This window comes from Lithobates pipiens, unplaced genomic scaffold (genome assembly GCF_037356315.1).
Source record: "Lithobates pipiens isolate NorthernLeopardFrog02 unplaced genomic scaffold, aLitPip1_a1.2 Scaffold_1, whole genome shotgun sequence".
Classification (NCBI taxonomy): domain Eukaryota; kingdom Metazoa; phylum Chordata; class Amphibia; order Anura; family Ranidae; genus Lithobates; species Lithobates pipiens.
In genome coordinates, this window is record NW_027507685.1 from 40679935 (window position 1) to 41833367 (window position 1153433).

At 42.4% G+C, this 1153433-nt stretch overlaps 1 protein-coding gene across 7 annotated transcripts; it reads left to right on the forward strand.

Moving 5' to 3' along the window:
• Positions 1-16193: 16193 nt before the first annotated feature.
• FGF13 (fibroblast growth factor 13) lies at positions 16194-579293 on the forward strand. Of its 7 annotated transcripts, XM_077490403.1 has the most exons (8): positions 94280-94432; positions 94571-94677; positions 94831-95019; positions 342840-343007; positions 453295-453405; positions 460644-460747; positions 556911-557109; positions 577703-579293. In XM_077490403.1, exons 3-8 carry the CDS (start codon positions 94971-94973, stop codon positions 577837-577839), a joined length of 768 nt encoding a protein of 255 aa, XP_077346529.1. In that variant the 5' UTR covers positions 94280-94432; positions 94571-94677; positions 94831-94970; the 3' UTR covers positions 577840-579293. The 7 variants fall into 7 exon arrangements, with proteins under 7 accessions (XP_077346530.1, XP_077346534.1, XP_077346528.1 ...); XM_077490404.1 differs by lacking the exons at positions 94280-94432; positions 94571-94677 and adding an exon at positions 16194-16382; XM_077490408.1 differs by lacking the exons at positions 94571-94677; positions 342840-343007 and adding an exon at positions 176705-176750 and having other exon boundaries at positions 94278-94432.
• Positions 579294-1153433: the final 574140 nt, after the last annotated feature.

Genomic DNA, 1153433 nt, shown 5'->3' on the forward strand with positions numbered 1-1153433 from the left:
TTATTATATTTAGGATTTAATATCTTAAAGATAAGATGTGGGTTAAATGAGAGTTCTTTGACCAAGAGTGAAAGCTTTAACGCAATAACAACATTTATTGGTAAGTAGTTGAAAGTCTATCTATACACCAACCATCTATCTATAGTCTACACCAAGGAAGAAAATATTAGGTTATGTAGCGCCCACCGCCTTTAGGTGGGTGCTAGTTAGGTAAGAGTTAGGTCAATTTGCCAGGGCCTTACATTTCTTTAGGCCTGGTTGTTTGGTTTGGATGGGAGGAGTGACAGAGTAGAAAGAGGAGGATGTGGTCACCTGCATTTTTCCCTGAAAGACCTCCCTTACCTTCTGTTGAAATGTTCTGGAAGGAAGGCAGGCTGGGGACTGGGGTGCAGGCAGTTTGTATGGAGAGCCCTAGACCAATCGTTAAATTGTATTGGCAGTAGCAGGCCTCGCATATAAACTGGGGGTCACATGTTCCTGGGAGGAGTTGGCTCCAGAGCAGCAGCAATAATGTTACCCACAAGGAGCAGGCTTGAAGGCCTAAGGATGCAGAGACCACAGCGCTGGATAGCAGGAACTAGACCGGAAGGCCTGAGGGTTTAGAGACCTCAGTGCTGGATGGTTCAACAACACTATACCACCATGTAACTCCGGGAGAAGTGGATCAGGTATCTCAGCCTGGGATGCATCCAACCATGCGGAGTGGGAAGTAGCTTCTCCTCCTCTACCCCCCGCAGCTTCCAGCTGCTTTATTGAAATCTATACAGGGGGGATCGGTGCTTGTAACTCTCCCCACCGCTGCACCGATCACCCCCTGACAGTCCCTGTATACTCCTCCGGTCCCCCTCTGTGTCCTCTTCCAGGCTCCTCTGGTCCTCTGCTCCGGTATCCCACTCCGGTGCCCCCTCCGTGTCCCCCCTCCGTGTCCTCCGCTCTGGTCCCCCCTCCTTGTCCTCCACTTCGGGCCCTGCTCCTGTCCCCCCTGTGTCGATCTTTCAGGATGGAGAGCGGAGGATGAACAGAGTCAGTGAACACTGACTCTGTCCATTCATAACTGAGCATCGTAAACTGTGTTTACGATACTTCAGTTTATGACTGGAGAGGAGCTTCTGTCTCCTGTCTATTTATCTCCAGTGCAGCTGAGGCTGCTGAGAAAGGGACAGGATAATCTCTGTCCTCAGTCCCTTTCTGTGTCTGAAAAGGGAGATGCCAGGGGTCTGTTAAGACCCCTGATATCTCACCAAAGCCCACCCCCCCCCCCCCCCCACAGGGCTGATAAAAAATAAATAAAAATAAAGAATTGTAATAAATAAATATGTAAAAGGTTAAATTGTAACAATAATTAAAAAATAAAATAAAAAACACACTGACACTGTCCACTCCCCCCTCCCACCCCCCCCCCCCCCCCCCAAAAAGCATTGTAAAAAAATTAAATTGTAAAAAAATAAAAATAAAAAACTGCTGACTCAGTCCACGCGTCATCAGTGCTGCATATTAGTGCCACTGTCACGTGACATTACAAAAAAGTATCGGTAATCGGTATCGGCAAGTACTTGAAAAAAAGTATCAATACTTGTACTCGGTCTTAAAAAAGTGGTATCAGTGCAACCCTATTAAAAACTTGAAGATCTTTAATTTATTAGGTATAGAAACATATAGGCCCAAACACAAAAAACAGAGAAAAAAAGGGAGGATATGGGACTTTACAGGTGCTGAGACTTTCAGGAAGGAACAAACAATGCATATAAAATCACATTTGTTTATTGTGCATGTCATATTAAAACATCATCTTAAAGCGCTATTAATCCCAAAAGCACACATTTATTATACTGCAGCTTACCAATTCTTATATGTGATGGCTGCAATCATTTTCTTACCTGGGCTTTCTTTCCCTTATTGTCAGCTGCTGATCTGGCCAGTAAGTCTGTTGTTTTTCAAAAGAACAAGCTTTTCTGCAGATCTAGCTGTTACAGGGTTGAGACAAGGCATTTACCAGTGGCAGGGGTGCTTACAATGATCAGCTTTTATTTATTTATGTGAAACCCTTATAGCAAAAAGAAAAGAAAAAAAAACAGTTGGCTCTAACTGCCTAAAAATATATTAGCTGGAGTTTTTAGTACACCTACTAGCTTTTCCCATCCTCTTCTCCCAACTCCTTACCCCAATCTGTCTATCTCCTAATCTATCTATATTTAGACGATCCCTGAGAACCCTTCTCTTTAACCGGTTCCTGACCAGCGCACGCCGATGTACGTCGGCAGAATGGCACGGGTAGGCATATTGGTGTACAGGTACATCCAATCTTCAATGCCGGTTGGGACCCCCGTGAGTCCGGTCGCGGGTCCCGCGGACTCGATCGCCGCGGGCATACCTGCGATCGTCTCACGGGACGGCTGAATGGAGGAAATGCCATGTAAACAGCATTTCTCCATTCTGCCTAGCAACTAGTGACGCTGATCTCTGCTCCATGTGATTGGAGCAGAGATCAGTGTTCACTAAATGAAAGCCCAGCCCCCCCACAGTTAGTAACACACCCCTAGGAACACTTAACCCCTACACTGCCACCCACCGGTTAACCCCTTCACTGCCAGTGTCATTTACACAGGAACCACTGCATTTATATAGCAGTGCATACTGTATAAATGACAATGGTCCCAAAAATGTGTCAAAAATGTCCGATGTGTCCCCCACAATGTCACAGTCACAATTAAAAATCGCTGATCGCCGCCATTACTAGTAAAAAAAAAATAATACAAAATTATTACTAAAAATGCTATAAAACTATCCCTATTTTGTAAATGCTAGAACTTTTGCGCAAACCAATCAATAATCGCTTATTGTGATTTTTTTTACCAAAAATATGTAGAAGAATACGTATCGGCCTAAACTGAGGGAAACATTTTTTTTTTAGATATTTTTGGGGGATATTTATTATAACAAAAAGTAAAAAAATAATGTGTTTTTTTCAAAATTGTCGCTCTATTTTTGTTTATAGCGCAAAAAATAAAAAGGGCAGGGGTGATCAAATACCACCAAAGGAAAGCTCTATTTGTGGGAAAAAAAGGACGTCAATTTTGTTTAGGAGCCACGTCGCACGACCGCGCAATTGTCAGTTAAAGCGACGCAGTGCCGAATCGCAAAAAGTGGTCTGGTCTTTGACCAGCAAAATGGTCCGGTCTGTAAGTGGTTAAAGAAGCCTATCTTGCCTTTAACTAATACTTTCTTCATCAGCTCATCCCCCACAGTTATTACCTTTTGTTATTCTTGTACTCACCTCTTAGATTGTAAGCTCTAATGACCAAGGCCCTCTGATTTATCTTGTACCAAATTGTATTGTAACTGTAATGTCTGCCTTCATTTTGTAAAGCGCTGAGCAAACTCTTGGTGCTATATAAATCCTATATAATAATAATCTAACACGCACCTTCCCCCACAGTGACAGTGCTGCTGTCCAAAGGTGCCCCCTGAGCTCCTTGATCTAGAGTGGAGGCACTCTAATACAGGTGGTGTGTTACCATCCAGATCACCAGGTGAAAACAGAGGGAAAAGGCCTAGAAAAATAAAACAATCACATCTAATGATTTTGAAGCTATATCATATTACATTTTTGGATTTGGGTTTAGAACCACTATAACCACTTGCCACCAAATTCTATACATGTACCTGATTGACTGCAAATGGTTATACCTGGATTAGGCCTGCAGCTAAAGTAATCAAGCAGTAATCCAGCAGCTAATTAGCCACTAGGATTCTCTTTTAAGTTGAAGCAATCCTAGTGGCTAATTAACTGCTGGATTATTTTACAGGTGGCTGAAAGGGGTCGATCCAGCAATTGTACTGGCTTACAATAGAGGTGATCAGAGACACTGCAAACCGTGCAACGATCAATCTATCTAAAAGATTCACACACACACACAAATGGGACCTTCATACAGTACAGCTGTACCTCTAGTAAAGTTGTGTACCTCATCCAATGCAAGATCTTATGTTGGTGAAAGAGGACTTGAGGTTGCAAGCAAGAATGAATTTGCACAGACATACCATCAAGGAACATAAAGAAGGTTTATGTTCCTGCGGTTTCTGCACACCGGAGGGACATCACTTCTGAGAAGCGGACCACACTATAGAAGACCTCAATGTTTTAGTTCTTAAAGGGAATTTCAAAACTATCCAGGAAAGGGAAACTTTTGAACTAAGAACGATACTTCTTTTTGACACAAAAAAAGCCTAAATTTAGATATGGGTTATCTCACCCATTACCCTACAGTTTTACGACCCACTCTGTGATTGTCACCCCCCAAGTCTATAACTCTCCCTCTGTCTTTTTGACACAAAAAAAGCCTAAATTTAGATATGGGTTATCTCACCCATTATCCTACAGTTGTACGACCCACTCTGTGATTGTCACCCCCCAAATCTATAACTCTCCCTCTGTCTTATCTCACTAACTATGCTAGTTTTATTACCATTGCCATGTACATTTGTTTGTGTATTTTGTATATTTATATTTTGTATATATTATTTATATATTTTAAATTTTGCTAAAACGTTAGTGAACCAGTACTGCTTGGACCTTGAAGAAGGGGACACACCCCGCAAGCTTGTTCTGAAAAATTGTATGTTAGTGCAAATAAAAAAAGTATCATGGACAATACTCAATTATCTCTGTGAACTACAGTTTGAATGCTCAATGTGATCCAATAGAATTCAACATCAGAAGGGCCTCTGTTCTAATCTCTTTAGGGTGTGGGCCCTGAAGAAGCAAATTGTTTTAATTGTACAATGAGCAATTCATAAGCACTAGATATACAGTATGTCTTCTCAGTGGCACATTTAAAGTAAAAATATTATCTTCTACAACACAAGTGCTTATGCGATTGGAGAAAGGGTACTGCAAAACTATTTTGAAAGTGTGAGATGGTAATGCCATTAGACGCCACTGTAGTTCTGGTTGTGGGCTTTTGGGCGGGGGGGGACAGACCAGGGGGGCCCAATATATACAGAACTGTGTAAAAGTCTTAGCCCTTGTACACACGGTCGGACATTCCGACAACAAAATCCGACGGATTTTGTCTGAAACTTGTGTTGCATGCACACGGTCAGACAAAGTTGTCGGAAAATCCGATCGTACGTAACGTGATGACGTTATTTAGTTACAACGGGACTACGTTCAGGCTAGTAGCCAATAGCTTTGGTCTAGGAATTTGATCTGAGCATGCGTGGTACTTTGCCCGATCGGAATTCTCTACACACAATCGGACAAAAGTCAGATCGGATCATGTTGTCGGAAAGTTTTATAGCCCAGCTCTAAAACGTTGTCTGACGGATATTCTGATGGAAACAGTCCGATGGAGCCCACACACAGTCGGATTATCCGACAACACGGTCCGATTGGACATTTTCCGTCGGAATGTCCGACTGTGTGTACAAGGGCTATGGCAGGTTTGAAAAAAATGCTGTAAATTAAAAATTAAAATTAAAAGTAAATGAAACTGAAGGGAAATCCAAATCAAATCAATATTTGGTGTGAACACCCTTCAAAACAGCATCAATTCGTCAATTATTATAGGTACACTTGCTCACAGTTTTTGAAGCAACTCAGCAGGTGGGTTGTTCCAAGCATCTAAAAGAACCACAGATCTTTTGTGGATGTAGGCTGCCCCATAGATTTCTGTTTCTTCGTGTAAACCCAGACAGACCAAATTATGTTGAGATCAGGGCTCTGTGGGAGCCAAACCATCAATTCCTGGGCTCCTTTTTCTTATTTACACTGAAGATATTTCCTAAAGATATTGACTGCATGCTTGGGCTTGTTGTCCTGCTGCAGAGTAAACTTGGGGCCAGTCATACTCCACTCTGATGGTATGTCATGATGGATAAGTATCTGCCTGTGTTTCTCAGCATTGAAGACACCATTGATTCTGACCATCAACAATTCTCCAATTTAGTTTGCAAAAATTCAGCCCCAAACTTGCAAAGAACATCCACAATGCTTCACTGCTGCCTGCAGACACTTGCCAAACTGCATTCTACTACAGTCAAATATTTCAAATTTTGACTCATCAGTTCAGAGTCCCTGACACCATTTTTCTGCACCCCAGTTCCTATGTTTTTGTGCATAATGGAGTCACTTAGCCTTGTTTCCATGTCCTATACACATACGAAATGTCTATATGTCTTGGAGAACTTAGTATCATATGCTTTTTGTTAACAGTGCTTTATGTTAACAGTTTCTCAAACGGTATATTAAATATACAGGGGGGGGGGGGGGGGGGCACAAACAAGACATGTTGTTGTCATTGGGTTGTACTATGCACTTTATTGCAGTGTTTTTTTAATATATTGATTTTTATTATGTTATGCACAAAAAACTAATGTGATTTTATATGCATTTTCTGTTCTTTCCTGAAAGTTTCAGCACCTATAAAGTTACATATCTTCTATTTTTTCCTCCTTTTTTCCTTTATTTTTGGGGCTATATTCATGATAGGGATGTAGCACTACTTGTACTCACCTATGCTGCTTTCAATATAAGAGGTATAGAAACATAGAAGAATGATAGCAGAGAAAAAGACTAAGGCCGGCCACAGACGATGAAAATTTCTTTCCAGGTTGCAGGAAACAAATGTGCACAATTCCTCCTTCAACACAGAGACCGCTGACGGGGGAATCCCTCCTACCGAGCATTTGTCTTCTCTTGGCGGGGGGGGGGGGGGGAGGGTGGGCAAGGGAAGCCATCCCTGCCGAGACAAGACACTGATTATTACTAGCAGCTTTAGCAACCGCTAGCTATAATCGCAAATGAATTTGACAGGCTGGTTGTACCCAAGTTCATTGATCTATCAACTTGGTGCATTCAGTCTGCCAACACATGATTCTAATCTCCACCAGTTCCTGCTGAACTGGTCAAGTTTCGAACCGTCTATGACCCGTCTAAAGTGGTCCATCCATATTTCTGTTTGTCCCCAGCAAATTTAAATCCATTTACTGTTGACTGACTCACTACCTCTGCTCAAAATCTATTGCAAGCATTAAATACTCTCTCCGTAAAATTATACTTTCCAAAATTGGTTTTGAACTTTCCTTCTGCTATTTTGAGGTTGTGTTCCAGTATTCTTGATCTTAGCTTTATATTGAAAATACTGATATTCTCATTTGTATTCACACCCTTAATATCTTATGTCTCCTCTTTCCTCAATACTGTAAATATTAATTTCCTGAAGTCTGTCCTAATATGTTTTATCTCTTAGAACTTTTGTTGATTGTCTCAGGCTTGTTCTATCTCATCAATATCTTTTTGTAAGTAAGGTCTCCAGAATTGGACACAGTATTCTAAATTAATTCTAACTAAAGATTTATATAGAGCAGGGATCCTCAAACTACGGCCCTCCAGCTGTTGCGAAACTACACATCCCATGAGGCATTGTAAAACTGTGACATTCACAGACATGACTAGGCATGATGGGAATTATAGTTTCTGAACAACTGGAGGGCCATAGTTTGAAGACCCATGATATAGAGCAATCAGGATCTCCTTCTTACTGCCGGAGACTCCTAATGTCATACCTAAAACTCTATATACAGGAGCCAGAACCTCCTTCTTCTTGCTGGTGACCCCTCTAGCGATGCATTCTAGAATATTATTCACTTTTCCTACTGCCTGGTCAAATTTCTCATTTTGCAGTCAGCTTAAATAGCTATCCCCATATCTTTTTCCTCTGTAGTTCTGGCCAACACTGAAACCCCAATATTGTACCCTATCATAGGATTCCTTTTTTCCCTAGGTGCATTATGTTACAATTAGAAACATTGAAGTGCAGTTTTCACTACTGTGACCAAATCAAATTCCTTGGTTCCTGGTATATCCTGCAGGGCTACAGTTAAAGAATAACTCTACTTTTTCAAGTTACATGACACCCAGTAACACATTTTCTGAGAGCCGGTGAACTCTTAGCCCTTGTACACACGGTCAGAGATTCCGACAACCAAATCCGTCGGATTTTTCCATTGGATTTTGTCAGACGGATTTTGGCCGAAACTGTTGCATACACACGGTCGGACAAAGTTGTCGGAAAATCCGACGTGATGACGTTATTTCGTTACGACGGGACTACGTTCACGCTAGTAGCCAATAGCTTTGGTGTAGGAATTTGATCTGAGCATGCGTGGCACTTTGTCCGATCGGAATTCTCTGCACATGATCGGAGTATGTCCGATCGGAGCATTTTGTCGGAAAATTTTACCAACAAGTTGGAAAACTTGGTCCGTCGGATACTCCAATGGAAACAGTCCGATGTAGACCGCACACAGTCGGAATATCCGACAAAACGGTCCGATCGGAAACATTCCGTCGGAATCTCTGACCGTGTGTACAAGGGCTTAGGACAGTGCAGTAGAAAATAGCGTGAGACTGGGTTCATACCATTGCAAATTGGATGCGCGGAATTTGCAATAGCAGGAGATTTTGACCGACACTCTATGGAGCTGGTTCACATATCTCTGCAGCAGTTCCAGTGCATTTTGCACAGAAATGCTGTGCATCTTTTGGTCCATTTCAGGTCTGAATTCAGCCCAAAAAATGAAATGAAATTGGTTCTGAAACGGTGACCCAGGACGCACCGGGCCCCTGCTTTGAGACGGATGCGACGATGGTGTGAACCCAGCCTTAGTGTCATTAGTGTCATATTGTAAGTGCTGTTCATTTTCATAATTGAGGACTGCCTCCTTCCGTCACTTAATATGATGAGAAAATTACACTGGAATGTTATGGGATCAGTTAGAAGCTGGAAAAATAGGAATGTACACAAAAACATAAAAAAACGAACACAATGGTGGGAGGTTTTGATTTACTGGAAATGGTCCTTTATGAATAAGGATTCAAGTGTCTCTGCAGTGACACAGAGATTGATTTACAGACTAACAAATGGAATTCAGGTACTTGCAGACACCACGTTATTATATGGATAACCATCTATGAAATTGAATATATTCGGTTTTGGATACAGATATATCTTATCTACCATATACACGAGGAAAGCAATCTGAGTGTTTGAATCTATGCACCTTTGGCAGCATTGCCACACATTTTCCCTTTGAATATAGCTGCCGTTTATGCCATTCACAGATATCTCAGATTTTTTGGGGGTTTTTTAATGGATCAGTGGGGCAGGTGGATTTATTTGCAGATAATCATGTTTCTTATGAATGTCAATACAATTGTATGACTTTGATATTTTGTGGATCACAGATTGGTGATTTAGTCTTATTATAAGGATTAATCAAAATGTTACTATTATGAATCTGTGGCAGCAGTGGCAGTGGGGACTATATTATATTATTATATGTTCACATTCCTTTTTGAAGGAGGATGTGGTTTGTTCATTTTATAATTATATTTACAATATAACTTACAGCTTGCAGATTGCACACCATAGATGTATTGCCCTGTGTAGCTTCTCATCATCTTCTGGCACCTGTGGGAAGCAATTCACAGCCAACAGCAGCCCACAGTGAGGACTAGCAATTTAAGTAAGAGTTCTGTATGTGGTCTGAAAAGGGCCATCTTCTGTGACCTGCAATATTATACTTCTGTACTTTGTTTAAGGTGGCCCTGTCACTATGCTTAAAGTGGAAGTAAAGGCAAAACCTAACTAACTCGAAACCTGCTCTCAGCCACTTTTTAAGCGTAATCTATCTAGCCCTGTAAGAAAAAAATCAATATACTTACCTGTTCTGAAGTCACTCCAGACCATTCTCCTCTGTGTGCAGGAGAAAGCAATGACTGAGAAGTGATGTCAACCATAGACTTACTATGGGGGTTCCGTTGTCGGGTACCTCTCTGAAGGACATTAAGTACTCTACAAACTATTATTAACTTGTCTCTTCCCATAGTTATCTAGTTTATAAAACCGTACTAGGCACACTGATATAAAGTTAATTATGAAAACACACACTGCTGCTAGTAAAACACTATCTTATTTATTTCCCAAGAAATTAGGAAAGCTAACATAAATTATTAAAAAGACATTACAATATAACAAAGCTTACAATCAGAACATATAATACAAGAATATAAAAGGTACTTATCACACGGTCCTCCGTGAGGCTTTGCTGCATCGGCTAGGCTCAGATCAGGAGAGAGCCTTGACCATGAGGTTTAGGCCGGAGCCATCACCCAGAGTAGGCCTCACTCTCCTACACACTGAAGCTGCCGCTGACAGCTCAGCCTGTGTCCAGCGTGCAGAATAAAACATTTTTTGCATAGGGCTAGAAAAAAAATAGGTTTAGAATGTGGCTGAGAGTAGGTTTAGAGTTAGTTAGGTTAGTTAGGTTTTGCTTTTACTTCCACTTTAAACATATGTACCCAAAGCACCCTGTAAAAGTTGTTAAGTACTTCCTGTTGAGCAGGCGGGGAGTCAATTATTTGTTCCCTTCCACAGCTGTGGGCACCACTTACACTTCCAAGAAGGGTGGGACTGTGAAAGTTTGCCACACATAGTGTGCCATGGTGCCACATTGATTGGTGGGCATGGTGAAAGGTGGATGTTCCTAAAGGACATGATTTATTGTGATACATCATCTAGCATCAGCTTCCATTGCAACTCTTGGCATACATGACATCTCAGAGCTACTACAAAAGTCAGTGCTGGAAGACTTCTAGGTAGCAATATAATGCCCAGCCCGTACCACTTACCGAGGGTCAGTCTCCAAACAATGTCTAAATAGTGAGGTATTTCCACTTTGAGCCACAAGCCCAAAATTTATTTTGGGCCTGCTCCCTCGCCATCCTTGGAACTCTCCTTCTAGCATGTCAGAAAGCATGTCTTCCACTGGGCTTTGTGCAGTGTGGTTTTTCCTACCTACTGCTGCATTGCTACTGTGCAGTGTGGTAGAGTTTTGTGGCATTGCTCAAGTGTTGTAGGGCATTTTATATCAAGTAGGAAGTCTCATTATACTGTTATTGTATTCCTTCATGGAAGTAAGCTTTGAAAAGGCCTTTCAGCATATTTAGCAATCATTTATGTGGCTTCTGCAAGCATCACCTATGATAGTAATGGAAGATAAACATTCTTTGAGCATCCTGTATAGTCTTAGCCCTTGTACACACGGTCGGACATTCCAATGGACAATGTCCAATCGGACCGTGTTGTCGGATAATCCGACAGTGTGTGGGCTCCATCGGACTGTTTCCGTCGTAGTATCCGACGGACCAAGTTTTCCAGCTGGGCTATAAAATTTTCCGACAACATGATCCGATCGTACTTTGTCCGATTATGTGTAGAGAATTCTGATCAGACAAAGTGCCACGCATGCTCAGATCAAATTCCTAGACCAAAGCTATTGGCTACTAGCCTGAGCGTAGTCCCGTCTTAACGAAATGACATCATCGCGTTAAGTACGATCGGATTTTCTGACAACTTTGTCCGACTGTGTGTATGCAACAGTTTCGGACAAAATCCGGCGGATTTGGTTGTCGGACTGTCCGACCGTGTGTACAAGGGCTAAAAGTAAAACCTGTTAAAAGACAAATATGGGGGCTTCCATTGTTACCTACTGCCACTGTTAAATACTTATCAGAAATACTAGACAGTGTGCCCTGTTGCTGACCCCATTGCTTTAATACTTTCTGAGTCACTGGCTTAGAACAGGTATGCAGATCAGAAAATTATGTAAGAAGATCAGAAATAAAGCTTAAATCTAGTCATATAAGCAAAAATGGCAAACTGCCCAGGGTTAATTGATCCTGGTGGCCCGCCAGACCAAGGGCCATTTCTAGCTGTGGGTACAATAGGAACGCCATTTATTTGATATTATGATGGTCCAGTTTTTAAGTAAGTGTAACATCTAACCTCAGTCAAGATTTCCGAAGACCCCCAGGCACATGTACCTTTCAGACTGAAGAGTAATAGAATCCCCTCATCTTTTAAACAAGCTGTAAACCAGAAGAATGACATTAGAAAACTTCCGTTTCAGGAACATTTGGTTTATTTTTGAATCCTTAGCAAGGTCAAATTGATGTTTGTTTCAACTGCAGTGACAAGAAAGAATAGGATGGAAAAATTTTCTTAAGCAAATGGATTTCTAACAGTGAATGTGATTTTTGTTCTGGACATGACATTCATTCCAAAATCTATTGTTAAAAGTAAATGAAATTTTGCAGTACTTTTGAACATCATTCATCAAGTCATCAAAAGTACTGATAAGGATTTTGATATCATTTTTTTTTGGAAATCCTAGCGATTGGCCAGCTTGAGAGATGTTGAAAACTTTGAAAGTAAGTGTGAGTGCTTCAAGAAAATATGTATACTGAGCTGCTGGATGGGGCAATTGTTACGTACACTTAACAAACAAAAATTATAAACATTTTACCTGCCCGATGCCTGCTACTGTACAGTGAAAGAGTGAGATACCTGCTGGGTTTGTAGTTACTCAAAATGGTTCAAAAGACTAGACATTTTTTTTACCTTAATGCATTCCCTGCATTAAGATAAAAAAATGTCCCAGTAGTTGTGTTGCCCCCTCACCTTCCTTTATACTTACCTATCCTAGTTCTAGCTTGATCCAGCACGGTGCCTGTCTTCAGCGGTGCTGATCTCTCTCTCTCCTCATAGTCTCAGAATCATCAGCAGAGTCATTGTCTCCTACTGCTGTCATTCACATTCTGTGAGGAGGGAGTGGGGCAGAGCCGCGCTGTGTGTGTCATTGTATGCACACAGTCTGGCTCGTGAGTGAGCCCATGGGTGTGCAACCATAGGAAGTGGCTTCCTATGGTGGCATACAGAGAAGAGAAAAAACCAGAGTGCTGGTGATGGACCCCAGAAAAGGAGGTTTGGGGCTGCTCTGTGCAATACCAGTGCACACAGCAGGTAAGTATACCACGTTTATTAATTTAATTAAAAGGATAACCTTTACAACTATTTTAAAGTTGGTACTATTATCTAACTAATTAAAACAGAGCCAGTGCTAGGGATTATAAATTCTTAACTACTTCTTGCACCGCAATGTACTGGTACAATGTTTCAGTGGTTATACCGGAATGGTAGCTGCAGCTGCAGGCACCATCCCAGTATTGTTTTTTAGAGCAGGGGAGCATCTTTTTGTAAAAGCAATCCTAGTGTAGAGGTTTTCTTGGTTCTCCCATCCCACAGGAGAACTCAGGGCTGCAGCTGACAGTTCTGTCAGCTGACCATATAGAGCTGATCTGGGACCAGAACAGCCCCGATTATCTCTGTGGTCTAAGAAACTGGAACCAACGAGTATTTCATCACTTTTTCACTAGCTATAAACTAACTATTACTGGTTTGCAAAAAGCATCAGATCATACCAATTTTGGTATAATTCAAAGCTTTTAAAGGGCAGAGGAGAGATCTGGGGTCTAATAGATCCCAGATGTCGCAATAAAAGGGACCTAATGTAAGTATTGGGCAGCACACCACAGATCTTCAATCATGTCCAAATGGATTTTATTGAAGAAAGATCACATCACAAACAGTGTAGTGAAATGTTTTGGGACCTCGCAGGACCCCTTTGTCAGGCATGTAAATAAGGCCTGTCTTTGCCTTCTGCTATCACAAGGGATGTTTACATTACTTGTGATAAGAATAAAAGCGAATAAAAAAATAAAGTACAGTGTGAAAATAAAAAAACCTAACCAGACCCATGTTGGTACTTAACCACTTGCCGACTGCTGTCAGCACATATACGTCGGCAGAATGGCAGGGCTGGGCAAAGTAACATACCCATATTTTACTTTGAATTTCCCACCATGCCTTTGCGCGTGCCTGCCGCGTGCTCCGTGACTGTGCCCTCGGGACCCGCGGACTTGATCGCCACAGGGATACCTGCGATCATGTCATGGAGCTGAAGAACGGGGAGATGCTGATGTAAACAGCATCTACCCATTCTGCCTAGTGACAGGACACTGATCGTCTGCTCCCTGTCATCGGGAGCAGCGATCAGTGCCATGTCACTGCTAGCTCATCCCCCAGATAGTTAGAAACACTCCCCCAGGACACACTTAACCCCTCCCCACCCCCTAGTGGTTAACCCCTTCACTGCCAGTGACATTCTTACAGTAATCAATGCAATTTTATAGCATTGATTGCTCTATTAATGCCAACCGTCCCAAAAATGTGTCAAAATTGTCTGATGTGTCCGCCATAATGTCGCAGTCACGATAAAAGTCGCTGATCACCGCCATTACTAGTAAAAAAAAATTATTAATAAAAATGCCATAAAACTATCCCCTATTTTGTAGATGCTATAACTTTGGTGCAAACCAATCAATAAACGCTTATTACGATTTTTTATACCAAAAATATGTAGAAGAATACGTATTGGCCTAAAATGAGGAAACAAAATGTTTTTTTATATATTTTTGGGGGATATTTATTATAGCAAAAAGTAAAAATGTAATGCGTTTTTTTTAAATTGTCGCTCTTTTTTTGTTTATAGCGCAAAAAATAAAAACCGCAGAGGTAACCAAACACCACCAAAAGAAATCTCTATTTGTGGGAAAAAAAAGGATGTCAATTTTGTTTGGGAGCCACGTCGCATGACCGCGTAATTGTCAGTTAAAGTGAATCGCAAAAAGTTCTCTGGTCGGGAAGGGCGTAAATCCTTCCAGGGCTGAAGTGGTTAAACAGCGATCGCACTACACATGTGAGGTATCATCACGAAGGTCAGATCAAGAGCAATAATTTTAGCACCAGGCCTTCTGTGCAAATCTAAAGTGGTAACCTGTAAAGGCTTTTAAATTATATGTATATACGTAGTTTGTCGCAAATCCATGGGTGTACGCAATTTTAAAACGTGACATGTTTGGTATCTATTTACTTAGCATAACACATTTTTATATTTTACCAAACAATTGGGTATTATATAGTGTTTTTATACATTAAAATTGTATTAAAAATTGTATAAAAGTGTATTTTTTCCCCAAAAAAATCACTTGAAAAACTGCTGCGCAAATACCATGTGACATAAAAAATTGTTGTTACATGACTTCATTCACATAGTATAAGAAAAAAAAAATTCAAAACTGAACTCTACAATTTTGGATGCTCTGTTCTGGAGCTCTGTTCCCCAGCAACTCCAAGGGGAGTTCTCATTATTTGTGAGAGGCTGGACAGCTGTGTTTGTCTGTACTATACAGGCAGATCTTCATTTTCAATTCATTCAATTATAACAAGATTTTAACATTATCTGACCTAACAAAGAGTTAAAGGTGTAAAGGCTGGGCTTCTTACATTGTATGCTAAAAGAGGACAGACTTGGGACAGGCTCATTGTAACATTGTTCAAAAAACCTTGCAGTCAGCCATGACACTGACACCTGGGAAACATTTAAAAGGTAAGAAATATTAAAAATGAAATGTAGGCAAGCTGTGTGAATTGTTTCACATATATATTGCGGACTGCAAAAGTAGAAACACGCTTTAATACTTTTGACTGCACATTTACGCCTTTAAACCCGTGAAACGGTTCTATTTTAATAACCATATGTGTGCCAACACAGGCCGCATAACAAGCTGTTCCCGACAGACACATTTATTAAAATATGTGGCCAAGCCGTAAACTTTGTGAAGCAGGGATCTGTGTTCACAGAGAAAGAACTGAACTTCCCAGTGCAACAGCATTTATTTATAAGGCAGTGCCCACGTGTCTAACAAGTAAACAACCTCATCCAACACATGTCAGTGCATTGACCCTTACGTCACCATCAGAATAGAATTACATTGCCACAGTACAGGACCAACCTCCCTTAACCCATTGCAAACATTATGGCTCCTCTCCACAACTTCTCACTGTCTGTGGAACCCAAGCCAAAAAACTCATCATCTACTTTGAATAGTTAGGTTCCTCTTAACCTTACATGTGCTACATTCTCTGAAATCATCTGTACAATAAAGATAGTAAGAAGAGGGAGATGTACTTCAAAAAATGTTTAAACCCCACTAATTAAAAGGAGAAAAAAGGTTCAAGCTTTTCTTTCTGTTTCTTTAACTTGATAAAGTCTTGGACTTGTAAGATGATCCCCACCCAGCTGTCTTCTGCACTTAGTTAGAGCAACTTGGAAAGAAAAAGCCCAGTCCGAGGAATTCGGTTTCCCTAAAAATAGAACCAATATACAGCCTGTGACTTGCCACTTTTCAGATTACTCTGGTGTGAACTGCGTTCAGCGGATGACCCCTGTAATTGCTTTTGACAGCCATCCCATTTTTGATCAACTTACTTTTGTGGATAAAATTAATAACAAGTGGTTTTTATAAAAAAAAAAAAAAAAGACACAAAGGACGACCTTTCCTTGCCATTTTAGAGTACAATTAAGTTGTATTGGCTGCACAGCAAAGTCTCATTGGAAATATTGACTTTCAGGCAAAGGTAGGTAGAAATTCATAACTCTCCCATCCCATGTTCTGCTGTTGTCACACAAGATTTTCATGTTCTTTCTTTACATGTCTGTGTAATGTAAAAAGAATATTGATCAATAAAATATGATTAAACATTAGGAATATCTGTCACTTGTTTTAAATTAGTACAACTAATATAGCTACAGAACAGAGACAGTAACAGGATGTATTGTTACTAAATATAAATTGAGCTAAGCAGACTGCAATTCAATTTTTAATTAAAATAATTAGGGAGTGTTGGACAATCTGTATAGAGGGAACAGAATAGTGCCGTCGGTAACACATATTATGAATATAAGAATATATGAGTTTGTATTGTCCTTTGACTGGTAAAAAAGTTAGCAAATTGACAACTTAAAAATAATAAGCTATGCTACCTTCTGCCCTGAAAATGATAGTTTTCTGGATATCACACTGATCTTGTGGCTTCTGTATTTTCTCATTACGCATACCTGAAACACTTGTGCCGCGTACACACGACCGTTTTTTCCATCAGAATAAACCCTGATGGTTTTTCTGTCAGAGTTTCCGATGGAGTTCCGCTGAAACGGACTTGCCTACACATGATCCTGCCAACGTCCGATTGTTTAAAACGCAGTGACGTAAAACAAATACGACAGGACTAGAAAAAGGAAGTTCAATAGCCAGTAGCCAATAGCTGCCCTTGCGTCGTTTTTGGTCCGTCGGAACAGCATACAGACGAACGGTTTTCCCGATAGAAATTGATTCCGTCGGAAAGATTTAAAACATGTTCTATTTCTAGGTCCGTCAGAATTTTCATTAAAAAAAAAGCCCACACATGATCAGAATATCCGATGAAATGATTCCGTCTGACTTTTTCTGCCGGAAAGTCCGACCGTGTGTACACGGCATTACACAAACCAAGAGTTCTGGCTTTGCTTGCTGCCTGCTTCTTCTTGGTCAGTGACTGTTGAACCCGGAAACAGCCAGGCCATAGGCATTTTAAAAGAGAGTACAGCAATGGCAGCCTTTTTCATAATCCAGAATAGTTCCATATAGTAACCAGTGAAATGCTTATATAGAAAATAAGGGTAGAAGTACACAGGCACTTTTCATTTTGCTGCTGAGATTAACCAGTTTATAGAAAAAAAGAGAAAGGAATCCAAAGAGGAACAACCGGTATTATCAAAATTAAATATATCTTTATTAAACAATTCCACATAGATAAACCAGTTAACAAATACATTTTTTGCTGGCAGTCACCTTATTTGCAACAAACATAAATCAGTATAAAAAGTGAAAGGTCAAAAATCTGGTTAAATCTAATAACAAAAGGTAAAAGTCATGTGAATAGCTACTGTCTAATACAAGCAGTAACATTTTTTCATTTGTTTGTTAATCTCAAATGTGCTTTGTTTAAAAGAAAGATACTTTGTATGAATTAAAAAAAAAGCTAAATTGTATTAATTTCACTTGCCTTATTTGAGAAAAAAAAAAGCAGCCACCCTTCTGTGTTTATATGGCTTAGAAGATTGCAGCCACACAAACACAAATAAGTAAGGGATTTCAAAAGTATACCTAAAAGCTACAACTTTGTTTTTTGTTTTTTTAGATTTGGATAGAGGGTGGGGGGTTAGAACCACTGCTAGCTCTTTATTGTTGGCTGTGTTCCCATTAGGGAGATTCACTGTTTCCTGATCACCGGTATCACTAAGAATGTAAACAATGGAAAATCCAAAATTTTGAGTTGCCATCAGAAAAGATCTTCAATTGGGAACTCTTGTTCCTGTGACGAAATTCTAAAGCCTCGTACACGCGATCTGATTGTTGGTCAACAAAGCGTCGGACTTACGTCCGAAGGGCGTGTGCCAGGAACTTGTCTTGCATACAAATGGTACACAATTGTCGGCCAACAGAGACAAACATAGTGGCGTACTACAAGGAATTTCAGCTCTTGAGCGCCACCCTTTGGGCACCTTCTGCAAATGTTGTGTTTGGTGAGCATTGATTCTGCTGAGCATGCGTGTTTGTACTTTCAACTTTTGTGTACAGATGATAGAGAAATATGACAACAGACCATTGTCCGCCGAAAATGTACTAGCCTGCCATCCAACATTTGGTGGCAGAAAGTTGGACAACAATTGAGTATAGTGTACTAATGGTCAGATTTTAGGTCAACAGTCTGTCATCACACAATTCCCTGCTGAAAACCCGAGCATGTGTACGAGGCTTAAAGCCCCATACACACTATCAGATTTTCTGCTGAGTTTTTCCCTTCAGATTTACCAAAACCATGTAGAGCAAGGGCCTGCCTGATTGAATACAAATTCAAACTCATAAGGTTTGACCTCATATTATATGGTTTTGGTAAATCTGAAGGAAAAAATCAGCAGAGCATCTGATAGTGTGTATGGGGCTTTAGGAGCAATTTCCTTCACTTCAGAAAGATATCCTCACCCTTCCTGCTGACTCTACAGGACAGGAAGTAAAGGGAAATCTCCCTAATGAGATACAAATTACAAAAAAATAAAAGCTGAACCTTCCAATATTTTATCCAAACTAAAAAAAGGTTTGGGCATTGGGTACACTTTAACCTCCCTGGCGGTATTCCCGAGTCTGGCTCGGGGTGGAGATTTTATACCAAAAGCGGTAAGCCCGAGCCAGACTCGGGACCGCATCATTGAATGCAGGGAGAGGTTACTTACCTTGTCCCCTGGATCCAGCAATGTCCCCCCGCTGTATGAGCGAGCTGTGCTCCGCTCGATCTATCATGGAGCCAATCTCCGTTCCCTGTGAGCATTGCGTCGCACAGGGACGGAGAGCGGCGCTAAATTCAAAAAGTGAAACACACAGTATACATACAGTATAATGTAATCTTACAGATTACATTACTGTATGTAATTATTTCACATCCCCTTTGTCCCTAGTGCTCTGCCCAGTGTCCTGCATACAGTTTTATATTATAAAAACTGTTCTTTATGCCTGGAAACTGCAGATTGTCCATAGCAACCAAAACAGTCCCTTTACATCAAAAATGGTTTTAGACCAGCTAGAAAACAGCCATAATAAATTAGAATCACTCGCAGAATTGAGCGATATCGATTTGTGGGGAGATCCGTCATCAAATACTGAAAAGTAATGACAGTGACAATTCTGCAACTGAGCAAATTTCAGTGTTTTTGATTTGATTACATTATTGAATCATTTTTATTATTAGTATATTATTATTTGGTATAATTATTTATAGTTATTTATTATATTATAATTTATGATTTAATTTTTCTAATTTTATCATACCCGGGATGTCTGCTAGACTCTGGTTTGGACAGATTTAAGTGAGTTATTCCTAAGAATTACAGGACTACAATATAAAACGCCACATTTCCATGCAAAATAATGGTACCGCTTTCAGCACCTAAAATCTGAAATAATCATACCACCAGGGAGGTTAAGTAACCACATTTTCTATATGAAAAATACTTTTCAATTCATTATTAAAACTTTTTTTTTTTTAATCTGAGCTCGTTTATATTTCTAATTTTTTTACCCGAACATCGAACATTTATAAAAGTTTTTCAAATTCTTGCTATACTTGTTGATTTAAAGTAAATGCTTACAGCTTACGCCATCAAAGTACAACGTAAAAACCAAAGTCGTTTGCAGGTACACAACTCTTGGCCATACACAGTTTGTTCCCATACTTTACTGCGCCGTCACCATTTTATGTCTCTGCCACCCAGAGCACTGAAGAGTCTCCTGTAGTTTAGCTGTACTGCTCTGCAGAGCTCATTTGCAGGCAGTCGTCTGCCTTTCTCCAAGGTAACATTAGAGTTCGTGAACATTGCCCTGACAAAATGATTACTGTAAATAGATCTGCATGGGTTGCAGGTACTTTCAGCTGGCCATGTGCTGGTTTTATGTGTCACAAAGATTAAAAACACGTTTACTAGTTTGTTTCTAAGAAGAAAGTTACTTTGCAGCTATGAAATGCCCTTATTAAAACAGACAGTAGGGGGAAACGTTTAATTTACTCAATGCTTGTAATAAGGAATAAATCAAATCAAGAATATTAAGCAATTAATGTATATGTTTATAACTACAGTACTGCATAAAACACTTGTTTTCAGTCCAAGGAATACATATGCTTCAATTGCAAAGAGCAATGTAGTGGAGGTTTTAATGTATAATTCAGAAGTATTATACTCTAATCTGTATATTAAAAGGGCTTGCTGTAGTCTGGGTAATTGCATGCTGTTTGCTTGTTACCATGGAAGTACATGGAGACTCAGCAAGCAACTAAAATTCTGCATCTGATAACATCACTAGAGGGGACAAACTTGTACAAGCCAACCATTTTATTTTAAAACTGGTATGTCTAATATTGGAGAAACTTCATGGTATAGAAAGTGGGCTTAAACCAGCCCTAAACCCTCCTGTCCTTCACTGCCAAGGAAGCTGCCATCTTAGCCTCTGTTTGATTTGCAGTTGCCATGGTGATCAGTTATGACACCAGCCATTTGATCATTTCACAGTTTGGATGAAAGCACAAGCATGCCTTAAAGAGTAATGCCGCATACACACGACCGGACTTTTTGAAGGACTTGGTCCCGGCTGACTGGAATCCGTTGGACAATTTGATCGTGTGTGGGCACCAGCGGACTTTTTCTTCCCAAAAGTCCGGACCTAGAAATAAAACTTGCTTCATATCTTTCCGATGGACTCGAGTCTGGTCAAAAAATCCGGTTGTCTGTGTGCTAGTCCGACGGACTAAAACCGACGATAGGGCAGCTATTGGCTACTGGCTATGAACTTCCTTATTCTACGTCATCACGTTCGAATCCGTCTGACTTTTCGGAGTGATCATGTGTGGCCAAGTCCATTCATTTGAAAGTCTGGCGGACCTCAGCTGCAAAGTGTGTCGGATTGTCCACGGGACCAAGTCCGTCAAAAAGTCAGATCGTGTGTACACGGCATAAGTTCACCTTTTTTATTTTTTTCTAAATTTCAGCTTGCAAAAATATCAAACTTTCCATTCACTCTACAGTCATTTACTTTTCTTGTCCTAATCCATGTTTCCAGACGTTTCTATTAGTAATGTCTTTCTTCCTTACAGACTATAGGTCATGACGCAGAAAGGAATTGACCAGCTGACCTCATTAGCATACACCCTGCATTATCCACCCACCCATTCCCAGGTGCACATTTTTTTAAATTAAATGCAATCAATCAGTAAACGACCTTCTCACTAAATACACAATCAGATTGCATAGTGTATGGCCATCTTTATACAAGTACATAGGAGGGAGTGGACAGAAAATCTCAGCTGACAAGCCCCGTTCAAAACTCTGGAGCTTCATTGTTCTTGTGTTACTGCACCAATTTCACTTTCAGGCACCCATTCACATCTAGTATAGTGGGAGCGCACATTTTTTGTCTCGTTTTTCCTGTGACACGCATAGGGCAGCCCCTTGATTTCAATTGGCTGCACTACATGTGGCTAATGGGGCATTTTGATGTTTTGTGGGTTGCGTGTTTTTTACTGTGCGTTTTGCAGCATTTGCCCCTTGTTTTTTCACATGGCAAAATGGTGTATTTGCTTCTGTGTTTGGTGTGCCGTTAACAATTAATGCCACTGAAAACACAACTAGTCATTTTAGGTGCATAAACATGGCCATACACTATACAATCTGATTGTGTATTTAGTGAGAAGGGTGTTTACTGATTGTGTATTTAGTGAGAAGGGTGATTACTGATTGATTGCATTTCATTTATAAAAACGTGCACCTGGGAATGAGTGGGAGGGTGGATGATGCAGAGTGTGTGCTAATGAGGTCAGCTGGTCAACTCCTTCCAGTGTCATTACCTATAGTCTGTAAGGAAGAAAGACATTACTAATGGAAATGTCTGGAAATGTGGATTAGGACAAGAAAAGTAAGTTATTGTAGATTTAATGGAAAGCTTTGATATTTTTGCAAAAAAAGTACAGGCATGCTATAATGGTGCATGGGGGAGATGGAATTCAGAAACAAAAGTGTACAAAAGATTAACTTGACCTTTAAATGTGATTTTTTATTTTTTTTTGAAAATGGTTAAATCAATGGGTTTGGTTCCACCTTAACTGAAAAAGACAGGAAATACATCTACACTCCAAAAACATTCTAATGTTGGCTATACTCAGAATGACGGTATATATTAAAGTGTTTTTTTTCCAGTTGGAGTAGTGTGAGGGTTTTAATTCCTGCCAGGGTGTCCCATTGGTGAGATTTTCCTTCACTTCCTGTCTCATAGCCAAAACATTAAGTGAAAGAAAATCCCTACAAAGTGAAAGAATCTCTGGGTGCTATCAGGGTCACCGGAACTAGTATCCCCACTGGAAAATGTCTACTTTATTACTGTTACAGTGTCAACACAAAATCTAGGATTGTCTTTTACTTTTGATGATAATGGCAAAAAGGCCAAGCAAGGGTGAATCTCACTAATGGGGATATAGACAGCAATAAAAACTGACAGGTGTTCTAATCCCACTTCACTATATCAAAAAAAAAAAAAAAAAAGGAGATGGAAAATTTGCCTCTAGCTAGACTTTCAAGCGTAAATATATATAGCAATTTAACTGTTTCCCAAAATAGTTACATTCACGGAATGCCATGAATGCTGTTACTGTTACCAGTGTGCTTGTGTTAGCTCCCAACGAGCTGTCAAGCCATCAAAAGTCTGGTGTCCTTGCTGATCACATGTGCAGTACCTTGGAAACTGCATATCAGATGCTAACATGGCAGCTTTCTTGGCTGTAAAGAATAGGGGAGTTTAGTTTTGCTTTAACAGCTTAAGCACCGGACCAATTTGCAGCCAAAGGACCAGGCCACTTTTTGCGATTCGGCACTGCGTCGCTTTAACTGACAATTGCGTGGTCATGCGATGCGGCTCCCAAAAAAAATTGGTGTCCTTTTTTCCCCACAAATAGAGCTTTCTTTTGGTGGTATTTTATCACATCTGCTGTTTTTATTTTTTGCGCTATAAACAAAAATAGAGCGTCAATCTTGAAAAAAATGCAATTTTTGTTTACTTTTTGCTATAATAAATATCCCCCAAAAATATATAAAAAATACTTTTTTTTCCTCAGTTTAGGCCGATACATTTTCTTCTACATATTTTTGGTAAAAAAAATCGCAATTAGCGATTATTGATTGGTTTTCGCAAAAGTTATAGCGTTTACAAAATAGGGGATAGTTTTATAGCATTTTTATTAATATTTTTTTTTTTACTAGTAATGGCAGCGATCAGTGATTTTTATTGTGACTGCTACATTATGGCGGACACATCGGACATTTTTGACACATTTTTGGGACCATTGTCATTTATACAGCAATCAGTGCTATTTAAATGCACTGATTCCTGTGTAAATGACACTGGCAGTGAAGGAGTTAACCACTAGGGGGCGGGGAGGGGTAAAGTGTGTGTGTGTGTGTTTTTTTTAACTGTAGGGGGGCGTGGCTTGGTGTCTGACGTCACTGATCGTCTTTCCCTAAAACAGGGAACAGGCGATCAGTGACAGGCAAAGTAGGAAGCACGGGGAGAGGTTTGTTTACACATACCTCTCCTTGTTCTTCAGCTCTGTGACCCAATCGCGGGACACCAGCTGCAATCGGGTCCACTGGTCCCGCAGTCACGGAGCTCAGGACCGAGTCGGGAGCACGCCCATGGCTGGGCACTTTAAGAGCAACGTACAAGTACGTGCTTGTGCCATTCTGCCAACGTATATGTGGTTAATATAACAAATATTTCAGAGTACAGTTGCACTACATGGAAGTTTTTATCAACACATTGTCTTTTCATTCAAAAGGAGAAATAGGTGCATGTAAAAAATACCTTCAAATTCAACTTGATATTTTGTCTGGCTCTATCCAATAGCCCTTTTTAATCAAAAGTTTGCTTGATGCATTGGAGTTATGCTCACAGTTATGTACACACGATCGGACATTCCATCAACAACACCGTGGATTTTTTTCTGAAGGATGTTGGCTCAAACTTGTCTTGCATACAAACAGACCCACAAATGTTGTCGAAAATTCCGAATGTCAAGAACGCGGTGGCGTACAACACGTACGATGAGCTGAGAAAATTTAAGTTCAATAGCCAGTGCAGCTCTTCTGCTTGATTCCGAGCATGCGTGGACTTTTGTGCGTCGGAATTGTGTACACACGCTCGGAATTTCCGACAACAAGTCTTGTTGTCGGAAAATTTGAGAACCGGCTCTCAAACAGTTGTTGTCGGAAAATCTGACAGCAAATGTCCGATGGAGCATACACACGCTCGGAATTTCTGACAACAAGCTCACATCGAACATTTGTTGTCGAAAAATCCTATCGCGTGTACAGCCCATAAAAGTTGCGCTTTAAATGAACTGGGCTTGTTTTAGTAATGTCAATATTCTGTAGTATTGATAGCTGATATCTTAATGTTAAATCTAAATAGCAATGAACTGATCGAAATAGCACACACATCGAACGGAGCACATAAGAGGGATGGGCATCAGCTGGTACATCAGGTGTTATTTAACTGTATCAAATGATACAATGGTGGTGGTTTGTATGTTCCAGTTGGCCTAGAAACATCAAGTTTAGTATCTGAGTTTTTAACAGTATAGCATTTTTCATATGTAGTCACAGTGATTGATGGCACTAGGACTGGGTACATTTCTATTGTGTGTATCCCATTCACTCTGTCACAAATCAAGGAGTGTCGTTTTGCCTTTGGCTCTTCCTGTTTGTTCTTAAAGAAAGCAATTATAGTGATCATCTTTTTGCAGCCATTTGGATTTGAAAATAACCATATTTATTGGTCCATATTTACTAAAGTGTGATGGGAGGGGTAGAGAGTGTGGAAGTCAGGGAAACCTGGACATGGTTTACCAAAATATAAATTGAGGTCAACTGCATCTGCATTTGCTTCCAACATCCAATCGCGTGACAAGAAACAAAATGTTTTATCAAAGAGTGTCTGGAGTGTATTTGCACTTTTGCAGCCAAATTGGGATAACGCCTCCTGTAATTTATATCTGTTACATGTCCCAATTCACATAGCAGAACTTAACCACTTGCAGACCGGACCATTTTGCTGGTCAAAGACCAGACCACTTTTTGCGATTCGGCACTGCGTCGCTTTAACTGACAATTGCGCGGTCGTGCGACGTGGCTCCCAAACAAAATTGACGTCCTTTTTTCCCACAAATAGAGCTTTCTTTTGGTGGTATTTGATCACCTCTGCGATTTTTATTTTTTGCGCTATAAACAAAAATAGAGCGACAATTTTGAAAAAAAATGCATTATTTTTTACTTTTTGTTATAATAAATATCCCCCAAAAATATATAAAAAAACATTTTTTTTCCTCAGTTTAGGCCGATACGTATTCTTCTACATATTTTTGGTAAAAAAATCACAATAAGCGATTATTGATTGGTTTGCGCAAAAGTTATAGCGTTTACAAAATAGGGATAGTTTTATAGCATTTTTATTAATAATTTTTTATTATTTTTTTTTTTTTACTAGTAATGGCGGCGATCTGCGATTTTTATTGTGACTGCGACATTGTGGGGGACACATCTGACATTTTTGACACATTTTTGGGACCATTGTCATTTATACAGTAATCACTGCTATATAAATGCAGTGATTCCTGTGTAAATGACACTGGCAGTGAAAGGGTTAACCAGTGGGTGGCAGTGTAGGGGTTAAGTGTTCCTAGGGGTGTGTTACTAACTGTGGGGGGGTTGGGCTTTCATTTAGTGTACACTGATCTCTGCTCCAATCACATGGAGCAGAGATCAGCGTCACTAGTTGCTAGGCAGAATGGAGAAATGTTGTTTATACAGCATTTCCTCCATTTGGCCGCTCCGTGAGACGATCGCGGGGATGCCCGCGGCGATCGAGTCCGCGGGTCCCGCGACCGGACTCACGGGGGTCCCGACCAGCGTTGGAGCGCGCCGCCGGCGGCGCGCTCCCGATGGCAGGGTGGCATCGAATATTGGACGTACCTGTACGCCAATATGTCTGCCCGTGCCATTCTGTCGACGTACATCGTCGTGCGCTGGTCGGGAAGTGGTTAAAAATTGTAAAAAAATGTAAAAATATACCCTTTTTATATGCTCTATTCTGGACCCTCCGGAAAGGAGAAATCCTAAGTAGTTTTCTTTGGGGGCTCGGCAGTTGTGTTTGCCACAATTAACCCTCGCTGTACTGTGCAGGCATATCTTAATTATCAACTGTAATTAGATTAGAACATTGTCTGTCCTAACAAAAGGTTTAAGATGTGGAGGCTGGGCTTCTGGCATTAAATGTTAACCACTTACTAACCACCCTATAGCAATTTTACTGCTACAGGGCAGCAGCTGTGCTCAGGATTTCAGGACCACACACACATATATATATATATATATATATATATATATATATATATATATATATATATATATATATATATATATATATATATATATATATATATATATATATTTGTAGATGCTATAAAGTTTGCATAAACCAATTAATACGTGCTTATTGGGATTTTTTTTTACCAAAAATTTGTAGCAGAATACATATTGGCCTAAATTTATGTTTTATAATAGAAAGTAAAAAATAATGCTTTTTGTTTTCAAAATTTTCACTGTGGTGGCTCAAATACCACCAAAAGAAAACTCTACTTGTGTGGAAAAAATTGCATACTTTTTTTTGTGATCAGCGTTGCATGAACACACAAATGTCAGTTAAAGTAACGTGGTGCTGTATCGCAAAAAGTCGCCTGGTCATGAAGGAGAGTAAATTTTCCGGAGGTCAAGTGGCTAATGAAGGAAGACTTAAGCCTGGTACACACCCAGCAGGCTGAACAAAAAACAACAACTGAGGAGCCCCGGAAAAGCCCCAGTACTAACTATCTAATGTTAGTACAGCAATCTCTCCACTGAGCTACTGTGTTCTGACAGGGGGACTGGGGGATTGCCCGGGGACTGCCCCCCTCCCCCCTCCAGGACACACCACCAATCGGATGCTATTTTTTCAGCATGCCTGTTTGACAGAAGCTGGCCAGGACAAGCTAGTGTACACATGGGCTGAATGTTGTCTGGTTTCTGGTAAATGGCCCGATGCCGGCCCGTGTGTATCAGGCTTTAGGACAAACCATGATTCCTTTAACCTCTTGTCATCCGTGCTGTAGCCGAATGACGGCCACAGCATGGACCTGAATTTCCGGGAGGCCGTGATATGACGTCCTCCCCTTTGCACACGCCCCACATGCACCCTGCAGTGTGCGCGCTGTGATCACTGAGACTCGGGTGATCACAGATCCGAGCAAGGGGCCGGTCCTGGCCCCTTACCGCATGATCAGCTGTCAGCCAATGACTGCTGATCACATGATCTAAACAAAAGCTTGGTAATTGTTTTTTTTTCTCCTCATGCTGACAGCAAGAGCAGAAAAAAAAAGCCGATCACCGGCTTATCGGCAAGGGACATCAGTCCCGAAGAGGAAGAGGCAATTCTGACTCATCTGTGCCACTAGTACCCCCTGCCAGTGCCACCTGCCATTGTCACCTGCCAGTGTTCACAGTGCCCACCAGTGCCACCTATCAATGCCCATGAGTGCCACCTATCATTGCCCATCAGTGGTGCCAATCAGTGACACCTAGCATTGCTTGCCTATCAGTGTAACCAACCAGTGCCGATAAATGCCAATTATTGCCACCCATCAGTGCCCATCACTTCCACCCATCAGTGTCCATCACTGCCACCTATCGGTGCCCATCAGTGCTGCCTCATTAGTGTACATCAATGAAGGAGAAAAATTACCTGTTTGCAAAATTTTATAACAAAATATAAAAAAAATAAAAAATTAAAAAATTCGGTCTTTTTAAAAAAAATTTACAAAACATAAAAACCACAGAGGTGATCAGATACCACCAAAAGAAAGCTCTATTTGTGGGGAAAAAATGATAGAAATTTCATTTGAATACAGTGTAGTATGACTGCGCAATTGTCATTCAAAGTGCATCCGCACTGAAAGCTGAAAATTGGTCTGGACAGGAGAGGGGTTTAAGGGCCCAGTAAGCAAGTGGTTAAAGCGGTAGTAAACCCGCACATTTTTTTTTTTTTTTTTTAAACCTGCAAAGCAAAAGGCATAATGAGCTAGTATGCACCGCATACTAGCTCATTATGAAATACTTACCTTAGAACGAGGCCCCGACATCTGGCCCGATCCACGCCAAGGGAGCTGACATGCTCCCTCTGCGTTTCTTCCGGGTATCGCGGCTCCGGCGCTGTGAGTGGCCGGAGCCGCAATATCGTCACTCCCGCGCATGCGCGTGGGAGATTTCAGTCCGGCCGCTCGGCTGCTGCCGGATTTTGACGGCGAGAAACCCCTTGTGCGCATGCGCCGCTGCAGTCAGCGGCGCATACCGAGGGGAATATCTCCTAAACCGTACAGGTTTAGGAGATATTTTTTTTACCTACAGGTAAGCCTTATTATAGGCTTTCCTGTAGGTAAAAGTTAAAAATGTGGGTATACAACCACTTTAAAGTAACATCTAATAGATATGAAATGTTTTTAAAAAATGAGGTGTGCTGTGTGAATAACACATAACAAACATATAGTGGGGTTTTCCTCAAATCTGACAGCAAAAACAGAAATACTCTTTAACTGAACACAGATTCCCCAAGGGGTCAGGTCCTGTCTAAGGCCTCTTTCAGACCGGACGGATCCATGATGATCCGCCTGGTGGACATCCGCTTGCTCAGTGGGGATCGCTGTGCAGGGACGGACCTGTCACATCGCCGCTCTCCCCTATGGGAGATCGGATGACGACGAACCGCAGAGTCCATCGTCATCTGATCTGATCCGCAGACGGATGGAAAAGTAGCTTTTTCCTCCGTCACACTTTTTCGGAGCGGAGCGGGGCGGATGTCAGCGGACATGTCACCGCTGACATCCGACGCTCCATAGAGGTCTATGGAGCATCCGTTCAGGTCCACCTAAAAAACTGACAGGCAGACCTGAATGGATCATTCGTCTCAAAGAGGCCTTACTAAAATGTAAAGAGAGGTGAAGTGAAATTTATGAGCAGAACCTGATAACTGTTTAACCACTTGCTGACCAGCCGCCGTCATTATACTACGGAATGTCGGCATGATCCCGCGAACCGTCAAAGTTATACGTCGGTCCCTTTAAAGTGGTTTGGTACCTAAAAATGAAAGTACATGTTATTAAAATCAACAGATAGCATACTTACCTAAACGAACCCTGAAAAAAAAAAATATTATTTACTTACCTTTTATTTCTGATGTTTCAGCTGACTTCCGGGTTGTCCTCCCGTGGGAGTAGGCGTGGCTATCGTCCTCGCAATGGTCCCTGGGAAATTTGTAAGCTATTTCCCAAGAATCCATGGGGGACAATGAAATTGCGAAATCTCGCGAGATTTCGTTAGGATGCCGGTCACGGGACGAGGACGTGTACGAATTTGCCATTTTTAAAGTGGGCAGGCAGCTGTATCTGCCATTACACTGCTCTCACTGAGCATGTGCAAGATGGAGCGGAGCATGCTGGGAGCCAGACGTCATCATATACCAGGAAGTAAATGCCTGTGGGCTTCAGACGCCCACAGTTAAAATGGAAAACGCCAGAGCAGGTTTTTATAAGTCATCCTGAGGAAAAGATTTGTCGCGCCGGGGGTCAAATAAACGCCGGACGTGGATGCCAATCGAAGGTAGCACTCGCCCACCTGTGACACAGGTAAGAAAAAAAAAAAAAAAAGAGCGGAATCCCACTTTAAGTGGGATAGCAGGTGAGTGTGCATGCCTGCTGCACTGCGGGGGTGCCGATGCTTGTGACCACCGGCTCCGAGCGATGGCGGGTACGAGAGGCAGAACATGTGTAAACATACACATCCCAGTTTTGTGAGGAGAGAGAGATTGTGAGTTCCTACAAGCTGGGAACCATGATCCCTCATCTCCTATAGTCAGTCCCATCCCCCACAGTTAGAACACAAACATAGGGACTTCACTAGTATTAACCCCTTCCCTGCCAGTGACATTCATACAGTAATCATTGCATTTTTATAGCACTGATCGCTGTATATTTGTCAATTGACCTAAAAACTCTTAAGTGTCTGATGTGTTCTCCATAATGTCGCAGTCTCGATAGAAAATGCAGATCGCCGCCATTACTAGTTAAAAATAAAAATAATAATAATAAAAATGCCATACATCTATCCCCTATTTTGTAGACATTTTATTTATTTAAAAAATTATGTAGAAGAATACATATCGGCCTAGACTGAGGAAAAAAAATAGCTTTTTAAAAAAAAAAAATGGGGCTATGTATTACAGCAAAAGTACAAAATATTGTGTTTTTTTCTAAATTGTCACTCTTTTTTTGTTTATGGCGCAAAAAAAAAAAAATGCAGAGATGATCAAATACCACCAAAAGAAAGCTCTATTTGTGGGAAAAAAAGGACATAAATTTTGTTTGGGTACAGCGTCGCACGACCATGCAATTGTCAGTTAAAGCTACGCAGTGCCATATCGCAAAAAATGGCCTGGTCATTGAGCAGCCAATTCTTCTGGGGCTGAAGTGGTTAAACTAAAGGCCCATACACACGATCAGACTTTTTGACAACAAACATGCAAATTAGCTGTTTTGGAGCAACATCTGACCGTGTGTACGCTCCATCGGACAAACTTTTTTGGTTTTCATCGGACTTTTGTTGGCTGTGCAAACGGACAAACTTTCTGGCAACAAATGTCCGATGGAGCAAAGTCTGATTGTGTGTACAGAAAACCATAGGACTTTTTTACAAAATAAAAACAGGCATGCTCAGAACCAATGCAAAAGATCAGAAAACAATACAGAAGTTGACCAAAGGTGGCGGTAAAGAGCAGAAAAACCACATGGTTTGGTGAAAGTTGGCTGAAAAAGTCCGGCTGTGTGTATGCAATACAAGTTCAGGGCCGACGCCCTTTGTACAAAAATCCAAGGGAAACTTTGTACAAAGTCCTATCATGTGTATGAGGCTCTACAATCCTGCTGAGGAGTAAGCACCAGAAATTCTGATAGAGCTCACACACGATCGGATTTTCCGACAACATAATACGATCTGACTTTTTCCGTCGGAATTCCCGACCGTCTGTACGGGGCATAAGTTTCAGGTCAAACATGAGTTCAAGGCGATCCCAACTCATTTTCAGCTCGGACATTTGACACTATAGCAACCAATTACCAATAATACATTTCCTGGCCTTTGGACTGTAGTCAGGTGGCTTAGAAGTAACAATAATGGTGATTTTCTTGTTTGCTTTCCCACTCACTATTAAAGTATGGGTTCCCAGAAATCTTTTGTCAGTGAGTGTTGGAGTAGATAGGGAGAGTGCCTAGGGGCAGAAAAAACACCTGGCAGTCAATGCCCCCCCCCCCCGCCACCCCCGTTTTACTTACCTGAGCCCCTTCATCTCTTCGGTGCGGATGCGCTGTTCCTCTCTCCACTGTGTCCCGGCTCTTGATTGGATAGATTGATAGCAGTGCAGCCATTGGCTACTTCTGCTGTCAATCAAATCCAATGATGTGGGTGTTAGGGGTGGGGCCGAGTCTGGCATTTGTGTCTGTGGACGCAAATGCTGGACTGGGGAGCGCATCGGCAAGGTAACCCCCTCGGGAGAGCGCTTCTCCTATGGGGTTATCTGATGTGGGAAGGAGCCACGAGAGCTACTGGGGGACCCCAGAAGAGGATGTTTTGGGCTACTCTGTGCAAAAGGAGTTGCACAGTGAAGGTAAGTATGACACGTTTGTTATTTTAAAAAAAAAGAAAATGATCCTTTACAATCACTTTAAGATGCACCAAAGGGCCAAAGAGATAAAACAAGTATTTTATTTAAAAAATGTCTCTCGTTTATAATAATACACAGGGCTTATGGAGTTTATATCATTCAGTTAGTATTTTTATCTTCCCTAACAAAAAAACAAAAACAAAATGTGTATATATAGATATATAGAGAGAGAAAGAGTGTATATACTGTATCCTGTGTATGCACGTGTGTGTGTATATATATATATAGATGTATATGTATATATATATATATGTATATGTATATATGTATATATGTGTGTGTGTGTGTGTGTGTGTATGCTATTGTTGTTTGTGTATAGGACAAGAAATCCACAATTTTACAGGTGTCACCAGAATAAGAGGTGACAGTTTTCCAATCCAGGAGACACCTCTTCCTGGGACAACTGTTAAAGACAGGATTTCCCCACATTTTGTTGACTTACATTTCTGATTTGTCTCTGTAGCAGGAAGTGAAGGGAAATCTCCCCAACTGGACATACACAGCGAAATATAAATAGACATGGGTTTTTAACAAATTCCAGAGGTTATCCTAAAACTAAAAAATCTTTTGTCTCTACATAAACTTTACTGTAAATAGGCATTTTTTTTGCAAGTCCAGAAGCCTTAAATTGGCATGGCTTTTGCAAACCACTGTAACATAATTTAAAGTGATTGTTAACCCATAATGTTTTTCGAACATGTTTTATACTTACCTGCTCTGTGCAATGGATTTGCACAAAGTGGCCCAATCCTCCTTTTCTTGGGTCCGCCGCTGGTGCTTCTGGATTTTATCCCCACGAGTGCCCAATATAGCCGGCCACCTGCTATGGGGGCACTTGTGCAGGCTGCGCTCTGTGTGTCCATTGACACACAAAGCAGAAATTTGCCCCACCTCTCCTCACTGGCTGTGATTGACAGCAGTGGGAGCCTATGAGGTGGGAGAGAGTGGAGAGAGATGCTGTTCTCATGGATTGAGATCAGGCTCAGGTAAGTATAAGGGGGGGGGGGGGGCTGCACAAGGTTTTTTTACCTTAATGCAGAGATAGCATTAGCGTAAACGTCTTTCAGCCTTCAGAACCACTTTAATTACAAGAAAGGATATAGCAGGATATCGTAGATGTAATACATCCAAGTTGTACACTGCTGATGGAAACAGATTTATAGTCTTTAGCACAGTTATTTGTGGTGCTCATGTTAAAAAAAAAATACCCCAACATATGAGCTCACTTTCAATTTTTGTTGTGCTTCAGGTCCTTTTATAATCCCATATCCTGTAAGCATATAACTATTGGTGTTTTATGATTATTGGTAATATACTGTAAATGTATCCAGCACATAATACACACCGGACTGAGACATGGAGTCTGAAGCAACAGACTGTGTGTCCATTCCTGAAGTGGCTTCTTATGACCTTACACAAGTCATTTTATCTCTTACTGACTGAGAACCAAAATTAGCTTGTAGGCAACAGGGCAGATGTACTGATTATGTGTAAAGAAATAAGCGTCCAGGAAGGAGTACAATGTAATGAATATGTGATATTCAGCCGTTCTCTTATTTGCAAACATCCGTCCTTTGGAGGCTTTTTTTCCCTTTAAACCTGTAAACAGAAGAAATGGTTATCTGGTAATGATCAATTTGCCAAAATAGAGGCTTTTCTTGGTCTGCGCTGCATTTTGCCTCATCTTCATGGCCAACTTCATTTTACAGAGGATTTTATCTTGTATTTGATATACATTCTGTCCTTTCCCAGCTTTACATCGAACCTGTACCCTTCCCCATGCAGGGCAAAACAACAGGTTGCCTAACTCCTAACTCCATCTTTTCTTTCACTTTAAAATGTTTGTTTAAGTCAAGCTGGTCCAAACAAACTATTTTCTGCATTAACTGTTGTAGCTACTGTCAGTGCTGTGTAAACTGTATGTAGCAGTTTAGTATGTAGCAGGGGTACTGGGATTTTCCATCCTGTTTCTGTAAAAAAAATGAAGTCGCCCTGAGCGTTGCTCAGCCTTTCACAGGATGCTTTGCATTTTATCAATGGATACAAGGCTTCCAGAGAGGCAGACAGATGATGTCATGATTTCCACCTGAGCCATTCAGAGGAAGCCTTGTATTCCTTTTTAAAATACAAAGCTTTCTGTGAATGGCTGAGCAGTACTCAGCCCAATTTGATTGTGTTCTGGGCAAAATCCTTGTCCTGCTGCCAAAACACAGCACTGTATACTGCATGCAGCTGATACTTCATATAGTTTATATAGCACTAATAGAGGCTGCAACTATGGTAATAGTTCCTTTTAGCCAGCAAAACTAAAATGAAATATAAAGGATAAGAAGAGAAAAGAGTTACCCTGAAACAGGAACCTAGGCAGGGGCCATGGCACCAGCTTAACCGGTTTCTGCCATGGCATGGCATAATGACGCCGGAGGGAATCTTTTATCACTCTGGGTGGACGTCAAATGAGAGCCTCCTGGATCACGTCGTGCAGCCGGACACAGCCGTTGACTGATCACTGTACTGGCCCACTGCCAGTATCATGTGACCTCTGTAACCAATCACAGCAGGTCACATGACAGTTGTATACAATGAATGGCTTATTTTCAAGTCATCCATTATATAAAATTGTGTTGCTAGCTGTGATTGGTCAGTGTGATCACATGGTACAGTCTGGACCAATCACAGCCCATCTGTACCATGTCATTAGCTCTGATCGCAGCTAATCACAACAAAAGAAACTGCATGAATTGATTTCATTCAGTAAAATGCACTGCTATATGCAAATGCAATGTGTAAATAAAAGAAAAAATTGTAATAACAAAAATGTTGAAAAAAAAATATATCATTTTTTTCATACTGTTACCAGTCAGTGTCCCTGATCACTCACCACCACACCCGTCATATAATGATGCTATACTGCACTGGTGACAGTGTGTGTGTATATATATATATATATATATATATATATATATATATATATATATGAATTTCTTAAATTTCCAAAAACTTGTGGCAAAAAATGACAACTTCAAAAATCCTGCCGTGCCTCTTACTAAATACCTTGGACTGTCTACTTTTCAAAAAGGTGTAATTTTGGGGTGTATTTGTACTGTCCTAGCATTTTTTGACACCAAGAAATGAGATTGCCCGTCAGTACATCAGGATTGATAATTTTTTAGATTATTACCATAGTTTGTGAACTATATAACTTTCCTACAGACTGAATAATATACACTGATTTTGGTTATTCTCACAGAAGAAATGTAGCAGAATACATTTTGGCTTAAATTCATGAAGACCGATTATTTGCAAAATGTTATAACAGAAACAGAAAAACATGTTTAGCAAAAACAAAAAACCCAGTAGTGATTAAATGCCACCAAAATAAATCTCTACGTGTGTGAACAAAATGATAAAAAATTAATTTGTGTAGAGTGTTGAATGAGCGCGCAATTGTCATTCAAATTGTGACAGCGCTGGAATCAGAAAATTGGCCTGGACAGGAAGGGGGTGAAAGTGCCTGGTATTGAAGTGGTTAACCTGGAACATAGGAAAGTGTTAAAAGATGAAGAAGCCTCATAGTAAGTGATTAAATCATTTGTTGAAGTTTTGAAAATTAGGGTTTAATAGCACTTAAAGGTAACTGTCATGTCTGGTTCGGTGGTCTTTTAAGTTAGTCTGATACTTTGGGGTTGGTTTATTAAAGCTAGAAAGTTCAGAGAACCTCCAGTTAGTTACTCTTGTTGGACCAGATACTGTATTATCAGTTATCTCGTTAATGTTTGTAGGCTCCAAACCACACAGTTTTTTGCCTTTGCTGGCAGACTACTCCTGCATCAACAAATCTTGTACTTTTATATGAAAATCGAATATATATATATATATATATATATATATATATATATATACCGGTATATATATTTATTTAATATATATAATATATATTATATATATATATATATATATATATATATATATATATATATATATATATATATATAAAAGGAAAAAAAATAGAGAGTTCAGAAACTGGTGCAGCTGTGCATGGTAACCAATCAACATCAGCTTGTTCAAATGCATGTTGACAAAAAAACTTGGACGCTAATTGGTTTCTACGCAGAGCTGCACCAGATTTTGCACTCTCCAGTTTTAGTAAATAGGCCCCTTTGACTCACACAGATTTAGCTGTTCTATAGAAATGAAAGGAACATAATGTAGTTCTGTGTATTGCTGGGCAAGATCTTGTGTTCCGGTGTTTTTAATCCTCTGGAGTACACTCATTGCTATGTTTGTTGGGTTGCTTACGACATTTAGGCATCCTTATATCTTTCATCTTTCCATTAACTCATACACATTGAAGTTCTTTATTCCAGAATTCATCTGAAAATAACAGCTGATGTATATTCACGGATGAAGTGTTCTAAAATATAAATGGAAGAGTAGGTACAGGATAAAAGGAATGAAATGGACAGCTATGAGAAGTTTGAACACAGGAAGCCACAATCAAACATCATTTGTCTTATGCTGCAAACCTCTCTGAAAGTGCATTTCCAGTATGCTTGACATTTCAGTCAAGCTTTGTCAAGCATTATAGTAATCATGATGACAAAATAACATTATATAATTCGACATCAACATGTAAAAAATGGAAATGAAAGGGATTCATTTGTAGATTTTTAGCAATTGTTTTAAAGCTGTTTTTATATATATATATATATATATATATATATATATATATATATATATATATATATATTTTTTTTTTTTCTAAAAAGTAGTTCATAAAATAACATTCACATGTTACTTGATGTATAATGGTTTTATATTTCATATACATATTTTACATTGTGTATTTTCCAAGAGGATAGACCATCTATGAAATATTTTAGAGGAAATGAATATTGAAATGGGTTTGCCTAATAGATTTCTGCTAAGAAAGGTAGATTAGTAAAGTATTATTAAAGCGGAGTTCCACCCAAAAGTGGAACTTCCACTTTAAGCACTCCTCGCCCCCCTTAAAGCCACATTTGGAATGTCATTTTTTTTTTGGGGGGGGGGTGGTTACCTGGTTTTGACAGGTACCTCATGTCCCACTTCCTGCTTCCGTTGTCTCGCCACCTAGGTGACTCCTCCTCTCCCCCTAAGCCATAAGCTGTCACAGCTGGGTGCAGGGCTGTCTTTAATATTGATTGGACCCTGGGCAAAAAAATGTCTTGCCCCCCCCCCCCCATGCAATTTCGCTCTTCACCTACAACTTGGTTGCCAGAGGTTACAGCATATCATTACTGCTTACTAACTGGTTGCTAGAGGTTACAGCACACATTAAGACTCACTGATTAGTTGCTAGAGGTTACAGCATATGAGTTCTGCTTGTTGATTGGTTTCTAGAGAATACTGTACAGTAATACTGCTCACTGATTGGTTGCTATAGGTTACAGCACATCTTCTCCTCACTGCAGGGGGGCATGATATACATATGGATTTTTACATATCAATGTCGCCAGCCGCGGCTATTTACATATGAATGCAGCTTCTATTTACATATGAATGCTGCTGTAATTTACATATGCATGACCATTATTTACATGTAAACACAGGGTCTGCAGGTGAGTCATCTGTACACAATTGGGCAGAGCTGGACAGCATTAGTAGCAGCACTTCACATTGAGATATTGGGACACAGCACAGGACTAAAACTTCAAGAGACAAGGGAATTTAAACTGGGATAGTTGGCAAGTATGAGGCAGCTGCTTTGGGCCCCACAACAATGACAGGGCCCAGGGCAGCTGCCCCTTTTGCCCTGCTTTAAAGATGGCCCTGGCTGGGTGCCCACACTTGCAATGACGGCACCGCGGAGAGGAGCGAGGATCACTGAACCATGGGAAAGGTTAATATCTGTTTATTAAAAGCCAGCAGCTAAACTTTTTGTAGCTGCTGACTTTTAATAAAATTACAAACGAGTGGAATTCCACTTTAATACTAAACAATAAAGTGGATCCGTTAATTTTTTTTTTTTTTTATGTTTATAGAAAAATAATTGATCAGAACATTTTTTATTGTCATTATTGAGTCAACAACTTTTGTTTGGAATCCCTGAAATTTCATCTAAGCCTGTCATTTGAGTGGAACGCCATACGAAATAAAAAGGCTTCATGATTTTTCTCAAATGTGAATGGAACCCAGACACATTAAATACTTGCAGACCCCCCATGCACATATACAATGACAAGGCTGTTCTGCGCTGGGTCACATACAAGTATGTGATTCAGCACTTCCGGGTTGGGGGTGCATGCACACACGCACGCTGTCCCTTCTGTGCTATTATTCAGTTCAGCACAAGCTGATCAGCTGGTTCTGCCCAATGATTTACAGCTGGGACCTGCTGATCAGTTTAGCAAATCACAGTACACAGCGCTGTGTTTACTAACAACATAGGGCTCTGTACACGGAGCAGAGATGTGGCTGTCTTTTTCTACCTGCAAAGCAGGGGAAAAAATCTGTCACATCTACTAGTAAAAGCAGCACACATTGCACACATTACACTTGTTAGGCACAGTTAACTCTTTCATTGCCCCTAGATGTTAACCCCTTTTCAGCCAGTACAGTGGCAGTGTATAGTATTACAACTGATCACTGTATTATTTCACTAATGATCACAGTCCCACTATATGTTGCTGATGAAAAATTCCAGTATACAGTATAAACTATCATTTGTAGATGCTATAACCTTCACACAAACCAATCCAATCAGTATACACTTATTGTGATTTTTGTTTTTTCCAAAGACATGCAGCAGAATACATTTTGGCCTAAATTCATGAAATTAGATTTTTTTTCTATTTTTTACCAGATATGTTTTATAGCAGAAAGTAATATATATATATATATATATATATATATATATATATATAATTCTTATTTTTTTTTTTTAATGTTTGGTCTTTTTCATTTATAGAACAAAAAATGAAAAACCCAGTGATTAAATGCCACCATAAGAAAGCTCTATTTGTGTGGGAAAAAAATGATAAAAATTCAATTTGTGTACAGTGTTGCATGACCAGGCAATTACCAGTTAAAATAGCGCAGTGCCAAATACCAAAAAAATGCTCTGGTCAAGAAGGAGGTAAAACCTTCTGCAGCTCAAGTGGCCAAACAGGCACCATTACAATATACACAATGTTTCCCAAACAAAAAACACATTCACAGTTAGAATTTTGTTTGTATGAAAAAACTGCAATTTTCTCATTACTTCATTTGAAAAATAAACAGCAATTTGACCCAACTAAGCATTAGAAAATGGAATGAATGTTCTGAGAAAAATGTTTTTAAACAAGATTCTATTTGTGTAACGCCAGCTTAAAGAATAATGGATTAGGTCTGCCTTTATCATCCTTTTTGGGGTCAGTTTTCCTGCCCTTTAGTGCTGGAAGATTTTCACGTATCTTTCAGCATTGTGCAATGCAGTCTGCATAGATGTTATTCCTGGTTGGTCAGGAAGTTACAACACCGGATCTGCAGGGAAATAAACAACAGCTAATCTCCAAAGCTTTGGGCACCTAAAACATATCACCTAGGCTGGCATAGGGGTGCTACAAGGTACAGACCAATCTTCAATAAGCTATAAGGATTCTTATTCTTGCCATAACATCCTTAGTAAAAAAATAATAATAATTTAAATAACAGTCAAATGGCTGAAAATGACGACCGTTGCGGCAAGTAACACATGCCCATAGCAGCCCGTCTGTATCTATACTTTTCAAACCCAGGTGGAGGCTGATTGGTTGCTATGGACAGAATTTTTTTGTTAAATCAGAACACTATGCATAAATCATCTGCTAATGTGACCTCCTTCTGCATGACATTCTTTGCAATCTAAGAACGCAATGCATTTTTATGTCTATTTTTGAGAACAAAAGTGGGCTTACATGATTTATAACACTCTTTTAATTTACATTAGTACGCTATAAGAGCAAAAAAATATATAAAAATCACAGTTGGAAATATTGTATTGTTTATAAGAATTTAAAACAACAATAAAACAGCAATAAAAATAGAGATATACATTGGCATGACTGGTAACGCATCTGATGATATATAGAAGCAAGCAACATAGCTCTAAAAATAAACTACAGTAGACAGCTTCTTTCAATGTCCTATTATCTGGTTTGTAAAGATATAATTCATTAAAATAATTAACAATTACACATGTCACCAAGACCTGCAATAAAAGACGCATTCCGCAGCTTATGTTACGCCTCCCCATACGTCAATAGAAGCATTAAATACATTGTCTTTGTTTATGTTTGGTATTCAAAGCTCTCATCAAGCTAAAGTGAGAAATATTTTCAGCTTCATACGTCTCATTCCAGACATGTATGTAAGTACTTCGAAAAAGAAGTGGCATTTCGCCAGCCATGTTAAATATGGGTTGCTATGTAATGGCTTTTTATCATTTCTGTTTTAATATATTTAGTTAAAAAATTATATTAACAAGCATTGTGGGGACCATTGTTTATTGAAATATGTTTATTTATTGTTGCAATGGGTATGTATAGGGTTTCAATAGCTATATAGACAAGGCTTTAAATATAGCAGCCCATGTGACTGCTATGGGGACCAGTAGGGTTGGGGACCTGTACATAGAGAAAATAGCTCATCAACCCTTTCTGAATGATGTATAATGTGTTTTTATGAATGTTGAGGTCCAGAAATAAATGCCTGGGACAGTGGTAATAATGTGAGATTTTAAAGTGGAAGTCCATGCAAAAACTAAAATCCCTGCATCTATAGCCACCACGGATCTAACACTAACCTCTCTATCCCTGTAAAAAAAAGTATATATACCTTTTTGGAAGCTGATCTGACCCGCTCCAACCTGATCTCCAGCGGCGGAAGCTCTGCAGAGGACACAGCCAACAACGGCTGTGAAATGAATGGGAAGTCACATCACCCGTAGACCTACTATGGGCAGGGGCGGACTGACCATTGGGCTACTCGGGCACTGCCCGAGGGCCCCATGCCACTAGGGGGCCCCATCAGGGTTGCCAGCCTCAGTAAAACAAGGGACAGTGTGTAAATCCTAAGATTATAGCTGCCCCACCTCTCCAGTACCTTCTCAGCCAATAGAAACATGTCTGTGTGTACTGTGTGTGTGATTGTATACTGTGTGTGTGTTTGTGTATACTATGTGGGCCCCATAATCTCTGATTGCCTGGGGGCCCCATAATCTCCTATTGCCCGGGGGCTCCATGAGTTGTCAGTCCGCCCCTGACTATGGGGCTACCGTTGTTGCCTGTCTCCTCTGAAGCCGCTGCTGACAGCTCAGCATGGGATGCGGTCAGATCGGCTTCCAAAAAGGTATGTATAATCATTTTTGTCTTTACAGGGATAGAGAGGTTAGTGTTAGATCTGTGGTTGCTATAGATCCATGGATTTTAGTTTTTGCACGTACTTCCACTTTAAATACCGTATATACTCGAGTATAAGCCGAGATTTTCAGCCTCTTTTTTGAGGCTGAAAGTGCCCCCCTCGGCTTATACTCGAGTCATCGCTGTCTGCCCGCTCGATCAGCGTGTCGAGCAGACAGACAGCGGCCATTCTAGAATTCAAAAGCCGCGCCTCCGGCTCCGCCTTCGCCTGTGATAGGCGGAACACTGAATTTCCCAGCAGCCTGTGTACTACGGACGAGGATGAGACGATGCCCGTGATAGGCGGAACACAGGCTGCTGGGAAATTCAGTGTTCCGCCTATCACGGACATCCGATAGGCGGAACAGCAGTCAGTGGGAAATTGAGTGTTCCGCCTATCACCGACGGAGGCGCGGCTTTTGAATCCTAGAATGGCCGCCGACGAAGAGCTGAAGGACGGAGGCTCGGCTCGTGACGGGACGGGCCAGGCCGGGACGGGCCGGGACGGGCCGGGCCGGGACGGGACGCAGGCTGGACGGGACGCAGGCTGGACGGGACGCAGGCTGGACGGACACAGGCAGGCTGGACACAGGTAGGCTGCACGGACACACACACACACACACACACACACACACACACACACACACACACACACACACACATGCATGGACACACACACACACACACACACACACACACACACACACACACATGCATGGACACACACACACACACACACGGATGCATGGACACACACACAGGGATGGATGGACCCACAGGGATGGACGGACACACAGGGATGGACAGGCATGTCTCACCCTCGGCTTATACACGAGTCAATAATTTTTTCCAGTTTTTTGGGGGTAAATTGGGGGCCTCGGCTTATATTCGGGTCGGCCTATACTCGAGTATATACGGTATACTGAAATTGACTGGTGTAAATCCCCAACCAGAAATGATGCTCTGCTGATTCTGTTATTTTCAAATAAACAGAGCTTGTTACAAATGTTCATATAAATTTAATCTGAATAGTAATGAGAATAGCATGATTTCAATACATCTATGCTTTAAAAAAAAAACGAAAAAAATTAGATGTTGGAAACACAAAAACTTCATTTCAAAAGCCAATGTCCCAGGGTTAATGGCTTCTTTCTAACAAAAAACATAGGAAAAAATAATGGTAGTTAACCACTTATGGGCCACCCTTGTTTTGAGATTTTGGTGTTTACATGTTTAAAACAGTTTTTTTTTGCTAAAAAATTACTTAGAACCCCCAAACATTATATATATATTTTTTTAACACCCTAGAGAATAAAATTGCGGCCATTGCAGTACTTTTTTCACACCGTATTTCGTATTTGCACAGCGGCCTTACAAGCTCACTTTTTTTTTAAAGAATTCACTTTTTTGAATAAAAAAATAAGACAACAGTAAAATTAATCAATTTTTTTTATATTGTGAAAGATTATGTTACGCTGAGTAAATTGATATCCAACATATCACGCTTCAAAATTTTGCCGGCTCGTAGAATGGCAAACAAACTTTACCTTTAAAAATCTCCATAGGCGACATTTAAAACATTCTACAAGTTGAATGTTTTAAGTTACAAAGGAGATCTAGGGCTAGAATTATTGCTCTCGCTCTACCGACCGCAGCGATACCTCACATGTGTAGTTTGAACACAGTTTTCATATGCAGGCGCTACTCACGTATGTGTTCGCTTCTTTTATTATTATTCATTTTACCTTTTTGTTTTCAATTTTTACACGGTTTAAAAAAAAAATTCACTTTTATTCCTATTGCAAGGAATGTAAACATCCCTTGTAATAGAAAAAAGCATGACAGGACCTCTTAAATATGAGATCTGTGGTCAAAAAGTCCTTAGATCTCATATTTAGACTAAAATGCAATACAAAAAATAAAATAAAAATTATTTAAATAAATTGTCCCTTTAAGAGCTGTGGGCGGAAGTGACGTTTTGACGTAGTTTCCGCCCAGCAATTGTATGGAGATGGGTGGGGGCCATCTTGCCTTCACTCGTCTCCTTACCTCACAGGAGACAGGACACAATCGCCTCTGCCGATGCCGACGGCTCCGGTAAGCGGCGGAGGGCACTGGATCACAGCGGGGGCCCCTCTCCTGCTACCGATAAAACTGATCTCGCGGCGAAACTGCCACAGAGACCACTTTTACCTTGTAGTGGACCGCCCGCTGAAGACGAGGATACCAGGGTTATGACAGCTAGCTGCTGCCATAACAACAATATCCTCCTTCAAACAGCCGCCCTAAAACTGCGGCGGGCGGTCCGTAAAGGGTTAAAGAAACAGTGGGGTTGATTTGCTAAAACCTGGAGAGTGCAAAATATGGTGCAGCTGTGCATGGTAGCCAATCAGCTTCTAACTTCAGCTTGTTCAATGAAGTTTTGACAATAAGCCCTGGCTCACATTGCAGCAATTTGGTATGCAATTTGACATGTCATATCGCATGCCAAATTGGCTGATGTTGACGACAATGGCACCGTCTGAATCAGTGTGACGCCGCACCGATTCCCAAAAGTAGTTTCTGTACTACTTTTGGCAACTTCGGGGTGCGATTTCAATAGACATCTGTGCAGAAATGAAATAGTCCAAATCTAATGTATGTTTTGAGGAAAACATCACTTACAGTATGTAGTCACCACGTGAGCCATCACCATTGTAAGAAATGCACTCTAATGTCTCGTACATACAGTCGGATTGTTGGCCAACAAAACTGTGGAATTTTGACCGAAGGGCGTTGGCTCAAACTTGTCTTGCATACACACAGTCACACAAATGTTGGCCAGCAATTACGAACGTAGTGACGTAGTAGACATACTAGTAGACATACTACGTGGTTTTTCCGATCTTTAGTGCCACCCTTTGGGCTCCTTCTGCTAATTTAGTGTTAGTAGAAGTTTGGTGAGTGTTGATTCATGCTTTTCAGTTCGTTTCTGAACAACTGTTCGTCAACCAGACATGTTGTGCAATCGGAGGATATAACGTGTTATTTATTATTGACCTTGGAATTATTGATTTGATGTTATTTTTTTGGTTGAATAATGATTTGATTTGGTATATTTTCTATATTTTTGTAGAATGCACTTTTTGGTTAAGTTCTATTGGCAGATAGCATGTCTAATTTTATTTGTTTTCTTTTTTTAATGCACAATAAATTTTTTTGGAGAATAATACTTTTAATTTAAATGACAATTTGGGAGTATATGTGTATATATATATATATATATATATATATATATATATATAAAATGTGTGTGTATATACATATATAATATAGGGTAACTCCTTATTTTAATAACATTAACCACGCCGTCTGTCCATGTGTTGATCAGTGATAATTTATCACTGCTTAATAAACTGATATCTGGTGTTTCTGTGAATTTCTGTTACTGTAATCTCGTAAAGTCTCACAAGGTTCCAGTATCAGGGGCCGTTCTTTACTGTTCGAAGCATTTGTAGAGCACAAGAGATCTACTCCGCTTCATAAACTGGCACACAGAGGAGAAAGATCTTCTCTGAGAATGCCGGAGAATGAAGCAGTGAATAGATTTCACTGCTTCATAAACGGACACCTTAATGTTAAATCTCATTTGTTCTAATTTTAATGAGTGGCCACGTGCCTTATTAAGTTCAGTACTTGAACCTTTCTTCATAATTAACTAATACCCTCCAGTCTTTTTATTAGCTTTGTTGTACTTCTTTGTACTCACTCCATTTCCAGTACATCCTTCCTGAGGACTGGTGCCCAGAAGTGGACAACATACACCAGGTGAGGCTGGACCAGAGTCTTGTAGAGTGGGAGAATTATCGCTTTATCTCTGTAGTTGATCCCTTTTTAATGCATGCCAATATTCTGTTTGCTTTGTTAGCAGCAGCTTGGCATTGCATTCCATTGCTGAGCCTGTCATCTACTAGGACCCCCAGATCCTTTTCCATCCTAGATTCCCACAGAGGCTCTCCCCCCAGTGAGTAGATTGCATTCATATTTTTGCCACTCAAATGCATTTATTTACATTTTTCCACATTAAACCACTTTTGCCATGTAGTTGCCCACCCCATTCGTTTGTTCAGATCTTCTTGCAAGGTTTCCACATCCTGCGGAGAAGTTATTGCCCTGCTTAGCTTAGTATCATCCGCAAATACAGAGATTGAACTTTTTACCCCATCCTCCAGGTTGTTTATGAACAAATTATACAGGATTGGTCCCAGCACAGAACCCCGGGGAACCCCACTTCCCACCCTGACCATTCCAAGCACTCCCCATTTATCACCACCCTCCGACCTCGCCCTTTTAGCCAGTTCTCAATCCATGTACTCACCCTATGGTCCATGCCAACGGACCTTACTTTGTTCAGTAAATTTATGGGGAACTGTGTCAAATACTTTTGCAAAATCCAGATACATCACATCTATGGGCCTTCCTTTATCTAGATGGCATCTCACCTCATCATAGAAGGTTAATATATTGGTTTGGCAAGAATGATTCTTCATGAATCCATGCTGATTACTGCCAATGATACCATTTTCTTTACTAAAATCTTGTATATAGTCCCTTATCATCCCCTCCAGGAGCTTGCATATTAATCACATGATAAAAAAAGGTTAAGCGCACAAAAAGTTGTCCAGCAAAGATTCCAACGCTAAAAAATTACAGCAGTGTTGCGTGCGTAGGTTCCGCTAAACGTGCATTTCATCTCATCAGAAATCAACAATATAAAAACAAACATGATGTAGAAAAGCATGCTGATTATTTACATCAACATACAAACATCAAAGCGTGGTACAATGCTACAAGCGGCAGCAGAGGTGGAGGGACCTTGACTCCTGGGATTGATGACACTCATCCCAGGAGGAAATGCACGGCTAAACATGACGTGCCTTGCTGCAGCGAGGTACTGCAGAAGCAGAGGAATTTGTACTGCTGAGAAAAAACAACTAACGCAACGTACACACGACCGGACTTTTCAACAGCAAAGGTCCGACAGAGCGAATCCGTCAGACAATTCGATCGTGTGTGGGCTCCATCGGACCTTTGCTGTCCAAAAATCTGACGGACTTTAGAAATAGAACATTTTTTTCCACCGTAACTACGCCGGACCCAGTTCCTAACGAGAAATCTACTCGTGTGTATGCTAGTCCGACGTATGAAAAACGACGCTAGGGCAGCTATTGGCTATGAACTTCCTTATTCTAGTCCGGTCGTACGACATCACGTTTGAATCCGTCGGACTTTGGTGTGATTGTGAGTTCGTTCATTCGGGAAAAGTCAGTCGGAACTCCGCCGAAAGTCTGTCGGGAAGACCGTTGGACCTAGTCCATCGAAAAGTCCGGTCATGTGTATGCGGCATTAGAAATAAGAGTACAGGAAGTGATGACGAATGCAGGGGGTGGGGGGCTGTTAAAAAGCCTGGAACCCTGCTTTAATGTGTGGTGTTGCCTATAGATGTCATTATTTACAATTGTTATATGTATAGTACTTCCTATACGCTATACAAGATAGTTACAGTTCCTGTTATGATATACTCAGAAGGCTGCATATGTTTTATGTATGCCTGAATTTACTAATAAGGCAGTCTATAACTACTTGACACAACAAGATTGGCAACGAGTATGCCTCTCTTCAGCAGCATGCACATTTTTTTCACATCCTGGTGAGCATTCAATGCTTTTTACTGCTTGGTTTCCTGTGTTTGAGGATTAAATCAGGGGGACTTACCTCTTACCTACCACAAGAAAGCATGCTTTCCTTATTCACTGTCTGGGTAGAGGACAATGTATTTTCTACGCTCTCCTGGCAGCAGGTGACACTTATGATACAGCTCTGGCTACATTCAATAATTTATTTGTGCCTAAAGTAAACTTGGTTGGAAAATCATATAAAAGCTGGCAACGTGGACAGAATCCACAATATGATTTATAGCCGCTTTGAAAGAGTTGCTAGTTATCTACGAGTTTGGGGCTGAAAATTACAGGTGAAATTATAAGAGACAAAATGCAACTGCTGTGGTTCAGGAAAAACCATCAGTAAGGGGTCTACTGGCACATCTTCAAGCCCAATAAAAAAAAGTATTGAAAGCCTCGTACACACGCTTAGATTTTTGGACGACTGAACGCCCGTTTTTTGTGTCATGCTAGTCTCATGTCGATAGTGAAGAGTTTACTCACAATACCAACATTTTTGTACAACAGAATACAATGTCAGAAGCAGTGTAATTTGTTCAGGGGCAGATCCAGAGTCTAGTCTTGGGGGGGGGGACACTGCCAGAAAATATGTTTTTTTGTGGGCAATTTATTTTTTGGGGAAATAACTGGTGTTGGCGCTTCAATCATCCCGGCACCATGGTTGTTATAGTGTCAGGATTATTGAAGCACATTATTTCTATTATTACATTGTTATATAAAATGAAATAGTTCAACTCACCATAATGCAGAATCAGTGGGAGTGTGTCACTTGCCACCGTCGCCTGCCACCAGATGCGGATTGTCACCCACCACATGTTGCGGACTGTCACTTGCCACCGTCGGCTGCCACCAGATGCGGATTGTCACTTCTCACATCACCTGTCACAAGTTGCGAACTATCACTTGCCACAAGTTGCAGACTGTCACTTGCCATGTCACCTGCCACAAGTTGCGGATTGTCACTTGCCACGTCACCTGCCACAGGTTGCGGATTGTCACTTGCCATGTCACCTGTCACAATTTGCGGACTGTCACATGCCATGTCACCTGCCACAAGTTGAGGATTGTCACTTGCCACGTCACCTGCCACAGGTTGCAGATTTTCACTTGCCATGTCACCTGCCACAGGTTGCGGATTGTCACTTGTCACATCACCTGTCAAAAGTTGCGAACTATCACTTGCCACAAGTTGCAGACTGTCACTTGCCACTTCACCTGCCACAGGTTGCGGATTGTCACTTGCCATGTCACCTGTCACAATTTGCGGACTGTCACATGCCATGTCACCTGCCACAAGTTGAGGATTGTCACTTGGCCCGTCACCTGTCACAGGTTGCGGATTTTCACTTGCCACGTCACCTATAACAATTTGCGGACTGTCACTTGCCATGTCACCTGCCACACGTTGCGGATTGTCACTTGCCACCATCGCCTGCCACAAGTTGCGGATTGTCACTTGCCACATCACCTGCCACAACTTGTGGACTTTCACTTGCCAAGTCACCTGCCACATGTTGCAGATTGTCACTTGCCACCGTCGCCTGCCACAAAATGCAGATTGTCACTTGCCACATCACCTGCCACAGGTTGCAGATTGTCACTTGCCACAAGTTGCGGAGTGTCACATGACACGTCACCTCCCACACACTGTGCATGTGCCCGCTGCACAGCGGTGGCGCCAATGCTCAAGGCCAATGGCTGCGACAAAGCAATTGCAAGCACAAGGGACAAAACACGGAAGTGTGTGTGTAAACACACAAATCCCTGTTCTGTTCTGAGAGGAGTGACAGATTGTGTGTTCTTATTAGCTAGGAACCACGATATGTCACTTCCTCTAGTCAGTCTCCTCCCCCTTCAGTTAGAATCACCTCCCAGGGGACACAGTTAACTCCTTGATTGTCCCCTAGTGTTAACCCCTTCATTGTCAGTGACATTTTTACAGTAATCAGTGCATTTTTATAGCACTGATCGCTGTATAAATGCCAATGGTCCCAAAAATGTGTCAAAATTGTCCGATGTGTCCGCCCTAATGTTGCATTCATGATACAAAATCGCAGATCGCCGTCATTACTAGTAAAAAATAATAATAATAATGCTATAAATCTATCCCCTATTTTGTATATGCTATAACTTTTGTGCAAACCAATCAATATACGTGTATTGTGATTTTTTTGTTATCAAAAATATGTAGAAGAATACATATCGGCCTAAACTGAGAAAAAATTGTCTTTTTAAAAAAAAAAATGGGAATATTTATTATAAAAGTACAAAATATTGTGTTTTATTCAAAATTGTCACTCTTTTTTTCTTTACGGCGCAAAAAAATAAAAACTGTGAGGGGTGATCAAATGCCACCAAAAGAAAGCTCTATTTGTGGGAAAAAAAGGACGCCAATTTTGTTTGTGTGCAGTGACGCACAACTGCACAATTGTCAGTTAAATCGACACAGTCCCGAATTGCAAAAATTGCCCGGTCCTTCAGCAGCCAAATCTTCCGAGGCTGAAGTGGTTAATAAACACACACTCACCTGTCCCACGGTCAAGCGATGTGGCTGCATGATGCCTCGCTCCTCTCCCCTGCCTCTACCCGGCTCTGGTATTGTAAGTGTGGGGGCCTGAAAATAACAGCTTGTGGCTTCACAGTCGGACGCACACTGCGCATGCACAAGTTGCGCTGCACTCTCTCAGTGGCCAGGAAATCTTCTGGGACCTGTGATGTGTCCCAGAAGATTGAAGAGAGGAAGGGGTCACCTAGGGGGCCAAGCGACCAGACCAGGAAGTGGGAGCTGGGTACCTATCAAAACTAGGTACTCGCACCCCCCAAGAACATGATATGCCAATTGTGGCATGTCAGGCGGTGAGAGGTACTTAAAGCGGAAGTTCCACTTTTAAGAAATTCGTTTTTTTTAAAGACTTATGTTTTCAATCCTCAGTAACTTACCCAGTGTACAGTGTTATCTTGAAGACATACAGTACAATGTAATTTTATACTGCCCAACTGTGGATTGTCACAACAAGTATTTTAAAATTGTTTCAAATTGTATTGAAGCTGTTGGACTGAAACTAAATCTTTCTAAATACCACTTTAGCCAAATTCAGCTGTCATTTCTGGCCATATTATATCACAAGAGGGACTATTGCCTGATCATGAGCTTGTGAAATAAAGAAATATGAAAATTTCAGACCATACCTACATTCTTATGTTTTACTTCATGGTATTCCAAATGTATTCCCAATTATACCAAAATTGTGTAGACATCGAAAGGCATACTATGTGGGTATGCAAGCATGGTATGGTTGGAGACTGCCCACCTCAGCTTTGAAACAGGTAAACATTTTATCCTGAGCAGTCCAGCACTAGGATTATTTGATCCATCTCTGCCTACCATTGGAACTACAGATGCTTAAGACTATGGCCTTGGTGGTGTCAGTGTTAAGCCGACCAAGTAAAACAAAACTGTTGCTTTTGCATTGAGAAGCAAAACAGAAGTATTGTAATGTAGAATAAGTAGCTGTAGCATGTATTTGAGCAACTGAAAATGGAGAACAAAGTGTGAAAATAACTGTTCTCCATTGCAGATTGACTACATTGCTTGCCAGTGGGTGCGAGCAGCACCCGAGTGAAGTGACACCTGTCGGCTCAGTAATTCGGGACCGGCGCAACAATCCCCTTCTCTCTGTGGTTGCGTCGCGCCGTTCTGATCAGTCTCGGCAGTGGCTGTCACTCACAGCCGAGCAAAGTGAAGCCGCCTCGCCCTCCTCCTTTATGTCTACACAGTGCTGTGTATTGAGGAGGAGGGGGAGGCGGCTTCACTGTGAGTGACAGCCGCTGCCAAGACTGATCAGAACGGCGCGAAGGGGATTGTTGGGTCCCGGATCCGAAAGGTGTCCCTCCACTCGGATGCTGCTCGCACCTCCTCCCTGCAATGCCACCCACTGCCAGTGCCTCTGGCTTTCTCTGTGTGGGCTGCGAACCTGTGGCGCTGTCTCCTCTTCAGTTGTGGAGGGGGAGGGCGCTGGCCTGACACCCCCCCAGTGTGTGGAACCCGGGGCGGCCCACCCCCCCAGCCCCCCACTTAGTACGCCACTGCTTGCCACAAGGAGACTTGGGTGAGCAGTAATTCTAACAGCAAGACTACTCATTTTTTTCATTTTTTTTATTATACTTTTGTTGTATGACTACTACATTTTTACTAAACAATATAATTCAAATTGGGTTTGAAAATGTTTACTGTTGATTGTTTGTCAAGTTTAAGTTGTTGCATTTACTGATATAGACATAGTTAAGGCATCAAACAAACTTGTCATGCATGCCCATTACGATTATCAAACAAACTTGTCATGCATGCCCATTACGATTATCAAACAAGCTTGTCATGCATTCCCAGTACGATTATGGGGCATGCTACAAAGCAAATGGCCAAACTTAGAAAAAAACTTGAGTCCTATTCTATGACCTTATTGCAGGATTAGACATGAAATGCCGATGCGGATGGCTACATTGTCCAAGGATCTCATCACTTATCATTACCAGGGACCCTACTCAACATGCACAAAAGATTCACAAAAAATTGTAACAACAAAGCAAAAATTACACAAATGATACTGGTGTCCAGGCATGGATACCCAAGTTCTTACTGCCATTCAAACTTGCATTACTTGTTGGAATCGTGACAAACCTGCTGACATGCGCACACCACCACTCCAACCAGTGCCATTTCCTGATTCTGCTCTGGTGGGCTTGCTATTGATTTTGTAGGTCCTTTCACAGAAACATCTGTTGACTGGCAATTTGCTATAACATAAATAGATTATTAAAGTAAGTGACCAGTAATTGCATGTGTCCCAAATGTACCATCTGTCACTGTAATTACATTTCTCTCTACAGTCTTTGTAACCTAAAGGAACTAGTGTTCAACAATTGACCACAATTTGTTACTTCTGTGTTTGAACTCTTTTTGAGAAATATTTTTTTAACCACCAAGCAATTCAAGAGATTCAAAAGAGGCATTAGGCCTGGAAACAAGGAAGAAATGTAAAAAAGTTTAAAACAAGTAAACATTACTTTCCTATCTATTTCCTAATGGTAGCAGCAAAAGAATAAAAATTGTTGATTGAGAGAGCGAAGTGCAGCTTTAAATCATCTGTTAAGACTGTTAAAAATCAACAAGAAAAAAAAGGCATATACTGATCGGAAACATTGTGTGAGAGAAGTACACTTTTAGCCTGGATCATTAATTACAGTCAAGAATCTTGGCTTATTGAAGCAGGGACAATCCAAATGCATCAATCCTCTAAGGCTGGGTTCACACTAGAGCATGAAACGGCTCACAGCAGGGGGCAGGGCCGTCTTTAAAGCAGGGCAAAAGGGGCAGCTGCCCTGAGCCCTGTCATTGTTGTGGGGCCCAAAGCAACTGCCTCATACTTGCCATCTATCCCAGTTTAAATTCCCTTGTCCCTTGAAGTTTTAGCCCTGTGCTGTGTCCCGATATCTCAGTGTAAAGTGATGCTACTAATGCTGCTCAGCTCTGCCCTATTGTTGTGTACAGATGACTCACCTGCAGAGCCTGTGCTTACATGTAAATAACTGGCATTCATATGTAAATAGCGGTGACAGTACTAAGTAAATAGCTGCATCCGGCAGCATTCATATGTAAATAAGTGTGGCATTCATATGTGTATCATGCTTCCCTGCAATGAGGAGATAATGTGCTTTAACCTCTAGCAACCAATCACTGAGCAGTATTACTGTACAGTAATCTCTAGCAACCAATTAACAAGCAGACATCATTTGCTGTAACCTCTAGCAACCAATCACTGAGCAGTATCACTGTACAGTAATCTCTAGCAACCAATTAACAAGCAGAAATCATTTGCCGTAACCTCTAGCAACCAATCAGTGAGCAGTATTACTGTACAGTAATCTCTAGCAACCAATTAACAAGCAGAAATCATTTGCCATAACCTCTAGCAACCAATCAGTGAGCTATAATGTGTGCTTTAACCTCTAGCAACCAGTCATTATGCAGTAATGATATTCTGTAACCACTGGCAACCAATCACAATTGCTGCCTGATCTGATACAGTAAACTGATTTTAAGTCCATCTGCTATTTATTGTATGTCTCAGAGCATGTGGAGAGTGAAATTGCATGGGGGGCCCCAAGAAAATTTTTGCCAAGGGTCTAATCAATATAAAGACGGCCCTGACAGGGGGTCAGGTGCGTCTCCATTCAGCGCTTCAGGTCTGATTTCAGCCTGAATTTTTGGCTGAATTCAGACCTGAAATGGACCAAAAGATGCACACTACTCTGCAATTCACATCGGATCTGTTTCGGAGATGTGTAAATCAGCTCTATAGAGAGCTGGTCACAATTTCTTGCTATGCGAATTGGATGCAGGGAAACCCACATCCAATTCGCAATAGTGTGAACCCAGCCTTAGAGTGACAAGCCACTGAGGACATTACATCTATGAACAGTCTGATGGGCAAATATGGAATGCCAGTCACCCTGTATCTGTTAGGCAGGACTTTTTGGAAGTTTAATTTAATGAAGCACATTTTCTTGTTCCCACCTACTCGATAACAACCAAATTTGAGACTGGGAACCCAGTCCAGACATATTCAAAGAAGCAGAAGGTCTCCTGTGTGGGCCATGGATTATGTGATTAAATTATACTGCATAGTACTCTTTTGTGATATAATTCTTTACATTGTTGTCTATATTGAGGAAAAAGACTTTGTACTATGGGGGGGGGGGGGGTATATGTGGTTTTCATACCTCTGGTCTATAGATGTCACTATTTACAGGTGATACATGTAAAATAATTTCTATACTCTGTACAAGTTAGTTCCACTTCCTCTTATGCTATACGCAGAAGACTGCACATGTTTAACCACTTGATCTCAAGAAGGTTTTACCCCCTTCATTACCAGGGCATTTTTGCTATTTTGCACTGTGCTACTTTAACTGGCAATTGCTTGGTCATGCCCACAGGAAATTGATATACATTTTTTTCAAACAATAGAGAGCTTTCTTTTGGTAGTATTTAAAGCGGGAGTCCGCCGGGACTCTGCGTTTTTTTTTTTTTTTTTTTAAGTCAGCAGCTACAAATACTGCAGCTGCTGACTTTTAAAATAGTGACACTTACCTGTCCAGCGCACCCGCGATGTCGGCACCCGAAGCCGATCTCTAGATCGACACTCGAGTGCTGCCGCCGCCATCTTGGGTATGGGAATCAGGAAATGGAGCCTTTCCGCTTCATTTCCCGGTTCCCTACTGCGCATGTGTGAGCCGCGCTGCGCAATGAGGACGGTCCCCGCTGCCTCTGGGATCTGTGTGTTTCCCAGCAGGCAGTGGGGCACTTGCGGAAGGGGGCGGGCACTTGCGGAAAGGGGCGTAATGTACGCCCCTTTCCGCAGAGAGCTAGCCCGGAAGTGGGTGCAGTTACCTGGATTATCCAGGTAACTGCACCCCCCTCCCCCCTGAAAGGTGCCAATTGTGGCGCCGGAGGGGGGGAGGACTCAGATGAGCGGAAGGTCCATTTTAGGGTGGACCTCCGCTTTAATCATCACTGGGGTTTTTGTTTTTTTGCTAGATAAACAAAAAACTCCTAAAATTCTGGAACAAAACAATTTTTTCTTAATCAATGTTATAAAATCTTTCTTGTAGTCTGCTACATTTCTTAGCTAAAAATAATCTAAATCCGTGTATATTCTTTAATCTGTGTGAAAGTTTTAGTGGTTAATTTACTAAAGCCTGAGAGTGCAAAATCTTTTGCAGCTCTGCATAGAAACCAATCATCTTCCAGCTTTTTTTTTTTTTTTTTTTTGGTCAAAGCATAATTGAACAAGCTGACATTAGAAGCTGATTGGCTACTACGCAACAGCTGCACCAGATTTTGTACTCTCCAGTTTTAGTAAATCACCCCCAGTTTACAAACTATGGTATAGATATTTGAAAATTGATCAATACTTACTGCCTATCCCATTTCTTGAGGCCCTAAAATGTCAGGACAGTACAAATACCCCCTAAATGATCCATTTTTGGTAAGTAGACAGTCCATAGTATTTAGTAAGAGGCATGGCGGGTTTTGTGAAGTTGTAATTTTTTTGTCACAATTTTTTGGAAAATAAGGAAATTAAATAAAACAATGTTTTTTCTCCCAATTTTTAATTTTTTTTTACAAACTGTCACCAGTGCAGTACAGTGTGATCATATGACTGATGTGGCAGTGATTAGGGATACTGACAGGTCACCAATGTAAATGCGTGAGCTTCACAATGTACAGGTATGTCACGGTGCCTGGGGGACCACTGTAAATGTACTGTTGGTGGTCGTCAAGTGGTTAATGGATGCCTGAACTTGTTACTAAAAAATGCTATAACTACCCTTCCTCTCAAAGTAAAGGACACAAGGCAAATTGCTTTTCCCCTGTGAAATGTGACATTTTATATTCCTATTTAACCTCCCTGGCAGTATGATTAGTTCTGGTTTTAGGTGCTGAAAGCGGTACAATTATTTTGCATGGAAATTTGGCGTTTTATATTGTAGGCCTGCAATTCTTAGGAATAACTCTCTTAAATCTGTTCAAACCAGAGCCTAGCAGACATCCCAGGTATGATAAAATTTATAATATAATAAATAATAATAAAAATTATTCAATAATGTAATCAAATCCAAAAACACTGAAATTTGCTCATTTGCAGAATTGTCGCTGTCATTTAATTTAGTGTTTGATGACGAATTTCCCCACAAATCGCTATCGCTCAATTTTGCAAGTGATTATAATTTATTATCGCTGTTTTCTAGTTGGTCTAAAATCACTTTTGACATAAAGGGACACTTTTTGGTTGCTATGGACAATCTCCAAATTCTAGGCAGAAAAAACAGTATTTATAATATAAAAGTGCATGCAGGGCACTGCACAGACCACTAGGGACAAAGGGGATGTGTAATTTTTTTATACAGTACTGTAATCTGTAAGATTACAGTACTGTGTGTGTTTTGTGTGTTTTTACTTTTTTCAATTTGGCGCCGATCTCCGCTCCCGTGCGCCGTAACGTCACAGGGAACAGAGCTCGGCGGCACTCAGGCACTGTGTGAATCGAGCGGAGGACAGCTCGCACACACAGCGTGGAGGACATCGCTGGATCCAGGGGACAAGGTAAGTAACTCTCCCTGTATCCAGCGATGCGATCCCGAGTCTGGCTCAGGGTTACCGCTTATGGTACTGAAATCCCAACCCGAGCCAGACTCGGGATCACCGCCAGGGAGGTTAATGAGCCTTACCTTTTACATTTTGGCTCTGTGTCCAGCATTCTTCATATATCAAGCACTAATCCTTTGGTCTATAAATGGGAAACAACCCCTGTAGTGGTGTCTCTGCAATGGAATGGCAACAATTTTGCCACTTTCAGTGACACCAAGTCTAAATGTACCCTGAAGGTGGAACCTTCAAGTAACATTATGTTTACCACTTTTCCACTAGACATGTGCGATTAGTTTCGTACAAATCAAAAATTCGTAGGAATTTCTGTAAATTCGTACATTCAGGAGGATCTGAAATACGAATTGCTGTGCTTCCAAATTTTGTACGAAATACGAAATTTCGTTTATGAATTTCGGATCCAAATTCCATTACAACGGAAACGTGACTGGTGTTTTCTTGACCAATCGGAGATTTTCTTCTGCTGCTGAGTGAGGGTTGGGAAAATTACCTTTTTTAATATGGGAGTGGGAGACTGGAACTGGTGGTGGATGGGAGATTCAGAATCAGACAAAATAAGAATTTTCGTTAATTACGATTATTCGTTATGATGAAGTTAAAAATCCAGGAAGTCAGCACAGCACAGGGATGGTGGGAGCCCCTCGTAATGATAAATTCATCATAACGAACGTTCGTAATTGTTACGAAAAGTTAACGAACCTAACGAAAATTCGCATTTCAAACGAATCCAAATTGAATTTCGGACACGAATAACGGTTAATACGAAACGGAATGGAAGGAAACAAAATACATTTATTGACGGCGCACATGTCTATTTTCCACAGCTTGGCAACATATTACCTCTCTGCGTAATGCCTTTGTGTTTTTTTCATCATAACGAACGTTCATAATTGTTATGAAAAGTTAACGAACCTAATGAAAATTCGTATTTCGTACGAATCCAAATTGAATTTCGCACACAAATTAAGAAATACGAATTAACGGTTAATACAAAATGGAACGAAACAAAGCAAATTCATTGATGGCGCACATGTCTATTTTCCACAGCTAAAAAGGCAGTTTGGCAACATAATACCTCTCTGCGTAATGCCTTTGTGTTTGTTTGTTTTTTTTCGCTAATCTACTTTCAGTGCCATGTGACTACTTCATCACGTTACCAACTTGGGTTTCTTTAGCAGTTCTTTATGCAGCTTTTTATATAGGAAGCAGGGACAATCATTTGACTAGATCTTGGAAGACAATCTATGGTTCCTTCACTAATATATTTTTTATAAAGTGAAGGCTTTTAATACATGTAAAGATTTTTCTACAGAACTAGGTCTTAATTCTAGATCATTGACTTCCACTTCATATAATCATTTTGATATGTTTTCAGAAAAAAGAATAGTCTATCGTGTTCACAAAGGTGTTAAATCATTCGTATGTTATGTGCTTGGTAGGAGTTATTAACAATGAGCGGTACTTGGCTGTGATTTATTCATATTACATTGCATCATTATCCCAGGAGATTTTAATTGTTCCCTTTATGTGCATGCTTATTCCATAGGGGGAATGGCAGAGTGCTTTTGCCAGTAGTAACCAGGGATTACTATTACTCTCTCTCTCTCATTTGTGTAACTTTAGATATTTATAATCGGATTGCTATGGGTTATTGCACATCATCACTGCTTCTTGTACTGAGTTATTGAAAAAAAAAAATCTCACAGATATTTACGTGCTTGGAATAATGAAACAAAAAGCCCTACAGCTCAATCAGATAAAGCGAAAGAGTTAACCAAATATGCTGATGCCATAGCAGAATTTATACTCTGTCTCACTGTATTATGAATGGGTATTAAAGCATATGCATACTCCCCCTGCTCCAACACAGTAAAGTGTTACCTCTTGCTGGTGAGATGAATGATTGTAGTCTGAGCCATGATGCAATGATATTAACCTGTAGGTAACTCAGCTTTAAATACAAATATAAAGCTAAATGCAGATCTATTGACAGGATCAGCACGGGAATTAAAATGTTACTTTGATGCCTAAAGCCTAATGTTAAATAATACAATAAAAAAAAAAAACCCACAGAATTGCTTTGGCCACTCCGCTGCATTGCTTTAGCTGTAGCAATGCTGGCAGACTGAGCCGCGGCAGCAGTGTAAGGGTTCATAAAAAATCACACCAAATCTTTTCGCACTGGTCATGAATGTTTTAATAGTGCAGTCTGACGTCCTATAGATTCAGTGTCAACAGATTACTGTTGCTCTATATGGAGAGGAGCATCTGGCTAGCAAGAAGCAGATGAATCCAGCTGTTTATTTCAGGATTTCTCATATTATTTATAGCATACTGTATTTTTTTTTTTAAATGACTGTATTCTGCAGTGGATAAACAACTCCAATTGACAAGCAAGCATTGCAAATATAATACCGGACAGTGCTAGATAAAATGCTTATCGGTTTTGGTAGCATAGTACAGAAAATACAAGTCAGAGCAGGTCCTCTCATACACCCTGAACCTTCTGAGATGGGAAACAGTGACACCGTTTAGTGAAAACATTTTCCAGGAACAAGAGACACCTGTCACTCTAACTGTCACTCTAACTGTCATACTGACTTCATAACTGATTGGTGAAACTAGCAGACTTCCAGAAGGCGATGCTGCAATGGATAGTTTTTCATGCATTTACAGAAAAACCAGCAAGAGTCAGCTTCAAAAACAGAGATACCCAGGGCCGTCTTTAAGGCAGGGCAAAAGGGGCAGTTGCCCTGGGCCCTGTCATTGTTGTGGGACCCAAAGCAGCTGCCTCGTACTTGCCAACTATCCCAGTTTAAATTCCCTGATCCTTAAAGTGTTTGTCCTGTGCTGTGTCCCGATATCTCAGTGTGAAGTGCTGGTACTAATGCTGCCCTTCTCTTCCCTATTGTTGTGTACAGATGACTCACCGCAGACTCTGTGTTTACATGAAAATAACTGGCATTCATATGTAAATAGTGGCGGCATTCATAAGTAAACAGCTGCAGCCGGTGGCATTGATATGTAAATAAAGGCAGCTTTCATATGTATATCATGCCCCCCTGCAGTGAGGAGATGATGTGCTATAACCTCTAGCAACCAATCAGTGAGCAGTAATCCTGTACAGTAATCTCTATCAACCAATTAACAAGCAGAAATCATTTGCTGTAACCTCTAGCAACTAATCAGTGAGCCGTAATGATATACTGTAACAGCTGGCAACCAATCGCAATTGCTGCCTGATCTGATACAGTAAACTGATTTTAAGTCTAGCTGCTATTTATTGTATGTCTCAGAGCAGGTGAAGGGTGGAATTGCATGGGGGGGGGGGGGGGGGTGGGCAAGATTTTTTTTGCCCAGGGTCCAATCAATATTAAAGACGGCCCTGGAGATACCTAAAATATATAAATCCTTCAACACACAGAGCAACTTGTTTCACCCACTCTTTGCAACTTAAAGCAGTATTAAACTCAAATGTTTAAAGTGGTTGTAAACCTATTCAAACCACTTTAACCTACAGGTAAGCCTAGATTAAGACTTACCTGTAGGTCCAAGAAAGATCTCCCAAACCTAAAAGGTTTAGGAGATATTTGCAGATATTTGCATGTGCCATAGACATCGGGCGCAGGTGCACTGAGCGTGCCATTTCTAACGGCGATCATGCCGTTGGTGGCGGCACCAGCGCACATGCGCGGGAGTGTTGTCATCGCAGCTCCGGCTAGTCACAGTGCCAGAGCCACGATACCTGGAAGTCACTCCAGCAGGATAGATGGCGGCGTCAGAGGAGGTGAATGAAGGCTGATGCGGGGGCTTCGATCTCAGGTAAGTACAGGCATAGCCCACTTTTAAGTACACAATGGGGTTTATTTACTAAAGCTGGAAAGTGCAAAATCAGGCTCACTTCTACATAGAAACCAATGAGCTTCTAATCCCAGCTTGTTCAATTAAGCTTTGGTAACCCCATTGTGTACTTAAAAGTGGGATATGCCTGTAATTCATAATGAGCTAGTATGCTATGCATACTAGCTCATTATGCCTTTGCCTTGCAGGGTATATTTTTTTTTTTAAGAGGTTTTACTTCCTCTTTAATGTATTACAGCTTACCAGTTCTTAGACGTGCGTTAGTTTTATGTTTTTAGCCTTTCTTTCCTTTATTGTTACTTTTTAAATCCTTTATTTTTTCTTTTTTTTTTTTAACCAGTAAGATTGTTATTTTTCAACTTCCTTTAACAGGCCAAAGTGTCCAGCAAAAGTGGCATTTAGAAGGTTGAGATAAACCATTAAAGCATAACTAAACCTATATATAAAGGGATTGTAAATGTTTTTTTTTTGTTTTTTTTTATATAACAAATAGGTTATACTTACCTGCTCACTCTGTGCAATTGTTTTGCAGCCCTTGATCCTCTTCTTCTGGAGTCCCTTGCCGATGCTCCTGGCTCCCCCCCCCCCCCCCAGCCGAGTGCCCCCATAGCAAGCCACCTGCTATGGAGGCACTCGTGCATGCTCACTCAAAACCAGCTCTGTTTGCCATAAGCACTGTATGGCTCACCCCCCCCCCCCCCCCCCCGCTCCCTCTTCGCTGGGTGTGATTGACAGCAACAGGAGCCAATGGGTGGATTTCAGTGGGGATGGAATGGGTTTCAATGAGTCCTGTTGCTGTGTCTGAGCCAATGAGGAGGGAGAGAATCCAGAGAACCTCTGTTCTTGTGCACATCGCTGGACTGAGATCAGGCTCAGGCAGGTATTTAGGGGGACTGGAAAGAAGCTGTATACTGAAGGTGTTCTACCTCAGGCTTTAGAACCACCTTAAAAAAATATAAGCAGATAGCTCTTGTCAAGCAAGCAGTATATATAGTTACATAGTTGGTGAGGTTGAAAAAAGACACAAGTCAATCCAGTCCAACCTATGTGTGTGATTATATGTTGATAATACATTGTATACCCCTGTATGTTGTGGTCGTTAAGGTACCCATCTAATAGTTTTTGGAAATTATCGATGCCCCCTCCCCCCCCCACAGCTGATACCACTGCCTGTGGAAGAGAATTCCACATCTTTACCGCTTTTACAATAAAGAACCCGCTACACAGTTGTTTAAGGTTAAACAGCTTCTCTTCTAATTTTAGTGAATGGCCACGTGTTTTTAAAAAAAATCCCCTTTCATTCCCTTGTTTTCCTATGTTAGGGTCACCAGTACAGTATTTATGAATTAAAATCATCTCCTCACCAGAGAGAATAAGTCCAGACCCTTAATTAGCTTTGTTGCCCTTCTCTGGACTCTCTCCAGTTCCAGCACATCCTTCCTGCAAAAAGACACATTAACCTGTCTGCTAGGTTAGAACCTTTATCAGGTTTTATTGCCATCTACAGAAACTCCCTGTATCTGTAATAATGTTCCCCAGGCCAAGAGAGGGAATATCTCTCTATGGGCTCGTGATCTGCTGTGATACAGTTTTCAGAGAGTGGTTGACAGGCAACTGTGAGGCGATATGTCACCTCTTCACAGCATGATTTAACCCTAAAAAAGTATAACTACTACACCGCAACTGAGTGCATTGCATGAGGTTTCAGGACAGTTGCAGTGTGGCCCCATTCATTTTAATTGGTTATGTTCTGTGGTGGTATTGCCTACCGACTATGACAGCCCTGGTGTGCATACAGCCCTGAGCAGATGCATGTCTTTGTTTAGGTGGGCAAGTGTGGGGCAGTAAAACCACAGCTTAAAGCGGTTCTTCACCCTAAAGGGGAAGTTCCGCTAGTATTATCCCTCCCCCCCTCCGGTGCCACAATCGGCACCTTTCAGGGGGGAGGGGGGTGCAGTTACCTGAATAATCCAGGTAACTGCACCCACTTCCGGCCAGACCGCCGCAGACCCCCGCATCGCTCCGCCCCCCCCCGTTGTGTTCTGGGAAACACACAGTTCCCAGAGACACAGCGGGGGACCATAAGAGAAGCGCAGCGCGACTCGCGCATGCGCAGTAGGGAACCGGGCAGTGAAGCCCTCATGCTTCACTTCCCGATTCCCTGACAGAGGATGGCGGTGGTGGCTGCAGCGAGACGAGCGATCGCTCGTCATCTGCCGCCGACATCGCTGGAACCTGGGACAGGTAAGTGTGATATTATTAAAAGTCAGCAGCTGCAATATTAGTAGCTGCTGGCTTTTAATATTTTTTTTTTAGGTGCAGCTCCTCTTTAACTGTCTGCTTTTAGAGCAACCTGGCCACACATCTTATGATAATAGCCATAATAGGCCATAGCCATAATAGGGACCCACCCTATACAAAGCTAATGTAAGGGTTTTACTTACTGCTGACACATCAAACACCTCTTCTAATAAGTTCTGGGGTGTTACTTAGGCAGCAATTCTGTAGTGACTCTACTCTTCATACAATGCGAAGCAACTTCAGGTACATCTACATACTTATTATTTTCTAAAGCACCGCAGAACCCCCAAACACCCTGGATGATCTACTGCGGAAATACTGACTTCCTCCAGGCCCTTTTACCTGACCGCTCTGCATCCCTTGTCTCAGTATTGCTTTGGTAATATAATGGGAGACGCTATTTGAAAATGGTGAGAAATGGGTGGTGACAGGCCAGATTAAATCAGTATTTTTTTTATAATAGAATGACCATGTATAGAGAAACATGGTTTTGTTCTATGAACGTCTCTTCAATATATTCTTCTCCCCAATTGTGTTCTCCCTGTGTCCTCCCTCACCGGCGTTGGCATCTTCACTATGGGCACCCGGGTGTGACAGCTTGCGACTTCTAAGAACAATGGGGTGACCCCTAAAGTCGCACATCTAGATGCCCTGGAGTGGTGAATAGAGTGGCAACCTCAGCCTGGGCTCCAACCAGGCCACACCCCCAACATGTTTCACTCCCCCCCCCCGCAGCTTAGTCGTGAGGACAGCTTGTGGCTTCACAGCCGGGTGGCCACTGTGCATGCGCGAGCAGCGCTGTTCTCTGTGACTGGTCCTGAAGTCTTCTGGGACCTATCATGTGCTCCATTTCACAAACTTGCCCTGGGGAGAAGTCCTTACAGCAGAACATCCCCTTTTGGGTGGAGCTCCCCTTTAAGCTTTGAAAATGAAAGATAGAAGCTGATTGTTTGTAATGCACAGCTGCTCCAGATTTTTACCGCTCCAGTTTTAATTCCCCTCAGAGTGTTCTGTAAAGCTCTGAAAGGTATGACTGCAACAACATATAGCGATCTTTTCAGTTTCTTTCCCCCAATTCTTTTTTTTTTTTTTTTATGGAGGCAATGCAATAGGTTCACTTAAAGCGGAGTTCCACCCTACAGTGGAACTTCCACTCATCGGAAACCCTCCTCCCCTCCGGTGTCACAGTTGGCACCTTTTGGGGGGAAGGGGGTGCAGATACCTGTCTGAGACAGGTATTGGCACCCACTTCTGGGCATAGACTCCCACAGGAATCTATGCTTCTTCCTGTCCCGCCATGCTGTCTGCTGGGACACACCCGGGTCCCAGAGACAGCACGGATCATTCCCATTGCGCTGCACGACTCGCACATGCGCAGTAGGGAACCGGGAAGTGAAGCCGCAACGCTTCACTTTCTGATTCCCTCACCGAGAATGGCGGCGGCAGCAGCCGAGAGCCGAGCGATCGATCGGCCTCGGCTGCGGACATCGCTGGACCCTGAGACAGGTGAATTTCCATTTATTAAAAGTCAGCAGCTGCAGTATTTATAGTTGCTGGCTTTTAATATTTTTTTTTTCCAGTGGACCCCCTTTTTAATGTCTGGTCTCCTCCTGATTATACTCATCTTGTCTTTGCTCCCCTCAATCCTTTTGTTTGCTACAGGAATGGGAGTAAAATACCTGGTACTTTTGGGTTTCAGGATCAAATGGCACACTCCCATTCTCTCATGTGACAGCGCTGGTTATTGGCCCGAGGGGTGCAAAGAAGGGGGGAGAATCATCAGGGCTATGTAAGCTTTAACTGGAGCTTACACAAGGCTTTTTATTTTAGCTCCTGGGTGGCAAACAGAGTGGTGGGGGAGGTGATGTTTTAGATGAAACCTGACTTAATAGTGAATTTTACTCTTTATCCAACATAGGAAATCACAGAATTCCCAGTCTCCATTACAAACTGTAAAATCCTAAACCAGCAGAGTGTTTTGTCACAGAGCACCGCATATATTTTCTTTCTGATGCTCACATCCATAAAAGCGTTCTAGGGTAGGAGGACTTGCAATAGGTCAGGATAGTTGGAAAAATACAGAGAATATATATGTATATGTATGTAGGTGAAAGTTTACATAACATGGCAGAATTTATGATTTCTTGGCTATTTTTCAGAGAATAGGAATGAAAACAAATAAACTTTTCTTCCACTCGTGGTTAGGCCCCTTTCACAATGTGGCGGGACGGCGTCAGCAGTAAAATGGCAATATTTTTAACACCACTTTACCGTCGTTGTAGCGGCGATATTCGGCCACTAGCGGGGTGGTTTTAACTCCCACTAGCGTCTGAAAAAGGGTTAAAACCGTTGGCAAAGCGCTGCTGCAGCAGCGTTTTGTCTGCGCTTTGTCGACGGTATAGCCACGCTGTCCCAACACCGCTCCAAAGATGCTGCTTGCAGGAGTTTTTTTAACGTCCTGCAAGCGCACCGCTCCAGTATGAAAGCCCTCAGGCTTTCACACTGGAGACACAGCGGCAGCTGTTTCAGGGAGCTTCACATGCGCTATTTTTAGTGCTATAGCGCCTGCGAAGCACCCCACTGTGAAAGGGGTCTAAAGCCTTGTACACACGGTCGGAGAATCCGTCGGAATGTGTCCTATCGGACCGCGTCGTCGGATAATCCGACTGTGTGTGGTATGCATCGGACTGATTCCGTCCGAATCTCCGTCGGACCCAATTTTTCAACATGTTGGAAATATTTCCCGACCAACTGGCCCGGTCGGACCTAATCCGAACATGTGTAGAGCATTTTGATCGGACCAAGTGCCACGCATGCTCAGATCAAATTCCTACATCAAAGCTATTGGCTACTAGCCTGAATGTAGTCCCATCGTAACGAAATTACGTCATCACGTTCTGAAATATCGGATTTTTCACCAACTTTGTCCGACCGTGTGTATGCAACAGTTTCGGACAAGATCCGACGGACAGGGGCTTAGTGTTTGGCTGAAGCCATTTATTATCAATCAACTATGTTTACTATTTTTAAAGTGGTTGTATACTCGATTTTTAAACTTTTACCTACAGGAAAGCCTATAATAAGGCTTACCTGTAGGTAAAAAAAATATCTCCTAAACCTGTACGGTTTAGGAGATATCCCCCTCGGTATGCGCCGCTGACTGCAGCGGCGCATGCGCACAAGGGGATTCTCGGCCTGAAAATCCGGCAGTGGCCGGCGGCCGGAATGAAATCTCCTGCGCGCATGCGCGGGAGTGACGATATTGCGGCTCCGGCCACTCACAGCGCCGGAGCCGCGATACCCGGAAGAAACGCAGAGGGAGCATGTCAGCTCCCTCGGCGTGGATCGGGCCAGATGTTGGGGCCTTGTTCTATGGTAAGTATTTCATAATGAGCTAGTATGCAGTGCATACTAGCTCATTATGCCTTTTGCTTTGCAGGTTTAAAAAAAAAAAAAAAATGTGCGGGTTTACTACCGCTTTAAATCATAATGATGATAACAGAAACTACCCAAATGATGCTGATCAAAAGTTTACATTGGCAGGGGTTGCACAGGCAGGGATTGCATTGGCAATAGGGGTCAAGTCCTGGGAAAAAAAAGTGTGGGAACTCCCACACAAGATCCACTCCCCCACCAAAAAAAAAAAAAATTATACGCTCATATGCATATATATTTCACAGAAAATACAGTGCAACATTTATTGTAAAGTGGCAGTTTACAAAAACAAAATAAGTTAACTTGTCAAACTAACAGAATAATCACCACAATGGGTGAGGATCTTTTCCTCGTTCGATTCCTCCCACTGACACCAATGATGGGGGACTATTCCTTCCACCAGAGAGCAGGTGTTCCCATCAGAGAGCAGGTATCCCCACCCATCAGAGCCCCCCCCCCATCAGAGTGTCCCCAGAGTTCCCCATCAGAGTTGTGATTGAGCCATCACAAAGTAGAAAACCATGTACCTGGATAAGTCCTTGACAAAGGAGCATGCTGCAGGGGGGCAAAAGCCGGGCGGAGGAACTTGCTGATGAGGGCGTGGAGCACAGGTGATGTCATTGGTTGTTAGGGCAATGGCAGTTCTAGCAGCCAATGACAGTATTGCAGCGGGGATCTAGTGCTGCAGATTGGCAGGCACGGTCCTGTATAGTATAGCCATGGCTGCTGGAGGAGGAGGACCAAGGGAGGGGAGGACGCGGTCCTTCACTATGCGGTGATGCTGGGCATCAGTGCTTAGTGAAGGATCGGCTCGAGCGGCTCTAGTCCTGCAAAGGGAACAGCGTTCCTGCTGTGAAAAAAGTGCAGGGACGCCGTTCCCACGCATTCCCACAGGACTTGAGCCCTGATTGGCAACTATCATTTTGGATAAAGTATTCATATTGGATTAAGTATTACACTACGGCTCAGCACTATCTAAAAAACTCTTCTCTATCCCTTCTCAGGTAATCTATGTTTTGCCTTCAAATTCCACCTTTAACTGCAACTGCTTCATTGTTTTAAACATGCTTAAATGGTAATCTATGCTGCCTTTTAAATTCTTTACCTCTGTCCATATCACTGTGATTTTGTTTCCTTTTGTCAGATAAAATTGAGTACTGGTTGTGATACTTTTTTTATTTGCACTAACATAAAAATTTTCAGGACAAGCTTTTGGGGTATGTCCCCTTCTTCAAGGTCCAAGCAGTATTGATTCACAAATTTTTAAGCAGAATGTAAAAAAAACAAAAATAGAGAGAGAGAAGAAAATAAAGAGAGAAAAACAAACACATACAAATCAATGGTACTAAAGATAGCAGCAGAGTTAGTGAGATAAGACAGAGGGAGAGCTCTAGAATGGAAGGGGGGATGCTAATCACAGAGGGGGTCGTAAAACTTTAGTATAATGGGTAAGGAAACCAATATCTAAATTCAGGCCATTATTTTTTGTGTCAAAAAGAATTATCACTCTTAGTTCAAACGTTTTCCTTTCCTGGATAGTTCTAAAATTCCCTTTAAGTACTAAAACATTGAGGTCTTCTATAGTTTGGTCCAGTTGTGAGAAGTGATGTCCCACAGGTGTGCATAAACTATCTTCTTTATGTTCCTTGATGGTATGTCTGTGTAAATTCATCCTCACTTGCAACTTCTATCCTGTTTCAACAACATAAGGACCTTTGTTGCACCTTTTGCATTGGATGAGGTACACCTCATGTGTGTGTGACACTTTTGGATAGATTGATCTGGTTGCATATTTTGCAGCTTTTTTTTATTGCAGGGTTTGCTTCCATTATTTGTGACTTCATAATCAGAGTGAAGTTTCCTGCTGATTAGTTTGTGTCTGAGGTTGGGTGGTTGTCTGAAAGCCAATAATAGGGGTTGTTGGAATATTCCTTTCAGAGTTTCATTCTCTGTTATAATGGGTTGTATATCTTTCATTATCTTTTTGATCCCTTCAAGTGCTGGGTTGTATGTAGTGACTAGAGGTACTCAGTTATTTGTTTTTTTTCTCTGTGTATTGGAGGAGATTTTCTCTTTGGGTTTTCAAGGCTGTGTTTATGCTGTTGATGGCTTTGTCTTTGTAACCTTTCTTATGGAAGGAGCCTGCCAGTGTTATGAGATGTTTATCAAATTTAGTGGTATCTGATGGCCTGGCTGTGTATGATGGCCAGTTTAGTGTGTTGGGGGTGAAAACTGGAACTGTGCAGATAGCTGCATCAGTCAGTCGGTTGTCTGTATATCGATGTGTGAAGCTGTGTCTAGAAAGTTGACATGGGTGTTTGAATAATCCATTTTTAGTTTGATAGATGGGTGAAAAGTGTTGATCAATGAGAAGAATTGGTTTAGATTTTCTTCACCTTCAGTCCATATCATGAAGATATCATCAATATAGCAATAATATCTGTATGTGTTTTGTTGTATGTTGTTCAGGAATTTGTCCATCCAGGTCAGCCATAAATAAGTTTGCATATTGGGGTGCCATTTTGCTTCCTTTTCCTTTTGTCCATACCTAAATTATGAGCTGGTTTTATCTTTATAGCCATGATCCCCTGCTCTCTTGCTGTATCTTGTAGTCTGTCTTTGGTGTGAGAAGTTCACTCTGTCAGCCATGTGTTCCTCCTACGCAATCTTGGCTGATTACTTGGCAAAAATACCCCCACGGAAACTCAGTATAAATATAGGCCTTCTCTGGGGGGATGCCCAGGCAGGGATTGCATTGGCAACTATCATTTTGGATAAAGTATTCATATTGGATTAAGCATTACACTTTGGCTCAGCACTTCAGCAAATGCACAAAGCGAAAATCTACAACAGAGTACTGCAACACACTAAACAGACTACAGGTGTTCCGATTCCCCATAGAACTCTCATCTAGTCTGCTTCTCAGTCTCATCACTCTGTATCATGCACTCTCTAGTTTTCCTTCTTACAGTTGCATCCTCTCTCCTTAAACTTTCTCTCCTTCACCCCTCTTCTCCACCCCACAGCTTATATATATATCACCCTCACTTCTGTCTTCACCGTATTACTGCACTCATCAGCTCCTGCTAATTTTGAACCCATATACCAATAAAACCTCCAAGACACTGAGAAGTTTCCCTCACATAAGTCACTCTCCCATATCACCTCTCTCACCCTTCTGCTTCTCCTAATGTCTGGAGATATTTCTCCAAATCCTGGACCTCCATCATTTACCTTTGGCCAACATACCCAGCGTCCATTATCCTCTGCCAGAAGCCGCAATCTACACAATCTAATTTCTATTAATCTTCTGCCTAGAACCAGCCTTTCCTTTTCCTGTGCCTTTTGGAATGCCCGCTCGGTTTGCAACAAACTTACCACCGTCCATGACCTATTTATCACAAACTCCTTCAACCTACTTGCAATTATGGAGACATGGCTTCAAGAATCTGACTTTCCTTCTCCTGCTGCAAAATTCCATGGTGCCTTCCTGTGGACTCACTCTCCCAGGCCTAGTTTATGGAAAGAAGGTGGTATTGGAATCCTCCTATCCCCTCAAAACACTTTTCAGGTTCTTCATCCACCACCCTCTCTGTCCCTCTCCTCATTTGAAGCTCACGGTATTCATCTATTTTCTCCAGTTTCGTTGAGAATTGCTGTGATCTATTGGCCTCCACGATCGGTATCAAGCTTCCTTGACGACTTTTCTGCCTGGCCCCCTTCTTTTCTCTCTTCTGAAATCCCAACAATCATTCTTGGTGATTTCAACATCCCTGTTAATCTTAACACTCCCGCTACTTCTACATTTCTGAACCTAACCTCCTCTTTTGACCTGAAACAATGGGCAAACGCTTCTACTCACTCTGTTGGCAACTGCCTTGACCTCATATTCTCATGCCTATGCACTCCTCGCAACCTCTCCAACATTCCTTTTCCTCTGTCTGATCACCACCTTATTAGCTTCACTTTCACCTTGTCTTCCTCCTCTTTGCCTTCCAACTACCAAACAATTACCGTAATAACCTTTACCATCTTTTTCTGCTACAGATTGTCTCTTTGACAAAATCTCATCCTTGTCCTGCTCCAACCTGGCCACTTATATCTACAACAGTTCACTGTCATCCACCCTCGATACCTTGGCCCCCTTTACTATGCACAGAATCAGGCCCCGACCGCTACAACCCTGGCAGACAGACATTACCAAAAGCCTCAAGAAACAGAGCCGTGCACTTGAGCATCTGAGGTGTAAGATAAAGTCAAAGCAAGATTTCAGCCAAAATAAATATGTCCTCCAAAAATAACATTACTGCCTGACTTACTTTATCGCTCTCATTAACACCATCTCACGCAGTCCCGGTCAACTTTTTTCTACCTTTAATGCTCTACTTCGTCCACCATTACCTCCACCCACTAACTTACTCAATGCCCAGGAGATTGCTATTCACTTCAAAAATAAGATTGAGACAATTCGTCTCAAGATCTCCTCCACTCTACAGATATCTCCCTCACTTTACATTCTTTGTCCTCCTGTACAATCACAACTCTTGTTTAACCCAACTACTACAGAGGAAGTCAATAAACTTTTTTCTAATGTCCACCTAACCTCCTGGCCATTCCTTCTCAAATACTACGGTCACCCTCTGACTCTATCCTACACTCTTTAACTCATATCTTCAACCTCTCCCTCTCTACTGGCATCTTCCCCAAACCTCTGAAACATGCACTAGTCACTCCCATACCAAAAAAAGGCCTCACTGGACCCCACCAATCTTAACAACCTAAGACCCATCTTCTCACTCCCTTTTGCCTCCAAACTCCTTGGACAATTAGTCTACAACCGACTGAGCGACCATCTCATTGAGAATAACCTTCTTGATCCTCTTCAGTCTGGATTTCGTCCACAGCACTCCACAGAAACTGCTCTCCTAAAACTCACAAACTACTTACTAACAGCTAAAACCAATGGTCATTATTCTGCACTCTTATTCTTGGACCTCTCCGCTGCCTTTGATACAGTTGATCACTGCTCTCCTCCTCAAAAAACTCAATTTGCTTGGTATCCATGGCTGTGCTCTTCGTTGGTTTGAATCTTACCTATCTCACCACACCTTCAGTGTCACTTACAGCTCTACTTCCTCCTCTCCAACACCTCTTACCGTTGGAGTCCCTCAAGGTCCTGTCCTTTGACCTATACTATTCTCGATCTACACATCCCCCCGGGTCAGCTGATAGCCTCCCATGGCTTCCACTACCATTTATATGCCGATGACACCAAAATATATCTCTCTACCCCTCAGCTCACCCTATCAGTCTCCTCACACATCACTGATTTAATAACAGACATATCGGCCTGGATGTCACACCACTTCCTCAGAATCTATCTAAAACCAAGCTCATAATATTTCCTCCCCCATGTGCCCCTTCCCCTGACTTCTTTGTCAAGATCAATAGCACAACTATCAGTCCTTCTCCACATGCCAGGGTACTAGGGGTAACCCTAGAATTTGAACTGTCATTTCAGGGCCACATCCAATCCCTCTCCCAATCATGCAACCTTAGCCTCCGCAACATCTCTAGAATATGCCCTTTTTTAACCAATGACACCACCAAGCTTCTAATTCACTCCCTGGTCATCTCTTGCCTCAACTACTGCAACTCACTCCTCATTAGACTACCTTTACATACACTATCCCCCCTTCAGTCCATAATGAATGCTGCTGCAAGACTCATCCACCTTACCAACTGTTCAGTGTCCTCCAACCCTCTCTTCCACTCACCCAACAAATACAATTCAAAGTACTAACAATATTTTACCATGCCGTCCACAACTCTGCCCCCAGCTACATCACTAACCTAGTCTCAAGATACCAACCAAGCCACTGTCTTCACTCCTCCCAAGACCTCCTGCTCTCTAGCTCCCTTGTCAACTCTTCCCATGCTCTCCTACATGATTTCTCCAGAGCTTCCTCCATCCTTTGGAACTCCTTACCCCAATCTCTCATACTGTCCCCTAATCTATCCATCTTTAGACGATCCCTGAAAACCCTTCTCTTTAAAGAAGCTTATCCTGCTTGTAACTAATACACTGTTTTACTCTCTCCATCAGTTCATCCCCACAGCTATTACCTTTTGTATCAATTGACCCCCCTCCTAGATTGTAAACTCTAGCGAGCAGGGCCCTCTGATTCCTCTTGTACCAAATTGTAATGTAACTGTAATGTCTGCCTTCATTTTGTTAAGCGCTGCGCAAACTGTTGGCGCTATACAGGCATACCCCACTTTTAAGTACACAATGGGGTTTATTTACTAAAGCTTGAAAGTGCAAAATCAGGCTCACTTTTGCATAGAATGCAATGAGCTTCCAGGTTTTATTACCAAAGCTTAATTGAACAAGCTGGGGTTAGAAGCCCATTGGTTTCTATGCAGAAGTGAGCCTTTTTTTTTCCGCTTTCCAGCTTTAGTAAATAAACCCCAGAAAGAAATAATAATACATATCCCAGTTCTTAATACTGTGTATTGTCCCCTTTAACATCAATGACAGCTTGAAGTCTTTTGTGGTATTTGTGGATGAGGCTCTTTATCTTCTCAGATGGTAAAGTTGCCCATTCCTCTTGGCAAAAAGCCTCCAGTTCCTGTAAATTCTTGGGCTGTCTTGCATGAACTGCACGTTTGAGATCTCCCCAGAGTGGCTCAATGACATTGAGGTCAGTAGACTGAGATTGCCACTCCAGAAACTTCACTGGATCATTGTCATGTTGGAATGGCCAAGTAGGTCCCATGCACAGCTTCCTGGCTGATGAATGCAAATGTTCCTCCAGTATTGTTTTTATAACATACTGCATTCATCTTGCCATCAAATTTCCTATACCTTTGTAGCTTACACATCCCAAAACATCAGCGATCCACCTCCGTGTTTCACAGTAGGAATGGTGTACCTTTCATCATAGGCCTTGTTGACTCTTCAAATGTAGCGTTTATGGTTGTGGCCAAAAAGTTTTCATCACTTTTCATCCCATCACTTCAAATGACTTTGTGCCAGAAGGTTTGAGGCTTGTCTCTGGCATTTGCGTAGTATTGACTTTCTTCTGGCGACTCGACCAGTGCCTTCTTATTGTGCATCTAAAGCTGGAAAGTGCAAAATCAGCCTCACTTCTGCATAGAAACCAATGAGTTTCCAGGTTGTATTACCAAAGCTCAATGGAACAAGCTGGGGTTAGAAGCTCATTGGTTTCTATGCAGAAGTAAGCCTGATTTTGCACTCCAGCTTTAGTAAATAATCCCCATTGTGTACTTAAAAGTGGAGTATGCCTGCATATATATATATATATATCTGTGTGTGTGTATATATTTATATATTTTTTAAATGCTATTTTGGGGAATACATTGTGCTGCACTGTTTTTGTCCCTAACAAACATACAGAGTGCAAAATCGCATAGAAACCAATCGGGTTTAAGATTTTTTTTGTCAAAGCTTAATTAAACAAGCTGAAGTTAGAAGCTGATTGACTACCATGTACGAATGGCACCCCAAAACACTAACCTAATGGCATCTGATGGATGCACATGCATTGCTGTGTACCACAACACACGTTAATGCACTGCACATGTATTTCTGTTTTCTTTTGCCCAGTTTTGGTGCATTACCAGCCTATGCATTTGAATTGGCTGCCTTAGCGCAACACACTTTTTTGTTTTATATTCATATCATATGCGTTAATGTGCGTGAATTAATTCAATGCACCAGAATGGCGTGAATCGGTGTAACCGGGTCCTTAGTGAATGCTTTGGTGACTTCAAATTTCATTAAATCAATAATCCTGCTTTTTTCCTTTTTATATGATTGGGGATTCAAAGTAAACACACCTTTTAGCTCATTCACTAAGTTACGTGAAAATTGCCTTTGCAATGTGAACACGCTCCAGTAAATCAATCCCATCGCCTGAACACACACAGATAGCAGACCTTTCAGACTAAAAAGTACAGCAATAACTCAAGATGTCAAGAAATTATGTTTTCATCACTCTGTCATCCTCCGACTATCAGTATACAAATAGAGCTATCGCTACCTTATGTATTTTATTTGTCTTTTTTGGCTTAAAGTATGCCGCCAGACAGTGGCATGACAAACATGGGATGTGTAAGATGTATAGTAGATGCTTGGTACAAACTTTTTTGGTGTAGATACCTGTACTAAAGCAATCCCCTTAGGTCAGAACACACATTTAAGAAATGATCAGCTTTGCTGACAACAAATCCAACAAAATGCCAGCTGCTTGGCAGTGCTGCACATTGCCACTGGCTTTTCTGAAAAATTTTATGTCAGCAGAAAGAGCTAAATAGGCTGCCATTGCTAATCAGTTTCTGTGAATCCTATTTGCCTGGATGTCCATGACTACAATATTTTCTGAATAACTACATTGAATAAGCATTAAGCAATTGAAAGCACAAACGTGAAAACAGGAGACGTGACCTATTATATAGGTCTCCTATTCTCCCTCAAGAATTGGCCATAATGCCCTTCCAATGCTTATATTGATTTTTTCTGGGAACACTCATTTCTAAACCATGTGAATATGCAGCACAAGTATTTGTGTCCTTAAAGTGGTATTAAAGGCTTAGTTTGTTTTTAACCACTTCAAAACAGGGCACTTAAACACCTTCCTGCCCAGACCAATTTTGAGCTTTCAGCGCTGTCGCACTTTGAGTGACAATTGCACGATCATGCTACACTGTACCCAAATTACATTTTTATCATTTTTTTTACCACAAATAGAGCTTTCTTTTGGTGGTATTTGATCACCTCTACGGTTTTTATTTTTTGCTAAACAAATAAAAAAATACAGATTTTTTTTTTTTTTTATATTTTTTTTGTTTCAGTTTCAAAACTTTGTAAATAAGTAAGTTTTCTCCTTCACTGATGGGCACTGATGGGGTTACTCTGATGTGCAATGATAAGGCGGCACTGATGGGCACCGATGAGGTGGCACCAATGAAGTGGCACTGATGAGGTGGCATTGATGGACACTGATATGTGGCACTGATAGGCGGCACTGATGGGCACTGATAGGCGGCACTGATGGGTGGCACTGATGGGAGACATGGATGGGCACTGATAGGTGGCACAAATTGGCACTGATAGCTGGCACGGATTGGCATGGATGGGCGGCATGGATGGGCATGGATAGGCGGTACAGGTGGGCATGGATAGGCGGCACAGATGGGCATGGATAGGCGGCACAGATGGGCATGGATAGGCAGCACAGGTGGGCACGGATGGGCACTGATAGGTGGCACGGATGGGAACTGATAGGCAGCACAGATGGAAACTGATAGGCGGCATTGTATTATATTATACTGTATTAATGGAGGCCAATCAGTGCCAAACAATAATGCATGCCAATCAGTGATGCCCATTGTGGGCACTGATTGGCATCCATTATGGGCACTGATTGGCATCCATTGTGGCACTGACTGGAATCCCTGGTGGTCTAGGGTGGCATACCTTGTCCTGGGCATCCCTGGTGGTCTGGTGGCATCCCTGGCGGTCCAGTGTGGGCATCCTCGGGGGGGGGGCTGCGCTGATAATCGATCAGCACAGACCCCTCCGTCAGAGGAGCAGCCGATCGGCTCTCCTCTACTCGTGTCTGACAGACGCGAATGAGGAAAAGCCGATCACCGGCTCTTCCTATTTACACTGTGATCAGCCGTGATTGGACACGGCTGATCACGTGGTAAAGAGTCTCTGTCGGAGCCTCTTTGCTGAGATCGTAGTTGCAGGGTGTCAGACTGACACCCCGCAACAACGAACGCCGCGATGCGCGCCCCCGGGGGCGCGCAGTGGCTCAAAATCCTGATCACGTCATATGACAAACGTGTTATACTTACCTGCTCTGTATAATGGTTTTGCACAGAGCAGCACCAATTCTCTTCTTCTCAGTGTCAGAAACCATGAAATCAGATCAAGACAGAAGTACAGTTAAATCACATTTGTTTAACCACTTGACCACTGGGCACTTAAACACCCTAATAACCAGACCAATTTTCAGCTTTCGGTGCTCTCACACTTTGAATGACAATTACTCAGTCATGCAACACTGTACCCATATGACATTTTTGTCCTTTTTTTCACACAAATAGAGCTTTCTTTTGGTGGTATTTAATCACCGCTGGGTTTTTTATTTTTTGTGCTATAAAATAAAAAAGACCGAGAATTCTGTAAAAAAAAAAGTTTTTTTTCTTTGTTTCTGTTATAAAAATTTAGCAGATTAGTAATTTTTCTTCATAAATTTTGGCCAACATTTATACCACTACATATCTTTGGTAAAATAAGTACAAATTGGTGGATATTATTTGGTGTTTGTGAAAGTTATAGAGCTATGGTGCCAATATCTGAAAATTGAACACACCCGAAGGACTGACGGCCTATCATTTATTGAGACCCTAACATGCCAGAAAAGTACAAATACCCCCCAAATGACCCCTTTTTGGAAAGAAGACATTCCAATGTATTTAGTAACAGGCATGGTGAGGTTTTTGAAGTTGTAATTTTTTCCTACAATTCTTTGCAAAATCAAGATTTTTTTTCCTTTTTTTTTTCACAAAATTGTCATATTATCAGGTTATTTCTCACACACAGCATATGCAGACCACAAATTACACCCCAAAACACATTCTGCTATTACTCCCGAGTACGGCGATACCACATGTGTGAGACTTTTACACAGCGTGGCCACATACAGAGGCCCAACATGCAGGAAGAACCATCAGGCGTTTTGGAGCACCCAGGCCAATTCTGACATTTCTCTCCTACATGTAAAAATCATCATTTATTTGCTGGAAAATTACATAGAACCCCAAAACATTATATATGTTTTTTAGCAAAGACCCTAGAGAATACAATGGTGGTCGTTGCAACTTTTTATCACGCACAGTATTTGCGCAACAATTTTTGGAACGCGTTTAAAAAAAAAAAACAGTAAAGTTAGCCCAATGTTTTTGCATAATGTGAAAGATGAAGTTACGCTGAGTAAATAGATACCTAACATGTCACCCTTCAAAATTGTACATGCTTGTGGAATGGCGCCAAACGTCGCTACTTAAAAATCCCGATAGGCGACGCTTTAATTTTTTTTACTGATTACATGTTTTGAGTTACAGAGGAGGTCTAGGGCCAAAATGATTGCTCTCACTCTAACGTTCGCAGCGATACATCACATGTGTGGTTTGAACACCGTTTTCATATGTGGGTAGGACTTACATAAGCTTTCGCTTCTGCATGCGAGCACATGGGGATAGGGGCGCTTTTTTTTATTTTTTTTTATTGTTTATTTTACTTCATTTATTTTAGTTTGACATTTTTTTCCCCAAAAATAAATTTTTTGATCACTTTTATTCCTATTACAAGGAATGTAAACATCCCTTGTAATAGGAATAGGCATGACAGGTCCTCTTTACAGTGAGATATAGGGTCAATAAGACCCCACATCTCACCTCTAGGCTGGGAAGCCTGAAATAAAAAATAAAAAATAAAATGGCAGGGTTTTGCAGAGTATTGGCAGGGTATTGCAGAGTATTGACAGGGTATGGCAGAGTATTGGCAGGGTATTTCAGAGTATTGGCAGGGTATTTCAGAGTATTGGCAGGGTATTGCAGAGTATTGGCAGGGTATTGGCAGGGTATGGCAGAGTATTGCAGAGTATTGGCAGGGTATGGCAGAGTATTGGCAGGGTATTGGGTATTGCAGAGTATTGGCAGGGTATTGCAGAGTATTGGCGGGTATTGCAGAGTATTGGCAGGGTATTGCAGAGTATTGGCAGGGTATTGGGTATTGCAGAGTATTGGCAGGGTATGGCAGGGTATTGCAGAGTATTGGCAGGGTATTGGTATTGCAGAGTATTGGCAGGGTATTGCAGAGTATTGGCAGGGAATTGAGGGGTTAAATTTCGGTGCACAGCGATGTGGGCACTGCAGATGCAGCCCACAGTGCTGCTGACACCGATCTCTTCCCCCTCCACTGTACCAATCTGTACAGAGAGGGGAGGGAGGAACCGGCGTCATAACATGACGCCGGTTTGTTTACAAGTGATTGCTCCATCATTTGACGGAGTGATCACGTGGTAAACGGCCGCGATGAGCGTCGCCGGGTCCACATGGATGCTCTCGAGTGCGCGCCCCAGGGGGGCGCGCGAAAGTGGAATTCTGGGAGGCCATTAATTAACGGCCTCTCAGAATTAAACAGCCGCCCTGTAGCCATTAATCGGCTATGGGCCGGTTGTTAAGTGGTTAATAATAAATTTAAATAGAACAAATGTAGTCAAAACATAGCCAGAGTTCAGGAGCTGGAACGGATAGTCAGACAAGCCAAACACCAGGGAGCCGGAGATGAGCGTAGTACAACAGCAAGCAGGATCTGGAACCAGAAGGGATGTCAGCCAAGCAAGTCTTTTAACAGGAATGCAGAAGAGCATCTCTGTGATGTTGACTAAGGCAAAGGCAGAGATCCTCTGGACTGGACGGCTCAAGTAGGCAGGGCTGACGAGCAGGATATCATCAACAGCTGAGTAACTGTGGAGAGATAGGAGCTGGCAATTAGCCAACAGTTGAGTGGCCAGCTCAGAGAAGGAAGGGCTGAGCCCAGCCCTGACACTCAGGTCCCCTCGTTGCCATTCCTGGCCCCTCCCCCTTGACCAGTCTCCCCATAGCAAGCTGCTTGCTATGGGGGCACTGGTGCGTGCAAGAAGGTAAAAAAAACCTTCAGCCCTTATAACAACTTTAATGCCTCGTGCTAAGAAAAAGGGAGGCTGCTCAGTGACAATCATTACATGCCCACTCAGAACCAGAGAAGCCTACAGTATGGACTATATAAAATTCCTGATTAATGTTAACAGTATAGACTATTGGAATTTAACATGGTTGCATAGTTTTCTGGATAACCTTAATTTTCACATGCAAATACACAATACGGTATCTCTCAGCATAGAGAAACTAGACTGCGTAAAATGTTAGTGCTATATAAACCCTGTATGGTATAATAATAGTAATAATAATAATTATAATAGAAAATACATTAATGGCCCAGAACAAAGTAACTATACTTTATATTAAAGAGGAACTGAACTCACAACATAAATATCTAATTTGTTATAAATAACATTAAAAAAATGTTTATTGTACCTAAGATGTACCTAGATTAATGTATCATTTGTCTAGCCTTCCTTCCTATAATAGCAGTGCACTCCCTTGTATGTGAGCATGCCCATGCACTTCTGTACCTAGTAGTATATCTGAAATATGAATTTAAAGCTGGCTATATACATCTCAAATTGTTTTAGTTTTGTGTCAATCAGTGAATTCAAGCCATAAATTGCCCTTCTGACACCCCCCAGCTTGACAAACTTCAATTAAAGCGGGAGTCCGCCGTTTTTTTTTTCTTTTTTTAAAGCCAGCAGCTACAAATACTGCAGCTGCTGACTTTTAAAATAATGACACTTACCCGCCCAGCGCGCCAGCGATGTCGGCACCCGAAGCCGATCTCTCGATCATCTCTCGGGTGCTGCCGCCGCCATCTTGGGTATGGGAATCAGGAAGTGGAGCCTTGCGGCTTCATTTCCCGGTTCCCTACTGCGCATGCGCGAGTCACGCTGCGTAATAAGGATGGTCCCCGCTGTCTCTGGGATCCGCGTGTTTTCCAGCAGACAGCGGGGGACCTTCGGAAAGGGGCGTAGATTCTGCGGAAAGGGGCGTAGATTCTGCAGATATCTATGCCGGAAGTGGGTGCAGATACCTGTACTGTACAGGTATCTGCACCCCCCTCCCCCCTGAAAGGTGCCAATTGTGGCGCTGGAGGGGGGGAGGGTTCCAATGAGCGGAAGCTCCACTTTAGGGTGGACCTCCGCTTTAAGAGATGAAAGGAGCCAGGCAGAAAAGGTTGACCGAACAGTGACTGCATCCAATCGACTGTGGTCACTGTTGGAATGTTCGGACAGCTGCAGGTGTCGGCTGTCTGAATACAAAAGCCAGCAATGGAAGATTCATCCAATCACACTATATAGCATGGATAAGGGAATCTATGAAATCTCTATATGTATAGCCAGCTTGCTGCCCCATAATGCTAGTTTTAGGAGATTTGGAGCAAGATTTAGGGCCTGTGTCAGTGGACTTTTGTTCACTTCAGACGGGTTTTGTATTTTCATACAAGTCCAATGGTATGCAAAACTTACAGGGTCAAATGTATCTATCAGTAAAATCTGACTGATCTCAGAAGCATCTCAAACTGATGTCATGCTGCCCACGACACAAGTCCCGAGCCCAGCAGACACAGGTTATAAGGGATGTGACTTCTGTGCTGCTCCTTGCTGGAGGCTCTGACAGGGGAAGTAAAGTCCTGCCTCTACTAACATAGCCACCTCCACACAGGGACAGCGCAGAGCAATGTATAGTAAGTCAGTAAAGGGGAAGGGTCAGCTGTAGAGAGCCCAGAGATAATATTAGGAACTATCCCTTTGTCCTCTGCCCATCCTTTTTTGGCCACAGCTTTCAGAATTCAATTCCTTTTAAGAGTAATTGTAATTTTTATTTACAATTCGCGCAGGCTCGTTCCCGAGCCTCCCTCTCTGCATCTATTGGCACAAAACGGCTGGACTCGGCCCTGCCCCCATTCCCTCATCACTGTCTTTGATTGACAGCAGCAGGAGCCAATGGTTCCCACTGCCTCAGCAAAGCCTGTGTGACCAGGAAGTGAGGGGTGAGAAGAGCTGCAGATGTACACAGTGCTGGATGGAATGAGGGCTCAGGTAAATATAAGGGGGGTGAGGGGGTACTAATACCTAAAAAAAATGTACGGTAATGCAAAGAATGCATTAAGGTAAAAACAAGTTTTGGCTTTATAACCACTTTACCTCGCACACAAGGCCTCATTCAGCTGCCTCTACAAACTCACTTCACCTTGCAAAATTTTCTTGTGATTTGTCTCATTTATAGCAACAAAAGTATGTTTTTATTATAGGAAACATTGAGAAATTATTTACAGACCGAGCATGTTTTTATATTGTGTATTTTTTATTTGATGCTTGGAAAAAAAAATACATTAATGAGAAAAATATTGACAAAGAAGCAGGAAGAAAAGTCCATCGCTTAGGAAACATCAGGCCTCATGCATAGGGTTGCCACCTTTTCTTCAAGCCAAACCCGAACATTTTCACGGCGCACGGCAATTTTTTTGTAGTACACGCTATAGGATTGTAAAATACCTTGGGTTACCCAAAAAGAGTAGTAATGAAGTGTGCTACACAGAACAGTTGCTATAGCCAAATTGCATTAACAGTGGAGGGACTTAAATGGGCATGATTAAATAAAACAAAAGCATTTAGTGTACCCATAAAATATGATTCGATTAATAAAAGAAATGTCAGTGACAATAGCCTACCTTAAAATTGGACACTGTCAGCCAGCAGGGCAGTGGACAGTGTCAGTAGGGCAGTAAATGGTGTCAGTAGAGCAGTAAATGGTGTCAGTAGGACAGTGTACAGTGTCAGTAGGACAGTGTACAGTGTCAGTAGGGCAGTGGACAGTGTCAGTAGGGCAGTACATGGTGTCATTAGGGCAGTAAATGTGTCATTAGGGCAGTAAATGGTGTCAGTAGATCAGTGGACAGTGTCAGTAGAGCAGTAAATGGTGTGAGTAGGGTAGTAAATTGTGTCAGTAGATCAGTGGACAGTGTCAGTAGAGCAGTAAATGGTGTCAGTATGGCAGTAAATGGTGTCAGTAGGGCAGTAAATGGTGTCAGTAGAGCAGTGGACAGTGTCAGTAGGGCAGTGTACAGTGTCAGTAGAGCAGTAAATTGTGTCAGTAGGGCAGTAAATGGTGTCAGTAGGGCAGTGGACAGTGTCAGTAGAGCAGTAAATGGTGTCAGTAGAGCAGTGGACAGTGTCAGTAGGGCAGTGTACAGTGTCAGTAGAGCAGTAAATTGTGTCAGTAGGGCAGTAAATGGTGTCAGTAGGGCAGTGGACAGTGTCAGTAGAGCAGTAAATGGTATCAGTAGGGCAGTGGACAGTGTCAGTAGGGCAGTACATGGTGTCAGTAGGGCAGTACATGGTGTCAGTAGGGCAGTAAATGGTGTCAGTAGGGCAGTAAATGGTGTCAGTAGAGCAGTAAATGGTGTCAGTAGAGCAGTGGACAGTGTCAGTAGAGCAGTAAATGGTGTCAGTAGGGCAGTGGACAGTGTCAGTAAAGCAGTAAATGGTGTCAGTAGGGCAGTGGACAGTGTCAGTAGGGCAGTGGACAGTGTCAGTAGGGCAGTAAATTGTGTCAGTAGGGTAGTAAATTGTGTCAGTAGAGCAGTTGACAGTGTCAGTAGAGCAGTAAATGGTGTCAGTAGGGCAGTGCGGTGCGGTGTGACAAGAGGGGGTGCGGTGTGACAGGAGGTGGTGCTGCGGTGTGACAGGAGGTGGTGCTGCGGTGTGACAGGAGGTGGTGCAGAGTGTGACAGGAGGTGGTGCAGAGTGTGACAGGAGGTGGTGCAGAGTGTGACAGGAGGGGGTGCGATGTGACAGGATGGGGTGCAGAGTGTGACAGGAGGGGGTGCAGAGTGTGACAGGAGGGGGTGCAGAGTGTGACAGGAGGGGGTGCAGAGTGTGACAGGAGGGGGTGCAGAGTGTGACAGGAGGTGGTGCAGAGTGTGACAGGAGGTGGTGCAGAGTGTGACAGGAGGGGGTGCAGATTGTGACAGGAGGGGGTGCAGAGTGTGACAGGAGGGGGTGCAGAGTGTGACAGGATGGGGTGCAGAGTGTGACAGGAGGGGGTGCAGAGTGTGACAGGAGGGGGTGCGGTGTGACAGGAGGGGGTGCGGTGTGACAGGAGGGGGTGCGGTGTGACAGGAGGGGCCCGTGCAAATACAGAGGAGGGGTGCAATTACAGAGAAATGAGGGACAATTACAGATGAAAGGGGTGCAAATACAGAGGAGAGGGGAAATTACAGAGGAGGGGGGGCAGTTACAGAGGGGGTGGCAAACACAGAAGGGTCAAAACATAAGGGAGAGAGAGGCGACAGGCAGCTGCTGGTGCAGAAGTTTTTAATAAAATAAATGCTTAAAAGCAATCCACTCACTCTGCATGTCAGAGCTGTATATGTCAGTCTGTGAAGTTGGCTGTTCCATCCTCCCCTCCGCTCCACGCTGCTCTTATCACTGAATCGGGAAACTCATGTGAACTCATGTGAACTGTCAGCCTCTGATGATGGAGGCGTGGTTAAGCCTCTGGAATGCTCCGATTGGTCACAGCATCCCAGGCTGGCAGCTCACTGCAGTCTCCCCGCAGCTCTGTATCCTCGGCTTCCTCCAGCGATTCAGTGATAAGAGCAGATCGGAGGGGGGGATGGGACGTCCAACTTCACAGACTGACATATACAGCTCTGACATGGAGAGTGAGTGGATTGTTTGCTTTTAAGCATTTATTTTATTAAAACCTTCCGCACCAGCAGCTGTCTGTCGCCTCTCTCTCCCATATGTTTTGATTGCTCTGTAATTGCTCCCCCCGCCCGCCGCTCCGATGCCCCTGCTGTCCAGGTCCCCCTGTGTGCTGGGGCTCGTGGAAGGAGGCCCCATGGTACCCCTGTCAGCTGTCCGGGTGTGAGGCAGAGGGAAACCTGGGCACAGCCTCCTAAACCTGTACTGTCCGGGTCAAAACCGGACAGGTGACAACCCTACTCATGCACACAGGACATAAATAACGCTGCTTTTACAGGCGTTTAATTTTTTCCTCCTGCCTCTAAACACCCCTCTGTTAGCCTATGGGGGTTATTTACTAAAGGCTAATCCACTTTGCACTGTAAGTGCACTCGGAAGTAAAGTCACTGTAGATCCGAGGGGGACATGCAAGGAAAATAAAAAACAGCATTTTAGCTTGCACATGATTGGATGATAAAATCAGCAGAGCTCCCCCTCATTTCAGATCTACCCCTTAGATTTACAGCGACTGCACTTCCAAGTGCACTTTCAGCACAAAGTGGATTTACCTTTTGTAAATAACCCCCTATGTGTCTTGCCTGTTTGGAGGCAGGAGTGTTTAGAGACAGAAAAAGAAAAGCACCACCAGAGTGTTCAAGAGAGGCGTGTTTGGGTGGAAAAAAATGCCAATTGCGCATAAATGCATGAATTCGCATTTACATATTTGCACATTCTAGTGGCCAGAATAAATATTCTGGTTAATAGAATGACTTAACGCCAAACCTGCAAATTTGCATTAACGTGCATGCAAAACGCGGCTTTAGGTCTGTTTTTTTCCGCTGCATTTTCCTGTATGCACGCGGGCCTAATATTTTACATAATAAGGCTTGATTCACACTAATGCTTTTTTTGATGCTTTTTGCATTTTTCAGAAATGCAGGGAATTTTTTTAACATGGGTTCCTATGGAACACGCTCACATCAATGCATTTTTGTGCCCCTGCGTTTTTGGAAAAGGTCGGGGACTTTTTTTTACCCCCACAAAATGCTGCATTTTTCATGTAATACACTTCAATGGACCCGCATCCAAAACGCAAGTACTGCGTTTTTACCGTGATTTTACCACAATTTTTCTGCGATTTGCATTTGCGATTTGTGTCTTTTTTTTTTTTTTTACATTCACTGTTTATAGCTGGTCGCTAAGGAGCCGGTCAGGAAGCTGGCTGCTGTGTCCTTAACAATGAGTCATCAACTTTAAGCGGGCTTCCCCGCTGACAGCTGAATGTAACAAAAAAAATTCCGGCTTCACAAAAAAACGGTGTGGTGCCCCCCCCCCAGTCTATACCAGGACACCCCCATGCCAAAATCCATTCCAGACCCTTATCCGAGCATGCAGCCCGGCAGGTCATGAAAGGGAGGGGATGAGTGACTGCCCCCCCCCGAACCATACCAGACTGCATTCCCTCAACATGGGGTGGTGGGTACTTTGGGGCAGGGGGGCTCTGCACCCCCATCCCAAAGCACTTTGCTCCCATGTTGATGGGGACAACCCTGGTCGGTGGTTGTCGGGGTCTGGGGGTGGGGGGCTTATCGAAATCTGGAAGCCCCCTTTAATAAGGGAGCCCCTAGACCCCCCCCCCCATGTGAATGGATATTGGGTATCATCGTACCTATGATATGAATGGTAAAAATGTTGAAATAATGATATGTGTAGAGGGCTAGCGCTTCACTTATTTTTACCATTCATATTTTGTTATATGTGGGAACACTTATTGGTGTACATCAGAAAGCCACTGTTTACATGTTTAATTGAATTTGATAGAAGTAGCACATAGTAGCGCGGGGGACCAGACATGAGATGCCTCCTCCTAGCAACACTAACACATCACAAAAATGCATTAAAGACACATCAAAAACGTGCATGAAAAAACACAGACGTGCTGGCTGAGGTTAGGCTTTAACCACTTGCTGCCCGCCCTATTACAAATTGACGGTGGCAAAGTGGTTTCATAATCCTGATCGGCCGTCATTTGACGTCCTCAGGATTATGAGCCGCTGCGCGCCCCCGGGGGCGCGCATCGCGGCGATCGTTGTTGCGGGGTGTCAGTCTGACACCCTGCAACTATGATCTCGGTAAAGAGTCTCCGACGGAGACTCTTTACCACGTGATCAGCCGTGTCCAATCACGGCTGATCACAGTGTAAATATGAAGAGCCGGTGATCGGCTTTTCCTCACTCGCATCTGTCAGACGCGAGTAGAGGAGAGCAGATCGGCTGCTCCTCTGACAGGGGGGGCCTGTGCTGATCGATTATCAGCACAGCCCCCCCGAGGATGCCCACACTGGACCACCAGGGACGCCACCAGACCACCAGGGATGCCCAGGATAAGGTATGCCACCCTAGACCACCAGGGATTCCAGTCAGTGCCACAATGGATGCCAATCAGTGCCCATAATGGATGCCAATCAGTGCCCACAATGGGCATCACTGATTGGCATGCATTATTGTTTGGCACTGATTGGCATCCATTAGTACAGTATATTATAATACAATGCCGCCTATCAGTTCCCATCCATGCCGCCTATCAGTGCCCATCCATGCCACCTATCAGTGCCCATCCATGCCCACCTGTGCCGCCTACCCCTGCCCACCTGTGCCGCCTACCCATGCCCACCTGTGCCGACTACCCATGCCCACCTGTGCCGCCTATCCATGCCCATCCATGCCGCCCATCCATGCCCATCCATGCCAGCTATCAGTGCCAATTTGTGCCACCTATCAGTGCCCATCCGTGTCGCCCATCAGTGCCACCCATCAGTGCCGCCTATCAGTGCCCATCAGTGCCGCCTATCAGTGCCACATATCAGTGTCCATCAATGCCACCTCATCAGTGCCACTTCATTGGTGCCACCTCATCGGTGCCCATCAGTGCCGCCTTATCATTGCCCATCAGTGTATCCCCATCAGTGCCCATCAGTGAAGGAGAAAATTTACTTATTTACAAAGTTTTGAAACTGAAACAAAAAAAAACATTATTTTTTCCAAATTTTCGGTATTTTTTTATTTGTTTAGCAAAAAATAAAAACCGCAGAGGTGATCAAATGCCACCAAAAGAAAACTCTATTTGTGGGAAAAAAATGATAAAAATTTCATTTGGGTACAGTATAGCATGACCGCGCAATTGTCATTCAAAGTGCGACAGCGCTGAAAGCTTAAAATTGGTCTGGGCAGGAAGGTGTTTAAGTGCCCGGTATTGAAGTGGTTAAAGAGGAAGTAAACCCTGATGAGTTTACTTCCTCTTTCATTCCCTGCAAAGGCAAAGCATAATGGACTAATATGCATCGCATAGTAGCACATTATGTGTCACTTACCTGACACAGGAGCCAGCGAAGTCACCGCTGCCCCCTGTAGTTCGGCGCATCCATCTTCTCGGGGGGGTCTCGCAGCTCCGCCGCTGTCATTCGGTGAAGCCGTGATGACGTCACTCCCGCGCATGCGCACGGAAGCCGAGACGCGCGGCATTGCGCGGCATCTTCGTCATCGAGGATGCCACGCTCAGTGCGCCTGCGCGCCACTGTCTACGGCGCATGCGCCATAGACAGCGGTGCCCGTCTTCAGGCAAATATCTCCTAAACCGTATAGGTTTGGGAGATATTTCTTGGACCTACAGGTAAGCCTTAATCTAGGCTTACCTGTAGGTCAAAGTGGTTTGTAAGGGTTTACAACCACTTTAATTTGTGCATTGCTGGTATTACTACAGACGTTACTGGTAAAGATGGCCACACGTGTTACAGTTTCATTGCATAGTCTCTTTAGAGTTACCATCCACTATGTAATGCCAGAGCATACGTAATCAGATTTCAATTTGAAATTCAAATAGATTGTTGAGATAGGCTCACACTTTGCATAGTAGTTAGTAAATCTACAAAAGATTGTACAGAGATTGTCAAATAAGATGATAAGGTGCGTTGTCACATTTAGATGCATGAAATACTATTCTCAATTCTCTCTGAACCACAGCATCCATAGCGTCTGATTCTGACAGCTGGATCCATATATTTCTGCATCTTTGTATTTATTCAGTACATTGGTATATTGTGTGTGTATACAGTGTATATATATATATATATATATATATATATATTATTTTTATTTATTTTTAATTTTTTTAAGTAAATTACGGTAAATTTGTATTATGTAATCACAGAAGCAGCAGCTGAATCCTTTACCATCCACACAAAGTACATCAAATTTGCAAAAATTATACTTTTGCATAAAAATAGCTGTAAGCCTTAACTGAATGACATTTAATTTGCCGAAGCACTGAATATTATAAATGACTGCCATTGTTTAGATGAAATACTAGTTTTTACATTTGTGTCATCTTTTGTTGCATTTCATTACTACTGATCTCCTGCACCCTGTTTGCAGTCACTTCCTCCACTCCAACGTCTGCCTGCCATTACTTAGGGTAGGTTTCCTGATAATTTTGAAGCATTTTTAATAGGATGACAACTCAACAGCCCACCTGGGAAACAAGTACAATGCGTTGTCACCCTATAACACGAAGTTCCTGAATAAGGACATTCATGGCAGGATCACCAGGTGTTACTTTACTAAAAGCTGCAGATTTGATATATATGAAACATTACTTGTAAAATTCAATGAACACATTAAAGCTGGAGTTTTGTATGAATTTCCTTGCCGTTACATTGGTGAAGCTTGGACCAATGTAATTATGTGCAACAGAGCGATCCCTGATGGAAGCTATAATGCACTGTAGTAGTCATTATTAACATAATGATAGTATGATCCAGATGCAGTGCTGAATGGCTGCCCTTCCTGCGCTCTAACCACAGGAGGTCAATCCCTTGGCACTGCCACCATTCAGGGAATAGCTTGTATTTTTTTCAGTAAATACAAGGTATTTTCTGATTGGATGAGGTGGAGTGTGTGAAGCCACCGTCATGCTTCTCTTGTCCAATCAGAGAATATCTGGTAATCTCTGAAAAAATACAATGTTTTTTATGAGTGGCAGCAGTACTGAGTGAGCGATCACCTGTGGTTACTACACTGAAGGGCAGCTGCGAAGTACTGAATCTGGAAGACTGCTGTCACTGTACTAGCCGTTACCACTACAGTGATTTGCAGATTCCACAGGGATCAATTAGACCCCTGTCACACTGGGGCGCTTTGCAGGTGCTACAGCGTTAAAAATAGCGCATGCAAAGCACCCTAAAAGAGCTGTTCCTGTGTTACCGTACGCTGGCAGGACACTAAAAAATGTCCTGCTAGCAGCATCTTTGGAGCGGTGAAGGAGCAGTGTATACACCGCTCCTCCACTGCTCCTGCCCATTGAAATCAATAGGGCAGTGTGGCTATACTGCCGGCAAAGCGCTGCTGCTGCAGTGCTTTGCGTGTGGTTTTAACCCTTTTTTGGCCACTAGCGGGGGTTAAAAATAGCGGTGCTTTACCGCTGACACTGCCCCCACCCTAGTGTGAAAGGGGCTTTAGGAATGAGATATGCATATGTACATTGGTCCAAGCTGGAATGCAAAAAAAATATCATACTTAAACATATGTTCTTGAGATCTTCTGATAGGGTTTACATACACTTTAAAAGAGAAGTATGGGAATATCTACTTTTTTTTTTTTTTAGAATAATACTTACCTAGGTGGATTGCAGAATCACTCCGATGCTGCATCTGTCCAGAGGGGGCGCGAGCGGCCAGCTCAAGTGACTCGATGAGATGCTGAGCCAGGTGCCAGTCCAGGCATGTGGGCAGATCCCATTTATATGGCACATTCTTGCCCAAACCTGAACTGGCTCTGTGACATCAGCCAACAGCGGGCTTATAAACGACTTACACTCCTATGATCCACAGAAGTACAGCAAATGAGCTCTGGCTGTACTTCTCCTTTAAATACCTCAAATTAATATTAAAGTGCATCTAAACACAAGAACATAAAAGCTTTATCATGGTTAAGAAATGGTGTTGCGCTCCGACTACATAAATCTAATTAAATTAACATGTACTCAAATGACAACCAAAACAGTAATAAACTAAAGTGTGGAACTGTATGTTTAAATAAACTCAGAAAATGTGCATAAATATTAAAGTGCAATACACCAGGTCACATTGTGCGCTTGACAAAAAACTTGATATGAGAAATCCTCTATAGATAACAGTGAGATAATATTAAGTATATATCCGAATATATAGATGATATGACAAAAAAAAAAAAAAAAAAAAAAAAAAAAACCTGAGTGTCGTTATAAAAGTGCAAAACAGATCAAAGAATACACAAAATACTAATAATCCATGTGTAGTGTGTCACGTGTCTGAACAAAATACTAATAGTCCATAAGCAGTGAAATGTGTGTTTGAGCAAAAATTCCAAAAACAAAAATAAAGTGAACTATAGTTATATAGAGAGCATATCCATTTAATGATAAAATGCGTCCATTTGGTGATCAACAAAGCAGTATCCTGCGTGCTCCAAAGGCAGGGGGTGGATTCCACCAGTGCTCCTATCCGTATAATATCCTCACACTAGGTGCAGTAATTACCTTACCTTACTGCTGTAAGGTAAACAGCATTTCCAAAGTGACGCTTGTTGTCCAATGTAGGTTCAGTAGGTGATGTAATCCTGGACTCTCATTCACCGTGGGCACGTTGTAACATGCAGAGAAAGCAAGGGGAACACTCCAATAGTGAAGTACGTATTCACAATTTATTGGGTATAAAACGAAGGTAAGGTACTCACATTTAAAACAATAATAAAAGCACAACTTAAACGAACGCGTGTCACGTTCGCGCTTCCGGACGTCACTTCCGGTGTCCTTACTGGCCAATTGTGTTCCTACGCGTATCGTCAAATGACTTCATCAGGGAATAACAACTGGGGTAAGGGCGAACGTATAAATAGTGTCAGTAATTAGCAGCCATTTTTGTGAAGTCCATTGTGGCCCCATCTACGGCCATTTTCTCGTGGGCTAATATATATAGAGTAATGGTCAACGGACGTGACAGTGACAGGAAATGTGCAAGCCTCACTTGCGATCATTTTGTGGGGGTATTTTTTATTGTAGATTATCATTAACTGTTATAGCCCGCTGGGAAATACCCAGGAAACATTATTCTTATTGGCGCAGCCCCGAAGGTAATAACAGAGCAACCCTTCTCATTAGCGTACCTGCGCAATAACGTTCGTACGCTAATGAGAAGGGTTGCTCTGTTATTACCTTCGGGGCTGCGCCAATAAGAATAATGTTTCCTGGGTATTTCCCAGCGGGCTATAACAGTTAATGATAATCTACAATAAAAAATACCCCCACAAAATGATCGCAAGTGAGGCTTGCACATTTCCTGTCACTGTCACGTCCGTTGACCATTACTCTATATATATTAGCCCACGAGAAAATGGCCGTAGATGGGGCCACAATGGACTTCACAAAAATGGCTGCTAATTACTGACACTATTTATACGTTCGCCCTTACCCCAGTTGTTATTCCCTGATGAAGTCATTTGACGATACGCGTAGGAACACAATTGGCCAGTAAGGACACCGGAAGTGACGTCCGGAAGCGCGAACGTGACACGCGTTCGTTTAAGTTGTGCTTTTATTATTGTTTTAAATGTGAGTACCTTACCTTCGTTTTATACCCAATAAATTGTGAATACGTACTTCACTATTGGAGTGTTCCCCTTGCTTTCTCTGCATGTTACAACGTGCCCACGGTGAATGAGAGTCCAGGATTACATCACCTACTGAACCTACATTGGACAACAAGCGTCACTTTGGAAATGCTGTTTACCTTACAGCAGTAAGGTAAGGTAATTACTGCACCTAGTGTGAGGATATTATACGGATAGGAGCACTGGTGGAATCCACCCCCTGCCTTTGGAGCACGCAGGATACTGCTTTGTTGATCACCAAATGGACGCATTTTATCATTAAATGGATATGCTCTCTATATAACTATAGTTCACTTTATTTTTGTTTTTGGAATTTTTGCTCAAACACACATTTCACTGCTTATGGACTATTAGTATTTTGTTCAGACACGTGACACACTACACATGGATTATTAGTATTTTGTGTATTCTTTGATCTGTTTTGCACTTTTATAACGACACTCAGGTTTTTTTTTTTTTTTTTTTTTTTTGTCATATCATCTATATATTCGGATATATACTTAATATTATCTCACTGTTATCTATAGAGGATTTCTCATATCAAGTTTTTTGTCAAGCGCACAATGTGACCTGGTGTATTGCACTTTAATATTTATGCACATTTTCTGAGTTTATTTAAACATACAGTTCCACACTTTAGTTTATTACTGTTTTGGTTGTCATTTGAGTACATGTTAATTTAATTAGATTTATGTAGTCGGAGCGCAACACCATTTCTTAACCATTATTACTTAATCTGGGGAGGGTGTATACCCCTGCCGGTGTTTTGCTGCAACCCCACTAGTTTTAGGACACATTGGTAGGCGCGAGAATACTTTTACTCTCATAAAAGCTTTATCGCCCTAGGACAATGCCTCCCCCTCTTCTTTTAGGGGAAGGTGTTCTGTAGTCTCCAGAGAACAGTCGGCAGAGGCATATTGAATAGATTAGGGTTTTAACTTCAGCTTGTTCAGTTAAAGTAAATGCAAAGTCTTGTTTTTTCTCCTATAAAAATAACAAACATGTTATACTTACCTCCTCTGTGTAGTGGATTTGCACAAAGCAGCCTGGATCCTCCTCTTCTCGGGTCCCTCTTTGCCGCTCCTGACCCCTATCGAAGGGGGCCCCTACAGTCAGCAGCTTGCTGTGGGGGCACCTGAGCCGAGTCACAGCTCCCTGTGTCCATTCAGACACAGAGCCCCAACCCAGCACTGCCCCCTCTCTCCTCTGATGGCTAGCTGACTTTGATTGACAGCCAATGGTGCCACTGCTGTGTCTCAGCCAATCAGGAGGGAGAATCTTAAACAGCTGAGACACTCCTGAACATTGCTGGACAGAGATGGGGCTCAGGTAAGTATTAGGGGGATTGAGAAGGGGCTGCTGTACACAGAAGACTTTTTATCTTAATGCATAAAAAAACCTTCTGACTTTACAACCACTTTAAGCTTTGACAATAAAACCTTGAAGCAGATTGGTTTCTAGGCAGAGCTGCACCAGCTTTTGCATTCTCAAGTTTTAATAAATCACCCCCAATGTGTCTGGCATGTACATTTGACTTTACCATATAGAGAAAAATTACATTGTGGAGCAATAAATGTTATGGTACTGTTTTTTCCATGATGTAGATTTCACATCATGATACTGTCTATTACAGATTAACAGATATATAAAAATACAGATATATAAATATAAATATACTATATAAATATACAGATATATATATATATATATATATATATATATATATATATATATATATATATAAATATAAATAAATATACAGATATATAAATATAAATATATATATATATATATATATATATATATATATATATATATATATATATATATATATATATATATATACTAAATATACAGATATTCCAAAATTTAAATATAAATAAATATACAAATATATAAATAAATATACATATATATAAAGTTTTAGTAATTCCCTAGTTATCAGCTCACAACATTTCTGGCAGGATCAACAAGTATCTATTTTATACTTCTGCAGCAGATATAAGACAACTCTTTCAATGGTATATTTACCAGATGGAAAGGAAGCAAAAAGAGTGGATTGTTAGGGTTTCCATATATCATTTTCCCGACAATAGACTGTGCAGAGACATGTAGAGATTATTTGTCTCCTTGGTACATTCTATACTAAACAAGGCTCCGCTGATCCCATAGACACTGAATGTGGGGTTGCTGATCCCATAGACACTGAATGTGGGGTTGCTGATCCCATAGACACTGAATGTGGGGTTGCTGATCCCATAGACACTGAATGTGGGGTTGCTGATCCCATAGACATTTGAATGTGGGGTTGCTGATCCCATAGACATTGAATGTGGGGTTGCTGATCCCATAGACACTGAATGTGGGGTTGCTGATCCCCTGGACACTGAATGTGGGGTTGCTGATCCCATAGACATTTGAATGTGTGGTTGCTGAGCCCATAGACATTGCATGTGGGGTTGCTGATCCCATAGACATTGAATGTGGGGTTGCTGATCCCATAGACATTTGAATGTGTGGTTGCTGAGCCCATAGACATTGCATGTGGGGTTGCTGATTCCATAGACACTGGATGCGGGGTTACTGATCCCATAGACACTGGATGCGGGGTTACTGATCCCATAGACACTGAATGTGGGGTTGCTGATCCCATAGACACTGAATGTGGGGTTGCTGATCCCATAGACACTGAATGTGGGGTTGGTGATCCCCTAGACACTGAATGTGGGGTTGCTGATCCCCTAGACACTGAATGTGGGGTTGCTGATCCCCTAGACACTGAATGCGGGGTTGCTGAGCCCATAGACACTGAATGATCCCAGGGGTCGGACGTGAAGTTGTCACCTTGTTAGTGGTCAGGGCAGGGTGGAGTTCTCCCTGGGGTCCGGCAGTAGGCGGGGCCCCACTCTGCCTGTATTAGTAGAAGGAGGAGGCGGTCGGATATAAGGAGGTTATTTGCAGCTCATTTCCAGCCCAGCCTGTCTGATGTGACGTCGGCGAGCTCCCGATCTCTTACTACAACAGGCAGCTTTGTGTGCCGATGTCTGAGCCGGAACATCTCTGCTAGTTGTCTTCACTTGTCACCAGCAGAGGAGCAGAGGGGGCAAGGTAAGGCACACAGCACCCACCTTACATGATGATCACCAACCTGCCCACAGCTTGTCTAGGCAGTGCACAGGGGAATTAACCCTTCACTGGCCATGGCCATCTCATCTCACCATGACATGCCTTGTCTCTTCCCTGCAGGATGCCAGTCTCAGAAGCATTGTACCCATCCATAGCCATGTGTCTTCCTCCCTCCTCTCTCCATCTTTATGTGCCATTGGTGTCTAGGCTTGCTGTGGCTTTAAGAGGTGATGGCATGTATTTAAGGGGGGGGGGGGGGGGGGTAGAAGAAATGAAAGGTAGAACACGTCTCTTTGTCTGTGCTCTCCTATTCTGGGGACACCAGTGAGGAAGAAGTGACACCATCATATATTCTTCTTTTTTTTTCTTTATTCCTCTAGTCATCGGGGGAGCCAATCCGACACCTGCATAAAGACATTTTTGGGGGGGATCAAGGAGGATTGTCTGACCTGTTCATCTGAATCCAATCCAAGAGGAAATTTGATCACATTTGGGAATTTTTACAAGCAAACTGGGATCTATGAGTGGCAAGGTGATAAAACCGAAGGAAGAAAAAGATGCTTCTAAGGGTAAGCAGCTGATAATCAACTTCAATGAGAGAGAGAGAGAGAGAGAGAGAGAGAGAGAGTCATCTTTGTGTGAGCAGGTGCTGGTGACCTTTTACCCTGGAGCCTTTTATGGTGCTGTCATCCTACTTGTGTCATACTGGATCTACAATGACACCCCAAACAAACCCTCAAACCCCCTTCACTTTGCCATACATATACTGCATGCCTACAGGAGCAACAGTGTCAGCCCCATGCAGGGGAAAGGGTCAGTCTCCAATGTTGCAATGTCCCCTGTTGCCTTTAGAAGTTCTGCTGCCAGCACTTGGGCAGCCATGACAGCCCTGTGACAACCTTTTCATTGCCAGATCGCTACTTTGTTACAGGCTGCAGACCCCTTCTGAATAAATGGTACCCAAGGGGCATATGATGTCACCATCCCACCCACCCCCCATCAGAGCAGAGGTGACACCAAGCCATTGGCTGTTCTTCTTTAGGATAGATGATGCAAATGGAGAAAAGGGTTAGAAGAAGTGGATGTTTGTTAAGATGTAGCTTCCCTCCTCTATTGCCTTGCAATCGACTGGCTTTGCTGCTGGATGTAAACTGGGTGACAATTGCCATGGAGACAAGGAGGGCAGGAGGAGGGGGTGGGGGAGGAGAGGTGTATCACACTGCAACTGCATTACTTTCATTTGCATCCTCAACACCAGCAGCAGGAGCAGCAATAATGCAGAGGTAGTCAGCCTAGACCAATAGAAGTTCACCTGAAAAGTGGACAGACAAACAGACACACGGCAGGCAGTGAACTCATTCAATGGTAGACCCTGAGAGTCCACTCCAAATTCAGTAGTTTGCAAACTTTTCCCCCAGGGGTGGGCAACAATTGCATCGGCTGAGTTATTTATATAGATTTGTAAGATAACATGAACATACTGTTATATATACTTTTATTTTTTTATTACGATTATTATTATGAAGATGATTATTATTAGTTATTTGTATATACTTAAATATCATGCAAGCTGAAAACCTAAATGTCTGTCTAGATCATCTATCTATCTATCTATCTATCTATCTATCTATCTATCTATCTATCTATCTATCTATCTATCTATCATACATGCAAAGCACTATCATTTTTGTTTATCTACCTAAATGATGTCACCCTGTCTATATCTAACATATATATATATATATATATATATATATATATATATATATATATATATTTGTCTATATATATGTCTATATATATGTCTATATATATATATATATATATATTTATATATATGTCTACATATATATATATATATATATATATATATATATATATATTAAATATATCTATCTATCTACCTATCTATCTATCTATCTATCTATCTATCTATCTATACACATCTATATATAGATCTATCTAAATTATGTCATCCTGTCTATATATATATATATATCTACCTACCTATCTATCTATAGATAGATATCTATTTATATATACACATCTATATATAGATCTATAGATGACATATAAATTATGTCATCCTGTCTATATATATATATATTTATATTTATCTATATATATCTTTATATATATATATATATATATATATATATATATATACACACACACACACACACACATCTATATATAGATCTATTTAAATTATGTCATCCTGTCTATCTATCTATCTATACATCTATATATATATTATCTATATATACACATCTATATATAGGTATAGCTGTCTATCTATCTATCACACAAAGTACCACCTGCTTGTTTGCCTGTCTACCTATCTATTATTTTGTCATCCTGTCTTTGTGAATAATCTATCCACTTTGTTGCTTTGGGAGTATTATAATATAAGAAATGACTACAACTGAATCAGCAAACATAAATGTAAAATGTTTTCAGCAAATAATATGCACTAAATCTTTGCAGCACCTTATAGCACATTGCAAAAATGACCATCCTTTATTGTATATTATAATGGGTTGCAGTACAGTGTTTTTTAGTAATACAGCTGTAAGCTGATGAGCTTTCCTACATTTTATCTTATCTAATGATACTGAAATGTACTCCGGTTTTGTGAAAAAAAAAAAACTGTAGAAAGACTTTTATTTTTATTGTATTTATGCTAAAGGAGGATTATTGGAAGTATTGTGTTAATTACTAAGCCGTATGGCCAAGAGAGAGTCTAAAGGTGTTAATACCTGCTCAGATTTACTTTTTTGTATACTTGGCAATACCGGAAACCAGTCTTTGTAAACTGCACCACTGTTTTCACTTTAAGCCAAACAATATGCCTTCAAGACAATCATTTATCTCCTAAACAAATTTGAATAATCTTTAGTAGATTTGACACCAGAAGGTATGAATCATTTATGTAAAATTGAGAGAGGAGTAGAAACAATCTTGTGTACAGCAGCTAATTTAGGCATCAATGTGGTACGCCTCTAGAACCAAATCCATAAAATGTTATAACATTTCATTCTGCAGCATCTCACAAAAAATGTTACACAATGAGCATCTTATTTTAACTTCAGTTTTCACAATGGCTTGAAGCTTTGCTTTTCTTTTAAGGCAGACCTGGTATTTTTACATTGTATCTTTTTTTGTTTGTTTATTTATGTGTGTTGCACCAAAACCACAAGAAAGAAATTCATTGTAATACAGTATATCAAGTTCGATTTTATAAGTGCTGCGCTCAGCTGTGTTAAAACAGGCTCAATTCATGACGAAGCTAAAACAGGAGGAAAAAGAATACTTGTTTGAAAAAAAAGTGACAGTTATTTTCAGTCCATTCCATTGGAGGAATTGAAAAGCACAATCACCTGGTTGAATTGATGGTCCTAATCCTTGTGCTAAGCTTTGTGATCTGGGCCGCGAAATAAAGGTTAAAAAAGCAGGGTTGTGTATTTGTAAAAACCACATTTGTATGTGGAGCAATCTGCCCATAGACAGACAGATATCTCACAGAGAATGACAAGCGATATGACTTCTGCCTTACCTTAAATCAGCTGGGACTGGGTAATATTTTCTGCACAGCTGGGCTGATGGATACATGTGGCGCACTGTTGTCTTTTTCTATATAGAAAAATATTGATTAGACCCATTCACACATTCATGTGTCATCAAAGGCAACTGATAGAGGCTGATCACAGCTGTGCACTGTGCTGCAGTGTGTTCTTAAAAATAGATCAGGTCTATTTTTGTCCACTTTCATGCATTCTAAGGCCATTAGAAGATATGGGGCATGTATGATGGATTTTGTATGTGTTTTCAGGTGTTTTCAGGCCCTGGTAGCCAATCGAAATCATTTTTTATTATACAACATGAAAAACACATGATGTATGAAAATGCATTAAAACACATTAAAAACGTGTGACAGTGCTCATGTGAACCTAGCCTAAAGATTAAATTGCCCAATGATAGCACTGTACTGATTTTGTTTCGGATTTAATTTGCCAAGTAAACCAGATTCAGGCACAGCTATATAGTGTACTGTAAGGTTGTGCTTGTCTGGGTGGGTTGTGTAGGTTGTTCCAAACACTACTGAGTTGTTGGTAAATTCTATTGATGCGACATCTACAATTTTTTTTAAAAATCTAACCATAAAAAGCAGATTTTAAAGTGTACCTCCTGTATAACCAAAAACATTTTTTTTAAGTTTACTTGGATTTAGAATTGCTGTCAGAGGCTCTGTTAAAGAGATTCTTTCACCTTTTGACCCCAGGACAGGACATTAAAGGAAATCTCTCTAAAAAGCAAAATAGACAGAATGATTTTTTTTTTTTAATTGTAAGATCACTTTTTCCTGAAAAGGTGAACTAACTCCAAATATCTTGGTCACCCCTCTGGACCCTGCTGAACATAATGGTTGTGATGCCCCATGCTGCTGGTGTATTGGCCTGTACACTATACACAGCTCCAGACACGTCACATTGGAAATTTTGCATTGATCAACGCATGTAGCCAATCAGCTACAGCACTGATCAGTGTATTCTGATGGTGAGGGGAGTACTACTGTCATTGTATTCTCAATACAATGACACCGTGGGGAGGAATCTCTCATCCACATTGAATTTGTGGGTGGGGAAATTGGTTCAGCTTCTTTCTTTCAACATGTATGGGCCGTTTAAGGCTAGCTGCAGGGTTGGAGAGGATGGACCCCCTTTTTAACCACTTAAGGACCTTTTTGAGATTTGTTGTTTACAAGTTAAAAACAAGGTTTTTTTGCTAAAAAATTACTTAAAACCCTCAAACATTATGCATTTTTTTAACACCCTAGAGAATAAAATGGCGGTCGTTGCAATACTTTCTGTCACACTGTATTTGCACAGCGGCTTTACAAGCATACTTTTTTTGGAAAAAATACTTTTTTTTTTAAATTGAAAAATAAGACAACACTAAAGTTAGCCCATTTTTTTATTTTTTATTGTGAAAGATAATGTTACGCCGAGTAAATTGATACCCAACATGTCACGCTTCAAAATTGCGCCCGCTCGTGGAATGGCGACAAACTTTTACCCTTAAAAATCTCCACAAGCGTCATTTAAAATTCTACAGGTTGCATGTTTTGCGTTACAGAGGAGGTCTAGGGTTAGAATTATTGCTCTCACTCTACCGATCGCGGCGATACCTCACATGTGGTTTTGATATGTGGGCGCTATTCACGTATACGTTCGCTTCTGCATGCAAGCTCATTGGGACAGGGCGTGTTTAAAATGTTTTTTTCTTATTTATTTTACCATTTATTTATTTATTTATTTTTCTAATCCCTTTTATTCCTATTACAAGGAATGTAATAGAAAAAAAGCATGACAGGACCTCTTAAATATGAGATCTGGGGTCAAAAAGACCTCAGATCTCATATTTACACTAAAATGCAAAAAAAATAAAGAATAAAATAAAAAATTTGTCATTTAAAAAAATCATTTAAAAAAATGTCTCTTTAAGAGCTGTGAGCAAAAGTGGCATTTTACGTCGCTTCCACCCTGCATTGTTATGGAGATGTGTGGGGGCCATCTTCCCCTCACTCGTCTCCATACCTAACAGGAGACAGGACGCGATCACCTCCGCCGCTGCCGATGGCGCCGGTAAGCGGCGGAGGGCACCGGATTGTGGCAGGAGGGGGAGGAATCCCCTCTCCCGCCACCGATGAAAATTATCTCATGGCAAATGTGCTGCAGAGACCTCTTTTATCTTGTAGCGGACTGCCCACTGAAGAAGAGGATACTGGGGTTATGGCAGCTAGCTGCTGCCATAACAATGATATCCTCCTTCTAACAGCCAACGTAAAACTGAGGCGGGCAGTCCGTAAGTGGTTAAAGGCTATCCGAACATGCAGCTCACAAGAAGTTGTCTGCTTTGATAGATGCATACTAGCACATTATGCAATTGCCTTACATGTGTTTTTTTGTTTTTTTAAACTGCAGAGGCTTACTACCACTTTACGTCTGTCATAATATGTAGTGCCTTTTTGTACATTATGGCTTAACCCTGCAAGGAAGCCATTTTTTAAACTTTTTTAAAGTGACTTTACTACTGCTTTAAATAAACCCTTTAGGGCAGGGATATGCAATTAGCGGACCTCCAGCTGTTGCAGAACTACAAGTCCCATCATGCCTCTGCCTCTCGGTGTCATGCTTGTGGCTGTCAGAGTCTTGCTATGCCTCATGGGACTTGTAGTTCTGCAACAGCTGGAGGTCCGCTAATTGCATATCCCTGCTTTAGGGGTAAGAAAGGGGTTGGCTGGCTGAAATGCTTTTTGTGACGTAGGGGTCAGTTGGTGAAACCACAGAGAGTGTTGGATGCTAAAGACTGTTCATCCATTGTAACTCTGCAACAGAGCAAAGATCAGTGGCGTGGGTAGAGGGACGGGTAAGTATTAACCCTTTAACAGATTCACTTTAAAGGTTAAGTTCACTTTTTGTAAAAGAAAATAATAAATGCACATCTTTTTGCAGGTAAAAAAATGTGCATTTATTATTTTGTTTTTACATTGCATCCTGTAAAGCACTGCAGATCGCACGTGCAATTCCAGGAGCCTGCAGACTCTCAGTACCTTTGATATGGGCATGTAGTTATGGGCAGGAAGGATCCATGAACGATGACAGCGCTCACCAGGGCCCTCGCAGTTCACTGAGAACTACAAGCTGTCAGCCGCAATAATTGGGTTTACATATACTTAAATACACCTTTGCTTTCAAAATAGCACCGTGTGTTGTTCCATGACTGCTCTAAATTGCAATGATTGTTACCATAGTTACCATAGATAGTGAATATTTCCCATAGATATTAGTAGTATAATAATATTATCAATAATGATGTTTGAGATGAATTCATACTGTATTAGATGAAACTAATTGCCACTCACATATACTATGACTATGTTTCTTATTTTATATACAAGGTCTAAGTGACTCACCACTAATTAGAGCTGACTCACTAAATGAGCAGCTAGGTATCTGTATATCTGCTTGACTTCTCTCATTTTTAAGGAGCAGCAAACCATAAGTACAGGTAGGTATATACAGTTGTGCTCATAAGTTTACACACCCTGGCAGAATTTATGATTTCTTGGCCATTTTTCAGAGAATATGAATGATAACACAAAAACATTTCTTTCACTCGCTTGGTTAGTGTTTCGCTGAAGCCATTTATTATCAATCAACTGTGTTTACTATTTTTAAATCATAATCACAACAGAAACTACCCAAATGACCCTGATCAAAAGTTTACATACCCCAGTTCTTAATATCGTGTATTGCCCCCTTTAACATTAATGACAGTTTGAAGTCTTTTGTGGCATTTGTGGATGAGGCTCTTTGTCTTCTCAGATGGTAAAGCTGCCCATTCCTCTTGACAAAAAGCCTCCAGTTCCTGTAACTTCTTGGGCTGTCTTGCATGAACTGCACATTTTAGATCTCCTCAGATTGGCTCAATGATATTGAGGTCAGGAGACTGAGATGGCCACTCCAGAACCTTTGCTTTATTCTGCTGTAGTCAATGACAGGTCTACTTGACCTTGTGTTTTGGATTACTGTCATGTAGGAATGTCCAAGTACATTCCGTGTGCAGCTTCCTGGATGATAAATGCAAATGTTCCTCCAGTATTTTTTGATAACATACTGCATTCATCTTGTCAAAAATTTTGACCAGATTTTCCTGTGCCTTTGTAGCTCACACATCCCCAAAACATCAGCGATCCACCTCCGTACCTTTCATCATAGGCCTTGTTGACTCCTCTCCAAATGTAGTGTTTATGGTTGTGGCCAAAAAGCTTGATTTTGGTCTCATCACTCGAAATGACTTTGTGCCAGAAGGTTTGAGGCTTGTCTCTGTGCTGTTTGGTGCATTGTAAGTGGGATACTTTGTGGCATTTGCATAGTAATGGCTTTCTTCTGGTGATTTGACCATGCAGCCTATCTTTCTACACCACATGTTTTCAGAAAGTCCTGTATTTTACCTGAAGTTATTTGTGGGGTTTTCTTTGCATCCCAAACAATTTTCCTGGCAGTTGTGGCTGAAATTTTAGTTGGTCTACCTGACCGTGGTTTGGTTTCAACAGAACCCCTCATTTTCCACTTCTTGATTAGAGTTTGAACACTGTGGATTGGCATTCTCAATTCCTTGGATATCTTTTTATATCCCTTTCCTGTTTTATACAGTTCAACTACGCAGATCCTTTGACAATTATTTTGCTTTCCCCGTGACTCGGAATTCAGAAATGTCAGTGCAGCACTGGATGAAAGATGCAAGGGTCTGTCAGGAGTCCAGAAACTCATTGACCTTTTATACACGCACGCTAATTACAAGCAAACATATCACAGGTGAGGATGGTTACCTTTAATAGCCATTCAAACCCCTTTGTGTCAACGTGTGTGCATGTTATCAGGCCAAAATCACCAGGGTATGTAAACATTTGGTCAGGGTTATTTGAGTAGTTTCTGTTGCCATTATGATTTAAAAAGAGTAAACACAGTTTGATAATAAATGGCTTCAGCCAAACACTAACCATGAGTGAAAGAAATGTATTTGTGTTATCAATCAAAATGGTCAGAAATCATAAATTCTGCCAGGGTATGTAAACTTCAGAGCACAACTGTTTAAAATAATTTCCAATAACACTATGAATTATTATAAATATTACTTTAGGAGCTGTTCAAAATGAACACTAGTAGAATGACTTTCTGTCATTAAAGGTTTTATCCACATTTACTGTCACTTTAAGTAATTCTTTAACCACTTCCCACCCGGCCAATGCACATATACGGCCGGGTGGGAGCCGTCTACTCCTGATAGGACCGGGACACGGCGCATCTCAGATCGGCAGGAGGGCTCTGTGATTGGCCCTCCTGATCACATGACGGCCGTGTCCAATCACGGCCGTCATGTGATGTAAACAAACAGCCGGTTGCTAGGCAATCGGCTCCTCCTCTCCTCACACAGAAGTCATCGCTGAGGAGAGGAGAGCAGATTGCTGCAGCCGGCTGATGATCAGTGAGTATGAGCTGTTTTTTACAGCTTTTTACTCACTGATCTTCAGTCTAGTGTAAACACACAACACACCACACAGTGTAAACACAGTCCCCACATATGTCCCCATAACACACATGTCCCCAAAACATACATGTCCCCAAAAAATAAAAACACATGTCCCTAATAATAAAAACATGTCCCCCACATATGTCCCACTAAAATCACTTGTCCCAATGATTATGTGCACACATATGTACGTGATCACCTGCACACATATGTACATGATCATTTGCGTACATATGTCCCTGATCACACAAACCAATTATTATACACTTAACGGAATTTTTTTTACCAAAAACATGTAGCAGAATACATTTTGGCTTAAATTTATGACAAAATTTGATTTTATTGGATTTCTTTTAAAATAGAAAAAAGAAAATATTGTTTTTTTTTCCAAATTTCCGCTTTTTTGCGCTTATATCGCAAAAAATAAAAAACGGAGTCGTGAATAAATACCACCAAAATAAAGCTCTATTTGTGCGAACAAAATGATAAAAATTTCATTTGGGTACAGTGTAGCATGACCGCGCAATTGTCACTGAAAGCGCGAGAGCGATGAAAGCTGAAAATTGGGCTGGGAAGGAAGGGGGCGAAAGTGCCCTGTATTGTAGTGGTTAAAGAAGAAGTACAGCCAAAGCCTTTTTGACTGTATTTTTCTTTTGGATCACAGGAGTTCAGTGATCCATTTGGTCAGCATCCACCCAAAAGCCTGGACCCGCACCTAGCTCAGCCTTTGAGAGAGCCTGAGCCAGACCCTCCTTCCCCTTCCCACAGCCCAATGCTCTAGTGAGTGCTGGAGGGGCAGAACAGAGAGCTCTGTGCTCAGAGGGGAGAGAACTGAGAGATCACTGTGTTTGAGTGCTCAGTTCTCACTGTAGAGCCAGTGGAGGAATCAATGCTGCATCCACCTCGGGTAGTATAATCTTTTTTTTTTGCAAAGCCCATATTTCAATTTTAAGGCCAAACTGGTCTAAACCAACTGTTTCCATTACAAAGTGATTCAGCCGCAGTGTGCACTGCAATGTACTGTAGTAATATCAACTACATACAGTATGTCAGTGCTATGTTCAGCAGCAGTATGAGCTTTCCTCTGATTGGCTGAGAGGTAGGCAGATGCTGTTACACTCTCAACCTTAGCCAATCAGTGGAAGCATAATTATGTGTGTGCACATCCAGTCAGCGCTGTTCTGGGTTCTGCTGGAGTGACTTGTGGTTTGTATGTAAAACACGGGAAGTTGCTGGCTCTCATACCTTTGCTGTTCAGAAAATGTTTTTCACATTTTTTTTTGGATTGGATGGGGTGGGAGGAGGGGCATATGATGTCACCTCCTCATCCAATTAGGGAAAGTCTGAAACTAAGGTGGCCACATTCTCAAAACAAAATCTGGGGTCACTCTACTGAATATGACCACTTTTATTAGAGATGGGACAGGAGCAGGGGGTGAGGCTATTACAGCATGTGAATCGTGCCACGCCAAATGTTGGCTTTGGCCAAATTGTTGTAAGTTGGACAAGCTTAAAGGGCTAGTTCACACTATGAATTGCACAGGAATGCACAATGCATTCCTGTGCAATTCACATGCGATCCGGGTGCGGTGCATGCACTACTTTAAAGAATGAAAATAAACACAACTTTATCGCATGGTGCCAATTTATTATTCTATCTGGTGCAGGCAAATGCGCTGCGTTTGCGACCTGCATTTGTGGTTTTGTAACGTTATCACTGACATCTGAATGAATGCATTCTGGTGTGCACTGGTCCTAATAAACCATGAGCCTACTTTACTCCGAGTCAGGATTGCAAGCCTAGGTGTACACTGTAGGTCACTATCACAAGGAAGGACAAGGTGGCAAATGATTCACATCCTTACGTCCTACAATGAAGTCTGCACAAGCCAAGAGGGGAGGGACTGGGCAGACCAATTATTATTGTCATGTGACACCATTACTAACCCTGTACACAGCCAGGAGCAGACACACACCTCCTTTCCCTCATTGTGCGCTAGACAAAAAATACAGAAATGTTGTTCCAATGGGCCAGGAACACCATTATTAAAGTTTGAAAGAAATTGGGACCACATTCTTTTAACTGGGGGCAAAATCTGGGGGTTTTTTCCCAGGTCAGTCTCCTAAAATCAGGCATCTGGTCACCCTGCCTTATATTAATTGAATAAAGATATTTACTGAATGGCAGAGGTACAGGAGCAAGCAACTCCCTAATTCCTTGCGTTCAATGTACAAATGAAAAGTCGCCCCAGCAGCATATGAAAGAGAACAGTGCAGACTGTGTGTAGTACAGAATATACTACAGTGAATTTCAGTATCCCCAGTGGCCCTCTAGATGAGACACATAAATAATTACATGTTACCAAGCTGGCCCTTTGTAAGTTTAAAAAATAGCCAAATACCGTATATACTCGAGTATAAGCCGAGATTTTCAGCCTCTTTTTTGAGGCTGAAAGTGCCCCCCTCGGCTTATACTCGAGTCATCGCCGTCTGACTGCTCGATCAGCGTATCGAGCAGACAGACGGCGGACATACTACAATTCGAAAGCCGCGCCTCCTCCTCCGCCTGTGATAGGCGGAACACTGAATTTCCCAACAGCCTGTGTTCCGCCTATCACGGACATCGTCTCATCCTCGTTCGTAGTACGAGGATGAGACGATGTCCGTGATAGGCGGAACACAGGCTGCTGGGAAATTCAGTGTTCCGCCTATCACAGGCGAAGGCGGAGGCGCGGCTTTTGAATTTTAGAATGGCCGCCGAGGCGCCGACGAAGAGCGGCGATCCTGGCAAGGCACGGGACGGAGGCAAGGCAAGGCACGGCACGGGACGGGACGGAGGCAAGGCACGACACGGGACGGAGGCAAGGAGGCAAGGCACGGCACGGGACGGAGGCAAGGAGGCAAGGCACGGGGCGGAGGCTCGGGACACAGGCTCGGGACACAGGTAGGCTGGACACACACACACACACACACACACACACACACACACACACACACGGACACACACACACAGGGATGGATGGATGGAGACACACACACACAGGGATGGATGGATGGATGGAGACACACACACACAGGGATGGATGGATGGATGGAGACACACACACACAGGGATGGATGGATGGATGGAGACACACACACACAGGGATGGATGGATGGATGGAGACACACACACACAGGGATGGATGGATGGATGGACACACACACACACAGGGATGGATGGATGGATGGACACACACACACACAGGGATGGATGGATGGATGGACACACACACACACAGGGATGGACGGACACACAGGGATGGACGGACACACAGGGACGGACACACACACAGGGATGGACAGGCATGTCTCACCCTCGGCTTATACACGAGTCAATAAGTTTGCCAGTTTTTTGGGGGGTAAATTGGGGGCCTCGGCTTATATTCGGGTCGGCCTATACTCGAGTATATACGGTAAGTGTATGCCAAGGTAGAAAAACAAAAAAACTATGCTGTACATCTGTAATATATACTGTGTGTATATATATATATATATATATATATATATATATATATATATATATATAGCAATGAAGCAAATTAACTGATGTAAAAGTCCATTAGTGCTCAAAAAAATTAGTGACAGCACTCAAAAAAACTATACACAAAAATAAAACTCATGCAGTATTTTTCTTAATGTGCATTTATGCTAATTTTTGATTGAAAATGAGTAGTTTAAATACCACATGGATCAGATGAATATATCATACACACTTTATTTTTATTGATCAATTTACAAAGATTATCGCCCTGGTTTTCGAGCCCTAAAATACCATAAACTTCAGGCTGGTGATAACTGTAGGCTTCAATGAGCAGGGTACAAAATGGAATCATTCAAGCTGGAGATTAAATAATATTTCACGATGACAAAGTCTAATTCATGAAATAAAAGGCTGGCAAAAGTTAAGAAACTATTTAATAGAAAACAATATTGTAAACCTATGTAATAATAAGATTGTGAATTGAATGTCTGATGAAAATGAAATTATTAAAAAAATGAATGCATAATAATAATAATAATAATAATAATATTAATCATCATACTGCCCAGAGAATTAACACAGACACTTGAATATTTGGCTCCTTTTCCCATATGCACTAGTAATACAGGCCCCGTGTATCATACACAGAAACCTGCACCTGTTACCTCACATGGTGATCCCACAACCATTAATTACCACTTCCCTTTTTGCTGAGTGCTTGAAAGGCATTATGGGTGTCAAATTTTACTAATCCAAGTAATCCTTATGCCTCAAGAGTATTCATAAGAAAATATTTTCTGTAGCTAGCACCAGAAATATACTGGAAAATAGAGAAATCACAACATATATAATGGCATGGATGTGCTTTAGATCATTACAATAGAATAATTACAGTAAGAACCAACTTAGTGGAACTCATTGAACATTGTATTTATTTCATATTTGTTTTGTTACTAAATAATAATTGCAATGTGCACTACCTTGCGACTGGGAGATGTGCTTTGGTTGGGCCCCAAGGTGGATTCTCAAAACAGAGGAGGAAGCCCCTGCTGCAAATGGCCTGGGATCAAGGAGCAGCTGGAAAAGGCACGCACCTCCCGATGTGTAGAGAATCCAGAATCATAGAAACGCCAGACCTAAAATACTTGCCTTGGCCACTTATTTTTGTGAGGAGGAATGTTGTTAATTTCTGTGTGGCCATAAGCCCTGGTTCACATTGGTTTGATTAGACATGTCAAATCGGTGGCAATTGCCGGCAATGGCACCATTCTAATTGGTGCGACGCTGCATTTGTGTCACCTCACCGATTTCAAAAAGTAGTTTTTGTACTACTTTTTGTGATTTCGGGCTGCAATTTACATTGACATCTGTGCAGAAACCTGCACAGATGTCTCTGAAATTGCGGCCAAAATTGGGATTGACATGCAGGAGTGAAATTGTTCAGCTGAACTTGCACAGCTTCATTCAGTGTGAACCTGGGCTTAGGGAGATTTTGCTTCACTTTCTGTCCAAGAGCCACCGCAGGCATGGAAAAAATTCACCCCAGATTGAGGGGAAATTCCATCATTGACAGTCGTCACTGGAACAGGTGTCCTCCTAATGCATCCTTCCCTATTGCTTTAATGTTAACGCTAACATTTTAGATTGCCCCTTCCTTTATGTCCTGATGACAGTGGTCCGCAGGAATAAAATTAAAAGCTCATCTCCCAAAAAGGGTCACACACTGCAAATAAAAACTTGACAAAGCTTCTAAACCTTCCCAACATAGCCCAACAATGGGAACAAAAAAGCTTTTGTTCTGATGTAAGATGCTTCCTACCCTGTCCTTTTGGTTGCCACATGCTCTATATAAAAGTAAATAGCAGTAAGCAAAAACAGAGTTGGATCACATAAAAGCAGAATACAATATAACAGTAATAAATATTATATGCCAAGTAGCAATGAGATAGATTTACCAAAACTGGAGAGTGAAAAATCTGGTGCAGCTGTGCATGATACCCAGTCAGCTTCTAACATCAGCTTGTTCAATTAAGCTTTGACCATATGCGTGGGCACAGGGTGTGTCAGGTGTGCCTGGGCACATTCTAATCACCCTATGCTGCACAGATTCCCCCTGCACGCATATATTTATACACATACACACACATGCATGTGTGTTTGATCTATGGGGTGCACACCCTAATGCAATAGGCTGTGCACACTTATGGCTTTGACAAAAGAAGCCTGTAAGCCAACCGATTTCTTTGCAAACCTGCACCAGATGTTGCAACAATGTATTTGGCATGTAAATTTGAGTTTACCATACTATGGTATTGTTTTTTCCATGGTGTAGATGCACATCATGATACTGTCTATTAATTACGTATACGTCTATTAAAGTGGTTGGAAACCCTCCCCCATAACTTTGTCCCATGTAAATCAGCATAAAAAACCCGAATGAACACTGTTTGTAGATATCTCCTTACTTGCTTAGTATTGTTGTAATCCTTGTTGTTCTGTAGAATGAAGTCACTGAGCATGCCCAGATCTCCCCTGATTTATGGCACACTCTCTATGTGCTTATCTACCTGTTATCAGGACTTCCTATGGCACAACACTGAACTCTGCTAATCACTCAGAGCTTCCGCCTACACACCATGTGACCATGTGACCTCACATACAGTCTAAGCTTGGCCATTACTGCAGTCTTATCAGCTGAAGCTGATAAGTCTGACAAAGGCAAACATTAGACATCGGCACAAGTAAATTCTATGAAATAAACAAGTAAGCTATGAACAGTGAAGCAGGGTTGCCTTAGAAACGTTGGCTTGAGAAGGAGGCTTGGTTAACAGTACAGGAAGTGCTCAATGTAAGGGTGGAAATACACTCCACTGTGGATTCAGAAAACAATACTTAATATAGTGCTGCCTAACCTCTGGAAACAAGTTTTTTAAAGTAAAGTTTTTCTTTAAATAGTAAGTAATATGTAATTTGGGCTGGATTACAGTGGCTATAGTCTGATAATTACTTATTATAATGGACTAAATGAAAAGAAGCATCAGAGTGGGAGAGTTTACTTCCTCTTTAAGTAAACATGCTTTTTATGTTCTTTTTAAAGTATACCCTAAGAGTGATGTGAGATTACCTTCCAAGTTGCCTCATGGTCCTATAGCTTCTTTATACTATGAAAGGATCAATAAAAAGCACAGGGGTGAAAAGGTTTTATCCTTCTGCTATCTATAGTGGCAGGAGTGGCTAATAGAGTTGACGGGAAAGACTTGGTTGAAGGAGTCAAGGAACATTTTTTGTGCTGTCTTGGAGCATAAAGATAAATCAAATGTACGCTTGTTGTTATACCGGTACCTATCTTTTTTAGGGAACATCAGCCATAAAGCTCCCTGCCAAGTTCCCTAATTGCCTGTGTATTAAAGTGGCCCTATAGCCAAAATCTTTGTTAGTTTTGAAAGAGGGGTGAACCTCTGTCAGTTTTTTTTAGCTCTTTGTCCTTGTTTAGGAAATTTTCTCTGCTTTGCAATCACAGTGTCAACTGTCCTCATGACAGTATATAAGGGAAAAACTTTGCTATGGGCACACATATTAGTAAAAACGTGGGAAGAGTTTGAACCCTTTTCCTACTTTACCGAAGAGCATTTTCATTGCTGTTTTTTTCTTGAAAATTTTGCTTAGGACCGTTTGACCACTGTGCTTGAAGGGGATAGCTTGCAGAGTTAGCCATTAAATGCTGGCAGAGGTTATACGTTGTTTGTCACTTTAGAAATAAAAAAAAAAACGGTTGGCTTGAATGCCATGCTATATCCCACAGCTAGAAAATGTATATTTAATTGGATGCAACTATTCAAAGATAATTAAAATTCAGTAGTGCATGCTGAGAAATGTCTGCGGTGCTCAGTCTCTTTCCTTAGTCTGCAGTGATGCAAATTTCACTTCAAGCTCAAATGCAGGTCAGAAGGAGGCAACCGCAGGTCAAATGTACCTATCTATTCTGAATAACCTCAGAAGCATTTCAAGCTGATGTGAAACGAATGCCCAAACCTGTCATCATATGCCTCAAAAGTGTGCCCGCTGGTCAGTCTGCCTTTGCTTCCCTAGAACTGTGGCCTTTGGAAACATTCTTGAAGTCCAGCTCTTAGCCCACGTACACACGGTCGGAGCTTTTGCCAACCAAATCCGTCGGATTTTGCCCGTCGGATTTAGTCCGACGGATTGTGTCCGAAACTGTTGCATACACACGGTCGGGCCAAGTTGGCGAAAAATCCGATCTTTCAGAACGTGATGACGTAATTTCATTACGATGGGACTACATTCAGGCTAGTAGCCAATAGCTTTGATGTAGGAATTTGATCTGAGCGTGCGTGGCACTTGGTCCGATGAAAATGCTCTACACATGATCGGATTAGGTCCGTCCGGCCCAGTTGGTCGGGAAATCTTTCCAACATGTTGGAAAATTGGGTCGGACGGAGATTCGGACGGAATCAGTCCGATGCATACCACACACAGTCGGATTATCTGACGACACGGTCCGATAAGACTCATTCCGACAGATTCTCCGACCGTGTGTACAAGGGCTTACACAAATGTGCCTAGATGCATAAGAGATAATAATTCCCCATTCCATCTGCTTATTATGTATAAGGGAATATTTTTAAGTCTGCCAGACAACACATGCTGCCCCCCCCCCCCTCCTGGTTATGGACAAGAATGCACATTTACTCAATGCATGCAAAGTGTGTGATAACTTTTCTCAACATGTCACTGCAAAGCTAGCGCACACCATATCTGTAGATAGCATTAGTCATAGGGGAGCAAAAGAGGACTCGACCTAGAAGTGCTTAAGCAGAACGGAGCCCTGCAGGTGTGTGGGATTGTAAAGCCACATTAACCCCAGCTCACAGGAACTATCAGTTCTAAATAATGAGAAAGAGATGTTGAATGTGCTCAAAGTTGAAACAGCGAACATTTCTTCCCATTTTGGTTTGTGTAGCTTGCGCTGGTATGTAGAGTAATTACTTTAATAGCAATATAATTAAGAAAACGTGATACAAACTTTTCACTGTGTTCTTACATCTTAAATTCCTTTGATTATAAGAACATAATACATTTCACAAAATCTTTAATGGGTCCTGAGGGTATACATTACAGTCCTTTGATGTGTCAGCCATAGTTATTGCAGGTACGAATAGTGAAATATGTAAACTAACTTTTGCAGCTAGAAGATATCAAGATTACCAATTTGAGATGTTGCTGAACCATTTCTGTCACTCTCCATAGTTATTTCATATTTTAGAAAGCCAAAATCGAAATATTTTTTAATGTATTTTGAAAGACAAAAAAAGACCACCAATAACTACCAGTTCTATCTATGTAAAATTGTGAATCCCAAATTGACTTAGCAAATACACTTCTGGTAAAATACATTTGTGTTTAGCAGAGGTCAGTGGTTAGCGAGTCTCACTACTGCACACTGAAACTTGCTAGCCACATCCAGCACACCCAACAGGGCAAACCACTGTACACCTATATACCGTCAGCTTTTGTAAGTCTATTAAGACTGCTCAAAACACCTTGCTGTTGGTACTTTGGGTGGGTTACACATCTTCATATTAATGCAGATGTCACGTACCAGACTAGGATAAGTACCCCCTCTCTCTACCTTTCATGAGCTTATGGAAAGGCCCAATAGCCAATAGTTCTGGTTCTTGGCAGGGTGCCCCTAACGTGGCATTGGTTCTGTGGGATAAACGCCACAAGAGAGCAAATTCCACTGGAGATGTCTGACAGTGAGCATGAATCAAAGCTGAAGTATGGCTTTCTTAAGCAGATGCAGAGTCAGGGATAGGCTGGAGGTCAAAGTGGGTTGCAAGCAGGTATAATTGGTAAACACAAACAATCACAGGCATAATGAGAAAATTAGTCAGCAGGGTAGCAAGAATCTGGGTTGAGGATAAAAGGTACTGGACACAGGATTTAGGAACATGATGCTGAAAGCAGAAACTGGATGCCAAATACAGAGTAACTACAGGGCTGAGAAATCTAGGAAACTTTTTTTTCAGGCATCTTGCTTAATCTGAGCACATATTTACAGTATGTAATTATCCACGGGTGCACCTGGAGAGTTCCAGAGAGTAGTCTTAACTACAACACTTAGATGGTGTGGGTGCAAACCTGTTGAAAGACTTAAGGGCAGTAACAATTCAGAAACCAGGTAGGGCACATCTGAAGAACACTCAAGGTCAAAGTCTGCAAGATGGTAGAGCATGGGAAGTTCTAAGCGAGGCTGCATAGTTTAAGTCAGAGTCAACAGAAGCCATGACAGCTAATCCTTGTGCCTAATGTAAGCCTTTACTGAGCAGACATTGCGTGGTCACCGAGTTTCTTATCTGCTTGTTTTTTCCAGGGCAGTGACTCAGAAAGTACTGAAGCTTGACAGCAAGGTAAATGGCATTATCTGTAGGAGGACAGCCAGGGCAGCTTCTATATTTATTCAGAGGTTCTAGTCACCTAGGTACAACCTGTAGGGCAATCCTGCGCACATAGCAATTTTTCCGCAACCGCAATTCTTTTACTTTTATTAGTGGTCTGTAATGTTTTTGCGCATAATTTACTGTATATAATTATACATGGTTATTTTTACTTTCTATTCTAACTTGCCTTGCTCAATGACCAATGTCACTTGCCTCTGGCTGTGGTTGGTACTGTCATCCTCTTTAGTTCAGAACTCACTCAGCAATTAGCCCTTTGCCATAATGGCTTCTTGTACGGATGAAGATTGTAACATTAACTAGGAAATTTGTCAGTAAAATAAAAAGAAATAACCTTGCAAAGTATTGAATAGCTAAGGGTGAACTGCAATATAAGACAAAGGAATTCATAAATGAATAGTTAAATAGTTAAATAGCAGTGCCTCCATTCCAGTATTTTTTTAATATGGGTCCACAAACCCACCTTTTCAGCAGTCCAACGCCAAAGTCCTTTGACACTGCAATGGATTATACACACCAGGACTAAAAGTGAAGCCATCAGCTCACGTTCTTGTCTATTTTTTTTTTTTATAAAGGAAACATATTGAGCTATATTGCTTTATATACAGGGCTTATGCAAATTACTAGTGAGCAATGCTGCAGCATTCAATAGCATTGATGTTCATCTAAAAAGCTGTATTAGGGGGAAATTGGAATTTTGCAAGTGCCAAATGCATGTTTTCATACAGTGCTTATGTAAGTGGCGGTGCGAAGAACACCTGCTGTGTTGCATACTTAGATAATATATCTTTGTCAGATCACCGCAAGCGCTACCAGGTCTTTAATTATATAGAGAATATAAATTACGTTAAGTGAAGTTGGTACAACAAATATGGGAATTGGAGATAGCCCATAATGGATTGAAACTGCCGGATGTTGGTGAAAGCAATGTAGGAACTCTGGTGGCTCTTAATCCAAAGGGATAACGAAGGGATGAGAGTAGAACACCGTGGCATCACCTCCTGAGGACATCAGTATGGACGAAATGGGGCAGGATGTGGTTTGGCATCACTTTGGGTATTGGACTTCCAATTTGTGGTTTTGTTGGAACGGACGCTGAATCCTTGAAGATTGGAGTGGTGGCGTTCTCTATGCATGCTTAAGCTTTCATACTTTGTGACGAAACAAAATGTGAGTGTACCTACTTGTGATTTGCTTTTTAAATAACCTTTTTTTAATAAATGTAAACCCCTTTATGTGATGAGTCCTTTATTGTTGTTTTATCCCACATAAATCTCATTGTTAATGGTGAGCTGAAGGTGGATGGCATAATATACATCTAAAGTGCTTACTGACCCTTTAATATTAAAATGTCCTGCAATTTTGGGAAGTTATTTGGTTTATGGGAGAATGAGCACTTTATTTCCTCGACTTTTCAGATTGGTGAAGACCAGTGGACACTGAATCTTATGCGTATGGAGAGCTGTTTTTCTCGAAGAAAAAAAATGCACATTTTTTTCCTGGCACTTTGAATAATAAGCTTTGCACATTAGTTTGGCACTTGGGATAACATTGAAATAAAAAAAAGATGCAGAGACTTTTTTTATTGTTTGCATGGGACACTTTATTTGATAATAATTTGCACATATTTTCTGTCTGCACGTTGTCATTTATTTGATGCTTATTTTTTTCATTTATATTTACCCATACTGTTGCTCTGTGTTTTACAATAACCACAAACTACTGTACAAAACAGAGGTGCATTCGGATGGCCCAGTAGGTTTATAAAGCTGTAAGAAGCTCCCTGGAGTGGACTTTTTGGATGCAGGACTTCATCATTATATGAAGACAGTGCTCAAGCCTGCTCTCTGTCTGTCATTTGTTTCTTTTGCTGGGTTGTCATTATTGGAGCGAAACAGATATCATTTGGGGTCTTTTGGTCCGGTAAGAGGCTGTGTGGTACTTGGTGAAGGGATTCACTGGTGGCATTTAAAACAAGATATTTCAAGGATGCGATTAATGGCACTTTTTCACATATGATGTTAGTGAGTGACTGATCTATTTTTATTTGTCACATGTGGTGATCTCAAAGTTTATTGAGGTTTTGTACAGTAGTGTGCACTTTAAATTCATGGTTTTGTGTTTCTGAGTGTGACTGTTATATATTTTTATGAATGTTTGACACTAGGAGCAGTTTTTCTTTTTAAATATTTTTGCATTTGAATTATTTGTTCAAGGGGAATTTATTTATTGTGGAGTATATAGAAGTATATAGATATGCTATTACATGAAGTGCTGCCATGAACACGTTTGATTATATGTCATATGTATTTTTATACATATTCTGGGTAGCAGCTGAAAATAATTAAAAAAATATTGCATTGTGTTGTGTAGGTGTCATTGACCTTATAAGCTGCCAGGTCTTTATAAGCCTGAAATGCTTGGGTTAAATTAAATGGGCTTACTTCCTGGGTTGATGGTTCAGGAGTCAAGCCCCACCCTTTCCCTTAACCTAAGCCTTATTATTGGCCTGTGAGGCTTAGAAAATTGTACCAAATAGAACAATTCAAGGGGCAGGGCTAGGCTCTGACCCATAAACCAAGGCAAGGCAAGGTACGTGCATTTCGGAACGCCCAGGCATTCCAGGAACTTGGAGTGCTTATGATTGTTAAGAACGCGTGTCCTTATACTGGAATACAGCTTCCAGTAGGAGTGCCTGATCTGCAAGCTGAAGGAGAAGAGAAACAAGTTTTTTGGTGGGTTTTTGGAAAGGTGAGGTTTATGGTGGATGTAATCTGTGTGCTTAGGCACACCAGTGGTCTAAAGAGCAGATCAGGGGTCATGAATGGGCAGACTAGATGGTATAACCAGAGATATGTTACTTCCTTTATTAAGTAGTCATATAGAAAAGCAGAGAAGAATGTACAATACATGTTTAGTTTTTTTTTTGCCTGGATTTGCATGTAAATTGTTACTGTATTTTAAAATTAAGACTCTATCCAAATCTCCCTCATTATAGACATTGGATTAACTATTTTTCTTGCTCCCTCGTCCTGCCTACGGCCCAACAATATTTACACTGCATAGTGTTCTGCCAGCTACATGTCAACTTGGCCATAGAAAGTAATGGCCATCTGCATCATGCACTGTGGCAGTGAAAAGAACAGTTAGTCTGCATCAGATGTCTGTATCAATGTTTCAAAATTTGATCAGGAAGGTAGTGGTGCAAGAGGTGAAGTTGACAAGACTGTATATAGGACAGTAGCAAGCGTACAAGTGATCGAGGGTACAACACCAGACCTCAAGAAATACAAAATGTAATGACGTTTTCATTATTTTTGTTTACCTCTTCTGTCCTTTTTCTTGACTGTAGAAGTAATGATAGGTGCAGGGGATACTGAGAGGGATAGGAAGGCATTTTGTAGCTCAGGGAACATGAGACCATCCTTCCTTTCTCTTGTTTGGTAGGCTGTACAGATAATAAATAGGTATGCAACAAGAGTTTTTACTAAAATAATCACATGACCAAGGGATGGCGCTTCTATATAAAGCTATTGTCCTTAGATATTCCTATGGCAGTTTTTTAGGGTACACGTTACCAGTGTTGGTCATCTTATTTTAAAAAAGTAATTAAGTTACAAATTACTTCTCCCAAAAAGTAATTGCGTTAGTAACTCAGTTACTACATTGGAAAAGTGATTAGTTACTCAGCAAAGTAACTGTGACTTTTTTTAAAATATTCTATAGACGGGACTAACGAAGGAAGTAAATGTCGCCACCTCCATCGGCGAGATTGACACCTCTCGAGTCCCGTCGCCTGGTATGGATTTAAAGGGGAACCCCTACACTAAAAAAAGGTGCGGGGTCCCCCGAAAGTCCATAGCAGACCCTTATCTGAGCACGCAGCCCGGCCGGTCAGGATAGGGGGCGGGGACGAGCCAGCGCCCCCCCTGAACCATACCAGGTCACCCCACCCCAAAGCACCTTGTCCCCATGTTGATGAGGACAAGGGCCTCTTCCCAACAACCCGTACCCATTCACCTGGGTAAAAAAGTGTTAATAAAAAAAACACAACACAGCTTTTTAAAGTACTTCTTCTGACTTCGGGGGACTTCTCGCTGTTGCTTGTTGCTGTCACCGCCGCTGCCGCCTTCTTCTTCTTCTTTTCTTCTTCTTCTGATGTTGTCTCGACGTACATCCTACCCCATACCCATTCACATAGGGGGGAATCTGGGGGCCCCCTTATTAAAGGGGCTCCCGGATTCTGATAAGCCCCCCGCTCGCAGACCCCGACAACCAACAGCCAAGGTTGTCGGGAAGAGGCCCTTGTCCTCATCAACATGGGGACAAGGTACTTTGGGGGGGGCCGTGAGGTGTCAATCTCGCCAATGGAGGCAGCGACATTCACTTCCTTCACTAGTCCCGTCTACCTGGAGCCACGTTCAAGATGAATGAACTTTAATCCGTGTGTGGGCAAGTCCATTCATTTCAAAAGGTCCAGACAGGATGTAATTGCGGTAATGCCGCCCAAGTAATGGGAAACGGCATTACCATGAGGGGAAGAGTAATCAGTTAGATTACTCGTTACCCTCTAAAATAACTGCGTTAAGTAACTCTGTTTATTTTAACGGAGTTACTTACATCATTTACCCTTAAAGTCATTCTTCAGATGCAGGTACAACCACCCACCTCTGTTGCCTGAAGCCCTCCTTCCGCAGGTATTTTTTAATAATAAAAAAAACAACTTATAGATACCTTCCAGCAATCTTTTAGCCAAACTGTTGATGTCATGGAGATGTCCTCTTTCTTCCTGGTGGTTATGGGGGCAGGTATTCCTACAGGATTGAGACAGACTCATGTAATGGTATGGGAGCACCGCTCAGTACTGGAGTAATTTAAGGAGGGCAGCATGACAAGACTGTCTCTTTACCCGAAGATGACAAGTGGAGCGGGACTGCTCAGTCACACAAACATCAATTGCACTATTCATTTGAAAATTCTCACAAAGTGTATGGAAATAATTCTAGGTGAAACCCATTTGCCCTATTTTTATCAGTATTAATAGTAACAGGTAGTTCTATATACTAAGATATGACTTATGAATGACAAATATAGCTTCCATTAATTGTGAACCCTCTTACTACAGAAAGAAAATAGTTTTTTTCATACTATTCCTCTTAGGAGTAAATGGTGTTTTCCTTGCTATATTCAATTATAATGCATGGGTGGTAGTAATTTTAAATGTCACTTTTCTCATGTATAAACATGTCCTATTTCACCTGTCACCATAACCCACTCAGCATGAAAGTAATGATATTATTCATGTGTTATATCTCATCTTTAGCTTACTGTTCTTTTTACAATATCAATGAGGTCATAAAACAAAAAATAGTACAAAAAATTTACAGTGTATATAAAAAAAATATAAAAAATAGTAGTAGTAGAGTGAGCACAGGGCTGATTTTAATTAATTCTTTTACTGAAAGTGACAAATGAGGGACCTTTACATTGTAATGTATGTTGAATTAGATTTATTCAGAATGAACAGTCTGTCATCGTGATGTCAGCAGGCTGTGAACAGAGGAGGAACTACATACAATGAAGGAAAAGCTTCCAAACTGAGAACATTTTGAAACAAGATTTTCAACAAAAATTTTAGAAAATGTAAACACATATTGCATTAAACCCATTATTAAACAAACTCAATTGGCAAGTTAGTATTTTTGTGCATTCCTTTCATTTGGTCACTGTTAACACAGAATTTTGCCCCTCGTCTGTATCCCACAACGAACTGCAAAAACACATAGCTACCTATTTAGTTATGGGATGCCTTTTAAGAACCTTCTTAGATTTAGCTTTGGTCCTCAGTGGCTCTATTGCTCGGTGTTACATCCTCAAAACTGTTGGTTTGTTCATAATTGTCAATTTATGGCAATAGCCAGTTCATGGCACACCCTTGTGACAGTGCTGGGACCTAGGGATTGACAGCTTAGTCCTTAAAGAAGAATTATAGTCAAAACTTTTTTTTCATTTTGGATAGAGAAAGGGAGGGTTATAATACCTGTCAGACTTTTTTTCCCCATCTGTGTTCCATTGGGGAGATTTACTGTTACTTCCTGTCCCATAGCCCAAAACAGGAAGTGAGAGGAAATACCTGCAAATTAAGGGAACCCCCCCCCCCCAGGTCACTCGAAACAGTGTTCCTACTCGACTTCCCCTTTATTACTTTTCCTGGGAACAACCCAAGATTTGAGATTTGAAAATTTAATAGGTGTTCTAATCTCACGCTAGCCAAAAACAAAAAAAAATAGGATATTGAACCATACATGCGTTTTGAATGGCACCCAAATGCACCTCAACAACAAACCTGCACTTCAACTCAACACACAATCAAGGGAATTCATAAAGAGTGTCTAAGACACTCTTTAAAATTTGATTTGATGCTCCATGCCTAAAAACTTTCTGGAGCTTCTTTAGAGCATTTATTACACAAAAGGCAGTCCATTCAAGCACGAAAAATGTGCAAAAAAATAAAAATACACAAATAGAAACATGAGTTCCTACTACACAAAGGTGTGAATGCGGCCTTATGCCCTGTACACACGGTCAGACTTTCCAACGGAAAATGTGCGATCGGATCTTGTTGTCAGAAAATCTGATTGTGTGTGGGCTCCATCTGACTTTTTCCGTCAGAATTTCCAACACACAAATTTTGAGAGTAGGATCTAACATTATCCGACAACAAAATCTGATCATTTAAATTCCGATCGTGTATAGACAATTCCAACGGACAATGTGCCATGCATGCTCAGAATAAATTACGAGACAAAAGCTTTTGGCTACTGCCCTCTTTATACTCCCGTTGTACATGTTCTACGTCACCGCGTTCTGAACGATCAGATTTTGTGTGACCGTGTGTATGCAAAACAAGTTTGGGCCAAAATCTGTCAGAAAAAATCAGATGGATTTTGTCGTCGGGATATCCGACCTTGTGTACAGGGCATTAGAGTTTCAACCCCAATCACCTATGTCCATGGTGAAAATCCACTGTCTACAATCTGACCCCCCCTCTATCTTCCCCATCCCCAAACAGTGCTCATTATAATTTCCCTTTCAGCATAATGCATCCTCTTTCAGCCATATAGTATTTGGCCACTTCTGCTACCATTCATGTGGTTAGCCTAGAGAAGTTCTGAGTATTCGAGGATTCCCATTAGAATTAAATCACATTTATTACACAGATTTTACAAGGCTATCACTGCTTTTGTACAATGTAATTAGCTACTTTAACATTCCTTTGGTGAGCCAATATACTGAAAGTATTTAATTAAATTGAACCTTTTGGCACTTACTGGAGTGTTTTCCTGGTGTCGGGATACTTGTATGAAATGTTTGAGAACACAGAATCATCTTATTAGGAGAAATATTGAACAACTGGATGTAATACTACAACCCACCAAATGTTTTTTTTTTTTTTTTTATGCTGGCTTTCTGACGTTACATTTTACAAAAATTTGTACACAAATTGTTCCATGGTTAAGCACTCTACAGAAAAGATGTATTTTCTGTTAAAAAGATTTTCATGTTTATTCAAAGGATGAAAAAAATCTTCTTTCTTGATGTAAAAGATGGTGTATAGAAGCCAGGAGTCTCTTTAAAGCAGATTTCTAGACAAACAGCTAAGTTCACATGCAATACCTATAAGGCAGCTGTTTTAATTGTCAAAGGGGTTATAGTTCAGTCTATCCAGTTCTGAGATTTACACAGCTCTGCCACATCACACAGCCCTTTCTGCCAGGGAAGAGACCAGATTTTCTCTGCTGGAGTTCAGTAATAATTAGAGGATAGTGATTTCTTCCATCAATTGGCACCTTCGCACTGTAAGAATACTTCTTACATTGTAGCACACTGAATTAGCTTCTCCTTCCTTTTTCTTCCTATTGCGGCCTGTGGAGCTCAAACATGCGCTCCAAACAGAGGAAGTGACCCTATATCACCTCTGCCATTTTGGAAACCATGTGCACTGCACAGGCAGTGATAGAAAGGAAAGGGAATGTGTTTCTTTTGAGCTGGTTACATTTTAAATAATGTATGGAATACTGGATTTTGTTAGGCTTTTATTTAAATAAGGTGGTATTACCCTCTGGATTTCTCTCTGTCTATACTAATAACTGGAGAGGAGGGGGAAACGAGCAACTGTACTATTTGGGGCTTAGTGAATGGCTATAAGCTGGCTTACTGGCTATTGAAGTTCCTGGATTGGTTCAAGCTTTATTGATACTTTACCTAAATTCTCTACATTGGGTAAAGGACTCCCTGCCCCGGTTTGACAGCATTGAGTGCCTGAGTGGCCAATCAACAAGTACCAGGGCTGTCACATGGAAAGGAGGAGTGTCAGCTAAATGCTTACCTATACCTTGAATTACCAGGTATAGGTAATCATTTGGTGGCAGAGGAACAAGGGGAATGTAAGCAGGTGCTGCAGAAGCCATCAATAAGGTAAACCTGTTGCTTTTGATCAACTTTTCATTTCAAGCAGGGGTTCCCAAAGTTTCTGAACAAAAGGCAAATTTACTGTCCTTCACACTTCAGCCCTGGAAGGGTTTACCCCATTAATGATCAGGCCATTTTTTGCGATATGGCACTGTGTTATTTTAACTGACAATTGCGATGCTGTACCAAATTACAAATTTTTTCCCCACAAATAGAGCTTTCTTTTGGTGGTATTTGATCACCATGACGTGCCAATTTTGAAAAAAAAACTACATTTTTTACTTTTTGCTATAAAACATATCCAATCAAAAAATTTAAAAATCTAATTTCTTCATCAGTTTAAGCCCAATTTAAACCCAATATTATATTCATTGGTTTGTGCAGAAGTTACAGCGTCTACAAACTATGGGATATTTTTATGGATTTTTTTTTTTTTGTTTACTAGTAATGGCAGCAATCAGTGATTTTTAATAATAATAATAATAATATTAATAAGGTCTTTATGAGTATCATAAATAGCTAAGAAAATTACAAAATATGTTGCAGATTTAGGCTACATCTGTGCCATACACAATGGCAGTTTAGTATGCAGAACCATAGGACCATAAAGTTGCTTTTGTGAGGCTCCATCCACTAGCCTAAAATATGTAAATCCCATGTTTCTTTGGATATGTCTTAAAATTGATGACACATTTTTAAAGCGGGAGTCCACCGGGACTCCGCGTTTTTTTTTTTTTTAAAAGCCAGCAGCTACAAATACTGCAGCTGCTGACTTTTAAAATAGTGACACTTACCTGTCCAGCGCACCCGCGATGTCGGCACCCGAAGCCGATCTCTAGGTCGTCTGTCGGGTCCTGCCGCCGCCATCTTGGGTATGGGAATCAGGAAATTGAGCCTTTCGGCTTCATTTCCTGGTTCCCTACTGCGCATGCGCGAATCGCGCTGCGCAATAAGGACGCTCCCCGCTGCCTCTGGGATCTGTGTGTTTCCCAGCAGGCAGCGGGGCACTTGCGGAAAGGGGCGTAAGTTACGCCCCTTTCCGCAGAGAGCTATCCCGGAAGTGGGTGCAGTTACCTGGATTATCCAGGTAACTGCACCCCCCTCCCCCCTGAAAGGTGCCTATTGTGGCACCGGAGGGGGGGAGGGTTCCGATGAGCGGAAGGTCCACTTTAGGGTGGACCTCCGCTTTAAGAAGACATTCTATATTTTTCAGGAAGAGCATTTGGTTTCATTTTAAGCAGACTGCTGTCCTAAGAAACATTTGTAAGGACTTCAAATGGGTGGTAGCCCTCACTGTCACTCTGAAAAGTGATCTGCGGCAGATTGCTTTTTTAGCGGGCGGTTGACAGGTGGATGGGAGGTGATATATCGCCTTCTCACTGCATGATTTAATCCTGAAAGGGCCAAAGCACTGCACCACAACCACGTGCATTGCACATGGTTGCAAGGTGGTTGTGTTGAAGCCCCATTCACTTCAGTAGGTCCCGTTTGGTGGTGGTATGGCACACTGAATGCAGCAGGGGTTTACATTTTTCAGTGGCTGCAGTTGCACGTCATGGTTTAGGTGGACATTCTGGGGGTGGTAAAACCACGACCCACCCACCTACTTATTCCATCCCCTGACTGCACGTCTGAATGAGCTCTAAGGCTCTATTTTATTTTAAAAGACAGATTATATGTAGGTATTCTGCTAATCCTTTGACTATCTATTTTAATTCCTGAATTTTAATTAATCTATTTATTTTTTTAAAGATTGTGCTTATGCTTTATACAAAATAGGATCTTTTAGTTCTCTGTGTTCCTTTTTGTTTCTGAAACTCCATCGTGCTGTTTGCTAGCTAAATAGAAGAGACATCCTATGAGACTTCAGTTCGTTCAAGATGCAGAAATAGGCATAACACTCTCTTGTCAAGGCTTGCGTCTCCTCCGGGAGGTTAAAAATAGAAAGCCTGATGAGGGTCTGTGCTGAGCTGCACATTTAAGGGGACATTTAATTATTGTTTTTTCCATGCTGAATGTTGTACGGCAAGAGTCTAGTTATCTTCTCTGATCTTAGTATCATCATCTAAATTAAACTTGAAATCTTGCATAAATGCTGAAAAAAATATAATTGTTAACTTATTAATTATATTTATATAGCCGCGGTGGTATCTTTACAACAGTATGTGTTTAAGCGTATTTAATAAGAGTGAAGTTAATGTGCAAACACAATAACCAGTATGATTTCACCTTTTGGTAGTTTAGTGCAGGCTGGGTAGTTTAAAATGATTGGCAATTAGTTTCTCTAGGTCAATGCATTGCTTGTTGCCTTTTACCTTATTAAATTGACCGATTTATTTCCGCAGAGTGTAAAACAGGATGTAATTCGTTTAAAATGAGCATTGTATAATGTTTACAGATTCAAATGCCTTTACATATAATAGGTAGTGTATGGGCATAGCCTAAAAAATAATGTATACAGTATGTCAGATTTAATGTCTGACTTGACCTAGCTCACTGGCGGCTGTGACCTGGTTGTCATTGGCAAACAGAAACATTATCCTTACATACCTGGAAATCCTGCCCTTTGTTGTTAAGTTGACCATCACCTGCTGTATCCCAAAACAGCATGACTGCTATTGTTCAGCAAACAGAACACTGCAATGCATTTTCTGAGCACTTCTCATCTTTTTTGCTGGTTTTCATTTGTGGAGTAGGCTTCTTTATTGATTTAAAGCATATTTAAACCCCAAAACAAAAATCAAATATACCACAAAGCTCCTGATTCACTCCCTCATTATCTCTCGCCTTGACAACTGCAACTCCCTACTCATCGGCTTACCTTTAAATAGACTATCCCCCTTTCAGCCCATCATGAATGCTGCTGACAGACTCATCCACCTTAAAAAAACGCACAGTGTCTGCCACCCCTCTCTGCCAATCCCTCCATTGGCTGCCACTTGCCCAACAAATTAAATTCAAAATACTAACACTTACAAAGCCATCCACAACTCTGCCCCCAGCTACATCCCTAGCCTAGTCTCAAAATACCAACCTAATTGCTCTCTTTGTTCCTCCCAAGACCTCCTGCTCTCTAGCTTCCTCATCACCTCCTCCCATATCCGTCTCCAGGACTTCTCCCGAGCCTCGCGCATCCTCTGGAATTCACTACCCAGATCTGTCAGAATGTCTCCAAATGTATCCACTTTTAGGCGATCCCTGAAAACTTTCCTCTTCAGAGAAGCCTATCCTGCCTCCATCTAATAACTGCACTATTTCCTCCATGAGCTCATCCCCCACAGCTATTATCCTTTTGTATAGCCTGACCTTCCCTCCTAGATTGTAAGCTCTAACGAGCAGGGCACCTCTGATTCCCCCTGTCTTGAATTGTATTGTATTGTAATTATGACCTAATGTTGTAAAGCGCTGCGTAAACTGTCGGCGCTATATAAATCCTGTATAGTAATAATATATTACAGCTTACCAGTCATTGGATGAGGTGGCTGCTTTCGTTTTTGTTTTTGTGACATTTATTATCACTTGGTAATTCTGCAAATAAATCACCCATGTCCTTTCATAAGTACACCCCCTTAACAGTACCTATGGAGGGAATCTCGGTTGTCAGATAGGCTAGGCTTCAAACATGTCTGCCCTTGCTTATCTTCATTACATGGTAGTTGATATGGTTAGGGGTTTACACAAGAAAGATACCAGGGTACTAGCTGTATTTTCAGCTCACAAGACATTTTGCAGTCTTCAGTTTAAGTAAACCACCCCCATTGCTTTTACGTTTGGATACGCTTTACTACCAGTGATTGTCAGTGTAATTTTCTGAATAAGTACAACAAAATAACTGTAAAAAACGAAATCTGTAAAATACAGGTAATTTTTTTTTTTTTAAATCCAATAGCAGTCTACTTATTACAAAAAATAGTCTTTTTCATATTTTTATGTATTTGTGGGGCAGTATGCTAGTCCCAATCACAAATGTGGCAGCTTATCGCAGTTTGCTGTAATGAAGGCTCACTTTCTGATACAGCAGGGATAATAAAGGAACAATGAGGCAAACTTTATCATTACATCTTTTATTTCTTTCTTGCTTTCATGTATTTTTTGGTAATAGACTGAAAGATCCATTTTAAGGGTTGATTTATCCTTGGAATTGCACAGGAACACGCTGCACATTCCTTTGTGATTTAAATGTGGTTCAGTGTGCTTCCAATAGAGCCCATTCATTTAAAATGGTCTCAAATCATACTGTACTCCACCAAAAGTAGTGCACTACTTTTGGAAACTCACTGTAACTGGATTGCATAGTACTTCTATACCATGCGATTCAGTGCAGGAAAACACACTATGTTTGCGACCGAATTTGGAGTGTCAGTAACTGCAATAGATTGTGAATGTGGTGCAGGAAATGCGCATGGAATGCAGGTTTCTCATACCATGTTCTGGTGTTAACTGGCCTTAATACAACTAAACTGGGCTTTTTTTTCTTAGGGAATTGGCGTAGGTACTCCCGGAGTCACCCTTTATCTCCACCCCCTACCCACCACCGAGCATCATCTCTTGTCTGTACCCTCTACCCACCTCCCAGTATGGGCCTCTTTAGAAAATACAGAACTAAGCATTATTTTGTAGTGCTAAATACATTGTACGAAATGTGTTAATAATAACAATAAAGGCAGTAAAATAGATCCTCTGCAGCCAGCAACAATAGACACCCCCCCAGCAATAATAGATCCCTCAGCAATAATAGATCCTCCAGCAACAATAGTTTCCCTGCAGCAACAACAGGTCCCTCAGTATCCAGCATCAATCGTCCCTCTAGAAGCCAACATTAGTAGACCTTCCAGCACACCCCTGCACCCCTTCCCAACATGTACATTCAATGCTGGAGGTTCTAGAACAGTGCACCACAGTGTTTCCATTGAGAAAAAGCCCTGCATCTTAACAATAAATATAGTTTATCATTTACTACAGCCCCAACGTGATATTATGTTCTAGAAAACCTAATAGTAGAAATGAGAAGGACGTTTGGCACTGGCAGGCATTTGGGTTGATTTACAAATGGAAGTGTGCAAAAGTTGGTGCAGCTGTGTATGGTAGCCAATCAGCTTCCAACTTCAGCTTGTTCAATTAAGCTTTAACAAAATACCTGGAAGCTAATTGATTTCTATGCAGAGCTGCACCAGATTTTGCAAAAATTCAGCTTTAGTAAATCAACACCATTGTCTACTACCATATATATATATATATATATGAGACATAGGGGTTTATTTACTAAAGCTAGAAAGGGCAAAGTAGTCACAATTCTGCAGAGAAACCAATCAGCTTCCAGGTTTTATTGTTAAAGCTTAATTAAACAAGCTGAGGTTAGAAGCTGATTGGTTTCTCTGCAAAATTGGGACTACTTTTGCCCTCTCTAGCTTTAGTAAATAAACCCCATAGACTCGTATGTACATATTTTGTATAAAACTAACAATGGTAACTGACCCTTGTACTTTCAGTACAAAAGTATATATATTTCCATTATTGTCCCTTCAAATGTATTGTCCCTTTAAGCAAGTCAAAATGTAATTATTTTTCTATGTATGAGTCACTTACAGATCTGATCACATTAAGATCTATGAAACTCTACTGATTAAAATGTCAGAAATTGTAGCTAAATCAACTTGTCACTTCTTATGTTGATAACAAAGAGATAAAGTTCCATGCATTATTTATCATACATTCAATTATGTATTTTTGTTCAAAGTATGAACTTCCACTGCAATGGTGTATTCAGTACAGTGAGAAGAATTAAGGATTTTCATTTTAGAATAATATAATTTTCTTAGACATCCCCATATTAAGTAATTGATGACATAATAAAATGGTGCATACTTTAAGGTCCTTATTACTGCTGTACTGAGCACATCAACTGGGTTAAATCTTGGTTTCATGCATGAAATACAACTAACAAGAAAGGCCTAATTTCTGCTAATGAGACTAAATAATAGCAACATAGTGCCTAAAAATGTAATTCTAGGTCCTTTATTTTAACTCCTAGAATATGTGCAGATTCAAGTACCAACATTTAATGCACTGGCGGAGTGTTGAGGCACAAAAAAGAACCCACATGCTAAGGACAATCCCCATCTATATAAACACCCTCTATACCAGGGGTCTCCTAACTTTCTAAACAAAGGGCCGGTTTACTGTCCTTCAGAGTTTAAGGGGTCTGGACTATGGCCATCAGGAGTACAAAATCCCCCATCACTGGTGTCAATGGGAGGAATTGTGCCCCATAATTGGTGTCATTGGGAGGAATTCTGCCCCATCATTGGTATCATCAGGGCCCATCAATGGTGTCATTGGAAATAATTGTGCCCTTCATTGGTGCCAATTAATAAAATAGCACCTCAAGGGCTGAATAAAAGCAAGCAAAGGGCCGTATCTGGCCCTCAGGCCTCAGTTTGGAGACCACTGCTCTAAATCATAGAGAGTGTTTATATAGATGGAAATTGTCCTTAGCATGTGGGTTCTTTATCATTTTAGATCCCCCAACAAAATAGATCCTCCGCCAACAATAGTTTCCCCGCAGCAACAACAGATCCCTCAGAATCCAGCATCAATCGTCCCTCTAGAAGCCAGCATTAATAGACCTTCCAGTCATGTGTCTGATTTCCTGGCTTTTACATGTAGTGCTTTAAATAACTATTTGGCATTAATTGTTTGGTTTTTTGTTCCCCAGCAGCCATTAGTGAGAACATTACATGTGAAGTAGTTTTAATAGCAGGGATTTTTAGCAGCCTCGTGAAACTTGTCCCCAGTCTTTGTCTTCCCAATCATGTTCCCATTCTCCAACCGCACTTTTACTTTGGTGTACAGTATTCAGGAACTTAATGATTTCTCGTAAGAGTCTGTTGGGATACAGATCACCCCACATACTTCATGGACTATTCTATGGACTTTATTTTTTTACTTACTGACTAATGTTTGTGTATAAATTATCGTTCATTGAATGCCAATTACTGCACTGAATACATTTGGGTATTTTTAAGCGCTGTTAATGCTGGGATTGTATTCATATTTTCCTTGCATATTTTCACAATTTTCTTTCTATATAATAGCAGCTATTGTGCAAGAAGTTTTTTGTCTGTTAAGCGCTGGGATCAGTGACACTTAGTGCGACTGATATTTCGTGCACACTTTTACTATGCTGAAGTCTCTGTATAAACTCAGTCTCGGACAGTCACCTATAGCATTTACTTATAATGATTATAATTTGTGGCCCTTTGGTAATGTTTGGGGCTGTAACTTGATCTTGAAGACCAGCATATCTATCAATATGAGTTTATCACACTGGTGTAAAAGTCAACAAGGCTCAATGCACAAAGCTAAAAGACCAGAATAAGGATACTTATTTTCAGTTTGCAAACTATTTTTATTATGTAAAAGGTCAAGATATAAAACAATTACAATGATGGTACAGGTATGTATACAAATACCAGGATACTTATTTTCAACAAAGTTATTTTCAAGTCCAATGAGATTTGAAAATTACAGTCACATGGCTAAAAATAAGGACCATTATCCTTGTGTAAAGCTTTGTGAATTGAGTCTATTATCTTTTATATTGGCCACAAAACTTCAATTCCTGCAATTTTCAACTGGACTGTTTAGGCAGGCCCTGGCACTGTATAGTTGGGAAATAAAATTGAGATCGCATGGAGAAAAATTATTATCGCTTCCAACTTCTTTATCATTCCCTTGTAGCCCAAAGGTAGATTTAAACATTACAGATTAACCACTTCAGCCTCGGACCAATAAATACCTTAAGGACCAGAGGTCTTTTTGCAATTTCGCACTGCGCTGCTTTAACTGGTAATTGCGCGGTCATGCAATATTGCACCCAAACGAAATTTGCGTCCTTTTCTTCCCACAAATAGAGCTTTCTTTTGATGGTATTTGATTGCCTCTGCGATTTTTTTTTTTGCGATATAAATGGAAAAAGAGCGAAAATTTTGAAAAAAAAAGATATTTTCTTCTTTTTGTTATAAGAAAAATCGAATAAACTAAATTTTAGTCATACATTGAGGGCAAAATTTATTCAGCCACATGTCTTTAGTAAAAAAAATGTCAATAAGCGAATATTTTTTGGTTTGCGCAAAAGTTATAGCGTCTACAAACTAGAGTACATTTTCTGGAATTTACACAGCTTTTAATTTATGACTGCCGATCTCATTTCTTGAGGTGCTAAAATGGCAGGGCAGTACAAATCCCCCCCAAATGACCCCATTTTGGAAAGTAGACACCCCAAGGAAATTGCTGATGGGTATGTTGAGCCCATTGAATATTTATTTTTTTTGTCCTAAGGGATTGAATAATGACAAAAAAAAAAAAAAAAATTTTTTTTACAAAAAGTTGTCACTAAATGATATATTGCTCACACATGCCATGGTTATATGTGGAATTGCACCCCAAAATACATTCTGCTGCTTCTCCCGAGTACGGGGATACCACATGTGTGGGACTTTTTGGGAGTCTAGTCGCGCACGGCACCCCGAAAACCAATCACCACCTTCAGGATTTCTAAGGGTGCAAATTTTTGATTTAACTCCTCACTACCTATCACAGTTTCGAAGGCCATAAAATGCCAAAATAGCACAAAACCCCCCCAAATGACCCCATTTTGGAAAGTAGACACCCCAAGCTATTTACTGAGAGGCATGTTGAGTCCATGGAATATTTTATATTTTGCCAAAAGTTGCGGGAATATTACAAACTTTTTTTTTTTTGCACAAAGTTGTCACTAAATGATATATTGCTCACACATGCTATGGGCAGAAGTCAAATTACACCCCAAAATAAATTCTGCTGCTTCTCCCGAGTACGGGGATACCACATGTGGGGGACTTTTTGGGAGCGTAGCCACGTACGGGACCCCGAAAACCAAGCACTGCCTTCCGGATTTGAATATAAAATGCTATAAAAAACAAACTAACCAGAGTCACCCGTAACACTTATACGGTGATCAGTGGTGAAAGGGTTAACTAGGGGCAATCAGGTGGTTCAAATTTTTATTAGGTAGTATATGGGGGTCCCTGGCGCTATATAAAAACCTGACGGGGAACCTAAATAACTAACTGGCTAACCAGCGTCACCAGTGACACTTATACTGTGATCGCTGGTGAAAGGGGGTGAAAGGGTTAACTAGCAGCAATCAGGGGGTTAAAACCATTATTGGGTAGTATATCGGGGTACCTAGCGCTATAAAAACCTGGCGGTGAACCTAAAAAAATAACTAGCTACCTAGCGACACTAGCGACACTGATGCAGCGTTCAGAAAAATTATCGCTTAGTGACACTGGCAAAAGGGGGTGAAAGGGTTAACTAGCGGAAATCAGGGGGTTAAAACCATTATTGGGTAGTATATCGGGGTACCTAGCGCTATAAAAACCTGGCGGTGAACCTAAAAAAATAACTAGCTACCTAGCGACTGTAGCGACACTAATGCAGCGATCAGAAAAACGATCGCTTAGTGACACTGGCAAAAGGGGGTGAAAGGGTTAACTAGCGGCAATCAGGGGGTTAAAAACATTATTGGGTAGTATATCGGGGTACCTAGCGATATAAAAACCTGGCGGTGAACCTAAAAAAATAACTAGCTACCTAGCGACACATGCAGCGATCAGAAAAATTATCGCTTAGTGACACTGGCAAAAGGGGGTGAAAGGGTTAACTAGCGGCAATCAGGGGGTTAAAAACATTATTGGGTAGTATATCGGGGTACCTAGCGCTATAAAAACCTGGCGGTGAACCTAAAAAAATAACTAGCTACCTAGCGACTGTAGCGACACTAATGCAGCGATCAGAAAAACGATCGCTTAGTGACACTGGCAAAAGGGGGTGAAAGGGTTAACTAGCGGCAATCAGGGGGTTAAAAACATTATTGGGTAGTATATCGGGGTACCTAGCGATATAAAAACCTGGCGGTGAACCTAAAAAAATAACTAGCTACCTAGCGACACATGCAGCGATCAGAAAAATGATCGCTTAGTGACACTGGCAAAAGGGGGTGAAAGGGTTAACTCTAGGGGCAATCAGGGGGTTAAATCTTTATTGGGGGGTGATAGGGGGCTACCCTGGACCTAACACTAACTGTCCTGACAGTTTTTACTGTCACAACTGACACTGAATGCATTGATCAGTAAAGAAATGATCAATGCAATCAGTGACACTGTGACTGGGGGGGGAGGGGGGGCGGGGGGGGGGATCGGGGGGCGATCGGGGGGGGGATCGGGGGGGGTTTGTGTGCCTGTGTGTACCTACATGTCAGTGTAGTGTTGGTGCACACTTACTTTTACTGTTCTCCTCGTAGTCCGGTCAAAAAGACCGCCCCGAGGAGAATGACATCACTTCCTCCTTCCTGTGTAAACAATACACAGGGGAGGAAGCTTCTCATTGGCCAGGAGCGATCCAGAGGGGGTGGCCGAAAACCAACGGCCATCCCCTCATCATGGAGCGCTCCTGGACCGAATCGGACCGCCGTAACCAGCGGGAGGGGGTCCGATCGGACCCCCCACCCGCTGGAAGGCAATCACGTAGATGTACGTGATTGTGCCTGCCTGTGCCATTGTGCTGACGTACATTGGCAATACGGCGGTCCTCAAGTGGTTAATAACACAACCCCCATACAATATTTATTGCATTTAAAGTGGCAGGGGGCGGGTAGAAAGATACAGTATACGCAAGCATATCAATCGGGTTTTTTGTTTGTTTTGTTTTGTTTTAGGGGAAAAATTGATTCTTTCGGTTTAGTTTCCTTTTAATCCAGAAACAATTCCAGTGAATCAATAAAAGCATGAAAGTATTTTTGTGAGTTGTATGCGATCGCTTGTGGCTAAATTTAGCAGAGTTTGCACTTTTCTTCAGGGTAGGACTGCAAAATCGTTTCACATTTTTCAGTGCTGTGCTCTCTCAGTTTATTTGTATGGAGCCAAAATAGGCAAAATTGGAAACAGAAAACATTCAATGATTCAAAGATTTAGCAGCTAACAATGTCAGTGTGAATTATATAGCAATGTAGTAAGTAGGATTTGTCTCCTGAGTGAGTTTAATCATAAAATGTCCTTGTTTGACTGTAGTGTAGCTTTAATTTTGGGTGACTGAGCTCCATAGCAAGATCATTATAGGTCTCTTGGCACTCAAAGCTAAAGGCAATTCCACTACTGACACCTGAGCTATTTTAAAACCAGCACTGCATTTACTAATTCATTTTTTAGCTGTTTGGCAGAAGTGCCTATACTTTTTATACTTTCACATTATTGGGATACTTTATCAAAATATTGCCTATTATGTGACTAAACACAGCAAGTTTTAGATTCTGCGGGAATGTTAAACCCAAATGAGACTAAGCACCAAAATGAACAGGATAAGGGTCCACATTAAAGCGGAGGTCCACCCTAAAGTGGACCTTCCGCTCATTGGAATCCCCCCCCCTCCGGCGCCACAATTGGCATCTTTCAGGGGGGAGGGGGGTGCAGGTACCTGTACAGTACAGGTATCTGCACCCACTTCCGGCATAGCTATCTGCGGAAAGGGGCGTAGATTACGCCCCTTTCCAAAAGTCCCCCGCTGCCTGCTGGGAAACACATGGATCCCAGAGGCAGCGGGACCATCCTTATTGTGCAGCGCGACTCGCGCATGCGCAGTAGGGAACCGGGAAATGAAGCCGAAAGGCTCCACTTCCTGATTCCCATACCCAAGATGGCGGCGGCAGAACCCGAGAGACGATCGAGAGATCGGCTTCGGGTGCCGACATCTCGGGCACGCTGGGCGGGTAAGTGTCCTTATTTTAAAAGTCAGCAGCTGCGCTATTTGTAGCTGCTGGCTTTAAAAAAATAAAAAAACGGCGGACTCCCCCTTTAAGTTTTAGAAGGACCACATTGACCACACTGTAAAATCGAGCAGATTTAGGGTTAACAATTAAAATACGTATTCAGAAACATTTAATTATACAGGGGGTATGGGAAAAACTGATGAACGGATAGAACTGGATCTCTGAATCATTTGAACTAATTAAAACAGGATTATAGAACCTGCAATCAAAGTGAGGGAATTGACTCGATGTGTTAGATGAAATTAACGTAACATTGATAACTCTATCTCAATTCCATATACTGCACAACGTAACTGAACAACAATATGAAGCACATGGTTACAACATGATGTATATGTATTGTGTATATGAAGTCAATAAATATTTTATATGTCCACCAATTTATCGTGTTGCAACCATGTGCTTCATATAAAGCCCCACCCCCTTGTTCACCTCTTTTTTTACATTGACAGGGATGGAAATATACTGCCTTACCAGGCCATAATTTCATTTAAAGTCCCAAATTCCTTTCAACTGATCTGAGTTATTCAATATGCAGCCTAAAGCTTAAAATTGTTGACATCTTTTGAAGCCCAACTCCCGGAATTATAAAAAAAAATAAAAAATACCCTTGCAGTGCTCCCCTCTGTTCATTAGCTTTTGGGGATAAGGGATAAGGAGTAATATTTTCCCTACCCCTTGCAGGCTTTAGCACTCTCCTATGCTCTGGGTTAGTTGTGGTCCCTCTCTGTCCCAATGTACAGGGCAAGGCTTGAGCATTTTATATAAGAGACTTCGGAGACCAGTCACACAGTTGATTTCAACCAGCCAGAGTGAAAAGTAAGGTAAAAGTAAGGTAAGTATTACACCTTATTCCTCATGCTCTAGACTTAAAGAACATTAACTCTTGAATTGTGAGGGGTCCAACTGCAAGGGTTGTTTTTTTTTTAATACCTGAAATTGAGCTTTAAACTCATACTGGTACCTAACAGGACTTGTAATGATCAGGTTTTTTTTGATAATCTGGCAAAGGGGGGTATCAAGGTCTGTAATATAAAAGGCATAGAATCTCTGATACGTAACTGATTGTGTGTAATACATTATCACAGTTTACAAATTATTTGCTTTTTTGAAGGTTTATGCTTTTTAATTGCTCAGCTGAAAATGAGATACAGAAAAATGTAACCCTTTAGATAAAAAATACTTATTTGTAAAGCGTTTAGAACCTTTAATGTAACAAATACAAAAGATTCTCAAACCACGGTGGGTTTCTATAGAGAAAAACACAACTAATTTCAGTTATGTCTCTTAAAACCTTGTAAAGAGCTGTAAAGACTGGAATACATAACTTTGTCTATTTTAATTAGTAGCTTGAGCTATTGAGCTCTATAAGCACTTTTAGAAGAGAAGATTAAACATGTGAAAAGGTATATAAGGATACAAAATATTTATATGTGCTGCTTTCATTTTACCTAATTAAAATGCTTTTTGCCCTGACTATAACAAATAAAGAAACTGTATTCTGAACCTTTAATGGCTTGTAGAACAGCTTGAAGCCTAAGATAATATTTTAAACAGGACAGTTGCAGATTAAGAACTCAATGTGGAGATTGTGCCTGTTCTTTCTACCTCCCAAACATCTCTGTTGGTCAGTGAGAAAATTCATCACAATTAGAGGACTAATTGTAGGGTAGGATGCCATGGGCCAAACACTCCTTCTGCAGGAAAAGTGAAAATTGACATTTAACATAAGCTACCTATGTCTCTGGATTTACTATCTTGACATACTACTGCTTAGAACTTCTTTATATTATCAATCAAAATTGCCTAGACTTGTAATAGGTTTATTTTAAACATGGTCTTGTAATTTATTATTTGTATCCGCTGACTAATCCCTAGCCCCTTGTCTAACAATACCACTGATTTGCTTTATGTTTTTCATTCTTTGCTTTAATTCAAAACTAGAGTCTTGTTTAAAATTAAACATCTGTTAAAGTGTTACTAAACCCACAACAGTAGAAGCAGTCTGTATATGCAGCAAAGCATGCTTGTTATATTCACTGTGGAACCTAAGGGGTTAATCCTCTGCATTGTGTAAAAAGGCTGTTTGATCCTGTCCTCTCTGATCCTCTGCTCCTTTTACTGTCCCCATAGAACAGAGCTGTGGGGGCACTCTGCACATGCTCAGTTTGGTGCGTATTGCTAGACTGTTTTTTTTTTTTTTGTAAGGGTGCGTGTGATCAGCACAGGGCCAATGATGATGAGAAAAGGTATTTAGCAGTTTTTATATACTAAAATAATTGCATTTCCATGTTCTGTGTACTGTGGGAGACCAGATACAGTAAATGTTGGGTCCGGGGTTTAGTAACACTTTAAAATCCCTATATGTAACCAGTTATTCCCTTATCTTCTTCCCTTGCAATTGGAAGGGAGCTAATATAAATTCTATTACCTGACAATCTAGATATTGCATGACCTAGCCTCTCTGTTTACTAGCATAGCTTGCATTGAGTAAAATAAGACCACGGGGACATATTGATGTTGATTTAATAAAGGCAAATAGACTGTTCACTTTGCAAGTGCAGTTGGAGTCTGGACTTTGCTCCAGAGCTTAGTAAATGAGTTCAAGTTTAGCTTTGCAAAGAATACCTGATCACATGTAAGAAAAAAAAAAATGTTTTTGCTTGCACGTGATTGGATGATCAAAGTCAGCAGTGCTTCCCCTCATTTACCAAGCTCTGGAGCTAATTCCATTGCAGTCCAACTGCACTTGCAGACTGAACTGGTACAAGATAGAAAGATAATCACCCAACATATGTCCTTACTAAAACATAGCTTCTATTGGCATAACCAGTAAAACTGCAGCAAAAGAAACTTGCATGTTTCAGCAAACAGCCTTAAACATGCTATTATTAATGATGTTTGCTGAAATATGTACTTAAAGCTTCTCTTGCTGCAGTTTTACCCATTGTGTTATTAAAAGCTATGTTTTAGCAAGGAAATATATCAAGTGCATATTAGTATTGCTTGTTGGGGATCAGCGCCCCGGGCTGCAGCACTGATCTCCACACCTACCTTGTGCCTGGCTTCGGAGGTGGAGCGCATTTTTGGGACTGGTTGTGAGCAGACTATTTGCCTTTAGTACATTATCCCCAAAGTATGATCTTTTGTCACATCCTAAAGTGTTACTAAACCCAGGACCCTGCATTCTCTATAGCTGGTCTCCCACAGTACACAGAACATGGAAAGTATTTTAGTAAATATAAACTGCTACATATGTTTTCTCATAAGCATTTAGAGCAGTCTTGTGACTTCTATCAGTGTCCGGCAGAGCACTGGTTACAGCTTATAAGAGGAGTTTTGATTCTCCCCTGATTGTCCTATGAGGCTGCAGGACCTCTGACCCTCTGTCTGGATGCTGATTGGCCCTGTGCTGATCACATGCACCCTTCCAAAAAAAAAAAGACTCTCTAGCAATACACACCAAACTGAGCATGTGCAGCTTGCCACCAAGACTGTTTTGTCAGCAGATGCTTTGGGGCCAATGGAAGAAGGGGAGGATCAGAGAAGACAGGATCAAACAGCCTTTTTACACAATGCAGAGGATTGACCCTTTAGGTTCCACAGTAAGTATGACAAGCATGCTTTACTGCATATACATACTGATTTTACTGTTGTGGGTCTAGTAACTTTTAAGGTAAAATATAACATGGCATGAGTAGGTTCATGCAGCGTTTTAAAATGTTTCCACGTTGTAGAAAGCTTTTATCTTCTGAACAGACTAATGTTCTATCCTATGACCTGTTTTAGTTTCAAATATTGCTTAGTGAATTTTTTTATTCTTTTGAAGGATTATACTTTTTATGCTGTCTTTGCTGAATGGGTCTTGTTCTCTCCTCTGGTATCAAAAAACTTATTATAGTTTCTGACCTGCTGTTCCTAACAAACTAAGCTAACCCACTGGAGTGAGTGAGAAGAATACCTAATGAAATAAACGTGTCTAAATATTGCCATATGACAAGCACGTTCATGCCATTGTTATTATAGACACCAGGCTATATATTTTTGCTAGACATACTTACATGAATAGAGAGCATTTATTTTATTTTTTTTGTCTGCCTTGCCTTGGTTTCTAGTCATTCTGATTACTACGCTATGCTTGACAATGTAAACACACAGAGAATGACCCAGAATATTCCCACAAACACCAAACAATGAATCACCTATCATAGCAGTGGAAAGCAAATGAAAGCACAATAGAATATCACTATTATGAGTCTATAAATTATTTGACAAGCCATTAGCAAATGTGTTTTAAACGTGTCCAAGACTTTTAGATATTCACTGGGGGTCCTATACTAATGTTTTCACTTTGCAAGGGAATTTTTCTTTCGCTTAACCAGTTCCCGACCGGCACACGCTGATGTACGTCGGCAGAATGGCACGGGCAGGCATATTGGCGTACATGTACGTCCATTTTTATATGCCGCCCTGCCATTGCGTGCGCGCCGTGTGAGTCCGGTCGCGGGTCCCGCGGACTCTTTCGCCGCGGGGATACCCGCGATCGTCTCACGGGGCGGCTGAACGGGGAGATGCCGTTGTAAACAGCATCTCCCCATTCTGCCTAGCAACAAGTGACGCTGATCTCTACTCCATGTGATTGGAGCAGAGATCAGTGTTCACTAACACAAAGCCCAGCCCCCCACAGTTAGTAACACGCCCCTAGGAACACTTAACCCCCTACACTGCCACTCCCTGGTTAACCCCTTCACTGCCAGTGTCATTTACACTGGAATCACTTATTTTTTATAGCACTGATTGCTGAATAAATGACAATGGTCCCAAAAATGTGTCAAAAAATGTTCGATGTGCCCGCCATAATGTCGCAGCCACAATAAAAATTGCTGATCGCTGCCATTACTAGTAAACAAAAAAAATTATTAATAAAAATGCCATAAAACCATACCCTATTTTGTAAACACTATAACTTTTGTGCAAACCAATATTCACTTATTGCGATTTTTTTACTAAAAATATGTAGAAGAATAAGTTACTTATACGTAAACTGAGGGAAACATTTTTTTTTATATATATTTTTGGGGGATATTTATTATAACAAAAAGTAAAAAATAATGTGTTTTTTTTTCAAAATTGTCGTTCTATTTTTGTTTATAGCGCAAAGAATAAAAAACGCAGGGGTGATCAAATACTACCAAAAGAAAGCTCTATTTGTGGGAAAAAATTGACATTTTGCTTGGGAGCCACGTCGCAATTGTCAGTTAAAGCGACGCAGTGCCGAATCGCAAAAAGTGGTCTGGTCTTAAGCCAGCAAAATGGTCCGGTCTGAAAGTGGTTAATGAATAACACAAAGCTCTGTTGACTTTCATTATCCAATTTTGAGGAAAATACAGTTTTTCTTTAATTTCCCTTGCTCATGAATGAGTATTTTTTGCAAAGTGAATTTGCATCATATTCACTAAGCTAAGTGAAAACTGCTATGCAAAAGTGAACATGCTCCACGCCTATAGTAAATCTAACCCAATGCTGCCAAGAGTGGGGGACTGCTGGTAGTATGTTAACTAATTTAAATGGCTCCTAGGCACACTGAAGATGGGGTTGTCACTTTATGCAGTCGATAAATATTTTTTGCTTCATGGATAGAGATGAGACAATTACAACTTTAGTTGAGTTTGTAAAGCTGTATGTGGGCCTATTGAGAAAATTTCCCTTCTCTATCTCTACCTATAATTAATAATAATTAATAATAACAGTGGCCACCAGGATAGGAAGTGAGGGGGGGGGGGGGGATACTACGTGGGGACCCAGGCAGCAATGAAAACCTGTCGGAGGTATTTTATTTTGCTAAACATAATATAAAAAAACTTTAAAAAAAAAGTTGGCTGAAATATGAACTTTAACTAAAAAGATGGCATTTCATATTGTGAACAGGAAGATTACTGGAAGTTTTAAGACAGAAAATCTGTGATGCTGATGAATGATTAATTGAAGTTTGAGATATGTTGCACTAGCTGAAAATAATTTTCCTAGAGATGTGGCACATGTATGCACATTTTATATACCTGTTCATAATCTTAGAAATCACAGTCCTGGTTTCTGATGGGGAAACAGGGTAGGCTTAAAGTGTTTAGCTAAAGCATTTCTTTTTTATTTTTGAGTAGGAAAGGATTAAAATCCCTGCCAGGCTACTTTTTTTGTACCATTGGGGAAATTTCCTTCACTTTTCTATGTGTTCCAAAGAGGCAGCAGGAATTAGTGAAAATCTTCCAAAATTAGAAGAATTCTACTCTTGGACATGGAACAAGTGCCCCATTAAAGATTGCCCCTTACTTCTTGTTCAAAGATTTCCCCTTACTTCTTGTTCTGGGGGCAACAATAAACTTTTGGATTTCCCCTCTGTTTCTGTTTTGGTAACAGTTGTCACCAGTATCAATATAGAGGTGAATTTTCCCATTGGAGACATGAAAAAAACTGTACAGAAGGTACAATACATCTCCACTCTATCCAAAAAAAAAAAAAAAAAATCCTGGAGATACACTTTAATGGAATTGTGTATTTATTAGATCAAGAGCTAGTTAAAATTATAATATTATAATAATAGATAAGCCATGTGTTACTTATGACTGCTTTTATTTATTTTAGCTTCATTGATGAAAGTACAGAAGACAGTGGTTGTAATGATTTCTCAGTTGTCTCTATGTCTGGGCAAAAAAGGCATGGTTTTGGTAAACTGGGAGAGTTGTTATGCCCCATACACACGGCCAGAAATTCAGACGGAAAAAGTCAGATCGGATTATGTTGTCAGAAAATCTGATCGTGTGTGGGCTCTTTCGGACTTTTTCCATTGGAATTTTTGACGGAAAATGTTTGAGAGCTGGATCTAAAATTTTCCGACAACAAAATCCGATCAGACTTTTTCCGATCGTGTGTAGAGAATTCCGACGCACAAAGTGCCACGCATGCTCAGAAATTTTTTCTAGACGAAAGCTATTGGCTACTGGCCTTTACGTAGTCCCATCGTATGTTTTGTACGTAACCTCATTCTGAACGATCGGATGTTCCGACAACTTTGTGCGACCATGTGTATACAAGACAAGTTTCGGGGCAAAATCCGTTGGAAAAAATCAGATGGATTTTGTGGTCGGAATGTCCAACCCTGTGTACAAGGCATTAGTGTTAATTTTAGGTAGACCACTGAAGTGGTCTGTTTCCCAAGTATGTATCCATGTTTATTATCTGTGTAGAGTCACAATATACCTGCCACCTATACAGTGCTACAGTAGAATTTAGCATTATATAAATAAGGAGCAGTTTACCAGTGACTTTGTAGCTGCAGATAGGAATCTCTTTCCTTCCACCGACAAGGAAATTCACCCAGTAATAGGCAAACTGAGAAAAAACTCTCATTCTCATTATTCTCAGATCTTTTAATACACAGGATCGTTATGGAATCCAGCAACGAAAGAAATTTGTAGCAGGGTGGGCCCCTTTATTTAGGACTCCCTGATTTAGTGGCTTGGCTCTTGTCACTCATGGGAGGTAGGAGCAGGGTATTTAAAGGGGAGTGGTTGGAGTGAAGAGATTGAGAGTTTGTGAAGATTAGAAGAACGTGGGGCATAGTGGGGTTGATTTACTAAAACTGGAGAGTGCAAAATTCAATGAAGCTCTACATAGAAACCAATCAGCTTCCAGTTTTTTTGTCAAAGCTGAAGTTAGAAGCCGATTGGCTACCATGCACAGCTTCACCAAATTTTGCACTCTCCCGTTTTAGTAAAACCCAGTGTGTGCACTTTGGGGGAAAGCTGGAGCTTAGCTGGATCCTGACATGGGACTTGGAAGGAGAATCATGAAAGTACAGGATCAGAACCTTTTTGTGAGTACCACAACACCCATTCTGTAAAAGCCAACAATGTGACATGTTACTGTATATTTGGCTCTGCTGTACCTATTACATGTTATTATACATTTTAAAAAATACTCTGAAAACTATTGTTTGTTTATTCATGTAAGTAATTGTACAAGGATAAGTTGCCAAATGTTTTAAGATAATAGTGACTCTTTGATGTGTGCAATGAAGGCTTAAAGCATGGGTGAGCCAGGCTTGACTTGGCAGAAAAGTGCACACAATAGTAAGGTAGTAGTTTGGGCTTCTTTCATAGGGGCTGATCTGGTTGGATAATCTTCCTGAGAAATTTACAATACAGCCAATACCTGGGGAGTGTAAACATTGCAGTGGTTCAGGTCTGGAATGATAGGTGGCATAGTGAAGGAGGGTCTGCCTACTTGGTAGTGCTAGGAAGGCTCCCCTGTTTGCACATAACTGATAAATTAGGCCTTCATGCCTCATGGGCCTCAGGTGTTTGTCAGGACCGCATGGACTAGGCCTGGAACCACTGGAGACAGTGAGGCCTAACATAATTGTGCAAGCATGTGATTCCCAGCATGGCCCTAAGTGGCCTACCTGAACAAAATAGTGAACTGGAGGGATAATACATGGGTCTCGGACCCACCAACACTGAAAACTTTCACTGCAGAGGAGAGCAGATCGCTGCAGCCGGCTAGTGATCAGTGAGTATGAGCTGTTTTTTACAGCTTTTTACTCACTGATCACCAGTCTAGTGTAAACACACATGTCCCCAAAACACACATGTTCCCAAATAATAAAAGCACATGTCCCCCACATATGTCCCACTAAAATCACATGTCCCAATGATTATTTGCGTACATATGTCCGTGAACACACAAACTAATTATTATACACTTAACTGAATTTTTTTTACCAAAAACATGTAGCAGAATACATTTTGGCTTAAATTTATGACAAAATTCGATTTTATTGGATTTTTTTTAACATAGAAAGAAGAAAATATATATTTTTTTTCCAAATTTCCATTCTTTTTTCGCTTATATCATAAAAAAATAAAAAACAGAGTCATGAATAAATACCACCAAAATAAAGCTCTATTTGTGATAAAAATTTCATTTGGGTACAGCGTAGAATGGCCGCGCAATTTTCATTGAAAGTGTGAGAGCGCTGAAAGCTGAAAATTGGTCTGGGAAGGAAGGGAACGAAAGTGCCCTGTATTGTAGTGGTTAATCTGCCTCCAAAAACTATATCTGACACATAACTTTTCAGAGACTTTTGTACTGTTGTCAGTGGACACAGATATTACCTTGGTCCCTTAAATCGGTTGCTAGCTCCTCGATTGTATGAATTTCCTCCTTCTTTCTATATATGTTTTTCATCCTTTCAAAGAGAAACTCTACTTTTGTTCACAAAAAAAATCCCCTCTGTGTGATCTATGTACATTGCAAGGATTTTAACAAACTTTGTTGCAGATTTCTAGCTTTTGTTATTCTGAAGAAATAGCTTGTTTGCATGGGTCCATGTGCAAAATATATATGAATGGGGTGATTTCATAATTATCAATCAGCTGTTGTACCTGCAGGGTTCTAATGGGGACCCACAGGGATTGGATCCCTTTAGACAAGATTTTCTTTTGAGAGTATCTCAACAAAAATTATGCCTCCAGGTTTCTATATTGCATTGCATTTTACAAAAAAAAAAAGTTACAGGGCTGTGATTGAAAAGGAAAGGTAATTTTTAATAACAACGTTATTCTTCTCAGTTTGCATGAAGTCACTAAAGTTTTTTAAATTTTTTGAGAAAAGGGACACTTTCATGAATTAAAAAAAAAACATTGGTACTCCATAGGCGACAATTACATTTTTTTTTTACAGTTACAAAGTTAGAGTTACAGAAGAGGTCTAGTGCTAGAATTATTGCTCTCGCTCTGACAATCACGGTGATACCTCACATGTGTGATTTGAACACCGTTTACATATGCGGGTGCTACTTCTGTATGTGTTTTTTTTGCTGCGCGAGCTCGTGGTGATGGGGGCGGTTTGAATTTTTTTTTCTTATTTATTTTTATATTACTAAATTGTGTTTTTAAAAAAAAAAATTGGATAACTTTTATTGCTGTAACAAGGAATGTAAACATCCCTTGTGACAGCAATAGGTGGTGACAGGTACTCTTTATGGAGGGATCGGGGTCTAAAAGACCCCAAATCCCTCCTTTGCACTTCAAAGTATTCAGATCACCGAAAACTGTATATTTTTTCAAATCCGGCGCCATTGGCAGCCGAGTAAACAGGAAATTATGTTGTGACGTCGCTTCCGTGTTTACATCAAGGAGACTGGAACAAAGCCGTTTCCAGCTTTGTTCCTGTCTGTCACTAGCCGCCGGAAGAGCCGGATTGTCGATCGGCTCTCTTGTGCCACCAGAAGGCCCAGGAAGAGTGGCGGGAGGCAGCGGGAAAGGGGGATGTCTCCTCTGGCTCCTCCGGGATAACAACTGATCGTCTGCTCTAAACAACGGTAATGGGATGATGCCTGCAGCTGCGGGCATCATCCCGGTATAACCCCCAAAAGCTGAGTACGCACATCTGTGTATGCTCGGCGGGAAGGGGTTGTATAGCAAATTCTATTCTTCGTTCTTAGCACTATATACCTGAGAAGCAGAATCCGTTTTTTTGATATGATCCATTTTGACATTTCTTTCAAACACTTTTATACACAAAGTCTTCTGTGTCTCTGGTACTAAGTGAATTGATGCTGAAACAGTTCTGTTCACACAATGGTCTTGATTTACTGAAGGAGTAGATAATGTTCAATTAGCAAAGTTAAAGAATTTGTGAAGGCCTGACCTGACAACTGCGGAAGCACTATAATAGCATAAAAGACTAATAGCATAAAAAAAAGCTGTTAGTATAGTAAATAAATATATATCTAAAACATCTGATTCAACAACATTTACAGGGTCTTTGAGATTAGCAGTGTGTGCCTGTAATATAGCTGTTGGCTTTAAAATTACTAAAAAGTTGTATGTTGAAGGGCCCAGGCGCTACCTTTAAAAAATAAATACATTTCTAAGTGTGTCTATCCTAGAAGGCTAGGAAGCTCTAGGTTGATATTATCTCGTATTTATAACAAAGGGATCAGAGATACCCCTAGACACCACTGATAATAGAAGTACAAGAAATAGGCAGAACAAAATACAGGAAAAACTTAAATATAGGCTGAAAGTAAGTAACTGTCAGAGAATAGCACTTAGCAGCATTAACCCAGTATTAATGATAGTCGGCCCTAGCCCACTGAGGCACACTAGATAAATAAAGAAACTACAAGCCATTGCCAAAAAATTTCTGGCTAGTACTGCAAAAAACTACATTGCTGACTATAATACACTGAGAGAGATTTAAAATACAACCAAAATTTAAATATGTGCAAAAAATGACCAATGTTAACGTATATCCAATATAAGCAAGTGAAAATACATATGCAGGACCAAGAAACCAAAATAAATTAATATAAATAAAAAAAATATATAAGATATATAATATATAATAATAAATGGTTACGGGTACAAAAAATGCAAAAAGTGCAAAAATGCAAAAAATGTGCAAAAAGTGCAAAAAAAGTGCAAACCAACAATAATCTCAAAATCCACAGAAATCACAAGAAAAATAGATAAAAGTAAAAAGTACAAAAGTAACAGTACATGTGCTGTAACTACCATAAACGTCCTTAGAAAAATAAGTAAAAATAAAAATAAAGTCCACTTCAGGTGGTATGACAGGAGGTAGTGGTATATACTATAAATCTTCAGACAGGTGAACTTTAAAGTGACTGGTGCTCAAACAAATAATTCAGGTGACTTCCGTGCTCACCCCCTCAGCTCCCCACTCACCGGATCCCTATGCCCACAGAGGGCAAGCAAGTGTGTATGTCTCAAGGTGCAGAAATTGGTCAATCCAGAGAGAAACGTCCAGAGAGAAACGTCTAGAGAGAAACGTTCAGAGAGAAACGTCTAGAGAGAAACGTTCAGAGAGAAACGTCTAGAGAGAAACGTTCAGAGAGAAACGTCCGCCCTTTTTCTCCTTCCTCGTTGCACAGAGAGATTCCAATAGGCCGGTGGTTATAGGTCAATGTATCAGTTGATCCAGAGGAAGGCAGGGAAAAAAAAATTAAAATTACACCTCAGAAGACTGAGATATATTGACAACATTACTTTGCACAGGAGCCACTGTTAATCATACAATTCCTGACAGAAGAGGGGGTGTAAAAGCCTTTGATGTCTTTGATGAACGGGACAGCAGAAAAGCTGTGTGTAGGTCCAGCAAGTAGCTCCCAGTGCAGGAGGGACCATGGCAGGAGGAAACAACACTATCATGGAATTTGTAGCCTGTAGTTAGCATTGGCAGCCCAAGATAGGACACACTGGATGGTGGAATGATACTGGCAAGTATTGTATTGTTTTACACATGCAATAAAGGGAAATCATGGCATGTGAGATTTGTCTGGCACTAAAAAAGCAATAATATCTTAAGTTTTAGGTTTACCTACACTTTATTGCTCAATTCAGTCATCCAAACATATGCAAGTGAAAACCCCTTTTTTCAGTTGGCCAGAACTGACTTTTTGATTTTTAAGTTTCTCCTGAGCAAATGAAAGATCTCAAGAAGGTAAAAATTCGATTTATTTTTTATTTTTTTTATTTCTACAGATTAAGTTCCCCTCTTTCTGTTTATTTCATCAATAACTAAGTCAATAAAATGTGTTTAAACTAATTCAATTCCCAGATTCTGGAGGATATGTGGTACATGAGAACCTGTGTACACATTAATGGAAAGAGGACTTGAAGTTTCATAGGGAGTATAAAATGTAAGATAAGCTATCTGAAATAGTATAAGAAAGTTTTGGCTTCAAATGTGGATATTTGGATCTCTGGTCCACATTGAAATACTTGATATCTAGACATTCCACATTAACTACTGTTTCCTCTGTAGCCCCTACACTCCAGGCCTAACTGCTATGCCAGACATGGATCCGATCCCAAGTCATAAGTCACTACAGTTCCTCCAATATTCTTGAATTGCAAATGAAAGGAGAAAACAAAAATATAAAGAGACCTAAAAATGAACAGAGGGGAGACAAAATGTGGTAAAAGCGAAGGAGGGAATTAGGTTATACAGGAGAAAAAAGATTTGGGAATCTGGCTTAGTTAAGAGTGGTTATCGCCAAGTGAATTGGATCCACCATGGTGTCCATAACATTGTATGCATTTTTTTCCCCCAAATTGCCAAAGAAGTGAACTTTTGTTAATCCAACTACTCTAAACTGAAGAAAGGTAACTTAGTGGTAGAGTAGACTCTTGTAACTACTTGAGTCCTAGAGCCATTCTTTCATGTCTGTTTCTCGTCCAATCCATTTTTTTAACGGAAGAAAAATAGGATTTTGATCTGTTCCAAAAAATGGATGTTGATGGAGGCAGATGTAAACAGATGTAAATGGATGATCATTAATTTACATCCATTTTAAAAATTTCTTCCTAAGAGCAAACAGCCACCTGCTTTTATATTTATTTCCTAAAAGACCTATCTGTGCTTTGCTTTGCTTTAATTTTTTTTGGTTTTGCTACCCTTGTCTTTTTTGGCCCAACTTTCCTTGATCTATGGATATTCTCCTTTCCAATGAGAGTTGCTCCACTAGTCACTAGACACTGACATGGCATTTGGGAGAGCTTAGCCATGGACATAGGGAGAATCAGGCCCTTGGCCCCAAACCAATACCAAACTAGTACCAAACCAAACTGAAAGTAAATCAGAGAGTGAAACCAAGTCTAATAAACACAATAGCAGGCATATTGAAGTTCCTGCTATGAAGTACAGCGGTTGCTTTTAAAAGTTTCAAATGTAGGTTACATAGAAACATAGAAAAGTGACAGCAGAAAAAAAAAAAAAAGCAATTGGTCCATTGAGTCTGCCTTTTTTTTAAATTGTTTTTGTTTTTTTCATGTTTTTATTTTTTTGTCTGATTGCAGATCTATGTTTGTCCCAACCATGTTTGAAAGCACTTAAGCCTCATACACACGATCGGGAATTGTGTGATGACAGGCTGTCAGAAAATCCGACCGTTTGTATACTCCATCGCACAATTGTTTAAAATTTTGCGCTGACATATGTCTGTTGGTGGATTTTCCAAGTGTGTGCACACAAGTCCGTCGGACAAAAGTCCAAAGTCCAAACACGCATGCTCAGAAGCAAGGACGAGCCAGAAGCAGTCGGTCTTGTAAACTAGCGTTTGTAATGGAGATTTTACATTCCTGATGCGGCATATTATGAAATCTTAAAATGCAGCGCACATTCTCTTCTTCTTTAATGGAATAATATTAAAGCTGCTTTGCTGGTGATACTGATGCAGTTATTGGAAACAAATTTTCAAAGGCCTTTTTTTTTCTAGTGAATAAAGCCTCATGCATGTGTCCTGCTTCTTAATATAGGGGGTCAACAATGCCAAGCGTTGGTGAAAGCAGGGGTCCGTCATCCGGAGATAATTCTGAAAATCATCTGGATAATTCTCCTGGAGCTCCTGCAGCAAAGGCATATGACATAATTGGTCACGATTAATAAAGCAACCAAAAAATCCTTCTCCTCCTGCTCCTGGACTGGATCTGAGTCAAAGCAATAACTCCAAGGCCAATAATAAATATCACGTTATCTCCTCCAATTCTACAACATGGCTGGTTGACGAAGGGCTGTTCAGAAACCAACTGAAAAGCGCAAATCAACACTCACCAAACTTCTACTAACACAAAATTAGCAGAAGGAGCCCAAAGGGTAGTGAGCTAAAAAAACACGTAGTACATCGCTATGTTCGTGTTTGTTTGCCAACAATTCCTTGCCATTTGAATGCAAGACAAGTTCCTGGCCAACGTTCTCCGGACAAAAGTCCAAGGTTTTGTCTGCGGAAAATACGATTGTGTGTACGAGGCTTTACTGTTCACTGACTACCTCTTCTGGAAAGTTAACTTTGATTTCCCTTGTATGTTTTGGGAATGATCACATGTTTTTCACTGTTGTAGTCTGACAATGAACCAACAACATACAGATTATCATGTTCTGATCTGATCTGGACACACACATATGCAGTCAGATAATCCTCTAAAGCGAGTAATCATATTAAGCATAAGCATATGTTATGTGCAGTTATTTGGGCCATGTGTGGGCACATGGCCCAGGGCAGGGTTCTTTAAAAAATTACCAAATAAACCCAATAATGTAACCAACCTATGATAATATAAGGAAGAACTAGAGCTCCTCTCACTTCTCTATAGCAAGCCATCTCAAGAGTTAAAGTGCTTGTAAGGGTAATTGTTTTTTTTTTTTAAAACAACAAAGATGTCATACTTACCTCCACTGTGCAGCTTGTTTTGCACAGAGTGGCCCGAACCTGCTCTTCTGGGGTCCCCTGGCGGCTCTCGTGGCTCCTCCCCACATCTGATAACCCCCTCGGAGAAGCACTTCCCCAAGGTGGTTACCTTGTGGGCGCTCTCCCGTGTCCAGCATTTGTGTCTATAAACACAGAATGCTGGATTCGGCCTCGCCCCCCGTCGCCTGCGTCATTGGATTTGATTGACAGCAATGGGAGCCAATGACTGTGCTGCTATCAATATATCCAATCAAGAGCCAGGAGCCCATGGAGAAGCAGAGAGTGTGTCCCTGCCGACTAAATGAAGGGGTTCAGTGAAGTATAACGGGGGGGGGGGGGCTAAGGGGCCAGTGACTGCTAGGTGTTTTTTCTCCTTACTGCATAGGATGCAGTAAGGTGAAAAAACACGTATCTTTACAACCCCTTTAACATCAGGTTGATAAATGGTTTTGTTACACATCTTATGACTACATCTGTGGCTTTGTAATTTAAAGCTGAGGTTAACAAGGACAGAGCCCAGTGGAATACACTGAGGCAGAATTCTTAACCTGCAGGATAACAATAAAGGGTTTTGAGTTTGCACGTAAAGTGCTTTAAACAATTTGATAGATGTTAAAATCAGAGGTCAGCTTAGTTGCTGGAACATGACTGTTGATTTCCTGGCATATTAATAAGTTATATTCTGTATAAAAACATATTACATGTATATAAACATTCAAAATAAACTCAACATATTTGAACCTAATTAGTTGGATACCTTATTTTCAGAGATGGTGTGCTAATAATTTTATCTTAGGAAATGGTGCATGCTGTGCCAACAAATTCTGTAACACTCAACAGAGAACATAGAGGTATTTTCATCTATCCCTGCCCCTGCAAAAGGTTACAACCTAATAACCTTACCAGCTATAGTGACATATAAAATGTATCACCATTTTGATCAGAGGCCAACTAACCTACCAGTCTGTTTTGGGCTATGAAAGGAAACTGGCTCCAGATACAAATCCATGTGGATATGGGGAGAAAATCAATGCAGATTTTAGCTATAACGCACTTCATGTCTGAGGGAATCTTAATTTGTCAAATGATAACATATTGGGGGTTATTTACTATATGTATTTACTAAAATACACTTTGCACTGCAAGTGCACTTGAAAGTAAAGTCGCTGTAGGTCCGAGGGGGACATGCAAGGAAAATAAAAAACAGCATTTTAGCTTGCAAATGATTGGATGATAAAATCAGCAGAGCTTCCCCTCATTTCAGATCTACCCCTTAGATTTAGAGCGACTGCACTTCCAAGTGCACTTTAGCTGCACTTTCAAATGCACTTGCAGTGCAAAGTGGATTTGCCTTTCGTAAATAACCCCCATTGGATTCCTATCAGTTGAAGGCCAAACTAGGTCTCCTGTATCCTATTATCAGTACTAGAACTTATTATTTTGATACAGCCAGTCAGATAAGAATATCAGATTGCATCCCTAAATTGGTAGTCGTGGAAATAAGTTACTATTTGTGACATATTGTTAAACGAGGCCTAGTGGTGGTAAGGTCCATAGTAAGATATGGTAAGATATCATTCATTGTGTTTTTTGTGACATTACCATGAATTGGGTTATGATATCACTAGGTTCTTCTCACTTTCCACATTTAAAGCTAAGATTAACTTTACTCTTCTAGCCTTTTTGGCTTTATATCATTGACAGATTTGGCTGCTCAATGACCGGAGCACTTTTTACAATTTGGCACTGCGCTGCTTTAACCTCCCTGGCGGTACGATTATTTCGGATTTTAGGTGCTAAAAGCGGTACCATTATTTTGCATGAAAATTTGGCGTTTTATATTGTAGTCCTGTAATTCTTAGGAATAACTCTCTTAAATCTGTCCAAACCAGAGTCTAGCAGACATCCCGGGTATGATAAAGTTTGAAAAATTAAATCATAAATTATAATATATTAAATAATTATAAATAATTGTACCAAATAATAATATAACAATAATAAAAATTATTCAATAATGTAATCAAATCAAAAACACTGAAATTTGCTCAGTTGCAGAATTGTCACTGTCATTACTTTTCAGTATTTGATGACGGATCTCCCCACAAATCGCTATCGCTCAATTCTGCGAGTGATTCTAATTTATTATCGCTGTTTTCTAGCTGGTCTAAAATCATTTTTGATGTACAGTGACAGTTTTGGTTGCTATGGGCAATCTCCAGTTTCCAGGCATAAAGAACAGTTTTTATTATATAAAACTGCATGCAGGACACTGGGCAGACCACTAGGGACAACGGGGATGTGAAATATTTACATACAGCAATGTAATCTGTAAGATTACATTATACTGTATGTTTACTGTTTGTTTCACTTTTTGAATTTGGCGCCGATCTCCGTGCCCGTGCGTCGCAACGCTCGCAGGGCACGGAGAGCGGCGATGTAATGTATCGAGCGAGACACGGCTCGCTCGTACAGCAGGGAGACAACGCTGGATCCGAGGGAGAAGGTAAGTAAACCTCCTCTTGGATCCAGCGATGCAGTCCCGAGTCTGGCTCGGGGATACCGCTTTTGGTATGAAAAATCCACCCCGAGTCAGACTCGGGAATACCGTCAGGGGGGTTAACTGGTAAATTTGCGGTCATGCAATGCTGCACCCAAACGAAATGTACGTCCTTTTTTCCCACAAATAGAGCTTTCTTTTAGCGGTATTGCCTCTGTAGTTTGTATTTTTTGTGATATAAATGGAAAAGGACTGAAAATTTTGAAAAAAATTATATTTTCTACATTTTGTTCTAAAAAAAAATTTTAGTCATACATTTAGGCCAAAATGTATTCAGCCACATGTCTTTGGTAAACACTAATGTCAATAAGCGTGTATTTATTGATTTGCTCAAAAGTTATAGTGTCTACAAACTAGGGTACATTTTCTGGAATTTACGCAGCTTTTAGTTTATGACTGCCTATCTCATTTCTTGAGGTGCTAAAATGGCAGGGTTGAGGCCATTAAATATTCCTAATATTTTTAATATTTTTTTATTATAATTTTTTTTTGTCACAAGTGATTGAAAATGAAAAAGAAAATAAATAAAAATTACACAAAGTTGTCACTAAATGGTATATTGCTGAAACGTGCCATGGGCTTATGTGAAATTACACCCAAAAATACATTTTGCTGATTCTCTTGAGTATGGGAATACCACACATGTGAGACCTTTTGGGAGCCTAGCCATGTACAGGACCCCGAAAAACCAATCACTGCCTTCAGGATTGATTTCACTTCCTCACTACCTATCACAGTTTCGGAGGCCATGAAATGTCAAGATAGCACAACCCCCCCCAAATGACCCCATTTTGGAAAGAAGACACTTCAAGATATTTGCTGAGAGGCATGTTGAGACCATGGAATATTCTATATTTTGCCACAAGTTTCGGGAAAAAAAAATTGTTTTTACACAAATTGTCACTAAATGATATATTGTTCAAACATGGCATGGTTATATGTGGAATTACACCCCAAAATACATTTTGCTGCTTCTACTGGGTATGTGGATACCACATGTGTGTGCTTTTTTGGCAGTCTAACTGCGGACGGGACCCCGAAAGCCAATCACCGCTTTCAGGCTTTCTAAGGGCGTACATTTTTGATTTCAATCCTCACTGCCTATCACAGTTTCTGAGGCCATAAAATTCCCAGATAGCACCCCCCCCCCCCCCCCCGAATGACACTATTTTGGAAACTAGACACCCGAGGCTATTTGCTGAAAGGACATGTTGTGTATTTTACAGATCTCACTTTTTGTCACAAAGTTTTGAAAATTTAAAAAAGAAAAACAAAATATGTTTTTCTTTTCTTTCTTCATTTTCAAAAACAAATGAGAGCTGCATTTTATGAATAGAAGCTTATGTCACACATCACCCACTCTTCTAACCACTTGAAGACAAAGCCCTTTCTGACACTTTTTGTTTACATGAAAAACATTTATTTTTTTTTGCTAGAAAATGACTTTGAACCCCCAAACATTATATTTTTTTAAAAGCAAAGGCCCTACAGATTAAAATGGTGGGTGTTGCAATTTTTTTTTTCAGCGATCTTTCAAACGCATTTTTTTAAAGAAATACCATTTTTAATTTTAATGCACTAAAACATTGCCCAAATTTTTGATGAAAAAAAAAAGATTATCTTATGCCAAGCACATGGATACCAAACACGACATGCTTTAAAATTGTGCACAAACGTGCAGCGGCGACAAACTACATAAATGTTTAAAAGCCATTTTTAAAAGCCTTTAAAATACTTTAGAAGTTACCACTTCAGATTTACAGAGAAGGTCTACTGCTAAAATTATTGCCCTCGGCCTGACCTTCATGGTGATACGTCACATGCCTGGTGCAATTGCTGTTTACATATGACACCAGACCGATGCTTGCGATCGCCGCTGCACATGAGCATGGGGGGGGGGTTCTCCGGATCTACATAAATATCTCTTCCCATAAAATTATATGTATAGCCTGTTGCCCTGTCACAGAGCTTATACATCTTGACCCCATATCTGGCACACTTGCTGGGAAGATACTGTTTGAATGACAAGCAACCAGAAAACATAATTAGGGACTCATCAACACAGACAACTTGATCTGGAATAAACAAGTCTGCAAACTGCTGGTTTAAGTGGTTTACGAGGGGCTGAATTTTGTAGAGCCGATCGTATTCAGGGTCACCCCGAGGAGGACAGAGTTCATTGTCATTGAAATGCATGAACCGCAAGATCTGCTTGTATCGTGTCCTGGTCATGGAGGCAGAGAACACGGCCATATGGTGAATTGGGTCAGTGGACCAATATGACTGCAACTCACTTTTTTTAGTTATGTCCATGAGGAGGGATAGGCCCAGGAAGATCTTAAATTCAGAGACTATAACAGGTCTCCAATCTCTGGCAAGAGTCAACTGGGGATTAGCAGCAATGAAGTGACCAGCATACAAATTTCTTTGGTCCACAAAAGATCTATAGAGATCTTCCGTGAAAAACAGCCAATAGAAATTAAGTGACATAAAATCAACTGTTTCCACCTGAATTTCTGGGTTGGCCAGTGATTGGGGGAAATACAGGTGCTGCAGAAGTGGTAGGCTCCCAATTCGGATTGGCAAATGCAGCAGGAAGGGCAGTATGGGCTCGACGGGCCTGTCTTTGTCTTCTTGGTGGCTGCGGGACACTAGTTGTGCTAGCCACCTCACCAAGTTCGTATTTTGAGCCTGAATCTGACAGATGGGTGAGTTCCTCTTCACTCTCATCTGTGATGCTCAGAAACGTGTAGGCCTCTTCACTAGTGTACATTCAATTGGACATTTTGGCCTCTAAATTTACTGGTACAAATAGTGAGACTCACAGGAAAAAAAGAGCACCTGTCAGCGACTGCTTCTAACGCTACCAAAAAAACTGTTAGTGTTCGTAGGCATTAGGCCTGACTCTACGAATGCTGCAGTTATGTGTTTAGTGTTTTGTAAGTGACAGTGATCGATTGATTCTGCACTTTGGTGGGGTGGGCTGGGCTGGGCTGGGCAGAGGGGCTAAACGGAGGTGCTAGCAGGTATCTGGGCTGATCCCACTAACACTGCATTTTTTGGAACCCTAAACTAATGGGGATGCTAATATAGTTCTGATCAGATCAAAGATCTCCCTACTAAGGGAGATGTATGGTGCGTGCATGGGTGTTAGCGCTGGTGGCACTAATCTGACACTGCCTGGGGTGACGCAGACCCTAACTGATGCTAAAACCTGATATCACCTGCTGGCTGATCAGGGGGTTAAACCTTATATTAGGTAATTAATAGCGGGTGCCCTGACCCTATAAAAAATAATGAACTAAGCAGCATCACCCGTGACACTAATATGGTGATCACTGGTGATCAAGGGGTTAAGTGGGGGTCCCTAGACCTATCTGGGCCTACTACTAAGCACAAATGACACTAGTACAGTGATCAAAGAAAAATATGAACACTGCATTGGGTGACATAGTGACAGGGAGTGAAGGAGTTAATGGGGGAAGGCAATTGGGGGGTGTTAAATATGTGCCTACATGTACTGTGTCAGTGTAGTGTTGGTGCAACTCATGTTTGGATGTCCACTCTCCTCTCTCTGGAATGGAAAAGAATTCCAGAGAGGGAGATAACCTCACTTCCCCTGCCTGTGTTTATACTTACAGGTAGGAGAAGCATTTCATTCGTCAGAACCGATCAGCAGGTCCAGGCCAGAAATCATTGGCCTGGGCCTGGAGACTGATCGGTTCTGAAACGAATCCGAATGCGCACCACTTTCCCTCAGCCAGGGCATTGAAAATGGGTAGTGGATGGGTATTCCCGGCAAGACAATGACCCAAAACACATGGCCAAGGCAACAAAGAAGTGGCTCGAGAATAAGTACATTAAGGTCCTGGATTGGCCTAGCCAGTTTCCATATCTTTATCCCATAGAAAATATGTGGAGAAAGCTGAAGGTTTGGGTTACCAAACGTCAGCCTCAAAACTTTAAGGACTTGGAGAGGATCTGCAAAGAACAGTGGGACAAAGTCCCTCCTGAGATGTGCCAGCTACAAGAAATGTCTGACCTCTGTGATTGCCAACAAGGTACTACTAAATACTTATTTCACTTATTAAAAATGCAAATCAAATTATAACTTTTTTGAAATGCATTTTTCTGGATATTTTTGTTGTTTTTCTGTCTCTCACTGTTAAAATAAACCTGCCATTAAAATGATAGACTGATCATTTCTTTTTCAGTGGGCAAATGTACAAAATCAGCAGGGGATCAAATACGTTTGTCCCTCACGGTATATGTGTGTTATGTTACCTGAACATAAAATGTTTCACTATTTTCGTGATTTCATCTTGAAGATGTGTGCTAATTACCATGACTCTGAATTAAATTAAACAAGGTAACTGTGCCCTTGTACAGCAGACACCATAAGAGTGTCTGCTTTTTCCTTCTCTGTGTCCCCTACTGTTCAAAGCTGCTGAAGGTTTGTAAAATGTTCAATATGCATTACATAGTGCGTAACGGCCAATGGCTATATGAATTCTCCAGGGCCCTAGAAGAAGATTGGGGCAGTGGTGAGCATAACAAGATAAGAACAGATATCTTATAGTGTCTGATAAGCAAGATGATTGTTACTTTGGTTAGTTTAGTACCTCTACAGAGTCCCTTTAAAATAAACTTGCCATGAGAAAGAATGTGTAAGAAAATATCATCAAATGCCACAGTCAGCAACCTGCTTAATCATTATGTATCAGTAATTTAAGGGTGTATTGACAATACTTGTGAAATTGCACTTAAAGTGTAACTAAATAGAGAATTTTTTTTTTTTTTTTAAAGCTTTTAATTTTTTAGTTTACCTTTAGTTACACATTAATACCTTTTCACGTAAATATAATGGAAAGGTTTGTTAATATAGGCTTGTCTTGTTCTCTATTCTCAACATCCTGTTCTTATAGTTTATATCTATATCAAGCTTTCTCCAGTCTAGGCTTTTTATTTTTTTATAAAGAAAAATCCATTATATTTTGCGAGGCGTAAAGTTTTGCTCATTTTGAAAACTGAAAGCTCTAAGAACTCGATGAACCCCTGACCTATGCGCTTCAAGACATTTAGCTACAGTGTTTGTAACAACCTTCATGTACTCTATTCTTTGTGCGAGACGTTGCGGGTTTGTATAAGATACATAATGTTCTCTGGTATACTCAAACGTGACTATCCAGCTTTTGTCGACATAAATGAGGGAAATTTCATAGTTTTTGACGGGGCTGTAGCTGCAGTTTGTGACACAAAGTTGATATTAAAAGTTTATTTAGAAAGTACAAGTCTTCTAGTCAGTTTCATTGTTTTTAGGCATTGCTATCTATAATTGTTGGAAGTGGTAGCTTGTAGTGCTTGTATTATATGCCTTTAGCATCAGTGGTCTCTCTACCTATTCCTTTGGAGAACCCAGTACAGTGTTTCTCAACCTTTTTCTGTCAAGGTACCCTTTAAAATTCTGCAGGCACCCCATTCCAAAATGTAACAGTTGTGCATAGTGGAACAGCATTCACACACACAGGACACCCATCGTTAAAAGTGATTTATTATTCCACAGCAAATACACCTTTGTACACTGGAACTGACTAGTATTCCAATGTTTCTCTTCTCTCTCAGTTGCTCTCCTTCATTCAGCTAATGTGGGTGCTGACAGAGAAGGGCAGGGAAGGGGCAAACAAGGAGGTATCCAATGTCCTCCCGATCAACCAATGACATCATCAGTTGTTAGGGCGCCAGCAGCTAGGAAATTTTACTGGTGCAAAATGTAAACCTGTGGCACCCGGGCTTAAAAAGGGTGAACTAGTGGGGACTGGTGAAAGTGACACCGCCTTGTTTATAGATTTCCCATAGTCATGTGTAGATATTAAAATACAGAGAAACAGAAAGTTCAACTCACAGCACTACCCCAGGTGTCAACAAGAATGAAAGTGAGATAAAATATCTCCCCTGGTGTCGAAGATATAAGTAAAAGCTTCAAAAGATCTAAGCCCTTGTACACACGGTCGGAGATTCCAACAACCAAATCCGTCTGATTTTGTCTGTCGGATTTTGTCCGAAACTGCATACACACGGTCGGACAAAGTTGTCGGAAAATCGGACGTAATGACGTTATTTCGTTACGACGGGACTACGTTCACGCTAGTAGCCAATAGCTTTGGTGTAGGAATTTGATCTGAGCATGCGTGGCACTTTGTCCTATCGGAATTCTCTACACATGATCGGAGTATGTCCGATTGGAGCATTTTGTCGGAAAATTTTACCAACAAGTTGGAAAACTTGGTCCGTTGGATACTCCGACGGAAACAGTCCGATGTAGAACACACACAGTCGGAATATCCGACAAAACGGTCCGATCGGACACATTCCGTCGGAATCTCCAAGTGTACAAGGGCTTAGACATCTGTGCAGATCATTTTCATCATTATTTACGATTTTTGTGTTTAATGTACACTTCAGATCTTGCAGCGATTTCACGTACTTCACATGATTGGTTTTCATTGTTTATTCACTTAATTAGTAGTGCGAAGGACCTCACTTTAAATTAATTTACTCGGTGTAACATTATCTTTCACAATATAAAAAATTGGTCTAACTTTACTGTTGTCTTTTGTTTTGTTTTTTTCCCCCAAAAAAGTGCGCTTGTAAGACCACTGCACAAATATGGTGTGAAAAAAAGTATTGCAATGACCACCATTTTGTTCTCTAGTGTGTTAGAAAACAAAAAGTATAATGTTTGGGGGTTCTAAGTCATTTTCTAGCAAAAATATCAGTTTTTAACTTGCAAACAACAAATCTCAAAAAGAGGCTCGGTCATTAAGTGGTTCATTTATAATTGCTTTTGAAGGAGGAGCGGCTATTATTATCCATATGCTGTGGTATATAATGCTGACTGGTAGGGTAATACTTCTATGGATAATGCTGGTTGATTTCTATTTAACCATGACCCTTTATATTATACCCACAGTTTGGCTACAGAAACTGTACACGTCACATTTTAACCAATGTTTGCTGCTCTGGGTCTTTTAAAATTCTAGCAATGATCCAGTTCCACCAGCCCCTACATACATTTAGTGCAGCTGCAGGGATACGCAATTAGGAGGGAAGGACAATTGTTAGATCAGAATGCATAATCTGCAATGACTAAGGATCACAGAATGGTGTGAATCGGAGGCTTTTGATTGTAAAGACTGGTGTGGAACCTATGTTTATCTATCAATCAAAGCATTCAAAAGCAGAAACCCATAACTACCTATCGTATAGTTGAGTTATGACAGTTTTCCGGTTGTTACAAGTGACAACATCATTTTCTTTTGCTCTAGTTTCTCTAATGAGCCCTAGATGCTTAGTCATGGTAGGAATTTGATGATCTTGAAATTTGGACTTATATATAACTGTCGTTTTAAGTACGTTCAAAAAGTACATTTTGTACATTTGTATCATCAAAGTGTAGGTTTATCCAAGTTTCTTGATGATCCATTTAAGCTTCTTTGTTGTAAGAGACATTATACGATTTGACAAAGTGGAACGATTTGAAAAAGAAGTCAGATAATGCCGCAGACACAGAAACACGTCCCAAAACTAAGATGAGAGAGAAGTCCAATTCGGGCCAAGCTGATTAAATACAAGCATACTTGGTTTGAAAGCCATACAGAATGGTTTATTAATAATGCCAAATTTAATATATCAATACTTCAAAGCATAGAAATATACAGATTCAAACTTTAGAATTATCTTTCACTTTGAGAATTATTACTGCCTGTTTTTTATGTAGATCAAGGAGCTTCATAAGGCTAAAACCTAGAATATCTGTTAACATTTTTGCAGCTACATAAAAAAAAAAAAAAAATAGTTTTTACATTTGTCTGAAGAACAGACATTTTACTGCTCAGGTTTTGCTATAGAAATGAATATCTTCCGAATGGCTCCCTTCCTGTTGCATTTCTACAATCAGCTTTTTCTGCCATTAAAATCTAATTTTACTTGAGAAAATCATATTGGTAGAGAGAAAATTCATGACTCCCCTATCTTCCTATGCTCTCCTGAGGTACACATATTGAATACTGAAACAAGGTCACAATTCAGATTATTCATATGAGGTTTATTTGTAATGTTGCTGGGCTTAAACTCAATAAAAAAAACTATGAAATATGGTTGCCTGCCTGGAACCATTTCAGAGCAGAACTTCTCCTTTACATCCAGAGAAGGCAGTTAAAGTGGTAATAACCCCCACAACAAAAATGTCATATATTTCAGTTTACCAATCCCTAAATCTGGTGGTAGAATTTGTTTGTCTTTTTTTTTGTTTTTTTTTAAATTTTATTTTACCTGGTGATTCTGCCAGTAACACAGTTGCTGTCCTACGGTGTCTCCACTCCACTGGAGGAGAAACAGGGACATCTTTGGACAGCAGCATTGTTAACCGCTTGCCATCTGCCCCATAGAAGTTTTACTGCTATAGCTCACCATATATATATCTATATATATATAGATATATATATATGTGATTCCGGACTTCTGCCTGCAGGGGGCACACATGTGCCGCAGGCCAGCTACTTCTGTTATGATAATTCACAGCAGAAGCCGATCTGCAGGTGCTAAGCACTTGATGTCCTCTGGCACCCGCCGATCGTCAGTAAACTACACAGAACAGGGATCTGCCTATGTAAACAAAGCAGATTTCGTTCTGATAAGTGGGGGGGGGTGGGGGTGGATTCTGTGTTTCTGCAAAGCAGGGACTAGAATCCATTACTTCACCTAGTAAAAGCAACACACATAGTAAACACAAACACTGGCTAGGCACACAGTTAACCCCTTGATCACCCTAGATGTTAACCCCTTCCCAATCAGTGTCATTAGTATAGTGAAAGTGCATATTTTTAGCACTGTATTGGTGTTACTGATTCCTGCAAAGTGTCAGCCTAGATTCACATTGATGCAGGTATGAAATTGTGCGATTTCTGCTAAACTCACATGATTTCAACCTGGCAATGCAGTTTGACTTCGGGGGCGATTTGACAGAGGTCAATGTGGGTTCCTGCACGGATGTCTATTCAAATTGCCTCCTGAAGTCACCAAAAGTAGTACAGGAACTACTTTTGGGAATCAGTATGGCACCATGAAGTAGGCACCACACAGATTCAGACGGTGCCATTGCCGGAAAATAGCCGCTGATTTAGAATGCAATTTGACATGTCAAATTGTATGCCAAATCGTAACAATGTGAACCTAGGCTTAGTGTCAGAATGTCCCCACAATATAGCAGTCCCGCTGGCATTACTAGTATAAAAAAAAAATTCTATAAATATAGAATACATATTGATCTAAATTTATGAAGAAATTAGATTTTTTAGTTTTTTATTGGATTGGTTTTATAACAAAGTAAAAAATATTGCTTTTAAAAAAAAAAAATTACGATATATTTTTGTTTATAGCGCAAAAACAAAAAAAATACAGAGGTTATCAAATACCACCATAAGAAACCTCTATTTGTGGGAAAAAGATTAAATCAGTTTTATTTGGGTACAGTGTTGTATGACCGCACAATTTTCAGTTAAAATAACGCAGTGCCGTATTGCAAAAAATAGCCTGGTCATGAAGGGGGTAACTCTTCTGGAGGTCAAGTGGTTAACCTGGGGAGAGGGTAGTGTAAAGCCGGCCATACATTAATCTTTTTTATTTTTTTCATTAAACCAGTGGGTTGAAGGCAAAAGACCAGATTCTCCCATCCGCACATTTGAGGTGGATGGGGGAAATCATCTCCCTGAGCTATTGTATTCTGACAGCGGCCCCCCCCTCAGTCAGAATAAACTGATAAATACGCTATAGTTAGCAGTACTGATTGTTCAGGAAAAACTTGACAGGCAAGTTGTAAAGAGGTTTATAATTAGATTGACTTCTGTACAACCATCCTGCCCATACATGGATAGAATTTTGACTGGTCCATGCTGAAAAAGCCAATTTTCAATCCATGTTTGGCCGCCCTCAGACGTAAAGCTGAGCTGCAGTTATAACTTTTTAGGAAGTTGCAGACACTTTTTTTTGGGGGGATAAAGGTTTTACATAAATAATTGAAATACTGTATTTATAATAGAAGCTGACCATTGTAAACAGCCTTGTCAGTGTTAAATGGTTTGTCTCAACCCTCTACCTGTCAATTTAGCTGGACAGCTTGGTCTGATAAAGGAAGTTGAAAAGCAATAGACTTGTTGTCCGGCTCACCACATGTAAAAATTGGTAAGCTGCGGTATATTACATCTTTTGTTTTTGGGTTTTATACTGCTTTGAGATTCCCAATGGAACTTTCACAGCAACTTCTATTTGAAGACTTATGCAAAGGCAAACTCAGAATGTGAAAATATAAATAATTACCGCTGTGCTGGCATCAAATATAAATTAATTGATATTCAGCAATTATATACAATCTAAGAAGCTGCTGACACCTTTAATGTGTTCCCACATAAACTATAAGTAATGATCAACAATATAGTGTTGTGCTGCTTGAGGTAAACAAACAGTAGCAACATGAATACATTTGCATTAATAAAACAAATACAGATATACATAGAAAATTGTAACATCTGTGATATTAAAAATCCTTATAGTCCATTCCAAGTAAACTTTTGCCAAGGTTAGTGATGCCACAAATCTGGTACTTCACAGCAAACATATAAATTGTATGCCGCCTCTGTGATACTTATGCTCTCCCCTCAATATTGGGACCTATATGGAGGTAAAGGTCTCATGCACATAACCCCTCTCCCTTGTTGTCCCTTGATCCAATGTTATTATTCACCAATTCAGAAGATATGTATGTTCCCTTTAGTAGACTGAACACTTCTTATAGCAGTTGGAAATAGGTTGTGGCATTTCGGTGCACTTCAATTCACAGGTGCAGGACTATTTTTTCTTGTTCAGTTGTTTTTTTTACATACCCTGATGATTTTGGCCTGATAATATAGTAGTAGCAGTAGTAGTAGTATATTAGGTAAGGTTGAAAAAAGACACAAGTCTATCAAGTCCAACCTATGTGTGTGATTATATGTCAGCATTACATTGTATATCCCTGTATGTTGTGGTCATTCAGGTGCTTATCTAATAGTTTCTTGAAACTATCAATGCTCCTCGCTGAGACCACTGCCTGTGGAAGGGAATTCCACATCCTTGCCGCTCTTACAATAAAGAACCCTGTACGTAGTTTAAGGTTAAACCTCTTTTCTTCTAATTTTAATGAGTGGCCACAAGTCTTGTTAAACTCCCTTTTGCAAAAAAGTTTTATCTCTATTTTGGGGTCACCAGTATGGTTTTTGTATATTGAAATCATATCCCCTCTCAAGCTTCTCTTCTCCAGAGAGAATACGTTTCTGCATAACTAATATCCTCCAAACCCTTTATTAGCTTTTTTGCCCTTCTCTGTACTCGCTCCATTTCCAGCACATCCTTCCTGAGGACTGGTGCCCAGAACTGGACAGCATACTGCAGGTGAGGCCAGACCAGAGTCTTGTAGAGTGGGATAATTATCGTTTTATATCTTGAGTTGATCCCCTTTTTAATGCACGCCAATATTCTGTTTGCTTTGTTAGCAGCAACTTGGCATTCCATCTTCAAGGACCCCCAGGTCCTTTTCCATTCTTGATTTCCCCCAGAGGTTCTGCCCAGTCAGTAGATTCCATTCATATGTTTTCCACCCAAATGCTTTATTTTAAATTTTTCCACATTAAACCTCATTTGCTATGTAGTTGCCCACCCAATTAATTTGTTAAGATCTTCTTGCAAGGTTTCCACATCCTGCGGGGAAGTTATTGCCCTGCTTAGCTTAGTATCGTCCGCAAATACAGAGATTGAACTGTTTATCCCAGTCTCCAGGTCATTTATGAACAAATTAAATAGGATTGGTCCCAGCACAGAACCCTTAGGGACCCCACTACCCACCCTGACCATTCCGAGTACTCCCCATTTATCACCACCCTCTGAACTCGCCCTTGTAGCCAGGTTTCAATCCATGTACTCGGCCTTTGGTCCATGCCAATGGACCTTACTTTGTACAGTAAATGTTTATGAGGTACTGTGTCAAATGCTTTTTCACTTTTACCTACAGGCAAGCCTATATTAAGGCTTACCTGTAGGTGCTGAAATATCTCCTAAACCTCCACTGTTTAGGAGATATTTACAATAAGGCCATGCGCCGACGTCTATGGCTCATGCACATGGGGCAGATCATGCGGTTTCTAAAGGGGGTCATGCCGTGACGTCACGTGACTCCGGACAGTCACAGAGCCAGAGTTTGCGGCCCCGGAAGGAAGAGGGGTGAATATGGATGCTCACTTCTAGTAGGGACATCAGTGACATCGCAGGCTTCGTTTTCAGGTAAGTGACACATAATGGGCTACGATGTGGTACATCGTAGCTCATTATGCTTTACCTTTGCAGGGAAATAAAGGTGTGTTACTTCCTCTTTGTTTCCCTGCAAAGGTAAAGCATAATGCATCTCATAGTAGCCCATTATGTGACACTTACCTGCAGGAGAAGCCCACAATATCCCCGTCTTACTCGCTAGTATTGAGCGCCCATTCTTCATCCCTCTTTCTTCCGGGGCTGCTAACTCCGGCTCTGTGACTGGCCACCATTAACGGCATGACCTGAGCTAGAAAGGGCACAGTGAGCCCTTTCTAACTCCAGCGCATGCGCAGAAGAAATCACCATATGGCGATTTCCAAATATCTCCTAGACCGTGCAGGTCTGGGAGATATTTCAAGCACCTACAGGTAAGCGTTAATCTAGACTTACCTGTAGGTTAAAGTGGTTGTAAAGGATGGGGTATGTAAACTTTTGATCAGTGTCATTTCAATCGTTTCTGTTGTAATTATGATTTAAAAAGGGTAAACAGTTGATTGATAATAAATGGCTTCAGCCAAACCCTAACCATGAGTGAAAAAAAAGTTTTTTGTGTTATCATTCATATTCTCTGAAAAATGGCTAAGAAATCATAAATTCTGACAGGGTATGTAAACTTATGAGCACAACTGTATATACAGTTACATCGAGAAGCATGACTTACAAGAGAGATAATGATTCCAAGTACCAATGGGGCTTGCTATTGAAATATGTATCATTGTCATTATATCAACAAGTCACAGTGGGACATAAGAGTCCAAAAGGTAAGAAATGAAGAAGTTCAAAAAAAGGAAAGCGATAAAAAGGGATAAAAGGAAGTGAAGAAGGAGCAAGGGGTGGATAGGGGAGGAGGGAGAAGGAAGAGGTTTCCTCTAACCCCATGGACCACTTGGGTACATTGATGATTCCGAGACCTAAACCTGGTACAGTACACACTATTAAAACAGTATGACATTAGTACAGCAATCTCTCCCGCTGAGCTGTTGTGTTCTGATAGGGGGACCCCCTCCAGAACACTCCAATCCAGTGATCTCAACCATTGGCTCAGAGCGCTAATTGGAAGCCGGTAGGCTGTTGGTCTGGCTGGCTTACACACGGGCTAAATGTCGGGTGATTTTTATTGAATTGGCCAATGTCAGACTATATTCAGCCCATGTGTACTGGACTTGAAGGCAGCCATGCATGGGTCAAAATTCAGCTGGTTCAGCAGAGACTGGCCGAATTTTGATCCATGTATGGGCAGGGTGGTTGTACAGGCATAGTTGAAGGCTATAGCCAGCAGCGCTGATCAGTGTATTCGGATGGTGGGGAAGTCTTCCAGCTGTCAGAATACAATAGCCCAGTGGTGAGGATTACCTCACCTACCTCAAATGTGTTGATATGAGAATACAAGAATCAGGTCAGTTTTGTTGTCCAACTTGCTGGTTGAAAAAAAATAAAAAAAGTATGTATGAGCAGCTTTAGCGCTCTCTGGTTCATTTGCAGGTCTGTTTCAAAATGATGCAGCACAGCTAAAATTTCACCTAATTTGCAGGTGTCATCCCTAAGCCTCTATGACTTGAAAGTGAAAGGAGAACCAGAACACCAATTAGCTCATCTCTCTGTTATTCCACCCTCTCTTTTTTTTATACGTATGCTTCCTGCACATGATACATCTGATTCCTTGCTTCTCATTTCTTCTGTCTGAGCTCTGCTGTACAGGGACTTTAATAGGCTAATACCAGGTTAAATAAAGATGCTTACATTATATTAAAGCTGGGTTCACACTATTGCAAATTGGATGTGGATTTCCTTGCATCCAATTCGCATAGCATGAGGTTGTGACCGGCTCTCTATGGAGCTGGTTCACATGTCTCCAGAGCGGCTCTGGTGTGAATTGCACAGGAGTCCTGTGCATCTTCTGGTCTATTTCAGGTCCAAATTCAGACAAAAATTCAGATTGAAAACAGACCTGAAATGGTGAACAGGGACGCACCGGACCCTTTCTGTGAGCTGCTCTGTGCGGCAGTGTGAACCCAGCCTAAAACATTTTTAATGATTTATTATTAGTTACAGAGCTACAGTAATTTGTGTCTTCTATGTCTACCTAGAGTTCAGCTTCAATGTCACTTTAATAATTTTTGAGAAGGAATATGATATTTACCTGCCTTTCAGCAATTTATGTTACCGGTTTCCTGGTTTTTGGTCATGTGTTTAACACTGAAAAGAGCAAGAACACCATTTTTGCAGAAATGGGTTTGAAATGCAGCCCCTTATTGCCCCAGACAGGCTGTTAACATGGTTATACATGAGTGAGCATAGTGTCAGTTTATTGGGCTATCCTCAGGTTTCAGGAAAAACCTACGAAGCTTTAATGTGGCCTTAAATGGCTCCTAATGTTTTATCAATTCCATCAGCTTGGCACATGATGAATCACTTATTGTGATTAGTAATTCTGCTGCACATTATCCAAACAGGTTTGCATCCAACTAACAACAAATGTTTTCTTTATTTAGCAAATAAACTGTTTTAGACTTGGCGACTCTGAAAATGTACAAATTCCATTAGGATCTTGTAGGCCAGGGGTGCCCAACCAGTGGCCCGTGGGCCACATGTGGCCCACGGAGCCCTCTGATGTGGCCCGCGACCTCGTGCTCTGAGATAGAATAGAAAGAATACTGTTATTAAAGGTTTTTTACTAATCTGTGTCCACTCTGCATTTGGAGATGCCATCCACCCGCTCCGCTCACTGTGTCCTGTGACCGGTTACCAAGTGGCTAAAGTGGCCCTCGCTCTTCAAAAGGTTGGGCACCCCTGTTGTAGGCGTTAATGGAAATATCCTTTATCAGATATCTTTAATAAATTAATTATTTCATTATATTTGTTTTTGTCATAGAAAACAAATGCGTGTTAAAATGTGCAAGTTATGACTAATTATCATTAGGTGTGAACCACGTTAACAGGCCCTGTCTCTCGGTTGGTTGCTGTAATGGTATCTCAACTTTTTGTATTCACAGTCAGGATTTGGCTTTTTACTTTCAGTGGTGTGTGATCATCCTATTCTACTTTACCTTCATTCTAGGCAGTTACAAGCTGGATTAGCAACTATTCTTTATTAGGACATGAGTGGTGTTGACTGAGCTGGAGCGGTGAATGATTTTACTTTCTCTTTGTAATCGTTAACACTATTTTATCCCTAAAAGACCTTATGTGCTTCATCATAGGTTTGAACATTTGTCTTTGTTCTATGTGTTGAGTACATGAATAAGAGCTGTTATTGTTAGTTTCCAGTATCGGTGTGAAAAGCCACCTCATTGTCCAAGCTCACTCACTTTGGTAAAGCTGCTCACACCTATCAGTGACCCTCAGGTAAGGTGGGGTTTCTAAGCAAAGTCCAACTATACAATTTGGTATATTTGGTAGATTAAAAAGTCAACATGATTTGAACCCCCCCCCCCCCCATCAGGACCTGAGTCTAACATTGCATTAAATATGTCTGAACTCCATTGGAATAACAATAGTAATTGTGACATCTGTGTGGTAGGATCCTAGTAACCAGCAGCTTTGGCAGCATAGAAGAGCTGATGGTGTTTATGATCTTACCACACAGATATCACAACTATTATTGTTTATACAATCAAGTCCAGCCATATGTAAGCTTATATACGTATAAGACCCAAGCCCTGATGAAGAGAGAGTGTTTGAACCCCCTCCCCGCCCACCCCAGTCAAACATTGAATATCTAATAAAATACCATCTTGGACTCTTTGACCTATGTGTGTGGTGCTTTCAGTACTGCTTGTATAGTTGTTCTACTTTGTGTCTCTGTGTGGCGGTGGACATCTTGATAGAGTAAGGACTTTGCTTCCTTGTGCCAAAGTCTCCAGCAAATAGATCCATGAGTAGCATAGCAGTGAAATCCCCAAATCTCACTTTAAATCTGCTAAGACTAAATCTGACTGAAATTCGGCTAGTTCAGCAGGCACCATCCACTTTTCGGTCAGTGTATGGCCATCCTTGCTCAACAGAAGTCGACTTCTGTTGAAGGGGCATGTTTGGAAAATGTTCCTTGAATAATAGCTGCCACCTATCAGCTTCAGAATACAATGCAGCTCAGTGCCGCTGTTAGAATACACTGTCCCGTAGAGTGAGGGTGATGATTTCTCCGTCCACCTCATTTATGTGGATAGAGGAATCCATTTTATCGTTATTTTGTTCAACTTGCCGGCCAAACAAAATAAAAGCTAACTGCATATAGCCACAAGTAGCACAACCCCAGCAATAACTTAGGGGAGCTGTGAGATACTTTAGAACAGTGGTTCTTAACTCTGTTCTCAAGTACCCCCAACAGGCCATGTTTGCAGATTTTCCTTTATCTTGCACAGGTGCTTTAAATCAGAGTCAATGGCTTGGTATTTTGGACAGCTATTTTAAGAGAAATTCCCAAAACATAGTCTGTTGGGGGTAATTGAGGACAGGGTTGAGAACCACTTCTCTAGAACGCTTGACAAGGATATGAAGACAATCTTCCCATTACAGTTACTTCTTAGAACAGTCCCTTATGCTGTAGGACATAAAGTGAACAGCACTGGGACACCATAAGTAATATTCCAGGCCAGACAAGCATAAACATTAGTTCTCTCAGGTCCATACTCACAGTATCCCCGGGACTTGAATGTCTCCCTCCAGACTCAGCAACACCCCCCCCCCTCCCCAAGCAAAACACAACTGGGACCTCAGTAAGACGAACAGAATCTTCTATTTAGCAGAAATCAGGGCCTACATATTTAAGGTGGTGATGTATTTACTGGAAGATGATTAGGTGGATATATCTAAAAAAAAATCTATAAAATATAAAAAATAACAGCTCCTGGGATCTGAAACAGTGGTTCAGGGCCTCGATGAGAGCTCACAAAGGTATACTTAATATCTCGCTAATAGAGGCAGGTATCAAAGTACTGTTTCGTTGGTACTATGTTCCTTCCAGGCTGGCAAGAATTTTTCCGGGTTCCTCACCAGGGTGTTTCAGAGGATGTGAGCTGGGAGGAGATATGTTTCATATCTGGTGGTCCTGTCCACGCATCCGTTCCTTCTGGAGGAAAGTGTTTCGTACAGTTAGTACAATTACGGGGACCGCTGTACTTCCGCACCCCAGTTTAGCCTTACTTAATCTTTCCATCCCGGCGTTGTCCAAACATTTACAGCAATTAGCGTTTTTTGTTTTCCTTGGGGCTAAAATTACGTTAGCTAAGGCCTGGAAGAAACATACAGTTTCGTACAAGATGTTCAGATCCAAGGTAACATGGATTATGGTGCAAGAACAAATAGTGGCCAAGTGGCATGACAAAACGGAAAGATTCCGGTTGATCTGGGAACCTTGGGCGACATTGTGTAATATCTCTCTTATTCCAGGAGTGCAGCCGGGTGCTTTGTCTTCTAGGACAGGTAACATTTGATTAAGCTTTTTACATTGCCTTTCTTTCCCCCCCCCGTTTTTGTTTCCCTTTTTCTCACGTTTTCTCTCTTCTCTTCTTCTCCACCTCCCTTGGTGTTTTGGGATGGGCCCCAATTGGGGTTCTAAGGGAAATGGCAGTGAAGTTGTAGGCCGGTCTTGGCCCGATATATTTTTTTTGGGTATCCCAGGTTTCTGAACTTTGTTGAGATGAGTGGGGGGGTATCCTGGTCTTTGTGGGCGGGCCCAGCCCTTGGATTGCAGCTTGATCCCGTTTGGGGCACCAGGGGGTCTGTGGCTCGTGTGCTTTGATTAGACATAACACCCCACGGGGGCATAATTGCTTAGGATGGGTACAAGATAATACTAATGTTTTTACAATGCACTTCCTGTTGGCTTTATTGTTTGCTTTATTGTTTAATTTGTCAATATTCTGATCTAGTGACATATATGTCTAGCTCTGCTTAGCCTATGTATGAGTGGATTTAGCTTGTATTGTATTGAGGAGTATTTTCTCTATTTTTTTTTGTTGTTCTGTTCAGATGCAAATCTTCAATAAACATTATTAAATTTAAAAAAAAAAAAAAAAAAAAAAAAAAAAAATATATAAAAAATATAAAATCTATAATAAAATAAATGAAATAAAACTAGAGTTTTTCTGAAAGCTGCATTTTAAATTTGATATTTTAAATATGAGTTCAGCATGATTTCCCCTCCACCTCCCAATCACCTTAACCACTTCAGCCCTGGAAGAATTTACCCCCTTACTGACCAGGCAATTTTTTGTGATACAAACCTAAAAAATACAGCGCTGTTCCTATGTAAACTTAATGTGAAGTAATGAAACAAAACAAAAAAAAAATAAAAAATGTGAATTATAAACGCAGCAGCAGCTTTAACCGTGAGATACCCACAATTCAAATAATTATTCCCAAATAAGCTGCGCTATACTGATCCGATAAATGCTATGTGAAGCAAATGAGTGAATAAATAAAGCATGAAATCAAAAAATATTAACAAAGTGCAGACAGGGAAATGCATATACTAATGTTCAAATATTAGTCCATCGTCCCATCAACAAAAAATGTTTTGCTTGTAATCTCCAACGTGTTTTAAACACACCACACCGATATAGGAAAAGTGTCATCAGAGTTTGCAGGAAAAAAGAGGACTTCCACCACCAACACTACTGCCGCTTACCAGCTACACTGATCCCATCTCAGAGACCAGATATCGCCAAATCAAAAACGCTTCCTCTGAGTCATTTTCATGCTTTATTTATTCACTCATTTGCTTCACATAGCATTTATCGGATCAGTATAGCGCAGCTTATTTGGGAATAATTTTTTGTGATACGGCACTGCGTCGCTTTAAATGACAATTGCGTGGTCATGTGACATTGTACCCAAACAAAATTCCACAAATAGCACTTTTTATTGGTGGTATTTGATCACCTCTGCAGTTTTTAGATTTTGCGTTATAAACAAAAGAAAAGTGACAATTTTGAAAAAAAAAACAATATTTTTTACTTTTTGCTATAATAAACACCCCAATTAAAAAACAAAAAAATGTCATTATTTTAGGCCAATATGTATTATTTTACATATTTTTGGTAAAAAAAATCACAATAAGCGATTATAAGCGATTATTGATTGGTTTGCACAAAAGTTCTAGTGTCTACAAAATAGGGGATGAATTTATAACATTTTTATTATTATTATTTTTTTTACTAGTAATGGCGGTGATCAGCGATTGTTATCAGGACTGTGACATTGCGGCCGACAGATCGGACACTTTTTTGGGGCCAGTGACATTTATACAGAGCTAAAAATAGCCACTGATTCTGTATAAATGTCACTGGCAGGGAAGGGGTTGACACCAGGGGGCGGTCAGGTTAGGTGTTCCCTAGGTGTGTTTCTAACTGTGAGTGGATGTAGCTGGCTAGAGGAGGAGCCAGATCGTTGTTCCTACTTAGTAGGAACAGACAATCTGTTTCTCCTCCCCATCAGAACAGGGATTTGTGTATTTATACACACAAATCCTCGTTCTGGTTCTCGTGCCCGCAATTGCGGGTGGCCGGCAGCGGACACATCGGACATTTTTGCCACATTTTTGGGAACATTGCGTCCTCCGGCCTTGCGCATCAGGTCCCCCGCCATGCAGCGGGCGTGCCCCTGCTATGGCTCTTAAAGGAGCCGCCTTTATATATGCACAGCGATTCGTGCATGTGAGACATCCTGCCGTTGTATATATACAGGAGGCGGTCAGGAAGCGGATAATCATTCATCTTTCTGTCATTGCTAATTGAGAATATGCCTTTAGTATTCGGAGTATTACCAGCATTCAACAATGTAAATATGAGCAACATATTGTCAACTAAAAGACATTATTTGTAATATTTCCTAATTATTCTTACACCGAGGGACTGCAGGTTATGGGCAGTTTACATCTCAATTTTCATTCTGCACAGGTTACCTGCAACATACCCATACTTTAAGAGAGCTGAAGTCATTGGAAACAAATTGTTCATAAATTATATAGTTGTGTATGAGCAATGTTTAGCAATTTTTGAGTTAGGGCAATTTACTAGGTTGCCAGGTTTTGTTAGCGTCACTCCTTTGCTTTGTGGGATGTGATTCAGTTTGCATGAAAAGATTTTATAGAAATAATTGCTAGAAATGTCTCAGTTGGAAGTAACAATTGTCTGGCTTGTCATTTTTTTTTTTTTTACCTATGCTAAATGGTTGTACATAGTTTGAAGCATGACTGAAGCCATTTCTGTTTTGTCTAAAGCAAACATTCAGGTCTGTGTGTTTTTTTTTTTTAAGTTTTTAAAACTTCAAAAACTCAATATTAATGGCCAAATTCATTGCCAATGCCTCCAATCACCTGCTGTGCATGCGGGGATTTGAATCTTTGCTCAGTATCAGATGTAACTCATATAAAAATTCTCAGCTCTCATGATGTTATGGGACTTTTCCAAAATCTGTCCTTCAGCCTGATGCACCAGAGGACACGTGCATTGGAAAGTACATATTATCTATTCTTACACTGCAATAAAAGTGAGCAAGACCATCATTTGATCATGTGTAGTAGTTTCAGTTGGTTCTAATTTAACCGCTTCAGCCCCAGAAGATTTTACCCCCTTCCTGACCAGAGCACATTTTGCTATTTGGCACTGCGCCGCTTTAACTGACAATTGCGCGGTCATGCGACGTAGCTCCTAAACAAAATTGACGTCCCTTTTTTCCCACAAATAGAGATTTCTTTTGGTGGTATTTGATCACACCTGCGGTTTTTATTTTTTGCGCTATAAATAAAAAAAGAGCCACAATTTTGAAAACATTTTTTACATTTTGCTGTAATAAATATCCCCCAAAAATATATAAAAAAGCATTTTTTTTCCTCAATTTAGGCCGATACGTATTCTGCTACATATTTTTCGTAAAAAAAAATTGCAGTAAGCATTTATTGATAGGTTTGCGCAAAAGTTATAACGTTTACAAAATAGGGGATAGTTTTATCGTATTTTTATTAATATTTTTTTTATACTAGCAATGACGGCGAACAGCAATTTCTATCATGACTGCGACATTATGGCGGACACATCGGACATTTTTGACATATTTTTGGGACCATTGACATTCATGCAGCAATCAGTGCTATACAAATGCACTGATTCCTCTGTAAATGACACTGGCAGTGAAGGGGTTAACCACTAGGGGGCGGGGTAAGGGTTAAGTGTGTCCTGGGGAATGTTTGTAACTGGGGGGGCATGGCTATGTGTGACACATCACTGATCTCTGCTCCCGATCACAGGGAGCAGAGATCACTGACACTGTCACTAGGCAGAACGGGGAGATGCTTGTTTACATTAGCATCTCCCCGTTCTTCCTCCCCGTGAGACGGTCATGGGTATCCCTGCAGCTATCAAGTCCATGGGACCCACGACCTGACTCACGGAGGTCCCGGCCGGCGCGCACGTTATGGCATGGTGGCAAATTTAAAGGGGCGTACAGGTACACCCATTTGCCCAGCCGTGCCATTCTGCCGACATACATCGGCATGCGCCGGTCGGGAACCGGTTAAAGCTGTATCTTGATTTATTTTTCTTTTTTTTAAATTGGGGTCTTTAAACCAATAATAGCTCTGTGTATATGGTGGCATTGAGGACCTTCCTGCTTTCTGTCAAAAGGGCTTGAAGGTCTGCTGTGTAAGTGGAAACAACCGATTGGCAGCTTTGCCTAAACACAGATCCTCCCCACTAATAGGGACCAATGCCAATGATCACCATTCAGTTCCTTTTTAATTTACTTTATGTATCCAACTTCAGGCTTACATTGGAGCATCAGTCCACTTTAGGCACTGCTAAGACTAGTGCGATTTCACCTGGATCTGCAATGTATGACAATGGAAATCACATTATTTTCTGTGGTCTCTGTTTATATCAATGCAACATGGTGCAGTGCAATTTTTTCAAAGTGGTTTTTGTTCCATAGAAATGTATGGAAAAGCTTCATTTGAGCGTCTTTAAACATTTTGTCTCACATTTTTTGAGAGTTTTTCTAATACAATAATTACATGAAAATAAATAATAATAAATAAATAAAAATAAATAAAACATTAAAAACAAAAAATAAAAACCCTAACCCCAACCCTTAACCCTAATATTAAACCCTAATCCCTAACACTAATATTAACCCCTGAATCCTAAACCCAAACCCTAATATTAACCCTTGACCTCCTAAGAAAACAAATTAATAAACAATAACTGAATAAATAATAAATAAATTAACTCCTAAACCTAACCTTTCGACCATAATGCCTCACAAAAAAAGTAAAAAAAAAGAATAAATAAATAATAATAAAAGCAGATGAAAAACATAGCAACCAATGAAACAGATGATTTTTTTTTCTCTATTGGCTAATTAAAAAATAAGAAAGCTCAAAAACCTTTTAACAACGTTGTACACAAACGCTCAAAAAGGAGCAAAGAAGCATTAGAAAAAAAAACCCCAAAAGATGCGACTCTCAGGTGAGAATGCAGCCTAAGAAATGCACTCATTTGTTTTAAAAAAAAAAAAACAGAAAAGAGAGGGGGGGGGGGGGGAGTATAGTTGAGTTATTGTCTATGACAAGAATTCTAGTTTCATCTTTTATTCTCTTGGAAAATGAAACAGAATCTAGTCACTATGAGCAATATCTCCACTTTTTCTTCACCGTCATAATGAATACTGAATAGGTGCTGGCCCAGTTTGCAGCTGGGATAGGAATAGGAATACATAGGAAAAGGGAAAAAGTTTTGGTCTGCCGCGCATTTTAAGCACCTTTGCTTTAAATCTACAAATAAATCATATATTTAAAATGTGAATAAGCAAAAGGGGCCAGTAGAATACGGCTGACGCATTGCACACTAATACAGTACTTACTCATAGCTGACTAAAGTCATTGTCAACTATTAGCGCAAAACGCGTTTGTGTATTCTACTAGCCCTTCTACTTTAACCACCCTTTGCATATGTGATTTTATCATGGATTTACAATAAAAGAACTTTAGATGTGCGGCTGACCAGAACTTTTTCTCGTTTCCTAGGCTCATTGTTGTCCATAATGCAAACTGGAGCTTTAGTGAAAACTTCACTACTTAAGCCCTGTAATTTATTTTTCATGAAATGATTTCTTACTGCCTCCCTGTAATATACTCCATCTGCTCCCAAAAAACTCCTTGTATGACTCACTGTGTGGAATGAGTAGTGCTTGTAATGCCATGTACACACGATCAGACTATCCGGCGGACAATCCGCCCGTGTGTGTGCTCCGGCTGACTTTTTTCCCCCAAAAACTTAGAAAGTAGTTTTGACTCAAAAATTGTCGGGCAGACAATCCGGCCGTCTGTGTGCTAGTCCCCGACAACCAACGGCCAGGGTTGTCGGGAAGAGGCCCTTGTCCTCATCAACATGGGGACAAGGTGCTTTGGGGTGAGGGGGCCGCAGGGCCCCCTTCCCCAAAGCACCCCCCATGTTGAGGGCACGCGGCCTGGTACGGCTCAGGAGGAGGGGGCGCTCGCTCGCTCCAGCCCTCTTTCCTGACCGGCCGGGCTGCGTGCTCGGATAAGGGTCTTATATGGACCTGGGGGGGGGGCCAAAGCCATTTTTTCAGCGTAGGGCTTCCCCTTTAAGTCCATACCAGGTGACGGGGCCAGCGACGTGTCAATCTTTGACATTGACCTCCTGCGCTAGTCCCGGCTACCTGGAACCGCGTTCAAAATGACCGGACTTTCCTTCATGTGTGGGCAAGTCAGTTCATTTCAAAAGTACGGCGGACTCCCTCAAAAGTCCAGTTGTGTGTGGGCAGGTCCCCTCATTTGGAAAGTCCGACAGACCTCCGCTTCAAAATCCGGTGGTTTGTCCAGCGGGCTAAGTCCGCCGGACAGTCTGATAGTGTGTACGCGGCATTAGGGTAATTTTACACTGCTCTATAGCAAAATCACTGTAACAAGCGCATATGTGTTTTTAGCCCATTTTGCTGTGTTTCAGATGCCTTTACTGTGCGTTTTGGGTTGCCTGAAAAATGGACACCTGACTCAAAAATGCACCACAAATGCAATTCCACAAATTTCAATGAGAAGCTGCATTTTTGGCGTGGTTTTCCAAACAGCACCAAAGATGCAGCATGCGCTGTTGTGAAAAGTCCCATAGGATTTAAAAGTAAACATATGTCTTTTGTTTTTCTTGCAAGGAAAAAATGCAGGAAAAATGTTTCAGTGTGAAAGAGCCCTTAGTTGTGGCCATGTACACTGCTCTATTCTCACTACTAATCCCATTGTCCCTAATACATCTCTAGAACCAGTGGGAGAGGGTGGCTACGTTCCTACATACTTTGGGATCATGGAGAATGAACACCCACTAACAAGAAGTCACATCAGCAGTAGAAAAAGGAATATGGAGAAGGTGGCGAGCAATAAAGATTTTTATTTTTTAGAGTTAGGAATACATATTTGAATATAATTTTCTCCTTTTAAACTAGTTTTGTGTCACTTAAAGATATATATAGGTTTTGGCTGGTTATCCATTTTAACAAAAAAATACACATACTGTACTTAACTACATTTTCTAGTAATTATAACACTGGTAACTTTTTTTTTTTTTTTTTTTGCTGTACTAGCATTCTTTTTTAGGTTTCCGGATATAATGAATGTCATTCTGCATTAGTGAGTATGCTATCTACTCCTTCCCATTAAAACAATGAATCAAAGCCCAATTCCAGATTACAGCATGTTCCATCCTAATTCATCTCTCCATTCTCTTTGATTACTATCTTTTCCCACCACAGCTGTCAGATGCTGTCTTACACCACACCCGTATATAGACATGAGATTTGCCTTGCTTTTCAGTCATGATGCCACGAGAATTTCCTTTTAATGTTGAGCCTGGTATGCATGGGGGGTAATAATGTTGCAACTACAGTTTAATGTATGGCTTAGAGCAGGAGGTCAAGAGAATGTTTTTCTATGGATTATCGCCCAGAGGGATCAGTGCTTGTTAAAGCTGTAGGAAGAACATTTAGAGAATAAGTTACTACATCCAAAACACAGAGCTTAAAGTGAAAGAACCACATCGTTATTCTCCAAATGTAATCCGTACACATCTACTACTTAATGGGCATTACTTACTCTGTTTTTCTGCCTCCTTGTAAAATCCTCCATGAGCTCCCCAAACCTCACCTTTTCCTCCACACTTCTGTTTGTTTGGAACAAACAGAATATAAGCCCTTGTACACACGGTCGGACATTCCGACAACCAAATCCGTCGGATTTTGTCCGACGGATTTTGTCGGAAACTGTTGCATACACACGGTTGGACAAAGTTGTCGGAAAATCCGATCGTTCAGAACGTGATGATGTTATTTAGTTACGACGGGACTACATTCAGGCTAGTAGCCAATAGCTTTGATGTAGGAATTTGATCTGAGCATGCGTGGCACTTTGTCCGATCGAAATTCTCTACACATGATCGGAGTATGTCCGATCGGAGCACTTTGTCGGAAAATTTTTATGGGCAAGTTGGAAAACTTGGTCCGTCGGATATTCCGACGTAAACAGTCCGATGGAGACCACACACAGTCGGAATATCCGACAAAACGGTCCGATCGGACACATTCCGTTGGAATCTCCGACCGTGTGTACAAGGGCTAATACCTAGTCAATTTTGGGAATGAGCAAGAGAGGATGGTTATGAATTTCTACATACAGTGGGACATGGAGAATTAATGTAGGCATCCTTTAACCATAGGTTTACACAACCTATTACATTAGGGTTTGGACCTCAAAGCTCAAGCACACATATGTGTATATATATATTGCAGTAGTGCAGTAGAGCAGTGGACAATGTCATTAGGGCAGAGGCTGGTGTCAGTAGAGCAGTGGATAATTATAATAACTTTTTTTTACTATTTTATTGTTTTTTACAATTTTATTTTTATTGTTTTTTTACAATTTTTTAAGGAGCCCCATTGGGGCTAAACAGACCCCTGATGATTCCCCAGTCGCCTGGCACACCTTGTCCACATGTATATGTCTCTAACAAAACATTGGGTCACACCAACAAAAAATAAATAAAAAAATGATGACTTGGAGGAGGCTGTAAGCATTAAAAAGGACTTTTCTGGGTTAAGAGTACATACTTAAAGCAGTACTTCACACATAACAAATACATTTCTACATTAATATTTATGCGATCAAAATGAATGTGTGATGTAAATTGCCTCCAGCATTGTTATTGTTTATTCTTGCTGGAGGCTGTGATTTTAAGTCCAGTACCCCTGAAAATAATAAAAAAAATGTCACCTATTTTTTATCCTTTGTTGCATCTCAGTCCTACAGATCACATGCACTTTGCTACTTCATGGCTATACAGTTCCAGTGCCAGCAATAGGCAGTTCAGGCAGCTGCCTAGGGCGCAAAGATGGTGGGTGGGGGCAGCAAAATTTGGATTCCCAGCCACTCGTGGGGATTCAGATATTTAAAAACCTGTCCCTCCAGCAAGCAAACTAAAACTTCCACAATGTGCCCCATAGAAGAAAGGGCACAGCATGGAAGCTTTAGTTTGCCTGGTGTTTAGTAGGCAGGCTGCTGTCAGCTTAAAAGAGGCAGAGATTAGAAGGCAGATGGGGTGATAAGTGTGTACCACTGTCAGAGCGGATCCAATGAGGCAGAGGAAGGCAGAGCGGCGGGCAGATTCACATGTGTGCAAGGAGGAGGCAGGGGACCCGCTGTCAGCTAGGAGGTGTGCACTGGCTGTGCACACTGAAGTCATGCCGGAGGAGGAGGAGGAGTGAAGGAGGCACCCTGCTCTTTGCTGCTGCTGCTGCCACTGCCGCTGCTACCAATGATTAGCGTGAGATCTTGTCATGCCTGTCCCAATGACAGCTAACCCAACCTGATTGCTGCAGATTCCTTCACTGACATCATCTGGAGGAGGGGCCACAGGACTAGGAGGAACTGCGGTACTGATGAGATCTGAGGGGTTGGTAAACCCAAGCTGTGTGTGATGGTGGAGGGAGGAGGGTATCTGGTATGTGTGTTAGGGGAGCTGTGATCAGAGTTAAAAGATCTGAGGGTTGTGGGCATGAGGAGGAGGGGTTATCAAGCTGGGGGGTATCTGGGGGTGTTGTATAATCAGGGTGGGGGAATCTGGGGAGGTGTGTTATGGGAGGGAAAGGTATGTGTGTGTGGGGGGGCAGACTGGGGTATCTGGGGGAGTAGTGATTAGGGTGAGAGGGTATCTAGGGGTGTAATCAAGATAGGGGTATCTGGGCAGGTGTGATCAGGGTGGGGCAATATCTAGGGGTGTGGGGGGTAATTGAGGGTGTAATCAGGGTAGGGGTATCTAAGAAGGTGTGATCAGGGAGAGGGGTATCTATGGGTGTAATCAGAGTGGGGGTATCTGGGGGTGTAATCAGGGTAGAGGTATCTGGGGAGGTGTAATGAGGGTGTAATCAGGGTAGGGGTAGTGAAAAGATCCGAGTGGTGTGATCAGACTGGGAGTATGGAGAGGTGGGGGTGATCAAGCTGGGGGGGGGGGGGTATCTGGGGGTGTTGTGCAATCAGGGTGGGGGAATCTGGGGAGGTGTGTTATGGGAGAGAAAGGTGCATGTGTGGGGATGATCAGACTAGGGGTATCTGGGGGAGTGGTGATTAGGCTGAGGGGGTATCTAGGGGTGTAATCAGGGTAGGGGTATCTGGGCAGGTGTGATCAGGGTGGGGGATTATCTAGGAGTGTGATCAGAGTGGGGGGTATCTGGGAGTGTTACCAGAGTAGGGGTATCTGGGGAGGTTTGATCAAGGTAGGGGGGTTATCTAGGGGTGTGATCAGAGTGGGGGTATTTGGGGGTGCAATGAAGGTAGGGGTATCTGGAGAGGTTTGATCAGAGTGGGTGTATCTGGGGGTGTAATCAGGATACTTTTAGTGGCCATACCTGCCAGCTGCCTGTGGCTAGTGAAAGGAAAAAGGAATGCATATACCCATCCCCCTCATTACACACTGCCATTTAGTGGAAATTTAGCACAGCTCCATTTTCAATGGTGTGTGACATCCTTCATGTTGCGCTCCATCCCAATGTGAAGGAGGTACCAGCTCAATTTTAGATAGGTAGTAGCAAGAGGACGGTGAGGATGGGTTGGGTGGCAAAATGCATCTTCGCCTATGTGGACAAAAATTCTTGCACTGGCCCTGTAGCTATATGCATGTACCCAAGCGATGGCTGCATGGCATTTCTCAGGGTGGGTTCTCTAATGGTAACTGCAGTGGACCATGCATCTGAATGACCACCTGTAGTGTCCATCAGAAGGAGGCTTCCGGAGCAAAATTGCTTCTGAAACAAAAGTGGTAGATGTGCCAGAGATCTGTTACCCTATACTAGGAAGAGTCAGAACAATGACTTTCATGGCAGGATACGGTATTATTTTAATGAACATATTGAAAATTCATTTTGAAATTATGTTATTGTATTATAGCATAAATTTGATTTCAGTGATTGAGTTTACATGCTTTGATATGATTTAAAGTGGCTTTAGATCATTTGAAAAAAAATTCTTGTCATAGTTATATGCTCCAAGCAGTCATATGACCACAAAGCTCCCGAGTGTGTCTGTTGGAGCAGAGCCGACAACAGCGACGAATCTCTGGAGCTGTGACATCATCCCACTGGTGTCCACAGCTCTAAGATGTTGTTTGGCCCGAAAGCGCCCACCAGCCGTTCCAACCAGCATACCTTGCTGGAGCTTTGTGGTCATGTGACTGTTAGAAAAAAGACAATAATATGTATTTACGTTCGTATTTATTAACAAGTGAAGGCAGGAAGTAGAAGAGCAGTAGGCAGTAGGTACAGTATTGCCTTTCCTTCTATTTCAGACTTACAGTGCTGCTTTTGTTGAGTAGAACATGGCAATTGTCTACAGAGCACAAAGCAGAACAATGATGTAAAAGTGAAGCTATATTGTAAGCATAGCATTGATTTTATGCCTACTGGAACAGAGCTATGAGCTCTTAACCATGTCTTATCACACTGTAGTTTTTCTTATGCTCAATGAAAGCCATCATATATCAGATTTGTTCACAACTGATGACTTCTATGATCAGGCCTAAGTTTTTTAATATATTACATTAGAAAAAGCAACAGTTCAAACTAGATGCTATTGATTATGGCACATATACTTATATAGGCCTATTTACTAATAAAGTTGACAATCTTCACACAATACACTGGGGGTTATTTACGAAAGGCAAATCCACTTTGCACTACAAGTACACTGAAAGTGCAGTCACTGTAGATCTGAGGGGAAGATCTGAAATGAGTGGAAGCTCTGCTGATTTTATCATCCAATCATGTTCAAGCTAAAATGCTGTTTTTTATTTTCCTTGCATGTCCCCCTCAGATCTACAGTGACTGAACTTCCAAGTGCAAAGTGGATTTTCCTTTCGTAAATACCCCCTCATAGTGTCAGCTAAATATGGGTCACAGGAGAGCTAAAGTAATGCCCCGTACACATGACCAGACTTTTCAACATCAAAAGTCTAACGGAATGATTCCGGCAGACTATTCGAACGTGTGTGGGCTGCAGCGGACTTTTGATTTGCAAAAGTCTGACAGACTTTAGAAATGGAACATGTTTCAAATTTTTCCGACAGAACTCTGCCGGACCCAGAAATCCGCTCGTGTGTGTGCTAGTCTGACGGACTAAAACCGACGCTAGGGCAGCTATTGGCTACTGGCTATGAACTTCCTTATTCTAGTCCAGTCGTACGTCATCACGTTCGAATCCGTCGGACTTTGGTGTGATTGTGTGTGGCCAAGTCCGTTCATTCGGAAAGTCCGTCAGAACTCCGTCGAAAGTCTGCCGGACTTAAGTCCTGTCGTGTGTACGCGGCATAAGTACGCTCTTGTGACCCGGAAGAGAAGTAATGCCAAAAAAGATTTGGCCAAAATTCTCTTTTAACAAACTGATAAATCAAGGATGAACATCAGCACCCAGGCCAACTTTTCTCAAACTTTTGACCCCACAAGGGAAGTATTTTGTAGTAGAATCCAGTAAAACAGCCAGCAACTCCAGATCCGTTTAAAAGGTTTATTGGTTACATATGAAAAGAGTATACAAAGGGACTTATACTGTATATTTTTTAATATGTAACCAATAAATCTTTCAAACGGATCTGGAGTTGCCTGCTCTTTTACTGAATTCTATTGCTCACATGTTGTCTGGAGGACATTGAAGCCAGAACACCCATCTGTGGACTCTATCTAAGAACTGAAGGAGGTTCCCCTGTTCTGAGTGCTGCAGTTGTTGTTTGTCTGTTGTGGAAATATTTTGTAGGTCTCAGGGAACACCCGCTAAAATTGATTGTATCTACAGCTCAGGGCATATTATCATGAGCACAATGCTTTAGATATAATAATAAATAACAAAATAAGATGTATGGCTTACCTAGCACATTGACAACCAGATCAGATTTTTCTTGTTTACACCCCATTCTGTACCCTGCATATTTTCAGTAGTAATCTTAAAATTAAATAATGATACCAATGGCCAGAAAAATGCAGATAGTGAAAAGTGTAGTGCCCCTTTATATTAATGGCCAGTGAAAAAGTGTACCTTACATTTGTGATCAGTGGAAATGTGCCCACTGTAACTCCTGCGATCCAGAGGTAGTGCCCCCTCTCTGCTGCATAGCCATAGGCATGTCAGGGCTTTACCTGGAGTCCCACAGTTGCACAACATGATGCCTCATTTTTCACACTGGATCTGTTAATTTAACACAACATTGAACACAAGTCTGTGTTCAAGCGAAGAGTTTCTATGCTTCACTAAGCTTCTGCAGTTTCTGTATGCCATAGCTTCAGCCTTTATCCCTTCCACTTTCTGCATCCACCATATAGCCTTTGTGGCCCTGCAGTCAAGTCTATTCTATGCCCACAACTAAAGCTCTGATGCACCCGCAGTCAAGTCTCTACTGCATCTGCAGACAAGTCTCCACTGAATCCTTGGCTAATACTCCACCCACAACCTCCACTGCATTCAAAGTCTGAACTTTACCAGTTTTAGCTGCATCTAGAGCCTGAAGCTTTGCAGTCACTGTTCCATTCACAGTCTGAACCTTTACAATATATGTCCATTGCATCCACAGCACCAAGCCTCCTCAGCCACCTATGCACTTGCAGCCTCAAGCCTCTGCAGAACCTACTCTGTGCCTGCAGCCGCAAGCCTCGGCTGCACCTCCTGTACACTTATAGCCTCAAGCCTCTGCTGTGCCATTTCTGCACCTGCAGGCTCAAGCCACCTCTTCACCACCTCTACCCCTGCAGCCTTAAGCCTCTACTGCCCCTCCTTTGCATCTGCAGGCTCAAGCCTCCACTACACTTCCTCTGCATCCACAGCTTCAAGCCTTCAAAGCCTTTCTGCACCAGCTACCTTTTAGTTTGCAATTTCAGATAAAGCAGCTTCACAGGGGAATGCGGTTACCATCTTGCCCCATGACACACACTTAGCTTGTTGGTCAATGGAACGTGCCCCGTTAGATAGGTGGTCAGTAAAAAAGTTCCCCCTTACACTGGCGGTCAGTGAAAATGTTCCCCCTTACATTGGTTGTCAGTGGAAAGTCCCCCTTTAGATTGCTGGTCAGTGGAAAAGCACCCCTTTGCACCGGTATATTTGTGGAAAGTGCCTCCTTACAATGTTGGTCAGTGTAAAAGTGCAATTTCAGAATGGTGGTCAGTGTATTGATTGATGGTCAATAAAAGTGGTGCCTTCAGGTAGGGAATCAATCTGTTCACTGCTGATCAGGCTGAACTTCATATATATCTTAGTTTGCTCATTCAGCAGCAGAGAAATGTCTCCTGGCTGACTAAATCGCAGGACATAGCTCACCGCCCACTGAACTGTCACTGACTCACCAAAATATTATGTTCAGTAGATATGTTATGCCATTAATGTAGCCATTCAAGGAAACAATTCTGGGGAAAGAATCAAGATTTCCAGTATGAAATAAGGTTGGCATCTCTAATAAAAATAATCTAATCAGACAATTCTTATGAAGATAGAGGGGAACATTTTAAAGGGTATTTCAGCTTAAATTAATATCTGACTATTGCTCCTTACCCACAGGGAAGCAGTATAAAGGTGTCTCTCCTCCTCCACCCTGTTTTTATGCATCAGTGGAACTTTTTTGTTTCGCTGTTTACACGTGCCCAGTTGTCTGAAATCTACCTTTCCAGATGTAAAAAATAACGTTTTTTTTTTTTTTTTTTTAACACGTTAGCATAGATTGAGCAGTATCCTATAGTAGCCGGTTCAGTTTTTACTGTTATATGAGCCAGGGAAGATAATCAGGTGCTAATGAAAATCTCCAGTTTTGCTCCACATTAACAGCGTAGTTTTATATGAATAAAGAGGAATATTTCTGGGGTCATCTGCAGGGGAAGAAGATGTAAAAGTAGGCTGCTAATCTCTAATAGAACACAAAGGATTACATCGTTTCACATTTTTATAGTAGGTAAGGTTGAATAAAAACAATAATCCTCCAGTTCAACCTGTGAAGGTGTATGTGTGTCAATGTCGGTAATCATTTCCCATATCCCTTTATGTTGTGTTCACTCAGATGCACTCAGATGCACGTCCAAGAGTCTTTTAAAAATATCAATACTCCAATTGTGGAAAAGAGTTCCACATCCTTAACGCCCTGAACAGTGAAAAACTCCCTATGCATCTTAAGGTTTAACCGCTTCTCCTCCAATCTCATTGTGTGGCCCTGTGTCCTCTGACACTCCCTGAGACTTAAAATTTTTCTTCCTACGCTGGGATCATCATTGAGATATTTGTATACTGCTATCATACCTCCTCTCCAGGGAGAATACATTTGGTGCTTGTAATTGTTCCTCGTAATTGAGGTCCTCCAGTCCGCTTATTAATTTAGTTGCCCTTCTCTGGACTTTCCCCAGCTCTAGCACATCCTTCTTGAGGACTGGTGACCAGAACTGGACGGAATACTCTAGATAAGTGACAGGTTTATAATTTTATCTCTGGAGTAAATTCTCTTTTTTATACAAGCTAATAGTCTGCTGGCTTTGCTTGCTGCAACTTGAAGTTGCCTGCTATTGCTCAGTCTGTCTTCTATCAGGACCCCTAGATCTTTCTCTATCCTTGATTCCCCCACAGGTTTTCTTCCTAATGAGAAGTTTGCATTTATATTTTTAGACCCCACGTGCATTACTTTACATTTTTTTCAACACTAAACCTAATCTGCCATGTAGTTGCCCACTCCAACTCCACTCCAGGTCTTCCTGTAAAACTTCTATATCCTGATGTGAAGTTTTTGCCCTACTTATTTTTGTGTCATCCCCAAAAACTGAGATTGAGCTGAAATGTAGCTGTTTATACCAACCTCTATATTGTTTATGAGTAAATGAAATGGAATTGGTCCCAAGACAGAGCCTTGGGGTACCCCACTTATCACTCCAGACCAGTCGGAGTACATGTTAATTATCACCACCTTTTGGACATGCTCCTGTGACCAGTTTTCTATCACTGAAAAAACTCTATAGTCCACGCCTACAGACCTCAGTTTGTAGATTAAGCGTTTATGGGGTACTGTATTGAATGCTTTTGCAAAATTCAGCTACACCACATCCACAGTCTTTTCCCTATATGGATGACAGCTCACTTCCTTATAGAATGTTAACAGAGTGGCCTGGTAGAGACGGCCCTTCGTAAACCCATGCTGATTACTGCTAATGATACTGTTTTTGGATATAGTCCCTTATCATCCCCTCCAATAGTTTACATACTATTGATGTTAGGCTGACTGGCCTGTAGTTTCCAGGTATATGTCTCTACCCTTTTTTGAATATTGGTACCACATGGTCTTTCCTCCAATCAGCTGGTACCATTCCTGTCAATATGTTGTTCATAAAGATTACTGCAGAACCATTATTTCTGAATCTAACACTTTTAGCTGGACAGTGTATGTGCAGTTAAAGAGGCCATGTTGCCAGACCAGTTACTGTATTTCAACAAAACCATTCCAATGAGACTATATGTGCATTTAACATATTTTATGCATATTTATTTACTTGTAATAGCTTTACTTGTGAAGACATCCTAAAGTCCCGAAACTTCTGCTGGGCATTTCCATCTTGGGTGGGATGTCAGCAGCCCGAGCAGAGCTTTAACTCAAGTGACACTCTGTAGCAGGGGTGTCAAACTCAATTTTATCACAGGTCACATTATGATTGCCCTCAAAGGAGCGGGTTGTATGTGTAAGGGGGGTGTTTGTTTAAAGTTTTTATTAATACTTGATATGGCAGAGATTCATCAGTATGAGTTTAATACCACTTTAAGAAATTACAAATTCATTTTTCTAGCAAGGCCAGGGGCACTAAGCCTGTGAAAAAAATTATTTATGGAAAGCCTCAGAAACTATTTAAAATACTTAATTTTTCTGTTATTTGCCTTTATTATTTAAAGTTGGTGACAGGGTCCTTAACAGGCAAATATCCAAAATCATGCATTTGGTGCTTTGACTTACTCTTTATACTAGTAACTCAGGTAACTTTTATGGGAAAAAAAAAACAAAAAAACACAAGTCATATTGTAATTTAATGTTATTCAAAATTACCTTTCCTTTTCAATCTGCAGCCACTATAATTTTCTGAAAATGCAATGCAATATGACCTGGAGGTATTCTGTACACAGAATGTGTACAAAACGCCCCCCAGAAACATAATTTCCTGCTTGTGTGATTGGCTCAAGATTTTCCCAGAAGTCTACACTAAGATAAAAGTGTGATTTTTGGCATCCCCTGCAATAAAAATGTAATGTTTGGTGAGATACCACCAACAGGAAATCACGTCTAAAGGGATGCAGACCCTGCAGTTTTCCTCATTGGCGCTTTACAGCTACGGCAGCTGGTTGATAATTGTGAAACCAATCCCATTAGACTCACTTAGCACAGAGGCACAGAGGAACAAACAGTGATTTCTTCAGAATAACAAAAGGTAGGAATCTGCAACAAATTTGTTAAAATCCCTGTAATGTACATAGATCACCCAGAGGAGTATGTTTTTTTCTCAACAAAAGTGGAGTTACACTTTAACCACTTGCCGACCAGCGCACGACGATGTACGTCGACAGAATGGCACGGGCAGGCAAATGGGCGTACATGTACGTCCCTTAAAATTTACCGCCCTGCCATCGGGAGCGCGCCGGCGGCGGCGCGCTCTCGTGCTGGTCAGGACCCCCGTGAGTCCGGTTGCGGAGCGTCTCACGGAGCGGCCGAATGGAGAAGTGCCGTTGTAAACAACATTTCTCCATTCTGCCTAGCAACTAGTGACGCTGATCTCTGCTCCATGTGATTGGAGCAGAGATCAGTGTTCACTAAATGAAAGCCCAACCCCCCCCACAGTTAGTAACACACCCCTAGGAACACTTAACCCCTACACTGCCACCCACTGGTTAACCCCTTCACTGCCAGTGTCATTTACACAGGAATCACTGCATTTATATAGCAGTGATTACTGTATAACTGACAATGGTCCCAAAAATGTGTCAAAAATGTCCGATGGGTCCCCCACAATGTCGCAGTCACAATAAAAATCGCTGATCGCCGCCATTACTAGTAAAAAAATAATAATAAAAAATTATTAATAAAAATGCTATAAAACTATCCCTATTTTGTAAACGCTATAACTTTTGCGCAAACCAATCAATAATCGCTTATTGCGATTTTTTTTTACCAAAAATATGTAGAAGAATACGTATCGGCCTAAACTGAGGGAAAAAATGTTTTTTTATATATTTTTGGGGGATATTTATTATAACAAAAAGTAAAAAATAATGAGTGTTTTTCAAAATTGTCGCTCTATTTCTGTTTATAGCGCAAAAAATAAAAACCGCAGGGGTGATCAAATACCACCAAAAGAAAGCTCTATTTGTGGGAAAAAAAGGACGTCAACTTTGTTTGGGAGCCACGTCGCACGACCGCGCAATTGTCAGTTAAAGCGACGCAGTGCCGAATCGCAAAAAGTGGTCTGGTCTTTGACCAGCAAATTGGTCCGGTCTGAAAGTGGTTAAAATAATTAGATCACGGTGAGAATAATTTGCCAATAGATTCTGTTTAAAGAGCACTAACTGGTGTAATCAGTCAGCCTGCCAATGTTAAATCTGACCTACTGGGTGCAGTCATTAAGTCTGTGTCTGTACAAACTTGGCAAGTAGCAAAATATGAATTCTAACTGTATGCAATAGTTGTAAAGCTGTATGGGTAGATATAAACTTTCACTTCTTGTAAAAAGCCCAGTCACTGGCATGGAGCATGTTCTTTGAATCTTACCTGAAAAGTGCAACAGTTTCCAGAATGCATCAAAGACTTCGGATTACCCTTGTATAATCACATGGCTTTTACTATAATAGCTGTTCCAATGATATGCGATTATTTGGATATTGCAGAAGACTTTTCTCATTAAATAGATTTACAATTGTAACTTTGCTATGTGGTTTAAGTTTTGCACAGCTTTTAAAATGTTTAATTTATTAACACACAAAATTGATTTTTAATTGTGATTGGATCACATCCAGCATTTTCTATCTATTCTGGGCTTTGGGAACAAGCTCTCCCAGCGGAGCTCCTAAATCGAAATTCTTTCCTATAATGCCAGTTATTGCTTTATTCATTTTTAGAAAGAACCAGGTTATTTTATTCCTCTCCTGCCAAAGTCTCTTTTTTTGCTTGTTTTGGGATTGGAATGGCCATGAACTGGGTGTGTGAAGACATAAACTCAAAGTGGAAATGCATGTCACTAACCTTTATGTAATAAAATGCTGGTGACGTTAGTCCAAAACACTTTTTAGCGACCCACACTTTAACTGGAAGGTGGAACAAACTGCATTCCATTCTTTTTAGTTCAAGTTTTACTTTGGATGAAAAAATATATAGTTTTACTTTAATTTATAAAATAAGCCTTCTATCTTCTATTTTATATCTTGACTTCAGTTCACTGCAGCTTTCAGAAAATATTACTTGTTTACGATCATAATGGCCTATTCCAAACCTCTCTGCCCTGTGCTACTTAATCATTTCATCTTTTCCTATTATACAGTCTAAAGTAGCTATAAATAATCTCCCCCACTTTAGCTATTTTCCCATATAAAGTAATCACCAAGTGGAGATTTCACTAAAGATTTATAGTCGTTCAGGAGCTAACTGAAGGAAGAAAAAAAATAGGTTGACTACTTTATATATTTTGAGTCATTGTGAATTAAAACTCTAAAGAATTGTTCATTAAGAAGCTGATAAGCAATTTTAGAAATCAGTTGGGCTGAACTGTACTGTAAACTTCAAACAGATGAGTTAACCAGGATAAAATATTTAGAGCGAGCATGTCAAGTTAAAATTAAATAATAGGGCTAACTGAGTGGAATCATTCTTCAAAGAGCTTCATTATGTCTACTGTGGGCACCACCTTCCTGAAAAGACACTGTCACCTTGGCCCTTCAGGGCCAAGTGACAGTATCTTTATAACGATGCCCCAACTGAACCTCTGATAGTTATCTGGCCAGCAATCCCTCATTGCTCATGCCCCCATATGGGGGAAGTATGTCACCTCCTCCTTTGTTCAGAATGAGCAAGGGGTGGATGTCTCTGTAAATTCATAAAAAGATCATAGCACATTGATAGTTCACATTTTTATAACAATTGCAAGTTACAATGTTTTGCCTGAAGTATTGAACTATAAGATAATGTAAGGAATTTTATATTTTATCAATCAGAGCAAGGCCATTCAGTTAAAATCTTTAAACCAGCTTAGTGCTACAAAGGAGGAGTGAGAGGGCCACATATGACTGAAAGGACACTAGTTTGCCATGACTGACATAAAGTATTTCGTGAAATTAAAGTTAGTCCACCTAAAATGGATACTTCTGTTTATATAGGAGCGTTAACTCTCCTACTTTTATCCCTCATTAAGTCTTCTGGTAAGACAGTGAGCTCCTATATCTACACTATAAAGGGCTCCTGTTAAGTTTACAGATATGGGAGTTATCATTACCCACTGTTGACCTTTTAATCGCTCTTCAGTGGACTGAACCTAATATATGTCAAGCACTTTTCTGTCTTTATGTCTTACTGTTGGTTAGCAAGGTTACCCATCCTAGTACTACTGAGCCAATAGAAAAGCATATGGGGAGCGAAGGGGGAACCAGTAATACTAGTGTAGCAGTAGCCCCATAGGGGCTGCTGATTGACTCTATACCCCACTGACTCTCCCGACTCTACAGATCCTTTCTTACCTCTGACACCTCGGGTTCCATATTTCAATGTGATGTTATCAATGAAAACCACACACAATAGATGTGGAACATAAAACAATATGATTAAGCATAAACAATGAGTGACAATTGATAACACTCAATTTCAACTTGAAACTCGTAACACCAATAATTATCGTGAGATATGTATGCAGACAGGTACCCAGTGGAATAAATGTTCAATATTGCCAGAAACTCATATTAAACACCTTCCCCCTGACACCTCAATGCATACACCTAACTGCAGTACATTACATTCACATAACACAGAATAATGCAATGTATATCTGTATCTTATGCCCAAGAGCTCCCCCTAGACAGCAATCCAATGTTCAGATTGTAAAGTGAACCCCTGATGCTTTGCGGAGGGTAACAACAGTTCCTTATCTTCAGCTATTCTTAAGCTAGCCTGTTGATTTGAACTGCAGTTATTTGTAATCCAAGTGGGAGATATAAAGAAACAAACTGTAGAGTGATGATTGTGCTGATTACTATTTCCTTAGTTGTAATGAAGAAACAACACTCCTGTAACTCTTCCTCCTTAACTGTAAGAGTAATGCAATAATAGCTCCATGGAACTACAAGCCCCACCAGCAAACTGCTACCAGCTTGCCCAGCAAACAGTACACTTTATTGATCTGGGCAAGGGCCCGCTGACCACAATAGGCCTTCCTCCGAACTTCTTTCCTGATATCTCAAGTCTGACCGAAAGCTGGCACCGTCACTCTGCACCGCTCCTTCGCATAGCTGATGACTAGAATGCAGGAAACCTTCAGAAACCTTGGGTCCTCAAGTCAATGCGCACGCTGATCCAGCTAGCTGTGCTCTAGAACTCTTTAGAAGCTGATCGATTCCGATCCGTGCCTTAAAGGCCGCAGTCTCCCGGTCACACACACAGACCTCACTGCAGGCAGGTAATGAATGGCGTCCCAAGAGACCTGGAAAAATGGCCACGCTGTTGCTTTTATTCCTGCTCCCAGCATGCTGGCAAGTAACTTGGCCTTGTGGGTCTGTAACTTGTCATTGTGGGATTAGTAGTTTTAAAACAAAGTTAACACATGAGCCATTTCCTCATTAAACTATATCTCCCACAATGCGTTGTAACGCTGCTTCACAGAAACTGAATAAAAGTCTTAATAACATTAAACGGACACTAGAGGGAGCCAAACTCATTTGTAACCTTCACAACTGTAATGTCTATATTAGCAAAGCATGGCTACACTAGAAAAGCATATATCTTGTAATCTGCAAGGCTGGGTTTTCAGTTTGGGAGCTGGCTCCCCCTTCATGTATCAGAAGTACTGACAGCAAATCCTGATGCATAGATCTGGATTGGTACTTTGATTATAATCTGCAGGATTCAGCTGTTAGTTTAAGAGCCAGGTCTATCTTTGTGTATAAGGAATGCTGATGATCTTCTATAAAAAGGAAGCATGTAAAAAATAAAAACAATAAAAGAAGGCTATATATTAGCTAGCTGAAAGTCAACTATATATGTTTAATACTGCTAATTTTATGGTACGCGTTTACATGTCCTTTAGGAACAGTAATTCCCCCTCCACCTACCTCCCTGAATACAGCTGCATATCCTAGAAACCTTTGGTATGTACCTCTGACCTGCCCCACACAACCTTTGCAAAGAAAAAATCAGAGACAGCTTCTCTTACTTATGTGCCCTCTTCCCTTGTGGCCCCATTCATTCCTGTGGATGAGCCGTACTCATGGTGGCCTCTAGTTATCTAGTGGAGTACAGCTTGTCCATAGAAATTAGTGGGGCCATGGTGGGAACAAGAAGCCAGGTTTTACCAGTTAGAGGGCACTAAAGTGGACAATTGCACTGTTAGTGAAAACTTAATTACTGTGTACCATCCAAGGAAACCTTCTTATATATTAAGGATGTACGTCTACTCTTCTGTTCACTGGTGATGAACACCATAAGCAAAATCTTTTTTTCTACTGATAAACCAAGATTATATTTATATTACCATTATCACAAACACATACAGTATATAAGAAAAAAAAACTATAGGTTCCTTTAGGAAGTTTCTGTTTGTTGATCAGAACTTATTGGAGTAAAGTCCTGTGATGTACTTACATAGTTTCCAGTGGAAAACTTCAAAGCAGTTTTACAGAACCTCACTCTTTGAGCATTGTTTAAATTATTGATGTGACGGTGGATCTTGTTCTCTTTGGAAGTTAGGAAAATTCAGAGACTTAGTTCTGAGGAGTAAATTTTTAATTTAGTTCCTTTTTTTTAAGTCAGTATAATTGGAATGAAGGAAGAGGAAGTCTAACATATCATATTTACATGCCGTTTCTCTGTTGACATGTGTTTGAAAATATTTTAATGAATGTTTTGGAAAATTTGGGTCATTTTTTTTTAAGAAAATGATTTGATAGATACATGCCAAAATACAGTTTGCATAAGTTAAACATTAAACAGAACGTCACTGGTTACAGAAGAAGCAAAATTGAGATGTCTATAAAAATGGAGCAGGTAAACATTTGAGCTTGCAATGTACTCAACATCATATGTTGTCCTACAATAAAGGGTTATGCAGTGTACAGTAGTGTGTTTGAGGAATAACAATTTCTTCCTGTGCACAGATTTAGTGCAGTTTACCTGTGAGTACTGCAAGTCTTGTTTTTAAACTAAGTCTGTAAATAAAGTATTAAAGTATTACTAAACCCACAACAGTAAAATCAGAGTGTAAATGCAGTAAAGCATGCTTGTTATACTCACTGTTGAACCTAAGGGGTTAATCCTCCGCATTGTGTAAAAAGGCTGTCTAATCCTGCCTTCTCTGATCATCCCCTTTTTTTACTGTCGTCAATCCATCTGCTAAAAGAACCAAGCCTTAGGGGCACTCTGTACATGCTCAGTTTGGTGTGTTTTTCTAGAGAGGTTTTTTTTTAAGGATGGTGCATGTGATCAGCACAGGGCCAATCAGCACTGTCCAGACAGAGGTTCAAGGATCATGTAGCTTTAAAGACAGTCAGAGAAGAATGCTGTATCCTGCTGATGAGAAAAGGGATTTAGCCATTTATATTTACTAAAATAATTATATTTCCATGTTCTGTGTACTGCGGGAGACAAGATCTAATGAATGCAGGGTCTTGGGTATGGTAACACTATAAAATCGGTAAATACTGAAAACTCAATGTGCTGCTTTATATATTTCTAACATACTGGAAGGAGCTTTAAGTGGAGAGGACCTCTTATATATATTTTTTTCATTTGATAAGTTAAAGAGGAGCTCCAGTCTTCCACCCCAAAACAATGAAAAGTCAGCAGCTACATATACTGTCCAAGGATCCAGTGTTGTCCTTACCTGAGCTGATTCTTCAATCGGCTTCAGGACCAGATGCTGGCATTTTTTCTAAGGGAAACTGGCAGTGAAACCTTACAGCTTCACTGCCTGTTCCCCACTGTGCATGCACTTTGTAAATGATTCTGCAGTCTCCCTGGACTTGTGATGTGTCCCAGAAGACAGCAGGGCAAGGAGGGGTGCCCGAACTTCTGCTTGGGTTGCCATGATGACCTGATTAGAAGTGGGAGCGGGTACCTGTCAAAACCCCTTTTGGGGGAAGTTCTGCTTTAACTGCATGCCTTAACCTTACTTAGAGACTATAATTAAGATCCACCTGAAATGGTGAGTTAAAGCGGAGTTCCAGCTGGACTCATGAGTATTAAAAATCAGCAGCTACAAAAAGGGTAGCTGCTGACTTTTAATAAACACACACTTACCTGTCCCACGATCCAGCAATGCGGCCACCCGAAGCCTCCATTCTCTCCCTCGCCTGTCCGAAGTGCTGGTATTGCAAGAGTGGGCTTACAGTTTGGGCGCTGTGCAAGCGCAAGTCGTGTTGTGCAAGCTCAAGTTGAGCTGCACGTCGTGAATGGCCGGGCAAGCTTTTGGGAGCTGTGACATGTCCTAGAAGATTGCAGGGAGGGAGGGGAAGAGGAGGAGTCACTTAGGCAGTGGGGACAGAAGAAATTACATGCCAAATGTGCCATGGGGTCAAGATACCTTAAAACGGATGTTCCACTTTTGGGTGGAACTCCCCTTTAATGTCCACTTAAGGGTGGAACTGGCACAAAAATTGTGTTATTGAGAGGCTGCATGAAGTTTGTGTTTTGGATTGCACACCTGCTAACATAGGAAAATAAATTTTTTGTATTTGTTTTAAGGAAAAATACTGCACAGTAGTGGGGTGGGACTTATTTGTACTGTATGTCATATGTGTTATTTTATTTATTTCATTATTGTTTTGCTGTGGTGTTTAGGTGTTTGAGAGCTGCACTGTAATTTATAATTGGTTTAAAATTATATTTGGAATGAAGAAAGAAGAAGCCTGACATAGTATATTTACTTGCTGTTTCCTTGTTGATGTATTGTAAAACATTGCATTTATTATTATTTTGTGAAACAGTTTGATACATACATGTTTAAATACAGTTGGCAGTTTGTAAAAGACAAAACATTAAACAGAAAGTCTTCTGTTACAGAAGGAGCTAAATAGAATTAACATGAATATGGGGCAAGTAAAAAGTTGGTACAACAAAGGGTTTTACAGCACCTCCTCACAGGCTCCTCCTAATGTCCAAAGATGTGGATGGTTAGTGAGGGGGAGATGAGACATTAACAAAACGTACTATAAACTTCCCATAAGAACAGAGAATGAACTGCACTCACATGAGCACAAGATGAAGAGCAACTAAATGGCTTCAGTTGAAGTAGGCTTTAAATCTGACCACGTTACCTGCCTTATTGGATAGAATTTATATGCTTTGCTTAGGTAGGAAATTTAGAGAGATTATACCATTCATAATGTAAACTCTGTGGGCATATATGTGCAAACAAATGTTGAATTTGTTTGAATTTTATAGTCCAACCTGCTTTCAAATGCTTGTAATGTGATGATCCTAGCACATGCCTGATTGAGATACTGGAACAACCACTTAGACTAGGTTCACACAAGTCCAGCTGCAGTTTGCAGTCTTTTGTTAAAAGGAGTGCATTTCACAAATTCAGGTGCACATTTTTACTTGAATTTGCACCTGAACCAGACCTAAAATTGCACAGGACACTTTTTAAAAATGGACTGCAGTGTGAACTGGCTGGTCTGGTTCACATGTTCTGCAAATCGGATGTGGTTTAAAGCACATCCACTTTGCATATGTGAAGCAAGCCTAAAAGTGAAGAAAAATCTCTGCAAATACAGAAAGCAATAATAAAAACAAGAAGGACTAAATGTGAGGTGCTAGACTCTGACCTGATAACCGTCACTTAGTAGGTGTTGTCTGGTTTGATGACTTCCCAGATAGCAAGGATAACTTGCCACAAATTTGTGGCAGTGTTTAATTGTAAGTCTCGGTAACTTGCTGCACATTTTCACTGGCAAGTTGTACAATTGCAAAGCACTAGAAGCACAAGTTCTAGTTGACACTTTTCCAATTCATAGAAAATTTGCGTAGCAAGTCTCTAACAAGGGTAAAGTTGCAGGGGTGAGTCTATAGCAAGAGCTCTGCAAGTCTACAGCATGACAGTTCAGCCACAGTGACCCCTGTGGTGGGATGACTATTGCACAACATAATTGAACCAGAACTTGCAGCAGACTTGCAGAATGTTTGCAAAGAAAGTTCATCTGGAGTCATGCAATGCAGACTTGCTGCAATTGTGCAATACGCTTGTGAAGCCTGGCAAGTCTAGCAATAGCTTAGCAAGTCATTTTCAAACTTGCAGCACAATTGCTTGCTATCTGGGTTGGCAGCTCTGCCACAAAATATGGGCTACCTTAAACTGGCATCGGCCTCCAAAATTGAGAACGCCAAGTAAACTCAACAAGAAGAGCACCAGAGGGTCATCTTAGAAGTCCATCATTTTTAGTGCTTGCAACCATATCAAAATAAGAAGATAAAAGACAGTAACACATTTCTGGGACTGAGAAATCTTCTTATCAGGGCTCTGATAAAACTAACAGGCAAGCAGTGCTTTTAGTCAGGAAAAGGAATCCTGATGAAGGGCTATTGTCTGCCCTGGAAATAAGTTGGCTGCCTTTTAACTTCTTGTTTTGATATGATTACCAGTAATACATGATTATGGAATCTTAAGACAGCCCTCTGGTGCTCTTATTGTTGATATCGCTTATCAATAAAATCTTCTAGCTGAAACAAAATTAAATAAGCTGACTGCCGTTAGGATTCTTAGTCATTACTGATTTATGAACTTTTCTGTTGAAAATGGCAAATATGAATTGCCGTATACAGGAGCAAACATGGAGTTGCTGTATTTTTATATATCACATAGATCAATTCAGTAAGAGGAATACATACAAAATGCAGGGTTTCTTATGGTAAAACATGTTTCCATTCTAATAAGACCAGTTTAATAGCTTGCAGAGTTTTACTGGAAGTCAAGAAAAATGTTCCTTCTTGGGCAGGTGAAGAGAACCTATAGCACATTAACTATCAATGTATGGCTACATTTCTTTCTCTGCTCCTCATTAGTAAGCTTTTTAATGAAAATTTAGGACAGACATTCTACAGACAATTACACTACACTGATAATACCATAGCACAAGTTTTATCTAAATGAAAGGCAGACTACAAGGTAAAAATCTTTAAAAAAGAAAAGTCTCACAGGGAGATAATAAAGAGAAATCTGGAGCCTATAAATTGAAATGTTTTTTTCAAGATACAGCAAAGAGAATGATTTTTTTCTACATCTTAACCTGGAAATATCAAAGTATTTTCAAACTTCTTACTATAAAATATATAGCAGGATTTTGCTTAAAACTTCTTTGAAAGCATCTAGCAGAGAAATCCTATGGTGTGTAGCAAGCCATGCCTATTAGAAAGCTTAATTGTCTGTGCCTTTTATTATCTGGTGTATCAATAATGTATTATAAGTTGTAACGCTTCTATAAATGCCACCTTTGCTAAACACAGATGGGGGAGGGTTTTCCATGGGAGCAATAAACATCATTTAAAGAGATGCCTGTGTTGCTGAACAAGCAGTAAGAATCTATTTTGTTGTAATATATCACAAATTTTCTGTATAGTATTAAAGGTAACAAAACTGTGCTGTAAAGTAAACTGTATGCTTATAACAGGAGCTAAACTGTTGATATCAGTTACAGAGTTTACTTCCAACCTATATATCCGGTGCTCCGTCCAAGCAGAACTCCTTCACATTTCCTTGCTCTGGGAGCTGCTGTAAGGCCAGAGAACACATTTCTGGGTCACACAAGGTCACTAGAATATAGACAACATATTTTCAGTTTAATCGGAATGTTTTTTAATTCAGCTTTCCTGGATCTGTGCACCACAATAGAGAAGCAGGAAGGGCCTTCTTTATCATGATGCCTGAAGAAAGATTGTGTATCTCTAGCAGCCTGGTAAAATCTTTGATTTAATTGGAAACCTGCACTGAAGAGATGACAATTACTTTCTAAGAAGCCTTAAAAGGTTCAAAAAGAGTGCAGTATTGCTCCTTTAATATTATTTATTGTATTGTATTATTTGATAAAACTAAGGACGTCATCAGCAGAAGTCTTATGGGTAGTCTTTGCTAGACACAATTTCACAGACATATGTACATATACGTTGTGGGTTTGAAGTGGTTTACCAGGATTATGGCTGAAAATATCAGCCATAACTCCAGTATATTTTTTTACAGCCAGTAGCTGGTTTTCTTATGAAAACATTTAGAGTGGCTCATGAGCCACTGGAACCCTTTCCGAAGTGGTGGGAAGGGACATCCCCCATTCCCGCCGCTCGCTGGTGTTTCTCGGACTTACCATTTCCATTGGTTCGCCTGAGAAACAATCCAACGGTGCTTCCGGCTGGTCACACAGGCAATTAAAGAGTAGATCCTCTTTGATAAATAAAATAAATAAAAATAAAATAAAATAATAAAAAATACTTTTTGCAAGCATCTTGACAGGGTCCCTGTACTCTATTATTTACCTAATATACATAACAGTTTTAGTATCCCACTGGGTTGTCCCGAAGCTAGTGGAATTGACTCTGTTACTTCTTTTGTAGGGAAATATGTTGTCTTTTAAATTGTCAAAACACCCATCTGCCTTAGGAATGTAGGACAAGCTATCACAGAGTTAAGGAAGTGTAGAGCTCATGATGACTGAATACTTGTTACAGCTGATGTGTCATTGGTTTATGCTATAATCCCCATGGAAGCGGGATGCAAATGGACAAACACTATATGAATTTGATGGCTCTGTGTCTGTCAAGCATAGGAGGTTTATTATGAGGCTATTCAATTTTGCAATGGAACACAATTATAGCTGTGGCAATAGGGCTAAATTTGCTCCCAGCCTTGACAATCTATGTCCAGATGGGAAGATATCTACATATATGGGCAGGCCAATCCAGAACATACTTTTTAGAAATGTTATATCGATGTGATATTTTTCTGGAAAGGTACTGGGAATTTACTTTACCCCTTTATGACTAGACTTAATGATAATGACCGGGGATTAAGCTATCCTATGAATATAGTAACATTGAGATTTCTTGGATTTTTTTAATTTTTTGGATTCTGTTATTTTCCTAAGGGTAAATAATTGTTCACACACACTTTTTTTTTAAAACAGACAGGATATCATATATCCCATATGGCAGTTGGCATCACCCACAACGGCTTAGAGCTATACCTAAGGGGTAATTTTCATTTATTAAATGTAATTCCATGGATACATTTATTTTTTGGCAAAAAGCTAACCTGCTAATTTCTAAAGATTCTAGATTTCTAGAGAAAGGCTATGGTAAGGATGCCCTGGATCAGGTTATTAATAAGGTGGCTAATACTGAATGGGAAGATCTGTTAAGGGATAGGAACTGCGGGAGAGTACAGAATAATAATGAGTTTGAATAGTTGTTTACCACAACATTCTCTAAATATTGCAGGGTGTTAAAGAACTTTTATGTAGAAAAATTGGAAAGTGCTGTGGAACTATAAGGTTCTAGGCCCCTAATTGCCTCCCTGTCTGAAAAATTTTTTTGAGGAAAAGTAGGACTGTGAGAAATTTTGGCTCTCCCAATGTGGATTTTATCCTTTAAATGTAAAATGTGCCAAACTTTAGGTGGGAATTATGTTGACGCTAAGATGTTATTTTCCAGGTCCAGTGGAAAGGAACTTGAGATTAGGGAACTAATTTCCTGTTCTACCAAATTTGCCATGTACCTGTTAGAGCATGGGTGCTCAACCTGTGGCCCTCCAGCCGTTGCGGAACTAAAAGTCTCATCATGCCTCTGCCTTTGGGAGTCTTTGAGATAACTGTCAGCCTTGCAATACCTCATGGAACCTTTAGTTCTGCAACAGCTGAAGGTTGAGTGTCCATTTGCGTAACAGTATGTAGGACGCACTACCCGTGCCCTTCAGGCCAGGATTAATGAACACATTCGGAATATTAAGAAAGGATTTAAAGGGCATAGCTTTTCCAAACATTATTTGTGTTGCCACAGCAAGGAGCATAGCTCTCTGAGATTGGTCGGGATCGATTGATCTATCTATTGGAGTGGCAGTAACAGTAGGAAAGGGATGTCCCATTTGGAAACTTGTTGATATATGATCTGAAAGCATATAGTCCCTTTGGTCTTAGATTAGATTGTGATATTAACTGCTTTATTAATAACAGTTAAAGTAGAACTGTAGGCAAAACTCTTTTTTTCATTTTGTATAGAGCAAGGGAGGGTCATAACCCCTGTAATGTTTATTTTTTTTTCCCTCTTTATGCCATTGGGTCGATTTACCTTCACTTCCTGTACCATAGCCAAAACAAGTGAATGAACAGGGCACTGGCAATAGACCTACTTGGACAATGGAGTACTTGCAGTTGTCACACTTCTGGCAGGAAGTGATGTAGCAATATGGCCGCCGTGTCACTTCTGGATTTGGCCATTTTTCAGCCCCCCATCAATTTCAGCTGGAATTCTTCATATGTAATGCTATATAAAGTAAATGATACCAATAAATCAGTGGCTCCTCTTTATGTGCCCTGAGGATGTCCCTTGCATAGATGAATTGTGTAGATGAGGCTAGTGGCCTATGATGTCATCATGCCTTCTGGTGTACCAGCGTGGTGTTTTTGACCTTTTCTTACCCTGAGATGCTCGTGAGTATATTTGCATGTGAATAAATTTATGTTTTTAACATCATTGATGTATGGTCCTCCTGAATCATACTGAGAAGAATTGCTTTTTCCGGGCAGCCAGTGGAGGACCCATTGGGCTTGGAGGTTGTTACCATATCCTGGTGTGATTCACATTTGGTGTGTCCTGCGTTATTGATCTCTCATAATCTGCAAGTCATAGTTATCCGGTAAGGGGATTCATATACAGTACCTATGTTAAAGGTGGTTTGGGACTTAAGCACATGGAACTGTGGTATTTTATTTTTACAAGTTTCTACACTGACCCCCTAGTGGAGACCTGAAGTATTCCTTTGGGAGTGAACTTTTGTTTTCATACAAGATTGTTTATATTGACCCCCCCCCCCCCCCAGTGGAGCCCCGAGTTACTTTTTATTGTATATGGTTTAATCTTTTTACTTTATTAGTGATTTCTGAAGTACCATATTTTCTCAGTAATCAGATCCAGATACAACCATCATTTCCCATGTAGGTTTTCACTGTGATTGGTGGCTGTGGGACAACACAGGCAGTTGTTATGTAAGATGCTTTTAAGCAGGGGTCCTGTATTTGTGGCTCATAATTTAGTTTCTTATTTATTTATTTCTTACCTTACGTTATAATAATTGAATCCACCGCTACAGAGAGCACAGTGCCATTCTGCAAATATCAACTTAATTAAAGCGCAGAGGATCTAGTAGCATTTGTCAGGGTAAAGCAAAGTAGTTCAATTCTTGAGACCTCATGTCTAATTATAGCTCTTTTTCAACCTCCCTGTCGAAGCACTTTATACCTAGAGCAGTCGTCCGTGACAGACTAACTCGCTGGCTGAAATTAATAAAAGTATCCTAATTTTTCTCATACCTGAACATAGAGTATATTTATTTTATGAAGTTAAAATTCTGCACATCATATTTCAATAAATATGTTACTTACATATGCAGGGTGCAGCTAATCAGAAATCTACTACATCACTACATTTTGCTGATTTGGTTTTAGCATACCCTAGCTCACCTATTCTTGCTCGCCAAACCTTAGGTTACTAAGTGCTAATTATTTAAGTGTCCACCATAGACTGAAAGATACAGTAGGTGATGGCTACATGCCATTTCTAGTTTAGATTTAATAAAAAAAATATTTTAGGTACTTCTAAGGGTTAGCAGAATGGCAACAAAGCATTTTCTTCTGAGGCCGGTTGTGTCGTGTGAATGCAGCCTTATTACATTACAGCACATGGGTGAGCCTGCATACTATTTGTGTCAGTGTGGACACAGAGAATCTTTTTCTCCCCCTCTGACCCCAAAAAGGACAGGAGCTAAACACTGTGAAATTCTCTGCCACAAGGGCAGACACCCTAGAAGTATAATTATTTTTTTTATTATTCAAAGTGTTCAGGGGTGAACATATAATGTGTGCAGAATTTGTAGCTATAAAAGGACCCTCAGGGATTTAGGGACTCATTTATACAAGAGTTAGTGTTAACCCTAACCCTAGCTCTGGGCACAGTATACAATAAATAATTGTAAATAAGTGTATTTTTCTTTGTTGAGTGGAGGGTCCAAAACTCGGTTTTGCACTGTGGCTCTTTGGTGTTTGTGGCCAATAAATGTGTAGACCTATGGATTTAAAAATTGCCATTTGTAAGAAAAACATAATTTTCCAAATTTCCTGAAAATATATTCATGCATCAAAATGTTTTTTTTAAAAAATAAAGTGGAGTTTTAAATCAGTAGTCTCCAAACTGCGGCCAGTGGGCTCAATGCGGCCTTTTACTTGCCTTTATCCGGCCCTCGGAACACTATTACTCCCAGAGGCACCATTCCTTCCACTGACACCAACAGTGGGGAATATATATGAGCTGAACACCCCCCCCCCCGCTTCGGTTCGCACCAGACCGTGGGGACCCGGGTCCTGCCCCAGGGGACATGTATCAATGCAAAAAAAAGTTTTAAAAATGTCAGTTTTTTCGGGAGCAGTGATTTTAATAATGCTTAAGGTGAAACAATAAAAGTGTAATATTCCTTTAAATTTGGTACCTGGGAGGTGTGTATAGTATGCCTGTAAAAGGGCGCATGTGTTCCCATGCTTAGAACTGTCCCTGCACAAAGTGTCATTTCTGAAGGAAAAAAAGTCATTTAAAAGCACTCGCGGCTTTAATGAATTGTCGGGTCATTGTAATACAGAGAACAATCATTGAAAGTCATTGATTACAAATTTTTTTTTAAAAAGCATGGGGTTCCCCCAAATTCAATTACCAGGCCCTTCAGGTCTGGTATGGATATTAAGGGGAACCCCGCGTCATTTTTTTTTACAAAAATGACATGGGGTTCCCCCCAAAAATCCATACCAGACCCTTTATCCAAGCACGCAACCTGGCAGGCCACAGGAAAAGAGGGGGGGAAGAGAGAACGCCCCCCCCACTGAACTGTACCAGGCCACATGCCCTCAACATTGGGAGGATGCGTTGGGGGTCTGTGACCCCTCAAAGCACCATGTCCCCATGTTGATGGGGACAAGGGCCTCATCCCCACAACCCTGGCTGGTGGTTGTAGGGGTCTGCGGGTGGGGGGCTTATCAGAATCTGGAAGCCCCCTTTAACAAGGGGACCCCAGATCCCAGGCCCCCCTGTTTGAAATGGTAAGGGGGTACAAAAATACCAATACCATTTCACAAAGAAAGTGTAAAAAATTGTTAAAAAACACACACACACCGTTGGAAAAAGTCCTTTATTAAAAATAAAAAAAAAGATTCCAGAGGTGGTAATCCACTCTTGCTATCCAGCGATGGCTGATCTCTTCTCCGGGGTCCAGCGATGCGGGTCCAGCGATGGGTGATCTCTCCCGATGGTCCAGCACAGCTCACCCATTCTGTCTCCACCGAAATCCCAGCAGCTTGACACGTCTTGGCTGAGGAGGACTGGGCCACCCGTCATCTGACCCCACCCCCCTCTGATGCAAGGGGAAAGCCGGGCTTCCCCAGTGATGTACGGGTGACCCCGCCCCCCTCTGATGTAACACAGGTTTAACAATTTTTTACACTTTCTTTGTGAAATGGTAGGGGTAATTTTGTACCCCCTTACCATTTCAAACAGGGGGGGTGGGATCTGGGGGTCCCCTTGTTAAAGGGGGCTTCCAGATTCTGATAAGCCCCCTGCCCGCAGACCCCCACAACCACCAGCCAGGGTTGTGGGGATGAGGCCCTTGTCCTCATCAACATGGGGGACATGGTGCTTTGAGGGGTCACAGACCCCCAAAGCATTCTCCCAATGTTGAGGGCATGTGGCCTGGTATATGGTTCAGGAGGGGGGGCGCTCTCTCGTCCCCCCCTCTTTTCCTGCGGCCTGCCAGGTTGCATGCTCAAATAAAGGGTCTGATATGGATTTCTGGGGGGAACTCCACGCCATTTTTTTAAAAAAAATTGGCGTGGAGCTCCCCATTAAAATCCATACCTGACCTGAAGGGTCTGGTATGGATATTTGGGAGGAACCCCACGTCATTTTATTTTAAAAATTTGACACGGGGTTCCTCTTAATATCCATACCAGACCTGAAGGGCCTGGTAATTGAATTGAATTTTATCAATGACTTTCAATGACTGTTCTCTGTATTACAATGAGCCGACAAATTAATTATAGCCACGAGTGCTTTTAAATTACTTTTTTTTCTGCAGATATGACACTTTGTGCAGGGACAGTTCTAAGCACGGGCATACTATAGATACCCCCTAGGTACAAAATTTAAAGGAATATTACACTTTTATTGTTTCACTTTAAGCTTTTTCAAAATCACTGCTCCTGAAAAAACTGCCATTTTTAAAACTTTTTTTTGCATTGATACATTCCCCTGGGGCAGGACCCAGGTCTCCAAACACTTTTTATGACAATAACTTGCATATAAGCCTTTAAAATGACCACTTTCGATTTCTCCCATAGACTTTTACAGGGTGTTCCGTGGCTTTTTGAATTTGTCGTGAACACCCCAAATTGTTCGCTGTTTGGCAAACAGGCGAACAGGCAATGTTCGAGTCGAACATGGGTTCGACCCGAACTCGAAGCTCATCCCTAGTGGGAAACCATTCCTCTTACTTGCATCAACAATGGGTCATTTTTCCTTCCATTGACACCAATGATGTGACACTATTCCTCCTACTAACACCAGCAATGGGGCACAATTCCTCCCACTGATGTAAACAATTAGGCACTATTCCTTCCTCTAATACTAATGATGGGGCACTATTTCTCCTCCTACTGACTGCAGACGCTATGTAATTTTTTTTTTTACTCCTATGAACACTGGGGCACTTTCATCTTCCTCTGTCCACTCTGGCCCCCCTATAGTCTGAAGGACAGCAAACTGTCCCTTTGTTTAGAAACTTTGGAGACCCCTAATTTAAATGATGGCATCAAACATGATTTATAACATGTTTTTATGTTTTGTTTTTTTCCCACCTAAACCAATTAAATAAGTATGTAAAGGTATAAGACTGCATGTGTATGTGTATCTGTGTTGGCACCACCTAACACTCAGAACTAAAAAATAAGACCACTAGAATGTTGTACATGATGATTTAGGTTGTGTTTTGCTATTTAACTGCATGATTTCTTGACATAGTCTATTTGTGTTGAGTGTTGGAACCTCAAGACATTTGTCAACCTAAAGAAACTTGACAGTACGTGTCACACTTGGTTTACAAGACATATGAAACATTAATGCAACTTCAATGCTCTGCCACGTTTTCTAACATATATGATATTGTTCATTTTATGAATGGGTGAGGATCACAGTCAAGAAGTAATTGCAGTTCTTCTTTTATATTTTACATTCTTACAGTGCAGAGCTCTACACAAAATTGTTTGAGTTTTTATTTGTTAATGTGACCCGATGCATTTACTGTTTTACATCACAAAAGACAAATACACTAGCCTGTCACTCAGTTTCCCTCAAGGATAACTGCAAATTCCTAAGAAAATGTTACTGCTAGTGGCTTTTTGAAATAACCCTGTGAAATACTATCAGACATCTGAACTACTAATATAACCCCAAGATGATTTCATAAAAATAACTTTCCCTTTTGTGGTAAAAAAAAAAAAAAGAATAATTTAATAAAATCTGGCTAAAGAGTAAATAGTGTCTTAATAAAACGTTATTTTTATTTTAGTTTTTCCTTTAAAAAAGGTTGTTCCTCTTAATGAGATCCCCATACTTCTAATTGTCACACATGTAAAAACTAAAAATTAGAACCATCGTGTGTTTATTCCTCCCATAGCTGGCAATAGATGGATCTTTTTTTTCTTTTTTCTTTTTGATCAGCCACCCAGCCACATTTGTGGTGGTATTGTATTGATTGAGTGAAAATATACAGAAAGTCCCATTCGATCACTAGATGGGAATGGCTAAAAAGGGAATGGTCATAATGGATCTAAACTTGTCTAGTTCCTGCTGACCTGATCGAATTTTGATCAATGCATGGCTAGCTCTAGTTCATCTGGAACAAAGTTTCCCAGGAGCCTTTAGTTGCTTAACTTGTTGTGTTTTTTTTTTAATGATGGGTATGATAATGCAGAGGGAGTCTATTTGAAAAGACAAACTTCTTTGTTGGTAATGACAGCTTCAAGATGCCTCCTGTATGGAGAAACTGGTCGCATGCATTGCTCAGGTGTAATTTTGGCCCATTCTTGAACACAAACTTCAAATCTTGAAGGTTCTGTGGGCCTTTTCGATGAACTCTGATCTTTAGTTCTTTCCGTAGATTTTCTATTGCATTCAAGTCAGGCGATTGGCTGGGCCATTCTAACAGCTTTATTTTCTTTCTTTGAAAGCAATTGAGAGTTTCCTTGGCTTTGTGTTTGGGGTCATTGTCTTGCTGAAATGTCCACCCTCATTCCATCTTCATCACCCTGGTAGATGGCAGCAGATTTTTATCAACAATGACTTGGTACATTTTTCCATTCATCCTTTTTTCAACAAAATTACGTTTTCCAGCACTGTATGCTGAAAAACAGCCCCACACCATGATGTTTCCACCTCCAAACTTCACTATTGGCATGGTGTTTTTGGGGTAATGTGCAGTGCCATTTGACTTCCAAACATAGTGTGAATTATGGCATTCAAAGAGTTCAATTTTGGTCTCATCTGACCAGACTATATTCTCCCAGTATTTCACAGGCTTGTCTAAATGTTGTGTAGCAAACATTAAATGAGCTTCAGAATGCTTTTTCTTCAGCAATGGACTCTTGCATGGTGAGCGTGCATACAGGCCATGGCAATTGAGTGCATTACTTATTGTTTTCTTTGAAACCAGGGTACCTGCTAATTCCAGGTCTTTCTGAAGCTCTCTACAAGTGGTCATTGGCTCTTGGACAACTCCTCTGATAATTCTTTTCACTCCTCAGAAATCTCAAGAGGAACACCTGATCATGGCTGTGACCCCAACAGTACTCACTGGAACATTCAGAAACTTAGAAATCCTTCTGTAACCAATGTAATCAATATGTTTTGCAACAATAAGGTTGCAAAGGTCTTGAGAGAGCTTTGTTTTTACCCATCATGAGATGTTTCTTGTTTGACACCTTGGTAATGAGACACCTTTTTATAGACCATCCGTTGAGACTGAAGCAGCTAATGTTAATTTGCACTGACAGAGTCAGGATTGCTTTCTAATTACTGATAGTTTTCAGTTGGTGTCTTGGCTTTCCATGCTTTTTTGCACCTCCTTTTCTTCATGCGTTCAATACTTTTTCCCTGTGTCATTCCATTTTATTACACATAACTTAATTTATGAACTTATTTGTTTTGTACGTATGGATTGCATGGGTTGTTACCGATGTGTTGAAAATGTCATGTCAATAGCACCTTAAGAAATATACCTATAAAAATGGTAAAGTGCTCCATACTTATTTTACCTGTTTTCTCTCTCTCTCTCATATATATATATATATATATATATATATATATATATATATATATACACAGTATATCACAAAAAATGAGTACACCCCTCACATTTGTAAACATTTTATTATATCTTTTCATGTGACAACACTGAAGAAATGACATGTTGCTACAATGTAAAGTAGTGGGTGTACAGCTTGTATAACAGTGTAAATTTGCTGCCCCCTCAAAATATCTCAACACAAAGCCATTAATGTCTAAGCTGCTGGCAAAAAGTGAGTACATCCCTAAGTGAAAATGTCCAAATTGGGCCCAATTAGCCATTTTCCCTCCCCAGTGTCATGTGACTCGTTAGTGTTACAAGGTCTGAGGTGTTAATGGGGAGCAGGTGTGTTAAATTTGGTGTTATTGCTCTCACTCTCTCATACTGGTCACTGGAAGTTCAACATGGCCCCTCATGGCAAAGAACTCTCTGAGGATCTGAAAAAAATAATTGTTGCTCTACATAAAGATGACCTAGGCTATATGAAGGTTGCCAAGACCCCAAAAATGAGCTGCAACACGGTGGCCAAGACTATACAGCGGTTTAACAGGACAGGTTTCACTCAGAACAGGCCTTGCCATGGTCAACTAAAGAAGCTGAGTACATGTGCTCAGTGTCCTATCCAGAGCTTGTCTGTCAATAGACATATGAGTGCTGCCAGCATTGCTGCAGAGGTTGAAGGGGTGGGGGGTCAGCCTGTCAATGTTCAGACCATACGCTGCACACTGCATCAAATTGATCTGCATGGCTGTCATCCCAGAGGGAAGCCTCTTCTAAAGATAATGCACAAGAAAGCCCGCAAACAGTTTGCTGAAGACAAGCAGAATATGGACATGGAATACTGGAACCATGTGCTGTGGTCTGATGAGAACAAGATAAACGTATTTGGTTCAGATGATTTCAAGCATGTTTGGCGGCATGCGGTTGAGGAGTACAAAGACAAGTGTGTCTTAGCTACCGTCAAGCATGGAGGCGGGAGTGTTATGGTCTGGGGCTGCATAAGTGCTGCCGGAACTGGGGAGCTAGAGTTCATTGAGGGAACCATGAATGCCAACATGTACTCTGACATACTGAAGCAGAGCATGATCCCCTCCCTTCGGAGACTGGGCCTCAGGGCAGTATTCCAACATAACCCCAAACACACCTCCAAGACAACCACTGCCTTACTAAAGAAGCTGAGGGTAAAGGTGGTGGACTGGCCAAGCATGTCTCAAGACCTAAACCCTATTGAGCATCTGTGGGCATCCTCAAACGTAAGGTGGAGGAGAGCAAGGTCTCTAACATCCACCAGCTCCTATATATATATATATATATATATATATATATATATATATATATTGTGGCAGCAGCCAGGTAAAGGTAGGCCATTGCCTGGTTGCATCCAGGATGGCAAATATGTGTGTCCCAGATTCTGGCTCTATGCCGATTTTTACCACTAGGGGTAAGGGTCCTGCGGGGGTAGAGGTAATAAGCCCAGCTGAATTAAGTTGGCTCATTAAGGCATCTACAAAAACTCCCAGAATGCAAAGGGAGTTTTGCGCCATCCTGGAACCAGTTCTGTCCCTGTTTAGACTGGTGAGAGTGATACCTGTCTGTGCGGTGACAACGCCTGTGTGGCAAGCCTCTTTAACAGGGAGATAGGTGCTGGGGACAGCACAAGGCTACACCTAGCTGATAGCCAGGGAACCTGTGTGTAGTAAGTGGCCAAGTTGGCAAGGATTTATTTTCATGTTTCTTTTTGTTTTGATGTTTTTGGACCATTGTAAATAGTGTAAATAAACTGTACCTTTGTTTTTCCACCTTCACTGTTGTTTGCTGTGCCTAATTTTTGTTTAGTGAACCCATCAATGGGGTCACACACACTTGCTGCCGAGCTAACCCCCTCACAATATATAATTGTTTTCATCTAAATCGGTACACATGTGTAACACTATCATACACCATATACAGTACTTGTTTTATTGTCAGGCTAACACAGGGTTTCCCAAGCTTGTAGCTAACCGCTCCTGAGAAAAAACAGCTTGGCCGAACCCTTGCTTATGTCTAATTTAAGCCTGTCTTTGTTTGACTGGCTCGTGCTTAGACTGCTAATGTCCACATGCCATACATTGCTTCTCCACAGACATATTATGAAGAGCCAGTTAGTAAAGGCAATTTATGCTTCTCATAATGACTTTGTTTAGAATAGTTCCCTGTCGCCCTTCAGGAAAAGGTCATATAATAAAGCTAATATAATATGTAGTTGGAATGCTAAGGGGCACGCCATATGCATTCAGACAAGGCTCAGCTGTTTTCACATAAGTGGGCTGTGAATTTTTATTTCTGGCTAAAAATGGACTATTAATATCACATTACTCAGATCAAGTGCCCCCCGGCTGGGTTTCCTAGGAATGGCTGCTATGCTAAGGCTCTTTCTAACGGTTCTCTAGCTGTGGTAGCTGCTAGTGTGCACTCGAGTCCCCGGTGTTACTCTAGGTATGCAATGACAGGGCCTGTCATTTAAAAATATAATGCAAATGGCGGTAAAGATTTGTAAAGATTTGTTATCCATACCAAGCTTTTAGATTTTACCTTTCGGCAGTAATTACTGACGTTGTTTTTTATTGTTCTTTCCCTATCAAATGAAATTTGGTCTAAAGCTTTTTCAAGAAGCAGAATAGCAATGTTCACATCGTCCAACCAGCAACTAGCAACTATCTTTCAGTGTCATGACTAAACAAATTATCTAAATTTGATGAAAGGAACTGAAATTTTAATTTAAAAAATTGGCAAGTTAGGAATTTAAAGTGATATTGAAGGCCAATTAAAAAACAAACATGTTATACTTTCCTGCTCTGTGAAAAGTTTTTTTCTCTTCTCTGGGTCCCCCGCAGGCTCTCCTGACCCCTCCCTCCTGCCGAGTGCCCCACAAGAATTACCTTACTATAGGGCCACCCAAGAAAGCTTGCCCCCGTGCCACTGCTCTGTGTGTCCATTCAAAATGGCTCCGCCCCACCCGTTCTCTCCTCATTGGCTCACTAGCTATGATTGACAGTAGCAGGAGTCAATGGCTCAGCCAATCAGGAGGAAGATACATGGGAGAGCCACTGCGTCATGCTTTCTGAATCGAGATAGGGTTCAGGTTAAGTATTCGAGAAGGTTGCTTTTGAGAAGGGAAGGATGGACACCTTTAAGCACAGAATATTTTGGCAATGATCACCCCCTGACAACATCCCATGATCACATTGAAAAGTGTAAGAACGATCACATAAATTAACTGGGGTTTTTTCACACAAAATAATCACTACAATAATGTGTTAATGTTAATACCACAGACAATTTGAGCAGTTTAAAAGTGCATTTATTTACACAGATCTCTACACCAGAGCTAAGAAAGAGATGGTTGGAGAGGATTGAGGTACAGAAGAATTTGGTTTCTAAAGAAGCCATTGGGGGATAAGGGATTTTGAGCATATTTAAAAAAAAGTCATATAAAATTGAGGACTGCAAAATATTTTACAGCTTTACTTTTAATAGAACGTACTGTGCCCTAAAGCACTTAAATATTATAATAATATATAGTTATGTGCGCATTGAATAGAGCCTGCCAGGTTAGAAATACTAGAGAGGACATTCCTGACTTGGGAAAACCACTTGATACCAGTAACGGTGCGTCCATAAGGGCGCATGGGCACCGCCCCCTTTCTCCAGCCACCCCACTATCACCAATAGATAGATTCATGCATTGCATGAATCTATCCATGGCCACCGCTGTCAGCCCCTATTCAGGCGCCCGGCCCCTTTTCGGGTGCCAGGTGCCTGAATTACAGCGGCAGGATATATTTTTTAGCACCTGATTAGAGCCATAGGCTCTAATATGTGTCAAAAAAGGTAAACAGCGAGCGCCATTCTTGGCACTTGCAGTTCACTCAGCTGTGTTAGAAAAGTGAATGAATATTCACTTTCCTAACACTGAACCACCTCTCTGCCAATCAGGTGCTTGGGTCTGTTACCCATCACCTGATTGGCTGAGACAACAGCCGCTGTGATAGGCGTCCAATCATAGGAGAGGAGGGGAGGAGAGGAGAGGACAGGACAGCTATCCTTTTGCAAAATGCAAGTATACCACATCCACAGCCACCCCACAGTTCAAGGTTTTACTTACCTTCTCATACAATTAAATAAGATTTGTTTGACAACTTCTGTCTTTCATGAATCCATTCTATCTGTTGCTCTAAATATTTTTTTCCAGCAAGAACTCATCTATGTGGTCTTTTATTAAACTCCCCAGTATCTTCCCAACTATAGAAGTTAAACTAACAGGTCTATAGTTACTTGGTAAAGACTTTAAGATAAATATGATCAAATTGTTTAGGAACGCCTGTATAAATGCAAGTGTTTGTATAGACATATACTTCATTGCTATGCCCTTTACATAGGTTAACCAAAATATTAGCAAAACAGTATTTAGTGCTGTACGTGATGGGCTGTGAGAGTACATGAGTAAGAAGTTATAAAAATAAGATTTATGTAACCATAGTTACCTCTAATTTGCGTTAAACCCTTAAAAGCCTTCAGCGCTGCGAAAAGGCATATTCAGTGATCTGATTTGATGACCGGTAAAGAGGGGAAGAATATTTGTGGCAGGTTTGCATTCTAGATTTACCAACAAACTGACATCTCTGGCTGCCTCATTAATGTCAGGGATAAGTTAAACATACAAATACAACACTCCGCTAAAGAAGAACCCTGCAGAAGAACCGTTGGCATCTAAACTGACTACATAACATAATCCCAGTGAAATTTCAGAAACGAAAACCCTAATTAACCTTAATTATGGTGCCCATGTAGTTCTAACAGACAAAGCCAGTGTGGAGTGGAGTGATTTTGGAGACACACTTTCTCCTTAGCATGTCATAGTTGTTGGCGGTGGAGGTAAACATGCACACAAAGCACATCTCTAAATCAGCTAGTTTGAGTATCAGCAACCCCTAGTTTGGAAGCTCAGACTAGACCTCTACACGTAACCTATTAAAGCCAAATACTTTTAGTTGTGGGTAGGGGTAGAAAGGCCTTAACTACGGTTTTATTGCAGCATATCCCAGTTTGGGATCATTTAGAGAACTGACACATTTCAGAGTTTGATGTATCAACGATGGTCCAATGTGGGCCGCATTAAAAGCAATCTCCACTTTTTATATAGACATTACAATACCAGGGGGATGAACACAAACCTTCTAATCATATTAGACACAACAGCCAGACACATCTCAAAAGAAATTCTTGTGAGCAATTTAATCAGCATATAAATTCCCTCAAGAACTTTACTTCAAACCTTAAAAATGTTCCATAGGGGATGAGACACAGATTAATTAGTTTAAACAGACACTGTTCATTTCAGTGTGTACAGAAAGACTAGGTCAATATAGTATAGTATTGCTTTGCAGAATGCCTGCACACATCAAGATAGAGCATTTACAAAGTCAACTCACCCAAAATGGTTATTTAATTTTTTTTCCTACAATTCTTTGGGGCTGAATCACAATTTGGTTTCTTTTAAAGCGGTAGTAAACCCGCACATTATTATTATTTTTTTTAAACCTGCAAAGCAAAAGGCATAATGAGCTAGTATGCACCGCATACTAGCTCATTATGAAATACTTACCTTAGAACGAGGCCCCGACATCTGGCCCGATCCACGCCGAGGGAGCTGACATGCTCCCTCGGCGTTTCTTCCGGGTATCGCGGCTCCGGCGCTGTGAGTGGCCGGAGCCGCGATATCGTCACTCCCGCGCATGTGCGTGGGAGATTTCAGTCCGGACGCTCGGCTGCTGCCGGATTTTGACGGCGAGAAACCCCTTGTGCGCATGCGCCGCTGCAGTCAGCGGCGCATACCGAGGGGAATATCTCCTAAACCGTACAGGTTTAGGAGATATTTTTTTTACCTACAGGTAAGCCTTATTATAGGCTTTCCTGTAGGTAAAAGTTAAAAATGTGGGTATACAACCACTTTAACTGATTCAGACTTTGCAAGTTTGCAGAGCTGCTACAAAGGGGGCCCACCATCTGCCATTTACAATTATTATTTTACATTGCAGAAAATAGAACTTAAAACTTTGAAACAGTTTGGGAATTTGGAGTTTATTAGGAATAAATGCCCCATTGTCTCCCTAGAAAGCTCATGGAAACAGGATCAGCAGGAGAATGGACCCAATACTAGTGCCAATACTGGAATAAGTATGTATGCATGGACGTTGCATGACTTACCATATGTGTAAACATACATTTTGAAGATCCCTGCAGAACTCTACTTCAAACAGTATAGTGACTTGGGTTGTAATTTCAACAATACAAGTAATATAATTCACAATTAACTTTAGTTGGCAATATATTATGTGAGCTGTTTAGCAGCAGTGGTTTTTAGCAGATACAGAATCGGCCTCCTTAGTGTTTTGATACTATAAAATTTTAAACTCAAATAAAAGAAAGAATGTTACAGGATGCCTGTAATGTCTAGCTTGGTCTATGTGTTTGAAACTACATATTTACAGAGGTTTAATGTCTTTAGTAGTTACTGTTGTTTATTAATGCAGCTGCTGACCATACCATACTAGCAATTTGTACCTGCACAGACATTTATTTATTGTATTCAGCTAAGAAGAGAGAAGAAAAACGTTTCTTCTCTCTTCTCAAAAGAGAAGATACTCTTTTGCTGCAAATAGCTGCTTCAAATCTCTGCTACAAAATGACTGGTATGGCATGGCCTCTGTAGTAACAAGCACTACGGGAGCCTTGGTGCAACCTGAGTACACTAGCTTAGCATTGCTTTTCTTTCTCTCTGTGCATCTAGGGATGCTCTAGTACATCATATTTAGTGGTTAAATATAGGAAGAGCTCTAAATTGGGAGCGCTATATGATCTCATCACCGTTTAGAACTAGACAGTCTCCAATATCTTTCCAATATTCATCTACTACTTAAGTGTCTTCAGGTGCGTTGGCTCAGGTTTTGCTTTGGGGCTCAGATTTTTTGAATACATTGGCAGAAATACCTGTCCCCCCCCCCCCCAAAAAAAAACTGGAATGTGACTTTGCTTGGTAATGGTAAAAAAAATACAGAAAGCTAAGCATGTATATTAAACTGATAAAAAGTCAAACAAAGAAAATCAGCGTAGAACTCCAGATAAGAAAAAAATCATTGGGTTTCAAAAACAATTATGAGATCAAAGTCCCAAACCAACCAAAAGATTTTGTCTATTCTTGGAAAAAGTAAGGGGCTAGAACGGCTGTTAAAGTTTTATTGCTGTCTGTGCCCTGTAGTGGAGATTTCCTCTAATGTAGAGCCCCAGAAACACAACAGGAAGTGAGAGGAAATTTTCCCAAGGTGAGTTTTAATCCTACATTGACAGCCATTAAAAAGGGAATTTTCATTGCTGATCTTTTTTCCGTGACAGCTGTACAATTTTAGATTTTCATTCACTTTATTTTCTACAGACTAAAGTCACCAGGGCAGAGAAAGAGATTGAATCTACGAGACACTGAGTGCAATAAAAATAAAACCCTTCCTTAGTCTGCCTAAAACTAGAAAAAAACATTTCCGCTGAAGTTCCATAAAATTCATACATACTAAATTAGCTGGAAATATCTTAGCAAAGTAGGATAGAATATGAGTTAAAACATATTTGATGACCATAAGGAAGTATGTGGTTTTGTCTCAGTTAGCCCTGGATGCATGCTAAAACTGTTTGACTTAGATTAGTGTAATCATTGTAAAGTCAGTCATTGTTTGTGAAGGTGAAAGCCTCCCGTACATGTGCTTTACTATGTGCCATTTATATTTGCAGTCTCCCTAAGCTCAGAAGTATTATGCAAAAGGCCTTTTTTAGCCTCATGAGTTCAGTAGAGGCTGTGCGTATTGTAGCTGTACAGCTGGTCTAAATGAGTTGAGCAAATGTCAGTGTCATGCATTTTCAAAGTTCTAGGATCCCTGCTAATGTGTTTACTCAACTGTGGCCATTTTTACAACTTGTCTTTAGTTATCGCAGAGCTTGGACTTTTTTGTTTTTGGTATGTACTGAAGTTGAATATCTGTCATCAGGTAACATGGCGTCTGACAGACTGCTTCCTAAACAGGGGTGTTGCTAGGTGGGATAAAGAACAAGGGGTTCAGCCTAAAAGAGGAAGTAAACCCTGATGAGTTTACTTCCTCTTTCATTCCCTGCAAAGGCAAAGCATAATGGACTACTATGCATCGCATAGTAGTCCATTCTGTGTCACTTACCTGACACAGGAGCCAGCGAAGTTGCCGCTGTCCCCTGTAGTCCGCCGCATCCATCTTCTTGGTGGGGTTTCGCAGCTCCGTCGCTGTCATTTGGCGAAGCCGCGATGACATCACTCCCACGCATGCGCACGGGAGCCGACACACGTGGCAGCTCCGTCGTTCAGAATGCCGCGCTCAGTGCGCCTGCGCGCCGGTGCCTGTTTTCGGGCAAATATCTCCTAAACCATATAGGTTTAGGAGATATTTCTAGGCTTACCTGTAGGTCAAAGTGGTTTGTAAGGGTTTACAACCACTTAAAGTCCAAGCTGCCTGCCTTGCTGATTGCTGCCTGGCTCACCAGTACCCATCAATGCTGACCACTAAACTGACCTAGCTGACACACACTGATCATTACACTGACCTACTTAATACACACTGACCTACCTGACCATTACACTGACCTACCTGACCATTAAACTGACCTATCTGACACACACTGACCCACCTAACCATTACACTGACCTACCTGACACACACTGACCTTTCTGACTATTACACTGACCTACCTGACACACGCTGACCCACACTCACCTACCTGACTTTTCCACATCAGACTTCAGATGACCTCCTCCTGCAGCTCAACCTTACTTGTAGTGTGCAGCGCACCCATCCTATTCATGGCCAGTCAGAGACAACAGGCAGCCAGAGCCAGTACAGGAGAGCCGCCTACCCATTTACACAGAGCGAGCACCGAGCGGGAATCTCATAGTGTTCGGCACGGCTGCATTGTCATTTCCCACCTCCTGGAGCCTGCAGTGCATATGATCGATGTCACGCGTCCCGTGGTACCAGCATTGGACCAATGTGACTTCCATCATAGGTGCTGCAGGCCCCAGGAGGTGGGACTTGTTTTGTCCCTCGGCCGTGCTCAGAGTTGGATCGGTCCCTGCTGGCTGCCACTGAGTGGCTGCTCGGGCTTGGGGCTAATAATAAAATTATGAATGCCCGAGACCCGGGCCTTTTTGGGGGCTCACTCGGGGCTCCAGCCCCTCCCAACACCACTGTTCCTAAACAATTCTTGGGATTTTGTTATGCCTCTGCGCAGATTGTTTGTGCTTAACATGCAGCAAGGGAAGGTGAGAAGGGATGTGCATATGTAACATTAGCTACATTGTTGTGATTAGGGATGAGCTTCGTGTTCGAGTCGAACGTACGTTCGACTCGAACATTGGCTGTTCGTGCGTTCGGCGAATTCCGAACGTTTTGGCCGTTCGCGTCAAAATTAGAGTGACGCGCGCGCGGACCACAATGCACTGCGTTGGCGCAGTGCATTGCTGCCCGATGATTGGCCAAGCATGCACTGTGACCCCGCATGCTTGGCCAATCGCAGCGCCGGCAGCGAGGAGAGCCATGATTGGCCACAGGCATCCTGCCTGTGGCCAATCATAGCTCAGGCTGTGTAGTGCACGCCCCACACTATATAAGGCCGCCTTTAAGACGGCCTCCTGTAGTGTGTTACTTTGCATCTGAAGCAGTGGGTGTTCTGTGTACCTTCAACACAGTAAACACCAATCGTTTTTGGCTGATTTCCTATCTTGCTGCTGTGTAGTGGTTGTTGTCTGTGCCCTGACTGCAGTATACACCACTATATTCACCTCACCTATATAGCTAGTGATCTAGCTTTAACCACTTAACAACTGCCCATTGCCGATTAACGGCTTCAGGGTGGTTGTTTAACTCAGAGAGGCCGTTAATTAACGGCCTCCCAGAATTCTGCTCTCGCGTGCCCCGAGGTGTGCGCACTCGAGAGCATCCGTGACCGCCGGGTCCATAGGACCCGGCGCATCACGGTAAACGGCCGCTCATAGCGGCCGTTTACCACGTGATTGCTCCGTCAAATGACGGAGTGATCACTTGGAAACAAACCGGCGTCATGTTATGACGCCTGTTCCTCCCTCCCCTTTCTGTACCGATCGGTACAGCGGAGGGGAAAGAGATCGGTGTCAGCAGCGATGTGGGCTGCATCTGCAGTGCCCACATCGCTGCTCACCGAATTTAACCCCTCAATTCCCTGCCAATACTCTGCAATACCAGTGCATACTCTGCAGTACCCTGCCATTACTCTGCAGTACCCCGCCATTACTCTGCAGTACCCTGCCATTACTCTGCAGTGCAGTACCCCGCCATTACTCTGCAGTGCAGTACCCTGCCATTACTCTGCAGTGCAGTACCCTGCCATTACTCTGCAGTGCAGTACCCCGCCATTACTCTGCAGTACCCCGCCATTACTCTGCAGTGCAGTACCCCGCCATTACTCTGCAGTGCAGTACCCTGCCATTACTCTGCAGTGCAGTACCCTGCCATTACTCTGCAGTACCCTGCCATTACTCTGCAGTACCCCGCCATTACTCTGCAGTACCCCGCCATTACTCTGCAGTGCAGTACCCCGCCATTACTCTGCAGTGCAGTACCCCGCCATTACTCTGCAGTGCAGTACCCTGCCATTACTCTGCAGTGCAGTACCCTGCCATTACTCTGCAGTACCCCGCCATTACTCTGCAGTACCCCGCCATTACTCTGCAGTGCAGTACCCTGCCATTACTCTGCAGTGCAGTACCCTGCCATTACTCTGCAGTACCCTGCCATTACTCTGCAGTACCCTGCCATTACTCTGCAGTACCCCGCCATTACTCTGCAGTACCCCGCCATTACTCTGCAGTGCAGTACCCTGCCATTACTCTGCAGTACCCTGCCATTACTCTGCAGTACCCCGCCATTACTCTGCAGTACCCCGCCATTACTCTGCAGTGCAGTACCCCGCCATTACTCTGCAGTGCAGTACCCTGCCATTACTCTGCAGTACCCCGCCATTACTCTGCAGTACCCCGCCATTACTCTGCAGTACCCCGCCATTACTCTGCAGTGCAGTACCCCGCCATTACTCTGCAGTGCAGTACCCTGCCATTACTCTGCAGTACCCCGCCATTACTCTGCAGTACCCCGCCATTACTCTGCAGTGCAGTACCCCGCCATTACTCTGCAGTGCAGTACCCTGCCATTACTCTGCAGTACCCCCCATTACTCTGCAGTAACCCCCATTACTCTGCAGTACCCCCCAATACTCTGCAGTACCCGCCATTACTCTGCAGTACCCCCAATATTCTGCAGTACCCTATTACTCTGTAGTACCCCGCCAATACCCCGCCAATACTCTGTAATACCCTGCCATAAATTGCCATACCCAGCCATACTCAGAGATACCCAGCCATACTCGGTGATACCCTGAAATACCCAGCCATAGACGCCCCCCACCCCTCACCGCCCTCCGGTGCTTCTACCAACTCGCCAGTACGATCAAAGCCAGAATCTTTTTTTTATTTTTTATTTCAGGCTTCCCAGCCTAGAGGTGAGATGTGGGGTCATATTGACCCCCCAGATTTCACTGTAAAGAGGACCTGTCACCCCATATTCCTATTACAAGGGATGTTTACATTTCTTGTAATAGGAATAAAAGTGATCAAAAATATATTTTTGGGAAAAAAAATGTCAAACTAAAATAAATAAAGTAAAATGAACAATAAAAAAATAAAATAAAAATTAAAGCGCCCATGTCCCCATGTGCTCGCATGTGCCACACATGTGAGGTATCGCCGAGAATGTTAGAGCGAGAGCAATAATTCTAGTCCTAGACCTCCTCTGCAACTCAAAACATGTAACCAGTAAAAAAATATTTAAAGCGTCGCCTATGGGGATTTTTTAAGTAGCGACGTTTGGCGCCATTCCACGGGCATGTGCAATTTTGAAGAGTGACATGTTTGATATCTATTTACTCAGCATAACTTCATCTTTCACTTTATGCAAACATTGGGCTAACAAGTGGTTAATAATAGAGCTTGCAGTCAGTAGTGTTAGGAGATAGTGCGTGCTGTCTGCGTGCTCTGTACCCAGTACATACCGCTATAATATAGGGCAGGCCCCTACTTTCAAACATCCAACTTACAAACATCTCCTACTTGCAAACGCAAGGAGACAGCAGCAAGTGAGATGAAAAAAGATGGACGACAAAACAAATTATACAGGGGTGATAACCCTTCCCTATGTTTTCCAAAAAGCTTAAAGATAGTTTTTTTGACTGGAGCTACACTTTAAAAATGTACCGGTTGAAAATGACAAACAGATTCAACTTAACACAACAAACCTACACAGTCCCTGTCTTGTTTGCACCGCCTGTATACTGCTGTTCTGAGTATATAGGGCCTGGGGGCCACACGCATTTCCTTTTTTTAATATGGGTACGGGGTTCCCCTTAATATGCGTACAAGACCCAAATAGGCTGGTAATGGGCAGGGAGGGCTACCCATGCCATGTTTCTCAATGATTTTCAACCATATTGCAGGAACCAGATATAACATTAAAACCGCAAGCAGTTTTAAATGGTGTTATTTCCGTTTAATGTCATTTTGTGCAGGGACTGTTCTAAACACGGGAAACACGTGGCACTTCACAGGCATACTACAGACACCCCGCAGGCACCATATTTAAAGGAATATTTCACTTTTTTTTTTCACTTTAATCGTCATTAAAATCAGTGCTCCCGCCAAAACGGTAGTTTTTAAAACTTTTTTTTGCAGTGACCCATGTCCCCTGAGGCAGGAGGCAGGTCGCCAAACCCTTTTTAGGACACTATCTTGCATATTAGCCGTTAAAATTAGCACTTTCCAATTCGAACGTTCGAGTCCCATAGACTTCAATGGGGTTCTAACGTTCGTACCGAACGCGGGGGTCGTTCGCAAGTTCTGGTGCGAACCGAACCGGGGGGTGTTCGGCTCATCCCTAGTTGTGATATATTTTTTCACCATGATCTGCGGGATCTTCATTGCTGACAATGATCTTTGTAGACAACCAAGGTTCTGCTAAACTGAGATTTCTAGCCCCCTGTCTTGTGTGAGTTCTTACTTTAGGCCCATGGAGAATTTACTAGAGGGCTAGTGACACCATAATGCCATATATCCTAACTTTCAAATTTGAGAAAAGTATTTGAGAGAGTATGTCATGTACAACATAACTTCGAGAACACAGGGATCAGAAGTAGAACACGGCACAGTGCATAATGGTCAAAGCAGCTAAGCAGTAATGAAATAGTTTGTTTAGCAATGCCATGCACTATCCAAATGGGTGCATGTCTGATGGCACTGTACCCCCAAGCATGCCTCATCTACTAATGTTCTCCCATCACATCTCTGACGATAAGTTCCCTTCAGCAAACTTGTGCTAACAGTATACCCCTATGCAGTCACTATTGTACTACCTCCATCCCCATACAACATAGAAGTCAGTGTGGAGTCATCAGGGAAGGATTAATACCTGGCCAGCGGGGTGTGAAGGAGGGGTTAATACCTGAGCAGGGGGGTCAGGTGTTGGGGAGGGGCTAACATCTGGAGGGTGGAGTGTTGAGGAAGGCTTAATACCTGGGCAATTACGTAGGCTTGCAAAACTTTGGCAAAACAGCAGAGAGTGCAAAAGCCAACACCCTTCAACCAGCATAAGGACACTCTAACTTCCTGGCCCGAAAACTGTGCATGTACAGCTACCTCAACTGTACATTGCCATACATGCAGATGTTTAGGAATATGCCTAAGTAAATGTTGGGTGATTGCGGTGATAGCCCTGGTGCTATGAGGAAACTAGTGCATTTTACTATGCATTTTATGGATGATGCACATCAGAGAGAGAAACATGCAAATTTGGATCACTTATCATGTCATGATAGGACCTGTGTGGAATTTGGTGGGATCAATAATGCAATAATATTGAACTGCCCTCTGCCCACAGCCTTATACTCTTTTGATTCAACAAGTCATTGCTTAAAATCCTCTAAGGAGTAGCACATGCATGTGCAAAACAATTCCGTTTTCTAGAGAGTTTGTACTGCATGGTCCAATAAAATATAAACTCTCCATAAGATTGAATGAAGAGTGCAGTGGTCTTGTGCTGGCCTGCCTCAAAAGGTTTTGATAAGCATTTCAGCTTTTTGTGGACAATATTTTTGGAAAATTGCAGACAGGTTAGTATAAGACTTGGAGGGAGGGCTTGAGGTGGGGGACACTACAATATATTATGCTTAAAGCATGTTTACAGAAGTGTGCAGGCAGTGGAGCCCTGCACAGGTACTTTCGGCTTTAATGTTCTAAATATGCAAATTATAATAATGCAAAGCTAAATGTATGCGAAAATAAATGGTTGGTCTATTTTCATATAAATGGTGAGTATAACAACCAGTTGTAGACACAAACCTTTCAGTGCTGCACAGTTTCTTTTCATTAGGTTTGACACAAGATGATTACTACAATCATTTTAAAGGTCAGTTGGGCAGTTATCATTGAGTTGATTCTCCATAGGCACTTATTAACATCGAATAATATTCAGACGAACAAAATAAAATCTACAATGATGAACCTTTTTGAATGCCACCTAATTAACACTTCTGTGTATGGGGTACAGACCAAGGCGTCTAGGCGCTATTACAAAATGAGCTGAGCAAGGTTCAACCTACAGATATTACTAATGATATTGCTAATGATTTATGAAAACTAAGGCAGAAATGTAGATAAGGTCCACAACAACAAAATCAGTTTTACCTTTCAAATTAAATTAAGTATCCAATAAATCGCTCAAAAGAAAAGATGTATTTTTCCTCCAGTAGCTCAACTGGAAATGATTTATGAAACAAGACTCCAAAAAAAGCAAAGAAAAAATTGGCCTTTACCAATCTCAACTAATCTGGTGTCTTGTTTCAAATTTGATTGCCATGGATAGTAGCTTCAGTTTTCACAAATAAGTTCCATCCTGTTTACTGCACACGTATCTGTAAATAGGAAATTGTGATCACACGGTCAGTATTATACAAGCTGACGAAGGAGACATGCTAAAGCCTCCGAAAAGCATTCTGATTGGCTACCACAATGGTGGGCGGCTCCCCAGTGTGACAGCTCTGAGTACCTCCATGTCTAACAACCCAGCTGGCATCCCTCTGAGATCCCACGAGGCTTCAGCTCCCCACTGACACCAAGCGATTGCGGCTCTACAACATCATTTACTGCCTTCCATGCCGGAAGGGGTAAGCCCCCCACCTACTGAGCACTATGTGAGTGTGCAAGATTTTGCCACACAGCTTGTTATTTATCATTAAAACCCTTTATGCTGCAAAATAGTGCCCTGGCACTTCTTTGTTTTTTCGTTCCTTCTGTGCTTCATTATTCAGAGAGGTTAGAAATTGAAAAATGTCCCCAAATGCTTTTATATCCACTGAGATAAGTGAAGGCTTCCCTCCTCCTCTCCCTGATCCATGACAAGAAACATGAACTCCCAGCTGAACTTTGTTTTTGGTGTGATTTGCAGACCAAGGGACATTATGGCATTTCCTTCTGAGGTCCATGGGCACTCTTCTGATGCCAAGATTTATACTGTTTGTTTTACACCATATGCAACAGAATGTTGATAGTATGAAAATGTGGTCTACAGCAAGTATTGGTAGATCTTTAAGGTCGGGGACCTTATCATGTCTGTTATTGCACAACAGAGTACTCGCATTACACAGCATATAGTATAACATAGCCTTTCTATTTTTATTTACCATAGGCTCCAATTTTACACTGTGATATCATCATTATATATAATCTATATACAGCCAATTCTATCTTTTTCATCAATATAAAGTCCGGGTATATGATGTTTATATGAAATATAATTCAATTTATATGGGTCTGCTCTGTGCTCAAGTAAATTTACACAAGCCCTCGTTTTTATAATCAGATTGGCTGCTCTTCAGTATTTTTTTCCTAAATAAATCTCTTATATGTTAAATCTTACAGTTACAAGATGACATTTCTGCATTGTAGTTGTCTCTTTTATTTCTCCTATTTTACGGTCCTGTGGACTATCATTGATCCATATGAAACTGCTATATATTGCTTCTAATTTCTTTTCTTATAACTGCTGAACTGTAAAGATGAAAAAGCATTTTATTATTCTGTCAAGTTTCTATTTGTTAATACCACTAAATATAAATATATATATATATATATATATATATATATATATATATATATATGACCTGTCTGAGGACACTATGATTTCTTGTCTTAAATATAAATATCAAAATACTGGCGCCAACAACCTAGACAAAATCAAACTGCTTAGCCATTGCTTTTTTCCAGCGGGAACACAGGGAAAGCCGTTCTGGCACCTCCATCACTGAATTAATGTTATGGCATGGTGTGTTGGAGGCTCTATTGATGCTGACTGCTGGAAGATGAATTGTTGCTGGGGAATCTGTTGTTGCGGGTGGGTGGCTTTTGTTCCTGAGGTTCCTCTTGTTGCTGGTGGGGGGGTCAATTGTTGCTAGGTGTGGGATCTTATTTTTCGAGTGGGTCATTGTTGCGGGGAGGGATCTACTGTTGAAAAAGGGGCCTATTGTTTCTTGCTGCTGTAGGACATATTGAAACTGGCATGGGTCTATTGTTTCTGGGGGTGCATTTTGAAGCTGGTATGGGTCTATTGTTGCTGGGGGGGGTATTTTGTTGTGGGTGGGGTCTATTGTTGCTGGGGGGGAGTTCTTTTGTAGCTTTCTGGCAGGAATCTATATTACTGCTTTTCTTGTTATCATTAAAGTGTTACTAAACCCAGGACCCTGCATTCTCTATATCTGGTCTACCACAGTTCACAGAACATGAACATTCTATAATTTTAGTAAAAATAGACTGCTAAATACCTTTTCTCATCAGCAGTATATAACAGTCTTATGGCTTCTATCAGTGTCTGGTTAAAGCTTGTAGGAGGAGTTTTCATTCTCATCTGATTGTCCTATGAGCCTTCAGGACCCCTGACCCTCTGTCTAGACAGTGCTGATTGGCCCTGTGCTGATCACATGCACCCTCCTAAGGAAAAAAAACCTCTCAGAGTGCTCAGAGTGCCCCCAAGGTAAGTAGTACAGTATAGTGTATAAATTGTATAGTGGGGAGCCTTCCCTGCCAGCAGAACACAGTGCTCAATGCTGGTTGCTATAGCCACCCGCAGTAATGACATGAAGAAAATCTGACAGGTTGGTTGTACTGAAATCCATCAATGGATTGGCTTTGGTACAACTAGCCTGCCAACTAGCTAACTAGCCAACTAGCCTGTACAACTAGCTCAAATTCTGGCCAGTTCAGCAGGTTTATGCAAAATGGTGTTGTCTGTTGAAACCAATTTGATTATCTATTTCATTATCTCATACTACACTCTGAATGTGGATGGTATGTTCAGGTTACTATAGACAACAAGAGCATGACTTCCTTCAGATAGTTTTAGGCAGGCCATACATGGTTAGAATCTTGACCAGTTCAGCAGGAACCATCCAAGATTCAAAGTATGGGCAGGCTGACTGTACCAAGTTGATCGATCATTTAACCCTGGGGACAATCAGCATGCTGGGTTTTACCTGTGATTATCACTAGTGGCTATCAATAATCACTGTCTTCTCCCAGCGGGGACAGCTTCTCCCACTCTCCGCGACAGGAGACAGCATTTATGGGGGGAATGGAACAAATTTCTTTCCTACCTCCTGTGATTACAGAAAAGAGATTTGCTCTGTGTATGGCTGAAAAAACGAAAACCCAAAAGTGACACTGCGCTATCCAGATAAAGCTGCTAACACACTAAAATTGATATTTTAGTTCAAATAGTATAGACAGTATGTAAAGTGTAGCGCTAAAAAAAGAAATAATAGTGCATAAATCTGTGCAATAGTTTTGCTTATACATGAAAACTCACATGGTTATTGTTGGTCTACACAATAAAGAATATTACATCTCCAACAATCAATACATGCTTATGCACATTAATGTACAATCATCAATAAGTGAATGAACCTTGTGTATAACATAAATAACACACAAATAAGAAAACTTTTTTTGTGAAGACAATAGACAGTCCTTTATAGAAGTGAAGTCCCAAATGTGAGACACGGAAGCGACACAGAAAGATTCATCGTGTCACTTCCGGGTTATCCAGGTCCCACCGTGGCTTGCATACCAAGCCTCGACGTCTTTGCTAATTCTGTATGTAGCTACCGGAAGTGACATGAAAAAACAGCGTGTCACTTCTGGTTTGAAAACCGGATATCATCGAAGCTTGTGTACCAGGCCTCAATGTCACTCTGTTGTTTGCGTTCCATCTGAGAAGAGATTTGCTCTGTGTATGGTTGGCCTTATATCTTCTTTTCATGGTTCTAGAAGACTGCTTGGTACCTGTTAAGTTGGCCATAGGCAGCTTGAATTTAGCTCGATTTCTGCTGAATCGGCTGAAAATGAAGGTATAGGTGGCCCTGTCAGCACCACTCAGCTCAGTAAACTTCGATTGAGAAAATCAAAGGAGCCGAGTGGAAAATAGCTGAATTAGCACCCAATTAGATGCAGTTAATGTTCAAGTATTCAGACAGTTGTGTGTGCCGACTGTCAGAATGCAATAGGCAGCAGATGGGGATCCTCCATTCATGCTGTTTAGCAGGATGAGGCATGTATTAAACTTCTATGTGTGTATGGCTAGTCTTAGTCAGTTTAGTGCATAAGACCAGAAGTGACTGGTAAGAATGTTTAACAATTGAAAAGCTTGTATAGCTATTGTTTGAACATGCATTGGGATATAATACATATAGTTTTAAGGGTTATTTTAGAATTTATTTACTTGCACATGTCTCCTTATATAATTGAAATAACATTTTAGATGCATTTTCTAGTGTATTAAGATTACATTTTCTGATGAATAAACACTTATATCTGCTACTGAAATTACATTGTTGCATGTTCCACAAACAGTAAAACCTTGGTTTGAGAGTAACTTGGTTTGCAAACGTTTTGCAAGACTAGCTAAATGTTAAAATAAATTTTGACTTGATAAACAAGCGATGTCTTGATATACAAGTAGCTTCATGTCACAACTGAGTATAAAAGAGAAGAGAGGCGCCTCGAAGTGTAGCCACATGGTTACATTTAATGAAGGTACAACATTTAGCAACTCACATGGTTGATGAATAAAACAGGCACATCTAAGTATTCAGGCATCCGGGGGCAAGCTGTTTACTTAGACCAGTGATGGCGAACCTTGGCACCCCAGATGTTTTGGAACTACATTTCCCATGATGCTCATGCACTCTGTACTGTAGTTGAGCATCATGGGAAATGTAGTTCCAAAACATCTGGGGTGCCAAAGTTCAACATCACTGACTTAGACCATCCTCCACACCACCATCAACGTCATCCCATCCACGCTGCGCTCCATGAGCGGTTCAAGCCTCCCATTCAGATCGCTCTACTGCAGGGTAGTCTTCCCGGTCACAAATGCAGACTGACATCGGTGAAAGCCAATGGTGCAGGGATGGTCTATGTGGACAGCTTTACCCCAGATGCCTGCATACTTAGATGTGCCTCTTTTAATCATCAACCATGTGAGTTGCTAAATGTTGTACCTTCATTAAATGTAATCATATTGCTACACTTAGAGGAGCCTCTCTTCTCTTTTATACTCCGTATCTCCTGCTGGATTTTGCTTCTAATACTCTTGTGGAGGCTTCCATTTGTGGATGGACATTTTTTGGTTACACAACCTGGTGGCATTGCTATAATCTTTTTATATGGACTATAAACTGAAGGACTTATGAATATATGATTGTGGAACGAATCATTTGAGTTTCCATTATTTCTTATGGGGGATTTGCTTTGATACACAAGTGCTTTGGATTACAAGCATGTTTCTGGAAAAAATGATGCTTGCAATCCAAGCTTTTACTGTACTTACATGAGATCCAAGTGAAAGTGTTAACTGTGGTGTAGCAATGGGGGTTATTTACTAAAGGCAAATCCACTTTGCACTACAAGTACAAACTACACGTGCAAAGTGCACTTGAAATTGCACTGAAAGTGCACTTGGAAGTGCAGTCGCTGTAAATCTGAGGGGTAGATCTGAAATTAGTGGAAGCTCTGCTGATTTTATCATCCAATCATTTGCAAGCTAAAATGCTGTTTTTTACTTTCCTTGCATGTCCCCCTCGGATCTACAGTGACTGCACACCCAAGTGCACTTTCAGTGCAATTCCAAGTGCACTTTGCACTTGTAGTTTGCACTTGTAGTACAAAGTGGATTTGCCTTTCCTAAATAACCCCCTATGTGTTGCAGTTGGCTGCAATAAGCAGTTGTGCTACAGAATGTGCAAAAGGTTATTTGACATTATTATTATTATTTTCTTTTTTTTGCTGGGTTATATTTGTGCCATGTCACATCACCCACTTTGTAGCAGAGATATGAACCAGCTACAGATGTCTGCTTATTTCCTCCGGCAATTTGTAGCTGGATACAGAGCTGCTGTTATAAATGACTACAATGCTTCTCCATGCAACTACAAATCACTGGTGTGCTATGGTCATCCACAGCTGCGTTGGATAATATTAATAGCTAATGAAGCAAGGTGACGATGATTCTGTAGCTAGCTTAAAATGCTGCAGTAATGCCTGGTACACACAATGAGATTATCGAATGAATGATTGTCCGTTTTTTTTTTTGTTCTTTGCATGCTAAGCTCATAGCCATAGAATAGATCAAATAAAAATGTGGAAGTGATGTAATGTGTTGTAGTGTATTTGTAATGTATTTTAGGACGACAACTGTAGTAATTCAAAGAAAATTCAATCTGGTATCGTATGAGAACATTTTTCGTGCTTGTCCCATTGGATCATTTTGCATGAATTGTTATGATTGGCTCTTGAAAGCTGTGTACTAATGATCAGATTATCGTACGATTGATTCGAAAGCGGTATTTTTCGTACGATTTTCTGATTGTGTGTATGGGCCATAAGTCGCTTACCGACTGAGCAAAAAATCTGTGGAATTGTTGCTCCACAGACTTCTCATTGGCTGCAATTTAATTTTTCCTAGCAAACAAAATGCTAAGCAGAGTGATTCTGTAGTTACTGCAAATCACTGCTACATATATCACTCATATGATAGAGGCTATTACTAGCACAATGGTGTGGTTTAGTGCAAATGTTATTAGTTATGTAGATTACATATTGATTTAGAATACTTCATTGCCAACAATGTTTCAGGTATGTGTTGGAAACATTGGGAATAATAGCTTAAAGAGGAGCTGCACCTTTAAAAAATTTTTTTAAAAGCCAGCAGCTGACTTTTAATAAATTGACACTTACCTGTCCCAGGGTCCAGCGATGTCGGCGGTAGATGATGAGCAATCGCCCGTCTCTCTGCTGCCCCTGCCACCATCCTCTGTCAGAGAATCGGGAAGTGAAGCATTGCGGCTTCACTGCCCGGTTCCCTACTGCGCATACGCGAGCCGCGCTGCACGTCTCTACTGGTCCCCGCTGTGTCCTGGGAACTGTGTGTTTCCCAGAACACAACGGGGGGGCGTGGCATCTGCGGTGGGCTGCGGCGAGGTTGTCCTGGAAGTGGGTGCAGATACCTGGATTATCCAGGTATCTGCACCCCCCTCCCCCCTGAAAGGTGCTGATTGTGGCACTGGAGGGGGGGAGGGATCAGATGAGCGAAGCTTCAGGGTGGAGGTCCACTTTAATGTTAGAGTCACTTTGCAGACATGAAGGATATTGTATATATTGTGTAAATTCTGTGCTCTGTGCTGAGTATGTGGAGACAAAGGAAGTGACATAATCCTTTCCCTATTATATTACTACGGTATGTATTTAATTGCAGGCAGTTTATTACAGCAACTACAACAGCTTAGCCCTGTTTCACATCTGTGTGATTTGAATTACTTTTCTAGAAGTGCTTCAACACTCTACATGAGGATTATCATATACTACGGTTCCCATTAACACCTGATCCTCATGTCTTTTGATTCTGGATCAGCTTATATGGGGCAAAATTGCGAGTTTTGTTGATCCTAGAGACTTCAAAAGGAGATCCTGAAAAATGGCAGAAAATTTACACAATATGCATTTTTTGCACAGTCTCTTGCCTTCTCCTTCTCCTAGTAACTAGTTTCCATTGACTGAAAAAAAAAAGAAAACGCTCAAGCATAAAAATACCTGAAAAACTTGTGTAGAAATGTGCATAAAAAAAATTCAAAAACCATTGAGGAAGCTCATGTTTTACAGCCAATACAACAGCTTGGCCCTGGTTCACACCTGGGCGATTTGAAGCACTTTTCTAGAAGTGTGAGGATTCTTACCTTATGGTGCCCATTAACACCCAAACCTGGTTTCTCTTGAAGCTTCATCAGTTTCTGTTCGGGAGAGTTGCATGTTTATTGTCCCTATAGATTTCAACTGGAGATCCTGAAAAATGCACCCAATATGTGTTTTTTGCATAATGTCTTGCCCTCTCCTTCTCCTAGTAACTAGTTTCCATTGGCTCAAACAAAAAAGCTTAAAGTGGAAGTAAACCCTCCTATCGTTTTCAGCCAAGGAAGCTACCATCTTGGCCTCCCTTTAATCTTTAACTGCCATGAAGTTGCACATGTGATCAGTTATGACACCAGCCATTGGATGGTTTGACAGTTTGGTTGAGAGCACAACCAATGTGACAGTTAACATTTCCGGCATGCTGGGAATGTAACTGTTTTTTCAAACTGTGAGATCGATGGGTTTACTTCTGCTTTAAACCTCAAAACACCTGAAAAAAATGTGTGTACAAAGGTGTATACAAAAAAAAAAGTCTAAAAACTTTTGAGGAAGCTCAAGTGTGAACCTTAGTGAAAGAGACAGGACTGTGCAGTGTTACAATGGCAATTGCATTCCATATATATATATGCAGTGTTGGGTGTGCTCTCTCCCATTATAATGGGTACCAAACAGAGCATGGTTACAATTAACGGACTCTAATACAGCAATGGTTTTATACATCCTCTAATGAATGTTATATATAAATAACTAAGCAGGCTAGGGTGACATTGCTAACTTAGCAAAAGTCTTTCACAGTCATGACATTGCTGGTGGTGGTGGATCTTTTTGCCTGGGGACCAGAGACCTTCAAGAGCCCTTCAAGTGTCCACTGCTCAATCAAGCCGTGTCCTAATTCTCTTCATATAAAACAAAGGGAGGCCTTTACCTTTAATGCCATTAAATGTGCAAACCCTGGATGCTTTCTCTTCCCTGAAAATAATAGAATTTATCTGAAAATTTTGAAGACCTAAGAGTAACATTTTTATTAATGATCGTATTAAAGCAAGCCCCAGAGGACTTAAATCTACTGTCAGTTTCTTATCTTAAAATAGCATAATTTAAATTTAATAATTTGCTTACTAGGCAGTATATGCATTTAGATGTAAATTAGACTTGCACAAAAGATTACAGAGTCTTGGCTGTAGATGCTTTGAAGGTTTAACTCTTATTTGGAGCTGTTTTTATGGACTATGGAAAAAACTAATAGTAGTTTAAGAATTATATTTGTTGCAAAGTTATTATAAGAGAACTCCAATATGCCATAGTTAGATCTGTGCCTGTAGCCTAGCTTAACCAAAAGGTCATTTCAGCTAGTTATAATTTTTCTAAATAAAAAACGTTTTTGAGCTGTCTTCCTCTTTAGCATACCATACCTCTTGGCGGCTCCTAACCTCCCTGGCGGTATGATTATTTCGGATTTTAGGTGCTGAAAGCGGTACAATTATTTTACATGAAAATTTTGCGTTTTATATTGTAGTCCTGTAATTCTTAGGAATAACTCACTTAAATCTGTCCAAACCAGAGTCTAACAGACATCCCAGGTATGATAAAGTTTGAAAAATGAAATCATAAAATATAATATAATAAATAACTATAAATAATTATACCAAATAATAATATAACAGTAATAAAAATTATTCAATAATGTAATCAAATCAAAAACACTGAAATTTTCTCAGTTGCAGAATTGTCACTCTCATCACTTTTCAATATTTGATGATGGATCTCCCCACAAATCGCTATCCCTCAATTCTGCAAGTGATTCTAATTTATTATCGCTGTTTTCTAGCTGGTCTAAAATCATTTTTGATGTAAAGTGACAGTTTTGGTTGCTATGGACAATCTCCAGTTTCCAGGCATAAAGAACAGTTTTTATATTATAAAACTGCATGCAGGGCACTGGGCAGAACACTAGGGACAAAGGAAATGTGAAATAATTACATACAGCAATGTAATCTATAAGATTACATTATACTGTATGGAATGTGTGTGTTTCACTTTTTGAATTTGGTGCCGATCTCCGTCCCCGTGTGTCGCAACGCTCGCAGGGAACGGAGATCGGCTCCGTGATAGATCGAGCGGAGCACGAGCCGCTCGTACAGCGCGGGGACATCGCTGGATCCAGGGGACAAGGTAAGTAACCTCTCCCTGCATTCAGCGATGAGGTCCCGAGTCTGGCTCGGGGTTACCGCTTTTGGTATAAAATCTCCACCCCGAGCCAGACTCGGGAATACCGCCAAGGGGGTTAATTTAGGAATTAAAAATGTTTTTGCTCTTATGAACCTCTAGGAGCCTCCTTTTTCCATGCTTGTAGGTTCCAAACATGATACAATTACAGAAACGTGCACAAACACAGCTTGGCATCCAATAATGTAAAACCAGGACAAACCCAAAAACAATAACAGGAATTCAATAAAGCATTAGGACCACTTTTCTGGTAGTATGGCGCTAAAATTTCCTGCATCAGATTCAGAATTCCCTGTCACCAGTTTCAGTAGCTTTTCCGAAGTGTGTGGCAGAATCAGGTAGATCTTAATTGATTACTGCATAAAATGTATTTACGGAACAACTTCACTAAGATAATTTTAAAATAAACTACATGTGTGAACACAGCAAATCAACAATGTATTTTTAAACAAATTAAACTTTTTGTAAAAAATGTCAAAGATTGTATGGGATCATGACTCCAATAGTCAAAGACCTGTATTGAACTCAAATGAAGTTTAGAGACTTAGCAAACAGACTTTTCACCGAGCTGGTAAATATGATGAATCTGTGTTTACTCCAATCATCTAATCATGTGCAAGCGAAAAAAAATTACTTTTCCTAAAATTGCCATTAAACATGATTGGGTATTTAGAATAACCACAATATCACCTTATTTACTTAGTTTAGTAAATATCCACTTTGCAAAGTAAACAATCTCTATTTATTAAAACCGCCTAAAGGACTGAGGCCGATTTCACATGAGAGGTCCGATCGGGTCTGCCTGTCTGTTTTTTGAGGCCGACCCAAGCAGACCCTCCCTTCTCCTCTATGGGAAGCCTGATGTAAAGGATCTTGTGTCCGTTTACCCCTGGCTACCTCTGATCTGATCCGATCTAGCAAAACAAACAGAGGGGGATTTGTTCCCCTCCATCTGGCCAGATTGGAGGGCAATCGTTTACATCTGACCTCCCATAGAACAGAGCGAACTGTATCCATGTCTGCTCTGCAAGAAGACACGGACCTGTCATTCATCCACTCCACACAGTTCAGAAGGGGATCAGCACTTTTCAGAAGGCATTTGACAGTTACTTCCCGCTGAACGCAACTAGCAGTATCATTTTTGTCACAGCTGCAAAGCATCATGGCCATGGTATGTGTACAACCTCCTCCACCCTCAACTGTGGCCAACTACCTGTTTTTACCACCCTCTGAGTGCAAATGTTAGCAAGGGCTCAGAGCAGGTAGTATGTGACACTCTTCTTAGCCCTTGCACACACGGTCGGACATTCCGACAACAAAATCCATCGGATTTTGTCGGAAACTTGTCTTGCATACACACAATCAGACAAAGTTGTCGGAAAATCCGATCGTACGTAACGTGATGACGTTATTTCGTTACGACGGGACTACGTTCAGGCTAGTAGCCAATAACTTTGGTCTAGGAATTTGATCTGAGCATGCGTGGCACTTTGTCCGATCGGAATTCTCTACAAACAATCGGACAAAGTCCCATCAGATCATGTTGTAGGAAAGTTTTATAGCCCAGCTCTAAAACTTTGTCCGTTGGATATTTTCAGACGGAAACAGTCCGATGTAGCCCACACACAGTCGGATTATCCGACAACACGATCCGAATGGACATTTTCCGTCGCCATGCACACGGGCGTTTTTACAGGCACTTTTTCCTTGGGTCAGAACTAGCTTTGCAGCTCGTTTTTCTATTGCCCTGTGTGCCTTAGGCCTTAGAGTTGATGCAGTTTTTTGTTTGTACATCATGTATACCGTAGCTATTTTTTTTCAACCACTTGACTTCTGGGAGATTTTACCCCCCCCTCTTTTTTTTTTGTACATCATGTATACCATAGCTATTTTTTTTTTCAACCACTTGACTTCTGGAAGAGTTTACCCCCTTCATGACTGGACCATTTTTTTCAGTTTGGCACTGCGCTATTTTAACTGGTAATTGCGTGGCCATGCAATGTATGCAAACAAAATTCAGATCATTTTTTCACACAAATAGAGCTTTCTTTTGGTGGAATTTTATTACTACTGGGTTTTTTATTTTTTGCGATAAATGAAAAAAGCCCAAAAGTTTGAAAAAACAAAAAAAACAAAATTTTTTACTTTCTGCTACAAAACATCTAATTTCTTCATACAAAATTTACTCTGCTACATGTCTTTGTTAAATAAAATCCCAAATAAGTGCATATTAATTGGTTTGTGTGAAAGTTATAGCGACTACAAACTATGGTATGTATCCTGGAAATTTTTTTTTTTTTTTATACAACTAAAGGTGGTGATCAGCAACTTATAAGAGGAGTGCGGTGAGCAATCTGACACTAACGGAGGGAAACTGACTAACTGCCACTGACATCACCAGTGGCACTAAAGCCTAGTACACACAGGCCAAATGTCATGCAGCATCGGCCGATTCAAAGAAACCAGCTGACGTTAGGCGCATGTGTAGTGCAGACAGTCCAACAGAAGCTTGCTATTCGGCTGGCTTCTGTCGATGGGGCATAACCAAAAAATGTCTGCCAATTGGCTCCTGATCAGCATTCTCAGCCAATGGCTGAGAGTGCTGACCGGAGTGTTCTGGTGGGGGGGGGGCAGTCCCCCTGTCAGAACTGTACTAACATTGGATAGTTAGTGCATCAGCTCCTTCTGAGCTGTCAGTTTTATTCTTCCTTCAACCCACTGGGTGTGGGTAGTAGTGTGTACTAGGCTTAATACAGTGATAATAATATGCACCGTTACTGTACTAATGACAGTGGCTGGAAAGGGGTTAACATCTAGGGCGATCAAGGGGTTAAATGCGGTCCTAACTATGTGGATTATGTGTAAAGTGCGCTGTTTTTACTTAAAGATTTTTAAGTTTCTCATTCCTGCATAGAGTTGCATGTGTCTGCAGAGAGATGTGTAATCCATATCGGGGGTGAGCAGGAAAGGGTGGCTACATTCACATACACAAGCATGGAGAACAAACGTAGCCACCCTAGAACAGGAAGTCTGAAAATGGCAAAACTAAAGCATGCATTTGAGATGAAACAAAGCAAAAGAGACATAGAGGGAACATTTTACTTATATTTAAACATATTACCAGTACATTTATTTTACTTGATAAAAAAATGTGTATAGTGTCATTTTTACTGTTACGTAACATGCAAGTGCAAATTTGATTCCCTACACAGCGTTGTCATTAGTGTCACATTTATAGGTCCAGTCTTTTACAGGGACTCACATTAAAGCTGATCACCCCCCCACTACGAGACGTACTCAGGATTGTTTGTACATCTACAGTAGACTAGCAGCCGCATCTGCAGTCCTAGAGCTGAGGTAGTGTCAGGTCATTTTCTGATCTGAAATCAATAGATGGAAGAACTGCGCATACCTCATTTACTACAGGGATCAGCTTCTATCAATACGATGTTAATGAAGGGCTCACTGTGCAGTCTTCATTTGCATTCTTTCTGCTAAACATTCTGAATCGCATCATGCAAGCTAGGGGCAGATTCCAATATCATCATCAATAAATAATCAATATGTGATTATTAGTAAGAAGTTTATACTAATTGCAGAAACATATTTAGTGTGTCTAAGGTGACTTTATAATGTCTTCGTTTTTAGGGCTCCCTCACACAGGCATAGGCATATGCTCCCTTACATCAGGGTCCCCAGAGAGCCTCCTCCTTACATCAGGGTCCCCAGAGAGCCTCCTCCTTACATCAGGGTCCCCGGAGAGCCTTGTCCTTACATCAGGGTCCCCAGAGAGCCTTCTCCTTACATCAGGGTCCCCAGAGAGCCTCCTCCTTACAGCAGGGTCCCCAGAGAGCTTCCTCCTTACATCAGGGTCCCCAGAGAACCTTCTCCTTACATCAGGGTCCCCAGAGAGCCTCCTCCTTACAGCAGGGTCCCTAGAGAGCTTCCTCCTTACATCAGGGTCCCCAGAGAACCTTCTCCTTACATCAGGGTCCCCAGAGAGCCTCCTCCTTACAGCAGGGTCCCTAGAGAGCTTCCTCCTTACATCAGGGTCCCCAGAGAGCCTTTTCCTTACATAAGGGTCCCCAGAGAGCCTCCTCCTTACATCAGGGTCCCCAGAGAGCTTCCTCCTTACATCAGGGTCCCCAGAGAGCTTTCTCCTTACATAAGGGTCCCCAGAGAGCCTCCTCCTTACATCAGGATCCCAAGAGAGCCTCCTCCTTACATCAGGGTCCCCAGAGAGCCTCCTCCTTACATCAGGGTCCCCAGAGAGCCTCTTCCTTACATCAGGGTCCCCAAAGAGCCTTCTTCTTACATCAGGGTCCCCAGAGAGCCTCCTCCTTACATCAGGGTCCCCAGAGAGCCTCCTCCTTACATCAGGGTCCCCAGAGAGCCTCCTCCTTACATCAGGGTCCCCAGAGAGCCTTCTCCTTATATCAGGGTCCCCAGAGAGCCTTCTCCTTATATCAGGGTCCCCAGAGAGCCTCGTCCTTACATCAGGGTCCCCAGAGAGCCTCCTCCTTACATCAGGGTCCCCAGAGAGCCTCGTCCTTACAACATGGTCCCCAGAGAGCCTCCTCCTTACATCAGGGTCCCCAGAGAGCCTCCTCCTTACATCAGGGTCCCCAGAGAGCCTTCTCCTTACATCAGGGTCCCCAGAGAGCCTCCTCCTTACAACATGGTCCCCAGAGAGCCTCCTCCTTACATCAGGGTCCCCAGAGAGCCTTCTCCTTACATCAGGGTCCCCAGAGAGCCTCGTCCTTACAACATGGTCCCCAGAGAGCCTCCTCCTTACATCAGGGTCCCCAGAGAGCCTCCTTCTTACATCAGGGTCCCCAGAGAGCCTTCTCCTTACATCAGGGTCCCCAGAGAGCCCCCCCACTTACCTTAGGGTTCCCAGAGAGCCCCCCTTAAATCTGGGTCCCTAGAGAGCCTCCCCCTTAAATCGAGGTCTCCAGAGAGCGTCTCCCTTAAAATCAGGGTCCCCAGAGAGCCTCCCCTCCCCTTGGGGACCCCTGCAGAGACTCGAGGGCTATGGGCCCTAGATTCGGGGCTATAGCCCCAAAAGCCACCCCTAGCGACACCACTGCAAACAATTATTCTGGTGACTTTACACGTTTATTTGTGTACACATACCAAATCTACAGGTTTATATGGCCCCGACACAGTTGTGCCATACTTTTTTGTATGCTGCTAGCATCGTTTGTAAACACAGCTCTGTGTATCACTCCATTGATTCTTATAGTGCTGCATTTATATGTGTACAAAACTATAAGCTGTATACATTTAAACACAGCATTTTGTTATGCCTATGCATACCTCCCAACTTTTTGAGATGGGAATGAAGGATACCTATCAGCAAAAGTATGCAGGCATAGGACACGCCCCCTGCCACGCCCCCTTAAAGGAGAATTGTACAAAAAAACAAGATTGGTTAAACCCACAAGTGATTTTTTTTATCACTACTATTCCTTTATATTGGCTTTTGGAAATTACAAATGCAGCAGTTTAGAAATCAGATGAAAGGTTTAGCGCTGGAAAACACTTTTTGATAGATAAAACGTGCATTTTATATACAACTATATAGATCAGACCAAAATGAGGGACAAATGAGAAGGAATGAGGGACAAATGAGGAGGAATGAGGGACAAATGAGGAGGAATGAGGGACAAATGAGGAGGAATGAGGGACAAATGAGGAGGAATGAGGGACATTGGTCCAGATCAGTGACAGTTGGGAGCTATGCCTATGTGAATGAGCCCTTAATTTAGATATGTTGTCTTGTCCCAACTGTTTCCACATTCATAAACCATGGTGTTTGAGTTGTCTACTCAGAGTGCCAAATTTCTGGGAATATCTCCCAATCATTCATCACTTTTAGCATTTTTAAAGAGAAGCCATCATCATTAAAATGGTATTAAATTCAAAAGCAAATATTTATTATATTGCAGCTTACCAATTCTTAGATGTTGTGACTGCATTTCTTTTTTTTTTCACCTGGTAATACTGCCAGTGCGTCTGTTGTGTTTCAAAAGAACAAGCTGTTCTGCAGATGTAGCAATTACAGGTTTGAGACAAAACCATTTAAGACTAACAGGGGTGCTTACAATGGCAAGCTTTTTTTATGTAAAACCTTTATGCGAAAAGGAAAACACTGTTTGCTGTAACTGCTTATGAAGTATTAGCTGGAGTTTGGCTTCAATTTGTTAGTGTCTTAAAATTTGCTAGTGCATCTAACATGCCCCTCCACCAGACTGACAATGCACTTAGCTATCCGTGCTCCACCGTCACTCAGGTATTAGGAGAAGTACAGACTCACCAGATAACTATATAGTAGGAGATATAGTAGGCTCAGGTCCTTTAGAGGGTGTGTTACATCCCTTGATGTATCCTTGCACTCATAGGACAATATAGCTCGGTATAAGAAGAATAATTCACAATGCAATATGCTTTAATGTACACAGATGCCAAATAGTGATAAAAATGCACATTTATATATTAGGATGATCATATGCTAGCACCAACATGTACAGCGATATTACTGAGAGACCATTTAGTGTGCGATCCACCACAGCAAGGATCGAAACCAATCGTACCGGAAATGACGTCAACAAGAGCGAGTGCGCAGCAAGCAAGCTTCCTGATGACGTGTTGATCACGAAATACATTGAGGTTGAGCTCGCTCCTGCTGACGTCATATCCGGTACGATTGATACCGATCCTATTTATTGCACTTTATACAGTATACACACTATTTATTGCACTTTATACAGTATACACACTATTTATTGCACTTTATATAGTATATACACTGTTTATTGCACTTTATATAGTTTGGCCCTACTTCTTGTTTATTCCTAAACCACAAGACTGACAATGCTGTTGTCCAAAGATACCCCCTCTGCTCCTTTAGACCCCTTTCACACCGCCGAGCCTATAGTGACGGCGGTAAAACGCCGCTATTTTTAGCGGTGTTTTAAAGTCGGGTTTGCAGCACATTTCGGCCGCTAGTGGGGCGCTTTTACCCCCCCACTAGCGGCCAACAAAGGGTTAAAACCGCTTGCAATACGCCGCAATAGCTGCGTTTTGCCGGCGGTAATGCAGCGCTGCCTCATTGATTTCAATGGGGAGCAGTGGTGGAGAAGCGGTAAACACACCGCTCCTTCACCGCTCCAAAGAAGCTGCTGGCAGGACTTTTCTTGACGTCCTGCCAGCGCACCGTTCCGGTGTGAAAGTCCTCAGGGCTTTCACACTGGAATGAATGGTGCAGCAGTTTGAGGGCGGATTGCAGGCTCTATTTCTAACGCTATAGCACCTGCAAAATGCCCTCGGTGTGAAAGGGGTCTTATCCAGAGTATAGACACACCAGTACAGAAGGGACTGTATCTGTAAATAGGAAATTGCGATCACACAGTATTATACAAAATTGTCAGGGTTCCACCTGGGCAAATTAGTTCTCACTTTCTCTCACCGGTACAGGAACTTAGATATTTACCTCCAAGAAACGAAAATACATCTATAAAAACACCAGCTAGCATAGATATGTTATGGCTACTTTTAGAGGGGTTTTATTAATCCGAGAGGTTAGAAAATGTGTCACGTTGTCATTATGGGGTATTGTTTGTAGAATTTTGAGGAAAATAATACATTTAATCCATTTTGGAATAAGGCTGTAACATAGCAAAATGTGGAAAAAGTGCAGCACTGTGAATACTTTCCGGATGCATTGTATTTTACTGGCCACATCAGCAGGTGAAAACACAGAGAAAAAAAGCCTAAAAAAGAAAACTGCAGCCACCATATCTAAGAATTGATAAGCTGTAACATATTACATTTTTGGTTTTGGGTTTAATACTGCTTTAAGCTCTAAAAAGCTTACAGGGGTGTCATCTAATCTGGCACATCCTAGACTTAGATGCTGATCAGACTCTAAGATGACCAAGGTAACACCACACAGATTATCTTAGTAGAGGGCATAAGTTAAAGTATATTTCCACTTGCCGTCAAATTGGGCTAACGTCTATTTTATATTTTTTTTACATGTTCCCATTAACAAAATAAATAAAAATTAGCAAAAAAAAAAAAGTGCCATTTAAGTGGCTGTAAATCTCAGTTATGAAATCTGAACAAAGCACATATATCTGTAGTGTTTACTTGTCTCTCTCCAAAGCTCTGAGTGCCATTTCTTTCTTGTGCTTCTTTCCTCTATTATAAGGATTTGTCACTTCTGACAATTAAAATGGTGATGGAGAGGAGAGCTCAGCACACAGCTTGTCTATTCCAAACACAGCTCTGTATCGTTCATTCCTTCCTGTGTCGTGTGTGAAGGGGGGTGTGTCCCTCTCCTCCAATCAGCTCTCACACGCTGTACAAGAGCTCTAACTGCAGCTCCCTGCCCCCTCCTCTGTGCTACTGACAGTTGCAGAAGGATTTTCAGCAGTTTGAAGGGATGTAGAAAAGAAGACTGCAGAAAAAACAAGTAATTCTTATGGATTTGTTTAATCTTTGTGTATGAACTGAGGCTGTTCATTTCACTGGGTATATGAGATGGTTTACATCCACTTTAAGCTAGCCATACTCCCTCATCCACGCAATTGAGGTTGATGGGAAAATTCACCCTGCTTTGTCTTTGTATTCTGACAGTGGAGAGATTCCCCCACTGTCAGAATACTCAGATCAGGGCTGCAGCTTATTGCCTATGGTGCTGATCAAGCGGACATATACCAACAAGGTGGTTGAACAGAAATTGATTTGTAGATCAACTACTTTTCAATCTCAGTGGCCACACATTGATCTATGTTTGGCTTCAGTGAAATGTGTCCCTTGTGCTGCTGTGTCCTCCTTTCTTCGAAAGTATTCCTCCCAGGCTGACTGTCCCTGGCCCACCCCTTTTATTCATTGGATTGTAGTTCTATCAGTCATGAAAACGGAAGTAAACCCATAGATTTAACAGTTTCAAAAAACGTTAAACGTTAAACGGCACATGGCGGGGATGGAACTACCACAACCCAATTGTCAAACTATCAAATGGCTGGTGTCATAACTGATCACAAGTGCAGCATCATGGCAGTTAAACATTAACCCTTTCATGACCAAGCCTAATTCTGACATTTGGTGTTTACAAGTTAAAATCCTTATTTTTTGCTAGAAAATTACTTAGACCCCCCCACACATTATATATATATATATATATATATATATATATATATATATATATATATATATATATATATATTTTAGCAGAGAATCTAGAGAATAAAGTGGCAATTGTTGCAATATTTTATGTCACACAATATTTGTGCAGCGGTGTTTTAAACGCAACTTTTTGGGGTAAAGGGACACTTTCATGAATTTTAAAAAAAACAAACAGTATAGTTATCCCAATTTTTTTTGTATAATGTGAAAGATGATGTTACACTGAGTAAATAGAAACCAAATATGTCACGCTTTATAATAGCACGCACTCGTGGAATGGCGACAAACTATGGTACCTAAAAATCTCCATAGGTGACGCTTTAAAATTTTGTTTACGGTTACCAGGTTAGAGTTACAGAGGAGATCTAATGCTAGAATTATTGCTCTCACTCTGACGATTGTGACGATACATCACATGTGTGATTTGAACACTGTTTACATATGCTGCCGCGACTTCTGTATGCGTTTTCTTTGCTGCACGAGCTCGTGGGGACGGGGGAGCTTTAAAAAAAAAAAAAATAGTATTTATTTTATTTATTTTCATATTATTAAATTGTGTTAAAAAAAAAAAAGATCACTTTTATTGCTGTCACAAGGAATGTAAACATCCCTTGTGACAGTAATAGGTGGTGACAGGTACTCTTTATGGAGGGATCGGGGGTCTAAAAGACCTCCTTTCCCTCCTTTGCATTTCAAAGTATTCAGATTGCTGAAAATGGCGATTCTGAATACTGTATATTTTTTTTTAAATCCGGCGCCATCGGCAGCCGGGTAAACAGGAAGTGACGCTGTGATGTTGCTTCTGCGTTGACGTTCAGGAGACTGGAACAAAGCCATTTCTGGCTTTGTGCCAGTCTGTCTCTAGCCGCCGGAAGTGGCAGATTGAGGATCGGGTCTCCCAGTGGGACGGGAGGCCCGGTCAGAGCAGTGGGAGGTGGCAGGAGGGGGCAACATCCCCTTCCACTCCCCGGGATAACAATTGAGCGGCTTTTAGATGCATTGGTTGTTATCCCTGGAAAGCCGATCGCCCACTCTAAAAAACGGTACCAGGATGATGCCTGCAGCTGTGGGCATCATCCTGGTATAACTGCCAAAAAAGCCGAGGCCGCATATCTGCATACGCTGGGCGGGCAGGGGTTAAACAGAGGCCAATATGGCAGCTTCCTTGGCTGAAAATGTTAGGAGGGTTTACTTCCACTTGAAGATTCAGCATCATATGGGGGCATTATTTGTCGATGTAAACCGTTTCATGAAATCTGACCTGGGCACATATATCTGTAGTTTTTACTTAGGGCCCCTTTCACACATGGGGACGATATGTCCGTATTTCATCCATCCGTTTGCGGATGAAATACGGACATACATTCATCCCTATGGGATAGCGGGTGTCTGCGGATGAGCATCCGCAGACACCCGATTTCATCCGCCTCTGCAACTGTCCGATTCTGCAGACGGAGGAAAATCCTATTTTTCTATCCGTCTGCAGAGCGGATCGGACGAACATGGACAGACGGTCCATGCTCATCCGATCCCCATAGAGGAGAGCGGAGAGCTGACAGAGCGGTCCCTGCACAGTGTGCGGAGACCGCCCTGTCCGCCGCCGGCTCAGCGGGGACAACGGAGCAATCCCCGCTGAGCGAGCGGATCATCATGGGGCGGATCATTACTGATCCGCCCCGTGTGAAAGAGGCCTAACTCTCTCCAAAGCCCTGAGTCCTTTGTCTTTCTGCTGTTTCGTTCTTCTGTTATTAGCATGATAACTTCTGACAAGTTCTCAGACAACCAAGATAAAACAAACCAGCCTGAAATTTGTATTAGGGCGGGTGCTATAAATAGATTAGCAGAGAGCTTGTCTTGTCACAGCACAGCTCTGAAATAATTTTCCTTCTTCTGCCTATGTGGAGGGGGGTGTGTGCCTTTCCTCCAATCAGCTGTTACACAGTGTAAGCCAAGAATCCACTCCTACTGCTGAATGAGGAAGTAAAAATTCTAACATGATGTAAGAATTTTAAAGAATATAGTAAGCTGAAGACAGAAGATATACATGTAAAACTTATGTAGGGAGATTTGTTTCATCTCTGTGTATCCTCTGAGGCTGTTCATTTCACTGGGTATAGGAGAGGGTTTACATCCACTTTAAAAGGTTAAAGTTGACATGCAAATGCAGCCTGCCTCAGAACACCAGCTTCTCCTGGCTGAAATCCACGGAATGTGTTGATGGGGAAATCAAGCAATTTCTTTCCTTCAGCCTGTGGTTGAAGGAAAGAAATAGCATAATGTATGGCCTGCCTTAGTGGGATTTCTAAAATTAATATACTGGCAGCAGTTACTGGGTGACATCTATCGTTCACTGACTTATTCCATTGAATCACGACTAATAAAATGGCGCTGAATATATCACATCATTGTGCTACCTCTTTAAGTAAAGATCTTTAAAAGAAAAGGCAACAAAAGAGCTACACAACCCTTATTAACGCAAGTACATTTTAAATTTATTCCTACAGTTTAGATGTCAAGCATTGCATTGTCTCTTGCTGGATTCATGGGGCTGTTTATTTTCCACTTTGCTTAGCTCACTGAAAATGGACTGATCAATGATTGGCTTATTAGTACCTGTAATAATGGTGGTGCCTCTCAGAGCCATTCCTTTGATGCTGTGCTCAGCGTTAATGCTAAGCTTTGTGCTACTAACAGACTTTGTGATGAAGTAGTCCCTGTCCCAGAAGGCTTATAACATAAGTACAACGAGAATTATTTCAGAAGGCATGCCAGCAAAACAAAGCTAGTAAGATTAGGTATAAAAATACAAAGGGGACATAAGAGATTTAAGCTGGGTTTCTCTGCATCTCTTTTTTTGGCATCAACAAGACAGAAATTTCTGTATAGTTAGTAAGGTGATTTGAACGAGATACTTATTTCCAGATTTTCTCTTACTATAGAAGACATTTCAGTCCAAGTTGTGGGTGTCAGAATCTGTGAATTAGAACCCGGCTGGTGTGCAGCCCTAAAATAAAGCCCCCTGATTATTACACTTGTTTTATTCTGTTTATTGGTTTTTGTGCAAACACCATATTTAAGGTATATATGGGGCCTTTTACACAGGTGGACCAATTAGATCCGGCTGTCAGTTTTTCAGGCACGCCCCCACTTTTTCCTCACTGGCTGTGATTGAGTTAATGGCTTCTGCTGCTGCTTCTCTATTCAATGAGAAGAAAAAGAGCCAAGAGTGACTATGCTCTTGTGCACATTGCTGGATCGAAAACAGGCTCAGGTAAATACTTAAGGGGGCTAATGGGGGAGTTTTGTGCAAACATTTATTTACCTTTTGTTTTTACTTAAAAAGAAAAGCCCGTAGCTGAGCAGGAACGTAGTCAGCGGATGGGGAACATGACAGGGTGTGAAGGCTATCCAGCATTAAGTAGTTAAGGGTGTGGTGGTAAGGAAGGAGTACATGGAAGGCATTTTATTGGTTGTAAAATGGTACAAGGGGGGAGTTTGATAGTTAATAAAGGCAGAAAGGGGGGTAGGGCTGTAACAGTGTTAGGAGTACTGTGGAAGAACATCCCTCCCATCCCTTTTTTTTTTTTAGCTGTACATATTAAGTGGGGCATTTTGGGGTCCTTGGTGGTGGTATAATTTGGTTCATTTGGTTAAGCGGTGGGGAAACATCTCAGGTATGGTATCCTCGAGTGGGAACGGTTCACTGTCTAGTGACTGGGTAGTGTGAAGGACCCTGGGTGGCTGAGGTCAGCTGGGTTTAGACCCAGAGTACATAAGTCACGGCTGGGGTGGCAACTCAGCTAGCTGGTGCCTCTGACACAATAAAAGTGGGTATTGGATATATTGGTACCATCAAGGATCTCAAAATCATTACATTGGTTTTTGGTTAGTAAAGATTATGTGGGTTAATGTGAATAAAGTTGGATTGTTAATAAAAGGCTGTGTTCAGCCATTTACCCCACCTCAGGTGTTGTGTGGTTATTTGGGGTAAGGTAAAGGCGTTATGGAGATGGAAATAAAGGTAAAAGGTAAATTGCATGGTCAGCTCTTAGCTACCCTAGTCATACATTAAGGTACAAAACCGTTCTGCCTTTAGAAGCACTTTAAGGATCTGTCTATAATAGTAGAAAGTATGAATATACATTGAGACATATTTATTAAGTACTAGGGTTCACTACCTGTTCCCACTTAAATTACCACCATTATGTCATTGTCTCCTGTTCATTTGCTGTATTGAATTCTATCCACTGCATATCTGAATTTCTTGTTCTTCAGTTAGATATGCAAGACCCTGGGCATGATCTGTCTTAAACATTTTCCATTAGTACATAGTGAATCATTGATTTTATCAGTTACATGGGATTTTCATTTTGCATCAGGTTAGTCTTCCGGAATGACACATATAGTATACATTTCATATGATTAAAACCCATTTTTCACATTTAAAAAATTAACACTGCTATGGGATATAGGCATGTAATGACCTTTAGATTACCTCATAGAACCTTATAGAAATGAATAATGGGACTTGCCATACACAATGGTCAGGTCAAATCCCAGGTCAATCTACTGTGAGAACTGGAGAACTCCTGTAATGTGCCAGAAGAGGTCTAAACCATAGGTCAGTGCTCAATGGATCTCTGTAGAATAGCAAATCAAAGTGAATCTTTCTGAACAGAGTGCTGTTCTGTATATGAGTAGGATTCGCACCTTATTGATCAACATATCTTATACTCTAGCATACTCATACTGAATTGTGTTCTTACTCGTGTTAGTAAAGTTATTTTAAGTAATTTGAACAACATGGCTGAATTGGCATATGGCATTATGTCAAATTAGTGCATGTTAATATAATTTAAAGTGTCTGTAAAGGCTGAAAGAAGTTGTAAAGGCAGAAGGTTTTTTTTTTTTATCTTAATGCATTCTATGCATTAAGATAAAAAACCCTTTGTGTGTAGCAGCCTCTCCAGCACCCCCGTATTACTTACCTGAGCCCCATCTCTCTCCAGCAATGCCCAGGAATGTCTAAGCCATTGGCTCCCATGGCTGTCAATCAAAGTCAGTCAATCAATCAGGGGAAAGAGGGGGTGGGGCTGGGTTGGGGGGTCTGTGTCTGAATGCACACGCGGAGCTGTGCCCTGGCTCCATTGCCCCCATAGGAAGCTGCTTATTGTGGGGGCACTCGATAGGAGGGAGGAGCTAAGAACAGCAAAGAGGGACCCCAAGAAGAGGAGTATCCGGGCTGCTCTGTGCAAAACCAACTGCACAGAGCAGGTAAGTATAACATGTTTGTTATTTTATTTTTTATTTTTTTAAAGAGACTTTACAGTCACTTGACGTTTTTTTTTTACCCTAATGCATTCTCTGCACTAAGATAAAGAAAACCTTCTATTACCCCCCTATTTACCTGAGCCCAATCTCAATCCAGCGCTGTGCATGATAGCAGCGATGCTGCTCTATTATCCTTCCCTTTCTATCAAATGTCCCCTCTGACATACGATGAACTCATTTTCTACATTGACCACACTACCTTACATGAAGGCTTGTCGTCCCTATCACAGGTTCCTCCACTCCCTCCGGCCTATGCCGAAACCCTGTTTTAAATCCACGTACATATGATCGTATTTAAAGATATGAAGGCTTTTCCGACGGGATTCCGCTCAAGTTTGCCTTACATACACATGGTCGCGCAAAAGTTTGCTAAAATTACGACTGTCAAGAACGCAGTGACGTACAACACTACAATGAGCCGAGAATATTAAGTTAAATGCTTCCGAGCATTCGTCAAATTGTTTCTGAGCATGCGCAGGAATTTTGCATGTCGGAAATTGCCACAGACAATCGCATTTTAGTAAAGGAACTTTTCCAGATCGAAAAATTGAGAGCATGCTCTCAATCTTTTGCTGGCTGGAAATCGGCCAGCAAAAGACCGATGGAGTGGAGCATACACACGGTCGCATTTTCCGAAGAAAAACTCTCATCGGTCTTTTGCGGGCCGAAATTCCGATCATGTGCATGCGGCATAACAGTTTTTTTTTTCTGTAAAAATACACAGAGATGCACAATATCTTGACTTCGTCTATTGATGATTTTGACCCTCCAATTCAACACTAAAACCCCATCCCAAAGCCATGGAATATGGGATCCATACACTATACAGTAGATCCTCATCTAACCCCGAGAGGCAACTACAATATTTGGTATCTATCATATATGACTCTCTCAAAAGATAAAAAGTCATGTTACTTTCCATTTAGCAATGGACCTGTTGACCATCCTTGTTAAGGATATTAATTTATCTTTCTAATATTAAAACTATCTGTCCTATTCTTAAAACTAAGGATGCAGAGTAATGCTGAAGGTATGCCATAGCACCATATGATGCCTGCCCTAATGTTAATCTGGTTCACAGACGATTTAGTGGCTACAGGTCACTTTGGGACTTTATATGTATATGATAATTATTTTATAAATAGTCTAGCCCAGGTTAATAGGTCTATTTATTTTCAAAAGAATTCCCATGCTAAGAAGAGAAGTGCTGAATCTTGAATAAAAGGTTTTGTAGTGATAAATATAGTGCTAGAAATAAAATAAAGTCAGCATACATTTTAGCTTTAACATCCCACTGGGTTTCAGCTGATACTTTGAATTACTGGCCACGGGTCTACTGTGTATGTCTTTCATCATGAAACTGCTGAACTCCTGGTTCTTTGGTTGCACAGTGAATGGCTCAATAATGAGTTGGATAATGTGCTATATCCATAATATACACTGCTACAGAACTTAAAGCTGAATTCCGGGCAGATATACAAAGCAACATTGTGTTATGTGGTCATTACAAGAAAAATGAGAAGTATGTTTAACCACTTGCCACCCACCCACAGTACTTTTACTGCAAGCGGGCAGCACAGCCAGGGGCCGTGACATACCCGTATGTCGTAGTGCACTTCCTGGTTTTTGGGCACGTGTGCACGCACCCCCTGCTGACCTGTGCTGTGATAGGACACAGCACAAGTTTGTCAGCAGGTTACAGTCATTTAGGTTGTATACCAGCTGATCAGCTGTGGCAAATCACAGCATAGATTTCTAGTTGGATTTCTCCCTGCCATTTAGAAATGAAAGAAAGGAGAGAAACCCAGCCAGATGAGTACAAGCAGCAAATATACACTTGCATACACTTGATAGACATAAAGTTAACCTCCTTGCTTGCCCACCCCTGTCACACAGTCAGTGCCATTAGTACAATGTCAGTGTAAAGTATTATCACTGATCACCGTATAAGTGTCACTAGAGACATTAGTGTCCCTTAGTGTCCCTCCCAGCCAGTGTCAGATAGCAGCAGATTGCCCACCACACTATAAGTTGCGGATCACTGAGATTGCTAGTATAGTGTCTGTGCAGATCAGTATCTTGATCATGATCAGAACTATACTGGTGTCCCCAATAGTATAGTGACCCCATAAATCCAGTACTAGCAGGATCAGCCCCCGATTACTGCCAGAATTTGCATTAGATTAGAATTAGATTCGATTTGCATTGTATTAGAATATATTTTGGCCTAAATTGGTGCAGAAATCTGATGTTATTGATATGTTTTAAAACAGAAAGTAGAAAATATCTATTTTTTGTTCTACATTTAAGGTCTTTTTTTAAAAAATTTATATAGAAAAATGCAATGGTGATCAAATACCGCCAAAAAAACCCTCTACTTTTGTGGAAAAAAAAGATATAAATGTAATTTGCATACAGTGTTGCATGACTGAGCAATTGCCAGTCAAAAGTTAATAACACAGTGCTGAATAGCAAAAAAAAACCTCCTATGTAAAGTGGTTAAATGTACTTAATCTACCTTTTTTAACCGCTTGCCCACCGGCTCACGCCAATATACGTTGGCAGAAGGGTGTGTACAGGCATATTAACGTACCTGTACATTGCCCTTTAAGAAGCAAAACCACCAAAACAAAAGCTCTATTTGTGGGGAAAAAGGGACATCAATTTTGTTTGGGAGCCATGTTGCACGACTGCGCAACTGTCGTTTAAGAGACGCAGTGCCGAATCTCAAAAAGTGCTCTGGTCTTTTGCCAGCCAAATGGTCCGGGGCTGAAGTAGTTAATCTACCTTTCTGAAAAATGGCAATTGTTTTTGATACAGAGTGTCTTAACAAACTTAATGTTATCCAGCTAGTGTTGAGATCTACCTTATTAATCCATTAAAAGTAGGGGTGCACCGAATGGGTTTTTTGGTGCCGAAACCGATACCGAAAATGAAAAATACACTAGGCCGAAAACCGAAACCGATACCGAAACAGCACCGATACCAAAAATTACTGTTTTTAAAAAATATTTTCATACAGCAGATGGTCAGAGACTGGGGACATATTACAGGAGATGGTCAGAGACTGCAGGCATGGTACAGGAGATGGTCAGAGACTGCAGGCATGGTACAGGAGATGGTCAGAGACTGCAGGCATGGTACAGGAGATGGTCAGAGACTGCAGGCATGGTACAGGAGATGGTCAGAGACTGCAGGCATGGTACAGGAGATGGTCAGAGACTGCAGGCATTGTACAGGAGATGGTCAGAGACTGCAGGCATGGTACAGGAGATGGTCAGGGACTGCAGGCATGGTACAGGAGATGGTCAGGGACTGCAGGCATGGTACAGGAGATGGTCAGAGACTGCAGGCATGGTACAGGAGATGGTCAGAGACTGCAGGCATGGTAAAGGAGATGGTCAGAGACTGCAGGCATGGTACAAGAGGTGGTCAGAGACTGCAGGCATGGTACAGGAGATGGTCAGAGACTGCAGGCATGGTACAGGAGATGGTCAGAGACTGCAGGCATGGTACAGGAGCTGGTCAGAGACTGCAGGCATGGTACAGGAGATCAAAGCAGCCTCACCAGTTCCCCTCAGATGCAGCCTGCCTGATAAAAATACATGCACAGTGTTTTCCATGTATTCCAATGGCTTTAGTTCACACCATGCAGTCAATTTCCGGTGCGGAAACTGACTGCATGGTGTGAACTAGAGCCATTGGAATACATGGAAAACACTGTGCATGCATTTTGTGCAAAAAAAAAAAAAAGCACACGGAACTGCATCTGGTGTGAACTGGCCCCAAGCAAGCTACCTGGTTCCGTTCCAACAGACTTCTATTGGGAATGCTCATATCATTACCTCTACTAGCAATAACTTAACCCTTCCCCATTCTATCACATGGCGATAAAAACCTAGCTGGGTCAAAATCAAGATTATTATTATTTTTTTATATGGTCAATAAAGTGAGTACAGCCTTTGTCCTGTAACCTGGTTTATATAGCATGGCTCCATCCACACAAGTGGCCAGAGGTAGATAGTCTCAGAGGCAAACAAATGACTTTTGGATGCAGCAGCACTGTGGGCACAAAAAACTTGATTTAGCTGCGGACAAAACTCTGCAATGCTTGCCCTGGGCACACTCTTGCCCTGTGCACGCTCTTTCCCCCTCATGCAGCTTGCCAGTGTCTAAATGCAGCCTCACCCATGCCCGGATCTGTGCGGTGATCTCTGTGTATTAGTGATGTCCAGTTCATGAACGAATCGTTCTTTTGAACCGGTTCTTTTTAGTGAACTGGATGAATCGATTCTTTTCAGTGAACTGATTCGTTTGAAACAGTTCACTCTGCACTCAGTACATAGCAGAGCAGCAGAGCTGGCAGTGGTAATATGATCCTAGAGTGAGAGAGCTCCGCCCCTCCCTGCAACCAATCAGCTGACTCAAAGCACAGTGACACTCAGGAACTGGATACAAACTTAAAACAAGAGCCAGGAGTACACAGTACACCGAGTTAAAGAATCGTACAAGTTACCGAGTTAAAGAATCGTATCAGTTACCGAGTTAAAGAATCGTATCAGTTACCGAGTTAAAGAATCGTATCAGTTTTTAGAACCCAGTACACTGAAAGAACCACGAGTCACCACCAGTAAAACAATACACTAAACCAATGAGGTAGCAGCAGTGATCAGGTGGTACGGACAGCCTAAGGCCCTTTCACACTCATGCGACTTGTCCTGCGACTTGAGACTGCAAAGTCACATGACAAGTCACACCCCATGATTTCCAACGAGTTCAGTTCATATCTGTGCGATTTCAAAGTAGTTTTTGTACTACTTTTGTCTGACTTTGATGCGACTTGTGGCAGAGACATCAAGATTACACAAACATTGCTTCAAGTCATGGCAAAAATCATGGCAAAAGCACTTGACTTTCAAGTCGCACAAGTGTGAAAATAGCCTTAACGATTGGATTTTACTACCAGGGGTACTTCGCCCATGGTAGTGGTAGTAAAATCTGATCATCATTCCTGCGCATGCGCTGTAAAGACTATGGGAAAATCTGATGGATAGCAATGTTAACTGGGAAGTTGGCCCATCAGAATGCAGTTCACTTGCACAAAAACCCACTTTTCATTTAGGCTCCATTTCCACTTGTGCAACTTGTCCTGCGACTTTGTACTCTATGATTTCCAATGAGTATTATTCGTATCTGTGCAACTTCAAAGTAGTCCCTGCACTACTTTGGTCCCACTTTGATGCAACTTGAGATCCATAGACCTCCGGAATACACAGGCATTGCTTTAAAGTCGCATCAAAATTGCGGCAGAATTGTGCAACTTTCAGGCTGCGTTAGCCTGAAAAGCCAGAAAGTTGCACGATTCTGCCACGACTTGAAGCCATGCCTGTGTATTCTGGAGGTTTATGGACCTCAAGTCACATTACAATGGGACCAAAGTAGTGCAGGGACTACTTTGAAGTCGCTGTGACTTGAAGTCGCACAGATATGAATGGTACTCATTGGAAATCGGGTACTTCTTGTCATGCAACTTTGCAGTCCCAAGTCGCAGGACAAGTTGCACAAGTGGAAACAGAGCCTAAATGAAAAGCGGGGTTTGTGTGCATGTGAACTGCATTCTGGGGCAACTTCACAGGTAACATTGCTATCCATCAAATTTGCAGAAACCTAGGCTCAGGGCCGGTTCACACTGCAGCATAGTGCAAAATCGCATGCGATTTGCACTGCAGTGCAAATCACAGGCGATGTCCGTGCAATGCGATTTCAGCCATACAGATAGTATGGTTGAAATCGTATCGCATTCGGACTAAACTCGCACAGGACCCTTTTTTTGGTCCACACCAGAATCGGATCGCATAGCACTCATGCGATCCGATTCATGTCCAAACTGACACTTCGCAGTGCGACATGCGAACTGAAATGGGGGTGCCATTAACATTGTATGACACTCCCCAGCAGTTCGCATATGTCGTTGTGAACTGTCGTGCGAGTCGGGTGCGATGCGGGAACCCGTAGTGGAATCGCAGGGTTCCCGCATCGCACAAGTGGGAACCTAGCCTAACACAGCTGTTTGTGTATCACCAAAATGCATGACACTGCGCTAATCTGACAACAATGGAATAATTGTCAATTGACAACAATTGTGCTCTGCGCCGATGAACTAAATCAAAGTAAACATTACCAGGACCTGCCAACCTTCTGTGTGAATCAGTCTTCTGATTCTACTCATTTAAGAAGGTTGAATCAGAGCTTCGGTTCACTTGCTTGTCAGTAGACTCAGCAAGTGAACCGAAGAATCGATTCATTGAATCGGTTCATTTCAGTGAGCAGTTCGAAATGAACCGATTCATTTTAAAGATCCGAACTTCCCATCACTACTGTGTATCACGGATCTGTGCATTGAATTGCCTGGGCGGCTGCAGTAACAATGTCCCGCCTCCTGTAATCACGTCACGCTGATTCAATGTCCCGCCATTGGATCAGTGTACCGTCTGTCACAGGAGGTGGTACATTGTTACTGCAGCCGCCCAGGCAATTCAATGCACAGCTCCGTGACACACGGAGATCACCGCACTGTCGGGCGGGAGGAAAGGAGGAGGGAGGACGGAGGACAGAGGACTGGGGACAAGCCAGGAAAACACCCATGCAATGGGCGGCACCAGGGGCAGAGCCCCGCACAGGCCCCACCCCCATTTTCGGCCCCATTATCGGCAAGATTTTCCTTTTGGCAATTTGCCGAAAACACAATTTTCGGCCGATATGTTTCGGCGGCCGAAATTTCGGTGCATCCCTAATTAAAAGTAATACTAAAGGCAAGATTATTCATTTTTAATAAAAAAAAGAGGTTATACTTCCCCAGTATATGCAGCAATGTTGCACAGTATTGTTGATTCCCTTATTTTATGGAAATTCCTGCCGCATGCACTGTCAGCTTCTCCTTTCTACAGGTTCCTCCTTGAGTGCTAAGAAGGAACACATGCATGCACAGTCCTGAGTGTGACTGTGTGCATCCATAGACACTCAAAGCACTGATAATCTACACCCTTGCTCTCTCTTCACAGCAGCTTGACTGATGGCAGCAGCAGCCTATGACTCCACTGCCCTCGGCTTCTCCTGTGAAAGCAGAAAGTAAGGGGAGCACTACTGCAGCCAGGACAGCACTGAAATGGAGCAAGGTAAATGTTTAGGGGCAGAGGGGGGTAGGACAGATAGTGGGGCATTTTTTCCTTAACCTGTTCCTGACTGCCTGCTGTACATGTAGTCCGGTAAGGCAGCTCTATTGAGTAAAATCGCATACCTGTACGTGATTTCGTCAATAGCCACTGGAGGCTGCAATCACGAGCTGATTGGCCACAGGGGAAGCCAATCAGTGGGCCCAGCAGAGACGATGTCCGCCGACCACCTGTGAACACTCCCTACAGAGACAGGACGACGGTCTGCCGATGTAAACAAGCAGTTTATAGTCTATACTGTCAGGCATGAACAATCTGATCTAGTGTTCCTGCTAATCAGGAACACAGATCACAGTGTCCTTGCAGTGAGCCCATCCCTCCCACAGGAAGAAAGCACACTTAGGGAATACAGTTAACCCCCTGATGTTAACCCCTTCTCTGCAGTGTCATTTATACAGTGTTAGTGCATATTTTTAGCACTGAAACTAAACCTACATTTTTTAAACTGCAAGCAAGCAACTTTTTATTGCAGAAAACACATGCTGTGCCTCTTCAGCAATAATACAAACTCCCCTGCCGCTTGCAGTCACCTACTGAATGTAACTGGACTGCACATGCGTAGCTCAGCCTCCATTCCTAGCACACTTCGGCTGTGCTGACATGACTGACTGGTGTGCGCATATGCAGGATAACATCTTCCACTCGTAGCCAATATAGAGGCCAATAAAACAGCACTTCGGATAAAAAGACAGCGGCCATCGAGGTATGCAAACACTGAAAGGCATAGGCGAGTGTACTGGGTGTTTAGTTCCACAATAATGTAAAACATTTTTATAGTTTAGTACCACTTTTTGTTTACAAACTTTTATTAAATATAACTTGGTGGTACAAGTAAATACAGCACATTGTAATGGATGCACTGAAAAGGAGTGTTTCAAGGTCCCAAAAAAATATATAAATAAATAAATATATATATATATATATATATATATATATATATATATATATATATATATATAAATAGAGGTAATAGTAGTATACAGAATGTGTTAATCGAACCTAAGTAATGGTGTAATGGCTATCATACAATGCTGTGACATGAGCAAAAATATAATCATTATACAAATGTAGTAACAAGGTTGGAATAAATCATGAATGGTTGGTCAGGTAATAGTTAAAAATAAGAATAAAAAAAAAAGATCCATAATTTGAAGAAGGACATCAAAATATTCAAACCAAGGATTAAAATTGACATTAATTGTTGTAGAAATGCATAGAATTATATAGAGTGTGGAACATTTTGTTCATGAGACTAATGAAGTTCACTTTCGCCTTCAGTTGGGTAATAGAGACTGAGGAAGATTTACAATTATTGGCTATAAGCCATTGTATGGCAACACAAATGGTATGGATGAGTCTCATATGAGGGGTAGAGGTCTCTGGAATATGAGTGAATAGTAAACAGTTGGCTAGGGTAAGGTGGATAGGTTTGCCAGCTATAGCTGTAGCACAATTTTGTAATTGACACCAAATAAAGGGAAAGGAGCCTTGAGAAGGGTGTCCTCTTAAACAAACAGGGGAAACTGATGGAAAGATGGTATGCAGTTTGTGGGTGTAAAATACCATCTAGTAAAAAGTTTTATATCAGTTTTACGAACTTGTGCATTTACAAAGTTTTACTATCCAATCTTCCCAGACATGGGGGGATAAAGATAGGTTACAATCTAATTCCCATTTGTGTAAATATGATAACTTTTCTTGTGAATCTGAACTCACGGTAAATCTCTGTTATAAGACCTCTCCCCCAGTTTACTACCACTTTAATCTATATCCAGTCGGATCCAGAGACTACATTGTTTCTGTAAACCTAGAGAATATTGTGTTGCGTGGGGAGTACTCATGTTAGTGATACTCTCAAAGGCAGGTATGGTGCGGTATGGTAGGTTTTCTTTTCCTCCAAAGTCCAAGTTTAGTAGCAAGCAGTAGCAATTGTTTAAGAATTCCAGCAGTCGTGCTTTGTATGATAATGATGTTTCTTTCATTAGTTATAAATGCATTTGTCTGGTTCTGAATAATAGCCATGTTATTGTTCCAAGGAGCACAAACAACACTGAGTGAGTTGTCAGGCGCAGTCAGATCAAATGAAAACCTAAATGGCTCTTGTTTGAACACAAGTCTCTTGCAAATATATTAGCTTCTTTATTTGAAAATTAATTCTACAATTATGTAACTAATTCATCACCACAAAAGTACTTTCTCTGAATAATCCATTCATAACAAACACCACAGTTAGCCATGAGTCTTCCCTAATGGAGCGATATTGTTTACTATATGCCTGGCACCCAGCCATTAGAGTCACACTTATTACCAGTGTGTTTGCAGTCAATGTTTTATGGGACCATTTATCTTCGTCTACAAATCTCAACTAGTATGCTGACCATATATGAACAGATCTGTTGTCAATACATGGAGGACCTCATATTTCATTATTCACTTGGTGATTGCTCACCATCCAATGCATCTGCAATTTTCAACACGGACATAGAAAACTACCCAGCTTAACCACTTTCAGCCCGGACCATTTTGCTGGCTTAGGACCAGACCACTTTTTGCGATTCGGCACTGTGTCGTTTTAACTGACAATTGCGTGGTTGTGCGACGTGGCTCCCAAACAAAATTTACATCCTTTTTTTCCCACAAATAGAGCTTTCTTTTGGTGGTATTTGATCACCCCTGCGGTTTTTATTTTTTGTGCTATAAACAAAAATAGAGCGACAATTTTGAAAAAAACGCATAATTTTTTACTTTTTGTTAAAAAAAATACAAAAATACATAAAAAAACATTTTTTTCCATCAGTTTAGGCCGATACGTATTCTTCTACATATTTTTGGTAAAAAAAAATCGCAATAAGCGATTATTGATTGGTTTGCGCAAAAGTTATAGCATTTACAATATAAGAGATAGTTTTATGGCATTTTTATTAATAATTTTTTTTTACTAGTAATGGCAGCGATCATTGATTTTTATTGTGACTGCGACATTGCGGCGGACACATCGGACATTTTTGACACATTTTTGGGACCATTGTCATTTATACAGCAATCATTGCTATACGAATGCATTGATTCCTGTGTAAATGACACTGGCAGTGAAGGGGTTAACCAGGGAGTGGCAGTGTAGGGGGTTAAGTGTTCCTAGGGGCGTGTTACTAACTGTGGGGGGCTGGGCTTTGTGTTAGTGAACACTGATCTCTGCTCCAATCACATGTAGCAGAGATCAGCGTCACTTGTTGCTAGGCAGAATGGGGAGATGTTGTTTACAACGGCATCTCCCCATTCAGCCGCCCCGTGAGACGATCGCGGGTATCCCCGCGGCGATCGAGTCCGCGGGACACACGACCGGACTCACGGGGGTCCCGACCAGCACGCGAGCGCGCTGGCGGCGGCACGCACACAATGGCATTTAAAAATGGACGCACCTGTATGCCAATATGCCTGCCCGTGCCTTTCTGCCGATGTACATCGGCGTGCGCCGGTCGAGGAACTGGTTAAAGTACAGTATAACTGAAGGCAACTTTTTACATTTTTGATATATTACAGAGGGATTGGAACAGGTTTTTATTGCTGTTTGTGCCCCAGTTAGTTACAACAGAGCAGGAATAGAAGGGAAATCTTCCAATGGGAACATTAGTGCTGGTGACTATCAGGAATTCCCTCAATTTTGAGGGATTTCCTCTCACTTGCTATTTTGGCTATGGGACGGGAAGCACAGGGAAATCTCCCCAATAAGACACAAATGGGAAAAACAAAACAAACAAAAAAAATAAATGACAAGGGTCATAATTCTGCCTTACTTTATTGAAAATGAAAATACAAGTTTTGACTTTAGTTCTACTTTAAATGAAAAGAAATGTAAGATGAATCTGTGCTTTTTCATGGTCCTATTGGTGAGACTATCCTCACTTCCTGTGTGATCACTGGAAGGAGGTAAAATGTGGACAAGGTATTCACTCTATTGAAAAAAAAATAATAAAATTGGCTGCAGTTGGACTTTAAGGGCCCATTCAAACTGCCTGCGTGCTCAACGCTAAACATAGTTTGAAAGTGCATGAAGTCACACGTTATTCATGTCCCCACACAGCATTGCAGTTGCGCTGGTTTGGGGTGACATGCGGTGCCTACCAGTGCCCTGCATTTTACAGCAGCTCACTGCACCTAACCTCCAGGCTGTGTTGCAGTGCAAACGGTGCAGTTGTTTTCTAGGAGTGACTGGCATTTATCTTGTGCAGTAAAAACGTCAGTTGCCACACTTGCGTCACTATATGTGAATGAGACCTTAAAGCGGGATTCCGCTGCCGTTTTTTTTTTTTTTTTACCTGTGTCACTGGTGGGCGATTCCTAAGGTGTCTTTGTAGTCACGATCGGCGTCTTTTTAACCCCCAGCGTGACAATTTCATTTCTAAGGATAACTTTTAAAAATGCAGTCCGGCGGTTTCCATTTTCACTGTGGGCGTTTGAAGCCCACAAGCATTTACTTCCTGGATGCGATGACGCTGTGCTCCCAGCATCCACCGCTCCATCTCGCGCATGCTCATTGATAGCAGTGAGCAGCTCTGTAAAAGATTCTGGTTGCCATCGCAACGGGCGGCGTCCTCGGAAGTTCCCGCCCTGTTGTGATGGCAACGAAAGTAACAGAAGACGTCACGTCACGTGACCGGCGTCCTCCTTCCGAAATCTCACGAGATTTCGGCAAGACTGTGTCCCCCACGGATTCTTGGGAAATAGCTAAAAAAGTTCCCAGGGACCATTGCGAAGCCGATAAACACGCCTACTCACACGGGTGGAGAGCCCAGAAGTCGGCATAAACATTACAAATACAAAGTAAATACTGCATATTATTTTATTTCAATGCTCATAACTGCATCTATGTTCCAAAGCCATTTGGATAAGATGAACTTTAAATTTTCTGTACAAAACCGCTTTAAGCATATAAGCAACTGTGTATTCTCATGCTCCTTTTTTCTCAAAATGCGCTTTTTAAGATGTATGTTTTAGACAGACAATGGAGCAAGATTCCTTCTAAAGCCATTAGAATCAAACTCATGCACCCCCCCTTACTTTCTTTTCATTCCTACCTGTACACTCATATTAGACAACATTAGGTAGCATTATACTATAGTTGTGATCAAGCTATATGTTTAATTTCTTTAATAGCAGCTTGTGTCATAGTTTATTCATATTATTCACCAAAATGAATTTATTTTATGAACTTATTTGTACTTATTATATTGTATCCAGCCTATAGAAATTCTGCCTGAAAAAAATCTGTAATTTGTGCTCATTTATACAGAGCATTTTGTGCCCTTCAGTCAGAAACAAAATAGAATCAGTTAAAGCTAATGGACATTTTAAGCCTATGTGTAAAAAGCTTTCTTCTCACTGTAAAATACTGAAGTGGATGTGAATGCAGCAAATAGGGGCATATGTTATCCGTCGTTAAAAATCACCTACTGTGTTTTCATATGCCAATTTCCCCTTTGTAATTCATAATGTTTTAGCTCTTATGCTGAGAACGCAGGCAGGTAGAAAAATCCAAATTTTAAAAAGGGTTTGTGCAGTAGGGGTTCCAAAATATATAAAAAATATAAGTGCAGGAAGTCTTCCAAAATATGGAAAGAACATTTACTTAGCCTCCACCTGGATACTTTAAAGCAGAGTTCCACCGAAAAAAAAAAAATTAAAGTCAGCAGTTACAAATACTGCAGCTGCTGACTTTTAAAATAAGGACACCTACCTGTCCATGGCACCTGCGATGTCCTCACCCAAAGCCAACCTGTCCCTCAGCTCCCAGGTGGAGGTGCTGGCATTTTCAGTAAGGGAATAAGGAGGTGAAGCTTTGCAGCTTCACAGCCTGGTTCCCTACTGTGCATTCACAAGTCACACTGCACGTTCTGAGTGGTCCCTGCTGTCTTGTGGGACCTGTATGTCTCCCAGAAGACAGCATGGGGGGCGGAGGAGGGGCCGGACATGGCATAGATCGCAGCAGATACTGCAGGGGTCTTTTGCCAGAGGTGGGAGCAAATACCTGTATTAGACAGGTATCTGCTCCCACCTCAACCCCCCCACCGTCCCCCCTGAAAGGTGCCAAATGTGACATTGGAGGGAGGAAAAATCTAGACAGCATAAGTTCCATTTTTGGGTGGAACTCCGCTTTAAGGTGTAGGCTGTGCTTCAGTTCACCTGAGATGTTGATGTATTAGAACAGCCTTTCTCAACCTTTTCAAGACAGAGGAACCCTTGGAATTACTTTCTGGCCTCATGGAACCCCTGATAAAAATTACTTTATCTACAACTCATGATAAATTAATGTGATGGTCATAGGGAAGAATGCTCCTTATAATTATGGTCATTTGGTCCTTGTAGATAGCCAAAAAGATCATTGGTGTTAGTGGGAACTTATTTGAGAGGCAAAAACTGCTCATTGCTCAAGGAACCCCTAGCAACCTCTGAAGGAACCCTATGGTTCCATGGAACCCTGGTTAAGAAACCCTGCATTAGAAGCTGGTTAATGAATATGAGGTAATGTTTTAAATAGCTGTTTAGACATACAGTATAGGATGTGTACATCTCTTTTGCTCTGTAACAAGAACTTTATGTGGAAACCCAAGAGGAAGAAAAAAGGGGTCTGTGTGGTTGCTCTCATGCTGCCTTAAACTGGCACAATGTTATAATCTGACCGTATATTCTCTGTACAATCTGATTTAGCTTTACTAAAATGATGTCATATAAGGGCCTACCTAAACAGATCATTTTTTATATCAAATCCGACAAGGATTTGAACTAGAAAATTGTTGCTCCAGTTAAAGAAGATTGGGCAATCAGATTGTAATGTGTGGCCAGCTATAGTGCTGTTAATTAGAAAAGGATTTGTTTACAGGTCAAGTGTTAACATTCTTATACAGTGGAGCCAACCGGTAAATGTTAGTGCATAGTTCAGCTTCACTGTGACTGTATTGTACACTAAAACAGAGCCATGTGACAGTGGTTTGGAGAGTTGGCAACACAAGTCAACCAAGTTACAGCGGCACCATTACCAGTTGTGGCCCAGTAATGAACATTGTTAAAAGAAAAATGTATGGACTTTTTATAATGCAAGAACTGTATCTATTGTAGACATGTGCAGAGTGAAATATTTTGTTTCGGAATTTTGTTTTTGTACGAAAAATCTATTTTTTACAAAACGAAAACGAAAATACCTGAAATTCGGACGAAAATGCATTCGGACGAAAACGAATGCACATGTCTAATCTATTGATGTTGCCTTTGAGCAGCTGCAACTGTCACTTAAATTGCTTCCTTTTTGATGGTAATGAAAACACTGTTTATTCTTAGGAAGGCAAGCTGTAGTGTCTGTATAACTGTCTTTCACAAAATATATATTAATATTCTAAATATAGGATCATATTATAAAATGATTACCTTACTGCCTCTACTGTGTGAATCAAGGATGTCAGAGGATCCTAGATTATTGGGTAACAAATCATATGTATTTGGGTTCATTTAACTTTTAAAAGTTAAAGCCAAGTTAGTGACACACTTGAAGATAGACTTGAAGAGACTTATGAAATTACCGTAGGTGCTCAATATTGAAAGTGATGTGGGTTAGAATGTTTTTCGTTTCCAGTTTCTTCAACTGCCAATGCAATGTAGTGGTTCTGATTTTTTTTGTAGCCTTAATTGAGATCCTCCTTTACCAAGATGCTGTTAATTTTCAAGATGAAATATCATCTCAGACATAGAAGGCAGCTTAGTTTTTTTTTTTTTTCTTAAATGAAGTAGAAAAATAAGTATTGGTTAGAATGTGTAAACTATTAATGTACTTGATTTGCCTTTTGTGGGAGCGCTGGAACCTGTGAGAGTAATCAGAGAAGTTGTCATAAACTTTAAATGGGTTGCTGCATCGGCTGATGAAAAAGGGGCCCATGGGTCTCGGGGACGGAGTTCAACTGTAAAATTTAGAATTTTCCATAACTTTTTGCTTCAGTGACAGAGGTCACGAAAATAAATATATAAATAAATAAAAAAGAGGGTACATTTTTCCACTTGTGATGCAGACAGCAATAAAACTCCAATAAATGCCTGACAGAGGTTCAGGCCTTAACTGCAAGTATATCTTTGCCATGTTGTTTTTTTCTTTTTTCCCTTTTAGTTTTAGGTAGATTTAAGGCAAGTTAAAACCTCTGTCATTGTTTTTTAATTTCTCAACTTTTGGTGATTTCTTTTCACTTCATATCCTGGTTACAATGTTGTGGCAACAAGTAAGAGAGTTCTCCAATGGGGACAACGAAAGCAATAAAAGTTAAAACAGGTTCTAACCCTCCCCTACCCTATTAATAAAAGGGTTTTTTGTTGCCACTGTTTTCATGTTATTATCTGCCATTCCTTGGTAATTAGATTAAGATGTCAGTGCTACCTGTTTGGATATACCTTTACTCATTAGAACTGAATAACGGCATGGATACCTTTTGAAACATCATCAACATAACGGAAAAAGTCAAGCCGAATGTGACTAACTAATACTAGATATATAATGTTAAAAGAGGGCCAAAGAATTTTAGCCCAATGTCATGGGCATGCTCCTCTCTCCTAGGTTCTAATAAATGTAATTATTTAACTCATTTAAATATTTTTTTTTAATAACCTCAGGCGATTAGAATTTAGGGGCGCTGGCCCTAAAAATTCAGATATTAGTTTGGGCGGGAAGAGAGTGTACCATGTGACCTAATAGAACCTTCTGGAAGGATTGGGGTTTATTATATAAAGGGGATCAGCTGAGGCATTTGTGTCAGTGAGCCAGCGTCGGTACAGGAGCTCCCCAGCCCCCCCATCATGTTCAAGTCATTTAGCCTTGAGTCCTTAATGACTGAAGTATTTATTAGGGATTTGTTTTTAACTTATTTATGAATGAAATAAATGTATTATATTATTTATTATTGATAAATTATTTATACCAATAAATGTGCCGCGGACAAAAATTTGGCCAAAAATAGTGTGTGAGACTCGTTATTTATTATATAGATATAGGTGTTTTCAGGGGGGCAAAGGTGCGGCCAGGATAAAGATAAATAGAGTATTCCCTTGCTACTAATGTGAAAAAATATATATAATTCATGAAAAAGATCAATATATGGTGTTGCGCTCCAAAGTACTAAGTACTGTATATCCACACAAATGTGTACAAATGTGTATAAATAAGTATACTAAATTAATTTACATCAATGAATAAAGTGCATATGTGCCATAAGCAGATATAGATGCTGGAGACTACTGACTGAGAAACAAATTATAAAGTGCAAAATGCCACACTGAATTCTAGAGTGAAAAAAAGGACTAAATCACATAAATTTCGCCTTAATGACGCATTAAAGAATAAAGTGCATCAGTGCCAGAAAAAACACATAACTAAAAAAAGGACCAATAAAGTGCATAAGTGTCTCACACGTGAATTAAAAAAAGTATCCAAATGAATAAAAACATCCACAGTGTCCAGGGGCGTAACTATAGGGGGTGCAGCAGTCTCGACCGCAACTGGGCCCTGTGCTGCAGGGGGCCCATGCAGCCCCCTCTACATATGGCTGGCAGCAGCATAGGCAGCTAGGGGTACCAGTACACGGATGGCTGGAGGTGGAGGGTGACTAGCAGAGCTCCATGCTCGACTATCGCACTGGCTGCTTTTTAGTTGTGCATTCCCCGCATGACCTGTGTCCTCGGCCGGCTCCTCAGAGTACCCCTCTCCTGCTCCATGCATTGCCGCTCAGTCCGAAGTCTGTTCTCCCCAGCCAGATTGCCACCCCCCACCCGAGTCCGGCCCACACTGCACTGCATACTTCTCCCGGGTACACAAACTTTAAGCACACAGATGCAGTGCAGCCCTATGAGAGCCGGCTCCCGGGAGGACACCGCAGGCTTGTCTGCCAGCCCCCCTCCTGCCCCGTCATACACAGATTATGAAAGGTCTTTCTGGGAGATATGCTGATCACCCGTCCAGCACACTGGATGGAGCCCAGGCCAACATGGATGAGTGCGCGGCCTGCAGCTTGGTCATGGTGAGTGAGAGGACCCCATCCCCCACACACCATTACTTACCCCCTCCATCTCCCCCTGGGGACAGGGGCCCCTTCTCACTTTGGGACAGGGACCCCCATCTCCCCTGGGGACAGGGACCCCTTCTCACCTGGGGGCAGTAACTTCATCTGCCCTGGAGAAAAGGACCTCATCTCTTCTGGGGACGGGGACCCCCATCCTGCCTAGGGGCAGTCCCCCAATGGGGCACCTAAAAAAAAAAAAAAAAAAAAATACTGATGCCAATGGTGGAACTACAGGGCTCACAAAGGTCATACCTGTGACCACGCCCTGGAGTTCCACAGCTGGACTTGGAGGGAAGGGCCCTGGCTGGGGTTCAGAGGGGCCCTTCATGGTTTCTTGCATCGGGGCCCTGAAGGTTCTAGTTACGCCACTGACAGTGTCAAAAGAACAAGTCACATATACGGATGTGTGAATACACACAGTGTCACTAAAAAGAAAAAGTCTGTGATTGGGATTATCCTGCAGCTTCTCAGTGCCTGCAAACATCAGGTGCAGTGGCTTCTTACCTTACTGCTGTAAGGGAAACAACATAACTAGGACCAATACACTGTGCTCTGTTGGAGGTAGGCTGGGTCTATGGCTCTGTAAGCCTGCAGGTAAATTCTTTCTAAGTACTCCAGCGGTATAGCTCAAGGTATCATAGAGGGAATAAAGAAAAAATAGTTTACCAAATTTATTAAACACGCATCATGGGTACTCACATAAAACAATGGAAAGACATGTAAAACAAAATGAGCGTCGCTCAGCAAGTAGTCTCCTGCATTTATATCTGCTTATGGCACATATGCACTTTATTCATTGATGTAAATTCATTTATTATAGATATTTATACACATTTGTGTGGATATACAGTATTTAGTACTTTGGAGCGCAACACCATATATTGATTTCTGTTAAAAGTGCGGCCTGCATTCCCATGACCTGGATTAATGAGAACCTTCACAGAGATACCATGGCAGTGGGGATCAAGCCTACATTGCAAGGGTTAACCTCCCTGGCGGTATGATTATTTCAGATTTTAGGTGCTGAAAGCGGTACAATTATTTTGCATGGAAATTTGGCGTTTTATATTGTAGTTCTGTAATTCTTAGGAATAACTCACTTAAATCTGTCCAAACCAGAGTCTAGTAGACATCCCGGGTATGATAAAGTTTGAAAAATGAAATCATAAATTATAATATAATAAATAACTATAAATAATTATACCAAATAATAATATAAAAATAATAAAAATTATTCAATAATGTAATCAAATCAAAAACACTGAAATTTGCTCAGTTGGAGAATTGTCACTGTCATTACTTTTCAGTATTTAATGATGGATCTCCCCACAAATCGCTATCGGTGTGTTCTGCAAGTGATTCTAATTTATTATCGCTGTTTTCTAGCTGGTCTAAAACCATTTTTGTTGTAAAGGGACAGTTTTGGTTGCTATCGACAATCTCCAGTTTCCAGGCATAAAGAACAGTTTTTATAAGATAAAACTGCATGCAGGACACTGGGCAGACCACTAGGGACAAAGGGGATGTAAAATAATTACATACAGCAATGTAATCTGTAAGATTACATTATACGGTATGTAATTGGTGTGTGTTTAACTTTTTGAATTTGGCACCGTTCTCAATCCCCGTGCATCGCAGTGCATGCAGGGAACGGAGATCGGCACCATGATAGATCGAGCGAGACACGGCTCGCTCGTACAGCGTGGGGACATCACTGAATCCAGGGGACAAGGTAAGTAACCTCTCCCTGCTTTCAGCAGTCTGGCACGGGGTTACTGCTTTTGGTACAAAATTTCCACCCCGAGCCAGACTCGGGAATACCGCCAGGGGGGGTTAAATGCTTGTTTTTGCCTATTACACTCCTAGACAAAAAAAAGTTTTACTTATCCCATCCCTCAATTGTCCTCTTTGTGCCCTTGAAGCCCCTTCTTTTTGGCATTCAGTCTGTTGGTCTGAAGTCATGAGGGTTCATTTACTAAAACTGGACAATGAAAAATCTGGTGCAGCTGTGCATGGTAGCCAATCAGCTTCTCACTTTAGCTTGTTCAATTAAGCTTTGACAAAATAAAAACCTGGAAGCCGAATGGTTTCTATGCAGAGCTGCACCAGATTTTTTTTTAGGAAATCAACCCCATAATGTATAATGCAGGACCTGGGGTCCTGAATTGTGAGGGTACTGAGGGCCTGCCCACAACCAGTTGCGCCAAAGCAAAGAGTACTTGCCAGGAAGGTAAGGGAGAGGGTAAGCAAAACTTCCTGGGTATCGGCATTTACCCTTGCATTATGAGGAGAGCCCCACTACAAAAGTAGTTTTTGAATTTGCTTGACGTTCATTTTTAAAAACAACTGTCTGCCATTTGCAGTCAAAGGGCAGAAAGAGCTGTACCTCCACATGGCGACTCTGCCTTCTAACCAGAATTACTCATATCACATTTGTAACACAAGAATTTGGAAAGGGTTCTTTTTTGCTTTATCAGCAGATATGTCCGGAGAGCTAAAGCTTTTCCAACCCATTCAAACATTGCCTTTCAGACACCAGATCCCACAGTGTTGAGTTTGCTCCACAACCATTGAGATATTTTCAGTCCTCACAGTGATGCATCGATCCCTTCCAGTGTAAGCCCTTGTACACACGGTCGGAGAATCTGTCGGAATGAGTCTTATCGGACCGTGTCGTCAGATAATCCGACTGTGTGTGGTATGCATCGGACTGATTCCGTCCGAATCTCCGTCCGACCCAATTTTCCAACATGTTGGAAATATTTCCCGACCAACTGGGCCAGACAGACCTAATCCGATCATGTGTAGAGCATTTTGATCGGACCAAGTGCCACGCATGCTCAGATCAAATTCCTACATCAAAGCTATTGGTTACTAGCCTGAATGTAGTCCCATCGTAACGAAATTACGCCATCATGTTCTGAAAAATCAGATTTTTCGCCAACTTGGCCCAACCGTGTGTATGCAACAGTTTCGGACACAATCCGTCGGACTAAATCCGACGGGCAAAATCCGACGGATTTGGTTGGCAAAATCTCCGACCGTGTGTACGTGGGCTTAGAATTCCATAATAAGTATTATAGGTGACCAAAGGAATTTGGTTGGTCATTAGAAGTTGACATTATCATGTCACACAGATGATGTTTAATATTTGTTGTAAATCCTATCCTAAATATGTAGATATTTTAATTGGATCTCCATATAATGTGTAATGTTTGTTCTACATTTCAACTGGATATTCACAATAGGATGTGACTTGAAGACTGCTTTAGATGAAATGACGCTTTTCTCAGAGCTTCAACACAAGCTGAATTGGCATTTAGATCATGAAATGTGTTATTCATTGTTGTGGTTTCCTAGAAAGTGGTGGATATTTTTATATTGGTGCCGTTGTTCACAGAGGCATGAAAAAAGCCTTTCTCTGTGTTCTGCGAGAAATGATACTGCTGTGATGTGCATTAGACTGGAATTCTATTGTTGTTAGCTAAGGGGAGCAATGTGTGTTCTGCATACAAACAGATCTGAGGGTGATTAATGTAAAAGAGGATAGCGGGAGGAATCTTGGGCACTTGATGTTTTTGAGAACCCCCTTTGCAGAAGACTGGGGAAGGCAGAAAGATGTTTCTGTTAAGACATGAGACACACATACCACATAGTGTAGTAACTTGAAGACTGTGGTACATCCAAAGATTTCACATGGAGTGCCACCTGCAAGTGAGACTGGTATTAATACGCTAAAGATAAAATAACTTAAAGTATTATTATACCCACAACAGTAAAATCAGTCTGTATATGTAATAAAGCATGCCTGTTGTACTCACTGTGGAACCTAAGGGGTTAATCATAGGTTTACATAGGTTGGACTTGATGGTCTTTTTTCAACCTCACCTACTATGTAACTATGTAATCATCTGCACTGTGTAAAAAGGCTGTTTGATCCTGTCTTCTCTGCTCCTCTCCTTCTTCCACCGTCCCCAATCTATCCACTTATAGAACAGGGCCTTGGGGGCACTCTGCACATGCTCAGTTTGGAGTGTATTGCTGAAGATTTTGTTTGTTATTTCTTGGAAGGGTGCATTGGATCAGCACAGGGCCAATCAGCACTGTCTAGACACAGGGTCAGGGGACCTGCAGACTCATAGGACAGTCAGGGGAGAATGAAAACTCCTTCTTCAAGTTTTAACCAGACACTGATAGAAGCCACAAGACTGCTCTAACTGCTGATGAGAAAATGTATTTGGGCATTTATATTTACTAAAATAATTGCATTTTCCTGTTCTGTGTACTGTGGGAGACTAGGTATATGCAGGTCTCGGGTTTGCTTAGAACGCAGTGACATACAACACGTATGACGGGACTAGCAAGAGGAAGTTCAATAGCCAGTAGCCAGTAGCTTCTGTCTCGTAGTTGAATCTGAGCATGCGTGATTTTTGCAGTGTCGGAATTGCATACACACGATTGGAATTTCCGATAGAAAGTTTTTCCGTCTGGAAAATTGAGAACATGCTATCAATTTTTGGCTGGCGGGAATTCAGATGGAGAATACACACGGTTCCCTTTTCTGATGAAAAGCTCTCATCTCTCATCGTCTTTTTCTGGCAGAATTCCGATTGTGTGTACGTGGCATTAGTGTTGATTCTCATCCGCCCTGCTACATTAGGGAATGAGAGACTTGCTTTAGCTTCGACGCAGTTGCGTTTCAGGGGACATAGCCCGCTTCTTCAGGAAAAATATATTGCAGTCAAACACTAAAATAAGAAATATTATAAACATCAATTCCAATCTCAATCTATCAATAAGTATGATGGCTCAACAGTTTGTTGCCACATACCTCAACGTTGTATACAAAAACATATAAATGGAGTCATAGTACATGGCCCTCATACAGTCAACCGCTGCCACCTTCTGGTCACATTTGATAGTCCACATACAGCTCTTTAAATGTTGTAGCTGAATCAATTTTCTTTTCTTTAGCTTTATGTTTTCTTCCAACCTGGTGATCTGGCCAGTAACAAATCTCCTGTATTAGTGAGACACAACTCTGGAGGAATGAGTATTGAGCATAGGAGGCACAGAAGACTACAGTATTGTCAGTCTGGGAGTAGGGTAGTGTTAAATGTATTAACAAATTTAAATACTAAATATAAAAAATCTAGCTCACACTTATTCAGTTTAGTAAGGTTCAGCAAACAGTTCCTTCTTGGATAAAGGTTTTGCATAAATACATGAAAGCTGATTATTTGAATCACCCCTGTCAATGTTAAGTGGTTTGCCTCATGTAAATTGATACATTCTGCTGGAGAGCTTGTACTTTTGAAAGTCAACAGACTTACTGGCTGGATCAACAGATGGAAATAGAAGAAAAAAAGCCTCAAAAAGGAAACAAATACAGCCATCACATCTAAGAATTGGTAAAATGCAATTTATTAAATCTTTACTCTAGGGCAGGGTTGTCAAACTTGATTTTATCACAGGCCACATCAGCATTATGGTTGCCCTCAAAGGGCCGGTTGTATCTGTAAAACTTGATGTCCAGAGCACCCTACCCCACCTTATATCAGATGTCAAGAGCCCCCCAATTTACATTAGATGTCAAGAGTCCCCCACCATTCCTTACATCTCAGTGCACCCCCCTTACCATGTGCTGCTGTTGGGAAGAAGCTAGGGGCAGAGCTGGAAAGCAGAAAGTGCAGGGTCTGGAGGAGGACCAGAGGAGGGCTGAAGTCAGCTGCTGGACTCTGCTGAATGCTGAGACCAGGGGAGGAGGGGTTGAGGAGGTGCTGCAGCTGCACAGAGGCGCAGGATCTGTAGGATGATTTCTGTTCTCCTCTCAGCTACTGATTGCTGAAACAAGGGGAGGTGTAGACGAGGGGGTGCTGCAGCTGCAGGAGAGGTCTGAGGGCCACATGAAATGACTTGGAGGGTCATATTTGGGCAGCAGGCCTTGTGTTTGATACATGGTTTAATACCACTTTAAAGGATATAGACAGATTTTGCCAAAATCAAATAACTGACATGATGCTATTGATATATATTTTTTTATCTCTGAGAGTTTAAAGTCGTATGACAAGTCGCCCCAATTGCAATGGAACCGTTCTAATAGGAGCGACTTGAGTCATTTCAACTAAAAAAAAAGGTTCTTGCACTAATTTTAGTGTGACTTTTTACAACTTGCATTAACTCTGTTAAAGAAGTTGTATGCAAGGCACGATGAAGTTGTGCTGGCATGTCGGATACAAAGTCGTGCAAAGTTTTGAAGTCACAGCAGTGTAAACCGGAGCTTAAAGCAATATACTGCATATATATATATATATATATATATATATATATATATATATATATATATATATATATATTTGACATTTGCATTCCTTTTCCTCCGAATGCATTTTGGTCCAAATTTTGGGTATTTTCGTTATCGTTTTAACAAACGATAACGAACGCGCAGAATCCAAAAAACGAAAGATTCGACATAAACAAATGCTTTATTTTCATTTTCGTTGTGACAACAGTTCAATATAAATAGGAGATTCGACATGACGCTGACAATAGCAATCTGTGCCTAACCTTAGCTCTATTAGTCCAAGATTATTCTACATAGAGAGAAAAGATTTGACATAGCGAGAAAAGATTTGACATTATAAAGACAATAGCAAAAAAGGTCGAATGTGTCTAACCTAACTCTATTAGTCCAAGATTATTCGACATAGAGAGAAAAGATTCAACATGAAGATTCCACAAAGCAGTCGCGAGCAGACATTTATGGTCAAATGATCCGCCCATAGGCTATAGAAGAATTCTAATGTTGGTTGACTGATTAATAAATATAATTATTACTAGTGTCATACAACATTAGAATTCTACTATAGCTTGTAGGCGGAACATTTGACCGGAAACGTACAAGTGCGTCGTCGTACAGTTTAGCTGCTCCGTCGAATCTTCTTAGAACATTCGACAGACACCATAAGCCTTCAATGACAGATTTGACCTTAATTATTTCGGATTTTCAGACGAATGCATTTTTTTAACGAAACAAAATAAATAAAAACAAATTTCGGGAGTAACTAAATAAATTGATTTATATATCTATCTATATATATAGATATAGATATAGATATATATATATATATATATAAATATATATATATATATATATATATATATATATATATATATATATATATGTTTCAATGTATTACCTATTAAAGTGAGCTTCTAAAAATGTTTCATTAACCTAGTAAATTCCACTGGCCTGCTGGTTATTATATATATATATTATATATATATATATATATATTATATATATATCAACGTCATTCCTGGTTTCCCAATTTCCTGTGACTTGTAAGAAAATAAAGGACCCCCAGTCCCCAAACGGCTTGACAAGTTCCTCTTTTGTAATAGCATTGATGGAATTAATTGAATAATGTATCAAAAGAAAGCTGACACATTTCTAAGCTTTCCCTTCCATTAAATATCATGCTAAAGAGCAATTAAACCATAGGCACCCCTAAGTATACAGTTCAAACATCTTCTACATGAAAAGCATTTTATTGTAAAATATGCTAAAATAATTAATGTCCGTAATATCAATCTTCAGTACATTGTAAAGTCTTTGAACTTGTAGCCTATGCTGAAAACTGAAACATTGTTCTGCAGCTTTTATTAAGTAAGATTTGATGAACCATGCCGTGGTGTGCACCATGTTTCAATAGATTGTTTCCATGTTCTAGCTAAGAAGTCAGCTTTCATCATTTTTTTTTCTAAAAAGCAACTTTTTTTTCAAAGCAGTTTTACAGAAACATTTGCCCTTGTGTGAGACTTTCTGTAAAAACATTTAACTCGTCTTAAAATAACAATCCGCCAACTCACACTTTTTTTTCCTGTACTGTACGTTGTGTTAAGACAGTCCATTTATTGTAAATGGGCTGCCAACACACAATAATGGTCAAAAGCATGTACACGCAGCATTTTTTTCTGATGCAGTGCACCACACTAATGCCGTGTACACACGATCAGACTTAGGGTCCTTTCACACAGGGCGGATCAGTGCTGATCCGCCCCGTGGATATCCGTTTGCTCAGCGGGGATCACTCCGTCGATCCCCGCTGAGCAGGGAGATGACAGGTCCGTCTCTGCACACTGCGCAGGGACAGACCTGTCACAGCGCCGCTCTCCCCTATGGGAGATCGGATGACAACGGACCGCAGTGTCCGTCGTCACCCGATCCGCAGACAGATGGAAAAATAGCTTTTTCCTCCGTCACACATTTTCGGATCGGAGTGGGTCGGATGTCAGCGGACATGTCACCGCTGACATCCGACTCTCCATAGAGCTCTATGGAGCATCTGTTCAGGTCCGCCTGAAAAACTGACAGGCGGGCCTGAACGGATCGTCAGTGTGAAAGGGGCCTAAGTCTGGCGGACAAACAGCCGTAAAGTCCGCCGGACTGTCCGAACGAGCGGACCTGACTTTTCCGCTGTACTTTTGAAATGAACGGACTTGCCCACACACACGGAGGAAAATCCGCTCATTTTGAGCACGGCTCCAGGTAGCCGGGACCAGCGAAGGAGGCGTCGCTGGCCCCGTCACCTGGTATGGAGTTAAAGGGGAAGCCCTACACCGAAAAAATGGCGTGGGGGTCCCAGGCCACGTGCCCTCAACATGGGGGGGGTGCTTTGGGGAAGGGGAGCCGCGGGGCACTCCCACCCCAAAGCACCTTGTCCCCATGTTGATGAGGACAAGGGCCTCTTCTCGACAACCCTGGCCGTTGGTTGTCGGGGTCTGCGGGCGGGGGGCTTATCAGAATCTGGGAGCCCCCTTTAATAAGGGGGCCCCCGGATACCGGCCCCCCACCCTATGTGAATGAGTATGGGGTACAATGTACCCCTACCCATTCACCTGTGAAAAAAAAAAAAACACAACACACAAAGGTTAAAATAGTTTATTGCACAGCTCTTCTTCCGTCTTCGGGGGTCTTCTCGCCGGACTCCTCCGCTATCTTCTGCTCTTTTGCTAGCTCTTTTACTAGTGGAGGAGCCCGGCTTTCTTCTTCCGAATTCGGGAGTCTTGTCACCCTCTTCGGGGGTCTTCTCCCCCTCTTCGGTTCTTCTTGCCGGGCCTCCGAGCCTTCTTCTAGCTCTTTTACAAGTGGTGGCCTGGTCTTCTGTCGCCGCCTTCTGTTCTTCTCTTCTTGAGCTGTTGACTCGTCGCTGTCTCTGGCCACAATAACAGGCACGCGGCGTGCGGCGACTTATATAGGGACATCGCCGGATGATGTCCCCGCCCATTATAATGTCACAGTCCCAGCATCCTCTTTTCTGGACTTTTCCACCGGATTGTTTGATCGTGCACTGGAACATGTGCATCAGAGCAGCATCCCCTTAATGCATTGGGGCACCACTCAGAATAAATGGCACCACAATACACCAATGCATGTAATGCATCACATCACAAAAGTGTGTTTCAGCCCTAAATGTGAATACTGCACATCTCTTAATAAAATCTATTATACTACCTGAATTTTATGAAATAAACAAACAATGGACAGAAAGGGTAGTAACTCAACCAATCATATTTCACTAGTCTTATGTTGTTAACCACTTGTCTACTGGGCATGCTTACCTCCTCCCTGACCAGGCCAGTTTTTAGCTTTCAGCGCTGTCGCATTTTGAATTACAATTGCGCGGTCATGCAACACTAAATCCAAACAAAATTGTTATAATTTTTTTTACACAAATAGAGCTTTCTTTTGGTGGTATTTAATTACCACTGGGTTTGTTATTTCTTGCTAAATAAATAAAGACTGAACATTTTGAAAAAAAAAACGTTTTCATAGTTTTTTTTATAACATTTTAGAAACATGTAATTTTCTCCTTCATTGATGTGCACTGATAAGGCTGCACTGATTGGCACTGATAGGCTGCAGTGATGGGCACTGATAGGCTGGACTGTTGGGCACTGATGAGGCAGCACTAATAGGTATTAATGAGGTGGCAGTGGTGGGCACTGATGAGGAGGCACTGATAGGCAGCACTGATGGGCACTGGTAGGTGGGACTGATCGGTACTGATAGGCAGCACTGATGAGCAGCACTAATAGGTGGCACTGATAGGCGGCACTGATGGGCGCTGTTAGATAGCACTCATGGGCACTGGTAGGCGGCACTGATAGGTGAAACTGATGAGGAGGCACTGATGAGCACAGATTGGCAGCACTGGTGGGCACTGTTTGGACTGCACTGATAATCAGGACACTGATAATCAGTGACCAGATTATCAGTGTATATGTGTATATGTCAGCATGAGGAAAGGAGTGCCCATAACCAGCTTCTATTTACATCTGTAATAAGCTGTGATTGGACATAACTGATCCCATGGTAAAGAGCCCCCGGGTGGCTCTTTACCTCAATCTGTGATCAGCAGTGTCCTCCTTATATGACAGCCTCCCAGAACTAGCCGGCATCGCTTTCGCTGGCATTCAGCTATAGCGCGGTCGGCAAGGGGTTAAAGAATAATTCCTGGTATATATTTTATGAGTAGTCAGCTTCGACCAAGGTAACGATACATATACCATACCGATGCCCCTGGAAGCTGGAAATCACTTAAGTATACACTGCTACTCCAGTGATCTCCACTTGCTTCCAGGTCCCGCACCAAGCGGCTGCCCTGCTGCATTAGAACTCAAATGAAAGAATGCAAAGCATTCTGTTTGAATTAGGTAGAGAGCCCTAGAAGGGACTTTCAGCCTGTTCTGCAGGAGCTGAACATAATATATAGTAGTGGTATTTTTCTCTAATTACTGTATATGACGGCTTCCTTCTTCAGCAGCCAATGGTTAAGGAAGTAGTCCAATTCATTTACTGGCCAGGAATCCCTAGCCATATAAACAAAGTGGTTAGCGATACAGTAGTTAAAAGACATTCCAAATGGCGTGGGGGTCTCCCAATACTTCATACAAGGCCCCTCATATCTGGTATGCATTTTAAGGGTGACCCTATGCAAAATAAACAAAAACAGTTGGGCCCTTCTCCCCTTCTCATACGGTTTAGGAGATATTTACAAAAAGACAGGCACCGCTGTCTACGGCGCATGCGCCGTAGACAGCGGCGCGCAGGCGCACTGAGCAGGCCGCAGATCACTGCGATATGCTGCTCGTGTTGGCTCCCCTGCACATGCATGGGAGTGATGTCATCGCGGCTCCGGCGAATCACAGCACCGGAGCAGCGAGACCCGGAAGTCACTCCAGGATACATGGCAGCAGCGAAGATGAAGACGGTGGACCGCTTTGGGGGCTTCGTTCTCAGGTAAGTTATTCATAATGAGCTAGTATGCTATGCATACTAGCTCATTATGCCTTTGCCTTGCAGGTTGCATTTTTTTTTAAAAAAATTATTGCCTTTACTTCCTCTTTAAGGGCTTGCTCATACCAGCAGCCATGCTATAGTATACAGTGAAATGCAGTGCACTGCCCCACTACACTCTGTGGTGAAAACAATTGTGCGTGTTCCACTGTCTTTCAGAGCACACAGCTGCATTAAGTTGGCCATACATTATACAATTTTCTTATTCAATTACCTTTAGATGTACCTTCAGCTATGTGCAACGACCTGTTAGATTGTATACAAATTGAAAATGTTTAGGTTTGACATCATAATGCATGGTTTTGCTAAGTCTAAAGGAAAATTGTACAAGGAAATTGATTAATGTATGGCCAGCCCCAGGCTACACTCTCACTGGTGTGAATTACAGTGTCAGAAATCAGAACATACTTGCTGCTGCTGTGAGCGACTATGTGCGGGCGCGGGCCACTTTTACTATAATGAAAGTTGGCCGTCAGCTGCAACTATTTGCGGCTCTCTGCAGTAGTTGCTGGCTGTGCAGAGAGCTGCCGCCAATGGTGAGCTGTCATTAGAGTAAACAGGGCTGGCAGCCGCACCTAACACACACATAAAACACAGCAGCAAAAAAGGAAACATCAAAAGTTAAAAGAAACTAAATTAAACATTGTGGAAATAGTGTATAGAAAGTATATACATTTAAATAGTGGCTCCAAAAAAAAGGGGGATTATTCCTAATGGTCTCACTCAAAATGTAAACCCATTAGAATTCTGGTCTGGAGATGAAAAATCCAAAAGATTAGTGCTGTGTTTCTGTTTCTTGTGCTCCTTGTTTATTGAATAATTTACATTGATACATTTGTGTATGTTTTTGCTGGATTCTGGCAATTCCGTGCCATTGCCTTTAAAATTAATGTTTTTTTTAAATATTACTATTCTTTGTATTATTGTGTACATGAACAGTTAAACAGATTTATTTTGATAATTGTCGTTTTTCGTTTTTTGCTGTGTTTGTTTTGGGATATTGGAGACTAATGACAATCATGTGAACCCGTCTGAAGGTGTGTGCAAGCTGACATGCAGGCAGGCTATGATTAATCACTGGAAATCATGAAGCACGTTGTTTGTTTGTTTTTAGGGGTTTACTACCGCTTTAAGCTGGAATTCTAAATAAACCACTTTAAGACCAGGCTTTTTTAGCTCGAAAATGACTTATAACCCCCAAACATTATACATTTTTTTAGGAGAGACCCTAGGAAATAAGTTGGCGATCGTTGCAATTTTTCATGTCATATGGAATTTGCGAAGTGGTTTTGCAGGCACTATTTTTTTTAGAAAAACATTTGCTTTTAAAATAAAAAAAACATGTTTACTTCCAGCCTGGACTGGAAGTGATGTCATGACGTTGCTCTGGTCCTCCAAGGCCATAGAGGTGATCAAAGATCCACTCTTTGATTTCCTGTGTGGCAAGCCGTCCGCATTGTCGGATCATTTCTCGTGGAAACCGGCGAAAGAGGTAAGTCCAAGAAACGCTCGGGAAGCAATTGAAAAGTGTTCAAGCGGCTCAAGAGCTGCTCGAAAAAGCCAGCCACTGGCTGTAGAAAACTATACCACGGTAATGGCTGATAACGTTAGCTATAACACCCGTAAACCATTTGCAGACTGCAATGTATAATGCAGGAATAACCTCTCTGCATTCTTAGCAATCATGTTTCTGGCAAGTTGTCCCCAAAGAAAGGATCACTAATATGGTCATGGTCTTTACTCCATGCAGTACTGGCATGTGTCTAAACTCCAACAACTTGCCAAGTCAGTATTTATACAGGTTGTTTACCCTATCATTAGGGGATTCCAGAGGGTGCTGAGATTTCCCATAGTGTTATATGTGATTTCATAAAGCCATGTTCACTTTAAACCTGGGGTCATATGCAGGCACAATATAGAGTAAAGCAAACTTTGTTGCCAGCCAGTTACAAAAAAAAAAAAAAAAAAAAACATGTGTTGAAGCCTTTGAACAGCTGTGCAGAGCAGCTCTGATAGTTCAGAAAACTTGCTTACTACCGTTGTTGTTTCCTTGGAGTACAAGTATTTCTCTGCGTTCTGTCTGCCGGATCCGCTCTCTGCTTTCTATATTCTCCACTCTTCTTATGGAGCTGAAGAGAGATCATGCAGTAGGTATGTTATTTCTTATCTGAAACACATCTTATAGATTGTTTGTGTTTTTTATTATTCCAAGAAAACTGTTTTCTCATGACCTTTTTCAGTGATACAATCAATAAAAATATTTTTCTCATTATTACACCGACACAGAGAGCAATAATGTACAACTGATGGCATAAAGAGCAAGCTGGCATTTATTGTAATGTTTGCAAATGCAAAATTCCCACCAGACGTTGCTTATGAATATTTTAGAGTTTTTCAGATCGACACTGAAAACTAACACAGCGCTGCCGACAATCTGCTGAGGATCCAATGTGCTCTTTTCATTCAGAGCTGGTGCAGTTCTTATTTTTAACCCGCTATCCAGATCACTTCAAATTTTAATTAAAAAATACAAATCTCAATTAATGATTTGATTTAATCATTAGTAAGAGCAAGCAGGCAGCAATTATTCAATGAAATCCATTATTATTTTAAAGACAGCTAAAGATTTTTTTGTGTGCAGGTAAATTCATCATCAAAGGACCACTAAACTAAACTATCTATCTATCTATTAATTATTTATTAATTTATTAATTATTTATTTGTCTGTCATGTAATATATAATAATAATCTATCTAATATCTATCTATCTAATATCTATCTGTCTATCTATCTATCTATCTATCTATCTATCTATCTATCTATCGGTATATCTGATATATGATTTTTCCATATATTTATCTATCTGTTTTTATATTTATTAAAGTGGACCTTCAGTCATTTTTTTAACTTTCCATCTATTAAATCTTCTGCCTTTTTTGTTAACTTTGGATAAAAAAACATTTTTTTTCTGTCAGTAAATACATTATCCCCTTCGCGCCGACTATACGCAAATTTGCGCTCATGGCTTGAAGGGGTTAAAGCGCCGATTTAAAAAAAATTACAGTATTCATAATCGCCAATTTTGGCGATCTGAATTATTTTAAGTGATAAGGAGGGATTTGGGGTCTTTTAGACCCCCCGATCTCTTCATAAAAAGTACCTGTCTCCACCTATTACTGCCACAAGGGATGTTTACATTCCTTGTGACAGCAATAAAAGTGATTAGAATTAATTTTTTTAAAGAGACAATGTAAAAAAAATGATAATAATTAATAAATAATAACAAAAAACTTTTTTTAAAAAAAAAGGCCCCCGTCCCGATGTGCTCGTGCAGCAAAGAAAGCGCATACGTAAGTCGCACCCACAAATGTAAACAGTGTTCAAATCACACATGTGACGTATCGCCACGATCAGAATGAGAGCAATAATTCAAGCAAACTACCTCCTCTGTAACTCCAACCTGGTAACCGTTACATTTTTTAAAAGCATGGCCTATGGAGCTTTTTAGGTACTATAATTTGGGCTAAAGCGTTTGAAAGACCGCTGCGCAAATACCGTGCAACATAAAAAATTGCAACGATCGCCATTTTATTCTCTAGGGCATTGATGGCAAACCTTGGCACCCCAGATGTTTTGAAACTACACTTCCCATGATGCTCATGAACTCTGCAGTGTAGTTGAGCATCATGGGAAATGTAGTTCCAAAACATCTGGGGTGCCAAGGTTCACCATCAATGCTCTAGGGTCTCTGCTGAAAATATATATATATATAATGTTTGGGGTTATAAGTAATTTTCTAGCAAAAATGCGGATTTTAACTTGTAAGCAATAAATGCCATAAATAGGCTTAGGCATGAAAGGGTTATACAGCCCACTTCCAGTTTCTTGTTTGGCCATTAGCCTAGGCCAGTGATGGTGAACCTTGGCACCCCAGATGTTTTGAAACTACATTTCCCATGATGCTCCACTACACTGCAGAGTGCATGAGCATTATGGGAAATGTAGTTCCAAAACATCTGGGGTGCCAAGGTTCGCCATCACTGGCCTAGGCTTATGACATCATGCACAGCTCTCTCTCTCACTCTCGTGAGAGTTTGCCAGGAAGCGGGGGGGGGGGTGCGTCATAAGTGGGCCAATCAGAGCTGCAGGGCTGGAGGTGTGCCTCTGTGTGTCTGCGTAAATCCAGGAAGTGAACAGGCAGCAGCTTCAGCTGCCCACAGTTAAAATAGATGCAGCTGGACTCAGTGGATGTTTTTATTACAAATTATGTGTGCAGACTGCAGACTCTTTAATATCTGCTTAATACAGTATATTGTTGGTATTATAACATTTAGACAAAAAGGTTCCTACGATCTTCATCGTGTGCGCGCATCTTAACGCATGTTCACAAAGCACTATCTCCCCAGAATTTATGACCTCAATGTTCAGTGTGTAAATATTTTTATGTATTCATACAGTCTAGACGTGATAAATTACTTTGAAAATAAGTCAGCTGGGAATGCATGAACATTTCTTATTAAGCCTGTCAGACAAAAACATTGGCACAGTGTGGGAAGATTGGCCACATCTCTGTGCCGTGCTATCCTGATTTGTTAAATCCTTCTCTCAGATTATGCCACTCACATGCAATGTAAATAGAAGATTTCAGAATGGTAGGGATCTAATCTCAGGGGCTCGTGTCGAGTCACAGCTGCCTGGTATTCTAAGTCAATGAAGAGGATCAGAAAACCATTTTAAAATGATTTCAGTGTTTTGGCCTGATAAACAGTGTAATCTGCTAAAATTATTATTATTATTATTATTATACACAATTTATATAGCGCCAACAGTTTACGCAACGCTTGACTATGTATAGGGGGGACAGCTAAAATAGTGTAATGCACATAATTGTGTAAAGCACTAAGCTCTGCTGGTCTATAGCAGTTTTTCCTGGTGCCTCCATGGCAGCATGCATGTGATAGAGCTCAGCCTCTACTCAACCTTCAGGACTAGTGAATAGCATAAATTAAAGGGCATAGCCCCTCACCCAACAGTCCCTTTTTTCCTCATACTTCTTGACTGGTGAAGAGTAGCAGTACGTCCATACCTCTGCAGTCGGAAGTGTCCCCTGGATTCAGCCTCTCCCATGCGCAGTCCCTGTTCTTGGGCCACTATTAGCCTCCTTTCACATTAGGGCGCTTTGCAGGTGCTACAGCACTAAAAGAAAAAGTGCCTGCAAAGTGCCCTGAAACAGCCGCATACTGGAGCGGTGCGCTTGCAGGATGTTAAAAAAAACTCCTGCAAGCAGCATCTTTGGAGCGGTGAAGGAGCGGTGTATACACCGCTCCTCCGCTGTTCCTGCCCATTGAAATCAATGGGGCATTGCGGCTATACCACCAGCAAAGCGACAGCAAAGCGGTTTGCGGGCGGTTTTAACCCTTTTTTGGCCCGCTAGCATCCAAATAGCGCCACTAAAATGACGGTAAAGCAGCTTTAAAAATAGCGCCGCTTTACCACCGACACTGCTCCAGTGTGAAAGGGGCGTTAGCGCTGATAAGACTGGGAACCCCCTGCAGAGTTTCCTCATAGGAACGCAGTCTGCTAGCAATTTAAGAACAAACTAATGATTGGTGGATGCAACAGGAGGATCAGCTTCTCTTTTTCGTTCCCTTTGGTCAGGTTAGATTTGGTTCCCTTTTGATAAGAGGAGTGTGGTTTAGTTTTTGATTATAGTATTTCTTCCTTTAAAAGATTAAAAAATAGTAATAAAGAGGTAGTTGTATATTATATGAAAGCAAAATTTGTCTCCTTTAAGGCACTTTTATTCCCAGTTTGCGCATGCGCAACCCGGGCTTCTTCATTTTTGCCTTTTTCTCTACCTGTGGTATATCCTGGGTTGCTGTGGATCTTCCGTGGCCTCCTTTGAGGTGTCTCTCTTCTCCCCACTCACTAAAAGAGCGGTGGGGAGAGGGGCGGTGTGGCGGTATCCTCTCCTGTCGGGTGCGGTGTGTCTCGGCTCCCTGTGCGCAGGCGCGGCCCGGGATACGTTGCTGCATGTAGATGGCAGTGAGAGGTCCAGTGCCCCTGGTGTGCATGCGGGAGCGCAGGTGCATAAGATGGCGAAGCCTCGACTGCCATCTTCCTTGTGGGAAGAATAATACCATTCTGGTTGTTTCAAGGAGGAGCTAGAATTAATGAACTACTTCTTTCTGTCTAAGACAATTAATTAATTAACGGAGTGTTAACTCCCTCTCTCTGTATAGAGGTTATTCTCTTTTTGAGCTCAGGGCTGCTCTTCATGGCCTGTGTGTGCCCTGCAGATAAAAAAAACAAAAAAGTTTCAGCATACAGGTATGTGTCACCATTTTTATGTTACACTAACGTTGTGGATTTTTGTTTGGTTTCTCTTTGGGGTCCTATTTTTGTCTCTTTTTCTGTATTTCTTCAGCTGATCCTCCTGCCTATTTCACCATTTCAGCCATTTGTCTCGCAGTCAAGATCCTCTTGTGTCTAAAAAGTATAGGACCATCCTTATGTGAGTATAAAAAAAAAAGAGCGCGCCACTTATAAAAAAAACCCTGTTTGTTGTAGCCCTGCTCCTGCCAAGCGGTCCAGAAAATCTTCAAGACAATATGATAATGACGTCAGCCCTGAGCGAAATACACGTTCCTCACGTCATAAATCTTCCCAGAGATGTGGCTCTAGAAGACGTCATCACTCTCCATCGCCTCCATCTAGAGGGTTAAACAAGAAATGTTGGGCATGTGGCACTGTACCACTCCCTGATAAATTGGTCTGTAAGGACTGTCTCAGGGACTACACAGCCAACCGAGAACTAGAGAGTCGACAGGTGGTCGATCTGTTCAAGCAGACCATGAGAGATTATTTCTCGGAACTGGTGGGCATTATTTCCACTCCCCCGGCTTCTCAGGCTGTTCAGGCACAAGACCTAGACCCCAACACTCCGGGCCCTTCACTGGGCAGTAACCCGCTACCTACATCAGGAACCACAGCATTCTTCTCCTAAGGATCCTTTGGGGAATCTTCAGAGGAATCTGAACCATCTGCTTTCAGGGTTTGCTTGGCCCAGCCGTTTGTTGGGCAGTGAAAAATGCTGTTGGTTGGGAGGACCCAGAAGAACCAACCCAGAAGTCAAAAATAAGCTTTCTTCCTGTTAATGGGAGAAATCAAAGAAATTATAGAGGGCGAATAGAGCAAAACAGACAAGAAGTTTTCCTTAGCCCATTTAACCAGATTCTATCCTTTAGCAGATACGGATACACAGTCTTTAGGCTCAGTGCCTGTAGTTGATGCGGCAGTTGTACGGCTAGCAAAAAAAAAACTGACCTTACTGATGGAGGATTCAACGTCATTTAAGGATCTCTTGGACAGACAAATTGATCTTGTCTCCAAGAGGAGCTATCTAGCTGCAGTAGCGGTTTGCAGGCCTGCCATTGCACTAGCATCCATTTCAAAGGTCATGGGCGGAGAGCATAGAAATAGCCCTCCACCAAGATGTCCCCAAGCACTGTATAATTAAAGCCCTGGAGGAGCTTAAGTTGGCGGATTTTGTGGGTGAAGCAACCATTGACACGATCCATTGTTCGGCTAACTCAATACTACATTCAGTCATGGCAAAACGAGCTGAAGTTCTGGACAGTTTGATCAAAACAAGATTAGTGCAAGATTCCTTTCGATAGAAAATCCCTCTTCGGCGAGAAGCTTGATAAAGTAATTCCCTGAATAACAGAGGGAAAATCTGGTTTGCTTCTTCAGGACAAGAAGGTCCGGAGAACAAGAAATTATTTGTCTCGATTTTGCCAGTCAAGCTCCAGAGACTTTTTAGGCATTCTCGCCCCTTTAAGGATGATAAAAGATCGTGGAGAGGCACTCAGAGGTCCTCTTTGGGCACCAGTAGGAACAAGACCCTCACCACTTCCCAGGAGGGGACATAGTACTTTTCACCCCAGAGGAGCGGAGACACCCCCAGTAGGGGTCTGGCTAAAGTGTTTATTCCCAGTCTGGGCCACCAGAGATGCCAGGACCCATGGGTCCTATCAACAATTCGTTACAGTCATTTCTGAACCTTTGTCATCAGCTTCCTCACGCATCCATCAAAGGAACACACAGATGTCGGCCTCCTCACAAAAGGCTCTGGCCTTAAAGTGGCAGGCCAGCAAATTTTTTTTTTTTAAAGTCAGCAGCTACAAACACTGTAGCTGCTGACTTTTAATAAGCACTTACCTTTCTAGGGTGCCCGCGATGTCGGTCGACCAAGGCCGACCAGTCCCTCGGCTCTCGGGTCCCGGCGCCACCATTCAAAGTAAGGGAAACAGGCAGTGGAGCCTTGCGGCTTCACTGCCCGTTTCCTACTGCCCATGCGCGAGTCATGTGGTGCTTTGTGAATGGGGCGTGCTGTGCTGTGGGACACACACAGTTCCCACAACACACCGTGCCCCATTCACCAGAAGACAACATGAGGAGGAGAAGACCGAAGATCAACGTGGAATAGGAAGAGGCAGTTTAGGACGACCTGCCTAGCAACAGCCATTTCTGGTAAGTGAAGTTTTTTTTTTTTGGAAGCTTTTTATGCATTTTTTTTTTTGTTTTTTAGGGTGGACCTCCCCTTTAAACCAGTTTATGGAGTCACTTCATCAAGGAGAAGCAGCACCTGTCCCCCCATCGGAACGATTTACAGGTTTCTATTCCACACTCTTCCTGGTGCAGAAGAAAACAGGCGGCCGGAGTCCTGTAATAGATTTGAAGAAACTCAACAGGTGCATCCATCTCAAGAGTTTCAAGATGGAGTCACTACAGACCATACGGATGTCCCATTTATCAGCCTTACATTATCTGAGCCTTATAGGCACAATGTCTTCGTGCATACCGCTAGTCCCGTGGTTTCACTGGCACTTCCAGACAGGATTCCTAACTCAATGGAAAAGGCAACATTTATCTCAGACAATTATGTTGTCGACGCAAATGACCAGGCGCCTACACTGGCGAACGAAAGCAGAGGATTTCTCCTGGTCCCATTATTTGGGTTCCCACTCAGGGGTGAGGCGCCCATTGCAGAGAGTTCAGGATTCAGGGGAGATGGTCCTTTCCCACTCAAGTAATAGTATTCAACTTATTGGAAATAAGAGCAGCATTTCTAGCCTTGACCCCATTTTGCACCTCAGTTCAAGGGGGAGAGGGTGCTTCTGCGTCTGGACAGCAAAGCTGCAGTTTCATCAGAAACAGGGGAGCACCCACAGCAAAACACTTCTGAGGGAAGTGGAACCTTAAATGATCTGGACCGAGAGGAACCTGGTAATTCTCAAAGCAATATATCTCCCAGGGACGGCTTTTCGAGGAAATTCTGGAACAACAATGAGTGGTTCACCACCTGATGGTCTTCTGCTTTTATCCCTAGTGCCGAGACAAGGCACTATAAAATGTGAGCAGCCAGTGTGGCATTGATTTTATATTATTACTTTTATTAAACGTTATTGTGCTATGGTCCCGTTTTATGTTTATTTTATAATGGTATACCCACGGTGGAAAGGAGAATCATAAAGGTTTCCAGTTACAGCTCCAGTGACAGATCAACAAAACCCACAGATATATACAAAAAAGCTTGTTGCGACCTTTCTTTTTAATTAGAGGTCATGCCAATTTGATGAGTAGGCAATTCACTCACATCTCCATTGGGTTTTATTCACACGATGACGGTATTACGGATAAGATTCACAGCACAAAGGATCGCTTATGGACTTTGAAAAATTGATTTATGAATGTATCACCATTATTATGACTTGATATTTACTTAGCATGATGCACTTTAATTGTTTGATTAGTAGTTGTATATAATTTGCGGTATATATATATATATATATATATATATATATATATATAATTACACTTTTTTTTATATCAACTTGAGGGTTCTAGTTCTGTAGGGTCCCCAATCACTTATCACCCTAGCATTCAAAAGTCAGCAACTGCACTTTTTAGGGGAGCAGTTCCAACACAAAATTACTTAATTTAGCGCGAGGTTCCTAACACAATTCATCATGTGTTTCTCTTGCCTTTGGGCAAAGGGTTGGGCACTCTATAAATATTGGAAGAATGAAAGCAAGGAGGAATTGTTGCAAACATCAATCAGATTACTTGTTTCAGGCACACAATGAAAACGTATGGCTAGCGGCTTCACCCATGGTTCACTTTTCTTTAGTAAGCCCTTCTGAAATATATATACTGTATATAAAGCTGGTCTTACACTGAGTACATTTTGTCTGGTTCTTGATAACCCAGCTGAAATTCGCTCAGCGGGTAACCCTGCTCAATTTGACAAATTTCGATTGATTGACTTTTGTCAAAGGAAAGTGCAGGAATACTTTTGGCTGAACAGTGGCTACATCCAGTAACATAGACCAAACAAATGTTACATTGACGGCATTCCAAGAAAAAATCTTTACTCCATGAAATTCAGGGCACAGCAAGCAGATGGAAATTCGCCTGTGCTTGTGCTTAATCATGGAGTAATATTCTGCAATGCCAGAAATAATTTGAACCAACAATGCTTCTCCTCCTTCTGGACACTAAACTCAGCTGTCATCAAGCAGGATACTATGATTCCATAAAATTTTTACATATGAACAGCTACTTTAAAATGTATCAATTTATGTGTTTAAGATCACATTACGTTAAAAGATGTATGCGGGAATTCTGCATTGGGGCAAACGTCCCTGAATTCATACAGCTCTAAATGTGAGTCACCACTAGGTACAGCTTCAGGCTGCCACACATGTCAGCATGTGATAGATTTTGACAGGCTGTTGGCAGTAGGGCTGGATGCTGCACCTGTGCCTCCCAGGGTGCCTGAAAACACCAGAATTTGACGCTGACAGGCCAAACCGCCCATGTACATATAGCCTAAAACTGAAATGCTTAACGAACTCCATACAAAACAATATATTTTAACCACTTGACCTACAGAAGATTTACCCTGCTTTCCCGACCAGGCCATTTTTTGCGATACGACAATTACTTTAACTGACAATTGTGCGGTCGTTGCGACACTGTATCCAACTCAAATTCATGTCCTTTTTTCCTCAAAAATAGAGCTTTCTTCTGGTGGTGTTTGATCACTGCGATTCTGCTTTTTTTTTTTGCTATAAACAAAAAAAGACCTATCAATTTTTGAAAAAAAAACAACAAAATGTATTACTTTCTGCTTTAAAACATATCTAATAAATAAATTGAAAAAAAAAAAAAAAAAAAACACTTCTTAATCCATTTAGGCCAATATGTATTCTGCTACATATTTTTGGTAAAAAAAATCCCAATAAGCGTATATTGATTGGTTTGCGCAAAAGATACAGCATCTACAAATTGTGGGTTATTCTAATTAATTTTTTTCTTACTAGTAATGACAGCGATCAGCAACTTATAGTGGAACTGCAATATTACAGTTGACATTTGGACACTAACTGACACTTTTGACACTTTTTGGGGACCAGTGACACTAATACAGTGATTAGTGCTTAATATATGAACTGTGACTGTACTAATTAGCATGGCTGGGAAGGGGTTAACATCAGGGGCAATCAAAGGGTTAACTGTGTGCCCGATCAGTGTTTTTCTAAACTGTGGGAGGTGCATTTACTAGGGGAAGAAATGGATCCTAGTCCATGCTTTGCAGAGATACAGGATCCATGCCATCCCTACTGTCAGAACGACAATCTGCCTTGTTTACATAGGAATATTCCAGTTCTGTCTCTGTGGCTGATGATCGGTGGGTGTCGACGGGCATCGAGTCCAAGGTACCCACTGTAACCCCAGCGGATGCAAACCGGGGGCGGTGTGCGATTGCTCCCCCTACCTGGAAGTGGAGGATCACCTATAAATACGCGATCCTATGCACAGCGGTCGTCCTGTATAGGGCAGTCAGCAAGTGGTTAAACTCTCAGTTGGAACTCTATTTTCTCATGTTTTTGTAATGTGTATCTTAGTTTACTGCTCTTCGTATGCACCAGTATACCTTTTTTAACTGTCAGTTTCTGCATTGTTTTGGGGTAATGGCACATAAGGACTTCACTCACAGCAGTGCCTAAGCATGTCAATATCATGAGGAGTGTCCCATAGTTCACTTGTGCAATGGCATTGCATGCGGTTCAGGGACCATCCAATCTCAGGAGCCCAGTGAGGCCCACATTATATTCATGGTAGTCCTGGTTCTATTATGTAAAGATGGCACTTTGCATTACTTTTCATTTTGTAGACTTTGTTTGAATATCCCACGTAATATCATGTGTGTCAATTATAAGAGAATGCATCTACATATATGTATTGGAATCCTTAGTGACAGTCATGCCATTGTTATATTGTCAGTCTTGTAGCATAGGAAACTCTGCTGAAAAGCTGGTAATTAAAGTGATTCTAAAGGTATTTTTTGTGTTTGTTTTGTTTTTTAACTTTAATGCATTTTATAAGTTTAGAAACCTTCTGAGTGCAGGAGGACATTACATAGAGGCAGAAAAACACAGTAAGAAACAATTTCAGGTTACAAATTCAGATTACAGGGCCATTAAGTAGTGGATGTGTAGGAATAATTTTTGGAGAATAAGGATATTGTTTACTGGCACATTAAAACCTGAAATAAGTATAACTAATTAACCTTCCCTCAATAAGGCTCCATGCACACTGAAGCTCAAAAAAGCTTTTTCTGGACGCCAGATTGCTGGCAGAAAACGCTGGTTGAAAAAACATGCTTTTAACAGCGTTTTGTACCAGCGCTTATGAACGTTTATTAGCGTTAACGTTTATGGGTGTTTTCAATAAAAATACACAGAGGACACTCCAAACATCCCACAGTGCATTCCAAACTCCCACAATGCATTGAAAAAATAAAATGCCGAACACTAATTAACACGTGTTTATGAGCGTTTATAAGCGTTTATGAGCGTTTATCGGCGTTTGTCATTTTTTGGTGGTGATAAACAGCATTTTTGAACGCAAATTTCTGGCGGTCAGAAAAAAGCCCATAAACTCCACTGCTCATTAAAGCTAAAAAACATCCATGTGTGCATGGACACATAGGCTAACATAGAGTGGAGTTTATGGGCTTTTAAAAAAAAACTCCAATAAACTGCAGTTTATGAGCTCCAGTGTGCATGGAGCCTAACTGTCCTAAACTCTATCATATACCTTAACCCTTGAAGTTAAAGTAGAAGGATTATAACTCCTGTCAGATTTTGTTTTTGCCATCTGTGTCTCATTGGGGTGATTTACCTTCACTTACCTGTCCCATAGGTAAAACAGGAAGTGAGAGGAAATACCTACAAATTAAGGGAATCCCTTGGGGACCTCCAGGTCATTAGAACTAGCGTCCCCATTGGAAGACTTCGCCTCTATTAATTTTCTAGGGACAACCCAAAATGTGGTATTTTCTTTACTTTCATGTTCAATGATAATGGTAAACAGGTCAAACAGAGAGGGTGAATCTCCCCAATGGGGACACAAGCAGCAATAAAAGCCTAATAGGTGTTGTAATCCATCTCCACTCTGTCCACAAAATATATATATATTTTTTAAAACAGAGTGATTTATACTTACATGCTCTATGCAATGGTAGTGCACAGAGAGTCCCCTGACCCCCTCGTTTGGTGTCCCCTGCTAGCACTCCTGGCTCCTCCTCTCCGCACGATAAGATACTACTTCCTATGGTGGCGCACATGCAGGCTTGCTGCCAAGCCAGGCTGTGTGCATCCATAGGCACACACAGAGCATCTCATCCCCACCCTCACTCTCTGCTTACAGGATTTGATTGTGAATGCAGGAACAGAGGAGAGAGCAGATGGGCTCAGTGCTGGACTGAGTGAGGACTCAGTAAGTATTTGAGGGCCTGGGGAGCATACAAATGCCAGGGCATTGTTTTACCTTAATGCAGGGAAAGCATTAAGGTAAAACAATTGTGTGCCTTTATATTAATGTTAATGTAACAACCCAGATCTTCTCCCTAACAATAAACAAACGTAACGCCAAACCTAATCTCAATGACCACTTAACTCCCTCAGGTACGTGACTTGGGACTAGAGTGGTTGGTGACAGAAGATCACAGTCCATCCCTGAAGTGATGTAGCACAGAAATCCTGTGGATGAAAACTCCATTCAGTTTAATTCAATTTAAGTTTCATACAATGACTTTAAAAAAAAAAAGTTTTTTAAAGCCGGTGGTTGGCTTTTTTTGGGATAACAACCAATGCAGCTAAGAAGCCACTCGGCTGTTATGCCATGCAGTTCCCCCCTCCCACCACCTTCTGCGAATCACCCAGGCTCTTGCATCCCACTGGGAGGCCTGAGCGACCAGCTAGGATATCGCCGATTGGCCGGTAACCCAAACAAAGCCAGAATCGGCTTTGATCGGGTGTCGGACATAGTAACCTAGAACTGATGTCTTGACATCACTTCCGGTTTACAGAAGACTTAAAGGAAACAAATTTTAAAAAATTACAGTATTCAAATAGCCAAACTTGACAATTTGAATGCTTTTTAGTGCAAAGGAGGGATTTGGGGCCTTATAGACCCCAGTTCCCTCCATAAAGAGTACCTGTCACTGCCGATTACTGTCACAATGGATGTTAAAATTCCTTCTGAAAGCAATAAAAGTGATCAGATGTAAAAAAAAATTAAATAAATAAATAAAAAAATAAAATAAAAATGTAAATTGCCCCATCCCACCGTGCTTACGCAGCTGGAATGGGGCTGCATAATATGCAGGGGGGCTGTATAATATGCAAGGGGGCTGTGTAATATGCAGGGGGGCTGTGTGATGTGCAGGGGGGGCTGTGTAATATGCAGCAGGGGCTGTGTAATGTAAAGGGCTCCAGAGGTGCGGGGCTGTGTAATATAAAGGGTTCCAGAGGGGCAGGAGGCTGTGTAATGTAAAGGGGACCAGAGGTGTGGGGGGCTGTGTAATGTAAAGGGGTCCAGAGGTGTGGGGGGCTGTGTAATGTAAAGGGGGTCAGAGGTGTGTGGGCTGTGTAATGTAAAGGGGTCCAGAGGTGCAGGGGGCTGTGTAATGTAAAGGGGGCCAGAGGTGTTGGGGGGGTGTGTAATTTAAAGGAGGCCAGAGGTGCAGGGGGCTGTGTAATGTAAAGGAGGCCAGAGGTACGGGGGCTGTGCGTTAACATACATTGAATCAGGTCCTTAAGGGAAAAAGGGTTGCTAACCCCTGCAATTCCTCTTTAAGGGCATTTGGATGAGCCTGCAGCCTCTATTGAGGAAGGTGGGGTATGCAACAGTGAACACAGAGGAATGCAGCTGTACTAGTGGAGCAGGTAGCTTGCTAGCATAAAAGTTTGGGAATTTAGCAGGTGCAGTGCATCTCCTTAGTGGGTTTACATGAAAAAATAATTATATGTAATGGAAATGTACATTTCATTTGTACATCATGAGCTGACTGAATTGCTAACATGGAAATTCAATTAACAGAGCTAAAGAAAATGAGCATGTTTAATTTTCATCTTTTTATAGCAAAACTGAGCAGTTCCATATATGGTGCAGAAGAAAAGAATTGGGAGTTGCTCCATGATTTGGAATCCCGAAGCACACTAAGTCATTTTTTAACTCCAATCTCAGCAGAAAAGCCTCTTCTGTGTATTGTTCTTTTTTTTTTTTTTCTCAGCCTTGACTTTCCCTTACTTCAGTCTTGCCATCTGACATTCCACTGTCCAATAAAAGTACCTGTACTGGCCTCTAAGGGAAATCTCAGTGGACTAAGCCCTTGTACACACGGTCGGAAATTCTGACGGAAAATGTCCGATCGGAACATTTTCAGATAATCCGACCGTGTGTGGGCTCCATCAGACTTTTTCTGTCGGAATGTCCGACCAACAAAGTTTGAGAGCTGGATATAAAATTTTCCGACAACATAATCCGATCAGACTTTGTCCGTGCCACGCATGCTCAGATCAAATTACGAGACCAAAGCTATTGGCTATTAGCCTGAATGTAGTCATGTCAAAACGTACGAACGTCATCACGTTCCGAACGATCAGATTTTCCGACAACTTTGTCCGACCGTGTGTATGCAACACCAGTTTCGGACAAAATCTGTCGGAAAAAATCAGACGGATTTTGTTGTCGGAATGTCCGACCGCGTGTACAAGGGCTTAGTGAATAAAAAGCAGCTACTCTCAAGCTCCATATTGCAATGTCATATGACCAAAAACCTACACAAATATCACATGGTCTCAGTGCATTGTGGGTGTTTATCATCATTTGAGACTGTAAACAGTTTGTTTTTAAAGAGGAAGTAAAGGCACTTAAAAAAAAAAAATGCAACCTGCAAGGCAAAGGCATAATGAGCTAGTATGCATAGCATACTAGCTCATTATGAATAACTTACCTGAGAACGAAGCCCCCGAAGCGGTCCTCCATCTTCATGTTCGCTGCTGCCATGTATCCCGGAGTGACTTCCGGGTCTCGCTGCTCCAGCGCTGTGATTCGCCGGAGCCGCGATGATGTCACACCCGTGCATGCGCATGGGAGCAGACACGAGCGGCATATCGCCGCGATCTGCGGCCTGCCCAGTGCGCCTGCGCGCCGCTGTCTACGGCGCATGCACCGTAGACAGCGGTGGTTGTCTTTTATAGGTTTAGGAGATATTTCTTGGACCTAGATTAAGACTTACCTGTAGGTCAAAGTGGTTTGTAAGGGTTTACAACCACTTTAATCTTATATCAAAAACGTACAAAAAAAATAAAAAAATTTGGGTGTTTTTTAAGATAAATACCAGCAGAGATCAAAAACACACATTAATTACAAAAATAGAGAATTTATTTTGTGGCACTGGTGAGTGCTGTAGTAGTTCATTGATTCTTCCTGCAGTTCATTAGCTGTCTGCCTGTTCAGGAGGTATGGGCAGATGGCTGGCTGAGAGTCTGCAATGCCAGGCATTGCACCTGCAATCTGCTGATCATGGGTGCAATGCCTTACAGGTAAACGAAAAAAAAAAAAATGTTTTTCCTGCAAAAAAGATGTGCATTTATCATTATTTGTTTGATAAAAATGAAAAGTATCCTTTAACTCATATTTGAGTACTTGTATGAAAACTCTTTATTCCGTCAATATTACATTCATATTTATGTTACTTTGAATACTGAAATGATGTGCCTAATGTCACATGAAGCTCCTGATGGAACTGAGCCAGAATGCTCTGCATGAGTCAGTGTATTTACCAACTGTGCCACTCCTCTTCTCCTCACTCAGTGTTTGTCTTCAGCAGGCCAAAAATAATCAACAAAATGGAAGTGCTAAAATAAAATGACATGCTCTGACACTGCAGGATATGTCAGGAACTATTTGTGCAATAAGCATAGTTGAGATATAAAATGCTTTTTTCAACCCAGACAGTTGTTGCAGATACCGATCAGCACAAGTGCAGTATATGTTTGCCATCCTAACAAAAAACAAAAATACCAGCCACAATTTCTTATGGCTGGCATGACATTTACTACTTCTAGGTAAGGCCTTATAGACCTGGTGAGGGATCCTATTGTGTCGTTGCTCACTTATATAACTGGGCCCAACATTAGGACCAATATAGGCCATGGAAACCAATTTTTTATTTGTTTTTATGCTGTAAATATTAAAGCGGAAGTAAACCCATCCATAAAACAGTTTCATTTCCGGGCATGCCGGAAATGTAACACTCCCATTGGTTGTGCTCTCAATCAAACTGTTGAACCATCCAATGGCTGGTGTCATGACTGATCACATGTCCAGCATCATGGTAGTTTTATAATAAACAGAGGCAAAGATGGCAGCTTCCTTGGCTGAAAACGATAGGGGAGTTTACTTTCACTTTAAGGGAGAATTATATTTGTTAGCAGAAATCTTTTTAAAGTCTGATAATAATCCAATAAAATAATAGTTAGGACTTATTTACACTTGCTCTGGCTTCAACACACATTAACGCGCTTACAGATTCAACATGCTTTTATAATGTGTTTTTGATGCTTCGGTGGTACTTCAATAAAGCTTCGGTGGTGCTTTGATGAAGCTTTAGTGATGCTTCAGTGAAGTGTCCGTAATGCTTCCATGATGCTCTTTTGAAGCTTTGTTGAAGCTTGACAGATGCCGCGTGTGTGTGTGTATATCTCATACCTGCAATTTCTCTAAAATAAAGTGAAGCTAAAGCTGAATTAAAGCCTCTCTAAAGCTGCAGGTGCTTCAAGCGAGCTTAAAGTGGTTGTAAACCCTTACAAACCACTTTGACCTACAGGTAAGCCTAGATTAAGGCTTACCTGTAGGTCCAAGAAATATCTCCTAAACTTACACAGTTTAGGAGATATTTACAAAAAGGCAGGCACCACTGTCTATGGCGCATGTGCCGTAGAAAGAGGTGCATGCGCCGTAGACAGCGCAGGAGCACCGAGCACGCCGCAGATCACGGCGATATGCCGCTCGTGTCAGCTCCCGTGCGCATGCGCGGGAGTGACGTCGTCGCGGCTCCGGTGAATCACAGCGCCAGAGCAGCGAGACCCGGAAGTCACTCCGGGATACATGGCAGCAGTGAAAATAAAGGAGGAGGACCGCTTCGGGGGCTTCGTTGTCAGGTAAGTTATTTATAATGAGCTAGTATGCTATACATACTAGCTCATTATGCCTTTGCTTTGCAGGTTGCATTTTTTTAAAGTGCTTTTACTTCCTCTTTAAAGCGAGCTTTGTCCTAGAGTTCTATGGAGGCTTTGAGGATGCTTTGAAGCACTACTAAAGTGATATGGGGTATCATTTTTGAAGCAAAGCCAAAGCAAAGCAAACGCAAGGTGTAAACAGGATTGTAAGCTAATCATTTTATTTAGTGACAGGAGCTTTGACTAGCATTAAGAGAGCTTTAACAAAGCCTGTCCGAAGCTATGTTTTGAAGCAAGTGTAAACTAGCCCTTAAAAAAGTTGAAGTTGACAAATCTCCAGGAGCTTTTACTGAATGCTTACCACTTAATAAAGTGATTCAACATGAGTAACAATTAACTCTGTAAGATACATTTTTATTATTGTTGTTTCTATATAGTTTTAAAGGCTCAGTACACCTAAAATTAATATGTCAATCTCTGGAGAATCAAACTACTTGACATTTTCTAATATCTCACAGGGTGTGAGCTTGATTTCTGGTCTGTATGCCTGTCATCACTGTTAAAGCAACAGAGCACCTGTTTCCCATACCAAATCATTATTTAGATCGCTTACATCTTTGATTCATCAGTAGCAGTGGCACAGGGAAAGGACCTGTTTCACTAGGCTCAGTGTTGCCACCCTGGCATGCACTCACCCTGGGATTGGGTTTCAGTGATCAGCAACTTTTGCCAGACTGTGGCTCAGTACAGCTCCCGACATGCTGCCACTGAGCCCTCCATTAACTTAGTACATCTTAAAAAGAGAGCATCATTCATTGTCTTCGGGCATGGCCACATACTTTATCCCAAGATGTCACACCCTTTCTCTCTCTCGCTCTCTCTCTCCGTGCCACCATCACTAGCTCCTATAACACATTTTCTCTCCTTTCTCTGCTATTGCCACCTGCTTTAGCCTTTAGGCCAGAGTCCTCACTTCGTGCAACTAAGTAAAAATTCAAATGTATTTATGCAAATTCAACAACTCTTATATTCTATCTTGCAGCAGTAGGACAATTTCCATGTCAACTATACATATGTAGAGCTTGGAACACTTGGTATCTAGTTACGGCAACTAGACACACTTTCCAAAAGTACTTGGCATGGCTCTCTAAGGAGCTTTTGCAGTTTTCTCTAAATATATTTAAGCTGAAAGTATTTTAGTCACCATGCTCTCCCAGGATCGGCAAATCTTAAAACTCCTATATATAGACATCTGTGGCCAGTATGAGTGGTTCCTACATTCCCTGATGGATATTTTGTTTTATAGTATAGAAAATGCTTCAAGAAAAGCAGGACATTTAAAATCTCAAGGTAGACTATAACAGACTTGGTTATGGCAGGGAGATCTCAGTTTAATTCATAAAAATCCAGTGGCTGTCTCGGCACACTAAGCTACACTAGTGTATATGAAATATCTCTTTTGGGTGGACTGACCTTTTATGATTAATATACACTATATATGCCTGTCTTTTCACGCACGTGAACTTTAACGGCACCCCAATCTTAGTCCGTTGGGTTCAACATTGAGTTTGCCCAGCCTTTGCAGCTATAACAGCTTCAACTCTTCTCGGAAGGTTGTCCACAAGGTTTAGGAGTGTGTCTATGGGAATGTTTGACCATTCTTCCTGAAGTGTATTTTTAAGGTCAGGTTCTGATGTTGGACGAGAAGGCCTGGCTTGCACCCAAAGGTGTTCTATCGGGTTGATGTCATGACTCTGTGCAGGCTAGTCAAGTTCCTCCACCCCAAACTCATCAATGGCTTTATGCACCTTGCACTGGTCCAAATCATTTGGTGGAGGGGGGATTATGGTGTGGTGTTGTTTTTCAGGGGTTGGACTTGGCCCTTTTGTTCCAGTGAAGGGAAATCTTATGGCGTCAGCATAACAAGACATGTTGGACAATTTCATGCTCCCAACTACCAACTTTGGGAATGGCCCCTTCCTGTTCAAACAAATAAGGTCCATAAAGTCAACCCAATAGAACACCTTTGGGATGAATTCGAGCCAAGACTGCGAGCCAGGCCTTCTTGTCCAACATGAGTGCCTGACCTCACAAATGCGCTTCTGGAAGAATGGTCAAACATTCTCATAGACACACTCCTAAACCTTGTGGACGGACTTCCCAGAAGAGTTGAAACTGTTATAGCTGCAAAGGGTGGGCCAACTCAATATTGAACCCTATGGACAAAGACTGGGATGCCATTAAAGTTCATGTGCCCACAAATGCAGGTGTTCCAATACTTTTCACAATATAGTGTATATAGACAATAGAAGTTAGTGGGTAAGGACAGGTCGAATAGATCACTATGCTGCTGTTTTTTACCAAAAGGCTATGTTAACAGTGTTTTGTTTTTTTTTACAAATCTGTAATAGCTCCTCCTCATATTTGGCGTGTATATCGACTGATCAGCTGTACTGTATTACTGCACGTTGGTTATAAACAGATGCGTTGCTTGAAATTAGTTTGCACTTGAAATAGTAATAGTAAGCAAATAAACAAATTTAATATATTGTGTATTCTGTGCACCAGTAATTTGTTGCAGAAGACCAAGCAGTTTCTTTGTGATGCCCTGTCGGGCTTACACAAGCCTTTTTTTATTTCCATGCTATTTTGGTTGAGTGTGTGTAATGAAAATTCTATTTTAAAATATGGTTTGCTTTTGATAAACATTTGTAGGAGTTCAGCCTAGATATCTGACTGAGCACAAGGTGCCTGGGGGGATTAAACTAAGTGGGAGTCTGCCAAATGCTTGAATGGATAGAGTCTTTGGGAGAGCTTAAGTTAAGGAAAAGCATATCTGTATATTGTAATTCTAAGCATTGCTTGCTATCACTTCTGACAGGAAAACAAATGTATTTCAAGGCTATACAGGAGTTTTTCCAGCCATGGTATCAGCCATTCAATATATTAATAAACAGGGCCTTTATTCTTCAGATTTTAGGATACATTTCTTTGAGTTTAAAGTTTTTGAAGTATATTAAAGAGAAATTTACAGGCAAAAAGATAGGGTCTTGGATGTCTTCTCTGCAAGTATCTGTGTTTTACTCAGGAGCTGCAAATAGAGATTTCTTCTGCTACCTGTAGGAAAAATCTGATATTCTCTGGTAATAAGGGGGTTGCTTTGCCTCAAAACCCCTATATTATTGATACAGTTTTCGCTAGCTTTGGAAGAAGTAACCATTTATGCCTTTGAGTATGACCTTTCATAGTAAAGGCAGCTTGACCACGCATTATGGGAATTGCAGTTACAACATACCATTCTTCTATACATACGTCAACATCCCTGAAACATACGTCAACATCCCTGAAAAACTTCTAGGATCCAATGGCCAAGTGGTCTTAGAGAAGTTTCTAAAATGTGGTTCTACAGCAATCTGCCCAATTCCCCTCAATGATTGTGTTGTTGGATGGTTATCTGCACCCAACTACAAAATTTGACATTCTGAGCTTTGATAGTAATAGCTACGAGGAAACTAAACCAAAGCATAGTGACTGGCACGAGGTGGCAGTTTTACCCAGAGAGCTTCAACTTTTTACCTTACAAAAACACTTGAAATTATTTTCAAGTAACATGGAATGGCAAACAATGATTACATCTATGGCTCATGGTACATTAGCAAGTTCAGTATGTTGTGTTTATATAATAATAAATATAATAAAATAAAGAATACGGCCTATCTAGCAAATTTGACACTCAAGGTGGAAAGTGTTTTGACACCCCTGCTCTAAATGATAAAATGATTTGCACTTTGCAGTATTATTTACCAAAACCACAATGGAGAAATGCCTCCATACTTTGATGTTCAGTGAAGGTGACCCTTACATTATGGTAGGTAGGATAGATGTGCCCTTACATTTTATGGTCATTGAAGAAGTGTCTCTACATCAGTGAGAGAGGTGCTTCCTTACATCTATATTCTGTGAGAGGAAGAATGCCCTTTACATTGGAGTCAAAGGAATTTCAGGCAGATCCAGACAGCTAATTAGATCCCAGGTGTCATGGCATTGACTTTCCAAATGTCATTGGCTCCAGAACTATGCAGGCATCATCAGATGGTAGCTTCAATCAGCCAGTGCTGAAGGTACACCTAGCAATTTTAGTAGGAAGCCTGTGGTTCCACAAACTCTGGTTGAGAGTTCTATGCTACATTGAATCTGACATTGTAAAAAGTACAGTATAGAACATTTAAATTGTATAAATGAATGAATATGAATTTTAAGAAAAGCTGGATAGACTGAAGCATATAAGCAGTGGTTTCCACAACAGTAAGAGGCACTTATAGCACAAGAAGTTTTAGGAAAAAGACATGCCATGACCACCAGTCAAGAGAAAAGAAGGATAAGAATTTGACTGATTAAAAAGGGCAATGTTTGTATAAACATTTGAAAGTAACCAGCACCGAAATTTACATAAATCCTACGGATCCAAAAATAAGATATAAAAGAAGGGCAGCTGTGTTGGAAAGAGGTTACGGGTAATTGGCTTCAAAGAAGCACTTGGTATGAGTGACTTTGCTTAGGTTTGATTCGCCGAATCCTGTTTAAAATTTGGGAAACCTCAGGTGAATCTCATTTCAAACAGTAGTAAACTCAACATTAGATGTTTGCTGCGTTAAAATCCTTGACAACCAATGTATATGGTGCTATTTTTACACCGTTCTGTTGCAGTCAAGACAGGGTCACTTTAATGAAGTCACTGGCGCACATCTGCAGATATTTATGGCATGTTCTGTGTGCCTTCAGTCTATTCCAGCCGATGCTGTGCCTCTGAAATCCACTCCCTGCGGCATTGCACTGCAATCCCGCAAGAGTACAGCCCCATGCACAGCTTCCCAGTATGCTTAATATGCATGTGCTATATTCCGGCCATTACCACAAGGAAGGGCGTAAGTGTTATGCTGAAAAGATGCAGAAGAGAACAGTAGCAATAGCACTGGCTTTGGAAGGGAGACATAAGCAGTAACACTGAAAGAAGAAACTAAAGGGGTTTATTGACATGGTAGAATGATATAAAAGGGTTTTCTGTAGTGGACATATTTTGTTTCTCAAATACTTTGCCTAAGTTTACTACCGCTTTAAAGCTGGCTACATATTATACAATTTTCTTGTACAATTTTCCTTTTGATTTACTAAAACTGTATAATATAAGGGCAAACCTAAATACTTTCAAATTGTATGCAATCAGGCAGGCCCTTGCACTACATAGTTGAAGGTAAATCTAAAGGAAATATATCACTGTGGTGAATCCTGTTGCTACATTCTGCCTATTGTTAGAGGTAATGGGCAAGCTACTTTAGAAAAAAAACAAACATATTAAGCTGCACACTGCTGTGGGGATATGAATCAATAAAAAAAATTAAAAAATACCATATAGTGGGGAGATGATCTTTTCATGGTGCTTCTAGGGCAACACACACATTTAAATACATGAATGTGGTGTTACAGAACAGTGGAAATTATTCTCTCTTTTTCGCTTGGTTTACATATAGCAGCAGAACCCCAATATGATTTCAGTCTGAAAAATTTGTTTACAGGAATTTATAAAAATGAAAAATGTACCCAGTGCTTTATATATTTTAAATTCACATTAGTCCCTGCACTCAAGGAGCTTATGATCTAAAGTAGCATAGTTGTAATAAGCCTATTTTTGACTAGCAATTAGAAATTGGCCAGTAGTTTGCTGAGACTGTCCCTGTTTTCAATAACACAAAACTGGCCTGCCAATGGCCAATTTCAAACACTCATTAGGATATAAGATATTGGAGACGATACAGCAGTGCAAAATTGGCCAGAAACAGGGCCTTTTGTAATGGGAGAGAATTGTCTGAAATGAATTTTAAATAGAAAAGCTGGGCCCAAATTTATAGTGACTTTATCTATGGTTATGATGTACAGTGAGTGTGATTGATATAATATAAGGTGGTTTAAGTGCAAACTGTTCTTGCACTTAGTTTATCCTTTCAAATGATACAGCGGCATGCTGTGAATAAAATGCAGAGCCAAGAACAGATAGTAATGAATGAATGCTGTGCTTTGAATACACTAACCTAAAGGATAAGAGCAGTTTAAAAGAAAGTGCATTTACCTTTTTTGCCCCCTTCACTGACCTAAATGACCCCACCCTTTCTCCACAGCTGCATACAGTACTTAACAAGATCCAACAATTGCAGCATCCTGTGTTTGTTGACATCCAGTCCTTTCCCCCTGGCTGCACCTGCGCAGTAGGGCCTCAAATAAGTCTATGGAGGCAGATAAACCCTATGGAAGCCTATGGACCTCCACTGACAGGAACAACAAAAGGCCCCAATAATAAGAACAGAAAAAAGACAACAGCAAAGGAGTTGATTGCCCAAAGAGCAATCTGAATTAAAGTTAAGCTCCTTAACTGACTTAAATTTTTGAAGTTTGTCAGCAGCTCCCAATACACGCTGCTCTGTGCCCACCCTAAGCCTGCTGGCCTTAGTTCAAAGGCCATGCAGTGCAGCAGGGTTTTTGCAACCAGCTGCTGTGCTCATTCAATGTACAGTAAGTGCCTCTGTCCTTCCCCCACTAGGGAAAACTTTCTATTTTTCTACATTTACTGTACATATACACCATATTTGTCTTTACGATAGCCCCAGCATATATTTGAGTACAGCAGTGCATGTCTACGGGAGGCTGTATACTGCATCTGGAAAGACACCGACATATACCTGTAATGGGCTCAGCCGCCCATGTGTAAGAGCATGCAGCCACTCATATCTATGGAAGGCTGTATTCTTGCACTTGGGCTTTCCTGGCAGGGTAAACACACCAGCATTTAAGTTGAATGGACTCAGCCACCCATGCACAAGAGCACACAACCATTCATGTCTATGGTAGGCTGTACTGCTGCACCTGGTTGGTTTTACACACTGGTAATTAAGTTAAACTGGTTGAGCCACCTGTGTGTAAGAGGCCATATAGTTTAAAAAAATATCCTTGGCAAATCTGCACAAAATATAACTGTAAATCTTGAAACCACAAGATTCACCTGGAAACCATGGTAGGTGTGAACCTGAACCTCATCCTGCTTCACGGGAAAGGTGGGAAGTTGATGGAGTATATTGTATGATCTGCTCGTTTTCCATCTGCATAGCAGGTAAAGGTGAAATTCTTGAACACCAGCAGTGATACTGTCTGCTGTGTTAATCAGACATGACTGAGACCCCAGCACGTCATGGCTTGTAGTGTACAAGGTTTACAAATGTAGACATGCCAAGGGTATATTTAAATGCTAAATATTTGATGCTGGGGAAATCAGTGTATTTTATCAGCTCAGAACCTCTACTCTGAATACCTGTCAATAAACCCAGTGTAAACAATGAATCTCTATGGAAACCTGGGGGAACTGCTAGGACGCTGTCACTTAAAGACACAAAATCAATAATCCAATAAATAAAATCTTCCCTGTAGCTGAGATTGGATTAGTATTTGTAGAGCCACATAGTATGAGTGTCTCTAAAATATCGGGATACATTTTCATTAAATTTGTGCTTGCAAGAGATATTCCTGCTATTTTCTCTTCTATTCTTCAAAATTCTTGAATACATGGAAAGTTCATATTCACCGTCTGCACCTAATAATACATAGAATGAGCAGAGTTTGTGCATGCATTTTCCTTTCATGGCTTTATAACATCACCCGCATTTTAGTGTGTTACAGACATTTTTTATTTCTGTAGAATTTTCGTGATTTTGATTCAACAATATTGAATGGGTTGTATTGCATATTCATGGGTATTTTGTAAAATAAAATATCACCTATAAATTTTTGTTTAAATGTTATTGTCTTCTTTGATTATGTTCATAAATAAAAAAAATCAATAAAAAAGACAGACACCCAACTGACAATAAGCTTTTTAAACAGAAATAGTAAAACGAGTTTATTTGAGATAATATAGAAGTAAAAAATAAGGAAAACAGTACCATGTTAATGTTGCATTTAATACAAGTATTTAGTCCAGGGGGGAATTATATTAAATGTAAAAAAATCCAAATGCACATAAATATACTTACACAAAGCTATAAATAACCACAATGTGCATAGACTGGAAAGCCAGAAGAAGACCTTGTCCTACCTTCTATAAATCTGTTGGAATGTTCTATGTGCACAGGTTTTCATTAGTATTCTGACCGTAGAGAGATATTGATTGATTTGATGGGGTCTATCTATCAGCAGGTTTTAAGCACTTTATCAAGCCTGGGTGACTTGGCGTCATAAATCATTTTATCTGCATGTTTATTCTGTACAGTAGCTAGTGATGTGAAAATGTTTATAGAGGAAGAGAAATGTTAAGCAGGACATGTTATTACAGCATAGAAATGTGTTAAAAGGTCAATAATCTTGAGCTGATTATTTTCTTGGTTACCTTAGTCTAAGAAAGACAAGAAGGAATTGACATACAATTATATCTGTTTTTATGGATTTCAAAGCTTAAATCCAGCCAATTATGTATATGCTGTATGGCACTTAAAAAACAAACAAAGGGGCAAAGACATACAGTCATAAGCAATATATCCAACCTACCATATAGGATATGTCATTATAGCTAAATGAAGCATGCAACAAAAAGTTTTCCCCCCTAGGTGAGGAAACAAAGAGGCTAAATTAATGACAAAGAGTGTGGACTGCTCACTGAATTCAAAGATATATTATTTATTGAATACAAAATTGTGAACAAACACCTAATACATTAATGGATGGAGAGAATCCTCCCAGATAGAAAACACACAGAACCACTTAACACTGCATGATACCATGCTACATGCAACAAACACATAGACACTGAACTGAACATTTAACAAAATCATCCGGACACCAAAGTATGCTGACACACAGAGTACTGCCATGGCCAAATGCCGTATGTCAGTATTAAAAAAGAGACACCCATGGAAATGATCCTGTGTGTCAGCCCGATTCAAAATGCTGAAGTGTGAATGCAGCCTAAAGCCCCATACACACTATCAGATTTTCTGCAGATTTTTGTCTTCAGATTTACCAAAACCATGTAGTGCAAGGGCCTGCCTGATTGCATACACATTAAAACTTCTAAGGTTTGACCTCATATTATATGGTTTTGGCGTGTGTGTGTGTGTGTGTGTGTGTGTGTGTGTGTGTGTGTGTGTGTGTGTGTATGTATGTATGTATGTATGTATGTATGTATGTATATATATATATATATATATATATATATATATATATATATATATATATTGGACACAGGCACAATTTTCATACTTTTGGCTCCGTATGCCACCAGAATAAAATTGAAACTAAACAATCCAAAATAATTAGAATTTCAGACTTTCAGCTTTAATTCAAGGGGTTCAACATAAATATCAAGTGCACATTTTAGGAACTGAAACCATTTTTATACAAAGCCTCCCATTTGCAGGGGCTTGAATGTAATTGGAAAAAATGAATATAATCACAAATAAAATGTTTATTTTTTATATTTTATTGAGAATCCTTTACTGGCAATGACTGCGTGAAGTCTGGAACCCATGGACATTACCAAAGACTGGGTTTTCTCCTATCTGATGCTTTACCAGGCTCTAACTGCAGCTGTCTTCGGTTGTTTTTTGTTTGTGGGTCTTTCTGCCTTTAGTTTTGCCTTCAGCAAGTGAAATGCTCAATTGGGGTGAGATTAGGTGATTGACTCAGCCATTGCAGAATATTCCACTTCTTTTCCTTCAAAAGCTCCTGGGTTGCTTTGGCAGTGTGTTTTGGATAATTGTCCATCTGTACTGTGAAGAGCCATCCAATCAACTTTGCTGCATTTCTCTCAATCTGGGCTGACAGTATGGGTGTTATTTACTAAAGGAAAATGTACTTTGCACTGCAAGTGCACTTGGAAGTAAAGTCGCTGTAGATCCGAGGGGGGCATGTAAGGAAAATAAAAAACAGCATTTTAGCTTGCATGTGATGATAAAATCAGCAGAGCTTCCCCTCATTTCAGATCTACCCCTTAGATTTAGAGGGACTGCACTTCCTAGTGCAATTTCAGTGCACCTTCAAGTGTACTTGCAGTGCAAAGTAGATTTGCCCTTCGGAAATAACCCCCTATAGCTCTAAACACTGCAGAATTAATCCGGCTGCTTCTGTCACATCATCAATAAACACCAATGACCCAGTACCACTGGAAGCCATGCATGCTCATGCCATCCCACTGCCTCCACCATGTTTTACAAATTACATTGTGTGCTTTGGATCATGAGCTGTTCCCATGCATCTCCACACTTTATTTCTTCCCGTCATTCTGGTACAGATTAATCTTAGCTTCATCTGTTCAAAGAATGCTTTTCCAGAACTGGTCTGGCTTTTTTACATGTTTTTTTAGCAAAATCTAATCTGGCTTTTCTATTCTTCAGGCTTATGAGCGGTTTGCACCTTGTAGGACCCTCTGTATTTTCTCTCATGAAGTCTTCTCTTGATTGTAGTCTTTGACAATGATACACCCATCACCTGGAGAGTGTCCTTTACTTGTCTGGATGCTGTGAATGGGTTTTTCTTTACCATAGAGACGATCCTGCGATCATCCACCACTGTTGTCTTCTGTGGACATCCAGGCCTTTTTATGTTGCAGAGTTCACCAGTGTGTTCTTTCCTCAGAATGTACCAAACTGTTGATTTTCCCACTCCTAATGTTGCTGCTATCTCTCTGATGGATTTATTTTGTTTTTGAAGTCTTACAATGGCCTGTTTCACTAGCATGGGCAGCTTCTTTTGAACGCATGATGTAGATTTACAGCAATAGATTCCAAATGCAAGTACCACACTCAGAATCAACTCCAGACCTTTTACCTGCTTAATTGATGAAGGCCATGAAACAGCTTTTGATTCAATTGTCCACTTACTTTTGGTCCCTTTAAAAAGGGGAGATCACTATTCTTAAAGAGAAAGTAAACCCTTATGGGGTTTTTTCTTCTCTGCAAAGTAAAAGCATAATGGGCTAGTATGTTGCACTGAAAACGAAGCCCACGATGTCCCCGCTGGTGGCCGCATCCATCGTCACCCCTCTTCCTTCTGAAGCCATGGATTCCGGTTCTGTGACTGGCCAGAGTCACATGTGCGTGGGAGATTTGCCAGTCATGGCACGGGCCCTTTAGAAACAGCACGCTAGTGCCCCTTCTTCTGTGCACATGCTCCAATGACATTGGTGCAAGCGTATATGGTACATATCTCCTAAACCGTGCAGGTTTAGGAGATATTTCCAGTACCTACAAGTAAGCCTTATTATAGGCTTACCTGTACATAAAAGTGGTGTAACTAGGTTTACAATCACTTTAAGAGCTGTAATTCCTAAACCCTTCCTCCGATTTGGATGTACATACCCTCAAATTAAAACCTGAGAGTGTGCACTTTCAGCCCGTATCCATTATATAACTATGGCTTGAATATGTTTTGGTAAATACCTGAAAAAAAACTAAAATTGTGGCTGTGTCCAAATATATATGTAACTATATACAGTGCCTTGAAAAAGTATTTATACCCCTTGAAATTTTCCACATTTTGTCATGTTACAACCCAAAATGTAAATTTATTTTATTGGGATTTCATGTGATAGACCAACACAAAGTGGTACATAATTGTAAAGTGGAAGGAACATGATAATTGGTTTTCAATTTTTTTTACAAATAAATAGCTGAAAAATGTGGCATGCATTTGTATTCAGCCCCCCTGAGTCAATACTTTGTAGAACAACCTTTTGCTGCAATTACAGCTGTAAGTCTTTTTGGGGATGTCTCTATCAGCTTTGCACAATTAGTGCCATTTTTGCCCATTTTTCTTTGCAAAATAGCTCAGGCTCTGTCAGATTGGATGGAGAGCGTCTGTGAACAGCAATTTTCAAGTCTTGCTACAGATTCTCAGTTGGATTTAGGTCTGGACTTTGACTGGGCCATTCTAACACATGAATATGCTTTAACCATTCCATTGTAGCTCCGGCTGTATGTTTAGGGTCATTGTCCTGCTGGAAGGTGAACCTCCACCCCAGTCTCAAGTCTTTTGCAGACTAACAGGTTTTCTTCTAAGATTGCACTGTATTTGACCCCATCCATCTTCCCACCAACTCTGACCAGCTTCCATGTTCCTGCTAAAAAAAAGCATCCCCACAACATGATGCTGCCACCACCATGCTTCGCGGTGGGGATAGTGTGTTCAGGGTGATGTGCAGTGTTAGTTTTCTGCCACACATTGTGTTTTGCTTTAAGACCAAAGATTGATTTTGGAAATTGCTGTTCACAGATGCTCCCCATCCAATCCGACAGAGCTTGAGCTACTTTACAAAGAAGAATGGGTAAAAAAGTCACTCTCTAGTTGTGCAAATCTTGTAGAGACACCCCCAAAAATACTTTCAGCTTTAATTGCAGTGAAAGGTGGTTCTACAAAGTATTGACTCAGGGGGGCTGGCTACAAATGCATGCCACACGTTTCACATATTTATTTGTCAAAAATGTTGAAAAGCATATATAATTTTCCATCTTCTTTAAAATTCTGTATCACTTTGTGTTGGTTCATCACATAAAATCCCAATAAAATACATTTATGTTTTTGACATGACAAAATGTGGAAAAATTCAAGGGGTATGGATGCTTTTTCAAGGCACTGTATATATATATATATATATATATATATATATATATATATATATATATATATATATATATTGTATCCATTTCCTGACATGTGCCTGTCCACAGCTTTATCCCTTTATCCTGGAGATCTTTTGACAGTACCTTGCCACCCATAGTTGATTGTTTGCTTCAGTTGGACTACCAGGGACTGAAATGCTCCAGGAAATCTCTTTTCATGCTGAGCTAATCAAAATGGCCACAGCTGATCACAGTTAAAAGTCAAATGGCTTTGTGTGCTATTGATAAGGTAATTAGCTACACCTGATTGAGTTTACAGGTCATTAGGAGGGGGTGATCCCTTTTCCAACTCTGTGATTCTGTTTTTTATTGTTTTATTTCTGACATGTTGGTGTTATATCTTAAAAAGCATAGAGGCATACAGTAGTGAAAACACTAAAGTAGAACTCTTGTCACCTTGAGAAAGATTTTAAAAAAACCCAGCTGACTTTGTAGAATTACTAAGCTGAACAATAATGTAAGAGTGCAGTGTCCATGTAAAATCAATCTGTTTTGCTAACTCCATTTACGTATTGAAAACAATGTGTTCATTGTGCATATGACAATGAATTATAGATAATGCAATTAGACTACACTGTTAATTGATACCAGATGGGCTTTGATCAAGATAATAATTTACAGATGGCATCCAATGCTATTCCTATGGTTTTTATGATGACGTAGAGTAGTGTAGTTTTCTTATTTTTTATTTGCATAGTAGAGATATATAGTATATTCACTGTGATTGCCAGCTTGGTGACAGGAAACAGGAACTAGTCGGGGGTATATGCACAACATTCTACTGATCTTCGCTGAGCCACAAAATGGTGTTTGGTCATACCCTCTCCACTGCTCTCCTGTTTCCTCCTAAACATTCTGGCACACCTCTCACGCACATTTCTGCTTGCCACCATACCCATCACACTCTCTCTGGTCACATATTGCCTGCCGTCATACCCTCCATGATTCTCCTGTACAGATATTGCCCATCTCTATAACTTCCACATACCTGCAGATACTGCCCACTGTTCTACCTTCCACAGTCCTAGTCTGCAGATACTGCTCTCTGTTTTACTATTTGCAGTTTTGTCCTGCACATACTGCCCATGATCATATCCTTCTGTAACCCTCTGCTGTAGATCTCTCTCCTGCATATAGACAATTCCCCCTTAATTTTCTTTTTCACCAAAAAATTGAACATAATGTTTCTACTTATTGACATTCGTATATATCAAATGTTTCTTCAGCATTGCTTGCAATATCCTAAACCTTGACTGTTCTAGAATGGGCACACGTTTGCTAGTCTCAATTAGTCTTTGTACCTTAAATTTTCAAAAGCTTAATGTTAGGGCTGTGAAAATTGCTTTGTTTGTATCTAGTTAGTTTTAATAAGAGGTGCTACACATGAGAACCTCAATCATGAGACTAAGTAATTGATCTCCTAGTTTTGCACAATGCCACAATTTAGTCGCATTGCAGAAGATGTTAAAAGCTATTCTACTCTTATTTATAGACTGATTGAGAATGACAGAGATTATTGTGGAGAATTCTTTTTACAGAATGCCCTTTGAGATTAATACCATAAGACTTGTTTCTCAACATTCACCCAGTAGGTCTCTTAAAGGAGAAGTATGGTCAGACCTTTTTTGGCCCTAATTCTATGGATCACAAGAGTGCAGTTCACTCTGAAAGTCACACCACATATTGATTTGATTTACCGTATTTATCGGCATATAACACGCGCCGGCATATAACACGCACCCCAAGTTTAGGAGGGAATTTTAAGGAAACATTTTTTTAGGAGGGAAGTTTAAGGGAAAAAAAAACTTACATTTATATGCCCATCAGTGTCATCTGCAGCCTTGTCCACCATTGCAGCATTGTCCACCATTACAGCCTTGTCCACCATTGCAGTCTTATGCAGCCTTGTCCACCATTGCAGCCTTGTCCACCATTGCAGCCTTATGCAGCCTTGTCCACCATTGCAGCCTTATGCAGCCTTGTCCACCATTGCAGCCTTATGCAGCCTTGTCCACCATTGCAGCCTTGTCCACCAGTGCAGTCTTGTCCCCCATTGCAGCCTTATGCAGTCTTGTCCCCCATTGCAGTCTTGTCCCCCATTGCAGCCGTGTCTATTTTATTTTTTTAAAATGCCGCTGCCGAGATACAGAGCCAGATGTGTATCTCGGCGGCGTGCGGTAGTTCTCAGCGGGCCTCCGGCCGCCGAGAAGAGCCGAAGGCGGCCGAAAGCTTCCGAGAATGGCCGAAAGCTTCCGAGAATGGCCGAAAGCTTCCGAGAACGGCCGAAAGCCCCCGAGAATGGCTGAAGGCGGCCGAAAATCGCCTTGAAGAGCCGAAGGCGGCTGAAAGCCGCCCAGAGGCTCATAATTTCGGGGGATCAGCGTATAACACGCACCCACGATTTTCCCCTGCTTTTAAGGGGAAAAAAGTGCGTGTTATACGCCGATAAATATGGTAGCTTTTTAGCTCACTTTGCATTTTGTAAATTGATAAAAATAAACAAATACAATATATATATTTATTAAGCATTCCTACTTTACACCATATGTGTATATATATATATATATATATATATATATATATATATATATATATATACAGTCATGGCAAAAAAATAAAAATCTGACACATTCCACGCAAAATTTCGAAAGTGGACTGGGCACAATTATTGGCACCCTCTATTTAATATTTGGTAGCACACCCCTTGGAAAAAAATAACTTAAATCAATTGCTTCCTGTATCCATCAATGAGTTTCTTCCACCTCTCTATTGGAATTTTGGACCACTCATCTTTTGTCAACTGCTCCACGTCTCGAAGGGTTCCTTTTCCCAACTGCTGTTATGAGATCTCTCCACAGGTGCTCTATGGGATCTAGATCTGGACTCATTGCTGGCTAGTTTAGTACTCTCCAGCACTTTTTTCTTAATCCATTTCCATGTGCTTTTTGACGTGTGATTTGGGTATTTGTCCTGCTGTAAGACCCATGACCTCTGACGGAGACCCAACTTTCTGACACTGGGCCCTAAATTGCAACCCAGAATTCTTTGGTAGTCTTCAGATTTCATAATGCCATGCACACAGTCAAGACATCCAGTGCCTGAAGCAGCAAAGCAACCCCAAAACATCAGTGAAACTCCACCATGTTTGGCTGTAGGGACTGTATTCTTTTCTTTTTCTGAAAACAGTAGAATGATAGGCTTTACCAAAAAGCTGTCATTTTATTTTTTCTGTCCTCAGCACATTCTCCCAAAAGGATTATGGCTTCCTCTGGTAAGTTTTGGCAAACTCTTTGATCAATTTTTCCCTTTAGTCCACCTCCAGGGAGATTAGCTACAATGCCATGTGCTGTAAATTTATTGACAGTGTTGCACACAGTGGACACAGGAACATTAGGATCTTTTGGGTCTGGACTTGTAACCATTAGATTGCCCATGCTTTTCCACAATTTTTGTTCTCAAATCCTCAGGCAATTCCTTGCTGCTCTTTCTCTTCGCCATGCTCTGTGCGGCACATAGAGACCCACAGAGAGGTTGAGTAAATTTTTCACCATTTTAACTGGTTGCCGGTGTTATTTCTATATTGTCAGCACCTGTTAACTGACACAGGTGAGTTTAAATACAAATTACAGGAGCATCACAAACTTGGAATGCAATTATTTCTTACAATTTTGAGAAGGCGCCAATAATTCTGTCCAGTCCATTTTTTGGGAGTTTTTTTGTGTGGAATGTGTCAGATTTGTCTTTTGTTTCTCCACTTTTTCGTGTCATACCAATACAAACAAAAAAAATACACATGAAAATGTCTAAACATTTGTAATTGCAACAATTTTCGCCGTGAATGCCATCCATTATCCGACAGGAATGTAGGGGTGCTAATATTTTTGGCCATGGCTTATATATCTATCTATATATATATATATAGATGTGATATTTAGCTATATATGGGTAAATTTGTCTAAGCTAGGTTCACAAATATTTTACTAGGCTTGCTCAAAGGTCGAAGTTAGCTTTGTAAAGAGGAGTACTGTGACCTCTGTGAGAGGTAAAAATTACCTGCAAGTTTGACACCTACAGTGGTGTGAAAAAGTGTTTGCCCCCTTCCTCATTTCCTGTTCCTTTGCATGTTTGTCACACTTAAGTGTTTCGGAACATCAAACCAATTTAAACAATAGTCAAGGACAACACAAGTAAACACAAAATGCAATTTGTAAATGAAGGTGTTTATTATTAAAGGTGAAAAAAAATCCAAACCATCATGGCCCTGTGTGAAAAAGTGATTGCCCCCCTTGTTAAAACATACTATAACTGTGGTTGTCCACACCTGAGTTCAATTTCTCTAGCCACACCCAGGCCTGATTATTGCCACACCTGTTCACAATCAAGGCATCACTTAAATAGGAGCTGCTTGACACAGTAAGGTCCACCAGAAGATCCTTAAAAGCTACACATCATGCCGAGACCCAAAGAAATTCAGGAACAATTGAGAAAGAAAGTAATTGAGATCTATCAGTCTGGAAAGGGTTATAAAGCCATTTCCAAAGCTTTGGGAATCCAGCGAACCACAGTGAGAGCCATTATCCACAAATGGCGAAGACATGGAACAGTGGTGACCCTTCCCAGGAGTGGCCGGCCGCCCAAAATTACCCCAAGAGCGCAGTGACGACTCATCCAAGAGGTCACAAAAGACCCCACAACAACGTCCAAGGAACTGCAGGCCTCACTTGCCTCAGTTAAGGTCAGCGTTCATGCCTCCACCATCAGGAAAAGACTGGGCAAAAATGGCCTGCATGGCAGAGTTCCAAGGAGAAAACCACTGCTGAGCAAAAAGAACATCAAAGCTCGTCTCAATTTCTCCACAACACATCTTGATGATCCCCAAGACTTTTGGGACAACATTCTGTGGACCGATGAGACAAAAGTGGAACTCTTTGGAAGGTGTGTGTCCAGGTATATCTGGCGTAGAAGGAACACTGCATTTCATAAAAAGAACATTATACCAACAGTAAAATATGGTGGTGGTAGTGTGATGGTCTGGGGCTGTTTTGCTGCTTCAGGACCTGGAAGACTTGCCGTGATAAAAGGAACTATGAATTCTGCTGTCTACCAAGAGATCCTGAAGGAGAATGTCCGACCATCTGTTCGTGTACTCAAGCTGAAACGAACTTGGGTTCTGCAGCAGGACAATGATCCTAAACACACCAGCAAGTCCACCACCGAATGGCTGAAGAAAAACAAAATGAAGTATTTGGAGTGGCCTAGCCAAAGTCCTGACCTGAATCCTATTGAGATGTTGTGGTATGACCTTAAAAAGGCAGTTCATGCTCGAAAACCCTCTAATGTAACTGAATTAGGACAATTCTGCAAAGATGAGTGGGCCAAAATTCCTCCAGGACGCTGTAAAAGCCTCATTGCACGTTATCGCAAACGCTTGGTTGCAGTTGTTGCTGCTAAGGGTGGCCCAACCAGTTATTAGGTTTAGGGGGCAATCACTTTTTCACACAGGGCCATGATGGTTTGGATTTTTTTTCACCTTTAATAATAAACACCTTCATTTACAAATTGCATTTTGTGTTTACTTGTGTTGTCCTTGACTATTGTTTAAATTGGTTTGATGTTTCGAAACACTTAAGTGTGACAAACATGCAAAGGAACAGGAAATGAAGAAGGGGGCAAACACTTTTTCACACCACTGTATTCAGTACTCATAACATAACATCAAAAATATCTCTATATCTCTGCTGGAAGGTCTGCTTTAATTAAGATGCTTTGCTTTATATTCATATGTGAGAAAACCAGACATGATCTTGCTGCAGAAGTGAACTGATCTTTTAAATTGTTATGCATTGCCCGTAGGGGGAAGTGAAGACTGAGGGTGCAGCTGTGATACAGAATGCTAAAAGGTCAACGGTGATGGGTCTGTAGTACATAAACTAGAGAGCGTAGTGCTAAACAGTCTTCACTGCAATGACAGATAGCTCTGAAGAAAAGGGCTGAACAGCCACATTCTATAGCCATGAACGAGGAAGACCCAATTAAGAATGAACAAGTATTACACAAATGTTAAAATTTCCAAAGACACTACTTGACAGTAATTGGAGAGAACTGATTTTAAAGTTTGTGTTTAACATTTTTTTTCTCCACAGACTTTTACTTTTGGATAGTCCCTAATTTTACAGCTATGATCTTTGGCAGTTAGTAATCATCATTTTGTGGAGTTCTAGCATTAGAGTTAATACTTCAATATCTTTCATATCTTGACAAAAGTCATACCATTAAAGAGATGATATACATATATTTAACAGCTAAGGCTGTACATTCATCTTGCATGTCGAGTAATTTAGGTAGCATGAAAAGATGTCTGTGTGTGTAGCTAAAACGTCTAAACGTAGTTGAAAGTCAACTCTGATAAAACAGTTAAATGCACAGGTAAAATATTAATACTATATGCAAATTGCACTCTACATAGAGCCAGGGGTTGTTCTGACTTTTGCAGATGAGAAAAACAACTTGGTCACCTGCTTCACTTATCCTGTTGATTGGGTAATGAAGGAGTAACACATTGCAGAGGTCATCCCTGTTCTCTCTTCTGTAGCTAAGCTCCCAGTGTTATGGCCCGTACACACGATCCGAATATTGTACGACAGATCGTACAACCTTTTTTGCTTAATAGTCGCAAGTAGAAATTGAATAGGTAAATAAAGTCACGAAAATTCTCGTACGACAGGAAAAAAAATCGGAAGTGATGTCATGTGTTGCAATGTATTTGTATTGTATTTTCGGATGACAGCTATACTGACTAAACGAAAATCATACGAGGAAAATTTTCCTCGTATTTTTGTAGCGCATGTCTGATACAATAATATTGGATGAACTGTCGTGATCGGCTGTCGAAAGCAGTGTACACACGATCCGAAAATCGTACGATTCTTCCTCGGACGGCAGTTTTTGTACGATATTTGGATAATTTGTACAGGCCATTCGACAGTGATATGTGGTGCTTTACATGTAAGGCCTTGCTTTTATCAATCTGAATTGTAGTGATTGGGGAGCCCTAATGTGCATATCGTAGTTATATTCTAGCATTTAAAAAACTAAATTCTGCAAAAAAATTAAAATAAAGATAAAGAAGCAGCTTGCATCAAATACCCTGATGCAAGATATATAGAACTAGATGATGCAAACTATATAAAAAAATATGCACTATCCATTTAAAGCAGAGGGCCGCCCTAAAAAAAAAAAAAAAAAAAAAAAAAAAAAACAAGAGCCGAGGGACGGGTCGGTGTGCTTATTAAAAGTCAGCTACAGTGTTTGTAGCTGCTGACTTTTCAAAAAAAATATTTCAGCTGGCACCACTTTAAGCAAAACAATTCATACTCATGGTCGAAAACCCACATGTGTCTGGCAAAATACCATACAATTGCAAATGCATACAATACATAACAGTTTTGTATACACAGTTTAATAATTAAAATAATCTAGTGCAAATAATCCAGTTCAAATGTCCCATGAAGACAGTGAACTTTGTGATAAAGAAACCAATCCTCCACCAATTCCAGCTACGATCTCCTCTCATTACATCAACCCCACCCTCTTGACAAATGTAAACTCTTACCCAAAAGAATAGACCCCCAGACAAAACAATTATCTCCTCATTGTCCCATGCTTCCACAACAGACGATGCTGGTACACTCTTGTCTTCTGTTCTTGATTTGACCTCAGCAAAAATACATTCCCCTATAGAAGGAAAAGACTAATGCCCCATACACACGATCAGACAATCATACGAAAAATACCGCTTTTGAAGTGATCGTACGATAATCAGATCGTTAGTACAGAGCTTTCGAGAGCCAATCCTGACAGTTCATTCAATATTATTCTATTGGACGTCCACATTTTTTTTCATACGATGTCAGATTGTACGATTTTCATTTATTCAGTACAGCTATCAATACAAATGCTTTACAACACATGACATCACTTCCAAATTTTTTTTCGGTGCTACTGGAGTTTCTGTGACTTTAGTAAACTCATCAGATTCGATCTGAGATTAGCATGCAAAAAAAAACGGACGATCATTCATCCGATAATCTCATCGTGTGTACGGGGCATTACAGAACACATCGTACTGCCAACATATTTAAGAAACATCCCATTGGTCATATATTTTTTTGTTGAAGAAACAAAAAAATGTGTATTATTGACAATACATATATTATTTATTCATATAATGGCTGCCATTGATGATCACTTCATCTGAAAATGCTAGTTGCCTGCAAGTCATTCTTTATTTTCTAAACAGTAAATACTGACAATTTCCACTCATTTTATTATGTAACTTGAGAAAATAAAAATCATTTGCAAATTGTAGTAGAAATCTTGTGTAACTATTTGCTGGTGAATGAAATGTGAAAATGGACGAATTTCTACATCTTCCATAAGAAAACAATTTTCCTGCAATAATTTTCTTAGGCTTTTATATAATAACAATAGTCTAAAAACAAAAATGTACTGAAAAAAAGGAAAGGCATTCAATCAAATGTCACAGAAATTGATTTATTTTTCATTTATGTTTTATTAAATGTCATCAGAGCTTATTACAAATTATACCACCTGATAGATCATCGCTCTCACCCTTTCATCCTGGTACCAACTGTAGATGGAGACACTAATTTATTCAATGTGTCAACAGACAGATACAAAATAATGAGTTTATTTACTGTATCCTGTGCTGATATTCAGCTGAAGCTCCATAAAAGATGGAAAAACAGCCACAGATACAATGATGGGTGGAAAAATGCAGCGGTAATTTGCTTTATACCTGGCTGTAATGATTACTTTGATGTGTGATGAGTGGAGCTGTACTGATATCTCTGTCACCCAAGAGGTGAAGCATGTCGCATCCAAACTAGTTATTGCTTATATTGTATAAAATATTTTGTTTGTTTTACTTATTATGTTGGATAAAACACAAACCAGGGATGCATATTTAAAGTGAATAAATTTCCCTGCGTCTGCTATTTTTCCTTGGATGTACCATTTACAAAAAAAATAAATGGCAGTTTTTTCCGTGTGTCCCAGCCAAAAGGCTGTCTTTGACACATGATGTAACAAGACCAAGTGGGGTTTCTCCTCATTATCTTTTCACCTAATTAAAAAAACTTACTTTCAACTGCTGTAAATGTATTTGCAGTGTATTTTACTTTTCCTGATTAAAAGGAGAAAAAAAAAAAAAAACAAGCACACGTGCTTAAGTAATTTTACTGCTGACTTTTATCCTGACTGCAATTTATATTTTAGGACAGTAACAAATGCATACCTCCTTCTGCCTCTTCCACCTTACTACTGGCTAGTGAAGCTGTCCATCACGGTACTCGGCTAAACGTAAGGGAGGGGGTGAAATGCAGGACCATGAAAGCTGACTGCTGGTAGACATGTGCACACTGAAATATTTTGTTTAGTTTTCGTCCGAAAAATTTATTTATTTAGTTACTCCCGAAATTCGTTTTTATTTATATTGTTTCGTTAAAAAATGTATTCGTCCGAAAATCCAAAATAATTAAGGTCGAATCCGTCATTGAAGGCTTATGGTGTCTTTTGAATGTTCTAAGAAGATTCGACAGAGCAGCTAAACTGTACGACGCCACAATCGTACATTTCCGGTCGAATGTTCCGCCTACAAGCTATAGTAGAATTCTAATGTTGTATGACATTAGTAATAATTATATTTCTTAATTATTATTACTAGTCAACCAACGTTAGAATTCTTCTATAGCCTATGGGCGGAGCATTTGACCATAAATGTCCGCTCGCGGCGACTGCTTTGTCAAATGTTCATGTCAAATCTTTTCTCTCTATGTCGAATAATCTTGGACTAATAGAGTTAAGTTAGGCACATTCAACCTTTTTTTGCTACTGTCTCTATAATGTCAAATATTTTCTATCTATGTCGAATCTTTTCTCTCTATGTCAAATCTTTTCTCTCTACGTTGAATCTTTTCTCTCTATATAGAATAATCTTGAACTAATAGAGCTAAGGTTAGGCACATTCGACCACAGGTTCGATGGACACAGATCGCTATTGTCAGCGTCATGTTGAATCTCCTATCTATATCGAACTGTTGCAACGAAAATAAAAATAAAACATTTGTTTATGTTGGATCTTTCGGTTTTTGGATTCTGCGCATTCGTTATCGTTTGTTAAAACGATAACAAAAATACCCGAAATTGCATTTGAATGTAAATGAATGGACATGTCTAATTGCTGGTTGAATTACAGAGACCTGAAAGTGCATGTTGTTTCATATTTATGGCCTAGGAGTGTGTTTTGGAGGGATCTCATTTATAGGATACGGTGGCAATCCGAAGAATTTGGTGGATTGAATATTTGCTGTAATTACTGAGGAACACATTTGCTGGAATACGCTTTTGGAGTTTTGAAAAATTGGAAGGACTGTGTTATTATAGCATACCAATAACATTAAGGGCCGGTTCACACTGCAGGCGAGGCGAGGCGACTCCGACTTGCCTCGCCGCGACCTGCCACGACCTCAGCGGCAACTTGCAGATATTTTCTCATAGTGTTCCCTTATAATAATAATAATAATAATTTGGAACAACATAGCAGAGATCCTAGAGGAACTCCTCATCCTTCTGAAGCTTGGCAAGCTGTCAATTAAACTTGATAAGCTTCCAATCACATGCATATAGAAATGATACTATGCAGAAATACAGAATACATTACATATTTGTAATAGCTTTGTTAATCCAAAATTTTATATTGTTATTTTGTTTGGCCAGACCAAAAGTCCCGCCAGATTCTTATATTTGTCCATTATTCATTTCTTACCGGAGTCACTAACTTTTCACTGCATATGATTATTTTAATCAATTTATGGCAATACCATTTGCAGAGCTCTATTATTTTGTTCAGCGTTCCATATTTTGGAGAGAGCCTGACTACCATGCTCAGCCCGAAGCAGAAGCTCATGCTTTCAGCATGGAATGGGACTGTGGAGGTACAGAATTTGTTTTTGTACATTGTGTTTTACTAAGGCCCCTTTTACATGGGGCGGATTCTGTTCTGATCACCAGAGTAAAAGCTCACAGATCCCCTGCTGATCAGAGCAGAACGGCCAGATGATACATATGTGTCCACTCAGCTTCTGCAAAGTGGACACGGACAGGGCCCGCTCTGCTCTAAGGGCAGCTGGGATTAAACAGACTTCACTGTCTGTTTACACTTGACTACCCTCTGATCACCTCCACCTAAACGAAAGAGGACATATCCCTTTCCGTTATTTTAGTGGACCTGATCGAACCCAGAGATGGATGGATGTAAACAAACACAAGTACATTTACACCCGCCTGTCCGAAGGGATGAATGGACCTTACAATCAGGTCCGCCTGAAAAACTGACAGGTGGACCTGATTGGAATGGCTGTGTAAAAGGGGCCCAAGGAATGCAAAGGATCTGCTTGAAGCAATTTGCTTGGTGGCAGAACCAACAAAGGTACAGAACTGAAGTGATGGTTGAAGCTGTATGCAAGCTTTAAGCCCTTGACATCATTATTGTATGACTGGTATATCATCTGTTTTCCATGTTGTGGAGGACTAATTCTTTGTGAGTATACAGAAAAACAGAATGTTAATATATAGAGATACTGTGTATGAAGCAAAATATTGGGACACACTGTATGTGGCATAGAGGGGAATGGTTAATGGAATACTTGAAAACAGTGGGGTGGAGTATATATTGCACATATGGAAGCAGTGTATGACACTGGAGCATTGTAATTACTGCAGTAGGTGAGGTTCATTAAAGTTCATTAGTTCACCTTTGGAATATGGTAAAGGTTCCACTCATATTTAGAGTGGAACATGTAACATGTTCCAGCTCCTGCCCCCTCTACCCCCCCCCCCCCCCCTCCTTACAAGAGCGCTCTTGTGGTGCTTTAACCTACCCTCCGGTTTTCAAACAGAAGGCCTGTACATAGGTACAAGGCTAAAAGCCAGAGGACATGTTTACAGGAGCCCACATTGCACCCATGACTGATTGTGGGTGCAATGCTTTCCAGGCTCCTGCAGTAATAGTAGTAAATGCACATTTTTTTCTGCAAAAATTTATATTTTTTTCTATAAAGGTGACCGAAGCTTTTAAAAAATGTACATTATACTGTATATCTATAAAAGTAGTAGTTGAACATTATAGGGATGTCGATTATAAACAGTATAAATAAGCAGATTTATGTGTGTGCAATATAGGGTGTAGACATCAGAATGTAGGCATACAGTATATGAACTACAAGCAAGCACTATATGGGTGTATAAGACATAGAAAATATGGGATATAATGTAAAATGAAAAACATGTAAGCAGCATGTGGAAGTTAAGTACCCATTCCAAATAGTCCAATTCCCATAACAGGCACTATTTAGTTTCTAAAATGAAAAGCTGAATGTATTACCTACTTCATTCTGAAACTACTGCGAAAATTAAATATTGGATTATACTAACTAAATTTTGCTTGTGGATATTTCCGTCTAAGTTGCCACAGGATATATATTTCAAGAGAGTTTCCTTTCCTGTAAAAATGCACCACTCATTATCCTTCTCATAATAATTCCCCCCAAGCCATAAAGCAATTTCAAGCAGCTTGCTGTGTGGAGAGGCCAGGACAGAGAAATAGTGCATAGCATGACGACAGTCTGCTGTCGGACCTCAGAAGTGCTCTGCTGATTTAGCTCCTTCCGCTGTTTTATTCCAGCATGCTAAGAAAACGTTTCTGAAAAGCTATCCAGATGGTGCAGTTTTACTTTTTTATGAGTTTGCCAGCCTGTGGAAAGTCATCTGATTTGGTTGTTAACAAAACACAAGAACACGGTCAATCAGAAGCCTCCACTGAGCAGAATTATTGTGATTTGTTTAATAAGCATATTTAACAGCATTAGCATATTCCTTGCACAAAATTGTAATCTTACAGGGCAACTCCAGCTCCCTGTTATGAGTAAAGTGGGAACCCCCCCCCCCCACACTCTTTATTGTGGTTTGAGACCCAGGAGATTACCATACCTATCATAGCAGTGGTAATGGTAAGGTTGTCTTTTTAGCCAAGCTCCAAAGTAGGTTAAACAAATTGCCCAGTCTATAATTGTATTGTTGGACCCATGCCTGGGTACCAATTTGGTGCCTTTTGTCCACGTGTACTGTGATTTTGTGGATATTCTGTTTAGAGTTCCAACCAAGAAAGCACAACCCATTCTTTAACCCCCCTGGTGGTATTCCCTAGTCTGGCTCGGGGTGGAGATTTAGTACCAAAAGCGGTAACCCCGAGCCAGACTCGGGACCGCATCGCTGAATGCAGGGAGAGGTTTAATTATCTTGTCCCCTGGATCCAGCGATGTCCTCCCGCTGTACGAGCGAGCCGTGTCTCGCTCAATCTATCACAGAGCCGATCTCCGTTCCCTGCGAGCGTTGCGACGCACGGGGACGGAGAGCGGAGCCAAATTCAAAAAGTTAAACACACACATTACATACAGTATAATGTAATCTTAGCCCTTGTACACACGGTCGGAGATTCCAACGGAATGTGTCCAATCGGACCGTTTTGTCGGATATTCCGACTGTGTGTGGTCTCCATCGGACTGTTTCCATCGGAGTATCCGTCGGACCAAATTTTCCAACTTGTTGGTAAAATTCTCAGACAAAATGCTCCGATCGGACATACTCCGATCATGTGTAGAGAATTCCGATCGGACAAAGTGCCACGCATGCTCAGATCAAATTCCTACATCAAAGCTATTGGCTACTAGCCTGAACGTAGTCCTGTCGTAACAAAATAACGTCATCATGTTCTGAACGATCGGATTTTCTGACAACTTTGTCCGACGGACCAAATTTTCCAACTTGTTGGTAAAATTCTCTGACAAAATGCTCCGATCGGACATACTCCGATCATGTGTAGAGAATTCCGATCCGACAAAGTGCCACGCATGCTCAGATCAAATTCCTACATCAAAGCTATTGACTACTAGCCTGAACGTAGTCCTGTCGTAACAAAATAACGTCATCATGTTCTGAACGATTGGATTTTCTGACAACTTTGTCCGACCGTGTGTATGCGATAAAATCCAACGAACAAAATCCGACGGATTTGGTTGTCGGAATGTCCGACCGTGTGTACAAGGGCTTACAGATTACATTGCTGTATGTAATTATTTCACATGCCCTTTGTCCCTAGTGTTCTGTCCAGTGCCCTGCATGCAGTTTTATATTATAAAAACTTCTTTATGCCTGGAAACTGGAGATTGTGCATAGCAACCAAAACTGTCCCTTTACATCAAAAATGATTTTAGACCAGCTAGAAAACAGCGATAATAAATTAGAATCACTCGCAAAATTGAGCGATAGCGATTTGTGGGGAGATCCGTCATCAAATACTGAAAAGTAATGACAGTGACAATTCTGCAACTGAGCAAATTTCAGTGTTTTTGATTTAATTACATTATTGAATAATTTTTATTATTGTTATATTATTATTTGGTATAATTATTTATAGTTATTTATTATACTATAATTTATGATTTCATTTTCAAACTTTATCATACCCGGGATGTCTGCTAGACTCTGGTTTGGACAGATTTAAGTGAGTTATTCCTAAGAATTACAGGACTACAATATAAAACGCCAAATTTCCATGCAAAATAATTGTAACGCTTTCAGCACCTAAAATCTTAAATAATCATACCGCCAGGGAGGTTAATAAACAGCAACACTCTGCTGATAACGATATCATTTTTGCAAGGCAAGGGCAAGTTAAATCAGTCAGGGCACGCTGCAACTGTGATAGTTCAAAAAGTCTGCTTGCTGTTATAACGGATTTTATAAAATTGCTGAGATTCATCCTGCAGACTCATTAAGCTTTTCCCAAAACAGTAACATCGGAGCCTAATGCCTTGTACACAAGGTCAGACATTCCGCCCACAAAATCTGTCTGATTTTTTCTGACGGATTTTGTCCGAAACTGGTGTTGCACACACACGGTCGGACAAAGTTGTCGCAAAATCCGATCGTTCGGAACGGGGTGACGTTCGTTGCATACAACGGGACTACGTAGAGGCTAGTAGCCAATAGCTTTGGTCTCGTAATTTGAGTATGTGTGGCACTTTCTACGTATCTTCGGAATTCTCTACAAATGATCGGAAAAAATCCGATCAGAATTTTTTGTTGGAAAATTTTAGATCCTGCTCTCAAATTTTTTCCGACGGAATTTCCGACGGAAAAAGTCTGATAGAGCCCACACACGATCGGATTTTCCAACAATATAATCCGATCAGACCTTTTACTTTACATTTATTGATTTGCATTGCTTTGTACAGAGGCCCTACTGTGGTACAGTGAAACCTTGCAGTCACATATTAAGGCAACAACTCTAAATATGTTTTACTTGTCAGCATTATGTCACAACAAAGCAAGACACTAATAATGGAATGTTCCCAAGTATAATGTCTCAAGCAGAAAAGATTTTTTCTCACTAAAGCCCGCCATATATGTAGCAATTTTTCAGGAAAGAAAATCGCTTGATTCCCCCACTAACACAGTCAGTGTTGATGAGGGAGCCATTATTTTCTCCCAGCGAAATTGGAGGCGTCCTGCCAGGAGAACACAGTAATTATTGCTAGCAGCTACTGGCAATAATCACATGTAAAATCCAACAGGCTGGTTGTACCCAAGTTGATTGATTGATCAACTTGGGTACATTCAGCCTGCCCATACATGATTCAAATCTCGGTTTTGACAAAGTACTTCTATAGTGTGAAATGCGTCAACCTACCTGCATTTCCCCTGCCTGTACCCATCCAGTGCTTTTAATATTTATGCTTCAATAAAGACTTTATACTTTACTTTCTGTGTGGGTGTGCTGCCGATCTGAAGATTCTCTTTTCCAAGCCTGCCCATACATGATTCAAATCTCAGCAAAGTGGGTTGATCTGTCTATGGCTTTAAACATTTATGTGTGTGCAGTGTAGTCTCCCCATTATCTCAATGTTAGGGATATTGGGTGATCTTGGACAGGCTCAAAGGGGGCACAGGACAGTGGCATGCAGTAACCGACGCAATGATTCGTTGATCGCGTTAAGATAAATATTGCAGATAAATATTGTATGAACTATAGTGGGTCTGTCCAACTCAAATGCTTAAGGACTGACAAATCCTACTTAATTAACTAGGACCTGTTATTTATAGAAATACAAAAACTGTTAGAATCATGCCCCTCGAGTTACACATTAGATATCGTTTTTTATATTACATAATTCCTGAATACATGAAGTAAAATAAGTTTTGCCTTTAAACAGTACTGCAAGAAAAGAGTGGGTGTTCTGCATGATTTGCAGAATTGTTGTAGCGGAAATACAAATTCCTATTTCATCAACTAGAAATGATGATAAATAGCACCATATAGATGATATAAACACTTTGCCATCTAGATATTTCTTGGCTTTCTAAAATTGTATTGCAGCCTTCCACACTTCTTGAATGTTAAAGGTCAAGTATGTAATACCCCAATCCATTGTCCTTGTTAGATGCAAATATAAATTATGTGATCGGCATCTCGCTTCTAAAAGAATATTCAAGAGAGTAAATTGAATTGCTAAGGGGTGAAAAGTGCATGGTGTAAAGGAGATAAAATGAATGTCCAGCAATATATCTTGTGATGTTTGGCCAGCCCACCTCCATCCGCTTTCATGTTAATTTCTTGGACAGCAGCTATTTCTTGTCTTGAATTTGAGGCAAAGATATAGACAACATTTTATGACATCTAACTTTGAATCCGCATCGTAGAAAAGAGAGTCCAAAACTAATATCAGAGTCCAAAGTCATTTATGTAGTGTGCTTTAACCACTTCAGCCCCGGAAGGATTTACCCAATTCCTGAACGGCACTGTGTCGCTTTAACTGACAATTGCGCAGTTGTGTGACGCTGTACCCAAACAAAATTGACATACTTTTTTTCCCACAAATAATCCTTTCTTTTGATAGTATTTGATCACCTCTGCGTTTTTTTTTTTTTTTTGGGCTATAAACTAAAATAAATTTTTTTACTTTTTGCTATAATAAATATCCCCAAAAAAAAGTCATCAGTTTAGGCCAATATGTTTTCTTCTATATATTTTTGGTAAAAAAAAATCGCAATAAGCGTATATTGATTGGTTTGCACAAAAGTTATAGCGTCTACAAAATAGGGGATATATTTATTATAATTTTTTTTTTCACTAGTAATGGCAGTGATCAGCGATTTTTAGCGGGATGGCGGACAGATCGAACACTTTTGACACTTTTTTGGGACCATTAACAATTATACAGCGATCAGAGCTAAAAATAGCCACTGATTACTGTATAAATGTCACTGGCAGGGAAGGGGTTAACATTAGGGGTGATTAAGGGGTTACGTGTGTCCTAGGAAGGTGTTTCTAACTGAGGGGGCAGTGTACTGATGAGGAGTAGAGAGAGATCGCTGTTCCTGATCACTAGGAACAGCAGATCTCTCTCTACTTTCTCTACTTCCTGACAGAATGGGGACCTGTCTGTTTACATTGACAGATCCCTGTTCTGTCTCTCTTGCAGGTCGCCATTAGACATCGCTGCCGCCGGCCACACACATCAGCTCCAGCGTCATGTGTCCACTAAAGGTCTTAAACCGGTTGCCGTACAGCTACGGCGATTCGCGCAGGGGAGCCAACCTGCTTCCGTATAAGAGCAGCAGGTTGGTTCTGGTTCTAGCTTCTAGGTTTTAGCCTCCTTTCACATCGGCGCGATTTGACATGCAATGTGACAGGTCATATCACAGCCTATTGCCGGCAATAGCACTATCCCAAGTACCTGCACTACTTTTGGTGACTTTGGGGTCGACATGAACCCACACAGATGTCTTTCAAGTCACCCCCGAAGTCAGACTGAGGGCCGGTTCACACTTGTGTGATGCGAGAACCCTGCAAATCCACTGTGGGTTCCCGCATCACACCCGACACGCATGGCAGTTTACACTGCCATATGCAAACTGATGGGGAGTGTCATTATATGTTATTGACACCCCCATTTCAGCTCATGAGTCGTACTGCGAAGTGACAGTTCAGACATGAATCAGATCACATATGTGTGAACATACATGCGATCCGTTTCTGGTCCGAACAGAAAAAAGGGTCCTGTGCGTGTTTGGACCAAATGCGATACAATATCAGCCACACTATCTGTATGGCTGATATCGCATGGCACAGACATTGCATGTAATATGAACAGCACTGTGCTGCGAATTACATGCAATCTCTGGCATCGCCCAAGTGTGAACCGGCCCTGAAATGCATATTTGAAATCAGATGAAGTTGCACGATTTTAAAGCCGTGTTCAGTGTGAACGAGGACTGATTGTCAAGGCTTCATTGAACAAGCTGAAGTTAAAGAGGAAGTAAACCCTGATGAGTTTACTTCCTCTTTGATTCCCTGCAAAGGTAAAGCATAATGGACTACTATGCATCGCATAGTAGCCCATTATGTGTCACTTACCTGACACAGGAGCCAGCGAAGTCACCGCTGTCCCCTGTAGTCCGGAGCGTCCATCTTCTCGGTGGGTCTCGCTGCTCCGTCGCTGTCATTCAGCATGCGCACGGGAGCCGCCCCGCCGGCATATCGCCGTTGACAGCGGCGCGCTCAGTGCGCCGCTGTCTACGGCACATGCGCCGTAGACAGCGGTGCCTGTCTTTCGGCAAATATCTCCTAAACCTACACGGTTTCTTGGACCTACAGGTAAGCCTTAATCTAGGCTTACCTGTAAGTCAAAGTGGTTTGTAAGGGTTTACAACCACTTTAAAAGCTGATTGGTTACTATGCACAGCTGCATCAGATTCCATGTGCACCAGTTTTAGTAAATCGCCCCCACTGTGTTTTAGGGTTTCTGGAAACTCCCTTTTTATGGCTTATTAATGCTAGAATAGAAAGGATCTGGATGAATAAAACTAGATATCCAGATTTTATCATTTGATCAGTAGCCCGTTATTCCTTTCAAAATTGTAATCTCAAAATACCTACCTTTCATCATCTAGACCCCCTCTATCTAGTCCATTATTTTAAGCCATTTGCAGATTCCAGAAACAATAACACTCATGGATTTTCCCCACTTGCTTACTGGGCACTTAAACGCCCCTCCTGCCCAGACCAATTTTCAGCTTTCGGTGCTCTCACACTTTGAATGACAATTACTCAGTCATGCAACACTGTACCCAAATGAATTTTTTGTCCTTTTTTCCCACAAATAGAGCTTTCTTTTGGTGGTATTTGATCACCTCTGGGTTTTTTATTTTTTGCGCTATAAATGAAAAAAGACTGAAAATTTTGAAAAAAAACACATTTTTCTTAGTTTCTTTGATAAAATTCTGCAAATTATTAATTTTTCTTCATAAATTTTGGCCACAATTTATACTGCTACATATCTTTGGTAAAAATAACCCAAATTAATGGATATTATTTGGTCTTTGTGAAAGTTAGAGAGTCTACAAGCTGTGGTGCGAATCATACAAAATTGATCACATCTGATGTACTGGTGGTCTATCTCATTTCTTGTGACCCAAACAAGCCGGGAAAGTACAAATACCCCCCAAAATGACCCCTTTTTTGAAAGTAGACATTCCAAGGTATTTAGTAAGAGGCATAGTGAGCTTTTTGATGTTGTTATTTTTTCCCACAATTCTTTGCAAAATTACGATTTTTTATTTTTTTTCCACAAAATTGTCATTGTAATCGGTTATTTCTCTCACATGGCATGTGTATACCACAAATGACACCCCAAAATAAATTCTACTACTCCTCCTGAGTATTACGATACCACAGGTGTGGGACTTTTCCACAGCCTGGCCACATAGAGAGGCCCAACATGCAGGGAGAACCGTCACGTGTTCTAGGAGCATAAATTACACATCTAAATTGTTGACTACCTATTACACTTTTGAAGGCCCTGGAGCACCAGAACAATGACACGTGGCACTGATGACAGATGGCACTGATACGTGGCACTGATGACATGTGACACTGATGTGGCACTGACGACAGATGCCACTAATACGGGGCACTGATTACACGTGACACTGATGACAGATGGCACTAATATGTGGCACTGATGACAGATGGCACTTATACGTGGCACTGATGACACGTGACACAATATGTGGCACTGATGACAGATGGCACTAATATGTGGCACTGATGACAGATGGCACTAATACGTGGCACTGATGACACGTGACACCGATGACAGATGGCACTGATACGTGGCATTGATGATACGTGACACTGATAACAGATGGCACGTGACACTGACAGGTAGCACTGATGACAGATGGCAAAGATACGTGGCACTGATGACAGATGGCACTAATATGTGGCACTGATGACACGTGACACTGATATGGCACTGATGACAGATGGCACTATGTGGCACTGATGACACGTGGCATGATGTGGCACTGATGACAGATGCCACTTATACGTGGCACTGGGGACAAATGGCACTGGGGACAGATGACACTGACAGGTGGCACTGGGGACAGATGGCACTGACAACAGGTGGCACTGGGGACAGATGGCACTAACTGGTGGCACTGGGGACCGGTGGCAGTGAGGACAGGTGGCAGTGGGGACAGATGGCAGTGGGGGCAGATGGCAGCGGGGGCAGATGGCAGCAGGGGCAGATGGCAGTTTATTTTACGTTTTTTTTTTTACTTACGGCCACTGCAGCCATCCATTTCTCCCTCCTCACACGCTGTCTCTGTGTGAGGAGGGAGAGCAGTGCTGAGAGATGATCTCATATGTTTACATATGAGATCATCTCTCATTGGACACGCCGATCGCGCTGTAAACGGGCGCTGTGATTGGCTGTTTACAGCGATCTGTGATTGGCTGTGTCCAAGGGACATGGCAAACACAGAGCTTCCCAAATGCATGCTCTCAGGAGTGCACATTGCGGAAGTAAACAGGAGGACATCCAGGGACACCCTCCCGGCAGGTAGCGTCCGCGCTGTAGCCGTCTTTCGGCTTTAGCGTGGGTGCAAAGTGGTTAATGTGGATTTTTTAAGGTTCAACCCCACCTATAATTAGTGTTTCTTTTTAACCTTTTTTGATTGTCTTTATTAACATTTAAGAAAAAAAGGTTACCGTTAATGAGTCAGGGGATGCAAACTTTGCAGATGGTATTAGAGTAGTTTACTGACCTAGAGTATTTTTGGTTATTCACTAATCTTGAGTTACCAGGTATATAGAAACAAACAGTACATAATAAGCACATTTTCAGTAATGTCCTTTATCTATTTAAGATGTTTGTTACCTTAAAGAGTTCTTCAAAGTGCCTTAAAATTTTTCTGATGATGTGCACAACAAACCTTAATATTATAAAACGTGTTTCCATGTGCTGCATTGCAGTATCTTTTAGCCTTACAGCACAGAAAGCTGCTGCTACACTACTGTAGCTGAAAATGTAAAAGACAAAAAAGACAGCAAGAAAAAGCGCAGGTTTCCATTTACTGACAGCCTTGAAATTAAAAATATATTTCTCTACGTTATGCGACTATCAATGACTTGTTGATGCTATTATGTATTTGATTTTGTGCAGCACTTTCTATATTGAATCAACAAAAAGCATGTCCATATGTTATTATATATAGATTTAGCAAAAACATCATCTGTTTACACCTTTTATAATTTAGTAATTCTTCAATGTGCTGAACTTTCATTATCCTCTGCACAACAGCTGAAACTTAAAATTACGTGACATTTAAAAAAATCCTCAAGAAAAATGTAGCCACATTGGAGGCACACCGGTTGGCCTTCTATGTAAAAAAAACTGGAAAAAAATTTGAAAATACACTTATGCCCTGTACACACGGTCGGACATTCTGACCACAAAATCCATAAGATTTTTTCCGATGGATTTTGCCCGATTTTGCCCGAAACGGTCGGACAAAGTTGTCGGAAAATCTGATTGTTCTGAACGCGGTGACGTTCGTTGCGTACGACGGGACTACGTAGAGGCCAGTAGCCAATAGCTTTCGTTTCATAATTTATTCTGAGCATGCGTGACACTTTGTCCATCGGAATTCTCTACAAATGATCGGAAAAAGTCTGAACGGAAAATTTTAGATCCAGCTCTCAAACTTTTTCCATCGGAATTTCTGATGGAAAAAGTCCGATAGAGCCCACACACGATCGGATTTTCCAACAACATAATCCAATCGGACCGTTTCTGTTGGAATTTCCGACATGTGCAGGGCATTATGTGTAAATTGCATTCCATGTGATCATCGTGTGAGCGCTAGGATTTTCTATGTTAATGCATAAAACAACTGATAAGCTTCCAAGGCATAATAACTGTCTTATTATAGCTATGGCAACAATTGGAAACATGTATTAAGTAACAATTATACATAGAACCCCAGCCAAAAATAAAATAAAAATGAATAGCCCATTTTGCTGCAGTTTTCCCCATTAATCCAGAGGTATCCCTAGCAGCTTTTTTTCTGCCACTAGATGTTCTTGGTCTGATGGTGTGCATCACTCAACCAACTTTCTTGGAATCTGGGACCTGACCCAGCCTGTGACTGGACAGTGAAAGAAGAAGCAGTAAATGATTGAGCTTATCTCTTTGTCGCTCTGCTCTCTCCTCCTATCAGTGTGCTTCTTGTCAGCATGGGAACTCATTGGCTATTTTTACTACTTCTTCATAAAACACTGCAGCCCTACTGTACAGGAACTACAAGAAGCTGATCCCAGATCAAATTCAGATACTTAGCCTGCTTGCATTGAACACGTTTAATGATACATTAATAAATAGAGCGCTGCACTAATGTGAGGCTTTTATTGTGTATCTGCCTACAGTTTAGCTTTAACTCGCTTAATTAAATCTCAGTGTCAGCAATGAAATAATGATAGAAGTAAACATAATAGAAAAATGTGTATAGATGTAAACGAGGTCAAGCAAAAAACAGTGTCTCTTTTTCATGTAAAACAAAGCCACAAATGTTTAGAAAAAAGAAGTAATGGTAAATAAAGATGCTCTCTGCTCTGTAGCTCTGCAGTGTTATCCTGGCTTTGACAATAGAAGAGAATGTGAGAGGTTTTAAAGTCTAACCCCCAGGAATTTCAAAGATACTACTGCAATGAGCCCCCCATAATGCAAGAGTTAAATGCTGATTAACTCAAAGGGAGGAGAAATAAAGTGTTATGCCGCGTACACACGATCGAATTGTCCGGTGGAATTGGTCCGGCAAACAATCCGCTGGACTTTATAACAAACGGACTTGGCCACACACGGACGATCCGAAAGTCCGGCGATTTCTAACGCGATGATGTACAGCACATACGACGGGACTAGAAAAAGGAAGTTCAATAGCCAGTAGCCAATAGCTTCGTTCTCGTACTTGCTCAGAGCATGCACCATTCTTAGTCCGCCGGACTAGCACACTGACAAACGGATTGTCCGCTGAAAGTCCGGCGGACAAATTTCGAGTCAAAACTACTTTCTAAGTCCGCCGGACTTTACGATGAAAAAGTCCGCTGGAGCCCACACACAATCGAATTGTCTGGCGTACTGAGGTCCGGCGGACCGAGTCCGCTGGACAATTCGATCGAGTGTACGCGGCATAATACTTACCTTGGTAGGTTCCCTGCATCTGTGTGACTGGTCCCCTGATTACGTTTTATAAGATGCACTGAACCATAGTTGCATGATGACATCATGTACTACGGTATAATATGGGCCCAATAGTCCCACATTGCACATGAGAATGTCAAAGGACCAGCCACAATCCAGAGTAAAGAAGATTGGTAGAGCCTGCTGGAGCAAGTTGTAAGGTTAATGTGAGAGTGTGGGGGTGTATGTTGATGATAGGCCACTGCAAGAGTAGATTTTTTTTCATTCCTGGAGTTTGATTTTAAGGCAGGAAATAGATCCAGCATTGCTCAACAGGTGGGCCTGAGATTTAAATACTGTATGGATTCTCATTCTTCAGGGGGAAGGAAGCAACATGATATTGAAGGCAGTAAGGAATTGGTTGTCAAGCACATTAGAAAAACTTCTTGCTAAAATGGTTTTCTTTTTTTACTTCCTACTTTAAATTCTTTTTTAATATGAAAAATAGCTACAATGTATCGCTGTATTTGATCAAATGAGCACTGAAACTAACCAAGGATTCATCTCATACCTGAGCAAAGCAGCTTTCCCTTCTAAAGCCAGTGGAGCAGATTTAGTGAAATGTCAAAATGGACAATAGGAGGCAAATGTTATGAAATGCGGAAATGTCGGCAAGCTTTATAAAGTGCAGCCAAATAGAGGGTTTAGGAAATGAGAGGCATAAGTAAGCTTGCTGCCGACAATATGGAAAGCTTGAAGAGCCACAAAGTGATAATAAAATTTCAGATGCAGGAGAGCCGAGCGTGGACAGGTTGGAAACAGATTGTACAAAGAGCAGCAGGCATTCTTTAGCTCAGAGCTCATAATTTTTGTTTGGCTTAAAGCAGGATCAGTCAATACTTCATTTTCCCATGAATGACTACAATCAAATTGCCATGTATAGCATTTATATTATACAATCACACTGCTTTGCAAGGCTTGAAACAATAGACAATGGACAGGGTGTGGTGTTATACCTCATTTGAACTGACAGCTGACAGGTGCTTGAAATTTATTTTCATTTTTAATTTTGATTAGTGTGTCAGATTAATTGGTGGACAGAACAGGTTCATCACATTGCAGTTCAAGCTGGTACCTGATTGATCCATGAACTGGGTCAGATTCATGAAAATCGGAAGAGATGGAGGCAAGACGGCTGTTCACTTTGCAAAGAAATATGCCCCAGAGCTTAGTAATTGTGATGTAATTTTACTTTACGAAGAATACCCAATCACATACAATGAAAAAACAGACATTTTGCTTGTACGTGTTTGGATGATGGAAGCCAGCAAAGCTTCACTTCATAAGCTAAATTCGGTTGCAAAGTGAACAGTCTATAGTAAATCAATGAAAAATGGAAAAAGAGATTGCGCTATGAATAAGGCAAATATACCGTAGGTATGAGCTGCCTCTACCTAATATTACCTCCCAACGGGTGGAATAATTCTTATTCCACCTGTTGGGAGGTAACTATAGTAAATCAACCCCAAGGAATCAGATTGGTTGTTACTGTTCCATTGTTTACAGTAAATTGAGTCCAGGGCTTGGGCGGCCTTGAAATGCATAGCTCTGCCCCCCCCCCCCCCCCCCCCACAAATCCAGATGACATCACTTCTGGTCTGCTCTGAATCCCACAAGAAGCTCTCCACCATCTTGTTGTTTTCCACTTCCTTATCTAAGCTGTCATAAAGGGCTGATGTACTTTCCAGGCTATAAGTTGTAGGAAGAGGCTCTCCATCCCAGACGCATGCTCATGGATTACATACAAAAAGTGCCATCTCTTCTTCTCATTACTATTAATGCTGCACTTCATTTGGTGCCCCGGGGTTTTCTCTTGGTCCTGCGGGTGTATCCATCCACCCAGTACTCCTCTTGGTCTGCGGTTCCCTGTTGTGAGACTGTCCATTAGAAGCTCTTACTATGTGATGAGTCTAATTTTAACTGTCACAATGTGAGTTGCCGTTTGTCTTTTCATCACAATAAATCTGTTAATATACTACACTCCGATTGTGTACTACTATTCTTCTTAACTGAAAATGTCTAATACAGGCATACCCCACTTTTAAGTATACAATGGGGTTTATTTACTAAAGCTGGAAAGTGCAAAATCAGTCTCACTTCTGCATAGAAACCAATGAGCTTCTAACTCCAGCTTGTTCAATTAAGCTTTGGCAATAAAACCCAGAATCTCATTGGTTTCTATACAGAAGTGAGCCTGATTTTGCACTTTCCAGCTTTAGTAAATAAACCCCATTGTGTACTTAAAAGTGGGGTATGCCTGTATTTAGGTTTGCCGAATGTACCAGGTAAACCTGTTTTTGTCAAACCTTTTTTTCTTTGGCTTTTTGAATCACTTGTCATTAGGAAGTATTTTCAATTTCAAAGGGTTTTGTATATTGACATCTTTAAAGAGGACAGATAGCTTTTTCCATGTTACAACATATCTAGAAATAACTTTACAAGTCTGCATAAATACATTTCCAGCACATAACCAAACAAATTTAGAATGGACTTTTTTTTAAATACGTTAAGTTTTATTAATAAATAGCAGTTTTTGAACTCCTGTGAACTGAAGTGACTGTGCCTAGACTTACAGGTGCAACCTGGGAAAATTATGTCATTTGTCATCTGCAGATAGAGGGAAGCATTTCCTCAATCTTCCCTCCTCTAGTCATTACTCACTAGAATTGCAACTTTGTGACTTTCTGGAAAATCACAAGTGGCTCTATTGGACAGAGATATTCCAAAAGTGTATGTATAGCCTTTTTGTTTTTATTTCAGATAGATTTTGGAAGGATTAACCTCCATGTGAGTTTATGTAATCCCCTGTGAGTTTATTTTTTGCTGCCCTTGTCTTATTGGAAGAGATTTTCCTTCACTTCCTGTCCTGGAGATGCAATAGGAAGTGTTAGGATTTTTCATCAAAGAGAGCGGAATTTCTCTTAGACTATTGCCCTATTGTAACATTTCCTCTAACCTCTTGTTCGAACTGTAAAATGTTGGATTTCCCATCACTTTTTGTCTCCATGGCATTGGTCATCAGGACAGATAGAGAGGGTGAGTCTACTCATTGGGGACACAAACAAAAAAAAACCCTTCCTTACGTTATCCAAAACTAGAAAAGGGTTCTACTTCTTAAAGTGATTGTAAGGTTTTTTGTTTTATTGAAATAAAGAAGATGCTTTACCTACCTGCCCTGTGCTATCCCTTACCACTGGGGGGGGGGGGGGGGGGCACCCATGCCTGGCCACTCTCAAGCCAGAAGTAAAGTTGATGTGAACATAGTTGCCCTCAAGTATAGGTTACCTTATCCTCTTGTTACAATAGCAAAAAAAGAGGTAGGTGGCGATGCCCATGAGTGAACCTCCAAAGATGAATCACACTTCATGTGAGTAAGTGCAAGTGCAAATCACACCAATAATATAAACCTATAAATGCGCAATTTCATGCAAAATACAATGCTACCAATCCTAATTTGTGTTTTTTGCACCCGATGGTGTGTCCGAACACCAATAATATAAAATGTGTGTATATCAAAAGCACACACATATATATATATATACGGTATATAAAAAATATGAATAAATGATGAAAAAGAACTTTGGAGAATGTATCCCCACAAATAATAAAAACAAAATGAAAGTCCAGTCTTTGTGCAAGTTGCAAATAATCTCAAGTGACTTGGGCAGGTATCCAAAGTGACTTGTGCGTACAAATAATCCCAAATCCTGTGCAAAAGGTGAGGTAACACTCATGCTCCCCTTCAGTTCCACACTCACCAGATCCTTGTACCCCTACAGGGGTAAAGCGCATGTAATCAGGTTCAATTCCAGTATCCGAATCGGTCACCTCCTCCGTGGCATAACGAACCATAGGGTTTCCTCATATCTGGAAATAGAAAAATGGGCACTCATAGCCAAATTCCGATTGGGTGAATTTATTGTATCAATAAGAGTAAATAAAAAACAAGGCCCAATGGCGTGGAATCCAACAATCCGAGAGGATTGCAGTCAGTGTTTGGATAAAACAGCAGGTGTAGATAGTTTAAAGGAAGCTTGTGCCAAGAAAAACCTGGAGTCTACCATTGCTGATTTTAGTGATGCTGACCTGCGGACTTCATTATATAAATTGAAGTCAGAACTGAAATGATTGCTTTTTGCACATCGGTGACCCAGAAATAAAAAGAACTAATTCAATTGGTATCACAGCCAGGCAACTGGCATTCTGAGACACAGGAAAGAGAGCAATGGTAGCTTCCATGTCACTTTTAGCACAGTTTTTTTTAAACAAAAATACTCCCAAATCTTGATGAGTAAACCCTTATATAACAAAGTTTTGTAAATAATTTTCACAAGACTGTTTTTATTTATTATTGTCAGCTTTGTATACTTTGGAGCAAATCTCAAAAAAGTACTAAAGGGCAAAATGGGTCCTGGAGAAGTTTTAGGTAACTATAGTTAAAGTGCCAGCAGCTACCACTTCTTTAAAGTGGTTGTAAACCCTTACAACCAACTTTGACCTACAGGTAAGCCTAGATTAAGGCTTAGCTGTAGGTCTGTGTAGGTTTAGGAGATATTTGCCGAAAGACAGGCACCGCTGTCTATGGCGCATGCGCCGTAGACAGCGGCATGCAGGATCACTGAGTGTGCCGCTGTCAACGGCAATATGCTGCGAGTGGCGGCTCCCGTACACATGCGAGGGAGTGACGTCATCGTGGCTTCGCCGAATGACAGCGGTGGGGCAGCGAGACCCACCGAGAAGATAGATGCTCCGGACTACAGGGGACAGCGGTGACTTCGCTGGCTCCTGTGTCAGGTAAGTGACACATAATGGACTACTATGCGATGCATAGTAGTCCATTATGCTTTACCTTTGCAGGGAATCAAAGAGGAAGTATACCCATCAGGGTTTACTTCCTCTTTAAAGCCTAAGTTTAGTAAAAAAAAAAAAAAAGAAAAGAAAAAATCAACACAAGGGACATTAATTTTATTTGGATGTGTCCCTTGTGCTGCTGGCACAAGGGACCCATAAAGAGGACCTGACTATGTCTTCACTTTCTGCTCAGCTCCTCCATTCATAGAAGCTGGTATTGCAGCTTCTATGAATTGAATGTGATCTATGGATGGAAGGGGCAGACCTTTCAATCATACACCTGCCCTCCATTCATGTTTCTCTCATAGAAGATGTAGTACAACTTCTATGAATGGAGCAGCTGGGCAGAAAGGACGGGCATAGTTGGGCACAATTGATAAGTGCCTGTCACAGCCCTCTCAGTTCTAATAACCTCTGCCACCCCAGAATATTACAGGGGGATGGGAAGGGGTCGGAGCATAATGATTTCAAGGAATGCAGGTATCAGCAGAACAAGGGACACCTTGGATTAATAGTAAGTGATAGTTTGTCCCTTATGCATTTTTTGTCTGACGTTACAGTAGGTTTTAACTGCATGCTAACTGTAATATCACCAATACATAGTTACATAGCTACATAGTTGGCAAGGTTGTGTAGGTGTGTGTATAAAAATCATTACCCATGTCCCCATATATTGTTTTTCGCTAAGATGCCCGTCCAAGTGTCTTTTAAAACGTTCTATACTTCCTGCTGAATAAAATACATTTTACAGTGCATATAATACAGTTGTGATGATTTCTTCAGTAACCTTTTTAGTATATTTTTTGCAGCTGTGACATAACTATCTAGGGTACAAATGGCAGTCTGTAGGAAGGGGGGATTATTTTTTATAAAGCTCTTTGGATTACATCTGTTCTAATTTTTTTTTTTGTAAATTTTGGTGAGTTTGGTGTCAGAAGTTTATTTATAAGATACTGATTCTGGAGTATTTCCATTAGTTAACGTGTTGGTAAAAATGAACGGCTGGCGCCCTCTATGTTTGAAACAAAAGCAAAGCAACGCCAAATATGACATTATAAAGCCACTATTTGTGTTTTGTATTCCAAGGTTTCATTTTTTTCCTGTTAAAACTCAAAAGTTGTGCAAAATAGCTATCATCTACTTTGATCAATTATCAATACATAAACACCTGCCTACAATGTTCTTGATCATTCAATTGAAATTAAATTATATTTGTTTTTAACAGTGTATGAAGCATACTAGAAATGCTTCTGTAATTTGTATGTGGACACGTGACACTGTCATTGCTTGTGTTTGGGGAAAGATGTGAGACCTGTTAAATATATAAAATTCTGAAAAGGGTGATATTAATTACTTAACATTATGATGTCAAAAAAAGTAAATACATCTGCGTTTGACTTGCACTAAAGTAAATAAATGGTCTGTGCTTTACTCCGTTGTTTATGCACTACAAGGAATAACACAACCCTGTGTAATATATGTGAATATTATGGACATTTTATAAGCATTTGTAGTTCCGAGTTGCTTTCTTGCAGCAAATGTTCAATTAGCAGTAGCATATCTACTTGTTTAGAGCTGGTATGGGTTTAATATTGTTATCACTCTTTGTTAAAATACAATTTGTATTTCTTTTAAAAATGCACTTGCAGCCAACTAGCTAAATCATGCCTGTTGTGGTCCTTGGCAGTTTAACTGAATGGCAATGCAATATTTATTCATTTAATCAATGCACCCACTATGTATGCTTATATTATCATTATAAGTGCACACACATAAGCAATATATAAGTGATAACGTCCATTGAACCATGGATAGAATAAGATAGAATGTAACCCCAGGTAAGGGTTAAAGCTAGCCATACATGGATCGAATTTTGGCCTATTCAGAAGTGACCATCAATGTAGGGGTAGCATTCTTCCTCCTGAACACCAGTGGAGGGGGCATTTTCACATTTACCCCCAATGAATTGGATTTAGTAAGGGTTCCCCGAAACCTAAAACTTTTATTTTGAAAAGGTTGAGAAAGGTTTCTATAGAGCATAAAGTTTGTAGCTGGGCCACCTGCACACCAGATTTTCTTCTGAATAATTTGGCTCTGCATTCAACAGTTTATGGCCAATGTGTAAGCAAAAAAGACTGTATGAATAACAGGTATAAACCAAAGCATCCATAATGCAGTAGATTATATATATATATAAACATACTAGTTTAATATTATGCAGAGAAAGCCCGTCCTTGATAAAGAGGTCAGCTTGGATCCCAAAACAGTTCTCAGGACCTCATTTCTTCACCTGCTCTATATGCCTCTTTTATATTACATATATCACCACTATATGTACACTGCATTTTTAAATAGGGATTAGCAAGGGGGTGAGAGGATAAATTGCAAACTGAGCTTAGCTTCGAATGAAAAGCTGTGTTTGGTATATTTTGCTTGGTGCTGATCTTCGGAGGTTTCTTGTTAGATAAAAAAACGAATAGTACAAAAAAGGTAATAACAATGACAATACTTGTATGTAATGTTTCCATAAGTGAAAGTTAACCATGAAACAATGAAAATATTTGTGTACCATAAAATTAGTGTATTCTATGTTCGTTTAAAAAAAAAAAATCAGAAGGGAATCTGAGTATGAAAGCATTGGCCATGTCTGCAGATAGCAGTGTGCAGTTCCCAGCTTGCCTTCAGCAGCGTGGTTGTTTCATTAATTTATTCTCTCTCTGCTAGACATAATAGCACCTACAGACTTTGGCTGCAAACTGTCCTCATGTCTGCTCTCTCCAGCAGCCAAATCTTCTGGTTATTTTTATAATTAAGATTTGTGGTTGGCTTTGGCAGATTATGACTGATTGTATATTGAATATTTCACAGAATATGTACATTACGGTATCCCAATGAAAGCATTGGCCATTGTTACTGGGACTAGGATGAGATGACGTAATTTGGGGAACTTTGTGCTTATTTTATAAAATTCTTGGTATAGAGCTATTTAAGTTTATGGATGGAGTGATTATGGAAATATCACACTAGTGTAATGACAATAATAATCGCTATCCTTTTAACAAATGTGAATTATACAGTTGCTATTAGATTTTCATAAGCATTCTTTGTTGTTGGCAGTAAAAATAGAAATTAAAATATGCTATTGGGTTAGATCCTTAAATTAGATAAGTAAATCATTTTGTTGAATTGTTATGTTATACTGTATATTGCATTTTGTTGTCTGTCCAAATGGCATAAAACCACTCCACCTCTCTATGCTAAACCAAACCCTGCCACTGTGGAACTAAACCCACCACCAATTTAACTGTTTCCCAAAACAGTTACATTAAAGCTGTGAATGATAACTGACACAGTTTGCCAGTGTGCTTATGTCAGCTCTCAACTGGACTGTCATCAAATGGCTGGTGTCAGAGCTGATCGTGTGTACAGCACCATGACAACTGCAGATCAAAAAGAGGCTACGATGGTTGCTTCCTTGGCTGTAAAGGATAGAAGGGTTTAGTTCCACTTTAAACATTTAATGCCATAAGCTCTCCTGAGTTCTGGGACTGGACTGTGAGTTTGGGGTTCAGGACCAGGGAAGGGGTAGGAGGGGTTAGTGTTAAATTGGACAGAAAAAAAGCATAGAATGTAGTCCTCGTCTGTAACCCAAGGATGTCCAGCAGCACAGAAATTGCTTTGAGAAGTATCCAAGGATCATGCACTTCAGTAATATTAATACCATAGCTAGATTTTAGGACCCAAAAGGTGCAATATTCCCTTTTGATTCTGAAATAGAATTAACCTAGTCCTGAATTTTATGTTAACCTGCCAAACCTGATTATTTTTAATTTCTTTATTTTTTTTATTTTTTATTTCTAAACCTGATTATTTATTATTATAATTATTATTATTATTATTATTATTATTATTGTGTTATAGCTACTATTACTATGAAATGTGATCAAAATATACGTTAAGCGTTTTGCTGTGGTGACTTCCATCTAGTGTACTTATTCTGTGCTTTTGAAAAAAAGAGCTGGATGTAGATTCTACTATTCTTCTTACTGTACTTTTATTCGTCAGGTATATTTGTTATCTCTGCTTTTGGATGAAAAAAGACAGAGTTTTATTAAAGAAGTTATTGGTTCCCTCCATTTAATTAATAGCAGCACTCAGATACCTGTTTGAACACTGTTACCATTTTGCATGTTTATATTAGAGTTGGCTAATTTATTTACTTATTGTTGTTCACGCCATGTTAAGTTAATTTAATTTTAATGTTTCTGTTTTAAGTGCATGCTTATTACATTTTATTCAAATTATTTGTGTTGTTTACTTTCTCTCCTGATGCAGTTATTAATAGTTCTAAAAAATATTTTACTCATGTCCCTGAGAGAAGTACCTGTCATATTTTAAAATGGACAGGTGGTATGATAAGCACAACATTTAATGAATCACATTTTCTTTCTGGGCTGGGAAATTCCCACTTTCGCAAGGCAAAATATTTGAATAATAGATATATTATATCTGCATTCTATAGATACAGTGTATTTAACTAACTTACATAATAAAGCCTTCTAAGATACCTGTCACCTGTTTCAAAACTGGGCCAGCCATCTGCTAGGAAAATACAAATAATCATTTATGGATGTCTGTGAGAGTCTCAAAAGGGTCCCCCCCCCAACCACTCCAGATACGTATCTATGTTATGGAATGGGACCAGTGGTCACTACCTAACTTATGGATTTCTCTCTTAAGCCTAGTACATGCTAGTAGTTTTTTTTATATTTTTATTTAACCCAGCAGGGCTAAATGAAAAAAAAAAAAAAACTGACAGTTTAGGAGCAGCCGACTGTAGTACAAGCCGGCTGAATGTCTGGCATTTTCCATTGAACCGGCCGATCCTGCCCGGTGTGTACTAGGCTTTAGCCAATTCAAAGAATTGGACTTGTGTGAGTCAGAGGCACTAATTGGTTGTTCAAGCAGCTGCAGCCAGTCAATATCTTCACACCACACAAGACTGGTCTTTTTGTGAGGTAGTAGCTAGGGGACCTATCCCCAAGGCAGAGGTACATATTTAGTGAGGAGAGGTTTTTTTTTTTATGACAGTTTCAATAGATAGCCTCCTTCAGTATTTTGTTTTTTACCTTAAAAGACTAAGTTCACCTTTGTTCACTTTTCCAGCTCCCCTATGTACCAATATAGCATTAATGTATATATTTTGCAAAAATGAAACAGCTTTCCATTTATTCTACACGCGCTTACCTCATTCTCTTCATGGCTGTTCAAAAACACGTATCTGTCTTATTCTTGTCTTTTATTATTGTCTGTCTTCTGCCTTACTTCCTGGTCAGAGTTTAGGTCATGACACAGGAAGGAGTTGACCAGCTGAGGGTAGATGATGCAGGGTGTCTGCTAATGAGATCAGCTGGTCAACTCCTTCCTGTGTCATGACCTAAAGTCTGTTCAGGAAGTAGGGCAGAAGTAATGGAGAAGTGTTTTTGAACAGCCTTGAAGAGAGTGAGGTAAGCATGTGTGGAATAAAAGGAAAGCTGTTTTATTTTTGGAAAATAAGTATATTAATGCTATATTTTTACATAGGGGATCTGGACTTCAGAAAAAAAAGAAAAGGGTGAACAAAGGTGAACTTAGCCTTTAAATCTGCTTTAAAGTGACTCTGTTGCCTGAATTTATATGCCTTGCAAAAGAAGATGGCTCATATTTACCTTTCTGATGTGTGATGACCACTAAAGAATCTTCATCTTCCAACACACTTGTAGGTATGAATCACTGCACTCCAGGCTGCAGCAACCTTTCTCGTATGAGATAGCAGCAGGGGTTATCTGACATGTTTTGAGCTTTTTCTTTCCAAAACATGACAGTGGCCCTTCTTGCTGTCTACAGGGAAAATTTGTACAGCCAGGAGTGTGGTGATTCATTTTCTTTTCTGACTGATTTGCTAAAGTGCAATGAGCTAGGTAAGCATCCAAGGATTTCGCAATAGGACGAGCCACTTACATTGATCAGTATACATCATCTTGTGACACCTGACAGGTACCTGGTGTCACACTGGGGTTGATTTACTAAAGCTGGAGAGTGAAAAATCTGGTGCAGCATAGAAACCAATCAGCTTCCATTTTTTTTTTGTCAAAGCTTAATTAAACAAGCTGAGCTTGGAAGCTGATTAGTTACCATGCACAGCTGCACCAGATTTTGCACTCTCCAGTTTTAGTTAGTAAATCAACCCCACTGTGTTGCTCCCACTGGTTGACATATCATTACTGTTTCCTACAAAATGGTAGCCAGTAGGAAGAACAACAGAGTCTGGTAGGAGACCAGACATCCAACATACCCAGAAGCATGTCATATGATGAAGATCCTTTGGTGGCCATAGCTCTTCAAGTAAAGATGGGGTAACCACCTGCTAAAGAGGTAAGTATGATTCATCTTCCTTTTTAAACACATTTGCTAACTTGGCCCAATCTTTATTTTTTAGCAGAATGGACTTAGTGAGGCCCACAAAAAGATTACCATTACAGTACACCTCAGTGATGCCATCTACAAACCACCACCATTATTAGCTGCTTTTTGATTGTCACTTAAGTTGACAATTCATACGTTCACCACTCTCTTTCCAAATAATTACATTGACAACCAATCCCCTGTATACACGAGGAAGGTTTGTGGCAGTTTGTACGCTTTTCATTGGATTTTGGCTATAATAATCTGTCACCAATTATTTAAAATCTTTAACAATTTCAAGCATTTTCAAGCACTTGATCACAACTTGCGGAGATCAATTGAAACCATAAAAATGCCAGTTGAAAATCTTCTGGAAACTGGGAAATTATCAAAATCATGTAAAGCAGATTGTTGTAGACCAAAAAACTCCTCATGATCGTGTTTTCAATTAAAAGCTGTTGAAAACCTGCTAAATTGCAAAGTACACTTCCAAACTTGATGTTAAAAGGTAATCAGAATACATGTTAGGGCCAAAAAATGGCAGGTCTCTGTGCTGTTGTAGGTGACAGGTATGCTCTACATTTACACATAGTATAAACACAGAAGTGCTTAACTATTTTGAGGATTACATGAATAGGTCGCTGCAGTGAAAAATATTAGGTTTTATTTTTATTATCATTGGGCCTCATTTACCAAAGAATCTAAAATAAGAACTGCATTGTCCACAACAATCAGCCAGAATCTCCTCTTTATTTTACAACCTTCTTTGGGAGAATAAAAGGATGGTTACTTTGGACAACAGGCAATTTTTATTTCATACGCTTTGATTAATAAGCCCCACTGTGGCTTCCTATGTAGTCAAAAAGCCTAAAAAGTATTTGCTGCCCATAGTGTCCAATCAGATTTCAGCTCTTATTTGTTAATGTGTAACAAATGTGTAGCACTTTACAATAAGGCACTCAGAGACAGCGTAAAAAAACTCCTCTTATAGTTCCATTACATAAAGTGGTAATTTTCTCAGGCCCTTGCACCCCTCTTCTCTTTATCACTTGTCAAGGTTGATGTTTTCACTGGAAATAACGTAGCACTTTTTTTCTTCTAAGAAGTGACTAGATTGTCATATTGAGCTCTAACTCCAGTTCATTTTGTTATGTGGTAACCACAGTTCTGGATGACGCCCCCCCTGGCACACAGGAGTACATTATGTTACGGCAAGATTCCATCCAGTCAGCGGATTTAAAGAAAAAAGAGTCCCCCTTTCGTGCTAAATGTCACGAAATCTTCTGCTGCCCTCTGAAGCAAGTGCACCATAAAGAAAACACAGAGCCGGAAGGTTTGTGCACTATAGATCCATGTTATGTTCGTTTTTTTCCCTCCCCCTTTTTTTTTTTTTATACTGTTCGTGTCCCTATCTCGTGCTGTACATTCCCCGGCCTGTGTCAAGAATGACATGGGGAACATAATGCGCTTCATATCATGTCCCCCTGCTTGCCTGTTAGTGTCTTATACAGTCTACCAAGGGACACTGTATGATATTAAGCATGTATACGCATTATACCGAAAACTTATTGAAAGATAACAAGCAATGGCTTGGCTTTTCCCCTTCAGACCTAACTGTTTTTATCCATGCAGTCTGCATCATCATACTGCCCTTTTGGCTGCTAAATTTGCTTGCTATTAAAAACAGCATTTTCCCTCATGTTCTTTTCCAAAAATTTGAAGCAATGCACCGTTTTCAAGAATGGCACTTTTAATCAAACGACCCCCTCCTTCCTCTCCATAAGGCTTTTGCACTTGCTGTAATAATTGAAAGTTTAGCGTTAGCGCCAAAAAAGCAAGAAAAGAATGTTTTTGTAATGCACGCTGGACATGAATAAATTGCATGCAAATGAACTGTGCATCTGAAAGGAGATTGCTTTTTTTTTTCTGTGTATTTTTATCTTTTCTTTCAGGCACAATAAAGGTTTGGATTGATTTATGTTATGTCTAGTAAGATTAAAAAAAATAAAAAAATAAATACACTTTAGAGTTGTACACGCCTATTGAATAAAATAGTGCTGTTGGCCTTAGACAATTTCATTTTGGGTAACTGCAGTCAGATAAGTTAAATGATTATTTCCGATTGGTTATGATGGGTTATTGCATTATAATGTAGTAGGTATGTATTGCACCTTGCCCTGTTTTATTAAGGAAAACCTGTACTAAGGGTATGTAGGTTGTCATTGTGGAGCACTCCTCAAAATGCCGGTTGCCAGGTATCATGGCAAATCAAAGATTTGAAAAATAACTGACTCAGGACAGGTATGAAAATCATTTACTAGAAAATCACTCACTGCATGTTTGTCAGCGACTCAAAATATTGGAGCCATAAATTGCCAGTTGTCTAGCTATTTCAGACACCAGTCTATATATTTCTGTCATCACAGGTTTCCCTTAGTTCTAAGGATTTTTTTTTTATTTTGAGTACCCCATTTTACATCAGATACATCAATAAGCACTCATTAGACATGAAGGATAAGTGTGGACAGTCATTAAAATGTATGTATAGCAAAACTTATTTTTTTTAGTTTTGGATATTATTTATAAATTACAGGTATTTATATAGTGCCAATGATTTATGCAGCACTTTACATACTGTACTCTCACATTAATTCCTGCTCCTGCCCTCAAGGAGCTAAACTTCTTGTCTCCTCTATCCCGCAGGGAGATTCCCTTTACTTCCTGTCTTAAGCTCGGTTCACTCCAAAATCGTGCGACTTTTCGTGTAACTTTGATGTTACTTTTTACACTTTGTGGCATTGAAGTCATATCAAAGTCGGATCAAATTAGTGCAGGAACCTTTTCTAAAGTTGGACATACTTGTTTAGTATCTGTTAAGCTCTCATAGGAACACATTGAATTTCACATGTCATCCGACTTGGGGTCTCACAAGTTGGATCCTTTGTCACATCAGTGTGAGCCGAACCTTTGATACACAACAAAAAGTGAGAAGAAATCTCCACAAAGTGAGAAGAATTCCCATCGTAGATAGCTGCCACCAGAACAGGTGACCCCATTGGAAGATTTCTCATACCTTGTTCTAAAGACAACTCTAAACATGAAGATCTCTCTTTCTGTCTTGGTGACAATGATCACCTGGATAAATAGATTTTCTCCAGTGGACACACAAACCTAAAAAAGAAAACTTGGCAGACGGTTTAACTCTTCCTTAAGCCCCATACACATGGGCCCATACACATGCCGGCTGACATTGGATGATTTTTATTGAATCGGTGTGAATGCCAGCCAGTCGGACAGAAAGTCGGCTAATTGGCCAAGTTTTGTTGAACATGCATGTTGGAAAATCAGTGGCCAACTGGCTCCCGATCAGCACTCTAAACAACAAATGGGGTTGCCTTTTTATACACTTTAAAAGAATGAAAAAAATTAGGTACACAATACTCCCAAGTAAGCCCATTATATCTCTGTTTACTATAGGTTGAAACATTCAAGATGGGTCTCTCATTGATACATTTTCTGTCCTTTGAGAATCCTTATAGCCCTTTACAATGTCTTACTAAACAAGCTACAATTAGGAAGAACAAAAAACAATAATGTGCTAAAGTACTGTAAAGAATATATAATCATCACATTTGTACCACAATAAAGTGATATCTGCTGTGTGTTGGTACTTTTGGCACATAATTTTTGCTTTTTGCACTAATTTACTAAATAACCTTATTAGTGTGGCCTATAGGAACCAGTGAAATTTCTACCGTTATATTTTATTACTACACCAGCAAAAATGGCAATTGTAATTAAAATGGTAGCTGTAGGCATCAGTTTAAGCACATGTACAGCTGTAGAAGGAACCAAATACTAACAGGACAGGGAAGAGACTGTGGCATTAGGTGGAGCATGTTACCTTTCCAGGACCCCCCACCTCTCTCTACACAGGTAATCACCAGCATGTTTATATGCCAGGTAATGCCCCAGGCTGCATTTAGAGGTGACTGCAAGTAGAGGGCGCTCCTGTGAAATAAAGAGACAACGTGTCTACTGCTACGGATTAGCTTAGCCTTGCATCTTCCCCCCCCCATGTTAAAACGTTCCTGGGGCAGCTGCTCCCGATGGCCACTCACCTCCTTTTCACAGCCCTATGCCTCAGTGTAATGTTAACTTACTGGCTCCAAAATAAATATCTCCTAGGCTCAGACGTGCACTGCTGGTTACTATCACAAGCAAGGGCAAGGCGGCAAATAATTCATATCCTTGCCTCACACAACAAAGTCTGCACAAGCCGGGAGGAAAGGGACCTAGTAGACCATGTGATATCAACAGGTGACATTGTCAATAACCCCTGACACAGCCAGGAGCATACACAAGCCCCCCACTCCAGGCCATTCACAGAAGTATCGCTAGGACAGATCACCCTACAGAGATCCGTGCCAGGGACACCTTTATTTAAGCCCAACTCTGGGAAAATGTACAATCATTCATTGCTGTGCCCACACTGCATGGGTTCAAGGGCTATTAGCTTGCTTTGTCTAGTCTGTTTTACATACCTGATCCTCTGCTCCCCTGGAAGATGCCCCCACTGCTGGACCGTGCTTTGGTTTTGATCATATCAGGATCTTAGACCTTGGAGCATGAGGGAGCAGAAGCTGCAGAGACTGGTCTAGCTATGGAGAGGAGTGGTGGATTGGGTAAGTATTTTTTTTTTCCGTTCCCCTAGACGAGGGGTCTCAAACTGGTGGGTCTCCAGCTGTTGCGAATCTACAAGTCCCATCCTGCTTCTGCCTGTGGGAGTCATTCTTGTAACTGTCAACCTTGCAATGCCTCATGGGACTTCTAGTTTCACAACAGCTGGAGGGCAGGCAGTTTGAGACCCCTGCCCTTGACCAAAAAGTGCAATTAATCCTTGCAGTGCGGACATAGCCCCACTGCAAGGGATAATATTTTAGCTGACTGGACTTGGGCTTTAAATCTGGAAAGAAATTGGAGACACATTCTTTTCACTAGGGCCAACATTTGGGACACTTTTTCCCAGGGACAACTCCCTAAAATCAGGCATTATTCCTGGAAACTGAGGACATCTGGTCACCTTACTGCTTAGTTTATGACCCTATTAAAATTACAATAGTAGCAAATACCTCCATGTTAGTTTAACAAAATAAGTAATCAACCAAATGGTCAGACAGGAAGTAATTTAAAGTTGACCTTTCCTCCCTTTGACTCAAATTCCCATCAGCATGCAGCTCTGTTCTATATTCAACAAAGATGTGCCATCCTAAACAAAGATGCTTTGTTTTAACTTACCTTTTTGTTTTCCCAGTTCCTGGTTCCTCTAAGGTACTGGCCTCCAGTCGCACAGATGACTTCTGGAAAGACATTGTTACCAGTCCCATTTAGGGACATTTTATTCCTGCAAGATCTGACAGTATTATCATACTGCGCATGCGTGAAGCAAAGCACACAACATCATGCGCCTCATCTGGCACTTGCATGTTCTGACATTGAACCCATAAGTTTGGGGAGCAAAAAAAAAACTTTTCCTCCCAAGATTTCACAAGGTCTCAGGAAAGGGCTTTTTTTTTCAACAGATAAATGTAATGCATATGGTACCTACATGAAATGGGACGCATGTCATGAGTTTCATCTAGCACATGGGCAGTGAGATAATATTGTGTGATTGGGTGCAATGTCATCAGTTAGCCTGCACAGGGATAAAGGAAATAGACGCCAACCATCGATGATGCTTTTTTTTTTAGATTGGTTGCATGGTGGAGGCATTGAAAAAAGCTCCTCCATGTAACCTGAATGTGGCACAGATCTGTAAGTCCACCAGTTTAGCTACAGTGTTTTCATATTGGCAGTTTTTAAAGGGGGGTGGGAGAGCTGCTTTAATTTTCCGTTTACTAAAGAGGTGCAAAATTAGATGCAATAATGCAATACAGGTTCAGGATGGCAAAGAGCAAACATACGCTACAGAATAATACAACACATAAGCATCGACTCTTCACAGCAATTGGCTCAATCGGGGTAATATGTGTTTGTAAAAACGTACATGTCATCACAACTACTTGTGCGTCCAGGTGGATTATACCTTGTTTTTTTCAGGACAAATTGGACTTTTATTTGATAGTAATAAGTTATTCATATCTCCTGATTTATTTATTTTTATTATCAAAGGAAAACTGGCTCAAAATAGTAAAAGAAAATATATATATTTTTAAATGTATCTGTATATTTCTTGTTACTACCATAACCTACCACCAAAGAACAACCCAAAATAAATCCCCCCTGCTCCTGAAAATTGCAATGATACCACATAAGTCAGTGGTTCTTAATTCCTGTCCTCGGGACCCACTAACAGGCCAGATGTTAAGTATTACCTTGGGGAGATGCAGACTAGAATACTGCAATCACTGAGCAGCAAATGATATCACCTGTGATGTATTGCAGTTATCTTGGAAACCTGGCCTGTTAGTGGGACTTGAGGACAGAAGTTGAGAACCACTGACATATGTGTGTGTTATTTGATGTTTGTACCCGTAGTACAGACCAGAAACAATGGTACGCATTTTTTTTTTTTTTTTTTTTTTTTTTACCTAAAACACACTGACACTAACTGACATTGATGCTAATTAAAAGAAAAAATCCTGCTCAAAATATACTGACTTTGACCTTTGACCCTGACCTTGACCCAAACACTAACCCTGGCACTGACCTACATCAAAATTTGGTCTATATATTTTTTCTTTATTTTTTATTTTTTTTATTTAAAATAGTTTTACAAAGACTTTTTTTTTTCCTGCATGCAAAGAAAAAGATACAATGTATCTATCTTTCAGTTCACAAAATGAAAAAAACACAGGGGCAGGCTTTACAGTGACTGATCATTGTGGTAGCCAATCAGAGGCCACCACAGCAATCAGGTGACCCAGTTAAGGGCTCGGGGCTCTCGATGAGACACTGGTCTATATGCTGGGTGCTCGCTGTGCTACATGCTCCCAGCACAAACAGAAATACGAATATATGCATTCCCACGTAAAAAAGCCCAGTTCCGTGAGGCTGCATATATGTGTTACGACGGCATGAAGGGGTTAAGCAAAACATTACTAAAAAGATCTTACCCAGTAGAAGTGAAAATTTAAGTGAAATTAGAGAACACGTCTGAGCTTTTAGACCCCTTTCACACTGGGTCGTTTTTCAAGCGCTTTAGCGTTAAAAAAAGTGCCTGTAAAGCGCTTGAAATAAGCCTCATCTGCAGTCCCAATGTGAAATGTCAGCGCCCGAAAAACGCTCGTAAAGCGCCGCTTAAACTAGCAGCGCTTTACCAGCGTTTTTTGAGTGTTAATGGGGCGCTTTTAACCCCTGCTAGTGGCCAAATAAAGGGTTAAAATCGCCCACAAAACGCTGCTGCCAATAGCGTTTTTCAGGCGTTTTTCGGGCGTTTTACAAGCGCTTCCTATTGATTTCAATGGGAAGGGGCGTTTTAGGAGCGTTGTATTCACCGCTCCAAAAGCGCTGCAAAGAAGCTGCTTGCAGGACTTTTTTTGACGCTCTGCCAGCGCAGCGCCTTGGTGTGAAAGCACTCGGGCTTTTACATTGGGATTGCAGTTGCAGCTTCTTTCAGGCGTTTTTTGTAACGCTAAAGCGCCTGAAAAACTCCCCAGTGTGAAAGGGATCTTGGTGTGAAAGCACTCGGGCTTTTACATTGGGATTGCAGTTGCAGCTTCTTTCAGGCGCTTTTTTTAACGCTAAAGCGCATGAAAAACGCCTAAAAAACGCCCCAGTGTGAAAGGGGTCTTAAGGACCGATACTTGGACCCTCTTATGCAGGCCATACAAGTAGCAAATTTGCTTGATTCCCCATCAACACTGACCTAAATCCCTCCCGCTGAGCCATTGTATCCTCTAGGCAGGTGGACGGGGGAAGCCGTCCCCACCTGGAGAGGACAGTGATTATTGCTAGTGGTTATAACAGCCACTAGTAATTATCGCATGCAAAATCCAACAGGCTGGTTGTATCCAAGTTGATTGATCGATCAACTTGGTACATTCAGCCTTGCCATACATGGTTCCAATCTTAGCTGGTTCCTGCTGAACCTGCCGAGATTCAAACCGTCTATGGACGACCTTAGTGGAACATTGTGTGACAGTTCAGCCTTCTCCTGCTTCTTCTTCCACCATGACTTGAGAATTCATAGTTCCAAAGAGAAGCTACTGTATATCAAGGGCAGAATTTGGGCAAGTGGCTTCAAGAGACTGAGGTGGTCTGGTGCCATGAGTGGAGACACTGTCTTGTCCTATTTTAGTAGCTTTGATGCTATGCTGCTCTCTAATGTTTAGGTTTTCTGTAAATAAATGACAGCAATTATATGAGGTTTAAAGTACTTGGATTGGGAGGATTATAGGGCACACCATAACTTTTGCTTGACTATCCAACAAACAGAAGAATAAAGGTAAGAGCACTGTCCATGCAGATCAAAATCGAACGGAGCTGAATCTCAAATAGCAGGTGTCCAAGTTCATCCACCCCAAACGTACTCATCCATGTCTTTATGGACCATTGAAGAATGGTCAATCATTCCCATAGACACACTTCTAAACATTGTGGACAGCCTTTCCAGAAGAGTGCAGGTTGTTATAGCTGCAAAGAATGGGCCAACTCAATATTGAACCCCTTGGATTAAGACTGGGATGCCATTAAAGTTCATGTGCGTGTAAAGGCAGGTGTCTCAATACTTTTGACAATATACTGTAAATATATACAGTATCTCACAAAAGTGAGTACACCCCTCACATGTTTTAAACATTTTTATTATATCTTTTCATATGACAACACTGAAGAAATTACACTTTGCTACAATGTAAAGTAGTGAGTATTGCTGTCCCCTCAAAATAATTCAACACACAGCCATTAATGTCTAAACCGCTGGCAACAAAAGTGAGTACACCCCTAAGTGAAAATGTCCAAATTGGCACAATTAGCCATTTTCCCTCCCTGGTGTCATGTGACTCATTAGTGTTACAAGGTCTCATGTGTTAATGGGGAGCAGGTGTGTTCAATTTCGTGTTATCACTCTCATTCTCTCATACTGGTCACTGGAAGTTCAACATGGCACCTCATGGCAAAGAACTCTCTGAGGATCTGAAAAAAGCATTGTTGCTCTACATAAAGGTGTCATGATCTCCTCCCTTCGGAGACTGGGCCGCAGGGCAGTATTCAAACATAACAACCCCAAACACACCTCCAAGATTACCACTGCCTTGCTAAAGAATCTGAGGGCAAGCATGTTTCCAGACCTAACCCCTATTGAGCACCTGTGGGGCATCCTCAAATGGAAGGTGGAGAAGCGCAAAGTCTCTAACATCCACCAGTTCCGTGATGTCATCATGAAGAAGTGGAAGAGGACTCCAGTGGCAACCGGTGAAGCTCTGGTGAAGGCAGTGCTGGAAAATAATGGTGGCCACACAAAATATTGTAACTTTGGGCCCAATTTGGACATTTTCACTTAGGGGTGTACTCACTTTTGTTGCCAGTGGTCTAAACATTAATGGCTGTGTGTTGAGTTATTTTGAGGGGACAGCAAATTTACACTGTTATACATTCACTACTTTACATTGTAGCAAAGTGACATTTCTTCAGTGTTGTCATATGAAAAGATATAATAAAATATTTACAAAAGTGTGAGGGGTGTACTCACTTTTGTGAGATACTGTATATATATATATATATATATATATATATATATATATATACACACATACACACACACACACACACAGGTGCATCTCATAAAATTAGAATATCATCAAAAAGTTAATTCATTTCAGTAATTCAGTTCAAAACTTGAAACTCATATATTTTATATAGATGTGTTACACACCGAGTGATTAGTTCAAGCATTTCTTTCTTTTCATTTTTATGATTATGGCTTACAGCTACTGAACACTCAAAATTCAGAATCTCAGAAAATTTGAATATTACATAAGACCAATTAAAAAAAAGGATTTTTAATACAGAAATGTTGGCTGACTGAAAAGTGTGTCTATTTACAATATAGTATGCACTCAATAGTTGGTCGGGGCTCCTTTTGCATGAATTACTACATCAATGCGGCGTGGCATGGACGCAAACAGCATGTGGCACTGCTGAGGTGTTATGGAAGCCAAGGTTGCTTTTATAGCAGCCTTCAGCTCGTTTGCATTGTTGGGTCTGGTGTCTCTCATCTTCCTCTTCCTCTAATATCCCACAGATTCTCAATGGGGTTTAGGTCAGGGAAGTTTGCTGGCCAATCAAGTACAGCGCTACCATGATCATTAAACCAAGTATTGGTACTTTTGGCAGTGTGAGCAGGTGCCAAGTCCTGCTGGAAAATGAAATCGTCATCTCCATAAAGCGAGTCAAATATGAAGTGCTCTAGAATGTCCTGGTAGAGGGCAGCGCTGACTTTGAACTTGATAAAACAGTGGACCAACACCAGCAGATGATATGACTCCCCAAACCATCACTGACTGTGGAAACTTCACACTGGACCTCATGCAACTTGGATTCTGTGCCTCTATATTCTTCCTCCAGACTCTGGGACCTTGATTTCCAAATGAGATGCAAATTTTTCCACAGTCCGTGATGATTTGGGGAGGCATGTCATCTGCTGGAGTTGTTCCACTATGTTTTATCAAGTCCAAAGTGAGCGCAGCCCTTCTAGAGCACTTCATGCTTCCCTGTGCTGAAAATCTTTAGGGAGATGCTGATTTCATTTTCCAGCAGGGCTTGGCACCTGCCCACACTGCCAAAAATACCAATACCTGGTTTAATGATCATGGTATCACTGTGCTTGATTGGCCAGCAAACTCACCTGACCTAAACCCCATAGAAAATATGTGGGGTATTGCCAAGAGGAAGATGAGATACACCAGACCAAAAAATGCAGATGAGCTAAAAGCCACTATCAAACCTGGCTTCCATAACACCTCAGCAGTGCCACAGGCTGTTTGCACTCAGCATTGATGCAGTAATTCATGCAAAAGGGACCATATATATAATATATATATATTATGAGTTTCACTTTTTAATTGAATAACTGAAATAAATAAACTTTTGATATTCAAATTTTATGAGATGCACCAGTGTACATATATATATATATATATATATATATATATATATATATATATATATATATACAGTGCCTTGCGAAAGTATTCGGTCCCCTTGAACTTTTCAACCTTTTGCCACATTTCAGGCTCCAAACATAAAGATATAATATTTTTATTTTTTGTGAAGAATCACCAACAAGTGGGACACAATTGTGAAGTGGAATGAAATCTATTGGATTTTTCAAGATTTTTTAACTAAAAAAAAATGAAAAGTGGGGCGTGCTAAATTATTCGGGCCCCTTGCGTTAATACTTTGTAGAGCCACCTTTTGCTGCGATTACAGCTGCAAGTCGCTTGGGGTATGTCTCTATCAGTTTTGCACATCGAGAGACTGAAATTCTTGCCCATTCTTCCTTGCAAAACAGCTCGAGCTCAGTGAGGTTGGATGGAGAGCGTTTGTGAACAGCAGTTTTCAGCTCTTTCCACAGATTCTCGATTGGATTCAGGTCTGGACTTTGACTTGGCCATTCTAACACCTGGATACGTTTATTTGTGAACCATTCCTTTGTAGATTTTGCTGTATGTTTGGGATCATTGTCTTGTTGGAAGATAAATCTCCGTCCCAGTTTCAGGTCTTTTGCAGACTCCAACAGGTTTTCATCCAGAATGGTCCTGTATTTGGCTGCATCCATCTTCCCCTCAATTTTAACCATCTTCCCTGTCCCTGCTGAAGAAAGGCAGGCCCAAACCATGATGCTGCCACCACCATGTTTGTCAGTGGGGATGGTGTGTTGAGGGTGATGAGCTGTGTTGCTTTTACGCAAAACATATCGTTTTGCGTTGTGGGCAAAAAGTTCGATTTTGGTTTCATCTGACCAGAGCACCTTCTTCCACATGTTTGGTGTGTCTCCCAGGTGGCTTGTGGCAAACTTTAGACGAGACTTTTTATGGATATCTTTGAGAAATGGCTTTCTTCTTGCCACTCTGCCATAAAGACCAGATTTGTGCAGTGTACGACTGATTGTTGTCCTATGGACAGACTCTCCCACCTCAGCTGTAGTTCTCTGCAGTTCATCCAGAGTGATCATGGGCCTCTTGGCTGCATCTCTGATCAGTCTTCTCCTTGTCTGAGCTGAAAGTTTAGAGGGACGGCCAGGTCTTGGTAGATTTGCAGTGGTCTGATACTCCTTCCATTTCAAAATGATCACTTGCACAGTGCTCCTTGGGATGTTTAATGCTTGGGAAATCTTTTTGTATCCAAATCCGGCTTTAAACTTCCCCACAACAGTATTACGGACCTGCCTGGTGTGTTCCTTGGTCTTCATGATGCTCTCTGCGCATTCAACAGAACCCTGAGACTATCACAGAGCAGGTGCATTTATACAGAGACTTGATTACACACAGGTGGATTCTATTTATCACCATCAGTCATTTAGGACAACATTGGATTATTCAGAGATCCTCGCTGAACTTCTGGAGTGAGTTTGCTGCACTGAAAGTAAAGGGGCCGAATAATTTTGCACGCACCACTTTTCAGTTTTTTATTTGCTAAAAAAGTTTAAAATATCCAATAGATTTCGTTCCACTTCACAATTGTGTCCCACTTGTTGGTGATTCTTCACAAAAAATTAAAATTTTATATCTTTATGTTTGAAGCCTGAAATGTGGCAAAAGGTTGAAAAGTTCAAGGGGGCCGAATACTTTCGCAAGGCACTGTATATATATATATATATATATATATATATATATATATATATAATGTATGGGTTGTGGAAAACTAAGTTTTCAGTTTCCCATATAACTTTCTGGCGCACGAGAGGTGTAGAAAAGCGCAAGGCAAATGCATTCAGGACAACTGTGTTTTTTTCTTTATCACCTTCTTAAAAACACAGGCAGATGCTGAAGAGCATATGGATTGGTATCAATTTAGCAGGGGGCAGTATGTTGCTGTAACCTCTTGCTATAAGGGCATCATCCACAATTCTTCATACCCCTGGTTGGAAAAATGTATAAGTGGATACAAACTCCAATTGCTCAACTTTATTGAGGGTTGTTTGGCAGTTTGACTTTTCCTGAACATTCAACAATGATCTCAAATCTGGACCACTTGGTTCACAGAGAAAATTATTATATTTGAGCTTTATTTACACTTTACATTATGGCCATGTCTGCTCACTTTTCTTACATGATCAATTAATTATTTAGTCAAATTGATTTATATGCGAACATAGATCAGTACATAAGCATCTACAGTTATGAGGTACTGTCTCACAATTAATCGAGTTTCATATAAAATAAAGCTTAAATATAAGACTAAAAATCAATATATGTCCTAAGGTTAAGTGTTTGCGTAACTTATGCAGCTGTTCATGAAAAAGACTGCAGGATTACATTTTAATGCATGAAGTGAAAGCTGTGAAGATATGTGTTCAATTTTCAGGAAGTTACAGTCATCGTTTTATTGATACTGTATATTTTACAAATGCTCTTCCAAAAGGTTTAAATTGTGAACCATGAAATATACATCTCTAAAACTTTGGAGCCAATTCAAAAATAATATTTATTTCTCCAAAAGACATTACTTGTAACCATTTGAAATGTTGTACAGATATGGCATCAATCATTCTAATCTTATAGTACATACGATTTTTAACTGAAAACATCAACAAGCTAAATCTAAATGATAATAGCTATTATAGAAGCTGTCAAATTAAGGCTGGATTCGCACAGCCCTGGAGTGGTCCCGCTGCAAAACACAGCTAAATTTTAGTTTTCAGGCAGGTTAGCTGTACTTTTCCATTGACTTCTATGATGTCTCGCACTTTTAGTGCAGTTTCAGAAAGCTCACCAAAGATGCAGCATGCAGAAGTTTTGGTGCACTTTCTGAAACTGCACCGAAACTGCAGAGCCTTATAGAAACCTATGGAAAAGCGCATGTAACTCACACGAAAACATCGGGTTAGCTGCACTTTAGCAAAGATGCTGCGGGGCAGTGTAAAGACAACCTAAATCAAACTTATAGCAAAATGAACTTAAAGTGTACCTAAACTCCAGAGCAAGCATTTAATATATTGTGGCTTACAAGTCCCTAATTGTAATGGCTGCATTATTTTCTCTTTTTTCAGGCTTTTGGTGATCAACAAGCATTTTTTTTGTACTTGCTGAAAATGTTCTTAAGCTTGTACACATGGTTCTGAATGTCGGGAGACAACAGCTGGTTAAAAAAAAAATGGCTTAAGTCTGAAAATTTAAGATAATGCAGCTACCACATCTAAAATTGGAAGAGCCCTGGGGCCATCCTATTTTTCAAAGTCAAGAGTTTCAAAGTCAGAATGCTGAAATTTAAAACTTTGGGCCCTCCTAAATTATAAATAATCTTTCCGAGATTAAAAGTCAGAACTCATAGCTCTGGCATTTAAACTTAGAGTTCTGTCTTTTAATAGTAGAATTCTGACTTTTAATGTCAGAATTCTAACTTTGAATCCCAGAATTCTGACTTTTAATAGTAGAATCCAGAATTTTGAAATGTAATCTTAGAATTCTGACTTTTAATCTAAGAATTCTGACCTTAAAAATCACAATTGTGTTTAAAAAATGTCAGGGTGGTGCTAGGGCTCTTTCATATCTAAGACCTGGTAAACTGCAATAGATAACATTTTTGTTTGGGGGTTTTAAATCTTGTGGCAACTTGTGACAGGGTGACATTGCAGGAGGCAGAGACATATCATTTTAACCCTATATCATGACAGACCTGCACAAAGGACCTTCATGTCTGGATCATCAGGTATTATTTCAATGAAAGCTGCAGGTTTAAAGATAATGAAAATTATTTTTGATATTAAATGAACATATTAAAACTTATATGAGGTTTTAGTGATTGGGTGATTTGAATAAGTGGGGAAATAAATACAGAATATAGGCATATATTTAAGATCCTACCTTGCTTAGATGTTACAGAGACCTATAGTGCGCCATGTACTCATACATAGTTCATTGACTAGAATCAACAATTGTACTGTATATCACTCATGCAGCTTGAAAATATTGCTGTTTCAAGCATAAAGCATCAAGGCCATAGGCAAGTACTATTTGTGTATGTACTCCATTTTGCTGTGTGCACCACTTAATATAAACAGCACTGCTGTCACCGATCTGATCATCTCACAATACACATACACATATCTTTCCATCAAGCTAAAAGGGTGTTTAAGGACATGTGTGTGATCATTAGGGATGGGCCGAACACCCCCCGCTTCGGTTCGCACCAGAACATACCAAACAGGCAAAAAATTTGTCAGAACACACGAACACCTTTAAAGTCTATAGGACACGAACATGAATAATCAAAAGTGCTTATTTTAAAGGCTTATATGCAAGTTATTGTCATAAAAAGTGTTTGGGAACCAAGGGACAAATATCAATGCAAATTTCTTTTTTTTTAAACGTCAGTTTTTTCAGGAGCAGTGATTTTTTTTAATGCTTAAAGTGAAACAATAAAAATGAAATATTCCTTTAAATAGTGTGCCTGTAAAGTGGCACATTTTTCCTATGTTTAGAACAGTACCACAGCAAAATGACATTTCTAAAGGAAAAATTGTCATTTAAAATTGATCCCTGGTGTAATGAATTGTCAGGTCTCGGCAATATAGATAAAAATCATTGAAAAAAAAAGAGCATGGGATCCCCCCCCCCCCCCCCCCAGTCCATTACCAGGCCCTTTGGGCCTGGTATGAATATTAAGGGGAACCCCAAATCAAAATTAGAAAAAAATAAATTGCATGGAGGTCCCCCCAAAATCAATACCTAGCCCTTCGAATCTGATATGGAAATTAAGGAGAACCCTGCGCCAAATAAAAAAAAAATGGCTTAGGGGTCCCCCTCAAAATCCATACCAGATCCTTATCTGAGCACACAACCTTGAAAAGAGGGGGGGTGAGAGAGTGCCCCCCCTCCTGAACCATACCAGGCCACATGCCCCCAACACGGGAAGGGTGCTTTGGGGAAGCCTCATCCTCACAACCCTTTCCCAGTGGTTGTGGGGGTATGCGGGCGGGGGGCTTATTGGAATCTGGAAGCCCCCTTTAACAAGGGGACCCCCAGATCCCAGCCTCCCCCTGTGTGAAATGGTATTGGGGTACAGATGTACCCCTACCATTTCACAAAAAAAGTGTCAGAACGGTAAAAAAGACAAAAGCCGGTTTTTGACAATTCCTTTATTAATGATGTCTTGTTCTTTCCCCCGCTTCTTCCTCTATCTTCTTCTGGTCTTCCTTCCGTTCTCTCCTTCTTCCTCCATCTTCTTCTTCCCCTGCTTCTTCCTCCATCTTCCTCTGCTTCTTCCTCCGGTCTTCTCCATCTTCCTCTGGCTTCTTCTTCCCCGCTTCGTCCTCCGATCAATCCACCTCAATGGGAGGCTCCCGCCGTGTGACGCTTCTTTGCTGCTAACAGTTCTTGTATAACTGAAGGCGGGACCACCCGGTGAACCCGCCCCCTCTGACACCACGGGGACTTCCCTATGGCTTTCCTGTAGCGTCAGAGGGGGTGGGGTCACCCATTTATGTAAAAGAAGAAGATGGAGGAAGAAGCGGGGGAAGTAGACGACATTATTAATAAAGGAATTGTCAAAAACCTGCTATTGTCTTTTTTACCATTTTGACATTTTTTTGTGAAATGGTAGGGGTATAACTGCACCCCATTACCATTTCACATGGGGAAGGCCGGGATCTGGGGGTCCCCTTGATAAGCCCCCCCGCCCGCATACCCCCACAACCACTGGGCAAGGATTGTGGGGATGAGGCCCTTGTCCTCATCAACATGGGGACAAGGTGCTTTGGGGGTCTACTCCAAAGCACTCTCCCCATGTTGATAGCATGTGGACTGGTATGGTTCAGGAGGGGGAGTGCTCTCTCACCCCCCCTTTCTTCCTGCAGCCTGCCAGCTTGTGTGCTCGGATAAGGGCCTGGTATGGATTTTAGGGGGACCCCCACGCAATTTTTTTTTTACATTTTGGTTTGGGGGTTCCCCCTTAATATTCATACCAGACCCAAAGGACCTGGTGATGGACTGGGGGGGGTGGATCCCATGCTATTTTTTTCAATGATTTTTATCTACATTGCTGAGACCCGACAATTCATTATAGCCACAATCAGTTTTAAATTAAAAATGTTCCTTTAGAAATGTAATTTTGCTGTGGTACTGTTTTAAACACGGGAAAATGCGCCATAGTATAGACACCCCCCAGGCACGATATTTAAAGGAATATTTTATTTTTATTGTTTCACTTTAAGCATTAAAAAAATCACTGCTCCCTAAAAAATGTCAGTTTAAAAATAAAAAATAAAAAATGAATTGATACGTCTCCTGGGGCAGGACGCGTGTCCCCAAACATTTTTTATGACAGTAACTTGCATATAAGCCTTTAAAATTAAAATTTTAAATTTTTCATGTTAATGTCCTATAGACTTTAACAGTGTTCCCGGCGGCTTTTGGATTTGCCCCGAACATCCGAACAACCAAAGTTCGGCCCAAACTTATGCTCAGGCCGAACCGTTCGCCCATCCCTAGTGATCATTACTTAACCACTTGCTTACTGGGCACTTAAACCCCCCTCCTGCCCAGACCGATTTTCAGCTTTCAGCTGTTGAGGCAGATTGTGGGTGGCACTGTGGGCACTGATGGGTGGCACTGTGGGCACTGATGTGTGGCACTGTGGGCACTGCTGGGTGGCACTGTGGGCACTGCTGGGTGGCACTTACGGGGGGCACTTATTTATTCCTGAGGGGGGCAGGTGGGCACTGGTAAGCTGGCCGTGATCGGGACTGATGTCCCGATCACGGCCGCCGGTGATCGGCTCTTTTTTTTCTCCTCGCGCTGGTAGCGCGAGGAGGAATAATAGCCGATTACCAGCTCCGTTGTATCACATGATCAGCTGTCATTGGCTGACAGCTGATCACGCGGTAAGGGGTCGGGATCGACCCCTTGTTCGGATCCGTGATCAGGTGAGTCTCATAGACCACAGGGGGCGCACAGGCCGCTCGTGCACGGGACGACGTCAATAGACGTAGTCCCGGTAAAGGAGGTCCGCGCTGTAGCCGTCATTTGGCTATAGCGCGGATCTCTAGTGGTTAATGTGGTTCTGATGGTCAGGCTTGACAGCTGATGAAATTATTAAGATACATTATTGGTCTAAAACAAAATTATTCATGTAAGTGCACTTAATATTAATATTTTTATTATTAAAACCCATCATCATCCGTCATATCCATATATAGGAGTACACATATCAGATGTAGGCTTATAAGTTCTCATTGTATTTATACCCTAGTCTGGTGACATTTATGATATTTGCTCTTGCATTAGGCCTGTTTTTTAGGAATAATGGTAATCCCACATATATGCCTTTAGGAATTTGGGGAGGTAGGCTTAGGGTGACAAAAATTATGCATTTTTTCATAAAGTGCCCTCTTTAAACATACTGTTTTTTGATTTAGACTAATTATATATCTTTTTATTTTTTTATCTGTAAAAGGCCCGACTGTCAGAATCACATTCTAGGTAGTGATTATTTACTTACCTTTAGACACCCTGTTAGTTTGAAGAAGAGAGATAGCAGTATGTCTAGCTGTCACCGCACACACATAACTCCCTTTGACAAAATACAGACCCATTCAAGGTTATCTAATGTTCAGAAATAAATGAAGGTCAAAATGTTTTTCCAAAAGGCTTCAAATGCTTGTAGATGTAATATGTAATAGGCCTGCTGTTCTCTCTGTATCTTTCAGATAAAGTGATGCAGGCAACATTTCAACACCTTTAAAGGGTATGTCCTCTTTTCTGACAATTTAAAACTCTAAAGGGAACACTGAAAGATCAGTTAGGTATATAAATATTTATTATTCTTCCCTTGTGTCAGTATAGGCTCTTGGAGTACCAATTTTGCCTAATGCAAAATGTTTAAATCTTGTTTGTGACATTGTAGACAAAATCAGGGCCATACTGCGGTTAAAAGGATTCTGTTATAAAAAAAAAAAAAAAAAATGAAAATGGTGCAACCCCTGGTTGCTCTGATAGGCAATGCTAATGGCATAGATTAAATTAACAATAGTGACATGTGTTATAATGGTTAAATGGGAATTCTAGTGTTAACCATAATGGCTGGTGCTTTAGCCCTTGTACACACGGTCGGACATTCCGACAACAAAATCCGTCGCATTTTGTCCGACGGATTTTGTCTGAAACTTGTGTTGCATACACACAGTCAGACAAAGTTGTTGGAAAATCCGATCGTACGTAACGTGATGACGTTATTTCGTTACAACGGGACTACGTTCAGGCTAGTAGCCAATAGCTTTGGTCTAGGAATTTGATCTGAGCATGCGTGGCACTTTGTCCAATCAGAATTCTCTAAAAACAATCGGGCAAAGTCCGATCGGATCATGTTGTTGGAAAATTTTATAGCCCTGCTCTAAAACTCTGTCGGTCGAATATTCCGACGGACAGAGTCCGATGGAGCCCACACACGGTCGGATTATCCGACAACATGGTCCGATCGGACATTTTCCGTCGGAATGTCCAACCGTGTGTACAAGGACTTAGAGTGCATTTGTGGGCCTCCACTAAGCTGCACAGCCTTCATCTACCAAAAACAGGTACATTTGTGGTGGCATACACATATAGGGGTAGATTTGCTAAAGGCAAATAGACTTTACTCTGCAAAGGAATTTTCCCCAGAGCCAAAGGATTGCAGTGAAGCTCTGCTGAATCCCTTAATCCAAACATGAGTAAGTATAAAAAATTAATAATAATAATAATATATATATTTTTTTAAATTATTTCTTTTTTCTTGCATGTGATTGAATACTCTTTGCAAAGGTGAATTGCACTATATACACTAAGGGAAGATTCTCTTGCAAAGTAAACAGATTTTTTGCCTCAATCAACCCCCGTCTCACTCCCCCCCATCCACATAAAAAAGAAAGGAGAGGTGCTGTGAGTTACAAGTTGTGTCTATACACAAGTATTATTGCCTCATTAGTCTTGGCAATATTACATTACAATATTGTGGCTTGTATTTTTGTTTGTATGCTTAACAGATGAGGTCTCTTTGGATTTACTTTATATGTCTGTTATTCACAATGCTTTTTAATATCTCAATAATTTGAGTACAAGAGAACTTGTAATGAAAGTGAACTGTCTGCAATAATAATGTAGCTATTAGACAACAGATTAATAGTTAGTACAGTAATCAACTCAGGGAAAGTTGGGCACTAATTAAAAAAAAAAGTGAAAATTTAAAGCAGAGTAAATTATAAGGTATAATATAAAGTAAATTATCTTCCACAGTCATCAGTCCTATTTATCCTTATAAAAAATACCCATACTCCTTTATTAATAAAATTGCCAGATAACACACACTAAATACATTTTTTGGAGCTGTTAGTAGTGGGCACATAAGTCCTGTTTTTCTATTCAAAAAGCAGATGCCCCCTCCACACTTGGATTTAACTCCTGGCATCCCTTGCTGCTCAGCAGTAATATGAAAGGAGGGAGTTATTTAAATCACCCCGGAGAAAGGGTGGGACTATATGTGATGCAGACATGCAGGAGGGTCCAGCCTCTTCTGACATTAAAATATTGTCACTGTGGAGGAAGAGGCTGGACCCTCCTGCATGTCTGCATCACATCTAGTCCCACTCCTTCTCCAGGGTCATCATGCTGGCAATACAAATTTGTGGCCTAGCTGCCGCAAAGCTCCAAAAAACTGGCAATCCTGTGGCAAATTGAAAAGGCAGCGCATACCATTGTCACCTTGAAAAAAAGCAATCCATGTCTTTAGAAACTGACATGTTCAAGTGATAAGCAAGCAAGAAAGGCAGGCATTAAAGTGTCACTAAACCCACAGCAGTAAAATCAGTCTGTATATGCAGTGAAGCATGCTTGTTATACTCACTGTGGAACCAAAGGGGTTAATTCTGTGCATTATGTAAAAAGGCTGTTTGATCCTGCCTTCTCTGATCCTCCCCTTCTTCCACAGTCCCTAGTCCATCTGCTGATAGAACAGAGCCTTGGGGGCACTCTGCACATGCTCAGTTTGGTGTGCATTGCACCGGGCCAACCAGCACTGTCCAGACAGAAAACCAGGGGTCCTGCATCCTTATAGGACAGTCAGAGAAAACTCCTCCTACAAGCTTTAATTAGTGCTTGGCTGGACACTTATAGAAGTCACAAGACTGCTAAATACTGCTGATGAGAAAATGTATTTAACAGTTTATAGTTACTAAAATAGTTCATGTCCATGTCCATGTCCATGTGAACATGTGATAAGTTGGGATCAGTGTCCTAAATTTGATGAAATCTAAAGTCATCACTGCTCACTGCCATCCGTCTGTCCAATAAATGTCCACCACTGTTGATCCTACCAACACTACTGACTACTCCCTGAATCATACATAAAGCCTTAACACACACTTAATCAAACCTCAGCTAAAAGATCCAGTTCTCTTGTCACACTCTCCCCACTAATATACAGCCATAGGACCACTGACGTTCCAAGTAGCACTGCTACAAAGAGGGGACATAAGGTGGACTGGGGCAATAATGGTCCTCCCAATGCCAAGTTGCACTGCTTTGATATGCCCCGATCCATTGTCTGACAAGCTAGTTGCTTAGAAGAGAACAGAAGGTTACTCCTACCAAGCCCAAAAAAAGATGATATAATCATTTTCATGGCTTGGTTTCAGCCAGAACATGGCGGAACTCAGTTTTGCCATCTCCAGCACTACTGTCTCGTGTAAATTTGAAGAGAGGTAATTTTGGTTATAAATTAGCCTGTGAGATATGCATCACTGAACCCTGTGTGTAGTGCACTCTTGAACCCAGCACTCAATGAATAGCAACCTCTTGAACCATGGATTCTGTGCATTGTGTACTGCTGAACCCTGCACTCTGAGTGTAGTGCACTCCTAAACTCTGCACTCTGTAGGTAATACAATATTTTCCCTCATCAGCATGTGTTTTAACCCTCCATATCCCATAACCACTGTGCCACCCTGTGCAATTGCAGGGTGGATATGGTGCAGTCCTATTCACTTGCATGGGATGTGTTTGGTGGCGGTACTGCCCACCCAATGCAACAGAAGGTATCATTTATGCTGCAGGCATGGCAGGTGTACGTCCCCTTCCAACCATTGTGTTTGGTTTAGGGGGGTTGTCGGATATGGTAAAACTATGGCTCAACCTCCTATTTTTAAGCCCCCCTCCCCGATTTAAGAATCTCTGCTGCCAATTTCAGTAATTATGCATGTGGCAGGTTGAGATAACTCCTAATAGTGTCACTGTCACAAAATAGTGTTATTAATGCACCAGATTCAAAAATAATTATCTCCTGTTCATAGGTAAGGTAACTAAGGAGCTCATTAAGACCAGCAGCTGACAGCTTCCTAGCAACCAGTGATTCTGCAGTGGGCACAGCCTGATTTGGTCGCGGAGACACTAGTCTCCCATTAGGTCCACTTTCTCCTTGGGCTTGGCAGCAGGCAATTGATGGATTTCATAGCCAAAAGCAGACTTGTCTGCCCACTGCCAAAATTTGAAAGCGGTGTGGGGAGAGGATCCCCACTGTTGCAGGGAGGAGGGGGATCTAGGGTCAGGTCTGCAGCATGTTACATGTTACACCATAAATATGGGTGTAACATGTAACATGCTCCAAAAGGTGAACCTTTCCTTGAATCTGTTACACCAAATTCATAAAGCATCTGCAACATGTTTGGTTCTGACAGTGACTCATGCCTCAAATTTAGAGATGGGCTGAACACCCCCCTGGTCGGTTCGCACCAGAACTCCCAAAACAGAGAAAAAGTTCTGACCCGAATTATGAACCCTATTAAAGTCTATTGGCCCTGAACTAGAAGAATCAAATATCCCCATTTTTAAGGCTTATATGCAAGTACTTGGCCATAAAAATGTTATGGGGTCCTGGGTACTGCCCTGGGGGACATGTATCAATGCAAAAAATGTTTTTTTTAAAAGATTGTTTTTACAGGAGCAGTGATTTTGAAGATGCAACAATAAAAATTAAAAATGGCTTTACATATAGTGCCTGGGGGTCCCCTTAGTCTGCCTGTAAAGTGGCACATCTGTAGCATGTATAGAACATTACATTTCTAAAGCAAAATTAATGAAATTACAATTCAGTTTCCCGCAATACAATACCATTGCTGGCAATAAAAAAGTGGTTGGGTTCCCCCCAAATCCATATCAGACCCTTATCTAAGCATGCAGCCTAGCGGGTCAGGAAATGAGGGAAAAGTGAGCGCCCCCCGAACTATACCAGACCACATGCCCCCAACATTGCTTTAACTGACAATTGTGCAATCGTGCGACATACCCAAATAAAATTGAGCTTTCTTTTGGTGGTATTTGCTCACCCCTGCAATTTTTATTTTTTGCGCTATAAACAAAAAACAGCGACAATATTGAAATAAAACACACTATTTTGTACTTTTTGCTATAATAAATATCCCCAAAAAAATTCTTCATCAGTTTAGACCGATATGTATTCTTCTACATATTTTTGGTAAAAAAAATCACAATAAGCATATATTGATTGGTTTGCACATAAGTTATAGCGTCCACAAAATGGGGGATATATTTATGCCATTTTTATTATTATTATTATTTTTTACTAGTAATGGCGGTGATCTGCAATTTTTATCCGGACTGTGACATTGCAGCAGATAAATTGGACACTTTTTTGGGACCAGTGACATTTATACAGCGATCAGAGCTAAAAAAAAACACTGATTACTGTATAAATGTCACTGGCAGGGAAGGGGTTAACACTAGGGGTGATCAAGGAGTTAAATGTGTTCCCTCACTGTGTGTTCTAACTGTGGGGAGATAGGAATGACTAGGGGAGGAGACATATCACTGTTCCTACTTAGTAGGAACACACAATCTGTCTCTACTCCCCTGACAGAACCGGGATTTGTGTGTTTACACAACCGTTCTGGCTCTGTCAGGAGCAATCGCCGGCCACGCACATCAGCTCCAGGGACACACTGCAGGCGCGTGTGCCTGCCATATCGATTTAAAGAGCTGACGTACAATGGCGGTGATTCATGCAGCCGTGCCAACCTGCCGCAGTACAACTGCAGCGGCTGGTTGGCAAGTAGTTAAAAAGTAGAAAAAAGTGTCCCTAGACATTCGGCTGTTTGCCTTGGTTGACGACACAGCATTTGTTTTTCTTTTTCGGGTCCATCGGTTGCAGCGGTGCCGTGATTGATGATGGATCTACATTGAGGGACACTGTTTTTTTTATTTTTTTAAATTAAAGAATTGGAAAAAAAAATCTGTCTCTGTGTTTTTATTTTATTTTTTTACACTTTTTTTGATGAATGGGTTGGGGTACTATGTACCTCATACTCATTCACAGTAGGGCTTCATAGAGAGCCTCAAGGCTGAATGTTGTTTTTCCTTATTGTACTAATGGTACTAATGCATAGGAAGATATCCATGTGAACTTTTATGTTACTTTTAAATAAAAGTGGGCAGACTCACTGTTTTCCATACCAATGAGCTACAACATACCCAATCTGTCACAATATATATATATATATATATATATATATATATACAGGCATACCCCACTTTTAAGTACGCAATGGTGTTTATTTACTAAAGATAGAAAGTGCAAAATCAGGCTCACTTCTGCATAGAAACCAATGAGCTTCCAAGTTTTATTACCAAAGCTTAATTGAACAATCTGGGGTTAGAAGCTCATTGATTTCTATGCAGAAGGGAGCCTGATTTTGCACTTTCTATCTTTAGTAAATAAACACCATTGCATACTTAAAAGTGGGGTATGCCTGTATATATATATTTGGGTTTTCATTTTTTTTAAAGCCAAAGTTTAACATATTTACTTTACATTATCTTTGTTATATTAAATTTCTCCTAACACAGGCATTTGCAGGACAATTCCATTTGGAAGTGCTCATTACTAACTAAATATACCCCCCATTGCAGTCAATGGAAGAATGTGAAAGCATCTTAATGCAAAACTGACAAGGACAGCAACTTGTTAATCTCTGGAAGGAAAGATTATGAGAGGCAGTTGACAAGCCCTTCCTGGACAGCTGTTTATCTTGGCAGCAGTCAAATCTGTCATTGATATTTTTTTGTATGTATAAATCCAGTAACATAAAATGCTATGCTATCTAGAATGTTATAACTTGAACATTTCACTTAAAGCTCATTCACATCAAGGCCATTTTTTGAGCTCTTAAATATGTTAATTCACAATAGAAAAGATCTATGATAACTGGAGGTTAAAAAAATCACAGTTTTCACAGCCAGCAGATACATTCAATGGCAATTTTTCATATAACACATTATAAGTGAGATATAGACAGTAAGAAAACAACTGGTTTGATTTAAAGCAGTATTAAACACAAAAGCAAAAATGTGTTATATCGCAGCTTATTGATTCTTAGATATGATGGTTGCATTCGTTTTATTTTTTCTTTATATCTTTCTTTCCTTTACTTTCACCTGGTGATTCAGCCTATAAGTCTGTTTTTTTTCCAAAGAACAAACCGTCCTACAGATGTAGCAGTTAGTTTGTTGAGACAAACCCTGGTACTAACACTGGTTGGGGTGCTTCAGATGATCAGATTTTATTTTTTTGCTGAACACTTTTATTCCAAAAGAAATAAAAATTGTTGCTGTAACTGCTTAGAAAGTGATTCCTGAAGTTTGGCTTCAATTTGTTACTATTTCTAAATCTGCTAATGCATTTAACACTACCCTCCCCCACAATGCCAATCCTGCTGTTCAAAGGTGTCTCTGTTGCTCCATTAGGCCCCTTTCACACGGGACGGATCCATGATGATCCATCCCGTGAACATCCGCTTGCTCAGCGGGGATCTCTCCGTTGATGAGGATTTTCTTCCGTCTGCAGAATGGGACCATAGCGGATATGGATGATATCGGGTGACACCCCGCTATCCCATAGGGATGCATGTATGTCCGTATTTCATCCGAAAACGGATGGATGAAATACGGACATATGGTCCGCACGTGTGAAAAGGGCCTTACCCAGAGTGTAGGCACTGTAATATAGAAGGTGTGTTACTGGTTGGATCACAAGGTATAAGCAAAGGCTAGCGGTAATCCAGAGTCTGGCTCGGGCTGGGATTTCAGTACCATAAGCTGTAACCCTGAGCCAGACTCCGGATCGCATCGCTGGATACAGGGAGGACACAGGGAGAAGTTACTTACCTTGTCCCCTGGATCCAGCGATGTCCTCCGCTTGATTCACACAGTGCCTGGGTGCCGCAAGCTCCGTTCCCTGCAACGTTACGGCGCACAGGAGCAGAGATCGGCGCCAAATTCAAAAAAGTTAAAACACACAAAACAAACACAGTACTGTAATCAAAAAAATTACACACCCCCTTTGTCCCTAGTGGTCTGTGCAGTGCCCTGCATGCACTTTTATATTATAAATACTGTTTTTTTCTGCCTGGAATTTGGAGATTGTCCATAGCAACCAAAAAGTGTCCCTTTATGTCAAAAGTGATTTTAGACCAACTAGAAAACAGCGATAATAAATTATAATCACTTGCAGAATTGCGATAGCGATTTGTGGGGAAATTCGTCATCAAACACTAAATCTAATGACAGCGACAATTCTGCAAATGAGCAAATTTCAGTGTTTTTGGATTTGATTACATTATTGAATAATTGTTATTATTATATTATAAACTTTATCATACCCGGGATGTCTGCTAGACTCTGGTTTGAACAGATTTAAGAGAGTTATTCCTAAGAATTACAGGACTACAATATAAAACACCAAATTTCCATGCAAAATAATTGTACCGCTTTCAGCACCTAAATCCAGAACTAATCATACCGCCAGGGAGGTTAAACAAATGCAGCCACCATATCCAATGAATAGTAAGCTGTAATATATTGCATTTTCGGTTTTGGGTTTAATAACATTTTAACTTTAAATAGTTTGCTCAGGCCAAGCTGGTGCAAACAGTTTCCTTCACTAATACATGTGCCCACTGGGAGTGATGTATAAACTGTATCTAGCATCAGCTACATACAGTATACAGCTCAGTGTTCCAACAGAGGTACAGAGACTTCCTATCTGCTTTGAGGACAAAATAGAGTCAAACATTTACAGGAAGCTTTGTATTGTATGAATAAATACAAGGCTTCCTCTGATTGGCCTTAGAACCACTTTAACATGTTGTTATTATTATAATTATTTATGTTAGCTGATCTATTTCACGTCTACATCTAAAAACATTAAAAAAGTTTTAGGTAGAAAGAGAATGACTCCTTATCATCCCAGCAAGGGGTTCAAAAGGTGGAAAGATAAAGACATATTTGTAAATCTGCTAGGATTGCCTGGACATATTAAGGTGTATGTCAACGAAAAGAAATAAAAACAGTATATTTAGTCCATCTCTCCCATACAAGCACAATTTCCGATGTTTTATCCCTCAAAAATGGAAAAACACCCATGGAGCACAATAGGGATGGATGACTATAGTAATAGCATTATTTTTCAAATCTCTAGATAGGTAACTGTTACTATATACAGTGGCTTGAAAAAGTATTCATACCCTTTGAAATGTTCCACATTTTGTCATGGTACAACCAAAAGCGTAAATGTATTTTATTGGGATTTAACGTGATAGACCAACACAAAGTGGAACATAATTGTGAAGTAGAAGGAAAATTATAATTGGCTTTCAACATTATTTACAAATAAATATGTGAAAAGTGTGGTGTACATTTGTATTCAGCCCCCCTGAGTCAATACTTTATAGAACCACCTTTTACTGCAATTACAGCTGCAAGTCATTTAGGGTATGTCTCTACCAGCTTTGCACATCTACTGAGTGACATTTTTGCCCATTTTTCTTTGCAAAATAGCAAAATAGTGCAAGCTCTGTCAGATTGGATGGAGAGCATCTGTGAACATCAATTTTCATGTCTTGCCACAGATTCTCAATTGGATTTAGGTCTGGACTTTGACTGGGCCATTCTAACACATGAATATGCTTTGATCTAAACCATTCCATTGTAGCTCTGGCTGTATGTTTAGGGTCATTGTCCTGCTGGAAGGTGAACCCCCCACCCCAGTCTCAATTTTTTTGCAGACAGGTTTTCTTCTAAGATTGCCCTGTATTTGGTTCCATCCATCTTTCCATCAACTCTGACTAGCTTACCTCTCTGTCAGAAACCATGAAACAGACTGAGACAGAAGTACAATCAAATCACACTTGTTTATTAATAAAAATAAAATTAATAAAAATAAAAGGTAAATAGAAAAAAGTGTAGTCAAGCATAGCCAGAGTCCAGTAGCCAGATCGGGTAGTCAGCCAGTCCAAAAGTTCATAAACCAGATCGGGTTATCAGCCAGGCTAAAAGTCAGGGATCCAAGGTGAGCAACTGCAAGCAGGATAAGAAGCCAGGAGGGATGTCAGCAAGCCAGTCTTGAAACAAACAGCAGGAGATGGTTCCTTGTGATGTGACCAACGTGAAGGCAAATGGAAAAGGGAGCAGGAAGGCTTTAAATAGGCTGGTCAGATGAGCATCATCAGGAACAGCTGGTAACTGTGGAAAGAGAAGAGAGCTGGCAATTAGCCGACAACTGAGCAGCCAGCCCAGAGGAGGAAGGGCTAAGCCAGCGCTGACACTCTCCCTGCTGAAGAAGAGCATCCCCACAACATGATGCTGCCACCACCATGTTTCACAGTGGTGTGTTCAGGGTGATGTGTAGTGTTGCATTTCCACCACACATAGCGTTTTTCTTTTAAACCAAAAAGTTAATTTGTCTTATCTGACCAGAGCACCTTCTTCCACATGTTTGCTGTGTCCCCCACATGACTTCTCGTAAACTGAAAACAGGACTTCTTATGGTTTTCTTTCAACAATGGCTTTCTTCTTGCAACTCTTCCATAAAGGCCAGATTTGTGGAGATTGCCCTCTATTTGGATCCATTGATCTTCCCACCAACTCTGACCAGCTTCCATGTCCCTGCTGAAGAAAAGCATCCCCACAACATGATGCTGCCACCACCATGTTTCATGGTGGGGATGGTGTGTTCAGGGTGATGTGCAGTGTTAGCTTTCCGCCAAAAGGTTCAATTTTGGTCTCATCTGAGAAGAGCACCTTCTTCCACATGTTTGCTGTGTCCCCTACATGGCTTCTCATGAACTGCAAATCGGATATCTTATGACTTTCTTTCAGAAATGGCTTTCTTCTTGCTACTTTTCTATAAAGGCCAGATTTGTGGAGTGCACGACTAATAGTTGTCCTGAGGACAGATTCTCCCACCTGAGCTGTGAATCTGTGCAGCTACTCCTGAGTTGCCATCCTGGCTGCTTCTCTGATGAATGCTCTCCTTGCCTGGCCTGTCAGTTTAGTTGGACGGCCATGTCTTGGTAGGCTTGCAGTTATTCCACACTCTTTCCATTTTCAGATGATGGATTGAACAATGCTCCGTAAGATGCTCAAAGCTTAGGATATTTGTTTAGAACCTATCCCTGCTTTAAAAACTTCTCCACAACTTTATTCCTGACCTGCCTGGTGTGTTCCTTGACTTTCATGATGCTGTTTGTTCTCTAACAAACCTCTGAGGTCTTCACAGAACAGCTGTATTTACACACAGGTGGACTCTATATACTAATTAGGTGACTTTTGAAGGCAATTGTTTCCACTAGATTTTAGTTAAGGGTATCAGAGTAAGGGGGGCTTAATACAAATGTGCGGCACACTTTTCAGATATTTATTTGTAAAAACTTTTGAAAACCATTTATAATTTTTGTTACACTTCACAATTATTTGCTACTTTGTGTTGGTCTATTAAATAAAATCCCCAAAAAATACATTAACTTTTTTGGTTGTAACATAACAAAATGTGCAAAATTTCAAGGGGTGTGGGTACCTTTTTTAAAAGCACTGTACCTGTGCTTGTATAACAGGGACTCTTAGCCCTTGTACACGGAAAATGTCCGATCGGACCGTGTTGTCGGATAATCTGACCGTGTGTGGGCTCCATCGGACTGTTTCCGTCGGAATATCCGACCGACAAAGTTTTAGAGCTGGGCTATAAAATTTTCCAACATGATCCGATCGGACTTTGTCGTTTGTAGAGAATTCCGATCAGACAAAGTGCCACGCATGCTCAGATCAAATTCCTAGACCAAAGCTATTGGCTACTAGCCTGAACGTAGTCCCGACGTAACTAAATAACGTCATCACGTTCAGAACGATTGGATTTTCCGACAACTTTGTCCGACCGTATGTATGCAACACCAGTTTCGGACAAAATCCGTCGGACAAAATCCAACGGATTTTGTTGTCAGAATGTCCGACCGTGTGTACAAGGGCTAAAACTTTTTTTTTTTTTTCTATCAAGGGCAGCTCTGGCCAGGTTTTTTTTTTACTGGTGTTGTGCTGGTGCATGTAAAATTATAGGAGAGTTCTCAGTACAGACAAAACATAATAAAAAAAGGGTTTAGTAATAAAATTAAAAACTTGACATTAAGCAGCCTCTAAGATACAGCAGATAGAGAAAAGCTGTGGTGCAGTATAATTGCATATCCTACATTATCCCATTATGCTGATCAGTGGACATGGACCAGACAGACGTGGTTAAAGGGTTCATTTACTTTTTCAGAAAGAATAAAAAGGGGAACTAATTCCCTATACTGTCCCTACCCCCCCCCCCCAATCCCGCTGCACTTACCTTCGTGGGTGATGAGCTGTCAATACCTGTACAGCCAGTGTAGTGGCCTGGGAATTTGAAATCCCTGCTCTTCTACCCTTGCTTTCTGTAGGGGGCTTCTTTCTGAGATGGATGAGAGCGAATCTGATTGGTCAATGTTGGCACGTTACTGCTTTGCTCAATCAGAATTATTGTGATGCTAGAGAACCTGTATGTAAGGCACAGTGCACTTTAATATGATTCTAAGGGTACAGGGTTTTCTACGTTCTGTACATTAGGGTAAAAACTTTCTGCGTGCAACAGCCCACCCCGCCGCCCCCCCAACACTTACCTAAACCCCATCTTGATCCAGCGATGTCCATGAGAGCTTTGCCTCTCTGGGGACTCAGACTCCTGTTTGGCTTTTGGCAGCATTGGAAGCCATTGGCTCCCACTGCTGTCAATCACAGCCAGTGAGCTAATCAGGAGACGGAGGGGGCGGGGCTGAGCCGCGCCATGTGTGAATGGACACACAGAGATGAGGCTCAGGAGGGCTTCTGCTTGGGTTCCCCCTGGGAGTAAGCTGCTTGCTTTGGGGTGCCCAGCAGGAGGGAGGAGCCAGGAGCATCGGCAGGGGACCCGAGAAGAGGAGGATCCGGGCTGCTCTGTGCAAAACCTTTACACAGACCAGGTATGTATAACATGTTTGTTATTTAACCACTTTCAGACCTGACCATTCTGCTGGCTTAAGACAAGACCACTTTTTGCGGTTCAGCACTGCGTCGCTTTAACTGACAATTGCGCGGTCGTGCGACGTGACTCCCAAACAAAATTGACGTCCTTTTTTTACCACAAATAGAGATTTATTTTGGTGGTATTGGATCACCGGTTTTTATTTTTTGCGCTATAAACAAAAAAGAGCGTACATTTTGAAAAAAAAAAACATTATTTTTTACTTTTTGCTATAATAAAATCCCCCAAAAATATATAAAAAAACTTTTTTTTCCTCGGTTTAAGCCGATACGTATTCTTCTACATATTTTTGGTAATTAAAATGCAATAAGAGATTATTGATTGGTTTGCGCAAAATTTATAGTGTTTACAAAACGCATTTGCATATGGCGTTTTTATTAATAATTTTATTTTTACTAGTAATGGCGGCGATCAGCGATTTTTATTGTGACTGCGACATTATGGCGGACACATCGGATATTTTTGACACATTTTTGGGACCATTGTCATTTATCAGTGCTATACAAATGCACTGATTCCTGTGTAAATTACACTTACAGTGAAGGGGTTAACCAGGGGGTGGCAGCGTAGGGGTTAAGTGTGTCCTAGGGGCGTGTTACTAACTGTGGGGGGCTGGGCTGTGTGTTAGTGAACACTGATCTCTGCTTCAATCACAGGGAGCAGAGATCAGTGTCACTTGTTGCTAGGCAGAACGGGGAGATGCTGTTTACTTCCGCATCTCCCCGTTTGGCCTCCACGTGAGGCGATCATGGGTATCCCCACGGCGAACAAGTCCGCGGGACCCGCGACCAAACTCACAGGGTCCCGACCAGCACACGCATGCACCGCCGGTAGGGAGGCAATTTCAAATGGACATACCTGTACGCCAATTTGCCTGCCCGTGCCATTCCGCTGACGTACATGCAGCTGCAGGACACAGGAGCACACCCGGAGGACTGCCCCCTGAGGGAGAGTGGCTCTCCACTGGGCACTCAAGAAGAGGTGGAGCCAGAAGCACAGCTGAGGGACTCCAGAAGAGGAGGATTGGGCCATTTTTTTAAAAACAAACCTTTAGTTACTCTTTAAGTGTGTTAGTAAGGTCTATTCTACCCACAACATAAGTCAATGATTATCATTACTGAGGGCTGACTTAGTTGCACCACCAGCAGAAGTTGAACAATTAATGGACACCTTAAAAAATTTGGAAAGCCAGTGTTTTTTTTTTTTTTTTTTTTTTTTTTTTATGAAAGCAGTGAAACCAGTCACATCATGTTGACCCGTTGTAAATAATTAGGACAAAAACAGAGATAGAACAGGATAAGATTAGTAATGGCTAAATCTGCCCAGGTTCATTTTACCAAGGGTTTGATGAATCTCCTTGTTAGAATTTTGACAAACCCAAACTTAGAGAAGAATCTTGGACATTTTTAGACCTACTGTAACAGGCAAACTCTGAAAATGATTGCAGCCACTCAGATTGCAGTGCATAGAAATATGGTAGCTTCTGTTTATCATCTTTCATTAGTAAAGCTCAGGTCTGGGAAATATGTTTCATTTAGTTTAGGATAGAAGAGAAGCACTTTAACTTACCTGATCCTCCACTCCCCTGGCAGATGGCACTCCCTCATGCTCCAGCAGTGTACTGTCATTACTTCCAGTGCAGGGCTATGGACCCTGCAATGGTTTTGATGAAGACATGACTGGTCTAGCAGCGCAGTGGAATGGAGGATTGGGTAATCCTTTAGTTAGGGAACTTTCTTTATAATACTGGCAGTTATAGTGTACGTAAACCCAAAACCTTCTAGTTTTGGGGGAAGGATTAGAATGCCAGTCGGAATTTACTGATTTCTGGGGCTTTGTTAAAAAGGTTTACCCTCACTTTCTGTTCTGATGACAAAAGTTTCACTAGACAGGAAAAGAGGGAAAAATCTTCAAGTGGGGACACAGACAGGTTCCAACATTTCCCTACTCTACTGAAGTAAAGCATACTCTATGTATTTCTGTCTGTGTTGCTGTTAGAGAAATTTTCCCTCACTTCCTTTCCTGCTGACAATATTTTACCAGACATGAATAGTTAAAACCAGATTAGGATTCTAAATTTACAACTAAGTACAACATTTTTGGGTTGACATTCACTTTAAAGCGGCGTTCCTCCTAAATTTTTTTTTTAAAGTCAGCAGCTACAAATACTGCAGCTGCTGACTTTTAAAATAGGGACACTTACCTGTCCAGGGCACCCGCGCTCTTGGGTGGAGGCGCCGCCATCTTCGGTAAGGGACTCAGGAAGTGAAGCCTTGCAGCTTCACAGCCTGGTTCCCTACTGCACATGGTCGAGTCGAGCTGCACGTCCTCACTGGTCCCTGCTGTCTTCTGGGACCTGTCTGTCTCCCAGAAGACAGCGGGTGGGGACGGAGGAGGGGCTGGACATGGTGTAGATCACCGCAGAGCCTGCAGCGATCTATGCCTGGAAGTGGAAGCAAATACAAGGATTAGACAGGTATCTGCTCCCCCCTGAAAGGTGCCAAATGTGACACTGGAGGGGGAAAGGAATCCGATCAGCGGAAGTTCCATTTTTAGGTGGAACTCCGCTTTACATAGTGGCAAACTGACAGAGAGTTCATGTGCAACACAGTGTGGTGTGGTGACTGCTGCTGGTGGGTGTGCTAAAGGAGTGCTTGATGGAATTTTGCTGATGCTTTATCATACTCAAGCACCACCCTGGAACTGTTGGGGACCCAAATAAGAAAATTTTTCCAAGAAAACTGCTTTTACCAAAATGACAGCAAATCCATACAAAGACAAAAATCGAATTCCATATGATAAAAAAAACAAATGCACAAACAATAATTAAAGGAAGTCTATATTCATAATACATGATTTGGGGAAATGTCAAGTAGTGCACATGAGAACTGCGCCAGAACATTGGGGTAATTTTACTAAAGGCGCATAGGGGATGATTTACTAAAACTGAAGAGTGCAAATCTTGTGCAGCTCTGCATTGAAACCAATCCGCTTCCATTTTTTTTTTTTTGTCAAAGTTTAATTGAACAAACTGAAGTTAGAAGCTGATTGGCTACCATGCACAGCTGCACCAGATGTTGCACTCTCCAGTCTTAGTAAATCATCCCCATAGACTGTGAACTGTACAAATTGCACTCATTTTCCACAGAGCTTAGTGAATCTGGTGAAGTTCTCCTGACGTCCATCATCCAATCACGTGCAAGCAAAGATGCTGCTTTTATTTTTTTTTATTTTTTTACCTTGCACCTGATGGGGCATTCTTTACAAAGTGAAGCTTAACCACATTCACTAAACTCTGGGGAAAAATAGTGCAACAGCAATTGCAAAGTGCATACTCAATTTGCCTTCAGTAAATCAACCCCGTTGGCTTTACTAAACTTCATCACATCCAGGTTCGGTCTGAAAACATGTTGAGCTGAACCCAGAAGTTTTCTGTCAGTGCCGGACCAATGTGCTGACTAGTGTCCTAGTGCGAAATCAGCAGATCATTGGCATGTGACAGCATAGACACATATGAGGAATAGCGATAAGCTTGGGTTCGGCTGAATCTGGAAAGCAAGTGTCATTCCTGAGCCAATCAGCTGCGGCTGAGACATTCTCTGTCCCACAGCTGCATGCACACAAAGAGGTGGGGAAAATAATTATTTGATCCCCTGCAGATTTTGTACGTTTGCCCACTTTGCAAAGAAATTAAGGGTCTATAATTGTTATCATAGGTGTAAATGATAGAAACAGAATATCAACCAAAAATCAAAAAACAAAAAATAAAACTCATGGTACAAATGTTATAAATTGAGTTGCAGTTAAGTGAGTAAAATAAGTATTTGATCTCCAAGCAAAACATGGCTTAGTACTCGATGAAGAAACCCTTGTTGGCAAGCATGGAGGGCCAATGTTTCTTGTAGTTGGTGAGCAGGTTTGCACACATCTCAGAAAGGATTTTGGTCACTCATCTTGACAGATCTTCCTAAAACCTTAAGGTTTCTTGTCTGTCTCTTGTCAACTCGCAGTTTCAGCTGCCTCCATAAAATTTGTATAGGATTATGGTCTGGAGACTGGCTAGGCTACTCCATGACTTTAATGTGCTTCTTCTTGAGCTACTCCTTTGTTGCCTTGCAGTATGTTTTGGGTCATTGTAACAGACATCTCAAGTCTCCCGCCACTCACGGGAGTCTCCCGCATTTGACAGCGGGCTCAGGGACACCTGCGAGTTCTGCACAATCTACCGGCTGAACCTGCCTGCCCTGTCACAGGAGGCGTTTGAACAGCAGCCGTGAACAAAGCTCCCAAGCTTGGCTCTCATTGGTCCATGGGCGGTGCCTGAATCAGCTAGAGGAGGGAAGAGGGAGGCGAGCCCGTGTGGTGAAATCATACCCGTGTGTGCGCCATGATTGGTTGCTAGGCCGAGCTCGGGAGCTTTGTTCGCAGCCGCTGTTCAAATGCCTCCTGTGGCAGTGAGTAACAGTGCAGGCAGGCTCAGCCGGGAGATTGTGCCTGTGAGCCTGCTGTAAAATACGGGAGAGTCGCGGGAGACTTGAGATGGTATAGCTGCATTTAACTGGCACCAGTATAGCTGCATTTAATTGGTACTGATCAGGTTGTATTGGGGTGGGGGTTGGCGTGAAGCGTCACCTCCCTGAAATTAGTTTTCCACCTCCCTGAAATTAGCTTTTGCAGGCTGGGATGTCTGTTGTAATACTGAAAGACCCATCCATGACACATCTTCAGTATTATGGATGAGGGAAGAAGGTTCTCATCCAAGATTACATGGCCCCATCCATTGGCCCCTCAATGCAGCAAAGTCATTCTGTACCTTTATCAGAGAAACAACCCCAAAGCTTAATATTTCCAGCTCTGTGCTTGACTGTAGGGATGGTGTTCTTAGGGTCATAGTCAGCATATTTATTCCTCCAAACATGGTGATTCCCCCCTCTTCAAGAAGGCACATGCACAGTCATGCCAATAAACATCTAAATGATTCAAAGAAGGATTGGGAGAAAGAGCTGTGGTAAGATGAGACCAAATTTGAGCTCTTTGGCATTAACCCGACTCACTGTGTTTGGAGGAGGAACAATGCTGACTATGACCCCAAGAACACCATACCTACAGTCAAGCACGGAGGTGGAAACATGATGCTTTGGGGCCGTTCCTCTGCTAAAGGTACAGGCCAACTTTTAGGAGCCAATGGATGGGGCCATGTATTGTAAAATCTTGGATGAGAACCTTCTTCCCTCAACTAGAACACAGAAGATGGGTCATGGATGGGTCTTCCAGCATGACAATAAACCAAAACATACTGCCAAGGCAACAAAGGAGTGGCTCAAGAAGAAGCACATTAAGGTCATGGAGTGGCCTAGTCAGTTTCCAGACCTTAAGCCTATAGAAAATGAAGGAAGTTGAAACTTCAAGTTACCAAGAGACAGCCAAGAAACTTTAAGGATTTAGAGAAGATCTGTAAGGCCGCGTACACACGCGGGGACTGTTCGCCCAACTTTGTCCGCTGAACAGTGTTTCGGCGGACAGTCTGCCCGTGTGTGGGCTTTCAGCGGACAGTTTCAGCGAACAGTCTGCTGAACAAAGTTTTTCGGAAATTCCGAAAAACTGTCCGCTGAAACTTGGTTTCAGCGAACAGTCCCCTCGTGTGTAGGCTTGTTCGTCAAACTAAGTTGCGCGCATGCTCAGAAAGGATTTACACGCCGAAAGTTGTAATGCAGTGTATAGGACGTCGTATTTTCCGTCCCGTCGTACGTGCCGTTCACGTCATCGCGCACGGTTTCAGCAAACTGTTCGTTCGTCGTGTGTGGGCAAGTCCGTCCATGCTAATTTTGAGCGGACTGTTCGCTGAAACTGTTTGACGGACAAAGTTAAGCGAACAGTCCCCGCGTGTGTACGCGGCCTAAAGAAAAGTGGACCAAAATCCCTCCTGAGATGTGTGCAAACTTGGTCACCAACTACAAGAAATGTCTCACCTCTGTGCTTGCCAACAAGGGTTTCTCCACCAAGTACTAAGTCATGTTTTTCTTGGGGATCAAATACTTATTTAACTCACTGATGTGCAGCTTAATTTATAGCATTTGTTCTATTTTTTTCTGGATTTTTGGTTGATATTCTGTCTCTATCATTTAAAATACACCTATGATAAAAAAAAATGATAGACCCTTAATTTCTTCGTAAGTGGGCAAACATACAAAATCTGCAGGGGATCAAATAATTATTTTCCCCACTGTATGTGACATTATTGAACTAATATGGCCACATGTGCATCCCTGCCCCATTGTGCACGGTCAGCTGTGGGGCAGCGATGGTTCTGTTTGCAGCTGATTGGCTCAGGAATGACAGCTGCCTTCAAGCTTATCACTAATCATGATATGTGTCTGTGTTGTCACACACCAATGTTATGCTGATTTGTGCTTGCACTAGTCAAGTTGGGTCCAGAGTCATATGTTGTATAGCACTAAAATTCCCTTTAAAGCAGTAGCAAACATTTTTTGGACTTGTATCTACAGGTATGCCTATAATAAGGCTTACCTGTAGGTGTAGTGAATACATACCTCCCAACAGTCCCATATTGGGCAGGACTGTCCCGCATTTTCACCTTTTTCCCACAGTCCCGGTGTACACTGGCTTTGTCCCACATTACTGCATTATATGGTAAGAGCAGAGCAGGACCTGCAGCAGTGTGATGTAACATTTAGCACAGCCAGGGATTGGTAGGCAAACCGGCTGGGGTATGGCTCCTATGAGAGAAGTGCAGCTGTCAAATTCAGCCTCTGATGTCGGGGATGGGCGGGCTGATATGGGTCAGGTGTCCCGCCCCTTTTGCCAGGCAGCCTGTGGATAAGCAAACAGCCTCCTGACTCCACCCCACAAACAGAGCACCACCCTGCCCCTCCTCGACCCCACCCACCACAAAGTGACACCCTGCCCCTCCTTGACCCCACCCACCACAAAGTGACACCCTGCCCCTCCTTGACCATACCCATTAAAAAACAGCACCCTGCCCCTTCTCCTGGCTTCAACTACCATAGGGCGGCATCCTGCTTCTTCTCCTGACTCTGTCCACCACAGAGTGACACCCTGCCACTCCTTCTGACTCCGCCCACCATAGAGCGGCGGTTTCCCTGTGACATGAGTGGTCCATTGATGTGCTCTGCGACGGGTTGAAGAGGGTGGACACTGAGGCCCCCAGGTGGGCCATGAGTAGTGTGGCGGTGGAGGCACCCACAGTGCAGAGCCGGATCCTCACCCTGCAGTATTTGAACCTCAGGTGCGAGACGGTGAAGTACACTGTGAGGGGGCCTATCATCACCAAGGCCAGGGAGATCGAGAGGGAGCTGAAGAGGGTGAGCAGCTACAAGTGCCAGAATGACCGCACTGACAGGGGGACTACAAGTGCCAGAATGACCACACTGACAGGGGGACTACAAGTGCCAAAATTATCACACTGGCAGGGGGACTACAAATACTAGCATGACCACACTGACATGGGGGACTACAACTGTCAGAAGGACCACAATGACAAGGGACTACAAGTGCCAGCATGATCATAATGACAGGGGTACTACAACTGCCAGCATATCCTGAGTTACAGGGAAATTTGAAATTCCTGTATATGTAGGATAACAAGGGGCTGTATGTAAGTAACACACTCCTGAATCCAGCACTCTGTATGTAGCGCATTCCTGAACCTCGCACTCTGTATGAAACGCACTCCTGAATACTTCCACACTTTGTGTAACACACTATTCCACAGTGTGTGCAAAACCATTTGTAATGGAAGCCTTTAATTATTTTTTTTAATGATTGTGCTTGGGTTTGTGTCTGTGGGACTCTTGCTTGTGCAATCAAAGCGGGAAGTCTGAGTTTTGTTTAACCACGCCCCATAAGCCCCTCACGCTCTTAATGATTTGGCCACACCCATTTTTGTAACAGCATGCGTAGGGACACTTCCTCTCAAATGTCCCTCATTCTGAAGTTCAAAAGTTGGGAGGTATGGTGAATATCTTCTTAAACTTGTGGTGTTTAGAAGAAATGTACACAGCATGCAGCTGGTGACATCAGCAACGCATGCGCTCTAAAGGAACGGCATACCTGTGTTGTTCCTTCAGAGCTGTGTGCTATGCCTGTGGCTCCATCATGCATACCTCCCAACATTTTGAGATGGGAATGAGAGACACCTACTACCAAACGTATGTAGGCATAGGACATGCCCCCTGCCACACCCTCTTAAAAGAGAACTAAAAGAAAAGGTACATTTTTTTACCACTACTATTCCTTTATATTGGCTTTTAAAATGTACAAATGCAGCAATTTAGAATTTGGATGAAAGTGGGAAACACTTTTTGAAAGATAAAAAGTGTATTTTATATACAACTATATAGATCAGACCAATATGAGGGACAAATGAGGAGGACAGAGGGACATTGCTCCAAATCAGGGACAGTCCCTCTAAATCAGGGACAGTTGGGAGCTATGCCTCATGCCAGGGCTGTCTTTAATATTGATTGGACCCTGGGCAAAACTTTTCTTGGGCCCCCCCCCCCATGAATTTTTGCTCTCCACCTGCCATGAGACATACAATAAATAACAGCTAGACTCAAAATCAGTTTACTGAATCAGATCAGGCAGCTATTGCAATTGGTTGCCAGAGGTTACAGTGTATCATTACCGCTCACTGACTGGTTGCTAGAGGTTACGTCACACATTAAGGCTCACTGATTAGTTGCTAGAGGTTACAGCACATGATTTCTGTTTGTTGATTGGTTGTTAGAGATTACTGGATATGACCTCAGGGGGGCATGATATACATATTAATGTCACCGGCCGCTGCTATTTACAAAAGAATGCCGCCATTATTTACATATGACTGCTGGTAATTTATAAGTAAACACAGGGTCTGCAGGTGAGTCATCTGTACACAACAATAGGGCAGAGCTGGGCAGCATTAGTAGCAGCACTTCAAACAGAGATATTAGGACACAGCACAGGGCTAAAACCTCATGGGATGAGGGAATTTAAACTAGGATAGTTGGCAAGTATGAGGCAGCTGCTTTGGGCCCCGCAACCATGACAGGGCCAGGGCAGCTGCCCCTTTTGCCCTGCCTTAAAAACGGCCCTGCCTCAGGCATGCACAGGAGTGATGTCGTTGTGGCTCGGCTAGTCACGTCGAGCACGTGAACCCAGAAGGAAGACCAGATAAAGATGGAAGCCCTGTCAGCAGTGACAGTGTGCCGCTGGAGGGCTTTGTTCTAAGGTAAGTATTTCATAATGTACTAGTATGCAATGCATACTAGCACATTATGCCTTTACCTTGCAAGGAATTTTTTTTAAACAGGCCATGCAAGTTTACTACCACTTTAAAGGAAAGCTGTGCTGAGAGATACATGGAAACTATCATTTCTGGATATCTTTTGAAAATACTTTCTGACTAGTAAACATGTTAATCCTCCGACTCTGATACTTTCTGATTCTCGGATCTAGAACATCCATGCAGCTATTAAAGTCTGAACACCACATGCACCACATTGAATTTATTAGATTGGCCTTGGGGGCCAAGCAACTAGAATTTTCAGAAGAGGTCACAAAGGTTAGCAATCACAGTCTCCATATTTCTTTCAGCATAGGTTTCCTTTAAAGGGACACAATGGCTAAGTTACAGGGTAGCCACACTTGCTGTATGGTAATAGAGAAAAGCCTATACCAAAACTGTTAAAGAACTACTAGTTCCAAAATGCCCTGTTGACAAAATACTCTGACGCTTGTCACTTAGCAGCTTGGTGTGCCAGTCTGCATGGTCATCATCAAAGTTGTCTAAAGGTGTTGTCATTAATTTATGGGGGAGGAATTCTCTGTACAGTTTTAGTAAGGTGCTTCTCGTAGGGAAATGGCTTAACATGTGTTAATGTGTAAGTCAACAATCAGCTCAATAATGAAGGGGAGGCAGCTGATGTAACATCATCTGTTACTACAAAAAGACTTGGCTGGCATCATTTCTCAGTTCCTATAAATGTGACTGTCATATGGCAAACTCGTTATGTTATTATTATTGACAGTGCATGATACTTCCTCTTCAAATACCTATTGCCATAAATAATGCTCTTAATGCACTATTCCTGGTATTTTTCATAGTTACAAAATACTTTTCTATACACGTTATACAGCTTAATGGGGTTTGATGAAGTTAGATTTTGTGTAGGGTTTAACCTATGAATGTCTTAGTAATGCATTCACTTTTTGCTTATGATATTGTTATGGTCAACCAATTTCTTTCTAAATCAGTCTCAGTGAAACTACAAGATACAGCATCCTGGATCTTATAGTTCAATAAAGGAAAAGCAAACAGTGTGCTGCATATAATACCTACAGGCTTGGTCTACCTTTAAAAAAAAAAAAAAAAAAAAATTGCACATATTTTTGTAGGCAAAATATTTCCGCAAATCAGCCTGCAAAGCAATGACACTGCAATCAGTGGATAGTGGGTGCAATTCCAGGCTCCTGCAGACTTTCTTCAACTCATTGTTGGGCTTTCAGTTAAAGAGCTGAAGAAAGTGTCAATGGACTATCAGCAGTGATTAGGGATGAGCTCAGGCGTGTTCGCAGGGCCCCGTGCAGAGCCCGCCAGGAAGTTGGCGCAGTCCTGCGCTAATCACAGGCAGTGAGACATTGTCCCAATGTGCGGCTGCAGAGATTGGAAAAATGTCTCACTGCCTGTGATTAGTGCAGCGCTGCGCCAACTTCCTGGAGGGCTCTGCACGGGGCCATGCGAACACGCCTGAGCTCATCCCTAGCGGTGATCACTGAGAACATAAGTCTGTTTGCAGCGATAGAAAATAGGACTTGTAGTTTATTCATTCACAGACCTCTGGGGCAGAGCAAATTTCAAAAGTGACATTGGCTGCAAGGGAGAAGAACCTTGGGGCACTGTCTCGGGGGTGAGTGGGGTCATCCGAATAACTTGTTACACCCCAAATACATAATTAATAACAAGAACAAAAGTAATATATTGCATTCTGACACTGTTTAGATGTGGTGGCTGCATTCATTTTCTATTATCAGACTAAGAAAATGTTAGGCAACTACAAAAAACACCTGATGTTGGGGAAAGCTAGAACCCCTGCCACCATTTTATTGTTGGCGTCCCTTTTACAGTGCTCTGTGTTTTGCTGTCTGCTGAAAGCATTGCGATCAATAAGTACACGAGGAGAACTATTTATATTGGTGCCCTGGATAGCAGTTAAAACCCATTAGAGGTTCCAGTTCTTACTACTCTATCCAAGTCTAAAATGGACATTATAATGGCATTATAATGCTTATAGTTGTCCCACTGTTAGTACTACCTCTGTTGATAATAGAATGGCACATAACAGAGATGCTTATGTGGCCATGCAGCTTCCACTCATTAATGTCTTTATCTAAAAGCAATACTTTGCAATTAAAAAAACACATTGGACAGATCTGGTTTGGTGGTTAGTAGGAAATGTGCTGGAGAAAGTTGTCATTGTGTACGTTGAGTTTTACACTTGAACAATGAGCAAGTGCCCAATGAATTTCTCTATGGTGGATTATTTACCATTTACAGTATAATCCTTTAAGGTGTTATTGCACCACTTATTTATGGTAATACACAGTATTGGTTTGTTATACAGCATATGTAAACCCAATACTAAACTAACGTCTCACACCCGCAAACTAACTGAAAATATGGGGCGTTTGCGGCAATTTGAGTGTCGCGGAACGCCCCATAATGCATTCTGAGATTACAGTTCATTGACTTGACGTGCATGCTTTGGCCAATCACAGTGCGCTCTGCTGCGAGTCCCATAATTGGCCAAAAGCAGGATGCCTTTGGCGAATTATGGCTCAGGGGGACTAAGTCCATGCCCCACACTATATAAGGCTGCTTACATAGTGGCCATGTATAGCATGTGGATGGAGATAGAGTAGGCAGGCAGGTTAGTTAGTGGCGTGCAAGCAGTGTATTTTATATATATATATATATATATATATATATATATATATATATATATACTCTGCATTTAGTGTAGACTAGACATTTAGTGTAGACTCTATATTCAGTCAGTGCAGGCAGTGTATTATATATAAATATATAATATACTCTGCATTTAGTGTAGACTACATATTCAGTGTAGACTCTATATTCAATCAGTGCAGGCAGTGTAGTATATATAAAACACAATCTATTGAAGTAGTTAAGGGGAACCCCACGCCACAATTTAAAAAAAAATGGTGTGGTGGCCCCCAAAATCCATACCAGGCACTTCAGGTCTGGTATGGATTTTAAGGGGCACCCCGTGCCAAAATTTGCGTATAAGTTTTTAAAATTAGGACTTTTGATTTTTTGTGTTCGCACAAATGTTTTGCATGTTTCTCAGGCTCTGGTGCGAACCAAACCAGTGGGTGTTTGGCTCATTCCTAGTTTTAACATTGAACAATTTTTTGGATCTACAGCTTTCATTAAAGTATTGTGTAACGATAGAAATAGATGTGCAACTAATTAATTGGTGCAAAATGCATATAGTCTAAGCTACCCCTGTGCTAGGAAACAATAAATGTAAACAATCTAATGTACACACGATCGGAATTCTCGTCGGAAAAAGCTCTGATGGTTTTCCCGACGGAATTTGGCTCAAGCTGTCTTGCCTACACATGGTCACATCAAATTCTGATAGTTTATAACGCAGTGACGTACAACACGTGACTTTACACACGTACAACAGTGACTTTACCCTCTACAAATCTGCCCTTCTCAAATACAACTCCTGCCTCCACACTGCTAAACAAACCTATTACAACACTCTCATCAAAATCCTCTCATCCAAACCACGTCAACTTTTTTCTACCCTTAATTCCTTACTTCACCCCCCACTGCCCCCACCCAACTTGCTTACCTCTCAACAGATTGCCAACCATTTCAATACCAAAATTGACACAAATCACAAGGAGATATCCAGCATTCAACTTCCTACCCAACACAACAGGTCCAACGCCACGCTCAATACTCTCCTCTTTTTGCCCAGTTACCACAGATGAAGTTAATAAACTCCTCTCCACGGCCCACCTCACTACCTGCTCCCTGGACCCTGTCCCCTCACAATTACTGCTACAACCTTCCCACTCTATCCTTAACTCCCTAACCCACATCTTCAACCTCTCCCTCTCCTCCGGCACCTTTCCTTCCCTGCTCAAACATGCACTGGTTACCCCCATACTCAAAAAACCCTCACTAGACCCCACCTGTTTGAACAACTTAAGACCCATCTCCCTGCTCCCGTTTGCCTCCAAGCTCATCGAACGCCTTGTCCATGACCAAATGAGTCACTACCTCATGGACAACAACCTTCTTGACCTCTTACAGTCTGGCTTCCGCCCACAACATTCTACTGAAACTGCCCTACTAAAACTCACCAATGACCTACTAACTGCTAAAACCAACGGCCACTACTCCATACTCCTACTTTTAGACCTCTCTGCTGCCTTTGACACAGTTGACCACCTGCTCCTCCTCAGCAAATTACGCTCCCTTGGCCTCTGCGATTCTGCTTTATCCTGGTTTTCCTCCTACCTATCTCAGCGCACTTTCAGTGTCACTTACAACTCCATCTCCTCTGCTCCCCTTCCTCTTTCTGTTGGGGTACCCCAAGGTTCTGTCCTTGGGCCCCTCCTATTCTCACTCTATACCTCTTTCCTGGGCCAGTTGATAAGCTCCCATGGTTTCCAATACCACCTCTATGCCGACGACACCCAGATCTATCTCTTCACTCCTCAACTCACCCCCTCAATCTCCTCACAGATCTCCAACCTACTGAATGACATATCAGTATGGATGTAACACCACTTCCTTAAACTCAATCTTTCTAAAACTGAGCTTGTTATATTTCCTCCTTCACGATCCCCTCCCTGTGACTTCACCATTAATATCAACAACACAACCATTGGTGCCTCCACTCATGCCAGAGTCCTGGGTGTAATCCTTGACTCTGACCTCTCCTTCAGCCCCCATATCCAATCACTGGCTAAATCCTGCCGCCTTCACCTCCGCAACATCTCCAGAATTCGACCCTTCCTGACTAATGACACCACAAAGCAACTCGTTCACTCCTTGATTATTTCCCGCCTTGACTACTGCAATTCTCTCCTTAATGGCCTACCCTTAAGCAGGCTATCCCCCCCTTCAGTCTATTATGAATGCTGCTGCTAGACTAATACACCTCACTAATCGTTCCGTGACTGCTGCCCCTCTTTGCCAATACCTTCACTGGCTTCCCCTACCCCACTGTGTAAAATTTAAAATGCTAACCATAACATACAAAGCAATCCACAACCTCGCCCCCATCTACATCACCAACCTCATCTGCAGATATCACCCAAATCGTCCCCTTCCGCTCCTCCGATGACCTCCTGCTTTCTAGCTCACTTGTTACCTCCTCTCATGCTCGCTTGAGGACTTCTCCAGAGCCTCTCCCATCCTCTGGAACTCCTTTCCCCAGTCTGTCCGCTCAGCCCCTACCCTGTCCACCTTTAAGAGTTCCCTGAAAACTCATTTATTCAGGGAAGCCTATCCCACACCCACCTAACTGTCCCCGAGCCGCCCCCATCAAATCATTCTCTGCACCTATTACCTTTTGTACCACCACCCCCTCCCTTTAGAATGTAAGCTCTATGAGCAGGGCCCTCCTGTACCTTTTGTATTGTACTGTAATTGTGTTGTCTCCCCTATACATTATAAAGCGCTGCGTAAACTGTTGGCGCTATATAAATCGTTAATAATAATAACACGTACGACGGGACTAGAAAAAGGAAGTTCAATAGCCAGTAGCCAATCGCTTCAGTCTCGTAGTTGAATCTGAACATGCGTCATTTTTGGCGCGTCGGAATTGCATACACACGATCGGAATTACTGATAGAAAGTTTTTCCATTGTGAAAATTGAGAACATGCTATCAATTTTTGGCTGGCGGAAATTCGGAAAGCTAAATTCGGATGGAGCATACACACGGTCGCATTTTCCGATGAAAAGCTCTCATCTGTCTTTTTCTGGCTGGAATTCTGATCGTGTTTGCGCGGCATTAGTGCACTGTTGAGTGAACACATGCGCCACTAAATGCACAATGAAACAAATTGGCTAATTAGCATAAACACAGATATGGATTGTAACAAAGAATTAAAATAAAAAATGATACAAAAATAAATTAGCACACATAAACCGTTCTACTCATAGACCTAATGCTATGCACAAAAAGTCCAAATAGGTGCAATACAAGTGCATTGTAATAATTCTTTGACAGGACTCCAACACAGGTTCTTTCTTCACAATAAAAATCCTCAAATAGCAGCGATGGAATAATAAAGGTCAGATGGCCGCTTACCAGACAAGTTGGATCTCTATAATGGAGATCTAGTAGGCATAAAACAGGGGAGATCGTTCAGGCAGATACGGCAAGGAAATCCATCCAGATCCACTCCTCCGTTACTGTGACCGACCTCCAGTGCACTCCATAAAATCCACACTTATAAATAAGGCAGTTTCAATAGGAACATCATAGAAAAAAAAGAAAAATGCCTCATAGCGTTATGTGTTTAAAATTCAAGTTTGTTTAATCAAAAACCATGGCGCAGCACTGAACCACAGCACTCTTAAAACTTTGACACATAAAAACGCAGGCACTTTCTACACAGCAAATACTTCTAAGAACCCAAAAAAAACAGAAAGAGCACAGCCGCGGCTTGCGCCAGCTGGCTGGGGCGCAAAGTGTGAGAACATCCACTGTACTAGCTCCACCCCACGCTGAATTTCTCCATATAAGGCTTCCACAGGGAAAGGAGGCCTCCTTTGGCCTTTATTATTCCATCGCTGCTATTTGGGGATTTTTATTGTGAAGAAAGCACCTGTGTTGGAGTCCTGTCAAAGAATTATTGTCAATGGACTTGTATTGCACCTGTTTGGACTTTTTGTGCATGTCTATGAGTAGAACGGTTTATGTGTGCTGATTTATTTGTGTATCATTTTTTTGTTTTGATTCTTTGTCACAATCCACATCTGTGTTTATGCTAATTAGCCAATTTGTTTCATTGTGCATTTAGCGGCACATGTGTTCACTCAACAGTGCACTTATTGTTTCCTAGCACGGGTGTAGCTTAGATTATATGCATTTTGCACCAATTAGTTGCGCATCTATTTCTATCTTTACACACATGTATAAACTGAATATTCTGGTTTTATGTAGATTGCAGCACTATCACATATAATTAGTCATCAAATTTTTTCATATATTTATATTTTCTCACTATTTTGGGGGGTAGTGCGGACTTTCCACGATACACATTCATTAAAGTATTGCCTGGTGATCCTGCCATTAAGGTCCTTGTACAGACATTTACACACATAAGGAGAGACTTTGCCATTTGCACTTATTTGTGTCCTAGTCAGCCTGACTAAGGCCCAGTTCACACTGGTGTGACAAGGGATCCGACTTGTGAGATTACAAGTCGCATGACATGTCAAATTAAATGTTTCTCTATGAGAGCCATCTTAACTGATCCAACACAAGTCGACCCAACTTTAGAAAAGGTTCTTGTACCACTTTGGTCCAACTTTGATACAAAATCAATGCCATAGAGTGTAAAAAAGTCACATTAAATTGGTGTTGCCACCAAAAAATAAAAAAGTGCTTAAAATTCTTTAAAAAAATAAATAAAAAATAATTGGAAAAATTTTTTTTTTACTCACCTCTAAATACCTGTTGCTAGGGGGTCCCTCGTAGTCTGCCTTCTTCCTTGCCCGGGCTGGTGACATCACTTCCCCTCGCGCCGCACAGTCATCTGGGACCTGTCACGTGTCTTAGATGACTGTGTGGCGTATCACGGCGCCCTGCGCCGCTCGCGCATGCACAGTGGGTTCCCGGCTGTGAAGCCACAGCCGGGTGCCCACAGTACGAATGATGGTGCCGCGAGCGGAGCGGGGAACGAGGGGGGGCTTCCCCCGCATCGCTGGACCCTGGGACAGGTAAGTGTCCGATTATTAAAAGTCAGCAGCTGCAGTATTTGTAGCTGCCGACTTTTATTTTTTTAGGGGCACCCCACTTTAAGTCAGATCAAAATCATTTGGAGCATGTTGAAGCGGTGTGAACCTGACTTACAATGAAGTGCTAGAAGGGGAATCTCCTAAAGTGCAAAGGCATACCTTCAGTTTGAGCTTTTCTATTCTTCTATGTTCTATTCACATGGGTGGCCAGGGGTGGATAGTTTGCTGCGTTCAGATACAGCGGCATGCCACCTCTGGACACAGCTACACTCTGTGTTATGGCCTCTGTGTGATCTCCCCAGAAATGCCATCAGTAGATGCACACTGTCTGAGTCCAGGGTCAGTTGGATGCTCTATTTGCACATAACGGCTCATATGCGCGGTTACATGCAAATAGCGGTAGTGCGGCCATTGATTTGTACTGAGTAAAATCTGAAAGCCACGGCTATTTACACGTAGTGTGTAGAACTGCCAGAAAACATCCACATATTTTTGCTGGCGGCTGTCTGTGTGCAACCGTTTGTAGGTAGCCTAAAAGTTGCACTAATGCAAAGCTCCAAACTGTTGCTGATTTGGAACAATGTCCCTCGATCCCTCTTTCCTCCTCATTTCTCCTTCATTTTGGTCTGATCTATATAGTTATATATACAATGCCCTTTTTATCTTTCAAAAAGTGTTTCCCAGTGCTAAACCTTTCACCAAATTTCTAAATTGCTGCATTTGTAAATAATAATAATAATAATTAAAAAAAAACAGTTTCAGACTTTCAGACCGGACCATTTTGCTGGCTCAAGACCAGACCACTTTTTGCGATTTGGCACAGCGTCGCTTTAACTGACAATTGCGCGGTCGTGCGACGTGGCTCCCAAACAAAATTGACGTCCTTTTTTTCCCACAAATAGAGCTTTCTTTTGGTGGTATTTGATCATCCCTGTGGTTTTTATTTTTTGCGCTATAAACACAAATAGAGTGGCAATTTTGAAAAAAACACATTATTTTTTACTTTTTGCTATAATAAATATCCCCCAAAAATATATAAAAAAAATGTTTTTCCTCGGTTTAGGCCGATACGTATTCTTCTACATATTTTTAGTAAAAATTTGCAATAAGCGATTATTGATTGAGCCTCCCCATGAGACGATCACGGGTATCCCCACGGCGATCGAGTCTGTGGGACCCGCGACCGGACTCACGGGGGTCCCGACTGGCACGCGTGCCGCCAGGGCAGCAAATACAAATAGACGTACCTGTATGCCAATTTGTCTGCCCGTGCAATTCTGCCGACGTACATCATAGTGCGCCAGTCGGGAAGTGGTTAAAGGAATAGTAGTGGTAAAACAGCACTTTTGGGTATAACAAACCCTTTTTTTGTATAATTCTCCTTTATGGGGGTGTGACCTATGCCTACATACATTTGCTTATAGGTGTCCATCATTCCCATCTCAAAAAGTTGGGAGGTATGCTAATGTGAGTGATCTCACTATAATTGGCAGACTTTGTTGATAATGTTTTGGGTAAATACATGGGGGTGTACAAATTATCTAAAAGGGAAATTATTGGAAAATATATATTTTTTTCTAATTTTATTATTCATTCCTAATTAAAAAAAATAATTAAAAATATACATATCTGCCACCAAAACAAAGCCCAGTCTGTCCTGCAAAAAAAATTAAAATAAAAAATGATACGTGATCTATGAGGGTAGACGACAAACACTAAGAGGTTTAATTTGCAGCCCCTAACCTGTCCACCTTTTAAGAGATCCCTGAAAACCCCACTTATTCAGGGAAGCCTATCCCACCCCCACCTAAGCCCTTGTACACACGGTCGGAGATTCCGACAACCAAATCCGTTGGATTTTGTCTGTCGGATTTTGTCCGAAACTGTTGTATACACACGGTTGGATGAAGTTGTCGGAATGTCCGATCGTTCAGAACGTGATGACGTTATTTCGTTACGAGTATGCAGGCTAGTAGCTAATACTATGTTCAGGCTAGTAGCTAATAGCTTTGATGTAGGAATTTGATCTGAGCATGCGTGGCACTTTGACCGATCGGAATTCTCTACACATGATCGGAGTATGTCCGATCGGAGCATTTTGTCGTAAAATAATTCCGGCAAGTTGGAAAATTTGGTCCGACGGATATTCCGACGGAAACAGTCCGATGCAGACCACACACAGTCGGAATATCCGAAAAAACGCTCCGATCGGACACATTCCGTCGGAATCTCCGACCGTGTGTACAAGGGCTAACAACTGTCCCCGAGCCACCCCCATCAAATCATTCCCTGCATCTAATACCTTTTTTACCACTGCCCCCTACTTTTAGAGTGTAAGCTCTACGCGCAGGGCCCTCCTGTCCCTTCTGTATTGAACTGTACTGTAATTGTGTTGTACCCCCTCTACATTGTAAAGCGAAGTGTAAACTGTTGGCGCTATATAAATCGTGTATAATAATAATGTGTAGAACCGAGACATTGAGAAACAAAAAGGCACTCTGGGACTCAAGGGGATTTATGGAAAAAAATCCCTGGGATGCGAGTGGTTAACCTTTACACACAACACAAACCTTTTCTTCTAGTCCAATCATGGAGCTCACTGATCCCCAACGAAGAGTCCTGAGATCTCATGGTTTTCTAGGAATGTGCTTAGTACGTGTCATGACTCAATGTTCCAGCAGAGGGCGCCCGCGCTCCAGCAGAGAGAAAGAATGCGTGTTTATAATACGGATTGTTTACTGTTTGTGGATTTCCGGTTTGGTGACGTCAGTAGCTTCACGATACAAACAATGAGGCACAAAGCTGGGAATGTGCGCTCGTAAATCAGTGTGGGGATCTCGTACACCCACATACTGTATAGAATACTATAGAGAAGCCGTGGGAGGAGAATGTCACGTAGTACTGGGAGAATAATCGTATAAGAGTCACTATTTCCGGGTCACTGGTTGCAGTCGGTACTCCTGTCATTCGTATAGGAATCCGGAAATCTTACTGCAATGCTGCATGCACCCAATATGAACACTAGATGGCGCTGATGTCCTACACATGGATTATGTGTGTATGTATTGAGGCTAATGGCACTCTGAGCTGTATATACTGTACATGAACACCATTCACTGCACTTCAGAAGATACACTGAATCATTAACCCCGTGCACAGCCATTCCCATCAGCCGATCATCAGTGCCATTATTATTGGACAGGAGCAGCATGACATACAGTGGTGGTCACTGGACTTTGTTTATTTTCTTTTAACCTACAAATTTAAACATCAGAAGTTACAAGCCTGATTTTTGTGTGGTCTAAAATTAATATAATGCAGTTTATTACCAACTCAAGCCCTGGAAGGTTTACCCCCCCCTTTAATGACCAGGCCATTTTTTGCGTTACAGCACTAAAATATTTTAACTGACAATTGTGCGGTCATTCAGCGCTGTACCCAAATAAAAGTGATGTCCCTTTTCCCCACAAATAGAGATTTCTTTTGGTTGTATTTGATCATCTGTGCGCTTTTTATTTTTTGCACTATAAACAAAAAAATACTGACAATTTCAAAAAAATATATATTTATTACTTTTTGGTATAAAATATAACCCAATAAAAAAGATGGAAAAAAATCGAATTTCTTCATCAATTTAGGCCAATATGTATTCTGCTACATATTTTTGGTAAAAAATAAAAAATAAAAATGAATCCCAATAAGGGTATTGATTGGTTTGAGCAAAAGTTATAGTGTCTATAAACTATTTGATATTTAAATTTTTTTTTTTAACTAGCAACGGCGGCGAATAGCGACTTATAGCGGGATTGTGATATTGGGGCAGACAAATTGGACACCTAACTGACACTTTTTGGGGACCAGTGACACTAATACAGTGTTAAAAATATGCACTGTCACAGTACTAATTAATTAATTACCATGGCTGGCAAGGGGTTAACATCAGGGGCAATCAAAGGGTTAAATGTGTGCCTAAGATGTGCTTACTCACTGTGTGGGAGGTGCTTTGACAAGGGGAAGGCAAAGATCCACGTTCCTGCTTAGCAGAAAAACAGGATCAGGGCCTTCCATTCTGACAGAACAACAATCTGCCTTGTTTACATAGATTAATTATCATTCTGCTTGTGCCCTGTCTAATTGGCAGGCGCTGGCGGATATCTATTCCGCATTACTTGCTGCTGGGCTTCCACTGTGTAGAATCACAAGGGGAGCGGGTCGCTGGCGGCACACACGTGTTCCCCAGAAATGTCAGATTATATACTAATCTCTAGATCGCTCCTCACCTCCTCCCATGCTCGCCTCCAGGGCTTTTACAGAGCCTCTCCAATCCTATGGAACACCTTACCCCAATCTGTCCGATTATCTCCTACTCTATTAGCTTTTAGACATTCCTTGAAAACCCTTCTCTTCAGAGAAGCCCGTCTTACCCACACCTAACAACTTTATTTTCATTTTCTCCATCAGCTCACCCCCCACAGTTATTAGCTTTTGTTCCAATTCACCCTCCCTTCTAGATTGTAAGCTCTAACGAGCAGGGCCCTCTGATCTCTTCTGTATGGATTTGTATTGTAACTGTACTGTCTGCCCTACTGTTGTAAAGCTCTGCTCAAACTGTTGACGCTATATAAATCCTGTATAATAATCATTTTAATAATATTAGGTACGTGATCTGGCACAGAGAGCCCACTCTGCCGCAGTATATGTATGGTGGGTAGATGTTAGGTGGTTAAATGGCAGTGGCCCCAATGCAGCACCCGGCACAGCCAACATTGTAACTGTATGGGACATAATAAAGTGTGTGTGCATTCTTCTCAGTATTTTTCACTACTATGGTTTATTTTCACTGTGTGGAAAATTTAGAAACGCTGGATAAACTCCCATCTCATTTTATTCCTGACTGATGACCCTAGTGTCCAAATGCAGTCAGCATGGCTTTTTTTTCTCAGAGAATAGGTGTAGGAACTCTTTGTTTCTCCTCCCTACCCAATTCTGAGCACTGTCCCTTGGTTCCACCTACCAGCATTGCCCATTTTTAGAGAATACTTAACCAAGTATCATTTTGTGATACTAAGTGATTTGCATGGAATTTGTTAATTATAATAAGACAGTAAAATAGATCCCCTCCAATGAGTAACAATAGACCCCAATAGACTCCACCCCAGCAACATTAGCCCCCTCTCCCACACAAAAAATAGACCCCACCCAGCAACAAATATCTCCCACACAACAATAAACTCACCCCAGCAACAATTGACCCCCCCCCCCCCCCACCCGCACAACAAAATTCCACCCCAGCAGCAACAGCAGATCTCCCAGCAGCCAGCTTCAATAGACTCTCCAGGAACCATCAACAATAGACCTCTCCCTCAACAGTACCGCCTTCCCACCAACAATTGACCCCCCCCCTCGGAACACAAGACCCCCCCACCAGCAACAATAGACCTTCCCAGCAACAATGGATCGCCACACAAAAATAGATCCCCACCAGTGACAATAGATTCCCCAGCAGCTAGCATCAATAGACCCTGCAACACTCCTTGCAATTACATGCATACCTTGCTAGAGGTGCCGGAACTGCGTTCCCTCATGTTCCCGCTGAATAAAAGACCTGGCAGTCAGTAAAAATAAAATGCATGTGCACATATTGTTAATGTATACCAAACAGTTTTTGTGCCAAGTAAGTCTCTTTTATGTTATTATACAAAAACAAAATGTAATTAATAGGCTCTAACACGTTCCAGATATACATTATTTTTTAATTATTTTGAGCCTTTAGGGGGTAAAAAAAACAGAGCTAAGCTCTTCTACTATTTGTTCTGTATTTTTAAATGCATAATCTGATTTTTTTTTTTAAAACAAACAGTATGTTTGAAAAGTTCTTTTACTGAGAATGTATATTTATGGGGGGTTGTAGGGTGTTTAGAGTAATGTTCTTTTCTAATCTTTTTCTGTCTAGGGTTTTATAAAGCTAAACTCCAGGCAAATAGCTAAATACACAGTTATAAATACATGTACGGTATGCAACTTCCTTTACCTGCAAAAGGATTTGGAAGTTAAATTCAGCTAGTCCTATTATGAAGATACTCTTGGCAGACAGCAGAGCCGGAGTCTAAATCTGCTGACCATATGGCAGTTAAGCAAAGCAGCCCCTCTTAGTACATATCCCATGTATGACTGGACAGTGAAGGAGCAGCAGCAGACTGATGAGATTATCCCTGTGCTCTCCTCACCTGTAAGCATGTTTTCTGTAAGTACATTCTCTGTCTTGGGCCTCATGCACACAGACACATAGCAGCTCCTGTGTGCTGAAGAGTAAAATTTCCAGTGCTTTCCTGTACTCGAGAGCTGCACATGCCGCGGACAGCCACCAACACAAGAGAATGGCTGTGCACAATCATGCTCAGGTAAATGCTGATGGCTTCTGCATTGGCATTTACCCACACATGCATGTATGGTGCTTCTCCCCAAACAGGAAAACTGCACATTCAGGGTGAAGCACCGTATGTGCATGCGTGGGTAAATGGTGATGCAGACACTGAACCGGAGCACAGCTGCTTAACACCATTCACTTGTATTGGTGGCTGTAGGTGTCACGCTTGGCTCCCCAAGTGTCTGAAAGCACTTGAGATGCTACACCTCAGCAAACAGGAGTTGCTAAGCATCTATGCATGAGGCCTTAGACTAGCATAGTTGTGCTAAGTAATAGGGCCACCATTGGCTAAGAATGCTGACTCTCCAAGTCTTTGTGCTGTTATATGGGGATTATGAAACTAAAGAACAGGATACCGCTCAGGTGTGGTATTTAATGGATTACTCACAGGTGATGGCAGGCATGTACTGGCCATAGGGACTACCAGGAGTTTCCCGGTGGGTCGATGGGTCAGTGAGCTGGTTTTAGTGACAGTCTGTCAAATTAATGAATGCTCGACTCGCGCAGGCATTCATTTGATCACCGCTGTACTGCCGGACTCAGTGCAATGTACTTCCGCTCTTCCCCCCACGCTCGGCTCTTTATATATGATATATCTGAATATCTGATTGCCTCTTGGGGGATAAGGAAGGGATTTGTTCCTGCTGGAGCAATTTGGATCATGCTTTGCTGGTTTTTTTTGCCTTCCTCTGGATCAACTGTGGGTATAGGATTGTGTATATGGGATTTTTATTTTGTTCTTTTTCCATTTTAAAGGTTGAACTAGATGGATTTGTGTGCTTTTTTTTCAACCTGACTAACTATGTATGGCCCGATGAAGACCACCCTTCTTGAACACTGGCCTAGTCTGACTTTTATGGCATTGACCCGATACTAATCAGAGAGGGCTAGCTATGCTATGCCCTGAGAGACCCCCACAATCCACTCTGTCTTTAACTTTATTAAAAGCCCAACATTAGTGCATTATGGCCCCACTAATATTCAGCTACAATCCTGCTCAGGAGTACAGTATACTCTACTGTTTGACCATTGTCCTTTTGCACTTTCCGTCCTCCACTCCCCCTCTCTAACCCACCTCTCCTCAAAGTAATTAATGATTTAACTTTTGACCACTGTAATGCGTTGTAAATGTAGTGGCTACAACTGAATAAATTCATGTGTGAACTAAAAGGCATAGGGGAACTTTCACCTACAACAACCAGCATTCAAGTTGTAGCTGTAATTTTTTGGAGAATGCAAGCAGCTACTGACATTGTGCTCTCCGGGTATGAAGTAAATGGTCTTGTGCTTCTAGAATTGTCAATGTTTGACTGTACCAATGTTGCTGCTCCTTGTGATTTAAGGCATAAGGAGCAGCAATTCTTTCATATACTGCAATTCCCTTCTATACCAGTATGCCAGAGGCATTACCGTGAGAATTCTGGGCACCATCCCAAAACATTCATTGGAACAGGTTTTCCAGAACAGCACAACATTGGAATGGGCAGTGACATCACAGGGCAGCATATGGTACTTAGAAAAAACACAGATTGACACAAAGCATAGCTGTTCATGTGCAGGATCCTAATCAATTAGACTGCTGCTTCCACTGGCAATAATTCTGCACAGCAGCAATAAGCAGAGTATTTAATAATTAGCTTGTTGCTTTGTACACAATGTGTACAATGTGAATTATAATATGTATATCTCATGACACATACATCATATTGCTTTTTAAAAGTAACGTACAGTGTTGTAGTTTTGCATGTGCAAGAGACCAAACTGATGTAACATTTATGTATGTTGTAAAAACTTTTTTTTAATAGTTTTAATTATATGTACATGGGAGCAGCCATATTTGTTAACTAATATAGATATATTTCACTGTGCTGAATCCATGTGATCCCGTATGCTAATATTGAAATACGTGCTGCTGCTTCATTATTTAATGCCTACCAAAAAATATGATATTAACATCAACGTCCAAACTATTACTTAATTCACAGTAGTGCATAACACCAAATATGAACAGTGTAAAATCAAATTAATAAAGTGTCATCAGTATGAACAAAAAAAATATTATAATATACAATATTCAACATAAAATCTTCACAGGGAATGCCTCTGAGTATTTGTGTGAGTATTTGCAGGAATGTCAATGCACCCCAAATCCACCACCAAAGTGATCAAGTGAGCCCTTCTCCTTTTTGAAAATGCACTCACCAGACCTAATTGCCTCTCACTCTCATGAGAAGACAAAAGCGTTTTAGTGATTAATCAGTCTCCACTTGGGAACATCACATCTCAATCAATAGAGTTTATCTCATCACATGTGAAGTGTTGTCCTCTACTATAGCTGGCTTAGAGAAAAAGCTTGATGCGATTTTTTTTCCTTCAGAGCGGGGTTAAACGCAGTAGACCCTCTTCAAGTGCTCAAGATCCTCCTCTGGAGGTTCAGGAAGCCGGGGATCAGGCAGATCTTCCTAGAGATATGGAAGATACTGGCTTATCCTCTTCTGAGGACCTTAACACGGAAGGAGTATCACCGCAAGAGAGCTTGCTTTTGCACGCTCTCACTAAGTTGGTTTGTTCAAGTTTTTTGCTACCTGCAGTTAGGATCATTAAAATCTCCTCCGACTGGGGATGCCTTTCCCATCCATGCGTGGCTAAGCCCTTGTACACACGGTCGGAAATTCAGACGGAAAATGTCTGATCGGACCGTGTTGTCAGATAATCCGACCATGTGTGGGCTCCATCTGACTTTTTCCGTCGGAATGTCTGACCAACAAAGTTTGAGAGCTGGATATAAAATTTTCTGACAACATGATCCGACAGGACTTTGTCCGATCGTTTGTAGAGAATTCCGATCGGACAAAGTGCTACGCATGCTCAGGTCAAATTACGAGACCAAAGCTATTGGCTACTATCCTGAACATAGTCCCATCGTAACGTACAAACGTCATCACGTTCCGAACGATCGGATTTTCCGACAACTTTGTCCAACTGTGTGCATGGAACACCAGTTTCAGACGAAATCCGTCTGAAAAAATCAGTCGGATTTTGTTGTCGAAATGTCCGACCGTGTGTACAAGTGCTAAGAAAGCTCATGTACGCAGAGTGGGAGCATCCGGATAAGCAGTTTTATCCTCCTAATAGATTTTCCAAACTGTATCCTATGGAAGAGGATGCTGCAATTAACTCTGTAAATAAGAACCTCGCATGTCCAGTTGATAATGCACTCATGTTGAAGGACTCAGCAGATAAGAAGCTGGAGCACCTTTCTAAGAACCAGATGGCTTTAGCAGGTTCAGCAGTGCCGCCGGTTCTGGCTGCAGTGGGTGAATCCCAGGCCATTAAGGAAGAATTTGAGGAGATGCTTACATTTTTACCTGTTGAACAGGTTCAGCAGTACACTGATTTAGCAGACGCACTGTGTTTCACAGTAGATGCTATGAGAGATGCATCCATTCAGATTTCATGTCTGATGTTGGGACTAGTGCATTCTTGCAGAGTTCTTTGGCTTAAGAGTTGGTCAGCAGAAGCACCGTGTAAGAAGCTCCTAGCCAGTTTCCCTTTTCATGGTGAACGGCTATTTGGAGAAGATTTGGATAAATACGTACAAAAGATTTCCAATGGCAAAAGCTCTCTGTTGCCAGTAAAGATGAAATTTAGACATTTCTCATTTAAGCGGGCCTCTTCTCCTGTATCAGGGACATCAGCCTCTTGGCAGTCTCGACGGCCTCAGCCTTCAGGTTCAAGGGGGAAGCCCCAGGGACAGCACCAAGGTCAGAAAAGATCTTGGGGAAAGAAGCCCACCAAGCAGAGTACTAAAGCCTCCTTATAAAGAGGCGCCCCCACTCGCTTGGGTGGGGGGAAGGCTCCTGCAATTTTCAAAGATCTGGCAGGAGCAATGTCAGGACAAATGAGTGGCTTCTGCAGTGTCTCTAGGCTACAAAACTAGAGTTCCGAGTTTTGCCGTCTCCTCGGTTTCTAAGGCCAGGGTTCCCAAGGACCCAGAAAAGAAGAAGGCTCTCCTTCTAGCACTGGACCATCTGCTAATCAAGGCAGTCATATAAGAGGTTCCCTTACAGGAACAGGGTACAGGTTTTTATTCAAACCTCTTCACGGTCCCGAAACCAAACGGGGAAGTAAGCCCTAACTTAGATCTCAGAAATCTAAATCGTCACTTGAACATTCGATCCTTCTGCATGGAGTCAATTTGGTCGGTAGTAGCCATACTACAAGGAGGAGAATTTTTGGCTTCAATCGATATCAAGGATGCCTATCTTCATGTGCCAATATTTCCCGCTCACCAGAGGTTTCTACGATTCGAAGTAGAAAACCGTCACTTTCCGTTTGTGGCCCTGCCATTCAGTCTAGCCACAGCTCCTCGAGTATTCTAAAATATTCTGGCTCCTGCTTTAGCCAGATTAAGGGCTCAGGGCATAATGGTCCTAGTCTATTTGGATGATCTACTCTTAGTAGATCATTCAGTTTCTGGGTTAGACCACGGTCTAGTAACAACGGTAAAATACCTGAAATCTCTAGGCTGGGTTCTCAACCTAGAAAAATCCTCCTTGAGGCCATCAAGGAGAGTACAATACCTGGGACATAGATACCAGGCAGGGAAAGGTATTTCTATCTCCAAAGAGAATCAGTTCCATTGTAGAACTAATTCATCTCATCAAGGCAAAGAAAAATCCTTCCATTCGGTTGTGCATGAGATTATTGGGGAAGATGGTGGCCTCCTTCGAAGCCGTCCCTTACGCACAGTTTCATTCAAGATTGCTACAAAGCGCAATCCTGTCAGCCTGGAACAAAAAGGTTCAGGGCTTAGATTTTCCGATTCAGCTTGCTTCCGAAGTACATCAGAGCCTGAATTGGTGGCCGATGTCAAAAGGGAAGGACATTTATACCTTCCACTTGGAAGGTAGTAACCACGGATGGCAGTCTTTTAGGCTGGGGAGTGGTCCTGGAAGAGGATTCTGTCCAGGGAAAGTGGTCCAGGTTGGAAAGGACCTTGCCTATCAATATTTTGGAAATTTGGTCAATCCGTCTGGCTTTAAGAGCCTGGACGGTCAGACTGAAAGGCTGCCCGGTCAGGATTCAGTCCAACAATGCCACGGCTGTGGCTTACATCAATCACCAAGGGGGCACGAGGAGTCGTGCAGCCCAGAGAGAGGTGAATCACGTTTTGTCTTGGGCAGAACACAACGTCCCTTGCCTATCGACAGTTATCATTCCTGGGATAGAGAATTGGTAGGCGGACTACTTGAGCCACCAACAATTGTTTCCAGGAGAGTGGTCTCTTCACCCCGACATCTTTCTTGCGATATGTCAGAGATGGGGTACTCTGGATGTGGACCTGTTCGCGCCAAGATTCAACAACAAGGTTGACAACTTTGTGTCAAGGACAAGGGATCTGCTAGCATGCAGAACAGATGCATTAGTCTTCCCATGGGATCAGTTTTCTCTGATCTGTGCATTTCCTCCAGTTCTGCTACTTCCATGTCTTGTTCGCAGGATCAGGCTGGAACAAAAGGAGGTGATTCTCGCGGCCCCAGTGTGGCCCAGAAGGCCTTGGTTCACCGAGATCATAAGGATGACAGTAGGAGTTCCCTGGACTCTGCCATTACAGCCGGGCCTTCTTTCGCAGAGTCCGGTATTCCATCCTACCTTACGGACGCTAAATTTGATGGTTTGGCTATTGAGACCCACATCCTAAGGGGTCGTGGGTTATCTCCTTCAGTCATATCTACCTTGATTAATGCCAGGAAGCTAGCTTCCAGGATAATTTACTATAGAGTCTGGAAGGCATATGTTGCCTGGTGCGGATCCAGGGGTTGGAAATATGTTATAGGTAGAATCCGTGAATTCCTACAGATGGGACTAGAGATGAATCTGGCCTTGAATACCATCAAGGGCCAGATCTCGGTCTTGTCAGTGTTCTTTCAGTGGCCTTTAGCTTCTCACTCTTTAGTGCGTAGCTTTGTGCAGGGAGTAACACGGATCAGTCCTCCGATCAAGATACCCTAAATCCTTGGGATTTGAATTTGGTTCTGTCAGCTTTACAAAAGCAGGCTTTTGAACCTTTATGGGAATTTCCCTTGGTTCTGTTGACCAGAAAGATAGTCTTTCTGGTTGCCATTTCCTCGACCAGAAGAGTTTCTGAACTAGCGGCTCTATCTTGTAAGGAGCCATATCTGATCCGGTTTTACGCCCTCATTTTGAATTCCTGCCAAAGGTAGTGACGGGTTTTCACTTAAATTAAGATATTGTTCTTCCTTCATTCTTCCCAGAGCCTCAATCTAGGGAAGAGAGGTTACTACATTCCCTTGATGTAGTAAGGGCGGTCAGAGTGTATTTAAGAGCGACCGCTCAAGTTCGTAAGACAGATATTTTGTTTGTTCTGCCGGATGGTCCAAGGAGAGGACAGGCAGCATCTAGATCCACTATTGCTAAGTGGATTCATCAAGTCATTGTGCAGGCTTATGGTTTAAAGAGGAAGCTTCCTCCTTTTCATATTAAGGCACACTCTACCAGGGTGATCAGTACCTCCTGGGCGGTGCATCATCAGGCCTCTGCGGCTCAGATCTGTAAAGCCACAACATTTGTCTTTGGGCGCAGCGTAGTGCAGGCTGCAGTATAAGTCCTCTGACTTCCTTTTGTGTTGTGCCCCCCCCGCCCCTCAGTTGCCATTGCTATGGGACATCCCACGTAGTAAGTACTACGGCTCTGTGTCCCCTGATGTAAGAAAAGAAAATAGGATTTTTAAAACAGCTTACCTGTAAAATCCTTTTCTTTGATGTACATCAGGGGACACAGGGGTCCCTCCCTTCTTCTCCTCATACACTTTGATTACTTGGCTACAAAACTGCGGACTCCCAGTAGTGGGAGGGGTTGTATGGGGAAAGTTAAGGGGCGTGCCAGTGTCCAGCACCCGATACGCCGATATAACCCACGCAGTAAGTACTACGGCTCTGTGTCCCCTGATATACATCAAAGAAAAGGATTTTACAGGTAAGCTGTTTTAAAAATCATAAAGGCGCTTTTCCATTTCTTGTCTCATAACTACAGATAATGGTACTGCTTTCTGCTTTGCAATGATTCATAATGGTTATGCTCTACTTCTTTTCACAATACAAGTTTATGGGATGTATTATAAGTGAACAAGAAATATGCCCTCTTTTTGAAAGAGCATTCAATTTTCTACATTCCCTTTTATTTATCGCAGTGGTTTTACCTATTTTCAAGCAAGATTATCCCATTAAAATAGCATCAAACAAGATTTGCCCATCGAAATATACATGCAAATTTTTCACCTTACACATTAATCAAACTATTTCCTAGTTTTAAGTGGGAAATGTGTATTTTAAAATGCTTTTAAAATGTAGATTTCCTTTTTTTGCTTATGATGAGTGTTGAACCTATATTTTGTAACAACTTGTTCAGCACCTTTATGGTTACATTTTTGGGTTATTTTTTTTTCAGAAAAAAAAAAAAGAAAAATTGTAAAAAACATTGTGTCCCCCTTCCCCCCCCCAAAAAAAACTAGGCATATAAACTGACACCAACCCATATCTTCAGCATTGGGGAGATTCTTTGAGAGTAAGGTCTCTGGAACCATTGGGGTCCCCCCTCCAAAAGAGCCAGTGCCTCTATTCTGACAGGCACTAGACACTTCAGCGCTTCTGTTGACAAGGATGAGGTCCTTGAAAGAGTCCCCAACTTTAAAAAATTAATCAATTTAAATATTTCTGTAGGAAAACATGTGCATTCATTTTTTTTTATGTTTTTTTACAGGAGCTTGCAAACATTTCCTCCAGCCCTCTGCCCCTACCTCTGTATGGACTTTCAGCTGGAGTATCAGTGGAGAATGAATGCATTCATTACTACACAAGTTTGTTGAGAACTACAAGCCTGTATTTTGCAGTGGCAGACAGAACTTGTAGTTTGTTCACTCACAGATTTCCATGAATGAATGACATGGATGTGCAAGCAAAGCCCTGACGGCCACATAAAGTGTAAAAGTGATATTAGCTGCAGGGAAGAGGAAACCCTGCACGCTGTCATGGGGGGATAATTGAACCATGTTACATGTTATGCTCCAAATACTGGTCCAACATGGAGGGAAAAGGTGAACTTAGTCTTTAACGAGCCTATATTTCCTGAGCTGGGCACATTTTAAAGGATAAAGTTCACCTTTTAAAAAAATAAAATAAATGTACATCTCTTTACTTGGAGCATGGAAAGCATTGCACCACATGGCCACATTATTTTCGAAAGGTGACAGTGGGTGCCCAGAGAAGATGCTCCTGCTGCTGACTCAGAGCTATGTTGCTTGGGGGGTGGGGGGGGGGGGGTGGTGACCCCATTAATGCACCCTTTCCCAGTATGTTATAAACTATGACATAAATGCACTACCTGCTCTGCACACAAATCAAACTTTTGTAAATGCCAAATACTTCTATTTCGATTACTATTACAGTGTTTACTATTAATTAGATTGAATGTATTGAAGCCACAAAAAAGTTCAGATTACATAACCCACAACCCATGCTTAAGATATCAAGATAGGAGGAGTGACTGTGCCTCATAAACACAGTTCAAATTAAGTGTTCTGAGTCCACTGGTATAGTACCCATGGAAGTACAGTCGTTTTGAATAGTATTTCAGTCTTTCAGGCTTAGGTAGGGTTGGATCTCCCTATTTAATACATTGTTTCACAATACCTCCCACTGGACAAGTGGTTGGAACCTGAGTGAAACGTTGCTCCAATGGCATAGCCAATACAGGCATACTTCCCAGCTGTCCCAATTTCCACGGCAGTGTCCCAGAATTTTGAAAAAATCCTGGGTCGTGGGACTGATTTTTTCTCATTGGTCAGAAAGATAGAGCTGTGCTACAGTTATTCATCTCCCTAAGGTGTCCCTATTTCTCAAGTTCTAAAGTAGGGAAGTATATAAATGCTTTTGACATTCAGCACCCATGTGAATTTGAACTAAGTGACATTTGGTGGATCAATACATTTCTAGCTATTTTGTTATTTTCATGATAGGATCTTCCAGATAAAGATGAGTCTGTATGTCTAAAGAATACAGCCAATAGTTTTGCCATCCACTGTCGGTAAAAGTAGTTTCATTAGTACATCTACTTTCCTGTCCTAAAGAGTGCCGGAAAGAGTGCATGCATTAAGTCCTCTTCCCTCTGTACTATTAATGAATTGTCAATGTTTACTGCAGGAGTTGACACATTGAACCTGTGCTAGTAATGTAAGTCAGCATATCCCATAATGATTTTCTTCAACTAACACACTGTGTATTATGCATTATGTGAACACACAAATTGATGCTTTTTTTTGTTGGCCCTTTAGAAAGTACCGTATTTATCGGCGTATAACACGGACAGATGTATAACACACACATTCATTTTAAGAGGGAAGTTTCAGAAAAAAATAAAATTTTTGTATTGGCATATAACACGCACACGCTATTTGCACCCGATTTTCATGGTGAAAAAGTGAGTGTTATACGCCAATAAATACAGTAATAACGCAGGGGTGGAAATATGACACAATCTAATTTTTTTGGAATGTAGCAGCCCCTTTTTTATTCTTAACAAAGATGTGATAATTATACTTCTAGCAATGCGGTAAGAATTTAGCATTTTTACCAACAGAAGCCGATGGTCAAATCTAACATATCTGGATCTGCTGAGAGTATTCTTTGGATTCTGCAGGGATAGTAAAAACTGTTGTACCAGAGCACCAGTGGGGTTTTGTGTATATGGAGTTCTAATCAGTGTAAATGTGGTCGTAGAACTACTGGTGTCCACATTTTTACAAGTTTCTATTTACAAGGGTAATATATGTAGGTCTGACCCTGTGAACATTAACGTAGTTGTAAACCCTTACATAAGCCTCAGGTGATACATAGAGATTAAATAAATCCTCCTACTTATTTTGTACCTGTCTTTCTGCAACATTCTCTTCTCTACATCCGTTCAAAGTGCCAAATTACAAAGCTTGTCTGAGAGTTCAGAAGAAAAGGGAGTTGAGAGTTGAAGTTACACTCTGCAGAGCTCAGTGAGGAGAGCTCTGAGAGCTGATTGGAGGGAAGGAACACAACCCCCTCCATACAGAAACAGGCTGTCAATCAGCTGGAAGTCCCTCCTCTGTCATCATTTTTCTTTTGTTGCCAGGAAAACTTGTCAGAAGTGACTCAGGCAGAGGAAGAGGCAGAGCAGAAGAACGAAGCAGCAAATAAAAGTGACACTTAGTGCTCTTAATTGAGACAAGTACACACTATAGAAGGATGTGCTTTGTTCATATTTCATTTCTGAGGTTTACAACTACTTTAACACCAGCTCCCAGGTTGAGATTTTTCATATCTTGTGCTTGTTATTAACTGCTGTTGAATTGTGATATTGTATTGTAACCAAACAGTACAAGACATTGGTACCTAATGAGAAATACTGTACTTTAGGGGGCAGATTTAATTTTACAGGATATACAGTCGTTTATGATCTTGTATACAAGTGGGTTGCAGAAAATTATGTCTTCTCTTTGCTGGTCAACAGGAAGTTATCAATCAGATTAGGGATTTCTATTTTTCCATGGAATCCCTATTACAGTGAACACCAAAGGATCAGACATCTTCGCAAAAGTTTTATTTTTTATTTTTTTTATCTGACATACCTACCTCTTTTCTCTGCTAGCAGAGAACAAAGGAGAATTTACTGAAACATTTCCAATGGTTTGAATCTCTTTTATTTAATCTAGTCTCTTGACAGTCTCAGCTGTGAACTTACCTTTTAGCTATGGTAAAATATGTTATGCTATGAAATATCTGTCAAAATACAATTTATATTGATTATTGTAATTTTTCCCCTCCTATAGATATACATACTCCTCCTTCCAATTAAAATGGAATATAAATATTTTAAATATTTCATTTTTTTAATTTTTTTTTTAAAGTGTTAATTTAAATGCTTCCTTTTGCTGTGGTTTTTAATAATCATGAATAATTTAGCCTCATCGAAAGTAAACAACTCCATTTTCACCAGAAGGGATACTGTTTTCTGTCTGTTATCTGATCGAATTGATGAAAATGAAGCTGAATCCACCCAGCAGGGCCTGCACGCTGAAAGAGATAATTCAATGTAAGCCAGTGTCCAGTTACAAACCTCTTATCTTTTTTTTTTTTTCTTTCGTAATCCTACACGATGCAATAAATATTTGTTCTAAAAAAATCTAACATGTTTAAGCTACAAATAAAAGGACGGGGCGACATTCAGATCCAAGAAATTGTCAGATCCTGCCAGAACAATTCTGCTATGTGATGAATCATTAATGATCTCTGAAAGTCATAATGGTCTGTCATTAATGCCCATTAATGATCTCTGTTTACCACTAGTAGGGGCTTGATGGTTCTGGCCAATACCTTGGAGAATACTTTAAATATGCCTTAAACTTTCCCCGTCTATTTGCCTGCTGCAAATGTACATTGCAGCCGAGCCGGAGCACTTCTCCAAACCAAGATGGCTCTGGGCTTAAGAAAGTCCAATTCAGGTAAGAAACTCTCCGATTCTTCAAGGGTTTAGAAGGAAATACTGCAATACTTACATTTGTGTAATCTGGACAGGCGTGGAGGGTTTTGATTTTACCATTTTATTAGAGGCATTTGTCAGGCTGGTTCAAAATATTTTCTTTGTAAATGGAAAATCGGATATCGTCCTTTCTAATGGAATAGGATTGCGTAGGTTATTGATATAATGTACGATTATTGTTTGGCATGCCACCCGACCCTAAATTACAATGCGTTTCCTTGTGACACGAGATATGATAGTTTTGTTTATTGTTATAGGTATACAACATGTTTACCACTGGATAAATGGTTCTAGTTCATTGAGAATTGGAGGCATGCATTATATTATTAATGCATTATATTTTTTAATTCCTGTCTGTTTGTTTTTGGGACATTCTAGAATAAATGTGTGCATACAGATCTATCTATCTATCTATCTATCTATCTATCTATCTATCTATCTATCTATCTATCTATCTATCTATCTATCTATTTATCTATCTATCTATCCATTGCCAGAATGATGCACCTCATTGACTTTGAAAACAAATGATGTTTACATAAGAACTGAGATATTAGGCAGCCTAATTTGAATATGTTAATATGCTGCTTGCTTAGTATATTTGCTTTACCTATTATTAACATAGCAGAACCTTTGTTCACATTTCCCAGAACTAATTAGACAAGCTTACTGTATGAACCAACGCCCACAAATCTGAATATTAGCCAAGACATCCTGTTTCTCTCTCTCTCTCTCTCTCTCTCGCCGGTATAAACAGCAGCATTGACTTAGGCATTTACTAATGGCTGCCTGCCATCTGTAGTGCTCATCAAGAAACTGTTTAATAAATGTATGGGCAGACTATAAGTTGCTATGGAGCTAGGTAGTAATATCAGGTTAATATAGGGACTTTTGACTTGCTCACTGGAGTGGATGCTAAATATATCTTTTTGAAATCTGTTGTAAAAAAGTACAGAGATACATATACAGAGAAACACTAGATCACAATGGCTTACCATTATCCTACATAATTGTTACAATTTGCTTATATTTTAAAGAAAGGGATTTGTTTCAATTGTTGCTAACTGTTTTATTGTATAGCTAAGCTGCAACAGAAATAGCTTGAGTGTTGAGTTTCACAGGCTGTTGTGTTTTACTAGAGCAGTGATAAGGCTTGTTCTATACAAATGCATAGGACCTGCATAATTGGCTAGCACCAAGGACAGCTCCCAACTGTGAAGACGCACTGGTGTTCTATGGCCATTAAAAGAACCTGCCATGTAAGAAATACAGGGGCCGCCCTTGCTGACTTGCCTGTAATAAATGCTAGTTGTCATCCTGTTATATTGACTCTCTGACTTCATTCAATACCTTCTGAGTCACTAACTTAGAACAGGTGAGCAGACGAGGAAAGTCAGAGAGACCTCAGAATTCAGGCTCTGCATCTTTGTTCCAGGTGAATGACTCAAAGTATTGAAGTATTTTGATCAAAACGATGGCCAGGCAACTGGAATTTTCAGAAGATTAGGTCAACTTTGGTAGCCTGTGTATTTCTTTTGGTTTCCTTTTAACTCTTATCTTTGAACTATATATATATATATATATATATATATATATATATATATATATATATATAGGAGCTAATATGAGAGTTATATTTGGGGTTAGAGATCTGTTTAGTGGTTTGCTTAGGGAAAATCATAGCTATAGGAGTTTGGAACTGAGGTTAAGTTGAAAATAAGGATAACTTATAAAATTTCTATTATACTCCATATTTTCTTTATTTTTATTTTTTTTGCAATAAATTTTTATTGTGGTATACAAGAGTAAATAAATAAAAATAAAAAAATATAATGGAACAATAAAATAACAATACAAAATCAAAATGCAGTATATGACAATTATCGTAAGGATAATTGCGCATAGTCAGAGGATTTACAAAAGCAATTCCAAGAATCGTAAATCTTCCTAAAGATATCAGTAGTATCATTCGCTTGATGAATCAATTCTTAACTCCATATTTTCTTCTCTATAAGAAATTGTCTTTAATTTGGGTGGAGTGGAAGTAATGACAGCTCTGGAACTTCAAAAACAAACCTGCAGTTGCAGCTTCCACAATTCTACCCGACTGCTTCTTTGTTGTTGATTTCAAATAGAAAAATACCCTCTCCATAATTTTAAAATTGCAGAAAATACTTTCTCAGCTGCTTATTGATCAATACACCTTCTTACAGTACGGAATATTGACATATTAATGCATGCATGACACTGTTTGAGATTAAAGCACCAGAAGGGGAGTCCTGCCAAGTACTATTAGTTTTCATACCATTTCATACTAAGGTCTGATAGACTTGTACATAAGCATCGTTGAGGGCAAACAGGGACATAACTAGATTCCACAAACGTGTATTTAGAACTCTGGTATAAATGCTTTTGACTAAACATAGTTACACAGTCATACTTGAACATTTCCTGTGGGGGAGGGGTGCACATATTGGTTTTGGGGCCAATATTTTGCAACTAGTACAACTTGATTTGGGATTATACAGTATACATAGTTCAGTGTGTCAAGGGTAAATTATAATTAATAGGATAGGTGTTTGAGGTTAGTGTTTAAAGGTTAAAGCAGTTGTAAAGTTTATTTTCTTTTTAATTAAAATAATAAACATGATATACTTACAATACCATTGCACAGAGCAGCCCAGAACCTTCTCTTCTGGGGTCCCCTGCTTGTACTACTGGCCCCTCCTCTTTAAGCCTGTTAAGTAAGGCTTCATTCGCACAGCCGCAGAGTTCCGTACAGTGTGAATGAGGCATTTGTTTACTTGTGTGGAGCTGCATGCAGGTAGTCTGTGTTAATAAATGGAGAAAGAACAGCTGTATAGACTCCAGTGTGAAGCCTGTTTTGACAGATGTGCATGGGTGGATGCATGGCCCCAAATGCAGATAGTGTATCCTTGGAGGCATGTACCTGTTCCTGCATGCCTGTCAAAATCAGCTGTATGCTGGAGCCTTTACATCCACTGCATGTCCATTTATTAATACAGGCTGCCTGCATACAGCTCCAGGTTCTTCCACACAATATATGATTGCCTTATCTATGACCTACTGTCCTCCATGCCCCTGTAAAGGCCCAAAGGTCTATCACAGAGAAATATACTGATCTTATTCATTGCTCCTTTGTCAGCTCACACTCTTCTCTGCTCCTGCAATTTGGACAGGCCCTCTAAATGCGTGTAGCTGTTAGTGGGGAGAAGTGTTAGAACCTCTGTCTGACTTTTTTTGTCACATCTTTGGCTTTAAGCACAGTTGTTGCTAAGCCTGATACCAGACAGAGTTGCCCCAGGTCTTCAGCTGGGTTACCCTGGTCTCAGACATGCTGTTTTTACCTTTGTGTGCACCGTTTGTGTCTAGGGCAGTGTAATTAGAAGGGAACAACTGTCTTTTGTAATAAATACCTATGTTTACTGTTCCTTCTCTATTGTTGGGCAGAAAGTGAATAAGACTCCTCCTGTCTGGTACTATATGCCAAGTATCAGGCAGATGAACTATGTTTATATCTATGGGGCAAGTAATAGTGAAGGGAAAATAGTAAATAGTGAAGATGCTAGGGGAGAAGAAGAGACACTGGTAAAAGAAAATGGGAATAGAGGAAAGAAGATAACAAGAGATAATATAAGGGGTAGTGAGGACAGAAAAGGACAAGAACCCTGTTCACTGTCACAAATGTTCACCTTTGGTGGGGCACCCAAAAGTGCTATGTGTCTTTTAAGACCCTAGCAATGCCAAGGATTTTAAGTCCTTTTTCATGTATACCTAAACCCAATCCACTTTACATACAAATTTGAAGGTAAGTTGGTTTATAGAACGTTGTGATGTCCTAATATATTCTGAGATATAAGTTGAGCCTTTGATGTCTAACCAAACCTGTTGGTGTTTTTGCTGTAAAATGCAAATAGCATGAACTAAACACATCTGGATTAGTTCTTACAGCAGAACATATAGTCCGCCATTCCTTTTTTTTTTTAAGGCCCCCCCCAGGTGGGTTATGCCATAATGTACTAGTTTGCACAGCAACTTAAGAGAAAACAAATTGTTACCCCAGCTCTACTGCTAATGTGGAAATCCATGAACTGTAATCCGGCGCTCTAGCCAGGCCATTCAAGTCCCATAGGTCAAATGCTTGAATCATGAAGGCTGGCAACTCGGATACTCTTAAATAAAAGTACTTTATTTGTTATATGGGTGCACAGGTACAAGCTATATGCTGATGGGTTTTGGCTATGGAGCCTTCATCAAAGCTTTGATGAAGGCTCCGTATCTGAAAGCCATCAGCATATAGCCTGTACCTGTGTACCCATGTAACAAAGTATTTTTATTTAAGAGCATCTGAGTTGCCAGCCTTCATGATTCAAGAATTATGGCAGACTTACCTGTCATATAGTTTCCGGGTCCCTGCCTTCGGCCATTTGAAAGGCCAGGCCACGATAACGCCACTCCCGCGCATGTGCACGGGAATCACATTGCCACAGCACAGATCGGGGCTGATCTGGGCTGTAAGTGTTTGCTGAGCTGCGCATGCAGGCAGAAAGATGCATTTATGGCAGAAGAGATCAATAGGGTCTCTTCTGTCATAAATACCCTGCCTGTGAGCCATTTAATTCAAAAACCACTTTACTTCCATGTTAAAGTAATTTAAACCCTAATTTTTTATCTCTTACTTTCCAATTAACTCTTTCAGCAGCTGATGTAATCACTAAAGCCTAGTACACGCTACTATACAAACACACAAGCAGCGCTCTATAGGAAAAAAGTCCGCTGCTTGTGTGTTTATATATCTTGTTCTCAATTTTCCAGTGATCGGCAGCTGCACTGGGTTTCAATTTCACTCCTATACACCCCCCCCATTCATGTTCAGTTTGAGCGCTCCAGGAACTTGTTGTTTGTTTTTAGTACATGCTACTAGTTTGGGCTGAACGGAAAAAAAAAACCTCACAGCTCAGGTCAGAGCCACTGTATGAACAATCTGATGTTAGTACAGTGATCTCCCCTTAGTACAGGGGGATGTTTAGGCAATCTTGTGTTTAAAAGGAAATGTTTGATGCATGTAGTGGCATTTACATCCACTATAGCCATAGGGAATGCTCACATGTAGTGGGTTGTGGTGTCTTCTGCTGCCTACATTGTCTAATGCCCTGTACATTCTGATGACAAAATCTGTCAGATTTTTTTCCTATGGATTTTGGCGCAAACTTTTCTTGCATACACACGGTCGCACAAAGTTGTTGGAAAATCTGATCGTTCAGAACGAGGTGACGTAAACCATGTAGGACTGGACTATAAAGAGGGCAGTAGCCAATAGCTTTTGTCTCTTAATTTATTCTGAGCATGCGTGGCACTTTGTCCATCGGAATTGTCTACATGCGATCGGAATTTAAACGATCGGATTTTGTTGTCGGAAAATTTTAGATCCAGCTCTCAAACTTTGTGTGTCGGAAATTCCGATGGAAAAAGTCAGATGGAGCCCACACACGATTGGATTTTCCGACAACAAGATCCGATCGCACGTTTTCCATCGGAAAGTCCGACCGTGTGTACAGGGCATACGTGTATAGATGATACTTACTATTTATGTTTGTTTCTAATACTTTTTTTTCTAATACTGTTAAAAAGAAATCATAAATGAGCTGTTGTATTAAGTAATGCCCTTTCTGGTTTATTGTTGTTTTCACAGACACTACGTGAGATCTTACTTATTGATTGGTCCATTTTTAATCAGAGACAGCTTTCACCATTTGTTCTTAAAATATGCTTCTCTTGAACTGAAAGGGCACTTCTCCTGTTTGTTCCTGTCCTCAGCATGTGATTTAATGTTCAATAAATTTAGGCCTTGACTAACTTTTAAAGAGTCTGGTATATTGCTATCTCCTTTTTATGTTGAGAACTACTTGAAAGCCCACTGAAACCTCACGTTTTTCTTGAAAGCTCAACTGAAACCTCATGTTTTTTCTCTGTATAGTCCTTTTACATTATAACTTTTTCATTCATTTTTGCAGTTTTGTCATAAATATGTATATGCCACACCCTAAACACTATTGTCTTCATGCACACTTGTAGTGCTCGATAAGAAAATATGTGTGTCTGAACAGAACTGTTAGACTAGGGAATTCACTGGACAGGGTGGTCAGACTCTGGTGGGTTTTGGACTCCACAGTCATATTTAGACAAACTTCACAAATGCTAGAACAATAAAGTAGTAGTAAAACAATGCAAACCAAGGATGTTAGGAGTAGATTTGGGCACAAAAAAAAAACATCCTTGACTCCATGCTGCAGCTGTCCTCTGTTGGCTCTAACATTGAGAACTGAGATATCACATGACCACATATCACTCAATTCTTGGTCTTCTCAGAGTGGAGAGCAATGACTGTAAGTCATCACTCTCTGCTCTGCCCCTCCAGTGTTCACTGGGCCCCTGGCTGGGGGGGGGGGGGCAGCTGTCAGTCAGGCAGCTGGGTGGAGATTTTTTCAGAGCCTGGAGCGTGATGTGTGATGTCAGCCAAGAGTAGTCTTTATCATGCCAATGGCTGCTTCTAGGTCACAGGAGAAAAAAAAAAGTAAGTTCATTCCGGCACCCAGAAGAGAAGTATGGCCAAAGGAGATTCTCTCTCTGTAATTTCAATTGGGTATAAAAGTTGCAGTTTGTCTTAACATTATATATATACTATATTGTCAAAAGTATTGGGACATCTGCCTTTACACGTCCATGAACATTTTTACTGGCATCCCAGTCCTTAGGGTTCAATATTGAGTTGACCCGGGGGGTCGGAGACAGCGCGTGACATGTGAGGAAGTCCAGGACCTGAGCTACGTCCACAGACTGACTATCCTGCAGTGATCCTGTGCGAGCAGCACACTGTTTTTGGGCTCTGCTGCTGGGGATGTGCTGGGACCCCTAGGGCACCTCTGGGGATGGCAAAGTACGGCCCCCATCATCCCAAATCGACCGGAGAATGGCTGGCGCAATTCGCTTGGGGCTTCCAAAATGGCGCTGGCACGCAGGAGGAGGAGGACTGGCCGCCGCTGCAGAGATCTGTGGAGGCCTCGCAGCGGGCATTTCCCACACAGGACAGGGTGAGTCCTAAGCCCCAAAGGGAGACAGAGCTGAGAAGGGGAAGATCCCTGGACAGGCTGACAGAACACTGGGCCAAAGCTGACAAGGAAGTGGAGGGGGGGAGGGTGAGCCATCCCTGACACAGATAATGGCGGCCATACAGAGGTGTCAGAATAAGCTTATTGATCACTTTGAGGAGCTCAGAATGGAGTTCTCTTTTATGAAGCATGATATGCAGAAGCTGAGGGAGAAAGCACAGACCACAGACCTCCGTGTTGCCTCCCTGGAAGATATTGTCAGGCCATTAGACACCACTGCGCAGGTGACACAAAAAGCATTATCGGAACACACTTTAAAGATGGCTGACATGGAAGATAGAATGAGAAGGAACAATATAAGACTAGTGGGGTTCCCTGAGGGAGTGTAAGGGAGGCACCCAGATGAATTCCTAGAGAAATGGCTGACTGAGCAAATGGCACCTGAGACTTTCACCAGCATGTTTGCCATTGAAAGAGCACATCGTATCCCAATGATAGCCAAGATGCTTCACTTCCACGACAGGAGAATATCCCGCATGGGGCCAGAACCGTCCCCAAGCTGATGGCTGAGGGAAATCGAATATCAATCTATCCTGACTTCCCAGCTGCCACCCAGAAGCAGATAGCTTCCTTTCTGCCTGTAAATAAAAGACTGAGGGACCTCGACCTGATCTACAGTATGCTATACCCGGCCAAGTTGCGTATAGTGGAAAATGGGAAAACCTATTTTTTTACCAATCCCACTGAGGCCTCAGACTGGTTGGATACACGTGGACGCCACAGGGACGGCGCTTCTCCCCCTCTGCCCTGACATACAGTGGATGACACAAGTACTGGATGAGAGAAATACTGAGGCTGACAGAGGGAGTATCCCTGGAAGCTTCCCTTACTTTGTTATATACTTCTGCTGTCCAGTTGGAATTTTCTTTGGCACCTACATCCGTTAAATTTTGTTCTGAAAGGAGAAAAGTGTCTGCTGACTTTGCACAGTTTAAATGCCTGGTCTATAACTATTTTCTAATGTTTTTCTGGCAGACAACCCTTTTCTGACAGGAGCTTACAACAGAGGCCCTTGTTTTATTATTGGTACTCCCATGGACTTCCGCCTGCAATATATGCAAAGTCTGCTGACTGCTCTTGCTGCTGCAAACCTGGAAATTATTTTGAGAAAAACAGTTTTATTTTTTTTCTATTTTCTGACGGGAGAACTGAGCTGGGACTCACGGCGAGGCACGGTTACCGAGATGACCTGGCCCATGTGAGGGTTTAAGTCGCATCTTCGCTGTCTAAGTGAACTAAGGTTTAGGGAATAAAATACCTGGCATGTTGGGGCTGGGTGTAGGTGGGGGGGGGGGGGTGGGTTGTTTTTTACGTTGAGAATTCTATGTCTGCTTTTGAGAGTGTCCACATTCGGTCTGCTTACAGGGGATCTTTTTTCTTGTATAGGTCATGTTCACTATGCTGTCTGTCTGGGAGTAGGGAGCTCTGGAGTTCTTTTTTCAGGCCCACTATTTTTTCGGGGTGGGACAACAACTCCCCTTCCTTCTTAAGTATTAGTCATGGAGGTTTCTCTTCAGATTCTGGCCGGAATGTTAGAGGCCTCAATTCCAAATTTAAACATTCACTGATTTTTGATTATATCAAAAAACATAAACCTCATATAATTCTACTTCAAGAAACTCATCTCCAGGGCTCCAGGGTTCTATCCTTGAAGCGGCACATATTGCAGGGGCATATCATGCTACCTATTCATCGTTTGCTAGGGGGATTTCCATGCTGGTTACTAAGACTATGCCCATATTGATTAGTGGTACAAGTCTAACGATTGTGAATTTGTATGTTCCTCCTCCCTTTTTGCTAGCGCATTTGGATGATATGCTGCAGGCTACCCATGAGGTGGCGGAAGGGAGCATCTACATACTGGGTGATTTTAATTTGGTGTCTGACCCAGCCCTGGATAGACTGGGAATGACTACTGGTGCACCGGCCCCCCTTGCTGAACCTCAAACTCATTCATCCATGTTTTTATGGACCATTTCTTTGTGCACTGGTCCAGATCATTTGGTGGAGGGGGGAATTATGGTGTGGGGTTGTTTTTTACGGGTTCGGCTTGGCCCCTTATTTCCAGTGAAGGGAACACTTAAGGCATCCACATACCAAGGCATTTTGGACAATTTCATGCTCCCAACTTTGTGAGAACAGTTTGGGATGGCCCTTCCTGTTGCAACATGACTACGCACCAGTGCACCAAGCAAGGTTCATAAGAACATAGGTGAGTGAATTTGGGGTGGAGAAACTTGACTGGCCTGCCCAGTCCTGGCCTGTCCAGTCCTGAGAGGGCAGGGTCAAGCCACCGCTCTGTGTGTCCTATGGACACCTAAAGCAGAGCTTTGGAGTGAGCACACACCAGTGCCCCATAGCAAGTGGCTTGCTATTGGGGGGCACTGGACAAAGGGGATGAGCCATTGGGGGAGCTGAGAAAAAGAGGATCGGGGCTGCTCTGTACAAAACCATTACACAGAGCAGGTAAGTATAACACATTTGTTATTTAAAAGGAAAATAAAACTGTGCCTTTAATATCACTTTAAAATACTTCAGGAGGCAGCATTAGTAAATTAAAGTAGTACAGTTAGTTATAAAGTTATAAAGCAGCTATAAAAAAAAATGTAAAGTAAAAAAATAAAATAAAATGCCTGCTCCCCCCTACCCCTATTCCTCTCCAAGGAAGAAGAGGAAGCACTGAAATTACTAGATTGACTCAAAGAATGCAGGAAAAGGTATGTTTTATGTTTTTAAATAAAAAATACTCTGGTGCCAAATGCTGGATTTTCACTTTAACCCTTTTTACTGCTACTGATTTGGGTGGCAACAGTAGAGGGAAGGGGGGCCAGCAAATGCCCGTTTAGACCCCTAAAATTCACAATGCATAACCCATTTTTTTTTGTTAAAATGTAAAAGATGATGTTGTGCTGAATAAATTAATACTAAACATGTCACGCTTTAAAATTGAGCATGCCTGTGCAACAGTGACAAACTATGCAAATTTTACTATCCATTAGCGACGCTTTAAAAGCACTTAAGGACCTCCTCACGCCGATGTACGTCGGCAGAACGGCACGGTTGGGCACAAGCACGTACCTTTTTAAATGCCCAGCCCTGGGTCGGGAGCGCGCCGCCGGTGGCGTGCTCCCGACCCGGTCCTGTGCTCCGTGACCGTGGCTGCGGGACCAGCGGACCTGATCGCCGCTGGTGTCCTGCGATCGGGTCACAGAGCTGAAGAACGAGGAGAGGTCTGTGTAAACAAACCACTCCCCGTTCTTCCCTGTGTGGCTGTCACCGATCGTCTCTTCCCTTTTATAGGGAAGGACGATCAGTGATGTCACATGCCAGGCCACGCCTCTACAATAAAAAAAACACATAACGTCATACATAACACCTACACTGCCCCTTAGTGGTTAACTCCTTCACTGCTAGTGTCATTTACACAGGAATCAGTGCATTTAAATGGCACTGACTGCTGAATAAATTACAATGGTTCCAAAAATGTGTTTTGGGGGATATTTATTATAGCAAAAAGTAAAAAATATTCAATTTTTTTCAAAATTGTCGCTCTATTTTTGTTTATAGCGCAAAAAATAAAAACCGCAGAGGTGATCAAATACCACCAAAAGAAAGCTCTATTTGTGGGAAAAAAAGGACACCAATTTTGTTTGGGAGCCACGTCGCCTGACCGCACAATTGTCAATTAAAGCAAAGCAGTGCCGAATCGCGAAAAGGGGCTTGGTCCTTTGGCTGCAAATTGGTCTGGGGCTTAAGTGGTTAAAGGACTACCACTTTATATTTATAGAGTTCTAATGTTAGAATTACTGCCCTTTGATCTGACCTCACATGTGTGGGATGATTGCTGTTTTGTGTGTGAACAGGACCAATGCATGTGTTTGCCTTTGCGGGGGGGGGGGGGGGGGGGGGATGAGGCACTAAAATTTTTACTTAAATGATTTATTTATTATTTTTATCACTTGCATTGCAGTCAGAATTCATGTAAACATCCTTGTGACAGCAATAGGCATGTGACAGGTACACTTTATGGAGAGATCTGTCACAGACCCGAACAAAGCATATCCAGTCTTTGTTCGGCTTTGTGTTCAACCGGCATAAGTGTGGCTGATCGATCGACACTCCTGGTGGGATAGGAGATCCTGGAAGCCATGGAAGGTGGTGGAAAGGATGGGGGGCTTGTATAAGCAATCCCGTGGCTGGGTAGCCGCTAGGATTGTTTTTACAAGAGAGCAGACCATTTTCTCTAACAAACGGTTATACCCGCCTGAGGTCCAGTGATGTACCAGGTACATGACTGGTCGGCAAGTGGCTCTAGTACTTTTAGCTGTATGCCTTTGTGGAAAATATCAGTTTTGGAACCCTGGACTGTCTATAGGATCATTAATTTACATGTAACAAACTTCCGGGCCCCTGAGGCCTAATGGTGACCTCCAGAGTTAGGGACAGCTGACATCTGTCTGTGTAGAGTGGGTTACAAGGCATGGTGGATGTAATGCAAGATGAAATGGTGGGCGCCAGACACTTTTAGAATGCAAAAATAGATTTATTGTCTCTTGAACAGAACTGGGGGAGAGAGGGTTAGGGCCAGGACACCCTTAGCCCTTGTACACACAGTCGGACATTCCGACGGAAAATGTCCGATAAGACCGTGTTGTTGGATAATCCGACCGTGTGTGGGCTTCATCTGACTTTTTCCGTCGGAATGTCCAACCAACAAAGTTTGAGAGCTGGATATAAAAATGGTCAATGCCTAAAATGTTTTTAAAAATGGCCGTTTTGGCGGGAGCACTGATTTTAATGACGATTAAAGTGAAAAAAAGTGAAATATTCCTTTAAATATCGTGCCTGGGGGGTGTCTATAGTATGCCTGTGAAGTGCCATGTGTTTCCCCTGTTTAGAACACAAAATGCACAAAATTAAATTTAACGGGAAAAAAGGCATTTCAAACTGCTTGCGTTTTTTGCAATATAGCTAGCTATGTAGGTGGATATAACGGTCTATACTGCGGTCAGGGCACGCAGACAGCACGCACAATCTCCTACAACTGACTGTAAGCTATATTAAACAAGAGCAATATAGCAAGCTATATAGGTGGATATAACGGTGTATACTGCGGTCAGGGCACGCAGACAGCACGCACAATCTCCTACAACTGACTGCAAGCTCTATTAAAAAAGAGCAATATAGGTAGCTATATAGGTGGATATAACCGTGTATACTGCGGTCAGGGCACGCAGACAGCACGCACAATCTCCTACAACTGACTGCAAGCTCTATTACAAAAGAGCAATATAGCTAGCTATATAGGTGGATATAATGGTGTATACTGCGGTTAGGGCACGCAGACAACACCCACTACAGAAGAGCAAGAACGCAAAATCGGCCGATAACGAATGGTGTATACTGTGTTGAAGGTACACAGAACACCCACTAACTCCTAGGGACGCCAACACACTACACAAGGCCGCCTCGCTGGCGGCCTTATATAGTATGGGGCATGTACTACACAGCCTGAGCTATGATTGGCCACAGGCATCCTGCCAGTGGCCAATCATGGCTCTCCTCGCTGCCGGCGCTGTGATTGGCCAAGCATGCGGGGTCACAGTGCATGCTTGGCCAATCCTGAGCCAGCAATGCACTGCGATGGCGCAGTGCATTGTGGGCCGTGAGCGCCACACGAATTTGGCGCGAATGTTCAAGTCGAACGTATGTTCGACTCGAACACGAAGCTCATCCCTAGTCACAAGCTACCATGCCACCTAATGACAGAAGAGAGAAGTGCAGCAATTACAGAATTAGGGGGAAATTAATTGATCTCCTAACAAAGTTGTTAGACCAAGGCAACCCTGCCTAAACTTCAGGGTGCTACATCTTCCCCCTGCCTAGGAAAACTACACTTCAGAATTTTCAGAAAAACTATTTGAACTCTCAAGCCTGAGAATGAATGTCCTGGTAAAAAGCGGAACAGGTGGGGAAATAGGAAAGGAACAATAATAACAATAACAATACATGTGGCATACCACATGAAGTAAATATACATAACATACACATATACATGAGCAAGTGGTATTTCACACAAGGGTAGATAAATAACAGACAGTATATACAATTTTACTTGTGGCGTGCCACCCAAACAGTTAAGGGAAACAAAACAGTAGCCTTATCTACTAACTATCTATCTAATATATACAGTACAGTAGTAAGAGACATAAAAGGTTAGAATTTGTATCCACGTCGAATCACTGTCCTATAAGATAAATGCATAATGTGAACAAGGGCTCGCTCAGGCTGGCATGGCTCTCACCCCATGATGGCCAGTATATGAAAAACAATGACCGTCTATCAAAGTGTAAGGTGAGAACTTGCCCCTTTGCCACAGCTTATTCTACCTAGCTAACTAAACATCCCAGTGTCTTTGAAGCCCCGAAGTCCATAAATTTTCACTCGGGGTAGAATAACATTTGCCAGCAGTTTTCCTTCTTCTCAGGGATAACTCTGGGGATAGGAGGCATGGCTACAATCAAACAACAGGCAGCCAAGCCATAGTACAAGGGACAACACTTCTTGACATAGATCCCCTTGCAATGGTAATCGCAGTCTGTCCACATAACAGCCGGGGACTGAGAACAAATTTCCTCATTAGTTGAAGACACAAACACGCTTAATGTCAGAGCAACATATTTTTTTTTTTTTTTCAAAGGATCAAAACTGGCAATTCCAGAATCCCCGCCAGCATGACTCAAGTGGGCCTGTATCTGCCGGCAGCACACAGTTCAACACAGTCTCAGCAATATAGCCAACAGGAATGTCCCCCACTAGCAACACTTTCTGTACAAGAGGTGAAGTGGCCTTCAGCATAGCATCTTATCATCCACATAGCACACATTTGTAATCCATACGGTGTCAGTGAAAACACAATTTAATACCATTTACCAGTAGTACCTGTGGTCTGGTAACTTCAGGGATTCTCCTTTTGGCATTTACTGTAGTAATGTAATGATGAATGGCTTTCTTGTTCAGTCTGCAAACAATCACATGGTCTGGGTTAATCTTGTGACTACAGCCCCAAGTTTGCAACACTGAAGTTTACCTCTCAGCTATCTTGGGTGACAGCTTTTGGAAATCCACCCGCAAAGGGATCTGAGGAAACTCTGCACAGCTTTATTTACCCATTGGGTTTCCTTGTCCCGGATCTCTTCCTCTAGATGTGCCGGTATGTAGGGATACAGATGTAGCACCCTGATGTTTAGGCAGGGTGGCTATTACATTTATTTGCCAAGTGATAGTTGCCTTGGCCAAATAATAGGAGGTCAATTGATTTCACCCTAATTCTGACATTGCTGCACCTCTCTCTTCTGTCACTAGATGGCCGGGTATCTGGTGACATTAGATAAGACAAGGGCATTGCAAGGACAGATTAGGAATGAATGGGGTGCCTCAGCCAATGGGCAGGGATTTTCTTGGGTACCTTGGCCTGCTGGGAGAACCTGTTTATTTGGATTGAGTTAGGTGATCAGTATTCTGTGCCACCCAGATGGCTGTTTGGGTGAACGTGTGTTGTATTGCCCCGGAATGCTAGGCCAGGAACCTAAGGCCTATCCCGGGGACATCTGGCTGCTAGGCTATCTGAAAGCCTATCCAGAAGTAGTGCAGGGTTGGAGGAGGGTAATTAGTGCTGGGGGTGAAGGGGATAGGAGAGGAGAGTAGGGGGGCAGTTTTAGATGAAAGGGTGCGGTGTGGGAGGGCAGGGGGCAGGGAGGCGGGGGCGTGGGTGGGGGGGGTGTTCACATTAGGGGTTAATAACTCTGACCTGGCTACCTGCGGGCACTTCTGTACATCTGTATGGCATACGGACCTGGCAGTGAAATGGTTAAAGGCCACAGGTATCACTTCCTCCACTGAAACACTACCTTCACCCTTTGCAGGCTTACCCAACTCTGGCATCCTTTTCCCAGGTGGTTACGCCACCAAGGAAAGCAGGTGGGCCCGACCCCGGCCTCGAGGGATAACCAGAGCACTGGGTCCTGGAGCAGCTACAGAAACAAGAGAAGCAGCTTCTCTCACAAGCCGGGTGATAGCAGGTGGACTCTCAATGCTGCTCCCAGCCGGGATGGCGACATTCTTATTCCAATATGCTTGCAGTGTCTGTGGAGGTTGGGCTGATGAGAGTACCTCAAGCAAGGGTTCCCCCGCAGCATCCACAGACGATCCAAGGCCCTTAGATGCGTGGCCAAACTGGAAAATTCAGATCAGTCCCAGGGCCTCATAGCCTCCAGCCATGTACAGGACATGACTACCCTTAGGTGTATACCACACTCTGGTGTCAGTCAGAGGGTCCTTGGGCTCACTCAGACCATGGCCAACACCTGGAGCATACATCTTCCAATCCGCCATAGTTCTTCCAAACTGCGCCATCTTCTTCATCCCACAACCAGGCACACGTGGCAGCACTTCCTTATCCTCCTCTGCAGAGCGAGGGGCTCCGCCCCCTGCCTAAGGATTGGTCCAGATACTTTCTGGGAACTTCAGCGTCTGCCTCTTTCTCTTTGCTGCACGCCAAAACTGTAATGAAGTCTGTTTTAACCCTTTCAGCACTGGCGTAAAGCGTCAAAAGACCAGGCTGGTACTCTCCCATCAGCAACGAGACATGCTGGTTTTACCCCACATTGTTGGAATGCACAATAACACAGTCTATATGAAGTAAAGATGTTACTTGCCACTTTCCCACGGAGCCAGACGAAATGCCGATGTAGCTGTAGCCGGTTGCTAGGAACGACTGCTGTAGGAATAACACCTTTTCCCCTATGTTGGGCGCCAAATGTAGCAAGGTCTCGGGGCCCTTGAGGCCTAATGGTGGATGGCTTTCTAGTGAGCACTGGAAGGGTAGTGCAGAGAGCCGGTGACTGTCATTCACTGAAGACCGAGAACTGAGCAATCAGCGGTCTTAGAGGCAGCCGGGAACAGATGCAGCGTTGAATCAATGCTGCAGCTGTAAAGGTAGGTATGTTTTTTTTTTTTTTCCCACATTTTTTAATTTCACACATTTCTCCTGCAAGGACTTATGTACACTTGCAGCTGTGGAGTTGTAAAGTTGTAAAAAATAGGAGGCTGACATTTACTTTTACTGCCCTCCCCTAAACCAAACACAGCAGCGGCAGGGGGGTTATACACATGCTATGGCAATAATTCTTTGTGTCTGGGTTTTAAAGAGTTAAAGCAGGCACTGACGAGGGGTTATATTGTCTTACACTCTTCAGAAATGCAGTCCACTGCAGGTCACTTTTCAGGGGGGTGTTAGGGCTGCTGCAAATGTAAATGAGCCCTAAGATAAATTTGCCATGAAGTTATGGATGCCACTCACTGTCTACCATCCTTTACAGAAGAAAATACAACATTTATGCTTATGAAATAGAGCACACATTATATCTGATGTCTGGGAGAAAAGGCTTTTATCTGATGATAAATTCAGTGCTTTCCCACCCTCTCCATCTTTCACTTTGTACATCAGGAATGCCATGAAAAGCACAATAGAAGATGAATTACCAAGAGGATTGTTAAAAGTACATAGTACAATATCAGGCTAAGTGAGACAATTGGATTACATGTGAATGTATTTACAGCATTGGGTGAAGTGCATTTGGGAAGTCAGAAAGGTTAATAGTAGATTTTCTACAGAATAGAGTGTGAAATCCTTTAGATTAAATGCATTAGATATAGTCAAGAAGAGCAGTCTGTGCTTAAGTAATAAAGGAAGATGATGCAATTGTGTTAAATGGAAAGCTCCTGAATGTTTTCTTTGTATCATAGCTCTCTGAAGGTGGGGCTGGAAATGGGGTAACAATGGAATATGGATGTTGTGCATTCTGCTGGGTGAGAAAATATCCTCTAGATGTCATCCTTATTCCAAATGTTCACAATGGCCATTCCTACGTTATATGATGCTTGCTTGAATATAGTACTGTTCTGTACCTAGCTGGCTAGCTTCTCATTTCTGAACCGAGTAAGGAACCTCTGTACAGTATGTGATTGTATTTACATTATATGACCTAGTAATGGTCTCTTAAAGTGATAGCAAACCGAAGAATTACAAAAATCACTGACAGCCCAGGTTTTTATAACAGAAGACACTATAGAGATGTCTCTAAATTACAAGCTGACCTTAATGCACTGTTTAATTGGGTGACTATGTGGCAAATGAGGTTTAATCTTGGTAAATGTAAAGTTATGGGGCTAAGAATATGCATGCATCATACATACTAGGGGGAGTACAACTGGGGGAATCCATGGTGGAGAAGGACCTGGGGGTTTGGTAGATCATAAGCTCAAGAATAGCATGCAATGCCAAGCTGCGGTTTCCAAAGTGAGTAAAATCCTTGCTTGAATTAAGAGAGGTATGGACTCCAGAGAGGAGATATCATTTTTCCCCTGTTCAAATCATTAGTAAGAACTCATCTAGAATATGTAGTTCAGTTTTGGGCACCAGTTCTCAAAAGGGATATCAGGGGGAACTGGAGAAAGTGCAGAGAGGGGCAACCAAACTTATAAGAGACATGGAGGAGCTCAGCTATGAGGATAGATTAGAGGAACTGAATTTATTCTCTCTTGAGAAGAGGAGATTAAGGGGGGGATATGATCAACATGTACAAATATATAAGGGGTCCATATAGTGAACTTGGTGTTGAGACACTCACTTTAAGATCATCACAGAGGACAAGGGGGCACATATTACGTCTAGAGGAAAAGATATTTCATCTCCAAATACGGAAAGGTTTCTTCACAGTAAGAGCTGTAAAAATATGGAAAAGACTCCCTCCAGAGGTGGTTCTGGCAAGCTCAGTAGATTGCTTTAAAAAAAGGCCTGGATTCTTTCCTAAATGTACATAATATACTGACATTTATAGGTAAAGTTGATCCATTAATTATCCGATTGTCTCTCGGGGGATCATGAAGGAATTTCTTCCCCTTGATATATATAATACCTCTGCGCCAGCCGATCAAAAGCAATGAAAAAACTGCTGCATGCACTAAAAAAGGGTTTTTCCTACCCCAAACAACAGGCTAACTATATATGGTAGTGCCGCGCAGTATATAAGGGAATTAGAGAGAAGAGAGAGAAAAGGTAGAAAGAAATGTATAGGAAAATAATTAGTTTAGAGTGGAAGTAGGAAAAGTGAGGTAAGGATATAAGAATGGATATGAACTAAATATGCGTTGTGTCAATAGGCACCTCTTATGCCTAACATTTATGCTCCAAAATGAGCATGGTGTACATCAAGATAATATAAATATAAGTGATCCTAACTGGGATATATCTAGATGCTTATAAAATAAACCCAATGCATATACAGAAAATGTCTAGTAACAACAGCTATAAATGTGCAAAAATCGTAAAAAAGTAAGATTGACTGATATCATAAAAATGGCAAGTGAAGATGTGCCAATGTAAAACCACACAAAAATAACACAAAGAAAAAATAGCAGCAAATGAACATGAATTGATACTCTATTCAGTGTATTTCATTGTGCAAACACTGCAAGCAGCAAACAGATTGAATAAAGTGCTAGTGCTATGAATGATTGTATAAATCAAAAAAACAGTCCATGAAACTGAACGTGCAAATTCTGCCAGTGTAAACTTCAGCAATATTTCAAAATCAGGTGTTGGTGCTGTCATAGATCATGCAAAATCATAGATCATGCAAACACAGGGGTGCGGTGATCATTTCTTCCCTCCGTCCAGTAAGTGAGTGGGTGTGCCGTTACCTCACAGCTGTAAGGTTACAGCGTTATCACAATAAAAATATGTATCTCCTTGCGTCCCCAAATCTGGTATCTCAGGGTAGATGTATCTCGTAGAGCATAGAAATGATAATCCATAGTGTAGTAGTTTTATATATTCAGATTTATTAAAAACTAGCAGCAGGGTACTCACATTTAGGAGCACTCATACACAGCGGTATATACATGAACTGAACGGTGCACTCCAGCGTCACTTCCGGTGTCTCTCTCTCTTTCCGACGCATATTCGCCACCGTCACGTGACTTCATCAGGGGATTTCCTATACATTTCTTTCTACCTTTTCTCTCTCTTCTCTCTAATTTCTTCCCCTTGCTGTAGTAAATTGAATCATGCTTTGCTAGGTTTTTCACCTTCCTTTGGAACAACTGTGGGTATAGGATTGTGTTTATGGGATTGTAGTTTTTTTTTTTTTTTTGGTTGAACTAGATGAACTTGTCTTTTTTCAACCATACTCACTATGTTACTATGAAGAAATGCCTTCTGTAATAAATGACCCCCCCGCCTGTCTGTGGGTAATGTGATCTGAGCCATGCGTGCGCAGCTCACACCACATTTATGACCCACTCTCTGTGTTGCGGCAATGGGACCCTCATGTGCATTCAAGCAGATGAAGGAAACCCGTAAGACAGACAAGAAGAAGATAGAAGCTCCAGGGACCAGGGAGGATCCTAAAAGCACAGCACTGGGGGGGGGGGGGGGGGGTGGTAAGTAATTTGTGGGTAAGTTTGTCTTAATGTACTAGTATGCAGTGTGTATTAGTACATTATGATTTAAACCTGCAGAGGGGCACATTTTTTTCCTTTATTACCAAGACTTTAATACCGCTTTATTAAGAAATGAGCTTAAAACTGATCTCTGGCTTTTAGTGAAGTTTAAATAGTTAATTTGGACCAAGCTACTCCAAGCTATTGCCTTCACTAGGAAATGCAGTCACCTATGGGCACTGTATAAGCTGTGTGTACCCTCAGCTACATACAGTATTCAGTACTGTGTTCTGCCATTGGGATGGGAACTTACTTTCCCACTCTCGGAACATAATCGAGTGACACTCTGCCTTTCATATGGAGCTTTTCGCTCTGTGAGTGAACACAACACTTCCTCTGCTTGGATGAGTTGGGAAAGCAGGCGGATGACGTCATGATATTCAAGTCAGCTAATCAGGGAAAGCTTTGTATTCATTCATAGAATACAAAGCTCCATGTGAGTGTGGCTCAGCCCGACTCGATATTGTTTCCTAAACCAAACTGTCAAACCATCAAGTGGCTTGAGACATAACTGACCACATGTGCAGCATCATGGCAGTTGAAGATCAAGCAGAGGCCAAGATGGCAGCTCCTTTGGCTGAAAACGATAGGAGGGTTTAGTTCCACTTTAAATCCACCATTGGACAAATAGGAATCAGCTGCTACACTGGAGGGCCTCTCATTAGCTGCTACGCCATGGTCACCAGAGATGTCTTTCCAGTGACCATGGCAACCTTGACTAGTCTCCAGATTATTCATATTGGTAAGACAGGTAAGACGTTTTCACAATTAAAGTAATTGTAAACGATCACCTTGTTAAACAACCCATTCAGTTTAAAATGGAAATGAAAGGCAAAACATTTAGGATTGTGTTTATGGGATTGTAGTTTTTTTTTTTTTTTTTGGTTGAACTAGATGAACTTGTCTTTTTTCAACCATACTCACTATGTTACTATGAAGAAATGCCTTCTGTAATAAATGACCCCCCCGCCTGTCTGTGGGTAATGTGATCTGAGCCATGCGTGCGCAGCTCACACCACATTTATGACCCACTCTCTGTGTTGCGGCAATGGGACCCTCATGTGCATTCAAGCAGATGAAGGAAACCCGTAAGACAGACAAGAAGAAGATAGAAGCTCCAGGGACCAGGATCCATTCCCTCTATACCCTGTGCTCAGCTGCATAAGAGCTGGAGGGAGGAGAAGCAACGGTACACTGAGCTCCCCAGTGAAAGACTGTGCAGAGGGTAGGGGATGTCGGGACAAGTCTGATCATTGGAGGAGATATTTATCTTCTAACAGGTTCCCTTTGAAAGAGCACCATAATAAAGGTGGGGGGACTCTTCTCCTCATTATGGAATGTATATATACTTGTTTTTCTGGAGTTTAAAATCCACAAGTCTAATTATTTAATGTACAGTGCTGTGTAATATGCTGGCACTTTATAAATCAAAGAAAAGTTTCTAAATAAAATAGTAATTGAATAGAATAGAAGACTAAAAAGATTGGGTGTATTTAGCCTGAAAAATGTGCTGGCCAGCCTGTTCAGGGAAAAGCATCAATAAACTGCAAGAAAAATGAGTAGAAAATCTAAAATTTTTAAATTCTAGTCTTTTTCCAGCAGATGGAGGCATATCACAGGATTTCTCTTAGGTCATTGCCATCTTCTGGGCACAAAGAAGAATGCAAGCATCTTGGCAGCTGTGCAAGTTACCTAAGTTATTCAAAATAGATGTGGATTCAGTATTTGGTATTTGTGTACTGACCCAGAACCACCAACACTGAGTGAGCTGTCAGGGGGAGCAACATGTGTGTAATAGTTGATATACCTTTACAGCCCTACATCACATACTTCTACTCTATGCCTTGTCTTTATTCTGGTTGTATTCTGGCATCAATTGTAACAAGTAGCCTTTCTGAGAGAAATAAAGGGAAGAGATAACTGGAGGAACTTCAGGGTGCTTGATCTTCCCATTATAATTTCACAGTATTTAAGCCCAAGAGTCAGAATAACAGGCACGCAACATGCATTTTCTAAAGGTGGTCAGCAATGGCAGTGGCCATTTTTCATATTAACACATATTCATTACTTTTTTAAGGCTGTTTTTATATATTTGTAAAAAAAATGAAATAAACAGGCTGTAAGTTTGCACATTTCTCTTCGTGCAACAGTTATGCTTTAATCAGGTTATGGTTGCCCTCATTAGAGCAAATAAGCATTCATGTTTCCGTCCCCAGTCACACACAGAGGACGTGGTGGTGGATTTCCCTGTGGTGCACGGATACATTTGATGGCCACGAGGTTGAGTGCCTCTTTGACACTGGGTCGCAAGACACTATTCTACCAGAACCTTTGATCCACCAGTACTTCCGAAGAAAGAAGAAAAAATTAATCTCATTGACAGCTGCTAACGAATTTCCCATAGAAGTGGTCGGAATTACCTGGATGAAAGTAAAACTGTGGGGGCAGAACCTTGGCCAAAAATGTGTGGTGGTCCCCCGAGTGTCTGGAGAAGGACGACTTGTTATATTGGGCATGAATATTATCCATGGCCTGAAGCCTGACCTTTTGAAACATTGCCATACCCAGCTGGGATCACCTAAGGAGGTCAGAAAACTGCTTCATGCCTTGGAAACACTAAAGGACTCTGCCTCAATAACAGCAAACATCAAGAAAAAAGCTGGTGTTGTGAGGGTTCCCTTTGGCGACAGAAAATGTAATTCCTTCCTGCTAAGAGCTTGTCCTTCCCATGAATGTTGGATCGTGCCATCGGCTGCAAGGTATCCCAGTCTTAGTGGAATCCTTACCCTCAGATATGGCACTGTTCATTGCTGGAACACTCACAGTACAAGGCACTGTGTTAGTTAGGATGTGTAACAGCAAAACTACTCCACTTTGCCTGCCCCCAGGGACACCAGTGAAATTCGGACAGCTAAAACCTACACACAGTCGCATTTTCCGATGGAAAGCTCTCATCAGTCTTTTGCTGGCCGAAATGCCTATCGTGTGTACGCGGCATTACATATAATATTTGTTCCCCTGCTTTGTGGTAGGATATTTATTATTTATTTAATATTTTTGAGATCAGCACAGTTACACATTTCACTGTAAATATTAAAGACGGCCCTGGCCCTACTGATAAAAGTGTGGGTCTGTGTGTAATATTATACACACATATATGCAGCTATAACAGTTTCAACTCTTCTGTGAAGGCTGTCCACAAGGTTTAAGAGTATGTCTATTGGGATGTTTGACCATTCTTCCAGAATATGGATGAGCCTCATATTTGAGTCAAACTTGCATTGACGGTCTCGCCATTCATTATAGGGCAAACTTGCATTGACGGTCTCGCCATTCATTATAGGGCATTCTGCGGGCTCTCAAATTTCCCGTGAACGCCCCATAATGTTCGGTATTCAGCGAACGCCCATGTACTGAGAGATCACAGTGCATTGATGGCTGATGATTGGTCAAAGCATGCACCTGACCTGCATGTTTTGGCCAATCACAGCACTCTCTGCTGTGAGAGCCATGATTGGTCAAAGGCAGGATGAAAAATTTCATGGGGTCCCCCCTAAATCCACACCAGGTCCTTAAGGTCTGGTATGGATTTTAAGGGGAACCCTGTGCCAACATTTGAAAAAATTGGAGCGACCCCCCCTCCGAACCGTACCAGGCCACATGCCCTCAACATGGGGAGGGTGTTTTGGGGACCCCCCAAAACACCTTGTCCCCATGTTGATGGAGACAAGGGCCTCTTCCCCACAACCCTTGTGGTTGTGGGGGTCTGCGGGCGGGGGCTTATTGAAACCTGGAAGCCCCCTTTAACAAGGGGACGCCCAGCTCCCCCCTATGTGAATGGGTATTGGGTACATTGTACCCCTCCACATTCACCAAAAAAGTGTAAAAATTACAGGAGATAGTCTTTTATTTAAAAAAAAAGTGTCCTGCGATGTAACTCTATCTTCGATGACAGTGCTGACGACCCGGGAAAAAAATAAAAAAAACTGAAAAACTCTGCCTTGATAGGAGGCATCCCACAACTGCAGGATTTTTGCAATGACAGCTGTTATATAGCTGAGGGTAGGGCCACCCGATGATGTAAGACATCAGAAGGGGCAGGGTCACCCATTTATATCACTGGGTGGACCTGCTCCCAGCTATATAACAGCTATCATTGCCTCCCATGGAGGTGGAGTTTTCCGCTTTTCTTTTTTTTTCTACTTTGCAGGACACTTTTTTTTTTATAAAGGACTTGTTATTTTTACTATTTTTGACACTTTTTTGGTGAATGTGTAGGGGTACAATGTACCCGATACCCATTCACATAGGGAGTTGCCGGGATCTGGGGGTCCCCTTGTTAAAGGGGGCTTCCAGATTCCGATAAGCCCCTTTTTTTTCCCTGCGGCCTGCCAGGTTGCGTGATTGGGCCTGGTATGGATTTTGGGGGGACCCCGCGTCATTTTTTTTTTACATTTTGGTGCAGGGTTCCCCTTAATATCCATACAAGACCTGAAGGGCCTGGTATGGATTTTTGGGGGGGCCACACACAATTTTTTTATTTTGCTGCGGGGAACCCATTTTTTCCTTTAGAAATGTCATTTTGCTGTGGTACTGTTCTAAATACGGGAAAGATGCACTATTTTACATGCATAATAAGGACACCCCCAGACACGACATTTAAAGGAATATTTAATTTTTATTGTTTCACTTCAAGCTTTATTAAAATCACTGCTCTTGAGAAAACATCAGTTTTTTAAAACTTTTTGCATTGATACATGACCCCTGGGGCAAAACCCGGGTCCCTAAAAACTTTTCATCACAATAACATGCATAAAAGCCTTTACATGAGCACAATGATTTTTCATGGGTGTTTAATCTTTAAGGATCGTCTGCCATGCATCACGTGGGGGCTTTCCACTATGTTTACCATGCATCAATTAGGATATATATTTATATGACTGGACAGTCTATCCACATTTGGACTATTATTGTGTTACTATGCTATTGTTGATTAATTTTTTTTTTAATATATAATGGTGATGGATCCTCTGGCCTCCTTTGCCCACCTCACTCAAAGTCCCAACTTCCTTTTTTATGTATGCATAGGGATGGAGACTCGTGTCTCATTTAAAGCCCCAAGTTTTCACTTCCTAAAGATAAAATATGGACACATTATATTACCAGTAAAATATTATTAATACTATACCAATGTTGCAAATATTTTTTTTAGCAGAATTGTGTCTGTAAATGACTGAACCATCTGCAGATTTTAGTGTCTGCCTGTCAAAAAAAAAAAAAAACCTGAAACCATGGGATCCCCCCCTTTTGTCATCACTGCTGTAAGCCCTTGTACACATGGTCGGACATTCCGACAGAAAATGTCTGATCGGACCGTGTTGTTTGATAATCCGACCGTGTGTGGGCTCCATCAGACTGTTTCCGTTGGAATATCCGACCGACAAAGTTTTAGAGCTGGGCTATAAAATTTTCCGACAACATGGTCCGATCGGACTTTGTCCAATTGTTTGTAGAGAATTCCAATTGGACAAAGTGCCACGCATGCTCAGATCAAATTCCTAGAGCAAAGCTATTGGCTACTAGCCTGAACGTAGTCCCATCGTAACGAAATAACATCATCACGTTCCAAAGGATCGGATTTTCCGACAACTTAGTCCAACTGTGTGTATGCAACACCAGTTTCGGACAAAATCCGACGGATTTTGTTGTCGGAATGTCCGACCGTGTTTACAAAGGCTAAGAGGGAAGTAGTCTTTTTTTTTTTTTTCTTGAATCTACCCTGTGTATGATGTGTTTATCTCATTATAGCTCTATAACCTTATGAAACAGATATAGTGTTACTATTGTATTCTACTTACTCAAAATCAGGTTTGAAACAGACTACAAAGCACTGCGTTCTATTGTAATCTAACGTGGATAAGGAGCACTATTAGTACGGTTCATCTTTTGTCGCCCACATCTTCTCTCTGATTGTATTACTGCTCTTATGAAGTAAAGAAGATCAGTGTAGGAAGACTTTCCACTACTAGCATTAAATAGACTCCTTGTCATATGCCAGCAGGAGGGTAACTTCCTAGGACAAAATACTTTCACTGCAATAAATTGTTATTATAATAATGTACTTAGAGCTTTCCCTTAGTACAAGACTTGCCAATGTCCTAGAATAACACCATTGTCAATACCCCTATAAGAAAGTACCCATTAATTTTGTTACTGCAACTGCTGTACATATAAAACATATGCAGAGTGTTTTATTTACACGGTTGTCATGTGGGAACATGGCAGATCCCATGTGGAGTGTGACAGATTGCTGAAGTCGGCATTGATGTGAAGAGAACTTATTGTCCTGCCTGCATTCTCCGAAGGATAATGAATATCAACATCCTGACTCCTGGCTTTCAGTCCAGAGTAAACACCCACGCAGCAATGCTGATGAGATCCCAGTGAAATTGCACTGGGGATTTCCAGATGCCATCTCTAACAATGTGCAGCAGCTTCACACTTTCCTTAGAAGACATGGACTAGGAACACTCCGGAGATCAAAGTTGCAGACAAAGTGCCTATTGATTACTCAGTTGTAATGATGTCATGTGTCCTATAGAGATTGAATCAGCTACTCGTTTTATAAGGCAGTGGTTGCAGACTGGTAAACAAGAATAAAATAAACTGTATAGCGAAACAAGGAGGCTCTGTAGTTTTATTAGTGATAGCTACACCTATGAATTCAGCACCATTGCATATAATAATTCTGTCAGGGTTCGATAATGTAGACAGCTGAGTAAGCCAGCCCAGACTTCCTTCTGCCTGGTAACAGACGTGAGCCCTTTCTGAACAAATCCCAGGCCTGCTTTGCCTGCCCAATGGTTTCTTCTTATTTTACACTGCTTGAGCAGCTGAAGTGGACATGGTCTAATGGTGGTCATACACAGGTAGATCAGTTGACTTGAGACACTTACTAGCAGAACAAGCCACAATGCTTTTTGCCCGCTTATCAGGTGGTACAGGAGATGTTTCCTTTTTTTGAGAGAAATGGAAATAAATGCTATCCACCTGCAAATATTTTCTTACCTATTGCAAGGGCTCCTTATCACACTCCACACACAATCCAATAAAAGCATGCAATGACAATCTGTAGTTTTCCAAAAGTCCTTTCTTGTATTAAGAGAGGTATGGACTGCAGAAAGAGAGAGATATTTTGCCCCTGTACAATTCATTAGTAAGACCTCATCTGGAATATGCAGTTCAGTTTTGGGCACCAGCTCACAAAAAGGATACCAGGGAACTGTAGAAAGTGCATAGAAGGGCAACCAGACTGATAAGAGGCATGGATGAGCTCAGTTATGAGGATGGATTAGCCATCCCTGCCGCTAGCTATTATCACAAGAAAATCTGGCAGGCTGGTTGTATCCAAGTTGATCGATCGATCAACTTGGTACATTCAGCCTGCCCATTAACAGTTGAGATCTCAGGCGGTTCCTTCTGAACCTGACCGAGATTTTAACTGTGTATGGCCAGCCTTAGTTGATGGGACGTGTTCTCTGGAAACAATTGGAATTTTGAGGATAGAGCAATTATTTTGTAATGTTTCTCTAAAATCATTTCAATGGTTCCGGAAAGAGTTTTCTATACCCAAACAAAACTTTTGTCTGTATCTACACTTGCATCATGCAGTGGGCCCCCAGGGGAAGATATGTCATATGAGATATTATTAAATCCCAGTAAAAAGGGATGTGGTGTTGGTATATAAAGGGCATTATTTCCTCTGTTTATAATATAATATTTACATATCTGATGATCTATCCCATGAAATGCAGAGAGAGCAATGATCTCAAGGCATAGGTAATGTGGAAGAAGATGAATGGTAAAAGATAATAAAGTGATTGTAAAGGATCTTTTTTTCTTTTTTAAAATAACAAACATATACTTACTTTTTGCACTTGTATTGCACAGAGCAGCCCTGATCCTCCTCTTCTAGGGTCCTTTGCCAGCGCCCTTGGCTTCTCCTGAACAGCCATAAACCTGATGTTGTTTTTTTCAGCTGGCGACTTCTTGTGAATGCGGCCCAAGTGGCTAATTAGCCACCTGGTCACTTTCAGAATTGCCGGGAAGGGGACTACTCCCTTGTGCCACTCGCCAGTGTTTCTTGGGCTTACCATTTTTACCGGCGCACCTGAGAGATTATCCAGTGTGTCACAAGGCTGGCCAAAGAGGTTCTCAGCGACATGATTAGAGCAAAATTATGTCTAGGGCGGTCTAGGACGGTCTAGGACGGAAGCAAACAGTTTTTTATTTTCAAAGCATAAGAGGACCTGTCATCCCTTATTTCTACTACAAGGGATGTTTACACTCCCTTAATAGGAATAAAACTGATAAAAAAAAAAATGAATCCCTATGCGTCCCCATGCATATGTTAACACCACACATGTAAATTTTAGAGCGAGAGCAATAATTCAAGCACTAGACTTCCTCTGTAACTCTAAACAGGTAACCTGTAAAAAAAATTAAAAGCGTCACCTATGGAGATTTTTAAGTATCATCATCGTTTCATTCCACGGGCATGAACAATCAATAAAATGATTATTTTCTAAACTTGCACAATTTAGGAGATATTCAGAGTGCATGCAGCCGATGGCATCACTGGCTTACAGTGCCGGACCTTCAGAGCCTGTCCTGAAAATAGCAGGTCCCGCACTCTAAGCCCTTGTACACACGGCCGGACATTCCAACAACCAAAATCCGTCTGACAAAATCCGACGGATTTTGTCAGACGGATTTTTTCTGAAACTGTTGCATACACACAGTCGGACAAAGTTGTCAGAAAATCCGATCGTACTTAACGTGATGACGTTATTTCATAAGGACGGGACTGCGTTCAGGCTAGTAGCCAATAGCTTTGGTCTAGGAATTTGATCTGAGCATGCGTGGCACTTTGTCTGATCGGAATTCTCTACACATTATCGGACAAAGTCCGCTCGGTTCATGTTGTCGGAAAATTGTATAGCCCAGCTGGAAAACTTGGTCTGTCGAATACTCCGACGGAAACAGTCCGATGGAGCCCACACTTTGTCGGATTATCCGACAACACGGTCCTATCGGACATTGTCCATCGGAATGTCTGACCGTGTGTACAAGGGCTAAGGATGATTCCTTTTGTCTTGATATCAGCGCCTCAAAGAGTAACCCAATAAGTTATTGTCTACAGGATGTATAAGACCCTCTATTATAGCGCAGGCCTTTGGGATAGCACAAACTGTACGATATGTGGACAGGCAGGTTATTTCATGCATCCTATTTGGAGATGTCCTAAGTTGTAAAGATGTTGTTCAACATATGAATGCTATTTTTAAGACAAGTGTTGTATATAATCTACTGTTTATATATGCATTTTGGGGCTTCTAGAACTTCCAGAAAATCAATTAATCTGATTTTGGTGCATAGTTATATATTGTTTCTTGCTAGGAATGTGATTGTTTAAATGTTGATTTTGCCATCTCTATTGACAGTGGGGAACAGATTAGCAATCAGTTTGAATCTGAAGCAAGAGCAGTTGACTTTTCTGCATAGGGGTGTTTAACTAGTTTTACTTTCTAGAGATTTGAAGTAATATTTTGCATAGGAATTATTATTACTTTTTTAAATCAGAGGAACTGGTTGGATTAGAATGTGTAATGTTTTTAATATGTAATCTTGAGTAGATTTTGCCATTTTCTCTTTGTTTATGTGGTTTGTTTTGTAGCATTTTTTTCCCATGGTATGTGCATATTTGGGTTGAGGACAAAGGCAAATGGAAGCTTATTTAGTGATGTGGAGGTAAAATTAATCACTATTCTAGAAGGCTTTGAGGGGCAGGGCATGAATGGTGTTCCAAACACCACGTACTCCCTAGTTTAATTTATCTATAAGTTATATATACTGTATGTGCATAGATTTAGTTTACCTAAACCCAAAAACCCACTGTTGTATAGTGCAGTTTATTTTAACCACTTTGATGGTCCCCGGAGTCTCTATGATTGTTCGGAGGCCGGGCGCGATGTTATGACGTCACGCCCGGCCACTGCATTCAAAATAACGGCGCTGATTTGGCTGGGAAGCCGTGAATGTTTATTTATTTTTTTTTTTTTTCAGGCTTCCCAGCCTAGAGGTGAGATATGGGGTCTTATTGACCCAATATCTCACTGTAAATAGGTCCAATCGTGCCATATTCCTATTACAAGGGATGTTTACATTCCTTGTAATAGGAATAAAAGTAATAATTTTTTTTTTTTAAGTGTCAAACAAAAAAAAAAAAAAGTAAAATTAACAATAAAAAGTAAAATAAAAAATTAAAGCACCCCTGTCCCCGTGAGCTCGTACGCAGAAGCAAACGCATACGTAAGTCCCGCCCACATATGAAAACGGTGTGCAAACCACACATGTGAGGTATCGCTGCGAACGTTAGAGCGAGAGCAATAATTCTAGCACTAGACCTCCTCTGTAACGCAAAACATGTAACCAGTAAAACATTTTAAAGTGTCGCCTATGGGGATTTTTAAATACCAAAATTTGGCGCCATTCCACGAGTGCGTGCAATTTTGAAGCGTGACATGTTGGGTATCTATTTACTCGGCGTATCTTCAGCTATCACATTATGCAAAAAAATTGGGCTAACTTTACTTTTTTTTTTTTAAGCATGAAAAAAACGCGTTAGAAAAATTGCTGCGCAAATACTGTGTGAGATAAAAAGTTGCAACAACCGCCATTGTATTCTCTAGGGTCTTTGCTAAAAAAACATATATAATGTTTGGGGGTTCTATGTAATTTTCTAGCAAAAAAATTATGAATTTTACATGTAGGAGAGAAATGTCAGAATTGGCCTGGATGCGAAGTGGTTAAATATGGTGGCTGGTGATCCTACAAGTAACCCACTTCCTGTCCTAGTGTGACAACACTCACTTACTGTGCTGTGTCTATGGAGGAACCTTGTTTTTATCCCATGACAAGAAGTGTGAAAGGGCTAAAGAACACCCCCCTCCCATTCTCCATAAGATAGTAATGTTTTATAGTTCACAGAGGAGAACTGGCCAATGCTGATAACACTGCTTTATATACCAGTGTAGCACAGGCAGAGTATACAGGAGTCTTCATCTGGAGTTCAGCTATTAGGCCTGTCTACATGGGCAGAATGTCAGGAGACATTTGCCAGTTCAAAAAAAATGGGCGACATTCTGCCTGTGTGTATATCAGTCTGTCCGACAGAAGCTTCTGTCAGACATGCATGCTGGAAAACCAGCTGCTGACCAAGTCCCAATCAGGGGCCTCAGACAATTGCAGAGAGTGCTTATCGGAGTGTTCTGGCAGGGGGGGCTGTCCACCTGTCAGAACATACCAGCTCAGCGGTGGAAAGCACCGGACTAACCTCGCATGGTTTTAATGAAAAAAATACCTGTAGTGTGTACCCGGCTTTACTTTCACTTATGGAACAGATATAACAAAACATTTAAATAATAAATTTACCAAGCTAAAAGGGAGCAAATAAGAGGCGTACATTGTTGCGGTTTATCCACTTTAAGCTCTGAACCACATGGACAGAAAAGACTTGAAAGGCATTTTTTGGGGTAGGGTAGAGAATAGCAAACCTCTATACTCTACACCGCCACTTCCCTCCAGTTACACTACTTGTGTTTGAGATTGCATAAATAAAGTCCACTGACTCCTACAATTCTGTGACCCGAATGTTCCTAAAGAAAACACACAGACATACTGAGGTGAATTTACTAAAGGCAAATACGCTTCTCACTTTTAAAGGGAATTTTCACTTGCACATTTTTTCTTGCACATGATCGGAATTCCGCACTTCGCTTCATTCACTAAGCTAAGGCAAAAGCCCTTTGCAAAATGTAGATTCCCTTTCAATGTGAACAACTTGTTTGCCTTTAGTAAATCAACCCCTCTGCATAGGACACGCTTTCCATTTATCAGGTCACAAGACTGCTCAGCATTATGTACAATATTCATCTCTCAACAAAAAGGCACTCAATCATATTTAATCGATATTATATGTACAGGAATGCAGCTGTGACTGGAAATTAAAATGGCCACACATGAGTTTTTTTCATAATACCTTTGTGATCTTAACTAGTTAAATAATTGATACCCACCAATACTCAAACAATAGGCTCAATATATTGTATAGTATAATTTGTCAAAATATTTTTAGAATAATATATTAATTTCTATAAAACCATAATCACTTAGCAGTTTTAGTGCAACGTATACTGAATGCAGAAAGTCGCGAGGGTTTGTAACATATAAGCCACTCAGGTTGGAAATATAGGCTAAGTTCACATATGTATGAATTGAATGCAGTTTTCACCACATCCAGTGCGCATGACATGCGGGTGTGGCCTCCACTCAATGGAGCCGGTTCACACATGTTTGGGGCAGCCACGGTGTGAATTTTGACCGTCCATCTTGGTTTGGCCTCTTTTGTACGATGCATAAGCAATGGTTGGAGAGGATTCAACAGCAGAAATTTTATGTTCTGCATCCATATCAGAGGTATCATTGATGTAGTGCTCTGAATCAGCTGCAGAAGTAAAAGTGAGATGTTCCCCATTTGGAGAGTGGATATGTAGAACAGCCAGACAGGCTATGGTAGAGTGTGTAGAGTTGAGAAAATCGTAGAGAAGTTTTTGCGTTGCTTCATCACCTCTACCGAGTAATCTGCAAAAAGCAGGAAGTCTGTGCCATCAATAGAGAGAGTGTGAGAATGGCAACATTTCTGCAGGATAACTTTTTTGTTGGCATAATTGAGGTACTGTACAATAACGGGCCGATGTTTAGTACAATGGTTTGCGCTTTGGCCAATATGGTGAGCGCATTCTACAGTGCATGGAACACAAAAGCCAAGTTGCTCAGGGTTGGTTCTGGCACAGAAATCAGTTAGCTGTGCTTTAGAGAACAGTTCTAGCAGCCTGAGAATGCACAGATTGTTTCACTGTGAGCGATTTTCCAGGTCATCTAGTTTATCCCAGAGGTCTCTATGGGAATTAGAAATGCGTGCCAGAACAGCAGAGTTGGCTGCAGCCTCATCTTTCAGAGAGGTGATCCTCTTCTCTGCATGTGTAAGCCTTTGAGCTTATGCTTGAAATTCCAGGTGTAGCTGCTCTAAGCCCCTCTGCACTGTGGTGTCAACTGTGGCAGCAAGGGTGGGTGTGAGGAGGGCCACTACAGCCTGTGCTATGCATCCTGGAGAAGCAGGGTCAGGGGATGCTGAGACTGTCAATGAGGGAAACAGTATGCTTCCCTCCACGCCGGGAGCAGGCGCAAGCTGGGCAGCAGCAGCCACCGTGTCTCCTGCAGGCAGCTGTGTAGAAGAGCCTGGTTGGTTGTGGGAACATTGCACAAACCGATCCATAAGGGTCCCGCTGGGTAGGGGAAACAGAGGGGTCGCCCTGAAGCGACCGCACATATGTGAACCCAGCCTTACCTTACATGCAACCAGAAAAGCAGCTGCAAGTCAGCCAAAATAAATAATAGAGTTCTGTATATCTGCCATTAAGTGCATTTAGCATCTCTAGTGGTAATGCAACATATATGTGGTTGACAATTGTTGCCAATAGTGGCTATATGCCTCTTTGACAGTATCCAATCAAAATGAATAATTTTGATTGCAGTTTGCCTGTGATGTATTTACTGGGAAAGGCCATGTGTGAGATAGTGTGTGAAGTAAAAAGTTTCAATTCAATGAAGATATCATAAATGGGTAAACATTGATCCAATTTCCCTCAAGATGCTATTGTGTGAGACAATGCTAGGTACTAAAGCTTAGTAGAAAATTGTCTCAAATGATGTTAAAATGTTGCCAATTAGACACGTGAGATAATTTCTGTGGCTGCTGATTACATTCAATTAAATTTGGAGAATAACAAGGACTCAGAGAGAAACATACAATAAAATCCTTCATTTTTGGTTATTGTTTTATGCTATAGGAAAGTGAAGCTGGAAAAGAAACCAATATAAACAAAAAATGCTAGAACTGAAAACCAATGATTTATATGTAATCGAAGATTGTTACAGCCAAGTTTCAACTAAAACTGCCAATATGGTTTATTAGAAAAAGGTGGAGATTTACTAAAAAGTGCAAAATATACTTAAAAACCAATCAGCTTCCACTTTTTGAACAAGCTAAAGTGAGAAGCTAATTGGCTAACATGCACAGCTACACCAGATTTTGCACGCTCGAGTTTTCAATCAACTCCAAAGTGTATCTAAATCTGTGGACAACTGATTTGCAGCTTACCTGTCCTTAGATACGCTAGCTGCATTTGTTTTCTTTTTTTCAAGTGTTTTATCTTTTTTCACATGGTGTTCCCGCCAGTATGACATTTCTTGTCCTACACTGAACTCGCTCACTTACCTGTACTGTATGTATGGAAAAGCAATTCCATCACCCTAGGCTGCTCGCTACTAATTGCAACCACAGAACAGGGTATAACATAGTGGGAAGTTATTATGCAGTTCACAGAAGTGAACTAGGCAGGGCTGATACCATTGTTTAAGATGATTGCAGCAAACACAGACACAGAGTAAAACTGGATCCCTGGCAGGATCAAGCCTCGTACACACACCTTGTCTGAAGGGCGTTGGCCAAAAACTTGTCTTGCATACAAACGGCAAACAATTGTCTGCCAACAAACACAAACGTAGTGATGTACTAGATGTACTACGACCCGAAACAAAGAGGAAGTTCAATTGGCAGGCGCCACCCTTTGGGCTCCCTCTGCTAATTTCGTGCTAGTAGAAGTTTGGTGAGTGTTGATTCGCGCTTTTCATTTTGCGCTTTTCATTTTGTGCTTTTAATTTCGCGCTTTTCATTTCATGCTTTTCATTTTGTGCTTTTCAGTTTGTTTCTGATCGGCCGTTCGTCAACATGTTGTGGAATCAGGGAAGATAAGGTGTTATTTATTATTGGCCTTGGAGTTATTGCTTTGACCCAAGTCCAGTCCAGGAACAGAAGCAGGACTTTTTGGACCAAAAATTGGTTGCTTTACTAATAGTGACCAATTATGTCATATGCCATTGCTGCGGGAGCTGCAGAAGAATAATCTGAATGATTTTTGGAATTACCTCTGGATGACGGACCCCTGCTTTCACCAACTCTTGGCATTGTTGACCCCCTATATTAAGAAGCAGGACACACGCCTGAGGCTTTTATTTTATTTTTTGGTTGAATAATGATTTGATTTGGTATATTTTCTATGTTTTTGGATGCCAAGAATGCACTTTTTGGTTAAGTTCTATTGGCAGATAGCATGTCTAATTTTATTTGCTTTCTTTTTTTTAATGCACAAAAAAAATTTGGAGAATAATACTTGGCTATGTGTTTTACTTTAAATGACAGTTTGGGAGTAGGCAGTTACATTTAAAAAAAATACAATGTAAAATTAACAAGGGACACCAACATAGTAGTATCTTTGATCTTAAAAACTACAGGATAATGGTGTTGTGGTAACTTGCCAAAAAAAACAAAAAAAAAACAAGCTTAATAATATTATTCTTGATATCACTAGAAAATAAAAGCCTTTTAAAATATGTTTGGCAGAACTCCATCAGTATCACCAGCAAAGCAAAGTAACTTCATTATTATCCCATTAAAAAAGAAGAAAATGTGTGCTGCATTTCAAGATTTCATAATTTGCTGCGTCATGAAAGTTAATTCCCAATTACGAACGCTAGTTTACAAGACCGACCGCTTCTGGCTCATCCTTTCTTTAGAGCATGTGTGTTTGTACTTTGGACTTTTGTCTGACGGACTTGTGTCCAAACGCTTGGAAAATCCGACAACAGACGATTGTCCGTGGAAAATTTATAAACCTGCTATCCAACATTTGTCTATGGAAAGTTGGCCAACAATTGTCTGATGGAGCGTACAAATGGTCGGATTTTCCACCAACATCCTGTCATCACACAATCCAATCATGTGTACGAGGCTTTACAGTCCAATCCAAAACTATGGAGGTCGCTGCAGTCACACTTGCAACTAGGCCCTGCCGTTCTGCCACTTTGGGGGTCCCCAAGACCCAGCATCTCCCTCTGCTCCCCTGGCAATCCGTTTGACATGCGGGGGGAGGTGGGAGGTAGCGATCGGCAGCTCTATGGTGCCTGCGAGCTGCGGGATCTCCCTGGGGCTTGTATTTCTCTCTGAATGTATACAATGGAGAGGGGAGGGGCCTCTAACCTGGGCATGTATTGGCTTTACTCTTCAGTGAGTCACTCTACTTCATCACTCTTGATACCTGCCCGGGTCAGAGGCCCCTCCCCTCTCCAGTGGATACAGTCAGAGAGAGAACTACAAGCCCCAGGGAGATCTCGTGGCCAGTGGACACTATAGAGACGCCGATCGCCACCTCTCACCTCCCCCCAGGTGGGGGGGGGGTACAGAGATGTGCTAGGGTCCAAGGTGCATAGCAGAGACCAGCCAGGTACAGGGGAACCTCTGGAAGGGGGGGTGACTGTCTGGGGACCCTGATGTAAGGGGGAGCTCTCTGGGGACCCTGATGTAAGGAAGGGGCTCTCTCTGGGGACCCTGATGCAAGGGGGGCCCTCTGAGGACCCTGAACTAAGGGGGGCCCTCTGGGGACCCTGAACTAAGGAGGGGCCCTCTGGGGATCCTAATGTAAATAGAGAGGCTATCTGAGGATCCTAATATTAGGGGAGGCTCTCTGAGGACCCTGATGTACAGGGGGGCTCTCTGGGGACCCTGATGTAAGGGGGGATCCACACTATATATATATATATATATATATATATATATATATATATATATATATATATTACAGAGACACATGTATATTATATACATGTGTATGCCCGTATGCATATGACTTTCTTTACTTCGCTGATATGGGCACTAGCCTGAGATCTTTTGTAGACCTAGCAACACCCCTGGGGTTCTGAAGATTCTGGTTATGGCTCTGAGAAGAGATATTGTCAGTGTGTGTGTGTGTGTTAATGGATTCAATAAACAAACGACTTTCCAAACTACAAATCGTTATCACAAATATATATATATATATATATATATATATATATATATATATATATATATATATACAAAGATATTGAATCAAATTGATTTGGTATAACGAATATCGATACTCTACAGAAATAACAAATTATCCGAAAACAAATTAACATAACAGAACAAAATTATTTGTACTTTTGTGATAACTAGGGGAAGGGAAACAAAAGAAAGCTGAAAAGGTGACCTGGGGTGTGCCGTGGTCACGGGGTAAGTATGCCTAAAAGGGGGCAAAAACAAAAGACAGTAGGATGAATATGTAAAGTAAATTTATTGAACAAAATAACAATTAATCAGCCAAATGAAGGAATGCTTGAGACATCTCCAAGATGGCTCCAGGATGTACCTGGAGTAGCATGATGACTTCCACCTGCCTAAACTTTTGATGACATGAACAGGGACCCCCTGGCGCGAGGCCAGTGAAGCAGCCCCTATCCTGAAAGAATGTCCCGAGTAGGACTTGGGATGCAACCCTAGATTCCCTAAGAGGGTGCGGCAGTGCTTAATGAAAAGTGCCGAGGTGAGACCTGTTAAATGGCAAAAGAGGACTATTCCTGGGTCTATCTGACAACTGGGCCAAGAGTAGATCAAAGACTGAAAGCGGGCACCAATCAGCCTCGACTGAAATACCTGACATCAGTACCAGCCCCCGTTTGCTGTGTCTTACATGCATCCAGGTGTAACAGGAAATGGTCAGGATACCAGACTAACTGACTGATGGATAGTGTACGAGACTTTGCTCCAGTATGAGCAAACTTCCCTGGTCTAAGAAAACCGTAAAAAGCTAAATAAATTGCTGCTTTCAGCACCAGACTAGGTAGCTGCCCAAAAGGAGATCTAGGCAACATTTCCGAAATGCATTGGAAAATGTCCCCCGAGATTGGAAGCCTGTTATTGGGGCCCGGAAGGTTACTTTTCTGAATACCCCTAAGGATAGCTTTGACAGAATGAGCTGCAACCAACAAAGGTCTACAGAGAAATTGTAGAGAAATTAAATGTTAGACACCTGCCAAATAACCCTTGATTGTACTGTGAGATAGTTTAAGTTGAGTTGACAGTAGACCACTAAAGCCAAAATGTATTGTCTGTCAAAACAATTCGACCTAGGATACAAAGTTTGAAAAGTCTGAAAAGATTTCCAGGCTGTGCTGTAAGCCCTCCTAGTGTTGACGGACAGCGATCTGTCGATCAACCCTAATGCGCCTTCCCAATGTGTATTTAATCCATCCTCAGGAGCAAGAAATGCGGGGACGGGGTGGCAGAGATGTCTTTGTCCAGAACCTGATGAAAAAAAGGATGAGAAATCAAAATGGGATAGGGCGTCTGCTGCTGAATTCTGCACACCACTAATAAAACTGCAATGTATGCGGAACCTAAACTGTAGTGATAACCAGATAAGCCTGACATTATGTGCAATGAACCAGATCTACCCTTATTAATGATTTCTGAGACTGCCTGATTGTGTGTGAAAAACATAACGGTGTTACCCATCCATAAATGCCCCCATACCTGGGCTGCAGCCACTATGGGGTAAACCTCAAATAATGCAGACGTCTGAAAAAACCCAGGAATCGTGCAACATTTGTCCGGCCATGGACCTGCCAGCCAATGAGTGTCAAAAATGGCTGCATAGTATCTAGAGGCCGGAAGTGGCCTGAGAAACTAAAAACCCATGGATCCGCTCCCTGATTCCGACCAACTTATCTGCTGGCAACCTAGCCTGCATAGTCTGAGAATACAGCACAATTCCCAAAAAGGTCAGAGTCGTAGCAGGGCCTTCCATCTTCTCACTTGCCAAAGGGATGTCAAGAGCAGAAAACACAGCCACCAGTTTCTGTAGATCCGAGGGTTCATGGCCTGAACTCTCGATCAGGAGGTAATCATCTAAATAATGTAAGACCTCCTGACAAAGTATCCTCTGGGTGAGGATCTTCTCCCCTAGAACAACATAATAAGCACAGAAATGGGCACCTCCGGCCGGCAGTTTGAACTCCCCAATTGATACCCGAGCCTGCACGAAAAGCAGGGAGAAATGGAGAAACCCCTCAGCAGTCGTACACCTGCTCGATGTGACCCAGAAATTACGTCGGCCGTTGCGCCAGAAGTGACACGTAGGAGTGTCCAACACAACAACAAACGCCCCTAACACCAAGGAAACCCCACAACACAGAAGAAAAGTTGACAGCCATGAAGGATCAGGGGTTGGCTTTTATCTGCGAGGCTCCTCCTACAAATACAGGCGGGCCTACACCACATCTTCCTATGTATTTTGCGAATGAAAACTAAACTAAAATTTTTTTTCCATTGCACAAGTCTAACAGAAATGCATGAGAAAACCCAGTTAGTAAGGAATGAATTATCAGTCTCGTACTAGCTTAGGTACGCAGTCATCATTCAATGCATGCTGGAAGATCACTCAATTGCTTCATATGTAGTACTAATGGGAAGCACCCATCATTTTCCAAGCAACAACATAGCCAGATATTCTATGAGGCAATTTTGGGGGCCTTATCGATCAAACAGTTTCTTTGACATTTGTGTTAGGACATTTTCCATCCATAGCAGTAGTCATTCTCAACTTGGGCAGATTAGGGCAGAGCTTGTGTGGGACAGAATTTTTTATATTGTTAAGCATGAAAGTGTCGGTCGAACTTCTCTTACTCCAATACTGCATGGAATTTTGCACAGGTTATGGGGTGGGGGGGGGGGATGGGGTTCACAGGAGGGAGGGGGTGCTGTACAATTCTTGTGTGTGTTGTACTGTATTTAAAAAAATGTTCAATAAACATAAAAAAAAAAAAAAAAAAGCATGACAGTGTCCTCCGTATCCCTCTGAACATTTGTATTCTATGTGCAATAATGTACCTACTTTGTAGAAAATGTTAACTCCTATTCGAAAGTAAATCTGCCATGAAACAAATGCTCTATGTGTGCTGCCATTGCTTGGCTCCATGTGAAAATGCCAATTACCTGGCTGTGTCTACTTTCAGTTCTTCTGAGCCTCAAACACACATATAGCAATGAACGTTACACACAGGTTCGCACAGCCTATTGCATTAGGTTGTGCACCCCAAAGCTCAAACACACATGTGTCTGTGTGTGTGTGTGTGTGTGTGTGTGTGTGTATGTGTATATGTATGTATATATATATATATATATATATATATATATATATATATATATATAGATATGTGGATATGTCATTAGGGCAGTGATCTTTTTTAGTAGGGCAGAGAATGTCAGAAGGGCAATGTTTTTTGTCAATAGGGCAGAGGATGCTGTTAGTAGAGCAGTGGACAGTGTGAGTTGGGTAGAGATTGGTGTCAATAGTGTATTTCATTTTTTTATTACTTTTTAAAAAAAATTATTTGTTATTTTTTTTTTTTTTACAATTAATTCTTTTATATATATATCTTTTAGGAACCCCCTGTTGAGTATAAACAAACCTCTAATGTCTCACTTTTGAGACAGAGAAAAGGACTGAGGACAGAGATCCTAGTCCCTTTCTCTGCAGCCAGGCTTCAGGGTAAATCTGCATAGTACAGGGTGATAAGTGTGTGCCCAGGAACAGTTGGCACACCCCATGCGTACGCCTATGACTTCACATTTAGTTAGTATCTCTAAAACCTTTGGAACAATGATAACCAGGCAACCAGTATTTTCAAAGGAGATATCAGCAATGGCAGCCTACAAATTTCTTTTAAAACAAATTGAATTCCCCTTTTTCATCACCAGAAGGCCTCTTCTTTAAAAGGATCAAGATTGTTCTTGATGTTTGTAACTTGCAACAGATCAAATCGGTTTGCTTTTCAAAATGGTTTACATCTATGTGCCATTAGAAGGATGTGGCTGTCTGGACTTCAGTAGGGAAATCACTTCAGTTTCACAGTCACTTGGTAAATCATCTAAGCAGCTTCAACATGTCTTGCTATTATAATAATATCACTAAAGAGAAATAACATAATAGCTTTGTCCATATTATCAGTAGAGTACAAAAATGATGTGATTGTTTTATTCTTTTGATGCAGTTTTAATGCACAGATTAGTAAATGAACACTGCTTTGTAAACAAGCTTTAAAGCAATTTTGCAGTGATTTAACATCTTAGCAACAACCCACAGATAGGGACATGCTTATGCTCAGAACATCCTTGTAAAAACAAAAAACTGTGTTGGCGCTGTTACTCATATATTTTATTCACAATACCATCTAGTGGCTGAAAAGGACACCAGGTCCATTCAAATTAGGAGGTGGGAGAACTTGGGTTTCATTTATTTTGCATGATTCCACCAGGACTGGAAACTTTTTTGATGAAAAAGGGTGTACCTTCACAATGACAAGCACAACCGATGATTTGTCTTTGTGTCGTTTTTGAGTGTCTGTGTTACTCTTAGCACCAATCATTTTCCCTGGATCATTTTGGCAAAATAAATAAAAGACAGAACCTGGTTGTTTCATAGTTAGTAAGGTTGAATAAAGACACCAGTACATCCTGAGCGAGTGTCTACAATTGTCCCTATACACTGCACACTCACATCGGTCCCTACCCTCAAGGAGCGCACAATCCAAGGTCCCCATTCATATACTAGGGCCAATTTACCTACCTGCATGTCTTTGGATTGTGGGAGGAAACCCACACAGGCACAGGGAGAACATGCAAACTCCAGGCGGGTAGTGTTGTGGTTGGGATTTGAACCAGTGACCCTTCCTACTGCTAGGTGAGAGTGCTAACCACTACACCACTGTGCTGCCTGAAGTAGTTGTTGCTATAGGAAGGACTGGTGATTTTATTTTTTTATGAATGTATTTACACTAAATATTTTTCAGTGATATTATTTTTTTTTTTTTTTCATGTAAAAATGTTCTGTTCTCATTATTAGACTAGTTCATACCACTACGTTTTGTTAGAAAGATCATATATACAGCATAACTCAGGTGAATTAAAGTTTATTATAACCTTAAGCTCCTGGTATATCACGCAAATTGTTCTTTTGCATCTGATTGATGAAAGTCTTCTTTGTTTGTACACTGACTTACACTTGACATACCGTTCTCAATTCACTCATGTTTCTATAAGGAATATTTGATTTATTCTAAAACAGGGATTTTTACAGAAAACATATTGTTAAATGTATGCTCACCCTCAGACTGATCAACCTAGAAGGAATTGCTGTACTAAGTTAAATCTTATCTTTTGAAGAAGAGCTAGGCAGGAAAAACAGAACCAACCAATCAGGATAAAATTCCTGACAGCCAATCCGCCGCTTTCAGGAAAACCAATAATAGATTATCTCTTCCCCAAACCTGGTTAATTGTCTTGTTTCTTTAATTTGCCCCAGCAATGGAAGAGTCCTTCATCAATTAATTCAGGCTACCTTTCTCTCTTCGGGAGGTGGCTCTTGAGAGCAAGTTCCCTTCATCATCACACAGCTCATCCTGACCTGCCATGTCAAACCTCTGCATAGATAGGAAAGCCTGCAATGTTAATTCATACATGACTCTAGCTAACAAATGGAGCAACTCAGCTGCAAATGCTTTTGTTGTACTCTAAAAGTAACCAGATGTTAGCAGATGACACACAATAGGAGACTGGTCAGAGCTATTCTGTATTTCATTGAAAAAAAAGGAGGGGAACAGACCATCTGCATCTCTCGCTCTCTCCCTCTCTCTCGCTCACACACATACACAGTTACAAGTGGCTTCAGTGCATGAAGACTGAGACTGCTGCGGCTGCTGCATTGAACACACCAGCTATCTTGGAATACGGAAAGGTTTTTTTTTTTTTTTCCTTTCCAATGTAACTAGTGTGTCTATGGAAACTATGATGCTTCAGCAAGGGAAACCAGACGTGAGCTGTGTCCATGATGCCAGAATGGAACTGGAAAGAACAGACCATTGTTTCATCGAGGTCAAGCCCATACTGCAATGTTGGTCAATATTTATGTTTTAAAACTCTGCACAATTATCTCCATTGGACAAAGAAGGGAGAAACACAGCAAAATCTGAAACCGAGGCTGATGGTGTAAAGAGGTCTCAGGGTTTTACAAAGTTATTTGTAAAGGAAAGAAGACAGTTAAAGTATATACTCAGCAGAAGATCCAAATTATGTGACAGTATTTAGATGGCTCATCAGTAGTGATCATAGTAATGTAAGGGTCAACTTTTTTGTCTCTGAGAAATAAAAAAAGGATTGTCGCCCTATCCGGTTGTGTATCGCTTGATCTTTCATTCGAAAAGACAATTTTTTTTTTTGTTGGTAAACATTAGCCATGGCTGCCGCGATTGCCAGCTCCTTGATTAGACAGAAGAGACAAGCTCGGGAAAGGGAAAAATCCAATGCTTGTAAATGTGTTAGCAGCCCCAGCAAAGGCAAAGGAAACTGTGAAAAAAATAAACTCAATGTCTTCTCTCGGGTCAAACTGTTTGGTTCTAAAAAGAGGAGACGACGACGACCAGGTTTGAGAGCTTCTTACAGTTTAGCATGGTCTTTCCACATCCATCAGTCATGCATCATATATTGCATAGGATATATCTGTCAGTGATAGCGCTCTATTGTAATGTGTTTAAGTCATTACCTGTTTGATTTAACAGAGATCTACCATTAGAAAATGCTTGCACAATGTCGTAATAAGTTAATGCAGAGGAAACAGTGTCGTGTTGCTGATTGGGGGTTAGTGGGATATTTTAGAAAGGAATAGTTGATTCCAGTTGGCACCTTTTTTGGCATAATTATAATCAAAATAGTAATCAGCTTAATTGAATAATTGGAATGGTAACACAAATTATCTGCATTTGACATAAACCATTTAATCACCTTTATTAATCAAGGAGGGATAACATAAACTGTTCTTTATGGCATTGGTACTATTGCTGTATTATATTAGGTGCCCTGGGAGGCAATAAGATATTTGTATGAATTAACAATGGAACCTTAAGGTATAATTTGCTGTTTTAGCTAATCCAGTGCAGCTAGACTAAAACACGAATATGTACCATTTACCATTTTATTTTATACAGTTGTTTCTTTTTTACATAGAAAGGGTAACAAAGCATGGGTAAATTTACAATCATTTTTATGAGAATCCTAGAGGTAATTGTAATATTGTTAGAGTACTTGTGTTATCACACTGGCAATTCAACGTAGAGAATGTCTGGCTGAGACTGCTAATACCTGTTATAATTTCTGCGAGAGTGTTCACCAGGCAATCCCTTTTACAGTAAACATATTATTTCAGATGCACAATTTTCCTCTTAGCAGCTGCTTGTTACGCGGAGATGGGATTTCCCTCTTGCTATTGTGAAAGCTTATTTTATTTATCAGTCATGTTATACATGTTCTGTTTTCTGCCCAAGCAAATACGTTGACATGTTTAGGCTTATTTAATAAGGCAAAGAGAAATGTACAAAGCACAGTACTCTATAGCCACCAACTAAATTTAATCTAATATTAATATGACTGTAGTAAACCAAAATCCAATGGTTGTGCAGGATAACTGTGCTGCGCACATAGCCACTACCCTTTGCGCTGCCATGTCAAGTAGGTTTTTGAGTACAACTAAACTGTTAAGATACCAGTAGGTATTTGCAAATTAAAAAGAATATAAAAACATATATAATACTGTTAGAAAATTGCTACATACTTATATACTAATAGCAGAAAATAGACTTTAGTGGGTTTTTATATACATGTCGAATGAAAGCACAACACTACTTTACTGACAAATCTAGTATTTTAAGGCAGGGTATGATCACTACCAAATTTTATCATATTTTCTTTGTCTTAGTCTTTTAGGTTTGTACATGCTTTTCTAGTATTCATTACATAAAGGAAGACTTTAAGGTCATGTGTATTGCTTGAGGGAAGTGTAAACAAACTATACAAACTATACCACAGTTCATTTATTACCATGTCCAAATTATGAAAAAATTTTCTTTGGTACAATAGATAGTTTAAATACCATATCAAGCATAAAGGACAACATTTGTCATTCGGTCTTTCAGAAACATGAACATTTTGAATTTTTAGCTACTAAATGTCAGAAATTATGCCCACAGTGAATGGATGGTAGGTTTAACAGACCTGATTCAGAAGTGTGTTCATTCAAAATGGAAAAGGACAACAAGCTGTTTTATCGTGTTTAGGAGATGTATCTAATATGTGCATATTTTCTGCTTCCTTACAGAACCTCAGCTCAAAGGTATAGTCACTAAACTGTACAGCAGGCAAGGCTTCCACTTGCAGCTTCAGGCAGATGGCACAATTGATGGAACAAAGGAAGAGGAAAGCAGTTACAGTAAGTAGTCCTTGACCTTTTTTCAGTCTCGCCAACAACATTGTTCTTTTGCCCTGGTGGGCAGTGAGACAGTTCTCAGAAATGACGCAGGGGTGTTCGGTAGAGCCAACACCAGCATCTAGACTGCAATTTCAAAAGCAACAAGTATGTGTTGGACATTTATTGCTAAAACTACAAATACTAGCTAAGTGGGGTTGTTGTTGTCAGCTTGGAGAATCAAATGTTATCTCCATGGAGATCCAGAGATGTCCTCTAGATTGTATCACATTTCATCAAAGAACATATATTCACCCACACATCCTGCCAATAATAGAGCAGCCTTGACTTTAGTTCAACCCGATCACCTATTAACCCCTTCCTACACAATATAGTCCTTGTACACCACTGAGCATCCCGTTGGGTACACATTAAATAGATTCAAATCTGATAGCAATCAATTGAATTTTGCTTTCACTGATCTTCATATATTCCAAAAGTATATTATCTGCTATTGCTCCTTGTAATTTGTTGTTCCCCATTGCTCTTTACACTCTTATTATATACAACCATAATATTTGAGAGCTATGGGTTAACATTTCTGCACAGTGACAAACTAAACCCAGGAAAAGCATAGTTTCACAGTTACACACACAATACTTATCTTAGTCCTCTGGAAAGTTCCATTATCCAACATGTGGGTGATAAGAATTATTTTTAAGTACTAATAACGGATAAGAAAAGCAGATGGCCCTAAATCTAGACATATGGAAATCATTTGAAATTTCATCCTTTAAAGGTATTGGTGCCCTACCTCTCTTACAAAACTAAAGGTATTAAACTTTGAGATGCAAACAGGGAAACCTAGCCTATCCGCTCAATATTTTGTTGATCCAGACATTGCCAAGCTGCACCAGTCCACCGCACACGATATATATAGAATATCAGAAAACCTCTACTTGTGATGTGGTATAGGAATTCCCAAACACGCCCACCACTGGCTCTTTGCAGTGTTTCACGTGTAGAAAGCCTGAAAAATGTCAATACAAAGACATTTATGATTGCGAATGTGATTGGTGATACAATAAGCAGAGAGAGTGTAAATTACATAGCCCATGATCCAGGAAATAGACTCTCCGTGGCCCTGTAAACTGCTTTCTATAGTCTTGATTAAATGGATTATTGATTAAGGTAGATTGACAAACTTTCTATATTTAGCACAGTTGTAGTTTTTTACTGCATAAGCATGTGTACCCTACTTAACAGTTTTACTTGTTGCCTGATACTGACCCTTTATAGAAGGTGTGGTAGAACAACCACCAGCTATGAAAATAGTATTTATCTTTATTGCTGGCTCTGTCTGCTAGTCTCACAAGGAAATGTTTAACAATATTTCTATAGGAAGCGGTGTACAAATGGAATGTTCTGTGTCTATATTTAATTTATAATAATGAGCAGAAAATGTTGCCATAATGGTCTCTAAAAGGGTACTTTTAGTAAATGTATTTTTGATTAAAAAAAATGTAGGGCTGCCATACTGAAAATATACGTGTATCTTATTGTAAAGGAACCCCTTATTCTAGATATACATCCTTTTATAGAGCCAGCATTTTCACATTCTAAAGACATAAATGCTTTAAATAATACCTGAATTAGTTGCCCCTCATTTTGTCCCCCCCCCACAACCCCCTTCTCCCAAGAAATGTTGTCCATCTAAATACCAGGTTCTACTTCTGGTTCCTGCCTGCAGCCTACCAGCATTTGGACATAATAAATTTTTGTGAAAAACGTGTAGCGCTTATTTGTTTTTACCACATTACAATGTGACCAATGTAATCAATACATGTGTTAGACTGTGCACAAAACACATAAAAAAGAAATATATAAACACTCAATTACTGTATATGTAAAGCTAGAATGTCCAAGTAAATAAATATGAAAAAAAATGTGTCCACAAAAGTGGAAAAACAGCATGAAAACAGATGAAGAGTTCTCCAGATTTTCCAAGGTTACTGTGTGTGACACGATGAAGTGAAAAACAGTCCTACACCTTCTCCAAAGGATAATCACACAATCACCGCGTGAACCCTCCACCACATAAAATGGGGGCTTACCAGATTTAATGGATCCTACTCAAAATTATATTTGGAGGATCATATGTGCTTGTAGGTATACATAGGCTATTTTTGGAGTGTTGTCTTTTTCTGGAAGGCTTTCAAGTGTAGCTATTTTCTCTTAATTAATTAAATTATTTGAAACGAAAAACGGAGTTACACTATTTTGGTCCCTGCTCTCTTCCTTTATATCTATCCCACTACCTATGATGATCTATGTGGATGGAGACATACCGCAGAGAAAATAGCTACACTTGAAAGCCTTCCAGAAAAAGACAACACTCCAAAAATAGCCTATGTATACCTACAAGCACATATGATCCTCCAAATATAATTTTGAGTAGGATCCATTAAATCTGGTAAGCCCCCATTTTATGTGGTGGAGGGTTCACGCGGTGATTGTGTGATTATCCTTTGGAGAAGGTGTAGGACTGTTTTTCACTTCATCGTGTCACACACAGTAACCTTGGAAAATCTGGAGAACTCTTCATCTGTTTTCATGCTGTTTTTCCACTTTTGTGGACACATTTTTTTTCATATTTATTTACTTGGACATTCTAGCTTTACATATACAGTAATTGAGTGTTTATATATTTCTTTTTTATGTGTTTTGTGCACAGTCTAACACATGTATTGATTACATTGGTCACATTGTAATGTGGTAAAAACAAATAAGCGCTACACGTTTTTCACAAAAATTTATTATGTCACATTTGTACACCTAGATGTTGTGTTAGCTGCTGTTTGTATACTGGTTACACATTCGAATAGCGCAGTGTTTTTGGTTCTTTTTGATACCAGCATTTGGAGCCCTGTTCTTGCAGCCAGAAAGGTGATGGGTATCCCATTCATCATCATGGTGAATCTTATGCATTGGATCTCTGTCTCCAACTGCTGGCAGAGAGTGGTATTGTAGAATGTGCAGTGTCAGGTACTTACATATCAAGAATTGATCAGGGGGTAAGGGGACTCATACGGGATGCAACCAATTTCATTTATACATTCTGGTATCCTTCTAGGAGCCCATACAAACATGGCAAAATATTTTCAAAGTTGATTACTTTCTTGTCCTGGTTTTTCAAATCAAACTTTTTAGAAAAGTGGAGTTGTAAAAAACACATATGCAGGGCCAGGCTTAATTAATAAGGCAGTGCAAAGAGCAGTAAGATAATGTAACATGCACTAGCCTGTGTGAGTGAGATTACCGCTAAATGAATTGACAGCTATACACTAACATTTTATTTCTGCACTTTGCATATCCTTATTGCTACTTGCATCACCTTATTCAATAGCATTTTCTTTTATTGGACTTTGCATTGCACTGCAATACATAACCCTTCTACTGAACTTACATCTGACCATACCATTGATATTAGTGAGGGACATTAAAACTACTTGATTACATTGTAATTAAAAATATTATGTGTTTAGTGCTAGATCATTACTATTGTGTTTGGAGGGTCTCATCACTAAATTAACATATTCAAGGAACAGCAGGACATATCACTTTTCTCTGATGTTACATACATTGAAATATACGCATATTTTTTTCTGTCATTGGAGTGAACAGTAATATTTGCATGAGAGATTCAAGGTTCCAATGAAGCGGCTTTGTCCGCGCAACCCATCAACCTACACTATACAATCTGGGAATATCTTCATTCTATAAATCCTATGTCTCCCAAGGGGAGACAAGCGGTAGACCTGATACCATTTTTTTTTTTAAAGATATGCTTTTAATGAATAAATGCTTTTAAAATTGATAAAATAAAGACTTATTTTTGTATTTTACAAGAGGTTTCAGGTGTATATGTGTTCATTAGAGAGGTATTGAAGGCCCCACTGTATATTGTGCTGTTCCTTGAATATGTCAATAAAATTGTATTATGAAAGAATCGAATGGTGGGATTCACATACCTAAATGTTAAATAACGATTCCATATGTATGTTACAGTTGTAAAAAGACAGGCCCTTCTTAGAATTATAGAAACTGAGTATAATAATACTAATAATACCAGACTGTCTAGTTTTGCCGTTTGTTCACCTATATTTACCAGGGTGCAAAAGGAGGTAAAGGCTTATTATACCATAGCAACCAATAACACATTTTTCCTCTTTTGGTTAAACTGGAGTGGAGAAGATGAAATCTGATTGGTACAAAGTGCTACATTGTGCACATCAGTACTGCTCCTGGCACTGCAGTGATAGTGGACGACATTTATGATATAAGTGCAAGGCATTGTGAGCACATGCTAAATTATTTGATAAGGCAAAAATCAAAACCGCAAAGTGCAGTAGCCCGAATAGCGCATTTTCTGGCTTTTACGATAGTAACTAGCCATCTTATTGCCTGTTATAGTTAACTTTGTCTTGAAAATCAGCATTGTTGTTTGCATTTAATAAACCTTTACCTATTTTTTTATGTATATAGTAAAGAAGTGTAGTTTTTAAAACTTTTATGTTTCTCGTATTTTTATTGTTACACTAAAGCATCTTCATACTTGTAGTGGATTCTTACTGGTACCAGAAACTGTATGCATGCATTCATATATTTCAGAGTATGATAAACTGAGATGTTACATATAAAATCTCCAAACAAATACCACTGTCACTTTAAATTGATACTAGTCTATTTTAACAGTCTGAGGCTGTGCCTTGCAGTGCTACAGCTTTTTCAAATATTAAAAATGACTTTTGCTTCTCAGTTAACCTCTCTTAAATGAGTTTAACCCAAGTAATTATGCAGCGTAGAACATCATTAGCAGATAACTTTCAAGTTCGCACTGACATCATTTTACTAACTTTTAATTCATTTTAGTAGCCTGTTCTCAGCTTCCTTTCGTTAACTTTTCAGGCACAATTTGCCCTCAATATGCAGTGTGTAAAAATAAAAACTCAGGGCCATTTACTCATATTGCACAGGGAATAGTAACTTATTCATTGTGTATTCCAAACAATAAAACTACAGCACTGTTCTTTTATTGGTGAGTTTAATTATTTGGTGTTTATTGAACACTATAAAAATAAGCTCTCCCTTTAAAGGTAAATAGTATATTTTCTGTGAGTTCGTGTTTTCTGTTATTCCTGGAACGGTTTCCTGACTTAATTATCGGTTTGACATTTTTACTTGCTGTATCATATTTTGAATATTCTTTTTACATACAGATGAGCAAATGGTTCATCTAGTGTTCATCTTTAAGTAAGAGAATGAGATAAGCACATCTGATTAAGAATAGCCTAAAGTCTAAAAGTAAGCATTCCCAACATTGTTTCTAATGATTGCCCTATGATTGTCTTCAAATATGTAATAGTTGTGATGACATTCCTCTAAAGAGAAGTATAACAGCATTTCCTGTCCAGAGGTTGCATAGGCTTTCCACTTGCATCTTGATGGGTTGATGTCATCAGGTCTTCTCTGCCTTTTTAGTCCAACCGATTGAGCTACCCAAGAAAGAAATAGGAATCTTGGGAAGTGTACATTTCCTTGTTCCCTGTTAGTGACTTAAAAGTAGTAATAAAAAAAAGTAAGGCTGTAAGCCCTGAGCCTGCACCATCAAAACCAAAGCCGGTAATAGCAATGCCATTTTTGCATCCTGATAACTACGGATGAGTGGAGTGATTTTAGTGACATTTAATTATTCTAAAAGGGGGGGGGGGGGGGGGGGTTTAGGGGTATAGTAAAGGTAGTTCATTTTATTTAGCGTTCATATTTGTGTATTTGATCGGTATTGACATTTTTTATTTTATTTCACAGTTTTTTTTCCTTACTGTGAAAGTTTTAAATGATAAGGCTAATGAATAGACATTTTTTTGGTGCAAAAATGACCGGGTTAGTTATAGGAAGCTTCCCTAATCCTAAGTAACCATTAAAAAGCAAGAAAAAAAAAGAAAAGCAAAAACAAATTGTTTTCCGTTACATTTAAGGTGCACTTGTTATATGAATCAGTACCGCATATGTCTGCATATTTATTATATATACTGTAAAAAATAGTTACCAATGGTGTGACAGTTATAGTTGGTCTGACAATAAGGTTCGTTTCACACTTGTCTGCATGGTAAAACTCAGTGTTTTATTGTGCAGGTTAGTGTCACTGTCTACTCTGGTAGGAAGCCTACTTGTGTTTTTATTTGAAGTGTCACATACAGTAATGACACTTAATTTATGTCACTGCAGAGCAGTATGGTGAGTTGACCTGCTTTGTGGTGACATGTGGTGCCCAAGAAGAGGCAAAGAGGACCCAATGCTTCATGTGCCCAAAGAATTGGAAAAGGTAAGTTTAGAGGAAAGAAAAACCAACAATAACAACAGGGGGCCTACAAGAGAAGGAGGAAAGTTGTGAAGCTTGTGGCAGCAAGGATCTTAAATTTTGCATGTAATTGAGAAGATCTAATCCATAAAATGATTCTGTCACATATGAGGTGAGATCAATATTGTGAAACAGAGCTGGGACACTGCAGAAATTCCAATTTCTTGTTGCCATGTAAGAGTAATCAGCAATTAAGTCTTCAACACCTTAGCTGCATTGAAGTTCCATTGAGTTGTACCACTCGAAACTGCTTTGTGCCTGCTATCAAAGGCTTGGTTACATCTAAGTGGATACACACAGACTCAGGCTGTTTAAAAAGCACATATGTAATATCTATACCCAAATTACTGAAAGATTTACTTAAAGTACAGGAGATATTTCATGAGATTTATTTCACTGTAAAGAAAACAGGCAGCACAACTTTGCAAATAAGCAACAGCTTTAGTTTTAGCTGCAAAATCAAAATGATTTGTCTTCAGGTTTAAGTAAGTAATGTTATGCTTTGAATAAACGTCTCTTGGGAATGAGTGTCAATAAATTATTTGACAGAAGACAAATAATTACACATCTTTTTTATTATTATGATGATTTAATGTAGCTCTGGTCTCTTTTAGATTATTACTGCTGATTTCATTTGGCAGCAGCATTTTACATTAATAGTAGATGTGCATCACATATAGTAATAAATTACAGTCACTATGAAATAGTGGATCACTTATCGCTACTTGATGCTTTTAAGAGGCTCCATTATGAAGCTAGTTGCAATGTTTGAAGATACCTAAGTGGAGTAAACTGATCTAAATATGCTTAGTTATTTTGTTTTTATCTTTTGCTCTTTCAGCTTTGTTTAACCTCATACCAGTTGGCCTACGAGTGGTGGCTATTCAAGGCGTTCAAACAAAATTATACCTGGCAATGAACAGTGATGGGTACTTGTACACATCAGTAAGTACTTTTCATAGTTGAACTAATGTATATATTACTCTGCATACCTGAATGTTCTGGTATGACCATCTGCCATTCTCTGGAAGGGTTTTACATCTGATGAATATTTGTGGGTGACTGTAAGTTTCATTGAGATTTCCAGTCTCAGTCATCCTGGTATGCGTGTTTGACATACCCACTATCTGCAGTTGTGTTGCCATACTACAGGTGGAAGTGTGGCTAGGACATAATAAGTAGAAGGTTAAAGCAGTCAAACTCATAACTATGGTCTATTGTACTAGGCAGGTTAGAGCTGTGATCCAGTCTAGTATTTTTTATTTGGTTCATTATGTATAATATGTGGTTATTTAAAACCCACATACATACATTTTTTCTCCTTCTATTGGTTTCTAAAGATTTCCATTCTAGTAGTCTGATGTCACAACATTCCTGCTTTGGAAATGATATTGTGCTGTCCAACTTTGTTTCTTCTTTGGCAGAGATAACCAATCCATTATAGATGTGTTTCAGGGAGGGTGCATTTCTTCTGATTCAAGAATGTTTGCTGTGCTTCGTAGTATTTCTAGTGTAATATTGTGTGTTCTTTTATGGCACTCATTAGTGCTGTAGCAGAATGGCAGAGATGGTAATGGTATTTGGGCCATAGCACTGAGGATAGACCAGTTTTGAACCTGTTTTAGGATTGCTTGTCTCATTCCTTCCTTGCATCCAGGGCTCAAGTTCTGTGGGAACGCATGGGAATGGAGTTCCTGTACTTTTTCCACAACAGGAACTCAGTTCCCATTAGCAGCCACGTCCTGCAAGACTTTGAAGTATGCAAGCTGTGTGGTAGGTGCTACACCAGCAGCTGCCGACACAGCTCGCAATAGTAAGTGCCGTACACCTGACCATTCATGTATTGCCAGTAGGGGGCCCCATGACAGCTTCCGCTTCGATCTACCTGTCAATCCCAGCTAGGTGAGGGGTAGATCAGGTCCCTGCTGCTAAGATTGGATTGTATTTAGTCAGACCTCTCATGATGCGCTCCTCCCCACCGGCCCCTCCGGATTTTCTGTCTCCTCATCCATGCCCCCAGTCTCCTGCATATTCGCTCTGTGTCTCCTGCTGAATCCCCCCTCCTCTATCTTCAGTGTCATATGATGAGAAACACTCAGAGGAGGAGCACAGCTATTCTGCTCACAGGACATGCAGGGGGAGAGGTGAGCTGAGGGAGGAACATCAGTTTGGGGTGCTAAGCTGAGCACAATACCTAACAAAGTTTAATGCCAGGAGGGAAGTTTATGTGGAAATATGTGAAGGGTTGGAATAGCAGCGAGTGTGTGTTGGAGCCCTGCAGAGTTTGCAGCCCCCCAAGCTAACATACATCTCCTAAGCAGGGACACATCACTATCTCCCCAAGCATTCTGTCCAGATAATGTGCATTTAATTTGACCTTTCCGTTTAACCCTGTGTTATCCTAACTCTGTTCAATGAAAAGTGTAAACTCACCACATAAACACTTTATATACAAAATAACATTCCCCAATAAAGATCAGAACATGATGTATACATTTGCATGGAAGCACAATTGAATGAATGCTGATTATTCAGAGAATTATCGTATTTATGTTTATTGAGGATTTTTTTTTTTTATGTACTAACAGTTAAGCTTCATACACACGATATACGAAAATTGGATGAAAAATACCACTTTTGAAGCGTTCGTGCATATGAGCGTATCATTTTATTTATTTTTGGTGGGGGAGTGGATCTTGGGTGGGCGTTCCCACACTTTTTTCCCCAGGACTTGACCCCTGCTTGCATCACTGTATGAGCTAGAAAAGGCTATCTTGCTACCAGGTTTGAGACATAAGATGAGATGGGATTGTGGCCTGTGCAATGCAATCATTGCAATTCTAAATACAAGTGTTTATGTAGCTGTAGCATGTTATATAGGGCTAGCAGTGACTGTCAGGGTCCAGTGATCAGCAAGGGAGCTGCATTAACCAGATTGTGCACTTCTTATTCCAAATCAGAGCATTTTGTAATACTGCTCAACAGTACAAAATAATCACAATGCTTCTGCTCTTGGAGCAGCTCTACTTCCCACATTGGCATCAGATTAATGTGATATTGATTTGTTGCTTTCTGATAACATTAAAGGATAAGTTCACCTTTTGGAACACGTTATATGTTCCACCCATATTTAGGGTGGGACATGTAACATGATCCAGCAGCTGCAGCCTCTTCTGCTCCCTCCCCCCTCCTAAATGACGGGGGGGGGGGTGGGCATCCTTTCTGGGTGTGACTGTTTGAAAATAACACGGCCATGTGGGGCTCCATTCGCCCAGCCATGTCATTCATTCACAGAGTTCTGTAAATGGGAATCTACAAGTACGACACAGCCTTTGCAGCTGTTGTCTACTAGGTTCAATGAACTACCATGGTGCTGTTGAGCGCTCTGGTAGTTATTTGTCTTCCTGTCAGCATGTATCTGCATGCCCGTGCAAGGTACGATCACACAGATACACTGACAAGTCTGCAGGAGTCCTGCATGGCACCTGTCACCTGCTCATCTCAGGTGCAATGCTCTACATGCTCCAAGTAAAAAAAAAAAAAAATGAACATGTTTTTTCCCTGCAAAACGATGTGCATTTTTTTAAAAGGTGAACTTATCCTTTAAGCAAAATATATCACTAACATATGTATTTCAACCTACATCTATCTATAGAAACACTTGTACAATATGTTAGGATAGTCTTTAAATGCAAAAAAAAAAAAAGCAGGGTACAAAAAGTCTTTGTCTTCCAAAACTAATTTCTAAAGAAGCCTCAGGAACTAATAATTTTCAAGCCTCACCATAACATTAATAGTGGATGTGTGTCTTTTTCCCTAATCTCAATGCCATAGAAGCCATGATTTATGCGTCTTAACCTGGTAAGAACATGCGGTTTTGAAACAGCTGCCAAGTAATCAGTAGTAATAAATGAAAAACTTGATTCTTCACAATTCTATGTAATAAATATATAAATACTATAAAATAAATACTCTAAAATAAATTTATGTTTGAATAAATTAAAATGAAAAATTTGAAAAGTTCATGAATCAATCAGTGAAAGTTCACAAAGTCCAACTACCCCAAACAAGAACACTTTAGAGTCCCAGGTCTGGCTAGACTTGCTCCTTTCTGTAAGCTGGGATCAGCTGAAAAGGAGTACTTTACTTCTCACTCTTAGTAGGTCAGCTCTAGGATAATACATAATGTATCAAGCCATAAAAGATCTAAAAGAACTGACAATAGTGCTCACTGCGTAATGCAAAATAAAATCTTGTAAAACCCACCCCTACAATGTGAACAATACTAAGAGGCTACATCTATCCCAGAGCGGGATGTCTCCCGCGGCTCACTACTTCATGCAGATCCAACTGACAGCTCCAGAGAGGCATTATATATCGAGGCTAATGTTAGGGACAAGTCATCCACTCTGAAGACAGAATATCTCTCAGCGCTCCGCCTTACATGTTATGTCAATGTGACTTTGTCAAGCCCTTGATGAAGTATGAGATAGCTGTAATCTCTTATTATTGCTCACATTGTAAGTGCAGTTTAAAAAAAATTAAAAATAAAATTCAGCATTACACGGTGAGCACTATCATGAGTTCTTTTATATCTTTGGTCACATTATGCACTATCCTTGAGCCATTCTACTAAGAGTGAAGAGTATGGATTGCAGCTGATACCTACTGATAGAAGGGAGAAAGTCTAGCCAGACCAGACCTTTTTTTATGAATAAATTGAAGGTCTATGAAAGGAGGTGAGAGACTGCCCGTAGTTGTCCATGGCGGTGGTGATCTATACACACATTGTGTTTCTAAAGTGTTTTTGTTTGGGGTAGTTGGACTTGTATGAGCTTTCACTGATTGATTTATTAACTTTTTAAGGTATTCATTTAAATGTATTCACACATGAATTTATTTTGAAGTATTTAATAGCATATTTGTATTGTGACCACAAGGAATTTATTATATATAATTGTATGCATGCTTCCGCCCAAGGCTAGTGTGTGTCAACTCAAACATACAGCCCCAGCCCTTAGATCTGTAAGCCATACCCCTCCTCCCAACTTCTCTGCAGAGGCCAGAAGCTGCTGATAGACAGCTTCAAGCCTATGCACTGTCTTTCAGTTACCTCAGTCTCAGTAAGCATGATCACCCACAGGAAGTTCAGCAAAGCTGCGCTGATGTACCCAAAGCTGGCAGTAGTCTTTTTTTTAAAAAGTGTTTATACACATACAGTATATTAGCTTAATACAGGACTAGGGAGTGTTTGGGTAATATCTATTTATAAAACATTGAGAGCTCCATTTTGTTTTCTTTTATTCTTCTGAACAGAGCTTTAGTTGATGCTACAATTTGCATTGTGTCCAGTGTCCACATGCTTTTTATTGGGAAACACATCTTATTTGTGAGTCCTCATTTTGCTGTAAAATATATTCTCACACAGTGTGGACTTATAGGCTGCTTACAGACCTTTAGGCTGGGTTCACACTTAGTGCAGACATGTCCCTGTTCTCCGTTTCAGGGACAAATCATGCACAGATTTTTGCCTGAATTCGGACCTGAAACTGAGCCAAAGAAGCACAGGACCCTTGTACAATTCACTTAGCGGCCGCCATGGAGAGGTGTGAACTCCATTGAGAGCGGGGCACATTCTCCTGTAATGCAAATTGAATGTGGGGAAATGGGCATCCAATTCACATTATTGTGAACTCAGCCTTAAGGCTTTTCTTTTCTTTTTTTTTTTTTTTATGTTCAATTCTTTAAAGTGACTCTCAGGAAAGTACAAGTTAACTAATTGAAAATACTGCAGCATAGTGTATGCCAAAAGGTGTTGTAACTTTTCTGTAGCATTTTTGTTTTCCAAATCCCATTGGGGGCCTTTAGTTGAATCTCCACATTTAGGATATAGGAGAGAGAGCAGTACACCTTCCCTCCCACATGCTTACAGTGAACCTGGCTTATATTGGTGGTAGTTTTTGCTGGTGGGGGAGCAGGCAGAAGGTATGACTTAACAAGCTTCACTCTAGTGAAGTAAACCTGTTTCTTTGCCTAATGTGGGCAAAGTAGAGTAACATACAGGTGAATTCATCGTACACAGTTTCCAGTAAAGAATTACATAACATACAGAAAACATATTTTGCAACCATATCATAAATGTATACTAAGTACTACTCTATCACCCCCCCCCCCCCCCCCCAAGTAGTTATGTTGATGTAGAGACTAATGTTGCATCACTAATGTAATTATAATAAAAGGCTATCAGTCACAGGGGAATTCAGCCATTACTCGACTAGATCACTAGGTTACTTTATAGATGTATGTTTTTCTTTACCCTGTTAACTGATCAGCAATGAGTACAAGAAATATAAATGAAGCCTAATACTAACTATGTCAGCCAGGCAGATTTTATTTTCTAGGGGTGCAACCCCCAAAAGTACCATAACAAAAAATGATGATGGATTAGACTTTGAAGACACCAAAAATGATTCACAAATACAATACAAAGTTTATTGTACAAAGATTAAAACAAGCCACATGGTTTCATTATGGAGACCACATATAAAATCAATATCACATAATTGTCATATAGATACCCATCAATCCACTAAAAGGAGACTCATATAGTCATTAATACATGAATGCACTTCAAGTTTAGTCGTCTTTCTCAGGGGGTTGATTGGATAGGTAATTTAATGTTGGTGGCAACCATAAAGCCACTCAGAGATGCCTCCACTCCACATCAGACACTTGAATGGGCAAAAGAGGGCACAAGGGACATACAGCCGCCACACATAATTGTGCAAAGACAGAAACAAGGCTTCCAGAGTGAGAAACAATATCTATGGGGGCATAACGCAACTTCTAATGAGAGGGGCGGTATATACCTATATATGTGAGATAAAGATATAAATAATGGATTCCCCATCAAGAATCAAAGTATAATAATGCTGTACATCCAAAAAGTGTCCATGGAAACACAAGAGGTAAAAGGATGATCAAAAAAAGGGGCAAAGTGAGTACTAATCGTACAATACTGGGAACATCAAATCATCCAACAGTGTAGGAGCCTAACGAAGTGTGTGGCTTGCAGTTAGCTTTCCAGTATTCCCACTGTTTATGTCTTGATATCCAACAAGCTTTATTGCTAGTACAATTATACAGTCATGCTACCTTCATTTATTTGTATCTGGATGCAGTGGGGAGGAATCAGATCCCAGTAGGCACCTGTGGCTGGTGGACGATCTGTAATGCCTCGTACACATGATCAAACTACCCAACGGACTTGGTCCGGTGGACCAGAGTCTGTCGGACAATCCACCCGTGTGTGGGCTCTGGCTGACTTTTTTTCCCCAAAAGTCTGGCGGACTTAGAAAGTAGTTTTGACTCAAAAAGCGGCGACTTATATAGGGTCAATGGATGGGGTCACCAGGTGATGTCCCCGCCCATTATGGTGTCACAGTCCCAGCAACCTAGTCCACCAGAAAAGTCCGGTCATGTGTAGGCAGGTCCGCTCGTTTGGAAAGCCCGGCAGACTATCCGGCGGTTTGTTCGCCAGGCTAAGTTTGCCTGATAGTGTGTACGTGGCATAAGACTGTCTGGAGCAGTACATTCTGTATGTATGATAACCCTTCAATATACTGCTGGAAAACGCAGCTTTCCAGGTATGAGTAGCCAGTGCAATGCTCAGTGAATAAGCTCAAGCCCAAACCTTGAGGATGGTGATGGTGGAGTTGTAGATCTATACAGATACTAACATTTAGAAAGCTGGTACCTACATATGTTTAAAACATAAACATAAACTGTGGCACTCTATTTTGCACTTCTAAACAATGCCATCTTTTCTTTATATTTCTTGTATGCAGAAGGAGTACATTAATCCTATGGCGCATTCATGTGTATGGTACCCATTTAAAGACATCTCTTCTACAGTACATAACTTTTTCTTCTTCCTAGACTCTCTCCCAGCAAACCAATCTCTGTCCTCCTGTGATCTTTTACTAGCCCACTTCCCTTTCCATAAAATCTCTCTTCCCTACTCCTGCATCCTATTAATTTCTACTTCATCTTGTATACCTCTATAATCAGTTTCTTGCTCTCTGTATTCTCCTTCCAACCTCTACCCTGCTCCTTCTCGACTTAAAAGTCAACATAGGTGACCCTTAACTAAGGCTTTGGAAAAGAGAGAAGAGGATGGGGCATGTCAGGGAAAATATGGTTATAAGGTGCAGGCAGAAAGAAACTGGCTGAGGGCATGCAATTTGAGATAGGAAGAGGCCTAGCATAAGGAAATTTGAGGAAGAGAGAGGTAACATTTTGGAAGAGAACAGGACTGATAATGTAAGGAAGCAAGTAAGGGTGACCCTTAGGGAAAATTAATGATTACTAGTATGGCATGAACAATGTAACTATGATATATTTTCATGCTGTCATTCTGCAGGTCCTCGCCATTTACTACTTCTAATAAAATATCAGCTCAGTTCAAGTACTCATCTTGCTGACATGTCTCTGACTTCTCTTACAAGTACATATTCTTCTTAAACATGATTATACGTGTTCTTTTTCTAGGTAATTTGAAGAGCTGTTTTTATTTTTATCGTTGCATGATTTGTTAAAATGTAGCAATTACCAGTCCTTCTACCTTGTTCATTAGAAACAGCAATTGACGGTAATCTTACTCTTGCAATCTGACCAGCAGTTAAATGGAAGCTGGTGCAATCAATAGCTGTGTTATGACTTTCCCTCATACTGTGACAGCTTATTATAGGCTTCTCTGCTCCTGTTTCACTTTGCCTACCCATGACTCATACAGACATTTTTTTTCAGTGTGTTTTTTGCTTTGTTTTTGCTTTTTAATCCTAATGTGTATTTGCAATAAACTAAAAAAAAAATGCAATGTATAGACCCATTGGCATATGCAAAATTTCCATTAAGACTATAGGTATATTCCAAACGATTGCTAAACTGTATTCTGAAACTTTGCTCTGAGTAAATATTTGTAATTCTTCTTGTTATTAAATGCTTATCCCCTGCAAACCAGCTGAAATATAACATTTGGCTTAGAAATATCTGCTCCAGCTGCCCAAATGACAGTGAAGGGATAGGCAGGAGTGATAGACAATACATAATATTTGAAGGTCCTCCTGGTAGTGCCACTGGGAGTGGCTGGGAAGAGTTTAGGCATCTTCAGGCTCAATCTATAGCTGAAATATCACCTTTGGTTGGACAGACCCTTTAAAATATAATTTATAATGGTTTCCTGCAGTGACCAGTCATGATTAGTGTTTTATGTAGGTTCTGAGTTCACTATGTGGCTCTATATTTAGTTCCACTCCATTTAAAATACTGTGTTCAGCTGTGGAATATTCACTTACAAAATGATTGCTATGATAGAGCAAGTCAAGAGACAAAAAGCAAAAACAGTGCATGGGAGGAACTAATATTTAAAGCCAGAACGGAAAGAGTGTGGGGGGGGGGGGGGGGGTTTAAACCTTCAAATACATTCCATGTAATGAATAAAGTTCATATTTTATTCATTCTAATATTGAACATATTTCTAAAAAGTTGAGCTCATGCACATGAGGGCAGGACCTTAAGGCTGCTTTCACACCTGTATTTGTATGTTTTTTCAGGTATCTTATTGAACGTTTTTGAGAGTTTTGGGAGCTTTAGCTTATTTGTATTAGCCAATAGAAAGAATTATCATCTTTTACATCATTTGTTGCTATGAGTTCCTGCTTTCAGCTGCTTAAAAAATGCACCAATCTGCCTGAATCAAGCTACAAAATTAGTTCCAAAACTTTTCTAAACGTTAGGAGTTTGGCTTCAGGCATTTTGGAGTGGAGATATGAACCACCACCATTGATAATTGATTTTTTTCTCTGTGAATGTTTTTGAGCTTCGAGCTCCAAAACGTTTAGGTGTAAATGGGGCCTAAACTAGTGGGAAAAATAAGTTCAAGAGTAACCGTAGGAATTATTCTTTTTCTGAAAACATAAAGGGGATGTAAAATCAACAGTAAGCAAATGTAAGCAAGTTTGGGATAAACCTAGGTTTATCCTCAGATTAAAATTTTAAAAAGTGTAGATTTTTTGGACCATTTATTTATTTTTTTTCGTTTTCCTGTGAATCTTCAGTTTCATTCTTTGACTAAGAAAATGAAATCCAAAGTTTGTTTGCTATAGGCAACATCTTTACTTTTCTAATCTGTAGATGTGATAAATGAAACAAAATGTTAGTGCTATTGTGCCAGTACTTACTGAAAGAGCACTTGATATTGGATTTTGCTGAGCACAAAGGACTTATCTGAAACTAGGAAATAGCCAGCAGCTCTGCTATAGCTTTTTCACCTAACATAGCCATTCAATAACTTTCCCAATTCACATTCACCTGCATAGAAAGGTAATTACTTTAAGACAGAGAATTTCCCATCTGTTATACTGTGACAGGAGAGAATTCACAGCTCTCAATTTTCCCATGAGACATATCCAGTCAAAAGCATTTGAGTGAAAATGGAATCTCTGGACTTGTCTTGTGGCTTTTCATTAGAGTTCCTTTTTTTGGGAAGCTTAGATGGCAGTTTTTATTTTTATGCAATCCATTTTGCAACTAGCTGTTGCAGCGCATATTTTAAATCCTATATATTAGTCTGTCCTGGAAGTGTTTATTTGTATGAATAGTGAGGTCAAAATTTACTTACAGAAAGTCAGTGTCCCCAAACAGATTTACATTTAATAAGGGTTGTGCCTTCTATCTTTTTCACCCAACCCCCACCCCATTAATGATACATGGCCTGCAATATACACCCACTATCCACATACATTATATGCATTTGGTTAATCAATGCAATAGTAGTACTTTGCTTCAGGGATATAGTAGAAGGTAGAATCACACAATGGTTCTGAACTCCAGACCTTCAGAACTCCAAGCCCTTGTACACACAATCGGAGATTCCGACAACCAAATCCGTCGGATTTTGTCCGTCGGATTTTGTCCGTCGGATTTTGTCAGACGGATTTTGTCCGAAACTGTTGTATACGCACGGTCGGACGAAGTTGTCGGAAAATCCGATCGTTCAGAACGTGATGACGTTATTTCGTTACGATGTAATAGCTTTGGTGTAGGAATTTGTAGGAATTTGATCTGAGCATGCGTGGCACTTTGTCCGATTGGAATTCTCTACACATGATCGGAGTATGTCCGATCGGAGCATTTTGGCGGAAAATTTTACCAACAAGTTGGAAAACTTGGTCCGACGGATATTCAGACGGAAACAGTCCGATGCAGACCACACACAGTCGGAATATCCGACAAAATGCTCCGATCGGACACATTCCGTCGGAATCTCCGATCGTGTGTACAAGGGCCAATAGTGACCTGATACAATTGCTGTCAGACCTAAGATTCTGGTACTGTCAGTGGAGGCTAACAGCACTGAATAAAGTGGGGATAAAAACAGTCCTCCACCTATCTTGACCCTTTACCTTAACTCCTAGGCAAATTCTAACACTTAAATGTATCTATGGTCATACTCATTTTCACATTTATTTTACCTATTTCTAGCCTACTAATATGAATGATCTTAAAGGTTGAACATTTACTTTTTGAAGAACACATTTTCTACCTTGAATTCTGTGACACATAGTCCCTATGCACTGTGAGCAGGCACCAATCACAGAGTCTGCCTTCTGAACTATAGAGTTGCTAAGAGAAGGAGTTTCAGGAGGCGGAGTCAGTATAGGAATCACTGCTTGCGGGCAGCAGGGTACCATGAGATATATAGTCTTTAGAATTCAAAATCAAAAGTAATCCAAAAAAATGAGTAGAGGAGAAACTGCAAAGCATGCATAAACTATTGGATTATCAAAAATAACTATTGTTTGTATTGCTAATAAATGCTGATGTTATTAAATGAAAGTAAATTCTGTGAATATAGAGTTCCTTTAATAGAAAACCCCACAATATTTAGTCCTGCTAGCTAGCAAATATGACCTAACTGTGGATATGTGGAAATCACGTACCAAGGCACCTGTGCAAACTATGGTCTTGTTGTATGGGTGGTACCGTCTCACTTGAATATACACTATATTGTCAAAAGTATTGGGGCACCTGCCTTTACATGCACATGAACTTTATTGGCATCCCAGTTTTAGTCTGTAAGGTTCAATATTGAATTGGCCCACCCTTTGCAGCTATAAAATTTTCAACTCTTCTAGGAAGTCTGTAAATACATGGATGAGTGATTTTGGGGTGGAGGGCAGGCCAGTCAAGTCCCTCCACCCCAAACTCACTCATCCATGTCTTTATGGACCTTACTTTGTGCACTGGTACAAATCATTTGGTGGAGGGGGGATTATGGTGTGGCGTTGTTTTTCAGGGGTTAGGCTTGGCCCCTTAGTTCCAGTGCAGGGAACTCTTAACACATCACCATACTGAGATATTTTGGACAATTTCATGCTCCCAACTTTGTGGAAACAGTTCGGGGATGGCCCCTTCCTGTTCCAACATGACTGCGTTCCAGTACACAAAGAAAGGTCCATAAAGACACAGATGAGTGAGTTTGGGGTGGAGGAACTTGACTGGTCTGCACAGAGTCCTGACTTTAATCCAATAGAACACCTTTGGGATGAATTTGAGAGGACACTGCGAGTCAGGCCTTATTGTCCAACATCTGTGCCTGACCGCACACAAATGCGCTTCTGGAAGAATGGTCAAACATTCCCATAGCCACACTCCTAAACCTTGTGTATAGCCTTCCCAGAAGAGTTGAAGCTGTTATAGCTGCAAAGGGCAGGCCGACTCAATATTGAACCGTTTAGTCTAAGTCTGAGATGCCATTAAAGTTCATGTGCCTGTAAAGGCAGGTGTCCCAATACCTTATGACAATATAGTGTATAAAGGAATAGGTACACTGAATTTTTTGGAGGTTACTCACAACTTATGAGAGACTCAGACTTGCATAGAGCTAGAGATCTTTTGTATATGTACCAAATGCAGAAAAAAATGTCAGGCGAACCATTCAATCAAACAAAAGGATTGAAGCTGTTATTACGCATTACTATAAATGTTCACTCATTTTAAATTCTCTTTCTCTCAAAAACAATCTTTCTGTACAAAGGAGAAGAAAAAAATATATTCTATTTTGCATGAGGAACGATGATTGCTCCTTTTCAAAGCGTATGATGCATTCATCTGAAAGATATTCTTTCACTAAAACTTTTGTTATATCAAACAATTGCATGTATGATCAGAATTAAATACAATAATGGAAATAGGAAGGACTGAGTCAACCAGTGGAAGGGAAACATTACTGGTATATCCCCAAAAAAGATAGCCAGTTGATAATTAAAGCTACCAGTGTTCACCTGTGAATACAATTTTATTGATTTTGTTTGTCGTTTTCACCAATGGACATTGTGTCCTGGAACTGATTCTGCCGTCATTGGCCCTCACTGAGGTATAAATGTCTTGATGTGGTTCCAACTCATGCTGATTCTCTGTTGCTCTCAGCCTTTCTCTGGAAACAAGAACAAACCATTTATTCTCCGTCTGTGCAGTTGACAAAATTTCTCTTTTTACATGTTGATATTTCATTGGCTGTTATACTTTTTAGAAGCTACAACAACAAACAGGAATCTGAGATAAATAGAGAAACAAAGGTGTTTTTTTTTTTCGGATTGCACCCTATAAATGTTTGCCAACACCTAGCGCAAAAGCCAAACAATCTGGGAGCAGAGGAATATAAATACAATTATTCCTCGTCCACAACACCCATGTTTTTTAAAAGAATCTAAATATAAATTTGAGTTTAAACCTAAATCAAATGTTTAATGCCTAATACTGTAGCCAGAATGGTGTATTCCAGTGTTAATATACTTTCTGCACTGTATGAAACCATTTCCCAGGCACCCACAATGCTCTAATGAGTTATGATAATTGATGTTCTTGTACTAGCTGAGACACGCACTGTAGCAGTTTTTATCTCTCTCTCCAATATCCTTATTAACTGCATGAAGTTCAGCCAAATGGAGAGACGGGTTCATTTGAAACAGCATTTTAAATGTGCGCACTTTGGAAATGTTTGCATTTTATTGCTATTCTACAGTGTAAATTCTTAATAAAGATTACTTAGCATCTGTAGGTTCTCTAGAGGCTGTTTGAGGATTTACAAGATTTTAAGAGATTCATTTTTTATTCTGTTTTATGTTTTTTTTTTTCACTTTGTTTTAGATAATAGATCTAGAGTGTAATCATTGTTCCTTTCTAACATTTTTGTCGAATACACATCTGAACTAGTGAAAGCTTGCAAAAGGTCCAAATGCAAGGATATGTGCCTTCCGACAGTCTTGATTATAGCAGAAGCGGTATTTTCATTATATTCCAGCCTCAAAGTGTTGTGATTTAGGGCACTTTCACACTCACATCGCCCGGGCATCGGCGGTAAAGTGCCGCTATTTTTAGAGGCACTTTACCACTGTTTTAGTGACGCTATCAGTGCGCTTTTTCCCCCACATGCAACTGAAAAAGGGTTAAAAGTGCCGGAAAAGCGCCACTGCACCGATGCTTTGCCGGCACTTTGGCGGTGCTGCCCATTGGTTTCAGTTGACAGGGGCGCTTTAGAAGCGGTGTATACACCACTCCTAAAGCGTCTCAAGGAATCTGCTAGCAGGACTTTTTTTGACGTCCTGCCAGGGCACCGCTCCAGTGTGAAAGCTCTCAGGCTTTCATATTGGAGTGACAGGAGAGGCTCTTTACAGGCACTATCTTTAGTTCTATAGCGCCTGTAAAGCGCCTCAGTGTGAAAGAGGTCTTAAAGTTGGAGTAGATTATAGAGTAGAAAAAGTAGAATTAAACAGGGGGAATTTGAATAGACCAGAGTTGGGGCTTAAAGTGGAACGATGGGAAAATATTGAAACTTACTTATATGATGTAGTTTTTCTTGAAAAACAGCAGACATGTCTGTTATTTGCTCCTTTTTGGTCTTTTAAAGGATAAATTCACCATTTTTAACATTACACCCATATTCAGGATGTAATGTAACATGTTACAAACAGACCGGCCCCCACTTCCCCATTCCCCCCAATCCCCCGCTCTGACAGCTAGCGAGGGCCTTCTCCCCTCCGATAGCTGTCATCATTTTTTTTTTTTAAACGCTCCACCTGACCGGCCAACTCACTCATTCGCAGTCCTCTGTGAATGGAAAACTACAAGTCCCGTCAGCCTTTGTGGCAGTTTTCAATTAACTACCATGATGGTGTGGAGTGCTGTGGTAGTTTATTGAGTCTTCCTGTCAGATTGTATCTGCTTGCCCCTACAATGTATGGGAACACAGATACACTGACAAGTCTGCAAGAGACCTGCATGGCACCAAATCATTTAATATATGTGTTCAGCATATGCAAAAAATAGCTGCTGTTCATCCAGTCAAAAGTTTTAGGAGCTGAAAATTTCCTGTATTCCGTGTCTCTGGGCTATTCTTAGTTAATATTGCTCCCTGTTATCTTTGTGAACTACAACCACCCCCCCCCCCCCCCACACACATTTTATGGGTAAGAGGAGGAGGAGGCTGAAGTCCTTTTTCTTCCCATTCTGCAGCACATGGAACAGATTCCTGCTCCTTTCATGAGGAACCGTATTCCCTTTTCTTTATGGCCGGAATATAATCTTTGTTAATCACAGTGATCCCTGCAAGCTGTGGATTAACTTCCAGGTGGACTGTGTTCTGCCTCTGGTAGCCTCCGTTGGCGGGTAGCCTGTTACCTGGATCCTGGCTCGCCTCCTGGTCCCGTTGGGGAATGTTATCCAGAAGCAAAACTTTTTAAATTTTGATACAGCTTCAGTGATATTCTGTATAAAAACTGTAATTTTTTTTGAGTACTTACGCCATTCCTATGTATGGATACACCCCTGAAGAAAGAAGGAACTGACATGCGTTGGGTGTTTGTTCCATTATAATCTTTAATTGTATGTATCTGTAATGTCTAGATGCCAGATGTTGTTTTCATGTTATACCTGTTTTTTGCTGCATAATACATACAGATCTGAATATGTTTTAACAAATATGTTTTATCCATTGTTTCAAATAAAATTACAAATGTTTTGCTGTGAACAGAGGAATTCTGAGACTATGCGTTTCAAATGTCATGCAGCTTCTTCATCAGGATTATAAAATAAAACAAGACTTCTATGTATACAAATCAACATACAGTATGCTGACAACTAGTGTGTAATTTAAATGTTATCAGTGAAGCTATGTACATTATTGTTGTAATTTAGTAACACTAATCACAAAAAAGAGAAAATACATTTGATGATAAGTTACTCATGATCTATTAAACTGAAAACGCGTATCTATGGTATAAACAATTATGTGCATATTTTGTTCAGATAGACTAAAAAAATAAAAGAATTTGACAAAAGTATATAATACATAATACACTGAGCAAAACTATAAATACAACACTTTTGTGTTTGCCCCTATTTATCATGAGCTGAACTCAAAGATGTATGACTTTTTCTATGTACACAAAAGGTCTATTTTTCTTAAATAGTGTTCACAATTCTGTTTAAATCTGTGTTGGTGAGCACTTCTCCTTTGCCGAGATAATCCATCCACCTCACAGGTGTGGCATATCAAGATGCTGATTAGTTTGATAACTAATGTTATTACACAAAAGAACATAGATTCCACATGAATAATTATGCTACCAAAAGTAATGTTGTAAATTGCCTCCAGCATTGCTCTTGTTTGTTCTTGCTGGAAGCCTCCATTATGTTGAAGCCTAGAGCAGTCACAACCTTATTGGAATCTCTCCCCCTCTCTATGGTCTTAAAAAATATATGTCACTTTCTGTAATTAGGATATGAACATTTCCAGCTTTGATTTTATGTCTTGGCTCCGTTAGGTCGACCATACGTGGAGTGAATTTCTTTCCTGCAACGGTTGAAGGAAAGAATCTTGCTCAATTACCCAATCAACACAGACAGTCTTGATGCGGGAATCCCAGAATCCCTCCTGCTGGGCCATTGTCTTCTCCTGGCAGGCAAGGGGGCAGAAGAGGGCAAGGAAAGGCAATTATTGCTAGCGACTATAGCAGCCGCTATCAATACTCGCAGGTAAAACCTGACATGCTGGTTGTACCCAAGTTGATCAATCAATCAACTTGGTACATCCGGTGTGCCCATTTATGGTTTGAATATCAGCCAGTTCATTCTGATCTGATACTGATTCCTTTGCTATCATTGGGTGTCTTTGTACTTAATGACAGCCCCAGTTAACCTGCATGCTGTATAGATGTGGTATAGTCTATGTTCTGGATTTTTGAATGCCCAGCAGATTTAACATGCTTTTGATGAGCTTAGTCTTAAAGTTTCTTCCCTGATTGGAATGGATATACTGAGGTAGGCCGTAGTGGACAAAGAACTTTTCCACAATAACTTTGGCTACAGTTGAGGCTTGTTGGTCTTTGCTGGGAAAGCCTGGGTATACTTGGTAAAGTGGTTGGTTACTACCGGGACATTTTTCTTGCCCACTTGAGTCAGGCTCCCCTTGACACAGGGCTTGTACTCCTTCTGGAGTTAGTTATGCCCAGCTGTCTGTGAGGACATCTGAGCCATGAGGCCTTTTGGAGAGAGACTTCAGGCTGAAACGGAACCCAGACAAGGCAGTCAACCACCAGTGTCCTAGCTTAGTCATGGTGTGTACATCAGTTAGCAGTTAGATCAGACACAGTCCTGAAATGTCCAGCTTCCCCACAATGATAACATCATCTTCCTGGGAGTAATAATATGTGCCATTACACCAGTCCCAGTGTCCCCAGACCAGAGTCTTCCAGAACACAGTTCTTTTGATCACTGTCACACCAGAGCCAGTGTTACAAGAGCAATTCAGCCATCAACAGTGTTCTTGATCACTGCCAGACCAGCTTTGGGGTCACCAGACCAGTGTAGCCCACCAACAGTGTTCCTGATCACTGCCACACCAGTGCCAGTGCAACCAGTTCCATTCCCTAATCACCACCACATCAGCACAGTGTTGCTAGAGACACTGCAGCCAGTAACAGTGTTCCTGATGACCACCACTGCAGTGTAGTGTGGCCTCTGCCTTCTGCATGTACTGACCCTAGCCTGTTTATAGACCATGTTTCTGTCTGCTGTCTGGACTAAGCCTGTGCCTGTTTACTAAGCATGTCTCTGCCTGCTGCCTGAACTGACCCATCTGCACGTTCCACTGACTACATTCTTGCGAGATACCAGTCATAGCTATCCCCTGCAGACAACTACTCTCCTGAAGTGTTCTTCCTTTCTTCAGCTTCCTGTACATCCTGGCCAGTGAACATTCCTTGGGGGGCAGCCATGTACCAATAGGCTAGGCTTGCTTAGCTTATAGTAATAGGGACTGCTACAGGTGATGCTACATTTAAGCTGGGTATACATGTAACTTGAAAGTTTCTCATATCAGCATTTCCGCCCGCCCATCAAGATTCAAAGACCAGCGCAATCAGCATTGGCTGCGAATGAGGCAAGGGGTTGCTCTGTGCAATACACAGCATGACTGTTCAACAGAAGGTGGTTGTTATTGCACAGAGCAGGCAAGCATAAACCCATTTATTTTTCTAATTAAAAAAATAGACTTTACAATAACTTTGAGTTTTATTCTTGATCAAGTGTACAGAGGCGACCACACTACACTGTTGAAATAATTGGGTGATTTGTGAGACACAAGATATAATGTCTAGTACATAATCAGTCCAAACATCGAAAAAGTCCCACACTTGTGGTATACTTGGGAGGAGTAGCAGAATTTTTTTTCTGGGGGGGGGGGGGGGGGCTTGGGGGGTTGGGGAGGGATAATGTTATCTGTTAAAAATATCCTATTAAATTGACAACTTTGTGTAAAAAAAAATAATAATAATTTTCTTTCCACATTTTCCAAAAACCGGTGTAAAAAAAATTAAGTCTTCAAAAGACTCACCATGCCTCTTAGAAAATACCTTGTGGTGTTTGTTTTCCAAGAGGAGATTGTTCTGTGGGTGTTTCCACTGTCCTGGGGCTCAATGTGACAAGTAGTCAGGAAGTTAGCATCATTTATGTTTTTAGAACATCTGAAGTTGCTTCTCGGATTTTGGGTTTCCCTATGTGACTAGGCTGTAAAAAAACTCTCAAATATATGGTAACCCACATATACTGGTACCTAGGAGGGGTGTAATTCTAAGTATACTTATGCTTTTTGTTAGCAATATCTTATTAATTGACAAATGAGTATGAAAAAATATGTTTTCATTCTCTTTCCACATTTTCCAAAATCTTGTAGCAAAAAGACTTACTATGTTTTTGGGAAAATACGTTGGGATACTTGCATTTTAAAATGTGGTCACTTTATGGGTGTTTCTGCTGTCCTGACACTTTAGAGACTCAAGCAACATAAGATATGATGGATTAGTGATTATTGATGGACATAGAAAGTGCATAAAAAGTTTGTAAATGGTTGGGTGGCGATAAAGAGGGCTGTATTAAGAGCGGGATCAAAAGCATGGGAAAAAACATATACTGAATGTATGTAGTAGCTGAAAATTATAAACCAAATAATTGTCTGGATGCCTAATAGAGAAAGATAATATATTACTTGCCTTCAAAGATAGACTTTCTGACCTGTCGCTTTCATGACCTGTCAATCACACCACACTTGTTATAAGATGGTATATGTGAAAAGTAAAATATCCCAAATTATAAGGGTCCATCTGTACATATTTCCATGTGTTTAAAAACAAATATCTAAAGACCTTTCCAGAAGCCATTATTTTATTTATTTTTTACCATATGGCTTCACCTTCTAATTAGGATTTGGGTTCTATATATATTTTTTGCATTCCCACAAGATAACAGGATGCCAAGAGCAAACAGTTCATTCTTGGAATGCAGAATGATAATCCACACACCATACACCCACTCCATCTTCCCTTACTGCTTATTTGCTGTTGACGTGTTTCTAAAATTTAGTCATAGAAATCCTTGGCGCTGTAGTAGTTTAAAGGCTAAGTTCATTTTTGATAAATAATAGATGCACATGAACTTGCAGGTAAAAAATATGCCTTTATTATTTTCTTACACATAAGCCTGCAAAGCATGGTGCCTGCGATTATTAAATGCGTGTGTGATGTCAGGCTCCTTCAGATACTGCCTACATCTCTCTGATCATACCCCTGTATGGGCAGACAATTACGATTACTGAGCTGCAGGAAGCGTCAATGAACTACGAGGGTGCTGATCAGTAGACATGTGCAATCTGTTTAGCTAAAAATTTGTTTTTGGATGAAATTCGGCATATTCGTTAATTTAGAAACATCCGAATGAACGAAAAACTCTTTGGACGAATGCATACGAAAACGAATGTTCAGAAAGAACGAGAATCCAAAAGAACAAACATACGAAATAACGAGAATATGAAAATCCAAAAGAACAAAAAACAATTAATCCTACGAGTTTAACAAATCAGTTATATTTGGATAATTCTGTTTTTCATATTTTCTATTATAAATAAATTATTAATTATTATTATAGTTTTTATTATTGTTATTAATGTTATTTATCATCTATTATTATAAACTATTCAATTATAGGTATTAGCAAGGAGGATTCCTCCACACACGTTGAGTGTGTGGATGAAAAAAATTGAATCCGTTTCTTTTGTCCAACCTGCTTGTTGAACAAAAAAAGACTAATCTATAGGCTGCTTACTGCTGGTATAAGGAAGCTTTCCATAATCCACTTTTACTCGGTAACAGAGTGTATAGGGAAGCTCTATTGGTGAAGTTCCTAAGTCAGCAGAGGCTATGGGCTTGATTTTACTAAAGGTAAACAGACAAGTTGCATTCTGCAAGGGCATTTGCTCCAAAGCTTAGTAAATGAGGGGACACTCTGCTGACTTCCATGATCCAATCACATGCAAGCAATAATTTTGTTTTATTTTTTCTTTACGAATACGAATGCATCTGAAATTACAAATTATCCGAAGTAACGAATGCTGCATCTAAATGAATGGAATGTAACCAATATGAATGCATTCAAAATTATGAATTATCCAAAGTAATGAATGCCGCATATAAACAAATGAAACGTAACAAATACAAATGCATCCAAAATTACGAACTATCTGAAGTAACGAATGCTGCATCTAAACAAATGGAATGAATACGAATGCATCCAAAGTTCTGAATAATCCGAAGTAATAAATGGTGATCATAACGAATTATCCCCCCCCCAAAAAAAAAGAAATGAATGAAACGAGAACTAAAATAAAAAAAAATTCCATCAATGCACATGTCTACTGATCAGTATGCTTGTAGTCCATGAAGAACTAAAAGTCTGTTTTCTGTTGTGGCAGATGGGACTTGTAGTTTATTGATTCTTGGATCGCTATGAATGAATGATGCAGCTATGAGGGCAGAGCAATGTACAGCCACACCGATTTTAAATGTGACCGAGAGGTAGAACTGGTGCCCGCTGACACAGGAGAAGGGGCTCTGGGGGTGGTAACAGCGACATGTTACACCCTAAATACAGGTATAAAATATAGCATGTTGGTAAAGGTGAACCAATCCTTTAAATTGTGAAATCTATTAAACCTAAAGCTGGGTTCACACTAGTGCAGACTGGATACGAGTTTCCCGACATCTAGTTTGCATGACAGGAGATAGTGACCAGCTCTCAATGGAGCTGGTTCACACATCTCTGTGGCAGCTGTGGAGCGAATTGCACAGGGTTCCTGTGCATCTTTGGCTCAGTTTCAGGTCCGAATTCAGGCAAAAATTCTGGCCTGATTTGTCCCTGAAACAGAGAACAGGGTCGCACCAGACCCCTGCTGTGAGATGCCTCAGCATTAGGTGTGAACCCAGCCATAAGGACACTTTGGCATGCATGAAACAAATAATAAATATATGTGTATATTAAATCCCCTCATATGTCCTAAATACCTATCGCAGTCTAATGCCGCGTACACACGATTGGACATTCTGCCAGACTTGGTCCGGTGGACCGGAATCCGTCGGACAATTCAATCGTGTGTGGGCTCCAGCGGACTTTTTTCCCAAAAGTCTGACGGACCTAGAAATACAACATGTTTCAAATCTATCCGACGGACTAAAAATTGGGAAAACCGTTCGTCTGTGCGCTAGTCTGACGGACCAAATACGACGCAAGGGCAGCTATTGGCTACTGGCTATTGAACTTCCTTGTTTAGTCCTGTTTACGTCATCACATTCAAAACTAACGGACTTTCGAACGGACTTAGTCCGGTTGTTTGTGACCAAGTCCGTTTCGTTCAGAAAGTCCATCGGACCTCCGCCGAAAGTACGTCGAACCTAGTCCGTCAAAAAGTCCGGTTGTGTGTACATAAGGGAATGGCAGTCTCTTACCATAGAATTATTTATATAGTATCAACATACTGTAGAACAGAAGTCAAAATCAAATATCTTTACTACACTCATCCCCATACACAATTGGGGTAAAATGGGAAGAAGCCAATTAATCCACCATATTGTTTTGAGTGGTTGCGGGAAATCCACATAGACAAAAGAAAAAAAAAATTATATCCCAGGAGGTGGACCTGAAAGGCACTATACTACAACCACTTAGGCACTAATCTGCCTGGTTTGGATTATAAAACAAGTAGCAGTGGCATAGCAACAGGTCTATGGAGGTAAAAATTGCACCGCTGTAAATTTGCACAGGATCCTTTTAAAAATCTCATCAGAATTGCACTGCATATATGTATATAGCCACCATAGAAAGTCATGCTATTTAAATTGTCATGTGTTTCTCCGAATTCTGGAATGCATCAGAAATTACATCAGTGTGGGCCAGGGCTAAGACCCCTGCACATGGGTCCTGTCAAGCCCTCAGTGTACAGGAATTGCCTCATCCTGATGACTTCGCTAATTGAATACTAATTTAATTTCTGTGGTTAGCAAGAAGTGACAAATTTTAACTTGACATAATGTATTAGCAAGACAATTGGTATAAAAAATTCAAGTTTTTAAGGAATATATATATATATGCAATTATAAAATATTGATTAGACAAATGGAGTTGTTGCTTCTAGTAGCCATTTCAGCTTTTTTTAGTGCATCTTAAAAGACCTCTTATGCCTTATTTCTGTGCACTGTTTATCCAAAATAGGTCAGCTGGGGGTGTTTGGTGCGGATTTCTTGCACCCAAACATATTGAAGCTGGATCAGCTGACATGTTTTTTTACGTACGTTTATGTTAATGTGGGACAATATTTCAACTTCACACTTGACAGAATGCAATGTGGTTCCAATGATTTTATTAGGCTGTAGTCCTGCAAATTAATTGCCAGTTTTCCTGCCAGTGTCTCAGGAGGCGCATGGAACTTTCCATAAAAGTGAGATGCTAAGACTTTTCTCTTGTTGCATCACTTTATTTATTTTTTTAGTACTGTAATCCATTTGCACTTGTCTGACAGCATGGACATGAGTTACAAATTGTAACAAATTTAATTGCATATATTACATTTTAAATGCCTCTCATAATACCACAATTGGTGCAAAATGTACATGTTTGACATTGTCTTAAAGGGTAAATTTCTTTAAAACTGCAAGAAAATAGTTCGCCCTACAGAGTGTAGACTGTGAATGGCAGTTATAAAATATCTTGACACAGAAAAAAAGCATTAATATTTTATATAAAAATAACAAGGTTGCACACAGGCTAAGGGATAATCTTGTCTTTGTTCCATGAACCACAATATGCCATTGCTGAGGAGTGAGAACTGCATCCAATTTGTGTAATTGCATAATTTGCCTGTGTTGTGTCCTCGGCCCATCCAACCCTGAAAACTCAGCTCTATGCCCCGCAGAGCTCCTGTGTTCATTTTCATTTGGATTAGACCTAAAGAAGCTGAGATGATCAAGCCACAGACAATTATACGCTAATCAGGCAGCATTTGTCTGGGTTATTTATTTTTGCTATCTGCACTGCTTTTTACATACTACAGCAAGGAGATCTCAAATCTTTCAGGCAATTGATTAAAGCCTTAAAAAAAATACTGAGTGTCTAGCAAACAGGTTTACTTTTTTATACATTTACCGCAGTCTTAATATAAAAGTAAATGTCTATTCATAACTTTTTTTTTTAAACAAATAGGTAAGCATTAACACCCCTGTAAGTTTATTTTTTGCTTTTGGTGTCCATTTTGGGAAACTTCCTTCACTAACTGACTTAGACACAACAGGAAGTGAGAAAAAAAGTAGGCTGTACAAAATGAGAGTAATTTCCCTCTTATGCCATGTACACACGATCGGAATTCTCATCGAAAAAAGCTCTGATGGTTTTCCCAACGGAATTCAGACGGAATTCGGCTCAAGCTGTCTTGCCTACACACAGTCACATCAAATTCCAATCATTTATAATGCAGTAACGTACAACAAGTACAACGTGACTAGAAAAAGGAAGTTCAATAGCCAGTAGCCAATAGCTTCTGTCTTGTAGTTGAATCTGAGCATGCGTGATTTTTGGCGTGTCAGAATTGCATACACACGATCGGAATTACCGATAGAAAGTTTTTCCATCGGGAAAACAGAGAACATGCTACCAATTTTTGGCTGGGGGAAATTCGGACAGCTAAATTCTGATGGAGCATACACACGGTCGCATTTTCCGATGAAAAGCTCTCATATGTCTTTTTCTGTCCGGAATTCCGATCGTGTATACGCGGCATTAGACAGATTTCCCCATTGGAAGATTTAGTGTCACTTCTTAAATATTTTGGATTTCATATAACTTTTTGAGAGAGGTTACAATGGCAAAAAAAGGGGTGAATATATGTAGTGGAGACACAGACAACAATAAAAAAGACTGAGTTCTTGCATTTTCCTACTTCAGCTAAAACAAAAATGTTTATTTATCATCCATTGTTGGATACAGGAATATAGAAAATAGTAGACATTTGAGTCATAGCGCTGCTTTCAAGAGCTTTGGACACTGACAAACAAAGAATGTCAAATAGGTGCCGCCACCCATTATGCTTCAGTTTTTTTCTTTTATCCATGGAAGTTGGACGTCTTTTGCTCAGCTCTGCTGGACCAGTGCCCGAAGATCACATTACAGGTCATGTCTGCTAGGATGAAAATTGTGGGGTTAACTTTTAATGTGACCTTTGGGCACTTTGAACTGCATGGTGGTGCTTTCCACACCTCTGTGTTAGTGACAAACTTGGATTCAGGCTTTGGTTCAGTCCAATCCTAGAAATGAACCGTCATTTCTGGGCCAGTAAGTTGCAGGTAGGAGATTTGCTGCCCCACAGCTGACATACACAAAGGTATTAGATCACTGATGTCATTAACATATCAGTCCATTTGTATATGTGCAGCTGCAGGATGGGGAATCTCTCACCTTCAGGTAATTGATCCAGTAAAGACCTTCCAGGCTCAGACCAAACCCAAGCTCTTCCCTACTCTGTGTACTGTGTCAGTAAGCCACAAAGTGGCTGGGCGGCACAGTGGTGTAGTGGTTAGCACTCTCACCTAGCAGTAAAAAGGGTCGCTAGTTCAAATCCCAACCACAACACTACCTTCCTGGAGTTTGCATGTTCTCTCTGTGCCTGTGTGGGTTTCCACCAGGTACTCTGGTTTCCTCCCACACTCCAAGGACATGCAGGTAGGTTAATTGGCTTCTGTCCAAAATTGGTCCTAGTATATGAATGGGGACCTTGGATTGTGGGCTCCTTGAGGGTAGGGACCAATGTGAGTATGCAAGGGATAGGGACAACTGTAGACACTCACTCTGGATGGACTGGTGTCTTTATTAAACCTTACTAACTAGGTAAAGCTCCCCATGTCCACAGCCTCTGATGTGACCCAATCTCTGAAGACTCGCTTTGTGAGTAAAAGCATCTGTCATTATTGCCTCCTCCATGGAAACACTCCATTAATATTATATACTGAGGACAAGTCCCTTCACGTCCAGGAACAACACTACTTTACACTACTCTTTCACTGTTCACTATAGTTACCACCCATATCACTAATGATCTGTCGTCTCAGTCCCCTAATCTCCTCCGTTGGTTTAACTCCAACTTGGGTGAGATTGCTGCGCTGGATAGTCCGGGGAGTCAAATATCTCTGTCATCTTTATAAACCCCAAGGTTTTAAGCCCTTCTATCAGTTGAAAGAAGAATTTAACTTGCCTCCAACCTATTTATTCTACTACAATCAACTACGCCATGCTTTACAGACACAATTTAGCTCCTTGGATAATGCTTTACATGTCACCCCTTTAGAAAAATTGCTCAGACGCTCTGATCATAATAAACTTATCACTGCATATTACTCAGCACTTATGCTTGATTCTAACCCTAGGCTCCTTACCTCTCAAGCCAAATGGGCTAACTTGGATATCTAATTTCTTGACTCAGATTGGGCTGAATTTAGTGATACTTACAAGACATCTGTTGTATCCTCAAAAGATAGGATTATTCCACTAAAAAATTTCTATCATTCACATCTTATCCCTGTTAGAATATGTAAGATGGGTATACGTTCTATATCAGTCTGTTTTAGGGGTTGTGGCCTAGTTGCTGATTTCCTGCACTGTTTTTGGTCCTGACTTCTGTCCAGTGGTTCACCGATTTTGGGAAATAGTGGGCTCCTTCATTTCCTCTGTTTTAGGCCTTCCCAATGTGTTACATCCCAAAAACTGTCTTTTGGGCATCTTTGGAGATTTGTCTATCTCTGTTTATGCAAAATTATTACTGAATAGATTGTATTATTATGCTAAAAAAGTGCTTTTACTGACTTGGAAAGGGACAGCCCCACCCACTCTGTCCCTATGGCTCAAATTGGTTAATGATTCCCTTCCGTTATATAGGCGTACCGTTTGAGTTATGGAAAAAAATAAAACGCTTTAATAAATTGTAGGGCAGGTGGTTGTCTAGTCCTAATACTTTGACCACCTTAGATCCAGGCAATTAAGCTTTGTTTTTTTCTTTTTATCCATATTTCTTGTGACCCTTGTGCTGGAGTGACAAAACATTTTTGGTGTTTTATACATCTCTGCTGAGATTTCTGTGCACCCAATGTCTTTCTATGTACATTGGGAGACTCTGTGAGGTTGTTGTTTTTTTTTTGTGATTAGGGAAAATGTGTTTGTATTTTTGTTTTTCTCCCTCCAGTTGCTAGTGTGGCTGGTGGTTTTGTTTTCTCTGTATTTTATGAAAAACTTTAATAAACATTTCTTAAAAAAAAAAAACCATCTGTCATGAAAGAGATTGGTGCTTGAAGGTTGTATCCAGACCTCAATAGACTTGAATATATAGGGCTTGACTGGAATTTTGCTTTTGGGAAGTGGTTTCTGGATCTGTATCCATGGCATAGCCTTTGGTGTGATCCCTTAGTTAGGTCAGTTAACAAATGGATACTCGCAAAAATGAATGTGTATAGGTGTTGTGCGACATGAATTCTCAATCCAGTGGGGAAATAGTGTGTCCAAGCACACCATAACGCTGCACTGGCAAACTGATGCGTTTTGGTGGACACACCCCCTTTCTTAGTGCATTGTACTCTACAAATAGAGGATCAGTCTGTTGTTCCAGGCTAGGGTCTTTTAAAACTGTTGTTCCAAAGACCTTCCCAATATACTTGGTATGTAAAACCTTCCTCTATGAGGATTGGGAAATGCTAGTGGATTCATGTTTTTTTTTCCTGACAGTGAGATTGAGTTTTTTCCTCTTTGAAAGGGAATTTACTGATAAGTGGTCTCTGGCCACTGTAGAGGCTCCAGTCAACCACCCTAACAGGTTAATGACCTTAGCTTCGGGGATGTCACTGGCATTGGTTGGATTCCCTACTTAGATTTTAGTTTGAGTTATCTGATATAGTCCTTTTTTGACAGTGACTCAAATATTTTGTGAATCCATATCAGTTTGGATCACCTTTGTGTCTTGCATATCTGTAATGTCTGTTCAGATGCATTTGCTTTAGTATATTGCTACTGTTAAGTTGTCTTTTTGGTTCTGCCTTTGACAGTATTATCCCTGATGCATGTGGTGGCGGGTGCTGGAATTGCATCTTTTCTGGCACCCAAAACCAAATCACACTGCTCTTATTCTGAATGGCCCCCTCATGCATCTTAGCACGCAGCGCATTTTCAGGTGCGTGAATCGCATGGTCAAAAAGACCATGCAATTTCCTTATGGCTGAATTTTTTAAAAGGTGCATGCACCTTTTTTTTGTGGAAATGCAGGCACGGCAGCCCATTTATTTGAATAGGCTGCTGTACCCACACAAATGCGCCCGGGACAAAACGCGGATATGTGAACCTAGCCTTAGTGCTTGGGATGTGCACCTACCTGAGTGCAGGAAGTCTTGGGATGGGGAAGAGGAACGCCAACCTTCATCTACTACTATGGTAGTACCTTGTAGACAAGCACAGGCTACCTCTCACTTAAGTGCAAATCTTGAGGCCAAAAGTCCTTTGACTTATCTTTCCATCCCCGCCCCACACACACACACACACACACATAAAAAGTATTTTTTGGAAAAAAAGTGGAAAATTTTTTGTTTGTCCTGCTGGGATTCCATATAGGTTTATTTCCTATCAATTTTGATGCTGGAGTTTCCCTTTTAGCTCCACTTTTAACCTTTTGGATCATCAATCTTTATTTAGCTGCCCTTCTTACATTACTGAAACTCTTGTTCATTTTTTTTATTACTGTTTGAGTTTTCTGCACTTTGGGAGCTCTGATTCCTTCCATGCCAAAAATATATCCTTGCGAGAAGTACCCTGTTTGATCCCACACTCTCCAAAGTGGAGTCCCTTTCCATTATCGTGGGTTGCACTCCTTGAACTAGTTGATTCTGTTGAAGACCTGACCCCCCCCCCCCCCCAAAAAAAAAAAAAAAAAAAAGACCCAACCCCTTCTGAAGGAATTGTGTGGCTTGCTAGACAGGATTTAGATCCCTCTAAGTCCTTGTCTTTGTGAGAGACTTCAGTGTAACTCTAATAGTTTTACACCCTACCCAGCATCAGTGTCAGTCTCCTAGCTTTTCGCAGTTCCCGCCTAGCCTAGTATCATATCATTTATAGTTTTTGAATATAACAGATTCTTTACAATATACTTCTTTAAGTGCTTGTGGTATTTTAGGTGTATTCCTTTTTTTTACAAACTCCTCTACTTGTGTTGTCCCTTAGTAATTTTCAGTTCTCTTCCTTTTGGAAAATCCTGGAATTTGAGCAACACACAAAAACGTTTTTTTTTTTTTTGCACCTCCAGATCTATTTGGCAGACTCTAATCAAGGTGGGAAATGTTTCTTACTGGTGTTTCCACTTCTTTGAATATGCTGATCCCGAGGCAGTGCCTCCATTAAGGAGGAATTTCCCTCTTATCTTAAATATGATAACAAAGGCACCTTTAGAAATGTTTAGCAGTGGTAATTTTCAAACGGGTACATTAGACATCAAACAGGTAAATTAATACATACTACTTATTCTTTGCATACCCCTTTTTTTTTCCTTCCTATTTTTTCCCCACGGTAGTCATTTTCACAAAAGGCAGATGACTCCATCTCCCTTTACTTCCTGGAACTCTGGGTCTGCCTCCTGGAACATGTGATTGCACTTAATCTGAGGGGAAAGGCATTGGTGATGTAGTCTTCGCATGATTCATCTGTGAAGCCCTGATTACATCACCAGTTCCTCACTTAATCAGGAAGTAGAAAATTGTAGGTAAAATTAGAAAAAAATGTATATTTAATGAGTGTAAGATGACTTCAGAGCTACATGCTGATGTGATTTTTTTAAAGGGGTGTTTGTTTAAGAATTGTGCATGTTTATAGTTCAACACCCCCTCCTCTTTGAAATAGTACTGTCGATATTCACCCATCTATTTGGCAGTTGTATAAAAATATCTGTTCGAAGTTCAGCTTCCTCGGACACCTGACTGCTCAGGAACATGCTGAATGGATGATTAGAAAATAAAGTAGCAGCCCACAATATTACACTAACGGCACTGTGCAATACTGTAGATTTTCTCCCAAAACAATCTGGGCTATTATATGGAAGGATTATGGGAAACAATGTGAAGACAATTTTCAGGTACCTAGTGTATGCTTATTTTATTTAAAGTGAACCTCTATTTAGCAAGTATTCAGTTTTGCTTTGCCACTAGAATGCTCCAAAATTCCTGTGCAAGGATTGATTTTTGATGCAGTTGTACAGTACCCTCCCTGTCTATTATTTAGCATTTGGACATGGCCAGGTTGACATCATATAGAATTACTGATTGGCCCTGTGTCATCCATCCCTATGTTATGAAGAGGCAGACGTTTCTTGGGTTCCTATATAACCTAGTGTAGCACTACCCCCACAAGGGCTGCTGGTAACTGGCTCCCCTATTTCTGCAACACACATTTTCCACTTGCATCCAGACACAAGAAACCAGTCCCTGGCTTGTTTTTTTGTTGTTGTTGTTTTTATAGAGGATAACAGGATGGGGTAGAGGGGTTATGGGATGCCAAAATTGACTGAAACAACAGATGGGGACAACTTCCACCCTATGTACAGAGAAAAGATCCTGGACTGTTCTCCTTCCTGGACACAGACCTAAAAAGGGACACAGACAGCAATACAAACTTAAATAGTAATGTGTTTCACACAAAGTGCAATACAACATACATAATATGCATATACCCTTTTAGGTAGACTTCCCCTCAATTCTTGTCCTAAATACAGATATAAGTACACATTTTGTTATGTCAATATTATCATCTTTCTCACATATGTGTATATTTTTTGATTTGATTTGAAAAAATAAAGTCTGTGCCATTATTTTTTTGTGCTGGCTCTCAGCCCAGAAGCTGAGCTGACTGTGTTGTAACTTATTGCAAGACAATAATAGTGATTAATAAGGTAATACAGTGACATAATCTCTGACATCATCAGAGTCTTCTGTCCTCTTACAGTCATCTTTAGGACCCCTTTCACACTGAGGCGCCTTTAGGCATTTTAGCGCTAAAAATAGCACCTGTAAAGTGCCTGAAAAGAGCCTCTCATGCCTCCCCAGTGTGAAAGCCCAAGTGCGCTTGCAGGATGGGGAAAAAGTCCTGCAAGCAGCATCTTTGGGGCGGTGTAAACATTTTTTATCCACTTGTATATACAAAATACAGTGCCAATATATAAACCTTAGGTTACAAATCAAATAGAAGTGAAAAGTTCCAAAAAAAGTTTAAATATAGTGTCCAAAGAAAAGTCCTATCAAAAGTGCAGAGCAGATAAATTTGCACCTCTTCAAATAGGATTGTGTCAGTGTTGCCACCAACAAACACCTTCACCCAGAGTGATAATGGGACGCTTACCAACTCTCTATGACCCCCTTAATAAGACACTTTCCATACATCTCTAGCCACCAAGAAAGCCGTTCACCAAACAGTAATGTCCGGACTTCCAACAATGTACTCATGCAAAGGAAACAAAAAGACGCCTCTCTGTAGTATAAAAAACCCTTTAAATATGTATTAACATAAGGAAATACACTCACATGAAATTAAAAACAATGCACATGTAAAAATTGTCACCAAGCCAGCATAAAACATCAGAAACGCAATATCAGTAAGAAGTTCCAGCCGACGTGTTTCATCATCAAAGCAATACAAACTTGATAGAGATTCCAGCAAAATACTAGTAGCAAAATCTACTGCAATGACTATGCTCTGACTTTTTACAAGTAATGCCTCAGGTCCATTCAGAGGTGCAGGAAAGTGTTTGAAATGTATACTCATCAGAGAGCATTTTATCTCTCTGTAGGATGCATTTCTACCCTGCACCGTGGCACACTGGGTGTAAAGATAAGGCACTTCAAGCCTTTGCATAAAAAGTTAGACCCATATGCTGGCCATTAGGGATGATCTGGTTTGGTTCCACTTTTTTCACATGGGGGGGGGGGGGCATGATCTGGGGGTCCCCTTGTTAAAGAGGGCTTCCTGATTCCTATAAATCCCCCACCCGCAGACCCCCAAAACCACTGGGCAAGGATTGTGGGAATGAGGCCCTTGTAAAGAAAGCATCCTCCCCATGTTGAGGGCATGTGGCTTTGTATGGTTCAGGAGGGGGGACGCTCTCGCCCCCCCCCCTTTACTGTGGCCTGCCCATTTGCATGCTCAGATAAAGGTCTGGTCTGGTATGGATTTTGGGGGGGACACCTACTCCATTTTTTTTCCATTTTGCCTCGAGGTTCCCCTTAAAATCCATACCAGACCTGAAGGGCCGACTCCTACGCCATTATTATTTTTTTACATTTTGGCAAAGGGTTCCCTTTTAATAGCCATACCAGACTTTTTTATTATGATTTTTATCTATATTTCCGGAATCCAGCAATACATTACAGCTGCGAGCAGTTTTAAATGACATGTTTTCCTTTACAAATGTAATTTTGCTGCTCTCATTCATAAAACTATGTATGGCTGCCGTGTAAGCAGCCTAACATAATGTGGGCTGTGGACTCAGCCCCCTGAGCCATGATTGGCCAAAGGCACCCTGCCTTTGGCCAATCATGGCTGTCACAGCAGAGCGCGCTGTGATTGGCCAAAGCATGCAGGTCAGGTGCATGCTTTTACCAATCAGCAGCCGTCAATGCACTGCAATTTTTTTACATTCAACTCGAACCACGGGCTCATCCCTACTGGTCATACAGAGCAATATATTTAATCTCTAACAATGGGACTGATTGGAGCATCACTCGCAAAATTATGTGGTGTTGAGTCATTTTTATTCAGTTTTGCTAAACCGGTGTAGTGGTGGTTACTTTGTGTGTTCATTGATCATGAAGGACTGCAATTTTATAATGTAAGGACCCTTTTACTGGGGCGATTCAGTCAGGTCTGCCTATCAGTTTTTCACATAGACCTGATTGGTAGGTCCATGCATTTCAATGGACAAGTGGGTGTAAACAGACTTGTGTCCCTCCAGGTCCCAGGTCCAGGTGTCCCTCCAGGTCCAATCAAGCCTGCTTAAAAAAATGAGGAGGACTGCATCTTTTGTTTGGGTGGACCAGATTGAAGGCAGTCAGTTATAAACGGATTTACTCCCTGCTGGCCATAGAGCAGAGTGGAGATTGTCTGTCTCTGGATGAACAGAGTGGACACGGACCTGTCATCCACCCCGCTCTGTTCTGATAATGAATGGAAAGCTCCAGTGTAAAAGGGCTGCACGATTTTTAATTGTTTTAAAATATAACATAACATTTTTAACAAAAACAAATGCAATAGATGTACTTAGTCTACAAATTTTAATTATAAGACCAAATATATCTGGTTTTACCAAACTTCCCTGTAAAGCGATAGAAGTTAGATTGCAACACCATGTCTTTCCAATGATGTATCTGTTTCCATCCCCTGCACTACATGGTTTTGATTGACAATGCAGCTTAAAGAGAGCATGCTTTCCTTTGTAGCGTAGGAGTTAAGCTTTTTTTTTTTTTTGCTTAATATGCAGTTTTTACATACCGGTGAAGGATAGCCATTTCTTCATATTTCCTGACAGAAGATTGTCTCCAGCATAAACAATATCTATCACATAGTGGCAATTTTTGTTTTAAATTATTATAGGATTATGCTGTGTGTCCATATATGATAGAAATAGTGCTCTCTGGAGTTCTGCTTTAAGAATTTCAATGGAAATGGAATGGAATCACTGTAATTTTTTATGACTGGCTTAACACAGAAGAGCAATAATATATTCCAGCAAAGCTAGCTAAAATTGTAAGATTGATAACCACCTTTAATCACCAAAAATGAATTGTCCGAATAAAACTCAGATGGGCTTTAATATTTTAACTCACATCAATTAAATAGCTAATTTAAATTTCTTTCATAGTCTTCTCAGCTGTCTGGTATTTTATTTTTGTACTAGTCATCTGGAAATTATTTAATGGCCTGACATCTGCAACACAGATTACATGCAATAAAACATTCAAGTTTTATTTATGTTAAAGATGAATTCTAGGCAGTCAGAAAAAACAGCAATTATGCATTTATTTAAAAAAGATCCCAAAATGTATTTGTAAATGAATCTGGTGTAAGTACGTTAATTTAACTTGGAATCAGCCTGCTGTATTACCATGTAAAACAGCAGTCAGACTGAACATGGAAGGGGGGCAGTACTAGGAGCCAATCTGGTGTTTTTCATGCACATTTGATGTGAATAAACATATTGGCAGAAGGAGTGATCAGAGCTCCAGGAGGCCTCAGTAGTCTGCTTATACTCCACTGTCCAATCACAGGCTGAGAACAGGACGGTGACCAAATGGTATAGCACAACCGTGGTAGGGAAAAATCAGGTCACCAATATGGTTGTGCTGTCTGACAGGGCTGTGTCAATCTCACGACTAAATGGACAGAATTACAAAGCCTTTGACAGGTAGACAACTTCCACAGATGCATTTCAAGTATATGTTTAGCTGTTTCAATGGTGTTCAGCTTTAGGCTGACCATACATTATACATATTTCTTGTACAATTTTCCTTTAGATTTACTAAAGCCAAAACCCAAACCCTTTTAATTTGTAAGCAATCAGGCAGGCCCTTGCACTACATAGTTGAAGATAAACCTAAAGGAAATTGAATAAGAAAATTGTATAATGTATGTCCAGCCTTAAAGTGATACTAAAGTCTCGTTTTTTTTTTTTAGTTAAAAATAACAAACGTGATACTTATCTGCTCTGTGTAGTGGTTTTGCAGAGAGCAGTCCAGATCCTCCTTTTCTCGGGTCCTTCTTTGGTGCTCCTGGCCACGCCCTCCTGCAATCAGCTTGCTATGGGGGCACCCAAGGCGAGACGCAGGTCCCTGTGTCCATTCAGACATGGAGCCACGGCCCAGCCCCACCCCCTTTCTCTCCTCATTGGCTGACTGACTTTAACAGCAGTGGGAGCCAATGGTGCCAAGCTGCTGTCTCAGCCAAAGAGGAGGGGAGTCCCGTGCAGCCAATACACTCCTGCAATATTGTGCAAATATCAATCAGTGCAAAAAAATTATAAATAAATAAATTCTAATGAGAAAGTAGCCTCTGTCACTCAAAAGTGATTTCACTTCACTTACAAAATTATATAAGCAAAAACAGTGCTGCACTACTAAATAGATAATATATAATATGAACTTGATGCATTCATAGGTACAAACATAAATTAATAAGTACACTGAATTTATATAAGTGAATCAAAATTCATAAAGATAAACTGGTGACTGATTAAAGTGGATCCAAAAATATATCAATTCACCTAAACTGCAAGTTTTCAGAAAAATGCTTGTGCTCGCATCCACCAGTACCACATGCTGCTTACCTTACATATGAGCCAAATCAGTATTGTTCCCCTCTGGAGATAATGAAGATTACTGGCATGATGTAGACACTTAAACTCCTTTATCCCAGGTACATGGCCGTGATGTGACGTCAGGGGGCGGAGTCTGTGTACTGTCATCACATCGTGGCCATCTTGAGACTAGGTTGTCTGAATGCTGTTACAGTTAGCATGGCTCATTGTGCCACACTTGTGAGAGCACTAGATGTTGCCTTCTTTTTTGCATATTACATCCTATTTGGTAAGGTGAGCGGGGTTCCGCAGAACCCAAAGAAGGTGCCTGGAATAAAGGAGTTTATCTTTATCTTTACCACTTTGGGAGTGGTGTGCAGAGAGGAAGAAGAGAAGCCGAGAGTTGGGAGAGATTTCCCCGTTCATGTCCAGTCAACGTATTGGGAACAGTCAGAAGTCCCCCAACCATAGAAGACTCATCAGAGGAGCCAAGAGGGACCATCCAAAAGGATCTTAAATATAGAAGACTCATCAGAGGAGTTCCACATCAACCTCCAGACCAGGGCGCCATCAGACAGTGCTTGCGGACCCTTCTTTTTCTGTCTGCTGCCTAAGATAAGCAGTATGCCACCCGAACAAGACCCTCTCCAACATTTAAGCCCTCACAATACCCATTGGCTTTGCTTGCCTAAGGAGCCCTGTAGCTAGCTGTAAACTATTCAGATAGATGACATGACACTGTGAAAGGACGTTCCTTTTGTGTGGAGAAGATGGTTGCACCGTGTGAAAACTGAGATTTGTTGAGTCCTCTCTCCATCGATGAAATATACATCTGCACATCATACTGGGTATTTGTCGATGAGGAGTGTTCAGTCTTGATCTGGTATAGCGATCGTAGATATTACAGCTCCTTATACACAGTGTTTAACCCCACAAGCCTTCATGACTTAAGAGGTGTATACCCCTTTAAGTTCATACAATCCGGTAAGCTTATGCACAGTCAGTGGTGGTGGTTGTCTGCATATATTATTTTCACCCTGTTTCCAGTGTGGTTCTAGCGGAGTCAGCTGATTTTTGCACATTGATATCAAGAATTCTTTATGCACTTTGTTTCCTTTTATTACATGACTTTTTCTTATGTCACATGATTTTTCCAATTTGTTTTGTATTCACTTACAGTACTTTTTAGTTTTCACGTTAGTGATAATATTTTTTTTAGCTACACTATTGTATGGTTCCATTAACCCTTTTATTTTGTTTTTCACTTCTGGTCACACAGTTTTGTATCAGTATTTGATTGTATATCTGAGCGCTGCATATTATTCCGTGATCCATTGTTCACAAATTGTCTTTTGTTGTACTGGCTGCTCTATATACTATTTCTGAGCGTCAGCTTGGTATTTTTACATTTTTATCCATAAGTAAGGGGGCTTCGTTCTAATGCATAGAATGCATTAAGATAAAATAAAAACCTTCTGCCTTTACAATCACTTTAAATTAAACCTAAAGACAAAACCTTTGTAGAGGATTTAGAACAGCTGTCATGTTTTTTTTAATGCTGTGAACCCATTAGACCCTTTTCACTCAAGAGATCTGATCAGGTCCAACTGTCTCTTTCTCAGCTGGACCCTATCAGACTCACATGTAAATGGACCTGTGTCTGTTCATATAAAAAAAAAAAAAAAAACACAGAAGGGGATCTGTTCCCCCCCAGCTGATCGGATTGGATCGGAGGGGTGATATGTGTAAGCAGAAAGCTGGTCCGTTTACATCCAGCTGCCCATAGAGCAGAGCGGGCTGTGTACTGTGTCCACTCTGCATAACCAGAGTGGGCACAGACCTGACATCCACCTGCTCCACTCAAAAAAGAATCCTGGTATTGTGAAAGGGGCCTAAGGCTTGATTCAAACCCATGCATTTTTTGTGCTTTTTGCAGATTGGCACGACAGCCCATTTAACATGGTTTCTTATGGAACACGTTCTGTAGAGTGAATGTGCAAAATGCAAAAAGCACTAAAAATGCATGGGTGTGAATCAAGCCTAAGTGAGATTCACATGTTACCATTATCACCAAAAGTGAAGGTAAAAAAAACAAATACATTTTTGGGTTGTCCCTAAAACAGCAAGAGATGCAAAGTCTTCCAATGGGGACACTAGTTCTGGTGACCCTGGTGACAACCATAACTTTGAAAGGATTTCCTCTCTTTCCTGTCCCCAATGGGACACAGAACTTGCCAGGGGTTAAAACCTTCCCTTACCCTATCCAAAATGGATACAAGTTTTGACTTTGATTCTACTTTAAGAAAAAAAACTGAATTATACAGTTTTCATAATTTTTGGTATCAGGAAACAGGTTGCTAGCTTGCAATGTAGCCTCTAATTCTAGGGGGAATATTTATAAAGTGATGAATGTGACTGTCCTCTCAAAATCACTACACATTTTCCGGTGCATCATATATAAAATCTAAAAATGAATTATTTGTACAATAAGTAAGATTAAAGATGGAAAAAATGATTGAAAATGTGCTGATTTAGACAGTAGATTAACCAAATGCAATATAATTAGATATGGGGTTTTATATATTTTTCAGCTAAAGATTATTAGATGCATATTTCTCCAGCTGATTCTGCATTAATTCTTTATTTTAGATAAAATGATAAAATACCATTTCTAGGGACAGGCATACTGACTGTGATAAATTAGATCCTTCTACAGATTTGCTGCAAATTCATGTGAAAATGCACCCGCTGTACATTAACCACTTCATGGCTAGTGAGTTTTTGTTCAATGACAGTGCATCTACTGTATGCGCCTCATTATTTAACTTATAATACTTCGTTGATACTTGTTTGTTCAGACAAGGATTATGTATGTTTTATATTGTCTTCCAAAATGTTCTATTTTAAAGTCAACAAAATTAAAAAGAAACGGACATTATCCAAGATGCAAATATGAATTCCCGAAAACTCCTTTTACTTAGCCTGGACATACAAAAGTGTTTCATAGACCTATCTTACGGCCCTTTTACAACACTTGAGGTTTCAGGGAGAATTCCTGCATTCCTTTCAAACCCTTTACTAAAACCCTATTAAGAGAATTAAAATTCCAGGTTGCAGCTCAGAATTTTTTCGATTAGGCAGAGGTACTAGACAAGGGTGTCCCCTATCACCATTGATTTTCGCCTTAGCACTTGAACCCCTGGCTATAGCCATTTTAACCAACCCTGATATTTCCGGTTATATTAAAGGCCCCTCATCCCACAAATTTTGTATGTATGTTTTGTATGTATGCAGATGACGTATTGAGGTTCATAACAAATCCATTACTCTCATTACCCAATCTATTTGAAAACCTAAATTTGCCAAAGTCTCAGGATTATCTATTAATGTATCCAAATCCACTGCCCTCCCTGTGGGTATCCCTTCAGCAGAACTTTCCCATCTTAAACAATCCTATTCTTTTCACTGGTCTGACTCCCACCTTTCATATTGAGGAATAGATCTCCTGGGGAATTTTAACAAATTATTTGAGGTCAATTACCCTCCACTTATTACAAAAATGAAGAAAACCTTGAAACTTTGGTCAAACCTCCATATTTCCTTTATTGGGAGAATAGTAGTCCTCAAAATGATCATTCTCCCCCGCCTCCTATACATGTTCCGCTCCCTCCCAATTAAAATTTCCAAATCTTATCTGTGTGGCTTCCAGGCCCATCTCAATAAATTTATCTGGCAGGATAACCCTCCCAGATTCGCTAAAGAAATCCTATATCGCTCCTCAAAAAGGGGGGGGGCTGGGGGTCCCCCAGATTTGGCTCTACTACTTGGCCAGTAGATTTACGCAGCAAGCCCAATGAAACATTAGAAATTCCAAGGTCCCCTGGGTTAAATTCAAACAGGAGTCTATAAACCCTCTATACCTCCCAGGCATTATGTGGTCCTCCAATCAAGCTAACCAAATTCAAGCACAAAAAAAATAAATAATTGTAACTGAAGGTTTAAAACTCTGGAATCAATACAAAAACAAATATAGCCTTGTCTCACAACCCCCCATGGGTTCCTCCTATTTGGGAGACCACATATTTCCTCTAGCTTATGATCACCCAGCCTCTTTCCAACTCTGGATTGACTGTGGACTCATTTTGCTTGGGGACTTTCTGTCGGGTTTGAAATTTACCACTTTTCAAGACTTACAATCCTGATACCTGATCCTGGATAATGAATACCTCCACTATTTAAAAATTTGGCACTTTTTCCAGCAACATTACCCTAGCCCCTACTCCGACGCTTCCACATACTTTGAGGAAGTTTGTCATACTACACCTCGTCAGCAGGCCTGAACAAAAAAAGATGACAGCTCTGGAGGAGCCACTGTACTAACCATAAGATGTTGGTAGAATGATATCCCCTGCTGTGCTATTGTGTCCCCCCAGAACACTCCAGTCCATGCTCTCAGCCAATGGTTGAGCGTGCTGATTGGGAGCTGATCAGCAGACATTTTTCAGTCATGCCCCATTGACAGAAGCTGACCAGTTTCTATTGAACAGGCCATTGCCACTCAACATTTGTCCCATGTTTTTCTAGGCTTAACGGGAAAAAAAAGGGAGGATTGCTATTATAGACCTGTAAGGTAAGTAAGCAACCATTGTACAGGGTAACGTGACTAGAGCAGAACACCTAAGAGAAACAATATCAGAAGTCAATCAGCCTGCTTAAGTTTTAACCAGTTACTATAACTCTCCAGTTTTAGTAAATCAACCCTATTGTCTAGAGAAAGAAACACCAGTGAGAAGACAGATTGCTTTACAGCTGAATTCCATCCCATGCACATAATGTCAGAGACAGCATCCTCTATCATTATTAGAAAAAAAAATCCTAACCAGCAAATTGCAGTAAACTGTAAATAATACATTGCAGTGATTAGTTACCCTTTAACAAATATTGTCAATAAACTGATGTAGCTGAAACCGATGGCCCAGCTGTACATTTGTAATGCAGCAATAATGATATAGTGCAACCGATGGAGCTGTCAGTTGACAGGTACTCATCCATTTACTGTAGATAGCCACAGGAACATTTAGATTAATAATTCACACTGTTATGTAAGAGAATATTCTTGACGATGTGTTTGTAGCTTAAAACATGGCATTGTTATTTTAAAGTAAGAACTGATGTTTAACTTTACAAATCCCGATAAACACTTCAGCTTCTGTGCTTTCGTATTCTAGGTGTAAAAAGTGTAATGAGCAGTATAAATGGAGAAAACCCTGCAGCTTGGGTAGCACTCCCACTACAGCTTTCATGTTTCGTAGAAAATATGAGATGGTCCCTCATCACATTGGAGCAGTGAACGCCATAGCAATAGCTGAATACAGTAATAAAAAAAAAAAAAAAACATCTGTATACATTGTCGCAACACTAGTGTTTTTGTGCTGTTATATATTTATAGTAGTTGTATCATCAGGCAGGCGGCTCCCTCGTGGGTCATCGTTTTAATACGCTGCTTAATCTGTGTGTAGCTGGAAGTTGTTTAACCCTTAGCAATAGCGCAAAGCAATTAGGTTTCTCTTATTAACGTAATCAGGCTTGAAAGAACAGTTGCCCCCCCCCCCCCCCACCGGGAGAACAAGTAAAAACATGGGGAGAGAGGAGCTGGCGGCAGCCGATCCCCAGGAGGCCGGCTCCCTCGTGGAGATAGATGCATGGGGAGCAGGCGGGCAGGGAGAGGGGAGAATGTGAGGCGGAACATGGTAGGACGGACGTACCCCTGCTCCCCCCGGCATGAGCACCAGGAGAAGCGGGCGGGTGGCATGCCAGCCAGATGGAGCCGTTGGGTGGGGGAGGGAGGAGGTAGGATGGATGGATGGACTGCCCCCCCCACATGCACGCCAGGAGAAGCGGGCGGGCGGCATGCTAGCCAGATGGAGCCATGGGGGGTGGAGGGAGGAAGAGGAGGTAGGATAGATGGATGACTGCGGACGGCTGTCACCCCCCATGATGCTGGAACATGGGGCTGAAAGGGAGGACGGCAGGGCAGCCTCCACAAGCCGGTGGACCCAGGGATGATGGGGGGGACCATTGCTGCGGCTGACCGCCGCTCTGAAGTGACGTGCGTCCACCCAGAAACGCCAACAACACTGGCCCCCGACAGAGGAGGAGGAGAATTAAATAGCCCTCTCAGGCTCCTCTCACAAATACCAGCCTTTACACTAGTTGTATTTTTCATATTTAGGCCTCATGCACACATGGAGTGTCAGATATTATTTTTGCAGCTTAAAAATGCCTCTCTGTGTTATTCGATGTGTCCATGCACACAAACAGGCTTTTAGGCAATGTAAGTGACATAGACATTTTCAAACTGCAAAAAGAAAACCCCAGGGCGAGCACATGAAGCCGCAGTGTTACAGCTGTAAAAAAGCCTAACACGGCGACGCTAAACACATGTTAACGCTTTAGTAATTGGATTTGGGAGTGGAAAATAGAAGCGGGCAGAAAAACGCTAGCACCGCTAAACGCACATTAACGCCAATGCAAAACGCTTCTAAAATGCGTTTTTACCGCTGCTTTTTCCTGGTGTCAGTACCGGTTTTGCGGCCTAATTTTTTTTTATTAACGCCCTGTAATGCATCATGCCTAATAGAGGATTTTTTTTTCCAAACTTCTATGTAACATACCTTTCTGTCACAAGTTGAACATGCTGTAGTTTACTAATGCCGCGCACACACGATCAGATTGTCCGGCGTACTTAGTCCGCCGAATCGCATTTCAGCGGACAATTCGATCGTGTGTGGGCTTCAGCGGACTTTTCCAGCGTGAAGTCCGGCAGACTAAGAAAGTATTTTTGCACTCCAATCTTCCCGTCGGACTTGGGTTTCAGCGGACAATACGTTCGTCAGTATGCTAGTACGGCGGACTAAGAATGACGCATGCTTAGAAGCAAGTACGAAAAAGGAAGCTATTGGCTACTGGCTATTGAACTTCCTTTTTCTAGTCCCGTCGTATGTGCTGTACGTCATTGCGCAAGCGAACGTCTGACTTTCTGTGTGTCCGTGTGTGGCCAAGTCCGTTCGGTAGAAAGTCCGCCAGACTATCCGCCAGATTGTATGTCGGACTAAGTACGCCGGACAATTCGATTGTGTGTACGTGGCATAAGAAAGTTTAGTATCAGAAGTGGGCACAGCATGGTACTGCATACCATAAGACCATTGGACCTGGTTCTGCTGCCGAAGCCAGCCTAAAACTGCTTCAAATGTTGTCTCCTTGAAATCATTCTATTTGATTTAGTCACTAGTGAGAAAAAACACATTACACCAATCAGGATAGGGCATAGCACAGCCTTGAGATAACTACCAGATCAGGCAACAGTCTGGGGCAAATATACATCCACTGGCTGAGAGCTGTCCAAGGGTTTGCCATGCCCCTGATGCTCCCCTTTCCCTTTCTATTGATATAGGATTGCAAAATTAATCCCTTTGGATAGTCCTTTGGTGCCAGCATATCTGATCACTCTCCATTGCCTATGGGCAGCCCAAAATCAGACTTGCACCGACTTGGAAACATTTCACTGCATTATTGCAGATGCTTTTCCTGTGACCATCTTGTTGTATTTCTGACATCAAATGATGTAGTTAGTGCAGAATTATTCATACTTATGTTTGATGTTCTCAGCAGCCTTTTAAATTATTAGAACGCAAGGCTACTCTACCTGCCAGAAAAACACTAACCTCCCAATAACAGCTGATGTCAAAGTGCTAGAACTAGGTTGTCTGGGATGACTCATCCAGTAATCTGTACTCAGCTGTCTCTTGAAAGCGATGACTGTCACAGTGTATTTGTCAGCTATCTTTCTAGATTTCAGTGCAAGACACCATGCTTGCATTTTACCGAGGACACCTAAATGTTTGTCCAATTAACACTCATTTTGTCTGCGTTTAAAAATCCTGCTGTAGTGATTAACATCTTTAATAAAATGCAAGCACAAATCTAATGTCAAGAAATAAAAATGAATGCACACCGTCTGCCAAACACCAATTATTTCCCAACAAAAAGAAATAAGCAACAATTACCTTCCTGAATTCAGAATAACAATGATCTCACTCTTTAGCGAGTTCTGTCATATGACAAAACACAAGAAATTAATTAGCGATCTTGGAATGCAAATGTAATACTATAATTGGACAAGATGCTACATTTGGCAAATTCACTTAATGACATTCATATATCTAATGAGTGCAGATTTCCAAAACTACAACACAAATTATTATTTGAAGGAGATTTGTTTTAGAGATTATTGTTACTGTAATTAAACAACCCAATGTCCATTTGAATGAGAAAAGAAGTTGAGTTTTTATCAGTGTTTTAAGCTTGAATATGTTCAATCATTTTATCTAGATCCCTCCTAGTGCCTCATAGAGTATGTTAAGAGGAAAAGAGTTTAATCCTTTGTTAAGAACAGGTATAGAGAATATTTACATATGTCTATTATTATTATTATCATTATTATTATTATTATTATTATTATTATTATTATTATACAGGATTTATAAAGCGCCAACAATTTACACAATTCTTTACAATATAAAAGGAGACAATAATCGTTCCGTGACTGCTGCCCCTCTCTGCCAATCCCTTCACTGGCTTCCCCTACCCCACTGTGTAAAATTCAAAATGCTAACCATAACATACAAAGCCATCCACAACCTCGCCCCCATCTACATCAACAACCTCATCTGCAGATATAGCCCAAATCGTCCCCTCCGCTCCTTCAATGACCTCCTGCTTTCTAGCTCCCTTGTTACCTACTCTCATGCTCGCCTTCAAGACTTCTCCAGAGCCTCTCCCATCCTCTGGAACTCCCTGCCCCAGTCTGTCCGCTCAGCCCCTACCCTGTCCACCTTTAAGAGTTCCCTGAAAACTCATTTATTCAGGGAAGCCTATCCCACACCCACCTAACTGTCCCCGAGCCACCCCCATCAAATCATTCTCTACAACTATTACCTTTTGTACCACCACCCCCTCCCTTTATAATGTAAGCTCTATGAGCAGGGCCCTCCTGTACCTTTTGCATTGTACTGTAATTGTGTTGTCCCCCCTATACATTGTAAAGCGCTGCTTAAACTGTTGGCACTATATAAATCGTTAATAATAATAATAATAATACTAATAATACTACAAAACAATAAAATACAAGAGGATTAAGAGGGCCCTGCTCAGAAGAGTTTACAATCTAATAGGGTGGGGCAGGTGGTACAAAAGGTTATAACTGTGGGGAATGAGCTGATGGAAGTGGTAGGAGATTCATTGGAGACATGATAGGCTTCCCTGAAGAGATGAGTTTTCAGGGATCGCCTGAAGGTAGCCAGGGTAGGGGATAGACGGACCAGTGGAGGTAGCGAGTTCCAGAGGATCGGAGAGGTTCTGGAGAAATCCTGGAGATGAGCATGGGAGGAGGAGACGAGAGAGCTTGAAAGTAGGAGGTTTTGAGAAGAGTGGAGGGGATGATTTGGGTGATATTATTTGTCTATAATTTAATGCATCTGTAAAATAGGTTTGCAAGGTAAAACTTATGTTTTACTTTGCTCAGGTTGTAAAAGCACCATCACAGCTGCTTAAAAAACTTCTGGTTATGGGGAATGTAGCCTCCTCCAGTTATATAGAAATCCGTTGTCTGATTGGGACATCTTCTGATAACAGCAGCTGAATTCTAGTTAACAAAATAGTGAACTGTGTGGCTATGACACTTTGTACAAGCAGAAGCAGATTTCCAGTTTAAGTAGATATAGTATGGTTGGGACATCTTCTAAAAGCTACTTTTATGTAGAAATCAATTGTTTGATCTAGACATCTCTTAATAACAGCAGATAATTTCTAGTTTAAGTATAAATCCACTATTTGTTTGGGATACCCTTTAATACAGCAGTTGAGTTGCAGTTTACCAAAAAACAAAACAAAAAAAACCATATGTTTGATTGGGACACCTCTAGCAACTCTTGAATTTACTTGAAACATTAACTATATGGCCAAAATCTGTGGAGACCTGACCATCACACATGGACAAGTTCTAATTAGAGATTAAAATTGTAGCACCACCTGCAGGTAAAAGCAGCTACTGTAGCATGCAGATACAGTAGTGTTCCTTGAATCTGCATAACCTGTCCTGCTATTGGGGATCTCCTTCTAGAAATGCTAGTTTCTAATCCTAATTACTCATCTGGGACAAGCATGGGGATCAGTAGTACAGTAGTTACTTTAGTGCGAGGTGTTCTTGTTCTGGACCAGTGACCTAAAAAGTATTTAAAGTTAAACTCCAGGATAGTGATGGCCGAACGGTTCGCCCGGCGGTCGTTTCGCGGCGAATTTCCGACTTTCGCCGTCCGCGGGTTCGAACGCCTTTTTCCGTCGTTCGCCCCGGCGGACTTACGTGTTTAATGTATACAAGAACTTTAACCTTTCGTGACACGTTTATCATGTGTTACAGGACAACCAATTGAGACATGACAGCTCATGGACACTTGGACATTCCCCCTAACCTATAAATACACCCGATCCGGTGGCCATTTTACATTCTTTCTTCTGTCACTGTAGGGAAAGGATCCTGTGTGGAGTAGGGACAGAGAAAACGCTAGCTATTTGGTACACAAAAGTTCTTTTCAGGACTGGTATAGGTGTTAGGTCAGCAGCCTGAGTTTCTTTTGTCAGTTTAGATAAAGGGACAGAGCGCTGTATGCTGCTATTTTAGGGACAGCTCAGCCAGATTAGTCTTTCTTCATCATCATCATCATCATCATCATTAGCTGTTACTATCAGGTCCACAAAAGAGCTGTTCCAGCTAATCGTTCCAGCCTACTCTTTTTTGCCAATTTGTATAGGGACAGGCAGGAAGCAGTGTTGTCAGGCAGTGAGGATAATTTTAAAGACTTGCTGTTACTATTAGTTCCACAAAGGTTCTTTTCAGGACTGGTATCAGTGGTACGGTAATAGGCTTGTACACGTATAATATTCTTTCTTCCAAATATAGAAAGAATATTATACTTGACTGCTGCCCTTCTGCTGCAGTCTGCTAATCATTCACAACTCACTTGTTCCACAAAGCTCTTTATCAGGACTGGTAACTTGGTCTGTCTAGGGTGCTACGGTACATAGGCTTGGGTGCGGTACAGTCTGCTGTTCTGTAAGGACCGCTATCGGTCCACAATACATAGGGTTGCCGTGCACTACTGCTGACCGCTGCCCTATACTGCAGCAGTCCTTCATTGGTATAGGGACTGACGTACAGTCTGCTAATCACTAACACACAACCTGCTTGGTCCACAAAAGTTCTTATAAGGACTGGTAACTTGGTATAGGGTGCTACGGTACATAGGCCTGAGTGCAGTACAGTCTGCTGTTCTGTAAGGACCGCTATCGGTCCACAATACATAGGGTTGCCGTGCACTACTGCTGACCGCTGCCCTATACTGCAGCAGTCCTTCAGCGGTATAGGGACTGACGCACAGTCTGCTAAACACTAACACACAACCTGCTTGGTCCACAAAAGTTCTTATAAGGACTGGTAACTTGGTATAGGGTGCTACGGTACATAGGCCTGAGTGCAGTACAGTCTGCTGTTCTGTAAGGACCGCTATCGGTCCACAATACATAGGGTTGACGTGCACTACTGCTGACCGCTGCCCTATACTGCAGCAGTCCTTCAGCGGTATAGGGACTGACGCACAGTCTGCTAAACACTAACACACAACCTGCTTGGTCCACAAAAGTTCTTATAAGGACTGGTAACTTGGTATAGGGTGCTACGGTACATAGGCCTGAGTGCAGTACAGTCTGCTGTTCTGTAAGGACCGCTATCGGTCCACAATACATAGGGTTGCCGTGCACTACTGCTGACCGCTGCCCTATACTGCAGCAGTCCTTCATTGGTATAGGGACTGACGTACAGTCTGCTAATCACTAACACACAACCTGCTTGGTCCACAAAAGTTCTTATAAGGACTGGTAACTTGGTATAGGGTGCTACGGTACATAGGCCTGAGTGCGTTACAGTCTGCTGTTCTGTAAGGACCGCTATCGGTCCACAATACATAGGGTTGCCGTGCACTACTGCTGACCGCTGCCCTATACTGCAGCAGTCCTTCATTGGTATAGGGACTGACGTACAGTCTGCTAATCACTAACACACAACCTGCTTGGTCCACAAAAGTTCTTATAAGGACTGGTAACTTGGTATAGGGTGCTACGGTACATAGGCCTGAGTGCGTTACAGTCTGCTGTTCTGTAAGGACCGCTATCGGTCCACAATACATAGGGTTGCCGTGCACTACTGCTGACCGCTGCCCTATACTGCAGCAGTCCTTCATTGGTATAGGGACTGACGTACAGTCTGCTAATCACTAACACACAACCTGCTTGGTCCACAAAAGTTCTTATAAGGACTGGTAACTTGGTATAGGGTGCTACGGTACATAGGCCTGAGTGCAGTACAGTCTGCTGTTCTGTAAGGACCGCTATCGGTCCACAATACATAGGGTTGCCGTGCACTACTGCTGACCGCTGCCCTATACTGCAGCAGTCCTTCAGCGGTATAGGGACTGACGCACAGTCTGCTAAACACTAACACACAACCTGCTTGGTCCACAAAAGTTCTTATAAGGACTGGTAACTTGGTATAGGGTGCTACGGTACATAGGCCTGAGTGCAGTACAGTCTGCTGTTCTGTAAGGACCGCTATCGGTCCACAATACATAGGGTTGACGTGCACTACTGCTGACCGCTGCCCTATACTGCAGCAGTCCTTCAGCGGTATAGGGACTAAGAGTTTTGTCACAGGGTGATTTAAAAAATGACAGGCAGAGGAAGAGGCAGGCCCTTCCGCAGGGGTGGTAGGGGTAGGGCAGGAGCAACAGCCTTGAGCCAAAGTGGGAAGTTGCAGAAGGTGCGTTCAATTACTTTAAAGGACGCACCAGACTTGGTTGAGTGGCTCACTCAGCCTTATTCTTCTGCACCCTCCTCATCCTCTCGATCTGCACCCTCTTCTTCACTCTCTGCTATGTGCACCCCCAAAGACACTACCACCAACAACACGACCACCACCACCACCACCACATACCTTCCGCTTGAGTCACTGGAATTATTTTCCGATCCATATCAAGAGGACATTTCTGATGCGCAGCCACTCTTGGTATTGGATCAGGAAGAGGAGGTAGCAACAAGCGCTACTCAGCAGTCTGACGCCAGTACCCAGATCAGCCCAAGGAGGAGGTTGGTCCCCGGTGTTGCTGCCTACTCTACTTATAGCGGTGGGGAAGGTGACGTTGATGATGACGTGTCTAGTGATGTCACGTGGGTGCCCACAAGAGAGGAAGAGGAGGGGAGTTCAGAGGGAGATATGGACCAGCAGATAGGGAGGAGAAGCAGCAATGACTTACATTGCACAGCAGGGACAAAGCAGACTGCAAATGTATCAGGAGCGAGTCATCGACCATGTACGGTCACATCTGGCGCTCCCAGGACACCGGCACATGGCTCCGCAGTGTGGGCTTTTTTTAACGTGTCCGCTGCTGACAATAGCGTTGCCATCTGCAATCTTTGCAGTCAACGCGTTAGTCGCGGTAAGCCCAATACTCACCTAGGGACGACCGCCTTAAGAAGGCACATGAGCAGCCATCACCGAGCCCAGTGGGAGCAACGGAACACACAAAGCCACACTGCAGGCTCTCACCGTCCAGCCTCGTCTTCTACTTCTCCTTCTCCTCTCTCCTCACAATTGTCCTCCACTCCACCTTCCATCACGCCAAGCTCACATTTTTCTGCAAAAAGGCAGGCTTCCGTGGGCCTAATGTTTGAGCGTAAAAAAATGATGACGCCGGATAACCCTCTTGCCCAACGGTTGGCGGCTGGCTTGTCAGAACTCATAGCCCGCCAACTACTGCCATATAAACTGGTGGACTCGGAGGCCTTTCGCAAATTTGTGGCCATTGGAACACCACAATGGAAGGTCCCAGGAAGGAAGTATTTCTCAGAGAAGGGCATCCCAGAGCTATATGGCCATGTTCAGCGGCAAGTGAATGTATCTCTGGCACACAGTGTCGGTGCCAAGATACATCTGACCACAGACACGTGGTCTAGCAAACACGGGCAGGGAAGGTATATCAGTTTTACTGCCCACTGGGTGAACCTTCTGACGGCCGTCAAGCATGTAACCCGTGGCACCCGTGTAGATTTGGTTTTACCGCCACGGATTGCATGCAGGCCTGACTCTTCTTCTCCTCCTCCTACTCCATCCTCCTCCCTCTCCTCCTCAGCTGCCTCCTCCTTTTCCGCTGCTAGCGTCTCTTCCACTGCACCGCCCAAGCTCCCCAGAACCTATTCCACATGCCAGGTGAGACGTTGCCATGCCGTGCTGCGTCTGTTGTGCCTGGAAGCAAAGAGCCACACTGGCCCGGCACTCCTTTCAGCTTTGCGTTCACAGGCAGATGAGTGGCTAACACCGCTCAATTTGACAGTTGGTAAAGTGGTGTGTGACAACGGTGCCAATCTGCTTAGCGCATTGAAACAGGGCAAAATCACGCACGTGCCGTGCATGGCACACGTCTTAAACTTGGTCGTGCAGCGATTCCTTGTCAAATACCCTGGGGTCCAGGACATCTTGCGGCAGGCAAGGAAAATCTCGGCCCATTTCAGAAGATCTTACACGGCCATGGCTCGCCTTGCTGACATTCAGCGGCGACACCATCTGCCGGTCAGACGTCTTATTTGCGATTGCCCGACGCGATGGAACTCAACCTTCTATATGCTTGATAGGCTGCTCCAGCAGAAACGTGCAGTTAACGTCTACCTGTATGAACTCTGCGAAAGAAACGGTTCTGGGGAGCTGGGTTTTTTTTCACCGCGCCAGTGGCTGCTCATGCGCGACACATGCAGACTTCTGCGGCCATTTGAGGAGATCACCAAACTGGTCAGTCGCAGCCATGGCGCCATCAGTGACATGGTACCTTATGCCTTCTTTCTGGAGCGTGCATTGCGTCGTGTCATTGATCAGGCTGTGGAGGAGCAGGAGCGGGAAGATGAGGAAGTCGCAATGCTGGATGAATTCCCAGGGGGGGCTACTCTATCTGAGACAAGTCAACAACAGGAGTCTGATGAGGAGTCAGAGGAGGATGGTGCCGGGGCGGATGAGCAGGAGCAAGAAGAGCATGCTTTAAACCTTTCTGGGATCCCTGTTGTGCGAGGATGGGGAGAGGAGAATGAAGAGGACGACATTATCCTGGATGATGAGCAGGAGCCAGGCCACCACACCGCTTCCACTTTAGTGCAAATGGGGGCCTTCATGCTCCAGTGTTTTAATAGGGACCCCCGTATAAAAAGCATGAGGGTCAAGGACCAGTACTGGGTGGCAACGTACTTAGACCCCCGGTACAAACACAAAATGGCGGAAATGTTACCGCCGTCGCAGAGGGCTGTCAGAATGCAGCACTTCCAGGCCTTGCTTCGAGAAATGCTGCATTCTGCTTTTGCGTGCGCTGGCAGAGGAGCAATTCCCACTCCCAGAGAAGGATTTGCGGGTACCAATCCAACAGCGCCTGCAAGAAGAGGCCGGTTTGAAGATGTGTTGGTGACTTCGGATATGAGGTCATTCTTTCAGCCGACCCATCGACAGGTGTCATCCGGATCCAGCATCAGGGAACGCCTAGACCGTCAGGTGTCCGACTACATTGGGTTAACGGCCGATGTGGACGCTCTGAGGAGTGATGAACCCCTAGACTACTGGGTGGGCAGGCTTGACCTCTGGCCAGAGCTTGCCCAATTTGCAATCGAACTGTTGGCTTGCCCCTCATCCAGTGTCCTGTCCGAAAGGACGTTCAGCGCAGCAGGGGGGATTGTGACCGATAAGCGTACTCGCCTAGCTCACCACAGTGTTAACTACCTCACATTTCTAAAAATGAATGAGGCATGGATCTCGGAGGAATTCAACACATGTGATCAGTAGACCATGTATATGTCTATAAACAATTTTTGGAATCAAGCACACAGACCTTCTTAATTAATTTGGCTCACTTCCCTGACCCAAAAAAGCACACCGTACTATATGCCCCTACCCTCCTCTTTGAAGAGGTTGAGCGGTGTCATATTTCTACTGGGGCTGCTTATTATGAGGGGTTCCCACCATCCCTGTGCTGTGCTGACTTCCTCCTGGGTGTTCTTATTATGAGGGGCTCCCACCATCCCTGTGCTGTGCTGACTTCCTCCTGGGGGTTCTTATTATGAGGGGATCACACCATCCCTGTGCTGTGCTGACTTCCTCCTGGGGGTTCTTATTATGAGGGGATCACACCATCCCTGTGCTGTGCTGACTTCCTCCTGGGGGTTCTTATTATGAGGGGATCACACCATCCCTGTGCTGTGCTGACTTCCTCCTGGGGCTGCTTACGGTGCTGCTGTCAGCGCTGTATGTCACGGAGCTGCTGTCAGCGCTGTATGTCACGGAGCTGCTGTCAGCGCTGTATGTCACGGAGCTGCTGTCAGCGCTGTATGTCACGGAGCTGCTGTCAGCGCTGTATGTCACGGAGCTGCTGTCAGCGCTGTATGTCACGGAGCTGCTGTCAGCGCTGTATGTCACGGAGCTGCTGTCAGCGCTGTATGTCACGGTGCTGCTGTCAGCGCTGTATGTCACGGAGCTGCTGTCAGCGCTGTATGTCACGGAGCTGCTGTCAGCGCTGTATGTCACGGAGCTGCTGTCAGCGCTGTATGTCACGGAGCTGCTGTCAGCGCTGTATGTCACGGAGCTGCTGTCAGCGCTGTATGTCACGGAGCTGCTGTCAGCGCTGTATGTCACGGAGCTGCTGTCAGCGCTGTATGTCACGGTGCTGCTGTCAGCGCTGTATGTCACGGAGCTGCTGTCAGCGCTGTATGTCACGGAGCTGCTGTCAGCGCTGTATGTCACGGAGCTGCTGTCAGCGCTGTATGTCACGGAGCTGCTGTCAGCGCTGTATGTCACGGAGCTGCTGTCAGCGCTGTATGTCACGGTGCTGCTGTCAGCGCTGTATGTCACGGAGCTGCTGTCAGCGCTGTATGTCACGGAGCTGCTGTCAGCGCTGTATGTCACGGTGCTGCTGTCAGCGCTGTATGTCACGGAGCTGCTGTCAGCGCTGTATGTCACGGTGCTGCTGTCAGCGCTGTATGTCACGGAGCTGCTGTCAGCGCTGTATGTCACGGAGCTGCTGTCAGTGCTGTATGTCACGGAGCTGCTGTCAGCGCTGTATGTCACGGAGCTGCTGTCAGCGCTGTATGTCACGGAGCTGCTGTCAGCGCTGTATGTCACGGTGCTGCTGTCAGCGCTGTATGTCACGGAGCTGCTGTCAGCGCTGTATGTCACGGAGCTGCTGTCAGTGCTGTATGTCACGGAGCTGCTGTCAGCGCTGTATGTCACGGAGCTGCTGTCAGCGCTGTATGTCACGGAGCTGCTGTCAGCGCTGTATGTCACGGTGCTGCTGTCAGCGCTGTATGTCACGGAGCTGCTGTCAGCGCTGTATGTCACGGAGCTGCTGTCAGCGCTGTATGTCACGGAGCTGCTGTCAGCGCTGTATGTCACGGAGCTGCTGTCAGCGCTGTATGTCACGGAGCTGCTGTCAGCGCTGTATGTCACGGTGCTGATGTCAGTGCTCTGTATTACGGTGCTGCTGTCAGTGCTCTGTATCTCCTGCACCCTCTTGTTTGCCTACCCTGGTCCCTGACCTTCCCTCTCCTCCATTGCCTTCATTAGCTCCATAGTCCTGAATTGTCAGAACAATTTCCCAAATAAAAAAAAAATGCTTGTAGTTATCGATCCCAAATTCACCTCATACATGTATTATGCTATTGTCCAGGTGGTGGGACTACGTGCTACCCCCTAATAATTACCCCGTGGCCGCAAATTCGACCTAAAGGTTTGCGAAATTCGCCTCCCATTGAAGTCAATGGAGCCCGCGGCGAACGGTCGTTTTCGCGAACGTTTGTGCCCGTTCGCGTTTCGCGTTCGCGAAACGTCCCGTCGGAAGTTCGTCCATCACTACTCCAGGAATTATTTGGATTTCATACTTACATTCAAAGCTACTGGGCCCCCTACAGCTTACCAAACAGGGCTGCCTCTCCTCCAAAAATATCAAGCTATATTTTTGCTAAAATGCAATGCCTGTGATGCTATGCTTTGCAGCCATGGCAGAAATTATATCCCAAAACCTATTCAAGTGAATATTGGGCACAAAGGCAATATCTGCACCCTCACAGTGAGCGATCGGTACTGATCGCTTCCTTTGTTCATTCAGCACAGTTAACCCCCCCCCCCCACCACCATCCCTGAAATAACCTGCCTATGTGCCCTCAGCAGCTGCTGACAGGAGAGGAGGGAAAATGGGAGTACTGCAGAGGAAAGGTGAACACAGGGGTCCCAGACAGCAGGGGAAGGTGGCACAGATACTAGAACCGAATCCAGCAGAACTGTACAAGAGTCACAAGTGTCAGCAATAAAGCAGTACTTCTGGCCCTCCTGGCAGGTGCCCGGGTCCCCATTTTGAACTGAGGCCTGGACCCAGTACAGGAGTCCTGGCTGTACTGCCTTATCAGTGGCCCTGCTTGGTACACCTCAGTACAATGTAAGTATACTTTCACATACCTGATAAACCGCTGGGGAAGCTGGAAATGACTCTAGTAGTCAGCACTACTACAGTGAAAGCTGCGACCTTCTGGGTGCTGCTGGTGGCTTCCTCTCTGTACACTGACCACCATTCATAGATCACCTTGTAATTATTTTAATGAATACAAGGTGTTCTTTGTTTGGACATGGTAGAGAGAAGGGATGGTGAAGTCATGCCCTCCACCTTGTCCAATAAGAGAAACACTGTCTTCTTTTAAAGAAATACAAGACATTTTATGAATGGCAGCAGTGCCAATGACTAATCCCCTGTTGTCAGTGTGCAGAGGGGCACCCACACACACAGAACACCAGCAGTAGCCAGAGAATTGCAGCTATCACTGTAGTAGCACGGACCCCAGCAGTCCATCAGGTACAACATATGCATGCTTACATTGGGCCAAGCTGTAGATACGTTTGTAAGTATCCAAATAATTCCTGGAGTGCAGCTTTAAGTTGTAGCATCTGTAGGACAGCCAGGCTAGGATTTTCAAAGTAGATGAGCAGCAGAAGCCTGTAAACAGTATTTCTGTCAGGACAGGTTTACTTTCATTCTGATTAACATTGTAAAAAAACAGCAGGATGTGAATTCTAATCTTATTTTGAAGGGTCCTGCAGATGTAGAGGCTTTCAGAGCTCATAGGGAAATTCCATGAAAGACGAAAAGAAAATGACTGATTGCTGGCTTGTCTGTTTCATGTTGACGGTCCATGATGCTCACTTCACCAGACAAACACATTCAGCATAATGAGTCACACGGTCGGATTATCCGACAACATGGTCCGATCGGACGTTTTCAGTCGGAATGTCCGACCGCGTGTACAAGGGCTTAGACAGGAATGTTAAAATCTCACCCTTGAATATTCTGATTTTTTTTTCTAATTGTGTTGGGAATCCCAACCTTATTAATCATGTTACTATGAGCTATGCAAACCAAAGTGTTAGAGACTGGAAAGGCACAACATTGTGGGCTTGTGACAGAGATTTACATTCATTTAGTATAATGTGCCATTTGCACCTCTCAGCTGTTTGTTTTCATTTTCTCCAATTTATTTTGGTATCATGTGCCTGTTATTTGAGTGCCTACTGCTGTGAAGTATCCAATGTACATTCTATAAGGTGCCAAAGTTATGCTTGTTCTGTTTGGTAGATTTGTATCTGTATAGTTTTAAATTTTTAAATAGCTTCATGGATTAAAGCTTGTTTTAGTCCACATTTAAATGCAAGCTTTGTTTAATAGGGCAGTTTCTTTACTCTCTTTCCCCCCAATTTAATAATAGCAGGGAAATCCGCTTGCATATTTTTCCATATTAATTATTTTTCAAAAAAGCCTTTGAAGTAGCAGAAGGCAGAGGCAAGCCTCATCATTAATGTACCATATGGGGATGCACGACATGAAAAGGGATTGCTACAGTATAGCTCTGTATACAGTGGGTTTATATGAATTTGGTGCAGTGATACTTTGACTTCTGGTTCATCAATGAGAGATTCTACTGAGCCGAAACATGCAGCAATGCAAAGCCCTTTCATCCCACTCCACAAGACACTCTTTAGTTGAAAGGGTTTAGCACTAACTGTAATGAATTGCATGAGATTCACACAACTGTAAAAGCTAATCGGGCACATTTTGATAATGTGTATGGTGTGGAAGGAGCCTTAAAGCATTTGTTACCCCAACATTTTATATTCCAAATATGTGCCTGCTGTACCATGTACTTGTATGTGAAAGTATCCTGTTCTCTTTGTATTGCTTACTTTGTGTGAAATTCCATGTGTTCCTGCCAGTCCCTCTGCTTTCCTATTAAAAAACTGACCACATGAACCAGGAGAACACACTGTGGTCAGTTCTCTAGCTGTGCTGGTAACTCAGCATGCTCTCTTCCAATGATCAGACTTGTTCTGACACAGCTTCTCTGCACAGCTTTTCACTGGGAAGCTCAGTGTGCTGCTGATTCTCCTCCCCAGCTCTTATGCAGCAGAGAGCAGAGGGACTGTGATCACTTAGAAAAAATGGGGGAAAAAGGTATTTGCAATGGTTTATTTATATCTATGCACAAATGTTTTGCCTTTTGTTTATATTTTATACTGCATAAGATGTTTTACAAGGTGATCGTTTACAATCACTTTAAGTAAGCTTTGGGATAATGGCTGTCCTGCAATGATGTCATCACTTTAGTGCCCTTTGGATGCCTTTGTTGTAGTGATGGGCAACAAGGATAGCAGCTTGCTTTGTCCACTATGGGCCGGAAGCAGAAGGCTTTGGCACTCTGGTATCTTTTGGCACAGGAAGGGTTGCTCTTTGGTGCAGAGGATCCTGGGGCAGGAGAGATAAGTGAAAGGTATGCAAAATGCCATAGACGGAATACAGTATGTGTTAATTGGGGATAGGCCGAACACCCCCTGGTTCAGTTTGCACCAGAACACCTCAAACAGGCAAAAAGTTATAGTGAACATGCAAATCTATCAAAGGGTATGGGGACCTGGGTACTGCCCTAGGGGACATGTATCAATGCAAACATTTTTCTTTAAACAATAATTTTATCAGGAGCAGTGATTTTAATGATGCTTAAAGTGAAACAATAAACATGAATTATTCCTTTAAATATCTTGTCTGGGGGTCCCCTTAGTCTTCCCGTAAAGTGGCGCATATGTGCGATGTGTAGAACATGCCACAGCAATAATGACATTTCTAAAGGAAAAAAGTAATTTAAACTTGCTCGTGGCTGTAATATATTGCTGGCTCCGGCAATACAGATGAAAAATCAATGAAAAAAAATGGCATGGGGTCCCCCCACCCTTTGGGTCTTGTATTGATTTTAAGGGCAACTCCACGCCAAAATAAAAAAATTGGCATGGCCTCCGCCCAGAACCTTATCCAAGCATGAAGCCCGGCAGGTCAGGATAGGGGGGACGAGCAGCCCAAACACCAAAGCACCTTATCTCCATGTTCATGGGGACAAGTACCTCTTCACGCCAACCCTGGCCAGTGGTTGTTCGGGTCTGTGCGGGTGGGTGCCTTATCGCAATCTGGAAGCCCCATATTCCATGCCCCCCATGTGAATGGGTATCGGGTACATTGTACCCTTACCCATTCACCAAAACAAGTGTCAAAAAGTAAAAACCACATGAGACATAAAAAAGTGTCCTGCGATGTAAACCCACCTTTAATCACGCCACCCGACGGACTCGAAAAAAAAAAAAAAAAAAAAACCTCTGCCCCCATGGGAGGCATGCCGGCAATTGCTGTCTTTTCGCTTTGACAGCTCTTATATAGGCAAGTGCGGGGCCACCCGTTAATGTAACCAAATGACCCCACCCCCTCTGATGTCAGATAGGGTGGGGTCACTCAGTTACATCACCAGGTGGCCCTGCCCTTACCTATATAACAGCTGTCAAAGCCAAGAGACAGCTGTTACTGTCAATTACTATTGCAACAACACATCATCAGTAGGGTAAAACTAAGCTGTCTCAGGACAGTCTAAACCCAGCTCATGTTCCCTATTAGTGAGTGAACAATCCAATGCTTGGTGAATTCTTCACAATGATAGGAAGAGCCGACATTGAAGGATCAAAAAGCTATGCCGCTATGAACGATTGGTCGCCACAAGCCAGTTATCCCTGTGGTAACTTTTTTACACCTCCTGCTTAAAACCCAAAAGGTCAGAAGGATTGTGGGGCCCCGCTTTCATGGTCTGTATTCATACTGAAGATCAAGATCAAGCAAGCTTTTGCCCTTCTGCTCCATGGGAGGTTTCTGTCCTCCCTGAGCTTGTCTTGGAGGGGAGCTGGGGGGCCTCCCATGGCTGATGTTCAACAGGAATTCAACCTTTTTAATATGGCACAGTGGCTGTGTTTGATGGGGCATAGTGGGAGCTATTGATGGGCACAGTGGGAGCAATTGATGGGCACAATGGTGACAATTGATGGGCACAGTGGGTGCGTTTGATGGCACAGTGGCTGAATTTGATGGGCACAGTGGTGGAAATTGATGGGCACAGTGGCTTCATTTTTTGGGGCACGGTGGCGGCAATTGCTGGGCCCATTGGCTGCGTTTGATGGGCACGGGGGCGGAAATTGATGGGCACAGTGGCTGCATTTTATGGGGCCCAGTGGCTACATTTTATGGGGCACAGTGGCTGCATTTGATGGCACAGTGGCTGCATTTGATGGCACAGTGGCGGCAATTGATGGGGGGGGCAGTGGCTGTGTTTGATGGGCACAGTGGCAGCAATTTATGGGCACAGTGGCTGCAATTGATGGTCACAGTGGCTGTATTTTATGGGGCACAGTGCTTGCATTTTATGGGGCACAGTGGGTGCTTTTGATGGCACAGTGGCTGCATTTTATGGGGCACATTGGCTGCATTTTATGGGGCACAGTGGCTGTGTTTGATGGCACAGTGGTGGAAATTGATGGGCACAGTGACTGTGATTGATGGGCACAGTGGCTGTGATTGATGGCACAGTGGCTGTGATTGATGGTACAGTGAGGCTGCAATTAGTGTTTTTTTCAGAATTTTTTAGTTTGTTTGTACCCCCCCAAAAATGTTGAGCACCAGCCACCACTGGGTATAATGATATCTGTTCACATGGGAGGGCAGGATCTGGGAGCCCCCTTACAGGGAGCACCATCAGGCGTTCTAGGAGCACAAATCACACATATAATTTCATTCCTGCCTATCACATGTTGAAGATCCTGGAGCACCAGGACAGTGGAATTACTCACAAATTTACCCTATTTTGGAAAGAAAACACCCCAACATATATTCTATGAGGCTTGGGCTGCAGATAGGTACTCGGGTACTCATTTTACAATGCGCCTGTGGGGAAGTGATTCAAATTCATACTAGACTCAAAGGGTCCTCCACACCGTTTTTTTCCCAATTTTTTTTTTTAAATTTACATTCTTTTTTGTACAATATTTATTTTTAAATCTAGCTCTCAGTGGGGAAACCTTAACAACCTAGTAAGAACATTGAAATCCTAAGCCCCTGTCAAACAGGTGCGGAAAAATTGGGCCTTGGGTGTTGGTGGAGCCTGAACACTGTAAACCCTCACAGTTACTCTTGTTGGGTACAGGAACAAGCCCTGCTGTTAAAAATGTTCTAAAAAAATTACATGTCCCTGTCAAACAGGTGCAGAAAAATAGCGCCTTGGGTATTGATGGTGCCCTAAACCAAAAATATTGTTGAAAGCTAGCATAATCAAGATTCAGGAATAGGATAGGCAGTCTTCAAGGGATTCCAGATCCCTAGCAAATTCAATCAGTTGCATCAGCACCAGGGGCTTCATAGCTGCTGATCAAGGACTGATTAATTTTGATAAATGTCAGCCTATGAGTCTGTGGACAAACACACTCTTTGATCTGTCACAAACCCTACAGCAGCACTGAATGTCCGTTCGGAAAGCATGCTGGATGCAGGACAAGCCAGTAGCTTGATTGCCTATTGAGCAAGTTTTGGCCAGTGGTCTATCCTGAAGACCCAGTAACCCAGTGGATGCTCAGTTGGAAAGGTCACCAAGTCTGTTCTTGACCCTATATATCCCTACACCATATAATGCCCACGCTGCCGATGGTTGCTTAGACTTAACAGCCCTGGGTGCTGAGGACTAAAGAATTGTTTAAAGGCATCGGTCAGCCGGCCTCCTTCTCCACCGCTCTTCCTCTGACGAACTAAGCCTCAAACACATTTTCCAGGAAATGGTACCTCCCAGGGTCTGGAAAGGCATTACACAAATCTTTCTTCAAGGCATCCTGAAGACATTTCATCCTTTGCTCCCTCTGTGAAGGCAGGATGAACTTTACCCTTGTAACGTGGATTAAGAAGGGTTGCCAGCCATTAATGATTCCTCTCCTTGTTACCACGAATCCTCGGGTCCTTTCGCAGGCTTTGTAGAATCAGGGCACCCATGCAGTGTAAGTTTGAAGAGGTATGAGATTCTGAGTCCTCTGGATCTCTAAAGATGACATTGTCAGGAACTACCTCCTCCCAGCCACGTACAACTCCATGGGTTTTTGGGGACTGAAAACCATCCCTTGAAGACTGCTGTATGGTATCCTCCACATCCATGCTGACACAATCCTCCTCCTCCTCCTCCTCTTCCTCCTGTGTGTTTAGCAGCCCTGCAGGAATGGTATCTGCATAAAGAGGGGCCTTGATAGGAAAGGAAGTCCTCCTCTTCCTCCCACTGTTCAGCCCCAAGTGCCCTGTCCATGATGCCACAAAGCGTTTGCTCCAGCAGGAAGACTAGAGGGACAGTGTCACTGATGCATGCATTATCGCTGCTCACCATCCTGGTGGCCTCCTTAAATGGGGACAGGAGAGTGCATGCATCATTTATCAGTAACATGTGTCAAGTGTCCATGTTGGAGGCCTGAGAGAAGGTTGGTGCCATTGTCGCATACAACCATTCCTGGATCAAGCTGCCATGGCATCAACTGCCTCTGAGTCTGCCCCTGCAGAGCTGACAGAATTTCTGCCCCATGTAGCTCTTTTCCCCTAAACAGACTAGCATATTTAGCCTGACTGCTTGCATAGCCCCTTGAACGCTTAGGGAGCACTGCTGGTTCAGAGGATAATTCAGCAGAAAAGGTCATAGAGAAAGTAGAATAGGAGGGGGTGGAGCAGACAGATGTGGCAGAATCAAAACCAGAGTTTTGGAGGCGTGGTGGCAGAACAAACTCCAGCACTGAACCATGTCCTGCATCCTTCCCAGCTGCCAGCAGAGCTACCCACTGCGCCGTGAAGGAAATGTCACGTTATGAATGTGCCTGCTGGACCATGAGTCAGCAGTAATTTGAACCTTGTTTCTGACCACCCTGTCCAACAAGGCCAAAACATTGCCTTCCACATGATGGTAAAGAGCTGAAAATGGCTTTACACGAAAACATTTTTTTGAAACCTGTCACTGTGGTATAGCGCATTCCACAAAATCACAAAAGGGGGCAGAGTCTACCAGATGAAAATGCAGCAGTTGTAGTACTAGCAATTTGGACAAGCTAGCATTTAGATGCTGAGCATGTGGATGGCTGGGACAGTATTTTTCTTACGGTTCAGCAACTGGGGTAGCAAAATTTGCCTGCTGAAATCAACAGGTGGTGTACTGCTAGCAGATTGGCTACAAGTACTTGTGGCACCCATTGCTACACCATCATTTCTCTCAGTGCAGGTTTTTGAGAAGCCTTGAGATTCAGTAGGGGTAGATATCCCAGATGAGGAGTAAGAATTCTGCATTTTTTTTATGATGTGGGTCTTTCAGGTGCTGTTGCCAACAGACTGCATGGCAGGTCTTCCTATGTCTTGTCAAGCGGGTGGTGTTCTGGCCATGCATGATCCGCAAAGCTGCTATCTACTGCACATGTGTTGAAAAAAGCCCACACCAATAAACTTTTGGAAGTCAGCGGGGAGTCAGTAGTGCCCTGAACCCATGGAGCTCTGTGGTGTGATGCAATAGGGTGGCTGCCTTTAAGCTGGCCCCTGGAGGACATCCTTCCTCTTTGGAGTTGTGCCTCCTCCTCCTCCTCACTTTCCTCCTCTCTTCTTTCAGGCACCCAAGTACAGTCAGTGACATAATCCTATCTATCCCTCATCACTGGAGCAAACTTGGCAGTATGCTGCAGCTGGGGGAACATGACTGCTAGTTTCTTGTTCTTCTGTGGCACCCCCTGTCTCTAGGTTTGTGTTACTTCCTTCCTCAACCTGGGAACCAACATCGGAGCATTCAAATTGCTGCGCATCCTTCAGCAGCATGTAACCGACACTGTGATCAAATTATTCTGGTGACTCCTCTGTGCATGATGGTGGGGCTACGGAAGGAGTAGCTGTGCACAAGAAGCCGGTGGAGTGGGCCACTTTGGCAGCTGCGGTGAAAGGCAAAGTATGAGCCTGGATGACAGAGGATGAGGAGGATGAGGATGGCTTAGTTATCCACTCCACCAACTATTCTGCATGTTGTGGCTCAAAAATATGGCCAGCAGCGGAAAAAAAGGACAAGCATGCCCTGCCTGCAGTTCAATGCACCAAGTCTGCAACCACCACTTTTCACTGTAGACACAGAGGCTGCTTTCCCTCTTTTAGTGGCCTGTAAGCATCTGCCTCTCCTGGTTGAACTCTTTATTACAGAGTGTGGGAAGATTATTGAAAAAAAACAAGATCAGTGGTGACACACAGACACTTCAGTAGCACCACAACACTGTGGTGTTCACACTACACTGCACTGTATTACATACACTGTGTTATTTACACAGCAGTACACTGTATGATATGCTCTGCACTGCGCTGTAATATATAAGCTGCAACACACTGTAGTATATACTCTGCATAATATGCTGTGCACTGCACTGTAGTATATACTATGCACTGCACTATACACTCTGCACTGTAGTATATACTATGCACTGCACTGCACTGCAGTATATACTATTCACTGTGTTATATACACTACACTGAATGCACTGTAATATATATACTGCATTGACTGCACTGTGACATATATTCACACTGCCTGCACTGTAATATACTGTATATTCTACACTGCACTGTAATATATATATTCTACACTGCCTTCACTCTATATATAATACTACACTGACTACACGCTCTATCCACTAACTAACCTGCCTACGCTATCTCCACTGTTGGAGCTGTGTAAGCAGCCTTATATAGTGTGGGGCGGGGACTTAGCCCCTGAGCCCTGATTGGCCAAAGGCACCCTGCCTTTGACCAATCATGACTCTCACAGCACATCTCACTGTGATTGGCCATAGCATGCAGGTCAGGTGCATGCTTTGGCAAATCAGCAACCTTCAATGCACTGCAATCTCACAGTGCATTATGGGGTGCTCCACGACGGGCAATTCGTAGAACAAACGAACATCAAGCCCATCCCTAGCTGTTAAGCAATGTTTGTTATAGTTAATCTAAGATGTTAATATAGCATATGCCATTTGTTAGAACATAGTCTTTTTCTGTGCTTTTATTTTTTTTAACTACTGTAACAATGTTTTTTGTTGTTTATGTGATCATGAAGCTGTTATATTGTCTATCAGAATCATCTTTAATAAAAATATGATCAAAAACAGTATGGCTTTATTTATAATTTGGGGTTAGGGAATTGCTAAAGGTAACTATGTCATCAAGTATCATTTGCTGTACCGTCTTCTTCGCGGCTTCATGTATATGTGTTGAGAAGGTGGCAATACTAAGCAGCAGGGATGCTTTGTCCTGTTATAAAACAGCAGTCGCATAAAAAATGGAAGTAAGAAAATGGGAATTTCTGATTTCCTATCTATGCTTGATGGTATTAGGATTAACGTCCTAAACTGTGTGTTAAAGAAATCACAAAATTGCCTAAGATCCATGTAGATTGTATAGAGCCAGTCTATACAGCATGAAGTTCATAAACTAGTTTATGTTACTGCAAATTTTGGTTGTAAATTACAGTCTTTTATTTATCCTTTTTTTTTTTGTATGAGTGTATAAGTACCGGTTATTCAAATAGACACACGCTGTTAAATGGATACTAAACTTTTCAGTGGCTTTTTAATGTGTTCTAAATGGAATGTATGTTTCTGTAGATCATTTAGGCTTGAAAAGCTTCACTTGCTGGTTTCTTGTCATTCTGCCAAGCAACCTGCTGGTATCAAGTGATATAGCAGGATGAGAGCCTTGTCAAATTGGAGCTTAGATATTTAGGTTGATGTAAACCCCTCCCCTGATTATGATTGGCTAATAGACCCATAGAGCCTGTTCTGAAACGGTACATTTCTTAAATATATGTAAATAATGTACATTTTGTTAACATGTAATTCATGTTTTTTAAACATTGTGATTGTGCTGTCTGATCTCTAACAACATATGCTTAAGATATGAAGATGCAGGAATATCTTTGCCAGAAGCCTAACTAAGGCAGGTGTCAGATGGATGATTCTGCCCCTAGCAACACATTGCCAGAGGCAAAATCACCAAGGTGAACCAACTAGTTTCCCTAATGGATGTTGATTCCTCACTGGCGAGGATTTCAGCAGAATTTTGCTACCTAGCAAAAGTGACACTAACATGTTGCTGGTCTGGACAGTGAGTGACTAGGAAAAGTGGCTCCTTCAGTGATCCTCTCATTGCCTGGTTGTCACCAGTGACAGGATTGTTCGTCTGATTTAGTCCAAGAGCAGCAAGACCCTGGTGCCAAATTTGAACTGCATCCTTCCGATATCATAGAAAACATATGTACTGATATTTAAATAAAATGTCATGATAAAAAAATTCAATAAATCTCTGCAATACATGCACATTTCCACATGTTTTATGCATTTAAAATAACACAAGTACAAACAAAAGCCTGTCAATATGCCAGAAATCTAGTATGTTTCTAATTTCCTACCAGCCTTGCCAGACCACAGAGCTTAAAGAGGAAGTAAACCCTGATGGGTTTACTTCCTCTTTTTTTCCCTGCAAAGGTAAAGCATAATGGACTACTATGCATCGCATAGTAGCTCATTATGTGTCACTTACCTGACACAGGAGCCAGCGAAGTCGCCGCTGATCCCTGTAGTCCGCCGCGTCCATCTTGCTGGTGGCGTCTCGCAGCTCCGACCAATGACAGCGGCGAAGCCGCGATGACGTCACTCCCGCGCATGCGCACGGGAGTCGCGCCTCGCAGCTCCGCCGCTGTCATACGGCGAGGCCGCGATGACGTCACTCCCGCGCATGCGCACGGGAGTCGACAAATTTGGCAAATCCATTCTTGGACTTGCCGCATTTAGTGCGCATGCGCGCCGCTGTCTACGGCGCATGCGCCGTAGACAGCGGTGCCCATTTTCGGGCAAATATCTCCTAAACCATATAGGTTTAGGAGATATTTCTTGGACCTACAGGTAAGCCTTAATCTAGGCTTACCTATAGGTCCAAGTTGTTTGGAAGGGTTTACTTCCCTTTTAACCTGTACTCCACTCTGTCCTACTCCACATACATGCAGTCATTTCCTTCTGTCCGAAACAGTGCAAAAAATATCTACATGGTAAAAGTTAAAACAATGCTGGGACATAGAGGGGAAGAGGGAGGTTTGAGGATAAATAATGCTTGGACATGCACTTGCAGTAAACAAATCCACTTCAATTCTTACAAGAATTATTAAGCTCAATCCATAAATAAAAGAACGTTGGAACTGGAAGTAAAGAAACAAGAAATGTTACCACATTCTGTATAGAATATGTTGCAAATTCACAGTTGGTTAAAAAGAGGGAATAGCAGATAAAACTGGTTCCCTTAGCACTAAAGAGCTCTAGAGCCTTCACTCCTGTACCCCTGTAGTTACGCTCTAGATTTCTGCATTTGGCACTTCTTTCGAATGGACAACAATATTCTGTACCATATAATTAGCCACTTCCCATCCCACGTATTTTAATATGATGGTCGCAGGAACACTCTGTCCCTCTGGGCCGGCATCATATGACGTCCTTGGCTACCCAGCAGTCTGGGGGGGGGGGGGGGGGGTGCATGCACACCCACCATGTCACTCGGTTGCCGATGCACGTGCCTGGTGGCCACAATGTCCGCCATGCACCCGCAATTGCTGGTCACGGAGCAGGAATGTGAATCTGTGTGTGTAAACACACAGATCCATGTCTTGTCAGGGGAGAGAGACAGATCTAGTATATAGGAACACCAATCGGTCACCTCAGCCACAGTTAGAATCACTCCCTAGATAACAAATTTAACCCCTTGATCGCCCCCTAGTGTTAACCCCTTCTCTGCCAGTAACATTTATACAGTAATCAGTGCATATCTATAGCACTGATCCCTGTATAATTCTCAGTGATCCCAAAATAGTGTCAAAAGTGTCCAATATGTTCACCGCAATGTCACAGTCCTGACAAAAATCACAGATCGCTGCCATTACTAGTAAAAAAAAAAAAAAAAAAAGCAATAAAAATGCCAAAAACATATCCCCTATTTTGTAGACGCTATAACTTTTGCACAAACCAATCAATATACGCTTATTGCGATTTTTATTTTTTTTACCAAAAATATGTAGAAGAATACATATCGGCCCAAACTGAGGATGATTTTTTTTATTTATTTAATTGAGGATATTTATTATAGCAAAAAGTAAAAAATATTGTGTTTTTTTTTCAAAATCGTCGCTTTTTTTTGTTTATAGCACAAAAAATAAAAACCTCTGAGGTGATCAAATACCACCAAAAGAAAGCTCTGTTTGTGGGGGACCAGATCAGAGGCAGTCAGGTGTAAACAGATAGCAGAGTCCATTTACTCCCAGCTGGCCATAGAGCAGAGTGGAGTCTGTCCGTCTCTGAATAAACAGAGTGGAAACGGACCTGTCATCCGCCCTGCTCTGTTCTGCTGATCGGAATGAATGGAAATCTCCCATGTAAAAAGCAACACTATTTCTAATTGTTTTTTAAAATGTAACATTACATTTTTAACAAAAACAAATGCAATACATGCACTTAGGCTAAAAATTTTAATTAATTATAAGACCAAATATATCCGGTTTTACCAAACCTCCCTGTAAAGAGATAGAAGTAAGATTGTAACACCATGTCTTTCCAATGATGTATCTGTTTCCATCCCCTGCACTACATGGTTTTGATTGACAATGCAGCTTACACAGAGCAATACATATAGGTACAGCATTGTATGACCACGCAATTGTCATTCGAAATGTGACAACACTGAAGAAATTACACTTTGCTACAATGTAAAGTAGTGAGTGTACAGCTTGTATAACAGTGCCAATTTGCTGTCCCCTCAAAATAACTCAACACACAACCATTAATGTCTAAACCGCTGGCAACAAAAGTGAGTACACCCCTAAGTGATCCATGATCACTGGTATGTTGATTAGAAATAAAAATTTTACTTTTAATTGCATACTTTCATCAGAGTAGTTCAGTATCACTATAGTGACACTGTACTACTCTAGGGGGGCAATCGGGGATTTTTTATTATGCATGAAAATATTTTATAACAGTTGTGTTTACATTGTAAACATATGAGTGCATAGCAATCACGTGATACCCCGGCTGCCACAATCTGCTGTGTCCGATGGATATAGTGGTTACTTCTGCCTCTCTTTCTGGACAGACTATAGGTCATGACACAGGAAGGAGTTGATTAGCTGACCTCATTAGCACACACCCTGCATCATCTATGCTCAGCTGGTCAACTCCTTCATGTGTTATGACCTATAGTCTGTCCAGGAAGTAAGGCAGAAGTAATCGAGCAGTGTTTTCAAACAGCCATGAGGACAATGAGGTTTTGTGTGTAGAATAAATGGAAAGCTTTTTCATTTTTGCTAAATAAGTACCTTAATGCTATATTGGTACATAGGGGAGCTGAAATTTAGAAAAATAAATAGTGAACAAAAGTAAACTTAATTAACAATTCATTTTAACAATTTTGTTTTCACAAAAAAGTGTTTCTACATATAATTTGTTTTTCGAGCATCTTAAAAGTCTACCCTAACACTAAAATCTCTACATCTAGCTCTGTAAAGAAGAAATCAGTATACATACCCTTTTTGAAGCCAATCCGACCCAATCCCATGCTGAGCTGTCAGCTGCGGCTTCGCTGTGGAGGCAGGTGCAGAGGACTCAGCCGACAACGGAAGCCCCATAGTAAGTCTATGGGTGACGTCACTTCCAATTCATTTCCCAGATGTTGATGGCTGTGTCTTCTGCAGAGCTTCCACCGCTGGAGACCAGACTGGATCAGGTTCAAATAAGGTATGTATACTGATTTCTTATAAGGCTAGATCGGTTAGGCTTATATATATGTGGGTATCTGTAGATGTAGCGATTTTAGTGTTAGGGTGGACTTCCTCTTTAAACTGCTCTGTATTTTAATATAAGGTTAATCAGAAATCTGTATTTTTATAATTGACAAATACATTAGTCCAAGTGTTTTGGAGTTGAAGTAGAAGTAGGTAATGTGTAAAGGGCATCATTCATTATAAGGCTGTTACAGATTCCTATTGGTATGGAATAATTTACAAACAATACACCATGCACTTGCACACCTCGTGAGTAGTGATGGCCGAACGGTTCGCCCGGCGGTCGTTTCGCGGCGAATTTCCGACATTCGCGGTCCGCACGTTCGAACGCCTTTTTCCGTCGTTCGCCGCGGCGGACTTACGTGTTTAATGTATACAAGAACTTTAACCTTTGGTGACACGTTTATCATGTGATACAGGACAGCCAATTGAGACATGACAGCACATGGACACTTGTACATTCCCCCTAACCTATAAATACACCCGATCCGGTGGCCATTTTACATTCTTTCTTCTGTTACGATAGGGACAGGTTCCTGTGTGGAGTAGGGAGAGATAAACCACTAGCTATTTGGTACACAAAAGTTCTTTTCAGGACTGGTATAGGTGTTAGGTGTTGATAGGTTTGCTGTGCTGCTGATTCTTGCAGCAGCCTGAGTGTCTTTTGTTAGTTTAGAGAAAGGGAAAGGACGGTGTATGCTACAGGGACAGCCAGATTAGTCTTTCATCATCATCATCATCATCATCATCATTAGCTGTTACTATCAAGGTCCACAAAAGAGCTGTTCCAGTAACCACTAATCGTTCTCTTTTTTTGCCAATTTGTATAGGGACAGGAAGGAAGCAGTGTTGTCAGGCAGTGAGGGTAATTTTAAAGACTTGCTGTTATTATTAGTTCCACAAAGGTTCTTTTCAGGACTGGTATCAGTGGTACAGTAATAGGCTTGTACATGTATAATATTCTTTCTTCCAAATATAGAAAGGATATTATACTTGACTGCTGCCCTTCTGCTGCAGTCTGCTAAACATTCACAACTCACTTGTTCCACAAAAGTTCTTATAAGGACTGGTAACTTGGTATAGGGTGCTACGGTACATAGGCTTGAGTGCGGTACAGTCTGCTGTTCTGTAAGGACCGCTATCGGTCCACAATAGATAGGGTTGACGTGCACCACTGCTGACCGCTCACCTATACTGCAGCAGTCCTTCAGCGGTATAGGGACTGACGTACAGTCTGCTAATCACTAACACACAACCTGCTTGTTCCACAAAAGTTCTTATAAGGACTGGTAACTTGGTATAGGGTGCTACGGTACATAGGCTTGAGTGCGGTACAGTCTGCTGTTCTGTAAGGACCGCTATCGGTCCACAATAGATAGGGTTGACGTGCACCACTGCTGACCGCTGCCCTATACTGCAGCAGTCCTTCAGCGGTATAGGGACTGACGTACAGTCTGCTAAACACTAATACACAACCTGCTTGGTCCACAAAAGTTCTTATAAGGACTGGTAACTTGGTATAGGGTGCTACGGTACATAGGCTTGAGTGCGGTACAGTCTGCTGTTCTGTAAGGACCGCTATCGGTCCACAATAGATAGGGTTGACGTGCACCACTGCTGACCGCTGCCCTATACTGCAGCAGTCCTTCAGCGGTATAGGGACTGACGTACAGTCTGCTAATCACTAACACACAACCTGCTTGTTCCACAAAAGTTCTTATAAGGACTGGTAACTTGGTATAGGGTGCTACGGTACATAGGCTTGAGTGCGGTACAGTCTGCTGTTCTGTAAGGACCGCTATCGGTCCACAATAGATAGGGTTGACGTGCACCACTGCTGACCGCTGCCCTATACTGCAGCAGTCCTTCAGCGGTATAGGGACTGACGTACAGTCTGCTAAACACTAATACACAACCTGCTTGGTCCACAAAAGTTCTTATAAGGACTGGTAACTTGGTATAGGGTGCTACGGTACATAGGCTTGAGTGCGGTACAGTCTGCTGTTCTGTAAGGACCGCTATCGGTCCACAATAGATAGGGTTGACGTGCACCACTGCTGACCGCTGCCCTATACTGCAGCAGTCCTTCAGCGGTATAGGGACTGACGTACAGTCTGCTAATCACTAACACACAACCTGCTTGTTCCACAAAAGTTCTTATAAGGACTGGTAACTTGGTATAGGGTGCTACGGTACATAGGCTTGAGTGCGGTACAGTCTGCTGTTCTGTAAGGACCGCTATCGGTCCACAATAGATAGGGTTGACGTGCACCACTGCTGACCGCTGCCCTATACTGCAGCAGTCCTTCAGCGGTATAGGGACTGACGTACAGTCTGCTAAACACTAATACACAACCTGCTTGGTCCACAAAAGTTCTTATAAGGACTGGTAACTTGGTATAGGGTGCTACGGTACATAGGCTTGAGTGCGGTACAGTCTGCTGTTCTGTAAGGACCGCTATCGGTCCACAATAGATAGGGTTGACGTGCACCACTGCTGACCGCTGCCCTATACTGCAGCAGTCCTTCATCGGTATAGGGACTAAGAGTTTTGTCACAGGGTCATTTAAAAAATGACAGGCAGAGGAAGAGGCAGGCCCTTCCGCAGGGGTGGTAGGGGTAGGGCAGGAGCAACAGGCTTGAGCCAAAGTGGGAAGTTGCAGAAGGTGCGTTCAATTACTTTAAAGGATGCACCAGACTTGGTTGAGTGGCTCGCTCAGCCTTACTCTTCTGCACCCTCCTCATCCTCTCGATCTGCACCCTCTTCTTCACTCTCTGCTATGTGCACCCCCAAAGACACTACCACCAACAACACGACCACCACCACCACCACCACATACCTTCCGCTTGAGTCACTGGAATTATTTTCCGATCCATATCAAGAGGACATTTCTGATGCGCAGCCACTCTTGGTATTGGATCAGGAAGAGGAGGTAGCAACAAGCGCTACTCAGCAGTCTGACGCCAGTACCCAGATCAGCCCAAGGAGGAGGTTGGTCCCCGGTGTTGCTGCCTACTCCGAGATCTCTACTTATAGCGGTGGGGAAGGTGACGTTGATGATGACGTGTCTAGTGATGTCACGTGGGTGCCCACAAGAGAGGAAGAGGAGGGGAGTTCAGAGGGAGATATGGACCAGCAGATAGGGAGGAGAAGCAGCAATGACTTACATTGCACAGCAGGGACAAAGCAGACTGCAAATGTATCAGGAGCGAGTCATCGACCATGTACGGTCACATCTGGCGCTCCCAGGACACCGGCACATGGCTCCGCAGTGTGGGCTTTTTTTAACGTGTCCGCTGCTGACAATAGCGTTGCCATCTGCAATCTTTGCAGTCAACGCGTTAGTCGCGGTAAGCCCAATACTCACCTAGGGACGACCGCCTTAAGAAGGCACATGAGCAGCCATCACCGAGCCCAGTGGGAGCAACGGAACACACAAAGCCACACTGCAGGCTCTCACCGTCCAGCCTCGTCTTCTACTTCTCCTTCTCCTCTCTCCTCACAATTGTCCTCCACTCCACCTTCCATCACGCCAAGCTCACATTTTTCTGCAAAAAGGCAGGCTTCCGTGGGCCTAATGTTTGAGCGTAAAAAAATGATGACGCCGGATAACCCTCTTGCCCAACGGTTGGCGGCTGGCTTGTCAGAACTCATAGCCCGCCAACTACTGCCATATAAACTGGTGGACTCGGAGGCCTTTCGCAAATTTGTGGCCATTGGAACACCACAATGGAAGGTCCCAGGAAGGAAGTATTTCTCAGAGAAGGGCATCCCAGAGCTATATGGCCATGTTCAGCGGCAAGTGAATGTATCTCTGGCACACAGTGTCGGTGCCAAGATACATCTGACCACAGACACGTGGTCTAGCAAACACGGGCAGGGAAGGTATATCAGTTTTACTGCCCACTGGGTGAACCTTCTGACGGCCGTCAAGCATGTAACCCGTGGCACCCGTGTAGATTTGGTTTTACCGCCACGGATTGCATGCAGGCCTGACTCTTCTTCTCCTCCTCCTACTCCATCCTCCTCCCTCTCCTCCTCAGCTGCCTCCTCCTTTTCCGCTGCTAGCGTCTCTTCCACTGCACCGCCCAAGCTCCCCAGAACCTATTCCACATGCCAGGTGAGACGTTGCCATGCCGTGCTGCGTCTGTTGTGCCTGGAAGCAAAGAGCCACACTGGCCCGGCACTCCTTTCAGCTTTGCGTTCACAGGCAGATGAGTGGCTAACACCGCTCAATTTGACAGTTGGTAAAGTGGTGTGTGACAACGGTGCCAATCTGCTTAGCGCATTGAAACAGGGCAAAATCACGCACGTGCCGTGCATGGCACACGTCTTAAACTTGGTCGTGCAGCGATTCCTTGTCAAATACCCTGGGGTCCAGGACATCTTGCGGCAGGCAAGGAAAATCTCGGCCCATTTCAGAAGATCTTACACGGCCATGGCTCGCCTTGCTGACATTCAGCGGCGACACCATCTGCCGGTCAGACGTCTTATTTGCGATTGCCCGACGCGATGGAACTCAACCTTCTATATGCTTGATAGGCTGCTCCAGCAGAAACGTGCAGTTAACGTCTACCTGTATGAACTCTGCGAAAGAAACGGTTCTGGGGAGCTGGGTTTTTTTTCACCGCGCCAGTGGCTGCTCATGCGCGACACATGCAGACTTCTGCGGCCATTTGAGGAGATCACCAAACTGGTCAGTCGCAGCCATGGCGCCATCAGTGACATGGTACCTTATGCCTTCTTTCTGGAGCGTGCATTGCGTCGTGTCATTGATCAGGCTGTGGAGGAGCAGGAGCGGGAAGATGAGGAAGTCGCAATGCTGGATGAATTCCCAGGGGGGGCTACTCTATCTGAGACAAGTCAACAACAGGAGTCTGATGAGGAGTCAGAGGAGGATGGTGCCGGGGCGGATGAGCAGGAGCAAGAAGAGCATGCTTTAAACCTTTCTGGGATCCCTGTTGTGCGAGGATGGGGAGAGGAGAATGAAGAGGACGACATTATCCTGGATGATGAGCAGGAGCCAGGCCACCACACCGCTTCCACTTTAGTGCAAATGGGGGCCTTCATGCTCCAGTGTTTTAATAGGGACCCCCGTATAAAAAGCATGAGGGTCAAGGACCAGTACTGGGTGGCAACGTACTTAGACCCCCGGTACAAACACAAAATGGCGGAAATGTTACCGCCGTCGCAGAGGGCTGTCAGAATGCAGCACTTCCAGGCCTTGCTTCGAGAAATGCTGCATTCTGCTTTTGCGTGCGCTGGCAGAGGAGCAATTCCCACTCCCAGAGAAGGATTTGCGGGTACCAATCCAACAGCGCCTGCAAGAAGAGGCCGGTTTGAAGATGTGTTGGTGACTTCGGATATGAGGTCATTCTTTCAGCCGACCCATCGACAGGTGTCATCCGGATCCAGCATCAGGGAACGCCTAGACCGTCAGGTGTCCGACTACATTGGGTTAACGGCCGATGTGGACGCTCTGAGGAGTGATGAACCCCTAGACTACTGGGTGGGCAGGCTTGACCTCTGGCCAGAGCTTGCCCAATTTGCAATCGAACTGTTGGCTTGCCCCTCATCCAGTGTCCTGTCCGAAAGGACGTTCAGCGCAGCAGGGGGGATTGTGACCGATAAGCGTACTCGCCTAGCTCACCACAGTGTTAACTACCTCACATTTCTAAAAATGAATGAGGCATGGATCTCGGAGGAATTCAACACATGTGACCAGTAGACCATGTATATGTCTATAAACTATTTTTTTAATCAAGCACACAGACCTTCTTAATTCATTTGGCTCACTTCCTTGACCCAAAAAAGCACACCGTACTATATGCCCCTACCCTCCTCTTTGAAGAGGTTGAGCGGTGTCATATTTCTACTGGGGCTGCTTATGATATCCCTGTGCTGTGCTGACTTCCTCCTGGGGGTTCTTATTATGAAGGGATCACACTATCCCTGTGCTGTGCTGACTTCCTCCTGGGGGTTCTTATTATGAGGGGATCACACCATCCCTGTGCTGTGCTGACTTCCTCCTGGGGCTGCTTACGGTGCTGCTGTCAGTGCTGTATGTCACGGTGCTGCTGTCAGCGCTGTATGTCACGGTGCTGCTGTCAGCGCTGTATGTCACGGTGCTGCTGTCAGCGCTGTATGTCACGGTGCTGCTGTCAGCGCTGTATGTCACGGTGCTGCTGTCAGCGCTGTATGTCACGGTGCTGCTGTCAGCGCTGTATGTCACGGTGCTGCTGTCAGTGCTCTGTATTACGGTGCTGCTGTCAGATGCCTCTATCACGGTGCATGTGTCATTCCGGTATGTCACGCTGCTGGTGATCATCTCCTGCACCCTCTTCTTTGCCTACCCTGGTCCCTGACCTTCCCTCTCCTCCATTGCCTTCATTAGCTCCATAGTCCTGAATTGTTAGAACAATTTCCCAAATAAAATAAAAATGCTTGTAGTTATCGATCCCAAATTCACCTCATACATGTATTATGTCATTGTCCAGATGGTGGGACTACGTTTTACCCCCTAATAATTACCACGTGGCCGCAAATTCGACATGAAGGTTTGCAAAGTTCGCCTCCCATTGAAGTCAATGGGGCCCGCGGCGAACGTTCGGTTTCGCGAACGTTTGGGTCCGTTCGCATTTCGCGTTCGCGAAACGTCCCGTCGGAAGTTCGTCCATCACTACTCGTGAGCATGTTTGTTCAGCTGTCGTGAAGATGAAGAATGGCTTTTGGTAGAATGGTAGAGACTGGGATCTTAATAAATGATTTGTAAAATTCTGCTGCCTTTGCAGGTCTGATTCAAGGTGTTCCAGGTAAAGCACGTTGTAGTTATCAAGGGATGAGAATGCAGTTATCAAGGAACGAGAATACAAATATACAATCTAAGGCAGGGAAGCGCTTTGTGAAAATCTAATGTTTAATCTTGGCAGTGCTGTGGAGAAATTGGTATTCAGTCACAGCTGACACAAAATGTTTGACTATGCTAGACCGTTAATGCTAGGTTACTGTTTTCTCCTATTTGTTTACGGAGCAGCCGATTAAGGCTCTGATTTATGTGTTCTTAAAGCAATCTGGCTGTAGCTAAATGATAAATCTGCTACTTTGGGTATCAGCTGCCTTAAAGGGGTTGTAAACCCTTGCCGTTATTCACCTTAATGCATTCTATACTTTAAGTTGAAAAACCTTTTTTAATGCAGCAGCGCCCCCGAGCCCCCCTTATACTTACCTGAGGCCTGAAATTTGCATGAAGGGAATGAGCACACCAGCTCCGGCTGGGTTTCTCGTGTCCTGATTGTATAGATTGATAGTAGTGCGGCCATTGGCTCCCTCTGATGTCAATGAGATCCAATGACCCGGGCGCCGGGGGGGGGGGGGCGGGACCGAGTCCAGCATGCATGTCTATGGATGCAAATGCTGGACTCGGGAGCGGGCCCGCAAGGTGACCCTCTCGGGAAAGTGCTTCTCCTAGGGGGTTATCTGATGTGGGGAGGAGCCATGAGAGCTGACTGGGGGACCCCAGAAGACTAGGTTCAAGGCCGCAATGTGCAAAACGAGTGACACTTTTGGGTTAAGTATGATATGTTTGTTATTAAAAAAAAAAAAAAAAAAAAACGAACCCTTACACCGTGTACACACAAGCGTTTTTTATGTTGGAATAAACTCTGAAGGTTTCTCTGCTGGAATTCCGCTCAAGCTGTCTTGCATACACATGGTCACTCTGATGGGACATACACACGATCGGACACTGTAGGAAGAATAGCCTCTACCAAACTCAACAAACACACAGACATTGAGACTTGTAGAGGAGCAGAAGTAATAGAATTCAAAATATCCACTACATCCACCAAAAGAGTACTTATATATGTTTTGTACAATCATTTTCTAAAATCTATATAATGACTTTTTATAATCTGTTGAAATGTTCACCTGCCACCCATCATGAACCTGAACCTATGCCATGTGCAAAACACATCAGGCCAGTAATATGTGCAGAGCAAATAAATTGACCTCACTCCACTCCACTGGTGCCTGGCGGAGGACTGAAAATACAGGACCGAAAAAAAATATTTTATTATGACCACACCTTCCTGCAGTCCACATGCCACTATTTCACTGACCTTTGCATAACCCTGAAAATTGATAGCTGTGCTAAATTGGAGTGTTAAACTGGAATTTTAAGTGTAACTGTGGCTTTCTATTAAAAAGTGCTACAACACTTAATTCTGAGTGCATCTGTATTTAAAGTTTCTCTGCAAAGTCCCACAGATTGTGAATGCTAGCAAAGTCTACCTAGTGCAGCTTCCTATGACAGTGTGGCAACATTGCTGCACTGGTCTGGAATTTAGAACAGAATGCCCACTCTCATGTACAGTAGGCTGTGCCTGCTTGCACTACAGAGAGATGGGAAGGCAGTGTGGCTATCAGCATTGTCAATGTTAATTCACAAGTCTGGAGCTTATCGATCAGCATCAGGACAGTCCTGCCCACTGCTTTCTGGATTGACAGCACTGCCTCTGTTGCTGTAATGCTCCCACTGTGACCTGCAGTGTCTGGGAAGGAAAGAGTGTGACACACAAATAAAGGAAAATTTGGCTCAGTTAAAAATAGTAAAATATTGTTTGTGTTCATTTTATGAGGCTTGTGCATCACATAGTGACTGGGTTTAGTATGTTTAGACTGTCATTTAGTTTTTTTATAGACATGTGCATTTGTTTTCGTCCAAATGCATTTTCGTCCGAATTTCAGGTATTTTCGTTTTGACAAACTATAACGAAAGCGCAGAATCCGAAAAATGAAAGATCCGACATAAATAAATGCTTTATTTTTGTTTTCGTTGTTACAACAGTTCGATATAGAATAGGAGATTCAACGTGACTCTGACAATAACAATCTGTGTCTATTAAACCTGTGGTCGAATGTGCCTAACCTTACCTCTATTACTCCAAGATTATATAGAAAAAAGATTCGACAGAGAGAAAAGATTCGACATAGAGAGAAAAGATTCTGGAATTGGGTGGGGGAAGTAAAATAAAAATAATGATGATGATGATGAATGTTACTGGCTGATTGTAACCAAAGAGGAGGAGCAGTAAAATAGCTAGAACTAAGTACAAACATACAGCCAACTTACTTTCACTTACGATTGCTAGCAGAGAGGGACACACACACACTAAATCATTTCAGAAGACAGTCAATCTTAGCTGGTCCGTTTGAATTGTCACTTGTCAGAGAACCCGAATTATTATTAAGCATAAGCACAGCAGCAGAACAATAGTGACGCAAGCTACAGTTCAACTTAGCTTTTTCCTAATAATCTGCTGCTATTGTGTTAGTGTGAGAACCTTATAGTGATACTAGTGTTGCTGCTAGTGTTGTTGTAATAGCCTCAGAGGCTGCCTGTGTTGTGTGGGGGATTTATTATTATAGAATCTTGTTACCTGTCTGATCAGTGATCGCTATCACCAGTCCACCAGTTTCTGTTTGAACAAGTGGTTGGCACAGTGGTGTAGTGGTTAGCGCTCACACCTAGCAGGTAAGAAGGATCGCTGGTTCGGATCCCAACCATGACACTACCTGCCTGGAGTTTGCATCTTCTCCCTGTGCCTGCGTGGGTTTTGCATGTTCTCCATGTGCCTGCGTGGGTTTCCTCCCACAATCCAAAGACATGCAGGTAAGTTAATTGGCTTCTGTCCAAAATTGGCCCTAGTATATGAATGAGGACCTTGAATTGTGGGCTCCTTGATGGTAGGGACCGATGTGAGTGTACAGGGATAGGGACAATTGTAGACACTCACTCAGGTTAAACTGGATGGACTGGTGTCTTTATTCAACCTTAGTAACTATGAAACTATACAGAAACACTTGTAGATGGCCCAGGAACATCCTCCAATAACTCCATGTCGCTCTCACAATGGGTTGCTGCAATATTTGTTATTATCAGTCACTCACTATCTGACACCTGACATTGTGAGACTTAGACCATTAATTCAACATGAACGACGGAGATTCGACAAAGCAACGAAAAACGCACGCGTTTGTAATAATATTCGACGGAGCATCAAAACCGTACAATGCTGCATAGGCTATATAGAGTTCAGCAGCTCCGTCGAATCTTCTTTATACATTCGACAGACACCATAAGCCTTCAAAGACAGATTTGACCGTAATTCATGTGGATTTTTGGACGAATGCAATTTTTGAACGAAAAACAAAATAAATAAAAACAAATTTTGGGAGTAACTAAATACATTTATTTTTTGGACGAAATTCAGAAACAAATATTTCACTCTGCACATGTCTAGTTATTTAGACGATCATACTGGAGTCATTATCTGTAGTTGAGAAATTGGAATTACTCATTCTAATCTTGCAAGTATAGCAAAGTCTACTGAAAGAAACTCTTCCCCGCTCCCCCCCCCACCCACCCCGGCTTGCCTACTGTGCCAGCATTTTTTCCCTGAAGTTGGGCATGCTCTTACCAGATGATTCCACACTATCTTCTGTCTGAATTTGAGCACCAAATTTTTAATGATATCACACATTCTGTGGCAGTGTCTGAAATACAAGGTTCCATAGTGCCCCTACCTATTCACAAAACAAAAAGATGTAACTTAAATAAAGACACCCTACATTTGACAAGAAAAGTGGTCAGAGGATTGTTAGTAATAATTATGTAGTGTGGCTGTTAGGAAGCAAGTAATACTGAATGTTTGGACACAAAACTGCCACACTGATCTCATAGTATTTCAGGCAATGGTGATGAAGAATCTTAAACTCCACAGAACATAACCCCTTTACATTGTATACATCAGGGTTATGCAATTAGCGGACCTCCAGCTGTTGCAGAACTACAAGTCCCATGAGTCATAGCAAGACTCTGACAGCCACAAGCATGACACCCTAAGGCAGTGGCATGATGGGACTTGTAGTTTTGCAACAGCTGGAGTTCCACTAATTGCATATCCCTGGTAGGGATGAGCCGAACACCCCCCTGTTCGGTTCGCACCAGAACCTGCGAACAGACCTAAACTTCGTGTGAACTTTAGAACCCTATTAAAGTCTATGGGACTCGAACGTTCACAATCTAAAGTGCTCATTTTAAAGGCTAATATGCAGGTTACTGTCCTAAAAAGTGCGTGGGGACCTGGGTCCTGCCCCAGGGGACATGGATCAATGCAAAAAAAAGTTTTAAAAACTGCAGTTTTTTCAGGAGCAGTGATTTTAATAATGATTAAAGTGAAACAATAAAAGTGTAATATTCCTTTAAATTTCGTAGCTGGGGGGTATCTATAGTATGCCTGTGAAGGGGCGCATGTTTCTGGTGCTTAGAACTGTCCCTGCACAAAGTGTCATTTGTGCAGAAAAAAAAGTCTTTTAAAATCACTTGCCGCTAAATTGTCGGCTCCCGTAATACAGAGAACACTCAATGAGTGTTCTCTGTATTAGCCGACAATTCATTCATTCGTTGATAAAAAAATTCCCCTAAATTCAATTACCAGGCCCTTCAGGTCTGACATGGATATTAAGGGGAACCCCGTTTCAAATTTTAAAAAAAATTGACGTGGGGTCCCCCTAAATATCCATAACCAGACCCTTCAGGTCTGATATGGATATTAAGGGGAACCCCGCATCAAATTAAAAAAAAATTTACGTGGGGGTCCCCCTAAAAATCCATACCAGACCCTTTATCCGAGCACGCAACCTGGCAGGCCACAGGAAAAGAGGGGGGATGAGAGAGCGGCCCCCCTCCCTCCTGAACCGTACCAGGCCACATACCCTCAACATTGGGAGGATGCTTTGGGGGTCTGTGACCCCTCAAAGCACCTTGTCCCCATGTTGATAAGGACAAGGGCCTCATCCTCACAACCCTGGCCGTTGGTTGTGAGGGTCTGCGGGCGGGGGGCTTATCAGAATCTGGAAGCCTCCTTTAACAAGGGGACCCCCAGATCCCGCCACCCCCTGTTTGAAATGGTAAGGGGGTACAAAAGTACCCCTACCATTTCACAAAGAAAATGTCAAAATGGTTAAATAAGACAAACACACTTTTGAAAAATTCCTTTATTAAAAATAAAAAAATAAAAAAAGATTCCAGCGGTGCTAATCCACTCTTGCTATCCAGCGTCGAATCTCCGGGGTCCAGCGATGGATGATCATATCCAGCGACGGGGATCTCTCAGTCCAGCGCTGTCCATGCATCCTTCTTCTGTCTCCACTGCGGAGACTGCGGAGATCCCAGCGCTGCCGTTTCTTATATTAGGAGGGCGGGGCCACTCGTCACCTGACCCCGCCCCCTCTGATGCTGGTGAAGGGAGCCAGGGGTTCCCCAGTGACGTATGGGTGACCCTGCCCCCTCTGATGTAACGGAAACCTGCGTTACGTCAGAGGGGGCGGGGTCACCCACACGTCACTGGGGAACCCCTGGCTTCCCTCTCCAGCGTCAGAGGGGCGGGGTCAGGTGACGGGTGGCCCCACCCTCCTAATATAAGAAATGTCAGCGCTGGGATCTCCGCAGTCTCCGCAGTGGAGACAGAAGAAGGATGTAATATTTTTTTTATTTTTAATAAAGGAATTTTTCAAAAGTGTGTTTGTCTTATTTAACCATTTTGACACTTTCTTTGTGAAATGGTAGGGGTACTTTTGTACCCCCTTACCATTTCAAACAGGGGGGGGGGCGGGATCTGGGGGTCCCCTTGTTAAAGGGGGCTTCCAGATTCTGATAAGCCCCCCGCCCGCAGACCCTCACAACCACCGGCCAGGGTTGTGAGGATGAGGCCCTTGTCCTCATCAACATAGGGACAAGGTGCTTTGAGGGGTCACAGACCCCCAAAGCATCCTCCCAATGTTGAGGGTATGTGGCCTGGTACGATTCAGGAGGGAGGGGGGGCCGCTCTCTCGTCCCCCCTCTTTTCCTGCGGCCTGCCAGGTTGCATGCTCGGATAAAGGGTCTGGTATGGATTTTTAGGGGGACCCCCACGTCAATTGTTTTTAAAATTTGATGCGGGGTTCCCCTTAATATCCATATCAGACCTGAAGGGTCTGGTTATGGATATTTAGGGGGACCCCCACGTCAATTTTTTTTTTTAATTTGACACGGGGTTCCCCTTAAAATCCATGTCAGACCTGAAGGGCCTGGTAATTGAATTTAGGGGAACCCCCACGCTTTATTTTTTATTTTTTTATCAACGAATGAATGAATTGTCGGCTAATACAGAGAACACTCATTGATATTACGGGGAGCAGACAATTTAGCCGCGAGTGATTTTAAAAGACTTTTTTTCCTGCATAAATGACACTTTGTGCAGGGACAGTTCTAAGCACCAGAAACATGCGCCCCTTCACAGGCATACTATAGATACCCCCCAGCTACGAAATTTAAAGGAATATTACACTTTTATTGTTTCACTTTAATCATTATTAAAATCACTGCTCCTGAAAAAACTGCAGTTTTTAAAACTTTTTTTTGCATTGATCCATGTCCCCTGGGGCAGGACCCGGGTCCCCAAACACTTTTTAGGACAGTAACCTGCATATTACCCTTTAAAATTAGCACTTTAGATTTCTCCCATAGACTTGTATAGGGTGTTCCGGCTTTTCGAATTTGCTGCGAACAGCCCAAATTGTTCACTGTTCGCTGAACAGGCGAACAGGCAATGTTCGAGTCGAACATGAGTTCGACTCGAACTCGAGGCTCATCCCTAATCCCTGGTATACATCAATATCAGAGAAAAAGGTCACAACATGCTCAGATTCATGGCAATCATAATACGTTAGGAAAGATATGTGACCTTCTAAAATTGGATAACTGCCTGTGTTTGTACGCTTTTGCCAAAAGGATGCACTTTGTGTGCATTTTTAAACAGCACCTTGCTTCCTATTGCACACTCTATTAAAGGTGTATTTTGCTGAAAGACTCAGTATATACAGTATGAGCACTCAGTCTTTGTACATGGAATTGTGCCATGTTTCTGGGACCAGCATGGACAATTGTGCCAAATGTCTTAGTGTACCTATTGCAAAACATGTAACAGCAGGTACCTTTTAGATTAACTGCTTGCCACTTATCCCTCCATTATGCCCCTGTACCCCCAAAAACCCAACAGTGCAAGTTCTGGCTATTGTCCTGGTTGATGATTCCAGCCTAGCTCTCTTCTACCCTATGTGTCCTTTTATTGATTGGTAGGGGTCACCAATTAGAGTGATAGACCTGTAGTAATAAGCATTGGACAGAGGCAGGGCCAGAGCCAGAGCCAAAAACTGTGTGGCTGGTAGGTACTTTCATGATAAATTCTTGAAAGACTGGTCTACAACCTACTGAGTCACCATCTGACCATGAAAAAACTTCTTGATCCCCTTTGGTCCGGATTTCATCCTCAACACTCCACAGAAGCTGCTCCCACAATGACCTACTACTGGCTAAAACCAACGGACACTATTCCATACTACTTCTCCTGGACCTCTCTGCTCCCTTTGACACAGTGGACCACCCCCTCCTCAAAAAAAACGCCACTTCTTTGGTCTCTGTGACTATACTCTTTGCTGGTTCTCATCCTACCTATCCAACTGCACATTCAGTGTCACTTACAACTCTACTCCCTCCTATCTTCTTCCTTTCTCCATTTGGGTCCCCCAAGGTTCTGTTCTTGGACCTCTCCTTTTCTCAATCTACACCACCTCCCTGGGTCAGTTGATTGCCTCCCATGGCTTTCAATATCATCTCTACGCTGATGACACCCAAATATATCTCTCCACCCCGCAGCTCTCTCCATCTGTCTCCTCACACATCACAAACTTACTAACAGATATATCAGCATGGATGTCACTTCACTTCCTCAAACTCAACCTATTCAAAACCGAGCTCATGATATTTCCTCTCCCACGTGCCACTTCCCCTGATTTCTCTGTCAATATCAACAGCTTAACTATCAACTTGTCCCCCCACGCCAAGCTGCTAGGTGTAATCCTAAACTCTGAACTAACCTTTCGGCCCCACATCCAATCGCTATCAAAAATCTGCTGTCTCAGCCTCCGCAACATCCCTAAGATACGCCACTTCTTAACCAATGTCACCACAAAGCTTCTAATCCACTCCCTGGTCATCTCTCGCCTCGACTACTGCAACTCGCTCCTCACTGGCTTACCTCTAAATAGGCTATCCCCACTCCTGCTCTCTAACGCCCATGCTTGCCTCCAGGATGTCTCCAGAGCCTCTCCCATCCTCTGGAATATCTGGAATGCTCTACCCCGATCTGTCCGTCTTTTTCCTAGTTTGTCCACTTTCAGACGATCCCTGAAAACTCATCTCTTTAGGGAAGCCTATCTGGACCCCACCTAACAATTCCTGCTGTATTAAAGTGTATAGAATTTGTTCTGTCCACCCTCAAGTTGTAAAGCGCTACATAAACTGTTGGCGCTATATAAATCCTGTATAATAATAATAAATAATCAGTTTCAGGGATGCAAGAACACTTTGCAGGATATAAGATGTAGCAAGCAGAACTTATTCATTGTAAGTCAGACTTTAAATAAAAAAATAAAAACAATCACCAGAGGCTGACAACATCAGTTCTTCCTCTTTCAGATCAAAATCCTCTTTAATATGAACTATGTAGGAATATGTGTGTTTGTGTGGCAAAATGAGTACAGGGGGTACATTAATGCTGCAGGATAAAAGCAGTGATCTGTGTAACTATGCGCAAAGTAGAATAATTTTGTTTTGTTAGTGTGGGGTATTTAAATGAGCTAGCAGGGGTTTAAACTGCACATGTAACAGGGAATTACTAATGTTCCCTAGTGCTCCAGAACTGCTCATCTCTATAACATTAGTAGTAAGGTATCACAATAAGGTGGAACATATATCTTTAATTTAATATATTGTTTTAATGTAATAATACTTAACCATGTATTAAAATACATACATTATAGATCTTTTGCTGAACTCCTTCTAAATGCTAGTTGTTTAGCTACCTCTGGCTTATTCATAGTTTCCTAGTTAGTAAGGTTGAATAAAGACACCAGTCCATCCAGCTCAACCTGAGTGAGTGTCTACAATTGTCCCTGTACATTGCATACTCACATTGGTCCCTATCCTCAAGGAGCCCACAATCCAAGGTCTCCATTCATATACTAGGGCCAATTTTGGACAGAAGCCAATTAACCTACCTGCATGTCTTTAAAGTGTGGGAGGAAACCGGAGTTCCCAGAGGAAACCCACACAGGCACAGAGAGAACATGCAAACTCCAGGCAGGTAGTGTTGTGGTTGGCATTTGAACCAGCGACCCTTCTTATTGCTAGGTGAGAGTGCTAACCACTACATCACTGTGCCGCCTAAGTCATTGACCCAGAATAAGCATGTAGACAGTAAAAAGCAAAGTGAAGCCAGACTTTCTGATTGCAGACATGTTCCAGGTCAGTGACCCAAAGTAATAAAGCAATTGGATCAGCATAAAAGCCAAGCATCCAACACATTCAAAGGGAAAGGCCAGCAATGCCAGTCTACTTGTTTTCATCAGTACAGGTTTCCTTGAACATATACCTGTATTGTGAATATAGCAAAAAAAACAGAAGGTGCCTGCTTATAGCATTGGAAGATTAGAATGAAAAGACACACCCCTCCCGTATCTCACCCTGCAGTGTTTTGTGCATGAATGGCCTGTTAAGAGGGGTTGGGAACAGAGTGGGTCTAAGCCAATGCAAAGAATGTCATTCAGAAATTCTGTATATGCAAAGGAAATGATGTGGGGTTTTTTGGTGCCGACAGGGAGATGTCTTTTGCAAAAGAGGTAAGATCCGCCACCTCCTGGTTCACATTCCCCAGTGCTCTTCATCTTTAGTTCTTACTGATATTATAGTTTTAACTGAATACTTATTTATGTTTTATATTATTGCAAATGATAATCTACAGTAACCCATGGTACCCACTGAAAAAGCACCTTTCATTTATCTGCCTTTCTTAAATAATGAAAAGTAAATCTGGATGAGTGCTTTGGGTCATTAGATGAATGCTTAACTACACATGAAACTTTAAGAGCTTAAAGAATGAGATTTTTTTTTTAGTTGGCTCATTTGTCACACATTGATTTTAGCTGAGGCATCTTCAGCAAAGGGATACATTTCAGACTTACAAGCAATTAAATTCACATGAAGTGGAGACCATAAGTGTGTTCACTGTACTGTTTAGGAGGAAGTGATTTATACGTATTGTAAAATGCACAAAGAGAGGCATATCCAAGTAAATGTGTATATTTCAAGGTCATTAAAATAGTTAATTTAATATACACAAATTTTCTAAATGTATAATTGGGTGTTTCTGTAAAGCATAATAGTGCTGTACATGATAAATGCATAAACAAACTAGATTAAACTTTAAAGGATGTATTCTGCAACACCCTGTATAATGTTTAGGTAACATATGGCATTAACATAAGCCAATTATAACCAATTATCACTTTTCATACCTTTTTGATTTGACCAACCTGTCAGGACTATTGAGGTTAAAAGGATCAATTAATGTGAGGCCTGATCATGTTAATTTAGCATGTTTAGATTAAAGGAGTTGAAGCCATTTTGTTTTTTTGTTTTTTTCTTAGGAGGTTAAACTAAGTTCATTGATTTGTTTTTAAAACTAAGAAACCCTCACAAGAAGGTTTTAAGTGTCTTATTTTAAGTTTTCCCAGATTGTAAATTATATTTCCGTCACCCAGAAGTGATAAGAAAGTGAGATTAGAGACTCATATTTCAAATGAGCTGACAGGCGTATTTTTTTCTTAACCACTTCCCACCCGGCCAATGCACAGGAACGTCCTTCAGAAGGAGCGGGATCGCGCGCGTGCCCGCGCAGCGGCGCGATCCCAATGTGCTTGTGTCACCCGGACACGGCGCATCTCAGATCGGCAGGAGGGCTCTGTGATTGGCCCTCCTGATCACATGACGGCCGTGTCCAATCACAGCCGTCATGTGATGTAAACAAACAGCCAGTTGCTAGGCAATCGGCTCCTCCTCTCCTCACACAGAAGTCATCGCTGAGGAGAGGAGAGCAGATCGCTGCAGCCGGCTGATGATCAGTGAGTATGAGCTGTTTTTTACAGCTTTTTACTCACTGATCATCAGTCTAGTGTAAACACACAACACACCACACAGTTTAAACACAGTCGCCACATATGTCCCCAAAACATACATGTCCCAAAATAATAAAAACACATGTCCCTAATAATAAAAACATGTCCCCCACATATGTCCCACTAAAATCACATGTCCCAATGATTATCTGCACACATATGTACGTGATCACCTGCACACATATGTACATGATCATTTGCGTACATATGTCCGTGATCACACAAACCAATTATTATACACTTAACGGAATTTTTTTTACCAAAAACATGTAGCAGAATACATTTTGGCTTCAATTTATGACAAAATTAGATTTTATTGGATTTCTTTTAAAATAGAAAAAAGAAAATATTGTTTTTTTTCCAAATTTACGCTTTTTTTGCACTTATATCGCAAAAAATAAAAAACAGAGTCGTGAATAAATAACACCAAAATAAAGCTCTATTTGTGCGAATAAAATGCTAAAAATTTCATTTGGGTACAGTGTAGCATGACCGCGCAATTGTCATTGAAAGCGCTAGAGCGATGAAAGCTGAAAATTGGGCTGGGAAGGGGGCGAAAGTGCTCTGTATTGAAGTGGTTAAATGAGAAAAGGGAATGGGGCTCATTCAAAAATTATTTTACAAACCAAGCTGTACCTAAAATGTATTGAAATTTTCACTGCAAATAATTATATTAGCCATAAATCCCTACTAAACATTATTGCATTATAACAGGGCAAATATATGTTTACTTAATTGAACAATGTCACATATTTTGGTTTGCATGCATTATTTTATCTATGTATGTATATGTGTGTGTGTATATGTGTGTGTTCTCAAACCCATATTTCATGGGTAGAGACGAAAGACTGTTTGATACATAATAGACAGTTCTTGATATTGGTATTTTCTGTTCTTTTTCTAAGCTTAAGTTAAAAGGTTATTCAGGAATTAAAGTCAATTTTCTATACATCACCATCTATTAGCCACTGTGAGTAAAGGTTCAATATTGCCCCTATAGATTTTTGGCAGGAAATTACATGTGTTTGGCATCACTTACGATATGAAAGGCATTTCCACACCCATTCCTGGGGGAATATAGATTGGAGACACATAGTCAAAGGAGATCGTGAAATGGAGAGACGAGCAGGAAAAAAACAGTACCGAAGAATGTAGGAGTGTTGGAGAAGTCCTTTTGGACACCCAGCTGATACTTCTCAAAACAGATTTTGTAAATCTCTGGTATTGTAATAATTTATATTTTTACCCTTTGGGTAATTAAGTTGTTTGAGTATATGCTTAACTAAACTAATCAATAGTGTCAGTTTTGGAGTGAGTTGAATTCTAACTGCAGTAGAAGTTCTACTCCCTTTTAAACAAAGAGATATATATCTTGTTATATCTCAACAAAACTAACTTCAAACTCTTAGAATTGGATTAGTTATGTGTTGAACCATAGATTCATTCTAAATGTATCTGTATTTAAAAATATATCTTGGTTAAATTACCAAGTTTGTATATGGTTAACAAAATTGCCCATCTACTGTAAAAAAGGTTTAAGCTTGAAGGTCTTTGTGTTGAGAAGAAATCACATGTGTTAAATTCAACACCTAGTTTGTTTTCATGAGTTTGTAGAGTCACGAAAAGCTATTTACTAAGTCTAAGTTTACTAAGACATAAAGTGTTGACACATGGCATTTTGTAACAAGAGCTTGTGGTAAAATTCGTCATCATCTGTATCACCCATCAAATATTTGTAGTTCTATATTTTTGTATTATCACCAAGTGTATTTGATAGTATTTCACACTGTATTTTTAGTTAGTAAATATATATATATATATATATATATATATATATATATATATATATATAAATTAGCATATCGCTGTATTCGTTCTTGTCTTCAAACTAGCATGGATAAACAAACTTTATTTATTTCTTTATTTATTATTTGTTCGATTTGTGGAAAAATGTGAAAATCTCCTTAACCACAGAGTTTTGCATACTTCCATAAATATAATACTGTTTTAATATTTCAGTATGAACATCTGACAAACCAGATGATATTCAGCTCAGAGTCAGGACCTAATTCTAGGAACATCTTGTTTGTACCCTCCTAATTCATCACATCACAATGAATGACAGCATAGCTTATACAGAGAAAAAAAATTGAAACTATATTTGCATCATAGGAGCAGGGTTTTTTCTCCTGCTTTAGCCCGCTTATTTTATAGTTGTGGAGATGGACCCTTAAAATAGTATGTTATTTTTCTTTATTACACTGTCTGGTAATTTGGTTATGTTATATACTCAACTGAGGTGCAAAGCATAAATTGTAGAGTTGCAGTTTAAAATAGAACTCCATCCAAAACTTTTTAGCTTTGGGTATAGTGGTAGAGTGGGAGTGGGAGGAATCTGTCGTTTGTCATTTCACAACCCAGTAAAACATACAATAGTAATCAATCCATCAAAGATATTTTGACATCTAGCCACTACACAGTAGGTGGGAACTTTTCCATGTGGTGACTGTGGTCACTGTAAATACATAGCCCACAAAACTTCCTAGACATTGCCCAATGGGAGAAGATTTTCCCCTCAACACTTTGTTTCCTGCCAAATGGTGGGCATTGTCTACGTTATGTCAGGCCTTTTACATTGGTAAAACCAAACGTAGATTTTGGGAAGTATATGTGATCTTGTCAGTTACACTAAAGGTGGTGACTTAGTAACCCATCATTTTTCTCAAGCTGATGATTATAAGTATGATGGATTAAAATTCTTTGCATTAGAACGCATCCATCCACACCCACGGGGTGGATGATTTGATATGACCATCTTGAAGTGGGAATATAGATGGATCTTCAATTGAAATGCCTGCAAAAAACTGGACTTGAACAACAAGCTCAGTTTTACTCCATTCTTAGATGCTTAAATTTAGGAAAGGAAACCAGCTATTTTATCCATTAAGGCAGTTTGGTATCCCTATAGTCTACCCTTCTGTGTAAAATCCCCCCCTCCTTTTTTCTAGTGCATTAATGTAAATAGATTTTATGTTTCTGTATCTTTTAGCCCTGGTTAACACTGAATACAGCTTTAAAATTGTGCGACTTCACTTGAAGACCACATGTCAGTGTGACTTCAGGTGTGACTCGGCTGACATCTGTGTAACTTCATGCACAGATGTCTATGCAAATCACACCTGAAATTGCCAAAAGTAGTGCAGAAACTACTTTTACAAATTGGTTTGGCACTGCAAAGTCGACATTGCACCGATTTGAACAGTTCCTTTGCTGACAATAGGTGACCTGTAAAATTGTATGACAAGTCGCACCAGTGTGTATGAGCACTTATGTTATGTTAAACTATGATGTTTCTGGAGGGGTTTTTTTTTCCTCTTGGAAACCTCATAGTAGTTTATGAAATGAACATCCTCCTGTTTTTGTATGGTATAAATATATATTTGTTATAACATTTGGATTTTAATGTTAGAATAATGTATTGTTTGTATCACTTATCAGCTATAATATCACAAAGATTGAAAAACGAAGTGGATCCTGAGAAATCTCTTTTTGGATGAAGCGTGTTGATCCCTGTGTTCTTCACTGCTCGTTGGTGTATAGATGTTCTTATCATATGTTTATAGCTGTGATCAAGTGTTTTTTACATTAATGGAAACAAAACTTTTTTAATCTGACCCATAGCTAGTAGTAGTTGGTCACACAATACTGGAATTGCTCTGTAATGTTGATGATGCTTACGTGGCTTGTCCAAGCCACTCCTTCAGTCAGAAAAATACCACTGCATTTATATCAACACATGCAGTGCAGACACCGTAATCCAGTCACCATGAAATGGCAGGTGTTCATTGTCCAAGAACAGGATGGGAGGTGTGAAAGTTCTGGAGCTACCCTGTTTAAGTTACATATCTGGATACTTGGTGTCAGGAGATTTACATAGGTATTAAATATGGCTGAAGGTGTTAAATGTTGTCAAAATGTGGGGGGAGAAGGCATCTACTGGTTTCCAATAATTTGTTATTCCAGTTTGCGATACTGTAGATAGCCTCTTTCATGCCTCTTGGGAACCAAGTGCCCTCCCTGATACAAAGGATGGGGTCATGTAGCTAGAACAGGGTGGCTCCACAACATTTACACTTCTCACCCTATTCTTAGACAGTCAAAAACTGACTTTCCATGATGATTGGATTAAGGCATTTGTGCTACCTGTGTGGATAAAAATGCTGGGAAATTTCCTTAAAACTGAAGATGGGGCTTAGACAGGCTACAAAACATTTTTAACTTTACCAAACTAGTCCACTTTAAAGTGGATCTTCACTACATCTGAGCACCACAAACAAAAAACGCAATTTAATTTATTTTTAATATTCAAAGCAAACTCCCCCATTCATCCATGTCTTTATGCTTTAAGTGTATATTCTTGAGAAATCACTTTGAAAAACACCCTAGCATTTATAGCTGTGGCCATCTTGAGTAAAGGAAAATGATTACTGTAGCATTTACTTCCTAGAATCCATCTGCCTTTAGCTTAAGCATGCATGCAGGAGAGTGTGCTTAGCTAAGAAAACCCCTTCTCCCCTCCTGAAGACTTCTAAGCTGTATGACATCAGTTGCCTAGGCAAGAAACCAGGAAGCATCTGAAGACATGCAAAAGAAAAAGTTTAAAACAAGTAAATGATAAGTGATATACTATCCAATTTCTTTGCTTATGCTAGCAGCATAAGGATTAAAAATAATCAATGTTAATTGGGAGAGTGAAGTTCCACCTTAATGTGACTAACTACTACTAGCTATACCATGACCTGAATAAATGAGAACATTTACTTCATAGCCCATAATTCTGCCAACTGTGTGTGATTTCCCTGCTTTATGGACTATAAATCACTACTATAACCTTCCTATATTATCTTAACCTCAGTTTACAGACAATCACTTCCAAAGCAAGACTCCTTTAATTTTTAATCTGAAGTATGATGATTAAAAATATAAATAACTTTTCAGGCCAATAAATTAGGGGAACTGAAATTGTATTTCTGGATCAGTTCATGACTTTTAACATGCATGAAATAATTTGTGTTTTATATATTTGCCTGCAATTTTTATAGTAGTGTTTTTTCAGCCCTTAAGGAGAATCGAATGATTTATAAACATGCTTGTATCATGTGCTGTTATACCTGATAAAAATATAAAACATATGTATATTGTGTTGCAGACAAATTAGCTAATATAGTTTAATTATGACCATCATTAGGGTAGCTTTGCTTTCCTTGGAGAGTATGTATTTGGATGACAGAAATGTCAAATACCTTTGCTCTCAAGTATATCAAGTGCTCATCTGAGTGAATCCACATTTGACAGTCCATCCTCTTGTTTGCTTGAGCGCGGCTGAACTGTGGAGCCGGAACATTCCACAGTTTGATAGTCGATGTAATATATGGAGTGCTATATTTGGTATTATTTTTACTTCTTTTTCTTTTTAACCAGTTAAGGTATACAGAGAATGGTTGGCTTGTGACTGTGTAAATTGCAGGATCCACATAACAAGATATTAATGAAGGATAGTAATGTCGTGATGCTTTAGAGGTTCCACTTCCAGGTTTATGTGATGCGTATATTAAAAAATATACTTTTCTACCTCACTGGCCTTTTCTATGCCATCTGCTGGATTTTCTCTAGGTAATTACACTTGGGGAGGCAAATTACTAATTACCATCTTTTGACCTGAATTGTCCTGAACTCATCAACAAGCTGCTGAAAAGTGATGAGAAATTATGATGATTTTATGAAAAAAATTCACCCTATTTATCTTTTTTAGTGTTAACAATTAAAACCAAAAATATTTTTATATATATATTTTTTTTATATAGCTACTTGGTGCAAAAGCTCTTGGCAGCCCTACACTAAGTTATCCTATGTAGAACAGATGTACAGTATGTCCTTCATTGACAGACTATTTTAGGTTGCAGTTAATAGACTTCTCCTTAAGATTGGCATGACAGATTACATGTTACAAAACAGTAAACTGTACCATGAAAGCTATAAAAACATGAAACAAACTGCACTCATCAAGAGATATCTTCAAGAGGAAGATGCAATTGAAGCTGGGTGAAAGATCTCTTTAGTGGAGTTTTAAGTAATAGCACAATGTTCTCATTAATTTGCTTTAATAAAAGTGATTTTATTAAATGCTAATTGCTGTTTTCTTAACTTGTTCTGGAAAATGCTTCTCTGCCTGTGAATGGGATATATTTCCATTATCCACTTGGGAAAAGCAGCTGACTGTATTGCATACAGGATTCACTGTAAAAAAATAAATACATAAACTGTGTATTACCATCATGTACCTTGTTTTTTTTTTTTAGCGCTGTCTTCCACAAGCAGGGGTTGGAATTTGCTTCCACTGTTCTGGGTACAAAAAGAATAACTGGACAAGCTTGAAATTCAGTAATATTGTAGTATTGAAAAAGTTGCAATTGCTTTGATGTATGCAGGATTTGGAAACATCTGACTCCTGATTTCCTACCATGATGCTCTGATTTTTACATGATAGTAGTAGTGAGGGTCATCCTTTTGTCTACAACAGTTGAGATCTACAGATACTCAAATTAGAATGAAAGGATACGATTAGTGAGACTTTGTGCTGTGTGAATTGTCTGGTCACCTGCTAACTAAAGGTAATGTGTAGTAGGTTTGCAAAATTGTCTTGCATCTACATTATGATCAAGACTACCAGCAGATGGAGTTCTTGGCTTCTTTTCCATGTTTTTCAGTTTCTTCTTGACCCCTTTCCTGAAAAAAAAATTAAAATGTTTATGGGTGGGTGGTTATAAATGGGGAGTACTCGGGGTGGTGGGTAGTGGGGTCCCCCAGAGTTCTGTGCTTGGTCCAATCCCATTTATTTTATTAATAAACACCTGCCAACACTGACAGAGAAACCTTCAGAAATTGCTAAAACAAATCCCTTAACCCCTCCTGATGGGCCCCTGAGGGGCTGCAGGCTCCAGATTTTGCCCCCCCAGATCTAAGTTGCGCCTCCCCCCCAAACCGCCTTGACCACCCTCTCTGCCCTGGATGCTATGCCCGTTGATGAGCTTCTTTCCCAGTACAGCACTCTATACAGCTGCTCCTCCGCAGGGCTGAAATCACACTCCTTTACAACACAGCCAGTCAGCCATGATCTGCATAGGGCGTATCTGCCTACTGTAACTACACTGCCGTTCCGACCAGGGGATTCCACAGGTCAGAATGGCAACATAAAAGCCAGATACACCCTGTGAAGGCTGATAGACTGTGTGTACAGGAATGTGATTTCAGCCCTGTGTATTGTGGGGGGTGGGGGGGGGGCTCTTTTCAGTGCTGGAATGGGAAAGGAGCTCTGTCTAATGACCTGCCAAGGGTCCCGGTCCTCTGATTCTCCAGGGGTGATCCCTGTCCTCTAAGGAGTAACTCTGTAAACTCTAAACTCTTAAGCCACTTTGAGTATCTCTGCACACATGGTGGAAGAGGTGGGTCGTAGTGGGGGGCCCAGGTCAACTTTTGCACCAGGGCCCACAAATCTCAAGCTACGCCTCTGCATGCAGCCATAAAGACTTGACAGTTTTTCTGCCCCTAACCACTCTATCACCACTCTATCCAGATCAAAAAAAAAATACCTCTTATACTTTATGTACAGTACATCAGCAATGTTTCCAGTAACAGATGTTCAATTATTTGAATTAAATTTTGCACCAATGTACCATGAAAATACTTCAGAACCCAATGAATACAGGAAAAAATATCAAAATGCTTCCATACAGTTTTTTATGTCTACAGTGGATTTCTGAATTAGTCGTTTTTTGTTAGAAGGAGCACTCCCTTCATTATACTACTGTTATGCTTAGCATGAACACAGAGACATTTGCCATAGTGCCTTCTTGCAGACTTTTCATAGAACGGCACAGCGAAAAAGGATTTCCTGCTAATGGCAATAAAAGGCACTCAATGGTGAGTCGTGTAATGCCTGATTTAGGGTTTGCATGGAATGATTAGCGCATTGCTGTGATGATTTCAACAGCACGAGCCTCAAAGCTTCTGGCAGTCTTGAAACACATCACAATAAATATTCAAAAGGGTTTAGTGTGTTTTCCTTCTCCATTTCAACCCACGCAGTTTTGACTGCTGATTCCTCTTGAGATATCTTAATTTTGCCCAGTAGCTTTTTAGCTGCCTATTACAGTTGCCTATTTGTAGAGAGAGGAATTTTCTTGCTTCTCCCCTCGTCACGTATCCCAGAGACGATGTGATTCCCACATTTGATGTTCATAGTAGAGCAGCTGCAGGCGGGGTACTCCCTCAGATATCCCTTGATGATGTCTGTATATCTAAGCCTGCATGTTCAGCAGTATAATTAGCAGTGAAAGTGTTTCAACACCTCTGTAGAGTGTTAATTTTAATCTGTGTATTCCTGTTACTCCATGTAACGTGAAGGGGATTTTCAGTTCTAAGTGTTTTCTACTTTGCCAGTACTGATCCAGTCACCTCTTGAACTGCTTGGAAATCAAGGGCCCATTTACACTTCAGTTTTTACAAAAAGGTATAGATTTTTGCACATATTGTGGGAACTTTTAATTGATGTTGGGTTTGGGGGGGGGGGGGGGGGGGTTGTTTTTCTGCAGATTTAAGACTTAACTCTAGGCAGATACAAACCCAATCAATGCAAATCTGTAATCATTAATACATCATTAAATGTGTGTTTTTTAATGCAAGCAGTATACATATGTGAAATTTAACGTGCTATCAGCACAAGGACTCAATCCGTTTATATCAAGGGTAGGGAACCTTTTTGGCTGAGAGAGCCATGAACGTCACATATTTTAAAATGTAATTCCGCGAGAGCCATACAATATGTTTAAAACGATTTTTTTTTTTTAATCGATTAATCAACTAATTTCAATTATAACTGTAATATCCACGTCATCTCCCCCACTGTAATATCCACATCTCCCCTATGATTGTCTGCTTGCTTACCACTACACAGGCAGGCAGATCCATGAACAGTTGAGGCGGGCAATGGTGACGTCAGCGCACCGCTCACCTAGGCCGCCACCGGGTATACCGAGATGGCCGCAGCTCCGGAGGTAGGCCGAAGCTGTGGCCTTTCCTATGGGCTCAATCCACGGATCGGCACACTACGCAGTCTGCAGATTGAGAGGGGAGAGCCAGATGCAGCCATCAAAAGAGCCACATCTGGCTCGAGAGCCATAGGTTCCCTTCCCCTGGTTTATATGCTAAGGAGAATGCTGCTAGGTTAAAAAAAAGTGGGATGATCAAGAGATAAGCTATTATCTGTGCTACATCTTTTTTTTCACAGACTGGAGTGGGTCCAGGGAAATGTAGGCTCAGAAAAAGTGGGCTGAATGATACAAAATAAAAATATAATTGCGCTACCAATGTGTCAAGGTGAAAAAATGTAGCAGCCAGCATCAACAATGATAAATTGTGAGAGAAGAATAAAACAAAAAATGCAGCGCTATATAAATGAACTCACTAGTGACAGTGAGCAAAATAATAAGTGTAAGAATAGCGAAGAATAATATAAAATATTCATAGAATTAACTCAATAATGATAAGAAATCTGCGGTATGAACTCACTAATGACAGTGAACAAAATACTAAGTGTAAAAATAGTGGAAAATAGTGTAAGATATTCATAAAATTAAATCAATAATGATATTGAAATCTGTGAAGTCCATAATAGTAAATCACATGGATGAAATGGAATGTATATATCCTGGACACAGGATCAGACACCACATGGGCGATAAAGTCCCTTCAACAATAAATAACCAATCCTCTGTGGAAGATACCCAAAATTCATAGAGGGAACTTCAGATGTATAAAATGGTGTAAAGATGCAGGCACTTCTCAACTAGGATCCAACAGCAAACTTCTTACAAAGAGATATCAGGTACACACAGTAAAGGAAGATAATGGGTACTCTTACCTAAGGTGTGGACCAACACACCTTTGTTGTGAGTCGATCAAGCATAAGATTGTAATCCACAGCAATTGATCTTCCAATGAAGATGGTAAAACGCCCGACTTTCAGCCAAGATGTCCAATGTAGAATGTCAACGTCTTGGGCTCCAAGGAAAGTGTGGTTGACCACACACAAGTTGGTATATCGGGAAGGAAAAATAGAAAAAAAGGTTCCACATAGAGCAGGTCACTCCGGTAAAAAAAGGTAATTTATTTAAAATAAAAAGATAAAAAAAACACATTTCCTGAAGGTACAAACCATCAACAAAGGTGTGTACAGGCAAAATAGTTCATAAAAAGTGTGGTAGATCTGGCTATGTACCTGACATGTTTTGCACGATAGTGCATCAACTGGGGCATGATGTTGACTATCAGACTGAGATCATCTACCAGAAAAAGTGTACTGTGTAGACATTTCTGGATTGAAGACAAATATAGCAGCAACAGCTCGTAATAGTTTATTTAGTGGACTGTTCGTTGATATTCTTATTTTTGTGAGACTGTCCTGCTTTACCATTTGATCTTTACATAAGATCAGCAAACAAGAAATTTTAGGCAGAAAAGGGGACAAATTGATTTGGTCCAAATGTGGAACTGTTCCACCAAATGAGGAACAGAAGGGAGCTATGGCAGACCCTTTAAGATAGTTTATAATAGTTATGATAGTTAGGCTTATGAAAAATGTATCATCTTGGGCCACTGTGAGGGTGTCAAAATTCCTGGGAACTTCTGCTTTCATCGATAAGCCATAAAAAGTGGACAGAGGGTCATTTGTTTTGTTTCTTTCCTTAAGTATATCACTTTTATATCCTTTGGTTGTTTTATAGATGACATCAACAGATTTACCCCAGATCCTTGAAGCCATAAGACGTATTTAAGATTATATTACAAAAGGACACACATGTCTTTCTTGTTCCTTTTGTAGCTATACCTATAATGGCTAATTCTTTAAAACATATGAGCATGTGTTCTTGTTTTGTGGGCTCCTTACCTGTGCTAGTACTCTAGGCTGAACCATACTGAAAGTAGGACAAGGACTCCAACCTTGCTGTTATATTGGCTGCTTCAGATTAATAATGTATTGTGGTTCTAATTTAATATTCCTTAGTGATTATTCTTTTTGTTCAATAATATACTGATCTTTTAATATTCTTTTACTGTTCATTTTAAACCTGTATTAATTATAATTTCTAGACTGCTTTGGTCAAGGTGTGTATTTTTTCTTTTTACAGGAACATTTTACACCTGAATGCAAATTCAAAGAGTCAGTGTTTGAAAACTATTATGTGACGTACTCCTCAATGATCTACAGACAGCAACATTCGGGGAGGAGCTGGTTTTTGGGTCTCAACAAAGAAGGTGAAATTATGAAAGGCAACCATGTAAAGAAAAACAAACCTGCAGCTCACTTCCTGCCAAAACCATTGAAAGGTAAATTATTATATCAACAGGTCATATGATAATGTGGGATGTAAATAAAGTGTTTTGGCCCTTAACCTTGACCTAACCCACTGCCCCTTCCCCAACAGGTGCATACTTACTTTGATCTGATGGATTTGTCTTCTAGTAATTGTTTACATCCAGTGCCACAAGTCTTCTGACTATGCCCGCACATTACAGCCCAATAGAATTTTATGTGTCTGTGTCTCAATGTTGGCGACAAAGGTAGATGGCCTTATAGAAGTCAATGGGGCTGTAATGTGCAGGTTTGGCCAGGATGTAAACAAGAAACTGTGTGAACACTGTAAGTATGCAGAGAGGGAGGGTGGGTTAGGGCTAGGATGGATTTGGGCAAAAGGAATAGGTGTACTTTCTTTTAAAGTGAACTCTTCTATTGAGAGTTGTTGTATATACCCTTTGACAATGCAGTAAATAATGATGGATTACTGTGCACAGAGGATATGAAATATCTACATTCTGGAAAATAAATTAAAATGACCTGTAGAAATAAAAAACATCAATGGGGAAGCCCGAAGGTAAGAAGAAGAGATTTGTCAGATTCAGTGTGAATGTTCCTTTAACGTCTGTAGTTATCATAGGTGTGTGGAGTTTAGCTGGCATGTTGATTGATAGTCTGGCTTAAAGCAGATTTATACTCCTATTTTAAGATAGGCTGTTCGAAGTCTTTCTCAGACTAGTTATAACTAAAACGCTAAAATACTTACCTTTTCTCATGTACTACTCACATAATCAAAAGCCTAGGCATTTGGTCATGTCATCTCTTTTAAAGGAGAGGGTCAGAGTTTGGATTGGCTTATTCTTCCTTTTAGCAGATAGAGGATAACAGAATGCCTAGGCTTTTGATCACATAACAAGCTTTGTTGGGATCCTGAAACAGCATTTTTCTTCAGAAAATAAGTAATCCTTTTCATTACATTTTCTTTATCAACCAGGACTGTTGACAGTAGCTTTAAATTATCATATGTTTTTAAAAGACATATAGCATATCTAAACACAGAAATAAAAAATTTATGTATTGCAGTTTAGTCATCCTTACGCTGTATGTGGTGGCTACATCCGTTTTCTTTCAAGTTTTGTTTTCTTTTTTGTTTCACCTGAGGATTCTGTCAGTAACAATTCCAGTACAAGGATGATAACCCTCACTTACCCTTCTGTATCAGGACTACAGAAACAAGATAACAAATAAGATAAGTCTCTAGATCCCACCCCTCTCCTATATTGTCTTTAACATAGAGGGGTAAGGTTCTGTAGTCCTCAGAGATAGCTGGATGCCATTTATTTCATATTATAAGCAAAGGTAGAAAACACAGGGACTTATCAGTTCACTAGATTTCTGGCAGGATCAACAGGTATTTTTTATTTTTTCTAACTTATCAAAATGATTTCAATTAACAGACTGAAAGGGACCAAATAAATGAAAAAGGAAGTAAATTCTCCCACTCTGATGCTTCTTTTAATTTAGTCCATTATAATAAGTAATTATCAAACTATAGCCACTGTAATCCAGCCCAAATCGCAAATGTCATTCTGCCAATGTATGTTGGCAGAATGGCACGGCTGGGCAAATGGGCATACTGGTACGTCCCTTTAAATTTGCGTGCCGGCCGGGACCTCCGTGAGTCGAGTCGTGGTCCCACGGCTAATGTAAACAAGCATCCCCCCGTTCTGCCTAGTGACAGTGTCACTGATCTCTGCTCCGTGTGATCGGGAGCAGAGATCAGTGCTGGGTCACATGTAGCCACGCCCCCCACAGTTATAAACACTCCCCAGGACACCCTTAAACCTTACACTGCCCCCTAGTGGTTAATCCCTTCACTGCCAGTGTCATTTACACAGGAATCAGTGCATTTGTGTAGCACTGATTGCTGTATAAATGACAATGGTCCCAAAAATGTGTTAAAAAATGTCCGATGTGTCCGCCATAATGTCGCAGTCACGATAAAAATCGATGATCGCCGCCATTAGTACAAAAAAAACCGTATCGGCCTAAATTAAGGAAAAAAAAATGTTTTTTAGATATTTTTGGGGATATTTATTATAGCAAAATGTAAATAAATTTGTTTTTTTTCAGAATTGTCGCTCTTTTTTTGTTTATATTGCAAAAAATAAAAAACACAGGGGTAATCAAATACCACCAAAAAAAAGCTCTATTTGTGGGAATGTCAATTTTGTTTGGGAGCCATGTCGCACGACCGCGCAATTGTCAGTTAAAGCAACGCAGTGCCGAATCACAAAGTGCTCTGGTCAGGAAGGGGGTAAAATCTTCCGGGGCTGAAGCGGTTAAAGAAACTTTAAAAACTTGTTTCCAGGGGTAAGGCAGCGCCATCTAAAGTATTGTTTCCTGTACTGTTAACCAAGCCTCCTTCTCAATCCAATGTTTCTATGGCAACCCTGCTTCCCTGCTCATAGCTGACTTGTTTTATTTCATAGTATTTACTTGGCCCGAATATCTAGTGTTTGCCTATGTCAGTCTTATCAGCTTCAGCTGATAAGACTGCAGTAATGCTGTCCGATGCCTTTTTTTTTTCCACTCCATGTGATATCACATGGTCACATGGGGTGTAGGAGGAAGCTCTGACTGATTATGCAGTCTTGTGGAATTTCAGTGTTGTGCTGTAGGAAGTCCTGATAATAGATAGACAAGCACACAGAGTGTGCCGTAAATCATGGGAGATATGGGCATGCTCAGTGACGTCATTCTAAAGAACAAAAAGGATTACAACAATACTATGCAAGTAAGGAGATATCTACAAGTAGTGTTCATTAGGGTTTTTTTTTATGCTGATTCACATGGGACAAAGTTGTGGGGGAGAGTTTACAACCACTTTAAGTTCATGGCTTGAGTTTACATACCTTTTAACATTTGTAGCAAAACATATGTAATGTATTAGAATATTGTTCACTTTTTCAGTAGCAATATACAACATTCCTGGCACATTGAGTCTAGACCAAATTCATTTCATGATAGGAGACATTCGGTATTAATATTAAAACTAGAAAACTCCTGTATCCTGGCTCATACTTTACACTATTAAATGATGCAAAGAAGATTGATGTGCTGTAACCCACAGATATCACCTTTCATCAGTTTAATGTATCTAGGACAATTAAACAATATTATTTGTAGGTTGTATTAGGCTACTGCAAAATATGCATTGTGTTTGTCCTTTACGTGTATGTAAAGGCAGATTTGTATCTTGTTTTAGATGGAATATGGAAGGATTAGAACCTCTATCACAGGGGTGTCCAAACTTTTTTCAAAGAGGGCCAGATTTGATGAAGTGAACATGTGTGAGGGCTGACCATTTTGCCTGACATTCTTTGAACCATTAAAATTCGGTCGAATCCAGTCGTTCGAGCACTAATACACTGCCCAACAAGAATTCTATTACCTTTGTCGTGCTCGTTCCCGACACACAGAAGAATGCTCTGCTCTTTAGGGGTACCGTTAATTCTTAATGGTACCCCACACATTGGAAAACGTGGGGTGCTTTTGGTGCAGTGCAATAAAAAAAAAAAAAGAAAAGCTCAGGGACTTCTTTCCCTGCATTTTTGTGGGTAGGGAAGCCCATTGAAATGAATGGTCTGCCCTACACACAGCACGCAGCCACACAGATGTGAACCAAGGGCTTGTTGGAGGGGCAGTAAAACCACATGGTTAAGCTGTTTTACCACCCTCAACTTCTCCCCCTTTAGCTGCAGAGGGAGCAGCTGGGGGTGTACACATGCTGTGGCTGCAGCTGGAGGTATACCCAGGGTGAATGGGCCTGCGCTGCAACTACCCCGCAACTGTGTGGATTGCACAGTTGCAGTATAGTGATGCTGCCTTTACGGACTTAAAACAGGTGGTAAGGTGGCAACATAATGCCTCTTTACTGCCTTTCAAATGCCTCTGAAAAGTGATCTGTGTATGGATTGCTTTTCAGAGAAGCAGCAGTCCCGGCTGCTATCACACACACGCCCTACAAAAGCAGTTCTGATGGTACAAGAATGGGGGGAGGGTCTGGATTAAAAGTAACATACACACAGACACATGCAGACACACACACACAGACAAATGCAGACATACATACCGACCTACATACATACAGACACACAGACATACATGCATACAGACACATGCACACACATACAGACACATGCATACACAGACACATTCAGACACATACATACATACAGACACATGCATATACATACATACATACAGAGACATGCACACACACACACACATACAGACACAATTATTATTATTATTCAGGATTTATATAGCGCCAACAGTTTGCGCAGAGCTTTACAATATGAGGGCAGACAGTACACTTACAATACAAATCAATACAGAAGGGATCAGAGGGCCCTGCTCGTTAGAGCTTACAATCTAGAAGGGAGGGTCAAGTTGAAACAAAAGGTATTAACTGTGGGGGGGATGAGCTGATGGAGAAAATGAAAATACAGTTAGGTGTGGGTGGGGTAGGCTTCTCTGAAGAGAAGTGTTTTCAGGGATCGTCTAAAAGCTAATAAAGTAGGAGATAAGCGGACAGATTGGGGTAGGGCATTCCATAGGATTGGAGAGGCTTTGGAAAAGTCCTGGAGGCGAGTATGGGAGGAGGTGATGAGGGAGCTAGAGAGCAGGAGGTCTTGAGAGGAACGAAGAGGACGAGTAGGTTGGTATTTAGAGACTAAGCTAGTGATGTAGCTGGGGGCAGAGTTGTGGATGGCTTTGTATGTAGTTGTTAGTACATACATACAGACATACAGAGACATGCATACACAGACAAACACATGCACACACATACATACAGACATACATACACATGCACACACATACATACAGACACATGCATACACATACATGCAGACATACAGACACATGCACCTTACATGCATACAGACATACATACAGATACATGCATACACATACATACAGATACATGCATGCACATACATACATGCACACACATACAGACACATGCATACAAATACATATAGACATACATATACATACAGACACATGCACACACATACATACACATGCACACACATACATACATACACATGCATACACATACATGCACCTTACATACATACAGACACATGCATACACGTACATACATGCACACACATACAGACATACATACAGACACATGCACACACATGCAAACACACACACATACAGACACATGAATAAAGCCCTTTTAAAACAAATCTAGCTTCTAGCACAGTACTCTACCTTTCCAGCTTCCTCATTCAGCCGGTTACTGCACTGTAGGGGGAAGCAGAGAGCACAGCAAACTCCCCTGCACTATACTTTCACTTTTGAAGCCGACGGAGCTTCTCACAGTGTCGGGATCAGGCTCATCTGACAGCCCTGATCCCGCGGCACACCAGGCAGGCCGTTCAGAACCAGACCGTGGGCCGCGATTGGCCCACGGGCCGGACTTTAGACATGCCTGCTCTATCAGGATTGTATTGCTGTCTGTGTCCTAGCTGGAAAAAATCTGCAATGAGGACATGGATGTACCTCTGAGAAATCTCCATGATGGAAATTCTCTTCACTTTGGAGAGAATTCCTTTTGCATCTCCAAGACAGGATGTGAAGAGAAATCTCCTCACCAGGCAGCAAAAAAAATAATCTGGGGTTTAACCCCTACGCTATTTTTTCTAATAAAAAAACAGTTATGGCATTGAAAACACTAAGATAATTGTAGGGCAAATGTAATCTTTTCAATTATAATATTTTTCAGTATAATTTCAGGCCTCAATTTTAGTTTAAAGTAAACCTGTGTCCAGATAAAGCACGCAATAAAATACCTGCATATTCTGAACAAGCAGTGAACACATTTTAAAACAAGCCCCCCTTCACTCATGCATCTATTGGTAGAAATACATTTTCAAGGTTTACTACACAGGCATTGAAATGTTAGTTTTATTCAGAGAGGAGAATTTTGGCAGCCATACAACCCTCTAATTTAAACACACAGTAGGTGTTTCTAAATAGTTAGAATCCTACTAAAACCTAGCTTTAGTGTGTTGTAACCTTTGAGGATGAATAACTTCACAATAAAAGGTCAGAAATTGCTTGTTTATAGCTCTTTTGCAGATAGCCAAGAATATGCAAATATTAAAATATTCAATAGTAAGCGGTGCACTTTAAAATTACAATCATCTTATAAATGAATAAAAGCCTTGTTGTTGGTTGTGACACTATAGTTTTCTGGATATCAGATGAGATAAATGGAAAAAGAAAACGTAACTTTTTGTTTTGATTTTTCAGACTAGTAAACAGTGGTGGCCCGGGCATTAGGGGTGCACAGGTGACGCCCCCCATCCATGTGTCCAGCCCCCTGATCTACATACAGGGCACCGGACCATGGATTCCAATTGGGGGGGGGGGGTTTGAAGCACGTAATTAGAGCCAGATGCTCTAATAGGTTTCAAAAAAGGGTGGGCCGGCCCCCCCAGTTGTGTGAGAATAGCAGATGAATATTCACTGACTGGCAGACAGCAGCCGGGGAGGAGTGCCGCCCAGGGGGTGGTTATTGACCACCCCCCCCAAAAAAAAACAGCTGCCACTGCTGGTAAATATAAAATAGAAGTATTTATATTTCATATCTATGATTTCCAGTCAACAAGTAGAACTGTGGATTACTTTCCACATATTTAATAGGCCAGTCTGAAATGCTTTGGTGAATAAGGTCTTTGTTTATAGAGTTCAGTAGTTGCAACTTGTGATGAGCCAAATGTACCAGGGTTCAGTTCAGCAGTCTTTACCGAAGTTCAGATCCAGAATCCAAACCTCATTGAAATCAGTGAGAGATGAATTTCCTTTAAAAAGTTCTTAAGCTTAAAGTCAAGGGACTGACAAAGAAAGGGCATGGGGGCCCAGTCACTGATATGCGGGACATGTACCAAAGGAAAAAAAAAATGGAAACTATTAGGCCGCGTACACACGCGGGGACTGTTCGCCCAACTTTGTCCGTCAAACAGTTTCGGCAAACAGTCCGCTCAAAATTAGCATGGACGGACATGGCCACACACGACGGAAGAACAGTTTGCTGAAACCGTGCGCGATGACGTGAATGGCACGTACGACGGGACGAAAAATACGAGGTCCTATACACTGCATTATAACTTTCGGCGTGAAAATCCTTTCTGAGCATGCGCGCAACTTTGTTTGACGAACAAGCCTACACACGAGCGGACTGTTCGCTGAAACAAGGTTTCAGCGGACAGTTTTTCGGAAATTCCGAAAAACCTTGTCCGTCAAACTGTCCGCTGAAACTGTCCGCTGAAAGCCCACACACGAGCGGACTGTCCGCCCAAACACTGTTCAGCGGACAAAGTTGGGCGAACAGTCCGCCCGTGTGTACGCGGCCTTATTCAATGGCTCAAAGGACAAATGGCTCAAAGGGCAAACAATAAATAAAAATGCAATTCCTTTAAATAACATTCTTAGGAGATGTCCTAAAACTGTATGTGTAACGAAGAATCATACTGTACAACTCTCAGGATCAGCATCAGTCACACCATGTTCTGGCATCACACAAATTGCATGTCTGATTATTTACTTTACTTTTACATAATTGATTGGCTCACATACAGCAGCAGCAACATAATATAATATGATCGATTTCCACCCCAAAAAATTCTGTTGTAAGTCATTTTTACAAAAAGAACAGATTTTTATTGTTTAGCAATAAAATGTCTTAATTGAGTTTTGGAAGCAACATAGGCAATACATCATAAGGTACATACTTAAAAATAAATAAATAAAAAATGAAAAACTTAAGCTATCAATGTCGAACAGGGTCAAAACTAGTCTCAAAACATAGCTTGTTGTGGTCTTCTATTCAGCAGCACACTGGGGTTGATTTACTAAAATTGCAGAGTTAAAAATCTGGTGCAGCTCTGCAAGGAAAACAATCCATTTTTTTTTTGTCAAAGCTTAATTGAACAAGCTGAAGTTCGAATCTGATCATGCACAACTGCACCAGATTTTGCACTTTCCAGTTTTAGTAAATCAACCCCACTGTTTTGTGTACTAAGTTGATCAAAATGCCAACCCACAGTTCATCAAAACACTTCCAAACAAGAAACCCAGGAACCCATATGGCAGAACCGAGGCAGCTATTTTGAACAAGGAAAAAAATGTCAAATACAATTCCATATTTCAGAGACAAATACAAACATTTTCACACAGTAACCGGAGAGCATGCAAGCAGTTTGATTGGGGGATGAGGGATGAGTTGATTTTTTCCAAGAAAACACAAATAGATTATAATATTCCAAACATGACAGCCCTAAATATTGTGGAGGCTCACTGCCCATTAAGCAAGCATTTTTGTACTTATATTTTATTTAGAAAAAAGCCAGAAATATTTTACAGACTCGCAGCACAACTTGTAAGTGTTTTTACTAGCCTGCAATACAAAGCAGAGAGACTAGGCGGGTGCATCCCCTTAATATATAAATTAAATTTCATATTTTTAGAACCATAATCAAGAAAACTGAAATTATTAGCTGGACAGTATGTCTGAGGGGGATCCAACAAATCCTAAAGGTTTTTCTTTTTCAGACCGTAGACCTAAAGAAAAATTTGATGTTGGCTCCTTGGATCCATGTTGCAACCAGTTTTGAAGGATACCTTTTAAAGTGGTAGTAAAGTTACCCCCTGCAGGCTTAAGCCATAATGTACTAGTATGCACTGCATACTAGACTTACCTTTAGAACGGATCCCTCCAGCAGCACCCCGTCACAGATGACAGGGATTCCATGTTCACCCGGTCTTCTGGGGTTTGGGAACTTCTTCCTGGTTTGTGAGCCTCTGCAATCTGATTGACCAAGCCGCGATGACGTCACTCCCACACATGGCAAGGCACTCTGATGGAAAGGCATGGGTATGTTGTTCCTTCAGAGCGCATGTGCCCGTGACATCACTGGCTGCTGCTCATTGGAATATCTCCTAAACGGTGCACGTTTAGAAGATATTCATTTTACTTACAGGTGAGCTTTATTATAAGCTTACTTGTAGGTAAAAATGACAAAACCGTTTACTACCACTTTAAGGGGCACAATTTTTTGGACGGAGAGAAAAATGAGATTGCACCTTGAAATCTAAAAGTGTGTCTTGTTTTGAAGACTAAATATGGATAGAGTGTGATATTTTGCAGAACAATTGTTAAGCCTGTATGGACCAGCTGCAATTTATAAACAATTGAACAGGCATTTGACATCTGTAAAAAAAAAATATATTTTTTTGGACACTGACAATGGAAATAGCATTCAGGTTTGTACAACAGCTTTTTATAACAGGCCACAATTTCTGAGGGATTAATTCATTAGGCATTTAGCATCCATAAAAAAAAAATGGAAAAATTTTTTTTTTGCACCACAGCTAAAAAAATCTGTTTAGACAGATTGCAATTTCTGAGCTATTGAGCAGGCATTTAGCATCAGGAAATAAATAATTAATGTGCTTTTTTTTCAAACTGAAGATGGAAAAAACTTACAGCTTAGCAACACAGCTAATAAACCACTTGAGGGGCTGCAATATTGAAAGGATGAAAGAGAGAGGCATTTTACGCCTGGAAATTGTATATCAGTGTCTTTGTTTTAGACACTAAAGATAGAAACAGTATACAACTTTGCAACACAACTTTGAAGCCTTTGTTGTCAATGCTTTTAGAGGGAGAGTAACAGACTACAATTTGGAAAAAATATATTGGCTTCCTTTTTCAGTGAGTGAGGAAGGAGAAATTTTACAGATTTGAGGAACACCTTTTTAAACCGTCTACTAATTGTGACAGATAGAGAGCAAGCAGATTGCACCTTACTGTTATTTTTTTTCCATGCAGAAAAGTACTAGCACAAATGTTATACCTTTTTGGAGAGGCAGATTGGTCAGATTTAGCTTTAAATAATTAAATTAGTATGTACATTATATTTCTGAAGATAAGATATAACAGAAAAAAGCAAACTGTTGTTAGGTACACGCCGATAATGGAAATTTAATTCTTTGTGCGATAAGGCAAATATGGCAGCATAAAGTTGGCTTATTTTAGCCAGAAAAACACATATATTTTTTTAGGACACACTATATCAAATCTATTTAACATATTTGATACACATTAATGCACACTCATGTGCCAGAATTTAAGGAATCACTTTTAGGCCACACTACTTTAAGCCCTTGTACACACGGTCGGACATTCCGACGGAAAATGTCCGATCGGACCATGTTGTCGGATAATCCGATCGTGTGTGGGCTCCATCGGATTGTTTCCATCGGAATATCTGACGGACCAAGTTTTCCAGCTTGGCTATAAAATTTTCTGACAACATGATCCGATCGGACCTTGTCTGATCATGTGTAGAGAATTCCGATCGGACAAAGTGCCACGCATGCTCAGATCAAATTCCTACACCAAACCTATTGGCTACTAGCCTGAACGTAGTCCTGTCGTAACGAAATAACGTCACCACGTTCTGAACGATCGGATTTTCCGACAACTTTGTCCGACCGTGTGTATGCAACAGTTTCGGACAAAATCAGACAGATTTGGTTGTCGGAAATATCCGACCGTGTGTACAAGGGCTAAAGGGTGCATATTCCAAATGTCAATATTTGAGGTGTTATTGGTGCCTAAACTTTGTATTCCCACATATAAAATCCTCCAGGGCAGAGAGGGGATGTCACTGTATCTGAAACAGCTGATAAAAAATGTGGGGTGTCACATTAAATTTGTCATTGCCTGTGATAGTGAAAGAAGAAGCTTGGGATGCAGCAAGAACTATTTTTTTTTAGATCTCCCCAAATATTTCATCACCAGCATCTGCCCACTGCTGATCCAAGACTGGTTCATTTTCACAAATGTCAGCTGGTCAACAGTGTCCATGGACAGATATACTCTTTTGTCTGTACAAAGGCCCCAAAACACTGAATGGAAGTGCCTCAGATGCATACTGGGCAAACTCTGGCCAGTGGTCCATCCCTTTGGCAGCTGAACAAGCTCCAATGGTGTGCCCTGTCCTGAATTTTTCCCAGGTGACAGCAGAGTCACCCAGTGGGTCATGAATGATATATAGCATCTCTTCTTTTACTTGCTGAACCAGGTGTCTGTGGTAACATGGAGCTTTCTGCTGACCTTGTGGTCAGACTTCCACATGTTGGTGAAGGTCAGGGATGGACTTACAGGTAAAGAAATGGCAATTAAAGACCTGCCAGTGTGGTTCAGCACAGGCTGCAAATTCCCAAAAGGGCCCAAAATCTTGCTGGAGTTTAAAATCCAGCAATTTGGCCAAGCTGGCATTTAAGCACTGGGTATGGGGGGCTGTTTTTTTTGTTTTGTTTGCTCTAGTATCTAGGGCGGCAAAACTTCAGTGGCCCCTACTGTGCATGGCCAAGCACAGACTCTCTTCTTTGTTGGAAGACTCATGGGGTAGACCACAGACACCCATTGATATACTGCCATCTCTATTGCTGGAGGCTTCTGAGAGGAAATCGTATATAGTGGATACAAGTAGACATAAAAATGGAGAAGCTGGGGGAAAAGGAAGAGAAGTGAATCCCTTTTTCTGATGTCTAGCATTCTGGTGCTGTTTCCAAAAACCTGCATAATTATAGGCCTGATATCTCTTTAAACATGTATTCAAATAGACAATGGTATTGCCACCCTTAATATGCTGGAGGAAGAGCTGCTGAAAACAGTGTGGTCTGCTACACACGTGCTAAAAAATGGCCAAACTGGTGAGCCCCAGAGAGTGGAGTGGGGCACATCAGTGCCCTGCACCTGTGGAGCTCTGCCATTCAGTGAAAAAAGGACAGCTGCTCCCTCTACTTGTCTGCAAGCTTTCCTGGATGACATACCGCCTTGCTGGGGTTGTACCTCTCCCCCATTTTCTGCCAGACCACCGTCTCTGCTCTATAAAGTACCCAGATATGGTCAGAGCCCTCATCATCCTCCCCTCCCTCCTCATCGCTGAATACAAAATGGCAGTATACTGTGGCTGTGGGAACCTCTGATCCCATTAGTTGCTGTGCATCCTCTTGCAGCAAGTGGCTCATGCTGTGCTCAAATAATACAGCAGTCTCCTCTGTTTCAGTTAGTGAGGCATTAGCGGGAGTAGCAGTGGAATAGTAAGTAGCTGCAGTGGACTTCAAGATAGTCTGCACATGGGTGAGGGCATTGAAGATTTGGTTAGTCACTCCACCACCTCCTGTGTGTGCTCTGGCTGTAAAGCACATCCAGTGCCCCAAAAAATGCCAAATGTGCTTGCCTGCAGAAGATGCACCACATCTATGACCACTTCTTTAGCCTGTAGGCCTGCCAGACATGATGCTGATAATGTGAGCTTATTCCCTATTTTTATTTGCAGCTTTTGGAAGAGCTGTATAAAGGGGAAATGGTGGACTAAACAACACCTCAACAATCTGCGTTGCTCTGTTGGTACCATGAGCAGCTTTTTTGGTATCTCCAACAGATTCCAGTGCTGCTTTTGCTGCTGACCCTCCAAAACAATAAGATAAAATAAACATAGAAATACCTCAAAATAACAAAAAAAGAGGACAGAAGCAACACAGCAACACAACCTGCCACTAACTCCCAAAAAAATTGTCCTAAAAAGGACTATTGGTGAATGCAGGTGGACTTATACTCCACTCTCCCTAGTCGCACAAAGTGAAATTGTGTAGCATATACAGCACTATACAGTATATAACCCTAAAAAACAATATAGACCATAAAGCAGTAGCAGAACACTAGACAACCCTCTCTCCCTGCAATACTGTCACCTGTCCCTAACTAAACTCCTAACACAGTAAAAAGGGGCTGCTTGGAAGTAGTCTTTTATAGTATGTGGGCTGCAACCTATGCCTAGTACCTATGATCCAAAAAGTGGATGAAAAAAACACATTCAAAGAAATCGTCCTATAATCTATTCTTTATTACACAGCTTTCGAGAGACGATCATGACAGTTCATGCTAAAAAATATCCTAAGGAACAAGCACGAAAATTGTTCTTATAAGATAACAGAACAAACAATTTTCATGTAATTAGTATAGTATTTGTACAAAAAAATTTAGTGACCAAGACCACGTATGCTCAGAAATGAAAGAATACATTACAATACTAAACATTAAATACAAAGTAATCAACCAGTGCAAAATACATAAAACTTAATACAGCAGCTGAGATACTGAGGGTCAAATTTTGAAATCCCAAAAATGTCAATATAAAAAAGCAGTACAGTGCAAATCAATGTAACAATCCTAAAATAAAACTAAAAAATCAAACACAGGAACAGTCCATGTTCATCTTCATAAAATAATCTTTGATTGAACAGAAAACACTGGCGAATATCCAGTGGACTAGGTGATATGACAATCATATAAGATGACTTTAGTGACAACCTCCACCACTAAGAGAAATGGCCGCTCACTAAGTATCGGCAGGTAATGGCCGAAAATCAGTCAGGTCAGAACAGCAATTCCCTTTAAGTTCCCTTTTAGGCACCATGCACACTGGAGCTCAAAAAAGTTGTTTCTGGATGCCAGATTGCTGGCAGAGAACACTGGTTGAAAAACGTGATTAGTTTTGCATTGCCGTTAATGCATGTTCAGCAGCACTAGCTTTTAGCAGCGTTTCTCTGCCTCTATTCAAAATCAATGGTTCCCTAAGGGAGCCCATTAATAGAAGTCGCACCAGAAGTCGGAGCATCATGATCCGACTTGCAGTGTGACTTGTGTGCTGAGGATGAAGAGAACCCCCCCCCCCCCCCACCAAAATGTAAAAAAAAAATGGTGTGGGGTTCCTCCCCCTCAGATGATACCAGACCCTTTAGTCTGGTATGGATTTTAAGGGGAACCCCCTTCGCCAAAAAAACGGTGTGGGGTCCCCCCAAAAATCCATACCAGACCCTTATCCGAGCATACAGCCTGGCCGGTCAGGAAAGGGGGTGGGGACGAGCGAACGCCCTCCCTCCTGAACGTTACCAGGTCGCATGCCATCAACATGGGGGGTGCTTCAGGGCAGGGGGGGCGCAGCCTAAAGCACCTTGTCCCCATGTTGATGAGGACAAGAGCCCTTCCCGACAACCCTGGCCGTTGGTTGTCGGGGTCTGCGGGCGGGGGGCTTTTCGGAATCTGGGAGCCCCCTTTAATAAGGGGGCCCCCAGATCCTGGCCCTCACCCTATCTGAATGAGTATGGGGTATATCGTACCCCTACCCATTCACCTTGAAAAGAGTGTCAAAAATAAAATACACTACACAGGTTTTTAAAAAAAAATTATTAGGCAGCTCCGGAGGTCTCTTCCTTTTTCTCCGCACTCTCCAGCCTCTTCTCCGCACCCTCCTTCTGCCAGGCTCCTCCGCTATCTTCTGCCTGTTCTTTTACTAGCGGTGGCCCGGTCTTCTCTGTCGTCTTCTTCCCTCTTCTCTTCTTCCGATGTTGACACAACGCTCTCTCCCGCTGTAATTCCATGTGCTTGGTGTGCAACGACTTATATTGGCATGGGGCGTGGCCGGGTGATGCCATCCGGTGACCCCGCCCCCTTATTACATCATCACCCTGATCGTGATGGGACGGTGACATCATAAGGGGGCATGGTCACCGGATGACATCACCCGGTCATGATGATCAGACTTCTGGTGCGACTTCTATTCAAATCAATGGGCTCCCTTGGGAACCATTGATTTTGAGTAGAGGCAGAGAAACACCGAACGAGGCTTAGTGCTCTTTTTACAGCGTTAACCCTCATTTAACACCTTTTACCGGTGTCTGGCGTTTCCAATACTGCTCTTGAACGCGATTTTATGGCGTTCAAAAAAACAGCCCATAAACTCCTCTGCTGATAAACGTCCAACAACGTACATGTGTGCATGGACACATAGGATAACATAGAGTAGAGTTTATGGGCTTTTAAAAAAAAAACGTCCAAACTCCAAAAAACTGTAGTTTATAAGTTGTAGTGTGCATGGAGCCTTAAAGGGAACTGCTGTACTGACCTGAATGATTTTTACTCGGGTACCGCATGAGGTGAGCGGACATTTCTCTTAGTGGTGGAGGTTGTCACTAATGTCACCTTATATGATTGTCATATCACCTAGTCCACTGGATATTCTGGTGTTTCTGATCAATACAATACATTACATCACTTCCCAAGCTGTGTTCTGTCTTATGAGAATTTCCATAACGTTAGTAACCTATTTGTTTTTGGTATGAGACTAGCATGCAAAAAACAAAACAAACAAAAAACAGGCAATAAAAACAGGCAATCATTCATCTGATATTATCATCATTAAACAGGTAGTAAGAAAATATTGAAATACAATATAGGAAACAGTGTAAAAACAAAGTTAAATAAATAAAAAAACATTGAAAAAAAAAAATATGCAGAAAATCATATCTCCCTTATGATTATGTAAGTCACAAGTAAGTATTATAATTATTATTCTATATATTTTACGTCTTTTATTGGAATCTCACAATGTTATTGTAAGAATTTATTATTACTAAGTACATCTGCAAGTACGATGCTATATTTTCTGTATTCCAGTACAAAGAAACAGTTTTTTTTTTTTTTCTCCTAAATAATTTCGATTTAACATTGTGGTGGGTTATTTACCAGAAAGACCATCAATTCTGGCAATACTTCAAGAGCCTCCTGTTCTTCTAATGATGCTCATTCATCTCACAGCAGGTGTTAAAACTTGTTTCACTTTCTACGTTTTGTCTGAAAACATTTCTGCCTTCTGTGAACTGACATTCTATACTGTGCATACTAGTGAGCAGAGTGTATTATTTACCTATATGCATAAATATACCTAGTTTAAACCATAATAAACTAGATTATAAATCTTAGTGGATTGGAAGTATATTGTGAACTCAGTAAGCTAAATCTCATAAAGGATAGTAATTCTAAACTCAAAATGTTTTTTGTTTTTTACCTTAATGCATTCTCTGCATTAAGGTGACTTTTAAATCAGGTACTGATGTTAGATTATAAAGTTATAAGGACTGCAGAAATATCAAACTGCAAACTACCGGTATTTATGTAATTATTGATTGCGATTTACTTTTTGCACAGCTTTATAATACCTCATTGTGATTTTTTTTTTTTTTAGCTTTTGGGAAACTTAAATTAGCATTTGCACTTAACCTCTAAAAGCAATTACAGCTATATTGTAAAGTTTAGATGTAATTCTTTGTTTTGCATGTGCTTGACTCTTTTTTTTTTTCCAATATATATATATTTTGTTTGTACAAAATGATAAGATGTTGAAAGGGAAAATTCTGCTCTATAAGGTCACTTAAGGCTTCTAATGGATTCTTCCCTGTCCATGCCTGCCCGCACTTTTTGCATATAAACAAAATGCCTACTAGCACTTACTGTATATACAGGAGACACAAGAGGGCGCCTGTAAGTGCAGCAAATTCATTCATTTAGTAAAAATGCAAAGTAGCCAGTCACATTAAGTAGGAATTAAAGCACATACCAAGCTTAAAAGCCATCATCCATGAGGACCTGGGTCATCTGAAGCAGATGACCCAGTGTTAGGAGATGAAAACAGAGTTTCTGAAAGAAACTGCTTGAAGGGGTGTTCCGCATCCCGAGGAAATAGAGGAAACCCCTATGGGTGGGACATGTGGTAGTGCCTTCAAAGTCCCACCCATAGGGGGTCCCTCTATTCCAGTCTTAGGAGATGCACAAGCTCTAAACGAGAAAATACTTCAGCTCAGGAGCCAGTCTGAGAGCATGAGAACTTGGCCGATGACATCAGACACTGAAGGGTGTGGAGAGGACGTGAGTACACGATTCAAGGCAGTAATGCCTCTTTCTCAAACCTGCTATTGATTGAGTATGACAGGCTAGAGAACAAGACATCGCTGCCCCTAAGCTGATGTATCTTCTGGTTTTTAGCTTGTGCATCTCCTAACACTGGCAGTGTTGCACTCATCTGTTTAGACGACCCAGGTCCTCATGGATGATGGCTTTTAAGCTTGGTATGCACTTTTATTCTTTTTTTTTTTTTTTTGTGAGTGGCTAATTTGCATTTTTTTGCTAATAAATGTGCAATTTTCTGCAATTAGAAGTGCCCTCTTGTGTTGCCTTTACATTACTACAGATATTCTTTCTATCTGCTGAGGCCCTTTAGAGTCAGCTGCTATACCGCATTTGGCATTATGAACTGTTCAGCTAGGACTTCACCACTCTACAGTCTACTGGCTTGTTTACTTGCGCTATAATAGATTTTTATCTATAGCAGCTTTATACACCTTGGGACATTTTCCTTTTAAGTAAAGCTGTTACAAAGCTGAGCAACTCAGACTAATGATGTGATACCTTGCTGATCTGCAGAGCGCTAAAAATGGGGCCGGTTTAAAGCAGAGTCATTTTTTTTTCATCTTTCCATCTATTAAATGTTTTGCCCTTGTTTTAAATTTGGATAGCCATTTTTTTTTCTGCTAGTAAATGTCTTATACAGCCCACTTCCTGTTTCTTGTCCGGTAAAAAGCCTAGGCTTATGACATCATCCACAGCTCTCGCTCTCACTCTCTGAGAGTTTTCCAAGAAGGGAGGGGGGGTGAGTCATAAGAGGGCCAATGCAAGCTGCAGGGCTGTAAATCCAGGAAGTGAACAGGCAGCAGCTTCAGCTACCCACAGTTAAAATGATTGCAGCCAGACTCAGTGGAGGGGGATTTCTGCAGCATATTTGACAAGTGCACAATCACAGTATACCGTATATAAAATAATATGCAAAGTGATTGGATGGAAGCTTTAGAATGGCAAAGATGTTTTTATTACAAATTATGTGAGCAGACTGCAGTTCATCTTTAAGTTCAAAATTTACAGAAAACAAAAGAATTGCAACCTAAACATAGCATTCTATTTTTCATTAAAGTAAATGCAACTATTATGAAATAGGTAATGAACTAGAAAGTAAAGCCTAAAGTCCATTACACACGTACCGAAAGGCGGACAGTTTAGCTGGAACCGGGTAACTTTCAGTACATGTGCTGTTCATCATCTTGCTAGAAAACCAGCATTTGATCAGCAGATGGCGGCAAGTGCTGGTTAGTTCCCTTGTCAGAATACAATAGCCCCATGGCAGAGATCCCAGCATCATGCTACATACAGTTTATACAGCACTCTCAGCTGGTGCATGTATTGGTAAAGGAAATAGTAAAGGTTCAAGCTGGTCCAAGCAAACTATATAAAGTTAAATCAAACCTAGAGTTCAGCTTTAAATACTAAAGTAGCTTCTAATTTCTACCCTTTCACAATATGAAAAATGCCTGTTGATCTTACCGTCTTTATTGTGTCCAGTTTGCCTTCTGTTGGAACATGATGCATTTGTAGATTACATTCTGTTATAGGGTGACAAAGCTGTATACAGCCTTTTGCATTTCCAACACCATTGTCACGCTTTGCTCAGTGCTGCCACCACAGTGCTAAGAGCCTATGTCAGTAATGCAGTGATGCAGCCTTTTCCATATTCAGTATTGCAGTTTGGTCACCTTGGAGAAGAAGGCTGGTCTTTCCCACCAGGTTTTGACACATCCAGGCCCACTACTCCTTTTTGGTGACTGGCTGAGTTTCCAATCACTGTAGCAGACACCCCAACCTGCAAAAACTAATTTCAGGGAGGAGGCACTCCACGCCCCCCCGTCGGCAAAGTGTGGGTGTGGCTTAAATTGCGCTACTTATTGGGTGTGGCTTAAATGAGGTGTGGCTTAATACAGTCTGAGATTACTTACATAATACAGTAATGTGAAATAGGGAATGAACAGTGCTGAGTGTACGGTGGTGGGTAGTATGTGCAGGAGAGAAGTGGGGAGTATACGGCTGTGGGTATTATGTGCAGCAGAGGAGTATGGAGTGTATGGTGGTCGGTGCTATGTGCAGAAGAAGAGTGTGGAGTGTATGGAGGTGGGTAGTATGTGCAGGACAGGAGTGCAGAGTATGTAGGTGGGTATAATGTGCACATGAGGAGTGTGGAATGTACAGTGGTGAGTAGTATGTGCAGGATGGTGTCAGTAGGGCAGTGGATGGTGTCAGTACTTTATTTTTATTTTTTTTTACAATTTAATCTGTTTAGTATTGTTTTGTTTTGTTTTTCATTTTTTCTGTTAGTGGGCTTTGGTGAGATACTGTATCAGGGGTCTAAATAGACACCTGACATCTCCCCTTTGAGACACAGATTCTCCAGTCCCTTTCTCAGCACTGAACATGAATGGACAGGTGACAGCGGCTCTTGTCCATTCATAATCTGAAGCAGAGTAACACACAGTTTACTATGCTCAGTTTTCACAGGACACAGGAGCGATCGGTAGCGATCAATCACTGTGTCCAATTTAAAAAGGAAGGGGCCGGCAAATTACATATTTACCTCCGCTCTCCATCCTGACACATCCTATGCAGCTGGCAGGAGAGGACAGGAGGGAAGCCAGCTGTGGGGGGACCAGGGAGGAGGACAATGGGCCAGAGGAAAACGGGGGGGGGCAGAGAAGGACACGGAGGTGGGGCTGGAATAGGAGGACAGGGGGCCAGAGAAGGAGGACAGGGGGGAAGCCAGCTGTGGGGGGATGGGGGGGCAGAGGAGGAGAACAATGAGCCAGAGGAAAACAGTGGTGGTGAAGAAGGATACAGAGGGGGCCAGAGAAGGAGGACAGGGGCTGGAGGAGCGGCCCGAGGAGCACACAGGCAAACATCCGGAAATGATCAGTGCGGCAGGAAGGACAACTGTGAACACTGATCTCCCTGTATAGCTTTTTAGCCAACAGCCACAGGAGGGAGAGGAGGAGAAGCAGCTGTTGGCTAAAAAGCTATACAGGGAGATCAGTGTTCACAGCTGTCCCTCCTGATGCACCAATCATTCCCAGCTGTGAACGAGGGGACCATCCAGGATCGGCCCTGCAGCCGGGATATCATGAGGCACTTGCGAGTGTCTGCAGCCAAAAATGCAGGGGACTCCCACAACCTCGCAGGAGACTTTGGATGTCTGCTGTAGGCAGAGCAGAAAGTGACAAGGATTTTTAATCACTTATACCACACCGATAGCAATACCTTGGGGTCCTAAAGTGGGTGATGACATCAATGGGAGTGCCAATGTATTTCTTCACCCACAGCCCTTGTCCAGGAAAAAAAAGAAAGAGTAATAAGGGTAATCAATAAGTACTGATGAGAGCGTGAAGCATGTTTACCTTCCTGTCCCCCACTGTGTCTGTCATCTCCTGTCTTTGGTTTTTATCTGCAATAAAAGTGGATCGTCAGTGTGCAGCCATCTGGAATTTTCTTTCTTCTCCATTGTATAGCATGTGAGCTGATCTTGCACCTGATCAAAGGTGGTGTTTGGGATGGTTCAGAAGTGAACTTGCCTAGGAGCAGCAATGTATTCCCAGTAGTAATCATGCGATTGCTTCTAAAATAATTTAAAAAAGTTCTATTTGTCATACTATTGTTATTATTTTACTAAAGGTTTTGAAATTGTAGATTTATTGCATTTGTTGATACTTGTCTTATGCTTTATATCTACTTTAATCATTTTTTTCCTATATTTTTTTCAGTGGCTATGTACAAAGAACCTTCCCTTCATGATCTCACAGAGTTTTCCAGATCTGGAAGTGGAACACCAACCAAAAGTAGAAGTGTTTCAGGAGTATTAAATGGTGGCAAATCTATGAGCCACCACGAATCAACGTAGCCAGCTGCAGGCAAGACAAAGGCTACGGAGCACACAGAAATGGAACCTTACCTCTGGATGCTGTTGAATTCTAACTAGCAGTCTTTCATCCAAATATTCGATTTTTCAGGACAAGCACCGAACTTGCATAGGTCACTCACGTCAGCCATTAGATCATGGGGTTTTATGAGCGGATTCCATAATCTTAGAATGTGCTTTTTGCAAATCAGAAGGCACCAAGATAGCCAGCAAAACATACAGTGGAATAAACCAAGGAGAGGACATAACCTGCTCTCTGTTTATATCACCTATGCTTTGTGGGAAAAAAAAAACATTTCACAGAACCTTAAAGCTGATAAGAGTTTTGCTTTCCAACCAAGAATAAAAGACCACTTTTGCTCTATACAGAAAAATTTTACTGCTTATATGTTTTATAGGGGGTAAGCATATCAAAAAATGTAAAACCTGTTGTTTTATTGGCTTACAGTTTTATATATAAGCTTGATTACATGTATTATTAATTTGGAAAAGTGCAACACTTTGATTTTCAACACATACAGCTTTCTGAACCGGTTCCTCAAAGCTGGCTTTCGTTGCGAAAATCAGGTCCGTTCTGAGGTCACCCCTCAGGCTCAAGTAAACAGTGTTCCTGTGACTTCTAACATACTCACTTTTTATATATCTTTGTAGTATCCTGATTATAGAGTTAGCCCATTATGTAGACACAAAATCGTATCCAATGCAGTTGACCCATTACGGATGCCATAGTCCATCTATGTCGTTTTCTCTTAATTCCATTTTCTTGTGTATGATGTTCTCTAAATGTTGTGGCTTCTTTTCTAACAAAAAAATAAACTGTGGAATTAAGGTGAAAGTTTTTATAAGAAATGTCTTATTTGTAAAGTCCTTTTTTCAATGTATGGCATATGTAAGAGTTGTAGACATTTTGGACAAACTGTGTCTACATAACAGGAACCTGTGCCTGCTATTTATTCAAAATGTTTAAAATGTAATACGTTTTCCAAATAGGCAATCCTATCTGTTGCATGGACAGAAAGAAAACTGGATTCAAGATGCATGACAAGTTTGGTTTCGTGCATTAGATGATGTTCATTTTTTTTTCTCTCTCTCCTGAATTACGTTATGGACAAGAAGATTCACATCTTGTACATGTTGTTAATTTGTTGTATACACGAAAATGCACTGAAAACATTTTTATTCAACTTGTATGATTTTGAATGATCACAGTCATTTAACACATTTTTTTATTTTTTTGTCTTTGTGTTTATTTTTATTTTTATTCACCCGTTACTCGAATATAAAGAATTTAAAGCAGGCAATGCATTATTACTGTTTACATGTTTAGTCATTATATTTTCTTTAAATTTTGAATTGATCATATATTTTATTTTTAATAGGACCCTGTTTACGTTGAAGCAGATTGTGCACTTTTAAAATAAATATGTTTCCTTCAACTAGATGTGTTTGTCTTTTTTCTGTTGTTCAAATGTAGGAGTTGTAAAAAAAGTAAAATGTATATTTTTTTTATTTGCATTTAAATGTATTTTGAAAGTTTTTGCTGTGACATGTAAAGTAGTGTGGAAGGCGTTAACTCTGGCCAGTATCAGTTTTATCTATTAAATGAATGTTGCCATTAGTATCTCTGCTCTTAACAATTGTTATACATAAAATTTTAATTTAAAACGTAAAAAAAAAAAAAAAACATTTTTCTCTGTGCTTTGTGAATTGCTGGAAGATATCGGTCGTACTGGAAGAATGGAAAGAAGTAGCTGTGTATCTATTTAAAGGCAAACTTCATCCAAACATCTAGCACTACAACACAATTGATTGGCTGTTTCTTTTGTTTCTCCCTTTCCTGATCAGAGCTCCGCTGTACAGGGGATTGCAAGAGGTTGATAACAAGTTCAGGTACTTTTACTGCTTGCATTAAAAAACACATTTAATTATGTATTAATAAATACAGATTTGCAAAAATGTGTTTTTATATCTGCCTGTATTTCAGCTTTAAAACCTACATGGATGGTGCACAATAGAGATATCGGGTGGGGAGGATTACCAACTGTAAAAAGCTAAAAAAAAAAAAAAAAAAAAATCCCCCCACTCAGCCTACCAAATATTATCATTATTCTTATTATACAGGATTTAAATAGCGCTAACAGTTTGAGCACAGTTTGAACCCAGACAGTTCAGGTATTTTTGATTGAATCCTCTTTTGGGATTTTTTCTGATATTCAAAATTATTTTTTTAAATAACAAACATGTTATACTTACTTGCCCTCTGCAATGGTTTTGCACAGAACAGTTCCGATCCCCTTCTTCTGCGGTCCCTTACCAAAGCTCTAGGCTTCACCTCTTCACCGTGTGTCACCATAGAAAGCTGTTTCCTATTGTGCCACACCTGCGGGGTCTAACCCAAGCCGTATTCTGTGTGTCTATATACACACACCATGCGACTTAGCCAGCTCCCTTGTCACTGGATTTGATAGCAGCAGGCGCAATAGCGCCTGCTGCTGTCCTTGAGTCCAGTGAAGAGGGAGAGAGAGAGCAGTGCCTCTGCTCTCAGCACATTTCTGGATTAAGATCAGGCTTAGGTAAGTGTTTAGTAAGAGCTGGGGGGAGCTGCATATAAAAGGCACAGAAAATAACTTTGAGGAAGAGTTAAGCCGGGTACACACTGCAAATTATTTTTCGTACATCCCAGTGGGTTAAACAAAAAAGAAAACTGCCAGCTCCAGTCAGTGATACTGTACTAACATTCCAATGTTAGTACATCACTCTCCACCACTGAGCTGTTGTGTTCTGACAGGAGGGTGGCCTCCCTGCCAGAACACTTCGATCAGCGCTCAGCTCAGGAGTCGATTGTCCAACATGCACGCTCGACAGAAGCGGGCCGAACTTCTGTTGGACAGACTGACATACACACGGGCCGAATGTCTGCCTTTTTCTTTAACCGGCCAATGTCTCCCAAAATTCAGCTCCTGTGTACCCAGCTTAATTATTCTTGTCACTTCACGCAATCTGCACTGCAGACAAAAAAAATGTTCTCTATCTTCTGTAGGATACTAACATCATCAACCACCATTTAACAAAGACCATGTAACAAAGGCAGACATGTTTGAAGTCTAGCATACAATAGGTGACAACTAGGGATGAGCCAAACACCCCCCGGTTCGGTTCGCACCAGAGCTTTCGAACGGACCCAAAATTCGTACAAACTTTAGAACCCCATTGAAGTCTATGGGACTCGAACGTTCGAAATTAAAAGTGCTAATTTTAATGGCTAATATACAAGATACTGTCCTAAAAAGTGTTTGGGGACCTGTCTCCTGCCCCAGGGGACATGGATCAATGCCTGAAATGTTTTTAAAAATGTCCGTTTGGCGGGAGCACTGATTTTAATGACGATTAAAGTGAAAAAAAGCGAAATATTCCTTTAAATATCGTGCCTGGGGGGTCTCTATAGTATGCCTGTGAAGTGCCACGTGTTTCCCGTGTTTAGAACAGTCCCTGCACAAAATGACATTTAACGGAAATAACGTCATTTAAAACTGCTTGCGGTTTTAATGTTATATCTGGTTCCGGCAATATGGATGAAAATCATTGAGAAAAATGGCATGGGTAGCCCCCCTGATCATTACCAACCCCTTTGGGTCTTGTACGGATATTAAGGGGAACCCCGTACCCATATTAAAAAAGGAAATACATGTGGCCCCCAGGCCCTATATACTCAGAAGAGCAGAATACAGGCGGTGCAAACAAGACAGGGACTGTGTAGGTTTGTTGTTTTAAGTAGAATCTGTTTGTAATTTTCAACTGGTACATTTTTAAAGTGTAGCTCCAGTCAAAAAATCTATTTTTAAGCTTTTTGGAAAACATAGGGAAGGGTTATCACCCCTGTATAATTTGTTTTGCCGTCCGTCTTTTTTCATCTCACTTGCTGTTGTCTCCTTCCGTTTGCAAGTAGGAGATGTTTGTAAGTTGGATGTTTGAAACTAGGGGCCTGCCCTATATGCTCTGCACAAATGGTGGAACAAGGTGTTGGTGTTGCCACAACATTGTAAGCCCTCAAAATGACTCTTGGTGGGTTGTGGTGCTGGTGCTGGTGCCACAACACTATAAGTCCTCACAGTTACTCTCGGTGGGCACAGGAACGGGGCCCTGCTGTGAAATATTATATCAAGAATTGTAATTACATGCCCCTGTTAACAGGGGGTGAAAAATTGGGCCTTAGGCACTGGTGCTGGTGCCACGACACTGCAACCTCTCCCATATACTCTAGTTGTGGTGCAGGAATGAGCCCTGCTGCAAAGCATTGCATCAAAAATTGTAATTAAACGCCCCTGTTAAACAGGGGCTGAAAAATTGGGCCTTAGGCACTGGTGCTGGTGCCACGACACTGCAACCTCTCCCATATACTCTAGTTGTGGTGCAGGATTGAGCCCTGCTAAAAAGCATTGCATCAAAAATTGTAATTAAATGCCCCTGTTAAACAGGGGCTGAAAAATTGGGCTGGTGGCATCACACAGAACCAAAAATGTTCTTCCAACATATCAGCGGAGGAGAAAGAGGATAGACAATCAACATAACAGGACAGTCACTCAGCATCAGCATAGGCAGTCTTGAAGGGATGTTACATCAGCTTCAGGTGCTTGGTAGCTGTGGGTGATCCAAGACTGATTCATCTTGATGAAGGTCAGTCGATCAACTGATTCGGTGGACAAGCGCACCCTGTGATCGGTAACAAAGCCACCAGCAGCACTGAAGGTGCGTTCAGAAAGAACGCTGGATGCAGGACAGGCCAGTAGCTCAATTGCATACTGTGCAAGCTCTGGCCAGTGATCCATCCTCAAGACCCAGGAAGCCAGAGGATTTTCAGTGGGGAAGATGTCCAAGTCTTACCTTGCCCCTAGGTATTCCTGCACCATGTAAATCAGACGCTGGCGATGGTTGCTGGAACCAATCATAGCTTGGGGCTGCGGACTAAAAAATTGTCTGAACGCATCGGTCAGACGGCCACCTTCTCCACCGCTCCTTCTGACCGATGCCTCAGCAACACGTTGTCCAGGACCAGGAGTTTGTAACCTCCCAGTCTCTGGGAACGCGTTGCACAGACCTTTCTGCAAGGCCTCCCGGAGATGTATCATCCTCTGCTCCCTCGGCAAGATAAGGTCGGCAACCTTACCCTTGTACCGTGGATCAAGGAGAGTGGCCAGCCAGTAATGGTCCCTCTCCTTGATCCGAAGAATACGAGGATCCTTCCGCAGGCTTTGCAGGATCAGGGAGACCATGCAGCGTAGGTTAGCTGAGGCATTTGGTCCGGAGTCCTCTGGGTCACTAAGGACAACGTGATCCGCAGCTACCTCCTCCCAGCCACGTACAAGTCCACGGGTTTCTTGGGACTGTAAATCATCCCTACAAGACTGCTGCTGCTGCTGATGCTGAGTGCCAGCCTCCATCTCCATGCTGACACAATCATCCTCCTCCTCCTCCTCCTCATCCACTTCCTGTGTGATGGGTGGCACAGCAGGAACACTGTCTGGATAAAGGGGGCCTTGAGAGGCAAGGAAGTCCTCCTCTTCCTGCCTCTGTTCTGCCTCAAAAGCCTTGTCCATTATTCCACGCAGCGTATGCTCCAAGAGGTGGACAAGAGATACAGTGTCACTGATGCATGCACTGTCACTTCTCAAGATCCTTGTGGCCTCCTCAAACGTTGACAGGACAGTGCATGCATCCCTGATCATGCCCCACTGGCGTGGTGAGAAAAAACTGAGCTCCCCTGACCCTGTTCTGGTGCCGTAGTCGCACAGGTACTCATTGATGGCCCTCTGCTGTCTGTGCAGCCGCTGCAGCATGGCCAACGTTGAGTTCCACCTGGTGGCATGTCACATATAAGGCGGTTCTTGGGCAGGTTCAACTCCTTTTGGAGCTCAGCCAGCCGAGCACAGGCATTAAATGATCGGCTGAAAAGCACACAGACTTTCCTGGCCTGCTTCAGGACATCCTGTAAACCCGGGTACCTGCCCAAAAACCGCTGCACTACCAGGTTAAGGACGTGAGCCACACAGGGCACATGGGTCAGTTGTCCCTGTCGGAGGGTGGAGAGGAGGTTGGTGCCATTGTCGCAAACCACCATTCCTGGCTTAAAGTGGCATGGCGTCAACCACCTCTCGGCCTGCCCCTGCAGAGATGACAAAACATCTGCCCCGGTGTGGCTCCTGTCCCCCAAACAAACCAGCGCAAGTACGGCATGGCATAATTTTGCCTGCGTACTTGCGTAGCCCCTGGAACACCTACGGAGCACCGCTGGTTCTGAGGACAGAGCACTGGAAGAGGCCATGGAGGAAGAAGAGGAGGGGGTGGAGGAGAGAGGTGTGTCACAACCAATAGTAGCATTTTGGAGGCGTGGTGGCGGAACAACCTCCAACACTAATGCACCTTGTCCTGCATCCTTCCCAGCTGCCAGAAGAGTGACCCAATGGGCCGTGAAAGACAGGTAACATCCCTGTCCATGCCTGCTGGACCATGAGTCAGCGGTAATATGCACCTTACCGCTGACCGCCCTGTCCAGTGAGGCAAGGACATTGCCTTCCACATGCCGGTAGAGAGCCGGAATCGCCTTCCGTGAGAAAAAGTGGCGTTTGGGGACCTGCCACTGAGGAACCGCACATTGTACAAACTCACGGAAGGGGGACGAGTCTACCAACTGAAAAGGCAGCAGTTGAAGCGCTAGCAATTTAGCCAAGCTAGCATTCAACCGCTGGGCATGTGGATGGCTGGGAGTGAACTTCTTTCGGCGGTCCAGCAGCTGGGGCAGGGACATTTGCCTGCTATAATCGGACGTGGGTGTACTGCTAGCAGAGTGCCCGGAAGCACTTGGCTGTGACACACCTAATTCTACACCTTCATTCCTCTCAGAGCAGGTTTCAGAGAGGACTGAAGGTCTAATGGGGTTGGAGATCCCAGCTGATGAGGAGCAAGGAGAGGTCCGCTTTGTTCTTTGGTGTGGGTCTTTGAGGTACGCTTGCCAACGAGCTGCATGGCCGGTCAACATATGTCTGGTCAAGCATGTGGTGCCCAAACGGCTGAGGTTTTGGCCACGCAAGATACGTTTGAGACATATGTTGCAAATAGCAGCGGTGCGATCTGATGCACTCGTCTCAAAAAAGGCCCACACCAAAGAACTTTTAGAATAACGCGCAGAGGCAGCGCCCTGCACAGGCAGAGCTCTGCGGTGTGATTCAGTCGGTGTGCTGCCCCTAACCTGGCCCCCGGAGGGCATCCTGCCTCGTTGGACATGTGCCTCCTCCTCCTCTCTCCTACCAGGCACCCACGCGGAGTCAGTGCCCTCATCATCCCCTCCCTCTTCATCGCTGGAGCAAACCTGGCAGTATGCTGCAGCTTGTGGAACATGACTGCCAGATTGCTGTCCTTCTTGAGCATCCCCTCTCTCTGCGCTCACGCTACTGCCTTCGTCTAGCTGAGTATCATCATCAGAGCCTACAAAACACTGGACATCCTCCTGGAGCATGTACCCAACACTGTGCTCAAAGAGTTCAGGAGACTCCTCACGAGGACGTGGTGGGTCTAGGGAAGGAGTCACTGATGATGACATTGAGAGGAGGGAAGACGATGTGTTGGCAGCTGCTTTGCTATTACCCTGAGCCTGTGTGAGAGAGGATGAGGAGGATGAAGAGGGCATGGTCATCCACTCTACCAAGTCTTTGGCATGTTGCGGCTCAACATGTCCAGCTGCCGAAAAGAAGGACAAGTGTGTCCCATGGCCATGTGCTGATGATGACGATGCACCGCGTCCACGACCAGCACTGTTGTCTCTAGACACAGAGCCTGCTTGCCATCTTTTATCAGCTTGCGCCTGTCTGCCTCTCCTTGCTGGCCTTCCAGACATGGTAATGGCCTGAAGGGAGAAGGGAAAACCAGCAATTGGGTAGTGTATATTGTACTGGAGGCACACACAACACCCACTCCTGCAGATGGCAGATGGCTCAATTAGAGAAGAGCTATGTAGGTGGATATAACGGTGCATTCTGCGGTCAGGGCACGCAGACAGCATGCACAATCTCCTACAGCTGACTGCAAGCTCTATTTAAAAAGAGCAATATAGCTAGCTATATAGGTGGATATAGCGGTGTATTCTGCGCTCAGGGCACGCAGACAGCACACACAACACCCACTCCTGCAGATGGCAGATGGCTCAATTAGAGAAGAGCTATGTAGGTGGATATAACGGTGTATTCTGCAGTTAGGGCATGCAGACAGCATGCACAATCTCCTACAACTGACTGCAAGCTCTATTTAAAAACAGCAAGATAGCTAGCTATATAGGTGGATATAATGGTGTATTCTGCGGTCAGGGCACGCAGACAGCATGCACAATCTCCTTCAGCTGACTGCAAGCTCTATTTAAAAAGAGCAATATAGCTAGCTATATATGTGGATATAGCGGTGTATTCTGCGCTCAGGGCACGCAGACAGCACACACAATCTCCTACAGCTGACTGCAAGCTCTATTTAAAAAGAGCAAGATAGCTAGCTATATAGGTGGATATAGTGGTGTATTCTGCGGTCAGGGCACGCAGACAGCATTCACAATCTCCTACAGCTGACTGCAAGCTCTATTTAAAAAGAGCAAGATAGCTAGCTATATAGGTGGCTATAACGGTGTATTCTGCGGTCAGGGCACGCAGACAGCACGCACAATCTCCTACAGCTGACTGCAAGCTCTATTTAAAAAGAGCAAGATAGCTAGCTATATAGGTGGATATTTTTTTAATGATTTTCTGCTACCAAAACATACAAGAAATCAAAACTTTACAAAAACAACATCAGTTACATTCCACTCATAACATAATCATATCACTTGGAATCACAACATCTGTGGAACTGTACAATTATATTTACATATCTTCAACACACTCATCCCCTGAGGAAAAATCTAGAAGATGAGCTTCACCCCTGTTGCTAGGCCCTGGTGAGGACCTAGACTCCACCTCAGGTAGTGGGACCCTTTTCCTCTTCTTTTTACTATGCTTCTTCTTGACCGTTACCCAGGTTACCTCACCTTCCTCATCTGATAACTCTTTAGGACGCTTCTGAGCGCCCTTTACTGACACCTCCATCTCCTCCTCCCTGGTCTGGCTCTCACCCGCTGAGGAATCAGACGAGGAGGTGGCAGCTAAGCGACCACCAGATCGCTGCCTCCGAGGAAGGGGAGAGGGACCAGGAACTGGGGGACAAGATCCCTGCACCACTCCCCCAGAAGGGAGAGACTCAGAAGTCATCACGGACCCAACCTTACTTATAGAAGCTTGAACTATACTATCAGGAGCCCGGGCTACATTCGTAGACCGAACCCCCTTCTCTTTCTGGGGCACCTTAGGTTCCTTCTGAGTCTGGGGTTCCTCCTGTCCCCCCTGCCCAGACACGTTACTCTGCCCCTCCCCTCCAGATCTCCGCCCAGCTGGAGGTGGAGCAGCATTACCACCCGATCTACTGCCCGCTGCTGCTTCTTCCCTGTACGCCCTGGGGCATCTACTAAATGGATGCCCCATTTGACCACAGAGGTTGCAGCAGATCAGGCCACAAGACTCCCCTGAGTGCCCAAATTTGTTGCACTTGATGCACCGCACCACCGTGCAGTCTGCACTCAAGTGGGTTGGGCACCCACATCTAAAACAACGACGGGGTTGGCCTGGATAGAACACCAGGATCCTATCCCTTCCCAGGAAAGCACTACCTGGGACATGTGCAACCGTGTTTCCGGCCCTTTTTAACTTAATCCTAGTGTTCCATGCCCCAGTCCACACCCCTCGTTCATCCAGGCATTTATTTAGAGGACACTGCAATTGGCCATGTCTTCCTAACCAAGTTGCAATGTCCTCTGGGGGCAGACTCTCATTTCTAACTAAGATTGTTATGTTCTTGATGTCCTCTTGTCTACTCAAAGGAATTACGGAACCCTTGCCACGGATCCGTCCCCCTGATTAGACCAAATGAAGTAATAAAAAGCTCCATGATTACCACATTCATGAAGCTTATGTCAAAATCAGGGGAACCCGATGGGTGGATTACTGCAAAAATTTCCCCAACCTTGATCCCCAATGATAGGATCATGTCCACAACCTGACCCCTTGTAGGGCATTGGCCACTCCCCTCCCACCTTAACTGTACAACGTTCCTACGTTTGCGTTCAGGACCACCCGTTCCCCTAGACCATGAATTTGCCCCGGAGGACTGATCAGCCGGAGGCACCCGAAAATTACCAGCCCCGAACTGATGGTACAGGTGGTCCAGCGCAACATTTGACCCTGCCACATTTGCGTAGGAACGTCTTTCCCCTAAGGCTGTTAGCAGCCTCACTTCCGGTGTACCCCTCAAAACAGGTTCAGGAAGAGGAGCCTCTATTGCTGGGACAGGTGGAGCAACCAGGGGCAACACAGCAACCCTCTCAGCTTGGGGACACCTACTCTCCTCCCCCCCCTACTAGACTGTTCCATTGGAGGGGCCTCCTCCTCTGAACTATAGAAGAGGGCGTTCCAATTCTCCTGCCAGGCCACCTCTGTATAGGCCCCACAGGAATCCACTGGCACCTGTCCCTGCTCCTGTTGGGACCCTTCTAAACCTCGAATATAATCCATAGCAGGGCTGTCATCTCCTAGCTCCCCCATGGGACAATCTCCCCAAGCAGAAACCTGACCTGGTTCCAGACCATTAGATATTTCCATATCAGTCCCGCAGGCATTCTCCTGACAAGATGGAATACCGGAAGTCCCAGGTGTCACTGACCGAAGGGGCCTCCCGCGGTCAACCTCTGCTTCCGCGATCTTCACTCCCGGCCTCGAACCATCCCCGCCAGGAACAGATCCGCCTACCGGAAGTGCGTCACCCGCTCTCATTGCACTCCTATTGGCTCCCCGCCCAACAGTACCACCCTCCCTCCCGCGGGAAGACGGCGTTCTATTGTCGGCGGCCGCCATTACCAAGTCACCCGGAGCTTTGCTGCTAGCCTTCACTGCACCACCAACCACAGTGCCGGCCAAGCTGTCTTTGCTCTTCTCACTCCCTCCACACGTTTTAACCCCCTTCCCCTTACCCTGGGTCCGGCTTGCAGCAGCGGCAGCCGACAACTCAGCCGACGGCGTGCCTTGCTTGCAATCACCGGCCGGGATCATTGGGGACTGTTTTGGTAAGTCCGGTTTTTCTTTATCTTCTACCAGTCTTGCTAGCTGTACCACAGGAATCTTCTCCAATTTTTCCTTAACGTCTTTCTTCTCCTTGCTATCCTTCTGATATTGTCTCCCTCCTGCATCACCGGGACCCAAACCGCCACCTGGGGTCACAGCCACACACACAGGCTGGCTCCCCTTAGGCTTACCTGGCCCCTCCGCAGTACCATCGGGAACAGCATTCTTTGCCTTGGGGTTTCTTCTCCCATTACCGCTCTCCTCCACACTCCCATTTACCGGGGATGTCTCTTTCCTGGCCGGGGTTGCAGCTACAGCTGGAGCCTCCACCAATATTGGGGTTACCGGCCTTTTTTCCTCCACTTCTGCTTCTCCATGGGTGTCCTCCATAGAGGGACCCTCCATCTCTCCTTCTGGCGCTGTAGTTGGGGTTAAACGCTGCTTGCGGCGTCTTACTGCTTGAGAGCCCTCATCGCACGCCACTTTCATAACTTTTTCTATACTCAACAGAAAGTCCTTTTCGCTTGAGGCACTTTCAATTAGATTTGATAAAAGCTCACCAAGCATATTACACTGCTTTTTCAGTCCATCTATGGCAGGTTTAAATTCTGATCTCTTCCTGATACCTGATCTGTCGTGTCTATTCCTCAGCTCGGCCAAAACTTTCATTTTTTCGCAGTAACAGCGAGAAGCCTTTACTATTAAGCTCTTGGCTTTCCTTTTCCTCTCCGCAGATTTCTCCATGTCTTCACCTGGCTGTCTCAGAGACCAGTCAACCAAGTCAAGCTGGTTTTCTAAGTACAGCCTCGCTTCCTTAATGAACTCCTGGAGTTTTAGGGCACCACGCCTTTCCTCAGGCTGAGAAACAGCCACCTGGCCTGGGCTGGCTGAAGCCATCAGCTCCCTCTCCTCCTCCACCACTCTGGAAGCTCTCACAGGTCAGAGCACGCAGCCAGCACACACAAGCTCCTACAGCTGACTGCAAGCTCTATTTAAAAAGAGCAAGATAGCTATCTATATAGGTGGATATAACGGTGTATTCTGCGGTCAGGGCACGCAGACAACAGGCACAATCTCCTACAGCTGACTGCAAGCTCTATTTAACCACTTTCAGACCGGACCATTTTGCTGGTCAATGACCAGAGGTCTTTTTACAATTTGGCACTGCGCTGCTTTAACTGGTAATTGCGCGGTCATGCAATGTTGTACCCAAACAAAATTTGCGTCCTTTTCTTCCCACAAATAGAGCTTTCTTTTGATGGTATTTGATTGCCTCTGCGATTTTTATTTTTTGCGATATAAACGTAAAAAGACCGCAAATTTTGAAAAAAAATGATATTTTCTACTTTTTGTTATTAGAAAAATCCAATAAACTCAATTTTAGTCATACATTTAGGCCAAAATGTATTCAGCCACATGTCTTTGGTAAAAAAAAAAGTCAATAACTGTATATTTATTGGTTTGCGCAAAAGTTGTCACATCTACAAACTAAGGTACGTTTTCTGGAATTTACGCCGCTTTTAGTTTACGACTGCCTATCTCATTTCTTGAGGTGCTAAAATGGCAGGGCAGTACAAACCCCCCCCAAGTAGACCCCCTAAGGAAATTGATAAGTGGCATGTTAAGCCCATTGAATATTGTTTTTTTTTTTTTACACAAAGTTGTCACTAAATGATATATTGCTCACACATGCTATGGGCATATGTGAAATGACACCCCAAAATAAATTCTGCTGCTTCTCCTGAGTACGGGGATACCACATGTGTGGGATTTTTTGGGAGCCTAGCCGCGTACGGGGCCCCGAAAGCCAAGAACCGCCTTCAGGTTTTCTAAGGGCGTAAATATTTGACTTCACTCCTCACTACCTATTACAGTTTTGAAGGCCATAAAATGCCAAGATGGCACAAAACCCCCACAAATGACCCCATTTTAGAAAGTAGACACCCCAAGCTATTTGCTGAGAGGCATGTTGAGTCCATGGAATATTTTATATTTTGCCACAAGTTGCGGGAAAATTACAAACTTTTTTATTTTATTAATTTTTTTCACAAAGTTGTCACTAAATGATATATTGCTCACACATGCTATGGGCATATGTGAAATGACACCCCAAAATAAATTCTGCTGCTTCTCCTGAGTACGGGGATACCACATATGTGGGACTTTTTGGGAGCCTAGCCGCGTACGGGGCCCCGAAAACCAAGCACCGCCTTCAGGCTTTCTAAGGGCGTTACAGTTTTGAAGGCCATAAAATGCCAAGATGGCACAAACCCCCCCAAATGACCCCATTTTGGAAAGTAGACACCCCTAAATTTAGGGGTACACTAGTGAGACTAGGTAATAAATGGCAGGTGCCCTGAAACTATAAAAAAATAACTAACCAACCAGCGTCACCTGTAACAGTTATATGGTGATCACTGGTGAAAGGGTTAACTAGGGGGCAATCAGGGGGCTTTATGCGGTAGTATATGGGGGTCCCTGGCGCTATAAAAAGCTGCGGCGAACCTAAATACCGCCTAACTAGCGTCACCTGTGACACTAATACAGCGATCAGAAAAACGATCGCTTATTAGGCTGGGTTCACACTGGAGCGATGCAGGAACGCCACGAATCCGCAGCGGGTTCCCGCATCGCATGCCTCCCGGCGGCAGTTCACACTGCCCTATGCGAACTGCTGGGAGTGTCAGTGAAATGTTAATGACACCCCCAGATCAGTTCGCATATCGCAGTGCGATCTGCAAACTCGGATCGCATGGTGTGAACACCCATGCGATCTGATTCTGCTGCGGACCAAAAAAAGGGTCCCGTGCGAGTTTGCGGCGGGTGCGGCGGGTGCGACACGAATTCAGCCATACTATCTGTATGGCTGAACTCGAATCGCACAGAGATCGGATGTGATTTGCACTGCAGTGCGGTGCGAATCACATCCGTTCTCATAAACCACTGCAATGTGAACCCAGCCTTAGTGACACTGGCGACGGGGGGTGATCACGGGGTTAAACCTTTATTGGGGGGGGTTAGGGGGGTACCTTAGAACTAAAGGGGGCTAACCCTAACTGCCCTAACAGTTATTACAGTCACAAATGACACCCGCCGGGTGATCAGGGGGTTAAACCTTTATTAGGTAATAAATGGCGGGTGCCCTGAAACTATAAAAAAATAACTAACCAACCAGCGTCACCTGTAACAGTTATATGGTGATCACTGGTGAAAGGGTTAACTAGGGGGCAATCAGGGGGCTTTATGCGGTAGTATATGGGGGTCCCTGGCGCTATAAAAAGTTGCGGCGAACCTAAATACCTACCTGCCTAACTAGCGTCACCTGTGACACTAATACAGCGATCAGAAAAATGATCGCTTATTAGGCTGGGTTCACACTGGAGCGATGCTGGAACGCCACGAATCAGCGGCGGGTCCCCGCATCGCATGCCTCCCGACGGCAGTTCACACTGCCCTATGCGAACTGCTGGGAGTGTCAGTGAAATGTTAATGACACCCCCATATCAGTTCGCATATCGCAGTGCGATCTGCAAACTCGGATCGCATGGTGTGAACACCCATGCGATCCGATTCTGCTGCGGACCAAAAAAAGGGTCCCGTGCGAATTTGCGGCGGGTGCGGCGTGAATTCAGCCATACTATCTGTATGGCTGAACTCAAATCGCACAGAGATCGGATGTGATTTGCACTGCAGTGCGGTGCGAATCACATTCGTTCTCATAAACCGCTGCAATGTGAACCCAGCCTTAGTGACACTGGCGACGGGGGGTGATCACGGGGTTAAACCTTTATTGGGGGGGTTAGGGGGGTACATTAGAACTAAAGGGGGCTAACCCTAACTGCCCTAACAGTTATTACAGTCACAAATGACACCAATGCAAAAAAAAAAAAATGCAATTGGTGTCACTGTGACTGGGGGGGCAGGGGTAATTGGGGGGGTGATCGGGGGGTGAAGGGGGGGTGTGAGTGTGCCTGGCATGTTCTACTGTGTAGTGTCATGTTGGTGCAACTCACCGATCCTCTCTCCTCGGTGCCGGAACGAAAACTACCGACACGGAGGAGAGATTACATCACTTCCTCTCCTGTGTTTACATTACAGGAGAGGAAGTGATGTCACGGAGCATTTCTATTCGTTTTTTCTAAAAAGAGCAAGATAGCTATCTATATAGGTGGATATAACGGTGTATTCTGCGGTCAGGGCACGCAGACAGCACACACAATCTCCTACAGCTGACTGCAAGCTCTATTTAAAAAGAGCAAGATAGCTAGCTATATAGGTGGATATAACGGTGTATTCTGCGGTCAGGGCACGCAGACAGCACGCACAATCTCCTACAGCTGACTGCAAGCTCTATTTAAAAAGAGCAATATAGCTAGCTATATAGGTGGATATAGCGGTGTATTCTGCGGTCAGGGCACGCAGACAGCACGCACAATCTCCTACAGCTGACTGCAAGCTCTATTTAAAAAGAGCAAGATAGCTAGCTATATAGGTGGATATAACGGTGTATTCTGCAGTCAGGGCACGCAGACAGCACGCACAATCTCCTACAGCTGACTGCAAGCTCTATTTAAAAAGAGCAAGATAGCTAGCTGTATAGGTGGATATAATGGTGTATACTGCACTACAGAAGAGCAAGAATGCAAAATCGGCCGATAACGGACAGTGTATACTGTGTTGAAGGCACACAGAACACCCGCTAACTCCTACAGACGCCAACACACTACACAAGGCCGCTGCGCTGGCGGCCTTATATAGTGTGGGGCGTGTACTACACAGCCTGAGCTATGATTGGCCACAGGCATCTCCTCTCCTCGCTCTCCTCGCTGCAGGCGCTGTGATTGGCCAAGCATACCGGGTCACAGTGCATGCTTGGCCAATCATGAGCCAGCAATGCACTGCGATGGCGCAGTGCATTGTGGGCCGTGAGCGCCACACGAATTTGTCGCGAACGGGCCATAACGTTCGGTATTCGCCGAACGGGCGAACAGCCGATGTTCGACTCGAACACAAAGCTCATCCCTAGTGACAACCATTGCTACATCATACTTAGATTGGAGAAAGCTTAAAAAATATTTTACCAGATATTATTATAAAGTAGCATAGTGTTTTTTCCCTTAAAATCAGCACAGGTTTTAAAGGATAATTGAAATAACAAATCTCAATTCGCACAATGATTACAATCACATCAGGGAGCAAGCTAGCACTTGGAAGTTATACATTTTCACTTCAATGCATACCATAACAAAATATGTAGTGCATCACTACCCTCACTAAAGTCAATTCTCAGAAAAAGCTTTCAATAATCAGGCGATATAAAAATAATGGTGTAAAAGCTGTAAATATTACTAAATAAAATAATACTGTGTGAAAATTAAGGCAAAATCATAATTACACGTCTTGAAGAGGTCCTACTGCAGGACAATAAGCGTAAAGAGGCTGAGTCTTTGATTTTAATAATGACATCATGCTAATGGAGTAGTGCAGGGATGTGCAGTGAGGCACTGGCTAGTATCAGAGCCAGATACACACAGGTTACATACACCGTAAACAATAGAGCGAGAGCAATAATTCTAGCACTAGACTTGAAAGCATCGCCTATGGAAATTTTTAGGTACTGAAGTTTGACGCCATTCCACAAGTGTGTACAATTTTAAAGTGTGACATGTTAGGTATCTATTTACTCGGCATAACATCACCACAATATACACAACATTGGGCTAACTTTAGTATTTTTTTGTTTGTTTTTTATTCATAAAACATTTTTTTTCACAAAAAAGTGTTTGAAAAATTGCTGCGCAAATACAGCGTGACATAAAAAGTTTCAATGACCACCATTTTATTCCCTAGAGTGCCCGCTAAAAAAAAAAAAAAAAATATATATATATATATATATATATATATATATATATATATATATATATATATATATATATATATATATATATTTAGGGGTTCTGAGTAATTTTCTAGCAAAAAATGATTTTTACATGTAGGAGAGAAGTGTCAGAAGTGGCCTGGGTGACAAGGGGGTTAATTACCATAAGTAATATACAAATAATTATTATATATTGTTTTTAAGGTAATTTACTATATTTTCAAAAGTGTACAGTACTCAAGCAGATGGCTTAACAGACAAATTACTGAAGTTTGAAGTTATAACTTCAAAACAGTAATTTCACAGTAAATAGATAAATAATAAATTATTATGTTAGAACATATAGCATAATAATATAAGATTTAGCTTGATTAAAACAGTACATTTTCAGCAGCAGTAGATTCTTATTCTCCCTCTTAACTGTGTGAGAAAAACAAGGGATTGTGGGTAAATCATATACCCATAAACCCATGTTTTTTTCCTTCTAGTTAACCACTTCAGCCCCGGACCATTTTGCTGGCCAAAGACCAGACCACTTTTTGAGATTCGGCACTGCGACGATTTAACTGAGAATTGCGTGGTCATGCGACGTGGCTCCCAAACAAAATTGATGTCCTTTTTTTTCCCACAAATAGAGCTTTCTTTTGGTGGTATTTGATCACCCCTGCGGTTTTTATTTTTTGCGCTATAAACAAAAATAGAGTGACAATTTTGAAAATAATGCATTATTTTTTCCTTTTTGTTATAATAAATATTCCCCAAAAATATATAAAACATTTTTTTCCCTCAGTTTAGGCTGATACGTATTCATCTACATATTTTTGGCAATAAGCGATTATTGATTGGTTTGCGCAAAAGTTATAGCGTTTACAAAATAGGGGATCGTTTTATGGCATTTTTATTAATATTTTTTTTTTACTAGTAATGGCGGCGATCAGCGATTTTTATTGTGACTGCGAAATTATGGCGGACACATCGGACATTTTTTACACATTTTTGGGACCATTGTCATTTATACAGCAATCACTGCTATACAAATGCAGTGATTCCTGTGTAAATGACACTGGCAGTGAAGGGGTTAACCAGTGGGTGGCAGTGTAGGGGTTAAGTATTCCTAGGGGCGTGTTACTAACTGTTGGGGGCTGGGCTTTCTTTTAGTGAACACTGATCTCTGCTCCAATCACATGGAGCAGAGATCAGCGTCACTTGTTGCTAGGCAGAATGGGGAGATGCTGTTTACAACGGCATCTCCCAGTTCAGCCGCCCTGTGAGACGATCGTGGGTATGCCCGCAGCGATCGAGTCCGCGGGACCCGCGACTGGACTCACGGGGGTCCCGACCGTCACGCGAGCGTGCCAGCGGCGGCACGCTTGCGATGGCAGGGTGGCATTTAAAATAGGACGTACCTGTACACCAATATGCCTGCCCGTGGCATTCTGCCGACGTACATCGGCGTGCGCCAGTCGGGAAGTGGTTAAGAGGGCTGGGCTGGAAGGGAGCCTTTGTCTTTTAGACACATGCCCCCTTCTAGGACACTAGGAGAGGCGTGCCTCCACTGCAGCATTTTTATTGGACTGCTTGGACCATTGGTCCAAGGCTCCAAGCTATCCATTGAGCTCAGTGCCTCTGACAAGAATTGAGAGGCACTATGAGCTCATCCTCTCAGTCTGCTGCAGAGTGTACCAGCTTGTATTTAAACTGGCCGCACTGTATGTAGCTTCGACCCTCGAAGCTCTATCGTTTTTTTTTTTTGTTTGTTTTTTCTTATGTTCATGGCATGTGAGGCTCTGCCTCACCTGCCTCCCCCGCTGTCTGCATGTCCCTGGAGTAGCGGTGAGCTGTGCAGTTGGGGCCATCCATTTAATTCACATATATTGGATTGGTTTAACATGTACTTTTACTGCTCTGCTTGTGAGTGTTTTTGAACCGTATTATTGCACTATGAGAGTTTTTTTCTCTTTCATATGGATGCACAACTCACCTGGATGACTGAGTGTTATTCCATCCTTGTGTGGTTACAAGTGTGTTAGACCTCATTTGCTTGCAGAGATCATATTATGAAGGTGAGTAGGTTGGAGTGACACTGGTGATCGGGCTGCACTTCGCAGAGTGTAGTTTATAGGTGTAGGCACACCTTGTGGACTCACCTGGATTGGGACTTTGTTGTGCACATATATTTGCGTATTGTTTACAGTATTTTGTTTATCTAACACTTTGTATGTTAGTTCTGATATGTGTTTTACACATTAACACATTTGTTGGATTTATTATTTTTGCCTTAGTTATCACACAGTTCTGTTTTGTTAGTAATACAGCTTTTTCACCATTATTTTTATATGACTTGATTATTGGCAGCTTTTTCTGTGACTTGACCCCTTTCACACTGGGGAGGGAGCGGCGTCGGCGGTAAAAGGGTGCTATTTTTAGCGGCGCTTTACCACCAATTTTGCGGCGCTATTCGGCTACTAGCAGGGCACTTTTACACCCCCACTAGCGGCCGAGAAAGGGTTAAAACCACTGCAAAGCGCTGCTGCAGCAGCGCTATGCCGGTGATATAGCTGTACTGCCCCATTGATTTCAGGAGCCCCATTGCAGGAGCAGTGAAGGAGCGGTGTATACACCGCGCCTTCACCACTCCAAAGATTCTGCTTGCAGGACTTTTTTACCGTCCTGCCAGCGCATCGCTTCAGTGCTTTCACACTGGAGACACAGCAGCGGCTCTTTCAGGGCACTTTGCAGGCCCTATTTATAGCGCTGTAGTGCCTGCAAAGCACCCCAATGTGAAAGGGGTCTAAGGGTAGCTCTGCACTACATATTTTGTTTAACTACTTTCACCCCTACTTGCCCAGGCCAATTTTCAGCTTTTAGAGCTGTCGCATTTTGAATGACAATTGTGCGGTCATGCAACACTGTACCCAGACAAAATTTTTGTCATTTTGCTCTCACAAAGAGATCTTTCTTTTGGTGGTATTGTATCACCACTGGGTTTTTTATTTTTTGCTAAACAAATAAAGAAAGGCAGAAAATTTTGAAAAAAAAAATTGTTTTCTTTGTTTCTGTTATACAATTTTGTAAATAACTTTTCTCATTCACTGATGACCACTGATGAGGCTGCACTGATGATGAGTAAGGAGGAGCTCAGGCATGTTCGAATGGTCCACGTGCATAGCCTGGCAGGAAGTCGGCACAGTGCTGTGCTAATCACAGGCAGTGTTACATTGCCCCGATGCACGGCTGCAGAGATCGGGCAATGTCTCACTGCCTGTGATTACCGAATCGCTGCGCCGACTTCTTGGCGAGCTCTGCATGTTGACCATGCGAACATGCCTGAGCTCATCCCTAATGATGAGGCACTTATAGGCATCGCTAATAAGTGGCATTGATATGCAGCACTGATGGGCACTCATAGGTGGCACTGATATGCAGCACTGATAGGGACTGATGGGCACTCATAGGTGTCACTGATGGGCTCTGAAAGGTGGCACTGATAGGCCGCACTGATGGGCACTTGTAGGGGGCACTGATACACAGTAATCGATGGCACTGATAGGCAGCACCGATGAGGAGGCACTGACAGGCATCACTGATTGGCAATGATTGACATCCCTGGTGGACTCAAGCGGGCATCCCTGGTGGGTCTGCACTGATAATCAATGCACTAATCACTAATGCACTAATCATCAGCGCAGACCCCCCCCTCCCATCAGGAGAGCCACTGATCGGTCCTCCTCTACTTGAGCCTTAGCGTGAGTAGAGGAAAAGCTGGGATCAGAGATGCAGTGTGCCAGAGCGACACATCTCACTACCAATCGCCGAGCTGCGCACCCTCACGGGCATGCGTGGGCAACTTATCCTGCTGGCCATCATATGAAGCCCAGTTATATAGATAACCCAGATAACGCTCAGATAACTTAACCACTTTCTTTGCCTTCATTTGCTATATGGCGGGTTGGAAGTGCTTAAAGGTTAATTGGAGAGTAACAGAGGCCCAATTTCCAATCAATTAAACATCTTTTAATTAAAATAAAAAGCTGTTAAGGGAAAAATGTTTTAAGGGATTATAGAGATTCCTGTTGTTCTCCGTCCAAAAACACGACTTCCCTGGCTGTCATGCTGAACCATTGGCACAGCCATCCTCATAAGCAATGGTCTGTATTAACAATTTTTTGGTGTATAATTTGCCATTATGTTTTTCTGACAGTATACTAGCAAGTGACATTGTAAATAATGTTATAGTTCCCGTTACATTTTAAACACAAAAAGTGCCAATCTGTCATTGTGCTTAGTGGTCCGTGAGTACCAAAGTAAAAAAAAAAAAAAACATAAAAAAAAGGTTTTGTACATTTATAAGACCTGACATAGTAAACAGTCTCCTCCTAAATGTAGCTTACACACTAAATTACTTTTCAAATCTTTGCCTCTGTGTTGTACAGATGTTTAAACAGCTGATTCACTTGATTGCTTAATCCCTTATGCTTGTTCTTACCTGCGGTCATCGACACGACTGAGTGCTTTTCTGTTTTGTTACTACAGTTGTCATTTTCAAGACTCTTCTATATACTAATGCCGCGTACACACGAGCGGACTGTATGGCATACTTAGTTCGTCATACAATCCGACGGACAGTCCGTCGTACTTTCCACTGAATGGACTTGACCACACACGGATGCACAAACAGTCCGTCGAAAGCTTGCGCGACGATGTGTACAGCACGTACGACGGGACTAGAAATAGGAAGTCCAAGACACACAGTCCAATGTGTTTCGACGGACTAAGTACGCCATACAGTCCGCTCGTGTGTACGCGGCATTAGATATACACAAACAAAAGTCAGTTTAATCCTTCTTATGCTATCACTGCTTCAGGTATCTCATTTAATGGCTCCCAAACGTTTGTCAGCTCATGGTCAATGAGTGAACCTGTTCTATGTACATATGAGTAGGTACAATGAAATGATCACAGAGTGCACTCAGTAGGCAATGGACATACCAGCTGAATGTTCTAGATATGGATAATTAATAGGAAGATAAATGCTGGATTACCAAAGTGTAAGGGTGATCTTTACTGGCACATCAAGGACAGCTCAATGAACTTTGAGTCTTGTGCTTGCCGAATCATCAAAAAACTACAGTCGTTCTACTGATCAAAGAGAACCCTTTTGCACCCACACACTCTATACCATCAGAATTTTAATATAATGTACCATCTATGCGATGCCCTCTACTAGTAATTAGCCTAAGCTGCTCATGAGGCATCACTACAGAAATAATTTATTGGCTTTTTTATTAAAATGTATATCAAGTCACTGATCTACTCTTAGAAGACTCCTCTCTCTTTGTGTATGTTAATCCCATTGTCCGCAGGACATGTAAGGGTACATTTCTCACTAATAGAGCCATAAGTAACAGTAAGGCTTGGTTCACATACATGCAAATTAAATGCATTGTGAACCTCATCCACATAACATGTACATTAACATAACATGTGAACCAGACTGGCTTTCAATGGAGCTGGTTCACATATATGCAGACCAGTTGTGGTGCGAATTAGAAAAGGGTCTTGTTCGTCTTTCAGTCCGGTTTAATACGATTTCAGTGTCAAATTCGCACCTGAACCACTGAATGCAAACCGTACCGGGCTCTGGAGCAAAACCGGGCCCAGATATATGTGAACCCAGCCTAAGAGCCCTTTCACACTGTGCCGCCTAGGGCGTCAGCGCTAAAGTGGTGTTATTTTTAGCGGCGCTTTACCATCATTTTAGCGGTGCTATTTGGCCGCTAGTGGGGCAGGTTTAACCCCCCGCTAGTGGCCGAAAAGGGGATTAAATCCGCCCACAAAATGCTGCCACAGCGATGTTTTGCCGGTGGTATAGCAGCGCTGCCCCATTGATTTTACCGCTCCAAAGAAGCTGCTGGCAGGACTTTTTATGATGCCCTGCCAGCGCACCGCTCCAGTGTGAAAGCTTTTTCTTAAACTATTTAAAAGGTTTTTAATGAACATATACTTTAACTACTTCCCGACCGCCCCATAGCAGATTTACTGCTACAGAGTGGATATGCTGTGCAGGATCATGTATATATACATGATCCTGCACTTATGGGTATCGGGCGTGAGCACACATTGCCAGCAGCTCGCTCCTGCTCTGATTTTACACAGCTGGAGCTTATCAGCGGGTCCCCCGGACCCAATGTCCGCTGGCACCCGCTGATCGTTCAGTAATCTGACAGAATGGCAATCTGCTTATGTAAACAAGTCAGATTACCATTTTGTCAGTATAGAAGACATGAATCCTGTGTTTCTGTAAAGCAAAAACACTGATCAGTGCCTTCCCCTAGTAAAAGCACCTCCCCCACTGCATTGAAACATTACCTAGGCACATAGTAAACCCTTTGATCGCCCCTGATGTTAACTCCTTCCCTGCCAGTGTCAGTACAGTGACAGTGCATATTTTTAGAACTGGTCACTGTAAGGCCTCATGCACACTGGACATTTTTACAGTAGCTGTTTTGGGTTTCAGATGTTTTTTTTCTACAGTCAATAAATTATGATAATAATAATCATGTTATCCTATGTGTTCATGCACACATAGGCTGTTATCAGCAGTTGGCTTTAAAAATAAATAAAAATAGAGCAGTTTTTCAGCTGTTTTTAATCAATGTCAAAAACGCTGATAAACGCTTAAAAACATGGCTCACCGGTGTTTTTTGATGTTCTTAAACCTTTAAGAAAAAAAAAGAAACGCTAACGCATAAAAACGCTAAAAATCACTATTGCAACAATTTTGAAAAAACGTTGAAAAACTCACTGCAAAACTACTAGCATTTTTATAATGTTATTTTAACGTCCAGTGTGCATGAGGCCTAATAATGTCACTGGTCCCCAAAACAGTGTCAAAGGTGTCTGTTAGGTGTTCCGATTTGTCTGCTACAATATTGCAGTTCCGCTATAAGTCGTTGATAGCCGCCATTACTAGTAAAAATAAAAAAAATCCCATAGTCTATAACTTTTGTGCAAAACAGTCAATATACGCTTATTGGGAATTTTTTTCTTTGCTTATATCGCAAAAAATAGAAACCGCAGAGGTGCTCAAATACCACCAAAAGAAAACTCTATTTGTGGGGGGAAAAGGGCATCAATTTTATTTGGGTACAGCGATGCACGATCACACAATTGTCAGTTAATATAATGCGGTGCCATATTGCGAAAAAATGGCCTGGTCAGGCAGGGGGGTAAATCTGGTTAATACCAGCTAGTAGGCTTCAAGAGAAGGGTGCAAAAAAATTGAGCTTCCTTGAAAAAATACCAGCTGGTGTTGACTGGTGTTGCATGTCAAATTCAACTGTCAATGTATTTTAAATAACCTCAGGAATATCTGAAAAACAGATCACTAGCCCAAAAGGTGACCAGGAATCATGAGTGGATTTATGTGCAATTTACCATTGTTATTGCAATGTTTTGTATTGTATGTAATGAATTATCCATGATTGCATGGTGTCTGCATCCCTCTCAAATCCCATGCCCCAGTTACAATAATGAATCACTGCAAGGCATTCATTGTAAGGCTGGAAGAGTGTAGACATTGGGGAGTTGTGCTTCACAATTTTAACTATTGAAATGTATTTATTTATTTTTTGTAGAAAGGACATCCAGTACAAGGTAAAGAAAAAGGAGACCCTCAATGGATTGCCTATTATCCTTTTATGGATACTTTCTGTAAATGAACAGGAATAGAACAATATTACTTTTTTTTTAAAGGATGCCAGGACTATTTTACCTGTTCATAGAAAGCAGGGGTAGTGAGTTGCACACAAAGGATGCATGATGTGCCAAGCTCTTCTAAAGCCGCGTACACACGGGCGGACTGTCTGTCCAACTTAGTCCGCCGAAACACATTTCAGTGGACAGTCCGCTCGTGTGTGGGCTTCAGCTGACTTTTTCAGCGGACAGTCTGGCGGACTAAGTATTTCGGAATTTCCGTAATATTGTCCGTCCAACTTTGGTTTCAGCGGACAGTCCGCTCGTGAGTAGGCTAGTTGGACGGACTAAGTATGACGCATGCTCAGAAAGGATTTACACGGCGGAAGGTTGCATTGCTGTGTATTGGACGTCCTATTTCTAGTCCCGTCGTACATGCTGTACACGTCATCGTGCAAGCTTTCAATGGACTGTCTGTTCATCGCGTGTGGTCAAGTCCGTTCATTCAAAAGTAGGACGGACTGTCCGTCGGATTGTCTGACGGACTTAGTTGGCCAGACAGTCCGCCCGTGTGTACGCTGCTTAAGTTGGCATTTGGAAGATCTATAAAGATCACAACAGAGACTCTAAAGTTGGATTTCAGTTGGTTTCAAATATCCTACAACCACCTACTGTAGGTTTACATTAGAGGACTGGTAGACCGAAAAGATTCTGCTCTTTATAGGAAAAAAGGAGAATGGATCTATTGTGATAAAAATGCCTATAGCTACAGAGGTGAATGGTGGGTTGTTTTAGGCCTCATTCGCATGACTCACCAAGTCTTTATATCATCCTAACTCTGGAGGGAATTACAGTTGTTTGAGATCAGCACTGGCCCGGAAGCCTGTACAAATCAATCACAGGTTGAAAGGCGCCACATAACATGTAAATGTACATACAAGGTGCTACATGCAATTAATGAATCTAGATGCAGACAGTTTGTATACAATTAGGCTGGGTTCACACTGGTATGACAGGACTGTTGTTATGACTGTCATCCTACTTTGCCCTGTGACATTGGTCCTACACCAGTCCTACTTCCATCCCACTTGAATGAACAAGATAATATTTTGCTCTGACTTTGAAGTCTGACTTGTCCTTTGACCAATCAAAACAATCCCAGTGTGACAGAAATTCCTTTTACTGCTGCTGCTACATGCAATCATCATGTTGGATGTCACAAGTCGGATTGTTAGGACAAGGATCCTACTTTGATCTGACTCCAATGATATTCAGTGGGCTGAAGTAGGACCAAAGTAGTGCAGGGACCTTTTTTCAGAGTCAGGCCGACTTGTGTCAGGCCAGTTTAGACAGCTCTCATAGGGAATCATTGATTTACACACGTTATGTGATATGTGCTCCCAAAGTCAGAGCGTATGTTGTACCAGTATGAACCCAGCTTTAAATGTGAATAGTCATGATGCCTGACATTGTTTTGTACAGGCTTCTTGGCTTATTGCAGACACCTGTGATCCATACAGGAGATTTACACAGATTTTTGGCAGCTGTGTGAATGAGGCCTTAGGCTGGGTTCACACTGGTATGACAAACGCTCCGACATTGGCAGTTCATGTCGCATGACATGTGAAAATCAATGTTTCCCTATGGGAGCTGTCTTAACTGGTCCGACACAAGCCGATCCGACTTTGAAAATGCTCCCTGTACTACTTTGGTCCGACTTTGATCCTACTTCAGCCCATTGACTATCATTGAAGTAGGATCAAAGTTGGATCCTTGTCCTAACCATCCGACTTTGGCAGCTGACATTGTGTTATTTCCTGCCCCTGCTGTAGCCCCTCCCATTGTGTGTTAGTACAACTTGTTCTTTGACCAATCAAAACTATCTGAAAAGTCAGAATCAAAGTAGCATCCTGTTCATGAAAGTTGGATGGATATAAGACCAATGTAGGACTTATGTCGCAGAGCAAAGTAGGATGAAAGTCATACTACTGTCATGTAGTATAGTGTGAACCCTGCCTTAGGCCGGGTTCACACTGGTACGACACCACTGTTGTATGACTGTCGATCCTACTTTGTCATCCGACTTGAATGAACATGATATGATTTTGTTTGAGATAGTCCAACTTGTCCTTTGACCAATCAAAACAATCCCAGTGTAACATAATTTTTTTTTCCTGCTGCTGTAATAACCATGTCGGATGTCATAAGTCAGATGGTTAGGACGAGGATCCAACTTTGATCTGACTTCAATGTTATTGAGTGGGCTGAAAACGGACCGAAGTCAGACCAAAGTGGTGCAGGAACCTTTTTCAAAGTCCGTCTAACTTGTGCCGGACCAGTTAAGACAGCTCTCATAGGGAACCATTGATTTGTACACGTCATGTGACATGTGCTCCCAAGTCGAAGCCAGTGCGAACCAGGCCTTAAGGTGGATTTACTGTCTGTTTAGAATGTATTGGTACTTAAATACGCATAGAGTAAGCACAGGTTCACTTTAATTCCTTCAGATCCGCGCTATAGCCGAATGACGGCTACAGTGTGGATCTGCTTTACGGGGGTATGTCTATTGACGTCCTCCCCTTTGCAGGGGCACGGCATGTGCTGTGATCACCCGAGTCAATGAGACAACACTCTCTCTCCCCCAACAGGAGAACAGAATAGCTCCACAGGAGGGATTCCCCCGTCAGTACTAATTGTCTGGATGAGGGAATCAAGCAATTTTATTTCTTGTAATATGCTGATAGTCCAAAAGACGCCTTATTTTCTTTCACTTTGTTTTTATTGAAAAACAGATTAAATTCTGTATATTGCCAATATACTATACATGCACTGCAATGCAATGCTACCATTGTATCTAAATTTTCCTCTTTTTCCCAGAACAGAGATTAACCACTTCCTGCCCGCCGGACGTCATATGACCTCCTTGACTTTGAGCCGTGATATCTGAATGGTGCCTGCATTTACAGACATCATTCAGATACTGTATATTATTTTTCAGCCAGCGATTCCGTATACCATAAGAATGATCATGGCAGCTGCTTGATCATTCTTACGGGCAGTGAGAGCAGACAGCCCCCTTTTCCACCACCCTCCGGTGCTTCTCCAGGCTCGTCGCTGCCATCAGTGAACCCGGAGAAGGGATCCACCAGCCCTGGATGCTGACCATAGAGATTTTCAGATGTCCAGGTGGTCCCCGAAGTCTCTATGATCGTTCAGTGGCTGGGTGCGATGTTATGATGTCATGCCCGACCCCTGCATTTGGAAAAATGGCGCCGCCTCAGCTGGGAAGCTGAGATAATTTTTTTTTGTTTTTTTTTATTTCTGGTTTCTCACCAGAGGTGAGATGTGGGGACTTATTGACCCCAGATCTCAATGTAAAGAGGATCTGTCATGCTTATTACTATTACAAGGGATATTTATTTAAATAAATAAAAAAAAAAATGTAAAAAAAAAGTGTCAAACTAGAAAAATAAAAGTAAAATTAACAATAAAAAAAAAAAAAAAATCACACATGTGAGGTATTGCCACGAACGGTAGAGCATCCAGCCCTGACCATTACAACCATGGCAAACTGACAACACCAGAAATCTCAAGAGACATAGCTGTGCTCTTGAGCAACTGTGGCGTAAAACCCAATCCCTGCATGACTTTGCCCTATACAAATCTGCCCTTCTAAAATACAATGTCTGCCTCCATGCTGCCAAACAAACCTATTTTGTCATTCTAACTTGTCATCCAGTGCTCATTGGCTCTTCTCTACCTTTAACTCTCCACTTTGTTGCCCGCCACCTCCACCCACTAACTCACTTACTGCCCAAGAGATTACCAATCACTTCAAAAGCAAGATTGATGCAATTTGTGAGGACATCTCCACTGTACAATTTTTCTACTCCAATCAACATACCCCGTCTAATAGAACATTCAGTATTTTCTTCTGTTGACCCAGTTTCCACAGAAGAAGTTAACCAAGCTTCTCTCAGGCCTCTCAGAAGAATCAGGGCTGGATTCTGTGTATAGGTAGAGGAGCAAGTGTGTCCAGTGAGGATGAGAGTAAACTGTTGTAGACAGAGGTAGTCAGGTTAGAACAGGACAAGGGTGGTATTTTATATTGTTATAGAGATGACGAGTAGCAGAATAGAGAAGCAAAGAGTAAAAGTGGTGACGTTTTCTACAAGTTTTCTACAAGTAATCATTTGCTGCTAGGTGATTGAACACTGTGAAACTGATGAGGTTCTGATTAGTGAGAGGAAAGGGGGTGTTAGCAAAGTTTCCGGGAGTGCAGGAATGTGAGAATAAAAGGTCAAGAGTGTCAACCATCAGGCTGGGTTCACACCAGTCCAAATTGGATGCAGGTTTCCCCACATTAAATTTGCATGTTAGGAGATTGTGACCGGCTCTCAATGGAGCTAGCTCACACATCTCCGGAGCGGCTCCGGTTCAAATTGCACAGGAGCTCTGTGCGTTTTCTGGTTCATTTCAGGTCTGAATTCAGCCAAAAATTGGACCTGTAATTCCGCGTACACACGATTGGAATTCCGGCCAGAAAAAGTCAGATGAGAGCTTTGCATCGGAAAATGTGACCGCGTGTATGCTCCATTGGAATTTAGCTGTCCGAATTTCCGCCAGTAAAAAATTTATAGCATGTTCTCAATTTTCACGATGGAAAAACTTTCTATCAGTAATTCCAATCGTGTGTATGCAATTCCGACATGCCAAAAATCACGCATGCTCAGATTGAACTACGAGATAGAAACTATTGGCTACTGGCTATTGAACTTCCTTTTTCTAGTCCCGTCGTGCATGTTGTACGTCACCGCGTTATAAACGATCGGAATTTGATGTGACCGTGTGTAGGCAAGACAGCTTGGGCCGAATTCTGCCGAAATTCCATTGGGAAAACCATCAGACCTTTTTTCGACGAGAATTTGTGTACGCGCCAAAACAGTGAAACCCCCCTGTGAGCCACTCCATTCCTCAGTGTGAACCCAGCTTGAAGGTGAGTGGAAATGTGTGTCCATTGTGTCAGGTAAAAAGATGAGGTTAAGTTAAGAAGTTCAGATGTAGCCGAGCTGTTAACAATAACGGGAATGTTAAAGTCACTAAGAATGATAATGGGTATTTCAGAAGAATGAAAGTAGGTTAACAAGCAGAGAAGTCATTAATCCTCAGAGAAACTGGAGAAAATAGACAAATACAATGAGAAAGAGGAGGGCAAGAGAGAGAGAGAGAGAGTTGTAACAAGAACTTAAAATGTGCTCAGTTGGGATAGAAGGAATCCAACTCCACCTCCTTTCTGTTCACTGAGTCTGGGTAAGCAAGTCCAGTGGAGGCCACCATGGGAGAGTGTAGCAGGAGAAGCAAAGTCATATTCTTGAAGCCAGGTTTCAGTAATGGCAATGTTTTTATTGTTGTCTGTTTCCCGATTTCTGATTTCTCCCACTTCCATTTTTGTAAAAGGTTGTCCCCAGAGTATAAAGTGAGGAGAATTTTCTCTAACAAATCTCCATATAGCAGTAAAACCAGACAGGGGTTCCAACCTTTCTCCATTGTACCCAAAACTGAAAAAAAATGTGTTTCAAATGCAGATATTTATTCGCATGTTTTATATATTCTGCCTGGTGTTCAGCTATGCCACAAAAAATATTACTTTAGTTGAAGATTATATTTTAATTTTGACCATGACACACATTGTACTGTAACAAATTCAAATAAATAGCCTTGTTTTTTTTTTATTAAAAAGAAAATTTCAGACACATGATTTAAAATAACCTTGTCCTTTTTCATTTTTCAATGCATGAATTGCTCATAATAAGATTTGGCTCCTGATAAACGAATTACCTTGATATCCATGATTATGGATGTCAATAATATTTAAACCTGTAGAAAAGCTTAAGGCTTGACATTACCTCCTCAAATCAAATCTGTTATTCTCATTTGAAATCTTCTGTACATTGCTATAATTCATTTGGATATAATGTAACTTGCTATTATGTAAGCAGCTATTGATTCTTGCTGCACTGCTTGCATGCTAACAAACCACTTTAGGTAAATGAGTGCATATTTTGCGCAGGATCTACAACCCTGCAATTAAGCAGTGTAGAAAATAATACACTTAGTTAACTTTAAAGAAAAACTCTGCTGAAAGCGAATTCCATTTAAACTGATCCTAAAGCAGAATCAAACCCCAAAAACAATAATGTAATGTATTGCAGCCTACCAAGCCTTAAGCCGCGTACACACGGGCGGACTGTATGGCCTACTTAGTCCGTCATACAATCCGACGGACAGTCCGTCATACTTTCGAATGAACGGACTTGACCACACACGGATGCACAAACAGTCCGTCGAAAGCTTGCGCGATGACGTGTACAGCACGTACGACGGGACTAGAAATAGGAAGTCCAATACACAGCAATGCAACCTTCCGCCGTGTAAATCCTTTCTGAGCATGCGCCATTCTTAGTCCGTCGAACTAGCATACTGACGAGCGGATTGTCCGCTGAAACCAAAGTATGACAGACTGAATTTTGAAAATTCCGAAATACTTAGTACGCCAGACTGCACGCTGAAAAAGTCTGCTGAAGCCCACACAAGAGCGGACTGTCCGCTGAAATGTGTTTCGACGGACTAAGTAGGCCATACAGTCCGCCCGTGTGTACGCGGCCTTAGATGGGTTAGCTGCATTCTTTTTTAGCTTTTGTATTCTTTGTAACCCCTGTAAATCTGTAAGTTTTCAAGTTCATTTAACAGATCAGCTGTCCAGCAAAAATGGCAGTTATGCCCTGTACACGCGGTCGGAGTTTCTGGCGGAAAATGTGCGATCGGATCGCGTTGTCGGAAAATCCGATCGTGTGTGGGCTCCATCAGACTTTTTCTGTTGGAATTTACGACACACAAACTTTGAGAGCAGGATCTAACATTTTCTGACAACAAAATCCGATCGTTTAAATTCCAATCGTGTGTAGGCAATTCCGACGGACAAAGTGTCACGCATGCTCAGAATAAATTATGAGACCAAAGCTATTGGCCTGTTTATAGTCCCCTCGTATGTGTTTTACGTCACCGCGTTCAGAATGATCAGATTTTCTGACAACTTTGTGCCACCGTGTGTATGCTAGACAAGTTTGGGCCAAAATCCGTCTGAAAAATTCTGACAGATTTTGTCGTTGGAAATTCCGACCGTGTGTACAGGGCATTAGAGAATTCAGTTTTTACAAAAAAGCTGCGCTATAATGATTCAATCCAATATGTTATACATACAAATAAATTGATTGTGCAAAAAAGCATAAGAATAAATAAATCCAAAAATACAGGCAAAACACGAAAAAGAATCTATATGTAAATGTTCAGGATATTAGTCCATTTTCCATTAGACAATGATTCTGCTTATTGTCTCCACCGTGTTTTGTCACACCACACCAATTGAAAAGAGTGTCCCCAAAGTTGCAGAAAGGGGCTTTCCACCACCAACAATACTGACGCTTACCAGCTATACTGATCCCATCTCAGAGTTCTAATATCGCCACTGTTATATCACTCCCTCTGGACATGAACTGCATGGAGGATGTATCCCTTTAAGCACTCTGTTCCAGTAGTTGGTATATTCCTATGGCCACACCGCTCATTGCCCAGCACATGCATAAACAAGAGGAATCGCCATAGTGTAATATTGTCAAAATGTTTTAATAAATAAAAGAATTGCACTTACGTCAAATGTAAAAAAGATTAGTTTTCAATAAAAAGATTTGCCGGCCGGCTTCATACAACGCTGCCCGTCGCTTCCGGGTTCAGCATAGATCGCGGTGACGTCAGCACGCCGCTCCTCCCTACGTCGTTTCGTTAGGGATAACGTCTTCCAGGGGCACATTAGAGAATTCAGACAAACCATTTACCACTGACTGAGAAGCTTACGATGATCAGCTTTTATTCATTTATGTGAAATCTTTATCCAAAAAACAAACTAACTATTAAGTCTTAAAAGGTGTTTGGTGGAGTTTTGCTTCAGGCCTAGTTTACCCCTACAGTTGTCTTGTGGTAAAAACAGGTGGTTAATCCAGATTTTTACCCCCCACTCTAAGGCAAAGACAACCATACATAAGTATGCACATGCAAAATTTGTCCTGTACTGCTCAATGAAGGTGAAGATGCAGTCTTTCAGGGGACAGTGAGGAGGTACTATAATGGCTCCTCACTGCATGTCAAACACCATCTAAAAAGTGATTCACTGTGGATTGCTTTTCAGTGAGCTGGGTAAACAAGCTCTAAATTTGTTAGACAAGTCCATTTAAATGTGGTAGTACATCTAAAGCCTCATACACATGATCAGACTTTGTACAAACTTTCCTGTGGATTTCTGTACAAAGGGCGTTGCCCGTGAACTTGTTAAGCAATTTTCACCAAATTTTCACCAAATCACGTGGTTTTTCTGCTCTTTACCGCCACCTTTGGTCAACTTCTGTATTGTTGTCTGATCTTTTGCATTGGTTCTGAGCAATTCCAATGAGCAAGTGCAATGGTTTTCTGTACACATGATCGGACTTTGCTCCATCAGGCTTATTTTGTCTAAAAGTTTGTCCATTCGCACAGCCAACAAAAGTCAGATGAAAACTGAAAAACCTTGTCCAATGGATCGTACACACGGTCGGATGTTGCCTTAAAACAGCTAATTTGCATGTTTGTTGTCAAAAAGTCAGATCGTGTGTGCGGGCCTTTACACTACGCTCTCACCAGAAAATGCTGCTATTCAATGGTGTCTCCAATGCTCCACCATACAGCATGGAAACACCCTAAAAAAAAGGAAGTGTGTTACTGGCCAAAAACTCCAGGTGACAATAAAAGGAAAAGGAGCCCAAATGTTTTTATTAATGAAGCTACCACATATAAGGATTGGTGAGCTGCAAAGTATAAGAATTTTGTTTTTTCGATTTAATATTGCTTTACTCTCAATTTACAGTTTTTCTGTGTGTTGACAGTATAGCTATCACTATACTCTTGGCACTCTGACAGAAGAAACGGCTGCTGTGTGACTGCCCACCTCTTCTGGATCCTCTCCATTCACAGAAGACTTTCTACATTGCAAATGGGTTCACATAATACAAAAAGTTCTGTGATGGGTATAAGGAGGGGAGAGGTGGGCAGTTAACTCTGCAGGTGCTATATAGGAGGCTCAAAGTTCCAGTGATAGACCACCAGAAGTATAGTGATAGCTATAATGTTAGCGCTCAGTAAGGCCTGGTTCACACCTATGCAGGCTGTAGTTTGCTTATCCCAAGTGCATTTTGCATTTTTTAATACAGTTTTTTGATCCATTGAAGTCTATGGAACAAAAAACTGAAAAAAAGACCCTGACCCTTTCCATAAAATGCACAGGTGTGAACTACATTAATAGGAAACCATGTTAAATGGACTGTAGTGTTTTTCTGCAAAATTGAAAACACATAAAAAAAGGCATAGGTGTGAACCAGGCCTAAAAGTGTAAGGCTGGATTCACACCAATGCATTTTTAGTGCTTTTTGCATTTTGCCGATTTGCACTACAGTCCATTTAACATGGTTTCCTATGGAACACGTTCTGTAGTGCAAATCTGCAAAATGCAAAATGCACTAAAACTGCATAGGTGTGAATCCAGCCTAAATTGTAAATAAAAGACATACATTAACAAGGTGGCATACACTTCATTGGAAAAAAAAGCTCCTGTGCCTTTAGGCTGGATTCACACCTATGCAGTTTTAGTGCTTTTTGCATTTTGCAGATTTGAACTACAGAACGTGTTCCATAAGAAACCATATTAAATGGACTGTAGTGCAAATCTGCAAAATGCAAAAAGCACTAAAACTGCATAGGTGTGAATCCAGCCTTAAGGCATGATATATAGCATAGTGCTTTTGCAATGTAAGAGGGCACTTTCCATGTTGTACAATACCTGGTTGATCTTCCTGTTTCTGTGTTCCCCTGTGCAGGGGCGGACTGACCATTTGGCCACTCGGGCACTGCCCGAGGGCCCCGGGCCACTAGGGGGCCCCATCGGCATTGCCAGCCTCAGTAAAACCAGGGACAGATCCAGAGATTATAGATGCCCCACCTCTCCAGTACCTTCTCAGCCAATAGAAACATGTCTGTGTATACTGTGTGATTGTATACTGTGTGTGTGTGTATACCGTGTGGCCCCATAATCTTTGATCTATGATAGAGTGGTTACGTGCCTCCATCATCCAGCTTTCTGCTCAGCATCTCTGCATCTCCCCCCTCTCACCCTTTTATTTCCATAGTCTGTGTGAGAGATGCGCAGGAGTGACGTCATCGCTGCTCTGGCGAATCACAGCGCCAGAGCAGCGAGACCCACGGAGACCCATCAAGAAGATGGACGCTCGGAACTACAGGGGACAGCGGTGACTTCTCTGGCTCCTGTGTCAGGTAAGTGACACATAATGGACTACTATGCAATGCATAGTAGTCCATTATGCTTTACCTTTGCATGGAATCAAAGAGGAAGTAAACTCATCAGGGTTTACTTCCTCTTTAACCACTTGCCGACCAGCGCACGACGATGTACGTCGACAGAATGGCACGGGCAGGCAAATGAGTGTACATGTACGTCCCTTTAAATTTGCCGCCCTGCCATCGGCCATCGGAACCCCCGTGAGTCTGGTCGCGGGACCCGCGGACTCGATCACCGCGGGCATCCCCGCGATCGTCTCACGGAGCGGCCGAATGGAGAAGTGCCGTTGTAAACAACATTTCTCCATTCTGCCTAGTAACTAGTGACGCTGATCTCTGCTCCATGTGATTGGAGCAGAGATCAGTGTTCACTAAATGAAAGCCCAACCCCCCCACAGTTAGTAAAACATCCCTAGGAACACTTAACCCCTACACTGCCACCCACTGGTTAACCCCTTCACTGCCAGTGTCATTTACACAGGAATCACTGCATTTATATAGCAGTGATTACTGTATAAATGACAATGGTCCCAAAAATGTGTCAAAAATGTCCGATGGGTCCCCCACAATGTCGCAGTCACAATAAAAATCGCTGATCACCGCCATTACTAGTAAAAAAAATAATAATAAAAAATTATTAATAAAAATGCTATAAAACTATCCCTATTTTGTAAACGCTATAACTTTTGCGCAAACCAATCAATAATCGCTTATTGCGATTTTTTTTACCAAAAATATGTAGAAGAATACATATCGGCCTAAACTGAGGGAAAAAATATTTTTTTTATATATTTTTGGGGGATATTTATTATAACAAAAAGTAAAAAATAATGCGTTTTTTTCAAAATTGTCGCTCTATTTTTGTTTATAGCGCAAAAAATAAAAACCGCAGGGGTGATCAAATACCACCAAATAATACCACCAAAAGAAAGCTCTATTTGTGGGAAAAAAAGGACGTCAATTTTGTTTGGGAGCCATGTCGCACGACCGCGCAATTGTCAGTTAAAGCGACGCAGTGCTGAATCGCAAAAAGTGGTCTGGTCTTTGACCAGCAAAATGGTCCGGTCTGAAAGTGGTTAAATGCAGTGTGTGTGTTTTCTTAAAACTATACAAAATTATAATGCTACAGTACATACCTTCTATGTACAGTGCTGCTGTGCAGTCATGTGTCCTCCCTCTGCTATCTTGCATACATCAGAAGAGAATCTCAGCCCCTCCCACTGTAGTCTCTTAGATCGGGAAGGGAAGCAGAGGGAGGACACATGACTGTGCAGCAGCACTGTGCAAAGAAGGCATCAAGCATTATAATTTTAAAGTGGAGTTGCCCCCCAAAAAATAAAACTACTTAAAATTCTTTAAAAAAATCAAAAAAAAATAATTGGCAAAAAAAAAATTTTTTACTCACCTCTAAATACCGGTTGCTAGGGGGTCCCTCGTAGTCTGCCTTCTTCATTGCCCGGGCTGGTGACATCACTTCCCCTCGCGCCGCACATTCACCTGGGACCTGTCACGTGTCCCAGGTGACTGTACGGCGTATCACGGCGCCCTGCGCCGCTCGCGCATGCGCAGTGGGTGCCCGGCTGTGAAGCCACAGCCGGGTGCCCACAGTATGCATGACGGCGCCGCGAGCGGAGCGGGGAGCGAGGGGGGGGCTTCGTTCCCCCGCATCGCTGGAACCCGGGACAGGTAAGTGTCCGATTATTAAAAGCCAGCAGCTGCAGTATTTGTAGCTGCTGACTTTTAATTTTTTTTTTTTTAGGGGGTACCCCACTTTAAGAAAATGCACACACTGTAATAAACATGGATCTAAAACAGAGAGGATCAATGTAATTATTAGATGTGACAAACAAATTTAGGTCCCAGTGGGGTATGGGATCATGAGACATACTGTACTGTGCAGAAGTTTTAGTCAAGTGTGAAAAAATACTGTAAATGAAGAATGCTTTCAGAAATAGCAGTGTTAATAGTTTATTTTAATCAATTCCTTCTGTCTTATCGTGTAATCCCAGACAGACTTGATGATATTTATTTTTATTTATTTATTTCAGTTACTTATATAGCGCCATCAATTTACGCAGCGCTTTACATATACATTGTACATTCACATCAGTCCCTACCCTCAAGGAGCTTACAGTCTAAGGTCCCTAACTCACATTCATACATACTAGGGACAATTTTAGACAGGATCCAATTAACCTACCAGCATGTCTTTGGAGTGTGGGAGGAAACTGGAGTACCCGGAGGAAACCCACTTGAGATCAGAGCTCTGTGGGGGGCCAAACCAACACTTCCAGGACTTCTTCTTCTTCTTTACCCTGAAGATAGTTCTTAATGGCATTGGCTGTATGTTTGGGGTTGTTGTCCTGCTGTAGAATACATTTTGGGGCCAATCACACACCTTCCTGATGGTATGGCATGATAAAAAAGTATCTGCCTGTATTTCTCAGCATTAAAGTGGTTGTAAACCCTTACAAACCACTTTGACCTACAAGGTAAGCCTAGATTAAGGCTTACCTGTAGGTCCAAGAAATATCTCCTAAACCTATATGGTTTAGGAGATATTTGCCCGAAAACAGGCACCGCTGTCTACGGTGCATGCGCCATAGACAGCGGCGTGCAGGCGCACTGAGCGCGGCATTCTCAACGACGGAGCTGCCGCGCGTGTCGGCTCCCGTGCGCATGCGCGGGAGTGACGTAATCGCGGCTTCGCCGAATGACAGCGGCGGAGCTGCGAGACCCCACCAAGAAGATGGATGCGGCGGATTACAGGGGACAGCGGCGACTTCGCTGGCTCCTGTGTCAGGTAAGTGACACATAATGGACTACTATGCGATGCATAGTAGTCCATTATGCTTTGCCTTTGCAGGGAATGAAAGAGGAAGTAAACTCATCAGGGTTTACTTCCTCTTTAACAACATCATTGATCCTGACCAATTCCCCGACTCCATTTGCAGAAATGGCGCCTCAGACTTGGAAGGAACCTCCACCATGCTTCAGTGTTGCCTGCAGACACTTGCAAAACCGCCTTCTGCTACAGCCATATATACAGCTGGATAAATGCCAGAAAATCTGAATCAACCCTCTGCACTCTGTCATACACCACTACACATTTCTAGTAAATTTGCACAAAGACAGGGATTTTTGGTTCCCATGCATTTTAATTAGGTTTGTCCCGATACCACTTTTTTAAGACCGAGCACAAGTACCGATACTTCTTTTCAAGTACTCACCCAAAACCGATTACCCATACCATTATTTAATGTCATGTGACAGTGGCACTAATATGCAGCATTGATGATGCACTCCCCCCACCGCCACCGCCACACCGATCATCCCTGACTGCCCAGATATCGGGTGTAGTATCGGAGCATATGCCTGAGTATAAGTACTCACGCAAATGCTCAGTATCGGTACCGATACCAATACTAGTATCTGTATCTGGCCAACCCTAATTGTGATGCATGTTTAACTAACTTAAGGACCAGCCGCTGTCTTTATAGGTCGCTACGTTGACCTTAAGTATCATTGTTATGCCAGCAGCTAGTTGCCATAATCCCAGTATTTTTAAAAACCGGGGACTGTGCTCAGTTCAGATAAAAGTGGTCTCAGTGGCAGATTCACCTCAAGATCACTTTTATTTTATTTTTACTGCTGCACTCCGTTCGTCTCTTCTGCGTCGTCGGTAGCGGTGGAGCCGATCGGTTCCTCTCCCCTCACTGCCTGGATGCCAAGTGAGGGAAAGCTGGCCCTCTGCTTGGCTCAATAGCATTGGAGGGCAAAAGTGACGTCAAATGTCACTTCCGCCCAATGCTCTTAAAGGGGACTTTTTTTGGTAAAATATTAAAGATGAGGTTGCAAGTAAATAGATGCCCAACATGTCAAACCTTAAATTTTTGTGCGCCCGTGAAATAAAGACATACTTCGGTACCCTATATTTTCTATAGGCGATGCTTCAAAATCCCCATATAGGTCATCCATTTAATGTTATGGAGGAGGTCTTGTACTAGAATTATTGTTTTCACTCTAGCATGTGCAGCGTGCATATATGGTTGTGGGGACCAAAAAATGTTTGGGGGTGAGATTTTATGTGCTTGCGTGATTTTTAGGTTACAGATTCTCTTTAATGAGATATGCAGGGTCTAAAAGACCCTGCTTGTCTCCTCTGGGCTCCACTGGATGTATTGCAATGCACATCACAATGCAATGCATCCCTTCCCGGCTATGCTAGCTGGGGAAAGGGACAGGGTGACCCGGAAGTGACGTCATACACATTGCTTTCTGAGTCACCAACAAAAAGGAGATGAGAGTGGGGCACCCCAAAGCACCCTCCCCATGTTGAGGGCAAGCACTCCCCTTTCCATGGCCTGCCAGGCTGCATACTCAGAGAAGGGTCTGGTATGGATTTGGGGGGGGCGACCCCCACACCATTTTTTTTTCAATTTTGGCATGGGGTTCCCCTTAAAACCCATTCCAGACCCGAAGGGCCTTGTATGTACTGGGTATTAAAAGTCATTGCTTTTATTTGCAAAGAAAAAATCAAATCATTAACTGATGAACCAAGCTATAATTATATAATTATCATGTTCTGAGATGCAATCCGATTGTGGATGACTCAGTATTTTGATGCCTTCACTGGACTGTTTACAAGCCTATAGTGCTTAAAAATATTCAATTCTTCCTGTAAACTGGAAGCAACAGGCTTCACCTGCTGTTTGAATTTTATTGCTGGCAGCCAGCATGACAGGATCAGATTTTTTAGGGACTCACTGTTTCTGATAACAACAGTCTTTCCAGGCGTGCATCAAGGATCTGTTCAAGCCAACACATTTCTAATTAGGTCTTGCAGGTTTTTTAAGTAAAAGCAGGCTGGACATTTATTCACACACATTATCTCTCTATCTATCTATCTTTTATATAGATTTATAACTGTGCTGCTGAAACTAGATGCTACAATGTATTCCAATAGACTATGGGAACAAAAGACACCAGATTAAAAAAAAAAAGTCTTACGTCTGTTCGCCAATTCAAGTAATTCTGGTTCCTTTGGGTGAGTCCATGTGAGATTGTCTCACTGCTGATGGGGAACAGATGTGCATTGATCTGTGGATCCATGGACTTTTAAAGTATGCTTTTGTGGTTGGAGTGGGAAGCTCCAACAAGAGAGATTTAGAGATATATACCGTATTTATCGGCATATAACACACACTTCTTTCCCCTTAAAATCAGGGGAAAATCGCAGGTGCGTGTTATACACCGATCCTCCACCGTTTTGAGCCTCTCGGCGGCTTTCAGGCCTCCTTCGGCCCTTCTCGGCTGTCGGCCGTTCTCGATGGCTTTTGGCCGCCTGAGCCGTTCTGTGCGGCCTAAAGCCACAGAGAACGGTCGAGAGCAAAGCTGTTATAGCTGCAAAGAGGTAGGGCCAACTCAATATTGAACCCTATGTTTTAGCTGCTAAAGGATTTGTCATTATGTCCATCCAGTCCGGATATTTACACAACTCTGCTAGACAATACAGCCAGCATAGTGACCTGACTTTTATTTCTACTAAAGTTAGGTTATGCAGCTAGGCTATGTCTCTGCTCTCAGCCTCTGAATGGACAGAGAAGGAGCATCAGAATTTTCATTTCTCCACGGTGTCCCTTTTCAGCTCATTCAGAGCATTGATCTGTTACCCCCCCCCCCCCCCCTTTTTTTCCAGTCTAAGTGCTACTGTACAGGGGATTATAAAAGGTAAATATCAAGATATATACAGGTCATAACTGCACTAATGGATGCAATGTTATATGTGTGTGGAGTTTAGCTTTAGATTTTTGCAAAGCTCAAAAAATGATTTTGTCTGTATAAGTTTTTATGTGTTCACAAACACCACAGTTGCTTTGCATTGATGAAATTCCTTTCTGCAACCTTTTTGTGGCTGCATTGTCGCTGATAATGCACTTGATAACCAGCAATGAGAATACTTATATTCAATTATGCACAGAGGGGATGCGGGTTACCCAACAGGGATAATTTCCACCAGCTGCCACTGGCCAAAACCTAATGGTAAACAAACTTTCATATTGATGTTCACAAAACTGATTTTTACATATAGCTTCACTTTAAAGTAGAGCTAAAGGCAGTTGTGCATACTTTTTCTCCAATGGTCCTGTCTGTCCCTCTCCAGCATCTGTACTGGTTTTCGTCCATTTTCATTGCATGCTGAGGAGGCCATCATTCCGGCACACAGAGATTGTGCCTGGCCACTAAAAGATGAGATGCACATGTGCAGCTCAGTTTTCATGCCAGAGGCTACTGCAAAGAGGTAGGTAAGTGTATTTTATTGCAGAAGAGATATCGCTTGTCTCTTCTGCAATAAAACCTGGCTACCTTTAGCAAACAGCAGAATTTTAGTTTTGGGGTCAGGTTTATGAGTAAGGGTCAAGTTAAATGTTAAGGGTTCAGTTTTGAACATTAATGCTTGGATGAGTTGAGTAGTTGATGGTACTTTGTGCTGGGACCCCTTGATCTGCCAGATAAAGTAAAGATGCCAAACTTCCCTTGTTTGTAGTAACCCTTGCTACTACTAACACCATCTCAAACAACAACAAAGAAAAATTCCCAGCCTGTAACCAACCGAATTGTCCTGTCTAACAGTTCAAGTTAAAAACAGGGGCTGGTTTGCACACATTTGCAAATACATGCAAAAATTTTGAGAGCCTCCATAGTAGGAGCACGTATATAATAATGGATAGATTTACGGTAGATATGCCTGGAGGGAGCCCACTCCTCCTTAAAGGCACAGGTTCTCTGGACACTCAGCAAAGGTTACAATGGTAGCGAAGGTGTCCGGTGCGCCCCTTCACCAATTAACTCTTGCTGCTACAAATGCCATCTGTCAACAAGCTTTATTGAACGGTGATCTCTGTTTTTCTTTTTAAGTGTCTTTACTAAACTGTGCAGCCTCATACCTGCAAGTCATGTGTTCACTCTCAGTTCCACACGGACCTGCCGGTGGGCGTATCCTTTGTCAGGGCATGGACTTCAGTACTGTAAGTGAATTTGCTGCTGTGCATCTGTGTTTCCACGGCAAGGGAATGCTTTCAGGCCCGGCAGATGGCACTTCCACCTTTACTCATCCAAGAGCAGGGATGGGCGGAGGGCGGCCCTGCACTGACTACAGCAGATATGAGCACTCTGTGCCCTTGCACACCATGCCTGTATCTTTAGCGGGATGATGCAAGACATAAACTGGATTGGCTTCCATGCTACTGTGGTCAGTTTACTTTTAGAAGGAGCTGCATAGGCAGGATCAACCAGGTAAATTATGAGTCTCAGCAGCTACAGACACAACACAGACATGAGAAATCACATGTAAATAATTTAAAGAGGAAGAGCAATGTGTTTTTTTTTTTTTTTACCTTTACAAACACTTTAAGATGAGCTGAGACAGATGGAGCTTGCTGTTTACTACCTAGACTTACTTCCTTTTGGTCCAAGAAAAAACAAATGAGTTGGGTGGAAGTACTGTGATGTGGTTAAATTCATATCATTTTGTCATTATCAGAATGTTAAAACATGCATTATTATTGTAATAAAAGTTTTTTTTTCCATCTAAAGTCCTTAAGTGCAAACGTTATTCTTCTATTTTACTCTTTTCTAAAGGTGTTAGAATTATGCTTTTAATTCAAGCCATTTTTGTAAAAAGGAGTCAAACATAATTAAAGTTTAAATCACTGATAGGAATTTTATGGTTTTTATTGTATCATTTAAGGATTTTTTTCACTTTCAGTGAGTGTTTACTGAAGATTTTTTTTTTAGAGAACATTAACATTCACAGAATATCATGTAGTCAATGTCATACACTTAGTATTACAGGAGTGAACAGTACAGGGCCATGTTCTTGGTCATGGAAATAACAAGCACACAGGAAATGATGTACTCAAGAAGCTGTATTCAAATGTGCTAAAGCTCTAGGTTGATAAAAGTTATATACGTTCCATTTTCCCAGTTAAAGAGGGGAGGGTATTTCAGCTCCAGCATTTTTGCATTGTCACTGTGCTTAACTTCTCTGGATTCTAGGTGGTCACCAAAGGTGTCCGGGAGTGTCCCTAAACTCCCTCTAGTCCACAAGTTCTTCTCATCCAGTATCAAGGGCTGAAGTTTGTTCTTTTAGACCAGGGATATGCAATTAGCGGACCTCCAGCTGTTGCATAACTACAGGTCACATGAGGCATAGCAAGACTCTGACAGCCACAAGCATGATACCCTGAGGCGGAGGCATGATGGGACTTGTAGTTTTGCAACAGTTGGAGGTCCGCTAATTGCATATCTCTGTTTTAGACCATCCAATTTGAGTTATAAGTCCTTGACTTGAGATTGAAAATGACAGACCATGTTCTGAAATGCTGTTGTCTGCCTGTTGGCATATTAATCTCATTCAGTTCACCTTCCAACTGCATTTTCAGTCGGATGGCCTCATCCTTGGCTTTAGGCACACCAGTTATGTCTGATGATTGTGTTGTGTTTTTCTGCTAATTTTCTTTCCATCTTATCTTGATTTTGGAAAAGCTCTAGTTGTATTCTCAAGATCTTTCTGTCCTTGTGTTCTTTTGCATACATAGAAACAAGGGGATTGTGTCATTGCCAACTGCCACTGATTCCAAAGTTCTTGGATGGCTGTTATTCAAACTCCTTCATCCTCATGTTTACATTCTATACCCTCTTGTAGCCTAACAGAGAACATAATATTGACATTCACGCTAAATCTCAATAACCTTTTAGGGGAACCTGCTTGAATAACAAAGATAAACTGGTCTTGTACATGTTGATCCAGATTTGCTATTGCTGTCCAACTTCTCCAAACAATTTCACATTTCTTGCAAGGGCATGGCAAACTGTGTAAAAGTCTCATTGCCATGTTGGCTGGGAGTAAATCATTTCTTTTAGAGCTTCACCACAGAAGTAACTTTGCCATACAGGGCTTCCAGCCATACAGGGCTTCCAGCAATTGGTGCCCCGTGACGATGTCCTTTGTGGTGACGGAACGTGTAGGGTAAGTGACGTACTGACGTCACCGCACCTCTGTCATGTCTCGCTTTGCACAAGTGTTTGTGCCTTTTATCCTGTTTTAATTGCCGGCTGGCTTATTTTGCTATACGATTGAGACTTATGGGCTGACCAATCTTTTTACTCCAATAAATCCTCTGGTTTTACTGATGGCAAGTTTTTTTTGTTTTTTCCTTCTGTGTTGCATAACTTTATTGAGATTGTGTCCCTACTCTGGGTCTAACAGCAAGTCCCCTAAGTGGTGAGTGTTGGAAAAATACCGACACATGTGGACTGGCATCCTAATTTGGCTGAGATTTGAGGAACATTCCATCTACAAGCCCCTATCCACAGTGGGAGATCATAGTACCCAGGTTGGGTGACAAGCTAATCTAGCTGGCTCTGCAAGGACGCTGTTGCTCGGATTGGAGGATTCAAGGATCTGTCTAACCTGCTACAGGACTTCGCTGTATACCCTACCCATTGATAAGCCCTTCAGCTGCACAGTGTATCACACTGAATCAGTGTGGAGTGCCTGCATTTCTAATCTTTGTTGGGACTAGGCTGGTGCACTATAACCTCATCGTCCATAGGGAACCCTCTATCCTTCATATTGGCATTCAGCCTTATTTTTGAGACTTATTAAAGAAACCTTTGCTTAGTGGGCAACTGTCCATTTCATTTATCCCTTGCAGCCACTAGTTGGTGATTCTCATTATCGGTCCGCTTCCCATGTCTAGAAGGTGTCCCTAATCGATTGCCGTGGCAGGGTTTTTGGCCAGGGTGATTTTTGTTGTAACCACTTGACGTTGAATATTGGCTCCCCTGAAGAAGCCTTTGTTGAGGCGAAACATGTTGGGACTCCATTCTATTAGCCAAATACAACTTCAATTAAATTGAATGATTGAACACGGATACTCAATCCTGAATCATCAATGTGGTTTATTTGTTTCTTTGTATTTTAAAGAATTGTGTTTAATTAAATAATAAAAAAAAAATCTATTTTTATCATAGACTATACTATTCTCCTTCTTCTTTTTTTACCCCTAAATTGGGGTTCTCTTTAAAAATAAGTGTTCAGCACCGCAATAATCCCATCTTGTCCTCTTTTATCTCTCTATTCAACTATTTTGGGATGAAGTGCCTTAATAATTTTTACAGCTTCGCCTGATTTTCCCTTTTTCTTTTAGCTTGTATAGCTGTTAAGCCTTTACTCTGTGTGGTGGTGGATTCACAGTCCGTGTCCCCTGGAGATTTGCCACTGGGTGTTGCTTTGTTTTTTCATCATTTATGATACAGACTGCATCCATATCCAACTGTGCAATTTTTTGTTTAATTACTTTTTTATGGTCCAAGTTTATAATGCATATTTAATTTGGTATCACTTTTTCAACGTCCGACCATAGGTGGATAATATTTTTTTGCACGTGTCACTGTGATTGTGATATATGGACTCAATGTATTTTCTCACAGGTTATTTGCAATCACTCAACCCTTAGCACAGCTTCTTCTTTTTATATGCTATTAAAGAGGAAGTAAACTCTCCCACTCTGATGCTTCTTCTCATTTAGTCCATTATAATAAGTAATTATCAGACTATAGCCACTGTAATCCAGCCCAAATCGCATATTACTTACTGTTTAAAGAAACTTTAAAAATCTTGTTTCCAGGGGTTAGGCAGCGCCATCTTAAGTATTGTTTTCTGAGTCCACAGTAGAGTGTATTTCCACCCTTACATTGATCACTTCCTGTACTGTTAACCAAGCCTCCTTCTCAATCCAACGTTTCTATGGCAGCCCTGCTTCCCTGTTCATAGCTTACTTGTTTATTTCATAGTATTTACTTGTGCCGATGTCTAATGTTTGCCTTTGTCAGACTTATCAGTTCAGCTGTTAACACTGCAGTAATGGCCAAGTTTAAACTGTATGTGAAGTCACATGGTCACATGGTGTGTAGGAGGAAGCTCTGAGTGATTAGCAGAGTTCAGTGGTGTCCCGTAGGAAGTCCTGAAAACAGATAGATAAGCACATAGAGAGTGTGCCGTAAATCAAGGGAGATCTGGGCATGCTCAGTGACTTCATTCTACAGAACAACAAGGATTACAACAATACTAAGCAAGTAAGGAGATATCTACAAGCAGTGTTCATTAGGGTTTTAATGTGGTCCTTTTTTTTTTTTTTTTACAAAATTAGCACAGACATGTGACCTCCACCCTCTGGTGCATTGATGGCCTGATTTGGTAGGAGCATGGCTGGTACTTGATACAGGTGACAAACAGTGTACAGAACACCTCTGGGCTGTCAAATTGCATTACATTTTACAGAAAGTTACAGCAGCTGTAAATTGAAAAGAAATAGTAATTTTAATAACATTAAATGATGGTGAGGGGGATTTACTAGGGGCAAGCAAAAGCTGGTGCAGCTCTGCACAGAAACCAATCAGCTTCCAGGTTTTATTGTCAAGGTTTAATTCAACAAGCTGAACTTAGAAGCTGATTGGCTTCAAGCACAGCTGCACCAGATTCTGAGTGTTCCAGTGTTAGTAAATATGTTTTATGCAGCAATTATATACTGTATGCTATATTTTATATTATGTTTTCCGCAAACGTGGAGATAAGCCAGCCATGGAATGTCCTATGATACTTAGCACCATCTAGTGGCTAAATGCGGTATTTTTACAATTTGAATCAATGAAAAACTTTTATCCAGTATTAAAGGTAACCTAATAACCTCCCCTTTCATGCTTTTTTGGCACAGAATGAATGTACATGTACTTTCACTGGGCAAATCGCTATGTATATTGTTTATAAATACCTCTCTACATGTCTCTTGAGGAAATTAAGAATTTCCTGATTTTCTATTTATTCTATTCTATTTATTTTCTATTTTTTATACTATTCCAACACGAATACTACAAAATGAGTGTGGATATGATAACTGTCTATTTACGGTATTCCTCTACACACACATGCACAAAAAAAAAAAAAGTTGTTAGCGTTATACAAAACTTACCTGTAAAGTTATATCACAGCAAACAATGATGATGTTCATCGCTGGTTGCTAGGAAGCAGGTGTGTACTGCTTCATTGGTTGCTACTATGACTTTCTAATCTCCATGTTTGTGCTAGTTAAGTGTCTCAGGGTATTGCAGGTAGAGTATTACAGCATTTTCAGGAGGTCAGAAATAGCAGCCTACACAACCAAGCTTCCAGTAGCATGCCTAGGTCAAGTGTTGCCATTTTTGCTGTGCATCCTCCCAGGTGCCACCCCATTTTTGCTGTTAAAGGGGTTACAAAGGCTCCTGTCAGTGACTGGCCCCCTGTTTTACTTACCTGAACCCTAGAACTTGACCCATGGGGACGTGCTCTCTCTCTGTAGGGGGTTCTCGGCTCTTGATTGGATAGATTGATAGCAGTGCAGCCATTGGCTCCTGCTGCTGTCAATCAAATCCAATGACGCAGGCTCCGGGGGCGGGGCCGAGTCCTTCATTTGGCTTCTATGGAAGGAATGCTGGATTTAGGAGCATGCCCGCAAGGTAACCCCCTAGGACAGAACTTCTCCTAGGGGGTTATCTGATGTGGGGAGGAGCCATGAGAGCCGCCAAGGGACCCCAGAAGAGCAGGTTCGAGGCCACTCTGTACAAAACGAGCTGCACAGTAGAGGTAAGTGTGATATGTTTTTTATTTAAAAATAAATAAAAAATGTACCTTTACAGTCACTTTAGGTCCCCCTTTGGTTGCTGGGATGCTGGCATAGCAACCTTGACGCTGTGGCCCAACCACCAGCATCACAGAAACCCATGATGATGTGCACCTGCACCAATACAACCAGGGAAGCTTTGTGGCCCAGCCATCAGTGTTCTAGAATCCAGCTTAGTAACACTTTCCTGTGTATATAGGGCAACATTATTGAGCTATGTTGAGGACTGAGTGTCCAATACAGACAAGTCCAGCCTCAGTGCTGTCCCTCAACCCAGTGCTGCCTGAGGCGTTTGCTTCACTTTTCTTCATTTGCAAGAAGACTGCTGCAGGTTTTCTTTAACTGTTTGATATAGAATTTCAGCAAACGCTAAACTGAAGTTGGTAGGTATGTTATTATCGTACCTGGTGAATACAGATTTTTACCCAGCCAGTTTATCAGAGCTGTCATTTGATGGCTCATGTCATAAAAGCTAAGCAAGCATCTAATTACTTGACACTGTTTTACCTTTCTTTTTCAAGTTTCCAAAGCGTGCTTCTGTGTGATGAAATATTAACTCACCTTTCTCTAAATTGGGATTATTAAGGTGTTCAGCAAGTCGGATAATTTGTAGTTCTGCTAGTGATTACTATACTAATCTGTACCCTTCCTTATTTCTACACTGGATACATTCCAAGGACGAACTGACAACCTAAGTTTTGTTTTGCAGTTTGCCTCTGGCAATGGAGATTTAGGAATCCTTAATAAAATAGGAAATCTCTTGATGTGAATATGTAAAACATTATCTATTTTAGAGATTTGGTGTTTCCTTGTTTCCTTTGCCACAATGCAGGCCGAATGGCTCTGATGATACAAACTCAAAATTCAAATGAGTTAGATCCTTTTAACACATTTAGACAAGGGAAGTGGTTGTCCTGGCAACAGGAGCGGTGTAAAGGAAAGGCAGCTCCGGCATTCAGCCTCATTTTATTTTTTTATTTTACGGCTGTTTGCAAGGAAATGCTTGCAGTATACATGCTAAGTATTTCCTGGAACAATGTAAATAGCCAGACTCCACTCAGGCTACAGTATAAATCTTCTGTGCATTTTTAAATTATGGGAATATTACATTCAAAATTGCACTCCACCTGTTTTCCTGACAGCACAGATGAATTAGTGAGTATTAAAAAGCAAGCAAAACCATTTTATTTGGTGTTCCCAATATTTCATACTTTGCTGTAAATGGAGGAAATCCTCCACTCAGTGTGTGGTGGGTACAGGGTCAAGTCTATTTGCTACCCTTTACCCTGACCAGTTCTTCCAGGAGTTAAGCAATGTAGGTATACTCAGTGGATTTGACCTAAGTCCATCCATCTGGACCCATTTCAGTAGATCACTTAGCGCTACCCAATACACCAAAGATTTTCACTATAGAAAATACTTTTAAAATAAAGGAGCATTTTCTCATTTTTTCCTAGCATGATTTGGTTACTAATCAGCTTATGGCAGTTCCTACAATCTGGAAATAAATATTATTATAGAAAAAAATGTAAAGCTGGCCAAAGATCAGCCAGTGGGCCAGTGGCAGCCCGCTCATTAGGGGCGCAGGGGCGCTGCCCCCCTAATCCATACACCTAGCCTCTAATATCCATGCAGGGCACCGGAAGCGTGAATTTAAAAAAAAATGGAAGCACATGATTATAGTCTGACGCTCTAATTGGCTTCTAAAAAGGGTGGGCTCGGGGTGCAGTGTGCGACATTAGCAAATGAATATTCGCTAACGTCTTTCTGCTTCTCCTCCCAGCCAATCAGAAAGCAGGTCCTGAGACCCATTTGACCAGGGAGTCTTAGGACTTATGGCCAGTTAGGTCTCAGGACCCACTTCCAGTTCTGTTTGGCCTGGGAGGAGATGCAATGGCCCCATCAGTAGAATTGTGCACGATGGAAAATTTTGTTTTGTTTCGGTTCATTGTCATTCGTAAAATACATAATTTCATTCTGTTATATTTGTTATGTTACGTTAACAAATTTTCAAATAATTTGTTATTTCTGTAGAGTGTTGATATTCGCTATAATTAATCTCGAATGATGTCGAATTCATTCGTTATATCCGCTATAATTTCTTTCGTATTAGTTGAAATTCAATATTTATGTATGTATATATATTCGTGATAATGATTCGTAGTTTGGAAAGTCGTTTGTTTATTGAATCTATTAATACATACAATGACAATATATCTTCTCATCTGCTCAAATACAATACAGTGGGTGCCGCCGATATTGTGTCAATCTCGCCGCTGTTAGCGAGTGGCCACACATGAATCGAAATTCAGCCAGTCCTCCATGTATCCCTTGATCCATCTGGCTAGCTTAAAGGATAAGTCCACTTTTTAGAAAATAAATAAAAATGCAAATTTAGTTTTTTGGAGCCATTGCACCAGTGATCAGCAGATCATTGGTGCCATGCAGGTCTTCTTCAGATCTATCAGTGTATCTGTGTGCCCATATATCCCGTATGGGAAAGCAGATATAATCTGACAAGAAAACTCAATGAACTACCATGGCTCTCCACAGAACCTTGGTAGTTCATTGAGCGATAGAAGCCGACAACCACAAAGCATGTCGGGGGCTTGTAGTTTATTTACACACACAGCTGTTTTTTTAAAAGTGACAGCTAATATGGGGGACTTCTCCCTGTACTGCTGTCACAGGGAGGGGGTATTGGGCAGTGGCTGCAGCATTGGGAATATGTTACATGCTCCACCCTAAAAACAGGTGAACCATGTAACATGTTCCCAAAGGTGAACTTATACTTTTAGGATTCATCTAGATATACATTCTTGTCAAATGCATCCCTTTCTATTTGAATGCAGTGCTGCAAAACACAAGTGCTGAGTGCAAAATGCAACATTTAAGAAGAAAAGGCTATATTCAATTTGCCATGCTTGCAATTCAAATACCACCTCAATAAGACACGCTGCATCCATAGAAATGCAGCACCCAGCAAATCAGGCCAAACATAGCCTCCAAACTCTCATCTACACTACACCATTAACATCAGTGAGAATCTGCTGACCTGTGTTCGACTTACAGTTTAAATTAATGCAAACACAAGTGGCTGGGGTAGGTAAAGGAAAGGAGTCCACATTATATACTTTGAATTTTGTACACAAGAATTGTACCACACATACATCTCAATTGACTTTTAGCAACATTGGGATCTTCCTACAAGATTGCCAACTTCAGCAACTTTTCATATTCCCAAGTGTAATTGTGAGTGTTCTTGCTACATTAGAGAATTGTAATTGTATAGTCATGCTTTGCATATGTATATATAAAAAAAATTGAATAGGCTATGGGAGTACCTCATCCTATAGATAATTGAGAGCTAGAGCTGATATAATGGACTTTAAAGGTACCAGTATGGGACATATAAACAAAATAATACCTAATGTCTTTATTACAAAGGGTTAAAAATATTTTTTTTACAAATATAAAACCATTAGAAAAATACTTGGGTATCAATGAATTAGAGATCTCTGTTATTACAAATGTCAAGAGGGAGACAGAGAGAGACACATAAATATTGTTTATATTTGGATTGCATAGGAGTGTAGCAGAATTTATTTCAAAATATCATCCACTGAAGTGGGGAATAGCATATATTCAGTAGATCCATCGTGTCTTGAATATAAGATGAAAGTTCCATGATATGAGGTCACAGGAAGGCATCCACCAAGCGACTTCCCTTTTTGGTTTTGGCCCCAATCCCAGAAATGATTGGGCGTCCTGCTGGCTTTATCAAATTCTTATGGGTTTTTGGTAGAGAATAGAATGAAGGGATTCTTGGATGAGGCACCTTTAAGGCCTCAAAGATTTCTTTATCAATACAGTGTGGCAAAAAAGTATTTAGTCAGCCACCAATTGTGCAAGTTCTTCCATTTAAAAAGATGAGAGAAGCCTGTAATTGTCATCATAGGTATACCTCAACTATGAGAGACAAAATGTGGAAACAAATCCAGACAATCACATTGTCTGATTTTTGAAAGAATTTATTTGCAAATTATGGTGGAAATTAAGTATTTGGTCACCTACAAACAAGCAAGATTTCTGGATCTCACAGACCTGTATCTTCTTCTTTAAGAGGCTCCTCTGTCCTCGACTCATTACCCGTATTAATGGCACCTATTTGAACTTGTCATCAGTATAAAAGACACCTGTCCACAACCTCAAACAGTCACACTCCAAACTCCACTATGGTGAAGACCAAAGAGCTGTCGAAGGACACTAGAAACAAAATTGTAGACCTGCACCAGGTTGGGAAGACTGAATCTGCAATAGGCAAGCAGCTTGGTGTGAAGAAATCAACTGTGGGATTAATGATTAGAAAATGGAAGACATATAAGACCACTTGATAATCTCCCTCGATCTGGGGCTCCACGCAAGATCTCACCCCGTGTGTTCAAAATTATCACAGGAACGGTGAGAAAAAATTCCAGAACCACACCGGGGGACCTAGTGAGTGACCTGCAGAGAGCTGGGACCAACGTAACAAAGGCTACCATCAGTAACACACTACGCTGCCAGGGACTCAGATCCTGTAGTGCCAGATGTTTCCCCCTGCTTAAGCCAGTACATGTCCGAGCCCGTCTGAGGTTTTCTAGAAAGCATTTGGATGATCTAGAAGAGGATTTGGAGAATGTCATATGGTCAGATGAAACCAAAGTAGAACTGTTTGGTAGAAACACAACTCGTCGTGTTTGGAGTAGAGAATGCAACCAAAGAACACCTTACCTACTGTGAAGCATGGGGGGGAAATATCATGCTTTGGGGCTGTTTCTCTGTAAAGGGAACAGGACAACTGATCAGTGTACATGAAAGAATGAATGGGGCCATGTATTGTGAGATTTTGAGTGCAAACCTCCTCCCATCAGCAAGGGCATTGAAGATGAAACGTGGCTGGATCTTTCCGCGTGACAATGATCCCAAACATACAACCCAGGCAACAACAAAGGAGTGGCTTCGTAAGAAGCATTTCAAGGTCCTGGAGTGGCCTAGCCAGTCTCCAGATCTCAACCCCATAGAAAACCTTTGGAGGGAGTTGAAAGTCTGTGTTGCCCAGCGACAGCCTCAGAACATCATTGCTCTAGAGGAGATCTGCATGGAAGAATGGGCCAACATTCCAGCAACCGTGTGTGACAACCTTGTGAAGACTTACAGAAAACATTTGACCTCTGTCATTGCCAACAAAGGATATATAACAAAGTATTGAGATGAACTTTTGATATTGACCAAATACTTCTTTTCCACCATAATTTGCAAATAAATTCTTTCAAAAATCAATGTGATTGTCTGGATTTGTTTCCACATTTTGTCTCTCATAGTTGAGGTATACCAATGATGACAATTACAGGCCTCTCTCATCTTTTTAAGTGGGAGAACTTGCACAATTGGTGGCTGACTAAATACTTTTTTGCCCCACTGTAATTCCATTAATGTGAGCATTGTTAATTATTTTGTCATCTCTTTGTTGAATTCCTGAATATTTTCCTCAGGAATAAGGGCTTACCAATCTTTATTTGAGAGGATATCGAGACACATTTATCGATAACCACTTGTGTCCATTACTACTAAATTCCCACCCTTGTCAGCCATCTTAATGGTAATGTCCCTGTGAGGCCGCGTACACACGCGGGGACTGTTCGCTCAACTTTGTCCGCTGAACAGTGTTTCGGTGGACAGTCCGCTCGTGTGTGGGCTTTCAGCGGACAGTTTCAGCGAACAGTCTGCTGAACAAAGTTTTTCGGAATTTCCGAAAAACTGTCCGCTGAAACTTTGTTTCAGCGAACAGTCCCCTCGTGTGTAGGCTTGTTCGTCAAACTAAGTTCCGCGCATGCTCAGAAAGGATTTACACGCCGAAGTTTGCATTGCAGTGTATAGGACGTCGTTTTCTAGTCCCGTCGTACGTGCCGTTCACGTCATCGCGCACGGTTTCAGCGGACTGTTCGTTCGTCGTGTGTGGGCAAGTCCGTCCATGCTAATTTTGAGCGGACTGTCCGCTGAAACTGTTTGACGGACAAAGTTGAGCGAACAGTCCCCGCGTGTGTACGCGGCCTTATTTTGCAATGAGTTTATTGCCTGCTGTTTCTCAAAAGTAATATTATTGTCACACTGGGCACCAAAGTTCAGTTTCTTGACATCCAATGTAACTTGGGACAGGAACGTTCAAATATTGGAATTCGTCTTCAATGTGGGAAAATGTGTAAATTTTTTTTTCCAAATTTTGGAGTCTCTAAGGGGGACTCTGCTTGGGGGGGACTTTCGGTGTCATATCCGAGAGATAATTTTTTGTTTTCACTAGTACTCCTGTATACATCTATTGAATGTGAATAGGAGTATTCTCATTATGTATTTTTCTATTATCTGTAGAATATACCTATTACTCTGTCCTTACAATTGAGTGAGCAACTTCATACTAAACAGTACTATTAAGTAACATCTTCATATTATTAAGGTACAGTATATATACATCTTATTATTCCCTTTTGTGTCTGGTTCCATGTTTTAGTAGGAGGGTTAATATCTCTATTCTGTGGAGCATTAATTACATATTGGAATTTTTTTAGGGACTTGATGGAGTAATTGCAGGGTCCTCTGTGATCTGGTGTTTGGTTGATGCCTACACTCTCTCTCCTTCCTTTTCCAACGAGGACGCCATCCTTTGTAAGTCCTTTATTGCTATGGTTAGCCTACAAACCCATGCCTTATCTATTGATTCCACGCTTATTGGCATTTTCAGAATAAATCATATGATTTTCTGATGGTTTTACTTAAATTGATTAATTTATTGTTTACAGACACTGTTTGTTGGATCGCTATCTTACGACATTTGGCACGTCATTTTTTGCAGGTTCCTCCTAGATGTAAGTCCCCATATATGCTATTCCCCACTTCAGTGGATGATATTTTGAAATTAATTCTGTTATGCTCCTATGCAATCCAAATGTAAACAATATTTATGTGTCTCTCTCTGTTTTGAACAGGATCTCTGCTCTAAGTCAAAAATATAAGGTCCTGAAGAAGCAAAGATCTGAAACACGTCGACCTCTTGACATTTGTAATAACTTAGATCTCGAATTCACTGATATCCGAGTATTTTTCTAATGGTTTATATTTGTAAAAAATATTTTTAACCCTTTAAGCATTATTTTGTTTAAATGTCCCTTACTGATACCGTTAACGTCCATCATATCAGCTCGGTCTCTTGATTTGCATATGTATTATAGCCAGCTGTAGCCACAGTCATGTAGGAATGTATAGAGCATTTGTCACCTTTTAAAAGAATATGGGTGAAGGTGATGATGTAATTAAAGATGTCTTATTTAAAATAAATACCATAGCAATAACAGAAAAAAAATGATATTTAAAGTATACTAGTAACATACATAATGCTGTGTATGGGAAAGCAGGGACAAGAGGGACTGCTTCTTGGTTCTTGGAGGTGTGCACTTGGTTTATCCAAGGATGAAGATTTAGTATGTTTAGCTAATGTCATGTTTAATGCAAAATTGAACTTTCGATTTAAATCCGCTAAATAATTTCCAATTGATTTAAAACAACTGGTGTGTGAAGATTTATGGTTTGTTTTCTCGTTAAAGTGTCTAGAGCAGAAAAGCCTGTGTCCTTCCAGTATGCTGCAGAAAAGGACCCTTGCACTTTTTTTGTGTATACAGAGGAATGACAGTCCCACTGCTAAGTCAGACCTACAGCCGTGGCTAAATGTTTTGAGAATGACACAAATATACATTTTCACAAAGTCTGCTGCTTGAGTGTTTTTAGATCTTTTTGTCAGCTGTTACTATGGTATTCTGAAGTATAATTAAAAAGCATTTCATAAGTGTCAAAGTCTTTTATTGACAATTACATTACGTTTATGCAAAAGAGTCAATATTTTCAGTGTTGACTCTTCTTTTTCAAAACCTCTGCAATTCACACTGGCATGCTGTCAATCAACTTCTGGGCCACATCCTGACTGATGCAGCCCATTCTTGCATAATCAATGCCTGGAATTTGTCAGAATTTGTGGGGTGTTTTGTACACCTTGAGTATTGACTATGAGTTCTGGGGAGTTTCCTGGCCGTGGACCCAAAATTTAAATGTTTTGTTCCCCAAGCCACTTAGTTATCACGTTTGCCTTATGGCGAGTTGCTCCATCATGCTGGAAAAGGCATTGTTCATCCCCAAACTGTTCCAGGATGGTTGGGAGATGTTACTCTTGGAGGATGTTTTTGTACAACTCTTTATTTATGGGTGTGTTCTTAGGAAAAATTGTGAATAAGCCCACTCCCTTGGCTGAGAAGCAACCCCACACCTGTCTCAGGATGCTTTACTGTTGGCAGGACACAGGACTGATGGTAGAGCTCACCTTTTCTTCTCCTGACAAGGTTTTTTCTGGATGCCCCAAACAATTGGAAAGGGGATTCATCAGAGAAAATCACTTTACCTCAGTCCTCAGCAGTCCAATCCCTATACCTTTTGCAGAATATCAGTCTGTCCCTGATGTTTTTTTCCTGGAGAGAAGTGGCTTCTTTGCTGGCCTTTTTGACACCAAGTTATCCTTCAAAAGTCTTTGCCTCACTGTGCGATCAGATGCATTCACACCTGCCTGCTGCCATTCCTGAGCAAACTCTGCACTGGCGGTGCCCTGAACTGAAGCTGAGTCAACTTTAGGATATGGTCCTTGCGCTTGCTGGACTTTCTTGGGTGCCCTGAAGCCTTATTCACAAATGCAGTGGAAATGTTTATTTTTATGGGATTACATTCATTTTCATGACAAAGAGATAATTTACAATTAATTGCAATTCATCTGATCACTTTTCATAACATTCTGGAGTATATGCAAATTGCCTTGATAGAAACTGAGGCAGCAGACTTTGTGAAAATTAATATTTGTGTCATTCTCAAAACTTTTGGCCATGGCTGTATAGTCTTGCAATCTGAAAATTGGAGATGGAAGAGCTCTATTTCTGACTCAACAGGAGGTTTCTTGCACCACTGGACCACTGCTTATACACAGAGAGAATAAGGGTCCTACTCTACAGCATGCTGGCAGAATACAGTATTCTATATTTGCCTGTGGCTGCTTTCCTAACAAAATAAACAGTTAGGCTTTGTACAATTTTTATTTTGATGCACCTTGAATGCATTTATATGAATTAAAGAGAAAGTCCAGTTGGGCTTATAATACAGGCATACCCGACTTTTAAGTACACATTGGGGTTTATTTACTAAAGATTGAAAGTGCAAAATCAGGCTCACTTCTACATAGAAACCAATGAGCTTCTAACCCCAGCTTGTTCAATTAAGCTTTGGTAATAAAACTTGGAAGCTCATTGTTTCTATGCAGAAGTGAGCCTGATTTTGAACTTTCTAGCTTTAGTAAATAAACACCATTGCTTACTTAAAAGTGGGGTATGTCTGTACTTACTGTAGCCCAGGTATGGGATGTGCTTATATTACAGTCAAATACCATAACATGCATTGCCATATCATTCTTACCCACTTTTACAGCATACATTGCTTCTCAGACTACAGGTGTACAACAAAAATGTTTCAGCTTGTAATATGTGGCAAAGAGCAAAACAGATACAGCATTAAGGCCACTGTGATGTTGTAGATCTTACGTCTGGAAAATACATTGCCCCCTGGGTCCCAATTAGTTAGCCATGCTGCCAGCATCCCACAAGGGCCAAATTGTGTTGCTAAAGTCAGCCTTCCTGATCTTCTCCTGAATCCCTTTCTATCTCGGAATCGCCACAATTATTTTGTTAACTGTCTTGCCTTTCCCTTTCTGGTCCAAAACTTGTGAATATTCTTTCAAATACAGACATCTGGGAGAAATGCCTAAAATAACTTTGTCGCAATAGCAAAAATATTTATAAAAACCTTGTATTAAAATTGTGTTTACCCACACAGAAATTGATAGGCCTTTCCCAAAATCTGGTGTTCTCAAACAACCTACAGGATGTTCAGGAATTGCCCCACCTTACACTAATGGTCCAGTACCCTTTGGACCAATACTTTTACCTCTGCATAAGGTTTCTTAACATACAGGATAATGTTACTAATTTTGTGCAGCTTGAAAATCCAATTCTTTTTTAACAACGAAAGAAAAAATGGATTTACTAACACATAAAGTGACAGAATGAAGCAAAATGTATTTATGTTATGAAACAAAATGTGAAACAATTCATAGTGGCCAATAAGACATTCTTTGCCTACATGTAAATTCAAAGATAATTGCTGGTTGGCGGCTATGCTACTTTTTTTTTCAGTAAGTTCATTTATTGTGTTAATTCTGCACAAGAAAGCCATACAAAATACAGCAAAACAACATAAAATTGAAAGGTGTAAAATGTATGGTACATAGATTGGCTTAGGTGAACACTAGGTATATTGCAGTAACATAGATGCTCAATCAGACATACAGTACATACAATATAAATCCAGGTAAGAGTGTACCATAGTACAGTAGTATGGTAGCATGGTGTGAAACAGAGTATTTAGGGCAGGAGCTATACTCCAAGGAGTCATGGAAAGAAAAGGGACATGGATCAAGGGAAAAGGAGGAAGAAGTAGTAGTGAAGAAAAATTGCTTAAACATTAGAAGTGCCAGTCACACAGTAATATCAGATATAAACCAAGCGAGATTACATTCACATTCTAATCATATCTGGTATGTGGAATAGTATAGGAGACTAAACAGAAGGGAGCCGAGCAAGGAAACTAGCAGAGGCTCTGGCTAGTTTAAACAGTTAGGCCTTATGCATCAGTCCAACTAGACTAAATTCTGTCAAACTTTTTGGTGCAATATCTACTAAGGTAAGTACATTAAGATAATGGGAGGACCCTATTAATTGATGGCTTGAGTCGATGGGGTTTGCAGCCTCCATCTCCGTGTGGCATTAAAAAGCGAATCATTGTTTACAGCAGGTAGTCTCTATTATTAACAACACCTAGGATAAATATTAAGGGTCAACAAGAAGAGGCAACCCTCCCACTATACTGATGATGGGCAACACCTCTTTCCAATGGGTTTATAAGTGGGGACATGTCCGCAATACATGAATGAGTATGCCAGGCTCTGCACCACATCAGTGGCATAAGTCCAACATGTGAGGATATATGGTAGCTAATTGATGAGGTGTGTAATAAGCTCAATGTAAAAGTTTCAAATAAATAAATCTATCTCTGGCAGAGATCATTACAGGTAGAAAGCTTTATAAGCATTCACCCCAATCATCCTCTGAAAGAGATGTAATGTCAGCCTGCCAGTAAAGTGGATAAGGACAGAACTCTGGACGGCCGCACTCCAAAGCTAAAAACGATGCTTTATTCAAACAATATTTAGGACACAGCAAATGACATCACAGCAAAAGATGGTAACCACTGACGCGTTTCGCACTAAGGCCAGTGCTTACTCATAGCTGAACCAGCTATGTGGCCAAAAATGTACATATGCATTTAAAAGGGAAATAGAAGAGTAGGAATAGCATAGAGCAGGGTCCTTCCCTAATTAAATAATAATGACAATGACCATCTTCATTGTGGAAGGAGTTAAGGTGCCAGCATGTAGTGCAGATGTTATAGTCATATGACAGGGTAGCGATTCTCCATGATGGGATTTATAGAGTTCACGGGTAAGCCATCAGGGCCTGGTGTTTTCCCAGATTGCAGGAAATTCAGGGCATCTTGCATTGCCTCCAATGTAATGGGAGCGTGAAGTTGATCTCTCTAGCAACAGATAAAGTGGTATTCCAGAAGGGCATTAAGTCCACTTAACATATACAAGTTTTTTGTAATACCACTCAAAACAGTGGTTACAATCATCAGAGTCAGACTAGGGTACTCATCGGGTCCATTATAGTTGCAATGCTAGTAATGGGGGTTTGTTCCTTGGACAACCACGCTAGGAGCTCACCATTCTTTTTGATCTGTTCAAATATGCGTTGAGAATGATTAAGGTGTTGTTTTCAGGCTGCCTCTGTGCACAAAAGTTCTACCTCCTTGAGTGCCATTTGCAACTCTGAATGGAGGCGCTGATCAGGAGAGGCAGTAAATCTAGAGTCTAATTGCTATGCATGAACCTCGGCCCTGTCCAATGCCTGGTTATGGTCTTCATGAACAGTGATAATAATAGAGTGGTATTGTCTGTAAGTATAATCCTTAAAGGCATCCCAGGAGGTCACAGGAGAAGTTGAATCAGAATTAAACAACCAATACAACGCCGGGCTCCCTGCCTACACCTGGAGACCCGAAGAATGTAAACCTCCGCTCCCCGACAAGGCTGCGCTCTGAGATCGGAGTTTCCCTAAAACATCCTCGCTTACCCCTCGCTCGCCGGAGACCGTCGGAAAGTGCCGAGAGCCGCCGAGACATCCCGCACAGAGATCTCGTGGAGGTTCGTGCTCCCACGTGACTCCGAGAGCCGAGCGTCTCCTACCCAGCACGGCGGGGGGGCGTATGGAAGAGGCTCCGAGACCAGCCTGCACCGAGATAGTATCGCCAACGAGACCCGGCTGAGTGTACTATCAGGGCTCGTCCAGCGGAAACCCTTTCCCCAGAGGCTCGTGGCACTCTAAGGTACACTAAGATACACCAAGGTATATTGGCTTTTGGTAAATAGCCTAGCAAGGCTGGCTGTCGGCCAGCAAGTGAACTGGATGGGACTTGCAAGCTTGTTAATATCTGCTAGTATAGCAATATATGGGTGACCCCCGCATTGATGGATGGCCTGTACTCACCCTCTGCCTTCTGCCTTTTTCCCTCTTTTTGAACAGTCAGCTGGCAAGTGCTTAGCCTTAGAAGATAACTGATGCAGGCTCTTGGTAATGTGAGACTTTGATACAAATTTTCTTTTGCCCAGGCGCTTACTAGCTGAAAGCGGCTCTCCCCCGTTGAAAACCAGCTTTTATTTACGCTACAATAATATTGGTCTTCATTGGTCTACTGCCCTTTCCCTCCTCTCCTTTTTTCTTTTTTTTGAATATTACTATGCTCAGCAAAAGAGCCGCGGAGGACATGCCGCAGGGGGAGGGGAATCAAAAAACACGTGCAGCCAAGGAAAAATTAAGCCAAGCTTCAGCGGCTTCAAAACTTGAGCGCTTTGCACATGCGACTTCTCCAGGCAGGAAGACACAACACCACTCATCTGGCCAGCTAAAAGCCCAGGGGACGCTGGGAGACAGGAGAAGTATGGGTTACCTGGCAACTGACTCCGGTACTATACCTTCTGGGGGGGGGGTGGGCGAGCCACCCCAAGATGAAAATAAGATGTCCCAAAAATCTGTAGGGGGTGGCGAACCTACCCTACGAGAGATTCTGCTGGCGATTAACGAGTGTAAAACTTCTATCTCTGGTTTTGATAGTCAACTAAGAAACATTCAAAACGAATTGCATACCATGAGCCAAGTAGTACCATTGACAGAACAAAGGCACTAGAAGAAAGATTAAGCACGGTGGAGGACGATCTATTCCCCCTACAGGGAAAAATTGCCATGCTTCAGAAACAAATTGTCGCACAAGCTTCTAAAATTGACGACATGGACAATAAGAGTCGCATGAACAATGTGCGATTAATTGGCCTTCCTGAGGGAAGTGAGGGTCCTAACCCTGTAGTCTTTTTGGAGACCTGGTTCAAGGAATTACTGGGGGATGTCTCCTTCTCCTCGCTGTCTTGCATTGAAAAAGCCTACAGAGTCCCTGCTCGGTCACACCTAGCAGAAGGACGCTGCAGGCCAATGATATTGAAATTTATCAACTATAATGATCGCATAACTTTGATGCGGAGAGTTAGGGGATTGGGAGACATCTTCCACAGAGGGATTAGAGTGTCATTTTATCCAGATTTCTCGGCAGATTTACAGAAACGGAGAGCGGAGTTTGTACCTGTTAAACGTATTCTGCAAAAGCACAAGATAGCTTACGCTCTATTGTATCCGGCCCGACTTCGCGTAACCGCTTTGGGCTCAACATTTTTTCTCAGCTCTCCTCTGGAGGCCACGAACTGGCTCGAGGAACATAGGGAGTCTCTTTAGTGGCTGTTAGTGTTGTAGTGTACTATTTCCAGCACTAATTTTTGGGATGGGGGTGGGGGTGTCCCTCCTTTCTTTTTTTTGTTTTTTTGTTTTTTTGTTAATGGGGGGGGGGGGGTAGGGAGGGGGTTGAGTAAGTGGAGATAACATATTAACCATTTAGGGAGGGGGGATAATGTATTATGGACTATTGTATACTACATGGTGAACCACATTCTGTATAAAGCTTACGTAAGGTATCATCACAGTTATGGGGGGGGGGGGAGCGAGGGAGTAGTACCTAGGGAGGGAAAAGGTATGGGGCAAGTGTTAAAGGGAAAGTTGGGGGAAAGGAAGACAGGAAATGTGTATAAATATCACTAGTATTATCTCACCTATGAATTTATGTCAATGATTATATGATTATATGCACTGTGTATGAAGCCTTTGCAAGGGGTAGGGTATAGATATAGTGGTACTATGAGGGGGGGGGGGGGGGTGGGGGAGATGAGGATAAACACTGTGTATAAATATTATCAGAAATACTTTGTTTATTGTTAATGAATGGACGGGAAGGCAGAATGTCACTGTTTGGCACTTGTGAGAGGGATAAGAATGGAAGAAGGAATGGGTAAACACTATGGGTTAATGTTTATTATAATAATGTAAGGAAAATTAAATAATAGATTAAATAATATATTAGCTAACTCTAGCCGACGCAAAGAGGTTCTGTAGCTGAGTTGGGAGGGGTAGCTTTTGGGGGGTGGGGGGGGGGTAGTGGGGGGACATCTAGAGCTTAACACTAGAATCATTGAGTTTTTGAAGTTACAATGCCACTTTTTGTCCTTTTTTTTTTTTTTTTCTTGGACACAATAGGCGTTATGGAGGGACCATGTCCCCACCCGAAACTTGTGTTAAACAAGTATGGCAGGATTACTGGGGGGGGGCGGGGGCGGGGAGCAAGGGCATGTTTGAATGAGGTATGGTTATACCGGCTGCAATTGTGACCCCTAGGGGTTGCTCTAATGGGCAGGGTTGGGGGGGAGGAGGGAGGGGGGGGAGTCTTCGAACACATGCTGTTGGCACCGGGATCGCGACGGGGAGTAGGTTGGGATGGGGGGGTGCTCGGGGGAGGAAGCGGCTCCCTCCCCCGTTGCTCCCCCCCCCATTCCAGAGTATATTAACCGCCGGAGTTGATGGGTGGGTGGAATATAATTTCATGGAATGTGAGGGGCCTGGGAGACCCTAGGAAGAGGGGGTCCGTGATGTTGGAGATGGAGAAGAGGGGGCCTGGCCTCCTTTTCCTACAAGAGACCCACTTAATTCCGGCCTCGGCCCCCCATCTTCATAGTCGGAGCTTCCAGGCACACGATCACTCCTTCTACTCATCGTACTCCCGTGGTGTGAGTGTACTAGTTTGGAGGGGTACAGATTTTCTATGTAAAGAGTCTCAGATTGATGGGGAGGGGAGATTTATTTTTTTACATTGTTTGATTGGTGGGCAGGAATATGTCTTGGCCAACATCTATATACCCCCCCCCCCCCCCTTTAAACTGGAGGTTATACATAAATATGAATTCTTGCTGGAGGTGGGACTAAAGGATATTTGGCGTATGCGGCACCCTCAGGACAGGCAGTACTCTTGTTTCTCTAGCACTCATCACTCGTTATCGAGAATAGATATGGGCCTGGGGAATAAGGAGGCATCAGAGCTGGTGGTAGACATAGCATACGAGGCACGTGGGATTTCAGATCATTCCCCCTTAGTGATAACCTTGAGTAAGGGAGAGAGCCCCCCACGGGGAGAGTGGAGAATAAACCCCGCTTGGCTAGAACTAATTGACAACTCTAATCTTCTAGGAGCACAGATAGGGGAATTTCTTCAAATTAATAGAGGGACAGCGCCACCCGGAATTGTTTGGGATTCCTTAAAAGCCTTCGTTAGAGGTTTACTAATACAGAAAATCGCAATAACTAAAAAAGATACTCGAGAGCAAGAGAAAGAAATTAGAAATGATGTTATCCAAGCTGAGAGAGCGTTCGTGGAGGACCCATCGCCAGTCAAACAACAGGCTTGGGTGAACTGCCAGCAGATATATAAAATGGCCCTTTTAAAGAAAGCAGAAAATCAGCGTATCTTTCAACGCCAATATTATTTTGGTGAAGGAGAAAGGGTGGGTCGAGTCCTTTCTCTATTGGCCCAATCGAACGGCCCTTCTACCGTAATACAAGTAATTAAAACACAAAATGGAGACCTTGTCTCCAGACCCTCTGAGATCATGAAGGTACTTAGGGATTATTATAGTAAATTATATAAATCGACTATACAGGATCATAGACGTTTGGCCACCAACTTTTTACATCAAACAGATATCCCTATGCTCTCAAACCAGGATAAACTGAATCTGGATCTGCCATTAACGATGGAAGAACTAAAAAGCGCAATGTCTAGTATGCCCAACTATAAATCCCCTGGCCCTGATGGGCTCCCAGTGGAAGTTTATAAGCGTTATAGTGAACAGTTGATGCCGGCACTACTGGAAACATTAAACCATGCATTAGAAAGGGGAGAACTCCCTGCCTCAATGTTAGAGGCTAATATCACCTTAATCCTAAAGGAGGGGAAGGACCAACAGGAGATTTCATCGTATCGACCGATATCCCTGTTATGCTCAGACGTAAAAATCTTGGCAAAGGCCTTAGCAACTCGCTTAAACAACTATATTCATAAATTAATACATCCAGATCAATCTGGGTTTATCCCGGCCAGAACAATTAACACCAATATTAGGAGGGTTTTCTTAAACCTACAAATACCTAGAGATAATGAAGGTCCGGGGGCTATACTGGCTTTGGATGCTACTAAGGCTTTTGATAGCCTGGAGTGGGGCTACCTCTGGGGGGTTTTGGAGCGTTTTGGCTTCGGCCCCGTATTTATTCAATGGGTAAAGTTATTATATGGGGGACCAAGGGCAAAGATTAAAATGGGGACCTTACTCTCTGACACATTTTATTTAGAAAGAGGAACGAGACAGGGGTGTCCGTTGTCCCCCCTCCTGTTCGTATTAGCTATGGAACCCCTGGCTGTGCGGGCGAGATCACGCCCGGACATCCAGGGATTCCGGCGCAGACCGGAGGAGGAGAAGATGGCCCTATTTGCAGATGATGTTTTGTTTTTTATTGGGGACACGGGCTCTACCCTGAATAACGTGGTGCAGTTGATGGAGGAATTTGGACAGCAATCAGGCCTGGTTATCAATTGGAGCAAATCGGCCCTTATGCCACTGTCGGGATCTGGAGGTCCAACACAATCCACGATCCCGGGATTGGAAGTGGTGCCTAAGTTAAAATACCTGGGTATTTGGATTCCTAGAGATATTAATCAGTATGTCGAGGAGAATCTAGTACCACTACTGGCAAAGTTGAAGCAAAAGACTGATAACTGGTGTCGCCTCCCCCTGTCTGTAGCCGGCCGCTGTAATCTGGTAAAAATGATTTGGCAGCCCCAGATTCTATATATCCTTCACAATTCCCCAATCTGGATTAACCAGAAGTGGTTTACCAGACTGGAGGCGCTGATCCGTGAGCTAATATGGAGGAGGAGACAGCCTCGTATTAGACTACAGACGTTGCAGCTTTCTGCAGAAAAGGGAGGAGTAGCGATACCGCACTTAAGGACATACTTTTTGTCAGCCCAGCTCCAGCATTTTACTGGGGCTGGGCTTGAAGGAGGTGGCTGTCCAAATCATAAATTGATGATCGTCAAAGCATATCACAAAACATTAGCTGAAGTCTTGGAGGCCAATTCATTTGCTTGTAAGTGTCCCACCAATATACTGGCGAGGAAAGTATGGCAGACAACTAAGCAACTCTTGGACTATGAAGGAGTGACTGAGTATACACCCTTATGGGATAACGGAGACCTGGCTGAATTAAATAGTATAGGTAGGCCCCTGGAGTGGGAGAGAAGGGGGATCACTAGATTAGTGCACCTTTACCAGGGAAGCCTTATGAAATCTTTTCAAGGTCTTCGTCAGGAATTTGGTATCTCCAATAGAACGTTCTATACATACCTACAAGTGAGACATGGGATACAAGCACAGTATCGTACACTTACTATTGAAAGGACAAAGACCCCCCTACTTCAAGAACTTCTTGATCGAAGGCAAACAAAGGGACAGATCTCTAGGTTATATGCAAAACTTAAGGATAAAGCGTTGAAAGGAGAGGGCCCAGTTAAGAGTAGAAGGGGATGGGAGGCTGATTTGGGACCACTCAAGGGTGACCAATGGGATGAGATCCTAGCACAGGGGAATTTGGTATCTATCTCCCCATCACAGCGCATGTCCCATAAGCTTTTTTTATATAGGGCATACTATACCCCTAAAAAAATGTGGAAAATAAGCAGAAACTCTAATGGTAACTGCCCCAGATGTGGGGCATCAGGGGATCTTCTCCATATGGTATGGAAGTGCCCAAAACTGTATCAGTATTGACTAGAAATTGTACACAGCATCAATAGGATCTTCAATACCTCCTTGAAACCGGAAGCTAGGACTTGCCTATTAGGTATTATGGAAGGGGGTAAAATACCCGCTGCAACAGAGACAGCTATACTGAGGTGCCTATATCAGGCCAGACGCCTAATTGCGTTGAACTGGCAGGCAGCGAGTCCCCCAGTATTACAAGCTTGGGTAAATGTCATAAACTCTACAATCTGGTGTGAACGTGTAATGTTTATTAGACAAAATAATATAAAAAAATTTGGGGCGCTATGGAATCCGTGGCTGAGAGACATGGGTTACCCCCTGGACGTGGTAGTGGATGACAGGACCTAGCGAGTATCTATCCGGTCTGGGCCTGGTGTGGTTGGAGACCCGTTGTCGCCCCCCCGCCCCGGTCCCCGTAGGGGTTTGCCATCTTCCTAGCCGGCCTGAATTGGTCCAGGCGGAGCCGGTAGCATGTGTTTGAAGAAGAGGGGTTTGGGGGGGAGGGAAGCCTGGTAGGCAGGTTAGGGGAATTAGTATGGGTTATATGACTACGTCTGTGTTTGTTGATAAATTCTATGACGTAAGAATTTGTATTTTTTGTCGTTTTATATGATAATTCTTTTTTATAATCATGCTGTATGTAAAAGGAAAATCTTCTTTCAATAAAGAGTATTTAAATATAAAACAACCAATACAACAGGAGCGCAGAGGCATATTGGGGTTCAACACATTCGTCAGAGATCCAAAAGCGAGAGATGCCATAGTCTCCACTGGCGATTGTGTTATTGACAGTTGTAAGAAAACTGGAGTTTGTTCTAAAAATCCCCAAGGTAAAAAGGGCATTTTCTGCACTCTAGATAGAACATTAGCTATAGCATAAACAAGGTCAATGCGGGACATCATTGCACGTAAACAGAGTGGCAAGAAAATGTTTGAGTAGAAGCGTATTTCCATCACCAGATAGTGATCAATTGATACACATCAGTTCTGAACTAGTAGTAGGACCAAGAACCAATCTGTTCAGGCTAGGGTTGAGGACCATATTGAAGTCTACTACAGTAAGGATGTTGTTAGCAGGGTATTCGGCAAGCAGCATGACCAATCTGTTCAATATCTGAGATGGGGGGAGGGGGAATATGTAAGCCCACCAGTATCAGTTCCAAGATATTAATCATAGTTACATAGTTAGCCTGGTTGAAAAAAGTCAGAAGTTCCTCTAGTTTAATCAATAAAAGGAAAACAAAATACAATTATACAATCCTATATACCCAATCCTTTTCCCACAGTTGCTCCAGAGGAAGGTTAAAAAAACAGCAAAGCATGAACCAATTTACTCCAGCAGGTGAAAAAAATCCTTCCTGATCCCCCAAGAGGCAATCGGATATTCCTTGGATCAACTTTACCTATAAATGTTAGTATCCAGTTATATTATGTACATTTAGGAAATAATCCAGGCCTTTTTAAAGCAATCTACTGAGATGGACTAAGCCAGTTCTTGAGGGAGCCTATTCCACATTTTCACAAATCTTACTGTAAAGAAACCTTTCCATATTTTGAGATTAAATCTCTTTTCCTCCAGGCATAACGTGTACCCCCTTGTCCTCTGTTTTGAGCCTTAACGTGAATAACTTAACACCAAGTTCACTATATGTATTTATACATGTTGATCATATCCCCCCATTAATCTCCTTTTCTCAAGAGACAATAAATTCAGTTCATCTGATCATTCCTCATAGCTGAGCTCCTCCATGCCTCTTATCAGTTTGGTTGCCCTTCTCTGCACTGTCTACAGTTCCCCGATATCCTTTTTGTGAATTGGTGCCCAAAACTGAACTGCATATTCCAGATGAGGTCATACTAATGATTTGTACAGGTGCAAAATGATATCTCCCTCTCAGGCTCGGTTCACACAGCGGGCGGCACGACTTGCAGCGCCGCGACCTGCCGCGACCTGCCGCGACCTGCACACGATCAGCGGCGACTTGCAAAACGACTTCTGTATAGAAGTCAATGCAAGTCGCCCGAAGTCGCCGCAAAAGTAGTACAGGAACCTTTTTTCTAAGTCGGAGCGACTTGAGTCGCTCCTATTAGAACGGTTCCGTAGTACAGAACGGAGCGCGACTTGTCAGGCGGCGAAGTCGCCTGGACAAGTCGCCCCTGTGTGAACCGAGCCTTAGGAGTCTATACTTTTATTAATACCAGAAAGGATTTTGCTCACTTTGGAAACTGCAGCTTGACATTACATGCTTTTATTAGGTTTATGATCTACCAGAACACCCAGATCCTTCTCCACCATTGACTACCAGTTGTACTCCCCCTAGTATGTATGATGCATACATATTCTTAGCCCCCGAGTGCATAACTTTACATTTATCAACATAAAACCTAATTTACCACAATTTGCCCAATTACACAGTGCACTGAGGTTGGCTTGTAAGTTGGAGATATCAAGTAAGAACGTTATTCCACTGCATAGCTTGGTTTCATCTGCAAAGACTGAAATGGTACTTTTAATCTCAGACCCTATATCATTTATAAATACAGTATATTAAAAATCAAGGGTCCCAACACCGAACCTTGTGGTACGCCACTAACAACCCTAGCCCAATAAGAGTATGAATCATTAACCATTATGCCCCGTACACACGAGCGGAAATTCCGCCAGCAAAAGTCCGATGTGAGCTTTTGGTTGAAAATTCCGACCGTGTATATACTCCATCAAGATTGAGAGCCGGTTCTCTATTTTTCTGTCGGAAAAAGTTCTATGGGAAATTCCGTTCGTCTGTATGCAATTGCAATGTGCAAAAAAACACTTATGCTCGGAAACAATTCGACGCATGCTTCGAAGCATTGAACTTAATTTTCTCGGCTCGTTGTAGTATTGTATGTCACTGTGTTCTTGACGGTGGAAAGTTCAGAGAACTTTTGTGTGACCGTGTGTATGCAAGCCAAGCTTGAGCGGAATTCCAAGATTTTACCCAACGGAAATTCCGCTCGTGTGTACAAGGCATAGCTCTCTGAATTCTGTCTTTTAGCCAGTTTTCTATCCATCCACAAACAGATTTTTCCAAGCCAGTAGATTTTACACATTAGAAGTGTGTGGGGAACTATGTCAAACGCTTTTGCAAAATCCAAGTATACCATGTCCACAGCTACTCCTTTGTCTAAGGTTTTACTTACCTCTACATAAAAATAAATCAGATTTGTCTGACAACTACAGTCTTTCATGAATCCATGCTATCTGTTGCTTAAAATATTTTTTTTTCCAGCAAGAACTCATCTATGTGGTCTTTTATTAAACTCTCCAGTATCTTTACAATTATAGAAGTTAAACTAACAGGTCTATAGTTACTTGGTAAAGACTTTGATCTCTTTTAAAACATAGTCACTGCATTGGCCGTATGCCAATCCAGTGGTACTAATTCAGTCGTTAACCACTTTCAGACCGGACCATTTTGCTGGCTTAAGACCAGAGCACTTTTTGAGATTCGGCACTGCGTTGCTTTAACTGACAATTGCGCAGCCGTGCGACGTAGCTACCAAACAAAATTGATGTCCTTTTTTCCCTCAAATAGAGCTTTTGTTTGGTGGTATTTGATCGCCTCTGCGGTTTTTATTTTTTGCGCAACAATTTTGAAAAAAAGCATTATTTTTTACTTTTTGTTATAATAAATATCCCCCAAAAAAAATATATAAAAAAATGTTTTTTTTCCTCAGTTTAGGCCGATACATATTCTTCGACATATTTTTGGTAAAAAAGATTGCAATAAGCGATTATTTAATATTTAAATGTTTTTATTAAGATTTATCAGTAGAACATACAATGGATAGTGTCAGCTATAAAGTGACATAAGTACAGTCAAAATAACGATTACAATCAGATTCATGAATACAATCACACTGCAGATACTGAATGCAGGAAGATGTGTACCACATTGCATATACATGAGGGTCATATGATGACGAACTCAGGGCCTTCGACAGTACCCGCCTCCCCCAGACACCTCATTGGGAACAAACTGTGTCATGGGGGAGTGTGTCTGCCCCACACCCACATCGACCCCTTATTGATAAGGTAATATAACAGACAGTGAGTTGTTAGAATATCAGACTGAGTGGTTTTGAGGATTTTCATAGGTCTCGTCTTCTTACCCCTAAAAGGGGGAGGGTTGCGATCATAGTGGAGAGAAATGGGTTAGGGGAGGAAATATGCTTAGCGGCGACAGTTGTCAAGGAGCTAATAAGATATTTATAGGTATAGCCTGTGAGTTAGTAGTAAACCTTGGGATGAGTAATTATATAAAGAACTACTTGGCGGTCTTTACTTCTGGCTCTGTTCGGTCTAGGTTATGGATCGCTCAGGTTAGTTTTAAACTGCTAGGATGCACTAGCCAAGGTGATCAATGTTTGCTGAACCTGTGCCCTGTCGAATTTGTTTTAGAAAAGAGGTATTCCATATGACAGTGTTCATTATGTGTGTTAATGAGAAACGTAATGGTTGGAGGAAGTGAGTTTTTCCAGGCACATGCTAGTACTACGCGTGCTGCAATTAAAATATGATGTACAAGTGGTAAAATGGCTGTAGGCCAGTGTTGGGGATCCAGACCAAAGAGAGCCATCCGTGGAGTCAATTGCTGGGAAGTGTTAGTCGTGTTCAAAATTAGTACAGAAATTTGTTTCCAAAATGGAGCTATGATTGGACAATCCCACCATATGTGGTAAATGTCCCCTATTTCATCACTGTTTCTCCAACATTTTGGGGATTGAGTTGGGAAGATGGTTGCCAGTCTAGCAGGGGTGTAGTACCATTTATGGTAGATCTTCATGAGGGTTTCCCAATGGGATACATTTTTGGAGAGGGTGGATGGTATGCAAAGAGCTTGGTGCCACTCCTCTATAGGAAATGAGGATTTTAATTTTGACTCCCAATAGATTACAGTTGTCGGCTTATGCGTTGTTGCTGGTTGAGAGAGGAGAGCGTAGATGTAAGAGATACCATTGACTTTGTCAGTAGGGAGAGTGTAGTAGGTGAGTAGGCCCCTGGAGGTCGTTTCTGTAGAGGTAGGTATCTTTGAGAGTATATTTTGGATCCTGAGATAGATGTAAAAGTCTTTATTTGATATGCCAAATTCTGTGGTAAGTTGTTGATAGGTTTTGAGTTTCGATTGAAGGTATAGGTCTCCAATGGTCTTAATTCCGTCTTCATACCAGTGTTGAATGATCAAATTTGGAGACAGGCTAGAATTGGTAGTCTTTTCAAGGTATCTTCATGTATTTCTTGGTGGGTGTGACTTACAGCTTTCCATTGTACCATACATGTATTCACTGTGGGAAGGTATGAGTGCGGGATGTAGTAGTTCATCCAAGTTGCTGAGAGTATAAGTTGAGGGGTGCTTGGTAAGGCAGTTGACTCTATTTGGTGCCACATTGTGTTTGGATGCTGAGGCCGCCATTGCTTCCCTTGGTCCAAGACAACTGCTTTGTAGTACTGTTTGACATTGGGTGCACCCATTCCCGCATAGGTGGTGGGGGTACACAGTGTTGAGGTTTTTAAACGTGGCTTGCGAGCTGCCCAGATAAAGTAGTTGAGGGTATGTTGGAGTTTGGATAGTTCAGCTGGCAGTATTGGTAATGGTAGTGTCCTGAAGTAGTAAAGGACGTGTGGGAAAAGAAACATTTTAGTCAGGGCTATCCTTCCGGCCCATGATGCTTTGATGGATGACATAGCCGAGGTTAGAGTTATCAATTTCTGATGAAGGGAGGATAATTTAGTACGAAGAAGCATGGAGGAAGGGGATACTAATTGAATGCCCAAGTATGTCATTGAGGAACTGGGAGCCCAGGAGAAAGGGGAAACCTTTGAGATCTCTGATTTGAGTGTGGGTGATATGAAAATGCCAATCATGGATGGTCTGCGCTAGGGGCTCCATCACCAAGGCAAAGATCAGGGGCGAGAGAGGATACCCCTGATGGGTGCCATTGGTGATTGCAAAGGAGTCAGAGAGGATGCCTGAAGTCCGAACTTTAGCGCTGGGTGAGGAGTATAGGCCTAAGATGGCTTGTAGGAACTCTCCCTCTATGCCGCATTTCCTTAATACTCCCTCCAGATAACTCCAGTGGACTCTATCAAACTCCTTCTCTGCATCTAAAGAGATCAGCAGAGAGAAGGCGTCTGATGATATTCAGCCCATGTATGAGATCCACGAATTGGCGAGTGCCATCTGAAGCCTGGCGTTGGGGAATGAATCCCACCTGATTTGGGTGTGAGGTGAGTCATGTGTTGTGATAATCACATGCCTAACAATTTGGCATAGATTTTTAGATCGGTATTGAGGAGAGAAATGGGGCAATAGTTAGCTGGGTCATGGGGGGTCTTTCCTGGTTTATGGATGGTGGAGATAGTTGCTTCTAAGGATTTGGCTGGGATTTCTCTGGTCGCAAGGAATCTGTTAAATGAATTGCAAAGGTGTGGGATCAATTGTTCACAATATACTTTGTAATATTCATTCCCAAAGCCATCTGGCCCTGGAGCTTTGTGTAGTGGTAGTGCCTTAATTGCGTTTCGGATTTCCTGAGTCGAGAAAGGTTGGGCTAGTTCTGCGGCTTGCGTGGGGGTCAAGGAGGGGTGGCTCAAATTAGAGAGGAAGTTTTGGATATTTGTAGCAGTAGGTTGTGTCTCGGTGGGAGAATCTTTTAAGTTTTACAATTTGGAGTAAAATGAGCTAAAACAGTTGGCTATGTCTTTGGGGCTAGTTACTCTATGACCATTAGAGTCTTCAAGGCATGGGATTGTGGATTGTGCTGCCTTACATTTGTATTGTTGTGCTAGAATTTTCCCTGTTTTGTTTCCCTGGGAATACCAGGTGAGTCTTAATTTCCATATATAGAACTCATTTCTGTTCTGGAGATAAGTGCTCAGCTCAGACCTGAGCTTGCTGAGTTCTTCATGGGTGGCCTCTGAGGGCATTTGCATGTTGCGTCTTTCTAAAGTCTTTATGTTATCCAGGAAAGTACCAAGGGTTGCATTGCGTTTTTTTCTTCTCCTGGGCTCCCAGTTTTAGCAGGGTCCCCTTTACAACAGATTTGCGGGCATTCCAGACAGTGGTAGCATTGGAAACTGAATGTTCGTTTAAAGTAAAATAGTCATCTATCACGGATCCAACCTTTTACCCTATTGTCCTTGGTACTGATTAGGGTGGCGTTTAGTTGCCATAATTTGTGCGATGTGATGGTGGAAGTTAAATTGAGAGTAATTGATATAGGGGCATGGTCAGACCATGATATTACTCCAATGGAGGAGGTGGTAATAGATTGAAGCAGTACTTTGGATGTCAGGAACAGGTCGATCCTGGAGTAGGTTCTTTGAGCATTGGAGTAAAAGGTGAAATCTCTCTCAGTGCCATGTTGACACCTTCAGAGGTCGTAGAGCTGTTTATAATGGATTTGTAGAAGGATTTTTGGTGGGCGTTTGGAGCCTACAGATTAACTATTATTAAAGGTCTGTTATTAAAGTGTGCTGATAGTATTAGGTATCTGCCTGCGGGATCATGTTCTATGTTGGAGACTGAAAGCGATACAGTTGAACGCACCGCTATCATTACTCCTCTTACTTTTTTGTTAGTTTGGGAATGAAAAATATGTGGGTAGGATTTCTGGGTGCAATGTGGTGGGTTAATTGAGGAAAGATGCGTTTCTTGAACACATAGTATATCAGAACGTTGAGAGATTGCTTCCCTCCATAACAGGTTTCTTTTGAATGGGCTATTTAGGCCCTTGACGTTAAGAGAAGTGATTTTGAGTGACATGAGGGATGAGTAGCAGGTGTCAAGGTTGTACTGGAATTTTTGTATCCTGGAGTGAGATATGCTGTGGTTAATGAAACTCTATAAAGCTTATAATGCGTTTACTATTAGCTGCAGTGAATAGGACAGAAAATCTTTAACTTCTATACAGTAATCAAGGCTGATATAGAGGCTTTATATACTTGGTTGAGTAGATCTGTTACAAACAAATATTAGCGAACAATAGTAGTAACTTGAAAAGTATTGTAATAACTTGAGAGAATGTCGTGTGCTTTGCACACTATAGCAATATGGCGTGGAGAGTCAAGTAGTGGAAGAGGTGCTCAGCCACAATTTTAAGTTGAATGAGGTCCAGCTGATTGTAGGGACAACCTAAGAAGTTGTTCTGAAGCATTCAGAGAGTTAGGTTTTATTCCTTACCCCCCACTTATTGGGGATCCTGGAGGGCCTCTTGTTTAGGGGGGTTAGGGACAATACCCCAATTATGTAGCTGTTTGATCCCTTCTTTAGGGGTCAGAATTGTGACTTGCTGGCGTTGGTAATTGACAATGAGTTTGGTAGGGAATCCCCACTTGTATGTGATTTTGTGCTCCATGAGGATCAATGTCACTGGTGCAAAGGCTTTGCGCGCCTGTGTGGTGGATGCTGAGATGTCATTATAAAGTTGTATTTTGGAGAATGGTTCAGGAAAATTGCATAGAGATCTGGCAGCTCGCATTATTTGCTCTTTGGAGTGAAAAAAATTCATCCTAGCCAGGATATCCCTGGGTAGAGATTCGGACAGGTGCTGTGGCTTATGGATCCTCTGAGCTCTGTCTATGAGGAGGTCTTGCGGTGTCAGTGTCGGTATAATTTTACGGAACAGTTGGTGGAGGTATGGGGTTATTTCAGGAGATGTTATGGCTTCTGGTACTCCCCTAATTTTGATATTATTCCACCTGGAGCAGTCTTTGAGGTCAGCAATTTTAAGGCTCAATTGTTGTATAGCCTCTGAATGTTCATCCTGTATGTCTACAGTGGTGTTATGAGCGATAGTAGCTGCAGAGAGATGCTGCTCAGTATGCTCAATACGATCTTCCAGATCATCTACTTGGCCAGTAAATGATTAATTGATGACTTGTATTCCCTTTGCATGTCAGCTTGCAGGGAGAGCAGCATGGCTTTTAATGTGTGTTCCGAGGCAGCGTTCTCTGTGGTAGTATATGCAGCCAGTGAGGCAGTGGATGCATCTGCTGCTGTGGCACTACAGGTCTCAGCACCATGCTGCCTTTTCACAGGGGGAGGCTTTGTGGGGAGTGCACTGGAGAGTTAGCAGATCTCTTACCTCTATCTGCTGGAGAGGGAGTTGTCTGCTGTTGGTGGTCCCCAAAGTCCTCCATGTCAGAGATGGGGTAATCTGTCAGTTCTGGCTCTGCTTGTGCTCTCTGTGGTGCGGGATCACCATCCCGATCAGTGCCATCTTGGGCAGGGGTCCTGGCAGGCCTCATGTAGAAGTCTATTAAGTTCCACGCTCCTTGGATGTTGTTTCTGCCGCGGGTCATGCTCCTGTTGATGTGAGGAGTCTGCAGTCCCTCCGTGGAGGGTGGAGGGCTGTTCGTTTGTGCTGGATGCTGCAGAGTTGCTCTGTGGATGAGCAGAGCTCAGCGATCAAGCGACCATCTCCGTGTGTGGCCAGGCCATGCCCCCAATAAGCTATTATTGTTTGGTTGGCGCAAAAGTTATAGCGTTTACAAAAGAGGGGATAGTTTTATGGCATTTTTATTAATTTTTTTTACTAGTAATGGCGGTGATCAGCAATTTTTATTGTGACTGCGACATTATGGCAAACACATTGGACATTTTTGACACATTTTTGGGACCTTTGTCATTTATACAGCAATCAGTGCTACATAAAAGCACTTATTCCTGTATAAATGACACTGGCAGTGAAGGGTTAACCAGGAGGTGGCAGTGTAGGGGTTAAGTGTGTCCTAGGGGCATGTTTCTAACTGTGAGGTGTGTGGCTGTGTTTTACAGATCACTGATCACTGCTCCAATCATAGGGAGCAGAGATCAGTGTCACTTGTTGCTAGGCAGAATGGGGAGATGCTAGTTACATCCGCATCTCCCCATTATTCCTCCCCGTGAGACGATTGCGGGTATCCCGTGGTTGGACTCACGGGGGTCCCGACCAGCGGAGTGCACATGATGGAACGGCGGCAAATTCAAAGGGACATACCTGTATGCCCATTTTCCTGTCCATGCCATTCTGCCGATGTACATCATTGTGCGCCGGTCAGGAAGTGGTTAAAAAGTCCGTAAGGATTAGAAACAATGGCTTTAAAGTGACTGAACTCATTTCTTTTAAGATCTGTGGGTGTATTCACCTTTATTATGTCTAAATATTTCTGGACCATATCAATGTTGAGCCATTGTGGATCATTTGGGGCTGTGTCAGTACCATCCTCATTATGGACATGAGCTCCCCCATGCTTCTTTGTATACACAGAGCTGAAGAAGGTATTTAATACATTTGCCTTCTCTTTGTCCCCAGTCACCCTCTCTAGATAATTTGTAAAGGGCCTACATGCTCAGACCTGACCTTTTTACTATTAACATATTTGAAGAATTTTTGGGGGTTTGTCCTACTATATTTTGTAATCTGTTGCTTGGTTTACTTTTTGTGGCCTTTATTTCCCTTTTACATATTCTGTTATGTTCTTTGTAACATTTAAATGATGATAGTGTTCCTTTAGTTTTATATTTTTTTAAATCTCTTTTCTTATTATTTATAGCTTTTTTAACTTTGGGTTTTATTTTTAGCCTTTTAAACTTTCCATGGGAATATATTTTGTAGTGTGTTCACATACAGTCATTTTGAAGAATTCTCATTTCTGTTCTGTGTTCTTCAATGCCAATATTCCCTCACAATCTAAGCCATGGAAAGCAGCCCTCATTAGGATTCAAACTACAGAACCTAGTGCTATAAGACAGAAGTGCTAAGTCACTGTGCCACACACTTACCACTGCAAAGGATCCTGGCTATCCACTCATTGGCTACATAAAAGACAGCCTGTCCAAAGAAATGAATAGAGAGACCTGGAGATTTTGCAAGTTAACTAATAAAAACACACAATGAAGCATATAAACTGAAGGAGAATGCATAAAAAATAAAGTAATAACGATTATTTTTGCTGTTTCCTTTCAAACACTTCTTAATGTCAAGGAAGACTGCTCACAAGTACATGGATCCTAACAGTATCTGATATAAGTAATACAAATATATTCTTTACAGAATGTAAAATTGAAATAGGAGGACTCTGGATTTGGGTATGTACCACGTTCAAGGAATGCCTAGAAGTGATTTGTCATGCAGTAGGTGAGGAATTCAGTACCTACTGTGAAAGAAATCACTGAAGCGAGCCAGATTGACTATAAGTATGATAAAGTACCTGCAACCTTCAAATGACATCTTAGAAAATGAACACCTGATGTCCATCTTATTTCACATCACTGGATAGCTGCGTGACATTGGTTTCCAAAGACAGATGATGTGCACTTTTCACAGTCTAAAACAAGTTTACTTCATCATCTGTCACTGGAAATGCTGTAACTAACTGCAAAAAAAAATAATAGCCAATAAATGAAAATGCATGTTTGCTTGAAATTACAAATAAAAAGTTAAAGAAAAAGTTATTTTTTTAAGTGTTTTAGTAAAAGGATAGACATTGTTTTCAAGTCTTTTAAAGTGAGATTTTTAGAATTACAAAATATTACCAATTAGCTCTTTAGGTAGGTTCCTTGAAACATTAATAAACTGCTGTGCTACAATGCTTTGTGCTCCAGCACTCCTCATTGCAAATGTGTAATGGTGCCAAAAGCATAAGTCTCTGCCCCGCTTCTTTTCCTACCAGAACAACAACCCCCTGCTTGAGATTTTAACTCTGCAATCTCCTTCCCATCTCCAGCCTTCTTGCAACATTCACGGTCATTAAAAAAGAAGTATGGGGTTGTGGAAAAAAAATTATGCTCACCTAGATGGTTGCAGCATTGGCCTGATGCTGAATCTTTCCCCTGCTGCTTCTAAGTTGATCGCTTGATTCTCAGTCTTCAGTCTGCATAGAGTCAGTGACTTTTAGTCACTGGCTCTCTGCTCTGCCTCTCCGGGGCTCACTGGAGCATAAGGCTGTGAAGGGGGAGGGAGCGCTGGCTCAGTCTCCATGCTTGCTAAGGGGCTGAGCCAGCTGCTGGTCTAGGCATCTGAGTGGATCTCTACTGTAAAGTCAGGATTGATCCAGAGCCTAGACTGGCTATGTGATGCCAGCCAACAGTGGATTTTAGCATGCTGTCAGCTGAAAATTAGTCACAAGAGCACAGAACAAACTGCACTCACTCCTGTGATCCATAGGAGAAGTAAGGGCCAAAATAGCTTTGGCCATACTTCTCCTTTAACCTTTTTATCCCAAGGAAAGAATTTCCACACAAAAAGTTAGAATTGCTTCACTTTACTGGTGTTACTTTAAGATGGCATTACAGTCACATCACATCAACATACTATCCGTGGTCACATGACGGCATTTTGTCAACCACATATAATGGACGATCCGCAGTAGTCACATGTGAAAGCAGCACAAAGTATATTTTAGTAATCCATACTTCCTGTTCAGTATCTACTCTCCTCTTGAGGTCATTAGTACTCACTCAGAAGGTCCTGGTTTGCCTTAGGCCGTCTGTGTCCAGCTCATTGCTCCTTACAGATAGGCACCTGAGGCAAGATCAATACAGTCACCCATGGCTTAGGTATATTTTTCCCAGGTCCTCCTGGAGATAGCCTCATTATAAGGGACACTTGGCCTGGCCTAAAAAGCCTTTTGCAACATTTTCAGGACTCTACCACTGTACGAGTAAGGATGAATAGAGCCAGCTCATCTGGATGTAGGTCTACCTGCCCCTGTTCTCCAGCCATGTCCAGGGCCAGCACTTGCTGACTACATCTGCCTGATGGTGAGGTCTCCCATGCCTCAACTGCACTATGGCTCCTCCTATCCTGGCTTATATGTGGCCCCTGCTCACCCATTACATAACTACAGGTGGGCTCTAGCTAAAAGGGACCTAGCACCTGATGATACTATTCTTTGTAACCAAGTCTCATTTTTTTTTAATAAAACAACATGTTATACTTTGCTGCTCTGTGCAGTGGTTTTGCACAGAGCAGCCTGGATCCTCCTCTTCTTGGGTCCCTCACTGGCTCTCTTGGCCCCTCCCTCCTGTCGAGTTCCCCCACAGTAAGCAGTTTGCTATGGGGGCACCTGAGCCAAGCCGCGGCTCTGTGTGTCTATTCAGACACTAACCCGTGGTTCGGCCCTGCCTCCTCTCTCTCCTGATTGGCTAACTAACTTTGATTGAAAATGAAGGAATGGCTGCACACCATCACTAGTTTCCTAGATCCTTTACTGGACATCCCAATGTGACTCCACAGGACACAGGAGTTGCCTGGTAGACACGCTTCACACAATACAAATGTGTTAAACGCATCTGCCAGGCAACTCCTGTGTCCTGTGGTGTCATCTTGGGATGTCAAACAAAGGGTCTTGGAAACTAGTCATGGTGTGCAATCATTCCTTCATTTTCTATTGCACACGGAGGCGAGCAGGGTTCTTTTAAGCTGCTTTGTCTCACCTGGAGCGGCAAGTCTTCTTTGTTCTAACTAACTTTGATTGACAGCAGCGGGAACCAGTGGAGCTGCTGCTGTGTCCTGGATGGCCGAGGCACTCGTGGATTGAGATGGGGCTCAAGTAAGTATTAGGGGGGCTGAGGGGAGCTATTGCACACTGAAGGTATTTTTTTTATCTTAATGTATAGAATGCATTAAGATAAAAAAACATTCTGCCTTTAGAACCACTTTAAGGGCAGTGATCTTCTGACAGTAAAATTAAATTGCAGTTCCGACTGTGGCAGAAAACCTTAGGCCTCATTCACACGTGTATGCTTAAGCATACATCCATGCAAAGAACCATGTAAGCTGGTGCGGGATGCACACATGCTCCATGCAGTCGTATGCAAGCAGTCCCATTTATGTCTATTGGGAAGCAGCAATTTGCCAGCTACGGTCCGGCACATGGCTGTACACTTAAGTACGCCAACGTGAGGCTCCATGCACACTAGAATTTTTTAAGCTCCTAGAAGCTGTTATTAGCATTTTTTCTGCTACTATTAGCTAAATAGTGTTATCCTATATGTCCATGCACGCTACTTAAACCGCTTCTACAAAAAAGTTATTACCAGCGTTTTTATCCAGCATTTTTTCCAGTGTTTTTTAGCTTAAAAAAAAAACGCTTGTGTGCATGGAGCCTGAAGGAGGTCTGAGGCAACAGTGCAGGAAAAAAACAGCATCATGGGAAAAAAAGGCAGAAGCCCAGAAAAGAGGCAGCATCATACGAGGTGGTGCTTAGGTAAGTAAATGTGGTGAACACCAATGCTGCATTCATATGCAAAAAGCTAAAAAAAAAAAAAAAAAAAACATGGAAAGGCTGTAAAAGGGTGCTTTCTGAGTGAGTCTCAAAGAGTGCAGCAGTTAGAGCCGGTTCACAGAGGGGCAACTCAGATCCGACTTCAGGACGCCCCTAGTCGCCTTAGGTCACGCTGCATGTAAAAATCTATGTAAGTGAATGAGAGCCATCTTAATTCACACTACTGAAGTCGCTCCGACTTCAGAAAAGGTTCCTGTACTACTTCTATCCGACTTGTAGGCGACTGGTACCCATTAATTTCAATGGAAGTCGCCTCTATACGGAGGCGACTCTCACAAAATTATCAGCTCTCGAGAGGGAACTCCACGCCAAATTTATTTAAAAAAATTGGCGTGGGTTCCCCCTCCGAGAGCATACCAGGCCCTTATGTCTGGTATGGATTTTAAGGGGAACCCCCTATGCCGAAAAAATGGCATGGGGGTCCCCCCCAGATCCATACCAGACCCTTATCCGAGCACTGGGACTGTGACATCATAATGGGCGGGGACATCATCCGGAAATGTCCCTATATAAGTCGCCGCACGCCGCGTCCCTGTCACTGTGAGCAGAGACAGCAATAAGGCAACAGCTCAAGAAGAGAAGAAGAGAAGAACAGAAGGCCATGAGACAGCGGTGACAGAAGACTGGAGAGGGGGACAAGACCCCCGAAGTCGGAAGAAGAGGGCGGCGGCAAAGAAGAATGCCGGGCTCCTCCGCTAGTATAAGAGCTAGCAGAAGATAGCGGAGGAGTCTAGCGAGAAGACCCCCAAAGACGGAAGAAGATCCACGGAGCTGTGCAATAAACTATTTTAACCCTTGTGTGTTGTGTTTTTTTTTACATTTTTTTCACAGGTGAATGGGTAGGGGTACATTGTACCCCATACTCATTCACATAGGGTGGGGGGGCTGGGATCCGGGGGCCACCTTATTAAAGAGGGCTCCTGGATTCCGATAAGCCCCCTGCCCGCAGACCCTGACAACCAATGGCCAGGGTTGTCGGGAAGAGGCCCTTGTCCTCATCAACATGGGGACAAGGTGCTTTGGGGTGGGGGGGCCACGCGGCCCCCCTTCCCCAAGGCACCCCCCATGTTGAGGGCACGCGGCCTGGTACGGCTCAGGAGGGGGGGGCGCTCGCTCGTCCCCACCCCCTTTCCTGGCCGGCCGGGTAGCGTGCTCGGATAAGGGTCTGGTATGGATCTGGGGGGGACCCCCACGCCGTTTTTTTGGCGTAGGGGGTTTCCCTTAAAATCCATACCAGACCTAAGGGCCTGGTACGCTCCTGTAAGGGGAACCCACGCCGTTTTTTTTTTTTATTTGCCGTGCAGTTCCCCCTTGAGAGCTCATTCTCTGATTGGCCACTGCAAAAGTCGTCTGGCCTGGGGCAACGTAAAGTCATGTTGTAAGTCGCCCCAAGTTGTGTTGATAAGTCGTGTCCAAGATTCCCAAAAGTATTCCTGCACTCATTTTGCTGACTTTGGGGTCTATTTCAATAGATATCTGTGCAGAAACATGCTCCCAAAGTCGGGCTGACATGCAGATTTGAAATAGTGCGAGTTCAGCTGAACTTGTGCGATTTCAAACCCGCATCAGTGTGAACCTAGGCTAAGCCTCCTATATACGTCCTATGCACTTTTGACAATATGCTGACACTTATTTCCAAAATAACTTTGTTAACCAATTAAAATGTAAAAGTGTTTTATTTTTTTTGTTTGTTTTTTTGAGTTAGACAAGCCAATCTAGTTCTAAACCACATGTGTTATTTTTGAGATTTTTTTGTTCTTTAAAAAATGCAAATAAAAAAGTAATTTATTGTTCGCTTAATGTTTCTAATAAAGATACCCTCCATCTTACTTGTACCTTAAATGACAAGAGAATCCCTGCCATTGTACCACAAGCATCTTCATCACTAGTTATAAAGTCTGAAAACAATGTCCCTCTGGCCTCCTCTGGGTGTTACTCTCAAAGGATTTCAGCCATAGGCAAAGACTGTACCAGGTTTATTAATAAACTCCACAGGGACTCTATTAACTTATGCACATAACATGTACTTCTGCTTATAGGCTTGTCACATTTTTGATCCGCAAATGTGAAGTGTGCAATTATAAAATGACTTTAGCTTGTGTCATGTTGTTTTATGAAAACAGGTAAGCATATAATTGGGTTTACTGCAAGACTCGTTGGATTCTTCAGAAACAAAGCTTCTACTGGAAGAATTGAATCAGAATTTGGTTATTAATATTTTACATGATACATGACCTATGAAATACTAAATACACTACTGTATATGTATATATGTACTATACTGTAGTCTGCATGATACATTCCTCCATTTATGTTTTGTTTACTTCTACTGTGAACTTAGTTTAAGGCTACTTTCACGCTTGAGCTTCTTCAAGCATTTTGGAGTATTTTGTAGGTGTTTTAGGTGTTTGTATACACAAATGGTTGGTGTTTTCAGGCTTGAGTGTTTATTTTTTTATCCAGATTTTGCCCAAATTCAAGAAGTTGCAGAAAAAAAACATACATTTAACAAGTTTTTTTGGCATTCTCATTGAGGTCTGTAGGGACCAACAAATGTGCCCTCAAGAAGCTCATGTATTTTTTCAACCTTCAAAACAACAAGCTTCAAGCAACACAGGCTGTCCAATTAGCTCCCTAACTGAACATATTTAAGGACACTTCCAGCACCCCTACACATCCCCTGAAAAAGTCACATGACTGTGACGACACATGTAGGGACATAGAGGCACCGGAAGTGACACAGACAAGCTCAGCACTCGTGGTTTTATGACTGTAATTTACCTTGTGAATGTGAGTACCTGTATCCACCATTTTTATTAAATAAATAAAGTTGTTTTAAAACATACTACACTATCCTGGATTCCCTCTCTTCCCCTTGCCATCTAATATTTATCTGCATTGTGGGAGTTAAGTGGCACTAGATTTGAAAAGGAGCAGACTGCCATTCTAATATTGGAAATATACAAGCATAGAAGTTTCGACCACTACCAAGAACCATCTGTGATTAAAACACACATGCCTTGAGGTAAGAGGCAATCCATCATCATAGTGCACTGCACGGAAAGGGTGTCACCAGTAAAGAAAAGCACACTGCACTTTATATGGTGTTTGCACAGAAGCAAGGAAGTAACTTTATCTTTTATTCTTTGTTTACTTCGTGGAGAACTTTATTATCTAGTACTTTTTTGGAAGATTGCGAATCACTCTTCAGAGGACTGAGAAACAATTTTCAGAGGATTTTGTCATTATTTTCATTTTTTTTTTCCATTTTTTTTTGTTGTTTACTAATTGTTTACAAGTATAGAACATTAACAAATTTTTCATTCATTTATATGTGGTACATGTGTGGTAGACATGTGCATTTGTTTTTGTCCGAATGCATTTTTCGTCTGAATTTCGGGTATTTTCGTTATCATTTTAACAAACGATAACGAACACGCAGAATCCGAAAACCGAAAGATCCGACGTAAACAAATGCTTTATTTTCGTCATAATTTTTTTCACTTTTCTTCGTTGATTACCAATTGTTTACAAGTATAGAACATTAATTCATTATTTATTCATCTATATATGGTATATGTGTGGCACATATTGATTTATTATTAGTCACTGTCCATTGTACATGTGGATATATTAAGTAATTTACCACATATTATTCACAGTATATTATCACTCCAACAGCGCAGCACTATGTTTCATTGTTAATTTTCCTTGTGGTTATGGTATGACCACATGAGTGAGTCTGTGATGTATGTGCGTAGCGCTGCGTAAATTGACAGCACTATGTGGGTACCTTAAATAAATAATGATATAATAGATGAGAGCGACAATTGTAGACACTCACTCGGGTTGAACTGGATAGACTGGTGTCTTTATTCAACCTTACTAACTATGTAACTTCCTGGAATCACCTGATTAGAGCCAGAAACTCTAATAGACCTCAAAATAGGATGGGCTTGTGGTATAGAGCACTGCGCCATGAGTCCACCCAGGTGTTACAACAGCAAATTAATATTAGCTATTGAAACAATGATCCTCAATCTGGTCAACTAGAAGCGGGTATGAGACCCGTTTTCTGATTGGCTGGAAAAGAGAAGAGTCCCAACTGGCCACGAGAAGGAGGGAGGAAACAGAAGCTGCCGCAATGCCCGAGGAGAGCAAGGGAAGGTGAACCCGCCACTGCCGAGCAGGGGAAGCTGTTGGTGAAGCCTAGGAGAAGTGCTGCCTACCATAGATGGGGTAAGTGCTCCAGACCCGACTGACTGACCGACTGGGGGGTGGTAATACTGTTTGCCACAGCCCAAAAAAAAGTTACCACTGGCCACCACTGTCTACAGTGATTGTCCTGGTCTTTCTTCACACACATATTCTTGTAGAAATGGAAAGATGTGAATGTTAGAACCTGCATCATAAATGTTACTAGTGATCATCGTTAGCAACTGGTGGTGTGGTCTCCGGACAAGGTCTGACAAGAGTTAGAATGTATTGATACCAAAAGGTTTTTTTCTAGTTTTGGAGAGTGTGTAGCAACTCCTTACATGCTTCATACCTGCCCTGGTGATTATTGTCATCAAAATAGAAAGGGCCTATTGATGGCAGGCTTTTGTTAACACTTTTTCCCATTCAAGTCTACAGTATAATGATGCAAAACCTGTGTAAAGCAGGTCAAATGCAAGTCAAATGCACCTGTCAATGAATTCTGAAAGCAAAACAAGACAAAAATTCCTAATATATTCAAAATGAAAAAGAAGATTTAGGGTTTAGTTGTTAGATTGTAGAAGGGCGACATACATCCATTATGCTGAATTTCAAAAATTTATGCCATGCTTTTAAAATACACTTTGATTATCTCTGCCATAAGATTGAAAAATATTTTGAACTTTGTGAATATGGTTCATGGTCTGTGGATTTTCTTTCTTTTCTGATAAGTTGAGTGTTTAAATATAAAACATGATTGTCGAGTGCGTACCTAAGGTAGAACTATAGGCAAAACTATAGTAAGGGAGGGTTATAACCCTTGTCGTTTTTTTTGTTTTGTTTTTTGCCTTTTGGGGAAATCTACATTAATATCCTGTCCCATAGCCAAAACAAAATGTGAGAGGAAATCCCTGCAAATTAAGGGGAATCCTTTGGGGCACCCCAAGTCACCAGAACCTAGTGTCCCCATTGGAAGATCTCCCCTCTATTACTGTTAGAGACAACCAAAAAATCAGGGTTTTCTTTTACTCATAATTTTACTTTCAATGATGATGGTACACTGGATAGAGAGGGTGAATCTCCCTGATGAAGTTCCAGGCAGCAATAAAAACAGGTATTCTAATCCATTTCAATTCTATACTAGAGTGTAACGTTAGTAAAACTTGAAAGTTTTCCTAATTTTTCTTGGTTCCAACATCCTTTCGTATACTGTTGGGACTCCAACCCTTGTAAGTTTAGGCCTGAAGTCAGCAATGTATGTGTTTTGGTTTACTGATGTTCTTTAATTAACAATAATTAAAATTGCATTTTAACTGATTTCCTAATTAATAGGGATTATGGTTGTCCTTGCACAAGCTCAGACATATAAGATTTTCATTCCTGCCAGCACAACCCCTTTCAAGATGGACTTATCAGCCACATTCAGATGTCTCTGAAGCAATAATTATTTTCTCTTTGATGAACAGGGGTTCTGCGTATTAGCATGTTTGTGTCTCCATATATTCATAATCTAGGAGTGCAGCTTTGTGCATTTCAGTTAATTGTTTGTTTGGCGCCACCGCAGGCTATTTAAGAGGTGAGCGCTAGCATGTACATAGACCCCCTGATGATGCTCACGAAATGCATAGGGAGGAGCTTTGCATGCTGACGCCACGCCGCCATGTCCTAGTTTGGGTTCGGCGGTTTTGCTTTAAGTTTGGCCGTTTATGTTTTTTTACTGGATGTACATCTTTAATTGTACTAGTATGTCACAAATTTTACAATACATTTCTACACCATAAACCCTTTCTTGGGCTCCGTGAGGTGAGCATCTTTCTGATCAAGTTTCAGTGCGAGAGACTGTTTTACCTGTGGAAGAGCCACTTGATGATTGCTGGGAACTCAAAGGATATTTTGTCATTATGCAATCCACCAATGGCATGCTGGAGAGTGCATACTGGTGAAGGAAGCAGCACCGGAGTCACTTTTTGCAGGAAAGCACTTCTGTCACTTCATGCAGAGAAGCACCTCTGTCACCTTTTATGTCTGATATCACCTGGGAATATACTGTTGCTGGATGAATTTTACACTTCGCACTTTATGGACTTTTAGGATTTTGATTATTTATTATTTGTGTGATGGAAGATGGTCACATGCTTGGTTTATGTTAATTTTTCTTATACATGGTGCTTTATGTTTGCAGTATTTTGTTATTGAGTTTATCATAGGGTTGGTTTCCTTTGTGCTAGCAGCTTCACCTCTGAAGTGCTCAATGTGTTTTATTGATATTACAGAGATGAAACGAAGTCCCCAGACAGCAACTTATATTGATGGATGCTAAAGTAAGCGCAAGAGACCAGGAATACCAGAGCATATTTCTTCCCCCTTACTTAAAACCACCCTAATTAGTGTAGTCATCTGCCACCAGTAGGGATGAGCCGAACACGCCCCGGTTCGGTTCGTACCAGAACTTTCGAACGGAACCCCATTGAAGTCTAAGGGACTCGAACGTTCGAAATAAAAAGTGCTAATTTTAATGGCTAATATGCAAGATACTGTCCTAAAAAGGGTTTGGGGACCTGGCTCCTGCCCCTGGGGACATGGGTCAATGCCTAAAATGTTTTTAAAAATGGCTGTTTTGGCGGGAGCACTGATTTTAATGACGATTAAAGTGAAAAAAAAAGTGAAATATTATGTATTCATAGTATGCCTGTGAAGTGCCATGAGTGCCATGTGTTTCCCGTGTTTAGAACAGTCCCTGCACAAAATGACATTTAACGGAAAAAGTCATTTCAAACTGCTTGCATTTTTTGCAATATAGCTAGCTATGTAGGTGGATATAACGGTGTATACTGCGGTCAGGGCACGCAGACAGCACGCACAATCTCCTACAACTGACTGCAAGCTCTATTACAAAAGAGCAATATAGCTAGCTATGTAGGTGGATATAACGGTGTATACTGTGGTCAGGGCACGCAGACAACAGGCACAATCTCCTACAAACTGACGGCAAGCTCTATTACAAAAGAGCAATATAGCTAGCTATGTAGGTGGATATAACGGTGTATACTGCGGTCAGGGCACGCAGACAACAGGCACAATCTCCTACAAACTGACTGCAAGCTCTATTACAAAAGAGCAATATAGCTAGCTATATAGGTGGATATAACGGTGTATACTGCGGTCAGGGCATGCAGACAGCATGCACAATCTCCTACAACTGACTGCAAGCTCTATTACAAAAGAGCAATATAGCTAGCTATATAGGTGGATATAATGGTGTATACTGTGGTCAGGGCACGCAGACAACACCCACTACAGAAGAGCATGAATGCAAAATTGGCCGATAACGAACGGTGTATACTGTGTTGAAGGTACACAGAACACCTACTAACTCCTACAGACGCCAACACACTACACAAGGCCGCCGCGCTGGCGGCCTTATATAGTGTGGGGTGTATACTACACAGCCTGAGCTATGATTGCCAACAGGCATCCTGCCTGTGGCCAATCATGGCTCTCCTTGCTGATGGCGCTGTGATTGGCCAAGCATGCGGGGTCACAGTGCATGCTTGGCCAATCATGAGCCAACAATGCACTGCGATGGTGCATTGTGGGCCGTGAGCGCCACATGAATTTGGCATGAACGGTCCATAACATTTGGTATTCGCCGAACGGGCGAACAGCCGATATTCGAGTTGAACGTATGTTCGACTTGAACACGAAGCTCATCCCTAGCCAGCAGCTGTGTGATCCTCCATATGCCCCTTCCTAAACAGAGACAGAACCAGGACTACTGTTTTTGCTAGTTACTGACATTCTGTGAGACTCCCCTGCTCACTTTTTCTTCCCCCCACCCCCCTGGGCAACAGTGGCAGAGGGCCAGTCAGGAACAAGCAAGATGTTAATGCAGGGAGGAGGATCATGGGACATGTAGTCCTGGAAGGAGCGCTGTATATTGGAGGCCAATGGGCTGTAGACTTTAATACCCAGTATTCCCTGCACACCGTGTGTGCCTGCAGCAGGATGGAACCAGTGAGAGTCTGATCGTGAGGACCTGATTGTTTGGACTGAGCCTTCTGGGACAGCTGACCACCAAGTATATTGGACCGGATCTGGTACATACGGGGAAAGGTGAGCAGAACCACCAAGCTTAAGTTTTTTTCTGGTCACAGTTAATGCCTATTAAAACAATTTCTACTTCCGGTTCCGGCGCCGCATGAGCTAGCTGCGCTCCCGCCTAGCTCCCGCTGCAGAGCCCCCCAAATCGGTCTAAAAGACCTGCCACAGTGGCCCCAGTGCCCCACCTTGGATCCGGGTATCCCCTCACGATCCCGCTCCTATGGATCGCTTCGTGGAGAAAACGGGAGCCCGTTCGTACGCGGCCGCGGCGGCGCCCGCCGAACGGCCGCAAATTGAGCCCCCGGCTTCGGCCTACTCCACTCCAGCTTTGCAGGCCTCTGCCACGGATCATCCGGAAGCGGCTATGGAGGTAAGCGGGGTCGCCTCGTCAGCTTCCCCAGTGCATCCCGGACCCCCCCACTCCCGTGGGCACGCTATAACCACCCCTCACAACCAGACTGGGGATATTCACCAGCCATCCCTTGGGGATGATGGACACACGGACCGCATAACACAAGCGGTGGCGGCCCTGCTATCTCCCATGATCACAGCCTCTGTGGAGAAAGCCATTCAGGCCGGGATGAAACAAATTAAGACCCAACTTACAGAGCATGCTGCAAGGCTCAATGAACTGGAACACAGAGTCTCTGAGGTGGAAGATGACCTCTATCAGTCCCAAGCCACAGAGCAGTCCCAGGAAAAAATGCTTCAATATGCTCTCCAAAAGTTAGATGATTTGGAGAACAGATCCAGACGCTCCAACTTGCGATTCGTTGGTGTCCCCGAATCACTACCCAATGCTAATTTGAGTGACTTCTGCGCAAAACGCATCCCGGAAGCCCTGGGACTCACTGGCCCCTTCACGGTGGAAAGGGCCCACCGCATAGGATTATACAACTCAGACCGCAAGACCCCCCGCCCCATCATTGCCAAATATCTTAACTACGCGGAAAAAGCTGCTATACTACAAGCATTCCGGCAGTCTCCCCCTGTGCAAGTTGATGGGGTCAAGATTTTAATCTTCGCGGACTACTCTATTGAGGTTTCAAAAAAACGCAAAGCCTTTCAACCGATATGCTCGGAACTGTTTAAGCTACAGATCAAGCTTTCACTGGCTTTTCCCGCCGTGCTTCGTCTTAAATCCCCCAAAGGGGAACAACTCTCCTTCCAAGACCCATCTGAAGTGGAAGCATTCTTACGCTCTATTCGTTCAGACTCTTCACCGGCTACACCTTCCAAATCTGCCTCTACCCTTAGAGCCCTGGATCAAAGGAGCCCTAGGAAAGACTCCCCCAAAACGCTTCCGAGCTTCGGATCCAGACCACAGGCACCGTACCTTTCCTCGCTGAGATCTCTACTGTCTTCCTATGACGGTTCTGTGTTTTTTTCTTTTTTGCTCCCTCCTTCCACCTGGCTTGCCAGCTAGGTTGTACCGAGTAGTGGCTCTCCGTTGCCATTACACCCTTGGATTTTCACCTCATCTCTCCCTCCCATCTATACCGGCTGCTCAGTTTCGCCACCAGCTAGTACCGGGAGCTGCTACTCCACCGGACTCGGAGGTTCTGGACTACAGATGCCGTAAGCCTTCAGTATTTGTCTATCTTCTTTAAGGTTACACGCCTGTGTCCACAGACAAGTGTTCAGGTTTCTTTTTTATTATATTTTATTATACTGTGTTTGTTACGTAGGCTCGGCACAATGTTCTGAGTTAATGTTCACAATCTTATTGCCTTACCATGCTTTATCTTTGTTCCTACATTTTTTGTCAGGTCTCAGCATGACTCCACTGTGTACGTTACCCCCCTTCCGCTGACTAATCGTTGCGCTGTGACGCATATCCTAGCCCGGCGGGCCCTATAGGGTCTCACGGCACTACCCGCTATTTCCTCCATCCCTCGCGGGGCTCTGCTGGGGAGCCCCCCCTTTACACAGTGAACTCATGCGGAAAAAAGAGAAGTATATGCTGTTGTTACTTTGTTTAGTTATTTATCCTCTATTTTTATTTACCCCTCATGCCCCCCCTTTCCTGCCCCCCCCTGGCCCCCCTCCCATGCTCCCCGGGGTTCTCCCCTTTGTAAGTCAAGGATCCCTGGACTGAACCCCATACCTTATACCCCTACTGAGCTCGGTCTAAGCCACCTAAAAACTCACGCCATTATACGTCTCACACCCGGTCATTTGCACCCACAGATTCCGCCCCTCTTAGAGTAATCTCCTGGAATGTCAAGGGTCTTCGCTCTTCTCAAAAGAGAGTGAAGATCCTTCTCCATCTTAAAAGGCTCAAGGCGGACATTGCTCTATTGCAGGAGACCCACCTACATGCATCCGATTTTCCGCGCATGCAAAAACTGTGGGTGGGATCGGTACATGGAGCCGCATCAGTGGGTCGTAAAGCAGGGGTAATACTCCTAATTCACAAAAACCTTCCTTGTACGGTTCTATCCACCCTCTCAGATAATATGGGTCGTTTTTTCACCGCAACGGTACGGATAGGCACTAAAGAAATTTATATCTCCAACATCTATGCCCCTAATAACCCCACTAAGCAATTTTACTCTGAACTTTCGTCGTGGCTGCTTCAATCCAACCACTTGCCTCACTTGGTAGGGGGGGATTTTAATGACGTTATGAATCCCTCGGTTGATAGATCCTCCCCCAACAAACATTCGCACAGCGCCACCACTCCGAGCCCCACTACATTTGCCTCCACCATGGACTCCCTACATATGACGGATCTATGGCGTCTCGCTCATCCTACAGACAGAGAATTCACATTCTATTCCATTCTATGCTGAAATTACCTAAGGAACCTCTACTCCTCATTTTTGGTTATTGGGACCCCATTCTGTTACCATGGTCTATCTCTATAGGCGCTGGACCCTCTCCAGGGTCACCCCCAAGGCGAGCTATAGTGGAATGGATCCTGTTATGTTTACTTGTGGCCCGTCGCCTCATACTACGATTCTGGCTACAGCCGTCTGGCCCTCCAGCCTCCCAACTACACAAGGATCTTCTATCCCTTCTACACACGGAGAGACTCACGACAGATTTCTCCCATGCTAAACAAAAAGCAGCTTTCCTCGCCAGGTGGCAGATGTTCATGAACGCTACCATGTCGCTCCAGGATCAACGCGCTTTGGACCAACTCTCCTTCATCTACGATGATTCGCTCCACTCCTGATACCACTTCGTGACTTGTCTACATAGGCCGACTCTCCTCAACTCTCCTCCTCACCAGGATCCTTTTATGTGGACATTACCATTGTACCCCCCCTTCCCATGTCCCTCCCTGTTTTTTGCTCACCCCCCCCTTCTTCTTGTTCTTTTTTTTTTTTTTTTCTCTTTCTTAGTATTATATTATTATACTGCTTTGTTAGTTACAGCTAGGCATTTGGCCCTTAGAGAGCCGGATTTATCGTCTGTTCTATCTGAGGTTCAAAACAGTCGCTGATCCATCCAGTATGGTCTTTATTACCCTCGGTTTTCATAATTTTACTGTCTTTGTACGTTCCTATGTCCTGCGGTTCTCATTTGCCCCAGGGATTTACCTGGATGTATACCTCTTCTGTACTGAATGTGCCTTATCACGAGACTATGTATCTTTTTTCTTTTCCTAATAAAAATTTATTTAAAAAAAAAAAAAAACTATTTCTTACTTAGCAGCCCATCAGCCATCCCTTGTGTCTTAAAGTGTCAGCTTCAAACACCAGCTTAAGGTCGGGCCACAATGATAGCTCACTAATACTGAAAATTAGGTGCCAGGTACTTTGCAGACACCTCCAGTACTACCCCTTGTCAGGAACATGTACACCCACCCACTAAGGCATTTTTGTGTTAGTTAGTTACACCCCTTTCACACCAGGGCATTTTGCAGGCGCTATAGCGTTAGAAATAGCGCCTGCAATCTGCCCTAAAGAAGCTGCACCATTGTATGTAGTGTGAAAGCCCTGAGGGCTTTCACACTACAGCGGTGCGCTGGCAGGACGTCAGGGAAAAGTCTTTGGAGCGGTGAAGGAGCGGTGTGTTTACCGCTCCTCCACCGCTGCTCCCCATTGAAATCAATGGGGCAGCGCTGTAACACCGCCGGCAAAACACCGCTATTATTATAGAAGCCTTTTTAGAGTTGTATGTCAGTGTTTTAAGACCTACCCGGATGCCCACAGTACTCTAATCAATAAGTACAAGAGTATCAATTATTAAGAGGTAACACCGCCCTATAGTTATGGCAGCTACATTCTGTGTATTAAATATTCACCTGAAATACTTTCCAAAGTTGAGATTTCTGGGGAATGCTCAGGGAAATCCATGCAAGTCTGAAGTAAATGTAATTACTATTGAACAGAACTGAATGAGTGTTATTACAGCGTCGTACATTCCATCTGTTTTTGCTTTGAATATCCCACCTACACAAAGTGAATTAATTAATTATGGAATCATATACGTATAGTCTTCAGCTGTTCCTAAATACCAGGGGCAGTCCCAGGCTGAGGAAAGTTTATTTCTACCTGACAGCATCCTTGTATTATATTGTATTTACAAAAATGCTTTTTTAAAAGAGGAGTAAAAATCTTCTAAATCTTCTTATAAGCCTCATTATAGATGTGCACAGCCTATTCATTAGGATGTGCACCTCAAAGTTCAAACACATATGTGTGTGTGCATGTTTATATATGATGATGGTGTCAGTAGTTTTTATTTTTATCATTTCATTTTTTACAAAAAAATGTTTTTTATTTTTTTACATTTTTTTTTAATTATTTATTTCTTTACAATTTTTTTGGGAGCCCTGTTAGGTGGCTTTGGTGAAATATTAGATGCTTAAACAGGGGGAAGCTGCACCACACAGGGTGATTAGGGTGTGCCCTGGCACACCTTGTGTGCACGCCTATGAGCCTCATTCACACAAGCAATGGGGGGGCAGTAGAAACAGGTGGTGTTGGGGGATTTTTAGGATTAAAACAGGTGGTGAGGAGGCAACATATCACCTCCTACCTGCTTGCCAATCATCCTCTAAAAAACACTCCAGCAAAACACTTTATGCTGGTTGGGGCTTTCTCAATGGCCATTAAGGCCTTCTGTAGTTTAGTGTTCAGTTAGTGGATAGAACATTTAAAGTCCTGTGCACATTGATGGCCAGTCAGTCAAGAGACTCCCTTAAAGTCCTCTATACACTGATGGTCAGTCATTGAAAATGCCTCTTAAAGCTCTCTTTGAATTTCACCCTAATGAACCTTGCCAGCGCATCGCAACATAAATAAGTGTTTCAGTGCACAGCAATGTACATATAGGAACAGTGTGCTGTGGTATTCTGCAAAGAAAAAATAATAATTTTCCCTACACTGGCTCCAATTGGCCCATTCACATTTGTATGTTACATAAGTGTGTGGTAAAACATGTTTTACATTTTTACTGCATGTTACGACAATGCACACAACACATCTACTGCATTGCTTTGTGATGCCATTTTAATCTTAATGGCTTCCCAATATTCTAACTGAAGATTGTACATACATTGCAATGCATTACAACACATGTCATTCATTGTGGTTTGCTGTGCTATAAATAAGGGCCACATACAGTATGACTATTCAATCCTTCGTGTTGTGGAAATGTGTGCATTTTGAATGGTACCATAACATACTAAGGGAACACAGCTACATTGTAGCACATCGCAATGCATGTGCATTGTGTTGGGTCCAGTGTTAATTTCATAGGCAAAAACAATTTTGCCATAATTTTCATCAGCGGCTTATTTCAAGTGATGAAAACGAACAAAAATTACCCCACATTTTTGTAAATTGATAAAAACGATGACATAATACAATTCCATTTAGTCAACAAACCAAATGAATGAAAATGTGAGGGAGGGACATTTACCCACGTGAACTTCCGGTTTCCTTTGATCTGTAGAGTCCCTCCCAGCAAGCAAGGTAGCAACCATGGCATGCTTAGGGGTGTGGCTGCACTATGCAGCATTACAGGCCTCCTCAGACTACTGTCCAGAGCAGTGTGCATTACAGGTCTCCTCAGACAGTCCAGAGCACTGTGCATTACAGACTTCCCAAGACCTCTGTGCAGAGCACTGTGCAGCATTACAATCTCCTTAGACCACCGTCCCAGAGCACTGTGCTTTACAGGCCTCTACAGACCACCGTCAAGAGTGTCTGCATGGTTTGTTCAAACCTTAAAGCGGGAGTCCGCCGGGACTCCGCGTTTTTTTTTTTTTTTAAAGTCAGCAGCTACAAATACTGCAGGTGCTGACTTTTAAAATAGTGACACTTACCTGTCCAGTGCGCCCGCGATGTCGGCACCCGAAGCCGATCTCTAGATCGTCTGTCGGGTGCTGCCGCCGCCATCTTGGGTATGGGAATCAGGAAATGGAGCCTTTCGGCTTCATTTCCCGGTTCCCTACTGCGCATGCGCGAACCGCGCTGCGCAATAAGGACGGTCCCCGCTGCCTCTGGGATCTGTGTGTTTCCCAGCAGGCAGCGGGGCACTTGCGGAAAGGGGCGGGCACTTGCGGAAAGGGGCGTAATCTACGCCCCTTTCCGCAGAGAGCTATCCCGGAAGTGGGTGCAGAATACCTGTACTGTACAGGTATCTGCACCCCCCTCCCCCCTGAAAGGTGCCAATTGTGGCGCCGGAGGGGGGGAGGGTTCCAATGAGCGGAGGTCCACTTTAGGGTGGACCTCCGCTGTAATACCATATATAATAACATATTCGATTTTTTTAACCCAGGGGTATTTACAATGAGTTTGGGAATTCTAGAGAAATGCCTAATAAATGCTTTACAGTTTAACTAAACTCATTTGATTTTAGTAGACTAAAATGAATTTAGTCGACTAAAATGTACTGGAGACTTTAGTCGACTAAATAGGGCTAAAACTAAAACAATTGCAGATGACTAAAATGCAACTAAAATTAAAATGGCATTTTAGTCAAAAGACTATGACTAAAACAAAATCGAAATTTGATGCCAAAATTAACACTGGTTGAGTCATGTGTGTTTTTAGAATGTAAGGGTGTATGACAGCCCATTGATTCGAATGGACAGTTTAAAGCACTGCACATTAACGTGCAACATATGGGCTTCTTATGTATATGGTAGATGGGATTGTTTGATTAATTCTGTTTTGTTAATTACTTTTTTTTCCACTCATATACTGTCACTGAAGTACCCAACTCCAGGTTTTCTTTAATGAGACCTTAGGTTTCTAATAGACTTCCGATGTCTCACCTTTTATGCTGGAGAAAGAAACTGAGTGAGGACACGAAGCACTTATAATTCAGTTTTACTCTGCAAGTGATCAGTAAACATTAAAGTAATGTTTAGAGACCTCCCTGATCTCCATCCTGAGCAAAAAAAGGTGGCAAAATGTTATGCCCCATACACACGATCAGAAATTCTGGCAGCAAAAGTCAGATGTGAGCTTTTGGTCAGAAATTCCGACCGTGTGTATGCTCCATCGGACTTTTACTGGCAGAATTCCAGCCAGCAAAAGATTGAGAGCATGTTCTCTATTTTTTGGTCGGAAAAAGTTCCTATCCGAAAATGCATTCGTCTGTATGCAATTCGAACGAGCAAAAATTCACGCGTGCTCGGAAACAATTCGGTACATGCTTGGAAGCATTGGACTTTATTTTCTCGGCCCGTGGTAGTGTTGTACATCACCGTGTTATTGACGGTCGAAAGTTCAGAGAATTTTTGTGTGACCTTGTGTATGCAAGGCAAGCTTGAGCAGAATTCCGTCGGAAAAGCCATCCAAGTTTTTTCTGACACAATTTCTGATTGTGTGTATGGGGCATTAGACACTGATCACATTCATTCTAAATTATAGGCAGCCCTGGGCACCAGATAGGTGTACATTTTTGAAAGCTGAAACTGCTGTGGCCATGACCTGAAAGTTTTGTAGCTTGAAGCTCAAAGACGCTCAACAAGCAAAATGCCATTCATTTCAATGGCCCCTGTTCACGCTCAGATGTGAACAGGAGCCATTGAAATTACAGGCATACCCCACTTTTAAGTAACCAATGAGCTTCTAACCCCATTTTGTTCAATTAAACTTTGGTAATAAAACCTGGAAGCTCATTTGTTTCTATGCAGACGTCAGCCTGATTTTGCACTTTCTAGCTTTAGTAAATAAACCCCATTGTGTACTTAAAAGTTGGGTAAGTGGGGGATTTTGTTTGTTGAGCATCTAAGCTTGGAGCTGTGAGCTACAAAAAGCTCAGGTGCGATTGCAGCCTAAAAAGGGTTACTGAGCCCTTCAGCCTGGGCACTATCCGATGGGGGGGGGGGGGGGGGGCATTTCTCGACAGAACAGAGTTAAATAACTGAGGTTTATAAAGCTTTTGCTGATGCTGCTGCAGGACTAAAGAGAATACTCTAATTCAGGGGTCTCCAAACAAAACAAAGGGCCAGTTTTCTGTCCTTCAAACTTTAGTGGGGCTGGGTTGTGGCCAGCTGGAGTAGAAATGTCCTTGTGTCAGTGGGAGTAAACAGCATCCCCTCTTTGGTATTAGGGGAGGAATAATGCCCCCATCATTTGTGTCAGCGGGAGGAATAAAGTCCCATTGTTGGTGTCAGTGGGAGGAATAGTGCCCCATCGTTGGTGTCAGTGAGAGAAAAACTGCCCCATCATTAGTGTCAGTGGGAATAGTGCCTCAATGTTGGTGTTAGTGGCAGGAACTATGCCCTATTGTTGCTGACAGTGGAGGGAATAATGCCGCAGGGCCACAGTTTGGAGATCACTGCTTTAAATCATCTACTTTAATTGACCACAACCATGCTGACTCAAGCTGCAGAAAATGAGCCTTTTCCTTCTCAAATCCATAGCTAGTGATCCCAACACTGTTTCACAGCAGGAAGAGAACTCACAAAGAAAGTAGACAAAAAGAGGAATTTTGTATTCACTACATAGAACTTTCACCAGAACCCACAGAAGCCTAATGGCCTTCTATGGCAATGATTATACTGTGGCTATTGACCAATCTTTAGCCGTTCCAAATTGGCATTACACTTTTATATCCAGATAAAGCAGTCATACGTGAAAGGGAAATAATAAGAAAACTGAGAATTGGCTATGCAGTAAAAGAAAATGTTATCCTTTAATTTGTGAAGTCAAGAGGAAGATAAATTACATCTTGTTGAAAGGAATATTTTGTGTACATGATTCTGCTGTGTTGAGTATGATACATCATACAAAAACTCTGTCTCTCTGGTATGAAGTGGAAGTCGTGTTGGTAACTTATAATGAAGTGCAGCCTGAGGCAGATTTGTGTCCTCTTTTTTACTAGCTAAAGATTGCATAATAGTCACCTTACATACACCGAGGATAAATTAGACTGAAATTTCAGACATTTAGAACATCTCAAAGTTTAATATAGAAAGAAAATATAATTCCAGATCCTGCTTTTGAAACATTTGTACTGACTGGCTTCTCTGTTATGTAAGGTCTTTTTCACACCCATATGCTGCAAAGCTATGGGCAAATCACACAGTTGTTTATGAATAATGAAGAACTGCAAGGAAGCAATTGCACCAGAGAAATTGGGGTGGAATAAGACACTGTGCACTTCGGAAGTCATAGACGTCGGAACGCCGCCGACACGAGGGGGAAAGACCGGCCGGAACATCAATCCTGTCAGGGGAACCACGTACAGGTGCATGTGCGCATACAGTGGTCCCATCAAGGACACAGCCGCCATAAACACCCCAAAAGGTACCAATACTAAGGCCATAGCAAAATCAATCTTTGTAAAGGTTAAAGTAATATAATTCATTCCGACGGCAAATCTGGAGTCTGGAATCTGCCTGTAAAACAACATAACACATCTAATTAACAAACCAAATACCAAAATACAACATTAATAAACCAAATACAAAAATACAATGTACACGCAAAATGAAAAAAAAAAAAAAAAAAAAATATATATATATATATATATATATATATATATATATATATATATATATACACACACACACACACACACACACACACACACACACACACAAAAAAACAGCAAACCAAAAAGATGAACAAAAATGTAAAATAAATTAGTACCTATATTTAAAGGTCGCCTTCATAACCCCCTGTAGAGAAGCCCTGCAGAAAGGGTTTAAAACAAAGTACTTTGGTTTAACCCTGGAGGTAGAGTCACATTTAAATTTGAGATCCACTTCATTTCACATTGTCGGAGAATCTTATTAAGATCTCCACCTCTGGAGGTTTGGTGAATTCTGTCAAGCACTAACAGTTTTTGATTTTGGGCATGCGGCTATTATGAACCGCTGCCACGTGACGGCCTAAAGGAAAATCAGGATCTGCACCTTGCATAGCAACTATATGTCGATATAGACTGCGAGGACCCCTTAAGGTGCACGGAGTGGAGACAGAAAGTGAGGGAGCCGAGCAGGTCCAGCTGGATACAGTGGAATTACACACACATTACCCCTGTAGGGGTGCGAGGATCCAGTGAGTAGGGATCCTTGAAGGGGAGCACGCAAGTCACCTTTTTCATGTTCTTTGGACTATTTTTGCACTTTAATTTGGTATAAGAATATATGGACATTTTTTTTCTCTCATATATAATTCATATACTTTCACTAGTTTGGTTTACGTATAAACTAGGAGTCACAGCAATCACTATTAATATTTATTTATTTACCTATTTATCTATTTATGTAGTAATTTTCTCACTGTGGTATTTATATTTGAACACGGCTTAGTTTTGAATGCACAGTATGGTTATTTGTCATGTGTTAGCCCTTGGACACACGGTCGGACATTCCGACAACCAAATCAGATTTTGTCTGAAACTGTTGCATATACACGGTCGGACAAAGTTGTCGGAAAATCCGATCGTTCAGAACGTGATGACGTTATTTCGTTACGACGGGACTACGTTCAGGCTAGTAGCCAATAGCTTTGATGTGGGAATTTGATCTGAGCATGTGTGGCACTTTGTCCGATCGGAATTCTCTACACATGATCGGAGTATGTCCGATCGGAGCATTTTGTCGGAAAATTTTACCAACAAGTTGGAAAGCTTGGTCCGTCGGATACTCCGACGGAAACAGTCCGATGGAGACCACACACAGTCGGACTATCCGACAAAACGGTCCGATCGGACACATTCCGTCGGAATCTCCGACCGAGTGTACAAGGGCTAACATGTGTTCAACATAGGGATATGTTACTGACAGCACATTTTGCTGATTTATGGGCAACCTACCAGCCTATCTTTATCTTAGTTCAACTGTGTAAATCATCTTCTTTGGAATTTGGGTACTATAGGTATTAGTACAAACTACTACACACGCTGTTTCTGCACTTAGTTTATTTGGTATATAGTTTCCCCTTTTGTATGTGAGGTGTTCTACTTCAGTACACCATCATCATATATTTTGGCACATATAAGTAGCACATACACTCTTTGTTAGAGGATATTGAGGCATGTCCTCTGGTGTTTGGGGATCTATTAGAGATTTTTTACGCTCTTTCCCCCACTCCCCTTTATTCTTTTATTTTGGTTGAGAGTACCTATAGGAGAGCCGTCTTTGAGGAAGCTTCTCCTAAGGAAACTCTATATATAAGTACACTTTGAGGTAGCGCCACTTACCCCACTTTTTTATACAACAATTTTTTTATACAATATTTTATACCTTTAGTTCCCTTTGGTAAATTTAGTTTTAGGGGAGGTAGAAACCGTCCTTGTTAACCTAAGCACGGCCTTATGTAACATAATTGAATTTCATGTCGATATAGACGTTTCCATCATTTTTGAATAGTCTTCCTGATGTAATAACATCTGCATTCACATTGCAGTAAGTAAACTACATAGGTTGTTTGACAGGTAGAGCCGGTTCACACAGGGGCGACTCAGATTCGACTTCAGGTCGCCCCTAGTCGCCTTAAGTCGCGCTACTTGTAAAAACCAATGTAAGTGAATGAGAGCCGTCTTAATGCACACTACTGAAGTCGCTCCGACTTCAGAAAAGGTTCCTGTACTACTTCAATCCGACTTGTAGGCGACCGGTACCCATTGATTTCAATGGAGGTCGCCTCCAAGTCGGATCTCCGTCTATACGGAGGCGACTCTCACAGGATTATCAGCTCTCAAGAGGGAACTCCACGCCAAAATTTATGAAAAAAATTTGGCGTGGGTTCCCCCTCCGAGAGCATACCAGGCCCTTAGGTCTGGTATGGATTTTAAGGGGAACCCCCCCAGATCCATACCAGACCCTTATCCGAGCACGCTACCCGGCTGGCCAGGAGAGGGGGTGGGGATGAGAAAGCGCCCCTACCCCCCTCCTGACCCGTAACAGGCCACATGCCCTCAACATGGGGGGCCGCGGGGCCCCCCCACCCCAAAGCACATTGTCCCGATGTTGATGAGGACAAGGGCCTCTTCCCGACAACCCTGGCCGTTGGTTGTCGGGGTCTGCGGGCGGGGGGCTTATCGGAATCCGGGAGCCCCCTTTAATAAGAGGGGGAACTCATGCCTTTTTATTTTTTTTATTTGGCGTGGAGTTCCCCCTTGAGAGCTCATTCTCTGATTGGCCATGGCAAAAGTCGCCTGGCCTGGGGCGACTTAAAGTCGTGTTGTAAGTCGCCCCAGGTCGTGTCTAAGTCGTGTTCAAGTCGAGTCCAAGTTGCCTAAAAAAGTTGTGTTGAAAGTCGTGTTGCCCCTGTGTGAACCGACCCTTAGCATAATATTTATACACTAACATGTTGCCATTGGGGAGACGTGGTTTTCTGTTGGTATTGATATAACGGCAGTAACCACAAGCTCCACAAGGGAAGGTGCCCAAGGTATTGCACAGGTCACTCCTTTAACCCCTGGCGGTATTCCCGAGTCTGAAAATTTAGTACCATTAGCGGTAACCCCGAGCCAGACTCGGGACCGCATCGCTGGATCCAGGAAGAGCTTACTTACCTTATCCCCTGGATCCAGCGATGTCCCCCCGCTGTACGAGCGAGCCATCCTCCGCTAGGGCTATCACATCACCAAGCTCTGTTCCCTGCGAGCGTTGCGACGCAAGGGGACGGAGAACAGCGCCAAATTCAACAAGTAAAACACACATTATACATACAATGTAATGTAATCTTATAGATTACATTGCTGTATGTAATTATTTCACATCCCCTTTGTCCCTAGTGGTCTGCCCAGTGCTCTGCATGTATTTTTATATTATAAAAACTGTTCTTTCTGCCAGAAACTGGAGATTGTCCATAGCAACCAAAACTGTCCCTTTACATCAAAAGTGGTTTTAGACCAGCTAGAAAACAGTGACAATAAATTGGAATCACTCGCAGAATTGAGCGATAGCGATTTGTGGGGAGATCCGTCATCAAATTCTGAAAAGTAATGACAGTGACAATTCTGCAACTGAGCAAATTTCTGTGTTTTTGATTTGATTACATTATTGAATATTTTTTATTATTTTTATATTATTATTTGGTATAATTATTTATAGTTATTTATTTTATTTTAATTTATGATTTCATTTTTCAAACTTTACCATACCCGGGATGTTTACTAGACTCTGGTTTGGACAGATTTAAGTGAGTTATTCCTAAGAATTACAGGCCTGCAATATAAAACGCCAAATTTTCATGCAAAATAATTGTACCGCTTTCAGCACCTAAAATCCGACATAATCGCCAGGGAGGTTAAACTCACTTTTAACCAGAAGGTCTCCAATTGAGGTGCTACGTTTAAATGTAACAAGGGGGGCCAGAGAGACAAAAGGGCCTATCATTGGATCACTAGCCAACACATGCCAATATTTACCCAAAATTTGTTTAATTTGTGTATGTTCATTGGAAAAAGTGGTTACAATTCTAGTATATGCGTGCTTATCAAGGAGAGATTTTTTCTGTGCATATAATAGTTCTTGTCTGTCTTTACTGTTGACTTTATTGAATGCCCTCTTCAGGCATCTATGGCTATAACCTCTATCCAAAAGGCGTTTTTTTTAAAAGCCTAGCTTCAAAGAGGAAATCCTTCTTATTAGAGCAATTGCGTTTGATCCGCAAGAATTGGCTATACGGAATCGAATCTACTAAAGGTCTTGGATGAAAGCTATACGAATGGAGTATGGTGTTACCTGCAGTGGGTTTCCTATATAGCTTACAGGACAATGTATTAGTTGAATTTTTGAAGATCTCAACATCTAAAAAGGTTATATATGTATTGTGGCAAATCATAGTAAATCTAAGATTGAAATCGTTACTATTTAGTGCATCCAAAAAATTGAGGAGGAGGTCAATCGGACCATTCCAGAGGACGAAAATATCATGACAAGACAATGTGGCGCAGGTACATAGAGAGAGCCTCATCCCCGGGTACAGATTGGCGTAGCCAGGGGCCCAACAGGTGCCCATGGCTGTTCAAGGGATATTTGCCTTTTGTAAATCAACCCATTGTTTTATTATCTGTTAATCCTTCCAGCAGATATGTTACTGTTCATTCTGCATTAAAAATGTACAGTGATGTTGTTGCCCCTGTGGACGGGGTAATATGGTGAACAATAATGTAACACTACAGCCAAACCCTACTCATGTAGCCATTTTTTATCACCCCAGTTCTAACATCACCATACTACTGGAACCTACAGTGAAGGAAAAAAGTATTTTATCCCCTGCTGATTTTGTACATTTGCCCACTGACAAAGAAATGATCAGTCTATAATTTTAATAGTAGGTTTATTTTAACAGTGAGAGACAGAATAGCAACAACAATTTGGGCTGAGCATCCAGCGTCTCATCACTTCCGGTTTTGAGACGTGGAATGCAAATCAACCCTGTATTTTTTCAAGGCTTATATATATTTGAATAAAATTTGAGTACATTTCCACATATATGCAACAATAAATGTAATTTAAAATGGTATCACACTATGGAAATGTCTCTTTTCTATATGTGGGAGATCTAAAGGAGATATATACATAGCGCCCTGCTCCTGATGGGCAGACGCTATTATTTTTCAAATTTAGTTGTCTGAAGCTGTAGTTGGCTCAGACTCATTTTCTTTAAAATGTTCTGGTTTCTGTACCAGTCCAGCTTGGTTGCACTGGTTCCCACTTGACCGTAGGTGTTGCTGTCACCACCGTAAGTGTGGAAATGCAGCAGGCTGGATGTATTGAATACCACCTCTTGCTCGGAAATGGCTCAGTGGGAATGGTTTCCCTGCTGTGCATTCTGGAAGATTGTACTTAAGGTACCAACGCCATTTTTTGGTGGGTTTGTTTTCCGGGGCCCGCTATCCCAACCTCATGGCCCTCCTGGCCTGGGGTCGCTGTTGCATGGTCCTGTGCCTCGGGGCCGGCTGGCCCGAGGCTCTGCAACTGAGAGGGTAGGCCCCCAGCAGTCTTGGGGCCTACTGATCCAGGGGTAGTCCTGTGCTGTCTTACCTGCGGGGAGAGGCCAAGAAAACTGGAGGATCCAGGGGAGGACTTTTCTAGTAGAGGACCGAGCGCAAGGCTGTTGTCTCTGGAGGAGCCTGGAAACTAAGTTGGAGGACCCAACCCGGATCAATACCCATACAGTATTGCCGGATCGGCTGAAAGAATCTGGTACTGTATGGTAGTTCTTTAATACTCTCAAGATTTATAAGTTCAATTGACAAGTCTGTGGCAGAGACTATGTTGAGCATATCATCGTTTGCTAGGTCAAGTGAGAGGGGCCTATCCGATGGTTGCTGGATCCAGTCTGTGGAGCTGTTTGTCCTCTGGATCTGACCAATACCTCTAAACCCGCAATTACTAGGTGCCTGAACTCCCCTTTATCCCCTGACCCTCTATTGAAGGACTTTTGTGCTTATCCTGAATAAATGTTAAAAAGGACTAAGTGTCGGATTCATCGTCATTTGGGCTACTTTCCAACAGGACCCCTGTGACAGAGAAGCGAGCAGGTGAGGTAACGGTAAGCCCAAATAAAACCAGCAGCTCCTTCGGTGGTTAGTGCTACATATATATACCTTATACCGCAAGCACGGAAACATACAGCTGATACCGCTGAAAAAAGATCTCATGATTACTGCACAGTGGCAGATACTATGAAAGTGAGATACCCCTGCGTGGGGTGAGTGGTTCGGATGAGTGCAAAACCTATAGGGAACACGGAGCAAACATTTGAAAAGCACCTGTCACTTTTTACATTTATAACATTTTTACATTTTAAATGTTTTATTATTTTTTCTTCTTTGAAATGAAATCTGGACTATTTATGATCATAGTTTATATATATGTATCTCTTTGCATGAAATTGATGCATATGAGCATCACTAAGGCACAATTTTGAAGAGCCCTAGTCACTTTAAGTAGAGGTTTATTTATGCATTCTCAGTAAATGAATTTCGGACTATTTATGAACACAGTACATTTTTGCATGAGGTGGTTGTACAGGTAGGGGCAGCAGTTCTCTTTTTCCATTATATTTCCGAAAGCCCAGGGCCACCAACACACTTTACATACTTTAAGAGTGACAACACTGTTCAATTGAAGAAAGTGCTCCTAATCTCAGTTCGTTAGCAAAATGCAAATAAATCGATAACTTTTTTGAAATGCGTTTTTCTGGATTTTGATGTTGTTCTGTTTTCCACTGTTAAAATAAACCTACTATTAAAATTATAGACTGATCATTTCTTTGTCAGTGAGCAAACATACAAAATCAGCAGGGGATAAAATATTTTTTTCCCTTACTGTATATGAAGCCGTGTTGATGGCCCTGTAAGCCACACAACCTTCCTCATTCAAGGGACAGTCACGCATTACAATTTTACACAAACTTTACTGGACAATCCTACCTGCTGTTAATCACTTTTTACTTTTTTTCCGGCATTTATATAGCACCACATTCACATCAGTCCTTGCCTTCTAGGAGCTTACAATTGAAGGTCCCTATCTTACATGCATACAGTGCGGCACATACTAGGTCCAATTTTAAACAGAGTGTTAAAAGAGAAGTATTTTTTTATTATTATTAATCACACTTACCTAGGTGGATGCAGCATCAGTCACCCTCCAGGCTGTGGAGGGTGACGGAAGTGGCCAGCTCAGTCTCTCATTGGCCCACTGAGAGGCTGAGCCGAGTGCCAGTCCAGGCATGGGAGTAGATCCCGACTCAATTGTCTCAATCTTGCCCAAGCCTGGACTGGCTTTGTGACAGCAGCAGACAGCAGACCGCAGTCTGCTGAAAACGAGCCACAGGAGTGCAGAACGAACTGCAGTCCTGTGATCCACAGGAAAAGTACAGCCAAACAAGCTTTGGCTGCACTTCTTCTTTAACCTGCCAGCATATCTTTGGCATGTGGGAAGAACCTCGAGCTTCCTGGCGACGCGTTGCTCACAAAATGCATTGAGGCTGCGCGTCCCCTCATATCTATGTCACTTCGGTTTCCTGGTTACTACCTCCGGTGCTCTGAAACGCACGCCGGACCCCAGAGAAATGGTGAGTTCACTCACAAAAGCTGTCCATGTTGGTGCTGACTTACAGCACCACTAAATATAAGTGCACATTGTTTAAGCCTACCCAGGGGCGGACTGACCATTGGGCCACTCGGGCACTGCCCGAGGGCCCCGTGCCACTAGGGGGCCCCATCAGGGTTGCCAGCCTCTGTAAAATCAGGGAAAGTATGTAAAAATCTGTGTTTTTTTACATCTGTCTATGAAATGTCCCTTACCAACATCCCTTTGGTCTAAAAATCCCGAGATTATAGCTGCCCCACCTCTCCAGTATCTTCTCAGCCAATAGAAACATGTCTGTGTATACTGTGTGATTGTATACTGTGTGTGTGTGTTTTTGTATACCGCGTGGCCCCATAATGTCTGATTGCCTGGGGGCCCCATAATCTCCTATTGCCTGGGGGCCCCATGAGTTGTCAGTCCGCCCCTGTGCCTACCTGTTTGAACCCACTTTGAATAAACATACTGCGCTATGATTCTCAATATATTTCTCCCAAGTTTTAATGGTTGATGATCACTGTAAAGAGACACTTCTGGAGCCAGCAGCCATCATCTTTATATACGCTGATGTTTAAAAAATTGCAATTGCTGCAAAGCACATTCAATATGTGTTTTTGGTGAGTTTGCATTTCTCACACATGGTCTGCAGTGGAGCACAGTTTAACGATTTAACCTGTTTCTGTACTTTTTTCTTTGGATCACAGTGATTGGATCATTCTGCTGAGATTTTTACTGTTTTTGGAACTGTCATTTTACTTTGTGGACTGTTTAACACATATTTTTAATTTTAATTTTTTTAAATATATTTTGATGATCACTAATATTTATGTATGTGAGTTAGCAACATAACCCTTTTTCCACTGTTATTTGATCACATATAAAGTGGTATATTCCACGTTTAAAAGGGGCAGCTACTCATCTGGTTATTTATCTTTTGGCACCACCATTTGTCACTTTAATTTGTATCTATATAAGAATCCAGAAGAAACCTACCCAAGCACTGGAAAAATATGCACATTTGATGAAGGTGGCCTACTGTTTGGCATTTGAACCAGGGACCCTAGTTCTACCACACACTTTTTGCTAAGTGGAAAGGTCTACAAGATCACTCTAAATTTTGTAATAAGACAAACACTTCAGTAGTGAGCCAATTAAATGAGACAGTAATTATTATTATTGTAATGTGCATTTATTTGGGGAATTGGGTTTCTGTATACAGAAAAGTCATGGTTGATAGTTTTAGATAATCATTGCTGACTTGATATTGAAGTTGAAGGGTACTATATATAACATTTAATTACAATATAGATTTAGTAGGAGTAATATATTTTATCAAAGTAGAGTTTTCCTTTAAATATGAAGTGTAATATAAAAAGGATCTTTGTATCTGTATTAAAGTATAGACTGGATAGGTTTAATTATTGCAATTTTATTAATTTATTGTGTATATAATTATCTGCAGATGTGTTACTCTAGGTATGAATTGATTTCCTCTCTATAATAACACCACTGTATTATATATTGCATGTATTTCTTAGATGACATTGATGGCTTGCTTCAGAGACTCAGCAATTCTCAAATAAATGCATGCGTTCCTTCAGAACAAAAGGAAATTAAATATCTGTATCAAGCCTGTGTCTTCAAATCATGCCCCAGATGAAATGTCATGATGAGCACAGGGTAGTATGACATCACCACGCTGCATTTGTAGTGCATTTATATCATATGTCCATCAGATGACTCACCACCATAAGTATGGACCTTGATCAGACAAAATGACAACCATTGGCCCTGGCTCACATGACAAGGAATGGGTATAAGGAAGAACCAGGTTAAATCGTTTTTAAACTAAAGTGGCTTACTTGTTTAGCTTAATTACAGGCTAGAGCAGTGTTTCTTAAGGCCCCCTTTAAAACTATACACTCTTGGGGTGCACCAGTTTAAAATGTAAAATGTAAAAAAAAAAAAAATTATTTTACTTACCATCAATGGGAGACCTGAGTGAACCTAAGACGAGGCACTCAGCCGCTCTATTCTGGCAGGAATAAATGAGAAACAGACAAGGAGCTCCTACAGCCTACAATAACTTAGTGTCAGTGGATGCAATAAACCCCCAGCATTGGTGTCAGTGGGTGCAATAATAACTCCCAGCATTGATATCAGTAGACGCAATAAAATCCCCCAGCATTGATGTCAGTGGAAGCAGTAATAACCCCCAGCACTGTTGTCAGTGGATGAAATGACAAGCCCCAACATTGTTATCAGTGGATGCAATAATAACTCACAGCAATGGTGTCAGTTGACACATTATAAACTCCCGGCATTAATGTCAGTGAGTGTAATAACAACCTCCAGCATTGGTGTCAGTGGATGCAATAGCAATCCCCAACATTGTTATCAGTGCACACAATAATGACCCCCAGCATTGGTGTCAGTTGAGGCATTAATAACCCCCAGCATTAGAGTTAGTGCGTGTAATAATAACCCCCAGCATTGGTGTCAGTTGAGGCATTAATAACCCCAGCATTAGAGTTAGTGAGTGCAATAATAACCTCCAGCATTGGTGTCAGTGGACCCAATAATATCCTCCACCATTGGTGTTAGTGAGCACAATAATAACCCCCAGCATTTGTGTCAGTGAGTGCAATAATAATCATCAGCATTGCTGTCAGTACTATTAAACCCACTCACCCAACATTGTTCAGTGGCAGTGAAGTTTAACCCCCTGCCTCCCCTACATTCGCAATCCGTTAGTTTCAGTCAGTCAAATAGTCTCAGTCAGTCATTTTAGTCAGTCTCAATCAGTATGTGACTCATGTTGTTGTGGTGGTGACCTCCCCTGCTCTTTTTACATCCACATACGCAGCCACCACGCACCACTGCTCCTCCTTATAGCTGCAGAACACAGGGACCAGGGCATATCAACCACCCAAGAACTGGGCACATAACCCTGGCTCCTGCTGGTGCTAAGTACTAAACATTGTCATGCTTTTAACTGTCTGCTTTTGGGGCAGTTTTAAATGCATTTTCTTTGGCATGCCAAGGAGTCTGGGCAAAGGATGGGGTTTTCTCATGAATAGGCAGGAATGAGATAGGCAGAGCACCTTCTGTATTTGGACATAATCATAGCAACAATCTGCCAAGACTACTGAAGCCTTGTTGTGTCATTGTGTCAGGATTTAACAGTCCTTTCTCCTCCTCCCCCTGTAGCCTGCAACACTGATCGGTGTATTATGATGACAGGAAAGCACCCCCCCCCCATTGCTATTTCAGACTTGATAAAACTCCAAACATTCTATTACTTCATGAACAGTGGTTTGGCTGAGGTTGGTTATTAAATTTAGTCTACTGACACTCTGTTTATTATTCCAGGACAGTGATTTTACAATTCAAAGCAGTCAGGAGAACTGGGCTGGGAGGGCAAGGAGGCATTTTTTCCCCCAGGCAAGTACAAAAAATATAAGTTGTGCCGGTGGCCCTCAGTGGAGATACTTCCCCACTAATACCTCAATAACTACAGGACCTGCCACAGTGACTGTCAGATGGAAGTTCTACACCAACAATGTTATGGCTTAACATGTCAGGCCAAATCTCTCAAATGTGTTAATTTTCTGTCCTGTAACTGTTCTGTAACACAGTGTTTCTCAACCTTTTTTCAGTCAAGGCACCTTTTAAAATTTTTCACAATCCTGAGGCACCACATTCTACAATGTAAAAACCTAAACTTATAGTTTTACATATCGCAGCAACATCCACACATGTAGGACATTCAACATTAGAGATGGTTTATTCTTCCAAAGCAAATACACCTTTGCACACTGGTATTGACTAGTATCCAGTGTTTCTCTTCTCCCTCAGTTTTCAACCCTCACTCAGCTATCATGACCCTAGTGCTGGCAGAGGGAGAGAGGGGAGGGCTAATCAAGAATGTTATGCAGGCACCCAATGTCCTTCTTATCAACTGATGACATCATTGATTGTTAGGGTGCCAGCGGCTGGAAGGTTGTAATTGTGCACAATGAAAACTTTGTGTAACTAAAAAGCAGCCTTGATCCACCCGCTGGCTTGTATGCAAATTATGGGCATTTTGCAAAGGTACCCCCCTAAGAAATGTGGAGGCACCCCAGGGTACCTGGACACTCTGGTTGAAAAAGGCTTCTGTAACATATAATAAGAGAAAGGAAATCTCTCCAAAGTAAGAGAAATTAGACAACTTAGACAGTTGTCATTGGAATTTATTGTCCCAATTGGAAGATCACACAGATTTTTGCAGCTGCTTCTAGGGGCGTCTGGTGTTTTTTTTTTTCCCCTGCCTATAAACTCCCCTCAATGTTAGTCTAGGTGTCCATGCACACATAGACTTTTAGCAGTGTTAAGTGGCAGGAGAGTTTAGAGGCAGGAAAAAACCCTCTTCCATTGCATCCAGGAGCAGCAGAGTTTGGCAGAAAAAATGCTTGACGCTTGTAAACTCGTCTAAACGCGCATTAACGCTAGGCACATTAACGAAGAAATATTTTGTCTGGACAATAAAATTATTTAATGCCCAAGCGTTTGATGCCTTTAAATAAGCATAAACGCTTAGACACAAGTGTCAGGTATTTTTTCAGCAAAAATGCCCCTGACTTCTGGGAGAGTTAAAAAAATCCCTGTGTGCTTGAAGCCCTACTGTTCTGGTGACAACTCAACATTTTAAAATTTTCATACACTTTCAGTCCCATTGGCAATGGCCATTATGAAAAGAAGAGGAGTTAAACATCCCTAGTGTGGCATAATATGACAACAAAAACTGTGGTTCTAACCCACAATCCATAATCCATCCCAAAATTATAAAAACAGTTTTAGGCTTAAGGTATAACTTTAATCCTTCGTTTCTTTATGCCTCTGGGTCATCTGTTGGTATATAGCACATTGCTGGTTTGTAGCACAGATACAGCCTAATATTATAAAGCCATTTATTCCAGCATGCATACAGATGTTTCAAGCTAGTTGGTTATAAGGTGATATGGGCAAAAAAGAAACAAAAAGCCTCTCACTGGATCAGGATGAAGAACGGTACAGTATTCGATTATATACAGAATACTCAGGCGCTGATGCAGAAAAAAATATATAATATATATACGGTATATACCAAAAATTACTTAACGAAAAAAGCTGCACCAAAAAATAGTGATCCCTCACTTAAGCAATGTTAAATTTTGTAAAATATATTAGTGCGCTAAATTCAACCCTGAGCATTCAAATCAAATATTATTGCATCTATACTCAATATAAATACTTAATGATCCGAATCTTCACAATGAAGAATTAGCAATTGCGGAGTATATATGAAGTTGTAAAGAGCTCAACGCACGTATCTTATGAAGCTATAACGAGACTGGTGCACAGAAAAGAATTGTACCTGATTGCAGAAACATTGGATGTTCAAGTGTTGATTAATGATTTTGTTTGATTCATTTGGTATTGCTTGTATATTGGGTAATTAATTATTGAGTAATAGGTTCTCTATGCACAAAGGCACTTTATCATTTATATGCATATAATTATATGGATTCATTTGGGTTTATATTCACCAATCTTGAAGCACGCATAGCACTTTATATTTGCATGAAGTTTATTCAGCTAATTACAAGGATTAATTTGGTTTGCACATATCCCTATGCACGTAAGCACTTTATATGTATTAATTCGTTTTTTGCACATATCCTTATGCATGTAAGCAATTTATATTTGCATCATTATATGTAAATAATCACAGGTATTAATTTGGTTTATTTATTATTATTAAGGCTTCTATATGCACAGGGATATAATATTTCATTGTGAAGATTCGGATCATTAACTATTTATATTGAGTATAGATACAATAATATTTGATTTGATCTTAATGCTCAGGATTGAATTTAGCACACTAACATATTTTACAAAAATTGAACGGTACAGTATTCCTTTCTAAAACCGAGGTATATGCATGTCTCTCTCCCATCACAATTCCCAAAAATGGATCTTTAATATTCATTTTAGTGTAGCGCTACCCCTGTAGGTGCCGCTAGATAGGATGGGTCCTCTGTTCTTTGCCTCAAACTTCTCAAGAACCTCAGCACCTCTGACACAACAGGTATAGTGTACAAACAAACAATATGACAGGACATTAACAAAGGCAATATTTAGTACCCAGTAGTAGTGCTATATCAAAGAAAATGGGCACCAAACTTGGTAGTAAAGGCAAAATTAATATGTTGTCATACAGTAGTGTAGGTAACTAGGCAAGCATAAAACAGAATAACAATGTTAATAGAACATATTTAGCATACAAAATGATTAACAGTAAGGACTAGGCATAGGATGACATTTGGTGTCCAGATCAGCAGAAACAGTAGCAAGGCCACCTCAAGTGCAGCAGTGAGCAGGAGTAAAGTTGAATCTACTGAGTGCTGAAACTATACTGTCAGAGTGTGTTTATGGTGTTGATGCTAGTCTTAGCCCTTGTACACACGGTCGGAGATTCCGACGAAATGTGTCCGATCGGACCGTTTTGTCGGATAATCCGACTGTGTGTGGTCTTCATCGGACTGTTTCCATTGGAGTATCCGACGGACCAAGTTTTCCAACTTGTTGGTAAAATTTTCCGACAACATGATCTGATTGGACCTTGTCCGATCATGTGTAGAGAATTCCGATCGGACAAAGTGCCACGCATGCTCAGATCAAATTCCTACACCAAAGCTATTGGCTACTAGCCTCAACGTAGTCCCATCATAATGAAATAACGTCATCACGTTCTGAACGATCTGATTTTTCCGACAACTTTGTCCGACCGTGTGTTTCGGACAAAATCAGACGGATTTGGTTGTCGGAATGTCCGACCGTGTGCACAAGGGCTTAGACAGACTGGGTATGCACTGTCCAAAAGTAAAGGAAGATGGTAACAGAATGGTCAGGGTAACAAAGGGTGCTTGCAAAATAATTTTACAGGAAGAGCTCTTTTGCTGGATATCGGTGAAAAGTAGATGTGGTTCAGATGTGGTAAAGGTTCCGTATAATGTGGTATAGGGTTGGTATAGGTGCAGTCTTGGTTTGGAATAAATGCGGTATAGAGTGTGACATGGGTTCGGTATAGATTAGGCACACCTGGTGTCCTGCTCTCAGTGGCTAAGTTCCTGCTTGCAGTATCAGCAATGGGAGAATAGCCTTCTCATCAGTAACCTCTTGCTGTAGAAGAGGGCCCCCCTCGGTTTCTCCCCAAAAGCCTCCCTTAATCAGTGATGGTAAGCTGAGGATGTGAGACGTTCCAGTCTCCTTGCTGCATCGGTGCAGTTGCTGGAATGTGGTTGGTGTTGCGTTGCCCCGGGTGTCCTCACTCCCAGTTTCGGGCTCAGATATCCACTGGTATGGTCTCCAGCTGGCAGGCGAATATGCTGACAGAGGTTCTTCAACTCCCTCAGTGCAAAGAGGAAGAGCTTTTCTGGGCAGTTTAATAAAAATCCTCCCTCCACTCCTTCTAGTGAACAGTGCATATTGGGATTTGTATTACTCTCATTATGTGGCTGCCATCTCAAACTACAGCTTCCAGCAGTCTTAGCGCTCTTCATAGAAGTCTATGAACTTGCTTGGCTTTAGCTCTCCCCCTGCTGGCCAGAGGAGAATACTGCTGCATCACATCAGTATCTCAGTAGTAGAAGAGAAGAATAAAAGGTTATGTTTCCTTCTCCATATTGCTGTAGCCCAACATCTGGCTACAATAGGATAATTTATAATGAAAAACCCCATAAACTAAAAGAAATAAACATGCTACTATTGCCGTCCTTTTCAAAAATGTTTGATGCATGGCTGTTATCCTTGAACAATGACTCCAAAGATTTCTGAGCCAATACCTTGGAAAAAGAATGCTAGTGATGAAATCTGACATTACCCTGCCTCCACTTTCCTTGTTCTTGTTCCAGTTCAGTGATTTAAAGCTGGACTCCAGATGAACAGCTAATTAAGCAGCTGAATAGCATATAATGGAACTGATTTGCCTGTCTAATTTGTATTTCTCTGCAACCATTCCTGAGATTTACACTGCCCAGCCACACATTAAAAACCTTGCTGGCAGGGAAGGGGAAATCACCCTTTTTTGATGCAGTTTTACTTTTACTTATAGGTCTCCTCCTCATCCCTACCTTGTGAATGGACAGTTAAAGGAGAAGCAGCATACTGATGAGCTTGTCTCTCTGTCATTCTGCTCTCTCCTGTCAGCATTCTTCTTTCACTGAATCACATTTTCTTCTGCTACCTCAACTTGCCCCTCTTTGTACACTGCTGTGCTGTAGATTGCAAGATACCAAAGTATATTCGGGTACTTGCACTGCTTGCATTTAAAATATTTTATTTATTTATGTCCAGCGCAAGAGACTCAGAGACAGAGAGAGACAGCAGCTCTGGGGGTTTCCTCCCCCTCCCTCTCCTCCCCTTGCTGAGTGGCACCTGTGTAGCCGGGCCTGCCGATGCCTGCTCCCGATTGACAACCTCAGGGCCAATCAGAAGAAAGAGGCAGAGAGGACCATGGGACATGTAGTCCTGGCAATGGGCAGCACCAGTCTGGAGCTATAGGGGAAGTATACAGCTCCCAGCATTCCCAGAGGTACAGGAGAAAGAAATAAGGTGAATCAGGAAGGAAAGACCTTGAGGAGTGTGGGGACAGACCAGTGGAGACCACAAAGCTATTCGAGCAAGCACCAAGAGGCAAGAGGCGACAGAAGGAGTTCTTCCCTGCTGGGCGAGACATCGCAGCTGAACAAGGTGGTGGCCCTTCCTGGAAGCAAGCTGCACAGTCGGATGCAGATCACCTGTTGCAGACATCCCATCTGTGTGGGTACCTGTACAGACATTGTTGGGTCCTTTGGTTGCCAGGCTGCCAATCAGGCACCCCTCAAGAGCCGGTTCAGGATATCTCATTCTTTAGAACCTTGGTGTCGCCAGGATTGGTGAGTGGGCAGAAGCCCACCTTGAGCACATACATTACCACTTAAGCCCCGGAAGATTTGGCCCCTTAATGACCAGGCCATTTTTTGCCATTTTAACTGATAATTGCTCGGTCGTGCGATGTTGTACAAAAACAAAATTTACATTATTTTTTTCCCATAAATAGAGCTTTCTTTTGGTGGTATTTGATCACCTCTACGATTTTTATTTTTTGTGCTATAAACAAAAAAAGAGCTAAAATTTTGAAAAAAAAACAATATGTTTTACTTTTTGCTATAATAAATATCCCCAATTTAAAAAAAACACACAAATTTCCTCCTCAGTTTAAGCTGATATGTATTCTTCTACATATTTGTGTTAAAAACATCGCAATAGGCATATATTGGTTGGTTTGTGTCTACAAAATAGGGGATAGATTTATAACATTATTATTATTATTTTTTTTTTTTACTAGTCATGGCGGTGATCTGGGATTTTTATCAGGACTGCGACATTGTGGCGGACAGATCAGGCACTTTTGAAATTTTTTTGGGACCATTGACATTTATACAGTGATCAGAGCTAAAAATAGCCGCTGATTACTGCATAAATGTCATTGGCAGGGAAGGGGTTAACAATGGGGGGGGGCGATCAAGGGGTTAAATGTGTGTCCTAGGGAGTGTTTCTAACAGCGGGGGGTGGAACTGCCTGGAGGAGGAGACCGATTGTTGTTCCTAGGCGTTAGGAACAACTGATCAGTCTCCTCACCCCTGGCATAACGGAGATCTGTCTATTTACATTTACAGACCTCCATTCTGTCTCTGTGTGGAGCGATCGTGGGTCACCTGGGGGACATCGCGACACGCACCGGCTCAGTCGTCATGCCGCGGGCACGTGCACAAGCCCCCTAGTGGTCTAAAAGTTGCAAATTGTCAATTATTGCACTGTACATTTATGTTCTGGGCCTGTGGTCTCAAGATTTTAAGGAAGTAGATTGACATACGAGAAGTCATCCTTTCTCCCTTTCATACCTGAGTACATAGGCCATCTCAGGGCCTGTGAGCTGGTTAAATGGTGACTTAATTACTTTGTGCCCAGTTGCTTAGTATCAAAGTTTACTACAGGTAAACTACCTGTTTCAAGTTATTACTGTATTGTTTACTGCAAAGTCTCTCATACTCTTTGACCTGCTACAGTCTGGTGTCCTTTTAACATTGTGTCTACAGTAATATTTGTATACCAGGTGTGCCAGAAGAACCTAAAATGATCACGCAGCTCCTACCGAGGTGGCACTTCATACAATATGTATTAATGATTATGATGCTGCCTTCAATTGTATCTTTTAAATGTTTAAACCAGAGACAGCTATTAAAATAGTATTTCACAAAGAAGCCCGCATCAGCAGACCCCAGAACCAGTCATGATAGATTTCATTTAATATTGTCAGGAAAACCTGAACTACAGTACAACATAGCAATACAATTACTTCCACCTAAGGCTAGGTTCACATTACTGCATGACTGGAACCTGCATAAAATTACAAGCTTTCCCAACACACAGTGAACGGTGTTGCTATTTAGCAGATACACGGAGATGCTATTAGTTCTTATTGGCACCACCAAACCTCGGCAAACACGCTACATTTTTGTGTGCGCCAATCCACTTGATGCCGCAGCAGTCAGTTGGGTTCAGCACAATTTTGGACAAGTCTGGGACTTTGTTTCCGCTTTTCTCACGCATAGGGCAGCCCTTTGAAATTAATGGGCTGCTCTATGTGTGAAAAACAGGTGGAAACATGCCTGTGCTTGTTTACACGTATAGGTGCGAATCAAGCCTAAGAGAAAAGTGTTTATGTGAGAAATGCCAACTGTGACATTTCCACTTCCTCATGTAAGCAACGTCATGGCAAAATCTGTTATGAAGAAACTGGGAGCCAAACAAAAGACTGGAGTGTATATTGAAACATTTCTCTAAATGGCAGAATAAGAGATAATTAGGGATTAAATATTAATTTGTATTCTCATGTCATGAATGTTTATGTTAACATAACAGACATGGTAAATGTACACTGGTAACTGTACATCTGTAATACTTGCCCATTCTCATATGTAAATAGATATATTCTACACCCTTTTTAATTATAGATGCAAGATTCTGCTGTGTGTAAGTAACATTCTTGCTTTAATCATTCATCATTATCCATCATTATTTATGATCAGTACATTCACCTGTTTATTAATGCATGCATTTAAAAAAACGATAGAAACACAGTATATAGCCGCTGCAGTAAATGTCAGCAGATGCACGAGGTGCATGGCTGGTTAAACTGCTACTGGTGCTTACATTTAAGATTTTTCAAGCGTTACAGATGACTGAGCTTGAATCTTTGCAGAAGAGTGACAGATCCAGTAAGCATAAGAGGTCAATTTACAGAGATCTCAAGAAAGTTGAGTTCTGCTTGATCAACTCTATGCAGATAGTTCAGAATAAGACTGACACTTGAGAGGGAGCTACACAGCTCAGTTGTTCTATTAGACAGAATCTATCTATCTATCTATCTATCTATCTATCTATCTATCTATCTATCTATCTATCTTACAGAGACATGTTTCTGGCTGATCTGACAGATAGATTTTACATTGGTATGTGTGATTATATGTGACAGTACCCAAAGAGAAACATTCCACTTTGTTTTATTTTTTAAAGACTGAAAGATGGAGAGCAGTTCAGTTTGTAATTATATTATTGTATAATTATAAATATATGGACTTGAATGCTGTCATAAATGAGACATAAAGCAGAACTCAACTTTCTTGAGATCTCTGTAAATTGAAAAGAAAATAAAAAAAATAAAAATGATTAGCCTAAAAATGATTTGCTTTTACTGCAATATTCCCCCTCAGTCGAGAGCGGTACTTCTTTTTTTGTCACTAAGGGGTTTATTTACTAAAGCTGGAGGGTGCAAAATCAGTTTCACTTCTGCATAGAAACGTATCTGCTTTCAGGTTTTATTGCCAAAGCTTAATTGAACAAACAGAGGTTAGAAGCTGATTGGTTTCTATGCAGATGTGAGACTGATTTTGCACTCTTAAACTTTAGTAAATAAACCCCAATGTGTCCTTAGTTTGATAGCCAGTATTATTCATCCCACTTCCTCTGAGCCAGAACTGCCATGAACCCATCCTAGCCTTCGACTGGACAGTGAAAAGAGGAGCAGCACATTGATAAGCTCTTCTCTCTGTCACTCTGTTTTACCTTCCTATCAGTATGTTCCTTGTAAGATCATTATATATATATATATATATACAGTATCTGACAAGAGTGAGTACACCGCTCATATTTTATTATATCTTTTCATGTAACAACACTTAAGAAATTACACTTTGCTACAATGTAAAGTAGTGTGTGTAGAGCTTGTATAACAGTGTAAATTTGTCGTCCCCTCAAAATAACTCAACACACAGCCATTAATGTCTAAACCACTGGTAACAAAAGTGAGTACACCCCTAAGTGAAAATGTCTAAATTGGGCCAAAAGTGTCAATATTTTGTGTGGCCACCATTATCTTCCAGCAGTGCTTTAACACTCTTGGGCATGGAGTTCAACAGAGCTTCACAGGTTGCCACTGGAGTCCTCTTCCACTCCTCCATGATGACATCACGGAGCTGATAGATGTTAGAGACCTTGCAATCCTCCACCTTCCATTTGAGGATGCCCCACAGATGCTCAATAGGGTTTAGGTCTGGAGACATGCTTGGCAAGTCCATCATCTTTACCCTCAGCTTCTTTAGCAAGGCAGTGGTTGTCTTGGAGGTGTGCTTGACGTTGTTACCATGTTTAAATACTGCCCCGAGGACCAGTCTCTGAAGGGAGGGTATCATGCTCTGCTTCAGTATGTCACAATACATGTTGTCCTTTATGGTTCCCTCAGTGAACTGTAGCAACACTGCCGGCAACACTCATGCAGCCCGAGACCATGACACTCCCCCCACCATGTTTAACTGTAGGCAAGACACACTTGTCCTTGTACTCCTCGCCTGGTTGCCGCCACATACGCTTGAGACCATCTGAACCAAATAAGTTTATCTTGGTCTCATCAGACCACAGGACATGGTTCCAGTAATCCATGTCCTTAGTCCTTAATATATAGGTTTGTTGATTTCTCAGACTTGCATGTAAAATTGGCTGTTTTTAGGAGTAAATGTAATTTTTTTTTGTGTGAATATTTCCCAACCAAATGCCACTGGAAGATGTTTACACATGCTGTTCTCTACTGCAATAGGAAAATGGATAATATTGTTGTATATTGGGCAAATGTGAATGATTCAATGGTTAATGTACACATGCACATCCATGATGATCTTTTGCTGTGTTCATTTTTCATGAAATGCCACTGTTTTATGTAATTATTACATCATAGGAATTATTATTATTAACTATCAATCAATTATCTTGGGCAATGTTTATATCCTTTTACCCTGATATATTACAGATTTAATGTCTTCTTTAAGACATCTTCTGTCATTATGATTTATATTATGGAATCCAAATACTTGTTTTTAACTAGTAATTATTATAGATTTTTTTGTTACTATTATTCATCATGGGATATTGATCGTATTGTTTCATCTATGACAGTTATTGATACTTATTTAGTCATATATTATTTATTAAATATTACTTTCTATAACTATTGCCTTTAAATTATAATGATCACTTCAGTAAATAAAGTGCTATAATCCAAAGATTATAAAAATGCTTCATACAATTGTGCAAATAAAAGTCTGTGTGCACTCCCCTTACTGAGGATTGTCACCTGCTCTGTTTCTTTCCCCTCCTGGCAGAATAAAGGGACCAATCAGAGATGTGGAGAGGAGTGTGATGGGACATGTAGTCCCCTTGAAGACACTGCCCATTGAAAATAATGGGGCATGGACTACAGCCCCCAGCTAGCCCTGCAAAAGAGAGGAGGAGAGAGCAGGCTGTTCCCAGGCAAAATCCTTCTAGAGAGACAGACCAGTGCGGGATAGGTGAGAAGGAGGATGTGTTGCAGGTTGTCAGAGAGAGACTGGCCCACTGGAGCATTCTCTACTGAACTAAGGACCAGAGTACAGAGCTGTGAGCTGTGTGCAGAAAGAGATTGAACCATTGCCAGGATACGGACTTGCTGCTCTACAGACTGGATTCACCCAGGAAACCCAGAGTAAGTGTACGTTCAGCTAGAGGGATCATTGCTGCAGTATCACTGGGTCTGAAAAGAGAGCCTTGCAGTTATTACTTTCTACCACCTCTAGAGGCTCTGAGCCATAAGGAACTACCTAACCAGCTATCTTATAGCTATAGTACAGTTCTGCAGAATTTGTTGCCTGTCTTAAAGTGCACCAACGATTACCAGGCCCCAGAGCTTAGCCGGCTGAAGAGTCAGGAGTAAAGACTACCTTAACAGTTGCTACCCCAAAGTCTTTACCCCTTTGCTTAAGTTAAAGGGGAACCTCTTAGGAGACACTGTACCATACCCCAGCCAATCTCTTACAGTGCACTCTAAACCAATGTACTATTTTTATAATTTATACTGCCTTTAATGCTTATCTGCATTGTTTGTTGCTGACTTGCTAATTCATGTATTGATTCCAATTAGTGGTATAGAACCTGATTTTCGCCACTTTGACACAGCTATAACTCTGTCTAGCAGATTGTGTCAAAATGTACCTGCTGTGTGCTCATTTATGTTCAAACATGTATTATAACCTGTATCAATAGATTAAGTGTTTTTACCACTTAATGAGTGTGCATCTACTTACTGGTAGTAACCCACAGCCCACAGCCAGTTTAAAGGTATTTTGGTTTGGTGTCTTTATTTGTGCTTTTTACTCAACCAGGTGTGTCAGAGGGGCTGAGGTTGTTCTTGGAGTCCAAGGAACCCAAATTACCAAGCGGCTCCTTCGGGTGCAGTGCTACTTTATAAAGTATTTATAAAGTATTTATATAGTTCCAACAGTTCACACAGTGCTTTACAATATAAAGGGAGAAAGTACAGTTGCAAAACAATTAAAGCCAAGAGGGTTCGGAGGACCCTGATCCTGATAACTTGTAGTCTAATAGGGAGGGTGTCAGGAAGGGCTAGTCAATATCCAAGATGGTGGCCGAAGAACACAAACACCTGCGGTGCATCTCCGCGCACCTGTGCGCACACGCGCATATGCTCGCACACGTGCACATGAGAATCCAAGATCTGTCAGATTGCCGCCCGTGCCCATGTGCACATCTTTGAACAGCTTTGGCACCCAACAGTGTATTTAAACACTGCCAGTGCACAGATTTGGTACTGTCTGCTCTACAACGTTCATGTGTGTTCCTGCTACCTGCATCTTGTTACCCATTCCTGTTACCTGACCCAGCTTGCCTTTGACGATCCCTGCTATCCGCCTTCGCCCGACCCGGCTTGTTTGACCACCGCACCTGCCTGCTCCTTCTGCTACCTCGCTGCCAGCCCATTGCCGACCCGGCCTGCATCCTGACTATTAATCTGCCTCCGCATCTGCTCCTGACGTGTCCACCAGTGTATGACCCGGCCTACCTGTACCATCCCTCTCTCCTGCTTGGAGAATCCTGCTGAGCTACCGCTCCTCCTACAGCTGTTTCGGATTCCACGGTCTGCAACCAATCAGTCACTCGTGCGACTCTGCATTCCTGCACTCCCTGTCTGCTCTACTGGGGGGCCTCGAGTCAGAGGTGTAAGAGAGGCCATCTGCTACATATCAGGCTCTACCATCAGGTACGTGACAGAGGGGCACATAGTACCAATAGGTAAGTAGCAACCATGTGTCAATGAGATGATGAGGAAAGACAAATTCAGTTGTTGGGCACAGGCATGATAGGCTTCCCAGAAGAGATACATTTTCAGGAACCGCTTGATGTTGAACAGAGTAGGCGATAGCTGGAAAAATTGGGCTAATGCATTCCAGAGGGAGTTAGAGACAGTTTGGGTGATATTTTGAAACAAGATTGGTGATGTAGCTGGGGCAGGGTTTTGAAAGGCTTTGCATGTTGCTTGGAATTTGGAAGCAAGCTGAGGCAGAGAAAGGTGACTGACACTGGACAGTTATAAAGGTAGATAAGTCTGATAGCAGCATTTATGATAGACTGAATAGGTAGGACGATAAACAGGATTTTAGTAATAGTGAGTGAATGAGTAGCTTGGTAATTGGTTAAGTACTTCCCACCTGGCTAATGTACATATACAGCCGGGTGGGAGCTCTCTACTTCTGAGTGGATGTTCCTGAACGTCCATCAGAAGTAGGGGGATCACGCACGCGCGTGCCCGCGCAGTGGCGCGATCCCGATGCTCCCGTGTCACCCGGACACGGCGCATCTCGGATCAGCAGGAGGGCTCTGTGATTGGCCCTCCTGATCACATGACGGCCGTGTCCAATCACGGCCGTCATGTGATGTAAACAAACAGCCGGTTGCTAGGCAATCTGCTCCTCCTCTCCTCACACGGAAGTCATCGCTGAGGAGAGGAGAGCAGATCGCTGCAGCCGGCTGATGATCAGTGAGCATGAGCTGTTTTTTACAGCTTTTTACTCACTGATCACCAGTCTAGTGTAAAACACACAACACAGCACACAGTATAAACACAATGTCCCCACATATGTCCTCAAAACACACGTCCCCAAAACACACATGTCCCCAAATAATAAAAACACATGTCCCTAATAATAAAAACATGCCCCCACATATGTCCCACTAAAATCACATGTCCCAATGATTATCTGTACACATATGTCCGTGATCACCTGCACACATATGTACATGATCATTTGCGTATATATGTCCGTGATCACACAAACCAATTATTATACACTTAACCAAATTTTTTTTACCAAAGACATGTAGCAGAATACATTTTGGCTTAAATTGATGACAAAATTCGATTTTATTGGATTTCTTTTAAAATAGAACGAAGAAAATACTGTTTTTTTTCCAAATTTCTGCTCTTTTTTCGCTTATATCACAAAAAATAAAAAAATGAGTCGTTAATAAATAACACCAAAATAAAGCTCTATTTGTGCAAACAAAATTATAACAATTTTATCTGGGTAAAGTGTAGCATGACCGCGCAATTGTCATTTTTATATTGCTAAAACGCTGAAATCTGAAACTTGGGCTGGGAAGGCAGGGGGCGAAAGTGCCCTGTATTGTAGTGGTTAAGAAAGGACATATTGAGGTGAGGGCGACATTTGGGGCTGAAAGAACAGGTCAGAGTCCAGGATTACACCTAGCACCTAGGGGAGGGACCGATAGTTGTGTAGCACCTACTAGGTTGCTAGATAGTGAGTAGGATTTTTTGTACAGGATAGGTAAATTGTCAGGCTTGTGTGTTTTTGGGTCAGAATTGAGCGACTCAGGCAGAACTGGTGACTCACAGGCAGCATCACCAATACCTCCTACTTCTTTCAAGGATATTCTAGCATCTTCTGGAAAGGAAGGAGGAGAGGAAACGAAGAGTTGCCTGGGGTTGACTGAGAAGCCCTGACCAATCCTCAACTTGGATTGGCAGGGGTCAGGCCTCCTTAAAATACCCAGGGTCAGCCCAGCTGGGGGAGGAGTTGTCCAGTGTGGAAGTTGGAGATGGAGCGATAGGCTGTCATGGCCTTTGAGGCAGCTCCCCAGTCAAGGGGGTGACCTTGGGTCTGGGCTCAGGTGCAGACGGGACCTTCTAAGAACACGTGGAGGTGTCCTGGACAGGAGACATGGGAGCAAGGAGAGGGCAGCAGGAGAGGACTGCTAGGCAAAGTCTCCAGGGAGGAATAACTTGTTGCAGCCAGGAGGGCTGGTGAGTGACACACAGTCAAGAGAGGACTGGGGAAGCACACCTGAGAGGAATGGGAGATTGCAGTCCGGGGTGGGTGCAGAGCCAGTGGAGTGGACTGTGCTGGGCTGGCAGTGGAGAGAGGCAGCTGCAGCCAGGAGGGCTGGCAGGGCCCGAAGAAGTGGTGCTGGGATCAGTAGCCACATGGACAGCTAGCACTAGGAATACCACTATTTTTTTGCTTCACTGGGGGGGGGGGCACAGTCCCTGCCTGCAAAGGGCATTTGCTAAGGCCTGGCTGAGCCAGTGTCAGGCCTAAAATATAGTGCTAGCTGGTCCTGGAAGAACAAGCAAGTGATGTGCTGGAGGTGTTGAAGAGAGATATTATGCAAGCTGGAGCTGAAGTGTAGAGGAGTATATACAGGAAGTGTATATATTTGTGTCCCATATACTTTCTTCAATCAAGTGGGCATCCCAAACTCCCTTACCCCATCCAAGTTTAATACCCCTCAATAAAATACAAAAACAAATGATTAAGGATTGTTACCCATTGGGTATAGTAATATGATGGAGGGGATGGACAAATTAAGGCAAGCCCGACTCACTTTTCTGCAACTTGACAACACAAATAAGTCACTTGTAATAGGTGGCTGTCATTTCACGCCACACAGTGCAATGGAACTGTTGCTCATGTAACAGAGTGTTTAATAACTATTTATATAATATTATACTATTTATAGATTATTAGACTATTTATAAAATATACCTGTTGGATGAATGGCTATGTGTATATATATATATATATATATATATATATATATATATATATATATATATATATATATATATATATAAAATATATATTAGAGCTGCACAATTAAACATTAAAAAAACGTGATCTTGATTCAACCCCTCTGACGATCTCTATTGCAGCGTTTGCCGATTCTTTCGTATAACAAATGGAGAGACTTATCTGCTCACTCAGCTGTCAAAAAAAACCACATCTGGGCAGTCTGGCAAGTTTTTATCATGAAACATTGTAACTAACTCTTCCTTCTTAGATCAAAGGGATAAACTTCTGTGTGTAAAGAAAAAAATTCAGGCAGTCTGCCCGCTGACGTCTTTGGTTTGATTTATGCTCCACACTGACTCAGACAGCGCGATTGCTTCACCAGTGTTCCCAGAGCCTGGGGTGTTCACCTGCTGGTTATCCTGGGATCTTCTGCTGCTGCATATCGTTATCCCTGGAAAGCTGTTATACACTGGGACCTCCTGATGCCGGATGCCGGATCACCTGCTTCATACATCAATGTTATGCCTCTTCTTATCCTTGATCCTGTAAGTGTTTTTAATCTTGTTTGGGGATATTAAAAGTTTTAATTCTGCACTTAGAGGCACCTTTTTTCTTTCACCTGTTTTCTATTAGAGATTGCTCCCCTCTTTGAGTGCATCATCATCCGTCCAATAAAGACACTATCTGCCTGGTCCTGACATTCTGAGCACCCTTGACATACATTTTAACTGGAGTTGTAAATGTAGAAGGTTTTTTTTATCTTAATGCATTCTATACATTAAGATAAAAAAAAACACCTTCTGTGTGTGTGGCAGCCTCCCCAGCACCCCTAATCATTTACCTGAGCCCCTTCTCTCTGTAGCGTTGTCCATGAGTATCTTAGCTGTCCCAGACACTCCTCCTGATTGGCTGAGACACAGCAGCGGTGCCATTGGCTCCCACTGCTGTCAATCAAATCAGTCAGCCAATCAGGGGAGAGAAGGGACAGGGCCGGGTCCGGATAGGGGCTCCGTGTCTGAATGGATACACAGAGCTCTGACTCGGCTCGGGTGCCCCCTGTAGCAAACTGCTGGTTGAGGGGGCACCCACCAGAAGGAGGGGCCAGGAGAGCAGTAGAGGGACATGAGAAGAGGAGGATCCAGGCTGCTCTGTGCAAATCCAAATGCACAGAGGAGGTAAGTATAACATGTTTATTATTTAAAAAAAAAAAGACTTTACAATCACTTTAACCCCATTCATTCCCAGCACCATACACACCCTTATTACTTGCTAACCTGTGGGCTCATATTTCTTTACAAATTGGGCCCAGATTTTTAGAGATACCACGCTGAGCCTGTCCAAATCCCTAGGTACTCTGTTATGCAAATATTAACCACAGCCTCATTGACTCTGACCTACTTCTTCCAAGCTCTTTCTTTCCAAATGCCCACCAAATGGGAAAGGCAGCTTATATATATTTACCAATCATTTTTAACAATGCAGCTAATACATACATGTCACATTCACTGTATTGACTTTGAAATATCATTAACAAAACCTTCCAACTATAAGGAAACCACTACAATTTTACACAACATACAATTTACAAAACATAGCAGAGTGGTAAGGCCAAAAGCCAAAGCTGGCCTTTCAAGCTAGAGCTTTTTTCCTTTCAACGTTACGTAATGTATGTAGGAAAAATAATCTATTTGCATAAATCATTTGTGTAACATTAGAATAGATTTGAGACAAACTTGTGCAGGCATGAAAAGGTGTCATTTTCATCTACATGAATTCTGAATGACATTGCACATAGTTGAGCTCACATATTTTGTGCCAATGTCATACAGAGCCTCTGATGTATTAATTCAGAGCTGGGGATAAATGGCTGTGTATTTTGATTTCTTATATACATTTTCTAATTTATTTATTCAAATAACCCCCATCATAAGAACAATATGCAGGTTTCTATTGACAAATTCTTCCTAGTTGAATGGCTGTTATACTGACTTGGTATGATTAAAAAAGGAGTGTGAATTGCATGAATATTCACTTCAGTTGCCCAATCACGTGCAGATGAAATAAGTAAACGGCAATTTGCTTATAACATAAATTAATGATTGAAGTGAATAGTCACACTATTTATTATGTGAAGATTTCCTGTGAGCTGGGTACACACAGATTGAAATTAGACTAGTTCAGCACCGGCCTCTATTAAATGGACCTGATGAAAAACCAGCATTCAATCATCTGCTGCAGGCAATGGCTGCAGCTCCAATCTGTGTATTCTGATGGGGAGGGGAGTCCATTGAATTCCCTCTTTAAGTCTGCAGTCTTTAACCACTTTCAGACCGGACCATTTTGCTGGCTTAAGACCAGACCACTTTATGCGAATAGGCACTGCGTTGATTTAACTGACAATTGCACGGTCGTGCGACGTGGCTCTCAAACAAAATTGATGTCCTTTTTTCCACACAAATAGAGCTTTATTTTGGTGGTATTTGATCACCCTTGTGTTTTTTATTTTTTGCGCTATAAAAAAAAAATAGAGCGACAATTTTGAAAAAAACACATTATTTTAAATTTTTTGTTATAATAAATATCCCCCAAAAATATATAAAAAAACATATTTTTTCCTCAGTTTAGGCTGATACGTATTCTTCTACATATTTTTGGTAAAAAAAATTGCAATAAGCCATTATTGATTGGTTTGCGCAAAATTTATAGCGTTTACAAAATAGGGGAAAGTTTTAAGGCATTTTTATTCTTCTTTTTTTTTTTTTTACTAGTAATGGTGGCGATCAGTGATTTTTTTTGTGACTGCGACATTATGGCAGACACATTGGACATTTTTGACACATTTTTGGGACCATTGTCATTTATACAGCAATCAGTGCTATACAAATGATTCCTGTGTAAATGACACTGGCAGTGAAGGGGTTAACCAGGGGTGGCAGTGTAGGGGTTAAGTGTTCCTAGGGGTGTGTTACTAACTGTGGGGGGCTGGGATTGTGTTAGTGAACACTGATCTCTGCTCCAATCACATGAAGCAGAGATCAGCGTCACTTGTTGCTAGGCAGAACGGGGAGATGCTGTTTACAATGGCATTTCCCTGTTCAGCCTCCCCATGAGATGATCGCGAGTATCCCCGCGACGATCGAGTCCGCGGGACCCGTGACCAGACTCACGGGGGTCCTGACCGGCACGTGAGCACGCCGCCGGCGCACACTCGATGGCAGGGCAGCATATAGAAATGGACGTACCTGTACGCCAATATGCCTGCCCGTGCCATTCTGCCGACGTACATTGGCGCCGGTCGGGAACTGGTTAATAAAAATAAAACCTGGTGAGCCTGACATGAAGGTTTTTGATTATAGGTTGGTCCTTGATTGGGTTGAGAAGATCCCTAATTTCTGTTATGAGTTGACAACTGTCACCCTTTCACATGCAGTTCTGCTGGAGACTACAAAGGTCACATTGCAACAACACATTCATAAATAGGTAGAAAAAATCTGCACTTGGCAAAACGCAATAAAAAAGTCAGCAGCTGGGCACCATAACCCAGATACTGGCACAATAACAATAGAAAAAAGAAGAGAAAAAGTGCAGCGCTTAACCTGTAAATATTACTAAAGTAATTGCAATAATTAAAGTGCAAAACAAAAAACGTGTGAAAATCAATGCACAAATATGATGACATATATGTACAACACCACATTAATAATGATATTAAATAAGTAATACAAATGATATATTACTAAAAAAAATTAAATAAAGTTCATATAGGAATAAATCAAGTGTTTAGAAAAATATATATAAAAAAATATACAAAAAAATTTATATATATATATATATATATATATATATATATATATATATATATATATATATATATTTAAGTGTCCATATATGTTGCAAAAGCAAAAAAAAAACAATATTTTCCAATGTGTATGTGAAAATAGCTTAAACTTGATTGCTTAATCCAATTGTGTTTAACCACATGGACCCTTTACCTCTAAACACCACTTATAGATGGAGGCTTACCAGATCCCCAGTGACCCCCCTGCTGAGGGAGGTCAAACAGCACGAGTTTTCGATCTCAGATCCCACCATAGACGTCCAGATGCCAGAAATTGTCCCGATCTTCCAGGTGTTTCCCAATCATCAGACTCACACGGCTACTCACAGCATACAGTTCACTATCAGGAAGCTTGTCCATACGAAGGATATGGAGCCCATGGCAGAGCAAGTGCACATAGTCATCAATCGGCTGAAAAAACTTCAGATCAGCAGCACCAAGGAAGGAAATTATGCTAGGTGTTGTGGTCAGTGAGAGGAAAAGTGCTTGGCATAGGTTGGAGGAAAATGTCCAGTGGTCAATGGGAGAACAAAGCCTCACAATTTAAAGGAATGTGCCTACATAGAGGTGAATAGGCAGCCACCTAGCCAACATGTCCATCATAGATATGAATGGAAGGCTACCAGGCTAAACTGCAAGCAATAGAAATAAATGGGCGGTTATTTTGTGTGAGAAAAAAAACTATGTGCCCCATGCCACTACCACACTTGGCCCATCTCCAGTGCCTGAGCTTTTAAGACACTGCCGGGCAGAAGATCACTCTATCCGATGGTGCCAGCATAGATCCGGTGCTGGATATTGAAACATGTCCTGAAGTTCATTGAGAACAGCTGGGAGGTTATGGTTTGGCAAAACTATATGTGATCCACATAGAGTTTCAATCTGTGTAGTAGCCGGGAGCACTCAGGTTACCCCCCCCCCCCCCCCCGCTGCTGTGTTGCTGGAGAGCAGGCAGTGCTTTGTGCCTGCTCTCTCTCCTTCCCCTCACTTCTGGCAGTGGCAGCAATACACAGGGGAGTGCAGTCTCTCCTGCCCCCTCCCTCTGGAGGACACAGCTGTTGCAATGGATCATGGGACTTATAGTTCAGGAGAACCGTTGCAATGTAAACTGAATGGAGTGAAGGACTACAGCACCCAAGATTCCCTGTAACAAGAAGAGGAGGGAAGCAGAGTTTTTTCCCTGTGCAAATGAGAGAACCGGTGCGTGCAGACCTGTTGATGTGCATGACTGCACTGGGAGAGACTTATCAGGGACCAAAAAGGTGCAGATCTGCTGCCTGCATGTGTGTCCTTGCCCACCTCAGAGGAAGCTGCTGGGAACCAGAGAGCTGGAGCTGAGCCTAGAGGCCTTGATTGTGAGGACTGAGTTACCAGAGCTTTGATTCTTAAGTAAAGAAGACTGTCAAGTGTTCAGGGCAAGGTTTGCAGTGTACCAGGTCTGGTGAGGGAATTTAGCATTGCTTGTGTTCCCACTGTTAGTGACCTAATACAATTGAAGACTGTCCTTTTGGTCTAACATCCCAAAAGTAGTTCACTGTCTTAAAGAGATGGTAATAAGTGCACCACTATACAGTTGGGCCCAGCCGTTAACTGAAGAAGCAAGTCAGGTGCCATATACTGAACAGTTATTTTATAGAGGATATACTGTATATACAGAGTGCAATCTGATACAACTGCAAATGGTTTCCCGCATAAGAGGTACTGTGAGACTTTACTGTTTAGGTTGTTAATCATTCAAATGGTTCAGTGTTCATGCTTCTCCTTTACCAGTGCTGTTTATACCAGTTAGAATTAGCTTAGTTTCACTGTGATCTGAACTAACTGGCATATTATAGTCTGATATTCATGTCAGTTAGTTCACTGCATCTAAACAGACTTTTTTTTTTCCATTCAAACGTTTATTAATGGTAACACAATGAACAAATATACAGTGTTGACACAGATATATGTATGAATGAAGCACACTCAGTTGAATTCAAATTATCTTAGACAGAGTATCTGAGAATTTCCTTAAACTAGATATTGTGTGTGTAATCTGCCTGGGATTTTGTTCGTACCTTATTACAGTTAACCCTTTGTGTTTACCTCCTTTTAGCAATAGTGTTTAGTACTAGAGAGTAGAAGGCATAGATAGAGGGGAGACAAATGGAGTTAGGATGTTGAGCTGTGGGTGGGGAGGGTAAAGGGGGTAAGGTGAAGGAGGAGGGAGTAGGGAGAAGGAAAATTGGGAAGAGATGTAGAGAGGAGTAGCTATTGTATTGTATCGAAAGCATTGCAGTTTGTCTATGTTATGCGTTGAAAGGTTGTCTATAGTTAACTAGTGTCTGAATACAGTGTTTGGGATCTAACTTGAGGAGATGGTCTAGGCGGGCATGAGTGTCACACCCATGCTCCCGGTTTAGGTCAAGCCTCGGGTGATATCCAGGCTAAATTTTAGCCCCATGTATAGGTACAGGTTAAAACCAGAGTCCCCTAAAAGGGGGTTATATTGATGTTTAGTCTGCTCGGAATGATCTCAGAGTCTCATATTCCTGTAAATATCTGAAGGTGAACCAGGGAGGCTACATTTTGTGATATCGCTCGATCGCATCATTTGACTGTGCAATCGTTTCCTCCGTAACATATATCCGTGAGTCTGTGTAGCCAGTCCTTGATGGATGGAATGCTAGTAGATTTCCAAAACAGAGGTATAAGAGACTTGTGGCTGCATTCAATAAGTGCTTAGATAGGGATTTCTTGTATTTTTGGAATGAGAAATTAGTGAAAAGGAATAAACAGCATGCTGCTTCTAGCTTCAGTGAGGTGTCTGTGATGTGATGAATGATTCCTGTTACCTCGGACCAATATGGAGTTAGCAAGGGACACTACCACCAAATGTGGAGAAAAGTATTTTCAGCATTTTTGCAGCACCAACATAGTTCTGAAGTTTGAGGATACCATTTATGCAGTTTGGCAGGAGTGGCATACCATTGTGCAAGTAGTTTTCATGCCGTTTCTTGCATTCTGGTGCTTAAAGAACATTTGTGTACAAATATGCATGCTCTTTGCCATTGCCTGTCAGTCAGTGTGATATCCAAATATTTTGACCAGCTCTTTCTGAATCTGTCTCTGGGTGGTCTTGAAAGAGCATTATCACTTCCCCATTGAACACAATTTGATTGTTCCCGGCGGGCTTTTTACATGATATCCTCTTTTAATATGAAGCTCTGTAGGCAGAATATAATTTCACAGGGGTGCATGGTGTCAGGGCCATGTGCTCTCAGGGCCCTATGTGCTCTCACAAATTCAATTTCAGTACCTTCAGGCCTTTTCAATAGGCTATTAAATACCCTCTATAAAGCTGGAATAATTTGATCGTTCTCCACTGTTTTGGGATCCCTCTGACGCTGATATTATTCCGTCTCTGTCCCTATTATCGAGGTCCTCTAAATGTCTATTCATTTCTATGAAATGGTTACAGTGGAAGATTGTCACTTTTTCAAGCCTGCTGATCGCTTTCTCCCTGTGCTTCCCAGTCGCCTCAGCCAATGCCATTTTCTCAGTAAGCAGGTTTGATTTTAGGTCAGTTATTGTTGCTGAGAAAGTGGACTTAATGTCTGCTGCAAAGATGGACATGTCAGTATAAGTGAGAGGATGGTTAGAATGTAAAAGTCCCTTACCATTGTCCTCTGCCGCTGACTGGGAATCCTCGCTGAAGTCTTCTTCAGTGTGGGTTGGTGCCATCTTGACTGCAGCCACGCTGCTCCGGGACAGTGATTGATTTTTAAAGATTTCAGAGATGTTTCTGCTCTGGTGAGCTGCCACCAACAGGCAGGATCAGGTGTGTGGTGTTCGGTTGTTCTGCTTGCTCATTATCGTGGGCTGAATGTGCAGAAAAACTGTCTCGAGGCTGCGGGGCCTCCGGAGCTTCTCTAGCAAGCTGCCATCTCAGCCGTGCCCCAAGCCATGCCCTAAACAGACTTATTTACCTACATACTGTTCTTTCGCATTGTTTTCTTACTTTTGCCTTGCAATAACGTACTTGCTTTATCTACAGTCAAGTAATCTGATGTACTTAGTTGTGGTAGTATGCTAATACATAAGCTAATGTAGATCCTTGAAGCACACTATTATAGAACCAGGTGTGTCAGAAGGAATGAAGCCGTTTACAGAGTTGTGCCAGAGAACAGAGTACCCAACACACCAAGCAGCTCCTTCTGGGGTAGCACTACATCTACTTTAGGTTCAGGTTGTATGAAAAACTTAAATATCTATATTTCTTTACAAGCCTAGGAACTATAACATATATATGTAAGCACTGCTAGCAATTTCTTTAGATTTACTGGTCCCTTAAAAGAGAAAATATTACCCTGAATGCTGCTGTAAACAATAAATATTTTCAGCTGCTGTGCATGGCAGGCAGATCAATTTCAATCTATGAAATTACACTCTGCTGTGTTATATCACTCATGGCATAATTACCTCTAAAGAAATCAACACAAATGATTCTGTGCACAAGGACCATTCACACCATTTGTATAACAGTGACAATAAGCAAATCGATACGCAGGCAGGTTCATATTCAATACGGCAGCAGGCGACGCATGCAGGGTGCAGATTCCAAAGGACTATATTAGAAAGAAGACTTTTTCGGCATACTGGCCTTATATTTTGTGTTATGGTTTCATGTGGCATTATAACTTGCAGATCTCCCTACCGTTTTAGTGCATGATCGTTTACTTTAATGCCAATTGATTTTAGCCTGAACTATGATTAAATCCTTCATGCTGTTTGTGTGCTGCAGCTCCAGATCTCCCCAATGAAGCAATTAGAACATTAATATTGACAAGGGGCCAGCTTACCAGTAAATAACACCCTGCAATACTCTAACCATTCCAGTGGAAACAGCAGAGTTCAAGGACCTCTCCAGTCAAGATGAAAATTGACAGCAATTTTATACATTATCAGTCACGCTAAAGTATTTTATTTTAGTGAGCTGCAGAACATTTGCACTACAAATTACAAATCAATTCCCAGCGGGTAGCAGGTGTACAGTTTTCCAACTAGAGCTTTGCCTATCAATGTTCCAGACCACTGTAGAGTAATATGTTCTTCTCCAAACCAAAATAATGACTGCTAAATAGCTATTTCTGCAATCAGAGGGTTAAAAAAACGTTCTTGAACAATATGTACCGCTATGATTAAAAAGATGAAATATTCAAGTATTAGCCAATAGTTGCTGAAATGGACCCCTAGGACAGTGGTTTGGATTTTGCAGAGATGGGCAATGGGATTGATTTACTAAAGGCAAATAGTCTGTTCACTTTGCAAGGGAACTATCCCCAGAGCTTAGTGAATGAGGTGAAGCTCTGTTGCTTTCCATCATCCAATCATATAAAAAAATGCTGTTTTTTTAAATGATTTTACTTGCAGATAATTGTGTATTCTCTGGTGAAAATTCCCTTGCAAAGTGTAACTTCTCTTGCAAAGTGAACGGCCTATTTGCCCGTGGTAAATCGTAAATCATAAATGAATTCCAATGTCTCTAGGCCAGACACTCTGGATTAGCGGAGGTTGAGAGCTCAGAGCAGAGAGGAAAGTATGGAGGGTGCCACATAGAGAGACAACATTCTTTACCTCTGAATCCGTCAGGAAGTGAAAGTAATTCTGAACAGCCGCACTCCAAAAATGCCTTTTATTCAAAAAAACACACAAAATCCAAAATGCATGTCACAGCAGAACAAGCCCACTGACGCATTTCGCACTACACACAGTGCTTCCCCTTAGAATGTAAGCTCTACGAGCAGGGCCCTCCTGTACCTTTTGTATTGTACTGTAATTGTGTTGTCCCCCATTATACATTGTAAAGCGCTGCGTAAACTGTTGGTGCTATATAAATCGTGAATAACTGGCATTCATATGCAAATAGCTGCATCCAGCAGCATAGATATGTAAATAAAGGCGGCATTCGTATGTTTATCATGACCCCTGCAGTGTGGAGATGATGTGCTGTAACCTCTAGCAACCAATCAGTGAGCAGTATTACTGTACTGCAATTAATAATTAATAATTAACAAGCCAAAATCATGTGCTGTAACATCTAGAATCTAATCAGTGAGCCGTAATGTGTGATGTAACCTCTAGCAACAAGTCAGTAAAGGAAATGGTACACTGTAATCTCTGGCAACCAATCGCTCCCTGATCTGATACAGTAAACTGATTTTAAGTCTAGCTGCTATTTATTTTATGTCTCAAAGCAGGTTGAGAGTGAAACTGTATGGGGGGGGGGGGGGCAAGGAAACGTTTGCCCAGGGTCCAATAAATATTAAAGATGGCTCTGGGTAACACAGTCAAACAGGTGGAAACATCCAAAGACACAGGGCCCCCCCATGACAACTGGAATATCCTGGTAGCAATCTTGGAGGGAGGGGGTCCTTACAGCAGTTAGGTCTTCCGGAGAGGCTGTGTGTGCTATTATGCTCCTGCCTGTCTCTGACAGTTGTGACAATACAGTTCCCTAGTAATTGTCTCTCCGGATTCTCAAATAGGCAGGTTGAGGGGCTCCAGGGTATTTAATGTGGAGGAATCAGTTTTATCAGTTTCCTCCAAACTTTGTAAAATTCAAGTTGGGGACCTGGAGCTCGGAGATTCCATAGCGTTATGGGTGGGACGGAATTTCCAATCCTGGGATCGGGTTTTGGGAACGGCCAGAAGTCTGGCTGGTTGATTGAGCAGGTCGGTCCTGGGCTTACAGCAGAGTCAGGATTAGGGTTGTGGGCTCCACACAGAGAGACAGGAGGTCTCCAGGAGTCCAGGGAGTGCAGGTGTGCACTAGTGAAAGCCAGAGACCCAAGTCTGAGGATCAGAGCAGTGAGGGGCTGCTTTCTAGATAGACGCTGTGTGCGTTGAATCTGTGTGCATCTAAGGAGACAGATGAGAGCCTGAAGTGGAAGGCCTAAGCAGCAAGGAAGCTAAAAAGAGGTACAGTAGTTGTACGGCAACCCTGTTATATGGCCAAGAGGGCTGAAGCGTAACGCTTAAGTGGCAGTACTACCGAAGAGAGTCAGGTAGCTTGGCATTTTTTCATTTGTTATTGTTCTTGGGAGAAGAACCCCTGTGTGAGCATCTAAGTGCATGTATGAACTTTCCTTTATGTTGTTCCTTTTAATAAAAGTGGGCTACCATACCCTTAAACTAAAGTTCCTGTTCGCTGTGAAACTCACTGGAAAGGCATCTACCACTGAGCTAGACATCCCCCAATGTCACACAGTGAAGAGACACTCACCTGGTTGTAGATCACTTAACCAGCTATCTCTGCCTCCTTCCTTGACACTAAAGAGCAAGCCTCCTTATTGGCTGGTCGTCAGGCAGCAGGATTCATCGGGAGCAACTTGACATTAAAATGGTGCATTTTTAAACTTAAAAATACTATTAAAGGCTGGCTCTCTTTACATATCCCCTTTATAGGAAGAATCACAGTGCTCAAAATGGTCATCCTTCCCAGGCTGTTGTATCTGTTTCGCTCTCTACCGGTTAAGCTCTCCAAATCTTTTCTCCTCAACCTTCAATCCTATTTCAACAGATTTATTTGGAATAATAGACCTCCCAGGTTTGCTAGGGGGGCCCTGTACAGCTCTATGAAAAATGGAGGTCTGGGGGTTCCTCAAATTTGGTTGTATTATCTTACCTGCAGATTTACGCAACAGGCACAGTGGTCGATCCCTAACTCCAGAGTCCCTTGGGTGAGGTTTGAGAGCGACTCGATAACGCCCTTTTATCTCCCTGGCCTTATGTGGTCGACTCATCAACCTCACTCGACTTTATACACGCTTAATACTATAGTTGCGGACAGTCTCCTACTGTGGCACCGCTACAAACACAAATACAACCTCACCTTGGGGGGCTCTATGGGCGCCTCTTTCCTGGGTGATCCTAGGTTCCCCCCAGCCTATCTCCATACTGAATCTTTCGGATTGTGGGTTCAATGTAAACTTACTCAATTGAGGGACTTTGTAACGGGTTCTGACTTTGTTCCCTTTTCGATACTGCAGACCCAGCACCAACTCCCGGACGGTGAACGTTTCAGATACTTACAAATCTGCCACTTCTTTCTCTCCCACTACGGGCTCCGGTCCCAGACCCAACTCACTATCTTTGAGGATTTATGTTTTAACTTCCCACGCCAAAAAGGCCTGATCTCCCTGATCTACAGGGCTCTGGAAGGACATACTGTGGATCAGACTCTGCGGTATAGATCACAATGGGAAAAGGAGTTGGCGCTGGAGACCGGTGTGGTGGACTGGGGGGAAGGATGGAATAATATGCGCAAATGCACCAGATCCTTAACAATTAGAGAAACGGCCATTAAAGTAATCACCAGATGGTACTACACTCCAGTACGTTTGCACCTGATCTATGCCCATACACCCCCTAACTGTTTTAGAGGCTGCAATCACCCGGGCACCTTTGTTCACATTTTTTGGGACTGTAGTTTAATTCGTCCAGTCTGGCAGGAGGTTTTAAGGCTGATGGACAGGCTCGCTGGCCGGGCATTGTCCCTCACTTATCACCACTGTCTTCTCTTCCAGACCCCGCCTGACACCCCAAAACACTTTGTATGGCTAGTTCACTCCATATGTGTCTCTATGCTATGGACTATAGCACTTCACTGGAAATCCCCGTCGATCCCTTTGTCTCAAGTTCTCTCACGCATTGACCAAGTAATGCTGACTGAAAAGATTTTCCATACTCTGCAAGACACGACTCACATATATGACCTGAAGTGGAACCCATGGTTCCTATTTCGTTTGCTAAAATGATCGCACCTTGGGTTTTTCTTTTTCTTCTCTATCTGCAATTTTTTCTCTTTTTTTTTTAATTTTCTCTCTGAACTTTTCCCCTCTCTTTCTCTGTATGATCTTTTCTTATGCATTTTAGATATGTAGGTCAGCACATTGAATGTTTTATCTTCTCTCTTTTTCGTGACCTGTTGTTGGATGTAAGATCCACACTAATGTTTATAATCTGTTGTTTGGTCTGTAGAGTTCTACGATCTGTTTACCACTTCATTGTAATCTTGTCATCCAACTACTTATGCTATGTATGTAATTTGATCCTTTTTGCTGACACTGTTTTCTATTTATCGCTTTAATAAACTTTTTTGAAAACAAAAAAAAAAATGGTGTATTTTTCTCATGAACAAAGTGACTACCACCTTTATTACAGAAAATAAATTAGAGGCAAAATAACCTTTAGGCCCCTTTCACACATGCGGACTGTATGTCCGTATTTCATCCACCCGTTTGCGGATGAAATACGGACATACATGCATCCCTATGGGATAGCGGGTGTCTGCGGTTGAACATCCGCAGACACCCGATATCGTCCGTCTCCGCTATTGTCCGATTCTGCAAATGGAGGAAAATCCTATTTTTCAATCCATCTGCAGAGAGGATCGGATGAACCCGGATGCGCAGGGACCACTCTGTCATCCGCCGGCTCAGCGGGGATAAACGGAGTGATCCCCGCTGACCAAGCGGATCATCACGGGGCGCATCATTACGGATCAATCCTGTGTGAAAGGGGCCTTAAATAGAGGCTGCCCTTGCCTTATAATTAAATTACATACAACTTTAACTGGAGATCCTCTTTAAAGAAGTCTTTATTTATTTAATTTAGGTTTCCGTTGCGCTTTTCTCCCTGCGGACTCAAAGCGCATGGGAGGCCAGGCAGCCGCCTTGGGCACACTCAGTTGAACCAATTAACCAATAAGCATTTCTATGAAGATAAAAGAAGTAACCTGAGTGGCTGTTTGTTTACTTTTTCCATGCTTCTGTAAATCCAGGCAAAAATTGCACAATATGAAATGGTTAAATATGATGGTATAGAATGATATTCTGTAAATGCTGTTACCGTTGGAAATTAGATGTTTTTGTTTCTGCACAGAATGTGTCATGTCTATTGATTATTTTTCCCATTCACGTACACAAGAAGGAATTGAGCAGAATTCTGTCTTGGTGATGTCACGGGTTTGGCTGATGTATTAACCTGCCACTTGAGTCTATTTGACAGGAAGAGAAAAAATGTTCAGTGGTGTGTGACTGCAGACAAGATTGACAAATGCGGATCCCTTTCTTCCCGAGCTAAAGTAAGTAGCTCTATGCCTGTGTCAGTACCAATAAAAAGAACATGAAAACACATAGATTATTCATTTCAACAATTTAGCATGACATGTTTGGAGTAAATAAATCGGTTTTTATGCCACTGCCACATATGACCACCTTATGTTGTGTATGCATCCTACTTGATTAAGCCTTCCTGTATGTTCAACATATCAAAAGAACATATTTTTTTTATAATAATTTTTCCTTTCAATTTTTATGTATGGTACAAGCTTTGCAGGCTGTAGAATGTTGATGGCCCCAGAATAAAAACCGTTACACAAAAATGCATGCAGTAGACTCAAATTATCTAAACAGGCATCTACTAGATGCCTGGCTTTTGTACTGATGCTTTGGCTTTAATACTTTCTCTAGTTTATAAGGGATAAGTTCAACTTTTTGGGCATAATTAAAATTTTCATAATAAATAGAAGCATTTTCCAATGCCATTTCTGGCCCAGATATCCTAATGTGCTTTTCTGTCTCTTACACGTTTCTGTCTCTTACCTTTTTCACAGGAGGTTTAGAATCTTGTCAGTTTATTTGTATTTTTAAAAGGATTTTCAGATTCCATCATTTCCTTAGCTTTCACTTCCTGTAGGTTATCTCTCAGAAGCCTTCACTTCCTTGTTGCATCACAGAAGAGGGTGTGATAGGGCGGACGGTGCTCAATATTTTTAGGGAGGGGGGCAGCCAACTATCATCTCCCCAGTGACGGATGGGAATGAAGCAAACAACCCCAAAACCAAAACCCCCCCGGTGACAGACAGAAAGGCGATCATAAGCTTTACCTTAGGAGGCATGGGGAAGGAAGAGCCATGCCGTTGCTTTTCCTCCTGGCCGAACAGGAAGTGTTGGCCAGGGAGTCCTAAGACCATAGTTCTGGTAAATCTAAAGGAAAGTGTACAGAGATTGTACAATCAGATTGTGTATGGCCATCTTTATACAAGCACCAATTTCACCTTCAGGCCCCACTCACACCTAGAGTATAGGTAGTGCATGTTTTTTGGATAATTTTTCCAATGAAACACATAGGGCAGCCCATTGAGGTTAATGGGCTGTGCTACACTTGGCAAAGTAGCTCATGGGACATTTTGGCATGGTGCGAGTTGCACGTTTTTACTGCTATTGTCACCTGTTTTTTCATGTGCCAAAATGTCTGTTTGCTTCTTTGTTTTGCGTGCCGTTAACAATTAATGACACTGAAAGTGCAACTAGGTAATTTTAGGTGTATAAATGTGGCCATACATTATACAATCTGAATGTGTAATCTCCTATAGATTTACCAAAACTATATAATAGGAGGACACACCTGTCACGTACCCAGTGGACGAGCCCGATCTGCAAGGGATGGCCTCTCTTGTGGCTCCGGCTCAAGGCCCCTTATAGGATGAACAGGAGGCACAGGAATCAAGATCAACAGGAGGTTGATCTGGAGTTCAGGAAACACTGTATAGAAGGACCTCAGACAGGAGCTGGACAGCAGGCTGGAGCCAGGATACTGGAACTGGTCGCCCCTGCGTGCACGTGCACGCGATCGCGCAACAGCAAGTTCAGGATGCCTGTTTCTGGCAGGATCTTCCTGACAACACCATCTATCCCATCACTCTGTATCCAATCAGGCAGGCCCTTGCACTACATCAGGGGTGTCCCGTGGGCTGCATGAAGGCCCAGGGAATTTAGCATGCAGCCTGAGCCCGTTTGAAGGAACAATGGGGAAGCCAGGCAAATGCATGCGTGGAGAGATGCTGGGAATACTGTGAAAACTTAGTTGATGGCTGAAGGTGTGCTAATGAGGTCAGCTGGTAAATTCCTTCCTGTGTTTTCCTGGTTCCTCTGTCTTTGTCTATATACCAGGGAGTCTTTGAAGCATTACAAGAAATACAGCAAGGGCCAAGGTAAGATATTGTTCTCAAAATCAAAGAAAGCTTGTATTTTTCTCCAACCAAGGTACATTAAAGTGGTAGTAAAGCGCAGCAGGGTTTTAAACCCTCATGTTTTTTCACCTTAATGCATCCTATGCTTTAAGGTGAAAAACTTCTGACACTGACTGGCCTCCTAGCCCCCCGTTTTACTTACCTGAGTGCATTCGTTCCCTCAACGGAGAAGCCCTCTACCTCTCTGCCATTGTCTCGGCTCTTGATTGGATAGATTGATAGCAGCGCAGCCATTGTCTCCCACTGCTGTCAATCAAATCCATACATGTTGCTGTTTGAATGAGGATTGAGGAGGGATTCGCGAGCTGTTGCTGAACCAGGGATATATATTCACATGTAGCATTCACTTGTATTACTGTTTATATGATATATGTTTACTTATGTACATCTTGCACTTTATATATAAACAGGGCCAAGGATAAATCCAAGGAAAAAAATAAGCTTACTTATCGACCAGCTCAAACCTGTCTAACAGCATTCGTTAAAGGCAGGGTTTTTAGTCTGCACACATTTGCAAATGCATGCGTAAGCCAAAGAGCCTTTCCATGGCACCCTGGTATCTGTGGTCCCTAAAACTAACTTATAAGTGTCTCCACAATGGAGGTATATGCATTCTGATGGATAGGCGAGGGCAGGTGGACTGAAGGGGAGCCCACCCCTTCCTAAAGGTACAGGAGCTTACTGAGCACCCAGCATGTAGCTTTTTTTTTTGTATCACTGTCATGTATATTGGTCAGGAAAAGCACTGACACTTTTGCAGCCATTGGGCTACATGCTGGGTGATCAGTGTGCTCCTGTACCTTTAAGAAGGGGTGACCCCCCCTTAAGTTCACCTGCCCTCCATTTATCCATCAGAATGAATGTGCCTCAACTGTGGAGACACTTATATGTTAGTGTTAGGTACCACAGCTACCAGGGTGCCGTGATGAGACTCTGTGTCTTACGCATGCATTCGTAAATGCATGCAGACTAAACTCCTGCTTTTAACGCATACAATTAGACAGGTTTAATTGGTTGTCTGCAAGCTGGTCGGTAAGTAAGCTTGTTTTTTTTTTTTCCCTTGGATTTATTCTTGGCCCTATTTATATCTTATGCAGCCCTCCAATGCTGCTTACTGTGATGGCCAGCTATAGATGGGGGCATATTTTTTTGTATCTTGCACTTTATGTATTATTTACGTGGATTGTAGTTTTCAGTATATGAACCCATCTTTAAACATTTTTTGCACAGGGTTTTGAAATAAGGTCCTTAGTACTAAGGCACTACTTTTTCTTGATTTATTAAAGCTAATGGTCTTTGATTATTGGGACATTTAAGTAGCAGTGGGTCTTATATATAAAAAAAATAAAAAAATCACTCTTATTTCCTCTTTTTAATGGTGAGTATGATCTTGCTTTAAATATTATTTTACCTACAGCCTTATTATAGGCTTCCCTGTAGGTAAAAATCACAAAGCGGGTTTTACTACCTCTTTAACCACTTAAGGAGCGCCTCATGCCGATATAAGTTGGCAGAATGGCATGGCTGGGCACAAGCACGTACAGGTACGTTGCCCTTTAAGAGCCCAGCCGCGGGTTGCACACGCAGCCGGTGGCGCACTCGTGACCCGGTACTGAGCTCTGTGACTGTGGCCACGGGACCCGCGGACCCGATCCCCGTGCTTCCTAGTGAGCTTGTCACTGATCGTCTGCTCCCTGGCATAGGGAAAGACGATCAGTGATGTCACACGCCAAGCTAAGCCCCCCTACAGTAAAAAAAAAACACCTTAGGTCACACTTAACCCCTACACTGCCCCTTAGTGTTAACCCATTCACTGCCAGTGACATTTTTACAGTAATCAATGCATTTTTAATCGCACTGATTGCTGTATTAACCTGCCTGGTTTTATTCTCGAGTCTGGCTCGGGGGTTGAATTTCAGTACCACGAGCGGTAACCCCCCAAGCCAGACTCGGGATCGTATTGCAGGATACAGGGAGGCTTACTTACCTTATCCCCTGGATCCTGCGATGTCCTCCCCGATGTGTGCGAGCTGTCCTCCGCTCGATTCACACAGTGCCCGAGTGCCACTGAGCTCCGTTCCCTGCGACGTTACGACGCACGGGAGTGGAGATCGGCGTCAAATTCAAAAAAGTAAAAACACATACAGTATACTGTAATCTGTAAGATTACAGTACTGTATAAAAAAAATACACACCCCCTTCGTCCCTAGTGGTCTGTCCAGTGCCCTGCATGCACTTTTATATTATAAATACAGTTTTGTTTCATGCCTGGAATTTGGAGATTGTTCATAGCAACCAAAAAGTGTCCCTTTATGTCAAAAGTGATTTTAGACCAGCTATAATAAATTAGAATCACTTGCAGAATTGAGCGATAGCGATTTGTGGGGAGATCTGTCATAAAACACTAAATCTAATGACAGTGACAATTCTACAAATGAGCAAATTTCAGTGTTTTTGGATTTGATTACATTATTGAATAATTTGTATTATTATTTGTTATCATTATTTATTATATTATAAACTTTATCATACCCAGGATGTCTGCTAGACTCTGGTTCGAACAGATTTAAGAGAGTTATTCCTAAGAATTGCAGGCCTACAATATAAAACGCCAAATTTCCATGCAAAATAATTGTACCGCTTTCAGCACCTAAAATCAGAAATAATCATACCACCAGGGAGGTTAATGCCAATGATCCCAAATATGTGTCAAAATTGTCCGACGTTTCCGCCATAATGTCGCAGTCACAATAAATATCGCTGATCGCCGCCATTACTAGTAAAAAAAAAAGATTACTAAAAATGCCGTAAAACTATTCCCTATTTTGTAGACGCTATAACTTTTGCGCAAACCAATCAATAAACGTTTATTGCAATTTTTTTTTACTAAAAATATGTAGAAGAATACGCCTAAACTGAGGGAAAAATGAGGGAAAAATGTTTTTTTTATATATTTTTTGGGGGATATTTATTATAGCAAAAAGTAAAAAATATAGAATTTTTTTCAAAGTTGTCGCTATATTTTTGTTTATAGTGCAAAAAATAAAAACCGCAGAGGTGATCAAATACCACCAAAAGAAATCTCTATTTGTGGGGAAAAAATGTTTTGTTTGGGTGCCATGTCGTACGACTGCGCAATTGTCAGTTAAAGCGACGCAGTGCCGAATCGCAAAAAGGGGCCTGGTCCTTTAGCTGCAAAATGGTCCGGGGCTTAAGTGGTTAATGGTGTATTGGTACATAGCGGAACTGCATTTTGGAATTATAAAAAGGTGAACTTAGCTTTTAACACTGAACATGTATCTTATTTTAGGTATGTTATGTAATGGGGAATTAAGGAATTGATACATTGACAACAGGTGCTAATCCATTCATTGCTTTCATTAACTGTGAGATTTTTTAGCAAGACTTTCACCCTCTCCTACACATCTGATCTCCAGTCTGTCTCTCTATGTGATGTGTATTTTAACTCCTTCACTTCCCTTGTCGTGCACATCTGCACCTCCATCCATCACCATTCCCAATCTCCACATTTTAACCACCTCAATACCAGCATGTTGGTTCACTTCCAAAAATTGTGGCAAAAACTGAGATAACCTTGGGTTGCCTGCTTTCCAAAAAGTGGTCAGTTTGGGCATTTTTGTACATTCCTGGTATTTTAATTTGATATGTTTTATAATAGAAAGTAAGGAAAACAAATGAATGGTATTTTTCCTTTTTAAAGAAAAAAGTAATTATTAATACTACCAAAACAAAGCTCTATCTATCTGAGAAAAAAAATAGATACAATTAATTTGGGTACAATGTTGCATGACAGTAATTGCCATTCAAAGATATAAGAACACTGAAAAATGGCCTAGTAATGAAAGGGTATTACTGGCTGGAGCTCAAATAGTTAAAGAGTAAGATCATAAGTGTTTGTTTTTTAAACAGAAAAGGCGCTGAAAACATCAGCTTTTATTGGTATGAACCAGTTTTGTGTTTGATCAGTTTCTTTTTGCTCTATTTTAAACATTGTGCAGTGAATTACCATAGTAGTAGAAGCCTTTATGAGCTAAGCTGAATGCTCATTAACCCAGCTTCATCTCTTTGTGAGCAACAAATGTGTCAAATTATTGTCTTCCAGATATGTATCAAAACTACTTTAAACAGACCATGGAGGATCTGCAAATCTAAAGATGTGTCAGGCATTCTAATGCTAGGCTTGATGAATTCTTTTGTAGTTCATTTTCCAAAGGAGAAAACATCCACACACTCTAGGACAACCCTTTTAACTCTGCTGGAATTTACCGTATTTTTCGGACTATAAGGCGCACGTAAAAGCCTAAATTTTCTCCCAAAAACGACCGTGCGCCTTATAATCCGGTGCGCCTTATATATGACCTGTTGACATCGCTGGAGTTCTTTGTTAACAGTATCTGTCAGATGGGCGCGCATGGAGTCACAGATCAATAGGGATGGAGATTCGTGGAAAAAGCCACCCGGTCTCTTGACGTTAACCTTCGGACTATAAGGCGCACGTAAAAGCCTACATTTTCTCACAAAATCGACCGTGCGCCTTATAGTCCGATGCGCCTTATATATATGGAAATATCCATTTTATCAGCCGGTCGTTGCTAGTGCGCCTTATAATCCGGTGCGCCTTATAGTCCGATGCGCCTTATATATGGAAATATCCATTTTATCAGCCGGTCGTTGCTAGTGCGCCTTATAATCCGGTGCGCCTTATAGTCCGAAAAATACGGTACTGGTAATTCACAGCTAAGATATCTTTCTTGGAATTTACTTTATAATAGTCTTATGCAATGTAGTGTGAGAGACCAACCTTAGTAACACAATACAAAATCACATACATTTTAAAATCACAATACAAAGTCGCATACATTTTAAAATACAGATACAATTGCATTACACTGTATTAAAGGGAATTGTGTAAACAAAATACAAATATAATTTGATATGCAAATAACAGGATTCCTTTAAAAAGTCGAGAGCTGTCGTGCCTCCTTCTACCTCCTGATCTATTGGCATGAATGGCAAGTTCAGTCTGTGCTGAAGAAAGTAATAATCTTTGATCACCTAACTTTACTCAGCATGTTATAAAGGGAAATGATTGATACAGTATTGGATTGATCTTACTCTTAAGTTGCAGTGCCAAGCTTGTTAGTTTGAGTAGCAGACTACTCACACATCTGTTCCCATCACTGCTCAACTTTCACTGTTCACTTATCTGTTAAGCAATACAAGATAATTTTTGTCTGGTTTCTTTGGGATTCTACACTTTGAAATTGCCGGTTGAGCCGGTTGAGCAGGGACGGGCTAAGATTTGATCTATGTATGGGCAGACTGGTTTTACAGAAGTTAATCCATCGGTTGACTTCAGCACAACCAGACTGTCGGATTTATGGAATGCGATTACTGCCTGCACCTATAGCCACTTGCAGTAGTCATCATTAGGGATGGCCAAACTGTTCGCCCGGCGGTCGGTTTGCGGTCCGCCCGATCGGCGGACTATTCATAGTTTCATAGTTAGTTAGGTTGAATAAAGACACCAGTCCATCCAGTTCAACCTGAGTGAGTGTCTACAATTGTCCCCATCCCTGTACATTGCACACTCATGTTGGTCCCTACCCTCAAGGAGCCCACAATCCAAGGCCCCCATTCATAACCTAGGGCCAATTTTGAACAGAAGCCAATTTACCTTCCTGCATGTCTTTGGATTGTGGGAGGAAACTAGAGTACCCGGAGGAAACCCACGCAGGCACAGGGAGAACATGCAAACTCAAGGCAGGTAGTGTCGTGGTTGAGATTTGAACCAGCGACCCTTCTTACTGCTAGGTGAGAGTGCTAACCACTACACCACTATTGCCGCTGTTCACCCGGCGGACTTACGTGTTTACTGTGTAAAAGAACTTTGACCTATGATGACACATCCATCATGTGGTACAGGACAGCCAATTGAGACATTACAGCACATGGACACTTGGACATTCCCCCTAACTTATAAATAGACCCGATCCGGCGGCCATTTTACATTCTTTCTACTGTCACTTTAGGGAGAGGTTGCTGTGTGGAGCAGGGAGAGACTGCAGTGACCCAAATCGCTAGCTATTAGGTCCACAAAAGTTCTTTTAAGGACTGGTATGTTATAGGTGTAGTTCAGGATATAGGTTTGAGGCACTGCTATTCAAGTCATTGTTGCAGCAGGTTGTCTTTTGTCAGTGCTGAGAGAGGGACAGATAGGACGCTGTGTGTTGCAGAGAGGGACAGTCAGTTTAATCATTAGCTGTTACTATTAGGTCCACAAAGGTCCTTTTCAGGACTGGTATGGTAATAGGGTTGTACACGTATAATATTCTTTCTTCCAAATATAGAAAGAATATTATACTTGACTGCTGCCCTTCTGCTGCAGTAGTCCTTTATGAGTATAGAGACTGAGGTACAGTCTGCTAATCACAACCTACTAGTTGCACAAAGGTCCTTCTAAGGACTGGTAAGGTATAGCGTACTAGAGTATATAGGGTTGAGTGAGGTACAGTCTGCTAATCCTTAAGGACTGGTATAGGTCCACAATATATAGGGTTGAGGTGCACTACTGCTGACTGCTGCCCTATACTGCAGCAGTCCTTTATCAGTATAGGGACTGAGAGTTTTGTCACAGGGTCATTTACAAAATGACAGGCAGAGGAAGAGGCAGGCCCTACCGCAGGGGTGGTAGGGGTAGGGTAGGAGCAACAGGCTTGAGCCAAAGTGGGAAATTGAAGAAGGTACGTGCGATTACGTCAAAGGAAGCACCAGAATTGGTTGAGTGGCTCACTCAGCCTTACTCTTCTGCACCCTCCTCATCCTCTCGATCTGCACCCTCTTCTTCACTCTCTGCTATGTGCACCCCCAAAGACACTACCACCAACAACACCACCACCACCACATACCTTCCGCTTGAGTCACAGGAATTATTTTCCGATCCATATCAAGACATTTCTGATGCGCAGCCACTCTTGGCATTGTATCAGGAAGAGGAGGTAGCAACAACCGCCACTCAGCAGTCTAACGACAGTACCCAGATCAGCCCAAGGAGGAGGTTGGTCCCCGGTGTTGCTGCCTACTCCGAGATCTCTACTTATAGCGGTGGGGAAGGTAACGTCGATGATGACGTGTCTAGTGATGTCACGTGGGTGCCCACAAGAGAGGAAAGGAGGGGAGTTCAGAGGGAGATATGGACCATCAGATAGAGAGGAGAAGCAGGAATAACTTACATTGCACAGGAGGGACAAAGCAGACTGCTAATGTCTCAGGAGCGAGTCATCGACCATGTACGGTCACATCTGGCGCTCCCAGGACGCCGGCACATGGCTCCACAGTGTGGGCTTTTTTTAACGTGTCCGCTGCTGACAATAGTGTTGCCATCTGCAATCTTTGCAGTCAACGCATTAGTCGCGGTAAGCCCAACACTCACCTAGGGACGACCGCCTTAAGAAGGCACATGAGCTGCCATCACTGAGCCCAGTGGGAGCAACGGAACACACAAAGCCATACTCCAGGCTCTCACCGTCCAGCCTTGTCTTCTACTTCTCCTTCTCCTCTCTCCTCACAATTGTCCTCCACTCCACCTTCCATCACGCCAAGCTCATGTTTTTCTGCAAAAAGGCAGGCTTCCGTGGGCCTAATGTTCGAGCGTAAAAAATGATGACGCCATATAACCCTCTTGCCCAACGGTTGACGGCTGGCTTGTCAGAACTGATAGCCTGCCAACTACTGCCATATAAACTGGTGGACTCGGAGGCCTTTCGAAAATTTGTGGCCATTGGAACACCACAATGGAAGGTCCCAGGAAGGAAGTATTTCTCACAGAAGAATAAAAGTGGTCAGCCTTCGCGCCGCTAAGTGGTAATAAGTGACTAAAGTGGAACAAAATCCAAAATCAGATATAATGAAACACAGATGCTGTGAAAAAGAGCCTGAGTGATATAAAGTGCAAATGCTAACTAAAAAATGCAGCAGGACAAAATAGTGAGCACAAACTATCAAATAATGAATATAAAGGGGTGGGTCCTGCGCAAATCGTGCCACTCAAATAAAATACACAAATTCAAAATAATATAAATATGTGCATAAATACAATGCCGTGAAAAAAAATATAGTCCAAAAAACAGCACGCATAAAAATATATAAAAAATATATAAAAAAATGGAAAAAAGGTTTAATGATAGAACAATAATAAAATGTCCGCTACTCAAGGCTCCCAGAACTCTCACCTTTAAACGAAGTGAATAAGCAAATCAAACAAACTCCAGGATTCTCTTATTTCATTCATAAATAATAAATAATAGCCATCAAGCAATCCAAAGGAGGGATGCAATGATACAATTCCGCCACTAGAGGGCCAGTCCCAGCTTCCAGAATAGCTGAAATGGATCTTCACTTCTATTTCACAGTGTATGGCTCAAAATAAGAGAGTGGAGGGGGAGAGAGAGAAACAGGAGACTTCCATAGTGTAGTAGTTTAAAAAACGGCAGGTAAATTTATTAAAAAGCAGTAAAGACTCTCACATTTTAATTGCAAAAACAAGCACAATCAGGAAGAGGGTATAATGACAACTTCCTCCCGCCTTACTCTACTTCCGGTTCGTCCTCTGGCCAATCCCTACGCGTTACGTCATGTGACTTCTTCATGGGGATGAAGAAGTCACATGACGTAACGCGTAGGGATTGGCCAGAGGACGAACCGGAAGTAGAGTAAGGCGGGAGGAAGTTGTCATTATACCCTCTTCCTGATTGTGCTTGTTTTTGCAATTAAAATGTGAGAGTCTTTACTGCTTTTTAATAAATTTACCTGCCGTTTTTTAAACTACTACACTATGGAAGTCTCCTGTTTCTCTCTCTCCCCCTCCTCTCTCTTATTTTGAGCCATACACTGTGAAATAGAAGTGAAGATCCATTTCAGCTATTCTGGAAGCTGGGACTGGCCCTCTAGTGGCGGAATTGTATCATTGCATCCCTCCTTTGGATTGCTTGATGGCTATTATTTATTATTTATGAATGAAATAAGAGAATCCTGGAGTTTGTTTGATTTGCTTATTCACTTCGTTTAAAGGTGAGAGTTCTGGGAGCCTTGAGTAGCGGACATTTTATTATTGTTCTATCATTAAACCTTTTTTCCATTTTTTTATATATTTTTTATATATTTTTATGCGTGCTGTTTTTTTGGACTATATTTTTTTTCACGGCATTGTATTTATGCACATATTTATATTATTTTGAATTTGTGTATTTTATTTGAGTGGCACGATTTGCGCAGGACCCACCCCTTTATATTCATTTCTCACAGAAGGGCATCCCAGAGCTATATGGCCATGTTCAGCGGCAAGTGAATGTATCTCTGGCACACAGAGTTGGTGCCAAGATACATCTGACCACAGACACGTGGTCTAGCAAACATGGGCAGGGAAGGTATACCACTTTTACTGCCCACTGGGTGAACCTTCTGACGGTCGTCAAGCATGTAACCCGTGGCACCCGTGTAGATTTGGTTTTACCGCCACGGATTGCATGCAGGCCTGGCTCTTCTTCTCCTCCTCCTCCTCCTACTCCATCCTCCTCCCTCTCCTCCTTGGCTGACTCCTCCTTTTCCGCTACTAGCGTCTCTTCCGCTGCGCCGCCCAAGCTCCCCAGAACCTATTCGACATGCCAGGTGAGACGTTGCCATGCGGTGCTGTGTCTGTTGTGCCTGGAAGCCAAGAGCCACACTGGCCCGGCACTCCTTTCAGCTTTGCGTTCAGAGACAGATCAGTGGCTAACACCGCTCAATTTGACAGTTGGTAAAGTGGTGTGTGACAACGGTGCCAATCTGCTTAGCGCATTGAAACAGGGCAAAATTACGCATGTGCCATGCATGGCACACGTCTTATACTTGGTCGTGCAGTGATTCGTTGTCAACTACCCTTGGGTCCAGGACATCTTGCGGCAGGTAAGGAAAATCTCGGCCCATTCCAGAAGATCTTACACGGCCATGGCTCGCCTTGCTGACATTCAGCGACGACACAATCTGCCGGTCAGACGTCTTATTTGCAATTGCCTGACGCGATGGAACTCAACCTTCTATATGCTTGATAGGCTGCTCCAGCAGAAACGTGCAGTTAACGTCTACCTGTATGAACTCTGTGGCAGAACAGGTTCCAGGGAGCTGTTTTTTTTTCACCGCACCAGTGGCTGCTCATGCGCGACGCATGCAGACTTCTGCGCCCATTTGAGGAGATCACCAAACTGGTCAGTCGCAGCCATGGCGCCATCAGTGACATGGTACCTTATGCCTTCTTCATGGAGCGAGCATTGCGTTGTGTCATTGATCAAGCTGTGGAGGAGCAGGAGCGGGAAGATGAGGAAGTCGCAATGCTGGATGAATTCCCAGAGGGGCCTACTCTATCTGAGACAAGTCAACAACAGGAGTCTGAAGAGGAGTCAGAGGAGGATGGTGCCGGGGCAGATGAGGAGGAGCAAGAAGAGCATGCTTTAAACCTTTCTGGGATCCCTGTTGTTGTGTGTGGATGGGGAGAGGAGAATGAAGAGGACAACATTATCCTGGATGATGAGCAGGAGCCAGGCCACCACACCGCTTCCAGTTTAGTGCAAATGGGGGCCTTCATGCTCCAGTGTTTTAATAGGGTCCCCTGTATAAAAAGCATAAGGGTCAAGGACCAGTACTGGGTGGCAACGTACTTAGACCCCCGGTACAAACACAAAATGGCGGAAATGTTACTGCCGTCACAGAGGGCTGTCAGAATGGAGGACTTCCAGGCCTTGCTTCGAGAAATGCTGCATTCTGCTTTTGCGTGCGCTGGCAGAGGAGCAATTCCCACTCCCAGAGAAGGAGTTGCGGGTACCAATCCAACAGCGCCTGCAAGAAGAGGCCGGTTTGAAGATGTGTTATTGACTTCTGATATGAGGTCATTCTTTCAGCCGACCCATCGACAGGTGTCATCCGGATCCAGCATCAGGGAACGCCTAGACCGTCAGGTGTCAGACTACATCAGGTTAACGGCCGATGTGGACGCTCTGAGGAGTGATGAACCCCTGGACTACTGGGTGGGCAGGCTTGACCTCTGGCCAGAGCTTGCCCAATTTGCAAACGAACTGTTGGCTTGCCCCTCGTCCAGTGTCCTGTCTGAAAGGACGTTCAGCGCAGCAGGGGGGATTTCGTGACCGATAAGCGTACTCGCCCAGCTCACGACAGCGTTAGCTACCTCACATTTCTAAAAATGAATGAGGCATGGATCTCGGAGGAATTCAACACATGTGACCAATAGACCATGTATATGTCTATAAACGATTTTTTTAATCATTTGGCTAACTTCCTTGTACAAAAAAAGCACACCGTACTATATGCCCGTACCCTCCTGTTTGAAGAGGTTGAGCGATGTCATATTTCTCCTGGGGCTGCTTATTATGAGGGTCTCCCACCATCCCTGTGTTGTGCTGTCTTCCTCCTGGGGCTGTACCTCTGCTGTGCATATTATGAGGGGCTCCCACCATCCCTGTGCTATGCTCATTATGAGGGGCTCCCACCATCCCTGTGCTGTGCTGACTTCCTCCTGGGGCTGCTTATTATGAGGGGCTCCTATCATCCCTGTGCTATGCTGACATCCTCCTGGGGCTGCTTATTATGAGGGGCTCCCACCATCCCTGTGCTGTGCTGACTTCCTCCTGGGGCTGTACCTCTGCTGTGCATATTATGAGGGGCTCCCACCATCCCTGTGCTATGCTCATTATGAGGGGCTCCCACCATCCCTGTGCTATGCTCATTATGAGGGGCTCCCACCATCCCTGTGCTGTGCTGACTTCCTCCTGGGGCTGCTTATTATGAGGGTCTCCCACCATCCCTGTGCTGTGCTGACTTCCTCCTGGGGCTGTACCTCTGCTGTGCATATTATGAGGGGCTCCCACCATCCCTGTGCTATGCTCATTATGAGGGGCTCCCACCATCCCTGTGCTGTGCTGACTTCCTCCTGGGGCTGCTTATTATGAGGGGCTCCTATCATCCCTGTGCTATGCTGACATCCTCCTGGGGCTGCTTATTATGAGGGGCTCCCACCATCCCTGTGCTGTGCTGACTTCCTCCTGGGGCTGTACCTCTGCTGTGCATATTATGAGGGGCTCCCACCATCCCTGTGCTATGCTCATTATGAGGGGCTCCCACCATCCCTGTGCTATGCTCATTATGAGGGGCTCCCACCATCCCTGTGCTGTGCTGACTTCCTCCTGGGGCTGCTTATTATGAGGGGCTCCCACCATCCCTGTGCTGTGCTGACTTCCTCCTGGGGCTGTACCTCTGCTGTGCATATTATGAGGGGCTCCCACCATCCCTGTGCTGTGCTGACTTCCTCCTGGGGCTGCTTATTATGAGGGGCTCCCACCATCCCTGTGCTATGCTGACTTACTCCTGGGGCTGTACCTCTGCTGTGCATATTATGAGGGGCTCCCACCATCCCTGTGCTATGCTCATTATGAGGGGCTCCCACCTTCCCTGTGCTATGCTAATTTCCTCCTGGGGCTGCTTACGGTGCAGGTGTCAGTGCTGTATATCATGGTGCTGGTGTCAGTGCTTTATGTCACGCTGCTGATGTCAGTGCTCTCTATCACGGTGCTGGTGTCAGATCACTCTATCACGGTGCAGGTGTCGTTGCTGTATGTCACGCTGCTGATGTCAGTGCTCTCTATCATGGTGCGGTTGATCATCTCCTGCACCCTCTTCTTTGCCTACCCTGACCTTCCCTCTCCTCCATTGCCTTCATGCGCTCCACAGTCCTGAATTGTCACAATTTCACATATAAAAAAAGAATGCTTGTAGTTGTCGATCCCAGATTCACCTCATACATGTGTTATGTCATTGGCCATGTGGTGGGACTATGTGTGCACAGCTAGTAATTATTTTATGGCTGCAAATTTGACCTGTAGGTTTGTAAAGTTTGCCTCCCATTGAAGTCAATGAGGCCCACTAGTCATCATGTTTTGCTGGCTTTGAGAACTCCTCGCAACCCCCCCCCCCCCCCCCCCCCCCCTCCCACCGGCACAACACAATAGCGACATGGGAGGCATTCTCCCATCCACACTGACTCTGTTGATGGGAGAATCGAATCAAGGGTTTTCTTTTTTCCTGCAACCACGGGAAAATCAAATCATCTATGGCTATGGGTTGCCATCCATACCAGATTGGTCCACAGTGGTGCAATAAATGCATGCACATTAACATGGGTTGTGTCACTTGTTAATATAGATTTTCTCTGAGCAGCCTATTTATTTGAATGGGTTGCGCAAAACACCACAATGGATCAGAAATCCTGCATGCAGATTTTAAGAAAGCAGGCCTCCCTCCCACAATGCACTGTACTGCAATGAAAGTGCCCTGGGAAAAAATCTGCTGGGGTGCCATTCAGATTGAACCCCAGTGCACCAATCTCATGTGACACTCATTTGTACACTATGCACTAACATACATGTCAATGCAATGGTATGAGCCCTGAGTAAATAAATGCAACGTTTGAGGTCATATATCAGCAGTGAACATGTAAGCAGTGTAATACACCTCTCATCCATTCCAGTAGCATTATTTCCAGGTCCACTGTACAGCAATTCTGTTGTTCTAATGATATAAACAACACTGTCTTACTTGGTAAATGATCAACTATTTTTTTCCAAAATATTTTGTACAATATTGTGTGCTGTGTACCTGTATGAGGCAAATCAAACAGTTAAATACACAAGATTCTTTTTTTGTCTGCCAAGGGATTAATAATCATTATGTAAAACCAATCTTATAGTTACACCTCTGCCATACTGCACAGAAAGGACGAGAATTCTGCCAATTCCTTGTTCAGATTTACTTCTTTATTGGGTCTCTTCCCTGATAATTTGACAGAAGACATGATGTGGTTCATTGTGAAAGTACAGAATTACAAGTTACAAATTATTTGGCAGGTAAAACGGTTAACATATACTTACATATTTTGTGTATGTGAAAGTGAGCAGGCTTTCCCTGATGAGCTATTAAAACCCATCTCTAGGCTCCATGCAGTTATAGAAAAAAACATCTCTATCTGCAATACTTACCTTCAGTTTGGAGTTGCCCCACACAGGCCCTCTTCTTTAGCTCAAGATGTTCTCATTCTTCTAGGTTGAATGATGCCCTGTGGAACCAGACACATTTTGATCCATGCATGGCCAGCTTAAGGGCCCATTAATAATATATCTGTTGAATTGCACTGTCAGTGTAGATCAAGGCAGGCTTAATGCATGGGTACATAGAAAACAATTGTTCACATCGCAAGGCTGTGGCAAGGGGCAGTGCATCACATAAAAATTAAACATGTTTGCAGTTATATGCAGTACAACTGACCACACTGCAGCATGTGGAAATGCACTGCTGCTCATAAACCTCAATGAAGTCTTATTTTGTTATACCTCAATTAAGATAATAAAGTGCAAAGTGTTGTAACACTCCTCACTGCTCCTACTTAACATACACAAGTACGCATGTGTATTAGCATGCAGGCTTGTGTAAATGAGCCCTAAGACTGAGGAAAGATTATGATCATAGAACATCATTTCTCTGCCACCTGAGCTTGGTTAGCTGCCCTCACAGTTTATTCATTCACTGCATTATCCAGAACCAACCACTACTGGGAGAAAACTGAGCAGAAAGAGGACCTAGTGAATCATGTGACAACCAGTTAAAAAAAACATAATATGTTACCAGTGGGGTACTCAATGGGGGGTAGGGGGCACTTGCAGATTTCCAGAGACCAAAGTTAGGGTTTAAATGTGTTGATCACCCCTAACCTCTTGGTAAGCTGCCCTCACAGTCTATTAGTGCAGTGAATGGTACAGGTGATCATATAAGCGTAGTTCCCTGCATTATCCAAGACCATCCACTACTACTGGGAGAAAACTGAGGAGGAAGAGGACCTAATGAATCATGTGTTGGCCAGTTAAAAAATCCATTAAATGTTGCCAGTGGGGGGCTCAAGGGAGGTAGGGGGCACTTGCAGAATTCCAGAGGCCGAAGTTAGGCTTTCAATGTGGAGATCACCCCTAACCTCTATTCAGATATGGCAGTAGTAGTATTACTTATCACAAGACTCCTCACGCGTTCCTATGAAGAACCCAAGAAGGGATGGTAGACAATTACTACAGTAGCATGCCCCCTACTGAATTAAGCCAAGGTTGTATCAGCCAATAATGTTGAAGCCATTGTGTTCCAAAATAAAAATCCTAATGAGTATAAAAAAGTCATTTGTTTATAATGTGACTAAAGCCTTCATCTCACAGATTTTTTATTAACACCAGATACACTTTGAAGTATTAAAACAACAAAATTTCAAAGGATTATACGTCTCAGGAGTTTCTCATGAAGTAAGCTAGCAGGAAAAAAGCTACACTATGGAGTGCTAATACAGCCTGACCTATTTTCATTTTTTCCCTAATATTCTAAAGAAATGTACTCAGCTTATAATAATTGTAGGTAGTAAACACTCAAAGAAAATTCTGCTCACCACAAAAGATTTTTTAGCCACTATCACCTCAAATATACCTTTTCTTTTATTGCAAGTGTCACACTCATCACTCCACATTTTAGCCCTGGGCCTCCTCTCTGGCGTGTTGCCACCAGCACTTCTCCTGATTTGGTATTGACCCTAAATGGCACTTTTCCAGTACCCCTGTGCTCCCCAAATTACCTCTGTAACCCCCCTGCTAGACCACAGTACCCTGAGGGGATCTTGCACCACCCCCATGACCCCTGCAACTCTGGAGCATCCTGAGCATTCACTGTCACCCATTGACTCCTGATTCAGTTTCACCCTGTAACTTCTGCAATTTTGAAGCATGCTGAGCAACCTGTGTCTCCCAGTGACTCAAGTGTACCCATATTTCTCTTAGGGCTTGTTCACACTAGATTTGTTCTCTAAAGAATGATCACTCTTCAGAGAATATCTGAAAGGGGGTGAGGCGGCGTTGTATCAAAAGAACCACAAAAGGGCACATCTAAGCACAGTAAATAAGATAATTTATTAATAGATATACAAACTAGTCGCTTACAGTATCTCACAAAAGTGAATACACCCCTCACATTTTATTATATTTATTGCCACTGGTATCCACGTCTACTCCTCCCTGACATCATGGAACTGGTGGATGTTAGAGACCTTGGCAGTGGTCATGCTGGAGGTGTGTTTGGGGTCGTTATGTTGGAATACTGCCCTGTGGCCCAGTCTCTGAAGGGAGGGGATCATGCTCTGCTTCAATATGTCACAGTACATGTTGGCATTCATGGTTCCCTCAATGAACTGTTTCAAATTTCTCTTTATTTATATTATAAAACATACATTGAAAAAATTTTCCATTCAATTTTCACATCATTATGAAACATTCCCCATACACACCAAAAAATAATAAAAAAAAAAAAAAAAAAAAAAAAAAAAAAATTGTCAGTACTAATCCATTCGATCCCCCTCCCTTACATAAATTCCCACAATTTTCCTGAGGTACTCAATTCCTCCCATTTCTTCCAATAGTCCGACATCGGTTTTTCTACATATCCCTCTTGTCTAATCTGTTTCTCCATGAAACACACCTCGCTCATCTCATAGTTCCACTCTACTATTGTTGGGGCTACTTCCTTTTTCCATTTCTGTGCTATTACAGTTTTAGCTATTGTAGTTATTTGATAAAAAAATTCCATCTCTTTTCGTTTTAGTTTTTCAGATGTATGGGAGAATAGTATTGTCTTTATATCAAGATTTATTCTTATATCTGTCAGTTCCTGATATATTTTTATTATCTTGCCCCAAAACATTTTTATCTTCCAGCAACTGTACCAAATATGTTCTAGAGTACCCTTCTCTTTCTTACATCTCCAACATAATTCAGAATTCCGTTTATTTATTTTATTCATAATCACTGAGCTTCTATACCATCTTAATAGAATTTTATAATTTTTTTCTTGATATTTAATAGCTAAGGGTGTTTTATATATTCCTTCAAATACCTCTCCCCACTCTTTCTCTGTCAACTCCTGCCCTATTTCTTCCTCCCATTTTTTTATTCCTGCTATTTTTTTAATATCCCCACCAGGAAGTAATAGGTTATATATCTTGGCTAATTTCTTATTTGCTTTATCCTTATTCATTGCTATTTGTTCAAATATGGTTGGTGGTCTATTAATCATTATCTTTATTGGGTCAATAAATGCCCTCAGCTGTAAGTACTGAAACCATTTGTTTTTATACTCTTGCCCCAATTCCTGAAACGTTGGAATATTTCCATCATTTAGGATTTGTATTATCCGGTCATGTTCTTCTATATTCCATTTCAAAAATGTATTATCTTTTATAGCTGGCCTAAATTCGGGATTACCAAATAAAGGGGTCATAGGGCCTATTGATGATGATAGTTGTTTTTTCTTTATCATATCATCCCAGATTTTTAAAGTTGTTTTTACAAAAATAGGCATTTCCTTCCTCTCTGGTCTTGACTTAGGTTTTATCCATGGCTGGTGTTTTATTTTAGCCCCTAATATATCTTCCTCCAATTTTATCCATTGCTTGTCTTTTTCATTATGCTGCCAGTCGATTATTCTCATTAAAGAGGCAGCTTGTGAATATTTAAAAAAGTCAGGCAATGCTAATCCACCATTATTTTTCGTTCTAATTAATACCTCCCTACCTACTCTAGGGGTCTTATGTGCCCATACAAAGCCTTCTACCATTTCTTTCAGATCTTTCATAATTTTTTTTGATGGTATAATGGGTACCGTTTGAAAGATATACAGCATAATTGGCAAAATCTCCATCTTTACAATATTTATTCTCCCAAACCATGATTGGGTTATTTTATCATATTTGCCTAGAAGTTTCTTTACCTTCTGAACTGCCAGGTTGTAATTCATATCTTGCAAAAGTTTTAAATCTCTTGGAATATATACTCCCAAGTATTTTATCACATCTTGCTTCCATTTAAATGGAAAACTCTTTTGTACAATAGTTTGAACTTTCTCTTCTAATGTAATATTCATTAATTCAGATTTGTCATAATTTACTTTGAAATTACTAATTTCACCAAATCTCTCAAGTTCTTTTATTAGATTTGGTATAGTAATTATAGGGTTGGTTATATATAATAGAAGATCATCTGCATAAGCAGCCATCTTATATTCTTTGCCTTTGACCTTTATCCCCGTAATATCTTTGTTTATTCTTATAGCCTTCATGAGATGTTCCATCATCATAATATATAAAAGTGGTGATAAAGGACACCCTTGTCGGGTTCCATTTGATATATTTATATACTTTGATAATATCCCATTTGCTCTCACTTTAGCCCTTGAATTCTTATATAGGGCCATGATCCTTCCTAACATCTTGGGTCCCATCGCTGTTTGTTTCAATACTTCCTCCAAGAACTGCCATCCCACCCTATCAAATGCCTTTTCGGCATCTATAGCCAATAGGCAGGTAGGGATGGCAGTTCTTTGAGCGTATTCAATCAACGTGCATGTTTTAATGATATTGTCTCTTGTCTCCCTCCCTTTCAAAAACCCCGTTTGTTCCAGGCTTATATTATTTGAAACAATATCCGTTATTCTTTTGGATAAAATTTTTGAGAATATTCTTATATCTAAATTGGTCAACGATATAGGTCTATAATTTTTACATAGTGATTGATCTTTTTCGGGTTTTAATATTAGTACTATATGAGCCTCTGTACCTTGTATCGCAAATGGTTGATCTAAAGATATAGAATTAAATGTTACCTTAAGTATGGGTATTATTTGTTCCTTAAATGACTTATAAAATCTAGCAGTATATCCATCTGGCCCTGGACTTTTCCCCAGAGCAAGTTCTTCAATAGTCTGTTGAATTTCTTCTGTTGTAATTTCTTCCTCCAACCCCTCCATCTTTCCTTTTAAGCAGTTGAATATAGCCATTTCCTTTACATAATTTTGTATGTTCTCCCCTTTGTTTTCTCCTTCTTTGTGTTCCTTACCATCCTTAATATTATATAATTTAGAATAGTATGTATGAAAGGTTTCAGATATTTCCTCTGGGTCGTATGTAATTTCCCCATTTGGTTTTACAATTTTCTCTATGTAGCTTGGGGGTTGTTGCTTTTTTAAGGCTCTGGCTAATATTTTCCCAGGTTTATTTCCAAATTTATACCACTGCGCTCTATTCTTATCCCTCACCCGAAGGGAATCCTCATCAAGCACAGATTGTAATTCCAGTTGTTTTTCCTTTAATCTAGCTCCATCTCCCCTTTTCCTACTTACTTTATGTATTTCTTCTAGTTCTTTAATATCATTTTCTAATTGAGATATTTTTTGTGTTTTTTCTTTTTTTTTTCTTGCCCCGTGCTTGATGAATATTCCCCTCATAACACATTTCAATGTTTCCCATTGAATTGCAGGTGAGGTTTCGTCCCTTTCGTGAATTATCAGAAATTCTTCTATAACTTGTAGTATTTCTGCCACGCACTTTCTATTTTTAATTAAATTATCATTCAATCTCCATATCCCATTCCTTTTTTTTGTTTCAATCACTGAAATTTCCACATATATTGGGGCATGGTCCGACCAAAGGAATCCCCCTATTTCTGTTACTGGTTTCATCATTAAGCCCTCTTTATTTATAAAAAAATAATCCAATCTATGATATGAGTTGTGTATATTTGAATAGTATGTATAGTTTTTTTCCTTTTGGTGTTGGGCCCTCCATATATCTATTAGTTGATATTTTTTTAATATGTCCTTAAATTCCTTTATTCTGTTGTTGTTATTATTATTTTTTTGTAGTTGTATATTTGTAGTGTCTTTCTTTACATCCATTAAAAAGTTTATATCACCACCCACTATTACCACTCCTTCAGCCTTCTTCATTGCGTCCGATAGGGCTTTTGTACCGCTCTCTATTTGTCCATAATTAGGGAGATATAAATTAACTATAGTAAATTTTTTTCCATATAGCATAAACTTTATTATTAAAGATCTCCCATTTTTGCCTTCATATGTTTGTAATATTTGGACCGGCAAATTCCTATGGAACGCAATTGATACCCCTTTTGATTTAGAATATGGAAAAGTATCATGTAACCATGTATTATAATTTATATTATTGATTTTAGGTATATGATCTGAGCGAAAATGTGTCTCCTGAAACAACACAATATCTATTTTCTGCTTATGTAGGAAATTTAAAATTTGATTTCTTTTAGCGGGGGAATTAATACCTCTTACATTAAAAGAACAAAACTTCACACTACCCATAAAAAAAAAAAAAAATATACAATAATCTCACTTAAAGTTATCCCACCCTCCCTATACCCATAAACACATGCACACTCAGTTATCTACCACCCCTCTACACCCACCCCTATGACACCTCTGTTCCCCTAAGATTTGACTATATTAGTCTAACTCACCAATGGTGAGGTCCCTATCTAGGGGGTATTTAAACTACTAATCCTGATATACTCCCATTTGGCCTGTGCAAGCTCTTCACATTCTTCTTCACTTTTTCACGCTTTATCTCCTTGTTATCCCTCTGTTCATATACTTTTTTAATATGTCCCTAACTTTAGTTTTTAATCCTCTTATCATTATTGGAAAATTATCTAAATCCATAGAAAAATAGAGACCTGGGATGGGAAGAGAAAAAGAGGAGAGGAAGAGAAAAAAAAAAAATAAAAAAAAAAAAGGGACAAAACAGGGGGGGGGGGGGGAAGAGAGGGAATCACCACACACTTTATTAGTGTTTATATTAAAAAAAAAAAAAAAAAAAAAAAAAAAGTGATATTAATAAGTTACTAGTTATTATACCTGTTCCCCTATTCATTCCCTCATAATTTATCCTATTTGTTGTCCTATCACCTTATATCGTACCATTCAGTCCCCATCCCCCCCATTACGTGTAATTAAGTGCAATTAAGTGCATATAGTGTTATGTCACCTATATCATTATTATTCTATATTGTGCATATCATTTCTATAATTTATCCTCATTTCTACTTTGTGGTGTTGTTTAACCTATAATTCTTTTAACACAAAAATATGTTAGCACTCCCTTTCCACCACCTCCCATATCCCCCCTCCTCCATCCATCCATCCCCCCTCCCCTCCCCCGTGCCATATCACCTATAAATTACATCATATCTTTGTTGTTCCATATTGTGCATATCATCATTATAATTTATCCTCACTTCTGAATTATACTATTGTTTACCCACCTCCCTCACCCCCCCCCTCCTTCATCCATCCCCCCCCCCCTCACCCTCAGTCCCCCTATCTTCTCCTCCCAAAGTCCTTGGGCCAGTTTGGTAATGTCACTTCCGTGAGATGCAAAGTCTTCTGAAAGTCGTGCAAATCATTTAGATCTCTATAAATGACAGTTTTGCCCTCATACTGGGCTTGCAATTGAAAAGGAAATCTCCATCTATATTGCACATTCTTTTTTCTTAATTGTTCCAAAAGGGGTTTTAAAGCTCTTCTTTTATCTAACGTTAATTTAGACAGGTCCTGGAAGAAAAGCAAATTTGATCCTTCATATAATATTTGAATGTTTTTGCGCACTGCCGCCATAATCCTCTCCTTAGTTTGAATATAATGAAGTTTACAGATTACATCCCTGGGTTTATTTTCCTCTGATCCTCTTGGGCCCGCAGCTCTATGTATCCTATCAATTATCATATCAGTTTTTGATAGGTCCTGTATTATATCCTTAAAGATTTTTTGAACCACTTCAGCGAGTTTTTCTAAAGGCACATTTTCTTTTAATCCTCTTATCCTTATATTGCATCTTCTGCTCCTATTTTCTTGTTCATCAATAATATTTACCAATTGCTTTAACTCTATTTCCTGTTCTTGCATTCTTCTCTTTACTTGAATTAGATCTTTTTCCAAGCTTTCAGTCTTTATATTCACCTTTTCTATTTTTTCTTGCATATCTAAAGTAATTGTCTTTATCTCTTGTATTTCTGTTTTATACACATTCTCCAATCTTTGGATATAGTGATCCATATCAACCTTTGTGGGTAAAGAGGTTATATACGTTTTCATATCCCAGCTTTCTTTCTCTTTCTCCTTTTTACCATCTAGTTCTATATCCAATATGTCTATTGGGGAGCTATTTCTAGGCTGTGTTAGCATTTCTTCTCCTGATATTCCAGAAACACCTGAGATCAAGGATGATTCCACAGAATTCAATACTTCCTGGGAGATATGTGTTATCTGCGATGTTTGCATCTGTATCTGAGGCTGCAGTTGCTGGAAAAATTCCTTAATATCAGTAGTTTGAACTTGAGCCTCAGAGCTAACTTTGCTTTTACTATCCTTTTTCTCCTTTTTATTCCCTCCGGAACCAGATGATTTATTTCCCTTTTTTGGCGCCATAATTATTAATGATCACCTTTGACCATGCGCAATATTTCTTGGACTTCTGAGTTCTTTTATAAATTGTGCAATATAGCTTAACCGTATTGAACCATGTAAAAATCATAGACCATCATCTCATCGCGAAAAAAAAAAAAAAAAAAAAAAAAAACACACAATCTTTTCTCTTTTCTTTCCCCTTTTTCCCTCCCCTCTTTCAAAAAAATAAGAAAAGACCAAAAAAGACCATAAGTCCTCTTCTCTTTCCTCTCCTACAGCTCACCATACTTTTTAGTACAATGCGTATATATTGGTCCCAAAAAAAATAAAAAATAAAATAAAAAATAAAAAATAATGCCAGGAAAGCCAGGAAAAAGAGAAGGTGTTTCAGTCACTTCTTCATCCTTGCCTCTATAGGGATTTACTTATGTAGAGCATATATACAAGAACATAAGTATAGACATTGACATGCTCCTTATTGTACTCACAAGTATCCTGCTTCTTTATATAGCCCAGTATCCACTGTGAGTGTATTTTCTGTTACCTTTTCTGTTGCCTTCTATTCCTTCTGTTCCTACACAGGAAACTTCTCCCGGTACTTTTATTGCGGTGGGGCTATTTTTCTCTATTCACCTCTATTCCGTATCTTGGCTCCTTACCCCGTTTATCTCCGGAGATCCTCGGAGCCTTCCGGAAAGTACCGATTCCACCCGAACTTTTCTCGAAGCAGTCCGGAGATTCCCGAAGGGTCCCGATGCGCCACCACAGACCGGAGCAGTCCGGGGAGTCCCGAAGGGTTCCGATGCGCCTCCACACGCCGCCTGACTCTCCTTACCACTGACGCCGCCAGGAGCTACCGAGGTGAGGGTCCCCAGCCGAATCCGCCTCCTCGAATAGAGACGAGCCGACACTCTGGATCCACTCTCCCCTTCCTCCTACTCCGGCTATCTCTCTGTCGAATCTTCACCGAGTCAGGGTGTTCTCTGGGCGCTCTCTATAGTCTCAACAGGTCACCGTCTGGATACGTCCTGAGCTCTTCACCTCCCTCACTCCGGTCACGGTGCAAACATAAACCCTCCGTTCGGTCCCGGATCGCCAAGCCGGTTCGATACTGTGCAAGTTGCAGGTTAGTTAGCTATTCAAATTCCTTTAAGTCCTTTACATCTTCGTCCGGCATACTATAGCCCGTAATGATAGCAGTATAGCAGTTGAGCAGCGTTACAGCGATACACTACATCAGTAGCTGGGCATATCCAAGCATGTCTCAGCCATCAGCACGATAATTGTATCTCAGCATTGTGCTTGCAGACCTCACGGAGCACACCTAATCAGCAGCCCCTCCCCCCTCCATCAGGTGTCTCTCTTCCCTCAATGAACTGTAGCTCCCCAGTGTAGGCAGCACTCATGCAACCCCAGACCATGACACTCCCACCACCATGCTTGGCTGTAGGCAAGACACATTTGTCTTTGTACTCCTCACCTGGTTGCTGCCACACAAGCGTGACACCATCTGAACCAAATAAGTTTATCTTGGTCTCATCAGACCACAGGACATGGTTCCAGTAATCCATGTGCCATGTTGAACTTCCTAGTATACAAGTAAAGGCACAAATGTCTGGAAAATATATATGAAAACCCCCATAGCATACAGACAGTATGTATACATAAAAAAGTGTATTATGTATATAGATTAACCACTTTCAGACCAGACCATTTTGCTGGTAAATGACCAGAGGTCTTTTTACACTTTGGCACTGCGCTGCTTTAACTGGTAATTGCGCGGTCATGCAATGTTGTACCCAAACAAAATTTGCGTCCTTTTCTTCCCACAAATAGAGCTTTCTTTTGATGGTATTTGATTGCCTCTGCGATTTTTATTTTTTGCGATATAAACGTAAAAAGACCGCAAATTTTGAAAAAAAATGATATTTTCTACTTTTTGTTATTAGAAAAATCCAATAAACTCAATTTTAGTCATACATTTAGGCCAAAATGTATTCAGCCACATGTCTTTGGTAAAAAAAAAGTCAATAATTGTATATTTATTGGTTTGCGCAAAAGTTGTCACATCTACAAACTAAGGTACGTTTTCTGGAATTTACGCAGCTTTTAGTTTACGACTGCCTATCTCATTTCTTGAGGTGCTAAAATGGCAGGGCAGTACAAAACCCCCCCAAATGACCCAATTTTGGAAAGTAGACCCCCTAAGGAAATTGATAAGAGGCATGTTGAGCCCATTGAATATTTTATTTTTTTGCCTCAAGCGATTTTTTTTACACAAAGTTGTCACTAAATGATATATTGCTCACACATGCTATGGGCATATGTGAAATGACACCCCAAAATAAATTCTGCTGCTTCTCCTGAGTACGGGGATACCACATATGTGGGACTTTTTGGGAGCCTAGCCGCGTACGGGGCCCCGAAAACCAAGCACCGCCTTCAGGCTTTCTAAGGGCGTAAATTTTTGAGTTCACTTCTCACTACCTATTACAGTTTTGAAGGCCATAAAATGCCAAGATGGCACAAAACCCCCACAAATGACCCCATTTTAGAAAGTAGACACCCCAAGCTATTTGCTGAGAGGCATGTTGAGTTCATGGAATATTTTATATTTTGCCACAAGTTGCGGGAAAATTACAAACTTTTTTTTTTTTTTTTCACAAAGTTGTCACTAAATGATATATTGCTCATGCATGCCATGGGCATATGTGAAATGACACCCCAAAATAAATTCTGCTGCTTCTCCTGAGTACGGGGATACCACATATGTGGGACTTTTTGGGAGCCTAGCCGCGTACGGGGCCCCGAAAACCAAGCACCGCCTTCAGGCTTTCTAAGGGCGTAAATTTTTGAGTTCACTTCTCACTACCTATTACAGTTTTGAAGGCCATAAAATGCCAAGATGGCACAAAACCCCCACAAATGACCCCATTTTAGAAAGTAGACACCCCAAGCTATTTGCTGAGAGGCATGTTGAGTCCATGGAATATTTTATATTTTGCCACAAGTTGCGGGAAAATTACAAACTTTTTTTTTTTTTTTTTTTCACAAAGTTGTCACTAAATGATATATTGCTCACGCATGCCATGGGCATATGTGAAATGACACCCCAAAATAAATTCTGCTGCTTCTCCTGAGTACGGGGATACCACATGTGTGGGACTTTTTGGGAGCCTAGCCGCGTACGGGGCCCCGAAAACCAAGCACCGCCTTCAGGCTTTCTAAGGGCGTTACAGTTTTGAAGGCCATAAAATGCCAAGATGGCACAAACCCCCCCCAAATGACCCCATTTTGGAAAGTAGACACCCCTAAATTTAGGGGTACACTAGTGAGACTAGGTAATAAATGGCGGGTGCCCTGAAACTATAAAAAAATAACTAACCAACCAGCGTCACCTGTAACAGTTATATGGTGATCACTGGTGAAAGGGTTAACTAGGGGGCAATCAGGGGGCTTTATGCGGTAGTATATGGGGGTCCCTGGCGCTATAAAAAGCTGCGGCGAACCTAAATACCTACCTGCCTAACTAGCGTCACCTGTGACACTAATACAGCGATCAGAAAAACGATCGCTTATTAGGCTGGGTTCACACTGGAGCGATGCGGGAACGCCACGAATGCGCGGCGGGTTCCCGCATCGCATGCCTCCCGGCGGCAGTTCACACTGCCCTATGCGAACTGCTGGGAGTGTCAGTGAAATGTTAATGACACCCCCAGATCAGTTCGCATATCGCAGTGCGATCTGCAAACTTGGATCGCATGGTGTGAACACCCATGCGATCCGATTCTGCTGCGGACCAAAAAAAGGGTCCCGTGCGAGTTTGCGGCGGGTGCGGCGGGTGCGACACGAATTCAGCCATACTATCTGTATAGCTGAACTCGAATCACACAGAGATCGGATGTGATTTGCACTGCAGTGCGGTGCGAATCACATCCGTTCTCATAAACCGCTGCAATGTGAACCCAGCCTTAGTGACACTGGCGACGGGGGGTGATCACGGGGTTAAACCTTTATTGGGGGGGTTAGGGGGGTACCTTAGAACTAAAGGGGGCTAACCCTAACTGCCCTAACAGTTATTAGTCACAAATGACACCCGCCGGGTGATCAGGGGGTTAAACCTTTATTAGGTAATAAATGGCGGGTGCCCTGAAACTATAAAAAAATAACTAACCAACCAGCGTCACCTGTAACAGTTATATGGTGATCACTGGTGAAAGGGTTAACTAGGGGGCAATCAGGGGGCTTTATGCGGTAGTATATGGGGGTCCCTGGCGCTATAAAAAGCTGCGGCGAACCTAAATACCTACCTGCCTAACTAGCGTCACCTGTGACACTAATACGGCGATCAGAAAAATGATCGCTTATTAGGCTGGGTTCACACTGGAGCGATGCGGAAACGCCGCGAATCCGCGGTGGGTTCCCGCATCGCATGCCTCCCGGCGGCAGTTCACACTGCCCTATGCGGACTGCTGGGAGTGTCAGTGAAATGTTACTGACACCCCCAGATCAGTTCGCATATCGCAGTGCGATCTGCAAACTCGGATCGCATGGTGTGAACACCCATGCGATCCGATTCTGCTGCGGGCCAAAAAAAGGGTCCCGTGCGAATTTGCGGCGGGTGCGGCGGGTGTGGCGGGTGCGGCGAATGGCTGAACTCGAATCGCACAGAGATCGGATGTGATTTACACTGCAGTGCGGTGCGAATCACATTCGTTCTCATAAACCGCTGCAATGTGAACCCAGCCTTAGTGACACTGGCGACGGGGGGTGATCACGGGGTTAAACCTTTATTGGGGGGGTTAGGGGGGTACATTAGAACTAAAGGGGGCTAACCCTAACTGCCCTAACAGTTATTACAGTCACAAATGACACCAATGCAAAAAAAAAATAAAAAAAAAAAAAAAAATGACATTGGTGTCACTGTGACTGGGGGGCAGGGGTAATTGGGGGGTAATTGGGGGGGTGATCGGGGGGGTGTGAGTGTGCCTGGCATGTTCTACTGTGTGTGTAGAGTGTTGGTGCAACTCACCGATCCGCTCTCCTCCGTGTCGGAACGAAAAATACCGACACGGAGGAGAGAATACATCACTTCCTCTCCTGTGTTTACATTACAGGAGAGGAAGTGATGTCACGGGGGATTCCTATTCGTCGGGAGCGATCGCGAGGGGGTGGCCATGAATGAATGGCCGCCCCCTCGTCCCGGATCGCTCCCGGACGAAAACCGACCGCCGCAGGCACCGGGCGGGGGCCCGATCGGGCCCCCGACCCGCGGGAGGCAAGGGACGTACATGTACGCCAATATGCCTGCCCGTGCCATGCTGTCGACGTACATCTTCGTGCGGCAGTCGGCAACTGGTTAAATAAACATTTAAAAACCAGGTGTCCATAATAGTAAAATGATAAAAGTCCAAAAATTGAAAAAAGGAAGAAGGAATGATAAAAAGGGATCCACATACAGGGCTGCCTCCGGGAGGGAACTGAAACCAGGTTCCAAAATTCTGAGAGAAACACAAAGAGAGAGGCGCCTTTGGGACGTAGGCAACTCACATTTTTTGGAAGTCATCAATAGGCATGTCAATTAAAGTACATCCATCATAGGGATCATCGGGTCCCTCCAGGGGCTCTTCCTGCTGGCTGAGCGCTTGGCCATATGTTGTAGACACCGCAAGATGGTAAAGCCGGCCGCAGTGGAGAAAAACTCAAAGCGAGGCACAAAAACCCGCCACCCCCATGAGAAAAGAAGAATCTGGGAAAAAAGAGAACCAACCAGGATTTGGATCATTGCCATGTTGGAACGTCCAAGAATGCCCCATGCGCAGATTCTTGGCTGATGAATGCAAATGGTCCTCCAGTATTTTTTGATAACATACTGCATTCATCTTGCCATCAATTTTGACCAAATTTCCTGTGTCTCTGTAGCTCACACATCCCCAAAACATCAGCGATCCACCTCCGTGTTTCACAGTAGGAATAATGTACCTTCCATCATAGGCCTTGTTGACTCCTCTTCAAATGTAGCGTTTATGGTTGTGGCCATAAGCTCAATTTTGGTCTCACCACTCAAAATGAATTTGTGCCAGAAGGTTTGAGGCTTTTCTCTGTGCTGTTTGGTGTATTGTAAGTGAGATATTTTGTGGCATTTGCGTAGTAATGGGTTTCTTCTGGTGACTCGACCATTCAGCCTATCATTCTTCAAGTGCCTCCTTATTGTCCATCTTGAAACAGCCACACCACATGTTTTCAGAGAGTCCTGCATTTCACCTGAAGTTATTTGTGTGTTTTTGTTTGCATCCCTAAAAAATTTTCTGGCAGTTGTGGCCAAAATTTTAGATGGTCTACCTGACCGTGGTTTTGTTTCAACAGAACCCCTCATTTTTCACTTCTTAATTAGAGTTTGAACACTGCTGATTAACATTCTCAATTCCTTTAATATCTTTGTATATCCCTTTCCTGTTTTATACAGTTCAACTACCTTTTCCCGGAGATCATTTGACAATTCTTTTGCTTTCCTCATGAATCCAGAAACGTCAGTGCAACACTCGATGAAAGATGAAAGTGTATGTCAGGAGTCCAGAAACTCATTGACCTTTTATACACACACACTAATTACAAGCAAACAGATTACAGGTGGGGATGGTTACCTTTAATAGCCATTCAAGCCCCTTTGTGTCAACTTGTGTGCATGTTATCCGGCCAAAATCACCTGGGTATGTAAACATTTGATCAGGGTCATTTGGCTAGTTTCTGTTGTCATTATGATTTAAAAAGAGTAAACACAGTTAATTAATAATAAATGGCTTCATCCAAACACTAACCATGTGTGAATCATTCATATTCTCTGAAAAATGGCCAAGAAATCATAAATTCTGCCAGGGTATGTAAACTTATTAACACAACTGTATATATTTTTTTCAAACACCCTAGATAATACAATTGTGATCTTTGCAATACTTTATGTCACATCGTATTTGTGCAGAGATCTCACAAGCGTAATTGTTTTGGAAAAAATACACTTTTTTTAATTAAAAATTAAAAATTAAAGTTAGCCCAATTTGTTTTATACTGTGAAAGACAATATTATGCCAAGCAAATTGATACCCAACATGTCATGCTTCAAAATTGCGCCCCCTCTTGGAATGGCAACAAACTTTGACCCTTAAAAATCTCCATAGGCAAAGTTTAAAAAGTCTACAGGTTACCAGATTTGAGTTAACGAGGAGGTCTTGTGCTACAATTATTGCTCTCACTCTACGGATTGTGGCAATACCTCACATGTGTCGTTTGAACACCATTGTCATATGCAGGAGCGACTTTCATATCCGTTCGCTTCTGCGCGCAAGTTTGGTGGGGGGGGGGGGTCACACTTTTTTATTATTATTTATTTTCCTTTTTTATTTAATTTTTTTATTTACACTGTCTTTAAAAAAAAAAAAAATTGATCACTTTTATTCCTATTGCAAGGAATGTAAACATCCCTTTTAATAGAAAAAAAGAATGACAAGACCTCTTAAATGTGAGATCTGGGGTAAAAAAATAACTAATATCTCACATTTACACTAAAATGCAAAAAAAAAAAAAATCCCCTTCTAAGACCATTGGGCGAAAGTGATGTTTGACTTTGCTTCCGCTATCCAATGGTGTGGAGCCGAGTGGGGCCCATTTTTCCCTCACTCGGCATCCAGTCTGTGAGGGAAGAGGACCCAATTGTCTCCGTCGCTACCGATGGCTACAGTAAGCTGGGGAGCTGACCAGAGCATGGGGGGGGGCCTCCCCCACCCCACCCCCCCCCCCCGATAAAAGTGATCTTGCAGCGAATCCTCCGCTGAGATCACTTTTATCTGAAATTTGACTGCCCGCTGTTGAAGAGAATAGCTGCTGCCATAAGAACGGTATTCCCCTTCAAACAACCGTATAATGACGGAAGGTGGTCAGAAAGTGGTTATAACATCATAAACAAAATTAAAATTGAGTTAAAAGTGACTTCCATGCAGAGTTTTCCAAACACCTCCAGTGGCCTCCATCTTCCAAATTATACACTCAGCTCCAGTTTTGATCTTCCGCAGGTCAATTTGCACCTTCCCAATCCTCTGGTAGGTAGATAGATCCTTATTTAATACATTTACTGTATCCTATGACAATTCTTAGCGGTTGTGCTCATAAAAGAATCAGAAAACTGACATAGTGCTGAATAGTTTAAAAGCGCTTTAATGAAAAGCATTAAAAAAGTAACAACTTACATTTTTCACTGCACTGGCTCTGGTGCATGCAGCATGCATAGCACATTCAGGGTGTGTAGCCCCCTTAAGTGGTTATAAACCTTCTTGTTTTACTTTTATCTATAGGTAAGCCTAGAATAAGGCTTACCTATAGGTAGTGGAAATATCTCCTAAACGTGCACCGTTTGGGAGATATTCCACTTGTAATGCATTGTCATCGGCACAGGCTCTTTGAATAAACGGACCACCGCACTGTTTCTTCCCCCAGCGTGTGCCGTGACTGACGTCATGCGGCTCTGGCCAGTCACAGAGCCGGAGTCCGCAGCCCCGGAAGGAAGAGGAGTGAAGATAGATGGAGCCTGCAAAAGGGAACAGTATAGGCTTCATATGCTTTTAATCTGCAGGCCTTGTGGGGAGCAAAAGAGCAAGTAAAACCCATCAGGGTTTACTTCCTCTTTAAGGTTCACTTGCATCTTGTAACAACCAGCAAATATGGAACAATATACTATGTGTGCGTGCTGACGTCACCAGGCCCCAGGACCTCGGGTAAGTGTTAGGGGGGCTAAGGGGGGCTGCTGAACACAGAAGGATTTTTATTTTAATGCATAGAATGCATTAAGATAAAAAACCTTCTACCTTTAAAACTCCTTTAAAGCCTGCCTTAACCCCTAAACCCTGCACCAGCGTGCCGAAACTTCATGTATTGCACACAGTCGTGGGGCACTTGCAGAGCAGCCTCATTCACTTTAATGGTGCCAACTGAAAGCAACAGGGGATATAATTTCTGGCATGGATGTGAAGAAAAGCGCCACTGCCTGTGTACACCTCTGGTTGCTGCCTCTGTAGCTAAAGGGGATGGGGGTGCTAAAAGTGAAGGTCAACTGTGGGGCTTAGTAGGCCCCAACTGCTAGTGTGAATGAGACTTTAGTGCTCCACCAGTGTGCCCTGCACCATCCATTGGCTCTTTATGTGCCCAGTGACACTTGTATGTCCACATTCCCTCTGGTATGCTGCTTTCTTAGAAAGGCTCTTATGTTAACAAATTTTATTTATACATTTAGAGAGATGTAACAATGAACATAAATTAAACAGTAATACAATTTATTAACTAAACACTGTTATCCCATTGTATGTGGAGTGTAAGAGTCCCTGTAAATGAGTTTAGCTGATGTTTGTATTGAGAAGCAATATTCAAACAAACTAATCAAAGTGGTTGTATAGTCATTTTTGGGACTTTTACCTACAGGAAAGCCTATAATAAGGCTTACCTGTAGGTAAAACCTGTACGGTTTAGGAGATATTCCCCTGACTGCAGCGGCACATGCACACAGGGGATTCTTGGATGAAAGTCCGGCAGACGCCAGACCCTGCCGGGAAGAAATCTCCGCTGGAGTGACGATATCGCAGCTCCCGCCACTCACAGCGGCGGGGCCACGGTACCCAGAAGAAACGCAGAGGGAACATGTCAGCTCCCTCAGCATGGATCACGCCAGATGTCGGGGCCTCGTTCTAAGGTAAGTATTTCATAATGAGCTAGTATGCGGTGCATACTAGCTCATTATTCCTTTTCTTTTGCAGGTAAGTAAAAAAAAACATCAGCGGGTAAACAATCGCTTTAAGACCAATTCTGAGTTGATGTACAGGGGCATTTTGCATATGACAGCTTCCCAAACAGGGCTCTCTGGGTGCTATCAAGTCAATGGCTTCCTGCATCACAGTAATGGAATCCCTGGCCCCATTCATCTACAGAGCAGAATATTTCTGGGATGTCAGTTTAAAGTAATCTAAGGCCGCGTACACACGGGCGGACTGTATGGCCTACTTAGTCCGCCGAAACACATTTCAGCGGACAGTCCGCTCGTGTGTGGGCTTCAGCTGACTTTTTCAGCGTGCAGTCTGGCGTACTAAGTATTTCGGAATTTCCGTAATACTGTCCGTCGTACTTTGGTTTCAGCGGATAATCCGCTCGTGAGTAGGCTAGTTCGACGGACTAAGAATGGCGCATGCTCAGAAAGGATTTACACGGCGGAAGATTGCATTGCTGTGTATTGGACTTCCTATTTCTAGTCCCGTCGTACGTGCTGTACACGTCATCGCGCAAGCTTTCGACGGACTGTTTGGCTATCCGTGTGTGGTCAAGTCCGTTCATTCGAAAGTATGACGGACTGTCCGTCGGATTGTATGACGGACTAAGTAGGCCATACAATCCGCCCGTGTGTACGCGGCTTAAGGGATGCTGAAAGTGTCTTAGCTAGCAAGGGGCTGAATATGCACTGGGGATGGAGTGTTTGCAGTGTGGACATTGCAGCTCTAGTGCCACCCCTCCATGCAAGAGATAAATGTACCTGTTCCCAATAGGTACATAATTCTATTGACCTCTCACACATTTGTCATTTGTGGAAGAGCCATAGAATTTTAAAATGTCTACGACACTCTTTATGAATTCCACCAACTGTTTTTTTTTTTTTTTTTTGCTTTTGGTATGTCGTCCATGGCAGTGCCCAGGTTCCCATTCCTTTTGTTTGACAATAGCTTGCTTATTATCCATACAAATTGTCCACATTGCACAACAAGAGTCAACTCCATAGACTTCAATGTGTTTGGCAGCACCTTGTTGAAGTTCAAGCAAAATTTCTAAAACTCTTTACAAACTGAACTAAGGCAGACTCGCCCCTTCCCTAATGGGATATACATGTCAACTCTGATTCTACAGAAAAATGTGATGGATCAAAGGCTTTTGCTACAGCTAATTGTACTGCCAATGAGACTCACTTTATTTGTATTGTCATGGACCAATGTATGTGTTTATATCATATTTTTAGTCCAAGCAACATTGATGGAGCAGCTAGGAAATTAATTATTTAACAAGGAGGCAGTGAAAGATGTTTTTTGTTATATTACAAATTTGCAAATTGCTCCTTTCAGGAAATGTTACTCAGGAGGTAGTTCTACAGTGTTCAGCTGTTGAATAAAACATATCACTTTTTGTAGAGCTTAATACAGCAATTCAGCAGTACTTTGAGTATAGTGTATAAATGCTTATCTGCAGACCACTTTACTGAAGCATTTGAGTTTACAGCTTTTTATACTCTCTTCCTTTTTCTTCTTTATATTCTTGGATGTAGCTAATACTTTCCTTAAACACTATGGTCTGCTACGTTATACTGGCAGTTAATTTACAGTAAATATACATTGTCTCTCCAGTAGGCACACTTGAAATTGCCAAGATTAGCTGTCATTATGACAGTTGGGTCATGGTCTCTTACAGGAGTGCTGACAGCACTGCAAGGTTTCGCAACCTCTATCAGCCAGGAGGACTACGGCATAGGTGAAAACAAAGCTCTAGGCTTGTCAATACAGGAGCTGCTGTCATCTCTCCTGCAAAACACCTTGGCCTAAACTCTATGGACAAACACTGCTTGCAGGCTTTGCTTATAAATACATTGTAACAATATTATTGTTACAGTGTATTTTTAATTAGGTGTTTTATGTGCAGTTCAAAAGGAATTTCCTTTGATCTGCACATAATGTCTGTTAAAACAACCTACCAATTAATAAAATACAATTTATTAAAAAATTATACTATTTATTAACCTAATACTATTTATTAACCTATACTTAACAATGTTTAACTATTTATTAACCTAAATAATCCATAATTATCTTGTTTCCCTCCCCTCCTTTACTATTTTTTTTTTTTATTGTTTGCTTATGTGTTGTTGTTTGCAATGTGTTAAAAAAAATACACACATTTTTGAAAAGCCTTTTTTTCATTTCTATATCACTTCTTTGTGCTTTGTATCAGAAACAAAATTTCAGTGTTCCTATGAATGGGACATATTATCCACAACAGAAATAATTGTTTTAAAGTTGAACTCATACTTCTCTAACAAAATAAGCCAGGCCAAACTCAATTTCTAAGATTACATGATTTGATTTATTGTCTGTCTTTAGTTTTAGTTCTTTTGTAAGGTGAACACACCAATCTCGAGATTCACCTCCAAACCTCTACCCCTTTCGTCTACATATGCTAAGAACCATGAATGTATGCATTTATAATGGGGGGGGGGGTCAAATTTGATGATATTGTCCATGGTATATTTACTTAGATATGGCATTTTGCCTAGAAAATTTAGTATTTAGCAGGGAACCATATACTATAGCGGTTTGCCTGGTGAATTTGGACCTTTTGTCCAGAAAATTTGTCCTAGGGGAAGAGGTTAGATATGGATCTGATGTTCCCTTGCACCATCTGGTCCCTCACAACCTACTTAATTATACTTGTTTATAATGTTTCGCGGAGGGAAAGCGAGAGAGCGACACCTGGATGATCAGAGCGCAACACAGGGAATACAATGATAACAGCTTTCATCTCACATTGCCATGTTCCCTGCCGCTCGCTGTCATACAGCCTCTCCTCCTGGTCCTGGGACTTTAATAGACAGATCACCCGTCCAATCCTGGGACTGGTGATCTGTCAAAGTTCCCCAGCCAGGAGGCGGGGCTGTTTATGACGTTGAGCGGCAGGAGCAATTGAAATTAAATCTGTTATTGCTGTGTTCCCTGTGCTGCACTCTGATCATCTGGGTGGCTCTCCTGTTCCTCTCTTACTCTGCACAGGTTGGCTGCACAGTGGTCACAGGCTGCATGGTGGACACAGGCTGCATGCCAGGGTGGGCCCAGGCTGCAGGGTGGGCCCAGGCTGCAGGGTGGGCCCAGGCTGCAGGGTGGACACAGGCTGCATGCCATGGTGGGCACAGGCTTCATGGTGGGCACAGGCTTCATGGTGGACACAGGCTGCACGGCAGGCACAGGCTGCATTTGTGGACACAGGCAGGCTGCATTGGTGCATGGATAAAGTTGTTGTTGTTAATATTTATTTTTCTGCATAAAACATTTAAGTGTCATTTCATGAGATAATTTATGAGGGTGTGAAAAATCTAAAATGAAATACAAAGCAACCAATATTGTAATGCTGCACCAAAAATGAGTGAAAACTAATAAAACATATAATATAATAGAAACATTGGGAGCAAAACCATATACATATATACCAGCACATATACCATAAATAGTAAGAAGATCTGACAGAGAAAAGGGGTGTGCCACATCCCAAGAATTTGTAAAGAAGGAAAGGGGATTCCCCTGAGGTGGGACTTTTAAGGCACTACCACAATAAGAAAAAAATATATATTTTGTATAAATATAGAAATGTTATTCCAAAAGAAAACACAACAAGAAAAAAAAAAAATATATGTGTATATATATATATATATATATATATATATAATAATTGTTCATAAATACATCTGAAAGTGGATACAAAATAAAAAACCATCAGTGAAAAATGAACATGTCTCCCTGAACCAGACGTGTTTCGGAAATATTCTTTCCTGCATCAAGGTTCTTAATGGAGAAATTATTATCTAAGGAGTTGCAGAATACAAAATAATTAGTAGTCAATACAGCTAACCAGATTATACCATGCACAATTCCACAGATATGATTCACTTACATTATTCATTAACAACATACATGAGCATCTACATGGTTAAAAGCAAGGCTTGTGCAACCTCACACTTGGCTCCCCACACGCATCACTCCAATGGTCAGCTTGAGATCTCCAAAAATGATTTAGGGATATACCAAAAGGGGATGATTATCCCACATAGCATCAAACACTGTGTCCTGAGCCCAGGCACATCGCTTGTGTGTGTGATGGGGTCCAAACACAACCTGGAAACAGAGGCACAAAGATAAAAGTTAAAATGAATCCATTAGATGTGACAAAAAACTATACAGGAAGAGCTACCTAGGCACAGAAGTGCCAATATAAACCAGCAGATAAGCTGGTCAGTGTATAAAGTATAGATGATGCTCTAGATCGTCGCAAAACAACTATAAGATGCACATCATCTGGCTGCGCCATGGAGAGGCGTGCCACGGTCGAGTCCCACCGACACGGCGCACACACCCTGGGGACAGTCAAAAAAACGACTGGCCCAGGGCTTGGAGGGAGGAGATGAAACGGTGGAAAAAACAGCTCCTCACTGTATGTCCTCATAGAGGACATCCCGGCCGAGCTGGGCACACACATAGATCAATGCTCCAGGGTCTGGTATCGTCCGAGGGGGGAACCCCATGCCAATTTTTTTATTTTGGCAGGGGTTCCCCTTCATCCTCAGCACACAAGTCGCACCGCATGTTGGATCATGATGATCCAACTTCTATTCAAATCAATGGGCTTCCATAGAGAACCAATGATTTTGAATAGAGGCAGAAAAATGCCAAACGAGGCTTAACACTCTTTTTATAGCATTAACCCTTGTTTAACACCTTTTACTGGTGTCTGGTGTTTCCAGTACTGCTCCTGAGCACAATTTTCTGGCGTTCAGAAAACAGCCCATAAACTCCACTGCTGATAAATGTCCAACAATGTCCATGTGTGCTTGGACACATAGTATAACATAGAGTGGAGTTTATGGGCTTTTAAAAAAAATGCCCAAACTCCAAAAAACGGTAATTTATGAGCTCCAGTGTGCATGGAGCCTTACTATAGTTCCCTAAAACCAAATAGCACCCAAACCCTTACTCACCTAAAACCTGGAGAAATGCACATGGAAATAATGTTTAGAACATGATATAATTACCTAAATGGTACTGAAATATGTGGTATATTATTTAAAGATAATCTGCTTTTACACTGTGTGAAAAAGTGATTTCTACACTGATATATTTAAAAGTCTGAGCCCTTGTACACACGGTCGGAGATTCCGACAACCAAATCCGTCGGATTTTGTCCGAAACTGTTGCATACACACGGTCGGACAAAGTTGTCGGAAAATCCGACGTGATGACGTTATTTTGTTATGACAGGACTATGTTCACGCTAGTAGCCAATAGCTTTGGTGTAGGAATTTGATCTGAGCATGTGTGGCACTTTGTCCGATCGGAATTCTCTACACATGATCGGAGTATGTCTGATCGGAGCATTTTGTCGAAAAAGTTAGAAAACTTGGTCCGTCGGATACTCCGATGGAAACAGTCTGATGTAGACCACACACAGTCGCAATATCCCACAAATCGGTCCGATCGGACACATTCCGTCGGAATCTCCGACCGTGTGTACAAAGGCTGAGAAGTGAAAAATTCCCTGTTTTGGACAATTAGGTGCCAAAACAACTGAGCATGCTCAGACCTGCAAATAGCTCTCGTGTTAGCTCTAGTGTCTATTTTACCCGGCGCTCTAGTAAATACCAAAATGAGAGCTAATTAGAGAGCATTTTTTGGAAGTGAAAATCTGCTCTATGACAGTCCAATGCATGTTTTAACCATTGATTCTAATGGAACAATTGTAACTTTCACAAAAAAAACTTTTAATGTTTAGATGAAATGTATTTTTCTCTGAAATAAATTTTCCTTTGCAACATTGTTGCTACTATATAAAATATTTTGTTTTTAAGACTGCTGGAATGTGGAATGTTTTGATGTTTTGGTAAAATATATTTTTCTCTGTCACTTCCACTTGTTAGAGCTGGTGTTCTGACATATAGTGTCCTGCCTTCATATACTGTCTGCCCCGTACTGCGCATGCGCAGTGCTTGCGCAGTACGGAGCAGAAGAAGCTTTGGAAAATCTACGAAGATGAACGGTGCCTGTGCCGTGAGTGGAGGTGGTAGCCCCACCATCCAAGCGGACATAGGGCTGGCAAAATTAGAGGGCCCCTCGCAGGCTCGCTTCACTTGCCACGCTTCGCTCGCCGCGCTTCGGGCTCGGCTCTTTTTATTCCAACTCTATGTCCACTTGGATGGTGGGGCTAGAACCTGGACTCACGGCGCAGGCGCCGTTCATCTTCGGGTATTTTTCGGAATCTGTGTGTGCTGTGTACTGCGCATGCGCAGTACACAGCGGACACTATCCGATGGGGGACTGTATATGACAGGACACTGGTTCACACTGGGACGACTTGTCAGGCGACTCTGCCGCCTGACAAGTCGTGCTCCATTCTGTACAATGGAACCGTTCTAATAAGAGTGACTCAAGTCGCTACGATTTAGAAAAAGGTTCCTGTACTACTTTGGGGGTGACTTGATGTGACTTGCATTGAATTATAGAAGTTGTTTTGCAAGTCGCCGCTGCAGTCATGTGCAGGTCGTCTGGGGCAGTCGCGCTGCAAGTCATGCTGCCTCAGTGTAAACCGGCTCTTACTCTCCATATCACAACAATCTTTACCCAAATTAACACAGGTGTCTTTATAAAGCACTAACATTACCATTGCTGATGCAAATTTAAAATTAATCTAAATTTTTTGTGCTTTTTATTATTTCCAAATATTCATAATTTAAGCCCAAAAAATGTGATATGTGTACCAACATCAGAAATCAAAATGTAATTACCAAAAATGTGAGGGTAATATTCTACTCTCACCCACAAAAAAATACGAAATATCACAGAATAAATCAAGAAGAATAACTCTTGCGTAGGGACGAGCTCAGTGTTCGAGTCAAACGCATGTTCGACTTGAACATCGGCCAGGATGCCTGTGGCCAATTATAGCTCAGGGGGTTTAGTACATGCCCCACACTATATAAGGCGGCCAGTGCGGCGGCCTTGTGTAGTGTGTTCCGGCATGCATGGAGAGAGCAGCATAGGCAGAGACAGTGTGTTCTTTTCTTGTGAATCTGCAGCAGTTAAAGTGGGTGTTGTGTGCCCCAGCACAGTATACACCTGTAGCTACCCTTTATTGCTGGTGTTCTCTAATACAGGCATCCGCAGGAGTTAAAGGGGGTGCTGTGTGCCCCCAGCACAGTATACACCTGTAGCTACCCTTTATTGCTGGTTTTCTCTAATACAGGCATTCACAGTAGTTAAAGTGGGTGTTGTGTGCCTCCAGCACAGTATACACCTGGAGCTACCCTTTATTGCTGGTGTTCTCTAATAAAGGCATCCGCAGAGGTTAAAGTGGGTGTTGTGTGCCTCCAGCACAGTATACACCTGGAGCTACCCTTTATTGATGGTGTTCTCTAATACAGGCATTCACAGAAGTTAAAGTGGGTGTTGTGTGCCTCCAGCACAGTATACACCTGTAGCTACCCTGTATTGCTGGTGTTCTCTAATACAGGCATCCGCAGGAGTTAAATTGGGTGTTGTGTGCCTCCAGCACAATATACACCTGAAGCTACCCTGTATTACTGGTGTTCTGTAATACAGGCATCTGCAGGAGTTAAAGTGGGTGTTGTGTGCCTCCAGCACAGTATACACCTGAAGATACCCCTTATTGCTGGTGTTCTGTAATACAGGCATCTGCAGCATTTATAGTGGCTGTTGTGTGCCTCCTGCACAGTATACACCTGAAGCTAGACCTTATTGCTGGTGTTGTTCGGTTTCTGTAACACAGGCAGGCAGCTGCAGTAATTACGGATGGTGTACTGTGTCATCTGCTCAGTGTGCACCTAAAGCTACCCAATTGCTGGTTTTCCCATCTCCCTGCAGGCCATTACTATGTCTGGAAGGCCGACAGGCAGAGGCAGACAGTCATGAGCCAATAAAAGAGGGCAAGCAGGCTCTGTGTCTAGAGAGTCTGGCAGTCATGTTCCACCAGCTGCAGTATACTGCCAGGTTTGCTCCAGTGATGAAGAGGGAGGGGATTATAAGGGCACTTATAGGAGAGAGGAGGAGGCAGAGGAGGCACATCTCCAATGAGGCAGGATGCCCTCTGTGGGCCAGCTTAGGGGCAGCACACTGACTGAATCACACCGCAGAGCTCCGCCTGTGCAGGGCGCTGCCTCTGCGCGTTATTCCAAAAGTTCTTTGGTGTGGGTCTTTTTTGAGATGAGTGCATCAGATCGCACCACTGCTATTTGCAACATATGTCTCAAGTGTATGCCCACGTCCGATTGTAGCAGGCAAATTTTCCTGCCCCAGCTGCTGGACCATCAAAAGAAGTTCACTCCCAGCCATCCACATGCCCAGGGGTTGAATGCTAGCTTGGCTAAATTACTAGCACTTCAACTGCTGCCTTTTCAGTTGGTAGACTCGACCCCCTTCCATGAGTTTGTGCAATGTACGGTTCCTGTCATGGTTATGCAATAGAGTTCGTCTGCTTACCTGTCTCCATGTGTTCATTTCTAGAGACCAGCCGACCCTCACCTGACTGCTTTTATAATCCATCCTCTGGCATGGCTCCACCCTAGTTCCTATCAGAGAGCTCTATATTAACCTGTGCACTGCAGGCCAGCCCTGCTGATCAACCTTTGTGTGTTAGCTTCCTGTTACCTGCCGTGTGCTTTGCTGTTATTCCGTTACCGACTTTTTCGTGTCCTTGACCATCCCTGTTTGCCTGTGATCCTGACCTTTTGGCGTGTCCCCGACTATTCCTGTCTGCTTGTGGCCCAGACCTTGGCTTTGTCCCTCTCCATCCCTATTCTCCTGTTGCCTACTGTGGGTGCGAGCTGGGGGACCCTGGGGGTCGCGACCTGGAGCCAGTTGCAGCCAAGTCCATCCTCACCACTCGAGGCTCTGGTGAACATCTGCTGGCTCTTAGACTCCGCGCCCCAGGGAATCTTGCGCTCTATCCCCGGAGGGATCCATCTTAGTGTTCTGGCTGCCCTGCCTTCCTATCACCTTGACCTCTGTCAGCAGCAGTCAGCCGTAGGGTCCACAACCTTGCGGTGCACTCCTAATCCCTACGGTGTGCATCTGTCACCTGGCCTCAAGGTGACCTGACAGTTTGATCAGCCATGGACCTGGCTGACATGCCGCTCCCTCCAGTCGATCCGTTGCAGGGCATAGTGCGGAGACTCGAGACCCAGGAATCTAATCAGACTCAGGTGATGCGATTTCTTCAAGATCTGGCTTCCCGCTTTGAGCAGCTACAGGCTTCCTTGGGAACCCCGAACCTGCAGCCTCAAGTACAGTCTGCGACTGCACCTATCGCACCAGTCGCATCCACACATTCAATATTACTGGCAGCTCCGTCCCTTTTCTCTGGGGACTCCAAGGCCTGTAGGGGCTTCCTCAGCCAATGCACCATTCATTTTGAGCTCCAGCCTCAAAACTTTCTGTCTGATCGGGCAAAGGTGGCCTATATCATTTCCCTCCTCTCTGGTGAAGCTTTAGCCTGGGCTGCTCCCCTGTGGGAGAAAAATGATCCGGTGGTTTCCAGCCTGTCCAACTTCTTGAAGCTCTTTCTTAATATCTTCGAGGAGCCAGCTCGGGTTTCTTCTGCAGCTAGTGTCCTTTTTTACGCCTCTGCCCCTGCCTTGGTTCCCATTTTTGTACGAGAGATTTTCTGCTTTCATGGTGTTCCTTCTCATGTCGTTTCGGACAGGGGTGGGCAGTTTACTTCTCGTTTTTGGAGAGCCTTTTGCAAATCCCTCGACATTACCTTGGATTTTACCTCTTCTTATCATCCCCAATCCAATGGCCACACTGAGAAAGTTAATCAGGAGTTGGAGGTCTTTCTCCGTACCTTGGTCTCTGCCCTTCATGATGATTGGGCATCACTATTACCGTGGGCTGAGTTCTCCCACAATAATCATGTCAACGTCAGTTCTCAGAAAACACCCTTTGTCACTGTTTATGGAAGACATCCTCAGCTTCCTCTTCCTATGACTTGTTCTTCTGACATTCCAGCTTTGGCTACTGTTCAGGAATCATTCAATTCCATGTGGGCTGACGTTCATGATTCCCTCCAGAAAGCTGCCAAAAAATTCAAGAGTTTTGCTGACCGTCGCAGGCGTAAGCCACCTTCTCTTCAGCCAGGAGACAAAGTCTGGCTCTCCACCAGGAACATCAAACTCTGGGTTCCTTCTCTCAAATTTGCCCCAAGATTCATTGGTCCGTACACCATAATTTCTAAACTGAATCCAGTTTGTTTCAAGCTCCAGATTCCCAAAAGCCTCAAAATCTCTAACTCCTTCCATGTTGCCCTTCTGAAGCCTTTAGTCCTCAATAAGTTCTCTCGTCCTCTCTCTACCATAGCACCAGTCTCTGAGGATGATCAGGAGTATGAGGTTAGCCAAATTTTGGATTCCCGACTCTGTAGAGGCATTCTCCAGTACCTCATGCACTGGAAAGGTTTTGGTCCTGAGGAAAGGTCGTGGATTTCGGCTTCCGAGGTCTTTGCACCTCGTCTGTTGAGGAAGTTTCATTTGAAATTCCCCTCTAAACCTGGTCCCAGGCGGGGAAGGGAGAGGCCTCGTAAGAGGGGGGGTACTGTCATGGTTATGCAATAGAGTTTGTCTGCTTACCTGTCTCCATGTGTTCATTTCTAGAGACCAGCCGACCCTCACCTGACTGCTTTTATAATCCATCCTCTGGCATGGCTCCACCCTAGTTCCTATCAGAGAGCTCTATATTAATCTGTGCACTGCAGGCCAGCCCTGCTGATCAACCTTTGTGTGTTAGCTTCCTGTTACCTGCTGTGTGCTCTGCTGTTATTCCGTTACCGACTTTGGCATGTCCTTGACCATCCCTGTTTGGCTGTGATCCTGACCTTTTGGCGTGTCCCCGGCTATTCCTGTCTGCTTGTGGCCCGACCTTGGCTTTGTCCCTCACCATCCCTATCCTCCTGTTGCCTACTGTGGGTGCGAGCTGGGGGACCCTGGGGGTCGCGACCTGAAGCCAGTTGCAGCCAAGTCCATCCTCACCACTCGAGGCTCTAGTGAACACCTGCTGGTTCTTAGACTCCACGCCCCAGGGAATCTTATGCTCTATCCCCGGTGGGATCCGTCTTGGTGTTCTGGCGGCCCTGCCTTCCTATCACCTTGACTTCTGTCAGCAGCAGTCAGCCGTAGGGTCCACAACCTTGTGGTGCACTCCTAATCCCTATGGTGTGCATCTGTCACCTGGCCTCAAGGTGACCTGACAGTTCCTCAGTGTCAGGTAACCAAACACTACTTTTTCTCACAGAAGGCGATTCCGGCTCTCTACTGGCATGTGGAAGGCAATGTCCTTGTCTCGCTGGACAGGGCGGTCAGTGGTAAAGTGCATATTACCACTGACTCATGGTCCAGCAGGCATGGACAGGGAGGTTACCTATCTTTCACGGCCCATTGGGTCACTCTTCTGGCAGCTGGGAAGGATGCAGGACAAGGTGCAATAGTGTTGGAGGTTATTCCACCACCACGCCTCCAAAATGCTACTACTGGTTGTGACACACCTCTCTCCTCCACCCCCTCTTCCTCTTCTTCCTCCATGGCCTCTTCCAGTGCTTTGTCCTCTGAACCAGCGGTGCTCCATAGGCATTCAAGGGGCTATGCAAGTACGCAGGCAAAAAGATGCCATGCTGTGCTTGGCTAGTTTGTTTGGGGGACAGGAGCCACACTGGGGCAGATATTCTGTCAGCTCTGCAGGGGCAGGCTTAGAGATGGTTGACGCCGTGCCAGCTTAAGCCAGGAATGGTGGTTTGCGACAATGGCACCAACCTCCTCTCAGCCCTCCGACAGGGACAACTGACCCATGTCCCCTGTGTGGCTCACGTCCTTAACTTGGTATTGCAGCAGTTCTTGGGCAGGTACCCAAGCTTACAGGATGTCCTGAGGCTGGCCAGGAAAGTCTGTGCACATTTCCGCCAGTCATATAATGCCAGTGCTCGGGTGGCTGAGCTCCAAAAGGAATTGAACCTGCCCAAGAACCGCCTAATCTGTGACATGCCCACCAGGAGGAACTCAATGTTGGCCATGCTGCAGTGATGGCTGTGATGTGTTGCCTGTTATACACTGAAAGTCAAGCTGTGTCCAATCTAAGGTTTTGTCAAATTTTAAATTGTAAGCTCCTATGAGCAGGGCCCAGAAGGAGGGGCTATATCTGACAGCTAGTGGGAGGGAAAAAGGCAATGTGAAATGAAAGTTGTTATGATTATGTTCCCTGCGCTGCGCTCTGATCATCTCTCTCTCTCTCTTCCCATCCACAATCACTAGGAGAAGGACTCCCATTCCACCCAGCCTGCTCGCCAGCCCTCAAAATCTACTCGCAAAATGCAAGCAGACGAGTGGATTTTTTGAGGTCTGACATAGACCATTCCCAACTCAACAACTGAACACATTGCTAACATTTTTCTGACTGATTTGAGGCAGATTTTTCATCATCTGCCCCACTTTATTGTCCATGCAATCTTGGAAAGATAAGTTATTTTTAGTATTATAAATGTTACTGTTTTTCTGACATTGGAAATTCTAGGGTATACTTTTGTGACACCTTATTACAGACATTAGACGCACATTGCATGTATGCATGTCAGCGGTTATTTAATATTATAAGTGTCTATTAAGGCTGAGATTACAAGCTTCCCATATTTTGTTATTTGGGTGTCAGCTACGATCCAGTCCCTTGATGTCTAAATGTCATATACGATTTTACCACTAGGAGTCATCCGGCTTGGTGGCTGGAGGTGACACTAGTGTTGACATCTGACCTACTTCCGCCTATAACGGGCGGAGATGGGCCATCCCAAGATCCATATTTTCCTTCTTGTGCCCTTGCCGTATGGGTTTGGCCACATGTTGTATACTTGGCTGTTTTAGTACTTTTAGTCATTTGTTCTTTTTTAAATCAATTTTATTTTTTTATGATATTTCTACTTAGGAGGTTATCCCGATCATGTCCCATTAATATGTGTTAGGGTGGGCCTTGTGAGCCTCCATATTATTACCTTGCAAGTCTGTCAGCGGACTACGGCCCAGAACGAGGCTTGGTCGGGTTGCCATAGCATAAAGGGAGGTGACGCTGCACGCTGTCCATGCCCCTGGATGACATAACTCTCTTACGAAACGCATAGGATGGAGCGACACGCTGGCGTCACCTCATGTTATTGTTTGTGTTCCCAGAAGGACGGGCTTGTCTGAGTGTGCTTTTTCTGATACTATATTTGTAAGTGTGATAATTTGCTTCACAATTTTAATAAATCTTAAGGTTTTATACTATTGGAGCATTTATATTTTTACATGCCACGCACATCTACTTATGGGCTGGAATTCAATGAGGCTGTTTGAAGAGTAGCGGTCCTGCTTGGTGTACATTGGAGATTGCACCATTACCACAGGCGATTTGAAGTATATGGCTCCTACTTGATACGCCCTGGAGAGTATACCATTGCTACAGGCTTCCCTATACCCTCTGTAACGGGGGGATCATGGGCTTCTGGTAAGAAGTAATTCTCTACACAGCGGTGGTGGATTTAGCACAATCTTCTCTATGCCAACATTGAAGATTCATCTTACTTGTGGATGGACTTTATTTCACTTAATCTGCACGGGTAGATGTCACATATATTTTAGTTATACATATATGGCTGGACATTGCATTTTCATTTATATATATGTCACACACCTTTTGATATTTGGTACAGCCGAATTCTGATATTTATTATTTGGTGGTTTAGAAGCCCTTTTTTCTATGTGTGTTTATGCATATGAGATTAATAGCTCTAGTATATAACACATATAGATTTGTCTCTTCACGCCGAATTTCGGATTACTCCTCAATCGGTGGGTTATTTTAGTGGTTTATACTCACTTTATATTCATAGGTTTAGTGCGATTCTAGTTTTCTTTTAATGATGCATGCATATTCTTAGCCCCAAGTGCATAACTTTACATTTATCAACATTAAACCTAATTTTTCACTTAGTTGCCCAATTAGACAGTGCATTAAGGTTGGCTTGTAAATTGGAGACATCCTGTAAGGACATTATTCCACTGCATAGTTTAGTGTAATCTGCAAAGACCATAACTTACTTTTAATCCCAGACAATATATCATTTATAAAGATATTAAAAAGTAAGGGGCGTGGCCTGGCTGAGCTTGATGGCGGTCGCTTGAGCTCTTAGCTCCGACATCCCGGGACAAAAGCTTTTGCCTACCGCAGGTCTTCCCGTCAATGTTTTACATCTAACGATGGGTACAGCCTCCCGTTCGTCCTCCGCATCCAGATCTCGCTCCCCGAGAGAAAATTCTGCCGGACAACCGCCTCAAATCATCCCGGAGATGTTCAGGTCACAACGAGGAAACATGGCGCCTTCCCGCCACAGCGCACCTCAGGCCGCGGACTCTCACTCTCCCTCACAGGTGGCGATCGTCTTGTCTGATAACCTCATAGTTGGGAACGCAGCAGCTCAGAGATCGACTGATCATCCCCCGCAGGCGGCTTCTTCACCGCAATCGATCAGCATGAACGACCTCCGTTCCGTCGCCTCTGATATCAAAGACACGTTGTCTGCGGCCATAGCTGAACTCAGGGTTGACATTAGAGGCCTTTCGGATCGTATGCATACAGTGGAGCAAATTACAGATCAACATGAAATATCGCTCCGCAAGACCACAAGGAAGCTGGACTCCCATACTCTTCAAATGAGAGATATTCAGCGACATTTGGAAGATTTGGACAACAGGGGAAGGCGTCACAACCTGAGGGTTAGAGGCCTCCCTGAATCGGTTGAAGCTGACCAAATCACCTCAGCAGTCACCTCCATCTTTAATGATATTATGGGAAGACAACCTCAATCTAACATTGAATTTGAACGTATTCACCGCACTTTAAGACCGAAGGGAAGAGACAATGATCCTCCAAGGGATATAGTTTGTTGCCTGGTCAACTACCACCTCAAAGAGGACATTTTAAAAGCTGCCCGAACAAGGCAAACCATAACTTTTGGCTCTACCCCTATCCAGATTTTTCAGGATCTCTCTGGTATAACTTTGCAACACCGCAGAGATTTGCGCCCCCTGCTGGACGTTCTGAAGACTCACGGCATACCATACAAATGGAAGTTTCCTTTCTGCCTCGCAGCCTCTGACTCTGGCCGTACTGCACACCTTAAAGTACCGGAAGACTTACCAAACTTTTGCTCGATTCTGAACATCCCCATGGTTGAGCTCCCTAACTGGTACGCCTCCTTCCGTCCGATGATACCTAGAGTGCCCAGACAACAAGCGGATCCGATGGATACTCACGATACCTCCTTCCGAAGACGAAGATCCCCCTCGGGACCGAGGGGTCGGCGTCCGCCTGATATTACCCGCGGGGATCACAGTCCCTCATCCTCTCCACACGCCCGCCGGGCGAGAAGAGAATACTGAGTGAGTTGCCATCCTTTACTCTTCACCTTTTCTTTCTGGTCGGACTTTTACACCTAGTTGTGTTCTCTGTTACTTTCCCGCCAGAACGAACTGTCTTCTCCACTCGTAACAGTCCGCAGTAAGTTACTAGTTACCATCCGTTCATGTTGCATTGGTTTTTGTTACTCGATTCTTTCCCTGTTATACTCTTCACTTCAGCACGTTGGCGGTACATGGAAACTTTTAGTCCTGCAGTACACCTACCCCGGATCAGATACTGAATTGGTCCCCATGTGACTTTTTAGTTACTGCTCTGGTCTTGACAAAACGATCTGTGCTACCTCTTCGCAGTACCCTCTGATTTGTATTGCTTTCAGGATATGGCATTGTGCGACAACTCGTACACTACCAGCGGAACTTTTGGATCCAGCCTTACTTCGGGACGCCGTTCGTTACCGGTTACAGACGAGTCTGTTCCCTGCCATCCCACTCTGGATGTTTACATGATATAGTTCTGTACACCTCTCCCTATACTATCTGACACGTGTACCCTAAGCAGACTGATCGTCCTGTCTTCTTCGCAGAACTGATAACAGCTCTATATCCTGGAATCTTTCGTCAGTTCCCGAACCCACTTGTTTAAGCCTCCCTCAGTGACAAGGCCGGACCGAAGGTGATTTCTACCCGCAAGTGTCCCCACTATATACTCGTCGCATCAGACTGGTCTTCCCTTTCTTTTCTTTTCACAGATTCTCCAGTTGATAAGTATTATTATCCTGATTTGTTGTTGTTATATTGCGATATTGTTATTATGTTTCACGAGCTTATTCTCTCTACTTTACCATTTTCTACGATCGAATCTGGAAGGTGATTATTTGCTTCTATGTCGCCTGCGGATTCGGACGTGTTCACCGAACGTCTGAGGTTTCTTATAAATGTTGACTGTTCGGTCGTGCCTGTGCACCCTGAATTGGTTTATCCACAACTTTATATATGTATGTAATGAAATGTTCCCCTGCTGTACACTGTGTTATACAACGACACGCAGCTACTTCGTTTATTCGAACGACAGAACCCTCTGTTAACTATCCTCCCTTCGTTAGTTCATTTAAATACACACCAATCATAATGTAGACCTGCTCCCATCACGCACATCTTATAGTCCTGGGATGTCGTGAGGACGTCCAATCGACAAATTTTCTGTGATCCGTTGTTGAGTTGAGACTTGGCCAACCCCACTGTAGGGTGTCGTCCGGGATCCCCTTCGTTTAGTGTCGGGGACTCCCTGCCTCATCCTACCCTTCTTTGTTTTTCTCGTACCACCGACTAAGTGGTCTGATTCTCTCTGCCCCCCCCCCCCCCACTCATTCCCTCCCCACACACGTCCTTCCTCTTCTCTCAGCATTACAACTGGCCCTTTTACACGCTGATCCGTTCTAATTACTGTTCGGACTGTTCCCATCCTCCTAGCTTCCCCCCTAATTCCCATTGCTTTGCTTTGATTTACTTGCACCTCTCTGAACATGTCGGAAGCACGTTCTTCTCAAGACGTCCGTGCTTCTCCACCTGATGTCACAGCCGGTACAAAATTCTACTCGATCAATATTAGAGGTTTAAACACTCCCGAAATTAGATCAAAATTTCTTCTTGCTTTACATAAAACACACGCACAAATAGCTCTGGTCCAAGAGACGCATTTTAGGACTGATTCTATACCCAAACTACATGACACAAATTATCCGATAGTATATCATGCTACAACGACAGAATCAAAATCTAAAGGAGTCTCTATCTTAGTTTCTAAACATTGCCCTCTTACTGCCACGGATGTCCTGTCGGACCCGATGGGCCGATATCTCTTCCTCAAAGGATATCTGCATAATAGACCTGTTACTATAGCTAACATTTATGCTCCGAATTCTAGACATCTTCCATTCTTCCGAGACGCACTCTCTCAACTCACCACTTTCCAACACGGGATGCTCGTCCTGGGGGGAGACTTTAATATCCCGCTTTCCCCAGACATTGACACGTCTAATGGTTCCTCTTGTATCACTTACAGAGCATTGCGGGCCATCAAAATGGAACTCCAGTCTCTTACGCTACATGACACATGGCGTATGTTACACCCAAGCACTAAAGACTTCACGTTTTTCTCCCCACCTCATAATAAATATTCACGCATAGACCTTTTTTTTCTTACACAAACTGATGTAGGCTGCTTGATGCGAGCCACCATAGAACCGGCATTTCTCTCAGACCACAACCCGATTACTATCACCCTTAACCTGACGACTACACCCCAACGTCCATTGTTATGGAGACTCAATGACTCATTACTCCTAGACCTTGACCACAAACAAGCCATCCTGGAATGCTTACAAAATTACTTTTCAGACAACTCCGGTGCTGATTCCTCTATGGAAACCGTATGGGCTGCGCACAAATGTGTAGTGAGGGGACTGCTTATTTCTTTAGCTGCTAAGCGGAAAAAACTTAGAGAAGCTCGAATCACGGAGTTACACAGTCGCATTCGCACGTTGGAGCGGACACATAAACGCACCCTTGCGTCCTCCAGTCTTACCGAACTTACCATAGCCAGGGAAGAGCTTTTGGAGGAATTGCAATTGTCAGTTAAACGTAAATTTGCTCTCACACACAAAATGTTTTATGAATTCGGAAACAAGGCTGGCAAATTTTTAGCGAAAGCTCTAAAGAATAGGAGAATGCTACATACTATACATAAGATTGTGACCCCCACAGGGACTCCTGTTGTCGCACCTGATGCCATAGCAAAGCACTTTGTTAACTATTTTCAATCTTTATATAATCTGCCTCGAACTCCCCATAATGCTGATCCCGCGCCTCGGGCTGACATGATTCATGACTTTCTATCGAAATATGCCCCGTCCCCCTTGAATACCGTTGACGTCTCTTCCCTAGAGGCCCCCATCTCGCTGCTAGAAATTAGGGAAACCGTTAAACACTTGAAGTCCGGGAAGAGCCCGGGCCCAGACTGATTAACGGCGGCATACTATAAATCCTTCCTTGATCTGTTGTCCCCACACTTAGCTGAGACCCTTAATGCCCTTCCACAATCCACGAGGAATAATTCGGACCTCCTAGAAGCACATATTACCGTAATTCCCAAACCAGGTAAAGACCCTTCCTTAGTCACTAATTATCGCTCCATTTCTTTACTTAACGTGGATTTGAAAATATACGCCAACATTTTAGCAAATCGCCTATCACCTCTACTCCCCGATCTGATATCCAATGACCAAGTAGGCTTTGTCCCTGGTAGAGAGGCCAGGGACAATACCATTAAGGCATTAAATATTCACCACTGGCTCACCACGTCCCACTCGGAAGGCTTTTTTCTATCCCTAGATGCTGAGAAGGCGTTCGACAGAGTGGCCTGGGATTATATGATCTCCACTTTGCAGTATATTGGAATCCCTCCTAGATTACTACAAATGATACAGCTCTTATACTCAGCTCCATCTGCGAGGGTTAAAGTTAATGGCCACCTGTCGAACGCCTTCTCTATCACCAATGGCACACGTCAAGGTTTCCCTCTTTCTCCACTCATCTTTGTGCTTACCCTGGAGCCACTCCTTAACATGCTCAGAGAAAACCAAAACATAATGGGGATATCGATTAACAATCATACATACAAATTAGCCGCCTACGCGGATGATATTCTGCTCTTTCTCTCCAACCCGATCATATCGATCCCCAACCTCCTATGAGATTTAGACTCTTATCATATCATATCCAATTTGAAAATCAACTTTGACAAATCTAAAGCATTACCGGTCACCCTGTTGGAACGCCTTGTATCACAATGTAAAGGTAACTACCCTTTCCAATGGGAACGTAACACATTGACGTACTTGGGAATTAAACTCCCAAATACGCTCTCCCAATTATATGACTGTAATTTCGGTCCAGCCCTTCTAAGCATCCAAGAAGACCTCCTGAAATGGCACAGGACGTCCTTTTCGTGGTTTGGGAGGATTGCTATTTTAAAAATGAATGTGCTCCCGAGGTTGGTGTATCTTTTACAGGCTATACCCATTGATCTCCCCAAAAGATTCTTTAACGCTTACAAACAGATGTGCAGAGCCTTTATATGGTCTCATAGATCTCCTCGTCTAAGTTGGGCAAAACTAATTCTTCCTAAAACAAAAGGAGGCCTAGGTTTGCCGGACATTCACACTTATTACCACGCTAACCTCCTACAGAGAATACTAGATTGGCATTTGCATCTTGATTCCAAAGCATGGGTCAGATTAGAACAAACACTGAGTCCGCTCCCACTGACTAATCTACCATGGATTCCCAAATCTTGTATTCCCGAGTCATGCACGATACACCCTTTGATAGGACCCTCGCTTAGGGCAGTTCACCGAACCTCCAATACCCTTGGCCTACACCTTCCTAATGGTCCAATGACGCCTTTATCTAACAACCCGGCCTTCCCTCCAGGTGTTATGTCTACAGCCCCCTCGACCCCACGGCCCCAACCTTCTTATAGAGCATTCCAATTTTTTAGATGTAAGAGATTGCTCCCTTACCCGGAGATGACAGCTGCATTTCCAGACCTACATTTACCTTTTTTTAAATATTTACAAATCCGACACTTTTTCTATTCCGCTAGGCCTCTTTCGAGTTGGTGCAAAGAATTGACCCCTTTTGAGAATTTATGCAATAGTCAGGAACCCCAAACACATATTATCTCTCAGATTGTGGCTCTACTCACTACAGACAATGTGTCGCACGCCCCCTCTCGACAATTGTGGGAGACTGAACTTTCTGCTACTTGGTCCAATAAAGACTGGGAATCTATTTACTACCACACACATAAGGGTTCCCTTAGTGTTTCCACACAGGAAAACAGATACAAACTATGCTTGAGATGGTATCACACCCCAGATAAGGTACATAAGATATTCCCAGATATATCCCCAGTGTGTTGGCGATGTAACTCAGCGGTAGGCTCCTTTCTCCACATCTGGTGGGACTGCCCAGCAATACAAACATTTTGGAAAAAAGTTCACGATCAAATCACTCAAATAACGACCTATCGCCTAGCATTCTCCCCAGCCCAATACCTCTTACATCACACTCCTATTCCTTTCCGCAGCTATAAACGCTCACTTACTCTACATTTGATTAATGCAGCTACACAGTGCATTCCCAGATGGTGGAAGTCAAAATCAACCCCCACGTTGGAAAACTGGTACCGACAGATTAATAGGACTGAAGAAATGGAAAGACTAATTTTTCAATCACATGACAAACATGATAAATTTACCCAAATTTGGTCTTGCTGGATACACTTTCGATCAACTTCTACTGCATCTCCTTCTCATTCTGACCGGAGACATCCTACACCTCCGTGACTCATTTACCCCTGGCACTTTAAGCACCCCCTTTTATCTTTTATCTTTTACCTCCCTAACCTGACCTCCCCTCCTATTTCTCCCTCATAACCCCTAAGTTAAAAACTTTTTGCTTTTTCCAACCTCTTTATCCCTAATCCTTTGTAACACAAACTAAGCGGTTTATGACTCCATGCAGTGATGTTCAATAATCCTGTCATACCTCCGATAGGTATCCTACAGTGTGTCTTTCCCATCCACAGCAAGTTCCCGTAAGGGGTGGATGGTTGAAAGATACACATAATACTCACAATGGTAACCAGGTTCCCGAGACCTTCTGTAGTTTTTTCGCCCAGTGTTGTTACCCTTGACCCCCTTCTCCACATCCCACCTTAACCTGACTTCTATGACTCGGTTGATGTGGATATAAACATGTGAACGCTTCTGATTATAATACTGTTTGCCTCAGATTGTATTTCTTTACAAAATTGCTGTTGAAAGACCATTACACAGGAAGTCCTGTAATTTAAGCTGGGTTAATTATGGATTGACTGCAGCTGGAAGGAAGGTGGGACTAGAGAGGGGAGAGGAGCAGATATACTAAGCAGAGTGTAAGCTGCAGAGAGTCAGATAACGCAGTGGCAGAGTGAACAGGACCACAGCACAGAGTCAGAAGAACCCAGGTTCAAACCCAGGCACATGACAGGAATGTCCTTGCTCCATCATGGTTATGCAGTTGTAAAAATGATAGCTCTCCCTAGGATCCTTTAATGACCAAAACCCCACAACAATATTTATTGCATGTTTTCTGGTCTTGCCAAAAGCTCAGACCCTTCTGATACATAACCCAAGAGGTGAACCCAGGAGACAACTCAGCCACATACCTTATATATTGTACTGATCACCCGATCAAAAATACAAAATCTACTTTACCATAAACCTTATTAAAGTGATTGTAAAAAACAAACATGTTCTACTTACCTCCTCTGTGCAATGGTTTTGCACAGAACAGCCTAGGTCAGTCTTTTCTTGGGTCCCCCCGCCAGCTCTCCCGGCTGCTCTCCCTACCAAATGCCCACCATAGCAAGCCACATGTTATGGGGGCATTTGTATGGGCTCACCCCCGAGCTGCCTCTGTGGGAAGCTGTCATTTTAAAAATAACCAAAACTCAGAATTGGTCTTAATTTGTTTATTTTGGTATTGCCTCTACATACAAACATCAGCTAAACTCATTTAAAGGGATTCTTGAACTCCATATGCCCCACCCCTCCACTCCCTCTTCACTGGCTGTGATTGTTGTCTCTGAGCCTATGAAGTGAGAGAGAAACACTGCTCTTGTGCATATCGCTGAATGAAGATCAGGCTTGGGGGGGGGGGGGGGGGGCTGCACTCAGAAGGACCACTTTATTGCAGTTAGACCAGGAAATCTAGACAAATTGAAACAAATGCTACCCCCCCCCCCCCCCCCCCCTAATTTTTTTCTCTCTGGTTTATTAAAGTGAATGACATTTTATGCCTGAAGGACCTTCCAGCCACCATTCTATAACAGGGAAACATTTTTTTAGAACTACACGGTCATCATAATAGAAACACACCTGAAGAAGAATCTTGAGACTGCCCTCCTGGCCATAATCCATTGGGACATCTCTGGCTACCACTTTGCCCTCCCGTTTTTTTCCTTCTCTTCTTCTCTCTCTGTTTTCTGTTTTGCTATTTTCTCTCCCGTATCTTTATCTTGACAATCCTTACATGTCAAGATAATAATTAAAATTTATGGCTGCCAAAAATGAGGGTGGAGTCTTGTAAAAGCCCTCATCATTTACATATGTCTAGGAAAATATAATCTATAACTATAATCCTGACCATATTGAGATTCTATCTAATATTATTCTGGTCATCCTTGTCAGTATCTGCTTCTTATAATGGAAATTGGAATGCACAGTTCAGCATACAGTAACCAGTTCTGTCATGCATATTTTTGTTGTACGTAATTCATGTTGTTGCCATGGTAAATCTGTTGTGCACAAAAGTGTATCTTTTTTCCTCCTATAACATGTGCCACAGTGAATTGTTAATTATTCCTGGTCACGATTCGCATGCTCCATATCAAAGTCACCTAGATGACCAGAATACAAATAGAAAAATTCAGGCTTCTTTGAAGTGCAAAGCAATACAAACAATTTATTCAATGTGAACCTATTTTTAGCCTAAAGAAAATGTCCCATCGTAGTAGGTGATAACAAATGACAGCATCATTTGGATCAATCATAAGTTGACATTTTTACTGAATAAACAAAATAAGTACACCTAGGTTAGGCTTTTTCATGATGCGAACATTTAGAAAATGAGATGAAATTTGCTTAGTTGAGTTTATGGTTAATACAGAGCTTTCTACAAAAAAAAAGATTGTAAGAAATATTGTAAAACCTTCTGACTAAAAAAAGCAATGGTAGTCATAGACATGAGGTGGCAGTGACCTAAATTGACCATTTTAAGTGTAATCAGACAGCAAAATTATGTTTGACGTGGTGAGAAAATATGTCCCTGTTGCTACTGTTTATGAGCAATCATCATGAGCAACATTCTATTTATTCCTTCCTCCTTCCTGCCCACTAACATAAACTTATATTCTCAGGGGAGTTGGGCAGACAAGTTCAATTCTGTGTCTACCAATGTATGTTTATAAATGGTGTAGTATACAAGGTGTTAATCTATACTCATGGCTGCAGCTGCAACTGTGAGCTTGCTATTCATTTGTAGACCAAAACGGAAATGTAAAGAATTTCTGCGCTTGAGATCTAGTAAAAGAAAAAACATCCTAACCAGCTACCACCACCATCCCCTGATACAGCGTATAACACATTATCATATAACACATATGGAATAAGTAATGCGTGGTGTTGCCAGCAAATAAATAACCATATACCGTAATTATTAAAATTTTATCATTAAATTACATTTCATACATGTTGTGATTTCATAAATTACATAAGTTGCTTATATGCAAAAAATGTGACCAGTCTCTTCCCAATTGTGCAAAATTTATCTTTGCACAAAAAAAATCAAAGTGCTCAAGTGCCACAAACAGCCCTAAAATATTAAAACAAATTAAAAATTCATGAACAAAGTGCTCCAACAAAATGTGAGCATGTCACAACAACTGTATGAAGGTCTTCACACCACACCACTGTGAAAAGCACGCCTCTTACCAGAAGAGTATGACCACAGAGTTGGTATTATGAGCACATCATTCATTATTCCTCCAAGGTAAAACAATCAACACCTGCCAAAGGAGAGGTAAGCTGTTGGTTGGAGAGACCCAACTCCCTAATCCTCAGGCAAACCCACAAACAGGCTGGGTGTATTCACTGATCTCCTAAAGATATCTGTCCCTCAGACACATACAGGGAGAGGCACAAAAAAGGGATGCAATCCCAATAGTGTATGTACATTTAAAATTACTTTATTTAAACAGGTATTGCACTTAAATTCATGTTAAGAAATAACAGCACTGCATGTATTGATTCCCTGTTCTAATGCATGTGTGCATCGTAGCTCTGTCTTTTTTTTTTTTTTAACATTTAAAACCCCTTTATTAAATAAGGTATTACATTCACACTCATACTAAGAAATAACAATGCTGTGTGTATTGATTCCAAATTTCAAGATGGCGACTGGCCAGTGCACATGCCTGTGTCTTATGAATGAATGAATGAAATACTTGTATAGCGCACAATGCGAACTGAATCGCCTCTAGGCTGTGTCTTAGCTCCTCTCTACACGTTTTGTCAGAGGTGACGTCATCTAAGGGCATATATGCATGCACTCTCACATGGAACTTATAAAGTATCTCACAAAAGTGAGTACACCCCTCACATTTTTGTAATTTTTTTATTATATCTTTCCATGTGTCAACACTGAAGAAATGACAGTTTGCTACAATGTAAAGTAGTGAGCGTACAGCTTGTATAACAGTGTAAATTTGCTGTCCCCTCCAAAATAACGCAACACAGCCATTAATGTCTAAACTGCTGGGAACAAAAGTGAGTACACCCCAAGTGAAAAAGTCCATATTGGGCCCAAAGTGTCAATATTTTGTGTATCCACCATTATTTTCAAGCACTGCCTTAACCCTCTTGGGTAGGGATGAGCCGAACACCCCCCTGTTCGGTTCGCACCAGAACCTGCGAACAGACCTAAACTTCGTGTGAACTTTAGAACCCTATTAAAGTCTATGGGACTCGAACGTTCACAATCTAAAGTGCTCATTTTAAAGGGTAATATGAAAGTTACTGTCCTAAAAAGTGTTTGGGGACCTGGGTCCTGCCCCAGGGGACATGGATCAATGCAAAAAAAAGTTTTAAAAACGGCCGTTTTTTCAGGAGCAGTGATTTTAATAATGATTAAAGTGAAACAATAAAAGTGTAATATTCCTTTAAATTTCGTAGCTGGGGGGTATCTATAGTATGCCTGTGAAGGGGCGCATGTTTCTGGTGCTTAGAACTGTCGCTGCACAAAGTGTCATTTGTGCAGGAAAAAAAGTCTTTTAAAATCACTTGCGGCTAAATTGACGGGTCTCCGTAATACAGAGAACACTCAATGAGTGTTCTCTGTATTAGCCGACAATTCATTCATTCATTGATTAAAAAAAAAAAAAAAAGCGTGGGGGTTCCCCTAAATTCAATCAAAAGGCCCTTCAGGTCTGACATGGATATTAAGGGGAACCCCGTGTCAAATTTTAAAAAAAAATTGACGTGGGGGTCCCCCCAAATATCCATACCAGACCCTTCAGGTCTGATATGGATATTAAGGGGAACCCCGCATCAAATTTTAAAAAAAAATTGACGTGGGGGTCCCCCTAAATATCCATACCAGACCCTTTATCCGAGCACGCAACCTGGCAGGCCGCAGGAAAAGAGGGGGGGACGAGAGAGCGCCCCCCCCTCCCTCCTGAACCGTACCAGGCCACATACCCTCAACATTGGGAGGATGCTTTGGGGGTCTGTGACCCCTCAAAGCACCTTGTCCCCATGTTGATAAGGACAAGGGCCTCATCCTCACAACCCTGGCCATTGGTTGTGAGGGTCTGCGGGCGGGGGGCTTATCAGAATCTGGAAGCCCCCTTTAACAAGGGGACCCCCAGATCCCGGCCCCCCCCCTGTTTGAAATGGTAAGGGGGTACAAAAGTACCCCTACCATTTCACAAAGAAAGTGTCAAAATGGTTAAATAAGACAAACACACTTTTGAAAAATTCCTTTATTAAAAAAAAAAAAAAAAAAAAAAAATTCCAGCGGTGCTAATCCACTCTTGCTATCCAGCGACGGGTCTCCGGGGTCCAGCGATGGATGATCATATCCAGCGACGGGGGATCTCTCAGTCCAGCGCTGTCCATACCTCCTTCTTCTGTCTCCACTGCGGAGACACTGCAGAGAGCCGAGTGCTGACATTTCTTATATTGGGAGGGCGGGGCCACCCGTCACCTGACCCCGCCCCTCTGACGCAGGAGAGGGAAGCCAGGGGTTCCCCAGTGACGTGTGGGTGACCCCGCCCCCTCTGATGTAACGGAAACCTGCGTTACATCAGAGGGGGCGGGGTCACCCACACGTCACTGGGGAACCCCTGGCTTCCCTCTCCTGCATCAGAGGGGCGGGGTCAGGTGACGGGTGGCCCCGCCCTCCCAATATAAGAAATGTCAGCGCTCGGCTCTCTGCATTGTCTCCGCAGTGGAGACAGAAGAAGGAGGTATGGACAGCGCTGGACTGAGAGATCCCCCGTCGCTGGATATGATCATCCATCGCTGGACCCCGGAGACCCGTCGCTGGATAGCAAGAGTGGATTAGCACCGCTGGAATTTTTTTTTTTTTTTTTTATTTTTAATAAAGGAATTTTTCAAAAGTGTGTTTGTCTTATTTAACCATTTTGACACTTTCTTTGTGAAATGGTAGGGGTACTTTTGTACCCCCTTACCATTTCAAACAGGGGGGGGGCCGGGATCTGGGGGTCCCCTTGTTAAAGGGGGCTTCCAGATTCTGATAAGCCCCCCGCCCGCAGACCCTCACAACCAACGGCCAGGGTTGTGAGGATGAGGCCCTTGTCCTTATCAACATGGGGACAAGGTGCTTTGAGGGGTCACAGACCCCCAAAGCATCCTCCCAATGTTGAGGGTATGTGGCCTGGTACGGTTCAGGAGGGAGGGGGGGCCGCTCTCTCGTCCCCCCCTCTTTTCCTGCGGCCTGCCAGGTTGCGTGCTCGGATAAAGGGTCTGGTATGGATATTTAGGGGGACCCCCACGTCAATTTTTTTTTTTAATTTGATGCGGGGTTCCCCTTAATATCCATATCAGACCTGAAGGGTCTGGTATGGATATTTGGGGGGACCCCCACGTCAATTTTTTTTTTACATTTGACACGGGGTTCCCCTTAATATCCATGTCAGACCTGAAGGGCCTTTTGATTGAATTTAGGGGAACCCCCACGCTTTTTTTTTTTTTTTTTTTTTTTTTTAATCAATGAATGAATGAATTGTCGGCTAATACAGAGAACACTCATTGAGTGTTCTCTGTATTACGGAGACCCGACAATTTAGCCGCAAGTGATTTTAAAAGACTTTTTTTCCTGCACAAATGACACTTTGTGCAGCGACAGTTCTAAGCACCAGAAACATGCGCCCCTTCACAGGCATACTATAGATACCCCCCAGCTACGAAATTTAAAGGAATATTACACTTTTATTGTTTCACTTTAATCATTATTAAAATCACTGCTCCTGAAAAAACGGCCGTTTTTAAAACTTTTTTTTGCATTGATCCATGTCCCCTGGGGCAGGACCCAGGTCCCCAAACACTTTTTAGGACAGTAACCTGCATATTACCCTTTAAAAGGAGCACTGTAGATTTCTCCCATAGACTTGTATAGGGCTTTTCGAATTTGCTGCGAACAGCCCAAATTGTTCACTGTTCTCTGAACAGGCGAACAGGCAATGTTCGAGTAGAACATGAGTTCGACTCGAACTCGAAGCTCATCCCTACTCTTGGGCATAGAGTTCACCAGAGCTTCACAGGTTGCCACTGAAGTCCTCTTCCACACTCCTCTTCACAGAGCTGTTGGATGCTAGAGACCTTGCACTCCTCCACCACAGATGCTCAATAGGGATTAGGTCTGGAGACATGCTTGACCAGTCCATCACCTTTACCCTCAGCTTCTTTAGCAAGGCAGTGGTCATCTTGGAGGTGTGTTTGGGCTTGTTATGTTGGAATACTGCCCTGTAGGGATGAGCTTCGAGTTCGAGTCAAACTCATGTTCGACTCGAACATTGCCTGTTCGCCTGTTCAGCGAACAGTGAACAATTTGGGCTGTTCCCAGCAAATTCGAAAAGCCGGAACACCCTATACAAGTCTATGGGAGAAATCTAAAGTGCTAATTTTAAAGGGTAATATGCAGGTTACTGTCCTAAAAAGTGTTTGGGGACCCGGGTCCTTCCCCAGGGGACATGGATCAATGCAAAAAAAAGTTTTAAAAACGGCCGTTTTTTCAGGAGCAGTGATTTTAATAATGATTAAAGTGAAACAATAAAAATATAATATTCCTTTAAATTTCGTAGCTGGGGGTATCTATAGTATGCCTGTGAAGGGGTGCATGTTTCTGGTGCTTAGAACTGTCCTTGCACAAAGTGTCATTTGTGCAGGAAAAAAAGTCTTTTAAAATCACTTGCGGCTATTTTGTCGGCTCCCCGTAATACAGAGAACACTCAATGAGTGTTCTCTGTATTAGCCGACAATTCATTCATTCATTGATAAAAAATTTTTTTTAAAAAGCGTGGGGGTTCCCCTGAATTCAATTACCAGGCCCTTCAGGTCTGACATGGATATTAAGGGGAACCCCGTGTCAAATTTAAAAAAAAATTGACGTGGGGGTCCCCCTAAATATCCATACCAGACCCTTCAGGTCTGATATGGATATTAAGGGGAACCCCGCATCAAATTTAAAAAAAAATTGACGTGGGGGTCCCCCTAAAAATCCATATCAGACCCTTTATCCGAGCACGCAACCTGGCAGGCCGCAGGAAAAGAGGGGGGATGAGAGAGCGGCCCCCCTCCCTCCTGAACCGTACCAGGCCACATACCCTCAAAATTGGGAGGATGCTTTGGGGGTCTGTGACCCCTCAAAGCACCTTGTCCCCATGTTGATGAGGACAAGGGCCTCATCCTCACAACCCTGGCCGGTGCATGTGAGGGTCTGCGGGCGGGGGGCTTATCAGAATCTGGAAGCCCCCTTTAACAAGGGGACCCCCAGATCCCGCCCCCCCTGTTTGAAATGGTAAGGGGGTATAAAAGTACCCCTACCATTTCACAAAGAAAGTGTAAAAATGGTTAAATAAGACAAACACACTTTTGAAAAATTCCTTTATTAAAAATAAAAAAAATAAAAAAACTCTTGCTATCCAGCGACGAATCTCCGGGGTCCAGCGATGGATGATCATATCCAGCGACGGGGGATCTCTCAGTCCAGCGCTGTCCATACATCCGTCTTCTGTCTCCACTGCGGAGAGACTGCGGAGATCCCGTCGCTGGATATGATCATCCTTCGCTGGACACCGGAGATTCGTCGCTGGATAGCAAGAGTGGATTAGCACCGCTGGAATCTTTTTTTTATTTTTAATAAAGGAATTTTTCAAAAGTGTGTTTGTCTTATTTAACCATTTTTACACTTTCTTTGTGAAATGGTAGGGGTACTTTTGTACCCCCTTACCATTTCAAATGGGGGGGCGGGATCTGGGGGTCCCCTTGTTAAAGGGGGCTTCCAGATTCTGATAAGCCCCCCGCCCGCAGACCCTCACAACCACCGGCCAGGGTTGTGAGGATGAGGCCCTTGTCCACATCAACATGGGGACAAGGTGCTTTGAGGGGTCACAGACCCCAAAAGCATCCTCCCAATGTTGAGGGTATGTGGCCTGGTACGGTTCAGGAGGGAGGGGGGCCACTCTCTCGTCCCCCCCTCTTTTCCTGTGGCCTGCCAGGTTGCGTGCTCGGATAAAGGGTCTGATATGGATTTTTAGGGGGACCCCCCACGTCAATTTTTTTTTAAATTTGATGCGGGGTTCCCCTTAATATCCATATCAGACCTGAAGGGCCTGGTAATTGAATTTAGGGGAACCCCCACGCTTTTTTTTTTTTTTTTTATCAATGAATGAATGAATTGTCGGCTAATACAGAGAACACTCATTGAGTGTTCTCTGTATTACGGGGAGCCGACAAAATAGCCGCAAGTGATTTTAAAAGACTTTTTTTCCTGCACAAATGACACTTTGTGCAGGGACAGTTCTAAGCACCAGAAACATGCGCCCCTTCACAGGCATACTATAGATACCCCCCAGCTACGAAATTTAAAGTAATATTACACTTTTATTGTTTCACTTTAATCATTATTAAAATCACTGCTCCTGAAAAAACGGCCGTTTTTAAAACTTTTTTTTGCATTGATCCATGTCCCCTGGGGCAGGACCCAGGTTCCCAAACACTTTTTAGGACAGTAACTTGCATATTACCCTTTAAAATTAGCACTTTAGATTGTGAACGTTTGAGTCCCATAGACTTTAATAGGGTTCTAAAGTTCACACAAAGTTTAGGTCTGTTCGCAGGTTCTGGTGCGAACCGAACAGGGGGGTGTTCGGCTCATCCCTACTGCCCTGTGACCCAGTCTCTGAAAGGAGGGGATCATGCTCTGCTTCAGTATGTCACAGTACCTGTTGGCAGTCATGATTCCCTCAATGAACTGTAGCTCCCCAGGGCCGGTAACACTCATGCCTATGTCATTTCTTCAGTGTTGTCACATGAAAGGATATAATAAAATATTTACATAAATGTGAGGGGTGTACTCACTTTTGTGAGCTACTGTATATACAGGAAGCAGACGGCAAACAAAATGTACTAAATAAAAGGATGAAGAGCACCACACAAATGGAAGAGCTTTCCCCAATGGTCGAAATTCAGATGCTAGCTAAATTAGATCATTATGTCAATAATGACACTCTGAATGAGCTGTGACAAAATGCCATTCCCAAAATGATAAGCTGGAAAGAAGCTTTTGGAAGCTCCAATGAATTACAAATGCATGTTACTAAAATATTAACATCCACTTCCTCTATGGCATCTTCAGAAAAAAATGATGTCAAATAAAATTAAAATTAAAATTAAAATAGAATACATTGTAAATCCCAACGGGAAAATATTTATTAAAACGATTAATTTAAACTTAACACTATATGGGGGAAAAGGGGGTTACAAATCCATATAAAAGCCAATAAGTATTTAGAGAGCAACTCCTATTTACACCATCAAAGTAAGTCACCAAAAGTCAAAGAGCCATCACTCAGGGAAAGGCTAAAGTACATAAGTTAGATGGACATGATCACTAACAAAAATACCACCAATCCCAACAATAGAGTGGGATCGCCCAACCATTGTTAATAAAACAGTTGACATCCCAACCTATGTTGACACCATGGGGGGTAAAGGTTCTTAACTCCATTGTGTTTCCAGTCTTGACATTTCTCTCCTAACATGGCCAACCCTCCAATCAGGGATATACTTTTCAATACCTGTGAACGGAGTGCCAGCTGAGTTTTTATTATGAGTGGCATAGTGCTTTGGGACACTATGCCCCTTGAATTCCCTCTTATAATACTTCCAACGTGTTCATTAAGTCTAACATATAAAGCTGATGGGGCTCTCCCTACATATTGCATGCCACTTGGACATTACAATGAATAAACAATTATTTACAGGATACAGCCGTTATTTAGGGGGTCAGAGGATGTAAACATAGCACGGGGTGCAGGACAAAGGCACTGGACACCTCAAGAGGTATGAAATACTTAAACAAAAGAAAGGTAGTAGACATGGGTGATAGTTCTTCTATTGCAGGACACAGGCATCTGACACCCCAAACGTGTCAAATACTGAAGAGGCTACAAACTTGAATGGAGAAAAGGTAGGAGACATAGGCCACCAGAGATGATAGCTCTTCTATTGCAGAGACCAGATATTTTTTTAGGCAACTGACAGTGTCCTTTCTGAATTGCTTTAGTCTTGAAATTTTACAACAATCAGTTTGAAATTATGCAGTGCCAAAAAAGGTCCAAGGTTGTAAGTTTGCACATAATGGTAGTTTCTTCCATCAATGAAGAGTATTTGTTTTTATTACTTTTATAACTATCTGTACTCTCGCTTTTACTTTCAAAAGTTTTTATTCATGGTATAGCAAAATATAAACAATAACAAGTAAACATTGCAGTACCGTGTGGGAAAATACAAAGAACCAATGTGCCTAATATCAATCATGTTATCATATTATGAAAAACACACTGCTAAAATAAGATCTTGTAACCAGTAAAGTATCAGTAACCAGTAAAGTAAAGCAAGAAAAACAGTGAGCATCACAATATATCATTCTAAATGTTAGTCAGAGGCAGCAATTGCTAGGTCTCACACTACAGACATACAATTATGATTTATCAGTACAGAAGGAGAAGTGTTTAGGCACCCTTGCATACTGTCAGGTACTCACCAAAGCCGAAGTGTTGAGAGCGGCTTCCCTTGCAGCTGGGTGCACAGTACCCCTGAGGATGGAACAGTGGGTACAGGGCACGGAGAGGCACGGGTTGCCAGCAGGTGACTAGTACGCAGAAGGTCTTCTGAAGGAAGAGATGCCCATGCAGATGGTCTTGGAACTGGTAGAAGTAAATGCCTGCCAGGGGTTCTAACACCTGGAGTGAAGGCCGAGGGCCAAACACAGGTATCAGTCCGTGAGACAGAGGATATTCCAGAGGCAGGCCGATGGTCAAACACAGGTATCAGTCCGTGAGCCAGCAAGGCTAAGTGCAGCAAAACAGAGGATATTCCAGAGGCAGGCCGAGGGTCAAACACAGGTATCAGTCCGGGAGTCAGCAAGGCTAAGAGCAGGAAGTCCGTTAAACAAGCCAGGGGTCAGATCAGGAGAGAATCAGAGTAGTCTTCAAGCAATCCAGGTCACAACAGGAAGTGGTCAACAGGAACAGGAAACAGAGGAATACAGGTGAGCTGAGTAGACAAACCAGCAAAGACACAGAGCACATTGATGCCTTTTATAGGCCTGTCAGGCCAATCAGGTATTTATTGTATCATATCACGCATATGTGTACGTCGTTGTGCAGCTCTTCCCCGTAGGCGCAAGGGGAAGTGCCGACGTTGAAGTCTGGTGATTCTCTGACACATACCAGAACATTTTCTGCAATTTTTTAGGAGGAATTCCATACAAAATGTACATTTTTTATAATATATATTATGGTGTTAAAGATAAAAGAGGGCGCAAAAACGCCTAGTGCATTATTTCCTTATTTTTCTTTGGAGATTTCCTGCTCAGGGAGAGCAGCACCACCTAAGACATTACTTTTGTACTGTTGAATGTGAAATGGAGTGAGCACTGAGGCTTGACTAGTTTGAACAAATAACACTTCTATATGTTCCATATACCATAGAAAATCTTTACATTTTGAGTTCAAAATTATTGTAACTATTATAGTTTTTTGGGGAGGGGTAGTGGGCAAACAAGAAACATGTGAAGATGATACCATTCTCCAAATTCTCTCTGGATGCCCCTGCTAATAATACCCACTATTCTGACAAAAAAGCAGGAATACTGTTACCGTATTAGTAACTTACTCCATCTATGTGAGTTAAAGGCAAAAGTTATTTTATCAATTCTGAGGCATAGTAAACATTCTTACCAGCGCTTTGTCTTTTTCACCTGCATAAGATGTGCATTGATCATGCAGTTTTATGGTGTCATTTGCTGAACTGTATTTACAGTCTATAATAGAGTAAATTGTCACATTAATACAGGAATACAGCATGGCACTGCACAAGTTAATGCATGACTTCTGTCTGTAGTGAGACCTGACATTTCCTATGAAGAAACTAAATTTCCCACAATCACTGGGTCTCTCAGTCTGGTGCTTATGCAGATGTGAGTGACACAGTAATTAGATCTGACAGAGACACAAACAGGTAGAGCATTTACAGACATAGAGTTTACTCATGCAGTGTTCCATCACAGTAGAACTCCCACACGTGTGATGGAATACAGAGGCAATGGCAAGGTATATATTGGGCACTGTGTGACCCCAAACAGGAAGTTTTCCTGTCCCTTTGGCATATAGGGACCAGCTAGTTGCAGTCATAACGTGGGCCCATCATTACAAGGTAAGGCAAACAAAACACAGGGAATATACATTAACTGTTAAAATAATGACAACATCTGATGCCTTTAATTTGCAAATTTATGCCACATTTACAAAACTGAGCTAACGCTTAATAAATTAGTCAGCATTGCATATATTTTTTATAGTATATAAAGACTACAGATAATACTTTTCAATAAAAGAGATCCAGTATATTTTTTGCCCACTTTTACAACAATCACTAAAGCTAAAATATTACATTGCAGGACATTCAGTGGTCACAATTACAAAGCACCAAATCCCCATGTAAGTTTTTTGCAGTATTACTCCATTTTCTTTGGTCCCAAGCATGGTGAAAAGTTAAACCACAGGTATTTTTTTTTTTACTTTTGGATAAAGTGGGGAAGGGTAAAAATTTCAAGTAGGCTTTGTTATTATCTGTGTCCCTGTTAAAAAAAACTGTTTTGCTAGAGTTACACTTTATTTATTTTTTTCTAAATTGGAAGGCTAAATTATTGCTTTCGCTAATTCCCTATTAATTCCTTAACTACCACATTATCTTTAGAATTACATATTGTTTACCAATACATTTTATGAAGTTTAAATATATGAAAAGAAAAGTAAAGCTGTACAAAGGTATGAAGGAAATACGGCCAATTTGGTTTAATGGCTTAACATAAACCATTTGCCAGGTTTTGGACCTTTAAGTATTTCCATATTTCTAATGCCGTGTACACACGACCGGACTTTTCATTGCAATAGATTTTTATTGAGTTTAAACAAGAAAACATGTATATACTTATACATATTGAGATACAACAGGTCAGGTTACAACAACAAATAGCGGGCACAAAAGACCTTGTGTACAAAACATGAGGAAATATGCATGAAGAGATATGCATGAAGAAAAGTATCACACTACATCACACAACCAGGTCCGTGATCTCGGAGCCGCGTGAACCGCCAGGGCGCCCAGCCAATTTGCGACCGGACTTTTCGATGGACTAGGTCCAACAGTCTTTCTGACGAACTTTCGGCGGAGTTCCGACGGAATTTCCGAACTAACGGACTTGGCCACACACAAGCACCCCAAAGTCTGACGGATTCAAATGCGATGACGTACGACCAGACTAGAATAAGGAAGTTCATAGTCAGTAGCCAATAGCTGCCTAGCGTCGGTTTTCATCCATTAGACTAACATACAGACAAACTGATTTATTTAACGAGTCCGTCGGAAAGTTTTGAAACATGTTTTATTCTAGATCAGTCGGACTTTTGGGAAAAAAAAGTCCACTGGAGCCCATACACGATCGTAATATCCGACGTATTCACTCTGTCGGACCTTGTCCGGTCCTGTGTATGTGGCATAAGGAGCAGTCAATGAGCTTTGAAACAAGACAACACTATAGCTACAGGCACTTTGGAACACTTCATCCTCAAAGGTCACAGCAGAAGTTCTAAAATAGTTTTCCAAGCTAGCTCAGATCAAACTGCTTCCTCCTCCCAGCAGTCTGAATGAGCTGATGTTTGTCTATGGGTTCAATCTGAACCTGGAAGGCAGCTCTCATTGCGTAGCCAGTCAATTGCAGGTGTGGAATTCCCCACCCCGCAGTTGCATATGCACAAAAGGAATGCAGGGATGCTTGCAACATCTTTGACTTTATATGGTCACATGTCTACTAAGAGAGTCAGACAGAAGGACTTCAGTGCTTCTGTAGCTCATAGCCTTGCCACTGGTTCACGTCAAGTACTTTTTTAGATCTTGAACTTTACAAAAAAAGCAGATTAGGAGTTCTGACTTTACTCTGGCTTTCTTGCTTTTCTTGCTTGCTCTGGGTCAATGTTTTATAAAGTATTAGAGTGGAATTAACCAGTCCACTAGCATTTTTGGCAGGAGGTCAACAATGGCAGTTTTGTTATTTCTATTAGTACAGGTTTCCCTTAATGCTCAGAAGCTAAGTGGTTAGCACTCTTGCCATAACGTGCTTAGGGTAAACTTGCACCAGGTGCAGTAGCGGCCCGTGCATTGTGGGCACACGGGCGACACCCCCCCCTGACACATCTGTCGCCCTCCCTATTCATGTGCTGAACGCTGGACACATGAAATACTATGGCGGGGATAGGTGGGGGGTGTGTATTTTGAAGCAGGTGATTAGAGCCAGAGGCTCTAATAGGCTTCAAAATAGGGTGGGCTCGGGGCGCAGAGCACTGTGTCCTGATTCCACCCTGTTGTGTGGCATAGCAAATTAATTTTCGCTATTTTCACACTAACGTTCCTCCCTGCCAATCAGCAGGCAGGTCAGTGACACCTGTCTCCCGAATTGGCCAAAGCATTAGGCGATCCTATTGGATGACTAACGCTTTGGCGGAAGACGGGACACGGCAGAGGAAGCCTGAGGAGCTGACTGGACACAAGAGCCACAGCCACCACTTCCCACTGAGGAGGAGATCCACCACTTCCTGCCGAGGAGGAGAGCCGCCACTTCCCACCAAGCAGGAGAGCCGCCAAGGAGGAGAAGCCCCATTACTCCAGGAGAGGAGCAAATCCCCGTCACATGAGCAGTAAGTGCCGCCAGACCGGCCGGGGGGGTTAGTGAAGTGACAGCCAAGCCAGGGGACACACCTGGCTGCATTTATTTGATGGGTACAAGTGGCTGCATATACTGGGCACAAGTGGCTGCATATGATGGGCACAAGTGTCTGCATATGTTGGGCACAGTGACTACATTTAATGGGCACAGTGGCTGTATATGATGGGGCACAGTGGATGCATATGATGGGGCATCGTGGCTGCTTATGATGGGGCACAGTGGCTGCATATGATAGGGCACAGTGGCTGCATTTGATGGGCACAAGTGGCTGCATTTGATGGGCACAGTGGCTGCATTTGATGGGCACAGTGAGGCTGTAATTGATGGGGGGTTCGGTATTTTTCAGTTTGTTTGCACCCCCCCCAAAAAAATTTGAGCACCAGCCACCACTGACCAGGTGCATGTATTCATGGTTTACACAGTAGTGTGGCTTTCCTTTTATGGCTTCAGTTACTACCTGCAACAAAAATGGCACTTTTAGATTAACTGATTCCTGACCAAAGCAGGATGTACGCCAAAGCCCACCTACAAATTCCTGCCTTCCAAAAACATCGGGACCTTTGACTCAAACACCCCAAATGTATACCTCTCTCATGACAGCATCACTATATCCCTGAAAGCCTAACACCCTGTCCACATTCAACCTACCAACCCTTTGATAACGCTTACTTGCTCACTGCATACTAACTGGGAATCTTTATATCAACTAAGCGCACCCTAGAAACATCTAAACATACTCTAATGACCTATGTACACCGTTTGTTGATACATTATCTAGTTCTTTATCTGATTGTTCACGTGACGATCTACTGTTAAACTTTTTACTCTCTCTGTAATTTGAAAAACAACTTATGCTCACAATCTTATGGTCCCAGGACTTTTTTTTTTTAATTTTATTTTATTATAACTAGGACAGGAAACAATAATTATGGAACCTCTAAACCATTTCAGAACAAGTCTATAATCTATAAATAAGGCACTGTACAAATACTGGAAAAAAAATATATAACTGTTTAAAACCTTTTTAGAAAAACAATGCATTCTTTCTATAAAGTGCAGTATGTTATTTTCGTCACATTGGAAAAAGGGCATATATTTTAAGAAATCCCTTTCTGAGAAACCTATTACATTTTTTTTCTATAGATCTGTTTTTGATCCTTTTTATGTCACACTTTTGAGCATATACTACTCTATGACAGGTAGGGAACTGGAGGCTGTTTATCACAACCTCATTGCTTTATAGAAAAAAGCCAAGTATACTGTTAGATCTACTGGGAAATATAATTGATACAGTTCTGTTTTGTTCAATAATGTTGTACCTGTGATGCACCTTTTATCACCCTGGTGAAATTTTGTGATCTAGGCACACATAATTCTATGTCAGTGCAAAACCAAATGAAAATGGGCCTTTAGCTTATACAAAAGCACTGTTTCTATTAAAAGTTAGATACCTTTTCTGCAAATGCCTTCTTCAACACACTTACTCAATGCGCATTTACTGCAAAAGTTATTAAAATGTGTTTCATGATGTAAGATTAATTAGGTCCATCATTTGGAGGTTTTTTAAGGTCTCTGGTGCCAGGGAAATTGTCTTAATGGAATCTGCTGCAAAGTACAATGGCACAATATAGCTGTTGGAAAGAGATGGTGAAAAATGTACCATAAAGGTGTATGAGGTACAACCAAGTGAAATCCAGGCCTGGCTACAGGGTTTGGCCAAACTGCCTGGGCCTATAGGATATGAAGCACTTATAAGGGCATATCCACATTATTTATTTGATTGGGATTGGAGTGTCCCTTTCCATAACACCAAGAAAGAAATAATCACAATAAAATATAAAACAAAAGTAATGCTATTTACCAGCTTATTAAGTGTGTAGTGCTAGCCCCTCAGGAGCTGCTCTTGTCTAGCCCTATGTGAGGCCTTACCCTCACGGACACCCTCAGAACACCTTGCCTGTAAGCCCCCAGCAAGCACTCAAGATCTATACACACAACTCTTTAAGTGATAAACAAACAGTATTGGCAGATTAGAGTCATAAGGTATAACAGGGCAAATTTGCACGTTAATGTCATGCATGTTAATGTTAATGTCATTATGCAGAAATTTAACAAGCTCACTCCATAGGGATTTCTAACAAAAAGTCAAATTTCACTCAAGGGTGGGAACAGAAGCTCTCTGTATGATATGACACATCTCAAGCGACAAATAAAGGACATGTCACTTGAGAGCTCTTAAACAAAGGGGCTAGAATTATTTGGCTTGTGTGTATAGTCACACATTTCTTCCCTCAGGATAGAGTAACTTGGGCAGATCTTTATGGTAGATCTTCTGCCGACAATGTTGGGACCCTTTAAAAATGGTGGCACAAAAGGTGGTGAGGATGAGTCAACAGGTGGGGTATAGCAGCAGTATATTGTGAAAGTTGGAATTAGTAAATGTTAGCAACTCTTAGCCCTTGCACACACGGTCAGAGATTCCGACGGAATGTGTCCGATCGGACAGTATTGTTGGATAATCCAACTGTGTGTGGTCTCCATCGGACTGTTTCCGTTGGAATATCCGACGGTCCAAGTTTTACAACTTGTCTATAAAATTTTCCAACAACATGCTCCGATCGGACATACTCAGATCATGTGTAGCCTACTCCGACGGACAAAGTGCCACGCATGCTCAGATCAAATTTCTAGACCAAAGCTATTGGCTACTAGCCTGAACGTAGTCCCGTCATAATGAAATAACGTCATCACGTTATGTACATTTGGATTTTCCGTCAACTTTGTCCGACCGTGTGTATGCAGCAGTTTCAGACAAAATCCGTCCGACAAAATCCGTCCTACAAAATCCAACTGATTTGGTTGTGAGAATGTCCGACCGTGTGTACTGGGGCTAAATGATGATATCCTGGATCACCACAGCACCATGGAATAGTGCCTGGACTGCTGATATCCAGCAGACTTACTGGGCACGGCACAGCACAGCACATCTCTCTATCGTCCTGCTCCAGTTGCCCCAACTTTTACTTATATCTTACCCCTCCTGCTCTCAGGTGTACCTGTGCATTATATAAGTGAAGGGATATATATTAAACAGTACATGGGGTTTGAACAATTTGTTTTTGCTTGCCAGGCTGTATATGGGTTGGTGGAAAGAGGCTCTGCATCCTTTGCAAATGGGAACCCCCCATTATGGCTTTATCTATTGGTATGAACACTCTATAGATGACCTGTTATTAATCTAGCAAGGCACAGAGAAATAACTATTTGGCTTTACAGAGAATGTCAACAGCAATCAGTTGAATTTAAGCTTTAACAGTGCTTAGGATCAAGTAAGCATTAACTTCCTGGATTTGACTCTACGAAGTATACCTGACACAGAGATTCTGATTACCTTCCACAGGTGCAGTGGCAACTTAGCATTTTTGGTACCAATTGATCTAATGCTACATCTATCACCCTCTGGCTCTTCAGTGAGAACTGAGCAATCACTCAGTTCTCCCCCTCTTCTCTGAGCAGAGAGCTGTGACTGTCATTCACTGGCTTCTTGCTGGGCTCTGGGATGATAGGAGAGGGTGGCTCCGATTCCGGTCAGATCACTGAGAGCTTGAGTCAGGTTCCGGTCCAGGCTTCTGGGTGGATCCCAACCATATGGTTGGTTACTTTTCAGATTCTGGGCTGGCTCTGTGACATCAGCTAACAGCAGGCTTTTTAGCCCAATGACGGTGAAAACGGGTCACAGGAGTGCAGAATGAACCACACTGTGATCCATAAAAGAAGTACTGCTAAAAATAAAAAGCTTTTGCTGTACTTCTCCTTTCAGACACAGAAAAATCCACAAAAGACTGGGACAGAATAAAAAAAAAAAACATCAGTGCAATGAACAGAGAGGGGGGTAGTGACAATAAAAAGAAGGAATGGGTGTCTGGCAAATGTATATTTGTAGAAATATTGTATTCTAAAGCTCTTGCACTGCTATTCCTCCCTTAAACCTAAACCCAGTGGTCAGCTCACACTATCATATAGTTATATAGTTGCTGGGGATCTCATCAACTGCATATCATTTTACAAGAAGGTTGTTTCTTCTCTTTTAGGAATGCACCCACCTGAAGATCGCTTGTTTCACTCAGCCCTTTAGATACCAAAATGTAGTCTGATACATAGCCAGGGGCGGACTCACCCATCGGTCATTCGGTCGCCGTCCGAGGGCCCGGACCCATTAGGGGCCTGTGGCCGGCCCAACGAGAGGCCCCTTAAAGCGGCTGTAATAATACCGCTAACAGCGCACTGCTCCCCGCCGGCCCCTCCTTCCCTCCCGTCCATCGCAGGTGCATGCACTGTACACTACATCACCTAGGACTGACGAGAAGGGAGGAGGGGCCGGCGGGGAGCAGCGCGCCGTTAGCGATATTCTTTCAGGCATCGGGTGACCAGGGTTAGTGAAACTTTTTTTACTGGAGGGCCGCCATAGGAGGGAGGGGGCACTGCAATACAGCTGTATGGGGCCCGGGCCAAACTTCAGTGTGCTCTCCCCCCTCCCCACACTACCCCCCTGTATGCTCTCCCCCCAGTGTTCCCCTGTGTGCCCCCCCCAGTGTGTGCCCCCCAGTGTTCCCCTGTGTCCCCCCCCAGTATGTGTCCCCCCAGTGTTCCCCTGTGTATCCCCCCAGTGTGTGTCCCCCCCTCCAGTGTTCCCCTGTGTGTCCCTCCTCCAGGGTTTCCCTGTGTGTCCCCCCTCCAGTGTTCCCCTGTGTGTCCCCCTTCAGTGTTCCCCTGTGTGTCCCCCCTTCAGTGTTCCCCTGTGTGTCCCCCCAGTGTTCCCCTGTGTGTCCCCCAGTGTCCCCCCTCCCCAGTGTCCCCCTGTGTGTCTCCTCCCCAGTGTCCCCCTGTGTGCCCCCCCTGTGTGTCCCCTCCTCAGCATTCCCCTGTGTGCTCCCCCCCAGTGTTCCCCTGTGTGCTCCCCCCCAGTGTTCCCCTGTGTGCTCCCCCCAGTGTTCCCCTATGTGCTCCATCCCCCTGTGTGCTCTTCCCCCCAGTGTTCCCCTGTGTGCTCTCCCCCCCCCACAGTATCCCTCTGTGTGCCCCCCCACAGTGTTCCCCTGTGTGTGTCCCCCCCAGTGTCCCCCTGTGTGTTTCTCCCTTCCCCAGTGTCCCCCTGTGCCCCCCCTCCCAGGGTCTCCTGTTGTGCTCCCCAACCCCCAAAGTGTCCACCCTGTGTGCTCCCCACCCCCCACAGTGTCCCCCTGTGCCCTCCCCCCTCCCAGGGTCTCCTTGAGTGCTCCCCAACCCCCAAAGTGTCCACCCTGTAAGCTCCCCACCCCCCACAGTGTCCCCCTGTGCCCTCCCCCCTCCCAGGGTCTCCTTGTGTGCTCCCAAACCCCAAAAGTGTCCACCCTGTGTGCTCCCCACCCCCCACAGTGTCTTCCTGTGTGCTCCCCCCAAGTGTCCCCCTGTGTGCTTCCCCCCACCCTAGTGTCCCCATGGCCCTCTCCTCCTCCCCAGGGTCCCCCTGTGTGCTCCACCCCCCCCGCAGTGTCTTCCTGTGTGCTCCCCCAGTGTCCCCCTGTGTGCTTCCCCCGCCCCAGTGTCCCCATGTGCCCTCTCCTCCTCCCCAGGGTCCCCCGGTGTGCTCCACCCCCCCCCCCCACAGTGTCCCCCTGTGTGCTCCACCCCCCACAGTGTCCCCGTGTGCTCCACACCCCTCACAGTGTCCCCCTGTGTGTTCCCCTGTGTGCTCTCCCCCCCACAGTGTCCCTCTGTGTGCTCCCCCCAGTGTACCACTGTGTGCCCTCCCCCCATAGTGTTCCCCTGTGTGTTCCCCCCCAGTGTCCCCCTGTGTGTTTCTCCCTTCCCCAGTGTCCTCCTGTGCCCCCCCTACCAGTGTCTCCTTGTGTGCTCCCCAACCCCCAAATTATCCACCTTGTGTGCTCCCCACCCCCACAGTGTCCCCCTGTGTGCTCCCCACCCCCCACAGTGTCCCCCTGTGCCCTCCCCCCTCCCAGGGTCTCCTTGTGTGCTCCCCAACCCCCAAAGTGTCCACCCTGTGTGCTCCCCACCCCCCACAGTGTCCCCCTGTGCCTTCCCCCCCTCCCAGGGTCTCCTTGTGTGCTCCCAAACCCCCAAAGTGTCCACCATGTGTGCTCCCCACCCCCCACAGTGTCCCCTGTGTGCTCCCCACCCCCCAGAGTGTCTTCCTGTGTGCTCCCCCCCGTGTCTCCCTGTGTGCTTCCCCCCACCCCAGTGTCCCCATGTGCGCTCTCCTCCTCCCCAGGGTCCCCCTGTGTGCTCCACCCCCCACAGAGTCTTCCTGTGTGCCCTCTCCTCCTCCCCAGGGTCCCCCTGTGTGCTCCACCCACCCACAGTATCCCCCTGTGTGCTCCACCCCCCACAGTGTCCCCCTGTGTGCTCCCCACCCCTCACAGTGCCCCCCTGTGTGTTCCCCTGTGTGCTCTTCCCCCACAGTGTCCCTCTGTGTGCTCCCCCCAGTGTACCCCTGTGTGCCCCCCCACAATGTTCCCTTGTGTGTCCCCCCCAGTGTCCCCCTGTGTGTTTCTCCCTTCCCCAGTGTCCTCCTGTGCCCTCTCCCCCTCCCAGGGTCTCCTTGTGTGCTCCCCAACCCCCAAAGTGTCCACCCTGTGTGCTCCCCACCCCCCACAGTGTCCCCCTGTGTGCTTCCCCCCGCCCCAGTGTCCCCATGTGCCCTCTCCTCCTCCCCAGGGTCCCCCTGTGTGCTTCACCCCCCACAGTGTCCCCCTGTGTGTTCCACACCCCCCACAGTGTCCCCTGTGTGCTCCACACCCCCCACAGTGTCTCCCTGTGTGCTCCACACCCCCCCCCACAGTGTCCCCCTGTGTGCTCCACACCCCCCACAGTGTCCCCCTGTGTGCTCCACACCCACCACAGTGTCCCCCTGTGTGCTTCCCCCTCCCAGGGTCTCCTTGTGTGCTCCCCCCAGTGTCCCCCTGTGTGCTTGCCCCCCACCCCCCACAGTGTCCCCCTGTGTGCCACCCACCCCCCACAGTGTCCCCCTGTGTGCTCCCCACCCCCCACAGTGTCCCCCTGTGTGCTCCCCACCCCCCCACAGTGTCCGCCTGTGTGCTCCCCACCCCCCCCCCCCCCACAGTGTCCTCCTGTGTGCTCCCCACCCCCCACAGCGTCTTCCTGTGTGCTCCCCCCAGTGTCTCCCCTGTGTGCTTCCCCCCTCCCCAGTGTCCCATTGTGTGCTCCCCCCCCCCCCCCACAGTGTCCCCCTGTGTGCTGTGCTCCCCCCCCAATGTCACCCTGTGCAGGTGTGGCTTGGGACGCAGGGGGTCCCATGATCTTCTGTTGCCCGGGGGCCCCATCAGTTGTCAGTCTGCCCCTGTACGTAACCTAAGGTGAAGGGGGTCTTTTAAATTTTGGCTCTATACAGGTCACTATTATAAAGTTCATATAACAATCCAAATGTTTAGTAACTAATGAGACCTTTTCCATACATCCGTTTTTGAATAGTAGCTCCCAGAATGTGGTTATTATTATTATTACCTGCTTGGACTGCAGGTTACAATATGTGGAGTTCACTGGAAGGCAGCTAGATAGGACTCTGGTCAGTGCCCAGCCAGGTCTTGACAATCTAATATCTCAAAACACTTTTGAAAAGTATATATGGGCAATACAGATTATTTTTCTTTCCACGCTATTGAACATATTGATTGCTCTGTACATGAGGGGATTTATTGTAGTCATTCGCTTCAGCAAAAAGCCTATTGGATCTTTCAGCTTCAGACTAAAATACCCATATGTCTTAACCTCCCTGGCGGTATGATTCATTCTGGTTTTAGGTGCTGAAAGCGGTAAAATTATTTTGCGTGGAAATTTGGTGTTTTATATTGTAGTCCTGTAATTCTTAGGAATAACTCTCTTAAATCTGTTCAAACCAGAGTCTAGCAGACATCCCGGGTATGATAAAGTTTATAATATAATAAATAATAATAAAAATTATTCAATAATGTAATCAAATCCAAAAACACTGAAATTTGCTCATTTGCAGAATTGTCACTGTCATTATATTTAGTGTTTAATGACGAATTTCCCCACAAATCGCTATCGCTCAATTCTGCAAGTGATTCTAATTTATTATTGCTGTTTTCTAGTTGGTCTAAAATCACTTTTGACATAAAGGAACACTTTTTGGTTGCTATGGGCAATCTCCAAATTCCAGGCAGAAAAAACAGTATTTATAATATAAAAATGCATGCAGGGCACTGCACAGACCACTAGGTACAAAGGGGGTGTGTATTTTTTTTATACAGTACTGTAATCTGTAAGATTACAGTACTGTGTGTGTTTTGTGTATTTTTACTTTTTTGAATTTGGCGCCGATCTCCGCTCCCGTGCGCCGTAACGTCGCAGGGAACGGAGCTCGGCGACACTCGGGCACTGTGTGAATCGAGCGGAGGACAGCTCGCTCACACAGTGTGGAGGACATCGCTGGATCCAGGGGACAAGGTAAGTAACCTCTCCCTGTATCCAGTGATGCGATCCCAAGTCTGGCTCGGGGTTACCGCTCATGATAGTAAAATCCTAACCCGAGCCAGACTCGGGATTACTGCCAGGGAGGTTAAAGGGGTTGTAAAGGTTTGTTTTCTATTTTCTAAATAGGTTCCTTTACACTAGTGCATTGTTGGTTCACTTACCTTTTCTTTCGATTTCCCTTCTAAATGTTTTTTTTTTCTTTGTTTTCTCACTTCCTGTTCTTCCTCAGTAAGCTGTTCAGTAAGCTGTTCTGGCTGACTAAACACCGCTCGGATGATGGTGTGAAGTTTACTGAGGAGAAACAGAAAGTGAGAAATTCAGACAAAGAAAAAAAAACATTTAGAAGGGAAATCAAGGAAAAGGTAAGTAAACCAACAATGTACTAGTTTAAAGGAACCTATTTAGAAAATAAAAAACAAACCTTTACAACCCCTTTAACTTTAGGTGGGACATTGACCTCCAAATCTAATGTCATAAGTTTTTTTCTCCTTTTACCTTCACTCACATGCAATATTGTTTTTATTATGTTTGTTATACGGTTTTATAAGGCTATATGTTTGTTGATTGAAGTTCCAATGATAATCCTGTTCAGTTATTACCATTATTCTTGTCTTCCTCAATCCCCACCTTGGTATATAAATGGATAGGGAGAGGGATCTATAAGGGTAGGGGGATCCATCCATACTTTTCTACAACTAAGGACAGGTTTGGAAAAACTGTGTTAGTGTCTATATGGTTTTAAACCTGTACTTGCTATGAAGAAACACATTTGCATTGTGGAAACTTCAAAAGTGCTGGCATTTTGTGGCATGTATTAACTATGTTCTACTCTAATCAAAATGGGGAAAAAAAAGTTTTGGCTTTAGATATAATTTAGGTACTATGAAAAGTAACATAGTGTATGTGATATGTTACAGTACATCAAGCTTTTGATGACAAGTTAACTTTTCTCAAAATTATTTGCCACATCTTGGTAAATCTACTTCTTACTGCACATACTGTACCTAGCCACTGTGACATCTCCTGTCACCACCTCTGTGAATATATCATGACAGACATATTCTGGTTGTTTATGCAGCTTAGAATATTATTTGAAAGCTAGAGATTATGAAGAGTCTGTCAAATACCGTTCAAGACACAGAACCCATGAGTGTTGTTGACTGTCAGCCCACGTACACACGGTCGGAGATTTTGGCAACCAAATCCGTTGGATTTTGCCCGTCGGATTTAGTCCAACGGATTGTGTCCGAAACTGTTGCATACACAGGCCAAGTTCTCTGATTTCGCAGGTGGCCAAGAACGCGGTGACGTAAGCCGTGTACGGCAGGACTAGAAAAAGGAAGTTCAGCTCCACGTCCAGAACCCTTTGGGCTCCTTCTGCTGATCTCGTGTGTATCGCGTGTTAGTAGACGTTTGGTGAGAGACGATTCGCGCTTTTTCAGATTTGTGATTCAGATCGCTACAGCTCTTCAGTTTCTGCTTGTCGGTGCTTATCTGATAATCAGTGCGTGCAGTCAGTAAGTATTTGTTGATCATTGTGGACTATATCTTGGTATAGTACGCTTTGAAAGACAATTCTTATTGTCTGCTTGCTTCTGCTATTCAGGTCGTTCTTTCAGGCTTTACTGTTTATCTGTGCTTTCTGGTGTCCGCTCTGACCAGCCGACCGTTTTCTAACCATGTTTCCTCTACGCACTCGTCGTAGAGTTTCTGCTGTGCAGGGGCTTCGTGTTGGGGTTGCTACTTTGACACAAGCCCGGTCCATGAACAGGGAGGGGAGGCGTTTGTGGACCAAGAATTGGTTGCGCCAGCGGGACCAGTTCTCGCACATGCCTTTGCTCCGTGAGATCCAGGAGAATAATCCTGATGATTTCAGGAATTATCTCTGGATGACGGACCCCGTTTTTCACCGTCTGCTGGCTTTGCTGACCCCTTATATCACCAGGCAGGATACCTGCATGCGGCAAGCCATCACTCCGGAGCAGAGGCTCATCGCCACGTTGTGCTACTTGGCGACAGGGAGAAGCCTTCAGGACCTCAAGTTCTCTACAGGCATCTCCCCCCAGGCTCTGGGGATCATTATTCCAGAGACCTGTTCTGCCATCATTCAGGTCCTGCCGAAGGACTATATGAAGGTAAGTTTTATCCTTTAACATCACATTCTATGCATTTCATCATTGCTAATGTCTTGAATTTCTTTCCTCATTCCCTACTTACCATCATTGCAATATGCTCTAATTTATATGCTCTGCCCCTTTGTCCTCAGGCATATTTGCCTCACTAACTTCCCCACCATGCTCTTCTTGGCCCCTAAAACTATAGTCTAGTCACTTAACAATGTCTTTTGGCAGCTCCATAGTATTGCTTTCCCCTAAACACCCCCTAAAATGTCTACAAATGTGATGTGTATGCTTCAATTCATGCAGAGTGTTTTTTTTTTCTTTTTTTGGGGGGATTGTGCCAAACTCATTAGGAACCCCCCTCCCCCCAACTGCTAGGCCAGCTGATGGCAATCCTCTATCTGCTGACTTTACCAAACCCAATACACACTATACCTACCTTTTTGATGCTCACATTTATGGATGAATTCACCTAAGCATGTAGTGTAAGGGCCTGCCTCAATACTTTAACCTTTTTTTTGGCTTTTAACCTATTAATTATCTGGATATGTAATAGCAGAATGTCAAAAAGTGCTTACATTTTGATGAATTTTTTGTATTCTGACACTTCTTACCTGCCCGGTGGGCTGACAATAGTGTAACTAAGGAGGGGCTTCCCAAAGTATCACACATTATTTAGCCATTCAGCTCTCAGTCAAGTGGAGAGGGTTACCTGTCCTAAACATCCCCCCCTCATTTTTTAGCAAGGGTCCATCAGATGGGGGGGGGGGGGGGGGTGATGACTCTCATAAGGGGACATTAGACTTTAGGCTTTAAATACTCAGTTCACAAAATGTTTAACGAATTTTGTCCCAAAATGTTTGTGTCTAATCTGCTTGGAATGTTGATTGGTCAAACTAATAATTTTTGTTCTTGTTTCAATCCACAGTGTCCTTCAACGCCACAGGAATGGCAGACTGTGGCCTCCCACTTTACCAGTCGTTGGGACTTTCCCAATTGTGGATGAGCAATAGATGGGAAGCATGTCTGCATTGTCCCACCACCCAACTCGGGGGTTATACTATTTTAACTATAGGGGGTTTCATAGTATCGTGATGTTGGCGGTGGTGTCTGCGACATATGAGTTTTTGTATGTGGACGTGGGGCAAAATGGATGGATGTCGGATGGTGGAGTGTTCTCACGGACGGAGTTCTACTGGCGTCTCCAGAGTGGCAGTCTGGGCTTGCCACCCCCAGAGGAGAATCAGGAAGGACTTCCGTTCGTCTTCGTCACGGATGAGGCGTTTGCCCTGACGAACCATCTGATGCGGCCTTTCCCCCAGAGGACCCTCCCCCCAGACCAGAGGATTTTTAATTTCCACCTGTCCAGAGCCCGAAGAGTGGTGGAGAACACTTTTGGTATACTGGCCAGCCGGTTCCGCCTTTTTCTTACGCCTATTCACATGGCGGAATACAAACTCAATCATATAGTGCTGGCGTGCTGTGTTCTGCACAATTATTTGAAAAACGTTTCTGTGAACTATGCGGTCTCAGTTGGCCAACAAGAAGCAGACTTGATGGACAATGCAGATAACCTCACAGGCCTTCAACATGCTCATCCTGACTTGCCCCCCCAAAGCGCCTGTGAGGTTAGAACCCAATACATGGACTACTTTGTGGGTAGGGGGGCCATTGATATGCCAGACAATGTCTGAGCAGCATTTTACAATTAAATTTTTATATGAAACTCCTTCATTTACTGCTTGGCTTGGTTTTATGTGTCTCCTAGGTATAATTATGTTTGATAAAGTTGTGCCTTTTTCACCAACAGTGCAAACCCAAGTTCTGTGCGAGATGAGGGGACAGTCTCTTCTTCAGATAATGTTATTATGTTGTGGGTCTGCTACACACACACCTTCTTTTTTGTTAACTAATGTATGTAGTGCATTAGTGACCCAAATCGTGCTCATTTTCAGAACCATGGCAGGAAAATGGCATGATTGACCAAATTTACACATCACTGTGGGTGTTTTTTTTAGTAAAGGCACATCCACTATGCACTACAAGTGCACTGCAAAAGTACACCTGAAACTGCCCTGGGAGTGCAAAGTGGAGTTGCCTTTAGTAAATCACACTCCTTCTCAGCACAAACTTAAATTGTACTCCAAATAAATTTTTGGTGCCATGAAAAAAAAGCCACACATTGTTGCTAATTGAACTGTTTAATCCAACCACATTCACATGTGCGTTTTGAAAAGGTTTGTACAACCAACCTAGAAATTGTGTTTTTTCAAAAAAGAGTTTTTGAAAAATTTGTTTTAATTATTGTTTTGGTGTAAACAGGCATATATCTAACTGTAAAATACAGAACACAGGAACATACAAAGTTCCACTTTGAAAAGTGAAGACAATATCAGACATGAGTATGTACAAACTGGCCTGATCTTGCCTTCATCACATGGGGTGTCACCCCTGAAAAATCCAAATTTGGAAGATGAACACAGTGTGTCAACATGTGCTAGCTCCCATCATGGGGGATCAATGTACATGCTTTGGGGCTGCAACCCCTTCATCTCAGACACTAAACACAAAACACATACATTGATCCCCCATGATGGGAGATAATGCATGTTTCCACACTCTGTGCATCTTCCAAATGTCGAATTTGGAGAACTACAACATTTTGGTCTTACAATTCCAAAAATAAGACCCTATCTAGTTTGGGATGTTTCACACTCTCCCCAAAACATCAATTATGTTTTTCCAATTTAAATTAACATCATTGATGTTTTGCAGGATATGTTCCCAATACCCATTGCACCCCATTATCTCCCTGATCTGGGCACTTTCACTGGTAAAACGGAAATCTTCTTCCACATCACCTATAAAACAAAAAAAAAAAAAAACATGTAATTTAAATATGGTGACATACATTGATGAGCTTACCGGAAGCTGTGTTCTCACCTGTTGTGGTGACAATTTGCACATCCTGCAGATCTCTCCTTCCTCCTCCTCCTGCTCCTCTGTTTGTTATTTTGGAAGTTGTCCTTCTTTGTGAGGGGTGGGGTCCCTGGTGTCCTCATACTTGCCGAGTCTTCTCTCCCCTATGAGATTTGTAAAAATTAAATAATTATCACACAGAGGGCATAATTAACAATATGAAACATTGTTTGGAAGTGTTGTTCAATTGTTTATTTTGGCCGAGCTTCAAGGTCATAACATTATTGGGGACACTGTGTACAGCTAGAATACTTATCTGCATAACGATGTTTCCTACGAACGAATGAAACCATGAACTTGAAAGTGGCCATTTTAAAATGCACAACATGAACTCAAAGCACATGGAGCAGTATGCAAGCAATAATTATCATATGAACACACAACTACTTACTTTTGTCCAGAACACGCTTGATCCTTATGTACTGCTCGTGCTCCCTCAGTTTCAGGTCTGACCAGCGTTTTCTCAGTTGATCCATGGATCGGTGTACCCCAAAATTAGGCAGAAGACACTTCACAACTTTATTCATGATCTTGGCCTTACTGATATTTGGGTTTGGGTAAGGTCCATATTTCCCATCATAGTCGGTCCTGTTCAATATGTCGACCATATCCAACATCTCTCCAGAAGACATATTTGCGGCCTTAAATCTTGTCTTCCTGGATCGGGACGTTTCAAGCCCCGGCCTTTCCTCACCCTCCTCCTCGTTTAGTGTAATTATTATTGCGCACCTGTGTGCTCTGCCCACTGCGCCGGAAGCGAAGGGGCAGGGAATAGTCTGGAAAGAACGTCAGGGGCCGGCGGAGTTGCACGCATGCGCACTGTATATAAAACGTAACACGCGTGTGTCGTCCGTACGATCTGTGAACAGAGGGAGAAGCTGAGGCAACGAACGCGCAAACAAAGGTACAATTTTGAACTTGGCACATTACTAGGCTACACTGCTTCTAGATTGAGGCCTGCATTAGTGGAGTTTAGCCTGACATTAGTGTTTGTCTTGTGTTGTGTCTTGCAGACATGGACGGCTTTAATGACTACAGCTTCCTCCCTCTATTCATCGATAAATATCGAGACCTGCCAGTCCTGTGGCAAAACACCCATCCTTTTTACAGTAGCAGAGCAAAGAGGCAGGCAGCAATAATGGAACTGGTTGAGTTTGTGAAGCCGGTGGTCCCCAGGGCAGATGAGAAATATATCAAAAAGAAAATTGGGAACCTCAGGAGTACATATCTGAAGGAGAGGAATAAGGTGGTGAAGTCCATGAAATCAGGAACTTCAGCAGCTGAGGTTTATGTTCCTACCCTGTGGTATTATGACAGGATGAATTTTCTGTCAGACCAGGCTGAGGCCAGACAATCACTCTCTACTCTTCCTTCCACGCGTCCTATGCTCCATTCCACACCCGCTGAGTCTTCCGATGCACAACCTGGGCCTTCCACTCAGGAAGAACTGGAGGAGCCCAGCTTGAGCCAGGTATAGTATTGTTATACATATTTGTGGAGTCAAAATGAATGATGTTAACTTGATTTCTGCTCCCTAATTGGTGAGTTTTGAAAGTGTTTCACATATCAATAGACAGTAGTGGCCAAAACCTTTGGGACAAGAAAGAAAAATGATGGGCTCAGAATGATAGTCGTTTCTATTGGTTAACAATTTGCAACAGTGTTGATGTAAAAATTGTGTGTGTTTGATGAACCAAAAACTCAAACGATGTCCCTTTTTCATACACAGGAAGAACTCAGCCAGGACCAGGAGGGTGTGGAATGCAGCAGCCAGGAGGTGGCTGTGGAAAGTGGCAGCCAGGAGGAGGCGGGGGTAAGTGGCAGCCAGGCGGTGGGCAGCCAAAGGAGCCTCACCGAATGTCAGGTCCCTCCCCTCCGCCTTCCACGCAAAAGGTTGAGAAAGGGGGGGAATGTGGAGGAGTCGGCCCTGAGGCTGATTGGTGAGGCTTCTGCGGCACTACAAGCAAAACCAACACACCAAGAGGCCTTGGCTGCCTTGATTGTGTGCAAGCTGGAGAAAATGGAGCAGGGGCAACAGATCTGGTGTGAGCAGGTTATTCTCTAAACCCTCAACACGGGTCTGCCAAATGACACCAGAATCACACTTGTGTCATTTGGCCCATGCCCCTGATCCTCCTCCTCCTTCTGCCACACCTCCAGCACCACAGCCACAGCCTGGAAGGAAGCGTGTAAGGAAGACCAGAGTGTGATGACCTGGGTTCAGTCTGGTCTGACAGAAGATTCATCCTGTTGTAGTACCACAGCCTGGGAACATAGATGTCATCTGCTGCTGTTCCGGGTTTCATGGACTTCAGGACCAGACTTCTCTCCCTCAGATATGTACTCCTCAGGCCACCAATTTTTGCTTTGAAATATTTGATGTGTGCCCTGGGGGCCAAAGGCTTCACAAATCTCCCCAGTTTCAACATTGCTGCCTCCCTCTTTATCTGTTACTGACACCGAAATAAAGGTAATTTTTGTTTGGATGAAATACTTGCATATGTGTTTTCCTTCCAAAAGGCCAGTTTATTTGTGAGCAGGCAGGTACATTTCCAAAAAACAAAGTGAAATAAATAACAAGGGGTGTTAACACTAAACAACCTCCTGTAGATTAAAAAAGAAAAACAAAATCTCAAAAATCAAATAATGTTGTTGTTGTAAGTTTACACAAAAAAAAAAAAAAATAAGGATAAATGAGCAAAGTGTCTTTAAAGGAGATTTTTAGGGATTCCCCCCCCCCAAAAAAACATCCCAAAAATAAAAAAAACGAATCAAACATTGTGTAGATGTGACACAAACTAAAATTGTATTACTGAAATGGTTAAAGTGGTTGTATACTCGATTTTTAAACGTTTACCTACAGGAAAGCCTATAATAAGGCTTACCTCTAGGTAAAAAAAATATCTCCTAAACCTGTACGGTTTAGGAGATATCCCCCTCGGTATGCGCCGCTGACTGCAGCGGCGCATGCGCACAAGGGGATTCTCGGCCTGAAAATCCGGCAGTGGCCGGCGGCCGGAATGAAATCTCCCGCGCGCATGCGCGGGAGTGACGATATCGCGGCTCCGGCCACTCACAGCGCCGGAGCCGCGATCCCCGGAAGAAACGCAGAGGGAGCATGTCAGCTCCCTCGGCGTGGATCGGGCCAGATGTCGGGGCCTCGTTCTAAGGTAAGTATTTCATAATGAGCTAGTATGCGGTGCATACTAGCTCATTATGCCTTTTGCTTTGCAGGTTTAAAAAAAAAAATGTGCCGGTTTACTACCGCTTTAAAAAAGAGTAATGAAATCCGTTCGGGAGAAGTGTGTGTGATTATAAGCATCAAAAGAAGTTGGTTCTTGCAGCATTGTAAAGAACAAGAGAATGCGCTTGATGAATGATTTTTTTAACATTGCAGCGTGATGAATGTGCTATATCGCTTACGAGCAGTAGTCTTACCTGAACGAGCGCTTCCGTGTCGGAATTTGAATGTGAGCATGCGTGGCACTTGGTCCGATGAAAATGCTCTACACATGATCGGATTAGGTCCGTCCGGCCCAGTCGGTCGGGAAATCTTTCCAACATGTTGGAAAATTGGGTCGGACGGAGATTCGGACGGAATCAGTCCGATGCATACCACACACAGTCGGATTATCTGACAACACGGTCCGATAAGACTCATTCCGACAGAATCTCAGACCGTGTGTACAAGGGCTTAGAGTTCTATGGGCATATTGATTGCACAGCTACAATCTATCAATTCTCTAATGTAATGATCATACTGGCTGCAGACATGAATGTGACCAAAAAGACCAAAGAAGGTATTTATCATCATGTAGAAAACTATATATTTTGCCTTTTGTAGTTTTTTAATGCCAAGTATGTTTTATTCAATAGTATTAGACTAATACATGTTAGGAAAAAAACTTCTACTAATAAAATTACTTTGTTAAATAATTCTCCTACTAATCTTCACATATTTTTTTGTTGACATTTCTACATAAGAAGCAATACCTGCTTATCCTGACAGCAGCCATGTCTGCCTCTAAAGCCGCGTACACACGTGGCGGACTGTCTGGCCAACTTAGTCCGTCAGACAATCCGACGGACAGTCCGTCATACTTTCGAATGAACGGACTTGCCCACACATGGCACTTTTTGAGCGGACTAATACGGCGGACTTAGTCCGCCATACTATCCGCCCTACTTTTGAAATGAACGGACTCGCCCACACACGCGGAGTAAAGTCCGCTCATTTCGAGCGCGTCCCCAGGTAGGCGGGGCCCGCGAAGGAGACGTCGCTGACCCCACCGCCTGGTATGGACTTAAAGGGGAACCCCAACGCCGAAAAAATTAGCGTGGGGGTCCCCCCCCAAGTCCACAACAGACCCTTGTCCAAGCACGCTACACGGCCGGCCAGGAAAGGGGGGCGAGCGAGCGCCCCCCCCCCTCCTGAGCCGTACCAGGCTGCGTGCCCTCAACATGGGGGGTGCCTTGGTGAAGGGGGGGCCGCGCGGCCCCCCCACCCCAAAGCACCTTGTCCCCATGTTGATGAGGACAAGGGCCTCTTCCCGACAACCCTGGCCGTTGGTTGTCGGGGTCTGCGGGCGGGGGGCTTATCGGAATCCGGGAGCCCCCTTTAATAAGGGGGCCCCCGGATACCGGCCCCCCACCCTATGTGAATGAGTATGGGGTACAATGTACCCCTACCCATTCACCTGTGAAAAAAAGTACAAAAAAAACACAACACAGGGTTAAAATATTTTATTGCACAGCTCCGAGGGTCTTCCGTCTTCGGGGGTCTTCTCGCCGGACTCCTCCGCTATCTTCTTGTAGCTCTTTTGCTAGCGGAGGAGTCCGGCTTTCTTCCTCACCGCCGGCCTCTTCTCCCGACTTCGGGGGTCTTGTCCCCCTCTTCGGTTCTTTTGCCGGGCCACCGCGCCTTCTTATAGCTCTTTTACAGGCGGTGGCCCGGTCTTCTGTCGCCGCCGTCGCCGCCGCCTTCCGTTCTTCTTCTTCTTCTTCTTCTTCTTCTTCTCCAGGAGATGTTGCCTCGACGATCTCTCCGGCCGGAATGCCAGGGACGCGCTCCGCTGCCACTTATATAGGGACAATGGGGCGGTGCCACATGGCTTTATGTCACATGGGTTGGTCACATGGGTTGATGTCACATGGGGACTATGACATCGTAAGGGGGAGGGGTCACCATGTGACCAACCCATGTGACATAAAGCCATGTGACACTGCCCCATTGTCCCTATATAAGTGGCAGCGGAGCGCGTCCCTGGCATTCCGGCCGGAGAGAGCGTCGAGACAACATCTCCTGGAGAAGAAGAAGAAGAACTGAAGGCGACGACGACGGCGGTGACAGAAGACCGGGCCACCGCCTGTAAAAGAGCTATAAGAAGGCGCGGTGGCCTGGCAGAAGAACCGAAGAGGGGGACAAGACCCCCGAAGTCGGGAGAAGAGGCCGGCGGCGAGAAAGAAAGCCGGACTCCTCCGCTAGCAAAAGAGCTACAAGAAGATAGCGGAGGAGTCCGGCGAGAAGACCCCCGAAGACGGAAGACCCCCGGAGCTGTGCAATAAAATATTTTAACCCTGTGTTGTGTTTTTTTTGTACTTTTTTTCACAGGTGAATGGGTAGGGGTACATTGTACCCCATACTCATTCACATAGGGTGGGGGGCCGGTATCCGGGGGGCCCCCTTATTAAAGGGGGCTCCCGGATTCCGATAAGCCCCCCGCCCGCAGACCCCGACAACCAACGGCCAGGGTTGTCGGGAAGAGGCCCTTGTCCTCATCAACATGGGGGCAAGGTGCTTTGGGGTGGGGGGGGCCGCGCGGCCCCCCTTCCTCAAGGCACCCCCCATGTTGAGGGCACGCAGCCTGGTACGGCTCAGGAGGGGGGGGCGCTCGCTCGCCCCCCTTTCCTGGCCGGCCGGGTAGCGTGCTCGGACAAGGGTCTGTTGTGGACTTGGGGTGGACCCCCACGCCGATTTTTTTCGGCGTTGGGGTTCCCCTTTAAGTCCATACCAGGCGGCGGGGCCAGCGACGTCTCCTTCGTGGGCCCCGCCTACCTGGATACCCGTTCGAAATGAGCGGACTTTTCTCCGGGCGGGAAAAGTCCGCTCATTTCAAAAGTACGGCGGACTGGCACACACACGGGCGGATTGTCCGCCGAAATGCAAGACCAGTGGACAGTATTTCCAACATTCCGAAATACTTAGTCCGCCAGACTGCACGCTGAAAAAGTCCGCTGAAGCCCACACACGAGCAGACTGTCCGCTGAAATGTGTTTCGGCGGACTAAGTAGGCCAGACAGTCCGCCCGTGTGTACGCGGCTTAAGTCAGCATTCACACCTGAGCATTGCAATGGGGGTTATTTACTAAAGGAAAATCCACTTTGCACTGCAAGTGCACTGAAAGTGCACTTGAAAGTAAAGTCGCTGTAGATCCCAGGGGGACATGCAAAGAAAAACAGAATTTTAACTTGCACATTATTGGATGGTAAAATCAGTAGAGCCTCCACTCATTTCAGATCTACCCCTTAGATTTAGAGCGACTGCACTTCCAAGTGCACTTTCAGTGCAATTTCAAGTGCATTTGTAGTGCAAAGTAGATTTGCCATTTGTAAATAACCCCCAATGCATCACTTTTTTTTTTTGCAATGCATCACGGTTTTTTTGCCATGTCTTTGGGATAGGAAAGCTCATTCATTTGAATGGGCTGCTCTACACATGAAAAACGCTGCAAAAGTAGCTCATTTACTTACTTTTTTTGGCAGTGAGCCATTTTTTTGGCACTGAGCGATGCATGTTTTTCACCTTTTGTTGCTTGTGATAGCCTTGCTATCTCAAGAGCATGTTGTGAACACCTTGTGGATTGCAGCATGGCATTATAGGCAACACAGTTCATTGCGGACATGTACTTTACTTGTGGTGGTGCCACAACACTGTAAACCCTCACCCTTGTTGGGCACAGGAACAGGCCCTGTTGTGAAATATTAGATCAAAAATTGTAATTACATGCGCGTTAAACAGGGACAGAAAAATTGGGCCTTAGGCAGTGGTGGTGGTGCCCTAAACCAAAAATATTGTTGGAATATTGTTGGAAGCCAGTAGACATGTGCAGAGTGAAATATTTTGTTTCGGAATTTCGTTTTCGTACGAAAAAATACATTTATTTAGTTACTCCCCAAATTCGTTTTTATTATTATTATTTTTATTTTTATTTTTTTACAGCACAGGCAGCCTCTGAGGCTATCACAACAACACTAGCAGCAACACTAGTATCACTATAAGGTTCCCGCACTAACACAATAGCAGCAGATTATTAGGAAAAAGTTAAGTTGAACTGTAGCTTGCTTCACTATTGTTCTGCTGCTGTGCTTATGTTTAATAATAATTCGGGTTCTCTGAGAAGTGACAATTCAAACAGACCAGCTAAGATTGACTGTCTTCTGAAATGATTCAGTGTCTGTGTCTCTCTCTGCTAGCAATTGTAAGTGAAAGTAAGTTGGCTGTACGTGTGTAGCTATTTTACTGCTCCTCCTCTTTGGTTACAATCAGCCAATAACATTCATCATCATCATTATTTTTATTTTACTTCCCCCACCCAATTCCAGAATATTTTCTCTCTGTCGAATCTTTTCTCTCTATGTCAAATCTTTTCTCTCTGTCAAATCTTTTCTCTATATAATCTTGGACTAATAGAGGTAAGGTTAGGCACATTGACCACAGGTTCAATAGACACAGATTGTTATTGTCAGAGTCACGTCGAATCTCCTATTCTATATCGAACTGTTGTAACAACGAAAACGAAAATAAAGCATTTATTTATGTCGGATCTTTTATTTCTCGGATTCTGCGCTTTCATTATCGTTTGTCAAAACGAAAATACCTGAAATTCGGACGAAAATTAAAGCATATACAAGCCTATACAAGCCTATACAAGCCAGTATAGGTAGTCTTCAAAAGACCCAGTAACTCAGTGGGTCTCCAAGTAACTGGAAAGGTCTCCAAGTCTGCTCTTGCCTCTAGATATTCCTGCACCATATAATGCAAACACTGGTGATGGTTGCTTGAACCAATCTGAGGACTGAAAAATTGTCTAAAGGCATCGGTCAGAAGCCACCTTCTGCACCACTCTTCCTCTGACTGAACAAAGCCTCAGCAACACATTGTCCAGCACCAGGAATTTGTAACCTCCCAAGGTCTGGAAATGCATTGCACAAATCTTTTTCAAGGTCTCCAGAAGATGTTTCATCCTCTGCTCCCTCTGGGAAGGCAGGATGAGTTCTGCAACCTTACCCTTGTAACATGGATCAAGAAGGGTTTCCAGACAGTAATGATCCCTCTCCTTGATACCATGAATCCTAGGGTCCTTTCGCAGGCTTTACAGAATAAGGGAGGCCATGCGGCATAAGTTTGCAGAGGCATTCGATTCTGAGTCCTCTGGCTCACTAAGGATGGCATGACCACATGATCCATAACAACCTCCTCCCAGCCACGTACAACTCCTTGGGTTTCTGGGGACTGAAAACCATCCCTTGAAGACTGCTGCTGAGTGTTATCCTCCCCGTCCATGCTGACACAATCCTCCTCCTCTTCTTCCTGAGTGTTTGGCGGGCCTACAGGAATACTATTCTGGATAAAGAGGCCTTGAGAGGTAAGGAAGTTCTCCTCTTCCTCCTGCTGTTCTGCCTCAAGTGCCCTGTCCATTATTCCATGTAACGTGTGCGCCAACAGGAAGACAAGAGGGACAGTATCACTGATGCCTGCATTGTAGCTGCTCATCATCCTCATGGCCTTCTCGGATGGTGACAGGACAGCGCATGCATCCTTGATCAGTAGCCATTGGCGTGGCAAAAAGAAGCTGCTGCAGCATTGCCAAAATTGAATTCCACCTGGTGGGCATGTCACAAATTAGGCGGTTGGTAGGCAGGTTGCATTCCCTTAGAATGTCAACCAGCCGAGCACTGGCATTGTATGATGGGTGGAAAAGACCACAGACTACTGGCCTGCCTCAGAAGATCCTGAAAGCCTGGATACCTGCTCAAGAACCACTGCACCACCAAATTCAGGACATGAAACATGGAACATTGGTCAAGTGTCCCTGTCGGAGGGTGGAGAGAAGGTTGGTGCCATTGTTGCATACAACCATTCCTGGCTGAAGCTAGTGTGGCGTCAACCACCTCTGAGCCTGCCCCTGCAGAGCTGACAGAATCTCTGCCCCAGTGTAGCTCCTGTCCCCTAAACAGACCAACTCAAGCACTGCATGGCATCTTTTTGCCTGAGTGCTTGCGTGGGCCCTTGAACGCTTACAGAGCACCATTAGTTCAGAGGACAAATCTGCAGAAAAGTCCATAGAGGAAGAAGAAGAGGAGGGGGGGGAGGAGAGAGCTGTGGCCTAATCACCACTAGCATTTTGGAGGTGTGGTGGTGGAACAAGCTTCAGCAATATTGAACCCTGTCCTGTATCCTTCCCAGCTGCCAGCAGAGTTACCTAGTGTGCCATGAAGGAAAGATAACGTCCCTGCCCATGCCTGCTAGACCTTGAGTCAGCGGTAATATGCACCTTACTGCTGACCGCCCTGTCCAACGAGCTCAAAACATTGCCTTCCACATGCAGGTAGAGAGCCGGAATGGCCTTTCGTGAAAAGAAGTGGCGTTTTGGAACCTGCCACTAAGGTGCAGCAGATTTCACAAATTCACAAAAGGGGGCAGAGTCTACCAGCTGAAAAGGCAGCAGTTGCAGTGCTAGCAATTTGGCCAAGCTAACATTCAGACGCTCAGCATATGGATGGCTGGGACCAAATTTCTTTTTACAGTTTAGCAACTGGGGTAGGGAAATATGCCTGCTAAAATCAGATGGTGGTGTACTGATAGCAGATTGGCTGAAAGTACTTGGGACACTTATTGCTATACCTTCATTCCTCACAGTGCAGGTTTTTGAGAGGACTGGAGGTATAGTGCGGTTGGAGATCCCAGATGAGGAGCATCTTTTTCTTTGATGTCGGTCTTTCAAGTGCTGTTGCCAACGGACTGCATGGAAGGTCGTCATATGTCTGGTCAAGCATGTAGTGCTGTTCTGGCAACGCTTTATCCACTTCAGACATAGGTTGCAAACAGCAAAAGTGCGGTCTGCTGCACACATAGCAAAAAAGGCCCACACCAAGGAACTTTTCAAAATCAGCGGGAGTCAGCAGTGCCCTGCACTTGTGGAGCTCTGTGGTGAGATGCAGTAGGGTGGCTTCCCCCTAAGCTGCCCCCTAGAGAACATCCTGCCTCGTTGAAGTTGTGCCACCTCCTCCTCCTCTCTTCTCTCAGGCACCCAAGTAGAGTGTCAGGAAGATCCTCCTCACGGACGTCCGAGCGGCGAAAGTCGCAGAAGATCTTTTGCCCAGTTTCAGGAGCGTTACCGCGATCCGTTTCTGTACCTGATCTGCCCGCCTGTGCCTGACCTGGACTGTTACACCATCCGTCAACTGTAAGTTGCTTGCTGTTGTACTACAGGACACCTCCCAGTCCTCCGCAATATTTGGCTGTACTCCCTCTACGTTTGTAGCCTTCTACCTCTGGCTGCAGACTACTGGACTCTTCCACTTCCGCTTATTCCATTGCACCTGCATCCGTTGTTGGACTACAATACCCCTCCGTTGTTTGTCATTTCCTGCAATCACTTGTATGCCGTTGCTGGACTACAGGAATCCTTCTGCTGTCTGCTGAACCTTACCTCACCTTTGCCTGCATTCTGACACCGGACTACAATACACCTCCTGCTTCAATGGTCTGCTGCCTCTACCACCTGCTATCCAGTCAGGCACTTGTGCCCCTCTGTGCTCCTGAGCCCCTGTCATCACTACCAGGGTCTCTCGAGTCAGAGGTCTACGAGAGGCCACTCCCTGCACTCCGGGCTCTGCTTAAAGGTACGTGATATAGAGTCAGTTACCTCATCATCCCCACCTCCTCATCACTGGAGCAAACTTGTCAGTATGCTTCAGCTGGGGGAATGTGACTGCCAGTTTCTTGTCCTTCTTGGGCACCCCCTCTCTCTAGGCTCACGTTAGTCCCTTCCTCAACCTGGTAACCAACATCAGAGCCTTCAAATCGCTGCGCATCCTCCAGAAGCATGTAGCCGACAATGTGTTTGAATAGTTAAGGGCATTCCTCCATGCATGATGGTGGGGCTATGGAAGGAGTGACTCTGGACAAGGAGCCGGTGGAATAGGCCACTTTGGCAGCTGAATTGAAAGGCCAACTACTCTGAGCCTGGGTGACAGAGGATGAGGAGGATGAGGACAGCTTTGTTATCTACTCTACCAACTCTTCTGCATGTTCTGGCTCAATAACACGGGCAGCAGCAGAAAAAAGGATAAGCGTGCCCCAGGGCCACCTGCAGAGGATGCACCATGTCCATGACCAGCACTGTTTACTGTAGACACAGAGGCTGTTGTCCACTTTTAGTGGCCTGTGAGTGTCGTCCTCTCCTTGGTGGTCCTCCAGAAATTATGTATATTTTGTTTTGCAACACCACACTACAGTACACACTACAACACTGTATTGTGTACTGTGTACACCACCAGAAGTGTAGTAGCAACTGCACTATGGCTGCATTGTATTTTGCACGGTGTACACCACCAGAAAAGTAGTAGCAACTGCACTATGGTTGCAGTGTATTGTGTATATTTTATTATATCTTTTCATGTGGAAACACTGAAGAAATTAGACTTTGCAACAATGTAAAGTAGTGAGTGTACAGCTTGTATAACAGTGTAAATGTGCTGTCCCCTCCAAAATAACTCAACACACAGCCATTAATGTAAACCGCTGGCAACAAAAGTGAATACACCCCTACGTGAATATGTCCAAATTGGGCCTATTTAGCCACCCCCCCTCACACTCTCAAACTGGTCACTGGAAGTTCAACATGGCACCTCATGGCAAAGAACTCTCTGAGGATCTGAAAAAAAGAATTGTCGTTCTACATAAAGATGGCCTAGGCTAAATAAGATTGCCAAGACCCTGAAACTGAGCTGCAGCATGGTGGTCAAGACCGTACAGTGGTTTAACAGGACAGGTTCCACTCAGAACAGGCCTCGCCATGGTTGACCAAAGAAGTTGAGTGTATGTGCTCAGCTTAATATCCTTAGGTTGTCTTTGGGAAATAGATGCATGAGTGCTGCCAGCATTGCTCCAGAGGTTGAAGGGGTGAGGGGATCAGCCTGTCAGTGCTCAGACTATATGCCACACACAGCATCAACCTGGTCTGCATGGCTGTCGTCCCAGAAGGAAGCCTTTTCTAAGGTTGATGCACAAGAAAGCCTGCAAACAGTTTGCTGAAGACTGGATTACTGGAACCATGTCCTGGGGTCTGACGAGACCAAGATAAACTTATTTGGTTCAGATGGTGTCAAGCATGTGTGCATGAATGCCAACATGTACTGTGACATACTGAAGCAGAGGATGATCCCCTCCCTTCAGAAACTGGGCCGCAGGGCAGTATTTCAACATGATAGCGACCCCAAACAAACTTCCAAGATGACCATTGCCTTGCTAAAGAAGCTGAGGGTAAAGATAATGGACTGGCCAAGCATGTCTCCAGACCTAAACCTTATTGAGCATCTGTGGGGCATCCTCAAACGGAAGGTGGAGGAGCGCAAGGTCTTTAACATCCACCAGCTCCGTGATGTCATCATGGTGGAGTGGAAGAGGACTCCAGTGGTAACCTGTGAAGCTCTGGTGAACTCCATGCCCAAAAGTGTTAAGGCAGTGCAGGAAATTAATGGTGGCCACACAAAATATTGACACTTTGGGCCCAATATATATATATATATATTAATACACTGCCTGGACTCTTTTTATGAGGAGGTAAGTAAAACTTTAGACAAAGAAGTGGCTGTGGGCATGGTATACTTGGATTTGTCGATTAGAGCCTGTATCTCGATGGATGACTCAGCCCAAGAAAGGGTGACCAAAACCAGGGGCTTATCCTTCTGGATAACTGGGGATGAAAGAATGCCACCTAAGGTCTGTCAAAGTTCAGGCGTTCCCTGGATGGGTAGGACAGGACTTCAAAAAGTGACCTGCCTGGCCACAAAAGCACAATCTCTCCCTCCTCCTAAAGGCTCTCTCATCTGCAGAGAGACATGTGAAATCTAGTGTATGGGTTCACCTTCATTGCCCGACTCGCTACCAGGAGGCATGGGAGGTGAGGGAGGCACAGGTGGGACTGCAAAGCTTGGAGACAAATGTACAGGAGGCTTCAGCAAGCGCTTCTTAAAAGAGAGTGTGGAGACAATGAGGATGGCAAACATGATCAACTTCTCCATCTTAGTGGGTATATCTCGGGCTGCTATCTCATCCTTGATGGTATCCAAGAGACCATGAGAAAAAGCAGCCATGAGGGCCTCATTGTTCCATGCAACCTCTGCTGCCAGAGTAAGGAATTCAATGGCGTAGTCAGCAACAGTGCTCGCACTCTGTTTGATGAACATGAGGCACTTGGCAGCAGGAGTGGAGCATACGGGAACATCAAATACCCTTTCAAACGAAGCCACAAACTCAGGGTAACTCAAGAAAACAGGTTTTTGTGTCTCCCATAGAGGGTTTGCCCAGGCCAAGGCTCTCTCATAAAGCAAAGATATCATGAAACCAACTTTGCTTCTGCCCGTGGGAAACGCCTGGGGCAGCATCTCAAAGTATATTTCAACCTGGTTGAGAAACCATCTGCATTAGACTGAATCGCCCCCAAATCGCTGGGGAAGCATAGCGGAACCAGACATACCTCTAATCGAGGTAATACTTGAGGCAGGTGCCTGCACAAAGACTGGAGCAGCAGCAGGGTCGGCCTGCAACATAGATTGTATTGGGGCAGCCATAGAGGGAGATTCCAGGTTAGCCGTGAGACTCAGGAGTATTTGCAATGCCATGGTGAACTGATCCATGCGGTGATCCAGTTCATCCAATCTGGAAAAAATATTACTAACAAGTGGATTGACTGCATCTTCTAAATTCATGGCCTTCGCCTATTGTCAGAAACCATGAAATCAGGCTGAGACAGAAGTACAAAACATAGCCAAAGTTCAGTAACTGGAACAGATAGTCAGCCAAGCCAGATGTCGGGGATCAAAGTAGTGGAACAGCAAGCAGGATCTGGAGCCAGAAGGGATGTCAGCAAAGCCAGTCTTTAAACAGGAACACAGGATATAGTTTATTGGGATCTGACCAAGGCTAAGACAGAGCTCCTCTGGACTGGACGGCTTAAGTAGGCAGGACTGACAAGCTGGATCATCAACAGATGAGTAACTGTGGAGAGAGATGGGAGCTGGCAATTAGCAGACAGCTGAGTGGCCAGCTCAGAGAAGGAAGGGCTGAGCCCAGTCCTGACACAAACACCAGCACGAGTTAATGGAGATCACACTGTCCTTCAAATGGTTCTCAATAGAGAAGGAATCTCGAGGGAGATTGGCCGAATCTTTCCCAAATGCTCACAATATGCAACCAAAACATCTGGTGTTTGAGCTTAAAATGTCAGTACAGTTTCTGCGTAGTCGCAGAAACTGACTCTGTGGAACTGAACGTAACCATGATTTGTGGTGACAGCTGTGAAAAGGGATGAAACCATTAAGGTCTGTGGGCTTAAAATATGTTTTGAAATTGAACTGCCGCTCAATGATTTCAATTTCCAAATCTAAAAAGTGGATTTTTTCCTACTAGATTCATAAGATAAAGCAATGCCTTGATCATTGCTGTTCAACAAAAGGAAAAATTGGTCCAGAAACTCTGAGCAACCATCCCATAGGAGGAGGATGTCGTCAATATACCTAGTCCACAAGACTAATTGAGGTCTATCCTGAGCATCCTCCTACCACTTGGCCATAAACAAATTAACGCAGTTGGGGGCAAATATAGCCCCCATTACCACACCCTTGTGCTGTAAATAAAAGCAGCTGTTGAACCAAAAATAATTATATTTAGTGGTGAACTTGAGTAATTCAATGATATAACTACCCTTAGACTGAGTAAGGGCATGATCTCAGCTTAAAAAGTGTTGAATGGCCTCAGTCCCCGACTGGTGGAGTATACACATATACAGGGAAGTGTCCGTGTATATTCACACCCTCCAACAGTTTAATAGTGTCCATGGTATTCTTAAGATACAAGGGCGTTTGTCTCACCAAAGGCTGGAGAAAAAAGCCTGTATAACGGCCAATACGTGAAGTGACAGAATCTATGTCACTCACGATTGGACTTCCGGGAGTCAGTGATGTATGTTAATGGATTTTTGTTAAATAATACTGTCAGAAATATAGGTACTAAAAATGCTTTTTAGTACTTTTTTTGCTTAAGATGTGATTATTAAACCCCCTGGTGATGAGACTCACTAATTCTTTTTTAAAATTGGAAGTAGGCTCATTTAATAACTTTGGAAGTATCTTGCTCGCTCAGGATCCTATACATTTCTTTCTCATAATCAGCCTTGTCCAACACAACTATACCACCCCCTTTATCAGCGGTGCAGATAATCCTCCTCATCCTCTGTCACACAAGCAGAGACAAGTGTGCAGTCCCCTGCAGTTGCCAGAGTGGATAAACTTGCCTCATTGTCCACATCTATTCCTGCCATAGCCCCAACATCAGCCATGGAGGAATCAGTTGGGTTATTTGACCACAGTGTCAGCCATTTACTCTTTGATGATGCCCAGCTATTACTGGATTCAGATATTTGTTCTGAGGTTGAGGATGACAGGAACATGAGCTCAGAGAGAGGGGAGAACACTTTTAGACAAATTGGCATTCATGTTCCCCCAGCCGCAGCATATTGCCAAGTTGTCTGCAGTGGTAATGATGATGATGCAGATGGAGGAGATGGAGATGATGATGATGAGGTCACTGATGTGATTTGAGCGCCAGATAGAGCAGAGGAGGAAACTGAGGTGGCACAACCCCAAGGAGGCCGACATCAAGAAAGAGTAGAGAGCAGCTACCCTATTCCATCACATTCTGCAGCTGTTATCTCCCGACCCACTCCCCAAAGCTCAGCTGTCTGGGCCTTTTTCAGTACATCGCACTGTTGCTATCTGCAAACTGTGTCTCAGGCACATCAAACATGGCAAAAACACCAACCATTTGGGTATCAAATGCTTAAAAAGGCATTTAACGTCCAACCACTCAGCCGTTGGCAAGAGCACCACAAAAGGGGCACAAATCTGTCCCTCTTCCTCCTTATCCTCTTCAGTCTGCCCCTGCTATATACCAAGTCATTACCTCTCAGCAGCCTCCACTGATAGGGATGATGGTATAGCACAGGGTATCCCAGGTCCTAGCAGCACATCTACCAGCAGCACACCACCAGCTGTAGAATGTAGCTGGCAAATTTCTCTGCCCCATCTGCTACAGAGGAAAAAAAATTACAGTCCCTGCCACCCACATGCCCAGCATCTAAATGCAAGCTTGTCACAGCTGTTGGCTTTCCTACTTCTGCCTTAAAGCTGGGGGGATTCTGCCCCCTTCCGTGAACTTGCACAATGTGCTGTACCACAATGGCTGGTTCCCAGACGCTACTACTTTTCCCGTAAGGCCGTTCCATCTCTCTATCATCACATGGAAGGGAATGTTGTGGCATCGTTGAGCAAGGCAGTCAGCCGTAAAATCCACCAACTTGAAAGGAAGCCGGACAGGGCTCGTTGTTGCAGCTTGTTGTGCCCCCACTTCTCCATACAGCTGGTGGTAATGATGCTAGACCTGTGAGCTCTACCCATCCTCCTCCTCCTCCTCTTCTGCCACCTCCATGCCCTCCTCTGAAGAATTGTCCTAAAAACATCAGGTACCCTCTATGCGTTCAAAGGGCTATCCCATAAATCTGGCTAAAAGGTGCCCTGCAGCGCTTCAGCTGGTGTATTTAGGGGACAAGGAACCACACTGGAGCAGAGATTCTTGCAGGTCTGCAGGGACAGGCCCAAAGGTGATTGATACCACACCAGCTGGAGCCAGGAATGGAGGTGTGCGATAATGGCTCAAACCTCATGTCTGCCCTTAGACAGGGAAAGTTGACACATGTGCCATGGCTCTCACATGTCCTCAATTTGGTGGTGCAGCATTTATTAAATACGTACCCAGGGTTGCAAGATGTGCTAAATCTGGCCAGAGTCTGTAGCCATTTCAGGCGGTCGTACACAGCCAGTGCTCGGTTGGCTAAAATTCAGCGGGAATTCCACCTGCCCATAAACCGTCTGATTTGTGACATGCCCACCTGGTGGAACTCAACTTTGGCAATGCTGCAGCGGTTATACATGCAGCAGAGGTGCGTCAACGATTACCTGTGTGAGTATGGCACGACAACAGGCTCAGGCCACCTCAGCTTTTTTTCCCCACGCCAATGGCTGGTCATTAAGGATACATGCACTGTATTGTCACCATTTGAGGAGGCCACAAGATGGTGAGCCATGACAGTGCATGCATCAGTGACACAATCCCTGTTGTGTTCCTGCTGGAGAAGACTCTGCGTGACATTATGTACAGGGCACTGGGGGCAGAGCAGCAGGAGGAAGAGGAGGACTTCCTTTACATTCAAGGCCCACTTTATCGAGACTCCATCATTCCTATGTCACATAACACACAGGAGGAGAGAGAGGAGGAGGATAACTAGTAGGATTCTGGCACTTTCATAGGCTTTGAAGAAGAGGAAGACATGCGTCAATCTGTAAGCGATGGCCGTTTGACAGGTGCATATCACTGCAATTTTTTTTGCCTTCATCAAGAGTACCACTATAGACTTAGGGTGGGAAGGCATCCCCAATACCCAAAGAGTAATTTTTCTGCACCTGTTTGGCAGGTCCATATCATTGCAATTTTTAACAGCAAGGCCAATTCTTGCTTTCATCAAGATTACCTCTATATGGTTATGGTTGGAAGGAGCCACCGACACCCAAAGACCAATTTTTACGCACACATTACTTCTATCCAAAGTCAAAGAGACACCAGAATGTATGCAAAAAATCTCTAATCTTGTTCCCAGTGCAGTACATTGTGGCCTGATCATACATACTGGCTCCCCAGCTGTTGCTGAGCAAAATAAATGCAGCTTGCAGGGAAAATGTAATTTCTTTTGGCTCTATAAATGCAATTGTTGCTGCAGCATATTCTAGACATGGTACAGATCTGCCCCTTTACAGGTAGACTAAGGGGACCCACCCAGGCACTATATTAAAAGGATTTTTTACTTTTTATGCTTTTACTTTAAAAATCAAAAAATTACGTATTGCACAACCACTTTTTTTATACATGTCCCCCAGGGCAGGAGCCAGACCTCTATAACCATTGTATGCCTTCAAAATTGATACTTTTGATTTTTGACGATTGGGTCCCATCAACTTTAACGGGGTTCGTTATTCGGGTCCAAACTTTTGCGGTGTTCGAAAGTTCTAGTGTGAACCAAACAGGGATCCGTTTGGCCCATCCCTAATATGGACTTAAGACCCGCATTGGGTAGGGAATGATATGGACATGTTTAAGGGGTAGATTTGCAAGATCTTTGAGGACTAAATCCCTAAAGATGTTGATATAGCTGGAGCCATATGGGCTGAAGGGTTGAAAAGAGAAGGATTAGATAATCCAGAATGCACTGTCCCAGAAATGGTTGCTCTTGGTGAATTCCGCTAGGGATTTGAAATCAGTTATCGTTGAAAGTTATTTTTTCTAATATACTTAGGCCGCGTACACACTGTTCGCCCAACTTTGTTCGTCAAACAATCCGACAAACAGTCCGCTCAAAATTTGCATGAACGGACTTGACCACACACGATGAACGAACAGTCCGCTGAAAGCGTGCGCGATGACGTGAACGGCACGTACGACGGGACGAGAAATTCGACGTCCAATACACTGCAATGGAACCTTTGCCGTGTAAATCCTTTCTGAGCATGTGCGAAACTTAGTTTGTCAAACAAGCCTACACACGAGCGGACTGTCCGCTGAAACCAAGTTTCAGCGGACTGTCTTACGGAAATTCCGAAAAACTTTGTTCGACAGACTGTCCGCTGAAACTGTCCGCTGAAGCCCACACACGAGCGGACTGTCCGCTGAAACACTGTTCAGCGGACAAAGTTGGGCGAACAGTCCGCTCGTGTGTATGCGGCCTTAGATATATCTATGAATGTATTGAATTTGTCAAATTTTTTTGGAGGGGTGAATGTCCAAAATCATCTGTTCCTCTGAACTCTTTGTTACTAAGGTTGAAATCATGAGCTGGAAGGTCATTATACCGTATAGGTAAACTTCTCTGATATTGACCACCTTGCTCTTGATCATAATGGGTCCTAGAGTTGTGTTTATTACCTCTAAGATGACTCCTTCCACCCCTTTTGTTGGGATTGTTACCTCCACCTCTATATGGATTGGTTGGAGTGCTCATGCTGGGATGTCACCCCCAACTATCCATATGTACCGGTTTGGCATTGGGATTAGCAGACTGCCCTGTATTGACTGGTCCACTCACAGGACCCGATTGAGCAATTACGGCTTCAGCAGTAAGGTCAGATGTTACTGACATCTGCCACCCAAACACTACCCCCGTTTTGTAGTCACCTACATCCCTGGGATATTGTTTATGTTTTTTTATTTCCTTGATCCCTATCTTCTTTTTCAAGATGGACCTGAAGATTAGATGAGAGTGAATTACAATGAGTTTTTATACAACAGAAGATTATCTTTAAGTTCTTTGATCTCTCTGTCAAGAAAAGTCTATTCATCTTACTTGTGATAAGGAAGTTGAGGAATTTGGTACCAGCCCCATTAAAATATTTAAACCAGGATTCCAGGTCAGTATCTCCTTGTTAGGGTCCGCTATCCTGTCTTAAACTCCTTGGTACCATATGCTCTGACACATACTGTTCAAGGAATACTAAATCCCATTGTAGATGTAGTTCTGATACTGCACTGTCACTCTAAACATAAAACAGCAGCCAGCACAACAAGAGACAATTGCAAGTACTTAATAACAGGTATATGTGCAGCGCTAATAGAAACGGTCACTGTGCAGTGAAGTCATAAGCAGTGGTATAAAAATTAAAATAAGTCTCCCTTTCCCCCATAATGTTTGCCCTTGCAATCAAACTCCTAGAAGCCCTGATAAGAACAAACCCAAATATTAAAGGTCTGGAAGTTGCCCCCACAACCCATAAATTGTGCCTGTTTGCCGACGACTCATTACTATTCATAACCTCTCCCCGCACAAGACTCCCAAATCGTATTCATACATTAGACAAATTTGCAATAGTAACAGTCCTAGAGGTCAATCAGTCCACATCCAAGGGCCTCAACGTGTCTCTCTTATAGTCGAAGTTCAAACACCTAAAAGATAATTTTCCCTTCGTTTGATCCACATCTTCAAAACCCTAACTTGGAATAAAGCTGACCAGTAACCCAACCCACCTCTTCCAAACAAACGAATGATCTTCTTAGGACATCAATAGGAGGACAGGTTTGAAGGATAGATACTGGGATATAACCACAACCAACATTGGGAAGGCTTACCAGAAATATTGGACTCAAAAAGGCATATGACCAATGAATTGTCAAGGCTTGTGGTGAAGACCCCACATATAGCCTTGTTAAACAGCCGAATGGAGAAGATTCCTAAACATACCTAGGCTCTTCTGTTCTATATGACGCTGGGAGCTAAGATTACAATTGCTTAACCACTTCCCACCCGGCCAATGCACATATACGGCCGGGTGGGAGCCATCTACTCCTGATAGGACGTACAGGAACGTCCATCAGGAGGAGCGGGATCACGCGCGCGCGTGCCCGCGCAGCGGCGCGATCCCGATGCGCCCGTGTCACCCGGACACGGCGCATCTCAGATCGGCAGGAGGGCTCTGTGATTGGCCCTCCTGATCACATGACGGCCATGTCCACTCACGGCCGTCATGTGATGCAAACAAACAGCCGGTTGCTAGGCAATCGGCTCCTCCTCTCCTCACACAGAAGTCATCGCTGAGGAGAGGAGTGCAGATCGCTGCAGCCGGCTGATGATCAGTGAGTATGAGCTGTTTTTTACAGCTTTTTACTCACTGATCACCAGTCTAGTGTACACACAAATCACCACACAGTAAACACACCACACAGTATAAACACAATGTCCCCACACATGTCCCCAAAATATACATGTCCCCAAATAATAAAAACACATGTCCCTAATAATAAAAACATGTCCCCCACATATGTCCCACTAAAATCACATGTCCCAATGATTTTCTGCACACATATGTACGTGATCACCTGCACACATATGTACATGATCATTTGCGTACATATGTCCGTGATCACACAAACCAATTATTATACACTTAACGGAATTTTTTTTACCAAAAACATGTAGCAGAATACATTTTGGCTTAAATTTATGACAAAATTTGATTTTATTGGATTTCTTTTAAAATAGAAAAAAGAAAATATTGTTTTTTTTTTTCCAAATTTCCGCTTTTTTGTGCTTATATCTCAAAAAAAAAAAAATGGAGTCGTGAATAAATACCACCAAAATAAATCTCTATTTGTGCGAACAAAATGATAAAAATTTCATTTGGGTACAGTGTAGCATGACCGCACAATTGTCACTGAAAGCGCTAGAGCGATGAAAGCTGAAAATTGGGCTGGGAAGGAAGGGGGCGAAAGTGCCCTGTTTTATTGTAGTGGTTAAAGAGGAAGTAAACCCTGATGGGTTTACTTCCTCTTTTTTTCCCTGCAAAGGTAAAGCATAATGGACTACTATGCATCGCATAGTAGCTCATTATGTGTCACTTACCTGACACAGGAGCCAGCGAAGTCGCCGCTGATCCCTGTAGTCCGCCGCGTCCATCTTGCTGGTGGCGTCTCGCAGCTCCGACCAATGACAGCGGCGAAGCCGCGATGACGTCACTCCCGCGCATGCGCACGGGAGTCGCGCCTCGCAGCTCCGCCGCTGTCATACGGCGAGGCCGCGATGACGTCACTCCCGCGCATGCGCACGGGAGTCGACAAATTTGGCAAATCCATTCTTGGATTTGCCGCATTTAGTGCGCATGCGCGCCGCTGTCTACGGCGCATGCGCCGTAGACAGCGGTGCCCATTTTCGGGCAAATATCTCCTAAACCATATAGGTTTAGGAGATATTGCTTGGACCTACAGGTAAGCCTTAATCTAGGCTTACCTATAGGTCCAAGTTGTTTGGAAGGGTTTACTTCCTCTTTAAGCATGGAAAAAGACTACAATCTGTAGGTTCTGCTAAACGCCAAATCTGCTGGATCATGGCACAAACAAAACTGGTTGTGTATTACAAGATAAAAAAACTGGAACTTATTTGGGAGCCTTGGGCAGCTTACTTTAACCACTTGACCACTGGGCACTTAAACACCCTTAATAACCAGACCAATTTTCAGCTTTCGGTGCTCTCACATTTTGAATGACAATTACTCAGTCATGCAACACTGGACCTATATGAAATTTTTGTCCTTTTTTTCACACAAATGGAGCTTTCTTTTGGTGGTATTTAATCACCGCTGGGTTTTTTATTTTTTGTGCTATAAAAGAAAAAATACAGAAAATTCTGTAAAAAAATGAATTTTTCTTTGTTTCTGTTATAAAATTTAGCAGATTAGTAATTTTTTCTTCATAAATTTTGGCCAAAATTTATACTACTACATATCTTTGGTAAAAATAAGTACAAATTGGTGGATATTATTTGGTCTTTGTGAAAGTTATAGAGTCCACAAGCTATGGTGCCAATATCTGAAAATTGATCACACCTGAAGTACTGACGGCCTATTTCAATTCTTGAGACTCTAACATGCCAGAAAAGTACAAATACCCCCCAAATGACCCCTTTTTGGAAAGAAGACATTCCAAGGTATTTAGTAAGAGGCATGATGAGTTTTTTGAAGTTGTCATTTTTTCCCACAATTCTTTGCAAAATCAAGATTTTTTTTACTTTTTTTTTTTTTTTCACAAAATTGTCATATTATCAGTTTATTTCTCACACAGCATATGCATACCACAAATTACACCTCAAAACACATTCTGCTATTACTCCCGAGTACGGTGATACCACATGTGTGGGACTTTTACACAGTGTGGCCACATACAGAGGCCCAACATGCAGGGAGCGCCATCAGGCGTTCTGGAGCACCCAGGACAATTCTGACATTTCTCTCCTACATGTAAAAATCATCAATTATTTGCTAGAAAATTACATAGAATAACAAAACATTATATATGTTTTTTTAGCAAACACCCTGGAGAATACAATGGTGGTCGTTGCAACTTTTTATCTCGCACGGTATTTGCGCAGCAATTTTTCGAATGCTTTTTTTTTGGAAAAAAAACAGTTTTGTGCTTAAAAACAAAAAAAAACACAGTAAAGTTAGCCCAATTCTTGCATAATGTGAAAGATGAAGTTACACCGAGTAAATCGATACCTAACATGTCACTCTTCAAAATTGCACAGGCTCGTGGAATGGCGCCAAACGTCGCTACTTAAAAATCCCCATAGGCGACGATTAATTTTTTTTTTTACTGGTTATATGTTTTGAGTTACAGAGGAGGTCTAGGGCTAGAATTATTGCTCTCGCTCCAACGTTCGCAGCGATACCTCACATGTGTGGTTTGAACACTGTTTTCATATGTGGGCGGGACTTACGTATGCGTTCGCTTCTGCATGCGAGCACATGGGGACAGGGGCGCTTTAAAAAAAAATAAAAAATTATTGTTCATTTTACTTTATTTATTTTAGTTTGAAATTTTTTCCCCAAAAATAAATTTTTTGATCACTTTTATTCCTATTACAAGGAATGTAAACATCCCTTGTAATAGGAATATGGCATGACAGGTCCTCTTTACAGTGAGATATGGGGTCAATAAGACCCCGCATCTCACCTATAAGCTGGGAAGCCTGAAAAAAAAAAAGATTCTGGATTTGATCGTATTGGCGAGTCGGTAGAAGCACCGGAGGGCGGCGGGAGGGGGGCGGTGTCTATGGCTGGGTATTGCAGGGTATCACCGACTATGGCTGGGTATCTCAGAGTATGGCGTTGCAGAGTATTGCGTTGCAGAGCATTGCAGGATATTGGAGGGTGTTGCAGAGCATTGCAGAGTGTTGCACGGTATTGGCGGGTGTTGCAGAGCATTGCAGAGGGTTGCAGGGTATTGGCGGGTGTTGCAGAGCATCGCAGAGTGTTGCAGGGTATTGGCGGGTGTTGCAGAGCGTTGCAGGGTATTGCAGAGTGTTGCAGAGTGTTGCACGGTATTGGCGGGTGTTGCAGAGCATTGCAGAGGGTTGCAGAGTATTGGTGGGTGTTGCAGAGCATTGCAGAGTGTTGCAGGGTATTGGCGGGTGTTGCAGAGCGTTGCAGGGTATTGCAGAGTGTTGCAGAGTGTTGCAGAGTGTTGCAGAGTATTGCAGAGTAATGCAGAGTATTGCAAGGTATTGCAGGGTAATGCAGGGTATTGCAGAGTATTGCAGAGTATTGCAGAGTAATGCAGGGTATTGCAGATATTGCAGAGTAATGCAGAGTATTGCAGAGTAATGCAGGGTATTGCAGAGTATTGCAGAGTAATGCAGAGTAATGCAGAGTATTGCAGAGTATTGCAGAGTATTGCAGAGTAATGCAGGGTATTGCAGAGTATTGCAGAGTATTGCAGAGTATTGCAGAGTAATGCAGGGTATTGCAGGGTATTGCAGAGTAATGCAGAGTAATAGCAGGGTATTGCAGAGTATTTGCAGGGAATCGAGGGGTTAATTTTCGGTGAGCAGCGATGTGGGCACTGCAGATGCAGCCCACATCGCTGCTGACACCGATCTCTTCCCCCTCCGCTGTTCCGATCGGTACAGAGAGGGGGAGGGAGGAACCGGCGTCATAACATGACGCCGGTTTGTTTACAAGTGATCACTCCGTCATTTGACGGAGCGATCACGTGGTAAACGGCCGCTGTGGACCCGGCGGTCACGGATGCTCTCGAGTGCATGCCCCAGGGGGCGCGCGAGAGCGGAATTCTGGGAGGACGTCATATGACGGCCTCCCACAGTTAAGAAACTGCCCTGTAGCCGTCATTCGGCTATAGGCCGGTTATTAACCACTTCAATACAGGGCACTTAAACACCTTCCTGCCCAGACCAATTTTGAGCTTTCAGCGCTGTCGCACTTTGAATGACAATTGCGCGGTCATGCTACACTGTACCCAAATGAAATTTTTATCATTTTTTTCCCACAAATAGAGCTTTCTTTTGGTGGTATTTGATCACCTCTGCGGTTTTTATTTTTTGTGCTACAAATAAAAAAATACCGAAAATTTTGGAAAAAAAAATGTTTTTTTTTTGTTTCAGTTTCAAAACTTTGTAAATAAGTACGTTTTCTCCTTCACGGATGGGCACTGATGGGGCTACACTGATAGGCACTGATAAGGCGGCACTGATGGGCACCAATGAAGTGGCACTGATGAGGTGGCATTGATGGACACTGATAGGCGGCACTGATAGGCGACACTGATAGGCGACACTGATAGGCGACACGGATAGGCGACACGGATGGGCGACACGGATGGACACTGATAGGTGGCACAAATTGGCACTGATAGCTGGCACGGATTGGCATGGATGGGCGGCACAGATGGGCATGGGTAGGCGGCACAGATGGGCATTGGTAGGCGGCACAGATGGGCATGGGTGGGCACTGATAGGCGGCACAGGTGGGCACTGATAGGTGGCACAGGTGGGCACTCATTAGCGGCACAGGTGGGCACTCATTAGCGGCACAGGTGGGCACTCATTAGCAACACAGGTGTTATACTGTACTAATGGATGCCAATCAGTGCCAAACAATAATGCATGCCAATCAGTGATGCCCGATCGGCTCTCCTCTACTCGCGTCTGACAGACGTGAGTGAGGAAAAGCTGATCACCGGCTCTTCCCATTTACACTGTGATCAGCCGTGATTGGACACAGCTGATCACGTGGTAAATAGTCTCCGTCGGAGACTCTTTACCGAGATCGTAGTTGCCGGGTGTCAGACTGACACCCCGCAACAACGATCGTCGCGATGCGCGCCCCCGGGGGCGCGCAGCGGCTCATAATCCTGATCACGTCATATGACGTCCGGTTAGGATTATGAAACCACTTTGCCGCCGTCTATTTGTAATAGGGCGGGCGGCAAGTGGTTAAGTGGTTAATACCTCTTTAAGGCCTTATAAATTGTCTGGGTACTATTGTTCTCCACCTTGGTAACTATCTTCCCCTTTTTTACTTTCCTTGTTTAGCCTCTCTGCTTTCCTCCCTTTTTCTTCCCTCTCCCTGCTAGCTTTCTACTCTTCCTCTTGTTATGCTAGGTTGTCTTTAGCCGCTAATATGGCAAGGCATCTCTGACCCGCCGCTCCCCAAAGTTTCATGCAGGTCTATTGACGAGCTGCTGGACTCCACCCTAGTTATACCATAATCCTATAGAGGAATTAAAAGGCAGGGAGGCCTTCGGACAGTTCATTACTCGATTGGGATATTGTTTGGGCATTTGACCGGCCATAAAGATCTTGGCAACTATTCACACTTTAGCTGCTCTGTCTCCTGGTTGGCAGGGCCCCTATGGACCATAATTCTCCTTTGTGGTATATGTTTTCTTTCACTTTATATCCACTGCACTTTTCAGTTTTCCAGGAAACAATGGGTGTTGGTTTCTTATCCATGATTATGTATGAGAGGAGTCCAGGGAGTGTCTGGTGTTACTTATACCCCCACTGGGAGTCTTGTTCACAGTCTGGCTTTTCTCCTCACACATGCACATCATGTCTCAGAGCATGTCTCTGTGCAATGTTACCAGGTAACCATCCCTGTGATTTCCTCTCTATCACCAAGACTGCACACCTCTTTGTTTTTCTTCACACCTTTCCCCTTTGGGGTATTGCACGATTTTTATGCGATTTTTCAATTTTTATTTTATTTTCTCTTTATATGATATATGATTCCCTTCACTTTGTATCTACTATGCTTTTCACTTCTTCAGGCAATAATGGGTGTTGGTTTATAGTTCATGAATACTGTATGTATATACTGGTACTATTCACACATATTGGTCCAATATCATTTACTCTACAGACATATTTGAATTTTTTCACCCTTACATTTGGAGGGTGCTCCTAGGGTGTGTTGGTGCGCTCACTTCTTCCTTGGGTTCATTCCCTCAGCTCCCGGTATAAACTTGCCTTGCAGATCCTGGCTTGCAACACTGCTTATTAAGAAATATGTATACGTAAGTATTCCAGGGAGATACACATCTTATTTTCCTATATCCCTACCTACTTTCTTACTATGTGGGCAAAACATTAGATCCTATTTGGTACCTTTTTTCATTTTTTTTTTTCAGGTATGCTATGCTTTTTCTCTGAGTGGCAACTGGCCATGAAACGTGTTGAGCCTATCAATGTTATCATGTTCCCAACACATAGCTTGACCTCAACTGTCATTCACTTGTATCCTATAACCCATTTGTATCTATTACTCAATAGGCATTTGGCTTTTTATACTAGTTACTTCCATGGGATACTATGCAATAGATGCGTGCTTGTGTATACAAATGAATTCCTCTTTTTTGTATGCCATTGCCTTTTATATAGAGAAAAATACTGATGTTCAACCACGTATCACATGTTCATGAAGTATGCTTTGTTTTTATGCCAAACAATTTTACAATTTCTCTTACTACGTGTCTTGTGCCTTACTCAAAGTCCCAAAAACCAGTTTCTTAGGCAATTTTCACACTAAGGCGCTTTACAGTCACTACAGCACTAAAAATAGCACCTGCATATCTCCTTAAAGAGCCTCAACTGTCTCTCCAGTCTGCAAGCATGAGGGCTTCACACTGGAGTGGTGAACTTGCAGGACGGTCAAAAAAGTCCTGCAAGCCGCCTCTTTGCAATGATGTAGGATCGGGGTATACACTGCTCCTAAAGTGCTCCTGCACATTGAAAATAATGGGGCAGCGCCGCCAAACCGTTGGCAATGCGCCGCTGCAGTGACACTTTGCGGGTGGTTTTAACCCTTTTTAGGCCGCTAGCGGGGGTTAAAACTGCCCCGCTAGCGGCCGAATAGCGCCGCTAAAATGAAGGTAAAGTGGTGCTAAAAATAGCTCCGCTTTACCACCGGTGCCCGCCCACCCCAGTATGAAAGTAGCCTAATTTCTGATTTAGGGACTGAGGTGCATGTTATCATCGTCGGAAAAAGCTCTGATGGTTTTCCCAACAGAATTCAAACGGAATTCGGCTCAAGCTGTCTTGCCTACACACGGTCACACCAAATTCCGATCGTTTATAACGTGTTGACGTACAACACGTACAACACCACTAGAAAAAGGAAGTTCAATAGCCAGTAGCCAATAGCTTCTGTCTCGTAGTTGAATCTGAGCATGAGTGATTTTTGGCGTGTCGGAATTGCTCACGATCGGAATTACCGATAGAAAGCTTTTCCGTCGGGAAAATTGAGAACATGCTATCAATTTTTGACTGCTGGGAATTCGGACAGCTAAATTCCGATGGAGCATACACACGGTCGCATTTTACGATGAAAAGCTCTCAACGGTCTTTTTCTGGCCGTAATTCCGATCGTGTGAACGCGGCATCAGAAATAGACTTGAAAAACTTAACACAAATAAATCACCAGGACCAGGTTGCTTTTACCCATTCTTATGGAACTCAGTCAGGTGATAGCTAGACCGTTGTTCCTAAATTTTATGGGCAGTTTACAGACTGATATGGTACCAGCTGTTTGGAGAAAAGCCAATGTGGGACCTATATTTAAAAAAGGGCAGAGATATATTCCTGATAACTACTGGCCAGTCAGCCTAACATTGATAGTTTGTAAAATATTAGAGGGGATGATAAGAGACCATATCCAAGAAGCAGGCCGACGGTGCCAGTGTTGTGTCTCAGCCAATCAGTAGGAGAGTTTGATTGGCCTAGGCGCTCATTGACTTTCCTGGAGATAGATGTGGCTCAGGTAAGTATTATGTGGTGCTGGGGTGGGTGCTGCACACTGAAGATTTTTTTTTTATCTTAAAGTGATTGTAAGGCAACAAAGCTAATAAAGGGACTAGAGGACCTCAGTTGGGAGGAACAACTACAACCATTAAACATATTCTCTCTGGAGAAGAGACGCTTGAGAGGAGAAATTATAGTGATGTACAAATATCTTTCTGGTGACCCAAGCATAGGTAAAAAACTTTTCGGTGGGAGGGAGTTTAAAAAGACACGCAACCATTTATTGAAACTGGAAGAGAAGAGGTTCTTTGCTGTCAGAGCAGTAAGAATGTAGAATTCTCGTACACAAGCATTGGTATCAACAGGAAGAGTCAATAGTTTAAAAAACTATTAGATGGGCACTTTAACAATCTCAACATACAGGGATATCAGAATTACTATTGACATAAACACACACACACAACACAGGTTGAACTAGATGGACTGGTGTCTTTATTCCACCTTACTAACTATGTAACTATGTAACCCTCTGGTGTCTTTCCGTTTATTGTAACTATGCACTAAAATGCATACATTTACTGTCTTCTACATGTAAATCAGAGTCTTCCAAACAATCTGTTGTATTTTTAAAATAACCAAACATAACTAATGTTTTACTTTGTCCAAGATTACATACATTTAATCTAGTATCCCATGTTTTTTTTAACCTGGCAGAGGTACTTCTGAGTCTGAGACTTCTGAGGTGTTTTATTAAAGTAAATCTAAAGTAATTTTTTTTTTTTTAAATAACAAACATGTCATACCTACCTGCTCTGTGTATTGGTTTTGCACAGATTAGCCCGCACCTCCTCTTTTGGGGTCCCCCACTGGTGGTCTTAGCTCCTCCTGTTTTCTGAGTGCCCCCCATAGCAAGCCGCTTGCAATGGGGTCACCGGGCAGGCCCGGGTCTATTGACATGCACAGTCCTCACAGGATTTGATTGACAGAAGCAAAAACGAATGGGTCCCACTGCTTCCGAGCTTCATGTGAAAGAGACAAGAGAGGCGATGGAAGATCATCACTTCTGCAAATGGGCACGGCTCTGGATTGAGATTGTGCTCAGGTAAGTATTTAAGGGGAGGCTGGGGGGAGCTGACATTGAAAGTTTTTTTACCTTAATGCAGAGAATGCATTAGAGTAAAACATTTTTTACCTTTTACAGCCACTTTAGGAACCAGCAGTCTAGCACTTAAATAACAGGTGCGAATGCTGCTGGGGTTAGTAATTATCCAACTATAGAGCATGTCAAAGTACTGGGAAGACAATAAAAAGCTGCAAATGTTTTCATAGGTTTAATATAAAAATCTCTGGTGTATATCCAACCTTGCATTTTACAAATTAGAGACAACTTTAGAGGTTAGTTTGCCTTTAAACACACATTTATTGCTGTAAATCTGCATTGACCTGTGTGCCATGAAGCTTTTTCTACCACTGAAAACAAGCATTTCACACTTTATCTCAAAGAAGTCAGTGAAGCTTGTCAGACACAGACTGATTCAGCATCTGAATACACAATGGTAAGAATCAAGACAATGGTTCATATCAGTATGTGGGGACCTCTGTTCAATTGGAAAGGCAATCCATATGGATTTCCCCAAGGTGATAGCTGAGATACTCACGTTGTGCAAGCAGCAGACTGTAAAATTGCAAAACTCTGTTTCTAATTTAGATGAGGTTTGATTAAAATAGAACCTTTTAAAGAAAATCACCAGAATAAAAGAATATAATAGCCCATTTTATTTTCTAGTTGCAATCCATTTGCAGGTTAAAAAGCATGAATTATTAATTTTTTTTTTAACTGGTAGACCATTAATACAATATGCAGCAATGTCAGCAGAATTACCATAGATAATAACTGGCAGCAAAGAACCAAAAATATAAATTATGAAGTTTTTCTGTATATGCAAACATTTTCTTTTTTGGCTTTCATAATCAATCCATACTGGATTTAAAGGGTAAAACCATATAATATTGAAATTTCAGTAGAATTGGTTACCCTATGTCTACTATGGATGACCATGCTGCTTAAAATTATTATTTATTATTATTGTTATTATACATGATTTATATAGCGCAAACAGTTTGCGCAGCACTTTACAATGTAGATGGGGACAGCACAATTACAGTACAGTTCACTACAGAAGGGTCCGGAGGGCCCTGCTCATAGAGCTTACATTCTAAAGGGAGAGGGTGGTTGTACAAAAGGTATTAGATACGGGGAATGATTTGATGGGGGTGGCTCGGTGACAGTTGTTAGTTGGGTGTGGGATTGGCTTCCCTGAATAAGTGAGTTTTCAGGAAACTCCTAAAGGTGGATAGGTTAGGGACTGATCGAACATACCGGGGCAGGGAGTTCCAGAGGATGGGAGAGTTAGGCCGCGTACACACGCGGGGACTGTTCGCCCAACTTTGTCCGTCAAACAGTTTCAGCAAACAGTCCGCTCAAAATTAGCATGGACGGACATGGCCACACACGACGAACGAACAGTTTGCTGAAACCGTGCGCGATGACGTGAACGGCACGTACGACGGGACGAAAAATACGACGTCCTATACACTGCATTATAACTTTCGGCGTGTAAATCCTTTCTGAGCATGCGCGGAACTTAGTTTGGCGAACAAGCCTACACACGAGGGGACTGTTCGCTGAAACAAAGTTTCAGCGGACAGTTTTTCGGAATTTCCGAAAAACCTTGTTCAGCGGACTGTTCGCTGAAACTGTCCGCTGAAAGCCCACACACGGGCGGACTGTCCACCGAAACACTGTTCAGCGGACAAAGTTGGCCGAACAGTCCCCGCGTGTGTACGCGGCCTTAACAAGTGATCTAGAGAGCAGGAGGGCCTGGGGAGGAGCAGAGGGGATGATTTGTGCGATATCTGTAGATGAGGTTGGTGATGTAGCTGGGGGTGATGTTGTGGATGGCCTTGTATGTTGTGGTTATTATTTAGAATTTTATACGGTGGGGTAGGTGAAGCCAGTGAATGGATTGGCAGAGAGGAACAGCAGTCACGGATCAGTTAGTGAGGTGTATTAGTCTAGCATCATCATTCATAATAGACTGAAGGGGGAAAGCCTGCATAATAGGCCATTAAGAGAGTTGCAGTAGTCAAGGCGGGAAATAATCAAGGAGTGAATAAGTTGCTTTGTGGTGTCATTAGTCAGCAAGGGTCATATTCTAGAGATGTTGTGGATGTTAAGGTGTCAGGATTTAGCCAGTGATTGGATGTGGGGGCTGAAGGAGAGGTCAGAGTCAAGGATTACACCCAGCAACCTGGCATGTGTGGAGGGACCAATGGTTGTGATGTTGATCTTAATGGTAAAGTCATGGGGGGAGGAGAACCAGGAAGGAGGAAATATAACAAGCTCGGTTTTATAAAGATTGCATTTGAGAAAGTGGTGCGACATCCATACCGATATGTCATTCAGTAAGTTTGAGATCCGTGAGGAGGTTGAGGGGGTGAGTTGAGGAGTGGAGAGATAGATCTGGGTGTCGTCAGCATGGAGGTGGTATTGGAAGCCATAGTAGGTTATCAACTGGCCCAGGGAAGAGGTATAGAGTGAGAATAGGAGGGACCCAAGGACGGAGCCTTGAGGTACCCCAACAAAAAGAGGAAGAGGAGCAGAGGGGATGAAGTTGTGACACTGAAAGTGCGCTAAGTAAGAGGAGAACCAGGATAAAGCAGAATCATGGAGGCCAAGGGAGTGTAGTTTGCTGAGGAGGAGCAGGTGGTCAAGTATCAAAGGCAGCAGAGAGGTCTAAGAGTGTGAGTATGGAGTAATCGTCATTGGTTTTAGCAGTTAGTAGGTCATTGGTGAGTTTTAATAGGGCAGTTTCAGCGGAATGTTGTGGACGGAAGCGGGACTGTAGGGGCTTGAGAAGGTTTTTGTCCATGAGGTAGCAACTCATTCATTCGGTCATGGACAAGGCCTTCAATGAGCTTGGAGGCAAATGAACGGGGAGATGAGTCTTAAGTTATTAAAACAAGTGGGGTCTACTAAAGTTTTTTTTTTAAGTATGGGGGTAACCAGTGTATGTTTGAGCGTGGGAGGAAAGGTGCTGGAGGAGAGGGAGAGTTGAAGATATGGGTTAGGGAGTTTAGGATAGAGAGGGAAGGTGGTCACAGTAATTGTGAACCAGGCAGAAGGAGGATAGTATTGATGGGGGTGTTGGACCTGATGTATTAGGTAGGGGAGGAAGTTGAATGCTGGATATGCTGGATATCTCCTTGTGAATTGTGTTGATTTTGCTTTTGAAATGGTTGACGATCTGTTGAGCTGTAAGCAAGTTGATGGGTAGGGGCAGTGGGGGGTGAAGTAAGGAATTAAGGGTAGAAAAGAATTGACAAGGTGTGGATGAGAGGGTTTTGATGAGTGTTGTAGTAGGTTTGTTTAGCAGTGTGGAGTCAGGAGTTGTATTTGAGAAGGGCAGATTTGTAGAGGGTAAAGTCTTGCAGGGATTTCAATTTATGCCATGCTCGCTCAAGAGCACGACTCAGTCTGTTGAGACTTCTGGTGTCGTCTGTTTGCCAGGGTTGTGACAGATGGGGCCTGGTTCTGCGTGTAGAAAGAGGCGCAAGTACATCTAGGGAGGATGCCAGTGTGTTGTGGTAGATGGAAGTGGTTAGGTCTGGGCAGGGCTGCGATTTTGTCATAAAGACCATCAGTAGCAAAATGAAGAAGGGAAGGGTTGAGGTTGTGAAGGTTTCTGTGGGTAGTGGTTTGTGGGAGGTAGGAGACAAGGAGACAATCCCAGATAGACAATAGACAATAGGAGACAATAGACAAAAGGTAGGAGACAATCCCAGATAGCAAGCAATTGTGCTGCAAGTTTGAAAATGAATTGCTAAGCTACTGCTAGACTTGCCAGGCTTCACAAATTTGCTACAAATTGGAAAAGTGTCAACTAGAACTTGTGCTTCAAGTGCTCTGCAAGTGTACAACTTGCTGTTTAACCTAATCCCTTGTAGCAATCCACAATCCAGTTTGCAGGGGTTTATTTGATCTGCCAGTGTTTTCATTTTTCTTATCCAATAAGTTGCAGCCCTCCTCTCAGTGAACTGATGCATTACCTTTTCATACAGTAGCAAAAAAATACACACACATATGTTTTATTAAACAAAAATACCCAATTCCCCACTTTATTCTGTAAATTTTTGGGGGCTTGCCGACTTGTCTTTACTCTGGAGCTTCCAGAATCAATCTGATTAAGGAAGCAGATGGCAGGGATCACATGGCCTCTTTGATATGCAGCTATAGCCTCCTAAGTGTGTTGGACAGACTTGTAGCAAACTGTTACAAACAAGATGTTTTTGTTTATTTATTTTTGGTCTGTTCATTCATTGTCATTCGCCTAGGCAAATGATGTCTGTGACCCCAGTGCCTCCTGGGATATGTGATGTTTATATTTGAGGAGGCACAGGGAGCCCTGTACATCATCCCATGTAGAAGGGGGTGGGTCTGGCAGCATGTCATCAGTAGGCTGGCCAGAACCTGGAAGAGCAGGAGCAGTCTCCCTATGACGTCACAGATGAACATGATGGCATGGGACCTGGCAGTGGCTTCAGAGAAGAGGATCTCAGCAGGACAATACTGGATTCTTTATACGGGTGAGTATCTGAAGTGTGTCCAGCTAGGCATTAGGTAAGCAGAGGGGAAAACAATCTGATGGAGGGTGAAATTCCTCTTTAATGACATTGGCTATATGTTTGGGGGTCGCTTTCCTGCAGCAGAATACATTTGGAGCCAATTACAAGCTTCCATGATGGTATGTCATGATGGATATGTATCTGCTTGTATTTCCTAGCATTGAGGACACCATTGACCCTGACCAAATCTTCATCTCAATTTCCAGAAATGCAGCACTGCGGGGATCTCAGCGCTGACGTTTCTTATATTAGAAGGGCGGGGCCACCCGTCACCTGACCCCGCCCCCTCTGACGCTGGTGAGGAAAGCTATGGGGTTCCCCAGTGACGTGTGGGTGACCCCGCCCCCCTCTGATGTAACGCAGGTTTCCGTTACATCAGAGGGGGCGGGGTCACTCATAAGTCATTAGGGAATCCCTGGCTCCCCTCACCAGCGTCAGAGGGGTGGGGTCAGGTGACGGGTGGCCCCGCCCTCCTAAGAAACGTCAGCGCTGGGATCCCCGCAGTGTCTCCGCAGTGGAGACAGAAGACGGATGCATGGGCAACGCTGGACTGAGAGATCCCCCGTCGCTGGATATGATCATCCATAGCTGGACCCCGGAGATCCATCGCTGGATAGCAAGAGTGGATTAGCACCGCTGGAATCTTTTTTTCATTTTTTTAATTTTTAATAAAGGAATTTTTCAAAAGTGTGTTTGTCTTATTTAACAATTTTTACACTTTCTTTGTGAAATGGTAGGGGTACTGTCAGGAAATGTTCCATCCGCTGATAATATCTGTCTTTTGGCGTGCAGTACTGAGGTCCACCAGCAGGTGTCTCCTGTCAGTTTTGAGCTGTCAGGAGAGCTTTTCCCTACTGATGTTATATCATCTTTGGGCTGCAGTACTGGCGTCCACCAGCGGATGGATCCTGTCAGTATGGAGCAGGCAGCACCTCCTGCAATCAGGTGTCACTTGAGGTCAATCACAGGCCTATAAATAGCTGGCAAGCACTCATATATTTGCCTTGGTATTTTCCTTGTGCCCTGACCTGCTGCTTGTGATCCTGAGCCTGATTCTGAACCTGTTCATGTGCCCTGAACCTGTGACCCGTGGTTCTGATCCTGTTTCCCGTCCTGGTCCCTACCCTGTCCCACCTGTTACCATCATCCCTGTCCTGCAGTCTGATCTGTCCTTCCTCTCCCTGTCCTGTGTTCCTTACCCCATCTGCTGATCTCCCCGTGTATGACCTTGGCCTGGCTTGTATCTCTGATTCTGGACTGCCTTTGTTTATCTACTGATCCTCTGTGCATGACCCTGGCCTGCCTATCGTTTACGATTCTGGTATTTCCCATTTATTGTACATATCTGTCTGTTGTTGTTTGTGGGTCTCTGTTGGTTGATTTATTGCACTGTGTGGTTGTATTTATATTATTCACTTTCCTCAATAAATCATTATATTTCACTTATACATGTTTGGGTTTCCTCTGTTGCAGTCCACACAGTTCTGGTCTTATCCGATACTTAACAGGTACATTTGTACCCCTTTACCATTTCAAACAGGGGGGGCGGGATCAGGGGGTCCCCTTGTTAAAGGGGGCTCCCAGATTCTGATAAGCCCCCCGCCCGCAGACCCCCACAACCACCGCTCAGGGTTGTGGGGATGAGGCCCTTCTTTACATCAACATGGGGACAAGGTGCTTTGAGGGGTCACATACCCCCAAAGCATCCTCCCAATGTTGAGGGCATGTGGCCTGGTATGGTTCAGGAGGGGGGGCACTCTCTAATCCCCCCTCTTTTCCTGCGGCCTGCCAGATTGCGTGCTCGAATAAAGGGTCTGGTATGGATATTTAGGGGGACCCCCATGTCAATTTTTTTTTTTATTTGACACGGAGTTCCCCTTAATATCCATACCAGACCTGAAGGGCCTGGTAATTGAATTTAGGGGAACCCCCACGCTTTTTTTTTTTTTAATCAATGAATGAATGAATTGTCGGCTAATACAGAGAACACTCATTGAGTGTTCTCTGTATTACGGGAGCCGACAATATAGCCGCAAGTGATTTTAAAAGACTTTTTTTCCTGCACAAATGACACTTTGTGCAGGGACAGTTCTAAGCACGGGAAACATGCGCCCCTTCACAGGCATACTATAGACACCCCCTTGGTACGACATTTACTTTTATTGTTTCACTTAAATCATTATTAAAATCACTGCTCCTGAAAAAACGTCAGTTTTTAAAACTTTTTTTTTTTTTTTTTTTTATTGATCCATGTCCCCTGGGGCAGGACCCAGGTCCCCAAACACTTTTTAGGACAGTAACTTGCATATTAGCCTTTAAGATTAGCACTTTCAATTTCTCCCATAGACTTGTATAGGGTGTTCCGGCTTTTCGAATTTGCCGCGAACAGCCCAAATTGTTCATTGTTCGCTGAACAGGTGAACAGGCAATGTTCGAGTCGAACATGAGTTCAACTCGAACTCGAAGCTCATCCCTAGTCCAGAGTACCTGCTGCCATTTTTCTACACCACAGTTCTTGTTTCATGCTTTTATGCATAGTTGAGTCACTTAGTCTTGTTTCCATATCAGAGGAATGGCTTCTTGGCTGCAATTCTTCTATAAAGACCACTGTCTGGCCAGACTTTTCTGGACAGTAGATGGATGTACCTGGGTCCCACTGGTTTCTAAAAGTTCTGTGCTGATGGCACTGCTGGACATCTTTTGATATCAAAAGGGAGTAAACATTAAAGCGGGAGTCCACCGGGACTCCGCGTTTTTTTGTTTTTTAAAAGCCAGCAGCTACAAATACTGCAGCTGCTGACTTTTAAAATAGTGACACTTACCTGTCCAGCGCGCCCGCGATGTCGGCACCCGAAGCCGATCTCTAGGTCGCCTGTCGGGTCCTGCCGCCGCCATCTTGGGTATGGGAATCAGGAAATGGAGCCTTTCGGCTTCATTTCCCGGTTCCCTACTGCGCATGCGCGAATCGCGCTGCGCAATAAGGACGCTCCCCGCTGCCTCTGGGATCTGTGTGTTTCCCAGCAGGCAGCGGGGGACTTGCGGGAAGGGGCGGGCACTTGCGGAAAGGGGCGTACGTTACGCCCCTTTCCGCAGAGAGCTATCCCGGAAGTGGGTGCAGTTACCTGGATTATCCAGGTAACTGCACCCCCCTCCCCCCTGAAAGGTGCCGATTGTGGCACCGGAGGGGGGGAGGGTTCCGATGAGCGGAAGGTCCACTTTAGGGTGGACCTCCGCTTTAAGGTGTCTTTCATAAGATTCCCTGGCCGACTGCTGTGTTCATGTTCCTCAACGTTGCCTGTTTCTTTGTGCTTCTTTAAAAGAGCTTGAAGAGTGCATCTTGAAACCCCAGTCTGCTCTGAAATCTTTGCCTGGGAGAGACCTTGCTGATGCAGTACACCTACCTTGTGTCTTTCTGCTGTGCACAGTCTTGCCATGGTGTATGACCTGTGACATGAAACTGTCTTCCACAACCTCACCTTAGTAGCAGAGTTTGTTCCTCTCCCAGTTTTAATGATGCTGATTTGAAGCCAAAGAGTAGTCATACAATTTATTGATTTTATTTAGATTTTACTTTGTTCACTTACTTTGCATTTTGTAAAGTGATAAAAATAAACAATAACAATATATATTTTTAAAAGCATTCTTACTTTACAGCATTTCTTCACACCTGCCTAACACTTTTGCACAGTACTGTAGTTACCAGCAAATGTCCTTAAATTGGTGATTTTACGGGTTTCTTATTTATTTTAATCATCCAATAGGAGGTATTGCTTTCATAACAAAGTATATTATTCTGGCTAAAGAAAGCAATTTACCAATAACAGAAAGAGAACAGGATCATGCTCATATAGATATTATAAAGCAGCCTTTTCCAACCTTGTCCCCCCAAAGGAACCCTTGAAATAATTTTCAGGTCTAGGGGAACCCCTGCTAAAATCAATTCATCAGGGGTTAGTGGGAAAATAAAATGAGGAAGAATGCCGTCCTTACAGTGGTGATCAGAATGCCACTGTTACAGACAGCTAAAGGATAATTGGTATCTTGCAGTTGGCTCTGCCAAGTGACGCTGATCCCCAGAAATATGCAGGCACCATCAAATAGGAGTCCAGTCAGCTACAGCTTAGGGGACCCACAGCAGTCTCTGGAGGATTCCTAATGTTCCATGGAACCCTGGTTCAGGATGGCTGCTCTAAAGCATCATTGGTCATACTAGAAATGGAGACCCCCAAGCTGCAAAATGGAGGAACTCTACCCTCTTATAGTGGTATGAAACCCAAAAGCAAACAAATATCATATTGCAGCTTACCAGGTCTTAGATGTGTTGACTGCATTAGTTTACTTTTTTAGGCTTTCTTTCCATTTTTTTAACCTGGAGATCCTGAGAGTAATGGCGCGTACACGCGATCAAACTTTCCGGCAGACTTGGTCCGGCGGACCAGAATCCGTCTGACAATTTGATCGTGTGTGGGCTCCACCTGACTTTTTTCCCCTCAAAAGTCAGATGGACCTAGAAATAAAACATGCTTCAAATCTATACGACGGATTCAAGTCCGAGGGACTAAAAATCTGGAAAACCGTTCGTCTATGTGCTAGTCTGACGGACCAAATATGACGCAAGGGTAGCTATCAGCTACTGGTTATTGAACTTCCTTGATTAGTCCCGTTTACGTAATCATGTTCAAAACGAATGGACTTAGTTCGGTCATGCGTGGCCAAGTCCATTTTGTTCAGAAAGTCCGTTGGACCTCCGCCGAAAGGCCATCGGGAAGACCGTCGGACCTAATCTGCCATGTGTACGCGGCGACAGAAGACCGGGCCACCTCCTGCAAAAGAGCTATAAGAAGGCGCGGTGGCCCGGCAGAAGAACCGAAGAGGGGGACAAGACCCCCGAAGTCGGGAGAAGAGGCCGGCGGCGGGGAGGAAGAAAGCCGGACTCCTCCGCTAGCAAAAGAGCTACAAGAAGATAGCGGAGGAGTCCGGCGAGAAGACCCCCGAAGACGGAAGACCCCCGGAGCTGTGCAATAAAATATTTTATCTCGTGTGTTGTGTTTTTTTTTTGGGTACTTTTATTTTACAGGTGAATGGGTAGGGGTACATTGTACCCCATACTCATTCACATAGGGTGGGGGGCCAGTATCCGGGGGCCCCCTTATTAAAGGGGGCTCCCGGATTCCGATAAGCCCCCCGCCCGCAGACCCCGACAACCAACGGCCAGGGTTGTCGGGAAGAGGCCCTTGTCCTCATCAACATGGGGACAAGGTGCTTTGGGGTGGGGGGGCCGCGCGGCCCCCCCTTCCCCAAGGCACCCCCCATGTTGAGGGCATGCGGCCTGGTACGGCTCAGGAGGGGGGGTGCGCTCGCTCGCTCCCCTTTCCTGGCCGGCCGGGTAGCGTGCTCGGACAAGGGTCTGTTGTGGACTTTGGGGGGACCCCCACGCCGATTTTTTTTCGGCGTTGGGGTTCCCCTTTAAGTCCATTCCAGGCGGCGGAGACGTCGCGGGCCCCGCCTACCTGCACACGCACTCGAAATGAGAAGACTTCCCTCCAAGCGGGAACAGTTTGCTCATTTCGAAAGTGGCCTACACACGGGCGGACTGTTCGCTCAAACCAAGTTTCAGCGGACAGTTTTTCGGAATTTCCGAAAAACTTTGTTCGTCAAACTGTCCGCTGAAACTGTCCGCTGAAGCCCCACACACGAGCGGACTGTCCGCTGAAACACTGTTCAGCGGACAAAGTTGAGCCAACAGTCCGCCCGTGTGTACGCGGCCTGACAGTAGTTCTTACAATGGTCAGCTTTATTTATTCATGTAAAAACTATATCCTTATAGAAAAAAATATATATATTGCTGTAGCTGCAGAATGAGCTGAAGTTTGTCAGTGTGTTACTACATCTAACACCCCCCATACTAACAATGCTGTTGTCCAAAGGTTCCCCTGTGCTCCTTCATCTAGAGTGAGAGTACTGTAATACAGGAGGTGTGTCACCTGATCACCTGTTGAACACAAAGGATACAAATACTAAAAAAGAACACTATTGGTTTTGGTTTTAATACTAGTTTCAGTTTTCAGTTGGCAATTTTTTTTCTTTTTTTTGTTTCACATATTTTTTTTCAACGTAGAGTAGACCTTTTGTGGGACAAAAAACAGTTTGTAAATGTTACTGATAAACCAGTGATTAACCACTTCTGGACTGCCCCACGTCGATGTACATCCCTACTTTGGGGACAGATATTGTTGTTATGGCAGCAGCTAGCTCCGTGTTCGTTCAGCAGTAAATCTTATCTATGAGATCACTTTTATCCATGGTGGGAAAGGGCTCCCCCTCCCGCCGTGATCCGGTGCCCGGAGGCGATCACGTCTGTCCCCTGGGCTGACATGGAGATGAGTGAGGGGAAGATGGCCCCCACCCGTCTTCATGACACTGCAGGGCAGAAGTGACGTCATAATGTCACTTACACCCATAGCTCATAAAGGGGCATTTTTTTTTTTTTTAAATGACAATATTTTTTTTTTATTTCATTTTAGTGTAAATATGAGATCTGAGGTCTTTTTGACCCCAGATCTCATATTTAAGAGGTCCTGCCATGCTTTATTTCTATTACAAGTGATGTTTACATTTCTTGTAATGGGAATAAACATGACAGATTTTATTTATTTTTTTAAAACATTGTAAAAATAAAAAGTAAAAGGTGAAATAAATAAGAAAAAAAAATGTAAATGCGCCCTGTCCGGCCGAGCTCGCGAACACATACATGAGTAGCGCCTGCATATGAAAACGGTGTTCAAACCACACATGGAGGTATCGCCACGATCGGTAGAGCAAGAGTAATAATTCTAGTCCTAGACCTTCTCTGTAATGCAAAACATACAACTGGTAGAATTTTTTAAATGTCGATTATGGAGATTTTTAAGGTTAAAAGTTTGTCGCCATTCCACGAGGGGGCGAAATTTTTAAGCGTGACATGTTGGGTATCAATTTACTTAACGTAGCATTATCTTTCACAATATAAAAAAATTGGGCTAACTTTAGTCGTGTCTTATTTTTTAATTAAAAAAGTGTATTTAAAAAAAAAAAGTGCGCTTGTGAGACCGCTGTGCAAATACAGTGTGACAGAAAGTATTGCAACAACCGCCATAATAGATAGTGGATAATAGATTTCACTTTACAGATTTCCACTCGCTCTGTGCCTTTTTACTTATTTGTTGTGGACAACAGAATGGGCAGAAAATAGTATTTGTCCCCCTTTGGCTGAAAAGTATAGGTAAATACTATAAATGCATAATTATGCTATGGAAAAAGAAAAATGAAACTAAGTTTACATAAACCCAGGAGCACCATTTGCATCCAAAGTGCTGTAGCTTACATCCACCTCTTTGCTATTTTCACCTCTGTCCACCCTGGAGGTGTGTTCCTTCTATTGTACCTGCTGTATTGTAGATAATGTGAAATAACTGAACAATTTACCAAGGGGTATAAAACCTCTTTGTAGCGGCTAAAGCAGGTCTGGGTAATCAAGCTTAAAGATCTCACTGCTGGAGTCTCAAAAAGATATGAAAAACTGGTTGCTGGTTTATCTGTATTTCTTCACAAATGGTTACAATGTCATTGAGGACATTGTAGCGGCTGGTCTGTCTCTGCAGTATAAGTAAAGCAAAGAGAGAAAGACAAATATATTTTTACATTAACCTGTGATGTTAGCTGTTACCAAAAGTTCAGTTATTGTGAATTATTCAGAACGAATGAAGTGTGAATGTGAAAATGCCTCATAATATACATATGTATTGAGTAAATGATAATGTGCATACATTTATGATATGGTAAAGACTATTTATATAGTAGTGGAGTAGATTTACATCTAGCTATGGGAAGGTTCCCATTGTGGGGATAAATATCTACTCTTAGACCACGTACACACGGTCGGAGATTTTGCCAACCAAATCCGTCGGATTTTGCCCGTTGGATTTAGTCCGACGGATTGTGTCCGAAACTGTTGCATACACACGGTCGGGCCAAGTTGGCGAAAAATTCGATCTTTCAGAACGTGATGATGTAATTTCGTTACGATGGGACTACATTCAGGCTAGTAGCCAATAGCTTTGATGTAGGAATTTGGTCTGAGCATGCGTGGCACTTGGTCCGATGAAAATGCTCTACACATGATCGGATTAGGTCCGTCCGGCCCAGTTGGTCGGGAAATATTTCCAACATGTTGGAAAATTGGGTCGGACGGAGATTCAGATGGAATCAGTCCGATGCATACCACACACAGTCGGATTATCTGACGACACGGTCCGATAAGACTCATTCCGACAGATTCTCCGACCGTGTGTACAAGGGCTTAGGACTTGTTTATACCCACATAAGCTGCCCTACTCACTGCTCTTAACTCCTAAAGACCGCACGGCCAAGCTGCAACCATCTGCATTGCAGCTGTTGCAGATTGGTTATGCCATGGCCTGAATAATTTAAATGGATGCGTTCTGTGGGCGATACTGCCTGCCATAAGTAGCAGTGGGGGTGACAGTTTTACTATTTGGGCAATGCCTAGAGAAAGATCTCATGACTTTTTTTTTTTGTTCTGTCACAACTAGCATCACTTTTAACATCAAGTACTGAAATACCTTTCTTTGGATGGCGTGGTGATGGTCTGAGATGGAGCATCTTGCTGTGGGGGCACCTGAGCCAAGCTGTAGTTCCATGTGTAGATTCAGACACGGAGCCCCAGCCGCCCCTGCCCCCCCTCTCTCTCCTGAATGGCTAACTGACATCACTGGGTAGAAATGGTGCTCAGGTAAGTATTAGGGGGTGCTGGGGCGGCTGCTACACACAGAAGTTTTTTTTTATCTTAATGCATAGAATGTAGTAAATAAAAAAATCTTCTGCCTTAACAACCACCTTAAACTTTAGTTGAGTGCTGGTGACTTTTCCTCCTTAACTACGTTGCACTGCTATCACTAAAAGCATAATATAGCTCCATTGGTTGTAACACTGCAAGAACTGTAGCTCAGAACTGTATCATTGTTATCGCTACAGGTAAGGCACCCCACAGGAAGTGCAAATAAAACTTCACTCATATCCTCTCTCCATTCATGTGACAGGTCACATGACCAGGAGAGGAAGAGTAGAGCTTTACACCCTGGTGGTTGCCAGTGGTGATGAGAGGTCTGTAGCTGCTGTGCATCAGGGGATAATGCCTCATGCGATACCTGATTCCAGAATAAGGCCTCAGCTAACATTCTACACAGTGTCCTGCATCCTAGGACAGACAAAGGATAGCTTCCGTCAGCCCACCACACCACTCCACAACTCAGATGCCTGTATTTAGAAGTATAGCTGTGCTACAGCATTATGGCGAAGAAGACATTGCCTTTTATTCTTCTCTCCCTCTACTGAGATACTGATGCTATGCTGCATTATTCTAAAATCACAGTCACTCTTGAACTTACATACAGAGCACTGGGAATCTTGGGAGTGGTAATTTACAATGGCAACCATATAATGGCTACACTACAGACCCCATTATGCACTGTGCAGTAGGAGTGAAGAGATTATTTTTTATTAAACTGCCCCAGAAAGCTCTTTCTCTTGGCACCGTGGGAGTTAGACGCTCTAGAGAGAGAAAGCATCTCTTGATATTTGCATGAAAGTGGGAGCCTATACTAGCAGTATAGTAATCCTAAGACTGGGAGTGAGGACATCTGGGGGCAGCATAGCACCACCCACATCACAGCACCTACACCATTCAAGCATGGAGGTTGAGCATCAAAGGCATTTGGGCAGAGACTTTGGGGGCACCCCTGCTACATTGGGAGGTTACCAGAGCATCCTGGGGACTAGTGAGAGGGCTATTCACCAATTGCTGATACTGCTAGAAGGGACTGAGCCATTGAGCTATTCTCTGTATAGTCATGCTCACCACTGTGGCTGCATGACCTCACGGCTTGGCTCCTCCCCCATAATATATTTACACTAAGCTATTTAAGGGCTTGGGAGAGGCAGCCCGCCCATCTATTGAGAAAGCCCAATCAGAGGGCGATACATGTGTAGAGGGGAGGAGACGAGCCCGTGAGGTCACCTAGCCACAGTGGTGAGCAGGACTATACAGAGTTGGTTTTAACTGAATATCTTGAATACCGAGTAACAATGCTGGTGATCTTTCTTGTGATCCCCCTGGGAGGCTACTGATTGGAAAGTGGATACAGAGTAGCTGGTCGGATGTGGAAGAGATGAGATAGCTGAAATAAAGAAAGGAATTGTTTTGAGTCTTCCTGACTCATGTATGAGGTGAGCAGGTACAACGGCTGGTGAAGGTGTGCGCATAATCTTCTGAAGACATGATTTAAAAGTGGTGGATGATATATGAATTGAGAAGTTACATTAATTGAGAAGTCCCAATAATTCAGCGTAGAAAAGTTTTAGCATATAAACTTTAATTGTACACATTATATAGATTTATTTATTTATTTAAATATAATTTGATATCACTGGATATTTCAAATGATAGATTAATAGCATTGCAGTTATATTTTTTCATTTTATTTTATAGGCTACAGCCATTGTTACACAGGTTAATCTACTTCAGGTTGGATTTGTGAGTGGCCATGAAGCTAGGGACAACACCATGAAGACCCTTTTTCTAACTAACTATGCCCAGATGCCTACACATACCTAATTCTTACTACCGGAAACGATGCCAGATGTTCTCCAAATTCATATGGAACACTGTCCATTCCAGAATGCGATATGAAATATTATCTCTTCCAAAAGTTCGAGGGGGGGGCTGGAGCCCTGGACACCTCACTATACCATAAGGCAGCAGTGCTCACTCACATCTTAGATTGGTTTCCCCACTCTTCAACCAAGCTTTGGGTTCAATTGGAAATTCTTATGAACCTAATTGAACTCTCCGCTCTTCTATGGACCTTGCCCACGTTTCATGGGGGCTCAAGCCACCTCAATGACCTTATCCATCAAATGATTCAGATCTGGGATTGCATGCTGTTCAGAGGTGGCTTATCGAATCGCCTGGGGCCTATGACCTGGCCTTCCCAATGGCTATGTACATAACAAGATTCTCACCATGAAAAAAAGAAGACCATAGGAGGCTTGCCCAAGTCCATAGAGCAGACCCCACTTGAAGGACAGATACCCCTTCCGGTTCACTTTGCCGACACCCTATGCAGTGGCTTCAGAGACAACAAACTATTTTTTACATCCAAACTTTCCCATCTATTCCAGACATCCTAGCTGAACCAACAGGATTTGAGGAACTGCTCATGCAGGCAGAACCTCCAACGCAGGTGGTCTTGCAACTTTACTCCCTTTTACTCAATATTTCTTCTCCTGACCTTCTACCATTTACAAAGACATGGGACGCAGAACTACATCACTCTCCTCTATTGACTGGAAAAAATGCTTTTTCCTGACACATAAGCTATCCCTAGCCACTAAGGCCCAGGAAAAAGGATTTAAACTGGTAATAAGATGGTACAGATGCCCTTAGACTATTATACTAGTACTCCATTTCAACTTAGAGTCACAGAGTGATAAGATATTGACACTGGGCACCTTCCCACTTCCAGCACGACCATGCAGACACTTGAAAACCTGCAATACACTATACAGTGTTAACAAAACAATTCAACACAATGTAATTACTCAAGAGCTCCCCCAGTGGTGAAATGCAGTCCTTTGTATGTAGCAGCAATACTGCAAGGCCTTACAGTAAATAATATAGTCTCTTGTCTTCTTTCTTCAGCTAGCTATTATACTGCAGTATTTGTATTCCATAGGGTTTGCAGATGGTAATGTAACGTAAAATAGGGAACAACAGTAACTTCAGTTATGCAATGCACTTATAACCTCCTTTCTTCAAAATGCACTACAACCGTCAGTCAGTTTCTAGTGAAGTTAGGCTTTGAGGCCTATCTGAGTATATTCTGATTGGAAAGAACTGTTCCGTGGGACTGCAGGTCTCAGCAGCACGGTAATGACTAATCTGTAGTGTGTTAGGCGCTTTATATAAGGTCTGGGCAACAGCCCTCTCACCACACCAGGCTCGGATAACTGGATGCCTCCACTCCGGTAGTCTCAGTCCTGCTGCCAGCCAGCTCCGCCACGCTGCACTGCTCCACAAGATGACCGGCACCCTCGTTTGCTTCCATCAGGCATTCCGGATCCTACGGTCAGATCACACCGCTGCTCCAGCACTGTAGTAAGGGTCTCTCCGGTAGTTTCAGATTCGTTCTGCACCAAGCAGGGAGCAAGTCCTTGAAATGCACATCCACAGATCCTTGCAGGCAGGCCACGCGCGAAGGCCCAGCGAGAAGAGACTGAAAAATGGCCATGCTGGGACTTTTATTTCCTACCCAGCATGCAGTTCAGTCACCTAGGGTTCATGGGAAAGTAGGTGAGGCACTGTGGGATTGGGCTACTGAAGTGGACCGCACTAGGGACCTTGATTGGTTGGCTGAGGAATATGATAAAGACGAACAGTTTTCTCTTGCTTGGACTTCATGGTCCATGTTTTCCTCAGAGTTTATCTCCTAGGCTCAAAGTAGCCTAGAGCAGTGGTCCCCAACATTTTTGGCTCCGTGGACCGGCATTGGGGATGAAAATTGTGGCAAGGCCTGAGGGGGGGGGGGGGGGGCGGGGGAATTTGGGGGCGGCACCTGGGTGAAGATGCGGCTTTTCGCGGCCAATTTGTCAGGAAATGGCTGGTGTTAGCACTTCATCACAACACCATGGTTAATATGGTGTCAGGATGATTGAAGTGCATCATTTTTATTATTATATTGTAATAAAATAAAATTAAATAATTCAACTCACCATAATGCAGAATCTGTCACTAGATGCAGCTTGTCACTTGCTACCAGCTTGCCACGTTGCCTATCACCAGATTTCCACATGCCACATCACGTGCCACCAGATACAGATTGCCACATGCCATCAGATGCAGATTGACAAATGCCACAGTCACATGTCACCAGATGCAGATTGCCACCCAGAGTTCAATGCCACCAGATTGCCACATGTCCCCAGATGCAGACTGCCACATGTCACCAGATGCAGATTGCCACAGTCACTTGCCACATGCCACCAGGTGTGGATTGCCACAGACACATGCCACCGGATGCAGATTGTCACAGACACATGCCACCAGATGCAGATTGCCACAGTCACTTGCCACATGCCACCAGATGCAGATTGCCACATGCCACCAGATGCAGATTGCCACAGACACATACCACCAGATGCAGATTGCCACAAACACATGCCACATGATGCAGGTTGCCACAGACACATGCCACCAGATGCAGATTGCCACAAACACATGCCACATGACACCAGATGCAGATTGCAACAGACAAATGCAACCAGATGCAGATTGCAACAGTCACTTGCCACATGCCACCAGATGCAGATTGCCACAAACACATGCCACTAGATGCAGCCTCTTAAATGCAAATTGTCACTAAGCACAGAGGCAGTGCAGTGAAGTGGAGTGGTGGATTCCGCATTAGAGAGAGAACAAAGGTGATGCGGGGCGGGCTGTGAGAGATGATGTAATCTCTCTGCTCCCCCGCTTCACCTCAAACAGTATACCGGCCGGGCTGTGTGGGCGGAACAGCGGTGATGTGGGCGGGCGGTGGGAGATGATGTCATCCCTCTGCTCGTCTGCTTCACCCCCAGCAGTGTAGCGGCGAGGCTGTGTGGGCGGAAGTGCGGTGATCTCTCTGCTCACCGCCGCCGCACCTTCGCGGCCCGGCTGCAAACAGGCTACGGCCCGGTAGCGGGCCGCGGCCCGGGGGTTGGAGACCCCTGGCCTAGAGGACATCACCTCAGGACCAAGCTGTAGTGCTACTTGTTCCTAATCTTTCTGCCCCCTCTTTTCTACCTCTATTCCCATTCTTCTATGTCTATATACACCCTTAGGAATCCATGGAGCAAATGTACCATGAGTTCGACTTACCAGTTGTTACTGATTCAGAGTGTGACCCCTAAAACATGTTATTTTTCAGAAGTACACAAACTGTTTCCTTCTCTGAAATGATAGTGACTGTTACTCGTAATGGTTTTAGGTTTTGCTCTTACAGCTGGACTCCTTATGTGCCTTATAAACATGTTTTCATTTCATTCTTAGGTAACCTGAATATGCATTTGTTCCGCTGTAATTGATAATTATTGTTGGTGTACCTTACCAATGTCTGTAATGTTTACTTTTTTCTGTCATGTTCTCTATGTGAATAAAATAAGATTGAATTAAAATACAAAGGGTATAGTAGCATATTGCACTTATGTGTCAATAAGGATAAACACCTTTGTGTCAATAAGGATGGTTCCTAACAGTTCCCTTACAATAAAGATGAGCCAAACACCCCCGATTTGGTTCACACCAGAACTTGCGAACAGGCAAAAAATTGGGACGAACACGCAAACACCGCAAACATCAACATGGGGACAAGTTGCCTTGGGGTGCTACTCCAAAGCACCCTCCCCATGTTGAGGGCGTGTGGCCTGGTACGGTTCAGGAAGGGGGGCACTCTCTCATCATCCCTCGTTTCCTGCGGCCTGCCAGGTTGCATGCTCAGATAAGGGTCTGGTATAGATTTTGGGGGGACCCGTATGCCATTTTATTTTTAATTTTGGTGCAAGGTTCCCCTTAAAAATCATACCAGACCTGAATGGCCTGGTGTGGATTTTGGGGGGACCCTCACACAATTTTTATTTACATTTTTGGTTCAGGGTTTCCCTTAATGTTCATACCAGACCCAAAGGGCCTCCTAATGGACTGGGGGGGGCCCATGCTGTTCTTTTCAATGAGTTTCATCTATATTGCCGAGACCTGACAATTCATTGCAGCCAGGATCAGTTTTAAATGACCTTTTTTTCCTAATTTTACTGTGGTACTGTTCTAAACACGGGAAAACTGTGCCACTTTATAGGCATACTATGGACACTCCCAAGGCATGATATTTAAAGGAATATTTCATTTTTATTGTTTCACTTTAAGCATTATTAAAATCACTGCTCCCAAAAAAACGTTAAAACTTTTTTTTGCATTGATACATGTCCCCTGGGGCAGTACCCAGGTCTCCAAACACTATTTATGGCAGTACGTTGCATATAAGCCTTTAGAATGAGCACTTTTGTTTTTTTATGTCAATGTCCCATAGACTTTAACGGTGATCTGCGGCTTTCAAACACTGCATAATGTTCGCTGTTCAGCAAACAGGCAAACACCCGATGTTTGAGTCAAACTTACATTCAACTCGAACATCTGGCTCATCCCTACTTTACAATAGTATTCTCAGAAAAAAAAAACAGGCAGAGATATTGTAGAATATCAATCAATGAGAGAGCCACCAATCCTTTACATAAAGGTCAACATGTTTTGATTAATTCCTCTTCATCAGAAGCAGAGGGTGCAAACAACAAAAATGCTACAGAAAGGTGTTGGCTGAGAGAAAAAAGGAGCAAAAGCTGTAACACCAGTTAAAGTGAATGTTACCGATCACCTTGTAAATGTGATCACATTCCCTCTATTCTCAGCTGCATAGGAGCTGGGGGAGGAGGAGAAGCAGCAGCACACTGAGCTTTCCAGTGACAGGCTGTTTGGGAGGGGTGTGTCAGGACATGTCCGATCATTGGAGGAGAGCATGCTGAGTTCCCAGGATAGCAAGACAACTGACTACGCTGTGTTCTCCTACTTAGGGTGGTCAGTTTTTAATCAGAAAGCAAGGTGACTAGCAGGCATGCCAGTGTTTTTAACACAAATGAATCAATACAAAAAGAACATGATTTCTTTCTCATACAAGTACACAATACAGCGGGCACAGAAATATTAAATGTTATGGTAACAAACACTTTAAGCTTATGTACTAAGCAAATGCAGAGGCCTCAAATTTCATCAAGGATTAGGTAGATGTGTACATGCAGGTAAAAAACCTGATTGCAGGTGATAGGAATCTTCCTCACATAATGCACTCAACTATCCCAATTTCAATCAACATCATTATATATAGCAACATTTGGAATATGTATAGAAAGCTGGATAATTTACAGAGAGTAAAGCCAAGTATGTTCATATAGGGAACTCACCATGTATACTCACCGACCACTTTATTAGGTACACCTGTTCAATTGCTTTGTAATACAAATTGCTAATCAGCCAATAATATGGCAGCAGCCCAATGCATTTAGGCATTTAGACATGGTGAAGACTTGCTGAAGTTCAAACAGCATCAGAATGTGTAAGAGGGGACTTTGAACGTGGCATGGTTGTTGGTGCCAGATAGGCTGATCTGAGTATTTCAAAAGCTGCTGGTCTACTGGGCTCTTCATGAACAACCATCTCTAGGGTTTACAGAGAATGGTCCAAACAAGAGAAAATATCCAGTGAGCGATAGTTGTCTGGATGAAAATGCTTTGTCAATGTCAGAGGTCAGAGGAGAATGGGCAGACGATGTTTGAAATGATAGAAAGGCAACCGTAATTCAAATAACCACTCCTTACAAACAAGATATGAAGAATACCATCTCTGAAAGCACAACACATCAAACCTTGAAGAAGATGGGCTAGAGCAGCAGAAGACCACACCGGGTGCCACTCCTGTCAGCTTAGAACAGGAAACTGAAGCTACAATTTGCACAGACACACAAAATTGGACAATAGAAGATTGGAAAAACCTTGTCTGGTCTGATGAGTCTTGATTTCAGCTTCAACATTCAGATGGTAGGGTCAGAATTTGACTTAAACATCAGAAAACATCCTGCCTTGTATCAATGGTCCAGGCTGGTGGTGTAATGGTGTGGGGGATATTTTCTTGGCACACTTTGGGGTCCTTAGTACCACTTGAGCATTGTTTAAACACCTCAGCCTACCTGCTACCAGAGTATTGTTGCTGAGCATGTCCATCCCTTTATGACTACAGTGTACCCATCTTCTGATGGATACTTCCAGCAGATTAAAGCACCATTTCACAAAGCTCAAATCATCTCAAACTGGTTTCTTGAACATGACTATGAGTTCATTGTACTCCAATGACCTCCACAGTCACCAGAGCTCAATCCAGTAAAGCACGTTTGGGATGTGGTGGAATGGGAGATTTGCATCATGGATGTGCAGCCAAAAAATCTGCAGCAATTGCATGATGCTATCATGTCAATATGGACCAAAATCTCTGAGGAATGTTTCCAACACCATCACCCCTGATGTAAGCAGTGGTTTGGTTCTTTGGAGCAGTTATGCAAAAATCAAAAGGCCTTGATGGGTAGATGTTCATCTAAAGGAATGAGCATTCCTAGGCAGACAGGCTTTGTATACAGTCAAATCGATATTCCTATCGCACACGTTCCTGGTATCTGTGGCTTATAAAATGGTGGGTGCTGCAGCAATTACCAGCTGGGTCCTGGAAACATCAAACGAGCGTACATATTCGCCAGCACACCATGGATCGGCAATTTTCGTCAAAAGGTTTTGATGGAAAGGATCACATCACAAAAGAAAGTGCAACGCTTCAGAGCCGTGCAGGACTCCTTCGACAGGCATGTGATACCGTATCACATGCCTGACGAAGGGGTCCTGCATGGCTCCGAAATGTTGCACTTTCTTTTGCGATGTGATCCTTTCCATTAAAACCTTTTGGATGAAAATTTTCGATCCATGGTGTGCTGGCGAATATGTACGCAGGCTTTGTATACACACTGCTCCAAAGCTCCATACACATGGGCATGAAAATCGGCCAGTATCAACCAGTTCAACAGAAGCAGGCCAACATTCGACCCATGTGTACGGCAGCCTGTCTGAAAGAATCCGGCTATGCGTCCAACTTCTATCAAGGGGTATGATCGAAAAAGATTTGCCGATTGGCATCCAATCAGCGTTCTCAGCCAATGGTGTGTTCTGTAATTTATTGAGTAAGTGATTTTAGCACTGGAGAGGATCCTGTAAAAAAATGTTAAAGACTGAAGGTTAGGCAGGAGAATATCATTTATCTTTTAAGTGCAATTTTTGTGCTCCATTTCTGTTAGCCCCCCATAACATCACTGCTTGTTTTAATGTGTTTTTGTCAAGAACAGAACATAATTCTTTTATTATTTTAAGCTTTTTAATATTATGTTAGCTATTTACCACATTTAAGTGCAATTTTCAGAAAATTAAGGATATTTTAATTATATTCAGCAGGACCAGTCTGTGGTACGCTTTAAAGAGCTTGTAAACAATACCACCAAGGTACAGCCAAATGACCTTCTCCTTCACTCCCAACAGTCTCAGAAAACTAAATAAAGTATTTTCTTGGGCTTGATTATAATTTAAAATGACATGTAATCTGACTGTTTGGATTCTTGAAGTGTAAAAGATGAAGATAAACTATTAATCATGATTCTACTGGTGCAATATCTACCATTAACCTGTCACTTCAGGTAGAGATTACCAGACGTCCCAAAACTATATGCAGAAAACAAGTGTCATATGGGATTATTTTCATTTCTCCAAAGGTCTGCCTTTTACAAATAAAATTGGGAAAGGAAGATTAAACCCTTCTCAGTTTATTCCATTGTTCTACCAGTCAGCAAAGAATCTTTGACACATGGTTAAAAATTACATTTGTTAAGGTCTGTGTGTCTTACCATTCCAGTGCATTGCTCTGCCCCCAGCTGAAAATGTGGTGACAATATAAAAATAGGTTATAAGTAACAAAATAGTAGGCAGCCACCTGGGTAATTGACCAAAATGCCCATACATTTCATGTCGTAACGGCTTAGGAAGACATTTCACTAAGAGAAAATATAAAAGTCCAGTTGGATTATCTTTGATGACCACATGGGTCTTTGGCTTACGCTTGGTTAGTGTTAAAGCTGAACTCTAGGCACAAATAAAAAGACACTAATAAATGCACATATTGCTACACAGAAAATCCAAATACCTTAATGATTACTTGCAGCATTTTTCCTTTCTATAAATGATTTTGTTTACTAACTTAAAAATTTACCTTTGAACTAGTCAATTTCCTAGCACAGTTCCCTCCCGAATGCCAAGTCTAGAGATGGGAAGGCCCGGTATAAAAATGGAAGCACTGGGAAAAAAGTTGTCTCGGTTGAAGACAAACAAATCCCGGAGTACAGTTTAAGTAACACTGCACTTCTCAAACAAAAGAAACATTCCTGCCACTAGGGGGCATTGCAAGGGAAAGGCTCCATTTTGTACCTCCTACTGTTGGGCGATTGTTGGGATACAGTAGATGGTAGTTTCTGTCCTCTCAGATCTTAAATAACAGGTAAGAGGGTAAATTTGTCTGACAAATTTGTTTATCTTTATAACCTTTAAATGATTCATATTAATGTTCTCCACCATAACAGTATTATGTTTCCCTATAATTTGGTCAATATTTTTTTTCTTTTCAACTTCTTAAGTAAAATGGTGAGGCCAGCATCTAGAGTTTGGAAACATTTCCATAGTGCAATTTCTGCAAAGCTGCAATTTGCAAATATTGTATAATGAATTTTTTTTTCCAAATGCAACAAAGATGACAAAACACATCCTGGCATGCTACAGGTGCTCTAAAGACATTACAAAATACTTTATGAAATGAAATGATGAGGATCATAATGAAAGTGTGAGTAGCTTTTCCCTCTAGAGTTCTCATTTTAGAAACACTCTTTCTACTGCTTCTGGATCCTCCCAAAGTGTTTCTTCACCAGCAGCATCTTCAAATAATGAAGTGTTGCAAACCACTGCCTCCCAAAAAATACACAATTCCTTAATTTATAGAGAAAATGACACCGGAAAATCAGGAGAGCATTGATCAAGTTCCTACAAGAGCAATATATGCTTTTAGATCAGCATCGTCAATAACTGAAAATGCATATTGGCAGGAAACCTTTACTTTATTATGAGATAAAGGGAGTGGCTACCTGTTCTCATGTTTTGGTGAAATTGTCTTAACATATACAGTCCTTGATCATCTATTTGTAATAATAATAAAAAAAAGGATGTTTTTTTTTTTTTTTTTTACTAAATAAGCTGTACTTTTATTTCACACATACTACTTTTTTGTACACTGCATTTCACCTTCCCAGTGTAACAAAATACTTTCAATTTGTAAAACTACTACATACTGAATTTTTTAAAAATTTCATTTTTTCCGGGAAAAGAAAACATTTTTTTTCCCATGGCTTAAACATTTCCGCAATTTTACATCTCTAGCCATGTCATAATCATCCACTCTTCTGGCAATGTCTAATTACTGAACCAGCATCTACACCCCTCTCCTCAACCTCTAACATAACCTTTTATGTAGCTGCTGTAGATGGAGTCTCTTGAGTGACAACTCTGAGTCTGCTGGGACTGCTGATATCACATCCAAGGTAGAGGCACCCGACCTTGGGCTTCACAAGGGAAGATTTTAAGGGTAAATAACGTAAAACATACATAAAATACAGTGCGCTAAACGTACATGTAATCCTATGGGATGCTTGCTTTAGGTAACTCTGTAAGCTCAACTCTAGCTGACTTCCTAGCACATCAAAGCAAGAGTAATTGTGGCTTACCAGTGGCTTTCACATTCAAAACCAAATCAGAAGTGGCACACACATATTTCTTTCTTTTAATTTCTGCTAATGCAATTAAGTCCATTTATTTTACATTAATCTGAGTTGTATTGTCATTTTCCTATGATCGAATGTATGCACAGCCTTGGGCTAGCCATTCTGTTTCTTAAAAATGTTCCCTTTTACGTATTACATCCAGGTGACAGCATGTAAATATATTCTCAATCAGTAATCAAGATACACATGATTAGACTGAAATAAGCTGAAAATCCCTGGCTTGGAAAATCAAAACCAAGCTCCCAGATATGAAGGTTTTTAATGAGCACAGTTCTTTAAAAAGAAATACCAAAATCAACAGCCCAAGGCTGGTAATATATGTCCCCTGTAGGCAATCTCATGCTAAGATTACCATTTGAAGGGTGTATGGTATTATTAGGACAGTACAGAGAACAAACTGAAATTCATGATTAAGGATGAGCCGAACACCTCCTGGTTCGGTTCACACCAGAAACTGCGAACAGACCTAAACTACGTGTGAACTTTAGAACCCTATTAAAGTCTATGGGACTCGAACGTTCAAAATCTAAAGTACTAAGCTTAAAGGCTAATATGCAAGTTATTGTCCTAAAAAGTGTTTGGGGACCTGGGTCCTGCCCCAGGGGACATGTATCAATGCAAAAAAAGTTTTAAAACTGCAGTTTTTTCGGGAGCAATGATTTTAATAATGCTTAAAGTGAAACAATAAAAGTGTAATATTCCTTTAAATTTCATACCTGGGGGGTGTCTATAGTATCCCTGTGAAGGGGCGCACGCTTCCCGTGCTTAGAACTGTCCCTGCACAAAGTGTCATTTCTGCAGGAAAAAAAGTCGTTTAAAATCACTCGAGGCTATAATGAATTGTCGGCTCCTGTAATACAGAGAACAGCAATTGAAAGTCATTAATAAAAAAAAAAAAGTGTGGGGTTCAAATTCAATTACCAGGCCCATCAGGTCTGGTATGGATATTAAGGGGAACCCTGCATCAAATAAAAAAAAATGACATGGGGTTCCCCCTAAATATTCATACCAGACCCTTTATCCAAGCACGCAACCTGGCAGGCCGCAGGAAAAGAGGGGGGAGGAGAGAGCGCCCCCCCCCCTGATTGGGTTGTGGGGATGAGGCCCTTGTCCTCATCAACATGGGGACAAGGTGCTTTGAGGGGTCTGTGACCCCCAAAGTATCCTCCCAATGTTGAGGGCATATGGCCTGGTACGGTTCAGGAGGGGGCTGCTCTCTCGTCCCCCCCTCTTTTCCTGCAGCCTTCCAGTTTGCTGCTCAGATAAAGGGTCTGGTATGGCTTTTTAGGGGGAACGCCACGCCATTTTTTTTTATTTGGCGTGGAGTTCCCCTTAAAATCCATACCAGACCTGAAGAGTCTGGTATGGGTATTTAGGGGGAACCCCACATCATTTTTTTTTATTTGACACAGGGTTCCCCTTAATATCCATACCAGACCCGAAGGGCCTGGTAATTGAATTTGGGAGAACCCCACGCTTTTTTTAATTTTTTTTTATCAATGACTTTCAATGACTGTTCTCTGTATTACGAGAGCAGACAATTCTTTATAGCCACAAGTGATTTTAAATGACTTTTTTCCTGCAGGAATGAGGAATGCTTAATTTATTCATACCAAGATGGCCACCTCCACACAGAGATACAATGAAGAACAAGGAGTTGTAACTTAGCAGTGGAGGAAATTAAAAATCAGTTGCCTACAAACAATTCTGGTAATTAGACATTTGCCCTCTGCTTGTCCTTGATGGGCACAGTGTCAAAAGTACATGCCCTATTATTTGGCACAACCATGTTTATAATGGACAAGTGTGATCACTACAGATAAACTATATCATGCTACTTAAAAATCACTAGAAATGGCAACATAAAAATGGAAAGGATTAAGATAAGTAGTACATAACTAACAAAGTTGTGCACAGAGAAACGACGGCTGGCCTTCTATTCAAAATCCTGCCACCAAATGACCTCCAAACTAACATACAGGTTTGTTTCCTCACCATTTAAGTGTCCCCTAAGCACACCTAACCAAGGAACATGTGGAAACACCTACAAATGTACAAAATGTCTTAACCTGACAGAAATTGGATATGGCTAATGATTTATGATGTCTGTAGGCACCCTAAGGCAACTTCAGTTCTGCTAACAATTTTGCAATATATAAGTAGAAAATAACCATATAGCATCTGTATAACTCTGTGGTGTTATCAGCCTATGCCAGAAAATGCTTAATCAAATTTACATAACTAGCCAGGTCAATTCTGTGGCTACTAAGGCTGTTGAGCCTTTGTCTATAAATACATTTCCCATTATTCCATAATCTTGTGAAGACACAGCCACTTCTTTAAAAGTAAAAAATTGTGTCAAGCTGATAAAAGCTCACATAAACAAAAACATATATCTATCACACATATAATCCCAAGACAAAGCTACAATATCTAAATCACTTGTGAAAACAATAAATATAAATGATAAATTATGCAACAAAAGTGTCTTTCATATGATTAATAATAATGGTGATTGTGTCACTCCAGACAATCCAAAAAGAAGGTTCACCTCTTCTTAGTGAACAACTTCCAATAACCACCAATCTCCACATGCTTTACCACAAATTATGCAAACAGTGCTCTCACCTTATAAATGTGACCTACATCACATAGGTCTTAAGCGCTTGAGGACACTGCCAATGGTCTTAAATTGTACAGGTCTCATTCTCTCTTCCCCAATGGTTCTCTACCATTTAAGGTGTCTGCCCCTTTAACCACTTTATTACTGCGCTATAGCCAAAAGTTGGCTACAACACGGCTCTGTCATCCCTGGGGCACGCATCTGGCATGCTCTGTGATTGCGGTTAAGGGCCAATCACAGCTGCACTTTACCATGTGATCAGCAGTGTCCAGTCACAGTTGATCACAAACTAAACAGACTTGCCGGTTATCGGCAGTACTTTCCTCACGTGCTGTCACAGCATGAGGAAAGGTGAGCCGGTAACTAGAAATTTTGACAGAGGACATGTACACACATAATCAGGGTGCTAATCATCAGTGCAGCTCCATCAGTGCCAATTAGTGGTGCCTATCAGTGCCCATCAGTGTCTCCTTGTCAGTGCCTTCTATCAGTGCCCATTAGTGCCTTCTATCAGTGCCCATCAGTGCAGCCTCATCAGTGCCCATCAGTGCAGCCTATCAGTGCTCATCAGTGCTGCCTGATCAGCACACACCAGCGAAGGAGAACATTTTCCTATTTGCAAAATTTTATAACAAATTAAAAAGAAAAATTCTTTCAAAAATGTTGATCTTTTTTCATTTGTTTAGCAAAAAAATAAAAACCCAGTGGTGATTAAAAACCACAAAGGAAAGCTCTATTTGTGTGAAAGAAAAATGATAAAGATTTTATATGGGTACAGTGTTGCATGACCGCGCAATTGTCATTCAGAGAGCAACAGCACTGAAAGCTGAAAAGAGGCCTGGGCAGGAAGGGAAAGTGTAGCTGCTGACTTTTAATGAACAAAGACTCACCTGTCCCAAGGTCCAGTGATGTAGGCTCACCTTGCTCCTCTCCCCTTCTCTCTGCAGCACCGGCATTGTAACTGTGTGCGCCCAGCTGTGGCTTCACAGCTGGGTGTGAACTGTGCTTGTGCGAGCCGTGCTGCGCATTGTGAATGGTAGGGCAAACTTCTGTGATGTGTCTCTGAAGCTTGCAGAAAGAGAGGAAGTGGGAGCTGGGTGCCTGTCAAAACTGGGTACCCGCTCCCCCCCAAAAAAAAATTACATGCCAAATGTGGTATGTCAGGGGGCCACCAATACTTAAAACAGAAGTTCAATTTTTGGGTGGAAATCTGCTTTAAATTAAGATTGAGGAACACACACTCCCATAGTGTAGTATTACATTTAAATATTAAAAATGTATTAGGTAATGCATCCAGATAGATACAAACAGAAACAGCTTATTTCGTATGTGTATATCAGGCAGTATGGGCACTACTGGGTCACCAGGCACATGATAAAATTTGATTAACTCTTGTTTGTTCAAATATTTATATTTATATATTTATAAAGAAGTCTGTATTTTTTTTTCAAATGCAGTTCGGTGCTTTTGATTTTATTTTTAATGTATATAATTTATTGTGATAAAATGTCAAAAAATACAACATAGAACTGTTAATTTAGTAATGTCAAACTCACTATCATCTTCTAAGCAAGTGAAGCGAGGAGACAAATCATGTGTGCTTTACAGGGTAATGTCTGTCAACTAAGTTAAAATCCACTGGTTGGGAAACAATTTGTCACATCCTAAAGGCTTTGATGAGTTGTATAGAAAAGAAAAGCAGACTATTACTACTTATGTTACCAATGTATGAATTTCTTGTACCTTGTAAAACTCAATAAAATATTTAAAAAGAAAAGCAGAGTCACTAGCCTCTCATTTTAGCTGAGCAGAGATATTGATTGGACAAGGTGCCCTTCTATACGCATCTTTAACATTTGCTTAAATCCCAGCTTTTGATCCAATTTCCTTTTTTGCATAAAAGGGATCAAATACGGGGCAACATTAGAAAGAATGTTATTATTGGCTTTGTGATGAGAATAGACGTAAGGAGAAAAGCAAATACATTCAGAAAAGCTGATTTAGGAAATAGGAAATAACATTACAGCTAACATTATTTCCTGAAAAAGTAAACATTTTGCATTCTGAGGTTTTCGTAAATGTCCAGTACACTAGTAATAAACATTATTCATGTAAAAAAATAAATAAATAAATAAAGAGATTAATACCCATAGCTTTCCTAAGATAATATTTTAATTTGTATTTACTTGATACATAGAGCAGCTTGGTATTTATGTTATTCCATAAAGCCTAATTGAATCTTCAGTTTAACCCTTTAAAGTCCACATCTTTTAATTATTATTTCAATTATTCAGTTAGCGTGACTCAAAATTTGTGCTGCCAAACAGTGGAGCAGAACGTTAAAGGGTTAAATCAGCTAAATATATTCCAGGTGCAAAGCAAAAAGTGGAACAATAGCTCTTTTGGGGGAACGGTGGTCACTCTGCATATGTTGGACACCACCCCTACTGATTGTCGTGGAAAGTGGAAAAATAGCACTGGACCTGTAAAGGTTATCATATTTGTGTTGCTATCTTAAAGGATTGATGTTGATATAAATAATCTAGTTCCTGAGTAGGTGGCTTTTACACCCCAGAAAATCTCCAGTCTACTTGGCTTGTATTTTAATTTAGTAACGATGGAAGTTGAAGTGCCACTCCATTGTTAAGAGGTCCAGATATAACAAAGTCAGCGGGGCAATCCAAAAAGTTGGCTCTTTGCATTGTCCCTCTGATTTTCATTGAAACGTTTTATCTGGACCTCTTAGCAGTGTGGTGCCTCAGTTTTCATTTTTGTTACAATCCCTACTGAGATGCTCATACTGATACTTACTGTTGATTTGAGAGTGCTGACTTAAAGTGGGACTGTACTGGGGAAAAAAATATTAAAAGCCAGCAGCTATAAATACTACAGCTGCTGACTTTTAATAAATAGACACTCACCTGTCCTGGGGTCCAGCGATGCCGGCAGACGAGGCCGATCGATCGCTCGGCTCTCGGCTGCTGCCGCCACCATTCTAGGTGAGGGAATCAGGAAGTGAAGCGAATCGGCTTCACTTCCCGGTTCCCTACTGCGCATGTGCGAGTCGCGCAGCGCAATAGGAATTGTCTGCGCTAGACCAGCTAAATTTCAATTCATGTATTGGCAGACTGGTTATTCAGTCAATTTACCAAAACTGACTGGGACACCTGAAGACAGACACCTCCTGTGTAAATAAAGGCATAGAGATGACTTGGTACTAAAGGAACATGTGATCATGACTTTCAGAAAATAAAATGGACATTTAGGTAGGGTTTTCTATTTAATTTTTGTTTATTTCATCCCATCAATGGGCTTTAAGAACTAGCTTAGATATGTTGGCAACAAATGGTAAATATTCCTATAAATTTCCTGTCTTCTCCAAATCTTGTGTTATTTTTTTTTCTTGTGTCTTTCCACTGTATTTTTAATTTCCTCCCTCAGTACTTCTGCCTACTTAAAACAAAAAATAAATATGCACTATATTGTCAAAAGTATTGGGACTCCTGCCTTTACACACTCATGAATTTTAATGCCATCCCAGTCTTCGCCCGTAGGGTTCAATATTGAGTTGGCCCATCCTTTGCAGCTATAACAGCTTCAACTCTTCTGGAAAGGTCATCCACAAGGTTTAGGAGCGTGTCTATGTGAATGTTTCACCATTCTTCAAGGAGCACATTTGAGAGGTGTTCTATCGAGTTGAGGTCAGGACGCTCATCCATGTTTTCATGGACCTTGTTTGTGCACTGGTGTGCAGTCATGTTGGAACAGGAAGGGGCCATCCCCAAACTGTTCCTACAAAGTTGGGAGCATGAAATTGTCCAAAATGTCTTTGTATGTTGACCCCTTAGCCCTTGTACACACGGTCGGAGAATCCGTCGGAATGTGTCCTATCGGACCGCGTTGGCGGATAATCTGACTGTGTGTGGTATGCATCGGACTGATTCTGTCGGAATATCCGTCGGACCCAATTTTCCAACTTGTTGGAAATATTTGACGACCAACTGGGCCGATCGGACATACTCCGATCATGTGTAGAGAATTTTGATCGGACCAAGTGCCACGCATGCTCAGATCAAATTCCTACATCAAAGCTATTGGCTACTAGCCTGAATGTAGTCCCATCGTAACGAAATTACGTCATCACGTTCTGAAAGATCAGATTTTTCGACAACTTTGTCCGACCGTGTGTATGCAACAGTTTCGGACAAGATCCGTCAGACAAAATCCGACGGATTTGGTTGTCAAAATTTCCGACCGTGTGTACAGGGGCTAAAGAGTACCCTTCACTGGAACCAAGGGGCCAAGCCCAACCCTGGAAAAACTACCCTAAACCATAATCCCCCCTTTGAAAATATATAGTGTGTGTGTGTGTATGTATGTATATATGTAGTTGTGCTCATAAGTTTACATACCCTGGCAGAATTTATGATTTCTTGGCCATTTTTCAGAGAATATGAATGATAACACAAAAACTTTTCTTTCAGTCATGATTAGTGTTTGGGATTATCAATCAACTGTGTTAACTCTTTTTAAATCAAAATGGTAACAGAAATTACCCAAATGACCCTGATCAAAAGTTTACATACCTCAGTTCTTAATACTGTTGCCCCCTTTAACGTCAATGACAGCTTGAAGTCTTTTGTAGTATTTATGGACGAGGTTCTTTATCTTCTCAGATGGTAAAGCTGCCCGTTCCACATGGCAAAAAGCCTCCAGTTCCTGTAAATTCTTGGGCTGTCTTGCATGAGCTGCACGTTTAAGATCTCCCCAGAGTAGCTCAATGATATTGAGGTCAGGAGACTGTGATGGCCCCTCCAGAACCTTCACTTTATTCTGCTGTAGCCAATGACAGGTTGACTTGACCTTATGTTTTGGATCATTGTCATGTTTGAATATCCAAGTACGCCCCATGCGCAGCTTCCTGGCTGATGAATGCAAATGTTCCTCCAATATTTTTTGATAAAATACTGCATTCATCTTGCCATCAATTTTGACCAAATTTCCTGTGTCTTTGTAGCTCACACATCCCCAAAACATCAGAGATCCACTTCCATGTTTCACCTTAGGATTAGTGTACCTTTTATCATTGGCCTTGTTGACTCCTCTCCAAATGTAGCGTTTATGGTTGTGGCCAAAAAGCTAAATTTTGGTTTCATCACTCCAAATGATTTTGTGACAGAAGGTTTGAGGCTTGTCTCTGTGCTGTTTGGTGTATTGGGATTCTTTGTGGCATTTGCGTAGTAATGGCTTTCTTCTGGCGACTCGACCATGCAGCCCATCTTTCTTCAAGTGCCTCCTTATTGTGCATCTTGAAAGAGCCACACCACATGTTTTCTGAGAGTCCTGTATTTCCCCTGAAGTTATTTGTGGGTTTTTCTTTGTATCCTGAACAATATTCCTGGCAGTTGTGGCTGAAATTTTAGTTTGTCTACCTGACCGTGGTTTGGTTTCAACAGATCCTTTTCCACTTCTTTATTATAATTTGAACACTACTGTTGCTCACCTGATAGAAGCCTGATTTGCGGACATTTCTATCATGTGTTCCACTGGGAAACAAAGATAAGTGCTGACATAACCTTACCACCTGTATGATTATTGCCTGTTCAGCTCAGGCAGAGTTTCCACAACCTCTACTGTGAATGCACCTGTGAATGTTTTCTAGGCAGTCCCTCCAACACATTCCCTTCCTATGCATGATGTTGTTACAGTGGTGGCCTCAGGCAGATGCCTGGTGTCAGAGATTTTTGATTAGTTATTAGTCTCCTGCAGAGCAGTGCGGTCCGCCAATGCTGGGGGAAATGGAGACACACTGTTGACCATAATAGCACTGGCTCAACAGCACCCATCAAAAAAATTTGAAAAAGAAGTTCAAAAAGAACTGAAAAAGTCTGAAAAATACTGAAACAAAAACAATAATTGCAGCCACTGTGCCCAACATTTGCAGCCACTGTGCCCAGCAAATGCAGCCACTGTGCCCATCATATGCAGCAAACTGTGCCTATAATATGTAGCCACTGTGCCCAGCAAATGCAGCCAACTGTGTCCATCCATTGCAGCGTCGGTGCCCATAATATGCACTCACTATGCCCAGCAAATGCAGCCAACCGTGCTCCATCAATTGCAGGCTCTGTGCCAATAATATGCAGCCACTGTGCTCCCCTGCCCGCTCGCCCACCCATTGTCTGCTCGACAATTACCCTATCATGGTGGCAGGTCAGGCAGCGGGACAGATGGCAAGCTCTGGGACTGGTAGCGGGGTGATGGCTCCTGTGTCCTCTGTGCATGTTTTATTCCTGTTCTGCTAGGCAGCCAGCGGGATCGCCTCTGCCTTCAGACAATCAGGTGACCGGTATTACCGCCATGACTCTTGATTGGCTGAGAGGCGGTTCTGTGTTAGCAAAGAAAATATTAATTTGCTTTTCTAACACACCTGGGTGGACTGCGAGCGCAATGGATTGCGCTCTCAGTTCACCTTTTTTTGAAGCCTGTTAGAGCCTATGGCTCTAATCAGGTGCTTCAAAAACAACCACCCCCCTCCCGTTGCTGTAATTCAGGCACCCGGTGTCCAAAATGGGTCCGGACGCCTAAATAAGGGGTGGCTACAGTGCCCATGGATAGATTCATGCAAAGCATGAATCTATCCATAGCACACAGAGGGGGTGGCTGGAGAGAGGGGGCGGCACCTGTGCGCTCCTTAATGGACCCACCGCCACTGGACAAAGTCCTACTTTTTTTTTTTTTGGACCCATCAGGCATGCTGGTATCACTGTAACAAGGGTGTGGCTCCCATTCTGTTCAGCTTTGGGGGTCTTCCTTACCAGGGCCCCTGGTATTACAGTAAAGACCTTACCCTCATGAAGAGTAGATGTTTCCAAATATCAGAAAAAGCTATTTTCACTCGGTGAACAAATCTTAGGCCCTTTTTCACATATTTGACTTGATACATAGGTTGACTGTTCACAGGTAGTGATGGACGAACTTCCGACGGGACGTTTCGCGAACCCGGACCAGGGCCCCTGGTATTACAGTAAAGACCTTACCCTCATGAAGAGTAGATGTTTCCAAATATCAGAAAAAGCTATTTTCACTCGGTGAACAAATCTTAGGCCCTTTTTCACATATTTGACTTGATACATAGGTTGACTGTTCACCGGTAGTGATGGACGAACTTCCGACGGGACGTTTTGCGAACCCGGAACGTTCGCCGCGGGCCCCATTGACTTCAAAATAATAAATAGCTGTGCAAACATAGTCCCACTACATGGCCAATGACATAACACATGTATGAGGTGAATCTGGGATCGACAACTACAAGCATTCTTTTTTTATATGGGAAATTGTTGTGACAATTCAGGACTGTGGAGCGCATGAAGGCCATGGAGGAGAGGGAAGGTCGGGGTAGGCAAATAAGAGGGTGCAGGAGATGATCACCAGCAGCGTGACACACAGCAATGACACCTGCACCGTGATAGAGTCATCTGACACCAGCACCGTGATAGAGAGCACTGACAGCAGCAGCGTGACATAAAGCACTAACACCAGCACCATGATATACAGCACTGACAGCAGCACCGTGATAGAGAGCACTGACATCAGCAGCGTGACATACAGCAATGACACCTGCACCGTGATAGAGTCATCTGACAATAGCACCATGATAGAGAGTACTGACATCAGCAGCGTGACATAAAGCACTAACACCAGCACCGTGATATACAGCACTGACATCAGCAGCGTGACATACAGCACTGACACCTGCACCGTAAGCAGCCCCAGGAGGAAGTCAGCATAGCACAGGGATGGTGGGAGCCCCTCATAATGAGCATAGCACAGGGATGGTGGGAGCCCCTGATAATGAGCATAGTACAGGGATGGTGGGAGCCCCTCATAATATGCACAGCAGAGGTACAGCCCCAGGAGGAAGTCAGCACAGCACAGGGATGGTGGGAGCCCCTCATATTAAGCAGCCCCAGGAGGATGTCAGCATAGCACAGGGATGGTGGGAGCCCCTCATAATAAGCAGCCCCAGGAGGAAGTCAGCACAGCACAAGGATGGTGGGAGCCCCTCATAATAAGCAGCCCCAGGAGGAAGTCAGCACAGCACAGGGATGGTGGGAGCCCCTCATAATAAGCATAGCACAGGGATGGTGGGAGCCCCTCATAATATGCCCCAGTAGAAATATGACACCGCTCAACCTCTTCAAAGAGGAGGGTACGGGCATATAGTACGGTGTGCTTTTTTTTGGACAAGGAAGTGAGCCAAATGAAGAAAGAAGGTCTGTGTGCTCGATTTAAAAAATTGTTTATAGACATATACATAGTCTACTGGTCACATGTGTTGAATTCCTCCGAGATCCATGCCTCATTCATTTTTAGAAATGTGAGGTAGTTAACACTGTCGTGCGCTAGGCGAGTACGCTTATCGTTCACGATCCCCCCTGCTGCGCTGAACGTCCTTTCGGACAGGACACTGGACTAGGGGCAAGCCAACAGTTCGATTGCAAATTGGGCAAGCTCTGGCCAGAGGTCAAGCCTGCCCACCCAGTAGTCCAGGGGTTCATCACTCCTCAGAGCATCCACATCCCGATGTAGCCGGACACTTGACGGTCTAGGCGTTCCCTGATGCTGGATCCGGATGACACCTGTCGATGGGTCAGCTGAAAGAATGACCTCATATCCGAAAGTCACCAACACATCTTCAAACCAGCCTCTTCTTGCAGGCGCTGTTGGATTGGTACCCGCAACTCCTTCTCTGGGAGTGGGAAATGCTCCTCTGCCAGTGCACGCAAAAGCAGAATGCAGCATTTCTCGAAGCAAGGCCTGGAAGTGCTGCATTCTGACAGCCCCCTGTGACGGCGGTAGCATTTCCGACATTTTGTGTTTGTACCGGGGGTCTAAGTACGTTGCCACCCAGTACTGGTCCTTGGCCCTTATGCTTTTTATACGGGGGTCCCTATTAAAACACTGGAGCATGAAGGCCCCCATTTGCACTAAACTGGAAGCGGTGTGGTGGCCTGGCTCCTGCTCATCATCCAGGATAATGTCGTTCTCTTCATTCTCCTCTCCCCATCCACGCACAACAACAGGGATCCCAGAAAGGTTTAAAGCATGCTCTTCTTGCTCCTCCTCATCCGCCCCAGCACCATCCTCCTCTGACTCCTCTTCAGACTACTGTTGTTCACTTGTCTCAGATAGAGTAGCCCCCCCTGGGAATTCATCCAGCATTGCGACTTCCTCATCTTCCCGCTCCTGCTCCTCCACAGCTTGATCAATGACATGCCGCAATGCACGCTCCATAAAGAAGGCATAAGGTACCATGTCACCGATGGTGCCATGGCTGCGACTGACCAGTTTGGTAACCTCCTCAAATGGCCGCAGAAGTCTGCATGCGTCGCGCATGAGCAGCCACTGGTGCGGTGAAAAAAACCCCAGCTCCCCAGAACCTGTTCTGCCGCAGAGTTCATACAGGTAGACGTTAACTGCATGTTTCTGCTGGAGCAGCCTATCAAGCATATAGAAGGTTGAGTTCCATCGCGTCGGGCAATCGCAAATAAGACGTCTGACCGGCAGATTGTGTCACCGCTGAATGTTAGCAAGGTGAGCCATGGCCGTGTAAGATCTTCTGAAATGGGCCGAGATTTTCCTTGCCTGCCGCAAGATGTCCTGGACCCCAGGGTATTTGACAACGAATCGCTGCACGACCAAGTTTAAGACGTGTGCCATGCATGGCACGTGCATGATTTTGCCCTGTTTCAATGCGCTAAGCAGATTGGCACCATTGTCACACACCACTTTACCAACTGTCAAATTGAGCGGTGTTAGCCACTGATCTGCCTGTGAACGCAAAGCTGAAAGGAGTGCTGGGCCAGCGTGGCTCTTGGCTTCCAGGCACAACAGATGCAGCACGGCATGGCAACGTCTCACCTGGCATGTCGAATAGGTTCTGGGGAGCTTGGGCGACGCAGCGGAAGAGACGCTAGCAGCGGAAAAGGAGGAGTCAGCCGAGGAGGAGAGGGAGGAGGATGGAGTAGGAGGAGGAGAAGAAGAGCCAGGCCTGCATGCAATCCGTGGCGGAAAAACCAAATCTACACGGGTGCCACGGGTTACATGCTTGACGGCCGTGAGAAGGTTCACCCAGTGGGCAGTAAAAGTGATATACAGTGGTGTGAAAAAGTGTTTGCCCCCTTCCTCATTTCCTGTTCCTTTGCATGTTTGTCACACTTAAGTGTTTCGGAACATCAAACCAATTTAAACAATAGTCAAGGACAACACAAGTAAACACAAAATGCAATTTGTAAATGAAGGTGTTTATTATTAAAGGTGAAAAAAATCCAAACCATCATGGCCCTGTGTGAAAAAGTGATTGCCCCCTAAACCTAATAACTGGTTGGGCCACCCTTAGCAGCAACAACTGCAACCAAGCGTTTGCGATAACGTGCAATGAGGCTTTTACAGCGTCCTGGAGGAATTTTGGCCCACTCATCTTTGCAGAATTGTCCTAATTCAGTTACATTAGAGGGTTTTCGAGCATGAACGGCCTTTTTAAGGTCATACCACAACATCTCAATAGGATTCAGGTCAGGACTAGGCCACTCCAAAGTCTTAATTTTGTTTTTCTTCAGCCATTCAGTGGTGGACTTGCTGGTGTGTTTAGGATCATTGTCCTGCTGCAGAACCCAAGTTCGTTTCAGCTTGAGTACACGAACAGATGGTCGGACATTCTCCTTCAGGATCTCTTGGTAGACAGCAGAATTCATAGTTCCTTTTATCATAGCAAGTCTTCCAGGTCCTGAAGCAGCAAAACAGCCCCAGACCATCACACTACCACCACCATATTTTACTGTTGGTATAATGTTCTTTTTATGAAATGCAGTGTTCCTTCTACGCCAGATATACTTGGACACACACCTTCCAAAGAGTTCCACTTTTGTCTCATCGGTCCACAGAATGTTGTCCCAAAAGTCTTGGGGATCATCAAGATGTGTTGTGGAGAAATTGAGACGAGCTTTGATGTTCTTTTTGCTCAGCAGTGGTTTTCTCCTTGGAACTCTGCCATGCAGGCCATTTTTGCCCAGTCTTTTCCTGATGGTGGAGGCATGAACGCTGACCTTAACTGAGGCAAGTGAGGCCTGCAGTTCCTTGGACGTGTTGTGGGGTCTTTTGTGACCTCTTGGATGAGTCGTCGCTGCGCTCTTGGGGTAATTTTGGGCGGCCGGCCACTCCTGGGAAGGTTCACCACTGTTCCATGTCTTCGACATTTGTGGATAATGGCTCTCACTGTGGTTCGCTGGATTCCCAAAGCTTTGGAAATGGCTTTATAACCCTTTCCAGACTGATAGATCTCAATTACTTTCTTTCTCAATTGTTCCTCAATTTCTTTGGGTCTCGGCATGATGTGTAGCTTTTAAGGATCTTCTGGTGGACCTTACTGTGTCAAGCAGCTCCTATTTAAGTGATGCCTTGATTGTGAACAGGTGTGGCAATAATCAGGCCTGGGTGTGTCTAGAGAAATTGAACTCAGGTGTGGACAACCACAGTTATAGTATGTTTTAACAAGGGGGGCAATCACTTTTTCACACAGGGCCATGATGGTTTGGATTTTTTTTCACCTTTAATAATAAACACCTTCATTTACAAATTGCATTTTGTGTTTACTTGTGTAGTCCTTGACTATTGTTTAAATTGGTTTGATGTTCCGAAACACTTAAGTGTGACAAACATGCAAAGGAACAGGAAATGAGGAAGGGGGCAAACACTTTTTCACACCACTGTACCTTCCCTGCCCGTGTTTGCTAGACCACATGTCTGTGGTCAGATGTATCTTGGCACCGACACTGTGTGCCAGAGATACAATCACTTGCTGCTGAACATGGGCATATAGCTCTGGGATGCCCTTCTGTGAGAAATACTTCCTTCCTGGGACCTTCCATTGTGGTGTTCCAATGGCCACAAATTTGCGAAAGGCCTCCGAGTCCACCCGTTTATGTGGCAGTAGTTGGCGGGCTATGAGTTCTGACAAGCCAGCCGTCAACCGTTGGGCAAGAGGGTTATCCGGCGTCATCATTTTTTTACGCTCGAACATTAGGCCCACGGAAGCCTGCCTTTTTGCAGAAAAACGTGAGCTTGGCGTGATGGAAGGTGGAGTGGAGGACAATTGTGAGGAGAGAGGAGAAGGAGAAGTAGAAGACGAGGCTGGACGGTGAGAGCCTGGAGTGTGGCTTTGTGTGTTCCGTTGCTCCCATTGGGCTCGGTGATGGCTGCTCATGTGCCTTCTTAAGCCGGTCGTCCCCAGGTGAGTGTTGGGCTTACCGCGACTACTGCGTTGACTGCAAAGATTGCAGATATATTGTCAGCAGCGGACATGTTAAAAAAAAGCCCACACTGCGGAGCCATGTTCCGGTGTCCTAGGAGCGCCAGATGTGACCGTACATGGTCGATGACTCGCTCCTGATACATTTGCAGTCTGCTTTGTCCCTCCTGTGCAATGTAAGTTATTCCTGCTTCTCCTCCCTATCTGCTGGTCCATATCTCCCTCTGAACTCCCCTCCTCACCCACGTGACATCACTAGACACGTCATCATCGACGTCACCTTCCCCACCGCTATAAGTAGAGATCTCGGAGTAGGCAGCAACACCGGGGACCAACCTCCTCCTTGGGCTGATCTGGGTACTGTCGTCAGACTGCTAAGTAGCGGTTGTTGCTACCTCCTCTTCCTGATCCAATACCAAGAGTGGCTGCGCATCAGAAATGTCTTGATATGGATCGGAAAATAATTCCTGTGACTCAAGCGGAAGGTATGTGGTGGTGGTGGTGTTGTTGGTGGTAGTGTCTTTGGGGGTGCACATAGCAGAGAGTGAAGAAGAGGGTGCAGATCGAGAGGATGAGGAGGGTGCAGAAGAGTAAGGCTGAGTGAGCCACTCAACCAAGTCTGGTGCGTCCTTTAAAGTAATTGAACGCACCTTCTGCAACTTCCCACTTTGGCTCAAGCCTGTTGCTCCTGCCCTACCACTACCACTCCTGCGGAAGGGCCTGCCTCTTCCTCTGCCTTTCATTTTTTAAATGACCATGTGACAAAACTCTCAGTCCCTATACTGATGAAGGACTGCTGCAGTATAGGGCAGCGGTCAGCAGTAGTGCACCTCAACCCTATGTATTGTGGACCTATACCAGTCCTTATGGAATAGCAGACTGTACCTCACTCAACCCTATGTACTGTAGCACCCTAGACCAAGTTACCAGTCCTTATAAGGACCTTTGTGGAACAAGTAGGTTGTGTGTGACTGATTAGCAGACTGTACGTCAGTCCCTATACTGATAAAGGACTGCTGCAGTATAGGGCAGCGGTCAGCAGTAGTGCACCTCAACCCTATGTATTGTGGACCTATACCAGTCCTTAAGGAATAGCAGACTGTACCTCACTCAACCCTATGTACTGTAATACCCTATACCTTACCAGTCCTTATAAGGACCTTTGTGGAACAAGTAGGTTGTGACTGATTAGCAGACTGCAGCAGAAGGGCAGCAGTCAAGTATAATATTGTTTCTATATTTGGAAGAAAGAATATTATACGTGTACAAGCCTATTACCATACCACTGATACCAGTCCTGAATTAGAACCTTTGTGGACCTAATATAGTAACAGCTACTGATTAAACTGACCCTTACTGCCTCACATACAGCTTCCTGCCTGTCCCTATATAAACTGACAAAACAGAGGCTGCTGTAACAATAACTGGAATAGCACTTTTGTGGACCTGATAGTAACAGCTAATGACTAAACTGACTGTCCCTGCAGCACACACCGTCCTGTCCCTTTCTCTAAACTGACATAAGACACTCAGGCTGCTGCAATAATCACTAGCACAGCACTGCCTCAAACCTATATCCTGAACTACACCTAACACCTATACCAGTCCTGAAAAGAACTTTTGTGTACCAAATAGCTAGCTATTTGGGTCACTGCAATCTCTCCCTGCTCCACACAGCAACCTCTCCCTATAGTGACAGAAGAAAGAATGTAAAATGGCCGCCGGATCGGGTGTATTTATAAGTTAGGGGGAATGTCCAAGTGTCCATGTGCTGTAATGTCTCAATTGGCTGTCCTGTACCCCATGATGGATGTGTCATCATAGGTCAAAGTTCTTTTACACAGAAAACACGGAAGTCGGGTGGGCGAACAGCGGCAAATGGCACGCCGATCGGGCGGACCGCGAACAGCCGAAATTCGCTGCGAAACGACCGCCGGGTGAACTGTTTGGCCATCACTATTCACCAGTGAATTTTAGATGAATATCTGTCAAATCATTGATAAAGGTAACTGTTTAGTGATGATAGCAGATGGCTACAGTGTGTCATTCATTGAAGGATGGGGAGTAGCTTGGCATATCAGTACTTCTGTTTTAGAATCAACTCTGCTCTGCTTCTTACTGTAAATGATTATCACAGTAACATTTGTACTTTTGTTGCAATTACTGCAGCACAGCTTGAGCAAGAGTCATAAGTTGTATATTGGTTAATTATTAACAACAATTAATATGACTATACTTGCTAATGGGATGGTCTACACTCTACAGGAACAAAGGATGAGAGTTGAGAAAACACAATTTATCAATTATGCATTCATTGCACTCTACTAATCTATTACTGAAAAGTGGTGAAGTGATTCAGGAAGTGATGCTCCTGATTTGGGAATGATAATGACACAGTTAAATTACCAACGCCAAAAGGCGGAGTGTTCATGGAAAAGACAGACTTGGGAATAGCATTGAACTTTGGATTAGAGTTTAAAAAACCCTCACCATGCTAGTATATTGATCACAAACAATATTTACTTTTTGATTTTATTTTAATTTGCTAACCCCTTCATTGCTAAGGCAGTTTTTGAAAAGAACTCCTAGCTAGATAAACTACTAACTATAAATGATGACTGGACAGCTGTTCAACAGCTGTTGCATTAACCTGGTGCATAGTCATACTATTGTAAACAGGGTAAATGTGATCATGGAATTCTGGGGAAATGACTTTGAATCCTACTTGAGTGAATGTCCAAAGGGGATTCAATATATGAAATGTGAGTGTGTGGTGTGTATATATATATATATATACACACACACACCAGGGGTGGACTGACAACTCATGGGGCCCCTGGGCAATAGGAGATTATGGGGCCCCCATGCAATCCGAGATTATGGGGCCACGCAGCATATGCACACACAGTATACAATCACACAGTATGCACATGCATGTACACACAGTATACACAGACATGTTTCTATTGGCTGAGAAGGTACTGGAGAGGTGGGGCAGCTATAATCTCAGGATTTTTAGACCAAAAGGATGCCGGTAAGGGACATTTCAGAGACCGATGTAAAAAAAACACAGATTTTTACATGCTGTCCCTGGTTTTACTGAGGCTGGCAACCCTGATAGGGCCCCCTAGTGGCTCGGGGCCCTCGGGCACTGCCCGAGTGGCCCAATGGTCAGTCCGCCCCTGACACACACACACATGAGCTAGTGCAAATCAGCAGTGTTTTTAATGTTTTTATATCGACATTTCAACAGCGCGCTGCCCATCGTTCTCAACAAACTTAGAAATAGTAATTTGTACAGAAGTACAGTCTTTTTTAAAGACGTGGCAGCGAACCTGCTGGAGTGCCCCCATAGCAAGAGGCCATGGGGCCAGAGGTAGGGGGGAGGAGCCAGGCCCACCAACAGGGGACCTAAAAAAAGGATTTTGCTGCTCTGTGCAAAACAATTGCACAGAGCAGGTAAGTCTAACATGTTTTGTTATTTAAAAACAAAATTGCAACCTTTACAATCACTTTAAACGTCTGGATTACTGATAGAAAGTATGTGAACCCATGTCTTGTATAACTGGAACATATTTTATTGGTAGTCGCCTCAACACAATGCTTTCTTTAGGCAAAATCAAGGCCTGCATAGGGGTTGGAGATGCACAGCATTTCAGTGGAATTGGGGTTAGAGCTCTAACTTTGCTATTATGAAGTACAACATTTGTTCTAATTGAGACAATCTGTTGCCAATTTAATACAATACTGTGACAGCCACCTGCTACTTACACCTTTCTGATACACTTTGGAATTTATTGGTCCCTCATAAGAATTGTAACCACTTGAGTGGCCTGTATATATCCCTTCGTTAAGGCTGCATTCACACCTGAGCTTTGTGTTTTTGAGCATTTTTTCAGGTGATTTGTCATACGTTTCTATACTTTTTTTTATAGCTTTTTTGTACAGCATTTTGCAAGCATTTTGGATCTTTCGCATTTTTGTATTAGCCAATAGAGCAAAATATAATCTTTTAATCTGCCGATAGCAGATTAAAATTATCTGGCATTGCAGACTTCCCTCTCCTTTCCTAAATTGTCTGTGTTCCTCTAGTGTTGGGTTTAAAAATACTTGCATTATCTTTCTGAGCCCAGCAGAGAGCAGTGTGGGGACTGAAGTCTCCTAAATAGCCATCCTGGATCTGCAGAAATATCCCTGATATACACATCCCAGCATGCCATCTGATCCAGAGAAAGAACTCTGGGAGAGGCTTTAAAGGGGTTAGCTGACCAGGCCCAAGCCCTCTTGCTTCCCGGGTTCCATCAAGCAAACACCCCTCTGCTGCTGTGCGAGAGGATTGCGGCCTACCATGCGGCAATACGGTGATCCCAGCTCCGGCCCAGATGGGTCCAGCATCGCTTGCTACATAGGGGGCATCACCACAGCATCCCTGTAACCAGCCAGATGAAATGAATCACGGTCCCAGCATCTGTGCTTATTCCGCAGAAGAAGGCACCAACTTGAATCGCTCTTCAGGAGGTTCCTATGCTATTCTTCAGTTTGGTGAGATGGCATTAGCTCGCCAATACAATTTCTACTTTATCCTAGTTCATAGAACACTGTATATAGACACCATACACCTGGACTTGTTTTACCTTATCTCTCAGAACACTGTATACAGGCACCTCACATCTGGAATTACCCTAAGGATTACAATTAGCCTGGCACAACTGCTTGATTGCTTGATTATACCTCACTATGCCACACTCAGGATCCTTGTTCTATGAGCTCCAACTTCCCGGTGAAGACCATTGTGAGGCCTTGCATCCTGGACACTTATCTTATTGCTATTTAAAGGGGACATACTTCTCATATCTATAATGCCCAGTCTCTCATTAGGATTAAAGGTATAATAGGGCACCTAGGAGTCCTCTTTTGACAGTGATGGTGCATACAGTTTGTTTCTATGTACATTGCTATTTTATATCTGTGATGGCAAGCTGTTATTTAATTGCCTCAGGGGATTTTTTCAACTGAGTTTTGGCTGTTTACCCAGGACTTAGCTGACTAATACCCCGTTCCATGACTCTCCCTTTGAATAAGTAAAATCAGAGAGAGCTAATAAATTATTTAAATGTACATACAACATGTATGAACCTAGAGTGACTGGATGGCTGGAAAGTTTACAGGGTCAGAGTGGTGCAGATGAACATGAAATGCTAAGCAACCCCCAAGGGGGCAGTTCTACATTTGTTTCTATGTGTTTCTGCTATCAGCTGTTTCAAAAGTACACTAATCTGCCTGAATCGAGCTAAAAAAGTAGCTCCAAAACTTTTTTGAGCTTCAGACATTTGGCTTCAAATATTTTGGAGTGGAGATGTGAACTACTATCAAAGAGAATAATTTCTTTTCCCCCTGAGTGTTTTATTGCTTCGAGGTGTGAACGGGGCCTAAAAGGCCATATTTCTGTACTGTGATAGTGTGACTAACAATTACTCATAGTTACAGTTGACAAGGTTGATAAGTTGATAAGGTTGAATGAAGATGCATGTCCACCCAATTTAACTAACACCCATATGCTTGTATATTGTGTTTACTAAGAAATGTATCTAATATTTTTCTCAGTAAACACAATAGTCTACACTCTTCGTTGATACTACTGTGGAGGGGAGTTCTACATTCTTATCTGTCTAACTGTAAAGAACTCCTTATATATTTTAGGATTGAACGGCTTCTTGTGCAACTTCATTGTTGATTAAACAGTTTTTTCATGATACTGCAGTCACCATTAGAAGATTGGTATATTGCAGTCATATCGCCTCTTAAGTGCCTCTTCTCCATGGAGGATACGTTTCATTTTTGCAGTTATTCCCCATAACTGAGGTCTTTTAACTTCCTTTAGTTGCGTTGCCCTTTTCTGGACTCTGGACTAGCACTGAATGCTATTACTGAGTTTGTGGTCTACAAGGACCCCTAGATTCTTGATTTTCCCAGAGTATTGCCTCCTAATGTGTTACTTGCACAGATTGTTTTAGCTCCCAAGTGTAGGACTGTGTTGGGCTACTATTCCAACGTAGTCCCACCGCAGAACAAGTTAACAGTGTGATGCATTGCAATTGGCACATCAGCACTGCTGTCATTCCACTGTACACCAGCTGCTGTGTTCATTTGCCACTGGTGTTCATGTACACTAAAGGTCATAAAAGTTATTGTATGATTCTGTTTTTAATTATTTTCTTATACATTTATGAATTGGTGGTTGTTAACAAATACATTCATACTTCTCTGTGTAAAGTTATTCAATGCCATTCATAACCTCAGAGACTGCTGTCAGATCAGGACAGCACTGGTGACAGTGCTGCTGGCTTCTATATACAATTACAATTGCATTGACAGATCAAGATATTTCAGGGTTTGTTGATCAAATCTCCACCTGGAATTTCTGCTGACAGTATGGGAAGGAGGTGGCTGGGGGGTATAAGATGACAGAAGGAAAAGTCTCACGTTGTCAGTGCATCTGTATGCAGAAACCGGCAGCTGTGTTAACAGGCTACAGGAGCGCTGCACAGACAGGAGGGAGGAGCTGGAGGATGAGAGAGAACACAGCCCCACCTCCTCCTGCTTCTCTCCTTCACTCCCGCACTCTAATGGACACTTCTGCGCTCCGCTGTGGGCTGTGTTCTCTCTCCTCCTTCTCCTCCCTGCCAGTGCAGCACCCCTGTGTGTCTGTGTACACTGCTGCTTGCTTTTCAATATAGGAGTGCTGCAATGGCAGGAAGGAGGAAGGAAGGCACAACACAGCCCACACCACCTCATGGGTCTATCCTCCTCTCCTCACCACTTCCAGCACTGGGCTGACTGGAGTAATAATGTCACTGTCACTACTACTGTCAGCCTTGTAACAGGTGCCTCCATCCTTAAAGTAAACCATTGCACCCAGGGCAGACCCCCCCCTCTCACCCAGCCATTATCCCAGACCTGCTGATGGTTATTATTCCGCACTAGTCACTTAGGCTGGCCATACACAGTTCTAATCCTCGGGCGGTTCACTAGGAACTGGCTGAGATTCGAAAGGTTAATGGGGAGGCGGAATGTACCAAGTTGATCGATCTATCACCTTGGGTACAACCAGCCTGTCGGATTCTCTTGCAATTATTGCAAGCGGCTACTATAGCCGCTAGCCGTAATTTCTGACTTCTCCCACTGGGAATGGCTTTGCCCCCCCGCTGTCTGTGTTTATGTGCGAACCGTGCAAAATTTTCTTTCTTGCAACAAAGAAATGTGCACCGTGTATACACAGTCTTAGTTAAACTTCAGTTACGTACACTGTCTCCATGGCGTTTGTATGCTAATTTTGTGGCTTGTTCCCAATGTGCTTCAGTTACCTGTTAATGGCCTTTGTCTTAAATTGTCTCCAATGCAGGTAATTTTGCAAAACTAGGGTTAGAATATGCTGTGAACACTCCCTATACTTTGTGTTGCATCATAGTAAAGATGGAAGTAAACAGAACAGGAATGAAATAAATTACAGACATATCACTAGTCACCACTGGCATCTCAGATTCTTTTTTTGTTTTCCAGTTTTATAAAATAATGACACAATTTCTATTTCTCTATTTTTATTGTTTATTTTTTACACACACAGCTCCAGCAATGAATGCTCCAGATCAGCGAGGAGATCCATAAAATAACTGCACCACAGATAATCAGCAGCAAATATCACGGCTGCTGGAGCCGCTAAATTGGATGAGTCAGAGAGGAGCCTGAGGTTGTACTGATTAACAGACCCCTGCATAACGTGTCTGCCATTTTCACACAGCAGCTAGACAGAGGTAATCAATGAGTACATGTTTTGAGTAGAGCAGAATAAGCTGACAACTGAATAATCTTCTTTCTCTTTATATTTTTTAATAGGCTTGACTTACAATAAAATGTCCCATTTAATTTCAGTGACTTGCCCAAATTAGCTACATTAAAGGGAGAGAACAAATGTGAGGTGTTCTGTTCTTTCATCAATTAGACAAGAAAGGATTCAGATTCTTTTCTTGACTTGTTAGCACCAATATTATGTAAAGTTTCTCTATTTTGTATATCATAAGTGAATATTAATTAAGTAGCACAATATATAGCAGTCTTGTGACTTTTATCAGTAGCCAGCCAAGCACTGGTTAAAGCTCATAGAAGGAGATTTAATTCTCCTCTGACTGTCCTACTGCATGACCCCTGACCCGCTGTCTGGACAGTACTGACGCGCCCCCGTGCTGATCATATGTACCCTCCCAAAAAAAATAACTCTCTAGCAATAAACACCAAAATGAGCATGTGCAGATTGCCCCCAAGGCTCTGTACTATCAGCAGATGGATTGGAGACAGTGGAAGAAGTGGAGTATCAGTGAAGACAGGATCAAACAGCCTTTTTACACAATGCAGATTAACCCCTATGTTCCACAGTGGGTATAACAAGCATGCTTTACTGCATATACAGACTGATTTACTGTTGTGGCTTTAGTAACACTTTAACTGTTTCCACTACAAAGCCAGGATTACAGCTTGCTACAAGCAAGGACTTCTGCTTCAGCTTTACAGAAAGGAGTTAATTTTCTTCAACCTGTATTCTGTTTTTGGAGTCCCTCACTCAATTTCCTCAGCCCTATCTAAGTTCTCCAAAAAATGAAAACTACTAAAAACACCCCCTAGATTGGTTATTGAGGAACAGTGTGGCTGAGACTCTGTGGGGCAATCCACTGGGGAAGAACCTGGGTACATTTCCAGCGGCTCCTACGGGAGTAAGCATTAAAACTGTCTGCCTATACTTGAGGGACAAGCAGATAACTTGTAATGGAAAAATGTCTGCGCTGGACTGAAAATTCCCCTACTATAGCAGCAACACCACGTGAGATATACACCATTAACCATAAAAATCCAAAAAAGTTGCGCTTATACATAATAATAAAAAATGTTTACACTAATCTAAAATAATTCAATTTAACCTAAATAAATAAATCTTAAATCCTGTGAAAAAATTACAAATCCTGTGAAAAAATGATAAATAACAATTCATAAAGATATACATTATTTTTTATATCTTTATGAATTGTTATTTATAATTTTTTCACAGGATTTATCATTTTTTCACAGGATTTAAGATTTATTTATTTAGGTTAAATTGAATTATTTTAAATTAGTGTACATTTTTTATTATTTTGTATAAGCGCAACCTTTTTGGATTTTTACAAGCAGATAGCTGAGAGTCCACAGGATCCTGGCATTGCACTTGGAATCTGCTGATCGTAGGTGTAATGCTTTACAGGCTGCAGTGTAAAAAAGTAATGAATGCACTTTTCTTTTTACTTTCAAAATATGTGCATTTATCATTCATATTAATAAGGTGAACGTATCCTTTAACCTGGCTATAGATTCTGTGAAGTGTCACTGTGTATACTTCATGTAAAGTTCTGTAAAAAAAAGTGAGCTGTGTAATACGATAAAACACATATCACATGTGTTTGCAGCTCAAAACAAAGGTACCTGCACACCAGTTTAATGTGAAGGAAGCAGTGTTTTGGGCTGTGGGGCCGCGTGAACAGGCCCTCACTCTGACACAAAACAACCAATCATGTGTTATGGGTCATTTTTAGAATAAAATATAGCAATGAATGAATGAATGAATGAAATACTTGTATAGCGCACAATGCGAACTGAATCGCCTCTAGGCAATTGTCTATTGACCACTTATACAGGGCATTTTCACCCCCTTCCTGCCCAGGCCAATTTTAGTTTTCAGCGCTGTCGCACTTTGAATGACAATTGCACAATCATGCAACACTGTACCCAAATTATAAATTTTTTCCCCCACAAAAAGAGCTTTCTTTTGGCGGTATTTGATCACCTCTGCGGTTTTTATTTTTTGCGCTATAAACAAAAGAAGAGCGTCAAGTTTGAAAAAAAAACACATTTTTTTACTTTTTGCTATAATAAATTTCCCAAAGAAAAAAGGATTTTTTTTTTCTTCAGTTTAGGCCGATATGTATTCTTCAATATATTTTTGGTAAAAAAAAATTTGCAATAAGCGTATACTGATAGATTGATAGCAGCGCAGCCATTGGCTCCTGCTGCTGTAAATCAAATCCAAAGATGTGGCGCCAGGGGCGGTGCCGAGTCTGCTTCTATGGATGCAAATGCTGGACTCGGGAGCACTCCCGCAAGGTAACTCCTGGGAAAGCACATCTCCCAGGGGGTTATACGATGCGGGGAGGAGCTACCAGCACTGCCGAGGGCCCCCATAAGACGATGATTAGGGCCACTCTGTGCAAAATGAACTGCACAATGGAGGTAAGTATAACATGTTTGTTATTAAAAAAAAAAAACAATCACTTTAAGATTATAATCATAAGCCTATTGCTTTTTTCCAGGTTTTATCATGAGGACAGCTGTGGATGGCAAGGATTTCCCTTTCTGGATTATAAGTATTATGTTTCATGCACCTTAACTCCAGGCACTCTAACAGAAGAGGAAATCAATTCTCTTCAACTGATACTGTAAAACCTGCATACTGTAAGAAACATAATCATTAACATTTAAGTCATCTGAGAGTAAAGCTGAATCCCTGGTGTGCACTGTGAAATGAACAGATTCTGCAACTTCCCTGCTAATGTATTGTGTAACACTGGTGCTGACCATTTGTGACTTGCAGATCAAATCCAGTTCCCGCGGGTGTTTCTTTGTTAACATTAAAGCTAAACTTGAATGAAACAGAGAAATACAGAGTTGTTTGTTCGCCTGTGTGTTTGTGTGATATATATATATATATATATATATATATATATATATATATATATATATATATATATATATATATATATACACACATATACATACACACACACTACTGTGCAAAAGTTTTAGGCAGGTGTAAAACAAGGCTGTAAATTAAGATTGCTTCCATAAGTAGAAGTTAGAGTTGGTTCAGGCCAAGCATGAGTTTGAGCCAAACATTGGCTGTTTGTCTGTTCGACGAACACCCGAATTATCGGGGTATTCAACTGTTTGTTCGGCCCAGCGAATGACCACAATGCTCTGAGCTGCCGCACAGTGCATTGTAAGCTCTGATTGGCTGAAACAATGAAAACTTTGCAGGGCACAGAGCACTGTCAGAGCCATGACTGGTGAAAGTAATGATGACTCTATCCAATCATGGCTCATTGCTCTTAGTCCTGCCCCACACTATAAAAATATTCTCTCCATAGTGGCCATTTGCAGTGTGATATTGGTGTAGAGAGAGATAGAACAGGGCTCTGTTCATCACAGAAGCACACAATATAATAGATAGGGCCTCCTCTGATGCAATTATAGATAAATCCGAAAACACTTTTTCTCAAACATATTTTCCCTTACAGACTGTATTTTTATCATTTGCCAAAAGCTCATAAAGATCCCATACATCCACCTGGTAGACCTATTGTGGCTGCCATCACCGGCTATTTCTCCATATACATCGATCATTTCTTACAGCCCCTGGCCCAAAATTTTACTCCTGGGAACCATCCTATATATGGCTCTCTTTGGATGTAGCTTTGTTCAATACCTCTATACACCATGATGTAGACATGAGAGCTGTGCAACAATTCCTAAATTACAACCCCATGTTGAACACCAGCCAGGCCTATTTAATCTTGGAAGCCATCAACTTTTGTTTGACACACAACTATTTTGAGTTCAATGGCAAATTCTACCTACAGACCCATGGTACAGCAATGGGGGCCATTTTTACCCCAAGCTATGCCAATCTCACCATGGATATGAGGGAGAATTGCTACATTTGGCACAATAACCCTTTCTCCTTACACCTAGTCTTTTACAGTCGATATATTGATGATGTAGTTATCATTTGGGATGGCCCTACACCCCAGTCCAACAATTTGTGCCATGCCAATGATATGGGTTTGTCGTTCACCTCAGTCTGTGATGATAACTCCTTAGCCTTTCTGGATTTGACACTTAGCAGTGACAACGGGATCATACATGCACAAAATTACAACAAATTCACTGCTGGTAACTCTTACTTGCACTACAAAAGCTGCCACTATCCACTTTGGATCAGCAATATCCCTAAAAGCCAATATTGCAGTCTCAAACATAATTGTTCCAGAGAAGAAACTTTCGACACACATGGTCAACTACTTGCAAGCAAAAATTCCTAGAGAAAGGTTACCCATCCACCCTTATAGATGAAGCTTTCACCTTCTATAAACAAAATCATAATACATCAGGTAGACACACAAAAACCACCCAATCTACACCACTGCTGAGGTTCATGACCAATTTCCATGCCAAATTCAGAAGCATGGAGCGTATATTCCAAAAACATTGGTCCATTTTACATGAGGATCCACATTTAAATTCAACCATTACAGCTCGACCTATTCCATATATATTCCATATATGATTTTTACACATGCTAGTCTGAGTTTGTAATATACTGTTTGTCTTGTCCGTTTTGGCCTACAGCATGTAGGCTGCACGATACGCACAATCTGCATAGATTCGGGGAACACGTATCCTATATTACTTTCAATTGATGGGTCAATTAATTTGGGGTGGTAGTAGATGTAGGGTGGCCCACTCCACTATGTACATTTCTAATTGGAGGGATGGAATGGGGGTTCCACATTTTTGAGGTATTATAGGGCTGCTCAATTGGTATAACTGTATCAATTTTTTTCTACAATATAACAACCTGACTGGATACGGTTGGAGGCGCAAGCTAATCTGTCAGGGAGTGATTAGACCAGACTGTGTGGACTGCACAGAGGGAACCCAAACGCATGTGAATGCAATAACAACGTGTTTATTATAAATAAAAGGAAAATGAAAACAAACAGTGCACTACCAACCACAACAAGTAATATATATATATATATATATATAAATGGGAACTACCAGTGACGTCAACGGAAGCCAGGCCGAGGTCAAACACCGGGGAAACAGTAGAAGTGTAAGGACGGATGGATGGACTGCAGAGCAGGGATCAAGGTAGCAGGAGACAAGAGGGATGGGTCCAGGATGGGCTAAGAATCAGGAAGGGACAGGTCAGGTAAATACAAAGTTCAGGTCCAAAGGTTCAGGTCCAAAGGTTCAGGTTACATGGAGAGAGTGTGATACTGAGACAAGCATGTTAGGGCTTGCTGGGTCTTTATAAGACTACTGATTACCCTCACGTAACAGCTGATCGCTGCAGGTGCTGTCTGCTCCACGCTGCCGGAGTACACCCGTTGGTGAGCGCTGGTACTACAGTCCAGGGATCCAATAGTGCCACCAGGAGGTATGTCCTCTTATTACAGGCCCTGGGTGTTAGAAGACACCCGCTGGTGGACACTGGTACTGCAATCCAAGAGATCAACAGCGCCACCAACGGGTGGACCATTTCATGACAGTACCCCCCCTCAAAGGAGCGGCCTCCGGACGCTCCAGCTAGGTGTAATTGTCCACAGTTAATGGCCTCAAACCACACCATGGATGAGGGCACGTCAAGCTGGGTACAGGGCACATCAGGGCAGACAGCGGGCAAAGGCTCTGGGTCTTTGAGCTGGGCAGCGATCTCTGGGTCCTTAGGCCGAACAGCAAGTACTGCAAGGGCAAGCTGGATTACAGGCACTGGCTCAGCAAGCTGAGTAATGGGCCCCGGCCCAGCAGGTTGGGTGACGGGCCCCGGCTCAGTGAGCTGGACACCAGGCACTGGTCCGGCAAGCCAAATAACGGGCACAAGCTTAACAGGCCAATTAATGGACACTGATTCAGAAGACTGGGTAGCGGGCCCCGACTCCGCAGACTGGGTAGCGGGCCCCGACTCCGCAGACTGGGTAGCGGGCCCCGACTCCGCAGACTGGGTAGCGGGCCCCGACTCCGCAGACTGGGTAGCGGGCCCCGACTCCGCAGACTGGGTAGCAGAGACATCCGGCTGGGAAACTGAAACATCCGGCTGGGAAACTGAAACATCCGGCTGGGAAACTGAAACATCCGGCTGGGAAACTGAAACATCCGGCTGGGAAACTGGAACAACCGGCTGGGAAACTGGAACAACCGAAACTGGAGCATCCGGCTGGGAAACTGGAGCATCCGGCTGGGAAACTGGAGCATCCGGCTGGGAAACTGGAGCATCCGGCTGGGAAACTGGAACTTCAGGCTGGGAAACTGGAACTTCAGGCTGGGAAACTGGAACTTCAGGCTGGGAAACTGGAACTTCAGGCTGGGAAACTTCAGGCTGGGAAACTTCAGGCTGGGAAACTGGAACTTCAGGCTGGGAAACTGGAACTTCAGGCTGGGAAACTTCAGGCTGGGAAACTGGAACTTCAGGCTGGGAAACTGGAACTTCAGGCTGGGAAACTGGAATTTCAGGCTGGGGAACTGGAACTTCAGGCTGGGGAACTGGAACTTCAGGCTGGGGAACTGGAACTTCAGGCTGGGGAACTGGAACTTCAGGCTGGGGAACTGGAACTTCTGACTGGCAAGCTGAAACATCAGGCTGGCAAGTTGGAACAACAGGCTGGCAAGCTGGAACAACAGGCTGGCAAGCTGGAACAACAGGCTGGCAAGCTGGAACAACAGGCTGGCAAGCTGGAACATCAGGCTGGCAAGCTGGGACATCAGGCTGGCAAGCTGGGACATCAGGCTGGCAAGCTGGAACATCAGGCTGGCAAGCTGGAACAACAGGCTGGCAAGCTGGAACATCAGGCTGGCAAGCTGGAACAACAGGCTGGCAAGCTGGAACATCAGGCTGGCAAGCTGGAACAACAGGCTGGCAAGCTGAAGCATCAGGCTGGCAAGCTGGAACAACAGGCTTAGGTGGGCCACCGGATACAACTGGCATGCATGCAGGCTGGACCGGGTTGGTTGGTGCGGAGGCGGGTTGGGTTACTGGCAGGATTGTGCGGGTCGGAAAGAATTTTCGTTTCTTTTTTGACTTAGCCGCTGCAGCTTTGTATGTAGGTGCAGGGCTGTGAGAAAACAAAGTATCTGGGCAAAAGGAAGACCAAGGAACAGTGGCAGGAGGAGGGGTTTGTGGGACTGTTACAGGTGGAGGAGAAGAGGCAGGTGGGTTGCAGGCAGGATAGGTGCTACACTTGGTGACAGGATAGTAGTATTTGGTAGGAAGTGGAGTAGACTGGGTTGTAACTGAGGTTGCCATAGGCAATGGGGAGATAGATACTTGGGAAGGCAGGTGGTTAATGACAGGGCTGGAAGGTTGTGGCTTAGCTAAATGCAGGAGATCTGACCATGCCTGTAGCACAGGTTGAACAAACACTGATTCACACACAGCCTGACTAACCAGAGATTGCACTGAATGGATGCAATCAGACAACACCTGTTGTGGACAAGAGGAATAACATTCCATGAAATAGGCTGGATCATCCTCTAACAACCATACCAGAGATTCAACTTGGCCCAAATTGAAGGAGGGAGAAAAATCACCACTTACTTTGGAATTACATGTCAGGGTTAGCTCTGCACATAGTTGGATTAAGGGCTGAACATCCCCAAACAACATGTAGCCCTGATCCACCAGGGAATGAGCTGATCGGATGGTCTCCATCAGCCGGTCACTAGACCACCTTTTTAGAAGCTGGCGACAATATTCACCAACCTCTTTTGCCAGCAGAGAATAATACATTATTTCATTGAAATCCATATTGGCAGACTAACAGGTCAGGATGGTTCCTCAATGCAGCCACGTCTGGTCAGGGAGGGTCTCAGTATACTGTCAGGGAGTGATTAGACCAGACTGTGTGGACTGCACAGAGGGAACCCAAACGCATGTGAATGCAATAACAACGTGTTTATTATAAATAAAAGGAAAATGAAAACAAACAGTGCACTACCAACCACAACAAGTAATATATATATATATATATATATATATATATATATATATATAAATGGGAACTACCAGTGACGTCAACGGAAGCCAGGCCGAGGTCAAACACCGGGGAAACAGTAGAAGTGTAAGGACGGATGGATGGACTGCAGAGCAGGGATCAAGGTAGCAGGAGACAAGAGGGATGGGTCCAGGATGGGCTAAGAATCAGGAAGGGACAGGTCAGGTAAATACAAAGTCCAGGTTCAGGTTCAGGTCCAAAAGTTCAGGTCCAAAGGTTCAGGTCCAAAGGTTCAGGTCCAAAGGTTCAGGTCCAAAGGTTCAGGTCCAAAGGTTCAGGTCCAAAGGTTCAGGTCCAAAGGTTCAGGTCCAAAGGTTCAGGTTACATGGAGTGAGTGTGATACTGAGACAAGCATGTTAGAGCTTGCTGGGTCTTTATAAGACTACTGATTACCCTCACGTAACAGCTGATCGCTGCAGGTGCTGTCTGCTCCACACTGCCGGAGTACACCCGTTGGTGAGCGCTGGTACTACAGTCCAGGGATCCAATAGTGCCACCAGGAGGTATGTCCTCTTATTACAGGCCCTGGGTGTTAGAAGACACCCGCTGGTGGACACTGGTACTGCAATCCAAGAGATCAACAGCGCCACCAACGGGTGGACCATTTCATGACATAATCCCTCACTACCTATAGACCTCCTGATGTGGCTCCCAATGAGGGAATGTCAGGCTATTCTAAATCCTTCTTTATCTCACTCTCTGCATCTCTGGGACATGGTGTAAAATGGTGCAAATTATACCCGCTGAGGTCTCCCTATTCCCCTATGGTCCTAAAATTAATAACCTGCATTTTCCTCCACGACAGAATCCCCAACAATTCATCTGGTGGGTTAACAAAGGCCTTTACAGGATAGCACATTTCATAGATCACAAAGGAGTTATGCAACAGTCTTATTTTCTGGATAAGCTACAGATGCCGTAAAACAGAATCCTTTCGCCTGTATCAAATTATACAATTTATAGAATCCTTGACTACGGATCATATAGACATAACCACTAAGACCTTGTTTTATAACAAATGCTTACACGGGGGAATCTCAGAACTCTATGTCCTCTTCAGTAGTCAACGAACTAAGCCCTTCTACCAAACAGCATGTGAATCAGACCTGGGTCCAGGCTGTAGAGGAGGAGGTATGGGTGCAGTGGTCAACCATGGTGCACAGAGGAATACTCAATACTTCCTTAATGGGAGAAAATTACAAGGTGCTGTCCAGATGGTACTAGACATGTGCACACTGAAATATTTTGTTTCAGAATTTCGTTTTCATCCGAAAAATACATTTATTTAGTTACTCCCGAAATTCATTTTTATTCATTTAGTTTTTTGTTAAAAATTGCATTCGTCCAAAAAAACAAATTAATTAAGGTCGAATCTGTCATTGAAGGCTTATGGTGTCTGTCGAATGTTCAAAAAATATTCGATGGAGCAGCTAAACTGTATGACTCCGTATAGTTTAGCTGCTCTGTCGAATCTTCTTAGAACTTTCGACAGACACCATAAGCCAGACGTTTGTATGTTTTTCGCTGCTTTGTTGAATCTTTGTCGTTCATGTTGAATGTATATAGTTCAAACAGAAAATGGACTGCTGATAATGATCACTGACCAGACAGGCAACAATATAGGGTATATAGAATCTATATAGAATCTCAATCTATAATATAGAATCTATAATAATAAATCTCCCCCCCCCACAACATGTGCAGCCTCTGAGGCTATCACAACACTAGCAACACTAGTATCACTATCAAGTTCACAACACTAACACAATAGCAGCAGATTATTATGAAAAAGTTAAGTTGAACTGTAGCTTGCTTTACTATTGTTCTGCTGCTGTGCTTATGCTTAATTGCTAAATAATTTAGGTTCTCTGACAAACGGACCAGCTAAGATTGACTGCCTTCTGAAATGATTCAGTGTGTGTGTCTCTCTCTCTGCTAGCAATTGTAAGGGAAAGTAAGTTGGCTGTACGTGTGTACTTAGTTCTAGCTATTTTACTGCTCCTCCTCTTTGGTTACAATCAGCCAATAGCGTTCATCACCATAATTATTTTTATTTTACTTCCCCCACCCAATTTCAGCAGCGATTATTTGTCTCTCTATGTCTTTTGGATCAACATATTCACCTTCAGTATTCAGTGACAGGACAATACCTAAAAATCATAAAACTGCGCTGTTTGCAGACTTGCTGGACGAGATCCCTAGACATCTACGAACTCTCATTTTTTTCATTTTCTTAGCAACTAAAATTACTATAGCACGAGCATGGAAATCTCCAGTGGTCAATTTTGCACTAGTAAAACATAAACTTTCCTGGGTCATGGTCAATCAAAAACTGATCAGCTTCCTCAGGGACAAACAAGCCAGATTTGAAGAAGTGTGGTTCTCCCTGGATTAAATACCTTCAAACCCCATAGCTCCAGGAATTAGGTGGTCGGGAGCCTGAGCCAAGGGAATTGACTCCTGCTTGTTTCTTCTTATCTCTTTTCTTCTTCCTTTTATGCTTTATGACATTTCCCTTATGACTGCAACTGGAGAGTCCTAGAGCCTCTCATTTTTTTTATGTCAATGTGGGAGCTACGTAAATTGCCTTAAAGCGGTAGATTAACCTTGGTGATAAGTGCTCCTGTCTCTAGTTATGCTACTGTGTTACAGTTGGATCAACTGTTGCAGAGATGTTTTTCAAAGTTATGTTCCTGAATTGTTTATGCTACAGAGTAATTATGCTTATTTTATATATGCCCTGGGCAAGCAGTAGCTTAATTTAGTTGGATTTACGTTTTACAATTGTTTTTTGTATTATATTTACAATGATCTGACACTTGGTTACCATTGAGGGTACATGGATCTTTCTATATCTGTATGATACCATTTGTATCCTAAGAAGTTTGTTAAACTTTTGAATAAAAAATCTATTGCAAACAAAAAGTATACTTACCATCCTTCAGGAAGTATGAAGCATGTAAAACAACAAGTACAGGACGCCCTGTGTTTCTTGGTCCAGAACCGAAAGTGTCGTAAGAGGCTCCGCTCTAAGCGTTTCATCTATGTGACGTCAGTACGCAATTTTTTATTGTTTAGTTTACATTCAGGTGTTGGCAGGGAATCCCACTGAGTGCTGATGAGGCATCTGGTGTTAAGGCTGCAACAGCTGGCTTGCCAACCCTCTCCTTAACAACCAGCTATTTACCGGATGTTAAGGACGCTGCTGGCCGCCTGCTCCTTAACAAAAACGCTACCACTCAGCTACATATCATAATTTTTTATTTTTTATTCAGCATTTTTTTTTTGCAGTTTTTGAGCATCTAGTATGCATGGAGCCTAAATCAATACAGCCACATGTGTGAGGCCTTAAAAGTATTACTTATAACAAGTTTTTGTTTAGTCTTTGTAAAGCTTTTTATAACTTATAAATTATACATGAAAAATATGTTTGTTTTGTATCAATGTGTCTTGTCTTATTTTATTCTCTTACCTCAACATATAAATTCAGTATGTTTTGACTTATTGTAAAACCCTGTAGTTAATTAGAGATTACAATTTATACATACTTATGTGCCAAGGCAAATATTAACATGCTGCATAGTATAATCATTTTTCAATAATATTCAAATTAGGCACATTTCTCTGTAGCTGGATCTGGTTTACAATGATAACAATTAAACAAAAAGTGCATCACATATTGATAAAACAATGAGAATGATTATTTGAAATTTATTTTTCTTTTAGAAAGCTCACAAGGTTTTAAAAATGTAAACCAGGGGTGCAGATAAGCGAGAGATATGGGGTTCAACCCCCCTAACACTATCCATGGCTCAGCAGTTAGCACTAACACTGGGGGGTTGATTTTCCAAAACTGGAGAGTAAAATATCTGGTGCAGCTCTGCATAGAAACCCATCAGTTTCCAGTTTTATTTGTTAAAGCATAATTGAACATGCTGATATTAGAAGCTGATTAGCTACCATGCACAGCTGCACCCGCTCAATTCCCTGGGTGTCAGCTAAAGCACTGCAACCACAACTCCCGCCTCCTGTCAGAACTCAGAGACGGGCAGCAGCAGTTCAGAGATAGGGAGGATTTCTTTAGCTCCTCCTTGGCTCCGGTCACACGACACAGCTAAGGGAGGACTTCTACTTACTGATCTCACTCCATATTGCTTGGTTTGGTGAGTAGATTTTATGTAGGGACATTGAGTGGTAATAGAGCTGTACTAGTGGGGAAGCTGTGCTGGGAGGAGGAGATCTGTAGTCATGGGAACTGCACTAGGGGCAGCTGTACTGGTGGTGAGTGGGATCTGTACTTGGGAGGAGCTGCACTGGGGGGAAACTGTGTTGAGCGGAACCGTACTGGTATGGTGGGTTATTTGTACTGCTGGGAAGGCCACATGCATTCAACATAGCTGGCTGCCTTTGGGGCATGTGGGGCTCAGTCAAATACCAACCACAAAGTGCATTGTACCCACTAGTTTAAAGGGGGTTTCCACATTCCGTAAAGCCCCCTGTCTGCAGCCCCCCACAACTCAAGCCTAGGGTTTTGTGAAAGAAGCCCTTGTCACCCTGAATATGGGAACAAGGTGGTTGACTTTCGGGGTGCCCGAGCCCCTCCTGCCCCCAAGCCTACACCCCCCTTCATGGGCTGGCTTGCTGTGTGTTTGGCTAGGGGTTTGTTTGTGTGTGAGAGGGGCACAATCGTTTTTTTAGTTTGGGGTGGTATTTTTCATGTGGGGGTTCTCATTTTAAGTCTTAACAGACTCAAATGACCTTGTATGTGGGGGGGGGGGCAGGCTATTTTTTGTTTTGTATTAAAATCTTGCAGCTGCAATGTAGATTTGTAAGTTTTTCCTAAAGCCGTACATCTTTGAAGCAGCATTTTGGATACATGCTATAGATGCACCACTTTACAGGCAGCGTAAGCTCCCAAAGTTAAAAGCTTTTAATCAATTTTGCATTTTCAAAGGCATTTCTCCTTGTTTAGTTTTTGGGGTTGTCCAAATAGGTGACATTGATATATATCCCTCAGGGTGGGAGCTGGGCCCCCCAACCCATTATAAGGCAAATAACTAGAATATAAGCCAGCCAAGTGGGAAATCGAAAAATTAACAAGTCAGTTCCCATAGACTGCAATGGTATTTGTTGTATAACTTTTGCCCATGTTATGATCTTTTCTTCCCCATCTGTAATTTTGTAGCATGCTGGATTATGTGCTTAATTTTGGACAGGGGGGTTGCTTATTTTGTGCTAGCTGCATTTGAGTTGTTCTTGGCACGCTCAGTGACTTTGTTTTTGTTTTTTTTTGCTGTGGCTTTTGGTGTGTGAAATGCATTTGGGCATGCTCAGAGAGTTTGTTTTTTAGGTTAGTAATTTAAGGACATCCTTAACAGGTACCCACTTTGAATTTCTGTCTCTACATTTGTGTGTTTCATGGGCTGTGCATGTGCTTTCAATTGCTTCCTTAGCACACAAACTTATGTTATATAAAGTTTGCAGATAGCATTCTTTACCTTGCCCTGAAAAGAGGCAATATTGCTTGATGGCCTGAATTTTCTTTGCTGAGCTTGATTAAGAAGGGGGATTTAGAACACCATGCGGTTTCAGGTTATGCCTGGTCATTTGCATAAAGTGAGTTTGGAGTTTCTTCTACATCTATTGTATCCAGGACCATGCAACACCAAGGTACTATGATGTTTCTTTTGTGCATAGCAATTTTTGCACAGGAGTTATTGAGAAGTGTAAGAAATTGGAAAAATCTAACCATGAGTCTATAAGGCCTTTCATAGTGGAACCTTTGTATGCTATGGAGGAGAAGCCATTGGTTGTGCACTTGTTTAACCCCTTCATGGACATTGCCTTGGTAGTGGCCTTTTTGAAGAGATACTGCTCTTCAGTGAAGGGGGGCTTCAGGCTGACTAATCGTCTGGGGATCTTTAATGTAAATTGACATTTTTTGTCAAACTAAAGGTGGATTCTGAATGGATTGGTGGAGTGCGGCATCCACCAGCTAATAGCAGGAAATAGAGTGTTTCTCTACTACCCTGATCAACCAACATACTGCAGGAGATGCCATAAGTTTGGGGATACCAGAGGTGAATGTAATGTGGAGATGCAGTGTCGGAACTGTGGGGAGGAGGGAGATGAGGCTGGGGCTTGCTTGGTTAAGCGGGCCTCTGATATATGTGGACAGCCTGAACACAAAGTGAATAATTGCCTAAAAGTAAGAAGGGCCTATGTCTCTTATGTTGAAGCTGCCGGGTGCACCGCTGAGAGTGAAAGACCAATGCCCACACAGGTGCTGTCTGACACCCCTGAAAGACAGGGAGAGGAGGGAGAGGTGGAGGTGGAAGAGGAAGAATGTGGACACCAGGGTGTGGAAGAGAGAGTGGAGGAGAGAGTAGAAGTGCCACACACTATTGTGGAGCCATTAACAATGGAGAGTGGAGCAAAGGTGGAGAGCTGGAGGTGCAGGAAGCCCAAGAAGTGGAGGTGGAACAGATGGGTGCCAAGACCAAAGTGGACGCTTTGGTGAGCTCTAAGAATAGAAGGGCTAAGAAATGTAACGTAGAGGCAGCTGGAATTGGTAGAATCATCAGCACTAAGTCTGGGGACTCCAGAAAATTTTCAGCAGGCCACAATGTCACCTAGTGAGGAGTTTCTGAATGATAAAAGCGTTGTGGCCCTGAGGAATGTATGCCAGTTTTCTGGCTTAAGTGATAGGACTGGGGGTGAATGATGCACATCTTCATGTGAATGAGCATCAAGCTGGTGTCCCTCAATGTGAGGGGTTTTGGGTGTTCTGCTAAACAGAGTGACATTTTGAGGACTTGATGGTCAATAGAGGAGACATCACCTGTCTACAGGAATGTTTTTTAATTGACTGCCCAAGCCTCCGGAGTGGGTGGTGGATTACATATGGTTGGCAATTGGGGACAATAGGAATGCTGGGGTAGGCATTATCATTACAAATAGGAATATTCGGATTATGTCACATGTTGTGTTAGTGCCAGGAAGATTAATTATGGCAGATTTATTTTTGTTTAACCAGAAGTTTAGGCTTTTTCATTTATATGCTCCTGTGAATAGACAGGAACCTCATGAGTTTTTTGAAGTTTTGAAGTTACATGCAGTGGGAGGAAGACCTAGTGTGATCATGGGTGATTTTAATTTGATCAGTTTTGTAAAAGATCGGATAGGAGCAGCGGAGACTAAGTTGTATGCAGGTAGCACCATGCTGAATGGGGTAATTCAGGATTTACATCTCAATGATGCTCATATTGTTCTGGGTTTGGTCAACCGGTATTTCACTTTTTTCCGGAGAGTGGGAGCACCAAATCCAGATGATTTATGTTTGTTTTCTTATGCGTTCGAATGTGCTAATGTTAAGCACAGGCCAGTAATTTTTTTCAGATTATATGGCAGTGTATGTTGATTTGAGTTTGGGGAATAGTATTAAGTTTGGTTTAGGGGTATGGAGGTTAAATAGTTTATTGTTGCAGGACGAGCATGTCAAAGCCCATTTTAGTAATGTATATAGTAGATGGGTTAATAGGAAAAAAGATTTCAGTAATATTTTTGGGTGGTGGGATTGGGTCAAAAGGAAACTTTAGAAACCCCTCTGATAACAGGAGAGATATAGCTGTTAACTCAAGAGAGGTCCAGCAGGGCTTAGAGGGCTTGGGGGGGGGGGGGGGAGGGTAACCAGGGACTTATGGTAGCATCGGAAACAGGAACCTTCAGCGGCGACAGTGGAGATAACTCCTCCCCGATTCTGGTACTGGTGGATAACTTAGTTAGAACCGTAGGACCGGTGAACTTGCCATTTATCCTACCAACCCCTCCTATTGGCTATAATGCCCCCTCTGCTACCATGCCAGCAATAATGGAGGCACCCGAACACATAGCAACTGTCGCTCAATCATGTGCCTCAATATCTCTAGACGAGACCGGGAGTAGAGTCAATATACAATCAGGAATATCCGTTCCTCTAAATCCAGCTCAACCAAGTATTCGTCATCCGTGGACAGAAGATCCGGAGTTGAGGGCAATATTTTTTTCACTCCCCACCAAACAAGATCTAGCATTATTACCAAATCGAGGAGATCTGGAAGCAGTGGCATTACGCTTAGAAGGGGTCTTATGGAAAGAGATTTCTTAGGTGGGGGAACAGTTGGATATTGTAGAGACCTTGGTTACTAACCTAGAATCTGCAGTAGATAATATGAATATGTGTATGGATGAGCTGGTATTAACGAATTCTGCAGCGCAGCAAAAGTTTACCTCAATTCTTCTATAGGTAGACGAGCTGGAAAACCATGGCCGAAGGAACAATATCCATTTTAGAGGTATTCCCGAAAATATCGATGACACAGAACTGACACCAACAATACAGTCTATTTTTAATAAAATCTTGGGCAAACCCTCATCAGCTGAGCTTATAAGAGACAGAGCACATAGAGTCACTCTGTATAGGAGTCAGTCTAGGGGTCGGGTCCACGGGATGTTCTTTGTCGCATTCATTTTTTAATATAAAGGATGAGATTATGCGTCGAGCATGGCAGCTGGGCCAGATTGAACATGCAGGAGCACGGATAATAGTCCTCTCAGATTTATCTAGGCATACACGACGCATGAGAGGATTTATGCGTCCACTCTTAGATCAGATTAAAGCTTCGGGGGCTACATACTCCTGGGGACACCCATTCCATATGAGGGTTAAAAAAGACAGTCAGTCTTTTTTACTTCACACACAGGATCAGCTTCAAGAACTATTTCTTTTTTTAGGGTGTGATCCAATACAAGTTCCAAATTGGCTGGACCCTACCTGAGCAAGTCTGGTTTTACTGGGTTTTTGTTTTCTCGTTTGTGTTACTGTGTTGGTATTACTCTATAGAATATGTCTATGTGGATTATGTTGGCTTGAGCTCCCCATGGATAGTTTGGGAAATTTTGGACCCCCAGTTTTTCTACAATAGGCCTAGAGGTAGGTAACTAAGTGCTTTGGCTAATTTTTCTTCTTTTTTTTTCTTTCTTTCTTTCTTTATTTGTTTAGGGCATTGGCAGCACAGCAGGCCAGAGACACACGCCCAAATAGTTTCCTCACAGTCCCTTTGGGCTTAGTTGGGAGAGTTTTTTTTTCTCTCTTCTTTTTCTCATCTACTGCTTCGTTTTTGTATCCCCCCGCTCCCCCCCTAATTTTTTTTCTTGGGATGAAACATGACACCGCTCCCGCTTGGGCCACGACTGCCCACTCTGGTCAGGTTAACCTCCCTTAATGTGAAGGGCCTTAATGTCCCAGAAAAAAGGTCCAGACTACTGAGACTAATGAAAAGTCAGGTTGCTTTCCTCCAGAAAACACACTCCCAGGCCGGGAAAATTCCTAAATTGAGTATCAGAGTTACCCAGTGGTATATCATAGCCCAACCCCAATATCTAAAGCTAAGGGAGTCTGTATTCTTATAGCAAAGTCTGTTCCATGGTCGCTAGGTACATACATTAGCAATGAGCAAGGTAGATTTTTGATAGTTAAGGGCATAATCAGCGCTACTCGGGTAACCTTGGTTAATGTATAATTTCCTAACTCGAATCAGTTGCTTTTCCTAAGGTCTTTGGTTCCTTTGATTTTGAAGCATAGGGATGGGGTATTGATTTTAGTAGGGGATTTTAATTTTGCATATGATCCACTACTAGATGTCTCAAGGGGTGTATCTCATCTATCATTCTCTTATTTAAAGTGACTAAAGGCAGAATTAAAGCTCCTTCAACTGGTAGATGTATGGCGTTTACAACATCCCAATGTCAGAGACTATACTGTTTTTTCTTCAGTTCATTCATCATACTCAAGAATCAATACTTTTTTTCTTCCACAAAAAGAGCTGGACAGAGTTCGAGCAACTTCGATAGATCCAATTTTGCTTGATGACCATGGACTGGCTCACTTAGATATAGATTTAAATATAATGGCTACAGGGACCCTGTCCTAGAGGCTTAATGATACACTGTTAAAGGACCCAACCACCATGACTGAGGTTCTACAGGGTTTAGCAGAATATTTTAGCCAGAATGACCAACCTAATACATCTCCGACTGTATTATGGGAGGCGCATAAATACATTATAAGATGAATCTTTCTTAAACACAGAGCCAGGATAAAAAAACAAAAGCGGTTGGAAACTGAGATGTTAATTGTGAGGATTGGTAAACTTGAGTCCATTCACAAAAAAACACTCGCTAAGCAGACACAGGAAGAATTATTCTTCCTAAGTCAGCAGTATAATCAAATTGTGAATTCAGAAGTAAAGGAGAAATTGAGTCGATATAAAAAGTCTATATTCGAGTATAGAAATAAACCGGGTGTTCTATTAGCTAGGACACTGAAAGGATCACAAACGAAATCATATCACCCAAATCACAGCCGACTCCGGCATTAAGCTGTCAGATTCTGCGGCTACAGCTCAGAAATTTCCAAAATTTTATTGGAGGCTTTATATTCTGCAAAATACCCAAACCCAGCAATGCTCTACCCGGGCAGATTTGATTTCCTCCTTTTTGACAGCATCAGGTATGCCCCTACTTCTGCCAGATGTAATTGCAGGGATGGAGGCCCCTATAACAAATAAAGAACTGGCCTTGGTAATAGAATCCTCTAAACCAGGGAAGGCCCCCGATCCCAATCGGTTAAATCTTATATACTATTAAACTTCCCAGGACGTTCTCTCTCCTTACTTCCTATGTGCTTACAACTCCATCTCAGCTAATGGTAAGCTAATAGAGGACGCTTTGAGGGCCCACATTATTGCAGGATAAAGACCTTACTCAATGTCGGAACTATCGGCCTATAGCTCTTTTAAATATTGACTTAAAATTATTCTCAAAAATCCTAGAGAATAGATTATTGCCACACTTTCCTCATTTTATTCACGCACACCAGGCAGGTTTTATTCCACACAGAGAGGCCAGGGACAACACTGTAAGGGCGATAGACTTTATTCACATTGCTCTTTCAGAGAACCGTCTCTTTCTCCTTTTATCAACAGATGCTGAGAAGACATTTGATCGGGTGGATTGGCAATATCTTCAATTTACTCTAAGCCCTTGTACACACGGTCGGAAAATCTGATGTAAAATGTCCGATCGGACCATGTTGTCGGATAATCCGACCGTGTGTGGGCTCCATCAAACTGTTTCCGTCGGAATATCCGACCAACAAAGTTTGAGAGCTGGATATAAAATTTTCCGACAACACGATCCAATGCGCGTCAGTTCCGATCGTGTGTAGCCTAGTCCGACGGACAAAGTGACAGGCATACTCAGAATAAATTCTGAGATGGAAGTGCTCGGTCAGGTAAAACTACCGTTCTTAATCGATATAGCACATTCGTCACGCTGCAATGTTAAAAATTCTTTAATGCAGCTCATTTTCTTTTTCTTTATAATGCTGCAAGAATTAAGTTGTTGTGCTGCTCATATTCACACACACTTCTCCCAAACAAATTTCTTTATTCCTTTTCCTCATTGAATACAATATTTTAATTTGTCATATCTCCCCAATCATTTATTTATTTTTTATTTTTTGTTAAAATGTTGTGATTGTTTTTTTAATCAAGATCTCCTTTTTTGGCATTTTGCTCATCTTCAGAATTGTTTTTGGTGTGTTTTGTGTGTCAACTTACCACAACACCATTATTATCTTTTTATTTTATTGTTTTCTTTTGTAATCTCTAGGAGGTTGTTTGGTGTTGGTGCCCCTTGTAATTAATTTGACTTTGTATTTTTTAAATGTACCTGCCTATTCACAAATAAACTGTCCTTTTTGAAGTAAAACACAGTATTTCTTGAACCAAACAAAAACCTTTATTTAGGTGCCAGAAACAAATAAAGAGGGAAGCAGTGCTGGAGAAACTGGGGAGATTTGGCCCCCAGGGCACACATCAACTATTTAACCGCAATAATTGGTGGCCTGAGGAGTACATATCTGAGGGAGAACAGTCTGGTCCTGAAGTTCAAGAAATCCGAAACAGCAGCAGATGACATCTATGTCCCCAGGCTGTGGTCATACAAGAGGCTGCATCTTCTGTCAGACCAGACTGAACCCAGGTCATCACTCTCTGGTCTTCCTTCCATGCTTCCTTCCAGGCTGTGGCTGTGGTGCTGGAGGTGTAACAGAAGGAGGAGGAGGAGCATGGTCCAAATCACACAAGTGGGTTGTTTGTGTGATTTGGCCCAACAACCCCTTATTGAGTGTGTGGATAATGAGCTCCTCACACATGAGCTGTTGCCCCTCCTCCATTTGCTGGAGTTTGCAGGCAGCCAAGGTGGTAAAGGCCTCTTGATATGTGGGGGTGGCTTTGAGGGCTGCTGAAGCCTCCCCAATTAGCTTCAGAGCTGACTCCTCCACATCCCCCCCCTTTCTGGCCCTTTTGGGTGGAAGGCGGAGGGGAGGGACCTGTGAGTGAATCAGGCTCCTAGGCCTGCCCACCTCTTGGCTGCCACTTACCCCTGCCTCCTCCTGGCTGCCAAGTTCCACAGCCACCTCCTGGCCGAGGTCTTCCTGTGTATGAAAAATTTACCTAGTTTTAGTTTTTAGTTCATCAAACACACACAATTTTCAGCTCTTGACAAATTGTTAACAAATTGTTAAGAAAACACTATCATTCTGAGCCCAGCATTTTTCATTCTTGGCCCAAATGTTTTGGCCACTACTGTCAATTGATATGTGAAACACTTTCTAAAATCAGCAATTAGTGAGCAACAATCGAGTTAACATCATAAATTTTTACTCCAAAAATATGTAGAACAATACTATACTTGGCTCAAACTGGGCTCCTCAACTTATTCCTGTCTGGAAGGCCCAGGTTGGGCGTTGGAAGACTCAGCAGGGGTGGAATGAAGCGTAGAAGGAAGCATGGAAGGGAGAATAGAGAGGGATTCCCTGACCTCAGCCTTGTCTGACAGAAAATGCATCCTCTCATAGTACCACAGCTTGGGGACATAAACTTCATCTGTTGGTGCTCCAGTTTGCATTGACTTCAGCACCTTCTTGCGCTCCCTCAGATATGTACTCCTCAGGCCACCAATTTTATTTTTTAAATAGGTGATGTCTGCCCTGGGGACCACGGGCTTCACAAACTCCAGCAGTTTCTCCATTGCTGCCTGCCTCTTTAATTTGTTGCTGTAGTGGGGATGTGTAGCTTGCCACAGACAGGGCAGCTCCCTGTACTTGTAGATGAACAGGGGGATAAAGCTGTGGTTGTTAAACCCATTCATATTATCTGCAAGACACAACACAAGACAAACCCCAATGTCAGGCTAAACTCTCCTAATCTTGTCCCAATATAGGCCTCAATCTAGAAGCAGCATAGGCTAGTGATGTACCAAGTTAAAATTGTATCTTCATTTGAACGATCGGCGCGTCAGCTTCTCCCTCTGCTCACAGATCGTACGTACGACACACGCGTGTTGCGTTTTATATAAAGTGTGCATGCGTGAAACTCCGCCCGCCCCTGACATTCTTTTAGTCTATTCCCCACCCCTTCTCTTTTGGCGCAGTGGGGAGAGCACATGGCGGAGACGCAGCAGGGACATGATCAGAATTCCACTAACGAGTAGGAGGACGAGGAAAGCCCGGAGCCTGACACGTCCCGATCCCAGGGGAGAAGTTTTAAGGCCTCGAATATGTCTTTTGGAGAGATTTTGAAGATGGTGAACATATTGAAGAGGAACAACTATGATGGAAAGTATGGACCTTACCCAAACTCAAATGTCAGAAAGGCCAAGATCATGACTAAAGTTGTGAAGAGTCTTCAGAAGAATTTTGGGGTACGACGATCCAAGGATCAACTGAGAAAACGCTGGTCAGACCTGAAACTGAGGGAGCACGATCAGTACAGAAGGATCAAGTGAGTTCTTCAAAAAGTAAGCAGTTGTCGTGTGTTCATATTATTATTATTATATAAAGAAAACTCTAAAAAAATGGTGCAACTCCTGCAACAGGTGAGTTAATCCATCAAGAAAGAGTTAGAAACAGCGCGTATTAATCTAACCATAAACATTAGCAAAAGACAGCATTCACATAGTCAAAAAAAAAAAAAAAAACTCCTAAAAAATGATCAAGCAAAAAAAAGGGAAGATAAATGATTCCCAGGATCAGTCTTTGATATTATGTTTATATAAAACAATGTCCAACTGAAGATTAAAGCTTGATAGCGAAGATTCCGGTCTCACAATTAATTCATTGAAAGATATATGTAGTTTTATATTGCACCAATGCCCGACATACACCTCCACACATGCATACATGTAAGATCCTGTCCCAGATTACTGCCAGTGGAGAGGTAGTCCCCCTTAGGTATTACTCTTACCAGACAATAGCTGGGTTCTCGCAGTTAGTAAGTCAATTCTCATAGGCGAGGGGTGCAGGGATCTTCTTTCACTTCTTCATATACTCCTCCACTCCATCTCCATCAAGGTATAATCAGAAGAAAGAAAAGTGCATATAGCGTGATACCATAAAACCAATAAATGCTTTATTAAATTAAAAACCCACAAACATTGCACTCACAAAGGTAGAAAGAAAACAAGCATAAATACAATATGCAGATTGGCAGCTAGGGTCAAGGAAGATGGTTAGGCTAAACGGTGGTCATACCGCCTTCGGCAACAGCTCACTCAGCTAGTATTCCTCGGCTTAGCACTTCTCCCCCTCTAATTCCTGTCGCTCCTGCTGCATACAATCACGTATGGTTCCACCCTGACGCGTTTCGTCTTACTGACATCATCTGAGGGTGGGGCCATACGTTCCCATTCCCTTTTTGTATCTAATCGGGTAAATTGGCTCATTAACCCTTCGTGAACACTCTTCGTATCTGTTCTAATAGATCACTGTGTTCAATGCACCCTGCTTATTACTGAGAAGTCATACAGAAAACGCTCCTTATATTGTACCATCCTTCCTTACTCTACCAGTAGTAATTCTAACCTGTTCCCGGATAACATGAGGAAACAATATCTATATATATAACCTCAAAAACCTCAATCAGACATTCATGCTACTAAGCATCTATAATGAATAAATAAAAACAACGGCAAATAAATAGACAATAGACCCAAAAAGGATCAACGAACAAGGGGGTAATAAAGAAAAGGCGGTGAATCCATTGTCTATCAAAACATTCCTGCTATGCGGGACCCCACCACATTCAGCGGCGCGCTTTACCGCTCGTCGCAAAACTGTCATCATATAACCCTGTACATCATCTTTGAAATGAGTCAATAATCCTCCTTAATAATTAACCCTTAATGGGGGACTCATCTGAATATTTTAACCTCTAAGGGTATCCGCTCAAGATGCTGACCTTTAAAGAGCGGAGATGGATCCACCGACGCGCGTCAGCGCGGATGGAACACAGTGAAAAACAGGAGAGCGTGTGAAGATGACACTATCCTTAGGAAGTTGCTACATAGTTCACCCTACTAGGCAATGTGAATTGCCCACATCTAATCATGTATTTAGGGGGACCCGCATAATATTATTATTATTGCTTGCATAATGCTCCATGTGCTTTGATTTTGTTTTAGATCATCTTTATTATTTTCTTATATAAAAAATTCACCAAACAATTACAATTACATTCAGTCCTAAGGCATTGAGGTTTACACAAGTCCCTCAATGTCTTCACATTTACATATGTACTTTCCACTGCTTATCTATAACAATATTAGGTGGTGGCCCGAGAGGAGGGGATATTTGGAGTGGAGTCAACCGGTGTGTAGGAGAGGGAGAGAAAGAATAAAAAAAAAAAAAAAAAAGAGGTGGGTGTGGAATTTAAATTTCTCCCCAGTGTTATTTCCCTTCTTTATGTGTTTTTTTTTTTTTTTTTTCCTTTTGTGCCTTTGTGGTTCCTTTTATTTATATAAAAAAAAAAAAAAATAAATAAATAAATAAACAAAAAGTGGGGGGGAGTTTTAAATTTCTCCCCAGTGTTATTTCCCTTCTTTATGTGTGTTTTTGTGCCCTTGTAGTTCCTTTTTAAAAAAAAAAAAAAAAAAAAAAAAAAATTTTTATTATTTTCTTATTTAATCATTATTTCGTGCTTTTATTCCGTTTGTGATCCCTTGGTGTGTTGTTTGTGCTTTGTGCTTAGGAAAGTCCTCGGCTTTCCTTTATGTTTCCTAACAATTATGTTGTTTATTTTGGTGTCTCCCCCACTGGTTGTCTCCCCTCCCTTCCCCTTCCCTCAGGCCCCCCCTCCAATTACATTTCCATCATTTATTCACTTCCCATATACCTTCAACCATACTACAGACAACAAAATTTATAAGTTGTGGTTTGGGTTCGTATTATCCCTTTACCCCTTGTATGATGTACCTTTGGAGTGCACGAGTTTGCACAGCAGCTTCTTAATTTTTTCTCTTTCCCCTCCTTTCTCCCTCTCCCTGTCAGGGACCTCTGGGAGACTCCGGAGGGGTTTTTTAATCTGGTATAACTTACTCTTTCTCTATTTCTCGGGAATAGTGCTTCCAGCCTGCCCATATATTTTTATATTTTTCTTGTTGTTCTTTTATATCGTATATCCATTTTTCAGCTTCCATTATTTTATCTACCTCCCCCTTCCATTCCAATATAGTGGGACATGTTATCTGTTTCCAATATCTAGGTATTAATATTTTGGCTGCATTCAGCAGATGTGGTGTGACTCCTTTTTTATAAGCTTTAATGGATCCTTCTGTCCCATGAAACAGAAATTGTAGGGGTGTCATTTCTATTGGTTTTGCTGTTATCCTCCCAATCCATTTAGCCACTCCCTCCCAAAAAATCCCAATTTTTGGGCAGTCCCACCATAGATGAAGGTATGTCCCCTTATCCTTACATCCTCTCCAGCAATGCCCATCCGCTGTTGGATATATCTCTGCTATTCTGGCTGGGGTTCGATACCATCTAGCTATAAACTTGTATGACATTTCTTGTATTGCTGCGCTTATTGATGTCTCATGTGTCATTTCCATAATTTTTTTTATTTGTGTTGGTCTAAATGTGTATTTTAGTTCTTTCTCCCACTCTCTTATAAAGTAAGGAATTGTGCTACTTTGTTCACTAAGGACTAATTTATATATCTGGGATAGTAAGTTATTTGGTTTTTCTATTTTCATACACATCTTCTCATATGTCGTAAGGGAGCTCAGCGGTCTTACTTGAGGTTCTAATTTATCAAAGAAGTCTCTCATTTGGTAATATCTCCATCTCGACATATGTATTTCTCCTTGTGATGTTATTAATTCTGTTAAAGGAAGTAAGCTTCCCGATGGAGCATATCTTAGGCACCTTGTATTGCCCCCTGAGCCCCAAGAACCCAATGCTCCCTTTTCTTCCCCTGGTGGAAACCATGGATATCCCCCTATTGGGGCCATTGGTGATGTGCGTGGGGCATATTTTCCATTCTTGTTCATTCTATCCCATACTGCTAATGTATTCCTTGTTAGTGGTGATGTCCACTTTGCTAAAGCTCTATTCGTGGCCTGTATCCATGGCGCCCCTGCTAGATTTCTGCCCGCCATACTTTCTTCTACCGAAACCCATGCCTTGTTTGAGGAGTCATGACACCAGTTTAGTATTCGTACCATAGACATTGCTTTGTAATACATGAAGACATCTGGAAGCCCTATTCCACCTTCCTTCTTATTTCTACGCAGTATATCATATGCTATTCTAGGGTTTTTATCGTTCCATATAAAGGATATAAACATTTTACGAATTCTCTTAAAAAAGACCTGAGGCACTGCTATAGGTACGGTATTTAAGATATATATTATTCTAGGTAATATATTCATTTTCAAAGTGTTTATCCTTCCAAACCATGTCAGTGAATGACCCTTCCACCTATTTAGATCTTTAGTTATTTCTATTATTAGAGTTCCATAATTAAGTTCATATAAAGATTTAGTTTCCGCCGTAATATGTACTCCTAAATAATATAATGATTTTTTTTCCCATTTAAATGGGAGGTTATCCTTCATTACCGTTGACATCAATGGGGGTATATGACATGGTAGTATTATAGATTTTTCCATGTTTATTTTAAAATTTGACATTTTTCCATATCTCTGGACCTCCTCCATTAGTGCCATTATTGATCCCTGTGGTTCTGAAAGATAGAATAATAGGTCATCAGCATATGCTGATACCTTATGCTCCTCAGATCCTATTCTTATCCCTTTTATTCCCTTATTTTCTCTCACCCTGCACAGAAATGGTTCCAGAGTCAAGGCAAACAGTATTGGGGACAGGGGGCACCCCTGTCTTGTGCCGTTTCGTATATCAAAGCATCCTGATAGAATACCATTTACCTTCACTCTTGCCCTGGGTTTTGCGTATAGGGCTTCTATCCATCCCATCATTCGCTCTCCCATTCTCCCATTCCTATTGCTCTCAGTACTTCTTTCATGAAGTCCCAGTCCACTCTATCAAATGCCTTTTCGGCATCCATTGATAGCATTGTCCTGGGTAATTTATCTGGGCCATTTTGCATCCAATAAAGTATGTGTAGGGCTCGAATGGTGTTATCTTTGGTTTCTCTGCCTTTCATGAAACCCGTTTGGTCACGATGGACCAATTGTGTTACCTCTTCTTGTATTCTAGTAGCTATGATTTTTGCCATTAATTTAGTATCTGAATTAAGCAGTGATATGGGTCTGTAATTAGCACATTCCTGTGGGTCCTTCCCTGGTTTCGGTAAAACTGTTATATATGCTAGCAGTGCTTCTGAGGACATTGGGTTAGAGGCAGTAATATTATTGAAATATCTGCACAGAGGTATTTCTAAAATTTGGGCAAACTTTTTATAGTATGCATTGGTTAGCCCATCGGGTCCTGGGCTTTTCCCCCTCGGCAGGTTCTCAATTGCTTTTCTTATTTCCTCTTTGGTTATTGGTTCTTCTAGTTTTTCTATTAACCTGGAGGGGAACTTTGATATTGTAGAGCTACTAATATAGTCTCTCATTTCTTCTATCCTCCCCCTATCTTCTGCCTGTTCTAGAATGGGTTGGATATTATATAGTTTCTTATAATATTGTTGAAATTCTTTTGCTATTGATTTTGTGTCTTTTACTTGTTTATTTTCTATTCTAATTTCATGTACATGGGATAATTCCCTCTTTTTTTTTAGTTGTCTAGCCAGTAATCGGCCACATTTATTCCCATGCTCATAAAAAATTTGTTATAAATCTATATTTATCCCTGACCCTTCTGTCCAGACACCTGGAGAGCTCCTCCCTCATAATTCCCAGCTGTCTGGCATCTCCTAGTTCGCAAGTACTTTTATGTTTGTTCTCTAATTCCTTTATTCTTTCCAACTGATCTTCTATCTCTTTTCTTTTGTCCCTCTTTACTCGCGTTCCGTGTGCTATTAATTCTCCTCTAATTACCGCTTTGTGGGCTTCCCACACTGTTTGCTCCGATACTTCTTCTGACGTATTTAAATCAAAATACTCCTCTAATTTATGTTGGAGGTCCTCTAGTATTATTTTACTGTCCAGTAATGACTCGTTTAGTCTCCACGTTCGTTCCTTGTGACCCGCGTGTATAGGGAAGATCTCCGCCACCACCGGGGCATGATCCGAGATCGTTATTGGCTTTATGCTTACTGTTTTTACGTATTCTAAATAATATTGATCTACCAAGATCCAGTCCAACCTGGAATAGGTATTATGGCTCTTTGAGTAGTAACTGTAATTTTTTTTTTCTCCGTTTAATGCCCTCCAACTATCTACCAAGTGTGAGGATTGAAATAATTTTTTAACATGTTTAAGTGCTCTAAATGATAGTGGTGTTTTCCCTGTAGTTGTGTCTAGTTTAGTATCAACAATAACATTAAAATCCCCTCCAAGAATCAAAAACCCTTCCCTAAATTTTTCTAACGCTTTTAGTGTTTTTCCCAGGAAATCAACTGTGTGTGTGTTGGGGGCATATATTGAAGTGAATGTGTACATTTGTCCCTGCAGTGTTCCTTTAATAAAAAGGAACCTCCCTTCTAAGTCTGTGTTCACCACTATGGATGTTAAAGGACACGTGTTCCCAAAGGCTATCGATACTCCTCTAGCTCTCGCAATGGGCGATACTGCATGAAACCACTGGTTGTATGGGAATAACGGTAGCCTTGGTACAGATCCTGACGTGAAATGTGTTTCCTGTAGAAATACTATATCTACAGCTTGATGATTTAATTCTTGCCAAAGGCGGCCCCTTTTTTGAGGTGAGCACAATCCCCTTACATTATAAGTCATTATTTTAAACGTTTTAGCCATTCTTTTAATCTGAGTAAATATGTACCATTCTTAATCTGTTGCTGCACATCTCGTGTTCCCCGCCTCCATGTACACCTGCGGTAAAAACTTCAAAAAAAAATCCATACTGACCCCATCCACAACTTAACACTTTACTTTGTAAAATGTACCAACTAACGGTAGGGTGGGCCCGCTTGGTTGCTCCTTGTTCCTCCCGAGCCCTCCCTCCTTCCTGCATATTGCAGGTTTATCGATCCCTTTCCACGGGACCTGCCTAATTGAAAAAAAAAAAAAAAAAAAAAAAAAAACAGACAAAAATACAAAAAAAAAAAAAAAAAGAAAAAACAAACACCAAAAATTACAATAAAATTAAGTGACAAGTTTAAGCACCAACCCGTACTTCCCCCCTTCCACCTTTGCTTTATTCATTTCTATTACTTCCTAAGTCTCTCTTCTCTTCCCTGCTTTCAGTCTTTTATACTAAAGAGTACTATAATCTTTCCTTAACCTTTTCCTCCCACTTGGGACCATGGCTCAGGTCGTTGAATTAGTGTCTTGATATTAGTTATTCTCCAATCCTGAAAGTCCACAAGTGGGAGTTCTAGTATTTCTAAGAACTCTTTTAAATCATCCCTGGTGCGTAGTACTGCTGTTTTCCCGTTCCTTGCTGCTATTAAGCGAAAAGGGTACCCCCATCGGTACTTAATGTCTGCTGCCTGTAGAGCTTCCAATAACGGTCGGACCATTCTGCGCTGCATTAATGTACGACGGGATATGTCAGGGAACAAAAGGATATGGGCTCCTTCGTATTCAATTGTAGAGGTATCTCGTGCAATCCTAATTATTGTTTCTTTTATTGTGTACTTATGCAATTTGCATATCACATCCCTAGGCTTGTCTTTATTTTGAATACCGAAAGATGTAACACGGTGGACTCTATCCATTTCAATGAATTCCGGCGCAGCTGTTCCCATAATTTGGCAGAATAGCTTTTGGACTATCATAGGCAGGTCGTTGCTGTGATATTTTTCCGGTAGTCCTCGTATGCGTATATTCTGTCGCCAATCCCTGTTCTCAAATTCGTCCATTTGATCTCTATAATTATTCATTACTTCCTCGTGGAGTTTAATAGTGTCTTGGTTCTCTGCTACTGCCTGTGCCATATCTTCTTGGGTGTTCTCAATTCCTTCCAATCTATTACCTATTGCCACCACTTCTTCCCTTAGTTCTTCTACTGCTAGCTTACATGATTTCTCTACTGTTGCTATTAGCTGTTGAATGTCCGCCTTCGTAGGGAGGGCCTTTATATGCTCTCTTAGATCCCATTCTATATTTATGCTTTCCGTCTCTGTCCCCTCAGAACCTCTTTTATTTTGCTCTGTCATACTGGGGTTTTCCGGTCTCTCTTTTATCCTTTCTTTCCTTAGTGTGTCAACCTGAGGTCCCTTATGGTCTTTACTCTTCACCCTTCTTTCTGTTTGCTCTTCCTCATGTGTATTACCTCCATTGTCAGTTGTTTGTTGGGTTACTTTATCTTCACTAATTATTGTTCTTTCCTTGTCAGGGGATCTTTGTAAATCCGCTCCCTGGTCTGTTGCAGTACCTTCCATTATTGAGAGTCTTTTTTTTTCCACCCTTATGCCACCATCCCTCCAATCCTCTTTCAAACTTCCTGGGGTTTGTATTCCTTCTCTTTGCCTTCCCTCCAAGTAATTTCCGCTAACTCTCCGCTCCTCTTTGCCTGCGGTTTGTAACCCCCGGCCATACCCTATTGGCTCATTGTGGTTCAATGTTGATACTCCTCTTCCAGCCTTTGTATGTCCGCTTGCCATCTCCAGGCTCCCCCGTCTCCCCTCTTGGCTCCGGGTTGTTAGCCGTTCTCCCTTTTGCGGCGTCAGGTAGGCTCGCAATACACTTGCCGAGTTCCTGCTTCCTCCTGCTGCTGGTTGTAATGCCGCACGTCTGCGTGTTGTCATTCCTGCTGCTTACTCTTCCCCACTTCCTTTATTCTTTGTTATCTCTTTAATTCTCTTTATATAAATGTCCGTTCTCTTTGCTACCCCATGCTATGCATCCATGCTTCTATCAGGTCTTTAAGAAGCCCGGGTGTATGGGAGAGGGGGCTCTCCAACTACTCAGCAGCCTCTTTTATAGCCAAGCTATGTCTACAACCATAAACGATTTTCAGCATATAAATATATATAATGATGTGTGCTAGGGTTCTCTGCTACCCGGTTCCTTTAAATCGTATCACAAAAGTCCATGCGCCTTTATACATGTATTCATATATTTATACAGCCTTTATATATGTACTCAGGGTGGGTCAGACCTGTATTCAGAGTTACTTCATTCAGAGTTCAAAATTACTTTTCCATAGAGAATATAATAATAGTTCTCTCACCCTCTCTTCTGATGTTCTCCGGGCTATTCTCCAGGCTATTCTCTTGTGTATCAGCAATCCAGGTTAGCATGGGGTTCACAAACCTACTCCACAGGATCCGTTCGTGCCTCCAGCCTAACCCCCGCTGGCCGCGCCGGCAACACGATCTGTCAGCCCTTCGTAACTCCACACTGGTGTGTAGGAGGTCCCGGAATCTCGCGAGGTCTTCGGCTCCTCCCGCTGGACTCTCCGTTCTGGTGCTCCGTCACCCGCTCTGTGCCGCTCGACCCCGCCGGTCCACCAGTCCCAGCAGCCGGGCACCTCTCGGATGTAGGGGATGAAAAGGAGCCGCAAGAGGGGAGGATAGGAGAGGATATGAGGATGGAGGCAGCAAGAAGGTAAGGCCTTTCCAGCCTAATGGGGGGTATCCTCGGATTTGCAGCTAGTTGGCCGTTCCGTCGTCCCCTTCTAAGGGGTAGGGAAGTCGGTCGTTCATCTCGCTGAGACTTCTTCCTAGCAAGGGAGGGGGGAGCGGCGTCAGTCACTCACTCACTCGTACACTCCTCTCCACCGGAAGTCCGGCATTCCTCCAGATCTCTCCATGTGCTTTGATTTAATGTTGTACAGTTTAAAATGGCCACTTTCATGTTCATGGGTTTAAACGTTCGTAAAAAACATTGTTCGTTAGCCCACTCCAAAGATGATGTTTTGCCAAGTTGCACTTGACTACATTTGTTCACACAACAGGTAAGTATTCCAGCTTTAGAAAGTGTCAAAAATAATTTTTTCAGCTTTAAACTCTGCCAAAAAACACAGTTGTACGACACTTCCAAGCAATGTTTCATATTGCTATTTCTGCCCTCAAATATCTTTGTGCTAAGTATTCCTTTGTTACATTCTCATAGGGGAGAGAAGACTCGGGACGTCTGAGGACACCATTGACCCCACACCTCCCAAAGAAGGGGAAATACCAACACCAGAAGCAGAGGAGGAGGAGAGATTGTAGAGATTAGCGAAATTGGCACCACAACAGGTGAGTGTCTGAGACGACAGCTTCTGGTAACCTAATCAATGTATGCCTGCATATTTATAATACACTGTGGGTTTTTTTTGGTTCATTTTTAGGTGATGTGGATGTTGTGGAAGAAGAATCACATTTTACCAGTGAAAGTGCCCAGATCCTCATTCGGGGGATAATGGGGTGCAATAGCGATTTAGAGAATATCCAGAAAAACATCAATGATGTTCAGCAAAAAAATGAAGAACATCATTGATGTTTTAGGGAGAGTCTGGAACACCCAAACCTAGCTAGCATCCATTTAAATTTTTCTAAAACACTTTTAGATTTTTTGAAAAGCCAAATTTGGAAGATGCACACAGTGTGTCAACATATACTATCTCCCATCATGGGGCATCAATGTACACGTTTTGTGGGTGCAACTCCTTCCTTGCTACTAAAGTGGCTGAGATGAAGGGGTTGCACCCCCAAAACACATACATTGATACCCCATGATGGGAGATAACACATGTTGACATTAGGCATGGGATCATGAGCAAAATGGCCACTTTTTGATTCACAATTCGTGTGCATCTTCCAAATTTGGCTTTTCCAGGGGTGACACCCCATCTGATGAAGGCAATATCAGCACATACTCATACACATATTCAGCAATACTCATGTCTGATATTATCTTCACTTTTCAAAGCTGAACTTTGTAAGTTCCTGTGTTCTGTATGTTATGATTTGATACATGCCTGTTTACACAAAAACGCCAAGTTAGATAAATGTTACCAAAAATTATGTTTTATATATATACCAAATATGTTGGTTTGTTGTAAAACCCTTTTCTAAAAGCACATGTGAATCTGCTTTGAGTAAAAAGTTAAATTATCAACAATGTGTGGCTTTCTTTTTCAATGTGCAAAAGCAGTATTTGTAGTAAAGTTGTTGTTTTCTGTGACAATGGGTGTTATTTACTAAAGGCAAATCCACTTTTCACTCCAAGTGCAGTTTCAGGTGCACTTTTGCAGTGCACTTGTAGTGCATAGTGCATTTGCCTTGGTAAATAACACCCACAGTGATGTTTAAATTTCCCCAATCACGCCATTTTCATGACCCCACATAAATCTGCCATGGTGTTGAAAATGAGCAATATTTTTGTCAGTAATGCACTACATACATTAACAAAAACAAGATGTGTGTGTAGCAGACCCACAACATAATAAGATTATCTGAAGAAGAGACTGTCACCTCATCTCGCTCTTAAATTGGGTTTTCACTGTTATAGAAAAAGACCCACAAAAACCCTAAATAAAATCTAGGAGACACCTAAAACAAAGCCAAGCAGTAAATGAAAACAAAGATTAATGGAGTTTCAAAGAAAAATGTATTAAAAAAATGCCTCTCAGACATTGTCTGGCATATCAGTGGCCCCCTACCCACAAAGTACTCCACATATCTTTATCTGACCTTGCGGGCGCTTTGGGGGGGAGGGGCAAGCCAGGAGGACCAGCTTCAAGGGCCGTCAGGTTGACATTTTCCGGTAAGTCTGCATCAGGCCCAACTGAGGCCACATAGTTTGGTGAGTGTTTTTTCAAAAAATTCCACCATGTGGATTGGAGTAAAAAATAAGCGGACTGGCTGGCCATTCTCCCGAAAGTGTTCTCCGCTACTCTTCTGGCTCTGGCCAGCCACAAATTAAAGATCCTCTGGTCCCGGGTGAGGATCCTCATCAGGAAAGGCCGCATCAGATGGTTTGCCAGAGCAAATGCCTCATCTGTGACAAAAACGAAGGGGAGTCCTTCCACATTCTCATCTGGAGGTGGCAAGCCCAGACTGCCACTCTGGACACACCAGTAGAACTCCGTCTGCATGAACACTCCACCATCCGACATACAGCCATTTTTCCCCACGTCCAAAAAAAAATTGTAATTTTGCACATTAACATTGCCAGCAGATTAGACACAAACATTTTTGGCCAAGATCAGTATAACATTTTTGGAAATTAGTATTTAAAGCCAAAAGTATAAGGTCCCCTTATCAGATACCTCACCCCCCCCCCCCCCATCTGATGGCCCATTGCAAAAAATTAGGGGGAGGGTGTTTTGGACAGGTAACCCTCTCCACTTCATTGAGAGCTGAATGCATAAATAATGTGTGATACTTTGGCCAGCCCCTCCTTACTTACATTATTGGCAGCCCACCGGACAGGTAAGAAGTGTCATAATACAAAAAAAAGGAACAAATGGAAGCACATTTTGACATTCTGCTATTACCTATCAAGATAATAATAGGAAAAAAAAAAACTTTAAACTGTAGCATTTGAAAGTATTGAAGCAGGCCCTTGCACTACATGCTTTGGTGAATTCATCCATAAATCTGACCACACAAGAGGTAGGTATAGTGTGTATTGGGTTTTGCAAAGTCAGCAGATAGAGGATTGCTGTCAGCTGACCTAGCAGTTGGGGGGAGGGGGGTTCCTAATGAGTTTGGCCCACAAAAAAAAACCTCTGGCACTCTGCATGAATTTAAGCACACACATAACATTTGTACAAATTTTAGGGGGTGTTTAGGGGAAAGCAATACTATGGAGCTGACAAAATACATTGCTAAGTAACTAGGCTATAGGTTTATGGGCCCAGAAGAGCATGCTGGGGAAGTTAGTGAAGGCAAATATGCATGAAGGACAAAAAAGGAACTTTAAAAGCTTCCAGCATGCATGAGGACAAAGGGGCACAGCATATCAATTACAGCATATTGCAATCATGGTAATTAGGGAATGAGGAAACAAATCCAATACATTAGCAAACATTAAATACATAGAATGTGATGTTAAAGGAAAAAAACTTACCTTAATATAGTCCTTCTGCAGGACCTGTATGATGGCAGAACAGGTCTCTGGAATGTGTGAGAACTGGTCACGCTGGAGCAACCAATTCTTGGTCCACGAACTCCTCCTCTCCCTGTTCATGTACTGGGCTTGTGTCAAAGCTAAAAGCCCCTCACCAAGCCCCTGCACAGCATGAACTCTACGATGATTATGTACACAAAACATGGCTTAAAACGGTCGGCTGGTCAGAACGGACAAAGCACCGATAAACAGCAATGCCTGAAAGAACGAACTGAAAACCAGAAACGATCGGACAGTAAGTACTGCAAATCAAAGCGTACTATATACCAAGATACAGTCCACCATGACCAACAAATGCAAACTGACTACAAGCACTGATAATCAGAGACGCACCGACAAGCACAAACTGAAGAGCAGTAACGATCTGAAGCACAAATCTGAAAAGCGCGAATCGTCTCTTACCAAACTTCTACTAACACGCAATAAGCACGAGATCAGCAGAAGGAGCCCAAAGGGTGTCGCATGTGGTGCTGAACTTCCCTTTTCTAGTCCCGTCATACACGGTTTACGTCACTGCGTTCTTGTCGACCGGAAATTCTGACAACTTTGTCCGAGCATGTGTATGCAACACCACTTCCGGACTAAATCCTTTGGAATTTATCTGACGGATTTTGTGGTCAGAATGTCCGATTGTGTGTACAAGGGCTTAGACATATCGGCCTGAGCGGTGCGAATGCTGTCATGGATTCAGGCATTATATACTGATCCCACTGCAGCTGTGCTGATCAATGGGGCCTGTTCAGAGTATTTTTCTTTGTCTAATGGGACGAGACAGGGTTGTCCTCTTTCTCCATGAATGTTTGTGTTAACCTTAGAACCCTTTCTCTGTAAAATTAGATCAAACCCCCTGATCAGTGGTCTTCAGGTTTAAAATACGGAGCGTAAAATTGCTGCATATGCTGATGACCTCTTATTTTTTCTTACCATTCTTGTTTACGTCAATGTCTAGTTCAGTATGAGGATCATTCTAATTTTTCTATAAATGATGCAAAATGTTAAGAGATGAGTATCCTCCTTTCCAAGGAGTGTATTGTTAACCTACAAGGTATATACTGGTTTAAATTGGATCAGTCCTTTTTTAAATACTTGGGGGTTAAACTGACCCCAAATATGGCCCTACTATATAGGACAAATTTCTGCCCATTATTATCAGAAATGTGATCATATTTTCAACTATGGCAGACCCTTACCCTTGCGTGGTTTGGGAGATTTAATGCATTTAATATGACACTGCTTCCTCAGATCCTATATTTAATGCAAGCGAATCCTATTAAACTACCTCAAGGTTTTTTTCTCTCATCTCGGACACTGTTAACTAAATTTCTCTGGAGTAGCAAAGATGGTAGACTTCGCTATTCACTGTTGGTTTTGCCTAAATCATGGTAGGAGGTATTGGTCTGCCTGATCTGATCTCTTACTATCGAGCCTTACATTTGTCCAGAGTAACGTCATGGTGCACCTCTTCACAGACTAAACTGTGGGTACAAGTGGAACAACATGCTTCACTGATTGCTCTGTCTGCACTTCCATGGGTCGCTCATAAATATTATCGGGGATTGAAGAGGCATCCTACAATTGGGGCCACTATTGCAGTTCTTACTTACATATTTTCAACAAAGGGCCTCTCTTCCTTCCCATTCCCATTAACACCAGTGATCCAGAATCCAGACTTCACAACTGGGCTTGATAATAAACAGCTTCAGGGGTAGCTAGGAATAGGTAGAACTAGATGCATGCATTTTGTTACCCAACAGGGTTGGATGTCAATGCAAGACATTTCCACTCTTTCCCAGACTCTCTTGAGCCCGTGGTCTGCTTTTCAATTGTCACACTTTTTAAGGTCTATAGCAGATGCAGAATTATATGTAAGGCCACTGACACCCTTTGAGCGTTTGTGTGGAGGGGGAACATGTACCACACATGTTGTCACTTTTGTATAAACAGATTATTCAGCCTTCAGAAGTCCTGATTCCTGCATATATACAACGTTGGGAAGAGGACCTCCAGATCTTTTTTACAAGATCGCAAATTAACAGGATTTTTCTATTGGCTCATAAAACATCCATAGCAAACCATTTTCAAGAACAAGGTTATAAGCTATTGGTGGGGGCGTGGCTTGGCGCCGGACGTGAATGGCCGCCTGAGGAGAAAGCTCCCGCTCACCGAGGACGAACTCGAACTCCACGGAGGACATACCTCAGCTAACCATGGGTAAGGGAGACCGGAACACCTCAGCGCCGAGGTCCCGGTCCCCGCGGGGGGGAGAGAGCCAGAATAGCAGCGGGATTCCCGCGATCTTCCGGCCGCAGCAGCGGGACACGCCGCCACTCACACAGGCCGCATCCCAGACAGCGCGCTCTCGTAATGCCAGCCCAGAGCGCTCGTCTATAAGTCAGTCCTGCCCAGCGCACAATACAGTGCACAACACAGCCAGCGCTGCCCAGCCACTGTTCCTACATGACATGCAGTCCATCGCCTCAGATATAAAGAGCACACTGGCTGCGGCTATTGGTGACCTCAGGCTGGATGTACAAGCTATGGCCACACGGCTAGACAGGATGGAACAGATCACCAACATGCAGGAAACCGCCATCACGCAAGTGACGCGAACCGCTGACCATCACTCCATACAATTAAGGGAGATGAGTAGGCATTTAGAGGACCTTGAGAACAGAGGACGGAGACACAATATAAGGATCAGAAACCTGCCTGAAAATGTCGACCCCGGCAACCTTCAACAATGCGTTCAAGCAATATTTAATGGTTTGCTAGATAGACCTCCTGACTCGCCAATAGAATTTGAACGCTTGCACAGGGCTCTGCGTCCCAGGGGTAGAGAAACGGATCCACCACGCAATGTCATTTGCTGCCTTGTGAATTTTCCCCTGAAAGAAGAAATTCTCAGACGCGCAAGGGACAGAAGGTAGGTTCTCCATGAAGGCTCTGAAATCAAGCTTTTTCAGGACTTGTCACCAATTACCCTTCAACATCGGAAAGATCTCCGTCCCTTATTAGATGTTTTGAGAGCGAGAAATATCGCCTACAGGTGGAAGTTCCCCTTTTGCCTATCCGCATCAGTGATGGGTCGCACAGCCCTCCTCCGGGTCCCGGAGGACCTGCGACAGTTTTGCAACATATTGAATGTGCCTATCCCACATTTGCCTGATTGGCACAACGAACATCGCAGCTCAATTCCCCGGATCGCTGACCAGGGAGAGGATGCCATGGAATGGAACGCACAGCGACATCGTCGCCAGAGGTCGCCTCCGTCCTCACCTCCACCTCAGGCGAGGCCTCCCCGGGCAAACGGTAGCCCATCAGCATCGCCAGTTCACAGAAGGCCTCGGCGGGAGGCCTGAGGGGGCATACTCCTACTGCTGACAGCAATGGATCCACAGACTTCCTTCGCCCCATTATGCGTTGCCACAAAATGTAAGTTTGCCACTTTATGGTAAAATAGCTTAGAAGTGTTCCTTCCGTACTTCATATCAGTTTCTGGCTACTTGAATATCTTCGGTTACCTCCGCTCTCTGTGATTCCCTCAACATACGGCTTGCACCCACGGGAGTATTTGTTTATCCGGGCTCTCATGTCCTTTACTGTTATCACTTCCAGCCAGCAAGGATACTGCCTGATGTTTGGGAATTATTCTCGAATCTATGTATTAGGCGCACAAGACTCTACGATTTGGCTTTTAATTTTATTCATCTATTTACTTGTGATGGCGATTCAATAGCTTTTATCCAAAAAGTATTTTGTCCACAAAGGGGGTATCATACCTCGTCTTGGGCCGACTCGGAGCTGGGGTGACTCCGCCCACATGTTCTCTTACTATCGACCTCTTGGGTACTCTACTCCATGTATGGAAACACTCGTCCGTGCCCCAGAGCTCTGGAATTGGAGGAGTCTCACCCCTCCCCCATTCTTACAGAAGGACATGTTTCCCTACGGTCTAAGTACATCTCAACATCTCAACGCACCCCACAGATATAACGCAGCAGGACTTCCACCAATCTGCCAACGCTTCGGGATGATACCGGATTCAACCGCACCGAGATGGGGTATGGGACAACAACTGAGTTTGCCGCTAGAATATTTGATTAGCCTTGCTACATATTGCAAGTGGAGTCATGTTCAGTTCACTAAATATATATATGCTTATACTTATTTGTGTATTTCCCTGATCACCAATAATCTATCCTATCTACATCTGACCGCACTCGACATCATGTCTCCCATCAACACTCAGAATTCTCTCACGTTTAAAATAATCTCCCTTAATGCAAAGGGGCTAAACACCCCAGAAAAACGATCGCAGGTTCTCACGATGATGAAAAGCAACAAAGCTGACGTAATTCTACTACAAGAAACACACTTCAGATCTAATAACATACCAAAATTAGAGAATTATCAGTACCCTACGGCATTCCACGCAACGAACCCCCTAGCTAAGTCGAAAGGTGTATCGATATTGTTAGCGAAAAATTGCCCCTTGGAGATTACGGACGCATTGTCAGATCCAGAAGGCCGATACCTCTTCGTCAAGGGTCATTTACACAATAGGCCGGTTACCCTGGTCAATGTATACGCACCCAATGTGAAACACGTCCCTTTCTTCCGCAAACTAACCTCTCTTCTAGCCTCTTTTCAATCGGGTCTAATTATTCTAGGCGGGGACTTCAATGCTCCCCTTAATCCCGTACTCGACTCTTCAACGGGGACCTCTTCGATCCCTTATAGAGCCTTGCGTCAGATCCAATCACAAATACATAGCCTACTCCTACACGACTCTTGGCGTACTCTTAATCCTGATGGAAAAGATTACACATTTTTCTCTCCTCCTCACCAGAGGTATTCCAGAATCGATTATCTGTTTATCTCCCAACAGGATCTCCACCTACTAACCAAAGCCACCATTGAACCTATGTATATCTCAGACCATCACCCCATTTCCATTTCACTGACACTACCGGCATCACTGGACAGGTCCAAAATCTGGCGCCTAGACCCTTCACTTCTAACAGACCAGGCCAATCTAGATCACATACAATCATTCCTGGATTCATTCTTCCACATAAATAACACACCAGACACACACCCCATCATGCAGTGGGAGGCTCACAAATGTTCAGTTAGTGGGGAATTCCTAAGGCTTTCAGCTAAACGTAAGCGTCTGCAACAGGCGCGTATCCGAGATTTGCTAGCGCAAATTAAATCGCTGGAGGTAGCACATAAAAAAACACAGGCTACATTGGCACTGCAAGATCTCACACACGCACGAGCTCTCTTGCTTGATGAACTGAATCTGAAAATAAGAAAAAAACTTACACTTTCCTGTAAGTTATTTTATGAACATGGTAACAAAAATGGAACACTCTTAGCCAGGGCGTTGCAGGGGAAGAGAGCTTCACAAACGATTCGAAAGATTAGGAACCCTGATGGGTCTCTAGCGACCAATAACAGAGATATAGCAGCATGCTTCGAACGATATTACCGTACCCTATACAACATAGCTCACCAGAACCCCCAACAGACTCCACAGGAACAAAGGACATCTGCTATTAGGGACTTCCTATCCCAGTACGCACCCACACCAATGTCCCAAGAAACAGCCACCTCTTTGGAAAAACCAATTTCCGGGGAGGAACTCATCCAAGCTCTTAAGCAAATGAAAAATGGCAAGAGCCCAGGCCCGGACGGGTTCACCACCGTATACTACAAAACCTTCCTGAACAACCTCAGTGGCCCTCTCTTAACCACACTAAATTCCATTACATTAGGAGATACCCCCTCACATCGTCTTTTGGAGGCACACATAACTGTGCTTCCGAAGGATGGGAAAGACCACACTTTAGTTACGAACTACCGCCCAATTTCGCTCCTTAACGTGGACACAAAAATTCTGGCCAAAATACTATCCAATCGCCTTCTCCCGCTGATCCCGCATCTCATCTCCCCCGACCAGGTAGGCTTCATTCCTGGCCGGGAAGCCAGAGATAACACTATCAAAGTCATTAACATCCATTCCTACCTAAAATCTTCTGATCAGAAAGGCTTTTTCTTGTCCCTAGATGCGGAGAAGGCATTCGACAGAGTGGCCTGGGATTACATGTCTGAGACCCTTAGATCGATAGGTCTAGGGGACAAGATGCTCAAAATGATTCTCACACTCTACGCACATCCCACAGCACAAGTGAAAGCCAACGGCCACCTGTCGAATGCCTTCCCGGTCAGGAATGGGACGCGCCAAGGATGCCCCCTATCACCACTCATATATGTACTCACCCTAGAGCCGTTTCTCAACCGTCTCCGTAGCAACCCTGACATTAAAGGTATTGTTACCCCGAAAGGCGAATTCAAAGTGTCTGCTTTCGCGGACGACATCTTACTTTCTCTCTCAGAACCCCATATTTCCCTCCCTAACCTCTTGATGGATTTTAGGGACTTCCAAGCAATTTCCAATCTTAAAATAAACTTTGATAAATCACATGCCCTAAATGTGTCTTTACCAGCGGAGACAGTAGCCTTGTGCCAAGCTAACTTTCCCTTCTCCTGGAATGCCAAGGCCATATCATATCTTGGGATCCAACTCCCAACACAACTGACTGACCTGTACTCTCTAAATTTTTTGCCATTGCTACGTACAATAAAGAGAGACTTACTTGACTGGGACAACCCTTCATTTTCCTGGTTCGGTAGGGCTGCAGTGCTTAAAATGAATATTTTGCCCAGACTTCTATACGTCATGCAGGCAGTTCCAATCCATATTCCACCAGCCTTCTTTACTACGTTGAAAACCCTGTGCTCCAAATTTCTCTGGCGCAACAAACGCCCCCGCATTAAATTTGAACTTCTGGCAACTCCCGTATCTAGAGGGGGCATAGGTCTTCCCGACCTGCCAACTTACTACAGGGCCTGCCTGCTCACTAGAATAGTGGATTGGAACATCCATGCATCTACTAAAAAATGGGTAGACTTAGAAGAACAACTAGCGGGAATGCCCCTAGCGACAGCTCCATGGCTACCAGCCAATCGTATCCCGCCCACAGCCTCCACACATATTCTTATAGGCCCCGCTCTGCGTTGCTTCCACAAAGCATGTTCCAAATCACACCTAGCCTCAATACCGGGACCTATGACACCAATCCGAACCAACCCGGATTTCCCCCCGGGAATGTCCCCGAAATTTCTGGCCTCTGGGTGGCCACACACTCACATGAGAGTTAAGCACTTTTTCCAGGGAAACTCCCTCATGTCTCAGGAAAGACTAGCTACACAAATGAAGGACAAGAAACTATCCATATGGCCTTACTTACAAATTCAGCATTTCCTATCTAGCCCCCAACACAGATCACATTGGACCAGAGCGCTGACTCCATTTGAAGCGCTATGCTCGGAGTCTGTACCACAAAGACACTTGGTATCATACATTTATCAGATCCTTTTTAGTAATCACCCAAGGAAACATAAAAACTGTCACTATTGGGAGAAGGCGCTTGCGATCTCCATCTCAGAAGACCAATGGGAACAAATATTTGAATACACTCTCAAGGGCTCGATAAACGTATCCACACAAGAGAACGGTTACAAAATTCTCAATCGCTGGTATAGAGTCCCAACCCTCATCAACAAATACGCGCCGGCCACCTCAAACTTATGTTGGCGATGCAAATCCGAGCCGGGCTCTCACGTCCACATATGGTGGTCGTGCCCCACACTCCAAAAATTCTGGCAGGAGGTTCACAAATTAACATCGACAATAACTTCTTACTCTCTGGAATTCTCCCCAGCACAACTATTACTTCATCATACCACTTTATCTAGACGCACTTATTTTAGGTCTTTAATAATGCACCTGCTAAATGCAGCAAAGTTGTGCATCCCTGTTCATTGGGGCACTTCTACGATTCCATCAATCAAGGAATGGTTTATGAGGATTAATAGAAATGCTGAAATGGAAGAACTCATAGCCATTTCCCAGGAGACCATCACTAAACATAATGCACGGTGGGCCTGCTGGTCCCATTTTAAGACGACCCCAGAGTACAAACGCACCATGCAACTACATACCAACTGAGCAAACACATTCCTCCTCCCCTATGATATTTGCACATATCTGTAACGTGGGGGGGGGGGGGTGGGGGAGACTGGTCAAAGTCCGGGGCTAGACTGGCGGCATGTGCCCCCCCCGGACGGACCCGGTCTCTTCCTCCCCTTCCTCTCCCTCACTTGCCTCCTCCCTCCAAAATTAAATTTTTTTCCCCCCCTTCTTTTTTTTTTTTTTTTTTTTGGGGAATCCCATTACAAACTCACATATTTACTGTTATAGACTCCCCCCACACACCACCTTCCTATCCTTAATCCCCTCCCAACTCCCATTCCCATTTACTCCTCTAGCGGGTACAACTTAAGACACCAGCTGGTCTGGTTACCTAGTAGCCTTTACCGCACATAAGACTCAAAAGATACACATGACGATTGAATGATCCCCGGACGAACATCTACTCACCCTAACTCTCGAAACTCACATGGCTGACTTTCGTGATGCTTGCTTCTAAACAAGATTCTGTATTGGAACCTTGGTGTCACTCACGATTCCATGTGTACGGAATACGAAAATCCCCTTTTGCTATGTGTTTACAACCATTATCTAAGGTCATTCAAGAAAAGCTTCTCTTGTAAACCTTGCCTTATATTTTCTGCAGCTCACAGTCATTAATGCTAAGGTACTCTTTTGTAATGACTTTATTTTTGGAACCTGTATGACATGTGTATACATCCGTCATTATACTCTTTTGTTTGTATGGTTGTACCCCAACGATATGTATAATCATTTATGTTCAATAAAAATCTTTAATGGAAAAAAAAAAAAAGCTATTGGTTAGGTGGTATAGGGTTTCTGCCTTAATGAACAAATTCTACCCGAAAATTTCTAAGTTATGCTGGCGATGTAATAAAGAGACTGGGACATTACTACACATTTTTTGGCAGTGCCCTTTAATTACAGCATTCTGGAAGGATGTGGGGGAGATGATTAAAAAAATGTACATTTGTTGACCTTGGTTTGGACCCTTTGGGCTATCTCTTGCATTTAAATGAACAACCCCTTCATCGCTATAGAAAGACGTTGTTAGCGCAAATGCTGAATGCTGCCTGGGCTTGTATTCCAGACATGTGGAAGCTCACGACTACATATTCTCTGAAACACTGGTTTTCTAGGATAGACAAAATTAGGACAGTGGATTTTTTGACAGCGTCTCTCTATGGTAGAGAGGAGGAGTGTAGGGATACCTGGCGGCCATGGACAACTTTTTTTAATATGTTGATTGCATATAGGTTGGGAGGGTGGATTGACAAGGATGAGCTAGGCTCTGATGGGGGAACTCTGGGAGGGGGGAGAGGCAGCAAAGGTTTTGAATTTGAGTTAGTTATATTTAATCTTTCTTTTTTCTTTTCCTTTTTTTTCCCTCTCTTTTTCTCAGTTTTTCAGTAGATTTTGTCTCCGGTCCCCCATTGATGGGGTCAGGAGAAAGGTTTCTTATTTTAAAGTAGTTAAGATAAGGTATAAGCATATAGGTTAACAATTGCAGTTATCGATGCATATAGACATATTTTGGAAGTTATTATTTGATTCAAAGTGAATTTGCATTAAGGTGGCATATTCATTTATATTCTGTATTAATCTCCTATCTCTAGTTTATATCTTTAGTTTATAAATTTAATAAGTGTCAATGTTGGCCTATTAGATGTATATGCTTATGTATATCTATATGCTTAGTTGGTTTTGTAATAGGTTTATTTCTTTGTTTGTCTTCTTTTTATACATGATTGTTTATATTTGGAAAAATCTTTGAATAAAGAGCTATACTTAAAATAAAAAAAGGAAAATTGTATTATTAAAAAAAAAAAAGAATAGGGATAAAAGTAGCAGTGAGAAAAGGAGATATTCTAGGTTAAAAGTCAGGTTGGCTACATTATATTCATTTAGGAATAAGGGCTTTTACATGGGCGAATAGACCATGTTAGGAAGATGATTAACCACTTAAGCCCTGGACCATTTTTCAGCTAAAGGACCAAGCCCCTTTTTGTGATTTGGCACTGCGTCGATTTAACTGACAATTGCGCGGTCGTGCGACATGGCTCCCAAATAAAATTGGCGTCCTTTTTTTCCCACAAATAGAGCTTTCTTTTAGTGGTATTTGATCACCTCTGTGGTTTTTATTTCTTGCACTATAAACAAAACTAGAGCGACAATTTTGAAAAAAAATGCAATATTTTTTACTTTTTGCTATAATAAATATCCCCCAAAAATATATAAAAAAAATTTTTTCCTCAGTTAAGGCTGATACGTATTCTACATATTTTTGGTAAAAAAAATCGTAATAAGCATTTATTGATCGGTTTGCGCAAAAGTTATAGCGTCTACATAATAGGGGATAGTTTTATGGCATTTTTATTAATAATTTTTTTTTACTAGTAATAGCAGCGATCAGCGATTTTTATTGTGACTGCGACATTATGGCGGACACGTCGGACAATTTTGACAAATTTTTGGGACCATTGGCATTAATACAGCAATCAGTGCAATTAAAAATGCACTGATTACTGTAAAAATGTCACTGGCAGTGAAGGGGTTAACCACTAGGGGGTAGTGTAGGGGCTAAGTGTGTGTGTGTGTTTTTTTAACTGTAGGGGATGTGGCTTGGCGTCTGACATCACTGATTGTGACAGCCTCAGTAGGAAGCACGAGGAGAGGTTTGTTTACACTTACCTCTCCTCGTTCTTCAGCTCTGTGACCCAATCGTGGTTCAACGGGTCCGGCTGCCATGGTCACGGAGCTCAGGACCGGGTCGCGCACGACTCACGGCTGGGCACTTAAAGGGAATGTACAGGTACGTGCCTGTGCCTAGCTGTGCCATTCTGCCGTCATACATTGGCATGAGGCGGTCCTTAAGCGGTTAAAGAGGTATTAACTGAAACAGAAAAACAAATTATTTTTTAGCCTGCACGGCTGAAGCCAACTTCACTCTTTCCTTAGACAATCAGCATGTCCTTCTCAAATAGCGAATTCTCCCATCAATAGGTGAGCATCAAGCCCCAAAAAGAAAATGACAGAGTGATCAGTTTTCTTAAAATTCCCTTTAAAATTTAATCTCACAGTTCATGCGCTTACATGTAAAAGTGCCCAGACTGGCATCAGCTTGATTGGCATAGCTTGATAAAATATAACTACCACTCCGTCAAGTTGTTCAGTATGCACCACCGTTGCTCTTACCCAACCGCAGCTTGCGCTCCACTCCAAAACAGATGTGATGTCACTTGTGGTCCACGGATTTTCGGACAGCGATCCGACCTCTATGCATTTCACTGTAATAGCATCATCAGGAAGTCCTAATCGCTGCCATTTTTCTGGAGACCTTATACTTGCTGGTTTACTACCATTGGTTGAATGGAATCTCTTCCATACAATCCTAGTGCCTTGGCATATTTCAACAAAGAAATCCACACAAAAGTTTTAAAGACCAATACTCATTGGTCCTCACAACCCAATATGGAAGCCTCTCAAATAAACCATTTTTTTTTACCAATCGAGCTGGGCTTCACTCTTCACAAATCAATTTAGTACAATATACAGTCTCAAACATAAAAAAATAAAAAATAGGTTTTTATCGAATAGCATAACCCCAATTTATAACCATTTATTATAAAACATCTTTAGAATACTGCTATCTCCTGTATACCTAAAAAGACTCATCCCCACCTTGCTGAGAATGCACATTGGTGCCATCTAGTGCTAACTTGTGTATAAGAACTGTGAACAGTGGGATTAAATTTTAAAGGGAATTTTAATAAAATTATGTTGCATGATCACTCTGTCATTTTTCCTTTTTGGGTCTTGATGTTCACCTATTAATGGGAGAATTTGCTATTGGAGAAGGAAATGCTGATTGTCTAAGGAATGGGTGAAGTTGGTTTCGGGCCGTGTAGGTCAAAAAATTAAAAAGGCTTGACTGGTCCTGGTGGCCGTAGGGCGCTGGTGAGTGCATCCATAGCATCACTAGTAGTGGAGCACTGTTTATATACCATTTAGGATCACCAACATAGACGCACAGTGGATAGGATGAAGTGTATCAAGGGCTCAAATATTGGACTTGTTGAATTTAAAGGACTTGTTTTTTTGTTTTTTTAATTTTTTCACAATTTTTGTAATAATCTAGTTATTCATTTTTGTGTCACGTGTTTTTTCACCTTATAAGGTTTATATTTATATGTTTTTTGTGAGGATTTTAATCAATGTCATAATGTTGAATATATTTATGTTTGCTTATACACAGATCACAAGTTCACATTAAGGGGATTAACGTCTACTTTATCTGTTTATGTTACAATATTTTTTTATTTAGAAGTATAAGATAGAATGCATGAGTATATATAGATATATTGTATAATGATCATGAATATACAATTAAATATATTGGGAATAGTCAACAAGAATAATACAAAAATAATAATAAAATGAAAAAATAAAAAGGAGAAAGGGAGGTAAAAAAGAAGAAATAAAGAAGAGTAGAAGAAAAGGTGGAATAAGATATGCTGGGTGTTATATTAATGGTGGATGTAACCTGATAATTTTAGAGAAAAAGCAAATGTATCTTAAAGCGGGGTTCCACCCTAAAGTGGAACTTCCGCTCATCGGAACCCCCCCTCCCTCCAGTGTCACAGTTGGCACCTTTCAGGGGGGGGGAGGGGGGTGCAGATACCTGTCTAAGGCAGGTATTTGCACCCACTTCTGGGCAAAGACTCCCATGGGAGTCTATGCTTCTTCCTGTCCCGGCGCGCTGTCTGCTGGGACACACACAAGTCCCAGAGACAGAGCGGACCATTCCCATTGCGTGACTTGCACATGCGCAGTAGGGAACCGGGAAATGAAGCTGCAACGCTTCACTTCCTGATTCCCTCACCGAGAATGGCAGCGGCAGCAGCCGAGAGCCGAGCAATCGATCGGCCTCGGCTGCCAACATCGATGGACCCTGGTACAGGTGAGTGTCCATTTATTAAAAGTCAGCAGCTGTAGTATTTATAGCTGCTGGCTTTTAATATTTTTTTTTCCAGTGGACTCCCTCTTTAATATAAATAAATAATAAATACTTTATCTGTTTGGTTTAGCTAATTAGTGATAGCTGTGGATCAATCATTAGTTTTGTTATATTTGTAGATTTTTACTTATGCACTTTATTACATATTCATAGATAGAGCTTTGCCAGGTCTGGGTTATTGAGTTTCATCTGCATTAGTGAATGCTTTTTGGTATGAGCTGCTGTCTGTAGATACTGGTTGAGTGTTTAGGGCACTGTTATTTATTAGACATGTGCACACTGAAATATTTCATTTTGGAATTTTGTTTTCGTCCGGAAAATACATTTATTTAGTTACTTCCGAAATTTGTTTTTTATTTATTTTGTTTTTTGTTAAAAAATGCATTCGTCCGTAAATCCAAATTAAGTAAGGTCAAATCTGTCACTGAAGGCTCATGGTGTCTGTCGAATGTTCAAAGAAGATTCGACGGAGCAGCTAAACTGTATGACATATAGTTTAGCTGCTCCGTCGAATCTTCTTAGAACTTTCGACAGACACCATAAGCCAAAGATTCGACGTTTTTATGTTTTTCACTGCTTTGTCAAATCTTTGTCATTCATGTTGAATGTATATAGTTCAAACAGAAAATGGACTGGTGATAGTGATCACTGATAGGGTATATAGAATCTATATAGAATCCCAATCTATAATATAGAATCTATGATAATAAATCCCCCCCCCCCCCCACAAAACGGGCAGCCTCTGAGGCTATCACAACACTAGCAACACTAGTATCACTATCAGGTTCACAACACTAACACAATAGCAGCAGATTATTATGAAAAAGTTAAGTTGAACTGTAGCTTGCTTTACTATTGTTTTGCTGCTGTGCTTATGCTTAATTGCTAAATAATTTAGGTTCTCTGACAAACGGACCAGCTAAGATTGACTGCCTTCTGAAATGATTTAGTGTGTGTGTCTATCTCTGCTAGCAATTGTAAGTGAAAGTAAGTTGGCTGTACGTGTGTACTTAGTTCTAGCTATTTTACTGCTCCTCCTCTTTGGTTACAATCAACCAATAACAATCATCATTATCATTATTTTTATTTTACTTCACCCACTCAATTCCAGCAGCAATATTTTCTCTCTCTGTCGAATCTTTTCTTTCCCTGTCGAATCTTTTCTCTCTGTCAAATCTTTTCTCTCTATGTAGAATATTTTCTCTCTATGTAGAATAATCCTGGGCTAACATAGTTAAGGTTAGGCACATTCGACCACAGGTTCGATAGAAACAGATTGTTATTGTCGGTGTCATGTCGAATCTCCTATCTATATGGAACTGTTGTCACAACTCAAATGAAAATAAAGCATTTATTTATGTCGGATCTTTCGTTTTTCGGATTCTGCACTTTCGTTAGCGTTTGTTAAAATGATAATGGAAATTCGGATGAAAATGCATTCGGACGAAAACTAATGCACATGTCTATAATTTATGTTTTATTATTGTTTTGGACTAGCACAGGAAGTTACCCTATTTGTTGTACTACAGTTCTATCCACATAGGCTGTTATCTGATTGCTCAGCACACTCTGCCAAATGAATGATCTATGCAAGATGAAAGCTAAAGTAGAAGAAAAATGAAGCCTGTGTATTTAGTGAGAACAGTGATCACTGATTGTATTTCATTTAAAACAACGTGCACCTGGAAGTGGGTAGTAGGTAGCTAATGAGGTCAGTTGGTCAATTCCTTCCTGTGTAATGACCAAAAGACTGTCTAGGAAGTAAGGCAGAAGTAGTGGAAAGTGTTTTTAAACAGCAGTGAGGACAGTGACCTAAGGGTTTGTAGAATAAATGGAAATCTGAGTTTTTTTTTGTTTTTTTTCTCATTCAAAAGTTTTTATTTTATGTTAAAATAAATTACATGTACAAAATATAAGACAAATTATTTAATACCAGAAATAAAAAGTAGACATATTGAAGTACGGATGATACAAAGCAAAGAAGAATTTCAAGATATTCTCGTGGGAATGACAATAAATGGCCTTATATATTTTAGAATTTTAAAACATTCTTAGTTTTAAACATTTTAATCCCAAGAAAATATAAATATGTCTAAAAGAAAATATATGATTTTAAAGTTTTGACCATAACTCCTAAAGTATGTTTATAGTAAGTATTATATAGTAAGGGAAGAACATAAAAGGTATATAGGAGGGGAAGGGGAGGGAATAATTCTCCGGAGGAGGTTTTATATATCAGCTAATGTTGTAATTCTATAAAAAATCGTAATCACCATAACAATAAAGCTCGGTTATCAATATTATCTGACATATAATATTTAATCCAGGGTTTCCATATGATATCAAACTTTGTCATCTGGTTTTTATCTATAGCGTCCATTTTAGCATGGATGAAAGATTGATTCATTCTACGTTTGGTTTCTGCAATATTCACCACATCTGTTTTCCACGCATTGGCTATAGTCTGCTTTGCGGCTATCTGGAGTGTAAGAACTAATTTGAATTGTTTCTGATTCAGAAAGGCTGGTTTTAAATTAAGGAGAGCTATAATTGGGTCTGGAAAAATTGGACGATCAAAAAATTTTGTAATTATCAGAAAGATCTTTTTCCAAAAGGATTGTACAATTGGGCAATGCCACCAGGTATGTATATAGGTACCTTTTTCTGGACAGCCACAAAAGCAGAGGCCAGTGTTGTCTGTTGAGAATTTGGCGATTCTCGCAGGAACCAAATACCAGCGTGTGAGAACTTTATATGATGATTCAGATGCGAATATATTTATAGAGGAAGATTTTGTGAAAGACCATATGCTGGACCAAGACCTAGAATCGATCGTACAATCCAAATCTTTTTCCCACTTGGACATATATTTAGGTATAACAGTATTAGAATTAGATATCAATTGTGTATACAATGATGTAATACGACCTTTAGCATGTGGTTCCTTGAGACAAAATCTTTCAAATTGAGAAATATTATGTAAGTTTACATTTAAATTGAGAAGAGGAGTATAAAAAATTTTGATTTGGAGATATCTGAATATTTCTAATTGTGGAAGCTTATATAATTCATATAGATCTGTAAAAGATTTTATTGATGTAGTTGAAGTTAAATTATATAGACAAGTGATACCAGCCTTAGACCAAGCTTTAAAGGTTTTGGGATATTTCCAGGCTGGGTAAAAAGTCGGATTCTTGTGAAAAGATAATAGCGGATTTTGTGGAGATTGCAGACATGTGAATTTCTATACCTATCCCATATAGATAGAGAGTGCTTAGAAATGGGGTTATTTATAGACTTACGATCCGCAGGTTGTAACCATAATATATTGTTTATAGGAAGAGGATCACAGTCTACAGCTTCAATGAGGACCCATAAAGGAATCTCTGTAGAAGAGTGATATTTTGTTAATTGAGATAATTGAGCTGCCTTATAATATATGTTAAAGTCTGGAAATCCCAAACCACCCAAAGCTTTGGGGAGAACAAGTTTTTTTTTGTGAAGTCTGGGTTTTATTTTCCCCCAAGTAAATTTTGTTACTTTTTGTTGAATCAGCCTAAGAAAATATGCAGGAATATGAATCGGGAGAGTTCTGAATAAATATAAAAATTTCGGAAGAACAGACATTTTTATGATATTGATTTTCCCAAACCATAATATCGGCATTGATGACCAATTAGATAATGACCTTGTAATATTTTTTAATAGAGCTGGGTAATTAGCTGCAAATAAATCGGAGGAGTTGGGAGTAAACTGCACACCCAGATATAGGAGGCTATGATCTACCCACTTAAAGGGTAGTGAATTTTGTAAAGATTGTTTATCTTTCTTGACAAGTGAAATGTTTAATGCTGAAGATTTTTGAATATTGACCTTAAGGCCCAAAATAAATGAGAATTCTTGTAGTACAACCATAAGATTTGGGGCCGAAAACATGTGGAGAAGATAGAAAAAGGAGAATATCGTCTGCGAATAAACAGAGCTTATGATGAAAGCCACCCATTTCAATACCTGTTATAGTGGGTTCCATCCTAATTCTTTGTGCTAAAGGTTCAATGAGTAAAGCAAATAATAATGGCAAAGTGGACATCCTTGACGAGTCCCCTCAGTATATTAAACTTGTCCGATTTGTACCCTGCATATCTGATATAAGCTTTTGGATCTTGATACAAATTAGAGATCCATCGTAAAAAATGAGGGCCGAATCCCCATTTGGAAAGGGTATAGTTCATATATGACCATGATACTGTGTCAAAAGCTTTCATAATATCTAAAGAAAGAAAACAAGTGGGAATACATCTTTTTTTAGTGGCATATGACAGGAGTGTTGCCCGTCTAATATTATCTCCTGCTTGACGTAATGGAATGAAGCCCACTTGATCACGATGTATAAGATTGCTTATAATAGTATTTAATCTGTTAGCTAGAATTTTGGCTAAAATCTTTATGTCCAAATTTAGTAACGAAAAAGGGCGATAATTAGACCCTATTGAATCGTCTGTGTGAGGTTTAGGGAGCATACAGATAATTGCAGTCAGTTTTTCTCTTCTAAAAGAATGACCTTCCAAAAGGGAATTAAAAGTGTTTGTCAAGACTGGAGATAGGGTGTCTACAAACGTTTTGTAATACAGCGCAGAAAAACCACCAGGACCTGGCCTTTTATTTAGTTTCCGATTTTTGATAACTTCAGATACCTCTATAATTGACACTGGTTCCTCCATCATTTCCATTTGTGTTTTAGATAGTGTCCGTAGAGATATATGAGAGAAAAAATCATTCGCTCTAGAAGGGTCCAACTCATTATTAGAAGAGTATAAATTTTTTAATTGTGTTTTGAATTTTTTTATATTTTTAAAGGATTATTTGTGTATACCCCCCTAGAGATTTTCAGATGTATCGGTTTCGTTGGGTTCTGGCAGGATTTTAATGCCCTGGCTAATAGTGTATGAGGTTTATTCGCATTGATATAGAAATTGTGTTGTGATCTCTTGATGGTTTTATCCACTGCTTCAGTAAGGAATAGATCAAATTCCAATTTAGCTTTGTCAAGATTTATTTTAGATAAAAAAGAAGGGTTATTTTGGAATGCTGTGTGACATTTATTGAAATTTGTTTCTAAAGTCTGACAAAGGATTTTCCGCTCTCTGTTGAATATGTTTGCTTGCTGTAGACATATGCCATGGAGAACAGGTTTGTGTGCTTCCCATAATGTAGTCGGAGAGACGTCAGGTGTGGAATTATATTTTATATAATCTTTGAGCGCAATTTCAATATTATTTTTATGAGCTGGATTTTTGAGTAGGAAATCTCTTAATATCCATGTTGGATCTTTTTTTTTTTTTGGAATTATAGAGGCAACAGTAATGTAAAGTGCACTATGGTCGGACCATGGGATGGGAATCATTTTTGTAGATATTATTTCTGGAATTAGCCCTATGGACATAAATATATGGTCTATCCTAGAGAATGAGGGATGAGGGAACGAGTAATGTGTGTATAGTCTCTTGGTTGGATTCAATTCTCTCCAAGTATCTACTAGGTTATGTTTTGTAATTAGTTTTGATAAGAGTTGTTTGTCTGCTGTATGTGACTGTGGGATTGGTGATTTATCCAAAAATGGAAATATGGTCTGATTAGAATCTCCACATAGAATTGTAGTACCTATTTTGTGGTGTTCTATAGTTTGAAATAAATGAGAAAGAAAAGAAATAGGATTTTTGTTAGGAGCGTAGTATGATGTAAGGGTGATAGCGGTATCAAGTAGGTGTCCTTTAAGAATCAAGTAATGACCTTCTGGATCCTTGATTTCCTTCATTAGTGAAAATGGTGTATTGCGATGGAAAGCTATAAGCACGCATCGTTTTTTAGAGGAGGCCGAAGCTGTGTATAATTGGGGGTAGTCTTTACTGAAAAATTTGGGAGTGGATTGTGACGCAAAATGAGTCTCTTGGAGGCAAACTATATGTGCTTTTCTGGATGAATATGTGCGGAAGGCTTTAGTGCGTTTGTGTGGAACGTTTAGTCCCTGAGTATTTAATGATATGATGTTTAACCACTTGACCACTGGGCACTTAAACACCCTTAATAACCAGACCAATTTTCAGCTTTCGGTGCTCTCACATTTTGAATGACAATTACTCAGTCATGCAACACTGGACCTATATGAAATTTTTGTCCTTTTTTTCACACAAATGGAGCTTTCTTTTGGTGGTATTTAATCACCGCTGGGTTTTTTATTTTTTGTGCTATAAAAGAAAAAATACAGAAAATTCTGTAAAAAAATGAATTTTTCTTCATTTTTGTTATAAAATTTAGCAGATTAGTAATTTTTTCTTCATAAATTTTGGCCAAAATTTATACCACTACATATCTTTGGTAAAAATAAGTACAAATTGGTGGATATTATTTGGTCTTTGTGAAAGTTATAGAGTCCACAAGCTGTGGTGCCAATATCTGAAAATTGATCACACCTGAAGTACTGACGGCCTATTTCAATTCTTGAGACCCTAACATGCCAGAAAAGTACAAATACCCCCCAAATGACCCCTTTTTGGAAAGAAGACATTCCAAGGTATTTAGTAAGAGGCATGATGAGTTTTTTGAAGTTGTCATTTTTTCCCACAATTCTTTGCAAAATCAAGATTTGTTTTACTTTTTTTTTTCTTTTCACAAAATTGTCATATTATCAGTTTATTTCTCACACAGCATATGCATACCACAAATGACACCCCAAAACACATTCTGCTATTACTCCCGAGTACGGCGATACCACATGTGTGAGACTTTTACACAGTGCGGCCACATACAGAGGCCCAACATGCAGGGAGCGCCATCAGGCGTTCTGGAGCACCCAGGACAATTCTGACATTTCTCTCCTACATGTAAAAATCATCATTTATTTGCTAGAAAATTACATCGAATCCCAAAACATTATATATGTTTTTTTAGTAAACACCTTGGAGAATACAATGGTGGTCGTTGCAACTTTTTATCTCGCACGGTATTTGCGCAGCAATTTTTCGAATGCTTTTTTTTGGAAAAAAAACAGTTTTGTGCTTAAAAAAAAAAAAACACAGTAAAGTTAGCCCAATTTTTGCATAATGTGAAAGATGAAGTTACACCGAGTAAATCGATACCTAACATGTCACTCTTCAAAATTGCACAGGCTCGTGGAATGGCGCCAAACGTCGCTACTTAAAAATCCCCATAGGCGACGATTTAATTTTTTTTTACTGGTTATATGGTTTGAGTTACAGAGGAGGTCTAGGGCTAGAATTATTGCTCTCGCTCTAACGTTCGCAGCGATAACTCACATGTGTGGTTTGAACACCGTTTTCATATGTGGGCGGGACTTACGTATGCGTTCGCTTCTGCATGCGAGCACATGGGGACAGGGGCGCTTTAAAAAAAAAAAAATTTTATTGTTCATTTTACTTTATTTATTTTAGTTTGACATTTTTTTCCCCAAAAATAAATTTTTTGATCACTTTTATTCCTATTACAAGGAATGTAAACATCCCTTGTAATAGGAATATGGCATGACAGGTCCTCTTTACAGTGAGATATGGGGTCAATAAGACCCCGCATCTCACCTCTAAGCTGGGAAGCCTGAAAAAAAAAAAAAAAGATTCTGGATTTGATAGTATTGGCGAGTCGGTAGAAGCACCGGAGGGCTGCGGGAGGGGGGGGGGGTGTCTATGGCTGGGTATTGCAGGGTATCACTGACTATGGCTGGGTATGGCTGGGTATATCAGAGTATGGCTGGGTATCTCAGAGTATGGCGTTGCAGAGTATTGCGTTGCAGAGCATTGCAGGATATTGGAGGGTGTTGCAGAGCATTGGAGAGTGTTGCACGGTATTGGCGGGTGTTGCAGAGCATTGCAGAGTGTTGCAGGGTATTGGTGGGTGTTGCAGAGCATTGCAGAGTGCTGCAGAGCATTGCAGAGGGTTGCAGGGTATTGGCGGGTGTTGCAGAGCATTGCAGGGTATTGCAGAGTGTTGCAGAGTGTTGCAGAGTATTGTAGGGTAATGCAGAGTATTGCAGAGTATTGCAGGGTATTGCAGGGTATTGCAGAGTATTGCAGAGTATTGCAGGGTATTGCAGAGTATTGCAGAGTATTGAAGGGTATTGCAGGGTAATGCAGAGTAATGCAGAGTAATGCAGAGTATTGCAGGGTATTGCAGAGTAATGCAGAGTATTGCAGGGTATTGCAGAGCAATGCAGAGTAATGGCAGGGTATTGCAGAGTATTTGCAGGGAATTGAGGGGTTAATTTTCGGTGAGCAGCGATGTGGGCACTGCAGATGCAGCCCACATCGCTGCTGACACCGATCTCTTCCCCCTCCGCTGTTCCAATCGGTACAGAGAGGGGGAGGGAGGAACCGGCGTCATAACATGACGCCGGTTTGTTTACAAGTGATCACTCCGTCATTTGACGGAGCGATCACGTGGTAAACGGCCGCGACGAGCGCCCGTTTACCGTGATCCGTGATGCGCCGGGTCCTGTGGACCTGGTGGTCACGGATGCTCTCGAGTGCGCGCCCCAGGGGGCGCGCGAGAGTGGAATTCTGGGAGGACGTCATATGACGGCCTCCCAGAGTTAAGAAACCGCCCTGAAGCCGTCATTCGGCTATAGGGCGGTTATTAAGTGGTTAATGGGGCCATGGAGTTGGGAAAAGTAAATATAGGTTGGTGTTTATGTTAGAACGTGTGTCATATAAGAAATTATTTGTCTCCAGAGTATAGGAGTGGAGGGAGGGAGGGGAAAAGAGATAATGACTTAAAAAGAAAATACAATTAATATACAATATTTAAATATATCTTAACATATCTATGCTCTTAATGTGTCCGTTTGGGAGGAGAAAAACTCTCCCTCCAAGGGTACATGAGCCACTGTCAACTGCCCGGTGTGCACAGAGCTGCTGAGGGTAGCAAGAGAGGGTGCAAGGAACTTCCCTGCAGAACACCAAGAGCCAATCATATAATTTCATTTTTCAAGCTAAAAATAAAAATGTAAGATTAAGGCAACCTCAGAGACAAAGAAGAGAAGAGAGAGAAAAAAAAAACAGTTAAAATAAGGTGCCTAATTTATTAGGAACATTTCTTAAATAAGATTATGATAAAAATATTGATTGGAAGTCAGAGAAAAAACTCGACAGTAGCCATTCTGTTGAAAAGACAAAATAGTAGCCTCAGTACAGGTGTTTATCAGTCCATAGTGTCAGCCAGATCTGGATCCGGAGGTGGAGATGGTATGCGACTTCTTTTCTGTGGATTGTAGTCTTCTTCTCTTCTGGAAGCAGAGGAGGGATTATAAGCATATGAGGATGATTTTTGGCGGTGCCCGCAGCATCTCTTGATGTGTTTATCATCCCTAGTTTCTGTAAAGTAGTTTGCAGGTCCTTAGCTGTTCGGCACATATATTTGCGACTTTGGGAAGTAAAACGCACTGAGAAAGGAAAGCCCCATTTGTAGATTATGTCATTTCGCTGTATTATTTGCAGTAGTGATTTCAGGGTTCTTCTTTTGTTGATTGTAATTTGTGAGAGGTCTGTGAATAATTGATATTTATGACCCTGGAAAAATAGGGGATCTTTATTCTAGCTGTATTTAGCAGTAGTTCCTTAGTGTGGTAGAAATGCAATTTTGCGATAATGTCACGGTGAGGACCATCTGTTTTCTTTGGTGCTAGGGCTCTATGAACCTAGTCCATTTCAAGACGCTCTAGTGGGATAGCTGGTTTTAAATCTTGAAAAAGTGCAGTAATAGCACTTGTTTAAATCAGTCACAGATTCGGGTATTCCTCTAATACGTATATTGGAGCGTCTTGCACGATTTTCGAAATCCTCCAATTTGGATTGTAATATGTAATTTTCCTCTTTAAGAAAATAAATTTCTGAGGCAATGTTAGATGTATAATTTTCCAGATCGTCTGCTCTAATTTCCAGTGCTGATGTACGCTGACCAAGTACTCTAATTTCTTTAGTAAGATTTGTGGTGATGGTATCTGCAGTGGATTTTAGTGATTTTTGAAGTAGATTTTCTATTTGTTTCAGCGCTACAGGAGGGGATAACTCTTTTTGTGTGGAAAGTTCTAAATTCTCCAGAACTGACATATTTTTCTCAGGTATTTGGTTAGAGAGACTATGTGCCTTTAATGAGGACACATCTTTATGTAAAGCAGCAGAAGGGGCTGTCTGTTTGTTCTCCTCACTGTGCCTCCCCTCAGAGGGGGAGGGTTTCAGTGCCATACTGCTGTATGTGTGAGGCGGTGCTTTCTTGTTAATTTTCTGCCTCATGAGTCTCCTCTGACCCCCCCCCCCCCGAATGTCACCTATGTAAGGTAGGGATATTTATCTACCGTTTGTTATGATATATGTGCGGAGGGTCAAGTTACCTCTGCCGTTATATGGCTCCGTTGTCCTGCTGAGAATGGAGCTCTAAGCCAGCATTACCTCTCGGCTCGGCTCCGCCTTCTCCACAATCTGAGTTATTTTTACAAAAGCAGTACATTAATGCTATATTGGTACATAGGGGAGCTGGGAATTAGTAAAAAGAAAAAAAAGGTGAACAAAGGTGAACTTAGCCTTTAAGGTAGACTGGTTCATTCTTTGTAGAGATTACCATGTTACAATACCTGCTATACTTAACTTCTAATATTTGGCAATCTTAGTCTAAGACCTATACCCCCTGGTAGGGGCAAACTCTAGCTGTTAAGTAATAGGTGTGTCTGAACAGGATTCAGAGAGTGTGCTCCCCCAAACCCCCCCCCCCCCCCAATGGCAACCTTGAAAAAAAAGTTATATCATCCATATGGAAGCTCACCTAAAATAGGTGATTGCAACTATGGGTTGTGCAAAAAACTTGGTGTGAATAATGACAAAGATGGGATTGAGTCCCATATCCCAGCACTATAAGCCCATAGAGCTGCCACCAAACTGGCCCTTTTATGTTTCATGAACATTCATTGGGACTAAAGTGAAATGATTTGCATGAAGTTTTTTTTTCTGACATTATCTTCAGACTATTTTATTTGATTGTTTGTTTTTCAAGCCTCCACTATAAACTAGATTGTTTCATTTACCCCTCATCACTGATTTAAGTCTAAATACGATCTTTGAGGTTCTTGTAACTTGGTTTCAATATGCAGAGGCTTTCATTAATGCCAATAAAGTTTACCTTTCTCTTCACAGTGTATATGCTTTTGACAACACTAAGCTAAATTGTTGTTGGCAGTTAAACCAATAGCGATTCCTCCAGAGACTCATTAAAAACACATAAACCAAGAGGATTCTGAAACTGTGTCCACCAGAATGGTTTGTATCATTTTATATATTCTGGATTCATTAGGTGAATAGTGTAGCACATAATTTTACTGTAATCATTTCGGATAAATCTTTGTATTTTATTTTTAGGTCAAATCATGTTTTTTTCTTTCTCTTTCCATATGGTCATCTCTCAAGAGAGCAACTGTTCATTACCAACTCTTCTGTTTTATGGTTTCCAGTTTTTAAAATATTTATTATTTTCAAACTGTAATTCACCATATGCTGTGTCATATGTTGTTAAAATTGTAATTCTTTATTGATATTAAACCTGCTGGATCTTTTCTATCTAAATGTAGAGATTATGGGGTTTATGATTTTACTGTTATAAAAGTGTACGAAGTTGTATGGTCTTAGGTGTAGCCTTATTTCTCTTGATGCATAGGTGATCCACGTGATCCAGTTACTGTATAAAAATGTGAAGTGATTTAAAAGTTTTAACACAAATTTTATTTTTTTATATTTGCATGTAAAATTGTTCACTATTGAGTAGGGATGAGCTGAACACCCCCTCGGTTCGGTTTGTGGCAGAACATGCAAACAGACCCAAAATTTGTGCGAGCACGCAAACCCCGTTAAAGTCTAAGGGACTTGAACATGAAAAATCAAAAGTGCGAATTTTAAAGGCTAATATGCAAGTTATTGTCCTTAAAAGTGCTTGGAGACCCGTGTCCTGCCCCAGGGGACATATATCAATGCAAAAAAAAGTTTTAAAAATTGTCATTTTTTAGGGAGCAGTGATTTTAATAATGCTTAAAGTGAAAAAATAAAAGTGAAATATTCCTTCAAATATCGTACCTGGGAGTGTCTATAGTATGCCTGCAAAGTGGTGCATGCTTCCCATGTTTAGAACAGTCCCTGTACAAAATGACATTTTGAATGGAAAAAAAGTCATTAAAAATTGCTTGCGGCTGTAATGTAATGTTGCCCCCCCCAGTCCATTAATGGTTCTGGTATGGATATCAAGGGGAACCCCGCACCCAATTAAAAAAAAAGGCTGGGGCCCCCAGGCTCTATATACTCTGAACAGCAGTATACAGGCTGTCCCCGGGTTACAAACAAGATAGGGACTATAGGTTTGCTGTTAAGTTGAATTTGTTTGTAATTTGGAACAGGTACATTTTTTTAAGTGTAGCTCCAGCCCCAAAATCTATGTTTAAGCTTTTTGGATAATATAGGGCAGGGTTATCACCACTGTAACATTTTTTTTTGCTGTCTGTGCCCTTGTTCAGAAGATTTCACCTCACTTTCTATCCCAATGCTAATTGGATTTTGAAAATTTGGGGTTATTAGGGAAATAAGGATTGGTGATAAAGCATCAGTGAAGAGACCTTTCTCCCATATTAACTTACAGGAGAGAATTTCCCTTCCTAGGGGTAGATTTCCTCTCACTTCCTGTTGTCTCCATCCATTTGTAAGTAGGAGTCATTTGTAAGTCAGATGTTTGAAAATAGAGAACTGCCTGTATATACTATACAGCCTGCCCTATACACTCTGCGTAAAATTGGGCCTTAGGTGTTGGTGGTACCAGAACACTGTAAACCCTCACAGTTACTCTTGGTGGTTGCTGGAAATATTATATTAAGAATTGTAATTACATGCCCCTGTTAAACAGGGGCAGAAAAATTGGGTCTTAGGCAGTGGTGGTGGTGGTGGCACAACACTGTAACTCCTCACAGATAATCTTGTTGGGCACAGGAACAGACCCTGCCGTGAAATATTAGATCAAAAATTGTAATTACACGCCCCTGTTAAACATGAGAAGAAAAATTGGGTCTTAGGCAGTGGTGGTGGTGCCACAACACTGTAAACCCTCACAGATTCTGTTGTTGAGTGCAGGAACGAACCATGCTGTGAAATATTAGAGCAAATATTGTAATTACATGCCCCTGTTAAACAGGGGCACAAAAATTGGGCCTTGGGCTGCGGTGGTGATGGTGGCACAACACCGTAAAGCCTCAGAGATACTCTTGTTGAACGCAGGAATGGGCCCTGCTGTGAAATATTATAGCAAATATTGTAATTACATGCCCCTGTTAAACAAGGGCAGAACAATTGGGTTTTAGGCATTGGTAGTGGTGCCACATCACTGAAACCCCTCACAGATACTCTAGTTGAGCGCAAGAATGAGCCCTGCTGCAAAATATTACAGCAAAAATTATAATTATACACCCCTGTTAAACAGGGGCAGAAAAATTGGGCCTTAGGCACTGGTAATGGTGCCCTGAAACAAAAATGTTCTTAGAAGCTATCAACATGAACATTGAGGAGGAATAGGATAGTCACTCAGCATAACAGGATGGTCAATCAGCATAGGCAGTCTTCAAGGGATCTCACATTTATAGAAAAATTTATAGATTACATCAGCATCAGGTGCTTGGTAGGTAGTGATCCAAGACTGATTCAGTTTTATGAAGGTGAGCCGATCAACCGAGTCTGTGGACAGGCACACTCTGTGATTGATTACAAAGCCTCCAGCAGCACTAAATATGCGTTCAGAAAGAACGCTGGATGCAGGACAGGCCAGTAGCTCAATTGCATACTGTGCAAGCTCTGGCCAGTGATCCATCCTCAACACCCAGTAACCCAGTGGATTTTCGGTTGGGAAGGTCTCCAAGTCTGATCTTATCCCTAGGTATTCCTGCACCATGTAAATCAGACACTGACGATGATTGCTGGAACCAATCTGACCTTGCGGCTTTGGACTAAAGAAAAGTCTGAACGCATTGGTCTGACGGCCACCTTCTCCACTGCTCCTTCTGTGACTGACCGAAGCCTCAGCAACACATTGTCCAGGAGGACCAGGAAATTGTAACCTCACAGGCTCTGGAAACACAATGCACAAAATGTTCTGCAAGGCCTCCCGAAGATGTTTCATCCTCTGCTCCCTCTGCGAAGGCTGGATAAGTTCCGCAACCTTACCCTTGTAACGTGGCTCAAGAAGGGTTGTCAGCCAGTAATGATCCCTCTCCTTGATATCACGAATCCAAGGGTCCTTTCACAGGCTTTGCAGGATCAGGGAGGCCATGCAGCGAAGGTTTGCTGAGGCATTCAATCCGGAGTCCTCTGGGTCACTAAGGATGACATGACCCACAGTCACTTCCTCCCAACCACGTGCAAGTCCATGGGTTTCTGGGGACTGAAAATGATCCCTTGAAAACTGCTGCTGATGCTGAGTGCCAGGCTCCACCCCCATGCTAACACAATCCTTATCCTCCTCCTCTTCCTGTGTGATTGGTGGGCCCGCAGGTATACTGTCAGGATAAAGGGGGCCTTGAGAGGTAAGGAAGTCCTCCTCTTCCTCCCGCTGTTCTGCCTCAAGTGCCCTGTCCATTATTCCACAAAGCGTGTGCTCCAACATGAAGACAAGAGGGACAGTATCACGGATGCCTGCACTGTCACTGCGCATCATCCTCATGGCCTCCTCAAATGGTGACAGGACAGTAGGATGGCAAAAAAAAGCCAAGCTCCCCTGACCTTGTCCTGGTGCCATACTCACACAGGTACTCATCGATGACCCTCTGCTGCGTGTGTAGCCCCTGCAGCATTTCCAACATTTAGTTCCACCTGGTGGGCATGTCACAAATAATGCGGTTCTTGGGCAGGTTGCATTCCTTTTGGTCGGCCAGCCAAGCACTGGCATTATATGACCGGCGAAAATGCCCACAGACTTTCCTGGCCTGCCTGAGGAGATCCTGTAAGCCCGGGTACCTGCACAAGAACTGCTGCACCACCGAAATAAGGACGTGAGCCAAACAGGGAACATGGGTCAAGTGTCCCTGTTGGAGGACGGAGTGCCATTGTCACAACCACCATTCCTGGCTGAAGCTGGAGTGGTGTCAACCACCTCTGAGTCTGCCCCTGCAGAGCTGACAGAATCTCTGCCCCAGTGTGGCTCCTGTCCCCTAAGCAGACCAACTCAAGCAGTGCATGGCATCTTTTTGCCTGAGTGCTTGCGTAGGCCCTTGAACACCTACGGAGCACCGCTGGTTCAGAGGAGAAATCTGCAGAGGAAGAGGCAATAGAGGAATAAAAAGAGAAGGTAGTGGAGGAGAGAGATGTGGCAGAATCACCACTGCTAGCATTTTGGGGGCGTGGTGGCAGAACAAGCTCCAACAATACTGCACCCTGTCCTGCATCCTTCCCAGCTGCCAGCAGACTTAACCAGTGCGCCGTGAAAGAAAGGTAAGGTCCATGTCCATGCCTGCTGGACCATGAGTCAGCAGTAATATGCAGCTTACCACTGACCGCCCTGTCCAATGAGGCCAAGACATTGCCTTCCACATGCCGCTAGAGAGCCAGAATGGCCTTCCATGAAAATAAATGGTGTTGGGAACCTGCCACTGAGGTACTACACATTCTACAAATTCACAAAAGGAGGCAGAGTCTACCAGCTGAAAAGGCAGCAGTTGGAGTTTTAGCAATTTAGCCAAGCTGGCATTCAGCCGCTGAGCATGTGGATGTCTGGGACCGAATTTCTTAACGGTTTAGCAACTGGGGTAGGGAAATTTGCCTGCTACAATCGGATGTTAGTGTAATGATAGCAGATTTCCCGCAAGCACTTTGCACACCTAATTCTACACCTTAATTCCTCTCAGTGCAGGTTTATGAGACGACTGAAGGTATAGTGGGGTTGGAGATCCCAGCTGATGATGAGCAAGGAGAGGTCTGCCTTTTTCTTTGGAGTGGGTTGTATGAGATGTCATCATATGTCTGGTCAAGCATGTGGTGCCCAAGCGGCTGCTTGTGGTGCCCAAGCATCTGCTGTTTTGACCATGGTTGATATGCTTCAGACATATGTTGCAAACAGCAATGGTGCGATTTGCTGCACACGTATCACAAAAGGCCCACACCAAAGAACTTTTCAAAATACGCTAGGAGTCAACAGTGCCCTGCACATGTGGAGCGCTGCTGTGTGATGCAGTCGGGTGGCTGCCCTTAAGCTGGTTCCTGGAGGGCATCCTGCCTCATTGGAGATTTGCCTCCTCCTCCTCTCTACTATCAGGCACCTATGTAGAGTCAGTGACCTCATCATCCCCTCCCTCCTCATCACTGGAGCAAACCTGGCAGTATGCTGTAGCTGGGGGAACATGACTGCCAGTTTCTTGTCCTTCTTGGGCTCCCCCTCTCTCTGGGCTCACGTTACTGCCTTCCTCAACCTGAGTACCATCATCGGAGCCTTCAAAATGCTGCACATCCTCCTGCAGCATGTAGCTGACACTGTGGTCGAGCAGTTTGGGGGACTCCTCCGTGCATGATGGTGGGGCTAGGGAAGGAGTGACTGATGGAATAGGCCGCTTTAGCAGCTGCATTGGCAGGCAAACTGCTCTGAGCCTGGGTGACAGAGGATGAGGAGGATGAGGACAGCTTAGTTATCCACTCTACCAACTCTTCTGCATGTTGTAGATCAACATGGCCAGCTGCCGAAAAAAAGGACAAGCGCACCCCACGGCCACATGCTGAGAATGCACCGTGTCCATGACAAGCACTGTTGGCTGTAGCCTCAGAGCCTGCTTGCCCTCTTTTAGTGGCCTGTGAGTGTCTGCCTCTCCTTGGTGGCCTTCCAGACATGCTGTGAAATTTTATTAGCAAAACACTGCCTGAAGTTTACTAGAAAAAGTACACCAGGAATGGCCTGCAGTCAGTTATAGCCTTGGCTAAACTAGAATGCAGTGAATATATTTGTAATCGGAGTCTTCAAGTGGGAAATGCAATATTACTTAAGAAACAAGGCCTGAGGTGTGCCATGGCCTGGATGGTCAGTATGCCTGAAAAGAGGGCATACCCTGAATGTAAGAATAAGAAAAAATACTATGAGTAGGAGTGAATAAACTGGGGGAAACGGGTGGGTGGGCACCTAGAAAACCCCAACCCTGGCCCTGACAGAGGAGGAGGGTTATATAGTCTCTGACTCCTCCCACAAATACAGGCTGGACTACGGCCAGCCTTCCCACTTGTAATCGGAGTCTTCAAGTGGGAAATGCAATATTACTTAAGAAACAAGGCCTGAGGTGTGCCATGGCCTGGATGGTCAGTATGTCTGAAAAGAGGGCAAAAAGACACAAGTTTAGGTGGGAGAGGGAAGGTAAAGATCCCATCCATAAATGACGTATGCCCAAACGGCAACCGTAAGTAACCGGTAAGTATCCGCTGTGAGAGTAGAACCCACCGACTCCTGACCTGGAGATGAGAAGGAACCTCCTTAGAGCCTGCAAGCTACGCAAACCCAATTGAACGTCCCATGAAGGATAGGATGAGCCTGATGCCCAAGGTAACCTGGACATGAGAATGAACTGCTATGAATGAGAGGATACGTGGGGAAAAGAGAGCAAGGGCTGACCCGAAGAACCCCTACAACAGACACCAGAAGAAGCACCGTGAAACACCCCTTCCCATACCTGATAAGAGGAAGTGAGAGGGTGAGTGCCAAAAATACCAGTGATAGGAGAGGAAACCTGGCTGCCCGATGGATGTGATGGAGTAGGTGCCATGGCAATGAGCACCATCAACATGGAGACACCAAGACAGACTGGTCCCACCGGATGCGAACAGGTCATGCTTCAGCCTGAGACCTAACAACCAAGACCGAATCCTTAACCGAGGAAGGAGAGTCAGACTCCAACCCAGAGAAATAAGTCCCATGGCATGTTACAGCCATGCCCAAGTGACTGAAGCCCCCCACCTGGAACAGACCGGGGATCAGCAAGATGACTGGACCGATGTCCCTGAGCAGTACTCCAGGCAACCTCCTAGACACAAGCTCGGAGCTGTGAGTGGAATCCAGAATCATGATGACGTCTCCCAAAAATATAAAACCCGCCACCCAAGGACCGTGGCTAAGACACACCCTGACTACACATCCCTGGGCGGTAACCAGGGCCTTAACACAACAGGACATCAACTGAAGAAAATAGACGACTGCTTCTGACCCAAGGGTGAACCCAATGGCGAAACGATATCGGCACCAATCCGCTAGCCCCCACCCAACCATGGCCGAACTGAAGGAAGTGAGTGCAAGCACGGTCGATATTGGTATGGATGCCCAACCTAAAACACAAACTAGACAAATGACAGACAATCAGACATGAGAACAACAACGCCCCTCTGTCTACCTATGAAACATGAGCAGAAATGTCCAGACCACTGCGCGTACATGAACCTGACGACAGACCCCCCCCCCCCCTTCTGTGAGTGGCAAGTGAGCCCGAGTAACCTGCAGCGCAGATACAGGTAATTGACTGGAAACTCAGGGCTAGTGTACCCACAGGCCGTGGTGGGTAGTCGTAAAGATGTGGTGAATGAAACATGCATCGTATGACGTATGGTATACGGGCGAGAAGACTGTGGACAACAATCAATTAACAAACGAAACCTCAGCCCGTATGGATCTGTAGACGTGACAGATCCCGATGTGCGAGCCCTAGCTAACTGACCCTGGTACAAACATGAACACAGATGTGATGAGATATGACAATCAATGCAGACAAACCTACCAGAGTATGTCATAAGTGAACAACGCCCTTCTGAGAACTCTGAGGCCAAACACCGAGGTTGGAACACCATGACAGAAACGCTGGGCAGAAACGCTATGACAGAATGCCATGACAGGAATGCTAAAAGTTAACCTGGGTAGAACGATGAGTGAAATCCCGGGGCAGAACGCTGCGAGCGACATGCTGGCAGAACACAAAGACAGAAATCCAGGGGCAGAACACTGACAGAATACCTGAAGCGGGAACGCTATGGCAGATAACCTGGGGCGGGAACGCTATGACAGATAACCTGGGCCGGGAACGCTATGACAGATTACCTGGGCCGGGAACGCTATGACAGATAACCTGGGGCGGGAACGCTATGACAGATAACCTGGGGCGGAAACGCTATGACAGATAACCTGGTGCGGAAACGCTATGACAGATAACCTGGGGCGGAAACGCTATGACAGATAACCTGGGGCGGAAACGCTATGACAGATAACCTGGGGCGGAAACGCTCTGACAGATAACCTGGGGCAGAAACGCTATGACAGACATGCCGGGCAGAATGCTATGACCACCATGCTGGATAGAGCGCTATGACGGAAATACTGGACCGAACGCTATGACGGAAATACTGAACCGAACGCTATGACATAAAGCTGGACTAAATGCTATGACCGAAACCTGGACAGAACGCTATGACAGGAAAGCTAGATAGAACGCTGTGACAGAAAATGCTGGGCCGAACGCTGTGACAGAAAATGCTGGGCCGAACGCTGTGACAGAAAATGCTGGGCCGAACGCTGTGACAGAAAATGCTGGGCCGAACGCTGTGACAGAAATGCTGGGCAGAACGCTGTGACAGAAATGCTGGGCAGAACGCTGTGACAGAAATGCTGGGCCGAACGTTGTGACAGAAATGCTGGGCCGAACGTTGTGACAGAAATGCTGGGCCGAACGTTGTGACAGAAATGCTGGGCAGAATGCTGTGACAGAAACAGCTGGGCAGAACGCTGTGACAGAAACAGCTGGGCAGAACGCTGTGACAGAAATGCTGGGCAGAACGCTGTGACAGAAATGCTGGGCAGAACGCTGTGACAGAAATGCTGGGCAGAACGCTGTGACAGAAATGCTGGGCAGAACGCTGTGACAGAAATGCTGGGCCGAACGTTGTGACCATAAATGCTGGGGACGAACGTTGTGACAGAAATTCTGGGCCGAACGTTGTGACAGAAATGCTGGGCCGAATGTTGTGACAGAAATGCTGGGCCGAATGTTGTGACAGAAATTGCTGGGCCCAACGCTGTGACAGAAATACGCAGGCAGAACGCTATGACAGAAAAACGCTGGCAGAACGCTATGACGGAAAACGCTGGCAGAACGCTATGACAGAAACCGCTGGCAGAACGCTATGACGGAAAACGCTGGCAGAACGCAATGACGGAAAACGCTGGCAGAACGCTATGACAGAAACCGCTGGCAGAACGCTATGACAGAAAAGCAATGACTAAAGCAGCATCAATGAAAACATAATGCAGCTTGTGATGGAGTGAGGGGCAGAACCAAGCTAAGCTGTCTGTCTATGTGCACGCAGGCAGAGTAGCTTGGAATGGGGTCTGCACGAGTGACCCCATAGGAATTAGCTTCCTATTGAACCAATCGCTGAAGAGAAAATGACCAGCGGGGGAACCCAGAAGGGGAGAATCGGACTGGTATTTACCACACGCTTGTTAATAAAAATAATTGAAGGTTTAAAATCACTTTAGTCAGAGCCTGCACACAGTGCTAAAACTTTACTACAGGAAAACGCCTATGTGAGGGGGGGGGGAGAGAGCCAGCGCAGCCGAATACCTCCCCCTCCCCCCGCCAGGAGCACCGGCGGGTACCCTGCATATGTGAGGGGGGAGGGGGAGCCGGCGCGGCCGATTACCTCCCCCTCCCCCCGCATGGGGAAAACCGGTGGGAAGGGCGGACTGCACGCAGGAGAGCTGAGGGAGGGGAGAATGTGGGCGAAGGACGGCCGATCACCTCCCCCCCCCCCGCAGGAACACCGAGCCGACTGCCTGCCGGAGAGCTGAGGGAGGGGAGAGTGAAGGACGGCCGAATCGGCGGGTGTACAGCATATGTGTGTATGGGGGGGCGGCCGATTACCTCCCCCTTACCCCCGCCAGGAACACAGCATATGTGAGGGAGGGGGAGGCGGCGCGGTCGATTATCTCCCCCCCCACGAGGAGAAACGGCGGGTGCTCCGTACCTGCGAGGGAAGAGGGGGAGGCCGACTATCTCCACCTCCCCTCACCAGGCGTGCGGCTCCCTTGTGAAATGATGCCTGGAGAGCGGAGCTGGCAGGTGGCTCCCTCGTGGAGCTGGTGAACATCCCCCCCACGAGAGGCGGAACACAACAGAAGGACGCCTCACCCCCCGGCATGAGCACCAGAGAAGGAGGCGGGCGGCACGCCAGCCAGAGCTGTGGGTGGTGAAGGGAGGAAGTAGGACGGACGGATGGATGAACTGTCCCGTCCTCCCCCATACCCGAATGCCGGGAGAAGCAACCCCCCTCCCTGCTGGAATACGGTTGAACAAAAGGGGGGGGGTGACGGCAGGGCGGCCACCACAAGCCAGTGGACCCAGGGATGAGGGAGGGAGGGAGGCGGCCGACCGCTGCTCTGCAAAGACATACTCCCACCTAGAAAACCCCAACCCTGGCCCTGACAGAGGAGGAGGGTTATATAGTCTCTGACTCCTCCCACAAATACAGGCTGGCCTACGGCTAGCCTTCCCACATATATATGTAGGAGACAGTATATATATTTTATGCACTGTAGATCACTGAATCACCTTCCTTGCCTGAAAGTGTATTTGAAAAAGTACACCAGGAATGGCCTGCAGTCAGATATAGGCTCGGCTAGACTAGAATGCAGTGGATATATATATGTAGGAGACTGTATATATATTTTATGCACTGCAGATCACTGAATTACCTGCCTGCTTGCCTGAAGAATATTAGAAACAGTACACCAGGAACGAACCACAGTGAGATCCAGCTAAACTGTATGCAGTGGATATATATATATATATATATATATATATATATATATATATATATATATATATAGTGACAGTACAGTTCCCTGTCCTAGTAATTGTCACCCAGGGTTCTCAAATAGGCAGGTTGAGGGGCTCCAGGGATATTTAATGTGGAGGAATCTGTTTTATCAGTTTCCTCCAAAGTTTGTAAAATCCAGTTGGGGACCTGGAGCCCGGAGATTCCATAGCGTTAGGGATGGGATGGAATCTCCAATCCTGGGACCAGGTTTTGGGAACAGCCAGGAGTCTGGCTGACTGATTGAGCAGGTGGGTCCTGGGATTATAGCAGAGTCAGGATTAGGGTTGTGGGCTCCACCCAGAGAGACAGGAGGCTGCTTTCTAGACAGACGCTGTGTGCATCTAAGGAGACAGATGAGAGCCTGAAGTGGAAGGCCTGAGCAACAAATAAGCTGAAAAGAGGAACAGTAGTTGTACGGGAACCCTGTTGTATGGCCAAGAGGGCAGAAGCGTAAAGCATAAGTGCCAGTATTGCTGAAGTGAGCCAGGTAGCTCGGCATTTTTCATTTATTGTTTTTTGGGAGAATAACCCCTATGTGGGCAACAAAGTGCATGTATGAACTTTTATTTTGTTCCTCTTAATAAAAGTAGGCTACCATGCCCTTAAACTAAAGTTCCTGTTCGCTGTGAACTTACTGAAAAGGCATCTACCACTGAGCTAAACATCCCCCATTGTCACAATATATATATATATACTAGACTGACTGTATATATATATATATATATATATATATATATATATATATATATATATATATATATATATATACACACACAATACACTGAAGCTAACTGAATCACCTGGCAGCCAGAAGTATAGTAGAAACAGTGAGTACACCAGAAACGGACTGTAGTGAGATCTAGCTAAACTGTACGCAGTGGATAGATATACATATGTATATATATATATATATATATATATATATATATATATATATATATATATATGAAATACACTGCAGCTAACTGAATCACTTGCCTGCAAGAAGTATAGTAGGAACAGTACACCACCATGAACAGACTGCAGTGAGATCTAGCTAAACTGTATGCAGTGGACGTGGATATATATATTAGACTGACTATATATATATATATATATATATATATATATATATATATATATATATAATGTATATGTATATGTAAAAGCGCTGCGTAAATTGATGGCACTATAAACGTAACTGAAATAAATAAATATGAAATACACTGCAGCTGACTGAATAATCTGCCTGCCTTCTCAATCTAAATGACACTCTCTCTCCAACGACACACTACACAAGGCCGACGTGCAGTACTTTGTACCAGAATTTACAATTTTAGTGTCATTTTAAACAGAACAAATCACAAAATAAAATGCAAACTTTTTATGTACAGTAACACTGTTTATTTTTAAACTAACACTGCTGTTACATTTTATTGTCTAAGGCCTCTTTCACACGGACTATCCATTCAGGTCTGCCTGTCAGTTTTCTAGGCGGACCTGAACGGATGCTCCATAGACCTCTATGGAGCGTCGGATGTCAGCGGTGACATGTCCGCTGATATCCAACCCGATTCGATCCAAAAAAGTGTGATGGAGGAAAAACCTACTTTTCTATCCATCTGCGGATCGGATTGGATGACGACGGACTCTACGGTCCGTCCTCATCCGATCCCCCATAAAGGAGAGCGTCATTCTGACAGGTCCGTCCCTGCACAGTGTGCAGAGACGGACCTGTCATGTTCCTGCTCAGCGTGGATCGACGGAGCGATCCCCTGCTGAGCAGAGCGGGCTCCGTACACGGCACGTCCATGTGAAGGACCCTAAGGATTGTGAAAAAAGAATCATCGTTGAAAGGCAATATCATGAAAAGAAAGTCTTGTTTGTCATAAAAAAAAAAATATATGCATTACCTTGTTATCTTTAGTAATGACAAAGTTATTGCCAAATCAACAGATCCATAGTAGAAATGTAAAAATGGCTTGGGTCTATAGGGGTTTGTGGCGGATCTCTGATACCCCTGCTGAGCATCTCTGCCAGACCTGTGTCTCCTTTGCTGCAAACGCACCCACAGCCTGCAGACTCGCCATAACCAGCCCTTAACCCCTCAATCACGAGACAAGCCACACAGGTGTTGAGGGTTAAACCTTCAAAGCATAAAACTGTTTATTAAAAACCAAACAGGCACCTTTAAACACAGTTAGGGGCACTCCTCTTAGCTTGTCATAGAGGGGGGAGGGGTCAAGGAAGAACCAATGGAAACTCAACACTTGTATATTCAAACAACTACAGTTGAAACACATGAAGAGATTATGATAAGCAGGTAGCCCTTCCTTACACATCCCCTGCTGAGAGGCGTCTCCAGACCTTTGACTATGTGCCCTGACCCAACATAATTAACACAGCAACAAGAGGAGGGCGGGGGGTGGGAAGAAGGGATGTAGCATTACATTATCTCAATGCCGTTTTGTCCCCAAGTCTTGTAGCCCCACGCTTTGGGAATACCGCCATCTTGTATATGTCTTTATCAGCTAAAAGTACATTGTGGAATAAAAGTATATATTTAGCCCAGTCGGGCCAATAGGTTTAAGTAGCCAGAAACGACTCCAGGAGTCCAGCCACAGATACCACATTCACCTGGTTCCTATGAACCGGCGACCACGGACACAAATGTCTGGAAGTGGCATCTTCTCCAGGTGGTGGAGATGCAAATAGCCCTCCAAATCTCACGTTCTCTGCTGAGCTATAGTCTGTGGGTAGGAGGCAAGCCCACAGCCCCCTCCAAAACACACAGTGACAGTGGGTTCTGTCACATTTCTCCCCTTTTAAAAACAGACTAGCCAGGTCCCTGACCCTCAACTGGTCTGGAGCTGCATTAGTCAGAAATTCCTTCCCCAGGCAAACAGGAAAAGGAAAAATATGACTCTGGCGCCGGGGCGCAAAACCACACATACTATATCTCGTGAAGAAAAACAGCTGCTTCAGAGCAGGACCAGATGTCCACACTCCCCTGATCCGGGACCTGGTTGCAGGTATTGGGGGGAGCTGAATTATCCTCTGGCCCGATGCCAGTGCTTCAGCTGGTAGGGAGCTTAGGCTGGTAGTGCTAAGCCATTGGGAAGGAAAAGGTACTTGATTTTCTCCTGGTGTAGTTACCAGCTGCTGGGGAGGTATCTTGCAGGGACTATCTCCTGGACTCTCCATCTCTTTTTCTGATGCTGGGCAGAGACCGACAGCGATCTGCCCCGTAGCCAGCGCTTTTGCTGGGGGGACCTATACAAAGGTAGAGTTCAGCCACCGGAGAGGGGGAAGGGTATTCTCCCCTCCCAGTTCTGTGACCAGCCGCTGGGGTGACTTCTGACAGGGGCTGTCTCCCAAACCCTCCAAAAGCATACTGAGGGCTGGGCAGGGGCCAGTGGCACTCTGCCCCGTAGCCAGTGCTTCTGCTGGCGGGATAAATACTGGGGTAGTGTCCAAGTGCTGGGGAGGGGGAATTGCTTTCTCCACTCCCGGTGGGGATAGCTGCTGCTGGTGAAACAGCTCACTGAGGTCACACCTCGGATTCCCTGGATCTAACTCTGAGGGTGGGCAGAGGCCAGCATCACTCTGCTCCATTGGCAGTGCTTCTGCTGGGGATACAAACACTGGGGTAGGGTCCACGTGCTTGGGAGGGAGAATTGCTTTCTCCACTCCTGGTGGGAATATCTGTTGCTGGGGTAAAAGCTCACTGAGGTAATCACTGGGACTCCCTGGATCTAAATCTGAGGGTGGGCATAGGCCAGTGGTGCTCTGCCTTGTAGCCAGTGCTTCTGCTGGGGCACCGGATGTGATACTGTGGACTTGCTGCTGCTCACCATCTTCCAGCCTTCCAGCACCCATCTAAACTCCCCCTTCCGAGACTTTTATGCTATTATCTTATCTCGCTGCCTGGGGAACCTCCGATGCGTTCCGGCATTCTAGCACTCGCAGTGCTCTCTGTATCATTGCCGCTTCTTCCATTGCGGTTAGGACGGGAAAACGTAGGGGCACCCCTGGCCCCATTTGCTCCGCATCTTCGTGACTGTCCGCTATTTCTCCTGGACAGTCCCAGGCAGTCCCTGTCAAGCTGGCATCTGCTGTACCTGGCCACAGTTGAGCCGCAAACCACCGGAGGGCTCTGTAGCTGGCGTCCAGCCTCATCTCCTCCCAGACCAATGTTCCAAGCTCCGTCCTCCACTCATCTTGTGGTTGTTCCCTCAGGAACACCTCTCGCGCACAGTACTCCGTCCAGTACATCTCTGTGGAGGAGGGAAGGATCTTCCCCTGATGGTGCCGCTCATGGCTTAGTGTCTCTTGCCAGAGTTGCCGGCGGATCACATCCTCCCAGCCGAGCATGGTGTGCTCTGTAGCTGGTCCCCAATGTTGCTTTCGCATGCCTTACAGCCTCCTCCCAAACTCTGCTCTCATGCTGTTCCCATATCGCTCCTCGGTGGCTGCCTGGATCTTGAATCCCGGTGGTGATTTGGATGACTACAGGAGACATCCCACCACTGCCACCACTGTAATGGATTTGTGATATCCCTGCTGAGCATCTCTGCAAGACCTGTGTCTCCTGTCCTCCAAACGCACCCGCAGCCTGCAGACTCGCCATAACCAGCCCTTAACCCCTCAATCACGAGACAGGCCACACAGGTGTTGAAGGTTAAACATCCAGAGCATAAAACTGTTTATTAAAAATCAAACATGCACCTTTAAACACAGTTAGGGACACTCCTCTTAGGCTTGTCATAGAGGGGGGAGGGGACAACCAATGTAAACTCAACACTTGTATATTCAAACAACTACAGTTGAAACACATGAAGAGATTATGATAAGCAGGCAGCCCGTCCTTACACATCCCCTGCTGAGAGGTGTCTCCAGAACATTGTCTATGTGCCCTGACCCAACACATTTAACACAGCAACAAGAGGGGGGGTGGGAAGAAGGGATGTAGCATTACATTACATTATCTCAATGCTGTTTTGTCCCCAAGTCTTGTAGCCTGTGGGTTGGAGGTGAGCCCGCATAACCCTCCAAAACACACAGTGACAGTGGGTTCTGTCATAGGGTTAAACAGGTGTGAGAAATTAAGTGGTCTAACTGGTTGAGATGCAAAAGCTAGTGAAAAAATGTTGTCATTTGACATCAAAGCTAATAAATATGTATGGAGCATTGTATTTTTATAGTATAGTTACTGAAAATAAAGAGCACCAGTCATTCTAGTGAAACTTTTGGTTAGATATGTTTTGAATGCATTGTAAATATTCTGTATATTCAGGTAAATACATTTCTCTGTCATTAAGCCCCATACACACTATCAGATTTTCTGCTAATTTTTTCCTTCAGACTTACTAAAACCATATAATATGAGGTCAAACCTTATGCCGCGTATACACGAGTGGAATGTCCGACAGAAAAAGTCAGACGGAAGCTTTTCATCATATATTCCGATTGTGTGTATGCCTCATCTGACTTTTTTTTAACAAAAATTCTGACGGACCTAGAAATAGAACATGTTTTAAATATTTCCGACAGAACCAATTCCTATCGGGAAAACCGCTCGTCTGTATGCTGTTCCGACGGACCAAAAAAGACGCATGTTCTGAAGCAAGTACAAGACTGAGGCTATTGGCCATTGAACTTCCTTTTTCTAGTCCTGTCGTAAGTGTTGTACGTCACCACGCTCTTAACGATCGGACTTTGGTGTGATCGTGTGTACGCAAGACAGTTTCAGGGGAACTCTGTCGGAAAAACCTTCAGAGTTTATTTCCGATGGGAAAACTGGTCATGTGTACGCGGCATTAGGAGTTTCAATGTGTATGCAATCAGGCAGGCCCTTGCACTACATGGTTTTGGTAAATTTGAAGACAAAAATCAGCAAAAAATCTGATAGTGTGTATGGGGCTTTAGGCTGCATTCACACTGGTGCAAATTGGATGCTGGTTTCCCTGCATCCAATTTGCATGATAGAAGGTCTCTATGGAGCCGGTTCACATTTCTCAGTTGCGGCTGCGGAGCGGATTGCACAGGAGTGCTGTGCGTCTTTGGCTCCCTTTCAGGTCCAAATTCAGGCAAAAATGTGTGCCTGATTTTCCCCTGAAATGGAGAATGGGGACACACCTGACTCCTGCTGCGAGCCACATCCGTCATAGGTGTGAGCCTGACTATTCATGAAATCAAACCATGCTTCCACAAAAACGTGTGTTCCGTGATAGAAAGGAGCATAATGGCAAACATCAGGACTAAAGCGGTTGTATACTCTATTTTTTTACTTTTACCTACAGGTAAGCCTATAATAAAAAATATCTCCTAAACCTGTATGGTTTAGGAGATATTCCCCTGGCAATGAGCCTCTGACTGCAGAGGTGCATGCGCACAGGGGTTTCTTGGCTGGAAGCCCGGGAGACGCCGGACTTTGCGGGCAACGATATCGCTGTTCCGGCCATTCACAGTGCCGGAGCTGCGCTATCCGGAAGACACCGCATCGGGTGAGATGTCGGGGGCTCGTTCTAAGGTAAGTATTTCATAATGAGCTAGTATGCAGTGCATACTAGCTCATTATGCCTTTTCCCTTACAGGTATGAAAAATTCAGTGGGTTTACTACCGCTTTAATTGCTTGCTTCTTTTATTAGAACATCGGCAAAGTAGACTGGATTTCAGTCACTTTCAATAGTTGTTTCTAAGTTATATAGTTATATAGTTTCTAATATTCCCATAGTCTTAATATTCCAACAAAAATAGATTTAAATAACTCCAGTGTTGTGAAATTAGGTGAATACAATGGCATAGCTTACACTAAGTTCTGCACTGCTAATCTATTGAATGTGGACTGTGTACCAAGTACATACAGATCCAAGCATGCTTCCTCATTATTATTATTATTTATTTTTGGTACTTATATATTGCTGTCAATTTACGCAGTGCTTTACATATATATTGTACATTCACATCAGTCCCTACACACAAGGAGCTTACAATTCAAGGTCCCAAACTCACATTCATACATATACTAGGGCCAATTTAAACAGCATCCAACTAACTTACCAGCATGTTTTTGAAGTGTAGGGGGAGACCAGAATATCTGGAGGAAACCCGCACATTCTATACAATCTGAAATTTCACCACATCTATCTACTAAGCTTTGGGGAAACTTCCCTTGCAAAGGGTACCTATTTACCTCTAGCAAATCCAAACTAAGTATGCAGAAATGACTGGCTTTTCTATGACCCCCCCCGATCCGTATATTGGTGCACTGCAGGTCATTGACTCCAACAACTGAAGCAAGTGAGACAGCATAAAAGCCAGACAACTATCAGTTTCAGAAGAAAGTCACCAATAGCAGGCTCCATATTAAAGTGGGGTACCCCCTAAAAAAAAAAAAAAAAAAAGTCAGCAGCTACAAATACTGCAGCTGCTGGCTTTTAATAATTGGACACTTACCTGCCCCAGGGTCCAGCGATGCGGGGGAACGAAGCCCCCCCCCCCCTCGCTCCCCGCTCCGCTCGCGGTGCCGTCATGCATACTGTGGGCACCCGGCTGTGGCTTCACAGCCGGGCACCCACTGCGCATGCGCGAGCGGTGCAGGGCGCCGTGATACACCGTACAGTCACCTGGGACACATGACAGGTCCCAGGTGAATGTGTGGCACAAGGGGAAGTGATGTCACCAGCCCAGGCAATGAAGAAGGCAGATTACGAGGGACCCCCTAGCAACCGGTATTTAGAGGTGAGTAAAAAAATTTTTTTTTGCCAATTATTTTTTTTTTTTTTACGAATTTTAAGCAGCTTTTCATTTTTTGGTGGCAACACCACTTTAATGTTATAACAGTTTTTATGTGAAATACCATTCTTTAATTAACCATAACTACATGTGCACCAATATGTTTTCAATCACCTGATCTTGGAGTGTTACTTTAGATTAGTTTACTTTACTTTACTTTAGATTAGTGTTACCCATTTGTTCTATTATAAAGCTGGGACCACTAAAACTTGCCCTCACTGAATAAAAGATTTACATTTTTTCAGTTGTTGTGACAATGTTCTGCAATATAACCATTCTGATAACAAGCTGAGATGTCTATACATGATGAAATTGGTGTTCCTGTCACAATAAATCCCAGATTGTGACAACTGAAATAAATTATTTTCTTTATGTAATATTATATTTTTTTAAAGCTTACAAGCTTATAGAAAATAAAAAGGTTCTCCTGATTTCTCTACAACTTTGGAATGCAAGAGGATGCTTTATAATTCTCTCCATTACTGAAAACTCATTAACACTCAGGTTGCAGATCCAAACATTTTGGTATACTGAATATGCCTAAAAACCCAGATTTGTAAAAACAAATAAATAAATAAAAAGAACAACAAAAGTTTACAGTGTTACATCACCACAATATTAGTGTAACGAACATGTAACCTTTGAAAATTAGTATCATATATATATATATATATATATATATACTGTATATATATATATATATATATATACAGTTAGCTCCTAACTAGGGATGAGCTTCGTGTTCGAGTCGAACGCATGTTCGACTTGAACATCGGTCGTTCGTGCGTTCGCCGAATTCCGAACGTTTGGGCCGTTCGCGGCAAAATTCGTGTGGCCCACAATGCACTGCGATGGCGCAATGCATTGCTGTCTCACGATTGGCCAAGCATGCACTGTGACCCCGCATGCTTGGCCAATCGCAGCGCCAGTAGCGAGGAGAGCAATGGTTGGCCACAGGCATCCTGCCTGTGGCCAATCATAGCTCAGACTGTGTAGTGCACGCCCCACACTATATAAAGCTGCCTTTCAGGCGGCCTCGTGTAGTGTTTGTTAGCATCTGAAGCAGTGGGTGTTCTGTGTACCTTCAACACAGTTACACACCAATCGTTTTTGGCTGATTTACTATTTTGCTCTTGTGTAGTGGTTACTGTCTGTGCCCTGACCGCAGTATACACCACTATATTCACCTCACCTATATAGCTAGTGATCTAGCTTTAATAATAGAGCTTGCAGTCAGTAGTGTTAGTGCCTGCTGTCTGCGTGCTCTGTACCCAGTACATACCACTATATACACCTACAAAGCTGTTCTCTATTTGAGCCCGATTGTCATTTGCTGGAGTTATTGGAAGTTGTGTGTGCCTCCAGCACAGCACAGTATACATCTGTATATACCCCTTTAACTCTGCTGTTTTCTTGTTATTGTCTGCGTGCCCTGACCGCAGTATACACCGTGATATTCACCTCACCTATATAGCTAGTGGTCCATCTTTAACAATAGAGCTTGCAGTCAGTAGTGTCACTCAGGAGATAGTGCGTGCTGTGTGCCTGCTCTGTACCCAGTACATACCGCTATTATCCACCTACATAGCTGTTCTCTATTTGGGCCCGATTGACATCTGCTGGAGTTATTGGAAGTTGTGTGTGCTTCCAGCACAGCACAGTATACATCTGTATATACCCCTTTAACTCTGCTGTTTTCTGGTTATTGTCTGCGTGCCCTGACCGCAGTATACACCGTGATATTCACCTCACCTATATAGCTAGTGGTCCATCTTTAACAATAGAGCTTGCAGTCAGTAGTGTCACTCAGGAGATAGTGCGTGCTGTGTGCCTGCTCTGTACCCAGTACATACCGCTATTATCCACCTACATAGCTGTTCTCTATTTGGGCCCGATTGGCATCTGCTGGAGTTATTGGAAGTTGTGTGTGCTTCCAGCACAGCACAGTATACATCTGTATATACCCCTTTAACTCTGCTGTTCTATAAAAAAGGCATCTGCAGGAGTTAGTGGGTGTTGTGTGCCTCCAGCACAATATAAACTACCCAACTACTGTTTTACCCAACTCCCTTCAGGCCATTACCATGTCTGGAAGGCCAGCAAGGAGAGGCAGACAGGCGCGAGCCGATAAAAGAGGGCAAGCAGGCTCTGTGTCTAGAGACAACAGTGCTGGTCGTGGACGCGGTGCATTGTCATCAGCACGTGGCCATGGGACATGCTTGTCCTTCTTTTCTGCAGCTGGACATGTTGAACCGCAACATGCCAACGACTTGGTAGAGTGGATGACCAAGCCCTCTTCATCCTCCTCATCCTCTCTCACCCAGTCTCAGGGTAGTAGAAAAGCAGCTGCCAACACATCGTCGTCCCTCCTCTCAATGTCATCATCAGTGACTCCTTCCCTAGACCCACCACGTCCTCCTGAGGAGTCTCCTGAACTCTTTGAGCACAGTGTTGGGTACATGCTCCAGGAGGATGCCCAGTGTTTGGTGGGCTCTGATGATGACACTCAGCTAGAGGAAGGCAGTAGCGTGAGCACAGAGAGAGGGGATGCTCAAGAAGGACAGCAATCTGGCAGTCATGTTCCACAAGCTGCAGCATACTGCCAGGTTTGCTACAGCGATGAAGAGGGAGGGGATGATGAGGGCACTGACTCCACGTGGGTGCCTGGAAGGAGGGAGGAGGAGGAGGAGGAGGAGGAGGAGGCACATGTCCAACGAGGCAGGATGCCCTCCGGGGGCCAGCTTAGGGGCAGCACACCGACTGAATCACACCGCAGAGCTCCGCCTGCGCAGAGCGCTTCCTCTGCGCGTTATTCTAAAAGTTCTTTGGTGTGGGCCTTTTTTGAGACGAGTGCATCAGATCGCACCGCTGCTATTTGCAACATATGTCTCAAGCGTATCTCACGTGGCCAAAACATCAGCCGCTTGGGCACCACATGCTTGACCAGACATATGTTGACCTGCCATGCAGCTCGTTGGCAAGCATACCTCAAAGACCCACACCAAAGAACAAAGCGGACCTCTCCTTGCTCCTCATCAGCTGGCATCTCTAACCCCACTAGACCTTCAGTCCTCTCTGAAACCTGCTCTGAGAGGAATGAAGGTGTAGAATTAGGTGTGTCACAGCCAAGTGCTTCCGGGAACTCTGCTAGTGGTACATCCACGTCCGATTATAGCAGACAAATGTCCCTGCCCCAGCTGCTGGACCGGCGGAAGAAATTTACTCCCAGCCATCCACATGCCCAGCGGTTGAATGCTAGCTTGGCTAAATTGCTAGCACTTCAACTGCTGCCTTTTCAGTTGGTAGACTCGGCCCCCTTCCGTGAGTTTGTACAATGTGCGGTTCCTCAGTGGCAGGTCCCCAAACGCCACTTTTTCTCACGGAAGGCAATTCCGGCTCTCTACCGGCATGTGGAAGGCAATGTCCTTGCCTCGCTGGACAGGGCGGTCAGCGGTAAGGTGCATATTACCGCTGACTCATGGTCCAGCAGGCATGGACAGGGACGTTACCTGTCTTTCACGGCCCATTGGGTCACTCTTCTGGCTGCTGGGAAGGATGCAGGACAAGGTGCAGTAGTATTGGAGGTTGTTCCGCCACCACGCCTCCAAAATGCTACTATTGGTTGTGACACACCTCTCTCCTCCACCCCCTCCTCTTCTTCTTCCTCCATGGCCTCTTCCAGTGCTCTGTCCTCAGAACCAGCGGTGCTCCGTAGGCGTTGCAGGGGCTACGCAAGTACGCAGGCAAAACGATGCCATGCCGTGCTTGCGCTGGTTTGTTTGGGGGACAGGAGCCACACTGGGGCGGATGTTTTGTCAGCTCTGCAGGGGCAGGCCGAGAGGTGGTTGACGCCACGCCAGCTTAAGCCAGGAATGGTGGTTTGCGACAATGGCACCAACCTCCTCTCCGCCCTCCGACAGGGACAACTGACCCATGTGCCCTGTGTAGCTCACGTCCTTAACCTGGTGGTGCAGCGGTTCTTGGGCAGGTACCCCGGCTTACAGGATGTCCTGAAACAGGCCAGGAGAGTCTGTGTGCATTTCCGCCGATCATTTAATGCCTGTGCTCGGCTGGCTGAGCTCCAAAAGGAGTTGAACCTGCCCAAGAACCGCCTTATATGTGACATGCCCACCAGATGGAACTCAACATTGGCCATGCTGCAGCGGCTGCACACGCAGCAGAGGGCCATCAATGAGTACCTGTGCGACTACGGCACCAGGACAGGGTCAGGAGAGCTTGGTTTTTTCTCACCACGCCAGTGGGGCATGATCAGGGATGCATGCACTGTCCTGTCACCGTTTGAGGAGGCCACAAGGATGGTGAGCAGTGACAGTGCATGCATCAGTGACACTATACCTCTTGTCCACCTCTTGGAGCATACGCTGCGTGGAATAATGGACAGGGCACTTGAGGCAGAACAGAGGCAGGAAGAGGAGGACTTCCTTGCCTCTCAAGGCCCCCTTTATCCAGACAGTGTTCCTGCTGTGCCACCCATTACACAGGAAGAGGGTGAGGAGGAGGAAGAGGAGGAGGAGGATGATTGTGTCAGCATGGAGGTGGAGGCTGGCACTCAGCATCAGCAGCAGCAGTCTTATAGGGATGATTTACAGTCCCAAGAAACACGTGGACTTGTACGTGGCTGGGAGGAGTTAGCTCTGGATCATGTTGTCCTTAGTGACCCAGAGGACTCCGGACCGAATGCCTCAGCTAACCTACGCTGCATGGCCTCCCTGATCCTGCAAAGCCTGCGGAAGGATCCTCGTATTCTTCGGATCAAGGAGAGGGACCATTACTGGCTGGCCACTCTCCTTGATCCACGGTACAAGGGTAAGGTTGCCGACCTTATCTTGCCATCGCAGAGGGAGCAGAGGATGAGACATCTCCGGGAGGCCTTGCAGAAAGCTCTGTGCAACGCGTTCCCAGAGACTGGGAGGTCACAAACTCCTGGTCCTGGACAACGTGTTGCTGAGGCATCAGTCAGAAGGAGCGGTGGAGAAGGTGGCCGTCTGACTGATGCTTTCAGACAATTTTTTAGTCCGCAGCCCCAAGGTATGATTGGTTCCAGCACCCATCGCCAGCGTCTAATTTACATGGTGCAGGAATACCTAGGGGCAAGGTCAGACTTGGACACCTTTCCCACTGAAAATCCTCTGGCTTACTGGGTCTTGAGGATGGATCACTGGCCAGAGCTTGCACAGTATGCAATTGAGCTACTGGCCTGTCCTGCATCCAGCGTTCTTTCGGAACGCACCTTCAGTGCTGCTGGTGGCTTTGTTACCGATCACAGGGTGCGCCTGTCCACCGAATCAGTTGATCGACTGACCTTCATCAAGATGAATCAGTCTTGGATCACCCACAGCTACCAAGCACCTGAAGCTGATGTAACCGAATAATTTTTTTTGAAATACCACATCCCTTCAAGACTGCCTATGCTGATGCTGAGTGACTGTCCTGTTATGTTGATTGTCTATCCTCTTCCTCCTCCGCTGATATGTTGGAAGAACATTTTTGGTTCTGGGTGATGCCAGCAGCCCAATTTTTCTGCCCCTGTTTAACAGGGGCGTTTAAGTACAATTTTTGATGCAATGCTTTGCAGCAGGGCTAATTCCTGCAAAAAAACTAGAGTGTATGGCAGAGGTTGCAGTGTGATGGCACCAGTGCCTAAGGCCCAATTTTTCTGCCCCTGTTTAACAGGGGCGTTTAAGTACAATTTTTGATGCAATGCTTTGCAGCAGGGCTAATTCCTGCAAAAAAACTAGAGTGTATGGCAGAGGTTGCAGTGTGATGGCACCGTGCCTAAGGCCCAATTTTTCTGCCCCTGTTTAACAGGGGCGTTTAAGTACAATTTTTGATGCAATGCTTTGCAGCAGGGCTAATTCCTGCAAAAAAACTAGAGTGTATGGCAGAGGTTGCAGTGTGATGGCACCAGTGCCTAAGGCCCAATTTTTCTGCCCCTGTTTAACAGGGGCGTTTAAGTACAATTTTTGATGCAATGCTTTGCAGCAGGGCTAATTCCTGCAAAAAAACTAGAGTGTATGGCAGAGGTTGCAGTGTGATGGCACCAGTGCCTAAGGCCCAATTTTTCTGCCCCTGTTTAACAGGGGCGTTTAAGTACAATTTTTGATGCAATGCTTTGCAGCAGGGCTAATTCCTGCAAAAAAACTAGAGTGTATGGCAGAGGTTGCAGTGTGATGGCACCAGTGCCTAAGGCCCAATTTTTCTGCCCCTGTTTAACAGGGGCGTTTAAGTACAATTTTTGATGCAATGCTTTGCAGCAGGGCTAATTCCTGCAAAAAAACTAGAGTGTATGGCAGAGGTTGCAGTGTGATGGCACCAGTGCCTAAGGCCCAATTTTTCTGCCCCTGTTTAACAGGGGCGTTTAAGTACAATTTTTGATGCAATGCTTTGCAGCAGGGCTAATTCCTGCAATAAAACTATAGTGTATGGCAGAGGTTGCAGTGTGATGGCACCAGTGCCTAAGGCCCAATTTTTCTGCCCCTGTTTAACAGGGACATGTAATTACAATTCTTGATATAATATTTCACAGGAGGGCCCCTTCCTGTGCCCACCCAGAGTAACTGTGAGGACTTACAGTGTTGTGGCACCAGCACCACAACCACCAAAGGTCAATTTTTCTACCACTGTTCAACAATGGCATGTAATTACAATTCTTGATATAATCGTTCACAGCAGGGCGCTCCAGCGCCCACCAAGAGTCACTTTGAGGGCTTACAATGTTGTTGCAAAACCAACACCTTGTTCCGCCATTTCTGCAGAGCATATAGGGCAGGCCCCTACTTTCAAACATCCAACTTACAAACATCTCCTACTTGCAAACGGAAGGAGACAACAGCAAGTGAGATGAAAAAAGATGGACGACAAAACAAATTATACAGGGGTGATAACCCTTCCCTATGTTTTCCAAAAAGCTTAAAAATATTTTTTTTGACTGGAGCTACACTTTAAAAATGTACCAGTTGAAAATTACAAACAGATTCAACTTAACACAACAAACCTACACAGTCCCAGTCTTGTTTGCACCGCCTGTATACTGCTGTTCTGAGTATATAGGGCCTGGGGGCCACACGCATTTCCTTTTTTTAATATGGGTACAGGGTTCCCCTTAATATGCGTACAAGACCCAAATAGGCTGGTAATGGGCAGGGAGGGCTACCCATGCCATTTTTCTGAATGAATTTCAACCATATTGCAGGAACCAGATATAACATTAAAACCGCAAGCAGTTTTAAATGGTGTTATTTCCGCTTAATGTCATTTTGTGCAGGGACTGTTCTAAACACGGGAAACACGTGGCACTTCACAGGCATACTACAGACACCCACCAGGCACCATATTTAAAGGAATATTTCACTTTTTTTTTTCACCTTAATCGTCATTAAAATCAGTACTCCCACCAAAACGGTGTCCCCTGAGGCAGGAGGCAGGTCGCCAAACCCTTTTTAGGACACTATCTTGCATATTAGCCGTTAAAATTAGCACTTTCCAATTCGAACGTTCGAGTCCCATAGACTTCAATGGGGTTCTAACGTTCGTACCGAACGCGGGGGTCGTTCGCAAGTTCTGGTGCGAACCGAACCGGGGGGTGTTCGGCTCATCCCTACTCCTAACATAAGACTCTATAATTAAGGCTGCATTTATGTTAGCAAAATTAAACATTAATTTTAATCAATAAGAAATGTTACACATTTTCTTGGTCTAACATGGATCAAATGCCTCCAAAACCGAGATCATTTCAGAATATATACACCCCAGATTCTGCAGATATAATCTAATTTGTCTATTTGGCAACTCTACTTCTTAAAGTGGAGGGCCACCCTGAAAACAAAAAAAATATTAAAAATTACAAAAAAATATAAAAAAAAAAAAAATGAAAAAAATTTTTTTTTTTTACTTACCAGAAATGCCTGTTGCTAGGCACTTTCTCCTAATCTTCCTCTTCCTCCTCCGCGGAGATCTTCTGTCTTCTGTCTTCGTCGCGGCGTCTTCTGGGTAATGAGTCGCGCTGTGTTCTGGGAACTGTGTGTTCCAGAACACAGCGCGTCCCATTCAGAAAGCGCTGCGGGACTCGCGCATGCGCAGTAGCTGCGGGACTCGCGCATGCGCAGTAGGAAACGGGCAGTGAAGCCGCAAGACTCCACTGCCTGTTTCCCTTACAAGGAATGGCAGCACCGGGACCCGAGAGCCGAGGGACGGGTCGGCCTCGGGCGGCCGACATCGCGGGCACCCTGGACAGGTGAGTGTGTTGATTAAGTCAGCAGCTGCAGTGTTTGCAGCTGCTGACTTTTTTTTTTTTTTTTTTGTATAACCGGCCCTCCTCTTTAAGAAATGAGGACCAGTATTATGTTACTGGCATTTTCATTGAGTCTATAATTATTTTGCAACTATAATTATTTTGTTGTTGCCTATCTCTTTGGATGGGACAGCTGTGTTCTATTCCTGTGCACAGATATCCTCTAAGAAAGGAGAGGTTACATGGCACAACTTGCAGTTGTGATTCAACTACAATCATTAGCTATGTTGTTTATTTCATTCAGCCAGCAGACCTAATGAAAAAATGTAATGGGGTATGGCCAACTTTAATTTTATGGGTTAGACGACTGCTTGGAACTTGAATGTGATGGAGTTAGTGTCACTGTCATCCAAAGGTTTAAGTTACTGGTCACATCATGATGAAGAATGTTTCTTATGTTTTTTTTTTTTTTTTTAATGTCAAAAACTACCAGCATTGGGGTCTTGGTGCCAAAAAAACAAGGTATGATGTACTGTAAGTACTAATATGACAATTGTGCAATGAATACTTAAAGTGGTTGTAAAGTCAGAATGTTTTTTAGCTTATTAGATAAAAAAACCTTCAGTGTGCAGCAGCCCCCTTAATACTTAACCACTACAATACAGGGCACTTCCTTCCCAGCCCAATTTTCAGCTTTCAGCGCTCTAGAGCTTTCAGTGACAATTGCGCGGTCATGCTACACTGTACCCAAATGAAATTTTTATCATTTTGTTCGCACAAATAGAGCTTTATTTTGGTGTTATTTATTCACGACTCCGTTTTTTTTTTTTGCGATATAAGCGCAAAAAAAGCGGAAATTTGGAAAAAAAACAATATTTTCTTTTTTCTATTTGAAAAGAAATCCAATAAAATCAAATTTTGTCATAAATTTAAGCCAAAATGTATTCTGCTACATGTTTTTGGTAAAAAAAATTCCGTTAAGTGTATAATAATTGGTTTGTGTGATCACGGACATATGTACGCAAATGATCATGTACATATGTGTGCAGGTGATCACGTACATATGTGTGCAGATAATCATTGGGACATGTGATTTTAGTGGGACATATGTGGGGGACATGTTTTTATTATTAGGGACATGTGTTTTTATTATTTGGGGACATGTATGTTTTGGGGACATGTGTGTTTTGGGGACATGTGTGGGGACTGTGTTTGTACTGTGTGGTGTATTGTGTGTTTACACTACACTGATGATCAGTGAGTAAAAAGCTGTAAAAAGCAGCCCATACTCACTGATCATCAGCCGGCTGCAGCGTTCTGCTCTCCTCTCCTCAGCGGTGACTTCCGTGTGAGGAGAGGAGAGCCGATTGCCTAGCAACCGGCTGTTTGTTTACATCACATGAGGGCCATGATTGGACACGGCCGTCATGTGATCAGGAGGGCCAATCACAGAGCCCTCCTGCCGATCTGAGATGTGCCGTGTCCGGGTGACACGAGCACATCGGGATCGCGCCGCTGCGCGGGCACGCGCGCGCGCGATCCCGCTACTCCTGAATGACGTTCAGGAACGTCCTATCAGGAGTAGACGGCTCCCACCCGGCCGTATATATGCATTGGCCGGGTGGGAAGTGGTTAACTAAGCCCATCTCGATCCAGCGATGTTGCAGCACAGTCTTGGCTGCCCTGGACTCTCCCTCCTGATTGGCTGAGATGGCAGAGCAGCGCTATTGGCTCCTGCTGCTGTCAAGTCAGTGAGCCAATGAGGAGAGAGAGGGAGTGGGGCTGAACCATGGCTCAGTGTCTGAATGGACACACAGAGCAGCTGCTTGGCTCAGGTGCCCCCATAGCAATCTACTTGCTGCGGGGGCACTCGGCAGAAGGGAGGGGCCAGGAGTGCCAATGAAACTTCTCCCCACGTACCCATAGAGTGGCTTCTACCACACAAAAAAAAGTATTTACACTGTATGGGCAAGAGAACGCACATGAAGGAGCCATTAGATTTTTTTATTATTACATTATCTATTTTTTATCATTTTTCTTACATTTTTTTTCATTTGCTTTTATTTTAATGAGTTGGGGGGCGAGTTGGTGAAATATCGAATATTTAAACAAACCCCTGAGAACTCACAAATCGAAGCATAGTAAACACAGTTTACTTTGCTTCTGTTATGAATGAACACAGTGAGAAATCGGTACAGATCACTCATTGTGTTAATTCAGCCCCTTCCCCTGCTCTCCATCCTGAAGATTCCCTGCCCTTTATGCTCTCAGCAGCTGGTGGAAGAGGAGAGGAGGGAAGCTGGCAGCGCTGTGAGGGGGGGACATACAAGGAGCACACAAGGGGCCCCTGGCAGCAGGGAAAGTTGAATCCAGGACAGGAAAGGTTATCGGTGAGGCTGGGGGGGCAATTGGGGGCAAACCAATCCACTGTGTATCTCTCCCTGCAGCAGCTGAAAGCTGGCAGGAGGGAAAGAAGAGATGTTAGCTTTCAGTTGCTGCAGGGAAAGACACACCGTGGATCATTTCTTGTAATTGCCCCCTCACCTCACTGATCACCCCTATCCTACCCACATCTGATTCCCTTGCTGCTTGGTCCCCCCCGCTGGCCCGGGTCTGATACAGGGGGACCAGTGTCCCCCTTTTTTAATGGCCCTGGCAACCAGTTACAAAAATAGAAACTTCTAAACTTTGATGGATGTCAGGCTTTTATGGATTAGATTACAGAAGCAAATTTGGTGCTATGCCGGGCAATAGAATTTTTGATTATTTTCTCATTTTTTATTTACTCGCAATATAAAAACACTGCAGAAGTAATATGTGATATTCTGGATTATGCTTAGGCCGCGTACACACGGGTGGATTGTCTGTCCAACTTAGTCCGCTGAACCGTGTTTCAGCGGACAATCCGCTCGTGTGTGGGCTTCAGCGGACTTTTTCAGCGGACTGTCTGACGAACAAAGTCTTACGAAATTTCCGTAATTTTGTCCGTTCAAACTTGGTTTTGTCCGTCCAAACTTGGTTTCAGCGGACAGTCCGCTCGTGTGTAGGCAAGTTGGACGGACTAAGTATGGCGCATGCTCAGAAAGGATTTACACGGCCAAAGTTTGCATTGCAGTGTATAGGACGTCGTTTTTCTAGTCCCGTCGTACGTGCTGTACACGTCATCACGCACGCTTTCAGCGGACTGTCTGCTCATCGTGTGTGGTCAAGTCCGTTCATTCAAATTTTGAACGGACTGTCTGTCGGATTGTCTGACGAACTTAGTTGGACAGACAATCCGCCCGTGTGTACGCGGCCTTAGGCTTCATAAGTTCTGCTTTTTCATTGCCCTGTAGTCTCTGAAGTCTCTTTAGACTTCGGCCAAAGATCTATAGCTGGAGCAGAGAGACAATATATTTTTAGAACATCAAGAAATCGTAACAAGTATCAACTTGGCATTTTTATTATTACAACACCATGAAGTAAAGGCTCTTAAGACAGAAACAAAACACATGCATTGTTGCATATTCATGTGTTCTTCCTACTGGCCTCCATGTCACTACCGTGATGAGTGGAGGTCAGCAGGAGGAACCAGTGAGAATGATGGGGGATCCAAGAGATCAACACTCCTGTAAGTGTAAGCGGGGCTGGTGTTACCACTAGGCAAGTCAGGCGGCCTCCTAGGGTGCACTGCTGCCTAGGGTGTCTGGCCGCTGGTTTCCCTACTCTCCGTCTCCACGCTATGTATGTTTTCGGTGCTGTATTATAAATATCTTTGTAATACATGTTATAACTTCTAGTGGGCACTGCTGGGATAAAGCATGCACATCTAGGGGGATGCAGGGGATGCTGCGTGTCATTATAAAGGTGCAGCACTGGGGGACATATCCTGATGGAATGGAAGCAAACATCCCCTGCGCGCCTCTATGATCAGTGCTCTCTACTGCAGCCGCATGCTTTCTATAGCGCTTTCTTCTGCCACACTGATGCTCAGGCAAAAGGGGTGGATTCAGGGGTGAAATGAGGTTTAGTCTGGGGTGTCAAAAAACCATGCCCCAGCCCTGAGTGTAAGGCAGGCCATGCAATATAATTTTTTTTTCAACCAGTAGGTTAAACACATTAACACATTTGAGGTAGATTTGGAAATCACGCCTGCTGTGCTATTGTGTTCTCCCAGAGGGGAGCCTTCCCCACCATAGATCCATGTATGGCCGGTTTAGGTTTCCCTTGAATAACTTCAAAAAGTTTTCTCAGATAAAAGCAGAATTGAGTGTTACGGACAGCAGGAAAGGCAAGTATTTACACTGATCTTTTACAATCTTGCTTTGCTATCAAGGGTTTTAGCTCCAGGGTTGCTTTAAGACCTACACACATTTTTCTACAGAGCCCAGTTATTTATAGTACAACTGAGTAAGAGATTCAGTTCTGACATACATTAAAACGATCATTTCCTTGTACCAATTAATTTCATATAATTTTTATTCGTATAACCTAAAATGTAATTTCATATTTTAAAAAAGAGCAAGCTTCCCATTACTATTTAAATATGCTATTTTTTCTGCCCTGTGAAAAGACATGTTCTTAAATCATGAAACAATGCTCCAGCTTCCAGGATTTCAATTCACAAAGTTACTGTATTTGGGTACATTTCTTTACTAATCTTAGCTATATTCACACATACTAAACAGATCAAGTTGAAAATGTCGAGAGGAGGAAAAAGAAAAAGAATGGGTATGCATAACACAGTAAAATTTATGGGTAACAAGATAAAAAAAGCAAGAAAGAGAGATAGAGAGAGAGAGAAATGTTAATGTTAAATGGGAATTCATGACCTGATTCTCCACTGCATATTACAGCTATTTTCCCCCAGCCATGTCCCTTATTTCCCTAATAAGCATAGTATTCCACTGGAACTATCTGTCAAATGTAGGCAAATGCACAACCGTCAGTCAATCTTAAATTCTGCTAGGCATTAATATATTCTTTATATTACATTTCTAAAATTCCCTGTATTTTTCCTGTAATTTCAAATCAGGCTCACAGTGTGAATGTGTGCTGTACTGTTTAAATTAGGTAGTGGCAAGCACAATGCTGTTCTCACATATAGTAACTGTGACAGTGCCATGTTTTAAACTCTAGAGGTGCTTAGAATATCAAAAAAACTTCAATTCATAAAATTGGTCAACAATACATGTGCCATTATTCTCACAAGCACTGGAGAGCCCCACATTTCACACTCCTCTGAATTACAGAAAGCCTGGTATCTATTCATAAAATACAAAGCTTCCTGTGAATGGCTGAACAGTGCCCAGTCTGACTTGATTTTGTTTTGGGAGCAGAACAGGAAGTCCCCATCCCGCCAATGGAATACAATGCTACACACAGTTAATACAGTTCTCCCAGCAAGTGCATCTGTTAGTGAAAGTAATAATTTGTTTGGACCTGGTTGTTTTTTTTATAGCTTTCTTCCTTTATATATCAGAAAAAGATGAAAAGATACATTCTCAAAACATGTGACATTAGACAAGTCATGTCAAACAGAGAATCAACAGAAATGTATCAATGGTATACCTACATGTAAACTGTCAACTTGTATGTGACAACGCAGGGCCACAGATGCCCGGATGCAGAAATATTTCTGGCTCCCCCCATTTTACTAACTCCTCCCTTTTACAAATGTTTCTATGGCAATGTGTCAAACACAGAGATGCACCCTAAGAAGTCTTTGTTAGTCTGGGATCCTCCCACGATCTCTTAACAATAAACAAAATACAGGAAGAGATTATTATTATTCTAATGGGACCTGGAAGGGGGTCTCTCTGATGAACACAAAGAGGGCTTCTGTTAGAGAGTCTGTTAGAAAGAGCCCCCAGACACACTGCAGACATACTACAGGAGAAGGTCAGAGACTGCAGACATAGTACAGGAGATGATCAGAGACTGCAGACATGATACGAGAGAGGGTCAGAGACTGCAAACATGATGGTCAGAGAATGCAGACATACTACAAGAGATGGTCAGAGACTGCAGACATGATCCAAGTGATGGTCAGAGACTGTAAACATGATACAGGAGATGGTCAGAGACTGCAGACATGATGCAAGAGATGGTTAGAGACTGCAGACATGATACAAGAAATGGTCAAAGACTGTAGAAATGATACAAGAGATCAATGCATCAAATTCAGCCTTATCAGTGTCCATCAAGTGCAGCTTATCAGTGCCCACCAATTGCAGCCTACCAGTGCCCACTAGGGATGAGCCGAACACCCCCCCGGATCGGTTCGCAGAAGAACAGGCAAAAAAATAGTTTGAACATGCGAACACCGTTAGCCCTTGTACACACGGTCGGACATTCCGACAACCAAATCCGTCGGATGAATTCCGACGGATTTAGTCCGGAAGTGGTCCGGAAGTGGTGTTGCATACACACGGTCGGACTAAGTTGTTGGAATTTCTGACCACCAAGAATGCGGTGACGTAAGCCGCGTACGACGGGACTAGGAAAGGGAAGTTCAGCACCATGTCTGGCACCCTTTGGGCTCCTTCTGCTGATCTTGTGTTTAGTAGAAGTTTGGTTAGAGACGATTTGCGCTTTTCAGATTTGTGCTTCAGATCGTTACTGCTCTTCAGTTTGTGCTTGTCGGTGCGTATCTGCTTATCAGTGCATGTAGTCAGTTAGCATTTGTTGGTCATTGTGGACTATATCTTGGTATATAGTTCACTTTGATTTTCAGTGCTTATTGTCTGCTCGTTTCTGGTTTTCAGTTCGTTCTTTCAGGCCTTGCTGTTTATCGGTGCCTTCTGTTGTCCGTTCTGACCAGCTGACCGTTTTGAAGCCATGTTTTGTGTACATACTCGTCCTAGAGTTTGTGCTGTGTAGGGGCTTGGTGTTGGGCTTTTAGCTTTGACACAAGCCCGATTCATGAACAGGGCGAGGAGGAGTTTGTGGACCAAGAATTGGTTGCTCCAGCATGACCAGTTCTCGCACATGCTTTTGCTTCGTGAGATCCGGGAGAATAATCCTGATGATTTCAGGAATTATCTCCGGATGACGGACCCCGTTTTTCACCGTCTGCTGGCTATGCTGTCCCCTTATATCAGCAGGCAGGATAACTGCATGCGGCAAGCCATCACTCCGGAGCAAAGGCTCATTGCCACGTTGTGTTACTTGGCGACAGGGAGAAGTCTTCAGGACCTCAAGTTCTCCACAGGCATCCCCCCCCAGCTCTGGGAATTATTATTCCAGAGACCTGTTCTGCCATAATTCAGGTCCTGCAGAAGGACTATATTAAGGTAAGTTTTCTCCTTTAACATCACATTCTATGTATTTAGTGTTTGCTAATGTATTGGATTTCTTTCCTCATTCTCTAATTACCATGATTGCAATATGCTCTGCCCCTTTGTCCTCATGCATGCTGGAAGCTTTTCAAGTTCCTTTTTTGTCCTTCATGCATATTTGCCTTCACTAGCTTCCCCAACATGCTCTTCTGGGCCCATAAATCTATAGCCTAGTCACTTAGCAATGTATTCTGTATGTTCCATAGTGTTGCTTTCCCCTAAACACCCCCTAAAATGAGTACAAATGTTATGTGTGTGCTTAAATTCATGCAGAGTGACAGTTTTTTTTTTTGGTGGGCCAAACTCATTAGAAGCCCCCCTCCCCCCAACTGCTAGGTCAGCTGATAGCAATCCTCTATCTGCTGACTTTGCCAAACCCAATACACACTATACGTACCTTTTTTTCTGGTCCGATTTATGGATGAATTCACCAAAGCATGTAGTGCAAGGGCCTGCCTCAATACTTTCAAATGCTACAGTTTAAAGTTTTTTTTTTCTCCTATTATTATCTTGATAGTTAATAGCAGAATGTCAAAATGTTCTTCCATTTGTTCCTTTTTTTTTGTATTATGACACTTCTTACCTGTCCGGTGGGCTGCCAATAGTATAAGTAAGGAGCAGCTGGCCAAAGTATCACACATTATTTATGCATTCAGCTCTCAATGAAGTGGAGAGGGTTACCTAAACATCCCCCCCCCTAATTTTTTGCAATGGGCCATCAGATGGGGGGGTGAGGAATCTGATAAGGGGACCTTATACTTTAGGCTTTAAATACTCATTTACAAAAATGTTTGTGTCTAATCTGCTTGCAATGTTGATGTGCAAAATTACAATTTTTTCTTCTTGTTTGATTCCAGAGTTTCCTTCAACGCCACAGGAATGGCAGACTGTGGCCTCCCACTTTGCCAGCCATTGGGACTTTCCCAATTGTGGAGGTGCAATTGATGGGAAACACATCAGCATCGTCCCACCCCCAACCTTGGGGTCCTACTATTAGGCCTCATGCACACGAGACACAGGTGAAAACTCTACTCAAAAAAAGCTGAAACGCGCGTTTAGAAACGCACGTTTTGCCGCGTTTGCATTCCGCGTTTAGACACATTTAGCCGCGTTTAGACGCGTTTAGCCGCGTTTGCGTTTATAAGCGTTTATAAAGATAACATCATGTAGACCCTCCCCAAGCTCTCAAAGCATGTTTTTTTTAACTATTTCTGCTATTTTGATCAGAGTGATCAGCAGCAGCATAGAGAGCAGTTGTACACTTGCATTTGCCTCTCTTTCTGTGGTATATATTTTGAAATGGATCCCATATTGAATATATGTCAGGAAATGCTCCTGATGTTGCTCTTGATGAGACAGCAACGTCGTCGCAAATTTCGTGAGAGGTCCAGAGTCAGAGCTCATCGATATTGGACCCATCCGTTGATGGGACAGCGAATGTCCGTTGAATATTTCACAAACATGTATGTGCAGCTGCGTACCTACCCCGACAAGTTTTTTAATTTTAGCCGGATGTCCATTGTCACATTTGATCTGCTCTTAGAAAAAGTACGACCTGGTCTGACATTCATGGACACCAATATGAGAAACAGTGTGTCACCAGAGGAACGTCTGTTGGTAACGATCAGGTATGTGTATATATTTATAAAATATATTTATCTATAGATGTACAGATGATTTTTTTTCTCTGTCCTTTATTTAAAAAAAAATAATGTCTATTTATAGCAAATTATCCAATTTTTTTAAATATCTAAAATTTTCTTGTGGCAATTTTTAACATGTTTTCATTATTTCTAATATAAAACAATATTAAAATAGTTAATTATTTATTTTTTAATCTTAATATATGTTTTTATTAATTTTTTTCTAGTTTCAGATTGTTTTATTTAAAAGCAAATCTATGTTAATTAGATTTTTTATAATTGTTTTAAATTTATTTGGCCAATTTTTTAATATATTTTTATCGTGAAATATGTACTGATTAATATATTTTAATTCCTTGCTGCTGTATATGGTAGTATAATATTTTTTAATGCCTTATTAAAATATCCAGAATCCTAACCCTAACCATTCATCCTATCCCTAACACTAACCACTAACCCTAACTCCTAACACTACCCCTAACAGCTAACCCTATCCCTTACACTAACCCTAAAAAACCCTAACCCTAATCCAACCCTTAATCCTAAACAATAACCCTAACGAATAACGACTTACCATAACACCCAACCCTAATGACCAAATTACATTGCCGGAGATGGTCACAGTTGACTTTGAGGCCATGTATCTCTGATGCAGAAAAGTGCATGACATTTTGCGACCCAAATTTGGGGCCCCTTATCTCGGGGTCACTTGGTGACTGAATCCTCAAATTTGGATATGTTGTAGTGCTAGTTCCACTGTGTCAGCATAGCGAATTTGGGGTTCCTGGTAATAATTGGCCCCAAGATATGGGCCTCCAAAGTCGGGTCGCAAAATGTCATTCTCTGATGCAGAAAAGTGCATGATATTTTGTGACCCGACTTTGGGGTCCCCTATCTCGGGGTCACTTGGTGATAGGAACCCCAAATTTGCCCCAAATTGGCCCCAAGATATGAGCCCCCAAAGTCGGGTCACAAAATGTCATTCTCAGATCGTATTTTTGAGTTTTCAGGTCCAAAAAATTGGGTTCCTTTAAAAACGCATATAAACGCAAAACAACTTTACTACAAATACTGCTTTTGCGCATTGAAAAAGGAAGCCACACATTGTTGATAATTTCACTTTTTACTCAAAGCACATTCACATGTGCATTTAGAAAAGGGTTTTACAACAAACCAACATATTTGGTGTATATAAAACATTATTCTGGGTAACATTTTTTGAACTTGCCGTTTTTGTGTAAACAGGCATGTATCAAAGCATAACATACAGAACACAGGAACTTACAAAGTTCAACTTTGAAAAGTGAAGACAATATCAGACATGAGTATGTACAAACTGTGCTGATATTGCCTTCATCAGATGGGGTGTCACCCCTGGAAAAGCCAAATTTGGAAGATGCACACAAATTGAGAATCAAAAAGTGGCCAGTTTCCTCCTGATCCCATGCCTAATGTCAACATGTGCTTTCTCCCATCATGGGGTATCAATGTATGTGTTTTGGGGGTGCAACCCCTACATCTCAGCCACTTTAGTAGCAAGGAAGGGGTTGCACCCAAAAAACACGTACATTGATCCCCCATAATGGGAGATAGCACATATTGACACACTGTGTGCATCTTCCAAATTTGGCTTTTCTAAAAATATAAAAGTGTTTTTTAAAATTTATAATGGCTGCTTGCTAGTTTTGGGTGTTTCAGACTCTCCCTAAAACATCAATGATGTTCTTCTGGGCACTTTCACTGGTAAAATGCGATTCTTCTTCCACAACATCCACATCACCTAAAAACAAAACAAAAAAAAACAAAAAAAACACACCATGTATTATAAATATGCAGGCATCACAAAACACGTACATTGATCCCCCATGATGGGAGATAGCACATATTGACACACTGTGTGCATCTTCCAAATTTGGCTTTTCTAAAAATATAAAAGTGTTTTTTTAAATTTATAATGGCTGCTAGCTAGTTTTGGGTGTTTCAGACTCTCCCTAAAACATCAATGATGTTCTTCTGGGCACTTTCACTGGTAAAATGCGATTCTTCTTCCACAACATCCACATCACCTAAAAAAAACAAAAAAAAACACACCATGTATTATAAATATGCAGGCATACATTGATTAGCTTACCTGAAGCTGTGGTCTCTGACACTCACCTGTTGTGGTGCCAATTACGCCAATTTCGACAATTTCTCCTTCCTCCTCCTCCTCTGCTTGTGCTTTTGGTATTTCCCCTTCTTTGGGAGGTATGGGGTCCCTGGTGTCCTCAGACGTCCCGAGTCTTCTCTCCCCTATGACAATGTAAAAAAGGAATACTTAGCATACAGAGGGCAGAAATAGGAATATGAAACATTGCTTGAAAGTGTCATGCAATTTTGTTTTTTGGCAGAGTTCAAAGGTGAAAACATTATTTTTGACACTTTCTAAAGCTGGAATACTTACCTGTTGTGTGAACAAATGTAGTCAAGTGCAAGTTGGCAAAACATCGTTTTTGGAGTGGACTAACGAAAGTAACGAACAATGTTTATTACGAATGATTGAACCCATGAACATGAAAGTGCCCATTTTAAACTGTACAACATTAAATCAAAGCACATGGAGTAGTATGCAAGCAATAACAATAACATAATAAATAATAATAATATGAATGGTGACAGGACAGTGCATGCATCCTTGATCAGTAGCCACTGGTGTGGAAAAAGGAAGCCAAGCTCCCCTGACCCTTTCCTGGTGCCATACACGCACAAGTACTCATTGATGGCCCTTTGCTGTGTGTGCAGCTGCTGCAGCATTGCCAACGTTGAGTTCCACCTGGTTGGCATGTCAAAAATGAGGTATTTGGTGGGCAGGTTGCATTCCCTTTGAATGTCAGCCAGCTGAGCTCTGGCATTGTATGACTGGCAGAAATGACCACAGACTTTTCTGGCCTGTCTCAGGAGATCCTGTAAGCCTGGGTACCTGGTCAAAAACCGCTGCACCACAAAATTAAGGACATGTGCCAAACATGGAACATGGGTCAAGTGTCCCTGTCAGAGGGCAGAGAGAAGGTTGGTGCCATTGTCGCATACAACCATTCCTGGCTGAAGCTGGCGTGGCATCATCAACCTCGGAGCCTGCCCCTGCAGAGCTGACAAAATCTCTTCCCCAGTGTGGCTCCTGTCCCCTAGACAGACCAACTCAAACACTGCATGGCATCTTTTAGACTGACTGCTTGCGTAGACCCTTGATCACTTACGGAGCACCACTGAATCAGAGGACAAAATCTGCAGAAGAGGCCATAGAGGAAGAAGAAGAGGAGGGAGTGGAGGAAAGAGCTGTGGTAGAATCACCACTAGCATTTTGGAGGCGTGGTGGCAGAACAAGCTCCAACAACACTGAACCATTTCCTGCATCCTTCCCAGCTGCCAGCAGAGTTACCCAGTTTGCCATGAAGGAAAGGTAAGGTCCCTGCCCATGCCTGCGCATGTAAATGGCTGGGACCGAATTTCTTTTTACGGTTCAGCAACTGGGGTAGGCAAATTTGCCTGCTAAAATCAAATGGTGGTGTACTGCTAGCAGATTGGCTGCTTGGGACACCTATTGCTATACCTTCATTCCTCTCAGTGCAGGTTTTTGAGAAGACTGGAGGTATAGTAGGGTTGGAGATCCCAGATGAGGAGCAAAGAGAAGTCTGTCTTTTTCTTTGATGTGGGTCTTTCAAGTGCTATTGGAAATGGACTGCATGGCAGGTCGTCATATGTCTGGTCAAGCACGTGGAGCCCAAGCAGCTGCTGTTCTGAACAGTGGCTGCTGTTCTGCTACGTTAGACATAAGTTGCAAACACCAACGGTGCAATCTGCTGCACACGTGTCGAAAAGGCCCACACCAAGGAACTTTTAAAAGTCAGCTCTGCGATGTGATGCAATAGGGTGGCTGCCCTTAAGCTGCCTTGCTGGAGTTGTGCCTCCTCTCTTCTCTTAGGCACCCAAGTACAGTCAGTGACCTCATCATCCCCTCCCTCGTCACTGGAGCAAACTTGGCAGTATGCTGTAGCTGGTGGAACGTGGTGACTGCCAGTTTCTTGTTCTTCTTAGGCACCCCTCTCTCTAGGCTCACATTACTCCCTTCCTCAACCTGGGAACCAACATCGGAGCCTTCAAATCACTGTGCATCCTCCAGCAGTATGTACCCGACACTGTGATCGAATAATTTTGGGGACTCCTCCATGCATGATGGTGTGGCTACAGAAGGAGCGACTGTGGACAAGGAGCCGGTGGAATAGGCAGCTTTGGAAGCTGCATTGGAAGGCAAACTACTCTGAGCCTCGGTGACAGAGGATGAGGACGGCTTTGTTATCCACTCCAACAACTCTTCTGCATGTTCTGGCTCAAGAACACAGCCAGCAGCTGAAAAAAAGGACATGCGTGCCCCACAGCCACCTGCAGAGGATGCACAATATCCACGACCACCATTGTTAACTGTAGACACTGTTGACTAAAAAAAGCCCTATTTTAATGGCCTGTGAGTGTCTGTCTCTCCTTGGTGTGCTTCCAGACATGATTGTACACACTGTATTAGATACCCTGTACACCGCTGGCACTTTATTAGAAACTGTACTACAGCTGCAATGCATTGTGTACTGTGTACACCACCAGAAGTGTAGTAGAAACTGTATACACTGTATTAGACACTGTGTACACCACCAGAAAAGTAGTAGAAACTGTACTACGACTGCACTGTATTTTATACTGTGTACACCACCAGAAATATAGTAAAAACTCTGCACACTGTGTTAGATACTGTGTACACCGCCTGAAGTGTATTAGAAACAGTATACCAAAGAATGCACAGTAGATATAGGCTACACTGGATGCAGAGTATATATATATATATATATATATATATATATATATATATATATATATATATATATATATATATATATATATTCGACTGACTGTATGTGTGTGTGTGTATATATATATATATATATATATATATATATATATATATATATATACATATTAACCCCCAGCACTGGTCTCAGTGGACGCACTATTAACCCCCAGCACTGGTGTCAGCGGACACACTATTAACCCCCAGCACTGATGTCAGTGGACGCACTATTGACCCCCATCACTGGTGTCAGCGGACACACTATTGACCCCCAGCACTGGTCTCAGTGGACGCACTATTAACCCCCAGCACTGGTCTCAGTGGACGCACTATTAACCCCCAGCACTGGTCTCAGCGGACGCACTATTAACCCCCAGCACTGGTCTCAGCGGACGCACTATTAACCCCCAGAACTGGTCTCAGCGGACGCACTATTAACCCCCAGCACTGGTCTCAGAGGATGCACTATTAACCACCAGCACTGGTCTCAGCGAACACACTTTTAACCCCCAGCACTGATGTCAGTGGACGCACTATTGACCCCCATCACTGGTGTCAGCGGACGCACTATTGACCCCCAGCACTGGTCTCAGTGGACGCACTGTTAACCCCCCACACTGGTGTCAGCGGACACACTATTAACCCCCAGCACTGGTTTCAGCGGACGCACTATTAACCCCCAGCACTAGTCTGAGAAGATGCACTATTAATCCCCAGCACTGGTCTGAGCAGATGCACTATTAACCCCCAGCATTAGTCTCAGCAGATGCACTATTAAACCCCAGCACTTGTGTCACTATTAACCCCCAGCACTGGTCTCAGTGGATGCACTATTAATCCCCAGCACTGGTCCCAGTGGATGCATTATTAAACCCTAACTCTGGTCTCAGTGAATGCACTGTTAACCCCCAGCACCGGTGTCCGCAGATTCACTATTAACCCCCAGCGCTGATGTCAATGGCCACACAATTAACCACCAGCACTGGTGTGAGCTGACGCACTATTAACTCCCAGCACTGGTGTCAGTGGACGCACTATTAACCCCCAGCACTGGTGTCAGCGGCCACACTATTAATCACCAGGACTTGTGTCAGCGGACGCACTATTAATCACCAGGACTGGTGTCAGCGGACGCACTATTAACTCCCAGCACTGGTGTCAGTGGACGCACTATTAATCCACAGCACTGGTCCCAGTGGACGCATTAATAACCCCTAGCTCTGGTCTCAGTGAATGCACTATTAACCCTCAGCACTGGTGTCAGCAGACGCACTATTAATCCCCAGCAATGATGTCAACGGCTGCACTATTAACCACCAGCACTGGTGTCAGAGGACGCACTATTAACTCCCAGCACTGGTGCCAGTGGACGCACTATTAACCCCCAGCACTGGTGTCAACGGCTGCACTATTAACCACCAGCACTGGTGTCAACGGCTGCAGTATTAACCACCAGCACTGGTATCAGTGGACCCACTATTAACTCCCAGCACTGGTGTCAGTGGACGCACTATTAACCACCAGCACTGGTGTCAGCAGCCGCACTATTAACCCCCAGCACTGGTGTCAGCGGCCGCATTATTAACATCTCATTTCCAAAGAGGGGAGGCCAGGTATACCAAGAGCAAGCGCACCTTTGCTCATATCCCAGTACCATGGAATAGGACATAGGGGATGGAAAGCCACAGCAGAAGCCCTTGCAAAGGATTTTTACATTTTACATCTTCACCCACTATGTAAATCATTTGTTTCTAGGTGTATAGAATGTATACGCAACAATCTCAATATACCCCACAGACCCCAACATGATCACCCATCACTGGTGTCAGCGGACGCAATATTAACCCCCAGCATTGATGTCAGTGGACGAACTATTAACCCCCAGCATTGGTGTCAGCAGTCACACTATTAACCCCCAGCACTGATCTCAGCGGACATATTATTAACCCCCAGCACTGGTCTCAGCAGACGCACTATTAACCCCCAGCACGTGTGTCAGCGGATGCACTATTAACCCCCAGCACTGGTCACAAAGCATGCATTATTAACCCCCAACACTGGTCTCAGTGCATGTATTATTAACCCCCAGCACTGGTCTCAGTGGACGCATTATTAACCCCCAACACTGGTCTCAGTGCATGTATTATTAACCCCCAGCACTGGTGTCAATGGAAGCATTATTAACCCTCAGTATTGATCCCAGCGGATGCACTATTAACCCCCAGCACTGGTGTCAGCGGATACATTATTAACCCCCAGCACTATTCCCAGCCGACACATTATTAACCTTCAGCATTGGTCTTAGTGGATGCATTATTAACTCTCAGCACTGGCGTCAGTGGACACATCAATAACCCCAAGCACTGGTCTCAGCGGACACACTATTAACCCCCCAGCACTGGTCTCAGCAGACGCACTATTAACCCCCAGCACTGGTCTCAGCGGACGCATTATTAACATCTCATTTCCAAAGAGGGGAAGCCAGGTATACCAAGAGCAAGCGCACCTTTGCTCATATCCCAGTACCATGGGATAGGACATAAGGGATGGAAAGCCACAGCAGAAGCCCTTGCAAAGGATTTTTACATTTTACATCTTCACCCACTATGTAAATCATTAGTTTCTAGGTGTATAGAATGTATACGCAACAATCTCAATATACCCCATAGACCCCAACATGATCATTTATATTATCCTACCTCACTCTTTTCCCACATTCAAACTGACTTCGCACACATGCCCAAACTGGGACTGAGACAGGAATGCCTGCTGGTAATAGTGGATATGGTTTCAAAATGGGTGGAGGTTTTCACATGTACAAAAGAAGATGCCAGAACGGTAGTAAAAATTCTTGTTCAAGAAATAATCCCTAGGCAGGGCTGTCCTGACCATATTAATTCTGACAATGGCCCTACTTTAGTTTCTAAGGTATGCCAGGAACTTGTAAAATATTTACAGATAGAATGTAAATTTCATATCCCTTACCACTCTCAGAGTTCCGCTATAGTAGAAAGAATGAACTGTACAATTAAAGATAAAATCGGGAAAGCAACAGGGGAGACTTACCTTAAATTGAAGAATGTTCTTCCAGCAGTTTTAGCAGAGATTAGAATGACATCATCCAAAACTACTGGTCTTGCGCTTTGAAATATTAATGGGGAAACATTTTCACACCCCTTGGACCAAAAAAGCATTAATAATAGAACAAGGAGATTTAGAACAGATACGTGATTGCTAAATTGAATGGCATCTACGGTGATGTATCTTCCTCTCTTCCTTTACCCTCGCAGGAACCAACACACCAGTGACGGCCCGTGCATTAAGGGCGCACAGGCGCCGCCCCCCTCTCCTGCCACCCACTCTATCACCAATAGATAGATTCATGCATTACATTAATCTATCTATGGCTGCCGCTGCCACCCCCTATTCAGGCACTAGGCCCCTTTTTGGGCGCATGGCGCCTCAATTACAGCGTCAGGGGTGTGTTTTTGAAGCACCTGATTAGAGCCATAGGCTCTAATAGGCATCAGAAAAGCTGACATGCCATGCTGGGTGCTCGCTGTGTTAGGAAGAAAAATATTTATTCGCTTTTCTAACACTAAACCGCCTCTTTCTGCCAATCAGGTGCTCGGGTATGTTACCTGCCACCTGATTGGCTGAAACGACAGGCGCCGCTATTGGACACCTATTAGGAGGAGAGGACTGGAGATGAGGATAGCAGGAGATGCAAAAAGGACCCTGCTCGTCTCCATCACCAGCTGCCCCACCAAGACAGGGTAAGTGCCGGGCAGATGAAGAGCAAGCGGGGGTCACACTGGGGGCATTAAAGGGCACACTGGCAGCATTTAATGGGCACACTGGCATCATTTGATGGGCACACTGGCAGCATATGTTGGGCACACTGGTAGCATTTGATGGGCACAGTGGCAGCATTTGATGGCACAGTGGCAGTGTTTGATGGCACAGTGGCTGCGTTTGATGGACACAGTGGCAGCATTTGATGCACAGTGGTAGCATTTAATGGACACAGTGGCATTGTTTAATGGGCACAGTGGCAGCGTTTGGCACAGTGGCTGCAATTTATGACAGAGTGGCAGCATTTGAGGGCACAGTGGAAGCGTTTGATCGCACAGTGGCAGCGTGTGATGGGCACAGTGACAGCATATGATGGCACAGTGGCTGCAATTAATGGCGCAGTGGCAGCATTTTAGGGCACAGTGGCAGTGTTTGATGGCACAGTGGGTGCAATTGATGATTTTTTTTTTTTTTTTATGTTTCGCCCCCCCCCCCCAAAATTTCGAGCACCAGCCGCCACTACAACACACACTTTCAAACCCAGTGTGGTATGTGGTAGAGATATGACAGATTAATCTAAATAAGAAGCAAACATTTCCTTTTGGCAGTCCCACAACGGTAGTCTCTGTAACAAGAACAGCTGTCCTGACCAAACAATCCAACACCTGGATTCATGCAGAAAGACTAAAGACTGTACCCTTAAGGACCCAGAAGCAAGACAAAGTTCAAAGGTAAAGTAGGTGATTAAAATCCTTGAAGAGTGAGTGAAGCTGGTGAAAAAGACTCAGAAGAAGATGTCCTTGCTACTATCTCCCCAAACTTCTGTAAAGACACCATGTGGACTTAGTTTGCTGATTTTGATGATATTTATGCCCGCACGGATCATTACCAATTGTGTATATCATTCTAAGGACCTAGGTGTAGTAAGATCCATATGTGGGCCTCTAGACACAGAAATTATGCCACCTCCTGATTTTATGCATATCAGAAATAAGAGAAATCTTTTTAATTATAAAAGCCCAACACATAATGTGAAGAGAAAACAAAATACAGATTAGGGTGGGTTAGTGACAAGAAAACTAGACAACAAGATAATTTTACCTGCCCGAGCAACGAAGGGTGCACAGTTTGGAATAGCACCACAAATTTCACCTTTTGTCTTTTAAGACCAGGGGCCATGGTGGTAAAACCAGAACAATTGGAGGTCACCAATGGCCATGCCCAAATTGGAAACTCTACTGCCTTTGGTTATAAAATATTAAGTGACCTCAACCGCAGTTTTTGCGCATCATGCTAGAAGTCAAATTAAAGCTCTTAGTTGGGATCGGGGAAACCTTACTGATAACAAAAGTAGTGTTATATAGAACCCAGGGAAAGTATTGATGATAGTAAATACCATTGTTATACAGAAAAGGACTACTTTTGCAATGTTTTTTTACTTGTGCTCCACAGTCCAAACCCATCATCTCCAACCATAGCACCATCAATATTCCATCCTCCTGTGCCAATACTACCACTATACAAAAATCCATTTTAGTACATAGGAACATTACCATGCCAAATGTAAAACTGTGTAAGACAGGAAGAAAGACGAGGGCATGGTAAGATACTAGCCTGGGTCGTACAGGTACAGCCATTGGGGTCCTGAATAATATAGACATAGAAACCATGCAAAACAGGTTGAGTACTACAGGAGAACACATTGGAGAGGGGTTTCATTCTATTGCAGAATGGGCTCCTGTAATCTTCCACCCCCAAATCAGAGGTCTACAGTTGGAAAATGCCATGGTTAGACACTTGGAAAATGTAATCTTCTTAGCTGCCAACCTGACCCAAGACCTAGGTAATTGGTCTTTGTGTGATATACAATACTTATGGATGAGAGACAGGGGGACAAGTTAGAGAATATGCTCACGATGCCCAAGAAGGATACCTTGAGAAGCTTACTAGAAATACCAAGGGGAGATTGGTTAACCAATCCAAAGCAAACAACATGCAGAGAGATAAATGTAAACAGTATTTCTTGTTTTTATTGTACTTTGATATTTACATGGTATCGGGTTAAAACTGAATCTATCATCTCTATGTGTAAATTTTTCACCTTGGCTACCCTCTATTTGACATTATTCTCAACAGTGTCATTTGGTGGCTTTTGAAGGAAATTACATTAGACAAGGACTATTTACTCTTTGACTGCATGTCAGCCTAAAGACAGAGGACTAGCTTGTTCCCACCAGTCACCCCTGATTGAACCATATCTAAACGCTTTAGACATAAATTCTTGTATCTAGCATGTATATCCTGCAGATTATCAGATTTTAATAGAAATAAGCCCCGGATTGGTATGTATGGCCAAAAAGAAGCAATTAATATTATCGAAGTAGAAGTATCTTCCCTTTTCTGGTTGCATATTGAATGTAACATGGTTTGTTTGGAAGGGAAAGTTACAATACCTGGATATCCCACTGGAGAAATATATGAATGTAGTGTATATACCTCATAATTCATCCATAGAAGCTTTTCAGTTGCCTAAGACAAAAATAGCAGGCCTTAGCGAGGATAATGAGAACTTGTTTAGAAAGCTGAAGCACCACAAGATGACCCTAGCACACACAATTGTGAAGACAAACACTGTTAAGAGCAACATGATAAGTGTTGGTACACAAGTGGCAAATGATTTGAATCATCATTAGCATGATGTATTTACCAGATGGTCGCCAACTGGTGCACAAATTGTTAGAAGTTTTATGTATCCTAGTGATAACAATGCGTATTAGTATCCTTTTAATCCTATATATTTGTTATTTGATATGCACCCTCAAAAAGAAGATTAATACAATGATACAACAAGCTAACAATGAAGCATAGAAAAAGATAGTAGCTAAACATAAGAAAATCACGTTGTGATTTAAGAGGAGATTGAAGGGTTAAAACTAACCAAAGCATATACTAATCGATGTAACTGTGTATGTATTTTTTCTTTTCCCTTACATAAGCACGTAAGCAATGCCCGAAGGACCAGTTCTTATCAGCAAGTGCCTTACTGTGTAATTATATCCCAGTCAGTCAGACGACAGCATGTGAATGAATGTTTCTTCCTGTTTCTCACTAAAGTCATATATTTTAGGTTATACAACATTCCAGTAATGTATATGATTAATTTGTCCTATGGCACTCCCATGTATGTTGCAGGAGGGAGTGTCCTTTATTCCTTTGTTTTTTTATTACATAAAAGCTCATTTCGTGCTACTATTAAACAAATGCACTTTGAATTTACCTTGTGTCGTTGTCATTGTTTGTTCCCAGAGCTACGGGGGAATCATTGGTCATCCTGGTAACAAGGCAGAATAAACCCTTTCACTTAGGAGGAGGTAGAGATTGTGCCTATATTGTGGTCAGGCAGATCACTTTTTGAAGTCTTGTCCTACCTGTCCAGGGAACGTCCGAACCTTGAGGTCCTGTAATGGACAGACCTTAGGTGGCGTTATCTCATCTCCAGTTATCCAGAAGGATATGCCCCTGGTTCCAGTTACCCTTTCTTGGTCTGAGTTGCCTGTCGAGATACAGGCTCTAATCAACTCTGGGGCTGCAGGCCTGTTCATTGATGCTGTTTTTGTATCTAAGCACAAGATTCCACTGCAGCTGCATGCCACTCCACTTGCCATTGAGGCTCTTGGTAGGAGACCTCTGCAGCCTGGCCATGTGACTCATGAGACTGCTCCGTTGTCGACGTCCATAGGGGCTCTTCACCATGAGATAATCCAATTCCAAGTTTTATATTAACCTAAGTTTCGGCTGGTTATTGGTTATTCTTGGTTGCAGAGGCACAACCCCTCTTTTGATTGCCTTCATGCCTAGGTTCTCTCCTGGTTGCCACAATGCAGCAGGACATGTTTTCAGAATGTGGCTAAGTGTCTATGCACCTCTTCACTCTCCTCCCTGCTGGAGGAGTACCGCGATTTTAGTGATGTCTTTGACAAAAGTCAAGCCAGTAGTTTGCCTCCACACTGGTCATATGATTGCGCAATTGACCTTCAACCTGGGGCCATACCCTCTCATAGCTGGGTTTACCCCTTGTCAGTCTTGGACGATAAGGGCAAGGAGGAGTATGTTGAAGATGCACTTTCTCGAGGATTCATCCGCAAGTCCTCATCCCCTGCTGGTGCTAGATTCTTATTTGTGAAGAAGAATGGTAAACTGAGACCTTTTATCGATTTATAGGAGTCTCAATCGTTTCACGATTAAGAATACTTATCCAATTCTGTTGACTACGGAGTTATTTGACCGCCTCAAGGGAGCAACTGTTTTCACGAAGCTTGATTTGAGAGGAGCATACAATCTTGTGAGGATGAAAGAGGGAGATGAATGTAAAACTGAGTTTAATACCAGAACAGGCCATTATGAGTACCTCGTAAGGCCATTTGGCCTTTGCAACGCTACAGAAGTTTTCCAGGAATTTATCAACGATGGTCTATCTCAACGCTATCCTCATTTTCCCTAGAGAGCCACCAAACAGATGTCTGTCATGTACTTCAGAAGCTGAGAGGGAACAACCTCTAATGTAAATTGGAGAAGTGCGAGTTTCATCGTGAACATGTTAAATTCCTGGGTTATGTCATTTTCACTGCCGGTTTTTCGATGGACCCAGAGAAACTTTCAGCAATCCTACAGTGGCCCCGACCCATGGGTATATGTCCTCTGCAACATTTTCTTGGCTTTGCCAATTATTATCGAAAGTTTATTCTTAACTTCTCGTCTCTGGTCAAGCCCTAGACTGATATGTCCAGAAACTACGGTAACCCACAGAGTTGGTCAAAGTTGGCAAATCCTGATCCTATGTTACCCTTTATCCTTAAGGATTGATGCTTCTGAGACTGGAGTTGGCGTCCTTCTGTCTCAACGTCCTATCTCTGAGAGTGCTATACATCCTTGTGGCTACTTTTCCTAGAAATTGTCACCTGCGGAATGCAAATACGAGATTGGGGACAGAGAGTTGTCAGAGATCATTTTAGCCCTTAAAGCATGGAGGCTTCTTCTCGAAGGTACCACTGTGCCAGTTCTCATTCTTACTGACTAGGGATGAGCCGAACACCCCCCGGTTCGGTTCGCACCAGAACTTGCGAACGACCCCCGCGTTCGGTACGAACGTTAGAACCCCATTGAAGTCTATGGGACTCGAACGTTCGAATTGGAAAGTGCTAATTTTAACGGCTAATATGCAAGATAGTGTGCTAAAAAGGGTTTGGCGACCTGCCTCCTGCCTCAGGGGACATGGGTCACTGCAAAAAAAAGTTTTAAAAACTACCGTTTTGGCGGGAGCACTGATTTTAATGACGATTAAAGTGAAAAAAAAAAGTGAAATATTCCTTTAAATATGGTGCCTGGGGGGTGTCTATAGTATGCCTGTGAAGTGCCACGTGTTTCCCGTGTTTAGAACAGTCCCTGCACAAAATGACATTAAACGGAAATAACACCATTTAAAACTGCTTGCGGTTTTAATGTTATATCTGGTTCCTGCAATATGGTTGAAAATCATTGAGAAACATGGCATGGGTAGCCCTCCCTGCCCATTACCAGCCTATTTGGGTCTTGTACACATATTAAGGGGAACCCCGTACCCATATTAAAAAAAGGAAATGCGTGTGGCCCCCAGGCCCTATATACTCAGAACAGCAGTATACAGGCGGTGCAAACAAGACAGGGACTGTGTAGGTTTGTTGTGTTAAGTTGAATCTGTTTGTCATTTTCAACCGGTACATTTTTAAAGTGTAGCTCCAGTCAAAAAAAATATCTTTAAGCTTTTTGGAAAACATAGGGAAGGGTTATCACCCCTGTATAATTTGTTTTGTCGTCCATCTTTTTTCATCTCACTTGCTGCTGTCTCCTTGCGTTTGCAAGTAGGAGATGTTTGTAAGTTGGATGTTTGAAAGTAGGGGCCTGCCCTATATTATAGCGGTATGTACTGGGTACAGAGCACGCAGACAGCACGCACTATCTCCTAACACTACTGACTGCAAGCTCTATTATTAACCACTTGTTAGCCCAATGTTTGCATAAAGTGAAAGATGAAGTTATGCTGAGTAAATAGATATCAAACATGTCACTCTTCAAAATTGCACATGCCCGTGGAATGGCGCCAAACGTCGCTACTTAAAAAATCCCCATAGGCGACGCTTTAAATATTTTTTTACTGGTTACATGTTTTGAGTTGCAGAGGAGGTCTAGGACTAGAATTATTGCTCTCGCTCTAACATTCTCGGCGATACCTCACATGTGTGGCACATGCGAGCACATGGGGACATGGGTGCTTTAATTTTTATTTTATTTTTTTATTGTTCATTTTACTTTATTTTAGTTTGACATTTTTTTTCCCAAAAATATATTTTTGATCACTTTTATTCCTATTACAAGAAATGTAAACATCCCTTGTAATAGGAATATGGGGTGACAGGTCCTCTTTACAGTGAAATCTGGGGGGGTCAATATGACCCCACATCTCACCTCTAGGCTGGGAAGCCTGAAATAAAAAATTAAAAAAAAGATTCTGGCTTTGATCGTACTGGCGAGTTGGTAGAAGCACCGGAGGGCGGTGAGGGGTGGGGGGCGTCTATGGCTGGGTACTTCAGGGTATCACCGAGTTTGGCTGGGTATCTCTGAGTATGGCTGGGTATGGCAATTTATGGCAGGGTATTACAGAGTATTGGCGGGGTATTGGCGGGGTACTACAGAGTAATAGCAGGGTACTGCAGAGTATTGGGGTTACTGTAGAGTAATGGCGGGTACTGCAGAGTATTGGGGGGTACTGCAGAGTAATGGGGGTTCCTGCAGAGTAATGGGGGGTACTGCAGAGTAATGGGGGGTACTGCAGAGTAATGGCGGGGTACTGCAGAGTAATGGCGGGGTACTGCAGAGTAATGGCAGGGTACTGCAGAGTAATGGCAGGGTAGTGTACTGCAGAGTAATGGCAGGGTACTGCACTGCAGAGTAATGGCAGGGTACTGCACTGCAGAGTAATGGCGGGGTACTGCACTGCAGAGTAATGGCGGGGTACTGCACTGCAGAGTAATGGCAGGGTACTGCACTGCAGAGTAATGGCAGGGTACTGCACTGCAGAGTAATGGCAGGGTACTGCACTGCAGAGTAATGGCGGGGTACTGCACTGCAGAGTAATGGCGGGGTACTGCAGAGTAATGGCGGGGTACTGCAGAGTAATGGCGGGGTACTGCACTGCAGAGTAATGGCGGGGTACTGCACTGCAGAGTAATGGCGGGGTACTGCACTGCAGAGTAATGGCGGGGTACTGCAGAGTAATGGCGGGGTACTGCAGAGTAATGGCGGGGTACTGCAGAGTAATGGCAGGGTACTGCAGAGTATGCACTGGTATTGCAGAGTATTGGCAGGGAATTGAGGGGTTAAATTCGGTGAGCAGCGATGTGGGCACTGCAGATGCAGCCCACATCGCTGCTGACACCGATCTCTTTCCCCTCCGCTGTACCGATCGGTACAGAAAGGGGAGGGAGGAACAGGCGTCATAACATGACGCCGGTTTGTTTCCAAGTGATCACTCCGTCATTTGACGGAGCAATCACGTGGTAAACGGCCGCTATGGGCGGCCGTTTACCGTGATGCGCCGGGTCCTATGGACCCGGCGGTCACGGATGCTCTCGAGTGCGCACACCTCGGGGCACGCGAGAGCAGAATTCTGGGAGGCCATTAATTAACGGCCTCTCTGAGTTAAACAACCGCCCTGAAGCCGTTAATCGGCAATGGGCAGTTGTTAAGTGGTTAAAGCTAGATCACTAGCTATATAGGTGAGGTGAATATAGTGGTGTATACTGCAGTCAGGGCACAGACAACAACCACTACACAGCAGCAAGATAGGAAATCAGCCAAAAACGATTGGTGTGTACTGTGTTGAAGGTACACAGAACACCCACTGCTTCAGATGCAAAGTAACACACTACAGGAGGCCGCCTTAAAGGCGGCCTTATATAGTGTGGGGCGTGCACTACACAGTCTGAGCTATGATTGGCCACAGGCAGGATGCCTGTGGCCAATCATGGCTCTCCTCGCTGCCGGCGCTGCGATTGGCCAAGCATGCGGGGTCACAGTGCATGCTTGGCCAATCATCGGACAGCAATGCACTGCGCCAACGCAGTGCATTGTGGTCCGCGCGCGCGTCACTCGAATTTTGACGCGAACGGCCAAAACGTTCGGAATTCGCCGAATGCACGAACAGCCAATGTTCGAGTCGAACGCACGTTCGACTCGAACACGAAGCTCATCCCTATTACTGACCATAAGAATCTCACATTCTTGTCTGCGGCTAAATGCTTCTCTCCTAGAAGGACGCGATAGGTTCTTTTCATGTCAGGTTTCAATTATATTGTCTCATTCTTACCCGGTACTAAGAATGTAATTGCTGATGCTTTGTTGCGACAATTTTCCTCCACTTCCAAGATGGAATTGGTTCCTGTTCCCGTGATTCCTCCTGATCATATTCTTGCTGCAGTTCACACCAGTCTCACTTTTTTTTTGGGTGACAAAATTCTTGCTCGGGTCCATGCTCCCCCTGAGAGACTTTGTGACTGCTGCTTTGTCTCTGAGAGTCTCTGTACTGCCGTGCTCCAGAATTACCATTCTCCCAAGGTTGCTGGCCACCCAGGGAAGAATCAACTCTTTTTCCAACAATTCTGGTGGCCTAGTCTACATGCGGATGAAGCCGCCGTCATAGCTGCTTGTTCCATGTGTGCTCAGAGTAAGACACCATGACACCTTCCAGTGGGCCTCCTACAACCCATACCCAATTGAGAGAGGACTTGGACCCACCTGTCCATGGATTTCGTTGTGGAGTTACCCAACTCTCAGAGCAACACAGTTATCTTTATGGTGGTTGATCGGTTCGCGAAGATGTCTCATTGTATTCCACTTAAGAATTTGCCCACATCTAAGGAACTGGCTTCCATTTTTTCTCAGGAGATCTTTCGCTTATTTGGGCTACCCAAGGTTATCCTCTCAGACAGGGATAGTCAGTTTGTGTCCAGGTTCTGGCGAGCCTTTCTTGCACAGTTGGGAAAGCAGCTTTCTTTCTCCTCTGCATATCACTCGCAGTCTAATGGGGCACAGAACGAGCCAACCAGTCCTTGGAGCAGTTTCTACATTGCTGTATTTCTGACCATCATACCAACTGGTCAGACCTCCTAAATTGAGCAGAGTATGCTCACAATAGTGCCTTGAATTCTGCTTCCCGATTGTCCCTGTTTATGGCGAACTATGGTTTCCAACTATCCATGCTGCCTGACTCATTTGTTCCACAGAGCATTCCTGCATTAGAGGAGCATCTCCATGGTCTTTGTGCCACTTGGGTACAAGTCCAGGAGGCCTTGCGACATGCCATTGATAAGTACAGACTCCATGTATGATTTGACTACATTGCTCTGTTTACCTTTTTACTATTATTAATAAACAAGTGTGATTTTAACTGCACCTCTGTCTCCATCTGGTTCATAGTTCCTGCCAAATACTGTTACACTTAACACCACTGTAAAGTCAAGGACAATTTTAAAGGGTAAGTTCACCTTTACAGAAAACTCTGTAAAGTGAACTTACATCAGGTCCCCTCTTCCCCCCCCCCCCCCGGTTTCACTGACTTGGACGGTGGCAATCTCTGGTTCTAAACCCTGGTATATCCATGCCAGGTGTCCGGGGCTTAGAAATCCCCTTAGCTGAATGTGGAGGGCCGTTTTTGGAGCATTTCAATTGGTCAGTGAGTCACATGGGCGGTGCCGACCAATCAGCAGCCACATAGCCCATCCTGTCAGCTATGGAGAAGATGCGAGGATAGAGAGAGAAATTTTCTAAGCCCCGGGCTCCTGGCGTGGATATACCCAGGCTTAGAACTGGAGATTGCAGTGGTCCAGGTCAGCAGGAACTGGGGGGGGGGCAAGGAGGGGACCTGTGCAAGTTAACCTTACAGATTTTTCTGTAAAGGTGTACTTACGCTTTAAGTTCTTACTATTTTTAATGTTTTTCAAAGGGGTCTTCTGTTGTATGAGTATTTTAAGACTTGTTTTTTTTGTTCATCATTTTGCAACTAATGCTGAGGACCATAAAGAGTGTCGTGGATGGCACATCTGCAAAAGGACCTCCCACCACTGAGGAGAATTCATCTTCTAAATAAACATTTAATGTTTGGACTTGATTCTCAATTGTTTAATATTTAAAATGATAGATTTCAAAGTGGAGTCTCATGTTACACATGCATTTTTGTTTGTCTTCTTTTAAACAAAATGTGTTCCTTCCTCCCTGTAGCTGAGGTTGCTCTGTATGCACTGTATGTAGCACCCTCTACCAGTAGGTAGGTCAGCACAGGCAAATTTAGGCAGGCCTATGCTGCAAGCTAGGCCTGTCTGTTTTGATCTGGGGGCTGGAAGTGGTCAGAGTAGCACTTCATTTCTGAGGGAGAAGATTCTGGAAGAGGGGCTGGACCTGGAACTGGAGTGGAAGGCAGCTTGTGTGTGAGCCCTGACCAATCAGGGGGTGGGCCTCATATATAAGCTGAGGTGATATACCACTGGGGGGAGACGTCGGCTGAGTGAAGTGAGGAATGGCAGCAGCAGGAGGCCATCCCCAGCTCTGGGGGTACGCCGATTGCAGGAGGAGGCCCGGGAAGAACTGTGAGGGAACATTGCCTCTACACAGTCATTGGCAATGTCTCTGCCACCACACGGTCAGATGGTAGAGAACTGCTAGAGCAGAGGAGCAGTTGAAGCTGTCGGAATGCATGGTCTGGTCAAGTCTCTCAGTCTGCATGGAGATGCAGGAGAAGATTTACATTTAACGTCCATGTGCATCTAATCTTCTGGCTCTAACTTTGTGCTTTTGTGCTTCAACCATGGCTACATATATATCTAGTCTCATCCCTCTTCTGCATGCTTTAGCCTCCTTCATCACATGTACAGTATTCCGCTGGAGATAGACACACTTTGATTTTTTTTATCTGTTGTTTGTTTGCTTTTAAATAATTTTGTTCCCTCTTCCCTCCTGTATATATATATAGTCCCACTCTTCTTCTTCATGCCTTACCCTCCATGTATTGTATTCTGCTGGAGTTAGATACACAACGTTTTTTTTTTTTTAACCTATCTGATGTTCATCTTTTATGATAGGGCAGGGTAGTGACTAAGTAGCTAGCACGTCCACTTAGCAGCACTAGGGTCATCAGTTCAAATCTCAACCACGGCACTACCTGCCTGGAGTTTGCATGTCCTCCCTGTGTCTGTGTGGGTTTCCTCTGGGTACTCTAATTTCCTCCTACACTTCAAGGACATGCTGGTAGGTTTATTGGCCCTAGTACGTGCATGTATACATGAGAGTTAGGGACCAAGGATTGTAAGCTCCTTGAGGGCAGGAACTGATGTGAATGTACAATATGTAAAGTGCTGTGTAAATTGATGGTGCTACAGTATATAAGCATAGTTACCAACTGTCCCTGATTTCAAGGGATTGTCCCTGATTTGAAACAAAGTCCCTCTTTCCTCCTCATTTGTCCCTCATTTTGGTCATATGTATATAGTTGTATATAAAATGCACTTTTGATCTCTCAAAAGTGTTTCCTAGTGCTAAACCTTTCATCCAATTTCTAAATTGCTGCATTTGTAAATGTCAAAAGCCAATATAAAGGAATAGTGGTGGTTAAAAATAAAATAAAAAATAAAAAAACACTCCTGGGTTTAACGAACATTTTTTTTTTGTATAAAAGTATTTTTTTAATGGGGTGCGGCAGGGTGTGTGTCCTATGCTTAAATATTTTTTTTTAATATGTGTCCCTCGTTTCCACCTCAAGAAGTTGGGAAATATGTATAAGTACCTGTAATAAATAAATAAATGTGAATACGTTTTGGATTAAAGCCTTCCACGATCTGCAAGGTGTGATTTGGATCGAGTCATTGTCTGCCAAGCTGCTGAGGCTGTAAGTTAAGCTTTCTCACGATAACTGGATCAGTTATAGAGATTACACTTTCAGTGCTTAGGCTGTGGAAGAAGAATAGTTTTATTCTAGCAAAAAATTAGGTTCAAACATTATAACTTTACATTTAAACTGGCTCAAGGGAACAAACCCACCAGCATAATGATTTATTCTCATTCTAATATTCATCTTGCGCAGCTGGCTACCCTTCTAGTTAAATCTAGAAAGATGTGGTTATCCTTATTATGAGTAACTCTGGTAACTCTGAATCTTCTCTCTGAACACACCGTAGTCTGGTCCATGGGACCAAAAGAGTAGGCTTGCCTGCACAGGACCATTAGAGGGAGTTAAAACAGAATCATGTGACAGGAGGTCCCAGGTCCACAAAAAAAACCTTTTAAAAGCCTGAAAATCTGGTTGATTAAGCCTGTTAAAACTCATATTAAATAAAACTGAAAATATTTCATTCAATATATTAGCATTTCACAGATTTTTTCATGCTCCCTTGGATTGCTTTTTAATGTTTAAAACTCAGTTCCAGGTAAATTTAAAAACAACAATATATGCAGTTGTGCATCCATTAAATACATTATTGATATATTTTCAAATTCAACTAATTGAAGTATGTTAATTTGTATTGCTATTGGCCACTGCCCAGCAGCAGTCAGCCTAGTGGCTGTGCAGAGGGCTTTGCTGCAATGTACATGTACTGAGAGTGCTCAGAGGAGGAGAAAATAGATTTACTTAAATAGGATGATGTCTCCTGACTCATTGATTAATATTGTTACCTAACTTGTGCATTCACTGCAATGGTTGTGAAGGATCTAGCTGTTCTTTTTGGTAAAAGTGGCTGAATCACAAAAATGGCTACACAGAATAGCACATCATTTGACAGGTAAAACTGTTACCATGTAACTGTCTTTGAGTTCAGCAATAAAATGCAAATTTGCAAAGACTCAAAGGTAGCTACTTTAGTTCATCTTATTGAGCCCATCATTATATTGGCTTATTACTAAATCCCAAATCAGCTATTTGTATTTTTTATAGCCAAGATCATATAATATAAAGCACTTATTTTTTTACTAAGCTTACAGTGAACGTTTTAGAATCACTTTAAGACAAATGACAAAGAAAGGGGGCTTTTACAGCACCCAAAGAGGGGGGGGAAGGTGGGACTTTACATGAAGCACGTGACTGCAAAAAAGTAAATAGGTGATCATAAGGAAATTTTATTAACGTGATCCTAAAACATACAAATGGTAATAACAATTTACATATAATTATGCATGAATTACAAAAATAAGCCATAAGGTAGATAGACATACATCGTAATATTTATATCAATTATAAAATAATAAAAAAATAATAATAAACAATGATAACAAAAAATAGTAATGGGTAAAGCAATCAATCACTCAATAAATTTTCCTAGTTCACCAACAAACAACACTTTAAGACAAATATGAAATTCCGTAGTAAGAAAAAGTGACCAGACAAAACCCACTCATAGCGATACATATACATTTCAAATTGTTTTAACCTTATGTTCTACTTAATTTAAGCCCTGTTGTTCTCTGTGATTAACTACAAGCAAATTGCTTAATGTCAGAGCAATGAATGATTTATAAAGTCAGGAGACATGCCTTCCTACAGTGACCAATACACAGAACTCCCACAGAAATACTGCTTGACAGTTATGAGTCACAGTATAAGAGAAAACAAATTAAGTTTATAGGTCTGTTTTTACATCTTTTTTTTAGGATGAGTTAGCATGCACAATGAATGGTTGATTTAGCATTCAGACTTTATAAAGAATGCAACAAGAAATGTAAGGGTGCAATAAGGATGGCTAAGATAGAACATGAAATACACATAGTGGAGGAGAGCAATAAAAATCCCAAGAAATTCTTTAAGTATGTGAACAGTAAAAAAGGGAGGACAGGCCATATTGGCCCCATAAAGAATGAGGAAGGACATCTGGTTACAAAGGATGGGGAGATGGCAAAGGTATTGAATTTATTCTTCTCCTCAGTCTTCACGAGGGAATTGGGGGGCTTCAGTAACCAAAACTGCAGTATTTATCCTCATGACACATCACAGGAAGCACCTCCATGGTTAACAGAGGACAGAATTAAAGTTAGACTTCGGAAACTTAACATTAATAAATCACCGGGACCAGATGGCTTGCACCCGAGGGTACTTAGGGAACTCAGTCAAGTAATTGCCAGACCATTGTTTCTACTTTGTATTGAAAGTCTACTGGCTGGAATGGTACCAGCTGATTGGAGAAAAGCCAATGTAGCACCAATATTTAAAAAGGGCCCAAAATACATCCCTGGGAATTATAGACCAGTTAGCCTAACATCAATAGTATGTAAACTCAGGGCCGTTTTTAATATTGATTGGACCCTGGGCAAAACTTTTCTTGGGGCCTGCCCCATGCAGTTTTGCTCTCCACATGCTCTGAGACATACAATAAATAGCAGCTAGACTCAAAATTAGTTGAATCAGATCAGGCAGCTATAGCGATTGGTTGCCAGAGGTTACAGTGTATCATTACCGCTCACTGACTGGTTGCTAGAAGTTACAGCACACAATACAGCTGAATGATTAGTTACTAGAGATTATAGCACATGATTTCTGCTTGTTGATTGGTTGCTAGAGATTACAGTGGATATGACTTCAGGGGGACATGATATACATATAAATGCCGTCAGCCTCCGCGATTTACTTATGAATGCCACTGCTATTTACATATACATATATCATTGCCAACTATCCTGATTTAAATTCCCTCTGACCTTGAGGTTTTAGTCCTTCACACTGATATATTGGGACACAGCACAGGACTAAAACCTCATGGGAAGAGGGAATTTAAACCAGGATAGTTGGCAATTATGAGGCAGCTGCTTTGGGCCCCACAACAATGACAGGGCCCAGCGAAGCTGTCCCTTTTGCCCTGCCTTAAAATCGGCCCTGTGTAAACTCTTGGAGTGGATAAGGGACTATATACTAGATTTTAGTAATGAGAACAATATCATTAGCAGTAATCAGCATGGATTCATTAAATGCTTGCTGCCCGCCCACCATCATATGACGGCGGAGTGGTGCAGCTCTTGTTCTGGGCTGCCATCATTGGATCAAGCCCTGGATAAATTGCACTTGAAGAGTGCACTGCATGTGCACAGTCTATTTGCCTTTAGTAAATCAACCCAAAGTGCCTTGGGGGTGTACATCCCTGAAAACATAATAAGATGGGACATATTTGACGATATGCGTAGGTCTGAGATACCTTTGGCATATAAGTTTGAGAGTTTTCCAGAGCGATAATGTTACTGCAGCCGTTGCAGGCAAAACTGTAAATTTAACTTGTCTTCCAATGATAGTGATTTCCCTAATTCTTCCTCCTTTTAAACATATACGGTGGTCAGGGACCAATAGATAATATAGCGCTGTCAAAATCATAAAATTAGTGATTACAATCAAAACAAATGTGAGTAAAAAAGCAGCAATTTTCTTGTGAGTAAAACAAAGCACATAACAATAAATCAAAATTAAACTGAATGGTTAATTGTATAATATTAATGAATCTGTGTTCATATGCACATTGAGAGAGAAAAAGGAAAAAAGTGCATAAAGTGCCATGAAGTCTAATGAATCCCTCAGTGCTTTACACTTTTATGAATTTTCAAGAAACGCTTCTACCTCATAAAATAGCCGCTTACCAGGTCCTCATGACCTCCTGTTACGGGAGGTCTATCATGCTTATGGCTTTATACCCAACCAGGGCCTTTGATCATCCAGGGGGATTGATAGGTGGGGTTATCCCGTGTAGGTCAATGGCTATTTTGTTACCATTTTGTTCTATTGGAGACAATATAACCTGACAGTCCAAGAATTCATGCGTCCTTCAATGGAGTCCAAGAAACTGATTTTACAGTGAGTACAAAAATTCTATTTTTTCAGGCTTTTCCCCTGTATTTCCTGATGATCCTGCAAGTAACACACTTACTGCCCCTTCATTTCTATACCCATTGTATCTATGGAGGCTTGACTTCAAACATGTCTGCCTTTGTTTATTTTACATTGTAGATTGATGGAACTAGTAGTTTACACAAGAAAAACAAGGGTGTTTTTGCTTCTAATTCAATTCACAGAAAGTGACAATGGCAATGCTTTTCTGTCAAGATCCACATGCATTTTCTCTGCTTGATGAAAATGTTTTTAGAAAAATGAAACTGAATGCAGCCACCACATCTAGCTTTTTTGTTTTTATGTATAGGTACAATTTTATATAATATATCACATGATTATACAAGTGAAAGTGGTTGTAAAGGCAAACGTTTTTTGTATCTATATGCATTCTATGCATGAAGATAAAAAAAACTTCTGTTTTCAGCAGCCCCCTTACGCTCCCTCTAATACTTACCTGAGCCCCATCTCTATCCAGCAATGTTGCACGAGAGACTTGGCTGTACAGGAGGATCTGGGCTGCTCTGTGCATAACCACTTCACAAAATAGGTAAGTATAAGATGTTTATTTAAAAAAAGTTAAAAACAAGATTTTAGAATCACTTTAATGTTTTTACAAAAACTTTCAGTTTTAACAAAAACAGACCTTTCTTTTAATTAGATTAGAGTAGACCTGTAATTTGAATACAAAATAAGAAAAGAATGAAACAAAGAGTGAAAGAATAAAATAATACTGTATATTTGATCAGCCATTCTACACAGAGCTTGTGTAGCCATATTGTATATGCCACAAAGTAGGACCTTGATGTCTTAAACTAGTACATTGTAATTAGAAATCACAATTACCCCATAAATAAATACAATTTGTCACACAGGCTCTTGAAAAAAAAAAACACTTTTTTAAATATTTACTCTTATACTTAATAAAAATTAATGGTTAAAAGGAAAGTGTGCAGAGAGACACACACGTGACATGCAGTAGCTGGCTATTTTTAAAATGGAATCTTTCTATAGATTATATAGTTTAAATCAGGAGTGTACAACCTGCGGCCCACAGGCCACATGCGGCCCATGATGATCCAACACAAAATCGTAAACTCACTTTAAAATGTTGTTTTTTGGGGGGAATCTTTTGTAAAAAAAAAATGTGTTTACACTTAGCGAACACATGCGGCCGAGCAAAAAATTGACAGTGTCTCTTTACTGGACTTTCGGAAGTTTTACATTTCCAAAGAAAAATATCCCAATCTTCTCAATCACCCCTTATTCATGTCGTCAGTTTTCAGCAGCAACCTATAATTTTTCAAGGATGAAGCATTATTTCTGTCTCTTTGTTATTTTCTTTATTTACTAATATCAAACTCACAAGTTGGGATAAGGGCTGTATTTTTTATAGTACACCATACCATATTTTTCAATGCAGTCGACATGTCATGTATACCACTGTACTGTATACTGTATGCCCAAACAGCATTCAGACTATATACATGGGGTTTGTATATGTTTTTAACAATTATACACTACTATGCTTTTCTGAACATTTGTCTTAAATAAAAAAGTGAATTGTATATATCTTTTGTTCAGTGGGTGTTTTAAGAGACGCTCTTAGCCTCTCCTTTGGTGTTATTAATATTATACAGGATTTATATAGTGCCAACAGTTTGCACAGTGCTTTACATTATAAAGAGACAGTATAGTTACAATACAAATCAATACACAAGAGTTAAGAGGGCCCTGCTCCTCGAGCTTACAATCTAAGGCCGCGTACACACGCGCGGACTGTTTGCCCAACCTTGTTCGTCAAACAGTTTCGGCAAACAGTCCGCTCAAAATTTGCATGAGCGGACTTGCCCACACACGAGCGGACTGTTTCAACGAACTGTTTGCCAAACAGTCCGCTCAACTTTTGAAATGAACGGACTCGCCCACGTAAGGCGGAGGCAAATCCGCCCATTTCGAGCGCGTGTACAGGTAGGCGGGGCCCGCGAAGGAGACGTCGCGGGCTCCGCCGCCTGGAATGGGCTTAAAGGGGAACCCCAACGCCGAAAAAAATTGGCGTGGGGGTTCCCCCAAAGTCCACACCAGACCCTTGTCCGAGCACGCTACCCGGCCGGCCAGGAAAGGAGGGCGAGCGAGCACGCCCCCCCTCCTGAGCCGTACCAGGCCGCGTGCCCTCAACATGGGGGGGTGCCTTGGGGAAGGGGGGGCCGCGCGGCCCCCCCACCCCAAAGCACCTTGTCCCCATGTTGATGAGGACAAGGGCCTCTTCCCGACAACCCTGGCCGTTGGTTGTCGGGGTCTGCGGGCGGGGGGCTTATCGGAATCCGGGAGCCCCCTTTAAGAAGGGGGCCCCCGGATACCGGCCCCCCACCCTATGTGAATGAGTATGGGGTACAATGTACCCCTACCCATTCACCTGTGAAATAAAGTACAAAAAAAAACACAACACAGGGGAAAAAATATTTTATTGCACAGCTCCGGGGGTCTTCCGTCTTCGGGGGTCTTCTCGCCGGACTCCTCCGCTATGTGTGTGTAGCTCTTTTACTAGCGGAGGAGTCCGGCTTTCTTCCTCCCCGCCGCCGGCCTCTTCTCCCGACTTCGGGGGTCTTGTCCCCCTCTTCGGTTCTTCTGCCGGGCCACCGCGCCTTCTTGTAGCTCTTTTACAGGCGGTGGCCCGGTCTTCTGTCGCCGCTGCCTTCCGTTCTTCTGTCGCCGCCTTCGGTTCTTCTGCCGGGCCACCGCGCCTTCTTGTAGCTCTTTTACAGGCGGTGGCCCGGTCTTCTGTCGCCGCTGTCGTCGCCGCCGCCTTCCGTTCTTGTTCTTCTTCTTGTTCTTCTGCTTCTTCTCCTGGAGATGTTGACTCGACGAGCTCTCCGGCCGGAATGCCAGAGCTGCGCTGTGCGGTCACTTATATAGTGACAATGGGGCGGTGTCACATGGTATATGTCACATGGGTTGGTCACATGGTGACCCCGCCCCCTTACGATGTCATAGTCCCCATGTGACATCAACCCATGTGACCAACCCATGTGACATATACCATGTGACACCGCCCCATTGTCACTATATAAGTGACCGCACAGCGCGGCTCTGGCATTCCGGCCGGAGAGCTCGTCGAGTCAACATCTCCAGGAGAAGAAGAAGAAGAACAAGAAGAAGAACAAGAACGGAAGGCGACGGCGGCGGCGGCGACGACAGCGGCGACAGAAGACCGGGCCACCGCCTGTAAAAGAGCTACAAGAAGGCGCGGTGGCCCGGCAGAAGAACCGAAGGCGGCGACAGAAGAACGGAAGGCAGCGGCGACAGAAGACCGGGCCACCGCCTGTAAAAGAGCTACAAGAAGGCGCGGTGGCCCGGCAGAAGAACCGAAGAGGGGGACAAGACCCCCGAAGTCGGGAGAAGAGGCCGGCGGCGGGGAGGAAGAAAGCCGGACTCCTCCGCTAGTAAAAGAGCTACACACACATAGCGGAGGAGTCCGGCGAGAAGACCCCCGAAGACGGAAGACCCCCGGAGCTGTGCAATAAAATATTTTTTCCCCTGTGTTGTGTTTTTTTTTGTACTTTATTTCACAGGTGAATGGGTAGGGGTACATTGTACCCCATACTCATTCACATAGGGTGGGGGGCCGGTATCCGGGGGCCCCCTTCTTAAAGGGGGCTCCCGGATTCCGATAAGCCCCCCGCCCGCAGACCCCGACAACCAACGGCCAGGGTTGTCGGGAAGAGGCCCTTGTCCTCATCAACATGGGGACAAGGTGCTTTGGGGTGGGGGGGCCGCGCGGCCCCCCCTTCCCCAAGGCACCCCCCATGTTGAGGGCACGCGGCCTGGTACGGCTCAGGAGGGGGGGCGCGCTCGCTCGCCCCCCTTTCCTGGCCAGCCGGGTAGCGTGCTCGGACAAGGGTCTGGTGTGGACTTTGGGGGAACACCCACGCCGATTTTTTTCGGCGTTGGGATTCCCCTTTAAGCCCATTCCAGGCGGCGGAGCCCGCGACGTCTCCCTCGCGGGCCCCGCCTACCTGTACACGCGCTCGAAATGGGCGGACTTTCCGAGCGGGAACAGTCCGCTCATTTCGAAAGTACAGCGGACAGGCCCACACACGGGCGGACTGTTCGCTCAAACACAGTTTCAGCGGACAGTTTTTCGGAATTTCCGAAAGACTTTGTCCGTCCAACTGTCCGCTGAAACTGTCCGCTGAAAGCCCACACACGAGCGGACTGTCCGCCCAAACACTGTTCAGCGGACAAGGTTGGGCGAACAGTCCGCCCGTGTGTACGCGGCCTTACTGTTTTTTTTAGTGCCTGAAAAAGTATTCATACTCATACATTTATTTTATTTGGATTTTAAATGATAGACCAAGACAAAGTAGCAAATAATTGTGAAGTGGAAGGAAAATTATAAATACTTTTCAACATTTTTAACAAATTTGTAGAACCACATTTCACTTCAATTACAGCTGCAAAAGTCTTTTTGGGGATGTCTCTACCAGCTTTGCACATCTAGAGAGTGACATTTTTGTCCTCTCTTCTTTGCAAAATAGCTCAAGCTCTGTCTGATTGGATGGAGAGTGTCTGTGAACAGTAATTTTCAAGTCTTACCACAGATTCTCAATTGGATTTAGGTCTGGACTTTGACTTGGCCATTCTAACACATGAATATGCTTTGATCTAAACAATTTCACTGTAGCTCTGGCTGTATGTTTAGGGTCATTGTCCTGCTGGAAGGTGAATCTCCACTCCAGTCTGAAGTCTTTTGCAGACTCTAACAGGTTTTCTTCTAATGCTGCATACACATAAGCAGATTTCTTGTCGGACTGAACTCAGAAGGACTTTTTGACGGAGTTCCAACAGAGTTCTGCCGAAACGGACTTGCCTACACACGATCACGCCAAAGTCTGATCATTTAGAATGCAATAATGTTTGATGGGACTAGAAAAATGAAGTTCAATAGCCAGTAGCCAATAGCTGCCCTTGCGTCGTATTTGGCCTGTCGAAACAGCATACAGACGAGCGGTTTTCTCGATAGGAACTGGTTCCGGTGGAGAGCTTTGAATCATGTTCTATTTCTAGGTCCATCAGAATTTTAGAAAGAAAAAGTCTGATGAAGCCCACACGCGATTGGAATGTTCGACAGAATGATTCAGTCGAACCTTTTCTGCCAGAAAGTCTGGTCGTGTGTACAGGGCATAAGATTGCCTTGTATTTGGCTCCATCCATCTTCCCATTAACTCTCACCAGCTTCCCTGTCTCTGCTGAAGAAAAACATCCCCACAACATGATTCTGACATGATTCTGCCACCACCATGTTTCACAGTGGGGATGATGTGTTCAGTGTGATGTGCAGTGTTAGTTTTTATGCCACACATAGCATTTTGCTTTTAGGCCAAAAAGTTACATTTTGGTCTCATCTGACCAGAGCACCTTCTTCCACATGTTTGCTGTGTCCCCCACATGGCTTCTCCCGAACTGCAAACAGGACTTTTTATGGCTTTATTTCAACGTTGGCTTTCTTCTTTCCACTTTTCCATAAAGGTCAGATTTTTGGAAGGCACAACCTATAGTTGCCCTGTGGACAGATTCTCTCACCTGAGCTGTGGATCTTTGAAGCTCCCCCAGAGTTACCATGAGCGTCTTGGTTGCTTCTTTGTTTAATGCTCCCTTTGCTCGTCCTGTTCATCTAGGTGGACGGCCATGTCTTGGTAGGTTTGCAGTTGTGCCATATTCTTTACATTTTCGAATGATGGATTGAACAATGCTCCATGAGATGTTCAAAGCTGGGGATTTTTTTTATAACCTAAACCTGCTTTAAACTTCTCCACAACTTTATCGCTAAACTGTCTGGTGTGTTCCTTGGCCTTCATGATGCTGTTTGTTCACTAAAATTCTCGAACAAACACCTGAGGGCTTCACAGAACACCTGTATTTATACTGAGATTATATTACACACAGGAGGACTTTATTTACTAATTAAGTGACTTCTGAAGGCAATGGGTTCCACTAGATTTTAGTTGGGGGTATCAGAGTGAAGGGGGATGAGTACAAATGCACACCACATTTTTCAGATATGTATTTGTGAAATACATTGTGAAAACAATTTATAATTTTCCTACCACTTCACAATTATGTGCCACTTTGTGTTGGTCTATCACATAAAATCCAAATAAAATACATTTATCTTTTAGGTTGTAACATGACAAAATGTGGAAATTGTCAAGGGGTATGAATACTCGTACAAGGCACTGTAAACAATTTAGAGATTGCTTTCTTTGGATTCTGATTTTACTTATAAATTAAAGGGGTTGTAAAGGTTAAAGTTTTTTCACCTTAATGCATTCTATGCATTAAGGTGAAAAAACATCTGAAACTGCCTGCGCCCCCAGCCCCCCTGTTTTACTTACCTCACCCCTCGAAAATCCCGCACTCGTCCCCCGACGTCCTTTCCACCCTTCAGTCTGGCCGCTGATTGGCTGGAGTGGATGGATGGAAAGCAGCGCAGCCATTGGCTCACGCTGCTGTCAATCACATCCACTGAGCACCGGGGGGCGGGGCCGTGTGATACAGCGAGCGGCTATAGCCGCCGGCTGTATCACGGGAGCGCGCCCGCAGATGCTTCTCACCATGCGAGGGAGCTCGCATGAACGGGAGAAGCACCTGCGGGAGGAAGCAGAGACAGCTGCCGAGGGACCCCAGAAGAGCAAGTTCGGGGCCACTCTGTGCAAAACGAGCTGCACAGTGGAGGTAAGTATAACATGTTTGTTATTTAAAAAAAAAATATAAAATCACTTTACAACCCCTTTAAACAAGGGCTGTCCATTTGACTTAAACAAACCTCACAATATATTTGTCATAGATAAAAATTTGATGTTAAAATTCAGGATTTATGCTAACCAATGGTAGGTGTTTCATGGTACAAAAGGTCTGTCTGCCAGTCAGTGGATAGAACCCAAAGCACCGCTGGACCTTTCAGTTCCTGAGATTCCATATCCCCATATTCACTCACACAGTCACACGTCAAAGGATGTGAGATAGGCATCAGTCTCACTGCTGGGACCAGAATGTTTTAACAAAACAAAAGAAAAAGCTATTAATATGTATGTGAAATTCACAGATGATAAGGCTGCCACCTACTGTACAGAAAACATTTTCAGCTGTGCTCGCATGGTATAGCAGTACAGTAGCAGATTGCAATGCACGCACTTTAAATGTAGGTTAAGGTTGGGAATCCTCATAAATAAAATAGTACATGTCAGTGGTGATGCTTAGCTCCAGGCCTCAAGGGTAACCAGCAATGCATGTTTTTCCCACTTTCATTGAGGGCAAAGCTACAGAAATGAATATCGTATAAGAGAAAAAAACTATTTCATGCGTTGCTGCAGAGGCTTGGGTACTGTGTTGAGCATGACAGATATATGTGCACCCATGTATTTAGAAGTGTTTGCACAATCTATGCATTAGGAATTTGGATATTTTACCAAACAGTATATCCTAAAGGCAGCAGTATCAGACTTACCGGTAGTTTGTTAATCTTACTGTCATTGTCTGTCTTGCAAATAAATTACATTCTGTATGTATGAATAAATCTTCTGCATATTTCTTACCAAACAAGAAAAGCATAGCATGTTTTCATTGAGCACATATTTTGAGTTATTATTGCAGGGTTTATTTCAATATAATTGTATGCATTTACACAAGCTTTTGGTTTTCCTTAATTTTAAAATTATATTAAATGTGAAGACATTTAGATTAGCCACTACAGACAGCTCAAATTTGCCACAGTGCCTCTGACTACTTAACAGTAGTTAAGATATTATATCTGCCACAAAGTACAGACTCATGACTTCCATTGGGAAATGTGAGCAGTAAAGCACGCCCCACTATGCAGCACCGCATAATAGATAGCACAGTATTTAATGCGGTTGTCCGGATACCACTTTTTTATGACCGAGTACTTTTTTTCAAGTATTCGCCGATACCGATTACAGATACCTTTTTTAATTTCATGTGACAGTAGCACTAATATGCAGCACTGATTTGCACTGACAAGGCATGGACTATGTCAGTCATTATTTATTTATTTATTTTGTACACTTACTTTTTTACAATTATTTATTTATTTATTATTTTTTACATATTATATATATATATATATACAGTGAATATATGTGGACAGCCAGTGTCAGTGTTTTTTCATTCTATTTTTTATTATTTTCACATATTTACTTTAAAATATTTATTTATTACAATGTTTCTTTTTTTAATTTATTTTTTATTCAACCCTGTTGGGTGGTAGGGGGGCTTTGGTGAGATGTCAGGGGTCATAGGAGGCACAGTTTACGATGCTTAGTTATTGACAGAGTTAGTGATCACTGACTCTGTGCATTCAGAAAAGGAAGGAGCCGGTAAATGACAGATTTACTGGCTCCTTCCTTTGCTCTCCATCCTGAAAGATCTGGGGAGGGGGGAACCGGAGGAGCACACTGTGGTGGACCGGAGGAGGATGGGGGGAACTGGAGGAGCACACTGAGGGGGAATGGAGGAGGACAGGGGGGAACCAGAGGAGCACACGGGGGAAACCGAGGAGGATGGAAGTTATAATCAATGATCTCCCTATGAGGCTTTCATTAAAGCAGTTGAAAGCCGCTAAGGAGAGAGGAGGCAAAGCAGCTGTCAGCTGCTTTAACCTCCCTGGCGGTATGATTATGTTGGATTTTAGGTGTTGAAAGCGGTACAATGTTTTGCATGGAAATTTGGCGTTTTATATTGTAGGCTTGTAATTCTTATGCCACGTACACACGTAGCAGACTATCCGGCGGTCTTAATCTGGCGGACTTTCCGCCGGACTCAGTGGCGGCCCGTCCATAGGGGGCGCCCGGGCGCCGCCCCCCCTGTGTGGTCACAAAAAAAAAAATGTAAAAAAAAAAAAAAAGTTTTAAAACTGCCCCTTTAAAAAAAAAAAAAAAGTTCTTTAAGGAAGTGCTCGAGCGCCGGTCACAGTGCATGCCGGGAAACGCCACGCCAATGCAATCATGAGATTGCAGGCGTGGCGCTTCATTTGCGGGCATTTAGCCCGCCTCAGGGCGCTTTCTGAAGCGCTGAGTAGCTTCCGCCCGGCGCTGTAGTATGTGTTACTACGGCCGGGCGGGCAGTTTGATTGACATCTGAGTTGACTCAGATGTCACTTCCTGTCTTCTCTCTCCCATTTCACCTGAGAGAGGAAACAGGAAGTAAGAGGAGTAGAGCGGTGTGCAGGAGAGGAGCGGCTGCTGAGAACACCGGAGAGGAGCACACAGTCAGGTAAGTGGGCTTCGGGTGTGTGTGCGGGTCCTGAAGCATCCCATGGACAAAATATAGCATTAGACATGAGAGGGACTCTGATTTCACGTGCTATTAGCAGATAACCTACCTATGCTGAAATAGAGATCTAATGTAATAACATGCCAGAGGTGATCAATCACTGGAGCTTTTCTCCTCCCCCTGCTCTGCACTTCCAGGCTTCTCCTCTCTGAGTTCAGCTCATTCTTCCTGTATGTGTATACCACGAGGGCTCCCAGCACTGTGTCTTCCTAGAGTCATCCTTTACAGGTCAGTGTTCTCTCATTTGTGTCTGTGTCTCTCATCTCTGTCTGTGTCTCTCATCTCTGTCTGTGTCTCTCATCTCTGTCTGTGTCTCTCATCTCTGTCTGTCTCTCTCATCTCTGTCTGTCTCTCTCATCTCTGTCTGTCTCTCTCATCTCTGTCTGTCTCTCTCATCTCTGTGTCTCTGTCATCTCTGTGTCTCTGTCATCTCTCTCATCTCTCTCTATCTCTCAACCTACATATATATCTATCTATCTAACTGCATATATATCTACATATCTATTTACGTATCTATCTATCTGCATATCTATATATCTATCTACATATATATCTATATATCTATCTATGTATCTATCTATCTATCTATCTATCTATCTATCTATCTACATATATATCTACCTATCTATCTACATATATACATATATAACTATATCTATCTATCTACATATATATCTCTACATATCTATCTATCTATATACTGTATATACATCTATCTATCTGCATATATATCTATCTATCGGCCCCATCACGGGCGAGTGGCGTGGGGGGTGGGTTGTTTGGGGTTTTATGTGCGCCCCCCTAAAAAAATGGAGCACCAGCCGCCACTGGCCGGACTGTTCGAACGAGCTACTTGCCCACACACGGTACTTTTGCAGCGGACTATCTGCCGTACTTTTGAAATGAACGGACTCGCCCACACGTGGAGGAAAGTCCGCTCATTTTGAGAGCGTCTCCAGGTAGCCGGGGCCGGCGAAGGAGGCGTCGCTGGCCCCGTCACCTGGTATGGAATTAAAGGGGAATCCCTATGCTGAAAAATCGGCGTGGGCCCCCCCCCCAGGTGCATATCAGACCCTTATCCGAGCACGCTACACGGCCGGACAGGAAAGGGGGTGGGGACAAGCGAGCGTCCCCCCTCCTGAGCGAGCGGCCCCCCCACCCCAAAGCACCTTGTCAGCATGTTGATGAGAACAAGGGCCTCTTCCCGACAACCCTGACCGTTGGTTGTCGGGGTCTGGGGGCGGGGGGCTTATCGGAATCCGTGAGCCCCCTTTAATAAGGGGGCCCCCAGATTCCGGCCCCCCACCCTATGTGAATGAGTATGGGGTACAATGTACCCCTACCCATTCACCTGTAAAAAAAAGTAAAAAAAAAACACAACACACAAGGGTTAAAATAGTTTATTGCACAGCCCTGGGGGTCTTTTTCCATCTTTGGGGGTCTTCTCGCCAGACTCCGCTATCTTCTGCTAGCTCTTTTACTAGTGAAAGAGCCCGGCTTTCTTCTTCGCCGCCGCCGCCCTCTTCTTTCGACTTCGGGGGTCTTGTCCCCCTCTTCGGGGGTCTTGTCCCCCTCTTCGGTTCTTCTTGCCGGGCCACCGCACCTTCTTCTAGTTCTTTTACAAGCGGTGGCCTGGTCTTCTGTTGCCGCTGCCGCTGCCGCTGCCGCTGCCGTCTTCTCTTCTTCTCTTCTCCTCTTCTGGAGATGTTGCCTAGTCGCTGTCTCCGGTCACTATGACAGGACATGCGGTGTGCGGCGACTTATATAGACCACTTACCTATTTAAGAACTGTCAGACGGCGGAGCAGGCAGTTGGCGGTTAGCCTTCGTCACAAGCAGAGCTTTTTTTTTTTTCCGGGTCCGGTGGTGTGGTGGGCATCATGATTGATGATGGTTCTACATTGGGGACATTGTTTTTTTATTTTTAATATATGAATTGTCAAAAACTGTGTGTGTGTTTTTATTTCTTATTGACACTTTTTTTGGTGAATGAGTAGGGCTACAATGTACCCCATACTCATTCACATGGGGGGGGGGTGGGATCTGGGGGCCCCTTTGTTAAAGAGGGCTTCCAGATTCCAATAAGCCTCCTACCCACAGACCCCCACAACCACTGCCCATGGTTGTGGGAAAGAGGCTCTTGTCCCCGTCATTTTTTGAAAAGTTTACTTGCCAGGCTGTCCTGATGATGCCTAGGTTTAAATACCTTTTGAGTCCTAGACTTAAAACAAATGTAGATGTAAGGAATTCTGAATGTTCTTCAGCATGCATGTGAGACAGAACTGGACCAGTATGTAGTCTGGTCTCCCCAGAAGTAGTCTGGGATTATTTGTAGCATGTAGCGTGTAGCGGTGCGCTCAGTACACCAAATTGTCATACTTTAGATTGTCATTAAGAATATTTATTGAAATTCACAAATCACAGGATAGAGGTACAGCCAGTACATTTTGCGGGAAATGCCTTCCCTTTCATCAGGACTAGTGTACATAAAAACAATAAAAACTACTTTCTTTCATGGCAAGTTTACTTTAAGTCTGTCTAAGTTATTGGTATTCTGGAGGCTCAGATCATCTATAAACTGATTACATAATGTATTATTTTTTTTGCATATTTATAGTGTATGTCAGGGGGGAAAAATATGCAATACATTTCTGCAATGCATTTGCCCATGTTTTATCCTTTTAAAAATACTGCTATTACAGACAAATACCTGGTGATCTGCCAGAAGCGCACTCAACTCTTAAGTCTTGTTATAGTCTGACAACACAGCATTTTTGTGGACAGTGGAGTAACGTCAACCCTGACCAGATCTCTGTTGCTAACCTACTCAAACCCTCCCACGCTCCTATTTTCTATGACATACAGACTAATTGTTGTTTGGCCCAAATAATAAAGGAAGTGTGACTAGAACAAAGGGCAGCTCTTAATTCTTGACACAATCAATGTTTTTTTCCATATTTTTAATTATTAAATAGATATAACCAGGGTTTATAAATCAGAGAATATGTGCAGGTACTCTCACATATTCCTTTACCCCCCTTGTCTCCACAAGCAAAAATAAACCCCCCCTGAGCAGCAACACAGCCCACAGCAGCAATAATAAATGATCCCAAACGCAATAATAAGTCCCCAAGCAGCAACAATAAATACCTCAGTAGCAATAATAAATCCCCAGTAACATCAATAAATCCCCCCAGCAGCAACAATAAATCTCTTTCGCAGTATCAATAATAATTCCACCCGCATCAACAACAAATCTCCCAGCAATATTAATAAATCTTCCAGCAACAATACAGAATGAGGTGATGTGCAGTAGGTTACATACAGCATGGCATATTGAATAAGGTGGTGCAGTATAGGGAATGTACAGCATGGCATAAAGAATGAGGTATAACCATCTCAAGGCTCAATCTGGCTCTGCCACCATCTCCACCACTCCTTTCGAGTTCTGTAATGCTTCTCTTCTGCCATTGGGCAGCCACTGATGACATAATTACTGTACATATGTGCAGGTGTTATATTGTTCCTAGCATTCTCTATTCTCAGCCGGGAGAGAAAAGTGTGGCAACCCAACAACACTTGAAGAGTATACAGAGATAAACACAATTTACAGTACAAACATGTTTGGCACAAACATTTAGATAAAATAATTTGATACTGAGCTTTCTACTGAGTACTGCAACTGTCACAAACCATGAAACAGACTGAGACAGAAGTACAATCAAATCACACTTGTTTATTAATAAAAATAAAAGGTAAATAGAAAAATCGTAGTCAAGCATAGCCAGAGTCCAGTAGCCAGATCGGGTAGTCAGCCAGTCCAAAGTTCATTAACCAGATCGGGTTATCAGCCAGGCCAGAAGTCAGGGATCCAAGGAGAGCAACTGCAAGTAGGATAAGAAGCCAGGAGGGATGTCAGCAAGCCAGTCTTGAAACAAACAGCAGGAGATGGTTCCTAGTGATGTGACCAACGTGAAGGCTAAGGAAAGAGTGAGCTGGAAGGCTTTAAATAGGCAGATCAGACAAGCATCATCGGGAACAGCTGGTAAGTGTGGAAAGAGAAGAGAGCTGACAATTACCCGACAGCTGAGCGGCCAGCCCAGAGGAGGAAGGGCTAAGCCAGCCCTGACAGCAACACCTGTTGTGGCTGGGGAAAGGTGAATTGTTTTTAAAAGATGGCCAAAATCCTGTGTAATAAAATTAGTTAAACTACTCGGTCCCTCAGCTTAAAATAATGTGCACATGGTGTATAAAGTGCAGGTGTCAGGAGTATAATGTACAACAAAGCATATAAAGCACAGTATTGGTTGGTCACAAACTCTTCATCTTGTTCATCAGTAATCAAAGAGAAATATGTGGATGGAATACATTTTGAGCTTGTCACCTAATGCCAACTTCATGCAATGTTTTTTCATCTTTTCCCTGGCCCACTCAAACTCAGTTGGTGTTCTGGCAGCAGTGTTCATTTTGATGTCAAATTTCAATTTAGTCTTTTGACTAAAATACCATTTTTGTTTTAGTCGTATTTTAATCATCTGAATTGTTTTAGTTTTAGTTTAATTTTAGTCGCCTAAAATGCCCAGTACTGTACATTTTAGTCTACTAAAATCGAATGGGTTTACTTAAATTGTAATGCATTATTTAAGCATTTCTCTAGAATTGAAAAAAGTGATAATGGGGCACTAGAGTAAATTATTAACTTATTTAAATATAATCCTAGTTATCTCAAACAAGATAAAAAAATAAAATATATAAAATATCACATGCAATATCAGTGATAACACATCATGATAACCTCCACTATAACATATATGTGCATCTGACAACATTTTTTTAATAAAATATATATAAACAGCACTCAGTGATCATAAGTGTATAATCCAATTAAAATTATTGAAATTCCACAGTAATAAAAGCGTATCACGAAAGAAAAGTCCCATTCATGTGCCAAACAATAAAATAAGTGTTGCAGAATCCACCAACACAGAAAGTTTCCAGGTGTGGTAAAATCCTCTGAATGCGTTGAATGAACCTTCACCAAAAATTTCAACAAATGACACCCAATAGTGACTGAATATACAGTCTGATTACCAGATCCGTTTGACCACTTTAATTAAAAAGATAGTCAAATAGCGCTTGTACAGGTTTGTGCCTGTTCACATAGGAAATGGCATGGAGATATAGGGAGACCTTCCTCCTCACAGGCTCAGGCGGGGTATATAGAAAGAGCAAAAGACATCCATAGTATAATACTGTTTATTTAAAAAGTGTTTAAAAATATGTAGCCAAATGGCTCCTTACATTATAGTGTGCCCGACCCGGCACTGGGGCTGCTTGCTTGTCAGATGGAATTCACCAGGTAGTTCGTTCCCGTCTGATACCGCTGTAGCGGCGTGCATTCCACACTGTCTAGCCGACAACCAGAAAACCAGATGTAGCGTCATAAAAACGTGACCAAGTACCACCTCAACGTATGTTTCGTCATCAACGTCCTCAGGATTTCTTTAGAATTGCCAAACTCATGATCCACTTGCCAACCACCAAGTACATTTACTGCAGGCTGGGGCTGGCATCATGTGCAGGCAAATCGACGTGCCCTTAGATCATTTTCTATCTACAGGGCACAATCGATGTGTCCACCGGACTTGCGAATCCCAATGCTCAGGGACTGGTGATCATGTGATCGTTATGCGATCACATGATCACAATGTTGATAAAGCTGTTATGAATCAATATGAGTCATAACAGCGTTGCTTCCTTTACTAGTGAGCTGTGATTGACACACAGCTAACATATGGTATCTCAGCAAAACACAGCACCCTGTACCATGTGATTAGCTGTGGTCAATATTAAGAAAAATAAATAAGACAAGCCTTTTTCTTATTTATTTATTTTATTCAGCGGCTTTGTAGATGCCCCATTATAATTATTTATATGTGGTAGTGTTCATTTTGATATCAAATTTCAATTTGAGTCTTTTGACTAAAATGCCATTTTAGTTTTAATCGTATTTTAAAGTAAAGTGAATAAATAAGCGCGCTCTCACATTCCCATAATAATATATCAACATGAACCATACAAAAATTATGTGAAACTTTTACAAATTCTATCAGGAATTATTACTGCTTAATATCTCCACCAAAAGACTGTAAATGTGTGGCTCACTTAGCATACATATACATAATTAATGTCCATGAAAATATACAAATTACATGTAAAATAATCAGTCCAAATAAATCATTTCAAAATGTGAAGATTGAACACCAGGATCATGATCGTGATTTCCTCTCCACCAAGAAGATAGATATGCACTCACTCACCAGTAATTCCTGACCTCTATTACAGGAAATCAAACAACACCTTATTTATCCTTAGCTAGCAGGTTTTTACATCAGACCCTGGAATCAAACACTACAATTGCGTCCGACAATGAACTGAGGATACTTGGAAGGTGTGCATTGGCATGTATTAGTAAGGCGCTCCTGCGCCCTTAAATGTACTCTGCATATGGCTCAATCCAATGTAGAGAAGGAAAGGGGAATCTCTCATAGTGTAGTAAGTTAAATTTCATAAATAAAAGGATAAGAATTGAACTTATAATCAGTAAAACAATTCAAGACTGAAAATGAAAGTGAAAACGCCGACTTGTGTTCTACCTGCGCACCGAACAGCGGAATTTACGCGTCCCGGAAGTCCCACCCAGAGCGTTTCATCAGCAGCGCCTGACGTCATCTGGGGGGGTCATCATCTGTAAGAGTACAGTTATTCATTCACTTTACTTTAGCTTTTAGCCCCCGTACACACGGTCGGACATTCCGGCAACCAAATCAGATTAATTCCGACGGATTTAGTCCAGAGGAGGTCCGGAAGTGATGTTGCATACACACGGTCGGAAGTTCCGGTTGCCAAGAACCTGGTGACATAAGCCGCATACAACGGGACTAGAAAAAGGAAGTTCAGCACCACGTCCGGCACCCTTTGGGCTTCTTCTGCTGATCATCTGTTTTTTTTTTGCGTGTTAGTAGAAGTTTGGTGAGAGACGATTTGCGCTTTTCAGATTTGTGCTTCAGTTCTGTACTGCTCTTCAGTTTCTGCTTGTCTTTGCGTATCTGATTATCAGTGCATGTAGTCAGTAAGCATTTGTTTCTCATTGTGGACTATATCTTGGTATAGTACGCTTTGATTTGCATTGCTTATTGTCTGCTTGCTTCTACTTTTCAAGTCGTTCTTTCAGGCATTGCTGTTTATCAGTGCTTTCATAGTTTCATAGTTTCATAGTTAATAAGGTTGAATAAAGACACCAGTCCATCCAGTTCAACCTGAGTGAGTGTCCCTGTATCCCTGTACATTGCACACTCCCATTGGTCCCTACCCTCAAGGAGCCAACAATCCAAGGTCCCCATTTATATACTAGGACCAATTTTGGACAGAAGCCAATTAACCTACCCGCATGTCTTTGGTGTTGTCCGTTCTGACCAGCCGACCATTTTAAACCATATTTTGTGTACGTACTCGTCGTAGAGTTTGTGCTGTGCAGGGGCTTGGTGTTGGGCTTTTAGCTTTCACACAAGCCCGGTCCATGAACAGGGAGAGGAGGCATTTGTGGACCAAGAATTGGTTGCGCCAGCGTCACCAGTTCTCGCACATGCCTTTGCTCTGTGAGATCCGGGAGAATAATCCTGATGATTTCAGGAATTATGTCTGGATGATGGACCCCGTTTTTCACCGTCTGCTGGCTTTGCTGTCCCCTTATATCACCAGGCAGGATACCTGCATGCGGCAAGCCATCACTCCGGAGCAGAGGCTCATCACCACGTTGCGCTACTTGGCGACAGGGAGAAGCCTTCAGGACCTCAAGTTCTCCACAGGCATCTCCCCCCAGGCTCTGGGGATCATTATTCCAGAGACCTGTTCTGCCATCATTCAGATCCTGCAGAAGTACTATATGAAGGTAAGTTTTGTCCTTTAACATCACATTCTATGTATTTAATGATTGCTAATGTCTTGGATTTCTTTCCTCATTCCCTAATAACCATGATTGCACTATGCTCTAATGCTGGAAGCTTTTCAAGATCCTTTTTTGTCCTTCATGCATATTTGCCTTCACTAACTTCCCCACCATGCTCTTCTGGGCCCATAAAACTATAGTCTAGTCACTTAGCAATGTATTTTGTCAGCTCCATAGTATTGCTTTCCCCTAAACACCCCCTAAAATGTCTACAAATGTTATGTGTGTGCTTCAATTCATGCAGAGTGACATTTTTTTTTTTTTGGGTTGGGCCAAACTCATTAGGAACCCCCCTCCCCCCAACTGCTAGGTCAGCTGATAGCAATCCTCTATCTGCTGACTTTACCAAACCCAATACACACTCTACCTATCTTTTTTCTGGTCAGATTTATGGACGAATTCACCAAAGCATGTAGTGCAAGGGCCTGCCTCAATACTTTCAAATGCTATATATATTTTTTTCTCCTATTATTATCTTGATAGGTAATAGCAGAATGTCAAAATGTGCTTCCATTTTTTTGTAGTTTTGGTATTATGACACTTCTTACCTGTCCGGTGGGCTGCCAATAGTGTAAGTAAGGAGGGGCTGCCCAAAGTATCACACATTATTTAGGCATTCAGCTCCCAATCAAGTGGAGAGGGTTACCTGTCCAAAACATCCGCCCCTCATTTTTTGCAAGGGCCCATCAGATGGGGGGGATGGGGGTGGGGGAGGGATGGGGGGGTGATGATTCTGATAAGGAGACCTTATACTTTAGGCTTTAAATACTCATTTCCCAAAATGTTATACTGATCTTGACCAACTCCAACTCGGGGTCCTACTATTATAATTACAAGGGGTTTAATAGTATTGTGATGTTGGCGGTGGTGTCAGCAACCTATGACTTCCTGTATGTGGACGTGGGGCAAAATGGCCAGATGTCGGATGGTGGAGTGTTCTCACGGACGGAATTCTACTGGCGTCTCCAGAGTGACAGTCTGGGCTTGCCACCCCCAGAGGAGAATCAGGAAGGACTCCCGTTTGTATTAGTCGCGGATGAGGCGTTTGCCCTGGCAAACTATCTGATGCGGTCTTTCCCAATGAGGACCCTCACCCCGGATCAGAGGAACTTTCCGGCTGGCCAGAGCCAGAAGAGTCGTGGAGAACACTTTTGGAATACTGGCCAGCCTGTTCCGCCTTTTTTTAACACCAATCCACATGGCTGAATATAAACTCAATCACATAGTGCTTGCCTGCTGTTTTCTGCACAATTTCTTGAAAAGACATTTAGCAAACTATGTGGTCTCAGTTGGCCCAGATGCAGACTTGCCTGAAAATGATAATCTCACAGCCCTTGAAGCTGCTTGTCCTGGCTTGCCCCCCCAAAGCGCCCGCGAGGTCAGAACCCAATACATGGAGTACTTTGTGGGTAGGGGGCCATTGATATGCCAGACAATGTCTGAGAGGCATTTTTGTAATACATTTTTCTTTGAAACTACAATAATCTTTGTTTTCATTTACTGCTTGGCTTGGTTTTAGGTGTCTCCTAGGTATTTTTTTTTTTTTTGTTGTGCCTTTTTCTACAACAGTGCAAACCCAAGTTCTGAGCGAGATGAGGGGACAGTCTCTTCTTCAGATAATCTTATTATGTTGTGGGTCTGCTACACACACACTTTGTTTTTGGGGTCAGGAAAATGGCGTGATTGGGAAAATTTACACATCACTGTGGGTGTTATTTACTAAAGGCACATCCACTATGCACTACAAGTGCACTGCAAAAGTGCACCTGAAACTGCACTTGGACTGCAAAGTGGAGTTGCCTTTAGTAAATAACACCCATTGTCACCTAAAACAACAATTTTACTCCAAATACTGCTTTTGCGTATTGAAAAAGGAATTCACATGTGCGTTTAAAAAAAGGGTTTTACAACAAACCAACATATTGGGTGTATCAAAAACATTATTTTAGGTAACTTTTTTGTAACTTGGCATTTTTGTGTAAACAGGCATGTATCAAAGTGTAACATACAGAACAAAGGAACTTACAAAGTTCAACTTTGAAAAGTGAAGACAATATCAGACATGAGTATGTACAAACTGGGCTGATATTGCCTTCATCACATGGGGTGTCACCCTGGAAAAGCCAAATTTGGAAGATGCACACAGTGTGTCAACATGTGGTATCTCCCATCATGTGGGATCAATGTACATGTTTTGGGGGTGCAAACCCTTCATCTCAGCCACTTTCCACAAAACTTTGGCTTTTTGTAAAATACAAAAGAAAACCCTAGCTAGTTTGGGGTGTTTCAGACTCTCCCCAAAACATCAATGATGTTCTTTATTTTATTTTGAACATCATTGATGTTTTTCTGTATATTTTCTAAATCCCGATTGCACCCCATTATCTCCCCAATCAGGATCTGGGCACTTTCACTGGTAAAATTAGATTCTTCTTCCACATCACCTAAAAAAAAAAGCAAAAGAAACCACCATGTATTATAAATATGCCGACATACATTAATTAGCTTACCGGAAGCTGTGGTCTCCGACACTAACCTGTTATGGTGACAATTTGTCCAACTTCAACGATCTCTCCTCCCTCTTCCTCCTCCTCTGCTTCTGGTGTTGGAATTTCGCCTTCTTTGGGAGGTGTGGGGTCCCTGGTGTCCCCAGACTTCCCAAGTCTTCTCTCCCCTATGAGAATGTAAAAAAGGAATACTTAGCACACAGAGGGTAGAAATATGAATATGAAACATTGCTTGGAAGTGCCGCACAATTGTGTTTTTTGGCCGAGTTCAAAGGTGAGGACATTATTTTGGACACTTTCTAAAGCTGGAATACTTACCTGCAGTGTGAACAAATGTAGTAAAGTGTAATTTGGGAAAACATTGTGTTGGGAGTGGGCTAACGAATGATGTTTCTTACGAACGATTGAACCCATGAACTTGAAAGTGGCCATTTTAAACTGTACAACATTAAATCAAAGCACATGGAGCAGTATGCAAGCAAGAATAATCATATGAACAAACGACAACTACTTACTTTTTTAAAGAACTCGCTTGATCCTTCCGTACTGATCGTGCTCCCTCAGTTTCAGGTCTGACCAGCGTTTTCTCAGTTGATCCTTGGATCGTCGTACACCAAAATTCTTCTGAAGACTCTTCACAACTTTAGTCATAATCTTGGCCTTTCTGATATTTGGTTTTGGGTAAGGTCCATACTTCCCATCATAGTCGGTCCTCTTCAATATGTCCACCAACTGTTCAGGGAGGTGCCCTGCCTGTGGCAGATCAACAACCCATTTTATAATGACTGAAGAATGAGGAAGGCAGCGCTGGAGAAACTTCTTGCTTTAGTGCGGATCATGGTCCCCACGGCAGACATGACCTATGTGATGGCCAAAATTGGTGGCATGAAGAGTACATATCTCAGGGAGAGAAAGAAGCACCTGGAGTCCCTGAGATCAGGAGATCCAGATGCCATTTATTACCCCAGGATGTTGTACTTCGAGAGGCTGCATTTTTTGGTAGACCAGGGGGAACCCACACCACCACTGTCCAGTCTTCTTTCAAGGCTTCCTTCACCCCCAGCTGAGGCTTCCAATGTCCAACCTGGGCCTTCCAGGCAGCAACATGTGGAGGGGCCCAGCTTGAGACAGGTATTGCATTGTTGAACATATTTCTTGTCGTACATTTAATGATGTTAACTAGATGTTATTATTGATCAGTAAGTTGTGATTTAACAAAGTGGTTTACATCTCAATAGACAGTAGTGACCAAAAATGTTTGGTACAAGAATGAAAAATGCTGGGCTCAGAATAATAGTCTGTTCTATTTGGTAAAATTCAATTTGCAACAGTCATGAGCACAAAATGATGTGATTGATGAGCAAAAAACTAAAACTATGTCCCATTTTCATACACAGGAAGACCTCAGCCAGGAGGAGGCTGTGGCAAGTGGCAGCCAGGAGGTCGACCATCGCCCTCCTTCTCCTCCTCCTGCCACAACTACAGGAGCCCAGCCACAGCCTGGAAGTAAGCCTGGAGGGAAGTGCCCAAAGAAGACGAGAGAGTGATGGCCTGGGTTCAGTCTGGTCTGACAGAAGATGCAGCCTCTTGTAGAACCACATCCTGGGGACATAGATGGCATCTGCTCTTTTTAAAATATTGTATTGCTGAAATGAGTAAAAAAGACTAAAGAAATAAGTTCGGGAGAAGTGTGTGTGAATATGAGCATCAAAACAAGTTCATTCTTGCAGCATCGTAAAGAACAAGAGAATGCGCTGCATGAAAGAATTTTTAACATTGCAGCGTGACGAATGTGCTATATCGATTACGAGTGGTAGTTTTACCTGAGCGAGCGCTTCCGTGTCCGAATTTGATTGTGAGCTTGCGTGGCACCTTGTCCGTCGGAGTAGGCTACACATGATCGAACTATGTCCGATCGGTGCATGTTGTCGGAAAATTTTATAGACAAGTTGGAAAACTTGGTCCGTCGGATACTCCGGAAACAGTCTGATGGAGACCACACACGGTCGGATTATCTGACAACACGTTCCTATCGGACATTGTCCATCGGAATGTCCGACTGTGTGTACACGGGCTTACACTGTATTAGTCTTATAACGAACAGCTCCCGACACACATATTAATTTTACCTAAATACTCAATATAATTTTTTTTTTGGCATCATTTGTTACACAGAATATCAACTAACTACATTTGTGCAGGTGTGGGATACTATATACCTAATATCTGTTAGTTGCATTTTTGCCATTTGAATTGTTTTAGTTTTAGCCGTATTTTAGTCTACTAAAATAGTGTTAATTTCATTGCGAAATGTCACGCAAATGTCATATGACATATTACAAAAAAATCCAAATGTCCAAGTATGTCGTGTGCAAGTATACCACCTTGATGGCCAGGAAGCACAGATGCCTTTGGAGGATGTGGGCATTGTCCCTGCTACCTCTTCCATGCAAGGTAAGTGCTCTACCACTTGATCTAATCACCTTTGAACTACCTTTGATCTGTAGCAAAAACTGCCTTATGATTGCTTAAAATGCACTAACTATTTAACCAATCACATTTAAGTCCAATGAGATTTAAAAATTACATTTAGGTGGTGAAAATATAAATCTATATGTATTTATGGTAATGATTTGTGAATCAAGCCTATCCAGTGCTCTGCACACCCACATACATTGAAGGTGACGCATATTCTATATAGTAAATGTTCTTATCTTTACTAGGCAGAAAAGGTCTTCTATATCCTCTCTAATTTGGTTCCATTGTATTACTAGGACCAGATTCCTTCTAAGGCTTTATTTACATAGCAACAGAGGGCCAGGGACATGCAGTCAGGGGAGGCAGGTGAAACAGAGCCATGAACATAAAAAAAAAATTAAAATACCCCCCCAAAAAAAAAAGAATGAGCTTTGATCTGGGGTCAGAGATTTGGGGGGTAGATAGCTGAAGTCCTACCCTGCCACTTGGGGCTCTTGCCACCTATAGTTCCAGAAATATGGGATTTCTTGTGGAGCATGTCAGACGACCAGTTTAAAAACAAGCTGGCACACTCTGTTTGACTGAACCGATGTGCTCACAGTGCCTCTCATTTCTTGTCAGATGCACTGAGCTTAATGGACAGCCTTGGACCAATGGTAAAGCACCACTGGAACAAGTTGTCCAATAAAAATGCTGCAGTCGAGACTCGCCTTTCACTGCAGTGTCATAGAAGGAGGCATGTATCTAAAAGACAAATGCTCCCTTAAGGCCCAGCCCTCTTAACTAGAAGGGAAAAGCATGAATTTATGGGTATACGATTTACCCATAATCCCTTCTCTCATTCTCCCTTTTAAAAGGGAGAATGAGAATCTTCTGCCTCCCGAAAGGGTACTGTTATAACATATAGCATAATAATATACAGTATCTCACAAAAGTGAGTACACCCCTCACATTTTTGTAAATATTTTATTATATCTTTTCATGTGACAACACTGAGGAAATGACACTTTGCTACAATGTAAAGTAGTGAGTGTACAGCTTGTATAACAATGTAAATTTTCTTTGATGTTACAAGGTCTCAGGTGTGAATGGGGACCAGGGGTGTTAAATTTGGTGTTATCGCTCTCACTATCTCATACTGATCACTGGAAGTTGAACATGGCACCTCATGGCAAAGAACTCTCTGAGGATCTGCAAAAAATAATTGTTGCCCTACATAAAGATGGCCTAGGCTATAAGAAGATTGCCAAGACCCTGAAAATGAGCTGCAGCATGGTGGCCAAGACCATATGGCGGTTTAACAGGACAGGTTCCACTCAGAACAGGCCTCGCCATGGTCAACCAAAGAAGTTGAGGGTACGTGTTCAGCATCATATCCAGAGGTTATCTTTGGAAAATAGACGTATGGGTGCTGCTAGCATTGCTGCAGAGGCAGAAGGGGGCCCTCCCTGGTCATCAGTGCTCAGACCATACGCCGCACACTGCCTCAAATTGGTCTACATGGCTGTTGTTCCAGAAGGATGCACAAGAAAGCTTGCAAACAATTTTCTGAAGACAAGCAGACTAAGGACATGGATTACTGGAATCATGTCCTGTGGTCTGCTAAGACCAAGATAAACTTATTTGGTTCAGATGGTTTGAAGCGTGTGAGGCAAACAGGTGAGGAGTAAAAAGTCTTCCCTCCAGTCAAGAATGGTGGTGGGAGTGTCATGGTCTGGGGCTACATGAGAACTGCCGGCACTGGGGAGCTACAGTTCATTGAGGGAACAATGAATGTCAACATGTACTGCGACATACTGAAGCAGAGCATGATCCCCTCCCTTCAGAGACTGAGCCGCAGGGCAGTACACCAACATGATAATGACCCCAAACATACCTCTCAGATGACCACTGCCTTACTAAAGAAGCTGAGGGTAAAGGTGATGGACTGGCCAAGCATGTCTCCAGACCTAAACCCTATTGAGCACCTTCGGGGCATCCTCAAACGGAAGGTGGAGGAACGCAAGGTCTCTAACATCCACCAGCTCCGTGATATCATCATGGAGGAATGGAAGAGGATTCCAGTGGCAACCTGTGAAGCTCTGGTGAACTCCATGCCCAAGAGGGTTAAGGCAGTGCTGGAAAATAATGGTGGCTACACAAAATATTTACACTTTGGGCCCAATTTGGACATTTTCACTTAGGGGTGTACTCACTTTTGTTGCCAGCGGTTCAGACATTAATGGCTGTGTGTTGAGTTATTTTGAGGGGACAGCAAATGTACCCTGTTATACAAGCTGTGCACTCACTATTTTATATTGTATCAAAGTGTCATTTCTTCCATGTGGTCACATGAAAAGATAGAATAAAATATTTACAAAAATGTCAGGGGTATACTCACTTTTATGAGATACTGAATGATTTAGCTTGATTAAGACATAATCATTTATTATTCGTCTATTTACTGTGAAATTACTGGTTTGAAGTTATAACTTCAAACCTCGGTAATTTGACCTTTAAGCCACCTGCTTAAGTACAGTTTTTGAAAATATAGTAAATTACCTTAAAAACAATATTAAAACATTATTTGTATATTACGTACTTATGGTAATTAACCACTTGCCACACAGGGCTAATCTGACACTTCCCTCCTACATGCAAAAATCATAATTTTTTTGCTAGAAAATTACTTAGAACCCCTAAACATTGTATATATGAATATTTCATGAATATAAAAAAAAGAACACTAAAGTTAGCCCGATTTTTTTGTATCATGTAAAAGATGATGTTACACCAAGTAAACAGATACCTAATATGTCACGCTTTCAAATTGGCGCCATTCCACGTCTGTGCGCAAACTTCGGTACTTAAAAATCTCCATAGGCGACGCTTTTAAACTTTTTACAGGTTATATGTTTACATTTACAGAGGTCTAGTGCTGGAATTATTGCTCTCACTCTAATGTTCCCAGCATATGTATCCTGTGCGTATCTGGCTCTAATACTAGCCAGTGTCTCACTGACCTCACCGCACGACCCTGCAGAGGGCTGAACACCATGAAGAAAGAGAATTCTCAACGCCTCTGGAAGTTGTTGATTTAAACAATACTGAAATGGAGAAATAAATTTTGAAAGAGCACTTTTAGGGTCCACCCACACTTAAGCCTTCCATTATCATTTGTTAACAAATCACACCCCTCCAGCAGAAATAATAAACCCTTTAACCTCAATAACCGAGCCCCAGCATTGATGTTTGGTAGTCTGACATACTTAAGCATTTGACCATGCGAAACTCACACTATCCCACACCGCTAGCAGACCCTTATCTGAGCACGCAGCCCAGCCGGTCAGGAAAGGGGGTGGGGATAAGCGAGCACCCTCCCCGAGCCGTACCAGGCCACGTGCCCTCAACATGGGGGGGTGCTTTGGGGAAGGGGGGCCCTGCATTCCCCCACCCCAAATCACCTTGTCCCCATGTTGATGAGGACAAGGGCCTCTTCCCGACAACCCTGGCCGTTGGTTGTCGAGGTCCACGGGTGGGGGGCTTATTAAAATCCGGGAGCCCCCTTTAATAAGGGGGCCCCCAGATTCTGGCCCCCTACTCTATGTGAATGAGTACCCCTACCCATTCACCTGGTGAAAAAAAGTGTACAGAAAAAAAAAACAACACAGTTTTTTAAAATACTTTATTAGACAGCTCCAGTGATCTTCTCTTCTTCTGTCTTTGGAGGTCTTCTCGCCGGACTCCTCCGCCATCTTCTGCTTTTTTGCTAGCTCAGGTAAATGTGTATGGGTACCATGTACCCCATACTCATTCACATAGGGTAGGGGGCCGGGATCTGGGCCCCCCTTATTAAAGGAGGCTCCCGGATTCTGATAAGCCCCCCGCCCGCAGACCCCAACAACCAATGGCCAGGGTTGTCGGGAAGAGGCCCTTGTCCTCATCAACATGGGGACAAGGTGCTTTGGGGTGGGGGGGCCGCAGGGCCCCCTTCTCCAAAGCACCCCCATGTTGATGGCACGTGGCCTGGTATGGCAAAGGAGGCTCGCTCGTCCCCACCCTCTTTCCTGACTGGCCGGGCTGCGTGCTCGGATAAGGGTCTGCTATGGACTTTGGGGGGACACCCACGCCGTTTTTTTTGGCGTAGGGCTTCCCCTTTAAATCCCTACCAAGTGACGGGGCTAGCGAGGTGTCAATCTTGCCGATGGAGGTGACGACATTCACTTCCTTTGCTAGTTCTGTCTACCTGCAGCCACGTTACAAATTAATAGACTTTACTCCGTGTGTGGGCAAGTCTGTTCATTTCAAAAGTCCGGCGGACTAGCACACAGACGGGTGGATTGTCCGCCGGACTGCAGAGTGTGATGGAGGAGGGGCTCCATATGCCAGCCAGAGTATGAGATAAACCAGGTCAACCACTTCCACATGTGTATGCCATCTCATCAAATCTGATGTTACCACCAAGCCACTATCCTTTGGTTACCACCAAGCGGCTGTCCTTTTTTTGTTCCACTATGGCCAAACCTGAACCCCATTGAAATCAATGGTAGCCAAATCTGTCAAATTAAACATAGCCATTTTCAGGGCTAATAGGCAAGGGGGTGTGAACACATAGCCCTGCCCTGGGTAACAATGCAAAAAAACAAAATAATTCAATTCTATTTGGCCACAAGCAGTATTTTGTTAATGCTTAAAGAGTAACTCCACTTTTGTTGAGAAAAAAAAAGCAATCCCTTTTGGACGAGCTAGGCACATTGCAAGGATTTTAACAAACTTTGTAGCAGATGTCTACCTGTTTCTGTTCTTAAGAACAAGCTGTATGTTCAAATACGTCCTTGAAAGGCTGAGTCCTGAACTTAACAGTGTTCTATTGAGGAAACTTGCAGTGTTTGTATGCCCAAAGAAGTTATTAACCCTTTGGGAGAATTTTACCAAAAATATCATTCCTACTGCAGAGGATGCCTAAAATACTTTTATCCTTGTCCAGATTTCTGGGAATCAGTGAGACAATCAAACAAGCAGGAAATTACATTTCTGGGGAAGTTCTGTACACCAACTCTGCATAGAACATCTCCAAGTTGTCATATTACATTAAATGTTACAAATTAAATTAGCAGTTGCAGATTAAAAAGGAAAGGTAATTTTTAATAACATTAAATTGCAATATGGCTTGTGTACCAATTGTATATGCTACTTTTTTTTCTTTAAAAATAACACGTGCAGCACTCAGTGCTATTACATGCAAAAAACACAAAATATTGTCCTAAGGAGAATAAAAAAAAGTCTTTGCATGTGCACTATAATATTCATATAACATATATTAAACACATAGTGATATCAATAAACATTTGCAGATTTAAAGTAAAACTATATATTCAATGTTAAAAGTGTCCATAAATAAGTGATAGTTCATAACAGACTTTGGTGCCTCTCTCTTCACTATGAATTGGAATATTTCTGTGCACTATAAAAACACCTCCTCCTCTTGCACACGTGCTCCCAGAAATGTCCCCACCGAGTGATGGCCTCAATGGATTACAGTGACTGCAAGCCCTTAATTATTATTTTTTTTTAAATAACAAACATGTTATACTTGCCAGCTTTGTACAATGGTTTTGCACAGAGCAGCCCTGATCCTCCTATTCTCTGGTCTCCTACCAGCACTCCTTGCTCCTCCCTTTACCGAGTGCCTACCATAGCAAGCCACTTGCAAGCACACATGCAGGCTCCCTCCCGAGCCAGATCTGTGTGCCTGTAGGCATACAGAGCATGGCTTGGCCCTGCCACTGGCTGTGATAGACAGCAGTGGTAACAATTTTTTTTGCTGTTTGCCTGTTGCTGTCCCTGAGACTATGAAGAGGGAGAAAACTGAGAGAGCTGCTGCTCTTGTGCTCATCGCTGGATCGAGATCGGGTTCAGGTAAGTATAAGGGGAAGCTGGGGGTGCTGCACTCAGAAGGTTTTTTACCTTAATCCATAGAATGCATTAAAAAAAAAAAAAACCTTCAGCCATTAGAACCACTTTACCTCAGTTGGAACTGGGTGGTCGTTGTGGGTGTCTGCTGACAGGAATCTCCAAATACCACTGGATTGATAGATAGATAGTACCTCTACTCATTAAAAAAAAAAAAAACAATGTCACCTAGAACTAAAGACGCCCAAACATTTGACAAATCCTTTATTTTATAAAAAAAAAGTCCCTCAAAGTAAATGTTGCTAGACTTGCTGAAAAAAACACTGACAACCTGGCACACATGACCAATCATAATGCTATCCACAGCCAAATGACAGTTCTCCAAGCAGAAACTGTCCCGTTTGTACATGCCGAACATCCTAAATGATTGGTGTTATGACGAACGTCCACACTTACGTTCAAACGAAATACTAAACACATCCCTAATATTAACCACTTCTATAACGGGCCTATTCTGGCACTCCTCTCCTACATGTAAAAATCATAATTTAGTTGCTAGAAATTTGCTCTGAACCCCCAAACATTATATATGTTTTTTTTTAACAGAGAACCTAGGGAATTAAATGGCGGCCGTTGCAACTTTTTATGTCACACTGTATTTGCGCAGCAATTTTTCAAACATTTTTTTTAGAAAAAAAAACAGCTTCATTAATAAAAATAACAAAACACTAAAGTTAGCCCAATTTTTTGTATAAGGTGAAAGATGATGTTACGCTGAGTAAATAGATACCTAACATGTCACACTTTAAAATTGTGCACACTCGTGGAATGGCGGTACTTAAAAATCTCCATAGACAACCCTTTAATTTTTTTTACAGATTACAAGTTCATAGTTACAGAGGAGGTCTTTGGCTAGAAATGTTGCTCTTGCTGAGTTACAGAGGAGGTCTTTGGCTAGAAATGTTGTTCTTGCTGAGTTACAGAGGAGGTCTTGGGCTAGAAATGTTGCTCTTGCTCTTACATTCGCAGCAATACCTCACATGTGTGGTTTATACGTGTTTTACACATGTGCGTGCGGCATACTATTGCATTTGTTTCTGATGCAAGCTCGCGGGGATGGGGCACTTTTAAAAATATATATATATTTTTACAATTAACATGAGTACACGGCAGTATTTACAACATCATAACGTCACACCCGAGCCGCCGAAGATCATAGACTGCCGGGGACAATCTTTGGAAAGTTTTCCTCAAATTGAATTTGTTTCTACAGAATAGGAAACAAAGGCAATCTCCCAAGGAGACACAGCAACTAAAAAAAAAAAAAAAGTAACATGGGTTTTTATTCTTCCCTACTTTATTCAGAATTTAAAAAAACTGTAGATATACTGTAGTAATAACTACTCTTTTTTTTTAATTCATCAGTGTCTTGGTTTCTAAGTTGTTACATAAACCATATGCAAAATATGGCATACATTCTGGTAGTGCTGGTGTAGCATTCAAGCCACAAGCCAGCCAAGTTGCTTTGCTTTGTGTTGCACTAAACTAAATGTAAACTTCAGAATCACTTGACTTGGATGCTTGAGCATGTATTCTCTACTAAGTCTTCCCAGAGGGATTACCCATCTAAAAGATCAGGAAATCATACGGAAATGGTGGACCATTTAACACTAGGTGGGCGATAGTACTTGTCTATTGTGTATACTCAGCTTTATGCATTTAAAATGTCTCTTATTGATTTGCATGTCTTATCTTTAGTCCACTGCTAGATCATATCTACACATTAGCGTGTGAATGCTCTGCAAAACGTGTGTATTTAGACAATTAGCAAAGCTCCATGCCTCAGTAACTTTTCAGCCTGCCTTACCATCACTGATGGAATTGGAAATTGGATTCTGCTATCTAATCCATTGTTAATGGCTTCGCTTCATAAATATACTTAATCTTCATTAGAGCTTCTGCAGTATAGCAAAAGTACTATCCAGAAAAACGAAATTACCCTTGGTGTCATATCCTATGGTTTGATTTATGAACGTCAGCATGATCAGTACATGAACAGTGTTATTTAGTTGCATAAAGGGCCTTTCAGAATTTTTTTAAAGTAAAAGTTAACATAAAGTTATTCAGAAGCTGACTATAGAGCACAAGGCTGGCTTTTTGTTAGTACAGTGACTTATGCATGTGCCAGTAGCAATAGCCAGGCAGCATAGTCATTAACAACAAAATGAATGTTGTTACCAACCTTGTCTGATAATTTTTGAAACATCAAAAAAAAAAAAAGGGGGGGGGGATTCTTAACCATACACTATATGTATCTAACCATACACTATATATACAAATATTACATTTATACTCATTAAAGAACACAAACAACCTGCCCAATAGTTTTTTTTAGTTCATACATGTATTGCAGCTAATTGCTAACTACATATTCCCAGCTTACAACTACAGCCCCTTTGTAGCTTTCTATAAATGGAGGTTGCTCCAGGCAGCAACCAGGTGAACCGCAGGCAGGTAGCAGGCACATGGAGAACAGGCGCCAGTGGATAACAGCCAGATGCTTATTAATCCAGTGATGACTGGAACATGGAAAGGGTCAGATGAGCCAGGTCATACACAAGCAGATCATGTGATAGCACTGATCTTGGGTACTGGCCCAATTTAAATAGCCCATTTGGTGCCAACATCTGTCTTGGGGTGTGCATGTGCATGGAAATGCTTGCTTGCGCATAGCTATTAGCTTTCTTATGCACATTGGCGCACATACATGCACGCAATTGCACACACACATAAGCACAAACTCATACACCTTTCCTGTTTGCATGTGAAGTGCAGTGAACAGAAAACTGCCTCTTTTCTGCTGGCATGCCCTTCCTGACAGGAGGATTCCCCCATCCACATCAAGTGTGAGGATGGGGGAATCGGGTCATTCTTTTTTTTTTTTCATTCAACCAGTGACTCATTTATGGCCAGCTTCACAGGGGGACTTCTCCACTCTCAGAATGCACTGATTAAATGAATGCTGCTGATTAAATTAACATTTTCCAGCATTCTCAGTAGTCAAAAATTGATTGTTAGATCAATGTCAAAGTGGGACTGGGCAGAGATGTATCAAAAATTCGTCTGGCGCCTACTGAATTTGCTCCAATTTGGTCTTAAAGTGTATATAATGTACTAAGTGGTACATAAGGCTCAATTCACAAAGCTGACACACCGGGATAAGAATCTTTATATAAAGAAAAAAGTGACAGTTCTTTTTTCATCCAATGACAGCTACATGGATAAAATAAAGATCCCTATCCTGGTGTTAAAATTTTGTGAATTGAACCTGTAGAGTGTAGAATTATAAAATGTGCTGCATAGTTTTATGTCAATGGATCTTGGGTGGGCAAAAATTACCCTTTGTCCTTGATTCTTGGGACTAAAAACTGTCCCACATTAGTGGGGGGTAGGGGGCTGACCTGGCCTCAGCTGTCCGGATGGAATAGATATTTATAAATAGTCAGAGGTGTGAGGCTTTGTGCTTCAGTCTGTTCTTACACTAAAGCATTGTGATAACACGTTATTTGTGTTGGTGTGCTGCAGTGCCATACATTTTGAATGGTGCTCCAACAAACTAAAGCTGGCCATAGACAGAGTGAAATCCATCTGGTTCATCGGGGAGTGGGTGAATTTTGATCCATGTGTGACCCTCTGCTCCACAGAAATTGATTCTTAAACTGACTTCTGTTGATTGAGCAAGTTGAAAATTTTTGTTAATTAGTGGCCACAGCCACTGATTAGTATATTATAACAGCAGAGGGTCACACTGTCAGAATACAATGATTGCTTCATCCACCTCATTTATGTGGATGGAGGAATCTGTTCACTTTTTTGTTCAGTCTACTAGGTGCCCATTCACAATCCTTGTATGGGCCTATAGATGGACTTGTGTATGACCAGCATGTCAGGATTTTTTCCCAAATGATCAGTGCCATTGGCTATAATACTGCTGTGTCCAGAGGCGCCATTTATTTGCCTGTAAATGCAGCAAACGATCTGCCCCCATATGTTTGTATGAATGTAGTGTGAGCTGTAGAACATGCATGTAGAATAGAGGAGAGTCAGCAGCACTTACATTCATTTATCAGCACTTCTAAATAAGTCAGTTAGGATAAACTACTCCTGTTATGTGATGGAGTTGGTATGCATTTCTCATGTCCTCCCACAGACCAGCTACTCTCTCTCTCCCCTCCCATAAAGTTTAGAAGCTTCTTCCCTGTCTGAACACTGATTTTGCAACTGCTGAAAGACTTACCCATGTTCTCCTTTTCAAGACAGAGCCCCCACGCAGTAGCTGCCAGGATTTACTGCATGGAGTGGAGGAGAGATGTTCGCTGCAGTTGCCTGAAAGGAGGGGGAGAGGAAGGGGGGAAGGGAAGGGAAAACAGCAGCAAAATCATGACACAGACTGCAAGTGCTCTGAGTCTAGCCGATCACAAAATGTCTGATATTCAAACTGCACATGTTATGGATGGTAGCAATGCACCCTGTTTTTTACAGTCTCTCCCCGCAATACAAGGCAGTCAGTAACCACAGGTGCAGATGCCCCCCCGACTACACCCCTGTCTTGAGGTAACTATTTCTATTCATCCTAGAGAATATATTGCCCTAAACCTGTTACCTTTTTTCAGAAATGTACTTCTCAGGGAAGGGTATGATGTAAGCTGCCAGTTTCAGTAGTGGGCCGTATCAATTTATTAAAAATTATATAGATGTCTCCGTTAATGTATTATCTACACCAGGGATCTGTAATTAGTGGACCTCCAGCTGCTGCAAAACTACAAGTCCCATCATGCCTCTGCCTCTGGGTGTCATACTTGTGGCTGTCAGAGTCTTGCTATGCCTCATGGGAGTTGTAGTTCTGCAACAGCTGGAGGTCAGCTAATTGCATATCCCTGATCTACGCAAGTAATCATGTTGGATTCCACATACATACTTTACATAATTTAATATGATTTTTTTAAACCTGATGCGTAACAAGCCTGCTAGAATCAAATATGAATTTCTACAATATCCAAATGACCAATGGGTCTATCACTACCAAATCCCTGGGTATATTTTTTGGTGGCCTAACTCCAGCATCTTTGAGGTTGGAAAAGTGGCCGCTTGCTCACATCTTCCTGTAATATACTTCTTTATTTCGTAATGGTAATCCTTTGCTTGTTCTTGACTCTGTTATATAAGGTCTGGCAGTTTGCTAAAAGAATACTGGGTATCTTAGGATTCACTATGGTCGAATAGAGAGTTTCCTGAAATTTCATGACTGGAATGATTTTCCAGATGGTAAAGTGCAGGGATTACTACTCTGATACTCTGTACTGTGATGGGGTCTTAAACATATCAGCTCTGTACTGAAGATTAAAAATGGTTGTTTCAATATTTACAATTAAGACATGCTTTGAAGACTAAAGATTTGGCCCCGACTGTCCTTTTTTTGTTCTGCTCCTATCTTGGATAGAATAGTTTGTGCAAATACTACCAAGGGTCTTATTACTAGGGCATATATGCGATTGTTATCTAAAACGCTTTCTAATTTTATTACTCCAGATAGACAAAGATGGGAGACAGAGATCAATGCATCCTTAGAGGAAATGTGGGATAATATTACAAATTGTACAACTGGTTTCAATATCTCCTACTCAAAGAGTGACCCAACTTTTTATTCTGTATAGGGCTTATCGTGCTGCAGAGCTGCTGCATAGGATGGGCAGGAGAGAAATCCTGAATTAGTAATATGTGCTCAATATTGGTATTGGCAGGAAGTGCTAGATATGTTAAATTCTGTATATGATATTGTGTTGACTCCAGATCTTGTTCTATGCCTTTTGGGCTATGCAAACCCTAGCAACTTGGAACATGACCAGGTAGTTGCTATTGTAAGATAATCTTTTATAGCTCGTAAGCTGACTATTGGGTCTCACCCAACAGTCCTTTCCCTGAGGGACTGGATCCGGGAAATGGATAAATATGTAATGAAAAATTGAAAAATATACTGTACTTATGTTCAATGCAATGCCTCTCAGACGTGTGAGAGAGTGCAGAGGAAATTGATAGAGGCATCACATTCTAATCTTAACCTTAATTTTAATTTAATAAAAAGGTTGGGTATGTTCTAAGTTATTAGTAGAGTGGGATGGCCTGTCACGGAGTAGTATCCATATGTTCTGGAATATCTCTGAATATTTCGGAATATTTTTGAATATATTTGATTATTTTAGAACAGCCTTGAATATCTAGTTGGTAATGCACCAAACGTAATGATGTTGATATTGCCCAATGTGGAAATGTATTTGTTTTGTTTTTTTGGTTTTAATGTTTTCTTCTTTTGTCTTTTTTTTGTTTAGTTGTTTAAAAAATTAAAACGTTAACAGGAGTTAGTTTGATTTTAATTTGTTGGTCAAATCCATCTAAACTACTAGTGCATCTAACACTACAATTTCCCCTGACTGGCAATGTTGCTGTCCTCCAGTGGAGTGGAGCCACCCTAAGACAAGAAGTGTAAGACTGGTGGCCGCTGTGATCTCTGTCCTCCCGGCCACTGGCCCGATGTTCCCATCTGTAGCTCTTTTACAGCAAGCAGTGATATAATTACATCACTGCTTGCTGTAGTGGGCAGGCCTGGGATTCTCAGACTCCCAGTCTGATCCTCCTTTTACACATGCATCAGCTGCGGCTTTGCTCCGAGCTCCAATCACAGCTCAGCCTGCTCACCACTGTCATCTCAGCCTCAATGTTCTCTGCCCCCACCCCCTGGCTGTCACTTACTGCATTTCCCATTGCATCGTGGGAAATGTAGTGCTGTTTACATTCACAGATGTGATGGGGGTGAAGAAAGAATGCCCTCCTCTTGCTGAATGGAAGTACACAGTGTTCAGATGGGAATAATGACATCAGTGGGATTTAAAAGTCTGGAATTACAAGAAAAGTAAGTCATTGTACCTTACAATGTTTTAGCATTTTAATAGAGCCTAGGGAGAGTATCACAAAAGGGAAATTTAGCCGGGTCCTGGAATTGGGATTCACACAAGAGTCATTATCTGGCAAATAAGCTTGAGGCCATATGTAACAATAGTTAAAAAGTATTTCCCTTTTTTCTTCCTTGTTTTTTAAAGTAAAATTGTGTTTTCTTTCTTTCTCTTCTCTCGAACAGTACAGGACCCAAGCATATTCAGAGAAATGCCTGTACATAGTCATGCCTGTACTACTTTATCAGGTAGTTATTTTGCAATAGACATGTGCATTCATTTTCGTCCAAATGCATTTTCGTCCGAATTTCAGGTATTTTCGTTATAGTTTTAACAAAAGATAAGGAATGTGCAGAATCCAAAAACCGAAAGATTCGACATAAACAAATGCTTTATTTTCGTTTTTGTTGTGACAACAGTTCAATATAGATAAGAGATTCGACATGACGCTGACAATAGCAATCAGTTACCATTGAACCTGTGGTCGTATGTGCCTAACCTTAGCTCTTTTAGTCCAAGATTATTCTACATAGAGAGAAAAGATTCGACATTATAGAGACAATAGCAAAAAAGATTGAATGTGCCAAACCTAACTCTATTAGTCCAAGATTATTCGACATAGAGAGAAAAGATTTGACATGAAGATTCGACGAAGCAGTCACCGCAAGTGGACATTTATGGTCAAATGCTCCGCCCATAGGCTATAGAAGAATTCCAATGTTGGTTGACTAGTAATAATAATTAATAAATATAATTAATACTAGTGTCATACAACATTAGAATTCTACTATAGCTTGTAGGAGGAAAAATTCATCCGGAAATGTACGATTGTGGCATCATACAGTTTAGCTGCTCCGTACAATCTTCTTAGAACATTCGACAGGCACTATAAGCCTTCAATGACAGATTCAACCTTAATTATTTCGGATTTTTAGACAAATGCATTTTTTAAGGAAAGTAATAACTAAAAAAAAATTTTGGGACCTAAATACATTTATTTTTCGGACGAAAACTAAATTCCAAAACAAAATATTTCAGTGTGCACATGTCTATATTGTAAGTAAAGTATAATATAGCCTATAGCAGGGGTGTCCAAACTTTTTTGAAAGAGGGACAGATTTGATGAAGTAAACGTGCGTGAGGGCTGACCATATTGCCTGACGTTCTTTGAACCTTAAAATTCGATCTAAGTGTGTTCGTTCGAGCACCAATACACTGCCCAAAAAAAATTCTCTTGCCTTTGTTGCTGTGTGTGGTGAAGAGGTGAGCTTGGGCGTGTTTTTTGGCTATACCATATTTATTGGCATATAACACACACCTTCACTTTAAGAGGGAAGTTTCAGGAAAAAAATAAAATCTTAAATAAAGAACTGTGAAGCAAAATAAAGGTCAGTGCCCATGAATGCAGCCTAATCAGTGCCCGCTCATCTGTAGCCCCACCACTGTCATGAATGCAGCCCCACCATTGCCATGAATGCAGACCCACCGTTACCATGAATGCAGACCCACCTTTACCATGAATGCAGACCCACCATTGCCATGAATGCAGACACACCAGTGCCATGAATGTTGACCCACCGAATGCAGACCCACTGTTGTCACGAATGTAGCCTCACTGTTGTCATGAATGCAGCCCCACCGTTGCCATGAATGCAGCCCCACCGTTGCCATGAATGCAGCCTCACCATTGCCATGAATGCAGCCTCACCGTGGCCATGAATGCAGCCTCACCGTGGCCATGAATGCAGCCCCACCGTTGCCTTGAATGCAGCCTCACCGTTGCCATGAATGCAGCCTTACCATTGCCAGGAATGCAGCTCCCCCATTGCCAGGAATGCAAACTCACCATTGCCATCAGTGCAGCCTGATTTATTCCCATCTGAAACCTCAGATGGGACAGGGAGGGGGTGGGATGAGTGCCACCAGATTACATGCAGCAGAATCTGTTTTCTCGGCGGCCTCTTTAATAAATTCCAGCCTCCTATTATGGACAGAACAGTCGTCCAATGGCAGCACAGGAGACGGGACTTCCTATTAAAGAGGCTGCCGTGCAAACAGGAAATTCACCTATATGTATGGCACTCCTCCCCCCTCCTCCTTGTCCCCTCCAAGGCAGCCAGCATGTATATCTTTTGTGGCTCTTGGCGATTGGGGATACATTGGGGGCAACAAAAGATATACGTCCAAATATATGTCCAAATTACCAGGCAGACTGTTTGAAACCGGACTTTGAACATGCCAGGCCTAGAGGCTTTTTCTGACTTTTAATTGGTTTTAACATATGGGGTAGTCCTAAGCACTTTTGTTGGATTGTCAGCCATATAAAGTTTTTCTTGAATACATTGTTTTGATTTTTCATACTACATACATTAATATTTTTTCATGTGTCAATCCTGCTACTACTACAAATTGGAGGGTGCAACAATTGGAAAATCTGGTGCAGATACACATGGTAGCCAATCAGCTTATAACTTCAGCTTGTTCAGTTAAAGTGATTGTAAAGCTTGATTTAAAAAAAAAAACATGTCATACTTACCTGTTCTGTACAATGGTTTTGCACAGAGCAGCCAAGATCCTCTTCTTCTCAGGTCCCCCGCTGGCACATTTGGCTCCTCTCCCCTGCCAAGGGTCCCCATAGGCAGCTGCTTGCCATGGGGGCACTCATGCGAGCTCGATCCCGAGCTGGACTTCTTGCATCAATTCAGACACACACCCCGGCTAAACCCCGCCTCCCACTCTATGCTCACAGGTTTTCTTTAACAGCAGCAGAAGACAATGGCCAAGTCCATGAGAGCCAGGATAGAGGAGAAGAGTTGCTGCAAATGTGCACAGAGCTGGACCGAGGTCAGGTTCATAAGAGTATTTAGGGAGGCTGGGGGAAAGTCACTATTTAAAGGTTTTTCACCCTAATGCAGAGGATGCATTAAGGTAAAAAACCCTTTAAACTTTTGACTCACTTTAAACTTTGCCAAAAAAATATGGAAAGCAGGTCTCTATGAAGAGCTGCACCAGATTTTGCACTCTTGCACTCAGTTTTAGTAACCCCAAAGTCTACTCTGGTACTGTGAGCTAAGGCTTCTAGCCCTTCCCTGGGACATGTGTGCTGTGCTTTCTCCCCCTGGGGTATACTGGACTGTTAGCTGCAACATTTTAAACACACCGCCTTAGACAGTAGCACAAAAAGGGCACATTTTCAGTTTAAATGGGGCAATATTTGTTTTAAAGTAATACCCCCTGAATTTCTCTCTGTTCCCCACCAGGGGCCACTGTGGGGCAATGTTAGTCTCCCAAGCTCTGTGTACAGGCTTTTCTTTTCACCTCTTTGTCATAAAATGAACTGCTTTTCTGTCCACCATGCTGCAGAGGATCAGGAGGGATCTCTGAATGCTATAGGGACCCAGAAGAATCTGGTCTGTCTTCCTTCAGGACGGATTCTGTCTTTCCAGTCCTTAATGTGGATTCTTCAATTCAAAATTCTAATTTTCATTTTACATTTCCTTGAGGATACTGAAGCTGATTACATTCTCTTTTCATGCTCTGCCTCATGCCTGATATCTCTACAGGCCACTGCAACTCAGCATTTGGGTTGCATGATACTGTACCAAAAGATACAGTCTCTGGATCACCCCTTGTGTATGTAATCCTTAACCAGATTATCCCTGGTTGATGGATTTTCATCCCATGTTGGAGGATGGGAAGTAATTTCTTCCAATGGCTTCAAATGTGATGCTGGGGAGGAGGATCCTCAAGATGTTGAAGGTCTAGGGTGCTTGGTCAGAGAGGGAATCCAGCAGAACAGCAAATTCTGGCCCTGACTGCCAACACGTGGAATGTTGGCAGGCAGATGTCATCAGTCAACCATGGCTAGACTCATGAAAGTAGACCTTTCACCTAGAGGTGCTTGGGGACCTTTTTCTTTGCAAAGAGGGGTGATGGATGTGGACCTTCTATCATGCAGGTTCTACACCAAGATAGAGAAGGTTGTTGCCAGGTATAAGGATCCTCCTCCTTTTCCATGGATGCTATGGTGACTCCATGGGATCAGCTCCTTCTCACCTATGTCTTTTTTCACCATTAAGGTCTGACCTTGGCTGCTCTGCAGGATTACTGGTGAAGGGCATTTCAATTGTGTTCGTAGCTCCAAATTGGCTTAGAAGACCACGTAAACCTTACCTGCTCTGAAACGTCCCAAGGAGTTTTCTTTTTTTTACTGTTTGGACATGGTTTGTACTGGCTATAGCTTTCTTTCTGCAGTCAGTATGCCTTTCAATATTTTGAGGGTTGTCGCAGGGGGTTTCCTACTCCTTGGGCTTTTTATCTGTTTCACAGATTGCTAAACTGCCACTTGGTCCTTTGTTTATGTATTTGCAAATGTACCAGGTGGATGTGTAGGGCTATGTTGATGCTTTTGTCTGCTGTTTGAGCTAGGTCCCTGTTCTTTTGTCTCATGGGCCTGTTTTTGTTGTGTTGCTTACCCATTCATTTCTATTGCTTTTGAACATCTCAGTTGATTATGACTGTTACCTGTACTGGGTAATAATAGGGGGAGCTGTGAACTTAATAGACTGTGCTATATTTTGTGCAACTGTTAAACAGGGGCTGAAAAATTGGGCCTATACACTGCAACCTCTACCATATACTCTAGTCTGGATGCAGGACAGGCCAGTAGCTCAATTACATACTGTGCAAGCTCTGGCCAGTGATCCATCCTCAAGACCCAGTAAGCCAGAGGATTTTTGGCGGGAAAGGTGTCCAAGTCTGACCTTGCCCCTAGGTATTCCTGCACCATGTAAATCAGACGCTGGCGATGGAACCGATCATACCTTCTCCGCCACTCCTTCTGACCGAAGCCTCAGCAACACGTTGTCCAGGACCAGGAGTTTTTAACCTCCCAGTCTCTGGAAACGCGTTGCACAGACCGTTCTGCAAGGCCTCCCGGAGATGTCTCATCCTCTGCTTCCTCTGCGATGGCAAGATAAGGTCGGCAACCTTACTCTTGTACCGTGGATCAAAGAGAGTGGCCAGTCAGTAATGGTCCCTCTCCTTGATCCAAAGAATATGAGGATCCTTCTGCAGGCTTTGCAGGATCAGGGAGGCCATGCAGCGTAGGTTAGCTGAGGCATTCGGTCCGGAGTCCTCTGGGTCACTAAGGACAACATGATCTGCAGCCACCTCCTCCCAGCCACGTACAAGTCCACAGGTTTCTTGGGACTGTAATTCATCCCTACAAGACTGCTGCTGCTGATGCTGAGTGCCAGGATCCACCTCCATGCTGACACAATCCTCCTCCTCCTCTTCTTGTGTGATGGGTGGGACAGCAGGAACACTGTCTGGATAAAGGGGGCCATGAGAGGCAAACAAAGTCCTCCTCTTCCTGCCTCTGTTCTGCCTCAAGTGTCATGTCCATTATTCCAAGCATCGTATGCTCCAAGAGGTGGACAAGAGGTACAGTGTCACTGCTCACCATCCTTGTGGCCTGCTCAAACGGTGACAGGACAGTGCATGCATCCCTGATCATGCCCCACTGGCGTGGTGAGAAAAAAACAAGCTCCCCTGACCCTGTCCTGGTGCTGTAGTCCCACAGGTACTCATTGATGGCCCCCTGCTGTGTGTGCAGCTGCTGCAGCATGGCCAACGTTGAGTTCCACCTGGTGGGCATGTCACATATAAGGCGGTTCTTGGGCAGGTTCAACTCCTTTTGGAGCTCATCCAGCTGAACACTGGCATTAAATGATCAGTGGAAATGCACACAGACTTTCCTGGCCTGCTTCAGGACATCCTGTAAGCCCAGGTACCTGCCAAAGAACCGTGCACCACCAGGTTAAGGATGTGAGCCACACAGGGCACATGGGTCAGTTGTCCCTGTCGGAGGGCGGAGAGGAGGTTGGTGCCATTGTCGCAAACCACCATTCAGGGCTTAAGCTGGCTTGGCGTCAACCACTTCTCGGCCTGTCCCTGTAGAGCTGACAAAATATCTGCCCCAGTGTGGCTCCTGTCCCCCAAACAAACCAGCGCAAGCACAGCATGGCATCTTTTTGCCTGCGTACTTGAACGCCTACGGAGCACCGCTGGTTCCGAGGATAGAGCACTGGAAGAGGCCATGGAGGAAGAAGAAGAGGAGGGGGTGGAGGAGAAAGGTGTGTCACAACCAGTAGTAGAATTTTGGAGGCGTGGTGGCGGAACAACCTCCAACACTACTGCACCTTGTCCTGCATCATTCCCAGCTGCCAGAAGAGTGACCCAATGGGCCGTGAAAGACAGGTAACGTCCCTGTCCATGCCTTCTGGACCATGAGTCAGCGGTAATATACACCTTACCACTGACCGCCCTGTCCAGCGAGGCAAGGACATTGCCTTCCACATGCCGTAGAGAGCCGGAATTGCCTTCCATGAGAAAACGTGGTGTTTGGGGACCTGCCACTGAGGAACCACACATTGCACAAACTCACGGAAGGGGGCCGAGTCTACCAACTGAAAAGGCAGCAGTTGAAGTGCTAGCAATTTAGCCAAGCTAGCGTTCAACCGCTGGGCATGTGGATGGCTGGGAGTGAACTTCTTTCTACGGTCTAGCAGCTGGGGCAGGGAAATTTGCCTGCTACGATTGGACATGGGTGTACCACTAGCAGAGTGCCTGCAAGCACTTGGCTGTGACACACCTAATTCTACACTTTCATTCCTCTCAGTGCAGGTTTCAGAGAGGACTGAAGGTCTAGTGGGGTTGGAGATCCCAGCTGATGAGAATCAAGGAGAGGTCTGCTTTGTTCTTTGGTGTGGGTCTTTGAGGTACGCTTGCCAACGAGCTGCATGGCAGGTCAACCCATGTCTGGTCAAGCATGTGGTGCCCAAGCTGCTGATGTTTTGGGCACGCGAGATACGCTTGAGACATATGTTGCAAATAGCAGCGGTGCAATCTGATGCACTCGTCTCAAAAAAGGCCCACACCAAAGAACTTTTAGAATAATGCTCAGAGGCAGCGCCCTGCACAGGCAGAGCTCTTCGGTGTGATTCAGTCAGTGTGCTGCCCTTAAGCTGGCCCCCAGAGGGCATTCTGCCTCATTGGAGATGTGCCTCCTCCTCTTCCTCTCTCCTACCAGACACCCACGTGGAGTCAGTGACCTCATCATCCCCTCCCTCTTCATCACTGGAGCAAACCTGGCAGTATGCTGCAGCTTGTGGAATATGACTGCCAGATTGCTGTCCTTCTTGAGCATCCCCTCTCTCTGCGCTCACGCTACTGCCTTCCTCTAGAAATGGGAACAGAGGGGCGCCAGACTGAGTGCAGTATAAATCATATATTTAATAAAAACAAGTAGTAACTCACAGTAATGCATTTCGAAGCTACAGCTTCTTCATCAGACTGTAGCTTCGAAATGCATTACCATTCCTTGCCACTGTGAATAATCACACTTCCTGTTCCTGTGAAGTCACGACCAGCTGCTTCTTGTTTCCTGCCTCCTGGTTCCCAGCATTTTCTGGATCCCTGTAAGATCACACCAGTGCCCCAGGCTGCAAAGGGAAGACATTTATGAGACTCCAGGACTGGCGATTTTCACTGCATACTGAACTCATCTAATTTAACCTGTGAGTTACTACTTGTTTTTATTAAATATATGATTTATACTGCACTCAGTCTGGCGCCCCTCTGTTCCCATTTCTACACAGAGCTCATCGCTTCACTCTAAGGGAGCTGCCTCCAGGTGCTAATCATACAAGATCTCGGATCATTTATGGACATTATGTTTTAAACAAATGTTTTAATATCATGTGTGCTTATTCACACACATTTTATGTATACCTATATTCCAGTTGTTATATAATTTTATGTTATCACCATATCTAGCGCCGCTGTTCACCCTTGTTTTTACTGCCTTCCTCTAGCTGAGTATCATCATCAGAGCCTTCAAAACACTGGGCATCCTCCTGGAGCATGTACCCAAGACTGTGCTCAAACAGTTCGGGGGACTCCTCAGGAGGACATGGTGGGTCTAGGGAAGGAGTGACTGATGATGACATTTAGACGAGGGAAGAGGATGCGTTGGCAGCTGCTTTACTAGTACCCTGAGCCTGGGTGAGAGAGGATGAGAAGGATGAAGAGGGCTTGGTCATCCACTCTACCAAGTCTTCGGCATGATGTGGCTCAACACGTCCAGCTGCCAAAAATAAGGACAAGCGTGTCCCATGGCCATGTGCTGATGACGATGCACCGCGTCCATGACCAGCACTGTTGTCTCTAGACACAGAGCCTGCTTGCCCTCTTTTATTGGCTCGTGCCTGTCTGCCTCTCCTTGTTGGCCTTCCAGACATAGTAATGGCCTGCAGGGAGATGGTAAAACCAGCAATTGAGTAGTGTATATTGTGCTGGAGGCACACAACACCCACTAACTCCTGCAGATTCCTGTATGATAGAATACCAGCAATAAGGGGTAGATACAGGTCTATACTGTGCTGGAGGCACACAACACCCACTAACTCCTGCAGATGGCTGTATTAGAGAACACCAGCAATAAAGAGTATATACAGGTGTATACGGTGCTGTGCTGGAGGCACACAACATTCACTAACTCCTGCAGATGGCTGTATTAGAGAACATCAGCAATAAAGGGAGGATACAGGTGTATACTGTGCTGTGCTGGAGGCACACAACATCCACTAACTCCTGCAGATGGCTGTATTAGAGAACATCAGCAATAAAGGGAGGATACAGGTGTATACTGTGGTGGAGGCACACAACACCCACTAACTCCTGCAGATGGCAGTATTAGAGAACACCAGCAATAAAGAGTAGATACAGGTGTATATTGTGCTGTGCTGGAGGCACACAACACCCACTAACTCCTGAATATGGCTCTATTAGAGAACAGCAATAAAGGGTAGGTACAGGTGTATACTGTGCTGGAGGCACACAACACCCACTAACTCCTGCATATGGCTCTATTAGAGAACAGCAATAAAGGGTAGGTACAGGTGTATATTGTACTGTGCTGGAGGCACACAACACCCACTAACTCCTGCAGATGGCTCTATTAGAAAACAGCAGCAATAAAGGGTAGATACAGCCACTAACTCCTGCAGATGGCTCTATTAGAGAACAGCAATAAAGGGTAGATACAGGTGTATATTGTGCTGTGCTGGAGGCACACAACACCCACTAACTCCTGCAGATGGCTGTATTAGAGAACTCCAGCAATAAAGGGTAGGTACAGGTGTATATTGTGCTGTGCTGGAGGCACACAACACAAACTAACTCCTGCAGATGACTGTATTAGAGGACACCAGCAATAAAGGGTAGATACAGGTGAAAACTGCGCTGGAGGCACACAACACCCACTAACTCCTGCAGATGGCTAGAGAACAGCAATAAAGGGCGATATACAGGTGTATACTGCGCTGGAGGCACACAACACCCACTAACTCCTGCAGATGGCTCTATTAGAGAACAGCAATGAAGGGTAGATACAGGTGTATACTGCTCTGGAGGCACACAACACCCACTAACTCCTGCAGACGCCGGAACACTACACAAGGCCGTCGCGCTGGCGGCCTTATATAGTGTGGGGCGTGTATTAAACACCCTGAGCTATAATTGGCCACAGGCAATTATGGCTCTCCTCGCTGCCGACACTGTGATTGGCCAAGCATGTGGGGTCAAAGTACATGGCCTATTATGAGCCAGCAATGCACTGCGATGGCACAGTGCATTGTGGGCCGTGAGCGCCACATGAATTTGGCGCGAACAGCCCACAGAGTTCTGGCTTTGCATGACGGGCGAACAGCCGGTGTTCGAGACGAAAATGCGTTCGACTCGAACACCAAGCTCATCCCTATTCCTGAAGGTCGGAATGGTGGATGGTGTATATATGGGTATATAATATATGGTGTGGTACGGGTTAGGGCCTATCTCGGTATGGGTACCTTCCCTATCTGGAAAATGGGCTATCGGTCATTGAGCTGAATGGTGCAAGAAGATGGTAATCATTTGTCCCTGAGCTAGTGGGATCACGGCTAGGGGCCTGGATGCCATGGTGGTGGTGATCAGCCGATGATATAGTAGTACCTTCTTTCAGGAACCTCAGACATAGCAGTCCGTTAAAATGTTTGGGTTATAAATATATACTGTATTTATTTATTTTATTTATATATATATATATATTAAAATAAGAAGTTCTTTTTATACAGTTTTGTTGTTTGGAATTAATAAAGGGACCATTGTTGACCATTTAATCCAGACAGTGCTATGTGTTTCTTTAGTAAATTAAGATTAAGTAAGTAGAGGGGTACTAAGGGGGTGGTTGTCAGGGCCTCTAGCACATCAGCCTTACACCAAGGCACAATCTATAACAGTTCATACTGACCATTGAATGTTCTCCTGTGGGCCACCATTCTACTATGCCAAGTTACTAGTTGTGTCCTGTAGTGGCCAACTAGAAGTTCCTTTAAAGTTTTGTGAATTTCTGCAAACCATCTGTGTGGTGCTATGATTAAGAAAACATCCCAAGCAACTGAAAAAAGTAAATGAGAATTTTTTAGAATAATTTATGCATATTTCACCCTGTGCTTAGGGATTACATGATTTCTTGGAATTAAATGCTAATGCTTTTATTTTTCTTTCTTAAACTGCTAAACTGTGTTCATACATTAGAAATGCTATTCACCCTCTTTTATTGTGTGTATTTTCTGACATTCTTTTGGACTGAGTTGAGTCAACATGAGGGGCAGGTGCATGGAGCAGATAACATTATATATGAGTGAACAAACATTGCTTATTATTATACTGGTAGGGGGCATCGCAAAAATGACAAACTTGTTTTAATTTAAAGTACTTCAATCATCGGTCTGATAGATTAAATAAAAGCTTGTCTCTAAGCAAATACTTGCTGTGTGATGATGAATATATTCCAGAGAAACTGAATGGGCTGTTTATTAGTGTTTTCTCACAATAAATGACAAAGTATTATAATGTGAATTTTTAAGGAATAAATCAAGTTATTAAAGCAGCTTATTGTGTTTTGACTGAACTTTCTGTGTGCATTGCCTATTGCAAATGTTTTTTAGATTTTGTCATTTAATTATTTGCATTGTTACTGCTTCTCGAAGACTTTTAGAGCACTAAAAAAAAAATATGGGCAAGTAAAAAAACTCTTCATTTATCCAATATTTATTCATAGAAAACATGTTTTTTTTTCAAGCTGGGCTATGTGCAAATAGTGGAGGCCATTCTGTATTTTATAAGTTCAGCTTCTGCGGCAAGCCAGCATAAAATTCAAAATGGGTCAATTTATTATTTTATACTGTTTGTTATGATTGCATATCAAATAACACGTGTGGTAGCTTAGTAAATTATTGAGTGAGAGATTGCTAAAGGTTGCACACATCTGTTGGCAAAAAGACACTGGGGTGCTCCTGTTAGCCTTACCAGCTACTGCATGTGATGCTGTTCCATCTAGCTGTGCCCTTTCTGATGTCTATAGTGTTCCAGAGGCTGTGTTAGGACCGAGTTCCCCTGCTGGTGGCACTGTGGAGCTCTGGGCAGAAAGCTGCAATTTTAGTGTCCACCAGCAGGTGTCTCCCAGCAGCCAGTAGGTTCCAACAATTAGCTCCACCTAGCCACAACTGCTGGGAGGGTACACGGAGTTCCACGTTTGCTACCGCTCCTTGCCTCAGTGTTTTGGCTGCTCCTGCCTGTACCCTGTGTGTCAGGCTGCTGCCTGACTCTGTAGCCATTTTCTCTTGCTTTTACTCTTCCCCTTGCCCTGCATCCTGCTGCATTTTTCCCTTCCCACTTTTGTTTGCCCTTTCTATCTGCTCCCTGCTCTCCCCTGCCTTATGTGTTTCTCATTTGTACATTTCTATGTACAGTATATAGTTAGTTAGTTAGGTTGCTGGTTAGGAATTTTGTCATTTAATTTTGTTTTTCATGCATTCTCATGTTTATTGTTGTTGGTGTGTGTTTTTTGTTTGCTGTTTATAAAGCTCACTTTAAAGATTAGAAATGGGTGAACTGTTCAGGCGGAGCATCAGTTCAGCCTCAAACAGTGCCTTTTTTGGCATTTTTGGGGCACTCAGCAAACACACTGCCAAGCGCACAGTGAATAGCCTCTGGTTGTTAAGAAGTGGGCTGGAAAGCTGGCCGCCGTGTCCTTAACAATGGAAAAAAAACATTACTGGCAATAGAAATATTTGAATTAAAATGGCGTGAGGGTCCCCCCAATTCATACCAGACTCTTTGGGTCTGGTATGGGTTTTAAGGGGAACCCACACACCAATATTTTTTTAAAAAATGGCATGGAATTCCCCCAAAATCCATACCAAACCCTTATCCGAGCATGCAGCCTGGCAGGCGAGGAAAATGGGGGGTTTAGCAAGTACCTCCCTCCTCCTGAACCATGCCAGACTACATGCCCTCAACATGGGGGGGTGCCCCCTTTAACAAGAGGGTCCCCAGATTCCAGCCCCCCTAGGTGAATGATTATGGGGTGCAAAAAAAAATGTCAAAGCAAAATAAAAACACAAACACAGTTTTTGATAATTCTCTTATTAAAAATAAGGGATTATCCCCCTATATAGATCCATCATCAATCACGGAAATAAAAACAAGAGGGATGGCAGGGAGGAATGTGTGGGCTTTCAATTTTTTTTTTTTTTTACTTTCATATTTATTTTATTCAATTTTATGTTATTTTTACACTGTCCCTTTAAAAAAAATAATTCTGACCACTTTTATTGCTGTCACAAGTAGGGATGGGCTATGTGTTTGAGTCGAACATGAGTTTGACTCGAACATTGGCTGTTCGCCCGTTCAGTGAACAGTGAACAATTTGGGGTGTTTACGGCAAATTCGAAAATCTGCGAAATACCTTTTAAAAGCCTATGGGAGAAATCTGAAGTGCTAATTTTTAAGGTTAATATGCAATTTATTGTCATAAAAAGTGTTTGGGGATCTGGGTCCTGGCCCAGGGGACATGTATCAATGCGGTCCAGACCCTTATCCAAGCACACAACCTGACAGGCCGCAGGAAAAGAGGGGGGGACGAGAGAGAGCACCCCTCCTCCTGAACCGTGCCAGGCCACATGCCCTCAACATGGGGAGGATGTCCCCATGTTGATGGGGATAAGGGCCTCATCCCCACAACCCTTGCCCGGTGGTTGCGAGGGTCTGCGAGCGGGGGGCTTATTGGAATCTGGAAGCCCCCTTTAACAAGGGGACCTCAAGATCCCGGTCCTCCCTGTTTGAAATTGTAACGGATACATTGTAACACTACCATTTCACAAAAAGAAAGTGTCAAAATGGTAAAAAAACAACACACACTGTGGGAGAAGTCCTTTATTAAAAATAAAAAAATAAAAAAGAGATTCCAGCAATGTAATCCAATAAATCCATCCTCCTACTCCAGCGATGTAATCCAATTTTCGATCTCCAGCAATGGATGATCTCCAGCAACTCCAGTGAGGAACACACACAGGTTCTGCCTCCACCGGAGGCACCCCGCCAATGACACGGCGCCAGCTTGACACTTCTTATGTAGATGAGGGTGGGGCCACCCCTCACATGACCCCCTCCCCCTCTGACAAGGGAAAACGCCGGAGTTTCCCAGTGACGTGTGTGGGTGATCCAGCCCCCGTCTAAAGCAATGCAAGATTCCCGTTGCATTGCATTGAGTATCAGCTTAATAATAATTTTTGGTGAAATTCCCAAAGAGTAATGTTTTTTGTGGCTTTGAAGGTAGATGAAAGTGCTTTAATCCATTGTTCTGTAGTGTAGGAAGTCGATAGATCGATTTCCTGCGTCCTCATAGAGGAGGATTTGGTGAATATTGATTTTTAAGTTTGAGTATTATAATATAAGGAAATGCCCTTGATTGCGGTATTGGGGTTGGTAAAATAAAGAGAAATTCTCCAGGGTAATGTAATGGAGGGGTTAGCAATTGTAGCTAATAAGTGTGAAATTTGGATAAATTTAAATCTGTCACTAGGTTTTACCGGTGGTGCTTTTTTAACCACTTCAATACTGGGCACTTCTCCCCTTCCTGCCTAAGCCAATTTTCAGCTTTGTTTCTTTTATAAAATGTTGTAAATAAGTATGTTTCCTCCTTCACTGATGCTTACTGATGAGGCTTCACTGTTGAGCACTGATAAGGTGGCTCTGATAAGCATGGATGAGGTGGCACCAATGAGGTGGCACTGATATGCCACACTGATGGGCACTGATAGGCAGAAGCAATATGCAGAACTGATGGGCACTCATAAGTGGCACAGATGGGCACTCATTTGTGGCACAGATGGGCACTCATAGGCAGCACAGATGGGCACTGAAAGGCTGTACTGATGGGTACTTATGGGTGGCACTGATGGGCATGGATGGGCACTGATAGCTGACACTGATGAATGGCAGTTATTGACAGTGATGGATGGTACTGATTGGCATCACTGATTAGGAGGCACTGGCAGGTATTGCTGGTGGGCACTAATTAGCATCATGTGTGGGCACACATTGCCACCAGGGATGCCATCCTGGTGGTCATCCTCTGTCAGAGTAGAAGCTGATCGGCTCTCCTCTACTCGCGTCTCACAGACACGAGTGAGTAAAAGACAATAAACGGCTCTTCCTGTTTACATTGTGATCAGCTGTGATTGGACATGCCTGATCATGTGGTAAAGAGTCTCTGTCAGAGACTTTACCTAGATAGGCGTAGCGGTGTGTCACAACAACGATCGATGCAATGCATGCCTCTGGGGGTCATATGACATCAGGTCAACCACTTTGCTGACATCATTTTGCTATATGGCAGGCGGCAACTGGTTAAAGCTTTAACCACTGGAGATCCGCGCTATAGTCGAATGACGGCTACAGCACGGACCTGCTTTGCCGGGACTACATCTATTGACATCGTCCTGTGCACGAGCGGCCTGCGCGCCCCCTGAGGGGCACGCACGATGCGCTCTGTGATCAGCGAGTCTATGAGACTCGCCTGATCTCAGATCGGAGCAAGGGGTCGATCCCGACCCCTTACCATGTGATCAGCTATCAGCCAATGGCAGCTGATCATGTGACACAACAGAGCCGGTAATCGGCTATTTTTCCTCCTCGCGCTGACAGTGCGAGGAGAAAAAAAAGCCGATCACTGGCGGCCATGAGAGGGACTTCAGTCCCGATCACGGCCAGCTCATCAGTGCCCATCTGCCCCCTGCCAGTGCCACCTAAATATGAAAAAAGTGCCACCCATCAGTGCCACCCATCAGTGCCACTCATCAATGCCCACATTGCCACCCATCAGTGCCCACAGTGCCACCTATCAGTGCCCACAATCTGCCTCAACAACAGTGCTGCACCTCAGTGCCACATATCCGTGCCCATCGGTGTCATCTACCAGTGCCCTTCAGTGCCCATCAGTGACGCCCATCAGTGCCCAGCAGTGCCACCTATCAGAGCCACCTATCAGTGCCACTTATCCGTGCCCATCAGTCCCATCTATCAGTGGTGCCTATCAGTGCCCATTAGTGCCACCCATCCGTGCCACCCAACAGTGCCACCCATCAGTGCCATCTTATCTGTGCCCATCTTTGCCCATCAGTGCCGCCTTATCTGTGCCCATCAGTACTGCCTTATCTGTGCCTATCGGTGCCACCTTATCTGTGCCTATTAGTGTCGCCTTAACTGTGCCTATCACTGCCCACCAGTGCAGCCTATCAGTGCCCACCAGTGCAGCCTATCAGTGCCCACCAGTGCTGCCTCATCAGCGCATTTCAATGAAGGAGAAAAATTACCTGTTTGCAAAATTTTATAACAAACTATTAAACATTATTTTTTTGTTTGTTTAGCAAAAAAAAAACTCCCAGCTGTAATTAAATACCACCAAAAGAAAGCTCTATTTGTGGGAAAAAAATGATAAAAATGTCATTTGGGTACAGTGTTATATGAAAGCTGAAAATTGGTCTGGGCAGGAGGGGGGTTTAAGTGCCCAGTAAGCAAGTGGTTAATGAAGCTTGACGGATGCCCTGTGTGTGTGTGTGTTGATAACTCATACCTGCAATTTCTCCAAAACAAAAGCTAAAGCTGAATTAAAGCCTCTCAAAAGCTGCAGGTGCTTCAAGCGAGTTTTGTCATAGATTTCTATGGAGGCTTTGAAGCACCACTTAAGAGACATGGGGCATCATTTTTGAAGCAACGCAAAAGCAAGGTGTAAACAAGACTGTAAGCTAATCATTTTATTTAGTGACAGGGGCTTTGACTGGCATTCAGAGAGCTTTAAAAATGCGTGTCTGGGAAAAGTGTACTATCCCCAAATCCATCAGAAGTTTTAGTTCAAATAAATCTAAATTATCATTATGAACGATTACTAGCTCTCAGAAAATCTTGTGGCAAAAAATTTGATTTACAATGGAAACGTTGGACAGAGTGGTATAAGAAATAATCACTACTTTTATCAATAGCAGGATACCTTGAACAGATCCCAAATCGAAAGCCCATCACTCCATGACCCATTTAATGTCATTTAACTCTACTCTGGGTGGCCTCTCCGTCACAGCGTGATCCCAATTTGGGGTGCGGAGGGTGCCACACAGAGGTCCGAGTAATATAAGGGATGCTAATCGACTAGAATTCCAGGTTGATCCTTAAATGTGACTGTTCGAGTTCATACTTATGGATTCATGAGTAAAGCCAGTAGACGGAAAATGTGCTGTTACTTGTAAGCGAATTTCTATAATGTTCTATGATATTTGGTGATCTTCTTGAACTATGTTGTTCGGATTATTCCTTTTATTTATATATTTTTTTCTTTTCTTTTTTTTTTTTTTTCTCTTTTTATATTTCTTTTTCTTTTGATTGATTTTTTTTTTCTTTGATTTACTTCGATTTGCATCATTTATCGATATGGAACAACAACCACAGCTCACTGTTATCTGTAATGGTTTATTTCCCTTTTTTCCTTTTTATTGTTTCTTTGTATCACATGGAAATCAGAAAACCTAATAAAAACGACTTTCAAAAAAAAAAAAAAAATGCGTGTCTGAAGCCATGTTTCGAAGTAAAAAAGAAGCTCTAAGAAAAATACTTTTTTTTTAACAGATTAAAGATAGATAGAGATACAGTATACAATGGGGAGAACGAGTATTTGATACACTGCCGATTTTGCAGGTTTTCCTAATTACAAAGCATGTAGAGGTCTGGAATTTTTATCATAGGTACTCTTCAACTGTGAGAGATTCAATCTAAAACAAAAATGTATGATTTTGATATAATTCATTTGCATGTTATTGCATAAGTATTTGATCACCTACCAACCAGTAAGAATTATGTCTCTCACAGACCTGTTATGTTTTCTTTAACCACTAGCCGACCAGTGCACGATGATGTATGTCGGCACAATGGCAACGTCCTCTTTAAATTGCGGCATTGTGGGCGTGCGTACCTGGCGCGTACTCCGTGACCGTATCCACGGGTTCAGCAGACTCGATATCTGCCGGGAGCCCGCGATCGTGTCACGGAGTTGAAGAACGGGGAGATGCCTTTGTAAACAAGGCATGTCCCTGTTCTGCCTAGGGACAGGACATTGATCTACTGCTCCTGTGATCGGGAGCAGTGATCACTGTCATGTCAGTGGAAGCCTATCCCCCCACAGTTATAACACCTTCCTAGGACACACTTAACCCATTGAACGCCCCCTAGTATATAACCTCTTTCCTGCCAGTGCCATATACACAGTATTCAGTGCATTTTATGTCGCTGTATAAAAGACTCAAAATGGTGTCAAAAGTGTCCGATGTGTCCGCCATAATGTCGCAGTCATGATAAAAATCACAGATCGCCGCCATTACTAATAAAACAAATAATAATAAAAATGCCATAAACCTATCCGCTATAGATTTGTCCCCAAAATTCTTGCTCTTTTTTGTTTATAGCACAAAAAATAAAAACAGCAGAGGTGTTCAAAAAATCCCAAAAGAAAGCTCTATTTGTGGGGAAAAAAAGGACAATTTTGTTTGGATGCAACGTTGCACGACCGCGCAAATGTCAGTTAAAGCGACGCAGTGCCGTATCACAAAAATCACACTGGTCAGGAAGGGGGTAAATTCTTCTGGGGTTGAAGTGGTTAAGAAGCCCTCCTGTTCTCCACTCATTACCTGTATTAACTGCACCTGTTTGAACTTGTTACCTGTAGAAAATACACCTGTCCACACACTCAATCAAAGAGACTCCAACCTCTCCACAATGGCCACGACCAGAGAGCTTTGTAAGGACATTGTGGATAAAATTGTAGACCTGCACAAGGCTGGGATGGGCTACAGCGGGCAAGCAGCTTGATGAGAAGGCAACATCTATTGGCACAATTATTAGAAAATGGAAGAAGATGATGGTCAATCTCCCTCAGTCTGGGGCTCCATGCAAGATCTCACCTTCTGGGGTATTAATGAAGAGGGCTCAGCCCAGAACTACACAGTAGGACCTGGTAAATGACCTGAAGAGAGCTGGGACCACAGTCTCAAAGAAAACCATTAGTAACAAACTACACCATCATGCATTAAAATCCTGCAGCGCACCCAAGGTCTCCCTGCTCAAGCCAGCGCATGTCCAGGCCCATCTGAAATTTGCCAATGACCATCTGGATGATCCAGAGGTGGAATGGGAGAAGGTCATGTGGTCTGATGAGACAAAAATAGAGCTTTTTGGTCTAAACTCCACTAGCTGTGTTTGGAGAAAGAAGAAGGATGAGTACAACCCCAAGAACACCATCCCAACCATGAAGCATGGAGGTGGAAACATCATTCTTTAGGGCTGCTTTTCTGCAAAGGGGACAGGACGACGATTGAGGGGAGGATGGGTGAGGCCATGTATCGTGAGATCTTGGCCAACAACCTCCTTCCCTCATTAAGAGCAACGAAGATCGTTCAGGTCGTGGCTGGGTCTTCCAGCATGACAATGACTCGAAACACACAGCCAGGGTAATTAAGGAGTGACTCCATAAGAAACATCTCAAAGTCCTGAACCTAATAGAAAATCTTTGGAGGGAGCTGAAAGCCGTATTGCCCAGCAATAGCCCTGAAACCTGAAGGATCTGGAGAAGGTCTGTATGGAAGAGTGGGCCAAAATCCCTGCTGCAGTGTGTGCAAACCTGGTCAAGAAATACAGGAAACATATGATCTTAGTAATTGCAACCAAAGGTTTATGTACCAAATATTAAGTTCTGCTTTTCTGTTGTTTCAAATAATTATGTCATGCAATAAAATGCTAATTATTTAAAAATCATACAATGTGATTTTCTGGATTTTTGTTTTAGATGTTGTCTCTCGTGTTTAACGAGTACCTATGATAAACATTACAGACCTCTAGATGCTTTGTAAGTAGGAAAACCTACAAAATCAGCATTGTATCAAATACTTGTTCTCCCCACAGTATATGTTAAAAATTAGCCTAAAACAAGTTGAAAGTGTAAAAAAAAACGGATCTGTGTATGGAGTTAAAGTGTGCTCTTTAAGCCCTTGTACACGCGGTCGGACATTCCGACAACCAAATCCGTCAGATTTTGTCCGTCGGATTTTGTCAGACGGATTTTGTCCAAAACTGTTGTATACACACAGTCGGACAAAGTTGTTGGAAAATCCGATCGTTCAGAACGCGATGACGTTATTTCATTACGACGGGACTACGTTCAGGCTAGTAGCCAATAGCTTTGATGTAGGAATTTGATCTGAGCATGCGTGGCACTTTGTCCGATCGGAATTCTCTACACATGATCGGAGTATGTCCGATCGGAGCATTTTGTCGGAAAATTTTACCAACAAGTTGGAAAACTTGGTCCATTGGATACTCTGACGGAAACAGTCCGATGGAGACCACACACAGTCGGAATATCTGACAAAACGGTCCAATCGGACACATTCTGTTGGAATCTCCGACCGTGTGTACAAGGGCTAAATGTTATCTTTATAATCCAAAAGTGAACTTTGGTGTTGATTGTTATTACCTCTTGAATTAGACATTGTGCAATGCCTACCACGTTCTGAAAAGTTTCTCTGAAATCATTTGCTTTTTTCAGTCATTACATTTATGTATTATTATTTCTGCAGAACTAAAGGCAAGTGATGAAGGAGATTTAAAGTACAGAACTTCACTGATTGCAAGAATCCCTTTAGTGCTGCATAGTGCAGTCATCATCCTCTAGCTTCCATTACCAAGGCTGAGAAGAGTTCACGTTGCCTAATGGTTCTTACAGGTTGCTTTCTTATAGCAATTGCCTGGTCTTCTGTCTACATTTGCTTACTTTTATGAGAGATGGGTTTAGTATGTTTGAGCCATATGCTTATTATAATGAAATTATATTGCTTCTTTGATAACTACACTACATTGTTTAATGGGTTGTGTTCCCTAAAGAGACCAATAGAGAACTGCTAGGAATTATCTTTATGAATCTCTTACTGGAACTTCAGTCACCATCTGTCTGTGCACTTTGCACACACTGGGTTGGATGAATATTTCCATGATAAAGTAATGCCAATTAGAAAGCCATATTTTAGTTAAATGATAGGACATATAATACCCATTCTTTTTGTAATGGAGATGCTAGAAAGGGATTTAGGAATTTTGGAATATCTTGTTAGTGAGTGACTATACCAATACCTAATTTAATAAATTTTGCAGACAGAGATGTATGGCATTGCCTTTTTATATCTCTTGGGTATTGCAGTGGTGTAATTAACCTTTAGATTTGCCATTTGCCTTTTTATGGTGAATGTGCATTATGAGTATGATTCAACCGCTTTTACACATCTGTAAAGTACTGAGCTGCCCTAAACATCGACAGTCATTGTAAAATCAGGTAACCATTCATGTTAACAAATGGAGAGAGGCAGGAAGCCTTTAGGGATGCAATATCAGTTAGACTAAGTTGTATTGTACACTGTAGGGCAGAAATATAGAGTGGGTCCAAGGTTTGGAGTCACAGTAAAGTCTGGACAAGAAGGTTCCAAAGCTATAACGCCTCGAAAAAGTATTCATACTACTTGAAATTTTCCACATTTTGTCATGTTACAGCAAAAAACGTAATGTATTTTACTGGGATTTTATGTGATATACCAACATAAAGTGTCACATAATTGTGTGAAGTGGATGGAAAATGATAAATGGTTTTCCGAATTTTTTACAAATAAAAATGTGAAAAATGTGACGTGCATTTGTACCACCCTGAGTGAATACTTTGTAGAACTACCTTTCACTGCCCATACTGCTGCAAGATTTTTTTGGGTATGTCTCTGACAGCTTTGCACATCTAGAGAGTTACATGTTTGTCCATTGAGAGCGTCTCAATTGGATTTAGGTCTGGACTTTGACTGGGCCATTCTAACACATGGATATGCTTTGATCTAAACCATTCCATTTTAGCTCTGGCTGTATGTTTAGCGTTGTCCTGCTGGAAGGTGAACCTCTGCCCTAGTCTCAAGTCTTTTGCAGACTAACAGGTTTTCTTCCAGGAATGCTCTGTATTGCGCTCCATCCATCTTCCCATCAACTCTGACCAGCTTCACTGTCCCTGCTGAAGAAAAGCATCCCCACAACATGATGCTGCCACCACCATGTTTCACAGTGGGGATGGTGTGTTTAGGGTGATGTGCAGTGTTAGTTTTCCACCTCACATAGCGTTTTGCTTTTAGATCAAAAAGTTCAATTTTGGACTCATCTGCCCAGAGCACCTACTTCCACATTTTTGTTTTGTCCCTCTGAATGGCTTCTTGTAAACTGCAAACATAACTTCTTGCAACTCTATCATAAAGGCCAGATTTGTGAAGTGCACAACTATTAGTTGTCCTGTGGACAGATTCTCCCACCTGAGCTGTGAATCTCTGCAGCTCCTTTAGATTTGCAGTTGTGCCATACTCTTTACTTTTTCCAGATGATGGATTGAACAGTGCTCCGTGAGATGTTTAAAGCTTGGGATATTTTTCTATAACCTAACCCTGCTTTAAACTTCTCCACAACTTTATTCCTGACCTGTCTGGCGTATTCCTTGGCCTTTATGGTGCAGTTTGTTCATGTAGGTTATCTAACAAGCCTCTGAGGGCTTCACAGAACAGTTGTATTTATACTGAGCGTAACTTTCACACAGGTGGACTCTATTTACTAATTGGGTGATGTCAGGGCTGGGCTCAGCCCTTCCTTCTCTGAGCTGGCCGCTCAGCTGTCAGCTAATTGCCAGCTCCTATCTCTCCACAGTTACACACCTGTTGATGATATCCTGCTCGTCAGTCCTACCTACTTAAGCTGTCCAGCCCAGAGGATCTGCCTTCTCTTTGGTCAACATCACAGAGACTATCTCCTGCATTCCTGTTTAAAGACTTGCTTGGATGACATCCCTTCTGGCTCCAGATCCTGCTTACTATTCCCCTACACTGATCCCTGACTTTCTGGCTTGGCTAGCAATCCGTTTTGGTTACCGACCGTTGGCTATGTTTTGACTATGTTTGTTCTATTTACTTTTATTAATAAACAAGTATGATTTAACTGTACTTCTGTCTCGGTCTGATTTCATGTTTTCTGACAAGTGACTTCTGAAGACAATTGGTTCCACGAGATTTTAGTTAGGGTATCAGAGTAAAGGGGCTGAATACAAATGCACGCCACATTTTTCAGATATTTATTTGTAAAAAAATTTGAAAACCGTTTATCATGTTCCTTTCACTTCACAATTATGTGTCACTTTGTGTTGGTCTATCACATAAAATCCCAATAATATACATTTATTTTTTTTGGTTGTAACATGACAAAATGTGGAAAATTTCAAGGGGTGTGAATACTTTTTCAAGGCACTGTAGATCAATCAAAAACAGCAAAACGTTTTGATTGTGCAAGACCAGACTGAAGCACCCTCTTTGTTCACATCAGGGAAAGATTTTAAGTTTATCATATTTGAGTCACTTGTGGCACTGTCTGTGGACTGTAGCTTAGAGCCAAACAGAACACAGAAGGCAAATGATAACAGTGTTAGCTCAGTAGCAGCATAGTGATATGGTATGGTTAATGCAGGAGCAGTAGCTGGACTGTAGAACTAGAAACGAGTGCCATACTGGCTGCAGATAGGGAGAGTCAATTTTCATCACCATGGCTAGAGGAAGAGGTGATTCTTTATAAAGGGACAATGCAGACAGTCCTCTTACTTCTTGTCTTCCAGCGAGAGGACTCAGGAATGGTGTCTGGAGGACAGAGAACCTAGAAGAAGCAGCAACAGCTGAAAATGAGGACTCAAGGCAGTAGTATGAGAGAAATAGGCAAAAGTACTTACTCTGGTATGACTGCCAAATGTCTGACAACATCTTGTACGATTGGCTGCCAACTACCCAGCTGGATAAACCTTCTGCATGTAGGACCCAATAAAATGTATCTAATTGAGGTAACTAGATGTAAAGGTAACTATTTTCCATTAAAAAAGGCTACAGAATTTGTTGGATGCCAGAACATGTTCATAATTAATCAATATTCTGATAATTAATCAATAATAATAAGGACACCATATACGCTTGCACCAATATCATTGGCGCATGTGCACTGAAGAAACGGGCCACTCGTGCCGTTTCTTCAGCAGCCGTGCTGCGACTGCCGACACCCGCACGCATGCACGGGAGTGAAGTCATCACTGCTCCAACCTATTACAGCACTGGAGCCTGCGAACCTGGAAATGTGTGTGTGCGTGGGGTCGCTGCAACAACTTCGATCTAAGGTAAGTATTTCATAATGAGCTAGTATGCGATACATACTAGCTCATTATGCCTTTTGCCACGTACACACAGTCGGAATTCTCATCGGAAAATTATCTGATGGTTTTCCCGACGGAATTCTGACTGAATTCGGCTCAAGTGTCTCGCCTACACACGGTCACACCAAATTCCAATTGTTTAGAACGCGGTGACGTACAACACTTACGACGGGAATAGAAAAAGGAAGTTCAATAGCCAGTAGCCAATAGCTTCTGTCTCGTAGTTGAATCTGAGCATGCGTGATTTTTGGCGTGTCAGAATTGCATACACACGATTGGAATTTCTGATAGAAAGTTTTTCCGTCTGAAAAAATTGAGAACATGCTATAAATTTTTGGCTGGCGGAAATTCGGACAGCTAAATTCTGATGGAGCATACACATGGTCGCATTTTCTGATGAAAAGCTCTCATCGGTCTTTTTATGGCCGGAATTCCGATCGTGTGTACGAGGCATTAGTCTTACAAGGTTTTTTTTTGTTTTTTTTTTTGTTTTTTTGGGGTTTACAACCACTATAAAAATGCAACATTAAAATCACACAATTCCTTTGAATAACATGTTTGGGGATGCCATAAATGCCTTGATGTGGGTCTGGTACTAATTTTAGGAGGGTTTCCCATGCAAAAAAACACCCTAAAAAAAAAAATGGGATACCCATCCTAAAGCAATCCGTTTTTGTGCAATAAAAATAAATCTTGAAGTGATTGTAAAGTCTTGTCTTTTTCTATTAAAATAACAAACATGTTATACTTACCTGCGCTGTGCAGTGGTTTTGCACAGGGCAGCCCAGATCCTCTTCTTCTCAGGTCTTTGGCTGGAGCTCCTGGCCCCTCCCTCCTGTTGAGTGTCCCCAAAGCAAGCAGCTTGCTATGGGGGACCCGATCCAAGCTGCAGCACCGTATCTCCATTCAGACATGGAGGCCCAGCCCTGCCCCCTCACTCTCCTGATTGGCTGAGTTTGATTGACAGCAGCGGGAGCCAATCGCACCGCTGCTGTGTATCAGTAAATCAGGAGGGAGAGTTCCAGACTGATGAGGCACTCGTGGACATCGCTGGATAGAGATGGGCTCAGGTAAGTATTATTGGAGCTGAGGGGGGCTGCTGCACACAGAATGCATTAGCATAAAAAAACCTTCTGACTTTACAACCACTTTAAAACTGTAAGGCCGCGTACACACGCGGGGACTATTCGCTCAACTTTGTTCGTCAAACAGTTTCAGTGGACAGTCCGCTCAAAATTAGCATGGACGGACATGGCCACACACGACGTACGAACAGTTTGCTGAAACCGTGCGCGATGACGTGAACGGCACGTACGACGGGACTAGAAAACGACGTCCTATACACTGCAATGCAACCTTCGGCGTATAAATTCTTTCTGAGCATGCGCGGAACTTTGTTTGACGAACAAGCCTACACACGAGGGGACTGTTCGCTGAAACAAGGTTTCAGCGGACAGTTTTTCGGAAATTCCGAAAAACCTTGTTCAGCAGACTGTTCGCTGAAACTGTCCGCTGAAAGCCCACACACGAGCGGACTGTCCGCTGAAACACTGTTCAGCGGACAAAGTTGAGCGAACAGTCCCCGCGTGTGTACGCGGCCTAACAGTTGGCTTAGAGTTCAATCCATTGGTATAAACATATCCCAGGGTACATAAAATACACATTTTTAAAGTGGAAAAAACCATGCCAGTAACACCTAAGTTTTTTCTATCTCTAAAATAAGTGGATGAAGTTGCCATGTGGATGGTCACATCTAACACAGTGTGAGTTCTCTCTACAGCCAAAAACAATTCTGGTAGACAATACATTCTGTGCAAAATAAAAAGCTTTGTTAAGCCTCGTACACATGATTGGATTTCCCGCAGACAGAACCTCAGACTTTTGTCCGAAGGCATGTGCCTGGATCTTGTCTTGCATACAAACGGCAAGGAATTGTCGGCCAACAAACACAAGAGTAGTGACGTACTACATGGTTTTTCAACTCTTTAGCGCCACCCTTTGGGTGCCTTCTGCTAATTTTGTGTTAGTAGAAGTTTGGTGAATGTTGTTTCGTGCTTTTCAGTTTGCGCTTTTCATTTTGTGCTTTTCAGTTGGTTTCTGAATGGCCGTTCGTCAACCAGACATGTTGCGGAATCGGAAGAGCTAACATGTTATTTATTATTGGCCTTGGAGTTATAGCTTTGCTAAGTCCTGTCCAGGAACAGGAGGAGGAGTTCTTGGACCAAAAATTGGTTGCTTTATTAATCGTGACCAATTATGTCATATGCCTTTGCTGCAGGAGCTCCAGGAGAAACATCCAGATGTTTTTCGGAATTATCTCCGGATGACGGACCTCTGCTTTCACCTACTCTTGGTATTGTTGACCCCCTTTATTAAGAAGCAGGACACATGCATGAGGCTTTTATTTTATTTTTTGGTTGAATAATAATGATTTGATTTGTAATATTTTCTATATTTTTGGATGCATAGAATGCACTTTTTGGTTAAGTTCTATTGGCGGATAGCATGTCTAATTTTATTTGTTTTATTTTTTTAATGCACAATAAAAATAAATGTGGAGAATAATACTTGGCTATGGGGGTTATTTACAAAAGGAAAATCCACTTTGCACTGCAAGTGCACTTGAAAGTGCATTGAAAGTGCACTTGGAAGTGCAGTCGCTCTAAATCGAAGGGGTAGATCTGAAATGAGTGGAAGCTCTGCTGATATTATCATCCAATCATGTGCAAGCTAAAATGCTGTTTTTTTTTTAAATTTTCCTTACATGTCCCCCTTGGATCTACAGCGACTGCACTTCCAAGTGCACTTTCAGTGCACTTGCAGTGCAAAGTGGATTTTCCTTTAGTAAATAACCCCCTATGTGTTTTACTTCAAATGGCAGTTTGGGAGTAGGCAGTTAAATTTAAAAAAAATACAATATACAATTGACAAGGGACACCAACATAGTTGTATCTTTGATCTTAAAAACTACGGGATATTAGTGTTGTGATAACTTGCCCAAAAAAAAGCATAATAATATTATTCTTGATATCACTAGAAAAAAAAGCATTTGAAAATTTGTTTGCAATAACTCCGTAAATATCACTAGCAAAGCGGCTTCATTATTATCCCATTAAAGAAGAAGAGAATGTGGGCTGCATTTTCAGATTTCATAATTTGCCACGTCACAAATGTTAATTCTCCATTACGAACGCTAGTTTACAAGACCGACCGCTTCTGGCTCGTTCTTGCTTATGAGCATGCATGTTTGTATTTTGGACTTTTGTCCGACAGAATTGTGTGCACACTCTCGGAAAATCCGACAACAGACATTTGTCCGTGAAAAATTTTAAAACCTGCCATCCAACATTTGTCCATGTAAAATCCAACAACAATTGCTTGATGGAGCGTACAAATAGTCAAATTTTCCGCTAACAGCCTGTCATCACACATTTCCCATCAGAAAATCCGATCGTGTTTATGCGGCTTTACTGTGGGATAAAGAAAGCTAAATAATGTAAATACTCCACAACACTTCATCCCAAAGCTCATTGGAGAGGGGCCCCAGATCCTCCTCCCATCTGTATGTTAAACAACTTTGTGTACATTATATGTAGTTGAAATAAGCTCCTTAGGTTTCTCAGCCCAGGCAAGTACATCAAACAAAGGCGTTAGAGAACAGGAAGTAAATGAGGTCAATCCCTGTGCACAAAATGACGTAATTGTAAATGTAGATAGAACCAATGCCATTCATGAGCTCCATACACACTATCAGTTTTTCTGCTGAGTTTTTCTTTCAGGTTTACCAAACCCATGTAGTACAAGGGCCTGCCTGGTTGTATACAAATTGAAACTCCTAAGGTTTGACCTCATATTATACGGTTTTGATAAATCTGAAGGAAAAACTCAGCAGGAAAACTGATAGTGTGTATGGGGCTTAAAGAGGAAGTAAACCCTTCCAAACAACTTGGACCTATAGGTAAGCCTAGATTAAGGCTTACCTGTAGGTCCAAGCAATATCTCCTAAACCTATATGGTTTAGGAGATATTTGCCCGAAAATGGGCACGGCTGTCTACGGCGCATGCGCCGTAGACAGCGGCGCGCAGGCGCACTAAATGCGGCAAATCCAAGAATGGATTTGCCTAATTTGTCGACTCCCGTGCGCATGCGCGGGAGTGACGTCATCGCGGCTTCGCCGTATGGCAGCAGCGGAGCTGCGAGACGCGACTCCCATGCGCATGCGCGGGAGTGACGTCATCGTGGCTGCGCCGCTGTGATTCGTCTGAGCTGCGAGACGCCACCAGCAACATGGATGCGGCGGACTACAGGGGACAGCGGCGACTTCGCTGGCTCCTGTGTCAGGTAAGTGACACATAATGAGCTACTATGCGATGCATAGTAGTCCATTATGCTTTACCTTTGCAGGGAAAAAAAGAGGAAGTAAACCCATCAGGGTTTACTTCCTCTTTAAGGCTATGTACAACCGATAGGATTTTCCGACAACAAAACCTTGGATTTTTTGACAAAGGATGTTGGCTCAAACTTGTCTTGCATACACACAGTCACACAAATGTTGTCGGAAATTCCGAACGTTAAGAGCGCGGTGACGTACAACACATGCGACAACCCGAGAAAAGTGAAGTTCAATAGCCAGTGCGGCTCTTCTGCTTGACTTTTGCATGGACTTTTGTGCATCGGAATTGTGTACACATGCTCGGAATTTGAGAACCTGCTCTCAAACATTTGTTGGTGGAAATTCCGACAGCAAATATCCAATGGAGCATACACACGGTAGGAATTTCTGACAACAAGCTCACATCCAGCATTTGTTGTCGGAAAATCCTATCGTGTGTAAAGGGCATTAGTTTAACTCCGAACAAGTTGTTGAAAAGATTTTAGAGTGTAGTCACAATAAATCTGAGTAATTACCGTCCTTTCCCACCTTAAAAATCTTCCTAGTTGAGAAAGTTTAGCCAATGTATCAATTGTGAAAAGTGGAGTTTACCTGGTGTATTTAATGATTTCCAAAAGAGTTTTAACTATTTGCCAAACTTTATGCATCATATTTTGTATAGGATGTGCAGTGCACTTTAACCACTTCCCGACCAGCGCACGACGATGTACGTCGGCAGCATGGCACGGTCAGGCATATTGGCGTACATGTACGTCCAATATTCGTTGCCGCCGTGCCATCGGGAGCGCGCCGCCGGCGGCGCGCTCCCGTGCTGGTCGGGACCCCCGTGAGTCCGGTCGCGGGACCCGCGGACTCGATCGCCGCGGGCATCCCCGCGATCGTCTCACGGAGCGGCCGAATGGAGGAAATGCTGTATAAACAACATTTTCCCATTCTGCCTAGCAACTAGTGACGCTGATCTCTGCTCCATGTGATTGGAGCAGAGATCAGTGTACACTAAATGAAAGCCCAACCCCCCCATAGTTAGTAACACACCCCTAGGAACACTTAACCCCTACACTGCCACCCACTGGTTAACCCTTTCACTGCCAGTGTCATTTACACAGGAATCACTGCATTTATATAGCAGTGATTACTGTATAAATGACAATGGTCCCAAAAATGTGTCAATAATGTCCGATGGGTCCCCGACAATGTCGCAGTCACAATAAAAATCGCAGATCGCCGCCATTACTAGTAAAAAAAAAAATAATAAAAAATTATTAATAAAAATGCTATAAAACTATCCCTATTTTGTAACCAAAAATATGTAGAAGAATACGTATCAGCCTAAATTGAGGGAAAAAAATGTTTTTTTATATATTTTTGGGGGATATTTATTATAACAAAAAGTAAAAAATAATGCGTTTTTTTCAAAATTGTCGCTCTATTTTTGTTTATAGCGCAAAAAATAAAAACCGCAGGGGTGATCAAATACCACCAAAAGAAAGCTCTATTTGTGGGGAAAAAAGGACGTCAATTTTGTTTGGGAGCCACGTCGCACGACCGCGCAATTGTCAGTTAAAGCGTCGCAGTGCCGAATCGCAAAAAGTGGTCTGGTCTTTGACCAGCAAATTGGTCCGGTCTTAAAGTGGTTAAGAACAACAGTAAGAGGATCCCGGAGGGCTATGTCCCACCCATCTCCCAATGTGTTGATGTTGAGCGGCGATAAAATATACCCATTAGCAGTGGCAGCCGGTGCTCATTTTGGGGGGGGGGGGGGGGCACAAACAAACTGAAAGATTCTGAAACCAAAACATCAATTGCAGCCTCACTGTGCTCATCATATGCAGCCATTGTGCGATCAAATGACGCCACTGTGCCCACTATATGCAGCCACTGTGCCCATCATATGCAGCCGCTGTGCCCATCATATACAGCCACTGTGCCCATCATATGTAGCCACTGTGCACATCATATGCAGCCACTGTGCTATCAAATGCAGCCTCTGTGCCCATCATATGCAGCAACTGTGCCATCATATGCAGGCAACTGTGCCCAGCAAATACAGCCAACTCTGCCCATCATATGCAGCCTCTGTGCCCATCACATGCAGCCAACTGTGCTCAGCAAATGCAGCCATCTGTGCCCAGCAAATGCAGCCAACTGTGCCCATCATATGCAGACTCTGTGCCCAAAATATGCAGCCACTGTACCTCCATGCCCACTGTCTGCCTGGCACTTACCCCATCATGGTTGCGGGTCAGGCAGCAGGTCAGGCGGCGAGCTGTGGGATGGGTAGCTCGGCGATTCTTCCTGTTTTGCTAGGCAGCCAATGGGATCGTCTCTGCCTTCAGCCAATCAGGTATTATATCGGTGCCTCCTTATTGGCTGAGAGGTGCTTTTGTGCTAACACACCTGGGTGCACTGTGAGCGCAATGGTTTGCACTCGCAGTGCACCTTTTTTGAAACCTGTTAGAGCCTATGGCTCTAATCAGGTGCTTCAAAAACACCCTGTAATTCAGGCGCCCAGCATTCCAAAAAGGGCCAGACACCTGAATAGGGGGTGGTTATAGTGTCCATGGATTCATTCATGCAATGCATACATCTTTCCATAGTACACAGTAGGCATGAGCTTGATGTTCGGGTTGAACATAAGTTTGACTCGAACATCTGGTATTCACCCGTTCACCGAAGAACGAATATTACATTCGCAGCAAATTTGGATGCTGCAGAACGCCCCATAATGCACTGCGAGATCGCAGTGCATAGCTCTATAATGGTTGGCCAAAGCGTGCACCTGACCTGCATGCTTTGGCCAATCCCAGTGCCTTCTGCTATGATAGCCATGATTGGTCAAAGGCAGGGTGCCTTGGCCAATCATGGCTCAGGGGGACTAAGTCCATGTGGACGGAGAGATACTGTAGCTTGATTTTGATTAAGCAGGTAGCTTATTCAGTTTAATGGCAGTGTATTTGATATATACATACAGTCAGTCTAATATATATATATATATATATATATATATTTGTTTCATCTCTGTGTATCACCTGAGGCCAGTCACTTCCCTCGGTATATGTGAGGGTTTACAATCACTTAAGCCATCACCCACACCGGTGCAACTTCTCATGTGATTTCACCATTCCAAGTCCCACCCTATTGCCAGCAATGTAACCAATCATGTTGAATGAATGAATGAATGAATGAATGAAATACTTGTATAGCGCACAATGCGAACTGAATCGCCTCATGTTGCAGTGATTATGGAAAAGGTTCCTGCAAGTCATGGCGACTTGCATAGACTTCTGTTAAATTAGGTTTCAAGCCACAATTAAATCAACAGTACAAAGCGCACTGATATACAGCTTTGAAATCGTGTTGAAGTAATTGATTTCAAAGCCGCACCTGTGGGTTTGAAATCGCAGGGATGGCAAGCCTGTAGGTAAAACATTTATAAGCAATCACATTTCCTGAACTAAGGCAGGACAAACTTTTTCTGTTGCCACAGACATGCACACTGATGGAATGACCTTGGTATGGCTCTGCGTCAGCCACAAGATGTTTTGCTCTTCCATGCAGCTCACATTGTCGTGGTGATTGCATGGAGGTCAAGCAGATCAAAGTTTGATGTAGGCAATGGGTCAAATGCAGTTGCTGGCATTTAATAGAGATAAAACATAAAAAAAAAATTGTTTTTATTTGTTTGACAGATAGTAACCCACGTTTAAAATGTCTGTTTTGCCAATTTTGAGTGTTTGAATAAAAAATAAAAAATATATTTTTTAAATAGCAAAAAATGAAAAAAACCTGTAAACAAAACACGGCTAAATGCGAGTTACCGCGTTTAGCCGCATTTAGAAGCATTTGGCGCTTGAAATGCCTCTAAACTCAGCGTCTGAACTCATTTTTTTGCTTTCCTAAAAAAGGCCTCTAAACTCAACTGCCTATAAAGGACTATAAATGACCCTGTGTACATGTACTGGTAAAATAACATAGAGGAGAGTTCAGGGGCAGTTGAAAAAAATGCCCAACTGCTCCCAAATGTCTGTTTATCAGCAGCACTGTACATGAAGCATAAAATGACACACAGCTCTGTATTTATGTAAAAATTAGCATGCATACAAACATGTATGTCACTTTGCCTTTCGTAACATTTCAGATGGCTCATGAGGTATCAACAATAACTAATATTAGATCTGTCACGCACAGGAAGATATTCAGCTAGTGTATAGCCTCAAGCAACAGGGGGAAATTCAGGCGGAGAGATATTACTACCTTTCAATGAGCTGTTTACTGTAATTTTCATCTTTAGATGTACTAAATTTAGACAGTGTTGTTATACAACCTATTTAGATGTATTTTATAACAAAACACAATTAGTACGTGACATATCCCAATACACAGAAAACAAATGTTACGACATTGTTGGCAGCATTTAACCACTTCAACCCCGGAAGGATTTACCCCCTTCCTGACCAAGCCCTTTTTTGCGATAGGGCACTGCGTTACTTTAAGGCCCCTTTCACACTGGGGCGGTTTTCAGGCGCTACAGCGCTAAAAATAGTGCTTGTGTAGCGCCTGAAAAAACCGGCCCCTTTCACTCCAGTGTGAAAGCCGGAGGGCTTTCACACTGGAGCAGTGCGCTAGCAGGACGTTGAAAAAAGTCCTGCTAGCCGCATCTTTGGAGCAGTGAAACCGCTCCTACCTATTGAAATCAATGGGGCAGCGCGGCTATACTGCCGGCAAAACGCTGCTGGTTTTAACTCTTTTTCGAGTGCTAGTGGGGGTTAAAACCGCCCCGCTAGCGGCCGCAGACTGCCGCTAAAATGACAGTAAATTGCCGCTAAAAAGAGCGGCGCTTTACTGCTGAAGCCAGCACCGCCCCAGTGTGAAAGGGGCCTAACTGACAATTGCACGGTCGTGCAATGTTGTACCCAAACAAAATTGACGTTCTTTTTTCCCCACAAATAGAGCTTTCTTTTGGGGGTATTTGATCACCTCTGTGGTTTTTATTTTGTGTGCTACAGTATAAACAAAAAAAGAGCGCCAATTTAAAAAAAAAAATTGCAATTTTTTTACTTTTTGCTATAATAAATATCCCCAAAAAATAAATAAAAAAACGAATTTCTTCCTCAGTTTAGGCCAATATGTATTTTTATACATATTTTTGGTAAATAAAATTGCAATAAGTGTATATTGATTGATTTGCATAAAAAGTTATCACGTCTACAAAATAGGAGATAGATTTCTGGCATTTTTATTATTATTAATTTTTATTAGTAATGGTGGCGATCTGCTTTTTTTATCATGACTGCGACATTGCGGTGGACAGAGACACTTTGACACTATTGTGGGACCATTGACATTTATACAGCGATCAGTGCTATAAAATGCACCGATTACTGTGTAAATGTCACTGGCGGGGAAGGGGTTAAACTCTAGGGGGCGATCAAGGGGTTAACTGTGTTCCCTCAGCGTGTTTTAACTGTAGGAGGGATGGGCTCACTAGAACATGACAGAGATCACTGCTCCAGATCACTGGGAGCAGTAGATCCCTGTCATGTTGCTAGGCAGAACAGGGAAATGCCTTGTTTACATAGGCATCTCCACATTCTGCTTCTCTGTGCCATGATCTCCAGCCACAAGCGGACATCGAGTCCACAGGACCCATGGGCATGCTCCCGCTTCACGCGGCGGCACACAACTGCTCCCCGCCGATGATGGAGTAACATAGGGTATGTGGTTTTGCGCACCCGTGCCACTTTGCAGACGTATATTGGCGTGAGCTGGTCGGCAAGTGGTTAACCTAACATAAAAAAAAGCTAATTTTCTGTATATATGGAGAGTGTGAAAAAAAAAAAAAGGTGAACTTAGCCTCTAAGCCTGGTACGCATGTAAAAAAAAAGATTATTCCTTTCTCAGAGGGAGAGCAAAGCCATATAGTTGTTCTGCAGTTTGTGGAACATTGCTAAGTTTAATGGAAGAATTTTTTTTTCTATATAGATTATTAGAGTAATACTAAAGTTACCTTTTTTTTGTTAAAAAAAAAAAAAATAGAAATGTTATACTTAACTGCTCTGTGCAGTGGTTTTGCCTAGAGCAGCCCAGGTCCTCCTCTTCACTAGTGCCTTGACGACACTTCTGGTCCTTCGCTTCTGCCAAGTGCCCCCATAGCAAGCAGCTTGCTATAAGTCATCCATGCCGAGCTGCTGCTCTGTGTGTCCACTCAGATATGGAGCAGTGCCTGGCCTAGCCATGCCCCTCTTCTCATTGGCTCAGTGACTTTGATTAACAGCAGCAGCAGCCAATGGCGCCCATTGCTGCCTCAGCCAATGACAAGGGAGAGTCCTGGACAGCCGAGCCTCTTGTGCAACATTGCTGGATCGAGATGGGGCTCAGGTAGGTATTAGGGGGGCTGCGGGGGGCTGCTGCACACAGAAGGTTTTTTATCTTAATGCAATGAATATATTAGGATTAGGGATGAGCCGAACACCCCCCGGTTCGGTTCGTACCAGAAACTTCGAACGGACCTAAAATTCGTACGAACTGTAGAACCCTATTAAAGTCTATGGGACTCTAACGTTCAAAATCAAAAGTGCTAATTTTAAAGGCTAATATGCAAGCTATGCAACAGACAACACCAGCAATAAGGTGTATCTTCAGGTGTATACTGTGCTGGAGGCACACAACACCCACTTTAACTCCTGCAGTTGCCTCTATTAGAGAACACCAGCGATAAAGGGTAGATACAGGTGTATACTGCACTGTGCTGGAGGCACACAACACCCACTAACTCCTGCAGATGCCTGTATTAGAGAACACCAGCAATAAAGGGTAGATACAGGCGTATACTGTGCTGGAGGCACACAACACCCACTAACTCCTGCAGATGGCTGTATTAGAGAACAACAGCAATAAAGGGTAGATACAGGTGTATACTGTGCTGGAGGCACACAGCACTCACTAACTCCTGCAGATGGCTGTATTAGAGAGCAACAGCAATAAAGGGTAGATACAGGTGTATACTTCCTGCAGATGGCTTAGAAAAGAACACACTGTCCCTGCCTATCTAGCTCTTTCCCTGCATGCCAACACACTACACAAGGCCGCCGTGCTGGTAGCCTTATATAGCGTGGGTCCCCCCAAAGTTCATAGCAGACCCTTATCCGAGAACGCAGCCCGGCCAGTCAGGAAAGGGGGTGGGGACGAGCGAGCGGCCCCTCTCCTGAGCCGTACCAGGCCGCGTGCCCTCAACATGTGGGGTTGCTTTGGGGACGGGAGGGCCCCCCACCCCAAAGCACCTTGTCCCCATGTTGAGGAGGACAAGGGCCTCTTCCCGACAACCCTGGCCGTTGGTTGGCGGGGTCTGTGGGTGGAGGGCTTATCAGAATCCGGGAGCCCCCTTTAATAAGGGGGCCCCCAGATTCTGGCCCCCTACCCTATGTGAATGAGTATGGGGTACGATGTACCCCTACCCATTTACCTGGGGAAAAAAGTGTACATAAAAAAAACAAAACACAGGTTTTTAAAGTACTTTATTAGACAGCTCCGGGGGTCTTCTCCCTCTTCAGGGGTCTTCTCACTGGACTCCTCCGATATCTTCTGCTCTTTTGCTAGCTCTTTTACTAATGGAGGAGCCCGGCTTTCTCCTTCGTCGCCGCCACCATCCGGGGGTCTTCTTCTGACTTCGGGGTCTTGTCCCACTCTTCGGTTCTTCTTGGTGGGCCTCCGCTTTCTTCTTCCAACTCTTTTACTAGCATTGGCCTGGTCTTCTGTCGCTGCAGCCGTCTTCTACTGCTTCTGCTTCTTCTGCTTCTGCTTCTGCTTCTTCTTCTTCTTCCTTCTTCCGATGTTGACATGATGCTCTCTCTGGCCGTAATGGCAGGGACGCGTTGTGCGGCGACTTATATAGGGTCACGGGGCGGGGTCACCGGGTGATGTCACATGGTGGCCCCGCCCCTTATGGTGTCACAGTCCCGGAGGATGCTGGGACTGTGACATCATAGTTCTACCTGGAGTCACGTTGAAAATGAAGGGACTTTACTCCGTGTGTTGGCAAGTCCGTTCATTTCAAAAGTCCGGCGGACTAGCACACAGACGGGCGGATTCAGTCCGGCGGACAATTTGAGTTAAGACTTCTTTCTAAGTCCACCGGGGCCCATGCGCCGGATAGTCCGATCGTGTGTACGCGGCATTAGATTAACTCTCAGTGCTGCTTGAAGGGAGCCAATGCTCACCATATTACCTTAGTTAGTGAGAGTAGCAGTGGAGAGAAGTGTTACCTTCTAATGCCGCGTACACACGATCGAATTGTATGACGTACTTAGTCCGTCATACAATCCGGCGGACAATCCGGCGGACTTTCTACCGAACGGACTTGGCCACACACGAATACACAAACAGTCCGACGAAAGCTTGCGCGATGATGTACAGCACGTACGACGGGACTAGAAATAGGAAGTCCAAGACACAGCAAAGCACCCTTTGGGCTCCTTCTGCTGACTTTGCGTTAGTGGAAGTTTGGTTAGAGACGATTCGCGCTTTTCAGACTTCAGCTTAATTCGTCCGTTATTTTTTTTATTTTTTATTCTCGAATTGGAATATTAATCATAAGATGAGGATGAATAAAGACATTTGTGAAAACTCTGTGTGAATATAAGCAGCAAAGCAACTTCACTTTTCTCGCATTATGAAGAAGAAAAGAATGTGCTATATTAAAAGATCACAAAATTAGCAGCATGACGAATATGCTAGCTTCAATACGAACACTAGTTTTACAAGACAGAACGCTTCCGCCCTGTAAATCCTTTCTGGACATGCGCCATTCTTAGTCCGTAGGACTAGCATACTGACGAACGTATTGTCCGCTGAAACCAAAGTACGACGGGAAGATTGGTGTGCAAACCGACCTTCTTAGTACTCCGGACTTCACGCTGAAAAAGTCAGCTGAAGCCCACACACGAGCGGATTGTCCGTTGAAATGCGTTTCAACGGACTAAGTACGTCATACAATTCGATCGTGTGTACGCGGCATAAGAGAGCACTGATCTTGTCTGTTTACACATGCGCCCATATGTTTTTTTTTTTATAAATAAATACATTTCTAGCTACAGAGAGCACTATGGGGGGATTTACTAAAACTGGAGCCTGCAGAATCTAATGCAGCTTTGCACAGAAACCAATCGGCTTCCATGTTTTTATGTCAAAGCTTAAGTGAACAAGCTGAAGTTAGAAGCTGATTGATTAACATGCACAGCTGCACCAGATTCTGAGTTCTGCAGTTTTAGTAAATCCCCCTTCTTTTTATTTTGAGGGCTATATTCCAGTTGTTCTCGTGGGGATCAAGATTTATGCTTCAGGGCCAGATCTAGCCTGTCTGATATCCCGGTGTAGTAAAAGATGTGAGGGGGCAGGGGATGGGAGGTCAGCAGGGCAGTGTACAGGGGGTCAACAGGGCAGAGGATATGCTTAGCAGTTTGTATGGCAGTGTACAGAGGCTATTAGTTTTAAGAGCAGTGCAAGGGGTCAGCAATGTATAGGGGGGCAGTGTATAGGGGTTCTGCAGGGCAAAGGATGGGAAGTCTGCAGGGGAGTGTACAGGAATTGGTATGGCGGTGTATGGGAGGTCAGTAGGATAGAGGACAGAGGTCAGCAGGGTGGAAGACATGGACAAGCAGGGTAGTGTACAGAAGTTAGCAGGGCATAGGACAGGGACCAGCAGAGCCAAGAATAGTGGGGAGCTAAGCTGAGGATGGGGCCAGCAGGGGGGAGGACAGAGATTGGCAGGATGGAGGACAGGGTGACTGCTGGGGCACGGAAAATGACAGGTGTTACTGCTGGCAATGCAGAGGACAGGGGTGACTGCTGGCAGGGTAGAGGAAAAGGAAAGCTATTGGCAGGGCAGAGGACAGGGGTCATTACTGGCAGGACACTTAGCAGAGCTTCTCCCATCCCTGCACTGTACACAGTCTGTGCACAGGCAGCAGCTCTCCTGTTCTATACAGCACGCATAGCCAAGATCACATTCCCTTATATACAGCCATGATCTGCAGTGTGTAGCTGGCTGCTATGTTGCAGTTATAACCTGTGAAATTCCGAATCCCTGGTTTTGAACAGCAGGGTGGCAACAGTAGCCAGGTACACACTGTGCAGATTGTGCCTGTTTGTAAGAGAATGTGATCTCATCTATGTATAGTGTGTAGAGGAGGAGCTCTGCTGCCTGTACCCAGGCTGTATGCAGTACAGGGATGGGAGAAGGAGATCAACAGATGGGCACAGCGTCTGAGGTGAGGGGGGGGGGGGGGGGGGCAGAAGGCTTTGATTTCTACAAATGTAAGTGGGGAAGAGCAAGAGAGATTAAAACTATATTGATGCAGGGGTGGCAGGGCTAGAATGGACAGTGTCAGGCAGCAGCCTTAGATAAGCAGGTAGGGGCAGCTATATTTTTTCTCCCACTGCTTTAAGGCTCAGTTCACCTTTGGAATATGTTATATATTCCAACTGTATTTAGGATGGAACATGTAACATGTTCCAACTCCTGCCCCTTCTCCCCTCTCTCTGTTCCCCCCACACTCGCTCTCACTTTTTGAAAAGCGTGTGGCTTTGCGGGGCTTTGCCCACACAGCCGCTTCACTCATTAACAGTTTCCTGTGAAAGAACAAACTAGAAGTACCATCTTCCACAGCAGCAGATGGGTTTGCAGTTATCAATGGGCTGTGGTGGTGCTGATGAGTGTTTCCAATAGTAGTATGAGCTGATCTACTCATCGCAGGCACAATGCTTTTCAGGCTCCTGCTGGAAAAAAATAATGAATGCAGCTTTTCTGCAAAAATATGTGCATTTATTATTTTCTTCCATAGGAGTGAAATTATCCTTTAATCCTGGAGTGAGTGAGAGCAGTCTGGAAGATTACAGTGCAGGCACCCCTGTACCAGGATATTAGGCATCAGGTCTGGACGGCAGAGATGAGGCAGAGTGGCGGGTCTGCAGCCTATGCAGGGAGCGGCATTGATAGCTCTGCACCCAGGAGAATCGGGAAGAGTCCAGGAAGCAGTAGATCGGTGGTCTACAAGCCAGGAGATGTTTCAGGAGCTCAAGAGATCGGATGACAGCAAGGCATGTTCACTGCTTCCTGCTAGAGAACGCACATCTGTGACATGATCGCCCATCAGAACAATAGTGATGACCTGACAAGGAAATCACAGAAGCTGTTTCTTTGTAGAAATGCAGCAGAGCTCAGAAGATAGACAAGCCCTCCATAGGGGCTTTGGGGGGGGGGGGCACAACTGAATTCTGGGGGGCATAGCCCACTCCCAGCACCCCCTAGATTTTGCCATGCTACTTATATAGCAACTATAGCCTTTCCCGATTGATGGAAAAGGAACCTACAATACCTAGACTTTTTATAAATTGGAGGTCAAGTTTTTAGGAGTAGAGAGTGGCCACTGGGGAGCATTGGAAGTTCCACTATTTAACATTGTTTTAAAGAACTCTGCAAGCAGTTTATTTAAGTACTTCAAGATTGCTTCACATGGACACTAATATAAAGTAGGGATGAGCTTCCTGTTCGAGTCGAACATACGTTCGACTCGAACATTGGCTGTTCGTCCGTTCGGCGAAGTCCGAACATTTTGGTCCGTTCGCACCAAATTCGTGTGGCGCTCACGGCCCACAATGCACTGCGATGGCGCAGTGCATTGCTGGCTCATGATTGGCCAAGCATGCACTGTGACCCCGCATGCTTGGCCAATCGCAGCGCCAGCAGCGAGGAGAGCCATGATTGGCCACAGGCAGGATGCCTGTGGCCAATCATAGCTCAGGCTGTGTAGTGCACGCCCCACACTATATAAGGCCACCAGCGCGGCCACCTTGTGTAGTGTGTTGGCGTCTGAAGCAGTGGGTGTTCTGTGTACCTTCAACACAGTACACACCGATCGTTTTCGGCCCGATTTTCGATCTTGCTGTTGTGTAGTGGTTATTGTCTGCGTGCCCTGACCGCAGTATACACCGCTATATTCACCTCACCTATATAGCTAGTGATCTATCTTTTATAATAGAGCTTGCAGTCAGTAGTGTTAGGAGATAGTGCGTGCTGTCTGCGTGCTCTGTACCCAGTACATACCGCTATATCCACCTATGTAGCTGTTCTCTATTTGAGCCCACTTGCCATCTGCAGGAGTTATTGGAAGTTGTGTGTGCCTCCAGCACAGCACAGTATACATCTGTATATACCCCTTTATCTCTGGTGTTCTATAATAAAGGCATCTGCAGGAGTTAGTGGGTGTTCTGTGTACCTTCAACACAGTACACACCGATCGTTTTCGGACGATTTTCGATCTTGCTGTTGTGTAGTGGTTGTTGTCTGCGTGCCCTGACCGCAGTATACACCGCTATATTCACCTCACCTATATAGCTAGTGATCTATCTTTTATAATAGAGCTTGCAGCCAGTAGTGTTAGTAGATGCCTCCAGCACAGCACAGTATACATCTGTATATACCCCTTTATCTCTGGTGTTCTATAATAAAGGCATCTGCAGGAGTTAGTGGGTGTTGTGTGCCTCTAGCACAATATACACTACCCAACTGCTTTTTTACCCAACTCCCTTCAGGCCATTACCATGTCTGGAAGGCCAGCAAGGAGAGGCAGACAGGCGCGAGCTGATAAAAGAGGGCAAGCAGGCTCTGTGTCTAGAGACAACAGTGCTGGTCGTGGACGCGGTGCATTGTCATCAGCACGTGGCCATGGGACACGCTTGTCCTTCTTTTCGGCATCTGGACATGTTGAACCGCAACATGCCAACGACTTGGTAGAGTGGATGACCAAGCCCTCTTCATCCTCCTCATCCTCTCTCACCCAGTCTCAGGGTACTAGGAAAGCAGCTGCCAACGCATCGTCTTCCCTCCTCTCAATGTCATCATCAGTGACTCCTTCACTAGACCCACCACGTCCTCCTGAGGAGTCTCCTGAACTCTTTGAGCACAGTGTTGGGTACATGCTCCAGGAGGATGCCCAGTGTTTTGTGGGCTCTGATGATGACACTCAGCTAGAGGAAGGCAGTAGCGTGAGCGCAGAGAGAGGGGATGCTCAAGAAGGACAGCAATCTGGCAGTCATGTTCCACAAGCTGCAGCATACTGCCAGGTTTGCTACAGCGATGAAGAGGGAGGGGATGATGAGGGCACTGACTCCACGTGGGTGCCTGGAAGGAGAGAGGAGGAGGAGGAGGCACATGTCCAACGAGGCAGGATGCCCTTCGGGGGCCAGCTTAGGGGCAGCACACCGACTGAATCACACCGCAGAGCTCCGCCTGTGCAGAGCGCTGCCTCTGCGCGTTATTCTAAAAGTTCTTTGGTGTGGGCCTTTTTTGAGACGAGTGCATCAGATCGCACCGCTGCTATTTGCAACATATGTCTCAAGCGTATCTCACGTGGCCAAAACATCAGCCGCTTGGGCACCACATGCTTGACCAGACATATGTTGACCTGCCATGCAGCTCGTTGGCAAGCGTACCTCAAAGACCCACACCAAAGAACAAAGCGGACCTCTCCTTGCTCCTCATCAGCTGGCATCTCCAACCCCACTAGACCTTCAGTCCTCTCTGAAACCTGCTCTGAGAGGAATGAAGGTGTAGAATTAGGTGTGTCACAGCCAAGTGCTTCCGGGAACTCTGCTAGCGGTACACCCACGTCCGATTATAGCAGGCAAATGTCCCTGCCCCAGCTGCTGGACCGGCGAAAGAAGTTCACTCCCAGCCATCCACATGCCCAGCGGTTGAATGCTAGCTTGGCTAAATTGCTAGCACTTCAACTGCTGCCTTTTCAGTTGGTAGACTCGGCCCCCTTCCGTGAGTTTGTACAATGTGCGGTTCCTCAGTGGCAGGTCCCCAAACGCCACTTTTTCTCACGGAAGGCGATTCCGGCTCTCTACCGGCATGTGGAAGGCAATGTCCTTGCCTCGCTGGACAGGGCGGTCAGCGGTAAGGTGCATATTACCGCTGACTCATGGTCCAGCAGGCATGGACAGGGACGTTACCTGTCTTTCACGGCCCATTGGGTCACTCTTCTGGCAGCTGGGAAGGATGCAGGACAAGGTGCAGTAGTGTTGGAGGTTGTTCCGCCACCACGCCTCCAAAATGCTACTATTGGTTGTGACACACCTCTCTCCTCCACCCCCTCCTCTTCTTCTTCCTCCATGGCCTCTTCCAGTGCTCTGTCCTCAGAACCAGCGGTGCTTTGTAGGCGTTCCAGGGGCTACACAAGTACGCAGGCAAAACGATGCCATGCCGTGCTTGCGCTGGTTTGTTTGGGGGACAGGAGCCACACTGGGGCGGATGTTTTGTCAGCTCTGCAGAGGCAGGCCAAGAGGTGGTTGACGCCACGCCAGCTCAAGCCAGGAATGGTGGTTTGTGACAATGGCACCAACCTCCTCTCCGCCCTCCGACAGGGACAACTGACCCATGTGCCCTGTGTAGCTCACGTCCTTAACCTGGTGGTGCAGCGGTTCTTGGGCAGGTACCCCGGCTTACAGGATGTCCTGAAGCAGGCCAGGAAAGTCTGTGTGCATTTCCGCCGATCATTTAATGCCTGTGCTCGGCTGGCTGAGCTTCAAAAGGAGTTGAACCTGCCCAAGAACCGCCTTATATGTGACATGCCCACCAGATGGAACTCAACATTGGCCATGCTGCAGCGGCTGCACACGCAGCAGAGGGCCATCAATGAGTACCTGTGCGACTACGGCACCAGGACAGGGTCAGGGGAGCTTGGTTTTTTCTCACCACGCCAGTGGGGCATGATCAGGGATTCATGCACTGTCCTGTCACCGTTTGAGGAGGCCACAAGGATGGTGAGCAGTGACAGTGCATGCATACTCTGCGTGGAATAATGGACAGGGCACTTGAGGCAGAACAGAGGCAGGAAGAGGAGGCCTTCTTTGCCTCTCAAGGCCCCCTTTATCCAGACAGTGTTCCTGCTGTGCCACCCATCACACAGGAAGAGGATGAGGAGGAGGAAGAGGAGGAGGAGGATGATTGTGTCAGCATGGAGGTGGAGGCTGGCACTCAGCATCAGCAGCAGCAGCAGCAGTCTTGTAGGGATGATTTACAGTCCCAAGAAACACGTGGACTTATACGTGGCTGGGAGGAGGTAGCTGCGGATCATGTTGTCCTTAGTGACCCAGAGGACTCCGGACCGAATGCCTCAGCTAACCTACGCTGCATGGCCTCCCTGATCCTGCAAAGCCTGCGGGAAGGATCCTCGTATTCTTCGGATCAAGGAGAGGGACCATTACTGGCTGGCCACTCTCCTTGATCCACGGTACAAGGGTAAGGTTGCCGACCTTATCTTGCCATCGCAGAGGGAGCAGAGGATGAGACATCTCCGGGAGGCCTTGCAGAAAGGTCTGTGCAACGCGTTCCCAGAGACTGGGAGGTTACAAACTCCTGGTCCTGGACAACGTGTTGCTGAGGCATCGGTCAGAAGGAGCGGTGGAGAAGGTGGCCGTCTGATGCTTTCAGACAATTTTTTAGTCCGCAGCCCCAAGGTATGATCGGTTCCAGCACCCATCGCCAGCGTCTGATTTACATGGTGCAGGAATACCTAGGGGCAAGGTCAGACTTGGACACCTTTCCCACCGAAAATCCTCTGGCTTACTGGGTCTTGAGGATGGATCACTGGCCAGAGCTTGCACAGTATGCAATTGAGCTACTGGCCTGTCCTGCATCCAGCGTTCTTTCGGAACGCACCTTCAGTGCTTCTGGTGGCTTTGTTACCGATCACAGGGTGCGCCTGTCCACCGAATCAGTTGATCGACTGACCTTCATCAAGATGAATCAGTCTTGGATCACCCACAGCTACCAAGCACCTGAAGCTGATGTAACAGAATAATTTTTTTTGAAATATCACATCCCTTCAAGACTGCCTATGCTGATGCTGAGTGACTGTCCTGTTATGTTGATTATCTATCCTCTTCCTCCTCCGCTGATATGTTGGAAGAACATTTCTGGTTCTGGTTGATGCCATCAGCCCAATTTTTCTGCCCCTGTTTAACAGGGGCGTTTAAGTACAATTTTTGATGCAATGCTTTGCAGCAGGGCTAATTCCTGCAATCAAACAAGAGTATATGGGAGAGGTTGCAGTGTGGTGGCACCAGCACCAGTGCCTAAGGCCCAATTTTTCTGCCCCTGTTTAACAGGGGCGTTTAAGTACAATTTTTGATGCAATGCTTTGCAGCAGGGCTAATTCCTGCAATCAAACAAGAGTATATGGCAGAGGTTGCAGTGTGGTGGCACCAGCACCAGTGCCTAAGGCCCAATTTTTCTGCCCCTGTTTAACAGGGGCGTTTAATTACAATTTTTGATGCAATGCTTTGCAGCAGGGCTAATTCCTGCAATAAAACTAGAGTATATGGCAGAGGTTGCAGTGTGGTGGCACCAGCAACAGTGCCTAAGGCCCAATTTTTCTGCCCCTGTTTAACAGGGGCGTTTAAGTACAATTTTTGATGCAATGCTTTGCAGCAGGGCTAATTCCTGCAATAAAACTAGAGTATATGGCAGAGGTTGCAGTGTGGTGGCACCAGTGCCTAAGGCCCAATTTTTCTGCCCCTGTTTAACAGGGGCGTTTAATTACAATTTTTGATGCAATGCTTTGCAGCAGGGCTAATTCCTGCAATAAAACTAGAGTATATGGCAGAGGTTGCAGTGTGGTGGCACCAGTGCCTAAGGCCCAATTTTTCTGCCCCTGTTTAACAGGGGCGTTTAATTACAATTTTTGATGCAATGCTTTGCAGCAGGGCTAATTCCTGCAATAAAACTAGAGTATATGGCAGAGGTTGCAGTGTGGTGGCACCAGCACCAGTGCCTAAGACCCAATTTTTCTGCCCCTGTTTAACAGGGGCGTTTAAGTACAATTTGTGATGCAATGCTTTGCAGCAGGGCTAATTCCTGCAATAAAACTAGAGTGTATGGCAGAGGTTGCAGTGTGATGGCACCAGTGCCTAAGGCCCAATTTTTCTGCCCCTGTTTAACAGGGGCGTTTAAGTAAAATTTTTGATGCAATGCTTTGCAGCAGGGCTAATTCCTGCAAAAAAACTAGAGTGTATGGCAGAGGTTGCAGTGTGGTGGCACCAGCAGCAGTGCCTAAGGCCAAATTTTTCTGCCCCTGTTTAACAGGGACATGTAATTACAATTCTTGATATAATATTTGACAGGAGGGCCCCTTCCTGTGCCCACCCAGAGTAACGGTGAGGACTTATAGTGTTGTGGCACCAGCACCACAACCACCAAAGGTCAATTTTTCTACCACTGTTCAACAATGGCATGTAATTACAATTCTTGATATAATCGTTCACAGCAGGGCGCTCCAGCGCCCACCAAGAGTCACTTTGAGGGCTTACAATGTTGTGGCAAAACCAACACCTTGTTCCGCCATTTTCTGCAGAGCATATAGGGCAGGCCCCTACTTTCAAACATCCAATTTACAAACATCTCCTACTTGCAAACGGAAGGAGACAACAGCAAGTGAGATGAAAAAAGATGGACGACAAAACAAATTATACAGGGGTGATAACCCTTCCCTATGTTTTCCAAAAAGCTTAAAAATAGTTTTTTTGACTGGAGCTACACTTTAAAAATGTACCAGTTGAAAATTGCAAACAGATTCAACTTAACACAACAAACCTACACAGTCCCTGTCTTGTTTGCACCGCCTGTATACTGCTGTTCTGAGTATATAGGGCCTGGGGGCCACAAGCATTTCCTTTTTTTAATATGAGTACGGGGTTCCCCTTAATATGCGTACAAGACCTAAAGGGGCTGGTAATGGGCAGGGAGGGCTACCCATGCCATTTTTCTCAACGATTTTCAACCATATTGCAGGAACCAGATATAACATTAAAACCGCAAGCAGTTTTAAATGGTGTTATTTCCGTTTAATGTCATTTTGTGCAGGGACTGTTCTAAACACGGGAAACACGTGGCACTTCACAGGCATACTACAGACACCCCCCAGGCACCATATTTAAAGGAATATTTCACTTTTTTTTTTCACTTTAATCGTCATTAAAATCAGTGCTCCCGCAAAAACGGCCATTTCGAAAAACATTTTAGGCATTGACCCATGTCCCCTGGGGCAGAAGCCAGGTCCCCAAACCCTTTTTAGGACAGTATCTTGCATATTAGCTGTTAAAATTAGCACTTTTCATTTTGAACGTTCGAGTCCCATAGACTTCAATGGGGTTCTAAAGTTCGTTCGAATTTGGGGTCCTTTTCGAAAGTTCTGGTGCGAACCGAACCGGGGGGTGTTCGGCTCATCCCTAATATAAAGTATCTTTGTAAGCATGATGGTCGGTCAGTCATTGATTTATTGGATTTACATTGTATCATGTTTTAGAGTTTTGTTACACCAAGTAATTTCACAGTTGTGAGTTGTTTTGTATGGCATTTGCATAGATTGATATTTATATATATTGAGTTTTAAAGGTGAGTTTTCTTCATCGAGGGTGTTGCTAGCTTTACAGAATTTCATTGTGTGGGAGGTTTTCTATTTATTGACATCTGCACGGTTTTCTCATAGTCCCCACCCCCCCAAATACAAATGCTAGTGATATCCAAAATATATGAAAAAAGCTAAGGGGGTACCTCATCCTAAATAACATAAGCAAAAAAAGGGGGAAGAAGGAGAGAACGGATTATATTCTCTAAGTCTAACTTTCCTGGTGGATCAATCTGCTTTCCAGATTTGCAAGATCACCTGGTCCACTGTTCACACCAGTGGTGGCCGGTGTGTTTTTTTTAGGGGGGGTGGCAAACAACCCCACTGTTGGCCGGTGGCATCTCAGTCAGCACCCCCCTCCGCATTTACCCAAGCAGGGCCCGGTGGGTGGGTTGTAGGCTCCATCAGGCATCGGCGAGCTTCGGTGGGCAGCGGGCTCCAGTGTCTTCTGTGCGGTTCCTCCCTTCTTCTCCCAGGTGTCCAATAGGACCGCCTATCCTTTCAGCCAATCGGGTGACGGGTATCAGACCCGTTACCTGATTGGCTGGGAGGAGGATCAGTGTTACAACAGCTAATTTTCATTCGCTGTTGCAACACACCTGGGTGGTCCCTAGATGCAATGCTCTGCACTCCTATTTTGAAGCCTACTAGAGGCTTTAAGCAGTGCTTCAAAAAACACAACATCCCCGCCATGGGAATTTATACACCTGGAATCCTGAAAGGGGTCGGGCGCATGTATAGGGAGGGTGGCGGGGCATGGATAGGGGGGTGGCACCTATGCGCTCACAATGGACGAGCCACCCCTGTTTCACACATTCTCTAAGTTCTACCAGGTGTTTAGACCTCTACTGATGCAAGCTTTGGAAGCAAGATGCTTAAAGCTGTTATTGTGTTTTGTTTGAATTTTTAACATTTGTTTTTCTTGTGGACCTGTTGGTGGTTCTGCTTGCTATGTTGTTGTCCACCCCTCAGTTTATTGCTTGGATACATCCCATGGTCTATGAATAAAAGCCCTGTGTCCTGTAATGTACAATTAGGATAATTAAGAATTTAAATAAAGATAATTAAGGAAATTTTAATTGCCTGTATAGTCAATATTTTGGAGTGCAATACAGGTCACAGGCCCCTCCCCTCTGTGTCTTGAAAACTCAGTATTGTTTCTGAAAAACTGGGGGCTCATGGAGTGGGCAGGGTTATATGGGTACACGCTGGGGTTGGCCCTAGCAGGTTTCTGCCAGTGTCAAGTCACCTGAAGGTAGCCTGCATACTGTATAACCAATGGTTCATGATTACAATCCACAGGTAAGTCAGAATTCCTTTTTTTTTTGTTTGTTTATATGTCATATTATTATGTCATAATTGCTATTATGTATGCTGGCTGTATTCTTAAGATTATACATTTCTTCACTATTAAAGCACTGCAGATCATGCTGTAATTTCATGAAGTTACTAAATTAAATCTACCAAAATACAATCAAATATAATATGGATAGCTATATGGAACTGAAATGTTGATGAGAGCATGAAGGTTGCACTATATTCTGCACTATTTTGTGTCCTGAACTACTGGATACAGCTTCCTTGCTCTGCTACCCTGCCACCTGCTGGTAATATAGTTGAATTGACAGTTAATTTAAAAATCGCTGAAATTGCTGCCAAGGTAATATAACCTTTTCTAATTATTCATCAGAAATTAATATTATTAATATGTTATTGTGTATAACTCTCTGAATATAACCTACTTATAAATTGTTCTAATGTATGAGACTATAGTGTGTTAGATCATGTACAGTATGTGATTTAACCAACCACAAAAATGATCAAGAATATGTTCTGTAATTAACTGTATTGTTTTAACTGCATAGCAAAAAAAAAAAAAAAATAGTATACAATAGCATTCGTTGAATTTAATTAAAAAAAAACTTAGTATAGAACTAATATCTCTACACAGCTTCCATATCAAGTTTCGCCACTTAGGCTGGATTCACATCTATGCATTTTTATTGCTTTTTGCATTTTGCAGATTTGCACTACAGAACATTTTCCATAGGAAACCTTGTTATATGGACTGTAGTGCAAATCTGCAAAATGCAAAAAGCACTAAAACTGCATAGGTGTGAATGCAGCCTTAGGCTAGATTCCAGTGCGGGTTCCCACATCGCATGTCTCTCGCAGGCAGTTCACACTGCTCTATGTGAACCTCTGCGGGTGTCAATACAAAAATAATGATTCCCCCAGATCGGTTCGCACATCCCAGCGTGAACTGTCAAATGGTGCAGGAATCGGATCGCATGGGTGTGAACAGTATGGACAAAAAAAAGGGTATGCACCATTTTGGTCTGAATATGATGAGAATTTAGCCCTACTATCTGTATTGGCTGAATTTGCATCATATACAGAGCAATGAGGTGAGAATCACATGCAATGTCTGATATTGCAATAATGACATACAGGTGAGATATACTTTGCCCTCTGATGCTGAGGAGTATATTTTTATGAAATAAATTGGGAGTTCATAGTGATATTACTCTATGCTCTCCTTTTATTCTCTTCCACCATTCCTGAGGAAAGTTGGGTTGGGTATCCTTGGTAATTGTGAAGTGACCAGGTGAGGTTGAAAATTGGCAGTGGACCCTGAAGTAACCTTATCTATATATATAAGACCCCTCTCACACTGGGGGTAGTTTTCAGGCATTTTAGCGCTTGAAATAGTCTCCCATTCTGTGCAGTGTGTGTTTTGACACTGGGGCGGCGCTCTTGCGGGACATTAGGAGAAGTCCTGCCAGCAGCATCTTTGGGGCGGCTCGGGAGCACTGTATTTAGCGCTCCCAAAACACCCCTGTCCATTGCACTGAAGGGGTAGCGCTTCCTAAGCACCTTAAAAGCACTTTGAAAGCACATCAAAACTGGACTTTTTGCCTTTCTTTTAAGGTAATAACCGCCCCCCAAAGCTGTTGAAAAGTGCCACCAAAACACCTCGTAAGCGATGCAAAAACCAGCAGCGCTTTAGCACTAACGGCACAGTGCTGCAGTGTGAAAGCCCTTTAAGTGCTTCTGATTTCTTGTCTTTAGAGATCATTTGGATCCGGTAAGGAGGTAATACTTTCAGGTTTCTGGTGGTCCAGGAACACTACATGTGCAATTTTACACATATTATATATACACTATATTGTCAAGAGTATTGGAACACCTGCCTTTACACACACACATGAACTTTAATGGCATCCCAGTCTTAGTCCGTAGGGTTCAATATTGAGTTGATAGCTGTAACAACTTCAAATTTTCTGGGAAGACTGTCCACAAGGTTTAGGATTGTGTCTATGGGAATGTTTGACCATTCTTCCAGAAGTTAATTTGTGAGGTCAGGCACTGATTTTGGACGAGAAGGCCTGGCTCACAGTCCCTTCTATAATTCATCCCAAAGGGTGTTCTATCAGGCTGAGGCCAGGACTCTGTGCAGGCCAGTCAAGTTCCTCCACCCCAAACTTGCTCATCCATGTCTTTATGGACCTTGCTTTGTGCACTGGTGCGCAGTCATGTTGGAACAGGAAGGGGCCATCCCCAAACTGTCCCCACAAAGTTGGGAGCATGAAATTGTCCAAAATGTATTTTTTTAAGACAGATAGAGCTTTCTTTTGGTGGTATTTAGTCACCACTGGGTTTTTACATTTTTGCTAAACATTTTTTAAATAAGTAATTTTTTTCCTGCACTGATGGACACTTATGAGGTGGCATTGATGGGCACTGATGAGGAGGCACTGATATGCAGCACTAATGGGCACTGATAGGCAACACTGATAGGAAGCACTGATGGGCAGCCTTTATGGACACTGATAAGCGGCAATGATGGGCACTGATAGGCAGCAATGATGTGCACTGATGGGTGGCACTGAAAGGCAGCACTGATAGGCATTGTTGGTAGGCATGACTGATGGGGCTGCACTGATAATCATTGCACTGATTATCAGTGCAGATCCCCTCTGTCAGGAAAGCCACTTATCAGCTCTCCTCTACTCACGCACTGTCAGCATGAGTAGAGGAATGCAGATAACCAGCACTTCCTAGTTACATTGTGATCAGCTGTGATTGCACACAGCTGATCACATGGTAAAGAGCTTATATCGTAGACTCTTTACTGTGATCGGAGATGTGAATGGGCTGCTCTATGCGTGACGAGTGAAAATGCTCTAAAATACCCAACAAAGACGCATGTGGGAATGTGAGTTTTAGCTATGTGGAGATGAGAATAGGACCTGACATAACGTGTCTATGTGCACTCCCCCCTATGTAAAATGGCCATACACTATGCAATCTAATTGTACAATCTCTGTACAATTTATTTTAGATTTACCAGAAATATGGAATAGGAGGACCCACCCGACCAAACCATTTAATTTGTATCAAATTGGACAGGCCCTTGTACTACATAGTTGATGGGGGATCTAAAGCACATTGTACAATCAGATTATATAACAAGTGGGTGGAAGGTAGTATTGTAATGTGGATCAGAGTGGTGAACATGACCTTTCACACCCTCTTCTGTGATGCAACAAGGAAGTGAAGGCTTCTAGGAGATGACCTACAGGAAGTGAATGCTGAGCGGCCATCTACAGGAAGTGATTAATTTGAAAATAATTTAAAAAATTCAAATAAACTGACAAGATTTTAAACCTCCTGTGGATAAGGTAAGTGAGAGAAAAGCACATTAGGATGGCTGGGCCAGAAATTGCATTGGAAAATGTTTCTATTTGTTATGAAAGGTGAAATTCTGCCCAAAAAGGTGAACTTATCTATTAATATATGGGTTTGCACACCTTTTATATAATAATATTTTTGATTTCCTGTATCCGGAACATTAAAGCGGGACTGTACTGTGGAAAAAAATATTAAAAGCCAGCAGCTACAAATACTACAGCTGCTGACTTTTAATAAATGGACACTCACCTGTCCCAGGATCCAGCGATGTCGGCAGCCGAGGCTGATCGATCGCTCGGCTCTCGGCTGCTGCCGCCACCATTCTAGGTGAGGGAATCAGGAAGTGAAGCGAATCGGCTTCACTTCCCGGTTCCCTACTGCGCATGCGCGAGTCGCACAGCGCAATAGGAATTGTCCGCGCTGTCACTGGGACCCGTGTGTGTCCCAGCAGACAGAGCGGCAGGACAGGAAATGGCATAGACTCCCACGGGAGTCTATGCCCGGAAGTGGGTGTAAATACCTGTCTTTGACAGGTATCTGCACCCCCCTCCCCCCTGAAAGGTGCCAATTGTGACACCGGAGGGGGGGAGGGTTCCGATCAGCGGAAGTTCCACTTTAGGGTGGAATCCCGCTTTAAGTTCTGCATCGCACTAAGCACATAAGAATATTGGGTGTTAAACAACTGTTGTAATGTACTAAATGGATAAAGCACACAGATTTACATCTTAACTGCTTCAGCCCTGGAAGATGTTACCCCTTTCCTGACCAGAGCACTTTTTGCGATTCAGCACTGTGTCGTTTTAACTGACAATTGCGCGGTCATGCGACATTGCACCCAAACAAAATTGATGTCCTTTTTTTCCCACAAATAGAGCTTTCTTTTGGTGGTATTTGATCATCTCTGCAATTTTTATTTTTGCTCGCTATAAACAAAAAAAGAGTGACAATTGCTATATATATATATATATATATATATATATATATATATATATATATATATTTGGTATAATAAATATCCCCCCAAAAAAGTGATCAGTGCTATAAAAATGCACTGATTACTGTGTAAATGGCAGGGAAGGGGTTAAACACTAGGGGGAGATCAAGGGGTTAAGTGTGTCCTAGGGAGTGATTCTGACTGTGGGGGGGATGGGCTACCACTCACATGACAGCGATCACTGCTCCCGATGACAGGGAGCAGTGATCTCTGTCATGTCACTAGTCAGAACGGGGAACTGCCTTGTTTACATTTCCCCGTTCTGCACCCTGTGACACGATTACCAGGACACTGGCGGACATCGAGTCCACGGGTCCTGCGGGCACGATCACTCTGTGCATGGCAGAAACACGCGTGCCTGCTAACCCTGCCGATTAAAGGGAACGTACAAGTAAGCCCATATGCCCACAGCTGCCATTGTGCCAATGTATATCGGCGTGCAGCGGGCAGCAAGTGGTTAAGAAGTGTTGGTGGACAGGACTTCATTTCAGCTAAGGTGAAGTCAGGCAAAAGCTGAGGTCCTGTGTGTAGTTTTCCCCCGGGGAAATATAGACAAAAACTGTACTGTAATATTGGCAGGATTGTTATCTTGGATCCATCGATGTACCTGTCAGGTTCACTATAAGCAATATGAAACATGTTTCCTGTCCACGGACGGCATTACGTTTATGTAATTCAGTTTCAATTAATGATTTTCTTTTTTGGCAAGCATTACATTGAGGCATTCTAGAGTTAAATGCTGTATCATCATGTTTTATTCTCACAAATCCAAATAAGTTACTTTCAGGAAAACAAGAGATACTGGGGGTAATTTACTAAAACTGGTACACACAGAATATAGTGCAGCTGCGCATATGAACCAATCAGCTTCCAGGTTTTATTTTCAAAGCTTCATTGAACATCCTTAAGTTAGAAGCTGACTGGTTACTATGCACAGCTGTACCAGATTCTGTGTGCGTCAGTTTTAGTAAATCTCCCTAACTGAATGACAAATTGAAGTGTTAGGTAGGTAAAGGGAGTCCAGCCAGTGAAGTACATTTTAGGTTAGAAATCTCACACTGAGAGAAACCTCTAGGGATTTTCAGTGTCACAATGACAAAATATAAATGTTTCGCCTTCCGGAGCAGAAGCCCTCTCAATCAGCTGACGAAGCAGAGAATCCATGGCAGGTAAGGGAACAACGTAGGGGTGCCTTTTTCTTCTGCTGCAACCGTCGTTCTGATAAAATTCGTTGGTTGTTTTGCTTTTATAACCTTCTGTTTATTTTCATAGGTTCGTTGGATCACCTGATGTAACTGAAATATTCTGGAAGATTGATCAGGTGACCAGGTAAGTAACCAATTAATTACTGATATGAAATATAACTGAAATTCCCTTGTCCCTATTCCCATATGTAGGGGGCGCTAGTATGCTCCCCCTACTCTCAACAGCTGGCTTCTTGACACTATGGGCTCACAGGAAGTGGGTGCAATGATGCAGGGTGTCATTTGAGCTGGAGATGACTGACAATTTAAAGAGTGGTGACTGTGCAGGCAGCCAGGTTTTTTTTTTCTGTTTTTTTTTTTTTAACACTGGAATTTGAGCTTTTATTGTTTGCCATGGATCTGAAGTGGTTTTAAGCTCAAAGATTTTTTATTTTTTTTTATTACCTGCATTAAGGTAAAACACGTTCCACAGCCTAGTAAACCACAGCCTTCCCAAAACACTTATCTGAGTCTTCTCTCAATCCAGTGCTGTCCTCCCTCCCAGCAGCCAGCTCTCCTCCCTTCTGGGATTCACAGCAGACACTGAGGGCAGTGGGAGCAATAGATTTTTGCTGTCTTCAGTCAAATCCTGTGAGGAGGGAGTAGAGGGCTGTGGCCAATGTTTCTATGGAAGCATACACCCTGGCTTGCGAACCGGTCTGCATGGGTGCCCCCTTGGCACACAGCTTGCTATGGGTGCACTCGTAAGAAGAAGGGGGGAAGAGCTCCAGTGGGGGACTCCAGAAGGAGGAGGTAGAAAACTTCTCTGTGCAAGACCAACTAAAAAACAGTGCAGGTAAGTATAACATTAATTAAAATAAAAAAAAGCTTTGCAATCTCTTTACATTTTAACTCATTAACTGCTTGCCGACCATTATTATACTGCGTCATGTCGGCATGATTCCCGCAAACCGTCGTAGCTGTACATTGGTCCCTTTAAGTGGGATAGCAGGTGCGTGCATGTGCCTGCTGCACTTCAGGGGTGCCGATGCATGTAGCCAGTGGTCGCAATGACCGCAGGCCACGCATGATCACGGGCACAAGAGCTAGAACAGGGACGTGTGTGTGTAAACACAAAAATCCCTGTTCTGTGAGGAGAGAAGAGACAGATCGTGAAATTCCTACTAGCTAGGAACAACAATCTGTCATTTCCTCCAGTCGCTGCCACCCCCCTATAGTTAGAACACACAAGTTAACCCCTTGATTGCCCCTAATGTTAACCCATTCCCTGTCATTGACATTTACAAAGTAATCAGTGCATTTGTATAGCACTGATCGCTGTAACATTGTCAATGGTCCCAAAAATGTGTCAAAAGTGTCCGATCTGTCCACCATAATGTTGCAGTCCTGATAAAAATCACTGACAACCACCATTAATAGTAAAAAAATAAATAAATAATAATAATACAAATGCCATAAATCTTTTCCCTATTTTGACACAAGCCAATCAATATATGCTTATTTCTATTTTTATTACCACAAATATGTAGAAGAGTACATATTGGCCTAAACTGAGAAAAAAATTAGCTTTTTTAAAAACAATTTGGGGATATTCATTATAGCAAAAAAGTACAAAATATAGTGTTTTTTTCAAAATTTACACTCTTTTTTTGTTTATAGCGCAAAAAATAAAAAGCTGCAGAGATGATCAAATACCATTAAAAGAAAGCTCTTGAAAAACTAGCATGCATACTGTGCATGCTCAGAAACGCATTGCTTTACGGCAGTACAGCCACCACATTCAACTCTGTACTCCAGCCCTCCTTTTGACTATCTGGCCGCATTCCAGGCCATGCTGTGGATCCGAATCCCGGAAGTAACCTGTGGACTAGGACGCTGGCTGCATATGGAGACACAAGGCTTAATTCCATCTGGACTGCTGAGATCGCATGTGGGTCTAATGGATTTCCCTGCACCTGACAACAGTTTCCTATTTGTGAGTGTTTTAATGCAATTTGTTATTAAATCCATACAGTCTTACTAAGAGGCGCCTGTTGCTTTGTTTTTCTGTCTTCCATATCTGGAGTGGCTTCAACTCCCTACACTAGGCTGCCCTACCATAAAGACTGAAAAACTTCCCAAAGAGCTGTATTTGCTCAAATTACTTTTTTTTTGCTATGAATTTGCACTTGCTTATTACCTTACTTTAACCTGAACCACTATTCACTGTTGTTTTTCTTCTGCATTCAAATAAATAGACTGCTGTGCCCACATTTCCATAAAAAAATAGCATGGTCTTTTTAACTATCAGATTTCCTTGCTGTTCATGCAAACATGCTGTAGGCTGAGATGTGTGGGGGTGTCATTCAGAATAAATGACAACCCCGCCTAAGAGCAGCACGATTTGGCTGCAGGTGTTTGAGGGTGTGAGAACAGAGATGATTCCCGCACCCACAGCCATGTGCATAGGCGTGAACCTAGCATAAAGTACTATTAAATCCAAAACCAAGCATTTCGTGTTTTTAAATCTACTTGTACATTTAACTTCCCCCCAGACTGATAATGCTGCTGATGTTACTGTCCAGATCACCAGGTGAAAATAAAGGGAAAAAGCCAAAGAAAACTGATGCATTCGCCGCATCTAATGATTGGTAAGTTGCAATATATAAAATTTTTGGTTTTGGTTTTAATGTCACTTGAACTAAGAAGAAAGTGCAGTTTATATAGGAAGAACATGAAGCCAGATACAAACATCATGGAAAAAATAATAAAAAGCCCATGCAAAACATTCTCTGAATTCCTCAATTCCTCATTGCTAGTGCACACTCAAACTAGAGATTTGCATTATGAATAAGTGGGCAGAAAACTAGGAAACAATGGGGGTTATTTACAAAAGGCAAATCTACTTTGCACTTGCAGTGCACTTGGAAGTGCAGTTGCTCTAAATCTAAGGGGTAGATCTGAAATGAGTGGAAGCTCTGCTGATTTTATCATCCAATCATGTGCAAGCTAAAATGCTGTTTTTTATTTTCCTTGCATGTCCCCCTCAGGTCTACAGTGCACTTGCAGTGCAAAGTGGATTTTCCTTTAGTAAATAACCCCCAATGTTTGTTTCATTTTTTTTATACTTTACAAAGTATACATATTTTTTTAAGAGTTATACAATTTGATTCTTTTTATCTGGGTTCATACATACTATTTTAAGACATTTTTTAAAGCTAGGGGTATTTTGTTATCCTAGGGTAAACAATTTCAACATTCGTTTTTTACTTACAATTAATGGTGATAGTTGATGGCCGGATTTGTAGGCTTTGAGAAAAAACTTTACCGTCGTTTTAGCGGCGGTGTGCGGGCGCTAGCGGGGTGGTTTTAACCCCCGCTAGCGGCCGAAAAGGGGTTAAACCCGCCCGCAAAGCGCCGCTGCAGCGGCGCTTTGCCGGCGGTATTGCCGCGGTGTCCCATTGATTTCAATGGGTAGAAGCGGTTTAGGAGCGGTGAATACACCGCTCCTTCACCGCTGCAAAGATGCGGCTAGCAGGACTTTTTTCACCGTCCTGCTAGCGCATCGCTCCAGTGTGAAAGCCCTCCGGCTTTCACACTGGAGTTAAAGGGGCCGTTTTTTTCAGGCGTTACACAGGCGCTATTTTTAGCGCTGTAACGCCTGAATACCGCCCCAGTGTGAAAGCAGCCTTACAGCCCAGTTAGAAGTGATAGTCCAATCATGAAAGTAGTAGGTCACTCTAAGGAAAATGTGAGCGATTACGGTAAGTGTTCAACATATGTGAAAAAAAACACCTTGATAGTGAATATCGGGAAACACCCAGGTGGGCCTCTACCACATAATACAGTATGAGATGGCTACATACTAGAGAAAATGATTATATCTAGATTATAAGAGTCATGACCACTGGTCTTTTTGGAACAGATGTTTTGACCTGCTGTGTTGCATTTGATATAAAATATGATTTTTTATTATAACACTAGAACAGCATTCAGACACAGAACCTCTCAAACAAATGCTGTTAGATACAATGAGAACGTATATACCATTGTTGTATTTGATTGACAGTTTGAATAGGCTGTTGTCTCTATAGCTACAGTAAACAGGTAAGAAAAGGTCTCTCAAACTGAAAGAATGGCTCAACAAACTGGGACGTATAAAAAGGATTGTCAGTTATATACCAAAAAAGGCCACACAACATGGATTAACACTGAATGACACTCAAATTTGTAATCAGCGAACAAGAAGGTACCTGATCTCCAGGAGCAACGGAGATCATGAACATAGTAACTGGAGCTAAGGAACTTTTAAGTGTATTTCTACTGTTACAGCCCATAGGCTGTTTATTGTTTATCTGTCAGTCTTGTACTGTATTCCTAATATTGTAATAGTTTTGTATGTACAGAATTTTTGTATAGTAAAAGCACATATTTACACGCTGCAGAGGTCTCAGCTTTCTTGGTTATACCACAGACGCAAGCAAAACAATATGGGGTATCCTCCAAGATCTGTGCTTTAATTCAACTGAAGTTGATCTGTTTTTCTGTGGTGTGTTGTGTAGCTTGTGCTAGGTAAAATGCTGCATAAGCTGTTTAGGAAAAGCAAGGCTGCAGAGGGTTCTGGTGACCAGAAGAAAATGTGCAGCTTACCTGTCTGGGCCAGAGACAATGAGTAGGAGCCTCTTGCTAAAGAATTTGTAAAGTATGCTTCTCCCTTGAAGCTGACTTGGGGTGATAAAGTCTCAGATCATTTGTAGATTTTAGCCTTAAGGGGTTGGATTTAAGTAAAAAAGAGAAGAGGACAGTGTCCGCAGTGAGTTGGTACTTCCGTCATGCTATTTATACGGAATCACATAGAAGGGAGAAGGCAGAGGCAGAAGTTAAGTTATTAAAAGATCAGCTAGCAGTTGCTTCAGAGTGTGTTCGTTCAACTGCTAGTAGGGCTAATGATTTGCAAGAGCCATGTGCAGCCCTCATGGTCAAATCAATTAATGCCTTAAGGAAAAGGGAGGGGCGTAAACCTGTTAGTAAAGCCAGGGTATGTGCTATTGTCACATACCAAAACTGGGATTGGGAGGATGTGCTCTCCTCAAATGATAGTGAGGATGAGGAGATAGAGTTTGATGTTTCTGATGATGATTATCCAGTGGGAAAGAAAAAGTGTGCCAGACCTCTCATTACTAAGCACAGAAAAAGGCAACATGATAGAGAGGATATGGCGGGTGGGGTGGTGCATTATCGCAACCCCAGAGATGTTGAATTTGAAGAAGTGCGGGAGTTTACACAAACTGAACTCCACAAGCTGGCAAAAAAATATAAAAGTCCAGTGAGTCCCTATTATTGAGTTGGCTCCTACGCTTGTTGGATGAAGCGGCAGACAGTGTTGTTTTGTCAGTTAAGGAGGCAGTACCTATGGGAGTGTTAACCCATGATCCACAACTGCATCAGGCAATGCGAAAAGCCAGAGGGTTTAGTGTGAATTTTTTAGACTTCGTGAGAGATGGAAGATCAATAAGAGAGGGTATTTCCAGGTTACATGAGATGGGTTGTGTACCCGGATTAAATGCATTTCCGGAATGGATGAGTCCACATATGGAACCCTTTACGTCTGCTCTACTCTCAAAGCTGATGAAGTCTGTGCCATTTAATCTTATTGTCCTTGCTGGGAGGCCTGGGATTAAAGAGCAAGATTCATGAAGCCACTACCCTTTTTAAGAAAGTTGGGGGAGCTAGAGGAGACTAAAACACAACCTGTCAGGGCAGTAGATAAGGTCAAGGCCAGACAGGAAGGATACAAGAAGAAAAGAACAGAGAAGAAAGGGAATGTAGGAGAGAAGACAGGGGGTGAAGAGAAAACCAGGCTAGCTATCTCTAGGAAAAAAATGTGGGTGGACCTATTAAAGGCAGGAGTACCTAAAGATGAGATATATGGAATTTTTACTGCAGACATGCTGAAGAGGTGTAAACATTTAGTGGGGAAAACTGTCAGGGTTAGAAACACTACTCCTAGTGAAGATAACATCAGCCTAGATTTAGAGAAAACAGAACAGATCCCTCCTGTTGGCCCCAAACCAATTCCCAAAACTGAAAATGAACCCAAATCTCTTTATCCTGGGGAGGAGGATTGGAAAGTTCCTTATCCTTTATGAAAGGAAGGTGAGTCTCCTGTAATAGCAGTGAGGGCAGTGACAGCAGGAGGCCGACGCCCATATGCACCTGTCACGGTATTGTGGGGGAAGTCGTCTTCTTCTAAACATCTGATGGCTTTAGTTGATACTAGACCTGAAGTTACATTTTTGCAGGGAAATCCTTCCCATCACAAAGGAGAATTAATTTATGTAGAAGGTTTGGGAGGGCAAACCACACCAGCAGTTAGGATACGGGTAAAATTGGCTATTGGCAAGGGATCAGGATTTATGACACATGATTGGTATCAGAGTTACCCAAAATTATTCTTGGGATGGATGTACTTCAAGGTCATTCAATTCAGACTGAAAGGGGTACTTTCAAATTTGGGTATCTTGATAAAGCATATCTGGTTAGGGTGGTGTAGGCTGTGGTCAGAGGCATGTGAAATGGACCCCTGTCTTCCTTCCTCCACCAGAGAAGCCAGTCTGTCTCAAGCAGTACAGACTTCCTGGAGGCCACAAAGAAATTAGGGAGACTATTCAAGAACTGTTGAAAGTAGGGATCCTTAGACAGGCTGTAAGCCCTTTCTCATCTCCAGTTTTCCCAGTAAAGAAACCTGATGTGACATATAGAATAACTGTGGATTACAGAGGTCTAAACTAAGTGGCTCCTCCATTCAAGTCAGTTGTACCAGATATGATCTTATTTGTTGAGAAAATTGCTAAAGAGGCAGGAGAATACCATGCTGTGATAGACCTGGCTAATGTTTTTTTTTTTTTTTTTTCATAGACCCAGAGTGTCAAGACCAATTTGCTATGGTGTGGGTGCCAGTACACTTTCACCATGTTTTCTGAAGACGATGTTTATTCTCCAACAATTTGTCATGGACTGATTGCCCAAGATTTAAGTACACTGAGCATGAAAGTTGCTGTGTTTCACTACATTGATGACATTGTGATCTCTGGAACAAAAACAGATGTAACTGAAGCACTGAACCTGCTTATACAGCACATGGATAACAGAGGGTGGGCTATCTACAAAGAGAAAAGTCCAAGGACCTGCCATAGAAGTGAAATGTGCAAACTATTCAGGCCCTGTCGCCCCCTACCACCAAATAGGAGGCACAGAAGTTCATTGGAGTTATGGGGTTCTGGAGATCGTGCATCCCACATCGTGGACTGATTCAGAGCAGCAGGCTGCATTCCTGGCTGCTAAAAAAAAGCTATTTTGCAGCATCAGGGATTAGGACCATGAGACAAGGAGTACCATTTCAGCTGGATGTAGTGGAGCAGAATGGTACCATATCTTGGATTCTGTAGCAGCCAAATGAAAAGAAAGGCAATACTTGGATTTTGGTCCAAACAACTGACAGAGGCACACACGCCCATAGAGAAGTACCTGTTTGGGGCCTACACAGCACTTCAACATGTACAGACCATTACAGGAAAGGACACAGTCACCATCCATACTGTATTGCCAACAACAGTATGAGTGAGAGATAATGGACTGACCAACAGGGCAGCTGTAGCCCAGAACCAGACACTGATGAAATGGAAGTGGTACCTTCAAGGAAGTGGGGGTATTGCAGCTGGGGATGTTAGTTAGTTAAAGAGGAAGTAAACTCTCCCACTCTGATGCTTCTTTTCATTTAGTCCATGATAATAAGTCATTATCAGACTATAGCAACTGTAATCCAGCCCAAATTGCATATTACTTACTGTTTAAAGAAACGTTAAAAAACTTGTTTCCAGGGGTTAGACAGCGCCATCTTAAGTACTGTTTTCTGAGTCCACAGTGGAGTGTATTTCCACCCTTACATTGAGCACTTCCTGTACTGTTAACCAAGCCTCCTTCTCAATCCAACATTTCTATGGCAACCCTGCTTCCCTGTTCACAGCTGACTTGTTTATTTTATAGTATTTACTTGTGGCGATGTCTAATGTTTCCCTTTGTCAGACTTATCAGCTTCAGCTGATAAGACTGCAGTAATGGCCAAGTTTAGACTGTATGTGAGGTCACATGGTCACATGGTGTGTAGGAGGAAGCTCTGAGTGATTAGCAGAGTTCAGTGTTGTGCCGTAGGAAGTCCTGATAATAGATAGATAAGACATAGAGAGTGTGCCTTAAATCGGGGGAGATCTGGGCATGCTCAGTGACTTCATTCTACAGAACAACAAGGATTATAACAATACTAAGCAAGTAAGGAAATATCTACAAGCAGTGTTCATTAGGGTTTTTTATGCTGATTTACATGGGGCAAAGTTGTGGGGGAGGGTTTACAACCAATTTAAAGCTTGTTACTTTTATCAGCACCCAGCCAGAAGAATAAATTCATGTGCTGCAGTCATCTCCCATTCAAGAGCCTCCACCCTTTGAGTCTCTGTCGGAAGACAGGAAAGAGTCGGCCTGATTCACTGATGGTTCAGCCATAGTCGCCTTGTCTGGGCAAAAATGGACAGCAGCACCCTACAACCCAAGTGCAGGCAAAGTCCTGAAGGAGAGAGGAATTGGAGGGTCCAGTCAGTATGCAGAGTTGAAAGCTGTAGTGATGACTCTTCAGGAGGATCCTTCTTCCCATGTCACTATCTACACTGACAGCTGGGTGGTTTTTAAAGGACCTACAACTTGGATGCCCATGTGGAAGTCCAATGAATGGATGATTCATGTAAAGGTAGTGTGGGGAGGCAAGGAAGTCTGGGACTACATCTGGAAGGAAGCTTACTCCCGCACCATAAAAGTGGGGCATGTTGATGCACATATGCCCTTAGTCTCAGACCTGGAGAGCTATAACAGAGTTGCAGATGAAATCACTAAAGTGAAGGCAGTTGTGCCAATTGATCCTGTCTTGATGAACTTGGCCAACTGGACCCACAAGCAACCTGGACATTTGGGGCAGAAAGCAACATATGAATGTGCACAGCAGAGACTATTGCCTATATCCATGGACATGATAAAGACTGTAATAGGGAACTGTACAATGTGTGGAGAAGTGCGACAATGGCCATTGCAAAAGTACTCAACCGGGTCAATTAAGAGGGGTAAGAGGCCTGCAGAGGTCTGGCAGATTGACTTTCCCCTGCCTCGCGGAAACAATGGACTGAGATATTGTTGCACTGCAGGGGTCACCTATTCAGGACTTTTGCTTGTTCTTCCTTGCAAACATGCAGATCAAATTGCAATGCTTCAACTGCTCCAGAAACTCGTTGTTGCTTATGGCTGTCCTAAACAAGTCCAAAGTGATAACAGCACACACTTCATTGGATCAACAGTACAGCAGTGGGTCAAAGATTATGGGGTGTGCTGGTTGTGCCACATCCTATACCATCCACAGGCAGCTGGTTAGATTGAAAGATACAACGGGTTATTGACCAGATATGCAAACTTACACCCACACATACACTAAGGGGGTGGGATGGGTCCTCACACAGGCAGTCATGTTGTTAAATTCTAGGTCAATAGCCAAAAGCACACCATATGAGAGGATGTTGGGGGTTGAGGCACAGATTGGACAGCTAGAGTGCAGAGTTCGGTATTTATGTAATGTTCCTGAAAGAACAGGGCTTAACAGATACCATGTTACTGCTTCCCATGACATAGAAACCAAGAGTGACATATCTGAAGTTGAAGTCTATCTAGGAATAAAAGAGAATCTGGCAGGAAGGTTTGAAATTATATTTGCATTGGCAGATGAGCTTCAAGACAGTGGCTGGGACTCTGGTTAGTGGATACTTCTCAGCAAGAGTGGAAAGTGAGGCTAACATCAAAACTTCCAAAATAAACAGCAGTGATCTTCTATGAAATATCAGTATATTTCCATTCCTCTCCTTTTGATGTTCTTTGGGAGGGTCAGAAGTGGATACAGGTAGGTGACAAAGTGTTGGTCAGAGATCCAGGCAAGAAGCTAGTTAGAGGAGAGATTTTAGCTGAAGGGCCGGGGTCTACTGTTTATGTATTATTAGAAGGAACAGATAATCTGCTTTGTTTTCCACTCTACATGCTGTCTCCGATTTGATCCATAGGAAAAACTGAGAAAAGTGGTTACATGATGGACAGAATGTTGGAAGACCGCAAGAGCTGTGGAGATCAAGGCTTTTGATGTATTACAAGCCTGGACTTGTTTCTAAAGCACTTTAGAATGGACTTTCTAAAGAACTTTTAGCCAAAGACTGAATCACCTTCTCAATACCAGAAATATGGGAGGGGTTGCATTCAAGGAAAATTAATGTTTAGAATGAGTTTTCTTAGTAATGAAGTGATTTTCTGTATGGAGTCTGAAAGGAAAAAAAAAAAATCAATGTGTTGCATGCTGATGGAGACAAGGGCCTCATCCCCACAACCTTTGTCCAGTAGTTGTGGGAGCCTGCAAGTGGGGAGCTTATTGGAATGTGAATGGGTATGGGGTACTCATTCACCAAAAAGTTGTCAAATAAGTAAAAATGACAGGAGACAGTTTTGGACAATTCCTTTATTAAAAATGAAAAAAAAAGGGTCCTACGATGTCCATCCATCTTCAATCACAGTGCCGACAGTCCCAAAAATAGAAAAAACAGAAAAACTCCATGGGAGGCGTCCCGCCGACTGCTGTCTTTTTGCTTTGATAGCTCTTATATAGTCATGGGCGGGGCCACCTGGTGACGTAAACTGGTGACCTGCCCCCCTCTGATGTCAAATGGAGCCCCCCACCCGCAGACCCCTACAATCACTGGGCAAGGGTTGTGGGGATGAGGCCTGGTACAGTTCATTTTGCTGTGGCCTGCCAGATTGCTTGCTCAGATAAGGGCCTGGAATGGATTTTGGGGGACCCCATTTTTTTTTATTTTGGTGCAGGGTTCCCCCTAATATCTATACCAGACCGAAGGGCCTGGTAATGTACTCAGGGGGAACCATTTTTTTAAATAATTTTTATCTATATTGCCAGGATATGGGAATACATTACAGCCGCAAGCAGTTTTAAATGACATTTTTTCCTTTAGAAATTAAATTTTGCTGTGGTACGGTTATGAAAACGGGAAAGATGTGCTACTTTACAGGCAGACTAAGGAGACTCCCCAGTCACGATATTTAAAGGAATATTGCATTTTTATTGTTTCACTTTTAGTATTATTAAAATCACTGCTCCTGAAAAAACTGCAGTTTTTAAAAAAAATGTTTGCATTGATACATGTCCCCTGGGGCAGTACCCGGGTCTCCATAGACATTTTATGGCAACAACTTGCATGTAAGCCTTTAAAATTAGCACTTTTTCCCCATATACCCTGTACACACGGTCTGACTTTTCTACAGAAAATGTATGATTAGATCTTGTTGTTGGAAAATCCGATCACGTGTGGGCCCTATCTGACTTTTTCCATCAGAATTTCCGACACTCAAAGTTTAAGAGCAGGATCTAAAATTTTCCGACAACAAAATCCAATTGTTTAAATTCCGATCGTGTGTAGACAATTCCGATGGACAAAGTGCCACGCATGCTCAGACAAAAGCTATTAGCTACTGGCCAGTTTATAGTGCTGTCATACGTGTTGTACATCACCTCATTCTGAACGATCAGATTTTCCAACAACTTTGTCCGACCGTGTGTATGCAAGACAAGTTTGGGCCAAAATCCGTCAGAAAAATCCGACGGATTTTGTGGTCGGAATGTCCGACCGTGTGTGCAAGGCAATAGACTTTAACGGTGTTCACACAAATGTTTTGCCTGTTCGCATGTTCTGCTGCGGACCAAACCAGGGGGTGTTCGGCTCATCCCAATATGCAAAGTATCTATTCAGATGGTACCAGCTTTATCTTATTTTGTATACTATGGGGAGCTGTGCTAAATGTGTACACATATAATTAGAATATAACACCAGAAAAAATTGAATGTGAAAAAATTGACTAATATTACTTTTGATGGAGACCCAACACTGATAAAAAGATCAAAGTGAATCAAATAAAGATACAATTTAAATACAATATATAGAAATTAGTATAAGAAATAATATGTGAAAAAAATTGATATATCACAAAAACATCTATCACCATAAATTAATATGTGAAAAAAATAATCAAAATTAAACTACCCAAATATTATCATATATACATGAAATAAATATAAATAAATAAATAATACATGGAAAGAAAAACTCCACTGTAATATATGAATATAGGTGAATAAAATAAATTATAATTCCATACAATGTGTGAAAATTAGATAAGAAGTGAATATAAAATAGTCCACATAAATCCCAAAAGATTTGTTCTTTTTGAGCGAACCAGCGTGCAGTCAGATGTAACACCAATGAAAGATCGTGTGACCAGAATTCCACTGAAGCACCTCCACCAATAGATAATATGGGCCGCTTATCTTATCTTATTGTATACAGTGCAGCTGAATTAAGCCACAAAGAGATTTTCTAAGACAAAAGAGAATATATAATTGCATTGTAAGCATTCAAGTTCTAATTTAATTGTACAGCTGCACTGAAGAGGGTTAAACCAATTTAATTATATTGATCAGCAATAACTGGAAATGTGCTGAGCTTGGAAACTTTCATAACTTGGCACAGCTGTAGCAAAAAATTGTGTGTGACAGGGAGACAGCCCAGACTGAGACAATTTATTATAATTACCTACACATCAAATGTAGATGTTGTTGCAAAGACCGGTTACTAGCAATAATAATAGATTCTGGCTAAGAAAAAAGATTTGACCCTAGTGTCCAGGAGATGAGAATAATGGGTGTTAAGCACATCATATTAGCAAAAAAACAGTAAGGCCGCGTACACACGGGCGGACTGTTCGCCCAACTTTGTCCGCTGAACAGTGTTTGGGCGGACAGTCCGCTCGTGTGTGGGCTTTCAGCGGACAGTTTCAGCGGACAGTTTGACGGACAAGGTTTTTCGGAATTTCCGAAAAACTGTCCGCTGAAACCTTGTTTCAGCGAACAGTCCGCTCGTGTGTAGGCTTGTTCGTCAAACAAAGTTGCGCGCATGCTCAGAAAGGATTTTCACGCCGAAAGCTATAATGCAGTGTATAGGACGTCGTATTTTTCGTCCCGTCGTACGTGCCGTTCACGTCATCGCGCACGGTTTCAGCAAACTGTTCGTCCGTCGTGTGTGGCCATGTCCGTCCATGCTAAGTTTGAGCGGACTGTTTGCCGAAACTGTTTGACGGACAAAGTTGGGTGAACAGTCCGCGCGTGTGTACGCGGCCTGATAAATATTGTCTAGAGAGCAGAATGTTTTGAGATCTGGCTCTTCTTTATGTAATGTCCCAGTCCCAGACACAAATAAAAATATTGCATTGCAGTGAGTTACTGGACACAGCCTGACTACTGTGGAACACTTGGGGTCCTGTAGCTGGTGACAACTTGCCAGTGACAGCATTGTGAAAGAAGCATAGCAATTGCAGTCAAGTGCAAAAGATGAGTGTCAGAACAGGATCACTAGAGTAGCCAGAGAAACCACTTACCTGTTTCAATAGCACTGTTCACTTGCTGAGAAGAAGAGTGAAGCACCACATCCTGGTGGCTGTCAAGATCCCATCCTGCAAGCTTCCAATCGCAGAGAGAGAACGAGAGCTCTCTGTGACAACTCAGTCATTGTAATGAGGTGGGCAATGCTCTTAGCACAGAAAACTTGGCCACCATGGACGCATATGTGTGAGCATTAAAGGAGAATTCCAACCTTAACTCGTTTGGCTGAGCTTCTCCTATGGGTCACAGCAGTGCAATTCGTTTTGCACACCTGTCACCCATTTTCAGCAGAAAGCGGTCTGAAGTCTGCTTTCTACTGACGTCACTGGAATCAGTTCAGGCACTGTGTTATCATGATAATGAAGTTGGATCTGCCTGGTGCCTGGACTGATGCCTGTCAAAGCCTTTCAGCAAGCCGCTGAGAGACTGAGACGGCCAATCCCCGCCCACCCACAGCTCAGCACTCCAGTGAGCGTAGAGAAGAGGTGATGATTGACAGTCAGCAGCTCTCCTCTCTGGGATCTGTGAGAACCGAGCCATCGACGATGTCAATCAATGCCCATCAGAGTCGCCCATCAGTACCACCCATCAATGCCCATCAGTGCCCATCAGTACCACCTATCTGTGCCGCCTATCAGTGCCCACCAGTGCTGCCTATCAATGCCCACTAGTGCTGCCTATTAGTGCCCACCAATGCCACCTATCAGTGCCAACCAGTGCTGCCTAACAGTGCTCATCAGTGCCACATATCAGTGCCACCTGTCAGTGCCCATGTGACGGACTGGGGTTTGTGTGGTCACAAAGCAGACACCCCAAGGCAGGGTACATATTCATTTTTTTTTTATATTTCTAAACATCTCCCTTCTATTCTATTAATAACCAGTAGATGGCAGAGAAGGTACACAAACAGAGTCTATATAAGGCCACACACCACGTGACTGGAAATAAAACTACTTCCAGCCATAAAGTCAGTGGTCATATCTCATGCTGTTTGTGTGATTCTTTGCAGTCCACGCCAAGCTGATCACCTTATCTCATCGCGTCTACAATCATCGGCTCTCTTAATTCACATTTTGAGGCCGGTAACATTTTGGGGGCTCGTGTGCCGGGATTCGTTGTGTTACCAGTGAGAGGGAAGTGCGAGACAAGCGTGAGCCTGCTACAGAGCTACAAGGAGAGTCGTGAGTGTCGTCTGCTTCGTGAGTGCAAGTCTTCAGATTGCAACAGAGATGGCATCTCCTCATCGTGCGCAGATGTGGGATATCCGGAAACAAATTCATCTGCTTAATGAAGAACAGCTGCATAGCCTTGCTATTACGCTGGGAGATGAAAGAGAAGTGGACGTTCCATCAGTGACTGGTACCAACGAAATGGAACTTGTTGAATTTATTAAAGGCTACTTGAGAAGTGATCAGTTGGAAAAGTTGGAAGATCAAGGTATGTCTTACCTACTCATCATCCAAGACAAGATCAATGAACTAAAACTTAACAAGGAAAGTACACCAACTGTGGACATTGCAACCGCTGCAAAAAAAATAAGTAGTGGAACTGCAAGGACTGAACAGGTATCGGAGGTGGTGAGATTAACTGATGTTGTTGCTTTATTGCCACGTAGAGAATTTAAAATGCATGGTGGTGTAATTTCAGATCATGGTTCGGACATGAGTTACAGTAGCGCGTGCAGACAAATTGACGAGGGTCTAACAGAAAAATTCCCTGAATCTGAAATTATACGCACAGTGTTGAGAATAATCAAACCTGGTAATTTTAAAGATATGTTGACTGACAAAGATGATCTTACTGTTGCTGAATTGAAAAGGTTTTTGAAGTCACATATGAGAGAACGAAGTGGTAATGAGTTATTTCAGGACCTTAGCAATGCTGCCCAGCAAGAAAGAGAAACAGCACAACAATTTGTTTACAGGCTAGTGGGGTTAAAACAAAAAGTTCTGTCTATATCACAACATGATAGGCGAGAGCTTAGCTATGACAAAAAACTGGTGCAAGGCATATTCCTTCATACACTGTATCAGGGACTAAATGAGAAAAATTCTAATGTTAGACGAGATATCAAGCCTTATGTGTCTGATTTGACAGTAACGGATGACTTTATCATAGAGCAAGTCACCAGATCAGTTGATGAGGAAACAGAAAGGAAGAGACGCTTAAACAGTGCACCTAACCATAAACCTCTTACTGTTCATTCATCCCAGACACCAGGGAATAGTGAAAAAGACACCTTGCAACAGAGAGTTGAGGGAGATGTTAGAGTAAATCACACTGCATTAATGGAACTAACAACACAGGTCTCTGCTCTCACAAAGAACCTGGAAAAGATGATGAAGCTAACTCCTCTTGTTGGAAATCAAATGACTAAGCCACTAACCAATGTTCAAGTTCCAGATACAACTCACTGCAAGCCCAGGTGTGATGATTGCATTAAACGAGAGAGTCAGAACTGCTACCATTGTTTCTACTGTGGTTGGACAGGACACAGAGCGGTTGATTGCTTGAAGAAAAGAAGGCAGTCGGGAAACGACAGACGGTCACTGGGAAAGGGACAACCAGTGACCACCTCAAATGATCTGTCCCATGCTAAGGTAAACAGGGTATTCACCCACCGGTCAACTAGAACACTCCCAAAAGAGAATGGATTCTCCAAACAACACGTAGCACAATTAATTGGAGGAAAATGCCTACTGTCATGTCGGATGAATGGTGTTCCGGTTGACATGTTGATGGATACAGGAGCTCAGGTCAGCATTGTCGGGAAGGCATGGTTAGAAAAGTTTCTACCCAGCGTCTCCATTAGGCACATACAAGATTTACTTTGTGATGACAACTTATCCATTACAGCTGCAAATGGTTCTATCATTCCATTCATCGGGTGGATTGAACTCTGTCTGGAATTCGAAAGTAGTGGACATGGAAACTTAGCCATTTATGTGCCAATGCTGGTGAGTGACTGCTGTAATGACAATCCAATTCTTGGGTTTAATGTTATCGAAGAATTGATCAGAGAAAACCGTGACCGACCAAACAGCACCCAAAACCTGACTATCTTGCTGAGTGAAGCTATGAAAGTAAGACAGAGTGTAGCGAATAACATTGTCAATGCTGTCAGTCAAGCAACTGACCCAGGAGAAATATTCGATAGTCGTATGGTCAAAGTGGGGAAGAAGGGACTCCAGATTAAAGGAGGCGAGCTCTGTGAAGTCAAATGCAGAATTAGAGCGTGGCCGAAAGGAGGAATCATGCCATTTGAACCACTTCCCGAATATCCATTCGAGGAAGGACTTGAACTATTTCCTTCAGTGGTAGATGTGCCAAATGGGTTCTCTAAACTGGTGAAGATACCTATACTGAACCATGCTCAACATGACATCTACCTTCCACCCAGAACAGTATTGGGTACCATCTCTCCAGCAGCTGAGATTCTACCATTGTCTCCAAACAAAGACGATGGAAAGGGAATTGACCAGAAGAAAAGGGTGTTTCATGTAAACCAGTTGAATCAAGTGGACACTGGAAATCAGCTACCCACTAACAAATCTGTTAAGTGGCACCCACCTGTCAATTTGGAAGATCTCTCAGAAGAAGAACAGGAGATAGCGAGACAAATGTTATATGATGAATCAGATGTCTTTGCTCGAGATGAGGGAGACATAGGATGCATCCCTAACCTGAAACTGAGGATAAATCTGAAAGATGAAACTCCTGTCCAGAAACGCTACAATTCGATACCGAAACCCCTATACAAAGAAGTGAAAGAATATATCCAAAACCTTCTTGACCGAGGTTGGGTAACAAAATCTTCTTCCGCATACTCATCACCAGTTGTTTGTGTTCGAAAGAAGGACAGTAGCCTACGACTATGTGTTGACTTTAGGGAGTTAAACCGAAAGACTATCCCAGATAGACATCCACTACCCAGAATACAAGATCTGCTGGATAGCTTAGGAGGATTTACGTGGTTCTCAATCCTGGACCAGGGTAGTGCGTATCATCAAGGCTTTGTGCATGAAGACTCCAGACATCTGACGGCTTTCAGCACCCCCTGGGGACTCCTGGAGTGGAACCGTATTCCATTTGGATTAACGAATGCCCCAGCAGCTTTTCAGAGATGCATGGAGAATGTATTAGAGGGCATCAGAGACAAATGTTGTTCTCCATACTTGGATGATGTACTTTGCTACTCCAAAACTGTTCAGGAGCATGTCAATGATATTAGGCAAGTGCTTAGTCGAATGCGTGAGCATGGTATCAAACTTAGACCGAAGAAGTGTGAACTCTTTAAACGACAGATTCGATACCTTGGACGAATGGTGTCAGAAGAAGGCATAAAAATTGACCCAAAAGATCTTGAAGCGGTATTACATTTGAAAAGGAAAGAACCAAAAACAGTGGGAGAAGTCATATATTTGTTAGGATTCCTGAGCTACTACAGGTCCTTCATTCAAGATTTCTCTCGACTTGCTAAACCACTGTATGATTGTTTGCAGAACACTGAGAAAGAATCTGCTACATCCATCCCCAAAAACAATCGGAGGGAATCTACAAAGAAAAACTGGAACAAAGCACAAGTGCCATCTAAAACACTGATTCAATGGACACCCAAACATCAAGCTGTAGTATCCAGACTGGTGGACATGCTAACCAATCCACCAATTCTAGCATACCCTGATTTTGACTTACCCTTCGTCTTACACACTGATGCTTCCAATGAAGGCCTAGGTGCTGTACTATACCAACGACAAGGAGAAAAACTTTGTGTTATTGGGTTTGGCTCCAGAACATTGACTCCAGCAGAGCGCAATTACCATCTTCACTCTGGTAAACTTGAGTTTTTAGCTCACAAGGGGGCAGTCTGTGACAAATTCAGAGATTACTTGTACTACGCTCCAACATTCACCGTTTACACAGACAACAACCCATTGACATATGTATTGAGTACTGCCAGATTGAATGCTGTGGGTCATCGCTGGGTTGGCGAGTTGGCTGATTTCCACTTCGATATCAAGTACAGGCCAGGTAAACAGAATGCAGACGCAGATACACTGTCACGATTTCCGGTGGAACTCACGAAGAATCTGAGTGAGTACACAGAGCTTGTACCATCTGAGGTTGTGTCAGCTATGTGGCAAGGGAGCAAAGCTGTTGACGAAGAAGAGGCATTATGGGTGACTTCATTGACTCTTCACTCAGAAAGTGATGTGGCCGAAGAATTGCTGAAAGGACAGACAATCTGCCCAATGACTCAGGAGAATATCAGAGCATTACAACAAGACGATACCAACATTAGAGAAGTGGTCTGGCTTAAGGAGAACGACTGGATTCCAAACCACAAAGAAAAGGAGAGTATGACCAACAAAACAAGACGTTTGATACTTGAATGGAATAAACTCAGAGTCGATGAAGGAATCCTCTACCGACATTCTGGAACCCCGAAAACAGCTAGTTCTACCAGAAAAGTTAAAACCATTGGTCTTAAAAAATCTTCATGATGACATGGGTCACATTGGTACTGACAAGGTAACCCACCTAGCACGTGAACGATTTTACTGGCCATTTATGCAAAAAGACATTGATGAATATGTGCTGAAGAAGTGCAGCTGCATCAAACAAAAGCGTCCAAATATCACCGAAAGAGCACCTATGGGTTCGATTACTACCAGTTCACCTTTGGAGTTAGTATCCATTGATTATCTTCACTTGGAGAAAAGCAAAGGAGGATATGAGTATATACTTGTAATAGTTGACCATTTCACACGCTTTGCACAAGCGTATCCAACTAAGAACAAATCTGGAAAAACGGCGGCAGAAAAGATCTTTCAAGATTTCATACCACGTTTTGGCTATCCAGAGAAACTCCACCATGACCAAGGAAGAGAATTTGAAAACAACTTATTTCAGACATTGCAACGATTGGCAGGGATTTCTCATTCAAGAACTACTCCATACCATCCACAGGGTAACCCAGTGGAGAGACTGAACCGTACTTTGTTACAGATGCTTCGCACCTTAGAGGAAGAGAAAAAGTCAGATTGGAAAGAACATCTTCCACATATGGTTCATGCATACAATTGCACCAGGCATGAAGGCACAGGATACTCGTCATTCTTTCTATTGTATGGAAGATCTCCTCGTTTGCCAATTGACCTAATGCTCAACCTAAATTTGGAAAAGGAATCAGAAAGTCAACCAATATTTACTCAGAAATGGACATCTAGAATGCAAGAAGCTTACAAAATCGCATCCGAGAATAGCAAAAAATCATCTGCTAAAGGGAAGAAGTACTATGACAAAAAGATAAAAGGAGCACCTCTTCAACCGGGTGATCGGGTCTTAGTACGAAATCTCTCTGAAAGAGGAGGACCTGGTAAACTTCGTTCATACTGGGAAGAATCAGTACACAAAGTGGTAGAAAGAATCAAAGATGGGCCTGTGTACAAAATTCAGCCTGAAAGTGGTAAAAAGACTATTCGAGTACTGCACAGAAATCTTTTACTACCAGTAAATGACCTACCAATTGAAGGACACATTCCAAGAGTACCGATGAAACAAAGACAATCAAGTAACAGAAAGGATACCAGAATGGATGTGGACCAGGAGGAGGAATGTTCAGATGAAGAAAGATGGTATTATCCTTATATACCAGAGACTACAGAAAGTCATGATTGTATTGTGTCTCAACCAAACTCTCAAAACGTACAGAAAATCCCATTAAGAGTTTCTGCTGAAGAGTTCTATCCTACAACTACCACACCCAATCTTGAACAAGAACAAAATGATGGAACAGTAGTTGGCGACCAAATCTGGGCTACAGACATGGTGGGACTAGACACTGCAGAATTACCCTCATTAAGTCAAGACTTACCTGTGAACCAAGATATGCAAATGGAGAATGATGTTGATGGAGAAGACTCAACTCCTGTCAGAAGATCTACCAGACAAGCTAAGCCTAAAGAGATCTTTACATATGACACACTAGGTCAGCCAAGATACATACCAAGTCAGATTCACACCATACAAACTTCTACAATGCTAGCTACTCCCATGACATGCCAGGTAGTTAACGTAGCTCCTTGGTGGCAACAAGTACCTATTTGGGTTACATAAATCACGAAATAGTGTTCAGATACCAATTGAGTTTAATGTCGGGAGCCATTAACTGAAGGAGGGGAGAGTGTGACGGACTGGGGTTTGTGTGGTCACAAAGCAGACACCCCAAGGCAGGGTACATATTCATTTTTTTTTATATTTCTAAACATCTCCCTTCTATTCTATTAATAACCAGTAGATGGCAGAGAAGGTACACAAACAGAGTCTATATAAGGCCACACACCACGTGACTGGAAATAAAACTACTTCCAGCCATAAAGTCAGTGGTCATATCTCATGCTGTTTGTGTGATTCTTTGCAGTCCACGCCAAGCTGATCACCTTATCTCATCGCGTCTACAATCATCGGCTCTCTTAATTCACATTTTGAGGCCGGTAACACCCATAAGTGCAGCATATTAGTGCCTCCTCATCATAGCCACCTAATCAGTGCCCATAAATGCTGCCTCATCAGTGCCCATAAGTGCCACATCATCAATGCTCACCAGTTCAGCCTATCAGTGCCCATCAGTGCCGCCTCATCAGCTCACATCAGTGAAGGCGAAAAATTACTTACTTGAAACACTTTTTTTTTCAAAATTTTTGGCCTTTTTTTGTAAAAAATCAAAAACCCAGCAGTGATGGAACACCACCAAAAGAAAGCTCTAGTTGTGTGAAGAAAATTATAAAACATTTGTTTGGGTACAGTGTAGCATTACCGCCCAATTTTTATTCAAAGCGTGACATCTCTGAAAGCTGAGAAATGGCTTGGGCAGGAAGGGGTTGTAAGTGCCTGGTAGGCAAATGGTTACATAGGTACTGCACATAGCAATTTCATGTATTTGTAAATCTGCAGGTCATGCGATCACTCTTTCTTGATGAGTACATAACAAACCTGCAGGTGGACATGTATTATTCGTTCGAGACTCCAACAGCAGCCGTTAGAGGAGCAGGGATAGACTGGAAGTGGGATGCACTGACCATGGAAGATACAAACAAGCTGTACAGCTTGCCTGTATTTCAGAACGTAATGACAGGGGATGCAAAAAACTGACTACACTAATACAGCATACTTGCCAACAGTCCTGATTTTCCCGGGACAATCCCTATTTTGGGACCCTCATCCAGATCGGAGCTCATCCCGATTAATTTCCTGAGATTTTGCCTTTGTCCTGGGAAAATCAGGAATGTTTTAGGAAAAAACGGCCGCGGGCTAGAAAAAGATGGCCGCCGCTGCGGTCACAAGGATTATTTTCCCTTGTGTTCAGTGGAGAGTGGAGGGGCAGCCAATCAGTTTCTCCCCCTCCACTGAACACAGACAAGAAAGAGCCGGGAACTGCCGGGAACTGTAGCTGCCGTGCTGCTGGGGGACACAGATCGCTCTGTAAGGAGGGCTCCGCTGCCAGGGACACTGAGGTAAGGAGAGCTCTATTGCTGGGGGACACAGATTGCTCTGTAAGAAGGGCTCCACTGCTGCTGCCAGGGACACTGAAGTAAGGAGGGCTCTGTTGCTTGGTGACCCAGATCGCTCTGTAAGGAGGGCTCCACTGCTGCTGCTGAAGTGAGGAGGGCTCTGTTGCTGGGGGACACAGATCTTAAACGATGGCTTCGCTGCTGGGGACACCAGATGTAAAGGAGGGCTCTGCTGCCAGGGAACCAGATGTAAAGGAGGGCTCCGCTTCTGGGGGACACCAGATGTAAAGGAGGGCTCCACTGCTGGGGACAACAGATGTAAAGGAGTGCTCCACTGCCGGGAACACCAAATTTAAAGGATGGCTCCACTGCTGGGGACACCAGATGTAAAGGAGGGCTCCTCTGCTGGGGACACAGTGATACAGATCTGTAAGGAGGACCTCTGCTTTTGGGGGCACCTGATGTAAGGACGGACTCTGTTGGGGGCACCTGATATAAGGACGGACTCTGCTAGGGGCACCTGATGTAAGGACATACTCTGCTGGGGACACCTGATGCAAGGATGGACTCTGCTGTGAGCACCTGATGGCATCTGGTGGCAGATGACACACTCAGGGGTTCCACTGATTCTGGATTATGGTAAGTTGAATGATTTCATTCTATATTACAATGTAATAATAGTGATAATGTGCTTCAATCATCCTGAAACCACAGCAACCATGGTGCTGGGATGATTGAAGCACTAACACCAGGTGTTTAGAGTATCTTTATCTGTTGATTTGTTAAACTCTGGAATACACATTTCTATTGTGGTGTAGGATCTGGGCCTGCTGTCCCTCCATCCCTCTTTCATTCCTTCTCTCTCCTTCCCTCCTTCTTTCCTTCTTTCCTTCTTTCTCTCTCTCTCCCTCCTTTCCCCTTTCTTTCTCCATCTCTCATTCATCTCAGACTATAACCACACCCCCATTTGAACCACGCCCATATAGGCCCTACCCACTATTTCACATAAACCACGCCGATATTTTGGCGCTGAGGCATGCCACATTTTTCTTTTTTGCTAAGTCACGTCTACAAACACATGCCCCACCCCTAATTATAATAAGACTCCGCCTACAATCAAAAAAGTGTCCCTATACATTTTTTTACAATGTTGCCAACTATGACACAGATGCTTAGCGTGGTCAGTTTTTAACCATAAAGTGGGTAACTGTAATGATCAACCAATTCAGAGGAATAACAGTAACAAGTAACATCTTTATGTAAAAAGCAAATATGGAATGCAGAAAGGGAAAGATTTCTTTAATTCGATTTTGTGGGTTTACAAACACTTAAGGCCTGAGTTCAACTCTTCAAGTGCTTTCTGAATCAGATACGTAACCTGGTCCTATAGCTGAAAAGTTAAGCTAATTATTTGTAGCAGATAATACTAGTGGGGTATGAATAGCTGATGGCAAGATGCAAGTGCAATTAACCTATGCTGGATGATGCTAAATTATCATAGTCTTTAAAATAAATTATAAAAATAATCTGTTTAAAGGGAGACTTGAATCATTTTATGGGTGGTTATAATAAGGGCTGAATGACAATTTAATTGCCTTGCAATGATTAGGTATTCAGTGCCTTTTCAGGTTAGACATGATTTCAAACAAACATTCTAATTGTGCACATGATTGATGACTTAAATAGTTAGGAAACATCTGACATTTCCTGGGTAATTTGATGACAATCATGTTCTTTCCATATTAATTCAGGCATACTGGAATTTATCACTGCCATAAAAAATGGCATAAACAAGGTTTTTGTTAAGCTATTTTTACTTCTGCACATTTTTCATAACATGACATGCATGTTCACTCATAAGCACATGCTGTGTTATTTCTGTTCAAGTAAACCTATGCCTACAGTATATAAACCACCCACATCATTTTCCCACAACAAATGGTTAAATGGTAATACTAACCTGCAATGCAGAAAATAAATCTTCAGACTCTGGTAAAGACCAGTCACTTGACCAAATATGTTAAGACATTGGTCCTGTGATCTTAGCAAAGGTAGAGAATCAGCTTTCAGAAAGAGATGCTGATAGAACAGCTGCCTAAACATCTGTCTCCTGCAGAGGCATAACTTGAACCTTCAAGGCCCTGGTGCAAGAGACCATGAAGGGCCCTCCCCTGATGAAGTCACGTGGAGTGACGTCATGCGTAGGGACGGAAAGGACGCGCTTTGCTGCTACAGAGAGACACGAGTTCGCTACTCGTTTACTATAGGCGTTTTTTTATGAATGAAAATGTGAGTACCTTGTGTGAAGTTCATTTAATAAATTTGATTTGTTTTAAAAAAAAACTACTACACTATGGTACACCTTTTTTATTAACTTACTGGGTCCTCGGGAGTGTCAAAGAAGCCTAGAAGGAGAAGCTTCGTATCTAGACTCCACAAGGAGAAGTTTTCTAAACTTGGTGGGAAGAACCTTAAAGAGACCTCCTGTTATAAGCGCTTTTCTCCTTACCATAAGGTAAGGGGCCATTGCCCACCTGAGTGTATAGTCGCGAAGGAAAGAGCACTGGGAAGTGGTGACTCAATTGGATTGCACATTTATAGCCAGAAGAAAAAGCACGAGCACTTTTAAAGAGACACAGAATTTCTTTCACTTTTCCTTTTATTCACTGCTTTGAATTATAAACAGACACTATGTTTAAATTATCTGTTTGTGGTGTCATGTACATATGATATAAGCCCTGCAGGACGTTTATTTATTATTCCCTGTACATCATAATTTGAATATCTGCATTTTTGCATGTCTTTTTGTTTTCATATACATTGTTTGACATAATGTTTTCATAATATTTCTCTGCAATTTTATTAATATACAATGCACTTTGCACTTTTCTAATTGCACTAGTTGCACTTATGAATTTAACTTTATATATTTGATGCAAAGGCTCTGTAGGGCATTTACTAATTTGGAAGAAATTACTAATCTCATACGGAAACATTTTGTTTTCTGGATGCTACTATTTATGAAATCACGCCTATTTATTGGGTGAAGTTATCTGATATAACACTTATTCATTTATTTTTGCTACTGTTATATATTTATTTTATTAAGCACTTGGCACTTTTTTGATCACACTCATTTTTTGTAGATCTAAAGGTGATGGTGTTGGATGTTTCCACACTTCACATTTTGTTTAATATGATCTGGTCTATTTACACAATTTAAGTCACAGTCGACTCTGTAGTGTGTTTACTTTTATATTTCCTAGACTTTATCAGTCCAATCTTTCGATCACGATTATACTCACGCTTGTAGTCTAGGCTTAGACACCTCTGTAGTGCTTTTATTACTATTATTTTTATCTCTAATTTCTCACATTTTCCATTTTTTATATATTATCTTTTATTTTACTTTTTTTGTATGTTTTTATTCTTAGTCTATCCCAATCTTTCTGTTTTTATACTACCATTTCGTTATTCAGCTGGCATTTTACATAAACTGCATTTTCACCCCACATGTGAATAGACGTATAACTTATTAGTAAATTTAGAAATATTTTAGCAATCTGTATAACAATAATAAAGGTTCATATACCTTCTTGCCCTACACTATCTCACTTATGAGCCAGGAAGATAGGGACTTAACCCTCTCCTGACTAGTGTCCTATATTGGAACAGCGTGACACCAACTTACCCCCCATGAAGGGCCCTTCTTACCCCCCCCCCTTTCCATCCAAAGCCTGGGCTTCCAATTTTGGGGGAGTGTCCAGGGATATCCTCCCAGAAACCTGCCTCCGACGTGTCCCCTGGGATGTGCATCCAGCACACTCTGTGACTGCTGTGTCGCTGATTAAAGATCGCGGTAAAGGGCCAATCTCAACAGCCCTTTACCATGTGATCAGCTGGTCACATGTAAACAGACTTGCCAGTTATTGGCAGTACTTTTATCCCACTCTGTGTCTGTGTGAGGCAACACTGTCAGTGCATTGTTTACAGTACCTAGTACCTAGCTGTGCTCATTGATGCCACAAATCAGTGCCCATCAGTGCTCATCAATGTTGCCTATGAGTGCCATTAGTGCCACCTATCACTGCCTATCAGTGCCTCCTATCAGTGCTCATCAATAATGCCCATCATTGCCACCTATTAGTACCACCTATCAGTGCAGCCTATAAGTGCCTCCTCAGCAGGACGAGGAGCTGAGAGGGTCTCTCTCATACAGCTCAGAGCCTGCACTGACAGTTCTCCCTCCCTCACACGGATGAAAGAGGAGACAGCCAAGCCGATCTGCTCCTTCTCCTCCTGTGTGCGCACTGAGTGTAATGTGAAAGACAAGAGGAAGAAGAAGAACACAGAAGGAAGACCTGAAGAAGATGGAAGAAGAAGCAGGGAAAGAAGACATTAATAAAGGAATTGTCAAAAATCATCTATTGTCTTTTTAACATTTTTGACACTTTTTTTGTGAAATGGTGGAGGTACATTTGTACCTCATTACCAATTCACACAGGGTGGGGTGGGTTCTGGGGTTCCCCTTGTTAAAGGGGGCTTCCAGATTCCGATAAGCCCCCTGCCGGCAGACCCCCACAACCACCGGGCAAGGGATGGGGGGATGAGGCTCTTCTCCCCATCAACATGGGGACAAGGTGCTTTGGGGGGCTACCACAAAGTACCCTCCCAATGTTGAGAGCATGTGGCCTGGTATGGTTCAGGAGGGGGGGGTGCTCTCTCATCCCCCCCTCTTTTCCTGCAGCCTGCCAGGTTACATGCTCAGATAAGGCTCTGGTATGGATTTTTGGGGGGACCCAAGCCATTTTTTTATATTTTGACATGGTGTTCCCCTTAAAATCCATACCAGGGAGTGCGCATGCGCGGCGCCCTGTGATGGACGCCTGAACACAGGGCTCCGCAACGTCCCAGCCTTTCCGCTCGCCCAGCAGCTGAACGCCGGCGAATAATTCGGCGCCTTGTACGGCGGAGGTTCCCACCGACACAAGGGCACTAGCGGATGCCTAAAGGGAAAGCGAGGAGAGGGCTGAGCACCCGTCTCGCTGTCCTCCCCGGAGCGGCCGACATAGCCAAGATGGCGGCGGAGCAGCCGCCTCACGAGGCCCTCACTGGAGCGTCAGGCTCTTCTCCCTGGAGGGACAGACTCCATGCAGAGGTATGTGGAGGGGGCCTCCCCCATCAGCTCCAGGGAGGTCCACAGTCCCCTGCTTCCACAATTTCACTCATTCAGCATACACTGGAGGACTTTCCTAACCTATCTCCTGAAGGGGAACACAGATCACCACATACAGAAGCTTTTATAAACGCAGCTCAGCTCATACCTCAGCCATCCCAGTCCCCTCAATCACAGGACATGTCTGCTATGTTCTCCAGATTTGCAGAGCTGCTTGATAAGGGGCTAGCGCAGACGGCATCTAGAATTACCTCAGATATTAAATCTGATCTCCATATGCTAGGCTCCCGCATTGAAAGTATTGAACTTAAAATGGATGCCACGATCGATCGAGTGAACCAGAATTCCAATCGTTTCCAGGAACTACACGATCAACTTGAGGGGGCTTACGCCAAAATCGACGATTTGGAAAATAGATCCCGCAGACTTAATTTCCGCATCAGGGGGCTCCCTGAATCGGTAACAGATATACATGACGCTGTTCATTCACTCATTAAGACCCTAATCCCTGATATCAGATCACACCGAATGGAGCTGGATCGCGCTCACAGAGCACTGGGCCCCCCACGTCAGGATGGGCTCCCACGCGATATAGTGGTTAAACCGCACTACTACAGCGTCAAGGAAGAGGTGATGAAGAGAGCTCGTTCATCACCCCAACTACAAATTCTGGGTCACCAAATTCAACTATATGCTGACATTTCTCCCTTTACTATCCAAAAAAGGCGATCACTCAAACCATTGCTGACAATCCTGTCTCAGAAGAACATTAAGTACTGGTGGTTATTCCCATTTGGCTTGAAGTTTGATTATAACGGAAAACCTCATCGCTTCACCTCATTCCATGAAGGAGAACTGCTGCTCCGCAAGCTAGGCCTCCTCCCTGCGGATCCACCGTCCCCCATGCAGACTGCTTCTTCTGGGATGGCCAAACGTCCGCCACCATCCAGCCCTCTCACTTCACTCTGGATCTCCCCCAAACACAAGAAAGCTAAAGATGGTCTTCCTCCATGACAAGGACATAGTCCTATTTTTGGTACAAAAATTTTCTTTTTCTAAGGGACTCCTTGTGGTTTTTTCTTATCTTTTTATGGAGTCTGAACCTTTTTAGGTTCTTTGGTTTCAGGACCTTCAGTTTACTGTTTCATATCGTTTTTACCCCTTTACAACGCCTAAGTGGTGTCCAAGTCATATATCACATTCATTAGTTATGGCTTGCTACAGGTGTTCAGTTTTCTCTGCTAATTTTGTACAGCTTGCTTTTAGATTGGTGTTGTGGGGGCTGGGACGTTCCTACTGAGCACTCTTTCCTTTCTGGGTGGGACAGTTCCAGAGGGGCCTGTTGCATCTAGACTGGACGTTTCCTCCGTTGTGAGGATAGAAATGTCGTCTTCCTTCGGTGGGAGGAGCCGATATTATCCCCCACCAGGGAAAATTGTGTATGTTTTATTTTTGTTTTTCTTTATTGTCTGCTTCATTTTCTTCTTTTTCCTCCTTTCTCTCCATACTATAGCTCAAGAAGCGGTCTCTCTCTCCCTTATGGCTCCTAGGGAAGCATGGTGGTTGTCCCCAGCGTTTCGCAGTCTGCAACTGGTAACAAGCGAGAAGGTAGGTCATAAGGATATCCCTACCTTCTGTACCTTTCTGCTCCATGGCTAACATTCCCCACCACAAACCAATATTGCGACTAGCCTCCCATAATGTGCAGGGCCTTAACTCACCAATCAAACGTAAAAAGATTTTCCAGCATTGTCACTCCCTAAAAATTGATATCCTCCTTCTTCAAGAAACACATTTCCCGAAATCTTATCAACCCTCTTTCATTCACGCAAAATTCCCCAAATTTTACTTAGCTAATTCTGACAACAAAACCAAGGGGGTAGGTATTTGCTTTTCCGGAAGGGTGCAATTTTCTCTAGTTTCCGAATTTAAAGACCCAGGGGGTAGATTTCTTCTTCTTAAAATTATTATTGATGAACAAATTTACTCTCTTATCTCATACTATGCTCCCAACAAGGGGCAAGCAAAGTTTTTTCAATCCATGCTTAGCACCTTGTCTCCACTGACGGAAGGAATAGTTATTTACGGCGGTGATTCTAATTTAGCTTTTGATTATGGGGTGGACAAATCACGACCCCATGGAAGGGATAGGGTTCGTCCGACTAAGCAGAGCCTTAAGGTAGCCAGACAATTATATCACTATGGTTTGATCGATGCCTGGAGGGAACTTAATCCCAAGGTTCGGGATTATACTCACTACTCTAGTCCTCACCAAACGTTTGCAAGAATTGATCATTTCTTTATCCTCCAACAACATATCCCACTAGTGTGTCGGTCTTTCATTAGGGACTCTGCTTACTCGGACCAATCCATGGTCCTGCTATCCATTCAGGGAGGTTCGATCCCTCGTTCAGAGTTTCATTGGCGTTTAAATGCCTCCATTCTCAGCAACCCTGTACATGTTACGGAAATAGAACAACATATCCAAGATTACTTCCGCATCAATGATGTGGAAGACATTTCCCCCTCAATGCTTTGGGCAGCTCATAAGGCCACCATTAGGGGAGTTCTCATCCAAATATCTTCTAGGTTACGCAAGGCTCGTAAGGCAGAAATTCGCAATCTTGAAAGGGAATTTTCTTCCCTTAGCAGAAGTCATAAAGCTAACCCAACAAAACTCTCGTTAGATAGGATGGATGTAGCCCGCAACGCTTTAAATCTTGCACTTACTGCGGTGGCTGAAAAAGAACTCAGATGGGAGGGAGGACGCCATTACCAACATAATAATAGTCTTGGTACCCGTCTGGCTAGACGTCTTACCCCTAAAACCAAAATGTTTTCACTTCCCAAAATCCGAATGAAGGATGGTTCACTAACCCAGAATCCCCCTAAAATTTTGGATGCATTTCATGACTTCTATCTCTCCCTCTATGGCAAGGCAGATAGTGGATCGCATTCCGACGCCATTAATTCTTTCTTACAGTCAATTCAAATCCCCACATTGAAGGATCACCACAGGGACGATTTGGAAGCTCCAATTTCTGCAGAAGAAATAGAAGGGGTCATTAAGGACCTTAAGTCAAAATCGGCACCGGGGCCAGATGGTTTCTCGGTGCCTTACTATAAACATTTCTCGCAAACTCTTGCCCCTTATCTAGCACGCTTCTTTAATCACCTCAGATCTGGCTCTCCCTTGGATAAAGCCCTAAATTCAGCTTTTGTCACGGTTATTCCCAAACCTGGGAAGGACCCCAGCTGCGTGTCTAATTATAGACCCATATCTTTGATCAACAACGATCTTAAAATCTTAACTAAGCTCTTGGCGAATCGTCTCTCTAAATTCATTAGCTTTTACGTACATGCTGACCAAGTGGGCTTTATCCCGGGGAGACAAGGCCCAGATCAAATAAGGAGGGCCGTGGATATAATCTCACTGATGCAGTCCAAGTGGGACGGGGGTCCTTCTCAACAGGGGTGTCTCCTATCACTGGATCTAATGAAGGCGTTTGACTCAGTTTCCTGGTCGTTCCTGTTCCCTACTCTTGAAAAGTGGGGATTTGGACAATATTTCATGAACATCATCCACGCACTTTACTCGACTCCAGAGGCTCGAATAAAGATGCAGGGATATTTCTCGAACCCCTTCTCGATCCTCAGGGGCACAAGGCAGGGGTGCCCCTTGTCTCCATTGATTTTCGCCATGGTCATTGAAACACTAGCCATATCAATTAGAGCGAACCCTGATATTAAGGGTATAAGCTGTGGACCGAAAAATCACAAGTGTGCTTTATTTGCTGATGATGTTTTACTTTTCATTTCCTCTCCGTCCACCTCGCTCCCAGTAATATGCAAACTCCTTAATGATTTTGGCGATATCTCTGGGTTAAGGGTCAACTATGCCAAGTCCTTAGTGCTTAATATCAACCTTACACCTACTCTAGTTTCACACCTTAAACATACTTTCCGCTTTGATTGGTCGGAATCGAACCTCCCTTATTTAGGGATATTCCTTACGGCTTCAATTGACAAATTATACTCAGCTAATTTCCCCCAGACATTCCGAAAGTTAGAGGAAGATCTGGCCTTCTGGGATACCCTTAAGTTATCCTGGCTGGGAAGAGTTAATTCAGTTAAAATGACGCTTCTGCCAAGGATATTGTATCTCTTTCGGTCGTTACCTATCCCTGTCCCTAAGGACCGCATTCGTAGTTTTCAGTCTAGAATCCTGAAATTTATTTGGGGATCCAAGGGTCACAGAATCTCTAAAAATACGCTTTTCCGCAATAAAAATCAAGGGGGTCTAGGGGTCCCAAACATCCTTGCATATTATCAGGCGGCGCAGCTTTCACAATTATCTACTATTTACTTTAAAACTTCTCTGCCAGATTGGGTTCACATGGAGAGACAGGCGGTACCTAACCATACTTTAGATGACCTCCTCTGGAGTTCACCTAAGTCCAGACCAGCCGTGATGGCTCCTACCCTTTCCCATTCCATAGCACTTTGGGACTCTTTGAAAAACAATCATAATATCACTTCACACTGGAAACCACTCTCCCACATTTTTAGGAATCCACTCTTCCCGCCGGGGCAGGATATTATGGCCTTCCGTTGGTGGCTAGATAAAGGTTTATACAGGATTGGTCACTTTATCTCGCCCTCTGGTCCTTTCTCTCTGGAACACTATATTAAAAAGCATCATCTACCCGATACTGAAAGATTCCGATTCAATCAAATTTACCACTTTCTAAAGTCGCTTCGGTCTTCAACTGACCCCCCTCTTTCTATCACTGAATACGAACTTTGGTGTGGACAAGCCATGGAGCAGAAGGGAGGGATATCGGTGATCTATCGCGCTCTTGCCAGGGCGGAAGGTAAAACACTTTTTATGCGGGCATGGGAAACAGATCTACAACAACAATGGTCCTTAGAGGAGTGGCATACGGCGTCTCTTATGGCCTCCAAAGGCTTTCTGAATGTGACTCTCATGGAAGCTAACTTGAAGATTCTTATGAGATGGTACATGGTGCCCATGAGACTAGCTACAATCTATCCGAATGCCTCTCCCCTTTGTTTCAGAAATTGTGTCCATATAGGTTCTATGTTACATATCTGGTGGGATTGTCCGAAAATTAGGCATATATGGAACAAGGTTTTCCACATCATTCGGAAGATCACAACCTTCCCCATTCATAAAACACCTCAAATAGCTTTACTCAATTTCCCCTTGCATGGGGTCCCGAAATCAACTCAACAACTCATTAGATTTATTCTGGTCGGAACTAAAATCTCTATTGCTAGGGCTTGGAAAAAAACGACAGTCTCCCTGAGAATGGTCAAAAGGAAAATTTCTTGGATCATGGTACAAGAAAAAACAGTAAGCATATTTCTTGATACGGTAGACAAACATACAGCGATATGGGATCCTTGGATAAATTATACCGCTAAGTGCTTATCTTGATCGGGGAATCCAGGCTGCTGTAGGGTGAGAGAGACCTGCTTCCTTTTTAGCTATCATTTTTCTGTCTCCTTTTCTTTTCCTTTCTTCTTTTCTTCTCTTTCTCTCTTCTTTCTTTTGGTTATATTCTACCTATGATTTAGTGCTTCTTATCAGGCCTAGTATAGGTACATCATGAGGCTTAAACCCTCATTAAGATCATAAACCTCTGGCTTCAGATCTGTATCTTGATTTTCATTATCCTATCTGGTTCACTTGGATTAGTTATCTTTAGTTTAATTTTATTCATTGTCCTCCATTTTGATGCATTCATTTACCGACATTGATTTTTCAGTAGGAGGTTTCATGGAACCCAAAGCCTGGGTTAGTTGGGGTCTCAGGGGTCCCGACACAGCAATGTTCCCATATGGGGTGTCGGATCCACGAGGCTCGTCCTCTACGTTCATTTATGGGTTCTCTGGAATCATTGGTTCTAATGCTATGAAGATGTTGTTATGAAAAAAGTGTTTATTTCAAGTTTTGCCTGATTCTCACCAGATACCTTATACTGCTCTGCCTTGCTCAATAACTATCAGGGTTTATTTTCTGTAGATTCGGTATTCTATTGACTTTTATAATACAAGTGTGCACTGTATTAAAATATAATTTGTTATTGTATTTAAGCTTTCAATAAAAATCTATTGAAATCAAAATCCATACCAGACCCGAAGGGTCTGGTATGCATTTTGAGGGGGACCCCACTCCATTTTTTTTAAATTTTGTCATGGGGTTCCCCTTAACCACTTAACAACCGGCCGTTTACCATGTGATCGCTCCCTCAAATGACAGAGCGATCACTTGTAAACAAACCGGCGTCATGCTATGACGCCGGTTCCTCCCTCCCCTCTATGTACCGATTGGTACAGCGGAGGGGGAATGATCGGTATCAGCAGCGCTGTGGGCTGGATCTGCAGTTCCCACAGTGCTGCTCACCGACAATTTACCCCTCAATTCCCTGCCAATAATCTGCAGTAGCCAGCTAAGCCCAGCCAATACTCTGCAATACACTGACAATACCCAGCAATGCCCTGCCAATACTCTGCGATGCCCTGCCAATACTCTGCAATACCCAGCAATGCCCTGACAATACTCTGCAATAAGCAGCAATAATCTGCAATAGCCTGCAATACCCTGCCAATACTCTGCCATAAATTGCCATACCCAGCCATACTCGGTGATACCCAGCTATACTCGGAGATACCCTGCAATACCCAGCCATACTCTGCAATACCCAAGCATACTCTGTGATACCCTGCAATACCCAGCCATAGTCGGTGATACCCTGCAATACCCAGCCATACTCAGTGATACTCAGCAATGCCCAGCCATACCTGGTGATACTCTGCAATACCCAGCGATACTCGTCATGCTCAGCCATACTCTGTGATACCCTGCAATACCCAGCCATGCTCAGCCATGCTCAGTAATACTCGGTGATACCCTGCAATATCCAGCCATACTCGGCCATGCTCAGTCATACTCTAATACCCTGCAATACCCAGCCATACCCAGTGATACCCAGTCATACTCGATGATACCCTGCAATACTCGGTGATACCCAGCCATACTTGGCCATGCTCGGCTCTACTCAGCCTCTGTATGTTGCCAGGCTGTGGAAGTCTCACACATATGTTATCGCCGTAGTCAGGAGTGAGAATCTATTTTGGGATGTCATTTTTGGTATGTACATGCTATGTGTTAGAAATATTGCATAAATGGACAACTTTGTGTTAAAAAAAATGCATTTTAACCACTTCCCGCCCGCCATATGATGTCCTTGACTTTGTGCGGGGATATCTGGATGATGCCTGTAGCTATAGGCATCATTTAGATATCGGCTTTTTCAGCCGGTCATTCCCTACACCATAAGAACAATCATATTGGCTGTTCTGCTGCTTGATCGTTCTTACAGGAGGCGAGAGGGGATTCCGCCCCCCCCCCCCCCTCCTGCCGCCCTCCGATGCTTCTACCGACTCGCCAATACGATCAAAGCCAGAATTTTTTTTTATTTCAGGCTTCCCAGCCTAGAGGTGAGATGCGGGGTCTTATTGACCCCATATCTCACTGTAAAGAGGACCTGTCATGCCATATTCCTATTACAAGGGATGTTTACATTCCTTGTAATAGGAATAAAAGTGATCAAAATATTTATTTTTGGGGAAAAAAATGTCAAACTAAAATAAATAAAGTAAAATTAACAATAAAAAAATAAATTAAAGCGCCCCTGTCCCCATGCGAACGCATACGTAAGTCCCGCCCACATATAAAAACCAAAACCACAAACCACACATGTGAGGTATCGCTGCGAACGTTAGAGTGAGAGCAATAATGTTGGCCCTAGACCTCCTCTGTAACTCAAAACATGTAACCAGTAAAAAAAATTGTAAAACAAGGATACACTTACTCTTTCCCCCATCTATTGTGTACAGTGGCGGAACTACCACCATAGCGACCCGTGCGGTCGCTACGGGGCCCGCAGCTGAGGAGGGCCCGGTGAGCGGGCGGCAGGTGAGCCGCCGAGCTCCCTGTCCACTCGGCGCTCGTACAGTCACACTGACTGTACGAGCGGACACAGCCAGGTGACTCGGCGGCGGCGGGGGGTTGTTGGGGAAGCTGCGGGGAGGCTTAGTGGGTGGCCAATCAGCGGGTGGCGGGGCAGAGAGATGACATCATCTCTCACTGCCCGGCGCCCGCCCTGCAAACTGCCAGCTCCGCTCTCACTCACTGTGCAGGCAGCAGAGATTACATCCTCTCTCTGCTGCCTGACTCAGACTGGCAAACAGAGCGACTTTAACAGGAAAGTGACAATCCGCAATGTGTGACAGGTGACATGGCAAATGGACAATCCACAATGGATGGCAGGTGACATGGCAAGTGGAAAATCCGCAATGTGTGGCAGGTGACATGGCAAATGGACAATCCGCAATGGATGGCAGGTGACATGGCAAGTGGAAAATCCGCAATGTGTGGCAGGTGACGTGGCAAGTGGACAATCTGCAATGTGTAGCATGTGACGTGGCAAGGGGACAATCTGAAACTTGTGGCATGTGACGTGGCAAGGGGACAATCTGAAACTTGTGGCAGGTGACGTGGCAAATGGACAATCCGCAATGTGTGGCAGGTGACGTGGCAAGTGAACAATCCGCAATGTGTGGCAGGTCACGTGGCAAGTGGACAAACCGCAATGGGTGGCAGGTGACGTGGCAAGTGGACAATCTGAAACTTGTGACAGGTAACGTGGTAAATGGACAATCCGCAATAGGTGGCAGGTGACGTGGCAAGTGAACAATCCGCAATGTGTGGCAGGTCACGTGGCAAGTGGACAAACCGCAATGGGTGGCAGGTGACGTGGCAAATGGACAATCCGCAATGGGTGGCAGGTGACGTGGCAAATGAACAATCCACAATGTATGGCAGGTGACGTGGCAAGTGGACAATCCACAATGAGTGGCAGGTGACATGGCAAGTGGACAATTTGTAATGTGTGGCAAGTGACAATCTGCAACTTGTGGCAAGTGGACAATCTGAAATGAGTGACAGGTGATGTGGCAAGTGGACAATCCACAATGGGTGGCAGGTCACGTGGCAAGTGGACAATCCGCAATGTGTGGCAGGTGACGTGGCAAGTGGACAATCCCCAATGTGTGGCAGGTGACGTGGAAAGTGGACGATTTGCAATGTGTGGCAGGTCACGTGGCAAGTGGACAATCCACAATGGGTGGCAGGTGGACAATCCGCAACTTGTGACAATCTGCATCTGGTGGCAGGTGACACACTCGAGGCTCCCACTGATTCTGCATTATGGTGAGTTGAACTATTTAATTTTCTATAACAATGCAATAATAGAAATAATGTGTTTCAATCATCCTGACAGCATAACACAAATGGTGCCGTGATAATTGAAGCGCCAACATCAGCCATTGCCCCAATAAATTGCCCCCATAAAAGTATTTTCTATCAGTGCCCCTCCCGAGACTAGAATCTGGATCCGCCCCTGGGTGGGGGGGGGGGCCCATACAACATTTTGCTATGGGGCCCTGTGATTTCTAGTTACGCCCCTGATTGTGTATCACCACTGCGCTAAACAAAAAACTTTAAACTAAGCCGCCACTTTCTTTTTATGTCATTTTTATATACAATGAATTGTCATTGTGTATAAGTTTATATATGTTATCGTTATGTATATACGTGTGTTGCACGCGCACTGCAAGCAGTGTGATCACACATATATATGTATTTTTATATAGTTTTGTAAATTTAGTTTAAATAGGACCAGTGACTTAATTAGTGACACATACATGTGGGTTAATGCAGGTGTATTTCCCTGCATGCTGGCATGATCCATGTAAATGGGTCAGATGTTATTAAGTTATAAGGCATTTTTGAATGCATTAATTATATTCGTCTCATGTGTGGTATTTAGTTCTCCTTAATGGAGATATAGATATCAATAAAACCCATTTCCAATTTGTTTATTTTAAGTCTGCAGATCACCCCCCTTCTCCAATGCATGTAGCATCTGATATAGTATAACAATAGAAATTGGGGGAGATAGGACGCTATATATGCCGATGCAGATTGATATGTTAAGAGCGACTCCCTTTGTGGAAATTCTCCGCTACTATTCACTACCAATATCTGTATAGAGTATTAATCTACTTTTATTTTTGTGCAATAGAGTTTTAGATCGTTGGAATAATATTTACATATAATTTTTAAAAGCTTGTTAGATTGCATCATGGATTGACTCTGTATTAATGAGCAGTGTGAACTGAAGCATTGATGGAATGGGGACACAGGTGATGCGCATGTGTGATGATTATACACCGTCCATTGAGAGCAGTTTGGGGAGAATATAAGTCAGTTTGTCTTGCCTAGTGACCAGGTCCATGATTAAGTCAATTTTATGACGAAACATGTTGGATTTTGGCTACTAGGCGAATGAGAGAGAGATACATATAGGATGCTGAACATCTTACATTGATCTTTGTAAAGCGGCGGTACAGTTAAGGAGCGGTGAGAGACTATCCATCATTCCCGCATACCCTGGGTCCGCCGTGACCACCTATGCTTCAGTATGGATTACTCAAGAGTGCTGTGAATTTTTATATTTGGCGTGTTTATTCATCCTTTGATGTGAGTGCAATGTGAGAGTTTTTTTATGTGTGATTAAAAAGTTTTATACTGTATCACGCTATGGAAGCAAATCTTTTCTTTGTTGCATGAGAGTATCTATGGGAACAGCCGTGACACCTATGGAAACATCCGTGGCATCTATGAGAACAGCCATGGCACTAGCCCTGCATTCTGGAGTGGAAACCTGGATACCCCATTTAAACCCTGTAAAGGGGAAAAGCACATCCAGCCAAACACGAAAGGGTGAGGCATATACAGCGGGTGAGTGTAATCACATAAGGGGAGAGGAGTCACATCTAGAGCGGTGTGGTGGAGGAGTGTAGATGTAATCTGCTGTTTATTCAAGAGACACTGGTTAAACGTTTTTTTCACTATTCCACTATTTGGATTATGATCTGAAGATTCAACGTATGGACTATGATTTTACTGGGATACATTATATTATGTTCTCAGGAGCTTTCACAGTGGTGTTGGTAACAATGTTTTTAGGAAGTGGACATTGTTTGATAGAACTTGAAACAATTCATTTGATTCTCGTTATTTGTTTATTTATTTTTAGTGTTGAATAATATTTAGTCACAGGGTATTTTTTTCAACAGATCGTATATATTTGTTATCACTATTTATCTGGTGACATGCACTATATAATAATTTGTGTTAATTAATTTCGATACAAACTATTAATTAATTTTCTCTATTTCTGTATGCTCGGGGCAGGGTTTGCACAGTGTAGTAACATTTAGTAATTCATGTTCACTGGGCTGGGTCTATAGTTTTTAATACTTTTGAATTCACTGGTGTGGATTTATATTTAGCGCTGCTTATTCTATTGTTTAGATAAGGAATACAGTAAAAAAATTTAAAGCGTCGCCTTTGGGGATTTTTAAGTAGCGACATTTGGCGCCATTCCACGAGCGTGTGCAATTTTGAAGGGTGACGGGTGTTAGGTATCTATTTACTCAGCCTAACTTCATCTTTCACATTATGCAAAAACATTGGGCTAACTTTACTGTTTTGTTTTTTTTCCCCAAAAAAAGCGCGTTCGAAAAATTGCTGCGCAAATACCATGTGAGATAAAATGTTGCAGTGACCACCATTGTATTCTCTAGGGTCTTTGCTAAAAAAAAACATATATAATGTTTTGGGGTTCTATGTAATTTTCTAGCAAATAAATGATGATTTTTACATGTAGGAGAGAAATGTCAAAATTGTCCTGGGTTCTCCAGAAAGCCTGATGGTACTCCCTGCATGTTGGGCCTCTGTATGTGGCCACGCTGTGTAAAAGTCTCACACATGCAGTATCACCATACTTGGGAGTAATAGCAGAATGTGTTTTGGGGTGTGGTATGCATATGCTGTGTGTGAGAAATAACCTGATAATATGACAATTTTGTGAAAAAAAAAGGAAAAAAAAATCTTGATTTTGCAAAGAATTGTGGGAAAAAATGACAACTTAAAAAACTCATCATGCCTCCTACTAAATACATTGGAATGTCTTCTTTCCAAAAAGGGGTTATTTGGGGGGTATTTGTACTTTTCTGGCATGTTAGGGTCTCAAGAAATGAGATAGGCCGTCAGTACTTCAGGTGTGATCAATTTTCAGATATTGGCACCATAGTTTTGGATTCTATAACTTTCACAAAGACCAAATAATATCCACCAATTTGTGCTTATTTTTACCAAAGATATGTAGTAGTATAAATTTTGGCCAAAATTTCTGAAGAAAAATTACTAATCTGCTAAATTTTATAACAGAAACAAAGAAAAATTCATTTTTTTACAGAATTTTCGTTCTTTTTTCTTTTATAGTACAAAAAAGAAAAAACCCAGCGGTAATTAAATACCACCAAAAGAAAGCTCTATTTGTGTGAAAAAAAAGACAAAAATGTCATATGGGTGCAGTTTTGCATGACTTAGTAATTGTCTTTCAAAATGTGAGAGCACCGAAAGCTGAAAATTGGTCTGGCTATTAAGGGTGTTTAAGTGCCCAGTGGTCAAGTGGTTAAAATCCATACCAGACCTGAAGTGCCTGGTATGGAATTTGGGGGGATCCCCCACGCATTTTTATTAAAATTCTGGTTCAGGGTTCCCCTGTGGGGGAATCCCATGCTGTTTTTATCAATTAACTTTTATGTGTATTGCCGGGACTGTCAATTCATTATAGCCGCGAGTAGTTTTAAATTACTTTTTTTCCTTTAGAAATGTCATTTTGCTGTCAGACTGTTCTAAACACGGGAAACATGCACCATTTTACAGGCATACTATAGACACCCCCCAGGAACTAAATTTAAAGGAATATTACACTTTTATTGTTTCACTTTAAGCATTATTAAAATCACTGCTCCCGAAAAAACTTCAGTTTTTAAAACTTTTTTTGCATTGATACATGTCCCCTGGGGCAGTACCCGGGTCCCCATACACATTTTATGGCAACAACTTGCATGTAAGCCTTTAAAATTAGCACTTTTGATTCTTTTTCCCCATATACCCTGTACACATGGTTGAACTTTTCTATGGAAAATGTATGATTAGATCTTGTTGTTGGCGTGTGGGCCCTATTTGACTTTTTCCATCAGAATTTCCGACACACAAAGTTTAAGAGCAGGATCTAACATTTTCTGACAACAGAATCCAATTGTTTAAATTCCGATCATGTGTAGACAATTCAGACTGACAAAGTGCCATGCATGCTCAGAATAAATTACGAGACAAAAGCTATTGGCTACTGGCCCGTTTATAGTGCTATCGTACGTGTTGTACGTCACCTTGTTCTGAACAATCGGATTTTCCAACAACTTTGTCCGACCGTCTGTATGCAAGACAAGTTTGGGCCAAAATCCGTCGGAAAAATCCAACGGATTTTGTGGTCGGAGTATCCAACCGTGTGTACAAGGCAATAGACTTTAACAGTGTTCACACAAATGTTTTGCCTGTTCACATGTTAGCACTTTTGATTTCTCCCATAGACTTTTAAAAGGTGTTCTGCGTCTTTCGAATTTGCCATGAACACCCCAAATTGTTCGCTATTCAGCGAACAAGCGAACAGCCAGTGTGCGAGTTGAACTCATGTTCAACCCAAACATAAAGCCCATCCCTACTGGGGATCCCACAATAGGGATAAAACTTTTCTGTGGAAGGGAGTTTAATAAGACACGTGGCCACTCATTAAGATTAGAAGAAAAGAGGTTTAACCATAGACTGCGTAGAGGGCTCTTTACTGTAAGAGCGGCAAGCAGTGCTTTCAGCAGGGAGCATCGAGAGTTTAAAAAAACTATTAGATACGTACCTGAAGGACCACAACATATAGGGATATACAATGTAATACTGATATATAATCACACACATAGTTTGTCTAACTCCGCTCCCTCCCAGTGTGGAACCTTCATATTTAAATCTGGCTACTTCCAGTGCCCCGCCTTCCCATTCACACGTGAATTTAAAGAAGGTAAGAAACTTTAGGAGGCTTATAGTTATAGCTAGAGGAGGGACTCATATCAAATGTATTTAATTTATACATGGTAAAGATGGCCAACATTTGGGATTCTATGTTCCTCAGTCACATATGCCGGTACAGATTTTATTAGTAGAAATTGAAAGTGGGAGTCCTGCAAATTTTTTTTTTTTAAGTCAGCAGCTACAAATACTGCAGCTGCTGGCTTTTAAAATGAGGACACTTACCTGTCACAGGGTCCAGCGATGTTGGCACCCAAGGCCGAACCATCCCTCGGTCCTCGGATGCTGCCGCCACCATCTTTGGTATGGGAATCAGGAAATGAAGCCTTGCGGCTTCACTTCCCAATTCCCTACTGCGCATGCGGGAGTCGCGCAGAGCAATCAAAATGGTCCCTGCTGTCTTTGGGACCCGTGTGTGTCCCAGCAGACAGCATGGCGGGACGGGAAGAGGCATAGACTCCCATGGAAGTCTATGCCCGGAAATGGGTGCAAATACCTGTCTTACACAAGTATCTGCACCCCCCTCCCCCCTGAGAGGTACCAAATGAGACACTGGGGGAGGGGGGGGTTCTGAAAAGCGGAGGTTCAATTTTTGTGTGAACCTCCGCTTTAAAAATCTGAAGTGAGATATAGTCTGTAAATATTGGTTAATTTTATATATATATATATATATATATATATATATATATATATATATATATATATATATATCAATAACAAGCTAAATAATACCAGAATGGGAGTTACATTCAGACAAGACAGGAAACCATTTTCACACAAGCTTTCAATCCCTCGTAAGTATTTATTGCATTGACCTGCTTTTCCTGATAGGGCCGAATATTGTTGCAAGTCTAATAGCAGTCTAAGGAGAAAACACATCCTGACAGACTGAATGCAATGTACCAACTGAGTAGAGTGTGTTTTAGTTTTTTTTCTAAGCTGTGCTAATTGAAAATAGGTTTCTCTTGGACCTGTCATACCCATAAGGTCACCTTTTTGGTGAAATATTGTGACCGTCAAGGGTGCACTTTATAGAAAGTAGGGCAGCGGATGCTAAGGAGCTAACTATGAGTAGTCTAAAATACTTCAATGGAATCTGTCACAGAATAAATTACCTAAGTGCTTAGTCTAGATGGAAGCTACTATTATCTTACTTCTGAGCTGCATACAGGCTATGGGTCAGTGACATCACTAAAAGCAAAGCTGAACAGGGTCACTATTACTGTCCTGAAACTAGTATGAAGCTGTGAATCAGACATCAGCAGCTTTCACCTGAGGCATCTAACACACATATTTTCCATTGTGACAGAGTTTCTTTTGAAGTGAACCTGTGTTCAGTTGGAAGCTGCTAACTGCGGGCAAACATGAAAAGCATTCAAGGCTCATATCATACATGATGGTATTAATATAAAAAGGTTTCTTTTCTCTAGACACGGAGATAAAAGCCTATATGCTGACTATGCTGATATTCTGCTTAGCAGAAAAGGCAAAACAAGCACATAATTTGCGCTCAGACCTTGCGCACCCGTTTTTTGCAAATCAAATTTTGGTATGTGTCTGTGTCCATGCAGTCACTGTGTCTGCTTTCACTGTAGTAGGCTGCCTTTGTGTAGCTTAGGGCAGATGGAGGTGCAAAAAAAAAAATGCCTTATTCATGCCCCCCTGTGAATGAAACAAGGCCTTTTGCTTGTTTGCATCCACTGGCTCTAAATCAGACACATTTTCTGCAAAGTCTAAATGTTTTGGGTCAATTTACTACTCTATAAATTGTTGCTGCATAATATAATAGGAACAGGCTTCTTCTCTAAGCCCTTGTACACACGTTTGGACATTCCCACAGCAAAATCCGTCAGATTTTGTCCGACGGATTTTGTCCGAAACTGGTGTTGCATACACACGGTCGGACAAAGTTGTCGGAAAATCCGATCGTTCAGAACGTGATGACGTTAATTCGTTACGACGGGACTACGTTCAGGCTAGTAGCCAATAGCTTTGGTCTAGGAATTTGACCTGAGCATGCGTGGCACTTTGTCCGATCGGAATTCTCTACAAACGATTGGACAAAGATCATGTTGTTGGAAAATTTTATAGCCCAGTTCTAAAACTTTGTCGGTCGGATATTCCGACGGAAACAGTCCGATGTAGCCCTCAAACAGTTGGATTATCTGACAACATGGTCTGATCTGACTTTTTACGTCGGAATGTCCAACCGTGTGTACAAGGGCAAAGAAATGCATACTTATACTGTAGAATAGTATAGGTCAGCACACAGAACTGAAAACCGTCATATATATCACATTCGCCTCTGGAAGACATCGATAGATGAAACGTATGTAGGGCGTGGCTTCTGGACCTAACGTTATTGTGGCGTTTGAGTCCATGCTTGCAGCCAGGGGAGAGCGGCTGAACCCGGTTTTGGTTTATGTGAATGCTAAACATGCCTAGTGTTGGGTCTGACACTTTTTAATGTGAGTTTTTAGAGGAAGTTTCTAATTTTCACAATAAATATTCAGTTTAGCACAATTGAAGGTTGCTTCTTTTCTTCCTTCTCTTAAAGCGGAGGTCCACCCTAAAGTGGACCTTCCGCTCATTGGAATCCCCCCCCCCTCCGGCGCCACAATTGGCACCTTTCAGGGGGGAGGGGGGTGCAGGTACCTGTACAGTACAGGTATCTGCACCCACTTCCGGCGTAGATTCTGCAGAAGGTACGCCCCTTTCCGCAGAATCGACGCCCCTTTCCGAAAGTCCCCCACTGCCTGCTGGGAAACACACGGATCCCAGAGACAGCGGGTACCATCCTTATTGAGCAGCGCGACTCGCGCATGCGCAGTAGGGAACTGGGAAATGAAGCCGAAAGACTCCACTTCCTGATTCCCATACCCAAGATGGCGGCGGCAGCACCCGAGAGACGATCGAGAGATCGGCTTCGGGTGCCGACATTGCGGGTGCGCTGGGCGGGTAAGTGTCATTATTTTAAAAGTCAGCAGCTGCAGTATTTGTAGCTGCTGGCTTTTTTTTTTTAAAAACTCCCGTTTTAATGTGTATAAGTATCCTGGGTCCATGTGAATAACATTGTTGAGGTGTGGCGCTGCATAAAACAGAGGATTCATAAAAGCTTCTCTTGTGAGTGTTCCGGTTTTTGAAATGTACCAGCAATTTCATCTGGTGAGTCAGTTTGGAACACACAGCGTTGGTGGTGAATTGGATCAGGAATACAGACATAAGGATTTGGATCTTTTGTTCACATTTTTTGTCACAAGACACTTTATTAAAGTTAATTAACACATATGAACTTTGGACCATTTTTCTATAAAATGTATGGACTTAAAATAACAGTTATAAATAATATGGTTTGAGGATGAAATAGTCATTGAAGATACAAACACAGCACTTATCACTTTTATCTAATTCAAGCACTTGTTTTTTTCTGCTACATTGTAAAAGCACATTCATTTGTTATTATTTGTTCAACACTTCAAATGGTTACATACTGATTTAGATCACAGCATAGTCAGAGCGAGCGCTGCCACCATCTGTTTCTAATATCAAGAAATGAAGAGGGGTTGCAGTGCAAATTGAAGTGTGTTTTTTGTTTGTTTTGTTTTTTAAGTTCAAAAGATAAATAAATAACTGAGTGTTTTTTGCACGAGTGTTAAGTAGTTGAACAGAGTTTCTGTCACTCACTCATCATGTCTTCGTTGCTTTTTTCACAGGTAAACCATGTCCATGCTATGTACTGTCGCTTTGCAAATATGGTAAATGAAATAAGAACCTTTTAAATGTGTCTATGGTTTGCTGATTGTTTCTCACTTCCTTTTACCTTTTGTGATCAAAGAATTAAATATATTTTATGACTCTGGCCTGTGTCTGAGGCTGGCCTGTTTTTTTTTACCTTTCTAATCAAGTGTCTCATATCAGTTCCTACCTGATCAATTGATGAATCCTTCTTAGCCCCATTTCCCTATAAAATGAGAACAGCTTATGGGGAAGTCACAGATAGGGTTTTTGTTTGCCAAAGTTTTTTTGCACAATTGTTAAGCAATTGAACATGCCTGTTTAAAGCGGAGGTCCACCCTAAAGTGGAACCACTGCTCATTAGAACCCTCCCCCCCTCCGGCGCCACAATTGGCACCTTTCAGGGGGGAGGGGGTGCAGGTACCTGTACAGTACAGGTATCTGCACCCACTTCCGGCGTAGATTCTGCATAAGGTATGCCCCTTTCCGTAGAATCTACGCCCCTTTCCGAAGGTCCCCCGCTGCCTGCTGGGAAACACATGGATCCCAGAGACAGTGGGGACCATCCTTATTGCGCAGCGCGACTCGCGCATGCACAGTAGGGAACCGGGAAATTAAGCCGCAAGGCTCCACTTCCTGATTCCCATACCCAAGATGGCGGCGGCAGCACCCGAGAGACGATCGAGAGATCGGCTTCGGGTGCCGACATCACGGGCGCGCTGGGCGGGTAAGTGTCATTATTTTAAAATTCAGCAGCTGCAGTATTTGTAGCTGCTGGCTGTTAAAAAAAAAAAACGTCAGACTGCCGCTTTAACCACATCAATACTGGTCACTTTTGCCGCCTTCCTTCCCAGACCAATTTTCAGCTTTCAGCGCTCTCACACTTTCAATAAGAGTTGCACGGTCATGCTACACTGTACCCAAACTAAATTTTTATCATTTTGTTTGCACAAATAGAGCTTTCTTTTGATGGTATTTATTCACGACTCCCCACGACTGTTTTTTATTTTTTGTGATATAAATGAAAAAATAGCGGAAATTTGGGAAAAAAAAACGATATTTTCTTTATTCTATTTTAAAAGAAATCCAATGAAATCTAATGTTGTCATACATTCAAGCCAACATGTATTCTGCTACATGTTTTTGGTAAAAAAAATCCTGTTAAGTGTATAATAATTGGTTTGTGTGATCACAAACATATGTACGCAAATGATCATGTACAGATGTGTGCAGGTGATCACGGACATATGTGTGCAAATGATCATCGGGACATGTGATTTTACTGGGACATATGTTTGGGACATGTGTTTTGGGGATCATTACTATGTGGGGACATGTGTTTTGGGGACATGTGTGTTTAATTTGTGTGTATTACATGTGTGGTGACACTAGACTGGTGATCGTGAGTAAAAAGCTGTAAAAAACAGCTCATACATCACTGATCAGCAGCTGGCTGCAGAGATCCGCTCTCCTCTCCTCACCGACAACTTCCGTGTGAGGAGAGGAGAGCCGATCGACTAGCAACGGCCATCATGTGATCAGGAGGGCCAATCACAGAGCCCTCCTGCCGATCTAAGATGCGCCATGTCCAGGTAACACAAGCACATTGGGATTGCGCCTCTGCGCGGGAACGCACACGCACGATCCTGCTCCTTCTGAGGGACGTTCCTGAATGGGCCCTCCATGCTGCCAAACAAGGCTATTTCGTCACTCTCATTAATACTCTGACATGCAGATGGCTCTTCTCTACCTTTTAACTTTTTCACCAACACCTCCACCCAGTAATGCCCTGTACACATGGTCGGACACGCAAAGTTTAAGATCTGGATCTAAAATTTTCCGACAACAAAATCCGATCGTTTAAATTCCGATCGTGTATAGACAATTCCAATGCACAAAGTGCCATGCATGCTCAGAATAAATTACGAGATGAAAGCTATTGGCTACTGGCCTCTTTATAGTCCCGTTGTGTGTGTTATAACTCACTCACTGCTCAGGAGATTGCCAATACTTAAAAAACACGATTGATGCAATTTGTTGGTACATAACCACTGCACAGATATCTATACCACTTAACATACCCTGTACAAAGCTACATTCAATACTTTCTTCTTTTGACCTTGTTATTACAAAAGAGGTTGCCAAACATTTCTCGTAAGCTGCCTTACTACCTGTCTGCTGGACCATGTTCCCTCACAACTGCTGCGGTCAGCCTGTTGCTCTGTCTTATATTCCCTCACTAACATCTTCAATCCCTCCCACTCTACTGGAACCTTCCCTTCCCCTTCAAAACATAAACTGATCATCCGCATAGCTAAAAAACCCTAAATGGATCCCATCTGCACTGTAAAAAATATTGTGCTAGGTCTACTGAAAAAAAATTGAGACAACTATTTTCATCAGCTTTTTAAATACTTTGAATTAAACTTATTTTATCTGACTAATTAGACTTTTCCTGTTTTCAACTTTGTTGTTCTAAGTTAAGCCAACTGAATTTTTCCAGTTTATAGACCACAGGTTTCAGTAAATTCTACTAAATTTTTCCAGTTTATAGACCATAGGTTCAAGTAAAGCCAACAAAACTTTTCCAGTTTAAGTTAGGAATACATACATTAACTTATTTATTTCAAGTACATTGTACATTCACATCAGTCCCTGCCCTCAAGAGCTTACAATCTAAGATCCCTAACTCACATTCATACACATACTAGGGACAATTATCCTACCAACATGTCTTTTGAGTGTGGGAGGAAACCTATTCAGGCACAGGGCAGAACATGCAACCTGCAGGTAGTGTTGTAGTCAGGATTCAAACCAGCAACCCATTTGTTACTAGGTGAAAGTGCTAACCACTATACCACTGTGCTGCCCTATTACTTAGTTACTTAGTTTTACGCGTTAGTAAAATGTATTCTCCAAGTGTATTTGATATACGTTTGAAGGTTTTTATATCAAAATAATACAATAATATGTTTTTTTTTAAAGAAAAAGTCTCATAAACAGGCTTTCAAAACAAATTAACATTTATTATTTATAAAGTGTTAAAAATGTTATATTATTAAAGCAGCATCCAATGTAAATGTAAACATTTAAAAAATATATATTAATGCCTTTTTATGAGATAACAAATCACATCACATCACATCATACACATGTATATTAGAGCTGCACAATTAATCGTTAAAAAATCGTGATCTCAATTCAACCCCTCTGATGATCTCTATTGCAGAGTTTGCAGATTCTTTCATATAACAAGTGGAGAGACTTATCTGCTCACTCAGCTGTCAAAAGAAAACATCCGGGCAGTCTGCCAAGTTTTTAAAATTAAACATTGTAACTAACTTCCTTCTTAGATCAAAGGGAAACTTCTGTGTGTAAAGAAAAAAAAAATCCAGGCAGTCTGCCACGTTTAAACAACTGTAAATACAGGAAGTTTAACCACTTAAAGTTTAAATCTTTTTCTGACACTTGTTTCTTAAGGTAAAATCAATATTTTTTGCTATAAAATTACTTGGAACCCCCTAGCATTATATATATTTTAGCAGAAGCCCTAGAGAATAAAATGTCAAATGCTGCAATATTTTTTGTCACACTGTATTTGCCCAGCTGTCTTTCAAATGCAATTTTCCCCTTAATGACCAGGCCATTTTTTTTGCGATACGGCACTGCATTGCTTTAACTGACAATTGCGACGCTGTACCCAAACAAAATTCACGTCCTTTGTTTCCCACAAATAGAGCTTTCATTCGGTGGTATTTTATCACCTCTACAGTTTTTATTTTCTGCGCTATTAACCTCCCTGGCGGTGATCCCGAGTCTGGCTCGGGCTGGGATTTCAGTACCACGAGCGGTAACCCCGAGCCAGACTCGGGATCGCATCGCTGGATACAGGGAGGACACAGGTAGAAGTTACTTACCTTTTCCCCTGGATCCAGCAATATCCTCCGCGCTGTGTGATCGACCTGTCCTCCGCTCGATTCACACAGTGCCCCGAATGCTGCCGAGCTCCGTTCCCTGCGACATTACGACGCACGGGATTGGAGATCTGCACCAAATTCAAAAAAGTAACAACACACAAAACACACACAGCACTGTAATCTTACAGATTACAGTACTGTATAAAAAAAATGACACACCCCCTTTGTCCCTAGTGTTCTGTCAAGTGCCCTGCATGCACTTTTATATTATAAATACCGTTTTTTTCTGCCTGGAATTTGGAGATTGTCCATAGCAACCAAAAACTGTCAAAAGTGATTTTAGACCAACTAGAAAACAGCGATAACAAATTATAATCACTTGCAGAATTGAGCGATAACGATTTGTGGGGAAATTCGTCATCAAACACTTATTCTAATGACAGCGACAATTCTGCAAATGAGCAAATTTCAGTGTTTTTGGATTTGATTACATTATTGAATAATTTTTATTATTATTTATTATCATTATTTATTATATTATAAACTTTATCATACCCGGGATGTCTGCTAGACTCTGGTTTGAACAGATTTAAGAGAGTTATTCCTAAGAATTGCAGGCCTACAATATAAAACTCCAAATTTCCATGCAAAATAATTGTACCGCTTTCAGCACCTAAATCAGAACTAATCATACCGCCAGGGAGGTTAATAAAAAAAGACCATCAATTTTGAAAAAAAACATGTTTATTTTACTTTCTACTATATTACATATCAAAACAATATATAAAAAAACAAATTAATTCATCAGTTTAGGCTGATATATATTCTTCTACATAGTTTTTGTAGTAAAAATCACAATAGGTGCGTATTGATTGGTTTGCGCAAAAGATAACTCATCTACAAACTATGGGATAGATTTAGGAATTTTTATTTTTTATTTTTTGTTTGTAATGGTGGCAATCTGTGATTTTTAGCAGGACTGTAATAGTGAGGCGGCCAAATCTGACCCCAAATCACACTTTTTGGGGACCAGTGACATTATTACATTGTTCAGTGCTATAAAAATGCACTGATCAATGTATAAATGACACTGGCAGGGTAGGGGTTAACACTAGGGGCAATCAAGGGGTTAAGTGTGTTCCCTGGGTGTGTTCTAACTGTAGGGGGGATGGGCTACCAGGCACATGACAGAGATGGCTGTTCCCAATCACTAGGAACAGAAGATTTCTGACATGTCATCTGGCAGAATTGGGAATCGCTTTTTTTATATAGGAAGATCCCCGTTCTGCCTCTGTATACCGCGATTGCTGGTTGCCGCCAGACAAGAGTCAGCCGGACCCCTGGGCAAGCTCCTGCTGCATGCGCCCGCTATCTCCTGTACACCAACAGCAGATTGTGCAGGAGATCCGACCTACTGCAGTATAATGACAGTGGCTGGTCGGCAAGAGGTTAATCACTTCAGACCTGGAAGAATTTACCCCCTTCCTGAACAGAGCACTTTTTACGATTCAACACTGCGTAATTTTTTTTTTTTTTTTTTAACTCAGAATTTTATTGACATTTTTCATAATACAGAGTTGTATACATGCCTTACAAGAAAGAGGGCGTAGTTGCAAATCTTCGTGTAAAAGAGAGAAAGAAAAAACATAGGAGAAGAGTTTGGATACATCATCGTTTTCGTTAATAGCGATTGATAGTAGGTCTAACAGCAACAGTACTAATATATCAAGTAAACATAAGATAACAGAGATACAACTGCTCTTGGTAGGCCTAGTGGCCAACTCATTTGGGTATAACACAAGATACATACGTTATGTAAAACAGTTATAAGAATTGTGATTAATCGATTTTATCGTATAGTAAAACAGTTAGAGTATTAACACATATCAGAATTATACGTTGAACAGGTTTGGTGCCAAGGGTTATGTCAGTCGAGTACTTCTCGGATCAGTGATCCAAGGTTCCCAGTCCCTGAGGAATTTATTCTTTGAGAGGTGAGCTTTGGAGAAATTGTGTTCCAGTTCGAAATTGGAGTTTAGAATGGAGATCACTTCTCGGAATTCCGGAGGTTGTATGGATTTCCACTTACGAGCGATAGCCAATCTTGCGGCTATTAACATGTGGGTGGCTATCGTTTGTAGCTTTTTGGGCCAAGATGGTATCGTTAGACCTAGAAGGATATCTAAGGGTGTCAGATTAGAGGTAGCACTGTTAAGTATTTGGAGAGCGTTTCGAACATGGGACCAAAAATCTTTAAGTGATGGGCAATCCCACCAGATATGGAAAGGCGTTCCTATGGATCCGCATCCCCTCCAGCACAGAGGGGATACATCTGGAAAGAACCGTGCAAGTCTGTCGGGTGTGTAATACCAGCAACACTGCGTAATTTTAACTGACAATTGCGTGGTCTTGCGACGTTGCACCCAAGCAAAATTGACATCCTTGAGCCTAGGACGTGTGACACTGATTGGAGACGCGGCACCCATCTTTTCGGTTGAAAACACCATTTTTGTTTCCATATACCTGATTGTCTCTTCATAATGTGAGTTTACTAGTCTCATTTTATTTATAAATAAATTGAGCTTTTTTATTTCCTTATATATCTATGTGGATGTCTGAGCTGTATGTGGATAATTTTAAACAATCCAAAAATTGAAAGAGGAATAGTCTTAACTGCCAGCTGAGGGAAACGATCGAGCAGAGAGATTACTGGGGCCATTTACCAATACTTATTTTTGTTGTGTATGCTACACACTGATGGTAAGGGTCAGTTTAATGGTGGTTAATCTATCCGCTCTTTCTGATTTTTGGATGAAGATTTGGATTCGATCAATTTTTTATTGATGGACTTCATAGTTTATTTATTATTTTAGCGCTACACTTTCTCTTTTATTTTCTGTTATTGTGTCCAGCAATATAGTGTTAGGCCGCGTACACACGGGCGGACTGTTGGCTCAACTTTGAACGCTGAACAGTGTTTCAGCGGACAGTCCGCTCGTGTGTGGGGCTTCAGCGGACAGTTTCAGCGGACAGTTTGACGAACAAAGTTTTTCGGAAATTCCGAAAAACTGTCCGCTGAAACTTGGTTTGAGCGAACAGTCCGCCCGTGTGTAGGCCACTTTCGAAATGAGCAAACTGTTCCCGCTCGGAGGGAAGTCTGCTCATTTCGAGCGCGTGTGCAGGTAGGCAGGGCCCGCGACGGAGACGTCGCGGGCTCCGCCGCCTGGAATGGACTTAAAGGGGAACCCCAACGCCGAAAAAAATCGGCGTGGGGGTCCCCCCAAAGTCCACAACAGACCCTTGTCCGAGCACGCTACCCGGCCGGCCAGGAAAGGGGGGCGAGCGAGCGCGCGCCCCCTCCTGAGCCGTACCAGGCCGCGTGCCCTCAACATGGGGGGTGCCTTGGGGAAGGGGGGGCCGTGCGGCCCCCCCACCCCAAAGCACCTTGTCCCCATGTTGATGAGGACAAGGGCCTCTTCCCGACAACCCTGGACGTTGGTTGTCGGGGTCCGCGGGCGGGGGGCTTATCGGAATCCGGGAGCCCCCTTTAATAAGGGGGCCCCCGGATACCGGCCCCCCACCCTATGTGAATGAGTATGGGGTACAATGTACCCCTACCCATTCACCTGTAAAATAAAAGTACCCAAAAAAAAAACACAACACACAAGATAAAATATTTTATTGCACAGCTCTGGGGGTCTTCCGTCTTCGGGGGTCTTCTCGCCGGACTCCTCCGCTATCTTCTTGTAGCTCTTTTGCTAGCGGAGGAGTCCGGCTTTCTTCCTCCCCGCCGCCGGCCTCTTCTCCCGACTTCGGGGGTCTTGTCCCCCTCTTCGGTTCTTCTGCCGGGCCACCGCGCCTTCTTATAGCTCTTTTGCAGGCGGTGGCCCGGTCTTCTGTCGCCGCTGTCACCGCCGCCTTCCGTTCTTCTTCTTCTTCTTGTTCTTCTTGTTCTTCTCCAGGAGATGTTGACACGTCGCTCTCTCCGGCCGGAATGCCAGAGCCGCGCTGTGCGGCCACTTATATAGTGACAATGGGGCGGTGTCACATGGTATATGTCACATGGGTTGGTCACATGGGTTGATGTCACATGGGGACTATGACATCGTAAGGGGGCGGGGTCACCATGTGACCAACCCATGTGACATATACCATGTGACACCGCCCCATTGTCACTATATAAGTGGCCGCTCAGCGCGGCTCTGGCATTCCGGCCGGAGAGAGCGACGTGTCAACATCTCCTGGAGAAGAACAAGAAGAACAAGAAGAAGAAGAAGAACGGAAGGCGGCGGCGACAGCGGCGACAGCGGCGACAGAAGACCGGGCCACCGCCTGCAAAAGAGCTATAAGAAGGCGCGGTGGCCCGGCAGAAGAACCGAAGAGGGGGACAAGACCCCCGAAGTCGGGAGAAGAGGCCGGCGGCGGGGAGGAAGAAAGCCGGACTCCTCCGCTAGCAAAAGAGCTACAAGAAGATAGCGGAGGAGTCCGGCGAGAAGACCCCCGAAGACGGAAGACCCCCGGAGCTGTGCAATAAAATATTTTATCTCGTGTGTTGTGTTTTTTTTTTGGGTACTTTTATTTTACAGGTGAATGGGTAGGGGTACATTGTACCCCATACTCATTCACATAGGGTGGGGGGCCGGTATCCGGGGGCCCCCTTATTAAAGGGGGCTCCCGGATTCCGATAAGCCCCCCGCCCGCAGACCCCGACAACCAACGGCCAGGGTTGTCGGGAAAAGGCCCTTGTCCTCATCAACATGGGGACAAGGTGCTTTGGGGTGGGGGGGCCGCGCGGCCCCCCCTTCCCCAAGGCACCCCCCATGTTGAGGGCACGCGGCCTGGTACGGCTCAGGAGGGGGGGCGCGCTCGCTCGCCCCCCTTTCCTGGCCGGCCGGGTAGCGTGCTCGGACAAGGGTCTGTTGTGGACTTGGGGGGACCCCCACGCCGATTTTTTTCGGCGTTGGGGTTCCCCTTTAAGTTCATTCCAGGCGGCGGAGCCCGCGACGTCTCCTTTGCGGGCCCCGCCTACCTTGACACGCGCTCGAAATGAGCGGACTGTTGCCTCGTGTGTGGGCGAGTCCGCTCATTTCAAAAGTTGCGCGGACTTAGTACGACGAACAAAGTTTGCCATATTTGTCCGCTCAAAAAGTGCCGTGTGTGGGCGTGTTCGTTCATTCAAAAGTTTGAGCGGACTGTTTGACGAACTTAGTTTCGGCAGACAGTCCCCGCGTGTGTACGCCGCCTTAGAAGCTTTCTTTTTTTTATTTATGGTACACTTTTTAGTGCAACAGATCTTTTTGTTTTATTTTCTTTAAAATATACAGCATCAAAACTCATGCATGTTTGGAAAGCATATTTGTTCCGCAATTTCAGTCAACATATCTTAAAAAAAATTTCCTAGATTACTCAATATTATACATTATTTTTGTAAATGTAAAAGATGTGTTTTAAGAACTAATAAAAATTAAGTAAGGTACTTAAAATATCAAAGTAAATGAATTATCATTTATTTTATGTTGAAAATTATACACTTTTTATGTTAAAATTACAAGCCAACAGATTAATTTTTATTAGTGTGTTCAAACAACGTAAGACCCATTTCCTTGCTCCCATTTACCTCTAAAATGTTTAGAACACCTAATCTACAACTGTTTGAGCTTCTTCCTCATTGACAAAAACCTTCTTGACCCCTTAAGCCGCGTACACACGGGCGGACTGTATGGCCAACTTAGTCCATCAGACAATCCGACAGACAGTCCGTCCTACTTTCGAATGAACAGACTTGACCACACACGGATACACAAACAGTCCGTCGAAAGCTTGCGCGATGACGTGTACAGACGTACGACGGGACTAGAAATAGGAAGTCCAATACATAGCAATGCAACCTTTCGCCGTGTAAATCCTTTCTGAGCATGCGCCATACTTAGTCCGTCGAACTAGCCTACTCACGAGCGGATTGTCCGCTGAAACCAAAGTACGACGGACAATATTACGGAAATTCCGAAATACTTAGTCCGCCAGACTGCACGCTGAAAAAGTCCGCTGAAGCCCACACACGAGCGGACTGTCCGCTGAAATGTGTTTCAACTGACTAAGTTGGCCAGACAGTCGGCCCGTGTGTACGCGGCTTTACAGTATGGCTGTAGCTCACTACAGTCCGCAGAAACTGCCCTACTAAAACTCACTAACAATTTACTAACTGCTAAAACCAATGGCCACTACTCCATACTCACACTACTACACCTTTCTGCTGCATTTGATACTGTTGACCAGTCCCTTCTCTACTCTCTTGGCCTCCAAGACTCTGCTCTTTTCTTGTTCTTCTCCTACCTGTCACAGCATTCTTTCAGTGTTTCCTACAATCCTGTTTCCTCCTCTCCACCTCCTCTTTCTGTAGGGGTCCCCCAAGGTTCTATCCATGGACCTGACTCTTCTCTTTTAACACCTCCATCCTTGGCCACTTGATAAACTCCCATGGCTTTCAATACCATCTCTATGATGATGAAACCCAAATCTATTTCTCTACTCCTCACCCCTTCAGTCTTCTTTTGGATTACTAACATATTAACTGACATATCAGTATGGCTGTCACACCACTTCTGCAAACTCAATCTTTCCAAAACTGATCTCATAACATTCCCTCCCACCCGTTCCCCCTCCCCTGATTTATTTATCAAGATCAATAATACAACTATCAGTCCCTCCTCTCAAGCCAGGGTGATAGGTGTAATCCTGAACTTTGCTCAAAAATGTATAAAAAGACCACCCAGGCAGACCGATAATTAGTTGATGCACAGGGAGGTTCAAGGTCAGAACCGTATCCCTATGCTGGGCCCCCACCTAAATTAACAGGTGTGATTTCTTAAGCTCATGCATAAGCTGAAAAAAAATGGGGATTGAAGATCACCAAGAAATTCTTTTAAGGAAGACTTAAAAAACAACTTTACGAAAATGATTAAATCAATTGATACAAAAGACTACCACTAGTGCAAACATTAAAAAATGACAACATTGTCAAACAACTCTGCTGATATCTGCTGGCAGCACAGTCCACACTGCAATAAGTCTATGAGGATAAATGAGCTCTTCCACAGACAGTGGTATAAAAAGGATGATATTATTCCAGTGGTAAATCACGTTATCCACAGAGACCAACCCTGGAATTTCTCCAATCAAAGGGTATAACAATACACATAGAATGCAGCTGAAGCTGAGTATTCAATAGAACAGCAATAAGTGTATTGCAGGCTGGATGGAGAGATAAGGGTGGGATGGAAATGAGAGTAGCTAGCTATACCTTGAATGAGGTCTATGGATGTCCTCATGTCCTCATCCAGCTACGAGCTGCTGAGACGAGCCTACTCCATTCCCCCCACAATGGAACGTCTACGAGTTATGGTCTCTTTCCGAAATCGTATCAAATCCTTGGATTTCGATAAGATTTCGAAATCATTGTTGTGGTCTAGACAAAAGTTCGGGTACACTAATAAACCACACAGAATGCTAATGAAGAGACTCAAGCCACATTCATTTCTGTCTATACCTGATCACCTAATGCAGTTGACTGGTACCCCCACCTGTTGTACTCATGTCAAAGCTGTTTGGGGATTTCTATAAAGCTCTTTATAATTGGCTGAGCTCAGATCCTATCTCACATTTCACACAAGGTAAATGTGATGACTTTATGTCATCTCTACAATCATCTCTATCCTGTGAACAACGTCCTAAACTTAATTCGCCTATTACGGCTCCCCTATTCTTACTACAAAACATTCCTCCCGACATTAGACCCACACCTACTGGCCCTATTCTCATCATTGTTCAAAGACACTCTCCCACATTCCCAATTTTTACATGTGTACATAACTGTTATACCAAAACCAGGCAAAGACCCCTCACTATCCCATAACTATTGTCTCATTGTTAAATTCAGACTATAAAACATTTACCAAAATTCTAGCCAATAGACTCTTGCTATTGCTGCCGTTTCTAATACATAACGATCAGGTGGGCTTTGTTCCGAGTAGACACGCAGGAGATGACACAAGACGTACAATAGATCTGATAGATCTCCTAGGACAAAATGCCCTGCCATAGTTTTGAGCTTGGATGCTCAAAAAGCATTTGATCGCTTAACCACTTCAATACAGGGCACTTTCACACCTTCCTGCCCAAACTATATTTTTATCATTTTGTTCCCACAAATAGTGCTTTCTTATGGTGGTATTTGATCAAATCTTTGGTTTTTATTTTTTGCTAAATGAATAAAAAAGACCGAAAGTTTTGAAGAAAAAAGTTTTTCTTTGTTTTTGTTATAAAATTTTGTAAATAAGTAAGTTTTCAATGATGCGCACTGATAAGCTGCACTGATGGGCACTGATAAGGTGTCACAGATGAAGTAGCACCAATTAGATGGCACCGATGAGGTGGCACTTATGGGCACTGATGATGGTTACTGATAGGTGACACTGATGGGCACTGATAGGCAGCACTGATAGGTGGCACTAATATGCGGCACTGATGGGCTTTAATAGGCAGCACTGATGGGCACTCATAGGTGGCACTGATGGGCACTGATAGGCGACACTGATGGGCACTGAAAGGCTGCACTGATGGGTACTTATGGGTGGCACTGATAGATGGGCACTGATAGGCGCACTGATGTGCACTGAAAAGTGGCACTGATGAGTATTGATGGGCACTGATGGCTTGCACTGATAGATTTCACTGATATGCAACACTGGTGGTACTGGCAGGCATTTTTCATTGGCACTGATTGGCAGCTACCTGGGCACTGATTGGCATTTTCCTGTTGGTCTAGGGTGGCATACCTGGGGATCCAGTGTGGTGGCCATCCATGGTGGTCCTGGTGGCATCCTGGTGGTCCTGGGCAGGCATCTGAGGGGGAGCTGCACTGATAAACACTCAGCACAGACCCCACCATCAGGAGACCAGCCGATCATCTCTCCTCTACTCACGTCTGTCAGACGCGAGTGAGGAAAAGCAGATTAATGGCTCTTCCTGTTTACATCGTGATCAGCCGTGATTGGACATGGTTGATCACATGGTGAAGAGTCTCTGTCTACCTAGATCTGAGTTGCAGTGTGTCACACTGGGGCACACAGCAGGTTGTTATACTGACCCCATCATATGAGGTCCGGTTAGGATAACACAACCACTTTGCTTATGTCATTTTGCCATATGGCAGGCAGCAAATGGTTAAACAGGCCATATATGTTCGCAGTAGACATGTGCACCCGAAAATATTTCATTTCAGAATTTCGTTTTCGTCCGAAAAATAAATTTATTTAGTTACTCCCGATATTTGTTTTTATTTATTTTGTTTCATTAAAAAATGCATTCATTAAAAAATCCAAAATAATTAAGGTCTAATCTGTCATTGAAGGCTTATGGTGTCTGTCGAATGTCCTAAGAAGATTCGACGGAGCAGCTAGACTGTTCGACTCCACAATCGTACATTTCCGGTCGAATGTTCCGCCTACAAGCTATAGTAGAATTCTAATGTTGTATGACACTAGTAATAATTATATTTATTAATTATTATTACTAGTAAACCAATATTAGAATTCTTATATATGGGGGGAGCATTTGACCATAAATGTCCACTCACGGCGCCTGCTTCATCGAATGCTCATGTCAAATCTTTCCTCTCTCTATGTCGAATAATCTTGGACTAATAGAGTTAGGTTAGGCACATTCAACCTTTTTTGCTATTGTCTCTATAATGTCAAATCATTTCTCTCTATGTAGAATAATCCTGGACTAATAGAGCTAAGGTTAGGCACATGCGACCACAGGTTTGATGGACACAGATTGCTATTGTCAGCATCATGTCGAATCTCCTATCTATATCGAATTGTTGTCAGAACGAAAATGAAAATAAAGCATTTGTTTATGTTGGATCTTTTGGTTTTCATATTCTGCACGTTCATTATCGTTTATTAAAACAATAACAAAAATATCCGAAATTCGAACGAAAATGCATTCGGATGAAAATGAATGCACACGTCTAGTTTGCAGTACTATCCCAATATGGGTTTTTGGGCTCTTTCATTAATGCTTTAAAGGCTCTATATTCACATCCCTCTTCTCAAGACTAGCTGCCCTCTCATCTGTCACAGACCTCCCCCCTAAGTAACGGTACCATGCAGGGTTGCCCTTTGTTGCCTTTGCTTTTTATTTTAAGTCTGGAGCCTTTGGCTGAGGCCATTAGATCTCATCCAACCAAGAAAGCTGATGGAAATGAAAATGGGAAAAACAGCTAAAACATAGGTGGATGATGTTAGTAGCAATCATGGCTGTAATAAGATCCTGTTTGTCGTTCAGTATCATACCTTAACTGACTTTATTTGACTGCGGAAAACGTTATAGTATATCTCTGCAAAGAATTATCCTCAGATTGCAGAATTTAATCTGCAATCTTTCAGACAAGGTTGAACAATTTATGATTGAGTTGCCTGTGCAGCCTGTTTAAATCTACTACATACATTTCTAGGTCCTAAAAAAAAGGTAGCTATCTATGTCTTTTTGCATTCATTGTTCTAAAATGAATAAAAGTGAAATGCTCACTCACCTCCATCAGGGTTATTCTGTAGGAAAAAAAAATGAATATCCTTGTTTAAGTTTGTTTGTTATCTGTATAATAAAATGACCATGTGGATTATATTATATAGGTGAAATGACAGAACAAGTTGAAGCGAGAATCGAGTGACATAAATATGCAATTCTTCCACATGTTTGCTGCGTCCCCCACATGGCTTCTCGCAAACTGCAAACGGCACTTATGGCTTTCTTTCAACAATGGCTTTCTTCTTGCCACTCTTCCATAAAGGCCAGATTTGTGGAGTGCACAACTAATAGTTGGCCTGTGGACAGATTCTCCCATCTAAGCTGTGGATCTCTTCAGCTCCTCCAGAGTTATCATGGGCCTCTTGGCTGCTTCCCTGATTAATACTCTTAATGCCTGGCTTGTCAGTTTAGGTGGACGGCCATGTCTTGGTAGGTTTGCAGTTGTGCCATACTCTTTCGGATGATGAATTGAACAGTGCTCCGTGAGATGTTGAAAGCTTGGGATATTTAAAAAAATAATGTTATGCTGAGTAAACTCATACCCAACATGTGACGCTTAAAAATTGCGCCCGCTCTTTTACCCTAAATATCTCCATAGGCGACGTTTAAAAAATTCTACAGGGTGCATGTTTTGGGTCACAGAGGAGTTTTAGGGCTAGAAGTATTGCTTTTGCTGTGACGATCATGACGATATCTCACATGTGTGGTTTTAACACCGTTTTCATATGTGGGCACTACTCACGTATGTGTTCGCTTCTGCACGCAAGCTCGGTGGGACAAGGCATGTTTAAAAAAATTTGTTTTCTTATTTATTTTACCTTTTATTTTTTATTTTTACACTGTTCTTTAAAAAAAAAAAGTGTCACTTTTACTCCTATTACAAGGAATGTAAACATCCCTTGTAATATAAAAAAAAGCATGACAGGCCCTCTTAAATATGAGATTTGTGGTCAAAAAGACCTCAGATCTCATATTTGCACTAAAATGCAATAAATTAAATGTCATTTGAAAAAAAATGTATTTTAAAGAGCTATGGGCAGAAGTAAATTTGATGTCGCTTCCGCCCTGCAATGGTATGGAGACGGGTGGGGGCCAGCTTCCCTTCACTCGTCTCCATACCTAACAGGGAGAAGCACCCGATCGCCTCTGCAGCTAACGATGCTCCGGTAAGCGGCGGAGGGCACCAGAGCGCAGCGGGAGGGGGCCCTCTCCCATCGCGGATAAAAGTGATCTTGCAGCGAATCTGCCTCAGAGACCACTTTTATCTGAAAGCGGACTGCCCACTGAAGAAGAGGATATCGGGGTTATGGCGGCTAGCTGCTGCCATAACAATGATATCCCTCTTCAAAGTACTGATGTATAACAACTGTGGGTGGTCCGTAAGTGGGTAAACAATTTAACACATTGTAAGTCAACAAAACCTTCAAAGAACTGGAGCAAAGAAAATATTACAAAGTCCTCTATGAAAATAAATATTGATTTGTGTTCTAGCAGTGTGAAACTAAGGTAATTTATGTAGCACTATTGTCATTTCAATATTACCCTTGAATATCCCTACTGTGATTTCTGTCCTGGATCCAATTTTGTGTAAAGCTGGACTATGGCAAGAGAGTAAAGGCATATAGATCATACTTCCCTATACCCTTTCTCTAATATTAAGAAAAGTGTGGAATAAAATGGAGATGGAAGTCAAGTGGCAAGATGAGAACATTGCTTTATGCTTTCTTCAATAGCTTTAGAAGTTTACTGTCTGGAGTCTGGAGTTGCATTTTAAGAAAACAGTTACTACTCACAATCTAGATCAGTGTCTGTTCACATTTTATCTGGCTGGTCTTTATTTTACTAAGATCAAAAGACACATGAATGGCAGTTAGAAATAAAGAGCATGTGTCTACCTCCAGCAGTTGCCAAGTAATAAACATGAAATACACTTTATTCTGCAGTTTTACAAAAGAAATGTAACAGTGGTTTGTGAAATATATTGGATGAGAACAATGCACACTCAGAGGAAAGAACATAAACCATTTTTATGGAAAACATACATAAGGGAAGAGTACAATTCATCTTGTGTTGCATGTACTCTTTGTCTTGTTGTTAGACATCTTTAACTATTTGATTCACAGATGAAATACAGTTGCCGTTATAGTTGTTTATAATGTAATCATCGTGAGTGTGATTGTTCGGTGGTAGAAAATGAACTGTGGAGACTTCCTCCTCTATAGCTCCTCTTTAACTTTTTACAAGGTTCCAGTGTTATGATAAAATACATAGGGACTAAGTTGCAAATACCCAAAATGAGCAAATCCTTGAAAGAACATATCTTAATTATCTCTAATATCTACCACTGTATGTTGAATGCCCTATTAGTTGTTGCTGAGACTTCCCTCTGGTTTTTAACAATTTGGTGTAACTCTGACGGTTCACCATCAATTGTTTTGGGAAACAGCTGCTACTCAGGATGTTGTTAAAATCATTAAAGCGGTATTAAACCCAAAATCAGAAGTGTAATATATTGCAACTTACCAATCAGGTAATCGGGTAGATTTAGTGGCAGCATCAGTTTTCTTTTCTTAGGCGTTTTCCCCCGTTTTTTCCTGATGATCTGACCAGTAACACACCTCTCATCTTACAGTGCCCCCACTCTAAATGAAGGGGCACAGGTGCACCTTTGGGCAGAAGCATTGTTAGCCTGGGGTGAGGAGAGTGTTAGATTTAATAGACTATTTAAATGCACTAAATCAAAGCAAAACTCCAACTAAAGCCTAATACACACTTGCATGTTTTTTTCATTCAGGCAATTGGGCTGAACAAAAAAAAATTGAAGAGCTTGAGAGGAGCTGTTGTACTAACAATCCAATGTTAGTATAGTTATCTCCCCCTGCAGAGCTTTTGCATTCTGACAGTGGGATGGCCCCATGCCAGAACACACCGATCAGTGCACTCAGCCATTGGCTGAGATCACTGATTGAATGCCGATCAGCAGACTTTTTTTGGTCATGCCCCTTTGACAGAAGCTGGACTTTCAGCCACATGCTGTACACACGGTCCTGATGTTAGCCGGTTTCTATTGAACTGGCCGATAACCACTTGATGTTCGGCCTGTGTGTACAGGGCTTAATACTTTATAAACAGGTTACATCAAAAAGTTTTTTTTTCCTTTTGGGACAAAAGTTTTACATAAATAAATAAAAACTGATCATTATAAGCCCCCCTGCTAGTGTTTAATGTTGTTTTTTTTATCTATGCAACTGATACATTCTGCTGGGGAGCCTGTTCTTTTGAAAAATAACAGACTTCCTGACCAGATCACCAGGTGAAAATAAAAGAAAGAAAGACTAAAAAAAGAAAATGTTGGAAAAAAATATATCACTTTAACCAGTTCCCGACTGGCTCACACAGATATACTGCGGCAGAAGGGCTCTACTGGGCAAAACCCTGTATGGTTTCCTTTTTGACGAGGGAACCAATGCGCATGGCTTCCGGTCGCGTGCACGAGTGCCAGCACAGGGATTTGTGTGTGTAAATGCACTGGTGTTCCCTCCTTTTCCTCCTCTACAGTTATTGGCAGGACACCATCTGTTTTTAGCAGACAGGATCGAATGGGATGCCGGCAGGTGACATCCCCCCCTCCATAGAGAGCAATTAATGGTCTGATTGGGTCTGCCTGAAAAAACTCACAGATGGACCTGATCGGTCTGTCAGTGTGAAACGGGCCTAAGCCCTTGTACACACGGTCGGACATTCCGACCACAAAATCCGTCAGATAAATTCAGACGGATTTAGTCCGGAAGTGGTGTTGCATACACACAGTCGGACAAAGTTGTCGGAATTTTCGGTAGACAAGAACACGTGACGTAAACCGCATACGACGGGACTAGAAAAGGGACGTTCAGCACCACGTCCGGCACCCTTTGGGCTCCTTCTGCTGATCTCGTGTTTATCGCGTGTTAGTAGAAGTTTGGTGAGAGACGATTGCGCTTTTCATATTTGTGCTTCAGATCGTTACTGCTCTTCAGTTTGTGCTTGTCTGTGCGTATCTGATTATCAGTGCGTGTAGTCAGTTCGCATTTGTTGGTCATCGCGGACTGTATCTTGGTATATAGTACGCTTTGATTTACAGTGCTTATTGTCCGCTCGTTTCTGGTTTTCAGTTCGTTCTTTCAGGCCTTGCTGTTTATCGGTGCCTTCTGTTGTCCGTTCTGACCAGCCAACCGTTTTAAGCCATGTTTCGTGTATGTACTTGTCATAGAGTTCGTGCTGTGCAGGGGCTTGGTGTTGGGTTTTTAGCTTTGACACAAGCCCAGTCCATGAACAAACAGGGCGAGGAGGAGTTCGTGGACCAAGAATTGGTTGCTCCAGCGTGACCAGTTCTCACACATGCCTTTGCTTTGTGAGATCCGGGAGAATAATCCTGATGATTTCAGGAATTATCTCCGGATGACGGACCCTGTTTTTCACCGTCTGCTGGCTTTGCTGTCCCCTTATATCAGCAGGCAGGATACCTGCATGCGGCAAGCCATCACTCCGGAGCAGAGGCTCATCACCACGTTGCGCTACTTGGCGACAGGGAGAAGTCTTCAGGTCCTCAAGTTCTCGACAGGCATCTCCCCGCAGGCTCTGGGAATCATTATTCCAGAGACCTGTTCTGCCATCATACAGGTCCTGCAGAAGGACTATATTAAGGTAAGTTTTCTCCTTTAACATCACATTCTATGTATTTAATGTTTGCTAATTTATTGGATTTCTTTCCTCATTCCCTAATTACCATGATTGCAATATGCTGTAATTTCTATGCTGTGCCCATTTGTCCTCCTGCATGCTGGAAGCTTTTCAAGTTCCTTTTTTGTCCTTCATGCATATTTGCCTTCACTAACTTCCCCAGCATGCTCTTCTGGGCCCATAAACCTATAGCCTAGTCACTTTGCAATGTATTTTGTCAGCTCCATAGTATTGCTTTCCCCTAAACACCCCCTAAAATGACTACAAATGTTATGTGTGTGCTTAAATTCATGCAGAGTGACAGAGTTTTATTTTTTTTTGGTGGGCTAAACTCATTAGGAACCCCCCTCCACCAACTGCTAGGTCAGCTGATAGCAATCCTCTATCTGCTGACTTTGCCAAACCCAATACACACTATACCTACCACTATACCTTTTTTTCTGGTCCAATTTATGGATGAATTCACCAAAGCATGTAATGCAAGGGCCTGCCTCGATACTTTCAAATTTTACAGTTTCAAGTTTTTTTTTCTCCTATTATTATCTTGATAGGTAATAGCAGAATGTCAAAATGTGCTTCCATTTTTTCTTTTTTTTGTATTATGACAATTCTTACCTGTCCGGTGGGCTGAAAATAGTGTAAGTAAATTTTTTGCAATGGGCCATCAGATGGGGGGGTGAGGAATCTGATAAGGGGACCTTATACTTTAGGCTTTAAATACTCATTTACAAAAATGTTATACTGATCTTTGTGTCTACTCTGCTTGCAATGTTGATGTGCAAAATTACTATTTTTTTTCTTGTTTGAATCCACAGTTTCCTTCAACGCCACAGGAATGGCAGACCGTGGCCTCCCACTTTGCCAGCCGCTGGGACTTTCCCAATTGTGGAGGTGCAATTGATGGGAAACACATCCACATCGTCTCAGCCCCCAACTCGGGGTCCTACTATTATAATTACAAGGGGTATAATAGTATCGTGATGTTGGCGGTGGTGTCAGCGACGTATGACTTCCTGTATGTGGACGTGGGGAAAAATGGCCATATGTCGGACGGTGGAGTGTTAGCGTGAACAGAGTTCTACTGGCGTCTCCAGAGTGGCAGTCTGGGCTTGCCACCACCAGAGGAAAATTTTCAAAGGACTCCCCTTTGTTTTCGTTGCGGATGAGGTGTTTTCTCTGGCAAATCATCTGATGCGGCCTTTCCCGATGAGGACCCTCACCCCGGATCAGAGGATCTTTAATTTGCGGCTGGCCAGAGCCAGTAGAGTAGTGGAGAACACTTTTGGGATAATGGCCAGGCGGTTCCGCCTATTTTTGATCCACATGGCGGAATATAAACTCAATCATATTGTGCTTTCGTGCTGCATTCTGCACAATTTTTGGAAAAAACACTCAGCAAACTATGTGGCCTCAGTTGGGCCTGATGCAGACTTGCCAGAAAATGTCAACCTCACGACCGTTGAAGCTGCTCGTCCTGGCTTGCCCCCCCCAAAGCGCCCCTGAGGTCAGATCAAGATATGTGGAGTACTTTGTGGGTAGGGGGGCCATTGATATGCCAGACAATGTCTGAGAGGCATTTTTTTAATACATTTTTCTTTGAAACTCCAATAATCTTTGTTTTCATTTACTGCTTGGATTTGTTTTAGGTGTCTCCTAAGTTTTATTTGGGGTTTTTTTGGACCTTTTTTTACAACAGTGCAAACCCAATTTCAGAGCGAGATGAGGTGACAGTCTCTTCTTCAGATAATCTTATTATATCGTGAGTCTGCTACACACACACCTTGTTT

Excerpts from the sequence above, each read along its gene's own strand:
- FGF13 (XM_077490404.1), top strand. The coding sequence starts at position 94,971 with ATGAGTGGCAAGGTGATAAAACCGAAGGAAGAAAAAGATGCTTCTAAG. Across the intron at positions 95,020-342,839 it reads AGAAAAAGATGCTTCTAAGG|TTCTGGATGACGCCCCCCCT; the intron begins GTAAGCAGCTGA and ends TGGTAACCACAG. Across the intron at positions 557,110-577,702 it reads CCTGCCAAAACCATTGAAAG|TGGCTATGTACAAAGAACCT; the intron begins GTAAATTATTAT and ends TATTTTTTTCAG.